Source organism: Schistocerca nitens, chromosome 8, assembly GCF_023898315.1.
Source record: "Schistocerca nitens isolate TAMUIC-IGC-003100 chromosome 8, iqSchNite1.1, whole genome shotgun sequence".
In the NCBI taxonomy this organism is placed as follows: Eukaryota; Metazoa; Arthropoda; class Insecta; order Orthoptera; family Acrididae; genus Schistocerca; species Schistocerca nitens.
The window spans coordinates 66,255,702-67,409,134 of NC_064621.1; the positions used below are offsets into that span (position 1 = coordinate 66,255,702).

At 42.7% G+C, this 1,153,433-nt stretch overlaps 2 protein-coding genes and 1 pseudogene across 2 annotated transcripts; all 3 read right to left on the reverse strand.

Moving 5' to 3' along the window:
* Window positions 1–72,916: 72,916 nt before the first annotated feature.
* LOC126199910 (5S ribosomal RNA) lies at window positions 72,917–73,034 on the reverse strand (annotated as a pseudogene).
* Window positions 73,035–181,325: 108,291 nt separating this feature from the next.
* LOC126199389 (sodium- and chloride-dependent glycine transporter 1) lies at window positions 181,326–810,348 on the reverse strand. The gene is made up of 12 exons (XM_049936308.1): window positions 810,298–810,348; window positions 809,908–810,109; window positions 647,314–647,592; window positions 433,366–433,519; window positions 390,898–391,030; window positions 340,227–340,361; window positions 314,480–314,583; window positions 261,187–261,424; window positions 247,862–247,990; window positions 234,054–234,263; window positions 221,672–221,842; window positions 181,326–181,822 (listed from the first exon to the last, which is right to left on the reverse strand). Exons 1-12 carry the CDS (start codon window positions 810,346–810,348, stop codon window positions 181,631–181,633), a joined length of 1,998 nt encoding a protein of 665 aa, XP_049792265.1. The 3' UTR covers window positions 181,326–181,630.
* Window positions 810,349–1,100,915: 290,567 nt separating this feature from the next.
* Window positions 1,100,916–1,104,167, reverse strand: LOC126199390 (mucin-2-like). The gene has a single exon (XM_049936309.1). The coding sequence runs from the start codon at window positions 1,104,165–1,104,167 to the stop codon at window positions 1,100,916–1,100,918; it is 3,252 nt and encodes a 1,083-aa protein (XP_049792266.1).
* Between the last annotated feature and the right edge of the window lie 49,266 nt (window positions 1,104,168–1,153,433).

Genomic DNA, 1,153,433 nt, shown 5'->3' on the forward strand with positions numbered 1-1,153,433 from the left:
CCAATGGAATGTTGTCTACTCCGGGGGCCTTGTTTCAACTCAGGCCTTTCAGTGCTCTGTCAAACTCTTCACGCAGTATCGTATCTCCCATTTCATCTTCATCTACATCCTCTTCCATGTCCATAATATTGTCCTCAAGTACATCACCCTTGTATAGACCCTCTATATACTCCTTCCACCTTTCTGCCTTCCCTTCTTTGCTTAGAACTGGGTTGCCATCTGAGCTCTTGATATTCATACAAGTGGTTCTCTTCTCTCCAAAGGTCTCTTTAATTTTCCTGTAGGCAGTATCTATCTTACCCTTAGTGAGACAAGCCTCTACATCCTTACATTTGTCCTCTAGCCATCCCTGCTTAGCCATTTTGCACTTCCTGTCGATCCCATTTTTGAGACGTTTGTATTCCTTTTTGCCTGCTTCATTTACTGCATTTTTATATTTTCTCCTTTCATCAATTAAATTCAATATTTCTTCTGTTACCCAAGGATTTCTACTAGCCCTCGTCTTTTTACCTACTTGATCCTCTGCTGCCTTCACTACTTCATCCCATTTTTTAGCCCCAATCCATATTCACCTACTACGTTTCCTTCCCTCCCTTTTCCTACACACGAATTCCAGTCACCCATGACTATTAAATTTTCGTCTCCCTTCACTATCTGAATAATTTCTTTTATTTCATCATACATTTGTTCAATTTCTTCATCATCTGCAGAGCTAGTTGGCATATAAACTTGTACTACTGTGGTAGGTGTGGGCTTCGTATCTATATTGGCCACAATAATGCGTTCACTATGCTGTTTGTAGTAGCTTACACGCGTTCCTGTTTTCCTATTCATTATTAAACCTACTCCTGCATTACCCCTATTTGACTTTGTGTTTATAACCCTGTGGTCACCTGACCAGAAGTCTTGTTCCTCCTGCCACCGAACTTCACTAATTCCCACTATATCTAACTTTAACATATCCATTTCCCTTTTCAAATTTTCCAACCTACCTGCCTGATTAAGGGATCTGACATTCCACGCTTTGATCCGTAGAACGCCGGTTTTCTTTCTCCTGATAACTACATCCTTTTGAGTAGTCCCCGCCCGGAGATCCGAATGGGGGACTATTTTACCTCCGGAATATTTTACCCAAGAGGTCGCCATCATCATTTAATCATACAGTAAAGCTGCGTGCCCTCGGGAAAAATTACGGCCGTAGTTTCCCCTTGCTTTCAGCCGTTCGCAGTACCAGCACAGCAAGGCCGTTTTGGTTATTGTTACAAGGCCAGATCAGTCAATCATCCAGACTGTTGCCCTTGCAACTACTGAAAAGGCTGCTGCCCCTCTTCAGGAACCACACGTTTGTCTGGCCTCTCAACAGATACCCCTCCATTGTGGTTGTACCTATGGTACGGCTATCTGTATCGCTGAGGCACACAAGCCTCCCCACCAACTGCAAGGTCCATGGTTCATGGGGGGGGGGGGGGGGGGAAATGTTAGTACATTTCCCAATTTGATCATATGGTCAGTCTCGATGACCACTTATGGATGCATCAAGGTATTTCCACAAAATTTCTGCTCTTTCTTCAGCAGTTATCTCTTGCTGTTTGTCTTCCTCGACTACATTTGCCCCTGTTTCTGTGTCAGCTGACTGTACTTCCCTTATACTCGACAGTGCATCTCCTACACAACTGTTCTTGCATTTCTTGTACATACGCTGCACAACCAACAAACTGAATACCATGGATTGTCACCACAACCAGATATTTTCTGTTTCACATTCATTGGCTTTGCCAACTCAAAGCTAAACTGTCGTATTCAAACCTGAGCTAGACATCCAGCTATGCTATAGATCGGTCTGTCACCACAACCATCAATTCTCTATTGCACATTCATTGGCGCCTCCAATTCGCAATCCAACCATGAAATTCAAAACAGGAGATCAATCTGTACCCCAGTTAACTCTTTCGCTTTCTCATTCATTGATTGACCGCCCCTGATAGCTGAGTGCTCAGCATGATGGAATGTCATACCTAACGGCCCGGGTTCGATTCCCGGCTGGGTCGGAGATTTTCTCCGCTCAAGGACTGGGTGTTGTGTTGTCGTTATCATCATCATTTCATCCCCATCGACATGCAAGTTGCTGAAGTGGCGTCAACTTGAAAGACTTGCACCAAGCAAATGGTCTTCCTGGTGGGAGGCCTTAGCCACACAGCATTTCCATTCATTGACTGCACCAAGTTTCAACAAAACTGTCACATTTCAACCTAGCCTAGACCTTGGGCTTAGCTAGATATCAGTCTGTCACCACAACCAGAATTTTTTTGTTTCATGTTCATTGGCTTCTACAACTCACAACAAAACTATCATCACTCCTTCCCCCACACCCCACCCCCCACCTTTCCAGCCTCCATTCCACATTCACTAGTTTTGCAATTCACACCAAAACTGGCACATACTAACCTAACATAGAACTCTGTGCTGGATCATTATCACAACCTTAAGCTGTTCTATTTAGTCACAACATGATTCTCCAAAACCTCAACATTTGCAAAGAAAACATTATTATCAACATCAACAAATTGCCATCAATAATTATTACTGTCTTTAAAGTAGTTTTAAAAAACAAAATGGAATGTAACAATAGATGTTATTCTGATTGTAAATTCTCCAAACGACTTCTATATTAAAAAAGTATATATTGTCTTTTCACTCCACCTCCTCATCCACATGTACTGAAACTATATTATCTATGTATTTACTTACAAAAAACCTCGAACAATAACCAACATCAGCACCCAATGCAAGAACCACCAACACATCAAGTTCACTGTAGTCAAAACTCCTATCCAATGAAAATTACATTAACAGGATATTCAACAGTATTTACTCATAGCAGTTGAGTATTTCTAATGGATTGACATGCAAAAAATCAAAGCTAACTATGTAACAAAAAAATTAAAGTAAAAACTTCAAAACTAAACATGGAACAGGAAAGAAATAAAACAAAATTAATTAATTGCAAAAATTAAAAATCATTAAAAAGAGTCATCTCTGTTTCAAAACAAGAACCAAACTTTCATTCTTTGGAACCTACTTAGTCCCCAGACTTCCAAACCTATCTCAAGCACACACCAAGTATCTGGTATTGTCATTCATCAGGCTTACTCATTTAGATGAGTCTGCATTAATCACATTTGCGATTTCCCCCACATAACAATACTATTTACTGTTCTCTAGTATCCTTTTATTGTGTTACAGGCCCCACTTTTTTAATCTCTAAATTTGCTATGTACATGGCATTGCCCAGTTATACATTTATTTGAATCTTCTAATAGCCCATTTACTCCTCCCCCCTCACTGTCCGTCTTCTCCTCTCTTCTCTCTCTGTCCAACACCTCCAATGTCCCCCCCCCTTCCCCCCCCTCTCCGCCCATTGCACCCATTGGACTGCAGGTGGAAGGGCGGGGCAAAATTGTGGCGAGTCCTGTGTATTGGGGATGGGGGACCCCTTGTATGTCATGGCAGGGACCCAGCCACATCACGTGATCCATTAAACACAGACTGTCCTGCAATGTTGGTGACCTGGCCAGGGTTGTACGGTTGCCCAAGCACAGATGCAACTGGTCATAATGACATGCACAAAGGCCGTCCTCCATATGGGCATTGCAGAGACAGCAGTTATGGCATCGGGAGACGATGGCAGGAATCCATTTGGGCGGCGACCAAACCTGCATCCCCAGACAGCTACCTAGACCAGAAATGGGATGACATCTGCGTGGGTCAGCATCCGTGGGTGGACCACAGGGGAAGCAGGACCATCCAGTGTTGATGCTTGTGGAGCAGTTCAGCAAGGCTGTTGTTGCCAAAAGGTGTGAACTGATAGGGACAGAAATTGATCCAAGGCAGTGTCAGATGGGGACCAGTTCACATACTTTTTCATTTGTGCTTTGAATGTGCTAACTAAGCTTTCAGCCTCACCATTGGACTGCAGGTGGAAGGGCAGGGCAAAAATGTGGTGTATCCTGCAGGTGTTGCAGAAGGAGGCAAAATTCTGTGATACAAACTGAGGGCCCTTATCAGAGACAAACATTGCCGGAAGTTCTCCAATTGAAAAATTTTTCAACAGGGCAGCCACAGTGGCAGAGGCTGAAGTTTGACAGACAGCAAACAACATATGGGAACAAAGAGAATGCATCAATTACTATTAGTCAGTATGCATTAAGGAAAGGGTTAGTGAAATTGGTGCGTAGAATCTTCTATTAGCCCATCTACTCCCCCCCCCCCCCCCTCACTTTGCATCTTCTCCTCTTTCCTCTCTCTGTCCAAAAACCGACACTCCTCCCCCCTTCCCCTGCCCCCTGCCACCTGCCCCCTGCCACTGTCAGTCTATCACTCTCTCTGTCCATCTCCTCCTTTCCCTCTTTCTGTTCATCTCTTCTCCCCTTCTGCCCATCTGCTACTTCCCCTTATGTCCTTTTACCCCTCCCCCACCATTTGCTCTGTCTCCTCCTCAACCCCTCTAAGCCCATCTCATCTTTGCCCTCTGTCTATCTACTTCTCCACCTCTATCTATCCATCTTTCACTCCATCTCTTGCTACCACTTTCTGTGCTGTCTTCTCTCTGTCCACCTCCTCTTCTCCCCCCCCCCCCCTTCGCCCCCCTCCCTGTCACCTTTGAACATATCCGCCACAATTTGTTCATTGTATTTTGCCCTTTCTGACACTGAAACTTTTAATGCTCTCACCTCACTTTCACAATTTGTGTTTGTAAGTCCTCATTCTTGTTCTGAAAGATGGTTTTTGAATTTCCACCTAATCACACAGCATACTTCTTGCAAAAGTTTTGCATTTGGAAGTCAGAGCCATCAAAGTACATGCAATTGCTTGCTTGTGTGAGAATTCTGTGCCAGAACCATTTACTTTGAGCAGCAGTGCATTGCACCTCACAAGGTAATTTAGCATTGATTTGTATGCTTTCTTTTCAGTGTTCACATATTTCTATAATGCATGTATTCCATCACTCAAATCAAAATATGTATGGAAATATTTCAATGCACCCTATATTAGTTTTGCAGTTTCATGCAGCATGAAATGGATAGTCATCTGTTGTTAGTAGGGTTCCCTTCGTCCTTTTGTTTGCTTTTCATTCATCTTCTATGATAGTATTTCCCATGACAGGGTCAGTAGCATGCCAAAAATATTTACTTATGAGAATACACTTAATTCTTTGTGATCAGTGGTAGTAATTATTTTTTATTCAACAGTTTAATTTTATGTTCAGCTGCCATGTTTGATCCATTACTTACAGCCTGTCCACAATGACTTGACAATTTAACTGTTGCTGCCAGAAGAGAAGAAAACTAACAGTAGTTGAAATATATTGAATTATCTCTTGAATGCTGCCATTGTTAAGCTGCCCTTAAATATAAAGTATTACTGTCCACATTGTTAAGCGTAAACGGTGGCAGTACTCTGGAAAAAAGTCAGTGCTGCCTTCGCCTCACTGTTTGTCACTCTTCAGCAGTCCTAATATGGTGGCAAGGCATGCCTTCTGCCATTCCTGACAGGCACCATGTGAATTATCAACTTATTGTGGGTAACTGGTATTTGCAGCCATAGGAACAAGCTGTTAGAGTCAGAACATTTTTGTAAAATAATAATAATAATAATAATAATAATAATAATGTGATGTACTGTGTGTCTCAGAACACTGACTTACAGAATATCAAGTAGATTTGTTCATACCTAACAAGTACATTCTAGCAGCTATAATGTGTAGAAACGAGAGAAAAAATGGAGGGACAAGCCTTCTCTAAGTCCACAAATGCTAGAAACGTAGGTCTGCCCTTCCTTAATCTTTCTTCTAAGATAAGTCGTAAGGTCAGTATTGCCTCACGTGTTCCAGTATTTCTACGGAATCCAAACTGATCCTCCCTGAGGTCAGCTTCTACCAGTTTTTCCATTCGTCGGTAAAGAATTCGTCTTAGTATCTTGCAGCTGTGGCTTATTAAACTGATTGTTTGGTAATTCTCACATCTGTCAACACCTGCTTTCTTTGGGATTGGAATTATTATATTCTTCTTGAAGTCTGTGGGCATTTCGCCTGTTTCATACATCTTGCTCACCAGATGGTAGAGTTTTGTCAGGACTGGCTCTCCCAAGGCCGTCAGTAGTTCCAATGGAATGTTGTCTACTCCGGGGGCCTTGTTTCGACTCAGGTCTTTCAGTGCTCTGTCAAACTCTTCACGCAGTATCGTATCTCCCATTTCATCTTCATCTACATCCTCTTCCATTTCCATAATATTGCCCTCAAGTATATCACCCTTGTATAGACCCTCTATATACTCCTTCCACCTTTCTGCCTTCCCTTCTTTGCTTAGAACTGGGTTGCCATCTGAGCTCTTGATATTCATACAAGTGGTTCTCTTCTCTCCAAAGGTCTCTTTAATTTTCCTGTAGGCAGTATCTATCTTACCCCTAGTGAGACAAGCCTCTACATCCTTACATTTGTCCTCTAGCCATCCCTGCTTAGCCATTTTGCACTTCCTGTCGATCCCATTTTTGAGACGTTTGTATTCCTTTTTGCCTGCTTCATTTACTGCATTTTTATATTTTCTCCTTTCATCAATTAAATTCAATATTTCTTCTGTTACCCAAGAATTTCTACTAGCCCTCGTCTTTTTACCTACTTGATCCTCTGCTGCCTTCACTACTTCATCCCTCAAAGCTACCCATTCTTCTTCTACTGTATTTCTTTCCCCCATTCCTGTCAATTGTTCCCTTATGCTTTCCCTGAAACTCTGTACAAACTTTGGTTCTTTCAGTTTATCCAGGTCCCATCTCCTTAAGTTCCCACCTTTTGCAGTTTCTTCAGTTTTAATCTACAGGTCATAACTAATATATTGTGGTCAGAGTCCACATCTGCCCTTGGAAATGTCTTACAATTTAAAAACTGGTTCCTATATCTCTGTCTTACCATTATATAATCTATCTGATACCTTTTAGTATCTCCAGGGTTCTTCCATGTATACAACCTTCTATCATGATTCTTAAACCAAGTGTTAGCTATGATTAAGTTGTGCTCTGTGCAAAATTCTACCAGGCGGCTTCCTCTTTCATTTCTTAGCCCCAATCCATATTCACCTACTACGTTTCCTTCCCTCCCTTTTCCTAGTACCGAATTCCAGTCACCCATGACTATTAAATTTTCGTTTCCCTTCACTATCTGAATAATTTCTTTTATTTCATCATACATTTCTTCAATTTCTTCATCATCTGCAGAGCTAGTTGGCATATAAACTTGTACTACTGTAGTAGGTGTGGGCTTCGTATCTATCTTGGCCACAATAATGCGTTCACTATGCTGTTTGTAGTAGCTTACACGCGTTCCTATTTTCCTATTCATTATTAAACCTACTCCTGCATTACCCCTATTTGACTTTGTGTTTGTAACCCTGTGGTCACCTGACCAGAAGTCTTGTTCCTCCTGCCACCGAACTTCACTAATTCCCACTATATCTAACTTTAACCTATCCATTTCCCTTTTCAAATTTTCTAACCTACCTGCCCGATTAAGGGATCTGACATTCCACACTCCGATCCGTAGAATGCCAGTTTTCTTTCTCCTGATAACTACATCCTTTTGAGTAGTCCCCGCCCGGAGATCCGAATGGGGGACTATTTTACCTCCGGAAAATTTTACCCAAGAGGTCGCCATCATCATTTAATCATACAGTAAAGCTGCGTGCCCTCGGGAAAAATTACGGCCGTAGTTTCCCCTTGCTTTCAGCCGTTCGCAGTACCAGCACAGCAAGGCCGTTTTGGTTATTGTTACAAGGCCAGATCAGTCAATCATCCAGACTGTTGCCCTTGCAACTACTGAAAAGGCTGCAGCCCCTCTTCAGGAACCACACGTTTGTCTGGCCTCTCAACAGATACCCCTCCATTGTGGTTGTACCTATGGTACGGCTATCTGTATCGCTGAGGCACACAAGCCTCCCCACCAACTGCAAGGTCCATGGTTCATGGGGGGGGGGGGGGGGGGAATGTTAGTACATTTCCCAATTTGATCATATGGTCAGTCTTGATGACCACTTATGGATGCATCAAGGAATTTCCACAAAATTTCTGCTCTTTCTTCAGCAGTTATCTCTTGCTGTTTGTCTTCCTCGACTACATTTGCCCCTGTTTCTGTGTCAGCTGACTGTACTTCCCTTATACTCGACAGTGCATCTCCTACACAACTGTTCTTGCATTTCTTGTACATACGCTGCACAACCAACAAACTGAATACCATGGATTGTCACCACAACCAGATATTTTCTGTTTCACATTCATTGGCTTTGCCAACTCAAAGCTAAACTGTCGTATTCAAACCTGAGCTAGACATCCAGCTATGCTATAGATCGGTCTGTCACCACAACCATCAATTCTCTATTGCACATTCATTGGCGCCTCCAATTCGCAATCCAACCATGAAATTCAAAATGAACCTAGACCTTGGGTTAAACAGGAGATCAATCTGTACCCCAGTTAACTCTTTCGCTTTCTCATTCATTGATTGCCCGCCCCTGATAGCTGAGTGCTCAGCATGATGGAATGTCATACCTAACGGCCCGGGTTCGATTCCCGGCTGGGTCGGAGATTTTCTCCGCTCAAGGACTGGGTGTTGTGTTGTCGTTATCATCATCATTTCATCCCCATCGACATGCAAGTTGCTGAAGTGGCGTCAACTTGAAAGACTTGCACCAAGCGAATGGTCTTCCTGGTGGGAGGCCTTAGCCACACAGCATTTCCATTCATTGACTGCACCAAGTTTCAACAAAACTGTCACATTTCAACCTAGCCTAGACCTTGGGCTTAGCTAGATATCAGTCTGTCACCACAACCAGAATTTTTTTGTTTCATGTTCATTGGCTCTACAACTCACAACAAAACTATCATCACTCCTTCCCCCACACCCCACCCCCCACCTTTCCAGCCTCCATTCCACATTCACTAGTTTTGCAATTCACACCAAAACTGGCACATACTAACCTAACATAGAACTCTGTGCTGGATCATTATCACAACCTTAAGCTGTTCTATTTAGTCACAACATGATTCTCCAAAACCTCAACATTTGCAAAGAAAACATTATTATCAACATCAACAAATTGCCATCAATAATTATTACTGTCTTTAAAGTAGTTTTAAAAAACAAAATGGAATGTAACAATAGATGTTATTCTGATTGTAAATTCTCCAAACGACTTCTATATAAAAAAAGTATATATTGTCTTTTCACTCCACCTCCTCATCCACATGTACTGAAACTATATTATCTATGTATTTACTTACAAAAAACCTCGAACAATAACCAACATCAGCACCCAATGCAAGAACCACCAACACATCAAGTTCACTGTAGTCAAAACTCCTATCCAATGAAAATTACATTAACAGGATATTCAACAGTATTTACTCATAGCAGTTGAGTATTTCTAATGGATTGACATGCAAAAAATCAAAGCTAACTATGTAACAAAAAATTAAAGTAAAAACTTCAAAACTAAACATGGAACAGGAAAGAAATAAAACAAAATTAATTGCAAAAATTAAAAATCATTAAAAAGAGTCATCTCTGTTTCAAAACAAGAACCAAACTTTCATTCTTTGGAACCTACTTAGTCCCCAGACTTCCAAACCTATCTCAAGCACACACCAAGTATCTGGTATTGTCATTCATCAGGCTTACTCATTTAGATGAGTCTGCATTAATCACATTTGCGATTTCCCCCACATAACAATACTATTTACTGTTCTCTAGTATCCTTTTATTGTGTTACAGGCCCCACTTTTTTAATCTCTAAATTTGCTATGTACACAGCATTGCCCAGTTATACATTTATTTGAATCTTCTAATAGCCCATTTACTCCTCCCCCCTCACTGTCCGTCTTCTCCTCTCTTCTCTCTCTGTCCAACACCTCCAATGTCCCCCCCCCCTTCCCCCCCCTCTCCGCCCATTGCACCCATTGGACTGCAGGTGGAAGGGCGGGGCAAAATTGTGGCGAGTCCTGTGTATTGGGGATGGGGGACCCCTTGTATGTCATGGCAGGGACCCAGCCACATCACGTGATCCATTAAACACAGACTGTCCTGCAATGTTGGTGACCTGGCCAGGGTTGTACGGTTGCCCAAGCACAGATGCAACTGGTCATAATGACATGCACAAAGGCCATCCTCCATATGGGCATTGCAGAGACAGCAGTTATGGCATCGGGAGACGATGGCAGGAATCCATTTGGGCGGCGACCAAACCTGCATCCCCAGACAGCTACCTAGACCAGAAATGGGATGACATCTGCGTGGGTCAGCATCCGTGGGTGGACCACAGGGGAAGCAGGACCATCCAGTGTTGATGCTTGTGGAGCAGTTCAGCAAGGCTGTTGTTGCCAAAAGGTGTGAACTGATAGGGACAGAAATTGATCCAAGGCAGTGTCAGATGGGGACCAGTTCACATACTTTTTCATTTGTGCTTTGAATGTGCTAACTAAGCTTTCAGCCTCACCATTGGACTGCAGGTGGAAGGGCAGGGCAAAAATGTGGTGTATCCTGCAGGTGTTGCAGAAGGAGGCAAAATTCTGTGATACAAACTGAGGGCCCTTATCAGAGACAAACATTGCCGGAAGTTCTCCAATTGAAAAATTTTTCAACAGGGCAGCCACAGTGGCAGAGGCTGAAGTTTGACAGACAGCAAACAACATATGGGAACAAAGAGAATGCATCAATTACTATTAGTCAGTATGCATTAAGGAAAGGGTTAGTGAAATTGGTGCGTAGAATCTTCTATTAGCCCATCTACTCCCCCCCCCCCCCTCACTTTGCATCTTCTCCTCTTTCCTCTCTCTGTCCAAAAACCGACACTCCTCCCCCCTTCCCCTGCCCCCTGCCCCCTGCCCCCTGCCACTGTCAGTCTATCACTCTCTCTGTCCATCTCCTCCTTTCCCTCTTTCTGTTCATCTCTTCTCCCCTTCTGCCCATCTGCTACTTCCCCTTATGTCCTTTTACCCCTCCCCCACCATTTGCTCTGTCTCCTCCTCAACCCCTCTAAGCCCATCTCATCTTTGCCCTCTGTCTATCTACTTCTCCACCTCTATCTATCCATCTTTCACTCCATCTCTTGCTACAACTTTCTGTGCTGTCTTCTCTCTGCCCACCTCCTCTTCTCCCCCCCCCCCCTTCACCCCCCTCCCTGTCACCTTTGAACATATCCGCCACAATTTGTTCATTGTATTTTGCCCTTTCTGACACTGAAACTTTTAATGCTCTCACCTCACTTTCACAATTTGTGTTTGTAAGCCCTCATTCTTGTTCTGAAAGATGGTTTTTGAATTTCCACCTAATCACACAGCATACTTCTTGCAAAAGTTTTGCATTTGGAAGTCAGAGCCATCAAAGTACATGCAATTGCTTGCTTGTGTGAGAATTCTGTGCCAGAACCATTTACTTTGAGCAGCAGTGCATTGCACCTCACAAGGTAATTTAGCATTGATTTGTATGCTTTCTTTTCAGTGTTCACATATTTCTATAATGCATGTATTCCATCACTCAAATCAAAATATGTATGGAAATATTTCAATGCACCCTATATTAGTTTTGCAGTTTCATGCAGCATGAAATGGATAGTCATCTGTTGTTAGTAGGGTTCCCTTCGTCCTTTTGTTTGCTTTTCATTCATCTTCTATGATAGTATTTCCCATGACAGGGTCAGTAGCATGCCAAAAATATTTACTTATGAGAATACACTTAATTCTTTGTGATCAGTGGTAGTAATTATTTTTTATTCAACAGTTTAATTTTATGTTCAGCTGCCATGTTTGATCCATTACTTACAGCCTGTCCACAATGACTTGACAATTTAACTGTTGCTGCCAGAAGAGAAGAAAACTAACAGTAGTTGAAATATATTGAATTATCTCTTGAATGCTGCCATTGTTAAGCTGCCCTTAAATATAAAGTATTACTGTCCACATTGTTAAGCGTAAACGGTGGCAGTACTCTGGAAAAAAGTCAGTGCTGCCTTCGCCTCACTGTTTGTCACTCTTCAGCAGTCCTAATATGGTGGCAAGGCATGCCTTCTGCCATTCCTGACAGGCACCATGTGAATTATCAACTTATTGTGGGTAACTAGTATTTGCAGCCATAGGAACAAGCTGTTAGAGTCAGAACATTTTTGTAAAATAATAATAATAATAATAATAATAATAATAATAAAAATGTGATGTACTGTGTGTCTCAGAACACTGACTTACAGAATATCAAGTAGATTTGTTCATACCTAACAAGTACATTCTGGCAGCTATAATGTGTAGAAACGAGAGAAAAAATGGAGGGACTGCAATATTTATCAGACAATGTATACAATTCTCTAAAATAGATGTAAGTTCATACTCCTCAGAATTAAATAGCGAATTTACTTGTATAAGACTGGTAGACCAAAATACTGTAATTGTTAACTTGTATAGATCACCAAACGGTAATGTTAACTTATTTTTTGAGAAATTTGAACAGATGATCTTAAAACTCAAAACAAATGTAGCAATATGTGGTAATTTCAACATTGACTTGCTAGACGCGGAGGAACTCAACACAAAAACATTCTTAAACCTACTCAGATCAATATTACACTAACTATAGCCCGACATGCGGAAATGCCTGTTTGGACAATATTATAGTTAATTTTACAAGAAACCTATATAGTGTATGCATTGCAGATGAATATTTTGCAGATCACAATCCTCTACTCCTAACATACCAGTATACACAGTCAGATAAGAATTATAAGGTTGCAAATAAGAAGCCAGACATGACATGGGTTAGAGGTCAGAAAGAGGAATATCTTAAGTTATTAACAGACTCCCTCAGACAGGTAAACGAGGGCTTTATTTATGCATATGACACAGATCAATCAATTGTTGAAATTCTAGTTAATAATTTCCTTAAGACATATACTGACTTATGGTACTCTTGTTCACCAATGAAAAGAAACAGTACTAAACCAAACAGAAAAGGTAAAAAGCTTAAATGGTACACAGATGACATTGCTATTATCCAGGGAAAGATGCTTTCACTGTACAAAATGAATAAAAATAATGGAAAATGTGGGACAGAACAAAATGATACTTATTATAAAGACTACCTGACATGTAAAAAACATTACAAAGCCAACCTTAAACTTTCCAAACAAGCTGCCTATGAAAATTACATAGAATGAGCCCCAAACAAATGGAAGGCTGCTTGGGATATTATAAAACAAGAACATACCTCTACCCAAACACAGGGTGTTCTACTTGAGCCAGAAGAGCTCAATAAATATTTTACAACTACAGTCAATGAATTAAAATAAAAAATTAAACAGTCAGACATACTAGAAATTGATATACTTGCTGATCAGCTACCTAAAGGGCATGAAATTCACTGGGACCCTGCCACACCCACAGATATAATAAATATTATTAGAAAGTTTTCAAACTTAAACAGCATGGACTACTACAGGCTTTCTAACTACACAATAAAAAGGACAATACACTTAATTTGTAATCCACTTGGTTTTATTATGAATAAATGCCTAGAAGTTGGAGTTTTCCCTGCAAAGTTATACCTATATACAAAAAGGGGGGAAAACAGCTTACTAAAAACTATAGACCAATGTCTATTGTACCAATATTTTCCAAAATATTTGAAGCAATTTTCCACAAACAGCTAAGTAACTATTTTGAAAAGCATGACCTTCTCTGTAATAGACAGCATGGTTTTTGCCAAGGGAAAAATACCATCTCTGCGCAGTCCTTGAAATAGTTAACCAGACATTAACAACATTTGAAAATAAACAAACAGTCTCACTTGAACTTTGTGATCAGAGCAAGGCATTTGATTGTATCCTCTTTGACATCCCACAAGCCAAACTAAAGTATTGTTGTATAAACAATACAGAGTTAGAAATAATCAACTCTTATCTACATAACAGGAGACAATTTGTGTCAATTCAAAAAAGACCCTCTTCTATGAATGATGTCACATCTGGTGTACTTCAGGGCTCTGTCCTTGGTCCTTTCTTCTTCATTGTTGCAATTAATGATTTGCCATCTTACGTGAGTCAGTTATTTTCTATGTGGATGATACAACCTTAATCAGCACAGATCAAGATTTATCAAAGCTATGCTAGAAATCACAGGACACTCTCACCTTAACACTAAACTGGTTCTTGGCTAACAAACTTCTATGTAATCCAGAGAAAACTCATCAATTGCAGTTTGGCCTGGCTAACGAGGTAGAACAAAAATCCATAAAACTCGTTGGAATACACCTTGATTCCAAACTTAACTGGAAACCTCATATCAGCCAGGTCTGCAAAAAGTTATCAAGGGTGTCCTATCACTTCTGATCTAGTAACAAATATCTCAGGACAACTTACTTTGGACTTTTTCAGTCTCATATATCTTATGGGACCACTCATATCATGTCAGTGATGTACTACTGATGCAGGAAAAGGTGCCCCCCAAATTTCAAGCTTTCGCAACCCAAGGTTGCTTCATCAGGAAAGAGGGAAGGAAAGGGACAGACAAAATGATGTGGGTTTTAAGGGAGAGGGTAAGGAGTCATTCCAATCCCGGGAGTGGAAAGACTTACCTTAGGGGGAAAAAAGGACAGGTATACACTCGCACACACACACACACACACACACACACACACACACACACACACACACACACACACACACACACACACACACACACATATCCATCCGTCCATCCGCACACATACAGACACAGGCAGACATATGTAAATGCAAAGAGGTTTGGGGAGAGATGTCAGTCAAGGCAGAAGCACAGAGGCAAAGATTTTGTTGAATGACAGGTGAGGTACAAGTGGCGGCAACTTGAAATTAGCGGAGGTTGAGGCCTGGCGGGTAACGGGAAGAGAGAATATATTGAAGGGCAAGTTCCCATCTCCAGAGTTCTGATAGGTTGGTGTCATTGGGAAGTATCCAGATAACCTGGATGGTGTAACACTGTGCCAAGATGTGCTGGTCGTGCACCAAGGCACGTTTAGCCACAGGGTGATCCTCATTACCAACAAACGCTGTCTGCCTGCGTCAGTTCATGCAAATGGACAGTTTGTTGCTGGTCATTCCCACATAGAAGGCTTCACCGTGTAGGCATGTCAGTTGGTAAATCACGTGGGTGCTTTCACATGTGGCTCTGCCTTTGATCGTGTACACCTTCCGGGTTACAGGACTGGAGTAGGTGGTCGGGAGGATGACGGTTCAATCCCGTCTCCGGCCATCCTGATTTAGGTTTTCCGTGATTTCCCTAAATCGTTTCAGGCAAATGCCGGGATGGTTCCTTTGAAAGGGCACGGCCGATTTCCTTCCCCATCCTTCCCTAACCCGAGTTTGCGCTCCGTCTCTAATGACCGCGTTGTCGACGGGACGTTAAACACCACTAACCTAACCTAACCTAACTGGAGTAGGTGGTGGTGGGTGGGTGCATGGGACAGGTCTTACACCAGGTGCTGTTAAAAGGGTAGGATCCAGAGGGTAGGGAAGGTGGTTTGGGGATTTCATAGGGATGAACCAAGAGGTTATGAAGGTTAGGTGGACGGTGGGAAGACACTCTTGGTGATATGGGGAGGATTTCATGAAGGATTGATCTCATTTCAGGGCAGTATTTGAGGAAGTCGTATCCCTGCTGGAGAGCCACATTCAGAGTCTGATCCAGTCCCGGAAAGTATTCTGTCACATGTGGGACACTTTTGGGTTTCTTCTGTGGGAGGTTCTGGGTTTGAGGCTCTAGCTATTTGGTTCTGCACCAGGTTGTGATGGTAGTTGCGGGATGCGAAAGCTGTTTTCAGGTTATTGTGTAACAGTTCATGGATTCAGGACTGGAGCAGATTCATTTGCCACAAAGACCTAAGCTGTAAGGAAGGGGCCATTTGATATGGAATGGGTGGCAGCTGTCATAATGGAGGTACTGTTACTTGTTAGTGTGTTTGATGTGGACAGATGTTTGAAGCAGGCCATTGGATAGATGGAGGTCAACGTCGAGGAAAGTGGCATGGGATTTGGAGCAGGACCAGGTGAATCTGATGGAACCAAAGGAGTTGAGGTTGGAGAGGAAATTCAGGAGTTATTCTTCACTGTGAGTCCAGATCATGAAGATGTCATCAATAAATCTCTATCAAACTTTGGGTTGGCAGGCTTGGGTAACCAAGAAGGCTTCCTCTAAGTGACCCATAAATAGGTTGGCATACGAGGGGGCCATCCTGGTACCCATCATGGCTGTTCCCTTTAATTGTTGGTATGTCTGGCCTTCAAAAGTGAAGAAGTTGTGGGTTAGGATGAAGCTGGCTAAGGTAATGAGGAAAGAAGTTTTAGGTAGGGTAGCAGGTGATCGGCGTGAAAGGCAGTGCTCCATCGCAGTGAGGCCCTAGATGTGCAGGATATTTGTGTATAAGGAAGTGGCATCAATGGTTACAAGGATGGTTTCCAGGGGTAACAGATTGAGTAAGGATTCTAGGTCGAGAAAGTGGTTGGTGTCTTTGATGAAGAATGGGAGACTGCATGTACTGGGTTGAAGGTGTTGATCTAAGTAGGCAGAGATACATTCTGTGGGGGCTTGGTAACCAGCTACAATGGGGCGGCTGGGATGTATGGGTTTGTGAATTTTAGGAAGAAGGTAGAAGGTAGGGGTGCGGGGTGTCGGTCAGGTCAGAAGGTTGATGGAGTCAGGTGAAAGGTTTTATTGGGGGCCTAAGGTTCTGAGGATTCCTTGAAGCTCCACCTGGACATCCTGGACATCAGAAGTGGGATTACATTGGTAAACTTTGTATATAGTGTTGTCTGAAAGCTGACGCAGTCCCTCAGCCACGTACTCCTGATGATCAAGTACCACGGTCGTGGAACCCTTGTCAGCTGGAAGAATGGCGATGGATCGGTCAGCCTTCAGATCACGGATAGCCTAGGCTTCATCTGTGGTGATGTTGGGAGCAGGATTAAGGTTTTTCAAGAAAGATTGAGAGGCAAGGCTGGAAGTGAGAAATTCCTGGAAGGTTTGGAGAGGGTGATTTTGAGGAAGAGGATGTGGGTCTCGCTGTGACGGAGGACGGAACTGTTCCAGGCAGGGTTCAATTTGGATAGTGTCTTGGGGAGTTGGATCATTAGGAGTAGGATTAGGATTATTTTTCTTCATGGCAAAGTGATATTTCCAGCAGAGACTACGAGTGTAAGACAGTAAATCTTTGATGAGGGCTGTTTGATTGAATCTGGGAGTAGGGCTGAAGGTGAGGCCTTTGGATAGGACAGAGGTTTCGAATTGGGAGAGAGGTTTGGAGGAAAGGTTAACTACTGAATTGGGGTGTTGTGGTTCCAGATTGTGTTGAATAGAATTTTGAGGTTTTGGGGGGAGTGGAGCTGGAAGTGGGAGATTGAGTAGATGGGAGAGACTGGGTCTGTGTTCAATGAGAGGAGGTAGAGGTTTGTTGGAAAGTTTGTGGAGGGTGAGTGAGTTGCCTTTTTCTAGGTGGGAAACCAGGAGATTGGATAGTTTTTGTGAGGTGGAGGGTGGCATGTTGTTCTAATTTGCGATTGGTCTGTAGGAGGATGCTCTGAACAGCTGGTGTGGATGTGGGAGAGGAAAGATTGAGGACTTTGATCAAGGATAGGAGTTGACGGGTGTGTTCATTGGCTGAGATGATGTGTAGGTGAAGGATTAGGCAGGAGAGGGCTATGGATTGTTCAGTTTGGAACTGGTATAGGGACTGATGTAAAGAAGGGTTACAGCAAGAGATGGGAACTTTAAGTGTGAGGCCTTTGGGGGTAATGCCAAATGTCAGACAAGCCCGAGTAAATAAAATATGGGAGCGTAACCCGGGTAGGGTGAAGGCATGTTTGCAGAGGGAATGTAAATAAAACTTAATGGGGTCATTGTGGGGATGTTGTGAGGGTGACATGGTATGTAGAAGGTGGAAAGTGTAACATGAGGCTGAAATGAAAATATAAATATATGGGGAGAGATAAAGGTGAACTAGAAAGCAACTGGAGTTCTGGTGTGAAAAAAGTCGAAAAAGTGTTGGTTAAAGCTGAGCTATGTTGATCCTGTGGTGAACTTAGGTTGGTAAATAACTATGTGCACAAAGGTTAGGTGGTTGTGTTGCCTCCAAAACACGTTAAATGGTGGAGAAATTCGGGAAAATTTCGAAAAAAACTGCGTGTAAATGTATTAAAAGGAGTGGTTATGTGGTGGCAGGTTATGAAAATGAGGTTAAAAATTGCCTGACGAAGAAATAATATCGTTAAAACCTGCAGGAAGCTGCTAAAAAATGATCAGTGATGTGGGAAAAATGAGAATGGAAATAAAGAGAAAGTTGTTAGAACTAGCCAAAATGGTTGTTTAATAGGTGAAAGGAACTGTTTGTAAACTGGGAACGGTGGATTTTATAGCAGCGGTAGTGTTGAAAGCGGAAAAAAATTTTTTGGTTATTGTTTGGAAGTAAGTTACGTATTATTGAGTATATATAGGCAGGATAAAACTGTATGGTAGATTACAGTAAAAAGGGAAAGGTGGTGGGAGGGTACATGGGAAATCCTCCCACTCCACCAAGAGTGTCTTCCCGCCATCCACCTAACCTCCGTAACCTCTTGGTTCATCCCTATGAAATCCTCAAACCACCTTCACTACCCTCTGGCTCCTACCCTTGTAACCGCCCCCAGTGTAAGACCTGTCCCATACACCCTCCTACCACCACCTACTCTAGTCCTGTAACCCGGAAAGTGTACACGATCAAAGGCAGAGCCGCGTGATTTACCAACTGACATGCCTGCACTGTGAAGCCTTCTATGTGGGAATGACTGGCAACAAACTGTCCATTCGCATGAACAGACACAGGCAGACAGTGTTTGTTGGTAATGAGGATCACCCTGTGGCTAAACATGCCTTGGTGCACGACCAGCACATCTCGGCACAGAGTTACACCGTCCGGGTTATCTGGATACTTCCCAATGACACCAACCTATCAGAACTCCAGAGATGGGAACTTTCCCTTCAATATATTCTCTCTTCCCATTACCCACGAGGCCTCAACCTCCACTAATTTCAAGTTGCCGCCACTCGTACCTCACCTGTCATTCAACAAAATCTTTGCCTCTGTACTTCTGCCTTGACTGACATCTCTGCCCAACATCATTGCATTTACATATGTCTACCTGTGTCTGTATATGTGCAGATGGATATGTGTGTGTGTGAGTGTATACCTGTCCTTTTTAACTCCTAAAGTAAGTCTTTCTGCTCCCGGGATTGGAATGACTCCTTATCTTCTCCCGTAAAACCCACATCCTTTTGTCTTTCCCTCTCCTTCCCTCTTTCCTGATGAAGCAACCTTGTGTTGCAAAAGCTTGAAATTTGTGTGTGTGTTTAGGCTGACAAAAACAGGCAACTCTCACAAAGTGAACTGTTTGAAATTATTTAACAAATTACCACATACTGCAGTCAATACACCTTTCAATAATTTTAAAAGTAAACTGCACAAATGGTTAATAGACAATCTGTACAACTGTCTTACAGAATTCTTGGTTGCTTGTAACATAGAAATCGAGTTTTAAGTAGAAATTGAGTTTTAAGTTGTAAAGTTATGTGTGCCCCAGTGTTTTTTTAACTAATTTGTGCCTGATTTTATTCTGAGAAGTTCAGTAATGTATGTAAATACCATAAATGTATATGTGATTCAAAAAGTACTTGAAGTGAAGTGAAGTGCAGATGGACAGAAAGAAACTCTTTAGTGCGCAATCCCCGTAATGATAGTAGTTGCGAATCTTTGAGATTGTTGTTGTTGTGGTTTCAGTCCTGAGACTGGTTTGATGCAGCTCTCCATGCTACTCTATCCTGTGCAAGCTTCTTCATCACCCAGTACCTACAGCAACCTACATCCTTCTGAATCTGCTTAGAGCATTCACCTCTTGGTCCCCCTCTACGATTTTTACCCTCCACGCTGCCCTCCAATACTAAATTGGTGATCCCTTGATGCCTCAGAACATGTCCTACCAACCGATCCCTTCTTCTGGTCAAGTTGTGCCACAAACTTCTCTTCTCCCCAATCCTATTCAATACTTCCTCATTAGTTATGTGATCTACCCATCTAATCTTCAGCATTCTTCTGTAGCAACACATTTCAAAAGCTTCTATTCTCTTCTTGTCCAAACTATTATTGTTTCACTTCCATACATGGCTACACTCCATACAAATACTTTCACAAATAACTTCCTGACACTTAAATCTATACTTGATGTTAACAAATTTCTCTTCTTCAGAAACACTTTCCTTGCCATTGCCAGTCTACATTTTATATCCTATCTACTTCGACCATCATCAGTTACTTTGCTCCCCAAATAGCAAAACTCCTTTACTACTTTAAGTGTCTCATTTCCTAATCTAATTCCCTCAGCATCACCCGACTTAATTCGACTACATTCCATTATCCTCGTTTTGCTTTTGTTGATTTTCATCTTATATACTCCTTTCAAGACACTATCCATTCCATTCAACTGCTCTTCCAAGTACTTTGCTGTCTGACAGAATTACAATGTCATCGGCGAACCTCAAAGTTTTTATTTCTTCTCCATGGATTTTAATACCTACCCCGAATTTTTCTTTTGTTTCCTTTACTGCTTGCTCAATATACAGATTGAATAACACTGGGGAGAGGCTACAACCCTGTCTTACTCCCTTCACAACAACTGCTTCCCTTTCATGTCCCTCAACTCTCATAACTGCCATCTGGTTTCTGTACAAATTGTAAATATCCTTTCGCTCCCTGTATTTTACCCCTGCCACCTTTAGAATTTGAAAGAGAGCATTCCAGTCAACGTTGCCAAAAGATTTCTCTAAGCCTACAAATGCTAGAAACTTAGGTTTGCCTTTCCTTAATCTTTCTTCTAAGATAAGTCGTAATGTCAGTATTGACTCACGTGTTCCAGTATTTCTACGGAATCCAAACTGATCTTCCCCGAGGTCGGCTTCTACTAGTTTTTCCATTCGTCTGTAAAGAATTCGTGTTAGTATTTTGCAGCTGTGGCTTATTAAACTGATTGTTCGGTAATTTTCACATCTGTCAACACCTGCTTTCTTTGGGATTGGAATCATTATATTCTTCTTGAAGTCTGAGGGTATTTCACCTGTTTCATACGTCTTGCTCACCAGATGGTAGAGTTTTATCAGGACTGGCTCTCCCAAGGACGTCAGTAGTTCCAATGGAATGTTGTCTACTCCGGGGGCCTTGTTTCGACTCAGGTCTTTCAGTGCTCTGTCAAACTCTTCACGCAGTATCGAATCTCCCATTTCATCTACATCTACATCCTCTTCCATTTCCATAATATTGTCCTCAAGTACATCGCCCTTGTATAGACCCTCTATATACTCCTTCCACCTTTCTGCTTTCCCTTCTTTGCTTAGAACTGGGTTTCCATCTGAGCTCTTGATGTTCATACAAGTGGTTCTCTTCTCTCCAAAGGCCTCTTTAATTTTCCTGTAGGCAGTATCTATCTTACCCCTAGTGAGATAAGCCTCTACATCTTTACATTTGTCCTCTAGCCACGCCTGCTTAGCCGTTTTGCACTTCCTGTCGATCTCATTTTTGAGATGTTTGTATTCCTTTTTGCCTGCTTCATTTACTGCATTTTTATATTTTCTCCTTTCATCAATTAAATTCAATATTTCTTCTGTTACCCAAGAATTTCTACTAGCCCTCGTCTTTTTACCTACTTGAACCTCTGCTGCCTTCACTACTTCATCCCTCAAAGCTACCCATTCTTCTTCTACTGTATTTCTTTCCCCCATTCCTGTCAATTGTTCCCTTATGCTTTCCCTGAAACTCTGTACAACCTTTGGTTCTTTCAGTTTATCCAGGTCCCATCTCCTTAAGTTCCCACCTTTTGCAGTTTCTTCAGTTTTAATCTACAGGTCATAACTAATAGATTGTGGTCAGAGTCCACATCTGCCCCTGGAAATGTCTTACAATTTAAAAACTGGTTCCTAAATCTCTGTCTTACCATTATATAATCTATCTGATACCTTTTAGTATCTCCAGGGTTCTTCCATGTATACAACCTTCTATCATGATTCTTAAACCAAGTGTTAGCTATGATTAAGTTGTGCTCTGTGCAAAATTCTACCAGGCGGCTTCCTCTTTCATTTCTTAGCCCCAATCCATATTCACCTACTACGTTTCCTTCTCTCCCTTTTCCTACTACCGAATTACAGTCACCCATGACTATTAAATTTTCGCTACCCTTCACTATCTGAATAATTTCTTTTATTTCATCATACATTTCTTCAATTTCTTCATCATCTGCAGAGCTAGTTGGCATATAAACCTGTACTACTGTAGTAGTTGTGGGCTTCTTATCTATCTTGGCCACAATAATGCGTTCACTATGCTGTTTGTAGTAGCTTACTCGCATTCCTATTTTCCTATTCATTATTAATCCTACTCCTGCATTACCCCTAATTCATTTTGTGTTTATAACCCTGTAGTCACCTGACCAGAAGTCTTGTTCCTCCTGCCACCAAAGTTCACTAATTCCCACTATATATAACTTTAACCTATCCATTTCCCTTTTCAAATTTTCTAACCTACCTGCCCGATTAAGTGATCTGACATTCCACGCTCCGATCCGTAGAACGCCAGTTTTCTTTCTCCTGATAACGACATCCTCTTGAGTAGTCCCCACCGGAGATCCGAATGGGGGACTATTTTACCTCCAGAATATTTTACCCAAGAGGACACCATCATCATTTAATCATACAGTAAAGCTGCATGCCCTCGAGAAAAATTACGGCCGTAGTTTCCCCTTGCTCTCAGCTGTCCGCAGTACCAGCACAGCAAGGCTGTTTTGGTTATTGTTACAAGACCAGATCAGTCAATCATCCAGACTGTTGCCCTTGCAACTACTGAAAAGGCTGCTGCCCCTCTTCAGGAACCACACATTTGTCTGGCCTCTCAACAGATACCCCTCCATTGTGGTTGCACCTACGGTACGGCTATCTGTATCGCTGAGGCACGCAAGCCTCCCCACCAACGGCAAGGCCCATGGTTCATGTGGGGAGGAATCTTTGAGTATAGACTCTAAAAAAAAAAAAAAAAAAAAAAAAAGACAATTGATTTAATTAAAAAAAAAAGAGGAGTGTTAATCTGCATCTTCTGGAAAGAGGACTTGTTGCTAGGCTGTCACTCGGAACATATTGTTACATTTAATGAAAATTTATATTTTAGTTATAAAACTGAGTAAAGTATGTGTAAGAGTTGCCAAACATGTATGTATGCAAATTTTCTGGAAGTGAAGAATAGAAATATCTTGGTTTTGGAAAAGGAGGTGAACTTCATTGTCATTGCCATCTATCAGTTGACAGAATTGTAAGTGTACAAAGTTCACCATAATACAGGAAAAGAAATGCATTCTCTGTAGTTTTCATTCAATAAGTAACAACCTCTCTAAATTTCTTAATTACAGTAATTGGATTATGTTCTTGTACAATAGTATGGTGCTGAACTCCACTGACCAATTTTGATGTAGCAGGATGTGTAGTTTGAATGAAGTTTGTGTGCCAAGTACTCTCCTTTTCTCATGAAAAACAGATTGCTGTTTGATCTTATTTACTTACAACAGTGGTCCCTTAGGTATGAAAACGTGGGCTCAAAGCTATCCGAAATATGGCCAAGTAACTACCAGAGTCGTATCTTAAACTTTAAAGAACAATAACTTCCTCCAAATTGTAATACGTCGCCAACTGGTGCAGGAGAAGTTCATTCAAGAAGGCAGTGACGAAAATTCAGGTACCAGTTATGACTTAAAGTAAAAATCTCAATCAAAAATCAATCTCTCTCTCTCTCTCTCTCTCTCTCTCTCTCTCTCTCTCTCTCCAAACACAGATATAAATATTCATATTATTAAGATAATAGTCATTTTATAAAGTCTATGACTGCAATAGTGTACAGTTGATTAATGTAGCATAAATAATTTGTACTTGTAATGTAGACAATAACTAATATAGTAACTTCTTATGTATCCTGACATCATTATAAAGCCTATTTCACAGCATGTGGTCAACAGCAAATAAAGAATCTGAAGCTGAATCTGTGCTGCAAATATATCATGAATTACAAAAACTTACCTGTTCATTTTCATCAAATTGAGGCATGTCCATCACTTTCACACAGATTGCATAAATATCACTTACAAACCATCTTTGCAATTCTCAAAAGAGGGAATATTTTCAGTATTCACAGTTTCTCAACATTTTGAACAATCTTCCATCCTGTCTTGATCCTCACTTCCTGTCTCTGTGGGTCTGCGATCCTGGGCCCATAACCTATGAATTTTCTTTAGGGAAGCTGCAGAGAGCACACATGAATGCACGGCACATTGCTAGTCCACATCACTGACTGTATATCATCCCAAAGATATCAACAATTCTGAGAGAATATCATCTATTGAGGATGCTTTCTTTCAACTTAGGTCTTTTTGTACTTCATCAAATACTTCTTTCATATGTAGATTCACTACAGAAGCCCATATCTATGTAAAGCAGCCTGAAATATAGTGAATGAGCACAAGAAAAAGCCTAGCCCCTCCTTAAATGCTTGCAGCCCTGAAACTTTCAATGACTACTTTATTAAAGTTATAAAAATCACTTTAGATGAAATTGCTGATACAAGAGTGTGGATGCTGTTGTTATCTTAAAAATAAAACACACTGCAGCATGGAAAATTGGACAAAAATGTAACCTAATGGCATGGTGAAAGCATCCAAACCTTCAGAGAGTGCAGATATTTATGAGATGTAGTGTATGATCCTTAAGGAAACTATCACAGAAATAGTTCACCCATTATTCACAGCAATAAACAACTGTTTATCCACTAAAGTCTTCCCAGAGTTCTTGATGCTGCAGTACCAAAATTCAAAAAAAGGAGACCTATGTTTAGTGTCAAGGTATAGGCCAATCTCATTATTGCTGTCCTACCCAACGCAGTACATAAGAACAACAAAATTAAAAGAATTAACATACTTACAGATTTTAAAGATTTACAGGTCTAGAATGAAGGATGGAACAGGTAATCGGATGTTGGCATATAGTAGGAACCATTCCATCATTTATCTGAAATAATTTAGGTAAACCACAGAAAATGTAAATGACAACTGCTGGATGGAGACTGGAGGCTCTGCCCTCTGAAATACAAGGCCACTCTATTTAAAACTGTGCCACTTCATTCAGTTTACATCTACATCTACCCCTACTGTACAATACTGTTCCACAAATAAGTGTGGCTTCAGTTGCCAGAGGCTGCTGTCATGTTTGTGAGTTGTGTTTGTGTGTGCATGAGTGTGTGTGTTTGTTGTCTATTTGTGACGAAGGCCTTAGTGGCCGGAAGCTTATTATGCTTATCTGCAACTCAGCATCTCTTCTATATGGTGAGTGGCAACTTTCCTTTTCATAGTATTGTTACATTCCGTCCTGGATTTTCCATTGTGTGATTTGTTCTACAAATAAGTTAGTTATTAATTATAACAGGTTAATGCTACACTTTATTCATTCCCAGTCACAGTGCACACTACACACATTGTTTCATAACAGTACACACACTATCAGCTGATGTGAGGGATCATTTTGTGCACCACAACTTCCCATTTGCTAGCCTGAGAAACTGTCAGAATCCCTCTATAATGAGTGAGATGCTGAGCTTAGGAAGAGAAAAGGTGCTATATTATCCATTGCATAGTTTCAGGTGTAAGTTTTTCTGGAAAAGGAAAAAGAAGGAAAAATATAGTATGAAATTGTTATGTGGAATGTTAGATGTTTTATGGTTATCATTATTACTTGTGTTACATTTTATTATGATACCCCTACTCTGTATCATCTAAGTAATCCATTAAAGTATAGAATGTTTGGGTTAACTGCCTTTTTCAATAAGTTTGTTTTAGCAATTTCTTTAATATCCTATGGTAATTTATTGTAGAATTTTATTCCTTCATATAAAATGCTGTTTTGTGTTATGTTTTTATGTTCAGTATAGATCTTGATCAATGGTCATGATCTGAGCTGTTTGTGCAATAATTACCAATGTTATTTTTGATGTGTGCAACTGTTTGGTAAATGTGTTCACATGGTGCAGTTAAAATTCCCTGTGTTTTCAACAGATCTTTACCATGAGTTTTTTAGTACTTTTTCTGGTTTTTATTCATATGGCTCTTGTCTGATGTTTGAAAACTATGTTTATATTTGAGCATTCATTCCCCAGAAAAGAAATCCGTAGCTAAGAACTAATTGTAGATGTGAAGAGTATGTAACTGAAAGAAACTGGCTGTTACACACTGATGACAGGAATCTAAGGGCATAGTATGCTGAAGACTTTCTCTTCACACCATTTAAATTGAGAATCAATACTCATTTTTAGAAATTTTGTGTTTGTTGCGGTTATTATATAGGTGCCATCTACATTTAATTGAATAGTGTCATTTTACTTCTTCAAACAGAGATTCATGGCATTTGTTTTCTTTATGTTCAATGTCAGTTTATTGCTTATTCAACAATTACAAACTTTCTTGATTGTTTCATTTTTTATCTCTGCAAGGAGTTCTCTTGCATTCTCAGTGATTGTTGTAACTTGGGCACGCAACACAACCAAGAATGTTAGTACAGCTTTATTAGACTTTGGCGTGTATGCAAACCACCATAACATACACTGAACACAATAAGATAAGGCAAATATATTCAAGCATTAATAAAATGATAATTGACCGTGAGCATAGCGTGGCAGGGTTTAAATAAGCACTCACATGTGGTTCACACTATTACTCATTTGCAGCCCACTTTTGCGGATGACAACACACTGCTAATGCATGCAGCTATCAAATGTGCATACATTACTTCATTTCTCTTGCCTCGGGGAAGAGCTAAGACATGCAAGATGTCTACGGTATCTTCCTCCATGAGGCTCTGACTGAGATGACGTGTGGGTATTGGGGCATATGGTTGGAAGTACTTGGGGCATGGGCAGTATCGCAATCCATCTTCTTATGTCAACCCCTACAGTAGGATGGATGACATCAGTGCGAGCTCCATGTTCACATCAGATTCAGTGCTTGGTGGTGACAGTGCCCCTGCAGTTGGCAGCTGAGGCAGAGGAGACAACTCCAGTGTGGATGGCAGCTGCATTGGTACTGGTAGTGGTATTGGAGAAACTGCACCAGCATCATCCACTGGTGCTCGGGGACCCCTTATATGTCGTGGCAGGGACCCAGCCACGTCACATGATCCACTGAGTGACACAGACTGGCATGCAATGTCGGTGTCCTGGCCAGGGTTGTCTGGTTGCCCATGCACAGGTGTAACTGGTTATAACAATCTGCACAGAGGCCCTCTTTGATATTTGTGGTGACCAAACCTGCACCCCCAGACAGCTACCCAGGCCAGAAATGGGATGAGAGTTGCACAGGAGAAGCAGGAGCATCCGCTGTTGATGCTCATGGAGCAGTTCAGCGGGGCTGTTGTTACCAAAAGGTTTGAACTGATAGGGACATAAATTGATCCAAGTCAATGACGGATGGAGTCCAAATCACATAATTTTTCATTTGTGCTTTGAATGTTCTAACTAACGTTTCAGCCTCACCATTGGACTGCAGGTGGAAGGGCGGGACAAAAATGTGGTAAATCCTGTGGGCATTACAGGAGGTGGCAAAATTCAGTGACACAAACTGAGGGCCATTATCAGAGACAAAGGTTGCCGGAAGTTCTACAATGGAAAAATTTTTTGACAGGGCTGTCACAGTGGCAGAGGCCAAAGTTGATGGACAGCAAACAACATATGGGAACCAAGAGAATCCATCAATTACTATTAGCCCGTATGCAGTAAGGAAAGGGTTAGCGAAATTGATGTGGAGGCAGTTCCAGCCCAGTGAAGGTTGCAGTCACAGACGCAACATTGCCCGCAGAGCAGCTTGCTGTGATGCACATTGAGAACATGTCTTAACCAAATGAGTGATGTTGCTGTGCAAATCAGGCCAAAAAACTTGACGGTGGGCTAACGCCTTGGTGTGTGACACCTCTCCCCAGTGATCAGTGTGCAGCAATTGCAGGATCTCCGAATGGAGAGTGGAGGGAACCACTACTTGAGGAGCCAAATAGTCCATATCAAACAGGAGAACACCATCAAAAACAGAGAAATGATGTTGAAACACACAATAGTTACAGAGGGGTTCAGAAACCTGCAGTGGAGCAGCCTGAGGCCAATCATGTTGTACGCAGTGTACCATTTTCTGTAAAATCAGAACGGTAGCACTAGCTGGTGCAACCTGAGCGCTAGTGATTGGAAAACCATCAACAGCTTGTTGAGTGCATTCATCACCGTGGAAACAGAGTAACTCTTCCCAATCAAATCAGGGGTCTGGGCCAGCTGGAAGACAAGAGAGTGTGTCTGGATTCGCATATTTAACCATGGAGTGGAAGTGAATCTCATAGTTGTACTGAGAGAGGAACAAGCATCTTGGAGGTGTATGCAAAATGCTACTTGGAGCAGTCGGAATGTTTATGAGCTAACACTAAATGTTGACCCAGATGATAGGTGACAAGGCAAGGTGCAGATTCTAACCAACATAGACGTCAGTTTGGAAAACGATGTTTCACATGCCTGTGACCAGTGGAAAGACATTATTTTATGTAAGCTAGGCATATAAAGATTGTGCAACTGATGCCACCCTTGGCAAAAACTGCTGATAATAAGCAATCTTACCTAAACCCCCCCCCCCCCCCCATGAACCATAGCCCTTGCCGTTGGTGGGGAGGCTTGCGTGTCACAGCGACACAGATAGCCGTACCGTAGGTGCAACACCAACGGAGGGGTATCTGTTGAGAGGCCAGACAAACATATGGTTCCTGAAGAGGGGCAGCAGCCTTTTCAGTAGTTGCAGGGGCAACAGTCTGGATGGTTGACTGACCTGGCCTTGTAACATTAACCAAAACGAGCTTGCTGTGCTGGTACTGCGAATGGCTGAAAGGAAGGGGAAACTACGGCCGTAATTTTTCCCGAGGGCAGGCAGCTTTACTGTATGGATAAATGATGATGGCGTCCTCTTAGGTAAAATATTCCGGAGGTAAAATAGTCCCCCATTCGGATCTCCGGCGGGGACTACTCAGTAGGACGTCGTTATCAGGAGAAAGAAAACTGGCGTTCCTCAGGTCGGAGCGTGGAATGTCAGATCCCTTAATCGGGCAGGTAGATTAGAAAATTTAAAAAGGGAAATGGATAGGTTAAAGCTAGATATAGTGGGAATTAGCGAAGTTCGGTGGCTGGAGGAACAAGACTTTTGGTCAGGTGAATACAGGGTTATAAATACAAAATCAAATGGGGGTGATGCAGGAGTAGGTTTAATAATGAATAAAGAAATAGGAGTTCGGGTAAGCTACTACAAACAACATAGTGAACGCATTATTGTGGCCAAGATAGGCACGAAGCCCACGCCTACAACAGTAGTACAAGTTTATATGCCAACTAGCTCTGCAGATGACGAAGAAAATGATGAAATGTATGATGAGATAATAGAAATTATTCAGGTAGTGAAGGGAGACGAAAATTTAATAGTCATGGGTGATTGGAATTCGGTAGTAGGAAAAGGGAGAGAAGGAATCATAGTAGGTGAATATGGATTGGGGCTAAGAAATGAAAGAGGAAGCCGCCTGGTAGAATTTTGCACATAGCTAACAGTTGGTTCAAGAATCATGAAAGAAGGTTGTATAAATGGAAGAACCCTGGAGATACTAGAAGATATCAGGTAGATTATATAATGGTAAGACAGAGATTTAGGAACCAGGTTTTAAATTGTAAGACATTTCCAGGGGCAGATGTGGACTCTGACCACAATCTATTGGTTATGAACTGTAGATTAAAACTGAAGAAAGTGCAAAAAGGTGGGAATTTGAGGAGATGGGACCTGGATAAACTGAAAGAACCAGAGGTTGTAGAGAGTTTCAGGAAGAGCATAAGGGAACAATTGACAAGAATGGGGAAAGAAATACAGTAGAAGAAGAATGGATAGCTTTGAGGGATGAAGTGGTGAAGGCAGCTGAACATCAAGTAGGTAAAAAGACGAGGGCTGGTAGAAATCCTTGGGTGACAGAAGAAATACTGAATTTAATTGATGAAAGAAGAAAATATAAAAATACAGTAAATGAAGCAGGCAAAAAGGAATGCAAACATCTCAAAAATGAGATCGACAGGAAGTGCAAAACGGCTAAGCAGGCGTGGCTAGAGGGCAAATGTAAGGATGTGGAGGCTTACCTCACTAGGGGTAAGATAGATACTGCCTACAGGAAAATTAAAGAGACCTTTGGAGAAAAGAGAACCACTTGTATGAATATCAAGGGCTCAGATGGAAACCCAGTTCTAAGCAAAGAAGGGAAAGCAGAAAGGTGGAAGGAGTATATAGAGGGACTATACAAGGGCGATGTTCTTGAGGACAGTGTTATGGAGATGGAAGAGGATGTAGATGAAGATGAAATGGGAGATATGATACTGCATGCAGAATTTGATAGAGCACTGAAAGACCTAAGTTGAAACAAAGCCCCGGGAGTAGACAACATTCCATTAGAACTACTAACAGCCTTGGGAGAGCTAGTCCTGACAAAACTCTACCATCTGGTGAGCAAAATGTATGAGACAGGCGAAATAGCCTCAGACTTCAAGAAGAATATAATAATTCCAGTCCCAAAGAAAACAGGCATTGACAGATGTGAAAATTACTGAACTGTCAGTTTAATAAGTTACGGCTGCAAAATACTAATGCGAATTCTGTACAGACGAATGGAAAAACTGCTAGAAGCCGACCTCGGGGAAGATCAGTTTGGATTCCGTAGAAATATGGGAACATGTGACGCAATACTGACCCTACGACTTATCTTAGAAGCTAGATTAAGAAAAGGCAAACCTACGTTTCTTGCATTTGTAGACTTGGAGAAAGCTTTGGACAATGTTGACTGGAATATCTCTTTCAAATTCTGAAGGTGGCAGGGGTAAAATACAGGGAGCGAAAGGATATTTACAATTTGTACAGAAACCAGATGGCAGTTATAAGAGTCGAGGGGCATGAAAGGGAAGCAGTGGTTGGGAAGGGAGTGAGACAGGGTTGTAACCTCTCCCCAATGTTATTCAATCTGTATATTGAGCAAGCAGTAAAGGAAAGAAAAGAAAAATTCAGAGTAGGTATTAAAGTCCATGGAGAAGAAAAAAAACTTTGAGGTTCACTGATGACATTGTAATTCTGTCAGAGACAGCAAAGGACTTGGAAGAGCAGTTGAACGGAATGGACAGTGTCTTGAAGAGAGGATATAAGATGAACATCAACAAAAGCAAAACGAGGGTAATGGAATGTAGTCAAATAAGTCGGGTGATGCTGAGAGAATTAGATTAGGAAATGAGACACTTAAAGTAGTAAAGGAGTTTTGCTATTTGGGGAGCAAAATAAGTGATGATGGTCGAAGTAGAGAGGATATAAAATGTAGATTTTCAATGGCAAGGAAAGCGTTTCTGAAGAAGAGAAATTTGTTAACATCGAGTATAGATATAAATGTCAGGAAGTCATTTCTGAAAGTATTTGTATGGAGTGTAGCCATGTATGGAAGTGAAACATGGACGATAAATAGTTTGGACAAGAAGAGAATAGAAGCCTTTGAAATGTGGTGCTACAGAAGAATGCTGAAGATTAGATGGGTAGATCACGTAACTAATGAGGAAGTATTGAATAGGATTGGGGAGAAGAGGAGTTTGTGGCACAACTTGACAAGAAGAAGGGATCGGTTGGTAGGACATGTTCTGAGGCATCAAGGGATCACCAATTTAGTATTGGAGGGCAGCATGGAGGGTAAAAATCGTAGAGGGAGACCAAGAGATGAATACACTAAACAGATTCAGAAGGATGTAGGCTGCAGTACGTATTGGGAGATGAGGAAGCTTGCACAGGACAGAGTAGCATGGAGAGCTGCATCAAACCAGTCTCAGGACTGAAGACCACAACAACAACAACCTAAAAAACCTGGAGTTCCTTTACCAATGCAGGACATAAAAGAGCCACAATTGCAGAGAGATTTTGATGAAGGCGTGTGATACCAACTTTAGGGAGCTCGAACCCAAGTTAAAGAGTAGAAGTCTGAAAGAAGCAGCATTTTTTCATATTGCATTTTAACCCAGCATCCTGTAACACCAAAAACAGTGTACATAAGTTATTCAACAGTGGAGGAGCCAAGATAGTTGACACAGCCAGGCACAGACCTTGTGAGTTGTTCGAGAAACCGTTTAAAAATCACTGGGGCGCTGGCCATGCTAAATGCTAACCACAAGTATTGATACAAGCCAAAAGGCATGTTAACAATAAAGAGCTGTTGAGACTCAGCATCAATGGGAACCTGCAAATATGCATCAGAGAGGTTGACCTGGGAAAAATACTGACCACCAATGAGCTTAGCAAAAAGTTCATCAGGGCGTGGCAAGGGATTTGATGCAGTCTGTCCAGCCATGGCTCATGAATTATACGGACCTGGTAATGGTAATAAAAATGGTAATACATCTTCATCCCTTTCCATTTCTTTGTTGTCATGTTTGTTTTCTTTGTATGATCCTTCTGTTTATTCATTTCTCCTTACAGTCTTCTCTTCTTTACTTAGCAATGACTTGCCATTTGAACGCTTGATATTCATACAGCTGTTTGCCTTTTCTCAAAAGCTTTATTTGAATTTCATGTTTGTGGCATCTATCTTCTCCATTCTCATAAATGTGAGGAAGTGTTCCATCTTGACAATATATGGCAATTATGTCAAGCATGATAGAAAAATGTCACTGGCTAAGATCTGACAGCAGTAACAAGTATGATAGCCTCTGTACTGCTTTATAGATGAACATCACAAAGGATTTATAACTGGCATGCATGTAATTGGTTTAGAGATACATAATGTGGTGTCACCGCCAGACACCACACTTGCTAAGTGGTAGCTTTAAATCGGCCGCGGTCCATTAGTACATGTCGGACCCGCGTGTCACCACTGTCAGTGATTGCAGACCGAGCGCCACCACATGGCAGGTCTCGAGAGACGGACTAGCACTCGCCCCAGTTGTACGGATGACTTAGCTAGCGATGCACACTGACGAAGCCTCGCTCATTTGCAGAGCAGATAGTTAGAATAGCCTTCAGCTAAGTCAATGGCTACGACCTAGCAAGGCACCATTAGTATTACATTGCATGATCTACAGAGTCTCACTTGTATCGTCAAGAGCGATGTACAACAATGATGGATTAAAGTTAAGTATTCCAGCAGCTATGTACTTTTCTTTATAGCATTGATTACGTATCCTGTTTCAGACCTATCTCTAGCCTGCGTGAGTTTAACGTGTGCATTCGGCCTCCTCAACCAAGTAGTGTGCGTAGTGTTGGCTAACTGCTAACACTACACATAATATGCCACTGACAATGGGTTATACACTCGAACACTTATCTGGCTATTAAACATTTTAATTGTAGTTCATGGTGTTTAGAAGATGTCCTTTAAGTAACATAATGCCTCCACAACAAACACAACTTTGAAAATTGTTGCTCTAAACAATTCAACTTTGAAAGTAGATTAAATGCTCCTCAGTCCTGTGTTACAAATGTATCAGAGCCAAATGCATATCCAAGAGATGCATGTAAACCTAAAAGGTGCATCATGGGATACAAATGATGACAGGTCACAATTACATTTTGAATTTGGTTGTAAAATTGTAAGCTAAAGAGAGATCTTCACCATCCCATAGTCACAAATTGCGTCTTGTCATATGACAGCTTTATTGTTGTTAATAAGTCCCACACAGCCATAGTTGTGGACGCCCTCTTTCAAAAGTCATGTTATACATCATGGAAGAGATTTAGTTCCTCAAACTAATCCAGTAACTGGTTTTTTATAACAGATTTCATCATGTTGGTTTAAAACTTAGCTCTGAACATAGGTCTCCCTTTTGGTTAAGTGGTACATAGTTTCAAGAATTCTGGGAAGACTTGTGGATAAGCAGTTGTTTATCGCTATGGCTTTTGTTAAGAGCCATACACTACATCTCATAAATATTGATGGTTTGTATGCTTTCACTGTGTCATTAGGTTGCACTTCCTCCCAGTTTTCCATTTTATTTCTTAAGGTAAGAACAGGCTCCATACATATGCCTGGGATTTCATCTAAAGTTGTTTCTATGACTTCAATAAAGTAAGCATTAAAGATTTAAGTGCTGCAACCAACTAAGGGGCTGGCAGGCTTTCTCCACTGCTGATTTACTAGATTTCATGTTGCTTTGAATTAATTGTGGACTTGTCATATGAACCTATATGTCAGAGATATTAAACAGCAAAATAATTTGATGAAGTACTGAAAACCTCAAGTTGAAAGAAAGTGCCTCAAATATGTGACATTATCAGAATTGTTGAGATCTTTGGGAGAATATTCCATGACAAAACAATCCCACTTGATATGCAAGATGTATTATATGGGCAAAGAATCCTCACATTTTAGGAAAAAATTAATAAACCTTACTCCAAAAGAAATTGGCCAGTTGTGAGGATGACTCACACCCAGAAGGTTCCATACAAACCCAGTTATATCTTGTACGAACTTAATCATATAAATAGACAGTTCATCCATACTGAGATTTGAGACTCTCAGTCATTTTTGCCTGTTATCAACACTGATACTGGCAATGTACCAGTCCTGTAAATTCTAAGACTTTCAAGAATGTTTTAATTTTAAGTTTGAAGTTGCATAACAAATGATATATAGTGGTATATAATTATAAATTAACACTTGCCCAATTTTTTCCATTTTCTTCAACTGTTAAACCTTGTTTCTTGCCAAATTTCATGATTCTAGGCCAACAGTAAGTACCCTACAAGTTTTGAGGAGTGAATTTTCATGTAACTATGTGACATAAATGGCCATGTCTTTTGATTAGAAGCTTACAGTTTTTAATATAGCCAAGTGACTGTACACCTTACTATGTGCAATAAATTTCAATGTGATACCTCTGCCCATTCCAGAGGGAAGGAGGTCTCAACATACAAACAGGAAGACAGCCAGATATATAAATAAAAAGAGAGAGATACCCATGTAATACAATAACAAATTATCAGTTTTCAGATTTCTTTCCTTTAGTTACTGTTAAACCTTTTATATTTCTCAAAAAGAGCAGGCACTGAAAGGTGTAAATATTGCCAAATTATAAGTTTAATAAGTCATGGTTGAAAAATACTGGTGTGAATTATTTACAGAAGAAGGGAAAATGTGGTACAACACACCTCAGGAAAGAAGAATTTGAGGTCTAAAGAATATAAGAGCATGCCAGGAAAATCTACATTTACAGCATTTGTGGACTCAAGAGAAAGCTTTTGACAAAGTTCACTGGAATACATTATTTAAAATTCTTAAGGTTGCAGGGACAAATTACAGGGAGCAAAAGGTTATCCACATGCTGCAGCAGTGAGAATCAACGAACATGAAAGGGAAGCAGCAGTCAAGAATAGAGAGAGGCAGGGTTGTGTAGCCCATCTCAATTTTATTCTGTCAGTATATTGAGCAAGTGGTACAGGAAGCAATGGAAAAATTTGAAAAATCAATTAAAGTCAGGAAGGAGAAATATAAACTTGAAGATTTTGTGATGACATGGTAATTCTATCAAATTCAGCAAAGGACTTGGAAGAACCGTTAAATGGAATGGATGGTGTCTCGAGTAGAGGTTATAAGATGAATACTGACAAAAGTAATACAAGGGTAGTGGAATGTAGTGGAATTAATGCTGAGGTAAATAGACTGGGAAATGTGACACAGAAACTAGTACATTAGTTATGTTTGGAGTAAAATAATCAATTATGTCTGAAGTAAAGAGGATTTAAATGTAGAATGACAATAGTAAGAAAGGTATTTCTGAACAGAAAAAATAAATTTGTTTACATCAAATATAAATTTAAATGTATGAAAGTCTTTTCCAAGGGCATTTGTCTTGAGTGTAGGCTTTTATGGAAGTGAAACATGGATGATGAACAGTTCAGACAAAAACAGACTACAAACTTTTGAAAAATGGTGCTACAGAAGAGTTATGAAGATCAGGTGAGTGGATAATATAAGATACTTAAATTTGCATAACATCTTGATTAAAGGATAGATTTGTTGATAGGACATATGATGATGACTCAATTTGGTAAAGGAGAGAAGGGAAGGAGGCCAAGTTCTGACTACAGTAAGAAATACACGGAACCAAGTGCAAACAAACGAGACTCCTTCTCGGTAAGAGAAGAAGATTTCTCAATTAAGGAAGATTATGGACATAAAGAAATATCAAAAGAAGTCTTCTCAGCATTGTGTATAAAATGATTCTACAAAGAAGATACAAAAGAAGAAGAAAGTGAAAATATTCAGCGACAGTCACGGCCGGAACATACGGGAACAAACAGTGTAAATAATGATGTTCAAATCTCAGGAACTATAAAGCCTGGTGGCAGTTTTGACAATGTGGTTAAAAGTATTAATGAAGATTGCTCAGAACTCACAGAAAAAGACAGTGTTGTGATAATAGGAGGTACAAACAATGTTTACAGAAATGAAGCCACGGACTTTGTTAAGAAGCTGATCACAGTGCTGTGAGTCCTGCATTTCACAAAAGTAATTGTAACAGCACTCCCACAAAGGTATGATCATCTGGACTGTTCATGTGTTAACAAAGAAATTCAACAAACGAATTATAAGTTAAAAAGCTTTTGTGCCAAATTTGTAAATGTAAACCTCATAGATATTGATACTTATGAAAGAAACTGTTTTACACGCCATGGAATGCATCACAACAAACGTGCTAAGAAAAGATTAGCTGTGAGCATTAATGATGTGCTTGGACAGATATCTCATGATAACAAAACCAGACCTGTTATTGCAATGGAAGCTCCTTCAGAGGGAAACTAATACGGCGGACCAATTCCTATGGAAGTAGGTCCAAAAGAACTAACAAAGTGAGGGACCATAAATTAGCAGTAAAGACTCACATAGGTGTAAAGGCTGACAGTTTAATAGATACTGTCAGTTCTTTAGTCAGTAAAAATAGCTTCATAATGCACTTAAACATAGGTGGTGTGTCGGGAGAAATGATAAACAAATTATATGACTTAGAAATACTCTTAGGGCAAATAAACTCTGTAAAAGTCATATGTTTGAATGAACATTAGCTTAAATGGGACAATGTCAAGCTACTAAATTCACTCTCATGATACAAGTTAGCATCGATTTTTTGCAGAAAAAAGGGGTATGGGGGATCATGTATATTAGTTGAACAGACACAAAACTTCGAAGCCAAAATGACTTTCGATTGTTTAAATGAGGAACAGGTATTCGAAAGCTGTTGCATTGAGCTGTCTGAAAACGGTTTACTAATCATAAGCATATATCATGTCCCGGAATATTGGGTTACTAGGGCATTTCTAGAGAAATTTGAAACTCTGATAAGTAGGTTGCAGGTAGGGAAACCATATAAAAAGATTGTAATTTGTTCTGATTTTAATATAGATACAAGAGATGAAAACAGATTTGTTACCACCCTGAAGAATTTGTTGGCTACAAACGGCTTAACACTAAATTTTACTGAGGACACCAGGATAACAGCCACTTCTGCCACAAGCATTGATAATATAGTGAGGAGCAAATATTATGGGAATACAGAAAAACATGTATTAGAATTAGGAATATCTGATCACTCAGCACTTTTTATGTCATTGCCATACATAGACAAAACATATGTGCCCACAGTAAAATTGGTCAGAAATTTCAGCCAGCCAAATATAAACACATTTATCTTGAAATTAAAGAAAACCCACTGGACTTTCAGCAACCAGTGTTCAGTAAACAATAATTACAACACTTTCATATCTGAATTAAAGAACATTTTCAATGAATGCTTTCCCTTCGTATCAACACGTGATAAATACAATAAAAGTAAGACATGGATTATGAAAGGTATCAGGATCTCTAGTATTAGAAAGAGGGAAATGCATAAGGAAGCGAAAACCAACCATGATGCTGAATTTATTAGGTACAAAATCAAATACAAAAAATATTTAATCGGGTAGTTAAACAAGCTAAACAAATGGCAAACAGTAAATATATAGCTAATGCCTCAAATAAATCAAAAGCAGTATGGCTGGTTGTCATAAAGAAACAGGTACTGAAGAAACAAAACATTTTAATTACAAACTAGAAATTGGTGGGAATATTGTTACTAGCACTCGGCACATCTGTGAAGAATTCAATAAGTACTTCATAACCACAAACGAAATTCATAACTTCTTGCTTCCACAAATAAGACCTGATGCAGTACTGCAGGAATTAAGAGAATTTAAATTTACTACAGTATCATATCAGGAAGTAGCTAAAATCATACAATCCCTAAAAAATCTTAAATCTGTGGGCTGGGATGAAATTCCAACAAATATCATAAAGGTAGGAAGTGATAGATTTGCACCTCAACTCTGTAAAACAATAAACCAATCATATGATGAGGGCTGCTTTCCAGACAGACTGAAATATGCTGACATCTGTCCAATCTACAAAAAGGGAAAACAAGATGATTTAGTAAATTTCCGCCCAGTGTCTATACTCCCAATTTTCTCTAAAATAGTTGAACGAATAGTATGTAATCAATTAGAAAAGTACAATAAAGAAGGTAATATTATTCTCAATAACCAGTATGGGTTTAGGAAGGGACAAAACACTTTACAAGCTGTAAATGAACTAATCTCTAAAGTAAGTAAATGCCTCGACAACAAACAAAGGGTATCTGGTATTTTTTGTGACCTCTAAAAGGTGCTTGACATAGTAAACCATAAGCTACTGCTCCAAAAATTGGGTACCTATGGCTTCCATGGAAAATCTATAAGACGGTTTTCATCTTATCTAAAAAAAAAGACACCAAAGGATGGTGATACATCAAAAGGGAGAGAAAACTTGCTCTAGCTGGAAAGAAATTCAAGCAGGCGTGCCCCAGGGCTCGATATTAGGACCACTTCTGTTCTTATATTACATAAATGACATGCCTAGCAAAGTAAATACAGATACAATACTTTACGCAGATGACTAAACTGCTGTAGTCTGCTGCAAAACCACTGATGAATTAGTATGGACCATGAAACAAACTCTACAAGAATTTGAACAATGGATAAAAAATAATGCTATGAAATTTAATCCTGAAAAAACCCAAATCATACACTTCAGAACCAAACAAACTACTGAATGTATATCGCAAATAGAATATACAGGTAAAGAACTGACCACAGTTGATTCTGTAAAATTTCTTGTGATAACTTAAAATAAAACTTGCAATGGACTGGCCATGTGGACAGTTTACTGAAGAGATTAAATAGTTTAGTTTATGCAATGAGGGTACTACACAAAGTAACGGATTTAACTGCGAAGAAAACTGTATACCATGCATATTTCATAACAGTTATAAGATATGGAATTTAAAAAAAATCAGAGAAATGACAGGAACTAATAGTAGACATTCATGCAGACCACTATTTGAAACCCGGGACTTCATGAAATCCCTTCCAACTTCATATATGAAATACTTCTCTTTGAACAGAAAAACATGCATCTATTTGAAGGAAATACATTCACACATGCCTATGAAACTAGACATAAATTGAAATACATGCTACCTTCTCACTGACTCACATTATATGAAAATACTCCATATTACATGGCTCTGAAGATCAGAAATAAGATAAGTTCAATATTTGGGGAATCCACATTGGAGACTGTTGGCATATACTTAAAAAGCAAATGTTACTATAGTCTAGAAGAATTTCTAAATGAATAAAATGCTAATGTTATAGTTTAGAAGAATTTATAAATAGGAACAGGGAGTAAGGATACAAGTACAAATGGTATACTTTCGAAGCCATGTTGATACAAAGTATACACGTTCACTGTATATTCATGTTATATATACAATTATAGTTTGAATGGCAGTTTGTATTCCGTTCAGTACATCTATACTTCATATAGGTGTGTGAAGTTTATGGTAATGATTCGACGAGTTACAAAATGATTTAAAATATAATGCTGTATTTTCATTATAATAAGCAATGTATATATTATGTATTTCCTGTAGTATATAAAATACTGTAACAACTTAGGTTAAAGTCTGACGAGTCACCAATGTTATCAATCAAATGATTGTATAAAAACATGCTATGTGACAATAAAGTATCTTATATTATCTTAAAGTTGAAGAGCCTTAATAATGGGATGGATAGCATACAGGGCTATATCATATCAGTTTCAAAATGAAGACAACAACACATACTTACAATGGTAAGCATATTCCATTTTTGAATCAGGTTATAACTAGATTCTCTGGGTTTATCACCACAATAATTCTGATAGTTTAGTTCTGCAGTATTCTAGTTATATATTTAGATATGCTTGTGTTGTTGCAACCCATGGTTCTATGTTGTTGTTGTGGTCTTTAGTCCAGAGAATGGTTTGCAGCTCTCCATGCTACTCTATCCTGTGCAAGCTTCTTCATCTCTTGCCTTGCCTTGGTCTCCCTCTACAATTTTTACCATTCACACTTCTCCCCAGCACTAAATTAATGATCCGTTGATGCCTCAGAACATATCCTACCAACTGATCCCTTATTCTAGTCAAGTTGTGGCACAAATTCCCCTTCTCCCCAATTCTACTAGTACCTCCTCATTAGTTACGTGATTTACCCATCTAATCTTCAGCATTCTTCTGTAGAACCACATTTTGAAAGCTTCTATTCTCTTCTTGTCAAAACTATTTATCGTCCATGTTTCACTTCCGTATATGGCAACAATCCATACAAATACTTTCAGAAAAGACTTCCTGACATTTATATCTATACTCGATGTTAACAAATTTCTCTTCTTCAGAAATGCTTTCCTTGCCATTGAAAATCTACATTTTATATCCTCTCTACTTCGACCATCATGTTATTTTGCTCCCCAAATAGCAAAACTCCTTTACTACTTTAAGTGTCTCATTTCCTAATCTAATTCCCTCAGCATCACCTCATTTAATTCCCCTATATTCCATTACCCTCGTTTTGCTTTTTTTAATGTTCATCTTATATCCTCCTTTCAAGACACTGTCCACATTCCATTCAACTGTTCTTCCAAGTCCTATGCTGCCTCTGACAGAATTACAACGTCATCCACAAACCTCTATGTTTTTATTTCTTCTCCCTGGATTATGATTCCTGCTACAATTTTTTCTTTGGTTTCTTTTATTGTTTGCTCAATGTACAGATTGAATAACATCAGGGATAGGCTACAACCCTGTCTCACTCCCTTCTTACCCACTGCGCCCCTTTCATGCCGCTCGACTCTTATAACTGCCATCTGGTTTCTATACAAATTGTAAATATCCTTTTGCTCCCTGTATTTTACCCCTGCCACCTTCAGAATTTGAAAGGGAGTATTCCAGTCAACATTGCCAAAAGCTTTTTCTAAGTCTACAAATGCTAGAAATGTAGGTTTGCCTTTCCTTAATCTATCATCTAAGATAATTCGTAAGGTCAGTATTGCCTCACATGTTCCAACATTTTTACAGAATCCAAACTGATCTTCCCTGAGATTGGCATATACCACTTTTTGTATGCATCTGTAAAGAATTCGAGTTAGTATTTTGCAGCTGTGACTTATTAAACCGATAGTTCGGTAATTTGCACACCTGTCAACACTTCCTTTCTTTGGGATTGGAATTATTATACTCTTCTTGAAGTCTGAGGGTATTTCACCTATCTTATACATCTTACTCACCAGATGGTAGAGTTTTGTCAGGGCTGACTCTCCCAAGGCTATTTGTAGTTCTAATGGAATGTTGTCTACTCCTGGGGCCTTGTTTTCACTTAGGTCTTTCAGTGCTATGTCAAATTCTTCAGACAGTAGCATATCTCCCATTTCATCTTCATCTATGTCCTCTTGCATTTCCATAATATTACCCTCAAGTACATCTCCCTTGTATAGACCCTCTAAATAGTGCTCCACCTATCTGCTTTCCCTTCTATGCTTAGAACTGGTTTTCCATCTGAGCTCTTGTTATTCATGCAAGTGGTTCTCTTTTCTCCAAAGATCTCTTTAATCTCCTTGTAGGCAATATCCATCTTACTCCTAGTGACATATGCCTCTACATCCTTACATATGTCTTGTAGCCATCCCTGCTTAGCCATTTAGCACCTCCTGTCGATCTCATTTCTGAGACGTTTGTATTCCTTTTTGCTGGCTTCATTTGCTGCATTTTTATATATTTCCTGTCATCAGTTAAATTCAATAGCTGTTCAATTATTCAATGATTTCTACTAGCCCCCTTCTTTTTACCTACTTGATCCTCTGCTGCCTTCCCTATTTCATATCTCAAAGCTACCCATTCTTCTTCTGTTGTATTTCTTTCCCCCATGCTTGGCAATCATTCCCTAATGCTCTATCTGAAATTCTCAACAACCTCTGGTTCTTTTAGTTTAACCATGTTCCATCTCCTCGAATTCCCGCCTTTTTGCAGTTTCTTCAGTTTTAATCTACAGTTCATCACCAATAGATTGTGGTCAGAGTCCCAATCTGGCCCTGGAAATGCCTTACAATTTAAAACCTAGTTCCTAAATCTCTGTCTTACCATTATATAATCTGAAACCTTCCAGTCTCCAGCCCTCTTCCATGTATACAACCTTCTTTCACGATTCTTAAACCAAGTGTTAGCTATGATTAAATTATGCTCTGTGCAAAATTCTACCAGGTGGCTTCTTCTTTCATTCCTTACCCCCAATCCATATTCACCCACTACATTTGCTTCTCTTACTTTTCCTACTATGGAATTCCAGTCCCTCATGACTATTAAATTTTTGTCTTCCTTCTCTATCTGAATAAGTTTTTCATCTCATAATACAGTTCTCCGCAATGTTTTACCCAAGAGGACACCATCATCATTTAACCATACAGTAAAGCTGCATGCCCTCTGGAAAAATTATGGCTGTAGTTTCCCCTTGCTTTCAGCCGTTTGCAGTACCAGCACAGCAAGGCCGTTTTGGTTAGTGTTACAAGGCCAGATCAGTCAATCATCCAGACTGTTGCCCCTGCAACTACTGAAAAGGCTGCCCTCTTCAGAAAGCACATGTTTGTCTGGCTTCTCAACAGATACCTCTCAATTGTGGTTGCACCTGTGGTATGGCTATCACTGAGTCACAAAGCCTCCCCACCAATGGCAAGGCCCATGGTTCATGGGAGAAGGCATGGTTCTATAGCTTAACTCAGATTTGATGAGAACAATGAATAATATGCAACTTTCAGAACACACATTTTTTACAATCTTTGCTTATCATGTTTATGCCAAATATATATATTTTTAGATAGCTTGCAGGTATGAAATCTAAATGCATGTCCCACAGGAGCCTGTTCTGGATTGTGATTCCCAAGAATTTGTCTTGTATTCTTTTTTATAGTGTCATTTTTGCTGTATAATTTTACACAAAACTTCATTTGTTCATTGTTTTGGATTTCATTATTGCAGTCTTTGTAACACTGACATTTACATGTTTTTTTTATTGAAATGTAGGACTCTTGCTCAGTACCCTACCACTTCAACATAAATTTAAAACATACTTCATTAGCCACTCTCTTACTAATTATCCAAATATCTAGATTCAAGGAATGAAACTTCCTGTTAGCTACATGACAAGTAGCAGTGTTCATTGAAAGTTGTGAAACAAGTTGTAATGTTCTGTACCCAAGAATCAGTATTTATAGATTTAGGTAACTATTACCTTTAAAAATACTGACAAAATCAAGTTAATATTACGCTATCAATTAGAGATAAACAGCCTGTATTTAGTATAACTGTGGAGGGAACTTCTTTTTTCAAAGTAGCAGTTTTCTTTCTAATTCACTCAATTTAGCTGACAAAAACATGAATAACATTTTGCAGTACAGTGATAACTGATTGATGATATGGACACTGATCAAGTTTCTATAATTTGCTTGGCGTTTATTAATCAGTTCCTTCCATCATTCCAGATCCCTGAAGGTTCTTCTGCTCAGTAGGATCTACAGAACAAGATTGATTAATTAATTAATTTATGAATACTGCTTGCTTAATATTTTCAATACTGTACTTATATTCATCAAAGAATATTGGTTATCGGCATGTTGTAATAAGAAGTTCTGTGTACATTAAATTTTGTTACTCATCTAAGAGAACAACAAGAATCTAAGAGAACTACAAGAATCTAAGAGAGCAACAAGAATCTTAAATCTTTTAATTCATGCAACCAGCAAAATTAGTGTCTAAGACAGCAAGTTAGAATTTGTTTTAATCTCCAAAGGATCCCAGTACATCACTTGTGGTTTAAGATGCTTAAAAGCTTTAAAGCTTTTACATCCAAATACAGACTCTTACCTTGAATCCTAGACAAAGAGATAAAGTAATTTCAGTCTGTCTTGAATGAAAAACAGCCTACAGTTGCACTAAATTATGTTTATTTTAAACTTTGACCATGGTTTCTGCTACAATAATATAGCCTTCTTCAGAAGTCCTAAAAAATGATCAAAATAAAATCTAGACCAGTGATAGAATCTACACATAAACTTCAAAATTACGTAAGTAATAACATATTACTTACGTACACTCTAAAAAAACTGTTAATGACACTGAACTATTGTGTAAAGAAGAAAAGGGTATGAAATTAGATTTATTGGAGGAGATGCAGATATACAAGCACAACAGGTTTTACAGTAGGAATTTACTGAATGATAAGTGTTATTTGAAAATTTCCAGCTTCCTTGAAGGTTTTCTTGTATGGAATGGAAGGAATTATCAAGGAGGAACTTCTTCAGATTTTTAACTTTTTATACCTGGGATTCACAGTCAGAGTTTGGAGCATAAGTAACTAGTGATGAGCTAATGAACATGAGTGTCTACAGACTATGTTGTTTTATGTCATATGGATATGTGTGCTCACAATATGTAACAGCGTCACAAATGTATTTAATAATAATGACAATGACATATAAATGTTGTTGTGTCGATTCCCTAAGGTCTCGACACAATGAGTGGCTAGGTGCACGCGAAACTAACGCAGACGGGCGTAAATTCTGAAACAGGAGACTGGATGAAAAACTATAAAGAAAAGAAGAGAGATTGTCATCTACTTAACTTTTAATGATGTTCTTCTTGTTGAAATACATCTCTTGCATAGTAGTAAGCAATTAGCAATGATACACATGGCGCCTTGCTAGGTGGTAGCGATGGACTAGCTGAAGGCTATTTAATCTGTCTCTCGGCAAATGAGAGGAATACTAGGTAGGTCTAGTCGCAAGCTATGTCGTCCGTACAACTGGGGCGAGGTCAAGTCCGTGTCTTGTGACCTGCCCTGTGGTGGCGCTACGTTTGCGAATACACAGTGGCGACACGCGGGTCCGACATGTACTACAGGACCGCGGCCGATTTAAGTTACCACCTAGCAAGTGTGGTGTCTAGCGGTGACACCACAAATGTGTCAGCTCATTTTAAGTTGACATGACTTAAAGCCACAAAAATCTGCACTTGATAATGGCCTAAGGCCGAAATTGCAATCATGAAATAAAGAAATTGTTACAGTCACTGAGTTCTTCAGTTTGTCCTAGAATTTTACTTTACCGTCTATCAGACATTTTATATCAATGGGTAAGCTATCAAAAATATTTTTTACACCATTGTGCAGCCCTTTTTGTGCTAAAGACAACATTAATGTGGATTAATGAATGCCATTTCTCCTTCTGGTATTGTAATTTGAACTGTAGTGGATTATTTACAACAAACTTCCTCAGGGAATAAATACACTGTGAAACAGTGTTCAGAATGCCAAGCTCGTTAAACAGATGTCTACAAGATCGTGGATGTACACCACACATTACTCTTGTAGACATTTTTGAGCAATGAAGACTTTCTTTCTTAAAGATGAGTAACCCCAGAACATTATTCCATAAGACATTATTGAATGAAAATATGATATGCAAAATATGTCAAATAACTGATTTGTCTCTGCCCAAGATTTATAATGAATTTAAGTGCAAACATGACTGAACTACAGTGTTTAAGGAGTTACAAAACGTGATTTTGCCAGTTTATCAAACAATGGAAAATCCAGGATGGAATGTAACAATATTATAAAAAGGAAAGTTGCTACCCTCCATATAGCGGAGATGGTGAGTTGCAGATAGGCACAACAAAAATATTGTCACAAAGCTTTCGGCCAGTAAGGCCTTCATCAAAAATAGATGACATAAACACACACACACACACACACACACACACACACTCTCTCTCTCTCTCTCTCTCTCTCTCACTCACTCACTCAAACACAACTACACACATGACTGCAGTCTCAAGCAACTGAAGCCACACTATGAGCAGCAGTACCCATGCATAATGGGAGTGGCAACAAGTGGCGGCTGGGTGGGGGTAAGGAGGAGGTTGGTGTGGGGAGGGGGAGGGTTAGTAATGTAGGGGTGGCAGACAGTGAAGTGCTGCATGTTAAACAGAGAACAAGAGAGAGATGGGGAATGGGGGGAGTGGGTGGGAGTGGGGGTGGAAAAGGAGGAAAGTAAAAAGACTGGGTGAGATGGTGGAATGAGGGCTGTGGAGTACTGGAATGGGAACAGGGAAGGGGCTGGATGGGTGAGGACAGTGATTACCGAAGTAATGAAGGTTGAGGCCAGGAGGATCCTATATTCCCATCTTACAAAAAACAGCAACTATTGACCAACCTCTTCACGTCATGTCTCATGGATGGCCAAGTCAATTGTTAGCTAATCTTAGCATGGGTTTTGGCAACACCCAAATGACCTCCAACAACGGAGTCATGAAAATAACGAAAAACAGGACTAAACAACTGTTGGGGCAGACAGATTTTAGGTTGTCTATCTCTGCCAGTTTGCTTACATAGTACACCTGTAATTATAGAGTAACCCAGAATATGTTTGGCCGAAAGCAGATTTTCCCTAATCGCTCCCCACCTTAGGTTCTCTTGCTGTTTGCTACCAATGTCCACAGACAATTCAAGAATCTCACCAACGACCCCTGCTACAAGTACATGATCCACGTCTTGGGAATCTTGTTCTTCCTCAGCAATCATATGGCTTAAGGCATTGGCAAAAAGGTTATCAGCACCACAAATGTGTCTGACCTTAAACCGAAAGGTGGAAACTCGAACGACCCAACGAGCAAGTCTCCCAGTTTTTCGGGGATGGGCCAACACCCAACTTAATGCCTGATTATCACTTTTCAATGAAAATTCATGATGCTCAAGGTATAACCTAAACTTGTCAAGGACAAAGAGCACGGCCAATGCCTCCAATTCATAAACAGAATGGTTGGATTCAGCGCCCGACAAACATCATGAAACATAAGGGGCAGGACGTCTATTGGCATCGACTTCTTGCATAAGAACAGCCACAAGACTCCCCCCTCGAGGCATCCATTTGAAGAATAAAGGTTTTACTGAAGTCTTGTACTACTAAAATGGGAGGATTAGTAAGGGCAGTTTTAAGTGCCTCAAAAGCCGCTTGCTGGCTCTCTCCCCACTGAAACTCACTGTTCTTACTACGCAAACTATTCAGAGGAGCAGCTAACTAAGCGAAATTGGGAACAAAATTACAAAAATAGTTCACCATGCCTATAAATCTGGCAATCTCCTTCTTATTACAAGTAAGATGGAACCACTTTAAACTGACAATACATTCTTGATCAACCCTGATCCTGTCGGCCAAAACCAAGTGTCCAAAAAGGAAATTTTGCAGCGACATAACTTAATTTGTCAGGATTAGCAGTTAACCCAGAATGTTCCAAATGATCAAAAACCAACCCCAAATGCTGAAGATGTTAATCAAAATTGGCATTATAGACTACAACATCATCTAAATAATTGCAGACACAGTTAAACTTAAGATCACCCAAAACACTATCTAACAGGTGTGAGATCTGATGCCCCAGTAGGAAGCACAAAAGGACCATGATTGAATTCAAATAAATTCTAATCAGTTACAAAAGCAGTAGTGGGCTTATAATCCTCGGTAAGCACTATTTGATAATAAGCCTGATTTAAATCGAGCACAGAAAACCAATGTGCTCGAGCAAACCAAGTAAAGCAGTTATGAAGATAAGGCATGGGGACCGACTCTAATATAATCTTCTGATTGAGCTGACGATAATCAACAACCGGATGATAGTACTTACCATGTTCCTTAGACACTAAAAATATCAGCGAAAAATAAGGAGATGTAGATGGCCGCATGATGCCATTGGTTAGCATCTCATCGATCTTTTGGCATAACACCCGCATCTTCAGGGGTGACAGATGGTAAGGAGCCTGACATACAGGAATATCATCAACCAGATGGATTTTATAATGAATACAATCGGTGACCCTTAACTGATTAGTAAGAACCTGAGCATAAAGTTGTAATAACTGAAGCAAATGGGATCCCTCAAGTCAAGACAGATGACCAACATCGAACTGGGAAACCACGTTATTAACAGTTTTTAACCCAAGAGACCCATGACAAGAACAAAGCAAATTTCTTACTCGGGCGAAATGTGCAACTAAAGGTACCAGCAGCAAAATCAAGAATCAACCCAAACTTGCAAATGAAATCACATCCCAACAACACACTGACGGACAAATTCTTAACAACCAACAGATGAACCGGCCAGGAAAAGCTACCTATCGCAATGTTTCCCCATATCTCGCCTACCAAGGGCAACCTCTGGCAAATTACCACATGACATCCCTGCACGGAGGGAGACAAAGAAGGGAATTTGCACAAAACTCCAAGTACCATGCATAATCAAGTATAGAAACTGCACTACACAAATGTAGCAGGCCGCAAACAGGTTCATGATTAATCAGGGTGCCAATGCAGTGAAGCCAAGCCCCTGACACTAATTTAACATGGTGCATCCTTTAGGAGGGCAAAATCGAAAACACCGCCCACTCCTCTTGTGGCATCACTTGCTCACACGAGCCAATTGCTATAGTTGGCAATCGCGAACTAAATGATTCACAGCTCTACACCTAAAACATGTATGCTGCATCTCTTATGAGAGAAGTATCCCCTTAGGCCGTTTGACAAGTGACATTTGATCTTGAGCAGTGGATGTTTCCAAATGATGTTCATCGGCAAATCTAAACACTTCAATAAAATCAATCAGACTCATCAAACCAGTGTATGAAAGCAGCTCCTCAACTAACTGAGTCCACAACCAGTCTCCGGGTTTCATTCCTTGCACTATAACTAGAACAGCATCATGTTCATATACAGACATATGAAGCACGTGAACAGCCATTCAAACCTGCTCAACATACTGGGACAAGCTCTTATTGAACCCCTGGACCATCCAATAATATTGGGCCTCCAAGTACTGTGGAACTCTAGGTGAAAGTTTATGTCTGATAATGCACCTCTCAACTGACACAAGGTAGCCTGCCCATGCAAGACTTCTGAAAAACTTTCAATAAGATCACCATCAGGTAAGGGATACAAAAGATGCAAATAATTATCTTGGGAACCTGTAAGGCATCGACATGTATCTCAAGATTAACGGTTGCCCATAACACCTTCTGAACTTGATCTAAATTGTCAATCATTAACTGGGAAATCCCCTGCAGAAGGTACATAATGGGATTAGGCAATTTGGCAAACATTTCTGACACTTCCTCCTTAAACTCTTGACCATGCAAACGTCCATTATTATGGGCTAAGGAACTCAAACTTTCTTCATCATCATCATGAATATGACCCAACCCCAACACACTGGCCTTAACCTGCAAGATGCTTACTTTCTGGACAAGTTGGCCAACCAAGTCTTGCTGTTCTCTATTTAATGATACCAATTCCAAATCGTGAATGCGCGAGTACCAATGACATAACTGGGCTTGTGATCTCCCCCTCTGTTTTGAGGTGACACTTTTACCATGGAGAAATGCAATATTCTGGGCGAACTCCTCAATGGCACTACCAATCAGACGTAAAGCATCACTGATCTGTCCAACAAGTTCGCCCGAAATGATGACAGGACTAATCAGGCCCCCACGCAATCTAGCGACCAATTCGGCCACCCTCCCTTGCGTGTGCTGTTGCCAAATACTCAACTCACAGACCAATTGTTCCCTCTTTGAAAGGGCAAGACCGAGACAGTCCTGCTACCCCATCATGACGCAAGCCAAGTGGAATACAATATAAAACAAAAATCAAAATCAATAAATACTTATCCAAGATTGCTATACAGCAAATTCAAACAGTGTAGCAAAATACTAACTACCCTCCCACTGGTCAGAAAAGACAATAACCATGCTCTGCTACCATTTGTAGCATCTCATTTTCTTTTATCCCAGTAACTCACTGAAAAATCTTAATATAAGCTTTAATTAAAATAAATAAATAAATTCTATCATTACTGAGGGTGAGGAACAAGGGAATAAGAATCACCTGCAAGGTTCACTTTAAGTTTGCATTTATTGCAACACAACCAGTTAAAACACCAACAATTACGTGTTGCTATTCATTAGGTAGGTCACAGCTATTCTGACAAGAATTTACACAAAACAGATTAAGGCCTGAAAATTTAGAAATTTTAAATTCAACAAAAATTATGTAATAAACAGTTAAACTGGAGAACAACTTGGTTCAGATTTGACTGGTATGCCTTATAGCACTGAAACGCTTTTCAATGAGATAAATCATAGAACACAGAGAACTAAGCAAATTCACACGTTACAGGAAGCCGGGTCAGTTAGTTTAATTTGAGAGTGATATTTCAGTGGGCTTACTTAAACACTGAATAAGAGAGGATAAATCTGGCGCCCATTAAAAGGGGCATGTAATTAAATCATGGATCACCACAATCATACTATCTCTCTACCATTCCACTCCCGAACAGCGCGCGGGAAAAACGAACACCTAAACCTTTCTGTTCAAGCTCTGATTTCTCTTATTTTATTTTGATGATCATTCCTACCTATGTAGGTTGGGCTCAACAAAATATTTTCGCATTCGGAAGAGAAAGTTGGTGACTGATATTTCGTAAATAGATCTCGCCGCGACAAAAAACATCTTTGCTTTAATGACTTCCATCCCAACTTGCATATCATATCTGCCACACTCTCTCCCCTATTACATGATAATACAAAACGAGCTGCCCTTTTTTCCACCCTTTCAATGTCCTCCGTCAATCCAACCTGGTAAGGATCTCACACCGCACAGCAATATTCTAACAGAGGATGAACGAGTGTAGTGTAAGCTGTCTCTTTAGTGGACTTGTTGCACCTTCTAAGTGTTCTGCCAATGAAATGCAACCTTTGGCTTGCCTTCCCCACAATATTATCTATGTGGTCTTTCCAACTGAAGTTGTTTGTAATTTTAACACCCAGGTACTTAGTTGAATTGACAGCCTTGAGAATTGTACTATTTATCGAGTAATTGAATTCCAACGGATTTATTTTGGAACTCATGTGGATCACCTCACACTTTTCGATATTTAGCATCAACTGCCACCTGCCACACCATTCAGCAATCTTTTCTAAATTTCTTTGCAACTGACACTGGTCTTCGGGTGACCTTACTGATTGGTAAATTACAGCATCATCTGTGAACAACCTAAGAGAACTGCTCAGATTGTCACCCAGGTCATTTATATAGATCAGGAACAGCAGAGGTCCCAGGACGCTTTCCTGGGGAACACCTGATATCACTTCAGTTTTACTCGATGATTTGCCATCTATTACTACGAACTGCAACCTTCCTGACAGGAAATCACGAATCCAGTCGCACAACTGATAAGATACCCCATAGGTCTGCAGCTTGATTAGAAGTCGCTTGTGAGGAATGGTGCCGAAAGCTTTCCGGAAATCCAGAAATACGGAATCAACTTGAGATCCCTTGTCGAAAGTGGCCATTACTTCTTGCAAATAAAGAGCTAGCTGCGTTGCACAAGAATGATGTTTTCTGAAACCATGCTGATTATGTATCAATAGATCATTCCCTTCGAGGTGATTCATAATGTTTGAATACAGTATATGCTCCAAAACCCTACTACAAACCAATGTCAATGATATAGGTCTGTAGTTCGATGGATTACTCCTACTACCCTTCTTAAACACTGGTGCGACCTGCTCAATTTTCCAATCTGTAGGTACAGATCTATCAGTGAGCGAGCGGTTGTATATGATTGCTAAGTAGGGAGCTATTGCATCAGCATAATCTGAAAGGAACCTAATTGGTATACAATCTGGACCTGAAGACTTGCCCGTATCAAGCGATTTGAGTTGCTTCGCAACCCCTAAGGTATCTACTTCTAAGAAACTCATGCTAGCAGCTGTTTGTGTTTCAAATTCTGGAATATTCCATTCGTCTTCCCTGGTGAAGGAATTTCGGAAAACTGTGTTCAATAACTCCGTTTTAGCGGCACAGTCGTCGGTAACAGTACCATCGGCACTGCGCAGCGAAGGTATTGACTGCGTCTTGCCGCTTGTGTACTTTACATACAACCAGAATTTCTTCAGATTTTCTACAAAATTTTGAGACAATATTTCGTTGTGGAACCTATTAAAGGCATCTTGCATTGAAGTCCGTGCCAAATTTCGCACGTCTGTAAATTTTAGCCAATCTTCGGGATTTCACGTTCTTCTTAACTTCGCATGCTTTTTCCGTTGCCTCTGCAACAGCAAAATTAAAGTTATCATTAATATATATAAACAGGCTTCTAACAACTCTGATTCACCCTGAACAATTCAGCATATAAAAGGGGTTAAAAATTATTCTTAAAACCATCACTTTGGGATCACATTGGCCGTATAAAACCGACTTAATAAACTCCACCACAGTAAGTTACACTGTAGAGCTATACAAAACTATCATAAGGTCAAACGAATCCTAATGGATCAGTGCTGGCCTAAAGCTAGCTTGAGGAACTAAACCCCTCCCTAAGGCTGAGGCAGGAAAAATGAAAGGGTAAGATTGATCTCCACAAGGTGCTAAACTCATTAATTGAAGTGATTGGAGCCGGCCGGTGTGGCCGTGCGGTTCTAGGCGCTTCAGTCTGGAACCGCGTGACCGCTACGGTCGCAGGTTCGAATCCTGCCTCGGGCATGGATGTGTGTGTTGTCCTTAGGTTAGTTAGGTTTAAGTAGTTCTAAGTTCTAGGGGACTGATGACCACAGATGTTAAGTCCCATAGTGTTCAGAGCCATTTGAACCATTTTTGAAGTGATTGGCTGAAGAAAAAACAGGTCACAATAGAAATCATAACAGCTACCAGGAGCTGGGCAACTGTAACGGCATATAGGAAGAAACCCGCCAATAAATCTTTGCAGATTATGGGCATTCACACTTCCAGAATAAGGATAGAAAATACAAGACCTTGTAGTCACTCAAGAAATGAGAGGATTGGAATGAACTGAATAAAATTACTATTAATTAACCTAAGTAATGATTAGATATACCCCACATAACTGTTGCGAGTGCCGAGGCACTTAACAGACCATTAAGAAGACAACATGGACTTGATCAGAACCAAAAAAAGAGAACATCGCATGTCAAAACCCCATTTCACAGGTGGAACTAGTTTTACATAATTTAAAGTTTAAAACAGTTATTTAACTAATTAACTAAAATCTCATAGAAAACTGGATAAACAAGTTACACAAATGCAAACTTAAGTCACATTTATCTTGGTTGCTTGATGTGTGTCGTGAGTGGTATGGGACATCATGGTTATTGATTCAAACAAACCCAGGGCTGAACCACAAGACAACAAGACTTCATTTCTAATACTTTAGGCTGAATATCAACACTGAAATGAACCCAACAGCACACAGCAGAAGAAGCAGAAGAGAATACTAAAGCGTCTGATAGGAACAGTCAACAGTAGTCACGACGAATAACTTCGGCAATATGGCCAGGTTACTGAATCACCATTTTAGCGGAATGTGAATGTCAATCACCGCTAAACAAAGGTGTATAATAGATCTTACTTTGATTGATGCACACTCCAATGAATAGCTACCGGTACCAGGACATAGTCTTGCTTGATAGGTCTTACATTGATTGATGCACACTCCGATGAATAGCTACCAGTACTGGGACACAGTCTTGCTTGATAGGTCTTACTTTGATTGATGCACACTCTGATGAATAGCTACCAGTACCGAGACACAGTCTTGCTTCCACATTGGCAACATAGAGGAAACAGAACTGATAGAATTTCCATAACATCTTGAATCAGACATCAATGTTACATCCCGAAGCCAGTAACCTTATTGAGGCCACGTCCACACTAGGCATGGAGCGTTGACAGTGGTCGCACTACCTGCAACCACTCCCCACTGCCAGCCTTCCAGTCATCCACTGCTGCTCATGCAATGAGGAACCGCTCCGCACAGAGCACACAGCGTCCCCTTGGAATCGCTAGTAAACAAAATATGGCGGGTGGCAGGAATAGAAATTAATGCTGCAAGTGACATTAAGAGGGAGAGGAATCGAACTGTGAGGAACACACAGTTCAATCCTTACATTTGTCCTCCAACCATTCCCACTTAGCCATTTTGCACTTTCTGTCGACCTCATTTTTGAGATGTTTAGAACAGTCACCCAGAACCCCAGGTCAGGGGAGACTTACCAGAATGGATCAGTGATATTAAAAAATTTTTAAAGCTAAACCTATTAAAATTGGTATATCAACTTCTCGGTTAGATATATAGAAATATTTGTTATGGGATCAAAGTTTCAATGAAAATATCTCCACAAGAATGCAAAAGGCATGATTTGCAAAAACCATGGAATCAAGCTATCAGAATCACTTCTTGGTCAGAAGTACATTTAGAAAATACTATGTTTCTATGGCCTTAATAAGCATGAAAAGTTTAAAAGGTGTGGGGATTTGTGAACAACAGAAAAATTTGATTAGAGAAAAAGAAAAATAATCTGTGCAGACCATTCAGTCTACACAAGTGAAGCAGTGGGTGCTAAGCTAGTAGGGTATATTTCTTGAGATATTGTATTCACTATTGTCAAACCACCTCACAAGACACTTCATGGTAGAGCACTTGCCCGCGAAAGGCAAAGGCCCCGAGTCCGTGTCTCGGTCCGGCACACAGTTTTAATCTGCCAGGAAGTTTCACTTCACAAGAAAGATTGTATGATATTTATTAGTAATTTCCAACATGTTGTAACTCATAAAAGAACACTAACAAAAACAGGAGAAAGTAACAAACATATCCAAAAATGCTTCAATTTCAATTTCAGAAGGACCTCTCCATGCAGCATTCCATTTTTCAATTTGCTAATTAGACTATATAAAATTTAAGTGACATATTGCCAACTGCTATTTTCTGTGACTTGTCAAAAGCATTTGATTGTGGAGTTCACCATATTCTATCTACATCTACAACTGTACTCTGCAAACCACTGTGAAGTGCATGACAGAAACCTAAAAGGATTTCCTCCTGCTCAATTCATATTTGATGGTATTGGAAGAATTAGGGGTTAAAGGCCTCTGTGGATTCCATAATTAGTCTGATCTTGTCATAGTTGACTAACTGCATTTTTCCCAGTAGCTTACCAGTGAACCAAAATGTACAATCTATTTCACTCACAACAGAGCCTGTATGATCGTTTCATTTCACATCTGCACAAATTTTTACTTCTAGGTATTTCTATGTATTGACTGGTTCTAACAGTTACTTATTAAGATTGCAGTCATGGGACACTACATTTCTTTTGTTTTGTGAAGTGCATATTTTTATATTTCTGAACATCTGAAGCAAGTTGATAATCTTTGAAACACTTAGAGATCATATCAATATCTAAATGGATCCTTGTGCAGATTTTCCAGACAGTACTTCATTGCAGATAAGTGCAAAACATGTAAAAACTTTTGAGATAATTTTTAATATTTTCTGCCAGATCATTAATATAAAACATGAACACCAAGGGTCACATCGTACTTCCTGGAGTACTCCTAAAGATATTTCTACATCTGTTGATGATTCTCTTCCCAAGAAAACATGCTAAATCCTACATACCAAGATATCCTAAATCCAGTCACAAATTTTGTTTTGTATATCATCTGATCATATTTTCATTAATGATCAGTGATGTGGCACTGAGGCAAATGCTTTTTGGAACTAAAGAAATGCAGTATCCACCTGATGGGCTTGAGTGATGGCTTTGAGGATGTTATGTGAGAAAAATGCATATTGGTCTCCTAATGAACTGTGTTTATGGAATCCATAGTGATTCACATGGAGGATGTGTTGGTAATTTGATGTGTTCTCTGACCGCAAGATAGGAATACCATCTGTGGTGACAATGAAAGATAGTGAGCCCAAAGATGATTATTAATGAGCAATTCAGCACACACTAATTACATAATAGCTGTCTGTCTGTGTTGTGATCTAAAAGAGACTACATGCATGTGTATGCTTGCCAAGTATTTTTAACATTGTGAATGTATTATGTAAAGGCTGTGTGTGCAAATATACTCAGATCAGTTTTAAAACATGCTGTCTGAATATTTATTTATTAATAACTAAAAGTACATCATAATGTTTAGAGGGTTGTGAGGAGCTGCATGGACATCAGTAATAAAAGGTCAATATTTTACACAGTGACAGTGTAAGTAATTCTGAACAAAAAGTGTTATATGAACATAGGTCCACAAATGCTTCATTAGGGAGGCATGGGTACTAAGCTGCATTGTGTAATGTACTGGCAACACATAAGTTAGCTGTATAGTGTATGGTGTTAACTGTATTAATACAAGTGCTGCTAACAACACCACACATCTACAGTAATGAGGAATACACAGATATGGTGTATGTTTATGGCTTCTGTGATGGTAGTGCAACCGCTGCAAGAGAAGAATACCACAGGCACATTCCAACTCGACGATTACCTGATTGCAGGGTGTTTACCAAAGTGTTTATCAGTTTGCGTGCAACAGGCTCTCTTTCAAGTAGACATTTTTCATCCAAGCATGTATGTCAACAAACTTTGCAAGCACCAGAAGAAATTATTGCAAGTGTTGAGCAAATCCTGGTATGAGAATATGAAGAATGTCCCTGTGTATGAATGTCCCACAGACACGTGTATGGGAAACATTACATGCGGAAAACCTCTATCCATTTCACATACAGAGTGTCCAAAATCTCAATTCTGTGACTGAGTTAATGAGAATAGTCATTTGCTTCCATACATACTATTCACTGACAAAGCCCAGTTTTCATGACATGGAATAAACAACACACTCAGTAATCATCGATGGTCACAGGAAAACACACATGCTTCAGTGTGTGGCGCCGATGAAATCGACACCAACATCGATGCATCCATCTTTGGCCTCTTCCACCATGTCCAGTTCTTTGTGAGCCTTGCTTGTGTTTGGTTGAATAAATCAACTACTGCTAAATGGGGGTTGTTTGGTGTAACTAACCCGAACATTTCCCTCACTGGTGACCCTGAGTTTTAACATTTTACTCTGTCCACAACCTCCACATCGGTTATTTTTGTGTGTATTACATTGACACAGCATTCAAACAATGACTTCGGCCCAACGCCTAATGCTGGATTTTGTGATTGACATGCATCATGCTGCGGGCGATGTACATCCACCAGGACTGCAACACGATGCCCCTCACTTGATGATTACTCCGATTTCGCCAGACGTTTTTGAGCCTGCAACAATAAGTGAGGTTAGGAATGTGCATGACACTGGCTATCAAATGCCTTTGTTCCCACCACATGTGCCCTCCCTCATCGACTGTGCAGTTACCTCTTACAGATCTCCATGCAGTGCGGAACCAATGCCGATTTCTGCAAATGCTTCGTTGGACAACCTACCACCACCAGGACAACGATTTGCCATGCCGCAATCCATACAGTACCACGCGGATACCTGCCACGTGGCTGGAACTGCTTCGTTCACAGGTCAACCTACTCAGCATCCGACCATGCCCTCGCCTGCCTCGGTTCTGCATCAGCACATGCCTTCCTACTTCAATACCTCGGCCTGCAACAGGAACAATAACTTGTTATCTGTGCCTGACCTCCACCTCTGTCCCACTGCTATGCCTCAGTGTTTTGTGTCACGACATTCACCTTATCCACACACCATTAGGAGTGGAGTGACTGAACAGTGAACATTCACACATTCCGTCCCACGTTCGACATCATTTCCCACACTGTGCTTCTGGACAGCCTGCACCTCCGCAGCCTCACTGCAACACAGGTGGCCCTGGCTCTGATCATATGTTGAGCTTTCTGCAGACTAACATGCATTCTCAACCTTTGAACTTTTTCTCACCTGTCGCCCCCGCGCCGCCTCCAGTTGAGCTTCCATACCGTTCTCGGCACATCTCGGTGCCCCATCCGCGTCGGACTTCCGTGACACATCAATTTGATGTGTTAATCCCGAAAGAGCTACAACCTGGTTCAAAATTGAAGACGAAATATTCGACCATTACAAACTTGACGAGTCAACCAGGTTTCTGTGCCTCATCACCCACCTGCATGACCAGGAGGACTTGATTGCTGACCTGGTCGACGCCCCGGACTCATCTACCTGGTACACTCTAGCCAAAGAGACAGTTCTACGTCAGCTTGCACGCTCAGCTGAGGCAGCAATACGGCAAGTGCTCCATGTCGAGAAACTAGGCAACGACAAACCTTCCCAGCTCTGGAGATGGCTACATGCCCTGGTCAACGCTGATCTACTGTTTGACACAGCTCTCCTCACTATTTGGTCAGATAAACAATCTCCTCACATCCGTTTTGCTCTGGCTCAAAAGTCTCCTGAACCTGTCGAGCACAGAATGACAATTGCTGACAAGCATACTTCACTGCAAGCCATGAATTCAACTAAACTACAATGCTCGGGTTCAACTTCCCACATCGTCTCACTCTCTGCAAACTGCAAACTTGAGTGGGTTTTTAGTGTGTGAAATTGACGAACCTATACTAGGCATTGACTTCTTGCATACCACAAACTTTCACCGAACCTAGTGTGAAACACCGTGTTTCATCACCTGTCCAAGACTCACTTCCCCTGTGCTCCGTCGAGCAAACCCCCCTGTGACACATTGGTCCAGGCTAATCTCATCCGTACATGTTCGTCTCTGTCAATGACGTTACAAGGAACAACGCACAAGTGCCTTGTCGAGCTTGAAAACGTCACTTGCCTACGCAAGGAAAACTGTGAGCTCTACCTCCGGCTGCATGAAACTCAGCTCCAGCTCTTCGATCTCCAATGCAGCAAAGGAATTATAGACAGTACAGCAAGGACAAAGCAAGGTCAGTAAGTGCGCCGAATCTGCTTGCAGTCCCAGCAATCCAGCCTCCGTGTGTTTACCTCCCACTACCCCTCACCACTGTGCTATCAAGACTGCCATAACATGTACTGACAGCTCCACATGGCCACACCCTCCTAACATGGCAGCATTTGACACTCGGCTGGACACAAATGCACATGCACGATGAGCGTCACGTCTTCCCTAACTGACGGCTCCTACCCCGTGGAATGTTTCCCTCTGTTCAGCTTTTTCTTCATTAGCTATGGTGACCGTTCAGATAGCTGAAAAGCCTCCTTTATCCAATAACATATTCCAGAATAATCTTAAAAAACATTTATCCCTTTAAAATAATAATTCTCTTTATCATTACCAAATCCTTTTCCCCAATAATTACCCTACAAGTGGCGGCCAAACAATGTCTGCGATCTCCAAATAATTTATGTATAAGTACAATACATATTGGAATCCATTATTGGAGATTGAAATTGTACTAATAATTGTTTTTGTTGTATATTTATAGTATATGAGGGAGAAAGACAGAAAGCACAACTAATAATTACTGGGAACAAGACACATTTATACTAGAAATTACAAAATTCCGAACTATGATGAAACGTGAACAAGACAATGTTCAAGAGACGATGAAAATTATTGTTGAATTTTATGCATGTGATAGCAATTCCATGACAATCCTAGACTCTGTTCAGTTTCCCAACATTTTTAGCAAGTAACAAAGTCCAAACCTGCAGTGCAATGTTTGTGATGTAATAGTTCCACAATTACATACCATCTCATTTTGTACAAAAGATACAAAAAACTGTTTTCTGTAAGAATTTAACAATTTTTATATATTCAAATATTATGTGTGTGTGTGTCAAAAACAACATGTGAAAATGAAAATGTCGAAGTATTGAGAAATTTGCCAATAAGAGATGACGATAATGAATCGCAAAGAGGCAGTAATTTGCCAAACAGTGAGAATATTCAATTAAAATCTACTACTATTAGTGAATCCCATGTGCAGTTTGTTGATAATACATGGCTCATGCTTGATGAGGCCAGTCCTCAACCAATGTTGGAGGGCGAGATTTTTGATAGTAATGGAGAAAAAGGTAATGAAACTGGCAATAAAAATTTTTGCAATTCAATTGTGAGTGAACGAAACGAAAATGAGTAATGTGGTTAGATTAATAAGTAATGGTGGAAATAACATAGACAGGAACCAGAAATTGCAGGCAATATTAAAAATGAGCTCAGAAATGTCCAGCATACATACAGAAATTGCTGACATACATTCAGATAACACGAAGATAACAAACAAAATCAGTACTTTAGGTACAAAATTAACTTAAAAAATCCAGACTGTTGCAACAGAAGTCAACAATCTTGATCAAAAACTTTCTAATTGTGTCAGTGTGGTAGAACAAAAAGTTAATACATTATTTGGTGATCTTGAAACTGTGTAATAATTGGAACACAGATCTAAGAGAGACCATTAACGAACTTCACATGAAGTTTTGTAGTAGGAATACACAGTTAAGTCTAAAGTTATCAGAATAGGAACAGAAAAATGTGTGGACCAAGTACAAAGGGCAGTAGAAGCACAAGAAGCCTTACAAAATGAGCACAAAAATCTGACCACAAATTGTCACAACTCTGCAAAAAAATGTAGGTGAATTTGCATCAACTTCTGGAGAACTGGCAGAGGATGTATGTAAACCCACACAAGATGTTGCTCTTTTAAAACTGGATCATATATTTCTGACATCCAAATATGAAGAGCTTAAGAAGGATGTAAGGAAGTGAAATGAAAGAGCCAAAGCGGGAATATATGATGGTGACGTCACACTCTCAGAAAAGTGTATCCAGGGACACAGAAGCTCTGTCAAGACTGCAGATAAGATAACTAGTGATTGCAAAACAAAAATTCTTGCTAGAATTGACCATGACATGAAAACAATTGAAGATAAAATTTGCTCCGAGCTTATAAGCGAAAGAATAGTTCAAATGGTCCATCTGAAGCTACAGACCAGAATTGGTCACTACAGAAAATAATCGCATGAACACGGTTTTGCCACAATCACAGTACAATTCAGGCGAATCAGAACAATTTGAAAATAATTACACAAATGTGCCAGCACTATCAAACACTGCCATACCATCAGCAAAGACGTGGAGAACATCATCACAGTCAAGTGAAATAGCACAAGAAATACCATCAGTCCTTATTGATGAAGGTTTGCGCAACACAATTTCCAATCTTTTTGCACAAATTGAAAAAGACGCATGAGTATTTAGGAACATATTACCCCAACACTGGTCCGAGCAATTCGTTGTAGTATGGATTCAGGATGACACTCATTATCGGCAGCAGAAGAAGCTGACAATTATCTCACTTACAAAGAATTCGAAATACTGTTCACAAGGAGTACAAGAGAAAATTTAAATGAAGGTCTTTGACATACAATCTTTCAATGCAAGATGCAGTGGGTTGCTAAAATCAGGGAATACAAGAGAGACTTCCAGTGATCTTTATACTAAGTATAGTATGGAGATCACTGAAGATTTCGAATGGAAGTCTTTGACCCGCAACCTTTCAAAGCAAAACAAGGTGTGTTGCAAAATTATTTGAAAAATATTTAAACAAGACATTGGAGTAACCGGAAATCACATGTCGATGAGCTAAGAATATTAAAAGGGTGGTTATCCACACATATACGCGACAAACTGGTTGCAGTTCTGACTTACGACTTAGAATATTTTTTATCCATAGTCAATTCCATTGATCATATAGGGTAGCAGCCCTAAGACAAACAATTACAATCACAATCAGTCAGGGGCAACAGGAAATTGCAATTTTAACAACTGCAATAATCTTCTTCTTCTTTTCCTACAGCATTTGCCCCATCTGTTGTCTCCATTTTGCTCTACCACAGGCTGCATCTGGGTGGATGTTAACGAATTTAAGGTCTGTATGAATCATATCAGCCCAATGTTGCTTAGGTCTCCTTTGGGTCTACTGCCAACGACTTCAAGTGTGTAACCCGCCTTGGCAATAGAGTCATCACCAGACCGTAAAACATGCCCAAACTATCGAAGATGACTGTCATGCATCTTTTCTTGGATTGGTGCAACACCAAACTGTTTCCTAATGCTGTCATTAGAAACATGATCTAACTTAGTGAGGCCCACTGTCCACCTTAGCATCTTCATTTCCATTACACTTATGTGGCATTCTGTCTCACCTGTAGTCAGCCAGCTCTCACAACCATACAAGGTGACTGGTCAGATGACAGGTGATAGATTTTTGATTTTAAATTATCTTTCATCCTGTGGTTGAAAGTGACTCCAGTTGTTGTTTGCCACTTCATCCAGGCTGCCTGAATTCTGATGTTGACCTCTTCGGTGAGTCGGCCATCAGCAGTGATCGTGGAACCGAGGTCCTTAAACTTTCTCACATGAGTCAGATCTTCACCATTAATTGTGATGGTTTCCATTTCGTGTCTGTTTGATGTAATGTATTCAGTTTTCTTGAAATTAAGGCACAAACCATGTTGCGCCAACTGGTCACTCCGTTCTTGAGTTAGGCTCTGCAGATCAAGCTTGTTTTCTGCAATAATAATGGCAACAATGACAGCAGGGGCAGCTACAACACAGTGGGGGCAGCTACAATAACAATAATGGTAGCAATCACTGCAACCAGTAGGGTAATGAGCAACAAGTGTATCATCCATACCACCCCAGAGGTATAGTGCCAATCATAATTTCAGAAACAACCGAAGAAATGGTAACAGTGGCCGTAACAGCAAGGGATAGACCTGCAATCAATGAAAGCGCATTTCTCAACACCATAATAGCCAGAATGGATGGAATAATGCATGTGGCCTGAGCGGCAATGCACAACAAAATTTGGTAATAGTAATGATCACCCCTGAGTAACTGTAATAACAACAGTGGTTACAGGAGCTGGAGAGACCCAGGACCAGGTCATGCCACACCCAGTCAAATACAAGGCCATAAGTGGAACAGTTCTGAACCCACAATACACATAGTTGATGTGATGGACGGAAGGATTAACTCCTCACCTCCACCTCCAGAAAACAGTGATTGTTTGGCTTAATCCCCCTACCAATGACCATGAATGGAAGCAGAGGCATACCGCTTTTGAATAACTATTTTATAAGATATGATTAGGAAAATGACATGAGGGATTATCTTTATACAGATGATGACACAAGCAATATTGAAGGATTATAGGATGAAGTACAAGCTGTTATAAGTGCCAAAATTAGCAACATCAGCATTTAGATCATGCTAGACAGTGGCACAGTGGCGAATTGCATTTTGCAAAGTCTGCTTGAAGGATTGCAGAAGAAACTCAATTTGCCTACTTTACTAGTACAGAATTTTCACATTATAACTGCATAGGGTTGTAAATCAAAGGTTGTCAGGCTGCACGCTTGTTTACCTATTAGCATAACTGAAAACATATTTACATACACATTTTTTTATTTGTCGAAAAATTAATAATTATCTGTCTGTTAGGCATGGAATTTTCCATAAGTATTAAATAAAGTTTGATCTAGACAAAGCAAAGTGCTATTTGTATGTTGACAAAAAAGCTATTTCAGTTGATTTGGTGAAAACAAAGGCAAATTTCCACAGTCATTTGACAAACAAGATTAATATTGAGTTGATGTGTTCTGATGTTTTATGTATACACAAAACATCTAACGATGTAAATTTGGAGAAGGTGACCACCCCATACAATATACACCAAAAAATTGAAGAGTCGACCACACTTACAAAAGAACAGGAGCATGATTTAGATGCCCTATTGAAACAATACTCACATGTTTTTGTAGAAAACCCTGGTACATAAAGGGGTATGTGCATCAAATGAAGGCATACCCACATGAAACTTTCTGTCTTATGTCATAAGCAATACCTTGGACAAAAAAGGAGGCTATCAGGAAGGAGATCGAGTGCATGATTGAATGGAATATCATTGAACCATTGCTCTCACAATACAGCAGTCAAATTCAAGTAATAGGCAAACCTGACAGTACCGTTCGCCTTGTCCTGGATGCCAGGAAAATAAAATCATCATATCCGTAAGTACCAGGCCACACAGTGTTGAAGAGCAATTGTTAAAATTTCAAGGAGCTAAGTATTTGATCTCGATTGACCTTGGGCCTCGTACTGGCAAATTTTACTCCAACCTGAAAGTCACCAGTATACTGCCTTCATGAGCAGGCCTTCGTGAGCAGTTAACAATTTTGCGTTCTGCCATTTGGCCTTAACATGAGTGCTAGTGTATTTATTTATTGCAGCATTAGACAGAGTGCTTGGCCCAGAACTTTTGGGTCAAGTCACCGTGTATGTGGATGACCTTCTCATCACCACATACATGTGACAAGTTCATGTGTAAATACTTAGGAAAGTCTTAGAAAGGTTCTCTGAATATGAAGTTATTGCTAACTTGCAAAAATCCAAGTTCATGCAGAGAGAGATAAAATTTTCAGTCCATGTCATCTTACAGGTAGTAGATCTGGTTTCCCAACAAGCTAGATGCAATCAAATATTTTCCTAGACCACAGACAAAAAAATAACTGGATACATTTCTAGGGTTAACATAATTTTTTTGAAAATTCATGCCCAACCAGTTATTAGATAGTGATTCTTTCTGAATTTATTGAGGAAAAACCACACATGGTTGTGGACAGCCAAGTAACAAGAGGATTTTGTGGCAATTAAACAGGCTTTAACCATAAACATCATCATTTTCACAAGCCATACACTTACAGAAAGCGAACGAGCATATTCAGTCACAGAAACGGAGGCACTGGCAATAACATGGGCTTTTTGAAAATTTTAGTATTTTCTATGGGGAACTAATTCTCAGGTTTTTTTTTTTTTTTGGTCATGTCCCTGGTTTGATGTAGCACTTGCAACCTATGTCCTCAATTATTTGCTTGACGTATTCCAATCTCTGTCTTCCTCTACAGTTTTTGCCCTCTACAGCTCCCTCTAGTACCATGGAAGTCATTCCCTCATGTCTTAGCAGATGTCCTATCATCCTGTCCCTTCTCCTTATCAGTGTTTTCCACATATTCCTTTCCTCTCTGATTCTGCGTAGAACCTCCTCATTCCTTACCTTATCAGTCCACCTAATTTTCAACATTCGTCTATAGCACCACATCTCAAATGCTTCGATTCTCTTCTGTTCCGGTTTTCCCACAGTCCATGTTTCACTACCTTACAATGCTGTACTCCAGACGTACATCCTCAGAAATTTCTTCCTCAAATTAAGGCCGGTATTTGATATTAGTAGACTTCTCTTGGCCAGAAATGCCTTTTTTGCCATAGCGAGTCTGCTTTTGATGTCCTTCTTGCTCCGTCCGTCATTGGTTATTTTACTGCCTAGGTAGCAGAATTCCTTAACTTCATTGACTTCGTGACCATCAATCCTGATGTTAAGTTTCTCGCTGTCCTCATTTCTACTACTTCTCATTACCTTCGTCTTTCTCTGATTTACTCTCAAACCATACTGTGTACTCATTAGGCTGTTCATTGCGTTCAGCAGATCATTTAATTCTTCTTCACTTTCACTCAGGATAGCAATGTCATCAGCGAATCGTATCATTGATATCCTTTCACCTTGTATTTTAATTCCACTCCGGAACCTTTCTTTTATTTCCATCATTGCTTCCTCGATGTACAGATTGAAGAGTAGGGGTGAAAGGCTACAGCCTTGTCTTACACCCTTCTTAATGCGAGCACTTCATTCTTGATTGTCCACTCTTATTATTCCCTCTTGGTTGTTGTACATATTGTATATGACCTGTCTCTCCCTATAGCTTATCCCTACTTTTTTCAGAATCTCGAACAGCTTGCACCATTTTATATTGTCAAACGCTTTTTCCAGGTCTACAAATCCTATGAAAGTGTCTTGATTTTTCTTTAGCCTTGCTTCCATTATTAGCCGTAACTTCAGAATTGCCTCTCTCGTCCCTTTACTTTTCCTAAAGCCAAACTGATCGTCACCTAGCACATTCTCAATATTCTTTTCCATTCTTCTGTATATTATTCTTGTAAGCAGCTTCGATGCATGAGCTGTTAAGCTGGTTGTGCGATAATTCTCGCACTTGTCAGTTCTTGCCGTCTTCGGAATTGTGTGGATGATGCTTTTCCGAAAGTAAGATGGTATATCGCCAGACTCATATATTCTACACACCAACATGAATAGTCGTTTTGTTGCCACTTCCCCCAATGATTTTAGAAATTCTGATGGAATGTTATCTATCCCTTCTGCCTTATTTGACTGTAAGTCCTCCAAAGCTCTTTTAAATTCCGATTCTAACACTGGATCCCCTATCTCTTCTAAATCGACTCCTGTTTCTTCTTCTATCACATCAGACAAATCTTCACCCTCATAGAGGCTTTCAATGTATTCTTTCCACCTATCTGCTCTCTCCTCTGCATTTAACAGTGGAATTCCCGTTGCACTCTTAATGTTACCACCGTTACTTTGAATGTCACCAAAGGTTGTTCTGACTTTCCTGTATGCTGAGTCTGTCCTTCCGACAATCATATCTTTTTTGATGTCTTCACATTTTTCCTGCAGCCATTTTGTCTTAGCTTCCCCGCACTTCCTATTTATTTCATTCCTCAGTGACTTGTATTTCTGTATTCCTGATTTTCCCGGAACATGTTTGTACTTCCTCCTTTCATCAATCAACTGAAGTATTTCTTCTGTTACCCATGGTTTCTTCGCAGCTACCTTCTTTGTACCTAGGTTTTCCTTCCCAACTTCTGTGATGGCCCTTTTTAGAGATGTCCATTCCTCTTCAACTGTACTGCCTACTGCGCTATTCCTTATTGCTGTATCTATAGCGTTAGAGAACTTCAAACGCATCTCGTCATTCCTTAGCACTTCCGTATCCCACTTCTTTGCATATTGATTCTTCCTGACTAATGTCTTGAACTTCAGCCTACTCTTCATCACTACTATATTGTGATCTGAGTCTATATCTGCTCCTGGGTACGCCTTACAATCCAGTATCTGATTTCAGAATCTCTGTCTGACCATGATGTAATCTAATTGAAATCTTCCCGTATCGCCTGGCCTTTTCCAAGTATACCTCCTCCTCTTATGATTCTTGAACAGGGTATTCGGTATTACTAGCTGAATCTTCTTACAGAACTCAATTAGTCTTTCTCCTCTTTCATTCCTTGTCCCAAGCCCATATTCTCCTGTAACCTTTTCTTCTACTCCTTCCCCTCCAACTGCATTCCAGTCGCCTATGACTATTAGATTTTCATCCCCCTTTACATACTGCATTACCCTTTCAATATCCTCATACACTTTCTCTATCTGTTCATCTTCAGCTTGCGACGTCGGGATGTATACCTGCACTATACCGAGCGAGGTGGCACAGTGGTTAGACACTGGACTCGCATTCGGGAGGACGACGGTTCAATCCCGCGTCCGGCCATCCAGATTTAGGTTTTCCGTGATTTCCCTAAATCACTCCAGGTAAATGCCGGGATGGTTCCTCTGAAAGGGCACGGCCGACTTCCTTCCCCATCCTTCCCTAATCCGATGAGACCGATGACCATGCTGTCTGGTCTCCTTCCCCAAACCAACCAACCAACCAACCTGCACTATTGTTGTCGGTGTTGGTCTGCTGTCAATTCTGGTTAGAACAAGCCGGTCACTGAACTGTTCAAAGTAACACACCCTCTGCCCTACCTTCCTATTCGTAATGAATCCTACACCTGTTATACCATTTTCTGCTGCTGTTGATATTACCCGATACTCATCTGACCAGAAATCCTTGTCTTCCTTCCACTTCACTTCACTGACCCCTACTATATTTAGATTGAGCCTTTGCATTTCCCTTCTCAGATTTTTTAGTTTCCCTACCACGTTCAAGCTTCTGACGTTCCATGCCCCGACTTGTAGAACGTTATCCTTTCGTTGATTGTTCAATCTTTTTCTCATGGTAACCTCCCCCTTGGCAGTCCCCTCCCGGAGATCCGAATGGGGGACTATTCCGGAATCTTTTGCCAATGGAGAGATCATCATCACACTTCTTCAATTACAGGCCACATGTTCTGTGGATACACGTTGCGTGTCTTTAATGCAGTGGTTTCCATTGCCTTCTGCATCCTCATGGCGTTGATAATTGCTGATTCTTCCGCCTTTAGGGGCAATTTTCCACCCCTAGGACAAGAGAGTGCCCTGAACCTCTATCCACTCCTCCGCCCTCTTTGACAAGGCCATTGGCAGAATGAGGCTGACTTCTTATGCCGGAAGTCTTCGGCCGCCAATGCTGACTATTTATCAAAATTTAGGCAGTGGCGGGGATCGAACCCAGGACCGAAGACATTTTGATTATGAATCGAAGACGCTACCCCTAGACCACAGGCACCTATTAATGTGCAAATTACTACATAAATGGTTAACCAGATGGTGCCTGTTTTTACAAGAATTTGATTCTGAAGTCATTTATGTCAAGGATGAACAGCATATTTTGGCAGTCCCCTTGTCTAGGCTACCATAAGGATTGAGTGAGTATGTGGAACTGATGGAGCAGACCTCAGATTTCAGAGTACTTCTTATGCACAACAGTTCTTTTAGATCTTATTACGTTAAGAATTGTAGGAATATGTCCCAGTTACAAGAAGAAAATGAACGGTGTCATAAGGTAAGGCAACAGCCTTTGGACAACAACTCTGAATGGGGGACATGATATAAATTTCACAACGGTGTATTATTTTTAGTGGAGAACACCTGAGTCTCATAATTTGTGGGTCTGCTTGCTAGAAAAATGCATACACACATCATGTATGGCGACATCATGGGGTGACAAAGTGCACTTGTAAAATCACATCTTACTGTTACTTCTCAAATATTAGAAAAAGGGTACTGCAAATAATCAGGAAATGTGTTACATGTCAAAAGGCTTAACACTCAAATAAAGCACATCTTAATGAACTGTGTCCAATCATACCAACAAAACCCAGAGACCTCATGTCTTTAGACACGGCTGGACCATTTCCAACTGCCAGAGGAGCTGCAAAATATGTAATAGCCTTATACGACATATTTTCAAAACACTTAAAAATGTATGCTGCCAAATCTCTTGCAGTGGGACCCATAATAAGGAGACTAGTAGGAGATTATTTTGTTTGAGTTGGCAAGCCAAATTCCATACTCAGTGACAACACTACCAATTCTACAAGCGCTAAATGGAAAGCAGTTGTTAAATCTCATGGTATAAAACATATTTTTGTATCTAAATTCCACCCAGAAGCAAGCGCCATTGAACAGGTGTTTTGAGAATCAAACAGATTCATCATAACAGGCATCCCCACTGAACACAGTAAATGGATAGAGTACTTAACACCTTTCAAACAAATAGTAAACAACCTGCCTCACTTATCCACAGCATACACACCTGCAGAATTAATGTTTGACAAGCTTGAAAGGGAAGGAATTGTTCAAGCCATTACCAAAATGAAACAAAAGCTATACCTTTTGAAGAAAAGGTACAACAAGCATTGGCAGCTCTAGAACAAAATGCGCAATACAAGAAGGTGCTGTATGATAAAAAGGTTGGCCATACAACAACCTTCCAACTCGGACAAGAAGTGTTTTTATGAACACATCGACTGTCGACAAAACATAGGAAACTGAACCGAAAATGACAATTAGTGCATGTAGGACCTTACATCATACATAAAATGCCACACCCAGGATGTTACTTCCTGAGTAATCCAAAAGCCGGAAAAGAGTTTGGATTGTACCCACATAAAGATCTTAAGGAATTTATACAATAAGGTGGAGGTCATGGACTTCAAACATTACACACAGAATATGATTAAGAGAGAGTCAATTCCAAATCCTATATGAAGGCAAATTGCAGAGATGAACATAAAAAGCACAAATCATTGTTAGTAAGACATTTATTCCACACCTTAGTGATTTATATATAAGGGAAGGAGCCAAATGATAACACACATTTTTATATAGATTGAGGTGTAAATATAACGTAAAATAAAGCAAGTAAGGTGACTTGAAAAGAATTAGTTTGTAAGAGGATTTATATTTGTAGTACTATTTGAAAAGGTAAACATTTCCAGTGCACTGTGCACTGCACGTACAGTGCGGCAAGAAAGGGGACAGTTGGAAGGTCATTCACTCCCCCCCCCCCCCCCCCCTTCACACACACACACACACACACACACTTCTTCCAACTTAATTACATGAGAACATAGTAATCGTCTCATGCATGTGCAGTTCTCTGCAAAATACTAGCAATAGGCTGTTCAGCTTCCTACAAAGCGGCAAGCACATCTAAAAGAGTAATTTATCTGAACAATCATATCAGGATTTCTTAATTCATTGGAGATTAAATGCTGTAAATAGAACTTTGTTGGCTAGCACTAACACATTCACCTGCAGTATTAAGTAGCAATAAGTAGTCTACATTGTAATGACCGAATTATGTACATATTTGTCATAAGAAGTACGATATACTTGGGAGCTTCTGGAACAAACTAATATTCTGAATATTTGAATGAATAAATGTAGCGCCAGTGTTGCTACTCTTCATGAACATGTAGATAAAATAGAAAATAGATTAGTGTAGCAGGAAGCAATAGATACGAGATGAACTGTTTACAGGCATAGAAACATGCAGAGGAAGGAAAGACAATGTATAATGAGATTATTAAGCAAGCGAAAGAATGAGTTATACTAAAACTAAATACGCTTTGTATTCTACAAGCTACATCTATTTAATCTAAGAATGCCTCATGCTAAGTTTGCTATGAACTTCAACCAATTAAGCTACTCAACTACAAACTACAGCTAGCAAAACTTATATCTAATTACATTACTACTATGCTAAAATACTGAAAGGAATCATAACTGCACATGTGAATGTATTCAAGCCATGTGGGGTGGGCGCGTGGCCTAATGAGCCCTGCCACAGTTCACACGGCTCCCTCCGTCGGAGCTTTGAGTGGTCCCTCGGGCATGGGTGTGTGTGTTGTCCTTAGCGTGAGTTAGTTTAAGTTAGATTAAGTAGTGTGTAAGCCTAGGGACCAATGATTTCCGCAGTTTCGTCCCATAGGAACTTATCAAGCAAGCTTCAAGGTTTAAAAGTCAAACGTGATCCTGAAAACACATCACTGCAGGTGAATTCACTCTCAGATATTGAAACCAAAAGGTAATAGAGCGATATGTTGTTAGCAAAGCAAATAAACAAATGTGTTTAGCAATTTGCAGAATTACATACCTACAAAATTTATATGTATGTGTATGTATGAGTGGAAAAGCTGTTTAGCTTATGTAGTAAAGTAAATATCAAGTTCAGGCAGAAGCTACCCATGAAAAGACCACCTATTCTGTTAGTTTAGAAGTATGTATGTTTGTGATTGTGTGTGAGTGGTAATGAAAATTGTCTAAGACAAGTATACTTGTTCTTTTACACTGCAGTGGTAAGCTCGAACTCTGTTGCATTGCTTTCAAATGTAAAGAATGGATCAAAGTCACACTAATGACAGTGTGTGTGAGGGAATAGTGACACAAACCTTGAACAGCAAACACATTGATGATTAGGCTACTGTGCAAATCACTTGAAAGGAAGTATCAAAAGGCCCTTGTTTACGCATTACATTAAATTATGCATAATGTATAAGTGCATTAATGAATTTCCTGTGACTCTGAAATATGAGATTATTAGTCAAAACTTAACTAATAGCTTACTAATAAGTATGATGACAGCAATATTCATAATTTTTAGACTTGGCTTGAGGACGTTTTCTCTCTTGTAATGACATTTTATCTTTGTCTGAACTGTAATAAATAAAAAGAAAAAAGGAATAATTTCTAAGATGGAAGTTTCCTTCAAAATTAACTAGTAAGACGAGACTAGAAAGGACCTCTAATTTAAATATAAAAAATACATAAGATTAAAAAAAAAAAAAAAAAAAAAAAAAAAAAAAAAAAACCGCTAATCCTACATAAAGTCTGTTTCCAACAATTTTGTAATTAGCTTTAAGTTTCATGTGTTTGTATTTGTTTGTAAATGTTCTTTGTGGAAGTACAAACATGTCTGATCAAAACGGAAAAAAATCATGATGCAGTGACATAAGCATCCCAATGGTGTTACGATAACGTAGTAAAGTGCAACTCATTTAGAGTGATACATGCCTCAGATTAGTGAGTCACCCTACAACTAACTACTCCCAAACAGGCCATGAAGGCCCAAGAGTACCGACTGGCCGCCATGTTGTCCTCAGCTCACAGGTGTTACTGGATGCGGATATGGAGGGACATGTGGTCAGCACACCGCTCTCCCAGCCATAGATCAGTTTATGAGAGTGGAGCTGCTATGTCTCAATCAGGTAGCTCCTCAGTTTGCCTCACAAGGGCTGAGTGCACCCCGCTTGCCAACAGTGCTTGGCAGACCAGGTGGTCACCTGTCCAAGTGCTAGCCCAGCCCAACAGCGCTTAACTTCGGTGATCTGACGGGAACCGGTGTTACCACTGTGCCAAGGCTGTTGGCCAATGAGTCACCCACCCAGTGAAAAATTAATGTGCTCCCTGTGTGCAGAAATTTTATCTGCAAACCAGGAAATGGAATCCTTTTAATAACGACGACAAGCTTTACGAGCGGAACAATGATGCATTGTTGGCACTGGCACATGGTACTCACTTCAGATACTGGGACAATGTAAAATAGCTGGCCACGACCATGTAAAACTGTAAAGAAATATCGCACTTCCGTGACAACTATTTATGTAATTAATACTTGTTTCACCACTGCTTATTTTTGTCACAATAGTAAAAAGCAATATTCAGAGTTAAGTTATAATCAAAGAATTTCCCTCATAATTAATTAAACATATCACCATATGTTCCCAGAGAACAGATTAAGATAACAAAAGGCCAAAAAAATAAAGTTGCTCCCTATATGGTGTTATGATAGGGGCAGATGCGGCAGTAATTTTTAAGCTGATTAAAAGACGCGCTCTGTCTCACCACCAGATAGGGATAACATCAGTGACAATGATGAAAAATAGTGAGCCCAGAGATGATTATTAATGAGCAATTCAGCACCACACACTAAGTAAATACTAGCTGTCTGTCTGTGTTGAGATCTAAAAGAGACTAGATGCGTGTGTACACTTGCCAAGTATTTTTAACATTGTGAATGTATTACATAGAGGTTGTGTGTGCAAATATATTCAGGGCAGTTTTAAAATGCTGTTTGAATATTTATTTATTAATCACTAAATGTACATTGTAATTTTTGGATGGTCATGAGGATCTGCATGGAGGGAAACACCAACATGTCACCACAGTGATGAAGAGGTAGGAAAAAAAAAATATTTCAGGAAGGGACACAAGAACATTTTTCATTTTTATATCTACGTATTCTTATTGAAATCTCATTGTTCAGCTTTTTCTTCATTAGCTATGACACCTGTTGAGATAGCCTAAACCCCCTCCTTTATCCGATAATGTATTCCAGAATAATCCTAAAAAATCATTTATTCCTTTTAAATGAAATGATTGTATGGCATTGCTGGCCGGGAGGCCCCATCCAGGGAAGTTCAGCTGCTGAGAGTGAGTCTTATTACAGTTGACACCACATTGGGTGACTGGTGCCGGTGATGAGGATAAAATGTTGATGAGGACAACACAACGTCCAGTCCATGAGCAGAAAAAATATTCAATCCGGCTGGGAATTGCCAGCCCACTGCATGGTAGGCAAGTACAGAACCAGTCAGCTAAGCAGGTGGACCCCTTTTAAATAATACTTCCCTTATCATTTCCAGTTTATTTTTCCCAATAATTAACCAACAAAGAGATCATTCTGTTTAAGATGCCTCATTGTGTTTGAACTCAGAACATACTCTTAAGATTCTAAAGCAGATGAATGTTAATGATACTGGATATATAATTTAATACTCACCAAATGGCAGCAGGAGAACACATATATAAAAATATATTGATGTTTGCTAGATTTCAGAAGGGCAAAGGGAAAGGAAGCAGAGTGAAAGAAAAGGCGTGGCGAGGTTCAGGAAATGGGGAGAGTTCAGAAAAGTCACACAGAATCCCAGGTCAGGGTTGAGGTTAGGGTTGTTTGGGGGAAGAGACCAAACTACAAGGTCATCGATCTCATCGGATTAGGGAAGGACAGGGAAGGAAGTTGGCCATGCCCTTTGAAAGGAACCATCCTGGCATTTGCCTGAACCCATTTTGGGAAATCATGAAAACCATACATCAGGATGGCTGGACCCAGGATTGAACTGTTGTCCTCCTGAATGAGAGTCCAGTGTGCTAACCATTGCGCCACCTCGCTTGGTGGGGTCAGGGAGACTTACTGGATAGGATGAGATGGAAGGGCTCATTGTTGAGGACTGCTCCGGACGGGATTTGAAAACCTGAGAGCTTAAAGGTTGAAGATAGGGTAATAATCAAGACACAGTTTATTGACCAAACATCATGCATGAGATGATAAGAGCAGAGAACTAATTCACTGTGTGTGGTAGAGGTTGGCCATGGGGAAAATAGACAGGTCAGAAAATAAAAGATATAGAAAACTAAAAGGGAATAGTTACTGAGCAGAATCACTGAGACAGAAGAAATTAACATAAATTAAGACCAGTGGGTGAAAAGAACTAAGGACATGTTGTAATGCCAGTTCTCACCTGTGGAGTTCTGAGAAACTGGTGTCTGGGGGAAGAATCCAGATACATGTACGAGGGCAGTTCAATAAGTAATGCAACACATTTTTTTTCTGAAACAGTGGTTCTTTTATTCAGCATTGAAATACACCAGGTTATTCCCCAATCTTTTAGCTACACAACACTATTTTTCAACGTAATCTCCATTCAATGCTACGGCCTTACGCCACCTTGAAATGACGGCCTGTATGCCTGCACGGTACCATTCCACTGGTCGATGTCGGAGCCAACGTCGTACTGCATCAATAACTTCTTCATCATACGCGTAGTGCATCCCACGGATTGCGTCCTTCATTGGGCCAAACATATGGAAATCCGACGGTGCGAGATCGGGGCTGTAGGGTGCATGAGGAAGAATAGTCCACTGAAGTTTTGTGAGCTCCTCTCGGGTGCGAAGACTTGTATGAGGTCTTTCATTGTCATGAAGAAGGAGAAGTTCGTTCTGATTTTTGTGCCTACGAACACGCTGAAGTCGTTTCTTCAATTTCTGAAGAGTAGCACAATACACTTCAGAGTTGATCGTTTGACCATGGGGAAGGACATCGAACAGAATAACCCCTTCAGCGTCCCAGAAGACTGTAACCATGACTTTACCGGCTGAGGGTATGGCTTTAAACTTTTTCTTGGTAGGGGAGTGGGTGTGGCGCCACTCCATTGATTGCCGTTTTGTTTCAGGTTCGAAGTGATGAACCCATGTTTCATCGCCTGTAACAGAAATTGTCACCATCAGCCACATGACGAGCAAGCAATTCCGCACAGATGGTTCTCCTTTGCTCTTTATGGTGTTCAGTTAGACAACGAGGGACCCAGCAGGAAGAAACCTTTGAATATCCCAACTGGTGAACAATTGTGACAGCACTACCAACAGAGATGTCAAGTTGAGCACTGAGTTGTTTGATGGTGATCCGTCGATCATCTCGAACGAGTGTGTTCACACGCTCCGCCATTGCAGGAGTCACAGCTGTGCACGGCCGGCCCGCACGTGGGAGATGAGACAGTCTTGCTTGACCTTGTGGCGATGATGACACATGCTTTGCCCAATGTGCTTTTGTCCACTGCCAGATCACCGTAGACATTCTGCAAGCTCCTATGAATATCTGAGATGCCCTGGTTTTCCGCCAAAAGAAACTCGATCACTGCCCATTGTTTGCAACGCACATCTGTTACAGACGCCATTTTAACAGCTCCGTACAGCGCTGCCACCTGTCGGAAGTCAATGAAACTATACGAGATGAAGCGGGAATGTTTGAAAATATTCCAAAAGAAATTTCCGGTTTTTTCAACCAAAATTGGCCGAGAAAAAATTGTGTTGCATTACTTATTGAACTGCCCTCTTACTAATCAGCTACTTTGACAAGGCTATGCCTTCCTAAAATCATGTGCTGTCCAACATTTTGTCCACCACACCTAGAGCAGCAAATTGTTCCCTCCTGATTTCTGCAATATCCTTGTCAGTCCCTAGGTTCCTTCTGTGCCCATTTCCCTACCCTTTTACTCCTATCAATATTACCATCCCCAGTGTAAGTCTTGCCCTATGCAGCATCCTACCACCACCTAAACATCTATACCAGTCCTATAATAAGTGAAACATATGCTATCAAAGGGAGAGCCACCTGTTAAACAACACATCCAGCATCTGCAGTTATGTAAACACTGTTCAACCTTTTACATTGGCACGATTACCACCAAAATATCAGTTAGGGTGAACAGGCATAGGCGTAGGGTGTATACTGGCAATACACAGTATCCTGTTGCAAAGTATGCTCTACAACACGACAGCTGTGACCATGGTGCCTGTTTCATGACACGTGCTATCTGGATTCTTCCACCAGGTTTCTCAGATCTATGCAGGTGAGAACAGGCATTACAACATGTCTTTGGTTCTTGCACCCACCTAGCTTTAATTTTTATTAATTTCTTCAGCATTTCTTCTCAGTAACTATTCCTTTCTTGACTCTCTTTCAATTTTCTACATCTTTTATTTTCTGACCTGTCCATTTTCTTTCCATGGCCCACCTCTACCTCATACATTGCATTAGCTTTCTGCTCTTATCATCTCATGCATGATGTTTAGTCAGTAATCTCTGTCTTGTGTATTAGCCTATCTTCCACCGTTAAGCTCTGAGGTTTTCAAATCTCATCTGGTGCAATCCTCAACAATGAGTCCTTCCTTCTCATCCCATCCACTAAGTTTCGCCTGACCCGGAGTTCTGGGTGATTTTTCCGAACTCTCCACATTTCCTAAATCTCAACAGTCATTTTTCTTCACCCCTCTTTCTTCCTTTTCACCTTTCTGCCAGAAGAAGGAGTCACTGGCTCCAAAAGCTTGAAAATTTAAATATATTTTTATATGTGTGTCCTTCTTCCACCACTTGTTGAGCAGACTTTTTATCTATCCAATTACATTACATATTTACAAAAATTGATTATTTTTGTTAATGGTATTGGATAGTAATTTTGTGCATCACTTCAGATACCCTGCTTGCAAAGGGGTTTGACTTATGCTTTCTTTGAATCACTAGGCACAGTTTATCACCTATAAGATCTATAGTGATTTATGAATAAGAGAGCAGCTAACTCACCTGCAAATTCTATATAGAATCCAGCAGGGTTTCCATTTGACCCAAGGGCCTAGTTCAGTTTTAGTTGTTCCTCATTGCAACTTGTAATGGTCCACCTGGTCGTCGTTGATATCGCTAATTGCTGTAAACGCACTATTTCACTCCAATTTACGGAGCTTGTTAGCACTTGATGTTAGGTTGGCGCCATTACAATGTATTGTATTGTAGTAATCGCTGCTGCTTGCTGGATCGCTGCTGTGTCTCGATGCTGATGCTGGCTCTAAATCTGGTTGTCTAGGGTTAAAAAACATGAGGTCCCGTGTTTTTCATGTGCTTTTGATGATAAAGAACGAGCGAAACCAACACGTATGTAAACATCAAATATTTATTACTTTAGTGGCCATATTAATTCCACTGTCCACCAAAGACCATAACACAACACAAAGTAGTACTTCCTTTACATGTTCTTTGCCTTGTTTTGCCAAACAATAACACAGAAACACACTTCACCAAAGTGACATTCCGACTGCCCCGGACTGCCTCCGACTGCTTGTATTTATAACATTGTCAAAGAACTACTAAAAAGAGATATAGTTTATAAGTCACATGTACATCTGTTATCATAATTTGTGCAGAAAAGTTGTTAATTTCCATCGAGTGACATAATTTAACATGTTATTAAAATGACAGACAGATTTGTTGACTTGACAGAATAATTCTTTGTTACAAAAAGGTCGTTTTTTAGAAGTTTGTCAATTGACTTCTCTAATTTGCATAAATAAGTAAGTAACGTGAATTATGAAGAATTACATTGGTTTTCGTCTAAAATAGGATTGATTACGTGAATACTGAGTGAAAACGCTCCTAGTGAACAAATAGGTTTCACTGGGTGATTTTTATTTAAGGAGATCCAAAATACCTAAGTTGGCCACTATTTTTCGTACTTCATATTAATTATTTAAGATAAACTTAGTGTTTTTCATGATGACATTTGCTGTATCAGTGATCAAGTGATATAAACTTTTGTGTGGGTCAGTTATTCAGTATAATTTAATGGGTTGACTGTTTATGGAGACATGTTGTGCAATCATTGTTAACATACACAATAACTTTTCTATAATCATAAATACTCGTTAAACTGGTTGAATTTGGAAGGGATCGCATACTTCATTAAAGTAAAGCCTTTAATATGTTCCGTTACAAACTGACACTAACATACTGTGAAAGGCTCTTCATCTCTTCCCTTCATTATGAAACTGACAACTTTCTGATGTCTCAAGAACATGTCCTATCAACAGATTCCTTTGATTAGTCAGGTTGTGACTTAAATTTCATTTCTTGCCAGTTGGATTCGATACATTGTCATTATAGTTATTCAAGGTACCCATTTAATCTTCAGAATTCTCCTGTTGCATAACATTTCAAAAGTTTCTGTTCTTTTCTTGTCTGAACAGTGTATAGTCCTCATTTCACATTGGTAAATGGCTATTTTCCAGTCAAAAATCTTCATAAAATACTTCCCAACATATAAACTTAAATTTGATTTTAACAGGTATCTCTTTTTCAGAAATGCTTTTCTTGCTATTGCAGTCTCTATGTCAGTCATCATCAGTTATTTTGGTGCTCAAATAAAGAAACTTGGGTACTATTTTTAGTGTCACATTTCCCAGGCTAATTTGTCCAACATTGCTTGATTTAATTTGATTTCATTCCATGACCCTTGTTTTACCTTTGTTGATGTTCATCTTATAGCATTGTTTTAAAATACTAGCCAATCCTTTCAACTGCTCTTCATAGTCCTTTGCTGTGTCTATCAGAATTACAGTTTCATCAGAAAACCTAAAAGTTTTTACACTGAGATGACAAAAGTCATGGGATATCTTCCAATATCATGTCACACCTCCTTTTGCCCAGCATAATGCAGCAACTTAACAGCACAATGTGCAGGATTTTGGGTATTAATTGACCTCTTGATTATGTCCCATAATTGTTTGATAAGACTGATGGGAATCTGGGTGACCAAATCATTCAGTTGAGTTGTCCAGAATGTTCTTCAGATCAGTTGCAAACAGTTGTGGCCTGGTGACATGGTGCATTGCCATCCATAAAAATTCATTGTTGTTGGCTGAAATTAGTCTCCAACTGGCTGAATGTAAATATTTCCAGTCAACGATCAGTTCAGTTGGACCAGGGGACCCAGTCCATTCCATGTAAATGCAGCCCACACCATTATGGAGCCACCACCAGCTTGCACAGTGCCTTGTTGACAACTTTGGCACCTGGCTTTGTGGGATGTGCACTACACTTGATCCCTACCATCAGCTCTTATCATTTGAAATAGGGATTCAACTGACCAGGCCATTGTTTTCCAATTATATCAGATTCAACTGATATGGTCACAAGCCCAGAAGAAGCACTACAGGACATCTCATGCTCTTAGCAAAAGCACTCACATTGGTTGTCTGCTGCCATAACCCAATGATGCCATATTTCACTGCTTTGTCCTAACAGATATGTTCATCATATGTCCCACACTGATTTCTGATGTTATGAGGGTAATCCCAAAAGTAAGGTCTCCTATTCTTTTATAAGTACATAGACCTGTTTATTTCTACAATGGTTTACATCAGTTTACAGCTTGAACATTTAGCTATTTTTTGACATAATCACCATTTCTGTTGATGCATTTCTATAGATGTTGTGGCAGTTTTTGTATGCCCATGTCATACCAGCTCACCACCATGCTGTTCAGAGAGTTATGAACCCCTTCTTTCACCTCGTCGTCAGAGCTGAATTGCTGGGACCACAATTACTGCTGACAGGTACTGTGAGACTCTGAAAAAACTCAAAGGGGCAATTCAGAACCGGAGAAGAGGAATGTTGAGCATGAGCATACACATTCTCCATGACAAGGCTCACCCACACATCGCTCAGCAAACAGTTGCTCTCCTGCAACAGTTTCAGTGGAACATAATCACCCACCCACCCTATAGTCCTGACTTGGCACCCAGTGACTATCAACTGTTCCCTAGTTTAAAAGAACATTTGGCCAGAAAGCGATTCAGCTCCAACGACGAGGTGACAGAATAGATTCATAACTTTCTGAACAGCATGGCAGTGAGCTGGTATTACATGAGCATACAAAAACTGCCACAGCATCTATAAAAATGCATCAACAGAAATGGTGATTATGTCAAAAAATAGCTAAATGCTCAAGCTGTAAACTGATGTCAACCAGTGTCAAAATAAACAGGTCTATGTACTTATATAAAAAAAAAAATATTAGAATGCTGTTGCTCTCAGTCATAAGGTGAAGGTTTTCAGCCACTGCATTGTCCATGGTTAGAGGTAATGCCTGATATTTGGTGTATTGAAGTGCTTTAAAATAAAGCCAAATGCGCCTGGTGTAAATAAAACTTTTATTACAGTCACGAAAGACGGAATATTTCTCAATATTACATACGACACCTATGTGGTACTTAAATTAAATGAGAAATTGTTATACAGTAAATTTTATATGAAATTTAGGTATCTTGTCCACATTTCATTCTCAACATTGTGGCAACTAAAATCGACCATACGGAATGTATACTCTATGGACTTTTACCTCTGCAAACTCTTCAAAATTTCGTGCAATGGTTTACTACATTTAATGCTGCACAATAACTGTGTTGAACATCGAAACAAAATTAAGTCATTTATGGGGGGAAGGTATCAGTCAAGAAGACGTGTAAAAATCAAATTTTTGGGCCAAATAGTTTTTGTGAAATCAAAAGATAAGAGTGTCAAAGCAGTGGGAACACCATGCATCTGCACAGGCGAGCAGTGCAGTGATGACAAAATTGTGCACAGCGCGGAATGCGGGGAGCATGTGTCTGCAGGAGCGAAAGGGTTAATGAAGAGACAAAGCACTAGAAAATTCAAAAAATTGCATTCAAACAAATAAAATTCATGATGTAAGGCACTTCAATATTGTTTTTAAATAAAGAAAATATTAAGTACCGCACAAGGTTTGAACTTTAAACCTTTCCCCTTTTTTTTTTTTTTTTCGCTATTGTTCGTTGCATCTGCTCGGCGCGGACGTCGTAAGACATCCATTTATGTTCGTTGTTGATTGATTGACTCAGTTTTTATATTACAGAGAGCACGTAACCCTCTGACCGAACACGCTGAGCTACCGTGCCGGCAAAATTTTCACTCGAGGGAAGACTTGAACCAAGGACCTCTCGTTCCGTAGCTGCTCACGCTAACCACGGGACCACGGCGCTCCTCATTCCCTTAGGAGCCCAACACCTTAACTGTTACGCTAATGCAACTAGTTAGACATCAGTCCTCCATGAGGAATCTAACAAATCACGCAAAATACTGACAAACACTCTTGGTATGACTATGAATTACTCACGCTTCGTTGAAGTACAATAGGAAAAACAATTACCGCTGTTCCTTATTGCGAAAAAGCGGTTCGTGAGATTGATACAAACACCTTTCCTTGCTATTGCCTGAATTAAGAGTCTTATTGCTTGTTTGGTTTAATTAATTAATAGAATATGAAGCAATTGGAATAAAGAATGCTTTTTCCCAAACATTCTATAAAAGAAAGTCTGCTATCAAGACATTGCTTTTGTTCTATTACTTTATTTATGACTGAACGTTTGTAAAACTGAGGACACTCGTCCGTGCTCTGCACTGCAGTCGAGATCTGGCAACGTCATTCTCTGTTCATTGGCTGACTGTGTTTTGTGACGTCAGATGCGCAGAACGAACCTAAACTCAGCCGCCAACATAAATGATGCGCACTTCAGTAGATCTATGTGCACTTTATGGACAAGTCAGTGCTAGAAATGTAATGCCACAGCCCTCTAATGTAAGTAAACAGGTCAATGGAAAGCATAATGCCTTCTATTAATTGGGAAGTTATTAATAAGGAATGTGCTGTTACAGTTGATATGTGGACGGATTTGGACAGTTAAGATTTGCCCTCTTACCATGCGTTACATAAACAGAAGTTGATTTCAAGATTGCAGTGAATATTATGAAAGAAGTAGAACAGAGCATTGGAACAGTTCCCAGACATGTTGTATACTTTTGTTTTTGTCAGTGGCTAGGCTGCCACTATAATAAAAACTTTGGAAAGTCATGAACAGCTTTCTTGTGTTGCTCATTGTATTAACACAACACTTAGTCACACATTTGATGAAAATAACTTCAGTTTAAGGTTATTCCCTAACCATCATAGCATCAATAAACACTGCAAATGCGTTTTATGGTACATGAAAAGAAGTGGCCTTTGCTCATCTTCTAATTCAGCCATAAACCAAGAAGTCATCACATACTAAACTTGTTTACTCTGACAGAGTCTTTACAAACACACTAAAAAATCTGGTGCTCTACTGCTGAAAAAAAAAAATCTCGTTACTGATACAGAGCTGTGATAATGAAGTGGCATGAAGAATTGTAGATTTACTGAAACCATGTAAAGATGCCACACATGCATCAGAAAGCAAAAAAGCACATAAGAGGTGTGTTCAAAAAGTAAGGTGACTTTATACACTCCTGGAAATGGAAAAAAGAACACATTGACACCGGTGTGTCAGACCCACCATACTTGCTCCGGACACTGCGAGAGGGCTGTACAAGCAATGATCACACGCACGGCACAGCGGACACACCAGGAACCGCGGTGTTGGCCGTCGAATGGTGCTAGCTGCGCAGCATTTGTGCACCGCTGCCGTCAGTGTCAGCCAGTTTGCCGTGGCATATGGAGCTCCATCGCAGTCTTTAACACTGGTAGCATGCCGCGACAGCGTGGACGTGAACCGTATATGCAGTTGACGGACTTTGAGCGAGGGCGTATAGTGGGCATGCGGGAGGCCGGGTGGACGTACCGCTGAATTGCTCAACACGTGGGGCGTGAGGTCTCCACAGTACATCGATGTTGTCGCCAGTGGTCGGCGGAAGGTGCACGTGCCCGTCGACCTGGGACCTGACCGCAGCGACGCACGGATGCACGCCAAGACCGTAGGATCCTACGCAGTGCCGTAGGGGACCGCACCGCCACTTACCAGCAAATTAGGGACACTGTTGCTCCTGGGGTATCGGCGAGGACCATTCGCAACCATCTCCATGAAGCTGGGCTACGGTCCCGCACACCGTTAGGCCGTCTTCCACTCACGCCCCAACATCATGCAGCCCGCCTCCAGTGGTGTCGCGATAGGCGTGAATGGAGGGACGAATGGAGACGTGTCGTCTTCAGCGATGAGAGTCGCTTCTGCCTTGGTGCCAATGATGGTCATATGCATGTTTGGCGCCGTGCAGGTGTGCGCCACAATCAGGACTGCATACGACCGAGCCACACAGGGCCAACACCCGGCATCATGGTGTGGGGAGCGATCTCCTACACTGGCCTTACACCACTGGTGATCGTCGAGGGGACACTGAATAGTGCACGGTACATCCAAACCGTCATCGAACCCATCGTTCTACCATTCCTAGACCGGCAAGGGAACTTGCTGTTCCAACGGGACAATGCACGTCCGCATGTATCCCGTGCCACCGAACGTGCTCTAGAAGGTGTAAGTCAACTACCCTGGCCAGCAAGATCTCCGGATCTGTCCCCCATTGAGCATGTTTGGGACTGGATGAAGCGTCGTCTCACGCGGTCTGCACGTCCAGCACGAACACTGGTCCAACTGAGGCGCCAGGTGGAAATGGCATGCAAGCCGTTCCACAGGACTACATCCAGCATCTCTATGATCGTCTCCATGGGAGAATAGCAGCCTGCATTGCTGCAAAAGGTGGATATACACTGTACTAGTGCCGACATTGTGCATGCTCTGTTGCCTGTGTCTATGTGCCTGTGGTTCTGTCAGTGTGATCATGTGATGTATCTGACCCCAGGAATGTGTCAATAAAGTTTCCCCTTCCTGGGACAATGAATTCACGGTGTTCTTATTTCAATTTCCAGGAGTGTATTTTTATGAAAAAATATTTATTTATTCACCAATTCTCATGTTGTCCCCTTAAAAGTAATCCCCCTCAAATATAATACACTAGTGGCAATACTTCTTCCAATCCTCAAAGCACTTCTCTTAAGCACTTTTTGGTACCGCCTTGAGTACTTTCAGCAATGCAGTTTTTATTTCCCCAGTTGCAGGGGGCCCAAACCAGTGAATATGGTGGCTGCAGCATCATGGTCACATTGTTTTTGGACAAAAGATCTCTCACAAGCAACGATAAATGAGCAGGTGCATTGTCGTGATGCAAAAGCCATGAATTGTTTTTCCACAATTCCAGACTTTTTTGCATATTGCTTCTCACAAACAGTGCATAATGTCAAGGTAATACTCCTTATTGACTGTATGACCTTGAGGCAAAAATTCATGATGTACTATGCCATGGTAATTGAAAAAAAACAGTGAGCAAAACTTGGACATTTCATCAAACTTGGCTCTCCAGGATGCTTCCATTGGGACAATTGGGCTTTGGTTTTGACGTCATAATGGTAAACTCATGTTTCATCACCAGTTATGACACTTCTGAGCAAATCAGGATCATCACTGATGTCATTCAAGAGCCACTGAGTGATTCTCATGCAACGGTTCTTCTGATCAAAATTGAGAAGTTCTGGAACTAACTTCGCTAACACATATCTCATGCCCAAAACATCCAAAAAAATTGCGTTACATGAGCTGACCAATATGTGAATATCCTCAGAAACTTCTCTTGTGGTAATTTGACAATTTTACAAAACAATTTTCTTCACAGCTTTTACGTTATCATCTGTTGTTGATGTTCTGGGGCATCCAGAGTGAGGTTCGTCATTGGCATCTTCTCTTGGAAGAGCTTGTACCATTTGTAAACTTTTTTTTACTTAGAGCAGACTCACCATATGCCACTGTTAACATTTCAAGTGTTTTAGAGCTCCTGATTCCATTTTTCATACAAAACTTCATGCGGTGTTGGCCGTCGAATGGTGCTAGCTGCGCAGCATTTGTGCACCGCCGCCGTCAGTGTCAGCCAGTTTGCCGTGGCATACGGAGCTCCATCGCAGTCTTTAACACTGGTAGCATGCCGCGACAGCGTGGACGTGAACCGTATATGCAGTTGACGGACTTTGAGCGAGGGCGTATAGTGGGCATGCGGGAGGCCGGGTGGACGTACCGCTGAATTGCTCAACACGTGGGGCGTGAGGTCTCCACAGTACATCGATGTTGTCGCCAGTGGTCGGCGGAAGGTGCACGTGCCCGTCGACCTGGGACCTGACCGCAGCGACGCACGGATGCACGCCAAGACCGTAGGATCCTACGCAGTGCCGTAGGGGACCGCACCGCCACTTCCCAGCAAATTAGGGACACTGTTGCTCCTGGGGTATCGGCGAGGACCATTCGCAACCGTCTCCATGAAGCTGGGCTACGGTCCCGCACACCGTTAGGCCGTCTTCCGCTCACGCCCCAACATCATGCAGCCCGCCTCCAGTGGTGTCGCGATAGGCGTGAATGGAGGGACGAATGGAGACGTGTCGTCTTCAGCGATGAGAGTCGCTTCTGCCTTGGTGCCAATGATGGTCATATGCATGTTTGGCGCCGTGCAGGTGTGCGCCACAATCAGGACTGCATACGACCGAGCCACACAGGGCCAACACCCGGCATCATGGTGTGGGGAGCGATCTCCTACACTGGCCTTACACCACTGGTGATCGTCGAGGGGACACTGAATAGTGCACGGTACATCCAAACCGTCATCGAACCCATCGTTCTACCATTCCTAGACCGGCAAGGGAACTTGCTGTTCCAACAGGACAATGCACGTCCGCATGTATCCCGTGCCACCGAACGTGCTCTAGAAGGTGTAAGTCAACTACCCTGGCCAGCAAGATCTCCGGATCTGTCCCACATTGAGCATGTTTGGGACTGGATGAAGCGTCGTCTCACGCGGTCTGCACGTCCAGCACGAACACTGGTCCAACTGAGGCGCCAGGTGGAAATGGCATGCAAGCCGTTCCACAGGACTACATCCAGCATCTCTATGATCGTCTCCATGGGAGAATAGCAGCCTGCATTGCTGCAAAAGGTGGATATACACTGTACTAGTGCCGACATTGTGCATGCTCTGTTGCCTGTGTCTATGTGCCTGTGGTTCTGTCAGTGTGATCATGTGATGTATCTGACCCCAGGAATGTGTCAATAAAGTTTCCCCTTCCTGGGACAATGAATTCACGGTGTTCTTATTTCAATTTCCAGGAGTGTATTTTTATGAAAAAATATTTATTTATTCACCAATTCTCATGTTGTCCCCTTAAAAGTAATCCCCCTCAAATATAATACACTAGTGGCAATACTTCTTCCAATCCTCAAAGCACTTCTCTTAAGCACTTTTTGGTACCGCCTTGAGTACTTTCAGCAATGCAGTTTTTATTTCCCCAGTTGCAGGGGGCCCAAACCAGTGAATATGGTGGCTGCAGCATCATGGTCACATTGTTTTTGGACAAAAGATCTCTCACAAGCAACGATAAATGAGCAGGTGCATTGTCGTGATGCAAAAGCCATGAATTGTTTTTCCACAATTCCAGACTTTTTTGCATATTGCTTCTCACAAACAGTGCATAATGTCAAGGTAATACTCCTTATTGACTGTATGACCTTGAGGCAAAAATTCATGATGTACTATGCCATGGTAATTGAAAAAAAAAACAGTGAGCAAAACTTGGACATTTCATCAAACTTGGCTCTCCAGGATGCTTCCATTGGGACAATTGGGCTTTGGTTTTGACGTCATAATGGTAAACTCATGTTTCATCACCAGTTATGACACTTCTGAGCAAATCAGGATCATCACTGATGTCATTCAAGAGCCACTGAGTGATTCTCATGCAACGGTTCTTCTGATCAAAATTGAGAAGTTCTGGAACTAACTTCGCTAACACATATCTCATGCCCAAAACATCCAAAAAAATTGCGTTACATGAGCTGACCAATATGTGAATATCCTCAGAAACTTCTCTTGTGGTAATTTGACAATTTTACAAAACAATTTTCTTCACAGCTTTTACGTTATCATCTGTTGTTGATGTTCTGGGGCATCCAGAGTGAGGTTCGTCATTGGCATCTTCTCTTGGAAGAGCTTGTACCATTTGTAAACTTTTTTTTACTTAGAGCAGACTCACCATATGCCACTGTTAACATTTCAAGTGTTTTAGAGCTCCTGATTCCATTTTTCATACAAAACTTCATGCGGTGTTGGCCGTCGAATGGTGCTAGCTGCGCAGCATTTGTGCACCGCCGCCGTCAGTGTCAGCCAGTTTGCCGTGGCATACGGAGCTCCATCGCAGTCTTTAACACTGGTAGCATGCCGCGACAGCGTGGACGTGAACCGTATATGCAGTTGACGGACTTTGAGCGAGGGCGTATAGTGGGCATGCGGGAGGCCGGGTGGACGTACCGCTGAATTGCTCAACACGTGGGGCGTGAGGTCTCCACAGTACATCGATGTTGTCGCCAGTGGTCGGCGGAAGGTGCACGTGCCCGTCGACCTGGGACCTGACCGCAGCGACGCACGGATGCACGCCAAGACCGTAGGATCCTACGCAGTGCCGTAGGGGACCGCACCGCCACTTCCCAGCAAATTAGGGACACTGTTGCTCCTGGGGTATCGGCGAGGACCATTCGCAACCGTCTCCATGAAGCTGGGCTACGGTCCCGCACACCGTTAGGCCGTCTTCCGCTCACGCCCCAACATCATGCAGCCCGCCTCCAGTGGTGTCGCGATAGGCGTGAATGGAGGGACGAATGGAGACGTGTCGTCTTCAGCGATGAGAGTCGCTTCTGCCTTGGTGCCAATGATGGTCATATGCATGTTTGGCGCCGTGCAGGTGTGCGCCACAATCAGGACTGCATACGACCGAGCCACACAGGGCCAACACCCGGCATCATGGTGTGGGGAGCGATCTCCTACACTGGCCTTACACCACTGGTGATCGTCGAGGGGACACTGAATAGTGCACGGTACATCCAAACCGTCATCGAACCCATCGTTCTACCATTCCTAGACCGGCAAGGGAACTTGCTGTTCCAACAGGACAATGCACGTCCGCATGTATCCCGTGCCACCGAACGTGCTCTAGAAGGTGTAAGTCAACTACCCTGGCCAGCAAGATCTCCGGATCTGTCCCCCATTGAGCATGTTTGGGACTGGATGAAGCGTCGTCTCACGCGGTCTGCACGTCCAGCACGAACACTGGTCCAACTGAGGCGCCAGGTGGAAATGGCATGCAAGCCGTTCCACAGGACTACATCCAGCATCTCTATGATCGTCTCCATGGGAGAATAGCAGCCTGCATTGCTGCAAAAGGTGGATATACACTGTACTAGTGCCGACATTGTGCATGCTCTGTTGCCTGTGTCTATGTGCCTGTGGTTCTGTCAGTGTGATCATGTGATGTATCTGACCCCAGGAATGTGTCAATAAAGTTTCCCCTTCCTGGGACAATGAATTCACGGTGTTCTTATTTCAATTTCCAGGAGTGTATTTTTATGAAAAAATATTTATTTATTCACCAATTCTCATGTTGTCCCCTTAAAAGTAATCCCCCTCAAATATAATACACTAGTGGCAATACTTCTTCCAATCCTCAAAGCACTTCTCTTAAGCACTTTTTGGTACCGCCTTGAGTACTTTCAGCAATGCAGTTTTTATTTCCCCAGTTGCAGGGGGCCCAAACCAGTGAATATGGTGGCTGCAGCATCATGGTCACATTGTTTTTGGACAAAAGATCTCTCACAAGCAACGATAAATGAGCAGGTGCATTGTCGTGATGCAAAAGCCATGAATTGTTTTTCCACAATTCCAGACTTTTTTGCATATTGCTTCTCACAAACAGTGCATAATGTCAAGGTAATACTCCTTATTGACTGTATGACCTTGAGGCAAAAATTCATGATGTACTATGCCATGGTAATTGAAAAAAAACAGTGAGCAAAACTTGGACATTTCATCAAACTTGGCTCTCCAGGATGCTTCCATTGGGACAATTGGGCTTTGGTTTTGACGTCATAATGGTAAACTCATGTTTCATCACCAGTTATGACACTTCTGAGCAAATCAGGATCATCACTGATGTCATTCAAGAGCCACTGAGTGATTCTCATGCAACGGTTCTTCTGATCAAAATTGAGAAGTTCTGGAACTAACTTCGCTAACACATATCTCATGCCCAAAACATCCAAAAAAATTGCGTTACATGAGCTGACCAATATGTGAATATCCTCAGAAACTTCTCTTGTGGTAATTTGACAATTTTACAAAACAATTTTCTTCACAGCTTTTACGTTATCATCTGTTGTTGATGTTCTGGGGCATCCAGAGTGAGGTTCGTCATTGGCATCTTCTCTTGGAAGAGCTTGTACCATTTGTAAACATTTTTTTACTTAGAGCAGACTCACCATATGCCACTGTTAACATTTCAAGTGTTTTAGAGCTCCTGATTCCATTTTTCATACAAAACTTCATGCGGTGTTGGCCGTCGAATGGTGCTAGCTGCGCAGCATTTGTGCACCGCCGCCGTCAGTGTCAGCCAGTTTGCCGTGGCATACGGAGCTCCATCGCAGTCTTTAACACTGGTAGCATGCCGCGACAGTGTGGACGTGAACCGTATATGCAGTTGACGGACTTTGAGCGAGGGCGTATAGTGGGCATGCGGGAGGCCGGGTGGACGTACCGCTGAATTGCTCAACACGTGGGGCGTGAGGTCTCCACAGTACATCGATGTTGTCGCCAGTGGTCGGCGGAAGGTGCACGTGCCCGTCGACCTGGGACCTGACCGCAGCGACGCACGGATGCACGCCAAGACCGTAGGATCCTACGCAGTGCCGTAGGGGACCGCACCGCCACTTCCCAGCAAATTAGGGACACTGTTGCTCCTGGGGTATCGGCGAGGACCATTCGCAACCGTCTCCATGAAGCTGGGCTACGGTCCCGCACACCGTTAGGCCGTCTTCCGCTCACGCCCCAACATCATGCAGCCCGCCTCCAGTGGTGTCGCGATAGGCGTGAATGGAGGGACGAATGGAGACGTGTCGTCTTCAGCGATGAGAGTCGCTTCTGCCTTGGTGCCAATGATGGTCATATGCATGTTTGGCGCCGTGCAGGTGTGCGCCACAATCAGGACTGCATACGACCGAGCCACACAGGGCCAACACCCGGCATCATGGTGTGGGGAGCGATCTCCTACACTGGCCTTACACCACTGGTGATCGTCGAGGGGACACTGAATAGTGCACGGTACATCCAAACCGTCATCGAACCCATCGTTCTACCATTCCTAGACCGGCAAGGGAACTTGCTGTTCCAACAGGACAATGCACGTCCGCATGTATCCCGTGCCACCGAACGTGCTCTAGAAGGTGTAAGTCAACTACCCTGGCCAGCAAGATCTCCGGATCTGTCCCCCATTGAGCATGTTTGGGACTGGATGAAGCGTCGTCTCACGCGGTCTGCACGTCCAGCACGAACACTGGTCCAACTGAGGCGCCAGGTGGAAATGGCATGGCAAGCCATTCCACAGGACTACATCCAGCATCTCTACAATCGTCTCCATGGGAGAATAGCAGCCTGCATTGCTGCAAAAGGTGGATATACACTGTACTAGTGCCGACATTGTGCATGCTCTGTTGCCTGTGTCTATGTGCCTGTGGTTCTGTCAGTGTGATCATGTGATGTATCTGACCCCAGGAATGTGTCAATAAAGTTTCCCCTTCCTGGGACAATGAATTCACGGTGTTCTTATTTCAATTTCCAGGAGTGTATTTTTATGAAAAAATATTTATTTATTCACCAATTCTCATGTTGTCCCCTTAAAAGTAATCCCCCTCAAATATAATACACTAGTGGCAATACTTCTTCCAATCCTCAAAGCACTTCTCTTAAGCACTTTTTGGTACCGCCTTGAGTACTTTCAGCAATGCAGTTTTTATTTCCCCAGTTGCAGGGGGCCCAAACCAGTGAATATGGTGGCTGCAGCATCATGGTCACATTGTTTTTGGACAAAAGATCTCTCACAAGCAACGATAAATGAGCAGGTGCATTGTCGTGATGCAAAAGCCATGAATTGTTTTTCCACAATTCCAGACTTTTTTTGCATATTGCTTCTCACAAACAGTGCATAATGTCAAGGTAATACTCCTTATTGACTGTATGACCTTGAGGCAAAAATTCATGATGTACTATGCCATGGTAATTGAAAAAAAACAGTGAGCAAAACTTGGACATTTCATCAAACTTGGCTCTCCAGGATGCTTCCATTGGGACAATTGGGCTTTGGTTTTGACGTCATAATGGTAAACTCATGTTTCATCACCAGTTATGACACTTCTGAGCAAATCAGGATCATCACTGATGTCATTCAAGAGCCACTGAGTGATTCTCATGCAACGGTTCTTCTGATCAAAATTGAGAAGTTCTGGAACTAACTTCGCTAACACATATCTCATGCCCAAAACATCCAAAAAAATTGCGTTACATGAGCTGACCAATATGTGAATATCCTCAGAAACTTCTCTTGTGGTAATTTGACAATTTTACAAAACAATTTTCTTCACAGCTTTTACGTTATCATCTGTTGTTGATGTTCTGGGGCATCCAGAGTGAGGTTCGTCATTGGCATCTTCTCTTGGAAGAGCTTGTACCATTTGTAAACTTTTTTTTACTTAGAGCAGACTCACCATATGCCACTGTTAACATTTCAAGTGTTTTAGAGCTCCTGATTCCATTTTTCATACAAAACTTCATGCAAATTCTTTTCTCCATTTTTTATAATAATTGAAAATCACCGAGCACACTTAAACATGTCTAACCTTTCTATCAGTCAAAAACAAATGAAGTATGCTGTACACTAGAAACTGTGAACATATGTTTGGGACATGTGTGCCAACATAACAAAAAAAGATTGATAATTGAATGTACTTTTCCCACTCAATTTGAAAAGTCGCCTTACTTTCTGAGCAGCCCTCATACAATTCATTACTTCATCTTTGGTTTCACAACTTTCAATAAATCTGCAGTGTCAATGACAATGTGAGGCCAGTTTAATGAGTGCAGCTATAGGCATAGTTTTATGATGATATCATGAAAAGATAGACTTGTAATTAACTGGCCTAACTGATGTGCTGCAATGCAACAGTGTAGACCAACTGGATATTTTTCAAAAAAGTGCTCAGTGACACAGAAGAAATATTCCACATATGACAAAGAGCTGCAAAGAAACTGGTACACCTGCCTAACATCATTGTAGAATCCCTGCGAGCACACAGAAGTGCCACAACACAACATGGAATGGGCTCGACTAATCTTGGACGTAGTGCTGGAGGGAACTGACACCATGAATCCGCAGGGCTGTCCATTAATCTGTACGAGTATGAGGGGTGGAGATATCTGAACAGCATGTTGCAAGGCATGCCAGATATGCTCAATAATATTCATGTTTGTGGAGCTTGGTGGCCAGCAGAAGTGTTTAAACTCAGAAGAGTGTTCCTGGAGCCATTCTGTAGCAAATTCTGGATGTGTGGGAGGTCACATTGTCCTGCTGGAACCGCCCAAGTCTGTTGAAATGCAAAATGGACATGAATGGGTGCAGGTGATCAGACAGGATGCTTACATGCATGTCACCTGTCAGAGTCATATATACACTCCTGGAAATTGAAATAAGAACACCGTGAATTCATTGTCCCAGGAAGGGGAAACTTTATTGACACATTCCTGGGGTCAGATACATCACATGATCACACTGACAGAACCACAGGCACATAGACACAGGCAACAGAGCATGCACAATGTCGGCACTAGTACAGTGTATATCCACCTTTTGCAGCAATGCAGGCTGCTATTCTCCCATGGAGACGATTGTAGAGATGCTGGATGTAGTCCTGTGGAATGGCTTGCCATGCCATTTCCACCTGGCGCCTCAGTTGGACCAGTGTTCGTGCTGGACGTGCAGACCGCGTGAGACGACGCTTCATCCAGTCCCAAACATGCTCAATGGGGGACAGATCCGGAGATCTTGCTGGCCAGGGTAGTTGACTTACACCTTCTAGAGCACGTTCGGTGGCACGGGATACATGCGGACGTGCATTGTCCTGTTGGAACAGCAAGTTCCCTTGCCGGTCTAGGAATGGTAGAACGATGGGTTCGATGACGGTTTGGATGTACCGTGCACTATTCAGTGTCCCCTCGACGATCACCAGTGGTGTACGGCCAATGTAGGAGATCGCTCCCCACACCATGATGCCGGGTGTTGGCCCTGTGTGCCTCGGTCGTATGCAGTCCTGATTGTGGCGCTCACCTGCACGGCGCCAAACACGCATACGACCATCATTGGCACCAAGGCAGAAGCGACTCTCATCGCTGAAGACGACACGTCTCCATTCGTCCCTCCATTCACGCCTGTCGCGACACCACTGGAGGCGGGCTGCACGATGTTGGGGCGTGAGCGGAAGATGGCCTAACGGTGTGCGGGACCGTAGCCCAGCTTCATGGAGACGGTTGCGAATGGTCCTCGCCGATACCCCAGGAGCAATAGTGTCCCTAATTTGCTGGGAAGTGGCGGTGCGGTCCCCTACGGCACTGCGTAGGATCCTACGGTCTTGGCGTGCATCCGTGCGTCGCTGCGGTCAGGTCCCAGGTCGACGGGCACGTGCACCTTCCGCCGACCACTGGCGACAACATCGATGTACTGTGGAGACCTCACGCCCCACGTGTTGAGCAATTCGGCGGTACGTCCACCCGGCCTCCCGCATGCCCACTATACGCCCTCGCTCAAAGTCCGTCAACTGCACATACGGTTCACGTCCACGCTGTCGCGGCATGCTACCAGTGTTAAAGACTGCGATGGAGCTCCGTATGCCACGGCAAACTGGCTGACACTGACGGCGGCGGTGCACAAATGCTGCGCAGCTAGCACCATTCGACGGCCAACACCGCGGTTCCTGGTGTGTCCGCTGTGCCGTGCGTGTGATCATTGCTTGTACAGCCCTCTCGCAGTGTCCGGAGCAAGTATGGTGGGTCTGACACACTGGTGTCAATGTGTTCTTTTTTCCATTTCCAGGAGTGTAGATATATCAGGGGTCCCACATCACTCCAGCTGGACATGCTCCACACCATTACAGAGTGTCCATGAGCTTGAGCAGTCCACTACTGACATTCAGGATCTATGGATTCATGAAGTTGTCTCCCTACCCGTACACATCCATCCAGTTGATACAATTTGAAACGAAACTTGTCTGATCAGGCAACATGTTTCCAGTCATCAACAGTCCAATGTTGGTGTTGATGGGCCCAGGCAAAGCATAAAGCTTTGTGTCATGCAGTCATCAACAGTACATGAGTGGATCTTCAGCTCCAAAAGCCTATATTGATGATGTTTCATTGAATGGTTTGCATGCTGACACTGCAGCAATTTGTGAAAGGGTTGCACTTCTGTCATGTTGAATGATTCTCTTCAGTCACCATTGGTATCATACTTGCAGGATCTTTTTCTGGCCACAGCAATATCAGAGATTTGATGTTTTACTGGATTCCTGATATTCATGGTACACTCATGAAATGGTTGTATGAAAATCCCCACTGATCACTACCTCAGAGATGCTGTGTCCCATCACTTGTGTGCTGACTATAAAACCAGGTTCAAACTCACTTAAATCTTGATAACCTGCCATTGCAGCAGTAATAACTGATCTAACAACTGCACCAGACACATTGCATATAGGCTTTGGTGACCACACCACCATATCCTGCCTGTTTACATATCTCTGTATTTGAATATGCAGGACTATACCAGTTTCTTTGGTGCTTCAGTGTATATTTTTAATAGGAGGTACAAATGATTAAAAATGGAGACCTGAATTTTCTATGCACAGAAGCTGTCATTACCTTCCAACATAAAATTGGCACAGTAAGCAGAGGACTGTCACTGTTGCATGATTGAGTTAAAACACAGACCTACCTTCTCATATTGTGTACTCAAAGTCCAACTGCACAACCTTGACTTGTTAAACTTACCTGTTACATAGTTGTTCACATGCTGCACTCCAATATATGAAACCTGATTAAGTATTGCATTAACACAACTCTCTAAAATAAATAATGTACTACTCTGGTGAAGTCTTAATATATTCTTGAGGCCTAATTTGAGTTGAGTGCATTAGTTACAACAATTATGTAAAGCTACAAGTGGTACTCACCAGAATTGAACTGAATTGAATTTTATTTCATTGTGTAGGGTTTCATGGTGTACACGAAATATGGGACACATAAAAAATAGAAAATATTCATTATCACTTACTTCCATGGAGCTTACATGACAGAAAACTAATTTCAGCTGCCAAGAGACTTCAGCATTTATACAAATAACTTTTGATGAAAAAATCACGATATCACTACTGTCCTGCCATGTGAGACTTAAAAATGAAATGTCAGGAAAGTTTTGGTTCTGCTGGCCAGAAGTCATATGAGTTTCTCCAAGCCACAAAATAATCTAATCTCACAGCCACGACCATAAGATCATCAGCAATGATCTATTAACAACACTGAGACAGTGTCCAGCTAGATAATCATCATCATCCAACTTACCAATGTTAGGTTGAATGATGGCATATTACGCAACGTAAGCTTTGTTCATTACACTACCTTTTTGCATAGCTGAAATATACTGTCACCATCAAAATATAATTTAACACCACCAATTAAAAGCACTACCTTCATGACTATGTCTTCTAACTTTGTTGACGTAAAATGGACATATACAAAGCATATAATGCAACAGAGCTGCAAGTGCCATATGACACAGTTCCTTTTTCATCCAAAATCCAAATGTTTTCTTTACACTCAGGTCTATCATCCTATTTATTTAACTTACTAACATTTTTCCTTTTAATCATATAGTGTCCTACAACAGTTCCTTCATTAAAGACTCTTTCGGAACATTACATGACATAGTTTTCCCTTCATGCTGACTCTTAAAAAAAATAATTTTTGGATGGACTATTTTCCTTTTCCCAGGCTTCAAGACCTGGGATGGGTCCACTTGCTTGTTTCTGAGGGGTGTCTGTTTCTGAAAACTGCATCTATCCTTTAGCTCTTGCCTTCCATATTCTTAAGCGAGCCCTCCAGAAAGTTTTCGATGCTGTGCTCTGAACCCTCCTGCTGCATGATGACTTGCCATTCTCAAGCACTCAGTCATCTCACCATATGACAATGAATGCCTTGAGACTTCGCTTGCTATAGCAAATTCTGATTGCAGTTCTTAATCAAAAATGAAATATGTCATGATTGATAGCTTGGATAACAATGTAGTTCATACCAGTTGATCTTAATATAAAAGACTAAACACAGACATGATATGTTCCAACCTTCTTTCTTATCTGGATCCGCTGTTGTGAATCCATGACTTGGAAATGAATGAAGTCACTGAGATTACATATTGCTGCCACGTTTCAACCAAACATAAAGAAACTTCTAGAGGAACAGAGATTACTGCATAATAGGCGTAGAGATAGAGAGATGATGAATGAAACATGTTTGACTGTCAAGAGAACAATGCATGATGCCTTCAGTGACTACGATAGCAGAATACTGTCATGCGATCTTTCACAGAATCCAAAGAAATTCTGGTCATATGTAAAGGCTGTTAGAGGCACCCAGATCAGTGTGCAATCCCTAGTGGATGAAATGGGAACTGAAATTGAGGGTAGCAAGCAAAAGTTGAAATGTTTAACTCTGTTTTCAAATTTTCCTTTACAAAGGAAAACCAAGGAGAATTGCCCAAGTTTAATCCCAATACCACTGAAAAGATGAATGGAATAAGAATTTGTGTCAGTGGTGTTGAGAAACAAATGAAACTGTTAAAATTGAACAAAGCTCCAGGCCCAGATGGAATCCCTGTCAGATTCTATACTGAATTTGCAGCTGAGTTAGCCCCTCTTCTAACTATAATCAAGCGTAGATCCCTCAAACAAAACACTGTGCCCAGGTCTTTGAAAAATGCACAGGTCACACCCTTCTATAAGAACATTATTAGGAGTGATCCCCAAAGCTACCGTCCAGTATACTTAACATCAATTTGTTGGAGGCTCTCAGAGCATACCGTTCAAATGTAATGAGGTATCTTGAACAAAATGATCTCAGTGCCAACCAACACGCATTTTGGAAACATTGATCATGTGAAATCCAACTTGCAGTTTTCTTACACGATATACTGAAAGCTTTGGAGCAAGGCAATCACATAGATGCAGTATTTCTTGATTTACAAAAACCACTTGAATCAGTACCACACCTACATTTGTTGCCGAAAGTATGGCTGTATGGGGTATAAAGTGAAATTTGTGACTGGATTGAGCACTTTTCCCTAGGGATGACACAGCATGTTATCTTGAATAGAGAGTCATTGTCAGATGTAGAAGTAACTTTGGGTGTGCCCCAGGGAAGTGTGTTGGAACCCTTGCTGTCTGTATTCTATATTAATGATGTTGCAGATGATATTAATACTAAAATGATGCAGTTATCTATAATGAAGTACTATCTAAAAGAAGTCACATAAATATTCAGACAGATCTTGATAATATTTCAAAGTTGTGCAGATATTGGCAGATTGTTCTAAATGTTCAGAAATGTAAAATTTTGCACTTCAAAAAACAAAAAACATAGTATCCTATGGCTATAATATCAATGAGTCACTCTTAGAATCAGCCAACTCATACAAGAATCTGGGTGCAACACTTCATAGGGATATGAAATGGAATGATCACTTAGTTTCAGTCATGGATAAAGCAGGTGGTAGACTTTGGTTTTTAGGTAGAATACTGGAGAAGTGCAAGTAGTCTACAAAGGAGAATGCTTACAAATCACTCATGTGACCAGTTCTAGAATATAGCTCAAGTGTGTGGGACCCGTACCAGATAGGACTAACAGGGGATATTGAATGTATACAGAGATGAGGCCCCCCCCCCCCTCCCATGAACCATGGACCTTGCCATTGGTGGGGAGGCTTGCGTGCCTCAGCGATACAAACAGCCGTACTGTAGGTGCAACCACAATGGAGGGGTATCTGTTGAGAGGCCAGACAAATGTGTGGTTCCTGAAGAGGGGCAGCAGCCTTTTCAGTAGTTGCAGGGGCAACAGTCTGGATGACTGACTGATCTGGCCTTGTAACACTAACCAAAACGGCATTGCTGTGCTGGTACTGCGAACGGTTGAAAGCAAGGGGAAACTACAGCTGTAATTTTTCCCGAGGGCATGCAGCTCTACTGTATGAAGAAGCTTGTACAGGATAGAGTAGCATGGAGAGCTGCATCAAACCTGTCTCAGGACTGAAGACCACAACAACAACAACAGAGATGAGGAGCACAAATGGTCACAGGTTTGTTTAATCCATGGGAGAGTGTCACAGAGATACTGAAGGAGCCGAACTGGAAGACTCTTGAAGATAGACAGAAACTATCCTGAGAAAGTCTAATAACAAAGTTTCAAGAACCAACTTTAAAATATTACTCTAGGAATATGGTATAACCTCCTACATATTGTTCACATAGGGATTGTGAGGATAAGGTTAGAATAATTGCTGTACACACAGAGGCATTGAAACAATCATTCATTCTGTGCTCCATACATGAATGGAATAGGAAGAAACCCTAATAAATGGTACAATGGGATGTACCCTCTGCCATGCACCTCATGTGGTTTGCAGAGTATAGATGTAGAGATGTAGAAGTATTATAAGCTGTATAATATTTAGATAGATAGACAGACAGACAGAGAGAGAGAGAGAGAGAGAGAGAGAGAGAGAGAGAGAGAGAGAGAGAGAGAGGGAGGGAGGTATGAAGGAGCATTTGATTATGCAGTACAGCGATGCAAGGTGTCAGCAAGGGCTGGTGAAGAAAGGTTATTTGCATGTCCTGATATCAGAGGTAGAGGTAGCATGTGACAGAGCAAAGTTACGTGAGTTTGTTCACTGATGGCTTGATGGTCCTTTAGCAGGCAAGCCCCAACTTGAGAGGCATGGAACAGTGCAACACTGTTAATATCTATCCAGCATTTTGTCAACTACTCTTTTCGACTTGGGTCACAGTTACTGTCTCTGCCTAGAGGTAAATGGTTTACTTTTCCTCCTTGAGATGTGACACTTTCTCTTTACAAGTATCTAGCTTCCTCAACATGTGAATCTTTTTACTTTTTTTAACTGCTCTTTATGCTTTGGTAGTAATTTTTGGTGGAATTGCATCACGGTCACTGACAAATATAAACATCGACACCCTCAAAGAGGGGTCTGGTCTATTTGTTGCCACTTTATTTAATATATGTCTATCATGATGGGCTTATAAACTATTTGTTGTAAACAGTTTTCAGAGGAAGCTTTTAGTATTGTCTTACAAGCTGTCTTGTCACACCCAGCATTTCTAAAATTGTAATCATCCCAATGAATTACTTTATGATTAAATTCTTCTCTAATGTTATGGTATGCTTGGGGAACATAAGTACAGTATAAGACAGCGGAGATATTCTCTAAAGTTTTCAGTTTCAGTTGATGGTGAAACTGGTGATCAATAGGACACAATTGTAAGTTTATGCTCACTCTTAATACTAATTGTTTCCAAAATTCTCTCTCTCTCCTGTCACAGTGGATATGAGTTTGTTGACTACTATAACTAGTATACCACCATCCTTTCGATGTGCACTTAGTTTAACTCCATAATCTCTCTGCTGTCAGTTTCGGGTTTCAGTCAGTTTTCTGAACCTGATTATATGCAAGCTCCACTGGACAGAGTCACCTAATCTAAAAAAAAGTCCCTTGTTGTTTCCCAACCACAGTCAGATATGTGGATACCAACATCCAAGTATGACCCCACAGCCCAGATGACAAGCATTCTCTGTCATAACACACACCACCAGCTGCAGCTGGTTGCACTCTGTTCCTCAACGCCTGACAGAACAGCCTATTGGACTTGTTGAATGAGTCCTGAAATGATCCTTCTTATCCATTTATGACATTTCCTTAAGGGCTACTATTATTCACTCTACATTTGAACAACTCACAATTAACAGACCCAAAACATTTCTGAATTTCTTTCCCCTCAACATGGAACATAGCAAGTTTCCCATCAGGTGAAGTGCGTTACACTGGGTCAGCTTCAGTTACAAGAGGAGGCAGCACCTCAAACTACTTGTAATGGGATATATGAGTTACTACTTTATGCGGCTCTGAGACGTACTACTGACATGTCATTCACAGTCAAGTTGTGAATCATGGTAAGTCCTGTATTTCCTGGAGAAATATCCATGGGTGAAGATAGTACTTCTCCTAGGGAAGCTCAAATCTTCTGCATCACAGATTCTTGCTGGTAACTGATTTCCATGCTATCTTATTGAAAGAAAGTGAAGTGTCATGTTAAGAAATCCAACAAACACACACAATGAAACAGAATCTTGTTGTACCATTGGATCTGCTCCTGTTCTTCATATAGTGGAACTTCAATTTTATGTTGTGTCCTTTTACATTTTCATTATTCTTGACCAAATTGAGGAGCAAATCTCCAAGGTCATGGAAAGTGTCAGTACATGATATTACAACACAAAAGTAATAACAGATAAAAATAAAAAGTTTATGAACCCAAAAAAAGTCTGGCCATAAGTTTAAATAAATGCAATCAACAATACAACAAGAATCAGCTAAATTTTTCAAGGAACTCCTCGAAAGAATAGAATGAGTTACCCATTAGGAAACTCTTCAGTTTTGATTTGAAAGCATGTGGATTACTAAGATTGTTGAATTCTAGTTGTAGCTTACTAAAAATTGATGCAACAGTATACTACACACTTTTCTGCACAAAAGTTAAGGAAGTCTGATCTAAATGAAGGTTTGATTTCTACCAAGTACCAACTGAGTGAAAGCTGCTTATTCTTGGGAATAAGATAATATTCATAACAAGAAATGACAGTAAAATGACAGTAAGGAATATATATATATATATATATATATATATATATATATATATATATATATATATATATATATATGAGGGAAACATTCCACGTGGAAAAAATATATCTAAAAAGGAAGATGATGAGACTTACCAAACAAAAGCGCTGGCAGGTCGATAGACACACAAACATATATATATATATATATATATATATAACAGAGGGAAACATTCCACGTGGAAAAAATATATCTAAAAAGGAAGATGATGAGACTTACCAAACAAAAGCGCTGGCAGGTCGATAGACACACAAACAAACACAAATATACACACAAAATTCAAGCTTTCGCAACAAACTGTTGCCTCATCAGGAAAGAGGGAAGGAGAGGGAAAGACGAAAGGATGTGGGTTTTAAGGGAGAGGGTAAGGAGTCATTCCAATCCCGGGAGCGGAAAGACTTACCTTAGGGGGAAAAAAGGACAGGTATACACTCGCACACACACACATATCCATCCACACATACAGACACAAGCAGACATATTTCAATCAAAATGTCTGCTTGTGTTTGTATGTGTGGATGGATATGTGTGTGTGTGCGAGTGTATACCTGTCCTTTTTTCCCCCTAAGGTAAGTCTTTCCGCTCCCGGGATTGGAATGACTCCTTACCCTCTCCCTTAAAACCCACATCCTTTCGTCTTTCCCTCTCCTTCCCTCTTTCCTGATGAGGCAACAGTTTGTTGCGAAAGCTTGAATTTTGTGTGTATATTTGTGTTTGTTTGTGTGTCTATCGACCTGCCAGCGCTTTTGTTTGGTAAGTCTCATCATCTTCCTTTATATATATATATATATATATATATATATATATATATATATATATATATATATATATATATATATATATATATTGAGAGGCCAATGTCAAAATACCCAGAGTCATGAACAGGGATTGATAAGAGGTTTGTGAACTTACACCACTTATTTCCTAAACAGCCCATTTCTGAGCCAAAAATATCCTTTTAGAATGGGAAGAGTTACCCCAAAATATAATACCATATGACATAAGCGAATGAAAATAAGCAAAGTAGACTAATTTTTGTGTCGAACGACCGCTCACTTCAGATACTGTACTAATAGTAAAAATGGCATCATTAAGTCTTTCAACAATATCCTGAATGTGGGCTTTCCACAACAGTTTACTATCTACCTGAACACCTATAAATTCGATCTGTCCAGTTTCACTAATCATAGGCCAATTCTGTGAAATTAAAACGTCAGGTTTTGTTGAATTGTGTGTTAGAAACTGTAGAAAACTGAGTCTTATTGTGATTTAGCGTTAGTTTATTTTCTACAAGCCATCAACTTATGTCATTAACTTCACTATTTGAAAACGAGCCAATGTTGCACACAACATCCTTTACAACCAAGCTAGTGTCATCAGCAAACAGAAATATTTTAGAGTTACCCGTAATACTATAGGGTATATTATTTATATAAATAAGGAACAGGGGTGGCCCCAACACGGATCCCTGGTGCACGCCCCCATTTGACTGTACTCCACTCAGACCCCACATCACACCCATTCTCAACACTGTGAATAAAGGCCTTTTGCTCTCTGTTGCTAAAGTATGAGGTGAACCAATTGTGAGCTACTCCCCGTATTCCGTGATGGACTAACTTCTGGAGCAATGATTTGTGATCAACACAATCAAACACCTTAGTTAAATAAAAAAAATATGCCTAGCATTTGAAACCTTTTGTTTAACCCATCCAGTACCTTGCAGAGAAAATAGAATATAGCATTTTCAGTTGTTAAACTACTTCTAAGGCTGAACTGTACATTTGATAGCATGCCGTGTGATATAAAATGATCAATTATCCTCTCATACACAGTATTATCAATAACTTTAGCAAATACTGATGGTGTAGAAACAGGTCTAAAATTGTCTAAATTATCCCTTTCTTTCTTTTTATAATGTGCCTTTACTACTGAGTACTTTAATTGTTCAGGAAACTGACCATTCTTAAAGGAAAAATTACAAATATAGCTAAATACAGGGCTAACGTGTGCAGCACAGTACTTTACTTAGTCTTCAGTGAATTAATTATTTAAATATCTTCAACATTTCGCAGCCCTGTCAGCAGCTGTATAAATATTAATTTTAATTTTAAAAACAAACAGCCTCAGTTGCACTGTTTACCTAGGTTTCAGTTGGGATAACCCAACCTTCTTCAGATTAACAGTATCTATCATTTGTCCATATTCGACATCTTCAAGCTATAACTACAAATTCATAATTTATCGTCAGACTCTAAAACTTATCTGGCACTGCCTCGGCCCCACTTCGTGACTGCAATGCAACAGCCACGAGTGCTGTACTGCAACTTTTACACCTAGTACACCATTCAGAATGTTCTAATGGAAACCAACTCTGAAAGACAATGAGAAATGCTTTAAGGAAAGCATTATATTTGTCATCTATGTTATTGGCACTATAAACATACTGCAACTCTTGTTCCTTGACAAGGTTTAAGAAATTCTCTATTGCAGTTGGATTAACTTTCCTACATAGTTTTAATTATATGTGACATTTGTTTGAGTACAAAAGCCTTTTAGTGTTAAAATTCGTGTATCATGGTCTGAAAGGCCATTCACCCTTTTACGAACAGAATGCCCATCTAGTAATGAAGAATGAATAAAAATATTGTCTATGGGTGTGCTACTGCTCCCCTGCACCCTAGTTGGAAGAAACACAATCTGCATCAGATCATATGAATTTAGGAGATCTACCATCATTTTTCTTGTACCGTCACATACAAAACTGGTATTGAATTCACCACATATAACTAATTTCTGGTACTTCCTATAAAGTGAACTAAGAACCCCCTCTAGATTGAGCAGAAATGCTCTGAATTCAGAGTTAGGGTACCTATAAACTACAAAAATTAGAAGTTTAGTTTCACTAAATTAAACTGTGCCTGCAGAACATTCAAATATCTGTTCAGTGCAGTGCCATGATGTGTCTATGGACTCAAATGGAATTCTGGTTTTTACATACATGGCCACTCCCTCCACACGAGGAACTCTTTGAAAAACATTTTGTTTCTTCCTAGTAAGGTTTACCTCAATTCTGCATTCTTACTCGATATCTCGCTTGACTTCCAACTGGCATTTGATGTGACTGAATGAGTTACAAGTGGCAAAAAAGACAGAAGGTTCGCACTGTGGGTGGTGGTGGGTTAAGGGAATATTTTAGGCCATTACAGCAAGGAGAGATGTGAGAGAGGATATGCTGATGTAATCCAAGATCAGCATTGCCAACACAATCTGCAACATTTAGCTTCACCACACAGTTATGACACAACTACTGCTACATTGTGGCAGAAATGGAAAAACAGGATACTCGACACTAAGTGTTCTGGAATTAGCCAATATGTGACTGATGGGTCTCAGCCGCCATCTTTCCTTGTGCCACTTATAACTCAGTCTCGTCTTTTTGCATGTATTTCTGATGTACTGTATTCAGCAATAGTACTGATTGCCAGCCTTTTAAATTCAAACACTGAGTCTTGAAGAATATTTCGTCAGAATCAAGAAAAATCAGGCATTTCTGCTGTTGAGCTCTTATCGACAGGCAATTTGTGACTGTTAGTACTACAATGTTAATGTTGTCTTAAAGAGGCAACAGTGGTGTGCTATGATTTGTGTTATCTCCCATTCTTTAGATACTTTGGGTTTTTGCTGTTTATGCTCTGTGTGTATCATTGTCTGCCCTTAGTTGCAAGCTATTACACATATCAATAAACACTGCACAAACAGGCTTATTTCCATGCTTCATTTACTGCACCTGATCACAGGTTATGGGCCCAGGTTCATAAATCTGTTTTTCAGTGTAGTGGCAGAGATTTTTTTGGTGGTGTCATGCATAATTTGACATTACTGGTGTAGTGTTGGCATTGTGCAATGGAACAATCTATGCATCAGTTTCAGTGTTTAAAGTTGTCTGGAGGGAACAGTTGGGCTGTGTGGAAATCCCAAATGGAAGTGATATTCAGAGGAAAAGGTCTTTTAGATATTGTGAGTGGCACTGTTACTAAGCCACAATAGGAGAATGAAGCTGAAGTAAAAATATGGCTGGGAAACGATGCAAAAGCACAAGAACATATTGTGTCACAGATTAGCACCACTCACTCACCTGCTTTCATGTATGGCATTAGCCGGTATGTGGAAGAAACTAAAGACTTTCTATGAAAAAGAGTCCAGTATCCACCTACTGCAGCAAATGTGTTTCTTGCTTCAGTTTGGTGATGACTCGGTGGCTACAGTTATGTCAAAAATAGAAAAAATCAACACAAAATTGAAGCAAGTGGGTGGACTACTTTCGGATAAAAATGATAATAACAAAATTGTTAATGTCATTGCCAGAGTGATATAAACATTTCTGTTCAGTGTGAGAGTCCATCCTCTTTGAGAAGTAAATGCTTAATGAGTTAACTTCAAGATTTCTCATTGAGGAACAGAGAAATAATCAGTCCAACCAGTGTAAGCAGGCAGCAAAATATTACCTGTTATGCTTGTGGTTATGATGTCCATTATGCAAAGGACTGTAAAAGTAAAGCAAAGAGAGAAATTATTGTAAGGACAGAGGTCATTTGAAGTCAGATTGCAGGCTGTTGAAATCAAAGGAAGGCAAAAAGGTTCAGGACATAAATGCCTTTATGTGTATAAATCAAGGATCTGACCTAGAAGATTATTGGATCATGGATACAGGTGCTAGTGAGAATATGTGCAATAAGAGAGAACTGTTTAAGAAACTGTACATTGTGCAAACCTCAATGAAAGTTACTGCTGGTGTCGGTAAACTTCTTGATGTGATTGAGCACAGTACTGTGGAATTGTATGAATGGAACAGAGATAAATTTATCAAAACAGTACTTAGTGTAGTGCTGAAATTCAATTGGCTTTCTGTAGGAGCTGTGTTAGACAAATGTATGTGTTTAGTGTCAACTAGGTACAGTAAGAATTCTTGAACAGAGAAGGTGAAGTTCCTTCATAATCCAAATGTGTCAACAACATCAAGTGGATGATAGCATACCTCAGTAAAGCAAAATATTTCTTGTGAAAAAACATGCATTTTGTATAGTTGCAATGATAGAACAAATATACCCTCATGAATTATAAAGCAACTATGGACAATATGGCCACACAGATGAAGAAAATTTATCACATGTTGTTTTCACGAAACAGAACCAAATCAGAAATGTCAATAGTTTGTTTGGCGTATGTGGGTATAACACACACCATGGCTGACAGTAATGATGTGAGTGAGCTTTTGCCAGTCAATATTGATAGTGGTCTGGTCAATTTATCAAAACGTGTTGCAAACTTGAGTGTCTAGTATAAGAGATTGTGCCATCAGAGCATTACACATGTGAAAGAGTTTCTGCCACATAAAAGAGTGAACTTTATAGATGACTTTGTCACTTGTCAAGAATGTTTGGCAGATAAACAACATCACTTGCCTTTCCCTGTCAGTTCGTCAAGAGCTAATGCCTCATCTGAACTGGTTGATGCAGATGTCTGTGGGCCCATGGATACACATTTGCTTGAAGGAACAAGACGTTTTTGCTTTTGAAGGATGAATACTCTTGTAATTGAAAAATATTCTTTGTGAAGCAGAGGAATGAACTTAAAGGTTTGATTACGAATTTCACTGCAAAAACTGAGAGAGAAACTGGTCTGAAAATTAAAATTTTACGGAGTGATAATGGACTGGAGTTTATGAATACTGACATAGGTACATTTTTTAGTGAAAGTGGCATAACCCATCAAAGAATCACCTTGGTAGAAGTTACTCATTCAGTGATTTCATGAATGCCCAAACATTTCTGGGCTGGAGCTATTAACACAGCAGCTTATGTACTAAATGAAACTGTCCAAGTCCTGTACAAGGTAAAATTCCTGTTGAAGCTTTTTATGATGGAGAATTACCCTTAGCAGATTTGAAAATATTTGGAACTCGTGTGACTGTCTTTGTATCCAAAGAAAAGAGACTGAAACTAGACCCCTAAAACAAGATAGGTTTATTTCTGGGTTGTGATAATGATGTGAAGAGATACAGAATATTTATACCTTCTACAAAGAGAATTAAAGTGTATCGAGATGTAATTTTCTTACCGCCAGCAGTATCAGAAAGGAAGAAGAAAACTGATGTTCAAGTAAAAGAATCAGATGCTATTTGTTCTGATGCAAAAGCATAGATAAAGCTTTTATTCAGAGGAATGAAAAGAAGAAATGAGGACTGACATTGTGGAAAAAAGTAAAAGTCTGCCTAGAGAAGAACAAGAAATCAGTGAAGACATTGAAAACAGAGACGTTTGTTTTGAGGATGCAGAGGAAGATGTAGTTTTTGCTGACAAGAAGACATATAATCTCAGACCAAGGAGGAAAATTCGACACCCAAATTACATGGAGAATTATGAGTTGCACCTGTTGTCGGCATGAATGATGAAGACCCAGCACCTACACTGAAGCATTGTCAAGTAGTGAAGCTAAAAATTCGAAAGATGACATAGCAAGAAAACTGCATGCCCTGGAAGAAAACAACATATGGGATTATGTATGTAAGCCTAATGATTGTGATGTTATTGACACAAAGTGGGTTTTTAGATGAGAAAGAGATGAAAAAGGTAATGTTGTTTCTTATAAAGCTCGTCTTGTAGCAAAAGGTTTCCAACAAAGCTTGTCTTATTCAGAGATATACAGTCCAGTAGTAAAACTAACTTCAGTGGGATTTTTCTGGTTTTTTGTAATAAGAATAACTTCCCATCTATCAACTGGATGTTTGTAGTGCATTTCTCTAAGGAGAGATAGTTGGAGACCTTTATGTTAAATTACCTACTGGATGCTGCAGTAAAATGAATCATAAAGTTTGTAAACTTAGAAAGGCTCTGTATGGTTAAAAGGCTCATTCAAAAATTTGAATATTAAATTTCACACAGTAATAGCTGGCTTAGGATTTGTAAAAAGTGATTTTGAGTATTGCTTGTGTGTAAAGACAGAAAATAGAGATAAAGTATACTTACTTGTTTACACTGATGATCTGTTGATAGCCTCAACTTCCCAGAGTGAAATTGACAATTTAAAGCTGTTATTGGGTGATAACTTTAAAATGAAAGATTTGGGTATGATTAGGAAGAACCTGTCATTCCTATCCTACAGAGATGCACATAGAAACAGGGATGTCACAACGTTATACAAATTGTAAATTGTGGTTTATTAGTCTCATAATGTACATAACTTAAGTCATTTGATTCAGGTACAAGTGACATGGCAAAATTGCGATAAAATTTCACCATAAGCATATAACAACTGATGTTAACAAACAGCCAATATGGCAGACAGCATAAATTTCGAGTGTGTTAGCTCTACAAATATAAACATAAAATGAGCAAAAAATGTATGACATACATAAAAAATCAGTGTTTACTGCAATCTTAAATGCACTGTGTGTAATATTAGCACTCAAGTGTCCAGAAAGACAGTCTAGAAATAGTGAACTACTGGTATGTGTATGTAGTCAAATGAAATGGCTCCTGAGTGTGAGGTGTGCAATGTTCTTGATTGATTGATTGATTGGTCCATTTTAATCTGCAGATGCACAATGTGCAAAAGATATACGGATTTTTATGTTAATATTAACAATTTTACATATAGCATACCTTTGTACATAACAATACACATTAATACATCAATACTGATGAATACTTAAATAAATGTTGTTACGCTATATACAAGGAGATAATACACAAATGTTCTTCTGTATGAGACAACATTGGGTTAAGGTAGAAAAATTTATTTTTGTAGATATTCATCTACTGTGTAAAAGCAGTGATCAACCAAGTATGACTTCAATTTAGATTAGAAGTGACCAATGTTTTGTATGTGTTTAATTATATCTTGTAAGGCACAGTATAGTTTGATACTAGGATTTATAAAACTGTTTTGAAGTAACTTTGTGTTGGCATGTTGAACATGTACATCCAATTTTTGTCTTGTATCATAGCTGTGTATTGTATGATTTTGAATGATCCTTTTGTGTGTAAGTTTCGCTTTAAATACATTATATTTTTAAGTATGTATATACAAGGAAGAGGCAGGATCATCCTTTTTTGAAACAATGGTCTACATGATTTGTGATTCTCTACCCCTTACATTATTCCTATAATTTTTTTAAAATTTTGAATTTTTTGATGGTATCTCCAGAATTTCCCCAGAACATAACCCCATACCAGAGGTGAGACTGTATGACTGAAGAGTGTTGTAGCTGGTACAATTTTTTAATGTAAGCAACACAAAACAAGGAGTACTTAATTTTTTGTTCATTTGCTCAATGTGTGCTTTTCATTTCAAGTTGTTTAGTGGATGAAGTCCAAGAAATTTGGTACAGGGTGTTTTGGTAATTGTCTGTCCATATAACCCTATGTGGGTGATATCAGATTTTTTGTTTGTGCTGTGTGCATATCCATAGCTACAGTTTTTCCGGTGTTTATTATTAAGTCATTATAAAGTAACATGTTAGCCTGTCAGTGGCTTCTCTTAAGTGTTTTACAAGATTTTCTTCTGAGTTTCTTGTAATTAGAACACTCGTATCATCAGCAAATTGTAATATTTTACTGCTGTCATTGCTTATGTTTAGGTCATTTACATAGAGTAAGAACAGAACAGGACCAATTACTGATCATTGTGGCACACCGTATTTAACAGTCAGTAGTTTGGAAAAATATTTCCTAATGACATTATCTCTTTCCTGATCTATTTACGCATATTATTCCATGTTCTTAAGAGCTGAGCCAGTTGTTAGCTGTTCCCCTAATGTCAAGATTTTCTAGCTTGTGTAGCAATTTGTCATGATTTATGGTGTCAAATGTCTTTGACAAATCTAAAAATATGACCATGGTAAGTTTTTTGTTGTCTAATGCTAACAGCACCTCTAATAGAAAGGAGTGAACTGATGATTCGGTTGAGCACTTTGCTCTAAATCCATGTTGAGATTCTGACATAATGCCATTATCCTCTAAGACATCTGTTATTCTCTTATTGAAGAGTCTTTCTAACATTTTTGAGAAAACAGACAAAAATTCCAATAGTCTGTAACTGGACATATCATCTTTGTTTCCTTTCTTATACAAAGGCTTTACTTTTGCTATTTTCAAACACAATGAAAAAGTTCCTGTAGCAAAAGATAGGTTACATAGGTTAGTTAAGGGCCCAGTAATCAGGTCCCCACATTTCTTTATAATGAAATCAAGTATATCATCCACTCCTGCAGAGTGTTTCATCTTGAGACTCTTTATTATACCTGTACTTCTTCTACATTTGTTGGGTATAGGAACATTGATTTGCTTGAGACTTTTTTCCCTGTTTCTGTATGCTGCTTTCTGTTGGAGGTCATTTGTAGTAGTTTCTCTGTTACATTTATAAAAGAGTTATTAAACATATTAGTTACTACTTCTGGGTTATTAATGTTTTCCAAGCTGGCCTTTAGTAGAATATTATTAACTCTATTTTTGTCAGATTTGGTTTCTTTTTTTACAACTTACCAGTATGCTTTGGTTCAGTTTGAAGCATTTTCCATGTACTTGTCTTTGTCTCATTTCTTTGCATTCTTTATTATTTTATTTAAGATAGATTTATATTTTTGGAAGTAACTATCAAACTTCAGGGTTGTGTTGTAACTTCTTGCAATATTGTGTAGGTACCATTTTCTAGCATGAGATTTCCTTATACCACTAGTAATCCACTTGTTGCATTTAGTGGTTTGAGTTGTTTTGGCTTTCAATGGAGAAGCAAGATGATGTACAAGAGTGGGGGAAACTGCCTAAGAAAAGCACTCCCATAAAGATAAAGTGTGATGCTGTTACTTGTAGTTTAACTGAAATTGTGGTGATAAAATGTAAATTTATCTGTTTCATTATGAGAAAATGTGAACTCCCATGTATCCCACTCTCTTGAGCATTCACTTAAACCTCTTCTCAAGGAGTAATTGTTCTTGTAAAATAAACCAATGTCTGTGCAATGTGATGTATAAATGTTAATGTACTACTGTAATTGCATCAATTGACTTGTCCTATATTACTTGTACACTTGCTGTATAATATGTAATCAACAGGACCAAATAAATAAATAAACAAATAAATAAGTAAATAAGATCAAAATAATATTTAATTATGTTCATGAATGTCTGAAACTTATCAGAAATATTTTCTATACTATACCCTCATGATTCTTGTTGGAGATAATTCTGGAATGTTTGTACTGCAACATTGCTGAAAGTTCTGCCCATGTAGTCTTCCTCATAAAATTATAGGATGAATTATTGTTTCCACAAAAGCTTATAGCTTGTGCATGATGGTCTGCCAGTCCAGCTTTAATTACATGATTTAAATTTTTTTTTGGAACTAATTATTATTTGGTCTATAGTAGTCCTAGAATGATTCATTTCACATGTAGGGGAGTGGATTGTAATCTCCAAATTATTGGCTGTTAATATGTTCATCAACTCAGATTTTGAATCTGTCTCCATTTAGGTTTCCACATATAAGAATTGTTTTTCAGTTTGTTACTACTTTAGTAAAGTATCAATCTATAATTGCCTGAGGAGCTTTCAAAAAGTCCCACCCGAGAATGATGTCATGACTACACTCTTGTAAGATGATGAATTCTAAGGGCTGTGTATGGTACCTTATACCAACACAAATAACACATCTTCCTGTAGGTTTTACATATTTTCCATTAGTCACCTGCAGCAGAGATGTTTTGTTGTCGATGAATATGGTTTTCTGGAACTGGTGACAGTACTTCTCTGAAATGACTGAATATGATGCTCCAAAATCCAGAGTGGGCACCCATGAGGATATCGACGTAGTTTCCTATCACACATTATCACAAATGACCAACAAGCTAATGTTCTAACAAATCCACTAAGTAAAATAAAATTTGAAAGAATTAGAGCCTTTCTAGGACTTACTTAAGAGCTTGTAATTAGTTTTTGTAATGCTGATAATTAATGTTGAGGGAGGGTGTTAATGGTACAACGTTAATGTTATCTTAAAGAAGCTACATTGTTTTTCTTTGATTTGTGTTATCTTCCAGTCTTTAGATCCTTTGGCTGTTTGCTGTTTATTCTGTGTGTGTATCGTTGTCCGCCACTAGTTGTAATTTTGTTACACATTGCAATAAATTCTGCACAGACAGGCTATTTTCATGCTTCATTCACTGTGCTTGATCACAGTAAAATCTCCCCACATTCAATGCAGCCACCACACCCTGCTAAGCTTGTTTGACACGAGCGACTTTCATGTCAAAATCGACTATTCGAAGTGCCTGCACCTTTCATGCCCTCATGAAAATCTGCAACCAACCATGACGTGAGTGTGTCTGTGATCTATAGATTGTGCTAAATGTGGAGTTCTAAATTTCTGTGTGTGCTGCACCCTGCACATGAGCAGAGACAAGGGACTATGGAGCGTCGGAAGTTATAATGTAATATGGTTGAGCTCACTGCTATTATAGAAATGGATTTTTTGCTTTCATATCTTCTTAATCTTTGTTACATTGCTTGCTTTGTTTTTGTGACACAATGAAAAGTTACACAAGGTTCTGATATTTTTTCCTACCTACTAGTGTTCTACAGAAGAGATGAAGTATCTAGAAGCCAGGAGCATTTACATATTACAGAAAAAAATCTACACTATTCTTAAATAAGACCATAAATAGATAAGCATGTTTTAATGAAAATTACTTCAATAGTGAAAAAGTCAGAATTACTGGAAGAAAATAATTTTCATTCTTATTTGACACTGAACAAGAAAACAAGATACAAATGACAAAGTGAAAGGACGCTATTACTTTCTATTTATTGTCTGATGTGTTTGCAAGTAGATATTTGTAGCAAAAATACACTTTTACTAATCTTTCAGTTCTCAGGAGTGTAGAGAATTTATCAAATGGCTTTTGCCAAGAACTTGCACTATGAATTCTGCTTTGGCCATCAATATACTCTATTGTCATTGTTTGTTACTATATTTCGATTGTTACATAAAAAGAATAGTCTCTTATAACTTCACTTTCATTATTCAGATGCCACACTGCACACCAGACATGTATCACATTGGTAATTTTGGCGCTAACATGTAAACGAAAATGACCAATCAAAACCGACATGAGACTACGGCAACAAAATGCCAGGCGCACAGTAGTAGCCGCACTTGTCTCTAGTAGACCATTAAGACAAGAAAGTCAATCCTGTAAATGTGCTGAACATATAGTAAAGACTGGCAGCGGCAATAGAAGGCATGAAGGGAAACTGTAGCGACTGAGCTTTCATTTACATGTACATTTTACACAGTGTACGAAAATTCACATCTCCACATGTCAGATTCTGACACCTTTCACCGTACTTCAAAGGTTTTGGATGAATTCACCATTTTTGTCAATCTTTTGTTCTTTTTTTCTGAGTAACCACAAAGGAAGATCACTCAAAAATGCGTTTTTTGACATATAATTTGTGGTCTTAGCATTGTGGAAAATAGCTCAATTACAGATACCAATTTCAATTTTTTGATGAGTTTTTACTTGCTGTTACACATCTATGATTGTTTAAAACTGATGAAATTCATTACCAGAAATTATTCTATAAACATTGTATTGTACATTTAATTTCATTCACATATATACACTATGATCAAAAGTATCCGGACATCCGCAAAAACATACATTTTTCATATTAGGTGTACTGCCACCTACTGTCAAGTCCTCCATATCAGCGACCTCAGTAGTCATTAGACATCATGACAGAGCAAAATGGGGCACTCCGCAGAACTCAAGGACTTCAAACGGTATTGGGTGTCAATTGTGTCATACATCTGTACGCGAGATTTCCACATTCCTAAACATCTGTAGGTCCACTGTTTCCAATGTGGTAGTGAAGTGGAAATATGAAGGAACACATACAGCACAAAACTGTACAGGTCGATCTTGTTTGTTGACTGACAGATACCGCCGACAGTTGAAGAGGATCATAAAGTGTAATAGGCAGACATCTATCCAGACCATCACACATGAATTCCAAACTGCATCAGGATCCACTGCAAGTACTGTGACAGTTAGGCGGGAGTGAGAAAACTTGGATTTCATGGTCAAGCGGCTGCTCATAAGCCACACATCATGCCAGTAAATGCCAAACGACACCTCGATTGGTGTAAGGAGCATAAACATTGGACAATTGAACAGTTGAAAAACGTTGTGTGGAGTGATGAATCACGGTACACAATGTGTTGATCCGATGGCAGGGTGTGGGTATGGCAAATGCCTGCTGCACGTCATCTGCCAGAGTGTGTAGCGCCAACAGTAAAATTCGGAGATGGTGGTGTTATGGTGTAGTCACGTTTTTCATGGAGGGGGCTTGCCCCCCTTGTTGTTTTGCATGGCACTATCACAGCACAGGCCTACATTGATGTTTTAATCACCTTCTTGCTTCCCAATGTTGAAGAGAAATTCGGGGATGGAGATTGCATCTTTCAACACGATTGAGCACCTGTTCATAATGCGTGGCATGTGACGGAATGGTTACATAACAATAACATCCCTGTAATGGACTGGTCTGCATGGCGTCCTGACCCGAATCCTATAGAACACCTTTGGGATGTTATGGAACGCCAACTTCATGCCAGGCCTCACCGACTGACATTGATATCTCCCCTCAGTGCAGCACTCCATATAGAATGGGCTACCATTCCCCAAGAAACCTTCAGCACATAACTGACAGTATGCCTGCAAGAGTGGAAGCTGTCATCAAGGCTAAAGCTGGGTCAACACCATATTGAATACCAGCATTACCGATGGAGGTCGCCATGACCTTGTAAGTCATTTTCAGGCAGGTGTCCAGATACTTTTGATCACATAGTGTATATACAGATTTTGTACATTATATTGGAGAGGGTTACGATTTTTAATCATGAATGCCAATTACATAAGTTTTCGCTCATATTTTGGGGGTTTTCCTCTATTCTGCATTTTTCTCAGTTTTGCATTTATTAAGTCTGGATTGCATGAAAAAACAAAATTGGGGTTAAACTTCCTCTACAACTGTATATCAAATAATCTAAAATACTTGTCTGTGCACTTTATGCATCATAATCAGGATTATCTTCAGTACTTCAAATTAGTTAACTGGTTATCTGAAAATAGATTGTCACTGAACTTAGACAAAACCACAAAATAAGCACTTTATGTATCACACAGTGCGTGACCACACTGACACAATTAATGCTCATTGGAAAATTAGTAAATGAAATGAAATATTCTAAATTGATGGGTTTTATTTTTATAGGAACCTAAATTGGAAACCAAACATTTAACAAGAAGATGCCAGAACCTGTGATCCATCAGTTTTGATTAGCTTTACCATACCAGTCAGAGGTAAGTCAAAAGTAACTCTTACAAGAATTTTTGTTCATTTTACATACCAGGTCTACAATCTACCAGTTTCCAAGAAATCAAAGTATTGGTGAATCATTAAAAATATCCTTGAGGAGGAAACCATGTGTTCATTCTGGTGGTGGCTACATAGTATAAGGCCTGTGTTCAGATCACAAATTCTATGCTTGTTGGTTTGAACTGACTTCTTCTACATCTGAAAACCTCTCTAAGGTGCGTGGAAGAGTGTATGTCCATTGTACCAGTTATTATGGTTTATTCCTGATCAATTTACGTATGGATCATGGAAAGAACAATCGTTTGAATGCCTTTGCCCATGCAGTAACTTTTTTAATCTTATGCTCATTATCTCTGTGTGAGAAATACTTAGGGGGTCGTAGCATATCCCTAGAGTAATCACTTAAAGCAGATTATCAAAAAAATTTTATATACTTCCTCACACTCTCCCATGGATTAAACAAACCTGTGACTACTTGTGCTGCCCTTCTATGTTTGCATTAAATATCCCTATTAGTCCTACCTGCTATGGGTCCAACACACTTGAGCAATACTCTAGGATCAGTCACATGACTGATTTGTAGACAGATTGCACTTCTCCAATATTCTACCAGCAAACTCAAGTCTACCAACAGCTTTACCCACAACTGAACCTATGTGACCATTCCACTTCATATCCCTACAAAGTGTGACACCCAGGTTTTGTATGTGTTGGCAATTCCAACAGTGCCTCATTGATATTATAGTCACTGGATACTATATTTTTTTCGTTTTGTGAAGCGAAAAATTTTATATTTCTGAACATTTAAAGAAAGTTGCCAATCTCTGGACCATGTTAAAATTTTATCAAGATCTGACTGAATATTTACGCAGCTTCTCTCAGGTAGTACTCCATTATAGATAACTGCACCATCTGCAAAAAGCGTTATTTTGTATTAATATTGTCTGCAAGGTCATTAACATACAACATGAACAGCAGGAGTCACAACACACTTCCCTGGGGTATACCCAAAGTTACTTCTACGTCTGACAATGACTCTCCATCCAAGATAACATGCTGTGTCCTCCCTATCAAAAGATGTTCAGTCCAATCACAAATAGCACTTGGATAATCCATATGATCATACTTTTGGCAATAGGTACTGTACTGAGCCAAATGCTTTTCAGAAATCAGGGAACACTGCATCTAGCTGGTTGCCTTGATCCAAAGCTTTCATTATGTCATGAGAAAAGTGTGAGTTTGAGTTTCACATGATCAATGTTTTTGAAAACCATGCTGGTTAGCATTGAGGATGTCATTCTATTCAAGATACCTTATTACATTTGAACTCAGAATATGTTCTAAGATTCTAAAACAAATTGATGTCAAAGATATTGGATGGTAGTTTTGTGGATCACTCCTACTAACATTCTCATAGAAGGGTGTGGCCTATCCTTTTGACAAGAAATGGGCACAGTGTTTTGCTTGAGGGATCTACAATAGGTTATAGTTAGAAGAGGGGCTAACTCAGCTGCAAATTCAGTACAGAATCTGACAGGACTTCATCCAGGCCTGGAGCTTTGTTCAATTTTAACGATTTCAGCTGTTTCTCAACACTACTGACACTAATATTTATTTCATTCATCTTTTCAGTATGAGGATTAAACAGGGGCAATTCTCCTTGGTTTTCCTTTGCAAAGGAACATTTGACAACAGAGTTAAACATTTCAATTTTTGCTTTGCTACCCTCAGTTTCAGTTCCTGTTTCATTTTATAAGGCCTAGACACTTAAGTTGGGTGCCAGTAACAGCCTTTACATGTGACCAGTGTTTCTTTGGGTTCTGTGAAAGAGCACTTGGCAATATGCTGCTATGGTAGTCATTGAAGGTATTATACATTGCTTCCTTGACAGCCAAACATGTTTCAGTCAGCATCTCTCTGTCTATAGCCCTATGCTTTGTTTTACACCTATTATGCAGTAATCTTTGTTCCTTTAGAAGTTTCTCTACAGTAACTGTATACCATGGAGATTCCCTTTCATTATGAGCTGTTCTGCTGGATACATATCTATCCAGTGCATAGTCAACTATTCTGTTAAATGTGAGCCAGAGTTCCTCTACATCCTCCTGCTCTGTGCTGAAAGTTTTGAATTCGTTATTGACATGTGACACTACTGATATTTTATCTAGTTTACTGAGCATATTTATCTTTCTGCTTGTTTCAGTTGTTCTTTGTACTTTGGTAACCATTGCTGCCACAACCGCATCATGTTCACTGGTACCAGTTTCCAGGTGGACATCCTCAAAGAGGTCAGGTCTATTTGTTACCTTTAGATCCAATATATTTCCGATGTGCAAGTGAACTGAGAATTTCTCTACAGTTTTCACTGAGTCTGGTGGGTGATGGAAGGATCCAATTATCATTTTATGCCCACATCTGATACTGAATCTTGCCCAAGCAATCTCACATGCAGCTTCAATTTCTACTACAGTGGATTTGAGTTTGAGGGGGAAGTTTGGGTCAGTTACACCAAACAACACTCCCATTTTGCAGTAGTTCATTTATTCACCTGAACACATGAAAGGCTTACAAAGAACTAACTTGGTGGAACTGCCCAAAGATAATTTTAGTTTAGTTCAAAGGCGATACTCAGATTGATGCTGGTGTCGACCTCATTGTTGCCACATAACCCCCCCCCCTCCCCCCCACGGCAGTACGTAGTACTCTTGAGAGGCCAGGGGGAGTGACTATGAGGTCGGCAGGGGTGGTCTGTGGGAGCCGGACCATGGTCAGATTGACAGCATCGTTGGGGAGCTGTGTCAGTAGATGTCATGAAGGAGGGTTGTTCGGGCCACCGAACCTGGAAGTTGTTGAAGTGAGCCAGGCGTCGTACTGGGTGTGCTGGTCATGCGGCGACAGGTAGGCCAGCAATTTGCAGGTCGAACATAGCGACGACGACGATGTCTCCAGTGAGCATGGCGAACACATGAAGAATGTCCAGGTTGACGTCGGGCGAGAGGGGAACACATTTCACCAGGTGGCAGGGAATGGCGGAGGTCGTGTCATGAGCACTGGATGAAGGTAAACACACAACGAACAGTGTATCATCGTGCAGTATTATTGAGATGTCGTGGATTATGTCTTGGGGGGGGGGGGGGGGGGGGGAGGTAGGCACAAACACCTCGAGTGAGGGCACATTCAAGATGGGAGGGCGTGAGAAACCTTGACAGGGCAAGGCAGGCGACAGGGGAGAGGTCGAAGGGACTGGTGAAGTGTCCAGAGGCAAGGGCATGATTGTAGGTAAGCTCGACATGGGGATCATGTGATCACTCAACGGAGTGCGTGAGACTGGAGTAGAGGCCGAGGTCAGAGAATAGCTCGATGATTGGAGTTGGAAGTCACTCGACCAAGTGTGTAAGTCCGATGTGGAGGAAGTGGTCGGAGCGTCGTGAGGCACGACAGTGAGTGGCGTGGTTGTGGCCTGGAGGGGGGTAAAAGCAGGATTGACATGAGCAGGCTTAAGTCTGTTGAAAGAGACTGTAACAGCTGAATCTTTTATCTGGATGTCATAGGTGTTGGCTGAGCTCCGGAGAACTCGGTACGGGTCGGTATATGGAGGTTGGAGGGGAGCACGGACAGTGTCATCTCAGAGCATGGTGTATTCGCAATTGTCCAGAGATTTTGAGACGTGAACCTTAGGGCAGGAGCGGCTGGTGGGCAGAGGGATATGGAGGTTGATGAAGTGGCATTTGACGAGGTCCACAAAGGTAGGTAAGTCAGACTGAGCTAGAGAAGAGGAAGGGCTCACAAGTTCGCCAGGGAGAACAATGTTCTGGCCGTATACGAACTCAGCTATTGTAATGATAATTAAATGGACACCCTAGCTGCAAACAGGCGTTGATGTACTTCGTTGGGGACATGTTGAAAATGTGTGCCCCGACCGGGACTCGAACCCGGGATCTCCTGCTTACATGGCAGACGCTCTATCCATCCGAGCCATCGCGGGCACAGAGGATAGTGCGTCTGCAGGGAATTATCCCTTGCACGTTCCCCGTGAGATCCACATTCCCAACATGTCCACACCACTACATTCGTAGTGCACCTAACAGATGTTTGCCCATCATACTCATGTCCATTTAATTATCATTTCATTTCTAGCAAAGCTGCATGGTCATCCACGGTAACTGTTCTTCCGAGAACAGATACTACCATCATATTCAGCTATTGTACCTTTGAGGTCATCCTTATGGATCACATGAATGCCGAGTAGCACAAGGGGAAGGGCTTCTGTCCATAGAGAGTCATGGCATCGAAGAGCCGCCTTGAAAGTGCGGTGCCAGCACTCAACTAGCCCGTTACTTTGCAGGTGATATGCTCTGGTATGGATGCACTGGATGCCGCAGATATTACAAATCTCATTGAACAGGGCCGACTCAAATTGTCTGCCCTGGTCAGTCATGATAATAGCTGGACATCCGAAATGCGATACCCATGACTCGAAGAAAAATCGAGCAACAGTTTCTGCCGTGGAGGGGGACAGCCTTGACCCAGCGAGTTGTTCGGTCGATAGACGAGAGAACATAATGAAAGCCGTTAGAGGGGGGTGGGTTGTGGGGGGTGTGGGGAGGGCTGACAATGTCAACATGAATATGCTGGAAACGCCCAGGAGGGATTGAAAAGGCGCTGAGGGGGGATGAAGTGTTCTTGTGTACTTTGCAGCGTTGGCACACAAGGCAGGAGCGTGCCCATTGCTGGCAGTCCTTGTTGACATTTCTCCACACAAAGTGCTCTGCTATGAGGCATGCGGACGCACGAACACCAGGGTGGACTAAATTATGCAATGTGTTGAAGACAGCTCAACGGAGTGTGGTTGGGATGATGGGGCATAACGTGCCCGTACTGTCGTCGCACCAGATCTCACCAGAAATGCCAGGAAAGGTGGTACGGATGACATGTAGTGAAGAGGTAGAGTCTGAAATCAGGTTTTGTGTTTCCTCATTGGCGGGTTGGAGGTTAGGCAGTTCAGAGAGGTTTAACAGTGAATGGACGGAGTCAACTCGTGAAAGGAAACCAGCAACTATATTGTCAGCACCCTTTATGTGCCTGACATCGGTGGTGAACTGAGATATGAAGTCCATGTACCTGAAGCGGCGTGGAGGTGGGTCATCTGGTGGGTTTGTAATGTCCGCAGCCATGGGTTTGTGGTCCATTAAAACATAGAAAGGGGTGTCCCTCAACGTCAGTCTTAAAATGCTTGATTGCTTCGTAGACCATGTAAATGGACCGCCAAAAGTCGTCGTTGGATTATCTTTTGCTAATTGCTGATAAACGCACTATTTCACTCCCATTTACGGAGCTTGTTAGCACTTGATGTTAGGTTGGCGCCATTACAAAATATTGTATTGTAGTAATCGCTGCTGCTTGCTGGATCGCTGCTGCTTGCTGGATCGCTGCTGTGTCTCGTTGCTGATGCTGGCTCTAAATTTGGTTGTCTAGGGTAAACACATGAGGTTCCGTGTTTTTCATGTGCTTTTGATGATAAAGAACGAGCGAAACCAACACGTATGTAAACATCAAATATTTATTACTTTAGTGGCCATATTAATTCCACTGTCCACCAAAGACCATAACACAACACAAAGTAATACTTCCTTTACATGTTCTTTGACTTGTTTTGCCAAACAATAACACAGAAACACACTTCACCAAAGTGACATTCCGACTGCCCTGACTGCCTCCGACTGCTCTTTTCGACCCTTCTAGCTGCTTGTATTTATAACATTGTCAAAGAACTACTAAAAAGAGATACAGTTTATGAGTCACATGTACATCTGTTATCATAATTTGTGCAGAAAAGTTATTAATTTGCATCGAGTGACATAATTTAACATGTTATTAAAATGACAGACAGAGTTGTTGACTTGACAGAATAATTCTTTGTTACAAAAAGGTCGTTTTTTAGAAGTTTGTCAATTGACTTCTCTAATTTGCATAAATAAGTAAGTAACGTGAATTATGAAGAATTACATTGGTTTTCGTCTAAAATAGGATTGATTACGTGAATACTGAGTGAAAATGCTCCTAGTGAACAAATAGGTTTCACTGGGTGATTTTTATTTAATGAGATCCAAAATACTTAAGTTGGCCACTATTTTTCGTACTTCATATTAATTATTTAAGATAAACTTAGTGTTTTTCATGATGACATTTGCTGTATCAGTGATCAAGTGATATAAACTTTTGTGTGGGTCAGTTATTCAGTATAATTTAATGGGTTGACTGTTTATGGAGACATGTTGTGCAATCATTGTTAACATACACAATAATTTTTCTATAATCATAAATACTCATTAAACTGGTTGAATTTGGAAGGGATCGCATACTTCATTAAAGTAAAGCCTTTAATATGTTCCGTTACAATACCCCCCTCGGGTAATATCATTTACAGAATGTTAATGATATTAGCCGACTAGGACAAATGTGTCAATTACTGTGCATAATGAGTATGTATACAACAACCGTTACACCGTTTCAAAATGACTTTTTCCTGCAAATATTTTAGTTGTGTTGTTTGAAATGCACTTTGTGTTATGTCAATCAGTATGACAGCATAATAAAATTATTTAGTAATATATGAAAGTAAAAAAAAAATTGTTAATCTTTGCTCCCAGTGCGCCACATGGAAAATGATCAAAAACAGACACAAATATATCACATGCGATCTTAAGATATAAAAAAAATATATGTAAATTATTTCAAAGTCAGCTCTCATTGAGTCACAGATTAATCAAGATAATAGAAGGAACATAAATATATTACATAGATGGACAGGTCAGATGTCCATAGCAAAATTTTGCAACTGTCTGCTCGTTTTGAGCCACATAAAGGAAATGAAAACAAACAACATAATTATAAGTATGGACATGATATATAAACACAAACACTAGAGAAGTCACATGTATGAATATAATATGCATTTAAAAAAAAGAAAATATTTAAAAAACTTGTCTCCCATTGAGACACATAGTCAAGATAGTACAAGAACATATTAATACCAAAATTGCACACTTAATTTGGTCACAACATAACACAAACATCAAACTTGGTAAACATCTGATTGGTTGTAGAAAATTTTACACAAATCTTATGCCTAAGAAAAGAATAGTAACAAAATGATTGGTCTTGCACAACAATTTTTACATTGTCTTTTATATTTGGTGCAAGTATGTCCCATATTCAACAATACAAAAAGAAAGTAATAAATGTTGGTCACCTTCTTGCCCATTGCAAGTAAAGAAGATATCACAATATTTAATATTCAATAGTGACAATAAAAATATAAAAACATTGTCTCAGACATCTGGAACTTTTCCAGGGTCTGTAGTGGTAGTTGCTATTTGACACACCCAGTGAAAATCTTTCGCTGATAACATGCTTTACGGAAAATGGGTAAGTAACTGTATTCAAACAGGGAAATGTGCTTAATCATGTTTATATGGTTTCAATTCAGTGATGTTTCTTAATCCAAATAACCTTCTTGATCTGGGAAAGATTAGTCTATACGCATTAGGATGTGGGCTTTCTTTTTTTTTTCAAATGGACAACCTAGCTCAACATCTTTGTCTATTTCAGTATTCTCAAACAATAGATCATTTTCAATTTCTTTAGTTCCTAAGTCTAATGTCTCTTTCCTACATTTAGCCACATCCCTCTCCGTTTGCAAAGCATTGACATTTAAATATAAACCTTTGTTTTTATCTGTTCCTCTTAACACTGTGATGCCACTCAACAAATTATTGTTTTCACCCCATTTTTTATAAAGTCCACTACGGATTCTTATCCACCATATAGGATACAAGGTTGCACTTACCTTTGCTAATTCTTTCCAAAAGGCATCTTTGTTTATACAGTTTCCATAGTTGTTCCACAAAACATCTAAAAACTTTTCCCCTTTTCCTTGAAAACACACATTTACATTCCATCCCTTTATATTTTCTTTAATATTATTATTATTATCATTCTCATAGATTAGCGTTTCATAGTTCCCAATAGGCAATAGCTTGTCCTCAGATACACATTCCCTAGTCTGCATTTCACTTAAATTAACCTCATTATTACCCATGTTTGTCACATCACTTACCTTTATCTCATCATCACTTTTCAATTCTACAAATACTTTTATTTCTTCCTCTACACTCTCATCAATAACATCACTTGATTTAGGATCATTATTTAAATGTCCCTCTATTACTTCTTCCTCCTCCTCAACAACAACCCCATCTGCAGTTTCCCCCCTATGTATCTGAATCTCAGCAATTGAGTCTTTGGCTCCATTAAACACTTCGTCATCCCCCTTCATATCAAATAAACCCCCCAAAATAGATTCCACTTGTGGTGTGTCTGACTTGTTATTCACACCAGTATCTTTTTCAGCCCAACTATGGAACTCTGCAATACCTTCAACTTCTGCACTTTCACTAACTACCTGTGCTTGAACACAGTTTTTATTAACTGTATCACTTTTACTCATAGTATCCCAAAACCTTTTATTAAATTCTAATTTATTCATTCTAACAACTTCAGTATTTTCATGGTATTTACTCTTTACATTGTATCCTCTCCTTTTCCAGTTTCGGTTATGTGTTGTCCTGTCATAATATTGTCTAGCCCCAAAACTACGGACATCTAGTGGGACTGTCCACCGTTTCCCGGCTGGTTTCCTCGGTCTGTCCGTTTGTAGCTGTCGTTTTGTTCACTCGTTTCAACAAACCCCCTTCTATCTTGTTCTCTCCCCCAATACCTATTTCTATCATTCCTGTTATCTCTCCTCCATCCTCCCTCCTGTGTATTGTTTCTGAAATTATGTTCGTATCTCCTATCTCCCCTATTTGGAGCATTATTTCCTGTATTTTCAAAGTCTCTCCTCCCATAATAATCTCTATTTACATTCCTGTTCCACCCCCCATACTGGTTGTTGCCAGAGCCAAAACTTTGGTTATTTTCTCTTTCCAAGGCCCTATCTAATCTATCTACAAATTTCAGGAATTCTTCCATTGAATCGTCTGGTCCATGGACCAATTCCCACTGCAGTCTCTCTGGTAATCTTCTTTTTAAAACATCAATTTGTGTCATAATATCAAAAGAATTAGTTAAGTGAGCAAGTTTTTTCAATTGATCTCTGCAAAATTTTTGCATTCCCCCTACTTTCCCTCTATACACTGGTCCATTTAGAAATTCTGACTTTAATCTGGCTTGTATGGACTGTGACCAAAATTTACAAATAAATTTGGCTTCAAACTCTTCAAACGTATTCCAAGAATCATTATTCTCATTTGCCCAGGATAGGGCTTCCCCTTCTAGAAACCGTTTTACTAACTTAATTTTTATGTTGTCTGACATTCCTACAACAAACATATCCTTACATTGGTGAATAAAGTCAATAGAGTGGAGATTTTCACCAGGAAAGCATTTCACTTGGATGTGCCCATACATTGTATTTTGATTGTAAAACATTTGTTTTGACATTAATGCATCTTCCAATTGTGTATATTTAGTGTGTATATTTTCTACTTTTGTATCTACATTAGTGGTATACAGGTTGTATTCTTGTTTAAGGTTTTCTGATGTTTTGTCTATTCTCTGATCTAATCTTTCAACTTCAGTATCTACTCTGTTGTAGATGACAGCAATGCTGTCTGTGTTCGCTTGTATGTTTTCATTTAAACTTTCAACTTTAACTTGAAATTCTTTTCTGAAGTGTATCAACTGTTCGCTAGTGTTCTTACTGAGGGTAGTTTTGATTTCCTCACACTTCTCATTGAGATGAGTACTTAATAGATCAAAATCCAAACTTAACTTATCCAGTCTATCTGTGTTTTCTTTAAGTTTCAAACTTACTTGTTCACTTGATTGTTTAAAATCCAAACGTACTTGTTCACTTGATTGTTTAAGTTGCGAGTTTATTTGAGTTGCAAACTCTGCTAGCCACTCTGTTAAGTTTAATTGTTCACCATCCCCTGGTTCAATTTTTACATTTCCTACGCTCTCATCCCTCTCAGGTAGAGACATGTTCACTAATAATTATTTTAAATGACAACAACAAAATACCTTGCTTTATGCTATGATGTCGTGCTCGGTGTTCTTGTTGGCTTTCTTCACTTCTATTCAGTTTTATCGAAGCAGAAGTCTTGATTGATGAATTCCATTGACATAATCCAGACGTTAATCTTCCGAGCGGTGTGATGATACTTTTTCGTAGTCGCACAAACACACTTTATTTATTTATTTTTGACATATTTTCACTGTTGCCACACTGCACAAATAAACTTTTTTGGAGTGCTAAGCACTTACGAAATTTATCGCTGCACTATTATCATCGATGCACTTAAAGATCCCGGCTGAGCCCCCACTTTTGTAAATGGACCGCCAAAAGTCGTCGTTGGATTATCTTTTGCTAATTGCTGATAAACGCACTATTTCACTCCCATTTACGGAGCTTGTTAGCACTTGATGTTAGGTTGGCGCCATTACAAAATATTGTATTGTAGTAATCGCTGCTGCTTGCTGGATCGCTGCTGCTTGCTGGATCGCTGCTGTGTCTCGTTGCTGATGCTGGCTCTAAATTTGGTTGTCTAGGGTAAACACATGAGGTTCCGTGTTTTTCATGTGCTTTTGATGATAAAGAACGAGCGAAACCAACACGTATGTAAACATCAAATATTTATTACTTTAGTGGCCATATTAATTCCACTGTCCACCAAAGACCATAACACAACACAAAGTAATACTTCCTTTACATGTTCTTTGACTTGTTTTGCCAAACAATAACACAGAAACACACTTCACCAAAGTGACATTCCGACTGCCCTGACTGCCTCCGACTGCTCTTTTCGACCCTTCTAGCTGCTTGTATTTATAACATTGTCAAAGAACTACTAAAAAGAGATACAGTTTATGAGTCACATGTACATCTGTTATCATAATTTGTGCAGAAAAGTTATTAATTTGCATCGAGTGACATAATTTAACATGTTATTAAAATGACAGACAGATTTGTTGACTTGACAGAATAATTCTTTGTTACAAAAAGGTCGTTTTTTAGAAGTTTGTCAATTGACTTCTCTAATTTGCATAAATAAGTAAGTAACGTGAATTATGAAGAATTACATTGGTTTTCGTCTAAAATAGGATTGATTACGTGAATACTGAGTGAAAATGCTCCTAGTGAACAAATAGGTTTCACTGGGTGATTTTTATTTAATGAGATCCAAAATATTTAAGTTGGCCACTATTTTTCGTACTTCATATTAATTATTTAAGATAAACTTAGTGTTTTTCATGATGACATTTGCTGTATCAGTGATCAAGTGATATAAACTTTTGTGTGGGTCAGTTATTCAGTATAATTTAATGGGTTGACTGTTTATGGAGACATGTTGTGCAATCATTGTTAACATACACAATAATTTTTCTATAATCATAAATACTCATTAAACTGGTTGAATTTGGAAGGGATCGCATACTTCATTAAAGTAAAGCCTTTAATATGTTCCGTTACAACCACGAGCAACTCCCTGTCAAATGCGGAATATTTCCGTTGTGCATTGGTGAGCTTGCACAAGAAGAACTGCAGAGGCGAAGTTTGGAAGTCGACTGTCTGGCTAAGGACAGCGCAGATGGCAGTATCGCTCGCATCTGTGGTGATGAACAGCTGCGCATTGGGATGAGGATGCGCGATGGTGCAGGCCTCGACAAGAAGATTTTTGAGGGCAGTGATAGAGGCAGTCATAGCAGGTGTCCATGGAACGGGCCGAGATCCAGAAGTGTTGGTGCCTGCCAAGGCGTCTGTCAGTGGAGCCTGAATCTACGCAGCCCGAGGTAGATGTCGGCGATAATAATTAACTATCCCCAGAAAGCGCCAGAGCTCTTTGAATGACGAAGGTCTGGGTAGGTTTAGTATTGTTTGTACTTTCTCAGGGGGTGGTGAAATGCCGTCGGCAGAGACCCAAAAACCAAGAAAAGTGACAGCGGGTTGATGTAGCTGCAATTTGTCCTGGTTGGTCTCGATGCCTGCTGCCGCGAGAGTGTTCATAACAGTTTGCACATGTTGAATGTTGTCCTTGATGGAGGAGCTGAACACAAGAATGTCATCAAGATATGCAAAGCAGAATTTTAATTCGAATAGCACTTCGTTGATGAAGTGTTGCCAGGTCTGGGTTGCGTTTTTCAGACCGAAGGGCACGAATCAAAACTGAAATAACCCGATCGGGGTGGTGATTGCTGTCTTCTTGATGTCTTCAGGTGCCATGGGGATCTGGTGGTAGGCCCATTTGCAATCAATGACAGAGAACGTGGTCGCACCTGCGAGGGAACTGGCGAAGTCGGCAATGTTGGGTGTCCATAATTGTTCATGCGTTCAGTCGATGGTAGTCTCCGCACATGCGCCACGACCCGTCTTTCTTGGGTGTCATGTGTATGGGCATGGACCAGCTACTGGCAGAGGGTTCAAAGACGCCAGAGCTTATTAGTTCAGAAATCTGTTTTTTAAGGTCGGAGAGGCACTCGGGACAAAGTCGACGTGGTTTACTGGAGATCGGGGGAGCTGGCATGAGGCGAGGCTTGTGAACCGTGCCATTGGTGATGACAGAAATGTTGCCAGCGGCACGGGAGGCGGCTTGTTTACAATGTGTGGCGGGCAGGGCTGGCGAGCCGTGGTCGTGGTGTTCAGAGCCACTTGGCAGATCCGACGGGATCCGAGGCGGCGAAGTGTCCCAGGAGTCAATGTGACAAGATGGCCGCCGGCCCGAAGCAGTAGCACTGTGGTCGGGTGAGCTCTGTAGAGCTCGTGAAGTGTTAGTGAGTCCATTGTCCGAAGGTGTGGCCTGTGGCAGCACAGTCACAGGCGAAACACTTGGTGCGAGTGCACTGTTTGTGTTGTCAGTGGCGGTCACACGGCGGTGCGGAGGAGCCCAAGTTGCATAGTTTGAGATGCTGTCCACGTGGGACGGGGTAGGAGTTGTCAGTTCGAGAACACATGACGCTCGTCGCGCATGCACACTTGTGTCCCGCCGAGTGTCAAACGCTGCCGTGTTAGGAGGGTGCGGCCTTCCGGAACTGTCAGTACACGTTATGGCAGTCTTGATAGCACAGTTGTGAGGGGTAGTGGGAGGTAGACACACGGAAGCTCGATTGCTGGGATTGCAAGCAGATTCGGCGCACTTACTGACCTTGCTTTGTCCTTGCTGTAGTGTCTGTAATTCCTTTGCTGCATCAGAGAGCTGGAGCTGTGTTTCATGGAGCCAGAGGGAGAGATCAAAGTTTTCCTTGCATAGGCAAGTGACGTGTTCAACTCGACAAGGCACTTATGCGTTGTTCCTTGTAATGTCGTTGCTCGACGGAGCACAGGGGAAGTGAGTCTTGGACGCATGGTGAAACACAGTGTTTTGCACTAGGTCCAGTGAAAGTGTATGGTGTCGCAAGAAGTCAATGCCTAGTATAGGTTTGTCAATTTCGCACACTAAAAAAGTCCACTCGAGTTTGCAATTTGCGGAGAGTGAGACGACGTGTGAAGTTGAACCAGAGCATTGTAGTTTAGTTCAATTCACGGCTTGCAGTGAAGTATGATGAGGATGGATGTTCGACAATGCTAAGGACGTTGGCAGCAGTGAAACATCGGCACCAGTGTCCACTAGGAAAAGGTATCCCGACGAAATGTCTTTAATGTAAAGTCGTCCACAATTATCCGGTCGTTCCCAGACAGAATGGAGCACTGGTGGGCGCCTGTCATGTTGTGCGCAGGAGGTGGCTCCCGAACCTACCTGCGATTGGCGTTTGGGAAGTAGCAGGGTGATCTGCAGTTCCGTGCCGCCTCACCAAACCATGTGTGGAAGTAACAGTATGGGTAGTGCGGTTGCATTTCCTGCGGAAAGTTCATTGCCAATGGTGGTGGCCAAGGCAGGTTCGGTTGCAGGAGGGGACATGACTGCGGGAAGAGCTGGTGATGTCCCAGTTGCTTGTTTACTGCTTCCCGGAGTGAGCGGAACGGTCGGCACATTACGGCCCCGGCCACACCTGGCCGCAGGGTGATGAGCCTGAACCTGAGACTTGTCAGATAGGCAGTGGCTGGCGAAGTGGAGCAGTGATGCATCATGTAGCTTGTCAGCAATCGTCATTCTTTGCTCAACAGGTTCAGGAGGCCTTTGAGCCAGAGCAAAGCGGATGTGACGAGATAGTTTATCTGACCAGATGGCGAGGAGAGCTGTGTCAGAGAATAGATTGGCGCTGACCAGGGCACTTAGCCGTCTCCAGAGCTGGGAAGGTTTGTCATTGCCTAGTTGCTCAACGTGGAGCACTTGCCATATTGCTGCCTCAGTTGAGCGTGCAAGCCGACGTAGAACTGTCTCTTTGGCTAGAGTGTACCAGGTAGGTGAGTCCGGGGCATCGACCAGGTCAGCAATCAAGTCCTCCTGGTCATGCAGGTGGGTGATGAGGCACCGAAACCTTGTTGACTCGTCGAGTTTGTAATGGTCGAACACTTCGTCCAGAATTTTGGACCAGGTTGTAGCTCTGTCGGGATTAAACGGTGGCAGCATTGGTAAGCATTGTAGAATCTTTGGAAGAACAGGTTGAGTTGAGTTCGTTGGGGCACTGCCTGAAACGAGCTGTTGTTGCTGCAGTATTCTAGGAGAGTGTGCCTCCAGGGGATGTGGCAACGACGGCTGTTCGGGAGGCAGTGTGAAGGTGACGCGTTGTGGTTGAGCGTGATCCATCGCGACGCAGAAGGCCGACACGGGTGAGGCACCATAATGTGTCGAATGCGGTTGCGGAAGCTCAACACGTTGCATGTGTGTTTGGATTGACGTGTCGTGGAAGACTGACACAGATGAGGCACCGAGATGTGCCGAGAACGGTAGCGGAAGCTCGTCTGGAGCCTTCGCTGGGGCGACAGGTGAGAACAAGTTCAAAGTTTGAGAACGCGTGTTAGTCCGCGGAAAGCTCGACGTATGATCAGAGCCAGGGCCACCTGTGCTGCAGGAAGTCTGCGGAGGTGCGGGCTGTCTAGAAGCACAGTGTGGGAAATGATGTCGAACGTCAGACGGAATGTGTGAATGTTCACTGTTCATAGTCACTCCACTCAAAACGGTGTGCGGATAAGGTGAATGTCGTGGCACAAAACACTGAGGCATAGCAGTGGGATGGAGGTGGAGGTCAGGCACAGATAACAAGTTATTGTTCCTGTTGCAGGCCGAGGTATTGAAGTAGGAAGGCATGTGCTGATGCAGAACCGAGGCAGGCGAGGGCATGGTCGGATGCTGAGGATGTTGACCTGTGAACAAAGCAGTTCTGGCCATGTGGCAGGTATCCGTGTGGTACTGCACGGATTGTGGTGTGGCAAACCGTTGTCCTGGCAGTGGTAGGTTGTCCAACGAAGCATTTGCAGAAATCGGCATTGGTCCCGCACTGCACGGAGATCCGTAAGAGGTAACTGCACAGTCGATGAAGGAGGGCGCATGTGATGGGAACAAAGGTATTTGATAGCCGGAGTCATGCACACTGCTAACCTCATTTATTGTTACATGCTCGAAAACGTCCGGCGAAATCGGGGTAATCGGTGAGTGAGAGGCATCGTGTTGCAGTCCTGGCGGGTGTACATCGCCCACAACACAATGCATGTCGATCACAAAATCCGGCATTAGGCGCTGGGCCAAAGTCATTGTTCAAATTCTGTGTCGATGTAATATACATGAAAATAACCAACGCGGAGGTCACGGACACAGTAAAATGCAAAAACGGAAGACATTACAACTCGGGGTCACCAGTGAGGGGGAAGTTCGGGTCAGTTACACCAAACAACACTCACATTTTGCAGTAGTTCGTTTATTCACCTGAACACATCAAAGGCTTACAAAGAACTAACTTGGTGGAACTGCCCAAAGATAATCTTAGCTTTTTTCAAAGGCGATACTCAGATCGATGTTGGTGTCGACTTCAATGGCGCCACAAGTTTATTGTCTACTGTGGCAAATAGAATGCAATACAATGCATTGTTTTTCACTTTTTGTGAAGGGAATGAAAGATGTGGCAAATGTTAATAATTATTATGTGAAATAAAAGAAATTTTATTGTGGACACGGAAAAAGTAGTGATCAGCATATGTGCCTGTGATCCAAGATGACATGTTTTGAAATCCTACGTCACAGCCACAAACTTTTGCTACTATGAATTTGTGTGCCAGGGAAAATAATGTAACTATGTACAATGCCTTGTTTATGGATGTTAAAAACCAGCGAAGTTTCACCACTTTTCCAGCTGTGTGATGTTTATTTCTTTCACCAAGTTAAGAACGTCAATTAGCAGATGCAAATCTGTCACATACTTCTCAAAGCACGTTGAGAACAGCATCAGCAAGCTATTGCCCACCCATGTCCATAGCCCTGCACATAATCCAGTATCACCCCAATATTTTATCCATTGTTATTACACAAATGGTACACATCACAATTAACCACATAAGAGAAATGTTTTCATAAATGAGCCTTTTAGAGACCTCATTCATTTAAAAGGTCCAGGATCTTGTTCAGCAAGTGTCATTCTATTAACAGTGCAAATAGTATAATTCATAACACACACAGCAACTATATAAGTAGCAGTGCAAGTTCTCAGTACTATATAAGTAGCAGTGCAAGTTTTCAGTAAGTAGATACATGTATGAAGGATTGTTGGGAGTTTCAGCACTGCGGCTGCTATTGTTTTAAGTTTTCTCAATTTGCTGTGGATGTCTGATGTTCTGACTGTTCCAATAATAGGATTTTACTTGCTTAAATGTTTGAATTGTATTCACTGTGGTCCACCTTGTGTTAGTTGTTGGAGACTTCAGTGCAAATTTCCTAACGAACTCCAAAGACAGAGTAGATCTTAAGAACTTGATGTCCTCATATAATCTTGCTTCTGTTGTAAATTTTCCCACCAGAATAACTTCATGAACAAAATCATGAATTGATAATGTATTTATTGACATAACCAAGATTGATGATATAGCTGTCAGGCAAGTTCGGAATGGTCTCTCTGACCAGGATGGACAAAGACTCACCATTAACAATTCAAGTATTTGTGAGATTAATAGAGGTCCCAACTGGAAAATTACTAGGAAATCTACTGAGATCTTTAAATCACGTCTCCAAGATGTAGACTGTAGTCCAGTATGTAATGTAGAAAATACCAATTCCAAATACAACCTTTTTAGTAATGAAGTGCCTCTAATATTTGAAAGTACCTTCCCAAAAGGAATATATAAAACTCATACTAAAAAATCCAGCAACAAGCCTTGGATTACCACTGGAATTAGGATTTCTTGCAAAAGAAAGAGAGAGTTGTACATTGCCTCAAAAAAATCAGATGACCCTAACCTTTTAAATAACTACAAAAAATACTGTAAAATATTGAACAAAGTCATTCTGAAATCAAAAAGTATGTATCTGTGCTCAAAAATTAATAACCCCACTAATAAAACCAAAACTATATGGGAAGTAATACGAAATGAGACTGGTGCAAATTACCCCAACAAGACCCAAAATATTGCTCTTAACAATGAAGGTAAGCTAGTTCAAAATCAAGATATTTTAGCTAAAATCTTTAATGAGCACTTTTTAACTGTTGCTGAGAAAACAGCATGCAAAGGCTCTTCAGAAAAGGCAATAAAAACTCTGAAAGAACTTTTCCCTAACTCTATGGACACGATAGGTATGCCCCCCCCCCCCCCAAAAAAAAAAAAAAAAAAAAAAAATGTCTCTAAAAAGTAAAAATTCATTGGGTGTAGACAATATTTCTAGCAAACTGCTAAAAACCAGCTGTAATCAACTCTCTAAAGTTCTAGCTCATATATTCAATTCCTCTCTAAATCAAGGTATCTTCCATGACAGAATGAAGTATGTTACTGTGAAGCCCCTATATAAAAAAGGTGATCCCACAGATGTTTCCAACTATCGTCCTATCTCTCTTGTAACAGCATTTTCTAAAGTCTTTGAAAAATTAATATACGTCAGGATTGTCAGTCACCTTGAAAAATTTGCATAATTAGTAAACAATAATTTGGTTTCAGATCAGGCAAATCTACAACTGAAGCAATGTACGCACTTACAAATAATGTTTTAGAATGCCTTGACAAGAAAAAATTACCCGTTGGCATATTCTGTGACCTGACTAAGGCTTTCGACTGTGTTGATCACACAATACTTTTAGGAAAAGCAGCCCAATATCGAATCCGTGAACAAATGGGTAACTGGCTCAGATCATATCTAGAAGACAGACAACAAAAAATAGTATTAGGTGTTAACAATCTACAAGTAGGAGAGGTAGAGTCTGACTGGGGAATAGTACATCATGGAGTTCCACAAGGGTCAGTCCTTAGTCCCCTCCTATTTACTATGTATATTAATGACCTACCCCTGTCCTCAAATAGTGCTAGCAACATCACAATGTTTGCCGATGACACAAGTATAGTGACGACCAGCAAAATCTCCACTGACATAGAGTTAAATGCCAACCAGACACTTGCAAATTCTCTGATCTGGTTCACGGCAAATTCTCTAGCAATAAACCTCAGCAAAACAAATTACATGCAGTTCCAATCCAGTTAAATAAGCCCAGAAGAGATTAACATTGCACACAAGAGCCAACAGTTGCAGAGCCTTCAGTGCACGAAGTTCCTAGGCGTTCACATAGATAACCGGCTCAACTGGGAATTCCACACACAGCAAACACTAAAAAAGCTTAGCTCAGCAACATTTGCCATCTGAATAATCTCCAAAATTGGAGACATCAATGTATCAAAGTCTCCGTATTTTGGCTACTTTCATTCAGTGATCTGCTATGGAATAATCTTTTGGGGCAACTCACCACTTTCAAAAAAAATTTTTGTAAGCCAGAAAAAAGTAGTCCGAATTATTTGTAGTATCCTTCCAAGAACCTCATGTCAAAATCTCTTTAAACAGTTAGGTATATTAACCACTACCTCACAATATCTCCTCTCACTCATGGTTTTCACTCTTCTCAATTCCTCTGAATATGAAACAAATGAGGCATACCATCATTATAACACAAGGCGGAAAGGTGATATGCACTGTGAACAGAAAAATCTCTCTCTGGTGCAAAAAGGGGTAAAGTACACAAGTACTAAAATCTTTAATACACTCCTGAGTAATATAAAATTTCTTAAAGAAAATAAAATGCTATTAAAAAAAAGCTAAAGGAATTTCTATTGGAAAAATGTTTCTACTCTTTAGATGAATTCTTCAACAGAGATCAGTAATTTGAGTAGTAATTCAGATTATTTTCTTTGTCATTGTTATCTGTATTGTTTTTTATCACTATTGTATTTTTGTATTGTATTGTTTGTTATCTTGATTATATTATTGTATTGTACTAATTTTGAATTATTCATCTACCATGTGTAATATATCAGTATGTATTGTATTGTATGATATCTATATTGTATCTGCTTTGACTCATTCCACATCCATGCGTAATCACGCCATACTGGATCTATGGAATATGTATCTCAAATAAAATAAATAAATAAAAATAAACATAAATAGAGACAAGATCAGGAACAATTTATTTGGGATGGTAATGGATCCAGTGATTATTTTCCATCATATTCAGAGTAATCCAGCATTCAAATATTTTTTGGAAAATGGCTTCTTTCTCTGCTCAGAATGCATTGTTATTTGACCTGATAAAATGTAAAATTCCACAATGTCATTAGCCAAAAAACTCAGAAAAAAGTAACTAAAATTTTTCATGTGATCATTGATGGAAGAAGAGAAACAGTATGCTTGGAAACATTCAAAACCTCTGAAGGTAGAATGACTGGAGCCATGAAATTCCTTGCAACAAAACACCATAAGAATAAAAGCTAATATGTGATCACATAGCATCATTCCTCTCTATATCATTCATACTCCACAAACATCTCATAGCCCAAACAGAAGACATTTACCAGAAAATTTGTATATTTGACTGTTCAACTTGAAGAAAGTTGAGGAAAAGAACAAGATGCAGGAAACATTTACCATAGAAGTCTTAACAAGAGTTCAGTTTCCATTACCATACTCCTCGCAAGGAAATTTGTATGCAATATTGTACTTAAGTTGATAAGCTTAAGCATTCAATATATGAATAAGAAAAGGCACAGCTTCAACAAGACCACACGGCATGTCTATGTAAGGCTGAAAAAGCTTGGGAGTCCATGACAGTAGACACTGCAAAATCAATTTCTGATAGCTCCTGCTATGTTTTTCTTTTGATTTAGAAGTCTCTATACTTTCTTAGATTGATGTGTCAAGTAGCTTATTACAAATGCAGTTTATATGTTTACAAGTTGGTTTGTCACAATCTGTCATCAAAATAGAATTCATGTACTGGATCTCGAGTTTCAAAAGAAATTGGTGCCTGTTTGGTCAAAAACATCACAACAAGAGTGCCATCCACGAAACATTTAATGTATAGTAATACTTGTAACAGGAGAGAAATGTAATTGGAAAACAGCCATGACATTAATAAACTAGCTTCAAGTGAAAAGAATAACAATGAAATCATAGACCAAAAGTTTATGAAAAGTGCCCATTCCTGTCTCCATAATGATGGTGATGTTGGCTCAATAGAAAACTGCAGCAAGACATGACAAATATTTTGTCCCAATTATTGGTATCATTGCCAAGTCAAGGTAAAAGAAAAACTGTTTCACATCACCATAATAACAAACAATGTGTCCTTGTTTGTGAAAAACTTTTTGAAGTCAGCCACCAAAAGGAAGACAGACACTGTAAAACATCCAGTGTCTTGAAACTTGATGGCATATTAAAAGTTTGTGCCAGACTGAGACCTGGATCCAGGACCTTTGCCTTTTGTGAGCAAGTGCTGCACCATCTGAGCCACCAGAGCATGACTCATGACCTGTCCCTACAGCTTGGCTTCCTCCAGTATCTCATCTCCTACTGTCCAAACTTTACAGAAGTTCTCCTGCCTAACTTGCAGGTCTAGCACTGCTGGAACAAAGGATATTGCACAAAGATGGCTTAGTCACCATCTGGGAGATTGTTTCCAGAATAAAATTTTCACTCTGAACACAGTCCTGGGTGGGTGGGGATTGTTTCCAGAATGTAATTTTCACTCTGCAGTAGGTTGTGCACTGATATGAAACTTTCTGCCAGGAAGTGCTAGTCATGCAAGTCAGCCATCAGAACTTCTGTGAAGTTGGGAAGGTAGGAGATGAAGTACTGGTGGAAGTAGAATTGATAGGACAGGTCATGCTCGAGTAGCTCAGTTGGTGCATCACTTGCCCATGAAAGGCAAAGGCCCCAGTACAGCACACAGTGTTAATCTGCCAGGAAGTTTCATATCAACTCATACTCAACTGCAGATTGAAAATCTCCTTCTGGATTCAGTGGATCTGGACAAAAAGAGTGATCCATCCCCACTTTTTTCAAGGAAACTTTCAATGGACACTGAATTTCACAAGCTGGATTTCAAACTGGGATCTAAAAAAGGATGCTTGGCTTCTCTGATATACCTCCAGTAAAGCTGCATACAGGACCACAGGCTGCTACAACAAAGTAGAAGGAGTACTTGGAAGAACTTTTGCTCTTAATTCCACCTGTTCATGACCATTACCTTCTTATTCTTCTTTCTCCTGATAGTGCTGAAGACACTGGGCCACTGAATGGAAATGATAGTACTGACAATGAGTAAAAAAGATTATGTAAAACAACAATGGAAATTCCAGGATGGAATAATACACAAAATAAAGGGAAATCACCACTCACATCATCGGTGGAACATGGAAACATGCATCAGAAAAATATTTATACTAGGTTTCAGAGACTCCCATGGTCACAGGTGTATGTGTTTGGGTGTATGTGTGGTTGTGTGTGTGTGTGAATATGTATACTAACACTCGAGAAAGAGCAAAAGCTCAAAAGCTAGTATAAACAGTTTTTTGTTGCATGTTTTTATGTGCCATGCATGTCAGCTATAGCAGAGTAGTTGCCTTTCCTTTATTTTACATATTAAATATTATGTACAATTCAATAAATACAGTGTTAATGACTCAAATGTGATTTCAGTTGCTTGAGACTGCAGTCATGTGTGTGTGTGTGTGTGTGTGTGTGTGTGTGTGTGTGTGTGTGTGTCTGCCGTCTGTTGTTGATGAAGGCCTTAATACCTGAAAGATTTAATTGTGACAGTCTTTTGTTGTGCCTATCTGCAACTCAGCATCTTCACTATATGGTGAGTAGCAACTTTCTTTTCATAATATTGTTACATTCCATCCTGGATTTTCCATTCTTTGAATTAGAATAAACTGTTCTAATAATTTACACATTTAAAAACCAGTAGAAAAATTACTGTTGAATTTTGCCACTTTCACAAAGTGGCTTATGGATTATAGATATAGATATCCTCTCAAACTTTTAAAACTTGGGCTCTGCAGGACTCACACACACACATGCAAGCCCCCCCCCCCCCCCCCCACACACACACAGAGAGAGAGAGAGAGAGAGAGAGAGAGAGAGAGAGAGAGAGAGAGAGAGAGCCTGAAGTAAGATTAGATGTGTGTCATCAAAGCTCTAGGCATATATTGCACACTAAGTTCATTAGCCCTCAAGTGGTTGCGCTTATATATAAAGTGCACCAATCACAAATAATATTGTCTTGTACCATTCCATTGTCATTTTACAGCTATGATCCCTACCTATACCTTCATTACTGTTTCGGCTAGCACAGTGCTAATTTGTGCTCCATATGTGCAAGTGATCAGTAGTACTATAAAATAAGCAATGAGCTAGATGAGAGAAAATGTGTAATCAGTGCAAGAAAAGATCCAGATTCCAAGGTAGCAGCAAAATTTCACAATATGGCAGTTGTATATGAGACAAATAGCAACTGAATAAGCTGCTGGCTGTGATCATATGCAACTACACTTTTTAATGCTTTGAGTGTGTCATTTTCATAGGGTAACATTAGTACGCAGCATCAAAGTGATATAATGAATGTTTATTTTATTATTATTCAATCAAACAGTGATTTATCTCATATAAAGTAAGTTTATTTTAGCACTGTTTGATTAAACTAAGATTAAACTCTGCTTTTGCTGGTACATGTTTACCTTGGTAACATAAAGACAGCTATTCCTTACATGCGTACTAAGTGTGTCATGTGCCCACTGATGTTACAAAAAACCACTTGGAGGTTAAGGACTCAATTTAACTTGGACTTATCAATTTATTTTATTTTCTTCTCTTGCACACAATGAAAATTGAATTACAACAGCAGTAGAATAACACCTTGTTTTCTGTTAAATCCCAGAGAATAAGACTCTATTACGCCAACATTACTACAGCAAACTTTCTACAAACACATACTAATACAAACAGTACTTTTTCATGTTCTCATTTCCAATTCAGCCCCTTCTCCATGACACAGTAAGTTTATAACTTCAATTAATGTTGCTGGAAATTGAATTTCACAACCAGGCCTTGTTGTTGTTATTATTTTTCAATCTCTGCAGAGGCTGGTTTTTGGCCCTGGGCTGACAGTTCAACTGAAGTGTCTTTAGGTTCTTTGTCATTCTCATTCATCAGGTATGTGGGTTTAAACTGATCAGTGGAGGTATTCTTTACCTGGTCTTTCATTTTAAGTCCAAAAATTTTTGAGGTCCTTTCAGTTACTTCATATGGGCCTTTGTATGGAGGCCTCATTTCCTTCTTCATTCGGTCAACTCATACAAACAAATGTGTCAAGTTGCTGAGGTCCTTGTGTACAAATGGTGTTTCCTTTGCTTTGTGGGGACATTGTACAGGTTTCAGATGAATCATATACTGTTTCATCTACATCTACATCTATATGAATACTCTGCAAATCACATTTAAGTGCCTGGCAGAGGGTTCATCGAACCACCTTCACAATTCTCTATTATTCCAATCTCGTATAGTGTGCAGAGAGAATGAACACCTATATCTTTCCATACAAGCTCTGATTTCCGTTATTTTATCATGGTGATCATTTTGCCCTATGTAGGTTGGTGTCAACAAAATATTTTTGCATTCGGAGGAGAAAGTTGGTGATTGGAATTTGGTGAGAAGATTCCGTTGCAACGAAAAATGCCTTTCTTTTAATGATTTCCAGCCCACATTCTGTATCATTTCTGTGACACTCTCTCCCATATTTCATGATAATACAGAACGTGCAGCTTTTCTTTGAACTTTTTCGATGTACTCCATCAGACCTACCTAGTAAGGATCCCATACTGTACAGCAGTATTCTAAAAGAGGACAGACAAGCGTAGTGTAGGCAGTCTCCTTAGTAGGTCTGTTACATTTTCTAAGTGTTCTGCAGCCTTTGGTTAGCCTTCCCCACAACATTTTCTATGTGTTCTTTCCAATTTCAGTTGTTCGTAATGGGAATACCTAGGTACTTAGTTGAATTTATAGCTTTTAGATTAGACTGATTTGTCATGTAATTGAAGTTTAATGAGTTCCGTTTAGCACTCATGTGGATGACCTCACACTTTTTGTTATTTGGGGTCAACTGACACTTTTCACACCATTCAAATATTTTTTCTAAATAGTTTTGCAGTTTGTTTTGATCTTCTGATGACTTTATTAGTCAATAAACGACAGTGTCATCTGCAAACAACCAAAGATGTCTGCTCAGATTGCCTCCCAAATCATTTATGCAGATAAGGAACAGGAAAGGGCCTCTAACACTACCTCTGGGAACGCCAGAAATCACTTCTGTTTTACTCGATGACTTTCCATCAATTACTACGAACTGTGACCCCTCTGACAGGAAATCACAAATCCAGTCACATAACTGAGACGATATTCCATAAGCATCCAATTTCATTACGAGTCACTTGTATGGTGCAGTGTCACCCGGGAATCCAGAAATACAGAATCGATCTGAAATCCCTTGTCAGTAGTGCTCAACAATTCATGTGAATAAAGAGCTAGTTGTGTTTAATAGGAACTATGTTTTCTAAACCCACGTTGACTGTGTGTTAATAGACCATTTTCTTTGAGGTAATTCATAATGTTCGAACACAAAATACATTCCAAAATCCTGCTGCATATCGACGTTAACGATATGGGCCTGTAATTTAGTGGATTACTCCTACTACCTTTCTTGAATATTGGTGTGACCTGTGCAACTTTCCAGTCTTTGGGTATGGATCTTTCATCAAGCAAACGGTTGTATATGATTGATATGTATGGAGCTAATGCATCAACATACTCTGAAAGGAACCTAATTGGTATACAGTCTGGACCAGAAGACCTGCTTTTATTAAGTGATTTGAGTTGCTTCACTATTTCGAGGATATTTACTTCTATGTTGCTCATGTTGGCAGCTGTTCTCAATTCAAATTCTGGAATATTTACTTTGTCTTCTTTTGTGAAGGCATTTTTGAAGGCTGTCTTTGATAGTATCTCCATTGTTGTCACACAGAGAAGGCATTGATTGTTTCTTGCCGCTAACATACTTCACATATGACCAGAATCTCTTTGGATTTTCTGCCAGGTTTCGAGACAAAGTTTCATTGTGGAAACTGTTATAGGCATCTCCCATTAAACTCTGTGCTACATTTTGAGCTTCTGTAAAGGATCACCAATCTTGGGGATTTTGCATCTGTTTAAATTTGGCATGTTCGTTTCTTTGTTTCTGCAACAGTGTTCTAACCCATTTTCTGTGCCAAGGAGGATCAGCTCCGTCTTTTGTTAGTTTATTTGGCATAAACCTCTCAATTGCTTGATTTTAAGCCACATCTGGTCTACACTTATATTATTAATTTGGAATGATTGGAGATTGTCTCTCAGGAAGGTGTCAAGTGAATTTTCATCTGCTTTGTTGAATAGATATATTTTTAGCTTATTTTTCAAGGATTTGGGGATTACAATATTCAATCTCACTATGACATCCCTGTGTTCACTAATCCCTATATCAGGTTTGATGCTGGTTATTAACTCAGGATTATTTGTTGCTAAGAGCAACCATTTAGTCGCAAGGGCTCATGAACTAACTGCTTGAAATAATTTTCAGAGAATGCGTTTAGCATAATTTCGGATGATATTTTACGCATACCTCCAGAATTAAACATGTATTTTCGCCAACACATCAAGCATAAATTAAAGCCACCACCAACTACTATCGTATGAGTTTTCTTTGAACTTTACAGCAACTGTATCATTTGAACTGGGAGGTCGGTAAAAGGATCCAATTATTATTTTATTCCAGTTGCCAACAATGACCTCTGCCCATACTAACTCACAGGAAGTATCAACTTCAATTTTGCGACAAGTTAAACTACTTCTAACAGCAACAAACACACCACCACCAACCGTGTTTAGCCTATCTTTTCAGAACACCGTTAGGGTCTCCAAAAAAATTTCGGCTGAGCTTATATCCGGCTTTAGCCTGCTTTCAGTGCCTATAACGATATGAGCATCAGTGCTTTCTATTAGTGTTTGGAGCTCTGGGACTTTCCCAACACAGCTACAACAATTTACAACTGTTATACCAATGGCTCCTGTATCTATGTTCTTCCTGTGTTCAGCCTGCACCCTTTGTGACTGAAGCCCATCTTGTGTTTTCCCAAGACCCTCTAACCAAAAAAACCGCCCAGTCCATGCCAAACAGCCCCTACTACCAATGTAGCCGCCTCCTGTGTATAGTGGACACCTGACCTATTCAGCGGAACCCGAAACCCAATCATCCTTTGGCGCCAAGTCGAGGAATCTGCAGCCTACATGGTCGCAGAACTGTCTGAGCCTCTGATTCAGACCCTCCACTCAGCTCTGTACCAGAGGTCTGCAATCTGTCCTGTCGACTATGCTGCAAATGGTCAGCTCTGCTTTCATCTTGCAAGCAAGACTGGCAGCCTTTACCACTTCTGTTAGCTGCTCGAAACCAGAGAGAATCTCTTCTGATCCAAAGTGACACACATCATTGGTACTGATGTGAGCAACCACCTGCAGTTGGCTGCACCCTGTGCTCTTCATTGCATCCAGGAGTACCCTTTCCACATCTGGAACGACTCCACCCACTATGCACACAGAGCGCACATTGGTTTTCTTACCCTCCTTGTCAGCCAAGTCCCTAAGGCTCCCCATAAAGCACCTAACGTTGGAGCTCCCAACTACCAATAGTCCCACTGTCTGCGATTGCCCGGATCTTGTAGGCTGAGTGGTTTCCTCTGAAACAGGACAGGCGACAGCATCCGGCTAAGCGACAGTGTCAGTCACAGACAGCACCTGGAACCTGTTTATAAGACAAACCAGGGAGGCCTTATGTGCGGCCACCTGGGAAGTCTTTTGCCACATGCTTTGCCCTGGGGTGACCTCCCACTCGACCACAGGTGAGAGGTCAGCCTCAATGCGAGCAGTAACTGGGTTGGCCACCAGTGAGGACCAATCAGAGGACTCTGATGCACTGGACATCTGTTGGATCCCCACAGCCAGCCCACAACAGTGGTGTCCTTCCACTGCCGCCTCAAGCTGTGAAACCGAAGCCATCACAGCCTGAATCTGAGAGCGAAGTATTACCAACTCTGCTCATATCAGCACACAACAATCGCAGTCCCTGTCCATACCAAAGACTGTGGAAAACTAAACTATGCAGATAAACCGACTATCAGCATGTGCTGCGCAACTCTAATGTAGGCCCTAACAAAAATGCACGAACTGTGTCTAGTAATATGTGGATATTCAAGAACCGAACTACTGAAGCACTCAGGTGAAACTAAATAATTTGCACCTGATAAGGAACTAATAATATATCACAAAATTGGTTTATTTTCTGATGCAAATGAAAACACGAGAACTGTGGCTATTAGATTTAAATTTACACGCAGAAACTCAAGAAACTAAACTATTAAAGCACAAAGATGATTGTGAAACAAATTCAGGTAAGTCTACATACCTTTTTGTGCCATACTCTTGAAGAAAAATCACGTGGTATCCTGATTTGTGAGACATAAAGCATTTCTGCAGTTGAATAGCCCTAGCACAAGCATGGCTAACTCTATGTTTTGCTTTCATGCAGTGATATAAAGGTGATTACTTTCTCAATAACAAGAAAAAAAATAATCAAATGTTGAACGTCTGCACAATCCTACATTAATCGTTATATTATTATTTTTATGTTTAACCCATTTTGCAGCTGAATGGTCAAGTAAGCCACTTGGGCAACTGCTCTTCCAGCTGTTATGGAAATTCAATCAGTTGTAGATCTGGCCACAAAAGTAATTTGGGTACATATCCGGCTATGACAAGAAGTATAGTAGACTACAGTAGTATTTTAAAATAATGCAAATGAAGATGCTTAAAGGAACAAAATGCTGAATTTGTCATTTTATTTTAAATCTTTAAAGAGGTTTAAAGACAATATTGTGAAAAGGATAGATTGCTGCTCACCATATAGTGGAGATGTTGAGTCACACACTGGCACATCAAAAAGACTGCTAAACAAGTGAGCTTTTGGCTGAAAGGTCTTTGTCTAAAGTAGACAAAACACACACACACACACACACACACACACACACACACACAGAGAGAGAGAGAGAGAGAGAGAGAGATACGATCAGTGTCTCTGGCCTTTTCATAATATTGTCATTTTTCCATCCTGGTTCCACTGTTTAAAGAGGTTTAAAGCTGAAACTTCCTGGCAGATTAAAACTGTGTGCCAGACCGAGACTCGAACTCGGGACCTTTGCCTTTCGCGGGCAAGTGCTCTACTACCTGAGCTACCCAAGCACGATTCACGCCCTGTCCTCACAGCTGTACTTCTGCCAGTACCTCGTCTCCTACCCTCCAAACTTTACAGAAGCTGTTCGCAATATCCTTTCTTTCAGGAATGCTAGTTATGCAAGATTCGCAGGAGAGCTTCTGTAAAGTTTGGAGGGTAGGAGACGAGGTACTGGCAGAAGTAAAGCTGTGAGGATGGGGCATGAGTCATGCTTGGGTAGCTCAGTTGGTAGAGCACTTGCCCGCGAAAGGCAAAGGCCCGGAGTTTGAGTCGTGGTCCGTCACACAGTTTTAATCTGCCAGGAAGTTTCATTTCAGTGCACACTCCGCTGCAGAGTGAAAATCTCATTCAGGTTTAAAGCTTTACATAAACATATGAAACTTGAACTATTACAACATACAGTAATAATCTTAGTCAGTCTTTATCATTCACTACAGAGTCAATGTTAAAAACATTGTTCATGAAAATGGTAAATCTGTGGAAACAAATCTTTGGAAAACGAAATATTTCAAAGAAATGATGACACGATAAAATGCATTAAATAGTGTTTGGGGAATCATTGTCACCTGAAAGCTCAACATCAACCTCTCCAACCTCACCATTTTGATTTTTATCCACTTCCACAAGCTCCTGCTACCCATAAATGTCAGTGCAGAATTTTAACTTTTTCTCCTTGGGTCACGTCTCTCCCCAGTGAAGTGCTAGGAGCCACCTGGTGTCCATAATTTTAGGTTTCTTCAGTGGGACCATTTTTGGAATCTCCTCAGCATTTTTTGTGAAATTTTTTTCTTTTAAAAAGAGATTTTGGCTCTCTGATCTCAAAATTGAAGAATGGCTCTCCCTGCAGAAGGCATGACTTTCTGTTTGCTGTCTTCATGAGGATGATTTATTTTATTTTATTTATTTATTTTTTAAACTGAATGTGCTAAATCCAGCAGATTTGATGACTTCATCGGTGAGCTTCTTACATTCTCTCACTTTGCTGTTGTCCGACCCCAAGGCACTGCTGTGGTGAATTTCCGCATGATGCCAATGTAGTCTGCAGGATTTTCAATTATGCTCAGTTTGAAAAATTTTCTCTTCATGCTTATGAAAACTCTGTTGGAGGGTAGAAACAAATGACCAATGATAGAGAACTACAGTGTTTTCTAAGTGTACTGAAGCATTGTACAGAAAACAGTACTGTGACCCAACCACCATTTTTTTCTTATTTTGCCCATCGCATCCATGCAAAAAGAGGCATAGATTGGTGACACCATTCAAATCAGCATTAAGCAGTTGATGATGAAATGCTGAAGCAATCTGGTTCAACCCCTTCACAAACTCATTCTTCAGACAAATATATGAGGTCACATTTTCTTTCATCTGAATGGTCATAGAGAAATCTTGGCAAACCATGAAATTATACAAGTACATTTGTCTTGAATAACAGGACGCTGATCTGGAGCTTTTGGAAGGACTAAATTCTTCTGGCACTCATAATTTAAAATAAACTGACTGCCAGATTCTTCCCTGTGCCTTTCATAAAAAATATCATTCCAAATTTTGTGAGCCATGAGCTCCTGCTCCACATTTTACTTTTCAGTTGCTCAATTTTACAAGGAAATCTGACTTTGCAGTCATACTTCATCTCCATATTGGGATATTTGTCATAGATCATTTCCCACATTACTTTTACATCTAGCTTACTGCTCAAATATTGGTGATAAAGCATTTTTTCTTCAGAATAGTGACTTTTGATAGACTTGAATTCTTCAGTGCTTCTGACAACTTCGTTTTTCTGTCACCTTCCCTTTTTTAGCTGTTGCATTTAAGGAACCATTCATCATACTCTGACAAATTTTGTTGAGTCCCTTTTTTTTACCTGCAAAATTCCCATGAAAGCCACTCTGCAAACCCTTATCTTTTTAGAAAATCCTTCACATATTTTTGGGAGTACAAAGGACATAATTAGTTGCTTTCTTGACACTTTTTCTCCTCTATGCTCTGGTTTTAAGGAGACAACTCTGCCAGTCCCAGTCACTTTTGTTGTAAAAATGTTCATGGATTCTCTATATGTCCTGCATAGTGAGTCACATTTCAGCTTTTCAGCAGGATGTTTACAGTTGGGCACCTGCAGAAACCCTTTCAGTTGGCACCTAAGACAGGTGGAAAACAAAACTGAAACCCAACAAATACTAGTTGTATGGCACAGCAGTCTAAAGTTTAGTGTTTCTATTTTCAGATACATTGAATTACTGAGAAAGCAAAAATTATATTTTAGATTGCAGAGGTTACCCGGCAACAAATAAGTTAAGTCATGTGGCTAGGTTATTACTTCCAACAATATTAAACATGTAACTTATAAATATTTGAATATTACTATAAGAGCTGGTCTTCATTACCTCTTCTTTTTCTTGACATTTCATTCCACTGCTCTACATTTCTTCCCCTTTCTGGAGCTACAGTTTCTCATGGCCTCAACCCTGTCATCATTAATGCTGCTCTCAGCAGTATTTTCATCAGGCTAATGACATGTTCTTCAATTGTAGAAGTTTCCTCTTCATTATTGTCATTTATTTCATGCTATCCTATAGTAAAACTGAAAACAAAGTATTTCTAAAATAAAAAATGGAAAGAGCATGCTAGCTGGTCAGTTTATCATAAGACAATGTTTTCTCATGCCTTTCTTCTTATGAGGGAGCTATAGAAACAAAAACATATGACTTTCTCTCAAATATTGTCAACCTCAACATTTTAGTGACAGGCTGCTAAAAACAGCAACTTTTATAAAGTGTAACGTGTGGCAAGATGACATATCCAGTTCTGCATCCATACCCTTTGTTGGTAGCCATGATTTCTTAAGACTTGGCCTCTTTTGCAACAAATTAGGATTTGGTAGATTTTGCTACCCAATGAATTGAAGACATGGTCATCTTTTCACCCATGTGTGATTTTCCCACCTCATTTTAATGGTCATAGAGTCACTTTTGCAGCATGAGAAATGAAGCTTTAGATAGCCAGTGGAAAGCCGTACAAGAAGGCAGCTCTAACTCAGTTTTTCTTTTTTGGTCACATACCCATGTTTGCACCTGTAGTACTCATTTGTAACATTAGTGTTTTCTCTAATGGAACATCAAACACCAAGATGGATTACAGATATTATTTGAATCCATTTAGCAGTTGCATGGGCACAGATGGCTGCTTTAAGTGTCCAATGAAATCTTTCAATTGTTCCATTTGATTGAGGATGATATGCTGCAGTTTGAGTTTGGTTACAAACACATATGTTTTATAGTGCCTGGAATAGCTCAGAGTTAAACTGTATTCCATGGTCGGTCACTATTTGGTATGGCATTCCAAACCTAGTGATCCAACAACTGAAAAATGTTTGTGCTACTGCTTCTGCTTGCATGTCTTGAAGAGGCACTATCTCTGTCCAGTTTGTAACTCATGTTGAACAATATGTATATTCATCACAAGGAAGTTGGCCCTATCAAGTCAAGATGAATTATTTTGAAGCATTTGTCATCACTAGCAAAGTGTCTTAATGGCACTTGAACATGTCATGATATTTTGTTTTCCTGACAAACAGCACATATTTTTGCCCAATTTCAGACAACTTTTTTTATACTGATCCAGAGAAACTTTGATGAGATAATGTTTATAGTAGTCTTAATGCCAGACTGAGCGAAATTATTATAATGTTGTAAAATGGGTTAACTAAATGGTTCAGGAATATAAGAGCAAATTATTTGTGTTGACACATAACACCACTATTGTCGGAGCAGTGAAGCTTAATCTTTCTAATAGATATTTGAAACATTTGACAGCCATGTATACTGAAGTGCCAAAGAAACTGGTATAAGTGTGCGTATTCAAATACAGAGATATGTAAACAGGCAGAATATGGTGCTGCAGTCAGTAATGCCTATATAAGGCAACAAGTTTCTGGAGCAGTTGTTGGATTGGTTAACACTGCTACAATGGCAGGTTATCAAGATTTAAGTGAGTTTGAATGTGGTATTACAGTTGGCACACAAGCAATGGGACACAGCATCTGCGAGGTAGTGATGAAGTGGGGATTTTCCCTTATGACCATATGAAAAATATCCAGTTGATCTACACTGTAGCAATGCAGCACCTGCTGCAAAATCTGATGCATCCACAAATATTATGATGTCTTCTCTGGATTTTTGTAATGGAGTAATTGCTTCTTCAGTCCAGTCAATACCCCTTCAGTCGTTTTTAGTTATTCCTTTTAGGTAATCATTCAGCAAAGCTTGGTTTTCAGCAGCATGTTCCAAATGCCGAAGATAAAATTGATAATCCCTAAGAATGCTCTAAGTTCAAAAACTATTTTGGGTTTTTTGTAGTTCATTATTGTCACAACCCTTTCTGGAGTTGGCTTTGTTTCCACAGGTGCAGCTAAATATCCTAAGAATTTTTGCTTTTGTACACCAAACAGCAATGTTCCAGCATTTATTACAAGACCATATTTATTCAACTGTTTAAACAATAAATTTAGAAGCTCAACATGTTGCTCTGGAGATTCAAATGCCATTAGAATATTATCCAAATACAGGATGTACAAATCTAGTTCTGTTATGAATTCATGTATAAAACTCTCAAATGTCTTAGGTGCATTATGAAGTCTGAAGGCCATATAATTAAATTCATAAAGTCCAAAAGATGTAATAATAGTTGATTTTGGTTTATTTTTTTGGCTAATGGAATTTGGTAATAGGCTTTGAGTAGGTCAGTCTTTGAGAATATCTTTTTATTTTGATGCATAAAGCTTACATAACCAAGTCACCGAACTGGGTACTGGCATGAGAGAGTCATATCATTCAGGTGACAATGATCTCCACAAACTCACCGCTGACTATTTAGGTTCATAACAAGGTGTAGTGGACTAGCCTATTGTGATTGTGATAGATGGATAATATCATTATTTAACAGAAACTGAAATTATTTTTTAGCAATTTGCAATTTATGTGATTCTAATCCATGCATGGGCAACTTTTGGTGACTTGTGGGCCATATTCACACACACACACACACACACACACACACACACACACACACACACACACACACACACACACACACACACACACACACACACACACACACATATATATCAGTTTGTGGACTTCATTGTTACATGACGTGACAGCAGTGTTCCTAACACTTGAAGTCAAAACTAATGGATCTGCGACATTAATGTTTATGGGTAACAGACTGATATGAATGATACCCCTTTCCCAAAATGCCATGTCCACAAATTCTGACTTGAAAACAGCATTATTGAATGTAAGTTTACATTCACCCAATCTTCCCATTTTCATTTATTTGTGTGCCATAAACAATGTGTCTTTATCTATGACTTTTTCCAATAGCTGGCTTAAAACTTCAATTGGAAAATTTTGCTACACCGTTAGTAAAGGAACTATGCTCATGGCATGTAAATAAATGAAATATATGAAGATAGGATGCCAGGCATCTTGAAATGTCATCAGAGAAATAATTCCTATAAAAGTAACTGGTTGCAGCTAACTCATTATAAATTATCCACAGTTTCCACAACTGCAGTGCTCTAATACATCCACAAAGAAAAGAATTAGTTGCTAATGTTTATACAAGAAAGAACTGTAAACCATTTGAACAGAATGGCGATTTGTCAGACTGAAAATAATTGTCCTCACATGCTCAATACCTGTTGGTAATACTGAGAGTATTTTGGATGGCATCAGTACTGTTCCTCAATATTTATAGTATTAACAATAAGATAACATATGAGGGCCTCGTGAGTTCTGTGTGAAATTTGTATCACTGCTAATGGTATGCACAGATCGTATATTGTTTACACTGCATGAAAAGGCCAAACTGCTTACACCAATGACAGCAGAAGTTTTGCAGAATGTACAGTCAATAAGAAGACAGTACTCATGTGATGCAATAGCAGCAGCTGTAATGCTTAAGTATGAAGACATTTGTGACATGAAGATTTGCAGATAATATATTTGGACCCACTGCTAAGCTTTTCAAGAGAACATGAATATTATCATACATAGTGAAATACAAGAACTTGGCCTTACAGCCAAAAGGAAACTCACCTGACTTGACAGCAGATTGCCCAGTGAAAAGGTGGAATTTTGTGGTCTATGACTGTGTCAATGCACAACACCCCATCCTCAGAAGTTTATATTTATTTTTGCACTGTACATTAACTCAGTGTCTTGGTTCCTTACAACTCATCACAAAAAATCATATTCCAAAATAAAAATTCAAGATCACATGATTGCACAGAAAACTGTGTGACTTTGTCAAAATCCAGTAAACTGAACATACAAATTTTGCCATTGGCGAATAGGTAAGCTGAAAAGTTAAACTTAATAAATGTATTTACAGTGGTTTATTGAATTTAAAAAATATTCAACAGCAGATTAATGAGAGCTCTGAGTTTGAATTTTTAACACCAGATTGTTGATATCTGGATTTGTGTCACTTATACTGAGTCTTAAGGTATTTTCCAGGTTGTTGTCCATTAACCTTGTACGTGCATTGCATTTATATGTTTTCATAAGAGAAAAAAGTTGTTCACACTTATGTGTGCTTCCAAAAAGACAAATTTTCCTTCTTGCAAATGATTTCAGTTGTGGATGTTTCTCTTTGGGCAAATAAGGTTTATAAAATTTGACCAGGTTTACTTCTTCAAATTTAGATTTTAAAGACAAATCTTCACGAAGTTCAATAAGTTCCATTTGAAGGTTTTCTGGGGGCATTTCTACATCACAGTGTTAATAAATATAGCAAACATGCTGTCTGCATTCCTGAAATCAGAAAACCTTGTGGTAAAGAGGTAAGATGGCAGTTAGTGTTAAAGTAAATCGTGTATCTCCACGAAAAAAAGTAAAATTCGATGGAAAAAGGAAATCGTGTATGAGTTGTAAGGACGAGATATCAAAGCTAAAGGAACGTATAAAAAGTCTACAATTCATAATCAGTACTCTAAAACAGGATATAAAAGAACTTCAATCGGGAAAATACGGGAAGCAAGAAGACACGGCCTCCACAGGAAAATGTGAATCAGTGACTGAAGAAAACTCTATCCAGGAAGATAAATCTCAAAGAAGCAGTGTAACTTTAATACAAAAAAACAGTGTGCAAAAATCGAATGTAGTAAATCATGGAATACAGCCATCTGAAGAAAAACTGTTGCAAGGAACTGAAAGTAAACAAAAACGTGTGCAAACAAACAACTCTAGCATGGTAGCGGAAAAGCATGTAAACAGATCAAACTTTCCTCAAAATCACAAACCTCCAAACATACCGGTAGTGAAAAGTAAACTGTCAAATTCTCAAAGAAAGTTATTGACTGATTCTAATATCGTGTGCAAAAACAGATTCAGTGTGCTATCAGAAAAAACGAACACACAAAGTGAAGCAAATATACAAATGAAAGTTTCGGAACCGAAAACAGCAAACGAAAACAGTCAACATAAAAAACAAGATGCTGGCATTGGTAATTTTAGTGGCATTGTTGTCTGCTACAAGTATTTGTGCTTTATCAATGTGTAGCTCAGATGTAGGTGATAAATACCGTGCACATTTGACTGCTGGGCTGCACAGGCAGTGGGAGGCAGCTCTGTACTGTGCTACACATACAAAGTGCTGATGAGGTATCAGCCACTTCCACAGCAACAGCTGATGCACCAACAGCCAGTCACTGAGGCCTGCTCTTGCCTGTGTGGTGTCCCTTGTCTTATAAACACTGGCCATCCACCCCGGCCTGAGATGTGTCACCAGGCTGCATTCTGTCTGGTGAAGTCTTTAAGCAAGACTTTCACTGGTTTGCATCATGAGCTGCAAACCTGTGCTGAACCTAGCTGAGCATTGGCAGGAATAACCGAAAATGTGTCCTGTACAGAGTGAGCATCTTGTCCTCTCCTGCGGATATTGTCCGTGGGCCAGATTGAAATGAATCGCAGACTGATCTGGCCTACAGGCCGCTGGTTGCCCATCTGTGGTCTAATTGATGAGCCTTACTGTATACTGGTGGACTGCTACATATAATGACATATTGTTGCATTTATGGTTCAACAACTTTAGTACCATGGCCAGTTTTCTTAGTTCATGAAATTTCTCCAAAAGTTGTATGTTGTGTAGGGTGAGCATACTGAGTCTTTAACATTTACAGTAGTTAGCTCTCCTGAAATTCTTGATTTGCTGATGTTGTCCATCACCCTTTTTTTTGAGACCAGTGAGTAATCCATAATAAAGAAGGAAATCAACCCCCAATATGTCTTTTGATACATCTGCTACAGTGAACAGCTATTTTAAATTGAGTTTGAGCTCTAAATCAATGATTAACAGCTTTGAAACATAAGTTTTTATTTCTGAGGCATTTGTAGCACACAAAATGATGTCAGAGGGTTTAACTTTCTTCTCTTTTGAAACTGGCATAACAGAAAAATGTGTGCCATAATCTATCATAAAATATCTCCCACAATTTTGATCTATAAAAAACAAGCGATATCAGTGGTGTGATGTGGGTACTGTGCTAGAACGCTCTGCCACTGTTGTGTCTACCCTTTCTAGTTTTCCTTATTTTGCCATTGGCAAGGCTGGATGCATTTTTCAGACTTACACCATGTGCCAAATTTAAAATGATAATAGCCATACTTACCACTTTTATTGAAATTTGCTCTGCTTCTACTTCTACTGTGTGATCCTTGTGTACTTGCTTTTGAAGCACTTAATATCATTTTCCAATTCTTTATTTCTTAAGAGAAGATCTTGGACTGACATGGTGATGATGATGATGATGATGATGGAATGGACTGAAATGATGCAAACTGAACCATCTAAACATAGTGCATTGTGATCATATGATCTGCCATTTGAGCTACCTTATCCATTGTTTCATCAGATATAAGTAAAATATTTCAAATGCTACTAGGAAGTTTATCAAATCAAAGAGATTTTAAGATTTCATCTGACACATTGGTACTTGTGTAGCCTTGCATTTTTCTTAATAATTGGCTACAGTTCATATCACCAAGTTTTAAACCACTCAAGTTTTTTTTTTTAAATTTGATGCTCTTACCTATCTTTAAATATGGTAAAAAGCTGTTCTTTTGTCAGAGAATATTTATTGTTCTCCTCACTTGTAACTAGATGCCACTTATTTTTTAAAAAAATTGGATTCAGCTGAATGAGCAAATAGCAATTCTTTGACATCTAACCAGAAAAAGGAGGTTGTTACTCTATGATTGCCATAATACAATTTTTATTGTGTGCAAGATAAGAAAACAAAATGAATGGAGAAGTCCACATTAAACTGGGTCCTTAATGAACTTACAGCATAATAAATTGGTGACTGATGAGATAGGTGAGATGAAAATATGCCTCTGTAGCTATTTCAGTCATTGTAAATAGTGCTGCAGCTTGACAGAACCAGATGACTTGCTTCTCCATCCAAGTCTACATTCGCTTAAAGCTTACCTAACCAGTTTCCAGCTTCCAATCAAGATTATTCCCTTCATGTCCATTTTCTGTTGACATTTTGCATATTTCTAAACACAGCACGCTATGAGCTCAAGTTAAAAGAAAATCAAGCTGAAAATTTTCCTGCAAACCACATCTCAAATGTTGTCATCTCACCTACCACATCAGGGTCACCAATTTATTGTGCTGCAAGTTTATTAAGGACTCAGTTTAATCTAGACTTGTCCATTCATTTCATTTTCTTATCTTGCACACAATGAAACTTGAATTACAACAACTGTAGAGTAACAGCCTCCTATTTTTATCAGAAGCCACAGAATAATAATGCTATTGTGCCAATATTACCACAGAAAATCTTTTACAAACACATACTAACACAAACAGTAATGTGTCATGTTCCCACAAGTGTATGCTGAACAGGGCTTCTCCTGTTCAATATGTAATTTATTTTATTTAACGTAACAATTTCAAATATGTTTCATGTCATTTACTACCTCCACAAAGAGTAAAAAGCAATGCAAAAAGTGTGTTTCAAATGTATGTGAAAAGAAAGTAACCATAATTTGAATGCAGACCACAAATCATGTGGCCATCCCCTCAGTTTGCATGAGTTTTGCTTCTTTAAAATATCTGAAAGATTAAAATCATCAATTTTTGTATTTCTTGGAAATTTCTGTGGTATAATTTAGTGTCCTAACAACTGCATGTGGCTTGGAAAAGATATTGCATCATGACCAAGACTTTGACATTTTTTCAAAACATACTGTTCTGGGGAGTTACTTTTTAGTGTCCTTTAACTAATATGTGAAAGTTGTCAAACTTTGTAGGTCACAGGGGCTGGCCTCTCTTTGTAAGTTCTGCAACTTTCCCATGACAGGTAATACTGATTTTAGATTGGAAAACATGTCAAAAAATTATCTTAGTTTTCCTATTTTTACTCACTAATGGCTTATATCATCATACTCTGATGCATTGCTTCATTGAGGAAGAAAAATGTAACCATAATTATGTGGTGGTCACCCTATAATGTTTTGTAGACATTTGACCATACTGACAACAGCCTGACAATAGATTTGCTCTCTTATGAATTATGTTGACAACAATAAATCACAGTACCCATGGAGATCATTAATTTACTCCTTAACGACTGGCAGCCCTTGACAATCTGTCAATTATGGACAAAATACTTGTCAGCCATCATAGTTTAAAAAGAACAGTAAGTTACATAAACATAACCCTACAAGGAGAAATGACTCACGATCTCCACAGTGTTAATCTTCACTTTTAATGTAACTCGATTGTAAATATGTCAAAACATACAGCATGATGTTGTTGTGGCTTTTCCAGTCATGGTAAATATCTGGAATTTAAAATAGTGAACTACAGAGTTTGAAAGATTTGCACATAATGGTCATGCATTTGACATTGTTACATAGTGGTGTTTGGAGTGCCAAGTCTAACAAACAGCTACATTTTATAACTGCTACATTTTATTCTAAACAATTTATTCGCAGTGATAAATTACATTTATGTAGTAATAGTTCACCATTTGCTGCTTTCACAGCTGGGGTCATGATCATTTGTACACACAGAAATTGTTCATTATTCACATAGCTCAGAATACAATATTTTTACAGATGAACAGCACATAGATAAAAATATTAACAATTAAATATAAGTAATTGGTGCTAGTGTTACAATTATGTAGTAGTTTACTGGACACAAAGCATTATTTATGAAACCCAGTCACAGGTACACAAAAATTTGAGCACTGTAGATACAAATACATGATCATTATTATTTATATTCATGTATATCCTCAGCTCTGTTTTTACATGTTGCTTCTTTATGGTGTGAACTTACAAACGAGACTTTTTAGTTGCTTTTGTAAAGAATTTGTTTAAAATAATGGTAGCCAGATACTTATTATAATTTTCACAATTATTGGTTAATAGAGATAGTTATAATGTGCTCAATATGACATAGACAAAAGGTCACAAATAGAGTTGAAAAGTAGGCGGAAGAAAATTAATGGCTGTTAATGCAGAGTTGATGAAGACATGTAACATAGTCTCTGTATTTCTATTAATTATGATAGTTAGTTTTTAAAGAAAATGTGAACAGTTCTGTAAGTAGATAAGGTACAAACAATGGTAGAAAATAAATATTTATGTTAATTATTTGAGAGGTCTCATATACCAGAAATTATCATGATTAGCTTTTATTTATAAATTCACAGTTTCTTTATTTATTGCTTTAAATGAGACAAATGCCTTATGGTGGGAGTTTTTTACATATTTAAAATATGTATACAAGTATTCATAATACTCACTTAAGGACAGCCAAGGATGTATCTCATGCCTTAGTTGAATTAAATGCAATCACAGATGAAAAGCAACAGATTTTTGATCTGCAAGTCTTTTACTTCTTTGCCAATGTATATGGAAATAGAATGGTCCAATAAATACTTCAGTTATATGCAGAAAGGTCAGTCTTGCGTAAAATTACCAACTCATGTCACAGCTGCCTTGTATCTATTTTTTGGGAAATGGAAGCAATTAAAAAAAATGTAAAGAATGTGACAAGTGTACAGATGTATAGATGCTTTCTGAAAGTTATGCTGTGGTTACTACAGCTAATGTTATTCATATTCCCTTGGAAAGTGTTGTTTCTGCTATCAGTCTTCTTCTTGGTATACCCTGTGAATAACCTTCTGGTGTTTGTTCATTTTCCACCACATCATTAGTTCCCATTACTCAGCAACAGCACAAATAGTGATATTTTACATAAATATACAACAGCTGCAGACAGTTTATTACAGCATTAATTGTAGGTCATATTACTGACAATGTTATGATAAAGATCATATTTGTGGATTTTTGTAAGCATCTTAGATTCTTGTCAGATGCTGCATTTGTTTTTACAACAAAGCAATATGGCAGTGAGAATACTTTAGATTAATATTATTATCTGATTTTGTTCTTTCATTCTCTCATATATCTTGGCAAATCAAAATATTGCCTGAGATGGAATTAAAAAACTTGTTTCTTCATAAACTAAAACTATACATATTTTTAACTTATCCTGCATGCTGCATAATGTACTTTGATACAAATGTGTCATTACTACATTCAGAGTGAGTCATTACAGATTAGTAGGTCAATGTCCTAACTTTGAAACAATGGAAATAACATATTGTTTTACTTTCAGTTTTTACTGCTATACCTATGCAATTAGTATATATTTACTATCACAGTTTGGTGTTTAATATTTTACTGAGTTTAGGATCAGAAAAGTCATGACTTGAACAATATTTTTGTTTGTTCCGTACATTAGGACCATTATAACACCTTTTGAAGCATATGTAGGGAAATTCTTACATTTTTTTTTTTTCAATTGATGTAATGTCACTGTAATAAGTTGTGCAAGTTTGCTTCAGTAATTTAACTAAATTACAGTTTGTATCAGCTAGGTACAAATATATTTCATTTCACATCTTTGAGAGACTAATGAATTTTTATATTACTCTAGCTACTGAACTTCACTATGAACTATTAAAGTTAATATGTTTGTATCAGCTGAAGAATACAGATTACTATTTACATAATCAGATCATAACAATAAATGAACAGAACACATTTAATGAAGTCAATTACTATTTCAGGTTTCCCAATTAGTGGAAATAAATTCTGGCTTGAAGAGAGGAGCATGATTATATACTGACTGTTCTCATCTACAACTGGTCTGATAAGTTCATGTTGAAGAAAAGGGACTTGTAATTTACAGGAAAACAGACAATAGTAGGAGCAGAGAAATGGAATAAGAATTTCAATGTCTAGTGTAGAATAATGGAAGGCATATTAAAGATGCAGAATCAGGAAAGATATTAGCGAGGGATGTTGGAAGAAGAAAAGCACAGTATTCAAAGATGCTTCCACTAACTTGTACTGTTGTCACACCATCTCTCATTGTTTTTTCTTCCTCTCTTTGCCAGTTTTTACTCTGCAAGTCTGACATTCTTGTTCTTTCTTACTACTGCATCTTTACAATTTTCAATCTTTACCGCAGACCCATGAATCAGTATATATCTGTTTGGTAAGTGGTTCAAGGTCACATTTTAATAGAACACTAATCCTGGTGACAATTATGAAGCTACAGTGATTTGCAGAAGATAAGTGTAATATATCTCACATTATTTCTAATTTATCCGCAATGGTTTTACTGTTCTTCACTTCAATCTTCTGTCTCAAATTTACTCGGATAGTTTTATCTATTCCATTTACTGATATTTGTCTCTAAGTTATGCATCATATAATCTTCCTGTCAATCAGTTGTCAGTCAGTAGCAATGAATTTTGTCCCTGCAATGGATTTCATTTCTCTAAGATTTGACTCTAAACTTCAGCCTCCAATCCTCTGTCTCTTTACAGACTCCTGTTGCAAGATGCTTCCCATTTTTTATTAGGATATAACTTCTCTTTGCAGTTAATTGCATTATAGATGTTTCAGCTTCTCGTTGTCTTGTGGCATATTACTTCATTATGAAGGTTCTACAGATCATAAAGTACTATATCAGTTAGAAACTGTGCAACATTTATGATAGAATGTTCTAAAACACATCTTAAATTAGTAAGGAATTCTTATAATGACATTTGAAGTACCTATTCTACAGACCCCATTTGAAAATGAAACTTGTAAATTGATTTTGATTGCCACAAATATGTTTAAAAATGTAAACACTGATTCCTCCACTATTTTGCACATTTATCTAAATCAGCAATATTCTCTGATATATACATTGTGAGTATGGCTTTATAAAACATAAGACAAGCAGTTACAAATATTCAAAACTTTCAGTAAGAAAAGGAAGTTACACAATGCTAAATCTCAACTGTTCATTTAAAATGAAAAATAAAAGCTTGAAGGAAGAACACAAGCAGTAGTAACCACAGCAGAGACTGTCAATGGAGTTACAGTGACACTGTAAAATAGAGAATGGTCTAATGTTCAAGGAATAAATTAATTTTGAATCATAGTAGGAGAACAAAATTCTGAAAAATAATAAAAGAGTAGAATTTTTTTATATATGCTGTCAAAGGCACATGTCAATTAAAAAAAAAGGAATGTAATACCCCTTCTTTTCTGTATGTCAGTATCTTCAGTTCAATTTAGCCTTACTACCTTTTCATGTTCATATGGTATGCAGAATAGCCATTTACATAAAATTTTAAAATCTAGTATGCATAAACAAATGTTTTATTCCATAGTCACTCTGTACATAATACGAGGAAAGAGTCCTCAAAAGGAACTAAACAGTCAGTTCACATAGTTCATAATTCAGGACCTGCATGCGTACTATCTTCCTTTCTCCAGGTGGAAAGCTTACTGAGCAAATAGTACTTTTACTGAACAATGAATGTTGAACATTTGTTGCAAATCTAAGGTTTCCTTCTTTGGGATTTAGCCTGAAAATGCATGTGCACATGTACACCCACCCACCCATGCATACTCACTGTACTGTTTGTCTAATGGATTCCCAGTCTCAAATATTCCCTAGTGGTATACCTTTAGAGGCCCACGTTTACTTTTTTTTACATTCTCACTCTGTCTTCCCATTTTTTGTAGATATTTTGTTTCTCCACTCATTCTCTTTCATTGCCAGGTTCGGAAGAATAAAACCTTAGATGTGCAATACAAAATTTCTTGTTTCTTCATTCATTTTCTTTCATTGCCAGGTTCGGAAGAAGAAAACCTTAGATGTGCAATACAAAATTTCAGTACACAAACAAAAAATTACAGTATTTTCTCATTTTATTTTTATCTGCATTCTGCCACCTGCCTTTTCATCTGATGCTGCCCAGTATTCTGTCTCATAACTTATTAGTTTTCTTGATTGAATTTTCCTTTGAAAAAGATGATAATACATGCAAAAAGAAAGGCTCCTGTCATAATTTGTATTAAGTCTACAACAGATACTGAAACATTTAATTACAAATTTTCAATCAAGACTGAGGTACAGTAGAGTATTCTTCTTTCAAACACATATTTTAAGTTTTCTGTTATGTTGGTCTGAGTGTCTGCTGTAGGGCCTACATTTTTTTCAGTGTTAAGTTATCTGTTACATTAGCACACATTTTTAGTGTAGGAGTTATGCAAAACATAAAGCTTTAACATTTTCAGTGAGGTTCATTGTCTAGACAGTCTCTCTCTCTCTCTCTCTCTCTCTCTCTCTCTCTCACACACACACACACACACACACACAACAACAACAACAACAACACACACACACACACACACACACACACACACACTGATGTATATATAATTTTTTTAAAATAAAAAGAGGTCTTGAACTTTTATTTCAGTTTTATATTGTAAATATTTTATCCATACAACTGAGGTAACTGAATTGCTGACTGGCCAATTATAATTTGACAGAAAACAGATTCTCTTCACCCACATCCTTGTTACCATGACACAGTTCTTTTTACCCAGAACTTTCATTAAGGTGGGGATGAATGAAGTATGGTGCTCTTCAGAGTATAATACTCCTTATCAGTTTTCATTATATCCCAATTTACTGTGAAAATGTAAGGCTAGTTCCAAAAAATTTTTCCGTTACAAAATTTCAACTTATGAGAGCACAAAAAATATATAGGGTATTCAATACTGTGCACATTACCAAATTTGTTCTCTTCTTTACAAGGTAATAAGTCTCTGTCTACAGGTTGACCTTAAACTTTGGCATCCTGAGAAGCTCTATTTTGTTCAATCAGAAATTATCTATTGCCATGGGCACCCAAGTTTGAATATGAGCAGGCAGACAGTGTGGACTGTTGCTATGAAAAGTTCATGAATTCTATAAATGTAGCTGCCGTTGTCAGTCTCAGTATTGAAAACACATCAATATATTGATTTCTTCTTAACAAATACCAATCATTTCTTATGAACTTACACATTTTTGATATATACATATATAAACTTTCTCTTACAGTTAATAATTTAATTGAATAGAAAAAAAAAATTGAATCACCAAGCGGCAGCAGAACACACACATTAAAGAAGATAATAATTAGGCAATCTTCTCATCCCATGCAATAAGTCTCCCCTGGCCCATGGTTCAGGGTAGCTTTCCCAAAATCTACCACTTTTCCTAGACCTTTCCAGTCTTTTTCGTTTACCCCTCTTCCTTCTCCTTCAACCCTTCTGCCTGAAGAAGGAGCCACTGGCTCCAAAAGCTTGCTAATTATAAACTTCTTTTATGTGTATGTTCTGCCACTGCTTGGTGAGTAGATTTTTTATCTATACAATCAAATTATTTTCTCAATAGAAGTAATTTTTGCATATAATTTATTACACTCCTCGTGAAATCAGCAACATTATAATATGTATGTAAGAATGTATTCTGAAAAAGGCAGTATGCTTCATCACAACTGCATATCACATAGTTGTCATTTAACACTAATCCCATTGTAGGAATAAATATTTACACCGAATTAAGGTATGATTTCACAGACTGTACTAGTAAAAATGTTCTAATTAGTGACATGCACAAGTAAAAAAATTAAACATTTAAAAGGTATGAATTTGCACTTCCTTCATTGTTATAGGTATCAACTACATGAGAGGAAAAGAGAAATTTTGTGTATATTTTTATTACAAGATGTAATGAAAAATTGTAATTCATTATAAATAATATGCACTCAGTTGTTAATTTCCTTACTGAAAATTTTTTCTTGTTTTGTTTCTAAAAACTCTTTACTCAAATTGGGGGGTGGAGGGGGGCATGGGACTGAGGAAGGGGGGGGGGGGCGAGAGAGAGAGAGAGAGAGAGAGAGAGAGAGAGAGAGAGAGAGAGAGAGAGAGAGGTATGAATTGTTGATTGTTGAATGTTTCCTTCATTATTACAGGTTTTAAGTGTGTGACAGGAAAAGATAATCTTTTTAAGTATTTTACATTTTATTACAAGATGTAATAAAAAATTGTAATTCACTATAAATAATTTGGTGAGCACTCAGTGTTTAACTTCCTTATTGAAAGAGAGAGGGGTGAAGGGGGGAGGGAGGGGAAGCGTGTGCAGGAAGAAAGAGAGGGCACCAGACAAAAAAAATGAAAGAAAAGGTAGCACTTTGATAAGTGTAACTGAAATCCACATTAAGAAATAAAAATGTTTAGGATCTCAACAATAGCAAATAACTTCATTTGTGTCATGGACAATGATGTGTTATTAATGTATGATGAACAAAGTATATGAGCTGAGAATGCAGCTACATGGTAGCTAGAATAAATAGCTTTTCATAATCACTATCTAGAATTAAACCTCACCAACACACATGTAAACCACATAGATGAAACAAACAGTTGCATGGAGATAAAAGAATATATATCTTAAACTTGTAATAAAATTTAGTACTGTGCTACTTAGGGCTTTGACAAAATAAAAACTTCCTAGGCTCTTCAGAATTGCTGAGCATACTAAAATACTTTTGATTACAGAGGACTGTAAAACAAGAAAAATAAACAGTCTATTATTTGCACCTTCAGATTTGGCAGTGCACTAGATGGCCTGCATCCACCAACTTTCAACAGAGGTTGATGTTAACCTGGTGTCACATTAAAAATACATTTCTTGGTGCCTTCACATTACATGTTTTGTCAAGACAATTGGGACCCTCCTGGAGGTATTCATCAACAGTCAACATATTTTCCTGTAGGGGGTAACCAGGTGCCCTCTCAAAATATTGCAAAGCACATGATATATGAGATACCATTCAGCGCAATGCCCAAGGGCATCAGCAACAAATGTTATGTTCTTTCTGCTGCCACCCATAAATTTCAGGAAAATAACTCTCTTGTTTATTTATCCTGCTTCTAGAAATGAGTGAATGTAAAATAGCATAAAAAAAATGGTTCAAATGGCTCTGAGCACTATGGGACTCAACATCTTAGGTCATAAGTCCCCTAGAACTTAGAACTACTTAAACCTAACTAACCTAAGGACATCACACACACCCATGCCCGAGGCAGGATTCGAACCTGCGACCGTAGCAGTCCCGCAGTTCCGGACTGCAGCGCCAGAACCGCTAGACCACCGCGGCCGGCAAAATAGCATAAAAGAAAGACAGCTAGTTTATTCTGACAAAGAAAGTAATGTCTTTTAAAAAATTAAGAAACTTCTCATTATGAGAACATAAATTTAACTGGAGGACTACTGATGGAGGAGATAATGTTCTTATCACTAACTGACTTGGAGAACCTGGCGCTTTCCCTTTCAACAAAAGCAGACAAACCAAGGTAACGCATCCAGTTAAAAACAAACAGAATTAGTTGCTTTAGCCCTTTCTCAGTATCAGTGAATAATGGGTGTGTAATAGGACAGTGAGTCCACATTATTTTTGGAAACTAATAGCTTCTATCCTAGTAATAATGGAAGGAATAAATGTAACAACTCATCAAAAGGTTGAGGCATTGAGGAGATAATAGAAACAAGACTGAAAACATTGCTAGCTTTTAGATAAAATATAATACCAGCTCAGCTGTAACTTTTTCATACTTTTTTATGTGAGCACAAACACCAATGAGCTGTTCACCTGAATGAATGGCATTACACACAATTGACCACATAGTGGCAGAACACACTGTTTGCCACAATATATTTGACTTCAAAGGCTGCATAATTTATGCTTATTTTTAATTACATAGATGATACTTGTTATTGCAAGTTAGCTTTGATTCTGTAATTTTTCTGGCCTCAAACCTCTGCTAGCTTCTGAACCATCTAAAGCCATGTCCCCAGCATCACAAACTCTGCTGATTTCATAGTGTATTACTACAGAATAATAGGGAGACTGCAGACAGGAAAGAGTAATACATTGTGAATATCTCCCCCCTCCCATTACACTTCTGTACTTCACTGTGTGTCACATACAGCTCCCTTAGCCTGTGCAAGAATGAGTTCACAGGTGCCACTTTCCTATCCTCCCTCTCCTAGCCATCAGCTTTTCATCACTCCTCCTCCTCAGAACCTCTTTTGTCCTCTCACCAATTCTGCCCACCACAATCCCTTACTGCAGCCAAGCTGTAGCACTAATTCAATGTATCAGCTCTGAAAAAGGATATCATCTGAAAGCTTAGCAACATTTTCATGTGCCTATCAACTTCTCAACACCTCAACTATATAGTGAGATGTTTCTTTATTCCTTCCACTTTTCATACTGTACCTACCACTTTCCATTATCATATTTAGCTTATGTTTCACGATGTGTAAGTAATTCTTGGTCTCTTTCTAGTTGTGATCTTTTATTTGGACAGTAAATATTTTCAACCAATAACAACAATAAAATATGTTACTTCTATTACTTAAATAGAAAAAGTGTTACTATCTCATGGGTACTCGTTAGTATATTTAAACAGCCAGTGAGAAAACTGTCATTGTCATCTGCCATTACAAACAAATGTTTGAGCCATAAATATATTTCAGCTTGGTGGTATTTAAGCTCATGTACAGAACAAAAGCACAAAATGACTTTATACACTCATTACAAAGACAGAAGATATAAAGAGTTTTGCTGTCTGGATGGTACTGCTGAAGAGGAAAATGTATTCACCATTCCTATAGAGAAAGCTCACAACAGCAAAGCAAAATTTGCAAGGAAAACAGGATCTTTGATTAAAAACATTATATCATTTCAAATTGGAAGTAAAAATCAATGTGTACAAGATTGGAGTGAGAAAAACATCTATGTACAGTCTCAAAGGATTGACTGGAACAGGACCAAGATATGCAAATGAGAAAACACCACGGAAATATTAGTATTAAGGAATTTTAAAAATAGAATCGCAAGGAAAAATACTATGACTGGAAACAGGAAGATAAATATAAAAGAGAAGAAAAAAAAATCAAACAAGGAAAATTAAAAAAAAGTTGCTACTAAATCTGAAATTTGAGACATACAGTGTCAAGAGAGGTCACATGCAGCAATCAAAAAGACATTATGATAATACAGACTACAGTATGGAAACAACAAATAAAAATGACATGCAGACACACACACATGCACACACTTACACACTGTTCATTTATGAGTTGTTGTGCAGTCTGATGGATGGGAAATGAAAGAAAAAAGTGACAGGTGTGCACTGTAAAATGTGTGAGCAAGGAGGGTCTGCAGCAGTGAGTGGGAGACAGGAGAAGAGGAAACAGGTGGCTATTAGTGACACCAACATAATGAGATTAGATGTACTGATATTAAATGAGAACTTTTGTGTGATGTTTGCTACTATATGAATGCAAGGCATGTACATTAAGAGAAGGGAGAAATAGAGTTGAAGTTATAAATATGTCATTCAGGAGCAATTGCTGAAGAGTATAAGGAGTGACAAAGAAGTTTGAAGTAAAAGTATGTGGAACAATAAATGTCAAAGATAACCATGAAATGCATAGCAGTGCTACTGGGCAGCTCTATGGAAATGATTATTTTAAAAAAGGATAACTCTCTGATCAAATTCATAAGAAGGAAGCAGAGAATATAAATCACAATGTGCTGTGTCACCTAAAATTGTTTTATGAGGATGACAGCTGGAAAATAATGTTGTGGCTGCAGTGATAAAGGAAGAGAGAGGAGATATAGAGAGATCAGATTCTCCTGTCGTTATTGGTGTAACAGATTTCCAAAGTAACAGACAGTAAATCTCCATGAGATTTAAGCCAAATATTGGCTTAAAATGGCACAGCAAGAATAATGACTAAGATACCACTGAACAGGATACAATTTGAGTTTGTTTTCAATAGCATACACATTAAAGCAGACATAGTAGTTACAACAGCTGAAAAGTTGTACTCATGTGGTTGGCATGAGACTGGCATATAATCCGCAACTATTATCACAAAAATTATTAACGATCTAGCATAAAATATAAAAGCATTTATGTCCAAAATGGCATAAAGGAGGGCGATGAATGCTGGGATGGCTATCATCATACAAATGGGAACAGACGGGTGGAAAGCTATGAATGAAAAATAATACAAATATATTATATCGACTTTTGGCACAAAATAACAAATGAATATTGAGGGAAATATGGGTAAAATTTTGATTCCTCCATTGAGATTAAGGCCAGTTTCAAATATTTGTAATGAATAACATAGGATTGAGAATGTACTTTACAGTATTTGTGCTGCAAATAAAATCAGTGAGAATGGCAGGCGGAGAAAGCAAAGTGGTGAGAGAATTAATAATGCTCATCCTCTAATTCCATAGGCTATTATTAGATGACATGTGATAATTTATATCAAATGAATTTACTTTGTTTAGTTTTGAGAAAGAAAAGTTACTGTTGACATTAATGAACAGTTTATTGCTCAGAATTCCAAAGACAATGTTTACAAAACCAATCATCCTCATCAGTCCGTGTGAAGGGACTTGCAGTAAGTGATTTACTGTACTGCCTTTGTAGCATCATTTATGATTTAAAAACACTTAATGAAGAGTTATGAGAATTGACTAATGGAAAGGCAGAGTATTTAATTACATATTTTTGGTTATAGTAGAAACACATTAAAAAAACCAATGATTACATGTGAACCACAATTTTTTTGTTTAGACAATAGTTTGTCAATACCACAATCATAAATTTTGGTACCAACATTTCCTTACACAGACAATCTGAAAGCCTTATGAATAGATCTGTGTAAAGTAAAACAGGAAAAGGATTATAATTATTGACTGATTTCCTCATATATTATGAACGGTACTTGCTGTTCTGAGAACAGAAGATAATGTTCTGATTCATATTAATAATGTGTGACTGATAAAATATAATCAGCATATTTACAATGCAAAATCATGTTGTTTAGAAATAAAATGTCTCTCGATCCTTGTAATCTAAGGCAGAAATGTGTTGTTTTTCTATGCCTCCTTAGCATTTTCCATCCTTTGTTCTTTATCTCTGGTACTTTAATTATTTCATGATAGTGTCAGCTTAACTAAGAAAGATAATTTGAAAGAACAGTTACTGCCTCCTGAACTAGCCACCATAAAATTTGCATATACATGTAGCTACTTTGATATTACAATTAAGGGCAGAAATATCTCCTACATAGGTTATAGCAGACATACATGTTGACAAAAGCTGGAAAATACTAGGCTATAGTCCAAAGTACTCTTCTCATATCACAAAAGAAAAGAAACAGCTGTTGGACATGAGGTTGTTTAGGGATTAACTAGGGAAATCTCCAAGAATATTTACTCGAAGATGGCACAGTAAGAGGATTTTGGTTTATCTCTCACCCTGTCCTGCTATGTCTACACTGATTAATGTACTAGTAACTCTCTTATTTAATTCATACCCATTCCTTCCAGACCTTCCATGTATTTTGTTATCATATATAAAGGAAATATTTATTGTCAAATGTGGTATATGTGTCACGTTTCTCAAGGGCACATGAGTAGCACCACTTGACAAGTCAAATATCTATTTTTGTTATTGGTATTTGGTTGCAGCTTTATTTTGATTATAATTTCTTTGCACACATATCTAACTTACATTGAGAACAAATATGGCATGGAACATTCAGGCAGAAGGTAAATTTAAGTTCATTGTTTTTGGATTAGAAATCCATTAAAACCAAAAGGGTTGTTTTCATTCGTTGGGCAGTCCATTTTAATATATATATGCAAAGATCCTATTGTTTGTTGTATTCTGGATAGATGACTGTAAGCTATACAAAGAAAACAGACTAAATTTGCAAAACAATGCGTCTGCAGCAGAAACTCAGAATGCATGGAGTGTGAATAAATGTTAATCTCGACACATGCAACACAGCTCTAATCTTACAGACATACCTAGAAATTTGCAAAGAGAATGGAAAGTATTTGTCATATAGTGATTTTGGTTCCATACAAGTATACTGTGGTCCTTATTTTGTCATTATTTCTCACACCTTCAAGAAACAGATTTGTAATAAAATATTCTTTGACACAATATACGTATGTGTGGTTGTAGGGTTTTCGAATGAGAAAAGCAGGCATTTTAGGATTATTTGTAATAATTATGAAGAAATCTTGTTCCTTTTCCTGTAATGTGAACTTATAAAAATAATACTTCTGTTATAGGCAATGACAACATGTAAAAAGTCTTTGCTTCAACAAAATGGTATTATGTCTATATAATGGACTGTTTGAGGAATTGATAAGTAACAGAAATAATAAAAAAGTGAGAATGAATTTTAGGCTTTCAAAGTCAGTACCACTCTTTTCCTGAAGATATTTAAATGTAAGGTGGAAGTCACCTGAAATGTGATACAAAGACTAGAACCACTATAACTGGAGTTAAGTATCATAGGATAGATTAAATATGAATATAAGATAGAAGTAGAAAAAGATGTGAGAAGTGTTAAACAACTGAAATGAAGTAACCCACATAAGTGACTATCTTCAGGAAATGATAAGTCAGAAAATCAATTTTTCTATGCGGTGTATTCTGAGGCACTTCAAATGAAAATTAATTTTATGAAACTAAAAGAATCTAACTTTAAAACTGAATTTTCTGCATACTATTAAAATTGTTAGAACTGTTCTACTGAATTATTTGAAAATAAAACAACTGTTTGTCTATGTAAACACTTTTAGAGACTTTTGGGGACCATGAAACTACTGATGTTATTTTCACCATGTAGTTCAGAGATCACTCAAACAGATCGAGTTTAAAAATAAAAACTGATACCTATATTTCATCTGCAGGGTGTGTATTCTTAAAACTGCAATATCTTGCTTTGCAGCTTTAGCTGTGATTTCTCTGAATGAACAAAATTAATGGAGGAATCACATGAAAGAAGATGTAAATTGAAAGTCACTGGAGGGGAAACGAAAGAAGTTTATCAGAAGAATATAAAGAAGTGGAAAAATTGTTAAAGGATAAAAGAGAGGAAGTGAAAATACTATGATGAACCTAAGAGGTCAGATGGGGACTGGGAGTCAAAATGGGGAATGATTTACACAATTGACTGGAAACAATTGAAGAGTAGATTGGATGTGTGGTGTAATTTCAATGATCACGGGAATTGGTGATGCAGTCGTAATCTTTCAAGTTAGTCACTATAATATGAAAAATCCTATTTCATGTACTTTCCTTTGGTGCAAAATGTTTTGGTTATGATGAAATGAGAACAGGTTATCATAGATGTTTGTTATATACATACTGTGTGTGTTTGCAGAGCTCATAGCCCCTCTCTCTTTGCTGTTGTTTTATTTATGCATGAATATCTCATAAACTACAATGTCAAAAGAGATCTGTGGAAACACTCAGATTTATGCAGTGTATTGCTAGTGATAAAGTAGTCACAGACATCTGTTTATAGAGAATGTTAGAAGCATTAGTGTAGTATCTGAAGGTGTCCTTTATGTTTGAAAATTAATATGTATGACCTTCAGAAGAGCATTGTTTGTAATAGGGAGAGCTGCATCAATGAAGAAGCCAGATGGATTAAAACCTAATGTCAGACCAAAAACTACAAAAAATAATGTAGTAGAAAAGTATTTAAGAAAGAATTATCTCAACTCCTTGCAGTCCTAATGTCCCACTGGGGTCATAGGATTTCTGTGACTATTCCTGTGCTATTCTTCCAGCACAAAGTTTTTTTTTAAGAATTTCACTATATTGTGCAAAAGTTTAAACATGAAAGTTATTTTTGTTACTACTTTGCAGTGACTGGAGAATATCTGTCAGCAGATATGTTGTTTTGTTATTGTCTGTTCATCTTAGAGAGAATAAAATTGATTAACATCTCAATGCAAGTTATGATTCAAACAGCAGAATAAGTCTAGTTTAATATGAGTAAGTTGATACTACATCAAGGATCATGGTTCTCTCCAAAATGATGAAATGAGTGGTGTATGCAGTGAATTAATCAATGATGAACTAGATGCTGATGGTTGGATAAAGCTGCATGATGCAGTAAAAAAATCATTATATCTAAAAAATTACTGTTCAGAGAAGTGATAGTGACATTCAAAGAATCCCATTATCTAAAACACCTATGCAGTTTTTCAGCTGTTTGGCGCCAAGAATTGCAGTACACTGTAAATTAAGCAAACAAGTGTCCTGCTCAGAACTTGTTTAATCTGTATTGAAGAAGCATTCTGCCAAGAATGACTGAAGAAATATGACTGTACACAGAAGTACACGTGTTCCTGGGAGTGATTCTGAGCATGGCTGTCATTATAAAGCTCAACATCACATCCTACTTTTCAGATTCTTGTTTGATTACACTCTGTTTTATTTGCAGGTGTTTTCATGTTGTAGATTCATGCAAATAATTTAGCTGCTTTGTATCAGCTACCATCATGCTCACAAAGGGCTTCAAAGTCAAAGTTTGTATTCCAGCTGAAGTGAAAATTTTTGGAACACTTTAGTTTGAGCCATGATTATGCCACTGACAAAAAGTGCAATAATTTTCAAACAATCCACAAAAACACATGAAATGGTGCATGTGTGTGTGTGTGTGTGTGTGTGTGTGTGTGTGTGTGTGTGTGTTTTGACTCATGGTGGTACAGCTTATGTTAGCTGTTTTTAACTGTATGGTGATTTTCCATTGACAGCATTAAACATTTTGCACTTGTGTACTGAACTCTTGCATAATTCTGATGACTCAGGTTTCCTTCATGCTTGATGATGAGTACTATTGGCTTAAAATGTATCACTAATAAATTAATGTCATAATATCAATAATCTTAAAAATTGTGACTGGTTGCAGTACACACAAATATCCTTCATTATGACAGTCACAGGAAACAAAACAGCCAAAATGGCCAATTATTACTTGCATATTCATGGATAGATATTACACAAGTGTAATTTTGGCACACGAAATGAAGAAGGAAAACTGTGTAAAAATCTACAGAAGTATAAAATATATTGAAACTGAAGAAAGTGGATGTATGCATGTTACTGAAAGATGACAGAAGAATGATAGTATGGCAAGATCAGAGTAACATGCTGACAGTGAGTATATGCAATCAGAGGTTCCTAGGCAGACATAAAAACAGTATTTTACTGGAAGAGAACATGTAGTTGCCTAATAATAACTTAAAAATCAACATTAGTCATAGCTGTTGATAAAGCTGGCCATTACATTGGCAAGTACAGTTTTGTCATAAAATTACTGAAGTGATTGAGAAAAGTATTTTTCTGATTGTTTACAGTGTCTGTGGGAGATAATTTCATATTGTACAAGAAGTGCCAAAAGAACAATGATGCCAATAAGTGTCCACCCATGCAGTACAGGAAAACATTAGTTGAGGACCTTGCTCGAGACGGTTGAAGCAACATTCCAAAAAGAAGAACGACTAGTGATCTCTGGATACAGAGGAATGGATAAGAAACCAGACATAACTATTCCATGACAAGAAGACCAAAGCTTTTGTTTCATGCTGCAGTCATAAAACTACAAGGCTTGTATACAATGTCCATGTCTTCATATTAAAGCATGTTTTAAGATGTATCACACTACAGCTGTGTGTTTTCAGCCACAACAATGTGGCTGCACATTGTGTGTGTGTGTGTGTGTGTGTGTGTGTGTACATTAAAATTTTCATTTTTTTTGTGCCCTTTTGGTGATTCAATGCTTTTTTTGTTTAGTGAGTTCCTCCTTATTCCTAAACCATTTGTATTGGCATTTAAAAATTCAATAGAATGTTTTTGAATTTAGGTACCTTCAGTTTCACTTTATCAGAAAAATCTGGGACTGATAATAAAAGAGAAGGGTAAGAAAGTTTATGCTGAGAATGACAGATGTAAGTTACTAAGTATTCAGGTTGCCACTCCCCCCCTCCAAATTCTTTCTTTCTCTCTATTTTCCTCTCCATTTTTTATGGTTCAAAGTTTTGCTGTCAAGGAGGGAAGATTAGGGTGTAACATCCTGCCAATAATAAAGTGATTAGAATTTTGAAAGAATTTAGAAATATATGAAAAGAGTTGAAGCCAATCTCGTACACCACCCAAGAGTTTATGGTGTTTATTTCCTTTCATCTAACTTGCTTAGTACATTTTTTATATTTTGTTGAACACAAATTAAAGAAATCTTTTATCCACCAATGACTCTGTAATCTCTGTCCATGTGCTGTGGTTCGACATGGACGTTATAACCTGTTTATCTTCTGAAATAGGTTGTTTCTTTTTCACTGAATAGAAAAACCTGTGACAAGAAACACTGTATTATTGGGCCACCTCTGATACAGTCAGAAACTAATTTAAATAGAAGAAAGAGAAATAATATTAATAAGCAAATGTACACAAGCAGTAAATTGCAAGGTGCATCATTATAAAAAAATTGGGTTAATGAGATCATGCATAATCTTATGTGAGTACCAACAAATGAAGATTTGCATGAGATGAAAGCTGAAGTATTTGGTAGATGTTCACTTGCAAAATTTCCCTAGTCAGCATTGGCTTGTAAACTGTGAAAGCCCAACATGACCACCTCAGGATGTAAATCACACTATACAACATAGAATGAAATGGACAAAAATTTGCAAACTCACTGTTGGAACCTAGCTGCATAACAAAATTTCAACTTAGTGAGGATATCACAGATGTAATGGTATGCTTCAGTGTAATTCAAACATGCACCCATCAAATGCAAAATATTTTCTTTTATAAAATTAACACTGTTGAGCTTTGATCTGTTGTTTTGAAACAATTTCAGATAACCATGAAATTGTTGTACAAGTCTTGACTAATAAAATAAAGATCATGTAATGACAAATTATTGGACAGAGCTGCTGGCCATTATTTAACTTCAGGAGGCATAATGTGTAGTGCTGTCAATGTTCACATTAAAAGTAACACACCTTTTAGTTTCAGACCTTTTCTGAGAGAACATCTTTTTCAACCTATCACTCTGTCCTATCTGACTTTGAATTGAATTGAATTGAATTTTATTTGATCCTGTAAGATTACATTGTGTAAAGTAAATGTACGTGTAATATACGACATGTCAAAGTATTAAAATTCTTTATCACTGACAAAGGAACTATCAGTCTCAAAAGCCTGGCACTGCATCTCTTTTACTTTTATGTGTGTTTACTTGCAGTACTCCTTCCACGAACCATGGTGCTTGTGAAGGTTGGATGACCTGCATGCCTCCATGATACAGATAGCCATACCATAGGTGTAACCACCTGCTTCAACAGCTGCAGGGACAACAGTCAGGATGATTGGCTGATCTGGCCTTGTATCATTAGGGGTCAGCATGATCTTGCTGTGTTGGTGCTGTGAATGTCTGAATGCGAGGAACCACACCTGTCCCAAGGACATGTGGCTCTACTGTATGGCATAATGATCTTGGCAACCTCCTGGGTAAAATATTCCAAGACAAAACTGTCGTTCTACAAGCTGGAGTGTGGAATGTTAGAGCCCTGAATTGGGCAGGAGGGTTAGAGAATTTAAAATGGGGAAGGTGTAGTGTGGTGACAGGAAGAACAGTACTTCCGGTCAAGTCATTATAGGATTAACACAAAATCAGCTAGGGGTAAAGAATTAAAGAAAGTTTGATAATGAATAAGAGAATAGGAAAGCGGATAAGCTACTATCAGCATCATAGTGGACACATTACCATAGCCAAGATAGACGAGTAGCCAACACCTACCACACAAGTATAAATTTATATGCCAACTAGCTCCACAGATGGTGAAAAGATTGAAAGAATGTACAATGAGATAAAAAAAAAATCATTCATACCATTAAAGGAGATGAAAACTTAATTGCGATTGAGGACTGGAATTCCATAGAAGAGTAGGAAAAATAATAGGAAGATATGGACTGGGGGAAATGAATGAAAGAGGAAGCTTCCTGGTATAATTTTGCACAGACAGAAAGGCCACACAAGGAAAATGGGCTTGAAGGCAATATTATAGAAAGATAGGAGGAAGTAGGTAAAGATGAGATGGGAGATGACAAGAATTGGCAGAGCACTGAAAGACCTACGTCAAAATGTGGCCCTGGAGTAAATGACATTCCTTTTGAATTATTGAGAGCCTTGACAGAGCCACCAAAGACAAAACTATTCAACTATTGTTTGAACAGTCAATTCGCCGGGAAAATTTTAAAATTCACATAAGGCAAAACTATTCTATCTTACGTGCAAGATATACTAGACAGGTGAAACACCTTCAGACTTCAAAAAGAATGTAATAATTAGTATTCCAAAGAAGACAAGTGCTGACAGGCAAGAATATTACTGAACCATCAATTTAATAAGTCATGGTTGCAAAATACTGACACAAACTATTCACAGAAGAATGCAAAAATTGATAGAAATTGACAATTGGAAAGATGAGTTTGGGTTCAATAGAAATGTAGGAACATACAAAGCAATACTGTCTCTCTGACTAATATTAGAAGATAAATTAATGAAAGGTGAACCTATGTTTATACACATGCAGATTTAAAGGCTTTTGGCAATGTTGACTGGTATACACTCCTCAAAATTCTGAATATACCGTGAAGAAATTCCAAGGACCAAAAGGTTATTTACAATTTGCACAGAAACAGATTGAAGTTACAAGAATTGAAGAGCATGCCAGGGAATTTGTAGTTGAGAAGGGAGTGAGACAGGATTATAGCTTCTCCTTAATGTTATTCAATCTGTACACTGTGCAACCAGAAAACAAAACCATACAGAAATTTGGAAAGGGAATCAAAGTTCAGAGAGATGAAAGAAAAACTGTGTGGTTTAACAATGAAGTGTTAGTTCTTTCAGAAATGGCAAAGGACTTGCAAGAGCAACTGAATGGAATGGATAGTTCTTGAAAAGAAGTAATGTGCTGAATACTATCAACAGCAAAACAAGGGTGATGGAATGCAATCAAATTAAAACAGGTGTTGCTCAGGAAATGTGATTAGGGAATGGGACACTAAAAGTAATTCATGAGTTTTGCTACATGGGAAGAAAAATAACTGATGATGTGTCAAAGTATATAGGATATAAAATTCAGGCTGGCAATGGCAATAAAAGCTTTTCTGAAAAAGAGAAAAATATAAATTTAGGTGTTAGTAACTCTTTTCTGGAGGTATCTGTGTGGTGTGTAACCTTGTAAGGAAGTGAAATATGGATGATAAGCAGCTCAGACAAGAAGAGAATAGCAGCTTTTGAAATGTGCTGCTAGAAAAGAGTGTTGAAAATTAAATGGGTGGGTTGAACGATTAATGATGAGATGTTAAATCAAATTGGGGAAAAAATAAACTTTCATGACTTTACTGAAACAAGGGATCAGTTTATAGGACACATCTTGAGGCACCATGGAACCATAAATTTGGTAACAGAAAGAAGTGTGAGGGGTAAAAACTGCATAGGAAGATCAAAGCTTGTATACAGTAAGCACGTTCAGATGGATGTAGGTCATAGTAGTTATGTATAGATGAAGTGGACTTGCACAGAATGCATTGGCATGGAGCACTGCATAAAACCATTCTTTGAACTGAAGCCCACAACAACAACAACAGCAACAACAACAACAACAATGGCAGCACTACACATTTTGCCTCTTGGAGATACACATTGGCTAGCAATTCTGTCTCACAATTTATTAGTTTTCTTGACTGAATTTTCCTTTGAAACAGTTGATTTATTTCCACAGACAGTGATGAAGTAATTCAGGCTTAAAAAATGCTGTGATTATTTTTTGTTATGTTCTTCGTGATTTTTGCAACAAGGGCATTAGGCCATGGTTAGTGCAAGATCCTGTGCATAATGCTGGGGCATACTCAGAGATAATAAAGGCCAAATATTTTCAAATTGAAACAAAAGAAAGTAGCAGAACTGTTTATCCATAACTAGGTCTGGTCAAGACCTCATCCAACCACTGTCTGAGATTGTGGAACAGTGCCAACATGTGTTATGGAGCTTGTACTCCAGAAGAGATAAGAGATGAGTACCGCAGAAAATATGAGATGAAGATGTATAATTTTAATCCTCCTTCTTATCCGTTAAACTTGACTTTTGTGTGTGTGAATTTCTACAGCCTTTCTATAGATCCTAGCATAGCAATTATTAAGCTCCATGTCATCCTCGGCCAGTGGTGGCATTTGGATGCAGTACGGTTGGGCATGGGATCTGCACGCTATTTGCCTGACCACTGTCAATTTTGCAGACTTTGGAGCTGCTACTTCTCATTCAAACAGCTCCTTATATGGCATCACGAGGCTGGGTGTTTACCGTTCCAGTCCTCCCACCAGGAAATATCCCTGGCCGTATCAGGAATTCAGCCCAGGTCCTTAATGTCACAGGCACCACACTCAACCAATTAACTACAGTGGCGGACACAGAAATGGTTGGACATTGATAAAACTTCCATAATGGAGAAACAAATTAGTTAGTTTCTTGGTCTCAGTGCATGATCTGCTACTGCCAATTTATCTGTGTTTCCCAGACCATGGTTGTTCTTGTGTTCTTAAGCTGGGTATTGCTGTTACTTTTAGTAGTTACAATGTCCACTTGGCAGATGTGCAAAGGATTTTGTGTACTCCTGCTGTGGCAAGTGTTGGACATCCATCTTTTGCAGTGTTCAAATATTCATGCACCTCTCTTGTTGGCTTAAAAACTGTATCAATACTCTGTCTTCTCAGTACTCTGCTATGCGATCTGTGACCATTTTGTGAATAGGAGGGACACTTTACCTTTAGAGGGTCCAGATCTTTAGTATGAAGTGCCCTATTTATCTATTTGTCAGAGTAATTCTTAAATGATTTTGAGCCTTTCCTATAAGTACTGTGGCTCACACATTCTTTCAGCCCAGTCCACCAACTTCTTAATTTCCCCTCTTTTCTGCTTGGGATGCAGACTGGGATCTTTGTGATGATCTCTATCTGTCTGAGTGAGCTTTCTGTAGAATTTAAGCCCTAAAGTTGCATCAGTTTTTCTGAGTACCAGTATGCATAAAAGTGAAATTTGACCTCCCTTCTTTTTCCCCATTGTAAACTTTAGATTGCAATTAATAGAACACAGAAAATTTATAAATTGCATGTTTTCTCCATGAGGCCATATAATAAAACTGATGAGCGGTCTTCTTCTCATCCATTCAAAGGGCTGCTTCTTCAAATTTCTCCATACAGAAATTTTCTACAACTGCTCTGAGTCGGTTCTTCATAACCACATCATAAGATTAATCAAAGAATTCATTGTTTGATTATAAGTGAGTTGATGTAAGACACAGTTTAAAGAAATTTGCTATATTTTTTGTGAAAATACATTCCAACTGTGACATCTCCTTGTTCGAAGGAACCATTGTGTACAGCCTCTGAGGGTGTCCCAAGCAGGAGACAATGTGCCAGGCACAAAAACATTCCTTAGAACATGACATAAATTGCATATAAATATATATGTAAATACTAGCTGTGAAACTCTGATTTTTTTTCCAGTTTACTTATGCACATTTTAGTTATGCAAATTGTAACCTACACACATTAAATTAATGAACCCGTGTCTCCAGCCTTGAAACATTTGTGCTGCCACAAACTGCAATAAAAAATAATACTTGTTATGTGTGACATAACTGATGACAAAGCATTAAAATATAGCTAATTTAGGAGCCTCTTTTGTTACACAGGCAACTGAGACACTGTCTCACACAGATTTATCTTTCCACAAAAGTACTACTGCAGTGGAAAACCTGCACATTTTTTTCTGCAGTACCTTAAATTTAGTCAGATTGTTCTTTCCAAGGTCAGTTATTTGCACTCAGATTTCCTATTGGAATACTTTAACTAAGGAAAAAATCAGAAAATTTGATTTTCTGTAAAATGTGATAAGAAGTGTATATGTACTTTTAACTGTGTAGCATTTAATACTAACTCACAGTAAACTGTCAGCTTGAAATGTATAAAAATCACTGCAAGTGATGTTGAACCCACTGAAACCTCTGCTGTCAGAAAAGCTAGAGGATTGTAGAGCTAGACAAACAGAAACAGTAGTAGTGTTCACATTGTACACTAACTATAAAGTTTTCAGCACATTTCCCATCAAACTGAAAAAATTTTGAGAGTACAAAAAAGGAACATTTTCTAGCTCTCAGGACTTCAGCACCATTTAAAAGAATGTTATATTGAAATGACACATATTATAAATCAAGTCTCTTAAGATCTTAAAGATGACTGCCAGTTTAAGTAGCTTATATAAAATTCTACACCCAAATGGTAGGTTTAAACAGATTGGTTTGATTACAATTAGTATATATTCCCTTACACAGAAATTTAAAAAATAAAAGAATAATTACAATGCCCTTCTATTCTAGTCTAGTTCTGGATCACACACAAGGCTTTTAGAGCTAGTTTTTTTTTTTTTTGTGCTTCACTCATCTGCTATGTTACTACAGGTGTCCTTATAAGATCTCTATAATACAACAATGCTTCACATGGCAGTCTGCCATGGGTAATTCTGAAATAAACTGCATGACAGAAGAAACAGTCGACATATGAGAGGAAGAGTATCTCTCAAATATGAGCAACAAGTACATAACTGTTACATTTTTAATTAGTTCCCTTTTTTGCCTACCTCACAATTAGGTATTACAATTCCACATCAAAGGGAAAAAACTCACATGCAAAATTGTGTTTCAAAAAAAGACTTTTTACATGTAGCTCTGCAACAAAAAAATTTCAGTTGAAAGTGACTGCTTTAATCTTCTTTCTAGTATGTGCTTTGAGCAACAGAATTCCATCATCTGACAAAATGTACAATACAACGACACCTGTGCTAGTTGTCAGCAGGCAACTGAGCTACTTTTTGCCTCAATATGGCTATAAAATAAAGTACAAAGAAAATTATACAACAAGCCTCAGGATTAAATATGATGTAATCTTTTGCTGTTGAAGGAAAGCAGCTCTATTCTCATTATGGGTAACCTTATATTCTTTTGTCATTAAAAAGTTTGTGTCATTTGTTTATATTGATATCTTTTTCCACTGCAGTATACCAACAATAGGAGAATCTGTATTAAACATTTATTCCAAATTTGAATGGTGAAATATAACTTTCATTAGCTCTACATTTATGCTAGTAAATATACTAAAGTGTGCACCACTCACACAACTGTACTCCACAGAAAAGAAACAGATGTTCCACAATTTCATTCACATCATAACAAATACATCAGAAAATAACATTGCACTTTCTTTTTCTTTATAATAATGAATACCACCAAGAATCTCATAAATTCACTTGGTGTAGTCAAAACTTACTGTCCTTGTAATTTTATGTAAAGTATATATATTTATTGGCATGGGTCAAACTGAAAGTTTTACAGTAACAAAAACAATAAATTTATTTCTCTAAATAACATACAGAATATTTGAAATGATAACACAGTTATCTATAAAAATCTGTACCAATATCTATGAAATCCTCTGACAGTTATCTGTTACAGGGATAAAACTAGTCACTTTTTCATATAAATGGGTTCATATTTACATTCAGCTCTTCACTGCTGTTTATTATAAATGGCAAATATAGATTTTTTTGTTTAACTTGTTCTTGCTCACAAATCTCCAGTGTTAATGTTCCTATGTATTTTGGTTTCCTCCATGTCAACAATAATTTATTATTACAGACCATCTGATTCACACAAAATAAAAGGCTATATATATATATACATATATACGTTTGATAACTTCAACAATCATCTATTTGATCCTACAGCTGATAACAATGCTAGCCTTTCCACCCATTCCTATAAACTCCTTAATCTTTTGTTTAGCAACAACTCCATAAAATTTTTTGTAGTTTAACACATTAATTACTCGATTCCAGTTTTTACAGTGAAGGTCTACATATAAATCTATACTTTCTCCTAGAATATCTTAAGTCACCTTATCCTTATTTTATTATGAGCAGTGTAAATAATTGTGTTCTTTCTACTTTCTCTTTTAACTTCGATAATGAGATGATTTGATCACAGCACAGTTAATTGATTCACTAATGAATCACTTCTCTATCTTCGTACCAAATATGTAGCACTTGTGCCTAGAGGGATAGGATTATTTTTTTCTATTTGGTATGGGACAGTGGTTTCTATTTGACAAATTGTACCTTGTAAATCTACAGGGTACTTACTAACTGATGCAAATTAAGTTCACTTGTAAAACTTTTCCAGAGCTTGTTAGTCACTGCACTGCTATTTACTAACTGCACTGACACCCTTATATTGTTTTCTTTTAATAGAAACTGTCTGCAATGACAAACCACATTTATCTCCAGGTTTCCAGTATTGTGGTGTTTGTAATGGCTGCAAGTCATTGCCTGACCTCAGAAGCTGAAAAATGATAGCTCTCAAAATATGATCCACAATTTCTTCATGGAGCTTTCTTAACGTTTCATCTTTGATGAAAGAACCTTTCAGGTTCTTACTGTAGTGTTGAATAAGCTCCCTTGTTATCCTACAGTAGCACCTAACACTCACTTAATGTGTAGTACACAGACCTGCTGGATCCACATTTAGTGTACTAGGAGGAGGTATACGTGACACCTCATATTATCACATATCACCACAGAAATTAACCACTCTGCAACACTTTACATGTAATTCCTAATTTGTTTTCAGCTCCCACAATATGTGTGCACATAGGCACACTGAAGGAGTCAATACTGGAACATTGTTCACTTTTACAAGTCTTATAATGAGGCCACACATAAATATCTTGAAGATAACAACAATCGGTCAACTCTGGCAATTCAAACATCTACTTCCAGCAGCTGTAAAAATATAAATTCAATATTATGTCCACAATGGTTAGGAAGTGGAATAATAAATAAAAAAATGTTTCTAGCTCTGACTGTTAGAGGGACAGAAAAGAAAACTCTTTACTTCCCTTCTGTACCTCAAACAAATCCCAAAAATACACAAATATTTCATCAGATGATGTATGTCTTTTCTCTTTAATGTTATCCCACTTATTAAGTGAGACATAATAATCTCGGTATCCCATAATGGGGAAAGATTAATCATTTGTAGTTCTGCTGGTGTACTTAATTTTATCACTATACTGGATGGGCTTCAGCCGCTTCTCGCACACCTGATACAGCTGTTTTCTTGAGGATACTAGGCCCGGGCTGCGGTGCTGGCCCGGGTGGGGCCCACTCTCAGAGACGATTGTCCGCTAAAGGATCCGATGGGTCATGTCCGGGAGCAGCAGCTGAAGCAGATTCTCTTATCACAGGAAGGCCATTGACCAAAACAATAGTGTTCCTCACACTTTCATATGTTGGAGGGTTGCTTGCACGGCAATGTGCTGGGCCCCAGTCACCAGTTGGTCGGACTAAGAAACGTATTTTCTGAAATTTGAAAATAAGCATTTGAACCTTTTTAAAACAAGTTATAAAAAGCAAAACACTTGATTATGCAACTACTCTTTCTGCACCTAATGTGAATGAGACAAACGTTTCTGCTTGGATACCAATAGCATAAATATAAAATTATCATGGATCCAGATGGTGTCTTTGATGATTGACCAATCTTTGAATTGGAAACAGGTGGACAAAAGCTCAGTCTACATGTTAGATGAGCTTGCCACTGTACAAAAATACAGAGGTTTCATAAATGGTTCAAGTGGCTTCACCACTGTAGCACAGTTGTACATTCTTGATACAAAACTGCAACACTACATGGTCAGACCAAAAATTTCCAGTTACTTCCACCTGAGTGCAGCAATTAGTAAAGACAGTGACAGGCACTGATGGGATTATATTGCACTTAAATTTCGCTCCTAACAGTCAAATAACACTGCAACAATACATCATAAGGAATGTGTTTCTCAGATGTCTCACGTGCCATTTCCACTTGGCAATGTATGTTCAGTTTTGAGGACAGCATGACTCAGTAATTGGAAATTCATTGCCCTCTTACAATGATGGAAACAATCAATCTCATGTGAGCAAGTTTTATGCCATATGTAATCCATGGCTGTCAATAAATAGAGCAACCGATCATTTGGAAGACATTATGGAAAATGACTGAAGCAGAAATCTTATGATTTGCAGTTGCTACAAGATCTGATCTCCAAAGGACAAAGGTAGTCAATCTGAACCTGCTACACGAATGCCACAGCATATGAAAAAGAATAGTTTTGTGAGAAACTTCCCTCCATGATGAAGCACAATTTTTTGTGAAATGGTGCAGCAAATACACACAATCTGTGAAACCAGTACACTAAAAATCTCTGTACTATTGCACAACAAAGTTGCAACTCATCAAAAGTTAATTACTGGGAAGAATAAGGGTAATGACTCAATGTATAGTTGAGCCACTGAGTGGTTGGTAGATGGCACATAAATAAAACTATGATGGAAGGAAGCAAGAGTAGAAATGTAAGTAGTTAAAGTAGTTACATAAATGACACTGATGTGTGGTACAAAGAAACACTCAATAGAATATGGTATTTATATTAGCTTTCTAGCTCTTGTTCTTTCTCTAGCAAAAGTAGATATATCAAGATTCACACACAGAATCACACAGACATGCAAACACTCACATCTGTGGATGCAGCAAGACTGGGAACTGGGGGTTAAAAAGGGAGTAGAAGGGAGGGGAAAGAAAGACAAAGGTAGAGTTGAAGGAGGAGAAAGGGAAGGAAAAAGAAAGCGACACGGACCAGGAGGATTGCAAGAGCAGAGGATATGCTGGAAAGAGAGTTTCCACCTGTGAAGTTCATAGATACTGGATCTGGAAGGGATTATCCAAACGGCTCACAAGTCGAGCAGTCATTTGTGTTGTGGTATACAGCTTGTTCGGCAGCCGGATGATGAAGTTTGTGATTTGCCATAGATTGGTGGTGGACATTCTTGTGAGGAGACAGTTGTTTACTTGTCATGCCTGAACAGAATGCTGCACAGTAATTGAAGCTGGCTGCATTCACACATGGCCCTGCCTTTTATGGGACACGAAATATCTGGGACTATACTGTGGTAGAAGGTGGTAGGTGGGTGTATGGGAAAGGTTTTCCACCCGGATCAACCACAAGGGGATGACCCATCTGGTGCTGGACTGGGAATACGATTGGAGTAGGAATGGACAAGGTATTTCAAGGTTGGATGGGAGGCGGGACATAACTATGGGTATTCAGGGTTCGACATCCCTATCTCAGGGCATGATGAGAGGTAATTGAAGCACTGGTGAAGGAAGTGGTTGAGCTTTTCAAGGTGAGTATGATGCTTGGTGATCAGAGGAGTGCTGGTCAGTAGCTGCTTAACAGGTTTACTGGTTTCAGAAGAGGAGATGGCAAGGTAGATCTGTTTGTGAATGAGAAGGACAGGATACTGTGTGCCAGTAAAGGCTGGTAAGGTTATCAGTATATTTCAACAGTATCTGCTCTCCACTGCAAATGCGGTGATCATTCATGGTGAAAGTGTGAGGAAGACATGTTCTGACATGGAATGGGTGAGAACTGACAAAATGAAAATTGGTGCACCTGATATGAACAGCCCCCCCCCCCCTCCACCCACACTCCCATGAACCATGGACCTTGCTGTTGGTGGGGAGGCTTGCGTGCCTCAACGATACAGATAGCTGTACCATATGTGCATCCACAATGGAGGGGTATCTGTTGAGAGGCCAGACAAACGTGTGGTTCCTGAAGAGGGTTAGCAGCCTTTTCAGTAGTTGCAGGGGCAACAGTCTGGATGATTGACTGATCTGGCCTTGTAACACTAACCAAAATGGCCTTGCTGTTCTGGTACTGCAAACGGCTGAAAGCAAGGGGAAACTACAGCTGTAATTTTTGCCGAGGACATGCAGCTTTACTGTATGATTAAATGATAATGACGTTCTCTTGGGTAAAATATTCCGGAGTCCCCCATTCGGATCTCCGGGTGGGGACTACTCAAGAGGACGTCGTTATCAGGAGAAAGAAAACTGGCATTCTACAGATAGGGGTGTGGAATGTCAGATCCCTTAATTGGGCAGGTAGGTTAGAAAATTTAAAAAGGGAAATGGATAGGTTAAAGTTAGATATAGTGGGAATTAGTGAAGTTCGGTGGCAGGAGGAACAAGACTTTTGGTCAGGTGAATACAGGGTTATATATATACAAAATCAAATAGGGGTAATGCAGGAGTAGGTTTAATAATGAATAAAAAAAAAGGAGTATGGGTAAGCTACTACAAACAGCAAAGTGAACACATTATTGTGGTCAAGATAGACACGAAGCCCATGCCTACTACAGTAGTACAAGTTTATATGCCAACTAGCTCTGCAGATCACGAAGAAATTGATGAAATGTATGATGAGATAAAAGAAATTATTCAGGTAGTGAAGGGAGACAAAAATTTAATAGTCATGGGTGACTGGAATTCGAGAGTAGGAAAAGGGAGAGAAGGAAACATAGTAGGTGAATATGGATTGGGGTTAAGAAATGAAAGAGGAAGCCACCTGGTAGAATTTTGCACAGAGCATAACTTAATCATAGCTAACACTTGGTTCAAGAATCATGAAAGAAGGTTGTATACATGGAAGAACTGTGGAGATACTAGAAGATATCAGATAGATTATATAATGGTAAGACAGGGATTTAGGAACCAGGTTTTAAATTGTAAGACATTTCCAGGGGCAGATGTGGACTCTGACCACAATATATTGGTTATGAACTGTAGATTAAAACTGAAGAAACTGCAAAAAGGTGGGAATTTAAGGAGATGGGACCTGGATAAACTGAAAGAACCAGAGGTTGTACAGGGTTTCAGGGAGAGCATAAGGGAACAATTGACAGGAATGGGGGAAAGAAATGCAGTAGAAGAAGAATGGGTAGCTTTGAGGGATGAAATAGTGAAGGCAGCAGAAGATCAAATAGGTAAAAAGATGAGGGCTAGAAGAAACCCTTGGGTAACAGAAGAAATATTGAATTTAATTGATGAAAGGAGAAAACATAAAAATAAATGAAGCAGGCAAAAAGAAATACAAACGTCTCAAAAATGAGATCGACAGGAAGTGCAAAATGACTAAGCAGGGATGGCTAGAGGACAAATGTAAGGATGTAGAGGCTTATCTCACTAGGGGTAAGATGGATACTGTGTACAGGAAAATTAAAGAGACCTTTGGAGAAAGGAGAACCACTTGCATAAATACCAAGAGCTTTGATGGAAACCCAGTTCTAAGCAAAGAAGGGAAGGCAGAAAGGTGGAAGGAGTATATAGAGGGTCTATACAAGGGCGATGTACTTGAAGACCATATTATGGAAATGGAAGAGGAAGTAGATGAAGATGAAATAGGAGATATGATACTGCGTGAAGAGTTTGACAGAGCACTGAAAGACCTGAGTCGAAACAAGGCCCCCGGAGTAGACAACATTCCATTAGAACTACTGACGGCCTTGGGAGAGCCAGTCATGACAAAACTCTACCATCTGGTGAGCAAGATGTATGAGACAGGCGAAATACCCTCAGACTTCAAGAAAAATATAATAATTCCAATCCCAAAGAGAGCAGGTGTTGACAGATGTGAAAATTACCAAACTATCAGTTTAATAAGTCACAGCTGCAAAATACTAACGCAAATTCATTACAGACATATGGAAAAACTGATAGAAGCTGACCTCGGGGAAGATCAGTTTGGATTCAATAGAAATGCTGGAACACGTGAGGCAATACTGACCCTACGACTTATCTTAGAAGAAAGATTAAGGAAAGGCAAACCTACGTTTCTAGCATTTGTAGACTTAGAGAAAGCTTTTGACATGTTGACTGGAATACTCTCTTTCAATTTCTGAAGGTGGCAGGGGTAAAATACAGGGAGTGAAAGGCTATTTACAATTTGTACAGAAACGAGATGGCAGTTATAAGAGTCGAGGGGTATGAAAGGGAAGCAGTGGTTGGGAAGGGAGTGAGACAGGGTTGTAGCCTCTCCCCGATGTTATTCAATCTGTATATTGAGCAAGCAGTAAAGGAAACAAAAGAAAAGTTTGGAGTAGGTATTAAAATCCATAGAGAAGAAATAAAAACTTTGAGGTTCGCCGATGACATTGCAATTCTGTCAGAGACAGCAAACGACTTGGAAGACCAGTTGAACGGAATGGACAGTGTTTTGAAAGGAGGGTATAAGATGAACATCAACAAAAACAAAATGAGGATAATAGAATGTAGTCAAATTAAGTTGGGTGAAGCCGAGGGAATTAGATTAGGAAATGAGACACTTAAAGTAGTAAAGGAGTTTTGCTATTTGGGGAGCAAAATAACTGATAATGGTCGAAGTAGAGAGGATATAAAATGTAGACTGGCAATGGCAAAGAAAGTGTTTCTGAAGAAGAAAAATTTGTTAACATTGAGTATAGATTTAAATGTCAGGAAGTCGTTTCTGAAAGTATTTGTATGGAGTGTAGCCATGTATGGAAGTGAAACGTGGACGATAAATAGTTTAGACAAGAAGAGAATAGAAGCTTTTGAAATGTGGTGCTACAGAAGAATGCTGAAGATTAGATGGGTAGATCACATAACTAATGAGGAGGTATTGAATAGGATTGGGGAGAAGTTTGTGGCACAACTTGACTAGAAGAAGGGACCGTTTGGTAGGGCATGTTTTGAGGCATCAAGGGATCACAAATTTAGTATTGGAGGGCAGTGTGGAGGGTAAAAATCGAAGAGGGAGACCAAGAGATGAATACACTAAGCAGATTCAGAAGGATGTAGGCTGCAGTAGGTACTGGGAGATGAAGATGCTTGCACAGGATAGAGTAGGATGGAGAGCTGCATCAAACCAGTCTCAGGACTGAAGACCACAAGAACAACAACAACACGATATGAACAGATGTATTTGTAGAGTAATTTAAGAGGTAGAGATTGACATCTAGTAAGGTGATTCATTGAGTTGAGAAGATGAAGCAAATTTAGGAGTAGGTGTAGATGTTATGGAGGAAAGAGCAAAGGTTACCCCTGCCATGATTCCAGATAATCAAAATGTCATCAATGAATCCAAACCATACAAGAGGTTTAGGGTGTTGCTTGGACAGGAAGGATTAATCCTGATGGCCCATAAATCGGATGGCATAGGATGATGCAATGAACATACTAATAACAGAACAATGCATTTGCTTACAGATTTGGGCTTTAAAAGTAAAATAATTATGGGGCCAGCAAGTGGTTGGCTAGGAGGACTGGGAAAGAAGTGGTGGTTATTGTATCAAGTCGATGTTGTGAAAGGCAGTGTTCCATGGCTGCAAAGCCATGGCAATAGGGTATGATGGTGTATAAGGGCACTGCACACACAGTGACCAACAAAGAGACTGGAGGCAACATGGCAGGACCTGTGGAAATGTGGTGAAGGAAGTGAGTAGTGTCTTGAGTGTAGGGTGAAAGGTTACAGACAATAGTTTGGAGGTGTTCATCAACAAAGGCAGAGGTTTCTTCTGTGGGAGGATTGTACCCAGCTACAATGCAATGTCCTGCAGGGAGAGCTAAAGGGTTGGGTTTGCTGAGTTTGGGGAGAAGGTAAAAGAAGGGAGGGTGAGTGATTGCTGGCGTGAGGAGGGAGATGCATTGAGGTGTCATGTTTTGGGATGGACCAAAGGCCATGAGAAGCTGCTGGTGGCCCTGTTGGAACTATGGGATGGGATTATGCCTGTAATACTTGTACGTAGAGGTGTTGGAGGGTTTACAGAGATCCTCAGTCTCATAGTCACTAAAATTCGTGAACACTATGGTGGGGTTTCTTGAAAGACTGTTAAACTTTTTATTTCCACTATTGCAATCTCTGCCTTAGGCCATTATCAAGTGCAGATGTTTTGGCTCTAAACCATGTCTACTTTATACAAGCTGACACATTTATATGTTGTTGTTGTGGTCTTCAGTCCTGAGACTGGTTTGATGCAGCTCTCCATGCTACTCTATCCTGTGCAAGCTTCTTCATCTCCCAGTACCTACTGCAACCTACATCCTTCTGAATCTGCTTAGTGTATTGATCTCTTGGTCTCCCTCTACGATTTTTACCCTCCACGCTGCCCTACAATGCTAAATTTGTGATCCCTTGATGCCTCAAAACATGTCCAACCAACCGATCCCTTCTTCTAGTCAAGTTGTGCCACAAACTTCACTTCTCCCCAATCCTATTCAATACCTCCTCATTAGTTACGTGATCTACCCACCTTATCTTCAGCATTCTTCTGTAGCACCACATTTCGAAAGCTTCTATTCTCTTCTTGTCCAAACTGGTTATCGTCCATGTTTCACTTCCATACATGGCTACACTCCATACAAATACTTTCAGAAACGACTTCCTGATACTTAAATCTATACTTGATGTTAACAAATTTCTCTTCTTCAGAAACGATTTCCTTGCCATTGCCAGTCTACATTTTATATCCTCTCTACTTCGACCATCATCCGTTATTTTACTCCCTAAATAGCAAAACTCCTTTACTACTTTAAGTGTCTCATTTCCTAATCTAATCCCCCCAGCATCACCTGATTTAATTTGACTACAATCCATTACCCTCGTTTTGCTTTTGTTGATGTTCATCTTATATCCTCCTTTCAAGACACTGTCCATTCCGTTCAACTGCTCTTCCAAGTCCTTTGCTGTCTCTGACAGAATTACAATGTCATCGGCGAACCTCAAAGTTTTTACTTCTTCTCCATGAATTTTAATACCTACTCCGAATTTTTCTTTTGTTTCCTTTACTGCTTGCTCAATATACAGATTGAATAACATCGGGGAGAGGCTACAACCCTGTCTCACTCCTTTCCCAACCACTGCTTCCCTTTCATGCCCCTCGACTCTTATAACTGCCATCTGGTTTCTGTACAAATTGTAAATAGCCTTTCGCTCCCTGTATTTTATCCCTGCCACCTTCAGAATTTGAAAGAGATTATTCCAGTTAACGTTGTCAAAAGCTTTCTCTAAGTCTACAAATGCTAGAAATGTAGGTTTGCCTTTTCTTAATCTTTCTTCTAAGATAAGTCGTAAGGTTAGTATTGCCTCACGTGTTCCACACTAGGTCCGCTTCTACCAGTTTTTCCATTCGTCTGTAAAGAATTCGCATTAGTATTTTGCAGCTGTGACTTATTAAACTGATAGTTCAGTAATTTTCACATCTGTCAACACCTGCTTTCTTTGGTATTGGAATTATTATATTCTTCTTGAAGTCTGTGGGTATTTCACCTGTCTCATACATCTTGCTCACCAGATGGTAGAGTTTTGTCATGACTGGCTCTCCCAAGGCCATCAGTAGTTCTAATGGAATGTTGTCTACTCCTGGGGCCTTGTTTCGACTCAGGTCTTTCAGTGCTCTGTCAAACTCTTCACGCAGTATCATATCTCCTATTTCATCTTCATCTACTTCCTCTTCCATTTCCATAATATGGTCTTCAAGTACATCGCCCTTGTATAGACCCTCTATATACTCCTTCCACCTTTCTGCCTTCCCTTCTTTGCTTAGAACTGGGTTTCCATCAAAGCTCTTGGTATTTATGCAAGTGGTTCTCCTTTCTCCAAAGGTCTCTTTAATTTTCCTGTACACAGTATCCATCTTACCCCTAGTGAGATAAGCCTCTACATCCTTACATTTGTCCTCTAGCCATCCCTGCTTAGCCATTTTGCACTTTCTGTTGATCTCATTTTTGAGACATTTGTATTCCCTTTTGCCTGCTTCATTTACTGCATTTTTATATTTTCTCCTTTCATCAATTAAATTCAATATTTCTTCTGTTACCCAAGGATTTCTATTAGCCCTCAACTTTTTACCTACTTGATCCTCTGCTGCCTTCACTACTTCATCCCTCAGAGCTACCCATTCTTCTTCTACTGTATTTCTTTCCCCCATTCCTGTCAATTGTTCCCTTATGCTCTCCCTGAAACTCTCTACAACCTCTGGTTGTTTCAGATTATCCAGGTCCCATCTCCTTAAATTCCCACCTTTTTGCAGTTTCTTCAGTTTCAATCTGCAGTTCATAACCAATAGATTGTGGTCAGAATCCACATCTGCCCCTGGAAATGTCTTACAATTTAAAACCTGGTTCCTAAATCTCTGTCTTACCATTATATAATCTATCTGATACCTACTAGTATCTCCAGGATTCTTCCAGGTATACAACCTTCTTTTATGATTCTTGAACCAAGTGTTAGCTATGATTAAGTTTTGCTCTGTGCAAAATTCTACAAGGCGGCTTCCTCTTTCTTTTCTTCCCCCCAATCCATATTCACCTACTATGTTTCCTTCTCTCCCTTTTCCTACTGACGAATTCCAGTCACCCATGACAATTAAATTTTCGTCTCCCTTCACTACCTGAATAATTTCTTTTATCTCGTCATACATTTCATCTATTTCTTCATCATCTGCAGAGCTAGTTGGCATATAAACTTGTACTACTGTAGTAGGCATGGGCTTTGTGTCTATCTTGGCCACAATAATGCGTTCACTATGCTGTTTGTAGTAGCTAACCCGCACTCCTATTTTTTTATTTATTATTAAACCTACTCCTGCATTACCCCTATTTGATTTTGTATTTATAACCCTGTAATCACCTGACCAAAAGTCTTGTTCCTCCTGCCACCGAACTTCACTAACTCCCACTATATCTAACTTTAACCTATCCATTTCCCTTTTTAAATTTTCTAACCTACCTGCCCAATTAAGGGATCTGACATTCCACGCTCCGATCCGTAGAATGCCAGTTTTCTTTCTCCTGATAACGACGTCCTCATGAGTAGTTCCCGCCCGGAGATCCGAATGGGGGACTATTTTACCTCCGGAATGTTTTACCCAAGAGGACGCCATCATCATTTAATCATACAGTAAAGCTGCATGTCCTCGGGAAAAATTACGGCCGTAGTTTCCCCTTGCTTTCAGCCGTTCGCAGTACCAGTACAGCAAGGCCGTTTTGGTTAATGCTACAAGGCCAGATCAGTCAATCATCCAGTCTGTTGCCCCTGCAACTACTGAAAAGGCTGCTGCCCCTCTTCAGGAACCACATGTTTGTCTGGCCTCTCAACAGATACCCCTCCATTGTGGTTGCACCTACGGTACGGCCATCTGTATCGCTGAGGCATGCAAGCCTCCCCGCCAACGGCAAGGTCCATGGTTCATGGGGGAAGACATTTATATGTCATTGTCATTTGCTGTTACATACATTCATGATGCTGCTAAATAGTGCGAGCACTGGAAAATGACATGGTTCAATTGCTCCAGTCGAGGATTATATTGACTGATGAGGAGGCCATTGGCACTGTGTCTGTGAACTAGGTATGGGAATAGTGCCTGTCTGTGGAAGAGTCAGGTGCAGGACCTACCCAATTCACCCATCCACCACATCCTACTGCAGTCCTGTCACAGGATTATCCTAGCTGATCAGAGGCAGGGCCATTTGTGAGAGCAGCCATGTCATGTACTGCACTGCTGGAATTTCCACACAGCATTTTTAAGTGCACATGGCCATTAACCAGCTATCTATCAAAATGAAGGCCAAACTGTGGCCAAGACCATAGTTGACCACCCACTGTTGGAATATGCTACTGAATAACTGAGTACAACATGCTCAAATTCAATGGCCGCTTCATAAACCAGCAATGTCGATTCTTCTACATTATCATCATTGAGTTTGTACAAACTGTATCCGCACTCCTAACCTGTGTGCCTGCCCCCCCCCTCTCCCCCCCTCCCCCCCCCCCAGTGGGGAAATGAAAGTGGGGGATGTGGAAAGAGGTAACAGTGTTTCATCCTATCTAACAATGGAATGTATAATATTTCATTAATAAACTCAGCAAGTGTAAGGTCATCACTGGAATGTAATAGCAATAGACTTTGACAGCAATGACGCATCATATTTCAAATTGGATGCTGTTTACACTATGTTCTTTGTTAACATGAAACATGACACTGAAACAATTTTGGCAAAGTGCTACTTTGCATTGAAAATAGTAAACATCAACTGAAACTTGAAAATTTACTGTACTGTCTCTTACCCAAATGCTGAATCTCAGAGTGATTTTTTACAAAATGACTCAGAACATTTATTTCCACCAACATGCAGTCCAACTACCTAAAGAGCTCTCGGGATTCCATGAGACTTCCCAATCTCTGCCAGTAAATTCAGTTTCCCCAAGAATTTCTGATTTTGTTTTCTTTCCACACAAGTCATCTCCCTGACCATTACAAATAACGAACGAGGGAAGACAAATAAATGAGACAGAATATTCTAAATTCTTATGTGTTTGTACCGTGGTATCTGTGGTCTAGGGGTAGCGTCTTTGAATCATAATCAAAACGTCTTCGGTCCCGGGTTCGATCCCAGCCACTGCCTAAATTTTGATAAATAATCAGCATTGGCTGCCGAAGACTTCCGGCATAAGAAGTCAGCCTCATTCTGCCAACGGCCTTGTCAAAGAGGGCGGAGGAGCGGACAGAGGTTCAGGGCACTCTCTTGTTCTAGGGGTGGGAAATTGCCCCTAAAGGTGGAAGAATCAGCAATGACCAACGACATGAGGATGCAGAAGGCAATGGAAACCACTGCATTAAAGACATGTAACGTGTATCCACTGGACATGTGGCCTGTAATTGAAGAAGTGTCATGATGATCTCTCCATTGGAAAAAGATTCTGGAATAGTCCCCCATTCGGATCTCTGGGAGGGGACTGCGAAGGGGGAGGTTAACATGAGAAAAAGATTGAATAATCAACAAAAGGATAACGTTCTACGAGTCAGGGCGTGGAATGTCAGAAGCTTGAACGTGGTAGGGAAACTAGAAAATCTGAAAAGGGAAATGCAGAGGCTCAATCTAGATATAGTAGGGGTCAGTGAAGTGAAGTGGAAGGAAGACAAGGATTTCTGGTCAGATGAGTATCGGGTAATATCAACAGCAGCAGAAAATGGTATAACAGGTGTAGGATTCGTTATGAATAGGAAGGTAGGGCAGAGGGTGTGTTACTGTGAACAGTTCAGTGACCGGGTTGTTCTAATCAGAATCGACAGCAGACCAACACCGACAACGATAGTTCAGGTATACATGCGGACGTCGCAAGCTGAAGATGAACAGATAGAGAAAGTGTATGAGGATATTGAAAGGGTAATGCAGTTTGTAAAGTGGGACGAAAATCTAGTAGTCATGGGTGACTGGAATGCAGTTGTAGGGGAAGGAGATACGGGAAGATTTCAATTAGATTACATCATGGTCAGACAGAGATTCCGAAATCAGATACTGGATTGTAAGGCATAACCTGGAGCAGATATACTCAGATCACAATATAGTAGTGATGAAGAGTAGGCTGAAGTTCAAGACATTAGTCAGGAAGAATCAATACGCAAAGAAGTGGGATACGGAAGTACTAAGGAATGACGAGATACGTTTGAAGTTCTCTAATGCTATAGATAAGGAATAGCACAGTAGGCAGTACAGTTGAAGAGGAATGGACATCTCTAAAAAGGGCCATCACAGAAGATGGGAAGGAAAACATAGGTACAAAGAAGGTAGCTGTGAAGAAACCATGGGTAACAGAAGAAATACTTCAGTTGATTGATGAAAGGAGGAAGTACAAACATGTTTTGGGAAAATCAGGAATACAGAAATACAAGTCGCTGAGGAATGAAATAAATAGGAAGTGCAGGGAAGCTAAGAGAAATGGCTGCAGGAAAAATGTGAAGACATCGAAAAAGATATGATTGTCGGAAGGACAGACTCAGCATACAGGAAAGTCAAAACAACCTTTGGTGTCATTAAAAACAATGGTGGTTACATTAAGAGTGCAACGGGAATTCCACTGTTAAATGCAGAGGAGAGAGCAGATAGGTGGAAAGAATACATTGAAAGCCTCTATGAGGGTGAAGATTTGTCTGATGTGATAGAAGAAGAAACAGGAGTCGATTTAGAAGAGATAGGGGATCCAGTATTAGAATCGGAATTTAAAAGAGCTTTGGAGGACTTACGGTCAAATAAGGCAGAAGGGATAGATAACATTCCATCAGAATTTCTAAAATCATTGGGGGAAGTGGCAACAAAACGACTATTCACATTGGTGTGTAGAATATATGAGTCTGGCGATATACCATCTGACTTTCGGAAAAGCATCATCCACACAATTCCGAAGATGGCAAGAGCTGACAAGTGTGAGAATTATCGCACAACCAGCTTAACAGCTCATGCATCAAAGCTGCTTACAAGAATAATATACAGAAGAATGGAAAAGCAAATTGAGAATGCGCTAGGTGACGATCAGTTTGGCTTTAGGAAAAGTAAAGGGGTGAGAGAGGCAATTCTGACGTTACGGCTAATAATGGAAGCAAGGCTAAAGAAAAATCAAGACACTTTCATAGGATTTGTCAACCTGGAAAAAGCGTTCGACAATATAAAATGGTGCAAGCGAGATTCTCAAAAAAGTAGGGGTAAGCTATAGGGAGAGACGGGTCATATACAATATGTACAACAACCAAGAGGGAATAATAAGAGTGGACGATGAAGAACGAAGTGCTCATATTAAGAAGGGTGTACGACAAGGCTGTAGCCTTTCACCCCTACTCTTCAATCTGTACATCGAGGAAGCAATGATGGAAATAAAAGAAAGTTTGAGAAGTGGAATTAAAATACAAGGTGAAAGGATATCAATGATACGATTCGCTGATGACATTGCTATCCTGAGTGAAAGTGAAGAAGAATTAAATGATATGCTGAACAGAATGAACAGTCTAATGAGTACACAGTATGGTTTGAGAGTAAATCGGAGAAAGACGAAGGAAATGAGAAGTAGTAGAAATGAGAACAACATCAGGATTGATGGTCACTAAGTCAATGAAGTTAAGGAATTCTGCTACCTAGGCAGTAAAATAACCAATGGCGGACGGAGCAAGGAGGACATCAAAAGCAGACTCGCTATGGCAAAAAAGGCATTTCTGGCCAAGAGAAGTCTACTAATAGCAAATACCGGCCTCAATTTGAGGAAGAAATTTCTGAGGATGTACGTCTGGAGTACAGCATTGTATGGTAGTGAAACATAGACTGTGGGAAAACCGGAAAAGAAGAGAATCAAAGCATTTGAGATGTGGTGCTATAGACGAATGTTGAAAATTAGGTGGACTGATAAGGTAAGGAATGAGGAGGTTCTAAGCAGAATCGGAGAGGAAAGGAATATGTGGAAAACACTGATAAGGAGAAGGGACAGGATGATAGGACATCTGCTAAGACATGAGGGAATGACTTCCATCGTACTAGAGGGAGCTGTAGAGGGCAAAAACTGTAGAGGAAGACAGAGATTGGAATACGTCAAACAAATAATTGAGGACGTAGGTTGCAAGTGCTACTCTGAGATGAAGAGGTTAGCACAGGAAAGGAATTCGTGGCGGGCTGCATCAAACCAGTATTGATAAGAATAAGAACTGAAAGTCACATGTTGCAGATCATCTTAAATTTATAATTTCTGTAACTACAATAGGGAATATTATGATTTTTTAGATGGAAATGCAAAATGTAGACTTATGTTTCCTATTTTCATACAGTGACTACCTTACCATTTCAGAAAGATAATGTCCTGCCACACACAGTTTCTACTGCTTGTTTTCATGCTTGTCAAACACTACCTTGACCACCAAGGTAGCCAGTCTGGGGAAACACAGGAAAATGTGCTCAATGAACAGAACCGTGTAATAAGTATAAAATGTGGTGTGCACTCTACAAATTCCTGTAGACAGCTCTTTAAATTGCTAGTATACTGACAGTCTCACAGGAAATTTACTGCCTTATGAAATTTTTTTTTTGTCAGGCATCAATCCCAGTTTGAAAACAGCAGCAGCATTCATAAATACTGGTACAGTATCCATCACTCAACTTTAATGTGGCACAGAAAGTAGTGAACTGTATCAAAGGAAATTGCACTTGAAAATCCAGGATGAAATAATGACAATATTATGAAAAGGATAGACTGCTACTCACCATATAGTGGAGATGATGAGTCACAGACAGGCACAACACAAAGACTATTAAACATGTTAGCTTTCAGCCAGAAATAGAAATAGACAACATACACACACCCACATTCATGCAAATGCAGCTGCATCAATAATGCATTGGTCCACCTCTGGCCCTTATGCAAGCAGTTATTCAGATCACATTGATTGATAGAGTTGCTGGATGTCCTCCTGAGATATGTGCCAAATTCTGTCCAATTGGTGCATTAGATCCTGAGCTGGTTGGAGGTCTCTGCCCATAATGCTTCAAACATTCTGAATAGGGGAGAGATATGGCTACCTTGCTTGCCAAGGTAAGGTTTGGCAAGCATGAAGACAATCAGCAGAAACTCTAGCCCTCTGTAAACAGGAAGTATCTTGCTCAAACACTAGCTTGGCCACCAAGGTAGCCACATCTCTCCCCAATTGAGAACTTTTCGAGTAATATGGGTAGGGACATGCAACCAGCTCGGGATTTTGATGGTCTAACACACCAGCTGATCAGAATTTGGCACAATATACCTCAACAGGACATCCAACAACTCTATCTATCCATGTCAAGCCAAAAAACTGCTTGGATAAGGGCCAGAGGTGGAGCATCGCATTGTTGACTTGGTCAATTTGTGAAGCTCTTCCCTTGAATAAAATAAATCATCCAATTTTTCTGAAATTGTATTCATTTTTTGTCTGTACATGCACATCCAATTTCTGCCCCATTCGGATAATTGCTTTGTGGTGCTATGTATTTTTCATATTAGAGTGTATTTACGAAACAGAAATGTATTAAAAACTAACTTGTTTTATAAACTGAAGCAATGGATGGAGACAATGTTCAGAATCTGGACAATATAGAGAGAAGTTCCAGAGACTTTAGTTAGAGATAAGTATCAACTTTGTCAAATAAGCTATAAACAAACCTTAAATATATACATCAAAGAAACTGTGCAACACAAAATAGTAAAGTCAAACGCTTAAATCAATAGTAACTGCATAAACTCATTCATTCACATGTTGTGTTATGTAAATCCCATCATGAAGGAGAACCTTGTGGGATGTGGACTATCAGACAGACACAACAACTGCTGGATGCTTCCGTAAAGTACACTGAAAAAAATTATCACGAGTGCTAACCTACTCAAACTGATAATTATGGTAAATAGCTGCAGATTATTTTATATATTTATATTGGGAGAGAAACAGTTACAAGCTGCTTTGGAAGAAAAAAAGTCTCTGATCCTTCTCACACATCTTTCAGTTGCTGTTTTTGTCCAATATTTCAAAGAAGACATTTATGTAATTCCACACAGGGTGCTATCAGCTGTCTACATATTGGCAAAGTCAGGCTCTATCTAATACAAATACTAGAGTTATGAAGAATTTATATTACCAAGTAGCTGTATTCTCATGAACTATAGGGGGAATGGGAAATGAATTCTTTCCATTGTGCCTGACTGCAGCTCAAAGGGTCATTCTTACAGTGAGTAGCAATCTATCCTTTTCCTAATATTAGTGATATTCCAACCTGGAGTTTTGCTTAATGATGTATTCTTTTACTTTATGGTTAAATATCCAGAGATTTTCAATTTCCTACATGATATCCACTGGCAGTTTGTTACATACTCTTGCAACAGAATATAAAACTCCATTCTGAACCATGGACAAGAATGCATACCTCTATCTATATGGCATCAAGGGATCACAAATTTAGCATTGGAGGGCAGCATGGAGGGTAAAAATTGTAGAGGGGGACCAAGAGATGAATACGCTAAGCAGATTCAGAAGGATGTAGGTTGCAGTAAGTACTGGGAGATGAAGGAGCTTGCACAGGATAGAGTAGCATGGAGAGCTGCATCAAACCAGTCTCAGGACTGAAGGCAACAACAACAACAACAACAACATCTATATGGAACTTATTTTCACTTCTAGTATTTCTACTTCCAGTGGCTGTGAACTGCTGAGATAGTTATTAATGACAAATACCATTAGGGAGTACATATATTGGCATGAGAGTGTAAGAATCACTAGGCCTCTGGAGAGGCATCTGTAAAATGTCCAGTTATTTATTTTACATTTTGTATCGCTCGTTTCTGTAGAATGCCATTCTGACCCGAGCTTCAAGAGTTGGCAACCACATGTGTGTGTGTGTGTGTGTGTGTGTGTGTGTGTGTGTGTGTGTGTGTGTGAGGCATGTATAAATGTATGTTTTTCTCTTTTGCTGCTGAAGGCTGTGACCAAAAACTTTGTGTGTCTTTTAATTGTGCCTCTCTGCAACTTTACGTGTCTTCTTTATGATAAGTAGCAAACTATCTTATCCTACATTGTTATTACTCTTTTACTTTAATTATTGTGTGGCAGTATCAGTGAGAAAAAATCTCAAAAAGGTTTAAAATTGTGCGTACAGTATGTTGGATGTCTCTATTCTCAAATAATGGGCAGATACAATCTGGGTAATTTGCGTGCTGTGAGCTATGCTGACTTATTATGTTAACACCGTTTCTATGTTTAATACTTGACTAATAGTTATAAAACTTTAATTTAAGCTTAAACTTCTTAGTAAGCAGAGTATGATAGCATTTCAAATGTTTAAATTCAGTCACAGGAGGAAATACTGAAAATCAACTTTCTGTTGACCCTGGAAGTAGTTCAAACAGGCAACCTTATGAAATGACATGTAAAAACATTTTTCTTATTCAACAGATTTTACAGGGTGTTTCAAAAAGAATATATGTAATTTGAATGCATATATTTATTAAACTTTAAGACATACAAATATGAAACTTTACACAACCATTTACGAACCTCTCAAGTTCAGATTACAGATGTTCAATATGTCCTCCATCAGTGACACGAAAAATATCACATCAATACTCAAATTCCTCCCATACTCCAGCAAGCAAATCCTTCATAATTGATGTTATGCCAGTACAGATCCGGTTTTTCAACTCTCCTAGGTTCTGTGGTTGTGGTGGCACATAAACGTTGTCTTTAACGAAACCCCATAGGAAGAAGTCAGAGGGTGTCAAATCCAATGACCATGGGGCCTAGCTGAGACATGCCAAGTCATCAGCTCCTTAACAACCAATCCAATGGCTCAGTAGAGTTTCATCCAGATATTCACACAGTCGGCAACTCCAGTGAGGGGGTATCCTGTGTTGTTGAAAAATGCAGTTGTCTTCGTGCAGCCTCAGAAACAACCAGTTTTGTAACATAGTGAGATACTGCTGACCATTAACCATGTTTCCATCAAAGAAGAATGGGCCATAAACAGATGATCAGGATATCGCACAAAACATATTAACTTTGGGTGAATCTCGTACATGTTAAATGGCTGCATTTGGTTTCTGTAGAGCCCAAATTTGAACATTGTGTTTGTTTATCTGATCACTAACATGGAAAGTTGCTTCATAACTGAGCATGATGCTTTGTGCAAAAGTGTTATCATTGTCAATAGCATCAAGAATCTTGTTACAAAATGCCACTCATTTGTGTTTGTCATCAGGACACAGAGCCTGTAACAGCTGTAACTTGTATGGCTTCATAACCAACTAACGTCTCAAAACATGCCAAATTGTTTAGTAGGCAGCTGTAACTCCTGACTGGCATGATGAGTTGATTTTGAAGGACTACATTGGAAAGTAGTTTGAATTCGTGCAATATTTTCTTCAGGAACACGAGGGCGGCCAGGACTCTTTCCTTTACATACACATCCTGTATCTAGAAACTGTCAATACCACCTGTGAATGTTCCACCCATTTGGAGAATAAGTTTGGTACCTCAACCTGAAACATCTTTGCACTGTAATCATGGAATTGCACTTCGCAAACTTGAGAACACAAAATGATTTCTGCTACAGAGTAGCGATTTTAAACATATGATGGTTACCAAGCAAAACAGAAGACAACTGACATCTAATGACTATTAATAAAACTAGACTATGTATTCGTTTCTCCAATAGCTGAGCCGAGGTGCAGCGATTGATAGTTTGGACAAAATAATACTTTGGAATATGTATATTCTTTTCGAAACTCCCTGTATATTAGTCAGTAACCTCAGTTACAGAAAATTGTATCAAAATGTGTTGGAGACAAGTATTTCTGTAGGTCATCATTTTGGGAAGGCTCTCCATGTCACTAAATAAATCTCTGTAAGCAATATAAGGGGGAAACAAGCTTAATGAGCTAACTTACTGAATATTATGAGGTCATAATTGGTGTATGAATGCCATATGCAACCTGGTAAAGATACTCAAAAAAAAAAAAAAAAAAAATAGATGATGTTCTTGTACGAAAGGTACATGGAAATCTTTGTTCTATCAATTAAATGCAGTAGTGAGAGGCAAGAACTGCTTTTCAGAGCAACTGAATAGAAGACTCACACCACTCATGCCTCTAGGTCATGCTGACAAATCTACATCTATATACACACTCAGAAAACTACTGACAAATGCACAGTTGAGGTTCCTTAGCATAGTATTAGATTTTATGGTTTCTTCCAATACAAATTGTCTCTGAAGTGCAGGAAGAAACTCTGCTTAAATGCCCTGTGCATGTTGTTATTCGTCTAATCTTATCATTATGATCTCTATGGGGGTGATATGTAGATGTCTGAAGGACACCTCAGATTATTGTCTTAATACTGGATCTTTAAACCTTGTAATTAGGAATTTGTGGGATAATTAGTGTATCTTCAAGCATAAGTCAATTAAGGGTTTACAAGATTTCTTTGACTAACACCCACTAGTCACACAAATGTGTTACCATTTGTGCTGTCTTTCTTTTTATACTCTCAATATCCTCTGTTAGTTCCATCTGATATGAGTTTCACACTTGAAAAATATCCTCAGGTAGGACACACAGATGTTCTGTAAGTAATTCCATTGCAGACTAACTACATTTTCCCAGTATATTGCCAACAAACTGAAGTTTGCCATCTGCATTTCCTATCTCTACAAATTGTTACACCTGCGTTTGTATGAGTTGACAGATGCCACAAGTGAGTCATTGACATTGTAACAACAATATGGACAATATAGATTGCTACTCACCACAAAGAGGAGGCATTAAGTTGCTGTCAGGCTAAAATATTAAGGTTCTGGCCAGGCATTAAGTTTCTGGCAGGCTAAAATATTAAGCTTCTGGCCAAAGTCCTCCTTGCAAAATAGAAAATGACTCACATTCCCACTAGTACAACTCACTCACTCATGGCCACTACCTCTGGGTGTTTAGGCCCAGCTGTTGTGAATGTGTGTGTGTTTGACTCTTTTTCATTGTCCTGTCTGTAACTCAGTGTCTCCTGTATGGTGAGTAGTAGTCTATCCTTTCCACACTGCTGTTATTCCACCCTGGATGATGATGATGATGATGATGATGATGATTTATGGTAGAGGACACTAAACAGCTAGGTCATCAGCGCCCTTGCATTAATGTTATACCAAAGAAGATTTCCATAAGCTATGGAAGGAGATCAATTAACTGGAAAACTACGTTTGATCCCACCACAGGAAACATAAAGCAACACCAGGAAGGTGAGGTTCAGAAAAGCCCGTAATAAAAGCCCAGCGAGACACAGTGGGATAACTAAACGAAATCATGGAGAAAATATCTGTAAAGATGCTGTTAAGAAAGGAACAAATAAGCGTGGCTGGATGACGACTTAGAAATAATATGTGACCCAGCCACTCTGTGACACATTAAGATTGCACACCAAGTATTTTGGGAAGAATTCCAGACACTGCACAAAATTTTAAGACATGAACAACGCTCGCCTCGTTATCAGTTAAAATAGAGAGAAGATCCTGTGGGAGACCCAGTTCAACCCTCAGGTCATCATATAGAACACACTCGGTTAAAAGATATACTGACAGCTGTGTCCTGCATCTCTGACATACTGGGGGCTCCTCCCGACATCAGAGGAAGCTGTGTCTCAGTGGGCAATGTCCCACTCTAAGCTGAGTAAGGGCTACTTCTTCACACCGCCGCAAGCAGGAGGTGATCCATGGTCACACTGAAGTTTTGATGGAATGCAGTTTATTGTTCCTCACTTCCAGCCACTGGAACACCCACAAACATATGGCCTTCCTGGTCATAAATGAAGTGACAGCCCACAGAGGGATTGAACAGCTGGCAGGAGGAGAAAGGAAGCAAGCATTCTTAGCAGCAGCATCAGAAAGTTTGTTACCCTGGATGCCTATGCGCCCTGGAACTCAGCAAAAATAATTTCCTTGTCCACCCTGGAATTTTCATTGTTTCATTGATGTTATAGTCATATGACACAACTTCTCTGTGTTTTGTGATGTGTATAATTTTACATTTCTGAACACTTAAATAAGTTGCCAATCTTTACACCACTTCAATATCTCATCAAAGTCTGACTGGAGATTGGTGAAGCTTTTTCAGATAGTACTTCGAAACCTGCATATTGAGTGTGAGATAAATATGGACTCACGGTGAGGCTGACCTGCTAAAATTCCTGGAATCTCTGAATACCTTCTTCCAATTAAATTTTACAAGGTCCTATTCCAAATCCCATGCCACTTTCCTGTTTTTTTTATCTCATCCTCACCGAAGGCCAGCTACACTCTTCCGTCCACATTAAACCTACCAACAACAGCAGTACTTAAATTTTGACAGTTGCTATCCTTTCCATGTCAAACATTCCCTCCCATACAGCCTTGGCATCAGAGGCAAACGTATTTGTTTGAATGCAGACTCTTTACAGCAATACACCACCATTCTCACCTCAGCTTTCACTGCATGTTATTACCCCATCAGCGTCGTAAAAAAGCAGATTTCCTAGGCCATCACATCCAATCCTGGTACTACTGATCTCTCCACAAAACAGCTTCAGAGCAAATCAATGGTGACTCAGTATTATCCTGGTCTGGAATGCATTAATCGGCTACTTTGACAGGGTCATGACTTCCTAAAATAATGTCCTGAAATGAGATCCATTCTGTCTGAAATTATGTCCACCATGCCTAGAATAGCTTTCCATCGCACTCCCAATCCCCGCAATATTCTTGTCAGACCCCATGTTCCTTCCGCAACCATCTCCTACCCTGTGGCTCCTATCCCTGTGACTATTTCTGCTGCAAGACTTGCCCTATGCACCCTCCTACCACTACCTGTAATAGCCCTATAACTGGCAAAACATATTACCACCTGCAAAAAAACATATGTCATATACAAGCTCTTATGTAAACACTGTTTGGTCTTCTACATCGGCATGACTACCACCAAATTATCAATTAGGATGAATGAGCATAGGCAGAGGGTGTATACTGGCAACTCGTAATATCCTGTCGCAGAGCATGCTCTACAACATGACATTCATGACCTTGGCACCTGTTTCACCATACGCGCCATCTGGATTCTTCCTCCAGACACCAGTTTCTCAGAACTTCCACAGGTGGGAACTAGCACTACAACATGTCCTTGGTTCTCGCCACCCACCTGGCCTTAATTTACATTAATTTATTCCTTCTCAGCATTTCTTCACTCTAACTAAACTCTGCTTCACTCTGTTTCAGTTTTCTACATCTTTCATTGTCTTTCTTGTCTATTTTTCACATCTCCCTCCCACCTCTTACATACAATACCCTTATTTTCACTCTTATTAACTTGTGCACGATGTTTTAGTAGTAATATCTGTCTTGAATATTACCCTGTCTTCCACCTTTAAGCTCCCAGGTTTTCAAATCTCAACCGATGCAGTCCCCAACAGTCTGTCTTCCCTTCTCATCCCATACGCCAAGTCTCCCCCGACCCACAGTTCTGAGTGACTTTCCTGAAATCTACCCCTTTTCCTAGACCTCTCCAGTCCTTTTCCTTCACCCTTCTTCCTTCCCCTTCAACCCTTCTGCCTGAAGAAGGAGCCACTGGCTCCAAAAGCTTGCCAGTTACAACAATCCTTTTATGTCTGTGTTCTGCCGTCACTTGGTGAGTAGATTTTTATGTATCCAATTAAATAATATTTATATTTCATTAACAATAAACAATCATTACAATGATTCCAGCTAAATTTAATTGAGTAAGTTAGTGATAAAGTTGCCATTCTGAAAAAAGCTGATGAGTCCTCAGTTTTAATACGAGTTGTGGTCATAAAGTATGAGAATTGTTTAAATCCCAAACATTTTTATCTTGTTGGTCACATGTTCCTGATGTAGGTTTGCATTTTCTACTGTTTACAATTTTTAGTTTATCATCAGCAATCAAAAAGGTTATATACATGTTTTTGAGTGCTCGGTGAATTTTTACTTTTGACAAAGATGAACCAAAGAATTTCCATTAAATTTTGCTTGAAAAATGGAATAAAATGCAGCAGACAATAGTTTCCAAGTGGTACAAACATTTCAAATTGGTGATTCTTGAAAATTTCCCACGTAAAGAGTATTCCACAATGTTTTGGGGTTTCAGCCAGATAACACTGACTTCCCGCCATTATATTTTGGCTGACAACCATTCAGCCATCTTAGATGAGTGTTATGCTCTGGAGGTTGGTGGACCACATTGCTAACTTTATACCAAAAGTAGGCATGAAGGCACATGCACAAAGGCAGCCGGTACATGAACGACCTCTGTTGAGTTATATGCTCTCTTTGAATAATTGTCCACCTATGGTGTGCAGGTGCAGGTGTAATATGATATCACATGACTGCTCTATGTAAGAATGTGCACTTGGTCATAAAATGTTTTATTTTTGAACAAATGAAAGAAATCTTCTGGTGATACATGGATGATACTTTTGTAATGTGGTCCCACAGCGAAGAAGAACTGTCATGCTTTTGGCAGCATCTGAATTCTATCTATGAGAATATGAGATTTACAATGGATGTGGAGAAGGGTGGCTGTCTGTCATTTCCAGACTTTTGATAAGATGGAAAGAAGATGGATCATTGGGGCATTCCATCTACCACAAGGCCATGCTCACAAATCTGTATTTGGAAGCATCCAGTTGCCACTGCCCATCATATATTATGGGCGTCCTTCGAACATTGGTGCACTGGGCAAATGTTGTGTTGGATGGAGACAGCCTATCAAAGGATCTGGGACACCTACAATCAGTGTTCAAAGATAACGGATATTCTCTACATCAGATGATCAGCACAGTTTTAAGGAAGAAGAAATGTGACCATCAACATGAGCAAGAGGAGAAGGAGCTGGTAAGTCCAGAGCATTCCTCCCATACATCAGCATTTGATCAAAATCAGGCAGAATCATAAGAAAGCATCATGTCCAAGTAATAATTCGCCCACATAAAAAGACTTCTGCTCTTCTCAGTTTGGCAAAGGATGATCTGGGATTGCATAAACCTGGAATATAAAGAATATCTTGTCAGTGTGGAAAAGTCTACATTGGTAACATGGCGCACACAGTGCATGAAAGTGCATTGAAGATGATTGCCACACTCGCCTTTCACAGCCCAGTGATTCTGCTATAGTGGAGCATTGTATCTCCACAGGACATTCCATAGATTACTCTGCCATAGAAATATTGGCCTCAACAAGATCCTTCTGGGATTCGATTATTAAGGAATTGATGAAAATACGTTTAGCACAAGATCTTACTAATCATGATAGCAGCTTTCAACTGGATAAGGTGTAGAACCCAGGAATTTCTTTAATTTCTTCAAAACGAAAACATTTTATGACCAATGTCTAGTGACATTTAATTTTATTAATTTTGTCATCTGAATTTTTAACTCCACGAGTGCACATTCTGACAGAGAGCACTCTTGCAGTATCACATTACACAATGGCCTGCGTGCCACAGATCAAGCAGTATTTTAAGAGAGCATGTAACTCAACAGAGGTCACTAGCACATAACTAGACAGAGGTCACTCATGAAGTGACTGCCTTGGTGCATGTTTGTGCCTATTTTTGGTATAAAAATAGTGACATGAACTACCAAACTCCAGTGCAACAGGAATCTTGTGTGTTCTATGCGAGGACGTTTTGCAAACAGTGATCCACATTAAAAAAGACATTGATCACTATCCAACAAAAGGTCTCTACACAAACATGGAACCAGATCCAGCCACCACTTACATCTCAATAGAAAAATCAAGCCAAAATAGTGTTTTATATAATGGAATTAAACTACCACAAGAGACCAAAGATAAAAGTAAATACATGCCCTCAGGAAGAGCCTAAAAATTATTTGTTTGAAAAGTGTTTTTGTACCTAAAATAATGTGTAAATTTTGTTGACAATTGTGCTAGTGATTAATTACTGCAATTAAGAGAGGTTTTACAAAAACAGAACAGTGGAATACACTGTCCAAATTGATAACTCAGTAAGACAAGAAATGTATGCATACATTTATATGTGTAATTGTATTTTATGTATGTATGTGCTGACAACATCCATACAATTTATATTGTCTACGGATGTATAAATAAAACACTCACCTGAAGATAACTGAATGGTTGTCAGCTGAAATATCATGAAAGGAAGTTGACGTTATCTGGCTGCAATCCTGAAACTTCATGGAATATTTCAAAGAGGGTCGAGAAGATGTTGAAGACGATGATGACCCTGGATGCCCTAGCACATCAATTACTGATGAAAAGAGGAAGAAATGAAGAAAATTGTGTTGGAAAATCATCAAATCACCATCAGAGTGGTTGGTGATGATGTCAGCATATCCTTTGCCTCATGACCAGCAATCTTTTCAGATGTTTTTGACATGAAATGTGTAGCAGTGAGTTTGTTCTGAAATTATTGAATTTTGACCAAAAACAATGTTGCGCAGACATCACTCAGGAATTGCTGAATGCAGTTGAGAATGATCCAGACCTCTAAAGAAGATTATAATAGGTGACAAAACATGGGCATGCCATCAAAACCAAGGGCTAATTCACCCAATAGAAACTACCTGAAGAGCCAAGACCAAAAAGGTTTGAAAACTTGATCACATGTAAAGGTTCTTCTCTCTCCATTTTCTTTTATTACAATGGGATAGTGCATTGTGAGTTTCTGCCTTATCCTAATACAGTCAGTAAGGAATACTACCTGGAAATTGTGTGGCATTTGTAAGAATTAATCCAAGGAAAAGACCAAAATGATGGAAACTGCACCATGATAATGTTCCTGCTCACATCTCAATGCTAGTTCATGACTTTTTGGCAAAAAAATTACATTGGCTCAGCCACTACATTCATTGGGCATGGTTCACTGCTACTTCTTTCTATTATGGACGCTGAAGAAAACCATGATAGGTCATAATTTTGCCACCATTGATGAGACAAAAACAGAATCACTGAAGGGGCTGCACACCATAATGAAAAGTGATTTCCAGAAGTGTTTCCAAGATTGGACAAAGCACTGGCACTAGTGTATTATTACTGAGGGGGATTACTCCAAAGCGGCTAATTTGATGTTGTTCAATAAATATTCCTTAAGAAAAACATAAATTCCCATTACTCTTAGATCACACCTCATATTTAGCTGTTGTTTATCTGCTATTATGTTCTTAATATTTACTTGATTACAATGATACTGACATGGGAATGGTCCAATAAGACATGTCGAAACCTATACTGAAATTTTTGGAAGACGACAATAAAAGAAATTCACTGCCTAGATTTTAGCTGCTAAGAGGCAATGCAAGTATTTTGTAAAAAAATGTTGAAGTTACACATTTTTTCTGCATGAAGAACAGCTTATAACAGTGATTTGTACAGTCCTGCCCACCTAGCGTGAATCACTCATGTCGTGCCGTGTTGCAGAATTATCCAGAGTTCACGGACACCAATTTTAAGCACCTAAAGCCTGGTTTACAATGGAGCGAATGGAAGTGAACACATGTGAACGAGCATTTGCAGAAAGGTCACTACCATTCGCTTGTATGTGGGTAGAATTGTTAATACTATAGGGAATGGAAGAGAACATGAAGTAGCGAACATTGCCTATGAATGCTGTGCTATTAGATTTTAGTTTTTGGAGCTAATATTTGGCATACATTATACAATCACAATGCGAAACTTTGCTATTCAGTGAGGATTATTTTGCATGGCAAGAGCACTGTTCTTGTCAGTGTATGCAAAATGACACAGGGAAGGAAGAATTTATGACATGCATGGAGATCATGCTCTTTACACGGAACTGCATCTCCATCTCTCCTTAGCACTGGTCCAAAATTTTCCTTGTATGTCGACTGCCATTTTTCCCTGGCTTCTCATTACCATCAAGGGGAAATTTATAAACAGAACATCAATTACCAATGTTGAGAATCATTTCAAGAGGTGACACAGCTATTTTTTTCCCCCTACAACAAAAATGGTCTAGTGAAAAGTGTGTGCTTCATGACCCAGAGATCCGTTCAGACCACAACTTTTTCACTATGATTTTTAACCAAGCATTCACTTCTCACAGATGTTGAAGTGGCCACAAAAGGCTAAACTGCAGGTCTCCACTTTCTGAATATGTAACTGGGGAAGGTTATGGACACATAAGTAGCTGCACTGGCATTCAGTTGAAAGACCTGCAAGAGGCCTACCAGGTACACCAGATAGAATTCTCTTTTGCTGATGCTTGTTAGCTTGTTTGCTCTGGTGAAAACCTGGCTTAAACTATACAAAAATTTTTTGAATACCTTCATATCAACAGATCAATTCTTGCACATGCAATTCTGATAAAAGTGGCTAGCAGAGAAAATGAAATCATAGCAGTGTTTGATGTTACAGTCGACTTCCATCAATGAGGACTTGTAATTTGTTGAAATGAAATGTGTCTTGCATTAATACATTTAATAATAATTCCTGTATGCCATTCCTTGTAATAATGTTTAAATATTGTACATTTAATTATCAGTGAAAGAGTTCTTTGTTTATTCCCTGTAGCCTTACAAAAATATGAAGTGTCTACTGAATGACTAAAAGAAACATTTTTCTTGCACTAGGCACACCAGACAAAGGAAAAATTGATGCAGTCAGGCACTTAGCAGTAATCACTAGTTTTATTTAAACTGAACTGGGATGGAGTCACAAATGGTCCCAAGTGTTGTCCTGTTGCGCTGTATACCAGGCATACTTGATCAAATTCATAAAGCATGGTGAAGAGAACTGGTAATGCACAAATGACTGGAGTTTAAGAATACTGTTCCGCTGGTAAACCTGAAATGAGAGGGAGGTATCGGAAATGATGTTGTCTGATAATTTCCTGAAAAATGCTTTACACTGTCAAAAAAATTCTTAAACAAGAAGTTGAATCACACTAGTAGTTCCAGGCAGAATCCACATTACATCTTCAGATTTTTCATCATCCTCCACAAAAACAGAGGTGTCGTTATGTACAGACCATGAATCCAACAAAAACAATGAATTATTTTCTGTAGCTGGTAGGAATACGTTTTGAACAGAATGTTGAAAATTATTCTTCCCCATTTTTCCAGATTTTGATATGTCGATTACAAGATTTTTGCAACTAAATAGTCCATTTTTTATTTTTGGTCCTAGTTTGCATTGTGCTTCTTGAAGACAAATATACAGCTGTGGAAACAGTAAACCACTCATACTTATCACTGGCAATGTCATATATTAATATGTCACTGCACTCATTGATTGGGCAACCAACTCCATCTTTTTTTCACCCCGGTGTGCACACAGTTCTTTCATGAAACATAACTAACCAGTGTTACAAACAGCAGTTGTGGGGATAACGGCAACAGCTAAGAATTTCTCAGCTAAGAATTTCTCTGTTGCATTGCCTATCACTGCCAGCTGCCCTACACATTTACGTGGCGTAAACTTTGTAATTTTGCGACTTCCTATTTTGTACGATTTCTTGAACCTGTGTAGCCAGGTCAACAAAGCCTGGAACTTAGCAGTGTTCATGTCAGATGCAATTCAGAGGGGACAGACTTAGGTGATTTTGGCTGGAAACCATGTTCTTCATATTTCATCGTTGCTTAACTGAGAATGTTAGTGGGATTTCACCTTACTGTGAAACTGGAAGGAAAAAAAAGGTACTATTAGCAGGTATGCCTTATGAAAGCACCATAAATATTAATTCAGCTTTATCTGTATTGTCAATACTTACCAGTACCACAAAAAGCAACTGGTAATTTGTAATAGATGTTGGTTGAGTGGCTAATTCGAGAGAACAGTAACTGTGTACTGTAGTGTCAGAGAAACTATCAACAAACACTAACCTGAAACATCCTTTACAAATTATGATCCGGTTGTGTCGGTTTTCCTGTTAACAAATGTACTGCTGCCAGTAGGGGGTGTACATTTCTAGCACCACCTGATGAGCAACGTATTTGGCAATTTTCAGCTATTTTTTTAATACCTGCATTGCCTCTTAGCAGCTAAAGTTTTGACACAGCATTTCTTTCATTGTCTTCTTCCTGCATAAAAAATTTCAGGGTAGGTTTCGACATGTCTTATTGGACCATTCCCTTGTGAGCCCTATTTACAATATGGTACATCCCTAGTTGCCAAGAAGCTGAACACTGCTACTTGCAATGTAGCTAACAAAAACTTTTCAATCCCTGAATCTAAATATTCAGGTAATTCATGGAAAGTGTGACTAATGAGATATATTATGTTTTTAATTTACTTTTGAACTGGTATGGATTGCCAACTTCTTGCTTTGTATTAGATGGAAGCTTACTGAATGTTTTACCACCAGAGTACATAAGCCCATTCTGAACCCTAGACAAGGAGACATAGTCTGCACATGAATTATTTTTGTGTCTAGTATTGTAACTGTGTAGATCATAATTCATTTGAGGCATATTTTTATTATTGACAACTAAAATCATTAAGAAGTAAATGTATTGATAAATGAGTAAAAGAATTTCAAGATCCTTAAAAAGGCTTCTGCAAGCTGTATGGTTGTCTTCTTTACACAATGTTCTTACTGATCACTTCTCTTGAATAAACACTTTATTTACATTAGTTTCACTGCACCAGAAAATGATTCCACACCACAAAATGATGCCACAAGACAACAGGGAATATAAATATGCTACATGCGCCAACATTCTTGTCCATTAAGTCAACACAGTGAGAGTTGCTTCTAAGAGCATAACACGTTGAAATGAGTTTCTTTATTAGTTCATCTATCAGTAAACTCCAAATACCTTAAATAATTATGCTCCCATCAATAAAACAGCTCCAAACTTCTGATTACTTTATGAATGACTTAATGTGTTAAATATTTGACGTTAAACATGTAAGTGAGGAAAAGTTAAGAAATTATGTTTATAGTTTTTTGAAAGTCACTAAATGCTCTCATTATCAAACCCTGATTTTGTAAGGTATCGGTAACTTGCACTCCGTTTCAAGCAAAAGTTAGTTTCTGACACATCTCAGTGTTTATGATGCCATATCTCTTGAACCCTGTGTTATACAACATTATAATTTTGCAGGTACATTCAGTGATATGTGTGTATACTGACTGCAAAATTTACTGTGGTGGTATCTGTGTATACTGACTGCAAAATTTGTTGTGAACAGAGTTAGTTGCAAAGAAGTAATAAATTGAAACGTTATGCTTGATGCTGAATCCCATGTTGTTGTTGTTGTTATGGTCTTCAGTCCTGAGACTGGTTTGATGCAGCTCTCCATGCTACTCTATCCTGTGCAAGATTCTTCATCTCCCAATAGCTACTGCAAGTTACATCCTTCTGAATCTGCTTAGTGTATTCATCTCTTGGTCTCCCTCTATGATTTTTACCCTCTACGCTGCCCTCCAATACTAAATTGGTGATCCCTTGATGCCTAAGAACATGTCCTACCAACCGATCCCTTCTTCTAGTCAAGTTGTGCCACAAAATTCTCTTCTCGCCCCCTATTCAACACCTCCTCATTAGTTATGTGATCTACCCATCTAATCTTCAGCATTCTTCTGCAGCACCACATTTCAAAAGCTTCTATTCTCTTCTTGTCTAAACTATTTATTGTCCTTGTTTCACCTCCATACATGGCTACACTCCATACAAATACTTTCAGAAACGACTTCGTGACACTTAAATCTATACTCCCATTGCCAGTCTACATTTTATATCCTCTCTACTTCGACCATCATCAGTTATTTTGCTCCCCAAATAGCAGAACTCCTTTACTACTTTAAGTGTCTCATTTCCTAATCTAACACCCTCAGCATCACCAGACTTAATTCGACTACATTCCATTATCCTCGTTTTGCTTTTGTTCATGTTCATCTTATATCCTCCTTTCAAGACACTATCCATCCCGTTCAACTGCTCTTCCAAGTCCTTTGCTGTCTCTGACAGAATTACAATGTCATCAGCGAACCTCAAAGTTTTTATTTCTTCTCCATGGATTTTAATACCTACTCCGAATTTTTCTTTTGTTTCCTTCAGTGCTTGCTCAATATACAGATTGAATAACATCGGGGAGAGGCTACAACCCTGTCTCACTCCCTTCCCAACCACTGCTTCCCTTTCATGCCCCTCAACTCTTATAACTACCATTTGGTTTCTATACAAATTGTAAATAGCCTTTCACTCCCTGTATTTTACCCCTGCCACCTTCAGAATTTGAAAGAGTGTATTCCAGTCAACATTGTCAAAAGCTTTCTCTAAGTCTACAAATGCTAGAAACGTAGGTTTGCCTTTCCTTAATCTAGCTTCTAAGATAAGTCATAGGGTCAGTACTGCCTCATGTGTTCAATATTTCTACGGAATCCAAACTGATCTTCTGCTAGGTCGGCTTCTACTAGTTTCTCCATTCGTCTGTAAAGAATTCGCGTTAGTATTTTGCAGCCGTGACTTATTAAACTGATAGTTCAGTAATTTTCACACCTGTCAACACCTTCTTTCTTTGGGATTGGAATTATTATATTCTTCTTGAAGTCTGAGGGTATTAGCCTGTCTCATACATCTTGCTCACCAGATGGAAGAGTTTTCTCAGGACTGGCTCTCCCAAGGCCGTCAGTAGTTCTAATGGAATGTTGTCTACTCCCGTGGCCTTGTTTTGACTCAGGTCTTTCAGTGCTCTGTCAAACTCTTCACGCAGTATCATATGTCCCATTTCATCTTCATATACATCCTCCTCCATTTCCATAATATTGTCCTCAATCCTGAATCCCATATACAGCGAAAAAGGAAAATGTAGTAAACGATAAACTTTTTCCTGTCATCATCTCTCTCTCTCTCTCTCTCTCTGTGTGTGTGTGTGTGTGTGTGTGTGTGTGTGTGTGTGTGTGTGTGTGTGTGTTAGCAGTTAAAAATTTGAAAATAGGAAATTATGTGTTAAGGTGTTAAGTATGTCAGAAGAAACTAAGTGGTTTCATTCTCAAGTACTGGATGAATATAGTCCCGCTATTTTTGGGTCGTGAGCTAGCCTTCCTCAAGATATATATACACAGTTTCTAAGTATAGTACTTGTCTTACTGTGTTAAACCTGTAGTCTTAATGACTAGATTATGACGGCATTTTAAATTTTTAAATTCACTCAATAATTATATTAAATACTGAAAATAAAATTTTTGTTGCTCCTGGGAGCCATTTTATAGGCAACCTGAACTGGATACACGTTACTATTCCCTGGGTCCCTAAGTAATATAGTTCTGTTGACTCCATTGTGTCTGTGTCTGCTAACCTATTATCCAGCTGGAGCCTAAGTAAATTTACACAGTGTGTGTCTTTTACTGTATGAGCATTAATGACTACTTCTGGTAGTAACATGTCTTTTATAGCTGTTGTGAAAATGCATAATATAATCCTTTGTACGATCAGAACTTAAACTGTTAGCTGTGAATCACTTGTACACATGTTCAGCTATCAGTTGAGTTGTGCCGGCAGAGTTTGAGTTTGGGCCCTTGATTATTACATTTGCATCATAAGCAAACCACTCCTATTAGAGCTATTTTCTGGAGTCTCTATTTCATTTTGATCACATTAATAATGTATCAAATTATTTTTGCCTTATCTGTGGAGTGTTTTAATTTGTCAGTGTAGTACTACATTTTGCTCTTTTAGTGACAGACTAGAGAATTTTCCAAAACTGATCATAATGGAGTTAGAAATCTTGATTACTGCTTATTGTCTAAACTGTGTAGACATCTCTCTCCCTAGAACATAATACTTTAGTCATAGGAGATATGCATCACTTATTCTTGCTTCTGTTCTATTTGTAATAGTTGAAAACAATGCTCAAAGTTCCACAGGAATATGTTAAGAAACAGTTAAACTTTTTGTCAATGGTATCTGCTTTATAAATTTCTCCCAGCATTCTTCTTTACATTTCTCTGTAAACATTGTAAACAAGGCATTGTTTATTATTCATGATAAAGTACTTTTCTTCTGTTATTTGAACCTAACTGATCAGTAAATATTATTGTTATCATCTGACCATCACGGTCAGATAAACATTGACTGTTCATTATATAGCTAAATCACTGCAGGCTTCTGCAATTAGCTATGTGGGTATTCTCTTACCAGAAGCATTAAGATGTAAACCATGTCATCTATAATGCAAGTGAATGAGTGATTTAGCAAACTCTACAACAACAACAACATTAACACATTCCCCAGACTGCTTCATCCAATGTTTATCATATTGCCTAAAGAGTGACACTGAAACATAATAAGATGGAACTCTCCATCTGCTACTGTTGTACTCCTACAGATAACTATAATTTTTTCAAACAATGGAAAATCCAGGATGGAATAATGACAATATTATGAAAGGATAGTTTACTACTCACCACAGTCGAAATGCTGAGTTGCGATTAGGTATGACAAAAAGACTGTCAAACATGTACGCTTTTGGTCAAAAATGCTGCCGCTGGAATTAGACAACACACACACGCGCATGCGCGCACCCACCCACCCACACACACACACCAACACACAGCCACAGTCTCTGGCTGCCAAGGCCAGATTCATCTAATGGACATAGCTGAATGAGCTAATCATTAGTTTCGAGAGAATGCATACCACTTAGTAAATAACTACATTTGTGTTTTTGAAAACTAATTGACTTAAAAGATAATCATAACTAAACCAATTTTCAATTCACAGCAGTAAAATATGATGGAGAAACAGTCTTTGTTGCAGGGTTGTAATTATTGTTATTTACCAGTGACGCATTTCACCTAATTCAGGCATCTTCAGATCAGGTGATGTTAAATGATGTTAGGCACATGGGATACTGAGCATACAAAGTGTTCCAGCAGATAACTGCTCTTGACAAATATTCCCAGCTCATATCAGCCAATCTGAATGTACCTTATCAGGCAAAATGCATCACTGGTAAATAAATAATAATTACAACCCTGCAATCATGACTGTTTGTCTCTTCACTTGTAATTAATTCAGACACATACAATTTTATTTTTGCCATTCATGCCATTTACTTGCTTAATTATAAAAGTCCACAGTATGCTTCTGTTGGCTCCATTTTTCTGAACCAAATGACACCCTCTAGAACTGAATTAATAACTAATTATAAGAATCTACAGAAATTGTGCCTATAGATTGTTAATTCAAACTGAGGCATGACAAATAACTTTGTAATTTTTTTTACATTGTTAACTGACCATACACACTGCCATCTCTCAAAAGCCTGAATAATCACCTTTAGCAGTGTGAGATGTGTGCAGGAAGAGAGTCAGTAAGTTTTTGGAAGGTACCAACAGGGACGTGAAGCTATGTCGAATCCAGTGCCATGGAAAGCTGTGCTACGTTTATCAGGTGAGAATCCATGATGTGAACAGCCTGATCGAGTTGGTCCCACAGATTCTCAATTGGGTTTGAATCCAGGGAGTATGGTGTCCAGAGGCATACAGCAAACTCATCCTGGTGCCCTTTAAACCCTGCACCTACAATGGGAGCTGAGTGACACATTGCACTGCTGGTAGTTGTCATAGTGTTATTGAAAAACAAACTGCATCTTGTGGTGGACATGGTCACCAAGGATAGATTCATACTTATATTGATCCATTGTACCTTCCATAAAGATTAGATCACACTGGGAATGCTCTCTGGCCTGGACCCTTCCATCGATTGTTACAGAGCGTTTGCTTTCAGACATTTCACACTTTACACACAACTGCCATCTGTCCAATGAAGCTTGAAAAAAGATACATCTGAAAAGGCCATCTGTTGCCTCTCAATGGACATCCAACAGTGGTACTGGTATGCAAATTCCAGCCTTCATTGCTGATGAACAGCAGTCAGCATGGGTGCTTGAACTAGGTGCCTGTTGTGGAGGCCCATATACAGCAATGTTCAGTGAATGGTCATTGAGAAGACACTGTTGGTTGCCCTTGGTTCGTCTGGGCAGTCAGTTGCTCAGCATTGGCACCTCTATTCATACACATCTCCATAGCCATCATTCACCCCTGTCATCTATAGCCGATGGTGCACAACAGTTGCCCTGGAGCCGGTTTTGGATACCTGCCAATTTGCCATGCATGGTATACTTTAACCACAGCAATGCGTGAACAGTTTACAAGCTTAACCATTTGGATATTCTTCCAAAGTTGGTACAAAAGCCAATGATCATGCCCTTTTGGATGGCATATAAATCATTCCATTTCCATATCATGACAATGACTGTGCTGTTTTCTGTGTCACCCCCCAACACATTTCACATACCCTCCACTGCTAGTACTGTCACTTGCTGTCTGTGAGTGATTATTGCACACTGACAGCAAACACAGGTACTGGTCACATTAATGTGACTGGACTGTGTATTATGTGAAATAAAATCTTCAGTCTATGTTTGGGAATCTTGTTGTTGTTGTGGTCTTCAGTCCAGATACTGGTTTGATGCAGCTCTTCATGCTACTCTATTCTGTGCAAGCTTCATCTCCAAGTAACTACTGCAACCTACATCCTTCTGATTCAGCTTTGTGTATTCATCCCTTGGTCTCCCTCTACAATTTTTACCCTTCATTCTTCACTCCAGTACTAAATTGGTGATCCCTTGATGCCTCAGAACGTGTCCTACCAACCAATCTCTTCTTTTAGTCATGTTGTTCCACAAATTCCTCTTCTCCCCAATGCTATTCAGTACCTCCTCATTAGTTACGTGATCTATCCACATAATCTTCAGCTTTCTTCTGTAGCACCTCATTTTGAAAGGTTCTATTCTCTTCTTGTCTAAACTATTTATTATCCATGTTTCACTTCCATACATGGCTACACTCCATACAAATACTTCCAGAAATGTCTTCCTGACACTTAAATTTATACTTTATGTTAGCAAATTTCTCTTCCTCAGAAACACTTTCCTTGCCCGAGCCAGTTTACATTTTACATCCTCTCTACTTCTTTGACCATCATCAGTTATTTTGCTCCCCAGATAGCAGAACTTATCTTCTACTGCAAGTGTCTCATTTCCATCATCTGATTTAATTTGACTACATTCCATTATTCTCCTTTTTTTTTTTTTTTTTTTTTTTTATTTGGGAATCTTAGCAGTACCATGATGCAGTACCTCCCATTGTAGGTTGTTACTGATTTTGTATGAGTCCCCATAAGTAATCACGACGATGACATTGTAATGAAAATTCGCAGCTTGCATCATGGACACTGTGTAAAAGTTTGCAGTTAACAATCAACAAGCTTATTCATTTGTGAGAGTTCGCAACCACTTGGACCTGTTGTGTAGTGAAATGAATGAAAGTCAATCTGTCTTCCGAACTGCTTCAATTAACATCTAGTGTCATTCTAACATCTAAGTGTCATTCAGTACTTTTGTAAACTTCTTTGGCTGATAAGAATAAGAGCTATATTCAATAGTTTGAACCTTATACATGTGTTACTGACTCGTGCCATACTAAATGTTTATAATGACTTTAATAGAGAACTGTGTTGATATGGCAATGTTTTTATGAATTAAGATTGGAGGAAGGATGAAGTCTATGATATATGTTGCCACTGAACTGTCACTGATTGTATGGACTAGCTTTGCTTTAGTGATATACAAACAGCAGAGTTAAGAAGTTGGTCATCATCCAGAAAGTCAATTTAAATTTAATAAATGTGTGAACAAGGAAACTAAAAACAGTGGTGTTAGATTCACTGTTGTTTAACACAATTCAAGACCTATAAACTTTCCAGTTTTGAGGCAATGAACTTGTAGTGAAACCAAGAAGAGGCTAAAACCAGGTTAGTCCTATGATAGCACCATCTGCACACAAGTGCAAGGAGTATTCTCAGCATTGTGCTGGATGTTATCCTCACTTGCGTAATTAAGATTACAGCCCAAGCTGTTATAAGCACACGTACAATTACTAGATGATTTTTCCAAAAGTCCTTTCCTAAAGAGCCTAAAATTACAGGTGACATAACAGAGCACTCCACTTGGCTTTAAAATACTAGTTACCTGGTAGTTACTTCGCAAAGAGTTTCCAATGAGTCCTGGTATTCCCTAACTGTGACTTCTATCGAGCAATAACACCTTCTTGGTTTTCTTAAAACTTTTCCGCTACACATAGCTTGCACATTACGCTCCTTGCTGTCAAACTGCTGCACAACTTCTTGGGTTGTCTGAATGCTTTTCTCATCAGTCTTAAAAGCATTGACCCTATTGGAGACAGCTACACTTGAGCAAAAGACTTAAAACATCTCCTGTATATTTTCTCACATTTAGAGGCTTTAACTTTAACTGAGACTTCTGGTTTAAGCCTAACATTACTACTGCAGCCTGCAAAACTGCCAGCTCTACTTGCACTACTGCAAAATCAGTTTGAAGTTTCAACCAATAGTTTTTATTAAATACATACATATTTCTGTGTTAGTTTTACAGCGTTAAATTTAGCTGGAAAAACCAAAATAGTTTATGTCAGTTTAAATAAGAATTAAGTATTAAAACTATTCCAAACAGCTGGATCAATATGTTAATGTATAACTTCACTTGATTTCATATTGCTGAATTTTTTACTTAATTAAAAGAAGTACAGATGATGCATGAATTTAAAAAAATAAAAGAAAGTATTTGATAAAAAGACTTTTGTTTTATGTTACTGTCTGTTCTTCACTACACCTGCAGATAATTTTTCAGTCATATTGTTAAGGATATTTTTATCAGAATTTTTCAATACTTTTATTAATTGTACTTGCCACTCAACTGAGCTAAGAGAGAAAACATTGCAAAAATTATGTCATAGCATTACTGCCAAGAAAAATAATTTAAAAAGTGTATGTAATATGACAATAATCTATTAGTGAAACATGAAGTAATGATAATACTGGTACTATTAGTCTGGATGGGATATTTTCTACGTATCTAATACTGGATATTACTTTATCAGTAATAAGTCATCACTAATAACAAAAATGTTTTGTAATTCACCATATATTATGAAATGGTGATATGATAAACTGACATGATTGCTAAGGTACTATATGTTCCACATGTTAGAATTACAATCCATATGGGAGGAAAAGCTAAGAAATGGCTGGCAGAATTCTTCACTGACACCCTGCTGACTGGTCAACTTCCATAGGAGTCTAAAAAGGCATAGTTAATATCTGTTCTGAAACCTGACAAACCCAGCAACATTGTAGAAAGCTATCGCCCCATTGCCCTACTTAGTTGCTGCTTTTTGAAAGGTTAGTATATAACAGAATAAGTAGAGCTATCCTAGAGAATGTTCCAGTCAATCAGGCAGGCTTCAGCCCAGGGCATAGCTTCTGCAACCAAGTATGGTCTCTCACATCTTTCATGGAGTCAGGATACGAAATGAAGCAGAAAACATCTGTGGCATTTGTTGATCTAACTGCCTCCTTTGACACTGTGTGAAGGGAAGGCCTTTACAAATTTCTCTGCATCATATCCTGCAGACAATGACTCAACTGATTAACAGCATGCTAGAAGTTCCAGGTAATCACTGGAAGCAACATAAGTAAGGAGAGGAAGCTAAACAATGTATTGCCCCAAGGATCAGTTCTCTCACCATTACTGTTCAATCTATATCTATCTGATCTACCTGAAAATTCGTCCAGAAAATTCTGCTATGACAATGACCTGGCTCTAGTTGCACAACACCAGGAAATGAAGACAACAGAAGACATTCTAACCAATGACCTGTCTGTATTAGCTTATTACTTCAAAATCTGGAGACTCCACCCAGGTGTGAGCGAACCAGAAGTGTGTTGCTTCCATTTAAATAATCAGTTGGTGACTGTAAAACTGGAAGTAAATTTCAGAGACAGAATTCTTCACCATAATTGGAACCCAAAATATCTTGGTGTCATCCTGGACCATACACTATGCTTCAAACGACACCTTCTTAACTTAGCTCAAAAGTTGAGCAAACAACATCCTCCATTAGCTATGCGGAGCTACCTGGGGATCTGCAGCAACGACCCTGCGATCTTCAGCTCTGGGCTTGGTGCACTCAAGTGCTGAGTATTGTGCACCTGTTTGGATGAACAGTCATCATACAAGGCTTGTTGCCACCCAGCTGAATATGACAATGTGAATTATATCTGGTGCAATCAGATCTACTCCAGTTTATTGGCGTCCACTGTTAACCAGTATAATGCCTCCTGATCTACACAGATGTACTGCCCTTATGAGGGAATTCCAAAGATCTCCAGGAATTCTAACCTACCCATGCATAGCGACCTGCCACTTTTAAATTGTAAGAGGCTGAAATCATGCCATCCACCTCTGTGCAATGCCACTGACATGGTTGCTAAGGGTTTCAAACCCCTTGAAGAATGGAAAGGTTGGTGGCAAGCAGTGACAGATGTGCACCTGCATAACATCTTCTCAGGTACTAAACTTCCAACTGGATTCGACCTATCACACAAGACCTGAATTACTCTAAGCAGAATCCATACCGGCCATGGCCGATGCAGGGGATGCTCTCTTTAAGTGGAAGAAGCTGCCTTATTCCGCCTGTGACTGTGGGGCTCCATGCCAGACTGTTCACCACATTGTCAGTGAATGCAGGATTCGAGCCTACCAAGGTGTTGAGGACTTCCTGCTAGCAATTCCAGATGCAGTGGGCTGGATTGAAAGACTGGATATTCAGTTGTAAAGTCAAACTTAAGTTTCTTGTGTGTAAATATGTACATATGTATATGTAATTTATTTTTATAATATGTCTGTATTAGCCATACACTAAATAAAAAGCAACTTTCTGACAATACTCAGAGTATTTCGTTTTCACACTGTTGAACTTCATTTCATCTAAATGTGTCTCTAATTATTCACAGACTGTACAACATACTATCCCTGTTGTGAAAGGATAATATAGAAAATAATACTGACAAAACATTTTAAAAATTACTGTATATGGACAACTTTGTTATTGGCTTCTTTGTTACTGGCTTCCATCTTACCTCGGTAAATGTTCCTTCTGTCACAGAGTGGATCTTCATAATGCCCATTCCAATAATGACACATACAGGGAAGACACCAATAGCCCATCCAACACCATCTGCCCATCTTGGATACTTGTAATCTCCATAACTCACTGGAGCATACTCAATCCAATTGAAGAACAAAATGAACTACAAAAAAGGTTAATATATAAAAATTAATCTTGTCACTATAACATAGAAATTACAATTTTACACTTACAGTTTAAAAAATACTCATGTCATTTTTATGAATTCCAGCAATAACAGTTTAACTATAACATGTTCATAAGTGTTAGAATGGAAGTGGCAATGTAGGTTTATATTACAGCTACGGTATTTAAGTTATCCCTGTAGCTATCTCATTCTTATTGTTAAATATACACAAAATGCTTGATAATAAACAGTTACTGAATTGCAATTTTCTTGTTACTATTTTTCACTTCCAAACAAAACATTTTCTCATTTTCTAGTATATACGCTCTAATTTCAAAATGTTCATGCTTTAACTTTGTTTATATCTTTTGCTAGAAAATTCCTCTACTTACATTTTATTTTAACCCAAGCTATACTTCTTATATCTCAATAGGTACTGGGTGGTTATAATTAAAGTGCAGCTGGTCACAGAGATCCAGTGTGGGCTGCAATTATCCTATGGCAACGGAACTTGGTGGATATGCTAATGTGTTAATGCCCACCTGATTTATGCTGAAAAAATATTAGTTAAAATACTGACCACCACATGCAATCTGGCACTGTAAACTGTTTTTATGACACCATGACATCTACACTGTCATTCCACAAGCCGAAGGTGAGTGAACAGAATGGCTATTGAAAAGTGAGACCATCCACTGTTAGTGAAACTGTTTTATGTGGACAGCAGCAATTGCAGTGCTACATTGAGAGAGTATCACTGACTGAAAGGTCTGAGCACAGACCCAACATGGTATACAGAAAAAGATAATGAAATTTGAAAACACTGGTCAGTGTTAGGGGCCCTATCCCAGTGGAAGTTACTGATGAGGTTGCTGTTGCTGTAACCGACTGTGCAGCATGTACCCCTGACAGAGCTAGTGCTTGTGCAGTGTCACAAAAATTGTCCATCCCAAGATCAACAGTATTTTGCACTGGCACCTGTAGAAGATCCAAATGGCGCAGCAACTAAAACACCATGATCCACTGCAAAATTATGAATCTGCTCTTCTGTTTGTGGCACGGACTCACATCACTGACCGAACAATATTCTATGGAGCGATAAGGCACATTTTACACTACAGGGTGCACTGAATACACGGAATTGCCAAATTTGACGTAATGTTAGACCACATGATGTGCGCGAAGAGCTACGACACTGTGACTGTGTGGCGTGTATTCACAAGCACCTTCATTCTCAGTCTGTTCATCTTTGAAAAGAATACCCCTAGATGACCTGCCACGTCTGCATGTTACTGAAAGCTTCTTGCACAGCATGTGATTCCTGCTTTATAAGAGTGCCACTGTGTGGAAACCACTACTCTCATGCAAGGCTGGACAACACCTCACATTTCTCACCAAGTGAAAGTCCCACCTAATGCAACCTTTCATGAACATGGTATCTCCAGAGGTTTTCCAGCATGGCCTACATGATCACCTGATCTAAATCCATTTGACTTTTGTCTCTGGGGATACCTGAAAGAACCCATTTATAGGACACATTCAGAATCTGCCTGATCCGAAGGCCAGTATACAGGAACATTTTGCTTACTTTCCACTGGGACTGCTGTGAGCAACTGTTGATCATGTCATTTTATGAATTCAGCACCTTATCGATATCTTCAGTGTTCATACTGAACAAAGAGTGTAAGTAGCAGTTAATAACAAAATCAACATTATGCCTTTCTCACTTGTTCGACCTTTCCTGCCCGTGTCCTATTCCATTACATATAGAAACATTTGTAAATGTCTTTCTTGCATTCACAGCAGCAGATTTGCATCTGGAGGCCAAAATTCAAACAAATTTTTTTGCCATGGTAAATCACATTATCATATTTACCAAGTTTGCCGTCATATGATAATTACAATACCAGACCGTGTGGGTAGCTGCACTTTAATTATAACTACACAGTACCTCCTGTATTATCAGTTGGCAACACTTGCTCTGTTAAATCACTTCAATATTTTAATTTTGGCTGTTATATTCTAATGTTTGCATTTCATTTCCTTCATTTACATTTTCTTGTAACTCTCTAGTGACATGCATCATAGTTGTTTTGTGCTTTATATACTAAGTCTACCATGTTTTTATGCCTATTTTCTGCAGGTCTCAAAGAAGTACATGTTTCTATTATACTTAATATTTCTCCATCTACATACATTCTTTGCAAGCCACCATATGGTGCTTGGTTGGTTTGGGGAGAGGGGACCAAACAGTGAAGGTATTGGTCCCGTAGGATTAGGGAAGGGTGGGGAAGGAAGTTGGCCACGTCTTTCCTTTTACCTAAAGCAATTTAGAGAAATCATGGAAAACTTAAATCAGGATGCCCGGACACAGGTTTGAACTGTTGTACTCCCGAATGTGAGTCCAGTGTGCTAACCACTGAGCCACCTTGCTCGGTATAGTGCTTGGCCGAGGGTACCTCATACCACAACTTGTCTTTCCCTTTCCTGTTCCACTTGTAGTCAGAGAAAAGCAAAATTGGCTGTCTATATCTCTCTGTACAAGCCTAATTTTTCTTATCTTTCTGGTCCTTACACAAAATGTGTGTTGAACTTGCCTGTTCTCTAAATTTTCTTATTATTGTTTTGTGAAAATTATGCCATCTTCCCTCCGGGAATTCCAATTTGAGTTCATGAAGCATCCCCATAATGCTTGCATGTTGATAAAACCTACTCCTAACAAATCTGGCAGCCCGCCTCTGAATTGCATCGATGTCTTCCTTTAATCCGACATGGTGGGTGTCCAAAACACTCTAACAGTACTAAAGAATGTGACACATAAGTGTTCTATACATGATCTCCTTCATACACTTATCAGCCAGAACATTATGACCACCTACCTAACAGCCAGTGTGTCTACCTTTGGCACAAGTAACAGGAGTGATGCGTCATGTCATGGAAGCAGTGAGGCCTTGGTAGGTCACTGGTAAGAGTTGGCACCACATCTTCACACACAAGTCACCTAATTTCCATAAATTCCAGTGTGTGTGTGTGTGGGGGGGGGGGGGTTGATGAGCTCTGACACCATGTTCAATCCCATCCCAGATGTGTTCTATTGGGTTCGTTCAAATCTGGCAAGTTGAGTGGGGGGGCAGCACATCAATTGGAACTCGCCGCTGTGTTCCTCGAACCACTCCACCATACTACTGGTCTTGTGACATGGCTCATTATCTTGTTAAATGCCACTGCCATTGAGAAACATATGGTCATGAAGGAGGGTATGTGGCCTGCCACCAAGTGTGTGTTACTCCTTGGCTGTCATGGTGCCATGCATGAGTTCCACTGGATCCATGGATACCTGTGTGAATGTTCCCCAGAGCTTAATAGAGCGGCCGCCAGCTTGACTGCATCCTACAGTGCAGGTATCAAGGAGCTGTTCCCGTGGAAGACGATGAATTCACACCATACCATTAGCATGATACAGAAGGTATCTCGATTCATCACACCTTGCAATATTCTGCCACTGTATCAACATTCAGTGCTGATGGTTGCATGCCCATTTCAGTCGTAGTTGCTGATGCCATGGTGTTAACAATGACATGTGCATGGGTTGTCAGCTATGAAGGCCCATTGTTAGTAGTGTTCAGTGCACTGTATGTTCAGACATGCTTGTACTCAGTCAAGCATTAAAGTCCAATGTTAATTCTTCTGCCACAATTCACCCCCTGTGCTGTTTTACCAGTCTTCCCAGCCTCTGATGTCCAATGTCCAACATCCAACATCTGTAATGAGAGGTGGTTGCCAAACCCCATGTCATATGTTGAAGACACTCACCTCAGTGGTCCTCAAACACCCAACAAGTTGTGCAGTTTCCAAAATGCTCAAGCTGAGCCTCCGGGTCATCACAATCTGCCAGCAGTCAACTGATTGATTGTGCAACTTCCTCAGTCTACACATGGACAGCACACTCACTGATACTATATCCACTGTGCATGTGTCTGATTAACAGTCATTCCTCACCAGGTGATGCTGCTATCACCTAGACAAATTTTTATCGATAGTAGGTCACTGGTCATAATGTTCTGGCTGATCAGTGTAGATGAGCCACACTTTCCTAAAGGGCTCCCAATACACCAAAGTTGGTCATTCACCTTCCCTACTACAAATCTCAAGTGCTCACTCCATTTCATATTACAACATTATGCTTAGGTATTTAATCAATGTGACTGTGTCAAGTAAAACAGCACTAATGCTGTATTAGAGAAATAGGGGATTGTTTTTCCTAATCACACACATTAACTTACTTTTTTTTTTTTTACTTTTACTTTTACAGCAAGCTGCCACTCATCCCACTAACTAGAAAGTTTGTCTGTCATCTTGTATCCTCCTATAGCCACTCAATGATGACAGCTTCCCACACACTACAGCAACACCAGCAAACATCTACAGACTTACACTCACTGTGACCATCAGATCATTTACTGTTGCATATTTAGAAAATTGAATGCATGAAAGGCAAGAAACAGAAGCTAGAATGACTAAGTTTGCCTAAAAAGTGCAAAGAAATTACCACCAGCAGGGCATAATCGGGCATGTCAGGATGTCAAAATGGAGCTGAAATGAAGAAGTGCAAGGCACGGCAAGATGTTGGCGTTGATCATATATGGGCACATACATGAGGGCTCGCAGAACAGTGGCCGGAAGTGCCAATGTGGAAGGGGCTACTTGACCTGACATAGTGTAAACTTGGAGATGGCATTACCTATAGATGAGCTGAGTTCAGACAGGCATGCACGAGAGACATCTGTGTAGGCCAGGCCCAGGTTCTGGAAGTGTAGTACTCGCTCTGGCTCCGCTTGTGCTCATACTTAACCTCATACCTCTCTCTCTGGGAAAGTACAGTCAGGAATAGTGTAGTTTCAGTCAAGTCATCCATTCACTTTTTGCTCAGACAAGCATTAAAGATTATAATTGTCCAAGTCTTGCCTTTTGTTCACATGTTTCTTGACTGAGTTCCATAATTCCTTCAAAACGTTCAGTATGCCATTCCCACATTAGTTATAGGACTTTTTCTTTTCTGGTGTCAGATGTGGAGTTGCTCATCGATTAGCATGTGGTTGTTGCCATGCTATGTGATATTGGAGTAGGTCAGTTCTATTTGTAACATCAAACCCGCTCAGCCTGACACTATGTAAAGCGATGGACTGAGTTTGAGAACCTGTTTTGTATTATTTGAACAACCAGAATGCAGACCAGTGGCAGAACCAGGAACCAGGTGAATTAAATAGTGTTCCTGCCATCCTGCTCTCATGAAAAAGAAGGGAGGCCCTTCAGTGCCAAGGGATGGATGGCACCAGTAGAAGAAGGAAGAGAAGGCCACGACTACCTCAGCAACAGATGGTGCCTAGGAACAAAGCAGTCATCCTGGCAGGCATCCAGGCAGAATGGGGCAACAGTAGCATAAGTTTACAGACAGTGCAGTGGCACTGGCAGCTACAGACAGCAGCTTGAAGTTATGGATGATGGTTCAGGGCAGCAGAAGGCACACATCATCATCATCATCAGCAGCAGCAGCAACAGCAGTGGTGACAATGGACAACAGCACAAGGGCAATGCTTCATAGCATACAGCACACAGCAGCAGCAGCAGCAGCAGCAGCAGCAGCAACAGTAGCAGAGGAGTTCCCACTGTGAGTTAAAAAGCTAGCAGGCATGTCATATGATGTGATAATTCTTTCAAGGAACTAATGTGCATGAGTCACCCTGTAGGCAATCCTTTAGTTACCAGATTTGCTAAAATTAATAGCTCAATTGTTTAATGACACTACAACCACTCTAAACAAGTTCCTTGGCTATTATATTGTGTTTGAACTTATCAGTCCTGAGCAGAAAGATACCTTGTTAAAATTCGAGAAAATTAAAATACTTGTTTCAGCATGCAACAAGTTGTTAGTTTTGAGACATACCATACTACTAGAAGAATATGCCAGCAAAAGTACACTCCATTTCCATGCTTGTCTGATGTTTGTCAGTTGGCAAGAACTTGGAGAAAGCACAGCACAACTGAGCTCAAAGTTGGGTAAAATGAAGCAGCACTTAAGGGAAATTATTAGAGGTACTATGTGACATTCAGAATTAGAAGGCAGCCTTGCACTTATTTGGAAGTTGAGCCGAGCAGTGTTTATCCATGGGATTTATGATAATAGGATACAGACAAGAATGTGCATGCACAGTGAACAGTTATCTTTAGCAGAGGTTATAGATATCACTCTGACAGAAGAGAGTGCAATAGCCTTGGCCCGAGAAAAGATGATCACCTGAGGCACTGGTGTGGTGCCAAAAAGAAGGCTGAAACGAAAGCCCAAAGTACTTCATATGCAGGCCATGCAGTGTGAGATTCTTGTACGAATAAAAGAATATGGAAGGTAGGGCCAGTAATATGAGGAAATTGTAGGGAAACGAATCAATCGTGGGCAATGACATGTTCATGGTGTCAGTGGTGAAGTCATATAAGCTCACATGCCAAGATGAATGTTTTAAATGGAATCAAACCAGTCACAATGCCAGAGACTGCTCAGAGATCACTTGCTATGAATGGAACCTGCATAGGTCAAGTAAAATCCAGCAAAACTAAGCAAGGGCATAAAAAAACAGTCAACTTACAAGCTTACTGAACTGGAGTGCCAAGAAGGCACTAATAACTGCCTGGAGAAGCTGTCTGAGAAATGGCAGAAAGTATAATCCAGCCAAATGTATTAGGATTCAGGAATTGCTAATACACTTGCAAATACAGAGAGAGAACTGTAATCCTGACATGAAGGATGGGGAGCAGAATGCAAGTGAGGTGTTACTTCCATGTAATTGGAGAAGATGTGGACCTTCTATTTGATGGGCTACTGGGTCAAGGCTTCTTCAATGGAAATGGAGTTATTATCAGTTATGCCATCAGAAGCCTGTGGATCCATTAGGCATGGATCGAAATGAAGATAGAGCAAGAATGTGAGCTCAGCACGGTGAAATTAGTATTATAAGTCATGACTTCTAGATATGGTTGCACAGATACAAGAAAGAGAATAAAAACAACAGAACAAATTCAGACATGGAGCAAAAATCATGTAGAGAATTGAAGACAAAGTCGCAGAGTGAGATCTGCATAGTACATTTAAAGGAAAGAGAAGGCTCTTTTGGGAAAGGCTTATTAAGCATGGAGCAAGAAACACATGGAAAGGTGGGAGCGAGTAGGATAGGAAGCAATTAACTGTCGAAACACAACAGAGGCAGACAACAGGGATTATCAGAGAGAAGCAAACAGGGCATATGCAAAATGAAAAAAATAGGGCTCCAAGATGAATGGCTGTGCTGAATAAAAATAGGGGTAAACAGAATGAGAAAGGTATTCATTCCAAAACACAAGATCAACAAGGGTGCTTGAGGCATTAGCTAAAATAGAATCGGGAGAATGCTTAACAAGTGTGCCAAACACTACAGATGAGAGTGTGTGAGCAGACTGCCCACAGTTGGTAGTGGAAACAATACCAGGGTAGGCATTGATGTGGGAATAATTCAGAGTGAATTGTGTTGGTAAAAACAAGCCACAGCTGAAAGCAAGAGTAAGTGTACTAAAAGAGCACATCCAAGTAAGTCATCTGAATGCAGAAGAAGAAAACAGCTGTTATACAGCTATGTACCACGTACAGCGAAATTTTCCATTCACCGATATACAAACTGCGTATACATATAGTATCAGACACAAAATTAAAGTGCTACCAGAGGCAGAGAGTAGGGTAATTTGCTCATGGCCCTACAGCATGCCACAAGCACTAAAAGGAGATCCATCGAGACATTTGAAAGGCATTAAGGAATGACATGATAGTGCCAAGCACAAGTGGTTGGAATTTCCCACTAATTTTTATTCAGAAACGGATGGATACCACTGGAAAGCAAAAATGGTGAACAGTCACTGAATATGATCTCCCTAAATTCAATATACCCACTGCCATGAACAGATAAAATTCTTTACAATCAAGAAAGGCAAAGTATTTCTCATCCCTAGATTTAGTGAAGGGTTATTACTGGATCTTATTACACTGAACAGGATCAAGAAAAGATGGCTTTCACCATGCAATATGGGCATTACAAATACAAACTAATGCCCATGAATCTAAAAACAGCTCAAAGTACATTTCAGAAGTTGATGAATTCCATTTTGACAGGATTACAAAGTGACAAGTTGTTCACCTCCCTAGGGGAACCCAATAAGCAGCTAACAGAAGTATTTGAAATATTTAGACTCCATAATATAATGCTACAGGTGGATAAATGTGAATTTTTGTGAAATGAGGTATGCTATTTGGGACATATTGTATTAGCCAAGGGCTTGAGGCTAAACCCACGGAAGGTCAAAGTTATGAAGTCCATAGCATCAGGACTTTGAAAAGAACTACATAATTATCAGAAACATTTGCCAAATGTCTACTGGAGCAGTTTTGAGTTGGGGGAAAATCGGAAGTAACTTACTTGTTGCATATGCCTTGAGGTCACTAAATAATGTAGAAAGAGGATACTGTGCCATAAAATGAGATGAATCCGACCAGGTGGTGTCAATCCGATCATTTACCAGTTCTTCCACATTTGGATAACTGAGCGTAGCATTTTAACAATTACATTGCAGCTGACCATTGTCGTGAATTCTTTACTAATTGTTGGAGTGCCCGCAACTGGCAATTCACATTGTCAGTAGGTGTGTGATTCTTGTGCTACACTCATATAGTCAAGACAACAGTGCGAAAACTTCTGCTGGCACCTGTTACTTCCAAAGTGTAAATGGTAAGTTACTATATTATTGCTTGCATACGAATGTCTTACATGATACAGTTTCGTTTTTTTTTTTTTTTTTGTTCATTGCTAATACAGCTTAGTCACTATGTAGGCCTAATTACAAAATTGCATTTTTGTAGGGTGAATCCGATCACATGAGTATACCAAAGGTTCTGGGACTAACATGAAAATCAAACTACAAACCAGAATTTCTTCTAAATGCAGTGAGAGCTGTCAAATCGGGAAAATTAAGCATCTGGAAAGCTTCAGAGCAATACACAGTTCCATATACCACATTAAGTGACAAAATTCAAGGCAAGGTACAAATAAAAAGTAGGTGGCCAACCAGCATTAACCAACAGTGAGGAAAAAAGCGTGGTTGAAGGATTATTGTGTTGTGTGAAATGAGAGTTTCCTCTGAGGAATATAGGCATATCTCAATGAAGCAGGGAGGCTTGAAAAATGATTTTGTTACAACTGAGCTGGGCATGAGTGGGTAAAATCTTTTCTGAAAAGAAATAAAGAACTAATGATTAGGATAAGTGAAAATGTGAAGAGGGCAAAGGCAGCAGGAACGGGAACAGGAACAGGACATTAAATTTGTGCTTCTACCACCTAGTTCTACTCATTTGTGTCAGCCACTTGATGTTAGCCATTTGCTGAGAAATAAAAGAGTTTAGACTGTACATGTTTTGCAGATAGCTCCTAATATTTACTGTTCATAAATCACTAACGTGAGTAGATAGTATATCAAACCTGTCACCCAGATTGATTAAGTTTAGGTTAAAGCTGGAGGAATATGACTATCAGATCATGTATAAAAGTGTCACCTATGCGCTCTCATGAGTGAGAGACGTCGGGGCAGCTGGTGCATGACAGGAAGATGACAGCAGTATTAGTCAGAATGCAGCAGAGGAAGCTGCAGTAAGGGTCAGCTACCCACAGGCAGTTAGAGACAGCAGTGTTGTTGATGTGGACAAGCCCGCAGTAGGTGTGACCACCCAGGACACAGAGCACAAGACAGTTAAGCTGAGAACAAAAGAACATTATGTTCCGAAATGTGAAAGCTGTGTCAAAGATATAGAAAATTATATCTGAAAATGCAAGGCAGCTGAACCAAGAATGGCATAAGAAATAAGTGAAAATGAAAAAGTTGCAATATTAAAACAGTTTCAAGACTCTTCCACTTGATGTGGCCTTTTTTTAGACCTTTAAAACTAACTTGGAAAAATGGTGGCTGAGCCTATTGAATGGCAAGATGGTAACACAGTAGCAAGGGTATTATTTGAGAAAATTATACTGAGGTATGGAATACTGTCAGCATTGTTGAGTAACATGGGAATTAATGTCATGAGTGAAGCTATGAAAAGAGTATGTAAACTGATTCATATTGAGAAGACATATACTGAGGTGACAAAAGTCATGGCATACCTCCTAATATCGTGTCAGTCCTCCTTTTGCCCGGCATAAGGCAGCAAATTGATGTGACATGGACTCAACAAGTCGCCACAGTCCCCTACAGAAATACTGAACCACAATGTCTTGACAGCCATCTGTAACTGTGAAAGCATTGCTGGTGCAGGATGTATTGTAAAAACTGGCCTCTCAAGTGTGTCCCATGAATGTTTGATGGGATTCATGCAGTACGGATGGCCCCAACAACATACCGAATGGACCGCTCAGGATTGGCATCACGTTCTCTTCACCGATGACTGTCGCATATGCCTTCAACCAGACAATCGTCAGATACATGTTTGGAGGCAACCTGATCAGGCTGAACACCTTAGGCACACTCAGTAAGTGCAGCAATGTGGAGGTTCCCTGCTGTTTTGTGGTGGCATTATGTGGGGCCGACGTATGACGCTGGTGGACATGGAAGGTGCCATAACAGCTGTATGATACGTGAATGCCATCCTCCGACAGATAGTGGAATCATATAGGCAGCATATTGGCAAGGCATTCGTCTTCATGGACAACAATTCACAGCCCCATTGTGCACATCTTGTGAATGACTTCCTTCAGGATAATGACATCGCTTGAATAAAGTGGCCAGCATGTTCTCCAGACATGAACCCTATCGAACATGCCTGGGATAGATTGAAAAGGGCTGTTATGGATGACGTGACCCACCATCAACCACTCTGAGGGATCTATGCCAAATTGCCACTGAGGAGTAGGACAATCTGGACCAACAGTACCTTGATGAACTTGTGGATAGTATGCCACGATGAATACAGACATGTATCAATGCATGAGGATGTGCTACTGGGTATTACAGGTACCAGTGTGTACAGTAATCTGGACCACCACCTCTGAAGGTCTCGCTGTATGGTGGTACAACATGCAGTGTTTGGTTTTCATGAGCAATAAAAATGGCGGAGATGATGTTCATGTTTATCTCTATTCCAATTTTCTGTACAGGTTCTGGAACTCTATGAACCGAGGTGATACTAAAAATATTTTTGATGAGTGTAGTTTCTGTGCTATGTATTATAGAACTGTATGTAATCCTTCAGTCATTCACTTATTTATACCTTAATGGTGATAATATGTAAGTTATGAGTGGGCTATGTTTAATCATTGACATTCCCAAATATTTAACAAAATTTTGTAGTGATATGTGGGAAATGAGAGCCATGGATTAATGTTTACACAATTTTGGAGCTGATGTTACAAAATTATCCTATTGACAAGGTCTTAAAAATAACTACAAAAGAGTATAAACATGTCATATCATGAAATTTAATTACTGATAGGTTCTATGAATGGCATTTGGAAATGATTTACAATACTAGTTTTACTACCTTATTTATTAATGAACCTCATTATTGCATCACGGAACTATTCTCTGGGGATATTAGGCACCACTCATGGACAGCTGCCTGCAAATCTCCTTCGTTTTTGAATCTCTTACCTCACAGTGTATCCTTCATGTTATTGAACAAAGCATCATCAGATGGAGCAAGATCTGATTAATATGGTGTGTATGCCACAACAACGAACCTCCATTAGTCAAATTTGCAGTCAGGCACTGCTGGTGTGGGGCCACGCATTTCGTTCTGCTAGCGAATCCTGTGATGCAGATATAAATAGCCTTTTGTGTGGGAGCTTCTTGACAACTCACTGCAGATAAATATTTATAAATATCTGTTGTTTTGGCTCCTTTCTTGCACAGAAACCATGTGATCCATCTTTGAGCATGATATTTGCCTTCCATAGCTTTCTCCACTTAACAACAAACAAGTCCTGCCCTTTCACTATACACAGTGTTCACAACTGATATCCAGCATCTGCATACTGTACAAGAATCAATACATCATCCTATGAGAGGACACACCTATTGTTTGAGTGGCATTTGTAAAACAACACAATTGTAAATCATTTCCGAACATCTCTTGTAGTATTTTTCTTACCAATAAGGCTGCAGGAGTTACAATTTTCCACATCCACCTCCAAAAAAACTTCCATGTTTCTGATTGTGGACCAATCATTTCCTGTATATCGGCAAGAAACCTGTTAGCACCATAGACCCAGGAAATGATAATACATTCCACAATAGCTATCAATAGGACTGACCAGTTGGCTGCATATTTGTCCACCAACTGGAGCCAGTACATACCACTCTGAAAATAAATATTACCAAATATTAATGTGATGTATCTTATTTTATGTGTCAGTTAGACATTAAATATGATTTAATATTTGTAATTTTTTGTGCTAACAAAATATGTAGAACATAACATACTGTCATGTGAACTAACTTCATATAAAACACTTTGAACTGACAGTCTGCCAAACTTTACAGGTTCGTTAAAGTGAAGGAATCTATCATAGACCATTGATTAAGGTCATATGCCTCACGTATGATGGGATTTACAGGTCAGAAGGAGTTTCATGAGACGGAAATAAGACAGATGGCTCATTTTTCACATCTCATAGTGGTAGAGATAATACCTTGCCACATTCAATAACTGTCTGAGGTAAATTCCTTCCCTTTCAGGGACTAGTAATACTTAATATATCTGTGTCTGTTTTCTCTTCATTCTGAATACTGGTCTGGTGCAGCTTTCCATGCAGTATATCCTGTGCAAAAATTTTCATCTCTGGATAACTATTACAACATATACCCACTTGAACCTGCTTACACCACCTTGTCAACACAACAGGTGGGGTCATCTCAAGTAGGGATGAAAGTGACTTGCCCCTCCTTTCCTACCTTTCCCAATCCATCCCTCCATTTCATTATTATAGGATCTGAAGGTCCATGACAGAACATGAATTCTGTAAATCAGCACAGTACCTCTCAAAAACCCTCTAAGAAATCAGTTTTCTAGATATGAAGATCTGAGCACTGCTAAAGACAAATGATTTCAAGTGTTATCTAAACAGAGGCATTGGTAGCTGAGTGAGCAGCATTTGAATCTTTTAATGATGTCACTGGTTTGATTCTTGTTAACCACAACTTTCATTTTTTAACTTTACTTTATATTTCACATTATCAGCACACTGAAGTGTTAATTAACAAATACTGAACAGTATTTTTAATAATAACATTCTTTTATTTTTAATTGCTAACTGCATGAAAATATGAGTATTCATAATTAATTAAAAATTGGTAATAAATGAGATTGTTGTGACAGTGCCCTCAACATTTAACAGTGCCGCCACGACAGTACGCGCAAACGGCGATAGAGGCGCTCCGCAACTCGGGAGCGCCACCTAGCTACGAACGGCGCCAGCCGCATGTCACGGCACGGCAGTCGAATGACAGATACTGAGTTGTTCGCATGTAACCAGCTATTGTACTACGTTTGTATATGCACGCAATTATTGGTGATTAAAGGTTATAACACTTTTTGGCGACGAGGTCCGATATTTTTTTTTTCACTGCATTGTGGATTTGTGTGTTTGTGATGGGGCAGACATGGAACAGCTTATGCAAGCGCTCATTGAACAGCAAACACAGCTAACGGCTGCTATTCAGGCGTTGTCGACGTTGCTTACTCATCGTCTGTCTTCCTCTTCTCTGCCTCCATTCCCTCCTTACGATGAGGCCACTGAAGACTGGGAGGATTATCAGAAGCATTTGCAGCAACACTTCTTGGCTTTCGGCGTTGTCGATGCTCCTATGTGTAAGTCGTTATTTCTATCTTGGATTTCCCCATGGATCTATCAGCTGCTATCTCAGTTAGCCCCTTTGCGGGAACCTGCCTCTCTGTCCTTCCAAGAAATGTGTGACTTATTGTCTAACTATTACCGAAAAAACACCCACGTCGTTGCCACCCGTGTGGCGTTCTACTGGTGTCGTAAACAGCCCCATCAATCTTACCGGGCTTGGGCGGCGGAACTACACGGTCTGAGTAGGAAATGTCAGTTTGTCATGGACACTTATCATGAGTCTTATGCTGATTCAATGGTTAGGGATGCTATTCTATGGCTTGCTCCTGATAAAGAAGTTCGGCAATATGCCCTACAACTGCCAAACCCGTCGTTGTCGGAAGTTCTAAGCATCGCCCAATCCTTTGAAGTGTCTCATGCTGCTGGTGCGCAAATAGACGTGTGGTGTGATGTAGGCGCTGTACAGTCAACTTTCGACATGGACAATTTGCCTGTTTCACAGGAGAACGAAGATGTGGTGGCGGTTCACTCGCGTAGACAATGTCGCGTTGGGCCGCAACGCTCGCAGCGAAAACAGCAACCACAGAAGCAGGTTCGTTCCGCACTTCCTTCTTGTCCACGTTGTTTCGTACAGCATGACAGGGCCGCATGTCCAAAACATTGGGCCACGTGTAATTCATGTAGGAGAAAAGGCCACATTGCTTGTGTGTGTCAGTCCCCTAAAGTTCCTGTCAACGAGGATGAGGCATCGGACATGGATGTTAACTGTGTGCTTTCTCAAACAAATAAGTTGTTTGTTACTGTTTGTGTTCTGGATAAAGACATTCGCATGCAACTGGACACTGGCTCTGCAGTAACTCTCATTAATTCTTGCACGTATTTGGAGTTGGCCTCCCCTTCCTTGTCTCCAGTTACGTGAAATCTGAGAACTTACAATAAACAGAAAATTCCTATCATTGGCCAGTTTGATGCTTCCACTGCCTACAAGTCTGTTGTTAGGCCCCTCACATTTTATGTGGTGGATCATGCGGGCACTGAAAACCTGTTCGGTTATGATGCTTTCCAGTTGTTCGGGTTCTCCATTGATGATGATGTGCACCTCATATCTGAGGATATTCCGTATCAACAGGTGGATGGATTGTGTTCTCAATTTTCGTCCGTGTTCTCTGCTGGTCTGGGTCGTGCCAAGGATTTTGAAACCCACATTACTCTTAAACCTTCAGCTCGCCCTAAGTTTTTCCAGGCACACCCTATTCCGGTGGTGTTGCGTGCACCTGTCAAGGCTGAGATAGACAGGTTAACAGCTTCAGGGATTCTCCTTCCTGTTACCTCCAGCGAATGGGCATCGCCAATCATTGTGGTTTCTAAACCAAACGGGAGTCTGTGATTGTGTGGTGATTTTAAAGCCACTGTCAACGCTCAGAGCCTCATTGACACTTATCCTCTTTTCCGTCCTGAGGAGTTATTTACCAAACTCGCTGGGGGCCAGTTCTTTTCCAAACTTGACTTATCGGAGGTGTACCATCAGTTGCCGTTGGATGCTTCTTCCAAGGAATTTCTCGTCATCAACACTCCTTGTGGGTTGTATCAGTACCAGCGGTTACCATTTGGCGTTGCTAGCACGCCGGCCATTTTTCAGCGGTTTTTGGAACAGCTCACGGCTTCCGTTCCCGGCTGCATAAATTATCTGGATGACATTATTGTCACGGGGGCCTCCACTGAGGAGCACCTTTGCAATTTGCGTTCACTGTTTCAGGTTTTGCATTCGGCTGGGTTGAGGTGCAATCTGGACAAGTCACAGTTCTTCCAACCCTCCATTGAGTATCTTGGTTTCCATTTGTCCCATGAGGGTATATGTCCTCTACGTCAGCACGTTGTGGCCATTAACGCTCTACCCCGGCCATCTACAGTCAAAGAACTTCAGGCGTTTCTAGGCAAGATTGCTTATTATCACAAATTCATTCCATCCGCGGCGGCGGTAGCTCATCCTCTGCATCAGCTGTTACGCAAAAACGTCCTTTTCTGTTGGTCCGACGAGTGTGAGCAGGCTTTTGTCCACCTGAAGGTTCATTTGCAGTCGGTGCCTTGTCTTGCCACATTCCGTCCAGGTCAGCACTTGGTTCTGGCGACTGACGCGTCACAGTATGGGCTGGGGGCTGTTCTCGCCCATCGGTATGAGGATGGGTCAGAACGACCCATTGCCTATGCTTCCAAGACCCTCAACGATGCGCAACGGCGTTACTCTCAAATCGAAAAGGAGATGCTCACTATCATTTATGCTCTAAAAAAGTTCAGCGTTTTTTTGTATGGTTCTAAGTTTCACCTCATCACCCACCACAAGCCGCTGGTCTCTCTGTTCAGCCCATCGGTGTCGCTTCCGGATAAGGCAGCTCACCGCCTGCAAAGTTGGGCCTTATACTTGTCTCATTTCCACTATGAGATTCACTATCGCCCCATGGCCCAGCATGCCAACGCTGACGCATTGTCGCGATTGCCGACGGGCCCGACTTGGTTTTCGATCGTGATGAACTACTCTGTTTCCACATTGATGAGGAAGAACGTCGTGCGGTCGAGGGTTTTCCACTTACAGGTTGACAGGTCACATCAGCTACTGTGCGGGACCTGGTCCTGCGTCAGGTGATCGGTTTTGTTTAACGGGGTTGGCTGGACAGGACCAAGGGCCGGGCATTGGATCCCCTTTGCAACTACCATGCCTTGTGCCTTCATCTGTCTGTTCGTGATGGTGTTGTTCTTCTGGCCACGGATGGCGCATCTCCACAGGTCGTGGTGCCAGCCTCTCTTTGCAAAGATGTTCTCAAACTGTTGCATGAAGGCCATTGGGGTATTTCTCGGACTAAGTCCCTGGCCCGCAGGCACGTTTATTGGCCCGGTATTGATTCGGACATCACCCACATGGTTGCTGCGAGTGGTCAGCATGCTCAACAACTGGCTGCACCTCGTACAATGCCCTCTCTGTGGCCTGATCCGGCACAGCCATGGGAACGGGTGCACACTGACTTTGCCGGCCCCTTCCTCGGTACTTATTGGCTACTGTTGATTGACGCCGTCTCGAAGTTTCCGTTTGTTGATCGATGTCCGTCGCCCACCACTGTGGCGACGATGCTGGCTTTGTCCAAAATCTTTGCGCTAGAAGGTCTTCCATCCACGATCATCACGGACAACGGCCCTCAGTTCTCTTCGCAGGCCTTCCGTGATTTTTGTACTGGACAAGAGATTCATCATGTTACAGCACTGCCTTTCCATCCGCAATCAAATGGGGAGGTTGAGCACCTTGTCTGCACTTTCAAGAGCCAGATGAAAAAATTCCTTAGTGATTTTTCCACAGATGATGCTCTGCTGCAATTTCTGAGTTCTTATCGCTTCACACCTCTGGGTGATCGCATACCTGCTGAACTCTTGCATGGCCGCCAACCACGAACTCTACTGCACCTGCTTCACCCTGTCAGGCCTTGTACTGTGTCCCCTAGTGCAGGAAAATACTCAGTGGGCGGCAACATGTGGGCACTCGCCCTAAATGGATTCCAGGGGTGGTCAAGGCTCTTTGCTGCCGCCGGCTTTGTGAAATACGTATGGACGACGGCATGGTTGTTCACCATTACGACCAGATGCGCCCACGAGTGGTGGTCACGCCGGTGCCACCGCCTGTTCCTTTGCCTCCACCAGCCTGAGAAGCCAGTCCTGTCGCTGCGGCCGATCTACCATACGTGTTGATGCAGCCGACGTCGCTGCCGCTTCCGAGTACGCCGTAACCGGCCCCAGTCGCGACGCCGCCTTCTCCGGGACCCATCTCGCTGGAGCACACCCACAGGTCCACGACACCTATGGATGCTGCTCCGGAGTTTTCACCCATCATCTCGTCCAGGAGGCATGTTCCACGCACGAGCTTCCGTCCTGGACATTTCCGACCATACTCTCGTGTCTCTCCGCGGGATCTTCTCGGGGCCTCACAAGAGGCCATGGATGTCTCCGTACTGTCCATGTCTCCAAGGAAGTGAGTTTTTTTTTCAAGGGGGAAAAGTTTTGTGACAATGCCCTTGACATTTAACAGTGCCGCCACGACAGTACGCGCAAACGGCGATAGAGGCGCTCCGCATCTCGGGAGCGCAGGAGCACCACCTAGCTACGAACGGCGCCGGTCGCATGTCACGGCACGGCAGTCGAATGACAGATACTGAGTTGTTCGCATGTAACCAGCTATTGTTCTACGTTTGTATATCCACACAATTATTGGTGATTAAAGGTTATAACAGAGATATGTCTTATTGTTAGAAAACTACATATAAAGTTTCTAATATCACACTTGTATTTATTCATGATCTTTAGAAATAAAAAGTAACTTATTTTCTATTTGATATTTTAAACTTATGTGCCAAATTCCAATCCATTATTAATAGTCACATTTTCATCCAATGAGCAATTAAAAATAAATGTTGTTATCTACATTTTATCTTAATTTTGATGCAATGTTTCTTAAAAACATTCCAATTTTAGTTCAAATTAAAGCAAAAAAATGGACAGTAAAATTCTCAAAATTTTGAACATTTAACAGTTTTTGGGTCTTCAAATCTTCAAAGTCAATTTTTTCTAGTGTTTTGTGAAGTTCATTTACTTTAGGAATTTCATGTCTTGGCACTGACATTTAAATCCCATAAATATGAGAGACATCAAGAGGACAGAGCAGTCCATGAGGTCCCCTTGTTAGTGTCTGGCTTACTTTAGTTGTTCTTGCTTTAGTGCTGCTTAGCAAATGCTTCTGTCGTAAATATTGTCAAACTAAAAATTGAAACACTCCAAATTTCTAAAGTAAGGAACAATGATGGAAGGTCAACATAATAACATGTAACAATGATAGGAGCATTAAAAATCTAAAAAATAAATAATAATAAATAAAAAATTTAAAAAATGCTCCAAAATAAACTGAAATGCATCTTATTAATCACTCCTGCAAATTACTTGGACACCTAAATTTTGAGACTGGAACTTATTGGTAACGTAAGTAAAAATGTTGTTCATAAAATAACCTCCATAACAACAAAACAGAGTGTTACTGTCCTGCAGAGGTATCTATCACTTATATTTTATGATACGCACAATAACAGATAACTTCGACACAACAAGAGACTGGGTGCAGACTTACTACAAATCATCATTTCTGAATACAAATCAGAAGATAAATATAAGCAGTACAATTGTCAAAACTGCTGGTTTTTTTTTTTTTGTCAAAGCCTTAATTTTTTTTGTATGGGGTGTAAATTGTTTGGTTGTTGCCATTTTAAGCATATGTTGCGAAAATGCAGCAATTACTAATGTTACTTGGTGGTTCATGCAGAAACTGTTCACTGTATTGTTTACTTGTGGATTCCTTTATTAATTCCACAAGTTGCTTTTATTTCATTCCTGAAGCATATATACAAGCTACCCGAGAAGTGTTTGTACCTCTCTTTACTTTGTACAGTTGGGGAAATAAACAATTGTGATTCTTCCATCTCTTCTGGTGAATTTTATAACAAAATAGCTAACAGATGTATTGTCAGATTTTATTGTACAAAAGGCACAATATTTCAGCAAGAGGTCCTGCTGTCAGCAACACCAGGTCTTCTGATGAGCTGATATGTGTGTGTGTGTGTGGAGGGGGGGGGGGGGAGTCAGTTTGGGGAAGCCTTATATTCCCATCTCCACTACCCCCACTGTCCATATGTCACTGCATGCATTTAGGTGATAGCAGCAGCAGCCTTGTCAATCCCACAGGTCAGTTCTTTATGTCTGTTTAAAATTCCATTGATGCAGCTAATTAAACCAAGAGTGGGGTACCAAACTATGTTGAGTTTATCATGGTTGACAAGTTGGTCCCTGGTTTGAATCTCAATGCACTCCTTGCAAATGCTGCACAAGTAATGAGATGGTGGAGACAGAACTCTGGTGTAGTTGTACTCCACGTCATGTATTTTGGAAAGACTTCTACAGCTGCAAACCACTTTATTACCTGTATGAGAGACTGGATTGTTGGTGTCATCTAGACTACTTCTGACGCCCCACAGAGCACACCCACAGGCTGATAAATATTGAAATTTGAACATCTTTTGGAGGAACCACCTAGAGCAACTCCTTTCAAGACTATCATCAACCTGACCATCAGTGAATTGGATAGGAATGTTACCTTAGCCCTGGAGAGGGGCCTCAACATTGCACTCACACCAGCTTCAGACAAGGGCAATACTATTGATATCCTTTCTCACAAAGATTATATTGAGAAGATGTGGAGCCTGTTGTAGGATGAGATGTACCAGAAGACAGATAGTGATCTGACCACAAAGACAGAGAAGATATAACAAAGCTATGTATATGTGCAGTACAGGCATATTGAGGGGTCAGGATGGGCAGCACATTCTCGTTGGTACTGACTAACTTGTATGTAGAACATATCAAAGATGAAGCACATGAATCACTATCACTGAAATCAACCTGCTTATCCTGTATACTGGTATCACATTTGTAATATGGACACATGGAAGACATGGGCTAAACAGATTCCTTAACACCTCAACTCCCTTCCACAAATATTAGATTAATGATATAGACTGAAGTAGACATTAAGCTAATCTTTCTGGGTATCATGATGAAGAGGAAGGCAGATAGATCTTTGGATCACAGCATATACTGCACCCAAAGACTCACACTGACTCGTATCCACATGCCGGCAGCTACCACTGTCAGCACAGAAAACTGGTGTACTTAAAACCCTAACACACAGAATATGTATGCTCTTTGAGCCAGAGAAGGCACTCTTCAAGAAAAATGGCTTCACTGATGGACAGATTCAGTAGGCACTATATGAAACTCCTGCTTCCCTAGCTTCCAGACTAGGGAGGAACAGGAACAGAGAATTTCCACTGTATTTGTGCCACACATGATGGCATTATTGGGGAAAGTAAGATACACCCTCTAGAAACACAACATTAAGACTTTCTACCCATTCACTAAGACACGAGTGTTACCAAGGATGATCTTACACTTCACAAGGCCATAGTGTATCAAATCCTCTGCTGGTATGGCACCATATGAAGGTGTCAGCAGAAGAATGTGCTAAACCTTAATTTACTAAGAATTGGACTCATAATTTTATGTGTCTCGTTTCGAATGTGCCACATGCTGGTTAAGTAGTGGTTCCCTAAGTATCACTAGAGACCACTATCTACTATGCATTTTTTGTATTATTGAATTTATGTTCTTGTCTTTGAATTTAACCACACATATAAACTGCAAAGTCTCAAAATAAACCCTTGTATGTTAGCACTTTCTTCTGTTCACAGACATGCACTGTTGAAGACTGCTGCTGAAAACATCAGTGATATACTCATTTCATGCAGTCCAAAAAGTCAGCAGCCAGGAAACATTGCCTTTGTGAAATGCATGGGGTGAAGTACCACTGCACCAGAGCTCTGGCTCATTACTGGAACTGCATCATTAAGGAATCAATTAAGATTCAAGCCAGGAGCCAACATATCAACTGTGACAGATGCTACAACCTTAGTACAATTTAGTTTAATTATAATCAAGAAGGAAACTTTTAACAAACAACCTTAGTACAAGTTAGTTTAATTATAATCAAGAAGGAAACTTTTAACAAACAAAGGGAACTGACATCTGGAATTGATGGAGTCACTGTAGCCATGAGACTGAAACATGGTGTGAGTAGCAGACAGCTTGCTGCAATCGACACATTGGCAGCAATGCACTTCTAGGAACCGACTGTGGATGGAACACTGCAGGAAAGTGGTAGAGGTGCAAGCAACCTCCATGCCACCAGATGATCATTTTATCAGTACACCTGGTGATGGCAACATGACCAATACTGAAATATGGTTCCCTTTGGGCACAAACATCTGGCAGTCCACTTGTATATTATTTCCTTAAATAAATAGTTGTTTTATTGATAACTCTCATCTGAAGCTGACAAGGAGCATTGTTGTCAATATTATGTTGTTTTGTTTTAGTATTGCTTTATTTCAGTAGTGGTGCCATGGCTAATGTGAGTGGATGTAGTCACACTGTTGAGGAAGGATTAGTGATGAGGGTAAGGGTAATTGTGGGTGCTAGAACATCCACAGATATGAGATAATGAGCATTTTATAGGTTGCTTTGAGAAGAACCCACTTCATAAAGCAACCCTGCCTAATAGGGAGAAATGTACTTTTGTTTCAAACAATGGAAAATCCAGGATGGAATGTAACAATATTATGAAAGGAAAGTTGCTACTTACCATATAGTGGAGATGCTAAGTTGCAGATAGGCACAACAAAAAGACTGTCACAAATAAGCTTTTGGCCAGCAAGGCCTTCATTCAAAACACACACACACACACACACACACACACACACACACACACACACACACACGACTGCAGTCTCAAGCAACTGAAGCCACATTGTTTCAGTTGCCAGAGATTGCAGTCAAGTATGTGTGAGTTGCATTTGGTGTGTGTGTGTGTGTGTGTGTGTGTGTGTGTGTGTGTGTGTGTGTGTGTGTGTGTGTGTGTGTGCGTGTGTGTCATCTATTTTCGACAAAAAAGGCTTTGCTAGCCAAGAGCTTATTTGAAACAGTCTTTTTGTCATGCCTATCTGCGACTTATCACCTCCACTGTATGGTGGGTAGCAACTTTCTTTTCATAATATTGTACTTTTGTTTCAGGCAGTTTAAAAGACAGACTACACAGTGCACACAGAAAAAAACATGAGAGTAAACATGTGCTGCTGTCACTTAATCAAATGAGCAGTCTTCAATGATATCCACTAGCAAAAGAGCATCTGAACTTCAAGTACCATGAACAATAATGCACAATATCTTTAAAAAAAGATGTTAAAATACAAGGATTTAGACTGATGCTTGTGAATGAATTGTCTGACAACAACATGGAGCAGCAAGTTGCATCCTCCCATGCTTTGTTAGCACAATTTCAAAATGCCGTACCTTGCTCACGAGTATTACCTTCTGATGAAATGTACAATATACTGCAGTTCACATATAAGGAACGTGATTTTCTGCTCTAAGGATAATTCCCATTATGTGCAGGGGTTTGAAAGGAAACCACTTCATATAATGATATGGGCCAGGATGTCATGGCAACCTTTATTTGGACCACATTTTTTTGAAGACTAGGTGGATAGAACATGTTATTTGGACATGTTGGAAACTTGATAATATTCAGGTTGAACATAAGGCAGTCATGGATCATACGTGTTTACAGTAGGACATAGATCCAGCACACACATTTATTCACGTGATAAACAATTCTGAGGTTGATGGACTTGTATATTATTTCCTTAAATAAATAGTTGTTTTACTGATAACTCTCCTTTGAAGCTGACAAGAAGCATTGTTGTCAATATTATGTTGTTTTGTTTTAGTATTGCTTTATTTCAGTTGTGGTGCCATGGCTAATGTGAGTGGATGCAGTCACACTGTTGAGGAAGGATTAGTGATGTGGGTAAGGATAATTGTGGGTGCTAGAACATCCACAGATGCATGATTCAGCAACATCTTCAACACTAGTTCAAATGGCCAGCATGGATCCTGGATCTCCCCATGCCAGACAACTCATTATGGGTTACAATCGAGTATAGGTGGTTCAATATTGGTACAAGATTAATGAAGAGTTATGGAAAAGTGTTGAGGAAAACTTGTAGCATTAATTCCTCAGATGCTCTGCATGATGGCGCACATACAGGTCTGCTGAATACATAGTTTTTATGTACTCCAATATACAATATAGTGTTTTAACCCATGTATATAATACAGTATTTTGCACTTTGTAGGGAAGCAGCCTACTCACGCCGTAATAAACTCACATCAGTCTTTCCATTGTGTGCCAGCCAGTCCATTGTAACTAGCTCTGACGTCATAAATGTTGCACAATACTTTAAAAATCAAGCAAATAACCTAAAACTTTTCTAGCATGTCAGAAGTAATACTAAATTAATGTGTGTTGAATATCAGTTCGATAACTTTAGCCGTTTTCGAAATTTGGACGTTTTTCTGTAAAAATCATTGGCGCAACAGAAAAGAGCTAGAGACTTCAAAATTTATATTTAGATTCATCTTTCATAATGATTTAATAAAAACAGTACTTTGGATTTCACAAGTTAAAATTTTAGTGGAAATTCATGATTTTCTGGTTTTCGTCTCAAAACTTAAGGAAGCAAGATAGATTACGTAGGCTAATAAATAAGGCTAGGATGTTTAGATTTAAATAGGTTGGAAATCCACTATAACTATGAAGATGTGAAAAGTTTCATTTGAATACCTATAAAATTATAGCGATAGCGTATCTCCAAAGGGCCAGTTCAGAGCTCATCTACTGCGTGCAGTATAATTAAATTAATTCTCTCGCCCAAAATATTTAACTTAGCCACGTTAAAATTTTATTATTAATACTTACCTGCGTGCTGAATGCACATTTAAATTAAGAACTTCATCGGCCATCAGCAAGAGAAGCTATGATTTATTCGGTAACTTAAAGTGGTGCATTACTAACCCAGCGGCTAGTCGGGAGAGCCGATTTGATCAGGCATTCCCTTAGCCGTCTGCACCGCAGCTTTATATATAAGAATGCTGCACGAGGAAGAAAGGCCCCAGTTCTCTCCAGATGCTGAATAACACGCCATCTGTGTCGGGAGTCGCGTCGCGTCGGTATCACTGCTACAAACAGCCTCGGATGCCGTATTCAGTTACTCGAGATGCGCGTAACCAGGAAATCATTTTCAAGTGAAGTGTTAATTCTGGGATGATTTTCATTATCTAGCTTCAGTTTGCGTATTGTCGTATTTTCACGTGCCGTCGCGGGACAAACATTCTACCAATTATTTAGCGTGGCGTTTGATGAAACTAATCATCAAATTATGGCGAGCATTCATTTTAACATTTAATTCGGACATTTATAGTTGCATCAGCACATTAGACTCTGAACTGCTCTGTTAGTTAGGTTGTATGGATACCTGTGTTTTTCATATGTGACTTTCAGAATATACTCAACTATTTTGGAATATCGTTTTTGATTATAAATCCCGGACAATCTCCTAATTCCTCAGAGCTATAAGCTGCAGCTATAATTGTATTCTCAGATGAAGTGGGCACTAGGAATTCCAATTACAGGCTTCATGTTTTGCTAATCACTTTCTGGATGCTAAAGTGTAATTAGAGAGCCAGTGTTGAGAATGGCGAAAAACAGCTTAAGTAACATTCTAAATAATAGGAACTGATTTTACATTCTTCAAACATTTATACAGCAACCATATTTTCCTAAAAACTCGCCGCCCCACAACTTGACAGATTAAAAGGAAACAGTGGTTCAATAGGTGAACGTTATGACAATATGGGCATATTTTAGTCACAAATCTTTCTTCTTCTTCCTTCTGTAGCAATCAATTCAAGGAATGGATGGCAGCAGTCCTTAAATCACAAATCTAATCAAAATAAATAATCAGTATTAAGATAGGTTTTTACTCACTACAGAAATGAGGTGTTGAACAGCAGACAGGCATATTATTTAATAGTAGACTAGATTTAACAGTCCACTATTAAATGTGTCTGTCTGCATTCAACGCCTCTTCTATGTGGTCAGCAGCAATCTGTCGTAATACTTATAGCATTATTTCATCACAGGTTCTCTTTTATACAAAATAAAGGATAATGTGGTCAACAACAAAGAGTAGATGAAATTCACTATTACCATTAAAAATTTAGTAATATCTGTTTGACACTACGTGTTAAAAACTAGTAAAAATTATTTGACTCATCAATAGTAATATGTTCAAATCAGAAAATTAAACAATTGCTAATGTTTATTGGCAATCATCTATAGTTTTGTCACTCTCAGATATTGTAGATGTTCACCATGAGATAATATTTTAGAAATGGGTTTCATACTTAATGCTAAGTAACTTTGCCCACATGCTTATCATTGATCTTGTTTCAGATATGAAATGGCAACATAAAATATTGAGGATACAATTTTGGTATTTACTGAACTGATGCAGACAGTACACAGTTAATAAAAGTCATCAAAATAGATAAAATAATAACTCACATTTGTTGTAAATATAAGGCCACCAAAGTATCCAAAGACAGATACTACCATAACCACCCATATCTTGTAGCCCCTCAGACTCGGAAAACGGTCAAGCAGGGCTGTTGTAACAGTCTCCATTAGAGCAAACTGAAATCAATTATACAAGTAGGGCTATGATAACAGAAAAACAATTTATATTTGAAGGTTAGTAGTATACCACTTTCTACCAGGGAGAAATGGATTATATTTCTTAAAGTTAAGGTTTGGTTCGGAGTTCACTGGGAATTGGAAATCAATGATGAGTGTTACACTGACACACAGTTAAAATTCAGTGTCCTCCTTCTCTCTACATAATTCTTTATTTTGTGTTTGGTGCTCTTACATTTCTTTTTGCTTCTCTCCATTTCTCTCATCCAACCATCCTCCACTCCTATTTTATTTGTTGCCTATTTATTTACTACCTAACTTATAAATCCTTTGGTAATAATTTGACTAAATAATTGACAGTAGAATAACAGAACACAAATCTGCAATAATTGGGATGCTAATATTTCCTGCTTTAAATGTAATCCACTTGCACAAAATAAATACACACATCAAGAAAAGTTTTGCATCACCCTGGTTCCCAGAACTCCTGAAGGTAGACGTTGACTGTGGATATTGTATCACAGACACAGACCCTTTGACTGTTCAGAGATGTCACTAAACCCACATAAAGCTGTAAATATTAGACAGAGGAGGTCCGACAGCTGACCAGTTCCAGTCATTCCACCAGTAAGGAGGTACACGGCTCGTGTTGTCTGTAGGTCAACCATGCCTAGATGGTCAATAGCATGGTTCAATCACATCTGCATTGTTACTTTGTGCCAGGAAGGACTGGTGGTGGTGGTGGTTAGTGTTTAACGTCCCGTCGACAACGAGGCCATTAGAGACGGAGCGCAAGCTCGGGTTAGGGAAGGATTGGGAAGGAAATCGGCCGTGCCCTTTCAAAGGAACCATCCCGGCATTTGCCTGAAACGATTTAGGGAAATCACGGAAAACCTAAATCAGGATGGCCGGAGACGGGATTGAACCGTCGTCCTCCCGAATGCGAGTCCAGTGTGCTAACCACTGCGCCACCTCGCTCGGTGAGGAAGGACTCTCAACAAGGGAAGTGTCCAGGCATTTTGGAATGAACCAAAGCGATGTTGTTCGGACATGGAGGAGATACAGAGAGAGACAGGAACTGTCGATAACATGCCTGACTCAGGCCGCCCAAGGGCTACTACTGCAGTGGATGATCACTGTCTATGGATTATGGCTCAGAGGAACCCTGACAGCAATGCCATGATGTTGAATAATGCTTTTCGTGCAGCCACAGGACATTGTGTTACAACTCAGACTGTGTGCAATAGGCTGCACGATCTGCAACTTCACTCCCAATGTCTATGGTGAGGTCCACCTTTGCAACCACAACACCATGTAGCATGGTACAGATGGGACCAACAACATGCCAAGTGAACGGCTCAGAATTGGCATCATATTCTCTTCACCAATGGGTGTTGCATATGCCTTCAACCAGACAATCGTCAGAGACATGTTTGGAGGTAATCCAGTCAGGCTGAACACATTAGACACACTGTCCAACAAGTGGAGTGAAGTGGAGGTTCCCTGATGTTTTGGGGTGGCATTATGTGGGGACGACGTACGCCTCTGGTGGTCATGGAAGGTGCCGTAACGGCTGTATGATACGTGAATGCCATCTTCTGGCCAATAGTGCAACCATATCAGCAGCATATTGGCGAGGCATTCGTCTTCATGGAAACAATTCATGCCCCCATCAGTCACACCTTATGAATGATATCACTCGACTAGAATGGCCAGCATGTTCTCCAGACATGAACCCTATCGAACATGCCTGGGATAAAACTGTGTGCCGGACTGAGACTCAAACTCAAGACCTCTGCCTTTCGCAGGCAAGTGCTCTACCCACTGAGCTACCCAAGCACGACTCATGCCCTGTCCTCATAGCTTTACTTCTGCCAGTACCTCATCTCCTACCTTCCAAACTTTACAGAAGCTCTCCTACGAACCTTGCAGAACCAGCACTCCTGAAAGAAAGGATATTGCGAAGACATGGCTTAGCCACAGCCTGGGAGAAGTTTCCAGAATGAGATGGTTGGTAGAGTACTTGCCCACAAAAGGCAAAGGTCCTGAGTTCAAGTCTCCGTCAAGCACACAGTTTTAGTCTGCCAGGAAGTTTCATATCAGTGCACACTCAACTGCAGAGTGAACATCTTATTCTGGAAACATCCCCCACGCTGTGGCTAAGCCATGTCTCTGCAATATCCTTTCTTTCAGGAATGCTAGTTCTGCAAGGTTCGCAGGAGAGCTTCTGTAAAGTTTGGAAGGTAGGAGATGAGGTACTGGCAGAAGTAAAGCTGTCAGGACGGGGCGTAAGTCATGTTTGGGTAGCTCAGCTGGTAGAGCACTTGCCCGTGAAAGGCAAAGGTCCCAATTTCGAGTCTGGTCCGGCACACGGTTTTAATCTGCCAGGAAGTTTCATATCAGCGCAACTCTGCTGCAGAGGGAAAATCTCATTCTGATGCCTGGGATAGACTGAAAAGGGCTTTTATGGATGACATGACCCACCAACTACTCTGAGGGATCTATGCTGAATCACCATTGAGGAGTGGGACAATCTGGACCAACAATGCCTTGATGAACTTGTGGATAGTATGCCACGACGAATACAGGCATGCATCAATGCAAGAGGATGTACTGCTGGGTATTAGAGGTACCGGTGTGTACAGCAATCTGGACCACCACCTCTGAAGGTCTCGCTGTATGGTGTGGTTTTCATGAGCAATAAAAAGGGCGGAAATGATGTTTATGTTGATCTCTATTCCAATTTTCTGTACAAATTCCAGAAGTCTCGGAACCAAGGTGATACAAAACTTTTTTTGATGTGTGTATATCCTATTGCAGATCACCTTTTAAATTATTCAAAAACTACATCCTTCACCTGAAGTGGGGGAGTGTCAGAGATTCCATCAGCATAACTGCATCCTTCTGTACACACAGCACGATTCACAAGCAGGTTTCACACAGCATAAACTACAAAACCACATAATTATCTATGAACTGTCTAACACATATCAATCTGGAATACTTTAACAAATTTTGTCATCTTCATACCTTGAAATGAGATCTAACCGATCTAGTAATTTTTCATACTACCTAAGGTACCTTTCTGTCACCTTTCCAACCATCACTGCCTCTTACACACCCCCCTACCCTAGACCAGTTTTCTTGCTACTCATTTCATATCTTCAGAGAAGCACACAAAACACTGACGAAAATTTTTGCCCATTCATTTTGTATTCAAGCCACATTACGGTCCACTAATTTTCTGCCATGCCCGCACCTGCCCCTTCCCCTCTTGTAATTATAAAAATTGCACAAAAGGAGTTTGAAGAGCTGCTCACAGCCGGGGTAAATCAATCTTCCAAAAGCCCCTTGACTTCAGCACTTCACGCCGTTCCCAAGAAGGATGGTTCCTGGTGCTCTTGCAACAACACCTGCACCATACCTGACTGCTATCCTCTACGGACTGCACTAAAGCCTACACAAAAATCCTAGTTGCCCTGGAGGACATTGAGAAAACAGCCATAATCACATCTTTTGGCCCATTCAATAGTGCAATCATGACATCCAGCCTATACGATGCCGCACAGACATGGCAGCAATTTTTAGACAATATCCTCCGAGGCGCATTGGGATGTTTTGACTGCCTAGATGATATACTCATCTACTCCAGGGACCCTACTGAACGCCAGCAACACCTAAATGAATTTTTTCCCCTTCTACACAAAGCTGGAGTGATCCTCAGCATGGCAAATGTGTTTTCCAGTCAAGCAAGATTGAATTCCTCAGGCACTTAAGTCTCTGCTGCCAGCTCCCGTCCATTCCCCAAGACAGTACAGGCAGTAGCAGACTTTCCATACCCTACTACCTCCAAATGCCTTCGGCAGTTTCATCAGCATGGTCAACTCTTTCTGTCAACATCTTAAGGACGTTACTGCCATCCAAGAGCTGCTTACTACAGTACTCTTCCTTGGACCAGGCCATGATTGAGTGTTTTGAAAAAGTAAATGGCACCTCACCAATGTGGCCCTTACCGAGCGAGGTGGCGCAGTGGTTAGCACACTGGACTCGCATTCGGGAGGACAACGGTTCAATCCCGCGTCCGGCCATCCTGATTTAGGTTTTCCGTGATTTTCCTAAATCGCTCCAGGTGAATGCCGGGATGGCTCCTCTGAAAGGGCACGGCCGACTTCCTTCCCCGTTCTTCCCTAATCCGATGAGACTGATGACCTCGCTGTTTGGTCTCTTCCCCTGAACCAACCAACCAATGTGGCCCTTTTGGCCCACCCAACTGCTCCCCTCACAACAGTGGCAGTTGTGAGCCAGATGGCTGTCAGGGCCTTGCTACAACAACGTGTGGACAACGTCTGGCAATCACTCAACTTCTTTTTTTCCAAGCTCTCTGATGCACAATGCCACTGGGGTGCATATGACCATAAGCTGCTCATAGTCCACAAAGCCATCTGCTCTTTCCGATCTTCAGTCGAGGCACATGCATTTACGATCTTCACAGACCAATGCCCACTCATCTCTGGTTTCTACAGATGACATAAATCAGATCTCACCCAGACCTTTTACGCTACAGGAGCACATTGCACAATTCACTACCGAGGTCTGGCATCCATAAAATTGTGGCCCATTGCCTTACCCGCTCCTGTGCCATCATCCAACTCGCAGACTATAATTCCCTGGCTGCTGCTCAGGAGGGTGACTCACTGACACCCTTCAGAATGCCGACTCTGGCCTCAATCTCCAGCTAGGATTCATAACCTGCTCTGACCACAAGATCTGGTGTGATGTCCTCTTGGATCCTTCACATCCTGGTGGTTCCACCGATCGACCCTGCCCCTTTCTCCTTCCTGCCTTCTGAAAACCACATTTGACTATGTCCATTGCCTTGCACACTCAGGTAATCCATACTTCTGCCACCCTCATGAAACAACACTTTTTCTAGTTGGGCATTCAACGTGACAGCAGCAACTGGGCCCAGTCCTGTGTTCCGTGCTAAGATCGGACAGCATGTTCACTCCCCTGCAGCTGCCTTCCCCCCACCCCCCCTTCCCCACACAACACCATTTCATGCACACACACTAAACACTGTCGGCTCACTAACCTCCTCCATTGGATGTTGATATGTGCTAACAATTATCAACAGATTTACATGCTGGCTGGATGCCACCCCTATCTCTGATATTTCAGCTAAAACTGTGGCTGCAGCCTTCATTCAGACCTGGGTATCCCAATTTGGAGACCTCCATGACATTACTACAGATCACAGACACCAGTTGACCCTACCTTCTTCTGATCTCCGATGGCCACCTGCGGCTCCAATTTCCACCGCACCACCAGCTACCACACTGCAGTAAACGGCATGGTGGACCCATGCCACCGCACACTTAAGGCTGCCCTTACATGTTATTCTCCGAATGGTCTGCTACCCTATCTCTAATACTTCTAGGCCTACAAATCACACACAAAACCACAGTCACTCACCATCCCTGGCAATTTTTTGGAGAGAACCCCACTTCCTCCTGACAGCACCATCCCAGGTTTTGTGAAGCAGCTCCAAGGCTTCATGGCCCAGCTGCCACCAACACCTCTGCAACATCATGGTGAGCATCATACCTTCATCCACCGTGACCTCACAGCACGCTATGGGTGGACACATACCAGCCACCATCTGTACTCAATATTTGGCCCCACCTGGTGCTGCAACATGGGGTCAAGATGTTCTCCATTTGTCTGAAAGGGGTGCAAGAACTGTCTCCATTGACAGGTTCAAGCCAGCCTATGTCCCAGAGGCCCCCCTTCACCACAGCACCACTGAGGTGAGTTGCCCCCACCTACTAATGGCCCCAGGCACAGCACCTCTAGTCCTGTCTCGAATACAATGCAGGCCAACACTGTCCTCTACACTGTTCCCGACATGTCATTGCCGATGCCGTGTCTGACTGATGCACCCCAAGCCGATGCTGCCTCTGGTCCACCACCAACTGCCTACAAGATTGACACATCTCCCAGCACCTGGGACCCTGATGTCACCATCGCACTGTCCTTTCACAGCCTCCAGCCGATGCAAACATCGCCCTGGCTCCACCACGGGTGCCCACCACTCCTGAAAGAATGCCATCACCACCACCACTAGTACACCACTGGAGCAGCAACACCATTTCAGACGCTCCCAATGCTGTGCACAGGAGATGCCCATGCCCTTCCTTTCACTGGAAACCATAGCGTGGTCACAGCAGTGACAACTCGTGCATGCCCCCCAGCAAGCATCCTGTCAGCTCCAAACAATCCTCTGCATGGCTGGCACCTATGTTTCCCCCTCAGAAGGGGGGGGGGGGGGCACTGTGTGGCATCTCCTTCCATTTGCCTCCACTTGTAGCAGCAAACGATGGGCTGCACTGACTGTAAACAAGTGAAAAGTGTCTACCAGTCAAGGTATTACCGCATCTCCCCAGCAGCCTCACTGATCACTCCCACTGCATGTAGATCTTACACTACCAAGCTTTCTCGATGCTACACATGCTGAACTGTTGCTTGGGCAGTCTCTTCTCCCACTTTGATCAGGCACCATCTCCTGGTTGTGCTCTCGGCAGATCGTCCCACGCTATGCCACATGCCTTGCATCGTCATCTGCTGTACTTTGCTAGAGTATGTGTATACAGCACAGTTTTGCACCTGCATCCAAGGTCAGCATTTTTTGTGGTCCACTTAATGAGAGGAGTGCTACTGCATCTTCTGTGGCATCTTCTCAAGCCATGTTCCCTTGCGAGGCTTCCCTTGACTGTGGCTGTACCAAGCCCAATGTTGGACGTCTGGTTCATCCTGCTGATATCAGCACCTGGAACACTGTGTGCAGTGTGGTGTACATAGTGCAGTGTGCGCCAGGCAAGTTTATTACTGTTGCATCCCTGACCATTTGGCACCCCTTTACTGCCAAGCACGTCACTGAAGCGAATCTTCTCATGCTGTCAGGTGACGCTGAACAAAGTACTGCAAACTATGCATGGTCTGCCCTCTTCAAGAACTCTGCCACAAGCAAGGACCCACCGTGATTAAGAGATAGTAACTTATTAAATTTTATTGTAGTTGTTAGCTTCTAGGAATACTATCTCCAAACCAGCTCACATGCCTCTTTTGGCACATCTCATCACTTATTGTTGTCTTTATTAAATAGCAGGCCTCTTTATATATGTGTGCCCCTAAGGGACATAGAAGGGAACATTTAAATCATTACTTCAGGACCTAATATTTTTGCAAGATTCTTCTTTCTCACTTTTCTAAATCTTCTAACACTGTTGTGCATCTTCATAAAAGTGGTGTTTCCAACCCACAGGGGGCTTCTGATTTTACAACTGTATTATAATTCCTTAATTTAACATCACTAGAAAGACACTTTTTACTGTAAAGCCATCTAACTTCCATGTATGCTGTTTCCTTCTTTTCAGTTCTGATTTTAATTGCTTCTTTTTCACTTTTTATGTTTATATTTTGACCCAGATATTTAAAGTTGTCTGTTTTTGTGGTGTTGTATACTTGATTTATAAAATTCCTGATGAGTTACTCTAATGGTAATGTTTTCTATCTTTTCAAACAATATTTGCAGACCTGCATTTTCAGCTATCTCCTTCAGTAGTTCTAGTCTTTTCATTGCATTGTCTAAGGTTCAATTTATTTTTTCTTTTGATCTACCCAGCTTTGTGAAGTTAATTAATCTTTGGTTTTTTCATTTATTTTCCATTGTCTTATAACTTTTTTCAGAACACAACTGAATAACAAAGATGGCAAATGCCTCCTTATCTGACTCTTGATACAATTTGGAAGGGACTAGATTCTGTGTTTGTAAGAGTTTGTTTAGTTATTTCCAGAGTTTTCCTATCTACTGAAAATTCCTTCAAGGTTTCAAGGAAGGAGTCCATCTATTGAAACATATGCCTTTTTTTAAATCAGCAACTATAAGCACTATTTTTTATTAGATATTTTCATGTAACTAATTATTTGTTTAAGGTTTAGGGTTTGCTGTGGACAGGATTTGCTACTTCTAAATTCAGCTTGATACACTCCAGTTTGTTTATCCAACTGAGCATTTTATTTGTGCAGAATGAGTTTCAATAATATTTTGTATTCTAAGGGTAGTAATGAAATTCGTCTGTAATTTCTGATATCTGTTTTGACCCCTTTTTTAGAAGTGGGTGAGTTAATGCAACCTTCAAGTTTTTTGAGATTGTTTCAGTGCCTCAGACATAATCTGGTTTTTCTTTTGTAATTCTGATAATGAGATCTTCAACAGTTTTTAGAATTTCTGCTGTGAGACTGTCTTCACCTTGGGCTTTATTAGTATTATTATTGAAAGTGCATTTGTGTTTTACCATCTTGTAGATAATTAGTAGAAAATTTTCTGTGCTAGGCTATGAATACATACAGCGAGCAGTATCACATTTATTTACCATTGGTTAGTCACCATTAGTCTCAGGTAATCAAAAATAATGTTTGTTAAATAGTTAGTCACAGTTAATCAGGCATAATTAGATTCAGTTGCAAACAGTCACTATTCATCATCAAATCATAGATTTAGGTTAATAATAATAATAATAATAATAATAATAATAATAATAATAATAACGTCTGAGAAAGTAAAGATAATAATAATAACCAGTGCTTCCCAACCTTTTTTGGTTCCTGACACCTTTAAAATTTCAGAATTTTTCTGCAGCACCCCAAGTCAAACATTGGTCCCTCCAATGAAACTGAAGTGCACAGTTGGTGATGTTAGCTTAAAAATATAATTATGAAGCATATATTTTAAATTTATAAATTATTTAGTGAACAGATTTACCATTAATATAATTAATAAGATGAAGGAGCTTACTTTTCTCTACACAACTTCTAAAATTGTGGAATCAGATTGAATATATCTATCCTTATTCCTGTTCCACATTAATTATTGAATATTCAGAACTGCATGGTATATACTTTACAATGGATCATCAACATTATTTAATTGATTTTTATTCATAATCTCTGTCTGTCTTCATTTTTGCACCAGCCCAGGGTATCACAGGACAGATTTGGGAAGCACTGGCTACTGACCTATCATTTTTTACTATTGGGCAATGTCAAATTGAGGTTGATTGTCATATCAGAACTATTGATAAAATAAATGCAGACTGATGGAACTTCGAATTCCTTAAATGTCACCTTGTTTGCTGAAAATTCCTATCATCATATTTTATATCATCAACACAGGCTGAATGAGGACTTTAAACAACATTTGCAACTTAGTAATAGAAATGTGCACCATTTAGATAATCAATGAATTCAAAAATCATACAGACAAAATGATTACATAGAATACCAAAATGAAGGAGATAACATAGAATAGACAATTAGTAACAGAGCAATTCTAGGAGTGGCACCTAGCAGAGAGGCAATAAGAAGCCTGATAAGAAGTTTTCAATCCAGCTGCCAGAAGGGACTCAGTCAATGGGAAATCTGTCAGTGAACACTTATTTTGCTTAATGGTTGGAATAGTTTATAGTGAGCTAATGATGTTCACCTCAGTCATTAGAAATAATATTCCAGTTCTGTTTCCAAATGCTTATTGATCATAAATTTATGAGCACATTAATGATTCGCTTTCAGGTTAAATTGAATAAAAATTGGCATAAGCATAAAGGTTACCTATGTGAAATATGTCACAAGATGTAGTTTAAGGGAGGTGGTGGTGGTGGTGAGGGGGGGGGGGGGGGAGTGTGTGTGTGTGTGTGTGTGTGTGTGTGTGTGTGAGAGAGAGAGAGAGAGAGAGAGAGAGAGAGAGAGAGAGAGAGAGAACTGTGGAATGAGTCAGAATGTGGTACAAGGGTACTAGTGAATTTTAGTGCCAATTGTCTAAATAAGTCAAACATTACTTGACATAATAAATAAAAAAATTATTGGATTAAGTTATATGTAGTGAAATTCTAATTTGAATGGCTTGTATTGTCTGTTATGCAAAGAAAAACAACTTTTTGTTATCAATAAGTGCACATTTGGAAGCCACAAAAAATGAGCAGATGTATCAAGATGGATACAAGTTAGTATCACATTGCTGTAAGAATAACATGGAGAAAGAGTGGAATAAAACCCAGATGACAGATCTAAAAATAACTGCACTGAACAGGTCTTCGGGTGCTGTACTTGAGTAATACACTTTCAAACTTATCAGATAGCAGATCAACATTCTAAGGTCCCCAGTGCAAAATGTTTAAGACTTTACTGACAAATCACAGACAGTACTAATAAGCCTTAGTAGAAGTAGTTGTATGTGGAGATTTCAACAATAATTTCATCTTCGATAGTTATGACCTAGGGCAAATTGAGTTAATGGTGTGCAGCTTCAGTTTGCACCTCACAGAAACATTCCCAGCAAGAATATGAACACATACGCAATGGCAATTGCCAATTTATTTCTAAATTCAACTGTGTTCCATGAAATAGATGTACCCATAATAAATGTTTTATCTGACCATGGTGGTCAAATGACATCAACGAAGCACTCCCATCAATGAAGTTGAACTAATAAGGGAAAAATTAAAATATCACAGGCAGTGTGGCCACAATGGCCAGAGACAGTGGCCATATCTGTGTAGGTTGTGCTCGTGTAAATGTGAGTGTTTTTGGCTTCAGAAGAAGGCCTTTTGGCCAAAACTTTAACATTTTAATGAATGGTCTTTTGGTTATGCCTGTCTGCGACTCAACATCTCCTCTGATGAGTAGCTGTCTTGGCTTTTTATAACATTACTGTTATATCACAGAAAGGTATACACTGACACAGACTACTCTGCAAGTATTTACAAGTTGAAAAATGGGAAAAATTTTACCAACAGCACACAGTAGACGACAAAATTCTTACACACTATTAATCCTGTTTCCCTTTAAAATCATCCACAGTCAATTAGTGTGAAAGCTAAAAGAAATGGCGGCTAAAATCTAGAATCAACGTATTCTGTGCCAGGAAGGGAGAGGTTAATTTATTACCAATGACTGACCCTAGTCTAGACTTAAAATTACTACAAGTAGTACTGCAAAATCCGTCACTGTGTCATCAAAAATGCAAAAAACATGTGCAGTGCACATACTAAAAACAAAGCAAAAGACAATTTGGAGTGTTACTAGCTACAAAATGAATAAATCTGATGAGGTGAATGATATTCAACTCACTGATGACAGTACTAGTGAGACAGATGAGACTATATTTAAAGTGTTGATTATTAAATTCAATGAATTCTTACTAAAAAGTACATGAAAACACATGGTCAAAGGATGGTCATCAAAAGGAGATCTGTTAAAACATTTACAAACAGGCATCATATACTCCACCACCAGACATCAGTTTCATTAAATTATTTGTTAATTAGAGCACAGAAAACTTTATGTCACTAAGAAGTAGTTACTGTTCTTGGCATGACGGTACTTCAATCAAAGTCCTAAAAAATATGCCCTTTGAGAGTTATCTCTATAATTGAGTCAAAGCATATTTCCTGAATGATTGAAATATGTGTTGGTAACTTTCATTTATAAAAGCAACAGATCTCTAATTAAAGGCCCATCTCACTCCTTCCTGTATCATCGGAAATTGATATGAAGAAAGCTTACAACAGAATATTGAACCACCTCTCTGAAAATAATATTTTAACAATACCTTGCACTTCTACAAAAACAACTTATGATATCACGTGCCCAGTTACAGGAGAACCAAACAAGATAAAATATTCGCCCAGTTACAGGAGAACTAAACAAGGTAAAATATTCTGCTGTCATTTTCCATGATCTAGCCAATAGCTTTGATTGGGTAGATCATAAAATGGTGCTATGGAAACTAAAGGCAGTCCCCTTACATATATGGGGTCCTGTCTTAACAAGAAAACAAAGTGTTACACTAACAAATGATATATCAGGGAAAATACTAAATTCAGTGTTCGGAAACATGAAATACAGTGTCCCTCACTTTTCCTTGCTTGATCTGCTCCTGGTCTTGGCTTGGCCTACATAAACAATTTATCTGAGACATTGAAGGACCCTTAAAAATGGTTGCTGACAACAAAATTATACTCACAATCAGCCCAAACATACCCATACCAAGAGAACAGAGGAACATAAAAAGACAGACTCCAACTCTGCGCATTATTGTTTGGACAGCAACCAAAAATATTCCATACATGTCAAAATACTGTACTATTCATGAGCAAGAGGAGATATACTTTCAGACCTTTTTGGAAGGGTCACCCAGAACTGCTGCTGAAAAACTTAACAGCCACTGCTATCTCACCACGTCTGGATTTGCCAAAATATCTAAAGGAGAACTACGTTTTATCTCAGTCCCATGTAATTTGTATGAAACACTATCCTTGAATAATGTGAAAATTCCTGAAACAACCACAACTCTCTGTTCAATAGTACTGCCAACACTGTGTAGTTAGAAACACTATATTTTACCTATAAACTACCACACAGTACTCCAACAATGTCTCATATCAACACTTAAATTCTTTGTTGTACCTACATTTACATCAATACTCTGTACACTACTGTGACGTGTGTGGCAGAGGGTATTTCCCATAGCAGATCTACCAGTTATTGGGCTTCTTCCCATTTCATTCACCGATGGAGCACAGGAAGAATAATTGCTCAAACACCTCAGTGCCCAACTTTACTGTCCACACAGGAGTGATATATAGGGGGTTGTAATATATTTCTACATTCATATTGTAACATTTTGGTTTATCTTGAAACACTAATTAACTTATTTGATGGTTACAGATTATTTGATTCATTCATATTAGGTGATACATACAACATAACTGAAACAGTGACATTAGAAAATGAACCCATAACCCAAAACCTAAGTCATGTAAAATAAAACACAATTTTGTGAAACACATGGAAAAATGTGTCTTTTCTTGTATAATTATTTACAACATTTCACCAAGAACCACAGTCAAATCAGTAAAAAAAATTACAGGAACTTAAAGGCAAAATGATGATCTCAAGGGCAGGAAATTAAAAAAAAAAAATGAAAATGACTTTTTTATGCAGAAGTGTAAGTTTCTCAGCAGTGCTCCTCAAGATACTAATACAGAGAAACATTGACTGTGAGTCATGAGAAATAATACGCTAATAATACATTTAAGATACACACAGACAAGAGCAGAACAACTGCAAAAGTCTCATACCTGTGAGTCGAGGCCCAGTGTAAGTAACATCACAAAGAAAAGCAAGGACCACAAAGGTGAGACAGGTAAGTGTGTCACCACTTCTGGATAAACAATGAAGGCTAGCCCTGCACCCTGATCCACAACTTTTTTTACTTCCACATTCAACTCATGAGCAAGGAATCCAATCACAGAAAAAATGACCAGGCCAGCAAAGAATGACGTCAGTATGTTTGATATGGCCACAATAAGCGAGTCCCTGAAATACGTAAGACATCATTAATTAGGTGTAGATGTAAAGTATACATTTGACAGCAATTTAGCATCTGTCCCTATAAATGTACAACAAAATATATACTTATGCTATACTCGCAACTTACATACCAGAGTAAAAATCTAGTGTATTACATCATTGATTGGAGTAATAACATGTGAAAGCATTCATAATAACAATATTTGCTGAAATTATTGTACAGTCAGACACATTTAAAAACAAACATCACTGTTGTGATTTTAGGAGTGTCCTTTATGATAATTTAAAAGGAAATAGGAAGGAAAAATTTGTGCAAAGACATTGAAATATGAAAAGCAAAATTAGGTTAATGAATACATTAAAGATACATAAGGGAAACAGAAAGTAAAAGATTGGGGTTTAAAGTCAAGACTTAGAATTCATGGCACTGAAACAGATAAATAGGGAAGGCTATTTGGCATTCTGTGTAACAATGGGGTGAAAATTAATTACTAATGACGTCAACACAAATGGTCAAATGACATGCTATTTCCTTTATATTACCCTCTATCTGTGATTGCCAATTTCACATAGAAAATTACTATAGACAACTAATCGGTTCTCCACACAAAGTATTATAAAATCTGGTGCCCCAGTCAAAGAAGCTGTTAAAATGTGGACCAATTAATCAAACCCTCTCATTGAACAATATATTAACAGTTAGTGGTTGCTCAAATGACACTGATGAGCATTAGGAAGTGTTTCAGAGGAACACAGTGGGCTATCTGAAATGCTTATTGAAACTAACACCCAAAACGGATGTAATAACTCATCCAGTAGCTCTCAGATATGATCCTCACAACAACAACAAAACAGGTCTGCTAATTATTCATCAGAGAAAAAAATCAGTATTGCTGCAAACGTGTGTAGGAAGAGACAGACTGTAAATTTTGAAATGGAATGGCTGGAAAGAAACAAATATAAAGTTCAACGTCTATACCTGAACAACTGAGACAACATTCAGATTTGAAATAGGCTTATCTGTTTGATACATATGGTCAAAATTAAAAAAAATAAAAAATAAGTAGAGTAATAAATGGACAAACAAATAAAATAACCAGCATCGTGAAGTGAAAGAACCAAACAAGAACAGACAGACAATTAGGGGTCAGTATGTGAGAATAAACAAGCAAAAAGGAAGAATCAGAAACACAGCTGGCAAGCAAAATTTCAAACCAACAAATACAGCAACAACACTCTGGTTATTAGAAAGAGATTGGTCAAAAAAGACTATAAACTGACAGTGCCAAAACAAAGCAAGAGCATACATACATCTATGAACTGGAGTGCGAATAGGAAGAAGAGAGAAAAAGCAGTATACTAGTGATCTGAATATAAACTAGAGGTATGTGCTGCTGTAAACAGGACATACAGCTACCAACTTGTGAATGAAACCGACTTAAAAAATGTATCACCATGATGTACAAACCCTGCATAGTCAATCCGAAATGGTAATATCATGCCGCATAAATTTTTTTACAAGAAGAATACACCAAAGGAAACACAAGTTAAAGTTTTAGCTGCTAAGATACACTGCAACTATTAAAAAAAAAATAAAAATAAATAAATAAAAATAAAAATAAAAAAAAACCTCTGAAAATTGCCAGATCAATAGTCCACCAGGGGCAGCCCTTCCATAGCTGTAGCAGACAGCACTTGCACAAAATGGTGGGCATGTATCCTCAATTGATAGTACATCAGTAAAGAGACAAAATGGCACAATGCAATCATGATTTGTACAGTGAATTTCAGTTTCCACTCATAATTTCTCTGACACAACTGTTTACAGCCCGCATCTCGTGGTCGTGCGGTAGCGTTCTCGCTTCCCACGCCCGGGTTCCCGGGTTTGATTCCCGGCGGGGTCAGGGATTTTCTCTGCCTCGTGATGGCTGGGTGTTGTGTGCTGTCCTTAGGTTAGTTAGGTTTAAGTAGTTCTAAGTTCTAGGGGACTGATGACCATAGATGTTAAGTCCCATAGTGTTCAGAGCCATTTGAACTGTTTACAGTTTTTATTTATTTGAATTTGTTACTCATTTAATATCCATAATAATTAGCTGTTGCCTTTACAGTGTCAGTAAGGTTAACAGTAGAGATAAAACAATTTTCTTTTTGTTTTCTTCATATATGCTTGCTAATAGCATTTGTCTTTATGCAGGTTCCAGTGTTTTACGTAACTTCCACTGAGGACCTACATATGTGTCATTTATTAGTTAATTTATTGGACATTCATTCATATGATGTGGACATTTCATTAGAAATTGCGGAGACAGTAGAAGATATAGGAAATAACTCTGACAAGTCCATAAATTGTGGTTTGAATGATGATTGTTGAGCTAATTAAAGTCCAGAACAAAAATGCAGTACATTCCTAGCCCAAATAAAACATGTACAGGTAATAACTCTCAATGGCAAAGAAGAGGCTCTAAAGTTTTTGGTTAAATGAAGAAGAGAGAAAATGCATGAAATTAATTGGTGTGCAAAGCCCGTTTTGTTTCATAATTACTGATCGTGAATTGTATAAATAGAATAAATATTTACACAAGTTTGAAATATACACCAAAGTGAAACTCACACAAGTGTGAAAGAAAAACTATTTGAAAGATTTAGGATTGCTTGTGAGAATTAACACACCTTTACCGAGAGAGATCTATGAGACTGCACATTGTGAATTGCAAGTGAAATGAATATTAGTCATTTTCAGGGTTTTGCAACCTGTTTAAACAGATTCAGGAAATTATGTGGAATAGGAAGTTGCAAAATTACAAAGTTCCCTTCAAGTCAATGTGTGAAGGAGATGTGATTAATAGGTAATACTATAGAGAAATTTGTAGCTGATGTGAAGATCAAGCTCTTTGTTACCCCCTAACATGCTGTGTTTAAAGCCAGTCAGTTATATTTCATGCAAAAACTGTGCATGAGCTGCATTTTATCATTTTGAGTAAAGAGACAGCCATTTGTGCAGTCAATGAATGCTACAACATATTTGCATACAATAATGCCAGTGATAAGTATCAGTGGATTACTATTTACACAGCTTTATATCTGTCTTCAGGAACCTCAAGGCAAATTAGGACCAAAAAATATAAAAAATATTGTTTAGTTCCAATAATCTTGTAACTGACATAGCAAAATCTGGAAAAACGGGAGAGAATTATTTTCAACATTAGATCTTGAATATCTTCTTACCAGATTCAGAAAATAATTCACTGCTTTTGTTGGTCTCTTGATCTGGACATAATGACATCTCAGTCTGTAAGAGGACAAAAAGACTTAATATAATTCGCATTCCACCCGAATTAATAGTGTGATTCAGACTGATGATAAAGAAATTATCTGACAGTGTAAAGCTTTCTTTTTTTAGAAAACTGTTGCACAATACAACTTCTAATAGGTTTTTGTTATTTCCAATTTATCAGTGGAGCAGTCTTGTTAAACTTGAGTCCTCTGCACATTGTCAGTTTGCATCACCGTGTTTTAACAATCTGATCAAGTATGCCTGGAACACAGCACAGTATGCAGATCAACAGGCATGGCCATTTCTTACTTTATGCTAATCCTGCCTAAATAAAATTAGTAATTGCTGTGAAGTGCCTGAATCCATTAATTTTTCTGTCATCGGGCCGACAAATTAAAGTCTCGATTTATGGAAGTCATCTGTAATGTAACATCATATGCTGCCTTGATTATCTTTCCTTGAGTAACAAGTTTAGCTGTCACTATGAATTGCATGTTGCACAAAAAATTGATGATATGCAGCATTTCAGGTATGGTTTACATGCTTAAAATTCATGTGCTTGCACTTTGGTCTTTGCATGAGATGGTGCTATGTTCTATTGGTACGGCTGTGTCTGCTTATTCGCCAATTTGCATGTTAAGGCAGGATGAGCTGTATAAACCATTGTTATAAGTGGTTTTTTTAAGTACTTGCAGTGTGCCTTAACAGCTAAAATTTTGACAGTAAATTTCTTTTGGTGTATCTTTCCTCTGTGAAAAATTCCCGGATAAGTTTTGACGTGTCAGACTGAACCACTCCCTTGTATGATTGATGAAATTAAAGCACTACTAACAGGTGAGCTAAAGGATATATCAGTAATATGCATTTCTGATTGCTGGCTTAACTCTGAACTAATTCAACATGCAAAAATAACTAATTTCATTTTGTCTTTTCACTGTTGTAGGAATAAAATTAAGCACAGAAGCAGGGTTGGATGGTGATTTATATATTTAGTGAATACAGATTTTAAGCAATGGAAAATCTGGGACGGAATAACAACAACATGAACTACGATATATTGCTACTCACCACAGAGAGGTGGCGTTGAGTGATGGACGGGTAAGTTTAACAGTAGATTGTCAGATAATATTAAGCTATCAGACATAACCTTTCTTCAGATGTAGAAACACATACACACACATTGCCACTGTTGTCTCTGAGTGCTGAGGTCCGATTGTGGTGAGCAGTGATGGTACAGAAGACGTGTTGGGTGGGAAGGGGGAGGGATAGCAGGGTGGGGGGGGGTAGCAGGGTAGAGGTGGGGGAAGATGATGTAGTTCTGCCTGTAGGAGTATTAAGTGTTGTATTGGAGACAGGATGGTGGGCTGCTAGGCACAGCATTGGGAGGCTGTGCTAATGGGAGAGGGGGAGGGCCAGAGGAAGTGAAGGAGAAAAGGATTATGCAAGTGACCTTTGTGGAGATAGAAGGCATATGTGATGTTCGAGGTGGATGATAGTACTAGTGAATGTTGAGGCTAGGTAGTTATGGGAATAATAGATGTGTTACAGGGAGAGTTCCGACCTGTGAAATCCACAAATGCTGGTGTTGGTGGGAAGAATATAAATGGCACAAATTTGAAGCAGTAGCTGAAGTCAACCATATCATGCTGTGCAGTATGCAAGTGGGTGGTCTAGTTGTCTCTTCACCATAGTTTAGCAATGGTTGTTCATGTGGACTGACAGTTTGTTACTGGCTGTACCCACATAGAAGGCAGCACACTGGTTGCAGCTAAATTGGTAGACCACATGGCAACTTTCACAGGTTGTCCTGTCTTTCATGGTGTGATAAATGCCAGTCACAGGACTGGAGTAGATGGTAGCAGGAGGATACCTGGAACAGGTACTGGACCAAGGCCTGCCTGCCAATGCCTCATCGTGTGAGTTGTGGTGACTAGCAGTCTGTCCTGATTCATATTGAAAATATAGATTTCATTATCCTATCTCACTTAACTCAAATGAATGCCAAAAAGGACTGTCAGACTGCAGCTATAAAAATTACTAAGTTCAACTTTATTACTGCTATAGATTACCAATCACCATCAGGAAATTTTGAACCTTTCCTAAATAAATTGTAATCATTACTAAGAAGTAATTGAAATTAAAAGCAATTTGATAACTTGTGGAGACTTAAAAGACTGACTTTTTATAAGAAAGTAGAAACAAATGTCCCTTTGGAACATTGCTACATCCTACAAATTAAATGAAGTAAATGCTGCTACCTGAGTAAAAGAGAGTGAAAGACATTTCTGTATCAGCTTTACATTTGTTTCTAGTCATGGACAGTTTATACAGCATTTCACTAAAAATTATCACTGTAGCTTTTGTGGCAATTTATTATCTTTAAGCACCACATGTAGATACTATAATTAGGATAACATATAAAACAGTCCAATGGCTTACTAAACAAAAAAAAGGGGTAACAGGTTTATGAACTTAATAACCTAAATGAATAATGTAACACCTTTATTAATATATTAAGTTGTTACTTTCAAATTGCATTGCCACAGAAAATTATAACCATAAGGAGCAGTTTATTAGGTTGATGGGGGATTATTTCATAGTGTTTTTGTTTTGCATGTTAGTATTCTTTTTGGCATAGGTTTATTTATTGATTGTAATTTTTTATTTGTACTTCACTGTTGCTATTTGAATTTATGTGTCACCATTTTGTCATTTGGAGATAGTGAGTGGAGCTGAAGAGACTAGAAAATGGAGTGCCAAGTGGAAAAATCTGAACATTTCCAATATATCCTTCAGTCTGAGTTCAGCTGAGGGCTAACAGCAGTGGAGGCAGTATAAATATTTGCACTGTGTATGGGGATAATGCCACTGGAAGGATAGAGTATGGCAAGGAAATGGTTTTCTCATTTTGAGGAGGATCATTTTGACATTACTGACTCTCCTCGTTCGGGAAGACTTTCAAGGTTTGATGAAGACCTTTAAACACATTAATCCACAATGATCCATCTCACTGTACTCAAGACCTGGAAAATGTGATGAACTGTTATCATTCCACCATTGTATGAAATGAGGAAGATTCAATAACTGAGTGTAAGGGTACTACATCACAAAAATCAAAGGGTGACCATAGATGCATCTCTCCTTGCTCATCATCAATTGGCTCTGACCATTTCTACCCTGTATTGTTACTGGTGTTGAGAAATGGTGTCTTTGTGTTAACACAAGGAAAAGAAAGCAATGGTTGGGCCCAAACAAAGCAACAACTGCCCTTACAAAGACCTGCATGCATCCACAAAAAGTATTGTTACGCATCTGGTGGAACAGCAGCAGGGTGGTGTGCTATGAATTGCTTCCCTGTGGTGTAACCACCCCTACTGATATTTGCCGGCCGTGGTGGCCAAGCAGTTAAAGGCGCTACAGTCTGGAACCGCGCGGCCGCTACGGTCACAGGTTCGAATCCTGCCTCGGGCATGGATGTGTGTGATGTCCTTAGGTTAGTTTGGTTTAAGTAGTTCTAAGTTCTAGGGGACTGATGACCTTAGAAGTTAAGTCCCATAGTGCTCAGAGCCATTTGAACCTACTGATATTTATTGTCAACAACTGAGACATCTTGCAGATGCAATCCAAGGACAATGACCAGTAAGCCTGCATGAAGTAATGCTACTCCTTGGCCATGTCTGCCCGCATTCTGCTAGACTGACAAGAAACACCACACAGGAGTTGGATTGGGAAGTAATTTCCCACCCACCTCATTTGCCTAATTTTGCACCTTCAGATTCCAGCATTTTACACCCTTTATCAAACAGCCTTCAAATAACTTCCTTACTGGATGAACATGAGCTACAAACATGGCTCGACAAGTTCTTAGCCTCAAAACCATGTGATTTCTGCAGTCACGGAATTGAAAAGTTACCCCAGCATTGGCAGACTTTTGTAAATAGTAAAGATGAATATTATCAATGACTAAAGTCTCTTTTATGTGCAGCTTATAGAAAAATTCTATGAACTTATGCAGCAATCTAACAAAATAAACAGTTGGTTCACAAGGGAAATAGTGGTTCATGTAAGAAGAAGAGACTGCTACATAAAATGTGCAGCATGAATATTTTCTCACTTGAATTATATGTCAGAAAAAATAATTCATAAAGATATAAGTAATTTAACAAATAAAACAAAGGTCATGTAGATGGTTACAAAAAAAGAAACTTGTGATAACAGAGGATCATATAAAAATATAACATTAACACAAGAAAGTAAAAAAGTAACGAACTCCTAAGAAGTCGCTAGCATGTTTAACCTCCTTTGCAGTAGCTAACATATTTAACCATTTTTTCACAGGTATTCCAGATAATATAAAAAATTAAACATAATTAAGAACACCGAATAAAATAAATAGTCTATGAATATTTATGAAATACATCAGCAATGTCATACACCACAACACCACTCCTTTAATACATTTACACGTTTTTTTGAAATTTTCCCGAATTTCTCCGTCCTTTAACGTGTTTTAGCGGCAACACAACCACCTAACCTTCATGCACATCGCTGTCTACCAACCCAAGTTCACCATAGGATCAACTTAACCAACACTTTTTCGCCTTTTTTCATACCAGATCTCCAGTTACTTTCTATTTCACCCTTATCTCTCCCCATATATTTTTACCTTTCATTTTCATTTCAACCTCATGTTACACTTTCCACCTTCTAATACCATGTCACCCTCACAACACCCCCACAACGACCCCATTAAGTTTTATTTACATTCCCTCCGCAAACATGCCTTCACCCTAGCCAGATTATGCTCGCATATTTTATTTTCTCAGGCTTGTCTGACATTTGGCATAACCCCCAAAGGCCTCACACTTAAAGTTCCCATCTCTGGCTGCAACCCTTCTTTCCATCAGTCCCTATACCAGTTCCAAACTGAACAATCCATTGCCCTCACCCACCTAATCCTTCACCTACACATCAACTCAGCCAATGAACACACCCGTCAACTCCTATCCTTAATAAAAGTCCTCAATCTTTCCTCTCCCACATCCACACTGGCTATTCAGAGCATCCTCCTACAGGCCAACCGCAAATTAGAACAGCATGCCACCCTTCACCTCAAAAAACTATCCAATCTCCTGGTTTCCCACCTCCGGAAAGGCAACTCACTCACCCTTCACAATCTTTCCAGCAAACCTCAACCACCTCTCAATGCACACAAACCCAGTCTCTCCCATCTACACAGTCTCCCACTTCCAGCTCCACTCCCTCCAAAACCTCAAAATTCCAATCAACACAATCTGGCACCACAACACCCTAATTCAGTAGTTAACCTTTCCTCCAAACCTCTCTCCCAATCCGAAACCTCTGTCCTATCCAAAGGCCTCACCTTCAGCCCCACTCCCAGATTCAACCAAACAGCCCTCGTCAAAGATTTACTGTCCAACACTCATACTCTCTGCTGGAAGTATCACTTTGCCACGAAGAAAAATGATCCTAATCCTACCCCCAATGATCCAACTCCCCAAGACACTATCAAAATTGAACCCTGCCTGGAACAGTTCCGTCCTCCGTCACAGCGGGACCCACCTCCTCTTCCTCAAAATCACCCTCTCCAAACCTTCCAGGAATTTCTGACTTCCAGCCTTGCCTCTCAATCCTTCTTAAAAAACCTTAATCCTACTCCCAACATCACCACTGCTGAAGCCCAGGCTATCCGTGATCTGAAGGCTGACCGGTCCATCGTCATTCTTCCGGCGGACAAGGGTTCCACGACCGTGGTACTTGATCATCGGGAGTATGTGGCTGAGGGACTGCGTCAGCTTTCAGATAACACCACATACAAAGTTTGCCAAGGTAATCCCATTCCTGATGTCCAGGCGGAGCTTCAAGGAATCCTCAGAACCTTAGGCCCCCTACAAAACCTTTCACCTGACTCCATCAACCTCCTGACCCCACCGACACCCCGCACCCCTAACTTCTACCTTCTTCCTAAAATTCACAAACCCAATCATCCCGGCCGCCCCATTGTAGCTGGTTACCAAGCCCCCACAGAACGTATCTCTGCCTACGTAGATCAAAACCTTCAACCCATTACGTGCAGTCTCCCATCCTTCATCAAAGACACCAACCACTTTCTCGAACACCTGGAATTCTTAGCCAATCCGTTACCACCAGAAACCATCCTTGTAACCATTGATGCCACTTCCTTATACACAAATACCCCGCACGTCCAGGGCCTCGCTGCGATGGAGCACTTCCTTTCACGCCGATCACCTGCCACCCTACCTAAAACCTCTTTCCTCATTACCTTAGCCAGCTTCATCCTGACCCACAACTTCTTCACTTTTGAAGGCCAGACATACCAACAATTAAAGGGAACAGCCATGGGTACCAGGATGGCCCCTTCGTATGCCAACCTATTCATGGGTCGCTTAGAGGAAGCCTTCTTGGTTACCCAGGCCTGCCAACCCAAAGTTGGTACAGATTTATTGATGACATCTTCATGATCTGGACTCACAGTGAAGAAGAAGTCCAGAATTTCCTCTCCAACCTCAACTCCTTTGGTTCCATCAGATTCACCTGGTCCTACTCCAAATCCCATGCCACTTTCCTTGATGTTGACCTCCACCTGTCCAATGGCCAGCTTCACACGTCTGTCCACATCAAACCCACCAATAAGCAACAGTACCTCCATTATGACAGCTGCCACCCATTCCACATAAAACGGTCCCTTCCCTACAGCCTAGGTCTTCATGGCAAACGAATCTGCTCCAGTCCGGAATCCCTGAAGCATTACACCAACAACCTGACTACAGCTTTCGCATCCCGCAACTACCCTCCCGACCTGGTAGAGAAACAAATAACCAGAGCCACTTCCTCATCCTCTCAAACCCAGAACCTCCCACAGAAGAACCACAAAAGTGCCCCACATGTGACAGGATACTTTCCGGGACTGGATCAGATTCTGAATGTGGCTCTCCAGCAGGGATACGACTTCCTCAAATCCTGCGCTGAAATGAGATCCATCCTTCATGAAATCCTCCCCACTCCACCAAGAGTGTCTTTCCGCCGTCCACCTAACCTTCGTAACCTCTTAGTTCATCCATGTGAAATCCCCAAACCACCTTCCCTACCCTCTGGCTCCTACCCTTGTAACCGCCCCCAGTGTAAAACCTGTCCCACGCACCCTCCCACCACCACCTACTCCAGTCCTGTAACCCGGAAGGTGTACACGATCAAAGGCAGAGCCACGTGTGAAAGCACCCACGTGATCTACCAACTGACCTGCCTACACTGTGACGCATTCTATGTGGGAATGACCAGCAACAAACTGTCCATTTGCATGAATGGACACAGGCAGACAGTGTTTGTTGGTAATGAGGATCACCCTGTGGCTAAACATGCCTTGGTGCACGGCCAGCACATCTTGGCACAGTGTTACACCGTCCGGGTTATCTGGATACTTCCCACTAACACCAACTTATCCGAACTCTGGAGATGGGAACTTGCTCTTCAATATATCCTCTCTTCCCGTTATCCACCAGGCCTCAATCTCCGCTAATTTCAAGTTGCCGCCACTCACTCCTTACCCGTCATTCAACAACATCTTTGCCTCTGCACCTCTGCCTCGACTGACATCTGTGCCCATCTTTGTCTTTAAATGTGTCTGCTTGTGTCTGTATATGTGTGGATGGATATGTGTGTGTGCGAGTGTATACCCGTCCTTTTTTCCCCCTAAGGTAAGTCTTTCCGCTCCCGGGATTGGAATGACTCCTTACCCTCTCCCTTAAAACCCACATCCTTTCGTCTTTCCCTCTCCTCCCCTCTTTCCTGATGAGGCAACAGTTTGTTGCGAAAGCTTGAATTTTGTGTGTATGTTTTTGTTTGTTTGTGTGTCTGTCGACCAGAAATAAGAGGTCAACAGTAACTAGCACTTATGGGTGCTTTAATTGTATGCCAAGTGAGACAGACGTGAAACAGGAATCAACAGTAGTAGTTATTGAATAATTGAAAGCTACTCACATAGTCAATTATAAGATTGTGTTGTCAAAGCTTGAAAAGTACTGAACAGTATTCAAGGTCTGTTCAAAAACTGGATAAATGCAATCACAGTTTTAAGCTCTATTGATATAGCTGCTCTTTGATTCACATTTTTGTTAGATATTCCATGTTTTAAAATGTGCATGCATTCATGTCTGTACTAATGTAGGATGTTATCAAGTATATGTGGGAATATTTATTCCCACATTGACACTTCTAATTTCCGCACCAGCCACACCGCTCTCATTGCCATATGACAATGAATGACTCACCACCCACAACTGAACCGCAGCCAACAGTGCAATTAACAGGGTGATGATAAAACCCCCACCCTTCTGGCAATGTTATCCTCTACTATGCTTTGCACAGCTAGAAAGTCAGTTCGTCCTTGCACAAATGTCGGCGGATGAGGCTAAATACACCTATGTGGTTCCAACGCTCTCAGGGGACCTATCAGCAGAAGTGCCCAAGGTTACACTAACTTCCCTGCAATTGCAAATGACAGAACTGACCACACAGAACCTGTGCTGGTACTGCAAGAAGTTTGGTAATGATGAGACATCTTGAAAGTGGAAACATGAATCAGATACCTTAGTAGCAACAACAACTTCTATTGCAAACATGCACGAACTTTTTGTAATGGCCCGTGATACAGAACTACAATACCTGGTCAATGCAGGGGCAGGAGTGCCAATATACCCAGCAAACAACCTACCATACCGTACCTGTGATGACTGCTGTTTATTCGTCGCTAATGACTCCAGGATTAGAACATACAGTCGAGTGACATTATCCCTTATCTGGGCCTATGCTATGTGTTTGAATGGCAATTTACAGTGGCAGATACACTGAAGAGCCAAAGACACTGCTGTAGGCATATGTATTCAAATACAGAGATATGTAAACAGACAGAATGGTCAGCAACGCCTATATAAGACAACAAGTGTCTGGCACAGTTGTTAGAATGGTTACTGGCACTACAATGGCATCTTATCAAGATTTGAGTGAGTTCGAATGTGGTGTTATAGTTGGCGCATGAGCAATGGAACACGGCATCTCCGAGGTAGTGATGAAGTGGTGTTTTTCCCATACAATCATTTCACGAGTGCATTGTGAATATCAGGAATCTGGTAAAACATTAAATATTTGGCATCACTGCAGCTGGAAAAATATCCTACAAAAATAGGACCAACAACAACTGAAAAGAATCATTCAATGTAACAGAAGTGCAATGCCTCTGCAAATTGCTGTGGATTTCAATCGTGGGGCATTAACAAATGTCATCGTGTGAACCATTCAATGAAACATCATCGATATGGGCTTTTGGAGATGAAGACTCAATTGTGTATGCTTGATGACCACATGAAAAAAAGCCAAAAAGCATTACGCCTTGCCTCGGCTCGTCAACACCGACTTTTTACTGTTGATCACTAGAAACATGTTGCCCAGTCAGATGAGCCTCGTTTCCAACTGTATCGAGTGGATGGACGTGTACGGGTATGGAGACAACCTCATGAATCCATAGACCCTGCATGTCAGCAGGGGATTGTTCAAGCTGATGGAGGCTCCGCAATGGTGTGGGATGTGTGCAGTTGGAGTGATATGGGCCCCCTGATACATCTATATATGACTTTACAGGTGAGACGTACGTAAGTATCCTGGCTGATCAGCTGCATCTATTCATTTCCATTGTGCAATCTGACGGACATGAGTAGTTCCTGCAGGACAATGCGATACCCAACACATCCAGAATTGCTACAGAGTGGCTGCAGGATCACTCTTCTGAGTTTAAAGACTTCTGCTGACCACCAAACTCTCCAGACATGAACATTATTGAGCATATCTGGAATGCCTTGCAACATGCTGTTTAGAAGAAATCTCTACCGCCTCATTCTCTCACGGATTTATGGACTGTCCTGCAGGAGTCTTGGTGTCAATTCCATTCAGCACTACTTTTCTCTCTGGGGCCCTACGCAATATTAGGCAGGTGTACCAGTTTCTTTGGCACTTCATTGTATATCACAGCCTATTGTCGGAGCAGATTTTTTGTCCTTCTACAACTTATTGTCAGTCTGCAACATTGGCTATTAATATATTTGACTACTAAACTGCATACACCAGGAAAAGTCTGTTGTGTCATCCCGCCAGCTGTATACACTGTCACGGGTGGTACACCATAGAAACAGTTAGTGGAAGGGTACCCAGAGATCACTCAGCAGTCGCTTACTCTCCAACTTGTCAAACACACAACCATTCACCACATTTTGACAATGCCTGGGCTGCCAACTCATGCTCAGCCTGGACATTTGACATCTGAAAAGCTAAAGGTGGTAAAACAGGAATTTCGCAGCATGCTATCACAAATATCTGCAGAGTTTCTAGTTGCAATTGGGCAGTCCCAATTCATGTCGTGCCTAAAAGGAAGAATGGATGCTGCCCCTGCTGTGACTATTGCCAACTCAGTGCAAGTATAATCCCAGATCAGTCCCCAGCACATAGAAGTCTTTTCTGCAAATGTTTACGGTATGACGATGTTTTCTACCATTGATTTAGTCTGAGCATACTATCAGATCACTGTAACTATGGACGACATTCCCAAAACAGCAGTGGTGATGCCATTTGGCCTGTTTGAGTTCACCAGAATGCCATTTGGACCATGTATCACAGCTCAAAACTTCCAGCAATTTATGGACAAAAGGTTTAAATTTTTACTGTGTGTATGTACTCGTACATGATTTTTGAGTGATGTCTTCATCAGAAGAGGAGCACTTATGGCATTTGGACAAGTATTTGACCATTTACAGGCACGTGGACTAGTAATTAACCCTTCCAAGTGTGTTTTTGGTGAGAAAGAGGTGCAACATCTAGGATATTTGGTGAATGCACAGGGTATCCCACCACCACAGAAAAAAATAGAGGACATAAACAAATACCCCCAGCCCATCACAGTCAAAGAACTACGATGGTTCCTAGCTGTTGTAAATTTCTACTAATGGTTCATGTCACACACTGATATCTGCACTGTTGAATGAACTACTTAAGTGCCCAACAAAGCCTAACCACAGAGTGCATTGGACTAAGGAGGCAGACACTGTGTTTCAGGCTGTGAAAACAGCTATAGCAGAAGCCATCCTATTAGCACAATCGGTCACATATGCTCCACTTGTGCTCATGGTTGATGCTTTGTCCACTGCTATTGGTGCTGCACTTCAGCAAAAGATTGATCAGTATTGACAGCCCATTGCATTCTATCATCATAAGTTGTCACCATCTCAGCAACACTGGGCAATGTATGAAGATGAGCTGTATACTGCTTACGCTGCTGTGAAAAAATTCACACATGCTTTAGAAGGGCAGCAGATCACCATATATACGGATCATAAGCCGCTTATCTGCACCTTTAAAGTAAAACTGGAGAAAACATCACCTAGGCAGCTGTGACACTTAGATTATATCAGCCAGTTAATGACCAGCATTGTGTATGTAGAAAGGATGCTGAATATTCCTGCTGATGCACTTTTGTATATAGAAACAGTGAATGCAGTAGCAGATGACACTGCACATGTGGAAGCAGTGACAAATGCCATTGATTACAATGCCCTTGTGCATGCACAAAAAACTGATAGTGAGTTGCATGATTTATTGCAACAATCGAAAGGACTGAGGTTACACCTTGTGACATTGCTTGAAGCAAATGTAGAGTTATATTGTGACATATATACCCATTTGGATCACAACAGTTCAGAGAACAAGCAATAGCATTAATGCACATTCTGGCACACCTGGGAGTAAGGGGCACTACAGATTAGTCATTGCCAGGTATGCACAATGACTGCAGAACGTTTGTAAAGCAATGTGTGGTGTGCCAGAGGAATAGAATCAGGTGGTATATAAAAACACAGTTAGGGGCATTTCTTCTGCCATATCAACATTTTGAGCACGTGCATGCTGGCATCGTAGGCCCACTCACAGCTTCAGAAGGCTACAGCTATTGTCTCACAGTGGTAGACAGGTTCACCAAGTGGCCCGAGGCATCTCCAATGAAGTACGCATTTCCAATGAAGGGCATCACGGCAGGAACTGTAGCACAAACAACTTTTTGTGGCTGGATTAGCCAGTTTGGAATCCTGCTGAAAATCATCACTGATCAGGGATGAGAATTTGAAGCCTATGTCTTCAGAGCATTGACCATGTTTTTAGGTACAAAGTGCTAAGGCACCATAGCGTACCACCCTGCATCAAACAGTATAGCTGAGCATCTTTATGGGCAGTTAAAAGCACCAATGAGATGTCATGCAAAACCAAAATGGACAGAGACACTGCCTGTCATGCTTTTAGGTCTATAAATGTCATTTAAGAGTGATCTGAAGAGTACAGCAGTAGGAATGGTATATGGACAAACATTATGCCTACCTGGAGAGTTTTTGCACAGCATGGCAGATGACACAATCACTGCCTCAGACTTTGCCACCCAATTAAAAGAACATATATGCCCAGAATGAGATTTTCACTCTGCAGCGGAGTGTGCGCTGATATGAAACTTCCTGGCAGATTAAAATTGTGGGCCTGTCCGAGACTCGAACTCGGAACCTTTGCCTTTCGCGGGCAAGTGCTATACCATCTGAGCTACCGAAGCACGACTCACGCCCAGTACTCACAGCTTTACTTCTGCCAGTATCTCGTCTCCTACCTTCCAAACTTTACAGAAGCTCTCCTGCGAACCTTGCAGAATTAGCATTCCTGAAAGAAAGGATATAGCGGAGACATGGCTTAGCCACAGCCTGGGGGATGATTCCAGAATGAGATTTTCACTCTGCAGCAGAGTGTGCACTGATATGAAACTTCCTGGCAGATTAAAACTGTGTGCCCGACCGAGACTCGAACTCAGGACCTTTGCCTTTCGCGGGCAAGTGCTCTACCATCTGAGCTACCGAAGCACGACTCACGCCCAGTACTCACAGCTTTACTTCTGCCAGTATCTCGCCTCCTACCTTCCAAACTTTACAGAAGCTCTCCTGCGAACCTTGCACACTCCACTGCAGAGTGAAAATCTCATTCTGGAAACATCCCCCAGGCTGTGGCTAAGCCATGTCTCCGCTATATCCTTTCTTTCAGGAGTGCTAGTTCTGCAAGGCTCACAGGAGAGCTTCTGTAAAGTTTGGAAGGTAGGAGACGAGATACTGGCAGAAGTAAAGCTGTGAGTACTGGGCGTGAGTCGTGCTTCGGTAGCTCAGATGGTAGAGCACTTGCCCGTGAAAGGCAAAGGTCCCGAGTTCGGGTCTCGGTTGGGCACACAGTTTTAATCTGCCAGGAAGTTTCATATCAGCGCACACTCCACTGCAAAGTGAACATCTCATTCTGGAAACATCCCCCAGGCTGTGGCTAAGCCATGTAGCCGCTATATCCTTTCTTTCAGGAGTGCTAGTTCTGCAAGGTTCGCAGGAGAGCTTCTGTAAAGTTTGGAAGGTAGGAGACGAGATACTGGCAGAAGTAAAGCTGTGAGTACCGGGCGTGAGTCGTGCTTCAGTAGCTCAGATGGTAGAGCACTTGCCCGTGAAAGGCAAAGGTCCCGAGTTCGAGTCTCGGTCGGGCACACAGTTTTAATCTGCCAGGAAGTTTCAACATATATGCCAGTTGAGACCAAATAATGTCTAGAAATCAGTTGGAAAGACACTCTACCATTTTTCCAGAGCTAGACAAGTGCATGCAAGTGTTATTAAGCATGCAGAGCCTAAGCCATTGCAGCCACCATATGATGGACTGTATCCAGTAGTCAGTAGGGCCAGCAACATCTTCCACATAATGATCAATGGTACACCCACCAAGTCGCATCAAGTTTGATCAAGCCAGCTTTTCTGGATACAACAGACATTACAATGACCATGGAGTGCAAACCAGAGAAGATATAAAATCAGCAGCAAGAGGTGTTCTTGTGCTCCATGAGCACCACAGGCAACCAGGCACTGTGACACCAAGACCAATGTTGAGGATTACTATCCTGCTCCCTGTTAGAACCACTGACTCATGTGACACACCACTCGGTGTTATGAAAGAAGTAGTTACAAGGGATGGACCATGTGTGAAATTCAATCTGCAGTATTGTTAGCAATAAAGGGGGGGGGGGGGGGGAGTCATGTAGCAACCTGTTCAGATGTTTTGTCCTTCTAAATTTACCAGGTGTACCAGTATGAAATGAGTGTTAAGATACAAATGTGTCGATAGTGAACATTTGTTGTGAATGAGCCTTAATTTTTTTTTGTTTGGTTGGGATGACATCTGTCAAAGATATTTAGTATACATCAAGTCATGGAACAAACAACATCATATGTTTTCATCATGTTAACAATGCCGAATTTTGTACCAGAAAGTGATGATCTGCGGAAAGCATTAATTTTTTGTTTTCATTTGAAAGAAAGTGCTGCAGAGTCACATCGAATGCTTGTTGAGGCATATGGTGATCATGCTCTATCAGAAGCAACATGCAAAAGATGGTTTCAATGGTTCATAAATAATGATTTTGATGTAAGAAACGAAGAACGTGCAAGACCACCAAAAAAGTTCGAAGACGCCGAATTGCAAGCAATATTGGATGAAGAAGATACTTTGAGTCAGAAACAAATGGCAGCAATACTAAATGTTACACAACAAACAATTTCTGACCGTTTGAAAGCTATGGGAAAGATCCAAAAGTGTGGAAAATGGGTGCCACATGAATTGAACGGCAGACAGATGGAAAACCAAAAAACCATTTGTCAAAGTTTGCTTCAAAGACATGAAAGAAAATCAACTTTGCATCAAATTGTTACGGGCAATGAAAAATGAATTTATTTTAAGAATCCTAAACGGGAAAAATCATGGTTTAATCTGGGACAACCATCAACATCGACTGCAAAACCAGATCGATTCGGCAAGAAGACAATGCTCTGTGATTGGTGGGATCAGAAAGGTGTGGTGTATCATGAGCTTCTAAAACCCAGTGGACCTGTGAATACTAATTGCTACAGACAACAAATGATCAATTTGAACTATGCATTGATTGAAAAAAGACGAGAATGGGCCAGAAGACATGGCAAAGTAATTTTTTTACACGACAATGCACCTGCACACAAAGCAAAACTGGTTCAGGATACAATCAAAACACTTGGCGGGGAGTTGCTACCCCACCCGCCGTATTCACCAGACTTGGCACCTTCCGACTACCATTTGTTTTCATCAATGGGACACAGTTCTATTGGCGTGGTGTCCACAAATTGCCAGAAAGGTGGTCAAAATGTATAGAAAGCAATGGTCAGTACTTTGAATAAAATGTTTTTACTTTTCAATCCAAAATTAGTGTTTCTTTTTCACAAAAAAAAACAAAAAAAACGCTCAATTCATACTGGTACACCTGGTACAGTGGTGCATAAATGTTCCTTGCAGTGACAGTTTTAAACTATACTGATATAGTTGCTCTTTGATTTACATTTCTGTTAGGTATTCTGTGTTTTACATTATGCATGCATTCATGTTTGTACAGCTGTAAGTTGCTATCGAGTACATGTGGGAATAAATATCTTATTTTCTCCATATTACCCACAAGTTCCTCCCAAACTGTTCATAAGCAAGCAGTAGGCACCAAGCACATTATTTCTGGAAACTTATCAAAGTACAAAACTGTCCAATTTCTGTCTGCAGAGCACTTCTCTTTATTTGCAAATAACTGGCTTCAGGCCTTTACCCATTTTCAAATCATTCATTGTAGTTACAGAGTAACTTTTTGATATGGAATTACGAGTTCACAGTCATAACTCACTGAGAACTTACAGCTCCATATTGACAAGCTATTCTGTAACTGTAACAAATAATGATTATCTGAAAATAAAGTGAAGCAATCTGCAGACTGGAATTGAACAGTTATGTATAAATAAGGATTGTAGACACTTTGTAATGAAGAATATGTCTAGTTTTGATGAAATTATCAGAGTATAATCTAAATAAATACGGTCTACCTTAACGATCAGTAATGGGACCCCTTCTGTTCATTCTTTATTAATGATTTGACATTAGATGTGGATGCTCAAAATACCATCTTATTGTGCATTTTCAACTTTTCATGGAATAATGAATAGTCCAAAAATTTTGGGCATGCAGCTGCGCAAATAAAAAAATTAAATAAAAATTTTATTTTTGTGGCTGCATGCCCGAAATTTAATGGACTACCATCTTATTTGTTGAAGGCACCATAATTCTGCTGAAATGTAAGGGAGAGCTATCACACTAAAATTCCACAATGCTCTAAACAAGGATATGTGCATCCCATTTACCTTTATCAAAGATAAACCAGTAAACCAGTTTGTATGATGGTAATCCCAAAAGTAAGGTCTCCTATTTTTTTTATAAGTACGTAGACCTGTTTATTTCTACAATGGTTTACATCAGTTTACAGCTTGAACATTTAGCTATTTTTCAAATAATCACCATTTCTGTCGATGCATTTTTGTAGATGCTGTGGCAGTTTTTGTATGTCCATGTCGTACCAGCCCACCACCATGCTGCGAAGAAGGAAGCTGCCACCGGCGTGATTGTTGCTTCATCTCAGATGTAAAGTGGTATGCCCAGGTTTTGTCACCTGTGACAATTGAGTCCAGAAAGTTGTCCTGTTTGGCTGCAAGGCAGCGAAGAAATGTGCAGGAAGCATCAGTTCATTGCCGCATGTGGTCCTCAGTCAGCATGTGTGGCACTCATCTTGCACACACCTTCCGGTAGTTCAATGTTTCTGTTAAAATTCTGTGAGCGGTGCTTCGGGAAACCTCAGGAACCAACATCCAGAGATCATCCAGGGTCATCTGCTGATCTTCATGCATGCTTTGCTCAACCTTCAACACTGTCTCCTCAGAAATTGACACTCCTATGTTCATCGTGAATTTCGGTCTGACCAGCTGCAATCTCTCTACACCACTTACGAACATTTTTGACATCCATGCATGACTCACCATACGCTTCCGTCAATTGGCGATGGATTTCAATTGGCGCAGTGCCCTTTGTGTTCAAAAACCGAATAACTGTGCGCAACATGAGTTCTGTACTTATAAAAAAATAGGAGAACTTACTTTTGGCATGACCCTCATAACAGCACGTAATCCAAATTCTTAGGATTATGGTTGAAAAGCAATGCAAAATGGGATAAGCATATAGAACACCTGAACATAAAATTGAGCAAGACCTGCTACCTTCTTTGCTCAGTAAAAGACTGCTGTAGTGAGGAAACAGTAGAGACTGCATATCATACCAATTTCATTCTCATCTTAAAAATACAGGGTGTGCATAAAGTCTGGGAACACTTTCAATTATTTATTGCACAAGAACTAAACATTGACAGATGTCATTCATATTGCATTTTGAAGAGAAACTCTGAAAGTTTTTCTTTTTACAAACATTCGATATGCAAACTATTAGTGACCTGACAGATGTCAATACAGTAATCTACATCTACATCTACATTTATACTCCGCAAGCCACCCAACGGTGTGTGGTGGAGGGCACTTTACGTGCTACTGCATTACCTCCCTTTCCTGTTCCAGTCGCGTATGGTTCGCGGGAAGAATGACTGCCGGAAAGCCTCCATGCACGCTCGAATCCCTCTAATTTTACTTTCATGATCTCTTCAGGAGGCATAAGTAGGGGGATGCAATATATTCGATACCTCATCCAGAAACACACCCTCTCGAAACCTGTGCAGCAAGCAACACCATGATGCAGAGTGCCTCTCTTGCAGAGTCTGACACTTAAGTTTGCTAAACATCTCTGTAATGCTATCACGCTTACCAAATAACTCTGTGATGAAACACACCACTCTTCTTTGGATCTTCTCTATCTCCTCTGTCAACCCGATCTGGTATGGATCCCACACTGATGAGCAATACTCAAGTATAGGTCAAACGAGTGTTTTGTAAGCCATCTCCTTTGTTGATGGACTACATTTTCTAAGGACTCACCCAATGAATCTCAACCTGGCACCTGCCTTACCAACAATTAATTTTATATGATCATTCCACTTCAAATTGTTCCGTACGCATACTCCCAGTTATTTTACAGAAGTAACTGCTATCACTGTTTGTTCTGCTATCATATAATCGTACAATAAAGGATCCTTCTTTCTATGTATTCGCAATACATTACATTTGTCTATGTTAAGGGTCAGTTGCCACTCCCTGCACCAAGTGCCTATGTGCTGCAGCTCTTCCTGCACTTCGCTGCAATTTTCTAATGCTGAAACTTCTCTGTATACTGCAGCATCATCTGTGAAAAGCTGCATGGAATTTCTGACACTATCTACTAGGGAAACATTCCACGTGGGAAAAATATATCTAAAAACAAAGATGATGTGACATACCAAACAAAAGCACTGGCAGGTTGATAGACCACAAACAAACACAAACATACACACAAAATGCTGCAACTTCTCTGTATACTGCAGCATCATCTGTGAAAAGCTGCATGGAACTTCTGACACTATCTACTACGTCATATATATATATATATATAGAGAGAGAGAGAGAGAGAGAGAGAGAGGGAAACATTCCACGTGGGAAAAATATATCTAAAAACAAAGAATATGTGACATACCAAACAAAAGCGCTGGCAGGTTGATAGACACACAAACAAACACAAACATACACACAAAATTCAAGCTTTCGCAACCAACGGTTGCTTCATCAGGAAAGAGGGAAGGAGAGGGATAGACGAAAGAATGTGGGTTTTAACGGAGAGGGTAAGGAGTCATTCTAATTCCGGGAGCGGAAAGACTTACCTTAGGGGGAAAAAATGACAGGTATACACTCGCACACACACATATCCATCCACACATATACAGACACAAGCAGACACATTTAAAGACAAAGATGGGCAGAGATTTCAGTCGAGGCAGAAGTGCAGAGGCAAAGATGTTGTTGAATGACGGGTGAGGAGTGAGTGGCGGCAACTTGAAATTAGCGGAGATTGAGGCCTGGTGGATAACGGGAAGAGAGGATATATTGAAGAGCAAGTTCCCATCTCCGGAGTTCGGATAAGTTGGTGTTAGTGGGAAGTATCCAGATAACCCGGACGGTGTAACACTGTGCCAAGATGTGCTGGCCGTGCACCAAGGCATGTTTAGCCACAGGGTGATCCTCATTACCAACAAACACTGTCTGCCTGTGTCCATTCATGCGAATGGACAGTTTGTTGCTGGTCATTCCCACATAGAAAGCTTCACAGTGTAGGCAGGTCAATTGGTAAATCACGTGGGTGCTTTCACACGTGGCTCTGCCTTTGATCGTGTACACCTTCCGGGTTACAGGACTGGAGCAGGTGGTGTTGGGAGGGTGCATGGGACAGGTTTTACACCGGGGGTGGTTACAAGGGTAGGAGCCAGAGGGTAGGGAAGGTGGTTTGGGGATTTCATAGGGATGAACTAAGAGGTTACGAAGGTTAGGTGGACGGCGGAAAGACACTCTTGGTGGAGTGGGGAGGATTTCATGAAGGATGGATCTCATTTCAGGGCAGGATTTGAGGAAGTCGTATCCCTGCTGGAGAGCCACATTCAGAAACTGATCCAGTCCTGGAAAGTATCCTGTCACATGTGGGGCACTTTTGTGGTTCTTCTGTGGGAGGTTCTGGGTTTGGGGGGATGAGGAAGTGGCTCTGGTTATTTGCTTCTGTACCAGGTCGGGAGGATAGTTGCAGGATGCAAAAGCTGTTTTCAGGTTGTTTAGGGATTTCGGACTGGAGCAGATTCGTTTGCCACAAAGACCTAGGCTGTAGGGAAAGGACCGTTTGATGTGGAATGGGTGGCAGCTGTCATAATGGAGGTACTGTTGCTTGTTGGTGGGTTTGATGTGGATGGACATGTGAAGCTGGCCATTGGACAGATGGAGGTCAACGCCAGGGAAAGTGGCATGGGATTTGGAGTAGGACCAGGTGAATCTGATGGAACCAAAGGAGTTGAGGTTGGAGAGGAAAGTCTGGACTTCTTCTTCACTGTGAGTCCAGATCATGAATCTGTACCAAACTTTGGGTTGGCAGACCTGGGTAACCAAGAAGGCTTCCTCTAAGCGACCCATGAATAGGTTGGCGTACGAGGGGGCCATCTTGGTACCCATGGCTGTTCCCTTTAATTGTTGGTATGTCTGGCCTTCAAAAGTGAAGAAGTTGTGGGTCAGGATGAAGCTGGCTAAGGTAATGAGGAAAGAGGTTTTAGGTAGGGTGGCAGGTGATCGGCGTGAAAGGAAGTAGTGCTCCATCGCAGCGAGGCCCTGGATGTGCGGAATATCTGTGTATAAGGGAGTGGCATCAATGGTTACAAGGATGGTTTCCGGCGGTAACAGATTGGGTAAGGATTCCAGGTGTTTGAGAAAGTGGTTGGTGTCTTTGATGAAAGATGGGAGACTGCATGTAATGGGTTGAATGTGTTGATCTACGTAGGCAGAGATACGTTCTGTGGGGGCTTGGTAACCAGCTACAATGGGGTGGCCGGGATGATTGGGTTTGTGAATTTTAGGAAGAAGGTAGAAGGTAGGGGTGCGGGGTGTCGGTGGGGTCAGGAGGTTGATGGAGTCAGGTGAAAGGTTTTGTAGGGGGCCTAAGGTTCTGAGGATTCCTTGAAGCTCTGCCTGGACATCAGGAATGGGATTACCTTGGCAAACTTTGTATGTGGTGTTGTCTGAAAGCTGACGCAGTCCCTCAGCCACATACTCCCAATGATCAAGTACCACGGTCGTGGAACCCTTGTCCGCCGGAAGAATGACGATGGACCGGTCAGCCTTCAGATCACGGGTAGCCTGGGCTTCAGCAATGGTGATGTTGGGAGTAGGATTAAGGTTTTTTAAGAAGGATTGAGAGGCAAGGCTGGAAGTCAGAAATTCATGGAAGGTTTGGAGAGGGTGATTTTGAGAAAGAGGAGGTGGGTCCCGCTGTGACGGAGGATGGAACTGTTCCAGGCAGGGTTCAATTTGGATAGTGTCTTGGGGAGTTGGATCATTAGGAGTAGGATTAGGATCATTTTTCTTCATGGCAAAGTGATATTTCCAGCCGAGAGTATGAGTGCAGGACAGTAAATCTTTGACGAGGGCTGTTTGGTTGACTCTGGTAGTGGGGCTGAAGATGAGGCCTTTGGATAGGACAGAGGTTTCGGACTGGGAGAGAGGTTTGGAGGAAAGGTTAACTACTGAATTAGGGTGTTGTGGTTCCAGATTGTGTTGATTGGAATTTTGAGGTGCTGGAAGTGGGAGATTGAGTAGATGGGAGAGACTGGGTTTGTGTGCGATGAGAGGAGGTTGAGGTTTGCTGGAAAGGTTGTGAGGGGTGAGTGAGTTGCCTTTCCGGAGGTGGGAAACCAGGAGATTGGATAGCTTTTTGAGGTGGAGGGTGGCATGCTGTTCTAATTTGTGGTTGGCCTGTAGGAGGATGCTCTGAACAGCCGGTGTGGATGTGGGAGAGGAAAGATTGAGGACTTTTATTAAGGATAGGAATTGACGGGTGTGTTCATTGCCTGAGTTGATGTGTAGGTGAAGGATTAGGTGGGTGAGGGCAATTGATTGTTCAGTTCGGAACTGGTATAGGGACTGATGGAAAGAAGGGTTGCAGCCAGAGATGGGAACATTAAGTGTGAAGCCTTTGGGGGTAATGCCAAATGTCAGACAAGCCTGAGAAAATAAATTATGGGAGCGTAATCTGGCTAGGGCGAAGGCATGTTTGCGGAACGAATGTAAATAAAACTTAATGGGGTCATTGTGGGGGTGTTGTGAGGGTGACATGGTATTAGAAGGTGGAAAGTGTAACATGAGGCTGAAATGAAAATGAAAATAAAAATATATGGGGAGAGATAAAGATGAACTAGAAAGCAACTGGAGATCTGGTGTGAAAAAAGGCGAAAAAGTGTTGGTTAAATCTGGGCTATGTTGATCCTGTGGTGAACTTGGGTTGGTAGACAACGATGTGCAGAAAGGTTAGGTGGTTGTGTTGCCGCCAAAACACGTTAAAGGGTGGAGAAATTCGGGAAAATTTCGAAAAAACGTGTAAATGTATTAAAAGGAGTGGTCTTGTTGTGGCAGATTATGAAAATGAGGCTAACAATTGTCTGACGAAGAAATAATGACGTTAAACCTTGTGGGAAAGGCTAAAAATGATCAGTGATGTGGGAAAAATGGAAATGGAAATAAAGCAAAAGTTATTAGACCTAGCCAAAATGGTTGTTTAATAGGTGAAAGGAACTGTTTGTGAACTAGAAACGGTGGATTTTATAGCAGCGGTAGTGTTGAAAGCGGAAAAAAAAAATTTATCCGTGATCTGAAGGCTGAACGATCCATCGTCATTCTTCCGGCAGACAAGGGTTCCACGACCGTGGTACTTGATCGTCGGGAGTATGTGGCTGAGGGACTGCATCAGCTTTCAGACAACACCACATACAAAGTTTGCCAAGGTAACCCCATTCCTGATGTCCAGGCGGAGCTTCAAGGAATCCTCAGAACCTTAGGCCCCTACAAAACCTTTCACCTGACTCCATCAACCTCCTGACCCCACCGACACCCCGCACCCCTACCTTCTACCTTCTTCCTAAAATTCACAAACCCAATCATCCCGGCCGCCCCATTGTAGCTGGTTACCAAGCCCCCACAGAACATATCTCTGCCTACGTAGATCAACACCTTCAACCCATTACATGCAGTCTCCCATCCTTCATCAAAGATACCAACCACTTTCTTGAATGCCTGGAATCCTTACCCAATCTGTTACCCCCGGAAACCATCCTTGTAACCATTGATGCCACTTCCTTATACACAAATATTCTGCACGTCTTTCGTCTTTCCCTCTCCTTCCCTCTTTCCTGATGAAGCAACCGTTGGTTGCGAAAGCTTGAATTTTGTGTGTGGTCCCATAACACTCCCCTGTGGCATGCCAGAGGTTACTTTAACGTCTGTAGACGTCTCTCCATCAATCAAATTCTTGCCATACCTGCCCCAGGATGGCATCATCGACTGTGGCAGTCATTTCACATATTCTCTCCTGGAGCTCTGCTACATCATGTGGTAGAGGCGATACACACACGAGATCTTAAATGTGTCCCCACAAAAAAAAAAAGGTCGCACAGAGTGAGATCTGGGGATTGGTGAGGCAATTTCATGAAACAGCTATCCCCTTCTGTAGCACGGCCGATCCATCAATGCAGCAGCTCCATGTTCAGGTACCCATGAATTTCATGATGAAAATGGGATGGAGACCCATTCTTCTAAAAGATGAATGGAGAGTCCAATTGCATTTGAGGCATCAGCCATTGCTGCTGCAACATCCAGTGACAGTGCTTTCAGCACAAACAACATTTACCTTTGGGGAATCAAGCTCAAATTAAGTGCATTCGTGTGGATGCTTTGTACCCCAGATTTGACAATTATGCCTGTTCACTTTCCCATTAGTGTGAAAAGTGGCTTTGTTGATAAAAATTAAGTGATCAACAATGCCATCCCCATCCTTATTTAATTGTTGCAACTGCTAACAAAACTCAAAATGCTTGTCTTTGTCGTCGTCATTGAGCTTCTGCACTAGCTTCAATTTGAATGGTTTCATAGACAACCTCTGTTGTAGGACTTTCCACACTGTCATTGGAGCCATTTTGAATTCACAGGATGCACGATGCACCAATTTCTTTGGACTCCTCATGAATGTCTCTCATACGCGCTCCACATTCACTTCACTCACACTGGGGTGACCACTTCTCTTTGCCGGGCACAAGCAACCCGTTGTAACGAATTTGTTATGCCAGTGGTAGGTGACCTTCCTTGTTGGTGGCTTCTTACTGTACTTGGTTCTAAACATCCATTGAACAGCTGTAGCACACTTGTTTTTGTTGAACTCAAACACACAGAAAGCTCGCTTCACACCTGAACTCGCCATGTTTGCGACTAGGGCGGACTATTGGCAAATTACCAAACTACGCTGTGGCGGTATACATGCAAAAAAAACTTTCAGGCTTTCTCTTCAAAATGTCAGATGCATGATATCTGTACAATGTTTGGTTCTTGTGCAATAAATAATTCAAAGTGTTCCCGGACTTTATGTACACCCTGTATGGAGTTCATGTTATGAGGAAACTATAAAGCAGTTATCAGCACATTCAGATTACAAAAAAGGGCCATTACTATCATGTTTGGATGCTAACCTGAAGACCTATGTAAAGCATTGTTTGATGTCTCTGTTATGCTCCTCTACCATCTATCTACATCATGGGAACCCATATTCGTAACAGGTACAGATAGTAGACTGGGGGAGGGGATGCGGACTGGTATTGGTACTTAAAACAAAAGCTTACATTTGACCTAAATCAAGATATTCCTGCAACAAAAAGATATTTTCCACCTGGGAGTTAAATTTTATAAGAAACTTTCCAAAACATTAAAGCAAATATTGAGGTCAAAACGTTTGGAAAGCAACACTGATTTTACACCATTGTAGAACATTTAAATGTATAAGGTGTACTGTATAAATGAAAGCAACCTGTAATTTAAATATGTGTGCTCAGAAATGTACATTATGTAACATATTTCATATCACTTTCACCTTAATATATATAAACTGATTTGTTCAAAAGTTAAAGAATTTCAAACCTACAGTTACAGCATTTGTAGGTTCAGAGAAAGCTAATGGCAGTACTGACTGGATCACAATCTATGAAATCTTGAAGGCAGTGGGAATAAAATGTTATTCACAACTTGTACAGAAACCAGACTGCAATTATAAGAGTCAAAGGACATGACAAGAAAGCAGCCGTTGAGCAGGGTGTAAAACAGGATTGCAGTCTATCCTCAATGTTATACAATCTGTACTCGGAGCAAGTTGTGAGGGAAACTAAAGAGAAATTTGTAAACAGAATTAATGTTCAGGGAGAAGAAATAAAGACTTTGAGGTTCGTCAGTGACAATGTAATTCTGTCGAAGACAGAAAAAAGAAAACTTGGAAGGTCAGTTGAATGAAACTGACAGTGTCTTACAAAGAGGAGAGAAGATGAACATCATCAGAAGTAAAACACAGGTTATGGAACATAGCTGAATTAAATCAGGTGAAAGTAGTTGACCAGTTTTACTATTTGGGCAGCAAAATAACTGATAATGGCTGAAATAGAGATGATATAAAATGCAGACTGGCAATAGCAAAAAAGAAAATTGTGGAGGTAAAAAAAAAAAAAAGAAAAAAAACCTTGTTGACTTTGAATATAAGTTGCAATGTTTGGAAGTATTTTCTAAATGTACATATCTGGAATATAGTCTTATACTGAAGTGAAATGCTGACAATAAGCAGTTAGGAAAGATGAGGATTTAGGAGCTGCTGAATGTGGCGCAAATAACTGATGAGGGGGTACTGTACCAAACTGAGGAAAAAGGAAATATTAATGATACTCCTATGTCACAAAATACATGAAGACAGTGATGTTTGCTGCTATGTTGCATCCTACTGCATAATCAACACTCCCTTCCACACAATCAACACTCCCTCCCTTTCTAAACAGTTGCAAAGTCACTGTTATTAACAAATTTACCTCAGGACAGAACATATAAAATCCACAGTCTTCCAGCCTACCAAATATCATACAACTCTATACAGTCTGTTGTCACTTGGGTCATTTCCATGTGAGTGACCTATATGTAAAACCTGTCCCTATCTACACATTTAGAACATGCTATCTCAGTCCTATACAAAGCAAACCCTGTATCATTAGAGCCATCACCAATGAGCTGTCCACTTGGGTGAATGGTCAGTGTGGAACTCTGGCCCAGTGCAAAGTTGACTACACAGTAGCAGTGCATGTCCCCTTAACAGAACATGGTCGATTTTATTATCTGCTTCAAAGGCCATGCTATCTGGATCCTTTCCCTCAACATCCACTATTCTCTGAATAGTGCAGTCCAACAATCCCTTTGGCTCAATCTATGTTAGCCCTTATCCTTGAACAATGTCAATCCCCTCCCCATCATTATCAGCTTCTTATTCAGAAACACACATTTCCCTCTGGCACTCTTAGTTCAGTTGATTTCATCTGTCTATAAATCTTAAGTAATACTGCTTCATCATGAATTTACCATTCCCTACATTTTATCATTATCTGCCTTCATCCTCACATCTTACTTCACCATGTACAAGATGCTACTACCCCTGATTGCACCATAGCATTGTTTCTCTTGTGCTATGTTCATATTACCTTTCCTTACCTTGCTCTCTTACCCCCTCCCCCCTTTCCTCTGACACTGGCATTTTCTACCCCCCCCCCCCCATGCCATTTACATCGCCTGCAAAAACCAGTACCCAGTCAGGTCACAGTGCTCAAAGATAGGATTATCTACATCCTTACTGAATACAGATGTATGTATTCAGTAAGCTTTATGAAACAACAGACATCACACATTCACGTAATTGATTCACCTTGATAGGCAGTGAAACCGCAAGCTTCAGTGCAGATACACAATATCATTCAACTTCCATCGGGAATCTAAACATTAGCAAGCATGGACAACATGGACAGGGACTGCGGACAGGTGGCATTAGGTGGGAATGTGTGTTGGCTGGGGTCTGTGCTGAGATAGACCATGCATTTGCAATAAACACTGTGTCTGGATGGCTTAACTCAGCTGCCTAGTAGGCAGGGGATTTAGGTTTCAGTCAGAGTCTGGTACACAGATTCACTCGTCACCGATGCCTCCTACATCATCAGTTCCTTCCCTTTCTCACTACCCACCTTCAATTTACATAGTACTGAATTTTATTGTTCCACTCTATGTGCTTACTGAAGAGGTGTTTTCAGTTTTGCCAAGAAACTCCCATTGCAAGGGTAGTACTAGTTGTTAAATATAAAATAGTTGTCTAACAAATAAAGTTAAAGTAGCGAGATACACACCCCATTTGGCAGTGTATTCAAAGATTTTCTTTGATAATGTTGATACTTTCATTGACAGGAACATTAGGGTACAGACTAATAATGTCTAATGAAAATAATTTAAGATTTTCTGTAATTTTAATGTATTTTATTTGATATGTAAAGCCTGTTGAATTTTTGATTGTATATTATTATTATTATTATTATTATTGTTATTCTTTCCTTTCTCAGACATTATGTCTGGTTAAAAATGGAAAGTGACGTGGACTTTGATCAAGCGTGACTTCCTTTTAACTGTACGGTATATGTTACATTACATTTAGGAACTTTCGGGTAATTGAACATGTATCAATAATTACAGATTTCTGTTGTTGTATATGTAAGTTTGGATGTAGCTGTATTGCATTGATGTACTGGTGGATATTGTGTGGTATGACTCCTGTAGTTGATAGTATAATTGATATAATGTCAACTTTATCCTGATGCAACATGTCCTTGACCTCCTCAGCCAGTTGGATGTATTTTTCAATTTTTTCTCCTGTTTTCTTCTGTATATTTGTTGTATTGGGTATGGATATTTTGATTTGTTGTGTCAATTTCTTCTTTTTATTGGTGAGCATGATGTCAGGTTTGTTATGTGGTGTTGTTTTATCTGTTATAATGGTTCTGTTCCAGTATAATTTGTATTCATCATTCTCCAGTACATTTTGTGGTGCATACTTGTATGTGGGAACGTGTTGTTTTATTAGTTTATGTTGTATGGCAAGTTGTTGATGTATTATTTTTGATACATTGTCATGTCTTCTGGGGTACTCTGTATTTGCTAGTATTGTACATCTGCTTGTAATGTGATCTACTGTTTATGTTTGTTGTTTGCAAAGTCTGCATTTATCTGTTGTGGTATTGGGATCTTTAATAATATGCTTGCTATAATATCTGGTGTTTATTGTTTGATCCTTATTGCAATCATGAATCCTTCCGTCTCACTGTATATATTGCCTTTTCTTAGCCATGTGCTGGATGCGTCTTGATCGATGTGTGGCTGTGTTAGATGATACGGGTGCTTGCCATGTAGTGTTTTCTTTTTCCAATTTACTTTCTTCGTATCTGTTATTATTATTATTATTATTAAGAACATAGTTTAGTATTTTGCTCAGGTGGTAGGTTGGGCTGCTTATAAAGTTAATTATAGGGCTGATTGGTATGTTTTCTTTGTGTGTTTCTCATTGTGCTCATAATTTGGGAGCTGACAGATTTATCAGTATAAACCTTCACTTTTCAGTTTAGTCAAGTAAGAGTGTGTATTGCTTAATGCTTTTTAAATAAGTGCTTGAAATCTGTTTGATGGGTCTTTGATGTACTGATGTGAAACTTCCAGGCTGATTAAAATGGTGTGCTGGATCAGCAGTCGGTGGAGCACTTGCCTGGAGAAGGAAAATGCCCCAAGCTTGAGTTTCAGTCTGGCACATATAGTTTTAACCTGTCAGGAAGCTTTACATCAGTGCACACTTTTCTGCAGAGTGGAAAATTCATTCTGGAATGAACGCTATGTCTCCACAATATCCCTTCCTTTAGGAGTGCTAGTCCTGCAAGGTTTGCAGGAGAATTCTTGTGAAGTTTGGAAAGTAGGAGATGAGATACTGGCAGAAGTAATTTGTGAGGTGGGATCATGAGTTGTGCACAGATAGCTCAGCCGATAGAGCACTTGCCCACAAAAGGTTAAGAACTTGAGTTCAATCTTCTGGCACACAGTTTGAATCTGCCAGGAAGTTTCAGTGCCTAACATAGATTCATAATCATATGTCAGCCAAGTCAGCAATTTCAAATTTTGTGATGCACATACAAGGGTCGTCCACAAAATAAGTTCCATTTAGTTATATAAAACAAAAGTGTACAGATACAGAAAAAATATTTGCTGTACAAAAATCTACAACTGTTAAACTACTTTTCTACATAGCTTCCAAAATTTTGTAGGCACTTGTCATAGTGTGGCACTAGTTTTTGTATGCTTTCTTCATAGAAGGTTGCCGTCTGTGTATTCAACCATGTGGTAACATGTTCTTTTAGCTCGTCATCTACATTGAAGTGTTGACCACCAAGGACAGATCTTAGGTGTAAGAGGGGATGAATTTCACCACAGGCGAGGATCAGGCTGTATGGGGAACGATCGAACGCATCCCTGTGAAATTCCTGTAAGTGTTTTTTGGTCTCATTCACCGTGTGAGGTCAGGTATTATCATGGAAGAAAACACATTTTGACAGTAATCCTCACTGCTTGTTCTGTATTGTGCAGTGCAATTTCTTAATGGTCTCACAGTAACATGGTGCCTTGATTGTTTGGCCTCGTGGTAAGAAATCAATCAGCAAAATGCCTTTTCTGTCCCAAAAAATGGCGCACATGACTTTTCAAGGTGTCAAGATTTGCTTAGGCTTAACCTTTATTGGGGATGAAGTGTGCCTCCATTCCACTGATTGCCATTTTGTTTCAGGGGTGTAATACAATACCCAAGTTTCATCCCCCATGACTATCCTTTGGTTTAACTTTCATTGCATTTAGAAAATGAATCACAGATCTGATTCACATACATTTTCAATTATGGTTGGGATTATAAAGAAGCACTACAAAGTACACGTCAGCAGCAGCGATCTGAAAAAGGCGTACATGTCTTCTCCTTGAGTCAGAGTAACTGCATTGCATGCTCGGGACTGCGATCGTAGAGCTGTCATGGATAGAAAAAGAAACGGAACTTACTTTGTGGACGACTCTCATAGTGTCACCATTGAATGACGAAAAGAAATTTTGTGTGTGTGTGTGTGTGTGTGTGAGAGAGAGAGAGAGAGAGAGAGAGAGAGAGAGAGAGAGAGAGAGAGAGTGTGTATTGGGTCCACTGCTTATCATCTGTTACTTAAAAGGTATGAGTGCACCAACAGTTGCAGATGTCATCACATATGATGATCATATATCTCTCATAACTAGTGATAGCACTGAGAATGAACAGGAGGAAAGAACTGCTCTGAATTTGTAAAATGCAACCCATAATTTCAGATGTAAAATTTTGTTCATGAATGGAACAAAAACAATGTACATTCTGGTTTGTGTCACATACTGCAAATATAAACTTTAAAGTTGGGAACACATACCTACAAGAGACAAGCAGCTACAAGTTCATGGGTGTGGCAGTACACAGGTACATTTCTTCAGAAAATCACAAAGGTAATAAATGTCCAAAAATTAGCTCAAATACATTATTTATGGGGAAAATGTCTAGCAAAGTAAATGGAGACACATTGCTAAAGATGTACTATTGTCTCATATATCCATATTTCTATCAAGCAATGGAAAATTCAGGATGGAATGTAACAATATTACAGAAGGGAAGTTGCTTCTCATCATATATGGGAGATGCTGAGTTGCGATAAGCACAACAAAAAGATTCACACAGTTATAGCTTTCAGCCATTAAGGCCTTTGTAAGCAATACACACACACACACACACACACACACACACACACACACACACACACACACACACACACACACACACACACACACACACACACAAACGTAACTTGTACACACGTCTGCAAACTCAGATTACTGAAACCACACTGTGAGCTGCAGCACCAGTGCATGACGGGACTGGTGACTGGGTGGGGGTAAGGAGGAGGCTGGGGTGGGGAGGGGTAGGGATAGTATGGTAGGTGTGGCGGACAGTGAAGTGCTAGAGTTTAGGCGGAGGGCTGGAGAGAATGTGAGGAGGGGGGGGGGGGGGGTTGGAAGTAGTGGAAAGGAGAGAAATAAAAAATAAAAATCCCAAATTCCTGGAAACAATAACAAACATTGAAACTCTTGCCCTGCAGAAACTGGAGCAACATGCACAATGCCACCTCAAGAAGCTCTCCATCATGCTCACTTCCTATTCCCGCCTCGGAGTACCACTGTCCACCATCTCTGCCACAACCTGTAAACCTCCCCCATGTCCCCTCATAGCTGACAAACCCTGTCTCGCAGACCTATTACACTTACCCCACCCTTAAAACTCCCTCCCATCACCACATGGAATCCAGAACCTAAACAGACCTGCAACACAATCATGAACCTTTCCTCCAGAAGCCTTACTCCCACAGAAATATCAGCCCTTTCCAAAGGCCTCACCTTTCGCCCCACTCCCAAATTCAATCATGCAGGACTTGTTAAAGACCTTCTCTCCTTCTCCCGGTCCCTACAGTGGAAACACTTTTTCACCACCAACCCAACCAGCCAGACTCTACCAAAGACCAGTATTGAACCTTGCCTAACTCAGTTCACTCCTCTATCCAACTATGATCCAACCCCACTGCCTCCAAACCACCCCCTGTTAACTTTCCTGAGTTTCTTAACCTCAAACCTTGCCTCACCATCATTCCACAAATCCCTCAATATGCAAACTAACCTTACATCCACAGAAAGAACCGCAGTCGACCATCTAGAAACTGATCCCAACCTTATAATCCTACCTGCAAACAAAGGCTCCGCCACCATTGTTTTGAACCGCAAGGATTACCTGGCGGAAGGACTCCGTCAGCTGTCAGATACTTCCACCTACAAACCTTGCCACAGTGACCCAATTCCAGTAATCCAGCAGGATCTTCAGTCACTACTCAAATCCTTGGGCCCATCCCAGAACCTCTCCCCAGAGTCCATCTCTTTACTTACCCCTACCACTCCTCGCACCCCTACCTTCTACATGCTTCCTAAAGTCCATAATCCCAACCACCCAGGATGACCCATTGTGGCTGGTTACTGTGCCCCAACTGAGAGAATCTCTGCTCTCGTAGACCGACACCTTCAACCTATTACCCGGAACCTATCCTCCTATATAAAAGATACCAATCATTTCTTCCACCAATTCTCCACAGTTCCTGTCCCTTTACCACACAGTGCTCTGCTCATCACTGTTGATACCACCTCCCTGTACACTAACATTCCTATAGTGCGATTAAAACTACTTTGTACTTGTAACTTCCTGGCAAATTAAAACTGTGTGCCTGACCGGGCGTAAGTCGTGCTTCAGTAGCTCAGATGGTAGAGCACTTGCCCGCGAAAGGCAAAGGTCCTGAGTTCGAGTCTCGGTCGGGCACACAGTTTTAATTTGCCAGGAAGATTCATATCAGCGCACACTCCGCTGCAGAGTGAAAATCTCATTCTGGAAACATCCCCCAGGCTGTGGCTAAGCCATGTCTCCGCAGTATCCTTTCTTTCAGGGGTGCTAGTTCTGCAAGCTTCACAGGAGAGCTTCTGTAAAGTTTGGAAGGTAGGAGACGAGATACTGGCAGAAGTAAAGCTGTGAGTACCAGGCGTGAGTCATGCTTCGGTAGCTCAGTTGGTAGAGCACTTGCCCGCGAAAGGCAAAGGTCCCGAGTTCGAGTCTCGGTCGGGCACACAGTTTTAATCTGCCAGGAAGTTTCATATCAGCCCACACTCCGCTGCAGAGTGAAAATCTCATTCTACTTTGTACTTGACAGTTCGCTGAGCGGCTGTGCAACGTTGCCAGCTGCCGCTGTAATAAAGTGGAAGTAGTGTTTTTTATAATTTGGCAACTGTACATGGTAGAGTCATACAAGAACTACCTTCTGACACTTTTTTTTAACTCAGTGAAAATTTTGTGCTACTGAAATAGAGAAATATTTAACTTTTTACGAAAAGTTGAATTTTCACGCTACTCAATCATTCCCTATCTCCTAAACTATGTGTCGTACAACAACAAAATTTTAATGTTGTCTTCAGTGGCATAGTTTGATAATGTTTGCAAACTTTCTGTGCAATACAGCCCATAATAGTAAGTAATAAATTAAAATCTCACATCTGACGTGGAACTTTTTCCAAATCAACATCAGAAATGTAGTAAGGGACAAACTTTTTCCCTTTACATTTTTCGTGGGGGGTCAAAGCGAGAAAAAGTTTCGGAAAGGTTTGAGTTTATTTTTAGAGCTTGTTGGAAGTGGGTGGGTGCTACAGTTTCACCAAGACAAGAATAGTATTGTGCATACCGTTGAAGTGCTGATATATCTTATGCAGGGTGGGAGAAAGCAGCACATATACTGCTGTGAGTTACATTTTCATCTTGTGCCATGAATTTCGCAACAAATCACTAAAATCAAAATACCAAAACAAGGAGACCAACACCACCAAAAGGGACAATTTTTTTTTTGCAGCTTACCATCACTCGACGTGTTCCGTGCCCGACAGCTGGAAAATGCCGCTTATATCTGTGTCGCTAGAACTTTCAGATGACTCCCCGATGGCAATAATTAATTTGGAAACACTATCTTCCAATAAGGATTTGTTCTTCCATGCCTCCTGAATAACAGCTTTTGTATGTACTACACCATTACTCCAGTTTTCCACAGTTACTGTGGAAACAGCTTCACTCAAAAGTCTTTCCACTTCTGAAAGCTTGAATGTCTTGTTTTCACATGCTATGTATCTCTTGATTTGGACCCATATCAGCTCTATAGCATTAAAGTGACAATGATAGGGAGGTAATCTAATTACAGAATGTCCATGTTTGTTGGCAACTTCATCTACAACGTATGTCGGGTGTCGTTGCTTATGTTGTGACACAAGTTACAATAGTTCCACTTACTTCATTCTGTCATCGAATTGTATGTTATTTCGCCATAACCACTGTATAATTTCCTCTTTTCTAGAAGATTGTCCTTTAGAACAATGGGGTATGGTGCATTGTCAATAATGATGTACGACGGTTTCTCCAAATTCGGTAACAGTGAATTTTCAAACCATCGTAAAGAGGTGGCGTGGTTCATCTCCTCGTGAAAATCTGAGGTTTTCTTTGACCTGAAAACATGTAAACAGCCAGGAACAAACCCACGGGCGGTACCTGCATGAACAACAATAATTCTGCTTCCTTTGCCAACAGGTATTCCCATTCCTTCTTGTGATCCGTCAGACCAACCTGTCTTCAGTGTATGACCAGAATTCACCCATGTTTCATCTAGCCACACTAAATCATCGATTTCAGTGTTCTTTACCTGCTGCAAAAATCGGCATCGCCAAGCAGCAGTATCTTGCCATTCCAAGAGAACTGTACGACCACTTAATTTTTCGTAATTAAATCCCAGGTTTAATAAAACCAGCTGAAGAGATGACTTACTGCCAACAAAAAGACCAGCTTCTTTAAGCATTACATACAGTTTTTGTAACGTCGGATGCTCTCTACGGTGATAATATGCATACAAATGTCTGCAAATCGCATCCTGTTCAAAAGAATCAACATTCGTCACACATTTCTCAATGTGTCACTTTTTCCCCAGAGTTTCCAGACTTGGTGGTTCGGAGTTAAGATTTGATGGCCTGGAATATGTATTCAGTTTTTCATTTTGCTCTTTGCCTATGTTTATAACGGTGGTTCTGTTTATTCTTAATGCTACCCCAGTCCTCTCGACTACCTCATTAATGGAAAGAAGAGGCCCTCCCTTCTCCTTTTCCATCTCAAAATATTGTCTTACATTGCAGACGTATTCATGCGATTGTCCTCTCAATGCTATTCCTTGCTCAACTTTCTTTGAAGATGATTTCAGACTACAAACTCTAGGACGACCACACTTTTTATTTTCAGACATTTTGTACACAGAAGTCACTACAGTAATTTATCACACACTCGTAGTGGAAACAAACTCTGAGATAATACAGTTCACACAACATGATGCACACAAGACCAGGTGTTAGCAGGTACTGAACCATGACGCATAAGCAGTGGCAACTATGCAGGGGAGGGATGCTGAACGTCAGTGTGTGATTGGCCCACACTGACTCACAGTCACGCGCTTGGCTAGCTGTCAAGTACAAAGTAGTTTTAATCACACTATAATGTCCATGGCCTTACTGGTATTGAACACTACCTCTCCAGACACCCTATGGACTCCAATAACCTCCTTCCTAGTCACAATGACCAACTATATCCTCACCCACAATTACTTCTCCTTTGAAGGCATTATCTATGAACAAAACTGGGGTACAGTTATGGGCACACACATGGCACCATCCTACGCCAACCTATTCATGGGCCATTTAGGGTAATCCTTCCTAAAAACCCAGAATCCTAAACCCCTCACCTGGTTCAGATTCATTGGTGACATCTTTGCTATCTGGGTTGAAGGTGAGGACACCCTATCCACATTCCTCCAGAACCTCAACAACTTCTCCCCCATTTGCTTCACCTGGTCCTACTCAACCCAACAAGCCACCTTCCTAGATGTCGACCTCCACCTCAGAGATGGCTTCATCAGTACCTCCATCCATATCAAACTTACTAACCACCAGCAATACCTCCACTTCGACAGCTGCCACCCATTCCATACCAAGAAGTCCCTTCTGTACAGCCTAGCCGTCCATGGCCATTGCATCTGCAGTGATAAGCAGTCCCTCTCAAAATATACTGAGGGTCTCACTGAAGCCTTCAGTGACCGTAATTATCCTCCCAACCTTGTACAAAAACAAATCTCCCAGGCCTTATCTTTCCAGTCTCCCACTGCTTCCCAAAGTCCCACAGTCCAGCCACAGAGGAGCATTCCCCTCATAACTCAGTACCATCAGGGATTCAAGCAGTTGAATAACATTCTCTGTCAGGGTTTCGATTTCCTATCATCATGCCCTGAAATGAGAAATGTCCTGCCCACTATCCTTCCTACCCCTCCTACAGTGGCATTTCGCCGTCCACCAAACCTTCACAATATACTCGTCCATCCTTACACAACCCCTGCAGCCAATCCCTTACCTCACGGTTCATACCCCTGTAATAGACCTAGATGCAAGACCTGTCCCATACATCCTCCTACCACCACCTACTCCAGTCCGGTCGCTCACATCACCTATCCCATCAAACGCAGGGCTACCTATGAAACCAGTCATGTGATTTACAAGCTAAGCTGCAACCACTGTGCTGCGTTCTATGTAGGCATGACAACCAACAAGCTGTCTATCTGCATGAATGGCCACTGACAAACTGTGGCCATAAAACAAGTGAACCACCCTGTTGCTGAACACACTGCCAAATATAACATCCATCTTAATGACTGCTTCACAGCCTGTGCCATACGGATTCTTCCAATCAACACCAGCTTTTCTGAATTGCACAGGTGGGAGCTTTCCCTGCAATACATCCTATGTTCCCATAACCCTCCTGGTCTCAACCTTCATTAGTCACTGTCCTCAACCATCCAGCCCCCTCCCTGTTCCCATTCCAGCTTTACACAGCTGTCATTTCACCGTCACACCCAGTCTTTTAATTTCTTTTTATTTCTCTCCTTTCTGCTACTCCCCCCCCCCCCCTCCTCACCTTCACTCCTGCCCTCCGCCTAAACTGCAGCATTTCACTGTCCGCCACCCCTACCATACTATCCCTTCCCCTCCCTGCCCCAGCCTCCTCCTTACTCCCACCCAGTCGCCACTCCCGTCATGCACTGGTGCTGCTGCTCACAGTGTGGTTTCACACCACCCCTACCATACTATCCCTCCCCCTCCCTGCCCCAGCCACCTCCTTACCCCCACCCAATCGCCACTCCAGTCATGCACTGGTGCTGCTGCTCACAGTGTGGTTTCGCGCCACCCCTATCATACTATCCCTCCCCCTCCCTGCCCCAGCCACCTCCTTACCCCCACCCAGTCGCCACTCCCGTCACGCACTGGTGCTACTGCTCACAGTGTGGTTTCACGCCACCCCTACCGTATTATCCCTCCCCCTCCCTGCCCCAGCCACCTCCTTACCACCACCCAGTCGCCACTCCCGTCATGCACTGGTGCTGCTGCTCGCAGTGTAGTTTCAGTTATCTGAGACTGCAGACGTGTGTGCAAGTTACGTTTGTGTGAGTGTGTGTGTGTGTGTGTGTGTGTGTGTGTGTGTGTGTGTGTGTGTGTACGTGTGTGTTAGTGTGTCTACTGCTGCAAAGGCCTTAATGGCCAAAAGCTATAACTGTTTGAATCTTTTTGTTGTGCCTATCGCGACTAAGTACCTCCGCTATATGGTGAGTAGCAACTTTCCTTCTCTAATAATGTTATATCCATATTTCTCTAATTCTGTACTGATTTGGGATGGCATTGCCAACACTCACATAGAAAGACTAGTTTAACTCCAAAAGAAGCATTGTGTTGTATCCTTGAATAAAAATCAGCTTGTTGTTGTTGTTGTTGTTGTTGTTGTCTTCAGTCCTGAGACTGGTTTGATGCAGCTCTCCATGCTACTCTATCCTGTGCAAGCTTCTTCATCTCCCAGTACCTACTGCAACCTACATCCTTCTGAATCTGCTTAGTGTATTCATCTCTTGGTCTCCCTCTACGATTTTTACCCTCCACGCTGCCCTCCAATGCTAAATTTGTGATCCGTTGATGCCTCAGAACATGTCCTACCAACCGGTCCCTTCTTCTTGTCAAGTTGTGTCACAAACTCCTCTTCTCCCCAATTCTATTCAATAGCTCCTCATTAGTTATGTGATCTACTCATCTGATCTTCAGCATTCTTCTGTAGCACCACATTTTGAAATCTTCTATTCTCTTCTTGTCCAAACTATTTATCGTCCATGTTTCACTTCCATACATGGCTACACTCCATACAAATACTTTCAGAAATGACTTCTTGACACTTAAATCTATAGTCGATGTTAACAAATTTCTCTTCTTCAGAAACGCTTTCCTTGCCATTGCCAGTCTACATTTTATATCCTCTCTACTTCGACCATCATCAGTTACTTTGCTCCCCAAATAGTAAAACTCCTTTACTACTTTAAGTGTCTCATTTCCTAATCTAATTCCCTCAGCATCACCCGACTTAATTCGACTACATTCCATTCAAGACACTGTCCATTCTGTTCAACTGCTCTTCCAAGTCCTTTGCTGTCTCTGACAGAATTACAATGTCATTGGTGAACCTCAACGTTCTTATTTCTTCTCCAATACCTACTCCGAATTTTTCTTTTGTTTCCTTTACTGCTCGCTCAATATACAGATTGAATAACATCGGGTACAGGCTACAACCCTGTCTCACTCCCTTCCCAACCGCTACTTCCCTTTCATGCCTCTCGACTCTTATAACTGCCAACTGGTTTCTGTACAAATTGTAAATAGCAAAATCAGCTTATGTGTAATATTAGAAAACCGGAATGATTACAATATAACAAGCAAAGATTGAAACTAACATACAAGGACCTTGTGGAAGGAGGTTGTACTTTTTGCAGGCAGCTCCCACATGAGACTACTGTCATTACTGAAATAAAAACTAAAATATTACACTATGTGACAGGCCCCTACAGTATGTCGAAATAGCAACATGCACTTCACAGCAACACAAACTATATGTCCATATGGATAAATTTGTGTGACTAAAATAAAGACCCTGTGACATAGTGCAAACTTACCTCAACTAGTTATATTAGCACATGTGTCATGTATGTTTTTCCTTTTTTGTGTATTTAAATATTGCCATTTTTAGTAAATAAATGTGAAATATTAGTATACATTACATGAAATTAATTAGGAGACTATGTAATGGCACTGGCCAGCAGAACATTCTCAATGTTTAATAAAGAACATGGTACATCCATTTAATTCACATTCTGATCCAAAAATTTCTTGTGCACTATCTGTTTTTTTTTTATTATTATTATTTTATTTTTTATTTCTTTTTACATCCATATTTGTAATGGAGGTATTATAATGTAATATTTACATATGTACCAATATAAAATGCATATAAGCAAAAGTTTTTTCATGCAAATAATGTAATTCAAAAATTGTTGCACATATGTTGTGCATTAAAGTAAATAGAAGCACTATTATTATTGTTATTATAATTATTATTATTAATAGCAATGCTGGGTACTGAAATACTAAAATTATAAATAAACGACAAGTCAAATATGTATGAGTTGCTTTTGTTTATAGTATAATAAATACTTGTGGCATGTAATATTTTAGCAGGAGGAAGTTAAGTTACAGATAGACATGGTTTGGAAGTAGCTGTGTATGGAGCATAATGATGCATTGTGTTGTACTGTTGTAATTATCAGTGAAGATTACAATAAAACATGGAAAAAAGATGGAAAATAAAAGTGGAACCCTAAAATCTGTTTTGCAATCAGACCACTAGATGTACTGTGCAAACAATAACAAAATGGAATAATGAATGGACAACGAACAGAAGACAAGTAAAAGAAAAAGTCATCCTTTCAACATTTACTTAAAAGTATTAACAAACAGATCTTTTTCTATCTCATATTTACTTATAAGACACTGAGGAATATAGAGGCAAACAGATAACTGTGGCACTTGGCGATGCTGCCTAAGTATTATTATCATTACTTCGATTATTTCCACATAGTACTAATATCAAGATATAAATCAGAATGCACAACACATGGAAAAAATTTCCGTGAAGATGAATCACATATACATATTGCTGTAAGCTGTGGTGCATACAGTGTGGTGTAGTAGTTAGCTTCCTCAGCTGTTGGTTGGTTGGTTGATTTGGGAGAAGGAATCAAACAGTGAGGTCATCAGTCTCATCGGGTTAAGGAAGGATGGGGAAGGAAGTTGGTCGTTCAAAGGAACCATCCCAGCATTTGCCTGAAGCGATTTAGTGGAATTACGTAAAACCTAAATCAGGATGGCTGGGCACAGATTTGAATCATTGTCCTCCCGAATGTGAGTCCAGTTTGATAGCCACTGTGCCACCTTGCTCGGTGCATATTGCAGGTTGTCAGTTCTAACCTGACCACCAGCAATTATTGGTTATTCAGTATTTATCTTTTCTGGGAGGCTCTCAAAATATCTTACGTTTGTCACATTCATATATTCTGCAATATTCATTGTTTGTAAAAGTAGCAGCAGTTGGGAATATTCAATGTTGGTGAAAATAGCAGCACTCTCAGTACAGGAATTCAGTTCTGTACTCACCATACATTGGTTTTCTTAGTAAACATACTTTCAGTAATGACCGTTATAATTCACTGTTGTCTGATTTTGGATTTGGACTTGAGTATGGTTACAATGTGACATCTCACATTAATTCCACATATAGGTGCAAGTATGACTATACCTTTCATTTCTGTAAGTGGTATTTCTGTGTGTTTGCATACATCTACATACCTTTAACCAGTTCGGTACTGCAAAACCCTGCTGTTTCCTGCTTGTTTTTGAACTGTTGTGTCTGTGTTTGCATGTCAGCACTTACTTTACTATATCTTTTTTTCAGAGTGGTAGCAAAAGATGCAATAATAGAATATTGCAAGGAATTGTAGACTTTTTCCTTCCTAATTGAAATTATTTTGATTTCTTGAATTTCCTTTTCTTATAAAATACTGGGAAATTCCTGCTCCAAGCACGGTGACTATATGAGCAATTTGCTTTGAAGCCTGGCACTGAACATCATGACCCTGCTTTGAGGGTGTCTTTCCTGCATTTTTGACACGTAAATCCAATTACATCTGCTCTGAAAATATGGATGAATTGAATGTTAGGCTGGAGGTCTCAGTCTTCTGTAGAACACCATTCACTGTTCTCATCACATTTTTATCTACTGTTATGTCTTCCATTTGCCACTCCTTTTACAGTTTTGAGATGTTCATGTGCATGAAGTCTCTGGAAACTGTGGTGTCCTTAATGAAGTTGTGCGTATTGTGTTTGCTATGGCATGTTGACCAAAATTCTTAGAATGCAGAAATGTGGCTGCCTTGTGAGATGTACCAGTTACAACCAAGAGTGCCCTGTTGCAAATGTCTTTGATATATTTTATACCAAAAGCGTTGCTGATTCAGAAGGGCAATACTTTCTTAAGAGACCTCTTCTCTCTTTATCCTAAGTATGACAGTCTTACACTATAATCTGTTGCAGTGACCAAGGTATGATTTTCCCTATGAAATCACAGGAGGACTATTCTGCCAAGTCCTCATAGTTGCATGGGTGCTGATGGTTATTTAATTGCCTTATGAGGATCCATATATGTTTCCATGAACACCTAAGGATCTGTGCTGTCCACCCAGACAGAGACCAGCTTGCCTGGATAAACCTTCGACAACAGAGTTACAGCAAGTTTCCCCACAGGTAGGCCACTACTGACTATTTTGACATATATGTAATGGTTTGTATGATCCTCAAAATCTGAACAATAAAGCTAAGACCCCTGCTCTCCAAAACACACAAAACTGAACCATTATATCCTCACAGTTATTGCTGTATCACATCTTGAGTTTAAAGTAATAGACAGTTGTTGCTGAATCACGCCTTGTGTTTACAGTAATAGAGGACTCACAGAACTGATCAACTGACAGATCAGAAACCACAGGTTTGCTATGTCTGTACACAGCCATCACTTGCTGAGCTAGTGGGAGGGGGGAGTATATAGGATAGTGAGAAATTATACTTGCCGACTATGAAGGAAAATACTACTGCAAAGCCCCAGGACCTTGTGTTTGCCACTCATGTGCTCACAAGAGAGTTTGAAGGTCCCCTAGGAACAGGACAATGTAGTTTTGTGTATTGGTTTGCTCTAAATAAAAACAACAATTTATATGCTGAGCTACAATGTTCCACTTCTTGTTTGGTGCTTAACACCAGCATTACATGGTGGACAATTATCTTTTCTTATTTAATATTATGTTTATTTGTTTTCTTATGTTCCATGGTATGTAGTCAGACAATGATAGTTGATCATGCAGTAAATAATTATATAACTCACAAAAGGCTCTTGAAATAAAAGACAGTAACAAAAGATTTGAGACAGCATATACAAATTAATAACAAATTACAATGAAAAGCTTTAAGCTACTGTGAGGAACTCTCACACAGAATAAAATGAGTGCACTATAAGGAAGCTCTTCACCTAAGATTTGAAAATTATGAATTCTTCAGTTCTGCAGGAAGCCTACAGAAAATGTAACCTGCAGAATAGTTACACCTTTCTGCATGTTAGTTAAGGAAATATTATTGAAGTGGAAACTCTGTTTCTGTTGAGTATTCACTAAGTGAATGCTGAAGCTCTATTTTAAACCAGTCTATTATTCTTCACCAAAAATTTCATGAGAGCAGACTTTCTCCTTAATTCTGCACTGCTGCAGGTTGAATACATGTGAAGCACAGAACACTTTTGTTAAACCAAATTAAATACCTACTGCCCCCTATGTATCATTTGATCTACAAATGTCGTAAACACAAATTAATAAACTGCATTTTCTGTTGATACCAAAATATATTACTGGTGACATACATTGTCTTCTTAAAAACCTTCTAAAAACCCATAGCAAGGGAACTAGTTGGTAACCCCTTCATGTAAGGAAGTTTATTAACAAGTATTTCAATCTTTCTAGAAACTTACCACATCTGAAAGATACCACACAGAAGGAAGGGAGGGAGGAAAATTAGAGTTTCAGGTCTTGTTGACTACAAGGTCAGTAGAGGTGGACCACTGTCCTCTCAAATACAAGTCCAGTGTCTTACCACAGTATCAACTGACTCAGTCACACTGAACCAGTGAGAGTAAAACACAAAAGATGTGTTGCACCCTACTGATATTACATCATACGCCTGTGAGTTTTTATTGTTTAGTGCTTCAATAACCAAATTTACTCCTTGCTGTCTCATATAGCTGCACATCACATAATTGTTGTAGAACACAAAGCATTTATTAAATATTTTTCTTAACTAATGTGATTTGCTAACACTTTTGTTCTTTCAGAGAAGATATATGTAGGCTCCCCACTTTCTGCCCTGATACTTTATTCCAAACAGCTATGGAGTTTTAATTTTATTCAAAGAGTTATTTTCTCTTGGTGTATTGCATTGCTTTATATGTTTGATGACATTCTGCAGCACTTTGCTGTACAGTCTGCAGTTAAGTTTTATATCTGGATTCTCACGTTTGTTCTGACCAGACATTCTGGTCTGATCAGTTATCCAAACCTGTTTCTTACTGGCACTGTCTTTTTCCTTGTAATTTTTCAATGGAAAGGAAAGTCTTGAAGATTTGTAGAAATTTAGCATGTCATCCAGGTTGACTGTACAAGAAACTTGTTGCCAATACTATTATTTAAGTCTGGCTTTTAATGTCTGCACTGAAAATGAAAGATATCTCTAAATCTTTTGTTTACTACCTTGAGAAATTTCTCTGTATTAAACTGCTTCAGTGTTACGTTTTGTGCATCATTATCTCAGAGACCATCACTGATATCTTTTTTTTTTTTTTCAAAGTGCCCCTCTATTAGACAATAACTGTACTACTATTTGTTTGTTACCTAATTGTAATAATTTGTGTTGCGTGATTCAAGTCAGTTCATTGGTTCATTGACACTGTTTTTCCTGGATAAACAGCGAAAAACTCAATATTGCAATTCCATAAGAAATAAATTTGATGCTTTTCTTACTAGCTGATCCAAAAAGATAAATCCTGTACTCTGGACCTCTACATGAACATAATTAAACAATGGAAAATCCAGGATGCAATAATGATGATGATGTTTAACAACAGATTGCCACTCACCATATAGCAGAGATGTTGAGTTGCAGATAGGCACAACAAGAAGAGTGTCAAACAGAAAGCTTTCAGCCAAAAAGGACTTCTTCTGAATTAGACAACACCCACCCACCCATACCTACACACACACACACACACACACACACACACACACACACACACAGAGAGAGAGAGAGAGAGAGAGAGAGAGAGAGAGAGAGAGAGAGAGAGAGAATGTGTGTGTGTGTGTGTCTGTGTGTGTGTGTGTGTGTGTGTGTGCTCTGTCTAAGAGATGACCTTTTTGGCTAAAAGCTTACTTGTTTGACAGTCATTTTGTAATGCTTATCTGCAACTCAACATCTCTGCTATATGTTGAGTGAAGTCTATCCTTTCCATATTTTCATTGAATGTAATTAAAAGTATTTTTCCTTGGCAATTCAAACACTCCTGCATAGATCTTCAATATTCATTTAATGAAACATTTTTTATATGTCCATGCTTTTAAATGAAACATTACATATAGTATTAGTGGCTATTCCCACCATCTGCAAAGAATACTTTGCATAGAAATAACATAACATATTTACCATCTAAAAACAATTTCAGTAGATGAATTATTACTATTTATCTTCTATCACCTGTTAAAGTGAATGTGGTGACTCTTATAAGTGGGCCGAATGAATTTCCAAAGATATGGCTGTTGTGTTCCATAGCATTTTCTGCACTGGGGTTCAGTACACAGTCCCTGTGTTCACTCACTCTCACTAACACCTATTTTTATTTTATTTTATTTTACATGTCTAGTTCCATAGAATCAAATTGAAGAGCAAATCTCCAATGTCAAGGAGCTTTTCAGTACATGAAATAACAGCATAAAAGTAATAACAGATAAAATAAAATGTTTATGAAGAAAAAAAAAAAAAAAAGACAAGCCATAAGTTTACGCAAACGCAATCAACAATATGGCACAGTAACCAGCTTAATTTTTCAAGGAACTCCTTGACAGAATAGAAGCAGTGACCCATGAGAAAACTCTTCAGTTTCAATTTGAAAGTGTGTGGATTATTGCTACTATTTTTGAAATGCTGTGGTAGCTTACTGAAAATGGATGCAGCAGTATATTGCACACCTTTCTGCACAAGAGTCAAGTAAATGTGATCCAAATTCAGATTGGATTTCTGCCTAGTACTAACTGAGTGAAACTGCAAATTCTTGGGAATAAGCTGATGTTAACAAGAAACAACAGTACAGAATATATATATATATATAACAGAGGGAAACATTCCACGTGGAAAAAATATATCTAAAAAGAAAGATGATGAGACTTACCAAACAAAAGCGCTGGCAGGTCGATAGACACACAAACAAACACAAATATACACACAAAATTCAAGCTTTCGCAACCAACTGTTGCCTCATCAGGAAAGAGGGAAGGAGAGGGAAAGACGAAAGGATGTGGGTTTTAAGGGAGAGGGTAAGGAGTCATTCCAATCCCGGGAGCGGAAAGACTTACCTTAGGGGGAAAAAAGGACAGGTATACACTCGCACACACACACATATCCATCCACACATACAGACACAAGCAGACATCTGCTTGTGTCCGTATGTGTGGATGGATATGTGTGTGTGTGCGAGTGTATACCTGTCCTTTTTTCCCCCTAAGGTAAGTCTTTCCGCTCCCGGGATTGGAATGACTCCTTACCCTCTCCCTTAAAACCCACACAAACAAACACAAACATACACACAAAATTCTAGCTTTCGCAACAAACGGTTGCTTCGTCAGGAAAGAGGGAAGAATTTTGTGTGTATGTTTGTGTTTGTTTGTGTGTCTATCGACCTGCCAGCACTTTTGTTTGGTAAGTCTCATCACTTTCTTTAACATTCCATGTAGGAAAAATATATCCAAAAACAAAGATGATGTGACTTACCAAACGAAAGCCCTGGCAGGTCGACAGACACACAAACAAACACAAACATACACACAAAATTCAAGCTTTTGCAACAAACTGTTGCCTCATCAGGATCCCTCTTTCCTGATGAGGCAACAGTTTGTTGCCAAAGCTTGAATTTTGTGTGTATGTTTGTATTTGTTTGTGTGTCTGTCGACCTGCCAGGGCTTTCGTTTGGTAAGTCACATCATCTTTGTTTTTGGATATATAATGTCAGAATACCCAGATTAATGAATGGGGTTTGACAAGAAGTTCGCTAACTTACATCACTTATCACCCAAACCGCCTGTTTCTGAGCCAAAAACATCCTTTGAGAATGGTTAGAGTTACACCAAAATATAATATCATATGTCATAAGTGAATGAAAATAAGCAAAGTAGACTACTTTTCATGTCGAACTATCACTTACTTCAGATAACATTCGAATACTAAAAACGGCAGCATTAATTCTGAAGAAGATCCTGAATGTAGGCTTTCCATGACAGTTTACTATCTATCTGACCACCTTCAAATACGAACTATTCAGTTTCACTAGTCATATGCCCATTCTGTGAAATTGAAGTGTCAGATTTTATTGAACTGTGCATTAGAAACTGTAAAAACTGAGTCTTATTGTCTACAGATTGGAGAGGCCTTTGGTTGTTGGCTGATTAAGTTGTACACTGATCAGCCAGAACATTATGACCACTGAACTACTACTGATGTAAATCCATCCAGGCGATAGCAACATCACCCGGTGAGGAATGACTGTTAGTCTGATACAAGCATGGTGCATGTAGTATCAGTGAGCATGCTGTCCATGTGCAGAATGGGGAAGGCACACAATCTATCTGAATTTGACCAAGGGCAGATTATGATGGCCCAGATGTGCAGCACAAGCATTTCGGAAACTGCACGACTTGTCAGGTGTTCGAGGAGTACTGGGGTGAGTGTCTTCAACACATGACAAAACCCAGGTGAAACCACATCCAGACGTCATGAGGTTAGCCGGCCACTCATCATTGCAGATGTTGACCTCGAACACTGAGTAGTTCTGTAAAACAGGTCAAGTGGCAAACTGTGGCAAAGCTAACATTAGACTTTAATACTGCGCAGGTTAAGAAAAGTCCTGGGTGAGAAAGAGGGTGGAAGATGCTATCAGTTACAGAGAATCTTGAGGAGGTTTATTTAGTAGCATGTTTCACACAGAAGTTAAAACAACTCATGAAAGCCTATTACAGAGAAAGCTGTCTTCAAAAGCAGAGTTTATTTGTATAAATGACTATGAAATTAAACTAAAGCTGTTGTAATACAACACAACGAGCAGTAGGGAGGTTGTTACTAGAGTCATTATCATCAGATCATGATTATAATTAAGGCAGTGACTCAGTACACTTTTCCATCCATCCCAACACTGTCATCTTATAATACAGGTGGCTATGACCCAACATGCTTACAAGGAGAAACTTGGTTACTGCACAAACACTACATTACATGATTAATAACTTTACACTTAGTCTACATTTTCTGCTTTGTATCACGGCTGACTTTGAGCAGGAATACCACACACCTTTTGAAGAAATCTCTATGAAAACCAATGTTAAAGGTTGTGACAATATCAAAGAAAACTTAAAGTGTGAGAAACGTTGAAACATAGAGTCATTAATGATGGCAAAGCATTGTATTGACAGAACAGGATTTCTGTTGAGACTGAAAAAAAAAAATGAATGAGTAATGCAGGAGAGCATAAAATGCAGGAACATAAAAATGGGTCTTTAATGTATTATGAAAATGGTAGATTGCTACTCTCCATGTAGAAGAGATTTTAGGTCACAGACAGACACAACATAAAGACCACTAGACGTGTGAGCTTTTGGTCAAAAGATCTTCTACTAAATAGACAAAACACACACACACACACACACACACACACACACAAACACACACACACAAACATACCTCAACATAGATGACTACTGTCTCCAGTCACAGTGTGGCCTCTGTGGCCATAGACATTAGTCGTGTGTGTGTGTGTGTGTGTGTGTGTGTGTGTGTGTGTGTGAGTGAGTGAGTTGTGGTTGTGGGAATCTGTGTGTTGTCTACTTTAGAGGAACAAATTATTCAGGAATAAAGAAGACGACTCACCAAAATCCAGAAGCACTGCGTCATTAATAGATACACAAACAAAAGGTACAGAGATACAGTAGCTTTTGGAATAAACTCCCTTTCTCAAGCTTGTAGGGAAAACGTTCATACAAACCAACACATGCTCACTCATATGCACATGCCTGTCTCCCTACAATGAGCTCAGTCAACTACTGGTGCTTTCCTGGGCCACAGTAAATGTACAGAGATGAGGCGGTGGTGTGGGGTAAGGGATGGAGAGAGGCAGGAGACAGGAAGGGGGTTGAGGGGAAGCATCTGGCAGCTTATCAGAGAGTGGGGAGCCATCTGTGAGCTAGCTAGGGGTGTAGGTGGAGGGGGCAGATGGCAGATGGCTGGACACATGTGCTTTTATCTCACACCCTAGTCTATGGACTCACGTGACCAGCCATCTGCCATTGGCCCCCACCACCTACAGCCCTAGCTAGCTCACAGATGTCTCCCTACTCTCCAACGAGCTGCCAGATGCTTCCCTTCAACCCCCTCCCTGTCTCCTGCCACTCTCCATCCCTCACTCCACACCATACCACACCCCTATCTCACCCCAGAACCACAACTGTCAGCCAGGAAAAAGCTAGCAGTCAACTGAGCACAATTTAGGGAGACAGGTGTGTGTGAGTGAGTGTGTGTGCATTTGTGAGGATGTTTTTCCTACAAGCTAGAAAAAGGATGTGTATTCCAATAGCCAGAGAATCTCTGTAAATTTTTCTTGTGTACCTTTCAATGACACAGCGCATCTGCCTTTCTGTGAGTTGTCTCCTTTACTGATGAATAATTCATAGTTCTCAACCAGAACTTTCTGTACCTTATTATACTGCTTTAAAAGAAGGCCTTTTGGACAAAAGCTCACATGTCTGGCAGTCTTTTTGTTGTGCCTGTCTGTGACTCAACATCTCCTCTATATCACAAGTGGCAATCTCTCCTTTTCATAGTATTGTCATTGTTTCATCCTGGATTTTCCATTGTTCTGTTCCAGTAATACTTATTTTAACATGAATCATTGTATTCATAATTCAAATTCAAGGCAACAAAAGCAGTTTCATTGCTTTAAATTGTGGTTTACATGACTGTAAAAGTGAATTTCCTATCATAATTCTAATATGGATCTCTTTCACATTATGAAAGTCCCCTGAGCTGGACAAGAAAGAAACACTAGAAACTCTTTGAATCTGTTTTGATTTCAGAGTATTCCAGATATATTTGTTATAAGTGAACAATGTCAGATGTATACCCCAAATCTTTATGAAACAATGAAAATACCAGCTTGGAATGTCAACAATATTAGGAAAAGGATAGACTGCTACTCACCATAAAGATCACACACTGAGCTGCAGACAGGCAGAACGAAAAGGCTGTTATACATTTAGCTGTTGGTCAAAGTCTTCTTCAGAAAAGAAAACATACACACACAAGCAAGCACACCTCACACACATGACTGCCTTCTCTGGCAGGTGGGACTGGAATGCAACAGTCACATTGAGCAGCAGTGTAAATGTGTAACAGTCTTTTTGTTGTGCCTGTCTGCAACTCAACATGTCATCTTTACAATGAGTAATGATCTATTGTTCAGATTGTTATGAGCTAGTCTTTGCATGGTGTTATCATACTAGATTGAAGGTTATTTCTGAAATGATATCCAAGAATTCCTTGAAAGAAAATCCTGAACATATTTTGTGATACAGACTAACAGGAACATTTCTTGAATTGACAATAAGTGTCACATCCACCAACCAGTCAATTTCATCTACCTTAAGACCATTATAATCTCAGGCTTCAGGTCAATAGGAAATTACTTTCAATCATCACAACCCTTTAATTGAATTCCTATCACTAACTGTTACATGTTGACTTGGTCACTTACTTGACAACTAATTTACCAGTATTAATGAACTACTTTACCTTGAGATAGCAGTTACTCAGGAAGGACGAGCTAGTGATAAATTCCACAACACCTAATATTCACCACATTTGTGGAACTTCTACTTTTTCTTCTTGATGTCCTAAATTGAGCAGAATCACTGGCAATTATGATCAATTTTATGAAGCACAATAGTGAAAAAAAAAAAAAAAAAACTAAATGATAAGTGATGGTATCTGTTGCTCTGTGTTACCTACCTTCCTAGTCTTTCCCTAAGCAGTCAAAGCACTGACCACCTGTCAGCAAACAATGGACTCAGTGCTTAAAATACTGCAATACCCCAATGGTTAATTCAATACAAAAATTTACTCTGCCTTCAATTCTGATGCAACAGTGTAAAGACATGAACAATTTTTTTTAATTCTTACTTGTAACAGTTGTTGGAGAATTTGTTGTAGGATGCAAGAGTAATGAGACCTCCCCAAGCTGGACTCAATGCAAAAAATATCTGCACTGCAGCATCTCCCCAGACCTGTAACAGATTACAGCCTCAGGTACTGAAATGGAAGTATCATTCATTTTGTTTCACATCGATAAGTCTAGAATAACAGAGAAACTATGATTTGCACTACAGTTTGTTTCGGTACAAGAAGAAACTATCAATATTAAATTAAGATACAACTTTTGCAACGAATTCTTCTTTAGCTAAAGAAAATCCAGAACTAAGGTAGTCTGCTATGGTTCTACTGAAAGGAACTCTTTCAGAACACATTAACAGAAGGTAACACTCAAAGTTCTTTAGCACAGAGCAAGAAGTCACTAACCTACAGCAAATTAACTACCTACTATGAACAGCTGACTTTCTATGCGAGAATCATTTTGGTTATTGAAAGATCTTGGTGTCACTTGTTTTGTGCAGTGAAAGCAAAGCACTTTACGGTGTACTATTCAACATCTCTCTAACAAAACTGATTTCTATGAAGCATACAATCCCACAATGGCACTAACCACGTCCCATCCAGATAAAAGAGTACAGAATGTCACAATCAGAAACAGACAAACGCTATCAATTCTCACCAACCACCTTCATCAGATCCACAGTGTGCATGTAGCACTACCCCAGCAACATCTGTCATGGATAGCATTTTTATAACAAAACGTATGGGCCTCTGAGCCCTCAGTTACTAAATGTGACTTGACATATAAACTAATTTCATGTATTCTAATTGATTTCACTCTGTCATCCATTAAAATTGTATCTCTTTCATGGCTGTGTGTTTCCTTGTGTTCCTAGCTAGAACACAAGTTGCAACAAGTGAGGGAAAAATTTTCATATGTTTTGGATTCCGTGGTTTCTTTGCTGTTCGGCTGGATCATGGAGGCTTTACTCCAGTCACTCCTGTGACAACAGCAGCTGCATACAGCTGTATTGGAGTGGTTGTTGTCTATCCTGACCCATTCTCAGCCACCAGTTGTTCACCTGTGCTGAAACCACGGTAAACTGGAATGCTAAGAAGAAGTGGGTTCACCAAAATTTTGTGGCATTCCGAGCAGTTGACAAGGTCTGTAAAGTTCATTTCTTATCATGGATACTGCCTACTACCTCGTAAGTATCAACTGCTACACCAGTTAGCTCCTCTGTGGGAAGCAGAGTCAGTTTCTTTTGTCGATGCATGTAATTTGCTGTCCTCTCATCACTGCAAGCATATGCATGTGGTTGCTGTGTGTGCTGAATTCGATGAATGTCACAAACAGGCACAGCAGTCATATCGCACTTGGGCAGATCAGCTACAAGGCCTCAGTTATAAGTGTTGTTTCATCACAGCTAAGTTTTGGGATGTCACAGTCAAAGACATAATCATTCATTCAGCCCCATATAAGGAGGTTTGTCAATGTGCCCTTAAGCTTGAGTACCCAGTGTTGGAAGAGATTTATATATTGCACAGTCATTTAAGGTTTTCTACACCGTGGGCTGACAATTGGAGGCTTGGGGTTATGCTGTCAATCTTGACAGCATGCAGCCCAGTGCATGGAGCCTAGTACACTGGGTGAAGAAGAGAGAGGCACAGTACCAACAAGCCAACTGGGTCGACACGAACAAATGCATTGTCGGCAGCAGGAACAGTGAATGCCATTTTTTCATTACCCTCTGTCATGTAGCAGCTGTATGTCAAAATGTACCCTTCCCCCTCCTGCAGGAGTCACTGCATGAATACTATCATTGGATGTTGATATTAATAATGTTTCGTAACTGTGATTGACATTGTCTGCAAGCCAGAACAAACTTTTCATTGAAATGCAGTTGATGAATCAGCCATTAGTACTACAACTCACAGTGGCAGCTGTGTCCCTATTCAAGTCACAGACATTTGCCAGAGCTAGGGTCATCACCATTAGCACACATCAAGCATCGATTGGTAAACTGTAACAAACTGTAGATTCCTATTCTCAGCCAACTGATGGCCAACACAGTTGTTCATTCCATTACATACTTGGTTGTTAACAATGCAAATGCTGAAAATCTGTGTGGCTTAGATGCCTTTGCTACTTTTTGTTTTGCTATTGTGGATGCAGGGTGTCTAGTGTCAGACTAAGTGCCTTATCAAAAATGGAATTCCATGTGTTCCGAGTTTTATGACGTTTATGCCCCAGGGTCATATTGTGCAAACAATTTTGCACCACACATCACCCTAAAACCCTTTGACTGCCTTAACTTTTTTGGACATGGTCAGTACCAGTAGCTTTACGTGACAACTTTAAGACAGAGCTGGATTGCTTAACTTCATTGGAAGTGATTTGACCAATTTCCTCAGGAGAATGGGCTACACACTTCATGATCATAAAGAAGCTATCTGGTCAACTTCAGCTTTGTGGTGACTTCAATGTCACTATTAATGCACAGTCACTCATAGACACTTACCTCCTGTATTGCCTGGAAGAGTTGCTCAAAAATTCTTTTCATAAATCAACTTGTCTGAAGCCTACCCTCATATCCCATTAGATGAAGCATCAAAACAGTTCTTGGAGTTAATATGACTTTCATCATCTGTCAGCATCAGTGTCAAATGTTTGGGGTTGCTAGTGTGCCTGCCATCTTCCAGCATTTTTTAGAATAGATTATGATGGCTGTTCTCCATTGCATTAATTATCTTGATGGTATCGTCGTGACAGATGCTACCTCGGATGACCATCTACATAACCTCTGTTCTTTGTTTACTGTTCTGTTGGCTGAATGCTTTGAATATAATCTCAATAAGTCACACTTTTTCCAACATTTCATTGTTTATTTAGGTCATGAAATTTCCCAGAAGAGTGTGTGCTCCATGAAGCAACATGCAGCCACCATTACAGCTTTTTCCTAAGGATCTAGCCTACAATAACTTCAGGCGTTCCTCGACAAAGTTGCACACTATCACAAGTTTATTCCCAGAGTGGCTGTTATTCCCTACCCATTGCATCTGTTGCTTTGGAAATGTGCTCCTTTTGTTTGGTCTGCAGCTTGTGAGCATGCTTTTGTGCAGCTTAAGGATAGTATTCACTCTCTGCCGTATCTTGCAACATTTCAATCTGGCAAACATAATGTTCTGGCCACAGACACATCCCGATATGGGGTGCGGATGCTCTTGGCCCATCGCCATTCAAAGTGCTCCAAACAGCTTATTGCCTTTATTGTCAAAAACATGCAAATCAACTCATCAGCATTATTCCCTAGTGAAAAAAGAAGTTCTTGCTATTGTTTACACCATAAAAAATTTCATTTGTTCTAGTATAAAATTTCATTTAATCATAATTCCTAGGTTTCACTGTTTAGTTTGTCAGAATCCTTACCAGACAAAGCTGCTCATTGCCTTCAGTGTTGGGTTCTGTTCTTGTCCTGCTATAATTATGAGAACCATTATCATCCCACATCTCAACATGCAAATGCAGGTGCTCTGTTCTGGCTCCCTAAGGACCTTGAATCCTCATCTGACCAGAAGGAACTGCTATCCAGTTGAAAAACTGGATACAGAGGTGAGGTATATGGTGGATGGTTTGCCCATCACCAGTTCCCACATCAAATTTGCTGTGGCTGCTGATCTGGTGCTCCAGCAGGTCATAAGCATTATGCAACATGGGCCCCGACCATCCACAGAGCCAGACATCAGACCTGCTTTGGAATTTTTATGCATTACACCATCACCTCTGCCTCTTGGACAGCATTATTCTCCTGTCAATAGAAGGGTTTACTCCCCTTATCATGGTTTCAGCAGCTCTGTGGCAGAGGGTCCTCCACTTATTACCTCAGGATCAATGGGGGATCTTTCTCACAAATACAATGCCGTAATGCCACGTATTTTGGCTGGGCATTGATCAGGAGGTGGAACACCTTGTTGCAGCCTGCCCCAAGTGTTTGGGTCAGCAGGTGGCAATGAACACTGTTTTTTCACCATTACTGGTTCCCGCACAGCCTTTGAAAAGAATCCACATTAATTGCACTGGTCCTTTTATTAATCACTTCTGGTTATTATCCACTGACACTTTTTCTTAGTACATTATAGTGCACTATGTCATTCACTGCCTGTCCAGAACAGCAAACAGCAGATGCAACTATTAAGGCTCTCTTGAAGATCTTCTCCATAGAAGACTTCTTGCACCATGCTTTTGGACAATGGTGCTCAGTTCATAGTGCAATCTTTCAAGGACTTTTATATACAGAACAGAATTTGCCATGACATGTCACAGCACTTCCCTTCCATATGCAGCCGAATGGTGAGACAGAATCCCTAGTCCAAACATTGAAGACACAGATGTGCAAGTGAAAGAATTCCTGGCTGATGAGGCTCTCACAGTTTTTTAAGCTCTTTCAGAACAATGCCAGCTGGGGTCAAGAGTCCTGCCAGGCTCCTACATGGGCATCAGCCATTGGTGCTGCTCAACCTTTTGCTCCCTGGTAGGCCCCCCCTCAGTGATGCCAGTCACTGTTCCATGGTTCACACCCAGTTCACTGGTCTGGGCCAGGAGGTTTGGGTGGCTCTGTCACTGGATTCTGGCCATCATCCACAGCCAGTGCTATTGCCGCGTCTTCATGGTTTGCAATGGAGATTGACTTGTGGCATGCCACCAGGACCAGTTGTGCCCCACAATGAGTCCAGGGCCTTTCGCGTGGGCTGTGGGCCCAACACCTCGTTCTTTGTCAGCCCTGGCCACTGTGAGGGTTGAGCAAACCTTATTGTGGTGGTCAGGGCTTCACCAGCAACGACAGCGTGTTGCTTCCTGCAGCTTGCCATAGCACTGTGCAGGCACTGCCATCAGTGGGGGTGGAAGCAGGATCTCCGTCACCAGAGCCTCTCCTCTCTATCTGCCATCATTGCTGGCCGTGCTGGCACCTCTCACTATGGACTCAGATAAGCATATAGCTCCCACTCCCCAGTTGCTGGCTTGCTTCACTGGTCACCCTGGGGTCTATGGGTGGCAGGGTTGCCATGGTCCTACTCACTTTCATCAGCACACAACTGTCCAGGTGGGTCAAGAACTTCTCAAGTTTGTGGCTGGAACAATTTTAATAACAAAGGAAGAGCACAAGTTGGGTAGGAGGATCATAAAACAGACTGAGTGGTGAGTAGTTTAAGGTGCCACATAGCATAAGCTAAAACTGTTCACACTGGTGGGTTTTCATAAAGGGAGATCATCCTTGGAAAATGGACAATATCAGTTTCCATATGATCCATTGAAAAGAAACACAATAGCGGCAGCTGTGATATAGCAAAATGTGCACAGTATCTGATTGAAGTGCCTGGTTACTCTAAAAATTATAAAACACAAGATCATGTATAAATCTGTATGTGGTTGCAGTATATTAAATACGAAATTAATTATATTTGATCTCTTTGATGTCTATTTTGTTGTGAAGATGGTTATCAGAAGAGAAAGTAGAGCAAGAATACAGAAAAAGATAAAAGAATACAAAAATTCACTTCTAACTTAGACTGAACCAGTGTTCCACAGCATATCAGCTAGCAGCCTTATACACTATGCTATCATGCTGTTTGCTGTTCTGCAAAATGCCATCATTTTCACGGATGGTACCTATATTCATCTTATCCACTTTCCAAACACAATATCTCTTGAATGAAACCACATTACAGTGAATGGCTTTAGGGAGAGGTTATTGGCACCTTAAATCACATCACTATTCAGCCTCATATCCAGTCCTTGTCCCTAAACCTATGCCTTCCCCTTGAAGCAGTTCTTTTGCTAGCTTTGAAGTCTGCTTATGAAAACATTAGCTACAAAGTTTTTGCAAAGTTGATGTATCCTATTTTTCATGGTGTCACATAAACTGCTATCAGATAACACATTTACTAATATTATCAATGGCAGATTCGTTGTTTTTTTCCTTGGAGTAAATACTTCAGTTCCACACATCTCAATGTCATGCCCCTCCTGCTGAAATTTGCACATAATAGGATATTTAACATTTTACTTACACATCAGGACTGCTTTGAGAACCTTTTCCACACAAACAACTTATAATTTGGTGCCTCCCCCTTACCCTTTTTCCACATGTTGTGGTAAGTACAATATATAAACCTTGCACTTGGGTGCCCCTGAGGACTCTTCCAGCTGCTACTAACTGTGATGTGTCCTGTACAGAAATATTACAGTTGTAAAACCTGTAGCACCCCCCTCAGCCTGGCATCCCATGAGGTGGCTTGAGCTGTTTGGGCCTTAAACCTGCCCTGCATGTTTTGTTACCTGTGCCACCTGCACTGTCACTGCCTTCTCATCCTCACTGCCAATAAATTTATTTCATTAAAGGCATGCTTGCACTGTCAGGTAACAACATGCACAACTTTAACTGGAACATGGCAGTACATAGTTAGGCAACCAAGTTAGTTCCCGCTATGTCCAGATCTACAGTTCACCTTGCCAAGCAATTCCGATAGACACATTTATTTAAACAGACACAATGATCACTTAGTTACTTCTCAACATATTCACCACTGGAAGTGAGACCTAATTTGAACTAATATGTAACAGTCCGATATGCTGGACACGATGAATGGACAGGCATTCCTTCAGTTTAGGATAAAATATAAATCAGTTAGTGCAAGATCCGTACTATAGGTTGGAATATAAAATACCTCCTATGTTAATATTGGCAAAAAATAGGTTTGTGCAGACCCATATAGAAGGGCAATGTGGAGGATCAGCACGATTCCTGAGCTGAAAATGTTGCACTTATTTTTCTGAACATGTGAAGTAATTTCTAGGACTGAAACATCTGCAGATAAGGGCTACTATGTGCCATAATTTTAAAGTGATAGCTACCCAGAAATATGCTGACTGCACCACCACCTCAAGATCATCACGAGGAAGATGGCCAATTTGAAAATTTTGGAAAATTTCTTTTAGCAACAATGCCTTGTCTGCTTGCACTGATGTCAAGCCTGCACATAGGTGTCCGCAAGGGAGAGAGGGGCAAGACGGGGCTCTTGCCTCATTCTGGATTGAGGCATCGAGAGCCCAAGGGAAATAAGAGTGCTTTTTGAAAAATGTGAGCTACGAGCAGAAACATATATTTAAAGCACATAAAAATGTTGCTGCCAATGAATACCGATGAGTAGAAAAAACAAAATATCTGTTTGAAAGCCAACAAGGGTAAAACTTTGTTTGGAAGCCAACAGGGATATGTAAAGCATTTACCTCCAATGGCTTCAAACACAACACCTGTTTCAGAAAGTGTTGTAGTGACACGCTGCCAATTTTGTGGTGTTTAATGTTTCATGTTTGTTTGGCTCACTGAATCACAAATGAACACAGATGATAAAACAAAGCATTTTTTGTTGTTTAATTTCAAAAAAATTATTTAAACAAGTATTAAGTAGTCTTAGTGATTCTTCTGATGAACATGACGTGTACTTTGGTGGTAAATGATAGTGATCATTTTAAGATACAAATTTAGCTTTATTTAATAAATACAATAAGTTGCAATTTAAGCTACAATTATTGTTTCTTTCCAGATTGTGACTATGATAAAGAATATGTACTTGGTGATGAGATATTGAATGAATCAAGAAGTAAACGAAGGTGATTTGAGTTTGGCTTGGTTCCTCTTACTGTTTTTGATGACAATGAGAACTACTAGTCTAATGTACTACACTAGTGATTATGACCAAACATAACAAGTGGCTGTTAATGTAACAAAACTGAACTTAAATGATATGTTTTGTTTTACTGCTGATTCTTCATCAACTGATGATGAAAAGATGGTCAATGAGACTGAATCAGATGATGCTTATCCTTCCAAATCAAAAATAGATTCCAGAACAAGGGACACCAGGAACAAGTTCAGAAGCAAAAACTTGTGGAAGCGAACAATGCACATGTAAATAGAAACTTTAGAACAGAGTGTATTGACAAAAAAGGAAAGTTTCATGCAGGTAAAATAATGGAAAATCATCCTCATGAATGTAGATTCAAGAGAACCATAAAACTACCGCGAATGAAGTGGCCAGAGATTTTTTGATGATCACTGGAAATTGGGCAACTTCAGTCACATTGAAAGACTCACAGAGAATTTAAAAAAGGAGACATGATAAAAGATAAAAACTTAGGTGCAGAGTACAGCCTCGGATTCAAGATGGTGGTGCATACAGATGCAGTGGTAAATCGCTTCGTAAATAGTGGTAAATTACCATTATTAAATTGCCTGCTATGTGGAAAAAAAGTCATAAAAGGTATCAGAATATGTGTAGTGATGCATAAATGATATCATTCATGTTGTCTTATGGAAACAAAGCTTAGTAAATATTAGTGTGACTGTCGAACTGAGTGAAATGGTCATGAAGTTGCTCTAGAAATGTGCAACGCTGGAAACACAATAACTGTGAGCGAAGAACTGCAAAACAACTTAAGAAATGCTAGACAATATGCCAAAATGCTGAAAAGTTTGATTCAGTGTATGGGCATTCCCATAGAGATGCAAAGCTGTGAACAAGAGAGTGTACATATTAGCCCTAAGAAATTCTCCCACCCTGTATTAAATATGAACATTTTTCATGTTCCATTAATGAATAAATATGATGTTCTAAATGAAGACTGTCCAAAACCACAGAAAGAAAATTTCAATGCTGCGGAAAATTGCTCAGAAACAACTATTGACCAAAAATGTGTCAGAGAAAACTCATTACTGCCATGTGCCATTAAACATAAAAGTTGTGTTATTGCAACATGTGAAAATGTGGAACACAAGACAGAAAAGCAAACAGCAAAGAAAAAAGAAGAAATATACATATTATCAACACGTCATGGTAGGAGACCAGCTATAATCATGTCTAATAATCAGTCAGAATATAAAGTCCCTGAAATTTCAAAGCCTGGAGATCCTTTATGAGAATTGTTAAAGAACTCTGAACCACACTAAAAAAACGGTGTGAACTGTATCATAATTGGAGGAGGAAATGATGTGTACAAAAACCAGGGTAACCTTGCAGTAAAAGCACTGAAAGAATCACTAGGAAAAATGTCACAAGCCAAGATATTTGTCATTAGCATTCCAGACATGCATGACTTAACTGAAAATTCTTGTGTAAATAAAGAAATCATCACAATAAACAGAAAATTCAGGAAGATTTATAGCAGTTTTGTGCACACAACTTTCATTGTGGTAACCAGTTGTGTTGGAGAGCATTTTGCAAGACACTGACTGCACACAGGCCAGCCTAGGCAAGGAAGTACTGTCCAAAGAATTCTCCAGATCATAAAAACCCGTAGGAGTGGATACCCACGAAAAAATTGTGCTACCTGTAACAGGTTCGCAGCCAACAGCAAATGAAAAACAGAATGCACTAACACTGTATGAGGGAGAAACATCACTGGAAACACCTCATGAAGAAGAAATGACATCAGTATCAGCATGTGAAGCATCACTGTCACGTCACTATTGGCTTTATCAATAGCAGCATTAGAAAATGAAGCAGCTATAGCAGAACCATCAAAAGCCATAAAAACAAGTTTCACCAGGAACAGTAAGTACAGTACCATCAGGAGGAGGGAAGAGAACTGCAGTTGAAGAAGCAGTGTCAAGTGTTCTCAGTAGTCGGAAAGCAGTGGAATGCAGTGAGATGAAGAAGCTCATAAGATAAGCAGGGTAAATCATATTATAGCTTCTAACAAAAAGGTTCTGTCTGAAGGGAATAACAATTTCAAAATTAAAATTTGCTACCTTAACATTCTAGGAACAAAACATAAAGAACGTTTTGTGACTACTTTTGGCCTAGATAATAAATCTGATATTTTTTGTTTGGGTGAACATTGGGCTACTGAGGGTGAACTTACAGTTGTGAAACTTCATAACTACAATATAGCAAGTAGTTACTGTAGAAAATTGCATGGAAGAGGTGGTGTAGCAATATATATTAACAAATCACTCAGTTGCTCCATTAATAGGTAGGATCTAGAGTATTTGTGTGACAAACAGAATTATGAAGATACTGGTATAGTCATTGATACTTTTAAATTAGTAATAATATCCTTGTACAGGTCACCTAAGGATATCACCAGTATATTTCTAGAAAAATTGGGCATGCTGTTACATGTATTTAGAGAGCCAAAATGGTTGCATTATGACGTAATAGGTGGAGATCTGAATTCAGATTCTGATGTAACAACACACAAATGTAGTGTCATTGAGCTGAAAAATCTTCCAAGACAGTGCAATTTACACTTTATTGAGAAAAGACCCACAAGAGATTAAGCACATCTCGACAACATTTTTGTCAATTTTGAAACTACAGAAGAATCATGTGATGTGACTGTATTTCCATTCTGGGCCCCCGATTCTGTATTCCTAAATTGTAAAACTAGATTCTCTGATGATAAGAGTAATATAGCAAAGCCTGTCCCAAAAGTTTTAATCACCATACCTGTCACAAATGATAAAATTGTCAGGTTTCAGAAGTCCCTTGCAGAAAGAGACTGGTTTGGCCAGTGTTATGGTGACACACTTTATATCTTATGTAATGATTTTGTCAGCAAAGCTAACATTTGAAAGGTTCTTTAAAGCATTTGTGACTCGATTTAATGACAGCATTCCCATAAATAAATGCAAAATAACTGACAAAGGCTTCAAAAGCAAGCCAAAAATGAACAAACCCCATGACATTGTGAAGAAGTAACAAATCTGAAAAATAAAGTTATTCTGCTGCACAATGTATACAAGTCTGAAGGCTGACCATGCCAGATCAGTATATCTCAAATATAGGAATAAGCATAAAAAGGCCATTGTGTAGGCCAAAAAAGCACACAATTTTAGCAGTATTGAGAATTCCACCAACAAGTGCAATGTCACATGGAAACTAATAAATAGTGTTGCTAAAATGAAAGAAACAGGAAAGTAATATGTCCCCAAAAATTTAATGATTATTTTATTATGAGAATGTAGGAAATTCTACTATCAAACCTGATATTAGTTCATCAGAGATTCTTTAAAAAAAAGTTTTGTAAATCACTGGCAAATACATGCATGTCTGCCTTCTCTGAGGTCTCTCCTAGTCTCATCCTAAGGATAGTACAACAGCTAAAACCGTCAGACAGTGCAGGTATATATGACATATGCTGTAACATACTAAAGAAAGTAATGGATGGTACTGTATATCCCTTAACATATTGTATAAACAACTGCTCAGCAGAGGGATATTTTCCTGATGAGCTGAAAGGGGCTAGGATAGTTCCAATACATAAAGAAGGAGACACTAACTCACCTTCAAGTTACAGGCCAACTGGAATGTGTAATTTACCAACAATTATATTTTTACTTTGAAAATCCAGGCATAATTAGTGAATCACAGTACGGTTTTAGGAAAAATTTGTCAACTCTGTAGTCAAATACATATAACAAGTGTTTGAGGATAAAGATGTTTCTCAAGCGACATTTTGTGGTCTAAGTAAAGCTTTTGACAGTGAAGAGCACACATCACTTCTGGAAGAAATTGGATTCTATGGCAATGAAGGTAACAGTCTTAAACTATTAAATTGTATCTACAGAACTGTAGGTAAACTGTCTGTGTTGGCAAGGAAATGTCGACAATAGAACAAATTAAGGTAGGTGTCCCCCAAGGATACATATTTGGCCCCTTTTTGTTGTGTTGCAAAGACAATGGACCAAGATTCCAACTGGTTTAAAGCAAATGGCTTCTTATTAAAATACAACAAAACACAGCACATGGTTTTTAGTCTGAAAGACAAGTTTCCATCAGACAATCATAGTCATGTTAAGTTTTTGAGGGTACATTTAGATGATAAATTATCTTGGGGTCAATATGTAGAATATATTAGTGGTAAGCTGTCAAGAGTAATTTATCTGTTATGTTGACTTATAGACTGTATACCCAAAAGGTATGTTAGAACATCATACTTCTCTTTCTTCCAAAGCATACTCACATATGGTATTATTTTATGGGAGAACTCTAATTGTATGCATGCCATTTTAAATCTGCAGAAAAAAGCTATTAGGGTAATTACTGGTTCTTATAAAGTTCACCATCAACCATTGTTTTGTGAACAAAAGGTCATGACTGTAATAAACTTGTACATATACTATGTTTTAATTTACACAAACAAAGAAGTTACTGAAGCAAAATGCAAAGAAAATGTATACTGTTACAGTACAAAATGGACAGCCATATCACAGACTGACAAAATCACTGAACAGTTATGAACTCATGGGGCACAAATTATTCAATAAGATTCCACAATCTGTACAAGAACTACCTGTACAAGCATTCAAACAAATACTGTATGACTGGCTAATTAACCACCCATTCTATGACATAAATGAATACTTCAAATCTAATATAATACTGTAACACTAGCAACAATCCAGTTGTTTCTTATAAATTATCAATTGTGTTGCATAATATGTGTGACATTGTCTATTGGTGTAAGGGCCAAATGACAATATTATTATTATTATTATTATTATTTTATTGTCATTTGGCCATTAGTAATTATTATTATTATTATTATTATTATTATTATTATTATTCTTTCTTTTCTCAGACGTTATGTCTGGTCAAAAATAAAAGTGACGCAGACCTTGATCAAGCGTGACTTCCTTTTAACTGTATGGTATATGTTACATTGCATTTAGGAACTTTCGGGTTATTGAACATGTATTAAAATTTACGGATTTCTGTAGTTGTATATATACGTTTGGATGTAGCTGTATTGTGTTGATGTACTGGTGGATATTGTGCGGTATGACTCCTGTAGTTGATAGTATAATCGGTATAATGTCAACTTTATCCTGATGCCACATATCCTTGACTTCCTCAGCCAGTTGGATGTATTTTTCAATTTTTTCTCCTGTTTTCTTCTGTATATTTGGTGTATTGGGTATGGATATTTCGATTAGTTGTGTTAATTTCTTCTTTTTATTGGTGAGTATGACGTCAGTTTTGTTATGTGGTGTTGTTTTATCTGTTATAATGGTTCTGTTCCAGTATAATTTGTATTCATCATTCTCCAGTACATTTTGTGATGCATACTTGTATGTGGGAACGTGTTGTTTTATTAGTTTATGTTTTATGACAAGTTGTTGATGTATTATTTTTGTTACATTGTCATGTCTTCTGGGGTATTCTGTATTTGCTAGTATTGTACATCCACTTGTGATATGATCTACTGTTTCTATTTGTTGTTTGCAAAGTCTGCATTTATCTGTTATGGTATTGGGATCTTTAATACTATGCTTGCTGTAATATCTGGTGTTTATTGTTTGATCCTGTATTGCAATCATGAATCCTTCCGTCTCATTGTATATATTGCCTTTTCTTAGCCATGTGTTGGATGCGTCTTGATCGATGTGTGGCTGTGTTAGATGATACGGGTGCTTGCCATGTAGTGTTTTCTTTTTCCAATTTACTTTCTTCATATCTGTTGATGTTATGTGATATAAAGGGTTGTAGAAGTGGTTATGAAATTGCAGTGGTGTAGCCGGTGTATTTATATGAGTGATTGCTTTGTGTATTTTGCTAGTTTCTGCTCGTTCTAGAAAGAATTTTCTTAAATTGTCTACCTGTCCATAATGTAGGTTTTTTATGTCAATGAATCCCCTTCAGCCTTCCTTTCTGCTTAACGTGAATCTTTCTGTTGCTGAATGTATGTGATGTATTCTATATTTGTGGCATTGTGATCGTGTAAGTGTATTGAGTGCTTCTAGGTCTGTGTTACTCCATTTCACTACTCCAAATGAGTAGGTCAATATTGGTATAGCATAAGTATTTATAGCTTTTGTCTTGTTTCTTGCTGTCAATTATTATTATTATTATTATTATTATTATTATGGGGTGAAAGAGTTTGCAAATAAATTTTTGCTTAACCTTGGATGAGTCTAACAAGAGGACTAACAATGTTGTATTAAAAAAAGTAAAGGACTCACACACTAGTGTTTCACCTAAAGATCAAAAGAGGGAAGAAAGAGCCAGCTAACAAACCCCCACAGGAAACAATTAATTTAGTAAAAGAACACATCAATAGTTTGCTGAATATATGAGTCACTATACCAGAGGAAGGCATCAACCATAAAGTTTCTTTCTTCAAATTTAAATATTAGGAAGCTTATTGAACTGTATAAACAATATGGGATAACAAGAAATGCTGACCCTGTAAAAGATTCCTTCTGTAGATATACAGGGTGTAACGGGTATAATTGCAGATGTTTTTATATGTTGCATCTTGCTTTTTCTCTACAACGAACTGTCTTTCCATAAACACATCACAAATTTTATGACCTGATGTTTTCTGCATGGTTTTAACTGCACTGCTTAGTGGACTATGCCTGTCAGTATAGATTGACTGTTGGTAGCCATGCATCCACACTTCAATACCTGACCTGCTGCTCCAAGCACTTGGAAGTACTGCCAACCACATGACTTGGAATAGCCATAATTATTAGTCTGTAAATGACGTAATGTTGTTCAGTATACCATCCTCAGTCACCAATAAAAGCATCTGCACCTGTATCTGTTACACTCTGTATGTCTGCAAACCATTTTAATCTCAAGTTCAAAAACCCTCACACTGATATGTGAATAGATTGTGACACACTGGAAAATCTGATGAAGCATGACAATGCAAATTTTAATACACTCAAAGTTCAGAAGGACATTCATCTCAGGACAGTTGAATCTGAGAAGCAGGTAAAAACTGCTATCTATATGAACCTGACCAGGAGACAGTAGTGTCACTTGGTGAGGAATGACTGCTAGTCTTACACATGCACAGCGTGTATAGTATCAGTGAGCATGCTGTCCATATGTAGGATGCGGAAGGTGCACAATCTGTTTTGGTTTGACCTAGGGCAGATTGTGATGGTGCAGATGCTCAGCACAAGCATTTTGCATACTGCGCAACTTCTCAGGTGTGCTGTGGTGAGTATCTTCAACATGTGGCGAAACCAAGGTGAAACCACGTCCAAACATTGTGGCATTGGTCAGCCACCCCTCACCACAGATGTCGGATGCCACTGGATGGGCAGACTGGTAAAACAGAACAGGTTGCATGCTGTGGCATAACTAACATAAGACTTCAGTGCTGGGCTGAGTACAAGTGTATCTAAACACACAGTGCACCAAACGCTCCAAACGATGGGCCTACGCAGCCAACGACTTGTGTATGTCCCAATGTTAACACCACAACATTGTCAACTACAACTGAAATGGGTACATAACCATCAGTACAGAATGTTGGTGCTGCAGTCTGATGAATCCCAATACCTTCTTCATCATGTCAATGGGAGGGCACGAGTCCATCATATTCCAGGAGAACAGCTCCTCGACACCTGTACTGCGGGACGGAGATAAGCTGGTGGTGGCTCCATTATGCTCTGGGGAACTATCACATGGGTATCCATGGATCCAGTGGAGCTCATGCATGGTACCACAATGGCCAAGCAGTATCAAACAGTGGTTGCAGACCACATACACCCCTTCATGACAAACACATTTCCTGATGGCAGTGGCATTTTTCCACAAGATAATGCATAATGTCACAAGGCAAAGAGTGTGATGGAGTGGTTCAAGAACACAGTGGTGTGTTCTGACTGATGTACTGGCTCCCCACCTTGCCAGATCTGTACCTAGTCGAACACATCTGGGATGTGATTGAAATTGATGTCAGAGCTCATTGTGTCCCTTCCCGGAATTTATGGGAATTAGGTGACTTGTGTGTGCAGGTGTAGTGCCAACTCCCTCCAGTGACCTACAAAGGCCACATTGCCTCCATGAGATGCTACATTGCTGCTGTTATCCACGCCAAAGGTGGACATACCGGCTATTAGGTAGGTAGTCATTATGTTCTGACTGACCAGTGTAATGTTTTGATTTAGAGAAGACTCTCCCAACCCCACCATTCAACTGTATTGAGGTGTTTTATTGCAGACAGCTGTGGAAATACATTTTTTGTGTCCGTGATTTAAAAACTTCTGATGTTGTTGTTGTGGTCTTCAGTCCTGAGACTGGTTAGATGCAGCTCTCCATGCTACTCTATTCTGTGCAAGCTTCTTCATCTCCCAGTACCTACTGCAACCTACATCCTTCTGAATCTGCTTAGTGTATTCATCTCTTGGTCTCCCTCTATGATTTTTACCCTCCACGCTGCCCTCCAATGCTAAATTTGTGATCCCTTGATGCCTCAAAACATGTCCTACCAACCGATCCCTTCTTCTAGTCAAGTTGTGCCACAAACTTCTCTTCTCCCCAATCCTATTCAATACCTCCTCATTAGTTACGAGATCTACCCACCTTATCTTCAGCATTCTTCTGTAGCACCACATTTCGAAAGCTTCTATTCTCTTCTTGTCTAAACTGGTTATCGTCCATGTTTCACTTCCATACATGGCTACACTCCATACAAATACTTTCAGAAACTACTTCCTGACACTTAAATCTATACTCGATGTTAACAAATTTCTCTTCTTCAGAAACGATTTCCTTGCCATTGTCAGTCTACATTTTATATCCTCTCTACTTCGACCATCATCAGTTATTTTGCTCCCTAAATAGCAAAACTCCTTTACTACTTTAAGTGTCTCATTTCCTAATCTAATTCCCTCAGCATCACCCGATTTAATTTGACTACATTCCATTATCCTCGTTTTGCTTTTGTTGATGTTCATCTTATATCCTCCTTTCAAGACACTGTCCATTCCGTTCAACTGTTCTTCCAAGTCTTTTGCTGTCTCTGACAGAATTACAATGTCACCGGTGAACCTCAAAGTTTTTACTTCTTCTCAATGAATTTTAATACCTACTCCGAATTTTTCTTTTGTTTCCTTCACTGCTTGCTCAATATACAGATTGAATAACATCGGGGAGAGGCTACAACCCTGTCTCACTCCTTTCCCAACCACTGCTTCCCTTTCATGCCCCTCGACTCTTATAACTGCCATCTGGTTTCTGTACAAATTGTAAATAGCCTTTCGCTCCCTGTATTTTACCCCTGCCACCTTCAGAATTTGAAAGAGAGTATTCCAGTTAACATTGTCAAAACTTTCTCTAAGTCTACAAATGCCAGAAATGTAGGTTTGCCTTTTCTTAATCTTTCTTGTAAGATAAGTCGTAAGGTTAGTATTGCCTCACGTGTTCCAACATTTCTACGGAATCCAAACTGATCTTCCCCAAGGTCCGCTTCTACCAGTTTTTCCATTCGTCTGTAAAGAATTCACGTTAGTATTTTGCAGCTGTGACTTATTAAACTGATAGTTCAGTAATTTTCACATCTGTCAACACCTGCTTTCTTTGGGATTGGAATTATTATATTCTTCTTGAAGTCTGTGGGTATTTCGCCTGTCTCATACATCTTGCTCACCAGATGGTAGAGTTTTGTCATGAATGGCTCTCCCAAGGCCATCAGTAGTTCTAATGGAATGTTGTCTACTCCCGGGGCCTTGTTTCGACTCAGGTCTTTCAGTGCCCTGTCAAACTCTTCACGCAGTATCTTATCTTCCATTTCATCTTCATCTACATCTTCTTCCATTTCCATAATATTGTCCTCAAGTACATCGCCCTTGTATAAACCCTCTATATACTCCTTCCACCTTTCTGCCTTCCCTTCTTTGCTTAGAACTGGGTTGCCATCTGAGCTCTTGATATTCATACAAGTGGTCCTCTTCTCTCCAAAGGTCTCTTTAATTTTCCTGTAGGCAGTATCTATCTTACCCCTAGTGAGATAAGCCTCTACATCCTTACATTTGTCCTCTAGCCATCCCTGCTTAGCCATTTTGCACTTCCTGTCGATCTCATTTTTGAGACGTTTGTATTCCTTTTTGCCTGCTTCATTTACTGCATTTTTATATTTTCTCCTTTCATCAATTAAATTCAATATTTCTTCTGTTACCCAAGGATTTCTATTAGCCCTCGTCTTTTTACCTACTTGATCGTCTGCTGCCTTCACTACTTCATCCCTCAGAGCTACCCATTCTTCTTCTACTGTATTTCTTTCCCCCATTCCTGTCAATTGTTCCCTTATGCTCTCCCTGAAAGTCTCTACAACCTCTGGTTCTTTCAGTTTATCCAGGTCCCATCTCCTTAAATTCCCACCTTTTTGCAGTTTCTTCAGTTTAAATCTGCAGTTCATAACCAATAGATTGTGGTCAGAATCCACATCTTCCCCTGGAAATGTCTTACAATTTAAAACCTGGTTCTTAAATCTCTGTCTTACCATTATATAATCTATCTGATACCTTTTAGTATCTCCAGGCTTCTTCCATGTATACAACCTTCTTTTATGATTCTTGAACCAAGTGTTAGCTATGATTAAGTTATGCTCTGTGCAAAATTCTACAAGGCGGCTTCCTCTTTCATTTCTTCCCCCCAATCCATATTCACCTACTATTTTTCCTTCTCTCCCTTTTCCTACTGACGAATTCCAGTCACCCATGACTATTAAATTTTCGTCTCCCTTCACTACCTGAATAATTTCTTTTATCTCATCATACATTTCATCAATTTCTTCATCATCTGCAGAGCTAGTTGGCGTATAAACTTGTACTACTGTAGTAGGCATGGGCTTTGTGTCTTTCTTGGCCACAATAATGCGTTCACTATGCTGTTTGTAGTAGCTAACCCGCACTCCTATTTGTTTATTCATTATTAAACCTACTCCTGCATTATCCCTATTTGATTTTGTATTTATAACCCTGTAATCACCTGACCAAAAGTCTTGTTCCTCCTGCCATCGAACTTCACTAATTCCCACTATATCTAACTTTAACCTATCCATTTCCCTTTTCAAATTTTCTAACCTACCTGCCCGATTAAGGGATTTGACATTCCACGCTCCGATCCGTAGAATGCCAGTTTTCTTTCTCCTGATAACGACGTCCTCTTGAGTAGTCCCCGCCCGGAGATCCGAATGGGGGACTATTTTACCTCCGGAATATTTTACCCAAGAGGATGCCATCATCATTTAACCATACAGTAAAGCTGCATGCCGTCGAGAAAAATTAAGGCTGTAGTTTCCCCTTGCTTTCAGCCGTTCGCAGTACCAGCACAGCAAGGCCGTTTTCATTATTTTTACAAGGTCAGATAAGTCAATCATCCAGACTGCCCCTGCAACTACTGAAAAGGCTGCTGCCCCTCTTCAGGAACCAAATGTTTGTCTGGCCTCTCAACAGATACCCCTCCGTTGTGGTTGCACCTACGGTACGGCCATCTGTATCGCTGAGGCACTCAAGCCTCCCCACCAACGGCAACGTCCATGGTTCATGGGGGGGGGGGGGGGGGGTAAAAACTTCTATGACTACAAAATTCATGTGGCATGACGGTCAAGCTGGGCGAGGCTGCCTGGGAACTGGATCGAGCTTACTAAAATGTATGGAGATATTGCCATCTAATGCAGGATGCATACAGCATGGAGAGATGGAGAGAGCGAGGGGGGGGGGGGGAGAAAATAAACAGATTTCCCGGTTAAAAATACACTTTTTCCATGGATGAAAATACACTTTTTCTGTATTAAGTGACATTATATCTTCCCTCGGTACCGTAAAATTTATCAAGCTTTTGAATGGTTAAGATTTTATACACTGGCACAGAACTTCCCAGCACTTTAGAAAACAAAATCCCCCCACAAAAAGTATTACAAAAGTACCGTATACATTCGAATTCCACCAAACACAGCATGTTAGTTTTTGAAGCACTGAAACCGAGATTGCCATGCACTTTTGTAAGCCAAACATAGCTCAAGTTACGTGATCTTGCCATGTAATGATAGCAGATATTCAGAGCAATGATATAGTCAGCCAATCAACATAACTGTTAATTAGCACAAGCATACAAATAGGAAAAATTGATGGTTTAAATAAATATACATATTGTAGCTACAAGAAAATCTAAGCTTTCACATATAATATTGGTCTTTTTTTGCATGTGTTACCATTTAAAACGTGTCACACAAATGTGCCACTAAAATTTTAAATAATGAGATAAATGTCTGGTCTTCTGGGCTCAAAATTCTTCTTAGTGGCTAGCCCTCAAAGTGTTAAGCTTTAAAAGAGAATCAAATGCTCTATCATTCAATAAACTCAAAGCACATTTGCCTGTGTAACATTATTCATCTTGCGTAAAATTAAATTTACTTTGAAAGTACCACTTTTCAAGTGCCATTCACAATATTTTCCCATGAACTGTTGGGATTTGTCTCTGCTATTGTCAGAGAATGCAGAAAATTGTATTACTGCGCATGTACAGCTATGATGATGTAGGAAGCACTCATGTTCGTACCTAATTTCATAAACCACACTAACATGCATCATTCGGCTGAAATCACACATCTGTATTTCCAGATTCACAAAGAAGTAGTCCCTAACTTGAAAAGAAGCTTTTCAGTGCAATTTTCGGACTGCAAATTTCCTTGGAGTACCAGTACTATATTATCTCATGTTTGGTTTTTTATTATGGCATAATGCCACACATGCCAGCAGATAAAAATGGGTACTTGTAATTCAGCAAACAGTTGACACAAGCCAACAGTGTGGAATGAAACACTTCGATTCAAATAAACTGCCTGTCTCTGCAGAAAAGATTAATAAAAGCCAAATTTCTTTAGCAAATCGACAAAAAAGACTTTACTGTTCTACAAGGCAATTCATGCTTGACTGCCAAAAACCTAGAAATAAAATAAAACCAGAAAACTGAAACTAATAATGTTTTTTAGAGTTCCATAATAATGTATTTTAATTCACTTTCTAGCTCACAGCCACAGATCCATTGTTTTCATTTGTCATGAGAGCTGTAAATGAAGATTAAACAGCAAAATTACTAAACCAAAACAGGGGGCACATGGAGACTAATGCCCTCCCCACTACCAATCAGCCTGCATTTCGTATGCTCGAATCTGGCAGCTTGGCCGCCAAAAAAGTTTTTCCGGATAGCATCTGGCTGCTTATTGCTACTGGTGATACAACTGACATCCACAAGTAGCCATAAGTGGAAGCAGATACTGCTCATTATCCACTCAACTTCGCATGTGCATAAGCCCGCTGGCAACTGCTGAGACGAATCTAATGTAAACTGTTGTGATGTCACACTCATCAGAAGCAGTATGTTGTTATGAAGTATTGCATAGTCTTCGTGCTAAAGCCTTCGACACATTTTGCTGTTGGTAGATGGAGAATCTTGTTCTGGAGTGACTAGGCGCTGCAGGTGGGTCTACGCTGCATTACCCCAGACCTCGCAGGCGTAATCGAAAAGTGGGTGGATGTACATCCTGAAGATGAGGAGTCCATTACCAATTGACAGGTCAGATCCCTCATTGACGATAGGGTATAAGGCTCCCATTCACTGACTAACTTTAGCTTGGACGTCGACAACTTGCCCTCCCAGGTGAGCTTCTTGTCGAGTAGGACACTGATGTAGCAAACTGAAGGTCTCCATTGCAGTTCAGTTCCACACAGTCGGAGGAGGCGGTGTGGCATGGTACAGCAACGGGTGAAGATGATCACTTGCATCATCTGGGGGATGAAGCAGATGCGCCACTTCGCAGCCCAGTCTTCGAGTGCACTGCAGGCACTCTGGAGACACAGAACTAAGACTTCCCACCAGCGACTGCGGGTGAAAATCATTGTGTCATCTGCATAGATGGCCTTCTCAACCATCGGTAGTGAGGGGAGGTCAGACATAAAGATTGAACAGAGCACCAGTCCTAATACAGAGCATTGTGGAACTCCTGCATGGATAGGACAGGCAGCGGAGAGTGCATCATCCACCCTGACAGTGAAGGTGCAACATTGGAGATATGATGTGATGAGTTTGATGTAGGCCCTGGGAAAACCTGGGGCGCTCAACTTCCAAATGAGGCCTAGATGCCATACACTCGAAGGCCTTCATCACATCCAGAAGGACAGCACCGCAGAACTCCAACGCCTTGTTGTTGAAGGCGGTGGTGATATATTCCACTGCCCAAGGAATTTGCTGAGTGGTAGAGTGTCTGGCTCTAAATCCAAATTGCTCGAAGGGCAAGATATATTCCCTGTCAATGATAAGTTGTAGCCAATGGAGCAGAAGCCATTCAAACAATTTATTGATGTGTGCCAGGAGACTGATCAGCTGATAGCTTGATGCTTTCTTCCTGTGTGTGCACTGAGTTTTATTGTTGCAAGTGGCGCAACATAAGTTTTATTTATTTATTTTTTCCTTTGTTTATGTCTTATTGCTGCAATATTATTCTGCAGTAGAGGGCTAAAGCAAAATTCTTTGTTAGAGTATCACTCCTTACTGGTCAAAATTACAAAAATTTAACTGAAAACTTAAACAACAAAAAATTCCCATAATTCTAAAAAATGTTTGGGTTTTTCCAAGTTGTCCCAGAGCATAAACACCTTTTAATTTAAAACAAATTGTTTCATTTACTGATAACTGTGGAGCACAACATAAGAGTGCTGTAATGATTAGGTTTTGGTCTTATGTTGTAGACAAGTCCCAGATTGAGTGTGTTGATCACTGCTTGTTTGCACCAGGTCAATCATTTATGGAGTGTGACCAAGATTTTGCTGTTATTGAAAATGCAAAGAAAACATGTCAAAAGGTCATAAATTTCTAGTAGTTGATATGTAGGGCTTCCTCTTTAACTTGGAAGACTCTTTAGACAAATACCTTGTACCAAAGGTACCAGGGATACAAAAGATGACACTGTTTTGACTGGAAAATAAAGATCCTTTTACTTTACTTTTTAATTCAGTGCACCCATGGTTTTCCCATAAAAGATCTTAAACCGAAAGCTGAACAATGGAAACTCCAGGTAGGAATATCAACAACGTAGAAAAGACAGATTGCTACTTATAGTAAAGAAGACACATCAAGTTGCAGACAGGCACAATTAAAAAACACTACATAAAGAATTGGCCACAGCCTTCATCAGTAAAAGGGAGACACACACCTCATGCGTACCACCAACTCCAGCATCTCAGACTGTCTAACGTTCTAATGACTTAAAGTGTGAGTGTGACTCTGGTTTATTTCACTTTATTCCCCCAAACCACCTTTCACTTGCTTACTATGTCACCTCCATACAAAATAAAACTCTCACTTTCCATATAAATATGTAACTTCCTGTAAGTCTCTCATACGGCCGAATGTCAGAAACAAATTGAGTTAAAAGTTAAAAGAAAGTTGGCTTAGATACCATAACTTTTCTTAACATGAACCAGAAAATAAGTCTTGCCTGTAGCAAGCTTACGTCAAGAGTATTTAACAGTTCTTTTTCAACTGTCCTCGTTTTAATAAGAAGTCAATGACACGATAAGCACAGAGCTGCATATAAACTCCATGGTTCTTCCTTACACACTCACTAAAACATCAATGGATCGCCTGACAGGTACTTGTTTGTCATTTATCCACAGCGTCTACTTTTTTCCCGTGACTGATTTTAAACCTACACACACAAACATGTGAGGTGCAGTAGGTATGATTCTACCATTCCACACTCATATCCAGAATATTGTGTGTTTGAGATGATAGAAGGCTGAGTGGTTCTAGAATTTACACAGAAATTCTCGAATCACTACAGCCGGAATGTCTAAAATTGGGCAGACAACTCCGAAGATTTACTGAACTTGAGCAAAACACCATACTGAATCCTATGAAATTAGCAAAATACAATGATCTTCAAAAGCTTCTGGATTTCATGCACCCCACTCCACAAATTCATCACAAATTTTACGAAGAGATAAAATATGTAGCAAGGCAGGGAAAAAAAAAAATAAAAGGAGAGGAGAGAGAGAGAGAGAGAGAGAGAGAGAGAGAGAGAGAGAGAGAGAGAGAGAAAGAAAAGCATGATGAAGAGAAATGGTAACAACAAAGAAAAGCTAGGCCATAAGGAACCAGATCAGCTTTGTTTTACTGTTTCTGATGAAGAATAAAATGGTAGGTAGAAAGACGCACATTGTTGTTTATCATGTATTATTAAGTATTTCCTAAAATACATTGATGTGCTAATGCTTTTCCATTCTTATATTATTATTATATTAAAATTGTAAGAATGTCCTAAAATGAATTGACAAGCTGACCGTTTCTTGTTTAACTCAACACTTTCACTTAGAGGCCAAAGGAGGTAAGTGCGGCACCTTATCAGAAATGTGCCAATAACAGCAATACCGGCCGTTGAATAATGTTACATTTTTGGAAAGAGATAAATAAAACCATAATGGTGATACAAGTATATAACTGTAGAATGAAAAATTTATTCATAATTAATTAAAACCTGTAAACTTTGATCTCAATTTTCTCAGAATTTAAAGAAGTGTCACTTACCTCCCTTGGCCTCTCAATGCCTCAGTTCTCATATGCTTCTAGAAGTAATTTCCTGTGGTTCAACTAAACCTCTTACTTAGCCAGCTGTGACTTTATGTCACTGATCAAAATGATAAAATGGTTTAGCAACTGCTGTTTTTTGGATACCCATGGACAGCGCTCACGATGAATTTGGTTCATCAATACATGATATCCATTTGAACACTACAACAACTTAATTGTTACATAGAAAGTGAAAAAATGTCCATTTTGTCATCATTTTTCTTTTTCTGTTAGTGTGTGCACAATACAGCAACACAGAAAGGAGTAATATTTCAGTTTTTTCTGGCAAAGAATTGTGATCCAATTTTGTGTTGAGTACAAACCACATTATTTATTCCTATTAGCCATCTTTTCTGCATGGAATAAAGTGTACCAAATGCAAACAATTTATTGATTTAAGAAATCAGAAGGAGAGATAAACTACTTACCTGAAATAAAAAGGCATAAAAATATTGATTGATATGAACTTACTAAATACAGTAGATATTTACATTGAACTATGAAATGAAAACATACCAACTCCCCCATTCAAAGAAAACACTGCTTAAAAGCTAAAATATATCAGTATCAGTGATATCCATATAGTTACACAACTACAGCAGGCAACAACCCACTGCCTGGAAAATATAGTTAAGCACAGAAGATACAAATGCTGTGTTATGAAATGATTAAATGTGAATCAGGAAGGCAACATGATGTAAAAAAAACGTCAAAATTGATGTTCAGATAATCAGTTTGGGTAAAATTCTGTTGTAGGGACCACTTCTTCAAAGTATATAGATTTATGGTGTGATGACACAGTTAAAAACATTATATTCCATAAAACTACAGTTAATTTTTGGGTAGAGTATGGTTTTAAACTATTAAGATAAATAAAATGTATTATAAATAATAAATAAAGCCTTTGAACTTCATTATGAGCTTGACAAATTATGAGCTAATGACCATGTGGTGCCACACTGGACTTGCCATTCAGTAGGCTGAGCACAGTTCCATGGTGTGCTGGGTCCTTACATTAACTTAAAAGGATTGTAAATTGTGCATATGATTCTATTGCAACAGCATGAGTTATAATATGTGGAAAGTACATATGAATCCAATGTGGACTCAGCCTGGATGGCATTAAGCTCTGAGTCCATAGTTTTCACATGGTACTTGCAATGTTAAACAAAATCCAACTCTGAAGTTGGTGGAATGAATGGGAGACACTGTTTCCACCAACAACAGTTATACTGCAAATTCTGAAGCTCTCAAGCCTACCACATTACATGTTCTGCTATGTGTTAGCAATGTGATCATATATTTATTTTTGTTACTGAGATATTACTAGAAAGTTGTTGGGTACCTGAGCATTAGCCAAACGGTTCCAGTCTGGAGTAAGGTAGAAAAGGATTCCAGTGGAAGCACCTGGTAGAGTTACTCCTCTGACAAACAGAAGAACCAGTACCACATATGGGAAGAGTGCAGTGAAGTAAACCACCTGTTAACAGAAATGTTGCATTAACTACTGATTAGCTATTTATAAATAATTATTTAAATTAATTATCACCAATGACTTTTTAAGAATTTTTGAGATTACTGTTGTAAATGGTTTGGTCAGCATTGTATATGTGCCTTGTCTTCTGCTGCAAAATTGCTGAATAACTGAGAATTACTACATGAAAAATGCTGCTGTGGTAAAATATGAAATTTTGAGCTTCACTTTCCTTAAGAGCTACGTTAACTAACACTCCTATTTAGTTCAGCTTATGTAAATACTGTTTACAAGTACTTTTGATATAATTGTATGCACATATAATTGGCATTTGCACATGTGTTGAAACATAGCATATGTCAGTCACAGATTAAAAGGATATAAGCGTTTTCAGTAAAAACAATAAAATCTGAAATACTCTGTTTTCTTCTGATTTAATAAATACTATATATACTTGATGCACTGATGAAAAGAATAAAATAGAATAACATTTTTTTATAGTGAAGTCAATGCTGTTCTTAACACAAATTTTGAAGATGGCAATTTAAAAAGTAGGCAAAAGGTCTTCCTTCCCTGTTACATTTGTACCGGTTCCCATCAGATCACCACAGTTAAGTGTTGTTGGGCTGGGCTAGCACTTGGATGGGTGACCTTCCGGTCTGCTGAGTGCTGTTGGCGAGTGGGGTGCACTCAGCCCTTGGGAGACAAACTGAGGTGCTATTTGGCCGAGAAGTAGCGGCTCCAGTCCCAGAAACTGACATACAGCTGGGAGATCAGTGTGCTGACCACATGCTCCTCCATACCTGCATCCAGTGACGCCTATAGGCTATGGATGGCATGGTGGCCAGTCGGTACCATTGGGCCTTCATAGCCTGTTTGGGAGGAGTTTAGTTTGTTCAATTTGTAATTAGGGCAAGGGAAGAATGACTAATGATAAATCTCTGTGGTAGCTCTAATTTTCCCACCATAATCATGGAGCATAGACCCTTGAAATTTCAACAGAAAACTTCTCCATGATCCTACACCTCAACTGCAGTGTCTGCCACCGAAATTTGTTTGTCATCTCTGTAACACTCCTGCACATTCTAAATGATTTGTCTCGATACATGCTGCCCTTCGCTGAATCTTCTGTATCTCTTCTAATGCAGCCTGTAAAGGTCCAGAGCTGATAAGCAGTACTCAATAATTGGTATCTCAAGTGTTTCATAGGTCACTTTTTTCTGTGGACAAATACATTTCCTTAAGATTCTTCCAATAAATCTCAAGCTTGCACCAACAACTAATTTTGTGTGGTCATTCCACATTAGGTTGCTCCAGATGGTTACTCATTGTGATTATCAGCACTAGTGAAATCTAACACTACAGGACTCTTTCTCCCTTTTAATCACAGCATGTTTCACAGGTTTATATTCAGGGACAATTGCCAGTCCCTGCACCAGTCATCGATCCCTTGCAGTCTCCCTGAATTTTGCTACTATCTTGTGTCATTGCAGCCTTCCTATAGCCAACAGTACTGTCCGTGAATAGCCTTCTGTACCTTTCAGCATCATCCACTAGGTCATTTAATTTATAAAAAATACTAAAAACAGTGATGGTCCTATAACACCCCCTCTGGGTACTCTCGAAGTTACCTTTACACCTGTTGATTTTGTTCCATTAAGTACAATGTGTTGAGCTCATTTTCAAGAATTCTACATCTGCACCTACATCAATACTCCGCAAACCACTGTAAAATTCATAGCTGAGGGTACATCCCATTCTACCAGTTATTAGTGTTTCTTCCTATTCTATTCACTTATGGAGTGCAGGAAGAATGGCTGTTTAAATACCTCTGTTGGTGTTGCAATTAATATAATCCTGCTCTCATGATCCCTATGTGGGCAGTAAGTACAAGATAGTAGTACATTCCTAAAATCATCATTTAAATCCAGTTCTTGAAACTTTGTAAGTAAGTTTTCTTGGGATAGTTTATGTCTATCTTCAAGAGTCTGCCAGATAAGTTTCTTCAGCATCCTTTTGACAATCTCCCATGGGTCCAACAAACCTGTGACCATTCATGCTGTTCTTCTTTGTATAAGTTCCATATCCCCTGTTAGTCCTAACTGGTATGAGCCCCACACACTTGAGCAATATTCTGGAATGGGTCACATGAATGATTTGTAAGCCAACTCCTTCATAGGCTGATTGCATTTCCTAGTACTCTACCAATAAACTGAAGTCTACTGCCTACTGTACCCATGACTGATCATCTGTAATCATTCCACTTCAAGTGTTACACCCAGGTATTTGTATGAGTTGGCGCATTCCATTCTCTAATATTGCAGTCATAAGCGTGTACAATTTTACATTTTTGAACATTTAAAGCAAGTTGCAATCTTTGTACCACACTGAAATCTTATCAAGATCTGACTTTTTGCAGCCTCTTTCAGACAGTACTTCACTACAGATAACTGCATCACCTGAAAAAAAAAAAAATGTCCGTGAGTTCATTAATATAAAACATAAAGAGCAAGGTCCCAACACACTTCCAGAGGGCACACCTAAAAGTTACTTCTACATCTGACTCTCCATCCAAATTAACATGTTACGTCCTCCCTACCAAAAATTCCTTAATCTAGTCACAAATTTCACTTTACTGCATCTAGCTGACTGGTCCTGAATATATACAGTTTTATCAGTCATTAATGGCTGTTGCACTCAATCAAAGGATAGTAGGAATTGAGTCATCTTAAAATATCTGTCTGTCTGTCTTTCTTTATTTAGTCAGTTACTATTTAATGAATTCTTATGAGTTTTTAATAATGCCAATTTTTGCTTATTATTTCTTCTTTTTAGGTATGGTACATATTTACAATATTAATTTAAATGAAAATGCAATGTAGTCATGAAACCTTCAACATGCAAAGCAAAACTAGAGCCAACACAATCTTCAGAGCAATGAGAAATTACCTCAGTACCCTGATGCAGAATGTAACTTTCTGATAAACAGCTCAAGAGACCTATACAAGGGCTTCAAGTAGTAGATGACTCACCCAGTTGCCTCCCTACTCCTCCGCTTGCTAGACAGAGAGCTAAACCTGAACAACAAAAGCTTCACTGACTGCAGACTGTTTCCAACTTGCAGAAACCTAAGGGGACACTCATTTTCCATGAACCTTCCACCAGGAACCTTGATTTTCAACCAATCTCTAGAGAAAAAATAGAGGATATCATCAAGGAGCTCATGAACTTCGAGGTCTCAGGTGAAGATGGCACAATAGCAGAGATATGAAAACACACAGATGAACAGTCGTTGCAGAGCATCCACCAGATCATATGGGACATGTGACAACAGAATCTTACCAGAGCAGAAGGATGGATGTCTACGGTGATCCACCCACCTCACAATGAGGGTAGTAAGACAGACATCAACTATTGCCAAGGTAGCTCCTTATTACAGATTTCCCAGAATACCCTCTCTGAAGCCCTGTAAACTAGGGCACCAACCAGCTAGATCAGCAATCAGATGAATACCAGACTGACTTTTGCATCAAAATATCCTACCAGAACAGATATCATGTCTAAAGACAATCCACACTTACACGAACCAATGTGGACATCAATGGATAGTTGTCCTAGTAGACTTCCAGAAGGCACATGAATCTTGTGAATGCACCACTGGAACTTGGCCTGTATGAGAAGACCCTCAAAGTAGCCCAGACCATCCTGTAGAACATGACATCCAAGGTCAAGTTCAGAGGTGAGCTACCCCCATCAGAACAGGAGTCATAAAGGGCAACGGTTTGCCACGCATTCTTTTCAGCTGCATCCTTGTGAACATTGTGAAAGAATGGATGGCAACACTACTACCAGGAACTGGACTGAAGTTTGAGTATAAGAGAGATAACCTCCAAGTATTATGCCTATATTTTGCTGTTGACCTCATCTTACCAGCAGACATCGTAGAGGAGGCTACTTACAACCTACAAAGCCTTTACAGTGTATCAGTTAAGACCAACTTGAAGATCACCCAGAAAATTAAATTCATGACCAACTTGTAGAAACTGCACTAAAACACCACCATAAGAAAAGTATCTACAGTCAAGTGTGTAGGAGAGTGGATCTCTGCAAACCTGAGTTTGTACCAAGTGATAGACACCAGATGCACCACATATGAAAGGACTTACCACTCCGAAATATCTACTCATCCATGCACTTCTCCAAGACCCTCAATCTCTGACACTACAACGTGGTAGTAAAAGCCTCTGCTCTGTATGACTCTGATTACCATGTAGTGGCTAGGAAGCAGTCCACACAGGAAACTGGAGATCAAAGAAAGGAAGGTCCTCAGGGGAATACTAGGACCAGCAAGAGAAGAGTAAGGCATCTACAGAATCTGGCACAATGATGAACTGTAAAATCAACAGAAGGATATCACCAAGTGTATAAGGAAAAGGTGACTGGCCTTGTACAGATAATTGAGACACATGAATCCAAAAAGACTTACCAATAGGATCTTCGCAGTGACAGGTGGAAGGAAGGCCTCTAAGAAAATGTGGATCACATTGGTAACTCAGATCTGGAAACCTGGAGATCCTAGTGGAGAAAACATGAGACCAACTGTGGTTCTGGCAAGCCATCTGACAGGATGTTTTCCCAATGTCCATTATCAGTAAGGAGACCACAGGAACCAAATGGACAGAGAAGAGAAAGCTGGCTCACAGCCAGAAAATAGAGTAATGGAAACAAGGAGGTCCTCACCAAAAGGAAATGCAAGCTCTGTTGTCCTCAGCAAGCCCAAATGGCAAAGAAAAAAATTCAATGTAAGACTGAAATGACCCACTACTGGCATCAAAGGTGCACAGTAAGCAACAGAACAGAAAATGAAAGACAATATAAAAACTGACACGTATACAAGTATTTTTGCACCTGCCAAAGTCCATTTGCACTGGGCCTACTGAGGCATGGATGGTATTACCTGGGTGGACTTCTGTTTTTTCAGCTATGTAAGGGGTGGGATATTCAAATAGTATAATTCCTCGTGATTAGGGTGGTTGACTCATAAACAGGTAACACTCCAGTTGAGAAAAGTAATGAATAATGAGCCTCAGTGGTGCAAAATTTATTTTCCATATCATAAAGGATAAAATGACACCCTACATTCAAAAAGTTTTTGAGGAAATTGCTGGATCACTTGTATAAATACAGGGCTGTTAGAACACTAGATGACATTGCAATTGCTGACCAAATCAGCTCTCAACCTAAAAAAAGTATACACTTGGTCCAACACTGTTCTAATTTGTTGATCCCTTCTGAATAATAGGAATTGTCAAGTTTGCAAAATAGCTATTAGTTGTTGCAATCACCTCCTCATTTGAATAAAATCTTTGTCCCGCCAGCCATTTCTTCAAATTGAGTACACTGTCGTGATGGTAAACGACATTTTTGCAGTCCAATCGCTGGCATTTTTCTTGCAGCTCGGTTTTCAAACTGTTCAATAATGATGAATAATATGCACCTGTAATAGTTTTACCCTTTTCCAGATAGTCAATGAGAATTATCCCTTGCGAATCCCAAAAGACAGTTGCCATAACCTTTCCGGCCAAAGGGCTGGTCTTTGCCTTTTCTGGTGCAGATTCTCCCTTGCTAACCCATTGTTTAGATTGTTGTTTGGTCTCAGGAGTATAGTAATGTATCCATGTTTCATCCACAGTGACGAAACAACGCTTAAAGTGTTGTAGCGTAGTGAGACAACCACGCCACTCTGAAGTAGACGAAAGGCACGCGTTACTGACGCAGGCTAGAGATAGGTCTGAAACAGGATATGTAATGAATGCTATAAAGAAAAGTACGTAGCTGCTAGAATACTTAACTTTATTCCATCATTTGTATACAGCATTCTTGATGATACAAGTGAGACTCTATCTTGAAATGGTTAATGGCGCCTTGCTAGGTCGTAGCCATGGACTTAGCTGAAGGCTATTCTAACTGTCTCTCGGCAAATGAGAGAAAAGCTTCGTCAGTGTAGTCACTAGCAAAGTCATCGTACAACTGGGGCGAGTGCTAGTAAGTCTCTCGAGACCTGCCGTGTAGTGGAGCTCGGTCTGCGATCACTGTCAGTGGCGACACGCGGGTCCGACATGTACTAACGGACCGCGGCCGATTTAAAGCTACCACCTAGCAAGTGTGGTGTCTGGCGGTGACACCACATGAAGTCCTGCTGATTCTTCCTGAACAGCTGCAAACCATCCTTGCAACAATTCACACGATTCCATATTTGGTCAAGCATGAGCAATCGTAGAATCCATCTTGCAGATAGCTTTCTCATGTCCAAATGTTCACGCAAAATATTATGTACCCATTCATTCAAGATGCCCACAGCACTAGCAATCTCATGCACCTTAACTCTTATGTCATCCATCTCCATGTCATGGATTTTATCAATGGCCCATACGGCCACTTTGAAAATTTTGAAACCAATTATAAACTGCTCTAATCGAAGGTGCAGAGTCACTGTAATGTTTATCAAGCTTCTCTTTAGTCTCCTGAGGCGTTTTGCCTTTATAAAGTAATGTTTAATCACCACACGAAATTCTTCTTCATCCATTTTTTGACAATCACTCGACTTCCTTGATTCACACAAATGCCAAACACAAAGAAACAGAAAAATGTGGCTGAAACTTAGCGTGCATTCTTTCCAAAGAAGCTACTAACTAAACATGACCTCGATGTGTGCCGGTGGTGCCATCTCTCGGACTCTGCACAGACTTTTCAAATTCCCCTCATATGTAGTTTGTTGGGAAATAACTTCAAAAAGAATAACAATAAGGTGTTTAAAAAAATAAAAGGCTGAGCTTGAGAAGACCTCATTACATTACAAACACATTTAATTCACACAATCATATGACGAAATTCTGTCTGAGTGTTCATTTACTTGAAATCCAAACCCCTCCCCCTATTAAAAAAAAAGTGGTACTTAAAGTAGAAAATGTCACTATGCTGCTTCCCCAAGGAAACACTCAAGTATGCGAATAATATAACATATAAAAACTTATGGATAGTAAAAACGTCATGTGCAAGGAAAAGGAAATGGTTAGGGTAAGCAGAAGTGTAGCACTGATTTTGAGTAATAAGGGATACTACACTGTCTGAAGGAAATTGATTTGGGGAAAGAGAAACCTTGTTACAATTCATGACACCCACTATTCAATTAGTATAGTTAAATTATATGGGCAATAGATAAAAGAAAAATTAGAATATCAGTATGGAATATGAAGACTTGCCTATTACAGAAAACAGTGAAAGAATAGCTTACAGCAGTCAGATAACCAATATATTTCATAATCACTTCCTGGAAGTAGCTTAGAAGATTGGTGAAAACAGTATAAGGTATTAAGCAAAAATATAAACATTGAAGAAGGAATGGAAACATCGTGTACATGATAATACACCTTGCTCTGCAAAAGAAATTAAGAAAATAAGTAACTTTATGAAAAGTAAATGTGGGATTTCATTGTCATGAGTGGGACAGTTGCGATACAGTTTTTGGACAGTCAAAATCTAATATAACAAAGAGTATAAATAGAAATACATTAAAAACTGAATGGTGACCATATGAATCTGAATATCAGATGTATAGAAAATAAGCTTTTAATCATCTTTAAAACTTTGTCGTGGGTATGGCAGCAAATGCACATAGCAATGAAAGTCCACCAATAATCTACAAGAACTCTCAGAAATTCGCCCTTATTTTCCTTTGAAAACATAGAATCCATACTAATAAAATAATTCTCTATGAGATGAAATATCATAAATGTTATGTTACTAATGAAACAGTGGAAAATCCCAGGTGGAATAAAGATAATATTATGAAGAGGATGGACTGCTACTCACCACATAGTGGAGGTGCAGACAGGCACAACAAAAAGCCTGCTACAAGTAAACCAGTAAGCTTTAGGCCAAAAGGCCTTCTTCTAGAGTAGGCAATACAGGCACATGTTCATGCAAACACAGCTCACACACACATGACCACTGTCTCTGGCTGCTGAGGGCAGACTGCAAGCTGTTGCTCATGATGGGAGAAGCAATCTGGGTAGTGGGTTTAAGGGGGGAGGGCTACGGTGGGGAGGGGGAAGAATAGCAGGGTAAGGGTGGAGCTGCTTGTGGGAGCGTACAGTGATGAGGTGAAAAGAATGTAGGGCAACTAGGTGCAGTCAGTTGGTTAGATAGATGGCAGGGAGAAAAGTCGATCCATCTAGTTGATGACCCTAGTTAACATGGCTGCAGGGAGGATATTCCAGGTAATTTGTAATAAGCAGTTATCCCTGCAGTTTATGAGGCCTGTCTTATTACCCTCTTTGTGCAGTGGGTGGATCACAGTTGATATTCATCCTTCTGGCAAGGCTCTGTTGTCTACATATCCCATATGATCTGGTGGATGCTCTGCAAGAACTGTTTATCTGTGTTTGCACATCTCTGCTACTGTGCTACTTTCACCTGAGGCCTCATATCAGGGTTGGAAATAGTTTTCATGTTGGTGAAGTGCCAATTTACCCTTTTCATAATATTGCCATTACATTATTAATACTTTATTATAAAAATTGCAACTGAAGATCATTGTGGGTGGAACATGGAACTATCTTGGGTGGGACTCAGAATCTGTTTTATAACTTAAAATTAATTTTGTTACATCAGTTTTAGATGACTCAATAGTTAACACATTTTGACCTCACTCTCTTATTATATAACATTATAGGAAAGTTTTGTTAGCTATAAATAATATTAACTGAACACAGTATTACTTTAAAGTTCAGAGTACCTAGTTATTTCAATTCAGAAAATCCACCACTAGAAAACAACTGTGCAGTTGACTACTCATCCACTTTCAAAAATGCTTTAATTTCCTGAAAACTCATAATATTAGGTGTTTCTAACATATCTGAAGTTTGGATTTGGGAGAATAGGTAGAACTTGTTCAAACTCAATGTAGGATACATCTTTCTCATCAACTGTGAACATCTCTACTGAAGCCCCAACAGATCTCATGCACATAAACTGTATTTCTCCATTTCTTCAACAGCTCAATCGCAGCACATTTGCATTTAGCTGATTCCTTCCTTGCAATTGGAAACATCACCAGAGTAAATGTCCCTTGAATAATCTTTTCCAAACTAAAGTTGTTTTTACAGATAACACAGACACCGCACGTGAAAGTAAAATGTAGTGTTTAAAAGTATGAGAACATTGTTTTATGTCCATGAAACTAAAACCCCATGTAAACAGGCCTCGGAAGGCCCAACAGTACCAACCAATCACCGTGTCATACTCAGCTGATAGGCTTAACTGGATGTGGATATGGAGAGGCATGTGATGGATGGTCATCCATCCAAGTGTTACCCAAGCACAACAGTGCTTAACACTGGTGATCAAATGGGAACCGGCATTACCACAGTTGCGAGGTCTGTGGTGTTTTGTGTATATGCCTCTGCCAATTGCTAGCTGCAGGCATCTGCATTGGCCAACAGATGGTAAATACCACTCATTTCACTGGAACTTTTTGAAGTGGAAGAGCAGCTGGAAGCAGCAATACGTTCCTAACACCTTCTTCAAGAAGACCTTCATTATTCCATGATTCGTCAATTATTCACTTCTTATGCATCACAAATAACTCTCAAGTCCATTTCAATAACATTTTCCAGGCTCTGACCAGTTAGTTTATCAGGCTCACTCATGATAAACTTTTTATATTTGCAAGTAACATACCATTTCACTTCTGCTCAAATAAGTTCAATTGCAGTAAAGTGGCAGTGATAAGGTGGGCGTCTTCCTCTTTATATTCAGTCTTTCCTCTCGCCACGATATTTTAGATACCAAATTGGTGACATCCTGTCTGATCGCTTTGAGCAGGAGAATGGTGTCCCTCAGGGTAGCGTTTTAAGTGTGACTGTCTTTGCCATCACTATTAATAACATTACCTCCATAGTGAAGAGTCCTGTCCAGTGTTCCTTGTTTATGGATGATTTCTCTTTGTTTTGCTCTTCTTTAAACCTGGCAATGACAATGCGTCAGTTGCAACTTACTCTTAGACGGTTGGATGACTGGACGCAGAAGAGTGTTTTTAAGTTTTCCACTGAGAAGTCCATATGTGTTCTTTTTCACTGTTCTCATTCGATTTTAACCTTTCCTGAGTTGAGGATGAGGGACACTGTCCTTACTTTTAAAGACACGGTGAGGTTTCTTGGGCTCATTTTGACTCAAAGCTTATGTGGTTACCTCATCTTAAAGACCTGAAATGACGGTCACTTAAGGCTTTAAGTATTTTAAAATGTCTTAGCCACAGCACATAGGAAGCCGGCAGGACTTTTCTGCTCCAGTTTTACAGGGCGTTTGTGCGACCTCGGCTCGATTATGGGTGCATGGTGTGTGGGTCTGCGAGGCCTTCTTACTTAAAGATGTTGGACGTTGTGCACCATGAAGGGCTTCCGTTGGCCACTGGGGCATTCCGAACTAGCCCCATACCAGCCTCTGTGCAGAGGCTGGTGCACCGCCACTTTATATGCGGCGACGGCTACTTACGGTACGCCAGGCGTACAAAACTTCGCCCACGCCATACACACCTGCATACCATACCATTGCTCAGCTTCCTCTGGCACGGCTATTTCATAACCGGCAACGAGCGATGTAGCCCTATGGGATTCGTGCACAGGATTGCCTCTCTGCGGTGGATATGGCTGGTCTTCATCTTTTCCGTCACGGTTGGGGCAGATTTCCACTTTGGCTCCCCCAGAGACCCAGACTTATTTTAGATTTGACTAATTTTAAGAAAGATAGTTCACCAGATTTTACATTCCAACCTCAGTTTTTTAACATTTTAGATGTGCATCACGGTTTCCCATCGTTTACACTGATGGCTCCAAACTGGAGAATTTCCTTGGCTGTTCTGTAGTGTTCCCTGGTCATGTTACCCGGATTCGCCTCCCTGCTGAATATACTGTTTTTGCAGCGGAGCTCCACACGATCCTGAAGGCACTGGAGTGGATGAATCATGTTCAGGGCAATCGATTTCTCCTCTGCTCTTAGTGCCTTACAATCATTTCAGAATCTGTACCCAACTGAGGAGATGGTCCAGCTGATATATGACCAACTGTACTTGCTCCAACGGTGGGGTAAGGAGGTGTCCTTCTGCTGGTTGTCTGGTCATGTAGGAATATGGGGCAATTAACAGGCTGATCGGGCTGCCAAGGAAGCCTGCAGAGAGCAGGATATGGTCCAGTGTCCTATTCCCTTGCAGTCTGTCATTTCTGCACTCCACAAGAAGTGCATGGAGTTGTGGGAGGAAGAATGGCTGGCAGTGACGGCCAATAGACTGTGGTTGGTGAAGTCAACAACTCAGCCGTGGCATTCCTGCTGCCGGTTGCTCAGGCGGGAAGAAGTGACCCTCATGCGTCTTCGGATTGGGCACTGTCCTCTCACACGTAGCTTTATATTACGGTGAGAGGATCCCCTGTTTTGTGATGCTTGTGGTGTGCACATCTCTGTCTGCCACATTTTAGAAGACTGCATTTTATACCATGATGCAAGGTCAGAAGCACAAGTTGATGGGGATCTGCCCTGTGTTTTAGCTAATGATGAGACGTGTGTGTGTAGCATTTTAAAGTTTTGTGATGTGTCTGGATTCTGGCCTAAACTTTTAGGCTGGAGGTTTTAGTGTATTGCACAGTGGCTGGCTCCTCCCTTTTTCCTTGTGGTCAGCCATCCCCTTCCATCTGCTATATTGTTTTAGCTCCCTCTACCACTTTCTTCCTGTGTTGTCCATGTTTTACCACTCGCGGCATGCTTTGTCCCACGCTTCGCTGTGGGTAGGCCCATATTTTTCCAAGCTTGTTACCTGTGTTTTACATTCTGTTCTATCTAACTTTTCTGAGTCTTTTCTTGACACCAATCTCAATCTGTTACTGAGTGGGCACTGAAGACCTTGCCATCATGCGCAAATATAACCCCTCTCCATCCATCATCCATCTATGTGCATATTTAGAAGTTACCTCTAGAATAATGTGTGCTGGGAACTGTGGCTTTTGACGTGATACAAGTTCTAATCATTCTACTTTTTCCATTTTATCATCCACAGTAGCTTTGTGTTGTCATAATCACTGAATAATGTCTTCCTTTCAAGAGAACAGGGTTGGAGAATTATAAGATGGAACAGTATCGAGAATTGTCGCATTGTCGAGAATAATTTTAAACTCGGTAACAAAGTATTTTCGAATCAATTTAAAAATGTTTCATGATTCTTTTCTTCTTGGTACTCCAACGATTTCTTTGATTTGAAAAGTTGTTGATAACTGGAAATAAAGCCATGGTAGGTACCGGCATGCAAAAGAATAAATTTACCACCTTTGTCAGTGAATAGTGCCATACCTTCTCCTTTGTTGCCAATTCAATTTTTCACTTTGAGTCCTTGCATCAGTATGTAATGGTAAGAACTGTATGCTTTAGCAGATATGGATTAATTTTCTGGGAAAATAGTATTCAGAATTTACAGTTCTCAAAATGCTAAGGAGAGCAGTGACACACACACACACACACACACACACACACACACACACACACACACACACACGCATCTCACTACATAAAATTGTTTAAAATGTTAAATATTCTGATTATTCCTTGTAAATTTATATTCCAGACCATAGTGTGCATTATGGGTGGCCAACCAGTGGCTCATGGGCCTTATCCAGCTCACAACTGAATTCAGTCCAACCTCTGCAAGCAATTCCGGGTGAACATAAAATGAATGTACTCTCAAAGACATGCATTTTAGTCTGAATTTTTTGGCGTGGCATTTTCGGAAAGGGGTGTCATTCACATAAGTGCACTACCCCATCAATAATAATGTAACAGATACTAGTTTTGACCTCATTCCCTGTGAGTGTAGAGTCTGTTGCCTCTTGAAAAGGCAGCCTGTGAGCTTAAGTATGTGAATCAGGCCTATGGGTCACCAAAAGTTCGCCATGCCTGGTGGACATAAAAAAGTATTGAAAATTATAGCACAAACAGCAGTATTCATAAGGATGATGAAGTATTAGTCTTCACCTAGACAGAAAATAAGAATATGAGCTGAAACAGTGTCTTGGTGGAATGAAATATAAGGTATTAAAAAAATAGAGTATCTAGTAACAAATTAGAAAACGCCTATGTCATGTTTCTGGCAACTACAGAAAAACGTCAAAATTAATTACCCAAACAAAAAGACAATATGAGATGAGTCAAGTCTGTGAAATTGAAGAAAACTCATGGGAAAACAGATCACCATGCTTTTTATGAAACCTTTAAAATCATGCTAAATGGGCACCAGTCCAAAAATTCCTGCTCCAAGAAGAGAAATGGACAATTGGCAGTTAACAATCAAGAAAACTGCAGAGATCTTAGCAAATATTTTTTTAATTTCTAAATTCCACTGAGCCCATGGAAAGATTTCTTAGGGATATTCCCCTAAAAAGTAATCCAGATTAGGAACCACCAAATGAAGAGGAAAATGCTAGACAAATTAAATGGTTAAAAACTGAAGAGCTACTGGTGAAGACAGAATGGGTGCAAAACTCATGAAATCAGCTCACCCAAAAACCATAAAAGAAATTCTACTTGGCAATCAAGAAAATTCTGGATGACTGGAAAACTGCAATGATACACCTGCTACATAAAAATGGGAGCATAATGTGTGTTAACAATTACAAATGGTTTTCTCTTTTGCTTGTTCCACACAAAAATTCTATTTCAATGTCTCCTGGACTGGGCACAACAACAATGCAAAACCAATGTGTAGCAAGCAGATTTCAGACTACATATATGTTGTCCAAAACAGATTTCAGTTCTAAAACTGTCAGACATCAAAAAATTTACGATTAACAGGTAGGTTCATAGGCTTTAAAAGTAGGATTATGACTCAATTCAGTATAAAATCTCATCGGGGCCTGGAGCATTGTTCAATTTTAATGATTTCAACTGTTTCTCAACATCATTGAAACTAATGTTGGTACACTTTCCAGTTTCGTTATTTTAGTCTGTAAGTTCCTTCTTCAGTAGAATGTGGACCTAAATTTTTGCTATTACTTTTAGTTCTTACTTTTGGATATCATCAATGTGTTTCTTTCTGTTAAAAATGAGTGTCCCAGCCCCATAAAGACACTGTTTTGATGACTGCATTGTAGTGTTTCTTTTTGTTGTATTTTGAGATGAATTTTTTGTTACAGATGTCTATTGTAAGCCTGCAAGCTGTTTCCATTTTGTGACAGTGAATTTCATAACCAACTTTTTACAGGCCAGTTCCCGGATGGTTGCATCTAAATATGTGATCTGAAAAACTTACAATTTTCCCATATTTCATTCATAGAGTTTTGGATGCCAGGTTGTTTGCGGCCATGTATTGTGTTTTCTCGAATGATATTTGGAGCTCCACCCTTGCCAGGTCATCTGTGAAAGCTCAGCAGTGTATTCAAAAACTTGTTCTTTCTAATTTAGTTCATCAATTTTACATGCTAATTTTGTTTTCTGCCACTGTGAAATTTTCTTTGCTGAGACACGGATGAAAAGTAATGGAGACAGTGCATCACTCAGTCTCATTCTGGTTTTATTTCAAAGTGTTCTGCAATATTATGCTGAATTTTATCTTAGATCTTGTACCATTTAAAGTTTCACTAATAATTGCATTGGTTTTGGTGTCCAGATCTTGTTCTTTCAGAATATCCAAGAGCCAGTACAGTGGTGTTGAGATAGAGCTGTAATTGTTAAAATTGAACAAAAGCTCCAGGGCCTGATGGAATCCCTATCAGATTCTATACTGTATTTGTGGCTGAGTTAGCCTCTCTTCTAACTATATTGTAGATTCTTCAAACAAAGACTGTCCAGTAGTTGGAAGGAAGCACAGGTCACACCTATGTACAAGAAGTATAGTTGAAGTGATCCACAAAACTACTGTCCAATATCCTTGAGATTAATTTGTTGTAGCATCTTTGAATATATAAACATAATACAGTATCTTGTAAAGAATGACCTCCTTCATTCCAACCATCATGGATTCAGAAAACTTCGATTGTGCAAAATCTAACTTGCACTTTTCTCACATGACATACTAAAAGCTTTGGATCAAGGCTGTCAGGTGTATGCAGTATTTCTTGATTTCCAAACAGCATCTGACTAAGTACCACTCCTACATTTATTGTCAAAAGTACAATCATATGGGGTATCAAGTAAAATTTGTGATTGGACTGAAGACTGAAGACTAGAATAACTGGCTTCCTTCCAACTGTGTCACCTCCTCATCTTTGAGATGAGAAAATAACAAGAACTTCTTTAGTCTAGATTTCCTGACATCACTTTGGATGGTTACACTGGTATTTTCATTCACTCCTATAGTCACTCTTCGTAGCTGGCCTTCCGAGTAGGAGTTAGCTTTCATGATGAGTGTTTGTGTATTATTTACAATTGGCTTTTCACTTGAAATAAATAATATTTAGCGTGTAGTACTGCTTACAACATGCTGTCTGAAAATTACCCAAAGGCATATGAAAACTTGGCAGTTTTTTCAAAATTCCCTTATCTGCCACACAAAAGTCTAGAAATCATATTTTTTACTTGAAGAGTGTTTGGTTTAGAATGATAACTCTGCATAAAAATTTAACTAGTGTTGATGCAGTTGCTCTATTGAAAATTAAATTAGAAGTTAATGAAACAAAAAGTTTATCATGAATTTTTTTGCTACATTTTCTAAACCAACACTGCTGTAAGCAAAACAGAAAATAATTTGATTCAAAATACATGAGAAATACTGCTGTGAGAGAACTGTTTGAAAATTGCTTCAGGTTGCTCCAAATAAATAGAAGCTATGTAGGATTCTGTTAAGACAGTGATGATGCTTGTCATACATACAGTTAACAGCATTTTTTTTTAAAAAAAAGTCTTTGTGTAATGGGATGTAATACACTGTAGACTTTTCTGACATACTTAATTCAGTAACTCATTCACAGATTAAATTTGTACATCTCATCATGAAGGAGAGATAGTTGGTAATTTTTTTGTGAATCATGTTTGTGAAATCTTGGAACGATGTGGACTCTGTCAAATGACAGAAAGGCTTGTAAGTAATACCTATTAACATCAACAGAAATTAATGATCCTAGGTTCTATATGTTCCTCATACCAGAAGGAAAGGGACTGGCTGCAAAAGATTGAGACAGGTCACTAAGACTCTAGGTGTTGTCGACAACAGAATAGGGCTCAGGAACAGTGGCTGTCAGGTCGTCATCCCAGAAGGAGGTCAGTCAGTGTGTGATTGTCTGACTTCTCACAGCCTTCATTTCCCTATCATTCATGACTGACGTGCTGGTGGACAACCTTAACACTCTCATTGTACCATGAAATGAAGAATGTCCTACCCGCTATTCTTGCTACTCCTCCCACAGTGATATTCTGCTGCCCAGCAAATCTACATAATATCCTCATCCATCTCTACTTGGCCCCTGCTACCAACCCTTTGCCTCACAGCTGATATTCCTGTAACAGACTTAGATGCAAGACCTGTTCCACACATCCTACTTAGCACCACCTACTCCAGTCCTGCCCATAAAAGACAGGGCTACCTAGGGAACCAGTTATGTGACCTACAAACTGAGCTGCAACCACTGTGCTGCATTCTACATGGGCATAACAACCAACAAGCTTTCTGTCCACATGAATGGCCATGGACAAACTGTGACCAAGTGGCGGCTGCTGTGTAAGAGCACAAGAGCATGCAAATGCCCTAACCTTCGACACCATCCAGATTTATTGGTTCTTTTCTTTCAATGCTGTTAAATGTAACATAGATGCTGTGGTCTGAAAGATATGGCACTTAAATCTATCACGCTACTGCCCCCTTAGACTCTGTGAAACTTGGCATCGGGGTCGGAAGCACACCATCAGTGGTGTACGTTTTAAGGAGCTTCCGTACATGTGCAGCTCATGTGACACAATCACTTTATGGGCGAAATACATACCGATTTGATAAATAACATGCATGGTTCATGATGTGCACAGCTAGCCCTTGCCACTAAACTAGAAGTTTATGTGAGTGCCACCAGGTGGGAGCACACTACGGCAGACTTTTATACTTGTTCGCTCAGCATTAATCCTGCTACATGATAGCACACTCCTCAGATATACTAATTCACTCACTATACAGCAAAATTAGATTGGACGACAGTATATGTTAAGATTCTACTGGCAGTAAACCTATTTTGTGGGCTCCTGAATGAGTTATAGAATATTAAGTATGAATTTTATCAGACAGTAATTCAGTTGAGGCAGTGAAAATCCTAAGGGCATAAGACACATCACCGTCGATTGTGAGATTGTAGCATTTATTCATGCTTCTGAAATATGTTGATTTTACAGTGAATCAGGTTTATCTGTGCTGTAGGCATGCACTGTATGTATGAAAATTCATGAAAAGCTGTATCACTGGTGTCTCTGATATATACTTTTATGTGGAATTGATGGCCAAATGCTTTAGTCCCTTATGGATCTCAGTGCCTCATTTGCATTCTAGTCGCCATGTTGGTAGACATTGCTACTTGAGTTTAATCATTTTGATAAACAGCAACTTGTGTTTGGAATTGGTTGTTTACTGGACGGAAGTTGGCTTTCGTGTGCAGTGTAAACATGAACTATGTTGAATCTATTTTAAATGCTAACAGAAAAGTAAAGCTGTGAGAATATATCATGAGTCATATGTGGGTAGCTCACTCGGTAGAGCACTTGCCCTCGAAAGGCAAAAGTCCCGAGTTTTACTCTCGGTCCGGCAATCAGCTTCAATCTGTCAGGAAGTTTCACATCAGTGCACACTCCTCTGCAGGGTGAAAAACCTCATTCTGGGTCCATCAAAGTAAATTATTAGAAAAAGTTAGCCACTAAGGAACTAGGGCCTTCGAGGACAGATCTTTTGATTAAGAGAGTGACAAAATCAAATAAGCATGACTACAAGCGAACATTTAACAAGGAAGTGTACAGAGAGCACAAGTTGTTGTGTGGGTGCAGCAGATTTTCAGCCCAGAAGTAAATTTGTGAACAGATACACCTTTTAAGGATCTTGTACATTTGGCCGAAAAAATGGAAAAGCATCCCTCTCACGTACACAAAAATGCAAAATGGAGAGTTGCGAAAGCTTGTAAATTATTTTGTTACTACCGTAGACCATACTTAACTGTACAAAACAGCAAAATTGCACAGAACAATTCTTTCTTTTATCAGATAAGTTATGCATCTTCTTCTTCTTCTTCTTCTTCTTCTTCTTATTATTATTATTATAATTATTGTTATTATTTTGGGAGTGGCTGTAATTGTATAAACTTGTTGATAAGTATAACTGTTATAGAGCAGAAGCTATTAATTTCACACTCTCAAATTTATCTGACTCTAAACATTTCTGAACAGCCAGAATCTATGCCCATGAGCTGCCACTACCCAGGAAGTACTCTGGAGCTACTGTTTCTCAGCAATATGTAACACTGTGATTTTTTTAAAGAATATAATGATACTAGAGAGGCTACCTTATAATCACAAGTCATATTTGCACATTTCTTTTGGTATTGTCAACTGTGTGAAACTTAAGGCTTTGCTGGTGTAGATGTTCAATATATGACTATTGGACAGATCACATTTTATGTGATCTGGTGGCAGACCCAAGCGCCATATATTGAACAGTGTCAACTACGTTTTGATACAAAATGTGTCTGCAGTCCTCCTGCCCACAACAGGCCCTGTATTCCAGCAATATTATTGTTTTGGAGGAGGGCCTACAGGTGGGTGACCACGTGCAGACAGATGTACAAGCTGAGATGGTGAGAGGGATTCCAACCTTTACATGAGGGAGGAGAAATAGATTTTAGGTATCCTATTGTAATCAAACATTCACCACTAGGTAAGTATTTGTCCAATACCATGAACAGTACTATGTATGTGGCATACTTTCCTAAAATGCACTTAACAGATAGTTAGCCAAACATGACATATCAAAGTTGCAAAAACTGACTTGCTTTAAAGAAATGAAATACCCATCCTACAGAACTGAACAATAGGCAGCTTACTAAGTTAAATTTATCAGAAAGAATTTACAGGATGCAAAATGGGAAGAAATATACCACAGACATACAGGAGATGAAAAACGTAATTCCTTCTTAAACACATTAGAAATCCAATTACTTTACACTGGTTCAGAGAGATTTACAGAGGAGACCATGAAAAAGCATAGTCGATAACAGGTGGGAACAAAATATCTTGGAAGAGAGCATTATGTAATATATTTGACTAATTCTAATCAAGAGTTAAATATACTGCAAACAGTATTGGAATAGTCTCCAGTGTATCATCAAAATAGATAAGTACTGTGCACAAAAGAGTCAACACTCCAAGAACAAGACAATATGGAGCAATGTCATGCACTAAAATGAATTCACTTAACACAGATGATATTGAACTCCTAGATGACCAAAAGAGTCAACATTCCAAGAAAAAGACAATATGGAGCAATGTCAGGCACTGAAATGAATTCACTTAACACAGATGGTACTGAACTCCTAGATGACAGTAGCAATACGACATATGATATAAATTCAAGTCATTAGCTACTAAATGCAATAAATTCTTGGTAGCTGTAGCTGAAAACATGGGTACAGAAATGGTTCACTAAAAGCAGATCCAATAAACTTTAACAGGCAATGCATCTTCCTCTACCAGACGTCAGTTTCGTCAAATAATTTGTTAATGAGATCACAAAAAACTTTACGTCATTAAGAAGTACTATCTCTTCTGGGTATGATGGTACTACAACTAAGGGACTGAAAATCTTGCACTGACATTGTGCACATTCTCTACCTCCCCTCCCCCCTCCCAACTACCTAACCTAAATAGCTCAAATAAAGACAGCGATACCAGGAACCTCCACTCATCTCTAATAATCGGTACGTTACCACAATTTTCACTTGACATATGCAACTCAATAGAAATCCACAATACCAGAAACCACCACAAACTGACAACACCAGACCACATTCCACAATACCCATAAAGAATTAAATAGCCTCAAAATAATACCAAATTCATTGAACATAAATTACAAAACTTATATCTCAAATAAACTTACTTGAACATACATACTACATGTGGTGTCACCGCCAGACACCACACTTGCTAGGTGGTAGCTTAAATCGGCCGTGGTCCATTAGTACATGTCGGACCCGCGTGTCGCCACTGTGTGATCGCAGACCGAGCGCCACCACATGGCAGGTCTACAGAGACATTCTAGCACTCGCCCCAGTTGTACGACGACTTTGCTAGCGACTACACTGACGAAGCCTTTCTCTCATTTGCCGAGAGACAGTTAGAATAGCCTTCAGCTAAGTCCATGGCTACGACCTAGCAAGGCGCCATTAGTTACTTCATGAATCTAAAGAGTCTCACTTGTATCATCAAGAATGCTGTATACCAAAGGACGATATAAAAGTTAAGTGTTCTAGTAGCTACGTTCTTTTCTTTATCACATTCATTACGAATCCTGTTCCAGACTTAACGCCAGACGCGTGCGCTTTCGGCTACTTCACTGTGGACTGGCTGCCTTAACAGTCCACTACATTGGCGATGAGGCTTAAAAGAGAATTTCGCGTTCGTATTGCACTAATTTGCTTGTGTCATGGCTTCGCCACATTCTCCAGATGTACTGTCCGAATTTTATCACTTGCAGAATCAGCAGACGCAGGCGTTATTGGATGCCCTTGGACAGCTCGTCCAGGGTAAACGTGTGCTGCAAAACGATGTGGCCGCCGCCGCTTCATCGCTACCGCAGCCACACCATGCTGTTGCACCTCAATTTAGGCCCTACGAGGCGGCCAACGAGACATGGCCGGAATGGTCCCGACAGTTTGGATTTCATCTCGCCGCCTACAGAATTCAAGATAATGAGCGGCAGCCGTTTTTGCTTTCGTGTGTAGGTGTGTCCACCTACCGTGTGATAGTGAAATTGTTTCCCCGGCGCGACATAGCAACTCTGTCATACGAAGAAATTTTGTCTGCTTTAGATGCCTATTTTAAAGAAACAGTCAATGTCGTTGCAAAACGGTATAAGTTCTTCCGTACAAAACGTACGGCCGGTCAAACTAATCGGGAGTGGGTTGCAACTTTGCAAGGACTTACTAGGGATTGTGCGTTTGAATGTGACTGTGGACTCCCTTATTCAGATACTATGGTGCGTGATGCAATAGCACAGAACGTTTCTGATGTTCGCATACGGGAACAGATTTTGAAACTAGTTAATCCCTCTCTTCAACAAGTGATAGACATATTAGATAGGCAAGACACACTTAACTTTGCTCAGGAATCCTTTGCAACTTCACCAGCCGTGTGTCACATTAACCGGCCCGCCGGGCCCGCTGCACGGAACGCTAACCTGCCCTCGCGCACGTCCGCGCAGCCACGTGTCCCGCGCAAGCAAGCAAATGCAGTGAAATCATGCCCGCGGTGTGCAACTAGACATTCGCGTGAGAATTGCCCGTCACGCCAAGCTATTTGCTTTTTCTGTAATAAGAAAGGGCATGTTCAAAGTGTTTGCCTGAAAAAGCTCAGATCAGACAATCACAACCATTCCAGGCCCTTTGCTTCGCGCCGGAATCGACTCAAGGACACACAGGCTCGGGAACCTTCGCCCATGGACATTCATGTAGTTAGTGCCACTCCGCCCAGTGTTCCTCTTGCTAACAGTGACTGTGTTCGTCCCACAAAAAGTGTGCGTCGACGTCGATGGAAGTCCCGTCACGTCGCACATGATTCTGTACCAGTGTCTGTTCAAGTTGCACAAAACAGTCACTCTTGTCGTCAGCAGGACAATAAACTTTTTGTAGATTTGGACTTTGCCGGACAAGTGATACCATTCCAGCTCGATACCGGAGCTGCAGTTTCATTGCTCAATCACGCCACGTACAAACAACTGGGCGCCCCTCCGTTGCGTGCCGCAAATGTTCAGTTAAATGGTTATTCCGGACACGCTATCCCTGTATTAGGACAGTGCACTCTTCTTGCCGCATACAAGGGACAAACAGAACTTGTGTCTTTTTATGTCCTTCGTTCTTCTTCTGCAGTGAACTTGTTTGGTTTAGATTGTTTTCAATTGTTTAACTTGTCTATCATCAATCAGGTCCTATCAGTGAATCAGACTGTGCCTTCAGCCAGTGTTTCTAGTCTATGTGAAGAATTTGCAGACAATTTTTCACAGGGCCTTGGTTGCGCTAAGAACTATGAAGCACATTTGGAACTGAAAGTACACGCGCAACCAAAATTTTTCAGGGCGCGCAATGTTCCCCACGCATTGCGTGATGAGGTCGCCAACCGCTACGATATATTGTATCGGTCCACTGCTCAGCACGGAAACGCTGATGCGTTGTCCCGTTTGCCTGTTGCTGAGGATAAAGCATTCGATTCTTCTGAACTTGCTTGCATGTTCATTGATTCGGAAACCGATGCTGTGGTCGACTCGTTCCCGATTGATTTTCGTCGTGTCGCTACGGCCACCGCTGCTGACCCTGTCCTTGCTACTGTTTTGCATTTTGTTGCTACGCAATGGCCCTTGTCAAAGTCACAGATCGAGGATCCGTTGGTCCGCCGATTTTTTGCTCACAAGGAGAGACTTTTTGTACGACGTCTTCTGCCACAATCCAAGCGTTGTCTGCTATTTTTTGCATTGAAGGTCTTCCACAGACTATTGTTTCCGACAATGGCCCACAATTCATGTCCGCAGAATTTCAGTCATTCTGCAAGGCCAATGGTATTCAACATCTGACATCCGCGCCGTTTTCGCCTCAGTCAAACGGTGCCGCTGAACGATTGGTCCGGACTTTCAAGTCACAGATGTTGAAGTTGAAAGAGTCGCATTCTCGGCAGGACGCGTTATTGCTCTTTATGTCCTTGTATCGCTCTCAGCCCCGCGATGGTCGCTCGCCGGCTGAGTTGCTCCACGGTCGTCCTCATCGAACCTTGATGTCTTTGCTGCATCCGCCGCATCAGGTTCCTGTGCAGCGGCAGTCTCCTGCTTTTGCTCCTGGCGACGTTGTATTCTATCGCAACTATCACGGTTCACGGCGTTGGCTCGCAGGGCGCATTCTTCGCTGCCTCGGCCGCGTGATGTATTTGGTTTTAGGGGCCTCTGGTGAGGTGCGTCGGCATCTCAATCAGCTGCGCCTCTGTCGTCGCCCGGGTTCTGCCGCTCCCCGTCTGCTTTCAGCGATGGTGCCGTCCGGTCAGCGCCCTGGGGACCCATCTACTGGCTCGCCTCATCCCCAGGTGTTACCGACGATGCCTTCCATTTTGCCCCATGGCGACGCGCCGCTGCCGCCGCCGCCACCTGTTCTCCCGCCAGCGCCGCCCGCAGTGGACACTTCGCTGCAGCCGCCCAGCGCCTCCCTGGGTCGCGCGCCGCCGATCGCTTCCCGTGACCAGCTGTACTCCGCTGTGGAACTCTTGCCCGCTCTGGACCAGATGTCGTCTTCGCTTGTTGGGTGCCCCGACCACATGGAGGTCGACCCTTCGGCCCCTCCTGTCTCATTACGGGCGCATACACCGCATGTTGACGTGCACCCTGGACTAGGTTTTCAGGCGTTTCCTAGCTCCCCTCGGACCGAATGGCAGGGTGCGGGTGGCACAGCGGGTGGCACTGTTGTTAGGCTCCCCACCTCTTCGCATACGTCAACATGGGGTCCTCCCCACAGCGGGCGGAAGCCTTATAACACGACCGTTCGCCGATTTGCGGGGGAGGAATGTGGTGTCACCACCAGACACCACACTTGCTAGGTGGTAGCTTAAATCGGCCGCGGTCCATTAGTACATGTCGGACCCGCGTGTCGCCACTGTGTGATCGCAGACCGAGCGCCACCACATGGCAGGTCTACAGAGACGTTCTAGCACTCGCCCCAGTTGTACGACGACTTTGCTAGCGACTACACTGACGAAGCCTTTCTCTCATTTGCCGAGAGACAGTTAGAATAGCCTTCAGCTAAGTCCATGGCTACGACCTAGCAAGGCGCCATTAGTTACTTCATGAATTTAAAGAGTCTCACTTGTATCATCAAGAATGCTGTATACCAAAGGACGATATAAAAGTTAAGTGTTCTAGTAGCTACGTTCTTTTCTTTATCACATTCATTACGAATCCTGTTCCAGACTTAACGCCAGACGCGTGCCCTTTCGGCTACTTCACTGGCTGCCTTAACAGTCCACTACACTACATTCTTATGTTTAAGACAAACACCATCATCAAACTGTACTTACCAACCACGGTCACCTGCCAAAATCATTGGGCTGTGTCCTTCTCCCCCCCTCCCACACACACACACACACACAACTGTTCCTACTAAACCACACTATCCACCCACCACCTGATGCCTCTCTTCAACAAAATACCCACATATAAGGAACACTTAACACAGACAAATGACACTCAAAACTTTGGAACAAATAAAACACAAAATAAAAAATACCAGGCACACAAATCTTATGCACCCACCCCCAACCCCCTGTTACAATACCCTAAACCACACCAAAGAGCCCCCCCCCCCCCCCACAACCACCCCAAATATAACTAAACACTTTCGGCCTATACATTTCACCCACAAGCTTCAAAAAACATTTAAATGAACAATAACTTTCCAGCACCGTCCAACAATGGTCATCAAGATAAGATTGTAGAGTCGAAGTGCGCCTCTTCCACCTCCCTTTAACTGAGTTGACTGCCCCCCTTCCCACCAAAAAAAAAAAAAAAAACCTGCTATAGTCTTACATTTTAGAACAAGCTGCTATTCAATAATTCTTAAACTCTACACTGATTTACAGTTAACTCACCCAAATCCCTATATGAAGAGAAACAATCAAAAATTATACTCCTCTGTTAAACCAACCAACACCCGTCTAATACATCTGCTCAATGTCCTGGAACCACATCAGAACATCTGCCCCCCCCCCCTCCCCGCGTATGTTCGGAAAAGAAAACAACACCAACTCTCCTCGCTCCACCATCAGTCGTACGTACGTTCTCATAGTAGATCCCCCTCTCATTCATCTATTTCTACTGTTAGGCCCCCCCCCCTCCGCCCCAATACCCCTACTACACTAACGTATATGCAACGAGGGTACACACCCGGCGCGGGGGCTGATGGGAGCGACTGCAAAGGCATTTCCCATTTACAGCCCCTCCCATCAGCCATGCACCGAGTGTCAAATTTCTTTGCGGGTTTAATACTTCATAAACTCAGTATACACCTGAGGACAAAAAGAATATCATTTCAACCACACCCAAATCAAATACAACCCCTATACTACAAGGGTAATCCCAAAAGTAAGGTCTCCTATTTTTTTATAAGTACATAGACCTGTCTATTTCTACAATTGTTTACATCAGTTTACAGGTTGAACATTTAGCTATTGTTCTACATAATCACTATTTCTGTCGATGCATTTTTGTAGACGCTGTGACATTTTTTGTATGCCCATGTCATACCAGCTCGCCGCCATGCTGTTCAGAAAGTTATGAACCTCTTCTTTCACCTCGTCGTTGGAGCTAAATCGCTTTCCGGCCAAATGTTCTTTTAACCTAGGGAACAGGTGATAGTCACTGGGCGCCAAGTCAGGACTATTGGATGGGTGGGTGATTATGTTCCACTGAAACTATTGCAGAAGAGCAACAGTTTGTCGAGCTATGTGTGGGAGAGCGTTGTCATAGAGAATGTGTTCGCCTTTGCTCAAGATTCCTCTTCTCCGGTTCTGAAATGCCTGTTTGAGTTTTTTCAGAGTCTCACAGTTCCTCTCGGCGTTAATTGTGGTCCCAGCGATTCAGCTCCGACGACGAGCTGAAAGAAGAGGTTCATAACTTTCTGAACAGCATGGCGGCGAGCTGGTACGACATGGGCATGTAAAAACTGCCACAGCGTGTACAAAAATGCATCGACAGCCAAATGTTCAGACTGTAAACTGATGTAAACCATTGTAGAAATAAACAGGTCTAAGTAATTATAAAAAATTAGGAGACCTTACTTTTGGGATTACCCTCGTATGTCCACAACACAACGTCTTTCAAAGACCAACCTGCGTGCCAACCATACGATATGGATCGAACATATACGATAATTTAAGATGGTGCACGAACATACGGTCCACCCTTCATGTCGCACGTCTGTTGTACGATCTTTCGAAACGCTTGCTATTGTCAAGAGTTCGTCTTTTTTATTATTTTAAACTTTATGATTTATTTAAGTTTTGACTATTTATATACGATTTTAAGCAGCCAGTCTGTCCAGCTGCGGGATTCACCAATTCCATTACGCTGCAGCTGCATAAGTCAACTTAAGGTTATTTCCCGATATAAATCCCCTGGGGAATTCACAGTGTTGTGTGCTTTGCGTCATGCGCGGAGCTCCTAGGTAAGCGAAAAAGATTACAGTAAGCTTGTTGGCACAGGTGAGAACAGTGAACGATCTGTATCAAGCAGTGAAAAATTGTGTCAATGGAAACAGAAGACAGTTGTAATAGTCGTAGTATTCCCAAGAAATTTATAGAGGGCTTGTTTAAATGTGAGAGACGAAAACGAAAGTATAGAAAAGTCTGGGATACTAATCCTGAACGTAAAGTTTGATTATGCGCTGATGAACTCTGAAAGGGCTAGATGTAGAATCCGTAACGTAACTTTTGTGTCTGAATTAGGATGTGTTGAAGACATTCTAAAGACAATTTTGAGTAAATTTGTGAAATCAGCTATAACTGATGCGACTATAAATAATCAGGCTCACATTGCTGAAATTAAATTAGCAGGATTCGTGGCAGAACACAATCTTCCTATTGGTGTTACAGATCACCAGGTGAGTGTGAATAAGAGTTGCTTTTCTCATTCCCAAATCGTTGACACGTACATTTGCGTCGCACGAAATATTCCCAGGTCATAAAGAACATGGTAGGCGAAAAAAGTAAGAACGAACTTGCAGAAAAACTGAGACATACAAAATTCTGTGTTCTTACTGATGTGCCAGCAGACGTATGATTTGCCGAAACTTCGTGTGTTGTGGTAAGATATTTTGACAAAGACACAAATAAAATTGAAAGTAACTTTTGGAATCTCTGTGTAGTTTTTTAAGCTGGGTGAATATGATATGGCACACGAAGGCGCAACAAGTAAAAGTCTTTATTTTAGTGTAATACATTCATTTTCTGAGTAGGTACAATGTTTTCTTGAAACGGTACTATAGGATTTCCTTCTGATGGTTGTAGTTGTATGATAGGGGCCGGCCGCTCAGTCCGGAACCGCGCGACTGCTACGGTCGCAGGTTCGAATCCTGCCTCGGGCATGGATGTGTGTGATGTCCTTAGGTTAGTTAGGTTTAAGTAGTTCTAAGTTCTAGGGGACTGATGACCACAGATGTTACGTCCCATAGTGCTCAGAGCCATTTGTATGATAGGGCCAAGAAACTGAGTTAACTGAAAAATGTCTGGGGATAATTGTTCTCAAATGTATATGTCTTCCTTCACATACGTGTCAGTGAAGCTTGTATATGTCCTCCCATATGTTATGAAGACCTAACTAGGAACATTCACAACCATTTTAAAGCTAGTGATAAGAGACAGGACAATTGTATGAATTTCAAAATTTTTAGGTATCAAACTTCATAAATTGCTGCATCCATCACAGACGAGATGGCTACCTTTGTGGGCCGTTGTAGTGGGAATTTTAGAACAGTGGAACGATTTGCGTCTCTATTTTGACTCTAAAATACCTAGAGGAGAGGCTGGCTGCGGCCGAAGAAATTCACCGATCCTCCAATGACAATTTTTTAAAATTATGTCATTTATTTTTGGCCCATATTTTACCGAACTTCACAGATTTAAATAAGCATTTCCAGACCACTGAAGTTGTTACTCTTTATTCACATGTACAGATGGTAGGATACAAGGATCTGTAGCTTTGCTACATGGGCTGGCAGTACGTCGTAACCAACAAACTGATTGACATTGACCTCAACAATAGCTCAAAGTTTCTTCCTGACAGCCAAATGTATTTAGAAGTTGAAGTTCTGAAGGCAACTCAGAAATCAGAAATATATAATGAGCGGGATAACGTGAAAGGTTTTTACCGCAGATGTAGGGACGTTCAGAATCGAAAAAGAGATGTAACTTTCATGATGATTTATTGCCATTGCTTGCTAAAAGAGCTCTTTCATTCAAAGAAAGAGAAAAAAGCTCCCTCTCTTATTCTTCATGTCAAAATTGCCAAGAATAGCCCCTAGATGATGATAACCATGTACAACGGATCGATGATGATTGGAGGAAACTTCCTATCGTAAAAATAGACAAAAATATTAAGAACTGTTCAGAAATGGACTATTTTGGGGGGAACACTCTCAACACTAAAACTTTATTTGTTGAGAGAGAATTCTCAGCCCTACCAGAGTTCTCGCTCTCGTGTTTATCCCTTTCCACATTCAAATGCTGACTGCGAAAGAATTGTTAGTCAGATGAAGCTCGAAAAAGTGAAAAATAGGTATAGGCTCGTTACTTCCACAGTGAATGGATGTTTGCTTGCCAACTAGTGTGTGAGGTGCAGCATCCCATGCAAAAACTTTGTTCCTATTGAAAACATGCTCAATAGCATGAAGAAAACACAGTTATATTTGCGGCCGTCCATTTCCACATCTTCTGTTCCTGACCTTCCAGGGGAGGAAGATAATGATTATGATGATGCACTTCATTTTTAAGTCTTCATCCAAGATAAGCAATTTTTATATAATTTTATGAACCATATTTAATTTTAATCGAGTGTTTCCTAATACAAAAATTAAAAATCAATAGCATTAAAATGTGGAGAAGTTCACGTGAAATAATCGAACACGCCTATTTTTTAACGTGGTACAAGTACGAAGCCCCGACCAAGGCCGGCCACGAGTTCTTCCCAAGGCACTGCAACAATCACAATAGTGTTCTAATTCCGTTAGTCTTGAAGATAAGCATGTAAGTGAGACAAAGGTTAGAAAAGAATTGCAGTTTGTTGGGAGTTGCTAAATGCTTTCATTGTGAAATACTGGATGATTATAGGATAGGTCATTTGCGCTCCATTTTAAGCAGAAGCAAGTTTTTGATGCACCTCATTATTTCTGACGTCAAATCTCCTGAACTATTTGCTGTACAGTGATATTATTTTTCACGTGCATTCAATGATATATGTAGCTACTACATGCAAAATGTGTTGCGAACGGCCGGCCGGTGTGGCCGTGCGGTCCTAGGCGCTTCAGCCTGGAACCGCGTGATCGCTACGGTTGCAGGTTCGAATCCTGCCTCGGGCATGGATGTGTGTGATGTCCTTAGGTTAGTTAGGTTTAAGTAGTTCTAAGTTCTAGGGGAGCGATGACCACAGATGTAAAGTCCCATAGTGCTCAGAGCCATTTGAACCATTTGTTGCGAACGACATTAGTAGTAAATAAGTGATAAATTAAAATGTCACGCCTGATGTTCAAGTTTTGCTGCACGCCATTGTAAGGAGAAGCTAGATTTTGACACGTCTAAAAAGTGTCTATCGCGTCATACCCCCATCAACTGTATGTCGTGCAGCGATATAATTTTACAGGTGTATTCAGTGATATATGTAGACACTGCCTGCAAAGCGCGTTGCGAATAGTATTAGAAGTTAAAATGTCTTGGCAAATAATGAAGTTTGACCATATGAACAGCGAAGATGTACTGAGCGATAAACTTTTTTTCGTTCGGTCGTTTTGCTGGGGGCTGTCAGCGAGAAAAAAATTTCGTAGAGGTTTGAAGTCATATGTGAAGATTTTTGAAAGTCGCTACGTGTTATCGTGTTAAATTACTCCAAATGAGTAGATTATGGCAGCATGTTAAATTTTGAAATTCGGTCAATAACTACACGAAACTTATTGTAGCCCCTGGAAGCCGTTAAATGAGCCACCTGCAACAAACAATCCTGGACAAACACCCAAAAACTGTAGATATGTACGATTCCTTAACGAAACATACGAGAATTTCGATACATTTGTGCGATCCAGTAACGCTGTAAGTTTTGTAATGCAGAGGCCAGCCAGACTGATTTAATAAGGGACCTTTCATAAAACTGATCTACAAACATTATGTTGGCAACACCCCCACATATACAGGTCTCTGGTCCGAGGAAGAGGAACTCCTAGCTTTTAGCAGTAACGACTCGGTGAATACACCAAACAACTATAAAAACTTAATGACACGAGCAATATCATCCATTCCCTATGGCAGCCACTAACGACCGACTATTAAATTGAACTGTTGGATCTGTGGCGTGTCTGGCGCAGAGCGCCCTATCTTTGACCTATTTGAACTGCATGTTCTATGTCTCTCTCGGCGCGCAACTTGTGTACTGCCATGTTTGTTTTTTTTTTTTCTTCTTGCTTCATCTCTAATAAATGCATTTTCGATATTACCGATCAGCATTAAATGATAACCACAGTGATGATCCCGACATCGTCGTCGTATGATCGCGAGTTACTTTGTGCTTCTCTTCATCATTAACGGACTTCGTGGGCCAGTCCACGTAGTCTTCAGGACAACAGATCTACCAGTGTCATCGGTGCTAGTGCCACACATCCTATTAACTGTGCTTGTGAACACGAGTAATCAAGTGTACCTAATGCGCGTTTGGTTAAAAGTGAACAATTATCTACGCCCGACCACACTGGAGGCCACTTAACCGGCCCGACATGGCTATCGTCAAGTGCGACAGCCCAACAGCGGCCATAACATGGACACTGCACGCCACCTAATCACATTGTGAACGACGGATATTGTGGTTTAACCCTCAGCTACGCAGTCTCCTTCGGTTTGGTTTGATGTGCCGCCGAAGTTCCAGAACTGTGATTCGAACATTTGTGTACAGGTTGCACATTCTTATATGCCTAGTATTGCAGCACCCCCTCTCCCCCCCCACCCCCCCATCCCCGCACGTCGTCTCGGCGACGTCGGTCGACTCGACCGCGGCGGTTTCCGTGACCGTCACTCAGTGGTTACACCACGACCACCTGCCACCTTCTTTCGTAACGGCGCCGACTGTTCCACACGCGCCGGTTACTGGGTCAGCGCCCCCCCCCCCCCCCCCCCCGCCCCACCCTGTGGCTGCACCGCGACCGCCTCCCGCCTGCTGTTGCAATGGCACTGGCCGTTATACCCGCGCCGCGTTCGTCATCGGGCCTGCAGTTTGGACACGCCGTGCCGCCATTTGCACCCGCACACTCCACACTGTGTGCTACATGCAGCCGCGCCCACTCCCCGCTCGGGCGACGCACCATCTACCGCTACTGCACTTCCGGTGTCGGGGACGTCCTGCTCCGCTCCCATGAATCTCCGTCTTCCAGTGCTGCCTCAACAGGTGTTTCCTAAGCTGCCTGCTTTGCAAAAAGATAACCCAAAGACTTGGTTCACATTAGTGGATCACCTACTAGATATCCATGATATTTTGGACGACGACGCACGTCTTGTCTTCCTTGTGAATCACCTCCCCATTCATCCAGACCCCTTCAGTGATCTGCTGCTCTCACTGCCCGCCTCGCACAAGTATTCAACAGCAAAAGCATTGCTCATTGAGCGCCTTTCTTGCCACACGGCGGAGGCTATCCGCCACATTACTCATGACGAGCATCTTGACGACCGCACCCCTTCACAGCTTTGGTGGCGCCTCCGTGCATTAATTGATGATCAAGCATTACCTGATGCCACCCTTTGGACATTGTGGATGGTCAAAATCCTTTGGATCTACAACTTCATCTGCTGTCTCACATCGCCAACCCACTCGAGATTCGTTTACGCACGGCTGATCGAACTTAGGCTACCATTCGTCACCGACACCGCCTGTCACAGACGACTCCTCCATCACCCCTGCACCTTCGATTCCGTGCCCTGGTGGCAGAGGCCAGTGCACCCAACTCGGCACCTCAGCTGACAGGAGTTGCCACCTAGTGGCCTACAGGAAGTACTGCCTGCTGCCTCCCATCAGCATCCAACCTCACCCAAGTAGCAGCCCAAGCGGCTCCCAGCCCTGATGCAGCCAGCTGCAACCCTCTCCCTCGCCACACCGCCTCGCCTCCCATCCTACACACTGTGCTGGTACTGTGCTACTTATGGGGGTGCCGCATACAACTGTCACACACCTTGCACCTGCCCAAACGATTCCGGCGGGCACGTCCCTCCACGTTCCGTCGTGGTGACTACCTCTGACGCCACACCACTCGCTTCAGCAGTGCGATGCCTCTACGCCACTGAGTTGTCATCAGGCACTCGCTTTCTCATTGACACCAGTGGCGACGTCAACATTATCCCAGCCCAGCTTGCAGGCAACATGCTTTCACCTGCTAACCTCACTTTGATCGCTGCAAATCATACTCCTATTGCGATCCTTGGCTCTGTCAAGATGTCACTTCGCCTGTCGCCAGTCTACAACTTCCCTTGGACTTCCCATGTCGCTGACGTGGATGAACCTGTGATAGTGTTGCACTTTCTACACCATTAAGAACTTTCACCATACCTGCTGGCCGCTGCACTCCACCACGCATCTGGTTCTACTGTTCCGTGCTCGAACAAGATCAGCACGACTTCGCACTCCACCTCCTTGGCTACGCTTTCCACATGTGCATCAGTGCTCGAGCGTATTACTACATGGCTCTCTGATTTGTCGGACGTGTGCACACAAATAGACGAACTCCACTCCCAGAACATTGTGTTACACACCTGCATTGCCTATGCCTTCACTGAATTGTCACATGCATGGTGTACGATACATCGCCTATCTGCAGAACAGCAATGAGATGAACCAACACACGCATCTACTGCGTCTTCTCACCAGTTTGCTCCTGTGTTGAGCATTCCACTTCCTGCTGCCGTTTTCACGTCGCTGTGGACGAATCTCCAGGACGCACCTGCTCACGCTACTCTGGATTCCTCGCGCCGCACGGCTACTGCACCACGCCTTTGTTCATTGACTACAGCCAATGCTTCACCTATGCTGCCCCAATCCGGCAAGGTCAGTGAACTGACATTGCATCCGGACCCTTCCTGACTCCTCTTACCCAACTCCCTTCACGAGTATTGGCCATCAGTAACGGCACTTGTCACAGGATTCGCACCGCCTGTATGTTATAAGGCCAGGTGCCTTAACATTTCCAAACTTCTGCGCGCCAAGGAAATTGTACAGGATCTGTTGGCTTTGGACATGCTCTGCCCCTCCTATAGCAACTGGTCTTCACCTATTCACCTTGTTCCTAAAAAGGACGGCACATTACGCATGTGCAGGGACTACAGGACCCTTAATGCACGCACCATTATCGATGACTACACCGTTCCTCATAGACAGGATTTCACACAATTACTACATGGTTCTAAGTTTTTCTCTGTTTTAGATTGTTCCAAGGCATGTCATCAGATCCCTATGCATCGACTGGATATTCCAAAGACGGCCATCATCACACCCTTCGGCCTATTTGAATACTGTTACATGCCTTACGGATTTAAAAATGCTGCACAGACGTGGCAGCGGTTGATTGATCCCATTTTGCTACCTCTGCCATTTGCTTATGCTTACTTAGATGATACACTGATCTTTTCCTCCTCTGCTGAGGAACATCAAGTTCACCTTGATGTAGTCTGTTCAGCCCTCACTGCCAATGGTTTGGTGATCAACCATAATAAATCTCAACTCTGTTCCTTGTCTGTTATGCTCCTAGGCCATACTGTCTCTGCTGATGGCCTCCGACTGACGAGTTCTTGTGTCGAAACCATACTTGATCTCTCTCTTCCTGAAGATTGCATTCAGCTCTGTCCTTTTCTGTGTACGGCAAACTTCTACTGCCGCCACATTCCTAAGGATGCCTGTGTCCAATTGGCCCCCACTGACGTCCTTTATGGCTAAAACACCATGCGGGAGTGTAAGTGGTCAGCTTATGATCGTGAGCTTCTCACTGTTTTTGAGGCGTCACTTCCATAGTGACCTCAAGGGCGACCTTTCACGATCTACTCAGATCAAAAGCCTCCTGTGGATGCTATTCGTAATCTGGCTAAGAACCTTCTGCCGAGGCTTTTCCATCATTTGGACCAAATCTGCCAGCACTCTTCTGATGCATGTTGTATTTGCGTCACAGAGACCTATCCTGCATCTGCGTGCTAACCGCACCGCTGAACTTGGAAGAGCTCGCCTGACTTCAGGCTGAAGACGATGATATACAGTGATTAATTTTGGACAACGAGTCATCGCTTCCTGTCCAACTCAACATCCTACATGGGTTGATGACCCCACTCCTTTGTGACATATATATATATATAGGCACTCCCTGCCCCCTGGTCCCTACCACTCTTTGGCCTAGGGTCTTTACTGCTTTGCACAGCTTGGCCCACCCGGGAACGCAAGCCACAACAAGGCCGGTTACTGAGCACTTCAGCTGGCCCGGTGTGAAGCACAACTGCCACACTCGGACCCCCGCGTGTGTACCTTGCCAGCATAGCAAAGACGGCAGGCACGCTCGGCCTCCATTAGGCAAGTTTGACGTTCCAAGAGGATGCCTTCGACACATCCACATTGACATCGTCAGTCCCCTCCCCCTTCCGAGGGTACAGATACATCTTATCAATTGTCGACCGCGTAACCCGCTGGGTCAAGGCAGTCCCTCTTGCCGACATCACGGCCGAGACCATCGCTCGTTCTTTCATATTCACCTGGGTTCCACGATTTGGTTGTCTCTTTCTGTCAGAAGTGACCAGGGACGACAGTTTGAGTCCGTCCTCTTTGCACGGCTATGCGAAGTCTGCGGTGTTGCTAAATTCCACACTGAAGCCTACCACCCGCAGGCGAACGGCCTGGTCAAACGGTGGCACTGCACCCTCAAGCCCGCGCTTATGTGCCACGGCAGCCTATTGTCCTAGGCGCTCCCTTGGGTCCTGCTGGGCATCCGCTTGGCACATAAAGAAGACTTGAACGCATTGCTCGCTGAGATTCTATGTGGTGCGCCCCTCCTCCTTCCAGCAGAGTTCGTGGAGGTCTCACCATCAGCTGATACTATGGACCTTCTGGCTCTGGCTGAATGGGTTCGTGTGCACGTCACACGCCTCCGCAGCCCCCTGCCTCGCCCTCATTCCACCCCACCTGTGTTCATCCACAAGGACATTGCATCTTGTGAATTTGTGATGCTACGCGACGACTTCGTGCGAGAGGCCTTGCAACCACCTTATTCGGGGCCTCACCGAGTGTTACATCAAGGTATGAACATCTACATGGACGAACACAGACTGTGTCTGTTCATTGCCTGAAACCGGCGTGGTCACTCTCCAAATTGCCTTCCGACGCTTCCATCTGCCTGCCGTCGCTGCCGACTTGCCCTCTACCTACACCTCTCCACCTACGCAGCAGTTGGCGGCACGGGATTCTTGTGCAGCGCAATTTCCGACGCGCCTACTTCTCGCGCCGGCCGCCGCCTACAACAACCGCGCTGACACGAGGATTACGATTTCTAGTGATGAAGCTTCCGACCTCCATGCTCAGCACTGCTGAGGGGGGGGGGGGGGGGGGTCTCTTAGGCGTCTCTGGCGCGGAGCGCCCTATCTTTGACTTAGACCTCTTTGAACTGCTTTGTTCTTTGTCTCTCTCGGCACGCAACTTGTGTACTACCATGTTTTTGTTCTTCTTGCTTCATGTCTAATAAATGCATTTACGATTTTTAAAGTGTGTTATTACCGATCAGCATTACGTGATAACCACAGATCCATATCTAGAAACAGACAACAGTCACACAAAATTTAATTACATAAACAAAAAATTTCCAAACATTGAACTAACAGCTAAGAAACCGAAAACAAATCGGTAGCCAAAAATTACCGTAATTGAAGATTATTCACTGACAAGCATATTACAACCACAAATAACACAACGCACTACACTGGACGAATCCAATGCGACAATACCATTACTCACAATCGAATTACAAAAACATAAATCAAACACTCGGGTGGAATCGAGATATTGCCATACAGAAGTAGCCACATCCTTGATCTTTTGGTTCTCCTTCATTATAAAATTAATGGCACACCATACCGTTATGTGAATGAATGAATACACACAGAAACTGAATGCATACACAAGAGCCAAGAGTGACACTCCGCTTTTAGTCATGCCGTTAATCATAAAATTTCTGAAAACTTATTTTTGTATTATACTTGTTAAGAAATGCAAACAAAAGCTCTATTAAATAGGCCAAGAATAACCTCTTCTGCTTTTGAATTTTTTATTGCTTGTTCTAAGATCCACAATCCTTCATGGCAAGCAGAAATTGCGTCATTAAATAAAATAAAACAGATACCGGTAACTCGAGTTCTCATTTTCTCGGAAAAACTCCTGGCTATCTTATTCTCTGGCACTACAGGTAGGCGCTTTTCAATTTTTAACTTTCATGCAGTTAACTACTGTCTCTGAAGCACTGAGCGGCTACATTGAATCAAATTAAGAATCTGCAGTGTTGCAACACGATTCCAAATGCACAACTTTTGCTTCAGTTCGCCAAGTGAGTCAGTGAAATCTTCGGATTTTTGGCAACTGGAAAACCCGGAATAATTTACGCAATGGCCTGAAGCAACCAGCTGTGTTCATCTGGTTGATTTTAGCTTTTGCATTGGTTCTTTAATCCGGTAGACTCACTTTCTGAAAATTCGACGATGAGGCGCCAGAATAAATTAAGCCAGCATTAAACTCTTTCTGTATCAATATTCATTTTCGCACTGTTCAAAAATGGTTCAGATGGCTCTAAGCACTATGGGACCTACATCTGATGTCATCGGTCCCCTAGACTTAAAACTACTTAAACCTAACTAACCTAAAGACATCACACACGTCCATGCCCGAGGCAGGATTGGAACCTGCGACCATAGCAGCAGCGCGGTTCCGGACTGAAGCGCCTAGAACCGCTCGGCCACACCGGCCGGCTTGCGCACCGTCGTCATTGTTGGGAGTTGACGGCAGTCACCAATTTGGTGTTTAGTTCTTTGCGACTGTGCACTGTTTTAGGCCAAGTGCGATAGTACCGTATCTGAAAGTTTGCAAATCTTACAATCTGTGCACTAACTAGCCTCAAAGGTTTTCAAACACGATAACCTGGCTTCAAAACGAGATTATTACAAATCCTTTGCAGGCACTGAAATTCTGTCAAAAGCAAAGCCTCCTGATGCAGACAAATCATCGATTGAAACTTCCTGGCAGATTAAAACTGTGTGCTGGACCGAGACTCGAACTCGGGACCTTTTGATTTTGCGGGCAAGTGCTCTATCATCTGAGCTACGCAGGCACGACTCACGCCCCGTCCTCACAGCTTTACTTCTGCCAGTATCTCGTCTCCTACCTTCCAAACTTCACAGAAGCTCTCCTGCGAACCTTGCAGAACTAGCACTCCTGTAAGAAAGGATATTGCGGGGACATGGCTTAGCCACAGCCTGGGGGATGTTTCCAGAATGAGATTTTCACTCAGCAGTGGAGTGTGCGCTGATATGAAACTTCCTGGCTGATTGAAACTGTGTACTGGACCGAGACTCGAACTCGGGACCTTTGCCTTTCGTGGGCAAGTCTCTACCAACTCAGCTACCCAGGCAAGACTCACGCCCCGTCCTCACAGCTTCACTTCTGCCAGTAACTCGTCTCCTACGTTCCTAACTTCACAGAAGCTCTCCTGCGATCCTTGCAAAACTAGTACTCCTGGAAGAAAGGATACTGCGGACACATGGATTAGCCACAGCCTGGGGGATGTTTCCAGAATGAGATTTGCACTCTGCAGCGGAGCGTGCGCTGATATGAAACTTCCAGGCAGATGAAAACTGTGTGTCGGACCGAGACTCGAACTCGGGACCTTTGCCTTTCGCGGGCAAGTGCTCTCGCAGGAGAGCTTCTGTGAAGTTTGGAAGGTAGGAGACGAGGTACTGGCAGAAGTGAAGCTGTGAGGACGGGGCGTGAGTCGTGCCTGCGTAGCTCAGATGGTTGACGTGAGAACAGCGTGGTACAAGGTAGTCAATAACATCATCAGCACTAATGAGAGTCTCTTTGCCATCGGTTTAAGTGACACAAACCTCTGCAGCAAATGCAACCTCGTTGATAGTGTGCCTCATCGTTACACTTGTGGAGATCGGATTATCAACTGGAGGTGGACCAGGGAGAAAATTGCTCAAATAACAAGAAGTTCAGCAAACAATGTACCGACTAACATTTTCTTCAGACCAGAGGCAAGTTACTACCCTCAGGCAAAAAATAACGCAGAGATTTGGTTAATGGGCAAATATACAAGTTATGTTTTTAACAATATTGGGAGCGATGAACATATTGAATACAAGATGTATATGGAAAATGAATTCGAGAAAATACTCAAATATCAGAATCACAATACGAAATATGGTAACATGCTCCGAATTGTCTTCAACCGAATGGGTATAAGTTAGGAACTGGATTCCTAGTAGAGAGGGAATGGACTGGGTCACGTTCTCGACCCTAACCTCACCTGCAAGTCACACACGAAAAATAAATCAGTAGTACAGCAGATACAAGAATATGGCGAGAAACATCTGGTGTCTGATACAAAGGAAGATCTTGAACTCCCTATAGATGCGTTTAGAAGGCTGGAACTGACAAAAATAACAAGGCAGTGAAATATTTTGCGATGTCGCTGCTCGGGACTTCTCTTCTGCCCACGTAATTTACCCTGGAAGGAACACACATCAAGGATTTACTGAATGATTAATTTGGGTCTGGGAAATGATGATGAGGAACCTCAGGCTGCAGAAGGAGAAAATGTGCATGCTGAACTGCCACCAGTTGAAGGTGACAGTGAAGGTGCTAAATTGTGCTACTGCTAAAGACTCATTTTTTGAATGCTGTAATTTATGACTGCAATTATCTGTCACCTTATTTATGTCATTTCATTGTAGCCATTTTTGTTACTTTTTTTGGTGATAAAAAAAAGATGGTAGAGACTTGCCTGCGAAAGGCAAAGGTCCCGAGTTCGAGTCTCGGTCCGGCACACAGTTTTAATCTGCCAGGAAGTTTCATATCAGTGCACACTCCGCTGCAGAGTGAAAATCTCATCCTGGAAATCGTCGATTCTTCAGCAAATTTTTCAAATTTATACGAGTTGTCAGTAGCTATTTTACATCAGCACTGAAATTCCCAAGACATTTCAGTATTTCTCCCGAAGTTTCAAAGTATTCGTCAACAGATGACAGACCATACAGAATTTTTGTCAATTTTCATTGTACGCTTCCACATTTCATCAATATCAGCATTACCTGAATCCATGATCAAGATTTTTGGAAAGTTTCTTCGCTTTATATGCAAAAGCGTGCGGTTATACAGCAGTACTACATTAACAATGCTTCAAAGCTTTCTTTATTTACTGCTTAGCAATTTCGAAGCATGTCAGCCTGTCGAACGCGCGGCTCCTGGCGATATGCAGGGTGAACATTAATAAAATCGACAAACTGCAGGGGCAGATTCCTGACTAGAAATGGAGGAGGAAAGGTCCTATGAACCTGTGTCCGAAAATGCATCGTTGCCACGATAGGTGGCGCTGGCGAATGACAGTTCCTCTGATCGCGTACCGTGTGTTGCTTGTGTGTGGTAGGATGTGTGATTGACGCATGTCGGGAACAAGCCGAGATGGTGTTTGTGCGCGGCCAAGCAGATGGAAATGATCTAGAGGCAGCAAGGCATACCAAAAAAAGTATCCTCATAGACACCAACCACATCGGTAACATTTCAAACCTATCTTGGGCGTTTGTGTGGTCATGGGTCCTTACAGACAGATGAAGGGTGGGGAAGTGGTGGACGGCGCGTACACCAGATCTGCAGGACGATTCTACAGGGTAGTGAGACAAACCTTAGTGCAAGCTCTAGGCAAGTAGCTCGTTGAAATATTTTACCAAAGTGCGATTATGTGTATCCCGTATGACAACCACTACTATCCCTGTTAGCTGTAGCCCCGTGGAGGACACTTTGTTGTGATGTGGTTTCGATGCTGCTGTGTACGGTTTGAGGGACGATTTGCTATCGTTGCACGCACGGCGTCCATTTCCGCACACATGGTCATAGGAACCTTTTTCCTCCATTCGCACTGCAGTTTGTCGGTTTTATTAATGAATGTTCACTATGTATATCGAACCACACGACTCTGGTGGGAAGAATTATGCTAAAGGTTTCGTGCGTTGCCAAGGGAAATTTTTTTATCATTTTCGGTTGTGAACAGCAAGGAATGAAAGCGTAGCAGTTTAGAGTGCCGACAGTCTCACGTGGCAAAATCTAATTCCTCGGTTATGTAGCGAGGAAAGTTGTCTGAAATTTTGTTGGGACTTCGGGCTGCTTCCAAATAAGGACAGCAGGAACTGTGTGGAATGTCATAGTCTCAATTTCACGAAAAGGTGCGGATGCTAATTTTCCTTTGCAACTGTATTGCTTCTAGTGTTACAAGAGAACAGTAGTGGCTTGCATTCACTTTCATTGTTGGGCTCCAGATAAAAAGTTAGTAAACTAGATAACGGAATTGTTCTGAAGTGTTCCTTATGCAACCTTCATTTATGTCATACAGCATAAACATATTCTTAAGATAGTAAATATGGTAAATATGCAGTTATAAATGTAATCCACGTTATACTGTAGCTAATAATAAAATATATACAAATGTGAACTCATCACTTGTGTGTGTGTGTGTGTGTGTGTGTGTGTGCACTATTGTTGCTGGTTTTCGGTGTACTTTTGTAGGTGTGTTAGGTAATGCTGTAGGGACAAATTTTATAGAATAACTTTATGGGGTTTCGCGCTGTTTGGGTTCATACCGAAGTTCGTCAGCTCTCCTTCTGCTGATATTCGTATTTCTTCTAGTTGTGTTTCTGTAGTCTGATTATGGTGTAAAAAGAAAGTGGTGTAACTGTGGGAGGAAGGATGTGGATTACTTATACAGTAGCTGTGCACGTCTATTCTTCTGCCTGGCAAATATGTCAATTATTCTATTGTTGAAGTTTGGAATTTCACTGCTTCCCTCCTTATGAATGGAACAGACAGCCAGTGAGTTCAGCCTTTACTGACCCATGCTGTTTCTGAGGAAGGTTTTAATTCTTTTTAAAATCCTGAAATTGTGCTCTGTTTCTGCTGTTGAAATAGGTGTAGTTAGTGCAATTTGCAATGTTTTGTGTATTGCAGTGAACGATTCTTCAAAGGAATGTTCCATAAGAAAGGTGAACAGTTCACAGACCGATGTAATGACTTTCAACATATCATTGCGTTGAATCATTGACAGTTCATTTTTCATTTTATTATGACAAATAAAGGGCCTGTAACTTAATAAAAAAGTAGTGACTAAAGTGAGTGGGAAATATTCTTTGAAAGAAGCAAACTTTTGGATCAATAATGCCGAAGCTACTGAATACGTGAGGGTTTTGGAATCTTCCTTTCGGCTGGTTGGTCACAGTGTCACACACGTCTTTGGTATCTGCTGTCAGATTATGTTCAGTGCTATATTTCGAACGTTTTCCTGGAGGAGCAAAACATTCATGTTCACAAACTCGATACCTTTCAATGTTCTCTCGTTTCTCAGAAACAGTCGACTCAAAACTTTCTCTATGTCTACAAATGCTAGAAACGGAAGTTTGCCTTTCCATAATCTATCTACTAAGATAAGTCGTAGGGTCAGTATTGCCTCACGTGTTCCAACATTTGTACGGAATCCAAACCGATCTTCCCCCAGGTCGACTTCTACCAGTTTTTCCATTCGTCTGTAAAGAATTCGTGTTAGTACTTTGCACCCGGGACTTATTAGATTAATTGTTAGGTAATTTTCACACCTTTCAACACTTGCTTTCTTTGGGATAGGCTTTATCATATTCTTATTGATATCTGACGGTATTTCGCCTGTCTCGTACATCTTGCTCAGCAGATGGTAGAGTTTTGTCAGGTCTGACTCTCCCAAGGCTATCAGTTGTTCTAATAGAATTTTGTCTACTCCTAGGGCCTTGTTTCGACTTAGGTCTTTGTGTTCTGTCAAACTCTTCACGCAGTATCGTATCTCCCATTTCATCTTCATCTACCTCCTCTTCAATTTCCGTAATATTACCCTCAAGTACATCGCCCTTGTATAGACCACCTATAAACTCTTCCCACCTTTCTGCCTTTCCTTCTTTGCTTAGAACTGGTTTTCCATCTGATCTCTTGATATTCATACAAGTGGTTCCCATTTCTGCAAAGGTCTCTTTAATTTTCCTGTAGGCAGTATCTATCTTACCCCTGATGATATATGCCTCTATATCTTATAAGGGGCGTTCAGAAAGAAACGAACCGGAGGCATAATTACAGACACCAGTACCTGTATGTTAGAATTATTGACCCTCGCTGTTGAAACACTTGTCCCACTGTGACACAAGGTGGTGAATGGATGTCTCATAAAATTCCCGGGGCTGCGGTGTGAACCAGTTCCTCACGTACAGCTGGACGTCGTCGTCCACACGAGGGCAGAAAATGTTATGCTGACGTGCTTCTTTGACCACGATGCCCCCCTTCTGATTCACTTCCTGCAGCAAGGGACAACAGTGAACGCCCAGCGTTGCTCGCAAACCTTGACCACCCTTCGCCAAGCGCTCAAATCAAAACGACCAGGCGATCTCACTCGTGGGGGCAATGAAAAGCCTCATACGGCCAACACAGTCGCGGCACTCCTGCAGAAATTCAAATGGGGGGGGGTTCTCGGACCTCTCTCCCTGTCATTACGCTATTTCTCGTCCCCTTAAAAAGGCTCTGAGGGGAAAACGATTCACCTCGGACGACGACGTCCAGCTGTACGTGCGGAACTGTTTCGCATCGCAGCCCCGGGAACTTTATGAGACAGCCATTCACAGCCTTGTGTCACAGTGGGACAAGTGTCTCAACAGCCAGGGTCAGTACTTCTAACATACAGGTACTGGTTTCTGTAATTATGCCTCCGGCTCGTTTCTTTTTGAACGCCCCTTATACATTTGTCCTGTAGCCATCCCTGCTTAGCCATTTTGCACTTCCTGTCGATCTCATTTTTGAGACGTTTGTATTCCTTTGCCCGCTTCATTTACTGCATTTTTATATTTTCTACTATCCCTCGCCCTTTTACCTACTTGATTCTCTGCTGCCTTCACTATTTCGTCTCTCAAAGCTACCCATTCTTCTTCTACCGTATTTCTTTCCCCTGTTCTTGTCAATCGTTCCCTAATGCTCTCTCTGAAACTCTCTACAACCTCTGGTTCTTTCAGTTTATCCCGATCCCATCTCCTTAAATTCCCACCTTTTTGCAGTTTCTTCAGTTTTAATCTACAGTTCATAACCAATAGCTTGTGGTCGGAGTCCACATCTGCCCCTGGAAATGTATTACAATTTGAAACCTGGTTCCTAAATCTCTGTCTTACCATTATACAATCTATCTGAAATCTTCCAGTGTCTTCAGGCCTTTTCCACATATACAATGTTCTTTCATGATTCTTAAAGCCAAATGTTAGTTATGAATCATTTATACTCGCCGTGTATTATAGAAATCACATACGGAAATAAACTGTAATAATCGTATGGTTGATACTGTACTAGCAAAGTCATTTGTATTAACCTTATAACTTCTCCACAATGACTTGTAGTATACTCTATTAATATTTTTTATCTCCTCTTTATTTTCTGTTGACTTGTTCTTTATCTGTACAAAATGTGACAGGACCAAAACCAAAAGTAAATGACGAAGTAAGAGAGGTAAAATATGGGGCTGCTCCTTTTGAGATGTAGGACTTCAAAAAGGAGTAAAATTTGGTGGGATCTTTCTCAACATTCTCTACTCTAAAATGTCTCTGAAACTAAGTACCAGTATCGTACACTGTAGCGAACAGCAACACTGCGGTGAAAAGATAAAAAACTTTAGAAGTAGTTTGGTGTCATTTGACAAGGTATTTTTTGTGACATCTGTTGGTCAACCTGTAAACTTGAAAGGGAATATTAATTTTTATTGTTGGCTGCACCGGAAATTGGCTTAATAGGAAGTGAAAGTTCGTTTTGTATTTTTGCAGTTTTTATGGTCTCCAAAACTTTTCATGTAGGCAGTTAAGTTACATTAACTCACACAGTTGCACTACACTGTTTCTTACAGTAACGTGTCTATAAGAAGTATCTAAATAAATATTTGTTACTTTTTTATTTTTCTGTAACAGTATTTTGTCAATCTTCTGTCACATATTTACAATAAATGAGCTGAATAGAAGTGCCTTACTTCATTATTCACAATTCAGTTACCGTTGCATTCGTGTGTGTAACATCCACAAAATAAAATAGTAATGAAACTATATTTATTTCATCGAGGTGTTAAAATAGTCAAAATGTATAATATGTTCATTTTTACAGTATCTCACTGAATTATAAACATCTAAAACTGAACAAACAGTACCACAAGTGGAAGATGTGCTTTGGTGGTGTTCAACCATTTTTCCGAACTTCACTGTGACAAACTGATGCTGCACTCACTGCTGGTCTTTCGCTCTTTAGGATGAAAGATGTTACAAATTCAGCGAAGTAAAAAATTCGTATATGTCATATGCTTATTTACATATAAAAGTCAATTTACGGATTTTCGTTTCTGTGAACCCACGTGCGCCAGACACGTCTGATCAGAAATTCTAGATTTTAATATTTTATCGTTTGTGTAGTTTTCACATGATCTTCCATTGGCAATGTCCAGACTTGTGTGTACCATGATTTAGTGTGTAATTTCGAACATCTGAAAATGCTGTGCAAAATTCATAATACACTGTCAATTGTAAACTTAATCTGTGCTTTATAACTTTTGTCAACAGTATCATCATTCAAGACCAATTATTTCATAATTTCGTTGATTATTTATGCGAAAACATATATTTTTGAGAGTTTTCATATGCTTATGTGTTCCTGTGCTTGAAACATTTTTTTGCATTAATATACCAGATTAAAAAAAGGACATTCACCCCAAATTTAGGTGTAAAACTATGCAACTAAATCTATATTTTTGAGAATTTTCAGAAGTTACGAGTTTTGTTCATAACATACCACACATAAACAAGATTTGTCACGTACAGTTCCTGCATCACATATTGTAACCATTGTAACTAACATGCCATGTTGCACTTACATTTGTCTTATCTGTGCTTACTGTAAGTTAACGCTATTTTATTTTTGAATTTGTTAGAAAACATACGGGTAACTTCAATAAGATTTCAGTAAATGAATAGCTACTAGCCTAGGTTTTCCGGTTGTCATAACAGAAATTTCTTTTTGAGTGTTGATCACTTAAGTTCTTGTGGCATAATAGACACAAAAATTAAATGAGAATCAGGAATCTTAGTTTAAAGATATTTGTTTTGCATCAGCCACAGCGCAGCCCCACTGTGGATGCTGTTCTTGAGCATGGGATGAGTTATTTGATATTTTGTAAGCAGCTGGAAATCGCCTTGGCTACTGTCAAGTGATGAAGCTGCTACAAAAGGGTGTGTCTGGAGGGCTACTGAGCTTCAAGTACAGCAGATACCAAGTATCCTGTGGGTACTGCCTCCTGTAATTGGCATCTCAATTGTAAGTCTAGGCTCTGTGTGCTGGAGAGTGTTACACCTATCCTCCTAAAAACAAGTCTGAGATGCTGTCTTCCACTGAACTGAAACTCAGCCAGTGAAACTCACTTCACTTGTTGGGAAACATGCTGCATTCCCTAGCAAAGAGGGGCAAATGCAAAAGGATTGGGGTCTATTCATCATGAGCAGTTTAAACGTAGGGTTTGTAATGGTACCCCTTAGGAAAATGGCAACAAGGTATGGAAAGAATAGCCAGGTGCACTTTGTACATGTGTGTGCGTGTGTGTGTGCGCGCGCGCGCGCGCGCGCGTGTGTGTGTGTGTGTGTTTGTGTGTGTGTGTGTGTGTGTCTGGGAGCCTCATTCAACATAATGAAGAGGCTGTCCCAGCCTCAGTCACAGATTGTCAATGAAGCTACCAATCTGCAGCATCGTTGCTTTCTGGTTCTTATTCGAATGGAAGGCTTGAACTGAAGACATCAAAGATTTTGTGACAATCTAGGCTGCAACTTGCTAGACTTGCACTGTAGTGTTGAGAACTGTACAATCCCAGTAAACGGTTCCGCTGTGCACTACACTTCAGAGGTTGTTGCCAAAGTAGTTGAGTGCGTGTGGGGTGTAAATTTTTTTTTTTTTTTACTCCCATATAACGAAAGCTGTTGGAAACCGAAAAGTATTAGTGTAAAATCCAAAGAAACGTCCTCCCCCCCACCAAGCGTTAAAATCCTAATTGTTAACTGCCACATCATTTGCAAAAGTCCGATAATTTGAAACGCTCTAAAAAGCAATGAAACTCACATAATGTTAGGTACAGAAAGCCGGTTAAAACCAGAAATGAGATTGTGGGGAAAATTTAACTGTATGTATCGAAGGGATAGGCTAATGAGAAATGTATTTGTCACAGTAGACGAGAAACTCAAACCTACTGAGATAGAAATTGAAGCTGCGTGTGAGACTGTTTAGGCATGATTCAGTATCAAGGGTGGGCATATAATTATCACTGAATCTTTTGATTGATCACCTGACTCACCCCCTACCCCCAAAGATAACCTCAGTTAGCTGGTATGTAACTTCCCCAATTATACTGTGATCATCAGAGGAGACCTAACTCAATAAATAATCAGTTGGGAAAATTACAGTGCTTTAAACGGTGTCGTGACAAGACATGTTGCGAAACATTATTAAATACCTTCTCTAAGAACTGCTTAGAACATCTAGTTTGGAATCAAACTCATGATGGAAATACACTCGATCTAATCGCGATAGACAAACCTGACATTTCTGAGGATGTCCACATAGAACCATGAGGCAGCTCTGGTAATAGTGATAACCAAAGTACAAAGGGCAACTAAAAAAAGTAGAAAGCTAACTGATAAAGTGACAGTAATGACATATCTCAATGAAGAACTGGAAGTATTTAGCTCTTGACAGGAGCGGATAGAATAATTACTGTTGTTCAGTTTTAAAAGAACGGTTTATCAGTTACTTGATAGACTGTAGCTACTAGAATAGTTCATGACGTGAGTAATTCTCCATGGTACACAGTCATTGTAAATATACTTCCAAACGAACAGAGACTAGAGCGTAACAAATATAAAACAAAGTCAAGGACCATAGATAGAGACCGCTGACTTAAATACATTTAGCTGTCAAGAGAGCAGTGTGTGAACCCTTCAGCGACTACGACACCAGAATATTATTGAAAGATCTCTCACAGAACCTAAAGAATTTCTAAGCATATGTATAGACTTTTGGGTCACGAAAATTAATGTCCAGAGACTTATGGACGTGGGTAGCAAAGCAAAAGGAAAAATGCTGAATACTATTATTAAATGTTTCTTTACAAAGGAAAACCCAGGAGTATTGCTTCAAAGGTGAATAAAATAGAAATTAGCCAACTGAAAACGACGTAAAACTGAACAAAGTTCCAGGAACTGGCAGAATCCCGGTCAGATTCTATGCAGAATTTGGAGATGAGTTCACTGTTATTTTAACCGTAACATACCACAGATCCTTACAGCAAAAAACCGTATCCACTAGTTGGAAGAAAGCACAGGTCACACCTGTTTACAGGAAACGTGGCGGATGTCCAAAATCCTTGGCATCTATTTGTCGTAGAATCTTGGAACAGATTCTGAGCTCAAATGTAATATGATGTCTCAAACAGAATAATCTCATTCACATTAACCACCATGAATTCTAAAAACATTTAACCTGTGAAACCCAACTTCCGCTTTCCTCACATGAGATCCTGAAAGCCATGGACCAAGGAAGTAATGCAGACCCAGTATTGCGTATGATCGAAACTACGATCGTATGGGGTATTTAGCGATATTTTTGACTGTGTTGCGGATTTCTTGGTGGGGAGGACACAGCATGTTATCATGGATGGAGAGTCATCGAGAAATGTAGAGTTAATCCAGGTGTGCCCCAGAGACGAGTGCTGGGATCCTTGCTGTTCATGACTATATTAATGAGCACATGATGCAATTACCTGTAACGACATGTCTGAAAAAAGCTGCAAAAGTATTGTCAGATCTTGATCAGATTTCAAAGTAATGCAAAGACTGGAATCTTGCTTGAAATGTTGTTGTTGTTGTGGTCTTCAGTCCTGAGACTGGTTTGATGCAGCTCTCCATGCTACTCTATCCTGTGCAAGCTTCTTCATCTCTCAGTACCTACTGCAACCTACATCCTTCTAAATCTGCTTAGTGTATTCATCTCTTGGTCTCCCTCTACGATTTTTACCCTCCACGCTGCCCTCCAATACTAAATTGGTGATCCCTTTATGCCTCAGAACATGTCCTACCAACCGATCCCTTTTTCTGGTCAAGTTGTGCCACAACCTTCTCTTCTCCCCAATCCTATTCAATACTTCCTCATTAGTTATGTGATCTACCCATCTAATCTTCAGCATTCTTCTGTAGCACCACATTTCAAAAGCTTCTATCCTCTTCTTGTCCAAACTATTTATCGTCCATGTTTCACTTCCATACATGGCTACACTCCATACAAATACTTTCAGAAACGATTTGCTGACACTTAAATCTATACTCGATGTTAACAAATTTCTCTTCTTCAGAAACGTTTTCCTTGCCATTGCCAGTCTACATTTTATATCCTCTCTACTTTGACCATCATCAGTTATTTTGCTCCCCAAATAGCAAAACTCCTTTACTACTTTAAGTGTCTCATTCCCTAATCTAATTCCCTCAGCATCACCCGACTTATTTCTAATACATTCCATTATCCTCGTTTTGCTTTTGTTGATGTTCATCTTATATCCTTGTTTCAAGACACTGTCCATTCCGTTCAACTGCTCTTCCAAGTCCTTTGCTGTCTCTGACAGAATTACAATGTCATCGGCGAACCTCAAAGTTTTTATTTCTTCTCCATGGATTTTAATACCTACTCTGAATTTTTCTTTTGTTTCCTTTACTGCTTGCTCAATATACAGATTGAACAACATCGGGGAGAGGCTACAACCCTGTCTTACTCCCATCCCAACCACTGCTTCCCTTTCATGTCCCTCGACTCTTATAACTGCCATCTGGTTTCTGTACAAATTGTAAATAGCCTTTCGCTCCCTGTATTTTACCCCAGCCACCTTTAGAATTTGAAAGAGAGTATTCCAGTCAACATTGTCAAAAGCTTTCTCTAAGTCTACAAATGCTAGAAACGTAGGTTTGCCTTTCCTTAATCTTTCTTCTAAGATAAGTCGTAAGGTCAGTATTGCCTCACGTGTTCCAGTGTTTCTACGGAATCCAAACTAATCTTCCCCAAGGTTGGCTTCTACTAGTTTTTCCATTCGTCTGTAAAGAATTCGTGTTAGTATTTTGCAGCTGTGACTTATTAAACTGATAGTTCGGTAATTTTCACATCTGTCAACACCTGCTTTCTTTGGGATTGGAATTATTATATTCTTCTTGAAGTCTGAGGGTATTTCACCTGTTTCATGTTGAAATGTTAGGAACCTTAAAATGCTGCATATCACAAAACAGAGAAACGTAGTATCTAACGACTAAAATATCGGTGAGTCGCAGCTGTGATCACTCGACCCATAAAAGTGCCTGAGTGGGGCAATTTGGGGTGATATTAAAATGAATGATCACATAGGCCTAGTCATAGGTCAAGCAAATAGCAAACTTTGGTTCATTATTAGAATATTATGGAAATGTAATCAGGCTGTGAAGGGGATTGCTTATGAAACATTCATGGATATTGTTCAAGTTTGTGGGATCCCTACCAGAGAGGACGAATGGGGGATATTGAATGTATACAGCAGCAGCACTAATTGTCGCGGATATGTTTTACCAATGCGAGAGCGTCATGAAGATCACGATGAAACTGAAGTCGCAAAAAGCTTGAAAACAGAAGTTACGTGACGGAGGGTGGACACAAAGAACGTTCATAAACATTGGAACAAGCTTTGAAAGTATCACTTTCACATACTGTGTCACTTGTTACGTTGTTCTTGCCCTTTTATGTGTACAGTTTTTGAAATGTCGACATGAACATTATATCTACACTGTACTCGAGGATACGTATGAGGTATGAGATATTTAATATTTGGTTTTATCACTAACAAATAAAAAAATATCGCGACATTTGGTACGATACTTGCAGTTAATTAACAACATATATATATACGTTTCTCTGAAATGTTTTCTTATTTTGGTGATAATCTATATTCATGATCTCATGCTTGAAATACACAAGGACATCAGAGTACAGTATTCTGCCGATTTTTTGTGGCCTTAAGAAAGAAATGAATGTTACAACAGAATACTTCGCAGTTGACTGTAAATTACAGTACTAACTACAGAAAACAGGTAATCATGCTGAGGGGCTGGGTTATATTTCACACATACGTACCTTCCCCGATGATTGCACCCCTTTGCACAGGCACAGGAAGACAATTACCCACGCCATCAGAAGGCATGTCGCCATGGACAGTCGAACTTCACCAGTGTACTCAATGCCATCCGATAGCCCCAGAACATAATTTCTGAAATGACGACAGACATTAAAACAACATCTGCCGTATTTTTCAGGAATAAGTGCATCTAAATAAAGCGAAAAATTAATTGTATTACACACATAACGTCAGTTATTTGTAGTCGATAGCTGAAGGAAACACAGAAAAGAAGAAACAGAGGAACAGCTTTGAAATTGAAGAGGAACTGTCTTAAAGATTAAGATACTCCTTGAATATATGATTACATGATCATTGTTCATTTTTTCTAATAACAATGCAAATGTTAATCTATAGCTGATTCATTTTCTCAGTTGCATTCATATTTTGTTAACAAGTAATAGCGCAATTCATTTCATCTGGCAAATTAGGGAAGTTTAAAGAATGTGGATATAATTTTTCTTAAATTACCAGCTGCCACTTGGTGTTTATTTTTAAAATGTTACACACAAAGAATAGCTCACTTAAAAGTGAAAAAAACTATTTAAAATTTTTCATTTAGTTTTTAGATCATTAAAATTTACAGGCAATAACTAGTAAATATTTGGTACAAAAAGGAAAAGATAGAACTTTATACACGTAAACCTAAACAAAAATAAGTAATTCACACACAAATTTATTGAAAATATTTTTTGTCAAATTCTGTCAACCACAAACCATGTATAACAATGACTTATAATATCTTATTTCTGGTTGTGTTCCTTTATTTCAAATTTTTTTCATTTATTTATATACTCTGCTTTTACCTCTGTTCATCAGAGAAGTTTCTTTCTGTTGAAAACCCTCAAAATTATTAATTTCATTGTTAAAGATTTCTCTGTTTTAGATATCCAGGTCAGAAATACTATCTTCATATGGGCCCTTTTGAGTTTCATTGATCCTATTTTGTTCCTATTGATTATAAATACTAGAATATTTGTTTAATAATCTACTTTGCCCCATTCTCTCTTTCTGTGAGAAAAGTAATGAATTCTGTGGCGCAGAATACTTATTTGAATGATGGAATAGCCAATTTTTGCATTTATGGAGATTGATTTTTGTTGTTGTAGATCTCTTTGGAGAGTTAATATGTAGTCTTAAACTTTTTGGCTATGATGTTACTTGCTGATTAATTTAATCTATCGATTTGAATAATTTCTCCATAACATTTGAATTATTGTGTACTTTTGATACTTTCGAGGTCAGTTTATAGAGATTTCACAGCATCCAAGAGCATGTACATTGTTTTGGAAGTGGACATTTCCAGCCTGTATGGCTTGTAGTTTTTCCAGGAAGACTTTTCTGAAGAATGAATAAATTTATGTTTTTGACCAGGTTCACTAGGTCATCTCTGAAAGTAAAGTAGTTGATTTGGACTCCTTTCTTTTTTGATCCTAATTCTAGTTTGTGATTTATTCCAGATTCTCGTAGATCCTTTTTGCATTCCTGGAAGATTTTTCAATACTTTAAGAGCAAGAGTGGCAGTCCATATCTCAGCCTTCACCATGTTTTTATTTTCAATGGTTTTGAAATTTGATTGAGAAATTTAACTTTAGATTTAATTCTTGTGAGAAGTTGTTTGAATAAATTTGTCATTCTGTCATCAACACTGAATACATAGAGTGCTGAAGTAGGGTTAATTTATCAACAGAATCATATTCTTTTGTAAAGTCAACAAAAGGGATTACACACACTGTTTTGACAGTGTTTAGTGTTGGATTACATAACTGAGATTAGAATATTTGGTCTACACATGACCTTTGTTTCTGAAATCCTGCGTGCTTTATATACATTTCTGATATATTTTGTTTTTACTTATGCAATAACACATTTGCTTGAGATACTTAATGAAGATGTTGATAATTTTAAGCAATTTTTAATAGTTTTTTCTAAATTTGAGTTTGGTTTATTGAAGCATACTGACGTTAACTTGACACAAATATAAAAACATCAACATAGAAATATAACAAGCCGGCCGAAGTGGCCGTGCGGTTAAAGGCGCTGCAGTCTGGAACAGCAAGACCGCTACGGTCGCAGGTTCGAATCCTGCCTCGGGCATGGTTGTTTGTGATGTCCTTAGGTTAGTTAGGTTTAACTAGTTCTAAGTTCTAGGGGACTAATGACCTCAGCAGTTGAGTCCCATAGTGCTCAGAGCCATTTGAACCATTTGAAATATAACAATAGAAATAACCTGCAAAATAATTTAAGATTATTTTGTAGGGTATACATATAAGTTAAAGCAAAAAAATCTGATAATGAAACTGATTTTAAGCGGAAAACAAGGAAAAACGAGTATGGGGATCATACACAGGAAAATTACAGTGTTACTAAAACCTCTGAAAACATATCAAATTTTATGCAAATGTCGTTCTGTCTTGTATAAAGTAAAAACGGATTTTATGTTCTTTTAAAATTTTACTGATGTACACTTTTGTAGAGGCACCACGATTTTAACAAAGTTTTAGAGTAAACAGATGAAAGAAATGCACATAATTATATGAATAAAAAAGAATAAATGTTAATTTTGAAATTAGAAAAAATAGCGGGAAAGTAGCAAATGGTTACATTAGCTCTTTTCTTGTTCGTGGAGAGTGTTATCTGTGAGATATCTGTTGTAAGTGGTAAGGATTTTGTATGAGGGTAGTTTCCAATTCCTTGTGCACGTGGTACATCTGAAATCAGTGACGTAGGAAAGCTAGGATGACCCTTGCACACCCCTCAGCCATGGGTGCAGATCTACAGGTACTGGCTTCAGGGCTTGGTGAGCGGATTTTTTTATGATGTAATCAGTGACGTTCACTGCATGACATTATCAATCATAATGAATGCATAAACTTATCAAGCTGGCAGACGGCAGAAATTTAAAACATAAAGAAGGCACATGGTGGGAAAGTTAAAACTTAAAGATGATGAATGGCAAGATATTAAAGATGGTGAATGGTGGTAAATTTAAGTATTAAAGAGTGGAGGGAAATATAAAAATTAAAAATAAAAAAATTTAAGATACAAGTTGAGGAATTAGCACCATTATGCTTAGAAATATTTCCTCTCCCCTCCCCTCCCCTTTCCTCTCCTCTGAGCAGAGCCTAGTACTTCACAGACAACGAAAATGAAACAGCCGGTCACAAAGCTGGTATGTTGATGTACAAAAGTATCCAAATTTTATAAATTTTCTTTGTATCACAATTTTATATATACTATCAGGGAAAGGGTACAAACTGCAAAATTTTCACATTTAACTGTGCTTCACAAATCATGAAAATGATGCAGTCAATCACAATACAATCATCTTGGCTGTGCTTCAAGGTATCTGAACACCCTGAAGTTTTTGCGCCATGTTCGAAAGTATTTCACCAAAAAATTATGTGTTAAGTTTGGTTTTAACACTGCAGACACTGTAAGGCACAACGGTATGTATTGTTTTATGGTGCTTGCCAAGTGTCACAAGGAAGGGAGGCAGGTATTGGCAAGATTGGACTTACTGACTGAGCATTTTACTTATCCCTTCAAGTCTTGTCTTGCTGACATCCAATACATTTGACTCTCTCAGCTTTGCATAATATGACATGGATACTGCATTGCAAAACACACACGGGCATTACTGCTGATTGAACATAAAGTGAACTTGTTGATGAGAAGTACCAAATTAATGAAAGTTATTCTTATGGCTAAATTCGTAAAAAACGCATTTCTCAAACCAATTTCAACATCAGCTAAACATTATAGTGTCTCCCACGCTAGGATATTAAATTCATCTTTTACTTCAATACAACTGCCCAATGGGATCTTCAGGACACTCTGATGGAATAGTATACAGAACAGTCGTCCTACATATATGTATATGTAAGAAATGAGCGTTACTTTTTTTCAAAGTCACTCAGACATTGTAGCGACTCCTTGCTAGGGTAATGAGTTTCTCTTGCATGAACAAAAAAGTCGGCTATCTTCTGATGATAATGCCAAACATTACATTACAGTAGTAACATTGATTCATATAGGTAAAAAACGAGGGTTGTTCTTTCAGTAAAAATTTATGCCTACAACATGACTGTCGACTCTAAAATTAAGTGCCCCATATTATTTCTATGTCTAAATTATCTGTATTAATTTTTTATATAACAGCAGAAAACACATGTAGCATGCTAAGCAGACAGTTAACAGTTCCTACATCGAAATGAGGTCATGTTACTGGTAGTACAAAAACTATGTTTTATTCATCAAAAATATCTAAGCAAAGACATAATGGCTATGTCAACGTGATTACCATATCCAAATTGTTCTACAAAACACATGTCCCCTACTGGAAGAGTGTGGTTCATATGTGACACTTAAATACACTACTTAAGGCTCTCAAATTAATTGCCTCAATGATATGTCCGCATCTAATTTGTTCTATAAGAGAACAAAACTCATGTAGTAGACAATTAAGTAATAGTTTACAGCAGTTATTAACATGCTTATTACAACAGCCAAGGTTATCCACAAGCATCACATTTTCTGACACTTTGGCACAACAAAATATCCTAAACATTACATATTCTGCTGACACTAGTTATGTGTTATATCACTGAAACAATATATTTTCATAATATGCAAGATGTACATCAAAATACACAAAATACGAAATGTTTAGATATATCACAAACAACAGAAGATGCTAGTGATGGTTCATGTGAAACATAACCAACGATAATGGCACAATCAGACTGAGATGGAATGTTGACATCTCAAAGATGAAATCTTTGCCACCAAAATGAAAACATAATTGTATATCCCTGATAGCAAACAAATATTCAAAACTTGCAGCAAAATAAAACTATTGCTCAAAATATGTAAGACTTTGAGCACAAAACGCATGTGGCATTATTGTCCTAATTTAATTCTTGTATAAGATTTTAAAAAATATATAACCTTTTCACACTGACACTACTGAAAATACTTTTACGTTCAGCAGCACTTGTTAATGACCAAAGTTCAATTGTTGTACCACACCTTACAAGGACAATGGTCTCTCAAATTAAATACTGTATTGCCACATCCAAATTGTTTGTGTTACTTATTAAAATACACAGGATTTGCTGAAATAATTTATAGGTCGATCAATGAACATAATTATGTGTTTGTAGTGTACACAAAATTAATTAAAACACATAAAAATTGGTTCTGTAACATTGCAAAACACACTTGAGAGCTACTTGTGTTCCGACTTACAGTTTAAGGTACATTTATTGGTGTGAACTGCCAAAGAAACAATGTTATTCTCACGTCTAAATTTGTCAAAAACTCGCCTCTAAAACTATCAAAGTCAGTCAGACATTATGGTGAACCCAGGCTTGGGTATGAACTTCATTTTGCAATTCAAAAAGTTTGTAATCATCTCCTGTCACATAGTGGAATCTACATGACACTTCGAAAACAAAACCAGGTATGGTTAATTGGATAATGGATAAACAGATAATTGGGTAACAGGTCAATGGGTAATAACTGACAGTTAGTGGATAACAGACAACAGTTCTCAGGTAATGGCAGTCAGGTTTACTGTTTTCCATTTTCCATTTACTGTTTAGTATCTACTGTTTACATATTTAACCATTACTGGTTTACACATTACCCACTGTAGTCCAATTAGAGAAAACGTCGTGTAACCGCAAATTTTTGTATTGTGGTAGGAGGGATTGTCACGTACAACATACCAGTATGGTCTGAACGTGGGATGGGATGGCGGAGCGTTTAAAGGTCACTTTTTGTGTTTTTCCCGAACAATTCAAAAACAGCAGTTTATAGCGAAAATGTTTCCCAGTACAAAATTAAACTATATTAAATTTCCTGCAAAAAAAAGGTCCTATTCATTTTCTCTCTAGGACTAATAGCCTCCACATTGCAGGGTATGGAAAAATCGCAGCTTATTAAAAATAGTTTACTGTTAAATGGAGTGGGTTAAGAACAAATATTAAAAGCGTGTACCATGTCCAAGTGGGGATAAATTGTGTTCTGTGAGTGTAACAGGGTGGTAGGGTCGGGTGTGGAGGGTAGACGTGCGAGGGAAGGTAGGTCGCCAGATTGTTCAAATGGTTCAAATGGCTCTGAACACTATGGGACTTAACATCTGAGGTCATCAGTCCCCTAGAACTTAGAACTACTTAAAACTAACTAACCTAAGGACATCACACACATCCATGCCCGAGGCAGAATTCGAACCTGCGACCGTAGCGGTCGCGCGGTTCCAGACTGAAGCGCCTAGAGCCGCTCGGCCACACGGCCGGCGATGAGTTGCCAGTTGATATACGGCATGATAGCGTGTCCGCGAAGAGCCAACAGCTGAAGAGTCTAAATTTTGTTTGCATTACACAAGTTAAGGCGAAAAGTGATTGTTGCACGTAGGCTTTTCATTTTCTATTTTTTTTTTTTTTTAATTACAATCGTTTCATGTGGTGTTTAGTTTTTGCTGGCCGGCCGGCCTTCATAGATCTGCAAACTACAGGGGCAGAAGCTTATTTCTCACGCTATCTAACCCACTATGTCACAAGCAGCACTAGAGACTGTCTCACAAGATTATAAAAATCCTTTGCAGTCCACCTAATGAATCAGTGGCGACGCAATTTGCTGACATTCGCAGGTTATGTTTATTTTCCTCAGATGCACTAATACTACATGGAATACAAACATGAGTTACTAATAATACTAACGCAAGAAACACATACGGACCGAACCTACGTAAATTTCTTCAAATTGTTCTACTCTGCTAGAAGGGACATTGATTCTTAGTCATCTTGTACGGTAGCTGATCTTTCCTCTAGGGAATGCAACTTTCATCACCACGAGTGCTGTTCTCTGCTTATTTTGCAGTTAGACTATACCTTCCCTGAAAAGCTTGTAGGGTTTATTTGTGTGAGTAGATAGAATAACTTCTTTGAGTTCGTGTTTATAGAGAGGAATTATTTTCAGTCCATTAAATGACTACATAATTGCAGGTATTAAAGAACTTGTATGTAAATAATATGTATATATAAACAAAGGCTGAGAAAGGTATAATTTGTAAGTGCGATGTTGTCAGTGACCTTTGTAGTGTTGGTGCGAAAGTGACTGAATTGGTAAATGTGACCTCTTGCTGCTGACAATTGTTGACAGCACATTGTAAAGCCACGTAATTTTGTTGTCGTGAGGTGGTGGTGAATTACTGAAGGACCAGAAATTTACTGCAATTCTTCCACCATTAATTGTGTTACCAAACCTTTTCCATTTAGGAATTGCTGGAACTTTTATAGTAGACTGCACTGAGTGGAGCCACTTACCTCGTAACTACAGTGTGTCTTACAAGGTTGGTGTGACTGATGGAATGGGACTGATCATGTTGAAGTCGAGAGCTGTAATCTGATGAAATGCGTTGATTGACTTATTTAAACATATCTGAAGCTACATGACACCTAGGCGACCTACTTCTGCTGCAGAGGGAGACAGTTTAAGCCTCTGGGTCTCTTTAGATATTGAGAAACCTGAGTCTGGGATAGTGCATTTGATACCCCTCACGCTGTGAAAAAAATTCCAGTCAGTGATAATGGGAACAATGAAAACGCGATTGTCGAATGCATATTGAAGAACTGCAAATAAATACTCTAAACACGAGCTCAGTGAAGTTATTTCGTCTAATCACGTAAGAAAAATGAAGAAAGAAGGATGGGGAGATATATTCTGCCTATAGACTGAATTATGAGCAGCACTCATGTTGGGGGAAGTTGCATTTCTTGAAACCAGCTTTAGATTAGATTAGATTAGATTAGTACTTGTTCCATAGCGGCTGTACAAGAATCAATTTCCCCTCTAACAGCGTCGAACCGTGTGTAGGGATTTACACAGATTATGTGACTATGCGCTTCTTGCTTTAGTGTTACTGTTAACTCATATCTCTATTGTTGACGCACTTTGTCAGCATGTCTGCACACTACGACGCAGGTGATTCATAAGGCGCACTGCTGAGGTTCAATGTAACTTTGTGAAACACCAGATAGTTGTTTCTTGTGTGTAGTGGTATAGACAAAGTGGGAGTCGCCTGCTCCCTCTATAGTTTGCAGATCTAGGATGGAGGAAACTGCATGATCACATTCCAGTGTCCTATCCTTCCTCACATTCCAGTGTCCTATACTTTCTCGCATATTCCCTTCGCATATTACGAAATATATATGGTTTAAGTGATATTACATATTACTGGTGTCGTCAAAACGCATTGTTTTTGGTACAGTTTGTTGCGTTGAAGTGTCAGAAAACGCGACAATTTGTGTATAGCAGGTATGTCTGAGAGAAACTGTTATAAAAAAAATCAATAATCGCCATTGAATATTACTGCATTGCCGGCTACATAATTTTTTTACTGTTACATAAAAGTACCACAGATAATTTAGACATGGAAATAACTAGGAGAACTTAACTTGAGAGTCAATGTTTTATGTATGAGTTTTGATGGACGCGACATCCCTCCTTCCTTACCTGTACAATTGTTTATTAAAAATGTACTGTAATGTCTGGCATTATCAGCTATAGATGGCAAACGTTTTGTACTGTAAGCTAAATTCTCTGGTATGCATTCAGTGTAATCTTTAGCTGACTTTGATATCGGCTGTAGAGAAGATTTTTTGAGAAATTCACACTTGGAAATAACAGTGTTTACTTTGCAATACTCATCAACAAGTAAGCTGTAAGTTAGATCAGCAGTTTTGGCCATGTGCGTTTTGGAATGCGGCATGCATGTCATATTATATCGAGCTGAGAGCCAAATGCATTGGCTGGCAGCAGGACAAGACTTGTCGGCACAAGCTGAATGCTCGGTCAGCGAGTTTAGTCTAGCAGATGCCCGATACCCTGCCTTGTGACTCATGATAAGCGTCGTAGAACAACTGAGATGAGATATGTAAAACAATTAATTTGAGGCTCAATTGTGGCTTATACCATGTATGGTACAAAAAAATTGCACACGCGGTATGCAAGTGCTGTTTTGTGTAATTTTGTGGATAAATGCTTTTGAAGATGGCACAAAGAATTCGGTGTGTTCAGATGCTTTTGAGCACCAATATGACTGAATTGTGATCGGCTATTTCATTTCAATGGTCTGCAGAGTTGTAAGCTCTGCTTGATTGGGAGGGGAGAGGGGTTGTGTTGTAAACAACAACTGGGGTAGTTCTGCAATCTAGAATTCTTTAAAAATTTTATATCCATGTTTAATTTTTAAATTTTTCGCTATCAGCTATCTTGATCGTACGTCTTCGTTGATGAAGCCATGAATTGAAGGTCGTTGATGACTCATAGCAAAAACCCCCTCACTGGGTCCTGAATCCATTACCTTTATATCCAAACTCAGGGCCGAGAGGCATGCCTGAGTCGTTGTAGCATTCCCACTCAGGGAGAGTTTTTGATTACAGGTTGAGTAATAGCGTGATATTAACCTCAATGGCATAAGCGTTCTGACCATTCCTCGTAACCACGAAGTCGGGACGATGGTCATTATAGCGTCATTGCAAATTGGTGCACATTGCAAATTGTCATTATAAACAGACCCTACATGATCTGGTAGCCTTACAAAGAGATTCCCATACGTCATCTTTTGTTCTGTAACGTTTGCCGTGAAATTTACAGAAGTTTTAATCACTGGGTTGGGTGTCAAGAAGTGCACTGAGAGCGTGACACGAAACTAAGACAGCTAGCGACGACTAATGTTTTATCTATTTATTTTAACAAAAGATTGTGTTTACCTGATTTATACTATAAAAGCGCCTTATCAGTCGGTAGAAGACGTTTAATACTAGTGAGTGTAATATGCTGTAGCTAGCACTTGGTTTGCGTGTACATGTCTGCAGCCTTGCCGCTTTGTTCAAAACCCTGCTGCGTGGGCAGTAACTTGTAGTTAAGAAAGATCTGAGAAAATTGTGTCATGCCAAACGAGGAAATGTAACAATCCACAACACATTTTGTGGAACAATTGAATTATTATGGCTTCTAATATGGAATTTCCTGTGGAGCTTCTGGATGATTATATAACATGAAACATATGAGTTAAAATGTAAAAAAGTAACTTAAAAAGGGAACTAAAGATAATTATTTCATTTTAGTTTTCGAAGTATATGCAACATAACTTCGTTTAGTGATTCTAAGAACTAATGGATTTATGTAGACAATGGTAGTAGTGACACCATTATCAAAACATGTGGACTTTTACTACGATGTAGGCGCAAAAATATACTGAACAAAAATTACGTAATACTGCACATAAAGAATGTGGAAAATAAAGCGTAGGATAATACCGTCTAGAAAATTACGGAACAAATTGTGTTGTGTGATAGTATAATTGCTTGCAGAAAATTCACCAGAAACAAATGTGATTAGAAGCATAATTCGCATTGCAGCATTTCTTGGCGTCACAAGCCAAAATCATGTAGCATGCTCACACGCATGTGCACGGCCTATAGTGTTGATGTGCAGCATCTTTAACTGTGTGTAGTTTATCATAATTAACTTTAATAAATGGCAACTAGCAGCGCATTAACACCTTTTGAAAAATGGCTTAAGAACAACAGCGCGTATGTTGCTCTGTTATATGATATGTGTTACAATATTCGAGTATAAATTTGTCTACAAATAGAGAGGGTTGTTACGAAAAAGAGTGCAGGGTCAACTGCAGTTTCTGGCAGGTCTTATGCACAAGAAAAGTGATTAAAATGTTTTATCTCATCGTAGTCCCCCACTTTTTAAGTCACGCCAGTTTAAACGAGGAGTAGTAAGGGTCATCCGTTGTTGAGTGTGGTAATAACGGACACTAAAACATTTTGTGCTACGATACAATAAACGCAAAAGAATTTGTCCCAAACGCGTCTTAAAAGCAGAGGTGCTTCCATCTGTAACTGAAAGACATGGCTGCACCTGCAGAGATCGATCAGGTGAGTGTCAAATGAGAGAACAACAAGAAAGTTGTTCGCAGTGATGAAAGAAGTTGGTCGGGCCAGCTCAGAGATGGCTCCCATTCCTGATGGCGATTACTGTGATGAGTTCTCTTCAGCCAGAAGTTTGGGAGAACTCGTTTCATTAAGTTTTCCTGTGAAAATTTGTAACTTATCTCAAGTAGTTTCCCAGGGTGAGGTACAGTGCCTGCGATATTCTCGAAGCCTGATGGAGAAGATGGCGGTGACCTGTGCCGAGAACTAACAACAATTTCCGCCAAAAATTACTTATGCGTTGCGGTGGCTTAGAATAAACGCAGTTCTAAAAGCTAATAAATATTCTGAGCTGGATATTTTTGGGGAAAATAATTGCATTGTATTTAGGCAACGGAGCTTAACCTGAAACACATGTAACGAGAACTGTTATCATTAGTAACAGTAATAAAACATTTTGACAGCTATCGCAGAAACACTAGAAGATGAAAGGCATTGCCTTTAATCATGTCGCGGTAACAGTGTTAGTGTATCGTTGACCAGCTGGGGTAAGTGCTCAACAATGGAGAGACAGAACAGTGTTCGAAGTGTCAACGAGACCGGTAATGTGCAGCACATACTGAAAGCGAGATCTGAAGCCACAAAAATATTTCCACAAACTGAAAAAGGATAGAAACTGTTAAAGACTGCAGGGAATTTCGTTATATACAGGAGGAAGTAATAATACTTGTAACACGTGTCACTGCAGAAAGAGCTATAAAAATAAAGAAATTAAAATCGATTGCAATTGATGAACTCCGATGTTGCAAGGAATAAAACTATCGAACGATTGGTGAAGTCAGGGCTCTCGAGGCGAACGAAAGAGAAACAAACTTGATGCAGACCTGATGTTCAATGCGGAAGCAAACTGGCACTGTCGCAAGAGAGACAGAGCAAACGTCAAAAGTATTTATCGAGGGAAAATTATTCTGGCAATGGGTTGATCCTATTAAACGCAACAGTGGTAAATTCGTATGTCATATTTTGTCCCGATGATGATGATGATGATGATGATGATGATTACGTAGTTCTTACCACACTACTGGCCATTAAAGTTGGTACACCAAGAAGAAATTTAGATGATAAACGGGTATTCATTGGACAAATATTTTATACTAGAACTGACATGTGATTACATTTTCACGCAATTTGGGTGCATACATCCTGAGAAATCAGTACCCAGAAAAACCACCTCAGGCCGTAATAACGGCCTTGATACGCCTGGGCATTGAGACAAACAGAGTTTGGATGGCGTGTACAGGTACAGCTGCCCATGCCGCTTCAACACGATACCACAGTTCATCAAGAGTAGTGACTGGCGTATTGTAACGAGCCAGTTGCTCGGCCACCATTGACCCGACGTTTTCAATTGGTAAGAGATCTGGAGAATGTGCTGGCCAGGGCAGCAGTCGAACCTTTTCTGCATCCAGAAAGACCCGTACAGGACCTGCAACATGAGGTGGCGCATCATCCTGCTGAAATGTAGGGTTTCGCAGGGTAGAATGAAGGGTAGAGCCACAGGTCGTAAAACATCTGAAATGTAACGTCCACTGTTCAAAGTGCCGTCAATGCGAACAAGAGGTGAACGAGACGTGTAGCCAATGGCACCCCATACCATCACGCCGGGTGATACGCCAGTATGGCGATGACGAATACACGCTTCCAATGTGCGTTCACCGCCATGTCGCCAAACACAGATGCGACCATCATGATGCTGTAAACAGAACTTGGATTCATCCGAAAAAATGACGTTTTGCTATTCGTGCACCCAGGTTCGTCGTTGAGTACACCATCGCAGGCGCTCCTGTCTGTGATGCAGCGTCAAGGGTAACCGCAGCCGTGGTCTCCGAGCTGATAGTCCATGCTGCCGCAAACGTCGTCGAACTGTTCGTGCAGATGGTTGTTGTCTTGCAAACGTCCTCATCTGTTGACTCAAGGATCGAGACGTGGCTGCACGATCCGTTACAGCCATGCTGATAAGATGCCTGTCATCTCGACTGCTAGTGATACGAGGCCGTTGGGATCCAGCACGGCGTTCCGTATTACCCTCCTGAACCCACCGACTCCATATTCTGCTAACAGTCATTGGAGCTCTACCAACGCGAGCAGCAATGTTTCGATACGATAAACCGCAATCTCGATAGGCTACAATCTGACCTTTATCAAAGTCGGAAACGTGATGGTACGCATTTCTCCTCCTTACACGAGGCATCACAACAACGTTTCACCAGGCAACGCCGGTCAACTGCCGTTTGTGTATGAGAAATCGGTTGGAAACTTTCCTCATGTCGGCATGTTGTATGTGTCGCCACCGGCGCCGACATTGTGTGAATGCTCTGAAAAGCTAATCATTTGCATATCAGGGCATCTTCTTCCTGCCGGTTAAATTTTGCGTCTGTAGCACGTCATCTTCGTGGTGTAGCAATTTTAATGGCCAGTAGTGTTTCTCTGCAGCAGTAAGTTATGAATTATCGCATTCTATCGGACTTCCACACAAATATCGTGTTTCTATGTAATATTTTCACAGAAATTTGTTTCTTTTTTACGTAGTATATGATACACTAGCTGAGCTTTGCGATCAGAGCGCTCTCTAAGCGACAGTGTACTCACAATAACGTCCTTCAGACATAATGACAGAAGAAAATATTTGCTCCTAAATTTCTGTAGTTGTTCATTAGATGTGTTGTTTTACCTAAACGAGATATTGAAAGGCAGCACGTCGAACAACTAATTTTTCATACAGATACGTGATTAGAATATACTTCAGCTTATTCGCCACTAGCCGGAAATTCTAGGAACACCTCTACAAGAAAGGAAGTTTGAAATATGCGAGCAACATTTTTAAACACACCACCAGACAAAAAAGTGAAGCACCCAGGAAAAGGAGGAAGCGAAATGAAACGTCGCAGGTTGAGTAGGGGCGTAATGTTATTTTTTAGTTTTTTTATCGAGTAAAATTTAAAAGAAGCTGGCAATATGAGCCCACGTATCAGTATGACGTTACACCTCTCTGGCCTGAATGCATGCTCTGACCCGGTTGGGAAAGGTGCCATAAAGCCATTGTATCCTCTCCTCAGGCAAGGTGGCTCACAACTGTTGTAACTGGTCCCTGACATCCTGGATAGTGGCACTGGGATGCCGTTGACGTCCGAGACGGTGCCGCAAATGTTCTGTCTGGGACAGATCAGGGAGTCATGGTTGCCATGGGAGTATCTCAACTGGTCCCATACACGTTCTGTTGGGGACAGGTGTAAGAATCATAGTAGCCATTGGAGTAACTCAACTGGTCCCACACATGTCCTGTCTGGGACAGATCTGGGAATCATGGTGGCCATGGGAGAATCTCAACTGGTCACACACATGTCCTGTCTGGGACAGGTCTGGGAATCATGGTGGTTATGGAAGTATCTCAACTGGTGGTGGCCATGGGAGTATCTCATCTGATCCCACACATGTTCTGTTGGGAACAGTTCTGAGAATGATGGTAGTCATGGGAGTAAACTGGTTCCCACGAATTTGAGAATCGTGGTAGCCACAAGAATATTTCAGCTGGCCCCTCACATGTTCTATCTGGGACAGATCTGGGAATCATGGTGGCCATGGGAGTATCTTAATTGGTCCCACACATGTTCTGTTAGGGAGAGAAGAGAATCATGGTTGTCATGGGAGAATCTCAAATGGTCTCATTGGTCCCCCACAAAACCGAGAATGATGGTAGCCACAGGAGTATCTCCACTGGTCCCACACATGTTCTGTCAGGAACAGATCTGAGACTCACAACATCCACTAGAGTATTTCAACTGGTGCCATACACATTCTGTCAGGGGCAGGTCTGGGAATTATGGTAGCTGCTGGAGGGATCTCAAGTGACCCCACACATATCCTGTCTGGGACAGATCTGGGAATCATGGTAGCAATTGGAGTATCTCAGCTGGTCCCACACGTTGTGTCGGGGACAGATCTGAGAATTATGGTAGTACAAAATTGTTGAGGCTTTCGTGGCCACTTGTTGACAAACTGCCTATTGGCTTCTGTCTCGGGTTCTTCGGCCGACGTTCATCTAATGATTTTTCTGACGTTTCGCCAGCACGAGTGGCTGGCATTGTCAAAGCTTCACCCTCCATTGCCGGTGGTGAACTGGAGCCGAGCTCGCGGGCGCAGGCTATATGTACCTGGCGCGCCAACGTCCGAGGGCTTCTCCGCGGTCATTTCCGGTGCGGTTCTCCTCTTGCTACCTGCGACGGTCGTTCGCTGCAGTACGGGAAGCCAGGATCCGTTGACCTTAAGGCTTTCCTCTTTCTTGTTCAAACTGTTCGCGTGTTTTTGTATTTCTACAGCTTCTCTGAACAAGCGCGTGTGATAGTGCTTCTCTACAGCCAGAACTTCCGTGTCGGCGAATTTTATTACATGGTCGGTCTCATTCAGTGCGTGCTCTGCCACGGCCGATTTCTCCACCTGCCCCAACCTGCAATGTCGCTTATGCTCTTTGATCCTGGTGTTAATGGATCGTCCAGTCATTCCGACATAAACTTTTCCGCATGTGCATGGTATGCGGTATATTCCCGACATTGCAAGTGGGTCTCTTTTCTCCTTCGCCGATCTAAGACACTCTTTGATCTTCCTTGTCGGTTTGAAAATCGTCTTTACGCCATGTTTGCGCAATATACGGCCGATTCTGTCCGTCACTCTGGGAATGTATGGCAGAAAGGCCGTACCCGACAATTCTTTTTCCGGTTCCTTACTTCGCCGAGGTTTGGGCTCTGTTACACTACTAATATAATTTGTGGAGTAACCATTGCTCCTCAGGACAGTTTCCAGGTGTTGCATTTCTCGTTTGAGGTGTTGCGGCTCACATATTCGTCCTGCTCTCGTTACGAGCGTACTAATCATGCCTCTTTTCTGGCTCGGGTGGTGGTTTGACAGTTTGTGCAGGTATCGGTCCGTGTGAGTCGGTTTTCGATACACGCTGTGTCCCAGATCTTCGCCGTCCCTTGTGACCAGAACATCTAGAAATGGCAGTTTCTTGTCCTTTTCTACTTCCATGGTAAATGTTATGTTGGCATGGAGGCTGTTCAAGTGTCTTAGGAAGTCACTGAGCTGTTCTTCACCATGGCTCCACACCACGAAAGTATCATCGACGTACCTGTACCACACCTTAGGTTTGCAAGTCGCCGAGTCCAGTGCCTGTGCTTCGAATTGTTCCATGAAGAAGTTGGCCACCACTGGACTGAGAGGACTACCCATGGCGACGCCTTCCAGCTGTTCGTAGAAATCGCCATTCCACGTGAAATAGCTCGTGGTGAGACATGCATGGAAGAGCTTTCTGATGTCTAGCGGAAAAATGGAACCGATGTGCTCCAGAGCGTCACTGAGTGGCACTTTCGTAAATAACGAAACAACATCAAAGCTGACCAGGATGTCGTTTGGTGCAAGTTTCAGTTTCTTCAGCTTCTCAATGAAATGTCCTGAGTCCTTAATGTATGTGTCGGTCTTCCCCACGTGTGGCTGGAGCAGAGAGGCCAAGTGTTTTGCCAGTTTATATGTCGGTGATCCAGGAGCGCTAACGATCGGTCTCAGTGGAACGTTGTTCTTATGGATCTTGGGTAATCCATACAGCCGAGGTGGTAGGGCTTCTGTGTTGCGCAGGTTTCTCTGTATGTCCGCCGGCAGAGAAGACGCCTTGATTAATCGATTCGTATTCCGTGTGATACGTTGCGTCGGATCTGCGCTTAGTTTTCGGTACGTCGTCGGATCTAATAGGTCTCGGATCCTTTGCTCATAATCTTCGGTCTTCATTACGACGGTCGCATTCCCCTCATCGGCAGGCAGTACCAATATACTCTTGTCGGCGTTGAGATTCTTAATGGCTTGTACCTCTTCTTTCTTCAGGTTGCAAGCTGGTGGTTTTGCTCGGCGCAGTATCCTGGCTGTTTCCGTGCGTATTTCCTCTGCCCTTTCACAAGGAAGGGTACGAATGGCTGCTTCGGTGTTGGCAATGATGTCCTCCATAGGTATAGTTCTCGGGATGATAGCGAAATTCCCTCCTTTTTGAAGAACAGACACTTCCTCTTCGGTCAATTGTCGTTCAGTGAGGTTGACCACTGTGTGTGACATGTCGGGAGTCGCCTTGTCGGTGTGCTTCCGGCATCTTTCAAACTTTTTCTTCTGTCGATCGGTGCAGCGCTCGAGTTCGTTCTGCATGCTCCTGTGAGTGATGCTGTCAATCTTGTCCCAGTCGTCTCGATGCATTCTGCTACTTAGTTGATAGAAAAGGTCCAGAAGTTCCTGATCCGTTCTTGCCAAGTCTCTCCGTGTTGTATGTATTCGTTCACGAAGAAAAGCTCGTTCCATTCTGTCGTAGATACGATGTGCTTGGGCGGTGGTGAATAGGCGCTTACATCTCAAGAACTTCGGTGTAGCACATTCATCGCGGCAACGTGACAGAAAGGCGAGAGAGGACATCAGTCGTGCTTTCTTCTTCCGTCGTTGGTCAAGGCGTCGGTACAATCTGCAAATCTCCTCCCCGTAGAGGCGTAATACAAAATTGTTGAGGCTTTCGTGGCCACTTGTTGACAAACTGCCTATTGGCTTCTGTCTCGGGTTCTTCGGCCGACGTTCATCTAATGATTTTTCTGACGTTTCGCCAGCACGAGTGGCTGGCATTGTCAAAGCTTCACCCTCCATTGCCGGTGGTGAACTGGAGCCGAGCTCGCGGGCGCAGGCTATATGTACCTGGCGCGCCAACGTCCGAGGGCTTCTCCGCGGTCATTTCCGGTGCGGTTCTCCTCTTGCTACCTGCGACGGTCGTTCGCTGCAGTACGGGAAGCCAGGATCCGTTGACCTTAAGGCTTTCCTCTTTCTTGTTCAAACTGTTCGCGTGTTTTTGTATTTCTACAGCTTCTCTGAACAAGCGCGTGTGATAGTGCTTCTCTACAGCCAGAACTTCCGTGTCGGCGAATTTTATTACATGGTCGGTCTCATTCAGTGCGTGCTCTGCCACGGCCGATTTCTCCACCTGCCCCAACCTGCAATGTCGCTTATGCTCTTTGATCCTGGTGTTAATGGATCGTCCAGTCATTCCGACATAAACTTTTCCGCATGTGCATGGTATGCGGTATATTCCCGACATTGCAAGTGGGTCTCTTTTCTCCTTCGCCGATCTAAGACACTCTTTGATCTTCCTTGTCGGTTTGAAAATCGTCTTTACGCCATGTTTGCGCAATATACGGCCGATTCTGTCCGTCACTCTGGGAATGTATGGCAGAAAGGCCGTACCCGACAATTCTTTTTCCGGTTCCTTACTTCGCCGAGGTTTGGGCTCTGTTACACTTCTAATATAATTTGTGGAGGGTGAAGCTTTGACAATGCCAGCCACTCGTGCTGGCGAAACGTCAGAAAAATCATTAGATGAACGTCGGCCGAAGAACCCGAGACAGAAGCCAATAGGCAGTTTGTCAACAAGTGGCCACGAAAGCCTCAACAATTTTGTATTACGCCTCTACGGGGAGGAGATTTGCAGATTGTACCGACGCCTTGACCAACGACGGAAGAAGAAAGCACGACTGATGTCCTCTCTCGCCTTTCTGTCACGTTGCCGCGATGAATGTGCTACACCGAAGTTCTTGAGATGTAAGCGCCTATTCACCACCGCCCAAGCACATCGTATCTACGACAGAATGGAACGAGCTTTTCTTCGTGAACGAATACATACAACACGGAGAGACTTGGCAAGAACGGATCAGGAACTTCTGGACCTTTTCTATCAACTAAGTAGCAGAATGCATCGAGACGACTGGGACAAGATTGACAGCATCACTCACAGGAGCATGCAGAACGAACTCGAGCGCTGCACCGATCGACAGAAGAAAAAGTTTGAAAGATGCCGGAAGCACACCGACAAGGCGACTCCCGACATGTCACACACAGTGGTCAACCTCACTGAACGACAATTGACCGAAGAGGAAGTGTCTGTTCTTCAAAAAGGAGGGAATTTCGCTATCATCCCGAGAACTATACCTATGGAGGACATCATTGCCAACACCGAAGCAGCCATTCGTACCCTTCCTTGTGAAAGGGCAGAGGAAATACGCACGGAAACAGCCAGGATACTGCGCCGAGCAAAACCACCAGCTTGCAACCTGAAGAAAGAAGAGGTACAAGCCATTAAGAATCTCAACGCCGACAAGAGTATATTGGTACTGCCTGCCGATGAGGGGAATGCGACCGTCGTAATGAAGACCGAAGATTATGAGCAAAGGATCCGAGACCTATTAGATCCGACGACGTACCGAAAACTAAGCGCAGATCCGACGCAACGTATCACACGAAATACGAATCGATTAATCAAGGCGTCTTCTCTGCCGGCGGACATACAGAGAAACCTGCGCAACACAGAAGCCCTACCACCTCGGCTGTATGGATTACCCAAGATCCATAAGAACAACGTTCCACTGAGACCGATCGTTAGCGCTCCTGGATCACCGACATATAAACTGGCAAAACACTTGGCCTCTCTGCTCCAGCCACACGTGGGGAAGACCGACACATACATTAAGGACTCAGGACATTTCATTGAGAAGCTGAAGAAACTGAAACTTGCACCAAGCGACATCCTGGTCAGCTTTGATGTTGTTTCGTTATTTACGAAAGTGCCACTCAGTGACGCTCTGGAGCACATCGGTTCCATTTTTCCGCTAGACATCAGAAAGCTCTTCCATGCATGTCTCACCACGAGCTATTTCACGTGGAATGGCGATTTCTACGAACAGCTGGAAGGCGTCGCCATGGGTAGTCCTCTCAGTCCAGTGGTGGCCAACTTCTTCATGGAACAATTCGAAGCACAGGCACTGGACTCGGCGACTTGCAAACCTAAGGTGTGGTACAGGTACGTCGATGATACTTTCGTGGTGTGGAGCCATGGTGAAGAACAGCTCAGTGACTTCCTAAGACACTTGAACAGCCTCCATGCCAACATAACATTTACCATGGAAGTAGAAAAGGACAAGAAACTGCCATTTCTAGATGTTCTGGTCACAAGGGACGGCGAAGATCTGGGACACAGCGTGTATCGAAAACCGACTCACACGGACCGATACCTGCACAAACTGTCAAACCACCACCCGAGCCAGAAAAGAGGCATGATTAGTACGCTCGTAACGAGAGCAGGACGAATATGTGAGCCGCAACACCTCAAACGAGAAATGCAACACCTGGAAACTGTCCTGAGGAGCAATGGTTACTCCACAAATTATATTAGAAGTGTAACAGAGCCCAAACCTCGGCGAAGTAAGGAACCGGAAAAAGAATTGTCGGGTACGGCCTTTCTGCCATACATTCCCAGAGTGACGGACAGAATCGGCCGTATATTGCGCAAACATGGCGTAAAGACGATTTTCAAACCGACAAGGAAGATCAAAGAGTGTCTTAGATCGGCGAAGGAGAAAAGAGACCCACTTGCAATGTCGGGAATATACCGCATACCATGCACATGCGGAAAAGTTTATGTCGGAATGACTGGACGATCCATTAACACCAGGATCAAAGAGCATAAGCGACATTGCAGGTTGGGGCAGGTGGAGAAATCGGCCGTGGCAGAGCACGCACTGAATGAGACCGACCATGTAATAAAATTCGCCGACACGGAAGTTCTGGCTGTAGAGAAGCACTATCACACGCGCTTGTTCAGAGAAGCTGTAGAAATACAAAAACACGCGAACAGTTTGAACAAGAAAGAGGAAAGCCTTAAGGTCAACGGATCCTGGCTTCCCGTACTGCAGCGAACGACCGTCGCAGGTAGCAAGAGGAGAACCGCACCGGAAATGACCGCGGAGAAGCCCTCGGACGTTGGCGCGCCAGGTACATATAGCCTGCGCCCGCGAGCTCGGCTCCAGTTCACCACCGGCAATGGAGGGTGAAGCTTTGACAATGCCAGCCACTCGTGCTGGCGAAACGTCAGAAAAATCATTAGATGAACGTCGGCCGAAGAACCCGAGACAGAAGCCAATAGGCAGTTTGTCAACAAGTGGCCACGAAAGCCTCAACAATTTTGTATTACGCCTCTACGGGGAGGAGATTTGCAGATTGTACCGACGCCTTGACCAACGACGGAAGAAGAAAGCACGACTGATGTCCTCTCTCGCCTTTCTGTCACGTTGCCGCGATGAATGTGCTACACCGAAGTTCTTGAGATGTAAGCGCCTATTCACCACCGCCCAAGCACATCGTATCTACGACAGAATGGAACGAGCTTTTCTTCGTGAACGAATACATACAACACGGAGAGACTTGGCAAGAACGGATCAGGAACTTCTGGACCTTTTCTATCAACTAAGTAGCAGAATGCATCGAGACGACTGGGACAAGATTGACAGCATCACTCACAGGAGCATGCAGAACGAACTCGAGCGCTGCACCGATCGACAGAAGAAAAAGTTTGAAAGATGCCGGAAGCACACCGACAAGGCGACTCCCGACATGTCACACACAGTGGTCAACCTCACTGAACGACAATTGACCGAAGAGGAAGTGTCTGTTCTTCAAAAAGGAGGGAATTTCGCTATCATCCCGAGAACTATACCTATGGAGGACATCATTGCCAACACCGAAGCAGCCATTCGTACCCTTCCTTGTGAAAGGGCAGAGGAAATACGCACGGAAACAGCCAGGATACTGCGCCGAGCAAAACCACCAGCTTGCAACCTGAAGAAAGAAGAGGTACAAGCCATTAAGAATCTCAACGCCGACAAGAGTATATTGGTACTGCCTGCCGATAAGGGGAATGCGACCGTCGTAATGAAGACCGAAGATTATGAGCAAAGGATCCGAGACCTATTAGATCCGACGACGTACCGAAAACTAAGCGCAGATCCGACGCAACGTATCACACGGAATACGAATCGATTAATCAAGGCGTCTTCTCTGCCGGCGGACATACAGAGAAACCTGCGCAACACAGAAGCCCTACCACCTCGGCTGTATGGATTACCCAAGATCCATAAGAACAACGTTCCACTGAGACCGATCGTTAGCGCTCCTGGATCACCGACATATAAACTGGCAAAACACTTGGCCTCTCTGCTCCAGCCACACGTGGGGAAGACCGACACATACATTAAGGACTCAGGACATTTCATTGAGAAGCTGAAGAAACTGAAACTTGCACCAAACGACATCCTGGTCAGCTTTGATGTTGTTTCGTTATTTACGAAAGTGCCACTCAGTGACGCTCTGGAGCACATCGGTTCCATTTTTCCGCTAGACATCAGAAAGCTCTTCCATGCATGTCTCACCACGAGCTATTTCACGTGGAATGGCGATTTCTACGAACAGCTGGAAGGCGTCGCCATGGGTAGTCCTCTCAGTCCAGTGGTGGCCAACTTCTTCATGGAACAATTCGAAGCACAGGCACTGGACTCGGCGACTTGCAAACCTAAGGTGTGGTACAGGTACGTCGATGATACTTTCGTGGTGTGGAGCCATGGTGAAGAACAGCTCAGTGACTTCCTAAGACACTTGAACAGCCTCCATGCCAACATAACATTTACCATGGAAGTAGAAAAGGACAAGAAACTGCCATTTCTAGATGTTCTGGTCACAAGGGACGGCGAAGATCTGGGACACAGCGTGTATCGAAAACCGACTCACACGGACCGATACCTGCACAAACTGTCAAACCACCACCCGAGCCAGAAAAGAGGCATGATTAGTACGCTCGTAACGAGAGCAGGACGAATATGTGAGCCGCAACACCTCAAACGAGAAATGCAACACCTGGAAACTATCCTGAGGAGCAATGGTTACTCCACAAATTATATTAGAAGTGTAACAGAGCCCAAACCTCGGCGAAGTAAGGAACCGGAAAAAGAATTGTCGGGTACGGCCTTTCTGCCATACATTCCCAGAGTGACGGACAGAATCGGCCGTATATTGCGCAAACATGGCGTAAAGACGATTTTCAAACCGACAAGGAAGATCAAAGAGTGTCTTAGATCGGCGAAGGAGAAAAGAGACCCACTTGCAATGTCGGGAATATACCGCATACCATGCACATGCGGAAAAGTTTATGTCGGAATGACTGGACGATCCATTAACACCAGGATCAAAGAGCATAAGCGACATTGCAGGTTGGGGCAGGTGGAGAAATCGGCCGTGGCAGAGCACGCACTGAATGAGACCGACCATGTAATAAAATTCGCCGACACGGAAGTTCTGGCTGTAGAGAAGCACTATCACACGCGCTTGTTCAGAGAAGCTGTAGAAATACAAAAACACGCGAACAGTTTGAACAAGAAAGAGGAAAGCCTTAAGGTCAACGGATCCTGGCTTCCCGTACTGCAGCGAACGACCGTCGCAGGTAGCAAGAGGAGAACCGCACCGGAAATGACCGCGGAGAAGCCCTCGGACGTTGGCGCGCCAGGTACATATAGCCTGCGCCCGCGAGCTCGGCTCCAGTTCACCACCGGCAATGGAGGGTGAAGCTTTGACAATGCCAGCCACTCGTGCTGGCGAAACGTCAGAAAAATCATTAGATGAACGTCGGCCGAAGAACCCGAGACAGAAGCCAATAGGCAGTTTGTCAACAAGTGGCCACGAAAGCCTCAACAATTTTGTATTACGCCTCTACGGGGAGGAGATTTGCAGATTGTACCGACGCCTTGACCAACGACGGAAGAAGAAAGCACGACTGATGTCCTCTCTCGCCTTTCTGTCACGTTGCCGCGATGAATGTGCTACACCGAAGTTCTTGAGATGTAAGCGCCTATTCACCACCGCCCAAGCACATCGTATCTACGACAGAATGGAACGAGCTTTTCTTCGTGAACGAATACATACAACACGGAGAGACTTGGCAAGAACGGATCAGGAACTTCTGGACCTTTTCTATCAACTAAGTAGCAGAATGCATCGAGACGACTGGGACAAGATTGACAGCATCACTCACAGGAGCATGCAGAACGAACTCGAGCGCTGCACCGATCGACAGAAGAAAAAGTTTGAAAGATGCCGGAAGCACACCGACAAGGCGACTCCCGACATGTCACACACAGTGGTCAACCTCACTGAACGACAATTGACCGAAGAGGAAGTGTCTGTTCTTCAAAAAGGAGGGAATTTCGCTATCATCCCGAGAACTATACCTATGGAGGACATCATTGCCAACACCGAAGCAGCCATTCGTACCCTTCCTTGTGAAAGGGCAGAGGAAATACGCACGGAAACAGCCAGGATACTGCGCCGAGCAAAACCACCAGCTTGCAACCTGAAGAAAGAAGAGGTACAAGCCATTAAGAATCTCAACGCCGACAAGAGTATATTGGTACTGCCTGCCGATAAGGGGAATGCGACCGTCGTAATGAAGACCGAAGATTATGAGCAAAGGATCCGAGACCTATTAGATCCGACGACGTACCGAAAACTAAGCGCAGATCCGACGCAACGTATCACACGGAATACGAATCGATTAATCAAGGCGTCTTCTCTGCCGGCGGACATACGGAGAAACCTGCGCAACACAGAAGCCCTACCACCTCGGCTGTATGGATTACCCAAGATCCATAAGAACAACGTTCCACTGAGACCGATCGTTAGCGCTCCTGGATCACCGACATATAAACTGGCAAAACACTTGGCCTCTCTGCTCCAGCCACACGTGGGGAAGACCGACACATACATTAAGGACTCAGGACATTTCATTGAGAAGCTGAAGAAACTGAAACTTGCACCAAACGACATCCTGGTCAGCTTTGATGTTGTTTCGTTATTTACGAAAGTGCCACTCAGTGACGCTCTGGAGCACATCGGTTCCATTTTTCCGCTAGACATCAGAAAGCTCTTCCATGCATGTCTCACCACGAGCTATTTCACGTGGAATGGCGATTTCTACGAACAGCTGGAAGGCGTCGCCATGGGTAGTCCTCTCAGTCCAGTGGTGGCCAACTTCTTCATGGAACAGTTCGAAGCACAGGCACTGGACTCGGCGACTTGCAAACCTAAGGTGTGGTACAGGTACGTCGATGATACTTTCGTGGTGTGGAGCCATGGTGAAGAACAGCTCAGTGACTTCCTAAGACACTTGAACAGCCTCCATGCCAACATAACATTTACCATGGAAGTAGAAAAGGACAAGAAACTGCCATTTCTAGATGTTCTGGTCACAAGGGACGGCGAAGATCTGGGACACAGCGTGTATCGAAAACCGACTCACACGGACCGATACCTGCACAAACTGTCAAACCACCACCCGAGCCAGAAAAGAGGCATGATTAGTACGCTCGTAACGAGAGCAGGACGAATATGTGAGCCGCAACACCTCAAACGAGAAATGCAACACCTGGAAACTGTCCTGAGGAGCAATGGTTACTCCACAAATTATATTAGAAGTGTAACAGAGCCCAAACCTCGGCGAAGTAAGGAACCGGAAAAAGAATTGTCGGGTACGGCCTTTCTGCCATACATTCCCAGAGTGACGGACAGAATCGGCCGTATATTGCGCAAACATGGCGTAAAGACGATTTTCAAACCGACAAGGAAGATCAAAGAGTGTCTTAGATCGGCGAAGGAGAAAAGAGACCCACTTGCAATGTCGGGAATATACCGCATACCATGCACATGCGGAAAAGTTTATGTCGGAATGACTGGACGATCCATTAACACCAGGATCAAAGAGCATAAGCGACATTGCAGGTTGGGGCAGGTGGAGAAATCGGCCGTGGCAGAGCACGCACTGAATGAGACCGACCATGTAATAAAATTCGCCGACACGGAAGTTCTGGCTGTAGAGAAGCACTATCACACGCGCTTGTTCAGAGAAGCTGTAGAAATACAAAAACACGCGAACAGTTTGAACAAGAAAGAGGAAAGCCTTAAGGTCAACGGATCCTGGCTTCCCGTACTGCAGCGAACGACCGTCGCAGGTAGCAAGAGGAGAACCGCACCGGAAATGACCGCGGAGAAGCCCTCGGACGTTGGCGCGCCAGGTACATATAGCCTGCGCCCGCGAGCTCGGCTCCAGTTCACCACCGGCAATGGAGGGTGAAGCTTTGACAATGCCAGCCACTCGTGCTGGCGAAACGTCAGAAAAATCATTAGATGAACGTCGGCCGAAGAACCCGAGACAGAAGCCAATAGGCAGTTTGTCAATTATGGTAGTCATGGGAGTATCTCAACTGGTCCTCCACAAATCTGAGAATCGTGCTAGCCACAAGAGTATCTCAATTGGTCCCACACGCGTTATGTTGCGGACAGATTTGGGAACTCAACTACTCGTACTCATGTTCTGTTGGGGACAGATCTGGGCATCATGGCAGCCATAGGAGTGTCAACTAGTTCCACACATTTTCTGTCAGGTACAGATCTGGGAATCGTCGTAGCCACAGGAGTATCTCAATTGTTTCCATACACGTTCTCTGCAGAACAGATCTGGGAACCAAGGTAGCCGCAGGAGTATCTCAGCATTACGCAGACTGTTCTTAGAGGCACATGCAAGGATGAGCACTGTCATGTTCAAAAATTACGCCACGATACCGACGCATATGAGGTAACATGAGAACACAGAGCGAACGTAACATACCATTGTTCTGTCAGAATTCCCTCAGTCATTACTAGCCGTCACCTGACGTCATACCCGATGGTTCCCCACATTCTGATGACAGGCTTGAAACGGCTGTGCCTGTCGATAAATGTGGTGCAGTGTGACTTCTCGGAAGAACGTCGCTATATTCACCAATGACGGTCATGCCGCATGGCTCAGAAACGCGACTCATTGGTGAACAAAATGCGATGCCATTTATCAGCAGTCGGTGATTCCCAATCACGGCACCACTCAAAAAACACCCGTTTGTGTTAAGGTGTCTAACAGCATACACATGAAATGGCAATTCCCTGTCCCAGCTGCTGCTAGTCTACGACTAATGGTGCGAGACGAGAAGCAATGTTTACTTGTTTTAGGATGGCAACGGCAGATGTGAAGAGGTTACGAGGATGTTGGAGCACAACGAGAGGATCCCCCCTTGTGGTGGTCAGACGTGGTTGACTTGAACCTTGGCGCCAATTGCGCTGTCTCTCGAGTTCCCATGCAGTCGAACTCGAGCACTGTTGCATTCAAGTGCCCCACAAATCTGGATATTGTACGATGACAGACTGGGCAAACGAAGAGCCACAATGAGAACAGTTTTAAATTCTGCCACTTGCTGGTAATGCTGTCTCATATGAGTATGCTGCATCTCCTTGACCTTCACAGCGATGCCTCAAAATCTGAAACTGTTCTCTGCCCTTATCTTCCCTTCCAGACCTGGTAACAACACCAAACGCGGACAACGCTAGTGCCCTCTGGTGGTCGTCCTACCTGTCCCAGAGAATTGCAACTATAATCATTTACATACCCGCTGATGCTGTCTACATACACAAAGTTACATTGACATCTGGCCAGATCATCTACTTTTTCACTTTTTTGGCAGGCAGTGTGTATTTTATTTTCTACAGTAGATTTACATAAAAGCATTTGACAAAGTTGACTGGAGCACACTGTTTTAAATTCTTTATTCATCACCGACCAAAAACAAAGAAAGACAGATTATCTAAACCTAAGCTCAAAGTAGACAGCTGTTATAAAAATCGAAGGACGTGAAAAGGGCGGGGGGGTTGTTGTTGATAAGAGAGCGACACCTGGTTGTAGCCTATCCGAAATGTTATTGAATCTGGACACTGAGCTAGCAGTACAGGAAGCTATGAGGAGATTTTGAAAAGGAAGTAAAAGAAAGAAAAACTACGAGGTAATATCCATTACAGGCTCCGGCTTTCTTGAGACTGATAAGGACTGAGGGCGTCTGTTTTGTTGGTAGTGCAGGATGCGAGCTCGGTTTGGAAAGATTGTAACTCCTTTTTTTAACCACTCGCTGCTTGTGCCTTTTAAATAAGAGTGGTGCAGTTAGAATTAAGTTCGGTGATATTTGGCGAATTTGATTAGGAAATGATGCGCTAAATGTAGTGGTAGTGTTTTGCAACATGGGCAACAAACACTTGCCAATTGCAGGAATGAAGAAGTTACGAAATACAGGCTTACAACAGCAAGGCTTTCTTCGAGAAGAGCAATATGTTAACATCGGTAACTTCTTCCTGATAGTATTTGTCTGGAGTGTAGCCACATATGAAAGTGAAGTGTGGAGGATAAGCAGTACAGACAAGCGGAGAACTGACAGCTCCTGAAATGTGGTGCTGCAGAAGAAGGTGAAACTTAGAGGGGTAGACCAGGTAACTACTGAAGCGGTGCAGAATGGAATCAGAGAGTAAAGAAATTTGTGCGCATCTGGACTAACAGAGGCGATCAGTTGGTACGACACATCCTGAGGCATCGAGGGATCTTCATTACGGTAATGGAGGACAGTTTGGGCGATTCACGGTGAAGAAGATGTAAGCTGCAGGGGTTCTACAATTATGAAAAGACTTGCACAGGACAGAACAGTACGAAAGTTGCATCAAACCAGTATCTGTAATGAAAACTGCAGCAACATAGTATCCCAATAGCATTTTTCTTACAAATATGTTGCCAGTCCATTACAGCATCCACGCTGGGTGTACGTTTCATGTTTTTGAAAGCTGCAGTACGGTTTGAGAAAAAGCTTACTAAAATGAGACATATAATATATAATTATGTCGGTAACATTTTTTCTGGAAATTACTAAGTGCAAAAGTTTGTCGGGGAAAAAACACAAATTAGTGTAAAGATGCGGCCCGCCACCAACTGCTCGCCTGTGCCAACCTGTTCATGGGAGAGTAACGGTTGCGCCCAACGTCCACAACTGTTTGTTGTACGTATTTCAATCTCTGTCTTCCCCTACAGTTCTTCTTCTATACAGCTATCTTCTTCTTTGATGGCTTAACACACGTGCTACCATCCTATCACTTCTTCTTGGCAGCATTTTCCACATGCTCTCCTACTCACTGAGTCTGTGGAGAACTTCCTAATTTGTTATCTTATCAGTCAGCCAAGTCATCTGTCTCCTTCTATAGCACCACATATCGAACGCTTCGATTCTCTTATTTTCCGGCTTTACAAAACTCCGTGATTCGCTTCCGTACGATGCTGTGCTGCAAACATACGAGCATATTCTAAGAAATATTTTCCTCAAATTGACGGTACGTTGGGATTTCTTTTCTGCAAGAATGCCCTCTTTGACTGTGGTAGTCTGTTGGTCTGGTTTTTTTTATGTCCTCCTTGTTTCGTCTGTCACGCGTTACGTTGCTTCCAAGATAGCGAAATTCTTTCACTTCGGCTACTTCGTGGTCCCTAATTTTTATAGTTAATCTCATTTCTGATACTCCTGATTTCTTTAGTTTTTCTTCGCTTTACTCTCTATTCATATTCTGTACCCATTAGACTGTACATTTCATTCAATAGGTCCTGTGATTCTCCTTCAGCTTCATTATCATTAGCGGATCCTTTGACCCTGACATTTAACTTTATTCCTGAATCTTTGTTTTATTTTCGTTAGTGTTTCTTCGATGTAGGCATTGAACAGTAGAGGTGACAGATTGCGTCACTGTCTTAACCTCTTTTTAATCTAAGTACTTCGATGTTGGTCTTCCATCTTACTGTTCCTTAACTAAATAAACACTGTTTTTAGCCTTGTTCCACAATCTATTATTAATGTTATTGCATAACCTAGGTTTCGAGTTATAATCCCATTTACAAGTACATTACTGATTCCCGAAGACGATAATGCACAGGTAAACATGATGGCAAGGCAAAAATCTCGACTTCTTAAGGTATTGATCCACAGCTTAACCTACAATTATGTCAACGACCATTTTTTAACTAATTACACGCATTGTTACACATTCAAAAATTATAGTACAATGACCAGACTAAAGTTATGGCCGGCCGTTGTGAACGAGCGGTTCTAGGCGCTTCAGTCCGGAACCGAGCTGCTGCTACGGTCGGAGGTTCGAATCCTGCCTTGGGCATGGACGTGTGTGATGTCCTTAGGTTAGTTAGGTTTAAGCAGTTCTAAGTTCTAGGGGACTGATGACTTCAGATGTTAAGTCTCATAGAGCTTAGAGCCATTTGAGCCATTTGAACTAAAGTTATGCATCAGCCAAGATATTTTTAACTACAGTGGACTGGGGCCCAAAGTTTTGCTTCTTTCCTAGGGTTGTGGTCTCGTCTGAAATAGGTGAATAATTGATCTGGGTTGCTCGTTTAATAATAGGTGTGGGGATATACATACATTCCTGGAAATTGAAATAAGAACACCGTGAATTCATTGTCCCAGGAAGGGGAAACTTTATTGACACATTCCTGGGGTCAGATACATCACATGATCACACTGACAGAACCACAGGCACATAGACACAGGCAACAGAGCATGCACAATGTCGGCACTAGTACAGTGTATATCCACCTTTCGCAGCAATGCAGGCTGCTATTCTCCCATGGAGACGATCGTAGAGATGCTGGATCTAGTCCCGTGGAACGGCTTGCCATGCCATTTCCACCTGGCGCCTCAGTTGGACCAGCGTTCGTGCTGGACGTGCAGACCGCGTGAGACGACGCTTCATCCAGTCCCAAACATGCTCAATGGGGGACAGATCCGGAGATCTTGCTGGCCAGGGTAGTTGACTTACACCTTCTAGAGCACGTTGGGTGGCACGGGATACATGCGGACGTGCATTGTCCTGTTGGAACAGCAAGTTCCCTTGCCGGTCTAGGAATGGTAGAACGATGGGTTCGATGACGGTTTGGATGTACCGTGCACTATTCAGTGTCCCCTCGACGGTCACCAGTGGTGTACGGCCAGTGTAGGAGATCGCTCCCCACACCATGATGCCGGGTGTTGGCCCTGTGTGCCTCGGTCGTATGCAGTCCTGATTGTGGCGCTCACCTGCACGGCGCCAAACACGCATACGACCATCATTGACACCAAGGCAGAAGCGACTCTCATCGCTGAAGACGACACGTCTCCATTCGTCCCTCCATTCACGCCTGTCGCGACACCACTGGAGGCGGGCTGCACGATGTTGGGGCGTGAGCGGAAGACGGCCTAACGGTGTGCGGGACCGTAGCCCAGCTTCATGGAGACGGTTGCGAATGGTCCTCGCCGATACCCCAGGAGCAACAGTGTCCCTAATTTGCTGGGAAGTGGCGGTGCGGTCCCCTACGGAACTGCGTAGGATCCTACGGTCTTGGCGTGCATCCGTGCGTCGCTGCGGTCCGGTCCCAGGTCGACGGGCACGTGCACCTTCCGCTGACCACTGGCGACAACATCGATGGACTGTGGAGACCTCACGCCCCACGTGTTGAGCAATTCGGCGGTACGTCCACCCGGCCTCCCGCATGCCCACTATACGCCCTCGCTCAAAGTCCGTCAACTGCACATACGGTTCACGTCCACGCTGTCGCGGCATGCTACCAGTGTTAAAGACTGCGATGGAGCTCCGTATGCCACGGCAAACTGGCTGACACTGACGGCGGCGGTGCACAAATGCTGCGCAGCTAGCGCCATTCGACGGCCAACACCGCGGTTCCTGGTGTGTCCGCTGTGCCGTGCGTGTGATCATTGCTTGTACAGCCCTCTCGCAGTGTCCGGAGCAAGTATGGTGGGTCTGACACACCGGTGTCAATGTGTTCTTTTTTCCATTTCCAGGAGTGTATCTGTATTTTATTTCTAAAATTTCTAATTGGTTGAGTTTGGCCCCCTTTTCCTCTGTGTGAAGGACTTATACATCTATTATGTATTTGTGGTTATTGTTCGGGCAACATTCTGCAAAGGCTGAATCAGGCTTCCTCAGTCTCCAGCTTCTGTGGTGTTCCTTACGCCTCGTACAGACTGACCTCCCGGTCTGTCCAATGTAGCAAGACTGACACTCGCGGCATGTGATTCACCAACAATCCACAGCTGATTCAATTAAAATGATTGCTGTTCCTTCTTCATCCTTATACGCATTGTACACTATTTGTCTTTCCGAGAATTTCGAACATCAGTCCCCATTTTACATCGTGGAACGCTTTTTCTAGGCTGACATATCATACGTGTCTTGATTTTCCTCAAATCTTGTTTCCGTTATTAAGCGCGACGTCAAAACTGCCTCCCGCTGTTCTTATCTTTCCTAAAGCCGAACTGATCGTCATTTAACAGATCCTCAATTTTCTGTTTCATTCTTCTGTATTTTATTTTTGTCATAAACTTGCACCGAGCGAGGTGGCGCAGTGGTTAGACACTGGACTCGCATTCGGGAGGACGACGGTTCAATCCCGCGTTCGGCCATCCTGATTTAGGTTTTCCGTGATTTTCCTAAATCGCTCCAGGCAAATGCCGGGATGGTTCCTTTCAAAGGGCACGGCCGACTTCCTTCCCCGTCCTTCCCTAATCCGATGAGACCGATGACCTCGCTGTCTGGTCTCCTTCCCCGAAACAACCAACCAACCATCATAAACCTGCGTGCACCTGCTCTTAATCTGACTGTTCGAGAGTTCTCACATTTGTCAGCTCTTTCTATCCTACGGCATTTTCGAAAGTCTAATGTTATCTCTCCAGTCTCAAAGATTCTAAACACCAACCTAAATAATCGTTTGTTTGTCATTTACCAAATGATTTCAGAAATTCTAATGGAATGTTATCTATGCGTTTCACCAGTTTTGATCGCAAGTGCTCAAAAGTTCTGTTAAATTCCAACTGTAGAACTGTATTCAGTATGTCTCTCGAAGTGGCTTTCAATTTTCTCTTTCCACCTATCCGTTCTCTTCTCTGCGTTTAGTAATGGAATTACTCTTGCACTCCTAACATTTACACTTCTGTTTTTAATTTCACTCAATGTTCTTTTGACTTTTTTTAGACACTGAATCTCTCCTTTCGATGCCTTTTATTTCGATTTCTGCAAATTTTTCCCGCAGCCATTTCGCTTTAACTTCTCTACATTTTCTATCTGATTCCTATGTGACAGATATGTATTCATCCCCTCTGGTCTTGAAGCATGCACTGATTATGTTGGGAAGCGTGTCATAAAGCCGTTGTACCTCTCCTGGAACAAGCTGGTCTGCAACTGTTGTAAACTACCGGTCAAAGTTTTCGATCACGCATAATACAAAGTATATACTTTATTTCAGTGCACAAACATATCACACAAGCTCAACAGATCAATAAAATAAATATTTTCTCTGTCTGTCATTAAGTACAATACAAAATGTTCTGGGTTTTGGTCTCTTGGAAGTCTCCACCCTTTGCACTCTGTGCAGCTGCACAAACTCTTCGCAGTCTGGAGATAAGATTTTGTAGTGTTTATGCAAATACTGCGGTCCAATAAGTCTGCAAATTATTGCACAGATCTTCAGCATCAGATGACCTCAGTGTATATCCATACATTCGGCGTCTAGCTGGCATCACCTCGCACAAGCTGCCAGTCTTGTTAGAACGCACATAATACTGTGACGTATGTGCTGCGATGGAAGATGGTGTGGGTAGTAGCTGTTATTTGCTGTACGATGAGGGCTCTTTCAAAATCTGATATTTTGGAGGCGTCAGGTCACGAAAAGGACGTCTTCAGCGGTAGGTCGAGGACACAGGGAGTTTGTCTGTAGCGGTACATCAACAGTGCATATAGAGACGGTGTGTTCAGTATTTCGGGAGGGGGTCTGGATTTGTACTTGTGAGAGTAGCTAGGGTGAGGTTGGTCGCAGGTATTGCAGGTAGGTGGGGCATTATTTGCGAGGGTGCCGTTGCTCGCAGTGAGGCCGGGTTGGTGGGTTTTTGCACTTTTTGGTCATGTGGTCATTGACATCGATAGGCTTGTGCATCTGTTCTAGATGCTTCGACAGGATGTTCCCAGCGGTAAGCGAAGGCCCCATTTCTTTATAAATTTTCTATGGCGTCGGAGGGTTCTGAAACACTCTACTAAATAGAGAGGTCCATGTTCACTACTGATGCGTAGCACCCTGCAGAAATATTAGATCTATAGGTGTTCTTCTGGCGTTTTCTCTCGAAATTCGAGGCTTTATTATGAGAAAGTTACTAAAAATTTACGATTCATGGTATTGACTGTCGCTGGCATTACAGGGCTATTACAAATGATTGGAGCGATTTCATAAATTCACTGTAGCTCCATTCATTGACATATGGTCACGACACACTACAGATATGTAGAAAAACTCATAAAGTTTTGTTCGGCTGAAGCCGCACTTCAGGTTTCTGCCGCCAGAGCGCTCGAGAGCGCAGTGAGACAAAATGGGAACAGGAGCCGAGAAAGCGTATGTCGTGCTTGAAATGCACTCACATCAGTCAGTCATAACAGTGCAACGACACTTCAGGACGAAGTTCAACAAAGATCCACCAACTGCTAACTCCATTCGGCGATGGTATGCGCAGTTTAAAGCTTCTGGATGCCTCTGTAAGGGGAAATCAACGGGTCGGCCTGCAGTAAGCGAAGAAACGGTTGAACGCGTGCGGGCAAGTTTCACGCGTAGCCCGCGGAAGTCGACGAATAAAGCAAGCAGGGAGCTAAACGTACCACAGCCGACGGTTTGGAAAATCTTACGGAAAAGGCTAAAGCAGAAGCCTTACCGTTTACAATTGCTACAAGCCCTGACACCCGATGACAAACTCAAACGCTTTGAATTTTCGGCGCGGTTGCAACAGCTCATGGAAGAGGAAGCGTTCAGTGCGAAACTTGTTTTCAGTGATGAAGCAACATTTTTTCTTAATGGTGAAGTGAACAGACACAATGTGCGAATCTGGGCGGTAGAGAATCCTCACGCATTCGTGCAGCAAATTCGCAATTCACCAAAAGTTAACATGTTTTGTGCAATCTCCCGGTTTAAATTTTACGGTCCCTTTTTCTTCTGCGAAAAAAATGTTACAGGACACGTATATCTGGACATGCTGGAAAATTGGCTCATGCCACAACTGGAGACCGACAGCGCCGACTTCATCTTTCAACAGGATGGTGCTCCACCGCACTTCCATCATGATGTTCGGCATTTCTTAAACAGGAGATTGGAAAACCGATGGCTCGGTCGTGGTGGAGATCATGATCAGCAATTCATGTCATGGCCTCCACGCTCTCCCGACTTAAACCCATGCGATTTCTTGCTGTGGGGTTATGTGAAAGATTCAGTGTTTAAACCTCCTCTACCAAGAAACGGGCCAGAACTGCGAGCTCGCATCAACGATGCTTTCGAACTCATTGATGGGGAAATGCTGCGCCGAGTGTGGGAGGAACTTGATTATCGGCTTGATGTCTGCCGAATCTCTAAAGGGGCACATATCGAACATTTGTGAATGCCTAAAGAAACTTTTTGAGTTTTTGTATGTGTGTGCAAAGGATTGTGAAAATATCTCAAATAATAAAGTTATTGTAGAGCTGTGAAATCGCTTCAATCATTTGTAATAACCCTGTACTTTCTCTCATCTTTCGGACAGCATGCGAATTGGGTATTTTGAGGAGATCTGTGTACTGATGGAATTTTCCGCTTGTTAGTATGACCGGAAGTGCTTGTGAGATAGGCCGTGCCTCACTGATAGAAAAACGTGGTAGTCAGGGGGAGCAATGTCTGAGGAATACGGCGGACGAGGTAGGACTTACTAGTCTATCGCTGTATTGTGGGCCTTTGTCTTCCAGTGCTCGGCTCAAACGCTTCAACTGCTTTCGATAACGATTTCCTGTGTGTTCGTCATTTTAAGTAGCTTCGATAACTTTATCTCTTCAACCCCCATACTGGTCTAGGACGTCAAAATAATGGTTAAAGCGTTGAAACCATGCTCTGGACATTGTTTCATTAACAGGTGCCTCACCATAGGTCTCACCCAGGAGTTTGTGAGCCTCAGCCATATATTTCTTTATGTTAAATCAAAAAATTAAGACTTCCCGTAAATGACGAGTAAGGTGACATATTCAATCGAGAATACGAACAACTTTGTGACACAGTCACAAGTCGACTAACATTTTGATGGCGTTATGTTTAAAAACGCCTAAGGTTATTGCATGATAGTTACGACCTACCAACTGCACCGCCACCTGCTGCTACTGCCATCTGCAGCAAAACGGCGGAAGCAAAGTTGTAGACCTAATAATTCCTAGTGCTGGTTCGATAGACACAATCGGTTAAACGTACGAACACACGAGTTTACTAGAAGGAGAACGTGTTTCCCTCCTCAAGTAATTCGCTAGAATGAAGTTGACAAGTTCTCACTAAGAAAGTAAGAAAAAGTAGCAATAGCTTCCAAAATTGCAATGAATGCGTCACTCGAAGATGTAAGGAGCTTTTGCTGTCTGTTAGAATGGCTACAGCTGTGTAGGATCACGACACCCTGACCGCAGAGACTTCTCAGGCGGGTATCACACTATCATATTTCTTTGTCAAAGTTGATATGTCAAATATTTAGTCAAAGAAATTTAATGGTGTAATAGGGAACTTTGTCAAATCTCGCCTGTCGTCAAATAAATATGATCAAATCTAAGGCCTCGCTGTAGATCTGCTAATAAAAGTCGCTTGTCTTCTGTTCACTGCAATGTGAAATTTTACCACTTGGAGCGCTAGCATCGCTGCAGCGTTCTGTCACCAGTAGTGTGTTTGTAAACATGGCTGCGAAGTTTAATTCGTGTGTGCTGACAACTACAAAATTAATAGAAATGTACGAGACTGATCAGGCGCTTTACAATATGATGCACCCTGAATACAAAAATAGAATAAGGAGACAAGAGAGCTACAAAAAACTGCGGACGTCATTAGCCATGACATGCGGCCCGGCCCGGGTGGACGGCTGAAGTCATAACAAAGAAAATTAATGGCCTCTGCTCAAGCTAATCTCACGAGAGAGCAAAAGTACATATCGACATACTTAATACACACAGACATGGTGGTTCATTGATCGTGACCGGGCCAAATGTCTCACGAAATAAGCATAAAACGAAAAAACTACAAAGAACGAAACTGGAACTACAAAGAACGAAACTTGTCTAGCTTGAAGGGGGAAACTAGATGGCGCTATGGTTGGCCTGGTAGATGGCGCTGCCATAGGACAAACGGATATCAACTGCGTTTTTTAAAATAGGAACCCCATTTTTATTACATATTCGTGTAGTACGTAAAGAAATATGAATGTTTTAGTTGGACCACTTTTTTCGCTTTGTGATAGATGGCGCTGTAATAGTCACAAACATATGGCTCACAATTTTAGACGAACAGTTGGTAACAGGTAGGTTTTTTAAATTAAGATACAGAACGTAGGTACGTTTGAACATTTTATTTCGGTTGTTCCAATGTGATACATGTACCTTTGTGAACTTATCATTTCTGAGAACGCATGCTGTTACAGCGCGATTACCTGTAAATACATTAATGCAATAAATGCTCAAAATGATGTCCGTCAACCTCAATGTATTTGGCAATACGTGTAACGACATTCCTCTCAACAGCGAGTAGTTCGCCTTCCACAATGTTCGCACATGCATTGACAATGCGCTGACGCATGTTGTCAGGCGTTGTCGGTGGATCACGATAGCAAATATCCTTCAACTTTCCCCACAGAAAGAAATCCGGGGACGTCAGATCCGGTGAACGTGCGGGCCATGGTATGGTGTTTCGACGACCAATCCACCTGTCATGAAATATGCTATTCAATACCGCTTCAACGACACGCGAGCTGTGTGCCGGAAATCCATCATGTTGGAAGTACATTGCCATTCTGTCATGGAGTGAAACATCTTGTAGTAACATTGGTAGAACATTACGTAGGAAATCTGCATACATTGCACCATTTACAACTACATCTAGCACTACATCCATACTCCGCAAGCCACCTGACGGTGTGTGGCGGGGGGTACCTCTAGTACCTCTATCGTTTCTCCCTCCTATTCCAGTCTCGTATTGTTCGTGGAAAGAAGAATTGTCGGTATGCCTCTGTGTGGGCTCTAATCTGTCTGATTTTATCCTCATGGTCTCTTCGCGAGATATACGTAGGAGGGAGGAATATACTGCTTGACTCCTCGGTGAAGGTATGTTCTCGAACCTTCAACAAAAGCTCGTACCGAGCTACTGAGCGTCTCTCCTGCAGAGTCTTCCACTGGAGTTTATCTATCATCTCCGTAATGCTTTCGCGATTACTAAATGATCCTGTAACGAAACGCGCTGCTCTCCGTTGGATCTTCTCTATCTCTTCTATCAACTCTATCTGGTACGGATCCCACACTGCTCAGCAGTATTCAAGCAGTGGGCGAACAAGCGTTCTGTAACCTACTTCCTTTGATTTCGGATTGCATTTCCTTAGGAAAGCATCTGCTTTACCGACGATCAACTTTATATGATCATTCCATTTTAAATCACTCCTAATGCGTACTCCCAGATAATTTATGGAATTAACTGCTTATAGTTGCTGACCTGCTATATTGTAGCAAAATGATAAGGGATCTTTCTTTCTATGTATTCGCAGCACATTACACTTGTCTACATTGAGATTGAATTGCCATTCCCTGCACCGTGCGTCAATTCGCTGCAGATCCTCCTGCCTTTCAGTACAATTTTCCATTGTTACAACCTCTCGATGTACCACAGCATCATCAGCAAAAAGCCTCAGTGAACTTCCGATGTCATCCACAAGGTCATTTCTGTATATTGTGAACAGCAACGGTCCTACGACACTCCCCTGCGGCACACCTGAAATCAATCTTACTTCTGAAGACTTCTCTCCATTGAGAATGACATGCTGCGTTCCGTTATCTAGGAACTCTTCAATCCAGTCACACAATTGGTCTGATAGTCCGTATGCTCTTACTTTGTTCATTAAACGACTGTGGGGAACTGTATCGAACGCCTTGCGGAAGTCAAGAAACACGGCATCTACCTGGGAACCCGTGTCTATGGCCCTCTGAGTCTCGTGGACGAAGAGCGCGAGCTGGGTTTCTCACAATCCTCTTTTTCGAAACGCATGCTGATTTCTACAGAGTGGACTTCTAGTCTCCAGAAAAGTCATTATAGTCGAACATAATACGTGTTCCAAAATTCTACAACTGATCGACATTAGAGATATAGGTCTATAGTTCTCCACATCTGTTCGACGTCCCTTCTTGAAAACGGGGATGACCTGTGCCCTTTTCCAATCCCTTGGAACGCTACGCTCTTCTAGAGACCTACGGATGTTCCACTTGTCGCAGCCATCGTGGATTTTACGTTGGCCAACAGTGCATATTATGCCGGTTTACGTTACCACTGTTGGTGAATGACGCTATGTCGCTAAATGAACTCGTGCAAGAAAATCTGTCATCGTCCCGTAATTTCTCTTGTGCCCAGTGGCAGAACTGTACACGACGTTCAAAGTCGTCGCCATGCAATTCCTGGTGCATAGAAATCTGGTACGGGGTGCAATGAATGTTGATGTACCATTCTCAACACCTATGTTTTTGAGATTCCCGATTCTCGCGCAATTTGTCTGCTGCTGATGTGCGCATTAGCCGCGACAGCAGTTAAAACACCTACTTGGGCATCATCATTTGTTGCAGGTCGTGGTTGACGTTTCACATGTAGCTGAACACTTCCTGTTTCCTTAAATAACGTAACTATCCGGCGAACGGTCCGGACACTTGGATGATGTCGTCCAGGATACCGAGCACCATACACAGCACACGCCCGTTGGGCATTTTGATCACAATAGCCATACACCAACACGATATCGACCTTTTCCGCAATTGATAAACGGTCCATTTTAACACGGGTAATGTATCACGAAGCAAATACCGTCCGCACTGGCAGAATGTTACGTGATACCACGTAGTTATACGTTTGTAATTATTACAGCGCCAAAGTGGTCCAAATAAAACATTCTTATTTCTTCATGTACGACACGAATATGTAATAAGAAATGAGGTTCCCTATTTAAAAAAACGCAGTTGATATCCGTTTGACTCATGGCAGCGCCATCTAGCGAGCTAACGATAGCGCCATCTGGTTTCCCCCTTCAAGTTAGACGAGTTTCGTTCTTTGTAGTTTTTTCGTTTGATGCTTATTTCGTGAGATATTTGGCCCAGTAACTATCAATGGACCACCCTGTATCAGTTCTCCAGTCTTCTTAAAGTATTTTTGTACTGAGGATACCTCACATTGTAAAGCGCTCATCAGCTTCATACATTTCTATTAATTTTATAGTTGTGGGACAGAAAATGTAATTATTATTTTGATCTACAATAAAAATAGTTTTTAATGCGCGTAAAGTGCATTATACATTTATTTCCTTTCAGATATTGGTCCTTTAGTGCTTTAAAATTGCTTCACACGTTTCAGGTATTATTTTAGTTAATGTACACTGTGGTATTCGAGTGCTGTACTGTACGCTAGAGTAACTCCCTCCTGTAGCAAGAAATCGGAGTGTTACTGTGAACCTGTATTCTGCAGATATGGCAATTCTTACGTGAGCGTTGTGCATTGTGATACGAGGAGACACTTCACTGAGCAAATACTGAATTGTATGCTCAGCCATTCTTAAGTAATTTATGTCCGATTTGACGTCCTCCACTAGAAACTTACGTAGCAAACTTTGTTAATGCTTTTATCGTCGTAAAACCCACGTTTTTCACCAAGGTACGTTTCTTTTTTTTTTCACACTTCTCTTCCAAATGCGCCCGCAGCGCAATTGTGATACATGCAACTGCTGCGCATAATAAATTGTTGTTGTCAGCCATCTTGAACATTGACGAAAAATATGAAGACAGTGTAATAACCCTTTACAGTGCCACGTCAAAGAAATACAGGGTGTTACAAAAAGGTACGGCCAAGCTTTTAGGAAACATTCCTCACACCAAATAAAGAAAAGATATTATGTGGACATGTGTCCGGAAACGCTTAATTTCCATGTTAGAGCTCATTTTAGTTTCGCCAATATGTACTGTACTTCCTCGATTCACCGCCAGTTGGCCCAATTGAAGGAAAGTAATGTTGACTACGGTGCTTGTGTTGACATGCGGCTCATTGCTCTACAGTACTAGCATCAAGCACATCAGTACGTAGCATCAACAGGTTAGTGTTCATCACGAACGTGGTTTTGCAGTCAATGTTTGCAATGTTTACAAATGCGGAGTTGGCAGTTGCCCATTCGATGTATGGATTAGCACGGGGCAATAGCCGTGGCGCGGGACGTTTGTATCGAGACAGATTTCCAGAACGAAGGTGTCCCGACAGGAAGACGTTCGAAGCAATTGATCGGCGTCTTAGGGAGAACGGAACATTCCAGCCTATGACTCGCTACTGGGGAAGACCTAGAACGACGAGGACACCTGCAATGGACGAGGCAATTCTTCGTGCAGTTGACGATAACCCTAATGTCAGCGTCAGAGAAGTTGCTGCTGTACAAGGTAACGTTGACCACGTCACTGTATGGAGAGTGCTACGGGAGAACCAGTTGTTTCCGTACCATGTACAGCGTGTGCACGCACTATCAGTAGCTGATTGGCCTCCGCGGGTACACTTCTGCGAATAGTTCATCCAACAATGTGCCAATCCTCATTTCAGTGCAAATGTTCTCTTTACGGATGAGGCTTCATTCCAACGTGATCAAATTGTAAATTTTCACAATCAACATGTGTGGGCTGACGAGAATCCGCACGCAATTGTGCAATCACGTCATCAACACAGATTTTCTGTGAACGTTTGGGCAGGCATTGTTGGTGATGTCTCGATTGGGCCCCACGTTCTTCGACCTACGCTCAATGGAGCACGTTATCATGATTTCATACGGGATAGTCTACCTGTGCTGCTAGAACATGTGCCTTTACAAGTTCGACACAACATGTGGTTCATGCACGATGGAGCTCCTGCAGATTTCAGTCGAAGTGTTCGTACGCTTCTCAACAACAGATTCGGTGACCGATGAATTGGTAGAGGCGGACCAATTCCATGACCTCCACGCTCTCCTGACCTCAACCCTCTTGACTTTCATTTATGGGGGCATTTGAAAGCTCTTGTCTACGCAACCCCAGTACCAAATGTAGAGACTCTTCGTGCTCGTATTGTGGACGGCTGTGATACAATACGCCATTCTCCAGGGCTGCATCAGCGCATCAGGGATTCCATGCGACGGAGGGTGGATGCATGAACATTTCCTGTAAGGAAGTGTTTGAAGTCACGCTGGTACATTCTGTTGCTGTGTGTTTCCATTCCACGATTAATGTGATTTGAAGAGAAGTAATAAAATGAGCTCTAACATGGAAAGTAAGCGTTTCCGGACACATGACCACATAACATATTTGCTTTCGTTGTGTGTGAGGAATGTTTCCTGAAAGTTTGGCCGTACCTTTTTGTAACATCCTGTATAACAGTGTGATTGGGGCCTAGCAGCTAGTGCGCGACCGAGTTGCCCTTCTTTGGACTTGACGGCTGTTGGCCGTTCGCAGCTTTGACGGCGGTCGGCGGTGAGCCAGTCAGAAGTGTGTTCTGCAACCGCGGCCGCGGTCGGTACTCACGTGAAGTATTCCTCGGCGGGAGGGCGGCGGTTGGCGCGCTCCGCCAGCCCCGTTATGTTGGCGGCGGCCGCCTCGCTGGCGTTGTAGCACCGCTGCCGGAAGTACGTGCCGTTGAGCGCCGCGCACGCGTCCGCCTGCTCGTACGAGTAGCACGCTGCGGACAGGCGGGAGAGACACGCGTCAGAAAAAGTAAAACAACTCACAGCAGGCGCCGCAACAGGGGCCCAGCAGCAGTGGCACACCGTTGCGAACACCTCGTCGCCGTAACTTTCTTACTACGTCCACGCGGAATAGTCTCGTGTGGCTGAAATATACTGCAGTAGATATAACGTTCACAGTTACACCCCAATGCCGCTGACGTCCGCCTGTTGCAGGATCATAGAGCAAACTCTAAGCTCACACATTATAAAGTTTCCAGAAGAAAACAAGCTTTTCTGAAAGATCGGAACGTATTCATTAAAAAGAAAACTACTCTTGTGAAGCATAATTTGCTTTATTTATCTATGACTAGCTGTACCTGGCCACCCGTTGCTGTAGCTCACTGTGATTGAATGGAAAATAGAAAATAGCTATATACACTACTGGCCACTAAAATAGCTACACCACGAAGATGACGTGCTACAGACGCGAAATTTAACCGACAGGAAGAAGATCCTGTGATATGCAAATGATTAGCTTTTCAGAGCATTCACACAAGGTTAGCACCGGTGGCGACACCTACAACGTGCTCACATGAGGAAAGTTTCCAACCGATTTCTCATACACAAACAGCAGTTGACCGGCGTTGCCTGGTGAAACGTTGCTGCGATGCCTCGTGTAAGGAGGAGAAATGCGTACCATCACGTTTCCGACTTTGGTAAAGATCGAATTGTAGCCTATCGCGTTTACGGTTTATCGTATCGCGACATTGCTGCTCGCGTTAGCAGAATATGGAATCGGTGGGTTCAGGATGGTAATACGGAACGCCGTGCTGGATCCCAACGGCCTCGTATCACTAGCAGTCGAGATGACAGGCATCTTATCCACGTGGCTGTAACGGATTGTGCAGCCACGTCTCAATCCTTGGGTCAACAGATGGGGACGTTTGCAAGACAACAAACATCTGCACGAACAGTTCGACGACGTTTGCAGCAGAATTGACTATCAGCTCGGAGACCATGGCTGCGGTTACCCTAGACGCTGCATCATATACAGGAGCGCCTGCTACCGTGTACTCAGCGACGAACCTGGGTGCACGAATGGCAAAACGTCATTTTTTTTCGGATGAATCCAGCTTCTGTTTACAGCATCATGATCGTCGCATCCGTGTTTGGCGACATCGCGGTGAACGCACATTGGAAGCGTGTATTCGTCATCGCCGTACTGGCGTATCACCTGGCCTGGTGGTATGGGGTGCCATTGGTCTCGTGTCACCTCTTGTTCGCATTGACGGCACTTTCAACAGATTTCAGATGTGTTCCATGGCTTTGCCCATCATTCGATCCCTGCGAAACCCTACATTTCAGCAGGATAATGCACAACCGCATGTTGCAGGTCCTGTACGGGCCTTTTTGGGTACAGAATCTGTTCGACTGCTGCCCTGGCTAGCACATTCTCCAGATCTGTCACCAATTGAAAACGTCTGGTCAATGGTGGCCGAGCAACTGGCTCGTCACAATACGCCAGTCACTACTCTTGATGAACTGTGGTATCGTGTTGAAGCTGCATGGGCAGCTGTACCTGTACACGCCATCCAAGCTCTGTTTGTCTCAAGGCCCAGGCGTATCAAGGCAGTTATTGCGGCCAGAGGTGATTATTGTGGGTACTGATTTCTCAGGATCTATGAACCCAAATTGCGTGAAAATGTAATCACATGTCAGTTCTAGTATAATATATTTGTCCATTTCTGCATTTCTTCTTGGTGTAATGTGTATGTGTGCGTGAGTGTGTGTGTGTGTGTCTGTGTGCGCGCGCGCGTGTGGGAAGAGGCTATACATCCTAATCTGGCCCCCTCCCCTCCCCATAAACAGATCTCTGTGTACGCTTGTTACTAGTATAATTGCCTTTCAATGTCCTGTGTTGTGTACTGGAATTTACGACACGCTCTACACATGAGACGAGATCATTATTTAATTAACGACAGATGTGTTGTGGCTTAAACTGTTTTAACCCTAATCTGTGAAGATAGTCCGTGAGTGGAACCGGTCGATATTTGGGTTGTAAATAAAAAAGCAGCTAGAATGAGATTTTCACTCTGCAGCGGAGTGTGCGCTGATATGAAACTTCCTGTCAGATCAAAACTGTGTGCCGGACCGAGACTCGAACTTGCAGAACTTGCAGAACTAGCACTCCTGAAAGAAAGGATATTGTGGAGACATGGCTTAGCCACAGCCTGGGGGATGTTTCCAGAATGAGAGTGCTAGTTCTGCAAGATTCGCATGAGAGCTTCTGTAAAGTTTGGAAGGTAGGAGACGAGGTACTGGCGGAAGTAAAGCTGTGAGTACCGGGCGTGAGTCGTGCTTCGGTAGCTCAGTTGGTAGAGCACTTGCCCGCGAAAGGCAAAGGTCCCGAGTTCGAGTCTCGGTCGGGCACACAGTTTTAATCTGCCAGGAAGTTTAAAAAAAGCAGCTAATGGTCAAATATGCGTTTTATACAAGTGCCGAGCTGTAGTTACAGCCATTGTATCTTGCATAGGTGAGCAAAGCACTCGCGATAAAGAAGATGCCACCAAATCTAAAACTGGTTCTGGATGAAGCAGTGAAAATCATCATTACGTCAAATCACACTCTCTTCAGCGCTGATTGTTTTCAATACTGTTTGAAGATTATGGGAGCAAACAAAACATTCCTGCTCCACACCGAGGTTATATGGTTATCTAAGAGTAAGACCTAACAGCTAATACGTCCAACCCCATCTTACTTGCACCCTCTGCCAGCTCTACCTTCTTCTCAGAGTAGCCCCCATTGATATTAATAGCTCCCCATCTCGTTACCATTCGTTTGCCGAGTCGTATTTTAGGAGTCCCTGGTTTGTCAATTAGAGGTGGGACTCCGTCACCTCCAAAGGTCAGGGGCATTTTGCTCTGATTGTTGCCAGCATCATATTTAAAGTACCAGGGAAACAGGTTGCTAGCCTTACTTGCCCCGGGTCCCATTGAGTTTTACCCCTAACGGTTGAGGGACTAGCCGGTGGATTTGGTAGTCTTTGCCGTCTGAGCACAAAGGTGACCACGACTCAGAAGATGTCCGAGATGCCTAGCCTTATTCCAAAGTAAATGGTATCCCGACTGTCAGGACCATTTACTTGGCCACTCATACTTTGCCCGTGGTTCATGAACTAGGACATGACAACAGGAACCCACATCATGAACCATAGTACGCAATGTACTAATAAAAGTGAATTACAAGTTATCAAGGTACTGTTGTGTTGCAGAAGAGCCAACGCGGTGTTACTAGAGGAGGCCTAAATACACGCGTTTTTGCGCACGCAGGCTGGCGTGAGGAGGGAAGGACTATACTGACGTGAGGTCTGGAACATGACAAGGAATTAAAATTCAGAAAGCGGACGTGATTAGTTTGATACTTAACTTTAATCCATTGATGATGAATGTCGCTCTTGACGGTACATGATTCTCAATATCAATAGTAACTGAATATGGCGGCTTGCTAGGTCGTAGCAAATGAGGTAGCTGAAGGCTATGCTAAAGTATCGTCTCTGCAAATGAGAGCGTATGTAGACAGTGAACCATCGATAGCAAAGTCGGCTGTATAACTGGGTCTTTTTTTAATTTTTTTATTATATAGTGTGGACTGAAGAGATCATCCTTGATGACTTATTCTTCTAGGACGGCACGTAAGGATAAAAGGAAAACACTTTATTTATTACACATTCATTTGGGCTTGGGCACGCAATGGGTCCTTTAGCCTGCTGTCTTTGGTGATGTCTATCTCCTGTGGAGGGTGAAATGTGTCGAGGCTGTTATGTGTGACTGCTTCCTCGTGTTATGACAGATTGCCTATGGGGGGTGAAACGTTATTGACTTCGGTACTTAATACTTGTGCCACCTTGCAGGGTTTACCGTTCCTACCGATTCCAATTGTCGAACTTCGTCCCTAAGGGCATCGATTTTGTCAAAAACTCGTAGAGCCTTGTCATGGACCTTCTCTTGTATAGTGGTCTCGTGGAGTGCGGTGCGGATGTCGACGTTTCTTGTCCACTATGGAGCTCCTGTGATCCATCTATAACAAATGTTTTGCAGCGCTTGGAGTTTGTTGTAGTTGGAGACGCACGTAGTTCCCCACGAGGTGGAGCCATATAACATTGTGAGTTCCACCGTTGCCTTATACAATTGGAGTTAAGTCTTAGGGGTGAGATCCTTACCCTTCAGGAGTGGAATCAATGACCTGGCCATCTTCTGGGCTGCCGTCAATATGCTGCGTAAAGAGTAATTCTTTGTCAAGGTAGACACCGAGATACTTCACTCCCGGCGACTATGGGATAAATTGATCAGCTATTGGAGTCTGTCGTTCAGAACTGGTTTCCCCCGTGTGAACAGAACGGCTGCCGTCTTCGTCGGGTTGATCGTTATCTTATTTTGTAGCGCCCAGCGTTCCACTACAGCAAGTTGCCGTTGCATCCTAGCGATTAGCTGGTCCAAGTGTCGTCCAGTTGTCAGAAAGGCCGTATCGTCCGCATAAAAAATCGCCGTACAAGGGGGACTGTTGGGATGTCATTTATATATAAGTTGAAAAGCAGAGGCGAAATGACAGAGCCCTGCGGAATTCCTACGGAGATCAATTTCATTTCGGAGTTTTTATCGCCGACTCGGACATACAGTTTCCTGTCCTGCAGAAAGCTGTCTATGAGTCCAATGTAACAATCCGCAATAGGGGTAGTGCGATGCAGTTTGACGATAAGGTTGGGCCGCCACACCTTATCGTAAGCTTTTTCGATGTCAAGGAAGACACCAATCGTGAAGTGCTGCTTGTTGTGTCCTTGTTGTATCCGTTCGGTGATCCGTAGAAGTTGAAGTTCGGCAGATAACGTTTTATAGGCTCAATTGTTAATTTTATACCTTTAACTTCTGTTTGTTTTAATGTTTCTAGTTTACTTGTCCTTGAAACCGAATTGTTCGGGTCGTATAACATCATGCGCTGTAAGCGTGTCATGGAGCCTCTTCAACAGCACTCTCTCGAGCACCTTGCCAAGGGTCGGCAAGAGGCTAATTGGCCGATAACTGTTGGGTTCTGCTGGGTCTGCTGGGTATTGGAACTACTCGAGCCGTCTTCCATGCCGTAGTCAAATATCCCTGCAGAAGACAGCTGTTGAGACAATCGGGGCTAGTGCAAGGATGTCTCTCTAGACTAGACCTGCCGTGTGGCGGCGCTCGGTCTGCAATCACTGATAGTGGCGACACGCGTGTCCGACGTATACTAACGGACCGCGGCCGATTTAAAGGCTACCACCTAGCAAGTGTGGTGTATGGCGGTGACGCCGCAGGTACCATAATAAAAAAGGCTTTTGTAATAATGCAAAGTATCCCAAACTGTCACAAATTAAAAGTATAATACGCACTTCCGGCTTCCATACGATATGTCTCTACGTTTAGTGCCAAGTCATAATGAAATAGCGTTACAGGATTACCACGAAAGTATGCAAACGTAGTAGTAGGGGTAGATACATAACAAGCGCCATGTATTGGACAGTTTTTGTACTTGTTTTTGTGTTGCTGACCAGCGCCACGTATTGCCCAGTTTTGTACTTGTTTTCTGGTTTCAATGAGACCCATGTCATTTCAGGCATGTGAGTCAATTTTTACCTCTCTACCTCCATTATTCCGTGAATTAGAATATTTTCAAATGTTAACGGACTTGTGTGTCACCCTGTATAACACTGACGCCGCACCGACACAGGGAGAGGCAACGAGGAAATATGAAGAAGAACGACATTCTGTTATAGTCAATTGAACACCACAGTGACATTTTCATTACTGAATAAACGTGTTTCACCTTTAATTTAACGTGCCTGTGCCGACGGCAGGAGGCCGTCGGCTTTAGGAGCGCTAGTGGGTCAGCAGTGCGTGCGGCAGCGGCACCTGACCGGACGCACGGCAGCCGGCAGTGCGTGAGTGCGTGAGTGCGTGCGCGCGTGCGTCGCGACCCCGGCCGCGGCCGGCTTGGGACTCGGGCAAGGCAGGCGCGCGTCGCCCTGCTCTGCGCATGCACAGGCCATCCATCCCGCCCCTCGCCCCTCGCCCGATGCCTCTCGCCGCCAGCCCCACGCCCCCCGCCTCCCGGCCACTAGATTGCCGGCTGTCGTCCGTCCCCCTCGCTCATCTCCACACACTCCTCCCCCCTCGACCCCCCCACCCCCCACGCATTACCAGGCATCCTGTACGTTGTAAGGTGCCTCTTACGTGAGGAAGAACTTTTTAGCAGTTTTAATAAATTATTGTCTCTTATTGATGTATTCACGATAGTTAGCAAGTGATGTAGTCCGTAGCCGGCCATGAGTCGGAGAGCATTTCCCACGCTGGCTGGCTAGGTGACGAAACGACCGTATGTCGCGCGTAGTGGGGTGGGGCTCGGCGCTGGACCGTAGCAACAACCGTCAACCTGGGAAATGTACATGATGGGGAGTACCGCCATCTTGGCGCCAGTCACCGATTTTGTTTATTTATATTTAATAATTAAAGTCATTTATGACAACATGAATACTAGGAGGAGCCTCTGGATGTTTAAAACTATTTATCATAATTTTGCCTCGTTAAAATTCACACCCGTTCATTAACAAATGAACATCTTAGTAAGTACGAGCTCGATCGGAAATCCACGAACTGTGACGAAACTAGTAAGAGATACGGACTGCGCCCCAAAGTCGGCAGTCGGCGTCTTGTTCGATGGTAGCCATGCTCTCGGTTACGAGTAGTTTGTGACATGAGTGTTCCATTATTGATCTAATAGGAATACAAGTGATATTACGGCATTCTGAATTAATTTCAAGTAAATAGATCGACAGAATTTTCAGATAATTAGCTTCCACCGACAGAGACATCCAAGGCGCCAATGAAGAATCTGCACGGGACGACATTTACGAGAGCTGCACCGCGCACAGGTAGGAGGAAATCCGACGACACGACCCACCAAGGCCGATCCGACTTAAACTCGCAAATTCCGGGTTGAAATGCTGATCAGATATATTGTACGTCACATATACCACCCTCTACGGACTAGCGGCTAAGCTGAGTAATAACAGTATCAGTTTAGAAGCGAGGGGATCTTGCAACGTCATGTATACTCCATGTATTGCAATACGTCTGGTTTGCAGTCTCCTGTCGTATATCAAAGACAGACACAGGCTGCTTAATCAAAGTTTAACTGCTCGTTCAAATGGCTCTGAGCACTATGGGACTTAACATCTGAGGTCATCGGTCCCCTACAACTTACAACTACTTAAACCTAACTAACCTAAGGACATCACACACATCCATGCACGAGGCAGGATTCGAACCTGTGACCGTAGCGGTCGCGCGGTTCCGGACTGAAGCGCCTAGAACCGTTCGGCCACAAAGGCCGGCTTTTACTGCGTGTTTTTAGAAACTATTCCCTTTTGCTGATTCTTCTTATTTAGTGTAACTGTCTTATGACTGTCCACCATCTCTTGTTCTGAACATCTTCCTTCATCTATTTGTAGGCTCGTTCTCTTCCAATGTCGTCCATCACTCCATTTCTCTTTCTACTTCTTGCTCTCAATCTTTCCACGTTTCCCTCTATAATTCTTCGCTGCAGACAATTCCTGCAACCAAGATTTGTTTCTCTTCTTGATCTCTTCAGACGATCTTCTTCCTTCCCCTATTTTCTTCGTTACTTCTTCATTCTCGAGTCTGTCAGTCCACTTCGCGTTAAGTATTCTTCTCCATAGCCACATTTCACAATATTTTTCTTTTCAACTCTCAATGATCCATTGCTGCACAACACTATACTCCAGACTTAACATTTAGGAATATTTTCCTCAGATCCAGTGCACGTTTTCCAACTGTTAGTAACAGTTTCATTCCTTCAGATGGTCCCGTAGACTCTTTAACTAACATAGATCTCGTCCTCCGTATTATTCTGTACCGGTACCGCTTACATTACACGTCAGTAATGTATGTCTCTTTTGTGGATTTTGAATGTTTTAGTAACGCATTCTTATGATTTAACTAACCAGGAAATTTGATTTAAAAGTGATTTGTTTGTTGAATGGTTCCTAGATGGTTTTAACATGGGGTTAGTAGTCAGTAAAGCACCGTATCTTGAGCAGTTCAGTTGAGTATCAAGTCTTGTACAGGTCAGTGAAGTTATGGCAAAGAAGACTAAGTGGTAAGTTGTATCGATGGTCGCACTTCAACTGCTCGATTGGGTATATGCAGAGGGATAGTTTCTGAATAAGTTTAAGGTTGTATTTGGAGGATTTTGGTATTTCGAAGGTCAATACTGACCACCAGTGGTACGGTGCATTGAATTCGGATCGTTGTTATTAATTCATGATCAATGGAAAATCTCTGTAGGTGATCGTAGGTTTCACAGGCTGCAAGAACTGACTGATGGTTCACTACGATTTGCAGTAAATGTTATACCTAGACAAGACATTGACAATTAGTGCTTAGGTTGTTCTACAATCAGTCGTCGTAATGACTGGTTCTGTGCAGTGTGCATATTAACTACGAATCTTGTTTGTGTACCTCGAGGAATTACGGTGTTCGTGATATTTGGATGTATGTGTGTCGGTGATTAGCACACTCAGAAGGTGAGTGACCATGATTTCATTGGCTGTATTTGTCCGCATTGGGGTAGTAGTGTGATTGCCGTAGCTATGGATAAATGGATTTAGGATCCTTATTGAACAGAGGACTCAAATTTATTGAATTAGTTTACGACCAGGCATTAATATTTATGATAGTGGAATTCTCGAGTTGTGGTGGTACAGTGGAAGTTGCCCAATAATTGTTAAGATTTTCCCAGTAATAGGCCAACTGTACCAAATGGAAACTATTCAGGTAAATGCGTGACAAGACCACTATTACTGCTAACTTTAAGTGATGAGTTGCCAGTTGATATAGGGCATGATAGGGTGTCCGCGAAGAGCCAACAGCTGAAGGGTCTAAATTTTGTTTGCGTTACACAAGTTAAAGCGGAAAGTGATTGTGGCACGTAGGCTTTTCATTTTCTATTTTTTAAAAATTACTATCGTTTCATGTGGTGTTAGCTTTTGCTGGCTCTCGTTCACTCGTATCGTCGTTGTGCTGCTGAAATAAAGGGATCAATAAAGCTTATGTTATAAAAAAATAAATTTGGAAACTACGCATTTTGATTGGAACTAAATGTAACTTTAAAATTAATTGAAGCCCCCAAGAGAAGAAAAGAAATAGCGTATAATTTGAAAGAAACATAAGTGAAGAAGAAGAAAGAATAACGAAAACTGAAAAACAATAAAACCTAAAGAAATAACCTTTTAGTAAAGAAAAGGTACTAGTAGTTATCGATTGTTAAATAACCTTTGTTTGAGAAATGTCAGTTATGACGAAATAATTTTATTACACATTTTACTTCTATCATTAATAAAAAGAAGTTACTATGTTATTACTAGCGACTCGTAACAGTAATCAGTATAAAAATTCTGTCTTATAAAGAAAAGTGAAATTTACGTAAATTAATTACAAACAAAGATAAAAGTAAAGACAGAGGTTACGGATATATCGATGGCTTAGCTGTAAAATATATCTTTGAGTATTGACGCGATTAGTAACTGAGGAACTAGAGAACTTCTACGTTACCTACATCGTGAGTAAAAATACATAAATAATCTGTAGCTTGTTATTTACTGCTTAGCGGCTTTGTACGCTTTAGGAACTGGAATCTAAATTTCTGGCTATTAGCAGGATCGTTTTCCTAGTAAGGGATGTATTTATAGTCTTGTGGCTTCTGAGTGTGTTAGTAAAGCAAACTTATGATATAATTGCCCAAGAAATTTGATTTACTGGTGAGTAATAAGGAGAAAACTGGTGTCTATAGCTTGCAGTAGGGAGACGGAAAGAGAAGGATTAATGTTACTTGGTAATTTACTTCGTTAGGTGGTTTAGTACCCGTAATTGAATATTATTCAGTTAGAGATAAGTCAACCGAAAATCAAACATTGTTTATAATTTATCGCTGCCTATGTACCGACAACTTAATACGTTATCTGAGAATCTTTTGATGGCCGGGTGCGTTGTATAATACGAGGTGTGGCTAGAAAAAAACCGGACTAGTACTGGTGAAACAGTAAAACGAATGCAATAAGGCTGAAAGTCCCGTGGCCTGTCACGTGACTCTCGCTCCGCCTACTGCTCGAGTTTCATCTGCCTCCTGCACTCAGTCTGCCCGTGGCGTCTGTTTTAAGTAGTTGACGTTTTGTCTGTGCGTCGGAAAATGTTGAGTGTACAGAAAGAACAGCGTGTTAACATCAAATTTTGTTTCAAACTAGGAAAATCTGCAAGTGAAACGTTTGTAATGTTACAACAAGTGTACGGCGATGATTGTTTATCGCGAACACAAGTGTTTGAGTGGTTTAAACGATTTAAAGATGGCCGCGAAGACACCAGTGATGACACTCGCACTGGCAGACCATTGTCAGCAAAAACTGATGCAAACATTGAAAAAATCGGTAAACTTGTTCGACAAGATCGCCGTTTAACAATCAGAGCAGTGTCTGAGTTAACAGGAGTTGACAAGGAAAGTGTTAGGCAGATTCTTCATGAAAGTTTCAACATGAACAAAGTGTGTTCAAAAATGGTTCCAAAATGTCTCACAATTGAACAGAAGGAACGCCGAAGAATGACTTGTTCTGACATCCTGGAAACTCCTGTTAACTCAGACACTGCTCTGATTGTTAAACGGCGATCTTGTCGAACAAGTTTACCGATTTTTTCAATGTTTGCATCAGTTTTTGCTGACAATGGTCTGCCAGTGCGAGTGTCATCACTGGTGTCTTCGCGGCCATCTTTAAATCGTTTAAACCACTCAAACACTTGTGTTCGCGATAAACAATCATCGCCGTACACTTGTTGTAACATTACAAACGTTTCGCTTGCAGATTTTCCTAGTTTGAAACAAAATTTGATGTTAACACGCTGTTCTTTCTGTACACTCAACATTTTCCGACGCACAGACAAAACGTCAACTACTTAAAACAGACGCCACGGGCAGACTGAGTGCAGGAGGCAGATGAAACTCGAGCAGTAGGCGGAGCGAGAGTCACGTGACAGGCCACGGGACTTTCAGCCTTATTGCATTCGTTTTACTGTTTCACCAGTACTAGTCCGGTTTTTTTCTAGCCACACCTCGTATTATGTTGCATCAGCAAATACGCGCTCGCTGCATAAGGGAGATAACAATGCCAAAGACTGACACTGATTTCAGAGCACAGTAGTAACATAACGACAATCGTATATCATCCCAGTACAGTGCAAGTTCGGGACGATGTACCGAAAAGAGCGGGATAAGAAACCACTGGTTAAACGGAAGGAAATGATGAGTGTAAGAGATCAACGGAGGTTGACAATGAACCGTTAAAGGTGATTTATTAAGCATGTATTTTAAGAGGTAAAAGAATTTTGCACTATTATTTTCACGTTGTTCTATATTTCTAGCGATGGTTTTGGAGGATTCGTTATTTCATGTGAACATTTTTTTGGTCAATGATAAAAATATGTTTTCAATGATAAACATGTTCGATGAGTGACGTCGAAGATTCTTTTCTTATGCTGTAATGCACCGACGAGATTAATGACATAGTGCCCATGAGCGTTTTTTTGTGTGATGGTTCAGAGGGAAGTAAATGATTTACGGTACATTAAAGATTTGCCAGTGGTTGTGTGGACTCAGGGTTGGCAGCTGTATTCTGTTCTATGTAATCCTTCTGGTCATTTATTACGCCAAATTATTGTTAAAGCTATGAAGTGATGACGAACGAGTGTGAAACGATTTTTTGTGTAATGGTTAATGAGAAAAGTAAACGATTTACGGTACATTAAAGATTTGCCAGTGGTTGCGTGAACTCAGGATTGGCAGCTGTATTCTGTTCTGTATAATTCTTCTGGTTATTTATTACGCCAGACTATTGTTAAAGTTTGTAAGGGGTGATAAATTAGAGTGAATAGCTTGGTAACTTAAGTCTGTTAGTTTGTAAATGGTCGCTCAAGGAATTTAATTATCAAGCATAAAAATGAAAAGCCCATAGGTTGAGTTCGCAGTTAATGAACCTTGTGATTTAAACTGATTAATCCTAAGAAAAATGTACTGCACACTGTTAGAGTGTATATTGAGTATTTGCAGAATTACTTGAGCTAAAATCCAGAGACCGGATCTACCACGAAGGGGAGGCGTGTGCCACCGCTATCTTTCGCCGCTACTGAGTAAAATAGCGATACGCTCGAGGTTGTTGCTAAAGGCCGCGGAAACAGGCGAGTATAGAGCCGATCTAATCACATTTACGTCAGATGCAGCAACGCCAATGGCTGAGTTCCATACAGCAGGCCGTGTGAGAAACAGCAACTCAATAACGTCGATACAGGGCGACTGCGGCATCGGCAGACCAGTTTACCACACCTGCAAGCTAAGGGCGTGTTTCTGTGTTCGTGGTTGGAAGCAGTACTTCGGCAAAACAAGTACGCACTGAACCAGCATAAATACCTGTCATTTTTAGTCAAAGAGGTCTCCCTTTGTCAGCACCATCTGTAAGGAGAGGTGTGACGGTCGCCTGTGGCCGCATAGTTCTCCAAACAGCCACCATGAGATTTGGCCTCCACCAGTGGCGGGCTTACTGCTGGTTCTAAGTCCACCACTGTGGACCTAACGCCTTCTAGCAGATGGGCTGTTGCCGGGCTCACTCCAGCCACAGCCAGTCCTCAGCCCCGGATGGCAGCTGATCAAGACATTGGCAGTGCAGCCGCTTATACGCCCATGCCTGGGTGGGCATATGGGCATACAGGCGCTGTACGCGTCTGCTAGCAAGTATGGACTGAGGGCTGTCTTCCTCCACAAAAATCACAGCGGTTTGTCGCACTTTCTGGCGAGTCCTGCTTTGAGCTGCAGACGGTACACGTGCTTCCGCCGATTATGAGCGTCATCATTCCTGCCCAGCAGCTGTCGTCAATGGGCCACTGGCCGTTGCATCAGCGCCATTATACTCGCCAGACTAATAATGTTTCCTTGAGCAGCCATCTGACATCATCCCGACAACAACTGCTGCCTCAACCTTGCCACCATAGAGGTCATCCACGCTAGGCCTTTACAACTCTTTGAATATGGTGGTGCATAATGTTCCACATGATGCCTCTCCATCTCCTGACAATAAGTGAAACTATCTAGGAGAGATTTGATTGAAATCAGGTTTGCCGTTACTGCCTATACTGATCATCCTCCGATCCATTCCATTATACGCTATGTGATCAAAAGTACCCGGACAACCCCCCAAAACATACGTTTTTCGTATTAGGTGCATTGTGCTGCCACCTACTGCCAGGTATTCCATATCAGCGATCTCAGTAGTCATTAGACATCGTGAGAGAGCACAATAGGGCGCTCCGCGGAACTCACGGACTTCGAACACGGTCAGGTAATAGGATGTCACTTGTGTCATACATCTGTACGCGAGATTTCCACACACCTAAAGATCCCTAGGTCCACTGTTTCCGATGTAATAGTGAAATGAGACGTGAAGGGACAAGTACAGCACAAAAGCGTATAGGCCGACCTCGTCTGTTGACTGACAGATACCGTCGACAGTTGAAGGGGGGCCGTAATGTGTAATAGACAGACATCTACCCCGACCATCACACAGGAATTCCAAACTGCATCAGGATCCACTGCACGTACTATGACAGGCGGGAGGTGACAAAACTTGGATTTCATGGTCGATCGGCCGCTCATACGCCACACATCACGCCGGTAAATGCCAAACGACGCCTCACTTGGCGAAAGGAGCGTAAACATTGGACGATCCAACAGTGAAAAAAACGTTGTGTGGAGTGACGAATAACGGTACACAATGTGGCGATGCGATGACAGGGTTTGGGTATAGCGAAAGCCCGCTGAATGTCATCTGCTGGCGTGTGTAGTGCCAAGAGTAAAATTCGGAGGAGGTGGAATTAAGTGGTTGTGTTTTTCATGGGGGGGGGGGGGGGGGGCTTGCACCCCTTGTTGTTTTGCATAGCACTATCACAGCACAGACCTACAATGATGTTTTAAGCACCGTCTTCCTTCCCACTGTTGAAGAGCAATTCGGGGATGGCGGCTGCATCTTTCAACACGATCTAGCACCTGTTCATAATTCACGGCCTGTGGCGGAGTGGTTACACTACAACAACATTCCTGTAATGGACTGACCTGCACAGAGTCCTGACCTGAATCCTATAGAACATCTTTGGGATGTTTTGGAACGCCGACTTAGTGCCAGGCCTCACTGACCCACATCGATACCTCTCCTCAGTCCAGCACTCCGTGAAGAATGGGCTCCCATTCCCCAAGAAACCTACCAGCACCTGATTGAACGTATGCCTGTGAGAGTGGCAGCTGTCATAAAGGCTAAGGGTGGGCCAACACCATACTGAATTCCGACATTACCGATGGAGGGCGCCACGAAGTTCTATGTCATTTTCAGCCAGGTGTCCAGATACTGTTGATCACATAGCGTTCATTCGAAAAATGTTGGAATAGTTCTTCGAAAATCCAAGCCATTACTGTTTGTTTGATCACAATTTAATGACATCATATCCCTGAAAGTAACTAACATGGCTTCCAAATTCTTCTTTTTCTTTCGCTTGAGACCTTATTCTCGCGGCAACGTGGGTTCGACCTAGTTACTATTGATTTGGCAGTGTTATTTGCAGAGGGTGGCCGGATGCCCTTCCTGCCGCCACCCAGACCCCCTCCCCCCAGGATGGAATTAGTGTATCACAGCTGTCCGTGTCTAGTGTAAGCCATGGAATAGTGCAAACGTGATGCAAATGTCTGCGAGACGTGTAACTGAGGCAGAACGTGGGGACCAGCCCGGTATTCACCTAGCGGGATGTGGAAAACCGCCTAAAAACCACAGCCAGGCTGGCGGATTCGAAGCGGATAAAGGCGGTTAAGGTAACTGCTACCATAAAGCGGAAATCCGGGGTGGACTCCCAGTCTGGCGTAAATTTTCGTCTGTCTCCTCTGAGTTCGCTCAGTGCCCTCCTGCAGCTAAATGTCGGATATTTCTTTCGATGCTCATATAATTTATTACCACTGTGAGAGATAAGTCGTCTGACCGTAGGTCTTAGTGATACCCGTGCGAAGCTGTGGCAGATAAAGACAAGTGGGTGCACATAAAATACGTCTAAAGTTGAGACAGTGAATTGTGCACGAGGAACACGCGTGTAGAGGGAAAGATTTTATGGCATGCGGCACAGTGTTCTCTCTTTGTGGCACTTTTTCTGACAGCATATTGCATTTCAAACCCTCACAGCACGCTTTAAAACACGGCTATCTCAGCACAAATAGGTGATTCAATTTCAGGACGCTTTAAAACGATACGCTTCTCAAGTGCTCCAGGCGTACGTGATTAAGTTAAGAAATCAAATGGTACTTTGGAGCTCATATACTGAAACAATAACGAAACATTCAAAAAGCCGAAAAGGTAATCGAGTATCCAACTACGCGTGGGGCGTATGACGTGACTATCTGTTTCCCTACCGTTAGGATTAATTTTCCACGTAATGTAATAAAGCAGCACGCTGAACTACAAAATACTCCTTTGGGAACGAGCTAACATAGTCCCACCATTTCAACTTTTAATTCCAGTCGTCCATATGTGCCGCAGAACCCAGGATCTGTAGGCTAACTAAACGTGGCGATGGACTGTCCGTGAAAAAAAATGCGAATGAAGTAACAAATATCTACAATTGCTTAATTACAGAGGCGTATATGTTCGTTGAGTTTATTGCGATGAATTCCTGTAAAAAGGAAGAATAGAGAAAACTACTAATAAAATTTGAAGTGAATATTTTATAAACCTGACTGTCTCATAATTAGAAAATTGGCAGTATTATCAGGATGTAAAGTGCACAGGATATGTTGAAGTCCTACAGATGCGTACTGCTACTCGTAGTTCGCCACCATGGAGTTTTCAGATGGTGCCCTGTGGAACTGCAGCCTCATCCACCACAGAACCGAAATCTTGTGTATGAGTAAACGAAAAGGTTGCGACTAGGCGTACCATGAAATAAAATAAGTAGAACAAATAACTTGTTACCGAGTATTTACAGTTATCGTAAAATCCGGTATTACGCAGTTACATAAAATGACGCCAGTACTGCAGGCTATCAATCTACCGGGGTAAGCAATTAGGTCTTTTCCCATAGATGTACCAACACATTGACCATATGATCCCATACATTCATGGAAATTTCCCTAGCGATAAAAACACTGATTTTAAATTGCTTACCTCCGCGAAAACAACTTTACTTGACAAGGAGGTAGTAATACTATATCATACGGCTCACTTGATGGTGAATCGTTCGGTTTTTATGGTCGTCGTCCATTAACCTTGTAAATTATCAAGTCCGAACAACACAGTTTTAGTTATGGACGGTATACTTTTTAGAATACAGGGTTACTTAAAAATTTAAACGAATTTCAATATCTGAGACAGTACCAAGTAATAAAGCTTTACAGTGACCGCTAAAACATCTTTCCTTTTATCACACTTCCTCCAAAATGAAAACTAAGAAATCAGTCAGTTAAGCAAATAACGAGTTAGTGCTTGACTTCCTGCACGCCAGTCTCTGCACGCAGCAAATTAAAGCGAACTCACTCAAGTGGCTTTGTCAGGAGATCAGTCAACTAGTTCTTTCCATCAGTATGTTCCAACATAATTTAACCAATAAGTAATCTTTCACGACCATAAAAATGTCGGACCTCAATATGTTTTGATTGACGACGATATTCTGGGTTTTTTGCTCATTTTAATCCACTGGTGTAGTCAATATAAAGCTTTGGAGGTTGTCCCGGCATTTCAAACAATTTGCTTAATAAACGACGTCACCAAATTAATTCTTTGGTTCCTTCACTTGCAGAAACAATTTCTGCTTCAGTTGCAGATGGAGCCACAATCTTCCTCAGCTGACTTGTCCATGCTATTGCCCCACCGGAGTACTTTGCCACAATGCAGGTTGTTGAACGTCTTGTCCTCTCGTCCCCAGCGAAATCAGCATCGCTGTAAATTCTCCAATTTTCTTTCCTGTCACAGATAATGCCATAACTAAACGTATCTTTCAGACACTGAAATATGCGTTTCTCTCGATTCCAGTCCTCAGTGGATGGTTTTTCCATAGCTCGAGCAGCTTTATTCACTTCAAAAGTTATGTCTGGACGAGCTGCTATTGAGAGACACTTGAGACATCCAGTTGCCTCGTGATATGGGACAGAGGATGAAACTGCTTCATTCTGATCATTTTCTTCTTAGCCAACGGGAGTTGAAATGTTCGATTCTGCCATTCTAAATCTTTCCAATATTTCTTTCGTGTATTTTTCTTGACTTATCGTAATCGCTCCTTCTTCATTTTACTTTATTTTTATCCCAAGGAAATGGTCAAGAGTCCCCATTGTTATATCAAATTCACGTCGTAAGCTGTCCAGAGAAGCTGTAATTTCTTCTTTGTCATTGCCAACAAATACACCATCATCAACGTAAATTGCTACATAAAGACTATTTCCATTGTATTTGCGATAAAACAAACAAAGATCTGCAGCACTATTTTGAAAACCCGCTTCATTCATGACTCCCATAAAACGCTTGTTCCAGTAGCACTGTGCTTATCTGAGTCCATAGAGATTCCCTTTAAAAAGAAAGAGACACACTCGATCTGTATTATCTTCCAATCCTTGTGCTTGTTCCATATACACTTCATCTTGAAGTATTGTATTCAAAAAAGTCGTCTTCACATCAAATTGTTTCAACATAATGTTCTTTGAAGCAGCTACCGTTAGCAAAACTGGAATTGTGTCGTAACGTGCAAAGTACTATATGCATCTTAGTAATCAGTTCCTGCTTGCTGAATATACCCTATAGCAACTAACCGGGCTTTAAAGCGAGTGCTTTCATCAGCTACTGCTTTTCGACGTAGAACCCAGCGATTTTGCAATACTTCGGTATTCGTGGGACGTACAACTAACACCCATGTATTGTTTCCCCTTAGCGCTTCTATTTCTTTAGTAATAGCTCGCATCCATTCTTCCTTTTCATCTGACTGCAGTACGTCAGTAAAACAAACGATATTACGATTCTACATATTTACTGTTCATATCGAAATACTTCTCAACATAGACATCCAGGCGACGAAAGCATTTCTCTCAACGAAAAAACAGTTTGTTGATACCGTCACTGTAGAATGTTTGATCTTGTTGACGGAGCCACAACCTCACCTGTGCTTGCACGACTTCATCCCTATCAAAGTGAAGTCCTCGAGGGCGATCTTTAAGTTCTGCAAACAGATGAAAATCGGATGGGGCAAAATCAGGACTGTATGGAGGATGATCGATGGCAGTCGGAGATGTCGCAGCGCTCGTGAGTGGTCTGGTATTGTCATACTGAAGGGGACGTTGCTGCATGTGTGGGCGAACTCTGCGAATTACGTGGACATGAAGAATGAAGGTATGGAATGTTAACAACGTTTATTTTATTTTAAAAGCCGTAAAAAATTCGTAGGCATTACTTTCGAGTACGCCCTCGTAAATACCGTGAAAAGGGGACGCAGCTGAAGTTTACATGTGATCGGCTGAGACAATCCTTGTCAAAGATAAAACTTATCTGTCGACTCTGTAGAACTGCTTCCCATGTATCACTAAGTTTCCTGGCTTCTTCTTTTCTATTTAAATTGTCCCCAGGTTTATATATTTCGATTGCTTCTCTGCACAGTCATGGATAACGGTTCATCATTGAATATAAATTTTTAGTTAATGATTAGATGCTCCAGTTGTTCTTATACAGCTTAACTTTCAGATGCACTTGATAATGATCTATTATAGGGGCCGAGTACTTAATAAAGTTCTATTTAAGCAATTAGGCTGGCTTTATATTACCTGAGCAATTGTTGTAGAATAAGCACTCTCCATACATGGAGGAACAAATAAAATTTTAGTATCGGAAACTATTACTGCATGGTTTCCTGAATGCCACAGTTGATTTTTCTACTTTCCCTACTCGGCACAGGCTCTGACGAATATTCACGTTGGTCTTTGTAGTTCCATTGTAGACCTTATCATAAGTACACGGAATTTTATACGTCACGCACGCCGCGTTTGTGCTTTACATACCTGAGGACTTCACATAAATTCTTTATTTTCCCAAAACTCAGCGTGATGTTACGTTTCTGTAAAATCTTACCGATCTGAGTAGTTACTTTTTCAGTCAATTGTGTTCTTCCACGGTTGCTTTTCATCTTTGTCATTCAGCCTAGTGTTATTTGGTTGCAGAACACTGTTCACTTCTTTAACTGGATAGACAGCCTCCTTCCGATGTTTTACTTCGGAGTGAAAGTGTTTCGGTGTGCTATTTCTTTTAACTCAGTCGACAAGACTTTTAGTGACATATTTTGACATCGATGATGGTTGATATATATATTAATTTTTCTACAGGTAACAGAACGAATATATCCATATAAAAATTAGTGATCACTGAACCCAGGTCTCAGCGGGTTGTCCATTGCGACACCATCGGCTTGCTCATAGAATTCGTTGTCCCATTGGATTGATTAGATTAGAAGTAAGGTAATGTATGAAAAAAAAAAAACCAGGAAAATCTCCTCGGAAAATACCTGATATATACCTTAAGACTTCATTAACGGGAATCATAATAAATAAAGAATCTTCATAAGTCTCTGTATATGTTTTTATATATGAGTGTCTTCCGAATTTCTTGTTGTAAAGGTGTTGCCAAATATCTTGCTATTTGATGAGTGGGGCAATTGACGGCCATAAAATCTGCTACACATAGTTTGAGTCTGTAATAAGGCCTTTTTTTATTTTCTTCGTCAGTTCAAGTAGATGACTTTATCAGAATATTTGTTTTCTTCATACACTGGCTATTCCTTCCTTCTACAATTTTTTGTACTATGCTTCGATAATACTCTTAATCCGTAACAATGTTAATACTCTCGAGAGCCTTAATATCACATTCTGGCAAATTACTCCTGAAAAGTTTGCTGTGGCACAGTGCTCTGGTGTTTCAATTAGAACTGATTTGCAGTTTCTCTGAGGATAGTTCTTATAGCTGCTTCCACATCCGAAATAACCTCCTCAGTTGGTGCTTTCGCAAGTGCTGTAGTATAGTCTACTCCTTTGTCAAGGACAGAAATATCGTCCTGAGGCAATACCTCCCTCTGAGTTATTACTAAAACCATCAGACATCTCCAAATTATTTGTATGTTCCATTTCATTTTTCGAAGAAAGGAAGGAAGAAGGGAAGGAAAATTAGGGCTTAACATCGACGCAATTAGAGAGAACAAGCTCAGATTCGTCCAAGGATGGTGAAAGAATCCTTTCAAAGGAAGCACCTCAGAATTTGCCTCGGGGGAGTTAGGGAAATGACGGGAAACCTGACTCTGGGCGGGCGGTCTCGTATTTGAATCGTCGTCCTCCTGAATGCGAGTCCAGTGTGCTAACCACTACGCTATCTTGCTAGGTGTTTATTATTCGATTTCTTCTTTCGCCTACTAGCAGCTGTTTTCATTACAGCTTGCAAAGATTTACATGTGAAGTAATTATTGTATTCCAAAGCTGTATCTTGTAATGGTTCTTTATTCACGTGACCATTACGGCACTCCAACCCCAGTTCTCAATACCAGTAATATCGTACTACTTTTCTGCGAAGTAACAGACATATTTTTGTGACAATATTCACATTTAGTTTTATTTATGTATAGGTACTCCGATGTATCGATATATTACAGTGATATGGTTCTTGTGTGTATTCATTTCTGGGAGACTGTCATAATCTTTGACTTACTTGTAACCGTTTTGGCGCGAATGCGCACAGAGCAGTCTTTGTTTCACTTTGCAGAAGTTAAGTTGTTATTTCGCTTTGTAAAAGAACAGTCAAGTCTTGTGTTGGGTTAAAGTGGAAATTAAATATCTGAAGATTGATACAAAACTGTTTTCTTGATGATGTGACAATTAAGAAGTATATGTGAATTTACAAGAAGTTCAGTAAAAATGTGGATCATGAACACCAAGTCAAAAATTACTTCTACCATGTCATTGTTCTGATCTGGGATTGTTTGATTATTAAGAATTTCCTGAAAAACGCATTTGTTAGGTCTTCAAATATTGCTAAAATACAGATCTGGACCTTCTAGCAGTCAAAGTGGAATCACCCTAGAATCAACAAGATGAGCCATAACAACTTCGGCGAAATCTACGTGGGAATCCATTCAAGATAAGTGCCAAAATTAATGACTTTTTTACAGTGACTTCATTATTTCCATTCTGACGATACCATCCACAGTCAAAAGCGAACATATGCTACGTGAGCAGCATCATTAATTTGATTTCTAACCTACTTTGCAAGTGGTGGTATTGTTAGAATCTGTATCTTAGAAGGTTGTGCTTAATGCCTCCGATTTTTTTATATGAAAACCCTTAAAGCTTTTCAAGTAAAACTAACGTCATTAACACTCTACACCTTTATTCTTCATGTCTACGTATTTGCAGTCATTTACCACTAGAGGGCTAATAACATGTAACGTGTAACATGGCGGTGTGCAATCTGGTTTAGATTAGCAGAGTTCGTCCACACACAGAGTACCGTCTCCTTCATCATGACAATGTCGGACCGCACACGAGCGCCACGACATCTCAAACAATCCAACACCGTCAGTTCACTGTCATCGATCATTCCTCGACTTGGCCCCCTCCTATTTTCATCTGTTTCCAAAACTTAAAGAACGCCTTCGAGGACTTCACTTTGATAGTGATGAAGCGGTGCAACCAGAGGAGAGGTTGTGGCCCCGTAAACAAAATCAAACTTTCTACGGTGACGGTATCAACAAACTGGGCTCTCGTTGGGAGAAATGTATGCGTCGCCAGGAGGGCTATGTTGAGAAATAGATATGTAGACATGAAGAATAAAGGTGTGGAATGTTAATAACGTTTGTATTGTTTTAAGAGCTATAATAGTTTTCACATAAAAATTCGGAGGCGTTACTTTTCAGCACAGCCTCGTACTAGAAATGAATAAATGTAGCTGTCACCAGCAGAACCCATCTCTCGTCTTGTCTACTGAACCCTTTCTCATTCGTTTACGGCTTCTGTATAACTGTAAATGCACTAGGGTGTCGTATTTAGTTTCGTTGACCATGAACTTACAAGGCAGAAAGTTAATTAGTAACTTAGACAACCGTTCATGAAAGTCTTCACTGTATGATAGGATGGCTCACTTTGGTTTCCATCTATGTAGCATTAACCCCTTATTCCACAGAAACAAGAATACTGAATAAGTCAATTGACGGACAACATCTTTAATGTTACTGGTTGTTAATCCTCAGCCCTGTTATTTTTTATTAATGGTTATGGATTAAGACCATCTGTACGGAGCTTAATACGCGTCATATTTCTTTTTCCAGACTTATTTCGCCTAACCTTATTTATGGATCTCCACTGGGCTTAAATACATGTACGTTTTCATTTATAAGTAGCACTATCAAATTATGTATTCTACACTTAAAACAATTTTCAGTACAGTTGGAAACACTACGAAACACTATACTAGTTAACGTGGTGGGATAGTGTACCTGCAATGTGTGTCCTGTACTGTAAGTTATTTTTGTACCCAGATAAAACAACTTCACCAGCAGAAGAGCATGAGCACATATAGTGCAATATCAACTCATACAGTAAGTGATCTATGGTACTATGTAAAACATGACGTTTTCAAAAATCTCGAAAGGTCCTTGACCTATTTACTTCAGATCTGCACATTAAATTCTAACAAACATTCGGACGTACGCAGACTAACGTTGTTTCCACAAACCTCGAAAAGATATTTACTAACTGCGAAGCACTGCTGAGTTCGCTAGTAAAATGTATATTGTGCAAAGCATGGCCATCTCATAACTGTTTCTAACTTACATATACAGTAGCAGAATATTTAAGTTGAAAGTGCTACATGAAAATGATAATGTACAGGGGATACGCAAAATAATGTGAACACGTGGTTTATTAATAAACGGATGGACCGCCATTTCTCTGTAACACAGCTGCCATTCTTCTTGGAATACTGTCATATAAGGATTGTATAGTCTCCGGTGGAATGTTATGCCACTCTTCGATCAGAACCTCTTCTAACTCCTGTAGTGATGGGGAGGTGGAAATCAGTTCCGGAATATGCGCTCCAATACCACCCACAAGGGGACTGTGTTGGCCAGGGAAGACGCTGCAGTTCAGTTGCATGCTCCTGATAAGACGATTTTACTGTCCTGGCTGTGTGAATGCGTGCATTTTCGTCCTGAAATATGGCATCATTGTTGGGGAACAACATTTGAATCATGGGGTGCATCTGATCACCTAACATGTTCACATAATCGTTGGCTGTAAAACGGCCTTTGAGAGTAATGATGTGACCAGCAGAATACCATGCTATGGCTGCCCACACCAACACACTTCCACCTCCATGCTCAACCGCTGGAATCAAGCAGTCAGGATTTTAGGCTTCTTTTGGCGTTCTCCAGACGTAAACCCGGCCAGATATTGGAAATAACGAAAACGTTGACTCGTCGAACCATATTACGTGTTTCCAGTGATCACCCGTCCAGGATTTATGGTTCAGACGGTTCAAATGGCTCTGAGCACTATGCGGCTTAACTTCTGAGGTCATCAGTCGCCTAGAACTTAGAACTAATTAAACCTAAGTAACCTTACGAAATCACACACATCCATGCCCGAGGCGGGATTCGAACCTGCGACCGTAGCGGTCGCTCGGCTCCAGACTGTAGCGCCTAGAACAGCACGGCCACTCCGGCCGGCTCTAGGATTTATGCTTCTGACACCATGGTTTACTCTTCTTTGCGTTGGTTGTCGTCTTTAATGTTTTCGGTATAGCAGCTCGTCCATGTATATTCACTTTATGTAGTTCTCGGTGGACAGTATCAATAGATACGGGGTCTCGAAGATGGCTACTGCAGTCACTTAGCCGCCGTAGTTTTGTGTTGGTTTGACACAAGTGAGTTAGCGTACGACGATCTCTGTCATTCAGTTTTCAATTGCGCCCACTATTACGTATACACGATGATTTTTTTCCCTGTTTTATGTAGGCTGTCATGACTGTTGAAACAGTTGCTCTCGAAACATTCAGTAAGTTGACTGTCTTAGTTATTGAAGCTCCAGCTAATCGGGCCTCCACAGTCTGCCCTCTTCGGAACCCTGTTAGCTCTTTCATTGTACTTCGACGTCGGCCTCTGAATGCAAATGCGAAGTGTGTACCACTCGTAAACAACCTGCACTGAACACGCGCAGTCCAGCGCGACACGTGTCTTACCTGCGTTGTTGACCGTCTAACACAACCATCTCATTACTACAGCTGTTCACATTATTTTGCCTATCCTCTGTAAATATTATGTGGTTAATGCCACTAATTATGGCTTAATATAGCGAGGCTAAACACGTCTGGGAAAAAGGGTACTGTCTTTATTCAGTTGCAAACAGACCATGAATTTCTTCCACTGTTCTTCGATGCTTCTCTAATAATATCCCGCAACAACAGACTTACTGTGAACCTCGGTTTTTATTTATTGGGCCACACGGGTAGCAGAGTGAAACAGGCGGTCCTACGAAACCAGCTTACACGTCGTAAACGGGAATATGCTACTTGATTAATCTTTCATTTTTGAACCTACCGGTACTTCGTTTGATTAAGTGCTACCCAAGCGTAAAACACAAGGAGCATCTAATATTTTGCACGGAATATTTTTACCATGTGCGAGAAAAATACTCCAAAGCACAAATGTAGTTCCACATCCTCGGCGGGTCGTTCAAGTGTAGCCTTCCTTCCCTTCTTGCTGTTTATTTTCAGTGAAAAAGGGGTATTACAGAGTGACACTCGATTTTGGAACCGATATTGAGGATTTTTTCAATAAAAAAACAGATTACAAAATTGGCTTTATACCTATATTGTATTCCCTTAAGATTGTATTATTTATTTTTTTAAGTATAAAACTTGCACCTAGAGGACATCACACGACATCGACGAAAAGGCGACATCGACGAAAGGCCTTCGCGGAATGCGAGGACTATTGGTGGCAGCTCTAAACGCCATAATTTACAAAATTTCAAAAACTGCTTACAAACTGATGATATTGTCTAACGTAATAAGTAGGGATACTGAAAAATGGAAAATAGTTCACAAAAATTCTACGCACTACAGTGAAAGAGAAACGCTGACTCACAAGTTACAAAAATGTATAATGTAATTGCATGCGTATTTAATGAGTTATCGCTCCCGCCAATTTGAAAAACATTTCACAGGTTGCGACGTGGTCGTGGATTAAAATAGTGATCAGTAATCACCAAACTTTTGGTCCTTACACTCAAATAGTTCAAATGGCTCTAAGCACTATGGGTCTTAACATCTGAGGTCATCAGTCCCCTAGACTTAGAACTACTTAAACCTAACTAACCTAAGGACATCACACACATCCATGCCCGAGGCAGGATTCGAACTTGCGACCGTAGCAGCAGCGCGGCTCCGGACTGTAGCGCTTACAACCGCTCGGTCACAGTTACCGGCCGGTCCTTAGACTACCGGTTTCGATCAGCAATGACCATCTTCAGATATGCAGCAACACAAGGGAAACGAAATTTAAGTACCGGACACATTACAAAAAATGTTCAAATGCGTATGAAATATTATGGGACTTAACTGCTAAGGTCATCAGTCCCTAAGCTTACACACTACTTAACCTAAATTATCCTAAGGACAAACACACACACCCATGCCCGAGTGAGGACTCGAACCTCCGCCGGGACCAGCCGCATAGTAGATCTGTTACAGTTCCTAGGTGTCCTGCCACTAAAACGCAGTCTTTGTTTAGCGTTCCCCACAACATTTTGTATGTGTTCCTTCCAATTTAAGTTGTTCGTAACTGTAATTCCAAGGTATTTAGTTGAATTTACAGCCTTTAGATTTGACCTATTTATCGTGTAACGAAAGTTTAACGGATTTCTTGTAGCACTCGTGTGGATGACCTCACACTTTTCGTTATTTAGAGTCAACTGCTAATTTTCGCTCCATAAAGATATCTTTTCTGAATGGTTTTGCAATTTGTTTTGTCTTTCTGATGACTTTACTAGTCGATAAACGACATCATCTGCAAACAACCTAAGGCGGCTGATCAGATTGTCTCCTAACTCGAGACTAATTTTTTGTCTGCTGTACTTACTGAGTGAGGTTTGTATGTAGATGATACAAACATAGTGACGAATAGCATTCAAGCACGGTTAATGATCGTTATAGATATTAGTAAGTTATACCTAGCCAACTGATTCTCATTAAATCCTAACATTAAAATATCTGACTGTATGGGGTTCTGAACATGCAAAAGGTTTCCATCTGTCAAGTGCGTAGAATATGAAGAAACGGATGTAGATCACGCTGTTGGTATTAAATTCTGGGGTCAGAATTGGTAACTGATTAAGAACTTGTGAGACAAGTGAACAAACGTTTATTTGCGATTCGACTTTTGTCATACATAGAAAATGTAAAAATAAAAAGGGGGACAAACTGTGGCTGGCCGGTGTGGCCGAGTGGTTCTAGGAGCTACAGTCTGGAACCGCGCAACCGCTACGGTCGCAAGTTCGAATCCTGCCTTGGGCATGGATGTGTGTGATGTCCTTAGGTTAGTTAGGTTTAAGTCGTTCGAAGTTCTAGGGACTGATGACCTCAGATATTAAGTCCCATAGTGCTCAGAACCATTTGAACCATTTGACAAACTTTACTTTCATACCATAGTGCTGTACTCTGTTATCCTGCGCTGTAGCTCATGAAGCCAATGGAAAATGTTGCGATCCCAAGAGCGTGTGAGACGTGTTGCAGATGTATGAACAAAAAATATGATTTACCAATTACTGCTCTCAGGAAATACGATCTTAATGACACTTGTCATCTACATCTATTTTTTTTTCTTTATTGGACTTCGATCACCCTCCCCCCCCCCCCCAGGGGGAGGGGGTGGCGGGCTGGCAGCAGCACAATACGCCGCTCCGCAGCCTACAGAAAAGTTAAAAAGCAGAATGAGGAGATACGAGAACAATAGTCACGCGATAAAACGGTGACTGTTAAAAACTGAAACATGGAGAAAAGATGCGAAGAAAGTATAAAAACCAACGGTCAATGATGTTGATTCAAAGACTTAGTAAGTAGGCAAGCACAATTAAAAAATACGGCGACAGTCTGGTTTCAGTTCGCACAAGATAAAAATACAACGAGCGACAGTATGGTGACTGTTGGCAACACTGACAGGGAACGCACAACACTGAAAACACTTAAAAAAACAGCACTAGAGAGGAGACACGACGGCAGATGGGGATTTACATCTATCTGTAACTATCTTCTATATTTGTACTAACAATAAAACTGTAAAACCGTCGTGTCTCTCTGAACACATTAATTTGCAAAACTACTTGACGAATTTTCAAGGGGTTTTCACAGGTAACTTCACCGTAGCTTGCGGCAACGTATAGGCTTTATTTCATCAAGCCGGATCCAAGGAAAAATATACCGTAATTTCAGGCTTTCGGAGTCTGTTCAGATTAGTAATTCGGATGTTTACTTTGATGATGGCGTAGTACACCAAAGAAACAATAGATGGCACTGTCAGTATTTTTATCTCAGTGAGAAAAGTACACTACTGGCCATTAAAATTGCTACACCAAGAACAAATGCAGATGATAAACGGGTATTCATTAGACAAATGTATTGTACTAGAACTGACATGTGATTACATTTTCACGCAATTTGGGTGCATACATCCTGAGAAATCAGTACCCAGAAAAACCACCTCAGGCCGTAATAACGGCCTTGATACGCCTGGGCATTGAGTCAAACAGAGCTTGGATGGCGTGTACAGGTACAGCTGCCCATGCACCTTCAACGCGATACCAGAGTTCATCAAGAGTAGTCACTGGCGTATTGTGACGAGCCAGTTGCTCGGCCACCACTGACCAGACGTTTTCGGTTGGTGAGAGATCTGGAGAATGTGCTGGCCAGGACAGCAGTCGAACATTTTCTGTATCCAGAAAGGCCTGTACAGGACCTGCAGCATGCGGTCGTGCATTATCCTGCTGAAATGTAGGGTTTCGCAGGGATCGAATGAAGGATAGACCCACGGGTCGTAACACATCTGAAATGTAACGTCCACTGTTCAAAGTGCCGTCAATGCGAACAAGAGGTGAAGAGACGTGTAACCAGTGGCACCCCATACCATCACGCAGGGTGATACGCCAGTATGGCGATGACGAATACACGCTTCCAATGTGCGTTCACCGCCATGTCGCCAAACAAGGAAGCGACCATCATGATGCTGTAAACAGAACCTGGATTCATCCGATAAAATGACGTTTTGCCATTCGTGCACCCAGGTTCGTCGTTGAGTACACGGTAGCAGGCGCTCCTGTATGTGATGCAGCGTCAAGCGTAACCGCAGCCATGGTCTCCGAGCTGATAGTCCATGCTGTCGCAAACGTCGTCGAACTGTTCGTGCAGATGGTTTTTGCCTTGCAAACGTCCCCATCTGTTGACTCAGACGTGGCTGCACGATCCGTTACAGCCATGCGGATAAGATGCCTGTCATCTCGACTGCAAGTGAAACGAGGCCGTTGGGATCCAGCACGGCGTTCCGTATTACCCTCCTGAACCCACCGATTCCATATTCTGCCAACAGTCATTGGATCTCGACCAACGCGAGCAGCAGTGTCGCGATACGATAAACCGCAATCGCGATAGGCTACAATCCGACCTTTATCAAAGTCGGAAACTTGATGGTACGCATTTCTCCTCCTTACACGAGGCATCACAACAGCGTTTCACCAGGCAACGCCGGTCAACTGCTGTTTGTGTATGAGAAATCGGTTGGAAACTTTCCTCATGTCGGCATGTTGTAGGTGTCGCCACCGGCGCCGACATTGTGTGAATGCTCTGAAAAGCTATTCATTAGCATATCACAGCATCTTATTCCTGTCGCTTAAATTTTGCGTCTGTAGCACGTTATGTTCGTTGTGTAGCAGTTTTAATGGCCAGTAGTGTATATCCGCCCATTCCTACCAAGATCATATGTACTCAGCGTGCCACTCTCCTCCCACACCGCCCGCATCTCGTGGTCGTGCGGTAGCGTTCTCGCTTCCCACGCCCGGGTTCCCGGGTTCGATTCCCGGCGGGGTCAGGGATTTTCTCTGCCTCGTGATGACTGGGTGTTGTGTGCTGTCCTTAGGTTAGTTAGGTTTAAGTAGTTCTAAGTTCTAGGGGACTTATGACCACAGCAGTTGAGTCCCATAGTGCTCAGAGCCATTTGAACCATTTTTCTCCTCCCACAATCCCACTAGACCACTGAGGCTCTGGTCGCTTAAAACGCTCCTTAATAAGGATTCGTGACTGGAATATACCCACACCCCACCAGCAAATACAGAGACACATCAGGAACTCATTGAATGTAAAATAACGGCGGAGCTTACGCCAGATATGCACTAGACTCGATGCTAAAAACCCCTGCAAGTACTGGAAAGTATTATATCGACTCAGTGGCAGTAATTCCATCCCTGAGAACCCGTTCCTCCACATCAACCACCCTACCTGACTGATCGCTTTGCATCTTAGCTCCTCGACGTCTTCTCCTTATAATCCACGAACTCACAAATACCCCTGTCGACCCCTGGCTCGCAGCTTTCACCACATGCGCAACATACTTCGCAAAATATTAAATACACCTATCACAACACAAAAAAAATTCTTACTCTAATCATGACGACAATACTTTTTGGCGCCAAAAGAATGCCCCATCTCCTTTCTTGCCACCCTAGCTACGATTTATGATTCTCTCTACAGATTACTATCGTGAACTTTGAAAAACCTCCAAAATCCTACTTTTCCTCGAATCTCACAAACGCCTCTATTAATAACTCCTACCTCTCTTCATAGTTCAGCGAGGTTTTTGAATCCATCCTCTTCTGACGCACGCATCAACACCTGAATCAACACCACCTCCTTTCTCTTAACCAGTGTGGCTTCAATCCGAAATTTTCCTCTTATGACCAACTCCTGCACGTTACTAATCTCCTATTTGACGATCTCAACACCATAAATCTGCTATTTTTGTCTCCTTCGGCCTAGAGAAAGCCTATGACCACGTATGGCATTCTGGTCTCCTTTTCAAACTCCAGACATATGTTGTTCTAATTAACTACGTCGGCCTTATTGTATCCTTCCTATCTAATCGCCCATCATTTCATTTTATCTCCTCTACACTGCAGATATACCCAGACCACCTCCGCTGGTCCACTTCCTTTAGTATGCTGATGATACCGCTTTCCCCGCCCTCTACCTACGCTCCAGAAATCCCAACGATCCCTGTAAACACACTGTAAGGTGGCAAGAGTTTGCTACCAAACATGAATAATTTTGACGTTTCTTGTTTCATGCTTACTTTGTGTGGGACCATGTTTCTTAAGTGGGCTTATCGAATTATTAATCATTTACTGGTTAATGATAGGAAGCCTCAGACTAACATTTCTGTAGAGATGCGTACTTTGAGGATCTCTGGTCGTGTGACTAGGGCCTCCCGTCGCGTAGACCGTTCGCCGGGTGCAAGTCTTTCGATTTGACGCCACTTCGGCTACTTGCGCGTCGATGGGGATGATTTGATAATGATTAGGACAGAACAACACCCAGTCCCTGATCGGAGAAAATCTCCGACCCAGCCGGGAATCGAACCCGGGCCCTTAGGATGGACATTCTGTCGCGCTGACCAATCAGCTACTGGTGGTGGACACTCTGAGGACGATTTTGCATTGGCTCTGTGAGCAGGGAGAACGAAGTCCTCCGCGGTCTTCTAAAGCGACACGGTTGGAGGGCTGGCGGCAGGATAGTTTTTACGGCTCTGAAAAGAACGGGAAGAGAGGGAGAGGCGTTTACTGCCTAGTAGTGCCGCCCCATCGAGAAGCCGGTGGAATGGGCTGCTCACTGCGGTTGTGCCAGCTCTAAGAAAGAGCTGGCGGCGAGACGACGCTGAAAGCTTAACATCGTACAGACGCAGCTTACAAGCGCCGTCACCAGCCTTGTTAGCACGGAAGAATGTGCAAGGAATACCTGGCGAGGTCCATTCTAAACTGAACAGCGTGTGGCGGCTCTCTGTCTGTAGGGTGTCGAGACGACAACATATCGCTTGGTAGTGTTGCGAGACGTTGCTGGCAAGGACCCAGTGAACAGTATCACTATCTTATTTGATAACGGCATCATACGTTTATCAATCAACCGAGAACCGAATCTGTGCTTCTTTGTGGAGACCAAGGTATTGCGAAGTGCTGCTTTACGACCGCACCCTTGAGTAAACTCTCTGCCCCTGGCTTTGAACGAGCAGATATCTTGATTCGTGTCCGGCATTGTACGGAAGTATTTTAGACCAAAGGAGTTTGAGGACGCCATTTGACGTCCTTTGTGTAGTCAGACTTCCCATTACGGAACGCACTTCGTCTGGCACTGCAGAACTGCCCTCCCCAGCACCGAATTAGGTGACATACGCACCACGGCTCGGCAGGCAGGGAGTCTTTAACAGTAAATGTTTTGACCCCTATTCGTTTCATCACAGAGCTCTTTACTACCAGTAACAGCCAGGGTGGAGGCTTTCATAATCAGTGTCAACCATTTAGTGTTACCGTCGAATAACAGGGGTCCGCAGCTCGTGGTCGAGCGGTAGCGTTCTCGCTTCCCGCGCCCGGGTTCCCGGGTTCGATTCCCGGCGGGGTCAGGGATTTTCTCTGCCTCGTGATGACTGGGTGTTGTGTGCTGTCCTTAGGTTAGTTAGGTTTAAGTAGTTCTAGGGGACTGATGACCATAGATGTTAAGTCCCATAGTGCTCAGAGCCATTTGAACCATTTGAATAACAGGGGCGCGATTTCAATTCATGGATGTTTTCGAGTCATAGATGTTTTGCCGATCTCAAATTTAGATTAACGGATGGAAATAACATTCTAGGTCAATACTTGTTCAATTTGTAGATTTTTCTTTGAGTGTTGCTTTTACAGTAAATATCGTGTCAGTACCCAGTTGTTCTACTTCTCCTACCATTAGGTTCCAGATACCTATCCTGATTAGAGCAGAGTATCATGAGAACTTGGGGAACTAATTCACATGTTATCTCAGGTTGCAGTTTGTTGGCTGCAGATTGCCAGTGGCAGGGCTACTTAACTTAAAGGCGTGACCACTCCAAGGCGAACACAACATTGACAGCCATCACACATACACACGTCGTATGCTACCAACTCTGGGGTAGTATTGGAACACCTCAGTCAGTTTACCTTGTGGTGCAATCAATGTCTCCTCAAAATGAACCCTTCCAAAACACGGACAATAGTTATAGGGGAAACCGCCTGCAGCTTCCTCTTCGATGACTCCTTCCTCGCCATTTAGAACCGTTCCATCCAATTAACTAACACAGTAAAGTACCTAGGACTAACAACTCATCGCCAACTAACATGGAAACCCTTATCTAATAACCGTTCAGCCGAAAGCCCACAACAGACTAAAAGTACCAATTACAGAGCTAGTGATTTGCAACCGTCCAAACATAACAAAAGCCTCATCTGATCCACCCTATGTTTATCTGCTTCACCTACGTTCTCCCCATAACTACTTTCCCTACCCCTGTGCATGTCCTTCAGCTTTCTAATGAATGTGCAGTGCATGTATGTCGCTGTCCTTTTGAACGTGGTTTTATTATTTATAGTTTCCTGTTGATTTTCCGTTTTAAGGAGGAAACATAAGAAGCATCGTATTTTATGTAAGTGGACTCTTTCAATCATTTTGTTACAGAATTTTAAAAGTTTTTAATCTTTTATTCTTATATCTTGCTGCCATGCCTTTATTTATTTTGTAATTCTTCTGGTCGGAGAGCGAGATGTTGTAAAGCTTACAGCACACCCCAGCCAATATGAGGCGAGATGGATGAAGTAACAATGAAGGCAAAAATCTTGTGTTTACGAAGGGTTATTCCAACAGTCTCTTAAATCACAACGTGTGAATACTGCTGTGTTTTCGTTCCTTGTAAGTGACAACCAGACAATTACACTCTCGTGACCTCTTTAACAAGGAATTCAGTAACAGCACGCTGTTGAAACGAAACACTTATAATCATTTTGGAAGTATGCCTGTGGTGTCGTGATACGACAATACGTCTCAATACGGCAACATGTGATGTGAAGTCTATACCTGTACATTACGATCCCGCAGTCGTTTTTGTTACATTGTTGGAATTTTAGGAATGGGTTGCTAACGACTGTCAGTATGGCCCTCGTACGTAGACTACGAAAGGTCGTAATAAGTTCCTTCCTCTTTATAATGACTGTCTCCTTAGGTTTAAGTCGACTACACGTATTTCGTGCTCGGAGGATTGTTTGGGAAGTGCTACAGTTCTAATCTAGATCTCTGGAGTGCAAACCCAGTTTTGTGATAAAACTGTTCTTTTTTCTTTTATTCGATCTTAAAATTAATGTTACTTGTCCTCTTGAGTATAATGCAGATACCCTTGCTGATATGTAGGTGGTGCAAAATAGTTCTTGAACAGTTTTTACAAGTGCTTGTGACAAAATAGAGAGACATGTAATAACCATTAAGGAGCACATAAAAATTGACATAAAACTGAATGTTAATTGAAAGTAAATCGAAAATTATAGAATTGAAAAATGGGATAAATTTTGTATTTTAGCTTGTCAGCTTTTCCGCGAAAATAAAGGACTGTTCTGCTACAAACTGCACTACAGAGCGATATTTTGTGGTACTGTGTCATTACGTTTAGCTTTAATTTCCGATTCCCATCGGCAGCTCCGGTCGCCGCCGATACGGCGGGTTTTATGACAGCCGTTACACGGCGGACGCCGAGCTCCCACGCCGTCTTGCTGACGTCATTGCCGCTACCTACGCGTAGGTCCCAGGAGGAGGTCGCGCTAGACCTGCGCATCGATCGCGCTCCCGTGGAAACCTGTTTCCACGTGTACATGCACTCTCACTTTCATCGTTTGCTCATAGGGCAGCGAGGGGAACAGGGAGAGTATCTAGCGAGGGCGATCAGCTGGACAAGAAGGCGGAAGTGTGGGGGTAGGGCGCTGTACTGGAATGGCAGTGAACGTTGAAGTACGATTGTATTACGGCTAGTCGCTCAGTATGAACGGCATTGCTATAGTCAGAACAGCCGCTGCTGATAATATTCAATTGCTTGACTAGTTTGGATCATCAGGCGGTATTTCAGTAGTGTGTGGTATTCCACGATATCGTGGCTGTCCTACTGTATCCAACCAGTTCACATTCTCCCCTTCCCCCGCCCCTCCCGCGCAACACGATTTCGTAAAGAATCGAACTCCCATGTATGAAACAGCCTTCTCAACGTTTGTGACGTCACATCTCGTGAACTACTTTGTCCTATAATGATATAATTTTACAGGTACATTCAGTGGTATATATAAACACTGTCTGCAAAATGTGTTATGAACAGAGCTAACTTTAAATAAATAAAATTTAAAAGATGATTATTAATGCTGAAGTTTTGCTGCATAAACTTCGAAAATGTAATATACGACAAACTTTTTTCCTTTCATTATTTTGTACGGAAAGGGGGAGGGGGAACAAAAAAAATTCGAAAAGGTCTCAAATTACATCTTAAGCCTGTTGCAAGTCGCCAAACGATCTCATTCTCAAATACTGGACCAATACAGTCCGAGTAATTTGCACGCCATGGGCCATACTCCATCAAGACAAATACATCGTTTCTAACTGTAATAGACTCTTTAACGTAAGATTATACTGTAATATTACCACCTGTTACAATGTGAAACTGACTTTATATTCTGAATCTAATAAACGAGAGCATTAACTGTTACGTAAAATTATTTATTGGCATTCTTGACTTTGGCAATAACGTTATAAGAAAACTGCGGGGAAATTATGTCTATGGTTTCGTCTCAACGGCGTTCGTAAAAGTCAAGGATGATAATAACACTACTAACAATCATTTACTTCTTAACTGCAAAATAGTTATGGACGACAGCTTGGAAACAATTCATTCAGTAGTTTACTGATCGTGAAAAGAAATGAAGTTACCTTTCACAGTAATTGCACTCAAAAAAGTTACGTCTTCTAGAAGTATAAATGACTGCAGGTTCTAATGAATATAATACGCAAATCGTAATTACATACAAAATTACTTTTGAAATAATCGCGAACCAAACGAAAAGCTTCCATATTCAATTATATCACTTTCACTGAATGAAATTATCTTTTTTTTTTCATCTAAGGTAAAAGACGTTCTTCAAATGATGTAGTCCTAAAGGAAAAGATATTTTTTACGCTTTTAATGAAAATTCGATCTACACACGCAAATAAGACTCATATTAAATAACGTAGCTCACTGACAGCGATCGAGAAAGATCTAATTCCTAGACAGAGAGCTAGTTGCAAGAGCGGTCCAATGGTAAGAGAGTTCTGTTCGTAAGGGAGATTTTCTACGCTCGTCAGTTGTATTTATAATTGTTTGATAGACTCTCTACCTTTGTCATTCACAGTGGATATTAATGATTAAACAGTTCACACATCGCTGCCTTTCACAGAAGATAAATTCTCAGTAAATTAAATATTATTTTCGTTACACGTTCCTGATGCTGTCATTATATAGATATTCATCTTAATAAAAGGAAGTAAATCTTGAAATGCGGCTATGACGTCGAGGTACCTCTGCATGAGTCGATTACGACAGCACTTCAAACTTTTAAATTGGGTCACTAACTGTAAAAACACAGAAAATAAAATTTTACTTACTCCTGGAGACGACAAGGTGACTTTTAATCTTTTAGTAATATAACTAATGTGAAGTTGTGGCCGTCCTATTGTTTTCAACGATATCTAGTTCTAGGTCTGCCGAAGACGCAAGATCGCAGTTTGTCGCTGAACTAAAGAACAGAATAGGTAGCAGCTTTGGTCGTTATAATTACGTCGTTCACCTAACTGCCGTGGTGCACAAGTAGCAAAAAGAAGAAAAAAAGAAGTCTTTAGCCTATCGGTGTTCCCTTCACTGCCTGCTGGCTGTCGAGGTACTCCACCAGCCATCACAAGGAAAGGACGCGAGGGTCCACCAGTTACTCAGCCAGAAGCGTTCTGATCTGTATTTACCGTATGAAAATCATTCAGGTATTTTGGCGACAGCTAAAAATTATTACACTAAATTAAAGTTTTAAAATATAGACAAAAACAAAGTTCCCTCTAAAGAATACCAGCACGAAGTGAAGCTTGTTTTTGGAGTGATAGAAAGGCTTTACGCCGGGGAAGGTAGTGGAGTGGTTTGAACGCCGAGCTTGTCGTTCTGTTCAGGAGGAGCAAATTCAAATTAACACCCGGACGTCAATTTTCAATTTTCTCATGTTTTTCATAAATTATTTCAGGCGAACGCCAGAACGGTTTCCTTCGACAAAGCTACAATCAGTTCCTTCTCCTACCGAGCGAGGTGGCGCAGTAGCTGGCACACTGGACTCGTATTCGGGAGGACGACGGTTCAATCCCGCGCCTGGTCATTCTGATTTAGGTTTCTGTGACTTCTCTAAATCGCTTCAGGCAAATGCCGGGATGGTTCCTTTGAAAGGGCACGGCCGACTTCCTTCCCCGTCCTCCCCTAATCCGATGAGGCCGATGACCTCGCTGTCTGGTCTCCTTACCCAAACAACCCCACAGTTCCTTCTCCGTCTACGAGAATCGGTGCCAGAGCCACTGATAAGGTGCAGGACTCGCGCTGGATACAAATAGTCGTCCAGCGTTTCCGATTTTATTTTTACATTTATTGGCTGGTTTGATGTGGCCCAGGACGAATTCTTCTCCTGTGGCAACCTCTTCATTTCACAGCAGCATGTCTTCAATTATTTGTTGCATGTATTCAAACCTCTGTCTTCTGCTGCAGTCATTACGCTCTCCAACTCCCTGTAGTATCATGGAAGTTACTCCATTAAGTCTTAACACATGCCCTACCATACTCTCGTTATCAGTGTTTCTTTTGCTTGGCGATTCTGTAAGAATGTTCCCGTTTTTTATCTGATCGGTTCACCTAATTTTCAACGTTCTTCTATAATACCATACTTGTGCCATCTACAGAGAGGTACATTTTCGAATTTTTCTGGGCTTCAGGGATATCTTCCGAGTTTCACGGTAAAAGGAAGCTGTGGTGTAGAATGGTTCGTTACAAAGTAATTAGTTTCCACTTTATTTCTTACCCACATCTATCTTCGTATCTGTATTACGCTGAAAATATGTGCACAGTGATACAAATGTCGACGGTACGGGCTGTATATTTTGTTTGGAAACAAACTTCTGCCCTTCCGTCACGGTAGACTGCTAGCTGCTGACAACAGCAACGTGCATTTCACGGTCTCAAGCCTATATTCTGTAATGCTCGGTTCTGCCACGTATCTGGTTTTCTTAGCAATATTAGTTACACGTTAATAATGATGGATAACACTGTGGGTAGGTTTACTGATGCAGGGTTGGCCGATATGCACTTTTTACGTACTGTTTGTTACAGCACTGGTTCAACACATTACGATAGAAGTGTTATGTTTTGTCTGATGATTGTTGCATTACTCTGTGATTTATGTTACGCTTTTCGATGACTGAATGATATAGATCTTTTTCACTCGTCTCACAATGTTTTCATTGAAACAGACTGGGCAAACAAACCGACTGAGTCATAATTACTCAACGACCCAGTGGTGACCATGAGTCCCTTACGCGAAAATACTCACAAAACATCCCACACAATCTTCGAAATTTTTTCTATGGGATTCGGGTTCACTTTGTATATCAAGGAAACCAAAAATCATGAAAAACTGAAAGGGAAATAGGTGGAATGGGTGAAAACCACGGTAAAGCAACCGACTCAACCCCTCCCTTCCGTGTAACTGCTTCAGCTGCGTTGACCAGCGTGTTCCGTACCCAGGCCTTTCACTCTGCTCCTCAAATGGTTCAAATGGCTCTGAGCACTATGCGACTTAACTTCTGAGGTCATCAGTCCCCTAGAACTTAGAACTAATTAAACCTAACTAACCTAAGGACATCACACACATCCATGCCCGAGGCAGGATTCGAACCTGCGACCGTAGTGGTCGCTCCGCTCCAGACTGTAGCGCCTAGAACCGCACGGCCACTCCGGCCGGCTCACTCTACTCCTCCCCCCCCCCCCATCCTCCTCACCCCAAATCCCACCAAACATCCGAGTGACTCCGACAGCCCGGGTTCTACTCTTATATTGGTCATTCACGATTAATTTTCCATGTCTCCCCCTTTTTACCAGCATTCCCTCCGCCTTGAGTCCTAGGGGTTATGCATCTCACTTGTACTGTTTTTCCACGTAGTAAGTAATCTATGTAAAAAGTTTGATTGAAATACTGTTGAAACGAATTCCAGAGCTTACAACTCAATACCGCCTCCACCAATCCTGCCTCTGCCTTCCACTGGTGTCTTATACCCGCAGTACATCACTCGATACCTCTGTCCTTGACTTTACGATGTCTGACGGAGGGTACGTCTGATGCCTCTCTATCCCTCGTTGTCTGGCACATTCGCCAATGGCCCACGTCTGCCACTGTAGTTTGACGCGCATGTTCTGACTAAGGGAACCTGTGACAAAACGAGTGGCTCTTCTTTGTGCCTTCTTTATCTCCTATATTAACCCTACTTGATAAGTGCGAGGTTACATTGAGGAAAACGAATGAATAACCAACGAGACGATAAAGTCATAAGAAGCGAAATGAGGGAAGTCAGAAGTCTGACTGTAGCACGGAAGATAGAAAACCTGAAAAAGGACATGTAAAGGCTCAGTCTAGTCATCGAAGTGAAACTTAAAGACGATAAGGATTTCTGATGAGATGAATGTAGGTAATATCAATAACACGGAAAATAGTAAAACAGGAACAGGATTCGTTGCGAACAGGAATGTATGGCAGAGGATTATTGTGAACACATTAGTGACAGGATTCCGTCACGAGAATCGACAGCTAAACGACGCCAGTAGTCATAGTTCAGAGATACATGCCAACGTCGCAAACAAAAGGGGGGGGGGTAGAGTATACGAGGGCATTGACAGGTTAACGCAGTGTGTAAAGTCTAACGAAAATCTAATAACCATGGGTGATCAGAATGCTAAAATAGGGAAACGGGGAGGACATAGTTACGGAGGAAATGTGCTCTGTCATAGGAATGAGAGGGGGGAAAGTTTCCTGCAGTAAAATTCAGCCAGTAATAGCAAATGCAATTTCCAAGAATCCCAACATAAGGAAGCATGTTGAAAATATCCTGGAATAACGGGAAGATTCTAGTTGGATTACATCATCGTGAGACAAAGTTCACGGAATCAGACTGCGAGGCTTACCAAGGAGTAGATACATATTCAGATCACAGTTTGGCAACAATGAAGAGTTAACTGAATAAGAGAATGGTCTGGAAGAATCAAAGTGTAAAGAAGTGGGATACTCAAGTATCGACAAATGTTGATGGGCGTTTGAGGTTCTGTGAGGACTTACATACTGCGATAATGAATATCACTGTAGGCGGTTCACTTGAAGAGGATAGGACATCTGTAAAGATGGCAATTACAGAAGCTGAAAAGACAAACATACATACAAGCAAGATAAGTGCAAAGAAACTGGAAGAAATACTGAAATTTATCTATGAAGGTAGTAGGCAAAAATGCTCAGCAGAAGTCAAGAATACAATAATTCAAGTCACTAGGGAGCGCTGTCAGTAGGAAGTGTAATAAAGTTAAACCTCACTACCAATTCCACTGTTAGACACAAAGGAGAGAGACGATAAATCGAAACTGAACACTGAAGACCTCTACGAAAGGGAAGAAAAGTCAGATGACCTGACAGAAGAAGAAAAAGAGTGTCGATCTGGAAGGCATAGGGGATCCAGTATTAAAGTAAGAGTTTAACAGAGCTCTGGAAGACTTGCGACCACTAAACGGAAGGCATAGGAAACGTTCCTTCGCAATTTTTGAGCTGTCGAAAATTATATACAAAAATGTGGAAAAGAAGCCTGGAATCTATTATATGACGATAAGTTCTGACGTTGCACTTAGTAGTGGAAACAGACTTGAGGAAAATGAAAAGATTTTCACTGAATTTGTCTTCCTGAATAAAGTGTTCGACAAGGTAAAATGTAGCAATATGTCCGAAATTCCTAGAAATGTAGCTGTAAACTATGGGAAAAGAGTGTAATATACACTATACACAAGAATCAAGGGTAGAAAATGAGAGTACAACACTAAGAAAGAAATGCTTCGATTAAAAAAAAAAAAAGTTTGACGGGCGTGCTCTATTTCTCTGCTACTGTTCAACCTGTAGATCGGAAAGGCAATGACTGAAATAAAGGAAAGGTTCAAAAGAGGAATTAAAGTTGAAGGTGAAAGGATATCAATTATTTCATCCGCTAATGACATTACTGTAATCATGAAAAGCACTTATTGAATTTAATGGTCTAGTGAGCGTTTGACTGAGAGTAAATCATAGAACTTAGTTTCAGAACGAAATTTCTTAGAACTTGTACCGCTGCACTGCTTAGATACGAATCATGGCCCAAGGGAAAAACAGAAGAGAGTTTGGAAGAAGCGTTTGAGATGGGGTGCTACAGGAGGATGTTGAAATTTCGGTGGGCTGATAAGATGGGAAATGAGGTACTTTTCGAAATTTAGTAGGAATGAAAAATGTGGAAAACACTGAAAAGTAGAAGGGACAATGTAACAGGAAATGTTTAAGGCATCGGTTTTCCGTGTGACTAGAGGGAGCCGTAGGGGACAGAAAGTGTAGCGCAAAATAGAGATTGGAACGTATCTAACAAAATAATTGAGAAAGTTAGGTGTAAGTGTTACTCTGAGATGAAGAGAATGCCACAGGAGATAAAGTCGTGGCGGATCGCAGCAGCCTAATGACGTGAGTGAAGACCCAGAGAAAACAAATCCACGAGAGATTAATAAATTAGCTCTTGAGCCTGAATTACATTTCCTTGTATTTCTTCTAATAAATAGTGAGTGGTTGGTACACTCTTAGATATTTTGCGATCACCTTTCGAATGTGGTTTCGTCGTTTAAATCAACTGCGTCCTGCAGAAGATAGAGGACGCAGCCAGCATAGAAGAGCTTTCCGCTGCCTACAACTCAGGAGCGACGTGGGTTAAGCCGTCGGCAAAACGGACCGTGCATCTGAACGTTGAGCGCGCCTACGAGAAAGGCAGGCCGCGGCGCGTACGTCATAAAGGTAGGCCCGAGCTCTCTCGCTCAACTCAGCAGACAAACTACGTTTCTGCACATGCTAAGTTGTAACTGTGTGTGTACGTACAAACAAGAATTGCATTTTCTACTGGAATCCGCTATTATGGAGTCTTACTGTTATTAGTCCTACACTGATCGGAAGTCCATAGACCTGTTTATAATTTGTAAATAATAGATTTCAGCTATCAGTCGTCCTTTTGAAATTTTATTGGCAGATCTAGATTTCAGCTAGAAACTAGCCATTCTCAATGCAGTATCATTTTTGATCAATGCATGTAATGCCTGTTAGTCGGGCTTCATCCACAGTTCCTGTCTTGTCTATGAACTGTGGATGAAGCCCGACCAACAGGCATTACAGGAATTGATCAAAAATGATACTGCACTGAGAATGGCTAGTTTCTAGCTGAAATCTAGATCTGCCAATAAAATTTCAAAAGGACGACTGATGGCTGAAATCTATTATTTACAAGTCAATAACAGTCGCTGCGTGCAACAGCCTCTGAATGGAGGGTAACCTAATTAATATTTATAATTTGTTCCGGCTGTACTGGGGTACAATAAAATTAATATCATGCCAAAATGATTATCAGTTGCATAAGGCACAACTCCTTATATGAAATGAGGAATGTTACGCAGAAGAGACTAAATGCTATAAACAGGACATTATACCATTTATATCGAATACTGATCTTATGGAATACGGGCACCAGAGATGCAATAGGGCCCTTACGAATCTTTGGAGAAAGGTTTATTGAAAAAGGAAGAGGCCTCTATATGTGCTTCATCGATCTAAGAAAGGCATTTGATAATGTGGCTTGGGACAAGCTGGTGGCTGTAATGAGGGAAAAGACAGTGGACTGGAAAACCAGAAGACTTGTAAACACACTATATCTCAATGAAAACTGAGAGGAGAAAGTACAAACTGGATCGGGTAGGAAAAGAAGTAAGACAAGGATACTATCACCTACCCTTTTCAGCCTCTACTTGGAAAATATGATTGACCAATGCTCATTATATGAGAAAGGAGTAGAAATTGGAGGAAGAAGAGTAGGGAGTTTGAGGTTTGCTGATGAAATGGTCCTTCTAGTCACAGGGGAAAAGGAATTACAGGATTTAATGGGAACCATTGAAGCTAACGGACAAAATTATGGAATTAAAAATCCACACAAAGAAAACAAAAGTATTGACACTAGGAGGAAACAAAGAAATAAAAATTATGCTGAATGGAGAAATATTAGAACAGGTGCAAAATCTTATGTATCTTGGAAGCAGGATAGACATCGACTGGAAGTGCAGCGCAGAAATTAAAGGATAGCAATGGGGAGAAAGGCATTGTATAAGGAAAGGAGAATTTTCTGCAGCAGTCTGGACAGAGAACCGAGGAAAAGACTCATAAAATGTTTTGTATGGAGTGTTCTTCTGTATGGCGCTGAAATATGGACTTTGAGGAAGAAAGACAGAAAGGCTGGAGGCTTTTGAGATGTGGACATGGCGGAGGATGGAAAGAATAAGTTGGATGGGCAGAGTAAAAAATGAAGAGTGGGAGAGAAAAGACAGTTATCAGATGTAATAAAAACAAGAAGTTGCTACTCTCATACCGGGCGCCTCCCCAGGTGGCGGATAGGGGAACGCTCATCAGATATGATGGGTACTGAGGAAATAAAATACTCAGGGCGGACCAAAAGTAGCAAAACAAGTCCAGGAGCGACAGTTCCCAGAATGGGCGACTTCCAGGACAGCCAAAATCCACCAAGCGACTGTCTTGGATCAAGCGGCTTGGCGGTCAGCGTCTGTTCACAGATTGTGCGGCTGAATCACCTTCCTCTACAAATCACATTTGTAGTTGTAATCTCGGAGACTTGTCTCCACACAGGAAAGATACATCCTTGAAAGTTCAAAACATGGAAAGTTCTTTTAGTCAAAATTCCCCGCCTGCCAAAATAAGACAGGAAAGATTGCCATCGGATCCGGGGGGCAATCAACCAAAGGAACTTACGGATGAATCGGAGCATCTGAATACACCGAAGCAAACACTGAGAACCAACACCTTTACAAACTTCGCCACGATAAACATAAACTCACTAGCTAAGGTTGGAAAACTCAAAACTCTACTGGACACTGCCATAGAGCAAAGGATAACAATACTCGCCATACAGGAGATGAGAAACACAATGCGGGAACCATACGAATCACAGGGATTCAGAATCTACCAAGGAATCCCTGGAAAGAGAGTAATGAAAAATGTACCACAATTCGGAACAGGTTTCATAGTGAAAAACACAATAATAAATTCTGTCAAGGAGTTCAAGGCCTACACGGATAGAATAGCAACTCTGACCATCAGGTCCGCAAACAAGACGTACACGTTAGTCAACGTGCACGCACCCACAAACGAGAAGAACAGAACTGACCCGAAACATGTAGAGGGATTCTGGAATCTGCTAGACCAAGTCCTCACTAATGTTCCATCAAACCACACTAAAATCGTAATGGGAGACTTCAATGCGCAGATAGGAAGAGAGAAAAGGTTCAGGAACATTGTTGGGGACTGGCCGGCACAAAAGAAAACTAGCACGAATGGCAGAAGATTGATAGAAATTTGCAGAGAACACAGAATGGTGATTAAATCGACCAGATTCAAAAGAAGACCACACAAGAAGAAAACGTGGAAACACACTGATTGGAAAAAGGGCGAATACCAACTTGACCATGTCTGTATGGACAAAGACCATCACAGAGAAATCTACAACGTTAAAGTTCTGAGGGGAAAGGACCTGGGCTCTGATCACTACCTGTCCAAAATAAAAATCAAGATAACACCGGCTGGAAAAAAGAAAAAAAGAACCAACCGGTTGAGACGAACCCACGTCCAAGCAAAAATACAAAACAACACACAATACGCAATGAAAACAAACACAGTCCAATCAGACACGGAACTGGAAGAACTGACAGAGAAGTTGAAAACAATAGCCGCAGAAATAGCACAACCCGAAAAGAGAAAAAAACACCAGTGGTGGGACAGAGTGTGTGAGGAGGCAGTCGACAAGAGACATGAAGCGTGGAAGAAATTCCAAAATAACAAAACTGACGAAAATTTTGCAACGCTGACCCAACAAAGGAAAATAACTCAAAGAACGTTAAGAAATAGCAAAAGAAAGTATCATCACGGACTGCTGGACCAAATAGAAGATAGCTTTGCCAAAAACAACTCACGGCAATACTATAGAACATTTAGGGAAAAAACCAAAACCTTTACACCACCAACCCTCATGCTCAAAAACAAAGAAGGAGTAACGGCACACAACGATGAAGAAAATGCCAATATTATGGCGGAAAGCTTCCGAAATCTTCTGAACTGCGAAGACCCGATCAATATACTCGACATAAATACTAACACAGAAGTCAGGACACCGGAAGAGAACATACAAGCACCATCAATATCAGAAGTGGAAATAGCAATTAAACAATTAAAAAACAACAAAGCTAGCGGAGAAGACCAACTAACAGCAGAGCTATGGAAGTACGCCGGAGAAAACGCAGTGGCCAGCCTCCACAAGAACATTCAAAAGATCTGGAAAGAGGAGAAATTACCGACAAGATGGACAACAGCGATAATATGTCCCATCCACAAAAAAGGGAGTAAGACAGACCCAGGCAATTATAGAGGGATCTCCCTACTGGACTGTACGTACAAGATTCTCTCCAAAATAATTTATAACAGGGTCAGAGACCAACTAGAAAAAGAACTGGGAGAGTATCAGGCGGGATTTAGACCGGGAAGAAGCTGCCCAGAACAAATATTAAACCTAAAGCTAATCATCGACTACTACAAATCAAGAAACAAACAACTAGTGATCTCTTTCATCGATTTCCAAAAAGCCTACGACAGCATACATAGAGAATCTTTGAAGAAGATACTGAGAAATTTAGGCTTACACCCCAAACTGATCAAAATGATTGGGCTTACACTGGAGAACACAACCTCTAAAGTCAAATTCAGAGGAGCAACCTCAGACGCGTTCGAAATTAAAACAGGATTAAGACAGGGGGACGGGCTGTCCCCAATTCTGTTTAACTGTGCACTGGAATATCTGATGAGAGAATGGAGGAAGATTAATCCAGAACTAATAAAAGTAGGAACAAAAATCAAAGTAAACTGTTTAGGTTTTGCGGACGACTTAGCGCTATTAGCAAACAACATAAAAGAGGCAAGAACGCAAATTGAGACACTAGAAGAGATAGCTGGGAAAATTGGACTAAAAATCTCGTTCCAAAAGACCAAAATCATGGTCAGGGATCCTCTCTGCGTTGATCACATATCAATTTTCAACACTAAAGTAGAACTGGTGAAAAAATTCAAGTATCTAGGGGAAACAATAACACACAACAATAGCGAGAAAATAAACTGGAAAGAAAGAACTGACAAACTGAAGAAGTCTCTATTCACAACTCAGAACATATACAATAAGAGATGCCTATCAACAAAAACCAAAATCAGACATTACCAGACGGTGATTCTCCCGGAAATACAATACGCATGCGAGACAATCTCCGGACCGTACAAAATAGGAGAGATAGAAGCAATAGAAAAAATAGAAAGAAGGATAGTAAGAAAGTGTATAAACAAGAAGAACCTAGTGGAAGGCCAATGGAGAATAATCCCAAACGAAACCGTCTACAAAACAATCACTCCACTAACAGAATTCTTCAGAAGGAAAAGGATATCATTCCTGGGACACATACTGAGAACGGAAGACACTAGACTAGCTAAACGACTGATCGACTTTTATTGGAATAAAAAAATCAAGTCAAACTGGGTGAGAGAAGTGCAGAAGGACATGGAAGAACTAGGAATCTCGAAGGAGGATCTTGTAACAAAATCACAGAAATACAGCGAATGGGTAAAAACAAACACAATAACACTCACGCACAAACCAAGGCAGAGACGAAATGTGGTGTATTCAGAGGAGGAAAGAAAACGAAGATCGGAACGGCTCAAAAAAATATGGGCTAAAAAGAAAGAAGAAACAGCCAAACAAATGAAACGGCTAAGGACGACTACAAGATTTGAACTAAAGTGATCCAATAGGGTCGTAAAAGAAGAAAAAAAAAAAAAAAAAAAAAAACAAGAAGAAATTGGATTGGGCATATATTAAGAAAGAATGATGGGCTGATAAAATCAGTTTTAGAAGGTTCTGTAGAAGGGAAAAGGAAGCGAGGAAGGAAGAGATTTCAGATACTGGATGACGTGATGGACGGTACAACATACAGCAGCCTTAAGAAGGAAGCAATGGATCGCAGAAAATGGAGAGGCAAATGACCTGATAATACAGCAGAAGACTGATGATGACTGATCTTAAATTAAATTTTGTTGTAGTACTATGAGAACGAAGTCTTTCGCGACGGCACTTATATATAAAACTATCTCGGTTTTCTTGCCACGTCAGTTCGGGATAAAATCTCAAGCTTTCGACGATAGCATCCATTGTCATCGTCAGGAGCAACAAACTGTCTTCACTGCTCCTGTGGTGGCCTTATATTGTCCGTGCACGGCTTCTGATTGGTCGGCTTGTGATTGGTGGGCGATTACGTACTGCTGTCGCAGACGATGTCAATGTGTGCGCTGGTGGCGCCACCGCTTCCGTTGGAACGTAAACCTCGGAAGGAACGTCTCTACCACTTCTCTGCATCGAGCGATCGTTTCCATGCACCGCTCAGACAGTATCCACTATCACGGTTAAAGTTCTTCTCGCTCACTCTTACTTCAACAGTCTCCTGAATAACAGAATCGCAGTATGTGGAGGAATGGGACAAAATTTTTGTTTCATCGAACACTATTTTATGTTGGTTCGTGAGGCTGTGCTCCGCAACTGCCTACAGCGGTTCTTCTTTTTTGTGGCGCTATATCCAGCAAAATAGGAAAAGTCCTGGGTAAACGGGGTACAAGACGGATTTTTCGTCCTCCTAAGAAAATTAAGGAGATGATGCGCCCTGTGAAGGACAGTTTTGGCCTCAGTGTCCCTAGAATTTATAATATCCCCTGTGAGTGTGGAAGCAATTATATAGGTTAGACCATTCGTACCGTTTGTTTTGTAGTTTTCTTTTAAAATTGCAACCTTAGTAGAATTAGCAACTGTACAAGTACGTTACCCAAAATTTGAGACATGTGAATATTCTGGTGTTTATAGTGTAATTTCAATTCAGACAACTTACTTGATGCTCTCCTGAATAACTGTTTATTGCGTTCAGTTGCTTACTTCAATTCGGTCACCTTCTTTGCTGTTGGATCAATAATTGTCGTAAGAGCAATTTAATGATATTGAGCTATTCCTGGTTTGAGTAATTATCATGGTTCAGCATAGTAATTTGTCTTTACGAGATGTTTGATGATGAAGAGCAATTGTTCCATAGAACACACAAATGTGATTTGCTGAGCAGTGAAAGCATTTTTTTAAATAAAACAGTTTTATGTAATATCTGTCATTGTCAGTCGTTTCCACCCTTTCCTAACCTATGGGTCCAAATGTTTCTCCGCAGTCTTACATCACACGAATAGTTCCCAAGTGAGCATTTGTGTACCAAACATGAATATAAGCAAACACACCGGTTCATTCAATTGTTTACTTAGGCAGTACCAGAGGGTAGTACCTCGACATAGGGTTGTGTCTCAGCGAGCTCCTCAGAACTTATCTACAGTCGCCTCCAAGAAGAGAACAAATGAAACAAGTGATACTGGTCATCGTTCACTGGATCTAAGACTATACCACTGGTTGAATTGAGATCAGTGCAAGTAGACTTTGATCTATATTGCTAAGCGCAATCGTCATACTCCATCTAAGTGCTGTAAAACGTTTATAAATAAATCGTTTAGATTGTTGCTAATCCGAGTTCACATTTATTTTTGCCATGGCTGTTGCCTAACTCTGTTTGGCCCCGTGAAAAAATCGTATATATTTGCTGCATACAAGCAAGCCAGCTCATAAATAGTACTTTCGATGGTTGGGTGTTCTGCTCCCGCTACACTTGTTCGTTGGACGGCAAGCGCATTTTGTAAATACAACAAAATCGTATTAATCTTTCCCTCTAAAGCCTATGTAAACTGAATACCCTATAGACAACAGTTGTTCCCCGAGTCTCTTCGTTATTCTTGAAGTTTCACTATTTGCTTTTAGTCTTTATATTGCTGCAAAACCTGAGGCCTAATAGCACATCCACGCATACCATCTAGAAATTCTTATTGTGAGAATGTCGCGGATTCTTCATTGGAAGAAATCGTACTGCGTCCGTCTTTCCGTAATGTTCATGCCATAGAATCAGTTCAGATTTAAGATACTGCAAACACGTTTAGCAGCTCTCTCTCTCTCTCTCTCTCTCTCTATCTCTCTCTCTCTCTCGGGAGAAGTGCTGCTTAGTGCTACTGCTGCTAGTCGCATTTCGACTTAATTTCTGTGGCGATGGTTTTATTAAGCAGTCCAATTCTGACGTCGATTCATATTAATCACACTAATTGTAAACGGTGCATTTAAATACAGCATTTTCAGTCAACAAAGATAAATGGATTACGAACACCATCTACGGGAATGTTTTAAAGTAGAATAGAACTGCTTGTATTCCGTGAAAATTGACATGTTTTCGACCGTTGCTAAGTTCATTGTAGTTAATCTTTTTAGAGGTAGTTCATAACTTACATATTGGAGTTTTGGGCTCAGTTCCCATGCTCGCAGAAAAATAGTAGTGAATTAAGGATAGGTCCACCTTCTGCGAATACAAAAAAATATAGCTTTGTTTTATCAGCCAAACATGTTTCACCACAATCGTAGCATCTGAGTGGGTCTTTTATTATTTTCCTGAAGTACATACATGTAGGATATTTTTTAGGCTAAAGAATATAATACATCAGAGTTTGTTGCCATTGAAATTGTATATGCACTTTGCATTTTATTTTACATTGTGTGTGTTCCTTGTCTCCCAACTAAAATCAGCAACAGGTGTAAATCAGTACACATTGTCATATGAAAATATGAGGGATGCTAGAAAATCGAGTGCATTGATGTTTTTTGTTTATTATCCAATTTTTTATATTTATATGTCGTGGCAAAATTCGTGCGTATGCCAGTTTCTAACACGAATTTTACCAGAACATATAGTTTAAGGATTGGAGAGGAAAAAAGATTCAATATAGACGATTTTCTAACATCCATCATATCTGCAGATGACGTGCTGTAATGATTTAGATCTGTGGCTGGTTTTGGTTGGCAGACAGAGGACACACACGATGTGAAATAAAAGGCAAAGTGCACATACAGTTTCAATGGCAACAAAATCTGTTGTATAGTAGTCCTTACCCTAAAAAATAACCTGTATGTATGTAGTTCAGTAAAATCATAAAAACCCACTGAGGATGCCACAACAATGGTGAAACATGTTTCGATGATAAAACAAAGCAGTAATTTGTGTACTTTCAAAAAGGCACATCCATCCTTAATTGATTATTGCTTAATAAACTGGTTGCGAATAAATTACATATCACCCTCAGACTAAAAAAAAATATAATGGCCAAAATTACGCAAGTATACTTTCCTGGTTGAGGCACCGACGGGCGTGTGTCAACATCAGTCATCGCTCGGCGGCGATCCTGCGACCCGAGAGAAACTGCGACCGTGACCGGCGGAGGAGTGGGCGCGCATAACTGGACCCGAGGTGTTTTCCAGCAATGACGCCGTTCACGCTCACAATCAAAAATCTGGGGTCAGTTGCCAGCGCACATGAAGCTGTAGCAGTGCCTATCTGTCTCATTTTGCCGGCCGGTGTGGCCGAGCGGTTCTAGGCGCTTCAGACTGGAACCGCACTACCGCTACGGTCGCAGATTCGAATCCTGCCTCGGGCATGGATGTGTGTGATGTCCTTAGGTTAGGTTTAAGTAGTTCTACGTTCTAGGGGACTGATGACCTCAGATGTTAAGTCCCATAGTGCTCAGAGCCATTTGTCTCATTTTCCGCCTCGTGTTCGTGATAGCTACAGTTGATTGATAGCGCTAGATACTTTTTCTGACCAATCGATTTATTTTTGGAGACGTTCATTGTTCCTGAGTAATGTCCAATTTCCCAGTTGTCACAAGGGAAATGCGTCGTTTCCATCGCTCAAAAAATGGTTCAAATGGCTCTGAGCACTATGGGACTTAACTTCTGAGGTCATCAGTCCCCTAGAACTTAGAACTACTTAAACCTCACTAACCTAAGGACATCACACACATCCATGTCCGAGGCAGGATTCGAACCTTCGACCGTAGCGGTAGTGCGGTTCCAGACTGAAGCGCCTAGAACCGCTCGGCCACTCCGGCCGGCTCCATCGCTGAGAACCACACGAAAATGTGCTTAGAATGTAAATCGCTCATTCCGAAAACAGCGGCACAAAGCATCCGCAGGCAAAACTGTATGTCTTACCAAAACTGAATGTCTTACCACGAGTGACATTTGAGTGACTAATCATTCAAGGTCTAACAGGATAACAATAGCAATGCGAGGAAACTACACTCCTGGAAATGGGAAAAAGAACACATTGACACCGGTGTGTCAGACCCACCATACTTGCTCCGGACACTGCGAGAGGGCTGTACAAGCAATGATCACACGCACGGCACAGCGGACACACCAGGACCCGCGGTGTTGGCCGTCGAATGGCGCTAGCTGCGCAGCATTTGTGCACCGCCGCCGTCAGTGTCAGCCAGTTTGCCGTGGCATACGGAGCTCCATCGCAGTCTTTAACACTGGTAGCATGCCGCGACAGCGTGGACGTGAACCGTATGTGCAGTTGACGGACTTTGAGCGAGGGCGTATAGTGGGCATGCGGGAGGCCGGGTGGACGTACCGCCGAATTGCTCAACACGTGGGGCGTGAGGTCTCCACAGTACATCGATGTTGTCGCCAGTGGTCGGCGGAAGGTGCACGTGCCCGTCGACCTGGGACCGGACCGCAGCGACGCACGGATGCACGCCAAGACCGTAGGATCCTACGCAGTGCCGTAGGGGACCGCACCGCCACTTCCCAGCAAATTAGGGACACTGTTGCTCCTGGGGTATCGGCGAGGACCATTCGCAACCGTCTCCATGAAGCTGGGCTACGGTCCCGCACACCGTTAGGCCGTCTTCCGCTCACGCCCCAACATCGTGCAGCCCGCCTCCAGTGGTGTCGCGACAGGCGTGAATGGAGGGACGAATGGAGACGTGTCGTCTTCAGCGATAGTCGCTTCTGCCTTGGTGCCAATGATGGTCGTATGCGTGTTTGGCGCCGTGCAGGTGAGCGCCACAATCAGGACTGCATACGACCGAGGCACACAGGGCCAACACCCGGCATCATGGTGTGGGGAGCGATCTCCTACACTGGCCGTACACCACTGGTGATCGTCGAGGGGACACTGAATAGTGCACGGTACATCCAAACCGTCATCGAACCCATCGTTCTACCATTCCTAGACCGGCAAGGGAACTTGCTGTTCCAACAGGACAATGCACGTCCGCATGTATCCCGTGCCACCCAACGTGCTCTAGAAGGTGTAAGTCAACTACCCTGGCCAGCAAGATCTCCGGACCTGTCCCCCATTGAGCATGTTTGGGACTGGATGAAGCGTCGTCTCACGCGGTCTGCACGTCCAGCACGAACGCTGGTCCAACTGGGGCGCCAGGTGGAAATGGCATGGCAAGCCGTTCCACGGGACTAGATCCAGCATCTCTACGATCGTCTCCATGGGAGAATAGCAGCCTGCATTGCTGCGAAAGGTGGATATACACTGTACTAGTGCCGACATTGTGCATGCTCTGTTGCCTGTGTCTATGTGCCTGTGGTTCTGTCAGTGTGATCATGTGATGTATCTGACCCCAGGAATGTGTCAATAAAGTTTCCCCTTCCTGGGACAATGAATTCACGGTGTTCTTATTTCAATTTCCAGGAGTGTATATAATAGGACCAGGAAACTATATATTGATATAATAGGACCAGAAAAATCTGCCGAAATATAATGTCGGCTCCGTCCACAACACACCGTGGATCTTAAAGCAATTACTGCATGTTAGTAAAGTGCGTTTGCATGTGGGAATCTAATGCAAACTACCTGTCTGCTTCTAGAGTTTCAATTATTGAACGTGGAAATCGATTACACAAACTGCTACTGATGTTGTACTGGTATACGTATAGCAATGAATTCCGAGACATTTACTACAGAAGATGCATAAGGGTGGTTTAGGTAAGCACTGAGGGTGAAAATCTAAATTGTCTGTATCATTTTGTGAAAACACTGGTCTTATTTCTGCTTAAAACAATATCAGAGTCGTCCATACATTAGTGTAATCCTCTACGCTAGGTTAATTTCCAATTTTAGCATTACCTCGTTTGCCTCTAAAGTTGTCGGGATTGGGATGTATTGTTCGTCTCGGAGTGGCATCTCGCCTTTTATAGACATCAGGCCTGCTGTTTTAATAAATATAAAGCGTTAAATTTCCTCCTTTGATATACATTATCGTGTGTAGATTAACACTATTTATAAAAAAGGATCTGCATGTTGCTTATCGTTGCTGGATCCACTTCCACACCCTACCCCTTGGGTCTCCACGTCACTGCACGCGCAAAACAGTATAACTGGGCTCGGAGTTTACAACTGGATTGTAAGTACAATCGAGTTTATAAGAGATGACCGGAAGATCACGGGACCAGAATCATTACCACCTTTGCCTTTACCCACAGGTTTTCCTACTGGTATGATTAATCGTCATCAGCAGAAAGCGTTTCCTGGTCGTACTGCTATGCCAAAACGCATTCCGGTGCGTGTCCTAAACAGGTAGAAATAGTAAGACAAAACTCACTTGGAGTGTTAACCACACCTTCCGGAGAATTGAAGTAAACCCATACAGGCTGACAGTTGGATTTCGTGGAGGTACACGCATTACAGGTAATCAGGACCAATAACGGAGTCTAAAACTGTGCTCTGTATGTCTATAGCCGGCCGAAGTGGCCGTGCGGTTCTAGGCGCTGCAGTCTGGAACCGCGAGACCGCTACGGTCGCAGGCTCGAATCCTGCCTCGGGCATGGATGTGTGTGATGTCCTTAGGTTAGTTAGGTTTAACTAGTTCTAAGTTCTAGGGGACTAATGACCTCAGAAGTTGAGTCCCATAGTGCTCAGAACCATTTGAACCATTTTGTATGTCTACAGCTTTTCCTTCCATAATCCGACACTGCACTCTGTCTCTAATGACCTCTCTGTCGACAGGACGTTCAACACTAATCTTGCTTTCGTGCTGTTCTGAACGTTCGAGGTCACGTACTTCCATTCTGACAAGGGAACCTCCCCATCGGACCCCCCTCAGATTTAGTTACAAGTTGGCACAGTGGATAGGCCTCGAAAAACTGAACACAGATCAATCGAGGAAACAGGAAGAAGTTGTGTGGAACTATGAAAAAAATTAGCAAAATACACAAACTGGGTAGTACATGCGCAAGATAGGCAACATCAAGGCTAGTGTGAGCTCAGGAGTGTCGTGGTCCCGGGGTTAGCGTGAGCAGCTGCGGAACGAAAGGTCCTTGGTTCAAGACTGCCGGCACGGTAGCTCAGCGTGTTCGGTCAGAGGGATAGCTGCCCTCTGTAATAAAAAAAACTGAGTTAATGGATCAACTACGAACTGAAACGGGTGTCTTTCGACGTCCGCCCAGAGTAGATACAACGAATAAAAACGAACAAAATGAGATTAAAAAAAAAACAGTCTTGCTTTCTTTATTTTCGCAAAGTTATGATGTGTCCGTTAGTTCATTGACGTCTCTGTTCACTGTAATAAGTTTAGTGTCTGTGTTTTGCGACCGCACCGCAAAACCGTGCGATTAGTAGACGAAAGGACGTGCCTCTCCAATGGGAACCGAAAACATTTGATCGCAAGGTCATAGGTCAACCGATTCCTGCACGGGAAAACACGTCTGATATATTCTATACGACACTGGTGACGGCATGTGCGTCACATGACAGGAATATGTTGTCGACCCACCTAACTTGTACACTTGGCGAATGGGTAAAAAGATTCTTGGCTCTGAGCACTATGGGACTTAACATCTTAGGTCATCAGTCCCCTAGAACTTAGAACTACTTAAACCTAACTAACCTAAGGACATCACACACATCCATGCCCGAGGCAGGATTCGAACCTGCGACCGTAGCAGTCCCGCGGTTCCGGACTGAGCGCCTAGAACCGCGAGACCACCGCGGCTGGCTAAAGATTCTTCTACCTTGCCCGATTTAGGTGTTTCGATGTTTGTTTAGGTGTAGCGTACCCATACTACGGCGCAGTTACCTCGCATCGGACGGACGGACAGATAATAATTGTCTGAAAATAAAAAATTAAACTTCTCACTCGAGGGAACACTTGAACCAAGGACCTCTGCTTCCGCAGCTGCTCACGCTAACCACGTGACCACGGCGCTCCTGAGCTCACACTATCCTTGATGTTGCCTATCTTGCGCATGGACTACTCAGTTTGTATATTTTGCTTATTTTTTTCATAGTTCCACACAACTTCTTCCTGTTTTCTCGATTGATCTGTGTTCAGTTTTTCAAGGCCTATCCACTGTGCCAACTTATAATTAAATTTGAAGGGGGTGCGATGGGGAGGTTCCCTTGTGAGAAGCACGTACCTTGGGGGCAGCGAACGCTGACGACAGAGGTCCTGCCGCGCGCGTGTCAATGCCAGCCAGAGTCGCCAGGCGAGGCCCCGCCGCGCTGTGCGGGGGACGGGACGCACAGCTGGCGGCCGCGCCGCCCCTGACCCGCACCCGGCCGCCGTGACGTCACGGGTCGATGCCGAGCGTCGCGGCGCCCGGCCTGCTCTAGCCCGGCTCACTTTCATTGAGCGCCAGGTCGGGGCGCATCCCGGCCACCCGCCGCTGGTGCGGGCTGCGCTGCCTCCGGCGGCTGGCGAGTCGTACGGCGGTGGCCGCGACGCCACGCCGTGAATGGGCGGCCCCTCCCCCCCTCCCCCCCCCCCAACACCCCGCTGCCCTCTTCTGCATCCCCGCGGCGCCGTAGGCAGGCCGCGTGCCAGCTGGGCGCTGCCCGCCGTCGCCTAAAGCCCGCCTTACACGAGCGACTTTCTGGTCGAAATCGACTACTCGGAAGTGTGTGCGCCTTTCGTTCCTGCGTGCAGATGAGCGACCGACTACGGCGCGAGTGTGTGTATGACGTCCCTGATCTACCGATTCTGCCGAGTTGAAGTTCTAAATATCCGAGTACGCTGCATACTTCGCATGCGCACAGACAGGAGACACTGGCGGCATCTGCTAGCATCGGTAGACAAACTGATTTTGTGCTCTCGCGTCTTCTTAATCTTTATTATATTGTTACCTTTATTTTCGTGGCACATTGAGAAGTTACATAAGGTCCAGATTTTATTTCCTAATATAGTTCAATTCTTTTATCTTGGCGGTTCGCGCATGCCCACCTAGACGCGGGAGATTGCTGCGTTGCCAGTTGCACGCGCCAAGCAATCTTACGTTTAGGGGGGAGCGCGCAGTTTATGAAGCAAAGCCACCACGGCCGCATTAATCCTTTCGCTGCTACAGAGACGTGCTCCCCGCATTCCGCGATGTGCGCGACTTTGCCATCACTGCACTGCTCGCCTGTGCAGACACATGGTGTTCCGACTGCTTTGACACACTTATCATTCGATTTCACAAAAACTATTTGGCCCAAAAATTTTATTTTTACACATATTCTTGACTGATACCTTCCACCCATAAATGACTTAAATTTGTTCCGATGTTCAACGCAGTTATTGTGCAGCATTAAATGTAGTAAACCACTGCACGAAATTTTGAAGAGTTTGCAGAGGTAAACGACCAAAGCGTATACTTTCCGTATGATCGATTTCAGTTGCCACTAGAAATTTCAAAAAATTACATTCAAACAAATAAAATTCATGAAGTAAGACACTTCGATATTGGTTTTAAATAAAGAAAATATTAGGCATCGAACCAGTGTTGAACTCGGAACCTTTCATTTAGCAACCAAATACTTTAACCATCACGCTAACGCGCTTCGTCATGAAGCAGACTTCCTGGGGGACTTTAAACCAGGACGCAAAATACCGACAAACACTGTTGGTATGACTATGAATTACTCACGTTTCGTCGAAGTACAATAGGAAATAAACAATTACCGCTGTTCTTTATTGCGAAAAAGCGGTTAGTGAGAATGATACAAAAACCCTTCCTTGCTATTGCCTGAATTAGGAGGCTTATTGCTTGTTTGGTTTAATTAAGTAATAGAATATGAAGCAATTGGTGTAAAGAATGCTTTTCCAAACTTTCTATAAAAGAAATTCTGCTATCAAGACATTGCTTTCGTTCAGTTACTTTATTTATGACTGAACGTTTCTAAAACTGAAGACACTCGTCCGTGCTCTGTACTGCAGTCGAGCTCTGGCAACGTCGTTCTCTGTTCATTGGCTGACTGTGTTTTGTGACGTTAGATGCGCAGAACGAACCTAAACTCGGCCGCCGTCATAAATGACGCGCACTTTATCGTTATGCCATAAGACAGACGAAATATCAGAAAGCAAAAATTATTTACCTTTTACAGAGGACAAAACTATACTGTGCAAAAATAAGAATGTAAACGTATAAAAGTATTGTAATGAAAATTATTTAAACAGTGAGAAAGTCAGTTTTATTGGACGACCAAAAGAATTTTCGTCTTTATTTGGCATTTAGCGAAGAAACAAGATACAAAGGACGAAGCAAAGAGGCACTATTTACTACGTTCTACATACTGTCTGATGCGTTTGCAAGTACATATTTTCTCCGAGAAACCCATGCATATTTCCTGAAATGTTTGGATGACACTTTTCGTACTCTTTCAATTGTCAGGAGTGTAGAGAATTTACCACACTACCTTTGATAACAATTTCCACTATGCACTCTGCTTTGGCCATTTACAAATTCTGTTGTCATTTCTTATTCCTAGACTTTAGCGATCGTGGTGGCGCTGTGGTTACCACACTGGGCTCGCATTCGGCAGGTCGACGGTCCAAACCTGCGTCCGGCAATCCTCATTTAGGTTTTCCCTGATTTCCCTAAATTGCACCGGCCTATGTGGCCGAGCGGTTATAGGCGCTTCAGCCCGGAACCGCACGACTGCTACGGTCGCACGTTCGAATCCTGCCTCGGGCATGGATGTGTGTGATGTCCTTAGGTTAGTTAGGTTTAAGTAGTTCTAAGTTCTAGGGGACTGATGACCTCAGATGTTATGTCCCATAGTGCTCAGAGCCATTTGAACCATTTGAACCCTAAATTGCTTCAGGCAAATGCCGGGACGGTTCCTTCGAAAGGGCACGGCCAGCTTCCTTCCCCATCCTTTCTTAATCCGATGGGACTGATGACCTAGCTGTTTGGTCCCCTCACGCAAATCAACCAACCAACACTTTGCTACTATATCTCGATTTTTCCCTAAAAAGGACAGACCCTCATAGCCCCACTTTCACCATTCAGCCGCCAAACTTTATAGCAGACAACTGCTACAACAGCGGCAATTTTGACGAGAATGACCACTCGAAACACACAAGACTTAAATGTTTATTTGACACTTCAGTAGTGAAGCATTAGTCACTGTACATAAAATTTTTTGTTCAAAAAGAAAGGGTTAGATTACCGGTTTCAACGAGCTACATCGTCATTTTCAGATGTAAAACATCAGTTGGAGAATATATAATGGGAATTATGACCATACATTTGACAAAAATTATTGTAAATAATGAGAAATGGCAAGCGAGGCAATGGCTGCACAACCAAGTCACTACAAGTTATGCCCATGCTTGCCCAAACGTACATTCCATGTCCTACTGTCATACTACGTTCATGCCCTCTAGTGACAGAATGGGCTACCAGACAAATGCAGCGATGTTATGTTAGCAAGTTCGTAGTATGTCAGTCCCACATGAAAGTACATTGTGTTTTGAGATTCTTTTTTCGAAACATGTGCTGCATTCCATACGGGAGCTTGCTGTGCTTGATACACTTACGACTTGTGAATTTATATCAGCCATACGATCGTATGGCCAATTGCCAATTTTCACCATGACTGACTTTGTTGTGCCACCGTTGCCTCGGTTGCCTGATCTAATTATTTCTCGTAATTTTTGTCAGAGGTATGGTCATAATTCCCATTATATATTCTCCAACTGATGGTTTACATCTGAAAATGACGACGTAGTTCTTTGAAACCGGTAGTGTAATCCTTTCTTTTAAGGAAAAAAATGTATGTACTGTGACTATGGCTTCACTATTATAGAGTCAAATAAACATTTAAGTTATATTTTGGTCACACTCCTTACGACAGTAATGTCAGAATATAGAGACAAGTACGGGAATAGAACGCCAGGACCGCTGCAGTAGACGCACTTGTCTCGAGTAGTCGACTGAGACAAGAAAGTCGATAGTGTAAAAAAGGCTTAACACTCCTCTTACCGTAGGCGCAGCTGACCACGTTCTTCTGAGTGCGGAAGTGTTTCCAGAGAAATGGCAAATAAAGGGAGAGCGTAAGTGCGTATCTTAATGATACCTGTGATGGTATAAGTTGCCTGCTTCATTAGTGGTTTTAAAAGCTGCTGATGTATTGTGCTTACTAGTGCGTATTCCGTAAACCGCAGAATCTAGCGGACCGAGAGCTGCCTTACACTGCTGAAAAGCAACTGGTCAGCACCTGTACCTTCACATTTCTGTCCTGTTGCACAACGGAGACATCCGACACTCTCGAAACAACTTGCACAACAACACCAGCAGGAACTAACACAAACTCCTAGATCATAACTGCATTCACAGCTCGTAACAAACCTAAGTGATATTTAATTAGATCCTCGCAGCGCGTAGAAAGTATAAGCAACAGCCACATAAAAACTAGACAGATGGAAAGAAAATAGGTGAACTGTTCATTGTTTGAAAACTAATCGCCGTAATTCTTAATACAGTTATCTGTTAGACAAGAAGGTCAGTGCCTTCACGGAAAAGTGTTCGCGTTTGGCAACTGAACGATGATCGTACGCAGGCGTACAGCTCTTCGTCCGAAGCCAATCAACGGCCACAAGTGTCTTTCTTCAGGGTTCCAAAAATAAGAAATCGCACGGACGTGGACACTTTGCAAAAACTGAAGTGCACCATCAAGCCAAAAATCCCAGGAATGTTGTCATACGGAATCGTTCTGTTGCAGGACAAAGCCGACTCACATGTTCCTAAGATTGTTCCTAATACGCGGCCAAAGTTCCGCCGGGAAACCCTTTACAAATCGTCCGTACACAATCCCGATCTGAACCCTTGTGATTTCCATATTTTTGGAGCCTTCAAGAAAGACACTCGCAGCCGTCCATTTGCTTCGGACGAAGGGGTGCGCGCCTGGGCAAAATCATGATTCCACAAGCATTTTTCCATAGAGGCGCTGACCGTCTTGTCTCACGGGATAAACGTACTGACAGCTGTGGCGATGACTTTTGTTGTGCCGGCCGTTGTGGACGAGCGGTTCTAGGCGAAGAACGAAAGCGACCAAAATGAGATTTAAAAAAAGAAAAAAAATCGCGCCTAAGTCCGGAACAGCGCTGCTGCTACCGTCGCAGGTTCGAATTCTGCCTCGGGCATGGATTGTGTGATGTCCTTAGGTTAGTTAGGTTTAAGTATTTTTAAGTCTGACCTGAGATGTTAAGTCCCACAGTGCTCAGAGCCATTTGAACCATTTTGATTACTTTTCTAATAATAAACAGTTCAGTTACTTTTCTTCCATCTGTCTCCTTTTAATTCGACTGCCCCTTGTACAATTTTAATTTACTTTTCAGAAACGATTGCACTAATTATTTACACTATAACGGATAGGTTACAAAATTGTCCCTGGATATGGAAAACCAGTGCCAATATCCGCTTCTGTAATTGCAGTCTCTAATGGACGGCAGCGCGGTGACTCGATTCGGAGATAATCCGGTTCGAATGCTGTTGGTGGATGAAACTTTCATGGCCAATATTTGGCCGGCAAGGGGAGGATAGGTGGTTCCATAAAATTCCTGCTCACCAGTCATTGCTCCAGTGTTGTGGATTGTACTGCAAATCTCTCCGCAGCGACTTATGCAGTGAAGGCATGTGCCAATGATGATCCGTCCGTTGGTGGCCTCCTTGGTGCTGATCGAGCGAGGCAGGACATGAGCCGACACCGGATTTCGCAACACAAACGTCGCACTACGAGATACACTCATTCATTACACACTACACAAAAACCTACGATACAGCTGTTACTAATCCGCCAGGGAAAAGGCCAAGGATGCGCGCCTGGACTCACCCCGTGGGATGTCCCAACCAACAGTGTCAGCTTACGAGTGTCGATCAAGAAGTCTTGCGCGACTGCCGCTCATAATTGCCCAGTACTAAGGGCCTCTTCCGAGTGGTATCGTCTCCAGATCGGCTTGCAAAGCGAATGCTCGTAGCAGCGGCCGGTACCACCTTCCATGCAACTATTTTAAGGTCATGTTATAATAGATACGGCTTTCAAAATGGACTTATTCTTTCCAAATGACTTGATGGGACACAACCTGTCTCTCTCTCTCTCTCTCTCTCTCTCTCTCTCTCTCTCTCTCTCTCTCTATATATATATATATATATATATATATATATATATATATATATATATATATATCTATATATATTCAACGTAGAAATTACACTATGTAATGAAAAGTATCCGGACACCCCCAAAAACATACGTTTTTCGTATTAGGTGCATTGTGCTGCCACCTACTGCCAGATACTCCATATCAGCGACCTCAGTAGCCATTAGACATCGTGAGAGAGCAGAATGGGGCGCTCCGCGGAACTCAAGGACTTCGAACGTGGTCAGGTGATCGGGTGTCACTTGTGTCACACGTCTGTACGCGAGATTTCCACTCTCCTAAATATCCCGAGGCCCAGAGACTGCCGACAGTTGAAGACGATCGTAATGTGTAATAGGCAGACATCTATCCAGACCGTCACACAGGAATTCCAAACTGCATCAGGAGCCACTGCAAGTACTATGACAGTTAGGCGGGAGGTGAGAAAACTTGGATTTCACGGTGGAGCGGCTGCTCATTAGCCACACATCACGCCGGTAAATGCCAAGCGACGCCTAGCTTGGTGTAAGGAGCGTAAACATTGGACGATTGAACACTGAAAAACCTTGTGTGGAGTGACGAATCACGGTACACAATGTGGCGATGCGAAGGCAGGGTGTGGGTATGGCGAATGCCCGGTGAACGTCATCTGCCATCGTGTGCAGGGCCAACACTAAAATTCGGAGGCGGTGGTGTTATGGTGTGGTCGTGTTTTTCATGCAGGGGGCTTGCACCCCTTGCACTATCACAGCACAGAGCCGCGCGGGGTAGCCGCGCGATCTCCGGCGACTTATCACGGTCCGTGCGGCTCCCCACGTCGGAGGTTCGAGTCCTCCTTCGATCATGGGTGTGTGTGTTTTGTCCATAGCTTAACCTAGTTTAATTTAGGTTAAATAGTGTGTAGGCTTAGGGACCGATGACCTCCTGTTTGGTCCCATAAGATCTTACCACAAATTTCCAAATTTCACAGCATAGGCCTACACTGATGTTTTAAGCACTGTGTTGCTTCCCACTGTTGAAGAGCAATTCGGGGATGGCGATTGCATCTTTCAACACGATCGGGCACCTGTTTATAATGCACGGCCCGTGGCGGAGTGGTTACACGACAATAACGTCCCTGTATTGGACTGGCCTGCACAGAGCCCTGACCTGAATCCTATAGAACACCTCTGGGATGTTTTGGTACGCCGACTTCGTGCAATGCCTCACCGACAGACATTGATACCTCTGGTCAGTGCAGCACTCAGTCATCACCATACTGAATTCCAGCATTACCGATGGAGGGCGCTACGAACTTGTAAGTCATTTTCAGCCAGGTGTCCGGATACTTTTGACAACACAGTGTATTTTCCATATTAAATATGATTTGATACGCTGGAGCTACTTTTGGTGGACTCTGAGGTTTTTTAGGCGGGCAAGGCCAACTGCACCGTTGACTTCCACCGCACGGCGCTCAACGGTCGTGCGCGGCACCAGATCCTCGGTGAAGTGCCAGTGGGCGGCGCTCCACAGGGTCGCGTACGGAGAGCTACTCCGGCCTTCCTATATTCGAATGTATCCTGCTGTCTGTCACTTCCCGCTTCTGAACCATCACTCACATCATTCTGAGGGGAACTACACCACTAATACTATTTGTTCAAACAAAGCCTTTAAATTCTTGAGTTTCTCCCGGCGTATTGATGATCAAAATATCCACGGGTGCACTGCCGGTCTACAGTGTCCAACGGGCACAATATTTCGGCGATCATACATGCCGCCATCATCAGGTGAACTGACGGACTGAGCTCCTGTGAACGTGCCGGCACGGAGATCCGTACACTATGGCTGCTCAGAGGGAACTGGGTTCGGTCGCGGCGGCGGCCGATTTAAATACCCTCCGCCCGCGGCGCGCTCCCTCCGCTGTCCGCGCCCCGCGCCTCGGTCGCGCGGTGGAACAGATTGCGACGGCGTCTGAGATGACGATGGTGTGATGGCTCTGTCCGCCGTGGTCCTCACAACTATACGTTTGCTCGATTTACTCTTGATTAACCCAATCGCTGGTTCCCAAGCCTTGCTAAGATTATCGCCACAGTCACGGTTTATGAGGTCGTCATTGGTGCGAATTTCGATGGCCTCTCTAACAACGCTGTACAAGTATCTCGACGTCTGTACCAGAATCCTCGTGCGTTCATACTCCATAGCGTGATTTTCCGACAAACAATGTTCAGCGACCGCCGACTTGCTCGGATACATCAGTCGAGTGTGCCTCTGGTGTTCACGGCATCGATCCTCGACGGTACGCATCGTCTGACCGATATACGACTTGCCACATTGACAGGGAATCTGGTACACGCCGGCCTTCCTCAAACCGAGCTCATCTTTGGCGCTCCTCAAACCGAGGTCATCTTTGGCGCTCCACACCAGTGCACGAGTTTTATTCGGAGGACAAAACACAGTTCCGACCCGGTGTTTCTTCAAAATGCGGGCGATTTTCCCCGAGAGTGCGCCTGTATATGGAATAAACGCAGTGCCTACCTCCTCCCTCGTGATTTCATCCATCTCAACAGGTTGTGCTGTAGTGGGTGGGAGGAGAGCACGTTGAATCTGCCACTCTGAGTACCCATTTTTTCGAAATACAGTTCTCAGATGTTCCAATTCCTGGGGTAGACTCTCTGCGTCAGAGATAGTGCGCGCCCTATGTACTGGAGTTTTAAGTACCCCATACCTCTGTGAAGGGTGGTGGTAGCTGTCTGCGTGCAAATACAGATCAGTGTGCGTTGTCTTCCGATACACCCCATGAGTTAGGGTGCCGTCAGCCCTTCTTTTGACCAAGACGTCAAGGAAAGGTAATTTACCCTCCGTTTCAGTCTCCATAGTGAATTTGATGTTGGGGTGTATGGAGTTTAGATGTGTAAGGAAGTCAAGGAGTTTATCCATACCATGTAGCCAGATGACGAACGTGTCGTCCACGTAACGCAAAAGGAAGTAGGTTTCCATTCGGATGACGACAGGGCTTCCTCCTCGAAGTTCTCCATGTACAAATTCGCTACCACCGGTGAGAGTGGGCTACCCATGGCGACTCCCTCCGTTTGTTCGTAGTATTCTCCATTAAAAAGAAAATACGTGGAAGTCAAGACATGCCTAAAAAGTTCAGTGGTCTTCTCGTCAAACTTCTGATTAATCAATTATAGTGACTCTCGCAGGGGTACCCTCGTAAATAAGGAAACGACGTCAAAACTCACCATGATATCTAACTCATCCAAACTGAAGCTATCAAGGCGTTGCCGTGAACACCAGAAGCACACTCGACTGACGTATCCGAGCCAGTCGGCGGTCGCTGAACATTGTTTGTCGGAAAATCACGCTACGGAGTATGAACCCACGAGGATTCTGGTACAGACGTCGAGATACTGGGACAGCGTTGTTATAGAGGCCATCGAAATTCGCACCAATGACGACCTCATAAACCGTGACTGTGGCTATAATCTTAGCAAGGCTTGGGAACCAGCGATTGGGTTAATCAAGAGTAAATCGAGCAAACGTATAGTTGTGAGGACCACGGCGGACAGAGCCATCACACCGTCGTCATCTCAGACGCCGTCGCAATCTGTTCCACCGCGCGACCGAGGCGCGGGGCGCGGACAGCGGAGGGAGCGCGCCGCGGGCGGAGGGTATTTAAATCGGCCGCCGCCGCGACCGAACCCAGTTCCCTCTGAGCAGCCATAGTGTACGGATCTCCGTGCCGGCACGTTCACAGGAGCTCAGTCCGTCAGTTCACCTGATGATGACGGCATGTATGATCGCCGAAATATTGTGCCCGTTGGACACTGTAGACCGGCAGTACACCCGTGGATATTTTGATTAAAACCTTTAAAATTCGTATTAAAGTTGCTGCCACCTTGCATACGTACTCAGTTCCATTATGTCTAGATAAATAAAAAGTGTAAAAGTCAGTTTTTACAAAATCTTAAATACCTAAAAGACGACGGACAAGCGTAGTGTAGGCAGTCTCCTTAGTAGATCTGTTACATTTCCTAAGTGTCCTGCCAATAAAACGCAGTCTTTGTTTAGCCTTCCCTATAACGTTTACTATGCGTTCCTTCCAATTTAAGTTGTTCGTAATTGTAATTCCTAGGTATGTAGTTGAATTTACTGCCTTTAGGCCTTTTAGCACTCATGTGGATGACCTCACACCTTTCGTTATTTAGGGTCAATTGCCAATTTTCACACCATACATATATCTTTTCTAAATCGTTCTGCAATTTGTTTTGATCATCTGATGACTTTACTAGTCGATAAACGACACCGTCATCTGCAAACAACCTTAGACGGCTGCTCAGATTGCATCCAAAATCGTTTATATAGATTAGGAACTGCAAAGGGCGTATAGCACTATCTTTGGGAACGCCAGAAATCACTTCTGATTTGCTCAATGACTTTCTTTCTACGAACTATGACCTCTCTGACAGGAAATCACGAATCCAATCACATAGCTGAAACGATATTCCATAGTCACGCAATGTCACTACAAGCTGCTTGTCTGGTACATTGTCAAAAGCCTGCCGGAAATCCAGAAACACGGAATCAATCGGAAATCCCTTGTCGATAGCACTCAACACTTTTACTTGTAAATAATAGATTTCACTATCAGTAGTCCTTTGGAATTTTTATTGGCAGATCTAGATTTCAGCTAGAAACTAGCCGTTCTCAATGCACTATCATTTTTGATCAATGCATGTAATGCCTGTTTGTCGGGCTTGAACTGTGTATGAAGCATTACATGCATTGATCAAATATGATAGTGCATTGAGAATGGCTAGTTTCTAGCTGAAATCTAGATCTGCCAATAAAAATTCCAAAAGACGACTGATAACTGACATATATTATTTACAAGTAAAAATAACAGCCGCTGCGTGCAACAGCCTCTGAATGGAGGGTAACCTGACTCAACACTTTGTGCGAGTAAAGGACTAATTGTTTTCCAAAAGAACGGTGTTTTCTAAATCCCTGTTATCTGTGTGTCAATAAACCATTTCCTTCGAAGACAATATACGTTCCAAAATCCTGAAATCGACGTTAATGATATGGGCCAGTAATTTAGTGGATTACTCCTACTACCTTTCTTGAATATTGGTGTAAGCAGTGCAACTTTCCAGACTTCGGGTACGGATCTTTCGTTTAGCGAACGGTTGTGTGTGATAGTTAGGTATGGAGCTATTGCATCAGCATACCCTGAAAGGAACCTAACTCGTATACAGTCTAGACCAGAAGACTTGCTGTTATTAAGTGATTTGAGTTGCTTCACTAGTCCGAGAATATCTACTTCTACGTTACTCATGTTGGCAGCTGTTCTTGATTCAAATTCTTGAATATTTACTTCGTCTTCTTTTGTGAAGGCATTTCGGAAGACAGTGTTTAGTAATTCTGTTTAGGCAGCACTGTCTTCGACAGCATCTCCATTGCTGTCGCGCAGAGAAGGCATTGATTGTGTCTTGCCGCTAAGCATACTTCACATATGACCAGAATCTCTCTGGATTTTTTGCCAGGTTTTGAGACAAAGTTTCGTTCTAGGAACTGTTATAGGCATCTCGCATTGAGGTCCGCGCTAAATTTCGAGCTTCTGTAAAAGATCGCCAAACTTGGAGATTTTGCGTCTGTTTAAATTTCGCATGTTTTTTCGTTGTTTCTGCAATAGTGTTATGACCGGTTTTGTGTACCAAGGAGGATCAGCTCCGTCGTCTGTTAATTATTTGGTATAAATCTCTCAATTGCTCCCGTTACTATTTCTTTGAATTCAAGTCACATCTGGTCTACACTTACATTGTTAATTTGAAAGGAGTGGAGGTTGTCCCTCTGGAAGGCCTCAAGTGAATTTTTATATGCGTTTTGAATGGGTATATTTTGTTTATTTTTAGAGGATTTGGGGGTTACAATATTCAGTCTCCCTACGACAACCCTGTTTTCATTAATACCTGTATCCGTTTTGATGCTCGTTATTAACTCAGTATTATTTGTTGCTAAGAGATCAAGTGTGTTTTCACAACCGTTTACTATTCGCGTGGGTTCATGAACTAACTCCTCGAAATAATTTACAGACGATGCTTTATCACAATTTCGGATGATGTTTTATGCATACCTCCGGAATTAAACATGTATTTTCGCCAACATATCGAGGGTAAATTAAAGTCACCACCAACTATAAGTGTATGAGTCGGGTACATGTTTGAAATCAAACTCAAGTTTTCACAACAGGGAGGTCGGCAAAAGGATCCAATTATTATTTTATTCCTGTTGCTAACAATGACCTCTGCCCATACTAATTCAGAGGAACTGTCTGCTTCAGTATCGCGACAAGATAAACTACTTCTAACAGCAACAAACTCGCTGCCGCGAACTCTGTTTAGCCTACTCTTTCGGGACACCGTTAGTATATGGAGGGGCACTCAATCCTCCCGGCCGTTGTCAGTTTTCGTGACCGGAGCCGGTACTTCTCGATCAAGTAGCTCCTCAATTGGTTTCACAAGGCGGAATGCACTCCACTCGCCAACAGAGCTCGGCAGACCCAAGACGGCCACCGAATCAAAAGCTAGCTGAGCCTACAGCGCTTAACTTCGGCGATCTGACGGGAACCGGTGCTACCACTGGATCAAATCCTTTGGCGCTGTTTGTACGCCATGTTACTTATCTGTGAGTCGTACACCAACCCATGTAGGCACGTTGGACAGTCCATGTTCATATTCCAAGAAATCAGGCAACTTGATTGACAGTGTGGTCACGGACACATCCAAACACGGCAGGTCCTTTCTGCCATCTTGTCCCGTCTACATCTACATCTACATCTACATCCATACTCCGGAAGCCACCCGACGGTGTGTGGCGGAGGGTACATTGAGTACCTCTATCGGTTCTCCCTTCTATTCCAGTCTCGTATTGTTCGTGGAAAGAAGGATTGTCGGTATGCCTCTGTGTGGGCTCTAATCTCTCTGATTTTATCCTCATGGTCTCTTCGCGAGATATACGTAGGAGGGAGCAATATCCTGCTTGACTCCTCGGTGAAGGTATCTTCTCGAAACTTCAACAAAAGCCTGTACCAAGCTACTGAGCGTCTCTCCTGCAGAGTCTTCCACTGGAGTTTATCTATCATCTCCGTAACGCTTTCGCGATTACTAAATGATAATGTAACGAAGCGCGCTGCTCTCCGTTGGATCTTCTCTATCTCTCCTACCAACCCTATCTGGTATGAATCCCACACTGCTGAACAGTATTCAAGCAGTGGGCGAACAAGTGTACTGTAACCTACTTCCTTTGTTTTTGGATTGCATTTCCTTAGGATTCTCCCAATGAATCTCAGTCTGGCATCTGCTTTACCGACGATCAACTTTATATGATCATTCCATTTTAAATCACTCCTAATGCGTACTCCCAGATAATTTATGGAATTAACTGCTTCCAGTTGCTGACCAACTATATTGTAGCTAAATGATAAGGGATCTTTCTTTCTTTGTATTCGCAGCACTTGTATACATTGAGATTCAATTGCCATTCCCTGCACCATGGGTCAATTCGCTGCATATCCTCCTGCATTTCAGTACAATTTTCCATTGTTTCAACCTCTCGATATACCACAGCATCATCCGCAAAAAGCCTCAGTGAACTTCCGATGTCATCCACAAGGTCATTTATCTATATTGTGAATAGTAACGGTCCTACGACACTCCCTTGCGGCACACCTGAAATCACTCTTACTTCGGAAGACTTCTCTTCATTGAGAATGACATGTTGCGTTCTGTTATCTAGGAACTCTTCAATCCAATCACACAATTGGTATGATAGTCCATATGCTCTTACTTTGTTCATTAAACGACTGTGGGGAACTGTATCGAACGCCTTGCGGAAGTCAAGAAACACGGGATATACCTGTGAACCCGTGTCTATGGCCCTCTGAGTCTTGTGGACGAATAGTGCGAGCTGGGTTTTGTGGTGTCACCGCCAGACACCACACTTGCTAGGTGGTAGCCTTTAAATCGACCGCGGTCCGTTAGTATACGTCGGACCCGCGTGTCGCCACTATCAGTGATTGCAGACCGCGGGACTGCTACGGTCGCAGGTTCGAATCCTGCCTCGGGCATGGGTGTGTGTGATGTCCTTAGGTTAGTTAGGTTTAAGTAGTTCTAAGTTCTAGGGGACTTATGACCTAAGATGTTGAGTCCCATAGTGCTCAGAGCCATCAGTGATTGCAGACCGAGCGCCGCCACACGGCAGGTCTAGAGAGACGTCCTAGCACTCGCCCCAGTTGTACAGCCGACTTTGCTAGCTATGGTTCACTGACAAATTACGCTCTCATTAGCCGAGACGATAGTTAGCATAGCCTTCAGCTACGTCATTTGCTACGACCTGGCAAGGCGCCATTATCAATTGCTATTTATCTTGTGATGCATGTACCGTCAGACCGGTGTTCACCAATTATGGATTAAAGTTAAGTATTCCAGAAGCTACGTACCTTTTTTGCTAGTCTCTATTCCTTTACCTGTTCCAGACCTCACGCCAGCCTGCGTGAGCTTAAACGCGTGCCTTTGGCTTCCTCTCATAGTGGCTTGGCTGTCTTGCCAAGTCACAACGGAGACGATAGTAGCATAGCCTTCAGCTATGTCATTTGCTACGACCTAGCAAAGCGCCATTACCAGTTACTATTGATGCTGTAAAACATGTACCGTCAAGACCGATGTTCACCATTTACGGATTAAAGTTAAGTATTTCAACAGCTACGTCCTTTTTTGCTAAAGTCTAACTTCCTTGTCCTGTTCCAGACCTCACGCCAGCCTGCGTGAGCTAAAACGCGTGCCTTTCGGCTTCCTCTCGTAGTGGGTTGGCTCTCTTGCCAATCCACAACAGGTTTCACACGATCGTCTTTTCCGAAACCCATGCTGATTCCTACAGAGTAGATTTCTAGTCTCCAGAAAAGTCATTATACTCGAACATAATACGTGTTCCAAAATTCTACAACTGATCGACGTTAGAGATATAGGTCTATAGTTCTGCACATCTGTTCGACGTCCCTTCTTGAAAACGGGGATGACCTGTGCCCTTTTCCAATCCTTTGGAACGCTACGCTCTTCTAGAGACCTACGGTACACCGCTGCAAGAAGGGGGGAAAGTTCCTTCGCGTACTCTGTTTAAAATCGAACTGGTATCCCATCAGGTCCAGCGGCCTTTCCTCTTTTGAGCGATTTTAATTGTTTCTCTATCCCTCTATCGTCTATTTCGATATCTACCATTTTGTCATCTGTGCGACAGTCTAGAGAAGAAATTACAGTACAGTCTTCCACTGTGAAACAGCTTTGGAAAAAGACATTCAGTATTTCGGCCTTTGTCATCCTCTGTTTCAGTACCATTTTGGTCACAGAGTGTCTGGATAGTTTGTTTTGATCCACCTACCGCTTTGAAATAAGACCAAAATTTCTTAGGGTTTTCTGCCAAGTCAGTACATAGAACTTTACTTTCGAATTCATTGCTGAACCATCTGATTCCACACAACCGATTGGGAGATACGAACCAATTCACTGCCATTACTCGTGTCACGTGTAGAGCGTCGCGCTTCCGCCTCATACCACGTTTACATCGTCTCCAGCGCTCTAAAGTGGCTCGTTCAAAATGGTTCAAATGATTCTGAGCACTATGGGACTTAACATCTGAGATCATCAGTCCTCTAGACTTAGAACTACTTAAACCTAATTAACCTAGGGACATCACACACATCCATGCCCGAGACAGGATTCGAACCTGCGACCGTAGCAGCCGCGTGGTTCCGGACTGAAGCGCCTAGCACCGGTCGGCCACAGCGGCCGGCAAAGTGGCTAGTGTTGCTCTGTGAAGGGAGTGATTAGTTTTAAGGAAGCGATTAGTATTTTATCTTGAGATCTTACATTTATTCGATTTCTAAGTAATCTCCATGACTACTATCCATTTGTGGTTCTACTCGTGATCTGCTGGGACTGTTAGCGGAGTATGCTTTTGGAGTCGATCCACTCATTGATGTCAGAGGCTTCTCGATGGCAGTTGTGATATAACGTACGTAGATCACAGCGTGCGGTGAGTCTGACACCTCCGTACTGACGGAGTTGTTTACACCGGGTTTCACCATCTGTCATCGGAGTTTGCAGAATGGGGAGGAGTGCCAGTGTACTCTCTGCGTGTTGCCAACCGTGTCAACTTGTGCTCCTGAACACATTCATCATGTACAAATCGAGAACACGTCTTTCTATATGCTGGCGTTAGTCTGAGCTTGATAATCTCCAATCCCTCCAGTATCAATCTTACAGACAATCGCCGATTCTATGCCAACACTTTCCTGATGTTATTTGTCGTACAAGAATTCGGAGCATCCAGACGTGGTGTACAGTAGATGTCTATTTTCGGTTTTCTGATGTACACAATTACCAAGTCGCATTGTCGAAAGACGGATGTTTTCATAGCATCCAAGTATATGAATAAAAATAGTACCAATCCTCTTACTGAAAAGGTAGCTAACGAAGTATTTGAAAACATTAACAGGTATTTTGAGACAAATGGATTATCACTGATTTTGGAAAGACTCACTAAGTACAAATTACTATGGCCCACAGAATTCCGTAAGGTATAAAGTATCCTACTCAGACAATGAAACATTGGAAGTAGAAGATATTAAGTTTTTGGAAGGACAAATAGATAACAATCTCAGCCTCAAAACCTGTTTAATAGAATGAATGAAGCGCTTGCAGTATGCCTGGTTGCTGATGTAGGTAAAGTGAAGAGAGAGAGTGATTCTGCTTATCCTACTTACTGATGAATTACGTAATCATTTTTAGAGCATATGAACTTACAGGCGTAACATTTCCAGAATACAGAAGTGTGTTATAAGAATTATATCTGGTGTTAGCTCTAGAACATCCTGCAAGGGTCTTCTTAAAAAGACACCACTTTCATATACATACTCTCCATTGTCCGTCGTCATTATAAATATTCTTCTTTTCTTAAAAGTAGTGAAAAGTATTACGTTAACAGTAGGACCGAAAATAACTTTTAAGGGTTGTACTGTTTACCATTAACATGGAAAGGAGTCAAATACATGGAGACACATATGTTCATCAACTTCCCAGAGTATCTTAAATGTATTGTAAGAAGTGTGTTGCAGTTTAACTCAGAATTAAAGAAGTTTCTGTTGGGTAAATCATTCTACTGTACTGAATAGTATCCTCACAGAAACTCTTAAAATAAGTGTTTTGGGGTATTTGATATGTAACATGAACACTGTGTAACCGTAATACATCATAATGTTAAATCGTTTCATGCTGTTGCACTTTCATAAACATTTTTCACACCTTTTCACATTCTAGAGACCCCTTTGTGTGGGATCGATGGAAGGAGACTGACGCAATGTCGTGCTTGCGAGCGATCGACCCGAATGTGGCACATCGTGAACAGTTTTCATTTCGTCCTAATAGCGTTTGAAAGAGCCACGAAGGTATTTTATCGGTTCATTGTTTCTATTCATACAGTTGCACCAATATCGCTTGTGCCCGCGTCGCCACATTTCCGAGGAAAGCTTAGAGTTTGACGTCCCGTCAGCGGCGAGAACGTCAGAGCCGGTGTAAAAGCTCGGATTTGAGAAAGCTGTCGAAGGAAATCGGCCGTGCCTTTTCAAAGGACTCATCCGGCCATTCAGCAACAGCTGATATGCGCTGACTACAAACCGTGCCCCCCCTCCTGGGACTCGGTGCGTGAAGGAGCTGCGCAAGCAAACTCCCGGAAGAGAACCTACACCGCTAACGCCGGGTTCTCTCCACCGACGCACCGACTGTTGTGGGGTCTGGCAGTTTCCAACGCAGGTCCGGGGCGCTCAGTCCCACGCATCCAAGACGGGGGTGGGCCCGTCACGTTTCGGGCCACTATCACGCACTGGTGATGCACGGCTCTCATCGTTCTAGAGGGTGACTTGATGGTTGTACTGTACCGAAACAGGATCCTCCAACCTACTTCGGCGATGGATTTGTCTTTCAAGTCGATAACGGACGAGCACAGCGCGTGCAACCCGTGAACACGTTCCTACATAATGCGGGAATTAACCAGTTGGAATGACCTACTGTATCCGCTAGCACGAAGCCGACTGAGCACGATTGGGACGAGCTGAAACTTGCAGCGCATCATCACAGTAGACCTTTCGATACTTTCGATTACGTCAGCAGGCTCCTTGTCGAAGACTGGGGCACGGTGGAGCGGGAACCCCTCGACCATCTCGTGGACAGCTTGACAGAGAGGATAAAAGCAAGTCGCAGCGTACGGGGTGAAGCGATACGGTATTTAATGCAGTGGAGTAGCTGTGCAAAGATATTCACTTTCGAATACACTGTCTTTATCTCATTTATTGTTTCGTTTTTACTTCACAATAAAAGTTAGTTTTCCAGTCTCGTAAGTTTTATTGTCTCATTTCCTTCTTTTCCCTTACTCTGAAGTTCACGGACATTTCGAGATCAACTATTCATGGAAAAAACTTTTTTGGCAGTTTCTGCCACTGACTCGGGGCGCCACACTATGTGTTCTTAACCTTTCTGTGCCGGCCGGAGTGGCCACGTGGTTTGAGGCGCCATGAGACGGATTGCGGGGCCCCTCCCGCCAGAGGTTCGAATCCTCCCTCGGGCATGAGTGCGTGCGTTCTTCTTAGCATAAGTTAGTTTAAATAGTGTGTAAGTCTAGGGAGCGATGGCCTCAGCAGCTTGGTCCCGTAGGAATTCACACACTTAACCTTTCTGTCACAGGACCATGGCCGCTAACGTCCTCTCCCAGCATGTCGTATCCCAAGGAAAGTTTTATTTTAGTTGCTACTATTCACATAACTCTTAGTACTCAACAAACATCTCCACACAGCGCAGCAGTATGAATAGCATATTTAAAACGAGTAAGTATTTCAGTCACTAATACAAACAACAATTCTTTCGCACTGTATTTTCCGTATGGAAGCCATCACGTTTCGTGCGATGAGTCTGTTTTGGGACTGGTGCAATCTCTGGTAACCCGTGTGTCTATCTAGTACGTCATTTTCATCTGAGGGCAGAGATTATTTAGCATGTAGCCGAATACTAACGATTTCACCTCAGATTGCTGTCACTGTGGTCGTTTTGTAGGTGTCAGTTTAACATTACTGGCTGTTGCAGCCAAGATTACTTTATCGTCGATGAAAGTGTCCTACCTCTCGCAGGAGGCAGCTGAGGTCAGTAGCAAGTATTGGTCGGTGTATGCGACCAAGGAACGCTACGCTTGGTGTCGTTCTGCGCGTGGCACCGTCGTTCGGTGGGCTCCCTCACTCAGGCGACACGGCGGCCTCCGTGGAGACCTTCATTGGCTACTGGTGTGCTGCATGTGCGCCAGTACTTGTCACTTCATTACTTACTATTTCCTGAATAAGACGTCGAATAGGAATTTGCATCAATATGAAAGGTCTCTCATCAAAGTACTCATTACGAAGTCGCATATGAAAATAATCCGACAATCGCATTTGCAACATAAGAAAATTTTTGATCATCCCGAATCACTTCGTGTGCACAACTGATCCCCCATAAGAGTGATCCACGCTGGCTGTGAGTTGGGTTCTAGTCTTGCCGGCGTCCAGTGAAGTTGCGTATGTGCGGTCAAAATGTGTGTGAAATCTTATGGGACTTAACTGCTAAGGTCATCAGTCCCTAAGCTTACACACTACTTAACCTAAATTATCCTAAGGACAAGCACACACACCCATGCCCGAAGGAGGTCTCGAACCTCCGCCGGGATCAGCCGCACACTGCAGCGCCCTAGACCGCTCGGCTAATCCCGCGCGGCGCGTATGTGAGGACTAGGCGGCTAGAGGTCAAGTTTTGCCGACAGCCAGTGAAGATGTATTTTGGTGCTGTGGCTTTGCGACCAATACAGACTAATTACATATTAGGAAAGTCTTCACCTCTTATTAACGATGTGTGTGTATGAACGCTATGTTAACTGCACACGTGGATTATTTTGTGTGTGGTTTTGCAGATCATCTGTCGATGCGAGCACACAACTTTGTGACGACTGTGATTTTATTATTTTAACCAACAATGACGTCGTGAGTAAACTAACTGACATCCCTTTTGTAATTTTGCCTACGGCGCTTAATAGTCTGCCTGATCGTCGATTTCCGAATCACAGTCGCAATCCGAATCACAGTCGCAACACATTTCAGCCAACAATCTGTTCAAGACAGCTACTTGGAGTAATAATAATGAACGTTTGGCGGGGCAGGTCCGGCTGCCTTACATTCGGCGGCACATTTAGCTACTTGCGCGCCGGATGGGGATGAAGTGGTAATGAAGACAGCACAACACCCAGTCACTGAGCGGAGAAAATCCCCGATCCAGCCGGGAATCGAACCGGGGCCCGTAGGAAGGCAATCCGTCATGCTGACCACTCAGCTATCGGGGCGGACACTACTTGGAGTGAAGACACCATGTCATCAGAATTAAAAAAAAAAAAAAAAAGAAACGTTTCGACATTTTCTGATGCAATAAGACTAACTGCGATCCAGACACTGACCGTAGTTTCAGTATAAATGAGGCCAGTATCGTGGGCTCAATGGTAACATTAGCAGGGGGCAGGTTATAATAAAATTACGATAAAACTGGCGTACAGTTTCTTTTTTATTTCCCTGTCCTTCTTTACACGTATAAATTTCTGACGGGTTTGTATTGGCTTCACTTTGCATGATCACAATATCAAACTATCTTTGGTATTGTACTATCAGGAGTAGAATTTCTTGCTCTACTTCTTCATGCGTGGAAGCGAAAAGCAGGTGCACCCTCCACTCCAGTTCCTTATAGCTGCTTCCGTTTTTATGTTTTGATCTTCCTCTTCGCCTCTTCTGGTTTACAACTAGCCAGCCAGCACTTCCTGTATTTCCCAGCAGTGCCAGTTGCGCATGCAACCGGTGACGTCATAGGCGGCGAGCGCGGTCGTTATCCACCACGCGATTCGCCGGCACATCAGAGGCAGCGTTGTAAGATATCGTCCAGAATGCTTTGTGCTTTCATCCGCGTACTGTATCACAAGACAAGTTCGACGGCGCTATCCTGTCTCTTTGCTGCTCTCGGGAAGAAGACAGAACCTACTAGGAGTAGAGAGACAAAGAATACAATTGAAATAAATGAATTCGAAATTGCGAACAAGGACAACCATCAGCTGCAGACTGGAATGACGACAATGAAAATTTGTGGCGGACCGGGACTCAAACCCAGATTTACCGCTTATCGCCTTCCCGCGGTTTACGATTTGGCTATCCGTGCACGACTCACGGCCACACCCAAACTTCCATACGTCGTCAATCACGCGTCTACGACCTGCACTGGTACATCCATTATGTGTATTCCCCCACAGGTCAGACGTTGTGCTTGAAAGTCGGTTGCCCGGTATCGTATTCATCTGCCGATACTCCAATATCTGCACTGCAATATCGTAAAAATAATAATAATGGCGTGTGACGAGGGCCTCCCGTCTGGTAGACCGTTCGCCTGGTGCAGGTCTTTCGATTTGACGCCATTTCGGCGACTTGCGTGTCGATGGGGTTGAAATGATGATGATTAGGACAACACAACACCCAGTCCCTTAGCGGAGAAAATCTCCGACCCAGCCGGGAATCGAACCCGGGCCCTTAGGATCGACAGTCCGTCGCGCTGACCACTCAGCTACCGGGGGCGGACAGAGTACATCTACATCTACATCTACATCTATACTCCGCGAGCCACCTTACGGTGTGTGGCGGAGGGTACTTATTGTACCACTATCTGATCCCCCCTTCCCTGTTCCATTCACGAATTGTGCGTGGGAAGAACGACTGCTTGTAAGTCTCCGTATTTGCTCTAATTTCTCGGATCTTTTCGTTGTGATCATTACGCGAGATATATGTGGGCGGTAGTAATATGTTGCCCATCTCTTCCCGGAATGTGCTCTCTCGTAATTTCGATAATAAACCTCTCCGTATTGCGTAACGCCTTTCTTGAAGTGTCCGCCACTGGAGCTTGTTCAGCATCTCCGTAACGCTCTCGCGCTGACTAAATGTCCCCATGGCGAATCGCGCTGCTTTTCGCTGGATCATGTCTATCTCTTCTATTAATCCAACCTGGTAAGGGTCCCATACTGATGAGCAATACTCAAGAATCGGACGAACAAGCGTTTTGTAAGCTACTTCTTTCGTCGATGAGTCACATTTTCTTAGAATTCTTCCTATGAATCTCAACCTGGCGCCTGCTTTTCCCACTATTTGTTTGATGTGATCATTCCACTTCAGATCGCTCCGGATAGTAACTCCTAAGTATTTTACGGTCGTTACCGCTTCCAATGATTTACCACCTATGGCATAATCGTACTGGAATGGATTTCTGCCCCTATGTATGCGCATTATATTACATTTATCTACGTTTAGGGAAAGCTGCCAGCTGTCGCACCATTCATTAATCCTCTGCAGGTCTTCCTGGAGTACGTACGAGTCTTCTGATGTTGCTACTTTCTTGTAGACAACCGTGTCATCTGCAAATAGCCTCACGGAGCTACCGATGTTGTCAACTAAGTCATTTATGTATATTGTAAACAATAAAGGTCCTATCACGCTTCCTTGCGGTACTCCCGAAATTACCTCTACATCTGCAGATTTTGAACCGTTAAGAATGACATGTTGTGTTCTTTCTTCTAGGAAATCCTGAATCCAATCACAAACCTGGTCCGATATTCCGTAAGCTCGTATTTTTTTCACTAAACGTAAGTGCGGAACCGTATCAAATGCCTTCCTGAAGTCCAGGAATACGGCATCAATCTGCTCGCCAGTGTCTACGGCACTGTGAATTTCTTGGACAAATAGGGCGAGCTGAGTTTCACATGATCTCTGTTTGCGGAATCCATGTTGGTTATGGTGAAGGAGATTTGTATTATCTAAGAACGTCATAATACGAGAACATAAAACATGTTCCATTATTCTACAACAGATTGACGTAAGCGAAATAGGCCTATAATTATTCGCATCTGATTTATGACCCTTCTTGAAAATGGGAACGACCTGCGCTTTCTTCCAGTCGCTAGGTACTTTACGTTCTTTCAGAGATCTACGATAAATTGCTGATAGAAAGGGGGCAAGTTCTTTAGCATAATCACTGTAGAATCTTACGGGTATCTCGTCTGGTCCGGATGCTTTTCCGCTACTAAGTGATAGCAGTTGTTTTTCAATTCCGATATCGTTTATTTCAATATTTTCCATTTTGGCGTCCGTGCGACGGCTGAAGTCAGGGACCGTGTTACGATTTTCCGCAGTGAAACAGTTTCGGAACACTGAATTCAGTATTTCTGCCTTTCTTCGGTCGTCCTCTGTTTCGGTGCCATCGTGGTCAACGAGTGACTGAATAGGGGATTTAGATCCGCTTACCGATTTTACATATGACCACAACTTTTTAGGGTTCTTGTTTAGATTGTTTGCCAATGTTTTATGTTCGAATTCGTTGAATGCTTCTCTCATTGCTCTCTTTACGCTCTTTTTCGCTTCGTTCAGTTTTTCCTTATCAGCTATGATTCGACTACTCTTAAACCTATGATGAAGCTTTCTTTGTTTCCGTAGTACCTTTCGTACATGATTGTTATACCACGGTGGATCTTTCCCCTTGCTTTGGACCTTAGTCGGTACGAACTTATCTAAGGCGTACTGGACGATGTTTCTGAATTTTTTCCATTTTTGTTCCACATCCTCTTCCTCAGAAATGAACGTTTGATGGTGGTCACTCAGATATTCTGCGATTTGTGCCCGATCACTCTTGTTAAGCAAATATATTTTCCTTTCTTTCTTGGCATTTCTTATTACACTTGTAGTCATTGATGCAACCACTGACTTATGATCACTGATACCCTCTTCTACATTCACGGAGTCGAAAAGTTCCGGTCTATTTGTTGCTACATTCTGTCGTAAAGTGGCAAAAAAGGTCAGGACGGTAACTGAACCACATGAATCGTGTCCCTTGTATTGCGCGGCGTCTGGAAGTTCGTTAGTTGGAAACGAAGTTACAAAATGTAATGTCAAAATCTGTTCTCAGGTGGGACAATGTTTCTCGGTCTGGTGAACTACGTTTACTGGTAAGAATAGATAACATACAATAAATACAAACAGTCGAGTTATTCCCCCAAAAATAGAGATTTGCGATGGTAAGTCTTAGTGGTGGCATTATCACCTGACGATTTCATTTCGTCCTTGGGATGCAGCTGAACACTACACGGCCCATTCACATTAATGTGACCGCCGCTTATTTCCAAAACTTATTAATTATACAATTTAACCCACTACCTTATATGATTAGTGGGCCGAAAAAGTGGTACAATAGTTTAAGTGGCAGCTAATCTAAGTTATATTTAAGTAACTAGTTAGTATGTTAGCTATGGGAATAGTGCGATGGGCTAATTAGTTTTGTTAATTAACTAGAAAGCAGGTAACCTAACTACTGACTAGTTACTAAAGCCTACAGCGTTACAAATGTGTCAGTTGAAAGTATAAACCTACTTATAGAGCCTTGCTCATTGAGCTAACTCCAATGAGCGTGCCCCTGACACTGGGCAGGCTAAGATGTTGATCGCTGCAGGTTCCTAAAGATAGTGCCTAAAAACTAAGTCCTACAACTAAACTTATTCTAAGATCAAATCCGGTGCGTTGTCGAAATCGGTGAAGTTGCACCCCACTCCCCCTGAGTCCCAAGGCGCGGCGGATTCCAGGCTTGACCACCGCTTATGCTTGACGTTAGTGTTGAATAAACAGTCACGAACGGCAGTTGGCAATAGTAGCAGTGGAGGATATACGAAACGTGTCTGGCGCTGGCGGAAAACAGTGCAGCCGTTGTCATAAAGCGGAAACAGCGATTTATTTAACGTCCAAATGAGTATGATCATTGGCTTTCGTGCAAAGGGCTAAAACATTCTCGATACGGCTAAGTTTGTAAACTGTTCGCGTGTCGCAGAGGTTAAAGTAAGCTGTGCATGGCAAAATGTCGCTATCCGAAACTGGAACCGCGGCAACTGAGGTGCTTTCAAATGGTTCGAATGGCTCTGAGCACTATGGAACTTAACATCTGGGGTCATCATTCCCCTAGACTTAGAACCTAACTAACCAAAGGACATCACACACATGCATGTCCGAGGCAGGATTCGAACGTGCGACCGTAGCACCAGCGCGGTTACGGACTGAAGCGCCTAGAACCGCTAGGCCACAGCGGCCGGCAACTGTAGTGCAACACAGGCTTTAGATGACTGGTGTGAACGACGGCTGCGGAGATGTGTACGGGCGAACAGACGAGCAGCTGTTGAGCAAGTGGCCGCCCGGATGAACGAGGAGCCTACCGACAGTGTCGCCTCAACGACCCTTCAGCGAACTCTGCTACACATGGGACTACGCAGCAGGCGCTTGGTTCATGCGGACTCCTGTCCATCGACGACGAAGGCTGGAATCTGCGCGCCAATATCGTAAATGGACAGCCGCTGTAATGGCCTGTTCAGATGAATCACGCTTTGTGCTCATCGCACAGGAAGCAAACACCCTTCAACAATCGTTGGGAGGGTCCAGGCTGAAGGAAGCAGTGTTATGGACCGGGAAATGTTTTCGTGGCATTCCCTGGATGACCTTGTCATTTTGGAAGGCACGATAGATCAACACAAGTATGCATCTCTTCTTGCGGGACATTTCCAATCTTACATGCAGCTTGCTTTTTTTATTTTTATTTTTTTTAAGGCACGACGGCATCCTCCAGTAGGACTCTACAACGTGTCGCACAGCTCATAGTGTTGGTGCATGGTTCGAAGAGCATCAGGATCCATTTACTGTTCTTCCCAGGCTACAAAATTCCCCCGAATTTAATCCAGTCGAGAATCTGTGAGATCATCTCGATCGGGCTGTTGTTGTTGTTGTTGTTGTGGTCTTCAGTCCTGAGACTGGTTTGATGCAGCTCCCCATGCTACCCTATCCTGTGCAAGCTGCTTCATCTCCCAGTACTTATTGCAACCTTCATCCTTCTGAATCTGCTTAGTGTATTCATCTCTTGGTCTCCCTCTACAATTTTTACCCTCAACGCTGCCCTCCAATACTAAATTGGTGATCCCTCGATGTCTCAGAACATGTCCTACCAACCGATCCCTTCTTCTAGTCAAGTTGTGCCACAAGTTCCTCTTCTCCCCAATTCTGTTCAGTACCTCCTCATTAGTAATGTGATCTACCCATCTGATCTTCAGCATTCTTCTGTAGCACCACATTTCGAAAGCTTCTATTCTCTTCTTGTCCAAACTATTTATCGTCCATGTTTCACTTCCATACATGGCTACACTCAATACAAATACTTTCAGAAACGACTTCTTGACACTTAAATCTATACTCGATGTTAACAAATTTCTCTTCTTCAGAAACGCTTTCTTTGCCATTGCCAGTCTACATTTTATATCCTCTCTACTTCGACCATCATGAGTTATTTTGCTCCCCAGATAGCAAAACTCCTTTACTACTTGAAGTGTCTCATTTCCTAATATAATTCCCTAAGCATCACCCGACTTAATTCGACTACATTCCATTATCCTCGTTTTGCTTTTGTTGATGTTCATCTTATGTCCTCCTTTCAAGGGCTGTTAGCTTCATGAATTCTCAACAACCGAATCACAGTTTCTGGGCAATGGAGGATCCGCATAACTTCCACGAAATACCAATGCAACATTAGATGTTTAGGATTTGGTGTACAGAGTGTGCACGCCGCATTACTGGTGCCATCTTCTTTCGTCAGAGGCCGACTTCAGCGCGTTACACTGCCAACATTTTGAAACCATTTGTGGCAGCAGTAACGGAGGAGGATAAGGCCGACAGTTACTTTCAACAGGATGGGGCAATTGCCTATACAGCCGGCTAAAACTTGGAGCACATTTGCACAATCTTTGCGCCTGACAGAGTTGTTAACAGAGATTACTCTGGTCGCTGCCCTAGCATCCCACCCTGATCACATGATCTGCCAGTGTGCAATTACTTTGTGTGGGGAGCCCTCCAGTCTAAGGTCTATCGCAACAACCCTCATAGTCTTCGAGAACTGCAGCAGAACATTTCGGATGAGACTGCAGCAATTTGAGCAGCCCAGCTTCGGTTCGCCTTCAGTAGCTTGCTGACCAAGGCTAAAAACTGCCAAGAGATAAATGGTGGTCACTTTCAACGTCTACTATAGTCAGGTTAGTACTGTATTTCCTTTTCTCTGTTGTGTTTCTTTGTTCACCGGAAACTCAGTTCTCTGGGACATTTTACTTCCCCCAGCCAGTACTATGGATTTGTGATTTTTAATGAGAGTTTTACTTGCCCCAAAATTTTGTACCCCTCTGACAACTGTCGAGATTTTCTGTGTCTTGCATAATAGGTTAATGTATTTTTTGTTTAACAGTGTTTACTGTTAGTATCCCTTTGTATGTCAAGAATCTATTTTGCTACGTATGTTAGTTTTATAATCGTAAGGTATCTGTGTGCTCTGGTCTCGAGAAGCACGTAACTGGAAGTCGACTGGCACAAGACTAGGGAAAAAATTCGGGAGACTGGCTGGATATTCAAATTCGACAGTGGGGATTTACGTTTCACGTAATCTCCCTAAATGATTCTCATTTGCAGGAATGATGAATTCTTTATATTGTCTTAGAGCAGCAGTCGGTGTGCGCGGGGACCGTTCATTGGCTTTTCATTAAGAAAATGCTGACTGCGTGAAAGTTACAGTACCAGTTTGTCAAAGGAAAGTTACTGCTGGTATGTGACTAATGAGTATAACACAAAAATTTTATTCACAGTATTGATGTTCTTACGAGTATAATGAGGAATGCTGGACACAACATGCAGCGAAAGCGTACAAAAACACTCGTGAGCTGCAGAAAACTGGCACTGAAGTCTTAACTTAGTCATGTTAGAAACATCAGCTTTATTTTACTACCACTTTCACTCGTATACGGTGACTGTTTGGTTACAAATGTTACACGTACAACTGCCATTCCCAACATTATTATTGTTTAAATGTTTGTGCGGAATGCTGCCTAGTCGTCGAATATGGTTGATCGCTAGACAACAAAATGTTCAAATGTGTGTGAAATCTTATTGGACTTAAGGTCATCAGTCCCTAAGCTTACACACTACTTAACCTAAATTAAACTAAGGACAAACACACACACCCATGCCCGAGGGAGGACTCGAAGCTCCGCCGGGACCAGCCGCACAGTCCGTGACTGTAGCGCCCCAGACCGCTCGGCTAATCCCGCGCGGCGCGCTACACAACAATTGAAAGAAATCGTATTAATGAGTTTTATTACGAAAATTAGATGACAATACTTAACTTTGAGAATTACGAAGATGTGTCGCAAGCAGAGAACGACATTCAAAATAAGCAAGCTTCTACATTACAGACATTGTTACATAGTACTCGCGAATGACTGGTCTTGAAGCTGCTGCAGTACTGGTCCGCGGCCAGACGGGGGCCGTGCTTACGTCCTCTTCGCATAGAGGCCGCTGTGTCGCGTTGTCGTCCTGGAGAGGGGTCGGTCAGCGTGCGATTGGCTGACGTCTTCTTCACAACCGTCTCTGCTCTGGCGTGCCGGCGCTTGACTATACGCCGCAACATTTTGTTTCTGATTATCAGTCCTCGCACTGGCTTAATGTGGCCCTACATGAATTCCTGTCTTGTTCCAACCTCACCATCTCAGAGCAGTACTTCTTCCCAACGTCGTTCATTATTTGTTGGATGTATTCCAACATCTGCGTCATCATGCAGTTCTTACGCTCCTACACCTATTTCTAGTACCGTGGAAATTATTCCCTGGCGTCTTAACATGTGTTCCGTCATCCCGTCCCTTCTTGTCCTTATTTCCCTTAAGTTAGTTTCTGCGGGAACGGCCGTTATCCGGTTGGCCGCACTTTCAAATACGCGGGATGCCAATTACGCAGCCACGTTTCCGATACCTACGAGAAAGACAGGCCGCGGCGCGTACGTCACCAAGATAGGCCTGCGCTCGCTCGCCCAACTCAGCATATGAACTACGTTTCTACACCTGTTAACTCGTAACTAGGTGTGTACGTACAAATGAGGATGGCATCTTCTACTGGAATCCGCTATTATGGGGTCTTACGTTATTGGTCCTACAATGATCGGATGTCCATAGCCTACTTATAATTTTCTGCGGCTGTAGTAGAGTACAATAAAATTAAAATCATGCCAAAATGAGGACTGTTAAGCAGAAGAGACTAAATGTTGTAAATAAGTCGTTATACCATTTATATCGATATTGATCTTCCAATTCCATTTTTATCAGGACTGTTCATGGCAAAAAGAGACCGCCATATGTGGAGCGCAATTTATCTGAAACAGACTCGTAGCAGAATATGCAGGATTTTAGTGCCTACGGTGTCATGTATGCACAACATCGAAAGTGACCCAGCAGTTAGGGAGAGCGAAGAAGACGTAGTGCCCGCATCTCGTGGTCGTGCGGTAGCGTTCTCGCTTCCCACGCCCGGGTTCCCGGGTTCGATTCCCGGCGGGGTCAGGGATTTTCTCTGCCTCGTGATGGCTGGGTGTTGTGTGCTGTCCTTAGGTTAGTTAAGTTTAAGTAGTTCTAAGTTCTAGGGGACTGATGACCATAGATGTTAAGTCCCATAGTGCTCAGAGCCATTTGAACCATTTTTTGAAGACGTAGTACTTGGCGAAGTGTTCAGTGAAGACTCTAGGCTTGTGGATCTTAACACCCCAAAAATATCCGTTGAACCCAATCAAACAACGCTTTCACACTAACAAGACTCGAAAGTGTTGTTCCTAAGTCTGGAAATCAGGAGTTGGGATCGTCTTCTCGGTGGCGGAAAACTACCTTCCTTTATCGATTAATACCTCAAATGTGAACAACATTGACGCGGCACTGGCACTGTGCGCACTATCAGAGACACAATAAAATTCGCTCCCGCTGCATTGGCTGCCCTCCTTGAGCGATATACCACCTCCAGAGATATGGAGTAAAAGTGCTGTACTTAGAATGTACAACGAGATCAACAGTTACTCTCAGCTACTCATACATAATGGCATAGATGGCCTGAACTGCAGGAGACTGAAATAAAAAGAGGCCAGGACTAGTCACAGCTAAACAACTGATGAAGGTAAACTTTATCATTCACAATATCTGGAAATAACGCTGTTATAAAGATTACGCTCAACTCAGTGTTCACACAGGTGCCTCCTGGTTTCAATCAAAGAAGCAAAGTGGGGAAAACATTATACCGAATACGCTCTGCCATGGTAGAACTGTTGGCACACTCCATAAATGGGGATGGGGTGGGGGACACCCTCTCCAAAATGTGACTGCGGATCCGGAAAACGAACAGGCCGACACGTAATGGAAGATGTCCATATCGAACCTACTAGGGACTCTTCACCGGTTTCCTTCCAACAATACATGAGGCAATTGAATATATCCGAATGCTTGGATGTTAATTTTTAACTAAATTTGGTATATACTTTGTACATGTGCACATGAACTACATTGAATTTATTGCTATGGAGATACTTATGTATTAGCATGTACCATAAATAAACAAATAAATAAATATTATATACCGTTATAATTAACATTAGTACGGTTAAAAGACGTCTTAAACATACGGTAATGCAGAAGGTAATCTGTAGTTACAATTCTATTGCCTTGCGTAACACCCGCTAACTAATGGCAAGAAGCCGCCCTGTAAGACGAGCATCGACCCTAGATCTTCAGGACTGCTGTGAAGACTCCGGTCACTCGTCAATTTCAGCCCTTATTGAGCAGAAAACAATAACTAATTCAGTGTATCGTGTGCAGGGAGATGGAACTATCAGTGAAACATGGCAGACTTGTCTGGGAGACTCCAGTTAAACTTCTGTCCTGTTACATTCAGTGAAAAACGAGGGGCATGAGGCCATTCGCTTTCTGAGAACGATGGCTGACTAACCCCTTCAACAAGAACAGACATGTCCGGACCTTTCAGATGTTTGCGCTCCAAATGTGCTCTATTACTGACAACCTCTTAGCTGACCTGAAACAGCCTCCTACGTAGATGCCTGAGAAAGATTCTAACAACATTAACTTTCGTGTACTTTTTAAAATAATGTGTACAGTGAACAAGTCTACCACTTGAATACAATTAACTTGGCTTTCCAGTTAACTATGGAAAAACGGTTAGATCAGATTGCCTTATTGCACTGCAGCAGATCAACAATTTAAACTGATTAAATTAAAACAGTGCTAGAATTGTTAAGTCATCGAAGTTTTAAATGAATTTGATTCTAACACCACTCATAATTTATTATTCTAGTACATGTAAGGACACTCGTCTAAATGAAAGATCCATTACACATAAATTTCGCGATAACAAAAATTGCTTCACCTGTTTGTGTCCCCTTGTCTCGGCGGACGAGAAATGCTTGTGTATATTTCGTAGAACAAGGTTAATTAACAAGGAAGAATACATCTTCTCCGACATGTGTTACGCACAACGTTAAGATTTAATTACTTTAGAAAGAAAATTATTTCTTAAATAAGAGCAAACAGCATTAAAAAGGAAATCTCTTCTCGGGTGAGCCAGATAGCTGGTCGATCATCAGCGATCGGGTTGTTATCTTTGACGCGTCCCCGGGCATGAGCATCTTTGCGTTTTCAGCTGGGGCGCGCGGGACAGCGAGAGGCAGTCGGTTTGGGGCGGCCGGTGAGACTGGCGGAGTTGTGGCTCGGGCGTAAGCACATGTGTGATGTCTGTTACACTGGGGCTGTTTGCTAATCGTGAAACACCTGCAGCGGTTACTGGTTGCCTGGAAGGCATTTTAGTATAAACTGTGCCAAGCCTCGCAGTGAGAGGGGAGTCCGGATTTGGTGTTGGCCTAGATGTTTGTACAAATTGAGGTGCCTGTGTGAGAAGCACGGCGTGGGCCTGTTGGTTGCTTCGTACTTCTGGCAGCCACCTCAAGCGGATGTTCGGCCAGTATTTCTACAGTTTGTGGTGAGCATAGTGTGCACAAGTTCTGGTAGGATGTGCTCCCAGTCTGACTCTTAGCCTGTGTTATTTGTGGGTGCCGCCCCCGTGTCTGTTACTGGTTCCGGGTGTCTTGTAAGATTTCACAGCAAAACTGTGTTTTTTTGTGGCATTCTGTGTTTCTGGCTCAGCCTCCGCCTAGAAAGGGGAAAGATGTGTGCCTTAATTGGAAGGGGGCGGGGGGTCGATTCGACATCTTTTGGAATTCCTTAATGCTGTAATTTAAACACATAAAAAAAGGTTGTTCTTTCAGAATAAGCGCCTGTTTCTTTGGGACGCTGCAGTTCAAACAGGAGTGGCGTAATGTTAGTGAGTATTTGTTATTCATCAAATGAAGTGTATTTAATGTCTTGCTGTTTTCTGGGGCACGCAGCTGTGTTATTGAACTCATTTTTAAGTGTTCTGTCGGGTGAATGACTGCTCCCCATTTCAGTGAATTCTTTTGAGTAGTATTGTAAGGTTTTCTGGGTATTTGTCAGTGGGGTGTATTGATTCAATTTAGTTTTTCTCTTTCTTTTGAATTACGGTGAATTGTTTAGTTTATCTGGTTATTGGCTTAACTCACGCTTCACGCACTAAATCAGCTGATATTGAAATTGTTTTTTTAATTCCTGTTTAATGTCTGACAGATTCAAATGTAACTTCTTTTATGTTATTTGAAATAAATGTGTTGGATTGACCTTAATGAATTATGTGTAATCGAAGTAAGGGACCCAGTCCTTCATTAGTGCTTAACAGTGGCGTGTGATTCGGGTTGTGAGCCCCGTGCTCGGACCATCAGGTACTGAAATAATGACGATATTTATATGGAGGTTGAAGGATGGAACGAAACAGTCATTTCTTGAGTAAAAACATCGGTATTGACTGAAGGCCTATAAGAAAATAACTACTATTGGAAAATGTCAGTACCTAGTAAATACACAATGCATTAAGCTAGGAAAAGTCGCAGTAGGACAGTCCAACGAATACTGCCATAAATGTGAACTCCGAATCAGTACAAGTTGAAGTCGCAGAAGCACAGAGCTGCAGTATGACGGAACGCAGTCAAGTCCTGGGTAGCACTAATGGAACGAAGACCCGAATTCCTGCAAGTTGACTGATCACCGGCTCAGAAATCGGCGTCGTCGTTGCAGCGCGACTGCATTCCGCACCTGGCCAAGGAAGCCCACTCGGACTCAACTGTTCAGTTCCAAGATGGCCGCCGAGTAAGTGACGCCAGAAACCATTTCCAGAAAGTTAAGTGATTTAGACAGGAATATAATTTAGTTTAACGCCGACAACAAATTAAATACGTGCATTAGTGTATCGTTTAGTCTTGCCGTTAAAGGTTTGACTTTTCTTTGCGTATTTTTTCAGAAAACACGAAAAGATCGTAACCTTGCGAAGTCGCGCTTAGGCTTAAATTTTGTAAACGTGTTTGTTTCTTGTTTCACGGTAATTTAACTAGTTTCTCGGTAACAAATAAGTAAACTACTGTAAATAGCGTATAACTTCATTGTTTTAATACAGATTTCAGAAAAACAGCGTAACTTTATATCAGAAACTTGCTTCTATACATTTGTTTATAGGCCTAATTCTCGTAACGTTTTTGGAGAATCAAAGTTAAAGTATCTCGTTTAATTGTCCTTTTTTTCATTCCATCGAGTGAAATATATAATAAATAGCATGTACCTTCATTGTTTTAATACAGATCTAAAAAAAACAGCGGAATTTTAAATCAGAAACTTGCTTATATACATTTGTGAATAGGCTTAATTCTTGTAACGTCTTTTTTGATTTTCGGTAATTTAATTGATTTATTCTAGCTAAAGTATTATTTTTGCCATGAGTGAGAAGTGCCTGACTTGCTGTAGAATCGTTAGTTCCGGGGTTTGATGTGATGGATGCAGTAGTTTTTACTGGGGGGACTGCAGTGGCGTGGGTGTCGGGAAAGTGGATCAGGCTCATCAGTGGTTATGTAGGATTTGCAGCAGAGATAGGAAGATAGTGGAACAGGAGGGGAAAATTGCTGCCCTTCAGGCTGAGCTAGATCAGGCTAGGGAAGATCTGGACAGGTTAAGGAGGGAGAAGGGCAAAGAGAGGTGGGAAGTGGCAACAGGTAGCAGAAGGAACAGGCCTAGAACTAAGTCTGACAGTTTTGTGGTGAATCTCAAAAATAAGTTTGACCCGTTGCTTCAGTTAGAAACTGATGAGCCTCAAGCAGAGGTAGGTGTAGACAGGACACAACAAACTTTCAATAGTAAATTGAAAAAGAATGTAGGAAAGTCATCGAAAAGGAAGAAAGTTTTGTTGTTAGGCAGTTCTCATGCCAGAGGCGTAGGCCAACTTCTGCAGGAGGAATTAGGACCAGAATACCAGGTCACAAATTTTTTCAAAGCAAGTGCTAGTCTGGATCAGGTGACAGGATTTAGGTTCACTCTGTAAAGGATTTACCAGGGAAGACACCGTGGTTATTGTGGGAGGGCCAGGGAACAGCATCGACAGAGATCCTGGGTACAGTATAGAGTGTGACCTGGTAAAGATTGCGTCGGCATCGAGACACACCAATGTTGAGTTTGTATCTGTCCTGAGACGCTATGACCAGCCTCATTTGAACTCTTCTGTTGGGACAGTTAATTTGGAGTTGTAACGGCTGCTTGGGTCGGGTGCGGGGGCTCATTGGTGCGGTTCCTGTTGATTCTCTCAGTTGGTGGGACTATACCAGGCACGGCCTACATCTCAACAGGAAAGGAAGGGGAAACTGGCTGGGGTAATAGCAGGAAATTTAAGGGGGGAGGCACTGCCATGAATGGTAAAATACCAGTGGTTACAGGTGTTGGAGCAGCACCTTTTTTAGGATAGGTAAGACAGAAAGATGTCAAGTTCTACGAGAGGTCAGGATTGAAACAAGTTTAGGAAAGAAATTAAACAGCACAATTCTAGCACATTGGATCACCAATCACAGCTGTCAATTATAAATTTTCACCAATCACCAGAAATTTTATCTCCACCAAGTTGTATCTCAGTCGTAGGTAATTGCATTGATGAATTAAAGCCACCCAACCCAGTTGACATAATCTGCCTCTCTGAACTCCATGTGACCACTGGTATAGGAACTAGGCCTAAGCACAATGAGAAACGCAGACAGGAGAGTACTGCAAATGTTAGAATAAGGAAAGGTTCTCATAAAAGTATAATTAAAAATAATGTAAGTATATTTCATCAAAATATTGGGAGTTTAAAGAATAAAATAGATGAGTTTATGGTTTGTGTAGAAGATTTAGAAGCTGAGGATGAAATAGATACACTATGCCTGTCTGAGCATCACATTGTTACTGATATGGATAAGGTAAATGTAAGTGGATATAAGCTCTCTGCAGATGTAATGAGAGAAAATATGGAGAAAGGAAGAGTTGCCATATATGTCAAAAGTTATCATTGTGCAAAAAGTATAGAAACAAAAAAGTTTTGTGTAGAGAAACATATAGAAGCATGTGCCTGTGAGCTTAAATTAAAGGCACATTTATAATTGTAACTGTATATAGGTCCCCATCAGGAAATTTTCATCTATTCCTGAAAAATTTGGGCTCCTTGTTGTGCTATCTGTCAGACAGGGGGAAGCAAATTACTATTTGTGGGGACATCAATGTAGATTCTCTGAAAGAGAGTAATAGGAAAAATGACCTTGAAGTATTACTCGGTTCTTTCAATTTGACACCCGTTATTGATTTTCCTACTCGGGTGGTAAAGGATAGCAGCTCACTGATAGATAACTTCTTTATAGACCAAGATAAGTTTAACCAGATAAATGCTCAGCCTATTGAGAATGGTCTTTCTGATCATGGTGCATAGCTAGTTACAATATATGACATAGCTCCATTCAGCAATACTAAATAGTCCTCCAAAGTAGTACGTTCAGTCAACGATTTAACAATTGTAAATTTCAGGGAAAGCCTACAGCAATTAGACTGGGATGAGGTGTACCGTGAACCTGATGCCAATTTAAAATATAATTTATTTCATGACATTTTTGTAAATGCATTTGAAAACTGCTTCCCCAAGAAAATAGTTAAATATACTCGTAAGAAACCTTGTAACAAACCATGGCTTACTAAGGGTATAAAAATATCTTGTAACCGGAAAAGGGAAATGTATCTGACGGCAAGAAAGAGTAGTGACCCAGAAACTATCAAACATTATAAAAACTACTGTGTTATATTAAGAAAAGTTATTAAAAAATCCAGAAGTATGTGTATCATGTCTGAAATCAGCAACTCTGATAATAAAATTAAAACAATTTGGAATATTATTAAAAGAGAAACAGGTCAACCAAGAGCACAGGAAGACAGTATTACCATCAAATTGAATGAAAACTTTACGAACAAAAAGTCAGAAGTTGAAAATATTTTTAATAATCATTTTCTAAATGTTGTGGATATAGTAGGATACAGGTGTTCATTAGAAGATGCTAGGCTGTTAATGGAAGAGGCCATACCTACGCAATTTGATACAATTGAAATCTCACCCACTTCCCCCTCTGAAATTAGTAAAATAATAAACTTGCTTAAAAGCAAAAACTCACATGGAATTGATGGCATTTCCAGCAAAATACTAAAAGGTTGTTCTCAACAGATAAGTAAGATTCTCAGCCACCTGTGTAATAGCTCTCTGGAACAGGGCATTTTCCCTGATAGACTGAAATATACTATTGTTATACCTTTGCATAAAAAGGGGGATAGATCTGATGTGAACAATTACCGTCCAATCTCCCTTCTAACAGCTTTATCCAAAATTTTGAGAAAGTAATGTATTCAAGAGTAGCTTCACATATCTGTAAAAATGAAGTACTAACAAAATGTCAGTTTGGTTTCCAGAAAGGTTTTTCAACAGAAAATGCCATATATGCTTTCACCAATCAAATTTTGAATGATCTGAATAACCGAACACCACCCATTGGGATTTTTTGTGATCTCTCAAAGGCTTTTGATTGTCTAAATCATGAAATTCTGCTAGACAAGCTCAAGTATTGTGGCATGAGTGGGACAGTGCACAAATGGTTTAATTTGTACCTAACTGGAAGAGTGCAGAAAGTTGAAATAAGTAGTTCTCATAATATGCAAAGATCAGCACATTCCTCAAACTGGGGAACTATCAAGAATGGGGTTCCACAAGGGTAAGTCTTGGGTCCTTTGTTGTTCTTAATATATATTAATGACTTGCCATTCTATATTCATGAAGAGGCAAAGTTAGTTCTCTTTGCTGATGATACAAGTATACTAATCACACCTGACAAACAAGAATTAACTGATGAAATTGTCAATACTGTCTTTCAGAAAATTACTAAGTGGTTCCTTGTGAATGGACTCTCACTGAATTTTGATAAGACACAGTACATACAGTTCCGTACAGTGAATTGTATGACGCCATTAATAAATATAGACCTTAATCAGAAGCATATAGCTAAGGTAGAATATTCCAAATTTTTAGGTGTGTCCATTGATGAGCGATTAAATTGGAAGAAACACATTGATGATCTGCTGAAAAGTTTGAGTTCAGCTACTTATGCAATAAGGGTCATTGCAAATTTTGGTGATAAACATCTTAGTAAATTAGCTTACTACGCCTATTTTCACTCATTGCTTTCATATGGCATCATATTTTGGGGTAATTCATCACTGAGGAATAAAGTATTTATTGCACAAAAGCGTGTAATCAGAATAATAGCTGGAGTCCACCCAAGATCATCCTGCAGACATTTATTTAAGGATCTAGGGATATTCACAGTAGCTTCTCAGTATATATACTCTCTTATGAAATTTGTTATTAACAACCAAACCCAATTCAAAAGTAATAGCAGTGTGCATAACTACTAGGAGAAAGGATGATCTTCACTATTCAAGATTAAATCTAACTTTGGCACAGAAAGGGGTGAATTATACTGGCACTAAAGTCTTTGGTCACTTACCAAGTAGGATCAAAAGTCTGACAGATAACCAACAAGTATTTAAGAAGAAATTAAAAGAATTTCTGAATGACAACTCCTTCTACTCCATAGAGGAATTTTTAGATATAAATTAAGAAAAAAAACAAAAAACCAAAAAATTTTTAAGTTAATATAACAACTTTTTTATTTTTTGTGTTTATTTATTTTTTTAAGTACGTTGTTAAATTAACTTAATTATGTCATGTATTGGAAAATGTGACTCGTTCCACATCATTACGAAATATCGTATTCATGATCCATGGAACTAGTATTAATCTAATCTAATCTCTAATTTGCTCGTCGCGGCTCGGGATACCGTAGGCACTACTTTGTCACGTGACCCGCGGGGAGAGTAGTCCACGAGGCTAGCGACCTCTGTAGGCGGCTGGGATATCGTCTAATGACCGGGCACATCGTGGCCGATTTACCTCCGTCTGCGGGAAGGGTGGCTCCCATGGTTTATGTGACCTCTTCCCTCGGGTGTAATGCTGATTGCTTGCTGGGTAGGTCGAGATCCACGCACAGCATGTATATCTGCGGATATTTGTAGGTTTGCATTCGAGGGGGCTAGGAAATTAAAGAATAAGGCTTGCAAATCAAAAGAAGAAATACCTTTACAGCGAGTAAAAACTTTCAGCACTGCGAATCTCCACTCCATGCATTTCAAACTTGCTTCGATCCTCCTTGGAATGCTGTTCACGAGGTGGTCGTGTTCCTCTCATCGATGGCTACCTTCTGCAAGACATCCAGCAGTTGGCGAGGGTTCCTGCGACGATAAACTGCGTGTTCCAGCTGATCATATGAATGCTGAATCGGATACGTATTAGAAGACACCGCAGGCCATCCCATTTGGTTACTTCCTGCCTCCTGAGAAAATGTTAAAAAGGTGGGCGTGGCGTGCTCATTTCTGAGTTGCTGCGCTACACCGAGGATATCTACTTCTAAGCCATTCACGTCGGCAGCTGTCCTTGATTCGAATTCTGGAACATATACTTTGTCTAATTTGGCGAAACAAGTTCGAAAAACGAAATTTAGTAACTCCGCTTTAGTGACACTTTCATCAGTAACATTACGATCGCTATTACGTAGTGAACGTGTTGCGTCTTGCCCCTGGTGTATTTTAATACAACCAGAATCTCTTTGGAATGTACGCCAGATTTCGAAGCACATTTTCGTTGTGTAACTTATGAAACGTCCGCGCTAAATTTCGAGCATTTGTAAAATTTCGCCAATCTTGTGGAGCTTGTGTGCCTTTATATTTGTCTTGCTTTTTCCGTTGCTTTTGCAACAGTATTCTAGCCATTTTTATATCAGGTGATTTCAGTTCCGTCCCTTATTAATTTATTTGATATAAATCTCTCAATTGCTGTCGAAAAAAGTCTCATCTCATCCATGGTTGCATAACGAGTGTGGATTGAATGGAAACTGTCCCTCGAGAAATCAAACGAATTTTTATCTGGTTTTGTAAAAGATATAATTTGCGTTTCTTTTTGGTGAGTTTTGTGTGTTATGGTATTCAGTTTTGCTTCAATGTACTTGTGGTCACTAATCTATGTACAGGTCAGCATGCTTCTATTTAATCAGGGTTATTTGCTACTAAGAGCTCAAGTATGTTTTCGCAAGCATTTATACTTTGGGTGGGCTTTGGGACTAACTGTTCAAAGTAATTTTTGTAAAAAGCCTTTACTAGAATTTTGGACGATATTTTGTGCCTACTATCGGCTTTAAACATATGTTTTCGCCAACATATCGAGGGGGGATTGAAGTCACCACCAACTTTAACTATGAGTGTGATACCTACTTGCAATAATACTCAAGTTTTCTTTGAACCTTTCATTAGCTGTATCATCTGAGTGAGGGCGTGGGTAAAAGGAATTAACACATTCCGGTGCCAAGTATAACCTCTACCCATTCTAGCTCATATAAACCATCTATTTCAATTTCAGTGCAAGATAAAATATTTCTAAGAGGAACAAACACGTAAGCGCCAACTTTATTTCAGCTATCCTTTCTGAACAACGTACGAGTCTTTGTAAAAATTTCAGCTTAGCGTATCTCCGACTTTAGCCAGCTTTCAGTACCTGTAACGATTTGAGTTTCTTTGCTTTTTACTATCACTTGGAGCTCTGGTTCTTCTACAAGACAGCCCCTAAAATTTTTACAACTGTAACGCCTATGGTTCCTAGGTCTGCCGTGTCCTGTGATTGAGCCGCACCTTTGACAATTTGACATTTTGTTCTTTCCAGAGATTCTCTAACCTAAGAAGCCGCCCAGTCCACTCCACGAAGCCCACACTAACCCTTGTGGCCGCCTTCTGTGTGTATTGAACCACATACCTATTTATTGGAACTGATACCCCACCTCCTTATGGCGCATGTCAAGGAATTGGTAGCCTAAAAGGTCACAGAATCATCTGAGCCTCTGATTCAGACCCTCCAGTTGGCTCTGTACCCAAAAATCCGCAACTGGTCCGGAAGTGTTTAGCTATTCACATAGCCGCCGGAAACCAGAGAGGATCCCTTCTGATCCTAAGCGATGGACACCAGTAGTAGCGATACCAGCTACCACCTGCAGATGGCTGCACCATGTGCCTTTTTATTTTTATTTACACGTCAAGTTCCGTAGGACCAAATTGAGGAGCAAATCTACAAGGTCATGGAACGTTTCAGTACATGAAATTAGAACATAAAAGTAATAACAGATAAAAATAGAATGTTTATAAACCCGAAAAATGCCAGTCCACAAGTTTAAGTAAACGCAACCAACAATACAAGAAGAATCAGCTTAATTTTCAAGGAACTCCTCGACAGAATAGAAGGAGTGACCCATGAGGAAAGTCTTCAGTTTCGATTTGAAAGCGCGTAGATTACTGGTAAGATTTTTGAATTCGAGTGGTAGCTTATTGAAAATGGATGCAGCAGTATACTGCACACTTTTCTGCACAAGAGTTAAGGAAATCCGAACCAAATGCAAGTTTGATTGCTGCCGAGTATTAACTGAGTGAAAGCTGCTTATTCTTGGGAATAAGCTAATGTTGTTAACAAGAAATAGCAAGCAATGTATATATTGAAAGGCCAATGTCAAAATACCCAGACTGGTGAATAGGGGTCGACAAGAGGTTCGTGAACTTACACCACTTATTGCTCAAACCGCCCGTTTCTGAGCCAAAAATATCCTTTTAGAATGGGAAGAGTTACTACAAAACATAATTCCATACGACACAAACGAATGAAAATAAGCAAAGTAGACTACTTTTCGTATCAAACGATCACTCACTTCAATCACCGTTCGAATAGTAAAAATTGTAGCACTATGTCTTTAAATAAGATCCTGAATGTGGGCTTTCCACAACAGTTTACTATCTGAACAACTAGAAATTTGAACTGTTCAGTTTCACTGATCGTATGCACATTCTGTGAAATTAAAACGTCAGGTTTCGTTGAATTGTGTGTTACAAACTGTAAACACTGAGTCTTACTGTGGTTTAGTATTAGTTTGTTTCCTACAAGCCATGAACTTAGGTCATGAACTGCACTAATTGAAACCGAGCCAATGTTGCACACAACATCCTTTGCTACCAAGCTACCAAGCAAACAAAAATATGTTAGACTTACTCATAACACTAGAGGGCATATCATTTATATAAATAAGGAACAGGAGTGGCCCCAACACTGATACCTGGGGCACCCCCCCCCCCCCCCCACTTAACAGTACCCCACTCAGACCCCACATCACTGCTGTTATCAACATTGTGAATAATGACCTTTTGCTGCCTGTTGCTAAAGTAAGAGGTGAACCAATTGTGAGCTACTCCTCTTATTCCGTAATGGTCCAACTTCTGGAGCAATATTGTGAGACCAACACAGTCAAATGTCTTGGTTAAATCAAAAAATACGCCAAGCGTTCGAAACTGTTTGTTTAGCCCATCCAGTACCTCACAGAGAAAAGAGAATATAGCATTTTCAGTTGTCAAACGACTTCTAAAGCCGAACTGTACATTTGATAGCAAATCGTGTGATTTAAAATGATCAATTAACCTTACATACACAGCCTTTTCGATAACTTTTGCAAACACTGATGGCATAGAAATAGGTCTAAAATTATCTACATTATCCCTTTCTCCCTTTTTATAAAGCGGCTTTACTACTGAGTTCTTTAATCGCTTAGGAAACTGACCATTCCTAAAGGAAAAATTACAAATATGGCTAAATACTGGGCTAACATGTGCAGCACAGTACTTCAATATTCTGCTAGACACTCCATCATAACCATGAGAGTCCTTAGTCTTCAGTGATTTAATTATTGACTCAATCTCCCTCTTGTCTGTATCACAGAGGAGTATTTCAGACGTCAATCTCGGAAAGGCATTTGCTAAGAAATTCATATGATTTCCTGTAGAAACTAAATTTTTATTTAATTCACCAGCAATGCTCAGAAAATGGTTGTTAAATACTGTACATATATCTGATACATCAGTAACAGAAATATTATTACTGCGAACTGACTTTATATCAACCTTGTGCTGCTGACCAGACACTTCCTTCACAACTGACCATATGGCTTTAATTTTATCCTGTGAATTAGCTATTCTATTTGCATACCACATACTTTTTGCCTTGCTAATAACATTTTTAAGCACCTTACAATACTATTTGTAATGGGCTACTGTAGCTTGATTGTGACTACTTCTAACATTTTGATATAATTCCCGCGCCGGCTGAAGTGTGCGTGCGGTTAAAGGCGCTGCAGTCTGGAACCGCAAGACCGCTACGGTCGCAGGTTCGAATCCTGCCTCGGGCATGGATGTTTGTGACGTCCTTAGGTTCGTTAGGTTTAACTAGTTCTAAGTTCTAGGGGACCAATGACCTCAGCAGTTGAGTCCCATAGTGCTCAGAGCCATTTGAACCATAATTCCCGCTTTGTTGTACATATGATATCCTTATCCCACTAGTCAGCCAACCAGGCTGTCCATTACTGCTAGTACCCCGTTTAGAATGTTCTAATGGAAAGCAACTCTCAGAGCATGAGAAATGTGTTATGGAAAGCATTGTATTTATCATCTGTATTATCGCCACTATAAACATCTTGCCACTCTTGTTCCTTGACAAGTTTTGAAAAACTCTCTATTGCTGTTGGATTAACTTTCCTACGTAGTTTGTAATTAAATACGACATTGGTTTGAGTACAAAAACCTTTAAGTGTTAAAATTTGTGCATCATGGTCTGAAAGGCCTTTCACCCTTTTACTAACAGAATGCCCATCTAGTAATGAAGAATGAATAAAAATATTGTCTATGACTGTGCTACTGTTCCCCTGCACCCTTGTTGGAAAAAACAGTTTGCATCAGATCATATGAATTTAGATCTGCCAACATCCTTTTTCTTGCACAATCATGTACAAAATTAATATTGAAGTCACCACATTGAACTATTTTCTGGTACTTCCTACAAAGTGAATCAAGAACCCTCTCTAGCTTAAGCAAAAATGGTCTGAAGTCGGAGTTAGGGGGCCTATAAACAACAGCCATTAGAAGTTTAGTTTCACTAAATTCAACTAATGCTGCACAACTTTCAAATATCTGTTCAGTGCAGTGTCGTGATACGTCTATGGACTCAAATGAAATACTGTTTTTTACGTACAGAGCCACTCCCCCACCCCGCAAGGAACTCCTTGAGAAACAGCCAGCTAATCTGTAGCCTGGTAAAGGATGCCTCTGAATTATCAAATTATTCAAGTGGTGCTCTGATATACCAATAATTTCAGAGTTAACATCTATTAGCAGTTCACTAACTTTATCTCTAATACCTGTTATATTTTGATAAAATATGGTAATTCCTTCTCTACTTGGAAACATTACATCCTCTGGAGGTGAGCCCTTAGGTAGAGGCACTTCCTTTAAGCAGGTATACCTATCAGCTGACTTCAGTCTAAAAAAGGTGCAGCTCTAACGCCAGCCCCACATTAACGCGCCTAACAGCCGCATTAAGGTGAGGCCGATCATGAGGCTGAAACAATTGTACGAAATGCACATTAGTGCCACCAGTTTGAGTAGCTATCTTAACCAAGTCACCACTGACATCATATTCCCCGTCCCTATCGAGACTGTTCCCTGCTCCACCCACAATCACTACCTGATCCTCTTTCGTAAAATTTTTACATGACTCCCCTATGCTTTCAGTCCCCTGAGCCAACCCTGCACTAGGCTTCACAATGCTGGTGACCTGGTACTCACTCCCCAACACTTCCTGCAACTGCTGGCCCACACCTCTACCGTGGGAACTACCTAGCAGCAGAACCTTCTTTCTGCTAGACTTTGCAACTAACCTAGGCCTCCTAATTGCTGAGGACTGCTGCAAGTTACCTACATCTACGGCTATACGAGGCTCCTCTCCACTCAACTCTGACAGTTGGTCGTATCTATTGCATATATGCAAAGTAAAACTGTCTGAATACCTCCTCTTCCTAGCTACCTTCTTGCCAACTGCCAGTTCCCATTCCCCACCACCCTTCACCCTCCTCAACCTATCTAGTTCCTCCTTTGCGCATTGTAACTGCACCTTAAGGGCACAGATCTTACTTTCCTGCTCCTCTATTAACTTGTTTCTACTACAGATTCTACATTCCCAGGAGAGGATCTCCCTAAAATGACCACTGGCTTCCCCACTGCATTCCCCCCCAATGAAAATACTTTGAACAAATCCCACACCGTAAACCACACCTCACAAACCTACGGCAGAGCCCACACTTTTCACTCATGGTAAAATTTTACAGTTACTGAAAAAAAACTATACGTCTACGTTACCAAAGTTCAGTTACACCAGTAGAACTATTGAAGAACTAACAATAATGGTCTCGAAATTCTCTGCCTAATAAGAAAGCAGCTACTTGTATTAATACTACTACAACACAGCCGATACCAATACCAGCAAAACTTCACAAAATTATTAGCTAAAACCAAAAAATTAAAACGACCACTGTAACACTAAGCGTAGTAAAAACACTAAATGAAAATTTCAGTGAAATATTTCACTAGAAAGAATAATAAACGTCAGTTGAAAACTAAAGCACGAAATTTATTAAACGACTTCAACACACTGAAAACTCTATAAAACACAGCGAGCGAACGATTACAAAAGTTTATTAAGTCGTTATTTCGCCACAAACGGCACGCAACACCGCTGAAATCTATTAAATTTAATAACTGTATTACAGAGCACAAATAAGTTTGTCAGTACTTAGCTTATAACCGCTGCAGCTGCAGTGCACGCCGCAAAATGTAAACACACTACTGAGGCGCGAGGCTTAGACGAACGACGAAAGCAGACTCACAAAATAATAGACCACTCGAGTCAATAACACAGGAAGAAAGACTGAGATTAATGAAAATCCACTAATAAGTTACTTTTACGGCAAATATTAAAACAAATAAACTTTAAAATAAGTAAATGAAGTCTAAAATTTATAAAATATTAACGAGCTATTTCAACAGCAGTGCAGCACACGTGACGTCACACCAAACTGGACGACTTTTAAAATCACCCACGAACGAAGTGGCTTACATAACACTCGTTCCAACAGTTGCTACGTGTCGGTTGTCAGTCTGCAGGATTAAGCAGGGTCAGAGAAGATCCAAAGGCGTGACGCTCTTTTCGTCCCAGGTTTGTGTAGTGAGCGCTAGAGCTCTACGCATATGCTCATCTTGTTTCAGTGACAGACGCTACAGAGAGGGACGTTGGACAGAACGGGCAAATGGACTGCTAAAATTCCGAGAAAGCCCAGAGTCGGCAAACATACTACTTTCTCCCACACCCGTCTCGCGAAATGAAAGCCAAGGAAATGAGAGGTATTACAGAAGCTGTCCGACAAGGCCATTCGCGAATGGAATGGGGAAGGACTAAAGTTTTGGTGTTACCCGAAGTATACTGCTGTATTCAACAAATTCACTTGGCGTCGAATATAAGATGTGGCAAGTAGAGAAACCTCTGCCACGGAAACTGTTACGTAAGTGTTGATCAAACGTTTCCGTTCGAAGGCGACAGTGCTCCGTTGCCTACATGTCGGTGCTTATATACCCACATGGCAGTCGCGTTGGGTTGCATAAACGCCGTAGCACCGCGCTCTTATGGAAACTTTTTGGTCGCTCCTTCTGCTTCCTGTTGCGCGGTGGTTTGTCTGCGTGCAGCATCTATACAGCTTTGTTGAAGGGCCAAGTGTGTGGCGAAGGGTACTTTGAGTACCTCTATCGGTTCTCCCTTCTATTCCAGTCTCGTATTGTTCGTGGAAAGAAAGATTGTCGGTATGCCTCTGTGTGGGTTCTAATCTCTCTGATTTTATCCTCATGGTCTCTTCGCGAGATATACGTAGGAGGGAGCAATATACTGTTTGACTCCTCGGTGAAGGTACGTTCTCAAAACTTCAACAAAAGCCCGTACCGAGATACTGAGCGTCTCTCTTGCAGAGTCTTCCACCGGAGTTTATCTATCATCTCCGTAACGCTTTCGCGATTACTAAATGATCCTGTAACGAAGCGCGCTGCTCTCCGTTGGATCTTCCCTATCTCTTCTATCAACCCTATCTGGTACGGATCCCACACCGGTGAGCAGTATTCAAGCAGTGGGCGAACAAGTGTTCTGTAACCTACTTCCTTTGTTTTCGGATTGCATTTTCTTAGGATTAATGGCTCTGAGCACTATGGGACTCAACATCTTAGGTCATAAGTCCCCTAGAACTTAGAACTACTTAAACCTAACTAACCTAAGGACATCACACACACCCATGCCAGAGGCAGGATTCGAACCTGCGACCGTAGCATCCTTAGGATTCTTCCAATGAATCTCAGTCTGGCATCTGCTTTACCGACGATTAATTTTATATGGTCATTCCATTTTAAATCACTCCTAATGCGTACTCCCAGATAATTTATGGAATTAACTGCTTCCAGTTGCTGACCTGCTATATTGTAGCTAAATGATAAAGGATCTTTCTTTCTATGTATTCGCAGCACCTTACACTTATCTTCATTGAGATTCAATTACCATTCCCTGCACCATGCGTCAATTCGTTGCAGATCCTCCTGCATTTCAGTACAGTCTTCCATTGTTACAACCTCACGATGTACTACAGAATCATCCGCAAAAAGCCTCAGTGAACTTCCGATGTTATCCACAAGGTCATTTGTGTATATTGTGAATAGCAACGGTCCTACGACACTCCCCTGCGGCACACCTGAAATCACTCTTACTTTGGAAGACTTTTCTCCATTGAGAATGACATGCTGTGTCTTAGAGGGACCCTTTGCCAATTTAGGACGGCTTCACAAGCATCCTTTGCTGTTTTACGTCACATTGAAGTTTCGTTGAACAGTTTTGAACGGTCCCTACAAGTATCTTCTGTTCTACCATAGCAAAAATTTCGTTCATGTTACACTCCAAAGATGTGTGATGACATTCAGAGCCGTTGCAGGCCCGGGATGTCCTTAGAGAAGGCTTGAGTCGTCCTGGGGCGCGTCGGAATTGTCGAAAGTTGTAAAGAATGTCGACCTGTTGTTCATTGCACTACTAATTGTCATTTTTGACTGCGAAAGGAGTAGGAATCAGTACTCCCAAGATAAGAGGTGGTTTCATCGACGCCGTTCACGCCACTCGGTGTGACTTCTTCGTGTCGATTCTGAGTGTCGATGTAAGTGTGTGTAGGTGTGTTTGTGTGTGTGAAACTTTTTCCTCGGCAAGCCATGAGAAAACCATTTGATTTCAAAGCCGTGCGTTGCGGTTCTGGGTACCGAAGTGGCGTCGAGAGGAGGGGTGAAATGTGGTTATGACAGGTTGTAACGAGCTTCCCTCGTGTGACACGTCCCCGCTGATGTTGGGCATAATTGTGATGAAGTATGATGCCAATATGATATCACTGATCAACCTTATTGCTTATATGAATTTATATGCTCTGGCGTTTTTATCGTACGTTTTACAGGCTGTTTGAGCCCAATTTCATACTTCCGTGGCGTAATAGGAGAGGATTAAGAGGTTAATTGTGTTGTGCAGTGTAGATATGATACGGTTGAGTAAGAAGGATACGTAGTTGCTGTGTCAGTATCTTGCACAGTCTAAGACAACAAGGTTTTCACGAGTATATGTACACTGAGCCGTGTTAAAAATTGCTGTTTTGAACAGCTCGCCGCAGCGCGTACTGTGAAGCAGTCGCCCTCCGTTTCTGGCGGTGGCGCGGCTGTGGCAATCGCAGCTTTGGTGTCTCCCTATGGTGTGAAATAGGAAAAGGTTGCCTGTTCACGTGCATTTAAGGGGTGCTATGAGCTCGCCAGTCGGTCAGTCAGTCAGTCTGGGTCTGTCTCTCGTCCGCATTTGTCAGGCAGTTAGTGTCTGTCTGTCGTTCGGATCAACCTGTAAAGCCGGAAAAATGAGAGTCTTGCCACTCCGCCAGTAAGAGAACTCAGCGAGTGGTCGCCCAGTCGGGGTTTAGTTCCTGCATGTGAGTCTGCGCGTTAGGCCGCCAGTCTGCTCGAGTTTTGCTCAGGCAATGGTCACTGGCGGTTGGATCGATCGATCGGTTGGTCGGTCGCGCACTGAGACACGAGATGACTTGTCCGCCTTGAGCCTCGGTGCATGTGAGGTCGCCACGTAAGTCCAGTGGGCAGCACCGTATAGAAAGGGTTAGTGGCTCCGCGGTTCACAAGAGAGCAACAGGAGTCAACCCACGACATCAGTCTGGCCGGTGCGAGCTGCGACGCCGTGAGACGGAGATCGGCGCGCCTTCCTGCGTCCGTTGAAGCGGCTGGCAGCGGACGGTTCGGGAGAGAGATTTGGGGGGTGCTGCGCCAGGTCTTCTCGAGAAATCTCAGTTTATTAGAAGTTAAGTGATTGGTGATATGTTCTGTGATTTACTCTTGGTAAGTTTTACTTGTTTTCTTGGTCAGTCTCTTGTTCTCAGCTTGCTCGTCTGTCTCTCGTCCGCATTTGTTAGGCAGTTAGTGTCTGTCGGTCGTTCGGAGCTGCCTCTGTCAAGTTTGTCGGATTCGGTGTGTTAACGAATTCATTGCTTGGAGTGTAACGTCCTAACTCGTGAAATATGTTTTTATTTTGCCTATCATCTTGAGAGGCAGTATATGTCTATTGTAGAGCATGTTAACTCGTTTTGCCAACCTTGAATAATTTTATAGAAGATTGCATTTCATGGGCTTTTATTTAAATGGTCATTGTAGTATATAAAGTTGCCACCGTTCCACCGTAAGACTTTTCTTAGAAGTTAAAATCAAGTTGCACCTTCCGTGGCAAGTTTATCTTCTAATTTTAGTGTTTTGTACCATTTCCATCCCTCCTACGGGGTGCATAGTTAGTTTAAAGTAATCTGGTGTGGTGCAGATTTGCAGGAGTGTAGTCTTTCAGAGGTTGTTGTAAGCGGCCGCAACTACGGCCGTGTCAAAAGGGAGCGGCAAGGTTCTCAGTGTGAAAGCTCATACAGTCAAAAATTTGATTCTTTCTGCCACTGAATAAATTATAACATGATATTTAGAGGGTGCTTTCTGATTATAATTTTAAATATGTTTTCTTTTAAAAAATGCTTTACGCACCATTAAAGTGAATAAATTACTATTTGTTAAAAAGTAATTTGCTTCTGATTTCATCAGTTACTCCCTGGCAACTACTTCCACGCTTACATAGTGTGATTAGATGTGTTAATGTTCCTGATGAATCGCTAGTTCAAACGGTTCAAATGGCTCTGAGCGCTATGGGACTTAACTTCTGACGTCATCAGTCCCCTAGAACTTAGAACTACTTAAACCTAACTAACTTAAGGACATCACACACATCCATGCCCGAGGCAGGATTCGAACCTGCGACCGTAGCGGTCACGCCGTTCCAGACTGAAGCGCCTAGAACCGCAGGGCCCCCCGGCAGGTCGAATCGCTAGTAAATAGAATAAATTCTCAAGAAAATTCTTTGAGAATAAAGTACGGTACATACACGTTTTATTACAAAGAGTTAAGATGTTTTCTGGCTTTGAAAGTTAAACAGTAAACAGCAAAATTTGGAAATTTGTGGTAAGTTTCTATGGGACCGAACTGCTGAGGCCATCGATCGCTAGGCTTACGCACACACCCATGCCCGAGGGAAGACTCGAACCTCCGACGGGGAGCGAGCCGCGCGAACCGTGGCAAGCCGCCCTGGACCGCGCGGCTGCCCGATGATAAGGGAGCCGGCCGGAGTGGCCGAGCGGTTCTAGGCGCTGCAGTCTGGAACCGCGCGACCGCTACGCTCGCAGGTTCGAATCCTGCCTCGGGCATGGATGTGTGTGATGTCCTTAGGTTAGTTAGGTTTAAGTAGTTCTAAGTTGTAGGAGACTGAGGATCTCAGAAGTTATGTCCCATAGTGCTCAGAGCCATTTGAACCATTTGATGATAAGGGAAATGATACACAGAAATATTGTCGGACGTTTGTGGAACGAAATTCACTTCCCCAGTTTCAGCATTGAAGTGTAGATAAAACGCACATTTGAGACAGTCGTGCTCCCTAGCCTCGTTTCGAAAATTGTACGTGTACCAGTGCCAGTTTTGCAAGTAATGCAGCCTCTGGAGGAGTATTTTTCTGCGACACGGTTGTGAGGACTATTGACTGGGACCTCGTCTATTTCCTATGTGCTTGCCACACCGAACGACCGGAAAGCGCTCTGAGAGGCGGAGGTAGGGGGGGGGGGGAGGGGGGCGAGTTGGAAGCGTGGGGACCGAGGTAGCGAGGTGGGGGCAGCGAGTGCGTCGCGTCGCGTCGTATCGCTCTTTGACGAGTTCCGGCGTCGGCGCCTGCCATCGCGGCACGGCGGCTCCAGCCGTAGCTCCGACTCTGGGTCTGGGAGTGGCGGCGGCAGCGGCTGAGGCAGTGGCTGGCGCTTCTGAGGGCGGGGGCGGGGGCGGACGGCTATCGATTCCCGAGCCGAGGCGGGGCGGGGCGGCGGGCGGAGCAGAGCGCCGCTGCCCTGCCGCGGCGGGCCGCCTCACCTCCTCGCCTCAGGTACACACTTGCACTGCCGACTACTCATCCAGTAGTCCCCCCCCCCCCCCCCCCATCAGAGAGACCGTTGTCTCAAATATACCTCGTTAATAATGATGATAATTTCTTGTGGCTCATAGGGCGATGTAGGCCTTTCAGTTCGAGGCCTCTTCAGCGACTTGCATGTCCCTAATCTGCTCCAGTTATTCAGCCAGCGAAAGTGGACGAACAATTTATCGTCGAATCCGAAGCAAGTGTCGTGAGGCAAAGGTTGGATCAGAGGCAGACTAAAAATTTCCGTGGTCTGCCCCTCTATATTTCTAGGCACGCGCTTTATCGCTAGACCACAACGCGCAACTACCTTGTGAATGTAATCCTGTTCTGTCAAGGTTAGTTACACTACTGGCCATTAAAATTGCTACACCACGAAGATGACGTGCTACAGACGCGAAATTTAACCGACAGGAAGAAGATGCTGTGATATGCAAATGATTAGCTTTTCAGAGCATTCACACAAGGTTGGCGCCGGTGGCGACACCTACAACGTGCTGACATGAGGAAAAGTTTCCAACCGATTTCTCATACACAAACAGCAGTTGACCGGCGTTGCCTGGTGAAACGTTGTTGTGATGCCTCGTGTAAGGAGGAGAAATGCGTACCATCACGTTTCGACTTTGATAAAGGTCGGATTGTAGCCTATCGCGATTGCGGTTTATCTTATCGCGACACTGCTGCTCGCGTTCGTCGAAATCCAATGACTGTTAGCAGAATATGGAATCGGTGGGTTCAGGAGGGTAATACGGAACGTCGTGCTGGATCCCAACGGCCTCATATCACTAGCAGTCGAGATGACAGGCATCTTATCCGCATAGCTGTAAAGGATCGTGCAGCCACGTCTCGATCCCTGAGTCAACACATGGGGAAGTTTGCTAGACAACAACCATCTGCACGAACAGATCGACGACGTTTGCAGCAGCATGGGCTATCAGACCACGGCTGCGGTTACCTATGACGCTGCATCACAGACAGGAGCGCCTGCGATGGTCTACTCAACGTCGAACCTGGGTGCACGATTGGCAAAACGTCACTTTTTCGGATGAATCCAGGTTCGGTTTACAGCATCCGTGTTTGGTGACATCGTAGTGAACGTACATTGGAAGCCTGTATTCGTCATCGCCATACTGTCGTATCACCCGGCGTGATGGTATGGGGTGCCATTGGTTGCACGTCTCGGTCACCTCTTGTTCGCACTGACGGCACTTTGAACAGTGGACGTTACATTTCACATGTGTTAGGACCCGTGGCTCTACCCTTCATTCTGTCCCTGCAAAACCCTACATTTCAGGAGGATAATGGACGACGGCATGTTGCAGGTCCTGTACGGGCCTTTCTGGATACTGGAAACGTTCGACTGCTGCCCTGGCCAGCACATTCTCCAGATCTCTCACCAATTGAAAACGTCCCGTCAATGGTGGCCGAGCAACTTGCTCGTCACAATACGCCAGTCTTTACTCTTGATGAACTGTGGTATCGAGTTGAAGCTGCATGGCCAGCTGTACCTGTACACGCCATCCAAGCTCTGTTTGACTCAATGCGTCAATGCGAAACGTGTGGTCTGTCGCGTCATGTCAATGATGCGTACAATGCAGTGTCGAACGAACAATCGTCTCGAATGGCGAGAAGCTGAACAGTACCCGCTGAGCTCTTTATACTGTAATGTTTACTGACGGCTTATATAGGCTTCGACATCTTGTACCCTGAATCGATGAAAGTTGTGAGAGTTATGCCATAGAAAGCAACATAAGTAATACAAGGTCAACGGTCATCAGCGAGAAAGACATACCAAACTGTCATACAATAATTAATGGTAAAATTGGCGAATTAACATTAACAACCAATGGCATAACTCACAAGAAATTAAACTCCGTAAGAAAAAGTCTGAGCCACGTTTTGTAACATGATTAATGGGTCTAAAACACAGTATAGTGAGGGAAACTACACAGTCTCGGCCGTACAATGAGGAATGGAAACAGGGATAAACTCTCGCAAAATGGTTCAAATGGCTCTGAGCACTATGCGACTTAACTTCTAAGGTCATCAGCCGCCTAGAACTTAGAACTAATTAAACCTAACTAACCTAAGGACATCACACACATCCATGCCCGAGGCAGGATTCGAACGTGCGACCGTTGCGGTCGCTCGGCTCCGGACTGTAGCGTCCAGAACCGCACGGCCACTTCGGCCGGCTAAACTCTCGCAGAACTTTCTTCTAGGAAATGTACATGGTAAAATAGGATGAGGACAAAAAGGAACATCTCGGCTCGAAAAGTTAAGGGCATGGACTTCACAAAAAAGTGAGGAATTTCTTCAAACGTGCAAACGTGACACAGCTACAATATTCACCAATATCTGAAACTGATAAGACACTAGAAAAAGGTACACGTTATTTCCCCCTCCATGCCAGTTATTGAAGACCTTCCTCAAAGAACGCTGTATATCACGTTGTTGACAACATTGAGTTTACACCGGAATAAAGAGCTACACTGAATGAGAATTTGCGCCATACCAGTGGATGTCTTTTTTTTTCTAACTTAAACTATTTATAGTTGTAAGGATGACTATCGTGGAAGAACGTTGTATATCAATGAAAACAGTGGATGTCGCTGATGCAAGTCTAACTCTAAAGGATGCTGTATCGTTAAATAAAAGCATAGAAAGAAAAACAGATCGATCAGACAGGAAGCAAAATGTTAAGAAAATTAAGAGGAACAGTGGAAAATATTATATTTCCACAGCTGGTAAAGACGTGGCTGAAAAAAATACGTGAAATTTGGTATGTGCAACAACGTTCTATATCATTACAACGTAAAAATTGGACAAAAGAATAATTTGTTTGATCTGGCCTTTGCTTTGGGAAAAAGAACAACAAGACAATGACACTTTAGGACACTATTGTACAATGTTTTTACAGGATATGAAAACAACAATATACAAAAAGTTCAAGATTTCAGGAAAAAGCTTTCTGCACCGTGAGCATACTTTCACATTTATTGGTAAAAAGAAGAGTGATGGATGTAATCATTACCTATGAACGGAAGTATGTAATATCTGAAACGTGTTAAAGTCCACATTTCATTATAAAGGAAATGAGCTATTGTGACTTTGTTACCGTCAGTGTTCCTGAAGGATTAGGAAGTGTGACTCAAACATGAAAATTACCGGTTACATGGTAGAATATCAACGCAGATGACATACATTTAGTGTAGGTCTACCTGCATCTTAATCGTAATGAAATGCACCCTTGGGTACGTCATTTCCTGCTGTAAAGGGAACAGAAAAACGACCTCAAGTTCCGTGTACCTGGTATGAGGTTTCCTATATCTATATTTACACGAATACTCTGCACATTCACACCATTTCTCAGATCCACTCTGTAACACGTAAATCGTTCTGCGCGAGCTCTGATTTCTCTCATTTTATTACACTGATCATTTCTTCCATTGTGGATGGATGCCAATAAAATATTTTCGTTCTCGGAAGAGAACGTTGGAGACTGAAATTTCGTGAAGAGGTCACGCCACAATGAAAAACGCCTTTTTTATGATTGACGCATGTATCATATGAGTGACACATATAAAACGAGCTGCCCTTCTTTGAATTTTTCCCTCAATCCTAAATTTCTATGATGTATGAAGATGTCCTTCCTTTATAGACAAAGAAAATGAGGGAGTTGTTTGATATGTGTAAATACGTTGATGTATAATACAGGGAATTTTATGTAAACTCACCATCTCAGCGAACAATTCAATTTATTTCTCCTCTGTTTAATTCTTTCTTTTTCATTGTTTCATGTCTTGTATAGAACTAGTTTTTTTCTTTTTTCCTTTTCGTTTTTTCTTCTTTAGTTTGGAGGTAAATAAATGCATTGTATTGCTTCATTATGTCACATAATATATTCTGTTAATACTTTCCATTATTTTTACCACTGTAAGAGAAAAGCATATTTTTAAGGTTCCGTACCTCAATTCATGAAAAAGGAGCCCCTACAGGATCGCTTTGTCTGTCCGTCTGCCTGTCTGTTTGTCCGATTGCCAAGACTCCTTTTTCTCATAAGCAAATTGTCACATCAAGTTCAAAGTTATGTCACATACTAAGGTCTACAGACCCTTCGCGACGTAACACCTTGAAGCTTCTAAGTCATTGAAAATAAAAGATACGGCCATTTATGTCGTAGATTTTGATACTAGCAAACTCACTCATCGAAACCTATGGGGTACTTTCTGTTGACGTAGAATAATGGAATTTGGAAAGAGGCATGGTTTCCCAGAGCAAGTAAAGGAAAGAACCGAAAATTTGTAAATTTTTTAATTATATCTCATGAAACATTTCTTTTGTCATTTCTTATCCAACTTAAAACTTACAATATTCTCGGAAGTCCTAGAATTTCCGGGACCGATACTTTGGGCTAACAGATGTCGATAACAGGCAAAAATCGCCGAGATTCTCGACTTCCGGGATGGATGAACTGTCTATCGTGTAATTAAGTTTGTACGGAGCCCTCCGAATGCAAGTCCTACTCGCAGTAACTTTTTATATATACAATGTTATCCCACGATGCACTTTTACAGGATATGCAACATTCTTACACGGAAAACTAACTAAAAATTAATATAGCTTTCTAAATATTGTAAAATATGGTACATATATACGTTGCTGTTCTATAATACAAGTACATGTTGTTACACTTTATTTTATATAATAAAACGCATAAACAAATAGTATCAAAGCAAAACAATTCATTTTACTTCGTGAAAAACTGTGAAACTGATATACAACCAACTTTGAGTGAGGTCTTCAATTATAGGACGAACAACGCTCAGTTTCCACCCCACCCATCTCTGAGTCCTATAGAATCATTTGAAACCGTCCTTTCCAATTACGTAATATTTGCGACTATTTCTCGACTGTAAGCTTACATGGAAACCATACCTACTGTTCTTTTTTTTGTGTGTGTGTCTTCAGTATTCTGTCGGGTTTGATGTGGCCTGCCACTAATTCCTATACTCTTCCCACCTCTTCATATTCGAACAACACTTGTTCCTTAAGTCTTCAGTTTTTTTGGATATGTTCCAATCTCTGTCTTTCCAGTACCACGTACTCTTTAGAACCACGGAAATTATTCACTGATTTCTGACCACATGTCGTGTCATCCTGTCCAATCTTCCTGTCAGTGTTCTCCATATTCCATTCTTTGTCGATTCTGTGGGCAATCTTTATCTTTAATGATCACTTAATTTTACACATCCTTTTATTGCACCGCATTTCAAACATTTAGATTGTCTTATTTCCGGATGTTCCCATAGTCGATGATTCAGTCATGCACTCAGGAACTTTTTCTTCAGATCACGGATTTTTACGATACTAGTAGATTTCCTTTGGCCATGCATGTCTTCTTTACATGCACTAGTATGCTTTTTGTGCCCTCCATCATTTTGCTTCGAAGACAGTAGAAGTCCTTAACTTCGTTCGTTCGTGCCCACCAAGTTCGAGAGTAAATTTAATGCTAATCTTGCGTCTAGGTCGCAAGATCCAATCCCGGTCGGATCACGGAAATTTTCACTCTGTCTTGGATCTGGCCTTCACCTCTGGTCGTTGTGACGAGTCACCGGGAACGACACGTTGCTCGGATTCCACGTTAAGCTGCAGGTCCTCTTTCCCCAGATGGATAACTGGGACAGATTAAGGTCATGCAAGTTACCAAACTGGCAACGAATTGAAAGACTTGCACTCGGTCATTGAGCCACCGGAATTAAACCTCATTTCTACTACTTCTCATTACTTTGGTCTTCCTTCAGTTAACTGTCAGTTGGTGTTTTTCACTCACTAAACTGTTCATTTCATTCAACAGAATCTGTAATTTTTATTCAGCTACTACATATACAACAAAAAACCGCAATAGAATTGACGTAATAATTGAAACACTCGTCTATCATAATCCACACCTGCAAAGCCTTAGCCAAAACGACTGTCTCTTTTTCCAGTGCCCTTTGTATTTGCGATCCACTAAAATCCCGTCACTTCTTCCAAATATTCGAAAGCCATGTACTCCTTATTTTCTGTACTCCTAGATATTTTACAGCTGTCATTGTTTACAGTGATTTTTCATCGACACTGTAATAGAACAGTAGTGGACCTCTTCGCCTATGTACCGACAATATGTTGCAATTATTTACGTTTTACTTAAAGCCTCAGAGTTTCCGATGTTACTCATAGATAATTTATATACAATAATTTATATGGTAGAGCACTTGCCCGCGAAAGGCAAAGGTCCCGAGTTCGAGTCTCGGTCCGGCACAAAGTTTTAATCTGCCAGGAAGTTTCATATCAGCGCACACTCCGCTGCAGAGTGAAAATTTCATTCTGGAAACATTCCCCAGGCTGTGGCTAAGCCATGTCTCCGCAATACCCTTTCTTTCAGGAGTGCTAGTTCTGAAAGGTTCGCAGGAGAGCTTCTGTAAAGTTTGGAAGGTAGGAGACGATGTACTAGCTGAAGTGAAGCTGTGAGTACCGGGCGTGAGTCGTGCTTCGGTAGCTCAGTTGGTAGAGCACTTGCCCGCGAAAGGCAAAGGTCCCGAGTTCGAGTCTCGGTCCGGCACACAGTTTTGATCTGACAGGAAGTTTCATATCAGCGCACACTCCGCTGCAGAGCGAAAATTTCGTTCTGGAATTTATGTACAGAGTGATACAACACGATGCTGACAAAACTTCGATGGATTGTAGACGATGTCATGAGAAACAAATTGAGAACGCTGTGGTGTCACCGCTAGACACCACACTTGCTAGGTGGTAACTTAAATCGGCCGCGGTCCTGTAGTACATGTCGGACCCGCGTGTCGCCACTGTGTGATCGCAAACCTAGCGCCACCACATGGCAGGTCTCGAGAGACTGAGGAGACCTCGTCCCAGTTGTACGGACAACATAGCTAGCGATTGGACGTGCTAAGCCTTGCTCTCATTTGCCGAGAGATAGACAGTAGAATAGCCCTCTGCTAAGTTAAATGGCGACCACCTAGTAAGGCGCCATTTGTATCAGTGACTATAGCTTACTAATATTCAAGAGAGATGTATTCCAAGGACTAATTAAAAGTTAAGTAACAAGCACCTACGTACTTTTCTTCTTATTCATTTATAAGTTCTCATGTTCCAGACTTCACGCCCGTCTGCGTTAGCCTTGCGTGCCCTATCGGCTACAGCATTGTGTCTAGGCTGTATGGTCTAGACACAACAAACGCGAAACCTTGTCTGGAAACGTCAGCCAACGACGCTACAATGCGCCTAAGATCTAGGAGCCGGCGTCTTCCACTAGGCCACCCCTTCATCAGCAAACAGGACTTTACACGCTGACGCACCATAGGCGGAACGTCTGGCAACGTTGTTTGTCGTTCAGTGATTGCGACAGACTGCCACGATCTCCAATGGAGAGAATGGAGCTAGCTGCTGCATAGAAAGCCCTCGTCTCCGATGAATGAGATGCTCTATTGCCTCTATGGACGTCGGCCTTGGACGCGGGTGTCCATCTGTAGCTTATTATTCTGCTGGAACCCTCTAAAATCTCTTGTGCTTTTCGGTATACAGGAGAAAAATAAACAGTTGTGTCCAAAACCGTCATCATTCATAGGAGACAAGGACTCTCTGCGTAGCAGCTGTCTCCATCTTCTCCAATGGCGATCGTGGCAATCAGTTGCAATCACTGAGTAAGAAACAACAATGCGAAACGTTCCGTCTACAGTCTGTCAACACACAGTCACGTTTGCTGCCAAAGGAGTGAGCTAGTGGCAAACGCCAGTTTCTACAAATTCGATACTCTGTAGCATCGTTGGACGATGTTTGGGTAAACTGGTTCCTATCCTGAATTTGTTCCTCATGACATCTTCTACAACCTCTCGAATTTTTTCGGTACCGTTTTGTAACACCCTGTGTATTGATATACTGTGCCTCTACGTTTGTCAGTTTCACATCATTAAGAGTAACGCTTCGAGTTCCATCTCTCAGAAGGTCCTGAATCCAGTCACGAATCGTATTCGACACTCAGTACGTGCGTACCTTGCTTAGTAAATGCAGTATGGAATTGTATTGAATGCCTTCTGGAGGGCATGGAACGCATGCCCACCTTTGGTTACTGCGCAGTGGATATTATGGACGAATAGAGCGAGCAGTGTGTTTCACAACATCTCTGTTTAAGGGGGGTAGGACGTCAAACGAGCCGACTTGGGACCAAGAAGGATTCAGAATTCACACTCATAGCAGTGGAAGTTCGAAAAAATAACGAAATAATTTTTTTTACATGTAAAATTTCATCATTTTTTTCACTTACTAATGGCTGCATTTGTTGCTCTAGGTACACTTTTCTTCATAAGTAAGAGAGATTCTTCGATGAATTTTGCACAGCATACAAACCATACTTAAAGCTGTATGAAACTCTAGGATTTTCAAAATCTATTAAAAACTGTGGTAAAAATTAAAGTAACTATAAAATACGTGTTTTTTCTAAACATGAAGTTTAAAATATATCAGCTCATTCGTTTTTTCATAAATTAAATAAATTCTAGAGTTTCGTATACCTGTAAGTATGGCATGTATGCTGTGCAAAATTCATCGAAGAATCTCTCTAACTTATGAAGAAAAGTGTACCTATAGCAACAAATGCTGCCATTAGCAAGTGAAAAAGATGAAATTTGACACGTAAAAAAATTTATTTTGTTATGTTTTCGAACTTCCATTGCAATGAGTGCGAATCCTGAATCCTTCCTGGTGATCCTGACAAAGTTTTATGAATCTATTTGTAAAAGTATAGATACTGGAAATTAAAATGTCCTGTGATGCCTCTTCTGCTCCAAGTCGGCCCGTTTTACGTCCGACCCCCTCAAGGAATATACACTGCTCTGTAAAACATAAGGTTGAACTAGATGAAGTGACATAACGTGTAAACTACTTGATGGAAATGAATGGAACTGTGGGAGCATGTTGTCAGAGGTCTCCCAGTCGTGCTCACCAAGTTGGGCGTCACATAATGCGATGTCATCATGACTATAGCGCCAAATGGGCTAGCTCTGCAGCATGAGGCAGTCGATAGAATAGGAAAAGAGTGTGTGTGTGTAAATTTGTGGTAAGGTCGTATGGGAACAAACTGCTGAGGCCATCGGTCCCTAAGCCTACACACTACTTAATCCAACTTAAGCTATGGACAACACACACACCCATGGCCGAAGGAGGACTAGAACCTCCGACGGGGGGAGCCGCGCGAACCGTGAAAAGGCCCCCTAAACCGCGAGGCTACCCCTCGCGGTTTGTGTGTGTGTGTGTGTGTGTGTGTGTGTGTGTGTGTGTGTGTGTGTGTGTGTGTGTGTGTGCGTGCAAATAATCGAGCAATTATAGAGCACTGTAAAGGCGTTTTTCATTAAAACTAGAAAAGGGACCAAATATGAGAGTATAGCCCACGACTTTGATATTGCTCACAGCGTTCTTTCCGGACCACAGGTACCACTGTTTGAAGAAGAGGAAGTGATCGACTACGGGCAGCTGCAGCAGATTGACCGTCTCATTGTGCAACAGAAAGCAGTGACCCACGTTAAACAGAAGGCGCAATTGCAACCACATTTAACTACTGCAAGACATGCAGTCTCACACTCCACAGTGTTCCTTTCACATCCGCACATTGTCGGCACTGTTTGTGATGGTGTCAAGAGCACGGAGACTGCACCAACGATAAGTGGAGTCAGGTGATGTTCTCGGATGAGAGCGGATTCAGTCTGATCAGTCATCCTCAACGTATCCTTGTATGGCGAGAGGTGGGAACACCTAGTGCGGCTAGGAATATTGTCGAACATCCTTCCCCATGTGCGTCCTCTCATGTGTCTAGTCGGCTCAGACGTCAACTCTCTGCTTATGCCTAGGAGTATGTGCCCATTGGGGACTCCGGACAATGGTTACTCGCCAAGTAGCCATTGCTGTGGCTGTGTGGCGCCTGTGGGAATGCCCCAATTTTGAGTGGGTGGCAGTGACGGATGTCTCGCAAATGAAGGGCTCAAATTTTCTTATGCTGGGGCTATGAGGCCACCAGCAGTCTCTACTGAAGGAAAGGATTACTACAATGTAGTGAGATATGAACCCACAACGTTTCCTGCCCTGGCTATGTCATGAGATGAGTGTAGGGGAAAGAAACGAAGAGGTAAATACTTAGGACCAACTGTGTTTCCTTTATGACTACAAAGCAGTTACTCTTTTTTGAACATCTTGAAGATGAGACTGGGGAAATGGCAGCCATTTCGAAAATGAAAAGTATTTCAGTTCTGATTAAAAGGCATCCCCTAGTCAGTCAGAGGCACTGCTCACCTGCGACAAGCTGGATGACATTCCTCTCACTATCATCCCGCGTAACAGGCCCAATATGGTACAGGGTATCATCTTACACTGCGACCTCCTTTTACAGACCAATGACGAGCTTCATGACAATTTGGAGTCATGGGGTGTCCGTTTCGTCTCTCATGTTGATACAGCGGTCTTCATTTTGGCCCTTGAAGGCAACTCACTGCCTGAAAAGATCGGGGTGACAGTACATTGTTGCAGTGTTCCGCCTGACAAGCGGTGCTTCAGTTTTAACGCCAGCCCCCTCTGTAGGGATAGTGGACATCAGTTGCACATGAATGCTCCATTACCCCTCACCCCCATCTGTGTCACCTGTGGGGAGCATCATTTCCTTTGTCCTGCACTGTCTTCCAAAGAAAAAAGAAAATCGAAGAATACAAGACTCTTGACCAACTCACGTATCAGAAGGCCAAGAAGAAACACGATAGTTTGCATCTGGTACACAGACGATGTCTGCTATGGCTAGAACGACGTCATCCCCGCTAGTGGCTGTACCCTCGCCCTTCAAGCCGTCTAGGTCAGGCCCAAAGAACTGCACTGCTACACCCATTCCCCTGGTTGGCCCTCACGCTGTTTCCCCAACACCCATGGACTCTACACCTACTGGAGACATCGATCCCTAACCCCAGCTGGAGAACCATCACTCCCCTGTGTCGTCTTTCACCCAGAAGGGATTTCTTGGGACACTTCCCTCCAAGGATTCTGCTGATTTGCAACTGGGTACCGTCCAGTGGTTGTAGGAGTCACAGATTGCTGCTCATATGACTTTATGTTCCACCTCTCTTCCTGAAAGTAGGGCATACAAAACCTCACAGACGTTGTGGGGCTGAAGGATAAGCTTCATCTTTTCCTACTGAACAGCAATACACTTTATCAGCTCTGTTTTTCTTGAAAAATCACCTTCTAATATTACGCTAGTTGGCCGATGTTTTTGAGAAATTGAATGAGCTTATCATACAACTTCAAGGCCGAAATAAAAGCATCATTTCTCCACGAAAGGAAGTGCTTGTTTAACTTAGAACCAGGATTTTGGAATACCAGATGGAGGAGGGAAGGGAAACGAGTTAGATTTAAATAAAATTAGTAGAATTGGTGTAGTACAGCTCGAAACCCTTCAACAATTCGAAGATCAATTCCCAGAGCCTTCGATACCGTCACAACAAAGGATTTATCAACAGTAGAACAGAAGGAAGAATACAAGTCTCAGAACGAAATGAATTTAAATCGAAGTCTCTTGAAAACTTTTGGGTACAGACCTGGACGTGTGTTGACGTGTTCTTATACTTCACTTCAATTTACTTGTGTGATCCAATATTTACTACAATGCTGTTAATCAAGACGGAACATCGATCTCAACTATAGTCGGAAGGGGATCTGCGAGTTGCTGTTTCAAAGACACAACCAAGACTGGATGTGCTTTCTTTACAAACTCAAGCACAAACATCATAATAAATGTGCAAACGGTAAAAACTTTCCGAAGTTTCTAACCGTGTGCATTTTTATTCTTTTCTGTTTCCACCATTATCCGTTTTATGCGAAGTGTGAGAACTGATGAGCAAGGAAAGAAAAGTGTGTGTGTGTGGGGGGGGGGACACAAAAGGGGAGGGGGGTAACTGACGGAAGAAGTTTGAGAATCTCTGGTCTAAAGGATAGGTCTAAACAGATACAAGAATGGGGTACACACCATGATTGCTTCTGACGTGACAACAGTGGGGGAAGCTGGAGTTCAGAGCAGGGACACCGTCAGCAAACGGTAATCGTGAGCCCAGTCCTGCAGCGCTTTTGTGGAAGGTGAATTTCCCAACCAGAATAAAGTGCACGGTACTAAGGATGCTCAGGGGAGCACCGAATGTTTATCTCATAGTTGAGAAGCAGTTGGTTATGTTTGATATGTAGTGGACCCTAGCTTCTGCGAGTAGTCATTTCACTGCATTGGTTCGAAAGGCACTGTCACAAGTCGGACCCCACAATGGTGTATAGGGTGCAGCAGTCACAACGCTGAAGGAAATGCCAAGCCATATGACAGACCCTCATAATCAGGATGAGATAGGCTCAAACTATACAGCAATCTGAGCCCAGCTGTTGTTACTGAGGCAGCGAAGAGTATTGAAGTGTAAATAGCACATTTAATAAGTTGGCAAAGATGGAGAAGCAACGTCAAACAGGCATCGAATACCAGCCTAGAAAGCGATAAGACTCCACCACGTAGAGCATTTGGTCGTCAAGGTAGAGTTCTGTTTGTGGATGGACAGTATGATGGCGACAGAACTGCATGATGCATGTCTTGGTGGCTGAAAAGTGTACATCGTCAATCAGAGCCTACGACAGAAGCTTTCGTGTGGTATCCTGACGTCGATGTTCAGCTACTTTGACAAAGGAAGAGGAATTGTAAGTGCAGAAATCATCAGCATACAGAGAGGGTGACACTTAGGCCCAAAAGCTGCAGCTTGACCATTGATCCACTGGAAAAAGGGGTAGACTCAAAACAGGGTCCTATGGATCCCCGTCATCTTAGGGGGTACTGTAGAAAGCACCAACTTGAATACGGAAGGACGATGTGACAAGAAGTTCTGAACAAACTAGGGAGAGGTCCCTGGAGACCCCACTCATGGAAGGTAACAGGTATGTGATGATGCCATATGGTGTCATAAGACGTTTGAAAGTCAGAGCAGACAGCGATAAGGTGTTAATGTTGGACAAAAGCAGACCTAATAGCAGACTTCAAGCAGGCCAAATTGTCAACACTAGATCGACCATAGCAAAGACCATGCAGGGATGGTGCGAAAGGGCTCGCGACCCAAGGTACAGACAAAGCTGCCAACTCACCATAGGTTCAATCAACTCGCAGAGAACATTCATGAGACTAATTCGGCGATAGTTGTCGATGTCAAGGCGGTGTTTACCTGGCATCAATGTAGTGACGATCAAGTTTCCTCGCCACTGAGATGGGAACTCGCCCTCGCTGCAGATATGGTTGAAAATGGCAAGGACGTGACTTAGACAACCCACAGGTAGCTGTTTGAGTATTTGGCTGTGGATTAGTCTGGTTCTGGAGCTGTGTTAGGACAAAGGGCTACTGCACTGAGGTTCAAATGGCTCTGAGCACTATGGGACTTAACATCTATGGTCATCAGTCCCCTAGAACTTAGAACTACTTAAACTTAACTAACCTAAGGACAGCACACAACACCCAGCCATCACGAGGCAGAGAAAATCCCTGACCCCGCCGGGAATCGAACCCGGGAACCCGGGCGTGGGAAGCGAGAACGCTACCGCACGACCACGAGATGCGGGCTACTGCACTGAGGAATTCCCACTCACTGAACGGAGTGTTTTATGGCTCCAGGTGATGTGTAATGAACGTAAATGAATTCGTTCTACCTGTTGTTTGAGGAAACGAAATAAAGGCTCAAGCATAATGCAGAGTAAAATGTTAGCCAACACCATTTGAGGCAGTATGGATAAAACCTTTCAGGGAGACAACAAGTATACCTGTGGGGGGACTGGTGTCCATAGAGGCCCTGAAACTTTGCCCAAAACTACGAAGGAGGGGTATGTGTAGTAACATATTCCCAGGATTCCTGTTTCTGTTGTTCTATTATGTGGTGAAATGGGGCAAGGAGCCATTTGCAGGCAGTAAGGTGTTCCACTGATGAATGCCACTTATGGCACTGGAGAGTCCATCTGCAACCTCTAATGTCTAATGACATGGCAATATATGGAGCCCACCAAGGCGCTGTCTTCCGAAGGGGGGGGGGGGGATCCCAAGGAGTAGGGATTCGATAAGTCTTTTGCCAGTAGAACGTCTGCGGTCGTGCTCTGGACAGCCGCATCGACAACTCCATATGGCAGGATGCTAAGGGTGACGGCAGGTGCAGAGGCTTCGGCATTAAACGCTTTGAGACTCCATCTGCGTGGATGCCAACGTGAGTGATGCTGAGAGAGAGAGAGAGAGAGAGAGAGGGGACGGCTGGAAATTATCACTGTCAGAGAAGTTATCATAGACTCTCCAGTGGACGGAGAAGAGCAGGATGGAAAATGGAAAGATCAATGGCTGAATAAGGTCCACATGCCACGCTGAAGTTTGTAGGAACACCGGTATACAAGAGACAAAGCTCAACATCTGCAAGCAGTTTCGATAGGTTTACAGTGGCCAGTGATCCTAGTTCAACCCCGGAGATGGTTGTGGGCGCTGAAGTCACCCAAAATGACCAAGGGTAGGGGGAGTTGAAAAATCAGTGCAGACAACGGTTTTTGGTACACTTCACCACTGGGAGAGAGATACACAGACGGTAAAATCCAGTGACGTCCCCACACAAACAGCCACAGTCTCCAAAGTCATATCGAGTGGCATGTGTTCTCTTGTGTACAGAGTCCAGAATGTACGTGCAAACTCTGCCCAATGCTCTGTTTAGTCAGCTCAATAGCCACAGACGGTAGAGGTTTGCATTGCTGGGAACCACGTTCAGTAGGAAGAGACGAAGCTCATCCTTCAGCCCCACAACGCAACGAAGAACTTTATCACGAGGCAACCAACGTAGTACAAGCGAATTATGAGTAGAACCCATCTCGTCGCAAAGAATGGGAAGTAGCCTACTGTTTAAAGCTTGTGTTTTGACAATATTTACAACACTGAATGCACCGTTCAGCACTTTATTGACTTCTGGCCTTACTGCTTTAGAAGCCAATACCTCCCCGTGTATCAAGCAGTGAGTGAATTTTATAGAAGCGGACACAGCAAACGATCTTGCAGTGAACCCCTTTTTAGTTCCTGTAAATGCTGCCGCCCCATCGGTCCATATACCAACATAATTTGTCTATGACACATTGTCATAGACAAAGAATTCACAAGAAAGAAAATATGTTCGCCTGCAGTCGTCTCTTCCACAACTTTACGAAACAGAAAGTCCTCGTTCGTTTCATTTTCATGATAGTAGCATAGGAAGGTGGACGAGATTTTCGATGTCAGAAGTGTCATAAAGTTGCAGAACGAATTTTGGGCTATCACGAAACATGGTAGCAATTGATTTTTCATGTCAGCGGCTGTTGTATCAATACGACGAGCCACACTATCACCTGTCAGTGGTATTGACTTCGATTGTCGCCACACCTTCCTCCAATAGTGATGCCACACATTTTGATATCTGCGGGACGAAGTAATTTCTCACCAATAAAAGGTGATGATTTGGTTTCTTAGAGAATGATACCTGTTGTTTGAGGAATCTGATATTTCCTTTTAGTTGTTGCTCATGATGCTTCAAAACTTCGGTGGATTTACTTAAATGGTCTGAATATTTTGTCTGCAGGTACCCTATTAGTTTTATAGGCTTCAGGTTATCATTGGCTTAATCTCCAAACACGTTTCAGTTGTACCTAATTATTCAAAAGATAAGTCTAATTTCAGATAATTAACTTGATTTTCACGCAGTTTTTGCGTTAAGAACAAAGGTTGGTGATAAGAACAGAGGAAGCCGTGAAAGAAGACCGTACTTTGGTTACATTTCAATCTTTTTCCTACATCTACATCTAGTTGGATACTCTGCAAATCACATTTTAATGCCTGGCAGAGGTTTCATCGAACCACCTTCACAATAATTCTCTATTATTCCAGTCTCGTATATAGCGCGCGGAGAAAACGATCAGTGATATCTTTTCGTGCGAGCTCTGATTTCCCTTATTTTTTTATGATGACCGTTTCTCCCTCTGCAGGTCGGCGTCAACAAACTATTTTCGCATTTGGAGGAGAAAATTGGTGATTGAAATTTCGTGAGAAGATTCTGCCGCATCGAAAAACGCCTCTGTTTTAATGATGTCCACCCCCACACCCTGTATCATTTCAGTAACATGCTCTCCTGTATTTCGGGATAGTACAAAACGTTCTGCCCTTCTTTGCACTTTTTCAATGTACTCCGTAAATCCTATCTGCTAAGGATCCCACACTGCGCAGCAGCATTCTAAAAGAGGACAGACAAGTGCAGTGTAAGTCGTCTCTTTAGTAGATCTGTTACATTTCCTAAGTGTCCTGCCAATAAAACGCAGTCGTTGGTTAGCCTTCCCCACAACATTTTCTGTGTGTTCCTTCCAGTTTAAGTTCCTTATTAGAACTGCATACGTTTGAAGGAGAAGAGAGACTCAGTGAAGCACTGGAGCACTGAAAGGTAGGCACTTTTGTTGAGAAAATGATTCGAGAAAACTTCGTAAACTTTACATCGCTGTTAGAAATTCAGCTATGACAGGAGAAAGTAGTTCGCCTTGCGGAAGGATGGGGAAGGAAATCGCCCGTGCACTTTCAAAGGAACCAGCCCCGCATTTGCTTTAAGATACTTCGGGAAATCTCGGACGAACTTAATCCAAATTGTCGTCCTCCAGAATACGAATCCGGTGTGCCAACCACTCCATTACCTCGCCCAGGCCGGCCGGAGTGGCCGAGCGGTTCTAGGCGCTTCAGTCTGGAACCGCGCGACCGCTACGGTCGCAGGTTCGAATCCTGCCTCGGGCATGGATGTGTGTGTTATCCTTAGGTTAGTTAGGTTTAAGTAGTTCTAAGTTCTAGGGGACTGATGACCTCAGATGTTAAGTCCCATAGTGCTCAGAGCCATTTGAACCATTTTGAACCTCGCCCAATAAAGCAGACAATAACGTTCAGTTTTCCAACTGGAGGGATGAGTAAGATGATGGTGGCGTACTGTTCTACAAGATGAACCATTTAGAACTCTGTGATGTAAGAGAAGGGGCGAAGTCGGCATTACTGGGCTTACACCCAATTTTCAAAAAATTCAAGCAGTATGTACAGGTTTTCATGAGATTTATTGCACAAGGATTGCTTCAATTTTATAAAGATCCAAGTACATGTTCTAACTAACTGGAAGTCTACCCTTTTGCTAGTGACTGATTAGCGTTTCGCGCACTGAACTCACATTAGAGAGAAACTTCTGAAATTTGTTTTATGGGCATTAAGAAGGACAGGGTTCGACTCCCCGTCCAGTGACCCGGAATTAGGGTTTCGACGTTTCCTTGAGTTGTTTAAGGGAAACACAAGGCTGGTTCCTTTGAAATGGATGCGACTGATTCGCTTTCCCAATCCCAGCTTGTGCTTTGTCTCCAATATATTCGCCTTCTAAAGGACATTAAACTCTAAACTTCATTCAGTCTTTTCTGACATTAATTGAAAAAAATATTCTAATGGACGTTAGCTGTTTTATTATTGACAGAAAGAAATATCCTCTGCTCTTGTTCAACATTAATTCCGATTTTTGACGCCCAGGTGACGTTTGAAGGATTTGTTCGCAACTAGCTTTTCTTTTTTAATTTTTTTTTAAATTTTCAGTCTTCTGACGCTTGAGGTGCCGTGCCACCTGCTACGAACCCCTATCCTGTGCCAATCTCTTAGAGTGGCACTTGTACTCAACGTCGGCAATACCTTATTGGGTGTATTCCAGTCTCCACATTCACCTACAGTTTTTACCATCCGCAGCTTCCCCACAAGCACCGTGGAAGTTATTCCCTGATGTCTAAACACCTATCCTGTCACCCTGTCCCCTCTTCTAGACAGTATTTTTCACAGTTTGTTCTCCTCTACCATTGTTGGTAAATGGTGTATGGTGAGTTATTAATTTCAAACTTTCCTTAGTGATTTATGACTTTAATCATAGATCATATTAACTTCGTTTAATACGAGCCCAGAAATTTTATATGTTCGTTTCCAGTTGCAACTGTTTAATTGCACTATTGAAAATCCGACTCTTGTGCCATTTTCAAGCATCTACAACGTATTAACAAAAAATAATATGAGAATAACAGAAATAAGAATTCACTCTAATGTACTAAACATACACACTTTTAGTATTGTAATCCCTTTTGCTACATACAAATTTCTCTTGTTACGGATCTATACAAATTCACCATTCCACAGGAACAAAATGTATCCCAATTTTTCTCGTGTATCTTTGTCTAAAATTTTTCCTTACTTTGCTTTATATGTATTCAAGTTAGGTGCAAATGTATACTATTCTTATAGCAGCAATATAAATTGTATACCTATAAATCAAATAAAACGTCATTTTAAAGACAGATATATAATCTCTCCATGAATAATATCGACTGCAATGTATATCTCATGGGAAAGTACTAATTCCGTGGAAGGCGCTAAAAGTTATCAAGAGTGCCAGTAAGCGAACAGAGACACAGTGGTACACTCATGCTCAGAAATTAAGGATAATGCTGAAACATGGTGAAACAACGCTCTTGTGGGCGGTTTGCAGGATTAAATCACCTCGAGGTATGACCATGCGGTGCATTTGACCTGCGGTCGTCGCACGGTGGCGCTGGCTGCAGTCCACATACGCAGAGTACGGTGCTGCGAGTAAGTGTGCAGACGTTTTCAGACGGGCTAATGGTGACTGTGTGTTGAAAATGGCTCAAAGAACACATATTGATGACGTTACGAGGGGTAGAATACTAGAGCGACTGGAGGCTGGTCAAACACAGCAGGTCGTAGCACGGGCCCTCCGTGAGCCACAAAGTGTGATCTCAAGATTATGGCAACGATTGCAGCAGACAGGAAACGTGTCCAGGCGTGCTACAGTACGGGATGTCCACAGTATACAACACCACAAGAAACCGATATGTCACCATCAGTGCCCGCAGATGGCCACGGAGTACTGTAGGTAGCCTTGTTTGGGACATTAATGCAGCCACTGGGACAGTTGTCTCCAGACACACACTCTCTACAGACGACTGAACAGACATGGTATATTCGCCTGGAGACCTGCAAGGTGCATTCCAATGACCCCTGGTCATAGGAAAGCCCGTAGAGCCTGGTATCAAGATCACAGTACATGGTCATTGGAACAGTGGTCCCAGGTTACGTTCACGGACGAGTCCAGGTGTAGTCTGAACAGTGATTCTCGCCGGGTTTTCATCTGGTGTGAACCAGAAACCAGATACCAACCCCTTAATGTCCTTGAAAGGGACCTGTATGGAGGTCGTGATTTGATGGTGTGGGGTGGGATTATGATTGGTGCACGCACGTGTCCCTTCATGTCTTTGACAGAGGAACTGTAACAGGTCAGGTGTATGCGAACGTCATTTTGCACCAGTATGTCCGCTTTTTCAGGGGTGCAGTGGTCCCACCTTCCTCCTGATGGATGATAACGCACCGCCCCACCGACCTGCCGTCGTGGAGGAGTACCTTGAAACAGAAGATACCAGGCGAATGGAGTGGCCTGCCGATTCCCCAGACATAAACCCCATAGAGCACGTCTGGGATACTCCCGGTCGACGTATCGCTGCACGTCATCTAACACCTAGGACACTTCAGGAGCTCCGACAGGCACTGGTGCAAAATGGGAGGCTATACCCCAGCACCTCCTCGCCCACCTGATCCAGAGTATGCCAATCCGTTGTGCAGCCTGGTGATCATGCCCCACATTGATGTCGGGGTACATGCGCAGGAAACAGTGGCGTTTTGTAGCACGGGACGGTTTTCTCAACTTATCACCAATACCATGGCCTTACGGATCTGTGTCGTGTGTGTTCCCTATGTGCCTATGCTATTTGCGCCAGTTTTGTGTAGTGCCACGTTGTGTGACACCACATTCTGCAGTTATCCTTAATTTATGAGCATGAATGTATATTAGTGCACAATACGTTGCCTAAATAAAGGGCCAAGCCTGGAACGAATTTTCGATTTAAAACTCGCTACTGTCGAGTTTATGAAAGGAAAAAAGAGTACAGGAACGAAAATTAGAATATGTGAAGTGGATTACAGGCCTCGAATTTTAAGTGGAATTGACTATACACTCCAGACAGTAAGAGATTGTAAGGTGGGAAATAACTTCTTTCCGATTTTATGGGGACGCGTTTAAAAAGGCAATCGCATTGTAGTTTCCTAAGTTCATCTGCGTTAAAGAAAAGCGACGTTTGGAGAATTAATTTTGACCTTGAAGGACTTAAAAGGATGGTTCCCCAAACTTTTAGTGGACGTGGCCAAACTTAGACCTGATTTGTGGCTGTTTTCGATACCGTTTGCCATTTCAGTTGAATGCGCCCCTCTGCATATGCAGATATAACTGACTCATCTACAAAGTAATTCTCATTTTAAAGATAAATCCTTCGATGTTAAAACTGTTAAGAACATCTAAATAGCTTGTCTCAGGTAGAATTTCCGCGTCTCCACAACGTGATAGTAAAATTGCTCGACTATTATTATTGACATATGTGCATTAAAGACTTGTTTTCGATTATGAAACTGAATAATACTGAATAATATTGAAAATCTGTCACGATGCCATGGCAACCTGAATGTGAGAATATGTGAAACTGTCTACATCAGGCTGTATGCCCACCGCTTGAACCATAAAATTTTATATTTGAATAATATTGAATATTTGTTTTGTTGTGACTTATATTGTTGGGAAAGTGAAATATAAAACCAAGGCGTATTCAGGGTGACTGCATCTCCATTTAAATGCGGCGCGTTCGTAGTTTGCCCGTCTTCCTCTTCCACGAGCTCAGACGGTGCAGCGTGGAGGTCCAGGAAATGTGCAGCCATGCTGGGCGATACGGCACTTCTTGGCCGCTCCTGGTGCACATCGATGATAACAAACTGCAAATTTGTTGTACATACTGTTATTCTGAAATTGGGATTGCCTTAAAACATAGTACTATGTTGTTGTAGACGCTTGAAAATGACACAAAATCCGAAATTGCAATAGTGGATTAAAACAGTCACAGCCAAAGCAAACGTGACATTTTAAAAACTACATGATATTCTTTGACACCTTTCTTTATCTTGTACTGTAACGAAAGTAATGCATAACATTTTATATTCTGTCTATAAAACTATTAAAAATCCACTGAATAGGTTTCCAGTTCATCATTATCAAGTGAGTTAAGTCCAAACTGTTCTTCGAACGTCTGTTGGTTTGAAACTTCCTGGCAGATTAAAACTGTGTGCTGGACCGAGACTCGAACTCGGGACCTTTGCCTTTTGCGGGCAAGTGCTCTACCAACTGAGTTACCCAAGCACGACTCACGCCCCGTCCTCACATCTTTACTTCTGCCAGTACCTCGTCTCCTACCTTCCAAACTTTACAGAAGCTTTTCTGCGAACCTTGCAGAACTAGCACTCCTGAAAGAAAGGATATTGCGGAGACATGGCTTAGCCACAGCCTGGGGGATGTTTCCAGAATGAGATTTTCACTCTGCAGCGGAGTGTGTGCTGATATGAAACTTCCTGACAGATCAAAACTGTGTGGCGGACCGAGACTCGAACTCGGGACCTTTGCCTTTCGCGGGCCTCTACCAACTGAGCTACCCAAGCACAACTCACGCCCCGTCCTCACAGCGAAAGGCAAAGGTCCCGAGTTCGAGTCTCGGTCCGGCACACAGTTTTAATCTGCCAGGCAGTTTAATATCAGCGCACACTCCGCTGCAGAGTGACAATCTCACTCCGGTGGTTTGTGCCTAATAAATGCGAAAGTAAATATAGGAAGAGAGTGACACTGACCTACGTTGTAAGAGATAATGTGAAGTATTTATTTTTGCACGCATTATAACGCGGTTTACCATCACCCCTAAAATTCAGTTTTCAGTATGTCATTTGTGATCTTTACCCATTCGACTGAGCAGAGACGCCGTTAATGAAATGCCAAGAGCGTGGACGGTATTTGAAAGATTCACAAAATTAATCAACCGAAAATAGTCTTTTCTAAGTGGCAGGATGGGTATCCTTAACTTTTATTTGGTAACTAGCGCAGAGTCCTGCCCTCGACGGATGTTTGACCGGGGAATAAACCGCCCCAGTTCCGGCGCCGACTTCGCCTTCGCTGCAACATGAATGAACCGTGGCGCAGTGAATCGGATAACAGGGCGGCAGTTACCTGCTATTCCTGGATGAGGCGAGGCGCTGCTGACGTCACGGGCCGTGTCGGCGCGTTCCTGTGGACCCGCAGAGCCTCCGGCTGCTTCTGCTGCCCCCGAGGGCAGCTCCCTCAACCCCGTCCTCACCACCACCGAAATCGCAAGCGGGTTTCTTGACCTGTGCTCCAGGACAACTAAACTTCATTACGTAATCTCTCTAGTGTGTCGTCACTCATTCGACAAGTCGGATGCCATCCCACGTCTCCTCTTACCTTGTCTTAATCTCTTACTCCCTACACATCCTCAAATGTATATCCGCAACGTTCATGAACAACATTGCCTTCAATGTCTGCTTATCTTCAGCTCCTCCGATATTAAAAGACAGTCGCCGGTCATCAACGAGCACCCGTCACGCTCGTGTCATCGCAAAATGGAGTGCAAAGTAGCGCAACACGTCAACGTGAAGTTTTGATTCTGCGGTATCGGCCGCACTTTCAAATACACGCGCCGCGTTTCCTACAGCCGCCACCGCGACACGATGGTGCTGCAACGAACGTTTACTCCGCTGCCAATGAGATGCAAGCATCCCCTGTCTGGAGCTTCTACGGCGGGTATACTCAATTTCGAACATTCATGAACAGAGCCCCGTTTTGTGTGTTCGCCAGCTGAATAACGTTAACAGATTTTCATAGTTGTCAGGGCTCGACATGGTCTGAATAGACGTCGTATTGAAGAGAGGCAGATTTATAAATGCTTCTGTATATGTTCCAACATTCAAAGCTACTGTTATAAAACTGACGCTTTTTTGTTTTTGTTTTTTTGTGGCTTGAGGGCGCACAACTACAGTGGTCATTAGCCCCCAAACTAAGTTATGAATGCACCGCGAGTCAAGTTTAAAACAGCAACTGAAAAGGACAACACTATAAAAGGCACATTAACAGGCAAGGGATTAAAAGGAAACAGCATAATCAAATGTCCTTAGACAAGTTTGTCAAGTGCATAAAACGAAGAACGCGAGCAGCTGCTCCTGGGTCATCCGCTAAAATTTCATCCAGAGTTCATGGCAGGCCAAGATCAATGCGCAGTGTATTAAAATTCGGACAAGACGTTAAAATGTGTCGTACCGTCAGCAATTGCCCACATGGGCAGAACGGCGCCGGCGCAGCCGTCAGCAGATGGCGGTGGCTGAATCGGCAGTCTTCAATCCGTAACCAGGTCAAAACGACCTCCTTCCGCCGAGAAGGGCGCGAAGAGGTCGTCCAAGCCGTGGGGAGAGATTTCAAGGCCCGAAGCTTGTTTTCAGTAAGTGTAGACCAATCGGCATGCCACAGCGGTAAAATGCGCTGACAAATGACCCTGCTAAAATCAGATGAAGGCACGCAACAAGAAGCTGTCCGAGGCTGGAGGACCGCAGCCTTGGCCGCGCCATCTGCTGCAGCTTCGTTCCCAGGGATACCGACATGACCAGGAACCCACATAAAGATAACCGGAGAACCGTCGTCCGCCAGCTGCTGAAGAAAGCGTTGGATCCGGTGCACGAAAGGGTGAACTGGATACGGTTCACTGAGGCTCTGGATGGCTCTCAGGGAATCAGAGCATATGACATAAGCAGAATTTCGGTGGCGGCGGATGTAAAGAATAGCCTGACAGAGGGCAAATAGCTCAGCTGTGAAGACCGAACAATGGCCATGGAGTCGGTATTTGAAACTGTGTGCCCAGACAATAAAAGAATACCCGACACAGTCATTGGTCTTAGAGCCATCTCTATAAATGAAGATCGTATTAATGAACTTTGAACGAAGTTCGACAAACCGCGAGCGGTATACCGAAGCTGGGGTAACCTTCTCCGGGAGTGAGCTGAGGTCAAGGTGAACGCGAACCTGAGCGTGGAGCGAAGGTGGCGTTTGGTTCTCGCCCATTCTAAAGGTTGCAGGGAGTGAAAAATCAAGGTGCTGAAGGAGGCGACGAAAGCGAACTCCAGGTGGTAGCAGGGCAGATACATACAACCCGTATTGACGGTCGAGAGAGTCATCAAAGAGAAACGATAAGACGGGTGGTCGGGCATTGATAATAGCCGACAGGCATACCGACAAAGCAGTATATCGCGCCGGTAAGTTAGCGGCAATTCACTGGCTTCAGCATGAAGACTCTCGACGGGACTAGTACAGAACGCTCCGATCGCAAGACGTAACCCCCGATGTTGTATGGAGTTGAGGCGGCGTAAGATGAACGGCCGTGCAGAGGAGTATACAAACCTCCCATAATCCAGCTTTGAGCGGACGATCGACCGATATAGGCGAAGTAGGACGGTTCGATCCGTTCCCCACGACGTACCGCTGAGAACACGGGGGACATTTAGGGAACGGGTACAACGGGCAGCCAGATATGACACATGTGGAAACCAGCTAACTTTCAGCAACAGCAACAAAATTAAGGAATATTTTTACTCTTTGATATTAAGTGTGGAATAAATTAATATCTAAATTCTCTGTTCATGAACAGCATCTGTTCCTCGCTCCCGCACCCACTAAAGAACTAGACAGAGTGCAGTGAAGTCACAACAGTCAAACTAGGGAAAAAGGTGACGGGTGCTCGTCGAACGTCAGAGCAAATGTACGCTGTTGAATCAGTTTCCTCTGCTTTCTTAGACAATTCGCCGATCTTGTCAGACGCGCCTTGTAGGAGCTCAGCTGTGCGGGCCATGTGATGGCGACCACTTGCTGGCAGTCTCGTGAGACGGGTATAGGGAAATATGAAAAACATCAGAAAGTGTAATAAAGGGAGTAGGATGCGTTATGAATAGGAAGGTGGGGCAAAGAATCGTCAACTGTAAACAGTTCAGCAATAGTATTATTCTCGTCAGAACGGAAACGAAGCGAAAGTGTGTTCAAGTATGCATGCCAACGTCACAAGTAGAAGTTGTTGAGATAGAATTTATGACATGGGTTATATGAAGGACGATGAAAATCTAGTAATCATAGGGACTCAGAACGCTCTAGTAGGGGAAGAAATAGAAGACAGAATTAGGGGACAGTCTGGGTTAAAAAGTAGTAATGAGAGAGGAGGAAAATTCGTTGTTTTCCAATAACTTTAGATTTGTAATAGGGAGTACACTGTTCAAAAATCTCAAGAGGAGATAGTAGAGTTGAAAAAGGCATATTCAGGAAAATATCTGCTGAAATACATTGTGTTGACAACAGAGATTCCCAAATCAGATATTGGTTCAAAAAGGTTCATATGGCTCTGAGCACTATGGGACTTAACTTCTGAGGTCATCAGTCCCCTAGACTTAGAACTACTTAAACCTATCTAACCTAAGGACATCACACACATCCATGCCCGAGGCAGGATTCGAACCTGCGACCGTAGCGGTCGCGCGGTTCCAGACTGTAGCGCCTAGGACCACTCGGCCACCGCGCCCGGCTAAGATATTGGATTCTAAAGCATGCACAGAAGTAGAAATAGAATTAGATCATAATTTAGCGTTGAAGACGACTAGATTAAAATTTAAGAGAATCTTTAGCAAGCGCCAATGTACACGTACGTGGGATGCTGAAGTACTGAGGAATGATGATAAGCTTTCGAAGTTCTCTGAAGCTATAGATACTACAAACCGAATACCATATTTGGTAGCTCAGTTAAATGGGTAGTCTCCTTTGAAAATGTCAAAACATTTCGGTTTAAAATGTGTTCTGGGATGTTTGCTTTATTGTAGTGTTCATACTAAATTCGTCAGAAACTCCGTTAGCAAGTTACAAGGTGATTTTTTTAAGGTGTCTCAGAAAATCATTTACAGCGGGAACGAAATAGTCGACATGTCATTTCAACGACGACCTTAAAGCGTTATGGAAAGTGTTAAGATATCCGAACTTGAGATCGCGCCAGTTTCTACACAAGCGGCTACACGGGTAGCAGGGGTTGTGTGGCGTAGACTGGGCGGTTTTTTTTTAGATGGCCTTGGGCAAGTACAGAAAGGGCAACAGCCTCAACGGGTGCGGGGCAAAGTCAGGACATGCGGGGACCAAGCAGCAATCGGTATTGTAATTGTCAACTGTCGAAGATGCGTTGGTAAAGTACCGGAACTTCAAGCGCTGATAGAAAGCACCGAAGCTGAAATCGTTATAGGTACAGAAAGCTGGCTGAAGCCAGAGATAAATTCTGCCGAAATTTTTACAAAGGTACAGACGGTGTTTAGAAAGGATAGATTGCATGCAACCGGTGGTGGAGTGTTCGTCGCTGTTAGTAGTAGTTTATCCTGTAGTGAAGTAGAAGTGGATAGTTCCTGTGAATTATTATGGGTGGAGGTTACACTCAACAACCGAACTAGGTTAATAATTGGCTCCATTTACCGACCTCTCGACTCAGCAGCATTAGTGGCAGAACAACTGAGAGAAAATTTGGAATACATTTCACATAAATTTTCTCAGCATGTTATAGTCTTAGGTGGAGATTTCAATTTACCAGGTATAGACTGGGACACTCAGGTGTTTAGGACGGGTGGTAGGGACAGAGCATCGAGTGACATTATACTGAGTGCACTATCCGAAAATTACCTCGAGCAATTAAACAGAGAACCGACTCGTGGAGATAACATATTGGACCTACTGATAACAAACAGACCCGAACTTTTCGACTCTGTATGTGCAGAACAGGGAATCAGTGATCATAAGGCCGTTGCAGCATCCCTGAATATGGAAGTTAACAGGAATATAAAAAAAAAGGAAGGTTTATCTGTTTAGCAAGAGTAATAGAAGGCAGATTTCAGACTACCTAACAGATCAAAACGAAAATTTCTGTTCCGACACTGACAATGTTGAGTGTTTATGGAAAAAGTTCAAGGCAATCGTAAAATGCGTTTTAGACAGGTACGTGCCGAGTAAAACTATGAGGGACGGGAAAAACCCACCGTGGTTCAACAACAAAGTTAGGAAACTACTGCGAAAGCAAAGAGAGCTTCACTCCAAGTTTAAACGCAGCCAAAACCTCTCAGACAAACAGAAGCTAAACGATGTCAAAGTTAGTGTAAGGAGGGCTATGCGTGAAGCGTTCGGTGAATTCGAAAGTAAAATTCTATGTACCGACTTGACAGAAAATCCTAGGAAGTTCTGGTCTTACGTTAACTCAGTAAGTGGCTCGAAACAGCATATCCAGACACTCCGGGATGATGATGGCATTGAAACAGAGGATGACACGCGTAAAGCTGAAATACTAAACACCTTTTTCCAAAGCTGTTTCACAGAGGAAGACCGCACTGCAGTTCCTTCTCTAAATCCTCGCACAAACGAAAAAATGGCTGACATCGAAATAAGTGTCCAAGGAATAGAAAAGCAACTGGAATCACTCAACAGAGGAAAGTCCACTGGACCTGACGGGATACCAATTCGATTCTACACAGAGTGCGCGAAAGAACTTGCCCCCCTTCTAACAGCCGTGTACCGCAAGTCTCTAGAGGAACGGAGGGTTCCAAATGATTGGAAAAGAGCACAGGTAGTCCCAGTCTTCAAGAAGGGTCGTCGGGCAGATGCGCAAAACTATAGACCTATATCTATGACGTCGATCTGTTGTAGAATTTTAGAACATGTTTTTTGCTCGAGTATCATGTCGTTTTTGGAAACCCAGAATCTACTATGTAGGAATCAACATGGATTCCGGAAACAGCGATCGTGTGAGACCCAACTCGCTTTATTTGTTCATGAGACCCAGAAAATATTAGATACAGGCTCCCAGGTAGACGCTATTTTTCTTGACTTCCGGAAGGCGTTCGATATAGTTCCGCACTGTCGCCTGATAAACAAAGTGAGAGCCTACGGAATATCAGACCAGCTGTGTGGCTGGATTGAAGAGTTTTTAGCAAACAGAACACAGCATGTTGTTATCAATGGAGAGACGTCTACAGACGTTAAAGTAACCTCTGGCGTGGCACAGGGGAGTGTTATGGGACCATTGCTTTTCACAATATATATAAATGACCTAGTAGATAGTGTCGGAAGTTCCATGCGGCTTTTCGCGGATGATGCTGTAGTATACAGAGAAGTTGCAGCATTAGAAAATTGTAGCGAAATGCAGGAAGATCTGCAGCGGATAGGCACTTGGTGCAGGGAGTGGCAACTGTCCCTTAACATAGACAAATGTAATGTATTGCGAATACATAGAAAGAAGGATCCTTTATTGTATGATTATATGATAGCGGAACAAACACTGGTAGCAGTTACTTCTGTAAAATATCTGGGAGTATGCGTGCGGAACGATTTGAAGTGGAACGATCATATAAAATTAATTGTTGGTAAGGTGGGTACCAGGTTGAGATTCATTGGGAGAGTGCTTAGAAAATGTAGTCCATCAACAAAGGAGGTGGCTTACAAAACACTCGTTCGACATATTCTTGAGTATTGCTCATTAGTGTGGGATCCGTACCAGATCGGGTTGACGGAGGAGGTAGAGAAGATCCAAAGAAGAGCGGCGCGTTTCGTCACAGGGTTATTTGGTAACCGTGATAGCGTTACGGAGATGTTTAATAAACTCAAGTGGCAGACTCTGCAAGAGAGGCGCTCTGCATCGCGGTGTAGCTTGCTCGCCAGGTTTCGAGAGAGTGCGTTTCTGGATGAGGTATCGAATATATTGCTTCCCCCTACTTATACCTCCAGAGGAGATCACGAATGTAAAATTAGAGAGATTAGAGCGCGCACGGAGGCTTTCAGACAGTCGTTCTTCCCGCGAACCATACGCGACTGGAACAGGAAAGGGAGGTAATGAGCCGGCCGGTGTGGCCGTGCGGTTAAAGGCGCTTCAGTCTGGAACCGCGTGACCGCTACGGTCGCAGGTTCGAATCCTGCCTTGGGCATGGATGTGTGTGATGTCCTTAGGTTAGTTAGGTTTAATTAGTTCTAAGTTCTAGGCGACTGATGACCTCAGAAGTTAAGTCGCATAGTGCTCAGAGCCCTTTTTGGAGGTAATGACAGTGGCACGTAAAGTGCCCTCCGCCACACACCGTTGGGTGGCTTGCGGAGTATAAATGTAGATGTAGATGTAGAAAAGCGTATCGAGCGAGCAGAGCAATAGAAGACAAACAAGCCCACAGAACCGCCATGGATGACCTTCTTTTCGATCTGGAAGGATAGCTAAATGGTCCATGGATCGCCGACTAGAGGTATGTTTAAGTTCACCACAAAAAATGTAACCCAAAACTTTAAACGCGTTTTTTTCGATACCATACATTTGAAATTGACGGGAAACGTAACTTGAAAAGTGTACACACGATTTTGATCGGAATTTGATGCCGGCCTTCAAAATTGAATTCTGTATCGGCCTACGCAGCCGTTTTACGATATTTTCGGTGCACGTTATGGCTTGATTTTGTGAGCGAAGAAAGTGACTTTTGTTTCAACACGTCACCATTTAGTTGGAATTTAATGTTTTTCAATTATTCTAAGTATGCTGTAAAAAATACATTGAAAATTACTTTTACAAAATTATCTTGTTTCAGATCTAGTAGGAAGTCTTCGAGAATTCCCGCCTATGGCCAATGTCCTGGATGAGAGGGACACTTTGAACTGTTGCAGTGGTTACAGGGGGCGTCCCATGTAGACAAAAAAATGATTTCTTTAAGACAAAAGTGTGAGGAAATAGTTTTTATGTTACTTGAAGAAAGAAACGCGACAATCACATATTTTTCAAGCGTTGAAAGGGGGCTAATCCCGCATAAAAAGGAACTAACTTCGTCGAAAAGAGTAATCACATAAGTCAGGCAGAAAAATATAGAAGCACGAGAGATAATTGCAGGGGAATTGCGGATAATAGAAGAAATACTTCAGTCAATTGACGAAAGAAGATGATACAATAAACTTTCAGGAAAAGAAAGGAAAAAGGCAGTATACGTTACTTAGAAATGAAACCAATTGAAGAAGTGAAATTGCGAGTGGAAATAGAATAGCCGATGTGGGGATGGGGGCGGATCGCTTTGTAGACAGTATGTACGTGTAGATAGCTGGCATACGTATCAATTATTTTAGTTTTGAATGCCGCTATTCTCTCCACACAGAGACACACATGGATTTGGTTAGCCGCCATGACACAGAAAGCTGGGTGCGCGTGTGGTCTGCTAACAAGGGAACCTCCCCATCGCACCCCCCTCAGATTTAGTTATAAGTTGGCACAGTGAATAAGTATGGGTTCAAAATGGTTCAAATGGCTCTGAGCACTATGGGACTCAACATCTTAGGTCATAAGTCCCCTAGAACTTAGAACTACTTAAACCTAACTAACCTAAGGACATCACACACATCCATGTCCGAGGCAGGATTCGAACCCGCGACCGTAGCAGTCCCGCGGTTCCGGACTGCAGCGCCAGAACCGCACGGCCACCGCGGCCGGCTGTAAGTATGGGAAATGAGTCGTTAGTAGAACAGCATTATTACTCTGCGCTTCAAAATGAAGTCAGAAAATACGCTGCAAAGGCTCAGCGCTGTCATTGAGATATGCTTAATGACGAATTTTGAGAGCAACACGCCAGGATTAACGAACAACGAAACCGGCAATATGACACCTACGAAAGTAGTGAATAGTGGTAGACGGCTATAGGTTTAAAAAAAATAAAACTTAAAGAGACGATAATTCTGGATAGTAAACGTATCTGTTTATTTGCTCGCTAAATTACAGTTCCAGTATGTGATCAAAAGAATCCGGACACCCCCAGAAACATACGTTTTACATATCAGATGCATTGCGCTGCCACCTACTGCCAGATACTCCAGATCAGCAATCTCAGTAGTCATTAGACATCGTGAAAGAGCAGAATGGGGCGCTCTGCGGAGCTCACAGACTTCGAACGTGGTCAGGCCGTTGGGTGTCGTTTGTGTGATACGACTGTACGCGAGATTTCCGCACTCCTAAACATCCCTAGGTCCACTGTTTCCGATGTAATAGTGAAATTGAAACGTGAAGGGACACGTACAGCACAAAAGCGTACAGGCCGACCTCGTCTGTTGACTGACAGACACCGCCGACAGTTGAAAAGCGTCGTAATATGTAACAGGCAGACATCTATCCAGACCAACACACAGGAATTCCAAACTGCATCAGGGTCCACTATGACAGTTATGCGGGAGGTGAGAAAACTTGGATTTCATGGTCGAGCGGCTGCTCATAAGCCACACATCACGCCGGTAAATGCCAACGACGCCTCGCTTGGTGTAAGGAGCGTAAACATTGGACGATTGATCAGTGGAAAAACCTTGTGTGGAGTGACGAATAACGGTACACAATGTGGCGATCCGATGGCAGGGTGTGGGTATGGCAAATGCCCGGTGAACGTCACCTGCCAAGGTGTGTAGTGCCAACAGTAAAATTCGGAGGTGGTGAGGCGGTGGTGCTATGGTGTGGTCTTGTTTTTCATGGAGGGGACTTGCATCCCTTGTTGTTTTGCGTGGCACTATGACAGCACAGGCCTACATTGATGTTTTAAGCACCGTATTGCTTTCCACTGTTGAAGAACGCCGGCTGGTGTGGCCGAGCGGTTCTAGGCACTTCAGTCTGGAGCCACGCGATCGTTACGGTCGCAGTTTCGAATCCTGCTTCGGGCATGGATGTGTGTGATGTCCTTAGGTTAGTTAGGTTTAAGTAGTCCTAAGTTCTAGGGGACTGATGACCTCAGATGTTAAGTCCCGTAGTGCTCAGAGCCATTTGAACCATTTTTTGTTGAACAATTCGGGAATGGTGATTGCATCTTTCAACACGATCGAGCACCTGTTCATAATGCACGGCCTATGGCGGAGTGGTTACACGACAATAGCATCCCTGTGTGTAATGGACTGGGCTGCACAGAATCCTGACCTGAATCCTATAGAACACCTTTGGGATGTTTTGGAACGCCGACTTCGTGCCAGGCCTCACCGACCGACATCCATACCTCTCTTCAGTGCAACACTCCGTGAAGAATGGGCTTCCATTCCCCAAGAAATCTTCCAGCACTTGATTGAACGTATGCCTGCAAGAGTGGAAGCTGCCATCAAGGTTGAGGGAGGGCCAACATCATACTGAATTCCAACATTAACGATGGACGGCGCCACGAACTTGTAAGTCATTTACAGCCAGGTAGCCGGATACTTTTGATGACATTGTATAAGTACACATTATTTTGCGCCACACTGAAGGATATTTCAGATAGCGGACAATGCGGGCAAATATATTTGTGTTGTACCAGAACATATGCAGTATTCACAGAATGTGATATCCGTTATTTAGGAGTGAAACTGCCTCTTGGTTTTCACTACCGCTACATTTGAGAATTCATTTCGATGCAATTATACTGGTACGCAAGCTTATGAGCGAAAATAACTTTCGCGTAGTGTGTCGCTGTGAAGTAATATAGCTCGACAAAACTTGGACCATACATAGAAATAACTGCTAAATTACAGAAGGTAACGGAAATAAATACGTAATGAAACGAACAGAAATGACACTTTTATTCAAAGACACTGATTACACACACACACACACCGAAGTCACTAAGATTCGTGATGGATGCCAGGACATTACAAAAGGCGACGTGTGGTTCTTAATAGCGTGTGTGTTTACCACGGATGTCAAATCATGCTCTGCAATGTATTCAAAGACACTGATTACACACACACGCCGAAGTCACTAAGATTCGTGATGGATGCCAGGACATTACAAAAGGCGACGTGTGGTTCTTAATAGCGTGTGTGTTTACCACGGATGTCAAATCATGCTCTGCAATGTACTCCCATGCTATCTACAAGATGAGAACAGAGTTCTTGTGGTAGGGCGTTCCATACCTCCACCGGTACCAGCGCGGCTGACGGCTGCTGTTGATGTTCATTGGTGCGTGCAGGCGTGCTGCAGTACGGCACCCTAACGCACCCTACGCACGCTTGATGGGATTTAAGTGCTGGCCAGTCAATTCCCCGAACATCCTCTCGTTCAAAGCGTACCTCCACCTGCGCTCTTCGATACGGTTGAGCGGTGTCATCCATAAAAATGAATTCAGAGCCGAATGCACCGCCGAAAACACACAAATGGGGAATGGGTGGTACAATAACGTTGAGTGTACGGTATTCAAAGATTTGGAAGTCAGTACGCTCGTGCAACATTATGCCTAGCCATATTGGACAACCAAAGCGATCATGTTCGACCATGTTCCTGATACGTTACCTGTTCCCACCTCTTGCCATATGAGGGGACGTCCAGCATTGTCTAAGATGATCGTTTTGTTGGTCCACGTGTTATGGTGTGGAGAGGCATAACGTTCCTGGAAGTACTGACCTACAAATATTTGAACACGGAACACTCAAACAAACGCTCAACATTTTCCTGAGACTGTACTCCTTGCCTATGTGTGTCTTTTCAGGTTGCATTCGGCCCTGACTTCATTTTTACAGATGAAAATGCATGACCGTATCGAAGTGCGCAGGTCCAAATGGCTCTAAGTACTATGGATCTTAACATCTGAGGTCATCTGTCCCCTAGACTTAGAACTACTCAAAGCTAACTAACCTAAGGACAGCACACACATCCATGCCCGAGGCAGGATTCGAACCTGCGACCGAAGCACCAGCGCGGTTCTGGACTGAAACGCCTAGAACCGCTCGGCCACAGCAGCCGGACAAGTGCGCAGCTAAATGAGCTCTTGAAGTGAGAGGATATTCGGTGAATGGACTGGCTTGTTCATTCCCCAGGCTTCAATCCCACCCAGCACGTGTGGAATGCGTTGCAGCACGTCCAACACGTGCAGCAATTACCATCCAGTAATCGCTCCAGATTGAGACCTCCTTACCAAACTTGCGATCGGCGTGGGAGCACGTCCGTGGTGATCACACACCCTGCTAAGAACCATGTCCAGTAGTTTTTAATATCCAGGTGACCATCACATGTCGCGATGACTTTAGTTAATTAATGTCTTTGAGTAAAGTCTCATTTCCGTTCGTCTCATTGGGTTAATCTTTCCGTTACTTCTATACAATACTCTTAACAGTTACGGTCCAAGTATGGTCCGAGTTTCGTCGAGCCATGTTACTTGGCAGTGATACATCGTGAGACAATTACTTTCATCCTTAAATTTGCATATCAGTCAATTAGCCATGATAGTGAAAGGATGAGGAAACAGCCAGCAGGGCAGTTATAGATAGGTGAATATAGGTACTGGCCGTCTCTAGTTAACGTGTCTTCAGCGCGAGTTAATCCATGAACTTGTTAGCGGACAGTAGTTGTATTACCCCGTTGGCGTCCCTTTATCATCGACCCGAATAAGGACAGATAACATATTGCGAGAATCTACTTAGAAATTTGCAACCTTTTTTCGGTATTACGTAGGAGAAAACTACTTCATACACAAAAGAAACGACCCCGCTCTCATTATTACGCAATTTAGTCGTGAGATGCAGATGCGTGACTAGTTTTCGACCTCGAACGGTGTCGTCACGCTGTGACTGTTTATAGAAATCGATCATCTCATTGGTGATCGACGATCGGTTGACTGCAAGCCTGTTACATATTTGTGCCTTACGGCATCCTTAGTAAAATCAGAAGACTAGGGAGCGACTTCAATTCATTTCAATCCAGTATATTTGTAGGTCTCTTCTTTTTGTTGCCAGTTATCATGATGAGTTAATATGAACTCTAACCAGCTACTGCGTGAATTGTATCTCATTATACTAATGAGCTGAATTGAAATTGCTCCACACACTACTGATTTTATGAAGGATTTCATAAAGTAAAGATTAAACAATAGACAGGGCGAAAGAAATGTTCCGAGCAGTGGGAGGACCAAATGAGAATTTGTATGGACAGGAAAAATTCTTGTTTTGAAGGCACGGATTGAACATATTTGGTAAACACTCATATTTGCAATATCAGTCTCAATCTTTTTCCGACAGTTCCATAATAATACGAGCAGCCTCATTTCTTTTGGGTATAACGAAGCATTCACCTACTCTATACTGAGGTAAAATATTGATTTCTAAGTGGTTTCTCAATGTAAATCGTATGTCTTTATTCAGGCCCGGAGGTATAATAATGGGGTTCCAATGCGGACTAATGCTACTGCTGCCTAACCAGTTTACGGGTTCCGTGACGTACAGTCAGGTTTACGAGGAGAAGATGGCCAGTGCCCATGTTGACATACCTACACCCGTCCTGCTGGCCATTCTTCCAGTATTACTGCTAAAAACTACAATGAAATTCATTCTCGAGCTTAATGACAGCCTGTATCGAGGGGAAGTCGCTCTCTTAAATAGTGGCAGAGCAGTTTTCTCGAATACCGTCTATATTGTGATACAACACAGATTTTCCCGCGTTGTTCACAGTGTAAAGTATCCTTAGGTTTGCAGTGAAATAATATGTATTGATAATTAAATAATAGTGAGTTGTTATCTCTACCTTACTTCAACTGATAACGATAGCAACTAGCAAATAGCAGTTCTCGCGTATAAATTCGAAGGTCAGAGCGTCTAAACAGATGCATTTACTATCCAGAATTACCTATCTCTTTGCCGTAGTTTTAATCCCAGAAGCGTCTGTCACTGTTAACAACTCACGTCAACAATTACAGGGTGGGTGGCGTTATTTGTTACTCAAAACAGAATCCTGGCGTGTAGCTCTCAAAATTCGACATTAAGTATCTCAGTAAGGGCGCCATGGCTTTGCAACATATATTATGGCTGTATTTTGAGACACAGGGCAATAATTCTGTCGTACTAACTGCTCATTTAAACGTTCCTTAAAGCGTGCAACAAAATGGACATCCTGGTAACTAACAGCAAAAGAAGAGTTGTACAAATATTCTGGATTGGTTCAAAAATGGCTCTGAGCACTATGGGTCATAAGTCCCCTAGAACTTAGAACTACTTAAACCTAACTAACCTAAGGACATCACACACATCCATACCCGAGGCAGGATTCGAACCTGCGACCGTAGCAGTCGCACGGTTCCGGACTGCGCGCCTAGAACCGCGAGACCACCGCGGCCGGCTTTCTGGATTGGTATTTGCATCAAATGTTTCACGCATGTAATTTATTACTTGTTGCACGCCAAATCCCAAAAAGCAAAATGAAATGAATGTGTAACGTTATCTCGTAGATTCAGCAGGACTGTGGCACTAACCCGGAGGAAGGCTTTAGAAACTCACTTTAAGACTTTAGAGCGCTCATATGCCCCCTCCCCCCCGCTCCACGCCCCCCTCCCCCAGCACACACACATACACACCGAGTTCAACTCATCTTGCCCCTGTCCAGGTTATCCAGAACTTCACCCTGCGAAAGGATCGTATTTCAGCAAGATGAAAGAACCAACATTAATTTCTGACAATAAAAACGCTGTTTCACGTTTTGAGGTCACCGCAGCGGCTTACCGATCGAGACGAGAATAAATACAACCTCTGTGAAGTGCGACAACGTGTGGTTAAGCATCCACAGATTCAACATCGAGTTTTACGATGGCTTGTTTTTGAGCGTGCACCAGTCCAGTAGTTGTTAGAACAGGGGTCGGTCGTGAACACGTGGTCCGAGGAAGTATTCGGAAGGTAGCCAAATAGTGTACTAAATTTTTCAGAAGAATATAGGACAGTCATTCCTAAAGAGGGAATGTTGTCCACGAGCGAAACAGGCGTAAAAGTCGACGTTTTATTAGAATCACGTGGCAGAACTTTGTTACCATAATTCAATAATATCTTCCGAAAAGGGTATAATAAGAACATAGTCGTATCTCAGTCCATTGTGCTTAATGAACTCCACTCAAATGATCATAAGATGATGCTAAGGATGAAGCAGTTCATAACAGACAAGGAGAAAAGTAAACATCAACGAGGTGAGCAAGCAAGGTAACTTAGAACCTACATCTTACATTCTTCGGCAGACGGACGGTAGAAACAAGATCAATGCAGGGTGTCCCATTTATCTCGACTACCCTAAATAACTGTTTGTCCAGATGCAAATGAAAACTACAAAATGTTTGAAGCAAATGTTCTTTAGCCGTCAAGGGCACATCAATCAGCATGGTTGCCTTCGTTGTGGCTTTGTTTTTTACAAACATATGAACAGCTCCAGGAAGCCGCCTGGTAGAATTTTGCACAGAGCATAACTTAATCATAGCTAACACTTGGTTCAAGAATCCCGAAAGAAGGCTGTATGCTTGGAAGAAGCCTGGAGATACTGACAGGTTTCAGATAGATTATATAATGGTAAGACACAGATTTAGGAACCAGGTTTTAAATTGTAAGACATTTCCAGGGGCAGATGTGGACTCTGACGACAATCTGTTGGTTATGAACTGTAGATTAAAACAGAAGAAACTGCAAAAAGGTGGGAATTTAAGGAGACGGGACTTGGATAAACTGACTAAACCAGAGGTTGTACAGAGTTTCAGGGAGAGCATAAGGGAACAATTGACAAGAATGGGGGAAAGAAATACGACTTACCTTGGAAGCTAGATTAAGGAGGGATGAAGTAGTGAAGGCAGCAGAGGATCAAGTAGGTAAAAAGACGATGGCTAGTAGAAATCCTTGGGTAACAGAAGAAATATTGAATTAATTGATGAAAGGAGAAAATATAAAAATGCAGTAAATGAAGTAGGCAAAAAGGAATACAAACGTCTCAAAAATGAGATCGACAGGAAGTGCAAAATGGCTAAGCAGGGATGGCTAGAGGACAAATGTAAAGATGTTGAGGCTTATCTCACTAGGGGTAAGATAGATACTGCCTACAGGAAAATTAAAGAGACCTTTGGAGAAAAGAGAACCACTTGTATGTATATCAAGAGCTCAGATGGAAACCCAGTTCTAAGCAAAGAAGGGAAAGCAGAAAGGTGGAAGGAGTATATAGAGGGTCTATACAGGGGCGATGTACTTGAGGACAATATTATGGAAATGGAAGAGGATGTAGATGAAGATAAAATGGGAGATATGATACTGCGTGAAGAGTTTGACAGAGCACTGAAAGTCCTGAGTCGAAACAAGGCCCCGGGAGTAGACAACATTCCTTTAGAACTACTGACAGCCTTGGGAGAGCCAGTCCTGACAAAATTCTACCATTTGGTGAGCAAGATGTATGAGACAGGTGAAATACTCTCAGACTTCAAGAAGAATGTAATAATTCCAATCCCAAAGAAAGCAGGTGTTGACAGATGTGAAAATTACCGAACTATCAGTTTAATAAGTCACGACTGCAAAATACTAACGCGAATTCTTTACAGACGAATGGAAAAACTAGTAGAAGCCGACCTCGGGGAAGATCAGTTTGGATTCCGTAGAAATATCGGAACACCTGAGGCAATACTGACCCTACGACTTATCTTAGAAGCTAGAGTATGAAAATGCAAACCTACGTTTCTAGCATTTGTAGACTTAGAGAAAGCTTTTGACAATGTTGACTGGAATACTCTCTTTCAAATTATGAAGGTGGCAGGGGTAAAATACAGGGAGCGAAAGGCTATTTACAATTTGTACAGAAACCAGATGGCAATTATAAGAGTCGAGGGACACGAAAGGGAAGCAGTGGTTGGGAAGGGAGTGAGACAGGGTTGTAGCCTCTCCCCGATGTTATTCAATCTGTATATTGAGCAAGCAGTAAAGGAATCAAAAGAAAAATTCGGAGTAGGTATTAAAATCTATGGAGAAGAAATAAAAACTTTGAAGTTCGCCGATGACATTGTAATTCTGTCAGAGACAGCAAAGGACTTGGAAGAGCAGTTGAACGGAATGGACAGTGTCTTGAAAGGAGGCTATAAGATGAACATCACCAAAAGCAAAACGAGGATAATGGAATGTAGTCAAATTAAGTCGGGTGATGCTGAGGGAATCAGCTTAGGAAATGAGACACTTAAAGTAGTAAAGGAGTTTTGCTATTTGGGGAGCACTATAACTGACGATGGTCGAAGTAGAGGGGATATAAAATGTAGACTGCCAATGTCAAGGAAAGCTTTTCTGAAGAAAAGAAATTTGTTAACATCGAGTATAGATTTGTGTCAGGAAGCCATTTCTGAAAGAATTTGTATGGAGTGTAGCCATGTATGGAAGTGAAACATGGACGATAAATAGTTTGGACAAGAAGAGAATAGAAGCTTTTGAAATGTGGTGCTACAGAAGAATGCTGAAGATTAGATGGATAGATCACATAACTAATGAGGAAGTACTGAATAGAATTGGGGAGAAGAGAAGTTTGTGGCACAACTTGACTACAAGAATGGAGCGGTTGGTAGGACATGTTCTGAGGCATCAAGGAATCACCAATGTGGTATTGGAGGGCAGCGTGGAGGGTAAAAGTCGTAGAGGGAGACCAAGAGATGAATACACCAAGCAGGTACAGAAGGATGTAGGTTGCAGTAGGTGCTGGGAGATGAAGCAGCTTGCACAGGATAGAATAGCATGGAGAGCTGCATCAAACCAGCCTCAAGGACTGAAGATCACAACAACAACAACATGAACAGCGGTATGACTTTTTTAAATGTATTCAGTAATTCATTTCCTCTCCTAAAGACCTACTCAAAAATGTATCACAGTATACCATTTACTGAAACACAACGCTATTAATTACATAACACAACATTGACATTGATCACAAACTCGTGCACTTGCTGGAGTTGTCAGAAAACAAATGAAAACGAAGTAAAAACGTAACACAAAATTGAATTTGACTCTTCTGTACCACTGCCCAGGAGCAGAACATTCAAAGGTGCTCAAAGTGGTGAGTCTGGACACCGATACACTGGTGCACTCGTTGAATGAAACAATTATTTACTGCTTCGAGTGTTGCCTGCTGAAGAGAATTAGAAGCAAGCACTATACGTTCCTCCATGGACAAACAGTTATTTAGGGTGGTCAAGATAAATGGGACGCCCTGTATATTACTAAAAGGCTAAAACGGTAATTGGGTCACAGTTGCAAATTTGCTATGTAAAGGCTTCCAGAACAAACAAGAATTTTATTTTCATTATTTCATATAATTATTGACAGAATTACATAAATTGAAATGCTGTCATAATACACTTACTAAAGGGCATAATCTTACGTTTAAGGTTTAACATCGGAAGTCAGGTGTTAAAGATATGAACAACTTGAGCTGTGTCTTGAGGCATTGTCACTCACAGCGCGCAAATTACCCAGACTATATTCATCCAAAATGTGAGAACAAGAGCATTTAGCAACTTCCAGCAAACTTCACACATAACTCCTAGCATTTTCGAAACTTTTACCCCCTGGCACTTCCCACAACATAATAAAAGGATAACAGTTCACCGCTTGCTGTATTTGCGCTGTTTATGCAGTAATATTCCAGCATAAGGCATGAAATTTTGATTTATTACTTCTAATTCTATCGCAACACGTTTTACAACAGTATCCACATATATCTCTGAACCTTCTGTTCTTCATTTGCTTGTACCCCTTTCCCTCACCGTAGGGTCGGAATGGTTAAGGACGGATTTGGCATGGTTAATTTTAAGACGTGTTAGGATGCCCTTCCTGTCACTACCCCGTCTACTATATATGGAAGTACGAATTATGAGGGTGATGATGCAATGACGAGGACAACACAAACACCCAGTCCCCGGGCAGAGAAAATCCCCAACCCGGGATCCCGTGATCCAGAAGTAGCTATGCTAGCCACTGGACCACGAGCTGCGGACTCATATATCTCTGAATGTACCTGCAATATTGTGCAACACGTAGTCCAGAACATTTGATGTCGTATACGGTGAGATACGTGAAAAACTAGATTTTCTTAAAACTTTTAGACATAATTTCCAACAAAGCACAATTTTTCGTAGTTTAGAGCCCCGTTTAGGATTAAAACTAGATTTTCAGGGAAAAAAATATAAATAGGTCTCAATATCAACTGTATAAAAGTCTGCAGAATTGAAAGAAAAAATCTTTGTGGAACATAGTTCCCGTATGACTAACATCTATGATCTAGGACTACGAAACTAAAAAAAAATAGATATGTGTGTCGTAATAATTAACACTTTACTTCGTACAGAAGTATGAGATACTACTAATGCGTTCAAAAAGAGTTTACATAACTTGCCACTTTTAGTGGTGCTGTTGTTAGAATTCCCGGATGATTTAGCCTCCACTGTATGTAATACTTTGTAACGGTGTTGTTATTATTTCCTGCAATTTCGTGCTGGTAAACAGTGATAGGGAGTAAATGTAATAAGTAATCTAATGTTTGAAGCTGTTTCATAATACACTAAAGACCCAGAGAGACTCATACACCTGCCTAATAACGTGTCGGGCTCCCGGCGGCACGCAGAAGTGCCACAACGTGACGTGGCATGGACTCGACTAATGTCTGCAGTAGTGCTGGAGGGAACTGACTCCGTGAATCCTGCAGGGCTGTCCATAAATCCGTAAGAGTACGAGGGGGTGGAGATCTCTTCTGAACAGCACGTTGCAAGGCATCCCAGATATGCTCAATAATGTTCATTTCCGGGGAGTCTGGTGACCAGCGGAAGTGTTTCGAAGAGCGTTCCTGGTGCTACTCTGTAGCAATTACGGATGTGTGGGGTGTTGCACTGTCCTGCTGGAATTGTCCAAGTGAGTCGGAACGCAAAATGAACACGAATGGATGCAGATGATCAGACAGGATACTTACGTACGTCACCTGGTTAGGTTAGGTTAGTGTTGTTTAACGTCCCGTCGACAACGAGGTCATTAGAGACGGAGCGCAAGCTCGGGTTAGGGAAGGATGGGGAAGGAAATCGGCCGTGCCCTTTCAAAGGAACCATCCCGGAATTTGCCTGAAACGATTTAGGGAAATCACGGAAAACCTAAATCAGGATGGCTGGAGACGGGATTGAATCGTCGTCCTCCCGAATGAGAGTCCAGTGTGCTAACCACTGCGCCACCTCGCTCGGTGTACGTCACCTGTCAAAGTCGTATCTAGACGTATGAAGGGTCCCATGTAACTCTAACTGCACACGCCCCAACAAATTTGAAACGAGACCCGTACGACCAAGCAATATGTTTCCAGTCATCAACAGTCCAACTTCGGTGTTGGCGGGTCCAGGCGAGGCGTAAAACTTTATATCGTGCAGTCATCAAGGGTACACGAGTGGGCCTTCGGCTCCAAAAGCCCATATCGATGACGTTCCGTAGAATGGTTCGCACACTGACACTTTCTGATGGCCCAGCACTGAAATCTGTAGTAAATTGCGGAAGGGTTGCACTTCTGTCACGCTGAACGATTCTCTTCAGTTGCCGTTGGCCCCGTTCTTACAGGATGTTTTCCGGCCGCGGCGATGACGCAGATTTGGGGTTTTACCGATTTCTGATATTCACGGTACTCTCGTGAAATGATCGTACGGGAAAATCCCTACTCCGTCGCTACCTCGGAGATGCTGTGTCCCATCGCTCGTGCGCCGACTATAACTCCACTTTCAGTCTCACTTAAATCTTGATAACCTGACATTGTAGCAGCAGTAACCGATGTAACAGCTGCGCCATACAATTGTTGTCTTATACATGGTGAGTCACCTAACGTTACCGCTGGATATATTTCGTAAACCACATCAAATACTGACGAACCGATTCCACAGACCGAACGTGAGGAGAGGGGCTAGTGTAATTTTTTAATACAAACCATAAAAAAATGCACGAAAGTATGTTTTTTAACACAAACCTACGTTTTTTTAAATGGAACCACGTTAGTTTTCAAAATGGCTCTGAGCACTATGGGACTCAACTGCTGAGGTCATTAGTCCCCTAGAACTTAGAACTACTTAAACCTAACTAACCTAAGGACATCACAAACATCCATGCCCGAGGCAGGATTCGAACCTGCGACGGTAGCGGTCTTGCACGTTAGTTTTGTTAGCACATCTGAACATATAAATAAATACGTGATCAGTGCCGTTTGTTGCATTGTAAAATGTTAATTACATCCGGAGATATTCCCCCATGAACCATGGACCTTGCCGTTGGTGGGGAGGCTTGTATGCCTCAGCGATACAGATAGCCGTACCGTAGGTGCAACCACAACGGAGGGGTATCTGTTGAGAGGCCAGAAAAACGTGTGATCCCTGAAGAGGGGCAGCAGCCTTTTCAGTAGTTGCAGGGGCAACAGTCTGGATGATTGACTGATCTGGCCTTGTAACATTAACCAAAACGGCCTTGCTGTGCTGGTACTGCGAACGGCTGAAAGCAAGGGGAAACTACAGCCGTAATTTTTCCCGAGGACATGCAGCTTTACATGCAGCTTTACTGTATGATTAAATGATGATGGCGTCCTCTTGGGTAAAATATTCCGGAGGTAAAATAGTCCCCCATTCGGATCTCCGGGCGGGGACTACTCAAGAGGACGTCGTTTTCAGGACAAAGAAAACTGGCAATCTACGGATCGGAGCGTGGAATGTCAGATCCCTTAATCGGGCAGGTAGGTTAGAAAATTTAAAAAGGGAAATGGATAGGTTAAAGTTAGATATAGTGGGAATTAGTGAAGTTCGGTGGCAGGAGGAACAAGACTTTTGGTCAGGTGATTACCGGGTTATAAATACAAAATCAAATAGAGGTAATGCAGGAGTAGGTTTAATAATGAATAAAAAAATAGGAGTGCGGGTTAGCTACTACAAACAGCATAGTGAACGCATTATTGTGGCCAAGATAGACACAAAGCCCATGCCTACTACAGTAGTACAAGTTTATATGCCAACTAGCTCTGCAGATGATGAAGAAATTGATGAAATGTATGACGAGATAAAAGAAATTATTCAGGTAGTGAAGGGAGACGAAAATTTAATAGTCATGGGTGACTGGAATTCGTCAGTAGGAAAAGGGAGAGAAGGAAACGTAGTAGGTGAATATGGATTGGGGGGAAGAAATGAAAGAGGAAGCCGCCTTGTAGAATTTTGCACAGAGCATAACTTAATCATAGCTAACACTTGGTTCAAGAATCATAAAAGAAGGTTGTATACCTGGAAGAATCCTGGAGATACTAATAGGTATCAGATAGATTATATAATGGTAAGACAGAGATTTAGGAACCAGGTTTTAAATTGTAAGACATTTCCAGGGGCAGATGTGGATTCTGACCACAATCTATTGGTTATGAACTGCAGATTGAAACTGAAGAAACTGCAAAAAGGTGGGAATTTAAGGAGATGGGACCTGGATAAACTGAAAGAACCAGAGGTTGTAGAGAGTTTCAGGGAGAGCATAAGGGAACAATTGACAGGAATGGGGGAAAGAAATACAGTAGAAGAAGAATGGGTAGCTCTGAGGGATGAAGTAGTGAAGGCAGCACAGGATCAAGTAGGTAAAAAGACGAGGGCTAATAGAAATCCTTGGGTAACAGAAGAAATATTGAATTTAATTGATGAAAGGAGAAAATACAAAAATGCAGTAAATGAAGCAGGCAAAAGGGAATACAAACGTCTCAAAAATGAGATCGACAGAAAGTGCAAAATGGCTAAGCAGGGATGGCTAGAGGACAAATGTAATGATGTAGAGGCTTGTCTCACTAGGGGTAAGATAGATACTGCCTACAGGAAAATTAAAGAGACCTTTGGAGAGAAGAGAACCACTTGTATGAATATCAAGAGCTCAGATGGCATCCCAGTTCTAAGCAAAGAAGGGAAGGCAGAAAGGTGGAAGGAGTATATAGAGGGTTTATACAAGGGTGATGTACTTGAGGACAATATTATGGAAATGGAAGAGGATGTAGATGAAGATGAAATGGGAGATAAGATACTGCGTGAAGAGTTTGACGGAGCACTGAAAGACCTGAGTCGAAACAAGGCCCCGGGAGTAGACAACATTCCATTAGAACTACTGATGGCCTTGGGAGAGCCAGTCATGACAAACCTCTACCATCTGGTGAGCAAGATGTATGAGACAGGCGAAATACCCACAGACTTCAAGAAGAATATAATAATTCCAATCCCAAAGAAAGCAGGTGTTGACAGATGTGAAAATTACCGAACTATCAGTTTAATAAGTCACAGCTGCAAAATACTAACGCGAATTCTTTACAGACGAATGGAAAAACTGGTAGAAGCGGACCTCGGGGAAGATCAGTTTGGATTCCGTAGAAATGTTGGAACACGAGAGGCAATACTAACCTTACGACTTATCTTAGAAGAAAGATTAAGAAAAGGCAAACCTACATTTCTAGCATTTGTAGACTTAGAGAAAGCTTTTGACAACGTTAACTGGAATACTCTCTTTCAAATTCTGAAGGTGGCAGGGGTAAAATACAGGGAGCGAAAGGCTATTTACAATTTGTACAGAAACCAGATGGCAGTTATAAGAGTCGAGGGGCATGAAAGGGAAGCAGTGGTTGGGAAAGGAGTGAGACAGGGTTGTAGCCTCTCCCCGATGTTATTCAATCTGTATATTGAGCAAGCAGTAAAGGAAACAAAAGAAAAATTCGGAGTAGGTATTAAAATTCATGGAGAAGAAGTAAAAACTTTGAGGTTCGCCGATGACATTGTAATTCTGTCAGAGACAGCAAAGGACTTGAAAGAGCAGTTGAACGGAATGGACAGTGTCTTGAAAGGAGGATATAAGATGAATATCAACAAAAGCAAAACGAGGATAATGGAATGTAGTCAAATTAAATCGGGTGATGCTGAGGGGATTAGATTAGGAAATGAGACACTTAAAGTAGTAAAGGAGTTTTGCTATTTAGGGAGTAAAATAACTGATGATGGTCGAAGTAGAGAGGATATAAAATGTAGACTGGCAATGGCAAGGAAATCGTTTCTGAAGAAGAGAAATTTAACATCGAGTATTGATTTAAGTGTCAGGAAGTCGTTTCTAAAAATATTTGTATGGAGTGTAGCCATGTATGGAAGTGAAACATGGACGATAACCAGTTTGGACAAGAAGAGAATAGAAGCTTTCGAAATGTGGTGCTACAGAAGAATGCTGAAGATAAGGTGGGTAGATCACGTAACTAATGAGGAGGTATTGAATAGGATTGGGGAGAAGAGAAGTTTGTGGCACAACTTGACTAGAAGAAGGGATCGGTTGGTAGGACATGTTTTAAGGCATCAAGGGATCACAAATTTAGCATTGGAGGGCAGCGTGGAGGATAAAAATCGTAGAGGGAGACCAAGAGATCAATACACTAAGCAGATTCAGAAGGATGTAGGTTGCAGTAGGTACTGGGAGATGAAGAAGCTTGCACAGGATAGAGTAACATGGAGAGCTGCATCAAACCAGTCTCAGGACTGAAGACCACAACAACAATAACATATTGTAACCTAAAGTTGACGCTTGAGTACCACTCCTCCGCTGTTCGATCGTGTGTATCGGAGAGCTCCGTATTACGTAGGGATCCAAAGGGAACGATGGTGGACCTTAGGTACAGAAGAGACTGGAACAGCACATAAAGTCCACATGCTAACACCTTTTTATTGGTCTTTTTCACTGACGCACATGTACATTACCATGACGTAGAGGACGCATAAATTGGCCAGTCCGTTCTCCTGATCTTACACCTCTGGACTTTTTTCTGTGGGGTACGTTAAAGGAGAATGTGTACCGTGATGTGCCTACAACCCCAGAGGATATGAAACAACGTATTGTGGCAGCCTGCGGCGACATTACACCAGATGTACTGCGGCGTGTACGACGTTCATTACGCCAGAGATTGCAATTGTGTGCAGCAAATGATGGCCACCACATTGAACATCTATTGGCCTGACATGTCGGACACACTCTATTCCACTCCGTAATTGAAAACGGAAACCACGTGTGTATGTGTACCTCAACCCTCATGGTAATGTACATGTGCGTCAGTGAAAAAGACCAATAAAAAGGTGTTAGAATGTGGATGTAATGTGCTGTTCGTCTCTTCTCTACCTAAGGTCCATCACCGTTCCCTTTGGATCCCTACGTAATTCGGTGCTCTCCGATACACACGATCGAACAGCGGAGGAGTGGTACTCAAGCGTCAACTTTAGGTTACAATATCTCGGGATGTTATTAACATTTTACAATGCAACAAACGGCACTGATTACGTATTTGTTTATATGTTCAGATGTGCTAACAAAACTAACGGGGTTCCATTTAAAGAAACGTAGGTTTGTGTTAAAAAACATACTTCCGTGCATTTTTTTATGATTTGTATTAACCAATTACACTAGCCCCTCTCCTCACGTTCGGTCTGTGGAATCGATTCTTCAGTATTTGATGTGGTTTACGAAACATATCCAGCGGTAATGTTAGGTGACTCACCCTGTATAGGCGTTGCCGACAGCAGCGCCATATTCTGCCTGTTCACATTTCTCTATATTTGAATACCCATGCCTATACCAGTTTCTTTACCGCTTCAGAGTATATGGCGTTCTATTCTTTGAAGAATAAGAGATTCATTTTTCCCGTGCTCCAGGGAAAGGGGAATAGGAAAGTGTGGGGCACGTAACGGCAACGTAATCTAAAGACACCATGACAGCTGTTAACAACACGAACATTATTGCGGACCGCCAGCATCACTTCATGCTTGATATCTTCCTCACTGGCGAAGGCGTTTTCCAGCATGATAACTGACCTCGCCACGGCCAGAATTTTGCAACAGTGGTTTCAGAATCACGACAATAAACTCAAATCGATGTCTTGGCCACCAAATTCGTATGATCCGAACCGAAAGAGGCACACTGCGGTTGCCAGCAGGTGTCAACTTTGCGGAACAAATTAACGGGCCATAATTAAGGGTAGTACGTAAACTATGAGCAGCCGTCTGGTGCCACCTACCAAAGGAAACCAGCCAAAGGCTTGTACTGCCCGCATAATCACTATTAAGCAAGCAGTCATAACGTTTGGCTGTTCAGCGTATTTTGTAGAAAAATGATCCATCTACAGATAATGGATTGTCGCAACATTTAGTTTTCATTAGACTTCATTAGACTGTGTAAAAGTACGAGGGCGAATCAGAAAGTCTTTGCCGCTATTTTTATTAGCTAAAGTAAGATTCATACAGATAATTACAAATATACATACTATTCTACGTTCCTTACACTGTTTTCCCAGATAGTCGCCACAGCGCTTCAGATATTTGTCCCACTGCAGCATTAAATTTGAGATGCCCCTGTGGTGTGGCTGATTGTGGAACCACTGTCGGACTGCTGTCTTGGCTTCATCGTTGCACGTGAATCGCTGTCTTGCCAGGAATTTCTTTTAAGGCACCGGAAACGTGGAAATCCGTTGGGGGCGAGGGACTGGCTGTATGGTGGTGGTGGTGGTGGTGGTGGTGGTGGTGGTGGTGGTGGTGGTGGTGGTGGTGTGTGTGTGTATGAGGGGAGGGGGTGGAGTTAGACTTTCCCAGTGAAATGGCAGGAGCTTGTAGACGGTTTTCTTTGTCTCATATGGCCTCGCACTTTCGTCGATGATAATCGCGTTCTGTACATCCAGAATCCCTCGGTGCCTCTTCCTGACGGCAGCCCACAGACGTTACAGTGTGGAACAATAACCGTCGGCGTTGACCGTTACACCTAATGGTGTGAAATCCAGCAGGAGCGGTCCACGGCGATCCCAGACGACCGTTAACATCATTTTTCCAAGAGAAGAGAGCATTTTTCGCCACCATGCTCAGCTACTTCGATCCTGGCTTGAAATGTAGTATCCGCGCTTCATCGTCAGTAACATTGCGGTCCAGGAAACGGTCGTCCTCCTCGGCAGACCGTTGGAGATGAGGCAGTGGAGCGACCACTCGCTTGGCTTTCGTCACGTCATCCAACTGCTTAGGCACCTACCGACATGAAACCTACCGTTAGTCCGTGAACGATGTCATAAAAAGTCCCATACGAAATGCCAAGCTACCAGGAAACGTGCTTGGGATGCACATGCCGATTCGCTTTGAGCCCTGCATCCACGCGGAAAATGTTGTCTCAGTCATGCGCCCCCCAAAAACGCTCATTGTCATGCAAGTCTTCAATGCCTTTTGCGAACACACACATCACCACCACTACCACCAGCACCACCACCACCACCACCACCACCACCACGACATGCTCATCATCATCATCATCATCATCATCATCATCATCATCATCACACTTCTAAAAACGAGACACTCTTCCCCAAACGTGAGCTGTATTTTCCTGTGGATTTCGATTGGTTGGCTCTGAGCACTATGGGACTTAATATCGAAGGTCATCAGTCCTCTAGAACTTATAACTACTTAAACCTAACTAACGTAAGGACATCACACACATCCATGCCCGAGGCAGGATTCAAACCTGCGACCGTAGCAGTCGCGTGGTTCTGGACTGAAGCGCCTAGAACCGCTCGGCCACACCGGCCGGCGATTTCGATTGGTTGGTCCCTTGTTGCATAGTAAACGAATAACATTTCATTGCTCCACCGTGGACATGTGGAGCACAACCGTCATCTTCAATGACAGACATCAGCGCCGTGCTGCGGTACTAACGGCAGATAGGGCCGGTCCGGCCCAAGAATGATCCGCTGCTGGGAATGGATACGTTGACTTTGCATTTACAGCCCCCATTGGCGTAGAAAAATAGGGGCGAACACTTTCTGGTTCGCCCTCTTAAAAATAAGTACTGCCCAATAGTATTACTGTTTGTTTATTTGGGTTACATTGTTTCAGTGTGATGTCGAGGTGAAAAAGAACTCATGACGTTTCGTATTTGTAAAACTCAAGTCAGTTGTGTTCAAGTGGTATGTGAATTCTGTCGCCACTTCAACATGTAGCCACGTCGCAAACGTATTGTTGACTGGTAGAAACAATTTTTTGAAAAATGTACACGTGAGGCACATACAATTGACGGCCCACTAGCATCACTTCAAAACGTCAAACGAAAAGGGAAAAATTTTTTTAGAGGTTTCGCAAAACCAATCAGATGGTAGGTATGGAGGTTTGAGTTTTCAGGACAGCGCTATGGAGTCTTCTATGTCGCTTACTGCTTATGGAGGCTAGAGATTCGTGGATTATTCCAGGATTGAATAGGAAACGGCAGAACGGTTATCTTTGAATTCTTTTAAGTGTGAACGATGAAAATTCTTAAAGCATTTTGGCTTATTTTTATCTGTCACGTAAAGTGAACCAATAAAGATAGAAGCTGAAGATATGAATTAAAATTTGTGCTATAGCCGGGACTTAAACGTGGCACAAATTTTAATTCATTTCTTCAGCTTCTGTTATCATCGAAGATAAAATTTAGACTTATCTGTCTCAAGGAAAATCCATCAGATCATCAGATCAGTGAACTTGATGGTGAGAATTTTCTGGTTTTATCGTTGAACATTAAAGACAGCCATGAAATCAACTCCCAAATATGTTTTGTATTATTTTTTCTATCAAATGATAAGAAATGTTACTATTTGCAAAGCAATCGGATGTATAGTAGGTACAATACCTTAATCTTACCTCTGAATATGTTAGAGCATGTGTGGAATTACTCGTATAATGAATACTTTGCAACAAAATTTTGAAATCGTACGTGCATTTTTCGTATGATATTCCTTGGACAGGGTTGCATCACTCGGCAGCTACACACTTTCTTTTATAATGAAGATGGTAGGAAAAGTTAGAGACTCGAAATGCTATACGTCAACGCGTGCTGTCGGCGTCGTCGCAGGGTACGGTCTGTTGCTGCTGCTACGGCTGGCACGAAGCGCAGAACGATTTCTCTGCGAGGCGTCTCAGGTTTCCTGCGACTCGCGAGATTTATTTCGCTTCAGCTCTGGCATGAGATAAGCTCTCGAGCTGCGCTACCTCTCCGCTGTTGCTTTTTCTTCCACACGTTTAAATCACCGCGCGAGTACGTATATTGCTTCTTATGTCAGCTGCCAGCAAGTACTTTATAAAGAATAAATGTCCGCAAATAATTCACGTTCTTCTATTTAACACTAATTCAACATTCACAGCTCACCGATTTAAAATGCTACTGTTTCCCTCATCTACAGCTGTATGACTGCTCTGTAATTCATACTTAAGTGCCTGGCAGACGATTCATGGAGCCACTTTCAGGCTGTTGCTCTACGGTTCCGCTCGTGGGCGTAAAAACTTATTTCCGCAATCCTAGGATAAAGTTGGTGACTGAAATTTCGTAAAAAGATATCGTCGCAACGAAAATGCTTTTGTTTTAATGATTGCCACTATAAGTCGAGTATCATGTCCTTGACACTCTCTTGCCTATTTTCCGATAATAGAAAATGAGCTGCCCTTCTTTGAACTTAATCCATCTCCTCTGTCAATCTTCTCTGGTGCATATTGCATACCGCACAGCATTATTCCGCAAGAGGGCGGACAAGCATAGTATAGGCAGTCTCTTTAGTACACCTGTCGCATTTCGTAAGAGTTCTGCCAATATATCGCAGTCTTTCTTTCGAATATTTTCTGTGTATCCGATATTGTAATCGTATTTACTTGAATTGATAACATTTCGATTTGTCTGATTTTTTAAGTACTCATTTGCATGACTTCACACTTTACATTATTTAGAAAGCTGCCACTTTCCACACCCTGCAGATACCTGCGCTATTTTGCTATTGATTTTGCTCTTCTGGTGACTTCATTTGACGATAAACGACAACATAATCTGCAAAAAATGTAAGAGAGTTGCTCAGATTGTCTCCTAAGTTGTTTTTATAAATTAGGAACAGCAGAGAACACATAATACTTCCTTATGAAAAGCCAGATTTCACTTCTGTTATGGTTGTCTATGTCTCAGAGCGGACACGTCCATTTAGTGAGGAACTTAGTTTTATCAATTATCTTGAAACGGAATAACCTTGACGAAAATGACTAAACTGAGAGGTCGAAGGTAGGTGAATGTAATAAACTGGATTAGAAGAGTGGGGATGCTAGACGAACCGTGTGTTGACGTCAAAACACGCTACAGTACTTTTATCGCTTGTGTCAGCAACCTGTGTAGTAGACCACACCACAACTTCACCTATTTTTTAATGAAGATTCGATGAATGCGCCGCAAGCCATATAGGCTATGAACCATTCAAAAGAACAGAAACAAGGGAAGTCCATTTTGTCCAGGTCTGCCCGTTTCACGTACGCCATCTAGGGAAGCAGGCGATTTTCTATTGCGTAACGCAACATTTGAGAACCAGTGGATGCTGAGGAGGCTTTCACAGTGTGTAGGATAGCACACTACACACCACTGGAGTAACCCCACGAGCAGTGTGCTCGCTGTTGAGTGACAAGACGTGCGTTATTGGGACTTAAGAGTACTCGAGGGCGGCGTCTGCTCGCGGGAGGCCGGCCGGCGTGGCCGAGTGGTTCTAGGCACTTCAGTCTGGAACCGCGCGACCGCTACGGTCGCAGGTTCGAATCCTGCCTCGGCCATGGATGTGTGTGATGTCCTTAGGTTAGTTAGGTTTAAGTAGTTCTAAGTTCTATGGGACTGATGACCTAAGAAGTTAAGTCCCATAGTGCTCAGAGCCATTTGAACCATTTGCTCGCGGGAGCCATGGGATTGTTATCAGCAGGCTGAAACGGAACGGGACATTTGTGCGTCGCACAGATGACTTTTTTGTCGATGGAGTGCAGTACCACACGACCAGCTAAAACTATTCGCTGGTTACGGTCGAGAGGAAGTTTAGTATTAAATACAGCAATCATATTTATGGAGATTAATTACTAAATGGTTCAAATGGCTCTGAGCACTATGGAACTTAACACCTGAGGTCATCAGTCCCCTAGAACTTAGGCCTACTTAAACCTAACTAACCTAAGAACATCACACACATCTATTCCCGAGGCAGGATTCGAGCCTGTGACCGTAGCGGTCGCGCGGTTCCAGACTGAAGCGCCTAGAACCGCACGGCCACTCCGGCCGGCTAGGTCCATCTGAATCGATCATTGACTGGAAATGATTATGTTCGGCTACTTGGAGAACATTTGTAGCCATCCAGGGACTTCATGTTCCCAAGCAAAGATGGAATTCTTATGAATGACAATGCCCCATGTCCCGGGCCACAATTGTTGGCGATTGCTTTGAAGAAATTTCTGGACAGTTCTAGTGAAAGATTTGGCCACCCAGATGGTCCGACATGAATCCCAGCAATCATTTATATGACATAATCGAGAGCCCAGTTCGTGCACAAAATCCTGCAATGGCAACACTTCCGCAATTATGGACTGCTATAGAGGCACATGTCTCAATATTTCTGCAGGGAACTTCCAACGAATGGTTGAGTCCATGCCACGACGAGTTGTTGCACTACGCCGGGCAAAAGAAGGATCCGACACGATATTAGGAGGTACCTTATGACTTTTGTCACCCCAGAGTATTAGAGCACTGAATAACACACCGAGCTTCAGAAGACAGTTACTGAAATACCCACTAAAGCAACGGCAATGATCACCATTGTCCCTATACTCACTTGTTACCCCTGTACATCCTTCTTTCCAAACAGATTTTCCTCATTTCCCAGTATTTTTAGCTCGTCAGTCTCTTTAAATTACCCTCCCCCAGAATTCGCTACACAAGAAAACACTTATCTTGTAGACCTATAAACTCTTTTCGTATCCGCTACTATCATTATTGATACTACTGTCATTATTGTTATTATTATTACTGTCGCTATTCGTCGCAGTAGCAGCAGTAATAACATATACACTACTGGCCATTAAAATTGCTGCACCACGAAGATGACGTGCTACAAACGCGAAATATAACCGACAGGAAGAAGATGCTATGATATGCAAATGATTAGCTTTTCAGGGCATTCACACAAGGTTGGCGCCGGTGGCGACACGTACAACGCGCTGACATGAGGTAAGTTTCCAACTGATTTTCCATACACAAACAGCAGTTGACCGGCGTTCCCTGGTGAAACGTTGTTGTGATGCCTCGTGTAAGGAGGAGAAATGCGTACCATCACGTTTCCGTCTTTGGTAAAGGTCGGACTGTAGCCTATCGCAATTGCGGTTTATTGTATCGCAACATTGCTGCTCGCGTTGGTCGAGATCCAATGACTGTTAGCAGAATATGGAATCGTTGCGTTCAGGAGGGTAATACAAAACACCGTGCTGGATCCCAACGGTATCGTATCACTCGCAGTCGAGATGACAGGCATCTTATCCGCATGGCTGTAACGGATCGTGCAGCCACGTCTGAGTCAACAGATGGGGACGTTTGGAAGGCAAAAACCATCTGCACGAACAGTTCGACGACGTTCGCAGCAGCATGGAATATGAGCTCAGAGACCATGGCTGCAGTTACCTTTGTCGATGCATCAGAGACAGGAGCGCCTGCGATAGTCTACTCAACGACGAACCTGGGTGCACGAATGGCAAAACGTAATTTTTTCGGATGAATCCAGTACTGTTTACAGCATCATGATGGTCGCATCTGTGTTTGGCGACATCGCGGTGAACGCACATTGGAAGCGTGTATTCGTCATCGCCATACTGGCGTATCACCCGTCGTAATGGTATGGGGGTGCCACTGGTTACACGTCTCGGTTACCTCTTGTTCGCACTGACGGCACTTTGAACAGTGGACGTTACATTTCAAATGTGTTACGACCCGTGGCTCTACCCTTCATTCGATCTCTATGAAACCCTACATTTCAGCAGGATAATACACGATCGCATGTTGCAGATCCTGTACGGGCCTTTCTGGATACAGAAAATGTTCGACTGCTGCCCTGGCCAGCACATTCTCCAGATCTCTCACCAATTGAAAACGACTGGCCAATGGTGGCCGAGCAACTGGCTCGTCACAATACGCCAGTCACTACTCTTGATGAACTGTGGTATCGTGTTGAAGCTGCATTGGCAGCTGTACCTGTAGACGCCATCCAAGCTCTGTTTGATTCAATGCCCAGGCGTATCAAGGCCATTATTACGGCGAGAGGTGGTTGTTCTTGGTACTGATTTGTCAGGATCTATGCACCCAAACTACGTGAAAATGTAATCACATGTCAGTTCTACTATAATATATTTGTCCAATGAATACCCGTTTATCATCTGCATTTCTTCTTGGTGTAGCAATTTTAATGGCCAGTAGTGTACATATTAACTTTATCAGTTCATAGTCAGAATTATTTATTCACACTGTCACTATAGACACTCACACTACTTTAATATTATTGTTGATTTCAAAATTGTTGTTTCTCAGGTAACTATGATGTAAAAAGTACTGTGTGACTGACACGTTGGTCCAATGTAAGAAATGGTCTGATGACCGTAATCAGATCATTTTAAAAACAATTTTAGTTTTCCACCCAGCTCCTGTTTAAACCTGTGAAATAACTGCGTAAGTGAATCTTCCTGGCAGAAAGAAACCATGTGCCGAACAAGACTCGAACCTCAGGCCTTTGCCTTTTGCGTGCAAGTTCTCTACCGACTATGGCACCCCAGCACGACTCTCAACCCAGTCTCACATCCTTAATTCTATGAATACCTCATCTCCTGCTGTTGTGTGGAGTTGTGAGGGCGGGTCGTCAGTCGTGTTTGGATAGCTCAATTGATAGAGCACTTTCTTGGGCCGCAATATGTGTGTTTGCAGCTCGAACAGTTTCGATGAAATTCACGGGACTGAGGATTCTTTGAATCAATGTACAAACGGGGCAGGAGTTTGTTAAGTACAAGATTACCTTCGACTTCGCATGGTAAGCCCATGTGAAGTCGCTGGTAAGCTAGTACTTTTTGGTAAAAACGCTTTCAGTAATTTTTTATGGTGTATAACGTGTTAACCTCAAGTTGTAAGAGTACTGGGTAGTGGAGATTTCATAATACCTCCGTTCATCATTTTTAAACGTAAAGAAACGGCGCTACTGCGCCGGGTAGGTTGTGTGTTGGCTCTGCGTGTTAAATGTAAGCATCTATGCATAAAATTTGCACGAAAGTACCTGAAATATACACCAAAACAAAGAAAATATACTCCAGAAATATACAAATATACACTTAAGATGAGCGAACCTGCACCTAAAGCCAACACTAAGTAGAACTGGACAAACAGGAATCTACAAATTTATTATGCGTTTCTGATACTACAGTAATACTTAATCAATTCTGAACTGATTAGCGTTCAGTATAGCAAATTACAAAATATTTTTTCCAAATCTTTCAGGAAGGCCATACGTTTTTGAAAATATTTTTCAAATTTGGAAAAATTCGCTCTGCATCACGTTATGGCACGAAGTAGAATCTCATTGGTTCAATGTCGTCTGAAAAATAATTATGGAAAGGTACGTCCAGAATCTAACGACTGATATTATGTTTTTCTTTAACTCACAAATTTAACAACAAGCATTTATAGGCGATTTTTAAATGTACTTCAAAACTTACAGCATTTCATATAAACTAAAGGAATCACAAATTATTACACGTCTTGCATGGCTGTAACGACTGCGAGTTTCACAGTAATTTTTACTTTTTGGAAAGCAATAGCGGCTGGTTCAATGTAGAGTTTCCAGATCTGTTTATAGATTCAAGACAAGCAGTCGCTGGTGTTGTCGTAGAAATAAATTGTATTTGTATTCTTTCTTAAATTTTGTTTTCGTGATCCTTTACCATTGATGACCACACCTTAGAAATAGTTCGCAATGGTTGCAAGCAAGGCCCGGCTGACTTGGTAGTAATAACTTTCACATGAACCGCTGTAACCATACAAAATTAGGCATATAACTTAATAGATTCATCCTAACTATGAATAAAAGGGGGGAAAATCTACTAAACTGTAAAAACATTGTTTTAAAATTTTCTCTCCCAAAACTTCTCTTTCCTTGCTTCTTGAAGAGGGAAGACCCATGCCCGCATCTCGTGGTCGTGCGGTAGCGTTCTCACTTCCCACGCCCGGGTTCCCGGGTTCGATTCCCGGCGGGGTCAGGGATTTTCTCTGCCTCGTGATGGCTGGGTGTTGTGTGCTGTCCTTAGGTTAGTTAGGTTTAAGTAGTTCTAAGTTCTAGGGGACTTATGACCACAGCAGTTGCGTCCCATAGTGCTCAGAGCCATTTTTGAAGACCCTTCACTGATTTCTCCAATTCGAGCGAACGTACAATCTACGTTTCCACAAATATTATGATAAGACATCTTACTCGCTCGTTCCTCATTGAAGTTCTGAGATAGTTTCTAATGAACTTCAACTTGGAAAGAAGCTACAGAGACTGGCACGCACAAAAATATTCTTACGCAATTGCTACACCTGCAAGTTCGTTTCGAAGATTTACTGAAGTAGCAAAACATATGGTCGCTGTTTGTCTGGAACCGCGAGACCGCTACGGTCGCAGGTTCGAATCCTGCCTCGGGCATGGATGTGTGTGATGTCCTTAGGTTAGTTAAGTTTAACTAGTTCTACGTTCTAGGGGACTAATGGCCTCAGAAGTTGAGTCCCATAGTGCTCAGAGCCATTTTTGAACAACACTTCCAATTCGTTTGCGATGTCCTGCCGATTTATGTCTCCTTAACGCATTTTGGTGTCTCTCAAAGCTTTTCACGATTCCTACAGCCTCTGTTGAGACCGTATTTCTTTGTTGCAAAGTTCTTAACGTCAAAAAACTCACTGAACACGTCGGTCTTACTGAGCTGCTGCAGTCTTTCCCTCAAAGACCTAATAGCGGTGTCTGCCACAACATAGTAGTATACCCTTAAGCGGTTCTCTTCCCCTGAAATGGGTTCATCCTTACCTTCGTAAGGAAACTGCCTTTTAATAATTTCAGATCTGGATTCTGTTAACTCAGCGGCATTTCCGAAAGATGCAAGCAATTCTTCTGTTTGTTTTTCAGCCTTTGCAAAACCGTTGGCTTCAATAACACTAAGTGTTGATTTTATTAATTTTACTGTGGTGTCTAATTGTATACCTTCGTGCTGTGTTTGCTTAACTGACTTTGTTGACATGGCAACGGACATTAACCATATCACAGCACACAAAGAAAACAGAAATTTCGAGATTACTTTCAAGAGACTATATATGCTTCACTGAATCACATGGATAACTTTTGCACGTGTTCTTTAACTCTGTTAATGCAAGTCTTATGCTGTTAAGCTCAGATCTTACAACACAAATACTTTCAATTACAGCCTCTAATCTTGTGTTATACGGCGGCTTCAGAATCAGATTTAAACGATCCTCGGATGCTTCTCTGCACTTCACAGAGGCAGAAAATAGTGTGAACATCCTTGAACTACACCAAAGAAGTAGCCCGGTTGTGGACGATTTAACTGATTCACTAACAACCAAGTGCAGGCTATAAGCACAAAGCGGGATATAATTAGCTCTTGGATTGTCTTCGACGATTTGTCGTCGAAGATAAGACCTTTAGTACCACGCTTCTTGTTCTTCATGTTTGCTGCCGTTGTCGTAAGAGTATCCCCTTGGCTGTATGTCAAGGTTGTGTAGTACACAAATAAAAGTTTTGCATCACCCCAGTTCCAAGAACTCCTGAAGATAGACGTTAACTGTGGATATTGTATCACAGACACAGTCCCTTTGATTGTTCAGAGATATCACTAAACCCACCGAAAGATGTAAACAACCATGCATGGGCAGTGCCTCCGACAGCTGATCACTTGCAGTCATTCCACCAGGGATGAGGTACAAGGCTCGTGCTGTCTGTAGTTCAACCATGCCTAGACGGTCAATACCGCGTTTCGATCGCGTCCGCATTGTTACTTTGTGCCTCGGAGTGAGCCAAAGCGATGTTGTTCGGACATGGAGGAGATAGAGAGACAGGAACTGTCGATGACATGCCTCGCCCAAGGGCCACTACTGCAGTGGATGATCGCTACCTACGGATTATGGCTGGGAGGAACCGTGAAAGCAACGCCACCATGTTGAATAATGCTTTTCGTGCATCCACAGGACCTCGTGTTACGACTCAAACTGTGCGCAATAGGCTGCATGATGCGCAACTTCACTCCCGACGTCCATGGCGAGGTCCATCTTTGCAACCACGACACCATGCAGTGCATTACAGATGGGCCCAACAACATGCCGAATGGACCGCTCAGGATTCGCATCACGTTGTCTTCGCCGATGAGTGTCGCAATGCCTTCAACCAGACAATCGTTGTGTTTTCAGGCAAGCCAATCAGGCTGAACGCCTTAGACACACTGTCCAGCAAGTGCAGCTAGGTGGAGCTTCTCTGCTGTTTTAGGGTGGCATTATGTGGGGCCGATGTACGCCACTGGCGGTCATGGAACGCGCTGTAACGGCTGTACGATACGTGAATGCCATCCTCCGACCGATAGTGTAACCATATCGCCAGCATATTGGCGAGGCATTCGTCTTCATGGACGACAATTCGCGCCCCCATAGTGCACATCTTCTTCAGAATAACGACATCGCTCGACTAGAGTGGCCAGCATGTTCGCCAGACATGAACCCTATCGAACATGCTTGGAATAGATTGAAAAGGGATGTTTATGGACGATGTGACCCTCCAACCACTCTGAGGGATCTACGCCGAATCGCCGTTGAGAAGCGGGACAATCTGTACCAACGGTGCATTGATGAACTTTTGGACAGTATGCCACGACGAATGCAGGCATGCGTCAGTGCTAGAGGACGTGCTACTGGGTATTAGACGTAATGGTGTGTACGGCAATCTGGACCACCACCTCTGAAGGTCTCGCTGTATGGTGGAACAACATGCAATGTGTGGTTTTTATGAGAAATAAAAAGGTCGGAAATGATGTTTATGTTGATCTCTGTTCCAATTTTCTGTACAGGTTCCGAAACTCACGGCCAGAGGTGATGCAAAACTTGATGTGATAAATCGTTGTTAAGGATCTCCTGTGTCATAAATACAAAACACTTTTTGAGGAGCAGTCAAATAAAAACGGAACACACAGCACAATGAGACCATGGATTTGATTCATTTAGGAGTAATAACCACACGTTAAGACATTTATCCCACTGGGAGACGAAACATTCAATTCGTGTTTCTTGGAAAGTGTTCAGCCGGTGAGGGATGGACAGCCGTATCCACTCTTGCACTTTTTCCTCCGACTGATACCGACGTGAACGCACGTCTTTCTTCAAGTCGCCAAAGATGTGAAAATCACATGGTCAAATATCCGGGATGTGCAGGGTATGTTCAGTGTTTAGCGAAAAATCGACCAAATCGTTGAAGCGTCCATTGCCCGATTGGCAGTGTGGTGGCGAGTGTTATCATGCAACAGGATGATTCCTCCCGATAGCATTCCAACAGCCCGAGGGAAAATGGAGAAGCCAGCAGTGTAAACTAACTTACGCTAAGGGCGACACACACCCCCATGCCCGAAGGATGACTCGAGCCTCCGACGGGGGCAGCTGCGCAGACTGTGACAAGACGCCACAGACTGCTTGGCTACCCCATGGGGCAAGGCGGATCCAAGATGGTAGCTATAGATATGGCAACATCGCAATGATGTCATGGTGGGAAGTTCAAATTTTGGTGGGAAAATAGGTCAGTTGGGCTACCTTCACTAACCTAATAGGGAATAGCCTACAATTACTATAATTAGGAATAACCATAGTATGGTCATGAAAGAATGATAATGGTGAAGCTCAACCTACCGCCTCCCCCTTCCCCAAAAAACGGTGGGAACTTCAAATTTTGACGCGAAAATAGGTCAACTGGGCTACCTCCACTAACCTGACCCCTCCACCCTCCCTTCCCCTCCCCTAGAAAATGGCGGGATAAAAGAGCACATGGGCTACCTCCACTAACCTAAGACATCCGACCATCACCTCTTCCTAGGAATTGGTGGGAAAAGGACTCAGCCTGTGCTGGATATTTAAACAGTCTTTATTTAAACAATTTGAGGCAGTAACTCCATACAGTGTGTTCACCATGGAGACTGGAGTCCAATTGACCTAGTACACAGTACCGCCACCAGAGGGCGCCATCACCCCTCTCGTGATGTAATCCAAGATGGCGCTTGGAGGGGAATGACGGCGGGAACCAATAGGAATCCTTAATCCAGTCACATGTTAGACTTCAGCCGGTAGGGTGGCGGTATCTGGTAATGTCGTTGGAGGTGATATAGGGCAGGCTCAGCAGCTCTGGGACCTCAGTCTTGCTCAGCCAGCCAGCAGTAGCAGAAGAAGAAGAAGAACCATGCAGCATCAACAGCAGTCGCAATCCAACACAGCCCTGCAGAAGAGGAAGAAATGGAAAAGTAAGTATCCCATATCACATCTCTCTCTGTAGTTAGCGTTATTATTACTATTGGTTGTTTTCACGTCTTCGTCCATATGTAATGCTTCCTCGTCTTTGTTCAGCCATTGCCCTCAACAGGTCCAAGCCCGCACGTTCGAGCGCCAACATGCCAATCTCTGTCGTGTCCGGACCTGTAGCAGCCTCGGCTACCATCTTGTCGAGACCTGCTCTGACCTGTGGACCTGCGACAGCAACAACCTCTTGTGTGTCTGAACCAGCAGAGACCACGTGAGATCGTGTAGCACACATAGCCCACGTGCTGGAGCAGGACAAGGAGCTGCTGTTGTCTGTCCCACTCATCGATTTGTCAGCGCGAGCTGTTGCTCTCAGGCCGCTGCCGACGGCAGGTGAAAGTCGCGTCTACAGTTAAGAGTTCTTCGAGTGTTATACTGACGTCGCATATCTATATAAGTAAGCGCCAAGTCACCCTCTGGGTTGAGCGCGCATGTTTACCGTTGCTGGCTCGAAACCTCTCTACCTATGCGTACTGACGTCCCAGGTTGCACTATAGAAATCTGTTCCAATGCTTCCCAGAATAATACAGGGTGCATTGTTCCTAGTGATCCTAACGGGACAGCCCGTCCATTACTTACGAGCCCCTTCTAGGAATTGCTAAACTTTCACAGAAATAGTTAACCGTCGCTTTTGTTGTTGCTTTCGTGACGTCTCAGCTTGTCTGAATGGGAATTCCTGTCCTAGCAGTACCTGTTAACGAAAATAGCCCAGAATAACACCGGTTGCATTCTTCCTGATGGTCCTAACGAGGCATCCCTGGAAATCGCATATCCTGCTTTCAACCTACGTCTCAGAAAAAGCCTTCATCTTGTGTGTGCACGCTTGTGAAAACACCTTACTCCTAAAAGCGTTCGTGTTACTTGGTGAGAGAGAGACGATGGTCGCATCAAGCCCTTATAGAAATAGTGACGTTCGATAAAAGCTTCTCATTCAAATGAAGCTCTCTCATTGGTCGCCTCGGTCTATGTATAAACCCACAACCAACCTCCATCGTCCTCAGTCCGCTGCTGTCCGCCTTGTTGTGTGTTCCGTCGTGTCTGTGTGTTGTTCTTTTCTCTCCGCAATATGAAGAGAGGTAGCTGCAGCAACACTTCAGAGTGTAGCGGCAAGAGACTTAGAGTTCGGCAGACAGGATTACCAAGTGAGTAAATAATTTCTATTTTGAGTGTAAATTTTCTTGTGTATGTCGAATTCGCCTTATTAATTCCGTCTTCTTGTTACAGTGCAACTCCAGGACTTTTTCCTGCAGTTGGAGGAGAGACAGGAGGGGGCTGGTCCGCGACAGACTCTCCAAGTCCAGCCTCCTGTGGTGGGTACACAGAACTGCCATGTGAGTATAGTTTTCATTGTAATTTGTTCTTGTATAGTAGCTATTCAATATTTTCTTATTTCATACTTCTTTTTTATTGTTCCTCTAGCTTTTTTTTTATTGTTCCTCTAGCTCACTTGAAGCAACCGCAAACTGAGCTGGAGGCACAGCTGTGGGCTAAAAACAGCTATCTACTGTCATTGACAAAACAGTTTCGAGAATGTTTGGAATTATGTGTAAATTTTGTTGGAAGTCGCTCTGTATGAATACAGTATGGTCAGTCTGTGCGCCGTGACTTATGATGCCTCCAGGCATATACGCAGGGTGTAACTTCTGTGTTAAGCCTTCAACGTAAGATTATACCTCCTAATGAACAGATTAAGAAACATTTTAAATTTTTAAATTCGATCAATAATTTTACGCAACACTGAAAATTTTAATTGCACCTGTAAGCCATTAAATAGGCAACCCGCAGCTCCGACGGAGTGACTGGGTGACTATTTTAGCAGTTAGCTAATATACAAAGTTGCCGTAGCGCCCATGTGCGGATTGTCTCTACTGCATTAACACATTGTCTATATTTCTTGGTTGGTCACTCTTTGCCATCCGTTTCGTGCAAGACACTTGTCATCGGCTCTTTCCGTCAACCTATCTTTCTGCTCGGTCAAAATGGTTCAAATGGCTCTGAGCAGTATGGGACTTAACATCTGAGGTCATCAGTCCCCTAGAACTTAGAACTACTTAAACCTAACTAACGTACGGAGATCACACACATCCATGCTCGAGGCAGGATTCGAACCTGCGCCCGTAGTGGTCGCGCAGTCTGCTCGGTCCTCCCCGCCTACTATCTCGAAATAGTTCTTCCCATTCGATGCGACATTCTGCTGCCTTGCGGCTACAAGAGTGAGTACGTAATTAGATATTGTACCTGGTCAATTTGTCATTTGCAGAAACCGATTGAAATACGTCCAGATACAGGACGGACAAATAATGTGTCAGTCAAACGAAAACCGAACACCCGCCACAACGTAACCATGGAATACTTTCATTCGAAAGTAATCACCTCGCGCGTCTAGACATTTATCCCACTGCGAGACTTGACGATTAGTTCATGTTTCGTAGTACGCAGTTGGCCACTAACGAATCCACGACCGCACTTATTCTTGCACTTCCTCGTTCGACTGAAAGCGACGTCCGGGCACACCTTCCTTCAGGGCGCCAAAGACTTGGAAATCACAGGGTGAAAGACCCAAGGTGTACAGAGGATGTTGCAGTGTTTCCCAATCAAATCGCTGAAACGTAGCCTTCGTCAGATTGGCAGTGTGGGAACGCACGTTATCGTGCAAAAGGGCCATTCCTTCAGATAGTATTCCGACAGCCCGAGGCAAATGGCGAAGGCAACTGCGAGCCTTGAGCAGCCGCTGGTGAAGTATCAGTGCAGCAGCAGTGCAGTAGCGAGTCGCATATTTAGCTTTCATATTTGTTTTGTAGTTTGATTCTTAATTCCTTTCCGAGTATTTGTGCGCTTGCACATTTAATTACATAAAATCCTTGCGTATTCTCGTATTTGAGAGGAGTAATATTGCTTATTGATAGCCGTAGAGTATAAATTCGCGGAGTCGTTAGATATTAGTAGTAGGATGGATAGGGTGTGTGCGTGCTGTGTGCGGGCGCAGGAGGAACTGGCCGCGGTTGGCGAGCAGCTGAGCGTGCTGTTGGCCACGGTCAGCCGCCTTCAGGCTGCTGTCTCGAGGTGCAGCGACGGCGGAGGGTATGGCGCATCGCTTGAGACACCCGTGTCGCTTGCTGCGTCCGCTGTCTCAGCCGCCGAGGCACATTATAGTGTACCCTGCGCGTTGGGGCCGCCCTCACTTCAGGGTGAGTGGCAGACTGCAACGCGTTCGCGTCGCTCGAGCTGGAGGGTCAATGTGGAGGCTGGCCGGCTGGCCTCGCCAGTTCGTCCTGTCAGTGGGCAGGTGGCCGCTCCTTCAGCAGGGCCCGAGCAGGCACACGGGGGCAAAGGCTTGCTGGTTATTGGGAGCTCCAACGTTAGGCGGGTGACAGAGCCCCTTAGGGAAATAGCGTACAGGGCTGGAAAGAAATCCAACTTGCACTCTGTTTGTCTGCCGGGGGGGCGTCATCCGAGATGTGGGGGCGGCCTTGCCTGCGGCTATCGAGTGTACGGGGTCCAATCGCCTGCAAGTAGTTGCTTACGTCGACACCAATGATGCCTGTCGCTTGGGTTCTGAGGCGATCCTCAGTTCGTACAGGTGGCTGGCGGATTTGGTGAAAACAGCTGGCCTCGCACACGGGGTACAAGCAGAACTCTCTATTTGCAGCATCGTTCCCAGAGTGGATCGAGGTCCTTTGGTTTGGAGCCGAGTGGAGGGTCTCAACCAGAGGCTTCGTCGACTCTGTGACGGTCCTGGCTGCAGATTTGTAGACTTGCACTATTGGGTGCGGAATTGTAGGATGCCCCCTAGGTAGGTCAGGGGTGCGCTACACAAAGGAAGCGGCTACTCGGGCGTGCACATGGTTTTTTTTTTTTTAGACTAGGCAGTGGTGCGAGGTGTCCTGATGAACACTCACCAATCGACGTGCAGGCATGGAAAACAGGACGCGCTCAGTGTAAAGACACTTCAGCTATCACGATATTAGCAGTAAATTTTCAGAGTGTTCGGAATAAAGTTCCTGAATTTACTGACCTCCAGGAAGCGTGAGGCGCGCAAATTATTCTCGGGACTGAGACCTGGCTGAACCCTGAGATAGGAGAATCTGAAATATTTAGTGAGGGTTGGAATGTGTATCGGAAAGACAGATTAGACACCGTATGAGGTGGTGTCTTCATTGCAGTTGACATAAATATTGTGTCTACTGAGGTCGAAGTAGAGTGTGATTGTGAAGTTATCTGGACACTTTAACAGGGCTAGGGGAAATAAAGTTAATTGTTGGGTGTTATTACCGGCCACCAGGTTCCACCATGACAGTTCTAGAATCAATCAAATGGAGTCTGCATTCTGTATCGCAGAAGTACCCGGATCATTCTATATTAGTCGGGGGCGACTTCAACCGACCTAGTATAGACTGGGATCTCTATGGATTCATTACAGTTGGTACGGACAAGCCGTCGTGTGAATTACTTTTGAGCACAGCTAAATCGACAGCCAACGCGTAATGGAAATATTAAAAAAAAAAAAAAGGTTCAAATGGCTCTGAGCACTATGTGACTTAACATCTATGGTCATCAGTCCCCTAGAACTTAGAACTACTTAATCCGAAGTAACCTAAGGACAGCACACAAACACCCAGCCATCACGAGGCAGAGAAAATCCCTGACCCCGCCGGGAATCGAACCCGGGAACCCGGGCGTGGGAAGCGAGAACGCTACCGCACGACCACGAGATGCGGGCGGAAATATTTTAGATCTGGTAGCCACGGACAGACCAGACCTCATCGACGGTGACAGTGTTGAGACAGGGATTAGTGATCATGATGTTGTCATTACGACTATGGTTAAGAAAGTTAAAAAGTCGGTCAAGAAGGCTAGGAGAGTATTCTTACTAGAAAGAGCAGATAAGCAGTTGTTAGCATCCCACTTAGTAAATGAATCGACTTCATTTACTTCCGGTACGGTCGACGTGGAAGAATTATGGGCAAATTTTAAACACATTGTAAATCACGCATTGGACAAGTATGTGCCGAAAAAGTGGGTTACGGACAGAAAAGACCCACCGTGGTTTAACAGCGCAATTCGGAGAATGCTCAGGAAGCAAAGGCAGTTGCACTCGCGGTACAAGAAAGATCGGGAGAATGAGGACAGGTAAAAGTTAGTGGAGATTCGTGTTGCTGTAAAAAGAGCGATGCGCGAGGCATTCAACCACTACCACCGTCATACCTTAGCAAAAGATCTTGCTGAAAACCCAAGGAATTTCTGGTCTTACGTAAAATCGGTAAGCGGGTCGAAGGCTTCCATCCAGTCACTCACTGATCAGTCTGGCCTGACAACGGAAGACAGCAAAACGAAAGCTGAAATTTTAAATTTAGCATTTGATAAATCTTTCACGCAGGGGGATCGTACAAACATACCGCCGTTTGAGTCTCGTACATATTCCCGTATGGAGGACATAGCCATAGACATCCCTGGGGTTGTGAAGCAGCCGAATGGCTTGAAAATACACTCCTGGAAATGGAAAAAAGAACACATTGACACCGGTGTGTCAGACCCACCATACTTGCTCCGGACACTGCGAGAGGGCTGTACAAGCAATGATCACACGCACGGCACAGCGGACACACCAGGAACCGCGGTGTTGGCCGTCGAATGGCGCTAGCTGCGCAGCATTTGTGCACCGCCGCCGTCAGTGTCAGCCAGTTTGCCGTGGCATACGGAGCTCCATCGCAGTCTTTAACACTGGTAGCATGCCGCGACAGCGTGGACGTGAACCGTATGTGCAGTTGACGGACTTTGAGCGAGGGCGTATAGTGGGCATGCGGGAGGCCGGGTGGACGTACCGCCGAATTGGTCAACACGTGGGGCGTGAGGTCTCCACAGTACATCGATGTTGTCGCCAGTGGTCGGCGGAAGGTGCACGTGCCCGTCGACCTGGGACCGGACCGCAGGGACGCACGGATGCACGCCATGACCGTAGGATCCTACGCAGTGCCGTAGGAGACCGCACCGCCACTTCCCAGCAAATTAGGGACACTGTTGCTCCTGGGGTATCGGCGAGGACCATTCGCAACCGTCTCCATGAAGCTGGGCTACGGTCCCGCACACCGTTAGGCCGTCTTCCGCTCACGCCCCAACATCGTGCAGCCCGCCTCCAGTGGTGTCGCGACAGGCGTGAATGGAGGGACGAATGGAGACGTGTCGTCTTCAGCGATGAGAGTCGCTTCTGCCTTGGTGCCAATGATGGTCGTATGCGTGTTTGGCGCTGTGCAGGTGAGCGCCACAATCAGGACTGCATACGACCGAGGCACACAGGGCCAACACCCGGCATCATGGTGTGGGGAGCGATCTCCTACACTGGCCGTACACCACTGGTGATCGTCGAGGGGACACTGAATAGTGCACGGTACATCCAAACCGTCATCGAACCCATCGTTCTACCATTCCTAGACCGGCAAGGGAACTTGCTGTTCCAACAGGACAATGCACGTCCGCATGTATCCCGTGCCACCCAACGTGCTCTAGAAGGTGTAAGTCAACTACCCTGGCCAGCAAGATCTCCGGATCTGTCCCCCATTGAGCATGTTTGGCACTGGATGAAGCGTCGTCTCACGCGGTCTGCACGTCCAGCACGAACGCTGGTCCAACTGAGGCGCCAGGTGGAAATGGCATGGCAAGCCGTTCCACAGGACTACATCCAGCATCTCTACGATCGTCTCCATGGGAGAACAGCAGCCTGCATTGCTGCGAAAGGTGGATATACACTGTACTAGTGCCGACATTGAGCATGCTCTGTTGCCTGTGTCTATGTGCCTGTGGTTCTGTCAGTGTGATCATGAGATGTATCTGACCCCAGGAATGTGTCAATAAAGTTTCCCCTTCCTGGGACAATGAATTCACGGTGTTCTTATTTCAATTTCCAGGAGTGTAAATAAATCGCCTGGTCCTGATGGGATTCCAATTCGGTTTTACAGAGAGTACTCTACTGCATTGGCTCCTTACTTAGCTTGCATTTATCGTGAATCTCTTGCCCAACGTAAAGTCCCGAGCGACTGGAAAAAAGCGCAGGTGACGCCTGTATATAAGAAGGGTAGAAGGACGGATCCTCAAAATTACAGACCAATATCCTTAACATCGGTTTCTTGCAGGATTCTCGAACATATTCTCAGTTCGAATATAATGAATTTCCTTGAGACATAGAAGTTGCTGTCCATGCATCAGCACAGCTTTAGAAAGCGTTGCTCCTGCGAAACGCAATTCGCCTTTTTTCACATGCTATCTTGCGAACCATGGATGAAGGGTATCAGACGGATGCCATATTCCTTGACTTCCGGAAAGCGTTTGAATCGGTGCCCCACTGCAGACACCTAAAAAAGGTACGAGCATATGGGACTGGTTCCCAAATATGTGAGTGGCTCGAAGACTTTTTAAGTAATAGAACCCAGTACGTTGTCCTCGATGGTGAGTGTTCATCGGAGGTGACGGTAGCATCTGGAGTGCCCCAGGGAAGTGTGGTAGGTCCTCTGTTGTTTTCTATCTACATAAATGATCTTTTGGATAGGGTGGATAGCAATGTGCGGCTGTTTGCTGATGATGCTGTGGTGTACGGGAAGGTGTCGTCGTTGAGTGACTGTAGGAGGATACAAGATGACTTGGAGAGGATTTGTGATTGGTGTAAAGAATGGCAGCTAACTCTAAATACATATAAATGTATATTAATGCAGATGAATAGGAAAAAGAATCCCGTAATGCTTGAATACTCCATTAGTAGTGTAGCGCTTGTCACAGTCACGTCGATTAAATATTTGGGCGTAACATTGCAGAGCGATATGAAGTGGGACAAGCATGTGATGGCAGTTGTGACGAAGGCGGATGTTCGTCTTCGGTTCATTGGTAGAATTTTGGGAAGATGTGGTTCATCTGTAAACGAGACCGCTTATAGAATGCTGGTGCGACCTATTCTTGAGAACTGCTCGAGCGTTTGGGATCCCTATCAGGTCGGATTGAGGGAGGACATAGAAGCAATTCAGAGGCGGGCTGCTAGATTTGTTACTGGTAGGTTTGATCATCACGCGAGTGTTACGGAAATGCTTCAGGAACTCGGGTGGGAGTCTCTAGAGGAAAGGAGGCGTTCTTTTCGTGAATCGCTACTGAGGAAATTTAGAGAGTCAGCATTTGAGGCTGACTGCAGTACAGTTTTACTGCCGCCAACTTATATTTCGCGGAAAGACCACAAAGATAAGATAAGAGAGATTAGGGCTCGTACAGAGGCATATAGGCAGTCATTTTCCCTCGTTCTGTTTAGGTGCGGAACAGGGAGAGAAGATGCTAGTTGTGGTACGAGGTACCCTCCGCCACACACCGTATGGTGGATTGCGGAGTATGTATGTAGATGTAGATGTAGATGTAGATGTAGATGTAGATGTAGATGTAGATGTAGATGTAGATGTAGATGTAGATGTAGATGTAGATGTAGATGTAGATGTAGATGTAGATGTAGATGTAGATGTAGATGTAGATGTAGATGTAGATGTCATAGAACTCTGAATTCCTTCTGTGGTTTTATTTACACTTGGCTGCACAACAGTCTGTCTGAGGCTGAAGTTCAAACGTACTTCTCTGAGTGTCATTGGCGTCCACCGGGTGGTGAAAACGGTAGATGCCTCCGTAGTGCCCATACGCACTCTTTTTCTCATCTTAGATAGAGGGCTGCTTCTGTCCAAGACCAAAGCAGGCTATGAATTTACTACAGTTGGCCCATACATTCCGAACGTGATGCCCTGCTACCAGTGTCTTGCCGACACCCAGCCAAATTTGTAACCTCTGGTAGGGACGCGCACAAGGGCTATTGTCTGTCTGCTCCTCCCCATTGCATCAACTGCAATGGTGACCATACCGCCTTCTCTCGAGATTGTCCCATTTATTTCGATGGGTGGGCTGTCCAGAAGATCCGGGTAAAGGGAAAAGTACCTTACCTGGTCGCTCGCAAGTTACTGGTTGGTCGCAAAACCTGCGTTCTGCCATCTGCCACTTACAGTATTGTTCTTGCTATATATCGCTCCATGAAGGACACGGCCACACAGACATGCGACCTTAAATTCAGTTCTGAGGTTGTGAAATCGCCCAGTGTCATAGTAGCATCGCTGTCTCCTCGTCTAGCTCTACAACAAGCAATCAAACTGTCGCCTCACGGGGCGAGGCCACCAGCTGCACAATTGGCAGCCCGGAAAGGACAGAAGGAATAGTCCTGTGAGGACTTTCTACATCCCTCCAGCCAACCAACACCTGAGTCTCCCTCTGCTCCGCGGAAAGGTTCGAAGAAGTCAGAGGCAAACGGTCTTCTAGATCCTTTGCAATGGTGTCGCCACATGATACCCTCGCCTGGCCAGCCTCCGTGTCGCCTATGCACAACACCAACCGTTTTTCTGCGCTGGACTCCACAGGCCGACATCAGAAGAAAGCAGGCGCTTCTGTGGACCTCGTGGAGCAGGATTCTCCTGCCTCTGTGCCCTGTAGCAGCGAGTCTTCGCAGGGTTGCACTCGGCACCTGCCGAGGTGACACCTCTTCGTTGTTTCCTTATCATGACTCTCCTCCAACGGAACGTTCGCGGCCTCCGATCCCACAAAGAGGATTTATGGCTGCTTTTGGAATCGCAGCGTCCACTTGTTTTCTGCTTTCAAGAAACAAAATTGCGCCCACACGATCGCTTTGATCTTTCGCGTTTCTCCTGGGTCCATTTTGACCTCCCCCCCTCTCCCCCTCAGAGGTCGGCATTCCATCTCATAGGGGAGTAATGCTGCTCACACGGGATGACGTTCATAGTCAACCCATGTTTTTCGTTTGAAGCTTATTTCGTGAGATATTTGGCCCGGTTACGATGAATGGACCACCCTGTATTGTGCATCTTAAGGTAGGCGATGAAACTAACATCTTCCTTATCTGAGGCGGTTGGTGTACGCTGGTTGGCTATCTTAAGCCGGATGACATATTTTCCGGGCCTGTTTATTTTTCCCAACTCGAAGAAGAGTACCTGAGTCGGTAACGGGTAGCGGTGCTCTGTGCTTAGCACAACGTGTTGCGGTCGGGCACCACCGCGCCGTGTCGGTGGCAGGTGAGGCGGCTGCTGCGCGTGGCCGTGGCCGTGGCTGTGGTCGTGCCCGCGGTCGCGGCGGCGGTCGTGGCTGTGCCCGCAGCTCCGACCTCTGCGGACGGTGCGCCGCGACTGGACCGCTGGCCGGCCCGGGCTGGCGGCGTGTTTCTGCCGCCGCGATAATTGCTCCGCAGGCGTCATTAGCGGCAGCGCAAGTGCTGGCCGCGGCGGTGGCTGCTCGCCGGCTGCGCAACTTACCTCAGCTCTGGCCATCTGCCTGTCCGCTGTGCCGCGTGCTTTACAAACGAATGGCGCCGTTTTTAAAAATTAATAACAAATCGACTGATTACTTTATACGGGCAAACGTTACACGATAAGCACTGGGAACTGTCTAAATTTTCACGCGCTACCCGTTGTTTACTTGTCATACTTATTGTAACCTATGTTTCGAAGATGGCTTTCTGTGCGCTCCGCTTTAGGGTGTCCAGATCTGTGGTGACACTGTAGTGTGAGTTCCGTACACGGTTCATGATAGACCCACCGCACAAGAATAACGTAGGTAGTGTTACGATCAAACGAGACTACACTCATATGTCATATGGCCATAACTATGGGTTTTTTGATTGCCCCGGGAGATGGCTCATCTGGACAACATATAAAATGAATGATAAAATTATTTACTGAACTTGGTACAGTCTGACATGGACCCGCAGGCGTTAGCTGGGATAGATACCGGGCAAAACAGACAACGCCCGAAAGGCAATACCTTGAGTTCGTGGAAGTTGTGGGGAGTACGGGCAGGCACCGTGTTTCTAATAAAAGTTTTTTTTTACCTTTAAAATTTTACAACTTCATTAACTTGATTTTAAAATAGTAAGCGAACGTTCGTTATCATGAACAGCAATATCCTCAATAAAGTTTCTTAATACATCCTTAATGAATGGTCCTGAAGTATTATTTTAACTTATCAAAGAACAGCTTTTTAAGCAAAGGAAAAAAATGCACAATGCAAGGTTAAATAAATGATCCTAACGTCACATGGCAATACCAAAATTTTTCTCGATATCACCTGTGATCTCTAAGACAATAAAATATTCAAATTAGAGAGAAGATCAGCGTTGGCCGTAATATTGATGGTTTATTGACAGCAAAATCGATTTTCAATCACATGGTGACCATCTTTAGTGCTGTGGTGTACAAATTAAACTCATAGGCACTGGTGTCAAGTTATTACTATTGTAACCAAAGTTTATGAAACGGCCACCACAGCACTAAAGATGATCACTATGTGATTGAAAATCGATTTTGCTGTCAATAAACCATCAATATTACGGCCAACGCTGACCTTCTCTCTAATTTCACGTATATGGTCGTTGCTTTGCACACAGCACTCTATGGAGTCGCCAATCAATAAAATATTGATCACAAAATTTTAATTACAGGAACTTAAATGTAATAAAATCTCATTACTATCGACGTACACTCAAATTCCGTAGCCTCTACAATGCGCACCGTATCGCAAAATATTTTCCTTCCTTTTAAACACTTTACATCATGAACCTCCCTACATGTGGTGCATACTACACCCAACGAATTATGACAAATAGTTAAGCATTTACGTTATAATTAACCAGATATGTAAATCTTTTCCTTTCAAAATAATTAAAAAAAAAACACACAAATCAACTCTCAAGCTCAGTGGTTAAAGAATATAAAATACATATCTTTTGATTTCGTCGTGGTCATGCGCTGTTGTGCACCGAGCTCTCAATTCAGGATCACATGCGGCACTGGAAAGATCTTCCACGATGTACGAAACGTTAACAGGGCGCACCCACCTTACACAAATTGCATACTCAGATTATACGTCGATATGGATGGGCTCGCAAATCTTAAACCGGGCCCACCAAACAGCAGTACGGTGGGGTGGTCAAGAGACTAATCAACAGCTGCTAGACGGCCACTGTGGCCGAGTGGCTCTAGGCGCTTCAGTCCGGAACTGCGCTGCTGCTACGGTTGCAGGTTCGAATCCTGCTTCGGGCATGGATGTGTGTGATATCCTTAGGTTAGTTAGGTTTAGGTAGTTCCAAGTCTAGGGAACTGATGACCTCAGATGTTAAGTCCCTTAGTGCTTAGAGCCATTTGAACCAAAAACTGTTGCAAGGCAACCTCGGCAAGGCAGTAAGAAAATATTTGGGGCTCTAAACTCATGGGAGGGCCACATCAAACCACAGAATGAAGCCCAAGCTAAATTATGAAAATACTATCGGCGATTTCCCCACGACAAGTAGAACCGTAAAATATCACAGGAAGTGAACTGGAATTAACACGATTCATAACCGTCCGACTGAAAAGCTGTACAGTCAATCTTTCCCTTACTACAGACACTTAACAGTACCTCCAAAGTTCACGCGTGGACACTACCTGACTGTCAATTACTCGTTATAACTTTAGATAACATAGTTTAACAGGCTGATGGCCGACTTCGGTTTCTTAATAAGACAAGCAATGATTCGGTCCCTCACTTGGACCCCTCCTTCGATTCGAAACATTTACTTTACGGCAGCTAAACAGATGACAAGCCGATATCAACGCTCTCCTCCCAAGCAACGCTCTAACTGGAGACTGCAGTACCGAAGCAAAGCTTGCACCACTCGAGTATGATATATGCGCCACCAACGTACACCATTTTAGAATTCTTATGTTCATCTCGTACACCAAACTTGCCGTAATTCTCCGTCGGAATCCAAGGACGGAACCAAGAAATCACTGCTCAGCCCTTGAATGACCACATGATGATCGCCATTGGGACAAAACCGGCCCTCCACACTGGGATCTCCGAGTCCACGGCTTTCCATCTCCAACCGACTGCTTCCGAGGGGCCCACCGACCAAGCGGGCTTTCCCTCCGACACCGACGTCGTTGCTCGCGCACAGTCCAGAGCTAAATACCATCAACCCCCTTCTCCCTCGTTCTCTCGCCTCGCGGCGCCCGGGAAGCCAACTCGCCAAAGATATGCGGCGACCAGAGACTCCAATCCGATCTCTATCGCTGGCCGCTGTGGCCGCTCAGTCCGGAACCGCGCTGCAGCAACGGTCGCAGGTTCGAATCCTGCGTCGGGCATATATGTGTGTGATGTCCTTAGGTTAGTTAGGTTTAAGTAGTTCTAAGTCTAGGGGACTGATGACCTCAGATGTTAAGTCCAATAGTGCTAAGGGCCATTCGAACCGATCTAGATCTTGACATAGCAGCGAATACTAAGAAGGCGGGTGATTTCAAAAACAAAAAACATTTAAATAGCGAGCCGTACCAGTTCACTGTCCTTCGCCTCAAGACTGTTCGGTAATTTACAACTGTCAGTGATTATTAGCACCATTTGATGCATACGATTACACTTCTTCTCTCGATGTATAATATTCGAATGGTTCAAATGGCTCTGAGCACTATGGGACTTAACAGCTATGGTCATCAGTCCCCTAGAACTTAGACTACTTAAACCTAACTAACCTAAGGACATCACACAACACCCAGTCATCACGAGGCAGAGAAAATCCCTGACCCCGCCGGGAATCGAACCCGGGACCCCGTGCTCGGGAAGCGAGAACGCTACCGCGAGACCACGAGCTGCGGACTATAATATTCAACATTTACAAAAGTAAATGTCCATCTGAGACTCGAGTAGCACTGGCGCCCTAACTAGATGGTGTTGACTGCTTCATCGGAGGTCACGAAGTGGGGCAGAACACTCCGTACTCGCCTCTATATTGGCCTCCGTGCGAGGGCGCTGCTGTGCTGAATGAGATTGTTTGTCTTCTTTAGCATCTCCCACCCCTCATTGCGAACTGCAGCGAGACATCCCTTCTGTCTATCGTATCGATGCATGTTGGCGACTGCGGTGTGCCATCGCGGCCTTTGGATGATACCATAGATAGGTGGTACCAGTAGTTCGTGGAAACCATATGGCTTTGTAAGAGGAAGACTCTTAGTCGACGTCATGGGTCTGATGCAAACGTCAAAAGGTTGCGCGAGGCGTTTCACCTAAATCCTAGCAAGTCACTTAGTAAAACAAGCGGGGAATTGTTCTCGCCAAAGACTACGGTGTGGAAGGTTGTGCTTCAGGAGCTACGTTTTAAAATGTACGAAGTTGGATTAGCGCAGGCTCTTACACCGGTAGACAGAGGGAAAGTGCATGACTTTTGTGAAGAGCTCCAGGTAACATTGGAGGCCTCTACTTTTGTACAAAGACTGACCTTCTGCGATGAAACCACTTTCAGTGTAAGTGGCAAGGTGAACACTCAGAATGTCCATACCTGGCGAAGCGAGATACCACATATGCTGATAAAGCATCAGCGTGGCTCTCCTAAAGTGAACGCTTCCTGTGTGGTGTTGCGCGAGAAAGTGCTTGGCACATTTTTCTTCGAACAGCAAATTCATTTTCAGAGGAATATGGCAGACCTTCTTAATCGCGCCTTCACCAGCACTGGACTGAACGTGTCGCAACAGCTGGCCATCCTGTTCGCCTGATGCAACACACCGAGGTTTCTTTCTGTCAAGGTTTGTCCGCCAATGCCTGCGTCCCTTGAGGAAGCGTCTGGTCGGATGAAGCATACACTGCAGACCGTCAACAGGGAAATGCTACACCAAGCATGGGAAGAATTTGATTACCGTGTAAATGTGTGTCGTGTGGTCAAGGCTGGACATATTGAAGGATTATGATTAATGCGTCAGAAAGTTGGACAGTTTACACTGCGTATGCTCTAAGGTTTGCCCATACAAAATAATAAATCCATTTATTGTTAATTTTTAAAAGTGCACCCTTCATTTATAAACATCCTGTAGTACACAGACCGTTTCCTAGTGTCAGAAAGTGTGCCTTCCTTATTACTGGATTAGTCATGGTCACTCGTAAGTACGTACAGGTTCTCAGAAGACGACTGTGCGAAAACTACAAGACGTACAGAAAATAGAACACATATCAGTAGATATCGCATCTCCCCAAGTTTCGGTTCCTAATACACACTGTGGCACAGCTGCAGAACGTATCACTAGGGGAGACGTGTCAGGATATGCAAACAAATCATTCACCGTTTATTGACACAGCAAATTAATTCACCCGTAGATGGGCAATCTGATGAATAAATTTACAAACAGACTGCTGTTGTGGTGCCTTCTCGGGTTGCAATGAACCGCACGGATGTGCTCTTCCATCCGTATTGGCGTTTGGCGTATCACGAACGGTGTCCGTATTGAACACATGTAATATGAGTTCAAAACTTGGAGAGATCCTCTATCTACCGATACGTGTCTATTTTCTGCACCACTCATAGTTTTCACGCACTCGTGTTCTGAACCTGAAGGTAGTTACGCGCATTTGACAGCAGGGGAACGGGGATGACAGCTCGAACTGTGTGCTTGCTGGAATTTGTTGTCTGTATATAGCATCGGAGGATTTTCTGTAACATGAAATCTTTCTGAGGATGTTAGGATGTAAAAGATGACACAAAAAGGACGCGCCAGGGAAATAAGAAATGTGGTTATTAGAAGAGAAGGTCAAACAAGGAAAACTTACATTTGTGAGGAACCGCCAACTAGCTCTCAATGCCAGTACCGATTGTCTGAGAATCGAGAAAACGTGGAATGCGGTGCTGGAGCTTTCTGGAGAGAACTGCATAGTATCTACGTCTTTGCAGTGCCTGTGTTATTCCGAATTACGATGCAATGTTTCCTCCGACAAGCATGCGTGTCCGGAGCAATATAATTCTAATAACTGAGGCACTGCAATATTGTATTTATCCGCCGGCCACAGGCATGCGTGTTTAATGTCTCCCCTGTACGGGAATATACCGGGTGATCGGCGTACCATTAGGCTGAACGAACACGATCCATGGCCAGGCCCAAATTTACATATGTCGTCAACCACGTGTGTACAACCTGTACTCGTACAACCAGTATGTACCGGGTGATCAAAAAGTCAGTATGAATTTGAAAACTTAATAAACCACGGAATAATGTAGATAGAGAGGTAAAAGTTGACACACATGCTTGGTTTAATTAGAACAAAAAAAAAAAAGTTCACAAAATGTCCGGCAGATGGCGCTGGTCAGCAAAACTGCTACTGTGACGGGTGAGAGGTACGCCGACGACATGTTACAGAATCGCATCATCCCCAGCCTAGCTGATAAACACCTCCTGGAACGTACGATGTTTATGAAGGATGGCGCCCAACCCCATACTGCTAGACGCGTGAAAGATCTTTTGCGCGCGTCGTTTGGTGATGATCGTGTGCTCAGCCGCCACTTTCGTCATGCTTGGCCTCTCAGGTCCCCAGACCTCTCATTCCGTGCGATTATTGGCTTTGGGGTTACCTGAAGTCGCAAGTGTATCGCGATCGACCGACATCTCTAGGGATGCTGAAAGACAACATCCGACGCCAATGCCTCACCATAACTCCGGACATGCTTTACAGTGCTGTTCACAACATTATTCCTCGACTACAGCTATTGTTGAGGAATGATGGTGGACATATTGAAGATTTCCTGGAAAGAACATCGCCTTTGCTTTGTCTTACTTTGTTACGCTAATTATTGCTATTCTGATCAGATGAAGCGCCATCTGTCGGACATTTTTTAAACTTTTGTATTTTTTTGGTTCTAATAAAACCCCGTCTCATTCCAAGCATGTGTGTCAATTTGTACCTCTCTATCTACATTATTCCGTGATTTATTCAGTTCTCAAATTTATACTTTTTTGATCACCCGGTAGATACTGGTTGTACGAGTACAGGTTGTACACACGTGGTTGACACGTGTTCGTTCAGCCTAATGGTACGGCGACCGCTCGCGATAAGCGGGAAATCCAGTTTCGAGCTCCGGTCCGGCACAAATTTTCGCTGTCGTCATTCCATTATACAGCTGACGGTTGTCCACACTCGCAATTGCGAATGTATTTCTTGCATAATATCTGGCTACTAAGAGATGTGGAGAAGAGGTAAGAGCATTCTGTGAGCTGCGATTGTGAAGTGGTCCAGAGAGAGCGTCGGTAGCAGAGTTGAAGCAAGAAAGGAACGGTGGGGTTGAACTTCCAATAGAAGCGAGGTTATTATAGTTGGAGCGCAGACTGAGATCAGAGGAAGATGTCTGACGACATAATCAATACACATTCATAGGAATGATTTAGGGAAGTCACAGAAATTTAAAGTATGATGACCCGATGAAGATTTGAACCGCCATCTTCCCGAATGGGAATCCAGCGTCTTACCTCTGCACATCTCGCGCGATTTAAGTCCGAAGACCGAGCGGTAACTGCTTAGGTTTTTCTCACGTGATGCGTATGTGACAGGGGCCACTGGTGGGGCACAGAATAATGCAGCCGAGGTGTCCTTTTCTTATCAGGAGGAGCCCTGCAGTAGCTACGAAAAAACTGTAAAGTCTTGGTCGAGATAATGGAATCAACTGTCTGTCTTAAGGTGGCAGTGATATGGGTTGTCACTGAGGTAACTGTGGACTAATGAGTACCTTATTTGTGACAGTTATCACGAGACTTTCATTTTATATAACTTGACCAGAACTGGCAACTGGCTTAGTGTAGACTGAAGCTGATGTGTAATGAATACTCCAGGATAGTGTCAAGATCTCTCCTGTGTATCACGGAACTTACCGAAGCGCTATGGCTTATGCGCCGCAATAAATCAGATACCTGTACTGAGGTTGCAAATAACGACAATGAAAAAAATCGATCTGGAAAGTTGAAAATTTGTGCCAGATAGGGACTTGAACACGGATTTTACCACTCCTCAAGAATGGTGACCTTGACCGCGTCGGCTATCCGAGCACGGTCCCTGACCGACACAGATTTACATCTTATCCACGCGCTACTGACATAGTGCTCCTAGGCAATATCCTAGCTACGCACAGCGCTCTTTAATTCCCCAAGGAGTTTGGGCTTTTTTTTTTCATCCTCACAAAAAAGATCATGTCTGAAAGACGCCGCATGTATATAACTGTGGCGAGACGGCCAGCGATCTTTTCAGTTGTATTTCTGACGTTGGAGCAACTGCGCCAAACACTTGTCTTTTGCCGCCCGGTGTGGCCTTGCGGTTTAGGCGCTTCAGTCTGGAACCGCGTGACCGCTACGGTCGCAGGTTCGAATCCTGCCTCGGGCATGGATGTGTGTGATGTCCTTAGGTTAGTTAGGTTTAAGTAGTTCTAAGTTATAGGGGACTGATGACTACAGACATTAAGTCCCATAGTGCTCAGAGCCATTTGAATCATTTTGAACTTGTCTTTTATAGGCGTTGCCGACCGCAGCGCCATATACTGCCTGTTTGCATATCTCTGTATTTGAATACGCATGCGTATATCAGTTTCTTTGGCGCTTCAGTGTATAAGACCTAGTCAAAAATGACGCGATCGGACAATAAGGTAACAAAACAACTTTAAAGAAATTACATACAGTCATATTTACACCAATGATGGACGATAATTAAATATAAATGAGAACTTAGGCATATGTAAGATAATTAACAAATTTCTGTAAAATAATTATAATCTTCCTAGTGTTAAGTACGTTGGAACATGGACCCTACATATAAAATCTTCGCAACAACTGCTCGAAAGTAATGTGCTCCTAAAATAGCGAAAAACCTCTCTAATTTATTTTATCAACATTACATGCAGTCATAGGAGCAAAGACGTAGATGGGATAATATACTACTAAAGTGTCATCAATAAAGTAAGTTATGGATGATTATTTAGTAGTACGTTATGCCATGTACGTCTTTGCTTCTTGTCATAAAGTAAATTACTCTGATGCGGCAAGTAAACTGGTACAGGAGTGTGTATTGAAATACAGAGATGTTCAAATTTGTGTGAATTTGTAAGGGACCAAACTGCTGAGGTCATCGGTCCCTAGACTTACACACTACTTAAACTACCTTAAACTAATTTATGCTAATAACACACACACACACACACACACACACACACACACACACACACACACACACACACACACACACACACACTCGAGGAGGTACTCAAACCTCCGGCGGGACATCATGGTGCCTCAAACCGCGCGGTCACTCCGCGCGGCCCAGATACAGAGATATGTAAACAGGCAGAATATGGCACTGCGGTCGGGAGCGCCTCTACAAGACAAGTGTCTGGCGCAGTTATTAGATCGATTACTGCTGTCACAATGGCAGTTTATCGAGTTTAGGTGAGTTTGAACATGGTGTTATAGTCGGCGCGCGAGCGATGGGACACAACATGTCCAAGGTAGCGATGAAATGGCGATTTTCCGGTACGACCATTTCAAGAGTGTACCGAGAATATCAGGAATCCGGTAAAATATCAAATCGCAGACACGGCTGCAGCCGGAAAAAGATGCTGCAATAACGGGGCCGACGACAAGTGAAGAGAATCGTTCAACGTGACAGAAGTACAACCCTTCCGCAAATTGCTGTAGATTTCAATGCTGGGCCATCAACAAGTGTCAGCGTGCGAACCATTCAACGGAACATCATACACTCCTGGAAATTGAAATAAGAACACCGTGAATTCATTGTCCCAGGAAGGGGAAACTTTTTTGACACATTCCTGGGGTCAGATACATCACATGATCACACTGACAGAACCACAGGCACATAGACACAGGCAACAGAGCATGCACAATGTCGGCACTAGTACAGTGTATATCCACCTTTCGCAGCAATGCAGGCTGCTATTCTCCCATGGAGACGATCGTAGAGATGCTGGATGTTGTACTGTGGAACGGCTTGCCATGCCATTTCCACCTGGCGCCTCAGTTGGACCAGCGTTCGTGCTGGACGTGCAGACCGCGTGAGACGACGCTTCATCCAGTCCCAAACATGCTCAATAGGGGACAGATCCGGAGATCTTGCTGGCCAGGGTAGTTGACTTACACCTTCTAGAGCACGTTGGGTGGCATGGGATACATGCGGACGTGCATTGTCCTGTTGGAACAGCAAGTTCCCTTGCCGGTCTAGGAATGGTAGAACGATGGGTTCGATGACGGTTTGGATGTACCGTGCACTATTCAGTGTCCCCTCGACGATCACCAGTGGTGTACGGCCAGTGTAGGAGATCGCTCCCCACACCATGATCACCATGATGCCGGGTGTTGGCCCTGTGTGCCTCGGTCGTACGCAGTCCTGATTGTGGCGCTCACCTGCACGGCGCCAAACACGCATACGACCATCATTGGCACCAAGGCAGAAGCGACTCTCATCGCTGAAGACGACACGTCTCCATTCGTCCCTCCATTCACGCCTGTCGCGACACCACTGGAGGCGGGCTGCACGATGTTGGGGCGTGAGCGGAAGACGGCCTAACGGTGTGCGGGACCGTAGCCCAGCTTCATGGAGACGGTTGCGAATGGTCCTCGCCGATACCCCAGGAGCAACAGTGTCCCTAATTTGCTGGGAAGTGGCGGTGCGGTCCCCTACGGCACTGCGTAGGATCCTACGGTCTTGGCGTGCATCCGTGCGTCGCTGCGGTCCGGTCCCAGGTCGACGGGCACGTGCACCTTCCGCCGACCACTGGCGACAACATCGATGTACTGTGGAGACCTCACGCCCCACGTGTCGAGCAATTCGGCGGTACGTCCACCCGGCCTCCCGCATGCCCACTATACGCCCTCGCTCAAAGTCCGTCAACTGCACATACGGTTCACGTCCACGCTGTCGCGGCATGCTACCAGTGTTAAAGACTGCGATGGAGCTCCGTATGCCACGGCAAACTGGCTGACACTGACGGCGGCGGTGCACAAATGCTGCGCAGCTAGCGCCATTCGACGGCCAACACCGCGTGTCCTGGTGTGTCCGCTGTGCCGTGCGTGTGATCATTGCTTGTACAGCCCTCTCGCAGTGTCCGGAGCAAGTATGGTGGGTCTGACACACCGGTGTCAATGTGTTCTTTTTTCCATTTCCAGGAGTGTAGATACAGGCTATCGGAGTCGAAGGCCCACTCGTGTACCCTTGATGACTGCACGGCACAAAGCTTTATGCCTCGCCTGTGCCCGTCAACACCTACATTGGACTGTTACTGACTGGAAACATGTTGCCTGTTCGGACGAGTCTCGTTTCAGATTGTGTCGAGCAGATGGACGTCTCCAGGTATAGAGACAATCCAATGAATCCATGGACCCTGCATACAGCAGGGGACCGTACAAGCTGATGGAGGCTTTGTAATGGTGTAGAGTGTGTGCAGTTGGAGTGATTGGGACCCCTGATACGTCTAGATACGACTCTGACGGATGACACGTACGTAAGCATCCTGCCTGATCACCTGCAGCCATTCATGTCAATTGTGCATTCCGACAGACTTGGGCAATTCCAGCAGGACAATGCCACACCCCGCACGTCCAGAATTGCTACAGAGTGGCTCCAGGAACACACTTCTAAACACTTCCGCTGGTCACGAGACTCCCCGGACATGAACCTTATTGAGCATATCTGGGATGCCTTGCAACGTGCTGTTCAGAAGAGATCTAAACCTCCTCGTAGTCTTACGGATTTATGGACAGCCCTACTATATTCATGGTGTCAATTCCATCAAGCAATACTTCAGACTTTAGTCGAGTCCATGCCACGTCGTGTTGCGGCACTTCTGAGTGTCCGCGGGGGCTCTACACGATATTAGGCAGGTGTACCAGTTTCTTTGTCTCTTCTGTGTATAATGCGCCTAGCGTATGTACAGATATTACTTGTTCCTATTTCAAAATCGCAAGTGTCACCAATGTATCAAATGTATAATCCTTCCGTTTTAGATACGTGCAAATGGCGTAAGGACGAAATTTTAAAATCGTACATGAATTACAGAGAAAAGTAGCTGAAGGCATCACGAAATCATTAAAAAAATATGAAATCTGTTTCACATTTTGTTGTTTGTTGCTAAACTTACTTTTACATTAGTTTTACGAAATAAGTTTGTAGCTTTATCTGACAGAGTTGCTATGACAGCCATATGAACTTTCCTGTATTTACTTTATGGGGCTTCCTTGGGTAAAATGATGACAACATTGGCTATTAAGTTATTTTTAATGTTCAGGCTTTCTCATTAATGCTACTGTAGAGATTATCAGGTAATGCCAGCCTATATCTGTTATTTTTCGTAGCAGATTTATTATTTTTAGCTCTGATTTTTTTTAATGATCTAATAGCATCCTATACATTGTGTTAAGCTCTACCCTGAAGTAAGACGTTTTATGAAGCCTTGGATAACCCGACTCGAGGACTGTTACAACTATGGCAATATTACTCCTAGGCCGGCCGCGGTGGTCTCGCGGTTCTAGGCGCGCAGTCCGGAACCGTGTGACTGCTACGGTCGCAGGTTCGAATCCTGCCTCGGGCATGGATGTGTGTGATGTCCTTAGGTTAGTTAGGTTTAAGTAGTTCTAAGTTCTAGGGGGACTGATGACCACAGCTGTTAAGTCCCATAGTGCTCAGAGCCATTTGAACCATTTTTATTACTCCTAAAGATCCGAAACTTATGACTGTTATTACATTCACTTATCTCGAAATTGCACTATCTTATTGAATTCTTATTTTGGTGTCCTGCTGAGAAGTTGATCTGATGGTACATTTTATTTAACGATTCTGAAGCTGTCGTTGATTAGTGAAATTATCTCCTACAGGTACGCTTGTGTGGATATTAACTGGGTTGAATGAGTTAGCAGATTCAGGCATCTAAATTTCCTTGGTGCAGTTTCATAATTATCATGTACGGAGTTGTTGTTGTTGTGGTCTTCAGTCCTGAGACTGGTTTGATGCAGCTCTCCATGCTACTCCATCCTGTGCAAGATTCTTCATCTCCCAGTACCTACTACAACCTACATCCTTCTGACTCTGTTTAGTGTATTCATCTCTTGGTCTCCCTCTACGATTTTTACCCTCTACGCTTCCCTCCAGTACTAAATTGGTGATCCCTTGATGCCTCAGAACATGTCCTACCAACCGATCCCTTCTTCAAGTGAAGTTGTGCCACAAACTTCTCTTCTACCCAATCCTATTCAATACCTCCTCATTAGTTATATGAACTACCCAACTAATCTTCAGCATTCTTCTGTAGCAACACATTTCGAAAGCTTCTATTCTCTTCCTGTCTAAACTATTTATCGTCCATGTTTCATTTCCATACATGGCTACACTCCTCACAAATACTTTCAGAAACGACTTCCTGACACTTAAATCTATACTCGATGTTAACAAATTTCTCTTCTTCAGAAACGCTATCCTTGCCATTGCCAGACTACATTTTACATCCTCCCTACTTCGACCATCATCAGTTATTTTGCTCCCCAAATAGAAAAACTCCTTTACTACTTTAAGCGTCTCATTTCCTAATGTAATTCCCTCAGCAACACCCGACTTAATTCGACTACATTCCATTATCCTCGTTTTACTTTTGTTGATGTTCATCTTATATCCTCCTTTCAAGACACTATCCATTCCGTTCAACTGCTCTTCCAAGTCCTTTGTTGTCTCTGACAGAATTACAATGTCATAGGCGAACCTCGAAGTTTTTATTTCTTCTCCATGGATTTTAATACCTACTTCGAATTTTTCTTTTGTTTCCTTCACTGCTTGCTCAATATACAGATTGAATGACATCGGGGAGAGGCTAAACCCTGTCTCACTCCCTTCCCAACCACTACTTCCCTTTCATGTCCCTCGACTCTTATAACTGCCATCTGGTTTCTGTACAAATTGTAAATAGTCTTTCGCTCTCTGTATTTTACCCCTGCCACCTTCAGAATTTGAAAGAAAATATTCCAGTCAACATTGTCAAAATCTTTCTCTAAGTCTACAAATGCTAGAAACGTAGGTTTGCCTTTCCTTAATCTAGCTTGTAACATAAGTCGTAGGGTCAGTATTGCCTCACGTGTTCCGATATTTCTACGGAATCCAAACTGATCTTCCCCGAGGTCGGCTTCTACCAGTTTTTCCATTCGTCTGTAAAGAATTCGCGTTAGTATTTCGCATCCGTGACCTATTAAACTGATTGTTCGGTAATTTTCACATCTGTCAGCATCTGCTTTCTTTGGGATTGGAATTATTATATCCTTCCTGAATTCTGAGGGAATTTCGCCTGTGAATCTTAGGCCAAGAGCGCAATTTTAGTGGGGATATATTCGTTAGTACACAATCAATAATTTCGTAGGAGGTCATGAAAAACGTATACTGATGGCGAATTTTCATAATTTTAAACTGGAGCTTATGTTTGGAATCTTTTCGAGCGTCTAAAACGTTGTCATGGTTAAATAATTACTGACACGTTCATATTAACGCGTGATTAAAACATAATTTTCTTTGCTTGCCTTTAGAATCAGAGCTTTGTTTTCTTTGATTTTAAAACTGATCCCTATTATTTTTCACGTTTTCGCGTGTTTTATTACTACTTAGCTTTAGCTTTTTAATATTTCTAGTATACTTACGGGTTAGTGCAGTGTCGGCACTGAGATTACATCTGGCAGCGTAACATGTATTCATGTAGCGTAGTAGTTCTTCTGTTGTTACGATATGTGATTGCTAAAGAAGATCGTAAACACAATGTGAAACCGAAGTTAAATAACAATGTTAATGTAATAGTTAAAGTAATAGCACAACTTTGTTCATATTTATCTTCTTGATGTAAGCATTATGTCGTTTGACTGGAAACAGAAGTAGTGCCCAATGAAACTGTAATGGGATTTCGTGTTTTGATCTTTCTGACGTTCTAGAAACTGTTTAATTTCCGAGTTGCTGTGGAAGAGGGACTAAAGCCGCTTTTCATTAATTAAAATTACTGGAGCAATGGGAGGGAGAACTTCTGCTAACAAACATTTGCCTGTTTATGTCTGAACTAGAATAAACAAGACCGAGTCGTATTCACGGGCTTGTAGCCGCTGTTACCTCCGCGGCAGTGAAACGCCGCGGCACGGGGGCTTACGTGAGACCCGGTATTACCTCCGCTCCACGCCAGATTCATTCCCTAACTGCTCTCCAAGTTAAAGTGGATGCATCCTGCCAATTAGATAGCGTACAGAAGTGAAAGCAATTGTGTAGGTACTTCAGTGCGAACTGTTTTGGCATACATATTACCGTAATCAACGGGGTACAGGTTCCATCTGTTAGAGAACAAAGCACTGAAACTGAGTGCAGACATGAGTACTTACGTGTTTATCCTCCTTTTCTATCACGCGATGCAGAAAGGTGGTTGATGCTGCTTGTCAGATTACTTTGTATTGGGCTGCCTCCTGCGCAGATCAAGATATAAGTGCACGATATACACACCATTTCACCACATTTCGTAGCAATTTTCACAAAATTCTTTGTTCAGGTCTCCCTTAGAGAGCTACTGCAGCCTTTAAATCTCGTTCCTATTCGTGTCAACCTCTAAAAATACACAGTATTCTCGCATTAGTGTGGTGAAGATGTACAAGTTTCCACGTTCTGTGTCCCAACCGAGCTCAGTGTTTCGGTTTGTATTGACACAGAGCCCACTGTATGCTGGCCACTGCGTTTTGCTATGTGTAGTCGGATCCTCCGCCATGACTGTTCCCTATTATATTATGAAATTGCAAAGGAATATCAACATTGGCTACAAGCGGGCGTTGATCGAAATTAATGAAGAAAGTTGAAAATTTGTGCCGGACTGGCATTCGAACCCGGGTCTCCTGCTTACTAGGCATATACGAGGGCAGTTCAATAAGTAATGCAACACATTTTTTTTTCTGAAACAGGTGTTGTTTTATTCAGCATTGAAATACACCACGTTATTCCCCAATCTTTTAGTTACACAACACTATTTTTCAACGTAATCTCCATTCAATGCTACGGCCTTACGCCACCTTGAAATGAGGGCCTGTATGCCTGCACGGTACCATTCCACTGGTCGATGTCGGAGCCAACGTCGTACTGCATCAATAACTTCATCATCCGTGTAGTGCCTCCCACGGATTGCGTCCTTCATTGGGCCAAACATATGGAAATCCGACGGTGCGAGATCGGGGCTGTAGGGTGCATGAGGAAGAACAGTCCACTGAAGTTTTGTGAGCTCCTCTTGGGTGCGAAGACTTGTGTGAGGTCTTGCGTTGTCATGAAGAAGGAGAAGTTCGTTCAGATTTTTGTGCCTACGAACACGCTGAAGTCGTTTCTTCAATTTCTGAAGAGTAGCACAATACACTTCAGAGTTGATCGTTTGACCATGGGGAAGGACATCGAACAGAATAACCCCTTCAGCGTCCCAGAAGACTGTAACCATGACTTTACCGGCTGAGGGTATGGCTTTAAACTTTTTCTTGGTAAGGGAGTGGGTGTGGCGCCACTGCATTGATTGCCGTTTTGTTTCAGGTTCGAAGTGATGAACCCATGTTTCATCGCCTGTAACAATCTTTGACAAGAAATTGTCACCCTCAGCCACATGACGAGCAAGCAGTTCCGCACAGATGGTTCTCCTTTGCTCTTTATGGTGTTCGGTTAGACAACGAGGGACCCAGCGGGAACAAACCTTTGAATATCCCAACTGGTGAACAATTGTGACAGCACTACCAACATAGATGTCAAGTTGAGCACTGAGTTGTTTGATGGTGATCCGTCGATCATCGCGAACGAGTGTGTTCGCACGCTCCGCCATTGCAGGAGTCACAGCTGTGCACGGCCGGCCCGCACGCGGGAGATCAGACAATCTTGCTTGACCTTGCGGCGATGATGACACACGCTTTGCCCAACGACTCACCGTGCTTTTGTCCACTGCCAGATCACCGTAGACATTCTGCAAGCGCCTATGAATATCTGAGATGCCCTGGTTTTCCGCCAAAAGAAACTCGATCACTGCCCGTTGTTTGCAACGCACATCCGTTACAGACGCCATTTTAACAGCTACGTACAGCGCTGCCACCTGTCGGAAGTCAATGAAACTATACGAGACGAAGCGGGAATGTTTGAAAATATTCCACAAGAAATTTCCGGTTTTTTCAACCAAAATTGGCCGAGAAAAAAAATGTGTTGCATTACTTATTGAACTGCCCTCGTATTTCTAATAAAGTCCTTATTGGTTAAACTTTTGCAGTTTCATCTTACGTGAAGATGAAGTAAGTCTGTTTCAGACGCTATCGTTAATTTACACTCATAAACATCACACCACTTTTCTTTGTGTCGCCTGCATGTTGCACACGTTTTATCCCTCTCCGTATAACCTCATCGTCCTGCACTTCGTTGTACTGTGGGTATATCGTGATATCTTCATTACTAGCAATACTTTCCAAAAAAGTGAATTGTTTGTTCGCAAAGTAATTGTATTTATCCTCTGTTGTCCATTTCTCAGACTAAGACTAATGTGATTGGAACAGTGGCAACTATTTATCCACAACCGATACAAAAGAGTTACATGTTTGCACCTGTTACTGTCCTTCATAGTAGTCACCAGCGTTGTGTTGAACCCGTTGTCAGCTATGTGGAAGGCGTAGTATACCGTTAGCAGAGCCTCTTCTGTTGGTGGTGCGAATGTAGCTGCCTACTGCCTGTCGAACCTCTGGAACAGCTCTGAAGCGAATGCCACGAAGTGGATCCTTCATCTTCAGAATCAAATCATAGTCACCAGGACTTAAGTCCAGGAGGTATGGTGGATGGTATAGTACTTCCCAGTCCCATCGGCCGAACAGAGCAGCCACAGCTGTCCTTGTGACTTTGATTTGATTCCGAAGATGAAGGAACCATTTCGTGGCATTCGTTTCAAAACTGTTCCAGAGATTCGACAGGCAGTAGACCGCTCCATTCGCACCATCAAAAGAGGAGGCTCTGCTAACGGTATACTACGCCTTCCACATCGCTGACAACGGGTTCTGCACAACGCTGGTGACTACTTTGAAGGACAGTAACAGGTGCAAACATGTAACTCTTCTGTATCGGTTGTGAATAAATAGTTGCCACTATTTAAGTTCCACCCCTTGTATAATACATCTCCCAATCGAATCAACTGCTACAATTGGTTCTTTTGCTAACAGTACGTTCGTATTTCGTTCAAAACTTTTAAAAACATGTGACGTCTTACTTTACTGTCGGTTGCGCTATCCGTTGCGCCACCGAATGCCTGCTGAATGAAGGGTCTCAGCTGAGTGTTTTCTAGAAAGGAAATCAGCACTAAGTTTATCTAGAATAATTTTCTTGTGTTTTGGGTCGTAGCTCATGACTGATAGTCGACAATGTTGTAATCATATACGGACCCATTTGCAAAGAGCTCTACAATTCCTTAGTTTTGGGCGAGTTTAATGATGTTGCAGGGAACAGGGAAAAGAATGTCCGTCGTTGCACATACCGCCACTCTAAATGCATCAACTTTCGCAAGTTATCACCGTTCACAAAGTTGCTTTCTATTGTTACTTAAAAGTTGTAATTGCGTTTTCTATCACTAAATACCTAAACTGTTTGCAGAAAAAGTACATAATAACCTCTTAACTTCGGCTAATGCTCCTATGTATCGCTTCGTCTTACTCCTAGTCTGTGACGTCATCAGATCATCAGCCGAACAACAATCCGAACTATACTTTTTACAGAGGAAGATAGCCTATTGTTTGCCTCTTACAACCAAGATAATACCTTCACTTCTTGTAGAATTACTTGGCTAATGGCCTTCCGTTGAAGGAAAACGCTGTCCACCAGGTTCATTCAGCAGCAGTGGTAAGTACGTGCCTGGTCTGAAATTAACGTGATGTAACTCTTTCTGATTGTACTAGAGTCGCTTCTCTATGGGATATTTACAGTGTGTGCAGCGCAATAGCTTTCTCATGGAGACTGAGTGGCCAAGCCTCGAGTTATTTGGATATAGTTCTGTTAGTTATTTAGTTACGTGTTCCGTAGGTCGTTTGAATTATCGAAATGATGAAGAACAAGTCAAGTTACAGGACATGTAACTATAAGCTTGCTTTACTACCAGTCGGATATTTTATGTGATTGGGCAAATCATCAAAAATATGTTTCTGTACATTGAATACCTTCCTGAGCCACTGAAAATTTTAATAATGGGCAATAAAACTCATTTTCTGCTCTAGTGTTATAATACGGACACCACTATTCTTCTCAAATGGATTAATTATGACAAATTCCATATTTATGAAGAATTTCATTAGCGAATACGTGATGATATAGTTAAAATGTTTAACTCCTTGAAGAGGTACATACATGACGACTGGAGTTGGACAGATTAGATTAGATTAACTATTCATTCCATAGACCCATAAAAGAGGGAATCCTCCTGGGTGTGGAACATGTCAGATAAACGCATTACAAGCATGTAATTAGAAAAACTTGAGTTTCATTAATTTTAATGATCCTCAGTCAATAAACAGTTAAATTATGTACATGAATTAAATTTAAACTTCTAATATTTACAGGATTAATACTTACATCTGCTTTCATTAAATCCATCATTCAGACATTTGCCAGTTTCTTGGCTATTACAACCAAGTATTGTCAAAAATTAAAGTAAATTATTCATTTCAGTGATCCTCAGTTAAGAACTGTCAGATTATGTACAAGATTTAAAATAAACTTCCACTATTTACGGACTTAAGACTTACATCTACTTTCCATACATCCATCATTCACACAGTAGGCAGTTACTTGCCTGTTAAAACCAATTATTGTCAAAAATTAAAGTATAATAAATTTTCATTAAAATTGTCTGCTGCACTTGTTGAGAAACTCATGGATGGAATAGAAGGAATTGGCCACCAAAAATTCTTTTAAATTATGTTTAAATTGTGCCTTGTCTGAAACTAAACTCTTAATGGTTGCTGGTAACTTATTGAAAATATGCGTTGCTGAATACTGGACTCCTCTCTGGGCAAGAGTAAGTGATTTTAAATCTTTATGTATATTGTTCTTATTCCTGGTATTGATACTGTGTACGAAGCAGTTAGTTGGAAAAAGAGAAGTATTATTTACAACAAACTTCATTAAGGAATAAATATACTGAGAAGCTGTGGTTAATATGCCCAGTTCTTTGAATAGTTTTCGACATGATGTTCTTGGATTTACACTACTCATTACTCTTATTATACGCTTCTGTACTCTAAATATTCTTTCTCTGTTTGTGGAGTTACCCCAAAATATGATACCATATGACATAATGGAGTGAAAATAAGCAAAATATGCCAGTTTTTTTATATTTATACCTCCTATGTCTGACATCATTCGCATTGCAAACACAGACTTGTTTAGGCGCTTTAGCAGTTCGTTAGTATGTTGCTCCCAACTAAATTTGTTATTAAGTTGTAATACCAAGAATTTGACACTCTCAACTTCTCCTATTTCCATGTCATCATATTTTATACACACAGCAGAAGGAAATCTCTTGGAAGTTCTGAACTGCATATAGTGGGTCTTTTCAAAGTTTAATGGCAGTGAATTGGCTATGAACCACTTATTAATGTCAGTAAAAATGTTATTAGCTGCCATTTCTAAATTTATATTTCATTTACCATTTATTGCAATGTTTGTATGACACAACACATTAATCTTACTGCTCGTTTTTGTGCAATCAACACTTTCTTTCTAAGTGACGAATCACCCCAGAAAATTATTACATAAGACATTATTGCGAGGAGATATGCAGAATATGTCAGGGGGCTGATCTGGTTGTGTCTAATGTCAAATGTCTGTATGTTCAAATGTGTGTGAATTCCTAAGGAACCAAACTGCTGAGCCCAACGGTCCCTACACTTACACACTATTTAAAATAACTTAACCTAACTTATGCTAAAAACAGCACACACGCCCATACCCGAAGGAGGACACGTACCTCCCGGCGGGAGGGGCTGTGCATTCCGTGACATGGCGCCCCAAATCGCGCGGCCACTCCGCGCGGCGTTCTTTCTAAGACTAGCAATTCAGCAAACAACAAAATTACCCGAGCTTAACTGTTTGAGCAACTCAGTAACATCCTCCTTCGAGTTTAAGTGTCTATGAATATGTACACCCAAAAATTTTGAGCATTCATACGCTACATCTGTTTGTTACGTATGATTCAAACCAGCTGTGGGTAAAGAAATTGAGGTTTTTTTTTTCAGAGTAACTTGATTTACGCAGGTAAAACGCCTCGAAAAGATTACAAAAAATACCAACTGCCGATATGTTATTATTTAAGACTTGTAATATTTGGTAAGAGAATGTATAAATAGCATTCTCAGTCAAATACACCCTCAGTAGTTCAAACTGTGATTCTCTAAGTAAATTGTTTCTATCTAATTACTTGAGTACTAGTACATTACATTTCAGAATGTTTTGTAAAAAGACGTCAGTGAGGAAACAGGGTGATAATTACTTAATTAATTTTCACGCCTTTCTTATAAAGTGGTTTAACAAATGGTTCAAATGGCTCTGAGCACTATGGGACTTAACTTCCAAGGTCATCAGTCCCCTAGAACTTAGAACTACTTAAACCTAACTATCACACACATCCATGCCCGAGGCAGGATTCGAACCTGCGACCGTAGCGGTCGCGTGGTTCCAGACTGTAGCGCCGAGAACCGATTGGCCACCGCGGCCGGCGAGGTTTAACAATTGCATATTTTATTCTATTTGGAAAAACCCCTGTATTAAATCACTAAGGGCATCACTTACTAAGTTAGAACAACTTTTCAGAATTTGCTTGAAATTCAGTGAATACCATACGAGAGTTTGTTTCTCATAATTGTTATAATTAATTTCAGCATAGGGGTTTGGTATTATTTCTAGTTGTTTACGATTTTGTGACACGTTCTTTTTAATATATATGCTCCTGCTTCTTGAACTAATCCATTAATCCTACTTTTGCTGTACCATTTAGAAACTGATTGTCGAAAACTCTTTCAGCTTTTAACTATCACTCATAATATTAATCATTTGATTTAATTACCGTGGTACTTTTTACAGTATTTCCATCCCCCATTTCACAATATCCGATATAGATTTAATCTTATTTTCTGTATTGTTAATTTCTGTCAGGATGTTCATATTTCTGGATATTTCAGTGACTGTCCTTAAAATAATACAGTTACTTTTTGGAAAATGCAATTAGTGTCAGATCTTGACTGACCTTTATGTAAATTCCCCTTTTCTCTTACATGAGATTCAATCCCTTTAGTTCTCCATAGATTATTTAGTTTTGTAACGGACAGCCTGCATAACTTTTTAGGAAAGCTACTTTCAAATTTGACACAAATTTACTATGGAATATATTGACTTTTGTATTTACATCTCTTTCTATATATACCTCATCCCATACCACATCTTTTAATTTACTGGTGAATCAATGTAGCCTATTCTCATTAGTAAGCCTCACTGGTCTGTATGAACATGCCTCAAAACTGTAAGGTACTACGTTGTTTGTCTCCATCAATTGTACAGCAGGATCAGATAGTCAATTAACAATTAGGTAAACATTGTTTCTGAATGAGCACTGTCTATAAAAATTCTCTTGCTGTCTTCCTACATGCGATTTTCAAAATTTGCTAGTTCATTTATCCTGTGAGAATATTTTAAGAAATCTACATTGAAATTTCCACAAACAGCAAACTGTTTCTGCTTATGCGGCAAGTAGCTTAATAATACATCTAGATTTCTCATAACTAGCTGAAAGTTTTCCAGGGGGATCTATAGACAGTTAAAAGTCCAAGACAAGTATTGTGCTGTAATACACTCCTGGAAATGGAAAAAAGAACACATTGACACCGGTGTGTCAGACCCACCATACTTGCTCCGGACACTGCGAGAGGGCTGTACAAGCAATGATCACACGCACGGCACAGCGGACACACCAGGAACCGCGGTGTTGGCCGTCGAATGGCGCTAGCTGCGCAGCATTTGTGCACCGCCGCCGTCAGTGTCAACAGTTTGCCGTGGCATACGGAGCTCCATCGCAGTCTTTAACACTGGTAGCATGCCGCGACAGCGTGGACGTGAACCGTATGTGCAGTTGACGGACTTTGAGCGAGGGCGTATAGTGGGCATGCGGGAGGCCGGGTGGACGTACCGCCGAATTGCTCAACACGTGGGGCGTGAGGTCTCCACAGTACATCGATGTTGTCGCCAGTGGTCGGCGGAAGGTGCACGTGCCCGTCGACCTGGGACCGGACCGCAGCGACGCACGGATGCACGCCAAGACCGTAGGATCCTCCGCAGTGCCGTAGGGGACCGCACCGCCACTTCCCAGCAAATCAGGGACACTGTTGCTCCTGGGGTATCGGCGAGGACCATTCGCAACCGTCTCCATGAAGCTGGGCTACGGTCCCGCACACCGTTAGGCCGTCTTCCGCTCACGCCCCAACATCGTGCAGCCCGCCTCCAGTGGTGTCGCGACAGGCGTGAATGGAGGGACGAATGGAGACGTGTCGTCTTCAGCGATGAGAGTCGCTTCTGCCTTGGTGCCAATGATGGTCGTATGCGTGTTTGGCGCCGTGCAGGTGAGCGCCACAATCAGGACTGCATACGACCGAGGCACACAGGGCCAACACCCGGCATCATGGTGTGGGGAGCGATCTCCTACACTGGCCGTACACCACTGGTGATCGTCGAGGGGACACTGAATAGTGCACGGTACATCCAAACCGTCATCGAACCCATCGTTCTACCATTCCTAGACCGGCAAGAGAACTTGCTGTTCCAACAGGACAATGCACGTCCGCATGTATCCCGTGCCACCCAACGTGCTCTAGAAGGTGTAAGTCAACTACCCTGGCCAGCAAAATCTCCGGATCTGTCCCCCATTGAGCATGTTTGGGACTGGATGAAGCGTCGTCTCACGCGGTCTGCACGTCCAGCACGAACGCTGGTCCAACTGAGGCGCCAGGTGGAAATGGCATGGCAAGCCGTTCCACAGGACTACATCCAGCATCTCTACGATCGTCTCCATGGGAGAATAGCAGCCTGCATTGCTGCGAAAGGTGGATATACACTGTACTAGTGCCGACATTGTGCATGCTCTGTTGCCTGTGTCTATGTGCCTGTGGTTCTGTCAGTGTGATCATGTGATGTATCTGACCCCAGGAATGTGTCAATAAAGTTTCCCCTTCCTGGGACAATGAATTCACGGTGTTCTTATTTCAATTTCCAGGAGTGTATTTCATAAACACTTGCTTCTATGTTCCAGTCTACACAAAAACAGTTTGTGTCAATATTTTTGACTTTGTGTCCAGGTTTTGTATATGTTACAACCTGTCTGTTTCCCACGTTCGCTCTAAATAAAAATGGTGCTCTGTGATTTCCGGAGAGACAAAGAACAACTATCACTTCACGTCTTCTATCATGTTTTTCAGCCCCCTACTGTTCTGAAGCGACTGACCAATTTTACTCTTTGAGAAATCGATACATAACAAGTGATTGCGGTATCCCTTCAGACAATATCTACGTTTTTGCAATGATACATACGCCATGGTCCTGTTCCGTTCTAATTTCTTCCAAGATCTATCTGTGTGTAATCTAGCTCTAACCCAAGAAATGTGCTTTGCTGACTGCAATAATCACGGGGTTTCACCTTGCGTGCTTATGGCCCCCGCCCTACACTTTCTGCAAAGTGTCTAGTCGATCTGTCCTTCCCCCTTCTTCTCAAGTGCAGGTCATGATTTGTGTATCTGCATCTCCCAACTGCAGCAACAAGTACATCACAGACATGAGACTTTGTTTCACTCAACAGGATTTCGCTTATCTCTTTTTACACAGCTGTCAGCTACGTTAACCCAGAGCTTGTTATGACAATACCTTCAAAAATTCCACACGAGTATGTCATGTTGCCGCTCCTATTTTTTCCTGGTCACCTTTAATGCTATATTCTAAGGTGCAGTCAGGTAGTTTCCTGCTCCTCCTACAACAGGTATCCGATATTCTTCATCAAAATCTCTGAACAAAGCACACCTATGTTCTCTTCCATTTGGCTACGCTTGGCACGGGTTTCACGATGCCTGCGACCTAGCAGCCTATACTTGACTTTTGCTGGTGCCCTTGGCCTATACCATCCCTCGGCTGCTACCTAGGAGCAAGACTCTTTTCAGTCTACTTGAATTTTCTACTGACCTAGCCTTAAACTTGTTTCTACGAGTCTGCTGCAGTCTACGATGCTCAAATACTGGTTGAAGTTCTTCCCGTATTCAAGGTAACAAGTCAAATCGACTGCAAACCGGAATTCAAATGTGATTTCTGAGGTTATCTCCATTTCTTTATTACTAATTAACGTTGTCAGGTTTCCATTGTCTCTTTCCCCTTTCCACCTTTATAATTCAAAATACGGTATTTGTAATTCTACTTGAGGGGAACAAATCTTTCTTTCCTGTTCCGCATTTCTCTTACATCGATAGCATAATATGAGCTGCATGGGAAATCTTCAGCTGTTATTTTACTGGCTTTCGCACTACAGTCGCCCCAATAAAACACCAACTCACAGTCCTGATATGTGAATTTATGTGCACAGCTTCGCATAGTCACGATAATGAACTACGTACGGTGTGAACGTTTCGCGTGGACCTCTGTCTGTCCTAAATATTTCTTGCTACTTAAAGATCGAAATTTATTTCAAATTTCACCAAGTTCGTCGAAAATTTTCGTTATGTTGTGGGTCCTCCTCTCCATTCGTCAAACTATGGTTTCAGAGCTGGCGGATCATCCCCGTTTCGACAGTAACGGCAATTCGTTGCAATAATGCTTCACGTTTGAGTAAAATCTTCTATTCAGCAAGGCTGTAGTAGCCAGCCGTTTCTGTTCATGCGTAACGTCAAGCAGATAGGTGCATTACATATAGAAATTATTTGTCTTTGTTTTAACTAATCTGTCATGATTCGAAGCAAAGGGAGTCTGGGGGAATCTCTGTGGCCTTAGAAAGTTCTTCGTGTGTTTTATGATGATCTTCAAGAGTACCTGTTACAAAATTTGGATATCATCTGTTCGTGTTTGGCATTCCTGCCCTGGAATCAGATTTATCTTCACACGACCATTACGCATGTGATTAGACCAGCCATAAACTATACCGTCGCCCAGTATTAACTCGCTATAAACTTCACTTAAAACAGATTGATTTGAATCCAGTTCTTGTCATGCGAAGTTTTCGCATTTTTTCTAGTGTTGACTCGCTATAAACTTCGCGTAAAATAGATGGATTTTAGTCCGGTTCTTGCCATGCGAAGTTTTCGCATTATTTCAACATCGACCCTCAAAGTCACCGTACACAGAATTCAAGCGGGGTTCATTCAGTCCTCACATTGTTTAAAAGGCAGAAATAAATAACGAATCATGAAATGGAACACTCATTTCCTCGTGGAGCGTTCTGTAGCAAGTGGCGCAATTTTTGCTAATCTTATGCCATTCAGTTTTCAACTTCACAACATCATTATCTAGGAAATTTGCTCTCGTCTTTATAACTAAATTGTACTCTACATTACTCATATATATCTGTTCAGAACTAATGATGTTCGTCTCTGGTTTAGGTGACGTAGGAGTTACTTCAGTTTAACATGTTATTTTCAACTCAGAATGTTTCTTTTGAAATAAAATTTTTTCTGCGTTTGGCATATCAGTACCAATTTGTACATATCTGAAAGGTGCGATAAAAAATCTGTTTTTGCCGGAAGAAGTGAGTCTGAAATTATTTCAACGTTAAGCAAACAGAGATGTGAATTACAAACCTTCAAACCTGTAGCAGGAATAATCGAGTCCTCGACTGTTTGCTTAACCCTTCACACTGGACGTGTCCGTAGAAATTACTCAAGCCTCATGGCTCAACCCTTGACATTAAACTCTTTTTCTTTGCAAGCAGAGCAGTAGAAGATAGGGTGGGATAGAATGAAACTATACTGCAGCCGATCCATATGTAACAAAAGTTTGTTTTGACAGCGAGGTCTGAAAATGGCAGAACATTGTGAAAAACACCAGGTTGATTTTTTTTAAACTCTGAATGAAGAAAACTGAAATGATGAACACTAATATACGTAATGTTGAATCATTTGAAAAATTTTAATATTGAGTTTTCTTTGAGACACATATGGTGGAGCGCTGCAAATTTTTTGAAATTTTCTGGTGGTCAACCTAATGAACAGTGGACGATACAGAGTGTAGTACGATAAGTCCAGTAACGTCTGTATTTTCCTTTGCTTGAAGCCGCTTGACAGTCCACTGCGTTGGGAACTGGAATGATCTATTATGTTATACATTTAGGGGAAACAGGGCTAGTTGTTACGCAGTGTAACTTGTTATGTGCGAATTTTGAATTGAGCGCAGGAAACAACGCACTTTCCTTACAACACGTGGAAGCGCCTGATAGTACAGTTTTTGCGATCGCTGGTGGGCGGGCTATTAGTATTAGTGACACTGCGAGAGGAAACGTAATTTCTCTTTCTATTTATAATTTTTTTCTTCTCTGATTCTTTTTAATAGCAACATAGCGCTTCTGTACATCAGTGTAAGTGATGTACGGTGGGAAAGTTGTAACTACAAGTGACTGATATATGAAATGGCGACTTATGGCGCAAATTGTTTCAGTTTGGGTGGGGCTCGTTGTTACGGTGTAGTATGGAGTTTTTTACTATGTATTTTTCTTGTGAAGGCAACATGAGAAACTACCAGAATAAGACAAATAGAGGCGCAACACGGAAAGAAATACATAGCAAAGTGGCAAACGATGTAGTGGCTGGTTCTTCACTGAGGAAGGCTGCTAATAAATACGGACTAAATTTCACAATACTACAAGCAAAAGACAGTTAACTCTTAATGCAATGGGGAAACCGGACACATTTTTGATCAATGCTTAATAGGCTACACTATGTGTAGCAACTTATTCCGCCCACTGTAACAATGTTCCCCACTGTGGGGCAAATTATTACAAGGTGCATGACAAGAAGTAGTGTCAAGGTCATTGATATTCCAAATATCTGAGCATAAGGAAAACTTGTATGGTGAACCTCTATTAACGGTACTACGTTATACGATATTTCACATTAAAATAGCTCTGAAACATTTTTGTACAGAAATTATTGAAGAAAATTGTAGCAGGCAGCCTGGGTCTTCACTATAGCCATTTACTCAAAAAATATAATGGTAGCTTTTCTTATCACTATTGTACTTATCAATCAGGAAAAAAATTAATTCCATATATGCTGTGTTACATGAGGTTGTAGCTTCATCGCGAATCACCATTGCTAGTATTACTACAACAACTACTATTACTACTGCTACTACGACTATCCTCCAAGACATCTTTCGTGAGCTTGCTGCCAGTGCGCGAAGAACACACGTGCTTACCAAACGTAGCTATCCTTCACATGATTATATGTCAACTGTCCAGAGACTGAGTACCAGGAAAAGCTTTACGAAAAACTAGCAATATCTTGCAATCGGTTCTGTACAAAGCAAGATCGGAAGTGAGGAAAGCAAATGCTGTAAGCTAGCTCCTTTCTAAAAGTTTGTCTCCTGGTCTGCAAGAAAAGTGTAACACATGGAAAAAAAATGGAAATGATCATATGGCATTGTTGGCCGGGAGGCCCCATTCGGGTGGGTTGAAGCGCTCTCAATGGCCTACATTCTGAAGCGGAAGATCCGGACGTAATCTTCAAAAATTAGGATTTCCAGTTGTGACTATACTCGAATAAGAATATCAATGTGATTTACAGCTATTTGTTTCGTAGCGCCATATATTTTTTACGCACACTGCGAGCAACAATTATGCCCGCTAATGTAATTGTTGCGTTCCATATTCGTCATGAGCTTCTTTTTTCGTGAGTTTCTTTTTAATAATACGCAAATAATGTCTGCAGTTAACAGCGAAAGGAACCAGAAGGGCGACAAGACTATTGGAATGCTGCAAGGCGAACTGAGTAATGCAGTTAAGGGAAGGCGAACGTAGGAATTCAGTACTGAATTGCTCAGTTCTTGCAGTGGGGATTTGGGAGTGCTGGTATTTGCAAACCGACAACATCGCCCAATTTAGTCTCTAACTGCGCAGAAGCGCAGACCACTTGCTCTGCTGCCCGCTGTGTTCTCCTTTCTGCATCGAGGGAGATTTGCTTCAAATGCTCTCTAGGGTGCTCCCTTTTGGTCATCCACAGTAATCTTCCATGAACTTACATGTGCAGCTATGTATATGAATTCTGCACGTTTTCTGTTCTTTGTATTTACGCTTCTGATATGTATAAAGAAACCTCAGCTTTGTTTCTGTGAGGAGAAAACTTTTGAACGACGGGTTGCCCGGTCCTTCTGAAACCTTCGCAGGGGACGTGTTCTTTCTAGTTGTTGGCGGGTGGTGGTGGGGAAGGGTGGGGAGGGGGGTGCAGTTTAATATTTTGATTGCTGTATAAATGGTTCACAATTGTATATTTTTCATTAAATTTTCTGCTACCCCATAAGTGCATGATGTATTCTGTCTGGCGTAGGAACACATAACAAAATACTATACCTAGCCAGCACATCCACGCTTCCAGCTTGCATTAAATTTTGGTGATCGAGATGCGGATAATGACGTATGAATTTATTTTGAAACGTAGTTTTTGGTCAACATATGGTGTACTGTTTTAATAAAAACCCATTTCTTGCTCTGAACAGCCAAATACACAACTATCAAAATCTAAAACATAAGACGAGTTGAATGAAAACTAGTAAAAGTTCATAAAATATTTACTCGTCCTAAAACACAAAGGATATTGACTATTCGAAATACTTAAGTGCTGCCTCGTCGTTCTAGAGGCATACACGAAAAACAGACGTGGTAATAAAAGGTAAGTAAAAGGAGCAGAAACGGATGGGGGATCATCCTAAAGAAGAAATGGACTGCAAATGGATAAATCCATTGAGATAAGAGCGGTTTGAGGCACCATGTCACTAACTGCGCAGCCCCTCCCACCGGAAGTTCGAGTCCTCCCTCGGACATGAGTGTGTATGTTATTAGTAGCATAAGTTAGTTTAAGTAGTGTGTAAGCTTAGGGACCGATGACCTCAGCAGTTTGGTCCCTTAGGAATTCACACACATTTGAACATATTTTAAAAGGGCAGATTATTATTATACAGTGATTGGGAACGAGTATCCCGAAAACGGCGAAGCCGGTCGAATGTTCATTTGCTACAGTCGTGAGCATCTACGGAAAGTGGTAGAAGGGCAGTGAAACTACCAATAGGTGCTATATGGTTGGGCATCCACGATCTTTACAGAACGTGGGATTCTGAGCCTTCCCTGCTCTGTTAAGTGGGATAGATGACGATGTGTGGCACCTCTGGCGAAAGAGCGCAATGCTGGTGCACGCACAAGTGTTTCGGAGGACACCATTCAGCGCACATTGGTGAACACTGGGCTCCGCAACAGACGGCCCCTAAGTTCAAAAAATGGTTCAAATGGCTCTGAGCACTATGGGACTTAATTTCTGAGGTCATCAGTCCCCTACAACTTAGAACTACTTAAACCTATGTAAACTAAGAACATCACACACATCCATGCCCGAGACAGGATTCGAACCTGCGACCGTAGCGGTCGCGCGGTTCTAGACTGTAGCGCCTAGAACCGCTCGGCCACCTCGGCCGGCCTGAGGCCCCTAAGTCTTCATATATATGTCGTGCGCCATCATCAGTTACGTTTTCAGTGGGCAAGGAATCAGCGGGGTTGGACCATGAATGAATAAAAACTTGCACCTGGGCGGACGGATCACGTTTCTTGCTACCCCAGGTCGGTGGTCGCCTGCAGAAACTCCGTCATCAAGGCGGACGGCGGCTCTACATGTGCAGCGCGCCTCGGACGCAGGCTGGTGCGAGCAGAATTACGCAGTGGGAGATGTTCTCCTGCGCTCGCATGGGACCTGTGGTAGTAATCGAAGAGCCAGCTGCACCCGTTCATCCTGGATGCCTTCTCTCAGCAGCTTAACTGCCCGCGTCTCGGAGGCAAACCAACTGTGCTACAGTGGTTTGAGGAGCTTTACAGTGAACTCACGTTGCTGTCTCCGCGAGCAAGTTTGCCTGATGTAAATCCTACCAAACCCAACTGGGTCGCTATCGGGTGCCATCACCACGTGTACAAATCGGCGGCCCGTTATTTATGCGAATTACTTGATCTGTGCGTAGACATTAGCAAACTGTCGGATCAGTGATACGCAAATCAGTGATGTATTTCGTTCCAGAGACGGGCAGACAAGCTATTAAGCAGGTGATCATAGTGTTTTGGGTCATAGGGTGAACAGTGATGCAAGCAAAAACGGGAACTACTGCCTCCCCGTCTCCGACCACTTCGACTTTGCAGCTGTGCGGTGCGGAAAGCTTACCCTGTACCCGCAGGCGTTCTTCCTCCAGAAATTGTTTACGTACATCGTGTGTTGTGAACACGATGCTGATCACAAGCAATTGATTGGCAGGTTAAATACTACAGGCGCCACCAGGGTCACCATCATTGGTCACATAGGTAGCGCGCACAGCAGCAAACAGCGATTCTGCTGTCGAGGCACCTAGCTCGCATGCGCGGGTCACGTGGAATAGAGTGCCCGCTGATGTTCTTCCAGCTGCTGTGTAAGTCGTGGCTCGGCTCCCAGCAGGCAGCACTCGGCTCATCAGCCTTTGGACAAGAGCCGACAAGCCCTGCGGCCAGTCCGTCGGAGCCACCTGCCGAGTCTCCACTGGCGTCGCTCCACCCGCCACCACGAATGGGTATTCCACTGTGGGACTGGTGCTGCTACACTGGCACGGTGTAATCTGTCGTGTCACCGCCAGACACCACACTTGCTAGGTGGTTGCCTTTAAATCGGCCGCGGTCCGTTAGTATACGTCGGACCCGCGTGTCGCCACTATCAGTGATTGCAGACCGAGCGCCGCCACACGGCAGGTCTAGAGAGACTTCCTAGCACTCGCCCCAGTGGTACAACCGACTTTGCTAGCGATGGTTCACTGACAAATTACGCTCTCATTTGCCGAGACGATAGCATAGCCTTCAGCTACGTCATTTGCTACGACCTAGCAAGGCGCCATTACCAGTTACTATTGATGCTGTAACACATGTACCCTCAAGAGCGATGTTCACCATTTATGGATTAAAGTTAAGTATTCCAGCAGCTCCGTACGTTTTTTGCTAAAGTCTAATTTCCTTGTCCTGTTCCAGACCTCACGCCAGCCTGCGTGAGCTAAAACGCGTGCCTTTCGGCTTCCTCTCAAAACCGGTGTTGGCTTTCCTGCCAACCCACAACATAATCATTGTGTCCAACATCATTACCAACTTTGCTTCTGTTAAACAGTCTGATGGAGGACAATCATCCCAGCTTTTATGTTGTTTCTACGTTGAACTTGGCAATGTTTTGATGCTGTAATGAAAGTGTACTTAAGTGTTACCTGCAATCATTACTAGTCGTCAATCATGTGTGTGTACTTAAAATAAATGATATCAAAGTAACATACACGAATTACCCAAAATCTACTACTCCTGTCGAATAATGACACCAACTTCGTGACTGTATTGTGTAATTAAACTCTCATACCAAATTTCCTGTTCGTAGCCTCAATTTCAATCAGTATCTACATCTACATCTACGTGGATACTCTGCAAATCACATTTAAGTGCTTGACAGAGGGTTCATTGAACCACCTTCACAATTCTGTTATTCCAAATCTCGTATAGCACGCGGAAAGAATGAACACCTGTATCTTTCCGTACGAGCACTGATTCTCTTATTTTATGGTGGTTTATTTGGTTAGCCTTCCCCACAAGGTTTTCTATGTGTTCCTTCCAATTTAAATTGTTTGTAATTGTCATACCTAGGTATTTAGTTGAATTTATGGCTTTTGGATTAGACTGATTTATCGTGAAACCGAAGTTTAACGAGTTCTTTTTAGCACTCATGTGGATGACCTCACGCTTTTCACTAATGCTAATATCCCACAGACTATTGCTCACAACGGGAGTTCATATTCAAACTAATATGTCTTTGTAGTTTACTACTCAAGTATTTGTGTGTATGACAGAGCGACATTGTGCAGCGTGCGGCTCATACCGCGTTTATTTTGTAAACGTGGCCTATTTTCTGCTACTTTGGAGAAATAAGCTGCTTTGTTCAAGGTCCACCTGCATTTTGTATGTTTTTATGACGGATGGATTACATGTCAAGTTACTGTTGCATCCATTTTCCAGTTTATATGTGAGCCGTGCTCACTGCGAACTATGTGTTTCCTTGAACTTGGCTGTCTATCTGCGTTTGGTTTCCCGCCGCTGTTGCGGTTATGCCGTGGTTCCTCCTCCTTCTACGTGTGGCAGCAGCGACGTGTATCGATATTTGCACCGTGTACCATCTTTGGTAGTGTGCATATAGTTTCTAGTTAGGGGGTGTGCGGGCGGGCAGTCGGTCGCTTGGTGCGGACCAGCAAGGATATCTCCGTGCGGTGCAGTCGGCTGGGTCTGCTGGCGGTCCCTGAGCTGTGTCGGAGCGTTTGTGGAGCTGTCCGATCTCTACGAGCTTCGTGGCTCTCCGACCCAGGACGTCAAGGTTGAGTGGTGTCTTAAGTACACAAGTCACGTCCGTTCATGTTGTGTCGTACGTTTCGGTGGTTCGCTGTTGGGGAGCTTTTCCTGTGAGCAACACCGAGTGTTTGTAGTGGTGAAATCGAACCGCTGTGCGGTGGAAAAGTACTTTCGTTGACTACAATTCAAGTGTACAAGCGCAATTTTCTGCCTTGTGGCCGTTAGTGTTCCTGTTGCGTACCCTGGCCACTAACGTAATTTCAGGCAGTGTCCTTTCCTTACCTTTTGTCGCTGTCCAATACAGTGTGTAGTTTTGACAGATTAATACATATTTCATGGTGGATAATCACGTCCGTAACAGTTTGGGCTTTGAGTTTTCATGTACCGAGTAGTGGCTAGCAAGTCGCTTGGTCTGTGGGCCCGTGACTGTCTCGTGGTTGGGTTACCGACGGATCAAGTGTAGTTGGGCCCACCACCTGTCTCACATAAGTGAATGTTAATGTTTCGAGGGCAGCCCCCCACCCCTGGAGGCGTCTGAGTGCCGTTGTCTATACTGTCCTTTTCATGGGTGTTTAATGGTCTGTCGGTAATCTATTATAGCCAATGCTTAAAAAAATATTGTGTTTTATGTAAATCAAGGGCATTCAGCCCGTATAAGTAAGTTTGAATTCTAGCAGGTAGATATTTTGCTGAAAGTTACTGTTGTTGTGCTATTTTTTCATTTAGTGCACTGTCAGCCACTTAAAACTTAAAGGTTTAAGGTATTTTTGGATTTCTGGAAAATCAACTGTGGGCCTTCAGCCGCTTAAAGCCTTATTCTTAAAATTTCACCTCAAGCGAAATCATTGCGGCCTTCTGCCTCAAAAGATTATGATAACATATTTTAAAATTTTGAAATTTAATTGGGTCCTTTAGCCGTTTGTACTGCACCTTGTTTATGTTTATTCTATCCGCTTTTGCCTTGAGGCTTTCAGTCTAGCTGTGATTATACAGGGTGTCACCTAACATTACCGTTGGATATGAAACTTCCTGGCAGATTAAAACTGTGTGCCCGACCGAGACTCGAACTCGGGACCTTTGCCTTTCGCGGGCAAGTGTTCTACCAACTGAGCTACCGAAGCACGACTCACGCCCGGTACTCACAGCTTTACTTCTGCCAGTACCTCGTCTCCTACCTTCCAAACTTTACAGAAGCTCTCCTGCGAAACTTGCAGAACTAGCACTCCTGAAAGAAAGGATATTGCGGAGACATGGCTTAGCCACAGCCTGGGGGATGTTTCCAGAATGAGATTTTCACTCTGCAGCGGAGTGTGCGCTGATATGAAACTTCCTGGCAGATTAAAACTGTGTGCCCGACCGAGACTCGAACTCGGGACCTTTGCCTTTCGCGGACAAGTGCTCTACCAACTGAGCTACCTATGAAACGCCCGTCGAACATCCTGTCAAGGGTCAGCCTAGTGTTAATTGCGGAATGTGCAGGTCCACCATCATGCTGATACCACGTCGACGCGTTTTCAGTGGGACATTTTCGAGCAACGTTGGCAGATCATTCTGTAGAAACGCGATGTATGTTGCAGCTGTTTGGGCCCCTGCAATGAAGTGAGGAGCAATGAGGTGGCCGCCAGTAATTCCGCACCATACATTTATAGTCCACGGTCGCTGTCGCTCTACCTATCTGAGCCAGCAAGGATTGTCCACGGGCCAGTAATGCATGTTCCGTAGATTCACTGCCACGTGGTTTGTGAAAGCAGCCTCATCGGTAAACAGGTAGAACTGCAACGCATTATCTGTTAATGCCCATTGACAGAATTGCACTCGATGATTAAAGTCATCACCATGTAGTTGCTGATGTAGCGATACATGAAACGGGTGAAAGCGGTAACGATGCAGTATGCGCATGACACTGCTCGCCGACCGTGGCCCGTGTTTGTTACAACACGCAGCTGAACGTCGGAGGTTTCAAGCGTCAACTTTAGGTTACAAAATCTCCGGATGTAATTAACATTTTACAATGCAACAAACGGCACTGACTACGTATTTGTTTATATGTTCAGAAGTGCTAATAAAACTAACGTGGTTCCATTTAATAAAACCTAGGTTTGTGTTAAAAAAACATACTTCAGTGCATTTTTGTATGGTTTGTATTAAACAATTACACTAGCCTCTCTCCTCACGTTCGGCCTGTGGAATCGGTTCGTCAGTATTTGATGTGGTTTACGAAATATATCCAGCGGTAACGTTAGGTGACTCACCCTGTATATATATTATTTGCAATTTTAACTGCCGTTCTTCAGTCACTTGAAATTTATCTTATTGATTTTCAAGATTTCGTGTCTGGAGGCCTTCAGCCGTGAAAGAATTAGATTTTGAAACACGTAGTTGTAAAGGTTCGGCTGTGTGCCGTTTTGGTTTAAATGTGTTATTAAATTACAATAAATTACAATTTTGACGTGAAACTGACCGCCACCTTATTTGGCCCTTTCCACAATCCTAATCACTGCGGGTTTAGCGGGCGTTTCAGTACGGTTTGATGATTGATGTGTTTTATATTCAAATACTATCACACAGTCTGACTTTGCCCAAAAGGAGTGAAACACTTCACTGATATTGATTGATTTAATAACCGAGGCTGTTTCTATCCTAAAACATCAAAATATCTTTAAGGCAGTGGGGTCGGGAAACTGCTCGGTGCCTGTCTGCGGCGGCCGGTCAGCGCGCGCCGACGCCCAGACACAGCCCGCGTCACCACACACGACCCACACAGCTGTCGCGCGCGCGCATGCGCAGAGCTCGGCGGGCGCTACTCACTGTCGGTGCTCCACTCTGGCTCGCAGTTCTGCCAGGGCAGGACGGGCCGCAGCGACGCGAACATGTAGAAGATGGTCCAGGCGATGATGAGGTTGTAGTAGAGCATCACGATGGCCGACACGATCACCATGCCGTAGCCGAGGCCGCGGAACAGCGGGCAGAACGCCTGGTAGATGGCCACCGGGCCGAGGCTCGCGAACTGCCCGAAGCTCAGCTCCATGAACATCAGCGGCAGCCCGGCGATCACCAGCATCACCGAGAACGGGATCAGGAACGCCCCTGCACACACGAGAACGGGGCCGCCTGCAGTCGGGAGCCGGCGCGACAAGTGTTCATGGTGACACTGAAGCTGGTGGTGACGGCGGCGCAGCCTGTGACAGTGATGGTGATCAGTCAGCGAACGAAGTAAGTTGTTTACCCAGTCACCTAAAAATGCAACACAGACTTAAAAAAACGGCCAGGGATGAATGTGAGTAAAAATTTTAAATAACAAAGATGAGATACTGCACCCTACGCCTGAAAATCGTATCGTTTACAAGCAGAAGCGGAACAGTCTCTGTCAAGTTGTGAGAAGCGCAAAACTCAGGCGTGGCCATCCATTTACCTACAACAGAAACAGACCACCTGCCCTGGAGAAAAACCTGTGTGATCTTGCTATATGTAAAGTAAACCGGTACTTGACGTTACCTACTTCCACGATTGAACCTTAAATGTAACAGAGACTCACTCATTACTCCAGGGGGTTAACGACTGTAAAAAAATTCTATCTAAAGCAAGTAACTTATAGTCCCGTCAAAAAAAAAAAAAAAAAACAAAAAACAAAAAAAACACCACCATGTCTATCAAGTCAGCACCTACTGGACATGATGGCATTACAGTCCAGATGATGATCCTTATTACTCACCAACTACTGCCCACTATAACAGATATCTTCAGCCGCAACACGTTTTTCCCGACGCCTGGTAACAGAGGTTACTGAAGCCACTAGTTCAAGATGATATTGCTACTGTAGCCTCACCCATACCGTATTGCTCCTACATAGGTCAACGCCTTACACTATACAGAGTGGCCCGTTCATAGTGACCGGGCCAAATATCTCAAGAAATAAGCATCAAACGAAAAAACTACAAACAACGAAACTCGTCTAGCTTGAAGGCGGAAACCAGGTGGCGCTATGGTTGGCCTGCTAGACGGCGCTGCCATAGGTCAAACGGATATCAACTGCGCTTTTTTTAAATAGGAACCACCATTATTTATTACATATTCGTGTAGTACATAAAGAAATATAAATGTTTTAGTTGGACCACTTTTTTCGCTTTGTGATAGATGGCGCTGTAATAGTCACAAAGGTATAAGTACGTGGTATCACGTAACATTCCGCCAGTGCGGACGGTATTTGCTTCGTGATACATTACCCGTGTTAAAATGGACCGTTTACCAATTGCGGAAAAGGTCGATATCGTGTTGGTGTATGGCTATTGTGATCAAAATGCCCAACGGGCGTGTGCTATGTATGCTGCTCGGTACCCTGGACGACATCCGTTCGCCGGATAGCTACGTTATTTAAGGAAACAGGAAGTGTTCATCCACATGTGAAACGTTAACCACGACCTGCAACAAATGACGATGCCCGAGTAGGTGTTTTAGCTGCTGTCGCGGCTAATCCGCACTTCACTAGCAAACAAATTGCCCGAGAATCGGGAATCTCAAAAACGTCGGGGTTGAGAATGCTACATCGACATCGATTGCACCCGTACCAGGTTTCTATGCACCAGTAATTGCATGGCGACGACTTTGAACGTCGTGTACAGTTCTGCCACTGGGCACAAGAGAAATTACGGAACGATGACAGATTTTCTGCACGCGTTCTATTTAGCGACGAAGCGTCATTTACCAACAGCGGTAACGTAAACCGGCATAATATGCACTGTTGGGGAACGGAAAATCCACGATGGCTGCGACAAGTGGAACATCATCGACCTTGGTGGGTTAATGTATGGTGCGGCATTATGGGAGGAAGGATAATTGGCCCCCATTTTATCGATGGCAATCTAAATGGTGCAATGTATGCTGATTTCCTACGTAATGTTCTACCGATGTTACTACAAGATGTTTTTCTGCATGGCAGAATGGCGATGTACTTCCAAGATGATGGATGTCCGGCACGTAGCTCGCGTGCGGTTTAAGCGGTATTGAATAGCGTATTTCATGACAGGTGGATTGGTCGTCGAAGCACCATACCATTGCCCGCACGTTCACCGGATATAACGTCCACGCCGGCCGAAGTGGCCGCGCGGTTCTGGCGCTACAGTCTGGAACCGCGAGACCGCTACGGTCGCAGGTTCGAATCCTGCCTCGGGCATGGATGTGTGTGATGTCCTTAGGTTAGTTAGGTTTAACTAGTTCTAAGTTCTAGGGGACTAATGACCTCAGCAGTTGAGTCCCATGGTGCTCAGAGCCATTTGAACATATAACGTCCACGGATTTCTTTCTGTGGAGAAAGTTGAAGGATATTTGCTATCGTGATCCACCGACAACACCTGACAACATGCGTCAGCGCATTGTCAATGCATGTGCGAACATTACGGAAAGCGAACTACTCGCTGTTGAGGGGAATGTCGTTACACGTATTGCCAAATGCATTGAGCTTGACGGACATCATTTTGAGCATTTATTGCATTAATGTGGTATTTACAGGTAATCACGCTGTAACAGCATGCGTTCTCAGAAATAAGTTCACATAGGTACATGTATCACATTGGAACAACCGAAATAAAATGTTCAAACGTACCTACGTTCTGTATTTAATTTAAAAAACCTACTTGTTAGCAACTGTTCGTCTAAAATTGTTAGCCATATGTTTGTGGCTATTACAATGCCATCCGAAAAACGTGGTCCAACTAAAACATTTATATTTATTTACGTACTACACGAATATGTAATAAAAAATGGGGGTTCTCATTTAAAAAAACGCAGTTGATATCCGTTTGACCTATGGTAGCGCCATCTAGCGGCCAACCATAGCGCCACCTGGTTTCCGCCTTCAAGCTAGACAAGTTTCGTTCTTTCTAGTTTCTTCGTTTGACGCTTATTTCGAGAGATATTTGGCCCGATCACGATCAATGGATGACCCTGTATAGTCCACGACCAATTAACAAACTAGTTCTGCAAACATTTCAACACGACGTCTGACTTAAAGACAAGTAACAGGTGACTTGAAACTTGCCATGGATGCACAAGAGGCGACTATCATGTTGCTAATAGTCTTCAGCAAAGCCTTTGGCACTATCGTCTTTGACATTTTACTTGCCAAATGCTGTCACTCATACCCTGCAAATTGTCAGCAAGGCATCAAGCGCGACACCATAAAGTCGCAATGGAGGCAGGCAGTAACAGGCGCCCCCCAGATTTCGGTGCTAGGTCCGGCCGTCCTGCATTCTTTTCACTGTATGTCAACGACGTATCATCAGTATTGTACGGTTGCAAATACTACATGTAAGCTGATGATCTCCAATTGTATCTAAGTGTAAAACCAGTAAACTGAACAGCCATCAAGAATCTCACTAATTCCTGCCACGTTTAACACTAAATGGCTCAAATGCCAACTTCTCAGCTTCAGCAAAGAGTCCAGGTGTAATAATAGATGAAAAGCTAAATTGAGCTGAGCGCGTAACTACAGTTTGCAAGAAGACATCCGCATCTCTCCATCCTCTACAAATATACAAACAGCCATTCGCTCTTGAACTGAAAAACAAGCTTGTACAAACACTTATACTTCCAATTATTGATTACAGCTATCTTACCCTTCAAAATCTTTCTCAGGAAGCCTCACGGAGCGTGGAATTGGTTATGAATGCCGGTGTTCGTTGTATCTGTGATGGTCGATTCTTTGATCACATTTCAGCATCATATGCACAGCTATCCTGGCTGCGTGGAGACAAGAACAGAGATTTCCATATCCCCTGTCTTCTCCACAGTCTTCTCAATGCACACTGTCACCCATATCTCTCCTCAACCTTAAAGCTCTTGCCTGAACAACATGACAGAAACACCCGTTCCCATCAGCGCAAAATCCTTTCTGTCCCACCAATCGTTCAGCCGCTTTCTCAAAGTCCATCTCAGTAGTACGAACCAGACTCTGGAATAGTATCTCCATCTCGAAAAACATCTCCGGTTTCAGCAGATAGTTCTGACATACCCACTACAGCAACAATAGTGATTACCATTGTCCTTGACGCACTCGTTACCACAGTAACATCCTTCTTTCCATTCGCATCTTCCTCATTTCCCAGCATTCTTATTTGGTACAGTCTCCTTACATTTCCTTTTCCCAGAACTCATTATATCAGGAGGTCTCCATTTTGTACACCTATTAATTCTTATTACATTTGTCACAATCTTTGCTGTTATTATTTCCGTTAATATTATCATCACTATTATTATCATTAATGGCACCAGTGCCAGTGGTAGAAGTACTGCCAGTATTAACTTTATTAGTTCACAGTCAGTAGGATTTAATCACATTAAAATTGTTATTTCCTAGGTTACTACGATGTAAGAAAGATACTGTTTGTGTGAGTCCCTGGCCTGATGTAAGAGAGGGCCTGATGATCCTAATCAGACCAGGTTAAATAGATAAATAAACAAATAAAAACAAAAACAAAAACACATTAGGTGACGCTACACTGACTTCCTTCGAGGGAGACTGAAACGTCCCCTTAGAAAAATTTATGAATGACTGTGCTGATAAACCTCTTACATTATTTGATTTTCAAACAGCCGAGCAGAACTGAACGTACTCAGACATTTCGCTCTTTACCTATTCTGATCAACACTAAACTGACACACAATATTTTCAGCGCAACGCAATCTGACTTTCAAAAATCCCTACTAAAGAATGGCCCTGACTAACAATAACCTATACCTTTCATTGAATCACTTACCTCACAAAAATCTTCGTTGGTCGAACTACTGCAATACAGCGAGCGCCACTACTGCCAGCTAAATAAAAGATTCTAACAACTGAAGGCACTAACTACTGATAGGCATAGTTAGCAAATGAAAGATTTTGATAGAGAACAAACAATGTATTTACCTTAATAATGTTCAAAAGTCATCATATATATATATCAGTTCATGATATCGAATATTACAAATTTACTCTTTCTGATGGACACACGTCCAGATCGCCCGCTCTCAAAATTCTGCCATCTCTCCCCCCACATCCACCACTGCTGGCGACTCACCTCCAACTGCGCAACGCTACGCGCTGTTAACAGCCAACTGCCCAACGCTACAATGGCGAATATTCCAACAATGCCAACCAGCCACAGACTGCACACAGCACAGCCAGTGATTTTCATACAGGGCGCTAAGTGACTTTACCAACATAAAAACCTAAACAGCCTACTTAAAACACCATACGTTTACCCACAAGTACAAACAACTAAAAAGTGACCCAAGATTTGCCTTAAAATATGTTGTTAAAGTACGAATGCACGAACAGAAAAAAAGTTGGCACAGGGGGTCAGGAAAAGCTGGCTGGCTAATCATTTAACAAAATAAGTGGACTGCCAGCCATCCCGGGAATATACTAACACCTCCTACTTAACAATGCACGTGGAACATACTGACCAACACAGAATTTTTAATGACATTTGTCCTTCCATACGGAAGTTGGTAATGTTCTTGTCAGGTCTGCATCCGGAACATACAATCACCTTGGCACGATATTTCAGCTGTCCACCTAGACGCCAGCTTCAGGTGAAACCGCTGCTTGCCGTATGAGTTTCGGCGAGATTCAGCAAACAGCGTTCTCACCTAAGGATAGCGTCCACGTGGCCAGCTCAAATATTGCGGCGAGTGACTGTATGATCTGGCCGCAGACGCGACGAAAATATTATCAATTAACTCACCGGGAAGTTTATTTAATTAAAGGTAATATTTTTTTCTGGCGTGTGGACAACCATAAGATAAGGAGGAACACACACAACAGCAGAACGATTCCGACAGATATAGCGGACGACAAGGAAGCGAGGTCAAATCTTAAAGCAGGGGATGCAACTGTAAGGCAAGTGAACAAATTTTTCTACTGCCCTAGCAAAATTTATTTACTTGCTTGTAGTAACTTGATGATAACAAAAGTCTCTTGGATATTAAGGCAACGTAGTCACCAGACACCAAACAAGAATTTTCGCAGAGATTTGATCAGTGGTTGTAAAAGCTGGACAACCGTCAAAAAGGAAAGGGGAAAAACATTAATAGTAGACAAAATGTTTACAATGAGATCAGTCATAAAGCATAGTGGACGAAAAAAAATCCGATAAGCATTCATAATACGAAATAAATAATTCCTTGAAGAAAAGGAACGACAAATTCATTCGACACGTAATCCACAACTCGAAGAAACTTCTTTGAAGAAAAAAATGAGCAAAGAAAGTCAAGAAGCAGTTCCTGACTATCCACATTGCGAAGTACGATCTGTGGAATGAAATTCAAGCAATATGTATGGCGGGAGGTGAAGAATAATAAATAAAGGCTTGCCTTCAAAGAATAAGGACGGCGCTGTTGGTGGCGGTGGTGTAGTGGTGATGGTAATGGTTGTACTGGTGATTTACTGAACGAAATATGTTGATAATCCAGCCAACCAGAGAATATGCTAACATTCTTTACCTTAAAATCTAGATACTTGGCGTAAGATACAGTTCTAAAGACGTATAAATTTTTCCTTACCAGGCCAGGTCAGTTTACAGTCTGGCTGATATTATCCTGTCCCGATGTGAAATGCAGCCAGACAAAATAGTGCGTACAGAAATACGTCCATATGACTGGAGGGTTCTCTCGTTAGAGAAAGAAATTTGACATCAAACAAATGGTATCTTCAATGTTACCGTCTTTTCCCAACGGCCGAAAGGGAAAAACCACAACCGGCTGGTTGATTTCATTGAGTGCAGGCTATTCATTCCCCAAACGCAGATGCATGATCCCGAGTCACTGCAGCAGAGAGACACTATTCGTGTGGACATGCACACAATATTTTTGATACAGAGTTCATTAGAAGCACTTTCTACAGTCTTATTTCACAGAGTACCTAAATGGTCTAAAATTCACTACAAAGATAATTCTTTCCGACAAATAAGAAACGAGTCCTGTTCTATTTGCACTTTCCCATTTAAGTACATGCATCAAGGAGCTTGAAGGAATTGCAACAGACAAATGGGTTAGAAGTGTGACAAGCTCAACTTCTCTTCCCGTAGTGATCGTGAAGTGGGCATCCGGGAGACTCGCTACGTTACGAGGCCTTATTGCTAATGAACTCTTCTAAGAGTCGAATCAGCAGCCGCCTGTAACTCAAGGCACCAAACGTGGCACAAATTTGGGCTCCAACGCCGAGTAAAATTTTCGGTGAATACTGCATCACAGTGACCCTACCCTAGCTCGTGTTGGGACGAGTTATTACAGCCTCCACTCTGCATTTTCACAAAGTGAGATTTACAGAGATTGCAGAAATGCAGGACAGGAACAGTTTTAGAAGCATGTACGAGTATAGGATTTATAGATGAAGACCCCTATAAGAAAATTAAAAAATCCTTTGGAGAAACAGGAAGCAGCTGTGTGAAAACCAAAAGTTCAGGCGTTAAACCGTTACTAAGTAAACAAGGAAAGCCGCAATGTGGAAGGACTGTGCAGCGCAAATGAACTTCAAGACAGTTGTTTAGAAATTGAAGAGGAAGTAAATGAAGTTGAGGGGACAGATATTATATTGGTAGAAGAATTTGACAGAGCACTGACACACCCAGGTCCAGTCTAGGATTGTAGTGCAGATGACGTTCCCTCACAATTATTAACACACTTACAAAACTGTTCCACTCAATGTATATAATATGCCAAACTGGCGAAATAACCTCAGGTTTGAAGAAGAATGTAATAATTCCAATTATTAAGAAAGCGGCTGATGACAGCTGTGAATATTAGCGAACTAACATTTCAGTAAGATATGTCTGCAAAATACATATACGAAATATTTACAGAAGAATGGAAAAGCTGGGAGAAGCCGACGTCGGGGAACATTGCTTTTGGTTCCGGAGAAATGTGGGAACACGCGAGGCAATACTGACCCTAACACTTCTCTTAAAGCATAGGTTGAAGAAAGGCAAAACAAGCTTTTATAGCATTTGTAGGTTTAGAGAATGTTTTGATAATGTTGACTGGAGTGCGATCTTTGAAATTCTGAAAGTAGCAGAGATGAAATGCAGGAGGCGGTAAATTATCTATAATCTGTACAGTAATCAGACTGCAGTTAATCAGAGTCGAGGGACGTAAAAGGGAAGCAGTAGTCGAGGTTGAGAGACAGGTTGTAACGTAGCCGCAATATCATTCCATATATACGAACACTGCACAAACAGGAGACGAAACCAGGGACACATTTAGTAGTAGTAGTAATAGAAGTAGCTTTATTCATCCGTAGATCTCATTTTACAGTTTTATTCCTTGGTAGAAAATGCTGTTTTGAGTTTTATGTTTACTTTTTCTTGGTAAATGTAGGTTGAGTCCATCTCTTATTGCATGGTCATGGACAGAGCTGTTTGTGCAGCAATTACCAATATTATTTTTGATGTGTACAACTGACTGGTAAATGTATTCACATGGAGCATTTAAAATCCCCAGTGTTTTGAACAGATCTTTACAATGAGCTCGACTAGTACTTTTGGTTATTATTCTTATGGCTCTTTTCTGGAGTCTGAAAATTGTTTTCATATTTTGTGCGTTTGTTCCCCAAAAAAGGATACCATAGCTAAGAACTGAGTGACAGCAGGGAAATGGGCCGATAGTTTTCTATGTCTTCTGCATTTGGAAAGGGAATTAAAGTTGAGGAAGAAGAAATGAAAGCTGTATGCTTTGTGGAATACGTTGTTATTCTATCAGTGACCGCAAATGACTTGCACGAGCTGTTCACACCATTTCAACTGAGAATCGATATTCATTCCTAGAAATTTTGCATTTGTTACACAGTCTATAGAGGTGCCATCTACATTTAATTTAACATTGTCATGTTCCCTCTTCAAACTAAAATTCATGGTATTAGTTTTCTTTATGTTCAATATCGCTTTATTGCTTATTGACCAATCATAAACTTCCTTGAGAGTTTCATTTGCTTACTCGGTAAGGAGTTCTCTTGTTTCCTCAGTGACTATAATATTGCTGTCATCAGCTAAGAGAATTTTTTCACCATGAGTAACACTACTGGGAAAGTCATTGAAGTGTATCAGGAATAGTATTAGCGCTAATATTCTACCTTGCAGAACCCCTATATTAATGTATTTTGGTTCCGATGAAGTGTTTTACTAAATGTTTGGATCTATTTGAAGTATGTGTTATCTCTACTCTTTGTACCCCACCTGCTAGGTATGATCGAAACCAGTCATTAGCTACCCCTCTTATTTCTAATGCTTCTAATTTATTTAACAGAATCTTGTGGTCGACTGTATCAAAGGCCTTAGAAAGATCGAAAAATATGCCTGTGACACACTGATCTTTATCAAGAGCATCAATTACAACTTTTGTGAATTCTAGTATGACTGACTCTGTATTTTTGTCTCTTCGGTAGCCAAACTGTGATTCTCTTAAAAGATTGTATTTATTCAGGTAATTCATTTATCTGTGTTTCATAATTGCTTAAAATGGTTCAAATGGCTCTGAGCACTATGGGACTTAACATCTGAGGTCATGAGTCCTCTAGAACTTAGAACTACTTAAACCTAACTAACCTAAGGAGATCACACACACCCATGCCCGAGGCAGGATTCGAACCTGCGACCGTAGCGGTCGCGCGGTTCCGGACTGTAGCGCCTAGAACCGCTCGTCCACTACATAATTGCTTATATTATTTTTGAGAATGCTGACACAGGGAAAAGGGCTGATAGTTTTCTATGTCTTCTGCATTTGGAATGGGAATTAAAGTTGAGGAAGAAGAAATAAAAGCTGTATGCTTTGTGGAATACGTTGTTATTCTATCAGTGACCGCAAATGACTTGCACGAGCTGTTGAACGATTGGACAGCGTCTTGAAGCGTCTAGAAGAGAGAGTGTAAGATGAATGTCAACGAATGATCTCTGCTGTTAGGGCAGAAGTGGAGAGGGTATAACAGGTAGACTGGTAAGAAAAGCTTGTCTGAAGAAGAGGAATTTATTAACGCCAAACATAAACTTCATGTTAAAATGTCTTTTCTGAATGTATTTATATGGACTGTGGCCATATAGGGAAGTGAAAAGTGAACGATACGTAGTCCAAACAAGAAGATAATATAAGCTTTTAGATGTGGTGCTGCTGAAGATTGACTGGGGAAATCGGATTAATGATGACAGGGTGCTGAATCGGATTAGGAACAAAGGGAGGGGTTGGGCCATCGGACGTATCGTGAGGCATGAAAGAATCGCCAGTTCCGTATTTGGGGAAGTGTGGAGGGTAAAAATTGTACACGGAGACCGCGGCTGGGATACAGCAAGCAGGTACCAATGGACGACCGCTGCAGTAATTATGCCGAGATGAAGAGCCTTGCACGAGATAAACTAGAGTGGGGGGCTGCAGCAAACGAGTTTTCGTACTGAAGATCCTACATCAAAACGCTACCGTGGACATGTCACACGATGGGAAGGGCATCACACGCCCTGTTACACTCATTTCACCACTTTGCGATGGAGGTCACACCACGACACCTGGCTTTTAAATCACGTGGGTTTCGCAGGCGTGGCAGAGAAAAACAGTTCAAAACGCCGCCGCTCGGAATTGACACGAAAACGCCTCAGCAGGTGGCATCAAGGTCGTCAATGGAACCGCCCGTTCTCTATGCTCAAGCCGGCCGCGGTGGCCGAGCGCTTCTAGGCTCTTCAGTCCGGAACCGCGCGACTGCTACGGTCGCAGGTTCGAATCCTGCCTCGGGCATGGATGTGTATGATGTCCTTAGGTTAGTTAGGTTTAAGTAGTTCTAAGTTCTGGGGGACTGATGACCTCAGATGTTAAGTCCAATAGTGCTCAGAGCCATTTGAACCTACGCTCATTTTCGCACATTTTCCGCTCGGAAACGACGGTATGGAGTGGTGCCTACAATAGGACAACATTCTTGAAAAAATTTGCCACTGCTGACTCTTCTCGCACGATTCAAACCATTTCTAATTATATCGCGGGGCTGCAACCCCACCGAAGGTGATCTCACCCCTTTGGAGCGTAGCGTGCCCGCAATACGGGATGCAACCACTTTGGACCGTTTAAAACAATGCAACGAAATCTGAACGTGATCCGAAGCAGAAAAGACTGTTTATGATTTTAAATCCTTCCTTTTCGCGTACTTCTGTGACGTGAGTACGAAGGAGTGGGACATTAAAATGCGCGTGGGTGAAATGTCAATGGGTCGCTCTAAGAACCTCAGTGCGGCAACGCCCTTTGGGGCTACTCGACTATCTTTCATTGACACTTAAAAATGTCCCTGCACGGAGATACGGTTCACTAATCCCTACCCACAGGCTGGACAAACAATCGTTTCACACTTGCGCGTGTTGACCGCATACGAAATCAGAGGAGTGCCGAAAGGGTTTGCCTACCTGGCTAACGTCAGCCGCCGCTGGCTGAGTGGTCAGCGCGACAGAATATCAATCCTAAGGGCCCGGGTTCGATTCCCTGCTGGGTCGAAGTTTTTCTCCGCTCAGGGACAGGGTGTTGTGTTGTCCTAATCACCATCATTTCATCCCCATCGACGCGCAAGTCGCCGAAGTGGTGTCAAATCGAAAGACTTGCACCCGGCGAACGGTCTACTCGACGGGAGGTCCTAGTCACACGACATTTATTTATCTGGCTAACGGGTAGAGAGACATTTTTAAAGAGTCAGCAGTGTCGAAATATGCCAAGAACGTCGTCCTGTTGCACGTGGCTGCATACTGTGGTTATGGAGTGTGAAATGTGTGCAAACGAACGTCCCTGGGCGAGAGCTGGCTTTTAGACGCCGTTTATCCCTCGCTTCCCGAAGCCTTCGCGTGTCGATTTTGAACGGCGCTGTGTTTTAAATGTTGTTGTGTTTCATCATTTAGTACCAAGTTAGGACTGGGTGAGGAATATTTACTAACTAATTAACGAATGAATAAAAACATGCCACGACTTTGCGGCATGTGATAGCTGATTATTAGGCGAGTTGTTAACAACTTGAACACAACGATTCCCAGACTCTATACTTCTCTGAAATTCAAATGGAACAGTTTTTCCCTTTTCGTTCACTACTGTTTTCTGATAAATGATACACATAAACTAAAACTGAAATAAAATTTAAGTGTAAGTGGGTAATAAGTGTGATACTGCAATGCCTTTGTTTTCTAAGAAGTGCGATGTAGTATTCCTATGCATCGTTCTTCCTAACAAGGCAGCTACTGTAATATGACATTTACCCACCGATACCAAGCAGCGACTTTCAGTTAAAATGTCCTCCCTTATGCCTGCCGGTGTGGCCGTGCGGTTCTAGGCGCTCCAGTATGGAACCGCGTGACCGCTACGGTCGCAGGTTCGAATCCTGCCTCGGGCATGGATGTGTGTGATGTCCTTAGGTTAGTTCGGTTTAAATAGTTCTAAGTTCTAGGGGACTGACGACCACAGATGTTAAGTCCCAGAAGTGCTCAGAGACATTTGAACCATTTTTTCCTACCTTCTACGGGAATTACGTATTGTGTGTACGAGTCCATCTTATAACGCAGGAACGACGACATATAGAGTTTTGTGTTTGGCCGTGAGTCGAGCACGGACAGCCAGAGCGCTTATGGTTACAGCTGCCGTAAAGCGGAATATCCGGGTTCGATTCCTGGTCCGTTATCATTCCCTTATACAGCTGACGGTTGTTCCTATTCGCAACTGCGAATACATTTACGGGTAATAATGGTTAGTTGACCTCGATACTAAGATAACAAAGTTTTACGGAAGGATCGAAAAATGGTTCCAGACTGAAGCGCCTAGAACCGCTCGGCCACTCCGGCCGGCCAACGTAAGGATCGATTAAAATCACTCTGCAGTATGTACTTTCCGTCCCTCACACTCTCCGACAAATTTTTCATAACGCGTATTTACACATATCAAAAAAAGTTTTGCAACACCTCGGTTCCGAGAGTTCCGGAACCTGTACAGAAAATTGTAATAGAGATCAACATGAACATCATTTCTGCCTTTTTTATTGCTCATGAAAACCACACATTGCATGTTGTTCCACCATACAGCGAAACCTTCAGAGGTGGTGGTCCAGATTACCTCTAATACCCAGTAGCACAACCTCTAGCATTGATGCACGCTTGCATTCGTCATGGCATACTGTACAAAAGTTCATCAAGGCACTGCATGTCCACATTATCCCACTCCTCAACAGCGGTTCAGCGTAGATCTCTCAGAGTGGTTGGTGCGTCATGTCGTCCACAAACAGCCCTTTTCAGTCTATCCCAACTTGTTCGATTGCTTCATGTCTGGAGAACACGCTCGCGACTCTAGTTATCCTGAAGGAAGTCATTCACAAGATGTGCACGATGGGGGCGGGAATTGTCGTCCATCAAAATGAATGCCTCGCCAATATGCTGCCGACATGGTTGCACTCTCGGTCGGAGGATGGCATTCACGTATCATACAGCCGTTACGGCGCCTTCCGTGACCACTAGCGGCGTTTATCGGCCCCACATAATGCCACTCAAGGGAACCTCCACCTTGCTGCACTCGCTGGACAAAGGCGTTCAGCTTGACCGGACTGCCTTCAAACACGTTTCCGACGATTCTCTGGTTGAAGGCATATACGACACTCATCGGTGAAAAGAACGTGATGCCAATCCTGAGTGGTCCTTTCGGCATGGTGTTGGGCCCATCTGTACCGCGCTGCATGGTGTCGTGGTTGCAAAGATGGACCTAGCCATGGACGTCGGGAGTGAAGTTGCGTATCATGGAGGCTGCTGCGCACAGTTTGAGTCGTAACACGACTTCCTGTGGCTGCACGAAAAACATTATTCAACATGGTGGCGTTGCTGTCAGGGTCCCTCCGAGCCATAATCCGTAGATAGCGGTCATCCACTGCAGTAGTAGTCCTTGGGCGAGGCATGTCTTCGACAGTTCCTGTCTCTTTGTATCTCCTCCATGTCCGAACAACACCGCTTTGGTTCACTCAGAGATACCTGGACACTTCCCTTGTTGAGAGCCGTTCCTGGCACAAAGTAACAATGCGGACGCGATCGAACCGCGGTATTGACCATCTAGACATGGTTGAACTACAGACAACACGAGCCGTGTACCTCCTTCCTGGTGGAATGACTGGATCGGCTGTCGAAGCCCCTCCGTCTAATAGGCGCAGCTCATGCATGGTTGTTTACATCTTTGGACGGGTTTAGTTCAAATGGCTCTGAGCACTATGGGACTTAACATCTATGGTCATCAGTCCCCTAGAACTTAGAACTACTTAAACCTAACTAACCTAAGGACATCACACAACACCCAGCCATCACGAGGCAGAGAAAATCCCTGACCCCGCCGGGAATCGAACCCGGGAACCCGGGCATGGGAAGCGAGAACGCTACCGCACGACCACGAGATGCGGGCGCGGGTTTAGTGACATCTCTGAACAATCAATGGGACTGTGACTGTGTTACAATATCCGCAGTCAACGTCTATCTTAAAGAGTTCTGGGAACCAGGGTGATGCAAAACTTTTTTTGGTGTGTTTTTCTTGGGAAAGAAACTGAAAAGGACAATTGAGTGTACTTGATCGTGCCTTAATTACAATGTGGTTTGCATTTCTAACTCAGCCAAATTCGGTTTTGTCTACCAACAACCGTACTTCCCTATGTTAGAAATCTAACTGACATCTTATCGATACAAACCATAAAAATAAGTGCACGAGTATGTACGTATGTATGTATGTGTTTTCCATAGCTCGTAAGCCACTGGATTGATTTCAACCAAACTTGGCACACATATAACTTGTTGTCTGGAAATCGTCACTATGGAGGTAAGAACCACATACCAACGAGGGGATGCGGCGGGGCCGGCCGCGGTGGCCGTGCGGTTCTGGCGCTGCAGTCCGGAACCGCGGGACTGCTACGGTCGCAGGTTCGAATCCTGCCTCGGGCATGGGTGTGTGTGATGTCCTTAGGTTAGTTAGGTTTAAGTAGTTCTAAGTTCTAGGGGACTTATGACCTAAGATGTTGAGTCCCATAGTGCTCAGAGCCATTTTTTTTGGATGCGGCGGGGGTGAAAAAGGAGTGTAGCCAAAGACGCGCGAATACCCAAAGTTTAGTCGTTCGTTATTTGAGAATGACAGCACTTAGAAACTTGCAACGAACTTTACACATAATTTCAAACGTTTACGGAACTTTCCTCCCTGGGGACTCATATAAAATGATGGAAAGGAAACAAGTTTGTCGCTTACTATATTTTCGCTGCTAATGCAGTAAAAATGTCACATGATGCATGGCGTTTTAATTTATTAGTTGTTTACTACCAACTGTATTCGTAACACATTTTGCAGACATTATTCACATATACCACCGAACACACCAGAAAAAGTACATCGTTGTACGACACTTAGTTCTCAGAAGATACGAAGTCATAAACACTGAACGCTTGAAAACTACCGCAATATGCAAAAGTTGGAATTTTTTACGTCGTTGCTACTAACTCTGCTCCCAACAAATTTCGCAGAAATATTTTCCGCTGAATGTACCTAGAAAAATATGTCATTGTGCGACATACACTATATGATCAAAAGTATCCGGACACCTGGCTGAAAATGACTTACAAGTTTGGTAATTCTGAAATTCAATCTGGTGTTGGCCCACCCTTAGCCTTGATGAAAGCTTCCTATTTCGCGGGCAACAGGGACGTTATTGTCGTGAAACCACTCGCCACAGGCCGTGCATTATGAACAGGTGCTCGATCGTGTTGAAAGAAGCTTAAAACATCAATGCAGACGTGTACTGTGATAATGCCACGCAAAACAGCAACCCCCCTCCCTCCCATGAAAAACACGACCACACGATAACACCACCGCCTTCGAATTTTACTGTTGGCACTACACACCCTGGCAGATGACGTTCACTGGGCATACGCCATACCCCCACCCTGCCATCGTAACGCCACATTGTGTACCGTGATTCGTCACTCCACACAACGTTTTTCCACTGTTCAATCATCCAATGTTTACGCTCCTTACACCAAGCGAGGAGTCGTTTGAAATTTACCGGCGTGATGGTGGCTTATGAGCAGCCGCTCGACCATGAAATCCAAGTTTCCTCACCTCCCGCCTAACTGTCATAGTACGTGCTGTGGATCCTGATGCAGTTTGGAATTCCTGTGTGATGCTTTGGACAGATGTCTGCCTATTACACATTACGATCCTCTTCACCTGTCGGCGGTCTTTATCAGTCAATAGGCGAGGTCAGCCTGTACGCTTTTGTGCTGTATGTTTCCACTTCACTATCTCATCGGAAAAAGTGGACCTAGGGATGTTAAGGAATGTGGAAGTCTCACGTACAGACGTATGAGTGATGTGACACCCAATCACCTTTCCACGTTCGAAGTCCGTGAGTTCCGCAGAGCGCCCCATTCTGCTCTCTCACCATGTCTAATGACTACTGAGGTCGCTGATATGGAGTACCTGGCATTAGGTGACAGCACAATACACCTAATATAAAAAACGTACGTTCTTGGGGGTGTCCGGATACTTTTGATGGCATAGTGTACTATCGCATGAATATGCGATAGTACGTCAAATACTGAAAAGCGCTAGAAAATACCGCATCATGCAAGGCGTTTTAATTTATTATATCTTTACTACTAACTCTATACGTAACACATTTGGCAGACGAATACCACTGAATGTACGTGCATGTAGTTCAGGAGATAAGTCATAAACATTAAGCTATGTGAAAATGAAACTGTAGGTGAAGTTCGCTAGACAATCAGGTGAAATATGTTTACAAATACATGTGAAATATGTTAACTATGAGCCGGCCGATGTCGCCAAGCGGTTCTAGGCGCTTCAGTCCGGAACCGCGCGACCGCTACTGTCGCGTGTTCCAATCCTCCCTCGGGCATGGATGTGTGTGATGTCCTTAGGTTAGTTAGGTTTAAGTAGTTCTTAGTCTAGAGGACTGATGACATTAGATGTTAAGTCCCATCGTGCTCAGAGCCATTTGAACCTTTTTTTTTTGTTAAGTATGTGTGAAGTATGTTTGACACGTGCGTGTGAGAGCAAGGCAACGGGTACAAAGCTCATGCTAACAACTGAAAGGATTTCAGTCGAATTCTATACACAAACTAGTTACAATCTGGAAAGACATACTGCAGGAGTATTGGGGTGAGAGTGATAACGTGGAGAGAGAAGGGAGAAAGATGAGATTGACGGACAGAGAGAGGGCAAATGTAAAAGTAGACTACTGTCCATTAAAATTGCTACACCAAGAAGAAATGCAGATGATAAATAGGTATTCATTGGACAAATATATTATACTAGAACTGACATGTGATTACATTTTCACGCAATTTGGGTGCATAGATCATGAGAAATCAGTACCCAGAACAACCACCTCTGGCCGTAATAACGGCCTAAATACGCCTGGGCATTGAGTCAAACAGAGCTTGGGTGGCGTGTACAGGTACAGCTGGCCATGCAGCTTCAACACGATACCACAGTTCATCAAGAGTAGTGACTGGCGTATTGGGACGAGCCAGTTGCACCGCTACCATTGACCAGACGATTTCAATTGGTGAGACATCTGGAGAATGTGCTGGCCAGGGCAGCAGTCGAACATTTTCTGTATCCAGAAAGGCCCGTACAGGACCTGCAACATGCGGTCGTGCATTATCCTGCCGAAATGTAGGGTTTCGCAGGGATCGAATGAAGGGTAGAGCCACGGGTCGTAATACATTTGAAATGTAACGTCCCCTGTTCGAAGTGCCGTCAGTGCGAACAAGAGGTGACCGAGACGTGTAACCAAGGCACCCTATACCATCACTCCGGGTGATACGCCAATATGGCGATGACGAATACACGCTTCCAATGTGCGTTCACCGCCATGTCGCCAAACACGGATGCGACCATTATGATGCTGTAAACAGAACCTGTACTCATCCGAAAAAATGACGTTTTGCCATTCGTGCACCCAGGTTCGTCGTTGAGTATATTATCGTAGGCGTTCCTGTCTGTGATGCAGCGTCAAGGGTAACCGCAGCCATGGTCTCCGAGCTGATAGTCCATGCTGCTGCAAACGGCGTCGAACTGTTCGTGCAGATTGTTGTTGTCTTGTTAACTTCCCCATCTGTTGACTCAGGGATCGGGACGTGGCTGCACGATCCGTTACAGCGATGCGGATAAGATTACTGTCATCTCGACTGCTAGTGATACGAGGCCGTTGGGATCCAGCACGGCGTTCCGTATTACCCTCCTGAACCCACCGATTCCATATTCTGCTAACAGTCATTGGATCTCGACCAACGCGAGCAGCAACGTCGCGATACGATAAACCGCAATCGCAATAGGCTACAATCCGACCTTTATCAAAGTCGGAAACGTGATGGTACGTATTTCTCCTCCTTACACGAGGCATCACAACAACGTTTCACCAGGCAACGCCGGTCAACTGCTGTTTGTGTATGAGAAATCGGTTGGAAACTTTCCTCGTGTCAGCACGTTGTAGGTGTCGCCGCCGGCGGCAGCCTTGTGTGAATGCTCTGAAAAGCTAATCATTTGCCTATCACAGCATCTTATTCCTGTCGGCTAAATTTCGCGTCTGTAGTACGTCATCTTCGTGGTGTAGCAATTTGAATGGCCAGTAGCGTAGATGGAGGTAGGTGATGCCGCAATCGCCACGCCAGACTGCCAACGCAGGCTGTTGCCGCTGTTAAGTAGGGAAGAGCTGTTCTGAGAGGTATCCGTGCTATTGTCATATCCACCAAAACCAGACCACGACGTTAGTACACGCCGTTCGTACCATCCTGCCCCAAATTAAGTAATCCCTAGGGGAAGTAAGTTCATTAGAACGTTTCGTTCAGAAGCAGCTTTCTTATTCTAGAGGTCTTCTCTAAGTACAGGGAGGAATTGGGAACGCCTAATCTCCCTAATATCTATGCACAGACTCGTGTGGATGGTAGAGTAGGGGGGAGTGAGGATAGAAAGCCGTTTTGAGAATGTTCCTGTCTTGCTCAGAACGGGTCGGAGAGACTTCGCCGCTTCGATCACTGCCGCTGCGCTACAGTGACAGCTACGGAACTGTGGAACAACCACAGCATTAGCTGCAGTTGTAATTTCTGCTGCGAGTACACACAGTTCTTCCTGCTGAAATCGCACTATCGGGTCTCCCTGCCCCGTCAAAGTTTCGTACACATCTGCTGCCCAGCTGAGCGTTTTCGAGCTGTCATTTAGTAGTCCATTCATCGTGTCGTAGCAAATGAGTTGACTCAGTGGCCGGCCGGAGTGGCCGTGCGGTTCTAGGCGCTACAGTCTGGAGCCGCGAGACAGCTACGGTCGCAGGTTCGAATCCTGCCTCGGGCATGGATGTGTGTGATGTCCTTAGGTTAGTTACGTTTAAGTAGTTCTAAGTTCTAGGGGACTGATGACCTCAGAAGTTGAGTCCCATAGTGCTCAGAGCCATTTGAACCATTTTTTTGACTCAGTGATTAAGGAAAAAGACTAGCATTCGGGTATACTGGAGTTAAAATCTGCCCACAGTAATCCAGATGTAAGGTTCCGTAGTTCCCATAATACAGTGTTTTCTCACAAACTGAATGGTATATGTCCCTCAAAGTCCGTATCCAGCGCGAGTCTTGACCTCATTTCCGTTCCTCTCACTGTGTAAGTGATGTTAAACACACAAATTTCCTTGCCCTCTTTCTTTCTCAGGTATATCGCTTTACGCAAGCCTTCAGGCATTCACTCACTCGGGTAACGCGGCTACTGAGCACCACCGATTTCCTCCAAATTTACGGTATGTGCGGGACGCAGTCAGTGACATAAGTGAGGGCTCCAGACGGCCAAGCATTCCATCTATGTTAGCGCGCCTTCGAGGCACAACGGAAAGAGGATGGAACAGTATTCCGAGGGTCATCGCACAGGTGATTTTTTTTTTCAATTTTTACGTTACGTATAATGCAAATAAAAAAAATAATCTACATCATTTATGACCTACGTCTACATGACTACTCTGCAGTTCACACTTGAGTGCCTAACGGAGGGTTCTTTGAAGTTACGCGCTTTGCGGCGTACTGGTTGGTTAGCGCCCTCTATTTTGGACGGCCGCGGCTCGGGAGAGGAGCGGCCGTGACGGAGGGAGGACAGCGCACGGAGCACCCCGAGTAGTACGTCGGCGCTTGGTGTACGGCGAGGACGCAAGGTGTTGACATTCCGGCGCTTGGGTCTGCAGTGCGGAAGCAGTCACCGGTCAACACAGGCTCTGTTTAAGAGTCGTGTCCATCTCGAATCCTGAGGAGAGCGCGGGAGTTTACACTGGCGTGCATGGTAACGGCGAGCTCCTGGACTAACTTCAAATGCTGAGCCATTTTGTGGTGGAACTCTGATTTTCGCTAGTCATTCCTTAAACCACTTAGACGTGGGTCCGGGATACTTGGTACTGCAAGTCCATGTAACTGCACTGTGCCCTAGTTCTCTCGCATTACAAGTGTGGCCGATATTCGGCGATTCCTTTTTTATTATTACTGTTAATATTTTAAGTGGTCAATTTTATGAATAAAAGTTTATTCGCTGTATAAAACATCAGCTGCGAATTTAAACTGGAGCAGGCCGGGGTGGCCTAGCGGCTACAGTCTGCAACCGCAAGACCGCTACGGTCGCAGGTTCGAATCCTGCCTCGGGCATGGATGTGTGTGATGTCCTTAGGTTAGTTAGGTTTAAGTAGTTCTAAGTTCTAGGGGACTGATGACCTCAGAAGTTAAGTCCCATAGTGCTCAGAGCCATTTGAACCATTTTTTTAAATTGGAATTAACAACTTCCTTTTTGTTGGCAACTATAATAGTAACAATTCTCCGCCGTCAAACGGTGCTTTGGTGTTTAAGGTTGTGGGTGGATTGTCTGATCATTATCACCTTGACCTAGCTGTAGTTTATAAATTTATGAAGTGAAATTTCCCGTCATTGCAGATGGTGTAATGAACTATTGCTTTATTAGTAACTGCGGTTGTCACACTAACATTTAACATCTCTTCCTGCATTTGGCGCTACCCAGTGCTTGGCTGTTGGTTTTAGTATTTTAGTGCACTGTGCCTTAATACTGAATTTCTGTGTTCTAGAAGCCGTTATTGGTGTGCGCAGACCCTCATGCCTATTGTTGTCACTCGAGCTCTCGAGCACGAAATTCATACGCGCGGCCGATGTGAGCGCCAAACGTCGAGAATGTACTGATTGCTGTGTAGATCTTTCGGGCTATCATAACCTCATATTGCCGAATGTTTTCCAAAATAGTTAATTCATGTATTTATGAGATCTTCCTATTTGAGTATTTTTTGAAACCTGATAGCTTTTACAAGTTGTCATTTTTTCATCTTCACAAAGCCTGATAATTGACTGGTGAGCTCATATATGTAGTTATGTTAATGTTATATTTGTGTAAAGTAATTTCTTTAATTTAAAGTAGGGACCATAAGGCTGTTCTTCTTTCAAATTTTTTTGAATTATTCTCATTGCTTTTATACAACTGAATAATCGGTGCAGACCTCCGCCATTTACAAATACTAATAAATCACTGTTATTACCAGTGCTCTCTTTTAATTAATGTGTTGAACATAAATTCTTGTATCCTCAAATCGGGTTAGCAGTCCATGTGCACTGTTTAACAATTCCAGATCTTACCAACTTCAAAACTGCTCTTACCTCGAAGAGACAGAAAAAGAAATCACATCCCGCAAAGACTACATCGAAAAACATTCCATTATACACCACCAGTTAGAGTCACCAATATTTCGCAAAAATGCTACGGTACGGGTGGTTTGCTGGCTAACTTTGCCGTGAGAGAGAACCTTTTATGAATGTAAACCAAGTTTGTTTTTCTATATAAACTATGACACAACCATGAAACTGTAAAAATGCGACCTTTATAATGTGTGCAAGATGCCGAGGAATTTGCTGCTTCCCTTGTTTTACGATGAACATCACCCCATCATGTCTAAATCATCAACTGTAAAATATTATTTATTACCCTTGTTGTTGTTGTGGTCTTCAGTCCTGAGACTGGTTTGATGCAGCTCTCCATGCTACTCTATCCTGTGCAAGCTTCTTCATCACCCAGTACCTACTGCAACCTACATCCTTCTGAATCTGTTTAGTGTATTCATCTCTTGGTTTCCCTCTACCCTTGTATTATTGAACTATTCATGTCATTTGTAATGTTGTTGGAAACGTGTGTCATCTATGAAAACCAGTGATCAAGACTTCGCAAAATGAACAGCATTCTGCTCTCTTATCACATGGCTTACGTAAGGAACCAGGCACACTTAGAAGCCTTTTTTATATATTTTTTTTCAAACATTGTGGAATTAATTGCAATTGTTGTTCTTTGTCTCTCTTATATCTGCAAAGCAGTTTAATGATGAGGCTTTTAGGAAGGCTGCAGGGTAGTGCATAGCACACTAAATTATTGTGTGCAAATATTATTCACCCTTTTTCACCAGGAAGTGACAACCTTTTCATGTGCTACAAAGGAATGAAGTTTCCAGAAAAAACTCATACGTTGTAGTGGATATAGTGCGTGACGAATAGCCATGCATAAGCGTACACAGACCCAGGATGATAGCTGTGAAACCCACGTATATCAAGGGGATTTCTGTCGTTACTACGTGGAAACGCTGGAACAAATGTGTATGAAAAGGCCGCGCGCAGAATTACGATTATGGGGGGAGGGGGTCTTGGTGCTCGGTCCCTATTAAGCTAGGAACATGGAGTAAAAAGTTTTTGGTTTAGCCCGGACCAGCGGTCATTTGTATAGCCATACGAACATCTGTCTCACTGTAGTTATGTTAAAATTTATTAAGCAAAGTTCGAATGATGACTCGGAGCGGACGCCCAGGTAAATCGCGCAAATGGACTACTTCCTTTCGGAAAATATTTTTATTGCGCTGAAATTAATGCTCAGCGAACGGCGCCATTTTTGTGTTCACTGTTAGAATTTTACGTGCAAAGCCAGTCACTCTCGTTCTGATTTTACTTTCAAAAACAGTCACCATTAAACAAATACAGGCTAGACCTAGACTGCTGGTTCAGACTTGGCCCACAGGTATATCGGACCTTTGTCTAAGTGTTTTACTCGTGTCGCTTCGTTTGGATTTCACCTCCAAAAAAACACGTTTTTCTGGGAGGTTTTTGAAGCGCGCCAGTTCCATACTTTAAACTTGAATCGGTTCAAAACTTGTGCGAAGGTAGCAAAATGGAAAAGTTAACACGAATTTTGTTAATGCAATAACCTTTATCCGTTGTTGAGATACGATGGTCTAAAGACGAGCTAAATGTGGCAAGTAAAATTTGTTCCTACGTGAATTGGATGTGCGGAAGCTGTTTAAAGTGAATCAAGTAAATAAGAAACATTCTTACGATAAACATTAGCTTTAAAAAATCTAGCTTCACTCGCATTTTACGTGAAAAAAAAATCATTCAGTGTTTTATACTTGTGCGAATAGCTTCAAAGTTTGTAAGAAGGTAGATAAATACATTTAACGCCTAAATACACGTAAGATGGTCCTGTTGTTTTTGGAAAGCCTTATCCGTTGCCGCGACGTAAGCACCATGGATCGAAAGACAATAAAAAAAAACATTTACCCGATCAGTCGCCATCCGAGTCAACAAAAATAGAAATCGATTGTCAAGCTATGGCAGTCTAATCTCAAAATTTTTATAGAGTAAAATTTGGGACCCAGACTGAAAAATTCTATCATGACAAAAAAAAGGCGAATTTGTCCTGGGCAGAATTAAGAATGTAAAATAACGGAACTAACTATTCGGTTTATCTGGCAGTTTCAAAGACATTTAAATTAAAACATCTTGACATATTCGCTCCTTTCTGCGAATTAACCGACTTTCCCAGCAAAGCAAGCTCTCTGCTGCAATGTGTTGGACACTTGCATCTTGCAATCTATAGGCTAAATTCCCTTGTCGGTTGTCCCAAACCCAGAAGATTCGCCAGCCATGGTAAACAATAGATAACAGGATATGGCTGAAGAGCATACAAGTAATGCTAAAAAAGTTCTTCTGGCGAATAAAATTTCTGGGGGTTGATGCATTAAATTACATGACGTGCCTACAAATACTACCATGCAAAAAATCGCGAATATGTGAAGCTGTTTTGATTTTTATGTTTTCTGAAGCTGCCAGATAAGTTGCAAAGCTTATTCACTTCTTTTGAGTCCCTAACTCTGCCCGGGATATATTTGCCACTTTTGTGCTATGACAGGAATATTTTTCGTTCTGTTTTATTTGTATTTGAAGATCACAACGTTTCTCCGTGCCGTTCGTGAAATTTTATCTGCGTGGTAAAAAGTAAAAAAAAAAAAAAAACGGTTAAATATTGTACTGAGAATTCAGCTGCGTTGCGCTAGCGATTTTCACGGATGACCTGTTCACATTCCGTCACATGTGCGATGCTGCACTAAAATCCAGAACACAAGCGTTTTCGGTACTGCAGCAAACATGACTATTTTCAGGAGGGAAAAAGTGAGTGTATAATAAACGTTTGCACATTATTCAGAGTGAGATGCAGCTATAAAATATTTCGTAACGATGTTTGTCTACATGTACGAGTCTGAAAATAAAAAAAAAAAACTACGCTACATGTGCTGTTTCTTGTGTAGCGACCAAAAGCCTTTACTGAAATACAGAATTATAAAAGTTTGGTTGCATCCGATGTCAAAAATGGCTCTGAGCACTATGGGACTCAACTGCTGTGGCCATAAGTCCCCTAGAACTCAGAACTACTTAAACCTAACTAACCTAAGGACAGCACACAACACCCAGCCATCACGAGGCAGAGAAAATCCCTGACCCCGCCGGGAATCGAACCCGGGAACCCGGGCGTGGGAAGCGAGAACGCTACCGCACGACCACGAGATGCGGGCATCCGATGTCACCTGCATCTTCAGAACATGTTCTGTCGGTAACAACAAAACTAACAATACTGGTGAGCGGGACGTAGAGAAAAAAAATATCTCTTCAACGTTACTTTATTTCACATGTACTTAGTTGAATATGAAAATATAAAAAGCGTCACAAAATTAATCTTCGCTTAATTATTTATTGCTAGATTGCATAGAAAGAGCAAGATGGCAAAATACTAAGTCAATAATTTTACATTGAGGTGTAGACAAACCTACTTATACTGGTTTGCTTTTGTTATAATTCACGTAATGCTGCGACGATTCTTCCAGAAAGATTATGTCCACTTTCTCCATTGTCATTCTCATTAAACTAATCTCTTCATATGGGTTTAATGAATCCGTTCTTACCGTAACTTTAGTTTCGAAAAGTAAGAAAACATGTCCTCGTTTTCCTAGATCGTCTTATTTGAGGCAGTTGTTGGTCCACGGCTGTCACGTGTTCAGTACAGTGATGTATTTACGATTTGTAGTGGGCTGCCTACTTGGTTAGTGTCGCTGAACACTGGCGCCTCTTTGCAAACCGGATGTTTCATACTTGACAGTTAAGGCTCTGTGCTAGTGTGCAGAATGACTCACATCCTCGTACCCTTCACCGGACTGGGCTTTCACTCGGGTTCTCGAAGCTGTTTCCCCGATCAGGTCGCATTCGCAACCCTCTCCCTTTCTTCTCGAACTGAACTTCTAATGAGAAAGTAATAACCTTCTCTGGACTGGGTGTTACACTCTGAATTTCATTTTCTACGAAGACTTCCGCAATCTGTTATCTCCCACAGAGTATTAGCAGCCCTGTTGATGATGCGGTGGTGGACAAGTACAGCACCAACATTACTGAGCCCATAGGAATGATAGTGAGGGAACATACAGTTATAAGTGGCACGTGGATGTCAAAAGCAATGAAAAGCGCTTCGCTGAAATGATAAACATTTTACAGGAAGGCTCTTTAAGTGGCTGTGTAGTGCCACAGAAACATGAACGTAACATCATGCTCGTCAAACTATGTAACAGAGGACGGTGTCAGAGAGTAAGACGTAACATGGATACTGAAAGTAGAATCACAACGAAACGACCAGCGACTAGGACGGAAGATTAACGTTTCGTCGACGAATAGGTCTTTAGAGATAGAGTGCAGGGGCAGCTGGGAAGGGGTGGGGAAAGAAATCGGCCGTCCCCTTCAAAGGAATCATGCGAGCATTCGTTTCAAGCGATTCAGGGAAAGAACGGACGGTCTAAATTTGGATGGTCGGACATCCCAAGTGTTACAGAGTAGCTCAGTCTGTTAGCACAGTGGCAGCTCGATTGTACTTGAGTACCAAGGTGCCGTAGTTCAGTGCAGCACCACAGTGGTGTGGACATTAGATTTGGAAAACGTTAGTGTTTAGCACACTGGACTCGAATTTCGGTGGACGACGGTTCATAACCGCGTCCGGCCACCCTGATTTAGGTTTCCCGTGATTTCCGTAAATCGCTTGAGGCAAATGCCGGGATGGTTCCTTTCCTTTCAAAGGGCACAGCCGACTTACTTCCCCATTCTTCCCAAACCGATGAGACGGCCGACCTCACTTTTTGTCCGCTCCCCCCAAATCAATCAATCAAACCATTCATAATCTTTTTCTTGAGCCTTTGTCTCGCAACGGCGCAAGGTCGGCACGGTTATTAGCGGATGTGTTTAAAGGGCGACCGGGTGCCATTCCTGTCACCACTACGTTACCCGCCAGGATGGACTGTGTGTACCCCAACTGTCTTCCAGTAGTGTTATTCATGTGAAATCGAATCGTGCAAATGCGGGTACCAGGCCGGCATTCACCTAGACGCTGGTGGAGTGTGGGAAAACCTCTAAAAACCGCATCCAGGCTTGGCTGCATACCGACCCTCGTCGTTAATCCGCCGGACGCATTCGATCCTGGGCCGGTGCTTCTCCCCCTCCTGGAGGCGGCGCTTTAACGCGCACGGCTATCCGGACGGCTTTATTATTACACCTATAACACACGGTGGGTCAGGAGGAATTGAAAGATACGTGCTTTGAGGGGTAATAGTAATACTGGTCCTGAACAAAAAAACTACATACGGATGTATGATACATTCCGAATCGTTTCTCAGACAGAACACATTTAATATGGCTTTTGTACGTTTTTCTTGAATAGCTCGAAACTCACACCCTAAAACGTAAACATGTCCCAAAAAAATTAAACTACATTAAATTTCCTAAAGAAAGATCCTATTCATTTTGTATCGAGGACTAATATTTTGTGAGAAGAGAGCACGAAAATATTGAAAATCTCGCGCGATGGTCGCGCGCTGTACCTAAGGTAGTTTTTGCTGGCCAATTTCCGATAATTTCCCGGCTAGGCACACTGCAAGTCTCCTGTACGAAATTTTTCGTCTCAGCTTCCTCCACACTGTTATGATACGTTGCAAACAATGACAATGTTTCAATGATACAGACACTAAATAGCAATGTACCTGAAATGTGTTCTATCTCGGAAACCATTCGGAATAGCGCTTATGTCCATACGACGCGTTTTGTTCAGAATCTCTAACATTATCACCTGTCAAGGCTTCGATCTTTCTTCCTCACCCATTCTGTATTACTTTGTTTTATTTATTTTATTAACAATACGGAGTAACCGACCGCCTTGAAATGTAAGGTGGGTCGGATGCTTCAAAATTTAACAGCAAAGATTTCTTGTTATTACATTCTTATTGGTATATAGTTGTTAATGTTTTTTTTAAATAATATGAAGAACATAATATTTAAAAAATTCTTTAAGGTTGCAAAGAATTGAATACTTAACAATTGTTAAAGGGGTTCTATATAATTTGTTTCTGCCTAGTTGATGAGAATAATTTATTTAATGCAAATGTCAAAGGAAAGTTTAAAAAAATGTAATAGAGTAAGTTTGGTGAAAATAAGTTTGTCTTGTTGTTGGTAGTTGTGGTATATTCTGTGTGATACCTTAGATACATAGAATACATGAATTATAGCTGTACATGAAGAACACACGTATGGTTGTAAAATTGTTGGTAGAAGTAGAATGTAGTTCATTGCTACTTGAGTCCAGTATACCTTAAATAGCTGAATGCGTTACATCCTTTGTTTTACATAAGGTTTGCCCAGAATGTAATGCGCCGGTTTTTTTTTTTTTTTTCAGCCGAGAACAATGCTACTAATGCGAAACGTTATGTACGTATTGTTTGAAGTCTCGTGTGTGAGCGCGCCAAGTTTGTCACTTCCGACAGATAGCGTAGCTGCATGACAGCTTCACAATGGCGTCTGTAAGTCATGCATGCTACAAGCTGCAGAGAAAGAAACTATGGGGAATATTCGCAAACGCGTGTGCAAAGTGTATGGTGCATCTGCTGTAGACAGAAGTACAATCAGCCGCAGGGCAAGGAGGTTGAGGTCATCAGAAGACGGTTCGGCGGAGCTCCACGATTTGCAGTGGTCGGAGGGACCATCCACGGCTGTCAGCAGCGAGCTGATGTTGTCATTCGCGAGGACAGAAGCCCTACGACTCGGCAGTTAGCACTGTATCTGTCAATCAGCAAAGGAAGTGAGGATGCAATTTTCCGCACTCTTGGGTATTCAAACGCGTGTGCGAGATAGGGTCCGCGGTGTCTAACTTTGGGTCACAAATCGTACAGAAAAACATTCCTATTGCTTTGTTGCAACATTATGAAGCTGACAGGGTGGCCTTGTTGTCCCGGATTGTGATAGGTGATGAAACCTGGGTTCACCATTTTGAGCTCGAAACAATCCCTACAGAAGAAAAAATTCAAAGCAACTGCTTCCTCTGGTAAGGTCAAGATCACCGTCTTCAGGGGGTGCGAACGTGTGATCCTCGTTGATATGATGCCAAGAGGCGGTACCATTAATTCAAAAACACATGTCTACACTTTAACAAAACTCAATACACGGTTCTGGCGACTTCGGCGCTACAGCAAACCAGGAGATATTGCAAAACGATAACGCTCGGCCCCACCCAAGTCTGGGGACTGCAGAAAACATCGCAAAACAGGATTGGGCAGTGTTACCCATCCACCCTACAGCACAGACAGCCCCCTCGGACTTCCAATTGTTTGGGCCATTAAAGGATGCCATTCTTGGAAGACATTTTGGAGGCGATAAGAAGATCATTCTGGCTCCGCCACCAGGACAAGGCTCGGTACCGACAGGGCATATACGCCCTTGTTTCGCGCTGCCGGAAGCCCATAGAACGGGATGGAAAAATGGTTCAAATGGCTCTGAGCACTATGCGACTTAACTTCTGAGGTCATCAGTCGCCTAGAACTTAGAAGTAATTAAACCTAACTAACCTAAGGACATCACACACATCCATGCCCGAGGCAGGATTCGAACCTGCGACCGTAGCGGTCGCTCGGCTCCAGACTGTAGCGCCCAGAACCGCACGGCCACTCCGGCCGGCAACGGGATGGAGATTACGTGGAAAAATAGCGTATGTAGATGAAACACCATTCTTTCGTGTGTGTAATACTCAGTATGTAGAAAAGGAATTGTAGAAGAAAAAGAATGCGGTGCATTACTTTCTGGGCAACCCTCGTACATCCTTTATAAAGAAAATACATTGTGTATCATGAAGCTAAAGATAAAATAGGGCGAACATAGAAAAATGGTTTCTCGGATAAATTGTCTTCGTTTAAGCATGGAGTATCGTGACGCGTGATCGGCCCTACGCCTCAGTGGTCAGCGTAGCTACTGCCATGTGGAGGTCCTGGGTTCCATTCCTGGTACTGTCCGACATTTCTCCTTGGTGACAGGACTCAGCTTTGTGATGCCTGCTGAGGAGCTACTTCAGTGAGAAGTAGCGGCGCGAGGTCGGATAAACCGACAACGGCCGGGAAAACGGTGTGCAGATCTTACGACCCTAAGCACTGCACTGAGACGACGCCGTTGGCTGAGGTATACTTGATGGTCGGTCGGTAGGTCCCCATTGGCTGTCTGCGGACAGACCGACAGTGCTTTCCTCTTCCTTTCCATACTGAAGCGCTTGTTCGTTACGAAGCTCTGCAGTGCGACAGGTATAGTCCAGTGACTATGTGTTTCTCAATTAGAAGTGCGACATTGTTGTTGTAGTCAACAGTCCTGAGACTGGTTTGATGCAGCTCTCGATGCTACTCTATCCTGTGCTTCTTCATCTCCCAGTACCTACTGCAACCTACATCCTTCTGAATCTGCTTAGTGTATTCATCTCTTGGTCTCCATCTACGATTTTTACCCTCCACGCTGCCATGAAATGAAATCTTCATCCAAACTTAGGAGTGCCACAGAGCCATAGCTTCCGTGTATTCGATGTACAACACGACAAAGGGTTGCTTGCCGATCAGAGCTTGAACTAATTTTACAAAGAACTTTATGAGAGTATGTTGTCATGAAATTTTTATCGCAGAGACAATGTAGTAGAAGAACTGATTGTCAACTTTATCAATGGCGTTTAGAAAACGCCTTAAGTCCTGGGCGTCGTTTTCGAAGCACTGATTAACAAATACGTGGAACCTGTAAATTAATCACGTCATGTGGTCAATTGTTGTAATCTAAGAAGACTCAGCAACTTCAAAGTAGCAACTGGGCAGAATAACCAAACCACAGGAAAAGAGAAAAGGATCGTACTGTCATATACACAGGTTGCGATCAACGGATAGGCTACAGAACGCTAGGCTGCGATAACATTACACACGCACAGTTTGATGAAACAAAAATCCTATGTGTCAGGCTATTTGAATATAATTCTACTTTAAACATGTTTGACTGTAAAGATACTAACGGGACCGGACGAGAGCGTAAGATTACCGCCCCGGTACAAATGTGTATAAGCACAGAAAGTCTTTGTTACTTTCCGTGTCAGAGTGCTGTTTGTGGGCTGACGTTGTTCTTAAGAAAGATCTCGTAAGTAGATGACGAAGCTGCTGATCAGCGCGCGGAACTGACGGGCGAAAAAGATATGAACTTATTTTGTTTGGAACGCATTTTGTATCACGAGTTTTCTGTCAGTTAGCTGAAGTGTAATATAACGGCAGTAGTTGGTGGTGGTAGTAGTAGTAGTAGTAAAAACCACCCCAGAAAACAGTCCCAACAGAGACGAGGAAACAGTCAAGTTACTTCAGGAAACACGGCAACCAGTTCCTTTCTTGATCCTTGCTTTCAGCAAGGCGCATTCCAGACTTTTCAGTTTGCCCAACATAGCTACGTACTTATCGACAGTAGAAGTATGTCAGCTTCAATTTGAATTCTGCGGTTTCCCTTCATTCTGTGCTCAGCATCTTGTTCGACCATCATTTACATACAACACAGATCTTAACACTCGCTTTTATGAATTGTTAGCGAAGAATTTTCAATGTGGTTGTCTCATTCGTATCGGGTGAACTGAAGATTGGCGAAATCCAGGTACGTGTCGAGACATAAATAAAGTTGCGCTGATTTATGTATTTCTGAAAGTACTTTAATCGCTAAGCGTGATGTTCAGCCATCATTATCATAAACAAGATAATCTGTCAATATACACTATGTGATCAAAAGTTCCGGACACGTGGCTGAAAACGATTTACAAGTTCGTGGCGCCCTCCATCGTTAATGTTGGAATTCAGTATGGTGTTGCCCCACCCTTAGCCTTGATGACATCTTTCACTCTCACAGGCATACGTTCAATCAGGTTCTGGAAGGTTTCTTGGGGTATGGCAGCCCATTCCTCACGGAGTGCTGCTCTAAGGAGAGGTATCGACGTAGGTCGGCGAGGCATGGCACGACGACGGCCTCCAAAACATCCCAAAGGTGTTCTGTAACATCCAGGTCAGGAGTATGTGCAGGCCAGTCCATTACAGGGATGTTATTCTTGTGTAACCACTCCGCCACAGGCCGTGCATTATGAACATGTGCTCGATAGTGTTGAAAGATGCGATCGCCATGCCCGAATTGCCGTTCAACAGTGGGAAGCAGGAAGGTGCTTAAAACATCAACGTAGGCCTGTACTGTGATAGTGCCACGCAAAGCAATGGGTGCAAGCCCTCTCCGTGAAAAATACGATCACACCACAACCCACCGCCTCCGAATTTTACTGTTGGCATTACACACCCTGACATGACGTTCACAGGGCATTCACCATACCCACACCCTGCCATCGGATCCCCACGTGGTGTACCGTGATTGCTGACTCCGCATAACGTTTTTACACTATTCAATCGACCAACGTTTACGCTCCTTACACCAAGAAAGGCGTCGTTTGGCATTTACCGACGTGATGTGTGGCTTAACAGAAGCCGCTCGACCATGAAATCCAAGTTTTCTCACCTTCCGCCTAACTGTCATAGTACTTGCAGTGGATCCTGATGCAGTATCGAATTCCTGTGTGATGGTTTGAATAGATGTCTGCCTATTACACATTACGATCCTCTTAAATTGTCGGCAGTCTCTGTCAGTCAACATACCAGGTCAGCCTGTACGCTTTCGTGCTGTACGTGTCCCTTCACGTTTCCATTTCACGATCATATCGGAGAAAGTGGACCTGGGGATGTTTAGGAGTATGTAAATCTCGCGTACAGACGTATAACACAAGTGACACCCAATCACCTGACCACATTCGAAGTCCGTGAGTTCCGCGGAGCGCCCCGTTCTGCTGTCTCACGATTTCTAATGACTACTGAGGTCGCTGATATGGAGTACCTGGCAGTAGGTGGCAGCACATAGTACGTAATATGAAAAACGTATGTTATCGAGGGTGCCCGGTCGCTTTTGATCACGTAGTGTAAAAATCGTCTTTTCCACAAAGGAAAAAAATGCTCCGTATCTCTTTTTAAAACAGTTGTTACAAATCTTTTCTTCTTTTTGACACAAAAAATGTAAAGCTATCCTCATCCTGAGGATTGACTTGAATTCGACAGTGTTTTGCTAAGTACGGTTCTGTTGCCTGTGACATGTCTTTCCTTCCTTCGACATTAGGATTGCTGTTCGCAAGTTTAACGTGCAACTACGAATTTCTCGCATTAGCAAATCACTGAAAAGAGATGAAAGCAGTTATAAGCGGCAAAAATAAATAAATAAATAAATAAAAAGCAAAAAATAAAAAGTACCAGGACCCACTGGATCGAGCGCCAGAGATTTAGATTTGAAGTCTGACACTTGATCCCAGTGCTCACACGTGTACGGAGAACACAAGTAACCCATATCTACATCTACATGTCTACACTGCAGTTCAGGATTAAATGCTTGGCACAGAGTACACAGAACCACTATCAGACTCTTTCTGTGCCGTTCCACCCTCGAATAGCAGTTGGTAAAAATTAACACCTTCAGTTCAGATTTCTCCTATTTTATTACGATGGTCATTTCTTCTTATGTAGATGAAAGCGAAGAAAATGTTTGCGCATTCCGAGAAGAAAACTGGTGTTTGAAATTTGGTGAAAAGATGTCGCTGCAGCGAATAACGCCTTAGTTTTAATGATTGCCACCCGAGCTCACGACACCCAGTTCCCAGGCAGAGAAAATCCTCAACCCAGCCGGGAATCGGACCCGGGGCCCCGTGATTCAGAGGTAGCAACCCTATCCATTAGATCACGAGCTACGGACCCCCTGTTTCACGATAATGCAATTCGAGATTCCTTCTTTTATCTGTGTCAGTGTCCTCCGTCAATCACATATGATGAAGATCCCATAACACGCAGAATTTCTGCAGAAGAGGACGGACAAGCGTATTTTAGGCAGTCTGTTTGGTAGATTTGTTGTATCTTCTCAGTGTTCAGCCAATAAAATGCCTGCCCGACAATATTTTCTATGCAACAGCTCCAATTTAAGTTCTTCCTCATCGTCAACCGTAGGTATTTAGTCGAATCTTCATCCTTTAAATCTGTGCAATTTACCGTGTAACCGGGATCTTTTTAGTACCCATATGGAGGACCTTACACTCCATCGGTTAAGGGTCACTTGCCGCTTTTCACACCATACAGATGCCTTCTCTAAATCATTTCACAGCTAGTTTTGATCTTCTGATGACTTTACTAGACGGTAACGGACCACATTATCAGCCAACATTAAAAGAGTGCTTGTCAGACTGTCTTCTAAATCGGTTATATAGATTAGAGACAGGAGAAAGCCTTTGCTACTTCCTTGGGAAATTCTACACATAATTTCGGTTTTGCTCGATGACATTCAGTCAACTACTACTAACTCTGAAGTGTCCGACAGAAAGTGACGAACCCATTTGCACAACTGATATGATACCTTATAGTCGCGCAATTTGATTGGGTGCCGCCTATGAGGGACGGTGTGAAAAGCATTCTGGAAGTGTAGAAACTGGAATCCACTCTGTCGATGGTATTATTTTGGGTGAATAAAGAGCCAGTTGTGACTCGCAAGGACGATATTTTCTGAATTGGTGACGGTAATGTGTGAATCGATAATTTTCTTCCAGGAATTTCGTATTGTTGGAAAATCACACAGAAGTCAATGTTAGTGGTATGAGTCTATAATTCAGCATAGTTCCATTTCCTTTCTTGTGTATTGATGTGGCCTGTGAAACTTTCCAGTCGTTATCTAAACATAAAATATTTCTCGATTATGTACAGAACAATATTCACAGAGAATATTGCTCTGTGGCACGTAAAATTTTACCACAATACGCACTCTGAGAGTCCGTTCGTTCTTTATTGATACGTGAGCGCGAGCATTTTTATTCTTAGCTTTCGACTCTGCGTCGGAGCGCACTAGGCGGTAACTTGCACCCGCTGGCGGGCCCTGCTCTGATGAGGTAATGACCACACTGTCTACTCGGATGTACTTCAGCCACACTGCGACTTATTTGTCGGCAGTACCGGACATGATCGGACGGAGCAGTCTAGTCGAAATTCTCTGACTCTGTTACCTTTTAAAAAAACGTGTGTGAATTCCTGAGGAACCAAACTGCGTAGGTCATCGGTCCCTAGACTTACACACTACTTACACTAACTTATGCTAAGAACAACAGACACACCCATGCCCGCGGGAGGACTCGAGCCTCCGGCGGGAGGGGCCGCGCAGTCCGTGACATGGCGCCTCAAACCACGCTGCCACTCCGCGCGGCTTGTTACCTTTAAACTGGACCTGCCGACCAGATCTAAACAGCAGTTAGTGAATATTGTTCGGACGTCACTGTTCGATGGTTGAAGCAGCTTACTGAGTAATCTACCGTGATTCTGTTGCTGCTCACTTGTGCTAACAGCTTCCCCTTTTCCAGCCCCGAATTTAAATAAGTATGTTTTCTTTCTTTGGTACAGGTTTCAGGTAGAGAAGCCTGAGCTTGGCCATTACCTATGTAACATATGTAACTGCCACAGCCATTACCTATGACCTATGCCACAGCCAGAGACGAAAGTAGTGCTCCGGTACTCATAAAATGTCGAAATTGAAGCGAACACCGATGTCACCGTGTTAACAGCCATTTACGAAACAAGCTTCGCAACACTGGTTTCAAGAGACTGTGGGGCGGCGGTTAGAAAATTTACTGTTGTATAAATGTTTGAATGTTGAAACACTTCACGGCCGATCCACCATATGTGGGGCGGCTGGTGAAATTAATTGTTTATATAAATGTTCCTGAATGCAAAACCAGTTCCTATTATTTATGCCGTCTTTTGCCGTTCTCAACACTGGCTCTCTAACTACAATATTGGCAACCAGAAAGTGATTAGCAAAACGTGAAGCCTGTAATTAGAATTCCTAGTGCCCACTCCATCTGAGAAATACACTTATAGCTACAGCTTATAGCTCTGAGGAATTAGGAGATTGTCTGGGATTCATAATCAAAAACGATCGTGAAAAAAAAAAAAGTTGTCTGTATTCTGAAAGTCACAGATGAAAAAAAAAAAAAAGAATCCACACAACCTGACTAACAGAGCAGTTCAGAGTCTAATGCGCTGATGCAACTGTAACTGTCCAAATTAAATGTTTAAATGAATGCTCGCCATAATTTGATGATAATGCTCATCAAACGCCACGCTAAATAATGGTAGAATGTCTGTTCCGCGACGGCACGTGAAAATACGACATACGCAAACTGAAGATCGATAATTAAAGTCATCCCAGAATTAACACTTCACTCGAAAATGATTTCATGGTTACGCATATCTCGAGTAACTTAATACGGCATCCGAGGCTGTTTATAGCAATGATACCGACGCGACGCGACTCCCGACACATATGGCGTGCTATTCAGCGTCTGGAGAGAACTGGGGCCTTGCTTCCTCTCGCAGCGTTCTTATATATAAAGCCGCGGTGCGGACGGCTAAGGAAACGCCTGATCAAATCGGCTCTCCCGACTAGCTAAATGGTTCAAATGGCTCTGAGCACTATGGGACTCAACTGCTGTGGTTATCAGTCCCCTAGAACTTAGAACTACTTAAACCTAACTAACCTAAGGACATCACACACATCCATGCCCGAGGCAGGATTCGAACCTGCGACCGTAGCAGTCGCACGGTTCCGGACTGCGCGCCTAGAACCGCGAGACCACCGCGGCCGGCTCTCCCGACTAGCCGCTGGACTAGTAATGCACCACTTTAAATTATTGAATAAATCATAGCTTCTTTTGCTGATGGCCGATGAAGCTCTCAATTTAAATGTGCATTCAGCACACAGGTAAGTAATCATAATATAAGTTTGACGTGGCTAAGTTAAATATTTTGGGCGATAGAATTAATTTAATTACACTGTACGCAGTAAACGAGCTCTGAACTTGCCCTTTGGAGATACGCTATCGCTATAGTTTTATAGTTATTGAAATGAAACTTCTCACATCTTTATGGTTATAGCGGATCTCCATTCTACTTAAATATAAACATCCTAGCCTTATGTATTAGCCTACTTAATCTATCTTGCTTCCTTAATTTTTAAGACAAAAACCAGAAAATTATGAATTTTAACTAAAATCTTAATTTGTGAGATCCAAAGTACTGTTTCTATTAAATTATTATTGAAAAGGAATCTAAGTATAAATTTTTAAAACTCTAGCTCTTTTCTGTTGCGCCAATGATTTTTACAGAAAAACGTCCAAATTTCGAAAATGGTTAAAGTTATTGAACTGACATTCAACACATGTTAATTTAGTATTACTCCTGACATGCTAGAAACATTTTAGGTTATTTATTTGATTTTAAAAGTATTGCGCAACATTTATGACGTCAGAGCTAGTTACAGCGGACTGGCTGGCACACAATGGAAAGACTGATGTGAATTTACTACAGCGTGAGCAGGCTGCTTCCCTACAAGACTCAGTGTCTCCGTATAAACCAGACTTTATACACTGACGTGACAAGGCATGGAATACGATCTAATATCGTATCGAATCTCCTGTTTACCGGCACAATTGCAGCAACACGGCGTGGTGTGGACTCAAGTCGCTGGAAGTTCCTTGCAGAAATATTGATCCATGCCATCTCTACAGCCGTCCATAATTGCGTCAGTGTTCGCGGTGCAGGATTTCTTACACGAACTGACCTCTCCATTATGTCCCATTAGATGGGATTCATGTCGGTCGATTTGGGTGGCGATATCATTGTCTCGAACTGTCCGACCTGTACTTCGAACAAATCGCGAACAAGTGTGGCCTGGTGACATAGTGTGGCGTCATCCACAAAAATTCGATCGTTGTTTTGGAAGACGAGGTCCACGAATGGCTGAAAATGGTCTCAGTTAGAATAGAGGAGCCAGTCTATTCTACGTAAACGAAGCCCACAGACTTATGGAGCCACCACCAACTTGCACAGTGCCTTGTAAGCAATTCCATGGCTTCAGGGAGTCTGCGCCACACTGCTATCAGCTCTTATCTGACCAGGCCACGGTTTTCCAGACGTCTAGGGTCCAACCGATACGGTGACGAGCCGAGGAGAGACGCTGCAGGCGATGTCGTGGTGTTAGCAGAGGCACTCGCGACGGTCGTCTGCTGCCATAGCCCATTGATGCTAAATTTCGCCGCATTGACCTAACGGATACGTTCGTCGTACGTTGGAAATTGATTTCTGCGGTTGTTTCACGCAGTGTTGCTTGTCTCCTAGCACTGACAGCTCTAAGCAAAAAGTCGCTGCTCTCGGTTGTTAAGTGAAGGCCGTCGGCCATTTCGTTGTCTGCGGTGAGAGATAATGCCTGAAATGTTGTATTCTCGGCACGCTCTTGACATTGTGGATGTCGGAGTACCGAATTCCTTAAGGATTTCCGAAATGGAATGTCGCATGGGTCTGCCTACCATGCAACGTTCAAAGTCTGTCAATTCCCGTCGCGCGGTCGTAATCACGTCGGAAACCTTTTCACACGAATCACCTGAACACAAATGACAGCTCCGCCAGTGCACTGCCCTTTTGTACCTTGTGTACGCGGTAACATCGCCGTCTGTATACGTGCATACCGCTGTCCTATGACTTTTGTCACGTCAGTGTACTTGAGGCAATGTGGCAGTTACAAATGTTGTCAGGGCGGTGTTCTTTGGAAATGGCCTAGAATGAGGACGGTGGAACCAAATGTAGATTTTCATGGCCGGAAATAACATGTCCATTATAATTATCCGGGCTGTTATGCCGTGGTCGGTTGATGAATTCTGTGTCAGTTCCCAACGTTTCGTCTCCGACTGCGGGAGACGTCTTCAAGGGGGTCCGTAGCTCGATAGAAGGTCCAACACATCACACTGGCTCGCTACTGACTGCCGCTAACGTGCGTTGAGGCAGCCACGCAGAAATCATAGTGACGTACAGGCTACTGCAAAATCTAAGGTTTTCCTGCCGTTTGTTAAAAATGTAACGGAAAGAGTAGGGAGGATCTTGACGATGTGGAATATTACCGTAATACATCTACATCTACATCCATACTCCGCAAGCCACCTGACGGTGTGTGGCGGAGGGTACCTTGAGTAACTCTATCGGTTATCCCTTCTATTCCAGTCTCGTATTGTTCGTAGAAAGGAGGATTGTCGATATGCCTCTGTGTGGGCTCTAATCTCTCTGATTTTATCCTCATGGTCTCTTCGCGAGATGTACGTAGGAGTGAGCAATATACCGCTTGACTCCTCGGTGAAGGTATGTTCTCGAAACTTCAACAAAAGCCCGTACCGAGCTACTGAGCATCTCTCCTGCAAAGTCTTCCACTGGAGTGTATCTATCATCTCCGTAACGCTTTCGCGATTACTAAATGATCCTGTAACGAAACGCGCTGCTCTCCGTTGGATCTTCTCCATCTCCTCCATTAACCCTATGTGGTACGCATCCCACACTGGTGAGCAGTATTCAAGTAGTGGGCGAACAAGTGTACTGTAACCTACTTCCTTTGTTTTCGGATTGCATTTCCTTAGGATTCTTCCAATGAATCTCAGTCTGGCATCTGCTTTACCGACGATCAACTTTATATGATCATTCCATTTTAAATCACTCCTAATGCGTACTCCCAGATAATTTATGGAATTAACTGCTTCCAGTTGCTGACCTGCTATATTGTAACTAAATGATAAGGGATCTTTGTTTCTATGTATTCGCAGCACTTGTATACATTGAGATTCAATTGCCATTCCCTGCACTGTGCGTCAATTCGCTGCAGATCCTCCTGCATTTCAGTACAATTTTCCATTGTTACAACCTCTCGATATACCACAGCATCATCCGAAAAACGCCTCAGTGAACTTCCGATGTCATCCACAAGGTCATTTATGTATATTGTGAATAGCAACGGTCCTACGACACTCCCCTGCGGCACACCTGAAATCACTCTTACTTCGGAAGACTTCTCTCCATTGAGAATGACATGCTGCGTTCTGTTATCGAGGAACTCTTCAAACCAATCACACAATTGGTCTGATAGTCCATATGATCTTACTTTGTTCATTAAACGACTGTGGGGAACTGTATCGAACGCCTTGCGGAAGTCAAGAAACACGGCATCTACCTGGGAACACGTGTCTATGGCCCTCTGAGTCTCGTGGACTAACAGCGCGAGCTGGGTTTCACACAGTCGTCGTTTTCGAAACCTATGCTGATTCCTACAGAGTAGATTTCTAGTCTCCAGAATAGAATTTCAATCGAAAGGAGGACGGCGTGAAATTAAACGGTATATGGAAGCCGGTGTTAAAGAAGATGTGTAGCACCCGTCCACCACTGGGTGATGGCAACGGCGATCGACGGCGACGGACAGCGGCCAATTGCACTGACGTTTTCAAAACACGTGACGTCACTCTGCGGCGCGGGAGCGCGCCGACACGGAATTTAGCGGCAGTCAGCAGCGAGCCAGTGGGTGTGTTGGACCTTCTATCGAGCTACGGACCCCCTCGAAGATGTCTCCCGCAGTCGGAGACGAAACGTTGGCAATTGACACAGAATTCATCAACCGACCACAGCATAACAGCCCGGATAATTATAATGGACACGACGGTGGAAGCGTCGGCAGGGGTGGCAGGGCCTGCGCAGGCGGCGGCCAGATGAGGAACGGTCGGCGGTGGGAGGTGGACGGTCGCCGCTGCCGCTGACCTGGCGCCGCGCCGCGGTGGCTGGGCGGTCCATGTTTACTGATGTAGCGGCGCCGGCTGCGGCTGACATCTATATGGAAATGCACTGACGGATGGCGGCCGGGGCTCGGCTGCCCGCGCCGCGTGTCGTGGACGGCAGGGCGCGCCGCCTGCCAAAACAAGGCGACCTGTCCGCGCACCCCACCAGCCGTGTGCCACCGCGAGCAACCTGCTGTGGCACTGCGGGCAGAAAATAGGCCGACGGACTGTCCACTAAAGCAGCTCCGGAACTCGCCCTTGAGGCACGAAGCCATTCAAATAAGGAGGAGGGGTGAAGATTTATGGCAGGAGTTATGGGAGATGGACGAAACTGGCAGAAGGACTTCTCAGTTCTTACCAAATGTAAGAGAGAGAATGGGAATGAAATATTTTGAGCCGACTCGGGGATTGTTTCACTTCCTCACTGGTCATGGCCCCTATCCGACATATCTATGTCGGTTTGGGAGAAGGGCGACGCCCGCGTGGTAGTGTGGCGCATCGGAGGGTACTCCTGACTATGTGGTTTACGAGTGCCCCCTTTTCGATGGTGTAGCAGCCGCACTACGACAACAACTGCCGAGTAACAATACTTACGACCTACTGAGACAAGAAGAGACTTTTCAAAATGGTTCAAATGGTTCAAATGGCTCTGAGCACTATTGGACTTAACTTCTGAAGTCATCAGTCCCGTAGAACTTAGAACTACTTAAACCTAACTAACCTAAGAAGGTCACACACATCAATGCCCGAGGCAGGATTCGAACCTGCGACCGTAGCGGTCGCGCGGGAGACTTTCCAAACACTGAATACATCAGCCAACGAGGTATCACGAAAAGTATTGACAATATACTTGAGAGACTATCGTTAGTAGTTGCTAATCATCAATTGCGTCCAGCACTCCGATCCCGTACCGCCTGTTCGTGGATAGGTCGACTGTTGTTGTTGTTGTGGTCTTCAGTCCTGAGACTGGTTTGATGCAGCTCTCCATGCTACTCTATCCTGTGCAAGCTTCTTCATCTCCCAGTACCTACTGCAACCTACATCCTTCTGAATCTGCTTGGTGTATTCATCTCTTGGTCTCCCTCTACAATTTTTATCCTCCACGCTGCCCTCCAATACTAAATTGGTGATCCCTTGATGCCTCAGAACATGGCCTACCAACCGATCCCTTCTTCTAGTCAAGTTGTGCCACATACTTCTCTTCAATTGTATTCAGTAGTTCCTCATTAGTTATGTGATCTACCCATCTAATCTTCAGCATTCTTCTGTAGCACCACATTTCGAAAGCTTCTGTTCTCTTCTTGTCCAAACTATTTATCGTCCACATTTCACTTCCATACATGGCTACACTCCATACAAGTACTTTCAGAAACGACTTCCTGACACTTAAATCTATACTAGATGTTAACAAATTTTTCTTCTTCAGAAACGCTTTCCTTGCTATAGCCAGTCTACATTTTATATCCTTTCTACTTCGACCATCATCAGTTATTTTGCTCCCTAAATAGCAAAACTCCTTTACTACTTTAAGTGTCTCATTTCCTAATCTTATACCCTCAGCATCATCCGACTTAATTCGACTACATTCCATTATCCTCGTTTTGCTTTTGTTGATGTTCATCTTATATCCACCTTTCAAGACACTATCCATTCCGTTCAACTGCTCTTCCAAGTCCTTTTCTGTCTCTGACAGAATTACAATGTCATCGGCGAACCTCAAAGTTTTTATTTCTTCTCCATGAATTTTAATACCTACTCCGAATTTTTCTTTTGTTTCCTTTACTGCTTGCTCAATATACAGATTGAATAACATCGGGGAGAGGCTACAACCCTGTCTCACTCCCTTCCCAACCACTACTTCCCTTTCATGTCCCTCGATTCTTATAACTGCCATCTGGTTTCTGTACAAATTGTAAATAGCCTTTCGCTCCCTGTATTTTACCCCTGCCACCTTTAGAATTTGAAAGAGAGTATTCCAGTCAACATTGTCAAAAGCTTTCTCTAAGTCTACAAATGCTAGGAACGTAGGTTTGCCTTTCCTTAATCTAGCTTCTAAGATACGTCGTAGGGTCAGTATTGCCTCACGTGTTCCAATATTTATACGGAATCCAAACTGATCTTCCCCGAGGTAAACAGTTGGAATCCGCCACGAGCAGGACTAGGGGGACTGGGGTGACCTATTTCACGGATCTGACACATGCACCGGATATGACGTAGATTAGTTAGTAGTTTAGTAGAGTAAAATAGATTATTAGACTAGGAACCTGCAGCGACAATGAATTCCTTGCCTGCCTTGTGTCAGAGGCACACTCGTCGAGTTTAGCTCGGTGAGCAAGGCGCTCAAGTAGGTTTATACTAACACTGGCACACATGTAAAGCTGCAGGCAGTTAACACTAATCACCAGTAGTCATTAGAAAGTAATGCTAACATCAGAAATAGTCTGCCCATTAACACAAGTAATACTGTCTGTAGTCTTGCAAATTAATATGAAGTAGCTGCAATTGTAAATAACATTGTAGAATATTAGGACACACTAATCATTAAGGTGGTGGGTTATTCTTGTATAATTATTATGATTGGAAATAAATAATATATATATATATATATATATATATATATATATATATATATATATATATATATATATATTAAAAAGCCATTCAAATGTACGAGTAAATAGAGTACGCACGATTAATGTGAAACGTCTGTGACTGGGCGCCCGTCCTGGGGGGGGGGGGGGGGGGGCTAATGTCTGTGTTTTGTAACTGAAAAGAACTAACATCTGCCTGATTTATTGCGCGTGTCGTCTTTAAGAGCTCCAGCGCAGTTCCTAATCTTGGTGCATTCTAACACGAACAGTGGCGACATACTGCCCTGAAAGTTATCGTCGTCGAAGAGTTGGAACGACACTAGCACCCCTAACGGCGAGAAAGCCAATCGTAAGAGTAATATTCCTTTTTTTAAATATCATTCTACTTGATTTAAGAAATATTTGTTATAGTTTTGTTTCCAAGGATCGGTGAATTACCGACAGACATGAATCATCACGGAGTAAGTGTAATAGCTGGAATATAAGTGACAGTTTGTCTCAGAAGGTTTGCTACTTGCTGTGTCGTCCGAACGAGACAAAGCCAGGGCGAAAGCACCACAGGTGCTGTATGAGGTCCGTGACTAAGGAATTTGTTGCTAGCGCACTCGAGCACATGTAATTTCGATGGATTGCTCACGCGCTGCCTGCGATATGTAAGCTATAAGAGAATCTCGGACCAGAGAGCAGTGTTGGCTGCAGTAGGAACTGTGTAGCAGTAGGAGTAAGTAGTGGCGAGCGGTCTGGTGTATCGAGTTGGCTGGGCCGGTCGTGGGGAGCGATGGCGGTGCCCGAGCGATGTAGTATAAGGCAAAAGCAGTCTTGCGCATATGTACTATTGCATATCAAGTCCCATGTAAATGTTTTTTTAAAAAATCTCTTAATAATAATCTTTCTTATAAAAGTAACTATTGACAATCATTCATCTCAATTTAAAGTATTTACTAATTTCTCTAATCCATGGTCATCCCGATTATTGTAAAGAAAAATCAATTGTTTCTTTTATACATGACAAATCTATCGGCCAGCATTGCACTGGGCTGTGCCAGAAAATTTTCTTATAGGAGCAGACATATATGCGTCATCCAGCGACCTTATTGAGCTAAGAATTTTTCATTTTATTCAGAATGAATTTTCAGGGCCAAGACGCAGCATTGTTGACGTCCAAATTTACCAGTTTAGATTCACACCCAGTCAATTATTGAAAGGTTATAATAGAGCCACAATTTTATTGAGAGATTAGTCACATTTTTATTATTGGTAGGTTACGGAATTTCTGTTGGTAGGTTATACTGAATGTCAATGAATGCAGTCATTATTTATACGCCGGCCGCGGTGGTCTAGCGGTTCTAGGCGCTCAGTCGGAGCCGCGTGACTGCTACGGTCGCAGGTTCGAATCCTGCCTCGGGCATGGATGTGTGTGATGTCCTTAGGTTAGTTAGGCTTAAGTAGTTCTAAGTTCTAGGGGACTGATGACCATAGATGTTAAGTCACATAGTGCTCAGAGCCATTTGAATTATTTATTTTTTGTCTTTTTATTGTTGGGAGGTTACAGGGCAAAGATGCGAGCTACTGCCAGTGCCATAGAAACTCGCCACTTATGTGAGTTCCACCAGCGTCACGAGCGGCGCTGAGAATGAAGATATCGACTTCGCCTCGGCCAATTGCCGGCCGAGTGCAATCCGCCAATGACCGGACGACAACCAACAGAAGCCTTCTCGGAAAACAGAAGAGCAGCTCTCGCCCACTTCCTTATAGATCGTCGTCCAGGGCTGACTTAGACAGGCAACATCGCTTAGTGAGCTCTCAGAAGTGAACAGACAGTTGCTGTAAATTGAATTTGCTGTGTACTGTGAAGCTTACCTACGATTATTTGCGCTTAACCATTGAGGGCCTGCTTTGTCTTATATTACATGCAGTGTTCCAGACTTCATTATTCAAATAGTCACAAAGATAGGTAAACCTTTTAAACTCATTTGTGTGATTTTTTTTTTTACTGATTTGTTGGAGTGTTGTAGAACCTTCGTTCTCCTATCCTATTATCTGACCCTGGGGCATAGGTTCGTAATAGTGGCAGGGGGAAATTGTCTTAGCGGTGTACTGCGCCAGAAGCCGTTTCACGAACTCAGGAACTCGGACTGCCGTAGAAACAGTGGCACGAGCTCCACAGCAGTAGCGAAAAGTCTAGTACCTTCCGCCGCGGACGTCGAACACGCGCCAGAACAAATGGACGTGGTCAGCCTATAGAGAGCTCCGCCTCCGCGCCACCGCTACGCCACGCGCAGACAGCGGCCAATAGCCGCTCCCTCCGGTTTCGTATATAGGGACCCGCTCTGCCCTAGTCCTGTTCCCCCACCTTCTCCTTTTCCTTGAACACATCCGCACCCTCTATGTTGTCCGTCGCCTTGATCCCCCTCACCCCCTGGTGTCTCCCTTCCTCTCCACTCCCGACCAGTTGCCGCGCCTTTACCGTTGTGTCCCTCCCTCTCTCCATCTCCACACCCTCCATCTCCTTTCCCAACACAACTTCCACCATCTACCGCTCCCGGATGATGAGCTTCGCCCTGACATCTACCCTTCCTACCAACTCTAACCCCCTCTTCCTGCCTCCTCCTCGGGGCTCCCTCTCCTCCCCCTCCCTCCTTCTGAGCGGATTTCCCCTCCCCCTCCATCTCTTGTGCCTTCTTTCAGTGTCTCTGCGCTCCCTCCTGCCCTGTCTTCCCTTTTCCTCTCCCGCCCCATGTGTCTCCTGCCTCTTCGTGAACCCACGGTTACTCCTCCTCCCTTCCTCCCGCCGCTTCCCCAGCTGCCCCATGCTCTCCCCTCCTTTTCCATCCTCTCTGCCCTTTCCCTCGGCAGGTCCCACCTGGTAGTTTTATTCTTCGTCGTGTGTGCTCCGAGTGGGTTTTAAGTGTGTTGTTTCGGAGTGTTTTTAATACTGTGGCCGACCTTTAACCTGTGCCTGTGCATCTAGTGACTTCCATGTGTTTTAAGAATCACCAATTGTGTTTTTTAACTTTCTGGTGACTTTTTTTAACTGTCCCCAATGAACGTCTACATATCAGTGTATTTTTACCTCCATTTTCTCCCCTTATATTGCTTTATGTTCCCCTTTTTTACCTCCTTATGTATGTATTATTTTATTCTTGTTTTAATTGTCCTGTCACTCGGCTGAAGAGCGGCGGATTGTGCTGCTGACAGCCCTCCCCTGCCCATATGGGGCAGGGGAATGAAATCACAATAAAGGAAAAAAAAAAAAAAAACCTAGTCCTGTCAGTCTGGTACTCACTCTGGATTTCGTTTCTGTCTCGGCGGTACTGCGTTCTGGTCGTTGCTCGTTGTTGACGTTTGCCTGGTTCTGGTTGCGACTGGATTTACTGTTGGTGTTTGGTGTTGTGGTTTCCACAAGCCTCCATTGTTTACCTGTTCCTAGTTGTGTCGGTCATAGTCGGTCGTGGTCGGTTGTTGTCAGTTGTCGTTGGTCTCTCGTCCGACTCCTCCTGTGTTTACCCGGTGGTGCGTGCTCAACCGCCGGCGGCTTCCCCGCCTGGTGGCTCCGATACGCAGCCCAAGGCGTTCCCGCAGTTGGTTTTGGTTACTACAAAAAGGGCTTTACAAAACTGGCGACCAGGGTTTACAAAAGTACTCTCATACAGGGCGTAGGGAAACTCCCATTACAGACTTCTACAACTTGTAGAGGGGAGTGAGTACATTGTTTCCGTGCTGCAGATGCTCGAAAACATGTTTGCTATGTAGCAAGCAACAGAGTAATCACGGTGGGGGGAGGTTACGACGGATCGACTGATGTCATTAGACGTTTGTCTTGCCTCTCTGACCTGCTTCGAGCCTCATTCACCTGTTTGTCAGTGTTGTTGTGGATTGGCAAGACAGCCAACCCACTATGAGAGGAAGCCGAAACGCACGCGTTTTAGCTCACGCAGGCTGGCGTGAGGTCTGGAACGGGTCAAGGAAATGTGACTAACAAAAAACGTACGTAGCTGCTGGAATACTTAACTTTAATCCATAATTGGTGAACATCGCTCTTGACGGTACATGTTTTACAGCATCAATAGTAACTGGTAATGGCGCCTTGGTAGGTCGTAGCAAATGACGTAGCTGAAGGGTATGCTAACTATCGTCTCGGCAAATGAGAGCGTATTTTGTCAGTGAACCATCGGTAGCAAAGTCGGCTGTACAACTGGGGCGAGTGCTAGGAAGTCTCTCTAGACCTGCCGTGTGGCGGCGCTCGGTCTGCAATCACTGATAGTGGCGACTCGCGGGTCCGTCGTATACTAACGGACCGCGGCCGATTTAAAGGCTACCACCTAGCAAGTGTGGTGTCTGGCGGTGACACCACAAGTGTTATAGCAACGTGGCTGGGTACACGTTTGCAGAATACTCCATGATCCTTCTGAATGGCGAAGTTCACGCTAACTGAAGAGCTCCTCGTCGCCTTTTTCAAGATCGTTATCTGCAACGTCTGACTACATACCATACGCTTTTCGCCACAATTACGCAACGGCTTCGAGACACAGTACGTTCACCATCAGCAGACGTGGTGACAGTGGTGCTCCAAAGAGATGCCGCACACCAGAATTGAATAAGGCCGTACTGTATCAGGCTGAAGAGAACCCATCAACCAGTACACGAGCAATTTTTTGACCTTTAATCAGTGTAACTATAAAATAAGAGATGTACTGGACCACACCTGAACAATTATTTGTAAAACTGATCGTGTTATCAATTGTTTTCTAATGGCTGTAGCACGGTACGTTTCCAGGCATGGTTTCCATTTCAGAACAGTATCTACTCACTCCCCTCCACAAGTCCGTTTGCAAAGGCAATTTCCGAACACTCCCTATAGTATACGCAGAATTGTTTACACTAGAGGCGGATTATCTGTGACAGTTACTGTGTGACAACTACGTTCGAGTACTTTCAGTAAGTGTCTGAGAGTCGTGCCAGAGTAGATGTCGGAATCGTTTACACATACCAGCGTGAAACATTCCGTGAAAGTTGAGAGCTCATTCTCCGCGACATTTCTGAGTCGTAGATCTGCGCGTGAAAGAAGAGTTTGCTATGGAGTAGCGTCGGGTTGCAGATGTATTCTTAATACTTTATGAGGAAAAGAAAAAACGAAAACTACCGCATTCATGGTGCTCAAGAGAGTAGATTAGGTGGCTGCATACTTTAGACCATTCAAGTGTGAGACTTCGTACACAGTGGCAAGGAGAGGTGGGATACAGAGTGGTGAGGCAACTGTAACTGTCGTCGTAGGAGAGCTGGGCAGGTGCAGAAATGACTAGCGGGCAAGTTAACTGTAAACAGAAGATTTACTTAACTTGTATTTCTCCAAACGAACTCAGTTCAAATAATGCAGCAAGAAACAAAGTCCAGCTATTACGAGAACAACGACGATGGTGATAGAGCCCTGACTAGGCACCGTCTGCATAGCTCTACGTAGCGACGTGGCTCCAACAGCAAGTGGGCTCGGTCGCTGACTCCAAACATCCTGCATTGCGGCGGCAGAGGGCGCTCCAAGTAGAGAGCTGCCGCACCCGTGGCCAGCGGGCGCGCATCATTGGGTCCGCCGGATCCCGCGCGGCCGCTGTCGGCGTCAGATCGAAACTTACAGTTCCGTTGCCAACTGTTATATATCGGTAGGATGGTATCGATACGTGATACCACAGCAAAAATCTAACTACACTTTGAGATGAAAAATCCAAAACGATATTAAAATTTTACGAGAATGGCAGCGATGGAGATGGAAGAAACTCATTGTAACTGACCCCAAAACTACGAAGCAAGACACTGTTATGGACAAAACCGTTTCTATTAATGACACACTGATTGTGACACTAAGATTTCAAGTATCAACAAGATCTATTCTCTTAAATATTAGATAAAATAAGAATTATGACGGAATACCGTTACACGAGATTTCATCTTGATACCCATACTCGTCCAAAAGCCAAATAGGGCGGATGTACGATAAAGGCAGCATTTCTGGACATACACTTATTTGACCGTTTTTACTTATATTGACTTAACGAACCACTCGTAAATTCCTGAACGTCTGTTTTTTAACACCGAATATAATAATGTAATCAATAAAAACGTCATAAAAATTGTAGATAAAGCTGTATTACTTGAACATAAACGGCAGTATTCAGAGTTCCAAGACGGTTATCAGATTGGTTCAAATGGCTCTGAGCACTATGGGACTCAACTGCTGTGGTTATCAGTCCTCTAGAACTTAGAACTACTTAAACCTAACTAACCTAAGGACATCACACACATCCATGTCCGAGGCAGGATTCGAACCTGCGACCGTAGCAGTCGCACGGCTCCGGACTGCGCGCCTAGAACCGCGAGACCACCGCGGCCGGCACGGTTATCAGAATACAACTTCACTTGTTTCTCTATGTCATTTACTCTGAGTTACAGAAAATCTTTTGCCTGATTTCTCACACTGTGGGTATTCTGGTAAATTTCTTCTGTGGGTGTGTTAAAAACTGCAGACAAGTCAGCCATCAAAGTTTGATTCTTGTCTCAGTTCCCGTATTCGAGTAACTGTACATTCCATAATGCTGGCCTTTCCTCGTGCAAACTAGTTAATTGTACAAATTCATCCTGAGTCCACTTCCAGTCGGCTTTCTTCATGACATTTTATTTTACCGACACATCGCTGACATTCACTTCACAGTGCGTATCCACAGCGACATTAGCGTGAACTGTTCCGACAATACTGGTACAGACCGGGTGGTTATAAGTAAAGTCGCGGCTCCCCCATGCCTCGTCGGAGGTTCGAGTTCTCCCTCGGGCAAGGGTGTGTGTGACGTCCTTAGCGTAAGTTAGTTTAAGTTAGATTAAGTAGTCTGTACGCCTAGGGACCGATGACCTCTCCAGTTTGGCCCCATAGGAACTTACCATTAATTTCCAATTTACAATAATTAAAGTGCGGAGGTCCAGTGTGGACTGCAATCATTTCATGGCAGCGAAACTTCGTGGATGTGCAAATGATTTAATGGGGAACCAATTTACACTGAAAACAAATTAGTTCCAACTGGGGCACCAGGCGTAAATCTGCCGCTATTCACTGTTAGTATGATATCCACGCTTTCATTTGACAAGCCATAAAGTGAGTAAACAGTATGCCTGTCGAGTAGAGAGACAGTCGCTGTTAGTGAAACTGGTTTATGTGAACGGGAATTACAGTGCTGCATTGAGAGAGTTTCGCCTACTGAAAGGTCCGTGGAGAGGTCCGATGTCATTAAATGGTTTAAAGAAGATGATAATGAAATTGGAAAACACGGCTGAGCTTGACGTAGCACCTGGAAGAGGAAGCCGTCCTGTCCCGGTGGCATTTACTGACGAGGTTGCTTTTCCTGTTACTGACCACGCAGCACATGCCCTGGTGGGTAGTGCTAGTGTTGGTGCAGTATCACGGAACTGTCCATCCCATGGTCAACAGAACGTAAAGTTGTGCGGTCTATATTACTCTGGTACAGACGCTGCAGCAGTTGAAACCTCATGATCCGCAGCAACGTTCTGAATTTGCTCTTCGTTCTCTGGCCCGGATTGAAGTTGATGATACGTGGCCAGTCAGTAATCTATGGAGTGAAGAGCCACATTTTATACTACGGGGTGCATTGAATACGGAGAACTGCCGAACCTGGGGTACTGTTGTATCTCGTGTTGTGCACGAAGAACCACTGCATTCGTCTTATGTGAATGTATGGTATGAAATAAAAAAAAAACACATTTATCCTCGATTCGTTCTTTCAAGAGAATACACCAAGAGGGCCTATCAAGTGAGCCGTGGTATCTGCACACTATTGAGACCTTGTCCAGCATGTGATTCCTGCTTCGGAAGATCGCAACTGTGTGGAAACCACTGTTTACATGCAAGACAGGGCAGCATCTCATGTGGTTCGCCCAGCGGAAGATGTGCTTAATGCAACCTTCCACGCATGTGTTGTCTCCAGAGGTTTTCCAGACGCACGGCCTGCAAGATCACTTGATCTCAATTCAAGTGACTTTCGGCTCTGGGGATATAAAAAAGAACACGTTTGCCAGGAACATCTTCGGTCTCCACCTGATCTGAAGGCCAGTATACAGGAATACGTTGCTCAGATTCCACTGGAGTTACTGCGAGCAACTGTTGATCACGTCGTTTTACGTGTACAACATTAAGTCGAAGTCTCCAGTGCTGATGCTGAACAAAGTGTGTAAGCGATGGTTAATAATAAAAACAATAGTATGCCTTTCTCACATGTTTGACCTTTTTCTATCCATGTCCCGTTCCTAATTCACTACTCATGGAAACATTTCTGTACGTCTTATTTGCATTCACAGCACCCGGATTTGCCGCTAGTGGCCAAAACTGGAACCAATTTTTTCCGGCTGAAATCGGTTCGGCATTAACGGATTAGCACATCTACCAAGTTTCGCTGCCATACGATAATTACAGCCCACACAGGACGTCTGGAAGTAGCTGCACTTTAATTATAACCACCCGGTATTTATAAAACAGTGAGATGCAGTATCAAGGTGGCACAATGGATAAAAAGCACTAGACTCTCATTCGTATTAATGTACGACCGAGTCTCATCGGTGCAATTTTGTTTCCGTTATTAGTTCTACATAGTATATGCATGATGCTTTTATAAATTCTTTGCTGCGTTGCGTTGTTTAAGTCAATAACTTACGAAACAGGCTAATTGCTCGTGCTGTTCGTCGATGAGGTAAAATGGGCGATTTCTCTGTTAACCAACACGCCACGGTCACAATTTGTGACTGAAAGCGTGCAGTTTTGTGATTACTTCATTTAATGTGTGCGTCCGTACGGCAAAATATTAGGTTGCTGCATACGTTCGTAGCGTTTTTGTTTTGCATATTGGTATTCTACTTTCTTTGAGTTTAATTGTGGATTGTCATTTTATTTGTAGTTAACTGGTGCCAATTGAGTCTAGGTATTGTTATTTTGTGGTATGGAGGTAGTGAATGGAGGTGAGAACTCTAGAAAATTACCAAGTGCAGAAATCGCAACATTTCGGACACGTTCTTCTGTTTTTCAATAGAGGTGTGACAGCAACGGAGGCAGCCAGAAATATTTGCGCCGTGTAGGGGGATACTGGCATCGGACAGAGCACAATACTTTGGTTTTCTCGTTTTAAGGAAGATCGTTTTCACATTACTGGCTCTCCACGTTCGGGAACCTTCGAGGTTTGATGAAGATAGTTTTAATGCAATAATCCACGTCATTGTATTCGAGAACTAGCAAATGTGAGGAACTGTGATTGTTTCACCATTGTGCGACTTTTGCTAATAATGAGCGAGGTTCAATAATGGGGTGTACGGGTACCATATGCTCTGTCTCAAATATCAGCGGTTAGCCATAAATGCATATCTGCTTGCTCGTCGTCAAGTGACTCCTGAACAACGACGACCATTACTATCCTGTATCATTACTGGCGTCCGCCCCCGGTAGCTGAGTGGTCAGCGCGACAGAATGTCAATCCTAAGGCCCCGGGTTCGATTACTGGCTGGGTTGGAGATTTTCTCCGCTCAGGGACTGGGTGGTGTGTTGCCCTAATCATCATCATTTCATCCCCATCGACGCGCAAGTCGCCGCAGTGGCGTCATATCGAAAGACATGCACCCGGCGAACGGTCTACCCGACCGGAGGCCCTAGTCACACTACATTTATTTATCATTACTGGTGACAAAAATGGTGTTTTTATGCTAACATAAGGAAAAGAAAGGAATGGTAGAGTCCAAACAAAGCAGCAATTGTTATGTTTTTTTTTTATTCCAGTCTTTGATGACAATATACACTACGGGCCATTAAAATTGCTACACCAAGAAGAAATGCAGATAAACGGGTATTCATTGGACAAATATATTATCCTACAACTGACATGTGATTACATTTTCACGCAATTTGGGTGCATAGATCCTGACAAATCAGAACCCAGAATAACCACCTCTGGCCGTAATAACGGCCTTGTTACGCCTGGGCGTTGAGTCAAACAGAGCTTGGATGGTGTGTACAGGTACAGCTGCCCATGCAGCTTCAACACGATACCACAGTTTATCAAGAGTAGTGACTGGCGTATTGTGACGAGCCAGTTGCTCGGCCACCATTGACCAGACGTTTTCAGTTGGTGATAGATCTGGAGAATGTGCTAGCCAGGGCAGCAGTCGAACATTTTCTGTGTCCAGAAAGGCCCGTACAGGACCTGCAAAATGCGGTCGTGCATTTTCCTGCTGAAATGTAGGGTTTCGCAGGGATCGAATGAAGGGTAGAGCCACGGGTCGTAACACATCTGAAATGTAACGTCCACTGTTCAAAGTGCCGTCAGTGCGAACAAGAGGTGATCGAGACGTTTAAGCAATGGCACCCCATACCATCACGCCAGCTGATACGCCAGTATATCGATGACGAATACACGCTTCCAATGTGCGTTCACCGCGATGTCGTCAAACACGGATGCGACCATTATGATGCTGTAAACAGTACTGGATTCATCCGAAAAAATGACGTGTTGCCTTTAGTGCACCCAGATTCGTCGTTGAGTACACCACCGCAGGCACTCCTGTCTGTGATGCAGCGTCAAGGGTAACCGCAGCCATGGTCTCCGAGCTAATAGCCCATGCTGCTGCAAATGTCTTCGAACTGTTCGTGCAGATGGTTGTCGTCTTGCAAAAGTCCCCATCTGTTGACTTTGGGATCGAGACGTGGCTGCATGATCCGTTACAGCCATGCGGATAGGATGCCTGTCATCTCGACTGCTAGTGATACGAGGTCGTTGGGATCCAGCACGGCGTTCCGTATTACCCTCCTGAACCCACCGATTCCATATTCTGCTAACAGTCATTGGATCTCGACCAACGCGTGCAGCAATGTCGCGATACGATAAGCCGCAATCGCGATAGGCTACAATCCGACCTTTATCAAAGTCTGAAACGTGATGGTACGTATTTCTCCTCCTTACACGAGGCATCACAACAACGTTTCACCAGGCATCGCCGGTCAAATACTGTTTGTGTACGAGAAATCGGTTGGAAACTTTCCTCATGTCAGCACGTTGTAGGTATCGCCACCGGTGCCAACCTTGTGTGAATGCTCATTTGCATATCACAGCATCTTCTTCCTGTCGGTAAAATTTCGCATCTGTAGCACGTCATCTTCGTGGTGTAGCAATTTTAATGGCCGGTAGTGTAAATTCCTTTGACGATGACCGGTTTCACTCAGTAATGAGCATCTTCAGATTTTGATACACTCTCAAAGGCGTCACCTCAGTGCAACTAATAAGGACACATCAATATTTGATCTAGTGAAAGCGGCAACGCCCCATGCAGAGCCGGGGACATCCACGAAACATAGTGTTACGCGTCTGGCAGGCCAGCGACGGTGTGGTGCACTGCAAACTGCTTCTCCTAGGTGCAACCATCGCTGCTGACATCCATTGTCAACAACTGAGGCGTCATGCAGACACAGTTCAAGAATAGTGACCAGAGAATAGTGAAGTGATGCCGCGCCATTCGCTAGACTGACAAAATACACTGTACAGGGGTTCGGTTGGGAAACTGGGAAGTCATTCCGCACCCATCTTATTCACCTCATATTGCGCTCTAAGATTTTTCACTTTTTCCGCTCTGTATCGAACAACCTTGAACGAGTTTTCTTCACGGATAAAAATACGCCCCGAACATGTTTCGATGATTCTTCGCCTCAAAACCTCGTGATTTCTACAGTCGCGAAATCGAAAAGTTACCCCAATACTGCAGACTTGTAAATGGTGAAGCAGAATATATTACTGATGACCAAATTCTTTATTACGTGTATGTGTTGGGTTTGTTAGGAAAAGTGATACGAATTTATGCACCAAACCACTATAGTGTCGAGACGAGGTAGCGTAAAAACTGTGAAATTCAGTACAAATATGGCCGCTGAAATTCACGGAGTATTCTCAGCTCTCCCGACAAGGCCAGTGTAGCTTTTGTTATGTGAGAGCTACGGTGAGCAGCTGCATAGAGGTAGAGATTGTCATCTACATGAGAGGTCTAGACTCGCAGAAAGCGATTAACATTTTGCCCCACTCTCGGACAGCGCCGACGAGCTGGCGTTCGGTGCTGTTTACACGATACGTATTACTCGCAAAAGCCCTGTGAGCGTGAAAAACTATCACTTGTCTACCCAGCTTGCAAACAGCCGGATCTCCTTACTCTGTGGCCTGAACTACATGAGCGTTTTATTGTCACGTCTGTGTGATTTTCTGTTTAGCTACAGTTGTGGTGGATTATTTGATACGATAAATAATGCTCCATACAAGCATCCTCCGTCCCACATTCAGTGATTTGGCTGAAAGTATAACGAAGAAAAATTCACGTTCTGGAGTAGATATACGACATCTTTCTTCAGAAGGTGTGCTGTTTACTAACAACTTTTTATTTGCAAAGGAAAAAGTCATTCGTCAGTAAATATCTGTACGTTACTAATGAATCGTAAGTAAACTGCCCTATAATGTACCGTTTCATATCTCCAAAGTCTTTGGTAAACTAAGTAAAGACAAATGTTATTTGCCTATTCCCGTTATTTATTGCACTATATACACTCCGTTTTGTGAAAATCACGTTAGCTGTTATTATTCGTATTCATCGGGTGTCGTACCCATCAGTGTAGCTTACTGCCCATTGGCACGCTGCTGTACAGAGTATAGCGAATATGAGGAAGAGTGTCATGACTATAGGTGATCTTACGTCGCTAAATAATTCCTAGTCAGATGTCACTACAAGTCAAACTTTACTACAAGTCAACCTTTACTATCGAGTTCTTTCTGCATGGTTCAGAGATCATTGATTTAAAGTGTACATTTTACTTTGTGCTAGCCCGCAGGTCGTGGTCTACTGGTCGTGAAGAGTAGCAAATATGGATGTGATATAGTGATATTTTATAGCTACCAAAAATATACACCCTCTGCAAGTGAGGTTGGACAATGCACATGAAGCTGTGTGTAGTTAAGTCTTAAAAGAAAATTCAGGAAATTCTGGGAGTGAAGACTCAAAGGATTCCATGACTGTCGAGAACCAGTGATGATGACACTGTAGAGGTGTGGCAAGTATTGTACACTGCTGGCCACCGTAAATGCAACACCCTGAAGGAAGCATCCGGATCAAGTGAAATTTACACCATAGGTTTGCAGCGATGAGATATGCAACTGATTAGAATTTCAGCGCAGACGCACATCACGCGCGCCTGTGGCGCCACCTCATAGCGCCATTTACGGCTTGGCGATTTCGACGAGTGTACGTTCGGCACGTGTGTTTACCTTGTGGTTGTTTCACAAGACGATCATTTATGCCTCGTAGACAACAGCGAACATCGTTTGATCAAGTATCCGAGTTCGACAGAGGAAGGATAGTGGCTTACCGAGATTGTGGATTACCATACAGAGAAATCGCTAGTCGTGTTGGACGAAACCAAACAACTGTAATGCGGATATGTGACCGTTGGATGCAGGAGGGTACGACGGACCAACGTGGTCGATCGCATTCACCTCGGTGCACCACTGCACGTGCTGATAGGCAAATTGTGCGCATGGCAGTGACGGATCGCTCAGTGACATCCCGAACCATAGCACAGCACATTGCGTCTGTAACGCATCATCCAGTGTCTGCGCGTACCATTCGACGCCGTTTACAGCAGAGTGGTCTGTCCGCAAGACGTCCATTGCTTCGTCTACCATTGACGCAGAACCACAGACGTCTCCGTCGCCAATGGTGTGATGACAGACGGATGTGGACGGCAGAATGGAATGACGTTGTCTTTAATGATGAGGCACGCTTCTGTCTGCAGCACCACGTTGGTCGGATTCCAGTGTGGAGACACCGTGGAGAGAGGATGCTGGACAGCTGCATTATGCACCGCCACACTGGTCTTGCACCGGGTATTATGGTATGGGGCGGTATTGGATATTACTCTCGCACGCCTCTAGTACGCATTGCCGGTACTTTAAATAGCCGGCGCTACATATCTGAGGTGCTGGAGCCAGTTGTCCTTCCTTACCTTCAGGGCTCGGCCACAGCCATATTTCAACAAGATAATGCGCGACCACACGTGGCACGCATTGTCCAAAGGTTCTTCGCCAGTAACCAGATTGAATTGCTTCCCTGGTCGGCTCGCTCTCCGGATCTTTCGCCGATAGAAAACATGTGGTCCATGGTTGCTCAACGAGTGACCCAGACTACATCCCCAGCTGCCACACCAGATGATCTTTGGCAACGTGTGGAAGCTGCTTGGGCTGCTGTACCCCAGGAACACATCCAACGTCTCTTTGACTCAATGCCGAGACGTGTGGCAGCGGTGATCTCCAACAATGGCGGCTACTCTGGCTACTGATTCTGGCAGAAACCACATGTCACAGACGTCTGTAAACGTAATCATTTGATACTTGGTCAACATGTTATCTACAAAATAAATTTTGTTGTGCTACCTCTTGTCTTTCTTGGTGTTGCATTTACGGTGGCCAGCAGTGTAGTTGACGTCAGCTCCTGTGGTAAAACCTGTGTATTTAGTTCTCTCGACTGCAACTTGAAACTATGATATTTTTACACGGACAAGAAGATGGGGAATGTTGAAGTGTGTCTGCAGACATATGGACTGTGGTTTTATCACTTGATGAAAAATTTATATTTCTGAAAGTCATTCAGGCAAAGTTAATATGTATGGTGTGGAATAATCTAGAAGCAGGAACAAGTTCTGGATTCCAGAGGATAATTTACGTTTAAAATAGCGTACAGCCAGCTGGCAAATACATAGCAAGTGCTGCTGCATCATTAACTTGTTTGGCGTTAGTTCTGGAAAATTTGTAGATACGTTTGCATATCATGCTATGCCTATCCGCTTCCGGTGCTTCTCTCCAGACTTGCAGGATCGGACGATGATGAGATGAAGCTGTATGAAGTACAGCATGCTAATATTGTCGGGACAATCTCGGGATATTCTGCGTGCCCGCCCAGCGTTAAATATTCGGCAAACAAGCAACATTTTACTTCAGGCTTTTCTGGTCGCACAGTACGCATTTAGGATCTCAACAGCAGATAGTGTGTTCAAAAGCCCATTGAATACACAAATTAGGTGTGGGGTATGAAGTAGACCTCTGAGTACAACAACGTGACTGGAGGTCGTTGCATCAATGGGTTCACATCTGGTAAGTGACGGCGGCCAGGACGCCTGCTGGCGTTTAGGCCAAGTCTCCGCCTGCATTTTATTACATTTTTACTGCTACTTTTGAAAATCAGTAGATGAAGATCCAAGTTACTCTAATATAGCGATTAGTGTAGACTTTGCGTCACGTGACAGATGGTCTTAGAGCGTGAGAACTGTGCAACGAGTGGAGACCGTGTTGCGTTGGAGCAAGTAGAGACAGCAGGGATTCACCTATGAGGCTTGGAACGAGGCAGCATAGCTCCCATCATTTATACGAGGCTTATCCAGGCAGTAACAGACGTATCGAAATAAAAAATTAACAATATAGGAAAACTAAATTTTATTACATAAATTTTAAAGGTATATTCTTAAACTATCGTCTACATTTTTCGCCATTCAAATTGAGGCACTTCTTATTCTGTGGCACAAGTTTTTCACTACCTCGTCTGTAGAAATCTGCCACCGGTGATTGCAACCTCTGGTTTATACCAGCATGCAATTCGGCGTCAATGTCAAAGCGTTGTGTAGTGAGACGTGTCTTCATTGCTGGGTAGATGTGAAAGTCGCTCGTTTCCAAATCCGGGCTGTACGGTGGAGATCAAACATCTTGAAACGGTACAGTAGTTTCCGCTCTATAAGCAGCAGGTTTCGGTGCTCGCTCGCACCGGGAAATAGAAACAGAGGCGGCTCCGCAGCCAATTTTATTACACGACGCGGCCGGCCGCAGGTGCAACAGAACCCATGTGAACGGGTGGAAAGAAATGTCAGGCTTCATAATACGTATTTATATGTGTCGTGTATTATGCATTTCTTGTACGTGAATGTGAATCTGCACATGAACTTTCCTAATCCTCCTCACACCTTTCCGTAAAGCGTGGCCAAATCTTTGTTGGGAAGTAGTTCTGTAGTATAGTAGTGCCAACCTTACTCTTGGGTAGAGGATCAGAGAGGCAGTACAGGCAGGTAAAAGTCAAAGACGTTCCAGTGTCACAAGATTTGGGGGTGGAGAGGTTGGTCACGGCCAAGTGGTTCGACTACCCCCTCCACCGGGGCCCAGGAAGACCTCCGGGTGCCCGCCACATTCAGGGAGTGTTACAGAAGACGGGTAAGTGAGCAGACGTGCCCTCAGTGCGTCTGTCTCAATGTTCCAGCATGGAAGATAGGTATTTGAATATTTGTACTAATTCTTTAATTTACAGCTTCGGATTGTGTAAGGAAATGAAGGTTCTCGTTTAATTTCGGAAATTTGACCCCCTGTGTTAATGTATCTGGTCCCCAGTTTGCCTGTTATCCTCCTCGCGTAGTGGATGTCCTATGTAAAATATTGGGAGGCTTTGGTGGTATACATTTGGTCAACGCAATTCCGTCTTGCCCGTAGAAAAGTGCGTGCAGATTGGTATATAATATACCCAAGCTATAAGTTGTAAAATTGTAATATCTGTAAACTGGAACAATTGCTGCAATCGCTGTAAAATCGAGTGATAATATTTAAAATAAATACGTAATCAATTGTCATCAATCTTTAACATACCTTAAAAATCACAAAGAAGTCAAGTTAAAGGAATTCATTTAAAATAAAACATATAGAATGCAGGGACCCACACATCAGCGTGTGATCCCTCCAGCCCCTTGCCTAGTACCGTACAGAAAGGACACGCTCCATAGGTAGCGCTCTCAAGCTCCCCTCCCCAGTTATCCGTTGCGCAATTTTGATTCAGGGCTTGACGACATCAACTTTCATCTGGCGTCCCTAGGCAAGGAGGTTGGACGGTAAACTTTCAATCTCCCATCCAAAATCCCATAGGAACTGCTGGGTACGACTGGCCGTGTGTGAACGCACGTTCTCGTGAAACAACAAAACTCTTGTGCTAAGTTTTCCTAACCGCTTGTTTTGTATTGCCCGCGTTAACTTTCTCAGTGTTTGGCAACACCTCTCTGTTAATTGTTGAGCCATGTTCAAGAAAGTCAACGGGAATCACTCCCTTAGAGTCCCAAAACTCAGTAGCTATAATCTTTCTTGCTGAGAGCATTCGTAAACGCTTCCTTTCTTTCTTGGGATAATTTGTGTGTCGCCATTTCATCGACCGCCTTTTTGTTTCGCAATTGACATGCTTCACTCAGGTCTCGTCCCCAGTTACGATAATACCGATAACTTTGTTACCATTTTTCTCGTAATATTCGACGAAGATCAGTGCTGCAGCGAGTCTCTGTTGTTTTGTCGTCTTCCGTTAGGATTTTGGGAACCCACCTAGCACAAAATTTGTGGCAGCCTAGCTTCTATACCACAATTTCAGGCAACAAACTCTGTTAAATTTGGGGAAAATGTTACGAAAGTTCTGTAACAGTGAAACGACGATATGCACGAATTTGGTCGTTAATTTTCATCATCAGTCAGTCACAAGGCTAGGCCTCCCGCCTCGGTCATTATAGTGAAAAGTGGTAAGACAATTTCTGAAATCAGTGCAACATTGCCACATTCGCTCATTATTTCTATTCTCTGCACATCAAAAAGGTCGCGATAAATTTCAACTGCAGTTTTTTGCTTTTCTATCCCGCCTGGAAGGCGGCGCGTGGGTCCGCTCCTGTGATCAGCAAAATATGCCGAATGAAGGAAGCGAGTAGGAGTAGGAACAGGAGAGGTAAAGCAGTTCGGTACTGCATGTAAAGTAAAAGCACATTTAATAGAGAATATTAGTGAATGACATATATGTAACTTTTGGTAAAGATGAGCACGTAGGTGCGAAGTCGTTGCCCATGTATCAAAGCTAACAGTTAATGGTAGTTGGCGGCGTGTTTTTTTAAGTAAGTACCGTTTCGCAATTTAAAAAAGACGTGCTAAGAAATCTCAATTTTATTTTTACATGAAAGCCTGTACCTTAACCGACTTTTCTACATAATTTCCGTCAATATTGAGGCACTTGTCGTAACGTTGTACCAGTTTTTGAATACCCTCCTCATAGAAGTCTGCCGCCTGACTTGACAATCACTGCATCACCACTGTTTTGACTTCGTCATCGTCTTGAAGACACTGACCGCCCAGGTGTTTCTTCAAGTGCAGGAACAGAAGGTAGTCACTGGGCGCAAGATTGGGGCTGCACGGTGGATGATCTAGAGTTTCCCATCGAAAAGATGTGATGAGATCTTTGGTCTGATTCGCCACATGCGGAGGGGCATTGTCTTGCAGTAAAACGATGCCCTTGCTCAATTTCCATGGACGGTTGCTTTGATCCTGGTGTGACATAGGCCACCCATGTTTCATCTCCCGTAACAATTTGGCTTAAGAAATCATCACCGTCGTTGTGATACCGCTCAAGGAAAGTCAAAGATCTGTCTAAACGTTTGGTTTTGTGCACATCCGTCGACATTTTCGGTACCCAACGTGCGCACAATTTTCGGTAATTCAAGTGCTCGGTCACAATGCCATACAAAACACTACGAGAAATAATTAGGAAAGTCACCCCGCAAGGAGGAAATCGTAAAGCGTCTGTTTTCTCTCACCTTATTGTCCACTTCCTGCACCAAACTTTCATTAACGACCGAAGGACGCCCACACCTTTGTTCATCATGCACATTTGTGCGGCCATTTTTAAATGCTCTCACCCACTTTCTTACCATTCCGTCACTCATAATGTTTTCTCCGTAAACTGCACAGATCTCACGATGAATATCGATCGTTTTTTAGGCCTTTAGCACTAAGAAATCTTATAAGAGCCCTACTTCACAGTCGCCGGGACTCACGATTATCGGAGGCATCTTAAACACTCAGCACACAACGTAAACAAGGAAGTATCCGAGTGTAATGGGGTCAGTGCGTAGATTAAGATACAGGCTTTCATGTAAAAATAAAATTATTGAGATATCTTAGCACATCTTTTTTTAATTACAAAAAAACCACGCCTCGTATTATTGAAGTAACAAAGGCAAAGTCTGTAACGACTAGCCCCCTCCCCCTACAAGTAGAAGCTAAGTTGCTTGGTCTTCTGCTCTTGATCAAGTGGACAGAAAGCAGAGAGGCGCCCATTGAGCTCCACAGCGTCGGCTAGAGGGCGCTGTGGTCGGCGTAGTTCGTCCGCTCTCGTAGTGCCAATCTACACTGTGGCATCGGAACTATCGACGCTACATTTGCCAACAAAAGCCGTGTCATAGAAGGCATCTCTCAAGTGGCGAGATTTTCTGTTACAGCGCACATTTTCACACGTCACAGACTGCAAAGTTGCAGAGACACAGATCAGACGCTGCCACCGCTGGATGCATACTGAGTGTTGGCACAAAGATGGCCGCTGTAGCCCCGCCCACGATACACCGGAACGTCTGTTATTCTCTGGATAGCAGTTATATTTATTGTTTAAATATTAAAAGGCCCCTGTTGTTCCTTGCTCTGATAGCTTGTTAATAACAATACCAGTAACTTCCAATCCATACGTAAGAGAGTAAAGACAGATCTCAGCGTTACTAGCCGTTGGCGGAAAACGACGAGCCAGTCACAAGGGCTTGCTGAGCGAGCGGGCACCAGACTGAAGCTAACTCACTAGGAGTCACCGATTCGTATCCAAGAAGGGAACGCATACTTTAATGTGTTGAGTGCGAATTAGGGTAAAAACTAGTCGAAACGTTAAAAGTAGCCTCGGAAAAAGTTTTTGTGCGATGTGTGTCAACGGTGATGATAATGTTTGGTTTGTGGGGCGGTCAACTGCGTGGTGATCAGCGCCCGTACAAAGCCCTATTGTTACACATTACAATAGAGCCACTAACACGAATGATGATGATGAAATGATGAGGACAACACTAACACCCAGTCTCCGGTTACAGAAAATCCCCCACCTGGCCGGGAATCGAACTTGGGACCCCATGATCCAGAGGCAGAAACGCTATCCACTAGACCACGAGTTACGGACTGTCATCTGTGAGATCGCGTGAATCACATTTGTGGTTACTTTGTGTGATGCTATAAATTCAGTTAGAATATGGAAATTGTAGCACGATTAACGATGGTAGACTGCATCTAACAACTGTTTCTGGATTTTTGGCTGTGTGAATAGAAATAAAATCATGTGGCATCTAACATTTACCAACTTAATTTCAGTAACTCTGGATTCTTAGCCATTTCCTACTTCGCTGTGTACTGTTTACTGTTTTGCACATCGAAGCCTGCGGGCAACAGAGAAGAAAGCAATCGGGACAACGAATACGAGACATCGTTAGATGCTAGTTGCTTGCAGCTGTACTATGGAAAGTGATAGCAGACATTATTTACTAAAATCCCCGTGTTTGTCATTCCCGGTACATATTTAAGGTAGGAAGTTTCATTTACTGTAACCTACCATGTAACTTACGGCGGTGAAATTCGAGTTTACCGTGAGACTACGTTTTACTAAAGCATCCAATGACCCTCCTATCCGGTACAGCCAGAAAACTCGCAGCTTTTCGGCTACAATTTGAGCACACTGGGGCCAAGCTCATTGTGCGATACACTACACCAACTGCGCCCCCCAACAAAGCAGCATATGGACTCTCATGTAGTGAGAGCACTGTTGTTAAAAAAAGTGACGTGATAAAATGAGACTGTTTGTATTTTTAAGTTCTGTTTTGTCTTGTTAATAGTTGAAAAATTATTTAATCAAAATAAAGTGCAACTAATGTAAAGAAAAGTGTTTGGTGTGAATGCCTTAAGTCACGGGGTCACATGTTCGATTTCTGGACAGGTCACGATTTTCTTCCTCTGGGAATGGGCGTCTGCGTTGTTCTAACCACTTAATCTCATCTTCAAGCTTCTGACGCGCTAGTCGCGCCAATTAGTAAGACTCGCTTCTGGTGGCCGAACAGCCCCAGACGCAGTCATACGACAATCTTGTGTCATCTGTCCTTTTCCGTAGAATTATGATACGTACTTAATTGTACAAATTTTATTATTTGTGAGAAAACTTTCGTAAACTGTTTCTAACACTACAGAGATAACTTTCAGAACGTTTTAGTTGATATAAAATGTGAGGAAACCGTCTGAGAGGCATGTTCAATGATGGTGGAATTAAAATAATTCCGGAGAAAGGGCTGGCACGAAAATATTTGGATTACGGCGCAAAGATGTGACATGCTATGACAATGATACAATAAACAATAAAATGTGAGCCTGAAGCTATTATTGTGGTTAGATAGAAATAGATATGGTTTCTGGAAGAAAAACCTGCCTGCACAGCAAGAGTAAGTTTCAAGTCCGCTCAAATGTAGTGTTGGTGCTACTGACTACATAAGACACTATCAACACTTACTTTACAAAATGTAACTCTAACGCTTTTTCTTGATAAAGGTTTATTTCTACTGTCTTGTGGTTTTATACATTTATTGCTTCTTTCAGAACGTTATGTTATTTTCTGAACACATTAAACAAACGTGTTTCATATAAGTGCATGCCATGTGTTGCACACGATAAAATTTTGAGTATTTGTGCAGTTGTTCACCATATTGTAAAATATTAGATTATCATATTACTGTTGCACAGTTAAGTTATTGCTACTGATGCCAACTGCTATACTGACTTCATTTTATATTGCATCAGTATGTGGCTAACTAACACCAACTGTGGTTGTACTGCAGTACGATGACTTAGGCTTTGCGCAGGTCATTATCATTGTTCCGAATTGTCCAAAAGTGGTTATTACAAAATTACTTCTTTTGCACAAAAGTAGTGTATCCCAGATTCTGATGTTCCGTTTCGCTTCTCGACTCAGAAAATACTGGACTTCGTGCACCCTTCGGCCGAAGGCTGCGAAGTAAGATTTCAATCATTGTCAAACGTATATTAGTATATACATGAGGACAAATAACTTTTGACATTTGTAGGGTTGAGAAAAGACAGTACTATCAGTGAGTTGAAATTTGTGGAAAACATAGTAACAAAGAGGTAAAACCTAAAGGTCATAAATATAAATGAATGTTAATCTCTTCGTCGCCGAAAATACCGTAGTAGATGGACGTTAGCGGAATAATGCTCGTTAAGGTTAGTAGTATCCGTGGTCTAGGGGTGCCGGCACGGTAGCTCAGCGTGTTCGGTCAGAGGGTTAGCAGCCCTCTGTAGTAAAAAAACTGAGCTAATCGTTCAACAACGAACTTAAACGGATGTCTTACGACGTCCGCCCCGAGCAGATGCAACGAACAAAAGTGAACAAAATGAGAATTAAAAAAAAAGGGGGGGGGGTAGAGTCTTTGAATCATAATCAAAACGTCTTCGGTCCCGGGTTCGATCCCCGCCACTGCCCAAATTTTGATAAATAATCAGCATTGGCGGCCGAAGACTTCCGGCATAAGAAGTCAGCCTCATTCTGCCAACGGCCTTGTCAAAGAGGGCGGAGGAGCGGATAGAGGTTCAGGGCACTCTCTTGTCCTAGGGGTGGGAAACTGCCCCTAAAGGCGGAAGAATCAGCAATGATCAACGACATGAGGATGCAGAAGGCAATGGAAACCACTGCATTAAAGACACGTAACGTGTATCCACAGGACATGTGGCCTGTAATTGAAGAAGTGTCATGATGATCTCTCCATTGGCAAAAGATTCCGGAATAGTCCCCCATTCGGATCTCCGGGAGGGGACTGCCAAGAGGGAGGTTACCATGAGAAAAAGATTGAATAATCTGCGAAAGGATAACGTTCTACGAGTCGGGGCGTGGAATGTCAGAAGCTTGAACGTGGTAGGGAAACTAGAAAATCTGAAAAGCGAAATGCAAAGGCTCAATCTAGATATAGTAGGGGTCAGTGAAGTGAAGTGGAAGGAAGACAAGGATTTCCGGTCAGATGAGTATCGAGTAATATCAACAGCAGCAGAAAATGGTATAACAGGTGTAGGATTCGTTATGAATAGGAAGGTAGGGCAGAGGGTGTGTTACTGTGAACAGTTCAGTGACTGGGTTGTTCTAATCAGAATCGACAGCAGACCAACACCGACAACGATAGTTCAGGTATACATGCCGACGTCGCAAGCTGAAGATGAACAGTTAGAGAAAGTGTATGAGGATATTGAAAGGGTAATGCAGTATGTAAAGGGGGACGAAAATCTAATAGTCATGGACGACTGGAATGCAGTTGTAGGGGAAGGAGTAGAAGAAAAGGTTACAGGAGAATATGGGCTTGGGACAAGGAATGAAAGAGGAGAAAGACTAATTGAGTTCTGTAACAAGTTTCAGCTAGTAATAGCGAATACCCTGTTCAAGAATCACAAGAGGAGGAGGTATACTTGGAAAAGGCCGGAAGATACGGGAAGATTTCAATTAGATTACATCACAGTCAGACAGAGATTCCGAAATCAGATACTGGATTGTAAGGCGTACCCAGGAGCAGATATAGTGGTGATGAAGAGTAGGCTGAAGTTCAACACATTAGTCAGGAAGAAGCGATACGCAAAGAAGTGGGATACGGAAGTACTAAGGAATGATGAGATTCGTTTGAAGTTCTCTAACGCTATAGATACAGCAATAAGGAATAGCGCAGTAGGCAGTACAGTTGAAGAGGAATGGACATCTCTAAAAATGGCCATCACAGAAGTTGGGAAGGAAAACATAGGTACAAAGAAGGTTGCTGCGAAGAAACCATGGGTAACAGAAGAAATACTTCAGTTGATTGATGAAAGGAGGAAGCACAAACATGTTCCGGGAAAATCAGGAATACAGAAATACAAGTCGCTGAGGAATGAAATAAATAGGAGGTGCAGGGAAGCTAAGACGAAATGGCTGCAGGAAAAATGTGAAGACATCGAAAAAGATATGATTGTCGGAAGGACAGACTCAGCATACAGGAAAGTCAAAACAAAATTGGTGACTTTAAAAGCAACGGTGGTACCATTAAGAGTGCAACGGGAATTCCACTGTTAAATGCAGAGGAGAGAGCAGATAGGTGGAAAGAATACATTGAAAACCTCTATGAGGGTGAAGATTTGTCTGATGTGACAGAAGAAGAAACAGGAGTCGATTTAGAAGAGATAGGGGATCCAGTATTAGAATCGGAATTTAAAAGAGCTTTGGAGGACTTCCAGTCAAATAAGGCAGAAGGGATAGATAACATTCCATCAGAATTTCTAAAATCATTGGGGGAAGTGGCAACAAAACGACTATTCACGTTGGTGTGTAGAATATACACTCCTGGAAATTGAAATAAGAACACCGTGAATTCATTGTCCCAGGAAGGGGAAACTTTATTGACACATTCCTGGGGTCAGATACATCACATGAACACACTGACAGAACCACAGGCACATAGACACAGGCAACAGAGCATGCACAATGTCGGCACCAGTACAGTGTATATCCACCTTTCGCAGCAATGCAGGCTGCTATTCTCCCACGGAGACGATCGTAGAGTTGCTGGATGTAGTCCTGTGGAACGGCTTGCCATGCCATTTCCACCTGGCGCCTCAGTTGGACCAGCGTTCGTGCTGGACGTGCAGACCGCGTGAGACGACGCTTCATCCAGTCCCAAACATGCTCAATGGGGGACAGATCCGGAGATCTTGCTGGCCAGGGTAGTTGACTTACACCTTCTAGAGCACGTTGGGTGGCACGGGATACATGCGGACGTGCATTGTCCTGTTGGAACAGCAAGTTCCCTTGCCGGTCTAGGAATGGTAGAACGATGGGTTCGATGACGGTTTGGATGTACCGTGCACTATTCAGTGTCCCCTCGACGATCACCAGTGGTGTACGGCCAGTGTAGGAGATCGCTCCCCACACCATGATGCCGGGTGTTGGCCCTGTGTGCCTCGGTCGTATGCAGTCCTGATTGTGGCGCTCACCTGCACGGCGCCAAACACGCATACGACCATCATTGGCACCAAGGCAGAAGCGACTCTCATCGCTGAAGACGACACGTCTCCATTCGTCCCTCCATTCACGCCTGTCGCGACACCACTGGAGGCGGGCTGCACGATGTTGGGGCGTGAGCGGAAGACGGCCTAACGGTGTGCGGGACCATAGCCCAGCTTCATGGAGACGGTTGCGAATGGTCCTCGCCGATACCCCAGGAGCAACAGTGTCCCTAATTTGCTGGGAAGTGGCGGTGCGGTCCCCTACGGCACTGCGTAGGATCCTACGGTCTTGGCGTGCATCCGTGCGTCGCTGCGGTCCGGTCCCAGGTCGACGGGCACGTGCACCTTCCGCCGACCACTGGCGACAACATCGATGTACTGTGGAGACCTCACGCCCCACGTGTTGAGCAATTCGGCGGTACGTCCGCCCGGCCTCCCGCATGCCCACTATACGCCCTCGCTCGAAGTCCGTCAACTGCACATACGGTTCACGTCCACGCTGTCGCGGCATGCTACCAGTGTTAAAGACTGCGATGGAGCTCCGTATGCCACGGCAAACTGGCTGACACTGACGGCGGCGGTGCACAAATGCTGCGCAGCTAGCGCCATTCGACGGCCAACACCGCGGTTCCTGGTGTGTCCGCTGTGCCGTGCGTGTGATCATTGCTTGTACAGCCCTCTCGCAGTGTCCGGAGCAAGTATGGTGGGTCTGACACACCGGTGTCAATGTGTTCTTTTTTCCATTTCCAGGAGTGTATGAGTCTGGCGATATACCATCTGACTTTCGGAAAAGCATCATCCACACAATTCCGAAGACGGCAAGAGCTGACAAGTGCGAGAATTATCGCACAATCAGCTTAACAGCTCATGCATCGAAGCTGCTTACAAGAATAATATACAGAAGGATGGAAAAGAAAATTGAGAATGCGCTAGGTGACGATCAGTTTGGCTTTAGGAAAAGTAAAGGGACGAGAGAGGCAATTCTGACGTTACGGCTAATAATGGAAGCAAGGCTAAAGAAAAATCAAGACACTTTCATAGGATTTGTCGACCTGGAAAAAGCGTTCGACAATATAAAATGGTGCAAGCTGTTCGAGATTCTGATGGTCACGAAGTCAATGAAGTTAAGGAATTCTGCTACCTAGGCAGTAAAATAACCAATGACGGACGGAGCAAGGAGGACATCAAAAGCAGACTCGCTATGGGAAAAAAGGCATTTCTGGCCAAGAGAAGTCTACTAATATCAAATACCGGCCTTAATTTGAGGAAGAAATTTCTGAGGATGTACGTCTGGAGTACAACATTGTATGGTAGTGAAACATGGCCTGTGGGAAAACCGGAATAGAAGAGAATCGAAGCATTTGAGATGTGGTGCTACAGACGAATGTTGAAAATTAGGTGGACTGATAAGGTAAGGAATGAGGAGGTTCTACGCAGAATCGGAGAGGAAAGGAATATGTGGAAAACACTGATATGGAGAAGGGACAGGATGATAGGACATCTGCTAAGACATGAGGGAATGACTTCCATGGTACTAGAGGGAGCTGTAGAGGGCAAAAACTGTAGAGAGGAAGACAGAGATTGGAATGCGTCAAGCAAATAATTGAGGACGTAGATTGCAAGTGCTACTCTGAGATGAAGAGGTTAGCACAGGAAAGGAATTCGTGGCGGGCCGCATCAAACCAGTCAGTAGACTGATGACAAAAAAAAAAAAAAAGAGGTAAGGTTAGTAGTTTTCCATAGGCAGGAAAACAATCATTGCCAGTAGACTATTCAAAAGTTCTGACCTGTCATTTCACTAGCTTTTCCTCTGCAAGTACCGCATCTAATGTGAATGTTAATATTCATCGACCAACTTGTCATTACTTGGGCAAAATTAAATATAAAATAGTGCGAGTATCGCTATGTCTGACGTAATGCAGTCAACACATCGTGACCTTTAGATCCGTCTTTTCAAATTCTTAAAAAGCCCTCCCTCCTCACTCAGTGTAAAGGAAACACCAGTCTCATTGAGGACTCATGGTTTATGTGTGATGCATTCTTCTTCATTCTTATCACGCTTGTAAATGTGCAGTCTTGCTCTACAGCACAAAGCATAAGCCATCTGCTGGTAAAGAGGACGAACTAAAACAATGCCATGACTGAGTGTAGATAACTATACTTACGGCTGCGTCTATATATACAATAAAATAATGATTACTTTATCTAATGTAGCCATAGAGTGTTATTGTAATACGATATTAACAGAACTTATATATAGGATAGTTGTGCTAAATACATCGACAATATGCGAGTGCGGTCATAATAGAAACAACTGTCAGAGAGAGTCGTGAGAGTTTGACCATGTCTCAGGAACTGAACAACGAGTGCACGCTGCTTAATATTGTGCTAATACTGCACACCGTTAGCGAATGAAGTTCGTTCATGTCACTATCCAGTGAAATTGTGCACGATAACGGATACTGCCCAACAGTGATAGTGGCGTGGACCATGTTCACGTCGCGATGAAGACGGATAAACGAAGCTACATAAAATTTCATTTATTTTCCTCCTTCCTTTCTGGATGCTTCACTCGTTTTGTCAGGCAGTGTTTTATGTAGTAAAAGATGACAAAAAGTGGTATGTTACCGTACCTAATGAAACGCACTTCACATTTTCCACTTCAGACACTGCATATTTTCGGAAACTTTTAATTCCTCAATCTTTCCCCTCTGAGACAGTGATTTATTCAGATTTTTATGCAACATGGTTAGAACACCTGCTGATGACGTATATCCCTAAGCTTCAAGCTGCTGTATGGCGTATGATCAACGACAGATAGACACCTTCCTGTCTATGCATAGAGCATATACCGGAAAAGTGTCGGTATCCATTTGTGTACGTTCAAATTTCTCTTGTTTTTCATTCGTAGTTGTTGTGAAAGGTGTACTTTAGGAGAAATGGTGTTTCTTCACTAGAACTGGAATATGAACTCTCTGATTTTTGGTTTTTTTTTGTTCACGATGCGGGTAGCCTGTTTTGAATCGTCTCCCATCTAATAATAAAAATATTCTTTTAAAATGGACTTTAGGGCTTGAGCAGAGGCGAATAAAATTATTCGAACTATGCAGAACATACTGAGATACTCTGATTCCGATACAACTGAAGACATTTAATTAATTAAATACTTTCTGTTGTATGTGACAATTACGTCACAGATTGGAGGGAACAATCGGAAACGGGAAAACCTGTTGGGCGTATTTAAAAGTGAAGAACATATTTTAAATTATGGCGGATTATGTAGCCATGATTAAAGTGGAAAAAATTAATAAGAAAACCTGTTAAAACTCTATTGCCTGCCGCAGTTCATCTACTGGAGAGAACACTGTTCCACAAAATTAATTGGATAATACCGTGTCGCGTTATTAGTGAAAATTTCCGAATAACAGCGTTTTGAGGCGCTAGGTAATTAAGAGACTGTCGAAAATGAACGGATCGTGTTTGTTGTGGAAATAATCGTGTAAACGTAGAGCGAGTATGGAACGTGTCGACAGTTATGAAAGTGTTAAACAGTTTTTAACATAAGTGAAATATACTGTATTCACCAAATTACGAAAACTGTTGGCAAGAATAAACTACAAACAGTTAATTAATACGCACGCTAGCTGTGACAAACGTTCAGTTGTAATAAGCAAAACTTTCCTTTTCCAATCGGATCTTCGAAAATGCTCCCAATTTTTTCATAATGGACGTTTAATGACGACGAACTCATTCCCATTTTTCCGAGGTTTTTCAGAAAATATTAAAGGACAAACGATTTTTTTTTGTATTTTCATATATGGAGGTGTGGTTCACACTCGTTATGGCATTTTACTTGCAAGTACGTATTGTCACTTCGAAGTCAAGCAAACTGCGTAGGCATTGCGATTATGTAGTTTCATTACTTTTGTTATGCTTACAATCTTGAAGTGGCCACTAGCAACTGTCAGTATAAGTTAATATAAGAAAACAGTTTCCTCTGAAGGATTCTGTGGAATCTCTTGTGTTATTTTATTACGCATTTAATAATTTGGGCCAGTAGTCAACTTATGACCTCTGTTCGTTTGTGCATGGTGAAACAGGGAAATGTGTTTATCATATTTATTTTTTCAGTTCAGAGGCGCTATCTCAACCATGGTAAGTCATTATACAGGAGGTGCTCCTTAACTTCCGTTTGAGCGTGTGTAATGGAAGACGAGTACGAATCGATATGAGTAGGAACTCGTGCTACCTGGACGTGTTTGTATTAAGGATTATAACTTAAAAAGGACAGTACTTCAGTACTTATTACACTTAAAAGAATGTAATTAATGTGGTTACGTCGCCCAATAGCTAAGGACAAAGCAAACGTATAGTATGTATGTGTCCCACAGTATAATGGGTATGACTGGTTCTGGTAATTCTCCATATTCCTCTTGTCTATACTGAAAATTGTTGAGACGTTAGTTAGTAATTTAAAAACGTGGAAAAAATGGTTCAAATGGCTCTGAGCACTATGGGACGCAACTGCTGTGCTCATTAGTCCCCTAGAACTTAGAACTACTTAAACCTAACTAACCTAAGGACATCACACACATCCATGCCCGAGGCAGGATTCGTACCTGCGGCCGTAGCAGTCGCACGGTTCCGGACTGCGCGCCTAGAACCGCGAGACCACCGCGGTCGGCTAAAAACGTGGATTATTGATGTTTCATCCAGAAGACGCAGGAGAGTTGAACGTACTATTTCACATGTTTGTTCCTGTACTACGTGAACAAAGCGTTTCCCCAGTTCAGATAAAAAATTACACGCACTCTTTCTCCGCTACTGTCGTGGGAGTTTAAATACACCGTAAGAAGTTAACTGAATTCTATTAGTGGCGTTCAAAAGTAAACGAGCCGTAGTGTGGAATGCAAAAACCCGTGACAGGAAGGTAATATAGTGGCGTGTGTGACGAGGTGTGTTTCCGACCAGAGCGTGGAAGGTCACAGCCCGTCGCTAGAGGGCACGCGTGCACGTCACGTAACTACACAGAGCTAGCAGCAGCATGCATCAATCGTCAACCGGTGCAAGTCGCATTGCAAACAGTGACATGGAGGCGTCAACAGAGGCGCAAAAAGATGTTGTTCGTTTTCTGACAGCGGAAGGAGGAACGCACATTCATCGACTTATGTCACAAGTGTGCGGCGAACACTGCATGTCCCTTGCAAGGGTCAAGGCGTAGCACAAGCGCTTCAGGGAAGGACTGGTGTCGTTAGCAGATGATGCACGGTCTGGAGCACCACACTGCATTACCGATGACATCGCCCAGCTGGTGGATGCTCTCATTACCCAGGACCGCCGAGTGACATTGAAAGCCGTAGCCGCCGTGGTCGCATTGAGCGTCGGAAGTGTTCACACCATCATGAAGGAACGACTGCACATGCGACAAGTGTGTGGCCAGTAGGTGCCCACGCCAGGAAGCATGTCGAAAGGCCCACTGTCTTGCTCGTCTGCAGCACTGTGCCCAGGAAGGGAATGCGTTCCTGGCACGAGTGGTGGCTGGAGGTGAGTCATGGTGTCATCACATCGAGCCAGAATCAAAACGACAAAGTCTCTAGTGGAAGCATCCAGGGTCACCACCACAAAAAAAAAAGCCAATTTCATCCACACGAGTGCAGGAAAGGTTATGCTGACGTTCTTCTTTGACCAAGATGGCCCCCTTCTGATTCACTTCGTGCAGCACGGGACAACAGTGAACGCCCAGCGTTACTCGCAAACCTTGACCAACCTTCGCCGAGCCATCAAACCAAAACTACCAGGCAATCTCACCTGTGGGGTCATTCTGTTCCACGACAATGCAGTCTCATACGGCCAACACAGTCGCGGCACTCCTGCAGAAATTGAAATGGGAGGTTCTCGGCTATCCTCACTACTGTCCAGACTTCTCTCCCTGTGATTTCGCCATTTTTGGTCCCCTTAAAAAGGCTCTGAGGGGCAAACGATTCACCTCGGACGACGACGTCCAGCTGTACGTGCGGAACTGGTTAACATCGCAGCCCCGGGAATTTAATGAGACAGCCATTCACCGCTTGTGTCACAGTGGGACAAGTGTCTCAACAGCCAGGGTCAATGCTTCTAACATACAGGTACTCGTTTCTGTAATTATGCCTCCAGCTTGTTTCTTTTTGAACGTCCCTTATACGAGCGAAAAGTGTGCCACTAGCAAGACCTTCAAATTAATTGTGAAAATTCGTGGTTTAATTGACAGATTATTCGTTTCTGCTCAAAACTTTTTAAAAGCAAAACGTGAGAAGAAAGAAAAGGGAAGTCGGCTGGCCTCTGGCCGGTATGGATTGTTCCCACCCACTGCCAACCTTAGTTACTAAAGGATACAACACGCTGCGACACTGTAGCAGGTACTCTGAATGCAATGATGACTCCAGTATGTCGCCTGCTCTGCGAGAAAGTGGCGCCGCTTGCTTCTAATACACGTCCCCCCCTACCCCCCACCTCCATCCCCAGCGTCACCAATAGACTTTAAACTAGGCGGCGGTCGCTTACTTTCGCTCCAGGCATCCCCTGCAAAAGGGCCAAGTAGTATTGTGCGCTCAATATAGTGATAGTGGCAACCATGGTTAGAATTACGTAACGACGACCTTTGCGGTGTTCCTTACTCGTGTACCACACCATTACTACGATAGGAATGTTGCTGTTGTTCTTGTTGTTGTGGTCTTTGATCCGAAGACTGGTTTGATGTTCTCCTCACTACTCTTCATCCCCAAATGACTACCACGATTTTTACCACCTCCACCATCCCACACTTCACTCCAGTATTACACTGGTGATCCGTTGATATCTCGTAATCTTTCCTGTCAACGTATCCCATATTTTGGTCAAGTTGGGCCATAAATATCTACTCAGTACTTCCTCATTAGTTATGTGATCAACCCATCTAATCTTCAACATTCTTACACAGTATCACATTTCAAAAGACTCTATTCTTTTTGTCTAAACTGTTATCGTCTATGTTTCGCTTCATAACATGGCTTCATACAGACAAATAAGCTCAGGAAAAACTTGCTAACACTTAAATCTATATTCGATGTTAACATATTTCTCTTCTTTAGAAATGCCATTACCAGTCTACATTTTATAGCCCCTCTACTTCGGTCATCATCAATTATTTTGCTGCCCACATAGCAAAACTCATCAACTGCTTCAATTGTCTCGTTTCCTAATCTAATTCCCTTAGCATCAGCTGACTTACACTGGAGCGCCAAAGGAACTGGTATAGGTATGCGTATTCAAATAGACAGGATACGGCGCTGCGGTCGGCAACGCCTTTAGAAGACAAGTGCCTGGCGCAGTTGTTAGATTGGTTATTGCTGCTAAATGGCAGATCATTAAGATTTAGGTTAGTTTGAACGTCATGTTATAGTCGGCTCACGAGCGATGGGACACAGCATCTCCGAGGTAGCGACGAAGTGGGGATTTTCCCGTTCGACCATTCCACGATTGTCCGTGAATATGAGGAATCCGGTAAAACATCAAATCTCCGACTTCGCTGCAGCCGGAAAACAGGTCTTGACAGAAGGATGACTGAAGAGAATCGGTCAATGTGACAGAAGTACAACCTTTCCGCACATTGCTGCAGATTTCAGTGCTAAGCCATCAACAAGTGTCAGCGCGCGAACCGTTCAGCGAGACGTCATCGACACGAGATTTGGAAGCTGAAGACCAACTGGTGTACCCTTGATGACTGCACGACACATAGCTTTACGGCCCGTCAACACCGACATTGGACTGATGATCGCTATAAACATGTTGCCTGGTCGGACGATTCTCATTTCAAATGGTATGGGCACAACAGGTACGGGTATGGAGACACTCATGAATCCGTGGATACTGCATGTCAGCAGGGGACTGTTCAAGCTGGTGGAGGCTCTGTAATGGTATGGGGCGTGTGTAGTTGGAGAGATATGTGACCCCTAATAAGTCTAGATACGACTCTGACGGGTGACACGTACGTTAGCATCCTGTCTGATCACCTGCATCCATTCATATCCATTGTGTATTCCGACGGACTTAGGCAATTCCAGCAGGACAACACGACACCCTACACGTCCAGAATTGCTACAGAGTGGCTCCAGGAACACTCTTCTAAGTTTAAAGACTTCCAATGGCAACCAAACTCACCAGACATGAACATTACTGAGCATATATGGGATGTCTTGGAACGTGCTGTTCGGAAGAGATCTCCGACCCCTCTACTCTTACGGGTTTCTGGACAGCCCTGTAGGACTCATGGAGTCAATTCCCTGTAGCACTACTTCAGACATTATTTGAGTCCATGCCACGTAGTGTTGCGGCGCTCCTGCGTGCTTGCGGGGGCTCTACATTGTATTACTCAGATGTACCATTTTCTTTGGCTCTTCAGTGTATTTCGACTACATTCCATTACCTACGTTTTTCATTTGTTGATGTACGTTTTATATCCTTCTTTCAAGATGCTTTCCTTCAACTGTTCCAAGTCCTTCGCAGTCTCTGATAGACTTACAATGTCATCGGCAAAATTCAAAGTTTTCACTTTTTTTCTCTGAACTTTAATTCCTATTCCAAATTTTTTGATTTCCTCTACTCCTTGTTCGTTGTACAGATTGAATAACATCAGGGATAAGCTACAACCCTGTCTCACTCTCTTTTCAATCACTGTCTCCCTTTCATGCCCCTTGAGTCTTGTAACTGACGTCGGGTTTCTATACAAGTTGTAAATAGCCTTTCGCTCCATGTGTTTTACTCCTGGTACCTTCAGAATTTCAAAGACAGTGTTCCAGTCAACATTATCAAAAGCTTTCTCTATGTCTACAAATGTAATAATCGTGGATTTGCCCTTCCTTAACCCGTCTTCTAAGATAAGTCGTAGGGTCAGTATTGCCTCGCGTGTTTCTAAGTTTCTCCAGAATCCAAACTGATCTGCCCCTGAGGTCAGTTTCTACAAGCTTTCCATTCTTGTGTATAGAAATCGCGTTTGTATTATGCAACCGTGATTTGTGTTCGGTAATTTTCAGATCTGTCAGCACCTGCCTTCTTTGGGATTGGAATTATTATATTCTTCTTCAAGTCTGACGGTGTTTCGCCAGTCTCATACATCTTGCACACCAGATGGATGAGTTTTGTCGTGGCTGCCTCTCCCATAGTAGTTCTCACAGAATGTTGTCTACTCTTGGGGCCTTTTCTTTACGTAGATCTTTAGAGCTCTGTCAAATTCTTTTCGCAGTATCACATGTCCCATCTCACCTTTATCTCGTCTACTTCCCTTTCTATAATACTGCCTTCAAATTCATCTCCCTTGTATAGGTTCTCTATATACTCCTTCCAACTTTCAGCTCTCTCTTCTAAGTTTAGGACTGGTTTTCCACCTGAGGTCTTGATATTCATGCAGTTGCCTCTCTTTTCAACAAAGGCGAAACCCCTACATTTGACCTACAGCCATTCCTGCTTAGCCATTTTGCCATTCATGTCAGTCTCATTTTTTAAACGTCTATATTTCCTTTCCCTGCTTCATTTGCAGCATTTCTATATTTTCTCCTCTCCTTTCACCATTCCTTTCCCTGCTTCATTTGCAGCATTTCTATATTTTCTCCTCTTCTTTCACCAAATAAATTCAATTTTCCTCCCTTGTCTAAGGGTTCGTACTAGGCCTTGTTCTTTTTTTTCCCCTGTCTGCTGCCTTCACTATTTCACTATTTTGTCTCTCAAAACTACCCATTCTCCTTCTACTGTATTCCTTTCTCCTGCTATAGTAAGCCGTTGCCTAATGCTCCATCTAAAACTCTCAGCAACCTCTGGTTCTTTCAACTTATCCTAGTCCCGTCTACTTAATTTCCTACCTTTTTGCAGTTTCTTCAGTTTTAATCTACAGTTCGTAACCAGTAAATTGTGATCAGAGTTCACATCTGCCTCTGACAGTGTCTTACAGTTTAAAATCTTTTTCCTACACCTCTGTCTTACCCTTACACAATCAATCTGAAACCTTAGAGTATCTCCACATCTCTTCCACGTATACAGTCTTCTCTTATGATTCTTAACGCAAATGTTACCGCTGTGCAAAACTCTACCAGGAATCTTCCTCTGTCATTTCTTTCCCCGAGTCTATATTCGCCTACTATTTTTCCTTCTCTTCCTTTCCCTGCTGCCGAATTCCATCACAATTAAATTTTGGTCTACATTAACTATCTGAACGATTACTTTTATCTCATCATACATTTCTTCAATTTCATCATCATCTGCGGAGCTAGTTGGTATATAAACTTGTGCTACTGTGGTGGTCGTGGATTTCGTTTCTATCTAGGCTACGATAATGCGTTCACTATGGTATTCATAGTAGCATACCGTCATTCTTGTTTTCTTATTCATTATTAAACATGCATTACTCGTATTTGATTTTGTATTTATAACCCTGTATTCACCTGACCAGAAGTTCTGTTCATCCTGCCACCGAACTTCACTAATTCTCATTATATCTATCTTCAACCTATCCCCTTCCATTTTTGATTTTTTTAGCCTACCTGCCCGGTTAGGGGATATAACATTCTACGCTGCGATACGTAGAACACCAGTTTTCTTTCTCCTGATAACGACGTCCTCTTGAGTAGTCCCCGTCCGGAGATCCGAATGGGGGATTATTTTATCTCCATGAAAATTTTACCCAAGAGTACGCCATCATCATTTAACCATACAGTAGAGCTACATGCCATCGGGAAAAATTAAGACTGTTGTTTCCCCTTACTTTCAGCCGTTGGCAGTACCAGCACAGCAAGGCCGTTTTGGTTGATGTTGCAAGGCCAGGTCAGTCAATCATTCAGACTGTTTCCCCTGCAACTACTGAAAAGGCTGCTGCCCCTCATCAGGAACCACATGTTTGTCTTGCCTCTCAACACATACCCCTCCGCTGTTATTGCACCTACGGTGCGGCTATCTCTATCGCTGAGAGACGCAAGCCTCCCCACCAACGGCAAGGTCCATGGTTGATGGGGGGCGTGGAGGGGGAGAAAAGGTGCTGTCGTTCTTCTAGCATTTGGCAGAGTGAAAACGGCTTTCATAAACGTATCAGTGACATCGGTCAGTATTTTGCTGTTGAAGAAAGCAGCATTCCGTTTCTGCCTGAGGCAATGAATGTGACATTAGAATGCCTTCCATCTAGATTAGATTCCATAACTTTAAACAGCTCAAATTTAATGATTAAATTGGAAGATAATCAGAGTAAACAGTTCAAATTTAATGATTAATCTTGATTATCTTCCAAATGTGTAACGTGAATCGGCGTGTCCTGGGTGGACACGCCAGCCCCGATAAATTTCAAGAAAGACCTTTCCACAAAGTTGTATCTTAATGTTTAACTTCACTAAGCATCGAGCATTGCTCATTTTCAAATGAACAACAAATGTGAGTACATCGTTCTTGTCAACAGAAACTGCCTGCCATGCATAGTTGTGCATACAGCTTCGAAATATATGGTGGGCAAAATACAAGTGGCACGGAAAATATTTCATGTGGTTAACACAAACAAACTGCAGTACCGGCGAAATTGTACGTAATTTAACGCTGTTTTCCTTTTTAAGACCAAACAGAAGTCTTTTAATACGAAAAGTTTTCGCTTCTCCGACAAACAAATACGCCTTCTTTCTCAGCAACGTCAGCCAGATTTACTGATTTATTTTGCTCGTTTGGCCGAACAACGGAAACAATATTCGCCGCCGCTGGTATCTTACCGCATGTCTCTAGGTATTGTCATACATAAAATATTCCTCGGGGCGGTTAGTAGACCCGCAACCGAGCGCCTCCCCAGGTGGCTGATAGGCGAATGCCTCCTAGATACAGGTGGTACCGAGGAAATGAAGTACTCGGGGCAGACCAAAACTACTAGTAGCGTCCGTTCCCACAGTGGGCGGCTACGAAATGCGTCTGCTCCACATGTCAGTGGCAGCCTCAAGCAACCTTCTGATCTGGAAAGTCAGGTTGTAGTCGGCAGCATGCCATACATCCAACTACTAAACATCATGATGGTACAACGAGGAAAATCTCACTACCCTGGGCCCCAGTCAATAGACTGGGATCGTCGTGAACATCGGATTCCGTGGATTCACGGATATCATGAAAAGAATCGGAGCTTCTCAAACTTCCTCAAGACCAAACGCAAACACTACATCGGCACACTCAACGTGAACACACTGATGAAGACAGGAAAGATGAAACAACTCTCAGACACTCTCTAAAAATTTCTAATCAAAATATGTGCACTGCAAGAAACACGATTCACAGACGAAGACCATTTCAACACGGAGAACTTTAGAATATACAAAGGAAAACCATCGAGACAACTGAAAAACTTACGGCTTTTTGGCATAGGATTTGCAGTACACAGGTCCATGACGGACAGCATAATCGACTTTTCGCCACCAAACGAAAGAATCAGCACCATCACAGTGAAATCAGTCAACAAATCCTATACAGTAATCAACGCACATGTACCGACTAATGACTACAACAAGAAACACCCGGACGAAATTGATGATTTCTGGACGACAATGGAAGTAACTATCAGGAAAATTCCTGCACATAGAGTCAAAATAGTTCTGGGAGACTTCAACGCTAAACTCGGAAAAGAAAAGGTATACAGACGTACCACAGGAAAACGTACTCCACACAAGGACACAAACAAAAATGGAAAAGACCTGATAGACTTTTTGCAAAAGCCACGGGCTCACCATTATGTCAACAAAATTCAAGAAAACAGCACGGAAACTTATCACATGGAAATTTCCCAGCGGAAAGCAAGAACTACAAATCGACCACGTAATAGTCCAGAAAGACTCACAAAAAGAAATTTTGCACATAGACATACGTAAAGGCTACTTCGAATCAGACCACCACCTACTACAGATCAGGATTCATCTTTTGCGCAAGAAAAAGCTCCAGAAGAAAAAAAATTGTCACACCAGATCCAGAATACCTTACTCTAATCCAGACACAAAGACAGGCCATGAAACTAGCACAAGCACAATGCACAAGGAAACACCGTTGGTGGAACCACATATGTGACCAGGATATTGACCAATGAATCAGTGCAGGGAAAAAATTTAGTAGCCATAAATCCCCAGAGAATTGGATGACCTTCCTGAAAACACAAAACCAATCAATCAAAATCATTCGCAGTGAAAAACGACAGTATGATGAACGGCGACTGATGGAGATCGAATCGGAATTCACGAAGAACAATAGAAGAAACTTCTACCAAACATTCAGAGAAAATGTCACTGGATACCAACCACCCAACTTGTGCTTCAGAAGACAGGATGGAACCCTAGAAACCAATACCAAAAACATTGTGACATTCTGGCAAAGTACTTTGAAAAACTCCTCAACACGGAGACCCCTATGGAAGAGCTGATGACAGAAACAAGTACGTACGCCAGATAGTAAACCTCCAACTCAAGAAGAAGTTAAAAAAATAATCAAATCAGTCAAGAATCGTAGAGCCCAGGAGAAGACGGCATCATCGCAGGAATCTGGAAGTTACAACACCCAGAACTCACCAAAGACATCCACAGGATTTTGGAAGATACTAGACCATTAGTTCAACTACAGTTCTGACTCTGCTGCGCGACAACGCAGCCCGTCTTCGTCTACAGCCATATAACAACGGTAGTCCTTCGGAATACGTCACCAGGTGATATTTATGTTTCATCATTTCTACTTAAGACAGCAGCCAACCAACAACTTTATGTTATGCCTTTTCGAAAATTTAAGTAAGTCTTTACTAGGATCACACTTTTTACAGTCATGCCGCCGAAAGAAAAGCAACTGTTCCGTAGAACCCAGCCTGATTTTTGTTGCAGCAGCGAGAGGTAGTTCCACGTAGGTCCGCAGGATTTTATAGCCACTGTCATCCGTTCGAGGTTTTTAGCAGGAATGACCTTCTTCTGAAATTTATTCTTACACTATCGACGCTTCGAACCCTCCGCTTGGATCTCCTATTCTTAGGAAAAGAAACAACTACCAGGAAGCCACCTCTGCATACGACAGTATTTTAATAGTTTTGCCCCTCTCTCGCTCTGCTCAATTCGCTACCTATCCTCAACGATGGCCCACCAATAGTAGACGGAATTGTTTAAAAAAAAATGTTCAGATGTGTGTGAAATCTTATGGGACTTAACAGCTAAGGTCATCAGTCCCCAAGCTTAGCGGTTCTAGGCGCTACAGTCTGGAACCGAGCAACCGCAACGGTCGCAGATTCGAATCCTGCCTCGGGCATGGATGTGTGTGATGTCCTTAGGTTAGTTAGGTTTATGTAGTTCTAAGTTCTAGGGGACTGATGACCTCAGAAGTTAAGTCCCATAGTGCTCAGACCCATTTTTTGAACCCTAAGCTTACGCACTACTTAACATAAATTATCCTAAGGACAAACACACACACCCATTCCCCAAGGGAGGACTCGAGCCTCCGCCGGGACCAGCCGCACAGTCCATGACTGCAGCGCCCTAGACCGCTCGGCTAATCCCGCGCGGCGGAAACGTTTCATCCAACATCCCAACTTCTTCAGAATAAGGGCGGGAAAACTACCTTTTTATAAGTGGATGCGACAATGATCTTTGACAGTGTTCAGGTAACACCAGAAATGCCTGAAGGTGATGTTAGCAGAGAGGTTGAAATGTGGAATGTGTATGAATATATCTGAAGGGGAACGTGACGAGGCCTAAGAACAGAAGATTTTACCTTCAAGGTGATTTTTTGTCGTAAAGTGATGAACCGTGAAGTTCGTAGCAAAAGCCGCGGCACAGCGCATGCGCCGGCAGCAGGGACTAGAGAGAGCAGCAGCAGCAGCAGCAGCCCCCGGCAAAGGTTAGGTCAGGGGTCGCGCGGCCGGCGCCTGCAAGCCCCGTCGCAACGCGGGCTGCCGCGTCGCTCACTCATTGGTAACCCGTGGCAAAACGGAGCACGTCATTTTCTGATATCCGTACGACACACTCAGACGTGCGCGCCTCTCGCTTAATCCCGTACTTCTGACGCTACCACGCGTGCAACAGTCGAAATGGGTGTAGGCGCAGGGGAGCTTTGCAATATGTGTTCGCACACCACTGCTCTTCCTCCCGAGAAAGAGACGCGCACGCTGATGCACAACGTCTGATTTTCCAACAACAGATTCTCTTGTGATACAAACATTTTTGACTCGTAACCACAAAGCCGCAATTCTGACGTTAAGGAAATGTTAGGTATACAGATTGACTGAGCTACCCCTGCCTATCGGTTTAATGCAAGCCACAACGCCCCCAAATTCAACGAGCAAGATAGAGGGTGGCAATTATTGAACTATATGAAATAAAATCGTCTTAACTTCTCAACGGTTTGCGTTAGGACGTTCAAATTGCACGGTTGGCCGCGGGGTATGATGGGAATTAGTATGCGCATGCATGGTTTGGTTTAGCGACGAAGCCCACTTTCATTTGGACTGGTTCGTCAATCAGCAAAATCGGTGCATTTGGGCGACTGATAATCCACATTTTGTGATCAAGAAATCTCTTCACCCTCAACAGGTGACTGTGTTGTATGTAGTGTCCAGTCACGGAATAATCAGTGCGATATTCCTTGATGGCACCGTGACTACCGAACGGTACATGAAGGTTTTGTAAGGTGATTTCATCCCCGTTACACAAAGTGACTCTGATTTCGGCAAGATGTGGAGCTCGACCCCATCGAAGCAGGAGAGTGGTGTCTTGGAGGAGTACTCTGGGGACCGCCTTCTGGCTCTGGGGTACCCAGAGGCCACTGGCATGGGCCTCGATTGACTGCCATATTCTCCGGATCTGAACACATACGACTCCTTTTTGCGGGGCTCCATTAAAGACAAGGTGTACAGCAATAACCCCAAAACCACTGCTGAGCTGGAAACACCCATTCAGGAGGTCATGTCTGCATCGGTCATGCAGAATTTCGCAATTCGTCTGCGCCACATCACCGACAATGATGGCAGGCACATCGAACATGTCATAACCTAAATTCGAACATCTGTAGTGACGTTTACATGTTGAATAAAGTGTACGGACGCCGTAGTTTGTAACTGATTCACGTTTTTGCACTTAATAATAATAATAATAATTATTATTATTATCAACCTGTATCTATATTACCTCGCTCGCTACGTGCAAAACTGTTAGTCCATTTTGTAGAAAATTTAATGTAGTTAAATTTTGCACTGTGATACAGTTTCGAATTATCCAAGTGAAACGTGCAAAAATGACCTACAAACGCGTTTTTCTTGACCAACTCGTAAACCGTGGCCTACAGCGAAAACGTATTCCAGTACAAAATTTAACTATATTAAAGTTCCTACAAATACCTGTCGATCATTTTTCGGTACGACTAATAGTTTGCATGTAGCGAGTGATAGAATATGAAAATCACCTGCGTGGTTTTTGAAGGCGATGTGGATTCCATCAAAGGTATGGGTAGGGACACCTGAATCAATCTGTTGTTGTCGTCTTCAGTCCAGAGACTGGTTTATGCAGCTCTCTATGCTACTCTATCCTGTGGAAGCCTCTTCATCTCCGAATAAGTACCTACATCCTTCTGAATCTGTTTAGTGTATTCATGCCTTGGTCTCCCTCTACGATTTTTACCCTCTGCGCTTCCCTCCAGTACTAAATTAATGATCCGTTGATGCCTCAGAACGTTTTCTACCAAACGATCCCTTCTTTTAGTCGTGCCACAGATTTATCTTCTCCCCAACTCTATTCAGTACCTTTCCTTTAGTTACGTGATCTACCCATCTAATCTTCAGCATTCTTCTGCAGCACCAAATTTCGAAGGCTTCTATTCTCTTCTCATCTAAATGATTTATCGTCCATGTTTTACTTCTACACGCCACTACACTCCATACAAATACTTTCAGAAAAGACTTCCTGACACTTAAATCTATACTCAATGTTAACAAATTTCTCTTCTTCAGAAAAACGTTTCTTGCCATTGCCAGTCTAGTTTTATATCGTCTCTACTTCGACCATCAACAGTTATTTTGATCCCCAAATAGCAAAACTCATCTACTTCTTTAAGTGTCTCATTTCTTAATCTAATTCCTCTAATCACTCTTTATAGTGGGTGATTCAGTGACGATGTTAAAAATTGTTACGTTTGGTGGAGAAGGGTAAATGTATCAACTCGGTAAGCATTGGAAGTGCGTCTGAAATGATCGATACTGTCGAATAGTTAAACAGGTTCAAATGGCTCTGAGCACTATAGGACTTAACTTCTGAGGTCATCAGTCCATATAACTTAGAACTACTTAAACCTAACTAAGGACACCACACACATCCATGCCCGAGGCAGGATTGGAACCTGCAACCGTAACCGTCTCGCGGTTCCAGACTGTAGCGCCTAGAACCGCTCGGTCACACCGGCCGGCTTCAAACAGTTGCTCATGCCTCATCCACCCTACAGTCCAGACCTGGCATCCTCGGACTTCCATCTCTTTGGGCCGCTTAAAGATTCTCTGTGGGGAACATACTTCGAAGATGACGAGAGTGTCAGTCATGCAGTGAAAACATAGCTACCGGTACGCCTACAGGACAAGAGCTTTTACCAGAAGGAAATAGATGATCATCCACAAAGTTGGCGTTAGGCCGTAGAACGTGATGGAGACTACATAGAAAAATAGGATATGGACAAGACAAGTTGATGTATATTGTCACCAAATTCTGATTCTTAATAATAAATATGCTCCGAGAAAAAAATGTGGGGCATTAATTACTGAACGATCCTCATATAAAAGAAACTAAATAATACACATGAGCAACAGCATTAAAAGGTACAAGACTGATCAAATTCTAAGGCACTTTTCAACCTTCCCGCCTGTCATGTGATGCTGGAACAATCTATTGTATCTACTGGTTACCAGCAAAATAATATTCACTCATGACTAGTATCCACTCTAAAGCAGAAAGACGCACGATGAAGGAAATATCCGATTGCGACGGTAATCGGGTAGATGTGATGTGTATCTGCAGAAAAACATATTGTTACAATCTCAGCAAAATTAGATGGTTTATTCAAGGGAAAGAGCTTCACAAATTGAGCAAGCCAATAACGCGTTGATCCACCTCTAGCGGAGGGGCATTATGTTGGTGAAATGTAAACCCAGGATGGCTTTCCGTGCAAAACGAGGCGTAGAATATCGTCGACGTACCACCGTGCTCTAAGGGTGCCGCGGATGACAACCAAAGGGGTGCTGCTAGGACATCCCAGACCATCACTCCCGGTTGTCAAGCAGTATGGCGAACGAGTGTCAGGCTGGCATCCCACTGCTGCCCTGGACATCTCCAGACACGTCTTCGCTGCTCATTGGAGCTCAGCTGGAAGCGGGACTCATCACTTAAGACAATTCCAATTTGTGAAGATTTTTCTCTTGAATAAGTTATCCAATTTTTCTAAAATTTTAATAATTTGTTTGTCTGTACATGTACATCACACGTACAGATTTCCTACCCATTCGCGTAATTCCTTCGTGAACCTTTGCTTTTTTTGTCTTAGTGTACTTCGATTTTTCATCCTTAATTTTACTATTTTTATTTCATTTATACGCTTCTTTTTATATTTCAAAATCATGTGGCAGAAACCTTACACGTCCTCTCACCAGCTTTTTCCGCATATGAATGACTGACCGTCTACTCCTCAGAATCAGTAATTTTACTCTGAAGAACATTAATTACCATTATTTTGGCAACATTACTCAAGGAAATGTCTGAAGGTAACAACAGAATAAAGAGAACAGTTAATTTTTTAGAACATTTCTCGTGGAGAATTTCAGCGATCTCCAACGAATATTTTAAAAATGAATTAAAAATATGCTTGACCACAATAAAATATTTATTGGCAATTGCAACCGGTTTCGGTGAAAATGTGACCAAGTTAAGATAATCTATACCATGATGGCAGGCGGTGGTGGAGAATAGAGCACGTATCATGGATCCGTGAACGTCAATTGCTAACAGATGACGTTTGTGGATCCGCAACACCCGGTCCCATCACAGTCGCCATCTGCCATCTTGATATATATGGTCAGAAGATGGTCTCATTTTTAACGCAACCGGTTGCCATTGCCAATAAATATTTTATTGTGGTCAACAGTGTTTTCAGTTAATTTTTAGAGCAGAATTCTGATTAACACATTAGGGTCATGGAAAGTGAAATCAGTACTGTCCGTCAAAAGGAAACATGTGAACATATCCATTACTGAATCGCACAGATTCTCCTGTTGGAGCGATAAGGCACGAGCTGGTGACGTGGTACCATCAAAATCGCCCTCCTGTAACTGTCCAACACTTTCTTATTCTGAAAGAGGTATGTTATTCCCGTCCAGGTCAGATGACTCAGGAAAGATAGTCCTTCATCTCTAACCCGATCTAAAAGATTAAAGATTAGTATGCAATATTGTTTATAAGTATCTCCAGGGTACCAGAAGAGGACTGTACGAAAACTGCAAAACATACAGAAAAGTTACACGTATCGGTGGACAGAACATCTCCCCGGTGGACAGAACATCTCCCGTATTTTCGATTCGTAATATGCGCCTGAGGTGAAGCAACTCTGCCGACAGCCCTTAGACTCCACATGTCCGCAAGCTGACGCTAGAACAGCAGCGGAGTGCCAAGCAGCTGGACAGGTGTAGATCGTATTTTTAAAGGGCTTAACAAACCATCTCGCATGGGACCGAATGCGTTGCCGAACTGTGGGCTCTTAGGTGGACCTTATGCCATTTTATTCCCACATGTTTCAATGTTTCACCCCGCCTCAAGTGATCAGGTTACAGGACAGCATAAAAGACAAGGGCTGAAAAAACGTGAACAGCCTCTACTGCTTCGGATCACGTTGAAATTCGTCGAATGGCTTTGAACGGTTCCTAGTGGTCCCAGCCTGTATACCAGAGCAAAATTTGAGGTCGTGCTACAGTCCAAGGGGTCAGATGACATTCAATGTGGTTGCAGTCTCACTATGTCCCTGGAGAAGGCCTGGAACGTTAAGAACCGTTGTCTCGTTGTTCACCACGCTGTGAACTGTCGTTTTCAACCAGAAGATGTGTGGAAATCAACGCTCCGAGGAAAGGGGTGGTTTCAATGACGTCTTTATGCCAGACCCCGAGGCCTTCTAGTGTCGATTCTGAGCAGCGATATATCTGAAATGTTCTCCTTGTTCACCCAAAAGAAAATTGCGTGAATCCGACCGCTGGGCGTTGCGGTTCTGACCTCCATCGTAGAGGATCAAAAGAGGGGCTGTGACGATCTTCCCATCGTGTGACACGTACACGGTAGCTTGGGCGAAATTGTGGTGAAATTTGGTGCCAAAGTGACATTAACACCACTTCACCCCTCACGTGAACTTCCGTAGTCGTCTTGCAGTTTCATACGTTGTCGACCTCGAAGATGACGTCGTAGAGCGCCCGCTTTTGCACCATTACCGAGGAAGGCACCTCTGAGCCAAATTTCGGACTTCTGGGTCGCAATGGAAAAAAAGTACGGGGTTTGACAAAAGCGACCCTTTCATTGTATTGTGCAGGATCATATCACCAAGCAGTAGCGGAAGGTCTGTGGTGTTTCGTCCTCGCTCATGAATAGTAATATCAAGCTACTGATGTTCGTTTTCTTACCGCAGTACTTACAGCAATTATGATTGAAGGTCTGAGGGACTTCGGCCGTTCACTTGTGCAATAAAGTGGAATGCCTATAGCCGCCCTTACGACGTCATTTATTATATGGCTACCAGTCTCGGTGCTCCAGTCTACCATCTTCAGCCGTTAGCTGACGCCGATGGGGTTAAAAACATCCGTATACACGATTCATCAGTGGCCAACATCTATAACTACATGTAATAGCTATGTTGTCTTTCCAACCATCAACTATCAACTGAGACCCCCTCAGCGCCAGCTATGGCCTGAAGATGGTGCAGTAGAGCACCGAAAGTGGTGCCATTTAATAAATGACATCGTAGTAAGAACGGCTGTAGGTGTTTATTACACTGCAGCGTTCACTGTTTCACCGTAAACCGATTTTTCGCCAGGAAGGAGCAAGGCGGAAAATCACACGGCCTGAAGCGGCAGGCACCGCTCACAAACGGCATGTTTGGCAGCAGGCCAGCTCTTGGGAGCAGAAATATGGGCTTTCCGAGCCAGTTGAATGGCATCAAAGGCCGTATGACCATCGAACTGGGATTCAGAGACAGAGCAGTCCACACGCAATGGAAGTGTCTTAGACCTTGTAGTTACAGGCCGAATCTTATCGATGGCGTCCATATTGAGACGGAGATCAGTGATCATAACGTCACATAGTCACTATGGTTAAGAAAGTTAATAAATCAGTCAAGAAGTGTAGGAGTTTCTGCTAGAAATAGCATTTAAACATATGTTAGCATCTCAGACAATGAGTGGGCATGATTTAATTCCATTATTACAGACATAGACGAGTTCTGGGTAAAGTTTAAACACACTGCAAATGATGTTCTGGACAGACGTGTGCCTAGTAAATGGATGTAGAACGGAAAAGACCCAACGTGCTTTGACAAAATTCTGAAACTTCTGAGGAAGCAGAGGCTGTTACACTCTCGGTTCAAAAGAGAACGCGCAAATAACGTCAGGCAAACGTTAGCAGAGATTCGTGCGTCTGTAGAAGATCTGTGAGCGAAGCATACCACAGCTACCACCGTCATAGCGAAAAATCCGGCCGAGAACTTCAGAACATTATGGTCCTAGGTGTAATTATGGTCCTAGGTGTAAGGGGTCCATAGGCCCCTACTATAACTTTGCACTTGGCACAGGTCGATAGGACGAACAATCGATTGTGACGTGTTGGGAGAGCGAGTGTCGAGATGCGCCAGAGTGGTTGGCGGGAATGGTGTGGGTGGAAGGCCATTGTTGAAATACAGGGTCTTTAACGGAGAAGGGTGTCGCCATCGCCGTGGTTAGACCCCTATGTAATAGATTAATACCGGGAAGGTGAAGAAGTATCATTACGAAAGAGGTCAGTTACGTTACTAGTGCCGATATTTGGTTTCGCGTCTACCGCGCCGGCCTAACCTTGGATTGCAGTGTTGGATGCAGTGATGCATTAGCGTGTGACGATAATGGAAAATGAAGAAAGCCTGTGCTGAGATTAGCCGTAATTAGATATGTATGACGAAGGCAGTGGCTGTCTCCTTTTTTGTGTTTTGAGAAGAATATAAGTTCGTAATTAGTAAAACTGTGTTGGTGTTCCTCATTACCAGAGATTCAGTATTATAGTATTGAGCAGAACGAAGTGGAAAGTAACAACTTCCGTAGCAGTCAATTCCGATTACCAGACCCATTAGGTTCACGGTCATGTTAATAATAAATGTTGGACTGCTATTCGATCGGATCAGGTCGGGATAAAATCGGAGGTGTTACATAGGTAAAACCGCTAAGTAGATCTAAGGATTCTATCTAGCCATTTGTTGACCAGTATTGGTTGGCAGTAGAAGGTAGCAAAACGAAAGCGGAAGTCCTAAATTTCGTGTTTACGAAATCGTTCACAAAGAAGAGTCGTACAAAATTACCGTTTCCAGAATGAGATTTTCACTCTGCAGCGGAGTGTGCGCTGATATGAAACTTCCTGGCAGACTAAAACTGTGTGTCATATCAGCGCACACCCCGCTGCAGACTGAAAAATCTCTTCCCGACGGGGTCAGGGATTTTCTCTGCCTCGTGATGGCTGGGTGTTGTGTGCTGTCCTTAGGTTAGTTAGGTTTAAGTAGTTCTAAGTTCTAGGGGACTTATGACCACAGCAGTTGAGTCCCATAGTGCTCAGAGACATTTGAACCATTTTTGAACTGAAAAATCTCATTCTGGAAACATCACGTAGTCTGTGGCTAAGCCATGTCTCTGCAATATCCTTTCTTCCAGGAGTGGTAGTTCTGCAAGTTTTGCAGAACAGCTTCTGTTAAGTTTGGAAGGTAGGAGACGAGGTACTGGTAGCATTGAAGATGTGAGGACGGGTCGTGAGTCGTGCTTGCGTAGCTCAGATGGTACTGCACTTGCCCGCTAAAGGCAAGGGTCCCGAATTCGAGTCTCGCTCTGGAACACAGTTTTAATCTGCCAGGAAGTTTTAAAATTACCCCTGTTTGAGCGTCGCTCTAGCGTAATGACGACACAGTAATAAGCAGCCCTGGCGTTGAGAGACAAATGAAGGAGTTGAAAGCCGACGGATCCGCATGGAATCCTAATTCCGTTTTAGCTTGCATTGATTGTAAATCTCTCGCCCAGCGCAAAGCCCTAAGCGACCTGTAAAATAAAAAAAAAAAAAATAAAAATAAAAAAACACGGTAAAAGAACGGAACCGTAAAATTAGAAACTAATATCCTTAATACCGCTTTGCTTCAGAATTCTTGAGCATATCCTGAATTGCAATGCAATAAATTTCCTAGAGGCCGAAAAGCTCATGCATCAGCATGATTTTAGAAAGCTTCGCTCTTGCAAATACAATTTGCCCCTTCCTCACAGAATGTAGGAGATGAAGGCCAACGGACAGGTTCCATATTTATAAATTTCCGATAAAAATTTTGCACAGTGCCCCACTGCAGATTATTAACGAAGGTACGAGCGTATGGAATAGGTTCCCAGACATATGTGGTTTCGAAAAGTAACAGAACCCAGTATGTTGTCCTCGACGGCGAGTGATCATCACAGACAAGGGTATCGTCAGGAGTGCTCCAGGAAACTGCGATAAGACCGCTTTTGTTTTTCTATATACGTAAATGATCTGGCGCGCAGTGGGTGTAGCAATCTGCGATTGTTTGCTGATGCCGCTGTGGTATACCGGAAGGTGTCGAAGTTGAATGACTGTTGCAGGATAAAAGATGATTTGGACAATATTTATAATTAGTGTGATGAATGTCAGCTAGCTCTGACTGTAGAAATATGTAAGTTAATGCGGACGAGCATGAACAACAAACCCGTAACGTTCGGATAAAGCATTAGCAATGTCCAGCTTGAAAGAGTCACGTCATTTATGTATCTGGGCGTAGCTTTGCAAAGCGATATGAAATGGAACAAGCATAAAAGGGTTGTAGTAGGAAAGGCGAATGGTGAACCTCAGTTTATAGGGATAATTTTAAAGAAGTTGATTCACCTGTAAAGGAGACCGCATATTGGATGCTAGTCTGTCCTATTCATGTATACTGCTCTAGTGTTCAGGATCCGCACCAGGCAGGATTAAAGGAAGACGTCGAAGCGGTTCAGAGGCTGGCTTCTAGATTTGTTACTGGTTGGTTCGTACAATACGCAAATATTACGGAGATGCTTCGGGAACTCACATGGGAAGTGACGTGTTTTACGAGGAACACTATTGAGAAAATTTAGAGAACCAGCACTTGAAGCTGACTGCAGAACGATTTCACTGCCGCCAACGCACTTTTCGCGTAAGGATCGCGACGATAAGATACAAGAACTCAGGGTCATACGGAGGCATATAGACAATCGTTGATCTCTCGCTCTGTTTGCGAGTGGAAATGCAATGACGAGTAATGGTATATGGTACCCTACGCCACGCACCGTAGGTTGGCTTGCGGAGTATGTATGTATTTGTAGACGTACATAGTAATGTGGTTAAATGTTCAGCTGTCACAGACAGTTCAACAATTTGTAACCGTGGATTCGGCATCCAGAAATACTCAGCAGCGACATAATGCAAATGGTGGTACACATGCAAGGCGACCAGCCGTGACTGTACAGCTTTAACCGTGCAACTGGTGAGGTTTGCAGCTCCTACGTCAAAATGTGTGTGAGGCTGAATATCCTCTATCTCGGTTAGTCGCAGCACAGCCTGCAAAATCCCAATAGACGTCTTTCGATCTGTCGAGAAACCTAACGCAAACAGTCGTGAAAATGTGACTGAACATCGTTTTGCACTCAGCATACAGTTCTCCCGCCTGTACGACTGCCATGCTGATAACAACAATCAAAGAAGAGAAGCACTGACTACATATTGAGCGCATAAACACAACAGTTAAATCGTTGTATATGTTCTGAAGCCGCTTGTGGTAGTCATGTAGATGTTATTGAGAAAAAATGGTTCAAATGTCTCTGAGCACTATGGGATTGACATCTGAGGTCATCAGTCCCCGAGAACTTAGAATTACTTAAACCTAACTACCCTAAGGACATCACACACAGGATTCGAACCTGCCACCGTAGCAGACGCCTAGAACCGCTCGGCCACCACGGCCGGCTGTTATTGAGACATTTACTTTCTTTTGTTCGGTTAGTGATCCAATTTAGCAAAATGTAAACTTCGTCTGTAATGGATTTTCGTTGTCTTATTTATACCGCATCATATTTTCTACTGTTTGGCTAAGTTCCATCAGGCACGAAATTAAACGTTTCCAGGTATTGATATTTTTTGTGATTATACATTGTTGTTACGGTCTTCAGTCCTGAGACTGGTTTGATGCAGCTGTCCATGCTACTCTATCCTGTGCAAGCTTGTCCAGCTCCTACGTCAAAATGTGTATGAGGCTGAATATCCTCTATCTCGGTTAGTCAAAGAACAGCCTGTAAAATCCCAATAGACGTCTTTCGATCTATCGAGAAACCTAACGCAAACAGTCGTGAAAATCTGACTGAACATCGTTTTGCACTCAGCATACAGTTCTCCTGCCTAGACGACTGCCATGCTGATAACAACATTGAAAGAAGGGAAGCACTGACTACATATTGAGCGCATAAACACAACAGTTAAATCGTTGTATATGTTCTAAAGCCGCTTGTGGTAGTCATGTAGATGTTATTGAGAAAAAATGGTTCAAATGTCTCTGAGCACTATGGGACTTAACATCTGAGGTCATCAGTCCCCGAGAACTTAGAATTACTTAAACCTAACTACCCTAAGGACATCACACACACGATTCGAACCTGCCACCGTAGCAGTCGCCTAGAACCGCTCGGCCACCGCGGCCGGCTGTTATTGGGACATTTACTTTCTATTGTTCGGTTAGTGACCCAAATTAGCAAAATGTAAACTTCGTCTGTAATGGTTTTTCGTTGTCTTATTTATACCGCATCATATTTTCTACTGTTTGGCTAAGTTCCATCACGCACGAAATTAAACGTTTCCAGGTATTGTTATTTTTTGTGATTATACATTGTTGTTATGGTCTTCAGTCCTGAGACTGGTTTGATGCAGCTGTCCATGCTACTCTATCCTGTGCAAGCTTGTCCATCTCCCAGTACCTACTGCAGCCTACATCCTTCTGAATCTGCTTATGTATTCATCTCTTGGTGTCCCTCTACGATTTTTACCCTCCACGCTGCCCTCCAATACTAAATTGGTGATCCCTCGATGTCTCAGAACATGTTCTACCAACCGATCCCTTCTTCTAGTCAAGTTGTGCCACAAGCTCCGCTTCTCCCTAATTCTATTCAATACCTCCTCATTAGTTACGTGATCTACCCATCTAATCTTCAGCATTCTTCTGTAGCACCACATTTCAAAAGCTTCTATTCTCTTCCTGTCTAAACTATTTATCGTCCACGTGTCACTTCCATACATGGCTACACTCCATACAAATACTTTCAGAAACGACTTCCTGACATTTAAATCTATACTAGACGTTAACAAATTTTTCTTCTTCAGAAACGCTTTCCTTGCCATTGCCAGTCTACATTTTATATCCTCTCTACTTCGACCGTCATCAGTTATTTTGCTCCCCAAATAGCAAAACTCCTTTACTACTTTAAGTGTCTCATTTCCTAATCTAATTCCCTCAGCATCACCCGAGTTAACTCTACTGCATTCCATTATCCTCGTTTTGCTTTGGTTGATGTTCATCTTATATCCTTGTTTCAACACACTGTCCATTCCGTTCAACTGCTCTTCCAAGTCCTTTGCTGTCTCTGACAGAATTACAATGTCATCGGCGAACCTCAAAGTTTTTATTTCTTCTCCATGGATTTTAATACCTACTCCGAACTTTTCTTTTGTTTCCTTCATTGCTTGCTCAATATACAGACTGAATAACATCGAGGATAGGCTACAACCCTGTCTCACTCCCTTCCCAACCACTGCTTCCCTTTCATACCCCTCGTCTCTAATAGCTGCCATTTGGTTTCTATACAAATTGTAAATAGTCTTTCGCTCCCTGTATTTTACCCCCGCCACCTTCAGAATTTGAAAGAGGGTATTCCAATCAACATTGTCAAAAACTTTCTCTAAGTCTACAAATGCTAGAAACGTAGGTTTGCCTTTCCTTAATCTAGCTTCTAAGATAAGTCGTAGGGTCAGTATTGCCTCACGTGTTCCAACATTTCTACGGAATCCACACTGATCTTCCCCGAGGTCGGCTTCTATCAGTTTTTCCATTCGTCTGTAAAGAATTCGCGTTGGTATTTTGCAGCTGTGACTTATTAAACTGATAGTTCGGTAATATTCACATCTGCCAACACCTGCTTTCTTTGGGATTGGAATTATTATATCCTTTTTGAAATCTGAGGGTATTCCACCTGTCTCATAAATCTTGCTCACCAGATGGTAGAGTTTTGTCAGTACTGGCTCTCCCAAGGCTGTCAGTAGTTCTAATGGAATGTTGTCTACTCCGGGGGCCTTGTTTCGATTCAGGTCCTTCAGAGCTCTGTCAAACTCTTCACGCAGTATCATATCTCCCATTTTGTCTTCATCTACATCCTCTTCCATTTCCATAATATTGTCCTCAAGTACATCGCCCTTGTATAGACCCTCTATATACTCTTTCCACCTTTCTGCTTTCCCTTCTTTGCTTAGAACTGGGTTTCCATCAAAGCTCCTGATATTCATGCAAGTGGTTCTCCTTTCTCCAAAGGTCTCTCTAATTTTCCTGTAGGCAGTATCTATCTTACCCCTAGTGAGATAAGTCTCTACATCCTTACATTTGTCCTCCAGCCATCCCTGCTTAGCCATTTTGCACTTCCTGTCGATCTCATTTTTGAGACGTTTGTATTCCTTTTTGCCTGCTTCATTTACTGCATTTTTACATTTTCTCCTTTCATCAATTAAATTCAATATTTCTTCTGTTACCCAAGGGTTTCTACTAGCCCTCGTCTTTTTACCTATTTGATCCTCTGCTGCCTTCACTATTTCATCCCTCAAAGCTACACATTCTGCTTCTACTGTATTTCTTTCCCACATTCCTGTCAATTGTTCCCTTACGCTCTCCCTGAAACTCTGTACAACCTCTGGTTCTTTCAGTTTGTCCAGGTCCCATCTCCTTAATTTCCCACCTTTTTGCAGTTTCTTCAATTTTAATCTACAATAGACTGTGGTCAGAGTACACATCTGCTCCTGGAAATGTCTTACAATTTAAAACCTGGTTCCTAAATCTCTGTCTTACCATTATATAATCTATCTGATACCTTTTAGTATCTCCAGGATTCTTTCATGTATACAACCTTCTTTTATGATTCTTGAACCAAGTGTTAGCTATGATTAAGTTATGCTCTGCGCAAAATTCTACCAGGCGACTTCCTCTTTCATTTCTTAGCCCCAATCCATATTGACCTAATATGTGTACTTCTCTCCCTTTTCCTACTCTCGAATTCCAGTCACCCATGACTATTAAATTTTCGTCTCCCTTCAGTACCCGAATAATTTCTTTTATCTCATAATACATTTCATCAATTTCTTCGTCATCTGCAGAGCTAGTTGGCATATAAACTTGTACTACTGTAGTAGGCGTGGGCTTCGTGTCTATCCTGGCCACAATAATGCGTTCACTGTGCTGTTTGTAGTAGCTTACCCGCACTCCTATTTTTTTTATTCATTAGTAAACCTACTCCTGCATTACCCCTATTTGATTTTGTATTTATGACCCCTGTATTCACCTGACCAGAAGTCTTGTTCCTCCTGCCACCGAACTTCACTAATTCCCACTATATCTAACTTTAACCTATCCATTTCCGTTTTTAAATTTTCTCACCTACCTGCCCGTTAAGGGATCTGACATTGCACGCTCCGATCCGTAGAACGCCAGTTTTCTTTCTCCTGATAACAACGTCCTCTTGAGTAGTCCCCGCCCGGAGATCCGAATGGGGGACTATTTTACCTCCGGAATATTTTACTCAAGAGGACACCATCATCATTTAATCATACAATAAAGCTGCATGCCCTCGGGAAAAACTACGGCTGTAGTTTCCCCATTGCTTTCAGCCGTTCCCAGTACCAGAACAGCAAGGCCATTTTGGTTAGTGTTGCAAGGCCAGATCAGTCAATCATCCAGACTGTTGCCCCTGCAACTACTGAAAAGGCTGCTGCCCCTCTTCAGGAACCACACGTTTGTCTGGCCTCTCAGCAGATACCCCTCTGCTGTGGCTGCACCTACGGTACGGCTATCTGTATCGCTGAGGCACGCAAGGCTGCCCACCAATGGCAAGGTCCATGTTTCATGAGTGGGGGTGGGGGGGGGGATTATACACTCCTGGAAATTGAAATAAGAACACCGTGAATTCATTGTCCCAGGAAGGGGAAACTTTATTGACACATTCCTGGGGTCAGATACATCACATGATCACACTGACAGAACCACAGCCACATAGACACAGGCAACAGAGCATGCACAATGTCGGCACTAGTACAGTGTATATCCACCTTTCGCAGCAATGCAGGCTGCTATTCTCCCATGGAGACGATCGTAGAGATGCTGGATGTAGTCCTGTGGAACGGCTTGCCATGCCATTTCCACCTGGCGCCTCAGTTGGACCAGCGTTCGTGCTGGACGTGCAGACCGCGTGAGACGACGCTTCATCCAGTCCCAAACATGCTCAATGGGGGACAGATCCGGAGATCTTGCTGGCCAGGGTAGTTGACTTACACCTTCTAGAACACGTTGGGTGGCACGAGATACATGCGGACGTGCATTGTCCTGTTGGAACAGCAAGTTCCCTTGCCGGTCTAGGAATGGTAGAACGATGGGTTCGATGACGGTTTGGATGTACCGTGCACTATTCAGTGTCCCCTCGACGATCACCAGTGGTGTACGGCCAGTGTAGGAGATCGCTCCCCACACCATGAAGCCGGGTGTTGGCCCTGTGTGCCTTGGTCGTATGCAGTCCCGATTGTGGCGCTCACCTGCACGGCGCCAAACACGCATACGACCATCATTGGCACCAAGGCAGAAGCGACTCTCATCGCTGAAGACGACACGTCTCCATTCGTCCCTCCATTCACGCCTGTCGCGACACCACTGGAGGCGGGCTGCACGATGTTGGGGCGTGAGCGGAAGACGGCCTAACGGTGTGCGGGACCGTAGCCCAGCTTCATGGAGACGGTTGCGAATGGTCCTCGCCGATACCCCAGGAGCAACAGTGTCCCTAATTTGCTGGGAAGTGGCGGTGCGGTCCCCTACGGCACTGCGTAGGATCCTACGGTCTTGGCGTGCATCCGTGCGTCGCTGCGGTCCGGTCCCAGGTCGACGGGCACGTGCACCTTCCGCCGACCACTGGCGACAACATCGATGTACTGTGGAGACCTCACGCCCCACGTGTTGAGCAATTCGGCGGTACGTCCACCCGGCCTCCCGCACTATACGCCCTCGCTCAAAGTCCGTCAACTGCACATACGGTTCACGTCCACGCTGTCGCGGCATGCTACCAGTGTTAAAGACTGCGATGGAGCTCCGTATGCCACGGCAAACTGGCTGACACTGACGGCGGCGGTGCACAAATGCTGCGCAGCTAGCGCCATTCGACGGCCAAAACCCGCGGTTCCTGGTGTGTCCGCTGTGCCGTGCGTGTGATCATTGCTTGTACAGCCCTCTCGCAGTGTCCGGAGCAAGTATGGTGGGTCTGACACACCGGTGTCAATGTGTTCTTTTTTCCATTTCCAGGAGTGTACATTGTCACATGGAAAGCAGTGTATTTCACGCATCGTCACTGGTTTTCTAAACCCGGGTGTTATTGTTCAATGAGTCACATATCCATTCATAGCGTGAGTTACTGGTGATATCAACTATTGAAGTTTTCTCAGCCGACAGAATCTTCCACCATATTTTGGGCGTGCATTTGGGACAGTAATACTTCTTCTTCGGATATTTTGGCTGTTAATCGTACAGTACGTGTGAGGGCTACTTTTTCTTTCAACAACCTCCGACCGGCCGCGAAATTAGAACCGTGGAAACCCAATGAGGCTTTGCACTGATGTGTTGCGCGATGTGTCTAGCACGACTGGCGATCGCACTAGGTCGCACTTTCCAGCTCCGAGCACACAGCGAGCAAATAAAGGTGTCCAGACAACAGAGTCTCCCACCGAGTGTGAAGTGTCTGCTGAGTGGTACCGCCCGATTTCATGCAGTCTGTTTAACGTAACTGTCCTGCGTTTCCTTCTTCTCGACACTGCTCGGCCACACTGCAGGCGCTATAACGACGCCCCTGTAGCATTTGCAGTGAGAAGTATTTGATCACCCGCCATACAGGCCGGAATTGGCGCCCTCTGATATTTATCCACATGTACATGACTACTCTGGAATTCATAATTAAGTTCCTGATATAGGGTTTATCGAACTACGTTCAAGTTACTGCCCCAATCTCGAACAGTGTGCAGTAAAAACGATCACTTAAATCGTTCTGTACGAGCTCTGATTTACCTCATTTTATTACAATGATCAAGTCTCCCTACGAAGATGGGTGCCAAAAAAAGATTTCCTTATTCAGAGGAGAAAGTTGAAATTTCATGAAAAGGTCCTGCCCCAGCGAAAAATGTCTTTGTTTTAATGAACGCCACTCCTGTTCATACATCATATCCGTGGTACTCTCCCCTTATTTTGCGCTAATACGAGCTGGCATTTTATGAACGTTCTCGATGTCCTCCGTCAATCATATCTGATGTGGATCTCTCACCACGAAGCAATCTCCAAAAGACGAAGGACAAGTGCAGTTCAAACAATCTCTTCAGTAGACCTGTTGCGTCTTCTGAGTGTCCTGCCAATAAAACGCAGTTTTCGATTTGCCTTCCCCACAACTTAATCTTTATCGTTGTTCCAATTTAAGTTATTGGTAAATGTAATTGCCAAGTATTTAGTGAATTCACAGCCTTGAGATTTGTGTGATTTATCAAGTCACCGAAATTTAGCAGACTCCTTTCGGTACTCGTGTTGATAACTTCACACATTTCATTATTTGCAAACAATTTTTGCATCATACAAATATCTTGTCTACATCATTTTGCAGTTTGTTTTGATTACTTGACGACTTTACGAAAAGCTAAATGACAGCATCATCTGCAAAGAATCTAAGAGGACTGCTCAGGTTATCTCCTATACCGTTTATATAGATCAGGAACATCAGAAAGCATATAACAATTCCTTGGGTAACGCCAGATACCACTTCTGTTTTACTCTATTATTTTCCGTCAGTTACAACGAACTGTGACCTTTCTCACAGGAAATCACGAATACAGTCGCACAACTGAGACGATAATCCATATGGACACAATTTGATTAGAAGTCGATTGTTAGGAACGGTGTAAGAATCCTTTTGGAAATCCAAATATATGGAATCAGTTTTACATTCCCTGCCCACTGCGCTCATTACTTCATGTACATAAAGTTCTAGTTGTCTCTGACAACAACGATATAATCCATATTGACGATTTGCCAGTAAATCGTTATCTGAGAGGTAATTCATAATGTTTGAACACAGTATATGTTCCAAAATCCTTCTGCAAATCGACGTCAGTGATATAGATTGGTAATCCACTGGATTATTCCTATTTTATTTCTTGAGTATCGGTGACCCGTGCAACTTTCCAGCCTTTAGATGCGGATCTTTTGTGGAGCGGGCGGTTGTATATGACTGCTGGGTATGGTGCTATTTCGTCAGCATAACCTAACCGGTGCAAAATATGGACCGGAGGACTTGCATTTATTAAATAATTTAAGCTGTTTCGCTATACCTGGGATAAGTACTTCTAAGTTACTCATGTGGGCAGTTATTCTTGATTCTAATTTTGGAATATTTGCTTCGTCTACTTTTGTGAAGCAACTCCGGAAAACCGTGCTTAGTTCAAAATGTTCAAATGTGTGTGAATTCCTAAGGGATAAAATTGCTGATGTCATCGGTCCCTAGACTTACATACTACTTAAACTAACTTATGCTAAGACGACACACACGCGCATGGCCAAAGGAGAAGGAGGACTCGAACCTCCGGCGGGAGGGGCCGTGTATAGTAACTCTGTCGTAGTGGCGCTGCCATGAGTAATATTACCTCTGCTATCACACTGTGGACGTATTCACTGTGTTCTGCCGCTGGTGTACTTAACAACTTACCACAATCTCTTTCCATTTTCTGTCAGTTTTCGAGACAGACTTTCGTTGTGGGAATTATTAAAAACATCTCGGATTGCTATCCACGCTAAGTTTCGAGCTTCAGTAAAACATCTTGGAATTTTGCATTCTTTAAATTTGGAATTGCTTTTTTTCGTTAGTTCCAAAACCGTGTTCCGAACTGTTTTGTGTACCACGGGGGATCAGTACCAGTCTTTATTAATTTATTTGGCTTATATTCCTTTGAATTTAAACCACAGGTGCTCTAGGCTTGTATAGTCAAATTGGAGGCCCAGTCGACAACGAGGTCGTTAGAGACGGAGCACTAGCCCGGATTAGGGGAGGATGGGGAAGGAAATCGGCCGTGTCCTTTCCAGGGAATCATTCCGGCATCTGCCTTAAGCGATTTTGGGAAATCACGGAAAACCTAAATCAGGGTTTCCAGAGTAGAAGGAATGGACACTGTCTCCTAGGAAGACGTCCTGTGGATTTTTAACAGCTTCTTTAAATAGATATATTTTGCATTTAGTTTTTGTGGATTTGGATTTTACGGTATTCAGTCCTGCAACAACGATGCCTTCGTTCATGTGAACCTGTATAAGGACAACAATTTGGAGCAGACAGTGTGTCGCAAACGAAAGTAGGGAACTGGCGGAAACCACAGGGTGGTAGAAAGTTGATTTTATTTATTTAATCGTATAGTGATTTTATACAATATACAGTTGATACAAGGCAAGTGATTTTATACAATATACATATGATATAAGACAAGATTAAACCTTAAAGTCCGTGTTTTTCAACCAATTAATTAAGCTGGGTGTGAGAGTGAACAAGTCGTCGGGAATTCCAGGGTATGAATGAAGTGGACAGCGTTGGACTAAATGTTCAGTTGTCTGCTCTTCTTGATTACATTCACACATTGGTGAACTGAACCAGCCCCATTTGTACCTGAAGTAGCTACAACAACCATGGCCAGTCCTTAACCTGTTGAGGCGGCACCAGAGGTTCCTCGGTAGGTCAAAACCTTTTGGCTTCTTTGTGGGATCGATGTGATGGGCTCTTGTTCCCAATGTTTTTGTTGTCCATTCATGCTTCCAGCTTTCATTTAGATCAAAACCATCCGCAATGAGTTGTGCTGCAGTAACACTTGCTGGTCTTCTTGATCGCAATCGTTGCTGTGGCGGATGACAGAATTCCTGATGCAGTGGTAGAGAGGGTGACGGAGAGATTTTGTTGGCCTCCCTCGGTAGAGCTTGTTTCCGCTTTAAGTGAGGTGGAGGGATGTGACTCAGTACAGGTAACCAGTGGCATGGGGTTGATTTGATGGAACCAGTAATACAGCGCATTGTGTCGTTCAGTTTTGTGTCTACCTCCTTCACATGTGCACTTTCCAACCAGACAGGTGCACAGTACTCGGCAGCAGAGTACACAAGACTGATGCCAGTTGAACGCAGACAGTCAGCAGAGGTTCCCCAGGTTGTACAACTGAGCTTATGTAGTATGTTGTTCCTTGCAACAACTTTATGAGAAAGCTTGGTGATGTGCTCGTTGTACCTCAGGGTTCTATCTAGAGTGATTCCGAGATATTTTGGGAAAGTATTGTACCTCAATGTTTGTCCATCTAGCAGAACTCTTGGTTTGTAGTTCGCAGCACGATTCGCTAGATGGAAACAAGAGACTTCAGTTTTTGATGTGTTTGGGATCAATCTCCAGGTCTTAAAGAAAGTTGTCATCTTCGCCAGATCCTCCGTAAGAATTCGTTCACCGTCTTCGAAATTACTGCTCTGTGCTACCAGTGCGATGTCATCAGCATGGATGAATTTAGTTGATATTGTGGTTGGTAAATCATTAACATATAAATTGAATAGTGATGGGGCTAAAACAGGTCTGTGGTAGTCAATTATTTAGTTTCCGTTTGTGGAAAGTTGGTGACACACTATGACAAATGTGGTGATTGTGTAGATAGGCAGCTGGAAGGTGTAGCTAACTGCTGCACATAAAACATTTTAGATTTTCCCCGTGGTTTCCATTCCGTGATCGATCGGACCTTACTTTGCGAACAGGCGTCGTATTTACTGAATTGGTGAGCGATAGTCAAATAGCATAATGAAATGGTTTAATGGGCTCCAATGAATAGCTCAGAACACTTGGCCTGCATGTAAACAGGCGTGAACGCCATCTGTTTGGTAGATAGCGAGTGAGGGGGGGCTGAGTAGTGCAGTTCCAGTTACGAGAACCGTCCTGTGCGCTTTTCGAGTCGGCAGGCGGGCTGGCGGCGAGAGGGCCAGAGAGCCGGCAATAGACCGGGGGCTGAGGGGTCTTGATACAGCGGCAGCGGGCTAAACGCCAGAGCGGCGGCTCTCTCATTAGCCGCGAGCGGCGCGCCGGCTGACATTTGGCCCGGTCGATGGCGCGCAAATGAACGCCCCCCTCGCCTCCCCACCCCCGCGCCCAAAACGGCAAAGAATGCCGGCGCTGGAGCGAGCACTGGCCGGCCGGCTTATCGGCGCGCGCGGCCCGCGCGCTGCCCGTGTGTCCTCCAAACTGCGCCGTCTGTCAAGAGCTCGAGGAAAGGTCCCCCAATACCCCCTACCCCTCCCCCCCCCCAGCCCCGCCTTCAGCAACTTATACAGCAGGTAGAAGAGCTGAGGGCTCTTACGACGTGTTTTACATTATAGTAACTACTGGCTAACAGGACTCGATGCGCTTCAACAAGATCTGAAACGCCAAAAGTTTTACTGTCGGACGTAACACTAATTTATTTTATTTTCTGTCAAACGTGACCAAATAATTTTTAGTTATGACCTGGTATTCAGAAACTACAATGAAAAACAGAAAACCCAAATTAAAACAAGGAACTTATGAATCGTATCTGTTCTATGAATCAGAGGAAAGACGGACAGTGGCTGCTAGAGGGCACTGAAATAAATCAATGCAGAATGTTGAAAATTTGTGCCGCACACGGAGCAGAACCTGGCTTGACCACTTTGGGCATCCGCACACGATGGCGACTGATGCAAATGTCCAACTTATGCTGGCACTACGACCTACAGCAGATAGCACCAACATCTGCTGATTCCGGTATTAGATCAAACCTATATATACAGGGTGGTCCATTGATCGTGCCGGGCCAAATATTTCACGAAATAAGTGTCAAACGAAAAAACTACAAAGAACGGAACTCGTCTAGCTTGAAGGGGGAAACCAGATGACGCTATGGTTGGTCCGCTAGATGGCGCTGCCATAGGTCAAACGGATATCACCTGAGTTTTTTTATGTAGGAACCCCCATTTTTTATTTCAGATTCGTGCAGTACGTAAAGAAATATGAAAGTTTTAGTTGGACCACTTTTTTCGCTTTGTGGTAGATGGCGCTGTAATAGTCACAAAGGTATAAGTACGTGGTATTACGTAACATTCCGCCAATGTGGGCGGTATTTGCTTCGTGATGCATTACCCGTGTTAAAATGTACCGTTTACCAACTGCGGAAAAGGTCGATATCGTGTTTGGTACGAGCCCGGGGCTCACAACCCGAACCACTCGCCACTGTTAAGCACTAATGAAGGACTGGGTCCCTTACTTCGATTGCACGTAATTCATTAAGGTCAATCCAACACATTTATTTCAAATACATAAATGAAGTTACATTTGAATCTGTCTGACATTATACAGGAATTAAAAAAAAATTCAATATCAGCTGACTTAGTGCGTGAAGCGCGAGTTAAGCCAATAACCAGGTAAACTAAATTTAAATCTGTCTGGCATTAAACAGGAAGAAAAAAACAATTTTTTGATATGTTTAAATTACAGCAATAAGGAATTCCAAATCTTTCCCTTTTCTAGGCGGAGGCTGAGCCAGAAACACAGAATGCCACAAAAACACAGTTTTGCTGTGAAATCTTACAGGACACCCCCCGGAAGCAGTAACAGACAATGGGTCGGCACCCACAAATAACACAGGCTAAGAGTCAGGCTGGGAGCACATCCTACCAGAACTTGTGCACACTATGCTCACCACAAAGTGTAGACATTCCGGCCGAACATCCGCTTGCAGTGGCTGCCAGAGGGACGAAGCAACCAACAGGCCCACGCCGTGCTTCTCACACAGGCACCTCAATTTGTACAAACATCTAGGCCAACACCCACTCCAGACTCCCCTCACACTGCGAGGCTTGGCACAGTTTATACGAAATGCCTTTCAGGCAACCACTAACCGCCGCAGGAGTTTCACGCTTCGCAAACAGCCCCAGTGTAACAGACATCACACATGTGCTTAAGCCCGAGCCACAACTCCGCCAGTCTCACCGGCCGCCCCAAACCGACCGCCTCTCGCCGTCCCGCGCGCCCCAGCCGAAAATGCAAAGATGCTCATGCCTGGGCACGCGCCAAAGATTACAAGCCGATCGCTGATGATCGACCAGCGATGTGGCTCAGTCTTGATGTATGGCTATTGTGATCAAAATGTCCAACGAGCGTGTGCTATGTATGCTGCTCGGTATCCCGGACGATATCATCCAAGTGTCCGGTCCGTTCGCCGAATAGTTACGTTATTTAAGGAAACAGGAAATGTTTATCCACATGTGAAACGTCAACCACGATCTGCAACAAACGATGATGTCCAAGTAGGTGTTTTTTCTGCTGTCGCGGCTAATCGGGAATCTCAAAAACGTCGGTGTTGAGAACGCTACATCAACATCGATTGCAACCGTACCATATTTCTATGCCCCAGGAATTGCATGGCGACGACTTTGAACGGCGTGTACAGTTCTGCCACTGGGCACAAGAGAAATTACGGGACGATGACAGATTTTTTGCACGCTTTCTATTTAGCGACGAAGCGTCATTCACCAACAGCGGTAACGTAAACCGGCATAATATGCACAATTTGGCAACGGAAAATCCACGATGGCTGCGACAACTGGAACATCAGCGACCTTGGCGGGTTAACGTATGGTGAGGCATAATGGGGGGGGGGGGGGGGGGGCGAGGATAACTGGCCCCATTTTATCGATGGCAATCTAAATGGTGCAATGTATGCTGATTTCCTACGTAATATTCTACCGATGTTACTACAAGATGTTTCACATGACAGAATGGCGATGTACTTCCAAAATGATGGATGTCCGGCACATAGCTCGCGTGCGGTTGAAGCGGTGTTGAATAGCGTATTTCATGACAGGTGGATTGGTCGTCGAAGCACCATACCATGGCCCGCACGTTCACCGTATCTGACTTGCCCGGATTTCTTTCTGTGGGGAAAGTTGAAGGATATTTGCTATCGTGATCCACCGACAACGCCTGACAACATGCGTCATCGCATTGTAAATGCATGTGCGAACGTTACGGAAGGCGAAGTACTCGGTGTTGGGAGGAATGTCGTTACACGTATTGCCAAATGCATTGAGGATGAAGGACATCATTTTGAGCATTTATTGCATTAATGTGGTATTTACAGGTAATCACGCTGTAACAGCATGCGTTCTCAGAAATGATTAGTTCAGAAAGGTACATGTATCACATTGGAACAACCGATATAAAATGTTCAAACGTACCTCACGTTCCTTATTTTAATTTAAAAAACATACCAGTTACCAACTGTTCGTCTAAAATTGTGAGCCATATATTTGTGACTATTACAGCGCCATCTATCACAAAGCGAAAAAGTGGTCCAACTAAAACATTCATATTTCTTTACGTACTACAGGAATATGTAATAAAAATGGGGTTGCTATTTTAAAAAAAAATCAGTTGATATCCGTTTGACCTGTGGCAGCGCCATCTGGCGGGCCAACCATAGCGCCATCTGGTTTCCCCCCACAAGCTATACAAGTTTAGTTCTTTGTAATTTTCTCTTTTGACGCTTATTTCGTGAGATATTTGGCCCGGTCACGATCAATGGACCACCCTGTGTACGTAGTTCGTAACGGACGCCAAGAAGACTAATTGATTGTTTGGTACCGTGTGTGTACTCACTTGCGTCCAAAACAGCAGCGCGCAGTCTGTCGCATTCTCACTGGCACTCTTAAGAGCCATAATTTGGAGGTGGTGGTCAGGAGCTGGTGTCGTTAACTGCGGGCGACCACCGCAGTGTCACAGTAGCGTTTGAATGTTGGAGCGACGCTATTGTGGCACACACTAATTTAGTTCGCAACTTCCCTTGCCGACAAAGCTTCCAACTCTAAAGTGACAAGGCTAGCAACATCTAAGATTGAAACACGCATACATTGTATTCTGAAGGCCTGGACAATGAATACAGTGCGCAGTGTGGCTTTCAGGACTGGATTCAGTGTGCTCTACTGTTGCTGTCTCCTGTACTGAGTATTGACAAATAAGTTACGGAACAAAACAACACGGACTATGCAAGTCATGAAGCTGGGGTGAATAATTTTTTTTTTTTTTTTTGCCAACACTTCTCATTAAGTTTTCATACCCTGGAGGTGGAATTTACTTTCATTCTCTCTGTGTCTATGATGGCGAGCTTTACATTTATGTTATCTTACGGGTCATGATTTAATGTCCTTATAGATCTGACTTCACTGCTGCAGCCGTGAGTGCTGACTGGCTGGTTGCACACTCCACTAATAACAGAGGGCCACGTCGCCTCACACTGAGATACTTTCTTCTCGAGCGAGGCAGAGAGGAAACCCCGCACCAGAATTGGTGGAAAGATGCCTAATTCCCCGTAATAATATTTAAAAAATGACTTATTGAGTAACCACTCTACCCATACTGGCGACTTTATTTATGCTGTCTCTTCATTACTGAATCTTTATTTAGTAACACTATATTGCAAAAGATAGCAAATGATTAAATTACTATAACGGATATTGGTGGAGGCGGCCCTGTCGGTCAGATGGAAGAGGTGTGCAAACAAGAAGACAGGACTGACAACGAGCGGCAAGTGCATCACGTGCCGATCCAGCCGATAGCGGCATTGTGGCCCGGCGGTCTATAGCGTCCGCTTCTGGATGGACGTAGAAAATTTGTCGTCAGTTTTCGTGATGGCTTATGTATTCAGGGGGGGGGGGGGGGGGAGAGGTATTTATCCACTACAGTGTTGATTATGCGCGGCATACAGCAAGCGTCACAAGTGTTCCATGAAGAGGCGACAGCGACAGTTTTCTGTGTGCACAAACTCTACTAGGGACAGTTAGCGGCAGTAACAGTTTAAAAAATGGCTCTGAGCGCTATGGGACTTAACTTCTGGCATCATCAGTCCCCTAGAACTTAGAACTACTTAAACCTAACTAACCTAAGGACATCACAAACATCCAAGCCCGAGGCAGGATTCGAGCCTGCGACCGTAGCGGTCGCGCGGTTCCAGACTGTAGCGCCTAGAACCACTCGGCCACCACGGCCGGCGCATTAACAGTGGTCCGGTGTAGCGCTTATGCCACCGTGCTGGTTAGCAGAGGAGGCAACGGTTGGAGCGTGTTGCGTGAGACAAACACAGAGATCACTGTGGCGACTCTGGGCAGAAGACATCGCGCAGCCGCCTCCTTAACGGGAAGCAAGTCGTTGTGTCGGTCGGCCCGTGGCTGCCCGCTGGTTGGGTTCCGACGGATCAAGTGTTATAATATAGTAGTTACTATACTATAATAGTTCATGAACTATACTATAACAGTTTGGCTCACCACCTGCCTCTCCTAAGTGGATGAGGGCAGACCGACCTACCTGGAGGCTTCTGAGTGCCACCGGTGTTTAATTTTTAAATTTATCTTTCAAGCTTAAACATTGCGGCCTTCTGCCTTTAAAAGATCATCGTAATATATTTTAAAATTTTGAAACTTAATTGTGGCTTTAGCCATTGGTATTTCACCTTGTATGTTCTATCTGCTTAGCCTTAAGGCTTTCTTCGTAGCCGTGATACGTTTTTCATTTATTTGATTTGCCTCTATAATTGCTTTTTAATCTTGTTGATTTTAAGATTTCTTGTTGTTAAACTTTCTGGCCTTCTGCCTTTAAAAGTCTATGGTAATATATTCTAAGATTTTGAAATTTAATTGTGTCCCCCAGCCATTTGTATTGCAGTTTGCAAATGTTTGCTGGTTTTCCTTTTAAATTATTTTATTGCTATCTTAAATGGATTTTTATCTTGTTGATTTGTTAAGATTTCTTGTTTGGAGGCCTTCAGCCGTGAAAGAGTTGCATTCGGTAAAGGTCCGTCTGTGTGCCACTTTGGTTGTAAAGGTTATTAAATTACAATAAATGACAATTAGAAGGAGAAACTGATCTCAACCTTTGGCCCTTTCAACAATCCTATTACCTATTCTGCAAAGCGGGTTTAGGGGGCGTATCACACAACTGCTATAAACATATTTTTGTGTCTCTGTAACATGTCTTCCTCAGAACAGTCGTGAGGTTGCCTCGAGTATTTTTGAATTTTTGCGGGAACTAATTTTCCCCGAGAAGAAACCTGTAGTGCGTTTCCTTTTAATAAAAGAAAATACGAAGCTTGTGCCTATTTTCTTTATTTAAAGTTCATGCAAAGATCTAACGAAATTATCGTTTTTTTTTCACGTCCCCAGTTTAATGCTTGAGTGCATCGGCAATTTTTTCCCAGTCATATTTCTTTTCCTTCGGTATCTGGGCTGTGGATCGCAGTAAGACCTATTACACACATCAAAAAAAGTTTTGCATCACCTCGGTTCCGAGAGTTCCGAAACCTGTACAGAAGTTTTGAATAGAGATCAACATAAACATTATTTCCGCCCCGTTTATTGGTCATCAAAACCACACATTGCATGTTGTAACACCATACAGTGAGACCTTCAGAGGTGATAGTCCAGATTTCTGTACACACCAGTACCTCTTGCATTGATGCATGCCTGTATTCCTCATGGCGTACTATCCACAAGTTCATCAAGGCACTGGTGGTGCAGATTGTCCCATTCCTCAACGGCAATTTGGCGTAGATCCCTCAGAGTGATTGGTGGGTCGCATCATCCATAAACAGCCATTTACGATCTATCCCAGGCATGTTCGATAGGGTTCATGTCTGGAGAAAATGCTGCGAGCGATATCGTTATCCTGAAGGAAGTCATTCAGAAGATGTGCACAATGAGGGCGCGAAGTGTCCATGAAGACGAATGCCTCGCCAGTATGCTGCCGATATGGTTGCACTATCGGTCGGAGGATGCCAATCACGTGTCGTACAGCAGTTACGGTGCCTTTCTAGACCACCAGCGGCGTACCTCGGCCCCACATAACCCGAAAACATCAGGGAACCTCCACCTTGCTTCACTCACTGGACAGTGTGCCTAAGGCGTTCGGCCTGACCAGCTTGCCTCCAAACACGTCTACGACGACTGTCTGGTTGAAGGCATATGTGGCACTCATCGGTGAAGAGAAGGTGATGGCAATCATGAGCGGTCCATTCGGCACGTTGTTGGGCCCATCTGTACCGCGCTGCGTGGGTCATGGTTGCGAAGATGGACCTCGCCATGGACGTCGGGAGTGAAGTTGCGCATCATGCAGCCCATTGCAGACAGTTTGAGTCGTAATACGACGTCCTGCCCCTGCACGAAAAGCATTATTCAACAAGGTGGTGTTTCTGTCCTAGCTATAATCTGTAGGTAGCGGTCATTCTCTGCACTAGCAGCCCTTGGGTGGCCTGAGCGAGGTATGTCATCGACAGTTCCTGTCTCTCTGTATCTCCTCTATGTCCAAAAAACATCGCTTTGTTTCACTCCGAGACGCCTAGACACTTCCCTTGTTGAGAGCCCTTCCTGGCACAAAGTAATAATGCGCGCGCTATAGAATCGCGGTATTGAAATACAGACAACACGAGCCGTGTACTTCTTTCCTGATCGAATGAGTGGAAGTGATCGGCTGTCGGAACCCCTCCGTGTAATAGGCGCTTTTCCATGCATAGTTGTTTACGTCTTTGGGCGTTTTTAATGACGTCTCTGAACAGTCAAAGGGACTGTGTCTGTGATCCACAGTCAAGTTCTATACTCAGGAGTTCTGACGACAAGATGCAAAGCGCGGCCTTATATGCTCCACCGCGGCGGTACTGCGCATGCTGGTCACAGATGCTGGTCAGCGGCAAAGAAATACGCTTACACATGCGCCGCCTGTGGCGAAGGCGTGCAGACATTCGATTCGCTTATCGATGTATGATCGGCGGCGGTGACACCATGACTTCTGTGCAGTTTAATTACCCAAAGAGCTGGATTCCAAGCTTTGTCCAAATTAAAACCATTATCTCCGTTTCTTAAATTATTAGTTAATCTAATCTCTATAGCTGCCTTGAAGACAGATTCCCAAAAGGAAGAGGTGGATATTAAAATATTCCCATCACTGTAATTTATGGACTGCCCCGTATCAATACAATGTTCGGCCACAGCTGACTTGTCTGGCTATAATAAGCGTGTGTATCTTCGATGCTCCACACCTTTCATGAACGGCGCGTGTTGTTTGACCTATTGATTTGATACACACCCGCCTTACGAAGCTGTAAATCGTCCTTCCCAGGTCTTAAGGACATTTATTATGGAAATGTAAAAAGGCGGCTGCCTCCCCTTTTTGGATGTTGTCGTTCGCCGTAAAGTTGTTGGCACATTAGGACATACCGTACATCGGAAATAACACACACAAATCTGTGTCTACATCCCAGTAGCTGCCATCACCTTTCACAGACCATAGGTGTCCTTAAGACCTTAGTGCATAGGAAGCACTGTATATCCGATAAAAATAATTTGCAAGAAGAGCTCACATACCTCAAGAGCATTTTTAAATGGAATAGATTTTCCCCGCAACAAATTCGTAGAGCATTCAGTGCAAAAACTATAATGCAGGTATGTGATGGGGAAGAAGGTAGTAATTCCTTCAGATCTAGTGCGTTTTTGCCCTATGTGGGTGCTCTTTCCTCGAAGATTGGCCGTATTGTTGTGGAACACTGTGTTAAGGCGATCTTCCGGCCTCCCACGAAGATTGCAGCTTTACTCGGCTCTGTGAAGGACGATTTACAGCAGGGCTTAACAACTGGCCGGTTTTGAGCGCGAGTACTCGCGTCTACTCGCGCACGTGCTCGCGAGCAGGTGGAAGGTCGCTGAGTAGGGAGGGAGGAGAGGGAGGGGAAATGCGCGCGCACGTTTGAATGTGATCTCGCGTTCTTAGCAGATTTAACTAGCCATCTGAATGCTTTGAACATTTTACTACAAGGTAAAGATCTGCTAATTACTCATTTCATAGATCGAATACGAGATTTTAAAATGAAATTGACACTTTGGACGAGTCAGCTGTAAACAGGAAACCTAGCTCATTTTCCTAAATTATCATCCATGCAAGATGTTCACAAAGACTGTGAACGTTATTCACATAGTTTAGTTGATCAGCGCTTTCAAGATCTGACAGCACTAGACAGTGATTTTGATCTGTTCTCTCCATATTCGGCGAATATTTAAGAGATTCGTCCTCTGCTGCAGCAAGAAATTATTGACCTGCAGTGTGACAGAGAATACAGAGACAAATTTCAGAACGAGAAAAACATTTTGGAATTCTACAGACCCTTCCCTCAGGATAGATTTCCTCGTTTGCACAAACTGGCGGCTACAATAATATCAATGTTCGGTTCCACGTATGTTTGTGAACAACTGTTCTCTGCAATGAAATGTAACAAGACGCGCCTGAGAAACGCGTTGTCTGATCGAAATTTAAACTGCACGCTACGCCTAAAATGCACAAGAACAATTACTCCGAACATAGACGCAATTGTAAAGGGCAAAAAGTACAAGATAACCGAGAATCCCACACTTCAGTGACACCTTTTATTGTGTAACAGATCACAAATTAATGCGAATGTAGAGGCATACACTAAGCTAATAAAATTATGTGGCACGTGTACATTCTCCTTTATTTGTTTCATTTGTCGCAGTAATAATTCGTGAGTGATATCCCTGCAGGTGGCCGCGGATTTACATTGACTGGCGGCAGCCGTTGTGTGCCCCACGTGACTCTCCCCACTCTCCGCTCTGGTCCAGTAGTGGGGGTAGCGTGCTCGCGCTGCTCCAGTGCTCGCGCCTTGCTGCTCACAGCTTGCTCCGCGAGCACGTATGTTGTGAAGCCCTGATTTACAGCTTCGTAAAGCGGATGTGTATCAGATTGTGAGAAGTTGTACATAGGTCAAACAACAGGCACCGTTCATGAGAGATGTGTGGAGCATCGAAGATGCACAAGCTTATTACAGCCAGACAGGGCATTCCATGAATTACAGTGATGTGAATATTTTAACATCCACATCTTCATTTTGGGAATATGTCCAAGGAAGCTACAGAGATTAGATTAGTTAATAATTTAAGAAACTGAAATAATGGTTTTAATTTGGACAAGCTTGGAATCCGGATCTCGGGGTAATTAAACTGCAGAGAAGTCATGGTGTCACCGCCGCCGATCATACACCGATAAGCGAATCGAATGTCTGGACGCTTTCGCCACAGGCGGCGCATGTGTAAGCGTATTTCGTTGCCGCCTACCAGCATCTGTGACCCGCATGCGCAGTACCGCCGCGCTTTGCATCTTGTCGTCAATCATGTGACTCACTCTGAGGATGGCCGGACGATACGCGGCCGAAATATTGGTGAAGGGAATTTTATTTCCGTGTCTGCATGCCCTATTTAATGGACTATTTTTTCTGATGTGTGTATATCTCTGTTAATCTGTCAGCAAAATTACGTCCGCCCCCCGTGGCTTAATGGTCAGCGTGACGGATTCTCAATCCTCTGGGCCCGGGTTCGATTCCCGGCTGGGTCTGGGAATTTTCTCCGCCCAGGGGCTGGGTGTTGTGCTGTCCTCCTCATCATCCTATCATCCTCATCGACTGCAGGTCGCCGAAGTGGCGGCAAACTGAAATACCGGCACCCGGCGAACGGTCTGCCCGACAGGGGGGCCTAGCCATACGAATAAATAAAAAAGCATAATTACATTCTCTGTAGACTGCTCCATCGCTTACACAACTCATGTCAACAAGAGGAGTAGACAAGATAGCAGACAAACGCATTGTGTACTGCTAGCGCAGAAGCGGAGAGGACTTTTTTTGATGGTTCGCTAAAAGTCCGACAACCAGCGGAACACGAGTGAACAATAGCGAATGCGTGTTGAACACGATGGTCGCGCTCACCTACTGTTCACGGCAGACAGAATTCTCCTTTTCTGATATCGTTGGCTTGTGTTCGCTCAGGTATAAACCAGGTATGAAACGCGGTGCTGCACGAGAATGTTGAAATTTATGCGGGTTGATTGAATAACTAAGGAGCGGGATCTTGTTTATATTTGGGTCCACATCCTCCAAGTATTTTGTAAGAGAAAACATTATCCGTTTTAGGCTGTGTATTTGTATCATTTATTTCTTGTGGTATTCGCCACTTTCGACCACTACGTCGTTCTTTGCATAGGTACATGATAATGGCCTGATAGTAGAAATTGTCAAATTGCACAACAATTACACGGACCAGTCACCTTAATGTGACCAGTTGTCAAAAGCGGAAGAAACACCTTTAACAGCGCGCATGTGCTGAGGTTTCTCCGTTAAGGATCCATGGCGCGAAGTTATTGAAGAATCACCAGGACGTTTCCGGGTGAAAGGTGAGTTCATAATAGACTTTTCATTTGTTACAAATATGGTTTGTATTGTTGTTACTGTGAATGAATATAACATAAAAAACAGATTCGGTAAATATTCTCACAAAATACCTGTTGATTTTAGGTGATTAAGAGTTTAAAAAATTATTAAATTTCAAAAGGTCGTTTCTGCTCACGTGTAGCACATGAATGTGAGCTGAAATTATTAGCGACTTCACGTACTTTTTTCCACAAATGATTTACTGATTAACTATCAAAATGCGTTTAAAACTTTTAAGTAAAAAATGCGAAGGAATTTTGTGAATCCCGATAGAGGAAACCTTCCAAAACTTCATGTATTTACGGCTTCCGCCCCCATCATTCGACAACGAATTCAGCCTGCGTCTCTCTCCACTGGAATTGCACTGCAGACTATTGAGTTATGCTGGCACTGTTGGTCAGTGTCAGGGGGTTAGCTGCCTCTGCAATAAAAAAACTGTGTTAACGGATCTTCGATGAACTTAAACGGGTGTCATGGGACGTCCACCTCGAACAAATGCAACGAACAGTATCCAACAAAACGAAAAAAAAAAAGGTTGTAGAAGCGCAGTGGGTAAGGCAACGAACTGCCACATCGAAGATCGTAGGCTCGCATACCGCTGGGTATAGAGATATTTTTTCTATTTTCCGTGTTTGTAACACATTTTGAGACTTTGTTAAGCGTCAAAGTTACACATTTTTCTGATATATTCGTTGTTGTTCACACATACGAGCGCGCTTTCTAAGTAATGAGTATCTTCGATTTCGTGACTTCCATATGTTTAAGAAATGAAAGATGAAATTGCTGTGTGTGAAACAACTGACAGTAACATTTATACTTTTATTTGTCGCAAATAATTCACCATTTTTTTCTGAATACGTAGCAATTTCAGAGCGTGTGGTCAGACAGGAATCTAAGAGCATAACATAAACTAGTGCGAATGAAACTAGCAAAAATCGTCTTTATACTATAGTTTGCCACAAGGATTTATCTGCTATCGAATCCTTAAGAACAGTAGACAGAGATGAAAGATTCCCGTCACAATATTTTTAGACTATACCACCAGATATGAAACATTTTGATTCATCAGTTGCATATTATAAACTACAACGAACTTCTATAGCTACACTCGCCACATGCTCTCGAAAAGTCGTTTTATTTAATTTTGTTTTTATGAACCAAATAGTTAATCTATCATATAGGGAAGTAGGCTACTTCTGTTATATCCTAGCCAGTAATGCCACCCGAGCCCACTGCCAAAAGGTTGGCAGCATCAAAGTCCGGACGCCGTCCGCATAAGCAGCGCCAGCGATACAGGAAATCGCCGCAAGTCTGTGCGCGCCACCGCTGGCTTCTGACTTCTTAAGCGCTGGAGTCGCGAGCGCTAGGACAGTTCTGGATTCGCCGCTCAGTTGTATACTCGCCACCGAATTGTGTACCTGCAGTCAGTTGTGTGTTCATCGCAGCAGAGTTGTTGTTTGTCGTCAGCCGACGCTGACCAAGCCGCTCCGACTCGAACTAGACAGATTTCTGTAGACCATGTTCACCACTGTGTTCAGTAGCGTCGTTAATAAAGATAAGTACCGACTTTCATTTAATCCGAGTGTTTGGGGTTTCATCTTTCTGTTCACTGTTCCAGCGGACCGGCCGGCCCGCTATTAAAAGTGTGGCGGTGACTTCGTAGGCCGTTTCTACAGCGAAGTGTTGTCGCTACGAAGGCCGCCACAAAAACTTCATCATTTAGATATCTAGGAGCAAGGTACAACCACATTCTATGCATGTTCCTATTCTTTGATACTCTCTTAAACAATTTTTTGGTTGGTTCAAATGGCTCTGAGCACTATGGGACTTAACATCTATGGTCATCAGTCCCCTAGAACGTTGAACTACTTAAATCTAACTAACCTAAGGACATCACGCGACACCCAGTCATCACGAGGCAGAGAAAATCCCTGACCCCGCCGGGAATCGAACCCGGGAACCCGGGCGCGGGGAGCGAGAACGCTACCGCACGACCACGAGGTTTTTTGGGTTCGTAGAAATGTGTTCCGTCTATGCAACTAACTGAAGGCAGTTTGTTCATTGCTGCACGCGTTTCGCTTCTTTTATTTGTGCAGCGTCTTCACGAATAAAAGAAGTGAAACCCGTATGACAATAAAGAAACTGTCTTCAAATTAGTTGCATAGACGGAACGTACCTCCATGAATTTTGAAGCTACTAAGGAATGACTGAAAACAGAAAAATTGACGAAATTTTCGGGTGTTTCTATACATGTATTTGCACAGTGCGGTACTACTCTCCATTCCTAACTCATATTCCGAAACGTAAAATCCAAAACAAGACGTCGAGGTGAATGAGAATAAAATGATATAATGTGGGAGTTATGAACATTTTCCAGAACACCATCAATATTCTATCGTTATCATGCATTCATGGAAGCATGTGGTCGGCGCAATTAGAACAGCATTACGTACTCTAACCACACTTTTCGGTACTGTGAAGAATAGCGTGCCTGTGGCGGCTGCAAGCCGCTTCGGTTTCGTGCCGCTGTGGCGCTGCAGTGCGCATGCGCGGATCTGAGGCAGATTGCTTTTGATTGGTTGACGCGAGGAGAACTGGCAACAGCGTTTCGGTTCGCTAGGTCCGTTCGACATCGCTTTCGAAATGCATACATAATGATTTTGGGGCTCTCCTTTGAAAACAAGACCGTTCGGTGCGCTGGAGTACTGAACCGATCGCCACAATGGCGGAAAGATACAGAATAGGGCCCCTGGACTCTTTGGTTTCAATCGTTTCACGCCGTATACTCCAACGGCCTTGTGGCCGATGGAGTACAAAACGTGACTAATTTGAAAAGACCATGTATCGCCGCTCAGTGGACGTCAAGTTGTGGCACTGGCGTGCAAATTCCAGCCTTCGTCCCCGATGAACAGCAGTCAGGATCGGTGCATGAAACAGGCAGCTGCAGTGGAGGCCCATATGCAGCAACAAAGCTTAACAGTCATTGAGGAGAGACTGTTGGCAGCCCCTTGGTTCACTTGGGTTGTCAGTTGCTCAACTCTTGCACGTCTATACGCCCGTACACATCGCCACTGCCGTCGTTCAGCACTGTCATCTGTCGCTCGTGGTGCATCACAACTGCCTCAGCGCCATTTTGCTGTGCACGGTATACTTTAACCTTGGCAGCACGTGAACAGTTAAGAAACTTAGCCGTTTCGGAAATGCTTCCACCCTTTCCCAGAAAGCCGATGGTCACGCCCTTTTGGACGCCAGGTTACTAGCTACGTTTGCACATTACGACAATGACTGCACAATTTTCCGCGTCCCCCAGAAACGCTTTATATACCTTCCACTGCTAATGCTGCCATCTACCGTCTGTGAGTCATTACTGCACACTGACGTCGAACACAGGCGGTGGTCTCATTAAAGTGATCAGGCCATGTAAATGATTTGAATGTACAGCCCACAACGGACAATGTTTTCTTTTAAGAAGGCGTCGGTGCTGAATATAATTGTGCATAAGAGAAACTGCTGTCACAACCTGAGTAACGGAAGTGATCGCTTGCTAGGACACTTTCAGGTACCGTCAATTTGGTAATGGAGGGAAGTATGAAGGAAAAATTTCAGCACGAGATCATGCTTTGAATACAGTAAGTGTGGTGTCACCGCCAGACGCCACACTTGGTAGGTGGTAGCCTTTTAATCGGCCGCGGTCAGTTAGTACATGTCGGACCTGCGTGTCGCCACTATCAGTGATTGCAGACCGAGCGCCGCCACACGGCAGGTCTAGTCTAGAGAGACTCCCTAGCACTCGCCCCAGTTGTACAGCCGACTTTTCTAGCGATGGTTCACTGTATACATTAATGGATTAAAGTTAAGTATGAAACTAATTACGTCCGCTTTCTGAATTCTCATTCCTTGTCATGTTCCAGACTTCACGTCAGTATAGTTCTTCCCTCCTCACGCCAGCCTGCGTGGGCTAAAAAGCGTGCATTTCGGCCTCCTCTAGTAACACGGTGTCGGCTCTTCTGCCAACAGTAAGAAGTCCAACTGGATACTGGAGAGATTACTGTGGAGAGATGCATCAATCTAGTCCTCGAACAGAAGATCACCGCAACAACAACGGCATTAATAATACCTCTCAGATTTTTAGATGTCTGTGCGTACAAACTGCCTTGACAACAAAAGGCAGCATGTGGAGATGACAGCACAACTCCCAGCAGACGTTCGTATTGTCTAAACTGACATTCCGCTATTGAGACGGCTTTCTGGGCACGTCACGAAAACCAGCAGCAACTGCACGACGGGATCGGCCGTCCAAATATTGTGCATAAAATGGTAGGAACGGAAGTAGCTCCTACATTTTCCAGAATCAGACGTCTGGGAAACGGTGTTGTAGCCACGTGGGCCATTAGCACTACTATCAGAGTTCTAATTAGCCGGAGGAAGAAGCAGCAGCCGATCGACAGGCCAATGTTCGACGGAGACGATATTGCCACGTATGAAATTTGTTTTTGCGCCGTCGAAGAACTTGACGGTTTTTCATGTGTCAGTCTTCATTGTGAGGAACTGGCCACTGTTGGGAAGACAGAGGCGGCCTTGGCACGACCTCGGTGCTACTTCCAGAGGGCGGAGGGCCGGAGTTGGCAGCCCGCTAAGCCCACCAATCAGCGCGGCTTGAGCGCTCACCCACACCGCCGCAGTGCAGCCAGTGGAGCGCGAATCCCCTCACGCCGGAGGCACCACGCTCCAGCTCGTCGTCCTGTGACATTTCTGCAGAGCTGGCACGTCAGAAATGCGAATCAGTCTTTTGTCGGATTCTGTGAGCCTAGGAAAACATTCACAGTACTCAAAGAGTTTCTAAAGTTGGTAACATTTGAACTACGCAAAAGGAAACTACAGTAACAAGCGAGAAAGCAGGATTGAAAAATTGTACAGGGTGGTCCATTGATAGTGACCGGGCCTAATATCTCACGAAATAAGCATCAATCGGAAAAACTACAAAGAACGAAACTCGTCTAACTTGAAGGGGGAAACCAGATGGCGCTATGGTTGGCCCGCTAGATGGCGCTGCCATAGGTCAAACGGATATCAACTGCGTTTTTTAAAAATGGGAACCACATTTTTAATACATATTCGTGTAGTACGTAAAGAAATATGAATGTTTTAGTTGGACCACGTTTTTCGCTTTGTGATAGATGGCGCTGTAATAGTCACAAACGTATAAGTACGTGGTATCACGTAACATTCCGCAAGTGCGGACGGTATTTGCTTCGTGATACATTAACGGTGTTACGAGGTGCATTCAAGTTCTAAGACCTCCGATTTTTTTTCTCCGGACTGGAAAGAGATAGAAACATGCGCATTGCTTTAAAATTAGGCCGCATTCATTGTCAATACGTCCCAGAGATGGCATCACCGCACGGAAGATGGAATTTTACCGCCAGCGGCGAGAATGAGAACTGTTTTAAAAAATGGCGACGTTTTCCTTACTTGAACAGCGTGCAATCATCCATTGTCTGAATTTGCGTGGTGGGAAACCAATTGAAATTCATCGACAGTTGAAGGAGACATGTGGTGATGGAGTTATGGATGTGTCGAAAGAGCGTTCGTGGGTGCGACAGTTTAATGATGGCAGAACATCGTGTGACAACAAACCGAAACAACCTCGGGCTCACACAAGCCGGTCTGACGACATGATCGAGGAAGTGGAGAGAATTGTTTTGGGGGATCGGCGAATGACTGTTGAACAGATCGCCTCCAGAGTTGGCATTTCTGTGGGTTCTGTGCACACAATCCTGCATGACAACCTGAAAATGCGAAAAGTGTCATCCAGGTGGGTGCCACGAATGCTGAAGGACGACCACATGGCTGCCCTTGTGGCATGTTGCCAAGCAATGTTGACGTGCAACGACAGCATGAATGGAACTTTCTTTTCGTCGGTTGTGACAATGGATGAGACGTGGATGCCATTTTTCAATCCCGAAACAAAGCGCAAGTCAACTCAATGGAAGCACACTGATTCACTGCCACCAAAAAAATTTCGGGTAACCGCCAGTGCTGAAAAAAATGATGGTGTCCATGTTCTGGGACAGCGAGGGCGTAATCCTTACCCATTGCGTTCCAAAGGGCACTACGGTAACAGGTGCATCCTACGAAAATGTTTTGAAGAAGAAATTTCTTCCTGCACTGCAACAAAAACGTCCGGGAAGGGCTGCGCGTGTGCTGTTTCACCAAGACAACGCACCCTCACATCGAGCTAACGTTACGCAACAGTTTCTTCGTGATAACAACTTTGAAGTGATTCCTCATGCTCCCTACTCACCTGACCTGGCTCCTAGTGACTTTTGGCTTTTTCCAACAATGAAAGACACTCTCCGTGGCCGCACATTCACCAGCCGTGCTTCTATTGCCTCAGCGATTTTCCAGTGGTCAAAACAGACTCCTAAAGAAGCCTTCGCCGCTGCCATGGTATCAAGGCGTCAGCGTTGTGAAACATGTGTACGTCTGCAGGGCGATTACGTCGAGAAGTAACGCCAGTTTCATCGGTTTCGGGTGAGTAGTTAATTAGGAAAAAAAATCGGAGGCCTTAGAACTTGAATGCACCTCGTAAAATGGACCGTTTACCAATTGCGGAAAAGGTCGATATCGTGTTGATGTATGGCTATTGTGATCAAAACGCCCAACGGGCGTGTGCTATGTATGCTGCTCGGTATCCTGGACGACATCATCCAAGTGTCCGGACCGTTCGCCGGATAGTTACGTTATTTAAGGAAACAGGAAGTGTTTATCCACATGTGAAACGTCAACCACGACCTACAACAAATGATGATGCCCAAGTAGGTGTTTTAACTGCTGTCGCGGCTAATCCACACATCAGTAGCAGACTAATTGCGCGAGATTCGGTGCTGAGAATGCTACATCAACATCGATTGCATCCGTACCATATTTCTATGCACCAGGAATTGCATGGCGACGACTTTGAACGGCGTGTACAGTTCTGCCACTGGGCACAAGAGAAATTATGGGACGATGACAAATTTTTTGCACGCGTTCTATTTAGCGACGAAGCGTCATTCACCAACAGCGGTAACGTAAACCGGCGTAATGTGCACTATTGGGCAACGGAAAATCCACAATGGCTGCGACAACTGGAACATCAGCGACCTTGGCGGGTTAATGTATGGTGAGGCATAATGGGGGGGGGGGGGGAGGATAACTGGCCCCCATTTTATCGATGGCAATCTAAATGGTGCAATGTGTGCTGATTTCCTACGTAATGTTCTACCGATGTGACTACGAGATGTTTCAGTGCATGGCAGGATGGCGATGTACTTCCGACATGATGGATGTCCGGCACATAGCTCGTGTGCGGTTGAAGCGGTGTTGAATAGCGTATTCCATGACAGGTGGATTGGTCGTCGAAGCACTATAACATGGCCCGCACGTTCAGCGGATCTGACTTACCCGGATTTCTTTCTGTGGGGAAAGTTGAGGGATATTTGCTATCGTGATCCACCGACAACGCCTGAGAACATGCGTCAGCGCATTCTCAATGCAAGTGCGAACATTACGGAAGGCGAACTACTTGCTGTTGGGAGGAATGTCGTTACACGTATTGAGAAATGCATTGAGGTTGACGGACATCATTTTGAGCATTTATTGCATTAATGTCGTATTTACAGGTAATCACGCTGTAACAGCATGCGTTCACAGAAATGATAAGTTCAGAAAGGTACAGCCGGCCGCGGTGGTCTCGCGGTTGTAGGCGCGCAGTCCGGAACCGTGCGACTGCTACGGTCGCAGGTTCGAATCCTGCCTCGTGATGGCTGGGTGTTGTGTGCTGTCCTTAGGTTAGTTAGGTTTAAGTAGTTCTAAGTTCTAGGGGACTTATGACCACAGCAGTTGAGTCCCATAGTGCTCAGAGCCATTTGAACCATTTGAACCAGAAAGGTACATGTATCACATTGGAACAACCGAAATAAAATGTTCAAACGTACCTATGGTCTGTATTTTAATTTAAAAAACCTACCTGTTACCAACTGTTCGTCTAAAATTGTGAGCCATATGTTTGTGACTATTACAGCGCCATCTATCACAAAGCGAAAAAAGTGGTCCAACTAAAACATTCCTTTAAAAAAAAAAAACACAGTTGATTGATATCCGTTTGACCTATGGCAGCACCATCTAGCGGGGCAACCATAGCGCCATCTGGTTTCCCCCTTCAAGCTATACAAGTTTCTTTGTTTGTAGTTTTTTCGTTTGACGCTTATTTCGCGAGATATTTGGCCCGGTCACGATCAACTGACCACCCTGTATATCGGGTACAGTTCTCTTTGACTATGACAGCTCTTATTACAAGCCGTAAAATACAGAGTGATTCAAAATGAATGGGATAAAAAGGAAGTTCGCTGAGGTGAAAGAGTCATCGGATTCCTCCTAACATCGTGTCACACATCCTTTCGTCTGAAGTAGCGCGGCAGTTCCACGTGGCGCGGTGTCAACAAGTCGTTGGAAGTCCGCTGCAGAACTATTGAGCCACGCTGCCTTTATTACCGTTAAGAATTGCGAATGTGTTGCAGGTGCAGGATTTTGTGCGTGAACTAAATTCACGATATGTCCCACAAGTGTTCGATAGGATTCATGTTGGGCGATCTGGGTGGACAAACCATTTATACGAAATGTTCCAGTCACGTACAATTGTGGCCCGGTGACATGGCGCATTGTCATCCATCGTTTGGGAACATGAAGTCCACGAATGGCTGAAAATAGTCTCCAGCTAGCCGAACATTTGGTTCAGTCCGTTCCATGTAAACCAATCCCACCGCCATCTCGCACTGTGCCTTGTTTACAACTTGGGTCCGTGACTTCGTGGAGGCTGAGCCACACTCGAACCCTACCATCAGGTCTTACCAACTGCAACCAGGACTCATCTGACCAAGCCACTGTTTTCCAGTCGCCTAGGGTCCAACCGATATGGTCACGAGCCCAAGAGAGGTGCTGCAGGCGATGTCGTGCTGGGTACCTATTCTGTATCTTTCCGCTACTGTGCCGATCGTTTCGGTACTCAAGAGCACCGAACGGTCTAGTACTCGAATTAGAGTCCCATTTTTATTCAGTATGCATTTCGGTAGCGATATCGTTCGGGTCTAGAGAACCGAAGCGCTGTTGTCGGTTCGCGTCGCGCAAGCCAATCAAAAGCGAGTGGCCGCACATACGCGCATGCGCACTGCAGCGTTCACAGCGCCACGAACATAAAGCGGCTAGCAGACGAAACAGGCGCGCTATTCTTCGCAGTACCGAACTTGCGTTTTCTCAGTACGAAGTGTTGCTAAAATACCAGCGGAAATGTCGGACGAAAATGAGGTTAGTAGGTTCACAGTTCAGTGACACTGAAAGATCGTTAAGGATTGCTATTGTGATTGTCGTTTATGGGTATTTTATTTGAAAGAAAAACAGCAACCCTGCTTATGGAGAGGCACTTATTATTGAACAGTCTAAAAATATTACGGCGGAGATGTTTCATCTTTTTCTACTGTTGCTGAGGATTCGATTGCAGATAAAGACTTGTGACAAGCAAGATTATGTAGATGACTGCTGCTAGTTACATTCCCAGTAATTTAAGTTGTGCTCTTAGATTCCTGTCTAAGCGCATACTCGGAAATCGCTACATATTCGGAAAAAATGGTGAATTATTTCTGACAAGAAAAAATATAAAGGTCATTGTCGGTTGTTTCACTCACAGAAATTTCATATTCCGTATTTTAAACACAGAGAAATCACGAAATCATTACTGAGGAAGTGCCCTCTTACATGTAAGTAATAACGAATATTGCAGAAAAATCTTAACTTACAAGAATAACAATGTCTCAGAACGTGTTGCATATATGAAGAGGAGAAGAAAGATTTGCATCTACCCACGTGCGAACCCGCGTGCTAACCACTTGGCCACGCCAAACAACAGACACACAGTCCTCAATTCTTGTAGTATTCTGTAGAGGAACGTAGGCTGACTTCGTTGCCAAACGATGCTGCGTAAGTCAGAAATGCGTAATAGTTTGGAAGGTTTCTAATATCAGGTTTCACATAATTGCTTTCCATTGTTACTTGAAAGTTGTTAACACGTTTCGATAGTTACTAACTAAACCATTTGTGGGAAAAAGTACACAAAGTCACTAGTAACGTCAGTTCACACTCCTGTAAATATATGTAAGCAGAGCCGATGACTTGCTATTTAATGATCTTTAAATTATTATTTGCATTAAAGTAACACGTATTTTGAGAGAATATTGACTGAAAACGTTTTCTTTTTGGATGTAATCATTCACAGTAACAACCTAACCTAATCATATTTCTATCAAAGGAAAATAGTCTATTATGAACTCACATTCCAACTGGATGCGACCTATGGTGATCCTTTAGTAACACAATCACTAAATCCAAAGCTAAAACCGCTAAATATGTTAAAAATAACAAATTATAGGTGTACATAAACCACAGCTCACCGATCGATAGGGCCACACCGAAATCCAAAACCTCTCGGTAAAATTGTCGTAAAATCGGTGGGTGGACCGTTCGGTAACAGGTCTCACAAGGGAACATCCCCATCGCACCCCCCTCAGATTTAGTTATAAGTTGGCACAGTGGATAGGCCTTGAAAAACTGAACACAGATCAATCGAGAAAACAGGAAGAAGTTGTGTGGAACTATGAAAAAAATAAGCAAAATATACAAACTGAGTAGTCCATGTGTAACATAAGCAACATGATGGACAGTGTGAGCACAAGAGCGCCGTGGTCCCGTGGTTAGCGTGAGCAGCTGCGGAGCGAGAGGTCCTTGGTTCAAATGTTCCCTCGAGCGAAAAGTTTAATTTTTTATTTTCAGACAATTATCAGAGTTCAGGCACGCACACATAATCAACTTCGCTCTCCAAAATTCCAGGACATGTTCAGATTTGCTTGGACATATACAGGATTTGACGGTCTACACATGGAAAAATTTGAAAACGTTAAAAAACATATGTTTTGACAGAGCACAGAGAAAACTGTGCGACTGTGAAACTTGCAGTCATTTGTTGCAGTTTATGTGGCACACTCTTATTTTTTCATCACTTTTTTGGGAGTGATTATTACATCCACAAGAAAACCTAAATCGGCCAAGGTAGAAGAATCTTTTTACCCATTCGCTAAGAGTGCAAGTTAGGTGGGTCGACAACATATTCCTGTCATGTGACGCACATGCCGTCACCAGTGTCGTATAGAATATATCAGACATGTTTTCCCATTGGAGAGGCACGTCCTTTCGTCTACTAATCGTACGGTTTTGCGGTGCGGTCGCAAAACACAGACACTAAACTTATTACAGTGAACAGAGACGTCAATGAACGAACGGACAGATCATAACTTTGCAAAAATAAAGTAAGTAAACTTCTCGCTTGAGGGAAGACTTGAACCAAGGACCTCTCGCTCCACAGCTGCTCACACTAACCACAGGACCACAGCGCTGTTGTGCTCACATCATTCTTGATGTTGCATATGTTACCCATGGACTACTCAGTTTGTACATTTTGCTTATTTTTTCATAGTTCCACACAACTTCTTCCTGTTTTCTCGATTGATCTGTGTTCAGTTTTTCAAGGCCTATCCACTGTGCCAAATTATAACTAAATCTGAGGGGGGTGCGATGGGGAGGTTCCCTTGTCAGAAGCTTACTGAATAGGATATTTCGATAAAGAACCGAAAATGACGTCACTACCGAAACGAACCACCTACTCCGATCGATATAAACGATACAGAATAGGGCCCCTGGTAAAGACGCTCGTATAGGTCGTCTGCTGTCATAACCCAACAACGGCAAATTTCGCCACACTGTCCTCACGGATATATTCATTGTACACCCCACACTGGTTTCTGCAGTTGTTTCACGCAGTGTTGCCTGTCTATTAGCACTGACAACCCCATGCAAACGGCACTGCTCTCTGTCGTTAAATTAAGGCCGTCCGGCCACTGCGTTATCCGTGGTGAGAGATAATGCCTGAAACGTGATATTCACTTGACACTGCGGATCTCGGGATATCGAATTCCCTAAAGATTTCCGGAAGGAAATGTCGTCCCCTGCGTGTAGCTCCATCTACCATTCCGTGTTCAGAATCTGTTAATTTCAGTTATGCTGCCATAATCACGTCGCAAACCTTTTCACATAAATCACCTGAATACAAACCACAGCTCAACCAGTGCAATACCCTTTTTTTTACCTTGCTTTTGCAATACTACCCTCGTTCAGTATATATGAAAATCGCTATCCCATGGCTTTCGTCGCCTCGGTATATTTCTCTGACAAAGCGACTTTGTGTCAGGAATATACACTACTGACCATTAAAACTGCTACACCAAGAAGAAATGCACATGATAAACGAGTATTCATTGGACAAATATATTATACTAGAACTGACATGTGATTACATTTTCACGCAATTTGGGTGCATAGATCCTGAGAAATCAGTACCCAGAACAACCACCTCTAGCCGTAATAACCGCCTCGATACGCCTGGGCATTGAGTCAGAGCTTGGATGGCGTGTACAGCTACAGCTGCTCATGCAGCTTCAACAAGATACCACAGTTTATCGAGAGTAGTGACTGGCGTATTGTGACGAGCCAGTTGCTCGGCCACCATTGACCACAAGTTTTCAACTGGTGAGAGATCTGGAGAATGTGCTGGCCAGGGCAGCAGTCGAATATTTTCTGTATCCGGAAAGGCCCGTACAGGGCCTGCAACATGCGGTCGTCCATTATCCTGCTGAATGTAGGGTTTCGCAGGGATCGAATAAAGGGTAGAGCTACGGGTAGTAACACATCTGAAATGTAACGTCCACTGTTCAAAGTGCCATCAGTACGAACAAGAGGTGACCGAGACGTGTAACCAATGGCACCCCATACCATCACGCCAGGTGATACGCCAGTAAGGCGATGACGAATACACGCTACCAATGTGCGTTCACCGCGATGTCGCCAAACACGGATGCGACAATCATGATGCTGTATACAGAACGTGGATTCATCCGAAAAAATGACGTTTTGCCATTCATGCACCCAAGGTTCGTCGTTGAGTACACCATCGCAGGCGCTCCTGTCTGTGATGCAGCGTCAAGGGTAACCGCAGCCATGGTCTCCGAGCTGATAGCCCATGCTGCTCCAAACGTCTTCGAACTGTTCGTGCAGATGGTTGTTGTCTTGCAAAACGTCCCTATCTGTTGACTCAGGGATCGAGACGTGGCTGCACGATCCGTTACAGCCATGCGGATAAGATGCCTGTCATCTTGACTGCTAGTGATACGAGGCCGTTGGGATCCAGCAAAACGTTCCGTATTACTCTCCTGAACCCACCGATTCCATATTCTGGAAACAGTCATTGGATCTCGACCAACGCGAGCAGCAATGTCGCGATACGACAAACCGCAATCGCGATAGGGTACAATCCGACCTTTATCAAAGTCGGAAACGTGATGGTACGTATTTCTCCTGCTTACACGAGGCATCACAACAACGTTTCAGCAGGCAACGCCGGTCAACTGCTGTTTATGTATGAGACATCGGTTGGAAACTTTCCTCATGCCAGCCCGTTGTAGGTGTCGCCAACGGCGCCAACCTTGCGTGAATGCTCTGAGAAGCTAATCATTTGCATATCACAGCATCTTCTTCCCATCAGTTAAATTTCGCGTCTGTAGCAGGTCATCTTCGTGGTTTAGCAATTTTAATGGCCAGTAGTGTACATATACAATTGAAAGGTTAATTCTCACAGTTCAGTTTGGCATGAATGAAACAATGAAGAGTCGCTGCTGTTATTCATCCTTGGCGTTAATATGCAAAATAGTGGCATACGGGACTGAAAAGGCGTATTGTGTCAGAATATACAAAAATATCATCAATAACCATGGTTCAAAGACATTCTCGGGGCAAGTTATGTAAAGTGGTTCCTCACCATTACAACAAATGGAGCAAATCAATTGGAGGAAAGAGGAGGATGCACGTGCAAGAAGAAATTCACAGGACGGCCATCCGTCGAGTATGAAGTCGTGGGAAGCACTTGTACGATCCACGAAAGAAGCTCAGAAAATCTATACGTCCTACCAGCACAAAAGTGTGTCGCAATCAGCAGTTTGGTGTATGTTGCGCAGGGGTTAGCAGTCCAAGACTTAGAGAATTCAAATGTTGCGGACGCTGAAACCAGCCGATAAACCCAAATGCAGAAAATTGGGCACTGATTTTCAAGCACAGTTCGAGGTCGGTAGTTTCGCAGACAAACTTTGAAGGTTCAAATGGCTCTGAGCACTATGCGACTTAACTTCTGAGGTCATCAGTCGCCTAGAACTTAGAACTAAGTAAACCTAACTAACCTAAGGACATCACACACATCGATGCCCGAGGCAGGATTCGAACCTGCGACCGGAGCAGTCGCTCGGCTCCAGACTGTAGCGCCTAGAACCGCACGGCCACTCCGGCTGGCCAAACTTTGAAGGAGCTACATTTCGTTTAAGTGACAAAGTGTACAAGCATAATTTGAGAATATTGCGGTACACAACACACGCTCTCCTCTCTGGAACATGAACGTGATTATTCGAAGCTAAATGTTTTCTTTGTCTTAATCAATCGCAGAAACTTTCTTTTTCGAAGAATCTTCCGTTACAGGTATAATCTCATCATCATCATCATCATCAACAACAGCCAATTCAATCATTAGATGATGTGGCCTCTTCGAGTTGTGGATTCAGGTAGGCTTTCAGAAGTCTTCTCCAAGTGGGACGGTCTCGGGCAGTTCTCTGGCAGGTGTTATCAGCGATCTTCTTGATGTCTTTGTCCCATCTGTCTGGTGGTCTTCCTCTAGGCCTCCGGTGCTCTCTCGGACTCCACTCCAGTACTAGCTTCGTCCATCTGTTGTCTTTTCTTCTTGCAACGTGGCCAGCCCACTGCCATTTCAAGGAACCTACTCTCTCTAAGATGTCATTAACCTTCGTCACAGACCGGATGTCATCTGCCCTTTTCCTGTCCTTTCTTGTATAGCCCAGCATTGATCTCTCCATGGCTCTCTGTGCTGTCCTAAGTTTTTCTTTTGTGAATGAGTTCAGTGTCCATGTCTCGCAGCCATACGTCATCACAGGAAGAATGCACTGATCAAATACTGCTTTCTTCAGATTTACTGGCATTTTTGATCTGAATACTTTTGAATTCTTCCCAAATGCTTGCCAGCCAAGCTTGAGGCGCCCGTGTGGGGTTGCTAGTCCCCCATCGGGCGCCTCCCCAGGTGGCGGATAGGGGAAAGCCTCCCAGATATGGGTGGCTCTGGGGAAATGAAATACCCGGGGTGGACCAAAACTAGCAGCGTGGTGGCGTCTGTACTCTAGTGGAGCGGCCTACCAAAGGCGTCTGTACCCCATGTCAGGGGCGGCCTGGAAATTATATCGCCAATCCGTTCTGAAGCAAGCGTAGCGATTATGCTTCTCACCTTCGAGTTATGTTGTGTGACATTAATGTTAAATTTTCCGGAGTAATAGCCCCACATTCGGATCTCCGGGTGGGAGCAACTTTGATGTCCCAAACACCAAGTGGTGCTGAGAAGAAGATACAGTCTCTTCAAGTCTGTACATATAACAGGTATAATCTATCTCGATTTATTTCTCTTTGGTTGTTGCCTCATTTGGCACAGGAGGTACTCTACTTCATTTTGCTGCAGGACGGAGCCACATTGGTATAATACTGTACGTAGTCACCTCAACGGACATCTTCCACAGCGCTGGATTCCTCGTGCCGGATCGAATCAAGTCCCGTTCCTATTGTGGCTCCCCAAATCGCCTGACCGTGCACCAATGGATTTTTTTTATTTTCGTGGATATATGAATGACATGGCTTACGTATACCTATTTCCGCCGAACTTTCAGCGGATATTCGGCGCGATTAATTCCACTGATCGGACTGCGTTGAAACGTGTCTGGCAGAATATTCAGTCAATACACTGTGTAGACATCTCTAGCGTCACAAATGGAGCCCACGTCGAACATCTGTAAATGTCCACAGCAACTACGAGAGTTAGCCTTTCAGTCTATACGTGTACTTCAGAAATAAAGTCACCACTGTAGTCACAGGAATACTTTCCTTTTCGTACCGTTCACTTTGAATTACCCTGTACTTTAAAAGTTTTTCGCTAACTGTGTCTTCGACATATGAAATACGACTCTAAAATCAAAACTTTAAACAGTATATTCTTAAGGGCTTTCAAGTATAATTTAATTATAAGTGCTACAGAACTTGCATACCTAATATCTTGATCCAGTACAACGGGAGTCACATTCACGTTAACAAATACACTGAAGCACCAAAGAAACTGGTATAGCCACGCGTATTCAAATACAGAGATATCTGAACAGGCAGAATACGGCTCTGCGGTCGGCAACGCCTATATACGACAAGTGTCTGGCGCAATTGTTACAGCGGACACCGCTGTTACAATGGCAAGTTATCAACATTTAAGTGAATTTGAACCTAGTGCTATAGTGGGCGCACGAGCGATGGGACACAGAATCTCCGAGGTATTTTCTCCTTTCTTCAATTAAATTCAATATTTCTTCTGTTACCCAAGGATTTCTATTAGCCCTCGTCTTTTTACCTACTTGATCCTCTGCTGCCTTCACTACTTCATCCCTCAGAGCTACTCATTCTTCTCTACTGTATTTCTTTCCCCCATTCCTGTCAATTGTTCCCTTATGCTCTCCCAGAAACTCTGTACAACCTCTGGTTTAGTCAGTTTATCCAGGTCCCATCTCCTTAAATTCCCATCTTTTTGCAGTTTCTTTAGTTTTATTCTACAGTTCATAACCAATAGATTGTGGTCAGAGTCCACATCTACCCCTGGAAATGTCTTACAATTTAAAACCTGGTTCCTAAATCTCTGTCTTACCATTATATAATGTATCTGATACCTTCTAGTATCTCCAGGATTCTTCCACGTATACAACCTTCTTTTATGATTCTTGAACCAAGTGTTAGCTATGATTAAGTTATGCTCTGTGCAAAATTCTACCAGGCGGCTTCCTCTTTCATTTCTCTCACCAATCCACATTCACCCACTATGTTTCCTTCTCTCCCTTTTCCTACTACCGAATTCCAGTCACCCATGACTATTAAATTTTCGTCTCCCTTCACTACCTGAATAATTTCTTTTATCTCGTCATACATTTCATCAATTTCTTCATCATCTGCAGAGCTAGTTGGCATATAAACTTGTACTACTGTAGTAGGCACGGGCTTCGTGTCTATCTTGGCCACAATAATGCGTTCACTATGCTGTTTGTAGTAGCGTACCCGCACTCCTATCTTTTTATTCATTAGTAAACCTACTCCTGCATTACACCTCTTTGATTTTGTATTTATAACCCTGTATTCACCTGACCAAAAGTCTTGTTCCTCTTGCCACCGAACTGCACTAATTCCCACTATATCTAACTTCAAACTATCCATTTTCCTTTTTAAATTTTCTAACCTACTAGCCCGATTAAGGGATCTGACATTCCGCGCTCCGATCCGTAGAACGCCAGTTTTCTTTGTCCTGATAACGACGTCCTCTTGAGTAGTCCCCGCCCGGAGATCCGAATGGAGGACTATTTTACCTCCGGAATATTTTACCCAAGAGGACGCCATCATCATTTAAGCTGCATGCCGTCGAGAAAAATTACGGCTGTAGTTTCCCCTTGCTTTCAGCCGTTCGCAGTACCAGCACAGCAAGGTCGTTTTCGTTATTTTTACAAGGTCAGATAAGTCAGTCATCCAGACTGCCCCTGCAACTACTGAAAAGGCTGCTGCCCCTCTTCAGGAACCACATGTTTGTCTGGCCTCTCAACAGATACCCCTCCGTTGTGGTTGCACCTACGGTACGGCCATCTGTATCGCTGAGGCACGCAAGCCTCCCCACCAACGGCAAGGTCCATGGTTCGTGGGGGTAGGACAGCTTCCTAGGCACCCTATATTCGACGAGTGGGCAGGATACAAAAGGTTTTGCGTGAGTTTTGTGTAGTTTTGAATTAATTCCTTGTGAGGCAGAGGTAGCTATGTGCTTAGCAAACTTTCGTGTGGTACCTGTGCTCATAGTTTTTCATTCGCTCCCCCATCTTTCGATTTCAGATTCAGAAGTACAACGGCGTTCAGCTACGTATAAGGCTGGGATTTTGCTTGTGTGACAGCAGTTCTGAGTGTTAACGCAAAAAGTGGGTACTGCCCCATGTCTGCTCACTCATTAGTTCAAGTGAGAAATCATTGTCTATATTATTCATCGTAATGAAACACTCCTCTTTGAACGTGTATTTGCTCATTAATTCAACCTTTTCTATTCACTTCACGAGCTCACGTAAATAGTGTAAGTTGAGGCATCTTCGATGCAGAGCTTTCGCATGACGTATGCTAACACAGTTTTATCAGCTGGCCGGCCGGGGTGGCCGAGCGGTTCTGGGCGCTACAGTTTGGAACCGCGCGATATCTACGGTCGCAGGTTCGAATCCTGCCTCGGGCATTGATGTGTGTGATGTCCTTAGGTGAGTTAGGTTTAAGTAGTTCTAAGTTATAGGGGACTGATGACCTCAGAAGTTAAGTCCGGTAGTGCTCAGAGTCATTTTCTTATCAGTAGTGCGCGGGTGCTTTCAACGTCCGTACCTGTGTCACTGAATGAATATGTTGTGCTGTTCTGAGAGTGTTTCCTTCTCTTGCCTTCCTGACAGTGGCACCAAGGGGTAATTCGTGTGTAAGAGACCGATTAAGTGAAGTTATTTTATTAGTTATTCCATGTGGCTAATATTTACGCTATTCCGATTCAGAAATAATTTTGATTAAAGTCCATGTTATTAAACCTCAGAGAGAATGTTGTTTGATACAATAAAAGAAGTTCACTCATGCTAATTACTTGCTGCTCATGACAATTCCTAACCGACCCTCTATTAATTGGATGATGAAGATCAGATATAACCTCCATAAAAGAAGAGAGTAGCAACCAGATTAAGTGAAATGAAATCAAATAATTAGTTGGATTTAGTGTCAGCATGGTTACGGGCATGTTTCAAGCAAGTGGTTACCTAATTCTGCTCTGAATGCTTAGGAAAAAGGTGTGACTAGGATTATCCGTTGCATTTATTAACTTATTAATTCCAGAGATCATGAAAAGTCATTTAAAGTTGGCAGTTGAGAATAATTAAACAGAATATTAGCACCGCAACTTTAGCCTACGGCAAGAGGCAAAATTGTTCACTTAAAACGTGCGCTAGGATAGTACAGACGGCGAATGAAAAAGTAAGTTACACTAGCTCGCCGCGAGAGCACAATGTGTGTCGTGTAGCACGCGACAGACAGTAACTGCTGACTCGACCAGTAGCACGGTGTACACAGGGAGCTAGACTCAACGGCGCGTCAGCTGGACGTTCACTCCAAATTAGAGGTGCGTCCAATGGTCAGATTTCTATAGCCTAAACGACTCAAGTGCACATTCATCGACAAGTCACTGCTGTGTATGGTAAGCGCGCAATCTTTCGCTCAGATATTACAAAGTTTTGAAATCGGTTTGACACCGGGCACACGGATCTCACTGATGAACATCACGAAGGCAGGTCAGTGACGTTGAGCGTGTGGATGTGATCATTAGAGGAGATGGGCGCGTTACACTGCAGGAAATTGCCAGCACGCTGAACGTTTCGTATGGCAGTATGTTATTCACCAGCACCGTGGATATTGGAAACTGTGTGTCAGATGGGTCCAATGGCTGCTCTCTGATGTTAGCAAGGGGTAAGGTTTCCGCCGGCCGGTGTGGCCGAGCGGTTCTAGGCGCTTCAGTCTAGAACCGCGCGACCGCTACGGTCGCAGGTTCGAATCCTGCCTCGGGCATGGATGTGTGTGATGTCCTTAGGTTAGTTAGGTTTAAGTAGTTCTAAGTTCTAGGGGACTGATGACCTCAGATGTTAAGTCCCATAGTGCTCAGAGCCATTTGAACCATTTGGTAACGTTTCCAATCGTCACTGGCATTTTCGGAACGGTATTCTGTGGAGGGCAACAAGTTTCTGTGGCGAATCATCACAGAGGATGAAACGTGGGTCCGCCACTCCCCAGCCGAAATAAGGAGAACATCTGTGGAATGCGTGCACACCACATCACCACAAAGAGAAAGGGAAAGGTCCAACCTTCAGCAGGAAAAGTTTTGACCACAGTGTTCTTTGGCTTGGAGTGTGTGGTGCATGCGGAATTTATGCTGAGAGACGCGACTACCAGCTGTTTCGTACTGCCAAACGCAGCACCGGTTCCGTAAGGCAATTAAAACAAAAGCGACGGGGAAAACTGAGAGCCGGTGTAATTCTGTTGCAGATGACACAACATGACACCAGGCACGCCAGAACTGCTGCAGCGATTCAGGTGTGAGGTACGGCAGCATTATCACTACGGTGTAGACGTCGCGACATGCGAAGACCACGTGCTTGGCAACATGAAAGAGGATCTCGATGGACGACGATTTTGAAGCGATGAGAAGGTGAAAGCAGCTGCAGCAAGGTGGTTGCCAAAAGCTGGAGGTGATTTCTACGCATACGGAATCAAAAAGCTGGTTACCAGTCCCGAGAAATGTTTACAGCGTCTTGGGGACTATGTGGAAAAGTGAACTTACATTGTATGTTGTCATAGCTGTGTTGCCCATGTGTATGTGGTTTAATAAACGGCCGTAGCTTGGAAGTGTAACTTACTTTTTGATTCGCTCTCGTAATAACGACTGCACAAACAAATCGCTTCATGTATCTGTAGCCAAATCAAAACGAAAATAAATTTTAACAACAGATACTAGAGTAAGTGTGCAAGCCCATACATAGTAGTTTTTACTGATTTATTTCCTTTGAACATCTCCGTCTACTCTTATTGGAAGAGCAACCAATGTGAAGAAAAAAAAGATTACAGCATACTGTTTTACTATTGTCTAGACGTCTAGAAACCAGTTCTGGTGGATGGTGGCCGTCAATGGAGCATGTCGTGATCATACGCTCAAAGACAAAGAAACGACGCACCACGAAGGACTTATCCGAATGGAACGGAAATCAGTAAACGTGATGTACATGTACAAACAAACAAGTTATTACAATTTCAGAAAAATTGAATGATGTATACAAGAGAAAGAGGTTCACAGATTAAGCAAGTCAATAACCTCTGGCCCCTATGCAAACAATTGCTTGGTATTGATTGATATAGATGCTGAATCCTGAGGGATATAGTACCAAACTATGTCCAACTGGTGCGTTAGATCATCGAAATCCCGAGCTGGTTGACGGGACCATCCCATAATTCTCCTTACATTCTCAACTGAAGAAAGATCCGACGATCTTAATGTTCACGGTATGGTTTGGGAAGCTCGCAGACAATCAGTAGGAACTCTCGCCGTCTGTTGTCGAATATTGTCTCTCTCACACACTAAACGTCACAGACAACTTGTTGTACACTTTACACATCGAAAATATATAAACAAAACAGTTGCAAATATCTTCTTCCAGGTAGCCCACAGAGATAACATTGTAGATCTAGCACAGATCATGATATGCTTTTGTACAGAGGTTCTTTATCTTAACGATTTGTTAATTAAGATAAATAACCTCTGTGCAAAACATTTTGTTGAGTAAGGTAAATAGAGTATGTGTGTGTGTGTGTGTGTGTGTGTGTGTGTGTGTGTGAGAGAGAGAGAGAGAGAGAGAGAGAGAGAGAGAGAGACTCTGCACATATGGACCATTAGAAAACTGTGAGTACAAATTTTTCTAAATTTCGCCACTAACTTCACCCAAAGAATCGATGCCCAACAAAAAATCACGTGTTTCTTATATATTGCAGTAAAAGTCAACGAAATGAAGCAGACTCTCACACATTAACAACAACAATAGAAATAGCTTAATACAGACAAAGAACGCACTTGAAAATGGGAATCATTTCCCGAAACGCCTCGTCCGAAAAGCAAAATAAAAAAATCGTGACCGGTAGCAGAAGTTTTATTTATAAACAAACCTGTTGTTTTGACAGCCGCAGGCTTTCAAAAACCATTTATAATGGATCAAATCAGCCAGGTTTAGCTTTTCCTTTTTTCCCCAAAACCGCTGAAGGCAAAATCCGAAATGACCTCTTTGAGTAGGCCATACCCGACTTCATTTCCTCCTCTAAGATCAAGGCAGAACTGGTCATATTCTCAGGCGGTAGAATGTTGTACGCAGTTTGGAAAAGCTTGTTTCGATACCATACATAGGTATGCGGATCGAAAAGATGGAACTCTAATTACTTTTTAAATGGGACTTGTATTTCAATCGAAAAATACTGTTTGTTCATTGAGTTGTTGAAAATTATATTTAATGCGGCAGTTGCTACATAATAGTACAGATTTAGGTTAATAGCCGTTTATTAACGGAGTCTGTCCTATACACAGCCCACACATTTGAATTAACCGGCACGCGCACAAGAGTCGATTGACAGTATACATGTGCCGTAATATGCCATTGTATGATCTCAATTTTCGTTAAATGTTTTATCTTTCGTTCGTGACTGCTACACATTAATCACATACGCGCTGCGAATTGATTAGCTTCTGTACTTTTTATTAAATTACTAACGACGAATTACATTCCTCGCTGGCAGACAGGAGGATATTCCATTCTCTTCTCTCATGTACCTAAAAAATCCGTACTGAATTGGAATAACGACGTCTACCACACACAACAAACACGCGATGAATATCACGAGAATTGGAGATAAGTAAATTTTTATGCGACAATGGCAGTTATTAGCTATCTGCATTTGGAAAGAGGTGTAAGCGAAGTATTGAATGTTGTAAACAACTGCAGGCGTTTTGGCAGCCAAAACTCGGTTCACATGCCTCTCTTATTCAAGCTGATGCTGCTCTAGGGAGTGGATATCGACGGCGAACAAATATTAAAGGTGTAGTTCTCTTTTCAACAACACCATTTTTGTTTTTGTTACCAGATCCTGTCATATATACTAATTTACTTACTGCGGTTAAATACAAATCTGCCTTCTTGTACAAGGTGTCCCTGAAGTCCCGCCAACATTTAAAAAGACCATAACTTGAAAACTACTACAAATAGAGTGTCGCGGTTTGTTGTAAAACGGTTAGTAGCTCTGAAAGTTTTTTTTTTCCTTTCCCTTTTCGTGCAGATTTTATTTGCAGTTCATCAGTATGGCGACAGACTAGGAGAAGGCGCCATGTGTCATCTGGCATGCAGGATCCAAAACGATACTACAGAATTATAGGCGCTAATATAGGAGGGCACCACTGACAAAAAAAAAATAATAATTATGATGAGGTGGTTGAAAAACTGTGGACAGGCAGTGTCAAAAACTTTCCTCGAGGTGGCCCCTACGCTGTCCGATGTCACGCTATTAGACTGCTTTCTGTGCACTTAGGTCAGAGATCGCATGTACGCAACACCAGTCAATGACACTGCTACCGTTCGAGCACGGATCAGCCAAGCAATCAGAAATGTTAACACTGAAATACTGACGCATACAGAGGTAGGACTCTAATATCGTCTTCATGTTCTAGGTGCGCACACTGAGACAGACATTGAAATTGTTAGCGTAACAGAAAGTTGGCTTCGAGAACTCGATCTCTAATTGTTTGTAATTTAAAATTATAAGAAATGATAGCGAGAATTTATGGACATCGTGTATAACACAGACAATAAGTGTAATAAAAACACAACGAGATCGTAAGACCGTGACCAAGTGTTGAAATCCTTTATCACGGATAAAATAATCTATCGGAAGATAGAACCAGACAGACCCTTAAAACTAAAGATCAGTTTATTCTAAAGCAACTTTACGTACGTTTCGAGAGTTAAAATAAGAATTATGAGTTATTTGAACTCGTGGAGCTATTGATTATCCGGTACGGTTACGTGCTAAACAAAACTGATATAGTGTGGCTACTGACTAGAGCTAAAGAATAAAATACCACAATGAGACTACTGTTGAATTTCTCTGATCCATGTTACATCACCCTGTCCACAGGGTGGGTTTCCGCGACAGAACATATCGTATTCCTGCTATCTGTGGGACTTCAGTCTCTGGCCTCACTTGCGTATTTTGTCTCTGTTTATGTTTCTGTCTTCAGTTTCTATTCGATCGATTTTTGCCTTTTCTAGGTCGAATGCGACTTGTCTGGTCCACGCTATTGTTGACGTGACCCCATGTGTGTATGTCAGTAGTCTGTTGGTGAGTCTTGTTGGTGGTAGCCTGCTTAAGTGCCCGTAGAACATTAACCTTCTTTTTAGGACATCTGCTGATAGGTTTGCAGCTTCTCTATGGTTTTACTAGAGTGTAATCTGTAACCTTCTTTTGTTAGCCTTGGGCCAAGAATTTTTTTCGTGATTTTGCTTTATTCCTTCAGTACGCGTTCCACATAGCTTTTCGTATGGAGTGTGTGTCATATACATGCAGTATTTCAGCCATGATTAATATATTGTAGTATCTGATCTTTGTTTGGATGGGTGTGCATTTCTCATTATCCACTGAAGAGCCAATGAAACTGGCACACTTGCCTAACATCGTGTAGGGCTCCCGTGAGCACGCGGAAGTGCCGCAACACGACGTGGCATGGATTCGACTAGTGCCTGAAATAGTGTTGGAGAAAATTGACACCACGAATCCTGCAGGGCTATCCGTAAATCTGTAAGAGTACGACGGGGTGGAGACCTCTTCTGAACAGTCCGTTGCAAGGCACCCCAGATATGCTCAATAACGTTCATGTCTGGGGAGTTTTGTGGTCAGCAGCGCCGGCCCGGGTGGCCGAGCGGTTCTAGGCAGTACAGTCTGGAGCCGCGAGACCGCTATGGTCGCAGGTTCGAATCCTGCTTCGGGCATGGATGAGTGTGGTGTGCTTAGGTTAGTTAGGTTTAAGTAGTTCTAAGTCCTAGGCGACTGATGACCTTAGAAGTTAAGTCCCATAGTGCTCAAAGCCATTTGAACCATTTGGCCAGCAGAAGTGTTTAACCTCAGAAGAGTGTTTTCGGAGCCACTTTGTAGCAATTATGGAATTGTGGGGTGTCGTATTGTCCTGCTGGAATTGCCCAAGTCCGTCGCAATACACAAAGGACATGAATGGATGTAGATGATCAGACAGGATGCTTACGTACGTGTAACCTGTCACAGTCGTATCTAGACGTATTAGGGGTCACATATCACTCCAACTACACACGCCCCACACCGTTACAGAGTCTCCAGCAGCTTGAACAGTCCCCTGCTGACATGCAGGGACCATGTATTCATGAGGTTGTCTCGAGACCCGTACACGTCCATCCGCTCGATACAATTTGAAACGAGACTCGTGCGACCAGGCAACATGTTTCCCGTGACCGGCAGTCCAATGTCGGTGTTGACGGTCCCAGGCGAGGCGTAAAACTTTGTGTCGTGCCGTCATGAAGGGTACACATGTGGGCCTTGGGTTCCAAAAAGCCCATATCAATGGTGTTTCGTTGAATAGTCCGCACGCTGTCACTTCTTGATGGCCCAGCATTGAAATCTGCGGGAGTTTGCGCAAGGGCTGCTGTTCCGTCATGTTGAACGATTGTCTTCAGTCGTCGCTCGTCCCGTTCTTGCAGGATCTTTTTTCGACCGCAGCGATGTCTGGGGATTTGATGTTTTACCGGATTCCTGATATTCTCGGTACACTCGTGAAATGGTCGTATGGGAAAATTCCCCCCACATCTCTACTGAGCCGTGCGCGGCTCGTGTTCATGCCATTTATTGTTTATCATCTTCTTTTACGGTACTGTAGCCTCGTTTTCTTATTCAATTTATTGGCGTCACTAACTTCTGCCTTACTTACCAATGAGTGGTAGCAGCGGCGCTTATCGATAAGTGCACTGTCGTACCGTCTCTGGTGCGATCGATAGTATTTCCGGGTCGTCGTGTGTCTGGTAGTCAGTTGGACCAGGAGAGCAGTCGGGCACGGAACAGCGTCGGGGATGGAGCGCCCGTGAGGTGCCGAGCCGCGCGGGATTAGCCGAGTGATCTGGGCGCTGCAGCCATGGACTGTGCGGCTGGTCCCGGCGGAGGTTCGAGTCTTCCCTCGGGCATGGGTGTGTGTGTGTTTGTCCTTAGGATAATTTAGGTTAAGTAGTGTGTAAGCTTAAGGACTGATGACCTTAGCAGCTAAGTCCCATAAGATTTGACACACTTTTTTTCTTTTCTTTTTTTTTTTTTTTACTTTTTTGAGGTGGTGACAGGCAGTACTTGCCGACCGCTGGGGACACACATGCACTGTCCGACGGAAGGAGACTGGAGGGGAACGACCGTTGGTTGGTCTTACGGTCGATCGTCTCGTCGGCCGACGTGTATTTGGTCTGTTGATCGTTTCCGTGTGTGAGGCAGTCGGTCGGTTGGGGCAGAGCAGCGAGGAAGTCTCCGTGGCGCGTAGTGCATTGAAGTCGGCTAGAGTTGCAGCTGTTTTCCTGTGTGGTGTTTAACTTAATTCATCCATTCATTAATGAAGTGTACCAGCGGTATATTCTGCCTTGTGACCGTTGAGCTACCTCAGAGATGCTGTGTCCGATCGTTCGTGCGCCGACTATAACGCCACTTTAAAACACAATTAAATCGTGTTAACCTGGAGTTGCAACGGCAGAAACCGGTCTAACAACTGCGTCAGACAGTTGTTGTCTTATATAAGCGTTGCCGACCGCAGCGCCGTAGTGTACCGGTTTACATATATCTCTGTATTTGAATACCCATGTCTGTACCAGTTTCTTTGGCGATTCGGTGTTGATGGTAGTCCTTGCTTGCTGAGGGTCAGGTTCTCTATCACAAGCCATCCCAATGCAAAATACTATGGGTACAAAATGTCATACAAAGTTACACTGGACGAAGAGCGTCAGCCTCAATTCCCAATGTCCTATTTATTGTGATTTCCTTGACATCCAAGAGGACAGTGTTTAAAATCAGTTTCGTAGAGGATACGTGCTCTGTAACAAACGATATCTCTTCAGAAATTCATAGTTCATTATGTAATGGACAAATGACTGAAGGATCCTTATCCTTATCCTTGTGTGTCGTGAGCTGTTGTGCACTGCCGAAATTGCATGTGACTATTACAGACTTTTCGCGTATAGCTCCAAAATGTCGTACTTGTTTAAGCCGTGTATCGAATCGTGCTACACCTTGTGTTTAGATTTCATTGGTTTTCCTTTTCTTCCCCTGACCTGTCTGTTTGATATGTTGTCTGTCATTAAGTGGCTGCTTGGTTGTCTTTTCCCTCTGCTGTCTATATCTGCGTTTTTGCTTCCGGGAAACTGCTATGTAGGAAGTGACTGGTTGTGATCTCGTGTGATGGCGCGGAAGTAGGGGCGATGCGCGGGGAGAGTGTAGTGGACACGGGAGGATAGTGTGGCTCTCCAGCGCGAAGCAGGCGTGGTAAATTGTACCGAGTCGCCACGTGATGTATGTCGGTTGTGTGTAACGAGCGGGTCGAGTTGACGGAAGAGCTCCCCACGTGTTGGTTGTATACAGAATCTACCCACGAGTTGTGGTGGGACGTTAACAAGCTTCTTTAAATCCTCCGTTTCAACACTGGAGTTTAAAAGGAGACACCTAATATGAAGGAGCGGTCACTATCCGGGAACGTTGCAGAGAAGACGTGAACTCCGGTGACAGAGCGTGTTGTCGCGTGACCGTGGCGTGTTGGGTACGCTGGCGACGCGTGCGCGGTCGGATGTGTGGATCCTTGCCATCGGAGGTCGTGTACTGCCTGCTCGAGCATAATTGCAAGTTAAGTTCTTGGAAGGTTTAATCATTAAGTAATAATTTTGTGTAACCAGCGTCTCTTCTGCCTTGTGGCCTCCGGCGACCGGGTTTCCTGTCTCTGGCACCGGTGTAATTGAAGACAGTGATCTTTCCTCCTCCTCTCGTCACTGTCAGATGGGAAGTGTAGTTTTGGCAGTTTAATTGTTTCGCTATTCTGTCGTGGGTTATGAGTAAATTCATGCTTCTTGTTGGTTGATCTTGTGGTCGCTCATTCAGGACTGCGTGGTGTAATGTTCCCATGCACGAGATTAGCTCTAATTCTCTCAGCAAGTTAAGCCATCTTATAAGTGGTTTTCGCTTGCTAAAATTCGGTGCAGTGACCAGCCTGAGAGTGGAAATTGTATTTACGGGCGTATTTAAATTGGTCAGTATTCTGTCTAGTCTGAGCATCCCTGAGTGGGTGATTTGTGGCCGCCTTACACGGGTCCGCCATATCTGTTATGTTCTAATGATATTACAGGACACTTTTGTTTAATTTTTTTTTAATTCCTCCAAGTTTGTAAATTCCTTTTATTGCCATTAATCGTGTGTTTGCTGAGACCTCTTTAATTTTTTTTTTTAATGGCGGTGTTGGTAGTTTCACTACCTCACCGTACTTTATTAACAAAGTTCTGTATTTACTTTAGTAGCCTGTTTACTAATGTTCTTTAAATTTTTTTAAATTGTTGTATGGTTATAAATTACTTTGATTGCCGTTAGCGGCGTGTTTTAAAAGGTAGTTTATTGCCGTACTGCTAGCTTCTGTGTTTCTTAAAATTTTTTTAAACTGTTGTATTGCTATAAATTACTAGATTGCCGTTAGCGGCGTGTTTTAAAAGGTTGTTTATTGCCGTACTGCTAGCTTCTGTGTGGTTTTTCAATTTTTTTTAAATTGTTGTATTGCTATAAATTACGTGATTGCCGTCAGCGGCGTGTTTAAAAGGCTGTAAGATACGAATAAAACATTTGTGAAAATCTCAACTCGACAGTAAACTACTAGAAATTTGGCCCCGTTTCCCAAGTTGTGGTGTGGCTTGTAGTAACCGTAACCACTGTGTGTCATTGTTCATTATAAACAATAATGTCTTAAGGATAACTATTATGCTTCTCCTGGACTAGCTCTTAGCTCCTTGTATGTTTCTCTCGCTAAATATTTGCTATTTCATTCACCTCTATGGAACAGACCTTCAATATTATAATAATTTTCCTTACGTGTCATAGAGAATGCTTATTACAAGGTCCAGCCATTAATGTGACCACCTGTCAGAAGTCTGAATAACTATCTTTTGCAATGCAGACGTGCAGCAAGTGAGTCAGTGAGGAAGGTTCCGACAGGGATTTGGAACCATGCCGACTCCACTGCCATCGCCAGCTGCATCTTGCCCTATCGAGGTGGTCCCACAAATTCTTGACATGGCTCAAATTCGGGGAGTCTGGTGACCAAGGGAGCGCGGAAAACTGGTGCCCTCCGAATCACGCACGAGCACTGTAAGCAGTGTGACACGCTGCATTGTTCTGCTGGTAGATGTCACCATTCCGAGTAAAACCAAACTGCACGTAGTGGTGCACGTGGCACCCAAGGATAGATGAATACTTGCGCTCGTGCACTGTGCTTCCTGCCTTCCAGAGCGACGAGGTCACGCAGGGAACGCCACGAAAACATTCCACAGTCCACAACGCTGCCTCCTCTGGCACGTATCGTTGCGACGACTGTCGGAAGGCCGCACACGCCGATGACCATCTGTGCAACGGAGCATAAAAAATGTTTCGTCTGAAAAGGCCATCCGCCGCGACTCACTGGGTGTCCAGTTGCGATCCAGGCGTGCAAATTCCAGCCTTCGTCGCCAATAAACAGCAGTCAGTATGGTGGCACGAATCAGGCCCCTGCTGCGGAGGTCCATACACACCAACGATCGCTGAACACTCGTTAAGGAGACACAGTTGGCAGCCGCTCGGTTCATCTGGGTCATCAGTTGCTCACAGTTGCGCAACTATTCGCCCGCACGTATTTCCGCAGATGTCGTTCACCCCTGCCATCTATAGGCCGTGGTGCACCACACAGTTAGTCGGCGGCGGTTTTGGATATCTCCATTGTGCCTTGGACGGTATACTTTACTCACGGCGTTACTTGAACTGCTTACAAACTTAGCCCTTTAGGAAATTATTTCATCCTTGGCTCGAAAACAAGTTGGTTCAAATGGCTCTGAGGACTACGGGACTCAACATCTGAGGTTGTAATGCCATTGTAAATATAATACTGCCATTAATCTGTACAATTTAAAAATTATTTTGTCCCATAATAATTTTGAAAATGTATTAAAACATATTTTGTTAATAATTATGTGATATTTCAAGTGCTACTGTAATTAATTAGGTCAATTTGGTATGTATATGTTGTCATGCAATTGTAGATGGTTCATACTTAGGGTTTTTGTAAGCAGAAGTGTAAATTGAAAAGGTGTAGTTATCATAGGTAGAACGGAACTCCGGTCTGTGGTGGAATGGAAAACGTGGTGGAGCGCGCGAGTGAGATTTTGGCGCGCAAGTAGCTCACACAGTCGGTAGCTGCCCTGCAAGTGGTGAAGACGCATTACGTTGGTCAAGCACTAGAGGCCCCGAATTTACCTGCAAGACTGGTTTTTTGGCCTCGGACGTGTTCTACATGATTGGTTCAATAAATTAATAGAAATTTGCAATTTTATCGTCGCCACCAAGAGGAAGACAGAGCTATGTACATCAAGAGCCGTACCTGCGCAATGTCACTACGCAGCACCGCCTCACGCCACCTTCGACATCAGTAACAGGCAAAGTACTTTATTTAGAAGTGTATCGCAGTGTGAACCATCCATCTTCAATCAGTGGAATGTAAGTGTTAAATGTACCTTTGTGTTTAACCGTGATTTTCCTATGTCATTTACCTCAGTAGGGTCCTTACCTAAACGAATTTATTCCGAGTATCCTGATGTTTATTGAAGCTTGAACAATAGTAAATTACTGGCAAGAGTACTGTTTTGGTAGTAAATTCTGAAAATCATTATTAAATACTAAAGTTTGCACGCATCAGTTTAAACGCCACCGCTTTGCGTGACGATGAGGATAAGTTTTCAAAAGTATTTCTGAAATTAAAGTAACATAATTGTTTAACTGCAACAATCTTACCAGTAATTGTTCGTGTTGCTTCTCCATGTCAAAGAAAGCCAGACAAATATTGATGTTAGTAAAGCCTTAACAAATAACAGTCCTAAAGAAATGAAGTTTACTCGTGTTAAATAATAGTTTTGGTCATATGAATGATAGCTTTAAGTTTAATATTGTTTTTGTATCCTTGTTGAAACATATGTGTGTCTTCTTTAAATAATTACTGAAGTATAGTGATAAATTCTATAAGTAACAGAAAGTGGGATTAATAGTACTTACTGCGAAGTGACCGTAGTAAGTGAAAGTAGTTATTTATTCAGTGTCGAAAATTGACTTCACCTTTTTGTGTAGACACTGTTCCCGATTTGTGCTGGCGGCCGTTTTATTAAGCGAAACAGTTTATTGTTATAACAGGCTTTGTCTGATAAAAGGTTTCCAAAAGTAATTATTCTCGCTGCTCTTCCCCAAACTATATGATTCGGAGAAAAATAGTTAGATACTTTACCATTCGGTTGAACACGGTTAAAATCTCTCTCCGAGGGTCGATGGAGTGTTAGTGCTGCATGATTGTGTGGTGGTGTTCCTGCCGCTACTCACTGCACAGTTCTGACATTCCGAATCGCGGATCTTCCGTCTTTACACTGGTAGAACTTAAACGTTCTGGTACCGTATTGACGAGAACGCGAAAGTAACGTTGCAAGGTCACCAGTCCCCTAGAACCTAAACTACTTAAACCGAACTAACCTAAGGACATCGCCGGCCGGAGTGGCCGAGCGGTTCTAGGCGCTACAGTCTGGAACTGCGCGACCGCTACGTCGCAGGTTCGAATCCTGCCTCGGGGATGGATGTGTGTGATGTCCTTAGGTTAGTTAGGTTTAAGTAGTTCTAAGTTCTAGGCGACTGATGACCTCAGAAGTTAAGTCCTATAGGGCTCAGTGCCATTTTTGAACCTAAGGACATCACACACATCCATGCCCGAGGCAGGATTCGAACCTGCGACCGAAGCGGTCGCCGGAAACAAGTGGTTATGCCCGTTTCGCGTCACGTTAATCACATTCTGCCAACGACTGCACTGCTTTTTCACTTCCCCCCGACGCCCTTTACATACCCTCCACTGCTAGTGCTTCCACTTGCCGTTGCTAAGTGGCTATTGCACGTTCGCGTCGAGCATAGGCAGTGGACACTGTAGTAGACACTGACAGAAACTTGGTGGATTACACCGTAAACACCCTGACCAAACGCTGCCAATCTTATACTCTACAATTGCCATGTCTGTAATATGTGTTGAATAAAACTTCATTCTGATGCGAGCTTATTTTCAGTATAGATGAAAGACACTTCAGCATATAAAGAGTGGTATGAGTACTTAATGGATACTCTGCGTGCTAACGTTGCTGGAACGTTTAAGTGCAGAGCACAACACAGCTTGTTCAGAGGACGTGCACGGGCATCTTCTTGTCATCTTTCAGACTTTGATAAAGATCAGATAACTGGCATAAGGGGCATGGGAGAACCACACCGACAAATTACGTAGACAGTTGGTGTTGCTTCATGACTGCAGAACTACTGTGACGAGATAGACTCAAGATAACAATGTGGCAACAGAACCAGGCATGGATGTTTTAAGAAGGAGTAAATCGAGAAGATCGGCCGTGTCGCTGGCTCTGGCGAATAGCCGGAAGACAACAGCTGAAATCCGAGTGTAGGGTGCAGGGAGGGCAGGCTGTCGCCACCAACTATGTGGAACAGATTACTGGAATATGTGTTGAGGTCTCTGGGTGCCATGCGTCGTTTACCGCTGACATCATACCACAGACAACGGACATTAGCTTGATGTAGAGACCACTAGGACGGTGAGTGGCATTCTGTGGTATTCATCGTTGGTTACTGTCGGTGGAATATGGGACTTACCCAATGCAATCGCGACAGACTGGGAAACGAATGTCTCTGAACATTTCAGGCTGTTTTCCTTGCGTTCTTAATGCGAGATAGCGTTCCAACGGGAAGGGATTATCTGGTTACCGCGGTCAGTGTGAGTCAAGATTCTACTCAAAAGAACGCACGAGTCAGATAAACTAGAATCTTTGATAGTATTCGTTCGCGTTGAGCGATGATGCCAGAATAAGCCCGAAGATGCAGGACAAATGCGTTGAGTCCCAGGACAGTGCCCGTAGTCGAGCTGGTGAAAAATCGCAGGAAGCAGCGGTTCTGGCGACTGATACTTCTCCAGTTTTGCACTCACTGTGAGGGGAACTATAGGGTATGACAATATGACTACTTTGGTAAATGTTGAAGGGAAATCGAATTCTTGTCAGTATATGGCAAGAACGTTGAGCTGTTGGCATATACTTCATGACCAGTTTACCGAATGGCAAATCCCAGGAGAATAATGGAAGATTCCAAAGTGCAGTTGAGGTGGAAATTGGCAGTCGTGGCGCCCGGTCGCGTGGTGTTTTTGACGCATTGTAGTGATTTTTCATTATTTCCAGATAGTGTCTGTTTCATATTTTAGTCGTCCTGTTTCGGTCTTCGTTTCTTGTCTTCTGCGATCTAAAACTTAAGTTCAGTGATATCTCTGTGGTGTTTACATTTTCGTGTTTACGGCCACCCACCATCTGGGAATTAGCTGCACAAATCATCGGAAGATACCTTTTCATTGACTCTTACTTTTTTAAAATATTAAAAACTGTAGTAGTCACTTTTAGTTTAAAAGTAGCGTTATGTGTGATAAATGTGGATGTTGTTGTCGGTTAAGTCAGTCCGACTCCGTAGTTGAGTGGTCATTCCGGCTTCGCGCATCGGGCGACTAGGTTGTGGTATTAGTTCCGCCTCTACCGTAGCGCTGCGTGTTTTCCTCGTGTCCGTTCAGTGTCGTGTTGGTCTCCGGGCGCGTCGCATTGCTGGTTGTCGGTTAGTGTTTGGTGTTCGTGCGACCCTTCCTGTCGGGGCGTCGTCTCGCGCCGTGATGTCCACCATCGTTCCCACGAAAATTTTGCTTACAGGTACTGTCAACTTCACCTTCGAAAAATCCACGCGTCACGTCCAGCCCAGTTCTTTGGAAATACATGACTGGTTAGTCGATACAATTAAAGTCACTACTGAACAGGTACATACTACATATTTTGACAGCGAATTATACCGGGTGATCAAAAAGTCAGTATAAATTTGAAAACTGAATAAATCGCGGAATATTGTAGATAGAGAGGTACAAATTGACACACATGCTTGGAATGACATGGGATTTTATTAGAACAAAAAAAATACAAAAGTGCAAAAAATGTCCGACAGATGGCGCTTCATCTAATCAGAATAGCAATAATTAGCATAACAAAGTAAGACAGAGCAAAGGAAATGCACAATATGTCCACCATCATTCCTCAACAATAGCTGTAGTCGAGGAATAACGTGAACAGCACTGTAAAGCATGTCCGGAGTTATGGTGAGGCATTGGCGTTGGATGTTGTCTTTCAGCATTCTTAGAGATGTCGGTCGATCACGATGCACTTGCCCCAAAGCCAATAATCGCACGGACTGAGGTCTGGGGACCTGGGAGACCTAGCATGACGAAAGTGGCGGCTGAGCACACGATCACCACCAAACGACGCGCGCAAGAGATCTTTCACGCGTCTAGCAATATGGGGTGGAGCGCCATCGTGCATAAACATCGTACGTTCCAGCAGATCTTTATCAGCCAAGGTGGGGATGATGCGATTCTGTAACATATCGGCGTACCTCTCATCCGTCGTGGTAGCAGTTACAAAACCAGAATCACTCATTTCCTCGAAGAAAAAAGGCCCGATAACGGTAGATGTGGTAAATCCAACCCATACCGCGACTTTCTCGTCGTGCAATGGAGTTTCCATGACAGTTCTAAGATTTTCGGTAGTCCAAATTCTGCAGTTGTGGGCGTTGACAGACCCTCGGAGCGTGAAATGAGCTTCGTCGGTCCACAACACGTTACTCAACCAATCGTAATCTTCCATCTTTTGAAACGCCCACACCGCAAATGCCCTCCGCTTCACTAAATCGCTAGGTAACAGTGCATGATGCCGATGGATTTTGTACGGATAGCATCGCAGGGTACGCCTAAGTGCCAACCAAACAGTAGAGTATGGAATGCAGGTGCGACGTGCGACTGCACGAGCGCTGACTTCCCCGTGCATAGATGAACCTGCTACACTCTACATTTCTTCCTGAACTGTCTCAGCAGCATCACACCTTGTGCTCGGTCGGCCACTACGGGGTCTGTTGTTTAAACAACCCGTGGCTTCGAACTTTGAAATCATTCTCGCCCCAGCTGCAACGGTGAAGGCGCGGCAACTGGTTGGGGGTGGAGAGGAAGGGAGACACCAGGGGATGAGGGGGATCAAGACGGTGGACAATATATAGTGTGCGGATGTGTTCAAGGAAAAGGAGAAGGTGGGGGAAAGGGATGAGGTCATAGAGGATGCGCGTGGGGGACGGAAGGCAGATGCAGAAGGCGAGGCAGAGTGCACGGACCTTTAGCCGTTTGAATCCCCTTCCTATGGCGATAGGATCGTAACGCTGAACTAGCACATTCCTAATTCTGATAATACAGCTTCACTAAAAGCGCCTTTTTAGGTAGCGTCAACATGCTGCGACTGCTGGCGCATCTGCTTCTCTCTCTCTTTTCTTTTTTTTTTTTATTGTGATTTCATTCCCCTGCCCCATATGCGCAGGGGAGGGCTGTCAGCGGCACAATCCGCCGCTCTTCAGCCGAGTGACACGACAACTAAAACAAGAATAAAATGATACATACATAAGGAGATAAAAAAGGGGAACATAAAACAGAGTAAGGGGAGAAAATGGAGGTAAAAATACATTGACATGTACACGTTCATGGGGGACAGTTAAAAAAGTCACCAGAAAGTTAAAAAACACAGTTGGCGATTTTTGAAACACAGAGAAGACACTGAATGCGCATGCACAGGTTAAAAGTTGGCCACAGTATTAAAAACACTCTGAAACAACACACTTAAAACCCACTTGGAGCACACACGACGAAGAGTAAAACTACCAGGTGGGACCTGCCGAGGGAAAGGTCAGAGAGGATGGAAAAGGAGGGGAGAGCATGGGGCAGCTGGGTAAGCGGCGGGATGAAGAGAGGAGGGGCAACTGTGGGTTCACAAAGAGGCAGGAGACATGTGGTGCGGGAGAGGAAAAGGGAATACGGGGCAGGAGGGAGCGAAGAGACACTGAAAGGAGGCACAAGAGATGGAGGGGGAGTAGGAGGGGAAAGCCGCTCAGAAGGAGGGAGGGGGAGGAGAGGGAGCCCTGAGGAAGAGGCAGGGTTAGAGTTGGTAGGAAGGGTAGATGTCAGGGCGAAGCTCATCATTCGGGAGGGGTAGATGGTGGAAGTTGTGTTGGGAAAGGAGATGGAGGGTGTGGAGATGGAGAGAGGGAGGGACACAACGGTGAAGGCGCGGCAACTGGTTGGGGCTGGAGAGGAAGGGAGACACCAGGGGATGAGGGGGATCAAGACGGTGGACAATATATAGTGTGCGGATGTGTTCAAGGAAAAGGAGAAGGTGGGGGAAAGGGATGAGGTCGTAGAGGATGCGCGTGGGGGACGGAAGGCAGATGCAGAAGGCGAGGCGGAGTGCATGGCGTTCGAGGATTTGGAGGGCTTTATAGAACCAGGGAGGGGCGGAAATCCAAGCGACGCTGGCATAACAAAGGATGGGGTGGATCATGGATTTGTAGGTGTAAAGGATGGTGGAAGGATGCATACCTCACGTCCGGCCGGACAGGAGTTTCAGGAGGCGTAGGCGGTTGTGAGCTTTGTTTTGGATGGTAAGGAGATGGGGAGTCCAGGTGAGGTAGCGGTCGAGTGTGAGGCCAAGGTATTTGAGGGTAGGAGTGAGGTGGATAGGACGGCCATAAATGGTGAGGTAGAAATGATGGAGTCGGAAGGAGCGGGTGGTGTGGCCTATGATGATCGCCTGGGTCTTAGAGGGATTAACACGGAGGAACGACTGGTTGCAGGCCGGTCGCGGTGGTCTAGCGGTTCTGGCGCTGCAGTCCGGAACCGCGGGACTGCTACGGTCGCAGGTTCAAATCCTGCCTCGGGCATGGGTGTGTGTGATGTCCTTAGGTTAGTTAGGTTTAAGTAGTTCTAAGTTCTAGGGGACTTATGACCTAAGATGTTGAGTCCCATAGTGCTCAGAGCCATTTGACTGGTTGCACCAAGCAGTGAATTGGTCGAGGTGGGTTTGGAGGGTACGTTGGGACCGTTGAAGGGTAGGATAAAGGGCTAGGAAGGCGGTGTCATCAGCGAACTGGAGAAGATGAACAGGAGGTGGAGGTTTGGGCATATCAGCAGTGTACAGGAGATAGAGGAGAGGGGAAAGGACAGAACCTTGGGGCAAGCCGGCAGAGGGGTAGAAAGTACGGGAGTTGGAATTGTGGATAGTCACATAGGAGGGACGATGGGACAGGAAGGAAGCAATGAGACGGACGAAGTTGATGGGGAGAGCATAGGTCTGGAGTTTGAAGAGGAACCCGGGATGCCATACACGGTCATAGGCGTTCTGGAGATCAAGGAAAACAAAGATAGAAGAGCGACGGGTTCTCTCTCTCTCATTATAGCTCCTTTTATACACGATTGTCATGCGCAGTCACTGACGTTTTGCTGTCCAGCGCCATCTGTCGCACATTTTGTGGACTTTGTTTTTTTTTTTTGTTCTAATAAAACCCCATATCATTCCAAGCATGTGTGTCAATTTTTACCTCTCTATCTACATTATTCCGTGGTTTATTAAGTTTTCAAATTTATACTGACTTTTTGATCACCCAGTATATGTTTTTTTGTTAAGTTTCTTGACCTGCTCCAGGTTGATGGGATACATTCTCGCTATGGTTCTCAGGTACCCTTTACGCACCGTGATGGTTCCACTAGTATGGTTCTCTTGGCAAATGCGGATGTGATATATAAGAATATCCGGGTGTTTAACGTTCCGCCCGAGGTAGATGACTGTTTTCTGAGGCCTGTTTTCCTTCCTTATGGGGAAATACCTCATATTCTAAAGGAACGCTGGTCTGCTCAGCACCGCTTACAGGTCCATAGAGGTATTCTGTCGGTAAAAATGGTGGTCAAAAAACATATCCCTTCTCATCTACAGGTATGTGGTTATAGGGTCCATATTACGTACAGTGGCCAAGAAGGAACATGTTACTATTGCAATCAAACCGGTCATTTCCGTACTCATTGTCCGGGGCGTGTGTTGGTATTAAAACTTACACACGAACAGCGTAAAAAATTGACTTTCGCTGATCTTCTCCCGCAGGGATCTCTGACCGAATCGCTCCCTGTTACTGAGCGACGCAGTAATTCGGTGACCGACAACGCCCGTGATTTTCCCCCGCTGTCCTTGCGTAGGGATGTTGAAGCCGTTACTTCCGATGTGCCCGCCATAATTTCTCACAACAAGCGTCGCCGAACACAGGATGAAGCGGCAGATGAACCTCTCCTATTGGCTCGCCCTTCCGACGGGCCTCCAGTAAAGGATCCTCTTTCTCAGTCTGAAATCGTGGATGAGGACGCCATAGGTGCTTTCACGCCTGTGCAGGAGATCCTGACACCTTATCTGGCGTTGTTGCCCCTTCGGAGGTGCCCTTGAGGGACCCGCTTCCGGGTTCTCACGTGTCTTCTTCGGTTCTCTCGGACACTTATCCTGTCGACTCTGTTTCCCATCCCCTTCTGCGACTTCTCTCGCCCCCTCTGTGTCACAGCCTTTTCCCATGAAACAACTGATCGATTCTCAAGAGACAGTGGATCCCGTTGTTATTCACCAACCGTCCCTCTGTGAACCAATGTCTGCGGACGAGTGGGATGTAAAGGCCTCTCCCTCGCAATTTGAAACGGAATACCTAGATTATGCTCCCACGGGACCGAACGTGGCAGCCGCATTGGAATCGGTAAACAGCTACAGAGAGCCGCGTCACGGCCGAAGACAAAGCAGTGGGAAGATGAGGGTTCTGTTTCGTAGTTCTTCTCTCTCTGCTTCAGCTATAGATTCTTGTATGGTTACTTGTATGTAGCTCCGTCAACTGACGGATCTCTTCCGTTCTTTGTTCTTCTTTCTGGGTTGAAGTTCCTGCAAGCATACACATTTCTTACTCTGAATATTAACAGAATATGTTCTGAGCTTAGGCTCGCTGCTTTGCGACAGTTTATATATCAGTCTGGGGCAGATGTTTTACGGGGAGTCTTATTCGACCAGAGTTCCATTTCTGGGTTCTCAACCTTTTTTTTAATGTAGCTTCCGAACTTTCTACGGGCACTGCCTTGTTTTATAGGGAAGGCATTCCGTTGATGGATGGGGTGCACGTTTTGTGATCTCAGTTTACTCTTTCTTTATGCCCCTTCTGTCACAGGTCGTACTACCGGGTTTCTATAAAGAAAAAATCATTTACCTGCTTCGTAAATCACTGACAAAGACTATCTTATGTGGGGACTTCAATTGTGTTCTACGGCCGGTTGATCAGTCTCCTAATTTTAATTTCAGTAAAGAAATCGATAACCTGGTGCGCTCCTTGCGCCTGCGTGACGTGTGAGTTTCTCGCTATCCTACACTTGTGCGACCTACACGTCTAGCAGTCGCCTCGATCGCTTTTACCTTTCCGATTTCTTGTGTGGGCAACTTCTGGATGTTGATGTGATACCTGCCTGTTTTACTGATCATTGCGCCGTAGCCATTACGAGCAGCAACCGGTAAAATTGTTTCGTCCTCCCTGGATGCTCAATCTTTGTTATAATATTGAAACTTTTCCTTGCACTTCGGGAGCCTTAAATCCTGTAGATGTGTGTAAAATTTGGCTCGGCGTTTCATGATTTCGTCTGTTACTGTGTTGGACTTTATATAGAGCTCGTTTTGTGGACTCTTCACCCAAATGCCGTTTTTGTTGATTGCCCCGTAAATCTTCCTGAGAATTTTTCTTTCTTGCTTTTCTATTTCCCTAATTTTTGAATGACCATAATCACCATTGTTTCAGCTGCGTAGATTGCTTCTGAAAGAATCACTGTTCTATAGCGCCTTAATTTTGCGTCTTTCGAAATGGACTTCTTGTTGCAATGTGTCCATGTTAGCTTGTAGGCCTTCTTCTGGAGCTTGGTGATTCTTTCTTCATTGGCGATTCGGTTTAAGCCTGAGGACTGTACAATTTCTCCGAAGTATTTAAAATGGGCAGACTTGTGCAATTTTACCATGTTTTGTGATTAAAGGGGATTTATTTTCTGCCTGTCTTTCCATATATTTGGTTTTTACATAAGATATTTGTAGTCAGGTTTTTTGGGAAATTTCATGTAGTTGTTCCACTGTGTGAATCGCTTCTTTTCTGTTACTGATGATAATTGCAATATTGTCGGCGAAAGCAAGGCACTTTAATTCGGCTCTCTTTTTTTATACCAATTTGAATGCCCTTTATATGAGATTCCCATTCCTTGATGATCTTTTCTAGAACAATATTGAAAATCATTAGGATAGGCCATCCCGCTGTCGGACTCCAGTTTTGATTTCGAAGGGTTCTGATATTTTGCACATGAATTTCACTGTGGTTGTTGTTCCTGTAACTGCCTATTCTGTGATTTTTCGTGTCTTTCGGTCGATCCCAAATTCTTCCATGATTTTAAACAGCGTTTCACGGTCCACATAACCGTATGCTTTCCTGAAGTCGATGGCTTTAATTATTGTGTTTCTGTATTTCCTCATTTGTAATATCGTCCTTAAGCACCAGATCTGTTCCACACATGATCGTCCTTTTCTGAATCCGGCCTGGTATTCACCAATTAGTGGATCTGTTTGGGATTCTATCCTTTATAAAAGTGCTTTAGAAAGGATTTTTTTAGCGACTGGGAGCAGGGAAATTTCTCTGTAATTGTTGATGTCTGTCTTGTCGCCCTTTTTGTGTAGCGGGGGAATTAGAGTGGATTTCCAGTCATCTGGTATTTTCTCCGTCATCCATATGTCTGACATTATATAATGTAGTTTCTGCATAAGTATGGGATCGTTTAGTTTCCAGAATTCAGCAATGATCCCACCTTCTCCTGGTGCTTTGTTATTTTTCAACTGTTTCACTATCTCCATAATTTCCTCGAGATCCGGGGCATGTGAGTCCGGGTGTGTGAATACTGGAGAAGAGAAGACAAGTTTTTCTTAGGGTGGTTCGCAGTCGAGGAGGAAACTGAAATTTTGGGCTAAGATTTTGCACTTATTTTTCGTATTAGTTTCCAAAGAACCATCGGGCTTTTTTTAAAGCACAAACTAGGCACTTGGCACCCCTGTAAGTTTTCTCTGAAAGTCTTGTAGAAATTTCTTGTATTATTTTTGATGAAACCTTGCTGGATTTCGCAGAGTCTGTTGTCATACCCCCGTTTTTCTTTTATAATTATTTTTGAGGTCTGTTTTTGGGTTTTAAGAAAGTTATCCCAGTTCTCTTCAGTTTTGTGAGTGCTAAATTTTTTCCACGCAGTTATTCGGTCGTCGACTGCCTGATCGCAGGTTGCATTCCACCAGCGATGTTTGCTGGTGCAAGGGGGTTGTCCTAATTTGATGGCTTCCCGAATTTTCTCTGTTAGTTTCTGTGATGTCACCGCTAGACACCACACTTACTAGGTGGTAACTTAAATCGGCCGCGGTCCTGTAGTACATGTCGGACCCGCGTGTCGCCACTGTGTGATCGCAAACCTAGCGCCACCACATGGCAGGTCTCGAGAGACTGAGGAGACCTCGCCCCAGTTGTACGGACAACATAGCTAGCGATTGGACGTGCTAAGCCTTGCTCTCATTTGCCGAGAGATAGACAGTAGAATAGCCCTCTGCTAAGTTAAATGGCGACCACCTAGCAAGGCGCCATTTGTATCAGTGCCTATAGCTTACTAATATTCAAGAGAGATGTATTCCAAGGACTAATTAAAAGTTAAGTAACAAGCATCTACGTACTTTTCTTCTTATTCATTTATAAGTCTCATGTTTCAGACTTCACGCCCGTCTGCGTTAGCCTTGCGTGCCCTATCGGCTACAGCATTGTGTCTAGGCTGTATGGTCTAGACACAACAGTTTCTTCCAGTCTGTTGATTTTTCCTGATTGATTTGCTTGACGATTTTTTCTTTGTTGAGTTACAGATATTCCGGATCTTGTTTGTACTTTTGGATGGCCTTTTTAGCATTCTGTTAGGTTGGAATTTTGTTTTTATTCGGAGAATATGATGATCTGATTCAAAGACACCTTTGTGGGTTCTGACGTTAAGAATTTCTTTTATGTTTTCATTGGAAATTGCGACTTGGTCAATTTGGTGTTCACCTTGTCTAAGACTGGGTGCTCTCCATGTGGTTAATTTATGTGCAAGTTTTGAAATTGAGTACTCAGTCCGAAGTTTCTGTAGAAGTCGATTAGTTTTTCACTATTCTTATTGTTAAGTTTGTGTTTCGTAAGGGGGCCAGTGGTACCTCTGAATTTTTTTTCCTTGCCCAACTGTGCGTTAAAATCGCCTAATAAGATTTTCACATGGTGTCTTGGTATTGTTATTTGTTGTTTCTTCTAGTGTTTCCCAGAAATTGTCCACTGTTTCAGGGTCGATTATATTGTGGTGATTTGTAGGGGCGTGCACACTGATAAAAGTGTAGGCTTTATTAGCTTATTTTACTGAAAGCAGGGAGACTCTTTCATTGGGAGACGTGTATTCAATAACTGAGTCGAGTGCGGAAGTGTGTATGGCGAATGTCCTTTTATACTTATATAATTAGGTTTTTTGTTACAAATTGTATCTTAGGCCTATATTCTACAGACAGACCTACAGAAGTGTTCTGTTTACGACTCATTATGTTGGATAATTGTGTACAGTACCTGGGTGGCAATCGAGGAAAGCTCAGCGTGTAATGTAGCATACTTCTAGACAAATAAGCTTTGCTTTAAAAAAAATGAGAAGCAGGTGAAAAAATAAGCTTTAGAAGAACTTTACCAGAAGGAGGGACAGGTTAGTGAGGCATCCAGTATGTTATAGTAACTAGAGACTTTGTGCTGGAAGGAGCAGAGGAAGGGCAAAACCGAGGACAGCATCAAACCTGTCAAAAAACTATACTTAACAGGTACATGAGCCGTGGTAAAAATTGCTGTTTTGAAGAGCGCGCCGCAGCGCGTTGTGTGAAGCAGCCGCCCTCAGTTTCTGGCGGTGGCGCCCCTGTGGCAAGTGCAGCTTTGATGTTTGGTGGGAAAGGGGAAAGGTAGCCTGTTCGTGTGTATTTAAGGGGCGCTAGCAGCTCGGCAGTTGATCAGTCTGAGTGAGGCTAGGCTAGTCTCGGGTCACCAGTTGCTGGTCTGTCTCTCGTTCGCATTTGTGCGGCAGTGAGTGTCTGTCTGTCGTCGGAGTGCTAGTATGGCTGTCGTTTGGATCAAACTTTGAAGCCAGAAAATGAGAGTCTTACCACTCCACCAGTAACAGAACTCAGCTAGTGGTCGTCCGGTCGGGGCTGTGTTCCTGCATTTGAGCCTGCGCGTTAGGCCGCCAGTCTGCTCGAGTTTCTTGGGCAACGGTCATTGGCGGTTGGATTGATCGGTTGGTCGGTCGTGCACTCGGACACGAGATGACTGGTCCGCCCTGAGCGTCGGCGCATGTGAGGTCGCCACGTGAGTCTAGCGGGCCGCAGTCGACACGAGAGCAACAGGAGTCAAACCACGACATCGGGCTGGCCGGGGCGAGCTGCGACGCCGTGAGACGGGAGATCGGCGCGCCTTCCTGCGTCCGTTAAAGCGGCTGGCAGCGGACGGTTCGGGAGAGCGTTGGGGGTGCTGCGCCAGGTCCTCGCCAGAAATCGCAGTTTATTAGAAGTTAAGTGATTGGAGATATGTTGTTTCATTTACTTGTTAAATTCTACTTGTTTTCTTGGTGAGGTCACCAGCCGATTTGTTTACGGGTCGTCCCACCATTCTTCTCCATTTGCCCACCCGCGGGAAGATGGTTATTTATGAATTGGGTGGTTCCTTTTTCGCTTGTGGAGTTGGGACCGGTTAGAGCAATCTGCGGTTCGGGTTGTTCAGTAATCCCCCTGTCAATCTGCCATACGTTAATAGCTGCTTCTGTCATGTTTGTCGGATTCGGTGTTAACGAATTTATTGCTTAAGGTGTAAAGGCAGAATTTCTAAAATATGTTTTTCTCTTTCCTATCATTTTGCGAGGTGGTATATGTGTAATGTAGAGCATGTTGGTACATTTTATGCAAAACTGCATTTCATGGATTTTATTTAAATGGTCATTTTAGTATATAAAGTTGCCACCGTAAGAGTTCTTTTAAAAACAAGTTGCACTTTCGGTGGCAAATAATTTTTAATGTGAGTGTTTTGTACCATTTCCACCCCTCTTACGGGGTGCATAGTTTATGTGTTGTGTGAGTTGTTAAAATTTTTAGTTTAAAGTAATCTGGTGTGTTGCAGATTTGCACCAGTGTAGTCTCTCTGAGGTTGTTGTGAGCACCCGTGACTACGGCCGTGTTAAAAGGGAGCGACAAGGTTATCAACCCGAAAGCTCATACTATCAAGAAAATGTTATTTCAGCCTCTGAATAAATTGTAACTCGATATTTACAGGGTGCTTCCTGATTATAATTTTAAATCTGTTTTTTTTTTTTTTAAAAAAGGCTTTTAGGAATAAAATTTCCATTTATTGAAAAAAAATGTTAATTTGTTTCTTCAGTTACCATTGAGAATTATTTCCACACTCACATAGTGTGATTAAATGTATTAATGTTCTTGATGACTCGCTTGTAAATAAAGTAAATTCTTAAGAAAAGGTTTCGAAAGTAAATTCACGGTTCAGTACAGTTCATAACATGAATAATATGTACATTGACAATGGGAGCAATGCCATCAAATGGAGTGTGGTCTGATTTGTAATCAAGATCCACTTTGCATATTTGCGATTATGGGGACGAAAAACTGTGTAGGTGCGATGCCTACGGTAAACTGTCCGTCAACTGGGTTGAGTTGGGAACAGGCTTAGTGCGCTCCCACGAGGGCGACCTCCAGCGCAGCCTCCCTCTGGCTCCGAACTGGGACACGGCCGACTGGAGTGCATGCAACTTTGTGCACCGAGCGGAGTCGGCGGAAGAAGCTCGCTGACAGTTGCAGCGGACATGCCGTGGCAGCTTCACCCATCTCCTTGAGCCAATAACGTGTATGTCCCAAGGGTGACGCCTAAGTGCTGTCGCAGCTCTATTGTTTCGGGTGCAGGCCTTCGCGCTTGGCAGCTGAAAGCTCGCAACACGGCAGCAGCCGCTATAGTTGAATTCTTTTATCTTGGCGGCTCGCGCATGCCCGCCCAGACGGGGAGATTGCTGCGTTGCCCGTTGCAAAAGGCGCACGCGCCAAGAGAAGCAGCGCCATAGTATAGTATAGTTCGCAAACTTACGTTTAGGGGTGAGTGCGCAGTTTATGAAGTAAAGCCACCACGGCCGCATTAACCCTTTCGCTGCTACAGAGACGTGCTCCCCGCATTCCGCACTGTTCGCGATTTTGTCATCACTGCACTGCTCGCCTGTGCAGACACATGGTGTTCCGACTGCTTTGTCACACTTATCATTCGGTTTCACAAAAACTATTTGGCCCAAAAATTTGATTTTTACACATCTTCTTGCCTGATACCTTCCCCCCATAAATGACTTAATTTTGTTTCGATGTTCAACGCAGTTATTATGCATCATTAAATGTAGTAAACCACTGCACGAAATTTTGAAGAGTTTGCAGGGGTAAAAGTCCATAGCATTTACTTTCCGTATGGTCGATTTTAGTTACCACAATGTTGAGGATGAAATGTGGACAGCCGGTCGAAGTGGCCGTGCGGTTAAAGGCGCTGCAGTCTGGAACCGCAAGACCGCTACGGTCGCAGGTTCGAATCCTGCCTCGGGCATGGATGTTTGTGATGTCCTTAGGTTAGGTAGGTTTAACTAGTTCTAAGTTCTAGGGGACTAATGACCTCAGCAGTTGAGTCCCATAGTGCTCAGAGCCAATTGAAATGTGGACAATATATCTAAATTTCATATAAAATTTACTACATAAGAATATCTCATTGAATTTAAGTACCAGATAGGTGTTGTATGTAATATTGAGAAATATTCCGCCTCTCGCGACTGTAATAAAAGTTTCATTTATACCAGAGTCATTTCGCTTTTTTCTAAAAAGTTCTGATTAAAACAAAATTGGTGAAGTACACAAAACTGAAATGTGGACGTAATAAAACATAGAAACTAAAATATATTGTCAGTGGGGCGAAATGTGCAAAAAATTTGTGTTTGTCACAATGGACAGCAAATACTTGCCAAAACATAGATCAGCTGACGCAAACATTGAATATGATGATGTTGCGAAAGCAGCGAAGCAAAGAATTGCGTCAGACAATCAAGTCGCTCGGCTACATACGAGCCGAAATTCTGCTCTAATTAATACTTTTAATACTGTCACAAAGAATATATTTCAATATGATAACATGAATATTGTATGTGTGCCTTTTCATTGTTTTTAATTGCTGTGAAAATAGATATTGGAGGACAAAATTAGAAACACCGAAAACTTATTATGATTATAGTGAAGAGACAAAGAACTAGAAATATCAAAAAATTACATTCAAACGAATAAAATTCATGAAGTAAGACACTTCGATATTGTTTTTAAATAAAAAAAATATTAAGCTTCGAATATGGTTTGAACTCAGAACTTCTCGCTTAGCAGTCAAACACCTTAACCGTTACGCTAACAGAGCTTTTTTTTTCAAATAATCACTTTTTTTAATCTCATTTTGTTCATTTTAGTTCGTTGTATCTGCTCGGCGTGGACAACGAAAGACACCCGTTTCAGTTCGTTGTTCATCCATTAGCTCAGTTTTTTTATTACAGAGGGCAGCTAACCCTCTGACCGAACACGCTGAGCTACCGTGCCGGCGAGCTTGTCAATCGATTAAACTCCTGGAGGACTTTAACACGTCACACAAAATACCGACAAACACTGTTGGTATGACTATGAATTATTCAAGTTTCGTCGGAGTACAATAGTAAATAAACAATTACCGCTATTCTTTTTTGCGAAAAAGCGGTTCGTGAGAATGATAAAACACCTTTCTTTCCTATTGCCTGAATTAGGAGGCTTATTGCTTGTTTGGTTTAATTAATTAATAGAATATGAAGCAGTTGGTATAAAGAATGCTTTTTCCAAACTTTCTATAAAAGAAAGTCTGCTATAAAGACATTGCTTTTGTTCAATTACTTTATGTATGACTGAACGTTTCTAAAACTGAAGCCACTCGTCCGTGGTCTGCACTGCAGTCAAGCTCTGTCAACGTCGTTCTCTGTTCATTGGCTGACTGTGTTTTGTGACGTCAGATGCGCAGAATGAACCTAAACTCGGCCGCCGTCGTAAATGACGCGCACTTTAGCTTGCGTAGCGAGGCGAGGCAACTCACCGCCGCCGTTGCTGTAGCAGAGGTAGGGGAAGCGCCAGACGTTGCCCAGGCCGACGCTGTAGCCGAGCAGCGACAGCAGGAAGTCGAAGCGGCCCGTCCACGTGCCGCGCTCTGGCTCCTGCTCGGTGAGCGCCGAGCCGCGCGACGTGGCGTCGTCCTGCAGCGGCACCTGCGAGTTGGCCACCGAGCACCGGTCGTCCGTCTGCAACACGCAGACACCAACACCGTCTCGCGTCTGCTTTCCAGCCAGTCTGCAGGCGCACTAAACAGAGTAGCTCAAGAGGTGTCGCAGCGTGAGCTGCGTTCGTGTTTGGCAACACAAGATCCAGCCACAATAAGACACCAGGCACCACAGAAAGCACGAAAGGGGAGGCACGAAGACGCCCTTACCATCCCTAAGACAGAAAGACGAGCGTTGGTGGTACTTCGGAACGATTTCATCTACATACATACTCCGAAATCCACCATACGGTGTATGGCGGAGGGTACCTCGTACCACAACTAGCATCTTCTCTCCCTGTTCCACTCCCAAACAGAATGAGGGAAAAATGACTGCCTATATGCCTCTGTACGAGCCCTAATGTCTCTTATCGTATCTTTGTGGTCTTTGAGCGAAATATAAGATGGCGGCAGTAAAATTGTACTGCAGCCAGCCTAAAATGCTGGATCTCTAAATTTCCTCAGTAGCGATTCACGAAAAGAACGCCTCCTTTCCTCTAGAGACTCCCACCCGAGTTCCTGAAGCATTTCCGTAACACTCGCGTGACGATCAAACCTACCAGTAACAAATCTACCAGCCTGCCTCTGACTTGCTTCTACGTCCTCCCTCAATCCGACCTGATAGGGATCGCAAACGCTCGAGCAGTACTCAAGAAAAGGTCGTATTAGTGCTTTATAAGGGGTCTGCTTTACAGATGAACCACATCTTCCCAAAATTCTACCAATGAACCAAAGACGACTTTCCGCCTTCCCCACAACTGCCATTACGTGCTTGTCCCACTTCATATCGCTCTGCAATGTTACGGCCAAATATTTAATCGACGTGACTGTGACAAGCGCTACACTACTAATGGAGTATTCAAACATTACGGGATTCTTTTTCCTATTCATCTGTATTAATTTAAATTTATCTATATTTAGAGTTAGCTGCCATTCTTTACACCAATCACATATCCTGTCCAGGTCATCTTGTATTCTCCTACAGTCACTCAACGACGACATCTTCCCGTACACCAAAGCATCATCAGCAAACAGCCGCACTTTGCTACCCACCCTATCCAAAAGATCATTTATGTAGATAGAAAACAACAGCGGAACTACCACACTTCGCTGGGACACTCCATATGATACCCTCACCTCCGATGAACACTCACCATCGAGGACAACGTACTGGGTTCTATATTTAGATAGCGTCCAACGGAAACTAGAAGAACTAAATATTTGAAAATAAAGAACGATGCAGTCTGTACAATTAATGCACTGTACTATACACTGATCATCCAGGACACTACGACCATCGACTACTGTCGATATAAATCAGTTCAGGCGATGGCAGTGTCACCTGATGATGAGTATTTGCTTGTCAGAAACACGCATGGTGCACTTACTAACAGCGAGCGTGATGTCCGTGTGTAGAATGGGGAAGGCGCACGATCTAGCTGAGTTTCACCGAGAGCAGATTGTGTTGGCCCAGACGTTCGTCAGGAGCGTTTCGGAAGCCGCACGACTTGCCAGGTGTTCGAGGAGTTCTCTCGTGGTCTCACGGTCGCGTTCTCGCTACCCGGGCACCGGGTCCCGGGTTCGACTCACGGCGGGGTCAGGGATTTTCACCTGCCTCGAGATGACTGGGTGTTTGTGTTGTCCTCATCGTTTCATCACCATCATGAAAGTGGCGAGATTAGGCTGGGCAAAGGTTCGGAATTTGTACGGGCGCTGATAACTGCGCAATTGAGCGTCCCCACAAACCAAACCTCATCATCATCATCATCATCATCATCATCGAGGAGTTCTGTGGTGAGTGTCTTCAACAAGTGGCGAAACCAAGGTGAAACCAAATCCGGACGGTTGTGGCAGAGGTCAGGCGTCGGAGGCTGGGCAGAATGGTAAAACAGGACAGTTGGCGAACTGTGGTGGAACTGACACCAGACATTAATGCTGTGCAGAGCACAATTATGTCTGAACACACAGTGCATCGAACACTTCTAATGATGGATCTCAGCAACTGACAACTGATGTATGCACCAATGTTAACACCACGACATGGGCAGCTACGAATAAAGTGGGCATAACTGACAACTCTTGTATGCACCAATGTTAACACCACGACATGGGCAGCTACGACTAAAGTGGGCAGCACTGGATGTTGGTGCAGTGGCAGAGCCTTGCATTGTATGATGAATCCCGACACCTTCTTCATCATGCCGATGCAATATCTAAGCATTGACTTAATGACACCCGTATAACAAAACATGTTGATACTGGGAATGTTTCAGATTTTTAAACACACGTTTACAGGAAGAAGACATAAGCAGAATATCTAACAATGTGTGAAATACACTTCAGAACAGTTTACAAATTTTATTTATATACTTAGTTGCTTTCTTTGGCGAAAAAAGAAGAAGAAACCAACTTCTGTTTGTCACATTTATTGTGCTGCAGCCTGCACGATACCAAAGTTCCCACTCTGTGCGATCGAATAGTATGTGGCATTGCAAATTTTATTTAAAACTTCTTAACTAACAAGGGGAGGTTCAAAATGGCCCTGAGCACTATGGGACTCAACTGCTGTGGTCATAAGTCCCCTAGAACTTAGAACTACTTAAACCTAACTAACCTAAGGACAGCACACAACACCCAGCCATCACGAAGCAGAGAAAATCCCTGACCCCGCCGGGAATCGAACCCGGGAACCCGGGCGTGGGAAGCGAGAACGCTACCGCACGACCACGGGATGCGGGCTAACAACGGAAGGCCGCCAATTGTGAAATTCAGATTCGATTCATACTGCGCATAATAAAAGCTCATGGCCAGAGGTGTAATGTGGCAAAGCAGCAAGATGCACTTCTCAGCCGTTGTCGAGAAAATCGACAGTTAAAAGAAACCGTTGCGGTGAAATACTCTCTACGATTAATAACTTTCTACAGCGTCGTGGTGCAGCGGTAAGCGCTCGGCTTCGTAATCCAAAGGTCGCCGGATCAAATCTCGGGCCATATATATATATATATATATATATATATATATATATATATATATATATATATATATATATATATTTGAATTACAAAAAAACAAATACTAAAAAAAGGTTGCATGGCGCGATATTCGATCCGGCGACATTCGGATTACGAACCCGAGCGCTTACCGCTGCGCCACGACGCTGTAGGAAATTATAAATCGTAGAGAGTATTTCACCGCAACGGTTTCTTTTAACTGTCGATTTTCTCGACAACGGCTGAGAAGTGCATCTTGCTGCTTTGCCACATTACACCTCTGGCCATGAGCTTTTATTATGCGCAGTATGAATCGAATCTGAATTTCACAATTGGCGGCCTCCCCTTGTAAGCCTTTTTTCTTCGAGGAAAGGCTATTTTTATTTTATATTGGAATACAAGGTGCATTTGCGTGTAGACATAACATCAGTGTCCACACAAATGACAACACACCACATCAACTGCCAACAAGACTACTTAAACTTTGTAGTCTGTCTTCTCTATCCATAGAAAACGCTAAAATGTTATAAGAATAAGTGGGATAAGAAATTCCAAGAAACTGCAAAAATTATTTTCTTGTTAAATTAGAAAGAGTGTGAAGAATATTCAGAAAATATTTGCGTCCCAGCTAAAATCCGACGACACTGGAAACAGAAGCAAAAAAAGCGATTGTCCGTTTTCTTCACGAGACGAATTCCAGCCGGCACGTGCGTTTCTACTGTTCACTCACAACAGAGAAACAGGCAACAATAAAATTAATTTATTCTGCATTGCCGTTCTTTCATAGCAGAGATACTTCGAGTAACCCGAGTTGGTCAGTTCATCGCTCCGTGTTTAAAAGTCCGCCCCGATAGCTGAGTGGTCAGCGTGACAAATTGTCGTCCTACGGGCCCGGGTTCGATTCCCCACTGGGTCGGAGATTTTCTCCGCTCCGGGACTGGGTGTTGCCTTTATCATCATTTCATCCCCATCCGGCGCGCAGGTCGAATGTAGTAAGACCTGCACCAAGGCGCCCGGATTTGCCCGGCAAGGGGCCTCTCGGCCAATGGCGCCAAACGGTCATTTCCATTTCCGTGTTTAAAGGAAAAATCTTTGTGCTCGTGTGCCGCGTTTAAAGTAAAAAGCTTTGTGCTCATGTGCGGTGTAATACGATTGGAACTCGATACAGTATTTCTTTCTTTTCGTTTTACAATTTTTTTCTTTTGTTTTGACTGTTGGTTGACAATTTTGTAAGTGCCTTAACATTGAATAACAGTGAAAAAGGCAAACGTACAAAAGTAAGTGGGGCGGTATTTCGGAAATTATTGAAGGAAAGGAGAGAATGAGAAGCCAATGTTTTAAAAACGCTTGTCAGAGTAGATAAATTTTTCGCATAAATTGTTGCCGGTTCGACTCCAAGTAATATTTTACCGTAAACGTTTAAATGGTGAAACAAATCTGGGTGATTTTCTAGTATTCTCCTGTAGCACCGGTGCTGTTTTTTGTGCACGATGTAAATTGTTCGGAGGTAAGGCCGCGATAGATACTAATGGTATTGCAGATTGGACAAATATTTCAAATATTTTATCTCATCATGAGAATTCACTTGAACATAAAAATTCTGAGTTCTCACTCTTAACAAGAAAAAAGTCACTTGGAACTATAGATAACCATTTCGAGTCATATATTGAGACAGAAAAAATGTACTACTGCAGTTTGTTGAAATGGGTGTTTGCAGTAGTGAAGAAGCTAACAAGTAGTGGACTTCCGTTGCGTGGACACGTTGAAAGATTCTTTTCAATACATACTGGTCAATTTATGATGTCTCTTAAACTTATAGCCAAGTTTGATCCTTTTCTCACAAAGCACATTGAACGATATGGAAATCCAGGCCAGGGACATACAAGCTATGTTTCTTCAACAATCTGTGATGAAATAATAGAGCTTCTTTCTGAGCGAATAAAAAAAAATTATCATAAGTGAAATAAAAGAGGCCAAATATTTCTCTATAATAGTAGGTTCTTCTGCGGACATTTCACGTGTTGATCAATTATCTTTCATATTAAGGTATGTGAACAATAATGGTGAACATGTTGAACATTTCCTTCTGGTTTTACCAAATCCGGGACACAAGTCCGAAAATTTAGCTGAGGCCGTAATAAAAGTCCTGTCTACAGATTCCACTGATATTACTGACTGCAGAGGCCAGTCATATGACAACGCAAGCAACATGCCAGGGACTTACACTGGTTTGCAGGCACGAATTAAAGAACGAAATCCGAAAGCGAATTATGTGACTTGTGCAGCTCATTCTTTGAATTTGGTCGGCGTTAGTGCTGCAATCCGTTGTCGGGAAGCATGTTCATTTTTCAATGTAGTGCAAAACCTATAAACCGGCCGCTGTTGCAGAGCGGTTCTAGGCGCTTCAGTCAGGAACTGCGCTGCTGCTACGGTCGCAGGTTCGAATCCTACCTCGGACGTGGATAAGTGTGATGTCCTTAGTTATGTTTAAGTAGTTCTAAGTCTAGGGGACTGATGACCTCAGATGTTAAGTCCCATAGTGCTTAGAGCCATTTGAACCAAAACCCTTTATAATTTTGTCTCTGCTTCTACACAGCGCTGGGATAAACTTCTTTCTTTCATGAAACCAGGAAGCAAAACAGCAAAAAGATTATCAAAAACATGTTGGTCAACAAGAGAGGAAGCGTGTGTAAGTCTATATGAAAACTGGCAGGGCGTTATCAATGCCCTCACACATATTGTCAATAATATGTTTATAAAACGAGTTGTGCAAAATGAAGCTTCAGCTTTATTGAATCAACTCAGGAGACTAGATAGAGCATTCATGATTACAGTTTGGAAGGACATACTCCAGAGATCTAGTAGTGTAAATCTGAAATTGCAAAGTGTAAATATTAATACTAAAATAATGCATGAATTATAAGAATCACTTGTAGGATTTATTGCATCTATTCGTGGCATGTTCGACTATTATGAAAATAAATCCACGGAGATTGTGACTGATGTACAATATGAATGCACCTATAAAACATCACGAAAATGCAAACTTCATAATGACGACGAAGCGGCGTCTGAAGAAGTTTTTCTGACGGAAAGGGAAAAATTTAGAGTCGAAACATTTCTTCCAGTACTCGACAACTTGTATGCCGAATTAGTGAGGAGGAAGGAAAGCTGTAGAACACTGTTGGACTCCTTCACTGTTTTCAGTAACCTTAAGAACAGTTCACCTGACGATATTGCTAAACGTGCAGCAAAACTCCAAGCGTCATATGACACAAATTTAGAGCCTTCCTTCCCTAGTGAATGTATACATTTCGCGGAACTTTTGAAGTCTTCTGGGATTAGTGATATACCAGTCGAAATGATTAAATTTTTAGGAAAAGAGATGTTACAGTCCATGTTTCCGAATGTTGAAATTGCTCTTAAAATATTTATATGCATGGCACTTACAAATTGTTCAGGAGAACGCTCATTTTCGACTCTTAAAAGACTGAAATCGTTTTCTCAGGAGAGACTGAACGCCTTGTTCATTCTTCACATCGAAACCGACCTCCTAACTGATAACGGTGTGAACTATGAAGATATTACGAACGAGTTTTCTGCCGTCAAAGCCATACGCAAATTTTGCTGACTGTTGGGTTCGTTTATTTATTCATATTAGTTTTAAAAATTTAAGATTATAATATGATTTTTATTATAACTTAGAGCACATTCATTGGATTTACAAATTATGTATTGCCTGTTTATTTTACAATTGGAAATGGCAGAAGTCGGAACTAAACCTCGTTTACGTGCAGACATGACCGAAGGCGCCCGACAATACTAAACAATACCCGAATGACCCAGACCGCTCTGCGCTGTACAGTCAACTCATACTGATAATATAGTATATTACAACTGATGCGTATTCTTGGCGTCTGCTGAAATGTATAGTTATCGCGGAAATATACGTTATCGGAGAGTGTGCCCAGATGACAAAGCGTTAATAAATACATAAAAGCTTTACTAATACCGTTAGAAAGAGCAGAAGCTGCAGTACTAAACTGTTCAGCCCTTACATGTAAAAAAAAATGGCTCTGAGCACTATGGGACTTAACTTCTGTGGTCTTCAGTCCCCTAGAACTTAGAACTACTTAAACCTAACTAACCTAAGGACATCACACACATCCATGCCCGAGGCAGGATTTGAACGTGCGTCCGTAGCGGTCGAGCGGTTCCAGACTGTAGCGCCTAGAACCGCTCGACCACCCCGGCCGGCCCCCTTACATGTATTAAGGTATTGTGTACACTTATTTTGCAGCATGTAGCTACACAGACCCTAATGCTTTACATGTTAACTAATAACTTATAAAACAAATCTGATTTTTCCACACTAGTCTGTAAAATTATGTATTAGCAAATCCAGTTCTGTGTTTGCTCGTCTGTATTTAGTTATTAGTTCGTGAACCGAAATCTCTATTTCATTTTCAGTTCTTACGCTTTCCTATAGATTCACGTATTAATACCGAACGTGTTTTTTTATCTGATACGTATTCAAGTTATTAGATCGAAAAACGACAGTTTAATTTTATTTACCACGCATCTCTGTAAAAGTACGTATTAATTTCAAATGTATGGCACGTTCGCTTCAATTTTTGGACCGTAACACAACTTTTCTTTCATTTTCATTTTCAACGGTTTCGTGTAAAAGAACGTATTAAAAGTGAATGTATAACAAAATCCGTTGTCTCCTACACGCTCTGCTGAATTTTTAGATCATAAAGGAAAAGTTATTTTCTTCGTGTTCGTTTCTGTTGTGTTCCGACATAAAATGTGTTAACATAATGCAGTTTTAAGTTTGTTTTATCCGCTGCCGTATACCAAGTACAGTTCAGGAACGATATTACATTTTGATTGAGCGCGACTAGATCGCTGACGCGTCCTACAGAACAACGAATAGCAGAGTACGGAAACAGCTCACAGCGCTCCCACCCAAAACGGAAATTATGACGTATTCGGGTAATAGTTGTTATTTACAACATGTTTTTTTGGGGGGCGCATATAATATAGTGTGCCTAGGGGCGCAAAATTTTTAAATCCGCCACTGATACGGGGCGTAGTTTTATCTTTCTGAATCAAAGCAAAACACAGTATTTCTAAAATGTCCTCCAAGCTGGCCTCTTTAAGTGATATGGTCATCTCAGTACATAGCTCGTAGACACTGAGTCTGTTGCTCTTGCTGTGAGGCTATAATGGAACTATTAAGAAACTGACTAAGGATCTCTCTCACTGAAACAATGTGTTCTGAAGTTTACAGGGATGCCATATATGTTTATTGTGCTCTTTGTATCAGACAAAATAGATATATGATAAAGCGTCTGCCTATAAAAATACACGTTAAGTTACTAATCATTCTTATTATTCTAAAATATGCTCACTGATATACGAGGTGCGACAATAAAGTAATGAGACTGATGTGAAAAAAATGTTGCTTATCGTTTTAGTCAAGTTTAGTATTATCTCCTTCAAAGTAGTACCCTTCTGATTGCACACACTTTTTCCAGCGCCTCTGACATTGATGGTAACATTTCTGGAACTCATCTCCTGTAATATCCTCCAAGACCCTCGTCACAGCTTTTTGGACATCTTGTGTTGTTTCAAAATGGTGTCCCTTGACCGCCGTTTCGACTCTTGGAAATAGAAAAATTCGCACGGGGCGATATCTGGTGAATAAAGTGGCTGTGGTAGTACTGAAATTTGTTTTGAGGTTAAAAATCGCTGTACTGACTGAGCAGTATGGGATGGCGCATTATCGTGATGCAGAATCCAGTTATCAGCAATGATGGCTCGGACGAACCGTTCTCGATTGATGTTCAGTTGTTCTGTAATCATTTTCACGGATAATCATCGATCAGACCGTACGAGTTCATGCACCCTGGCCAAGTTGACATCCGTCCGTGAGGTTGATGATCGTCCACTGTTGTCTTCATCTTCAACATTCGTTCTGCCTTCTCTAAACATTTTATGCCAACGAAAAACTTGAGCTCTTGACATAACCTCCTCTCCAAATTCCTTCTGAAGCTTACAGTAAGTTGTTGTCTCGTTTCCACCCAATTTAACGCAAAAAGAAATGGCATACCGTTGCGCAATATTATGCGGTTCCATATCCGTGACGAGAGACACAAACACGTGTTAACCTATTACAGCACAACTCATAACTGAGCCGTTGCATCGATGTGCTGCTTGGACTAGAAACGGCTTATAGACCAAGGTCAAAGATATTGTACCTACGAAAGCCAGCAGGGTTGCCACATCTTGCAAAGAAAATCAGTCTCATTACTTTATTGTCGCACATCGTACATGTTATCAAGGGTTGTCAAAATTCCACCAATGAAACTGCACTTTCCTAAGCCCAATTATATTCTGCACAACTCGCAGAGTCGCTGTCTTAGAAGCGCACTACGATCCACTCACGCTCACTGTTCGGCTTCTCTTTACTCAAATGGGTGTATCTGACAACTGAATTGTTTAGCGCAAACCACTTCGTTAGTCAATTACTAGACGAGGAGCCTATACCTTACGAAATGATTCGGCTCTTTCTAGTTACTCAGAAGTTTCCTAAAAATTGATAATATGGTGATGTTTTGACTGATAGCTTAATGCTAGGAGGTTCTCCGCTTCTATCATAAACAAAATCTGGATGATCAGTGAACGAAGATATGAGTTTTGGCGCACTGGGCCAAGGTTAATCACTCCATCTTCCATCACAGCAGCCAGTCAGACCACGTGCCTATTCAGTTGGTGCAATTTCTCACTAGCGATGGGGAACGCTATGGCTGTGTTGGACAAGCAGTATTGCGCTCAAAATATATAGTGTTTACTATCCGAAACGGCGTCTGGTAGTCTCGGAGGCGCCCGACAAAAGGATTGAGAAGAATATTAGCAACCTGATGAAGAAAAGTTCCTTACCGTAAGAGACCATCTAAAGCATTTTACAGCGCCTCCTAATAAACACGAGCAAGGGGTTCCTCTTAGGCAACGTGTCAGTAACGTTGGTGTTCCGACATATACCGTAGCACAACAGCTTGCTACTCTATTGAGCCAATTAGAAGGTTGGTATGAAGCTGTCGAGGAACGTGCCCTACAGTCGGCGGCATTGAACTCCACGTGCGTTTATAGAAACATAGACGAGTGTTTCGCTTCATGGAAGGGAGAAATAGCTGTTTAGATCATCTGAATTCAGTCCACCTGAATATTCACTTCTCGATGGAAGTGATGCCTTCCCTTCCTTGATATGTTAATCACGAGGAAGGTTGATGGTACGTTGTGATATGGCGTTTACAGGAAGGCAACTATCTTCAAGATGGTAGTTGTCACCACACGGCTCAACGTGAAGCGGTACCTAGGTTCAATGCGATCGACATCACTGTAAACCCAGAACGTCAGTCAACTGAATCAGCCCAACTAGAAATCATCTTTTGCTGGAATGGCTATAGTGAAAGATCAGACGTGCTTTGCTCTGTCGGCTGTACGTGAATCGGATGAGTGATGGAAATAACGAGGTGGTACGTATGCCTACAGCCATTTTCCGTTACACAGTCTGTAACAGCATTGGTCGTATCGTACGGAGACACAGTGTGAAGATCTAAAATGAGATCTCTTTTAGGGTCTATAAACGATGATGTTGCTTTGTGTAAGGTGGGTGTCTACCGTATCCCTTGAGTTTTTGGCATGGCGCACATTGGTCAGACCCTCAAGACCGTGTATTGAGCATAAGCGTCGCACAAACTTTCAATAGCCGACCAAATCTGGTTTGCCAGCAATGGTGGTAGGGTTATTAAGGAAGCTGTTGAGAATAAATTAGCACGTGATCTTACGAACAGAGACGGCGATTATTATATAAAATTTAACTGGAATCGTGGTATCTCCCTGATAAAACAACATGGGACAGAGGTAGTGTTACGTTTTGGTAATTAATATTGAGTTTCGAAAACGGCTGGCATTGGTCATCTTTCGTTGCGTGGTGATACTTGCGTTTTGGTATGAGTGTCGATTTCTTGTCGATGCAGTGCATACGGTGGTTTTAAATTCACCTGCATAGTGCTTACTTTCTACAGTTTTGACCTGATAATGATAGGATATGCACCTGTCGAAGTATTGGCCGTTGTCGAAGACGTCACCCAGCTGCATTCCCGTAAGGTGTTTCACAAGGAGGATAGCCTTCTGACCGTTCTCCATAACGGTAAAATAGCCCACATGTCTCCAGACACATGTTTATAGATTTTTATTTTTCTAGTTTTGATCAGTACAATCTCTTCTAAGCAAGCGGGACAGTTGTTTTGAACATGTGCGTACACTGAACAGTTCTGCGTCGTGCTGTATTGCCAGAATTTGTTATCGAAATCACAGAGTTTAGGAGAAGCACATAAACGTCTGCAGTGAGCACGCATGTGGATGATGAGCAGGAGGGCTGCTGTAAGTCCGAAAAGGGCACGAAAGAGCGCCGCGCCGCGCAGCGCCTGCCACTCGGAACGCAATATCCGGCGCGGAATTGGGCGCGCTGTCCGCGCAACGTGCTGAGCGGGTCTGCCTGCCGCCACAGGGGCACAGCTGCGTAGAACCATACCGCTCGTCTGGCAGCTATGTGCACATAAGCAGTGTGGAAAGCTTGTAAGGGTGTTGCAGAGTAGGTGTCGTGCAACATGTTCTTCATTTGGTCTGATGACACCGAACAAGAAAGCGATGCAAAAACTGGGCACGGGACAGTAGTAAAGATCTAACCCGGCCCAAAGCCTGAGCAGTCTTGTAGGCTATGAGAAAAACGTGCTATAATTTTATGCAGCGGGCCGCTTGAATTTGCGCGCGTAACGGCCTGATTCGTGAACTTCGATTCTAATTAGCTTGGGAGCGGCGCAGTATATCTAATTTTTTCTTTGGAATTATTTTTAGGTACAATCTACCTTGGAACACCATGTTGTGACTGCGGAAAATTTTAATTTTTATTCTTGCTTTTGTGACCATAATAAGAGCCCAAGCTCCATAGGCAAACAGCCAGCCGACATTAAGAAATAGTCCACCAGGACGTAGGGACAAGATAAGCGGCGGAGGCTGCCAAGTGTGGCTTGTTGATCAAATAACTTACTGTTTGACTTCCTGCCAAAGGAAGCAGCATGAGTCAAACTTGCGCAATGGAAGACGCAAACACCAGGGCGATAATACACCAAGAGAGAGCGTTAGTCACGTGCGGAAAATACTCGGGTGGAACCAAATTAAGTTGTTTGCAGCTAGAAACGAAAGTGTCATGTGGAACCGAAGGCATTCTTGCGCAAGTCGACCAATTAGAAACGAGAGTGTCGTGTGGAACCATAGGCATTCTTGTGCAATCCGATCACTTAGAAATGAAAGGGTCGTGTGAAACAAATTAACGCGTTTGAACCCAAGTACATGAGAAACGAAATAAAATGCCAGGCAGCGGAATAGTTAGAAGCAGAGATTCAGATGCAGATTCAGAGCCAGTGCCGGCAGTTTGGAGAGTCCGCAGCGAGACGCCATCGGGGCCGAGTAGGCCCATAGCAGCCGATGCAGCTGATAAAGACCTCAACTACGAGACTCTGGTGAACTCTCAGGAACTGCAGGTCAAGTAGGATTTTTAGAGTTTCATTGGAATTGTGTTGAACAGAGGCTGTCAGTCTTTGTCTCAATTACTTGGAGAGATTTCAGTGCTAACCAAGAGCAAGTGATTGCTCTGTACTTGTTTCTTATATGTACCAGCAATTAGCTTTGAAGTAGCAAGTCTGAATAAATAGACTGAATCTTACTACGGGTTTATGGTCCAACACCTCACATAAGTATATGTGAGAATAAACTTGATAGAAACTAGCCAACCTTTTCTGCCTATTGCAATTCTGTAACCTATTTTCAAGAAACTTATTTGCTTCAAACCAAGGAGATTCTCTCCCTCTCATCTCCGATATAAAGGTTGACAGCAATTTATAACTAACCCATTGTCGTTAACGTCCCGATTGTGCTACGCATTTCGCACTTACTTCATTCTGGTATAGTGAGGCTGTGCCGGGACGTTTCAACCATTACAAGCTTTTCAGACTGTTTATGACCACCCTGTACATCTACACTATCGGATAATATGTACACAGATCCTTCTATGTAATGTGGAATTGACCACTAGATTAGACTAGATGCGGACTTGTCAGTATAAAAGGAAGGGTGGTGCCAGTAGAGAAGCTGTAACAGCAATATGGGTCTGTCAGGAGAACTGTCTGCCCCTGGTAGCTGAGTGGTCAGCGCAATGGAATGTCATACCTAACGGCCCGGGTTCGATTCGCGGCTGGGTCGTGGGTTTTCTCCGCTTAGGGACTAGGTGTTGTGTTGTTCTTATCATCATCCTTTCATCCCCACTGACAGACAAGTCGCCAAAGTGGCGTCAACTCGAAAGACTCGCACCAGGCGAACGGTCTACCCGTCGGGTGACCCTAGCCACACGCCATTTCAGGAGAACTCGGTGTCTTCGAACGTGGACTAAGTCATTGGGTGTCACCTGCGTAACAGATCCGTCACGGACGTTTCAAACATTCTAAAGCTACACAAGTCAGCGCTCGGTCACCTACTTGTGAATCAGACACACCTCATGTACTGAGAACTTTTAACATTGCAGCGCGTCAGAAATCGTGAATAATTTAATGATTATAAAGAATCCGCCTCGACTGCAAATTGAAACCGGATGTTGACCTAGGTTTGGGCGCGGATAACCACGCCTTCTTCGGAATACAATAAAACTACGAACTGCCTAAAGAGGCATGGTCCATCATTAATACAGAACGCCCAGAAGGGCAAAAGACTCGCATAAAATGTAAAATAAACCGTACGTCCGGCCCACCGCACGTTGGCCGGGGTGAGGAAGCTCGCTTCTGACGTTTCAGCTAAGTACAGCTATTGCCGTGGTACACACGTACCGTTTATTTTACATTTTATGCGAGTCTTTTTGCCCTTTTGGACGTTCTGTATTAATGTTAGACCACGCCTCTTTAGTCAGTTTGTAGTTTTAGTGTGTTCCGAAGAAGGCGTGGTTATCCGCGCCGAAACCTAGGTCAACATCCGGTTTCAATTTGCAGTCGAGGCGGAGTCTTTATAATCATCTCATGTACTGACGCTCAGGGACCGTCGAGCACCGCGGAGGATGATTCTAAAAACTCGCTAGAAATCATCGGAACGAATCAGTCGTGAATTCCAAAGTGCCACCGGCAGTCCATCTGGCACAATGCATGTGCCTGAAGCGTTGAAAAGAATGGTATATAATTTCCTAGCAGCTCATCGTAAGTTTGTCTAGCACTCAATCCTAAACGACGCTTGAGATGGCGTAAAGAGCGACGCCATTTTACAGTGAACGACAGCGGGTGATTTCAAGTGATGTATCGAGTTATACCTAGGGGGGAAATCCTATGGAAGGTTTTAGGGTCTGGCGAATGCCTGGATAACGTCACCTGCTGTCACGAGAGAGCTAAGACTGAAGTACAGACGTGGTGCAGTTTTTCATGGTTAGTTTGTGGTCCCCTTGTTGAACCTAAGAAAGCCCTAAGTGCGAAAGTACACTACTAGCTATTAAAATTGCTACACCACGAAGATGACGTGCTACAGACGCTAAATATAACCGACAGGAATAAGATGCTGTGATATGCAAATGATTAGCTTTTCAGAGCATTCACACAAGGTTGGCGCCGGTGGCGACTCCTACAACGTGCTGGCATGAGGAAAGTTTCCAACCGATTTCTCGTACACAAACAACATTTGACCGGCGTTGCCTGGTAAAACGTTGTTGTGATGCCTCGTGTAAGGAGGAGAAATGCGTACTATCACGTTTCCGACATTGATAAAGGTCGGATTGTAGACTATCGCGATTGCGGTTTATCGTATCGCGACATTGCTGCTCACGTTGGTCGAGATCCAATGACTGTTAGCAGAATATGGAATCGGTGGGTTCAGGACGGTAACACGGAACGCCGTGCTGGATTCCAACGGCTTCGTATCACTAGCAGTCGAGATGACAGGCATCTTATCCACATGGCTGTAACTGATCGTGCAGCCACGTCTCGATCCCTGAGTCAACAGATAGGGACGTTTGCAAGACAACAACCATCTGCACGAACAGTTCGACGACGTTTGCAGCAGCATGGACTATCAGCTCGGTGACCGTGGCTGTGGTTACCCTTGACGCTGCATCACAGACGGGAGCGCCTGCGATGGTGTACTCAACGACGAACCTAGGTGCACGAATGGCAAAACGTCATTTTTTCGGATGAATCCAGGTTCTGTTTACCGCATCATGATGGTCCCATCCGTGTTTGGCGACATCGCTATGAACGCACATTGGAAGCGTATATTCGTCATCGCCATACTGGCGTATCACCCGGTGTGATGGTATGGGGTGCCATTGGTTACACGTCTCGGTCACCTCTTGTTCGCATCGACGGCACTTTGAACAGTGGACGTTATATTTCAGATGTGCTACGACCCGTGGCTCTACCCTTCATTTGATCCCTGTGAAACCCTACATTTCAGCAGCGTAATGCAGTACCGCATGTTGCAGGTCCTGTACGGGCCTTTCTGGATACAGAAAATGTTCTAGGCCAGCACATTCTCCAGATCTCTCACCAATTGAAAACGTCTGGTCAATGGTGGCCGAGCAACTGGCTCGTCACAATAGGCCAGTCACTACTCTTGATGAACTGTGGTATCGTGCTGAAGCTGCATGGGCAGCTGTACCTGTACACGCCATCCAAGCTCTGTTTGACCCAATGCCCAGGCGTATCAAGGCCGTTATTACGGCCTGAGGTGGTTGTTCTGGGTACTGATTTCTCAGGATCTATGCACCCAAATTGCGTGAAAATGTAATCAAATGGCTCGTAGCACTATGGGACTTAACGTCTGAGGTCATCAGTCCCCTAGAACTTAGAACTGCTTAAACCTAACTAACCTAAGGACATCACACACACCCATGCCCGAGGCAGGATTCGAACCTGCGACCGTAGCGGTCGCGCGGTTCCAGACCTTAGCGCCTAGAACCGCTCGGCCACTACGGCCGACAAAATGTAATCACATGTGAGTTCTAGTATAAGATATTTGTCCAATGAATACCCGTTTATCATCTGCATTTCTTCTTGGTGTAGCAATTTTAATGGCCAGTAGTATAATATCTTTTTTATGAAAGAAATGTGATGTGAAATCGGTCCTAAGTGTCAGGTATAAATTACAGGTTTGTCTGTTTTTCTGTTTTTCTGAGACTCATTTATTTCCTTCCTGTTGGCGTAAGCTTTCACAATACGTCTTGTGGTATTTGTCATAGACGCAGGAAAAGCAGGCAAATCCTCTGTATCAAAGAAGATGGTAGGTACGTAAGCTGATCAGGTTATCCCTTGTTCAGAATTATAGATAGATCGTAGGTACGTAAGCTGATGGGGTTATCGCTTGGTGAGAATAAAATTTAGATAGTTATGGGAGACTAGGCTTGACATTTTGATGCCGCCAACTGATGCGGGACGTGAACCCAGTGGCAGAAACGAGTGAGCCAGATGAACACTTTCATGGAGCCAGATTGAAGCTGACGATAGTCGGTAGTTCTATGTACCTTTCGGTATGTTTTACTTCCTTGAATGACGACCCTAATACATTACTTCCGCACAGCAGTGCAGGAGCAGTAGTTACATTGTAGCATCACATTTAAGGTAAAGCCAAATAGTTATTTGGCGTATAAAAGAATAAAGAAACCTTGCGATCAGGCCCTGAATACCACACTATAGTCGACCGACCGTCGTGTCATCCTCAGTCATTTACCATAGGGTGCAATACGGAGGGTAATGGGGCCAGCACACCGCACTCCCGTCCGTTTTCAATGCTCCGGCGTTGGAGACTGCCTCTCAGTCAGACAGATCCTCAACTGGTATCACGAGGATGAGTGCATGCCAGTCAGTCCTCCCACCAAGGGACGACTACTGGCAGTACTGGGAATCAAATCCCCCTCGTGAGGGTTTGTCACCTTTACCTTTCGGCTACAGAGCTGTACGTTATTTGGGGTGGTCGAGTAAAGAGTATAAAGGTGGAGATGGGGCGAGGAGAATCTTTTAGGTCGACTTTGCATTCTACTCTGATAAGAAGGCAGCGTGTCAGAGTGAGAGAGCAATGCGTGAACCAGTGCTCAATGTAATGTTTCATCATCTTATAATGTTATTACTATTTATTACTAAACAGTAGCTATGCCCCGACGTATTACCAGCAGTTAAAGACTTATCTTCTGGAGAGGAAAAAAAAAGTTGACACGATGGAAGAAGCTGACAGGATGCATGAATACATGTCGCTCACAACCGACTCGTTTACTTAAGGAGCAAAACTTTTACGCGACCGAGTACATAATTTTGACTGTCTGCGAAATGCCTAGTATCGGAAGGTTCACAGTTGTCTTGGTGTGTATGGAGAGTCAGAAATCTGCTGTAATGCGTTTCTGTAAACATCATTTCGAGACTTCTTAATGTCTGTGGTATGCAGAGATTTATGGCTCTCAATAGATGCAGCAGCCAACGTAGAGCTACCGGTGGTAAAACACGTTGTGCCCAGATCAACACCCTTCACTTTTAACGTTTATCCTTGATTCTTATTTATGATCGAGAAGACCGCTTTCAAAGGGAACTGCAAGCTTTGGAAATGGAAAGGCAAGTTATTGGGACGATAGTTAACTTCCTTAGATGACTTCCGTAAGTAATCATTTTTCGGAATAAAAGGTAGCCTATGTGTTAGTTCAGGGTATAGGCATCTCCAGTCCAAAGATCATCCATATACGTCCAGCCGCTTTCGCGTGAAGGGTTAACGAACATATACCTCGACGAAGAAAGACCATTAGCAATTTTTAGTTCGGTGCAGCGCAAATTTTCTAATACGCCCAAACGTGTGTGCCCGTTACCAGCTGATACACTCGTATGTCGTCATAAAATGCAGCCTCACTCAAAGCCTGCCACATTCTGCATGTAAAAGCGAGACGTCTCTCTGTCGTACAGCATTTAAATGACACCACAGTCGTGAGTCTCCAAGCATCTCAGAAGCTATGAGATAAGGCTGACGTTCGACGGCAAAAATGCAAGGGTCTTTTACGAAAGAGTGGATTAAACACTTTGAGGATTGTATATGCATTGTATTCATTACGTTTAATCGTATAGTGTAGGTCACATTAAAGAATAAAAGCATTTTCACAAATACGATACAGTTCAAAAGTCAAATAGTTCTTTCTTTCTTTTGCTTGTGCCGTTTTTTCCGCGGATACGCAGGGTGGGCATGGTTAATCGGATGTGGCAATGTTAGTTGAATGGTGGCCGGATGCCCTTCCTGCCGCCACCCCATACCCTCCCAGGAAGGGATTAGTGTACCCCAACTGTCTGCGACTAGTGTAATCCATGGAATAGTGCGAAAGTTATTTGGTTGTTGGTTGTTTTGGGGGAAGAGACCAAACAGCGAGGTCATCGGTCTCATTAGATTAGGGAAGGACGGGGAAGTAAGTCGTCCGTGCCCTTTCAAAGGAAACATCCCGGAATTTGCCTGGAGCGATTTAGGAAAATCACGGAAAACCTTAATCAGGATGACCAGACGCGGGATTGAACCGTCGTCCTCCCGAATGCGAGTCCAGTGTGCTAACCACTGAGCCACCTCGCTCGGTTAAATGTTCAAATGTGTGTGAAATCTTATGGGACTCAACTGCTAAGGTCAACAGTCCCTAGCTTACACACTACTTAACCTAAATTATCCTAAGGACAAACACACACACCCATGCCCGAGGGAGGACTCCGCCGGGACCAGCCGCTCAGTTCATGAGTGCAGCGCCCTAGACCGCTCGGCTAGTCCCGCGCGGCAGTGCGAAAGTGTTCAGATGCCTGCGAGCCGTGTAACTGAGGCGGGACGTGGGGCCAGCCCGGTATTCACCTAGGGAGATGTGGAAAACCGCCTAAAAACCGCATCCAGTCTGGACGGCCACCTGGGCCGGCGCGCCTACCCGAGTCCAGGAAGCAGCGCTTTAGCGCGCTCGGCTAACCTGGCGGGTCAGTTCAAAATTCAAAAGGTAATTAGCTTTTTCTATGAGTGATTATTACTGCACATTTCGCGTTATATTCTTGAAATCAATAGATATCTTGTACAACACACTTTTAAAAGAAGGGAAATGTTAATTCAGGGCGAAAGTTAATTTCATTCCAAATTTCTTTCAAATCCGTCCCGCCGTTTCAGAGTGAAGGTGTAACAAACATACTCACACAGAAAATTTCGCATTTAAAATATACATGAGGTAAAATTTATTGCTACGTCGCTGACGTCAGAGAGCGACGCAAAGAAAGAGCCTTGGGCCGTCGACGTCAGCAGCAATGGCGCCGGCGCGGGGGCAGTCAGGCTAGACACACCGGAAGTGATCTGCTCTCTGCAACGGCCGTCGCCCACACACCGAACACTGTCTCTCGTGTTCACGCCTAATGGTGCTCACCGCGATCCGCAGGCCAATAAATTATTACGACGGCCGCTACCCAGCGTTCCACGGACACGGAGCCTACGGACTCGATTTGGTCCAAGTGGCGGACAGCCGGCGCTGTCTCAGGCCAGTCACTCCTCGCTGCCCGCGCCACCTGCCGTCCACTACAGAGCATCCCTTCACAGATTACTCGCGGAGAGATTGACGGGCCAAGGGAAACCCGCTGACGCATGAACATACCTACTGGCTAACTGGATATGTCCCATACCCTCACTGAAATTAGAACTTTCTGATGTAGTTGCTGCGAACAAGCAAGAAAGTGATTCAAATCGTTCATTTCTAATAGGAACAACTACGGAAGATTTGAGGCCACGATAATAAGCACGTACTCGGAGGAAACTGGAAAGGAGATACCATCGCGTGGAGACTACAAAGTGGCCACTACCTGTAATCTGCTCAATTCGCTAGATGGTTAATATCCAACATAACACATCTGGCGATTTACACACAATGGAACGTTCGATCTGCAGAATGAGATTGTAGCATTTACGGACAGACGGTTCACAGTAGATAGTATTTGTGGCATTCTGCGTCGAAACGAGAGAATGTTGTTATTCGGTGCTCTGTGCCTTACCACGCCATCACCTCATTGTCGGACACAAAAGTCATTCGCCTATGGGAAAACGAATGGTTGAAAGTGGTAAACAACAACCTGTAGTCAATCAAATCGACCACTTAGGCTTGACAGAGGCCCCTAAGCCTTGCAGAGCTCGTGCCAATCACATAAATGGTACGAAGTAATGATGACCAGAATAGGACAGCGTGTACTGACACACAGTTTCATCCTCCGGTGGCAAGATGCACCAGTATATGAACCTTTTTCGAGGGCGTCCTGGAAAGTAATGCCTCTGAACTCTTAAAGATTTTTAAGCAAAAGAAACCTTATTAACGTTCTAAATCTTTATTCTTCATGTCCACATATTCATTTCTCAGCCTAGTCACCCTGGCGACAAATAAATTTCTCCCAACGAGAGGCCAGTTTGTTGACAACGTCACTGTAGAATTTGTTGGTAACGTCACTATAGAATCTGATTTTTTTTGACGGAGCCACAGCGTCACCTCTACTTGCACCACTTCGTCACTATCAAACTGAAATCCTCGAAGGTTTTCTTTAAGTTTTGCGACAGACGAAAATTGGATGGGGCCGAATCGGAACTTTATGGAGGTTGATCGAAGGCGCCGGTCTGTTGCAGATGTCGCAGTGCTGGTGTGTGGTCTGGCGTTGTCGTACTGGAGGAGATGGTTCTCCATGTGTGGACGAACGCTTTGAATTGTAGAGTCGACTACAGCACGCCATTTCTCACGCACCGACATTGTCACACTACACGCTATAATTCGGAGCCGTCTAGCGGCAGGGGGCTGCAAATATGTAGTTGTGAAGACTAAAGATGTACAATGATCATAATGTTTGTTTTATAGCCCGCATCTCGTGGTCGTGCGGTAGCGTTCTCGCTTCCCACGCCCGGGTTCCCGGGTTAGATTCCCGGCGGGGTCAGGGATTTTCTCTGCCTCGTGATGGCTGGGTGTTGTGTGATGTCCTTAGGTTAGTTAGGTTTAAGTAGTTCTAAGTTCTAGGGGACTGATGACCATAGATGTTAAGTCCCATAGTGCTCAGAGCCATTTTTGTTTGTTTTATATAAAAAGCTTTAAGATTTTTCTTATAAAATGTTCTGAAACATTACTTTTCGCTACTTCGTAGTATAGCAGTTTCAGTACAACACGTTTCAACTGCATGAATAAGTAAAGGCAATCTTCAGTTTGGCTGGAAACCTACCTACCATCTACGCTGACATCAGTATGACACGTGTTTTAAAATTCTGTGAAATGTCAGACTTGATCGCGAAAGTGTTGGGGAGCCGAGGACCATGAGTATTGAGCGGATAGCTCGACCACTCAGTTAAGTACTTTCATTAATAGTTTAGTGCATCATGAAATAGGTTTTTGCAATTTATTGCTGGATTTTAATACATAATAAGCAACTTGATCTGTGCAGATATACTTTTACCTCCTCCCCCACCCCCACCCCCACCAGAGAGGTTTGCATGCTCACGCCCAGTAAGGCCACTAATGACCGTGCTGTTGAACGCTCCAAATACATAATAATCATCATTTAAGATGGGAAGTCATAAGTCAGTATCACATAATTCAGAAGCGGTTTGGCAGTGAACGAGGTCTTCAGAGGTGTATTCGTAACGACATAGCTATCCAGTTTTATTTTGCACAGAAAAAAGAAGTCACTGCACTAAAATCACTTAAGTTTACGTTAGGATATTCGTACTGTACTGAGTGGCAGAAAATGTAGCCACATGTCACTGTGTGTTGTGCATCGAGTGCACTGACTATGTGAACAGTGTGCACTTGCATTTGCAAGTGGTATCACTAGAAGAGTATTCTTTTTCCGATGACTGTGTGACAATCACGTGTCCTCATAAAACAGTCTATTTTCGCGCGGTAAACGAAATCGGTGTTTGTCTCGGAAGTGAGTCACATGTTCAGCAAAATAACAGAACTGCGCCTCACGTGTATCTAGCTTCATATCCAAATATCGAGTTGTCATAGAGACACGGTTCTAGTCGGAATTTGGCAACAGTACAAATAATTTTTCAAACGTGAGACAGTAATATGAGATGAACACGGCGGAGGAAACTGGAATAATTACGAGCGCACAGAGCTGTCTGGATCTGAGAAATACGACTGCTGAGCTGGTGCGCTGCCAAGTTGCAGATGGAATCGCAATTACGTATCAGAAAGCTCATTATCGGCTAATAGGATTGCAACTCAAGAAGCGGTTGAGCTTAATGAATCAATATCTGTCAGCATTCGCTGCAAGTAACGGCGTCTGAATTCGCATAACGGTACGGAGATGCCCCCGGCAGATGCCATTTGCAGTAGCTCTGTCAGAGTTGGATTTATGTAGAAGGACATTTTGACACGATATCTGACAACATTAACGGTAAATAATATCTGGTTACGTAGTGTCCATGATACGTCCTGAAAATTCGAACAATTTGCTGAAGAGAGTTCCAATGAGAGTCAGATGAAATTATTTTCGAATGGTCTGACAGGTCCACGTTATGCCAGCTCATTCCGTGGAATGATGGTGTCTTCGTTTACCACACACAGTGAAGGCAAAGCGGAACATTGGTATACGCAGATATACACTGAAGCGCCAAAGAAACTGTTACAGGCATTCGTATTCAAAAACAGAGATATGTAAACAGGGAGAATACGGCGCTGCGGTCGGCAACGCCTATGTACAGTAAGGCAACAAGTGTTGGGCGCAGTTGTTAGAGCGGTTACTGCTGCTACAATGGTAGGTCATCAAGATTGAATGTAGTTTTATTGTCGGTGCACGAGCGATGGGGCACAGCATCTCCGAGGTAGCGATGAAGTTGGGATTTTCCGTTACGACCTTTTCACGAGCGTATCGTGAATACCAAGAATCCGGCGAAACATCAAATCTCCGACACCGCTGCTACCGCAAGAAGATCCTGCAAGAACGGAACCAACGACGACTGAAGAGAATCGTTCAACGTCACAGAAGTGCAATTCCGCAAATTTCTGGCGACTGCAGAGCTAGGCCATCAATTGTCAGCGTGCGAACCGATCAACGAAAGTTCATCGACATGGGCTGTAGGAGCCGAAGGCCCACTCGTGTACCCTTGATGACTGCACCATACAAAGCTTTATGCCTCGCCTCGGCCCTTCAACACATGCATTGGACTGTTGATGACTGGAAACATGTTGCCTGGACGGAAGAGACTCGTTTCAAATTGCATCGAGCGGATGGACGTGTACGGGTATGGAGACAACCTCATTAATCGAAGGACTCTGCATGTCAGCAGGGGACTGTTCAAGCTTTTGGAGGCTCTGTAATGGTGTGGGGCGTGTGCAGATGGAGTGGTATGAAACCCCCGATGCGAATAGATACGACTCTAACAGGTGACACGTACGTAATCATCCGGTCTGATCACCTGTATCCATTCATATCCATTGTGCATTCCGACGGACTCGGCCAATCCCAGAAGGACAATGCGACACCCCACACGTCCAGAAATGCTACAGAGAGCCTCCAGGAACACCCTTCTGAGTTTAAACACTTTCGCAGGCCACCAAACTCCCCAGACGTGAACATTATTGAGCATATCTGGGATGCCTTGTAACATGCTGTTCAGAAAAGAGCACCACCCCGTCGTGCTGTTTCGGATTTACGGGTAGCCCTGTGAATTCCCTCCAGCACCACTTCAGACATTAGTGGAGTCCATGCCACGTCGCATTGCGGCACTTCTGGGTGATCGCGGGGGCCTTACACGATATTAGTCAGGCGTGTCAGTTTCTTTGGCTCTTCAGTGTAGATTACCTCGCTATTGCTATAAAATATCAGCTACTTGCCTCCAGAGACAGACTGTAAATTTCGGGAAGTCGATTCTACAACTATTGATATTCCGCTCTATGTGTGATGTATAGGGACAAATCTCTCGCAGTTAAGAAGTATGAGAATATGGCACCATTTGATGAGAATTCAGTTAGTAAAGCACAGATACATTAATACGGGGAGACTTTCTATTACCACATTACGGTTTTTGTGTCTGCACAGGCGTGAGAACGCAGTTAAACAGCCTTGTCGGTTCACGTGTCAGTAGCGTAGCTGACCGTGGATGGTGGACGCGGAATGCGGAGAATGGGACCCTGGAAGAGGAAAGAGTCTACCTGCTCGTCAATCTCAAGGGGGAAAGAGAGTCCGAACACCACGTAGGTACTGGCACGGAGAAAATGCATGAGTGCATATGTGTGGTACATTTGTCATACACGTCATATACTCTATTTCGACCATACCATTGCTGTCTGTGAACAGTTGTCGTGACTACGTGCTGAAAAGTAAGCGATTATCACTGTTCGACATGGGTTCTATTTCTGATATTAAAGTATGTGCTTCTAGACCATATTACCGTGGGAAATTCAAATACGTAAACAAAATATCGTTGTCAGGGATACTTTTTATGTAATATGTATATATATGTATATTCACAATTCATGGCAAACACAGAGACGTTATAGAGAAATACGGGTATGTTGCCGCATCCAGCAGTGATAGGACGTGATAATTTCTTGTGCAGCAGCAGGTGGGAAGAATCAGACATCATTAGGTTATCCCCCGCCACACCTATGTCATTAAGACCACCTGAAACATCTCATTAACTCGAACGGCGACTGTCGGTCGCTGCCTCGGCAGTAAAGCTTCACGCCTCCTAGGGGCAGGTGCATCGAGTTTACAACAGTGGTGTTAGCCGCATTTGTGTCAGTCTTAACGAGTGGGTGTTTTGGCTGACAAGTAACTGTCTGTCATATTTCCGAGCACGGTTGAATTTCTTAGTTCCTGTGTGTAAACTGATTGAGCCTGGTGCTGAAGGTAAAACGACTGCTGGTTTTTACACAGCAGCGTTCCTCTAGTTCCCTACTATTAATTTAATACAGGTGTATTACCAAAGTGGTATTTTTAAATTTGTAGAAATGCCACATCGTCGTGGATGTCGATATAAGCCAGACAACTTCTGCTACATCTGTGGGAAGTTCACTTTTGCCAGAAATAGGAAGAAAATTTCTTCAGTCATAAAGTAAGCATACAAACATTACTTTGGAGTAGAGGTAGGAGACAAAGATAAAGAATGGGCACCACATTTCTGTTGTGCTACATGTTACTGCAAACTAATTCAGTGGTGGAAAGGTAATGTGGCATTGTTTGCTGTTCCCATGGTGTGGAGGGAGCCTAAGGACCATGTTACTGATTGTTATTTCTGTCTAACAAAAATTCAGGGTTTTACAAACAAAAAGTCGAAGAGGCACTTGTTTACCCAGATGTGCCTTCAGCGAGAATGCCAGTGCAGCATTCCGACAACCTTCCACTACCTTCAAGAGCTCGAGGTCAAATTCCGAGTGACAGTAAAATAAGTAGTACTGAAGAAAACACAGATGATGATTCTTTATATCACTGCACAAGTGAGTCATCGCCACATTTATTAACACAGGCAGATTTAAATGATTTAGTATGTGATCTAGGACTAAGTAAACAAAAGGCACAGCTGCTTGGTTCAAGATTACAAGAGTATAATCTAATGCACCAAAGTACTAAAATCAGTGTGTTCAGGCACAGAGAACATGCCTTTATTTCTTATTTTTCAACTGACGAAGCACTGACATTTTGCAATGACGTTGCTGGCCTGATGAAAGTGCTGAACTTCACTTATATTTCACAGGAGTGGAGACTTTTCATAGATGCATCGAAAAAAAGTCTGAAGGGTGTTTTGCTCCATAACGGAAATAAAATATCCTCTGTTCCAGTAGCTTACGCTAGTTTGACAAAAGAGAATTACGAATTCGTACAAAGGATGCTAAATTAATTAAAATACAATGAACACAAATGGAAAATATGTGCAGATTTCAAGGTAATTGCTATGGCACTTGGAATGCAACAAGGCTACACAAAGTATGTCTGTTTTCTTTGCGAGTGGGATAGTCGAGACCGAAATTCTCACTACATGAAAAAGAAATGGTCTAGGCGAAGACGGAAAGTTGGCGAAAAAAATGTACAAAGTGAAAGTCTGGTACCTCCCGAATATATACTACTTCCACCGCTTCACATCAAACTTGGCCTGATGAAACAATTCGTGAAGGCCATGGATCCAACAGGCTGTGGGTTTGCATATCTAGCTACCAAATTCCCCCGTCTTTCAGCTGCAAAAATAAAGGAAGGTGTATTTGTGGGCCCACAAATCAGGGAGCTGCAGAAAGGTGCAAATTTTGAAGCATGTTTAACTGATAAAGAAAAAACCGCATGGGACTGTTTCAAGATGGTGTCGGAAAACTTCCCCGGAAGAAGAAGAGCTACTAACTACAAAGCAATGGTGAAGGATATGATCAAAACATATCAGGATTTGGGGTGCAATATGTCTTTGAAGGTACATATGATGGACTCTCATCTGGACTACTTCACAGAGAGTTGTAGTGACGTATCAGATGAACATGGGGAAAGATTCCATAAAGACATTTCTACCATAGAAAAGCGCTATGAAGGGAAGTTGGTACCTTCTATGTTATCAGATTATTGCTGGAATATCATTCGAGAGAAGAAAGATTCACAATACAAGAGAAAAAATTGATGTGCATTACAAGGCAGTGGCTCATTGTTTGTCAATTTTCTGTAATTTCTCATGTCAAGTAAATGCTTCAAAGTGTATACACAAAGGTTACTGTGTTATATGTTAGATCCCATCCTCCATTAATGTGATGAACTTATAACATCATAAAGATGTGCATTTGTTTGTCGAATTTCACCTCACGTTTGCTGCCCTACATCAGAAACTGAAAAGAGAAATAAAATTGCGATTACTCGTAAACTATCCCTGACAGAAAAAAACAAAAACAGTTTTCAATTCAGCATTCAAAATACAACTAGGATCACAATATTTTTTATCAGAAATAGAAAAAATGTTTTTTTTGTACAACAGTGTTATAGTGTCCTAAATTTTCTGTATCGTCTTCTCAATCATCACTCTCCTTCGTACTTATCTACAGCCCTTACACTACTGTCTGTACAATACAGCAGAAATAATCGTCCTCAACAAAGTAAAATCCTCTCTCTACCATTACACAGAAACGATTTTCCTCAATATGTTGGAGAAATAAAATTCTTTCAAAATGCTAAAGATAGCTAATGGCCCACCTTCTATTGCCGGCCATGTTGGCCGACCGGTTCTAGGCGCTTCAGTCTGGAACCACGCGACCGCTATGGTCGCAGGTTCGAATTCTGCCTCGGGCATGGATGTGTGTGATGTCCTTCGGTTAGTTAGGTTCAAGTAGTTCTAGGGGACTGATGACCTCAGAAGTTAAGTCCCATAGTGCTCAGAGCCATTTTCCACCTTCTATTACAACAGCTGTTTCTTCTTGCAGCTCACTCTCGTCAACCTTCCCTCCACCACCACTTTCCCCTCTCCTTCTCCAAAGAGTTCTCTACAGAAATTTTTTTTTCCCAGCACCCATCGTCACTTTCATTTCAATCCTCTTCCCTTTCATTATACCACTTCTTCTAATACAAAATAAGGCTTGGCTCTGAGCACTATGGGACTCAACTGCTGTGGTCATCAGTCCCCTAGAACTTAGAACTACTTAAACCTAACTAACCTAAGGACATCGCACACACCCATGCCCGAGGCAGGATTCGAACCTGCGACCGCAGCAGCAGCGCGGCTCCGGACTGGAGCGCCTAGAACCGCTAGGCCACCGCGGCCGGCAAAATAAGGCTTCAAAGATGCTAAACTAATCAGTTCCATTATTAAAACCACCATTATTTCTTTTCATTATTTTTGGTGTTACTATTTATATTACTACTGCCAATTATTACTGTTATGGTTTTGAATCAAATCGGTGTAAACGGAAAACTTACAGGATTAATTTGTTCTCCATCTGTCTGTCTGTTCGTCTGCTCAAAATCCTTTTGCTGAGTAGCGGGTAGACGTATGAAGTTGAAACTGATGTGACATATAAAGCCTACGGTCCCTTCCCGATGTAAAAAAAAAGTGAAGCTTCTAAGTCAGTGCAATTAAAGGATACAGCAATTCATGTCACTTGATACTCACATACTCAAGTCGTTAAATATTCCTTTTGTAAAAAAAAAATCACCTTTTTCTTGCTGCGATGTATTTTATTTATCACAGGCGGGTTTCGACTTTTTATTTTCAGGTATCTTCAGTGGAATCTAGAATGAAGCAGTCTCGTTTTGATATGTGATCACAAATAAAAATGAGACTGTATTATTCCAGATTCAACTGAAATTGCCTTATAGAGAAAAGGCAAAACGTGTCTGGCACTAATAAAATACATTACAGAAAACGAGTATTTCTGTGCTTGCTGCTGATGACGGTCAGCAAACAAACTTGTTGCCACTCATTAAAACCTATAGGATACTTCCCCTTGAGGTACAGTCATGAAATTTTGCAAGAAGAAATGTTTCAGAGTACAAGTAAAGGAAAAATTAGAAAATTGTTACACTGTTATTGTATCATGCGAAAAAAAATATTTATTTCGTCATTTGTTATGCGACATTAGACTTGAAATTAAAACATTGTCGAAAGTCTTGGAATCCCTGGGAGCGATATCTCGCCAGTATCAATATCGACAACAGGTAAAAATCTTCTAGATCCTCGATTCCCAGAGTTAATGAACTACGTGTATATATACAATTAGCTTTGCACGGAACCGTCAGTGAGTGAATTTTGCTCGCACCTGTCCAGTTTTTTATCAATAACGCAAATTATTATAACTGAGTTTGTTTTGTAATAAATTAATATCATTCTTAATTTCCACATTATTATTTCATCATTATTAGTTTTACTATTATTATTATTATTATTATTACTATTGGCAATTATTATTTTAATTAATAATGCAAATTGTTATTGTGATTATTAGGTAATACTTTTTGTCTGTGTTGTTTCTTGTCAGATGTAAGAAAGGGCCTGACCCTAATCTTACCATTCTGAATAAGCAATAAATAAATAAGCACAAAAAAGTGACCTGTGCGAATTACAGAAAGAGCTATCACGGGGAACCGAGTACACGGTGCGACGTTACATCCAGGTCCATGTTAGTCGATCTCAATGCAAATCGTCTCTGCCTATCGCCTCCATCAAGCAAATACCTGGATCAGCGGATCTGCCATACGACTTTCTGCGATAGTTTTCCACATTCCTCTGCAGCGAGACTCATGCGAGCTCGTTGTGTCCGTATGTATGTCCTCTGGTGAAGATAATAAATTGGTTTTATGTGACGTGGGTTGCATATGAAGTGGACTAGGACGATAGAGGTTGCTGTCAAGATTCAACGTTTTATGCGCCAGGTCACCTGCGAGTGTTATAGAAGGTGGGTAGGTGTGTAAGGTGAGAAGGTTGACGGAATAGTGGCAAGATGGGAAAGGTTCCCTAGACAAGCAGCCAGCTGTGTGTGGCTGGGAGGTCAGGCTACGTTTGCAGAAAAGCAGGAGGCAGCCCTGGAGTTGTGAGCGTGACGGGTTGTGCAACGTTGTAAATGATCGATCGTCGCTGGGGAGATTCGTGCTGGCTGTGTGAAGACAGCGCAGTGAGGTACCAGCTGCCCAAACAGTAACTTTTAAACTAATTGAGTTACGAAAATAGGAACTACACCAAAAAGGGCGTCTCGCCAACATGATTGCAATGAACCAATTATACAGTTTCTAAGACAAAAACTCAGTGAGCTATATGGTATTTCACGATGTACATTATTGAAAAGAGTGATTTTTTATTATTAGTGTTGAACATTAGTATTGAACACATGAGAAGACATCAATCAAAAGGCTTCCTTTTGCGCGAGTACATACCGTAGAAAATGGGTTGGCTGTGACTGCAACAATTTTGATTTCACAATACATAAATGAAGACAGGTCTTGATATATACATAGTGAGGGAACAGCGTGGGGTAACCATACTTCATCAACAGACACTCGGGACAAAACACCAACACCTGGACATTTTCCGAGCCAGCCGCTGTGGCCGAGCGGTTCTAGGCTCTTCAGTCCGGAACCGCGCTGCTGTTACGGTCGCGGGTTTGAATCCTACCTGGGGCACGGATGTGTGATGTCCTTAGGTCAGTCAGGTTTAAGTAGTTCTAAGACAAGGGGTTTGATGACCTCAGGTGTTGTCCCATAGTGCTCAGAGCCATTTGAACATTTTCCGAAAGGCAGAGAGTTGTGGTTCAACTGAAGAGTTTGCTACACTCCGAAATGGGTGTCCCTTTTATAGATTATCACCACAGGGGCACTACCAGGCCCGAACAACAGGCGAACACGAGTGCGCCCCGTTACAAACAAGTGGGCTTGTTGCTGGGTTGTAATGTGCTTGATGATACAGGAATCCAGACAGTAAAATGAAAGAACTTAGCGGTTTTTACAAGAACGCCAAGCATTAAATAATCCACTGGGAAACCAGCAACCAAACCTGGTTGTGACCCAACAAGAAGTCTACGTGAAAATGATGTGGGAGCTCCTATGCTATATGCCATGAGCAGTCCAGGGATATTTCATCTCTCGAGGTTTGTCACCATGCACAAATACTGGGAACTGTTGTTGCCCAACGTTTATCGTTCACTGAGTGAAGCAGTAAATTGAGCTCCATCTCTGACAAATATGATACTATAGAAAGTCTGCACCGTCGAAGACAGTGTGGAGGAAAATGAACAACACCGCTGAGCAGGCGCAGCTGTGAGATGGAGTGGGTAGTGAGAAAACGACTCGAGTATTCACTGGGAAGATCCGTGAGTGAGAAATGAGCACTCAGTGAAAGCAGTGTCTTACATAGAAGTGAGGACTTAGTGCGTCTTTTTCATCAGATTATCAACCTCGTTTCACACCATAGGATTTGCATTCTGTTTCACATTTACCTTCTCTGGCCTCAGTACCGAGACCTCCGCTGATGCTACCCCAGTGAGCTACACGCCTCCATAACTGAGTGGTCAGCGCGGCTGACTGGAGACCCTGGTTCGATTCGCGGTGCTGCCAGTCATTCTTCCTTGGTGGGAGGACTGGTACGTGGTGCCCAGGAGCTACTCGGTCGATTTGTAGCGGTTCCGAGGTCTAGAAACCCGACGACGACCAGGAGAACTACATACTGACCACGTGGCCCTCCATACCGCAGCCGATGACGCTATTGGCAGAGAATGGCGCCGTGCGCGGTCAGACCAGATTCTTCAAGGGCCACATGGTGGAGCTTTGCCTTTTACCTTACCCCTGCAAGTTCACCACTTCAGACAATAAATTACGCATTATTGGCCAACGGTCAGTGCTCTACCTGGAGGGAGATTAAACCAGTTGTCAACCAGCGGAAGGAGTTAAGCTATAGAGAAGCCCGCCTCAGAGTCGCGAGAGGGGGAATCTGAAGACTCCTGGATGCCAAACAGCAACCACACGACACTAGAGGGCGCTGACACATTGCACAGACATCGCATTAGCCGCCCACCCCTGTACATAACACTAACTCTGTCAGGTGATGAGTTGCTTATCCCCCCCCCTCCCCGCCCCCTCCTTACCTTATTTGCCTAATTACTGAGTCGTGTCTGTGCCCAGAGATTGTAAAATTTCAGAGGAATTAAAACATCTTGGAGAACTACAAAACACAGATGATTGATGATGACGTAGTTGGATTCCTGGAGCAGTGCCAATACGCTATCATTATTTATACGACTTCTGAGAATTCTAGGCAACTTATTTAATCGAATATGGATTATTTATTTACTTATTGTGGAAATTTGTGTTAAGATACTATGGGACCAAACTGCTGAGGTCATCGGTCCCTATGCTTACACACTAATTAATCTAACTTAAACGAACTTACGCTAAGGACAACAGACACACCCGTGTCCGATGGAGGGCTCGAACGTCCGACGAAGTGAGCCGCGCGAACCGTGGCAAGGCGCTTGAGACCGCGCGGCTACTACGCGCGGCACTTACTGTGTGTGTGTGTTTTGCAAACACATGGCAGACGATTTTGTTTGCACTGCTAATTGTAAATGCTGCGATACACTTGAAAAGTTTTTTTCTCTCTGCCAGTTTGATACTCTAAGATAAAATTGTTTACATTAGGGTCGAATTTTTGGTGATAGTGACCGTCTGACACTTGCTTGCGAGTTCTTTTTATAAGCGTAAGAGAGCCTTGCAAGGGGTGTCGGAATCGTTCACACACAGAAGGGTGAGAGTGTCTGTAAGACCTGAAAGATTGCTCTCCTCGAGATTCTTCTGCCGTAATTCTACGCACGGTTGAAAAGGCTATGGTGGAAGAGTATTGGGCTGCAGCTGCACTTTTAATACTTTCAGAGGCGAACGAAATACATAAACGACAGTGTTCGTGTTGGATAAGAGAGCGACTTAGGTGGCGGAATTGTTTTGGAGCTTGTGATAGAAAATCCGCAACAATATCGAAATTTCAAGAGAATGACAGCAATAGAGATGGAAAGAATACTCTTTATAATTGGACCCAAAATTGCCAATCTAGATAGTAGTATGCCAAAATCTGTCAGTGTTAAACACAGACTGCTTGTGACACTAATATTTTTAGCGTCAGCTAGTTTATTCTCTTTAATATTTGGCAAAGTAACAATAACGACGAAATAACATTACAAAAGTTTCATCTTGACACCGCACCGCATAACAGACGTTTAAGGACCAAACAGGGCGGATATCTGAGAGATGAAGCATTTCGGAACATACATATATTTGACCGTTTTGTATTGACTTGCGGGACCGCTCGTAAATTACGGAAGGTGTATTCTTCAACATCCAATATAGTATTATATAAATATTATAGATACCTCTGTATTGCTTGAAGTTAAATGCCAATGTTCCGAGTTCTAAAACGATTGGTTTTAACAAAAAGTAACTTCAATTGTTTCTCTATGTTGATTAATTTATGTTATAAAACTGCTTTGCCCGACTCCTTGAATTGTGGATATTCTGGTAAATTTCTTCTGTGGATGTGTTAATAACTGCAGACATTTCAGCCACCAAACTTTGCTTCTTGTCTCAGTTCCTGTAGTCCAGTAGCTCTGCATTCCATCATACTGGCCTTTCCTCGTGGAAACTAATTAAATGCATGATGCACATCGTCTTGAATCCAATCCTAGCACTTTTTTTCTTTTTTTTTACTGTCATGGCGCTAACATTCACTTACAGTATCTATCCCTTGCGAGAGTGCCGGCCGGAGTGGCCGTGCGGTTCTAGGCGCTGCAGTCTGGAACCAAGCGACCGCTACGGTCGCAGGTTCGAATCCTGCTTCGGGCATGGATGTGTGTGATGTCCTTAGGTTAGTTAGGTTTAATTAGTTCTAAGTTCTAGGTGACTGATGACCTCAGAAGTTAAGTCCCATAGTGCTCAGAGCCATTTGAACCAACCTTGCGACAGTAGTCTCAACTGTTCCGACAATGTTGGTACGTGTGTGCCCCAATGTGGCGGCAATGTCCACGGAATGTCGACGTCTAATACTTAGTTCTTGTAGTGTTAGTTTCTATATTTTAGTGGATATTGAGGCATTTTTCTGATGAAATACATGGCATTTGTGATGCTGAGAATAGTTTTCCAAGGTCTTCTTACGAGATAGTGCGCGTCCGGCTGCTCAGATGGAGTGGACGCAAGCGGCACGGTAGCTCAGCGTATTCGGTCAGAGAGTTAGCTGCCCTCTGCAATAAAAAAACTGAGTGAACGGGTCGATGATGAACTTGAATGGGTGTCATGTGACGTCTGTCCCGACCATACGCAACGATTAATAAGGAACAAAATGAGAGTAAAATAAATTTAAAAAAAGAAAGTGGCACAGTGGGTAGCACGCAAGCGCTTCATTCACATTTTTATACTATCGTGCGAACATGTCTCGTCAGTGCCAATTATTTTGCTTTCGTTTGTTAATTCTATATATTATGTATAAGATCTTTTTATTTGTTTTTTTTCTGCGCAGCATTGTTTACGTCTACAACTTCCGAAATAGGCCAACTGCTTGAGCTGTTCGTTCAGGAGATAAGAGGGGCGATTTCTTCGCTCAGAAACGCGCTGTGGCCACATTTTGCGGCTCACAACGCTCCATTCCGTGGGTACTTTTATTTAATGTGAGCACGAGTCCGGCAGAATACACTATTAAGATCTGGTAGATTAAGAAGGTGTGAAATCTGGTACGCAATGTGGCCGTTCAGCATTCTCCGAGTACTCTCAGCTCTTCAGAAAATGCTGGTATACTCTGATCAGCCAGAACATTATGACAACCGACTTACTAGCGATATAAACCCGTCCAGATGACAGCAGCGTACTGGGCTAGGAATGACTGCTGGTCACTCGCACGTACAATGCATACACACACATCAAAAAAAGTTTTGCATTATCCCGGTTCCCAGAACTCCTGAAGACAGACGTTGACTGTGGATATTGTACCAGAGTCACAGTCTCTTTGACTGTTCAGAGATGTCACTAAACCTGCCCGAAGATGTATACAACCATGAATGAACAGCGCCTATTAGACGGACGGGGTCCGACGGCCGATCAGTTCCAGTCATTCCACTGTAGTTCAACCATGCCTATACGGTCAACACCGCGGTTCGATCGCGTCCGCATTGCTACTTTGTGCTAGGAAGGACTCACAACAAGGAAAGTGTCCTGGTGTCTCGGAGTGAACCAAAGTGATGTTGTTCGGACATGGAGGTCATACAGAGAGACAGGAACTGTCGATGACATGCCTCGCTCAGGCCGCCCAAGAGCTACTACTCCAGTGGATGATAACTACCTACGGATTATGGCTCGGAGGAACCGTGACAGCAACGCCACCATGTTGAATAGTGATTTTCGTGCAGCCACAGAACGTCGTGTTACGACTCAAACTGTGCGCAATAGGCTGCATGATGCGCAACTTCACTCCCGACGTCCATGGAGAGGTCCATCTTTGCAAACAAGACACCATACAGCACGGTACAGATGGGGCCAACAACATGCCGAATGGACCACTCAGGATTGGCATCAAGTTCTCTTTACCGATGAGTGTCACATATGCCTCCAACCAGACAATCGTCAGAGACGTGTTTGGAGGCAACCCAGTCAGGCTGAACACTTTAGACACACTGTCCAGTGAGTTCAGCAAGTGGAGGTGCCCTGCTGTTTTGGGGTGGCATTATGTGATGCAGACGTACTGGCGAGGTGTTAGTCTTCATCGGGGACAATTCCCGCCTCCATCGTGCACATCTTGTGAATGACTTCCTTCACGATAACGACATCGCTCGATTAGAGTGGGCAGCTTGTTCTCCAGACATGAACCCTATTTAACATGTCTGGGATGGATTGAAAAGGGCCTTTTATGGACGACGCGACACACCAATCACACTAAGGGATCCACGCCGAATCGCCTTTGAGGAGGGGTTCGATCAGAACCAACAGTGCCTTGATGAACTTGTGGATAGAATGCCATGACGACTACAGGCCTGCATCAGTGCAAGAGGACGTCCTACTGGGTATTAGAGGTACAATCTGGACCAACACCTCTGAAGGTCTCGCTGTGTGGTGCTACAATATGGAACGTGTGGTTTTCAAGAGCTATAAAAAGGGCTGAAATGATGTTTATCTACATCTACGTACATCTACGTACTCTGCTATTCACAATAACGTGCTTGGCAGAGGATTCAATGAACCACCTTCAAGCTGTCTCTCCACCGTTCCACTCTCGAACGACGCGCGGGAAAACGAGCACTTATATTTTTCTGTGCGAACCCTGATTTCTCTTATTTTATCGTGATGATCATGTCTCCCTATGTAGGTGGGTGTCAACAGAATTTTTCCGCAATCGGAGGAGAAAATTGGTGATTGAAATTTCATGAGAAGATCCAGTCGCACTTCAATTCGCGTATCATGTCTGGGGCACTATCTCCCCTACTTTGCTATAATACAAAACGAGCTGCCTTTCTTTGTACTTTTTCGATGTCATCCGTCAATCCCATCTGATGCGGATCCCACACCGCACAGCAATACTCCAGAATAGGGCGGACAAGCGTGGTGTAAGCAGTCTCTTTAGTAGACCTCTTGCACCTTCTAAGTGTTCTGCCAATAAATCGCAATCTCTGTTTGGCTCCCCTCAAAACATTATCTATGTTCCAATTTAGGGTATTTGTAACTGTAATTCATAAGTATTTAGTTGAATTTACAGCCTTCAGATTTGTGTGACTTATCGCTTAATCGAAATTTAGCATCTTTCCTTTGGTTCTCATTTGAATAACTTCACACTTTTCTTTATTAAGGGTCAACTGCCACTTTTCGCACCATAGAGATATCTAAATCATTTTGCAATTCGTTTTGGTCATCTGATGACTTTACAAGACGGTAAGTGACAGCATCATCTGCAAACAGTCTAAGATGGCTACTGAGATTGTCTCCTATGTCGTTAATATAGATCAGGAAAAATAGAGGGCATATAACACTTCCTTGGGGAATGCCGGATATTATTTCTGTTTTACTCGATGACTTTCCCTCTACGAACTGTGTACCTTATTGACAGCAAATCACTAATCCAGTCGCACAACTGAGGAGATATTCCATAGGCATGCAGTTTGGTTAGAAGACGCTTGTGAGGAATGGTGTTTAAAGCCTTCCGGAAATCTAAAAATATTGAATCAATTTGACATCTCCTCTCGATGCACTCATTACTTCAAGAGCATAAAGGGCTAGTTGTGATTCGCAAGAACGATATTTTCTGAATCCGTGCTGACTACGTGCCAATAAATCGTTTTCTTCGAGGTACTTCATAATTTTCCAATACAGTATATGTTCCAAAACCCTACTGCAAATCGGCGTTATGTTTAGTCCCCCTTAAACATCCAAAAAAATCGACGTTAGTGAAATGGGCCTGTAATTCAACGGATTAATCCTACTTCGCTTTTAGGGTGTTGGTGTGACTTGAGCAACTTTCCAGTCTTTAGGTACGGATCAATCCTGCCTCGGGAATGGATGTGTGTGATGTCCTTAGGTTAGTTAGGTTTAAGTAGTTCTAAGTTCTAGGGGACTGATGACCACAGAAGTTAAGTCTCATAGTGCTCAGAGCCATTTGAACCATTTAGGTACGGATCTTTCTGTGAGCGAGCGGTGGTATTTAATTGCTAAACATGGAGCTATTCTATCAGTATACTCTGAGAGGAACCGGACTGGTATACAATCTGGACCGGAAGCCTTGCTTTTATTAAGTGATTTAGGCTGCTTTGCGACACTGAGGATATCTATTTCTGTGTTTCTCATCTTGGCAGTTGTTCTTGATTGGAATTCAGGAATATTTACTTCGTCTTCTTTGGTGAAGGAGTTTCGGAAAATCGTGTTTAATAACTACGCTTTAGTGGCACTGTCATCACTGACTTTACCGTTGTTATCGCGTAGTGATGGTAGTGATTGCGTATTGCCCATGGTGTGCTCTATGTATGACCAGAATCTCACTAGGTTTTCTGCCAGATTCGAGACAGAGTTTCGTTATGGAAATTATTGAAAGCATCTCACATTGAAGTACGCGCTATATTTCGAACTTCTGCAAAACTTTACAGTACGGGGATTTTGCGTTCTTCTAAATTTGGCATGCTTTTTTCGCTGCTTTTACAACAGCGATTTGACCCGTTTTGTGTACCAAGGGGGATCAGCACCATCACTTATTAATTTATGTGGCATGTATCTCTCAACTGCTGTCGATACTATCTCTTTGAAATCATTCCACAACTTCTCTACGCTTACATGATCAGATCGTAAGGAGTGCAGACTGTCTCTTAAAATGGTGTTAAGAGCATTTTTATCAGCTTTTTTAAATAGATATACTTTGCGTTTCTTTTTTATGGTTGTAGGAGTTACGGAACTCAGCATAGCAGCTACTGCCTTGTGGTCGCTAATCCCTGTATTCGTCACGATACTCACAGTTTGTCCACGATTATTTGTTGCTAAGAGGTCAAGTATGCTTTCGCAACCATTTACGCTTCGAGTAGGCTCATGAACTAATTGTTCAAAATAATTTTCTGAGAAAGCATTCAGTACAATTTCGGATGACGTTTTACGCCTGCCACCGGCTTTAAACGTACAATTTTTCCAGCATATCAAGAGTAGATTAAAGTCACCACCGTCTATAACTGTATGAGTGGAGTAACTATTTGAAATGAGACTCAAGTTTTCTTTGAACTGTTGAGCAACTATTTCTTCTGAGTCGGGCGCTCGGTTAAACGGCCCATTTAATAGTTTAGTCGGATTGTCAAGTATAGCCTCTACCCATACTATTTCGCAAGAACTATTTACTTCAATTTCACTACAAGACAAACTACTTCTGACAGCAATAAATACTCCACCATCAATTGTATTTAATATATCCCTTCTGAACACTGTTTGATCGTTTGAAAAATTTCTGCTGAACTTATTTCCGGCTTTAGCCATCTTTCTGTGCCTATAACTATTTGAGCTTCAGTGATTTAAATTAGAGCTTGAAGCTCTGGTTATTTCCGAACACAACCACGACAATTTACAACTACAATACCGATCGTTTCTACAATTAACTTGCTGTGTTTTACCTGCGCCTTTTTAGACGGACGCCCTTTCTGTGGTTCCCTGAGCCCCCTCTAAGTTAAAAAACCGCCCTGTCCCTTCCACACAGCCCCCGCTGCCCGTGTAGCCGCTTCCTGTGAGTAGTGGTCTCCTGAACTATTAAGCGGAACCAAGAAACCCATCACCCGATGGCGCACGTCAAGGAATCTGCAGCATACGCGGTCACAGAAGCGCCTGAGCCTTTGATTCAGACCCTCCACTCGGCTCTGCACCGAAGGACCACAGTCGGTTCTATCGACGATGCTGCATATGGGGAGCTCCGCCTTAATCTCGCAAGAAAGACTGGCAGCCTTTAACATTTCCGCTAGCCGCCCAAAACCAGAGAGAATCTCTTCCGATTCAAAGCGACAGACGCCATTTGTACCGACATGAGCCACCACTTGCAGTTGGCTGCAGCCTGCACTCTTCATGGCATCCGGAAGCTGCCTTTCCACATCCGAAATGACTCTCCCTGGTATGCACATGGAGTGCACACTTGCTTCCTCTCCCTCCTTGGCAGCCATGTTCCTAAGTGGCCCCTTTACGTGCCTAACGTTGGAGTCCCAACTACAAATATGTTGATCTCTATTCTAATTTTCTGTACGGGTTCAGGAACTCTGGGGACCGAGGTGATGCAAAACTGTTTTTGACGTGTGTTGTATTAGTGAGCGTGCTGTCCGCGTGTAGAATGGGTAAAGAGCGCGATCTGAGTTTGACCATGGGCAGATTGTCATGGCCAGAGGCTTGGCACGACCATTTCGGAAACTGCACAACTTGTCAGGTGTTCGAGGAGTGCTCTGGTGATTGACCTCATTACGTGGCGAAATAAGAGTTGAACCCACGTTGCGACGTCGTGGGGTAGGCCGACCACCCCTCATTACGAATGTAGGATGTGTAGGCTTGGCAGACTGATAAACAGGACGGGCGGCGAACTGCACTCATGCTCAAAAATTAAGGATAATTGCAGAATGGCTACACAACGTGGCACTACACAAAACTGGCGCTAATAGCATGGGCACACAGGGAACCTTGCCAACATAGGGCAGACCATTTGTACCATTGAGGAGCGATGCCGAGAACATCAACGGCACACTAGACTGCAACAGCCCAGTAAGTCGGCAATCGCTGAGCAATGTTTGTCGGAACTCCACAGCATGGATTGTGACCAAACCAAAGTCCTGACACACACTTCCAAATACTGGGACTGTGTCATCAAAGAAGCGATAGATATCAGAGTAAGGGAGCCACAGCTAAATCGTAACAGCGGTTACATCCTTAGCAAGGCGTGGGAACCCGCGATCGTCCGGATTAAGAAGAAAATGGATATTTCACAGACTGTACCGACTTCGGGGGAGGAGGGAAGAATAAGGAGAGCGGTGCCGGCAGACCCTCCTGAACGAGAAGACCTAGGACGCAGCGCCCAGACAGCGGGAGAACGGACGCTGTACCTGGACCGCGCGCGGGGCGCGGACCGCACCGACTCACAGGAAGCGCCTGAGGGAGGAGCGGGAGGGGGATTGTCCTGTATATACATGGCGCCGGCCCACCGCCGGTCAGTACATCAGCGCACCTGATGATGGTAACGTGGTCGATTGCCGAAATATTGTGTCCTATGCACACTCATACCAGGCTGTTCACCCGAGATTTATTTCGTCATAAAATACGCCTGGAGAAATTGAAGAATCACGATGATAACGCTGTCTCACACGAGTGTGTTGCAACCATCGCTCAAAATCTGACGTTATTGACGCCCCTTACATACCTTACGAGGTCTGGTGGCAACACTGTGCGCGAAAATCACCAAAGCACTCTCGTGGCCGTCACTGAGAATCGCGAGCCTAATCGTTTGCATAGCCGCCTATGGTGTGTACCCGTTCATAGTTGACGTATTCTGCGTGCTTGATTTCTCATATCAGGCAGAGTATTAAGAGTGGTTTTGCGAGCTTTGCCGGTTCTCACTGGTCATCCGTTCGTGGCATTCTCTCACGACTAAAATAAAATGATATGTAACATTCACGTTGTCCTTTTTTGTGTGTCCTCAATTTCCCTCAATTACATACTGCGCAAGGCACCGTACGGCGCGTGGCGGAGGGTACCCTGTACCACTATTCATAGTTTCCTTTCCTGTTCCATTCCCAAATAGAGCGACGGTTCAACGACTGTCTGTATGCATCCGTATGAGCCCTAATTTTTCTTATCTTATCTTCGTTGTCCTTTCGTGTGTTATCGGCAGTAGAATTGTTCTGCAGCCAGCTTCAAATGCCGGTTTTCTAAATGTTCTCAATAGTGTTTCTCGAAAAGTACGTCGCTTTCCCTACAGGGATTCCCATTTGAGTTCCCGAAGCATCTCCGTAATACTTGCGCGTTTTTCGAAACTACTGGTCACAAATGTAGCAACAGTCTCTGGATTGCTCCAGTGTCTTTATTTAATCCGAGCTGATACGGATCCCAAACTCTCTAGCTGTATTCAGGACTAGGTGGCACTAGTGTGCTACATGCAGACTCCTTTACAGATAAACGAATCTTTCTCAAAATTCACCGCATAGACTGAAGCCGACCATTCCTCTTTCCTATCACAATCTTCACATCCACGTTCCATTTCATATGGCTTTGCAGCGTTACACTCAGATATTTAAACGACGTGACTGTGTCAATGCTGTATTCGAACATTACGGGTTTGTTTTTATTACTCATACGCATTGATTTTCATTTTTCTACATTCAGAGCCAGCTGACATTCCTCGCACCAAACAGAAATTCTGTCATGTCATATTCCCCTACAGACAATGAAGGACGACGCCTTCCCATACACCGCTGAATTCTCAGCAAACAACCGGAGATGCATCATAAAAGAGCACTGCGGCGCTTAGTAAACTGCTAATGCAACGAGTTACTGTCAGTTGACCTATACGTCCAACCTAATTTCCTAAGGTCGGTTATTGGATCGTTTTAAGACTCTCCTACACATACAGCTGGTTATTAAATATGCCATTACGGTATGCTGTCCGCTTAGTAATCTTCGACCTGAAGGATGGTACTAACACAACAATCCTAATCCACATTTTTCCCTGTCGTTTAGCTCATTCTAAAGAAACACGTACGCCTCTGCTAGTCATCCTAAGCACTAAATTATCTGCGACTACTCTTCTAATTAGCTGGTGGACTTCGGTCTCCAGTTTCCCTTTGAACTGAGATGTGTAAGACGGTGTTTCGGCTAAGGCACCGTTAAACAGCATATCAATGAACTTTACGATATCATGGATATCGTGTCCATTCAGGTAAGTGTTGGACGACAAGCCTCCGTGAAGAATAGGGAGGCACAGTTCTTTACTTTTTACTGTGTAATGGGGCTAACTCTCGCTGTAATAGTTGCCGCACACGCAAGCCCTGGAAAACGGAATCCATTCAACACGGACCTGAGAATGGAAACTACGAGCTGTTTTGGGCTGGAACCCTCGCGTGATGTGTCGCCGGAGAACTACGGCCGTGATAATCGACCACGTGGGCCAACCGCTCCCGCCGCGTTACGCCGATGTTTTCACGAATTCTGTTGCCACATTTCGAATGAAATTGCCTTGAACTGCATCAGATTACGCGTCAATATAATTTAAATGAAATTTTACGACAGGTTCCAGGCGCACGTTATGTGCTACGAGGAAGGGTTCCTTACGCAAAAACAAAAGAAAAGCCCATACATATCTAAAAATTTCAATGTTTTGATATAAACGAATTCACATTTTAAAACCGTTATCCTAATAAATTTCAAACATACCTCGCAGGGATCGAATGAAGGGTAGAGCCACGGGTCGTAACACATCTGAAATGTAACGTCTACTGTTCAAAGTGCCGTCAGTGCGAACAAGAGGTGACCGAGACGTGTAACCAATGGCATCCCATACCATCACGCCGGGTGATACGACAGTATGGAGATGACGAATACACGCTTCCAAAGTGCGTTCACCATGATGTCGCCAAACACGGATGGGACCATCATGATGCGGTAAACAGAACCTGGATTCATCCGAAAAAATGACGTTTTGCCATTCATGCACCTAGGTTCGTCGTTGAGTACACCATCGCAGGCGCTCCCGTCTGTGATGCAGCGTCAAGGGTAACCGCAGCGATGGTCTCCGAGCTGATAGTCCCTGCTGCTGTAAACGTCGTCGAACTGTTCGTGCAGATGGTTGTTGTCTGTTGACTCAGGGATCGAGACGTGGCTGCACGATCCTTTACAGCCATGCAGATAAGATGCCTGTCATCTCGACTGCTAGTGATACGAGGCCGTTGGGATCCAGCACGGCGTTCCGTATTACCCTCCTGAACCCACTGATTCCATATTCTGCTAACAGTCATTGGATCTCGACCAACGCGAGCAGCAATGTCGCGATACGATAAACCGCAATCGCGATAGTCTACAATCCGACCTTTATCAAAGTCGGAAACGTGATGGTATTCATTTCTCCTCCTTACACGAGCATCACAACAACGTTTCACCAGGCAAAGCCGGTCAACTGCCTGTTTGTGTATGAGAAATCGGTTCGAAACTTTCCTTATGTCAGCACGTTGTAGGTGTCGCCACAGGCGCCAACCTTGTGTGAATGCTCTGTAAAGCTAATCATTTGCATATCACAGCATCTTCTTCTTGTCGGGTAAATTTCGCGTCTGCAGCACTTCATCTTGGTGGTGTAGCAGTTTTAATGTCCAATAGTGTATTTCACTAAAGGCGATTGGCAACACTTAACTTTGAAATAACAATGGTGTCGCAATCGATGGGCGACATGCAACATAAATCCGAGTCTTTTGCTATATATAATGTTCATGCAACTTTGACACACAATTTGTGGATCACTACTAACTGCTGTCATAGCACTCTGTGCTAGGCCGTGCTAATACTCTGCGAATACTGTCCACTAATGTCCGGCCGAGGCTGTCAGGACGTGTATCAAGTTGCCCATATCATTCCAATGGCACACGCCCAACACAATTACGGAACCTTCACCAGCTTGAACAGTCCCCTGCTGACATGTAAGGTCCATGTATTCATGGAATTATCTCCATACCTTACACGTAGACTGGTATTTCAGCTTTATAGTGGAAAGTACACTGGCGTTGTTTCGCGTGCGGGAAACTTAATCGACATAAATATCACATCTCCAAGGAAGAAGACGTTAGGCACACGCTAATAACGCCTGTTTTCGTAACAGAATGGCACGAGGTAGTATGAGTGTCGTCTGTGCCATAGAGCAAAGTTCGCAAAACTGCTGAACGACGTCGGTAACATACGTGTAATGTAGATTGAGAGTGAATCAGGAGAAACACTTAAAAATGTGCTCGGACGGGATGTAATAACTAAGTAGTTTCTGAGTTTGTGAGCTGATAAAGTAATGTTAGTGTCGCGACCTCTTGGGTGTACATCAGTATTTGCGCAAGCTGCGAGCTGTGACGAGTTCAAATGAAAACTTGCGTAGGAAATATGTGTGATACGTTTGCTTCTTCATCTATTGTTTACTTTGGTAGTCAAGAGGCATAGTGACTGAAGGCCTTATTGAGTATAGCGCTGCACAGTTCTGCTGGTCTCGAATAACTTATCGCCAACATCTTAACAATATCTTCGAGTATGAATCGCAGGTAAGGGTTTCCAGTTCGCTCTCTTTTGGTGTTAAGTCGTTGTTAGCTGAACCATTATTTGTACCTCGACGACAAGGCTCTTGCTTTCGCCGTGTGTAAATTTACTTAAATTATTAAAAGCGCTGTCAGCCCCTGGTAGCTGAGTCGTCAGCGCGACGGAATGTCATACCTAACGGCCCAGACTCGATTCCCGGTTAGGTCGGAGATTTTCTCCGCTCAGGGACTGGGTGTTGTGTTGTCCTTATCGTTATTTCATCCCCATCGACACGCAAGTCGCCCAAGTGGTGTCAACTCGGAAGACTTGCACCAGGCGAACGATCTATCCGACGGGGGGCCCTAGCCACACGGCATTTCCATTAAAAGCGCTATTCTAAATACTATCGTGCAAAAGTGTGTTACGTTATAATGAATCTAAAAAGGAAAAAAGGAAAACAGTCACCCTTATTTTAACTGTATGTTAGATGCAATCGTTAAAAACAGTGAAACGGTAACGACGGGGCTGTCTCATTGCTGATAGGTAGTGACTAGAGCTATTGTGTCGCTTATTTCGGCGAACATTATGAATGAAACTGGTAACGAATCTGATGGCAACAGCGGTTTGGAAAACCCATTTCCGTTCGCCCCATCTGTGGTCGTCGTTCTAGCGCAGTCGAAGCGGCCGCACACTGACCGCCGCTAATGCCGTTCGCTGAATGAAATTGCTTTCCGCAGAGCGGCATAATGCACGCCGCGCTTCCCTCAGCTGTGGGGATTAAGCGTGCGGCCGGCCCGAGGGTCGGTCCACGCCTCTCCGATAGCTCGCGAGTCTGGCCGACGGCCGGCGCCTTCTTCTAAATAGGAGGGACCTACGGTCTACGTCTCCTACACCAATAAATAAATGTTTATGCCTACTTATCGATGTACTAGTGATTCCGTTCTTCAGTACAGAAATTCACAATACTTACGGAATCATACGAATCAGTTACGTCCAGCGAAATAAGGCTATAGCACATGCTGTGACCTATTTCTTGGCTCAATGGAAATCAGTAACTTGTTGCTAACATTTTGGTGTTCGAAAAGCACGACGAGAATAATTACACGACATTACTAGAGGAGTCTTGCTAGGAGAGCAAAAATACTGAAGATGGTAGAAGGAGACGGATATTAAATGCCTATTTGCAAAAGCAAGGAGAACATTTATGAAAAAATACATCTGTTAACTTCAAATAAAAATTTAAGTGTTAGAAAATCCATGCTGAAGGTGTTTGTCTGGAGAGCAGCCTTGAACGAAACGTGGACGCTAAACAGCTCAGACGAGAAGAGAACACAACAGGGGCGTACCTGGCCTTGGGCAACCAGGGCATTGTCCCTGGCCGCAGAGGATGCGGGGCACCTGGCGCAAAAAAGGAAAAAAACGAAAAGAGGTAATGGCTCTGAGCACTATGGGACTTAACATCGGAGGTCATCAGTCCCCTAGAACTTACAAGGGAACCTCCCCATCGCACCCCCCTCAGATTTAGTTATAATTTGGCACCGTGGATAGGCCTTCAAAAAACTGAACACAGATCAATCGAGAAAACAGGAAGAAGTTGTGCGAAACTATGAAAAAATAAGCAAAATATACTAACTGAGTAGTCCATGGGCAACATAGGCAACATCAAGGATGATATGAGCACAGGCGCGCCGTGGTCCCGTGGTTAGCGTGAACAGCTGCAAAGCGAGAGGTCCTTGGTTCAAGTCTTACCTCGACTAAAAATTTTACTTTCTTTACTTTCGCAAAGTTATGATCCGCCCGTACGTTCATTGACGTCTCTGTTCACTGTAGTAAGTTTAGTGTCTGTGTTTTGCGACCGCACCGCAAAACCGTGCGATTAGTAGACGAAAGGACGTGCCTCTCCAATGGGAACCGACAACATTTGATCGCAAGGTCATAGGTCAACCGATTCCTCCACAGGAAAACACGTCTGATATATTATACACGACACTGGTGACGGCATGTGCGTCACATGACAGGAATATGTTGTCGACCCACCTAACTTGCACACTTGGCGAATGGGTAAAAAGATTCTTCTACCTTGCCCGATTTAGGTTTTCTTGTGGATCTGATAATCACTTCCAAAAAATTGATGAAAACATAAGAGTGTGTCACATAAACTTCAACAAATGAATGCAACAGTTTCACAGTCGCACAGTTTTCTCTGTGCTCTGTCAAAACATGTGTTTTTAAGGTTTTCAAATTTTTCCGTGTGTAGACCGTCAAATCCTGCATATGTCCAAGCAAATCTGAACATGTCCTGGAATTTTGCGCAGGTGAGATCCTGAACTCTGATAATTGTCTGAAAATAAAAAAAAATTTCACCCGAGAGAAGACTTTTATTTTTTTTTATTTTATTTTTTTAATTTTCATTTTGCTCGCTTTAGTTCGTTGCATCTGCTCGGGGCGGACGTCGCAAGACATCCATTTAAGTTCGTTGTTGATCTGTTAACTCAGTTTTTTTACTACAGAGGGCACGTTACCCTCTGACCGAACACGCTGAGCTACCGTGCCGGTTACTTGAAACAAGGATCTCTCGTTCCACAGCTGCTGACGCTAACCACGGGACCACGGCGCTCTTGCGCTCGCATTGACCTTGATGTTGCCTATGTTTCCTATGGACTGCTTAGTTTGTATATTTTGCTTATTTTTTCATAGTTCCACACAATTTCTTCCTGTTTTCTCGATTGATCTGTGTTCAGTTTTTCAAGGCCTATCGACTGTGCCAACTTATAACTGAATCTGAGGGGGGTGCGATGGGGAGGTTCCCTTGTTAGAACTACTTAAACCTAACTAACCTAAGGACATCACACACATCCATGCCCGAGGTAGGATTCGAACTGCGACCGTAGCGGTCACGCGGTTCCAGACTGAAGCGCCTAGAACCGCCCGGCCACACCAGCAGGCGAAAAGAGGTAAAAAACGCAAAAAAATCAGTGAAATCGATCATTCAATTTGTTACCTATATTAAAATAATAGTAGTTGGCCTGGGGATCACTCTGATGTAAAAATATGCCCATTATTCAATCAACTTCAGCTAGCACACCGTGTTGTATCCAATGCGTCTACATATACGTAAAGCGCGAAGTTAAAGACCACGGAAAAGTGATATATAACAGATTCTGAAATGGTTTAAATTTACTGCTACTCTTTGCAAACAGTATTGAAATCCAAGATTCGCAGCGATTACAAACACATATCAGTCCAAAGTCATACACAGTCTTTCAATTTCCATCGAAACATCTGCTCATGCATCCACTGCTCCGACAGCCTTCTCAGAGGAAACTGTAAATACTACAGTACGGCTACACCACGAAGATGGCGTGCTACATACGTGAAATTAAACCAGGCAGGAAGAAGATGCTGTGATATGCAAATGATTAGCTTTTCAGACCATTCACACAAGGTTGGCGCCGGTGGCGACACCTACAACATGCTGACGTGAGGAAACTTTCCAACCGATTTCTCATACAGAAACAGCAGTTGACCGGCGTTGCCTGGTGAAACGTTGTTGTGATGCCTCGCGTAAGGAGGAGAAATGCGTACCATCACGTTTCCGACTTTGGTAAAGGCCGGATTGTAGTCTATCGCAGTTTATCATATCGCGACATTGCTGCTCGCGTTGGTCGAGGTCCAGTGATTGTTAGCAGAATATGGAATCGGTGGGTTCAGGAGGGTAATACGGAACGCCGTGCTGGATCCCAACGGCCTCGTATCACTAGCAGTCGAGATGACAGGCATCTTATCCGCATGGCTGTAAAGGATCATGCAGCCACGTCAAGATCCCTGAGTCAACAGATTGGGACGTTTGCAAGACAACAACCATCTGCAAGAACAGTTCGACGACGTTTGCAGTAGCATGGACTATCAGGTCGGAGACCATGGCTGCGGTTACCTTTGACGCTGCGTCACAGACAGGAGCGCTTGCGATAGTGTACGAATGGCAAAACGTCATTTTTTTGGATGAATCCAGGTTTCTGTTTACAGCATCATTATGGTCGCATCGGTGTTTGGCAAAATCGCGGTGAACACACTTTGGAAGCGCGTATTCGTCATCGCCATACTGGCGTATCACCCGGCATGATGGTATGGGGTGCCATTGGTTACGTCTCGGTCACTCTTGTTCGCATTGACGGCACTTTGAACAGTGGACGTTACATTTCAGATGTGTTACGACTCGTGGCTCTACCCTTCATTCGATCCCTGCGAGACCCTACATTTCAGCAGGATAATGCAAGACCGCATGTTACAGGTCCTGTACGGGCCTTTCTGGATACAGAAAAGGTTCGGCTGCTGCCCTGGCCACCACATACTCCAGATCTCTCACCAACTGAAAACGTCTGGTCAATGGTGGCCGATCAACTGGCTCGTCAGAATACGCCAGTCACTACTCTTGATGAACTGTGGTATCGTGTTGAAACTGCAGGGGCAGCTGTACGTGTACACGCCATCTCTGTTTGACCCAATGCCAAGGCGTATCAAGGCGGTTATTACGGCCAGAGGTGGTTGTTCTGGGTACTGATTTCTCAGGATCTATGCACCCAAATTGCGTGAAAATGTAATCACATGTCAGTTCTAGTATAATATATTTGCCCAATGAATACCCGTTTATCATCTGCATTTATTCTTGGTGTAGCAATTTTAATGGCCAGTAGTGTATTCAGTGCTTGGCCGCGGTGTCATACTCGACTGTCGACCAATGTCTTATACGAGCGGAAGCAAAGACCACTTAGCGCAGGAACTTCAGAGGAGAATATGTAATTTTTATTATTGTGTTTTTCCTGTAATTACAGTATTTTTAAATTCTGGTTTTCCAACATAAACTGACTCAAACAAATGTGAATGATTGATTGCAAAATCAAATCATACTCAACTCAACTGTAATGTCGAAGATCTCCATGATCATTAAATATACATTCCTGTGTGAATTTAGGGCATGCATCCGCAGAAAGCTGCCGTTGGATTGACGCTTGTGTTTTGGGAGCCGTGGATTGGTAGATCTCAGATGGCTTACATTCTGACAGCTATCGATGCTGCACGGTCTTACTGCGTTTCATGCTTTTCATAAGATTTTGCTGACTGGGGATGGCTGCATTCATATTTCTCGCCAGTCGTCTCGTCTCAAGCTGATGCTATGCAATGGCGTCGTCCACTGGAGAGACACGTGTATTGTTGAGAACTGCGTCACGTCCCGATACGTTGTTTACTCTAAGAGTATGCGCGGAAAACAGTTATACATATAGCGATAACAGCAGGTGGGCAAGTAGGCTGCGACTACCGGGGTAAAGTCCCAGAGGACAAAGTACCTCTGGAAAAGGAGGAAAAATTAAAATGGGCAGGAAAAGTGGGCAAAATAGTAAAATCGTTCAGTTCAGTGAAGTCTTTTGCTACGTTAAAAATAATGAAATAAGAGTTTTGGAAATTATTCTGGAGCAAAGATGGGCGAATCATTTACCTCCTTTACCAAACAGAAATATTAATCAGCAGTTGAATATGACAGGGACTAGATGTGAGCAAGTGTTTCGGTGAAGGCCATGACGAACCATCCGTCGTGAGTGGCGTACAGAATATTGTGCGAAAAATAACCCAGTCACAAAAAATGTCCGGTGAGCAAGTAGTCGTAGTAGTAGTAGTAGAGGGGTTCGTGGGCGCACGACAGCAAGGTTTTCAGCGCCCGTTCTGTAACTTAGTGAGACGGGTGTCAAGAAGAAAACTCAGAACATTTATATAAAACGGAACATAAAACACGGGGAACAATCATTGACGGTGAGCAAGAGTTAGCAAAGCTGATGTCGAATTACCCTGACGTATTCACTGCCTTCCTGATCTGTCTAACAAAAGCTGAGCGTACTTCTTTCAAAATAGTTCAAAAATTTCTTACGCCCTACTCAGAGTCAGGCACGATTATCCGGTTTGACAGTACCCGTACTACCAACGAGAGGAGGTTCGCGAGAATACTCCGATGCTTGTTTGACTGGTGAGAGAGTGTAACGAAATGTTGAAAAATCATAACTCACTTAACTCGAAGACGCCGTACTTTTCTCAGGTACGTGCCTGATAAACTCCAAGACCCCTCTTTCAGCGCAGAAACCAAGGATATTGAGCCCGATACGTAACTGTCCTCTAGAGAGCGTGTAGGTGCAATCAGGTTTGCACAGAGGCCGAGAAGCATTTATCCTTCACACGCTCCATGCACGAAGGAAACAGGGGCAGACTTCAATGTATGAATCAATAAAAGATATCCTCTGCCACGCAGTTTATAGTGATTCGCAGAGTAAACATGAAATGTAGGTGAGTAAATGTATGCAGAAAAGAAAAGGGCACGAAATATTTTTCTAAAATAATGGACAGTTCGCGCAGAAAAAACGGAAAAACTCATTATCTTTTATTCCCACGGGTATTTGGCGTTGCGACCCCTACTCCTGGAAACACCATCAGAGGCTCTCAAGTCCCAGAAATCAGTTTCAAACTTAAAGAAACTCACCAAGCTCAACTGTTTTGCAGCTTATGTGGGGGAATAGTTAGCGCTCTTTGGTTTATTTAGCAGCAGAGGCCTACAACTTGAATAATTTGAATTGTTCAAGAGTACAAAAGCAGCTCGATCAGAAAAGACTATTTTAACAGAAAAGAATGCTTCAGAAGTAGAAAAATATCTGCAACAGAATAAGTGGAGGAATGGAAAGCGACAATTTTTTGGGCGCTAGTGCTAAACATAGCAAACAGCGCCAAATCATCCTCGCGGCAAGCTCTATAATATACGTACGCACGATTATGCGATATTAGCCAGCGATGTGACGACGTCACGACTCAGTTGTTGCACGGATACGTTTAAACAGCTCGACTTGGTGAGCTTTGAAACTGCTGTATGGGTCTGCATAGTTTCTGAAGATGTGCCCAGAATTACGATACGAAACGCAGGGCACAGAAACGTGCTTTGGATCGCGGCCTAAAGCCCATAAAACAAAATTCGCTATGGAGGCAAAACCGTCCGTGAAAATCTGATGATTTCAGAAAGACAAGAATTTATATGTCTAAACACGAACGTTTTATTCGCAGCTGACATTTTTACGTGGGTATTCAACCTTACCTAAACCTATCAAAGTATTTAATCTTTCTTGTTTCGTCTTGCAGTACAATGTTCGATCATATTTAACTTTTTGCGACGTTATTCAGCTTTATAATTATTTTTAATTTTTGTTTATCCTGAGCGTAAACGATTGTCTCGCTTGCTAAATATATATTCTCATAAGAAATAGTATGGTTTTGTATTTAATTGAAATATACCATGGGTAGGGTCGAGTAGTTGCTATATGCACTGATGCAGGGACGAAAAGATTTTTCATGTGTGGGTAGTTCAGAGGAAAGCTTTTATATTATATTTACCTTCACCAGAGAACAATCTAAGAGGAAGAAGAGAAAAAGATCTCGCGCCACGAAAGAGTTATCTGAATGGGACGTTAATTGGTGGATGTGATGTACATATACTACTGGCCACTAAAATTTCTACACCACCAAGATGACGTGCTACAGACGCGAAATTTAACCGACAGGAAGAACATGCTGTGATATGCAAATGATTAGCTTTTCAGAGCATTCACACAAGGTTGGCGCCGGGGGCGACACCTACAACGTGCTGACATGAGGAAAGTTTCCAACCGATTTCTCATACACAAACAGCAGTTGACGGCGTTGCCTGGTGAAACGTTGTTGTGATGCCTCGTGTAAGGAGGAGAAATGCGTATCATCACGTTTCCGACTTTGATAAAAGTCGGATTGTAGCCAATCGCAATTGCGGTTTATCGTATCGCGACATTGCTCCTCGCGTTGCTCGAGATTTAATGACTGTTAGCAGAATATGGAATCGGTGGGTTCAGGAGGGTAATACGGAACGCCATGCTGGATCCCAACAGCCTCGTATCATCAGCAGTCGAGATGACCGCCATCTTATCCAGATGTCTGTAACGGATCGTGCAGCCACGTCTCGATCCCGGAGTCAACAGATGGGGACGTTTGCAAGACAACAACCATCTGCACGAAGAGTTCGACGACGTTTGCAGCAGCATGGACTATTAGCTCGGGGACCATGACTGCAGTTACCCTTGACGCTGCATCACAGACAGGGGCGCCTGCGATGGTGTACTCAACGACAAACCTGGGTACACGAATGGCAAAACGTCGTTTTTTCGGATGAATCCAGGTTCTGTTTACGGCATCATGATGGTCGCATCCGTGTTTGGCGACATTGCGGTGAACGCATATTGGAAGCGTGTGTTCGTCATCGCCATACTGGTGTATCACCCAGCGTGATGGTATGGGGTGCCATTGGTTACACGTCTCGGTTACCTCTTGTTTGCATTGACAGCACTTTGAACAGTGGACGTTAGATTTGAGATGTGTTACGGCCCGTGGCTCTAACCTTCATTCGATCCCTGCGAAACTCTACATTTCAGCAGGATAATGCACGACCGCATGTTGCAGGTCCTGTATGGGCCTTTCTGGATACAGAAAATGTTCGACTGCTGCCCTGGCCAGCACATTGTCCAGCTCTCTCACCAATTGAAAACGTCTGGTCAATGGTGGCGGAGCAACTGGCTCGTCACAATACGCCAGTCACTACTGTTGATGAACTGTGGTATCGTGCTGAAGCTGCATGGGCAGCTGTACCTGTACACGCCATCCAAGCTCTGTTTGACTCAATGCGCAGGCGTATCAAGTCCCTTATTACGGCCAGAGGTGGTTGTTCTGGGTGCTGATTTCTCAGGATATATGCACCCAAATTGCGTGAAAATGTAATCACATGTCAGTTCTAGTATAATACTTTGTCCAATGAATACCCGTTTATCATCTACATTTGTTCTTGGTGCAGCAATTTTAATGGCCAGTAATGTATAAATGAAAACAAATTATTACAATTTTCAGGAAAACTGTATGATTTGTTTAAGAAAAAGAGCTTCACAAATGGAGTAAGTTAATAACGTGTCGGTCGACACCTGGCCATTAAGCAAGCACCTATTCGGCTTGGCATTTATTGACAGTATAGCTGAATGTCCTCCTCCGAGACAATTATGTCCAATTGAAGCATTAGATCGTCGAAATCCCGAGCTGGTTGGAGGATCCAGCCCATAATGCTCCAAACTTTCTCAGTTGGGGAGTGATCTGGCGACGTTGCTGGCCAAGAAAGAGATTGACAAGCAGAAAGAGAAGAGGTGTGAGGGCTAGCATTATCTTCCTTAATCTCAGGATGGCGTGCCACGAAACACAACAAAACGTGGCGTGGAATATCGTCGATGTAACGTTGCGCGCTGTAAGAGTGCCCCGGATGACAATCAAAGGGGTCCTGCTTTGAAATGGACCCCAGATCATCACTCCCAGTTGTTGTGCCATATGGTGGGCTACAATCAAGCTGGTATCTCACACCCGTTCACAGCGTCTCCAGACGCATCTTCGCTGGTAATAGGGGTTCAGTTCGAAACGGGACTCATCACTGAAGACAGTCCTACTCCAGTCTATGTGATTCCAGATCGAAGGAGTGTCTGGAGCCGCCTCGCCGCGGACAACGGTGGGATAACAACTTGACTGTTGCCCGCCATACGGCCTGTCAACCTAGAGTGAGGATTTCTTTTCATAGCAGGACCCATTTGGTTGTCATTCGTCGACGATATGCTAAGCCCCGTTTTGTTGCCCTTCATGGCGATCCATCCTGGGCTTACAAGACAGAGTGGTCCATTGATCGTGACCGGGCCAAATATCTCACGAAATAAGAGTCAAACGAATAAACTACAAAGAAAGAAACTTGTCTAGCTTGAAGGGGGAAACCAGATGCGCTATGGTTGGCCCGCTAGATGTCGCTGCCATAGGTCAAACGGGTATCAACTGCCTTTTATTTTAAATAGGAACCCCCATTTTTTATTACATATTCGTGTAGTACGTAAAGAAATATGACTGTTTTAGTTGGACCACTTTTTTCACTTTGTGATAGATGGCGCTGTAGTAGTCACAAACATATGGCTCACAATTTTAGACGAACAGTTGGTAACAGGTAGTTTTTTTAAATTAAAATACAGAACGTAGGTACGTTTGAACATTTTATTTCGGTGATACATGTACCTTTGTGAACTTATCATTTCTGAGAACGCATGCTGTTACAGCGTGGTTACCTGTAAATACCACATTAATGCAACAAATGCTCAAAATGATGTCCGTCAACCTCAATGCATTTGGCAATACGGGTAACGACATTTCTCTCAACAGCGAGTACTTCGCCTTCTGTAATGTTCGCACTTGCATTGACAATGCGGTGACGCATGGTGTCAGGCGTTGTCGGTGGAGCACGATAGCAAATATCCTTCAACTTTCCCCACAGAAAGAAATCCGGGGACGTCAGATCCGGTCAACGTGCGGGTCATGGTATGGTGCTTCGACGACCAATCTACCTGTCATGAAATACGCTATTCAATACCGCTTCAACCGCACGCGAGCTATGTGCCGAACATCCATCATATTGGAATTACATCGCCATTCTGTCATGCAGTGAAACATCTTGTAGTAACATCGGTAGAACATTACGTAGGAAATCAGCATACATTGCACCATTTAGATTGCCATCGATCCATCGATAAAATTGGGGGCCAATTATCCTTCCTCCCATAATGCCGCACCATACATTAACCCGCCAAGGTCGCTGATGTTCCACTTGTTGCAGCCATCGTGGATTTTCCGTTGCCCAATAGTGCACGTTATGCCGGTTTACGTTACCGCTGTCGGTGAATGACGCTTCGTCGCTAAATAGAACGCGTGCAAAAAATCTGTCATCGTCCCGTAATTTCTCTTGTGTCCAGTGGCAGAACTGTACACGACGTTCAAAGTCGTCGCCAAGCAATTCCTGGTGCATAGAAATATGGTACGGGTGCAATCGATGTTGATGCAGCATTCTCAACACCGACGTTTTTCACATTCCCGATTCTCGCGCAATTTGCTTGCTATTGATGTGCGGATTAGCCGCGACAGCAGTTAAAACACCTACTTGGGCATTATCATTTGTTGCAGGTCGTGGTTGACGTTTGACATGTGGCTGAACACTTCCTGTTTCCTGAAATAACGTAAGTCTCCGGCGAACGGCCCTGACACTTGGATGATGTCGTCCAGGATACCGAGCAGCATACATAGCACACGCCCGTTGGGCATTTTGATCACAATAGCCATACATCAACACGATACCGACCTTTTCCGCAATTGGTAAACGGTCCATTTTAACAGGGGTAATGTATGACGAAGCAAATACCGTCCGCACTGGCGGAATGTCACGTACGTTTGTGAGTATTGCAGCACGAAAAAAGTGGTCCAACTACAACATTCATATTTCTTTACGTACTACACGAATACGTAATAAAAAATTGGGGTTCCTATTTAAAAAAAACGCAGTTGATATCTGTTTGAGCTATGGCAGCGCCATCTAGCGGGCCAACCATAGCGCCATCTGGTTTCCCCCCTTCAAGCTGGACGAGTTTCGTTATTTGTAGTTTTTTTCGTTTCATGCTTATTTCGTGAGATATTTGGCCCGGTCGCTATCAATGGACCACCCTGTATAGCTAGCTAATGTCCGCCCGCACACAGCGTGAATTTCAACTGCTTTCTCCGTGCTTGCCAAACCCTGCCTCGGCCAGCAAGACTGCAGTATCTCTCCACAGTTGAGAACATCTGGAGCGCTATGGACAATGCTCTCCAACCAGCTCGGGGTTTTGACGATCTAACGCTCCAATTGGACAAAATTCGGTACGTTATCCTTCAGGAGGGCACTCATCAACTCTGTCAATCAATGTCAAGCCGAAAAACTGCTTCCACAAGAGCCAAAGGTGGATCAACGCGTTACTGACTTGCTCAATTTGTGAAGCTCTTTCTCTTGCATAAATCATGCAAATTTTCTGGAACTGTAATTATTTGTTGGTTGTACATATGCATAATTTCTAACAGTTTCCGTCCAATTCGGAAAAATTTCTTCGTGGTTCGTCGGCTTATTTGTTTTAGAGTGTATTTAGGATAAAGTACACTGTTTTTTATTAATTTAGTTTTTTGTCTCACTTTCTGTCTTAAGTGGGAGGAGAGCGGTCAGGAAACGGTTTTACCTGCCAAGTAAATTGCGAAGAAGGGAGAAAATTTATGTCACAGTTCGTAACTCTCTCGATTACATGCTGACCTCGAAAGGTTTACTTGGACCTAGGACAACCTGCGCAGTATCTAGAGAGATAGGACTTCGCTTGAAATTCCTACATACATTATTGACAATTTTCAACTTTCATCGTCGAATTATTTCGATGTCGATTGCGGCTGGCGTCAGTTCTACAGGATTGCTTTCTTCTCCGGCACATACCCTTTGTAAGTGAGTAGTCAGAGAGAAAGAGAGAGACGTCTTGTATCTGCTCTCTCTTTCCTTCGACCTGCCCTTTTATAAATATTTATAAATACATGGGTTCTGCAGCGGCAACACAATGATTCTCCACTTTCTCCCAGTATCGGCCTCATCTCCTTTTCCCTTTAGATTTATTACAAGTTGGTAGAGATGTTATTAGCGGTGAGCCAACTCACTTTGTGGCTTACAGTAGCTGACAGACTTAAATCCGAGGGTTGGAATAACGGGACCCTACAGTAGTAAAAGTGCAACGACGCGTGCTCCAGCCGACATCTGTTCCTGGAGACTGCCTCCACAGAGTAGTGGGGACTTGCGTCCTGAGATCGATACACTGCGAATACCTTGCAAAGACTCTGCTGACAGCAAAGACTGCAAACTGAGACCTCGAGAGGAAGGTGCTTGAGCACCATCGTGCAAGTCCGCAGCAAACCGAGAGGCTAGAAGAGATAGTGAGCCCGTTGGCTCTGTTTGTAGTGTATATACACTCCAGGAAATGGAAAAAAGAACACATTGACACCGGTGTGTCAGACCCACCATACTTGCTCCGGACACTGCGAGAGGGCTGTACAAGCAATGATCACACGCACGGCACAGCGGACACACCAGGAACCGCGGTGTTGGCCGTCGAATGGCGCTAGCTGCGCAGCATTTGTGCACCGCCGCCGTCAGTGTCAGCCAGTTTGCCGTGGCATATGGAGCTCCATCGCAGTCTTTAACACTGGTAGCATGCCGCGACAGCGTGGACGTCAACCGTATGTGCAGTTGACGGACTTTGAGCGAGGGCGTATAGTGGGCATGCGGGAGGCCGGGTGGACGTACCGCCGAACTGCTCAACACGTGGGGCGTGAGGTCTCCACAGTACATCGATGTTGTCGTCAGTGGTCGGCGGAAGGTGCACGTGCCCGTCGACCTGGGACCGGACCGCAGCGACGCACGGATGCACGCCAAGACCGTAGGATCCTACGCAGTGCCGTAGGGGACCGCACCGCCACTTCCCAGCAAATTAGGGACACTGTTGCTCCTGGGGTATCGGCGAGGACCATTCGCAACCGTCTCCATGAAGCTGGGCTACGGTCCCGCACACCGTTAGGCCGTCTTCCGCTCACGCCCCAACATCGTGCAGCCCGCCTCCAGTGGTGTCGCGACAGGCGTGAATGGAGGGACCAATGGAGACGTGTCGTCTACAGCGATGAGAGTCGCTTCTGCCTTGGTGCCAATGATGGTCGTATGCGTGTTTGGCGCCGTGCAGGTGAGCGCCACAATCAGGACTGCATACGACCGAGGCACACAGGGCCAACACCCGGCATCATGGTGTGGGGAGCGATCTCCTACACTGGCCGTACACCACTGGTGATCGTCGAGGGGACACTGAATAGTGCACGGTACATCCAAACCGTCATCTGACCCATCGTTCTACCATTCCTAGACCGGCAAGGGAACTTGCTGTTCCAACAGGACAATGCACGTCCGCATGTATCCCGTGCCACCCAACGTGCTCTAGAAGGTGTAAGTCAACTACCCTGGCCAGCAAGATCTCCGGATATGTCCCCCATTGAGCATGTTTGGGACTGGATGAAGCGTCGTCTCACGCGGTCTGCACGTCCAGCACGAACGCTGGTCCAACTGAGGCGCCAGGTGGAAATGGCATGGCAAGCCGTTCCACAGGACTACATCCAGCATCTCTACGATCGTCTCCATGGGAGAATAGCAGCCTGCATTGCTGCGAAAGGTGGATATACACTGTACTAGTGCCGACATTGTGCATGCTCTGTTGCCTGTGTCTATGTGCCTGTGGTTCTGTCAGTGTGATCATGTGATGTATCTGACTCCAGGAATGTGTCAATAAAGTTTCCCCTTCCTGGGACAATGAATTCACGGTGTTCTTATTTCAATTTCCAGGAGTGTAGTGTACAGTATATATCGTAGCCTTACATGCTGTCATTGTTGATGAATATTTTAACCGACATCTGTGGCGTATTACATTTAGTCGACACATCCGTCCTATTAGAGGCGTGGATCAAAGGAAACAGCCGTTTTTCTGTTGATGGGAGAGACGTCAATTCACCTAAAGCGATTCACATAAAGCATAAGAAACATTAGGACGGGAGGAACCGAAAGACGACGAAGGGGGCTATGCATTCTGCCTCACACCTTAGAATCTGATGTCACTAAAGCCAGTATAGCTTGTGGATTTGCTTTGACTATTCTCGATATCCAGCGCCTATCTAGGTTTCAAATTTGCCGCTATTCTACAACCGTACTGCCTGCGCTGAATGGAAATATCTTCAGTTCCGTATACATGGAATTTGTGGATATTTAATTCCGAATTTCTAATCATGACCGATTTGAATCTTTGGTTTCAACTAGTTCATCTCAGCGACTACCATTACCTATATGTTTCCCTAGGTGAAAACCCTATGGAACTACGCTTTATTTGGGCCCACGTAGCTGTTGGTTTTTCGAATCGTTATTGTGAAAGATATGTTGAAATGTTGGTGGTCGCTATTTTGTTTTCACAGGGAGCGTAGCTGATGGCTCAAGCTTTTAATTACCAGGCTGTGGTTGATGTTTCGCCGTGTGGCTGCGGCAGTGGATATATAGGTGAAACGGAAAGAACTCTTAAAGAATATACGAAGAAACACGAATGCCACATGCGTCTAAAACGAAGTGTTTAATCTGCGGTAGCGGAACAATACGAAAATGTGGCTGCGATATTGATTTCAACAGCGTACTTATGCTGCTAAGGAAACCAACATTTATGGAAGAAAATCCTGAAATGGGACTGAAAATCCTGAGAACGAATGTAACTTCAGCAGAGAAGACGGCTTTAGGCTTCCGGCTTCGTGGTTTCACGCCACCAAGAAAGTGAACCCGCAGCCACGGAGTGTGGGCAATACAAACAGCGTCCAACAAGCCACTCCTGTGGACAAAAATATTTTTGATAAACTTTCCCCCTTCCCTCTTGCTCTATCCAATGACCGTTGTCCACCAATACCAGAGGGAAGAATTTTAACCAATAACTCTTCTTCAGCATACGTGTGGGAAAAATCAGTTTCTGTCCAGTGACCTAGACCTACCAATGATAGATCCTCGTGTAACTCGTTCCGACTCATTCTAAACGCGATTCAGTAAATTCACGGGCAGGTATCCCTGACGATATACTGTTTGGTCCATTCAGACCGAAGGACAGAATGTGGCATGCTGATTACTTCCATTTCTTTGCTTCAACATAAGCGCGTGTAAACCTCGCTTTATAGGAGAACCGAACACTGGTCTCGGACAGTGTTCAGTCAGCCGAGGACATCAAAATATCCTGAAGAAGATCCTAACAGGGGGCGTGGGGTCGAAATGTCGATTGAATGGAAGAAATATGACGCGGCCTAACCTTCAGTTACAACAGTCACGAAAGCGTGGAGACTTACATTAGATTAATAAAGATACAGACGAATTTGCCAGCTTCAATAAAAGCGCAACTGCGTGCACATGGAAGTTACTCAAGGAGCAGAATGCGGAATTAACTGCGAAAATATAAAATTTAATATGTACGACGTCAAAATTTTGATGTGTGAGAGTCGGACAAAAGAAATTTTCGAGGAAGGTGGCATCACAAAGATGTGGAAGTCGTTGGCCAACTGTGGAGTTTGGATCGCGACACTGACGCTGTGGAGACGAATGATGTTCCCCACTTGTCGAAATAAACACTGTGTGAATTACCGGTTCAGCTCCGAACATAATTCTCCTTGCATTCCAGGTAGCTGCTGGAGACTTCCACTAAAGTTTCTTTTAACAAAGTCACTGAACACCAGAAATGTCTTCTCTTCATTTAATCACGAATTTAAACATCTTTGTTCCTTTCCAGACATGCATGAACTCCGCCGCTACTAATTGCAGTGTCCAGTTTTCGTTTCTGATAGGACAATGATGTTACGGCACTCACAAAACGTCGAGAGTGAGATGTACACTGATGTCGCAATGAGAAAGCCACGGGCGAAACTGTTTTCGCAACGTTGATTTCAAGAAACGAGTTTCACAACCTAGCGTGTCTGGCTTAACCAGGCTTAAGGCTTATTTAATTGCTCAGTACTGAGCTCCGTTGGCGACAGAAATCGCATGAAATCCTTACGAGAGGTAACGACGAGACAAAATGTTGAAAGGATAAATGTTAATCGCATACTGCATTTTCACTGTCCATGCAGTAGAACTGCAGTATGAAGCATGAAGTTTTAATTTATTACTTCTTTAACAGTATTTGTGGTGTCACCGCTAGACACCACACTTACTAGGTGGTAACTTAAATCGGCCGCGGTCCTGTAGTACATGTCGGACCCGCGTGTCGCCACTGTGGGATCGCAAACCTAGCGCCACCACAAGGCAGGTCTCGAGAGACTGAGGAGACCTCGTCCCCAGTTGTACGGACAACATAGCTAGCGATTGGACGTGCTAAGCCTTGCTCTCATTTGCCGAGAGATAGACAGTAGAATAGCCCTCTGCTAAGTTAAATGGCGACCACCTAGCCAGGCGCCATTTGTATCAGTGCCAATAGCTTACGAGTATGCAGGAGAGATGTATTCCAACAAGAGAATAAAGTTAAGTATTAAAAAAGCTACGTATTTTTCTTTAGTGCATTTATAAGTCTCATGTTCCAGACTTCACGCCCGTCTGCGTTAGCCTTGCGTGCCCTATCGGCTACAGCATTGTGTCTGGGCTGTATGGTCTAGACACAACAGTATTATGTATTCGCGACACATTTTGCGCACAGTATTCACAAATGCGACTGGGCCGATTTTAACGAAACTTCGTACAGATATCACTCAGTGTCTGGAAATCATCGCCATGCAGGTCAGAACCACGTAGCTGATGAAGGGATGACGGGGTTGGGGCTGAAATAGCAGTGTAGCGCACGACGCACGAACACCTGTATGTCAGTCATCCAGTATTTGAGAATGAGGGCATGAAGTGACTTGCCATTAACTTTACACATAATTTCAAACCTTTACGAAACATTTTCCGTTGACGACCCCCGACAAAATCTTTGAAGGAAAAAGTCTATCGCCAACTACATTTTCGCTGTCCATGCAGTAAAACTGCCGCATGAATCATGACTTCATCTTTACTGCTATCTGTATCCACAACACATTTCGCAGACAGTAGCCACACATACCTGTGGATGTAGGTGCGGAATTATTGTACAGCACGTAGTTCACGAGACACGACTTCATAATATTAAGCTGCGTGAAAATGAAACTGCAGGGTGACTTTCGTTAGAGGTACAGGTGAAATATATTTACAAAATGGTTCAAATGGCTCTGAGCACTATGGGACTTAACTTCTGAGGTGATCAGTCCCCTAGAACTTAGAATTACTTAAACCTAACTAACCTAAGGATATCACACACATCCATGCCCGAGGCAGGATTCGAACCTGCGACCGTAGCGGTCGCGAGGTTTCAGACTGTAGCGCCTAGAACCGCTCGTCCACTCCGGCCGGCTGAAGTATATTTACAAATACGTGTGAATTTCGCTAGAGATGCAGGTGAAATATATTTACAAATGCGTATGAAGTATGTTAAATATGTGTCAAATATATCTGACATGCGGGTATGCAGGCAATGCCACGCGTAAAATGCGTATCGTAAACGGCTGGAACGATTTCTAGCAAATTTGGTACAAAAATTAGTTACAGTCTGGAAAGAATACTGTCGGGGTAAGAACCACAAGCCTCCTACTGGGGTGAGCAAGGTAACGTAAAGAGAGGAGGAGGGAGAAGGAGATGGACACACAGTGACGGGAAAGGAGGAGAGATCGAGAGAGAGGGGGGGGGGGGGGAAGGAGGGGGAATGGAGAGAGAGGGGGGAATGTAGAGAGAGGGGGGAATGTAGAGAGAGAGGGGAATGGAAAGAGAGGGGGGAGGGAGAAATGGAGGGAGGAAGGGGGAGAAGAGAGAGAGAGAGAGACAGAAAGACATGCAGAGAGGTGGGGAGGGGGAGAAAACGGAGATAGGGGGAAGGAGATGGATTAATTAGAAACTTGGGATAAATAGTATATTGGTAATGCGAGGTGCTCAGGTAGATGGAAAACAATGAAAACAGAGTTTTTGAGTCGAACTGGAGTATTCTGACGCGAAACTCTACTCTCTGCACCACCTGCTCAGCACCGGTATGCAACACCGACTGAAGGTACATGTGAATACAGTGTTACTAAATAGCCTTTCTTCTACATCTATTTTCTACCAAAAATGTACACTGGACGAAATTTTGTTACATTTTTGTACCGTTAGTACAAAAGGGATCAGTCCGTGTTGTCCGAGGGCGCCAGTTCTGGTTCATCATGTGTATTGCGTGTTTTCAGTGCCCGGTAGCGATACGCGTTACAAAAGCTACTGCGGTTCATCGTATCTGAAACACTGCAGCACGGTGTCTCCGTTCTGTAAAAAGTACACCCTCACATCCACGGACACCTTAGACGTTCCCATTGCCTTCTGATCGGCGCGTTGTATGTTTCCCCCGCTTGACTGTCCCGCACACACTGCACATCACACTTACCGGCGGCAGCAGCGCCCGTGTCGCCGCACGCTGCAGCTGCTGCTTGAGGCCGGAGCTCGCCCGGCCGCTTGTCTTGCAGCTGGCCACTCCGCGCGCCGCGGCGCTGCTGGTGCTCCACTTGGCCATGCCGGCTGGCCGACACACACTGCCTCACCGTGAGACTGGCCGGCCGCGCCGGCGCCGCCTCACTGCCGAGCTGCTAAACGTGCTCTAAATGACCGCCTAACAATAGCTCACGCGCCAATTATGCCCTTCGCTGCAATCAATGGGCGACGTACGCCGCAGTTAGCGTTATGCAGTGACGATAGGCGGCCCGTCATTGCTGGGCGTGACGTCCAGAACTTCCTTACCAGGGAGGACAGTAATCGGGAAAGATACCGAAAGCAGACCTTACGAATCACTGACATCATTTTAAAAATTCGTTTTTGTCGGTCTCTGGCTTCATTTTCCACCAGCGTCGGCACCGCCTCTTTAAGTATGGTTAAAGCCCCCTTGGGCGTTTTCTAGCAGGTTCAGAATGGAGGACCCTGTGTTGAAAGGGCCGGCCGGGGTGGCCGAGCGGTTAAAGGCGCTACAGTCTGGAACCGCACGACCGCTACGGTCGCAGGTTCGAATCCTGCCTCGGGCATGGATGTGTGTGATGTCCTTAGGTTAGTTAGGTTTAAGTAGTTCTAAGTTCTAGGGGACTTATGACCACAGCAGTTTAGTCCCATAGTGCTCAGAGCCATTTGAACCATTTTGTGTTGAAGGGATCTATTAGATCGAAGGATGTGACCAAACCACTGTAAACTCTTGTGCTATAAGTTTGGTCAGTGTGTGGCTTTCCGACCCGTTGTTACAGGTCTCCTTTCTTTCTTCGCTCCCATTTACGCTCCATAGTACTGTATACGATTCCATATAGCTTTAGAAGTACCTTCCTCTCAAGGCCACAGATTTTTTCTTCAGTTGTTGCTGATAATGCCCAGGTTTCACGACCACATAAAAGTGCAGGCCATAAACAGTTGGATCTCTTCCGTAGTATCATTCGTAACGTTAATAAATTGTTCAGGCTAAAGAAAATGCGATTAGTGATGTACGTCTTCACAACTTCACCTTTATTAGTATGAAACGTAGATACTTGAATTCTTGAGCTGGTTCAACTGTGGATGGAACGAGAGCTTGTCGGCGTGGTACAATAAGATATTAAAATCATTAATATTGCACTGAAGAGTCAAATAAACTAATGCAGCTGCCTAACATCGAGTAGGGCCCCCGCGAGGACGCAGAAGTGCCGCAACACGACGTGGCATGGACTCGACTAATGTTTGAAGTAGTGCTGGAGGGAACTGACACAATGAAATGACACCAAGAATCCTGCAGGTCTGCCCATAAATCCGTAAGAGTACGACGGTGTGGAGATCACTTCTGAACAGCACGTATGCTCAATAATGTTCATATCTCGGTACTCTGATGGCCAGCGGAAGTGTTTAAACTCAGAAGGGTGTTCCTGGAGCCATTCTGGATGTGTGGGGTGTCGCATTGTCCGTCGAAAAGCACGATGGACATGAATGGCTGCAGGTGATCAGACAGGATGCTTACGAACTTCTCACCTGACTGAGTCGCATCTAGACGTATCAGGGGCCCCATATCACGCCCCACATCATTACAGAGCCTCCACCAGCTTGAGCAGTCCCCTGCTGACATGCATGGTCCTCGGATTCACGAGGTTGCCTCCATATCCGTGCATGTCCATCCGCTCGACACAATTTGAAACAAGTGTCGTCCGACCAGGCAACATGTTTCCAGTCATCACAGTCCAATGTTGTGTCGACGGGCCAAGGCGAGGCGTAAAGCTTTGTGTTGTGCAGTCATCAAGGGTACACCAGTGGGCCATCGGCTCCGAAAGCCCATATCGATGACGTTTTGCTGAATGGTTCGCACGCTGACATTTTTTGATGGCCCAGCATTGAAATCTGCAGCAACATGCGGAAGGGCTGCACTTCTGTCACATTAAACGATTCTCTTTACTCGTCGTTGGTCTCAATCTTGCAGGATGATTGATGTTTTACCGTATTCCTTATATTCACGGTACATTCGTGGAATGTTCGTACGGGAAAATCCCCACTTCATCGCTACCTCGGAAATGCTGTGTCCCATCGCTCCGGCGTCGACTATAACACCACGTTCAAATTCAAACTCACTTTAATTTTGATAACCTGCCATTTTAGAAGCAGTAACCGATTTAACAACTACGCAAAGACACTTGTTGTTTTACATAGGCGTTGCTGACCACAGCGCCGTATTATGCCTCTTTACATATCTCTGTATTTGAATACGCGTGCCTATACCAGTTTCCTTGGCGCTTTAGTGTAAAAGGACTGACAGATCAATAACATTAATGATGGCTAAAAGATGCTTATCTAAAACATATCAAGAGAACTTCACATCTACTCTCTATGACCATATTATGTCATATCGACGGTCATTCTTAAGACACTTCACTGTTTTCAGAAAATTCGGAAACGAGTCCTTTGAGATGTACGATCAGTCGTGGGCGCCGGCGTGTGGACTGTATTGCCGTAAAGCTGTACTTCCGTATCACAGTTGCCCAAGTAGTCGATTGTGATAGGCATTTGTCCGTTTGTAAGTTTCTTGAGACTGTACCAAATATTCTGCTGCTCTTATTGACTTTTCAGGTTGTTAAGAAGAATTTTTTAATCGCAAAGCACACTATCACGATGTTTCGTTCGTACTTGTTCAAATGGCTCTGAGCACTATGGGACTTAAGTTCTGAGGTCATCAGTCCCCTAGAACTTAGAACTACTTAAACCTAACTAGCCTAAGGACATCACACACATCCATGCCCGAGGCAGGATTCGAACCTGCGACCGTAGCGGTCGCACGGTTCCAGACTGTAGCGCCTAGAACCGCTCGGGTACTCCGGTCGGCCACCTAAAATCTTTTCAGTTTTGGTGGATATCGTATAAAAGACACCAATGCTTGATTTTTCCTTTACACTCTACATTATCGTAAGAAACCTGTGTTTCCTCATCAGCCAAGATGTGATCAAATGAAACTCATCTCGATCACTCACAATCGGTCCAAAACGTATGTGCATCATGATTTTACATTTTTTTGTTTACTTTTGTGAGGGCCTATGAACATTTAATACGAGACTAGTTCACCAAAAAATCATTTCGAATATAATAATGGAGACGGTAAGAAATATCATGATTCTTGTGGAGAAAAAGAGCAGAGTGGGAAATGTATGCACTGTGTTTTCGGTTACACCAAGGGGACGCCATTAATAAAATTAGATTCAGACATATAGGATTGAAGTTTCAGTTCCAGCTGGCGTGTTGCACGACATTTTCTTCTTCGATGATCGATATGTTTTACTCTTCAAGATCAGTGTGGCACTCTTACGTAAGTCTGACTGTGAATACGTGCAGAGTGCTTTTCGATGGCCATTCATGTTATACTCTTATGGATTCCATCTTCTCTGTTGTATCACTAAACGCTTAAAGCACAATTTACAATTTAAAAAGCCTTCTCATTAAAAAGAAATTTTGATTCTCTCCAGCGAAACTGATCGTGGGAATTCTTTTCGCTTACAGGCAAGTTGCTGAAGGCGAGCGTAAGTAAAGTTTAGTGAGAAGCAAGCCACTTTTAGGTCAAAAAGCAAACAGAGAAGAGTCATTACGATTTCCCTTCTAAGAATAACAGAGCCTAACATTTCTCCTTAAGTTGGTGAAAAAGCGACTGTTAAATTTGAGAGTAGGTTAAAGGGAAAGAAATGTTATAAATCGTGAAGCACGTAATAAAAATAATTTAAGAGAGATCAAAGTAAATGAGACAACAGGTGTAAATGAAAGAGCTTTGTACGATGAAGACACCGTTTCGATCTAATAAAAAAATTCAATCTAAAACTGTTTGCTGCCGCTATGAGGGATCAGAATATAGGACATTTACTCGACGTGAGAAAGACTAATTTAATATTCGTGAAGGGAAAGGACCAGCATTGAGAAACAATTGGGAACACAATAATGCAATGACACGTGAATAATTAGTAAGCAGTAGAACATTAATGAAATAATGAAACAATGTAACGTAGTCCCAAAGATGGAGAGTAAAAATACTGCAGGATATGTTGCATATTGCTTTATTTTTATCAAACATTCACGATAATACAATTACTAAGAAGGCCCCAAGCACGAACACGAGTTGAAATAATTACAGTGTATGAAGCCCTCATCATCACAAACTAACGATGGAGACGTTTATCAGGAACAATGCTGCGCAAATTCATTGTTGTTGGGCATGGTTTGTGTAGACTCACACCTCTCGACGAGTAAGTGCCGTGAAATAATAACAAAAAAAAAAAAAGAGAGCTGTTAACTCTCCACCACTGTTCCAGTATCGATTACTAATGCTGAGCGTCATGGAGTCGGGTAATCTTTATAACTCAGAAGACAAAACCAATTGTAATTGACACCATATTTTGCAAGATTGATAAGTAATCTGGTACAAAACACCATTGCATAGATCACTGAAACATTAGCGACAATTTTCTTAAAATCACACGCATTACTGTACTTGTAGTTTTTATCAGTAGTTAATGTGGAATTAGACATAGCACTAAAAAAAAATACAGTAGGTAATGAGTATAAATGCAGATATTGTTGATTGAGGACGGTGTACTGAACAACATAACATCTCTATATACGTCATTTGTAGGCTAATAATTATAGGTGCAACAAGTCATATATTTTTTTAATTTTGTAGTACCTCCACGCACAAGTGGCAGAAGCGATCAATTAACGCCTATTTTCCCCTGAGCAGCAGGGCAGGTACTTAAATATACTTCAGATTCATCAATGAAAAGATAACTCGCGTAGGTACTATATAGAGGGCTACTATAAAGGATTCATTCATTTTCAGAGTTCTAGATTTTCCAAAGCATTGCATAAAGAAATATGGTTCATACATGAATAGAATCATAAATTTACCGAGTTGCAATGTGCCCACCAGATGGCGTTAGGAGTGTAGGATATCAAAAAGGCGACAAACCAAGGAAAGAGCTTTTGTATGTTGGAATATGCGAGATGTTTATCCGTGGAGCGTCCATTCAGAAGGTAATATGCAACAGAACGGCCATGTAAACAGAGCATTGGTTATTGGTAACGAGAATTTCGGAACCCTGGTTGTGTCTGTAAACAGAAAAGTACAGGTCTGTACAAGCCATGAACTACGAATGCCGCAGCAAACTGCGTGGGAGATTTTGCGACAGTTGTTACATTTCAAACCGTACCGTCGTGCAACTATTAATACTTGGAGATTGTGGCCGGCGCTTCAATTTGTATCATAATGCAGAAGTCACTACAGGGTGAACATTTCACCTCCAAACTGATGTTCACGGACGAAAGAACCTTCCATGAATCTGGAAAAATTAACTGTCACAATATGAATGTGTGGGGTGCTGAAAATCTTCATGAAATTGTAGCGCACGAACGAATTTCGCGGAAGGTTAATATTTCGGTGAAGTGACGAAGTTGCGAGCCGTTTTTCTTCTGTGAGAAAACTGTGACGGTACCTCTTACGTGCAATTGTGCTTGGTTACACAACTGACTGCTGACTCCGGGAATTTCATCTTGAAACAAGACGGGGCACCCCATGATTGGACCATCGATGTCTGTCACTTCTTAAACTATCGCTGCATGATGTGGCTTTGTTCCCTTGGCCTCCAACTCGCCTTTCGTGGGTACAGCACAGTAAGGTCTGTGTTTATTTACCCCCACTGCAAGGGCACAGACAGCTCAGAGAACGCTGCTGCGATGACCACTGGCAGGATGTTGGCACATAAGGTATGGAACGAACTCGACTGCCACTTGGACGTGTGTCGTGTGCCCAGAGGGGCACTCATAGAATATTTACAGAGTGCAAAATCCAAGCTTCATGAGTTTTCAGCTCTATTCATCATCAGTCATATTTGCACATCCAATACTTTGGAAAATATAGAGCTTTGAAAACGAAAGACCCATTTATAGTCGTCCTGTATGTTTGTCTACGACGTAAAACACTGATATTGAGGAAGGTGAGACCAAAAATTTGATACGGGATATTTTCTGTCGTCGAACACAAAAAAAAACCTGAAACTGATCTACAAAGGTCACCTAAGAACAGCACATGTGTACAGCGCGAGATTTTCAATATCCTCTCGCTATCTTACGCCAATGGCATAGTCGGCTGTTTCGGTAAGATAAATAGGCAATGCTTCGCAATTGCTGAATATGTAGGGGAATTGTATATAAGTCCCAATCTCCTTCTCTCCCCTCTCTCTGTAAATCTCCTTCTCCACTCTCCCCCGCCATCATTTCCTTCTCAGCCCCCTCTCTGTTCATCTCCTCCCATCCCTTCTCTCCCTTTTCTCCCACTCCCTTTCTTTTTCCACCTCCGCTACCCCCCCCCCCCCCCTCTCTCTCTCTCTGAACCTTATTCAATGTTACTATAAAGAAAACCTTGATTAGGAAATGCACTTAAAATGAGTGGATAAATTGGTTTGTATCGTTAATATAAGCGGTACAGCAGAGATATCTCCAGCTGCTGGATCTGTGAGGATAGTAGCTTCAGTCACAGTTTTTCTGATAGTTTTAATCTGTGAACGGAAGGGACTGCACAGTTTCAGATGATTCATATTCCAGTATAGTATTGTAACTGTGCAATCCTTAGGCATGGACTCAACACCGACCAGCGCAGCGCCTCAAAGCGGGATCTAGGAGCCGCTGACTCGCTCGACAATGGAGACAGCGGGCAGCGCCACACCTCTAGCAAGACAGAGTTCAGCGGACCCTGTCAACGCTGACTTAAACAGCCGCCCATCGCTGGTTGGGCTCCAGTTCGGTTATAGACTTCGAGAGCATCAGTACCGACTAATGGGAAGACGATACTTAGCGTGCGTTCTGCGAATATCTATAGTGGATAAAAGTCATTGCATGTAGGAAGCTCAGCAAGCACAGGAAGGCACTGCATAGCAAGAAGTGAAGTTATGATTTTTTTCTTCTTAGAAGTAGGGAATTATATTAATTTGAAACTGTTATGTACAGATTATTTTGAATTTCTGCCACCGACCATAATTTCCTCTCTGCTTCCCTGTTTGTGTCGGTGTTGACTCTCACAGCAGCCGACACAACACATATGTATAAAAAATATGTAATTACGTCTGTGTGAACTTTTATTAGAGTAGCGTGTAAAAATTTGAAGTAAATCATCCAAGAACGTTTCGAAGTTTCTCGTAATACGTTAAATTACAACTTGTCTTTACACAATGAAACACCAAAGTAACTGGTATAGACAAGCGTTTTCAAGTAATGTTAACAGGCAGAATACGGCGCTGCGGTCGGCAACGCCTATATAAGACAAAAAGTGCCTGGGCAGTTATTAGATCTGTTACTGCTGCTACAATGGCAGGTTATCAATATTTAAGTGAGTCTGAACGTGGTGTTACAGTCGGTGCACGAGCCATGACACACAGCATCTCCGAGGTAGCGATGAAGTGAGGATTTTCCAGTACGACCATTTCACAAATGTGCCGTGAATATCGGGAACGAGGTAAAACATCAGATCTCCGGCATCGCTGCGGCCGGAAAAAGATCCTGCAAGAATGGAACCAACGACGACTGAAGACCATCGTTCAACGTGACAGAACTCCAAATGTTGCGCAAATTACTGCAGATTTCAATGTTGTGCCATCAACAAGTCTCGGCATGCGAACCATTCAACGAAGTATCATCAATATGGGCTTTTGGAGCCAAAGGCCCACTCGTGTACCCTTGATGACTGCACGACACAAAGCTTTAAGCCTCGCCTGGGCCCGTCAACACAAAACTGGACTGTTGACGAGTGGAAACATGTTGTCTGATCGAACTAGTCTCGTTTCAAATTGTATCGAGCGGATGGACGTGTACGGGTATGGAGACAGCCCCATGAATCCATTGACCCTGCATGTCAGCACGGGACTGTTCCAGCTGGTGGAGGCTCTGTAATGGTGTGGGGTGCGTGCAGTTGGAGTGATATGGGAGCCCTGATACTTCTAGATACGACTCTGACACGTGGAAGGTACGTCTGCATCCTGTCTGATAACCTGCATCCATTCATTTCCATTGTGCATTCTGACGGGCTTCGACAAGTCCGGCAGGACACTGGAACACCCCACACGTCCAAAATTGCTACAGAGTGGTTCCAGGAACACTATTCTGAGTTTAAACACTTCCGCCGGCCACCAAACTCACCAAACATGAACATTATTGAGCATATGTCGGATGGGTATATCATATTCTTCAGAAGAGATCTCCACCCCTGGTACTCTTATTACGGATTTATGGGCGGCCATGCAAGATTCATTGTGTCAGTTCTCCCCAGCACTACTTCAGACATTAGTCAAGTCCAAGACACGTCGTGTTGGGGAACTTCTGCAAGCTCGCGTTGGCCCTACACGGTATTACTCAGGTGTACCAGTTTCTTTGACTCTTCAGTGTATAATGGTATGAAACTGAAGTTTCCCGTGAGGGTAATGAAATAAAAAAGGAGGTTGTGAATGTGATACAAAAACTAATGACGTATAGAGTTCGATGTAAGCACAGTAGTTTCGTGGTAAGAACGCCAGACAAACAAAACAGTTTAGTTGGTGGATTAATGCTGTTAAAATTTACAATATTTTGAAGTAAATCTTACACTCACATCAGTGTTACAATTTGTACTGCAAGAACTAAGTGACCTAAATAATCAAGGTCACTGTCTGGCGCGATGCGCGTGCACACTAGCTTAGGTGGCTTTCGTACGCCTGTCTGAGACTGAAAGGGCACGCGTGCTTTTTCTCCACAGTGGCACTCTGTAAATAGTTATCTTTTACACCCTTAGCGCTTCTCAGTCACCCATAGTTTACATCTTTCCAGTCGGCTTCTGATAGACTCCTAGATATGATGGCACCCTTGACATCTGTCATCCATGTTCATGACAGTGGTCGGCCTCGTTTCCTTTCTCGCTCTGGAAGACAGCTTTTTGGCATCTATTATACACTCATTCTACATGCCCACTTCATGATAACCACTTTCTCTTAATAGCTTCCATTCCTTTCCACTTCTAACATTTTGCTGATTTCTTCCCTTCTGATGTGGTCTAATCTGAAGACCCGAGCACCCACTCTCTAGTAATCCATTTCGATAGTGCTTGTTTATGATGACAAGGTACACCAATGTCATAACCTTCGTATTTATCAGGCAACGCTCCCTAGAAATGCTGACGTGTGGGTGATCCGCAGCGCACACTATGACAGTCTGGTGAGATTGTGCAACGGTGACCTCTGGCATTGCGCAGAAGCAAGCACTTTAGGCTCTCTCTGTCAATGTAAAGAATTTAGCACAAGTTACGCGTCAGTGTTACAAAACGGTAAGTCGCCATTAAAGAAACTGGTTTCACCTGCTTCGGCTGACAGCCCCTAGTGTAGAAAGTGGAGTTAGGGGGTCCTGTGACAGGTAGCGAGTACGTCATTAGCTGCGCATCTCGAGCAGCCTGCACGATGTCAGTGTGTGGCGAGCGCACGTTAACGCTAATGGTGCTTACGAAACTGCCGTTCCGAGAAGTGGTAGGGCTCAGCCTGGTACGACGCCAATTACAGTGTTACCCCAAGGCCTCACCAACGAGTCACTTTATTTGCGCAGTGGGGTGGAGTGAATATCTACCCAGTATATTTCCTTCGTTTTGCCTTCGTATTCTGTTCAAACCGGGCGGTGCGCTGTTAGGTACAACACAGTCAGATTAATTCTATCAAAACAGATGCAGTTTTAATTAAATACGGAAATGTGCTTGTGTTCGCGCTTACGATTAAGGGCATACTGTGGTGTTGGCAGAATTATAGTGGCAGAATGTATTCGGGCCTTTAATGGTTGCAGAGACGAGTTTTTTAAGTATATAATTAATTTATTTTTCGTGTCTCGAGACTGCCTTCCGACAATATCATGAACAGAACCTTCTTGGCTCGGGAGAATAGAGCAACGCTTAAGGAAAGTAATAAAAATCTTAGTAGGGCAGAAAAGCGTTTCTTACACGTCCTGTTTTAAATAAGCGTAATCCTTTACCACATAACGAACAAAAATGTCACTATTATTAAGTTGAGAAAAAAAATTGTTTGGAGTTATTACAGAAAGGAACATTTCATTATTGTCGAAGAACTGGAACACATGTACAAAACGGTTTTCATTTTGTTTTAGGGGAAACTTGTGTGCGACGTTTAGCAGCGACCATGTACCTCTGTCGTGTCCAGCGTTCGACATGCTTTCCACATGTGCACAGTCATCTCATATCGTGTTGCAGACACTGTTGATGTATATAGCGTACCTGTGAAAAAAAAATGTTGTGAGTCATCCTTCTCTCGCAACACATTTATCACGAAAGTCTATATTCAAAGTATATCGGCCGACCGAGGAATAATATGCCTAAACATACGACGCCAAAAGAAGGAAATTTTTTTCCTCCTACAAATTCTCGAACAAAATTATTATATCTAATTTACAAGTCTTAGACACTTTACTGTTAAAGACATTCGATTAGTTGAAATAAGATGTGTAATAAAACATTTTCTCTCTAAAACGGAAAAAATCTCTAAGCACGCTGATAAACCTACAAAAATTACTTCGTTTTTATGTTGCGTACAATTCGTCAATTAGAGTATGATAGCTTTAACGATTCTATCAAACGGGCGCAATATACTAAAAAAGTTCAGAAACAAAAATTTTGAAAGTTGAGACCTGTACACAACCATACTAAGTTCGATGAAGTAAAAATAACGATTAGTGTTTTAAGTTCTATCTGCTACATGGTCGTTATTGATGGGGCACAAAGCGTATCGGCCACTTTCATTTCTAGGGAATCATCCCAGGATTCTCCTGAATAGCTTCAGAGAAAACGGAAACCAGAGTAGCGGAAAAAGGAGAACGGATAATCAAATATATATCTAGATGGTGGGGCTACGATCTGAACCCACCACGCTATCCATTGCGCTTTCTCATAACTTCGGATATTTGGTTTCCAAATTCAAATCTTTAACTAGTCTCGTCTCCTGTAACAGTAAGTTTCTGGGAATTTCCGATTTATTGTTCAGTTTGTACGTGATATTTTCGATGAAGTGAGGTAGTACAGTAAGTTATCATACGCTGTGCCTACATTCCCATAAAAATTTTATTGACAGATAAAAAATCAACGAATACCAAATCGGTCTGAAGTTACAGTTGTGTGATTTGCTGTATGTTTGGATTTCCAAACTAACGTTCCACTGTTACTTTTAAAACTAGGAGTGAAGTAGAACGCCATGTGTAAATTCAATAACTGCTATTAAAAATCGCAGACATTTACTGTTGTCAATGGACAAACGTGGAAAAGAAATTCACTGAATGATGCCTATCGATGTTTTGCTAATGAGTATATATGACAACGATATTTGTCAGAAGCCCTTACAATCCAGGCAACGTTTGGAAAGGTGTCTCTGTATATCATTCGCTTCAATACGAAGACACATAAATATTCGAGATCGTTCCCTTCTTGTTTTTCTTTACAGTAGGGGAGTGTGTTGTACCTGGAGGGTAGTGCTCCTAGGAACACGTGATGTTTCACTGTCGGCATTTCAATCTGGTGACTGATTTACGAATCATGTTAAGGTATGCACACTAGAGACCGCCATAAGCAATTTCCGGTATTTTCTACAATTTTTGTTGCTGTGAGACATGAAGTTGTGTTTTGTGCAGACTCTGTAAATATTTTCAGTCCTACACTCACACAGTATGTTAAAGCTATTTGTTGAATAACATTCTGTATGTTTTTAACCCTCGAGCGCCAATGTATAAAATGTGTCAACCGTCAATAACATTTTGTTCCATTGTTGTTTTACAATTGCGACTCGGTATCTACTACTTCATTACTGCTTCAGCTAACACTGTCTTAAGTTGCATTGTCATGCGTCCAAGAGAGCAGCAGATACAATGAAGAGCGTGCTAAGAAAAAAAAATTACGATCCGTGCAAGAAAGTGACCCAGATTACGAGCTAACAGCTCACAATGAGGCAGCTGTCTACGAGGTAGTTAGCAATCTAATAAGCAGTTGCCTGGGGTGTGACACATCTGCGCTCTTTAACGCTTCGAGTGCGTCACTGCCGTGAGATAACGATTCTACGTGCCAACAGAGTGGTATAATGAAAGTTTATTTTTGTTGAAGTAAACAGTGATTTAGCTCCTATAATGTAGGTTTACTTTATCGTTTTTTTAATAAAATCAAGATCAAACTGTGATATTATCCCTATATGTTTACCTTGATGACATAAAGACAGCTATTCTTAACATGTGTACAAAGTAAGCCGCGCGCCAACTTGTATTACAGAAAACGACATACCCTTTCGCAGGGTAATATTAGTTACAGAAAGTGTCGACGGGTAAGCCATATTTCGTTGGTGGTGCATCTTGTACGATGAAATGGATGAAGGTAGTCTAGCATGGAACACATAATATTTGCAAACGCACTGATTTTCTTTAGTGTCTTAACAATGTTCCCTACCTTTGAAATGGAAATTTGTATTAGTTACCAATAACTTGGATTTCAATAAAAATGTTAATTTCTTTCTACTTAATCTGATTTCACTTACTAATCATTATTGGTGTTTAGTATAACAATAATGTAGCAGTAGACTGTTACGTATAGTATTCACAACACTTCCTCCATGGCAACTGTGGTTTCTGTTGTGGCGTAACAAGCTAGCTACGCCACACTGAGAAGTAGCCGGAAGGGCACGCGTCAACTCTCGCCGTCTTGCGTTAAGTCTGAAACAGGATACGTGATGAAAGCTATAAAGAAAAGAACGGAGCTTCCCGTATACTTAACTTTAATTTCTTGTTGTACTTTGCTCTTGATAATTCAAGTGAGACTCTCTCCAGATATGGTTAACTGCGCCTTGCTAGGTCGTAGCCATGGACTTAGCTGAAGGCTATTCTAACTGTCTCTCGGCAATTGAGAGAAAGGCTTCGTACGTGTAGTCACTAGCAATGTCGTCCGTACAACTGGGGCGAGTGCTCGTACGTCTCTCGAGACCTGCCGTGTGGTGGCGCTCGGTCTGCGATCACTGCCAGTGGCGACACGCGAGTCCGACATGTACTAATGGACCGCGGCCGATTTAAAGCTACCACCTAGCAAGTGTTGTGTCTGGCGGTGACACCACAGTTTCAGATCGCGGTGCCACACTCAAGTCGGCAGTGCACATCAGTACGACATGTGTCAGCGAGGTCACTGAAATCCGCTTCAACCTAAGGGAGAGGCTGAAGAAACCACGCCGTCTCTTTCTCAGCACGGCAGCACCATTTCAAGGAGGTCAATATAGACCCGAGCATGGAAGCACTCTGCCCAGTTCGTGACCTGGCTGAAGCAGTCAGCATCATAGAGTACGAATGAAGAGTTATTCAACTCTAAGACGGAAATGTACTTTTGCAAATTTTGAACATTATACTTCAAGAGAACAATTTGTTAACTAGTGCAACAAATAAGGTTTTAATAGTGAACGGAAATTTCAAATTATCAAGCCTTCCTGTGGCAAAGGATTATATCAGGCTAATTAAGTCTTTATAGCATTCATGTAATAAATTGAACTAATATTTCATATGCTGTCGTACAGGTGGTCCATCTCCAATAGTAATCAAAGAACCCACAGCTACGGTCAGAAGATTGTAGATTCGTCCGGGCATAACAGCAACACATTTAAATTTCAGTAGAATATTTGTTTCTAGGTGTATGCTCCTGTTGTACCTTGGAACATTTCTTCACATTCTGATAAATCTTACTAGTAAAAAGTTGTAATTTCAGAAAGAAAGACTGCAACACACAAAAACGTGAATGCTACCATTTCAAAATGAAACATATTAAACTCCTATCGCAAAGCGGGCTAGAGGCGAAAATCTGAAAAGTGATACACTACACATAACTTTGCCCTATAGTCCACCTATGAGTGCGTTTTCCATCATCAGTCAGTTTTCCACCATTTCACAGTTAATTTATTTTTGTGCCAAGATACCCTTTCTGCCGTCACAATCGCCAGTTTCCACGAGTTATGAAAGTCGGCTGTGTACTCGTATATTCACAGTTTGTGTGTTTTGTGTTTCTGAGACGCAGGTAACAAAGGTGTTTTTTTAAGGAGTGTGAGAAACTACTTAAAAATGCATTAAGATTGGCTGCTGCATCGGATCGGTAGTTGTTAATGCTGCATACAGATTGAACTGCGACGTAGCTTACTCCACTGTTTCTCAAACCAGTACAAATCTATAATAATTTTCAATGCTTCAGGCACTTTTTTTCTATAGTAGTATTGATCAACACGACGTCTTCCCTGACCCTACAGCCATCGTCAGCTACTTTACATTTACATAGTGCATTAATCTAATCTGTGATGAGAACTATTCGCTGGGTGTGTCAGCGAGGTTATGTGTCGTAATGAAACTCTGTGCAAAAAGACTCATTTATTTTAGGGTGTACCTTACCTGAGTTGTATGTTAAACCGTTTCATTAACGTATTTACTTGCATTACTTCCAGTACGTGTCTAATGAAAAAACGAAAAATGTAGTACATCCGCAGACATGGTCTATTTTTTCGGACGCGCAAATAGTGTCTTCGTAGTTCACGCAAGTGGAATAACGTAAGGACTGTATCTGCGTGCATGATGTCCATGGTATGCAGAAAGCACAGGTCCATTTTGCTGACAAAAGGCCATACTGCTGGTGAACTGTCACACTAAAGCATTGACAGTATCTAAATGAGTTTTCATTACAGTTTCCGCGGTGTACTCCTCGATGACTACTAAACAGCAATGAGAAAAGATGTGCCTCCAGTCGAACACACAAGAAATTTAGTATTTTGTGGCTACACATTTAATTATTTATTTCAAGCTTCTGCTAACAGTCACTTTTTATTTTATGCGTAATCCAACACAATGCAACGCGTTCGGACATGTTTTGTTCATCTACAAGCGTTTGTACATACATACATACATACATCCAGAAATGTTACTTAAAAATAAACAGTCTTAAACTAGATTAATCTAGAACACTTTGTTTTTTACTGTAGCTGCTGGTGTGGCATTTGGGGGGAAGGAGGGGGGCCGTATATATCTAGAAATCGAAGTCAGTGATGTCTTCTGCTGGTTTTCTTCTTTGTTGTTGACTATGTATATCTTGTGTTGTGTGTATAACATCGAAACAATTTGTGCAGTGGCAGTCAGTGACAAAATATAATGCGCAATAGTGTAATGTCAATCAACAGCTCCGCCATTACACCAGCGATGCAAGTGAAGCAGCAAGATGATGTGATATACATAGGGAACAACAAAGAAGAAAACCAGCAGAAGACATCACTGAATTCGATTTCTAGATATACACTGCCCCCCTCCTTCCCCCCAAATACCACACCAGCAGCTACAGTAAAAAACAAAGTGTTCTAGATTAATCTAGTTTAACACTATTTTTAAGTAACATTTCTCATTGTATGTATGTATGTACAAACGCTTGAAGATGAACAAAACATGTTCGAAACGCGTTGCATTACGTTAGATTAAGCAGAAAATAAAAAGTGACTGGTAGCAGAAACTTAAAATAAATAATTTTCCCACACAGTCACGGTTTACAAACATAGCCATTATGGCTGAAAATAAATACACATTTAATGTTTTTAAAAGGATCGTTGCGTGATAATTGCGGGGTTGATTTAGATCGCACGATGATGACAACGATTACTCCACCCTCCAGGAATTGGGAAGTCGCTGCTGATATGTGATATCAGCATCTGAGTGTGTATCACTGTCAGAAGAACGAGTGTGTGTGAGGACGCTGGCAAGAAGCGACGAGCGCAGATGACGTCGAGGTGGCGCGCCTGCACACCTAACTCGATCTGTGTCTGCTATTCACGTCCGCCTTTTGAATGGAGCGAATGTTCGCTGCAGTCAGGTTTCCTGCAATTCTGCCGGCTAATTATCACTGGCTGAATGGCAATCATGAATGCTTCCGCTGCCGAAAATAGCTGCTTCTGGAGCCCCGCACTGCAGCGCACAGTGTGATTTAGTTCCGCCTGGTCTATGTCTGGCGTCCATCTCGCTGAGGGGCCGAATGAATACACGGTGGCCGGGTGGACGTAGGGGACAGCTCGGGCGAAGCGAAAGTTTTCCAGAGATCGTTCAGTGCGTGCGACCTCGTCCATATCGATAGGGTAGCTATCGTGGATAACGGATTGTTTCCTGAAAGCTAATTTTAGAACCCCCAGCAGAATAATGCGGTTGTATAGTTCGTAGAGAAGGTATAAACTACATTTTTACATTACGACAAATTTTGGAAAAATATAGAGAAAAATCTAAAGGTACTAGATCAGATTTCATTTATTTAGGAAAATATACTGTCCAAAGGAATCTGCTTTGGAAAAAAATGTATTTGGTAAACACAAAGAAAATCTTAGTTCAAACAGTGCAAGAAATACATAAAGGTAACACGTGCCCATTTAAAATCAGTAATACAGTTTCGAAGAAATTTACAATGCACAATGTTCCGGTACAAGGCACGTCACTAATATTATTTAAAATTTACGTAGATATTATTTTTGTGACATGGTCCCGTAGATGTAAGAGAATATGGTTAGAAATTATAAATGGAACATGGATGCGTCATTTACTACTTGACGATGACATAGCACAAGATAAGGAGGCTGCAAATTACATATATCATCAATTAGCAATAGCATAGAAAATCTGGTGCCAGAAGATTAATTATCGTAAAAACAGGATACTGTTTCTGTGATTTAGACGAACTGTACACGGATGGGAAAGTCAAGCTGCTCAATAAGTTTTGCTACGTGGTATCTATTCTAGAAAAACACGGAAATCGGATGTTGAAATTAATAAAAGAGTAAGTAGCGACCGAAAGGTCATCGGGATGCTCAGCTCAGTCTTATGCAGCAGGAACGTGATCAACAGAACTAAAAGAATCATATTTAAGTCCGTAACAGTGAGTATAGTATTGTATAGAAAAGAGACCTCGGCAACTAATCAGAAACATGTTAATAAGATGAAAATGTTAGAGATGGACTTACGAAGATAATGAAAAAGTAAAGAATAGGGAAGTGTTGAGAACAGTGGAGTGAAAGAAGGAATATGTGATGTTATACAAAAGGAAATTGTAGTAGTATGGACGTGAAAGATGAATGAAGACAACGAGAATGCCAAAACACCAAAAATAAGCGTCCTGGGGGAACAGCATCATATCTGTGGCGTGAAACATACAATACAAGAGAAAATATTATATGGAATACATTGCAGCAATACAGTGACGCTCACCAAGATATCTATTAAAATCAATAGATAGTATCTTGTTGCTTTCTACTCCATGCCCTAACACCATCAACGGAAATGTGCATACGGCATTGTGGGCCGGGAGTCCCCCATTTGGGGAAATTCGGCCGCCGAGGGCAAGTACTTATTGCATTCGACGCCACATTGGGCGACTTGCGCGTTGGAGCTGGGAATCAAATCATGATGAGGGCAACACAATACCCAGTCCCTGGGCGGAGAAAATCTCCTGCCCCAGCCGGAAATCGAACCCGGGCTCCTTGGCGTGGCATTCCGCAACGCTGACCACTTTTTTTTCCATTTTATTGGTTGTTGATCGGTGTGTTTGTTCGTTGCGGACGTCACATCACATCCGTTAAAGTTCGTTTGATCATCTTCCGACTCAGTTTTTTTATTACAGAGGCCAACCAGCTCTCCGACCACTCATCTAACAGGGGCAGACACATCATCAGTCCTCAACTGACGTAGGTACTTCGACATACTGCAAGGTAAACAACTACGCCAGTAGGCGGCGTTAGTGTGAGTAATGCCTGTAACATATGGCATAACTGTTATAAGAAAAAGCTTATTAAAACAATACATGTGTTATTTATATATACGCAAGAAAATTTCTAACAAAGGAATCTAACTGTGCTTCTGTTAGTACAATCTGATTCCAAAATTGTTTCTCTTGTACTGTGTCGAACTGACTATCATTATAACGCGATGGAGTAGGGAGAGACAAGATAGTATGTACTCATTTTAATAGGTTTATTTGTCAGCTTCACTGCGTTGTTACATTTAATATCTTGTCTTATACAAAATGGTTCAAATGACTGAGCACGATGGGACTTAACTTCTGAGGTCATCAGTCCCCTAGAACTTACTACTTAAACCTAACTAACCTAAGAACATCACACAAATCCATGCCCGAGGCAGGATTCGAACCAGCGACCGTAGCGGTCGCGCGGTTCCAGACTGTAGCGCCTATAACTCTCGGCCACTCTGGCCGGCTCTTATACACAATTCACTTGCATTAATGTGAGCACCGCCAATGTTCGACGTCAATTTGCAATAACCTCTCACAGACGGCACGTGGCAGCACCACTAGCGGAGGGTATATAAAGCGTGGTGGGGGTCAGGGGGGGAGGGGAGGGTGGAGGAGGCGGGACACGGCAGACAGTGCAATGGTTCTTGTCGTAATGCGGAAATGGAGCGATTTATCTGACGTCCAAGTAGACGTGATCATTGCCTTTCGGGCCGAAGGTTGCAGCATTTCCCAAACGGCTACGTTTGTAAAATGTTCTTACGGTACTGTGCATGACAAAATGGCGCCAACGAGGCAACCGTGGTGTACATGAAACGGGTGAACGGCGGCTGCGGAGATGTGTACGGGCAAATAGACCGTCGACCACCTGACCTCCGTGAGGAGCGAAGTAATGCCAACAGCGCCCCTCAACGATCGTTCAACGTACGTCTCTGCGTATGCGCATCCGCAGCAGGCGCTTGATTCGTGCACCTATGCTGACTGCCATTCACCGGCTATAAAGACTGGAATTTACATGGCAGTACCACAACTGAACGTCCACTGTGTGCAGCACGTGGCATTTCCGGAAGAATCACGTTTTATGCTTCACCAGACAGATGTCCGTTGGCGTGTACTGCGTGAAACGTCTGAAAGAACAGTGTTCAGGCCGGAGGAGAAAACGTTATAGCCTGGGCAACGTCTTTGAAGCTTTCCCTGGGTGATCTAGTCACTCTTGAAGGCAAAGTGGATCGACACAAGTATGCATCCATCCTTGGGGACCATGTCCACCCCCCCCCCCCTCCACATGCAGTTTCTTTTTCCTCAGGATGACAGCATCTGCCAGCAGGACGGGCGTACGGTAGCGTTCTCGCTTCCCGCGTCCGGGTTCGCGGGTTCGATTCCCGGCGGGGTCAGCGATTTTCTCTGCCTCGTGGTGACTGGGTGTTGTGTGATGTCCTTCGGTTAATTAGGTTTAAGTAGTTCTAAGCTCTAGGGGACTGATGACCATAGATGTTAAGTCCCATAGTGCTCAGAGCCATTTGAACCATTTCAACCAGCAGGACAATGCAACGTATCACACAGCTCGAAGTATACGTCTGTGGGTTCGAAGAAGAACACCAGGATGAAACTTTCTGGTAGATTAAAACTGTGTGCCAGACCGAGATGCTAATCTCGGTGCGGCACACAGTTTTAATCTACCAGAAAGTTTCATATCAGCGCACATTACTCTGTAGAGTGAAAATCTCATTCTGGAACATCAGAATGAGTTTACCGCACTCCTCCGGCAACAAAATTCTCCGGGTTTAAGCCCGATCGGGAATCTGTGGGACCACCCCTATCGCTCGCTCCATGCATTCTAAACCGAGAAACCTAGCGAAGCTGGCCACGTCACTGGTTCCACACATCTGTCGGTACGTTCCGGAACCTCACTGACGTTCTCCCTGTACGTCTCGCAGCAAACCGCACTGCAGAAGGCTTTTGACATCTGCTGACATTAATGTGACTGGACAGTGTGTTTAGACGCCTCATCATAAAGATCTGGTGATGGGGTTTTCCAGAATGAGATTTTCACTGTGCAGCGGAGTAAAGTTGTGAGGACGGGGCGTGAGTCGTGCTTGGGTAGCTCATTTGGTAGAGCACTTGCCCGCGAAAGGCAGAGGTCCCGAGTTCGAGTCTCGGTCCGGCACACAGTTTTAATCTGTCAAGAAGTTTCATATCAGCGCACACTCCGCTGCACAGAGAAAATCTCATTAAGGAAATATACATTGCATCCCTACTTTTGTGCAGTGCGCTATTAATGTGAAGAGAAATAAAATGTTTTCCATCATCAAAAAATTTGGTATCAAACACACAGACATAATGGCAGAAACTTTCTTTATGCAAAGCAATCATAAATACTCAGCATTGACGAAGTGATACAGTGGACGACACTCCGGAGACATCGCAAAGTATCACCACTCATATTTCAAGAGAGTGATAAAGAACCCACTCGATTTGAAAGTTTTCGCCACTGGCAGAAAGTCACTGTGATAAAGATCCGCTGATGGCGTATCAGTAGCTGGCGAAAGTGAGCAGAACCCTCTAGCTGACAGCAATGAAATGAGCACGAGCAAAGATATCTGTGTGCTGTAGATGGACGCGCTGGATGGTGAAATATTATCGTGGGGGCAAGGTGATCATAAAGTGCTGGGCGAACTTCGCTACCCGGAAGTAAAGCAGATAACGAAGGAAGACTAAAGAAAGAATTAATATTACAAACGACTGCAAAAGGCGAAAAGGATCTCTATAAAAAGAAACCTTCCAAAATCCAATAACGTACACATGGAGACAAGCAAAAGAGTCACGAAAAGCACAGTTTATATGTGGCGACAGAACTTGAAGAAAGACGAACACAATAATGAAACGATTAGCAGAAGCCTTTGGAATGGTGTTAGAGGAAGCTATTGAAGGTCAGACGCATTGATCAAGCAACTAGCAGACGTCATGGGACAAGTCAACGAAAAAATGGTCTACCAAAGAACATAATGAAGTAAAGAGGTAAACTGGGGGAGGAGGGGGGGTGGCATATACACTGCCCGTTGTAAACGTTACGAGACTGTATTTATTCCTGACGTACATCCCCGTCAGCTCACTAACTGCGATGGCATCTTCAACTAACAACTGTAAGCAACGTATGTCCGTTCTGCCAGTCAGTTGTGATCAGGCAGTGCTAAGTAGTGGACGTGCAGCCATAGTGTGAGGAAGTCTTTGTCCATATCGAAGTAGCAACGCCAGAAGATTGTAAGAATTTGCAGAACGACCTGCAGAGAATTGATGAATGGTGCACACTCTGGCAGTTCATCCTGAACATAAATGTAACGTATTGCGCATACACAGGAAAAGAAATCCACTACTGTACACCTATACTACTGATGACAAACAGCTGGAGACAGCGTCTGCCGTAAAATATCTAGGCTTAACTATCCAGAGCGACCTTAAGTGGAATGACCAGACAGAACAGATGGTGGGAAAAGCAGATAGCAGACAGATTCATTGGACTGATAGAGGAGATAGAGAAGATCCAACGAAGAACGGCGCGTTTCGTCACGGGATCGTTTAGCTGGCGAGAGAGTTTTACGGAGACGCTAAGTTTGGTGGTAAGTTCCTATGGGACCAAACTGCAGCGGTGTTCGGTCCCTAGGTTTACACACTACTTAAACCAACTTACACTAAGGACAACACACACACACACACACACACACACACACACACACACACACACACACACACACACACACACAGACAGACACACGACTCTAACCACCGACGGGGAAAGCCGCGCGAACTGTGGCAAGACGCCCAGACCGCGCGGCTACCCCGCGTAGCACGGAGGTGCTAAACTCCACTGGCAGACGTTACAAGAGAGGCGTTGTGCATCACGGACAGCATTACTATTGAAACTTCGGGAGTGCACGTTTCAGGAGGAGTCGGACAACGTATTACTTTCTCCCTACATAAATCTCGCGTATTAACCACGAGGAGAAAATTCGAGAAATTAGAGCCAATACAGAGGCTTACCGACTATCATCCTTCCCACGCACTATTCGAGAGTGGAACAGGGTTAGAGGGATAAGATAGTGGTACCGAAAGTACCCTCCACCAAACACCAGTAGGTGGCTTGCGGAGTATGATGTGTATGTAGAAATCGAAATGGAGTAACATCTCTAAATCAGGTGTTCAAAACATTCTGCAGAACGCTTTGAAGAAGAGAAAAGTCTATGCTAAGTGTGTCCCGCAAACCTTGATTGTCGAACAAAAATAACGACTCGTGGACACCTGTCGTGACTTGATTGAAATCAATTCTTTTCTGGAAAAGATCATCACAAGACTTTGTGTTATCAATAGGAATCCACCACAACATGACAAAATGCAGAAAGGCACACGGAGGATCGACTCTGGCGATATCACCGACCTTCAAACCAATGTGACGCGAGAGTTGAACATCATTCCAAAGAAGCACTGTGTGGTGTACTCAAGCGGGGGAAGAGGAGATCATGTAGAACACCTCAGACATTAAAACTATTGTCTTAATTTCTCTGATATTTTGCTCTAAGGTGGACAGTGTGAGCCCAATAAAACTGGCCCAGTAAATACACAGTGCAACAGATTTAAAGTATCACTTTCTGGAAATCATGTAATTTCCACCCATTGCGACGCGTAAGTCTGATATTTGATTCAAAGGAGCGTGCAACGTTCCTCTGTACTGGTACAAAAGCGGCGCACAGAGACGGTAACCTCTGGCTCTACGACGGTTCAAACAGCAAGGTGTCGACACATGCTACAAAAAGGGCAGAGCTCAGAAGTTCATGTGAGCTGTAAGGTGGGTTGTGGGTGTCAAATTGGCACCAAACATCGCCACACTTATGCCCAATGCCATCGTGGACATGCCACACAATGAAAGGTCGTTATAGCTGCTGTTACCCACGTTTCACCCCTTATTCTGACGCCTCTGCGACGTCAGAACAGTGATGCCCATCGTTGAAATCGCGCAGTTCTGTTGTGAGTGGGCAAGGAAAACGTTTCAGACACACCGATACTAAGAATCGGCACCAAAAGGTCGCAGACAGTGGCACTGAGTGCGTCAATGGGAAAAAAAAATCTCTTTCCCTGGGGCGTTGATTACCTCACATTTATAGGCCGCAACCGACAGCTCACAGTGTAACAGGATGACGTTGTTGACAACCTATGACACTCTTGACACCATCGAACGTTTGAACCCTTCTCTAAGGACATTCTGGGATTTTGGGGTTGCATCGTCTTTTACGTTTAAACATGATCTGACCACTTTGGGGAATAGCGCAACCGCAATATTTGCTCTCGTGTAGAGGTTGGAACCACTTGGGACCGCCCCAACACCATTCGACGAAACTTTCATCCCTCCAATTTCGCGTCCTCCTGTGGCGTAATCACAGGGGTGGCGGCAGAGGGGACGGGGGGGGGGGGGAGAAGGGCGGTTGCAATATTGAAACATGCCTGAATTAAACGGCAAATGTAACTTCTAAGACCCTCCAAAACTATCGGCGCTACCTGTAGTAACCACAACCAACTGTGGGAACGCCTTGGGCTGCGGATCGGAGCCGCCAGGCGGGGAAGCCGCCGGCGGTGGAGCACGCACCACCGGGTAAACACAGGAGGAGTCGGGCGACAGACGAACGACAACTGACAACAACCGACCACGACCGACTACAACCGACACAACAAGGAAGAGAAAAACAGCGGAGGCTTGTGGAAGCTACGACACCAACAGTAAATCCACTCAGAACCAGAGCCACGCAAATGTGAGCAACGACCAGAACGCAGTACCGCCGAGATAGAAACGAAATCCAGAGCGAGTACCAGACTGACGGGACTAGGCCTTTATTGTATTTCAATTCCCCATCGGGGTGGGCTGGCAGCAGCATAGGCGCTGCTCTTCAGCGGAAAGACATAGAACAAAACAATAGAAGACATTTAAAAACAGCAAGAGGGAGAATAAGGTGAACATAGACATAAAACAGGGGGAACATCATGGAAGGCAATAGACAAAAAAACGGGGTGACTATAAAATGGAGATAAAAACTGTTTAAAAGTAGCACACACAAAAGGCCACACACTGCGACGGTTAAAAGAACACAAGGCACAGTATGACTGGAGCATAAAGGTAGCGACGGATGACATAGCACATAACGTAACACTGACGGCGAACCTCAAGGCAGTACACAATTAAAAACACACCACTTGACGCACAGGAGAAACAGCACTAAGCACAACACTGACGTGGCACACTGATGATGATCAATACAGAGGATCTGCCAGGCGCTAGGAGAGGAGGGAGACCCGAAGAAGGGAGGGAGGGGAAGAGATGGGGGAGATGAGCGGGGGGCGCGCGGAAGAGGGCCAGGTAGGGAGGGATGTGGGAAGGAGAGAGGCAAGTATGGGGTGCAGGGTCTCAGGGGAGGGGGCGACGGAGGAAAATCCGCTCTGGGAGAAGGAGGAAAGAGGAAAAGGGGGCCCTGGGGAGGGGGGGGGAACAAGGCCAGGTTATAGTTGGAAGGAAGGGTAGATGTCACAGCGAAGTTCGTCATCCGGGAGGGGGAGGCGTTGGAAATTACCCTGATGAAGGAGATGGAGGGTGTGGAGGTGGAGAGAGGGAGGGATACAGCGATAGAGGCGCGGCAACGGGCGGGTGGAGAGGAAGGAGGTAACCAGAGGGTGGGGGGGATCAAGCCTGCGAACAATGTAAAGGATGCGGAGATGTTGGAGGAACAGGAGGAGGTGGGGGAAGGGGATCAGTTCATACAAGAGCCGTGCGGGGGAAGGAAGGCGGATACGGAAGGCAAGGCGGAGCGCATGGCGTTCCAGGATTTGGAGGGCCTTGTAAAAGCGGGTGGGGGCGGAGATCCAGGCAACGCTGGCATAACAGAGGATAGGACGGATGAGGGATTTGTAGGTGTGGAGGATGGTAGAAGGATGCAATCCCCATGTCCGGCCAGACAGGAGTTTCAGAAGGTGGAGGCGGGAATGGGCTTTCTGCTGGATGGTCAGGAGATGAGGGGTCCAGGTGAGGTGTCGGTCAAGGGTGAGGCCAAGGTATTTCAGGGTGGGGGTGAGTTGGATAGGACGACCATAAAGGGTGAGGTAGAAATCATGGAGGCGAAAGGAGCGAGTGGTGCGGCCTATGACGATTGCCTGGGTTTTGGAGGGTTTGAGACGGAGGAACCACTGGTTACACCAAGTGGTGAACTGGTTAAGGTGGGTTTGGAGGGTACGTTGAGACCGTTGAAGGGTAGGATAGAGAGCCAGGAAGGCGGTGTCATCAGCATACTGGAGAAGGTGGACTGGTGGGGGTGGCTTGGGCATATCAGCTGTATACAAGAGATAAAGGGGAGAGGACAGAACCCTGGGGGACGCCAGCCGTGGGATAAAAGACACGGGAGTTGGTGTTGTGGAGGGTGACATAGGAAGGACGGTGCGAGAGGAAGGAAGCGACCAGACGGACACAATTGATAGGCAGGGACGGGACTAGGGCAGAGCGGGTCCCTATATACGAAACCGGAGGGAGCGGCTATTGGCCGCTGTCTGCACGTGGCGTAGCGGTGGCGCCCTCGCTGTGCGAGAGCCGCTGCGCGGAATAGCCGCGGAAGGTACTAGACTACCCACCCGCCGTTATTGAGTACCTTAAAAAAGAACCGCCATAGGCAGAACCCTTGAAGACACTTCCAGGTGCCTGTACAGATACATTTTTAAGGTGCTCAACAATGACAGGTATGGGGCACCAAGAGTTTTGCTGGTGGGGTCTTAGAATGAGCCTCTGCCCCTTTGCCGCTGTATTCACGCATGTGTCAATGTCGCAAACCCCCGTCTCGTTTGTGATCATATCACAGGAGACACAAAATAGGAGTGCTGAGGAAGCGTAAGAACCCACTGCTGCTTCTGATCACGTTCAAGTTTCATCGAATGGTTTTGAATGATCCCTAGTCCTACCAAAGTGTATATGAGAGCAAACATTGTGGTCACGTTGCACTCCAAAGCCGGTCGATGTGGCCGAGCGGTTCTAGGCGCTTCAGTCTGGAACCGCGCGACTGGTACGTTCGCAGATTCGAATCCTGCCTCGGGCATGGATGTGTGTGCTGTCTTTCAGTTATTTAGGTTTAAGTAGTTCTAAGTTCTAGGGGACTGGTGACCTCAGATGTTAAGTCCCATAGTGCTCAGAGTCTTTTTTTTTTTTTGGCACTCCAAATGAATACCATTACATTCGATGGGGATGCAGCCGCACAATGTCCTTAGAGAGGGGTTGAACCGTCCGAGGCTGTCAGCAGTGTCAGACGTCGTTTTTAACGTCAGTCTGTTGCTCGTCGCAATCTGAACTGTCGTTTCCTACCGCGAAATCTGTGTCAATTATTGCCTCAGGAAAGAGGTGGTTTCATGACGCCCTTCATGCCACCACCTGCGTCATTTTCGTACGAGTCTAAGCGGCAGTTTGTCTGAACTGTTTTCCTAGGCCACTAGTAAGAAAACCGCGTAATTTCGACGCTGGGTGTCGTCGTCCTGACCTCCATCGCATAGGCGTCAAAAGAAGGGGTGAAATGTGGGTAAGAGGCGGTATGACGACCTTCCCATAGTGTGACGCGCCTACGGTGACGCTGGGCAGAGTTGTGGTGAAACTTGGTGCCAATGTGACGTCGTTAACCTACCTTACTCGTCACGTCAACTTAAGAGCTGTGGCCTTTTTATCGCATGAGTCGATATCTCGCTGTCTGAAGGCTCTTCGAGCCCCAGCGTGGCGTCGCAGTGTGCCACGTTTTTGTACCGTTACTGAGAGTGGTCATACACATCTTTGAGTAACATTTCGAACATTTCACAATTGGTGTGAATTAGGGGGTTTCGAAAAAGTGATCCTTTAATTTTATTGCACAGTGTATTTCGTGTACCTTAAGAAAGGCAACCGACCATGCATCTACACCCCAGATATGTTGGGTTGCCTGTCTTAAAGTGTATTAAACATTCACTGGCCCAGTTTGACTTTACCCACCCCGTATTAAGACGCTGAAAACAATAACTGTCGGAATGGCAGAGGAAAAGAACCGCATTGGCTATCTAGACAATAGCACACGATGCAGATCGTCCGTGATACGGGGCGGAGAAATTATTCTCAGATGAAGAGGATAGAGAGCAGCATCGAAACTATTCTAGTGTCGATAACCGAAACAACAATAGAGTGCACATTCAATGTGTAAAGCAGTATGATGTTGTGGTTTTTGTTGTGGTCTTCAGTCCAGAGACTAGTTTGATGCAGCTCTCCGTGCTACTCTATCCTGTGCAAGCTTCTTCATCTCCCAGTACCTACTGCAACCTACATCTTTCTGAATCTGTTTAGTGTATTCATCTCTTGGTCTCCCTCTACGATTTTTACCCTCCACGCTGCCCTCCAATACTAAACTGGTGATCCTTGATGCCTCAGAACATGTCCTACCAGCCAATCCCTTCTTCTAGTCAAGTTGTGCCACAAATTTCTCTTCTCCCCAATTCTATTCAATACCTCCTCATTAGTTATGTGATCTACACATCTAATCTTCAGCATTCTTCTGTAGCACCATAATTCGAAAGTTTCTATTCTCTTCCTGTCTAAACTATTTATTGTCTACGTTTCATTTCCATACATGGCTACACTCCATACAAATACTTTCAGAAACGACTTCCTGACACTTAAATCTATACTCGATGTAAACAAACTTCTCTTCTTCAGAAACGCTTTCCTTGCCATTCCCAGTCTACATTTTATATCCTCTCTACTTCGACCATCATCATTTATTTTGCTCCCCAAACAGCAAAACTCACTTACTACTTTAAGCATCTCATTTCCTAATCTAATTCCCTCAGGATCACGCGATTTAATTCGAGTATATTCCATTATCCTCGTTTTGCTTTTGTTGAACTTCATCTTACATCCTGCTTTCAAGGCACTTTCAATTCCGTTCAGCTGCTCTTCCAGGTCCTTTGCTGTCTCTGACAGAATTACAATGTCATCGGCGAACCTCAAAGTTTTTATATCTTCTCCATGGATTTTAATTCCTACTCTGAATTTTTCTTTTGTTTCCTTTAGTGCTTGCTCAGTATACAGATTGAATAATATCGGGGATAGGCTACAACCCTGTCTCACTCCCTTCCCAACCACTGCTTCCCTTTCATGCCCCTCGACTCTTATAACTACCATCTGGTTTCTGTACAAATTGTAAATAGCCTTTCGGTCCCCGTATTTTACCCCTGCCACCTTCAGAATTTGAAAGAGAGTATTCCAATCAACATTGTCAAACGCTTTCTCTAAGTCTACAAATGCTAGAAATGTGAGTTTGCCTTTCCTTAATCTATTTTCTGAGATAAGTCGTAGGGTCAGTATTGCCTCACGTGTTCCAACATTTCTACAGAATCCAAACTGATCTTTCCCGAGGTCGGCTTCTACCAGCAGTATATGGATTGAATTATTTCTAAAGGGTGCTTCTTCTGGAGGAAATGCATGGATTTACGAGATCAAGAGAAAATAAGACGAGTAGTGACTAAATAAATTAAATAAACACAAAAATCAACTCATTTTTCTAGGCAAAGAAGGTCAATGAAGATGTCGTGCTTTTTAAAAATTATTTCTCGATCCGATCCGCCTCGAACAAACACAACTTTTTTTTCTTCTTTACTCAGACATGTTTCGCAGAAGTTACAGCATCTATAGTGTTCTTTTTTTTCTTTTTCTTTCTATCAAATAACAGGGAAGGTTGCTTTTTAATGTATCCGCGTACAGAATTTCAGTTTTCAATTAAAGTATTCACAAATTGAAGCAAAGTAGTTTTGTACCTTGTTAATACAGGCTGTGGTTTCTATAGTTTCTGTACTTTGCAATATGACTGTTACTCTTTTACAGTTTGCCATTTGGAACCACAGAGAATATTATACATAAAAGTTATTTATATCGAAAATCAATCTTGGAACGGTAAACTCTTGTGGTTCACATTATTTTACTCTCCATGATCTCTTTCTCTCTCTCTCTCTCTCTCTCTCTCTCTCTCTGTGTGTGTGTGTGTGTGTGTGTTTATACGTTTCGTCTGACAGTTCACTGAGGGCAAAAATAGGTTGCATTGCGCTCATACCAAACGATTTTTTGGAAAGGTTCCTAATCACAACCGTCCGTGTATATTATACGGAGGAGTACGAGGTGAGGAACACAAAGTATCTGTGGAAGAAAGTACTAACCCACAGAAGCGTATTTTGAGTTATTGCATGTTAAAAGTTTGAATAAATTTAAAGAGGAGAATATAAATAGAATGCGACAAAGCAGTTGATGTAAAAAGTGCTTTCTAACTGTACGTAAGGATATACTTCTCTCCAGCACGTGGTACATTCTGAAATGCAACACATTAGTTGCACCAGACTAATTTACAATAAACGAGCGTTAGCAATTTCTCTCTCCGGCCCCTTTAATTTCGCACCCAGGCATTAAGACTCCGTTTCTAGGTACAAAATCAGTTATTCTGCAGTGCAGTCCCATTTCATACTGAAATATTGTTCTGAAAGATTTGTAAATTATCCGTCGCCCATTGCTGTAACTTGTTCGTTGTCCTGTCAGCGTTATCTGCCTCAGTATTGTTTCTGATGTGTCGTAATACGACGGAATAACAGCACCAAATACAATGTCAGCGAGAACATCTGTGTAGCTCAGCAAATTCAAGATTAGTGTTGCGACAGACGATGAAAATTTGATTCACTCATTACGAAAGTGGATCAAACATAGCTAACAATAGATCACAAACTAGGACGGTGATCCACTTGCAAGCTATAAAGTGTGTTAGTACAATCTCCAGAATACGGGTTCGGTTGCTTCATCGGGGAGAAAAATTCTGAGATTTGGAGAGCAATGTCCTGAAGTAGAGGCAGAATAGCTATAATTCTTCGAAATTGAGTTTCAATATTACATTTACAGACGTAGAACGAAAATTTCGCTGATGATTGTGACTAGGGAACAACAGACAATCGTTGACAGAGTATTAAAGTCGACACAATATGGTTTAGGGCTTGAAACTGGCGAACATGTCGATTCTCACAAATCTTCAATGCAGCAAAAACATACTGCTTATGGAGAAATTAAGTGAAACTTGCCCGAATAACGGCAAAGATCACTATCTGCTGCCGGAAATTCGCACCCTCATAAAGCACGGGTGTCGGATTTCGTACCTCTGTTCTATTTCAAGTCAGGTTAAATCTGTCTAATTGCTCCTCCGCATGCACGTCTCTCTGCATGCTATATTAGGAGTGTGTGGTGTTGACCTGGTGTCAGGTATTCATAGCTACGTAGTTACGGATTCGTTAAGGTTTGATTCCCGACAGATAAATGTAGCACTAAAGTTTTTCTTTTATAAACCATAGCAGCTCGAGTAGGTGTCTTAGAACGCTGCCAGGAAATAACGCGCCACACAAAGTACCAGAAAAGCTGAAAGAAAACTAACTGCAGGTTAGTAAAGTTTCAGTATTAATCAATTATTGAATTCGCTCCGTTGAACACTTAATTCTGAACAAAAGAATGAAATAGTTCAGAAGAGAACTGCAGATTTGTGGACATCCGTAAAGGCTGAGCCTACTATTACAGTTGACTTGAACTCGCGAAATTCTTCGTTTGATTTTTCTATTTAATACATTTCATACACTGTAACAAAGGCTGTGGCAGGCAGCCCGAGATGCGACAGATGTGTTTCTAGAAACATTCCAGATATTGGGAGAAAGACCCTGAATTGGAAATACTTGGGAAAGGATTTTCTCTTGAATCATTTGCCCCACAACAAATGGAAACATCCCAGAAGCATTGAGCAGAACCGGGGAACTGTTTCTGTTACAGTAAATCCTACACAAAAATGCTAAGGTCCCTTGTTCCTATGTGAAGCTGTAAGAGTGAGCAAAAGGCAAAAGGGTACTCCATTGGTTGGCTATTGCAGTGCCTGCGTTATTTCGAGTTACGATGCAAAGTTCCTTCGGACGTGTGTAGATGGACAACCGTCGTCTATAGAACGGAATGACGACAATAACAATTTGTGCCACCAAGATTCCCCGCTTATCGCAAGCGGACATCTTACCATTTGGCTATCCGAGCACGACTGACGATCCGATCCAATCTTCCATATGTCGTCCAACATGCGTCTTCAACCTGTAGTCGTGTACATCCATTATGTATATTCCCATACAGGGGAAACATTTAAGTCAACTGTCCGGTGTCCGTCGATTCACTGAAGAGCCAAAGAAACTAGTGCAACTGCCTGACATCGTGTAGGGCCCCCGCGAGCACGTAAAAGTGCCGCAGCACGACGTGGCGTGGACTCGACTAATGCTGGTGGGAATTGACGCCACGAATCCTGCAGGGCTGTCCATCAATCCGTAAGAGTATGATGGGAGTGGAGATCCCTTGTGAACAGCACGTTGCGAGGCACCTTTGATATGCTCAATAATGAACAAGTCAGGGGAGTTTGGTAGCCAGCGGAAGTGTTTAAACTTAGAAGAGTGTTACTGGAGCCATTATGTAGCAATCCTGGCCGTTTGGAGTGTCGCATTGTCCTGTTGGAATTGACCGTCCGACGGAATGAGCAATGGACACGAATGAATGCAGGTGATCAGAAAGGATACTTACGTACGTGTCACCTTTCAGAGTCGTATCCAGACGTATCAGGGGACCCATATCACACCAACTGCACACGACCCACATCATTACAGAGCCTCCAAAAGCTTGAACAGTTCCCTGCTGACATGCGGGGTCCATAATTCATCAGGTTGTCTCCATACCCGTACACATCTATCCACTCGATAAAATTTGAAACGAGACTCGTCCGACCAGGCCACATGTTCCCAGTCATCAACAGTCCGATTTCGGTATTGAAGAGCGCTGGCGGAACGTAAAGTTTTGTGTCGTGCAGTCATCAAGGGTACACGAGTGGGATTTCGGCTCCGAAAGCCCATAGCAATGATGTTTAGTTGAATGGTTCGCACGCTGCACTTGTTGATGACCCAGCATTGAAATCTGCAGCAATCTGCGGAAGCGTTGCACTTTTTAACAATTCTCTTCAGTCATCGTTGGTCCCATTCTTGCAGGATCTTTTTCCGGCCTCAGCGATGTCGGAGATTTGACGTTTTACAGGTTTCCTAGTATTCACGGTACACTCGTGAAATGGTCGTACGGGGAAAGTTCCACTTCATCGCTACCTCGGAGATGCTGTGTCCCATCGCTCGTGCGTCGGATATAACATCCCTTTGAAACCCATTTAAATCTTGATAACCTGCCACTGTAGCAGCGGCAACTGCGCCTGACACTTGTCTTATGTAGGCGTTGCCGACCGCAGCGGAGTATTCTGCCTTTGTATTTGAATACGCATGCCTATAGCAGTTTCTTTGGCGCTTCAGTGTAAATATGATATTGCAGTGCTGTGTTATTGCTAATTACAGTACAAAGTTTCTTCGCACATGCATACATGACACACGGTTGACGACATATGGAACTTTGGGTTGGTCGTGAATTGGGTTGGTTCAAATGGCTCTGAGCACTATGGGACTTAACATCTATGGTCATCAGTCCCCTAGAACTTAGAACTACTTAAACCTAACTAACCTAAGGACAGCACACAACACCCAGCCATCACGAGGCAGAGAAAATCCCTGACCCCGCCGGGAATCGAACCCGGGAACCCGGGCGTGGGAAGCGAGAACGCTACCGCACGACCACGAGATGCGGATCGTGAATTGGGCTTGGATAGCCAAATGATGAGACGACCGCACGCGATGATTGGGAAATCCGGGCTAAAGTCGCTGTCCGGAACAAATTTTCATCGTCGTCATTCCATTCTACAGCTAATGTTTGTCCGTATTCGCAGTTGCGAATACATTTTGTTGACTCCATTGTGTCTGCGTCTCCTGTGCTGGTGCAGGTTCGCTTTTCGTGTTTAATTCTCAGCTCACGAGAACTGGGCGGACTGTCGTAGAACTTCCTGACTGCAAACCAAATATCCGACTAGGTAATGAATGATACAGGCCGATGACGTGTTATGAAAGCAAGTAAAAGGTATTAATTAATGTGCAAATAGCTGTGAGTCTGATGAAAGAATTGTGTGATCAGTTTCAGAACAGAAAACATCGTATCATTATCGAATGAAGTCACTCCACCTATGCCTGTTTAAAACTTTTAGTGTGACTGATATTTCAATTTGTCATTGTCAAGCATTCTGAACGCAGTCTGTCGCCAACTAAAATACGCTGAAGGTAAAATAAAGTAACTGGCCTTTAATACTGTAAACATAAGGGTACTTACGTGGAATGTTAAAGCCCCCTATACACAGTTAAGTTTTGTTACGCTGGAACACTGTTACCAGTCGTCTGTGCTAACTGCGTGTTCCCAGTGATCCATACACCATGCGAGCATGAGCCAAGTGCCAAGTACAGTAACGGTAAACTGCCTTCATGAAAGGAAAAAATTCATCCCACAATATTCACCGAAATTAAACACTCGTATAGACAATTTGGTGGTGGGATTACGACAGAAGTAAAACGACACGGATATAAACACACAGAGAATGTGAACTTCAGCGTTTGGGCGTGGAGTCGATATATAGTCTGTAGGTTGTGTATCTACAATGGACGAATGCGATAGGTATACATAGTGCCGAAAGAGGAATAAGCGCTTAAAAGCATGAATCTAATCCAAAAGTAAATAAAGCTTACACTACTGGCCATTAAAATTGCTACACCACGAATATGACGCGCTACAGACGCGAAATTTAACCGACAGGAAGAAGATGCTGTGATATGCAAATGATTACCTTTTCAGAGCATTCACACAAGGTTGGCGCCAGTGGCGACACCTACAAGGTGCTGACATGACGAAAGTTTCCAACCGATTTCTCATGCACAAACAGTAGTTGTCCGGCGTTGCCTGGTGAAATGTTGTTGTGATGTCTCGTGTAAGGAGGAGAAATGCGTACCATCACGTTTCCGACTTTGATAAAGGTCGGATTCTAACCTATCGCGATTGCGGTTTATCGAATCGCGAAACTGCTGCTCGTGTCGGTCGAGATCCAATGACTGTTAGCAGAATATGGAATTGGTGGGTTCAGGAGGGTAATACGGAACGTCGTGCTGGATCCCAACGGCCTCGTATCACTAGCAGTCGAGATGACAGGCATCTTATCCGCATGGCTGTAACGGATAGTGCAGCCACGTCTCGATCCCTGAGTCAACAGATGGGGACGTTCGCAACACAACAACCATTTGCACGAACAGTTCGACGGCGTTTGCAATAGCATGGACTATCAGCTCGAAGACCATGTCTGCGGTTACGCTTGACGCTGCATCACTCAACACGAACCTGGGTGTACGAATGGCAAAACGTCATTTTTTCGGATGAATCCAGGTTCTGTGTACAGTATCATGATGGTCGCATCCGTGTTTGGCGACATGCGGTGAACGCACATTGGAAGCGTGTATTCGTCATCGCCATACTGGCGTATCACCCGGCGTGATGGTATGGGGTGCCATTGGTTACACGTCTCGGCCACCTCTTGTTGGCATTGACGGCACTTTGAACAGTGGACGTTACATTTCAGATGTGTTACGACCCGTGGCTCTACCCCTCTTTCGATACCTCTGAAACCCTACATTTCAGCAGGATAATGCACGACCGCATGTTGCAGGTCCTGTACGGGCCGTTCTGGATACAGAAAATGTTCGACTGCTGCCCTGGACAGCACATTCTCCACATCTCTCACCAATTGAAAACGTCTGGTCAATGGTGGCCGAGCAATTGGCTCGTCACAACACTCCAGTCACTACTCTTGATGACCTGTGGTATCGTGTTGAAGCTGCATGGGAAGCAGTACCTGTACACGCCATCCAAGCTCTGTTTGAATCAATGCCCATTCGTATCAAGGCCGTTATTACGGCCAGAGGTGGTTGTTCTGGGTACTGATTTCTCAGGATCTATGCACCCTAATTGTGTGAAAATGTTCTAGTATAAGCTATTTGTCGAATGAATACCCGTTTATCATCTGCATTTCTTCTTGGTGTAGCAATTTTAATGGCCAGTAGTGTATGTGAGGAAAGAGGAATAAGCGAGTAAATGCATGGAACTAAATGAAAAGTAAGTGAAACTTACATACATAACTAAACGAACATCTATTCGTAACTGACATGGAATATTGTAAAACTCACCTAGTCACTAGAGGCAATACAATTAGAACATGAGTGTAGCAGGATCAAGGATCCTAAATGTAAATTAAAGATTGAGTCAGAAACGCGAGAAGAAGGAAGTGTATTGCCAAGCGATCTGGACTGGAATGGTGTGGAAAAAGTGGACGCAACAGTAAGCAGATGGGTAGGGGCCATTACTATGGACCTTTATTTAACCCAGCCACCGATATCTAAGAGCCCATCGTGCTATGTTCTATCCCACAACTCGGAAGTGCTACGCTGCGGGGACTGTTTCGTCTGTTGGACTGGTGTGTGTGTTGCTCGATGTTGCTTTGGCTGCGCTTTGGGCTTAGAATCTGGCTGCCATACAGGAAAGTAGGCTTACTATGTCAACGGGCTTGTGATCTTAGCTGGAATTCCACGTTCCACTTGTGCTTCCTGGACATTGGTATAACCACCATCAAATTATATTATTTTCATAAAGTGTTCGCCTACCACTTGATGTTTGGTGACAGAATTATTTATGTCAGTTTTATTAAACTGGAGAGCTGCGGTATATTTACTGCGTTATTCCTGGTTAGGGTAGTGGGTAACTGCCTTTACGACAGCGGCCTGCCCCCTTCTGGTAGGCACAGGGTACACGGGCTGCACTGCAATGCATGTGGTTGCAGCTAACCGAGGCCGCACGGGGCTGAAGACGCTGCTGATGGAAGCGGCTGCATTACGGATCACCGCACTCTGTCAGCATTGCGGGGCGAGTGGAGACAACTTGCAGGATGGCACTGAGTGCCACTGCAAAACTGCTGCTTCCGCCACGGGGCTCGCCGCTCTTTGGCAAGTTCGTGCGTGCTACCACGGGGCCCCTGCTTTGGCAGCATCTTTTCCTTCCACGCTGCATGCCTCTCCTGTTGCCGTTCTTTCTACCCTCCCTTGAGCAACATATCTGGGCTGTTTTTGGAAATGTATCCTGCAGTTTCGGTAGTCAATATCAGATTACTTTCAATTTTTTCAGTCCTTATTTCTTTCTTCCTTCACCTTCTCCTATTCGTCTTCCGCTTCGGCGTTTGAGGTTCCTCTTTTTCTTCTTCCTCCCTGTGCCCTCCTGAAGGCCGGCCCACGCGTCTGACACGTAACAGGTAACGCTTAATTCCCAGCCCAGGGTCGACAGGTAGGATTCGCAAGTACTTCTGGTTCAGGTCACGCCCAGGGAGGGGTGATTGCCTTCCCAGATTGCGAATTGGTTCCTGTCAGGTGTTCGGGATGTGTGACCTGAGGTGTGAACAACCGACGCAGGTGAGCACCCTTCTGAAGGGGACCCCCAATTGGAAGTAGCGCCTCATCGGAAACACTGGCAATCATGGGCGATTTCCTCGCAATGAGCCAATCCTCTTCACAGTCAACGGCTACGAAACGCAAACAGAATGAGGCTAGCGATTCAGAGACCCTCCCAGCTACACCAAGTTTCCTTGTGGTTTCACGCACTGAAGACGGTCAGTCCTTCATTACGGTAAATCCGTTTGTTATTCAGAAAGGTGTTGATGCATTTGCTGGCCCTGTGAAATCCTGCTCTCGTTTATGCAATGGCACTTTGCTTTGGGAGGCTACTTACGACTCTCAAGCACAACTGCTTGCAGCTTCGCTCCTCCACAGCTATCCTGTTCGTGTCAAGGCCCATAAAATGCCGAATCCTTCCCGTGGTGTTATTTACACTAGGCTGCTCTACTTTGTGACCGAGGCAGAAATCCAAACGTACCTCTCCGATCAGGGTGTCATTGCCGTCCATCGGGTGATGAAAAAAAAGTAAATGCTTACTTAGTGCCCACACGCGCTCTCTTTTCACTTTTGATAGACTGCCGAGCGGTTCTAGGCGCTACAGACTGGAGAGGTTCGAATCCTACCTCGCGCATGGATGCGTGTGATGTCCTTAGGTTAGTCAGGTTTAAGTAGTTCTAAGTTCTAGGGGGCTGATGACCTCAGAATTTAAGTCCCATAGTGCTCAGAGCCATTTGAACCATCCGATAGAGTGACTCTTCCGTCAAAGATCAAAGCAGGTTATGAAGTTATCACCGTCAGACCGTATACTCCGACCCACATGCGCTGCTACCAGTGTCATCGTTACAACCATACTCGAGAGTCCTGTCTACACCCAGCCACATGTGTAACCTGTAGCTGGGATGCCCACGAGGGCGATTGTCCTCCTCCTTCTCCCCGCTGCATCAACTGCAGTGGCGATCATGCCGTCTCCTTCCGCGATTGTCTCATGTATCTCATGAGCCGGCTGTCCAGGAGATTTGGGTCAAGGGAATAGTTCCTTACCCGGTCACTCGCCAAGTTGTTGGCTAATCGGAAACCCCGCGTTCTACCATACTATCATTGCTACATCTCGCTCCACGAAGGATATGGCCACGCAGACATGCCATTTTAAATTTAGCACTGCGGTTGTGAAATCGCCCAGCGTCATGGTAGCGCCAACATCTCATCCTCCAGCTGTAGAAAACGCCACCAAACTATCGCCTCACGGAGCGTAGTCACCAGCTAAACAACCGGCAGTCTGGAAAGGACAGTAGGAATACTCCTGTGAAGACTTCCTAGGTTCCTCCACCGACCAACACGTGGGTCTTCCTCTGCAACCAAAAAGGCTTGAAGAAGTCAAAGGCAAACGGTCTCCTCCTCCGACTCCAAGATCCTCTTCGACGGTGTCGCCACTTGATACCCTCGCCCGGGAGACCACCGTGTCGCCGGTGCGCACCACCAAATGCTTTTCTGCCCTGGATTCCGCAGCCAGCAGAAGAATGACGTCGCTCTGTAGGCCTCATGGAACAGGACCCTCCTGCCTCTGCGCCTGTAGCAGTGACTCTTGGAAGTCTGGCACTCGGCAGCCATTTTTTACTCCTCATGACTCTCCTCCAATGGAATGTTCGCGGCTTCGATCCAACAAAGAGGATATACGGATGCTCTTAGAATCGCAGCGTCAACTTATTCTCTGCCTTCAGGAAACAAAATTGCGTCCTCACGACCACTTTGAGCCTCGTATTTCTTCCAGGTCCGTTTTGACCTTCCCCCAGAGGTCGGCACTCCATCTCATGGGGGAGTAATGCTTCTCATACAGGATGACTTCATAGTCAACCCAGCTCCCTAACTACCCGCATTCAAACTGTTGCAGTTCGCCTTTTCCTTCCTCACTCGACCTTTTCCCTTTGTACCATTTACATCCCTTTGTCATACGATGTCACCAAGGCAGATTTCCTCCAGTTTACTGGGCGTCTAGCTCACCCCCTTCTACTGCTCGGTGAACTTCGAATGGAATTTCGCGATAGTACCTTTGTGAACACTGGTAGCTCTCGGACTGACCATGGTGTCGGATGTGTCCTCGTCATTGGCGCAGATGTTTCTCGGTATCGGCTTCCGGAACACTGCTCGTTATTTACAGCACAGCTCTTCACCCTGTATCAGGCCACGCAGTACATCCGGCGACACTGACTTTTCAACTGCGTCATCCGCTCAGACCCACTCAGCGCCATTCAGAGCCTCTGTGTGCTGCAGACCGTCTTCCCTTAGTGGAACGGGTCCAGGAAAGCTGTCTAGTGGAACGGGTTCTGGAAAGCTGTCACTTGTTCACTCTTGCTTGAGCCACTGAGATGCTGACGTCGGTTACTGGTCATGTCGGTCTGACGCGAAACCAGGCTGCTGACGCTGCTGCTAAGGCTGCAGTCCTCGTACCTCAGCCCGCTAGTTCTTCCATTCCCTGCGATGATCTCTGTGTTGCCGTCCGTCAGCAGGTGGTATCACTTTCGCATCACCACTGGTCCTCTCTTCATGGGCACCTCTCCCAGCGTCTTGGACGCGAGGAGATCATTTTAACTAGGTTGCGTACTGGGCACTGTTTTCTTTTTTCTTCTTTTTTTTTGCCCAACTTTTGACTGTCCACCGTTTCCTGATGTAATGACCTTTCTTTAAACGCTTACGTTCCCGTTTGTGTTTGTCGTCTGACTTATCGGCCGTTTTAGCGAAGGACGCGCGGGCTGTAGACCGCGTTTTACTTTTTATCCATCGTAGCAATATGGCGGCGGCCATTTAATTTTTAGTTCTGGACCTCCGTTTTTCTTGGGGTGTTTTCTAGACCATTCTTAACTGTCTTCCCTTCCATCGATTGGGATTGACGTATAGTCATTTTAACGCCTCTCTTTGTCTTCATCTTCTACAGTTTTGACAGGGGCGCGTATGACCCCAGTTGTTTTTGCGCCCTAAAACAAAACAAACCAAGCTGCCGCTTCCTGTACTGAGCTACGGCGGGGTACTGCAACATTGCATTTGGAACTACGGACTGTTTAACTGACGCTGCGTGGCGTCCTGCCAACCCGCCTCCACCAGTCACTTAACAGCTGGTGTCAGTGTAATGGCGTCGCCTTTCCAGCACAACAGTTGAACGTACGGGTTATGGTACAGTGTGAAAGAAATTGCCATTGTCAGCGTGCCTTTGGGAAAGAAGCTTGACTATTGCGCTTTTTTGTAAGATGACTTTTGCTAAAAGTAAGAAGCCAGTGGGTTAGTTCCATTTTGGAGGCAATGGGGAACTCAGACGTACATGTGTGACTTGGGTCATTCAGCACCCTGTACAGAGTGAATAGTAGTTGTATTCCACGTAGACGATTTATGGGCCCGTGGTTAGACAATTCTATCAAAGTGACTGATGATTAGGCATAAGAATTAAGTTAATATATTTTATTTTAGGTGTTTTTGAATTGTTGGTGTTCCAAAATGAGTACCGACAAGGGAAGGCTTTAGCATAGTTAGGAACGCAAGAGTGTCAGAACCAGAGGCAGTGTGTAATGTTGCTCGGAAGGGTAGCTCAACTGACCGCAGATAACACGGAGTTACGTGGTCAGTTAAGAGTACAGCAAAATGTAGAATTGTCATCTGTGACTTAGTTGCTCCTTTCCCTGGTAAGTCAACTAACGACGTGCTAGCATTTTAGGAATTTGGCAGAGACGGGGTTTTTAAGAGGGGTGCCGTTGTAAATGTCGAGGGGAATGTGTACAGGGGTTCCGGTTGATTTGCTTCTACCTGTCAGACTGGCAGTGAAATGCGAGGTAATTAATGTGTGGACCGGTTTACGAGTCTAGCAGACAGTGTTTACACCCAGCAAAAGGTGTTTTGTATACAATGTCACCAGGCATGGAGCAGAGGGAATAGAGGCGGAAGTCAGCAAAAGTGTAACGGAAGTTTCAGAGATAGGGGAACAGGGAAGAAGCAGGCATTAAATGGCAAAATGAACCTAAGGACCACCTTACGGTATTCCCAGTAAAGTTAGACACTACTAAGTTGTATGCAGAGCTGGATTATGTGCTGGAAGGAACACCAGAGGAAGCGAATTGCACGATGTTGCTGGATAAAGGGGTGCATGTGTCAGTTGTCAGTGGCGATCTTTACCCATCAGGCTAGAGATCATGTGAGTGGTGGATAAAGGTTTAAAACTGTTGTGATCGATGGACATAAATTTTGGTATGGGTAACGTTCAGTACATAGATGTGTAGAAATTGTGGAACATGTAAGTGAGGGTCATGGCGTGATTCTGGGAATGGATTTCTTGCATCAGCATTGAGCCAAAATCAACTTTTGATAACGCATGGTGGAGATCGATATAAAAATGTTTCATCAATAAACACTTCCGGGCTAAGTTGCCGTGGTCGATCTGTAGAAGTTCTACAGATCGACCACGGCAACTTAGCCCGGAAGTGTTTATTGATGAAGACGCCGGCCGTGAAAGCCTACATGGAATGAAAAATGTTTCAGTTGGGAGGAACTGTCGCCAGCATAGCAATGTCGCGTGGGGAGTCTGTGAAGTATGACGAACCACTTAAATCGCAAAAAATCACACTAAGGCTCGTTTACACAATCAGTCTAGGTTAATGTTGTGTTAACTTACAGGTAGGGATATTGTGAATGATGGAACCTTGGAAGTAAATGAAGTACTGGACCAGGCAGGTTGCTTGGTGAAGAGAACTGTTGTATATACACAACTGGTAAATGAGTGACAAATGGTACCTGCGTTTGTGAATAATTTCACCACTGACGATTTAAGGTTAGAAAGCCGTTGTTAACTGCTACCGTGGATATCCTGAAGGAGAAAGAGTGGGACACGAGGTGTGTCTGCCACGAACAGTCGCCAAACGCCATGGAAAAATGCTTTACGAGGGAAAGTGAAGCACCAGCACGGGGGTGAGAAGTGGAAAAATTAATGTTGGAATTTAAGGATTTGTTTACTGCAAAAGGGTCACAGCCAGAAACGCATATTACACAGCACTGTATACCGCCGGGGGATGAACCACTGGTTTGTCACAAACCATTTAGAGTACTGAGATACTTGCATTCGATTCATAGATCTGCAGCTGAAAGATGGGATAGTAATAGTCCCTGTAGTGGCTGGAATTATCATTGTCCCCAAAAAATCAACAGATGGATCACTAAAATACAGGCTTTGTTGTGATGGTCGACACCTGAATGCCAAGACTGTAATGGATGCCTACCCTTTGCCAAACATTACGAAAGCCATAGACATTTTAGACCAATGCAAGTACAGAGAAGCGTAAGTGTGTGTTAGGAGAGGTGTCATACGTTGATCACATAATTAGTAAAGATGAGATCAAGAAGGATCCAAGGGTAGTTAAAGCCGTACGTGAATTTCCTGTACCTGAATCGGTGAAGAAACAGCAGTTGTTCATTGACATCACGAATTATTATAGAAGGTTCGTAAAAGGATTTGCGGGCATTGCCAGACCATTAAAAAAATTGCTGAAGAAATGTTAAAAGTTTGTATGATCAGTGGATTGTCAGCGTGCTTTTGAGAAACTGATAGAAGCTCTAACGGTGAATCCAGTCTTAGTGTTTCCTAATTTCAATAAGGAATTCGTTCTGTGATGTCAGACATCCAGTCATGCACTCGGTTGTGTGCTGAGTCAGGAGGCTGTGGGGGAGCATTCGTATCCAGTTGCTGACATCAGCTGAAAGTGACGGGTGGAGATGTGTTGTGAGGACGCCGCAGTGGTTCTGGTAAACAGCCTGTAATTCCAAATGCTTTATCACAGCACCCCGCCGTAGCTCAGCGCAGGAAACGGCAGCTTGGCAGCGGCACTCAGTGGCTCCAGTGCAGCGTTGGGCAGGCAGTGGCCCGTCATGCAGCTTCTTCTCTCAGCAGCAACTCCAGCTCCGGGTTGTCTTGGGTAATTGCAGTGTCATGCACTGTGGTGCAGCTCGTGTCTCCTGAAGGACCATAGGGCGGCAGGCTGGTGACATGACGTAACGGCAGTATCCTGTTGTCCTCAAAGTCAATGGCCGGCGAGCTGCTTCGCAGGACGGGTCCTCGCCCATTGTGGCAGCAGCTCCAGGTCTCTCGGTCTCAGTGCGGATTGCGCCGACACATCGCCAGACTACGGTCCGTGAACAGCAATCCAGAAGGCATCCAGTCTCCACAGCCGCTTCGTGACAGGGCCGTCTCACTAACAGAAGTGACTATAGTACAATAGCCTATGCTTCGGAACTGAGGCAGTTTGGGCTTTGCTATCCCTTGCGGCACATATAGTGTACGTTTCGGCGGCCGTTGGCGTGGAAAGGCCTATGGTACTGCTGCAACTGACTTTCAGCTTCGCACATTTGTTACGAAGCATGGCCAGCGTGGTACAGTAGAGATAAAATACGTCAAACACTTTGGTTACAGAAGTGTTTCATTTACGTGTATATTGCGGATGTAGTTTATACTTTTATGCAATTTGATTCATGTTTTAGTGCTTTGCACATGGCCCGTGCCCACATGTTGTGTGGAATGACGGTTACGTATACTAATTACAATGAAATGAACACCCTTAGCTGCTTACAGGCGTTGACATACAACGGGGACAGTTGAAAACGTGTGCCCCGACCGGGACTCGAACCCGGGATCTTCTGCTTACATGCAGACGCTCTGTCCATCTGAGCCACCGAGGACACAGAGGATAGCGCGACTGCAGGGATTTATAACTCTGGCACGCCTCCCGCGAAACCCACATTCTCAACGTATTGTCCCGCACTACATTCGTAGTGCCCCCGCCCATTATACTCATTACTCGTAGCGCGTTTCCGATTCCCGTAAGTGTTCGGGCACTGTTTGTGCATTCGCACAGAAGAAGAAGATGGTCAAGTGGCCGGTGAGCCTTAACTATATATATACTAGCATACCTATTTCTTTTCGATCTGCTGGGAACTACAGTATGTTCGAACGTGTCACAGCCTACCATTTTACAGTGGGCTTTAACCTGCCACTTAATGTTTCAGTGTTAAAAGTATGTTACTTTGTTTTTAACTCCAGAGTATTTTATATGCTGACTGTTTGCTTTCAGAATATTTGACAATGACAGAATTTCGAAACTGAACTCGAAGTACATATTTTTGACAACTGTAAGCGGAATGGCGTCATTCAGCAATTGCACTAAGGTTGTGGACCCAGTCCTCAATAAAATTCTGTGTCGTAAAATTTGGTTTGCTATGACTATCTTGTTTCCTAAAATGAAATTTCTGTTGCTAATATATGTTTTACTTACTATTTTCTTTATCATACTGAAATGCTGTCTTACTTGTATGGTTAGTTATTTTAGGTAATCAATAACTACGAAAGGTTAAATTCTTAGGACTAAGAACAGAATTCCAAGTAGTATCTCACCTGCTGTAAATAAGTTGTGGTTGACGTAATTCTAGATAGACCTAGACGTAACAAAACTTTTAAACAAGGTTTGAATTGGTATTACGTTTTATGCTAGGAACTATAAGTCCAATAAAAAAGCTGTAACTAGTACAATGAGATTTATTTTTACGGAATAATGGCGATGTTGTAACTGCAGCAAAGTTTGTATGGATAATAGACGAACAACAGTTTTACCCTTGTCTGCGGGACAAGTTCGTTTTTCTTCACTTTAGGCCAGGTCAGTCTCATTTTTCCATTTGTAAATATGTAGTAATAATTCTGGCTCTAGGAACCACAAGATTTATTCACGTACATGGTATCTCAGTTGAACTAAGAATGGCTCAAAATGGCTCTGAGCACTATGGGACTCAACTGCTATGGTCATCAGTCCCCTAGAACTTAGAACTACTTAAACCTAACTAACCTAAGGACATCACACACATCCATGCCCGATGCAGGATTCGAACCTGCGACCGTAGCAGTCGCACGGTTCCGGACTGCGCGCCTAGAACCGCGAGAACTAAGATGCAGAAGGAAGCCAACATATGAGGTAATAAAGTGAAACGAGGTACGAACAACAGAGGGTACTACGAGTACAAATACGAATATTATGAGAAATGCGCCGAACGAAAAGTCCTGTGACCTGACTGGCTGCTCCGCTAGCTCACCCTTGGGCAGGGTACCAAAGGTCACATTTTCATTCATTAATTGTTGCTAAAGTGTGATTCATATTTTGTATGCAATAACAAGGGAGAACAGCTCAAAACTTCAGTTTAGTATAAATTTTTAGAGAATAATTGAGTAAGTGGACAGACCTGAATCTCTTCGTTCTATCCAGACGTTAAGGAGATGCCGAATAGCAAAATTACTAGAATTTCAGGGCGCGTCCAAAATGGCGGCTCAGAGACCACTAATTGAACTTAGGAAGTGTATTTTTAATTGTGAACTATTAAAAATTCATTCTATTATGTTCATTAGTATAGAAGGATTATATTTGTGAAAAATGAAAATGATTAATGATTTTACATATGAATCGTGTGGGTGATCTTCTTTACCATACAATTTTTGTGATCAGTTTTCGGTTCAAAGTGAAAGATAAAAAGTAAGTGACATCCTACCAAACTTTTGGATGCTAATTACAGAAGTAGCGAGTTCATAAGTGGGTTCATTAAAGTTCCACCACAAGAGTATCGGACTCACGATTTACCTGCTACCTCCGCGCTGTGACGAGAACATCACTTAAGAGTGTGATTCGTGGACATTTTTGGTATTTCGGTGTTTGCTATGATGTGGGAAGACCTATCTAGGTCCCTTACGGGTCCTGCTGCTCCAGTACAAATGGAGGTAGTTACGTGCCATCTTTCACAGCACAGAGAAAAGAACCGAAAGGTCACTCCCTCTGATGAGTACTTACGTCGTATTTAGTAGCGACGACATTGTATATGATACAAGCGTTTATAGTGGAGGATAGTCAAGATGTGATATCAAAACTAAATTAATGTCATAATGATCATCCTAAACGTACCCTCATTTTACCTACGGGTTATTGGACATTGTGCCTTTTTTCAGGCGGCGAGAATCATGATTAAGGCTTAACTCACCGTTGATGACGAGGCTGGTGGAAGCACAGCAGTTGGATGTGAAGATTTAAGCGTTCGTTGTTTGAAAGTGGCGCGGTAGAGAAATAGTGTGACACTGATTCGATTAAAACGGCGCTTATGTGTGAATTGCAGAGCAGTCTTATACAGATGTAGATGTAGATGTAGCTGAATGGACGGTATAGTTACTCATCCCACGTGATTCCGGGAAATTGCGGCAAGGCTGAACGGTATTTCAATAATATTGTCCCCTCGAATTAGCGTCCACCGTATCAAATACAGGTGCATATGGCTTGATCTTTTGATTGGAATATCGTTAGGTCAACGTCATTACTCAGGTAAATATGGATGGTAGTACGGGAGAAGTGCGATCTATAGAGTGTCCTCCCGCATAGCGATTGTAGCGAATATTCTTTCCCAACGTGGCTGTAATATGAACTATTATACCAACAAAATAATTTATTCCTATCATCTTACCGAGAATAGATCAGTGTCTCCAGCTTAGAGCGTGTTTCCGAAGTTAACGACCCCACGTCACTGAGAAGTACTGCAGAATTAATTGCACTGGTATTGAAATTTCGTTTTCTTTGCTCATTTTCTCATTGACTAATGGATGTAGTGTTTGCACTTTTACTTCGCTACGATTCTAATTCGTGTATAGCCATATACTGTCCATATATAGAAGAAAAATGAGGAACAAAATCATTTGCAGAAAGCTGTCGGCATAAGGGAAAAAAGGTACGCTTTATACAGGGTGAGTCACCTAACGTTACCGCTGGATATATTTCGTAAACCACATCAAATACTGACGAACCGATTCCACAGACCGAACGTGAGGAGAGGGGCTAGTGTAATTGTTTAACACAAATCATACAAAAATGCACGGAAGTATGTTTTTTAACACAAACCTACGTTTTTTTAAATGGAACCACGTTAGTTTTGTTAGCACATCTGAACATATAAACAAATACGTAATCAGTGCCGTTTGTTGCATTGTAAAATGTTAATTACATCCGGAGATATTGTAACCTAAAGTTGACGCTTGAAACCTCCGATGTTCAGTTGCGTGTTGTAACAAACACGGGCCACGGTCGGCGAGCAGCATCTGCAGGGACATGTTTACGATGACGACCGTGTTTACGAGTGTGGCTGTAGTGCACTGTTGTGGTTTGGTCTAGCTGTCGCAGTGTCCGCATGTAGCGCTTGCTGCAATTGTTATTCTGCATTCGTCTCCGCACGCAGACCAACTGTAGTACACCGTGTTACCAGACGTCTGTGATAGTGTAGTGTTGTAGGAACTGTGACCATGGTGTATTCGAACTCTGAAAAGGCGGAGATGATACTCATCTATGGCGTGTGTCGACTAAATGCAGCTGAAGCCTGCAGGGTGTATGCAGAACGGTACCCGGACAGAGAGCATCCAACGTGCCACACATTGCAAAACATCTACCGCCAACTGTATGCAACAGGGGCGTAGCACGCAAACGGGTCCGTAACAGGCCCGTCACAGGAGAAGCGGGTGCAGTTGGTGTGTTAGTTGCTGTTGCCATGAACCCACACATGAGTACACGGGGCATTGCGAGAGCCGGTGGACTGAGTCAAAGTAGTGTCATGCGCATACTGCATCGTCACCTCTTTCACCCGTTTCATGTGTCGCTACATCACCAATTACATGGTGATGACTTTAATCATCGAGTGCAATTCTGTCAATGGGCATTAACAGAGAATGTGTTGTAGTTCTACCTGTTTAACGATGAAGCGGGTTTCACAAACCACGGGGCAGTGAATCAACGGAACATGCATTACTGGTCCATGGAGAATCCTCGCTGGCTCATACAGGTATAGCGACAGTGATCGTGGACTGTAAATGTATGGTGCGGAATCATTGGCGACCACCTCATTGGTCCTCACTTCATTGCAGGGGCCCAAACAGCTGCAACATACATCGCGTTTCTACAGAATGATCTGCCAACGTTGCTCGAAAATGTCCCACTGGAAACGCGTCGACGTGATATCAGCATGATGGTGCACCTGCACATTCCGCAATTAACACTAGGCTGACCCTTGACAGGATGTTCGACGGGAGTTTCATAGGACGTGGAGGACGCATAAATTGGCCAGTCGGTGCTCCTGATCTTACACCTCTGGACTTCTTTCTGTGGTGTACAACCCCAGAGGATATGAAACAACGTATTGTGGCAGCCTGCGGCGACATTACACCAGATGTACTGCAGCGTGTACGACATTAATTACGCCAGAGATTGCAATTGTGTACAGCAAATGATGGCCACCACATTGAACATCTATTGGCCTGACATATCGGGACACACTCTATTCCACTCCGTAATTGAAAACGGAAACCACGTGTGTACGTGTACCTCGCCCCTCATGGTAATGTACATGTGCGTCTGTGAAAAAGACCAATAAAAAGGTGTTAGCATGTGGACGTAATGTGCTGTTTCAGTCTCTTCTGTACCTAAGGTCCATCACCGTTCCCTTTGGATCCCTACGTAATTCGGTGCTCTCCGATACACACGATCGAACAGCGGAGGAGTGGTACTCAAGCGTCAACTTTAGGTTACAATATCTCCGGACGTAATAAACATTTTACAATGCAACAAACGGCACTGATTACGTATTTGTTTATATGTTCAGATGTGCTAACAAAACTAACGGGGTTCCAATTAAAAAACGTAGGTTTGTGTTAAAGAACATACTTCCGTGCATTTTTTATGGTTTGTATTAACCAATTACACTAGCCCCTCTCCTCACGTTCGGTCTGTGGAATCGATTCGTCAGTATTTGCTGTGGTTTACGAAATATATCCAGCGGTAATGTTAGGTGACTCACCCTGTATACAACACCTTCTGGAGATGGCAATATCTATCATTGCCACCGCTGTGGTCAACACATTATTTATCCTTTTGTGGAATTAGCTTGAGGAATACGAAGAGAATGAGAAATTTCATGGTGTTCCATTGAGTGCTGAATTTTGAGATTTAATGAGACGGAACAAGTGAATCGAAAGTCACTAGTGAGAAATGTCTGACGAGAGGAAATGTGTCCATGTTGATGATGGTAACGACATACCATCAAGGATGAAAATGAAATCTCAAGGGGAAATGTTAAGCTAATGTGGGACAAGTGCCTTTTGCGTCTCCAACAACGAATTTCCGAAATCACAGTCCGTTCGGATCTGCACGAACGTAATACACGCATCGGGTGGAAATTGCCAGAGAAGTAAGTAATTCACAATGAATCTCCTATGACTGTCCTTTGGTGGAGAGGATGTATTACTATCTTAAGAGTAGCACTTCCATGTAACAAGAAATACGCAACAACAATCTGGAGGATTTGTTCCCCGCTGCAATGCTGGTGAACTCTTTTCTGACATGATACTACACTACTGGCCATTAAAATTGCTACACCTAGAAGAAATGCAGATGATCGACGGGTATTCATTGGACAAATATATTATACTAGAACTGACATGTGATTACATTTTCACGCAATTTGGGTGCATAGATCCTGAGACATCAGTACCCAGAACAACCACCTCTGGCCGTAAGAACGACCTTGATACGCCTGGGCATTGAGTCAAACAGAGCTTGGGTTGCGTGTACAGGTACAGCAGCCCATGCAGCTTCAACACGATACCATAGTTCATCAAGAGTAGTGACTGGCGTATTGTGACGAGCCAGTTGCTCGGCCACCATTGACCAGACGTTTTCAATTGGTGAGAGATCTGGAGAATGTGCTGACCAGAGCAGCGGTCGAACATTTTCTGTATCCAGAAAAGCCAATACAGGACCTGCAACATGCGGTCGTGCATTATCCTGCTGAAATGTAGGGTTTCGCAGGGATCGAATGAAGGGTAGAGCCACGGGTCGTAGCACATCTGAAATATAACGTCCACTGTTCAAAGTACTGTCAATGCGAACAAGAGGTGACCGAGACGTGTAACCAATGGCACCCCTTACCATCACGACAGGTGATACGCCAGTATGGCGATGACGAATATACGCTTCCAATGTGCATTCACCGCGATGTCGCCAAACACGGATGCGACCATCATGCTGCTGTTAACAGAACCTGGATTCATCCGAAAAAAATGACGTGTTGCCATTCGTGCACCCAGGTTCGTCGTTGAGTACACCATCGCTGACGCTCCTGTCTGTGATGCAGCGTCAAGGGTAACCGCAGCCACGGTCTCCGAGCTGATAGTCCATGCTGCTGCAAACGTCGTCGAACTGTTCGTGCAGATGGTTGTTGTCTTGCAAACGTCCCCATCTGTTGTCTCAGGGATCGTGACGTGGCTGCACGATCCGTTACAGCCATGCGGATAAGATGCCTGTCATCTCGACTGGCTACTGGCCGTTGGGATCCAGCAAAGCGTTCCGTATTACCCTCCTGAAACCACTGATTCCATATTATGCTAACAGTCATTGGATCTCGACCAACGCGGGTAGCAATGTCGCGATACGATAAACCGCAATCGCGATAGGCTACAATCCGACCTTTATCAAAGTCGGAAACGTGATGGTAGGTATTTCTCCTCCTTACACGAGACATCACAACAACGTTTCACCAGGCAACGCCGGTCACCTGCTGTTTGTGTATGTGAAATCGGTTGGAAACTTGTCTCATGCCAGCGCGTTGTATGTCTCGCCACCGGCGCCAACCTTGTGTGAATGCTCTGAAAAGCTAATCATTTGCATATCACAGCATCTTTCTTCCTGTCGGTTGAATTTCGCGTCTGTAGCACGTGACCTTCGTGGTGTAACAATTTTAATGCTCAGTAGTGTACTTGAAATAAGTACTGAGATGTCATTACAGTGCGGTTATTCGCGAACACCATAAATAGTTGCATTTAAGCAGTCAGAAAAAAATCATCCCAAAAAGTTAACTAGAGCGTAGTAAACCTAGCATCAAAGCACAACAGTCAGGGATTCCCTCCTATAGCCGACTGGCTAGAATGGCCCGAAGCCAAAGTTTGTGGTATACTTAGAATAACTTCGTGGCTACCCGTACATCGTTGGAATCGTAACAATGTTCATTTGTTTATTGAGATAAGCGGTTTACTGCAGTAGCAGTCATGGCGTATTAAAACTCTAATAACATGTTTGCTCCTCTAGTATTTGTTATGCGGAGAGTCGATTTCGGTAAGTAATATTTAATAAAGAAAATTCTGAATTTCGCGGCTGAATTCATGTGATACCTCTAAGTATCGATCGACAAGCGGGAGCCTTTCTCAAGGTTCGCATACATTTCCTGGCTCCAATGGCTCACTTCTGCGTCACACAGCCCATGCATCACCATTGCTTGCATGGGGACCAGCTTCTCACAGTGGTATCATAAGCGCAGTAATGCTTAAGGCAACGAATTTATTGTGATAGCTGCACCGTACCAATAAAACGTAAAATTTATAAAACTAACTGCTGTCCAGAACAAGAGGAACCTCAGACAGTTCCATGTGATCCAGAGTCAACTTCCTCAGTTATAGACAGGGAAGTTACTCAGGTGCGGAATAGCTTCAAGCGATAGAATGGTTCAAATGGTTCTGAGCACTATGGGACTTAACATCTGTGGTCATCAGTCCCCTAGAACTTAGAACTACTTAAACCTAACTAACCTATGGACATCACACACATCCATGCCCGAGGCAGGATTCGAACCTGCGACCGTAGCAGTCGCGCGGTTCCGGACTGCGCGCCTAGAACCGCGAGACCACCGCGGCCGGCGTTCAAGCGATAGACCAACGTCGAAATAGATACCCCGTTGCCAGGATCGGGAGTGTCGTGGTTCAAAAACATGACTGCCCACGCAGATTTAAGTTTACCTTCCCTTAGCTGTGTCCGCACAGGTATGTACCGGGATGGTCCTGCGGCCACACCCATCCAGCGCACTCGTGGTAATGAGCTACTTTTTCGTTCCCTTTAGACGCTATGCTGACAGTAGCTAGCGTTTCTCTCATTTCCAGAAAAAAACTAACATATATTATCGGAGATTATAAATGTAATGGGAAACGTTTTTTTATTGGTTCAAATAGCTCTAAGCACTATGGGACTTAACATCTGAGGTAATCAGTCCCCTAGACTTAGAACTACTTAAACCTAACTAACCTAAGGACATCACACACATCCATGACCGAGGCAGGATTCGAACCCGCGACCGTAGCAGCAGCGCGGTTCCGGACTGAAGCGCCTAGAACCGCTCGGCTACAGCGGCCGGCGTTTCTTTTATTATGAGCAACTAATATAACCGGATTGAAAACGAAAAAAGTGCAGCACGACTGCCGGAATGAAGACCATACGTTTCTGCAGACTGCCAAGTGAACGTAACTGATGACAGCTCGAAGTACTGTCAGCAGTGTACAACACATAGTCTTTTACAGATGAGATCGGAGAAGCAACGGTGCCTGCAAAAGTTTGAGAGAAGCAACAAGTGTAAACTGTGAGCAAACGTGCGGGGACCGTCGAACGCATAACAGGTGGCCAGTGTAGTTGGCACTGCCTCGGCAGATACGGGGGCGCTGCCAACACCAGGACACACCACCAGTGGCCCGCCTCACGCAACAGCTGGCTGCGAGATCTAAGTGGCACCCTGAGCTTCTATCTGTCGTGCTGGCACTAAAGGCCTTTCCAAGAGCATTAACTTCTCCTCTATCGTCGCTGTCTCCGTCAAAATCAGCATTGAGGACAATCGAGAGTTCTGATGTGTGTGATACGCTACTGACCATCAAAATTGCTACCCCACGAAAATGACGTGCTACAGACGCGAAATTTAACCGGCAGGAAGAAGATGCTGTGATACGCAAATGATTAGCTTTTCAGAGCATTCACACAAGGCTGGCGCCGGTGGCGATATCTACTACGTGCTGACATGAGGAAAGTTTCCAATCGAATTCTCATACACAAACAGCAGTTGACCGGCGTTGCCTGGTGAAACTTTGTTGTGATGCCCCGTGTAAGGAGGAGAAATGCGTACCATCACGTTTCCGACTTTGATAAAGGTCGGATTGTAGACTATCGCGATTGCGGTTTATCGTATCGCGACACTGCTGTCCGCGTTGGTCGAGATCCAATGACTGCTAGCAGAATATGGAATCGGTGGTTTCAGGAGAGTAATACGGAACGCCGTGCTGGATCCCAACAGCCAGTAGCCAGTCGAGATGACAGGCATCTTATCCGCATGGCTGTAACGGATCGTGCAGTCACGTCTCGATCCCTGAGTCAACAGATGGGGACGTTTGCAAGACAACAACCATCTGCTCGAACAGTTCGACGACGTTTGCAGCAGCATGGACTATCAGCTCGGAGAGCGTGGCTGTGGTTACCCTTGACGCTGCATCATAGCCAGGAGCGCCAGCGATGGTATACTTAACGACGAACCTGGGTGCACGAATGGCAACACGTCATTTTTTCGGATGAATCCAGGTTCTGTTTACAGCATCATGATGGTCGTATCCGTGTTTCGCAACATCGCGGTGAACGCACATTGGAAGCGTGTATTCGTCATCGCCATACTGGCGTATCACCCGGCGTGATGGTGTGGAGTGCCATTGATTCAGGTGTGTTATGACCCGTGGCTCTACCCTTCATTCGATCCCTGTGAAACCCTATATTTCAGCAGGTTAATGCACGACCGCATTTTACAGGTCCTGTACGGGCCTTTCTGGATACAGAAAATGTTCGACGGCTGCCCTGGCCAGAACATTCTCCAGATCTCTCACCAATTGAAAAAGTCTGGTCAATGGTGGCCGAACAACTGGCTCGCCACAGTACGCCAGTCACTACTCTTGATGAACTGTGGTATCGTGTTGAAGCTGCATGGGCAGCCGTATCTGCACATGCCATCCACGTTCTGTTTGCGTCAATGCCCAGGCGTATCAAGGCCGTTCTTACGGCCAGAGGTGGTTGTTCTGGGTACGGATTTCTCAGGATCTATGCACCCAAATTGCGTGAAAATGTAATCACATGTCAGTTCTAGTATAATATACGTATTTGTCCAATGAATACCCGTTGATCATCTGCATTTCTTCTTGGTGTAGCAATTTTAAGGACCAGTAGTGTAGATTAGCTACCTCTGCTTCCACTTATAACCACACGTCGCCAGCTTGCGTCTACTGAAGAACCCAGCGCGCTACGAGAACTGCCCCGTGGGATAATATCTAAGATTCACATAAAACAGGTAGGAGGATAACCCTAGCGCCGATTTATTAAGGTAATCGAGGAGAATGTTGACCGAAGTTGGGTAGTCTTGACCGGAAAGTCATGACCACTTATACTGTACGTCAGCTATTCAGTTTCCTACGGACTCGTGGGTGAAGTGAGGAATTTGTATTTAGGTTTGGTACCGAGAGGGGATTGTTGCAACCGTTATCCGGTCGTCTCCATGTCCCAAACTACTTATACATATCAGGAAAGACAATGACATTTTGAAACCCCTTCCATCCTTTTCTCACTTTGTGTAAGAATCATTAGATGAGTGTAGAATCACAGTCAAGAAACGTTGACTCTATAGGCACCATCCTGCTCTCTCGGAGATTCAGTGGGAGGTCATGTATCACTCCCCTCTCTCGTGAAGAGGTCATAGTTGCGGTATCGTCCAGAGATCGCGGCGCCACACCAGAGACGGCAGCGCGCATCGATTCCACAGACACCAGTGAGGGCTCGCTGACGAATGGGAGAGGTTGTATAAGACACGCCCTCTCACTCAGCGTAGGTCAGTACAGGTCCGAGCATGGAAACACTCTCCACAGTTCCGGACCTCAGCTGAAGTTTTTAACTTCATCGATTAGGGCCAAATGTTACTCATGTCTCAGGCGGAAATGCACTTTTGTAAATGTTGAGCATTGTACTGTAAGAGAAGAGTTTGTTAATTATTGCACGAAGTGATGCTTTAATAGTCAATGACAGTTGTAAATTATCAAGCATTCCTGTGGCAAAGGACTGTATCAAAAAATAAGTAAATCTTTTGATTGTTCATGTAATAAAGTGCACTAATATTTTATACGCTGCAGTGCAGTTGAGCCATCTCCGAGAGTACTCAAAGAACCTACGGTTATGGCCTGACTGTTTAGTTTCCTCTGGTCAAAACACTAGTGAAGTTTCTTTGTTGATGCTTTCCGATGCTTTCGAAGTGTTTACGAACAGTCAAATCCGTATCTGTATCAAATGGGTGACTGAAGGTTGTTTTATAACATAATATTGACTGTACGTATGCGGATGAACAAGGAATAAGACAGAGATGACTGGTCTGGAGGCAGCATGTGCACACCTGTCCCTTAGAAGAGCTAGGAAGGCATGGCCGAAGATAGTTGAACAGGATGAACAGTGCTGTATCCCTTAAACCAATGAGGCACTGCTGAGAGATGTAGTAAGGGAAGCAGGAGCTAGGGTATCACAACACATAACTCGTCACACAACTTCTTGTGATTGATATGTCTGTCACCTGATTAAAAATGACCACTTACAGCCACACACCAGTGCATTTCCATGGAGTTGGCGATCTCAAGAATGAGTCACTTGCTGTTTAACGACCCTCCTTGTTCTCTCTCCCTATCGGCGATATTTTATTTCCGTCCAGATTCAGTCGCAACGCGATTCATTTTAGTATAGCGTGTTTCAAAAAGGGCTTTACAACTTTGAAAATTCATATAAATTAAGTCCAAGTACCTACAGAAGTGATTGTAGTGTCAATTTGTAGCGAAATACACTAAGTTTTGTCTTGCGTAGTTCGCTAGTGCCGAATCTCACCGGTAGGAGCGCAAGCGGCAGTTGCTTCAAAGATGGCTGCCTTCGCTGGATACGAGCATGCTAGCTGTGTGTTTTGGTTTGTAGAATCGCAGTCGGCGACAACAGTTCAGCGTAATTTCCGTACCAAGTACACTAAAGATCCTCCTAGTAGGCCTACAATTTATGAGTGGTATTAATTTTTTGTAGACACGGGGTGCTCCATAAGACATGGGAAATCATCAGGTCGACCAAGCACATCTGACGACGTCGCTGAGCGAGTAAGATAACGTTTTGTCAACGTTTCTTTTTTATATGGGGGATTCATCAAGGATATCGTGTTTATACCTCCTGTGATAGCTTCTCTACCTGAACTTAGAGCAAGAATTTACGCCGGCACTGAGCAAATTATACCTATAATGCTGCAGCGTCTTTGGGAAGAAATTGACTTTCGATGGGATGTGTGCAAGCTAACCAACGGCAGCCACATACAATATCCTTCGTTTAAGATAAAATGTGAAGTGTTTCCCTAACACTAAACCCAGCTCTTTATCTTCTTTCAACAAATTTTTATGAATTTATAAAATTGTAAAGTCCTTTTTGAAACACCCTGTATTATGCCCTCTGCAGCTGAGGTATGCCTGTGTGATGGTGCTCAGTTTGGAGATAGCTGGTTCGAATCCTGATGGTGGAAGAAACTCTTGTTTTGTATTTGACTCTCAAGAGGAGGAAACATGGTGGCGTCATGTTCCTCATTATCAGACTTTCCTCCAGTGCCCTGGTTTAAACTCCAAATATCTCCCCAGTGTCTCATGAAGTGAGGACAGGTGACTATTGATAATGATCCGCCTGTCGCTTGGGGTCATCATGCTCGCTGAACCTTTAAGCTATCCGGTAGGGTTTGGCTGTGTGCTGGCAACAAATTTTTCACTCTTTTTCCTCTCCTGACCTACATTGCTTACATATTCCGCCCTCACAATCATATTCCGCATATCAAGACGATTCATTCGAACCCGAACTCAATAAGATAAAGTCAATGTTGTATGAATTCATGTAAACGATATGCAAATAACAAGTGCGCACCGGGGTTGAAATACTCGAGGCTGGCGTACACATTCCAGACACGACGGTCACAGGAGCTTTTAGTTCGAGAGAGGCAGACCACACACCAGGAGGCCGGTCCCTTCAGAGGACGAGTCAACCTCGGCCGCCAATGGAGCAGACAGCGTGTGCCCGAGTGAAAGGGGGAATGACCCCGTGTTTGGCTTAAAAGCAAATTCCGCTACATTGTTTGGGAATGTCCAACCTACGCATTGTTTACACATAGCACACAGTTTCAGAGATTTTCACAGGGAGACAGCAAACGCCAAACGCCGATACTACAGATTTCCGGATTGGTCGCCTTAAACGAAACGTCATTCTCCCGTTTTAGAAGAGCAATGCTGATTGGCAGACGATATATCTGACGCCTTAGGCTGAAGGAGTAATGGAAGAGACCGAAAGATATACATATACCCCTTCACTTCTGGCGTGGAGAGGCGCTGTTCCGTTGTCGCTCTTGGAGCGAGGAACAAGTCTCTCCTCAGTACTTCACTGGGAGAGCACCTCTGTCGAGAGCGAATCGAAGTGAGACTCTATATTGAGTTCTTGCGATTAAGCGTTGTTCACTGTGTTGGCCAACACACTTATCATGTGGTGTGAACGGACAGAGTTATAGTTAAACGCCTGCAAGCGAATTTTTGAGTGGAATCGCGGTGGACTGGTTATCTGACCGGTGTACCACGCCAATAGTCAGAATAGGGGCGAACAGGAATCCTCGACTTCATCAAGGCGTAAGGAGAGTTTGATTGGTGAAGGTCAATCCAGATAGAACGAGAGTTATCTTATTTGTCAGCAGCGAGCGGCGCAGACAGCAGTTATCGCAGCTTACGGTATTGTGCGCTACAGCTATTGCGAGCCCCATATTTCCTCCACAACAGTACACTTCACTGCATTTCACCCGCGACAGCCTCGACCGTACCTAGGAGCATTCTAAAGGATAATGATTCAAGTTGAGTAGGCGCGCCTCTCAGCCATTCTGCCAAGTCAGTAACAATCTTAAACTTTATATAGAAATTTCATTAGCGAATCCTGTCCTTGAGAGGTAACTTTACATTCCAAAAAGAACCAGGAAATAACTTGTTCAATTCACAACTAAAAGTGCCATTGCGATTTCTCAGAATTTTTGCAAAATAAATAATAATTTTCGTGAGTTTCATGTTTTTCTTACACTATCTAGCACTACTTCAGTAGCCAAGTATCCCATTAGTTACGTAAGAAATTTTGTGAATTTTTCTGTCATTTCCTTACAGCGGACGACTCCAGAAGATATTTATTGCTGAAAGTTTTTCAGGCATTTCTCTTTAGAACGTTAGGAGCGTCTGTCTGACTTCTGTGGTAGTGTGGGTGTGGAAATTGCACCTAGAACCCGAGTTACAGCCTTCGAGAAATAGTCTGTTCTCTGTTATGTGTCTTGTTGTTTTAGTGTTCTCGTCTTTTGAAACTCTGAAGGAGCTTCTGAATGAAACTGTATTATTTTGACAACGTATTTTGCGGCGGATGACTGATTCACACAGTTCTTGTTACATCAGATTTGTATTGTGTATACGGGTTTCGATGACTTCGTACATTACCATCTCCTGGAGTTTTCTTTAGCTCGTTTGGTACTTCATTTAGCCAACCAAGGAAAATACCAAATGGTCTACGGTAAACTCCTGACGATGACAACGGGGAAAGTCGTCAAAACGTGGAGACTGAATACAAATATGGTGCGGATAAAACTCCGTGAACCATTTGCTCAACTGTGTTTGTCAGGGCGACCTAGACAGCAGGCACTGACGATACCGCGCACAACATATACATTGTGTGGGCTGCAGCAAACTCAGCACCCTACAACTCAGATGATGCTGGACTCTCCAACCTCGGAACTCTGCAGCCAGGTCAGGAAAGGCCATCAATAGAGCTCCAGCCAGATCCTTTTATTTCGTGAACTTGGAACTTTAAACTAATATCGTTGGTGAAGAACTTTCATTTATTTCATTTTTGGAGACTTATATTAAGATCCACATGAACTTCCCCAAGTGTTGGAACCGTGTTTATCAACAAATTTGTGAGATTTTGACTACTTGCCTTCTTTTCTGGATGTCTTCCTGGAATGGGAAGCAGCAATGTTCTTTCCGCAGTACTTTATTTCTTTTTTACATGTTAGTTTACTTAATGCGCTGTTGCAGGTCAACAGGGGGTAACACGGCAGCATGATAGAAACAAATTACTTGGTGCGCAAGAGGCTCGCCACTAGATTTTGCTATCTAGAAGAGAAAAAAGTTAATACTTCTGATCTTCATGTGTCAGAGCAGCGAATCTGCCTTGTTAACAGCATATATTGTCAACTGGAGGAAGTTTAGTACACTTCCTGACATGATTATTTCGTACCGTGAAGCACAATAAATTTGAGTATATTTATATCACGTACTTAAAAAAGTTCGTCTTAGGAGTATTAAAACAGGTAAACAATCGGCAGCAGATTGTCTACACATGTAAGCCTAGATTCTCAGACATGCGTTCTACAGCAATTCCACGGAATTTTTACTTATCCTCGGCTACACACGGCCAGTGTCACGAAGCGCCTAAGGCACGACCTTCCTCTGTCAGATCGCGGCAAAGGGTGATGCCCTGCACAGTGGCTTTGGCTGGATGACTCCTGTCACGCAGTCAACTACCCGATTTAGAAGTGAGCCGATTAGCGTTCGCCAGATGTTCCATCACAATTCAGGACTCTTCTTGTTTCAGAATTCTGACTTAATATATTAATATTCAAACAATATACATTTACCATTTATAGGAGTCTTTTCTTACTCTGAAACCTCGTTACTACACATAGCTCACTGCATCGCTTTTTTCGCTTTGTGATAGATGGCGCTGTAGTAGTCACAAACATGTTGTTGTTGTTGTGGTCTTCAGTCCTGAGACTGGTTTGATGCAGCTCTCCATGCTACTCTATCCTGTGCAAGCTTCTTCATCTACCAGTACCTACTGCAACCTACATCCTTCTGAATCTGCTTAGTGTATTCATCTCTTGGTCTCCCTCTACGATTTTTACCCTCCACGCTGCCCTGCAATGCTAAATTTGTGATCCCTTGATGCCTCAAAACGTGTCCTACCAAACGGTCCCTTCTTCTAGTCAAGTTGTGCCACAAACTCCTTTTCGCTCCAATTCTATTCAATACCTCCTCATTAGTTTTGTGATCTACCCATCTAATCTTCGGCATTCTTCTGTAGCACCACATTTCGAAAGCATCTATTCTCTTCTTGTCCAAACTATTTATCGTCCATGTTTCACTTCCATACATGGCTACACTCCATACAAATACTTTCAGAAACGACTTCCTGACAAATCTATATTCGATGTTAACAAATTTCTCTTGTTCAGAAACGATTTCCTTGCCATTGCCAGTCTACATTTTATATCCTCTCTACTTCGACCATCATCAGTTATTTTACTCCCTAAATAGCAAAACTCCTTTACTACTTTAAGTGTCTCATTTCCTAATCTAATTCCCTCAGCATCACCCGATTTAATTTGACTACATTCCATTATCCTCGTATTGCTTTTGTTGATGTTCATCTTATATCCTCCTTTCAAGACACTGTCCATTCCGCTCAACTGCTCTTCCAAGTCCTTTGCTGTCTCTGACAGAATTACAATGTCATCGGCGAACCTCAAAGTTTTTACTTCTTCTCCATGAATTTTAATACCTACTCCAAATTTTCCTTTTGTTTCTTTTACTGCTTGCTCAATATATAGATTGAATAACATCGGGGAGAGGCTACAACCCTGTCTCACTCCTTTCCCAACCACTGCTTCCCTTTCACGCCCCTCGACTCTTATAACTGCCATCTGGTTTCTGTACAAATTGTAAATAGCCTTTCGGTCCCTGTGTTTTACCCCTGCCACCTTTAGAATGTGAAAGAGCGTATTCCAGTCAACATTGTCAAAAGCTTTCTCTAAGTCTACAAATGCTAGAAACGTAGGTTTGCCTTTTCTTACATATGGCTCACAATTTTAGACGAACATTTGGTAACAGGTAGGTTTTTTAAATTAAAATACAGAACGTAGGTACGTTTGAACATTTTATTTCGGTTTTTCCAATGTGATACATGTACCTTTGTGAACTTATCATTTCTGAGAACGCATGCTGTTACAGCGTGGTTACCTGTAAATACCGCATTAATGCAATAAATGCTCAAAATGATGTCCGTCAACCTCAGTGCATTTCTCAATACGTGTAACAACTTTCCTCTCAACAGCAAGTAGTTCGCCTTCCGTAATGTTCGCACTTGCATTGAGAATGCGCTGACGCATGTTGTCAGGCGTTGTCAGTGGATCACGATAGCAAATATCCTGCAACTTTCCCCACAGAAAGAAATCCGAGGACGTCAGATCCGGTGACCGTGCGGGCCATGGTATGGTGCTTCGACGACCAATCCACCTGTAATGAAATATGCTATTCAATACCGCTTGAACCGCACGCGAGCTATGTGCCGGACATCCATCATGTTGGAAGTACATCGCCATTCTGTCATGCAGTTATCATCTTGTAGTAACATCAGTAGAACATTACGTAGGAAATCAGCATACATCGCACCATTTAGATTGCCATCGATAAACTTGGGTGCCAATTATCCTTCCTCCCATAATGCCGCACCATACATTAACACGCCAAGGTCGCTGACGTACCACTTCTCGCAGCCATCGTGCCCAATAGTGCATATTATGCCGGTTTACGTTACCGCTGTTGATGAATGACGCTTCGTCGCTAAATAGAACGCATGCAAAAAATCTGTCATCGTCCCGTAATTACTCTTGTGCCCAGTGGCAGAACTTTTCACGACGTTCAGAGTCGTTGCCATGCAATTCCTAGTGCATAGAAATATGGTACGGGTGCAATCGATGTTGATGTAGTATTCTCAACACCGACGTTTTTGAGATTCCAGATTCTAGCGCAGTTTGTCTGCTGCTGATGTGCGGATTAGCCGCGACAGCAGCTAAAAAACCTACTTGGGCATCATCGTTTGTTGCAGGTCGTGGCTGACGTTTTACATGTGGCTGAAAACTTCCTGTTTCCTTAAATAAGGTAACTACCCGGCGAACGGTCCTGACACTTGGATGATGTCGTCCAGGATACCGAGCAGCATTCATAGCACACGTCCGTTGGGCATTTTGATCACAATAGCCATACATCAACACGATATCGACCTTTTCCGCAATTGGTAAACGGTCCATTTTGACACGGATATTGTATCACGAAGCAAATACCGTTCGCACTGGCGGAATGTTACGTGATACCACGTACTTATACGTTTGTGACTATTACAGCGCCACCTATCGCAAAGCGAAAAAAGCGGTCCAACTAAAACATCCATATTTCTTTACGTACTACACGAATATGTAATAAAAATGCTGGTTCCTATTTAAAAAACGCAGTTGATATCCGTTTGACCTATGGCAGTGCTATCTAGCGGGCCAACCATAGCGCCGTCTGGTTTCCCCCTTCAAGCCAGACAAGTTTCGTTCTTTGTAGTTTTTTCGTTTGATGCTTATTTCGTGAGATATTTGGCCCGGTCACTATTAATGGACCACCCTGTATAGGAAGAATCAAACCGATCAAAGGACTGCCCAAGAAGCCTCATCGATTTCTGATGCGTTGCTACCCACTCAAATTTTTGTCCTTTGCTACATCATCCCTGTATTATCCCGCCGACTACTTCTGGTCATCGTCATCCTTGCGTTTCTTCTGTTTCTCTATAGAGTACTGTATTCTGCCATCCGACGTCCTTATTATATTCCGGCATGCTCTACGATGTCCGCTGAAGGGTAGCAGTTATAGTAGTTTGCTGGCAATGTGCGGGTCGCTGGTTCCACTTCCTCCTTCTGCATTTACTTATCGTTTAAGATTGTAGCTACTGGAAGGATCTGGAGTTCACATTGTTCGCAGAGTGTTGTAATTTATTATAACAAACTATGCTAAATATGTTTGTATGCATAAACAGGAACACCGTGTGCTGAGGCAGGCAGTTCTTCTTCACATGTGAACACGCCTTCCAGTGAGATGAGAACGCGGCCCACGTCTGCAGACGCTCACTTTTCCTAACGCGCAACTTTCTGATACCTTCGTCGGTCACAGGTCGTCATTTCTTCAAATATTTTTTAAGGTCATTAATTTTCGCTTAATGTCTTACCCAAGCGTTAAACCGTCACTTCCATATAATAATGAGGCATTATAGTTTATTGATTTCAGAAATTTTTGAAGTTTCTCCTAACGATTTTAGGATAACAGTAAAGTTTTCACTTAGCAGCTATCTGAAGGGCATAATTTCTTTATTTGCTCTTTATCTTTAATGAAAATACACTTAAAGCAGTCAACTTTGTTAAATGTCAGTGTGGCTACAGAAAGAGGTGAATAAATTTCGTTTATCTCATATAACTCAAAGAATACTGTCTTCTCCCTTATTAACACGTAGTCTTGTTTCTTTAGCAATTTTATGAGTTTTCGTGATTCTGATTATGGAAATGATTCGTTCAAACTACAAATAGTATCATTTATGATGGTCTTGATACGTCGATCAACGTACTGTTACACTCATCCTTTCTTTATGATTCAAAGCCACTAGACTTTCAAAAGGTGCATTACAGAATAACTCAACGATGTTTCATGATCCGAGGAGTCCCAGAAGGAAAAACATTGGTTTATTGGAGAAGCGTGATACTAACTGATACCTTTCGAATTTCCGTTCGCCTGAAACACCTTATGTTGATGCCGAGATATTTCCTTCAAGACAGTTTCCGGTGACTGATTCCCCCCATTCTCCTCAAGCAATGTACAGGCCTCTCATCTACTCCCTATCGTTGGAAATGGTTGAGACAAATTTCGTCAAATGGTTCAAATGGCTCTGAGCAATATGAGACTTAAAATCTGAGGTCATCAGTTTCCTAGAACTTAGAGCTACTGAAACGTAACTAACCTAAGGACATCACACACATTCATGTCCGAGGTAGGATTCGAACCTGCGACCGTAGCAGTCGCGCGGTTCCGGACTGAAGTGCCAAGAACCGCTCGGCTACAGCGGCCGGCACAAATTTCGTACTTCGTACGTTTTGTACAACCTGTAACAATGATGTTACCCAGAAGTTGAAGAGTGATAAGGAATGCATAGCAGTCTCTTGTTCACTTGAGTTACTGGTGACTTCACGCCTGTCATACATCCATTTTTTTCTTTCTCGGAAACTATGCGTCCGTTAATTTTGAGGTTAAACGCGTTTAAGGCAAATCGATAGGGGCAAGCACAATGATGTATTTCTATACCTACAAATTACTGTAAAACGAGACCAATGAGAAAAAAATATAGCGCTGGTGAGAAGAAATCTAAAAACAATACGCGTTTTGCCTAAACGCTTTTCTTGTGTTTTGCCGTTCTTCGGTGATTTCATCAAAATACTCTTACGGCAACGCGTCACATCAGGCCACGCAACGACTAGCATGAGCCGGTGACGCTGACAGCGTAACCTGAGTTTTCTCGCTGGTGGTGCCTCTACTCGCATCTCCCGCCACGTCGTCTGACAAGGCACCCCTTGAGCACGAGGTCGCAGAAAACCAATGACGTTTACGGCATTCGACGGCCCACATATTGTCTGCCATGCAACCATAACGTTGGCTGCTAACGGCAGCAGGGGGCGGGACTGAAGGTACCCAAGGCTGAGCATAGTGTGAGGCTACGCAGCGTAGTTGACCTGCTTAATCGACGAGTAACTCGCAGCAGTGCAACACCGCTAGTGGTGTTGACACAAAGCAGATAAATGGCAACGATAAACAAAGTAGACATTGCATCATGTCTACAACAACAGTTTCCGAAGTTGACATTTCGACGGAAAGGAACCCAAGGAATTTCACAAAATGTGAATAAAGTGGCAGATGAAATATTAACGTTACTGTAAAATGAGTCAGTGGAATGTGTAGTGTCGTATAAACTCGACTGAGTGGACAATGTACATGAGGATTATAATAACGACGATACGTCCTTAACACGGGAATGTTAGACAGGGGTCGAGCCATGAAGTTCATCATCCTTGTCGGTCGGGAAGCCACAAACTCCGTCTCTAGTGAAACATAGTAACCGACAAACTTTGTCCAAGGAGCGGTACTAAACATAATTACATACATGGAAGATCATCCGCAGCATGTTGTTGTGGTCTTCAGTCCTGAAACTGGTTTGATGCAGCTCTCCATGCCACTCTATCCTGTGCAAGCTTCTTCATCTCCTAGTACTTACTGCAACCTACATCCTTCTGAATCTGCTTAGTGTATTCATCTCTTGGTCTCCCTCTACGATTTTTACCCTCCACGCTGCCCTGCAATGCTAAATTTGTGATCCCTTGATGCCTCAAAACGTGTCCTACCAAACGGTCCCTTCTTCTAGTCAAGTTGTGCCACAAACTCCTTTTCGCTCCAATTCTATTCAATACCTCCACATTAGTTTTGTGATTTACCCATCTAATCTTCGGTATTCTTCTGTAGCACCACATTTCGAAAGCATCTATTCTCTTCTTGTCCAAACTATTTATCGTCCATGTTTCACTTCCATACATGGCTACACGCCATACAAATACTTTCAGAAACGACTTCCTGACAAATCTATACTCGATGTTAACAAATGCCTCTTCTTCAGAAACGCTTTCCTTGCCATTGCCAGTCTACATTTTATATCCTCTCTACTTCGACCATCATCAGTTATTTTACTCCCTAAATAGCAAAACTCCTTTACTACTTTAAGTGTCACATTTCCTAATCTAATTCCCCCAGCATCACCCGACTTAATTCGACTACATTCCATTATCCTTGTTTTGCTTTTGTTGATGTTCATCTTATATCCTCCTTTCAAGACGCTATCCATTCCGTTCAACTGCTCTTCCAAGTCCTTTGCTGTCTCTGACAGAATTACAATGTCATCGGCGAACCTCAAAGTTTTTATTTCTTCTCCATGGATTTTAATACCTACTCCGAAATTTTCGTTTGTTTCCTTTACTGCTTGCTCAATATACAGATTGAATAACATCGGGGAGAGACTACAACCCTGTCTCACTCCCTTCCCAACCACTGCTTCCCTTTCATGCCCATCGACTCTTATAACTGCCCTCTGGTTTCTGTACAAACTGTAAATAGTCTTTCGCTCCCTGTATTTTACCCCTGCCACCTTCAGAATTTGAGAGTGTTCCAGTTAACATTGTCAAAAGCTTTCTATAAGTCTACAAATGCTAGGAACGTAGGTTTCCCTTTTCTTAATCTTTCTTCTAAGATAAGTCGTAGGGTCAGTATTGCATCACGTGTTCGAACATTTCTACGGAATCCAAACTGATCTTCCCTGGGGTCGGCTTCTACCAGTTTTTCCATTCGTCTGTAAAGAATTCGCGATAGTATTTTGCAGCTGTGACTTATTAAGCTGATAGTTCGTTAATTTTCAGAACTGTCAACACCTGCTTTCTTTGGGATTGGAATTATTATATTCTTCTTGAAGTCTGAGGGTATTTCGCCTGTTTCATACATCTTGCTCACCAGATGGTAGAGGTTGGCAGGACTGGCTGCCCCAAGGCCGTCAGTAGTTCTAATGGTATGTTGTCTACTCCCGGGCCTTGTTTCGACTCAGGTCTTTCAGTGCTCCGTCAAAATCATCACGTAGTATCGTATCTCCCATTTCATCTTCATCTACATCCTCTTCCATTTCCATAATATTGTCCTCAAGTACATCGCCCTTGTAATGACCCTCTATATACTCCTTCCACCTTTCTCCCTTCCGTTCTTTTGTTAGAACTGAGTTTCCATCTGAGCTCTTGATTTCATACAATTGGTTCTCTTTTCTCCCAAGGTCTCTTTAATTTTCCTGTAGGGAGTATCTATCTTACCCCTAGTGAGATAAGCCTCTACATCATTCCATTTGTCCTCTAGCCATCCCTGCTTAGCCATTTTGCACTTCCTGTCGATCTCATTTTTGAGACGTTTGTATTCCTTTTTGCCTGCTTCATTTACTGCATTTTTATATTTTCTCCTTTCATCACCCGCAGCATAGTGAAAGAAAAAAAAGAAAAAAAGGTGATGAACAGATTTCCAATAAGTCAGTAGTAATATGACCATGTACTGCATGAGAAAAACTACGGATATTCAAAGGAGGGCAAGGCGCACTTGTCACAGACACTGGTGTTTGCCCATTTCAAGTATGCTTGGTACAGTTTTCAGGACGTGTATGACAGTGACTTATTACGTAATGCACATGAAATTGTGCGCGACAAGGACTACAGTTCTTTTGAAGGAAGCAATGGATAGTTGCGTAACTTCAAACAGTGCTACAGAACTGGAAGACGTAAGATAACGAAATTTCAAACAAAGCGTCAACTGGACGATGCCCAGCAAACTGAAAAATCGGCCCGAAATTTGTAGATGAGAGAAACAACCTTATTCCATTTTCTGTAAGGAATTTGTTTTTAACTCCGACCACTCGGGATTTGAAGAGAAAATACATATGAAAGGAATCCTGGAAATTAGAGGTACCGAGAGAATTGTATCAAGAACAATTACATCAATGCCTTACCGCATTCGTATACAACTATGCCAGCTGTTAATCTGGATGGTAAATTGGCTGGAAATTTATTTATTGTGCGAACATTTGTGATCACTACGACGCGGCATTTTTCATTCGGTATTTACGGTGTAAGTTTGTTTTGAACATTTTTTGAAAGACGACGATGTCCACTTTGTAAAGTGTAATACATACACACATACCATAGGAGGTTGATCTCTGCATTCCCCGGACACTGGACGCTCATTTCCCGTCATAATTGTTAACACAACACCTTCGAATGAGTTTTACTGAAGATTGAACTATTTATCTCGCACTCAAGTGGTTCCTTGCAAAGTTCTGTAGTGGTCTCAATTTTGTTTTTATTTTATTCTTTCAATACTGACATATGTTAACGAAGAGACATATGCTTATGGTTTTTAGAGGATGGTGTCACATTTGCCTACACCGGAAGCGAGGTGATAAGACAGATGTTAAGGCCTCCTCACACTGATTACGACATTTTTTCCGGGCATTGTACGCACAGATTCTCATTAATGGTTCAAATGGTTCTGAGCACTATGGGACTCAACTGCTGAGGTCATTAGTCCCCTAGAACTTAGAACTAGTTAAACCTAACTAACCTAAGGACATCACAAACATCCATGCCAGAGGCAGGATTCGAACCTGCGACCGTAGCGGTCTTGCGGTTCCAGACTGCAGCGCCTTTAACCGCACGGCCACTTCGGCCGGCGATTCGCATTAATGTCCAGTCCCTACAACCATCAGTCGTGTAAGGGTTAGAAGATGTGCTGAGGCCAATACAAGTGCAGATATTCTTCCGACAATAACTGTCGTCCTGCACGAAAAATAGCATGATTTTCAGGCGTGGCGGAAATACCGTCTGAATAATGCTGCACGGCAGTAGCAGGTTAGGGCAGCGGGTTGTTGCCAGAAAATCGCTGACATCAGCACTTTTTCCGGCATCCGCATCCGGTGTCAGATTATAGCTGACGTAATTTCATAAGTTATATTGAAGGTCACCCCCTTCCCTCCCCCACTCCTATGCCCGTATTGCATCCATGTTTATGACAAGTCATCAAGCGGAGACGGCGTCTAGACAAGAACCACCTCCTGCACCCAGTTTCTAAATCAACATCTCGGCTGTACAACTGTAATACTCTGGACTGCTGAAGCCACTTTGAAATCTAATGCTGTGGGGCCTAGTGACTGCTGTTACGCGCCTATTTTCCCAAACTGTGTTGTGACTGACGTAAAACCTGAATGAAGCACTCGTATCAAATCAGAATAAATTAATTTCTACCGATAAATGAAATATTGAACGGTGGATTGGTCGTCAGTAGGTAATAATTTCCTGTATTGAACTGCATGTACAACACCTAAATAAGATCCTACATGAAAGCAAGCTCTAGCAGAACTCGCAGAAGGTCCGCCGCGCACATGAGCAGGGGAGCACGGTAAGTGGTCGGACTTAACACTGCTTTTAAAGAAGCGCCGGATTCCCCAGACTCACAATGCAGTTAGTATCCCCAAGATCAGCCAGTATAACGGAGGTGTCTTTGTCGTATCCAAGGACCCAACCAACCAACCAACTCGCGCACGCGCGCCCTGACCGTGACATCGCTGGCCACAGTTCCTGTCGCGGCCGTCGGTGTCTCAGGGCGTTACCGCCGACGGAAGAGGTCGCGCCATGACTGAGCTCGAGCCCGCAGCGCCCTCTGCCTTTTGCATATAAGGAGGAGCGCTGGCCCCGAGACGGACAGTCTATTGTCGATTACCTATTGCTAGCCTTTCGTGGAGTTTATAGCGGAGCGATTGCAGTGTGATATTTGCTATTGTATTCGACTAGGCTCAGTATACGATCCTGGTCACTGCCCACGCTTTATACAACTTGTGGTGGGTGCCCCAAAAGTACCGCCGACGACCTTGGGTTAGGGAACCGTCACAAAAGTCTTTAACGAACTTTGTGTGATCGGGGGGATGTGTGCAGTCCGAGAAGAGCGACTATCAGAAATGTAGGCAGTCAGGAATTGTTGAAACAAATGGACCATTTGTTTTGCATTTACATGTAATGCACTGAGTTTATTGGTTGATTTGGGAGAGGGGACCAAACAGCGAGGTCATCGAGCCCATCGGATTAGGGAAGGATGGAGAAGGGAGTCGGCCGTGCCCTTTGAAAGGAACCATCCCGGCATTTGCCTGAAGCGATTTACGGAAATCATAAAATCCTAAATCGAGGTGGCCAGACGCGGGTTTGAACCGTCGTCCTTGTGAATGCGAATCCAGAGTGCTAACCACTGCGCTACCTCCGTCAGTAAACTGAGTCGATTGAATTCCTTTAATTTCGTAGTAAAATGTATTTCTTTATCATTGTTTTGGTGAGTAACGATTTACTTATAGCAGATATACAGGATATATTAGTATGTCCAATTAAAGGTTCGATATAAAAACGCTTCCCATAAGTGACAAGTTACACTTGGCTATCACGGTTGTCAGAATTAAGTCCGCTTAACTGTTTCGTTCGGAGACTAATGAAAGACATGATGCACCAAGGGTGTTCTAAGACAGGGTACGATATGGAAGAAACAATTAATCAAGCCTGCCAGTCACTCCCACATGACGAAATACTCCGGAGCAGTCGAAGCGCATAAACCCGGTTTCAGATGTGACGCCCATAGAACGTAGGCTTCTCGAGTGTTAGATCACTGTGCATGTGGCTGCTCAGCCATAACAAACAGGGTATTAACATTTTTATCAGACGGGATAATTCTATAATTTTTGCGTGATTTTCGAAAATCGTATTCTGCATGAAATGGTACATTGGGAGAGATACCTATAAATGCTAGAGATATTAGTTTATCTTGTAGTTGCTGAATTATAGCGTCAGGTCACAAACAGAATCAAGTCAAAGTCCAAAACGAGGATCGTCAGTAAAGTACAACGTCTACCACTGAAAGCACGTTTACTGTGAACACCAACGTACCGAACGGGCTGGCCGAGCGGTTCTAGGCGCTACAGTCTGGAACCGCGCAACCACTATGGTCGCAGGTTCGAATCCTGCCTCGGGCATGGGTGTGTGTGATGTCCTTAGGTTAGTTAGGTTTAAGTAGTTCTATGTTCTAGGGGACTGATGGCCTCATAAGTTAAGTCCCCTAGTGCTCAGAGCCATTTGAACTTGCCAGCCACAACACGCCAGTTAGCGGTGCTGATCCCTGTTCCACATGGCATGCAGCACAACTTGACTCAGTATCTCTCCTCAGTTTAAATTACCGCGTGTCGCGGAAACGTTGACTGTCCAGAGAAAAGTTCCCACATATTTCTCCACTTAGGGATTCGTAATAACAAAATCTGTGCCATTTGTAAACATAAAATGTCAGGATTAGGTAAGAAGGCGCGAACATTTCAGGCAGACATTTCAGCATAGAGGGCAACATGTATACACGATTTCTTACAACATATGTGACATATTTAACTTCACTCTGAATTACATCGTCCTTTCTTGGTTCATCCCCTGCAATTTCTACACCAATATAAAACGGGTTTACCCCTTGAAATAGCTTATTTTTACATTTACATTGATTCTCCAAGTCTGGCCACCCTTTGACTTTACTAATATCAGCACTTGTCTCCGGTTTACAATACGTGACAAACTTATATCGGCAACGATTACTAAATTTTCTCCATGGAACTCCAGATGACTTGTCCGGTCTCAAACTAAATGGACCTAACTTATTAGTACAAGTAAGTCTCACTTTCTCCAAAGCCCCTTGGTCTTCAAAAATCTTTTTGTTAGCACGATCATCAAGTGTAAGCCTTTCTATACGAACATTTACCCTATACACATAGGTTACAATTTTATTAAGAATTACAGCATCATATTTGTTAGAAAAGAACTTAAACTCATCTGTTCAAATTCTCAGGGTCCAGTATTAAGTAAGGAATCCAGTAATATACAATAGTCCACAACATATCGCACCTGCAGTGACTGCGGAGTGACGTTACAACAATTATAGAGTTCACATAGGTATTTGGAGAATCATTGTTCCCCCACTCCATATGGGAGCGGAACGCGAATAAATGCAGGCAACTACACAGTCCAGTCACATTAATGCGACCACCTGTCCAAAGCCTGAATAACCACCTTCTGCAGCGAGTCAATGAGGTTCTGCAAGGTACTGACAGGAAGGTGGCTCCAGAAGGACCCTAGTGTCGTGGAAAACTGCACTAGGTTTCCGATTTAGCATCCCGATCGAGATGGTCCCAGAGATCCTCGCTTGGATTTACGTCCGGCGAGTTTCGTGGCCAGGGAAGTACGGTAAACTCTGTACCGTGGATTTACTTTCAAAATCTTTTCTTGAACAATTTACTTTATTTACTAGCGATTCATTAAGAACATTAACACATTTAATCACACTATGTGAGCGTAGAAGTAGTTGCCAGTAACTGATGAAAGCAAATTTCTTTCAACAAATGGATATTTTATTCCTAAAAATCCTTTCCTTTTAAAAAAAAAACAGATTTAAAAATTATAATCAGAAAGCACACTCTAAAAATCAACTTACAATTTATTCAGAGGCTCCCTTTTAACACGGCCGTAGCCACGACCGCTCACAACAACCTCTGAAAGACTACACTAGTTTTAACAACTCACACAAACACATAAACTATGCACCCGGTAGGAACGATGGAAATGGTAAAAAACACATTAAAAAAATTTACTGGGCACCGAAAGTGCAACTTGTTTATAAAAGAAAACTCTTACTGTGGAAGGGTGGCAACTTTATATACTAAAATGGCCATTTAAATAAAAACCCATGAAATGCAGTCTTACATAAAATGTACAAACATGCTCTACATTACATCAAGATGACAGGCAAGATAAAAACATACTTCAGGAATTCGGCCTTTGCACCTTAAGCAATAAATTCGTTAACACCGAATCCGACAGACATGACAGAGGCAGCTATTAACGCACGGTAGACCGACAGACAGACACTAACTGCCTAACAAATGCCGACGAGAGACAGACGAGCAAGCTGGGAACGAGAGACTGACCAAGATAACAATTAGAATTTAACAAGTAAATGAAACAACATATCACGAATCACTTAATTTCTATTAAACTGCGATTTCTCGAGAAGACCTGGCGCAGCACCCCCAAAACGCTCTCCCGAACCGTCCGCTGCCAGCCGCTTCAGCGGACGCAGGAAGGCGCGCCGATCTCCCGTCTCACGGCGTCGCAGCTCGCTCCGGCCAGACCGATGTCGTGGGTTGACTCATGTTGCTCTCGTGTCGGTCGCGAAGCCACTACCCTCGCCATACGGCGCGGCCCACTGGATTCACGTGGCGACCGCACATGCGCCGACGCTCAAGGCGGACAAGTCATCTTGCACGACCGACCGACCGACCAACCGATCGATCCAACCGCCAATGACCATTGCCTGAATAAACTCGAGCAGACCGGCGGCCTAACGCGCAGACTCAGATGCAGGAACTAAGCCCCGACCGGGCGACCACTCGCTCTCTTACTGGCGGAGTGGAAAGACTCTCATATTTCCGGCTTTAAAGGTTGATCCGGAAAGACACTAACTGCCTAACTACTGCGGACGAGAGACAGACTGGCAAACTGGGGACGAGAGATTGACCCAGCAACCTTTCCCCTTTCCCACCAGAGCTGCGATTGCCACAGTGGTGCCACCGCCAGAAACGGAGGGCGACGGCTTCACACTACGCGCTGCGGCGCGCTCTTCAAAACAGCAATTTTTACCGCGGCTCAAACTCATTCTGGTGCTCTTCGAACCACGTACGTACACCACGAGCTATGTGAACGTTGCACTCTCGTGCTAGTAAATGCCATCGTGCCGAAGAAAAACCAAATTGCATATAAGGGTGGACGTGGTCCCCAAGATTAGATACATACTTTTGTTGGTCCACTGTGCCTTTCAGAAGGACGAGAGCAGACGTGCCACGAAGACATTGTCCAGACCATAACGCTTCCTCCTTAGGTCTGCATTTTTTCGCGACTGTTGCAGGGCCGTACACGACAATGGCCATCTGTCCAATGGACCATAAAAAGTGCATCAGTTGCAACGGCCACCTGTCACAACTCAGAGGATGTCCAGTTACGGTAGTGGCTTACAGGTTCCATCTTTCATCGGCAATGAACAGCGTTCAGTACTCGTGCAAGAACGAGGCGCCTACTGCGGAAGCCCATATCCAGCAAAATTCGCTGAGCGATCGTTGGTAGTCTCTTGGTTCATCCAGGTGGTCAGTTGCTCAGCAGCTGCAAGCCAATTCACAAGTAAATTTCTCCGCAGCCGTTGTTCATCTATAGACCGTGGTGGACCAGAGGTGCCTCGGCGGCATTTTTCCATGCGTGGTATACCTGGTGATCAGAAAGTCAGTATAAATTTGAAAACTTAATAATCCACGGAATAATGTAGATAGAGAGGTAAAAATTGACACACATGCTTGGAATGACATGGAGTTTTATTAGAACAAAAAAAAAACAAAGTTTACAAAATGTCCGACAGACGGCGCTGGACAGCAAAACGTCAGTGACTGCGCATGACAATGGTGTATAAAAGGAGCTATAGTGAGAGAGAGAATCAGATGCGCCAGCAGTCGTTACATGTTGACGTTACATGAAAAGGCGCTTTTAGTGAAGCTGTATTATCAGAGTGGGGAATGTACTAGTTCAGCGTTACGATCCTATCGCCATAGGAAGGGGATTCGAACGGGTAAAGGTCCGTTGACAAATGCAGCTGTGGAGAGAATGATTTCGAAGTTCGAAGCCGCGGATTGTTTAGACGATAGACCCCGTTGTGGCCGACCGAGCACAGGGCGTAATGCTGCTGAGACAGTTCAGGAGCCCGCATCTCGTGGTCGTGCGGTAGCGTTCTCGCTTCCCACGCCCGGGTTCCCGGGTTCGATTCCCGGCGGGGTCAGGGATTTTCTCTGCCTCGTGATGGCTGGGTGTTGTGTGCTGTCTGTACAAAATCCATCGGCATCATGAACTGTTACCTGGCGATTTAGTGAAGCGGAGGGAATTTGCGGTGTGGGCGTTTCAAAAGATGGCGGAAGATGACGATTGGTTGAGTAACGTGTTATGGACCGACGAAGCTCATTTCACGCTCCGAGGGCCTGTCAACCCCCACAACTGCAGAATTTGGGCTACCGAATATCCTAGAACTGTCGTGGAAACTCCAGTGAACGACGAGAAAATCACGGAATGGGTTGGATTTACCACATCTACCGTTATCGGGCCTTTTTTCTTCGAGGAAATGCGTGATTCTGGTTTTGTAACTGCTACTGTGAAGGGTGAGAGGTACGCTGATATGTTACAGAATCGCATCATCCCCAGCCTGGCTGATGAACACCTGTTGGAACATACGATGTTTATGCAGTATGGCGCTCCACCCCATATTGCTAGACAGGCGAAAGATCTCTTGCTCGCGTCGTTTGGTGATAATTGTGTGCTCAGTCGCCACTTTCGTCATGCTTGGCCTCCCAGGTCCCCAGACCTCAGTCCGTGCGACTATTGGCTTTGGGGTTACCTGAAGTCGCAAGTGTATCGTGATCGCCGACATCTCTAGGGATGCTGGCACCAATGCCTTACCATAACTCCGGACATGCTTTACAGTGCTGTTAACAACATTATTCCTCACTACAGCTATTGTTGAGGAATGATGGTGGACATATTGAGCATTTCCTTTAAAGAACATCATCTTTGCTTTGACTTACTTTGTTATGCTAATTATTGCTATTCTGATCAGTGAAGCGCCATCTGTTGGAAATTTTTTTAACTTTTATATATTTTTTTTGTTCTAATAAAACCCCATGTCATTCCAAGCATGTGTGTCAATTTGTACCTCTCTATCTACATTATTCAGTGATTTATTCAGTTTTCAAATTTATGCTGACTTTTTGATCACCCGCTACTTTAACGGCGGCGGTACGCAACCAGTTTCGGAAAAGCTTCCACTCTTCCACGGAAAGCCCTTTTGGACGTCAGATAAATCGCTCATTTTCCGCATTATAACCACTGACTGCACTGCTTTCAGCGTCCCCCTACACATTTTATATACATTTCACTGCGGTACTACCATTTGACGTCTATGACTGGTCTCTGCAAGTTGACGTCCATCATTAATGTGACTGTACAGTGCAGTGCAATGAAAGGCACTCTCTGCCATTCACTTGCCACTTGGTTGCTGAGTATGGATGTAGATGGCTCAGCAAACTGAGCAGAACATTCATATACAAGTGCGAAGTTGTGTCGCTTCCCTGGTCGTCCGTCGAAATGTAAAATGGAATGACTTGCAGTATGTCCTGGCAATGACAGCAATCACTACATGCATGAAGTGAGGTAACTAAGTCACATTAAAAATAAGAGTAAGTCTTGCGTCTCGTGCGTTACGCGAGATAGAACAGGCAAAATCACATAATTCGGAAGTTGATGTACTGCAAATTCAACTTTTGGATGTAGTTTTAATACAAGTTCGCTGTGTGGTGCAACGAAAGCGCAGCCGACAAACGGACAAGTAATAACACATTGAACGTGGTTCATTAATTGTCTCTAATGACCTCGTTTCAGCGAAGTAAAAAGGATATTATACTTTGGCGTCCCGTTGAATTATAATCTCCTTTCTACTTCGCTGACAACAACCACCGAAGTGACAACGGAGGTACGTGGAAATATTGCTTTAGTGTGAGTTGTTAATGAAACCAGACACGTATATTGTTTGGCTTCTAGCTGCATCTTCGTCTTTCAGATCAGTCTTGAACACCATCCGAAATTCTATACATGTACGTCACTGCGAAGTTCCATGCAAATAGAACGTGACAGTCCTTCCAGATATATTTCTTGATCTGGATTCAGTTTGGTCGAGTTCTTCTGAGAAAGGTTTCGAACACTGAAACTACCTCCTTCAATATATGACAGTTTCAGTACTCTATTGCAACACGGAATGTTAGATACAGCTATCTCTATGCAAGCGGCAGCGATTGACTTTACTTCACTCTACTAAATTGGCCCTTCCGGGTAATGTCCTTCTGGATAAGAATCAAATACATCCATTTCAGTTTCAAGAGGGTGTGTCGATAAATGTAGTATCCATTTGAAATAAGAGGAAATTTTGTGCAGTCTTGTTTTAATGTTTTAGAAATTAATAAAAAGAAGTAGCGCGTAGACACAAATCACTCATATCGTGGACAAAATGAACAGTGGTCCAGCCTGCCGGTGTGGCCGAGAGGTTCAAGGCGCTTCAGTTTGGAACCGCGCGACCGCTACGGTCGCAGGTTCGAATACTGTCTCGGGCATGGATGTGTTTCATGTCCTTAGGTTAGTTAGGTTCTCCCATAGTGCTCAGAGCCATTTTAACCATTTGAACTGTGGTCCATATACGTACTACAATAGTGGCTTCAGGGACATACTTCATTAGCACACAAAACACTTCAATGCTGAATAAATAAAATTTAGAGTACTAGTACGAGCACTGTCAATACGACGTTTCCTTTTGTGCAGTGGTTACTTAAAATTCGTGGCTTCGTAAGGAAGACTGTAGTGCTATGTTTCGTGAAATTATTGAGGCGCGAGGTACTTCATAAGAACTGATACACAGCACTCTCAATGAAGTCTTACGTATGAAGAACCTGGCTGCCCGATGGTTGCCGTCTTTGCTGATTAGAGATTGAAACCGATCTTGTTTTTGAAAATTTGAAGCCTAATCCGAAAGTCATTTATTCTTATGTGACAGAGTGCGAAACCTAGCGCGCCACTACAGTGTGGAGATGATTCCGTAGTTAAATTAGTGCATTCGCGGGGAGTGAAATTGGAACGAACAATGCAAAAACAGGCTGGCCACCGGGGAACGTGATTAAATTTTTTTATTGTGTTGACTACTCTCGATATATTTAATTGCGATTTACTGTTTGATAACAGATAGGGCCCGTGTCTTACAATGCACCATCATTACTCTCTTTAAATAGAAGGGCCAAGATCAGAGAGCAAAATTGTACTTTTCCAATGCCTTCATTCACTTCTCAATAGTTCCTCTCCCGCTCTGTCCTTTGCATATGGTTCTAGGTGACTTCATTCCTGTATCTTAACTTCAAAATATTTCTTGCCAGTAAGCAAAGGGATTATCCAGTACTGATCAGAAATTGAAACAAATTTGCTTCTTACTAGATGAAAAAGAATTAGAAGCATTCTGAAGTAGTAGAGAGAGGTCTTTTGGGCGCACGACAGCAAGGTCTTCAGCGCCCGTTCAGTAACATAGTGAGACGGGTGTCAAGAAAAATCCCAGAACAGGAATATAAAACGGAACATAAAACACAGGTAACAATCGTTGAAAAATATGTGCTCACCCACACCGAAGCGTGGGATGAAGCAGGGTGTCAGCAGTAAAACATGGACAACACAGGAAGAAAATGATAGAGGGAGCTAAAACAATGTAGCAGATGGAAGTGGCTGGCTGACCGCAAGGGAAAAAGGGGAGGAGTCAGCCACTCTGCAATACACTAAAACCTCCAGCCTAAAAGTTTAAGCCAGAGGCCAGACACATCACAAAACTTTAAAACCCTAGACACACACGTCTCATCGTTAGCTAAAACAGAAGCCAGATCTCCATCCACTTGTGCTTCTGCCCTTGCATCACGGTATAAAATGCAGAACAGAGATGTGCATACCACAAGCATCACAAAACGGAGGATCCTCCAGCCGTAATAGAAAGCTATGTGTGAGAGGACTGCCCGATCCGAAGACGTGTGAGGGCCACCTCTTCTCGCCTGAGCAACCGGCAGGAGAAACGCCCCGGCCGAGTGGTTGACTTTACCAACCGCAGTTTATTGGCCGTCACCGCCAGCCATTCGTCCTCCCATAACTCCATGCACTTCCTGTGGAGTGCAGCGATGACTGACTGCAAGGGGATAGGACACTGGACCACATCCTGCTATCTGCAGGCCTCCTTGGCAGCCCGGTCGGCCTGTTCATTGCCCCATATGACGACATGACCAGGCACCCAGCAGAAGGATACCTCTTTACCCCGCCGTTGGAGCAAGTACAGTTGGTCATATATCAGCTGGACCATCTGCTCAGTCGGGTATAGGTTCTGCAGTGATTGTAAGGCACTAAGAGAATCGGAGCAGAGAACAAATCGATCGCCCCGAACACGATGCATCTGCTCCAGTGCCTTCAGGATCGCGTGGAGCTCCGCTGCGAAAACGGTATATTCAGCAGGGAGGCGAATCCGGGGAACATGATCAGGGAACACCACAGAACAGCCAAGGAAATTCTCCTGTTTGGAGCCATCAGTGTAAACGACAGTGAAACCGTGATGCACATCTAAAATGTTAAAAAACAGAGACTGGAATGTAAAATCTGGTGTGCCATCTTTCTTAAAATGAGTCAAATCTAAAATAAGTTTGGGTCTCCGGAGGAGCCAAGGTGGAGATCTGCTCCAACCGCGACGTAAAACACGAAGACCAGCCATAGACATCGCAGCGAGGCAATCCTGTGCGCGAATCCCATAGGGGGGGGGGGGGGGGGGGGGGGGGGGGGGGGGGGGGGGGATGCGTCGCACGTTGCCGGTTATGAAATAACCGTGCCAGAGGAGGCAACAATATGGTATGCAGGTGTGTATGGCGTGGACAAGTTTTATACGCCTTGCGTACCGTAAGTAGCCGTCGCCGCATATAAAGTGGCGGTTCACCAGCCTCTGCACAGAGGCTTGGTATGGGGCTAGTTCGGAATGCCCCAGTGGCCAACCGAAGCCCTTCATGGTACACAACGTCCAATATCTTTAAGTAAGAAGGCCTCGCAGACCCACACACCGTGCACCCATAATCGTGCCGAGGTCGCACAAACGCCCTGTAAATCTGGAGCAGACAAGTCCTGTCGGCTCCCCATGTACTGTGGCTAAGACATTTTAAAATACTTAAAGCCTGAAGCGACCGTCGTATCAGGTCTTTAAGATGAGGTAACCACGTGAGTTTCGAGTGAAAAAATGAGCCCCAGAAATCTCACCGTGTCTTTAAGAGTAAGAATAGTGTCCCTCATCCTCAACTCAGGAAAGGTTAAAATCGAACGAGAACGGTTAAAAAGAACACATACAGACTTCTCGGTGGAAAACGTAAAACCACTCGTCTGCGCCCAGTCATCCAAACGTCTAATAGTAAGTTGCAACTGATGCGTTGTCGTTGCAAGGCTTGAAGACGAGCAAAACAAAGAGAAATCATCCACAAACAAGGAACACTGGACAGGACTTTTCACTATGGACGTAATGCTATTAATAGCGATGGCAAAGAGAGTCACACTTAAAACGCTACCCTGAGGGACACCGTTCTCCTGCTCAAAGCGATCAGACAGACGTCACCAATTCGGTATCTAAAATATCGTTGCGAGAGGAAAGACTGAATGAAAAGAGGAAGAGAACCACGAAAACCCCATTCGTGAAGTTGCTTCAGGATGAGACGCCTCCAAGTGGTATCGTAGGCCTTCTCGATGTCGAAAAATACTCCTAGAAGGTAATGACGGCGTAGGAAAGCTTGTTGTATAGCCGCCTCCAGGAGGGCAAGGTTATTGAAGGTAGAACGAAACCTCCTGAACCCACACTGAAAGCGACTAAGGAGTTGCCGGGATTCTAACATCCAGACAAGGCGGGGGTTGACCATCCGCTCCAAGGTCTTCCCCATGCAACTAGTGAGGGCAACACTACGGTAGCTACTCGGGCTCGTGCGGTCTTTCCCAGGTTTTAAAAAAAGGTATTAAAACTGCCTCACGCCACGCATCAGGAAAGTGACCCAACGCCCAAATGGCATTAAAAAGTGCGAGGAGGATTTCTTTGTTGCGCAGTGTGAGGTGCCATAGCATACTGTAATGGATCCTGTCGTGACCAGGGGATGTGACACGAGCTCCAGACAATGCAGAATCCAGCTCCCACATAGAAAATTGGCAGTTGTAAACTTCATGAGAGGTGGACTGGAAGTCCAGACTACATCTCTCAGCAACGGCTCTATGGCGCTGGAAACCTGGATCCTGACTGGTTGTTGCAGTAACTGTCGCAAAATACGCTGCCATAGTCTGGGCAATGTCTCGCGGATCCGTGTGGAGAGTGCCGTTATTCATTACAGCAGCTATGGGGCACCTCCCTCCTGTGCCAGAAATTCTCCTGATGGTCTCCCACACAATGGAACTTTTGGTGGAACGATTAATGGTGTTCAGGGACTGTTGCCATGACCTCGTCTTGCTCTCACGAATAATGCGGCGACATCTTGCCCTCGCCACCCGAAAGGCTGCAAGATTCTCAGCAGTCGGCCGACACTTGAACCGACGCAGAGCCGCACGCCTGGTCCTGAGTGCAGAGTGGCATTCGGCACTCCACCAAGGCACAGGTGGCCTCTTCCGGTAGCCTGTGGACTGTGGAATGGATGCTGCAGCGGCGCGGTGGACCGTTTTGGTAATATGATCCACCCACACCTCAACATTCGCACAGTGTTCGAATTGAGACAACTGGCTATAAAGTGTCCAGTCAGCTCCACTGAGCACCCATCGTGGTGGTCTCCTTTCGGGGCCCACGCCATCTGGCAGGTGAATCCAGATTGGAAAATGATCACTGCCGTGCAAGTCAGCGACCACTTCCCAGTGAGCACTGGTGGCAAGAGCTGGAGAGCAAAGCGAGAGATCAATGGCAGAGAACGACCCAGTCGCCGTGCAGAAATGAGTACTCTGTCCTCCATTGAGCAAGTAGGCACAGGATGACAGGAGAAGCCTCTCAATTGCTCTACCCCTGGGGCAGATAATTGCAGAGCCCCAAAGCACATTGTGGGCATTAAAATCACCACAAATAATGAATGGCTGGGGGAGCTGTTGAAGAAGGTCGGTGAGGGCCGCTTCATCAAGAGCATCATGTGGGGGCAAGTAAAGTGAACATACAGTCAATGGATGACGCACGTGCACGGACACAGCGATGGCCTGTAAAGTCGTCGTAAGTGAGAGAGGCGAGGAGTGGTAGTCCGTCCTCTAGCTCTCTCCCCACGCAGGTCGTCCTTTTTGTGGAGTGTATAGCCTCGTATCTCAGGGGAGTATGATGGATGGAAATACGTCTCCTGGAGACATAGACACAGTATTCTACCCTGAGAGAGTAGACGAAGTTCCTCCACATGCGTCCTGAACCCTTGCAAGTTCCACTGAAGTATGGGAGCCATCTATGTTGGGGGTAGCACCTTCATCCTGTCTCTCCGACGGGGCGGGGAGACCGCAGCGGGTGGAGGGGCAGGCGTGGGGCGAGATGATTTCCCCACACATACGTCGGATTCCATCAACTCTGGGGAAGAGTCAGATGAAGCCTCACGTAAAACAACATCCGCATGGTCAGATGGTTTACCACGGGATTTGACCCGCTGTTGCTGCTGTACAGGAGCTTTCTGTGGTTTGGTGGGCTTTGGGGGAGCTGATGTGGGAGTGGTAATTGGCGCACTGGGCTTGGCAACAGCCTCAGCTGTTGGAGGCGCCAGGGGCTGGTCCAAGTTCGCCACTGTACCTTTGTCTGCCGTTCGAGTAGGGGCTACTGGCTCTGAAACACTGGCTGCGTTGCAAGTGCACTGACAGCTGCAGGTGTTAGTGCCAACACTCACCACCTCAGTCTGCGTTGAGGCATCGACGTTTGGAGTAGGCTTCTGAACCAGGGATGCAAAAGATGTAGCAAATGTGGGAGGTTGCATCGACTTATAGATCTTCTTGGCCTCACCATAGGGGATACGCTTGGTTGTTTTTATTTCCTGGACTTTGCGTTCCTCGAAAAATATTCGGCAGTCCCTACTCCAAACAGGGTGGTTCCCAGAGCAATTAATACATTTAGCCGGAGACGAGCAACCAACTCCTTCATGAGCAGCCTTACCACAGTTTCCACAAGTCGCTTCGCCTTTACATCCTAAGGTGGTAAGCCCAAAACGCTGGCATTTAAAACAGCGCATTGGGGTCGGGAAATAAGGCCTCACACTAAGGCGAAGGAAGCCAGCTTTAACATGTTCAGGAAGTCTCGTGCTACTGAAGGTCAGAATAAAGGAGTCGGATTTGACAAGATTGCCATCAACCCTCTTCATGATGTGTTGGACATAAATGATACCTTCCGGAGCCCACACACGTTGCAGTTCTTCCTTGGGAATGTCAACTAGATCCCGGCATCTCACAACACCTTTGCTGTAGTTCAAGGTGCTGTGCAGTTTAGTGTCTATGGCATACTCTCCAAGGCATTTAGCAGATTGGAGGTTAGTTGCTTGCTGGGAAGTGGAAGTTTCCACTAGCAAGGTCCCATTACGTAAGCGCTTCACCGATTTTAAGGAGCCACAGATTCCCTCCAATCCCTTTTGTATATAGAAGGGTGAAACCTTCTCGAAACTACCCTCCTTCCGTTTCACAATGAGAAACACATTCGGATTACCAGAATGCATTCTGTTATCTAAGACTGGACTTTTCAAAGAAGTGCCGGAGTCAGGGGGACTGACTGCACGAGCCCTCTTAAGTGACTGGGTGTTAGAACCTTCCAGCGGCCCACCCTTTCCGCTGGGAGGAAGAAAAGAGGATTTCGAAGGCTCCATCTCGGTCCAACGAGCAGCTAGGGAACTACAAGTCAACCTAGACAGAGCCCCGCGTGCCTAGGTAAGCCTTATACAACTGAGGTGCGGCAGGTTCCCCAGAGGTTGCCCGCTAACGACTGTTCCACCTCAACAGCCATGCATCTCATCAGCGCGCAGCACACCTTGAGATTGAGGGGTTGTTTATAGAGATTTATTCCATCCTCGCGATCCGGGCGGTCAAGCCAAGATCCCCACTCCCTGAGACACACAACATTCCACCGCCGCGCCGCACGGTGGTCGTTGAAGCATGCCCAGAGCTTACGGTGACAGAGGACTGGCGGCGCTTACCAGTCCCCAGCGCAGGAACCCCGGGGTCGCCAAGCCCGCACTCAGCAAATGAATGCTGAGCCCCTGGGGGAAAGCATTCTGAAGTAAACGTACAGAGCGAAATGGAGATTATGTTGAGACATCATTTCTTGTAATGGAAAAAAGGATTGTTATATTTTGTATCATATTTACAGATTCACTTTCGTGTATTCTTCTCATGTATATAGGGAAGACAGAGCACTATAGCAGGCTAGCAAATTTAATAAATAGTCTCCTGTCATTTAACTGAGTGGTTGATCATTTAGGACGTTTTTGCTTGCATGGACTGACAAATTGTAGTTGGGTAAGTTCTCACTTAAGCTGCAGTTGGACTTTCATGTCTTGGATAACAGCATTGTGGCTAAAAAGAACAAATTGCATGTATTTACATTTTTTCTTTGAAGGAATTCTTTACAGTAAGCAGATTGTCTATGAAGCAAACTAGTGGGCCTAAATATAGATGAGCACTTCGCAACAGTAAAAATATTGTCAGGAATGAGATGCATGTGGGGAAAATTTTAAATGTAATAGCCTTCATCTGTGTTATCCTAAGGGTTCTAATGGCGTGCCTACGTGATATAGGCTTTTGCTCCCTACGAGTAGTAGTCCTGTGATAAGATGTTCCCTTACGTACACATGAAACACTGAAATAATATCTTGATTAATGAGCAAGCTAATAGTCAAATATGTAGAGATGAGTATCGCTGTGAAAAATGAACATATAACAAAAGGATCCAGTGCACCAGCTCCAGAAATGCGTAAAACTTGTGTAATATGCCACATACGTGTTAGACATTGAAACTCAGGCCTTTAATTCAGAATTACGTCTTCGTTTGCACATTACATATGGATAAGCAGTTATCACAGATTGATAACATCAAACTCTAAGCATTAAGTGTAAATTTTGACCTATTATTGAACACTGCCTCTAACTGCATGAACAACGAACATTTAAATATCTTCCTAGGGAAAACGCACACACATAAACATACATGCGTTCAAGTACGCATCATTCACAAGGATAAGTCAAGAGTTAAACTTGCGTATTAACACATTCTTCCGTCGTTACTTGATAGAAGAGATTCTTTGATTATAAAATAAAACTACAAAAAATCCACAATGCTGTACTTTTCATTAGGAATTAGTTAAACTTTCAATGTTGAGTCTTCCGTGTCGCATTTAAACAAACGGCATTGTCCCTTTTTTAATGATACATTTGATTCCCATCGCTCCACGGTAGCCTCATCTATTAGAAGCAATTTTCGTTTGTGATAATGCTGTAATGTTCTGTATGACTCACTCGGTATGTTTCAGGTCTGAATAATTTTATCTAGATTTTGATGTACCATAAATAAATTTAGCACTGAATTCTCATCTTCGCATACGTACAGACTCAAAACTTCTCACTCTTGTTTGATTTTTTGACACAATGATCTTAACGTGTACAGCAACTCTGAGTTTCCGTCTTGGAGTTGATTCTGCTCTGTCTCATTTCATGATTATGGGCCAAGGAGAGAACAGTCGCATCTGGTTTTCACGGCTCTGTCAGCTGGTGTGTTATTATCTGCCATACCTAAAACGTTTCTTATTATGACACTATTTTACAATCATGCATGTTTTGGAACCCCATATAACTTCAACTTAAGGATGGACACGTTTTATCTCTGTTAGTATACTTGATGCAAATTGTATGCGTATATTGACAATTTTAGAGATTGCATCTATGTATGAAGGACATATTTTATTTTCGTCGATCTGAATCTCGTCAGTCGATGTTGTTAATCTTACTGCTTAGTACCCTGAATTCATTGGTACTCTTTGCACAGGAGCACCACTAGCAGGTGGTGCACGTACGAGGATTATGGACCACAGCTATTTAGAATTCACAGGATATGCCCTATGACACCATTAAGCAACGTGGCAAAGGCAGCGTTGTAAATTAGTTTCTGCTGTGTACGGCATAGCAGTGTTTAAATATGCACACACAAAGAAGGAAAGAATAAATACAAAACTAACGTCAGTGAAGTTTTCTAAGCAGTAGCGTAAATTATTTTCCAGTTTATTGTTAAATACAGGATCAGTTCGTCGATTAGATACAGGCGAACTTAAAGAAAACCTCCACATTTAAGACCTTTACTGCGAGTCGTGCATGTTACTTAGGTTCAAGGCCGGTGCATTCAACCAGCGGTGGTCTTCTGTCTTCTTAACTACGTAGGTGTTGACGAAAAGATCTGTGTTAACGTCGATTTATCATTTCAGTTATTGTAGATATTTCATGAAAAACTGGGAAGCCATGATAGAAATGTACTATCGTTGTGCTGAAGGTGGATAACAATTTAGTTAGATCAGGCAATCTTAGTTTCAAGCACTATAATAAAAACTCTAATAAATTCTCCGTTTGTGTCAACTAAAACTGCAATGCAAGAACAATAAAAACAGAGGGCTTTTTTACTCTAGTGGAGTCTAGACCAAAACTCACAGAAAAAGAATCCCGTGTATTTTTAGTATCTTTTTTATACATAAATATATCTCCTATGCTTTTAATTGATGTCTGTATTTTAGATATTTCTTTCAGGAGTCACGTAACGGATGAGTGCATCAGTCCACAAAATGAATGGCCCTTGAATCAGATATCGGTTTGTACCCAGTCAAGGGACTAGCACGTGAAACAGGCGCGTCACCAAGTTCTGATTCCGGGGAATCAATAGTCCAGCGCATGCCATTTGTCGCCACGACTGTACCTGGAATGCCACCAGCAGAAAGTTCCAGTATCGGGTTGCATCATTTTCCATCTGACGCCGTAGCCACCGGTAATGATACAGTCGGTGACCATCAACTTTTTAAAAGTTGTGGCAAGACGCTGAATTGCTATAACTTACTATAGACATGACAGAGGCTGTAGCACAGTAATGAGGACAGACAGGGGGTGCACCAGATGTTGCGAATTACGTTAAAGACGCTCTTTTTGCCTTCAGCTTTGTGTCGTACGTCAGGCGATGTCGTTTCAGGAAGAGTACACAGCATCACGGATCTGCCGAGCAAGCGCTTTTTCTTGATGATTCTCGGAGTTGTTATGGGTAAAATTCCTTTCCGCTAAACAAATGGCGTAAATTCAATAGAGAACAAATTATGCAGCAATATGGATTAAATAGTTATTGCAGAGTTTCATGTTTTGTACAATTAAACTTTTAGTGTGTTTCAGCAATGCAGCAATATCATCAGAACAATCTTATGCTGACGCATACACACACATGCGAAGGAAATTGTGTAGTATAATGTAAGTGCCGATTAATACATTTTTAATGTTGCAGTAAAGAAGAAAATGCGTTTTCTTAGATCTGAATATTAAAGCACTGCATTTCCTGACACATCAAGAAATTCGTGATAACTTTTAAGCGGTAATATACTCTTTCTCTAGAAATTATTACAAAAATTATGCTTTCCTGCTTCCGCTTTGCAAATAACGAATGTTCACAATGCTTTTAGTTTTGGCCTGCGGCCATTTTTACTCCATCCTCGAGCACTATGGATTCCCGAAAGAACGATTTTATCTATTGTTGTAGGTCGCAGAGACTCGTACTTGTAAAAAGAAATAATCTTGTCTGGTCCCAGTTCACAATCTGTCGATGAGGAAAAATGATTTAATTACTGTTAGTTTCCAGACGAAAGGATTTTTCAAAATTCAGATCTCATCAATACCAAGAAGATAATGGCGTCGGAGAAACATATGAAGAAACTTACCAGAATATTTTTTTCAGATTTAAAAGTTCTATTCAAAGAAACTAATTTGTACCAACTTCCCATATGGAACTCTAAAATGGACGTTTTTTCCTTCAGCTTCCAGCAGCGTTGAGGCAATGTGAGTTTGTCCCTTTAATTCATCATGGAAACAATCGGTACATCCTGTAATACAATGCTATGAGTGTTGTGATAAGTCTTCGCAGTATCACTCAAAATACGAAAGCAAATTTTTTAGTACTATGGAACTGCTCGAATACAAATGAAGCAACCGCAATGACAGATCCCTCACACAGTTCATTATTAGGAGGTGCAAGCAATGTAGCAAGAATTATTATGTAAATTGCATCTTACTGATTGTTGTGAGAATGGGGACGAACAATTTGGTTGGAGCGGTTCTCAGGTGCAAATAACAGACGACTTCTGTTCGTACAGCAATTTCCCTTTCAGGTGACATTTATCAACGAACGCACACAAAAAGTTATGTACCACGAATATCTTTACAAACCACAAAACAAGATGTAGATATAAAAAAAACCTTTATTTTGGGATATTAATAAAGGATCGATTTACAGTATTGTGAGCTCAGAAATTCATATCAATCGTTGAAAACTGCCCACTTCTGTACATAAAAGCCCTCGTAGGTTCTGGATTGTCGCTCTGTTTGAAACATCACGCCCTCCTCCTTTCCCACCCACACTGGCTAATGTGTTTGTGTTTGTGTTGTCCTCATCATTTCATCATAATTCATGAAAGTGGCGAGATTGGACTGAGCAAAGGTTGGGAATTTGTACGGGCGCTGACAACCGCAAAGTTGAGTGCCCCACAAACCAAACATCATCATCATCATCATCATCATCATCTAAGGTGTTAATGATTCCCTGGCTACCGTGACACGTCGATGTGGAGGCTCTGCCCTAGAAATGATTTCTGCATAGTCTCAGGCAATAATCCACTGGACCGGTGTTGGGTGAAACGGCAGACCATCGAACTTGTCCTTCCCTGCAGATCTGTCCATCATAATAGACATCCGCCTGTGTGTATCAAACAATTGCAGCTTTCCATCATGCAATATTCGCATTATCCCTCTTATTCACAGACTAGAACATCCTCTGGCAAGTACGGACGAGTATTCTGGACAGACTCAAATCACAATGTAGTAGTGATGAAGAGTTGGCTGAAGTTTAAGAGATTGGTGGTCAGGAAGAATCAATATGCAAAGAAGTTGGATACGGTAGTACTAACGAATGACGAGACACGCTTGAAGTTCTGTAAGACTGTAGATACAGCAGTGAGGAACAGCTAAGTACGCAGTACAGTTGAGCAGGAATGGACATCTCTAAAAAGAACAATCACAGAAGTTGGAAAGAAAAACATAGGTATAGAGAAGGTAACAGCGCAGAAACCATGGGTACAGGAGAAATACTTCAGCTGATCGATGAAAGAAGGACGTACAAAAATGTGCAGGGAAATTCAGGAATACCGAAATACAAGTCACTGAGAAACGAAATAAATAGGAAGTTCAGGTAGGCTAAAACCAAATGGCTGCATGAAAAATGTGAAGTAAGCGAAAAAGAAATGGTTGTCGGAAGGATTGACCAAGCAAATAGGAAATTAAAAGCAAGAATGGTAACGTTTAAAGCGTAGCGGGAATTCCGCTGCTAAATGCAGAGGAGAGAGCGGATGGGTAGAAGGAGTACATTGAAGGCCTCTATGAGGGAGGAGATATGTCTGATGTGATAGAAGAAGAAACAGGAGTCGATTTAGAAGAGATAGCGGACCCGGTATTAGAATCAGAATTTAAGAGAGCTTTAGAGGACTTGAGATCAAATAAGGCAGATGAGACAGACAACATTCCATCATAATTTCTAAAATCATTAAGGGAAGTGGCAACAAGATGACTATTCAAGAAGCTGTGTAGAATGTATGAGTCTGGCGGCATACCATCTGACTTTCGGAAAAATATCATCCACAAAGTTCCGAATACTGCAAGTGCTGACAAGTTAGAGAATTATTGCACAATCAGCTTAACAGCTCATGCATCCATGTTGCTGACAAGAACAACACACAGAAAAATGGAAAAGAAAACTGACGAGGTGTTAGATGACGACGAGTTTGGCTTTAGGAAAAGTTAAGGCACCAGAGAGGAAATTTTGACGTTACGGTTGATAATGGAAGGAAGACTACAAAAAAATCAAGACACGTTCATAGGATTTTTCGACCTGGAAAAAGCGTTCGACAATGTAAAATGGTGCATTAAGTTCGAAATTCTTAAAAAAATAGTGGTAAGCTATAAGGAGAGGCGGGTAATATATAATATGTACAAGAGCCAAAAGGAAATAAAAAGACTCGACGTCCACGAACGAAGTGCTCGGACTAAAAACGGGGTAAGACAAGGATGTAGTCTTTCGCCCCCTTCTGTTCAATATGTACATCAAAGAAGCAATAATTGAAATAACAGGAAGGTTCAGGAGTGGAATTCAAGGTGAAAGGATATCAGTGATACGATTCGCTGATGACATTGCTATCCTAAGCGAAAGTCGAGAAGAATTACGTGATCTACAGAACGGAATGGACAGTGTAATGAGTACAAAATATGGACTGAGATTAAATCGAAGAAAGATGAAAGTAATGAGAAGTAGCAGAAATGAGAACCATCAAACCATAGGGTCACTAAGTAAATAATATTAAGGAATTCTGTTACCTAGGCAGCAAAATAACTAGTGACGGACGGAGCGAGGAAGACATCAAAACTATAATGACATGGGCAAAAAACATTCCTGGCCAAGAGAAGTCTACTAGTATCAAACATAGGCCTTAATTTGAGGAAGGAGCGTCTGAGAATGTACGTATGGAGTACAGCATTGTATGGTAGTGAAACATGGACTACTGTGGGAACAGAATCGAAGCATTTGAGTTACGATGCTACAGCCGAATGTTGAAGATCAGATGGTCTGGTAAGGTAACGAATGAAGAGGTTCTGCGCAGAATCGGCGAGGAACGAAATATGTAGAAAACACTGACAAGGAGAAGGGACACGGTGATAGGACATCTGTTAAGACATCAGAGAATGACTTCCATGGTACTAGAGGGAGCTGTAGACGGCTAAAACTGTAGAGGAAGACAGAGATTGGAATACATGCAGCAAATAGTTGAGGACGTAGGTTTCAAGTTCTACTCTGAGGTGAAGAGGTTGGCACGGGAAAGGAATTCGTGGTGGGCCTCATCAAACCAGTCAGAAGACTGGGACTCACCAGATGATCACCTACAAATGCAACTCGCATTTTAATCTTATACTACACTACTGACCATTAAAATTGCTACACCACGAAGTTGACGTGCTACAGACGCGAAATTTAACCGACAGGAAGAAGATGCTGTGATATGCAAATGATTAGCTTTTCAGAGCATTCACACAAGGTCGGCGCCAGTGGCGACACTTACAACGTTCTGAGATGAGGAAAGTTTCCAACCGATTTCTCAGACACAAACAGCAGTTGACCGGCGTTGCCTGGTGAAACGTTGTTGTGATGCCTCGTGTAAGGAGTAGAAATGCGTAACATCACGTTTCCGACTTTGATAAAGGTCGGATTGTAGCCTATCGCGATTGCGGTTTATCTTACCGTGACACTGCTGCTTGCGTTCGTCGAAATCCAATGACTGTTAGCAGAATATGGAATCGGTGGGTTCAGGGGGGTAATACGGAACGCCGTGCTGGATCCCAACGGCCTCGTGTCAGTAGCAGTCGAGATGACAGACATCTTATCGGCATGGCTGTAACGGATCGTGCAGCCACGTCTCGATTCCTGAGCCAACAGATGGGGACGTTTGCAAGACAACAACCATCTGCACGAAGAGTTCGACGACGTTTGCAGCAGCATGGACTATCAGCTCGGGGACCATGGCTGCTGTTACACTTGACGCTGCATTACAGATAGGAGCGCTTGCGATGGTGTACTCAACGACGAACCTGGGTATACGAATGGCAAAACGTCATTTTTTCGGATGAATCCAGGTTCTGTTTACAACATCATGATGGTCGCATCCGTGTTTGGCGACATCGCAGTGAACGCATATTGGAAGCGTGTATTTGTCACCGCCATACTGGCGTATCACCCGGCGTGATGGTATGAGCATTCACACAAGGTCGGCGCCAGTGGCGACACTTACAACGTTCTGAGATGAGGAAAGTTTCCAACCGATTTCTCAGACACAAACAGCAGCCATTGGTTACACGTCTCGGTCACCTCTTGTTCGCACTGACGCCACTTTGAACAGTGGATGTTACATTTCAAATGTGTTACGACCCGTGGCTCTACCCTTCATTCAATCCCTGCGAAACCCTACATTTCAGCAGGATAATGCATGACCGCATGTTGCAGGTCCTGTACGGGCCTTTCTGGATACCGAAAATGTTCGACTGCTGCCCTGGCCAGCAGATTCTCCAGATCCCTCACCAATTAAAAACGTCTGGTCAATGGTGGCCGAGCAACTGACTCGTCACAATACGCCAGTCACTACTCTTGATGAACTGTGGTATCGTTCTGAAGCTGCATGGGCAGCTGTACCTGTTACACGCCATCCAAGCTCTGTTTGACGCAAGGCCGTTATTACGGCCAGACGTGGTTGTTGTACTACAGAAGCGAAAGCTCGGTTACCACAAAAAAACAAGCAAAAAAAAATGCAGACAGTAGAGTTGAGGTTCGTAAGGAATACGAAGGGTTGCACAAGAAGAGACAGGATTATAAATGAAGAAATGAGAACTGAATGAAATACTTCCAATGTGAACGAAAAAATTCAAAAATATAATGAAGATTGGAGACAACACCTCACAGGAACGACAGGTCACAGAAATCCCCGGAAAAATAGACTTTAGAAGACGTCGAAAAAGATGGGAATGATTTTGTTCCTGAGTTCGGTACAGGCAACAGCCTAATTCTCGAAAGGAAGGTTATGATTATGATTATGATTATGATGATGATGCACCACAGAGACATTTCAATAGAGCTTTATTTTTAACCGTTATCACTGGACCTTCGTTATCATTCAGACCGAGGGTGGTGCGCTTGGCCTTCAGACTTCCATCGGAGCAAAACGGAATTCATACGGTGTAATAACTCTCGCCAAGAACGCGTCGTCCGTTACTCAAACACTTGCAGCTGGCTGCTGGTTTCACAGTCAGTTACCCATCCTCTTCCTGCATAGTAGGTGTGCACCCACTACAGAGGCGGCCGACCGAAGTGGCCGTGCGGTTAAAGGCGCTGCAGTCTGGAACCGCAAGACCGCTACGGTCGCAGGTTCGAATCCTGCCTCGGGCATGGATGTTTGTGATGTCCTTAGGTTAGTTAGGTGTAACTAGTTCTAAGTTCTAGGGGACTAATGACCTCAGCAGTTGAGTCCCATAGTGCTCAGAGCCATTTGAACCATTTGAACTACAGAGGCACGCATTCGCATTGAAGATGGGCGAATGACGGATCTAGTACGTACGCCAGCTCACGGGAACGCCCTCACGATCTCTTTCGAAACTTTCCGCAAGCGGAGAACCACTTCATTGATCACTGACCAACTCCTGTGCAACAGGACCTGCGCCCCAGAGGGCAGAAAACTAGCCTCGTCTCCACCACGAGCGCTGCCTGTCGACTTATCGATTTCGAGAGATCCAGATCGCTCCACGGAATTACTATCGATGTCTCGTGCAATTTCAGTCGTAGATTTTAAATTATGTATACTCTTCACAAATTAACTGTAACAATCACGTGAATATACTCGGACAAGACTTACCAATATCTTTTGTAATTTCAACGTTTATGCTGTAATACGCTTATGTGGTGCTGCGCCGATGGCAAAATAAATAAATACATAAATATTTATTGTTAGAGTACTGTCCCTACCGTAAGGTTCGCCAGTCTGTGGATCAGCTTGGATTGTGGGTTTCTTTGGTCCATCTTGTTGTTCTGGTGTGTGCAAATCTCTCTGGTCGATCGGAAGCTACGGTTTTGGTAGTAGCTTTATACTGATAGAACCAGAGTTTAAGAGAATTTTATACTGCGTTCAGCACCACTCAAAGCCTGCCCAGTCACCGGCCATTTTTCCGTCTTAATTGGCTTTCGGTACGTGACCATGTAGCCAGCACAACAGTGGAAAGGCGATACGACAACATACTTGGACAAATTCAGAATATTAATTAGGGTCAATCCGTACCCCGGGACGAAGTTACATAGGCGTAGATTTGACATGTGACGCCATACAGGCGATTTTCATGTCAGTTGTGACGGTACGAAGATAAGGACAACACAACGTCCAGAGCCCGATAGGAGAAAACCTCCGACCCGACCTGGAATCGAATCCTGGCCCCTTGTAGGAAGGCTGCAATGTCGTTTATGTTCAACAAATAGCTCTGCTGTTAGACGATCGTCCCCTATTTCGATACACACTTTGCTTCATGTGCGTGGCACTTCAAGACCGGCTGATTCCGTGTCTCCTCTGACGAACTGCACAGTCACTTAGGAGTACGGACATTTTTTTCGCGTTTCATCATTGAAAGCGACATCTGGATAAGTTTTAAAATCCAGAATATGTTCTTATGAGTATGTGTTAAAGTGTTTAACGTTTGTTTTGTAATTACGTTATACATGTCATAACAACGGAGGACCAGCTTGTCCGTGATTCGCTGTGGTGTAAGAAAACCTGACATCCTCGTAGTCCAGATAGGACGCAACCCTCAGCTGCAGCAGGCCGCTGGCAGTGCAGCCGACAACCTTGACATTGTTAAAAAGGGGTAGCGGTGCCGCACATTTGTTCAAAATCCAATGGTTCGCGTCCTTTTACAACAGCACCACTTGTATTGGACGAGAAGAGCATAGTTTTGGATACGCGAGATGATGGGAGCTAACTAACATGTGCGGTGAGTAAAGATTGTGAGGTTTGGCATAAGGATAGCGAACTGCGACCCGTATGCTTCCGTGCTGTAGATCTAGGGTTTCGGTAACCACGCTCAATCGTAACTGAGATGTGGATAGCTCGTTGTGTGGCATACTCTGAGGTGATAAAGTTAACGGCTGTGTTGTTGATGGTGAGCTGGTATTTTGGGCATTGAGCGTAATAATTCAACAGTGTTATTTTATTGTGATACACCCTAGTGCATGTATACAGAAGTTGGGCTTGTTCCTAGAGCGTTAATTTTCTCGTGCTTTAGTAAAGATCTGCCCTAGATAGACAAGGAACGCTTAAGGAACCAGTAAAAGGATCAAATGTACAGCAAAGCTGTCACTTATTTACTTAATTGTGTCGTGTTATCATTTAATCCAGGCATTGTAATGGGGCCCGTAACACCAACACCAGAAGAGCTTGTCAGTTTTGAACAAATGTGCCATATTATGGTGAAAAATGATGATGACACCGAAATGGCTTGTTTAGCTTTTTTAGTGCTGTCCGCTGGTGGGACTGTAGATTTGTGCTGGCACTCGTAAGCTACAACAATTTTGGCTGTACTATACTGATGTATTGGGATAAAAGCAAAAATAAAGCTACGTTACTATAAAAGGTAGAGCTCCCGTCTGTGACAGATGTTAAAAACAAAGACGAACGAACTACAATATCTGGAAAAAATCATATTAAGAAAGGCAAATACGATCAATATTTGATACACAGTCGTAACTGTGCTGAACTTGTCATAAACAATTCAACGAAGTTATGACTGTCTATTTGTCAAAAGAAAATCTGTCATTCTTAAAAGAAATTAATTGAGAAGCATAGTTTCATATATTCTATTCAAATCATTCACATCGTATCAACAGTTTTCTTAAAAGCAAAGGTACACTGCAGAAGAAAAAGTTAAATTTGATGATCGAAAAAAATAAAAAATATCCAATACACGTGATAAATTACATCACTAGCCTTGCTTCTATTGTAATCTCTAGTACAGTATCTAACTAATAGGACAAAAGAGCGTAATTTTTGCTGGATTTAATTTTTTTACTCACAAGTTTACGTAAGTAATTTTACTGTTGAAATTGACACATTATCACAAAGTGAAAGGTTTTATATACGTTATACAATCCAATATTAATTTTGAAGTGGATTAGACTCTACACACAGCGCGACATATTGATATAAGTATACAATATTTATTTAGTAAAATTGCAGCCAAATAGCCATAAACAGTTACTTTGCTTAACATTTTACATTTACATTTTACATTTTTGCATATATATTTATCCATTTCACTATTTTACTGGACGGTACTATGTGATATCGTTCACAGGCTTCGTTACACAGTTGACATACACATGTTGTGGTGGGGTCGTGGTAAGTTTTGTTTTTGCATATTAGATGATGAAAGCCGTGAAGTCTAGTTGCGACATGTCGCAGCTCGAAGTTTGGTGCTGTCCATGAGCGGTTCGTCATTGCTTCGGTGCCATAGAACTCCGGCCATATTTTTTTCTCGTTTGTCCTCCATGACAGTTGCTTTCTGGAAGCCCTGGTGTGTGGCATCATATATCGAAGTTTGATGTCTTCAATTAGGAATGTCTCTCTCGCTAGCGGGTACACTAGTCTAGATCTTGTTGTCTTTGAGAGACCTAATGCTCTTTTTAGATAAGTCGATTTTACCTTTTCTAGTGTTTCTAGATTTTTTTCTGTCAGGTGGTCCCATATAACCTCCATCCCATAGGCCAAGATTGGCAAGATATTTGCGTTGAATAATTTCATGGACAGTTCTAGACTGAGTAAGCGGATGGTTTTGATGTCCTGTATTGCTATTACTGCTTGGGCTGAACGTTCTGCTGTATGTTTTGTGAAGCATCTGGCTGTTGGTTGCAATGTCACCCCTAGGTATTTAAAGTCTGATGAGATTTTTATTTTTTGTCCTCTGATGCTGATTTCCGCATTCTTGGGTGTTTTACCTCCTTTTCTGAAAATTAGCATTTCAGTCTTTGTTATGTTTATGTGTAGTTTGTGTTAACTGCACCATCTCTCTATTTTCTCAATGATTTTCTGCTGCTTCTATATATCTGTTGAACCTACGGCTATGTCGTCAGCGTATGCATATACATATATTTATCTTCTTCATTTTCTCCAATTCGGAGTACTTCTTCAGTGGCAAGAATAAACAGCAAAGGGCTCATTGGGTCACCCTGTAAGACTCTGTTCGATTGCAGAATGAGGTTCGGAAAAGAGAGGTTGTCTGATACTGTGATTAACTGGTATTCCAGGATCGACGAGTATTTTTACCCATACGCTATCTTCTCCCATTGTGTTTTCCAATTATCGGACTATGAGATCTCTTTCCAGTAGGTCAAAGGCTTTGGTAAAGTATATGAACACTGTGTAGAACATTTGTTTGTTTTGTAGCGCTTCGTCGATGTTGTTTAGAAGAAGAATGACTGCCGTAAGTGTTTGTCTTCCAGATCTGAAACCCATTTGTCGTTGTGGGAGATGACTGTCCACAGAGGCTTTGATTTTTTGTGTAATTACCTTTTAAAACATCTTGAATTGATTATTTTTCCAGGGATATGCCTCTGCACTTGTTTGGGTCTGTTGGGTCTCTTCTACCTTTGTAGAGAACTTTCATTGTCGAGTGTCTCCATTGTGTCGGAATTCTTCCAAGCTCCAGGCATTTGTTAAATAGTTTGATCCATACGTGTTGGAGGGCCTCTTTTGCATCTTTTATATGTTCATTATATACACTGCTGGCCACCGTAAATGCAACACCAAGAAAGACAAGAGGTAGCACAACAAAATTTATTTTGTAGATAACATGTTGACCAAGTATTAAATGATTACGTTTACAGACGTCTGTGACATGTGGTCCTGCCAGAATCAGTAGCCAGAGTAACCGCCATTGTTGGAGATCACCGCTGCCACACGTCTCGGCATTGAGTCAAAGAGACGTTGGATGTGTTACTAGGGTACAGCAGCCCAAGCAGCTTCCACACGTTGCCAAAGATCATCTGGTGTGGCAGCTGGGGATGTAATCTGGGTCACTCGTTGAGCAACCATGGACCACATGTTTTCTATCGGCGAAAGATCCGGAGAGCGAGCCGGCCAGGGAAGCAATTCAATCTGGTTATTGACGAAGAACCTTTGGACAATGCGTGCCACGTGTGGTCGCGCATTATCCTGTTGAAATATGGCTGTGGCCGAGCCCTGAAGGTAAGGAGGGACAACTGGCTCCAGCACCTCGGATATGTAGCACCGGCTATTTAAAGTACCGGCAATGCGTACTAGAGGCATGCGAGAGTAATATCCAATACCGCCCCATACCATAATACCCGGTGCAAGACCAGTGTGGCGGTGTATAATGCAGCTGTCCAGCATCCTCTCTCCACGGTGTCTCCACACTCGAATCCGACCATCGTGGTGCTGCAGACAGAAGCGTCCTCGTCAGTAAAGACAACGTCATTCCATTCTGCCGTCCACATCCGTCTGTCATCACACCATTGGCGACGGAGACGTCTGTGGTTCTGCGTCAATGGTAGACGAAGCAGTGGACGTCTTGCGGACAGACCACTCTGCTGTAAACGGCGTCGAATGGTACGCGCAGACACTGGATGATGCATTACAGACGCAATGTGCTGTGCTATGGTAATTAAAACTTCCGGGCTAAGAGGCCGTGGTCCAATAGTAGAAATACTTCTCCCTGACGTTTCGTTGCCAGATGCGGGCAACATCATCTGAGGTGAGTCTACGACTGGCTGCTAGGCCGTGGAGGTCCTGTTTATATAGAGCGCGTAGAGGGCGCCACCACTCGTCACGTGTTGTCAACAGTAAAACTATCTCTGGCTGGCGTCATTACTCTCGATCGAAGGTAATCGATTATCACATCTTTGGTACAGAGTCGATCGCCATATCTTATCTAGCTTCAAGCCTTCTTCTTTCCTGTTAAAATTATTGTGGTGTTTAAAAATCTCTACAGCCTCTCTATACATACGTGCATAATAATGCGATGTCTTAGCTAGCACGCTCGTCTCACTAAATTTTATTTCATGGTCACCCGTTTCAAAAACATGTTCCGCTACAGCCGCTTTGTCCGTGTGTCCCAGTCGACAGTTCCTTTTATGTTCAGTTAGGCGAGTATTGATACTTCTTTTTGTGGTTCCAATGTAAACCTTCCCACAACTACACGGAATCTTATAGACACCAGGAGTAGCTAGAGGGTGTCGTGCATCTTTCGCCGATCTTAAGCATTCACTAATCTTCTTGGTGGGTCTGAAGATTGTTTCAACTCTGAACTTGGCCAGCACTTTCCCGATACGGTCCGTAACATTGTGGATGAATGGAAGAAAAACTTTCCCCACCGATGGTTGTTGTTGTTGCGCAAGCTAGCCGTATCTATTCACGTATGGAACTGGCAATGCTACGAGAACGGATCCATCAAACACGTCGAGGACTGGCGGTAACATGCAGTCAACTATTAAATCTCCATCTATTTATTAGCAATACAATGCAGGTTTGCGATTGGAATAAGGTGGATGGGCTAACATTTAGATCCATGGAACATAGTGCAGAAGTGTCTTCTAATAGACAGAAGAAGAAGTTTGACTATCTACATAAGAGCAAACAGGAAACACCGGTTATAGACGATTCTCGAACGGTTATAAATTTGTCCGGAAAAGAGTTATCCAGGGAAGAAACTTCTGTTCTCTCGAAAGGAGGTAATTTTGCAATTACTCCACTGAAGATTCCAACGGAGGATATTGTAGCTAATATAGAGGCGGGGATTCGGCTGTTACCATGACACACTGCTGATGAAGTTAGGATGGAAACAGCCAGGATACTGTGTAAAGCTAAGCCACCTAGCAGTAATCTGTCTCAAGGAGAAAAGGAAGCATTACGGGAGATTAATGCGGACAAGAGTATTATTGTACTTTCTGCTGACAAGGGAAACGCTACCGTGGTGATGAAGAGTGAAGACTACCACAAGAAGATCAGTGACCTTTTGGATCTTACCACTTATAAAAAGTTGAAAAAGGATCCTACAACGAAAGTGTTGACAGTTACCAATCAATTAATAAAAAAGTCTTCTATTCCTTCAGAGGATAAAAAAGATCTTTGTAAAACGGAAGCTTATCCTCCTAGATTATATGGGCTACCTAAGGTGCATAAACCTAATGTCCCACTTAGACCGATAGTAAGTGCTATTGGATCCCCTACTCAAGAGCTGGCTAGACATCTTGCCACCTTGTTACAACCGTTTATTGGAAAAACTGATCATCATATTAAAAACTCTATGCACTTCATCGAAAAATTGAAGGAGATTACCGTCAGCCCCAGTGATATTCTTGTCAGCTTTGATGTGGTGTCTCTGTTCACCATGGTTCCTGTCAACGAAGCTCTTGCTTGCATATCTGACATATTTCCGACTGATATAGTAGCTTTGTTTAGACATTGCCTTTCCACGACTTATTTTCAGTATAATAATGAGTTCTATGAACAAATTAATGGAGTGGCAATGGGTAGCCCTCTAAGTCCAGCCGTTGCTAATATTTTTATGGAATTTTTTGAACAGCAAGCACTGCAGTCAGCCAGAAAAAGGCCTTTGAAGTGGTATCGGTATGTGGGCGACACTTTTGTCGTATGGAATCACGGTGAAGAAGACCTGAACCGTTTTTTGAAGCATTTGAATAGCATTAATTCAAAAATACAATTCACTATGGAGACAGAAAGTAATGGACAGATAAATTTTTTGGACCTCTCAGTAATTAAACGAGCAGATGGGACTCTGGGTCACAAAGTCTACAGAAAAGATACGCATACCGATCGTTATCTTCATAAGCATTCAAACCATCATCCCAGGCAGAAGAGAGGTATTATCAAGGCATTGGTGGACAGGGCTAATAAAATCTGTGAGCCAGCTTATTTGCAAGAGGAACTAAACCACTTGCGAACCGCTTTCCAGAAAAATGGGTACGCTGGCAAGGAGATAGATAGAGCACTCCATCCCAGAAGAAAAATGTCCGAAAACGTGCAACAACAACAACCATCGGTGGGGAAAGTTTTTCTTCCATTCATCCACAATGTTACGGACCGTATCGGGAAAGTGCTGGCCAAGTTCAGAGTTGAAACAATCTTCAGACCCACCAAGAAGATTAGTGAATGCTTAAGATCGGCGAAAGATGCACGACACCCTCTAGCTACTCCTGGTGTCTATAAGATTCCGTGTAGTTGTGGGAAGGTTTACATTGGAACCACAAAAAGAAGTATCAATACTCGCCTAACTGAACATAAAAGGAACTGTCGACTGGGACACACGGACAAAGCGGCTGTAGCGGAACATGTTTTTGAAACGGGTGACCATGAAATAAAATTTAGTGAGACGAGCGTGCTAGCTAAGACATCGCATTATTATGCACGTATGTATAGAGAGGCTGTAGAGATTTTTAAACACCACAATAATTTTAACAGGAAAGAAGAAGGCTTGAAGCTAGATAAGATATGGCGATCGACTCTGTACCAAAGATGTGATAATCGATTACCTTCGATCGAGAGTAATGACGCCAGCCAGAGATAGTTTTACTGTTGACAACACGTGACGAGTGGTGGCGCCCTCTACGCGCTCTATATAAACAGGACCTCCACGGCCTAGCAGCCAGTCGTAGACTCACCTCAGATGATGTTGCCCGCAGCTGGCAACGAAACGTCAGGGAGAAGTATTTCTACTATTGGACCACCGCCTCTTAGCCCGGAAGTTTTAATTACTGAAGACGCCGGCCGTGAAAGCCTACACGCTATGATTATGCTGTGCTATGGTTCGGCATGTCACTGAGCGATCCGTCACTGCCATGCGCACAATTTGCCTATCAGCACGTGCAGTGGTGCACCGAGGTGAATGCGATCGACCACGTCCGTCCGTCGTACCCTCCTGCATCCAACGGTCACATATCCGCACTACAGTTGTTTGGTTTCGTCCAACACGACTAGCGATTTCTCTGTATGATAATCCACAATCTCGGTAAGCCACTATCTTCCTCTGTCGAACTCGGATACTTGATCAAAAGATGTTCGCTGTTGTCTACGAGGCATGACTGATCGTCTTGTGAAACAACCACAAGGTAAACACACGTGCCGAACGTACACTCGTCGAAATCGCCAAGCCTTAAATGGCGCTATGAGGTGGCGCCACAGGCGCGCGTGATGTGCGTCTGCGCTGAAATTCTAATCAGTTGCATATCTCATCGCTGCAAACTCATGGTGTAAATTTCACTCGATTCGGATGCTTCCTTCAGGGTGTTGCATTTACGGTGGCCAGCAGTGTATATTATCGGGTCCTGCTGCTTTCTTGTTCTTCAGTGCTTTTATTACTTCTTATACATCTTCTTCATTTAGAGGTTCCCATATATTGTCTTTTTCCTTAGTTTGATGTTGTTTCTCTTTCTTTTGGGGTGTTTTGATTCCTTGTTTGCTCAGTATCTTACTGAAGTGGTGTTCCCATTCCTTCATGTCTATATTTGGTGTATGAGGCAGTTTTCTTGGTCCTAAAAGAAAAGAGGTTTTAGGACAGATCACCCCGTAACAAGATCAGCGCCCTGTGGCCGTAGGAGAGAAAGGAGAAACATAGCCATGGAATGCTGGATTACTGGGCAAACATCAAGTGTCTTTCCAGGCTGAAAAGTTAAACACATTGGTCCTTAGTTGGCCCATTCGAAAGAACAAGAAGAAGAAGAACACATAAATTGGTTCTGCTGAGAAATTTGTCAGTTCAGTAAGTTGTAAGTAAGAAATAGTTGAAGCTGTAAAATATACTGGCTATATTTTTTGCAACAGCCGGCAAGGTATTAGAAATATATGTTCCTCAGTAATGGACACATTTCTGGACCAAGACACCATATTTTAAATTTTAATGTAGATTTATCTTTTTTTTTTCGCACTGATACGATGAACAGAGCTGTTCGCTTGATCGGGAGACTGATAATGTACCGCAGAATTTCACCATTAGGCATGTATTCCGAGAGGCATTCGTTAAAGTAAACCCTTCCTTCAAGTGACTTCTGCAAAACGTTCTTGAATTTACATAACAAATAATTCGTATCGCGTTACAGGCTACCGGACTTCGTTTGTCTTGCTGAGTTACCCCATACCACGGTACCGTGTGATCTTGTGAAACGAATGTAAATAGCATTCAGCAGCTTTTTGATTTTTTTACATCATCTATCCCTGAATTCACATTGCGAACAAAAATTTGTTTACACATTTCAAAATTTTTGTAGTATGTTCTCGCAACAGAATTTGTTGCGAAGCCAGGAAAGACGGCTCAAATAGCTCTGAGCACTAAGGGACTTCACATCTGAGGTCATCAGTCCCCTAGAACTTAGAGTTACTTAAACCTAACTAACCTAAGGACATCACACAACATCCATGCCCGAGGCAGGATTCGAACCTGCGACCGTAGCGGTCACGCGGTCCCAGACTGAAGCGCCTAGAACCGCTCGGCCATACCGGCCGGGGCCACGAAAGAAAAATTGAGTATTTTAACTTCATTTATCCATTTGCCCTCATATTTTATTCAGATTTCACGTTATGAACCGTACAGCATCTCATCAAAAGTATCCGGACACCGCTACGTAATTGCGGAATTGGCCACTAAATGTCACGAGAAGAAAATCCACCATAAAAAAAGAGGCGAGGAGCGTTGTATTGTCAGTGGAGCAGCGGTAACAGCAGAGTGGGTGGGTCAAGGGAGGTCAGTGGCCTCGAAGGTCACAGGATGTCATCCGCGTAACAAATCCATTAGGGACATTTCAACCCTTGTAAAGGTGTCCAGGTTTCTGGTGATGTGACTGGGAAGCGGAATCGCGAAGGAACAACCTGTAATGGTTATTTATTTACGTGACCATTACGGCAATCCAACCCCAGTTCTCGATACCAGTAATGTCGTACTACTTTTCTGCGAAGTAACAAGACATATTTTTGTGACAATATTCACATTTGGTTTTATTAATGTATAGGTACTCCGATGTGTCGATATATTACAGTGATGTGGTTCTTGTGTGTATTCATTTATGTGAGACTATCATAATCTTTGACTTACTAGTAACCGTTTTGGCGCGAATGCGCACAGGCCAGTCTTTGTTTCACTTTGCAGAAGTTAAGTTGTTATTGCGCTTTGTAAAAGAACAGTCAAGTCTTGTGTTTGGTTAAAGTGGAAATTAAATATATGAAGATTGATACAAAACTGTTTCCTTGATTATGTGACAATTAAGTAGAAGTATATGTGAATTTACAAGAAGTTTAATAAAAATGTGGATCGTGAACACCAAGTCAAAAATTATTTCTGCCATACCACTGTTCTGATCTGGGATTGTTTGATCATTAAGAATTTCCTGAAAAACGCATTTGTTAGGTCTTCAAATATTGCTAAAATACTGATCTGGACCTTCTAGCAGTCAAAGTGGAATCACCCTAGAATCAACAAGATGAGCCATAACAACTTCGACGAAATCTACGTGGGAATCCATTCAAGATAAGTGCCAAAATTAATGACTTTTTTACAGTGACTTCATTATTTCCATTCTGACGATACCATCCACAGTCAATAACTTTGTTGTTGCGCGATAAAGCGAACATATGCTGCGTGAGCAACATTATTAATCTGATTTCTAACCTACTTTGCAAGTGGTGGTATTGTTAGAAACCGCAGCTAAACCAAAGCCAGGTACGCCACATGTCCTGACGAACAGGAGTCGTCGAGCACTATGGAGGGTGGTTGTACAAAAATCGCATCAGTTCATTGGAAGGAGTCACCAGCAGTCTAGCGAACACTATGTGCGCGCGTGAGGAGTTAAAGAGGATGAGATACAACCACCGAGCAGTTGCTCATGAGCCAAACATTTCTGCTGTCTGTGCTACGCGACGCCTGCTGCTGTGTGCCCACGCCCCAATCTCTTACGTTTCACTCTTATGACAGCTGCGGGATGTAAACAATGGTGGCAACGGAATATCGCACTGTCTTCCACGTATACCGAATCTCTAAATTTAATCAGAAAGGTTACGCAAGAACAATGTCGCCTTTCTTCGAAGGATTCCCATTTAAGTTCCCCGAACATCTCTGTGGGACGGGCTACTCTGACCTGCTACGGTTTCAGCAACTGGCTGCGAACTCGATCGGTTTCTGGTATCGTATCAGTATGGTAAAGACTGTAAACGCAAGAGCGGCTCTCCAGAATTAACGCCATGAAAGCGATTTCCTTTAAAGACGCGCCGCATTTTTCGAGCTCCACTCTTTGAAATTTAAGTCTTCCATTGCCCTCTATTTGTATTGATTTTATTTGTTTGCGTTGTTCCGTATTGCTTCTTGTTATTAGTCCTAAATATTAGTACGATGTAACGTGTTTCGCATGTCTGCCACTAATCTGATAAATAAAGTAATTTCATTTTGTGTTAGCAGAAGAGCTAACACCGTGTTGCTAGTGGAGGCAGAAATGCACGCGTTTTAGCTCACGCAGGCTGGCGTCAGGAGGGAAGAACTATACTGACGTGAGGTCTGAAACATGACAAGGAATTAGAATTCAGAAAGCGGACGTAATTAGTTTCATACTTAATTTTAATCCATTAATGATGAACGTCGCTATTGACGACACATGATTCAAAATATTATCTGTTCAGAAAACATTCTTGAAGTAATTATAGTAACTGAATATGGCGCCTTGCTAGGTCGTAGCAAATGACGTAGCTGAAGGCTATGCTGAACTGTCGTCTCTGCAAATGAGATCGTATGTAGACAGTGAACCACAGCTAGGAAAGTCTTCTGTACAACTGGGGCGAGTGCTAGGGAATCACTCTAGACTAGACCTGACGTATGGCGGCGCTAGGTCTGCAATCACAGATAGTGGCGACACGTGGGTCCATCGTATACTAACGGACCGCGGACGATTTAAAGGCTACCACCTAGCAAGTGTGGTGTCTGGCGGTGACACCACATTTCACTTTATTACGGCGCATTGTCTTGCTTGTATCTACATTTGTAGAGAGCTGCTAGCCATTACAGGAAATGGTAATTTTGCAAAGTCTTTCTGCCTTCTCTCAGGGTTGACCAAAGTGGATACTTTTCCGAGACACAGAATCATCATATGAGCAGCCAGGAAATGTTTCTACGACCATATCTGGATAACAGTTTACATGTATTAACAAAATCGGAAGTTCTGTTACGTTTCCTTTGGCCACTCTCGATAGCACATTGTCTGACGAAAAGCAGTGAAGCATCCAGAAGGGAAGGAGGCAACTAAATGAAACCGCGTGGGTTGAGAGTGTATGTGCTATTATTTCGGTAATCACAGAATCGAGTCACATTTACAAAAAAATAAAAAAGAACCTCGCAGTATATGCCCAGTTGTCAGCCCACAGCCCACTGGATGCCTAAACTCATGCGGTCGTGAAAGATTTTATAAAGCCATTGTATCCTCTCGTGAGGCTAAATGGCTCACAGTTGTACAGTTGTTGCAGCTGGTGTCCTATACCCTGGGTGCTGGTAATGGGACGGAGCTGAGGTGCGAGCTGATACGACACACGTTTAACGGGGACACAACTTGGGGATACTGCTGGCCACGGGAGTACAGCACGCTTGTCTGTGTGTTGTTGTGTGATTTAGAAGCTCGTTTTCCTGCACTATCGTCATAATATTCGAGTTTGAGGATGAGCTTTAGGTTCCTCCAACAGGCAGATGTTACCGAGATATGCGATGAAGGCAACAGAATTGTCGCACATTCTCTATCGAATGTCGGTTTTGTAAAGTTACTCAAGAGCGTCTTACGAAAACAACGTCGCCTTTTCTGTCGGATGAGCACTGACTGTTTAAGTATAACTATTTTGTTTTAACACCCTATGTTTCTTGATAAAGTGATATGCTCTTTTGTAGCAAACTAAAACACTCAGAATGAGATTTTCACTCTGCAGCGTAGTGTGCGCTGATATGAAACATCCCAACAGATTAAAACTGTGTGCCGGACCGAGACTCGAACTCGGGACCTTTGCCTTTCGCAGGCAAGTGCTCTACCAACTGAGCTACCCAAGCACGACTCACGCCCCCTCCTCACAGCTTTACCTCTGCCAGTACCTCGTCTCCTACCTTCCGAAGTTTACAGAAGCTCTCCTGCGAACCATGCAGAACTAGCACTCCTGAAAGAAAGGATATTGAGGAGACATGGCTTAGCTACAACCTAGGGGATGTTTCCAGAATGAGATTTTTCACTCTGCAGCGAAGTGTGCGCCGTGGCTAAGCCACGTCTCTGCAATATCCTTTCTTTCAGGAGTGCTAGTTCTGCAAGGTTCGCAGGAGAGCTTCTGTAAAGTTTGGAAGGTAGGAGACGAGATACTGGCAGAAGTAAGGCTGTGAGGACAGGGCGTGAGTCGTGCTTGGGTAGCTCAGTTGGTAGAGCACTTGCCTGCGAAAGGCAAAGGTCCCGAGTTCGAGTCTCGGTCCGGCACACAGTTCTAATCTGTCAGGAAGTTTAAAACAATCAGATTTATTTATGAAGGACTGTGCTGTTTTAGGACAGGTTCTGTCAGTTACTGTCACAAATTTGTTAAAAAATACTTAGATTACCACCTTAGCAACTCTTTCCCTACAAGTCTCATCACATTGCAACTCTTTTAATGTTCTCTGAAAATACTGTGCCGTGTTTTCTACAGACGTGTCTGAGAACGGTATCGTGCTACATTGTTTCGCTTCAGTAGTTGTGGAGCTTGAGCGGACAATTCACAATCAACAGCATAAAAATTAAAATTTTAACCGTCTTCAATAAGTGAGAATGTTGTCAGTGAATTAATAGCAATTTCGTTAAATTTGTTGAACATTCAAAGATTCAAAGTAAGTGTCTCTTTTGATGTTCTTTGCACAAGAACGTGTCTATATGGTAGTGTTACCGTCCAGGATGTATGCCGCGCGTTGTTCTCTGAAACTTCCATGTAATTCTGTACCATTCCGCTAATGGACGAAATTCATGTCGTGTAGACCCACTTTAGCAACGCCTGCAAGTATTTTCTTTTTTTTGTGTGAAATACCTTATGAATAACATCAATAATTTCATTACGATTGCTGGAAATGTCCGAAAATGGTCGCAAGCGCCGCTCATGATTTTCACCAGTTGACGTGACGATTCTCAAATGGGCGGCGTTTGCTGCGATATAAACAAAACCTACAAACCATTGGCGTTCTTCTGTCGAACTGAGCAGCTCTGGAAGCTAGCATATGTGAGTTGTGATAGCAGTACGAGAAAAACGTTCATGAGAACTGAACCCGCTAACTACACGAACGTAACTAGTGTTAACATTTGAAAGTTTTTCAAAGAATTTCTCCGTCGTACAGTACTTTTGACAGTACCTTATACCCTGGATTCTATTACTGTTTTCTTGTCTCCGATCTTTATATGGTGGACCGAATCTCGGTAAACACTTTTGATAAACTGCACGATTTGCCAGTAATCTGTCATCTGTATAATAACTGTCACCGTATGTGTCAACTCTTTTCATGTAAGGTCAGGGATTTGAAAGCTACTTTGTTGTAAATTATTCTCCAAGGAAAACATTATTCACTTCCATGGTTGAAGATTTTTTTACTTGTTTCCTTTCTCTGGCTTCTCTTCCGAATTATAGTTGTCCATATGACCACTAGGACGCTCGCAGTAGCCAAGTGTTACGTCACGGTCTCTGTGTTTCCCCGAACCCTCAGCCTTGGCGCTATAAATGGTGCTACCCTTGTATTGAGCGGTTCAACATCAAATACCGATCCGTGGTGTGTGGCGCATAGCTGCTGTGTTCACAAATAAATTTTGATTACATTTGTTTGACTTCGTATTTTCGAATGCACGATAAAGGTTGCATACGAAAATCCCTATGTGTAAACTTCGAAATCCACAATTCGTTTATGTAGACATAAAGTAACTGGATTTTTGAACCTTGAATCCAACAAAGATCAGTTAGTTTACAATCGGAGGCCACCACATGTGCGAAGAATTTTTGGTTGCTGCGTATGATGACAGTTAACAGATAATATGTTTAATATATTTGTGACACTTTCTCAGATACAGAACTTTGCAGTCGTTACCCTAGATTTCAACATGAGGAGACGATCGTCGCTTTTAATCTGATGTATACCTCTCCAGACACCGTGAAAGAAATGATACATACTGCATACACGTATTAAGGTATCATACTTTGAAAGCACCACGGCACCATGAACAAAATGTGACAATGGCTGAGGCAGTAGATGAAAAACTTCGAACTGTTAACAATACTAAGTTCGGGTGGCTAGTGGGTTCAGTTCCCGTTACATTCAAGAATGTTTTTCTCCTACTACTGCCGCAACTCACATATGGTAGTTTCTAGAGTTGCTCAGTCCAACAGAAGATCGCCCATTGTTTTAGGTTTTTTTCTTATATTGCAGCAAACGCCCATCGTTTACGAGTCGTGGCGGCAACTGGTGAAAACAACGAGCGACGCTTGCGACCGTTTCTGGAAATTTCCACCTATCGTAATGAAAATATTGATGTTATTTATCAGATACTACATGCAAAGAAATTAATTACCTGCAGGCGTTCCTAACGTGAGTCTACACGATATGAATTTCGTCCATTAGGAGAATGGTACAAAATTAAATGGATGTTTCAGACAACAATGCACGAGATAAATTCTGGGCGGTCATACTGCCATATAGAAACATTCTTGTGCAAAGAACATCAATAGAAACACTTATTTTGAGTCTTTGAATGTTCAACAAATGTAACGCAATTGCTATTAATTCACTGACTCGTAACTTCTCACAGACTGAAGACGGTTAAAACTTTAATGTTTATCCTGTTGATTGTGCATTGTCTGCTCGAGATCCACAACTACTGAAACGAAACAATGTAACACGATACCGTTCTGAGACACGTCTGTAGAAAACATGGTACCGTATTTTCAGAGAACATTAAAAGAGTTGGTATGTGATGAGGCTTGTAAGGAAAGAGGTGCTAATGTGGAAATCAAAGTATTATTTAACAAATTTGTGTCAGTAATTGGCAGTAGCTTTCCTAAAACAGCACAGTCGCAATCAGCATCATTCTTTTTGCCCCTGGTTGCCAAATTGTAGTGGATGACTTCTATATCCAATGCGGAAGCGCAGCTTTCCAAGTTCTTAACTAATATAAATTCTCTTTATATGTGTATGCTGTCTCTTCCATCGGTTATGTCCGAAAGAATATACTATTCTTGACCCTACAGCCGCACTTATACATGATGAAACAGAAATTATAACAATGGCCGTATTCGGGCACTAAAATGAATTCAAAGACGACAAATGAAAATTTGTGGCAGACTGGAACTCGAACCCGGATTTCCCACTTGACACGAGCGGTCGCCTTAACGGCTTTGGTTACCCGGACACACTTCCCGTCCGACACAAATTCACACCCTGTCGCACGCTAGTTACTCACGTCCACCACACACATTGCTCACAGTCACACGCTGATTACTATGATTACTACAAGAGTTTGAAAGAGACAGGGCATAACACGGAAATGATCTTAATGGTCGTCAGGGCGAATTTATACATCTGTATACGTGTATACATGTTCTTTCGTCAGTTCGTACAAATTTACCTGAAAAATATAGGAAACACCTAGCTCAGGCAAACCAGGGCGGACCGGTTGCTATACTGGACCAGAAGGCACCTACCGCCAGCTCCACAACGCTGATAGGTTTTCAATCGCATAGGTTTTCAATCATAACACTGGCCGTCGTGGCTGCATATGAATAAACCCAACGATTGGTTTGCACACACTGACCGCTCAAAGTGAGGACAGCACTAACATAGGCGCTGGGTGTTCACAGTTGCGGTACTACGTTACCTGTGCTGGTCATATGCCCTCCCTGACTCGGAACAATCAACCTTGCGCTCCAGGATCTACTCTCCGTAGCAACGACGGACCCCTGAGCTAGAACTCCAGTCCCAGAAGACACCACGACGAGCAGCTGAGCTGTCCCCATGGAAGCCATTGCTCTCCACAGACCACGGTCTCATTGGAGTCTGTGATTCAGGAACAGTATACCATCGGATGAACTTGGAATGTCTGCTAACTTCAAGTAGTTGCTGTAGGTGCCCATTCATCCTAACTAGAGAGATTGTTAGTCAGAACACCAAGCAGTTACCATCAATGACTTACATTCAGCAGGTATTTGTAATTCTGTGTTTGAATAAAGTGCTTGTTGTACTGTACTACCTGGGAATCGTTACTGACGTGTTTGTGGTTCTGCTTTGGTCACCGCAGTGGGAAGAATCGCTATTTTTTTTTTTTGAGTCATCAGATTTCTAGCTCGTTTCATGCTGAACGCAACGTATTCCTCTCCTGTGCCAACCCTTTCATCCTAGAGTAGCAATTACACCCTACGTCCTCAATTATATGTTGACTGTATTCCAATCTCTGTCTTCCTCTATAATTTTTACCTCCTACGTCTCCCTCTAGTACCATGGAAGTTACCGGAATTCGCTGATGTCCTGTCCCTTGCCAGTTTTTTCCACATGTTCAGCTCCTAACCTGTTCTGTGAAGAACCTCCTCATTACTTACTTCATCAGTCCACCTAATTTTTCAACATTCTTCTGTAGCGCCACGTCTGAAAGAATTCGATTCTTTTCTGTTCCTGTATTCGCAGAGCCCATGTCTCACTACCATACAAGGCTGTGCTCCAAACGTACATTCTCCGAAATTTCTTCTTCAAGTTATAGGTTGTGTTTGATATATCAGACTTCTCTTAGCCAGGAATGCAATTTTTGTCAAAGCTAATCTGCTTTTTATGTCCTGCTTGTTCCGTACGTCATGGGTTATTTTGCTGCCTAGGTAGCAGAATTCCTTAACTTCTTCTACTTCGTGACTATTAATCCCAATCTTAAGTTTCTCGTTGTTCTCATTTCCCTTGCTTTTCAGTACTTTCATCTTCCTTCGATTTACTCTCAGTCCATATTTTGTACTTATTCGACTGTTCATTTCATTCAACACATCCTGTAATTCGTCTTCATTTTCACTGAGGATAGCAGTGTCATCAGCGAATAGTACCACAGATATCCGTTCACCTTCAATTATAATTCCACTCTTGAACGTTTCTTTTATTTACATTATCGCTTCTTCGAGTTACAGATTGAACAAATGGGGCGAAAGACTACATCCCTGTCGCACACCATTTGTAATACGTTCTTGGTCTTCCAGTCTCTTTGTTCCCTCTTGGTTCTAGTACATATTCTATATTACCCGTCTCTCCCTATAACTTACCACTACTTTTCTCGGAATTTCGAACATCTTGCACCATTTCACATTGTCAAATGCTTTTTTTACAGGTCGATAAATCCAGTGAACATGTCTCGATTTTCCTTCAGTCTTGCTTCCATTATCAGCCGCAACGTCAGAACTGCCTCTCTGGTATGTTTACCTTCCCCAAACCCAAACTACCATATCTTGTTCTCTTCTCCATTGTTCTGTATATTATTTTTGCCAGCAACTTGTTTGCATGAGCTGTTGACTGTGAGATAATACTCTCACTTGTCGTCTCTTGCAGAATTGTGTGGATGATGTTTCTCCGAAAGTCTGAATGTAGTAGGGTTGAATGAAAAGTAATGCCTCCACCTTCATAACTCTTCAACAGTTGGCAGAATTGTTATGCGGCAGGTACTGGCTTCTTCCGCAGCTTCTTCTCTACAGCTTCAGTTGGCGGGAAGCCTTAGCATCGAACTGTTGTGTTGTTACAGTGTAAAGTATGGAACCCCACGCAGACGGTAGGTCAATGCGATTTAAGCAACGTGCAGTCATTGAATTTTTGACAGTAGAAGGTGTCACCTCATTAGAGATTCATCAGAGAATGAAAGCAGTTTATGGTGATTGTGTTGATGCGAGTACTGTGCGTCCTTAGGCGAGTAAGTTTAAAGGTGTTGAGGCGGGAACATCTGACCTGGGTGACAAACAAACAATTGGACGTCCTGCGACAGCAACCACCAAGTTTCACAAGCAAGATGTTGACAGATTGATTCAGGACGATCGTCGTATCACTAAGAGAGAAATTGCAAGCACATTCGGTATTGCACAAGAACGTGTGGATCACATTATTGCTTTGCTTGGCTATCGGAACATCTGTGCACGATGAGAACCCCGGATACTGATTCATGAAATGAAAGCGCACAGACTTGAAATTTGCCAGGAACTCCTCTAGCGTTACGAGAATGAAGGTGACGCCATTCTCCATTCAATTGTGACACGAGACGAAACGTGGATACACCATTACGACACGGAGACGAAATGTCAGTCCATGGAATATAGACACGAAGACTCGCCCCAGGAAATGAAATTCAAGACGCAGCTCCCAGCTGGAAAAATCGTGGCCACGGTGTTCTGGGACGCAGATGGTGCTATCCATGTTGATTTCCTTGATCGTGGAACAACAATAAATTCAGAGCGTTACATCACAACGCCGCGAACTCTTAAACGATGGCTAAAAAGGGTCCGAAAGGAAAAGGGAAATGTTTTCCTGCAGCATGACAATGCCAAAGCACACACTTCACGTGTCACTACAACAGAACTTCAGAGACTGAATCTCACCACCGTACGGCATCCTCCGTACAGTCCAGATTTATCACCGTCTGACTTCCATCTGTTCCCGATAATGAGAGACGATCTGCCGGGTCATCATTACGCTTCTGACGAAGACGCTGAGAGAACTGTGAGACTGTAGGTGCGGAAACAGAGTGTCGACTTCTTCCGTGATGGTTTCAGAAAACTTGTACATCGTTGGCAGAAATGTATCCAATTGGCTGGTGATTATGTGGAAACGAGAATATTGGTAATTAAAGATCACATTCTAAGGATTATTTCTGCGTTTGATTTATTAAAATATTCCCATCGAAACCCAATTAACGAAGGTGGAGGCATTACTTTTCATTCAACCCTCGTATATCGCCAGTCTCATACATTCTACACACCGACGTGAATAGTCGGTTTGTTGTTACTTCCCCAATGGTTTAAAAAAGTACGATGGAATGTTATCTATACATTCTACCTTATTACATCTTAAGTCTTCCAAAGCTCTTTTAAATTCTGATTCTAGTACTGAATCCCCTATCTATTCTCTGCCGACTCCTGTTTCTTCTTCTGTCGCGTCATCAGACAAGCCCTTCCCCCTCGTAGATGCCTATATATACATATATTCTCCGCTAGCCACCCCGCGGTGAGTGACGGAGGGCACAATTCGCGTCAAAGTCATAGTTCTCCCCCCCCCCCCCCCCCCCCCTTGATCCATTCGTGGACCGCGCGAGGGAAAAAACGACTGTCTGAACGCCTCAGTACGAGCTCTTTTTCCACCTATCCCTATCCGCATCTCTCCTCTGCATTTAACAATGGGATTCCCATTCCATTCTTGATGTTACCGCCCTTGTTTTTAGTTTCACCGAAGAGAAGGTATACTTGGAAAATGCCATGAGATACAGGAAGATTTCAAGGTGAGATTTCGAAATCAGTTATTGGACTGTAAGGCATACCCAGGAACAGATATAAACTCAGATCACAATTTAGTAATGAAGAAGAGTAGGCTGAAGTTTAAGACACTAGTCAGGAAAAATCAGTTCGCAAAGAAGTGGGATACGGAAGTACGAAGGAATGAAGAGACACGCTTGAAGTTCCCTAAGCAATAGATACTGCGGTAATGAATAGCTCAGCAAGCAATGCAGTTGAAGAGGAACGGACATGTCCAAAGAGGACAATCACAGAAGTTGGAAAGAAAACCTCCGGAACCGCGCGACTGCTACGGTCGCAGGTTCGAATCCTGCCTCGGGCATGGAAGTGTGTGATGTCCTTAGGTTAGTTAGGTTTAAGTAGTTCTAAGTTCTAGGGGACTGATGATACAGATGTTAAGGCCCATAGCGCTCAGAGCCATTTGAACCATTTTTGAAAGAAAACCGTAGATACAAGTAAAGCAACTGCGAAGAAACCACGGATAACAGATGAAATACTTCAGCTGATGAGTGAAAGAAGGGAGTACAAAAATGTTGAGGGAAATACAGAAACACAAGTCACATAGGAACGAAACAAATAGGAAATGTGAGGCCAGTGGAAAGATCATCATGAGACTTTTTCAGTTACAGGCCACATGTCCTGTGGATACACGTTATGTGTCTTTAATGCAGTGGTTCCCATTGCCTTCTGCATTCTCATGCCGTTGATCATTGCTGATCATTCCGCCTTTAGGGGCCGTCTCCCACCCCAAGGCGCCGGCCGGGTGGCCGAGCGGTTCTAGGCGCTACAGTCTGGAACCGCGCGACCGCTACGGTCGCAGGTTCGAATCCTGCATCGGGCATGGATGTGTGTGATGTCCTTAGGTTAATTAGGTTTGAGTAGTTCTAGGGGACTGATGACCTTTAAAGTTAAGACCCATAGTGCTCAGAGCGATTTGAGCCATTTGAGCCCACCCCAAGGCCAAGGGAGTTCAAATGCGGAGGTCATCAGTCCCCTAGAACTTAGAACTACTTAAACCTAACTAACCTAAGGACATCACTCACATCCATGTCCGAGGCAGGATTCGAACCTGCGACCGTAGCGGTCGCGCGGTTCCAGACTGAAGCGCCTAGAACTGCTCGGCCACTCCGGCCGGCGCCAAGGGAGTGCCCTGAACTTCTGCCCGTTCTTCCGCTCTCTTTGACAAGGCTGTCGGCAGAATGAAGGTGACTTCTTATGTCGGAAGCCTTCGGACGCAGTGCTGACTATTAATTAAAATTTAAGCTTTGTCGGCATTCGAGGACGCTTTGATTTCTAATCAAAGACTACCCCTAGACCACTGGTGCAGTTTGAAATGCTTACTGATTTTAAAACGTGGACTTCCATGTGAAATGGTGCTGACGGTTTACTCAGATACCCGCTGTTTATCTGCACTATGCATGAATATTTAGGAATACCCATTGCTGGAAATGAAGAATTTGGAAAAAAAAAAATCTGTGCGCAGTGCATCCCAGTAGGAGTTCCACTTCACAGCTACACAATCTTAGTATTTCTTCCGAGAAGATTAAAGGTGAACAGGAAGGAAGAAAGATTGCGTTTAACGTCCCGTAGTTACTGAGGTCATTGGAGACGGAACACAAACTCGAAGTGTGGCGCGGATGGGGAAGGAAATAGGCCGTGCCCTTTGAAAAGAACCAGGAGCGCCTTAGGGATGCGGGTCCACTGTGCTACCCAGTACACCACCTTACTCGATCTAAAGTTGTGGGTTTTAAATATATTGTAATTGGAAACCAACAAACGAAATACGTATATCCATTCATCATTTAAAGATACATTTATTTTTGCAAGCAGCTGCGAATATTGAAAATAAAATTCAAAGATTTAATTACATTAATAGCACACTGCACAGAAAAAAAAGTAGGAAGAGAGTACGATGCAGTATTACTGAACTGTAACTGTTTTAAGTGTGGGCGAGCGTTATCCTGTTGGAAAACAGGCCTTGAAGACATTCTTTAGTAACGTCAACTCGTCACGTCAAATTTCAAAGGTAACGAACACTCATGACCGTTACAGCGTATTTTACTGCAAACCTGATTTTCTATCTCATAGTAGCGTTACTAGCACCTTCCTTATGCGACTGGGGCGGTACTTGAACAGACATCGTCTTTCGTTGACATCACACAACTCTTTCTTGGTGTTGCAGTTCTTTCCTCCGTCGGTATATAAGGAATGCCGATTCATGTGTGCCTATCTATGTAAGTTTCGTGTCAGCTTAAGTGTTTCCAGGAGTATACCGACTTGATAGGGCAATCGTATGGTTAACCTACTAACGTAAAACATCCTTGTGTGTTCAATTTTATCTTATGTAGAGAAATATTTTAATTGCAAAGTTCTAGAGACCACCCTTTCGGCCTCTTCCATGTTCTGCACTCAGAAAATTCGTTACGCTATTAAAAGACCACATAATTTATCTGTCCGTGAGTGTTGGACAAAAAAATGGTTTGCAGTCCTAGAGTCGATTTTTTGAATACTCAGCTATATTGTGGCAGAATGTCGTCCTTTCTTAGTGGACGATTTATTTTAGCTAGCAACCAAATCTGTATCTAGTAGGCTTTGGCAGTAAGTTTGACATCTACAATAATTTGTTTCTCCAGGTGATCTGACAACTTGTTTCATGGGATACCAGAGAGTCCCCGGACCTACAACAACTGGTCGCATTTATGTTGACTTTCACAATGGTAAATTAACTTAAATTGTATCAAGCACGTGGCAATTAGTGTCTGTTGAAGACCCACTGCAACATTTTAGGTTTTTTAGTGTACCCCTCTAATCCGTGACAATAAGGATGTCGTCGAACTGGCTTGCCGCATATCGATGGACCTTCTTAACTGCAAGAACTGTGGTAGCGAAGATGCTAGCATTCGTCGAAAGCTTAAACATATCCCAAGACAGTTATCCCATTCTCTTGTTTTTGAGCCGTCGGTGAATATTTTCACTGATGATGTTCACTTTGATGCACACCGGCCATCCGAAATTTCGCGCTCCCACTGCGATCTTATGCGACAAGAAATCCATGAAGATTTTATTGAAATGCTGGGGGACTGTCTTTTCCTGCTGCAGATTCGAACCAGGTACCTTATCATCGAGCAAGGGCACACTGTCGCCTCTTGTCTGCCTACCATATGAAGGCCGGTTGATGGATTTTCAGATCAGTAAAGCTGAATTTGTGCGTATGGATCTCGCCGACGGGAGATTACGTAACATGTAGTCAAGATGTATTTAGTAAGAAGAACGTTTTCTGAAATGACCGGTTTTCAGAGAGGTGGTAACATCCTGGCAGATTAAAATTACGTCCCTGCACAGCAGACATTCTTAATCTGGCAGGAACTTTCGTATAAGGGCACACTGCGCTGTAGAGTGAAAAATTCATTCCGGGGATGGTAACGCCATTATTTCTGAATTCTGAGCGAAAGCACTCACTATAATATACCTGACTCGGTGGTGAGCAATGTCGCCAGACGTTTGGAGCGGATACAATTTAGTTCACGAGTCCATTAAGTGGCCTCTTGAATTTCATCGCGTGGCGGTATCTTACTCTGGAGCAGTAAATAACCCGTTACTGGCTGGCGGGTGGCCACGGCTTATACTGGCAGCTGGCCATCCAGCGCTCCGTCGCAGATTTATTTCACTCCGACAGATACTTTCATACCAATATGGCACGGGGCTCCTAATAAATGCGGTCGACGATTTTTCCAGTCCATCTCACAGCATTCGAATACGTTACACACTCGTCTTCACGTTAGAGTGTTTATATTAACCGAAGCAGTGAACAGGGAGCTCTAACAACTTCACTTTTCGATGTGTCTCTGTAACAGCTATCTTATACAAAAAGCTAGTTTTAAAGCATTATATCGACAGTGATATTATTTCAGAGAGAATATTTAGCGCCACGTTTGAATGCGGATGGTCAGGGAGAGAGAAATTCCTCCCAAAATTCCCTCTTTCATTATGCTGATAATGAAGTAATGACGAATTTGATGCATTTCCGCAAACCTCTTCCTACAGCCCATTGCAGTAACAACGTCCTACATCAGCAGATGACAGCACTACACCGGATGTCTTCCCTATGGATCGTCGGAAGCATTTTCTCTAGTGTTTCGGCAAATATTTGCAATTTCGTTTCTGCAATGTGTATCTGGAATCAGCGTCACGTCTTTCGTATGACGCCCTGCGTGAACGGAAAGTGTCAATTCGTTTCCCGCTACAAACAAAATTATTTTTAAGATGAAACTCTACGTGTTTGTTCGACATAGCGGCCCCAAATTAGTGTACGGTAGTACGATATTCGTTTTACCGATGGATAATAACAGGAACAGTAGAAAAACGAAAAACAACCATTACTCAATCAGCGATTGGCCTCTGAGCACTATGGGACTTAGCTTCTGAGGTCATCAGTCCCCTAGAACTTAGAACTACTTAAACCTAACTAACCTAAGGACATCACACACATCCATGGCCGAGGCAGGATTCGAACCTGCGACCGTAGCGGTCGTGCGGTTCCAGACTGTAGTGCCTAGAACCGCTCGGCCACTCCGGCCGACCAAGCAGCGATTTAGCAGCGATTTAGCAGCGCTTCTGCGTGGTGGTAGCAGTGAGTGCGGGCCAGGGCGGTGCAATCACAGTTGATTATTCTCCGTGTTTTACTGTCCCTGTTGGTACACACCGATAAAACGAATATAATACTACACTAATTTGAGACTGCTATGTCGAACGGGCACGTTCCACTTTAAAAATAATTTTGTTTGTAGCGAGAAACAAACCGACGCTTTCGATCGACTTTGGACGTCGTATGAAAGACCTGATGACCAGTATTTGTTCGGGCTGAATCCAACTACACGTTGTAAAACCGAAATTGTGAATATCTGCCAAAACACCACATAAAATGTGGCTTAGACTCTTATGAGAGACAGAGTGTATGATACCAGAATACATGTCCGCCCCCGGTAGCTGAGTGGTCAGCACGACAGAATGTCAATCCAAAGGGCCCGGGTTCGATTCCCGGCTGGGTCGGAGGTTTTCTCCGCTCAGGGACTGGGTGTTGTGTTGTCCTAATCATCATCATTTCATCCCCATCGGCGCGAAAGTCGCCGAAATGGCGTCAAATCGAAAGACTTGCAGCAGGCGAACGGTCTACCCGACGGGAGGCTCTCGTCACACTACATTATTATTATCAGAATACATAGGAGACAGTGTTCTGTGACTAAAATCGGTGAAACGCCCAGTCGCATTCATGGAAGACTGAGGCGGGACTATCGAGATGCCACACTGAGCGTCAAGATCGTTAGACAATGCCGTAGGTTCGTCGCTGCAGAGAAGCTGAAGGACGAACACAGTTAGCTGATGCATCGCAGAGCGACCCACCAGCAGCTGCAGCGACGTCACTCACAGCATCCGGCGTGTCGGCCGAATCACTCGTGACGACCGCCGGATTACTACATATTATGAATTGCGTAGCTAGTTGCCCGTCGGTAAAGGTAGTTCTATGACGTGGAGACCCTGAGAAATTCTGTGTGCCGGTGGCGGATGAAACAGGACCGAGATTTTTACAGCAGACGCATACATGCTACTGTTTCAACATGAAAAAAAAGAGCTGTGGCCAAAGGCGCTGATAATACAGAAAAGTGACAAATTACTTATGAATTATATAGCGATACCCTCTATATGTGGCATTTAGTTTTCTTATAAAATAAAAATAAAATAAATAATAGACATTATTTTCTGAATGACTCAGGCTTTCGGGAATGTGGAAAAAGAAAGGAGAAGCATTTAACAAGAACATGAGTCTTGTACTGACGTGTAGTTCACGACAACAGGAACCTAAAAGGGAAACATGATAATCTATTTTATACATTAAATAATAGGATTTCTAAGTATCTTTAGTTTGGTTTTGCGTCTCTTAATTGTGAAAAATTTGACAGCACAATTTTTACGCTAGGCTAATAAGCGCTTGTCTCTCTTTTCAGTTTGTAAACAATGTCTGGGACAAATGTTTTCGAATTTTTAAATATTTTTAGTTTTACTTAAGAATTATTCCTATCGTTTTCTTGTGTGCAGAATGGCAATACGCTACAAGAAATTGGTTGGAGGAACGTCATAGATGAAAACCTCAGAAAGGAGCTTTGTTTTCTTCTTCGATTATAAAAAAAAGGTAGCGATTTCGTGGCGCCACGATACAGCTGGGTAGGCGTGGAGCGTGTAACAGTTGCACACAACACGAAGCATTTCAGTTTCTTTGTTATGTGGAGACGACGCCATAGGCGCAATAATAAGAAACAGTACTATACATACGACACGCCACATGGAGTAGGCATAGCTTGAATGCTTTTATCAGCTCGACCCTTTTAATCCAACTTCAAAAAATCTGGATTAACTTAGCAGACAATTCGGAACTAGGTGAGAATTGTAGTATTGGTAATTTTCGCCTCACAAACATTAGTATACGCTCAATAGTAAACGCCTGATGGCCTGAAGTTATCAAACAATTGTAATGTAAAAGAAATGAACTGTCGCATAGCAGCGACAGAATCAATTATTCTTTATCTTTGCCGCTCCTGAGCGGCGGCTGTAAATCTCTATGTACACGTATCGATTAATGATATAAAAATAATTCTGTTTTTTCAAGACAAATGAGGCCTTGGGCGCTTCACCTTTTACTGTTTCTATTCCATGAAAGGCGGACGCGGACTTGTTGCGATCCGCAATCTGTATTTTATAATTTGTGCAAAATAGTCTGTAAATGTGCTAATTGTCTTCTCACTCAGAAAAATATAGTTTTAGGTAATTAATTACAAGCAGTCACCATCAAGAGTACATTAATCTCAAGTATTGCCTGTGATGTGCAAAGCTTTTGTTAATACGCACCAGCTATTGTCACTGTAATATGAAAAGGTACGTAGCATTCAAAAACGTGTGTTGTATATGAAGTGTGCTTATTGAGACAAATTATCCTCCTCCACTTCCTCATTACTTGAATGTTAATCATTTTGTATCAGTTTATCTCCAGATATTACTGTCACGCTGATGGACCGAAAACAGCATTGAGGTAGGAGGAACGTTCTCGTTTTCCTATCATTTCTGTAGTGTTGATTTCTTTTAAAGTCAGTAAATCTTTTGGTCCGTTGATGTCGATCCGGGTATGACTGCATCGCGGTCACGAAAACGCGCGGAAAAGATAATGTTTCTTCCCAGAAATCTCAAATAAATTAATTTGTTGCTCCATGTGGGAAAAACGAACGCAGGAAATACCAAAAAACGGGAGTATCCAGCCGTACCGCCATCAAGATAGCAAAAAGTAAGTAAAATTTTCATACGCAGTAACCAAGCTTTCGTAGTGGCGTAGCATCTTGCGAGTTGATCAAAACTTAACTCTGTCTTTTCCCGCCTTGGAACTGCTTTATTTCATTTTTTCCATAGTCCAGTCTTCGGAAGTTAAATTCAGTGAAAGTGTACTGTTGTCGTCAGTACAACTCAAAATCTTACAATACTGCGGATAGTTACGCTCAAAAGTGCTAAAACGTGTGTCATTTCATTTGTTTGTAATAAATAGGAACCATCTTGACTTCTTGACATACGTGAACGTCAATTGTTACCCGCAGCAAAAATTTCATCTCAGGTCCCAGCAAGCCATATATAGCACTACGTCACAGGCAAACGACTGATGGCAGTGACAAATAATATCTGTAGCATCTTGACGTTTGACAAATAATTCGTGAACGTGGCTGACGGTAAACAGCGGACACAGACAAAAGCATATGACGGCGGTGATCCGAATGGACCTCACATTATATTACGATCACGCGCGATAGGTACACGTGCGGAGGCAGAAGCAGCCGCGACCGAAGTTTTAGAAGCCGGTCCTAGAGCGCAAACTATTCCCGTTTTTGAAAAAAGTGACCTGGCTGCAATGATGGAATCAGTAATGGAAAGCAAGTTCGAAACTCAAAGACAGAAAGAAACACGAAGAAAGGAATGTAAAAAGTAGGAAAAATGGATAAATAGGCCTACGAAGAAAATGAGAAGGCCGAAAGACGGCGTAATAAATACCAGGTCCTTGCAAATGTTAATGAAAAGATAAATTCAGAAAAACAGACATAATTTCAATAAAAACAGACCTGCAAACAGAGATAAATGACCTAAATTCACGGTTAAACTAGGTAGAGACCGAACTAAAAGCAGATACAACAGCTGATTTAAATACCGAGTTGGGTTATGCAAAAAAAAAAAACAAATCAAAAGTCCGATCAAGGCCATGAGGTTAGAAATTGACACACAAGTAGAGTCGAAAATAGAGGACATATCCAAACGGTTCGACGCCAAAATCGAAACAGCCAAGGGAGAGATAAATTCGAAAGTGATGGAATACCATCAACAAGCTGCGACAGTAAAAGAAGATTATAATGCAATCTCTGATGACGTAAAGGGAGTTAAAATCGCAATAGATACGATCGAGAATGTCGTTGATGATCTTTTCAAACAGACTGAGACTCTCAATATAGATAATCAAGTAAAGAATACTGTCAAGGCACATGCCGAAACATTGTCCGACCTCCACCAGGAGTGCAATAAAAACAAAGACAGGTTCATAGAAAAGAAGGAAACTGTCAAAAATGTAACTTTTGAAATACTGTCAGCCCCTGGAAAAACAGGAGACACGGTCATGTCAGAATTGGGCCAGATAAGACGAAAGTTAGCTCAAAAAATGGCTGTGAGCACAATGGGACTTAACATCTATGGTCATCAGTCCCCTAGAACTTATAACTACTTAAACCTAACTAACCTAAGGACAGCACACAACACCCAGCCATCACGAGGCAGAGAAAATCCCTGACCCCGCCGGGAATCGAACCCGGGAACCCAAAGTTAGCTCAGGATTTACCTGAATTGTGTCAACAGATAGTTGGTGAAGTTCGTACACTCAAATGTCAAGTTGAAAATTCCCCAAATCACGCGTCAGGAGAGCGGAATAATTCACTCACACGTGATGAACAACAGCAGATACATTACCGTTCACCACTTGATAACGCTCAAACCCACAGTTCTATAGAAGCACAATTCAGTCAGAGTACCAGCCCACCAACTTTTGTCAGTTTGATGCTGGAGGAGAGCGTGATCAAGCATCGTGTTTTTACGACTTTTCACCCACAGAAAAGAGAAATTCATCCTATAGTATTCCTCCGAAATTTTTCAGGAATTGTTTCTGAATAGCTGTGGTGACTGCTAGCGAATTCAGTTCGTTACTGCATTTATCGTAGGAGAAGCTGGCTTATGGGGAACCGAAATGGTCGACTCTTGTAAAAGTTACAAGGAGTTCGAACAAATGTTTTAGTTAAATTCTGGAGTTCTGGTGTGCAAAGCGCATGAGAAAAGAGGTTTGCAACGCCGAAGTGTTTAACAGCCAGCGCGGTAGCCTGAGGAGATATTTCGAGAGATATTTAGCGAAAACTAAGTTCTGGGATTCGCCGATCACCACCAAAGAAGTTATTATGATCGTAAAAACAAAGCTACCGATTGCGATCAGAAAAAAGTTAGTAAAGGTCTCTGAGGAAGATACTGACACCTTAGTATCAGTGTTAAGGCTCCTTAGATCTGATTTACGAGGACGTTGGGGTTAATGTTGGCAACGCCCACTTCAGTGCAGGCAGCCAGCACAATATAGTACGCAGGCAACAATGGTAGCCGCGCGAAAGCGCGCCACAGCGACAGCCAGTACTAACCCCGCAACGGTTTCAAAAATAAACACAGCATGTACTCCAACAGTAAATACAAATCTAAAATAAGGGGCAGAGATACAATCCAATATATAATTCGTCACCACAGCAATACGGAAACGCATATAACACACAGACCCAGCAATATGGAAACACGCAACCCTACCAACGGCAATTATCAAAACAGAGTTACGATTCAAATCGCCGGTGGAAAGGAAATAAATGGCATAATCAAGATGGAGTACAACATACATCTTTCAACAACGGTTACTCTCCACACAAGCCACAGCAAAACAGTTTTCAGCCACAGAATGTACACTTCAAGCAGCAAGCGAATGGACCTCCGGGAGGTGTGAAGTCTAAACGCCAGCATAACAGGCAAATTTATTAGGCGCAGGTGAATACACCAGAGGAACAAGACCCATTTCCACCCGAGTTCGTGCCACAAAACCAACACCAGTTTGAGACGGAAGAAACTTTGAGAAACATGAACCAGCAGAAAATTAAACGCCGAACGGAAAATTAAATGCAGCACCTTTGAGCCTCCTAGAAGATGCTGCAGGTTTTTAATGGGGGCACCATGTCCATCAGTCAACACAAAATTAATGCAATCAGGTATGACAAAGAGACGAACTTACGGGATGATCTAGTAGCAGACACTGAGACGAAAGACAAATGGTGACACTTGGGATGAACAAGTTCAAGCTTCCATAAGAATATCAATTGCCAACATGCCAGTAACAGCCATCGTAGATACAGGAGCTAATATAAATGTCTTATCTTTATGTTTATTTAAGCAAATATCTTCTGTATGCAAAGATTTTTCACTTCCAATTCATGGTTGCACCGTTTCGGGAGCAATTGGTCCACAAAACGCGTAAATCTTCAGGCTCAGCTTCATATCTAAATAGAGTTTATTTCAGTAACATGCATTTTTCTCATTGATAAAAACCTATCAGTGCCATGTCTCATGGACATGGAATTCTTGAGACAGACGAAAGCTAAAGTTGATATCGAGTGTGGAACCTGTACTCTAGTAGTAAGTCAGCTACAGGTAATAGTAAATCTGTTAAGAAGTAAAGTGAAGGCAAAGTTTAGCGCGCTTCAAATAACAGTACGACAATGGACTAAAAGACAACGGTACGGTCAGACAAGAGACATGACAGAGTTTGAAAGTGTTAATGACAATGACTATAAAGACCTAATTCCCGTTCAGAATGAATTAAACGTCAAAGCTAGTGAATCCACTGAACTGTCCAAATAACAGCAGAATGAAGTTTACAATTTGTTAATAGATTACGTTCAAATCTTTTCTAAGAAACCAGGACTAGTAAAACACTTTGAATATCGTATGGAGGTGCTGCCCCATTCAACCTACTGTAAAACAAGCTATTCAATTCCATTTGCAAGACGCGATTCTGTCAAGTGCGAGATTAGGAAAATGATAGATTTATCTCATTCACCTTATTCGAGTACTTTATTGTCTGTACTAAAATCAGATGCTAGCGTAAGGCTAGTCTTGGATGCATGATTTAATAAAATTATAGTACGCATAAGAACTAGACATGAGGCTCTTGAAGAGCATCTGCAGAAGTTTCATGGAGTTAGGTAATTGAGTACCCTTGATCTGAAAAGCAGTTGCTGGCAAGTAAAACTTGTGCAGGAATCTAGGAAGTACACTGCGTTTATATTTGCAGGTAGATCTTACCGTTTCAAAGTCATGCCGTTTGGACTAAATGTGAGCTCGGGAATTTTTATTTCAGCTCTTGACCATGTTCTAGATCCTGAACTTTTAGATGAGGTAACAGTCTATGTAGATGACGTTCTTGTAGCATCGAAAAATTGGGAAGATAATGTGACCATTTTGCAAAAGGTGTTTCAACGATTCATAGAGTATCTTAAGAAATCGAAGTTCGGGGAAAGCGAAATTAAATTTTTAGGACACATCATCACCCCTGAAGAAATTAAACCTGACCCGGAAAAATTGTCTGCAATAAAGAACTTTCCAACCCCTGTTACAAAAAGGCAACTGAAAGGATTTATCGGTCTCAAGTCATTCTTCAGACGTTTTGTTTCCAATTAAGTATTGAAAAATCCCACTCTTCATAACTTTTTGTAAAAGAACTCACATTGAAATTGGACGCCGGAATGTCAGGACGGATTCCAGAAAATTAAAGACAGTATGATTAACAGTAACATAAGGAATTTTGCAATACATCTGACGCTTCCTTTGTGGCTATCGGCGCTTGTCTCTTTCAGATTCAGTTAGTAGATGGACACGAACAAATCCAAGTGATCAGCTTTGCGAGTCGAGTATTATCTGAATGTGGAAAGTCTTATTCATTTACGGAGTTGGAGGCATTCGCCGTTGTATGGGCTTTTAGACGATTCAACTATTATATCTATGGAAGAAAAATTAAAGGATATTCAGAGCATCAAGCCTTATCATTTCTCCTCACATGCAAGTTGCAACATCCCCGTCCCCCTCGATGGTGCTTATTCCTACAGGAATACGACTTTGACATAGTATACGAGGGTCGGTCAAAAAGTAATGCCTCCCATTTTTTTTCTACTTAAAGAAATTAAGTTAAGTGAAAAATTTGAATTTGGCGCCATTCCTCAAACCTTCTTCTGCAATCCACTGCAGTAGTAACTTTCTGTGTCAACAGGTGGCAGCACAGCAGAAGTTTGTAAGATGGCCGACATCGATGTTCGTTTGAGACAGCGTTGTGTGATTGAATTCTTGAATGCAGAAGGTGAAACGCCCATACGCATTCATGAAAGACTGAAGAAGGTGTATGGTGTTGTGACAGTGGATGTCAGCACTGTTAGACGATGGGTTCGTCGTTGTAAGGAAGCTGAAGGGCAAACACCGTTGACTGACGAAAAGCGGAGCGGCAGGCCGGTGAGTGCAGTGACTCCACACAACATTCAGCAAGTTGATGACAGCATTCGTGGTGACCGTCGGGTGACTGCAGATGAAGTGTGTCGCATTATTTCTCTTAGTAAAGGCAGTGTGATCACGATTATTAAACAATTGGGGTACTCAAAAGTTTGTGCACGGTGGGTTCCAAGAATGTTAACCGATCAGAATAAAGAGGCAAGGAAAACAATAGCCTCCCAACACTTGCAGCGCTTCCGTTTGGAGGGAGATGAGTTTCTGAAAAAAATTGTGACCGGGGACGAAACATGGGTGCATTTTTTTGAACCCGAATCAAAGAGGCAGTCAATGGAGTGGCGTCACACAAGCTCGCCGAGGAAGAAAAAATTCAAAACTGTGCGATCGGCAGGGAAAGTTATGGCAACAGTTTTCTGGGATACAGAGGGTGTGATTCTGGTTGATTTTTTGGAGCAGGGATGCACAATAAATTCTGTTCAATACGTCACAACCCTCAAAAAACTTAAAGCACGTCTTCAGCGAGTTCGCCCAACAAAATCAATGGCAGATGTTCTTCTTTTGCATGACAATGCAAGACCACGCACCAGTCGTCACACCTCTGACGAGATTGTCAAAATTGGATGGGAAGTTTTGCCTCATCCCCCATACAGCCCTGACCTGGCACCATCAGACTTCCATCTGTTCGGGCCACTAAAAGAAGCTCATCGTGGGATTCATTTTGAAGATGAGGAGGCCGTCAAAACATCCGTGCGTCAATGGCTTAGGAAGCAGAGCTGTGATTTTTACCGTGCTGGGATACATGCCCTTGTTCAAAGATGGACCAAAACTGTAGAGATGGGCGGAGATTACATTGAAAAATGACAAAATGATCCTCAATGTTGTGGTTTTCAACCTATGTAATTGCATTTAAATTTCCTGACAGTTAAACGTAGAAAAAAAAATAGGAGGCATTACTTTTTGACTGACCCTCGTACATAAAAGGTCAAGATAATAATATAGCAGACGCACTTTCTAGCTCACCTGAGGGCTTACCAGAAACCAGTGAACTGGTGGAAACAAATGTCTAATTATAAAATTTTGTTAATGAAAGTTCACAGAAAGTATTTTCTTCAATTATGTAGGCAGATTCAGATTCTTCAAAATACAGATCCGAAATGGAAGTCGTTTAAACAAATTCTTCACGAAAATCCAGCCCACAAGTTGTCATAGTTTGATAACGTTCATAAGCAAGTGCTATTTCATAAGACGTCGGAGTCATCTGAAAGATGGTGCGTGTGCATCCCTCGAAATTTCATCGAACTTCTTCTGTGGTACACCCACATTTCATAGGGCCACTACGGACCAGAGAAATGCAAAAGAAAAGTCTCGACTTACTGTTGTGTTCCGAATATACATAAGAGAATCAATTAATTATTGAGGAACTGTGTCATCTGTCAAAAGGAAAAATCCTTAAACATTTCCACTTCAATCCTATTAATTCCAATAATTGCTGAAAAGCCAAACCAGCTTCTTTGTATCGATTTGGCAGATCCGTTACCCACCGGTAGGGGAAGCGATAAATACCTAGTAGCAAATCTGGACAATTTTTCTGAGCACATAATACTACGCAGTGATATCTTCCTGTGCAAATCCTTTAATTCGTCGCTTGAAAATGATTATTTCCCACGATTCGGTGTTCCTGAGCCAATCCTGTCCGATAATGCTTCAAATTTCACATCACACCAATGGCGTGCATTCCTTGCTCGCCATGGGATTAAAGAAATTTTGATATCCTGATTCGGGCCCCAATCGAATCTGACAGAAAGAATACACAAAGAATTTAACAGATTCATAAGGACGAACATTCCGAATAAGCAATCTAAGTGGATAGACTTCGTGACACCTTTCGAACAGATCGTAAACCACCTTCCCCATCTATCGACCGGATTTACGCCTCATGAGTTAATGTCAAGATCAAAAGAAAGGAATGAGTGGGTAGATCCTCTTTCAAAGTTACAAGACAACGAATCGGACCTAGACGCAAAAATCAGGCAAGCTTTAATATAATTGACAACGTATGCTAACCTCCGAAAAAAGGCATTTGATAAGAAAGTAAACAGAGTTATCGATTTCAAAGAAGGAGAAAAGGTATTAGTCAGGACTCACTTTAAACCATCACTGTTGTTAAAGTAGACTCGTATGTGGCAACAGGTTTATGAAGGTCCTTTTGTGATAATGAGGAAACCCCACCTAGGTGGCTACTTGTTATCTGACCCTGCCACGAATAAAATCTAAGGATTGTTCCACTATCATGATTTAAGAACATTTTATAACGCCAGGAATTAATTCAAGCTGTAAGAAAATTCTAACGTATTGGAGATCAGGATTAACCAATGAGTGACAAGAAATGAACTGAGCCGACTACGGACGTTAACCGGTGCTAAAAGGAAACCTCATGTACTAAAACAACGTGTCTGGAAAATAAAATACAGGATAGGCTGCAGACAAGTATTTATTTTAATAAACTTTATGCAAGCAGGAAAACATGTTCCAGAGGCGATTTCCAATTTTAGTTATAAGTTAGTATGTAAGGGAAATGGTGTACTCGAGGGGTATTAGCCCCGAGATACTAAACTCAATAATGCACTTGGAGCGAATAATGCACTTCTGTCGCCAAATAGTAAAACAAAAATGATGATTATATGCTCTTAGTATTAGGAAGTGAAATTTAATCGAGGACAAATCAATGATCTGTTTTGAAAGAAAATACTTAACGTCCAACAAAGAAGGAAAGTAGTATGAAAAGATTCGATTCCATGAGGTTACTCCCTAATTTAAAACACGAAGTTAATAAGGCCCCACCCGTTTGCGCAAAGCAGTCGTTAGATTTAACTTGTAATTTCCAGCACAGTGCTGTGCCAGCGAGAGAATAACATCTCTTTTGAAGTAAACCGATACCTAAGATTAAGTATGAACAGATAGATAATACAGCGCAATCATTAAAAAAAAAAACCTGACGCTAACCAAAAGTAAAACAGTGATGGAATGAAAAGGAAGCTAATTATATAATACAAAATAAGACGAGCCCAGGCTATAAACAAAACTAGGAGAAGTATGCATGTGTAACATGGTTTATTATGGCAACTTCACTGTACTATATAGCACCAGTGATAACTGCGAACTCGCAAGGTAGCAGTAAATAGAGTAAGAATCTCGCCCAAGCTTCACAGATCGCCACAGCAGCAAAAAACAACTATCTAGTGAGAGGCATATATAAATATACAAATGACAATTAATACCCAAATGCGTAATGCATAAACTTGACTTAGTCTAAGAAATGAACAAGGAGTAGTAAGCAAGCTGCAGCAAGGTCCATATTAAATATACATACTTGAGGTGATAAATTTATTTTAAGTGCGCACTGCAGTATTAATTGTTTTCTCTGTGATTATGTGAATAATGAATCCCTTTCCTAAGTGCAAATCCTTTGAGATCGTTGATCCTATTCACTCCCCAGGATCAACTCGTAAAGATGCACGTGTGCTTGGCAAGTAAGGCACTACTTATGAAAATGAGTGGGGTCGCGATGCGTAAATTGCTTTTGTATTGTGTAATGTAAATTTATCTTCGACCACGTTAGAGGAGTAATTTAAATTTCAACGACGATCCATGAGTAGGTCCGCTTTGTCCACTATTCTTTTTCGACTGTTTGTATTTCTACACGAAAGCAAGAGGCGGATCTATTGTTTCCAAGTCTGTACTCGAATTTTTTTTTTTAAGACAAGCACACACGAAAGAAACTTTTAAATAAACGAGGCACTACTCACAAGAGCTCAGATGGAAACCCAGTTCTAAGCAAAGAAGGGAAAGCAGAAAGGCGGAAGGAGTATATAGAGGGTCATTACAAGGGCGATGTACTTGAGGACAATATTATAGAAATGGAAGAGGATGTAGATGAAGATGAAATGGGAGATACGATACTGCGTGAAGAGTTTGACAGAGCACTGAAAGACCTGAGTCGAAACAAGAACCCGGGAGTTGACAACATTCCATTAGATCTACTGACGGCCTTGGGAGAGCCAGTCCTGACAAAACTCTACCATCTGGTGAGCAAGATATATGAGACAGGCGAAATACCCTCTGACTTCAAGAAGAATATAATAATTCCAATCCCAAAGAAAGCAGGTGGTGGCAGATGTGAAAATTACCGAACTATCAGTTTAATAAGTCACAGCTGCAAAATACTAACGCGAATTCTTTACAGGCGAGTGGAAAAACTAGTAGAAGCCGACCTCGGGGAAGATCAGTTTGGATTCCGTAGAAATATTGGAAGACGTGAGGCAGTACTGACCTTACGACTTATCTTAGAAGCTAGATTAAGGAAAGGCAAACCTACGTTTCTAGCTTTTGTAGACTTAGTGAAAGCTTTTGACAATGTTAACTGGAATACTCTCTTTCAAATTCTGAAGGTGGCAGGGGTAAAATACAGTGAGCGAAAGGCTATTTACAATTTGTACAGAAACCAGATGGCAGTTATAAGAGTCGAGGGGCATGAAAGGGTAGCAGTGGTTGGGAAGGGAGTGAGACAGGGTTGTAGCCTCTCCCCGATGTTATTCAATCTGTATATTGAGCAAGCAGTAAAGGAAACAAAAGAAAAATTCGGAGTATGTATTAAAATCCATGGAGAAGAAATAAAAACTTTGAGGTTCGCCGATGACATTGTAATTCTGTCAGAGACAGCAAAGGACTTGGAAGAGCAGTTGAACGGAATGGATAGTGTCTTGAAAGGAGGATATAAGATGAACATCAAGAAAAGCAAAACGAGGATAATGGAATGTAGTCGAATTAAGTCGGGTGATGCTGAGGGAATTAGGTTAGGAAATGAGACACTTAAAGTAGTAAAGGAGTTTTGCTATTTGGGGAGCAAAATAACCGATGATGGTCGAAGTAGAGAGGATATAAAATGTAGACTGGCAATGTCAAGGAAAGCGTTTCTGAAGAAGAGAAATTTGTTAACATCGAGTATAGATTTAAGTGTCAGGAAGTCTTTTCTGAAAGTATTTGTATGGAGTGTAGCCATGTATGGAAGTGAAACATGGACGATAAATAGTTTGGAAAAGATGAGAATAGAAGCTTTCGAAATGTGGTGCTACAGAAGAATGCTGAAGATTAGATGGGTAGATCACATAATTAATGATGAAATATTGAATAGAATTGGGGAGAAGAGGAGTATGTGGCACAACTTGACAAGAAAGAGGCATCAAGGGATCACAAATTTAGCATTGGAGAGCAGCGTGGAGGGTAAAAATCGTAGAGGGAGACCAAGAGATGAATACACTATGCAGATTCAGAAGGATGTGGGTTGCAGTAAGTACTGGGAGATGAAGAAGCTTGGACAGGATAGGGTAGCATGGAGAGCTGCAGCAAACCACTCTCAGGACTGCAGACCACAACAACAACAACTCACAAGTCACTAAGTGAGATGAACTTTAAAAACGTATTGGACCTTCAAAATGAATAAACAAGCGTGATTAAGATTACGATGAAAGACATTAATTTGTAAAGGAGATTGGAATGAATTTAGTCAAAGAAAAAGGACGTTTGAAAGCTTACATGTGACCGTAGGCGAAAATGTTAAAAAGACGAATTAAGAAACACTTGTTCTGATTCAAAGTGGCCAATTAAATTAATCATAGATTTTAAGTGATCTCCTGTAAATAAACACAGTGTAACGTTATGGAGTGAGAATTTGACCAAATACAACTTTCAGGCACGCAAACCTCAGAGCAAGTGAAGTTGTAAAATTCGACGATTTTCAATAGCAGTATTCTACTGTACAATATGCGTGAAAAAGTTCATCGATGTTGACGACGAGTCATAGTCCGTTTCAATCCACACGTGCAGTTGCTGCGATAGCCATCACTTACCAGTAAATCCGTAACTGGATAGTGGACAGGAAGTGATGTGAGGCAGCTTCAGTGGCAGAAGCTCCCTAAGGCAATTTAAAAAAGCACAAAGGCGCGATCCGACGAACAAAAGCGACGCACGGCACATCAAACGCGATATCCGGTAACGTGCACGCGCAGACTGAATTATAAGACCTTTCGCAACACTGGAGGCCGAAAGCCACCATGTGACGAAATAATACAAGCGTTCAACCGCCAACAACTGTTGCTGTGCGCTACACCCTGTAGCAAAGAATTGTTACCCAGTACTGAAAACATTCTAAGAGACTCTAAGATAGAGAAATTAGCTTAATTAGTGAAATGACTTATCATTTACAGAAATCAAATGGTTCAAATGGCTCTGAGCACTATGGGACTTAACATCTGTGGTCATCAGTCCCCTAGAACTTAGAACTACTTAAACCTAACTAACCTAAGGACATCACACACATCCATGCCCGAGGGAGGATTCGAACCTGCAACCGTAGCAGTCGCGCGGTTTCGGACTGAGCGCCTAGAACCGCTGGACCACCGCGGCCGGCCAGAAAAAAGTCACAAGGTCACCACAGAACACTGTTGAAATGCAAACTTAAACGGAAGGTCACGATTCAAATGAAAATATGCACACGATAAAATGTCAAAGGATCCGATCCTTTCTATGTCCCATCCCACATGTATATAAAATTAGTTTTGTAAGCTATTCTAATATAAGATATTTATCGGGTTCATATCTAAAATGATTCAGAGAGCCAATCGAGCCCTGAAAGTGAAAAGTACGGATTTCCTTGTAGAAGCCATCAGCAGCGGCCGCTCTACAATCCAAGTCTATGATAAATATTGTACGTGAGACGAAAATAAATGCGTAATTAAATGAGGCCGAGCTAATGAAACTCGACAAAACGACAAAGTAATTAACTGATAAGAGGATGAAAATATAATGAATAATATTAAAAAGTTATGTACCAGTTGTGATTGCCGTGACGAAAGATGAACTGTGATTTTTTTTTCTTGTAACATTTGTAGATATGTATACCTATAGCTTTAATTTTAAGAATCATCAAGAAAAACTGAAACCATGCGAAGACTGAAAGAAATACAGAAAAAAAATCACACTGATCGACGGTCAGTAATTACAAATTGTAACGTCAATTCTTTTATTATAGAATGAATTTGAAATGAAAACTTTTTTAATAACCTGTATGTTACATCAAATTACAAATATTCCAGTGTGCTAAGGATGAAAGTAATACCTTCGGAATTCCTTCTCTCCTCATGGGAGGCAGTATAATATTGTTAATTTTTGCCTCACAAACATTAGTACATTGTCAATAGTAAATGACTGATGACCTGATCAAACAATTGTAATGTAAAAGAAATGAACCGTCGCATAGCAGCGAAAGAATCTATTGTTCTTTATCTTTGCCGCTCCTGCGTGGCGGCTGTAAATCACTATGTACACGTATCGATTAATGATATAAAAAGAATTCTGTTTTTTCAAGACAAATGAGGCCTTGGGCGTTTCACCTTTTACTGTTTCTATTCCATGAAAGGAGGACGCGGACTTGCTACGATCCGCAAGCTGTATTTTATAATTTGTGCAATAGAGACTGTAAATGTGCTAATTGTCTTCTCAATCAGAAAACATATAGTTTTATGTAATTAATTACGAGCAGCCACCATCAAGAGGACATTAATCTCAAGTACCGCCTGTGATGTGCAAAGCTTTTGTTAATACGCACCACCTTTGTGACTGTTATATAAAAAGGTACGTAACATTAAAAAACGTGGTGTGTATGAAGTGTGTTTATTTAGACAAATTATCCTTAAGTATCTCCATCTCCTCATTACTTGAATGTTAATCATTTTCTATCAGTTTCTCTCCAGAAGTTACGATCACGCTGATGGACCGGATGCAGTATTGAGGCAGGACGAACATTACCGTTTTCCTATCGTTTCTGAAACAGTCTTTTTTAATTGTGTAGTGTTGATTTCTTTTAAAGTCAGTAAATCTTTTGGTCCCTTAGTGTCGATCCGGTTATGACTGCATCGCGGTCATGAAAACGCGAGGAAATGATAATTATTGCTTCCTACCAATATAAAATAAATTAATCAACTAGTCCATGTCCAAAGAATGTCAGGTATATAGTGACTTGTTAATATAAGATAATTCAATCAGTCTCTGTTTCTGTCGCCAAGTTACACACAAAACATCATTATATCTTCAGTATATATATATATATATATATATATATATATATAAAACACTACAGCATTCGACCTAAATTATCGAGAACCGGGCAGTGTTATGTGTTATTCATGACGACTGGAAAACTGAACCTTAGTAAACTATTGATGCCACGCATTGAGTCAGAGGACATTAGACTTCTTCACCTGCTTCTTGTAGTTCTTTCCGAGCAGATATTGTCATCTTATGTCTAATGTACACTAGAGGCCATTAAAATTACTACGCCAAGAAGAAATGCAGATGATAAACGGGTATTCATTGGACAAATATATTGTACTAGAACTACATGTGATTACATTTTCACGCAATTTGGGTGCATAGATGCTGAGAAATTAGTACCCAGAACAACCACCTCTGGCCGTAATAACGGCCTTGATATGCCTGAGCTAGGATGGCTTGCAAAGGTACAGTTGCCCATGCAGCTTCAACACGATACCACAGTTCAGCAAGAGTAGTGACTGGCGTATTGTGACGAGCCAGGTGCTAGGCCACCATTGACCAGACGTTTTCAATTGGTGAGAGATCTGGAGAATGTGTTGGCCAGGGCAGCAGTCGAACATTTTCTGTATCCAGAAAGGCTCGTACAGGACCTGCAACATACAGTCGTGGATTATCCTGCTGAAATGTAGGGTTTCACAGGGATCGAATGAAGGGTAGAGCCACGGGTCGTAACACATCTGAAGTGCAACGTCCACTGTTCAAAGTGCCGTCAATGCGAACAAGCGGTGACCGAGACGTGTAACCCCATACCATCACGCCGGGTGATACGCCAGTATGGCGATGACGAATACACGCTTCTAATGCGCGTTCAACGCGATGTCGCCAAACCCGGATGCGACCATCATGATGCTGTAAACAGAACCTGGATTCATCCGAAAAAAAGACGTTTTGCCATTAGTGCACCCAGGTTCGTCGTTGAGTAAACTATCGCAGGCGCTCCTGTCTGTGATGCAGTGTCAAGGGTAACCGCAGCCATGGTCTCCGAGTTAATAGTCATGCTGCTGCAAACGTCGTCGAACTGTTCGTGCAGATGGTTGTTGTCTTGCAAACGTGCCCATCTGTTGACTCAGGGATCGCGACGTGGCTGCAAGACCCGTTACAGCCATGCGGATAAGATGCCTGTTGTCTCGACTGCTACTGATACGAGGCCGTTGGGATCCAGCACGGCGTTCCGTATTCCCCTACTGAAACCACCGATTTCATATTCTGCTAAACAGCCATTGGATCTCGACCAACGCGAGCAGGAATGTCGCGATACGATAAAGCGCAATCGCGATAGGCTACAATCCGACCTTTATCAAAGTCGGAAACGTGATGGTACGCATTTCTCCTCGTTTCACAAGGCATCACAACAACGCTTCAACAGGCAACGCCGGTCAACTGCTGTTTGTGTATGAGAAATCGGTTGGAAACTTTCCTCATGTCAGAACGTTGTAGGTGTCGCCACCGGCGCCAACCTTGTGTGAACGCTCTGAAAAGCTAATTATTTGCATATCACAGCATCTTCTTCCTGTCGATTAAATTTCGCGTCTGTAGCACGTGATCTTCACGGTGTAAGAATTTTATCGAGAACCGGGCAGTGATATGTGTTATTCTTGACGACTGGAAAACTGAACCTTAGGAATCGACTCATGCCACGCAGATGTGACGTCTATTGGCCATTTGCATTAACGTTGCAATGAGTCAGAGGACATTAGACTGCTTCATCTGTTTGTGGTAGTTCTTTCCGTGCAGATATTGTCATCTTATGTCTAATGTAATAGACACGGGATGTAACACATCACGTCGTGGTATCACCAATGTGCTCCTTCGTGGCGCTGGAGCTGGTTCCCGGCAGGCGGCAGATGGGGCGCTTGTTTAGCCTGGAGGTGATGGGACTGTCATCCCGCTATCCTTCTAAATGTATTGGCGTCAAGTCCTTCGAGGCTCAAGGACTTGTCACTTCGCCGCGACGGCAGTTGTTTCCCAGCGCACGCTGAAGGGAAACTTCTCAAAGACCTAGTAGGAAGGAGCACTTTACGGAAGAGCGCTGTAGTGGGCAGGAAATGGCCACAGAAAATGCCTGCGGTCTGTGCCAGAGTCTGCGCGAAAGAGCTAAAGGCCAAGTACTTGCGTGGAAGTTGCGAAATCAAGGGGTCGGCCCACTGTCCGAACCGGTGGGGAAAGGGAGTCTTGTGTCCTTCCGGGTTTGGCCTGCATGTTAAAGAGGTTTCCAGTCTGAGGTCGAGAGACAGTAACCCTTCGCAATTATTGACGTTGCATAGGCGATATGTAGTTGTAGCTAGTAAATTACATTTGTTTCCGCCTGAATTTCAATGCTAGTGTTTCCTTATCCGTTCATATTATAGAAATGTATGTATGTGTGTGTATGTTCCACATATCCTTCCAAACAACTAGCCCGATAAGAACAAAACTTGGCCGGCCGGTGTGACCGAGCGGTTCTAGGCGCTTCAGTCTAGAACCGCGCGACCGCTATAGTCGCAGGTTCGAATCATGCCTCGGGCATGGATGGGTGTGATGTCCTTAGGTTAGTTAGGTTTAAGTAGTTCTAAGTTCTAGGGGACTGATGAGCTCAGATGTTGAGTCCCATAGTGTTCAGAGCCATTTGGACAAAACTTGGTACACATATCCCTTACCATAAGGCAACATTCGCTGCTGATGTAAGAACCATCTGCATATCATAGTTCGGGAGATATGACGTCATAAACATTGAGCTGCGTACAAAAGTGCCGCAACATGCATGAAGCTTTGATACATCTACTATTTACTACTACGAGCTATGAAGAATGGTTGCCATAGAGAGGTTTAGAAAATCGATTTGCAGAAACGCGAAGCAGCTAAGCCCAGCGCATAGAAAGTGTCCTGAAACATCTAACACTGAGACTACCGCAGGCATTCGTATAAGGTAAGAATAAACGAGAGAAAGGTGTCCGTCTTGGTCGCATGTCAAACAAGTGATGTTTAAATGTCAGCCGGCCGCGGCGACCTAGCGGTTCTAGGCTCTTCAGTCCGGAACCGCGCGACCGCTATGGTCGCAGGTTCGAATCCTGCCTCGGGCATGGATGTGTGTGATGTCCTTAAGTTAGTTAGGTTTAAGTAGTTCTAAGTTCTAGGGGATTGATGACCTCAGATATTAAGTCCCATAGTGCTCAGAGCCATTTGAACCATTTTTAAATGTCAGCATACGGATATAAAGGTGAACTTCGTGGATTTCGATTTTACACAAACAATGTTCCCGAACGGTAGGAATGACCTCAACAGTTAAAGCAATGGCTGCACCCTTGAAAAACGTGGACAAAAAAAAAATCTCACAACAGTCCAAAAGAAAGGAACTGTAGTATTTGCCTGTTTCGCAGCTGTATTTACTTTTTCGATATTGCATTATAAACACAGTTCATTTTTCGTTTTTGTTTCTAGTAGAACACTGGCAATACCGGATTTGTCAGCTAGTTGACGATAAATGGTATCCGATGTATGAATTATTTGCGGTGTGTATGATCAATTCTTGGGGGCAGATCTCTGAATCTTTTTGAAAGTGGTTATGTAGCAAAAGGAATTTAATTATGGACTTTAGAGTAGAGAGAATGTTTACGGTGTCTAGCGGGTGAAAGTGTTGGCAGAGATCCTGATTAAGGCTGATCTGATAGTGCAGCAGAGCAGATGATTAGTCCGGCTTCGACAGTAAACGTGCAGAACAATATGTCGCGTAGTTAGTCTCGTGCGCTATAAAGACTGTGTGTGTGGATTCTCGGCACGGCCGCGAATGGGGGCTCGCGCGTTGCTACTGAAACTCCGGTGGCGGACGAAATTCATGGAATGCGAGCAGCATAGTGTACTGTATCGCGATTTATGAATTACGACAAATAGCATCAAGCCAGATTCTCTCTTGGGTGATGAGCCTCTGCCTGCCACAAACGGAGATGTGATGGGAGTAACATTTGCTTAGAACGTGGTCGACCTCTTGCGGTTGGTGGTACCTCGTAAGCGTCTCCAGCCAGAGTTAAGGTGAAGACCGCAACGGCCTATGAGCCCAGTGGGGTCGTCAGATCATCCACGTGACTCACAGAGCAGCGAACCCCTCTCTTGCGGTTGGTGTACTGAGAATAATCATGCTGGAAGAAAGAATCAGTTCCTTCAATAGCGGCAGTTCGTGGAAATGTAGGACATTGGTATTATTACGCTATTTACAGGAATGGACGGGGCAGCTTTGAAAGGCAATGAGAATCTACCACATTATCTTTCTCGACTACATGCAGTTTTATGCCAGAAATGTTATGATGGCTTCCTTTCGGGCCAAATAATTTTAAAGGTGTTTTAGTCATCAGTGTTCTCACTGGTTGCATGTGGCACGCCACCAAATACTGCTCCGTGCCAAGCTCTTCATCTCAAAGCAGGACTTGCACCAGACGTCCTCAGTTAGTTATTGTGTGTAATCCAATCTCTGTCTTATCCTCTACAGTTGCGACTAGTACCATGGACGCTATTCGCCGTTGTCTTAACCCATGTCCTATCATCCTGCCTCTTCCTCTTGTTAGTGTTTTCCATTATGCTTTTTCTTTTCGATTCTGCGGACCACCTCATCCGTAATCAGTCCACCTTATTTTCAACATCCTCCATTAGAATCTTTTATGGACAAAAATCACGTGTATTAAATAGACCCCATTCGAACACGAAAGGTGCTATACGACATAATCCTAATTTGCGTGTACACCTTCGAAGGTACCCCTTATGTTCTAACCACCTTTTATTTCCTTATTTTCCAGTCTTGCGCTTTTCTGTCGCGTCAGCAGATATCATGTAGCATTCAGTGAGTAAAGCGGTACTGCAGAACGCACGAAGTCAGGAGTAAGATTTCAGTTCCCACGCAGGCTCAAAGAGCGGGTGGACCATATGGCGTTGCCAGTGGACGCTGGTGTGAGGCGCTGTGGCTAGACGTATGAGAACGCCCGTTGAGGCAGCAGCGAGCTACGTAGGGAAAGCACATTTATTTTGGCACGAAGTAAGTAATCTTGCTTAAAAAATATTTAACGGAAAAAGTAGATTTTTCCAATACAGATATCAGAAAAATCTACATGTCATAAGTACTTTCTTATAACAATATTACAACATTAGAAATCGATCATCTGAATAAATAAATGAACAATGTTGAAGTGAACGAAAATATACGAAAAAATCACGAACATATGTACGGGGTGCAGGTTGCACTCCACAGTCGTCAGTCGCCAATAAGAGCCGTCCGAACTAGTTTTGTCGTAAAACTATGCTCTCAGGAAATTGTTGATTTTCGGTTAGTAATTATTAATTGTGTCGATATTATCAGTGTATGGTGTTTAGTAAATAAATACATCATAATGTTATTTCGAATGATGTAACTCCCTACTTCATCACTTAGAATCACAGGAAGTAAAATTGCAGCTTACACAGAACCCGAAGGCGCTATGCTGCTTACGCGAGGGACATAAACTTCGAGAGCTTCTCGGCAAAACAGGTACAAAGAATCATACACGATGACTCGCTAAGATAGTCCAAGGATGGATTGTCTTAATCTCCGCAAAACTCTGATGGAAAAGCACGGCCAGTCATGCTATACGCCTCTTATGTCATCCTCTACAGTGTCATTGGGTAAACTGAGGCATTTCTGTAGATTTAGTGCAAGCACTCTGGATATCGAGGAATAATTCGAACCAGATTAGATAAAGGTAGGACAGAAGTGGGAATAGTAATGAACCAGAAATTTGGCAATAGAAACAATGGTTAAATAAAGCAAACAAGACATAACTAGAGGAATTGGTTAGATATCGATCAAATACTGCACGTCACAGATGTGGGTAACGTGTAATTGAAGAGGTGTGTAATAATTGCTGTGTCGTCCAAAGAAACAGCCAGTGCAGATGCGATCTGGCAGTTCCATAGAGACTCGCCACCTGAGCGAGTTCCAACAGCGCCACGGGCGGCGCTGAGGATGAAGATATCGACTTCACCTCGGCCAGTTACCGGCCGAGTGCAATGAGCGGATGACAGCAGAAGAAGCCTACTTTGAAGACAGAAGAGCAGCTCTCGCCCACTTGCTTACAGATCATTGTCCAGGGCTGACTTAGGCAGGAAACGTCGTTTAGTGAACTCAGAAGTGAACAGACAGTTGTTGTAAATTGCATTTGCTATGTACTGAGAACCTACAATTATTTGCGCTTAGCCATTGAGTGCCTTTTTCGTATTATATTACATGCAGTGTTGCAGACAGCGTTATTCAACTGGTCACAAATATAAGTAAACCTTTTAAACTCATCTACATCTACATACATACTCCGCAATCCACCATACGGTAATTAGCGGAGGGTACCTCGAACCACAACTAGCATCTTCTCTCCCTGTCCCACTCCAAAACAGAACGAGGGAAAAATGAATTCCTGTATGCCTCTGTACGATCCCTAATCTCTGTTATCTTATCTTTGTGGTCTTTCTGCGAAATATAAGTTGGCGGCAGTAAAATTGTACTACAGTCAGCCTAAAATGCTGGTTCTCTAAATTTCCTCAGTAGCGATTCACGAAAAGAACGCCTCCTTTCCTCTAGAGACTCCCACCCGAGTTCCTGAAGCATTTCCGTAACACTCGCGTGATGATCAAGCCTACCAGTAACAAATCTAGCAGCCTGCTTCTGAATTGCGTCTATGTCCTCCCTCAATCCGACCTGATAGGGATCCCAAACGCTCGAGCACTACTCAAGAATAGGTCGTATTAGTGTTTTACAAGCGGGCTCCTTTACAGATGAACCACATCTTCCCAAAATTCTACCAATGAACCTAAGACGAGTATCCGGTTTCCTCACAATTGGCATTACATGCTTGTCCCACTTCACATCACTCTGCAATGTTACGACCAAATATTTAATCGACGTGACTGGGTCAAGCGCTACACTACTAATGGAGTATTCAAACATTACGGGATTCTTTTTCCTATTCATCTGCATTAATTCACATTTATCTATATTTAGAGTTAGCTGCCATTCTTTACACCAATCACAAATCCTGTCCAAGTCATCTTGTAAACTCCTACAGTCACTCATTTGTGTGACTGTTGCTAATTTGCTGCAGTGTCGTAGATCATTCGTTCTCCTACCCTGTTACCTGACCCTTGGGCATAGCTATGTAATAGTAGCAGGGGGAAATTGTCTTAGCGGTGTACTGCACCAAAGCCGTTTCACGAAGTCACAAACTCGGCCTACCGTAACAACAGTGGCAACTCGGCCACCACAGGAGTAGCGACGAGGCCTTTACAAAAGTGGCGACGAGGGTTTACAAAAATGATATTAATGATCTCGTAAAATACGTAAAAGTGAGTAAGAATTTAATGATGTTGGGGACATGAACTTAGTCATCGGCGATGTTAGGGTACAAAATAACGAGAGTATTGGACATCATTAGAACTAACTGTACCGGGTATAAGTGCAGATATTTCTATTGGTGACTGAGGACGGTGTACTGAACAGCATTACATCAGTATTTACATCTTTTGCAGTTATAGCTACTATAAATCATATGTTTTTAGGGTGGCTAGTATCTACAAGTATATGAGGCAACAATAAGCCATAACCCTTATTTTCCCTTGGCAGCAGGTCAGGTGTTGAAGTACGGACGTATGAGTGCAAAACGGCCAGTCTATACTCACAGGCGTAACCCACTCACCGGTGTAGTTACAACTGTTGGGAAAATATCAGGTAGTAAATTGTGTGATGTGTTTGAGGCGAGACTGCTCGACTTGGAGAAAACGCAACCGACATTACAGCCGACCAGTGTGGCCGAGCGGTTCTAGGCGCTTCAGTCTGGAACCGCGCGACTGCTACGGTCGCAGGTTCGAATCCTGCCTCGGGCATGGATGTGTGTGATGTCGTTAGGTTAGTTAGGTTTAAGTAGTTCTAAGTTCTAGGGGACTGATGACCTCAGATGTTAAGTCCCATAGTGCTCAGAGCCATTTGATCCATTTTTGAACAACCGACATACTGATGTGTGTGCGTATTGCGGTGCCACATATTAAATATCTGCACTAACTCCCATAACACAGTGTATATAAAAGATAAGGAGGCATGAATTAGTCGTCGATGAAGTTAGGGAACAAAATGACGAGAGAAATGGACAGCATGTGATTCCCTGGCAACTGTGGTAGCCACACCACCACAGGCGGTTGATTAGTTTAGTTCTCCTTATTTCAGCGGCTGGGAGAGCGGCTGGAAGAACAAACATAGGCCGACGGGATACGACTGTGGCGCGTTCCAGTCACTTCAGCAACGATACGGCGATGGACTCCATTCTAAGGGTCGTCTGCATTCTGTTGCGATTGCCCGGCGTGCATAGAAATGCGTTATTGGTTGACGACTTGCAGCGTAATAGTCTGCATAGCCATCAAACTAGCGAGGGATCGGTTGTTTCTGCCTCGTAGAGAAACTTGCGTGTTGTCTGGGGGTTGCGGCGTAAATTAAGAGTTTCCGACTCCATTCTTCAGTATCGGTTTGCACCTGCACAGTCAGTGTTACAGTTTCCAGCTGTCTGCGTTAGATGTTAAGAAACATATAAATCTTTGTATCTCTTCTCCTGTCGTTCATCGTATCAGGGACGCGAGATCCCGATGGTCTTCCATGACTGCCATCAATGCGACATTCGGAAATCAATCGAACGTTTTTTGGCGTACACTTTTCTGGTACAGTGCCTCAACCTGCAGGCATCATTTCATGAAGTCCTACGTTGTTGTGATATCCTTCAAAAGGTGAGCTTAATAGATTCTATCTGCCACATTTCTTATTTCGCATGAGCCATTTCGGGTTTCCGTCTTGCTCAGGTTCACTGTGTGACAGCACCAAAACTCTCTCTCTATATCGGACTGCCGGTCGGTGTGGCCGTGCGGTTCTAGGCGCTTTAGTCTGGAGCGGCGGGACCGCTACGGTCGCAGGTTCGAATCCTGCATCGGACATGGATGTGTGTGATGTCCTTAGGTTAGTTAGGTTTAAGTAGTTCTAAGTTCTAGGGGACTGATGACCACAGATGTTAAGTCCCATAGAGCTCAGAGCCATTGGAACCATTTGAACCATATCCGACTGTGTCGTTCCCCGCTGGGTTTGGGCTCTGTTATACAATTGTTATAGAATTGTTGGATTCTGGCCAGCGTCTTCCGAAACAAGTGTAGGATATCTGACATGCATCTTACACACCGTTGCTTTTGCATTCAGTAGTATCTTGACAATACGGACAGTATCTCGTTGGTTTTCCTCCCTCAGAGGCGATGGCTTTTGCGTAGCCCTGTTGGAGCCACGGCGACGTGATGTCTACGATACCAGGCGTCTCCGGAAAAATACGTCACGTAAATTATACGAATAAAATCAGGTGCCCATTATGAGTGCACGATCGTCAACTAGGACGAACACATTATACTGAAAGCAGGTTTATTGAACACACACGGAAGTATAGACGCACCTTAGCTTCCTGAATAATCAGAATGTGTTGCTATTTATACTTTTCTAGGCGTGCATGAATAAAATATTCGGACTTTTTAAGCCGCGTCACTTCGAAACACTCCAGTTTTGAGCAGCTGACTCCGTCATCGTCATCAGTAATTAACCACTGACTGTGAATCTTATACGGTGTTTGGCCTGAATAGGTCGATAGTAGAGTCTGGAACCTTCCAGAGAGAGACGCAGTGACGCGCTGTTGATTGCGGAGACAGCTGACGAAAGCCTGAGTGTTTTAGTCGAAGTAACGAGACTTGAAAACTTAGAAGATTTCATAAAGACCTGCAGCAGATGAGAGTCTAACATATGATCCGAACATCACCAGCCAGCTAATAGAACAGTTACAACACGGCGAACGAGCCAGGGAATGTCGAAGCATGGGCACAATCATAAGAAAATTCATGTAATCTGCGCAATAGACGGACATGCTGGATGGTAAAATATTAAACTTGTACTAGCGATGTTAATGGAGTTATGAATAGCCGTGTTTGAAACTTACCTGTAACTGGTTGTGATTCGAAACAATGGGAAAGAAAGAAAGAAATGAAACCACTGGGAGTCTTTCAGATGTGGTGTTATGGGAGACTGCTCAAGATCAGATGGGTTGATCGAGTAAGGATAGGAGATTCAAGTAATGAGGCAAAAATGCCTAATAAAGAACATAAAAAAATCAAAATACAACATGAATTATTGCTCAGAACTGTAGTTTTAGGGGTGATGGGTAGTAAAGGACCGTACGACCACGTCCAGACCTGAGTATCTGAAGCAATGCCTTAGGAAGCGATAGCTATGCGGAGATGAAAAAGCGACAGTAATGGGGAAATAAACAAACAATACTTCGTGTTTATGACTGAAACTAGACATAAATAATATAAGGGTCAGTATCAAATTATCTTTGTATAATGTGTGATGTCACGTAGAATACACAATGATTTTGCGTAAGCATAAAATCAGAATCCAAGTTTCCTCTTGTGAATGTCGAAGTTCAAAAAATTTTAAACCTCCTGACGTCCAACCTGAAATTAGACGTTCAATCACTGACGACTTCGTCATGGTGCAATTGTCCTTCAGAAAACAAAACATTCGGTTTTGTGGGGCTAACAGAATTCCTATATTTTATGAAATCACAGCGTTCGGGAAGGTTTCGTGAATAATATCCTAACAGAAGGAGATGAGACTACTTATCGTCGAGAATATACTTCCAGATCGTAAGACGCTAAATCGGATCACGGCAGGGACACCTCATTTTTTTTCTGGCGGATTTCCTCGGTGAACCTAGGACTGATTCAGTTAGCTGCCTAGAGGGAACCGCCTTCCTAGAAAGGTTAAAGGTCGTAGGAAGTGCAGCACTGAGAGCGTTACCCCGCTCCTGATACCGAAAGGTCAACTGCGAGACAGAATTTACGCACATTTCTGTGCGCTGGACCACACGGCTTCGAATGTGCAATGATTTGCTAAGCTTTCGGGCAGTCAGTTCGGTGTCTGGAGAAGTGCAAAGTGATAGATCTAAAGAAAATGTGAACATCTGTTAGTTTACTTCAGGACGTGAAGGACTGGTAAATTGTCGGGATTTATCTATTGTGACGGTGAAGAAATTTGAAATAAAAACATCATTCAATTCTGTAGTCTAATATACTTTTTCAGCAGAATAAAGGTGTGATAAAGCTAATATTTTTCAAAAGACACAAGTGCCGGTCACGTGAAGTTCCGACTCACCAGTATTATGTGAGGATGTTTCCCTGTGTCAGGAGTGGCGGAAGTTCAGAACATTACTATCTGTCGACGTAGAGAGAATGAGCCATGGAAAGCTAGAGAAGACGCGCTGTTTGAAACCATCCCGTTATTAGCTTGCAACAAATAACTGAGGGCATAGGAAATCTAAAGGGTATTTAAGCCCTGCTTCCTTCGAGAAAAAATCCCGTGTATCTGCATTAGCACTACCTCGGTCGGTATCTTGGAGGGGTAGTTGACATTAATTTATCAGTATAACTTAGTGCCTACTCCCACAACGCTGTTACGAAGTTCAAAACGGTTCTTCGTTCAGGTGTAGTTATACATTTAACGGAAGATCTTAGTTAACAGAACTAATATTCCACATAATTAATGCGGATTAGAGAACTGAACGAAGAGACACACAAGTGCATGCATTTCTCCAGAATCCGCCAATAAACGCGAATCTCTTTATTTTCTTTTAGCGGCACTTCTAACAATTTCCGAGTAACATTTGATATTATGGAAAGATCTTGGTTCTGTGGACATTATTTATTTATTAGATTATTTTCAGTACAATCCACTGAACGATTTGTCTTTTATCTAGTGGTTGCACTGGAAAATAATTATCTTTGTGTGTAGATATACCAAAGTTTACTTATTCCGCTTACTGAACAGAAGTCGCGATACGATAGGCGTGTGTTTGAGATACATTGTTATTTTTATGCGTTTTATATTTTGTGGAATTTATAGAACAATTTTGTTGCGGTATCGGCACAACTTTCTCACGCAAATTTACATCTGCTGAGACAAAATGAAAGTTTGCTTTTGATCCTGTACTGTGATTCTGTGTATCAGCATTTTTTCCTGTTACTATTACCCATCATTACGTTACTTTTAAGGTGTGTGTTAGTGAGTCTTCTATATATCGGCAGGGCAATAGCACATTTAGTGTTTTAAACAATGGTTGACACGACTGTCTAATTTCGCACCTTTTTTAAAACTATTATCTGCAGGTCCACTCAGCTTCCAGTGAGTTTCCCCAGGTCGTATCCCAGACGTGTACGAAAACATGCGTGGTAAGCAATACTTAATCAAGTTACTAATATTTGAATCTTATTAGGAATCCGCACACATTGTGGTACTGATAAAATCAACAATTTTGTCTCATTTGATATCACTCTGTATTGAAATATCAAGAGATTGTATTATCACTTTACTTATAACGTGCTAATTTGTATAGTGACTTCTGGACAATGCGTCAGTTTGCCTCCAGTGACTTGATTTTTTTTTCCATTAACTGAGTTGACTCAGAGATTACTACATGCTTAATATCTTAATTTTTTTGCTGCATTTACTAATAATCTTGTGTCTTCAGGAAACAGAACCGTTTATTTGAATAAACACGCAGGTCAAGATCATTGACATAAACAAGAAAGAAACTGGACCGTAAACCTGTGCTGACCTTTGATGAGACCTATGGAAGACTGAACGCTTTCATCACAAATATTCTAAACTGTTTGTGATTTCACCTTTAAATACTTATGCTTACTTTTTTTGCGTTTGCCAGGATCTTAACGAATCCTTGTATTTGCACACAAGCCACAGCCTGTGTGGCATGATTTATACTGATTTCACTAGTTTTTGTAGATACACGTTATGAAATGCAAAGAAACCTAAGGTCCTGCGATATCAAAAACAGGAACAAGGTGACGACGTAAACTAAATAATGTATCGTCATATTAAGCTATGGGAGAACCTTTCGAGAAATATTTGAAGCAATATCTTTATCTCTATACGATATAAGGTGCTGTTATCCATCTAAAGAAACTCCTAACGTTCTCAGGCGAACAGGTGTCCCGTCTTCCAATACCTCAATACGAGTGTACTGAGCTGTAGGGTGGAATGTCCGGAACATATTGTAAGGTGTTATCACATTTCGCCCTGTGACATTCCTGAAATAGCACTACCGATGCAGCTGGGGTATTGAAATCAGCAGAGATCGCAGAAATATACTGTAGCATTCCAGCAATTTTTTGTCGTTATTACTTTACGGCTCATTTCCAGAGCGTATATACTGACAACTTCTCTCTCTCTCTCTCTCTCTCTCTCTCTCACACACACACACACACGCATTTTATTGTAAGTAGTTTGTCCCTTTTTTGGCAGCCAAGATAAAAGGTCGTTATAATCAAGTATGTGAGTTCAGTCCGTTGCAGTTCACTGCCTCACAGTCGCTAAGCTGTTCGCATGGGCCATTTCATCTCTGTATCACAGCATCGTTTTTTCCGGAAGAGTTTTGTTGCTTTGCGGCTTGTCTTAAACTGGAAGTTTCACAGTCACATGTACCGAATGGACAGTAACAGACTAACCAAGCAGATCTGCAATTTAGTAAACAGCTACAAATCTAAACCAACATGATTACACGACATTGACAAAGATATGAAAAACACAGGAATCAGAATGTACATAAAAGATACCGGAATACTTCTTAGAGAAGGAACATAAAAGGTAGGATTTCAGGAAAGGAAGAGGTCTGCAAAAGGAAAAAGTGGACTCAGGAAGAAAAGGAATGACACTGTTGAAATATGAAGGAAGTCTGGGAGTAACGAAAATTAAATACAAAGAAGCAAAAGCAAGGTTGATTTATCTTCCAAAAAGCAAAGTTGATTTATCCTCCAAAAGGGTTATTCGAATAAATAAATAAAATAAAATTCCAGTATCGCCTGTTATAATAGGGCCGTATTAGCTCACATACTGAATGGTGCTACAGTTTGCGAGGGAAGTAAAGGAGAAGTAGGTGAGAATACATCGATAAGTAACCCAAGAAAACTGTAACCCCACGCAGGTATTGTTTTCTTGGTTATTATTATGTTAACACCAACGCAAGTTAGCAACTACATTGCCGATTGTACAAGTTTTAGTAACTGAAAATTGAGAAGTGAATTATAGTTGTACTTAGGTATTAGTTTCAGTTAAATGGTAGAAAAATATATAACTTAAGACGTAATAGGTATTTACTTTTTAAACATCCATACAGAAAGACAGCAGACTCGTTTGCATATGCGGAAGAGGCAATTGTCTCGCTGTTGTATCTATAGTGAAGACTTGGGTGATGGACACATCTGTCTCGCCTTGTTGGTGGCATCTGAACTCGCTGTAGGTCCAATTATATAGTGAATCTGCAAAGGAATAGCCTACAGACAAGGTAAATGAGTTTTTCATCTATGTAAAAACGAACTTTTCGACAGGGAAGCGATGTGAGTAGATTAAGAATAAGTTTTAAAGGTATACAAGGCACGTCCTTGCCACATTGTCTACTGAAAGTGTGTATGTACCCGTATAGGAAAAGTGTATTAATGATAGTTAATAACAGCACTGATGCTTGCCTATTTCACTAAATATTAAGGCAACAGTTTGTTATGCATCGCCGGCCGGAGTGGCCGTGCGGTTCTAGGCGCTACAGTCTGGAGCCGAGCGACCGCTACGGTCGCAGGTTCGAATCTTGCTTCGGGCATGAATGTGTGTTAGTTAGCTTTAATTAGTTCTAAGTTCTAGGCGACTGATGACCTCAGAGGTTAAGTCGCATAGTGCTCAGAGACATTTGAACCATTTTTTTGTAATGCATCAGAAAATAATATGCTATAACGAATGTTTTGACTAGTACATATCGACGTTGTGCAATACATAATATGAATTTATGTCATTTTAAAATTTTTAAAATTTGCTGTTTGTATTACGGTCCGCTTTTGTTGTTATCTGTCAGGTGTCAGAAGATGTCTACGATCACAAGTAGTAGCAACTTAATAAAGCTTATGACAGCAACTGATGTGTAACTATACTTACATGTCTTTTGTGAAACAAATTTAAATTTGTAAGAGTTCGGTACTGTGTGTGTACTATTTGTAACCGGGTGTAGGACGCAAACAGGCCGACTTGGAGCAGAAGAGGCACCACAGGACGTTTTAACTTCCACTGTCTATACTTTTACAAATGAATTCATAAAACTTTGTCAGCATGACCAGGGAGGATTCAGAATTCGCACTCATAGCAGTGGAAGTTCAAAAACATAAGAAATAATTTTTTTAACATGTGAAATTTCATCATCTTTTTCTCTTACTATTGGCTGCATTTGTTGTAATAGGTACACTTTTCTTCATAAGTAAGAGAGAGTCTTCGATGACAGCATACAAACCGTACTTTCAGTTGTAGACTGACAAAGTTTCATTAATTTATTTGTAAGAGTGTAGACTGTGTAAATTAAAATGTCCTGTTGTATCTCTCCTGCTCCTAGTCAGCCCGTTTGGCACCCAAGCCCCCTTAAACTGTTCCTGTTTAATTACTGCCTGCTTAGAGCCTAACCATTCTCCCACAAAACAACGGCGACGTTATTTCGTCACTTTCTCGTCGTCCCGTTCGACTCACAGTACACTGACAGGGGGGGGGGGGGGGGGGACTATAATGAACAGCCACGTCGCCGACGGCGGCGTGGTTGTAGTAGGGGCTACTGGCGGGTCTGTTGTCCCTTTAAGCGCACTCGCTGTTACTTGCCGTGCGTTTAGTCCCTGTCGGCACCGCAATCGATACACAGTGTGCGTGTGAGCCGGCGAGTGCGTAGCCGCCAGTCGGCCGTGAGCCGCTCAGCCATCATCGATCGCCGCCCAAAACAGCCACCGAACCCCGCATCTCTGGCGTTCCTTCATCAGGCGCGCCGGTGAACAGGGGCAACCCGCAGCGCACGTGTGTGTCGCCGGTACACCTAACATGCAAGTCAGATACACTGAATGCCACATTTTGTCAAGAACATTAGATCCAGTCTCCTGGTCCCACCAATGTTTTTGGTGGTTTCCCTAGGTTGACAGGAAAATAAAGGAGCTGTACGTTCTCTCCTAAATATTTCGCACTGGGGCAACTTTTTCCTCCTTCCCAGTATACCGAAATTACGGCTGAAAAGAACCGCGTCCCTTCACCGGGCGAATGGAAAGTATAAACAAACTATGGTGTAGGTTACAGGCGTGAGTTTTCAGGTTTCTATCACACAAAACTTGTAGTAACACGTACTGTCATTGAAGTATGCTAGTCACCGCAGATCTGGAAGCTTTGTCAGTTCATGTTGACGCCTAAACACACAAATGGGTGATAGCTGCAACATGTAAGAGAAACAGAAAGCACGCGCTCTCTCACAAGATGGTGCACATTGCGCTGTTCAATGGTTTATCCACACCTCGCAGCAATTTTCATCTCCTTCTAATCGCATGGGCTAAATATACATGATTACATCAATACAGCAAAAGGCTCTATGGTTAACCGTGTTTCTTCGGTCAATACTACTAACTCTTAAAAGCGTTTGTCTCTACTGAAGCATACATATGGGACCGAGCTGAAAAGTAATGGCTCCGAAGCGAAAACTCTTCACGATTTTCTAATAAAACTTCATTAACATTCTGCATCTTTATTCTTCATGTCTACACATTTATTGCTCAACATAGTCACCCTTGCGACCAACACATTTCTTCAAAAGACACCAGCGTCTTGTTGCCGTCACCGCAGACTGTGTTAATTTGCTGGCGGAGCCACAACTTTACCTCTGCTTACACTGCTTCACTACTATCAAGAGGTTCTAGGCGCTACAGTCTGGAACCGCGCGACCGCTACGGTCGCAGGTTCGAATCCTGCCTCGGGCATGGATGTGTGTGACGTCCTTAGGTTAGTTAGGTTTAACTAGTTCTAAGTCCTAGGGGATTGATGACCTCCGAAGTTAAGTCCCATTGTGGTCAGAGTTATTTGAACTACTATCAAAGTGAACTTCTTGAAGGTGTTCCTTAAGTTTTGAAAACAGATAAAAGTAGAGCCAAGAAATGGGGTCATATCGGGACTGTATTGAATATATCGATGACAGGGAATCAGTGGTGCAGGATTGTTGCAGTTGCCGCAACGCTCGTGTGCGGTCTGGCGTTGTCATTCTGAAAGAAAGCTCCATGTGTAGGCGGACTCTTCGAATTCTTCGTTTCCGTTTTCTGAGGGTCTGGCAGAATTTACCGTGGTGAATTTGGGCATGAATTCAAAATACGCCACACACTTTGAACATCCCAGAACACTGTCAACATGACTTTGCCTGCAGGTGGCACTGTCTTGAACTTTTTTGCGTTGGTGATCCTCTGTGGTGGAACTTCATTTGTACTCTGTTGCTTTCGAGGTCGAAATGGTGAACTAAGCTTTCCTCACCTGTCACAGTGTTGTAAAGGAACCCATCACCCTCCTCTTAAAACGGAAAATAAATTGTTGACAGGTGTCCACCCGTTTATTGGTCTAGTGGGCGAAGTCATCTTGCTCGTGACAGTGGTTAATTTCGTACAGCTGATCGTCGTTGAGGGTACTGTCATCCAATTGAAGCATGCCAGTAGCTTGGTATGATCCCCAACCATGGCAGAGGATATAAACGCAACGTTTCAGCTAGGAAATTGGCTCATTTCTCCATTGAAGAAATAAAAAATGTAGAACAGTTGCCTGAATTCTTATCCAGTCAGCCAGTTTCCTGTAACTCAAGTATCAGAAATCTTCCCGTCAGAGATGCATACTGTATGCACTTGCAGCTGGGGAAACTTAAATCGTATACAGCCAGGTCACGCCATCCAAACCTTGATGTGTTAATATTCCATGCATATTTTAGGGCTATATAGCGACTTTTTACATTTGAACACCCACAGAAACCGTCAGGTACTGTTGCAGAGATTATCACAAGTTAGTTAAGCAATTTTAGGTGCGGTTGAAATGTATCTATACATGTAGTTTCCAGATAAGGAACGGTACATTGAAATTTTCCCGTCTCAGTACATCAGTACTATTTCAGACACACACACACACACACACACACACACACACACACACACATATATATATATATATATATATATATATATATATATATATATATATATGATCAAAAGTATCCAGACACCTGGCTGAATATGTCTTAAAAGTTCGTTGCGCCCTCGATCGGCAATGCTGGAATTCAGTGTGGTGTTGGCCCACCCTTAGCCTTGATGACAGCTTCTACTCTCTCAGGCACACATTCAGTCAGTTGCTGGAAGGTTACTTGGGGAATGGTAGTCCATTCCTCACGGAGTGCAGCAATGAGGAGAGGTATCGATGTCGGTCGGTGAGGTCAACACAACGTCGGCTTCCAAATCGTCCCAAAGGTGTTCTATAACATTCAGGTCAGTAGTCTGTGCAGGCCAATCCATTACAGGGATGTTAATGTCGTGTAACCACTCCGCCACATTCCATGCATTAAGAACAGGTGCCCGATCGTATTGTAAGATGCAATCGCTATCCCCGAATTGCTGTTCAATAGTGGGAAGCAAGAAGGTGCTTAAAACATAAATGTTGCCCAGTGCTGTGATAGTGGCACGCAAAACACCCCTAGGGGTGCAAGCCCCCTCCATGAAAAACTCGCCGTCAGATGACCGGGCATTCGCCATAACCGCTCCCTGCCACCGGATCGCCACATTATGTACCGTTATTGATCCCCCACACAAGGTTTTTCCACAGTTGAATCGTCCAATGTTTACGCTCCTTACACCAAACGAGCCACCATTTGTCATTTACCGGCGTGATGTGTGGCTTGTGAGCAGGCGCTCGACAATAAAATTGAAGTTTTCTCATCTCCCGCCCAACTGTCATAGTACTTACAGTGGACGCTGATGCAGTTTGGAATTCCTGTCTGATGGTCTGGAGTAGATGTGCGCCTATTACACATTACGACACAGACGATGTCGGCATGTATGCATTTGTGCTGTATGTGTCCCTTCACGTTTCCACTTCACTATCACATCGGAAACAGTGGATCTAGGGATGTTTAGGACAGTGGAAATTTCGCCTACAGACGTAAGACGAGTGACACCCAATCACCTGACCACTCTAGCACACGATATAAACATAACGCTTCAGCTAGAAAATTGTCTCCTTTCTCTATTAGATAAATAGAAAATATAGAATAGTCGTCTCAAATCTTGTCCAGTCGGCCGGTTTCCTGTGACTGAAGTATCAGATATCCTTCTGTTAGTGATGTATACTGTATGTATTGTGGTTGGCAGGCGAGCCAACACCGTGTTACTAGAGGAGGCCGTAATGCACGCGTTTTAGCTCACGCAGGCTGGCGTGAGGTCTGGAACAGGACAAGGAAATTAGAATTTAGAAAAACGGACGTAGCTGGTGGAATACTTGACTTTAATCCATTAATGATGAACGTCGGTCTTGACGGTACATGATTCACACTATCAATAGTAACTGATAATGGCGCCTTGCTAGGTCGTAGCAAATGACGCAGCTGAAGGCTACGCTAAACTATCGTCTCGGCAAATGAGAACGTAAGTAGGCAGTGAACCATCGCTAGCAAAGTCGGCTGTACAACTGGGCGAGTGCTAGTAAGTCTCTCTAGACCTGCCGTGTGGCGGCGCTCGGTCTGCAATCACTGATAGTGGCGACACGCGGGTCCGACGTATACTAACGGACCGCGGCCGATTTAAAGGCTACCACCTAGCAAGTGTGGTGTCTGGCGGTGACACCACAGCATGCACTTCCAGCTGGAGAAAGTTAGATCGCATACTGCCATGCCACGCAACCCAAACTCTGATGTGGTTATATTCCACTCTCATCGTAGAGATATAGAGCGACTTTGACATGTGAGCACACGACAGCAACCCTCACTTATTGTTGCATAGATATCACAAATAACTTACGTAATTTTAGATATAGTTGGAATACACCTGTTCATGCAGTTTCCAGATAAAGAGCTGGACATTGAGACTTTCCCGCTTCAGTACTTCAGTACTAACACAGACACGGACAGACTGACTGTCAGACGCACACACGCACACACACACACACACACACACACACACACACACACACACACACACACACGTTGATTTATTGAAAATATAACCATGGATACATCGGAGTTCCTGGCGCTAATTAGCATGAAACAAAGCACCTAACACACTTGGAATGTTGACATGTAGCTGCTGACGATGTGTTACACTGAATAACATATTATTCTAATAACGTAATAATGACAGTAATCATTCACACCATTATGTACGCACATTAAAATACTATTCATGTACTAATGAATGTAACCACTCATTCAGCTAATCTAGAGCAGTTACTACGCTGAATAATTTACTGCAGTGTAACAGTACGCTGGAAATCAAACCTCATATTTGAATGCCAAAAGACTCGAACTAGTGCGTCTCGCACACATTGTTTCTTGTTAACAAACATTTTAATTTTCAGTATAGTTTAACTTTTGAAATAAATAAATACACAAATAATATTATGCTCAAATACTGAACTTCTGAGAGAGAAATGACAGTATTTGTGCAAATAGTTCCTTATGCTACTACCAGATGACCTCACTGGTTAAGATTACAAAACAGCGCGTATACTTTGAAGTATTCCAGACCACACTATGGATTTAAATTAATAAACTCACAAACGAAAATTACGCTGTGCTTTTAGGTTTCACAGGTGAGTGACTTTAAGCGGGTACTACTGTCTTGCCATAATTGTGTCGTTAGAAGGTGGTCACCAGATTTACGAATCAATAGTTTGCCTTTTTCCGTGACAGTGGCTATCCAAGCCGAAAATAGTGCAGAGCATTTTTAATTGTACTACTACAGGGCGTAAACGACAATCGTTTACAACATACCACAGTGGTACAGGGGAAATCGAGACGAAAAAATTGGTTTAGGACACTTCCGATCTATCTGACCGGGAGAAAATCTCAAATTGGCCTACAAAACTCACCTAATCGGCCGCGCACGCGCGCCTCGCGAGGTTTTAAGTACTCTCTTACTCTCATACGCCACCGGTTTAGTCAAGTATTTCGGTACCATTATTAATTTAAACTTTCCTATGAGGGAAATGGCAAAAAATATCTCTTTAAACATTATGAAAAAAGTAATTACATTTACAATTCCATTTAAATTCGCCCCTTACGAGCACAGTAGTTCCATACTAGGAGGGCCAGACAAACGGAACGATTTAATTGCTAATTTTATACTGTTAATATTCACAATATTGTGAGGCAAAACATACGCACACACACACACACACACACACACACACACACACACACACACACACACACAAATGTTCTATACAAATGTTGTATATCATTCAGTTCGTCTCGACTTCACCAACACTACTGTCGTACATTGTAAGCAGCTATTGTTTACGGCTTGCGTACGACACACACACACACACACACACACACACACACACACACACAGACAAATGTTCTATATCATTCAGTTCGTCTCGTCGTATATTGTAAGGAGCTATTGTTTACGCCTTGCATATGAATGTTGCTATACTTTCAAATAATAAAGGAGCAAATATGTCCTGAAGCTTTTCATTGTACACACAATTATTTCAACTTGTGTTTAAGGGAGACTTGAGCATGGTTATAATATTTACTCCTTAATGTATATTTTTGTACAATGAAATACGCGTTGTCTCATTTTGACCATTCCAAATAACGTGGACGGTGTTTCGGCGATCACACATGTGGCCATCATCAGGTGTGCTGACGAACTGAGTTCCTTAGGGCGCACGGCCGACTAATAGCCCCTGTCCTGCGAGCCGCTCCATCCGCTTAATCCGCGGCCGCGTGTCGGCGGTTGCGGAGACACTAGTGTCGGCGTCTGTGGCAGCGTTGATGTAAGTTCTCTGTCCGCCCTGGTGGCCAGATCGTTTTGTTTGCTGAGAGTCTGCTTAATTAAACTCAGTGCTAGTTCCCAAGCCTTGCTAAGATTATAGCCTCAATCTGTATTGATGAGATCGTTCTTCGTGCGAATTTCTATGACCTGACGACTCTGTTCGAGTATTTGGAAGTCTGTGCCAAGAGCCTGGTACGTTCGTACTCCATAGCGTGGTTCTCAGTCAAATAGTGCTCTGCGGCCGCTGACTTATTGGGATGCATCAGTCGTTTGTGCCTCTGTGTTCTCGGCAACGTGGCACCCACTATCTGTCCAATGTGTATCTTTCCACACTGACATGGAATCTCGTATACGCTGGCCTTCCGCAAACCGGGATCATCTTTGACGCTTCCCAGTAATACTCGTATATTATCTGGCAGGAAAAAGTTTTTATTGTGTACTTCTACAATATGCCTCCTATTTTTCCCAATAGTGAACCAAAGTACGGTCTAAAGACAATGGGTGACTCTTCCTCCGTTACTTCTTCCGTTTCCTCTGCACATCCCTTCTCCCCATCCATGCTGTGATGGGGAGAAGTCCGCGTCTAATCTACCATTTGGTCCGCGCCTTGTGTACTAGTGTTTTTAGTACCCCGTTCCTCTGTGAAGGGTGGTGGCTGCTCTGTGCATGCAAATAGAGGTAAGTGTATGTCTTTCTCCGGTATTCACTGTGGTCCAGGGAACCATCAGCTCTTCTCTTGACCATGACGTCCAGGAATGGTAATTTTTCATCTGCTTCGGTCTCAGTCTTCAGCAATGTGACATTCGGATGTATGGAGTTCGTATGTGTAAGAAAGTGACGGAGTTTGTCCCTTCCATGGGGGCAGATCACAAACGTGTCATTCACATAACAGAAAAAACACGTGAGTTACCATTTGGATGACGCCAGGGCTTCCTCCTCGAAGTACTCCACATACAAATTCACGACCACGACCAATAAGCTCCAGTGACTCTCGTCGAGCTACACACAAGGATATCTTTCATCCTGAAGTGATCGAGGCGTTTTGCAAAATCTGCAGAACTGCGGATGTGATGAGGGCATTTACCCACAGGGGCTTAGTATTTCTGTCAGATATTTTTCCAGCAAATGTGTAGGTGCCCAAATGCTGCTGACAATGGGGCGCAACGGCGCTCCATCTTTGTGAACTTTACGGAGTGCATAAAATATTGGTGGTACAGATCCTCGAGTTAACAGTTTCTTTGGCGACCCCCTCTGGTAAATTCGCGTCCTCGAGAAGAGGTCTAGTCTTGTTGTTGTGGAGTCAGCGTTGACCTTCCTGTAGGAGTCGTCGGCCGGTACGCTTTGCATCTTCTCAATGTAGTCCTTGTGGGAAAGAACAACAGTAGCATTGTCTTTGTCAACAGGTAAGACAACAGTCTCTCAGGTCCCGAAAAGCCGCCTTCTCTCCGTTGGTAATGTTCGACTTCTTAGGCTTAGTTCTGGTGAAGCACGGCAGATTTCACGACGTACTTCTTCAGCGGTTTAAGGTGCGAGTCGCGCCGCGACCTGGCCAACTGCGCTGATGATGCGCCCGACCGGTGTGAACAAATTTAAGTCTCTTCTCCAGATATCAAAGCGCATCGTCACTCACCTCCACACGCTAGCGTCTTCGCGTCCGCCGAGGAGCGGCTGGGGGCACGGACGAAGAGGACGGAGCGACTCGCGGGGACAGGAGCTAAGTTCGTCAACGCACCTGATGATGGCCACGTGTCTGATAGTCGAAATATTGTACCCGTTGGACACTAAGGACCAGCAGTACACCCGTGGACTGTTATATTAACAAACACGCCGGGAAAAACCGAAGAATCACAAGCAAATGTTGTTTAGCCAGCAAAGGGACATTGACCGTCATGATTGCCTTTCTTGTAATTTGGTTCCTCGAAATGATGTGAGCACTTCTCTTTGAGCAGCACCTTATACACTACTGGCCATTAAAATTGCTACACCACGAAGATGACGTGCTACAAACGCGAAATTTAACCGACAGGAAGAAGATGCTTTGATATGCAAATGATTGGCTTTTCAGAGCATTCACACAAGGTTGGCGTCGGTGGCGATGCCTACAACGGGCTGACATGAGGAAAGTTTCCAACCTATTTCTCATACACAAGCAGCAGTTGACCGGCGCTACCTGGTGAAACGTTGTTGTGATGCCTCGTGTAAGGAGGAGAAGTGCGTACCATCACGTTTCCGACTTTGATAAAGGTCGGATTGTAGCCTATCGCGATTGTGGTTTATCGTATCGCGCCACTGCTGCTCGCGTTGGTCGAGATCCAATGATTGCTAGCAGAATATGGAATCGGTGGGTTCAGGAGGGTAATACGGAACGCCGTGCTGGATCCCAACGGCCTCGTATCAATAGCAGTCGAGATGACAGGCATCTTATCCGCATGACTGTAACGGGTCGTGCAGCCACGTCGCGATCCCTGAGTCAACAGATGGGCACGTTTGCAAGACAACAACCATCTGCACGAACAGTTAGACGACACTTGCAGGAACATGGGCTATCAGCTCGGAGACCATGCCTGCGGTTACCCTTGACGCTGTATCACAGACAAAAAAAAAAAAAAAAAAAAAAAAAAAGTTCAAATGGCTCTGAGCACTATGGGACTTAACATCGAAGGTCATCAGTCCCCATCACAGAGAGGAGCGCCTGCGATGGTGTACTCAACGACGAACCTGGGTGCACGAATGGCAAAACGTCACTTTTTCGGATCAATCCATGTTCTGTTTACAGGATCATGATGGTCGTATCCGTGTTTCGCAACATCGCGGTGAACGCACATTGGAAGCGTGTATTCGTCATCGCCATACTGGCGTATCACCCGGCCTGATGGTATGGGGTGGCATTGGTTTCATGTCTCGATCACCTATAGTTCGCATTCACGGCACTCTGAACAGTGTACGTTACATTTCAGATGTGTTACGACCCGTGGCTCTACCCTTCATTCGATCCCTGCGAAACCCTACATTTCAGCAGTATAATGCACGACCGCATGTTGTAGGTCCTGTACGGGGTTTTCTGGATACAGAAAATGTTCGACTGCTGCCCTGGCCAGCAGATTCTCCAGCTCTCTCACCAATTGAAAACGTCTGGTCAATGGTGGCCGAGCAACTGGCTCGTCACAATACGCCAGTCACTACTCTTGATGAATTGTGGTATCGTGTTGAAGCTGCATGGGCAGCTGTACCTGTTACACGCCATCCAAGCTCTGTTTGACTCAATGCCCAAGCGTATCAAGGCCGTTATTACGGCCAGAGGTGGTTGTTCTGGCTACTGATTTCTCAGGATCTATGCACCCAAATTGCGTGAAAATGTAATCACATGTCAGTTGTAGTATAATATGTTTGTCCAATGAATACTCGTTTATCATCTCTATTTCTTATTGGTATAGCAGTTTTAAAGGCCAGTAGTGTAGTTCTTATTCGGTAGACCAATCCCTTTCTCAAGACCTGTTCAAAAACGTATCACAGTGTACCATTCACGATACCATCACGTTATTGAGAAACGTAACACAAATTGGCTTTGAATTTCCTGTGACCAGCACACCGTGCAGTTACCTAGAGTAACGTAAATCGCGGAAAATGCTCACCGGCCATTCAGTCAACCGTCTCCAGTTGGAAGTTTGTGTAGTAGACTGTACGCCAGCGAAGAGGAGGTAGAAATGCAACTCTTCAATGGAGAACGTAAATTAGCAAGTAATACTGCAATAACTCATTCTTATTTACAGTACCGATAAACGTAGTACACTACTGTGGCACTTTTAAATTATACACTGGGTACAGTAAAGCGAGTTGTTGTTAAGAACTGCATCATCATTACTTTACTTTTAGTGTAGTTGGAGCAAGGCATAATGCTACCAAGACAAAGGAATGATGGAGATAGCGACATCCTGAAAAGAACCGATCTCCCCGGCGGATGATTTGTGATCTTCTTGTGACACTTCAGGAAACCAGCAGCTTCAACGGAGGGATCGCAGTTGTCGGAGAAGCCACAAGGATGAAACCGTCGAAGTTACTGTTCTGGCTTCTGCTGCAGTGAACTCACACATGAACAGAAGCAGATTAAGCAGGAGACTGGACTTCCTAAAACTAGAGCTCATCGGCATTCTAACATGTCACATGCTTCACGTACACTTGTACCAACAGTTGCACTGGAATGCTTTCTGTTCTTAGGTGTACACTGTACTCAGACAATCGTTCAACTGAAGGTGACCGGCTAAATCAACAGCGTACATCTTCTTTGTGTTTGCATTTATTTGCTGTCAACTCCAGCTCCAGCAAGAGGACGAATTACGTTACTGCAGGTATCGGCAGTGCGTGCTATTACCAAAGAATCATAGTCAGTTTATATTACCTTGTTGTACTTACGGCCGGCCGAAGTGGCCGTGCGGTTAAAGGCGCTGCAGTCTGGAACCGCAAGACCGCTACGGTCGCAGGTTCGAATCCTGCCTTGGGCATGGATGTTTGTGATGTCCTTAGGTTAGTTAGGTTTAACTAGTTCTAAGTTCTAGGGGACTAATGACCTCAGCAGTTGAGTCCCATAGTGCTCAGAGCCATTTGAACCATTTTTTGTACTTACGGGATTGCTTGACCGTGATAGCTCTAGAATGCTCTTGAAGAAAAGGAGTGCATAACTGATTAAAAACTTTACGTTGCTATTTATATCAGAGTTAGACGAAAGACAATCTTGCTTGTTAATCCCCACCTGGTATTTTTTAGCAAAAGTCTATATCGCTAGTTATTATTTATTTATTGCGCCTTTTAATGTTATCATCAGAAGTAAAAAAAGCTTAGAACTTATAAGAAGATTCTCTGTTAGTGGAGAAAACTAAGCCCGGGTTCATTACAGGATCTCACTCACTGCATAGTTGCTTTATTTGGGTAGCGCCACTCTCCGCTCCAACTAAACTAAAAAACATTAATGGTAAGGCAGTTTTTAATCAAGAGCGCTTTACTGTACACAGCATATAGTCTAACAGTGCTTCGGTACTGTACTACATATATCCGTATTGTGAATAAGAAAAAATACTGCAATACTACACTGCTAATTTACATTCTCCATAAACGAGTAGAATTTGTGCCTTCTCTTCGTTGGCTTACATTTTACTCACAGAAACCTTCAGTAGAGGTCGATCAGAGCCTGGGATCAGGCATAATTTCTTTCTACCGACACAGAACCTTCTTTTGCAAGTTCTGAGATCTTTGATATCTGATCGTGATACACTCAGGCTCATAAATTAAGGATAATTGCAGAATGTGGTGCCACAAACCGTGCTCGATGGAGTTTAGGTCTGGAGAACAGGCAGGCCACTCCATTCACCTGATATTTTCCGTTTCAAGGTACTCCTCAACTAAGGCAGTTCGGTGGGGTCGTGCGTTATCATCCATCAGGAGGAAGGTAGGACCCACTGCAACCCTGAAAAGGCGGACATACTCGTGCAAAATGACGTCCCGATACACTTGACCTGTTGCAGTTCCTCTGTGAAAGACATGCAGGGATGTACGTGCACCACCCCACACCATCAAACCACGACCTTCATACAGGTCCCTTTCAAGGACATTAAGGGGTTGGTATCTGGTTCCTGGTTCAAGCCAGATGAAAACCCGGCGAGAACCGCTGTTCAGACTATACCTGGACTCGTCTGTGAACATAACCTGGGACCACTGTTCCAATGACCATGTACTGTGTTCTAGACACCAGGGTGTACGGGCTCTCCTGAGACCAGGGGTCAGTGGAATGCACCTTGCAGGTCTCCGCGCGAATAAACCATGTCTGTTCAGTCGTCTGTAGACTGTGTGTCTGGAGACAACTGTTCCAGTGGCTGCAGTAAGGTCCCCAGCAAGGCTACCTGCAGTACTCTGTGGCCGTCTGCGGGTACTGATGGTGACATATCGGTCTTCCTGTGGTGTTGTACACTGTGGACGTCCCGTACTGTAGCGCCTGGACACGTTTCCTGTCTGCTGGAAGCGTTGCTATAATCTTGAGATCACACTTTGTGGCAGACGGGGGGCCCGTGGTACGACCTGCTGTGTTTGACCAGCCTCCAGTCACCCTAGTATTCTACCCCTCATAACGTCATCAATATGTGTTCTTTGAGCCATTTTCAACACACAGTCACCATTAGCACGTCTGAAAACGTCTGCTCAATTACTCGCTGCACCGTACTCTGACATACACCAACACACCTCTGCGTATGTGGACTGCTGCCAGCGCCACCGTGCGACCACCTCAGGTCAAATGCACCCCATGGTCATACCCCGAGGTGATTTAAACCCGCAAACCGCCCACCAGAGCGTTGTTTCACCATGTATCAGCATTATCCTTAATTTATGAGCATGAGTGTAATAGCCTAAATAGCGCAATAAATAAATAAATTTTAATAATCGAGACTTCTTTTTTTTCACACAAAATACACACAATGATCGCGATCTCGCGCACGAAGTTCATTTCATATATTGATAAGTTCACCTGATAGCTAAGAAACATCTGCTTGATGCTTGTTTTATCTTACTTCTGCGCAAGAAGTTATTTGTGGTGGTCATGGTAAATGGGATACCCTTATTTTGTTAACTCTGATGATGTTACGGATATCGAATCAGTCGCAGACAGAAAGCAAAACTGATTTTCTAAACAAACAAAAGATATTATACGGAAATCATCATTTATACGATGGTACCCATACTGTGATGAGGAGACAGACAAGGAATTGGGAAGTGTGGGGCTACTTAACAGCATGGCGTTGCCCCCAGTCTGGCTTTGATGCAGGCACTGATTCGGTCGGGAAGGCCGTTGTTTCCTCTCCTGAGGCCAGCAAGTCTTGTAACTGATCGTCGGCATCCTGGGTACTAGCACTGGGACGTAGTTGACGCCTGAGCTGGTCTGCTGCACGTTCTATCTCACAACGGGAGACCCTGACGTTCGCAACGCGGATTTACTGTAAACTTCGTACACTCGTAGTTCTCCATGAGGACAACAAAATGTGTAGGCAGTAGCGCGTACTTCTCAAGCGTTACTGAGAAAATCGCAAAATAATTTCTGTCGTCGAATATATACCTGTGCGTTGCCATTTTAGTCATGAAACGACTGCAGCCGAGTGGCAAAGGCACGATAGCTCAGCGTGTTCGGTCAGAGCGTTAGCTTCCATTTCTAATAAAAGAACTGAGCGAATGGATGAACGAACAATGTGAACCGGTGTCATCGGAAATCCGCCCTGAACAAATTCAGTGAACAATATAGGACAAATTGCATTTTTTTAAAGAAAAAAAAGTGGTTGGCGTTCAAGCCGCTGGATAATTGGATCGAGTTCCGTTCATCAGTTTTTTTTTTTTAATTTTCAAGACAGTTATTTTCTTTACTATTTATATTACAATTGATATAATGGGAAAAATACGTGTAATCGGATGAACTTTTATTAAATTTACAATGTTATTTCGCAGTCTACTAATTTTTATTATCACAAATAATATAATATTCGTAACTATCGACTAGTAAACGACCAAAAGCATAAAGTGAAACTGAAAATGTATGCTTGTCCGTGTCTTCAGAGCTGTCCGTATTTAATCTAAGGATAACGAGAAATTGCTTCTCGGAAGACGCTATTAAAATACACTCGATACTGCATAACCAATTATCAGCGCCTATTTTTAAGGAAATACTGCGTTATGCATGGTTTGCTTCCAAACTATCGTCAAAATGTTAACAAGGTTTGTTTTTCCACAGAAAACGACAAGAGACCTTGCGTATGCGGAAACATAGCATTTATTCAATGGAGCTGGTGCCGTTTAACTTTATGTTTTCCATATTTATACGAAAAATACCATCCTGAAACTTGTACTCGTAATGTCGAAAGCGACGATTAATTGTACACCTTCGAAAGCCGTCTGTGCTGGTCAAAACTTGGAGGTAACAAGTGGTTTCGGGCTTCTTCAAGGTATAAGGGATTTCTCAAATCACGGACAAGCATACATTTTCAGTATGACTTTATGCATCTGGTCGTTTACTAGTCGATAGTTATGAATATTACATTATTTGTGATAATAAAAATTAGCAGACTGCCAAATAACATTGCAAATTTAATAAAATTTCATCCGATTACACGTATTTTCCCCATTACATCAATTGTAATATAAATAATAAAGAAAATGACTGTGTTGAAAACAAAAAAAAAAAAAAAAAAACAAGAAACTGACGAACGGAACTCGATCCAGCGGCTTGAATGCCAAACTTTTTTTTTTAAAAAAAAAGCATTTTGTTCTATATTGTTCGTTGAATTTGCTCAGGGCGGACGTCCGATGACACCCGCTCAGTTTGTTCGATGATCTATTCGCTCAGTCGTTTTTATTATAAAGGGTAGATAACGCTCTGACCGAACACGCTCTTTTTTTTTTTAAAAAAAAAGTCTCATTTTTTTCCGTTTTAGTTCGTTGCATCTGCTCGGGGCGGACGTCACAAGACACCCGTTTCAGTTCGTTGTTAATCGATTAGCTCAGTTTTTTTATTACAGAGGGCAGCTAAGCCTCTGACCGAACACGCTGAGCTACCGTGCCGGCATCAGTCGGCTGCCGCCGCTTCATGATTAAAATGTCCACGCACGGATATATATTAGACGACCGAAATTGTCTTGCGATTTTCTCAATAACGCATGAGAAGTACGCGCTACTGCTTACACATTTTATTGTCCTCATGGAGTACTACGATTGTACGAAGTTTGCAGTAAATGCGCCTTCCAAACGTCGTGGCCTCCCCTTGTCAGACAATCTTGTGATCTCGCTGGCTATGGGAGTACCGCAGTATCACGCAGACAGTTGGCACAGACACCAGCGGTGTGTGGGCGAACTGTCCTTTGTTGAAAAATGGGACCACTTTCCCGTCGCTCGAGAGGTAACACATAGGGACGAAGTCATCAACAGTCCAATGTCGCTGTTGGCGGGCCCAGGCGAGGCGTAAGGCTTTGTGTCGTGCAGCTATCAAGGGTACACGGGTGGGCCTTCGGCTGCCAGCCGTGAACAGGAGTCATACCCGAAGGCGTAGATGTGAAATGGTTATTATCTGCTTGGCGCACGTTACGGCAGTCCTCACTTGTGTTGCTCAGATGTGGTCGACCGGAAGCTGAACGACGAGAATGCCTGAACTGATATTCCCATGCAGGCCAAGATCGGACCAGTGTCACATGTGAATGCCCCATAATTTGGGATGGTGCACTATTCGATCTGCAGCCAAATGGAGACCGACAATCCGGCCATATCCCAAATCATTCAGGTGGTGATAAAGCTGGCTCACACCAGTACGCGGCATCTCAGTGCCCCTCACATGGGTCTAAACACTGGTGGCCGCCCTGCCTGTCAGAGATAATTGCAACTCTAATCAATTACATGCTCGCTGATAGTGCTCACGTGTACGACGTTACATTGGCATCTCATCACACCTTCTACGCGTCTCAACTTTTGTTTATGTCAGGCAGTGTGTTTGCGTATCTTTATACTGTAACAGTAGAAGATACGCCCTTAGTGTTTGTCTGCCGCTGTAAGAATTACGACGGAAGTCTGTCAGGGACGACCAACAATAACCAGGCCCCATCCATTTGGCGCTCGTAGTTCGTCAAGCAGAGCCTAAAATGCATTGGTTTTTTCGCCAGCCGAAATCCTTTCATTATTGGCATTTGTCCCACAATTGACGTAAACGAAGTGATGATCGCCGAGCCGCAACGCGACGCGGAGGCGCCTCTGCGCTGCTCGCTCCTCCCAGGAGGCCGCGAGCGCAGTCGTTGGCTGAGGGCTGCCTCACGCCGCAACCGCCTTTGTAATCACTCGGCCCAAAGCCTTCGGCCGCTCTGACTGAGTGCTGCTCCCGAGAGGTTGGCAAGCACGCCATGTCAGCTGGCACTCTCCCACAACACATCTCTGGCTGGGTTTAGTCGTTTGTCACTAGAGTTACATTAACCCTGCTCCTCTATAAATAATCTCTAAGAGCTTCTTCCAATTTGTTCTTTTATCTGGTGCAACGAAGGGTAGCTAGCAACTGAAAAAAAACCAAATTCTTTCCGTTTCCGAGAAGGGTCGTAAGACTAGTGCACTTAATTATATGCGGTAATGCTTCGCAATTGCTAAATATGTATGGGAAATAGATATAAATTCTAATATCCTTGCCTCCCTCCCCCCTTTCTCTGTCGATCTCCTCCTCCTCCTCCATCTTTCTCTGTTCGTCTCCTCCCCCCCCCCCCCCACTTTCTGTCCGTCCGTCTGCTTAGCTAAGTGATAACGTGTTTGCCTACCATGCAACGGGCCTGGGTCTGGTTCCTGGCCGTATTAGATATTTTCTCTGATCGTGGACTAGGTGTTGCGTTGCCCTCATCATTTCATCACCACCGACACGCAAGTCGCCCAAGGAGGCGTCACCTCCAATAAGAAACTTCCTGGCAGATTAAAACTCTGTGCAAGACTGTGTGCCAGGCCGAGACTCGAAGAATGAGATTTTCACTCTGCAGCGGAGTGTGCGCTGATATGAAACTTCCCGGAAGATTAAAACTGTGTTCCAGGCCGAGACTCGAACTCGGCACCTTTGCCTTTCGCGTGCAACTGCTCACCAACTGAGCTACCGAAGCACGACTGACGCCACGTCCTCACAGCTTTACTTCTGCCAGTACCTCGTCTCCTACCTTCCAAACTTTACAGAAGCTCTCCAGCGAACCTTGCAGAACTAGCACTCCTGAAAGAAAGGATATTGCGGAGACATGGCTTAGCCACAGCCTGGGGGATGTTTCCAGAATGAGATTTTCACTCTGCAGCGGAGTGTGCGCTGATATGAAAACCTGGCAGATTAAAACTGTGTGCCAGGCCTAGACTCGAACTCGGGACCTTTGCCTTTCGCGGGCAAGTGCTCACCAACTGAGCTACCCAAGCACGACTGATGCCCCGTCCTCACAGCTTTGGAAGGTAGGAGACGAGGTACTGGCAGAAATAAAGCTGTGAGGACAGGGCGTCAGTCGTGCTTTGGAAGGTAGGAGACGAGGTGCTGGCAGAAGTAAAGCCGTGAGGACGGGGCGTCAGTCGTGCTTGGGTAGCTCAGTTGGTGAGCACTTGCCCGCGAGAGGCAAAGGTGCCGAGTTCGAGTCTCGGCCTGGAACACAGTTTTAATCTGCCAGGAAGTTTCATATCAGCGCACACTCCGCTGCAGAGTGAAAATCTCATTCTGGACCTCCGATAAGACTTGCACCCCAGGGCCGAACTTCACCGGGTGAGACCTCCCGGCCATCTCTGCCACACGATCATTTGATTTCATTTCTTTCTGTCCATCTGATCCCCCCCTCCCCCTCCCAATCTCCCCCAACTTCCACCTCGCTCCTCTCTCTTTCCATCTCCTGCTTCCTCCTCTTCATGTCCATTTCCACCCCTTCCTCCTCTCTGTCCATCTGTCTCCCTTTCTCTCCGACGTTGAGCCTTCTTTGTTGTTACTGCTAACCTGGACTGGGAATTGAAATCGCTTAAAATATGTGGTTAAATAGGTTGGGATCATTGGTATGCGGGGTATCAGAGATGTGTCCTGCTACTGGATCAGTGAGGACAGTAGCTCCAATGACAGTATTTTGAACAGTTTTAATCTGCCCTGCTATCATATTTAAAACAGGCTGCGAGAAAAAAAAAACGAAACCACCCATTTCTACAGCACACAACAGCACAGCATTTCGTTTCTTGCTGTTTATAACAGTATCGTGTAAAAATTAGAAACCATCGGTCGAGACCTTTTCGAGATTTTTGCTAACAACGTTTACTCTTTACGTAGAATATATATGTTTATATACCGTATGTACTAAAAAAAAACATGAAGCCTATGTCCACCCGAAGTTTATTAGAGCATCGCGTATAAATTTGTCGTCAATCGATCTAGAACGTTCCGAGATATTTGGTAATTACGTTAAACACCGTGTAATGTCTCTTGCAGCGGTCTCTCCGCGATATTTTCAGAAATTTTATAAATTATATAACTCAGTACATATCTCGAAATATCTCTTTTTATCTTACCGATTCCTAAACTTTAATATACGATGATTATCAATGCAAAGTAGTTTCGAGCATTATTATTCCTTGGAGCGTGCATTTACTCCATGGAATAGCTTCTCTGCTCTCTATGTTTTCTCTTATGAAAAGAAAGATTGAGGTCTTGCCGATTAGCCGTTAAAGAACGAAGATGTATATGTATGTATTGTTGAGCTAGTCGCCATCTTGATGAGATTCTGTATGAGATGGAATTTAATACATGAACGAAACTGAAGTAAGTGTGTTCGCGTATTATTATTGACAGTGTGGGATCAGTGGGGAACGTCTGATTTACACTGAACGAACCTGCCGTTTTGTACGCCCAAGATATCCAGTTTATTACTTTCAATAAAGGGGCTAACACGGTCTTACCAGCAGATCTCCGGTCTTCCCCATGTGGTCACCGAAAGTTAATAATTATTACAAATGTTTTCAGGAGATCTACTGACAATTTTCGTCGCACCGAGACTTCGAAATTGCTTCACTGCCTTATTGAATTTAAGTTAAGCTCAATTTAATCAGGATAGAACAGTATTGAACTGTGTGAATGTGATAAGCCTGCTTTGTGAATGAAAATTCCCTTAATATACGCATGTTTTTTACTATCCTGATCAGTGTAGCTAAATCAGGCCGGTGTGAGAGAGGTTTTTAAATTTCAGATCTCACAAAAAGTATTAAAACCGACTTGTGTTTATGTAGTAGTACAGAGGAACAGCTCTAAGGCGACGGCCAATTTCCAATAAAGCAGAATAAAATACTTACAGGTCTGCATCGTTGACATCAGTCCTTGATAGGTTTTATGTTTTATGTTCACGTATTATGACGTTTTAGGAAAACCAAAATCTCCTCTACAATAATCAACGTGGATTAGGCAAACAGAGATCCTGAACAACTAAGCTCCGACTGGTCGTTGTGAGCGCGACCTGTTTGATGCCATGTTCATTGACTGTTGATTAGTGAAAAAAACACGAGTTTACTGAGTATCGTGTCAGATTTGTGACTGGATTCAGCACTTCATTACAGACAGAATGCCAAATGACGCTCTTAACGAAACAAAACTAATAGATGCAAAGGCAATTTCAGGAGTACCACGAAGATGTATAACGGGACCGTTAATGTTGGTGAATAACGCTGGAAGCTCCACAACGCTTTTCGCAGTACGGAACGTTTTCCTGAAGCCAAGGAACACATCATCTGCCTGGGAGCCGGTATGCACTGCTTTCGGGTGTCGTAGACAAACAGTACTGGGTCTCGCACGGTTGTTGTGTTCGGTATCCGCGTATATTTCTACAGAGAAGACCCACGTGAAAAACCTCACAGCATAATACCGAACCCACCGCTTTGCATCCGTGGCGCTGTGTACTTTCGAACAGCCGTTTGCCTGTAGCAGTAGATATTCGGTGTACAGGTGCGTGTATTTTATGGCTGTCAGTGCCGCGAGCGATTGATTGCCAAGAGCGTAATCGAACAGTAGAGGCTTTGATAGCCTAAAATTATGAACTATTTCACATTAATTTACGTTCATCGTAACTTTCATTTCCTGCACCAGTCATTCGTCCTCTACAAGTCCTGCTTTCAGGGTTTGCTACATTGTTATAGACAACAGCATCATCTCCGATAGAGTTCCACCTTACGAATAACTAAGAAAATAAGAGCGTATGGAATATCGAAAGAGCTGGCCGAATTACAAAAGTTCAAAAAATGTCCGACAGATAGCGCTTCATCAGATCAGAATAGCAATAACTAGCATAACAAAGTGAGACAAAGCAAATATGATGTTCTTTACAGGAAATGCTCAATATGTCCACCATCATTCCTCAAGAATAGCTGTAGTCGAGGAATAATGTTGTGAACAACACTGTAAAGCATGTCCGGAATTATGGTTCAAATGGTTCAAATGGCTCTGAGCACTATGGGACTCAACTGCTGAGGTCATTAGTCCCCTAGAACTTAGAACTAGTTAAACCTAACTAACCTAAGGACATCACAAACATCCATGCCCGAGGCAGGATTCGAACCTGCGACCGTAGCGGTCTTGCGGTTCCAGACTGCAGCGCCCTTAACCGCACGGCCAATTCGGCCGGCGTCCGGAGTTATGGTGAGGCATTGGCGTCGGATGTTGACTTTCAGCATTCCTAGAGGTGTCGGTCGATCACGATACACCTGCGACTTCAGGTAACCCCAAAGCCAATAATGGCACGGACTGAGGTCTGGGAAACTGGGAGGCCAAGCATGGCGAAAGTGGCGGCTGAGCACACGATCATCACCAAACGACACGCGCAGGAGATCTTCCATGCGTCTAGCAATATGGGGTGGAGCGCCATCCTGCATAAACATCGTACGTTCCAGCAGTTGTTCATCAGACAGGCTGAGGATGATGCGATTCTGTAACATATCGGCGTACCTCCCACCCGTCACGGTAGCAGTTACAAAATCAGAATCACGCATTTCCTCGAAGGAAAAAGGCCCGATAACGGCAGATGTGGTAAATCTAACCCATACCGTGACTTTCTCGTCGTGCAATGGAGTATCCACGACAGTTCTAGGATTTTGGGTAGCCCAAATTCTGCAGTTGTGGGCGTTGACAGACCCTCGGAGCGTGGAATGAGCTTCATCGGTCCACAACACGTTACTCAACCAATCGACATCTTCCGCCTTCTTTTCAAACGCCCACACCGGTAATATCCTCCGATTCACTAAATCGCCAGGTAAACAGTTCATGTTGCCGTTAGATTTTGTACGGATAGCATCCGAGGGTACGCCTAAGTGCCAACCAAACAGTAGTGTATGGAATGCTGGTGCGACGTGCGACTGCACGAGCGCTGACTTCCCCGTGCATAGACGAACCCGCTACAGTCTCCATTTCTTCCTGAAGTATCTGCAGTATTACGCCGTGTGCTCCGTCGGCCACTACGGCGTCTGTCGTACAAACAACCCGTGACTTCGAACTTCGAAATCATTCTCGACACAGCTGCATTTGTCAACGGACCTTTACCCGTTCGAATCTCCTTCCTATGGCGATAGGATCATAACGCTGAACTAGCACATTCCCCATTCTGATAATACAGCTTCACTAAAAGCGTCTTTTCAGGCAACGTCAAAATGCTGCTACTGCTGCCGCATCTGATTCTTTCTCTTTTTTTTTTTTTTTTGTTTCTTTATTGTGATTTCATTCCCCTGCCCCATATGGGCAGGGGAGGGCTGTCAGCAGCACAATCCGCCGCTCTTCAGCCGAGTGACATGACAACTAAAACAAGAATAAAATAACACATACATAAGGAGGTAAAGATTCTTTCTCTCATTACAGCTCCTTTTATACACGATTGTGATGTGGAGTCACTGACGTTTTGCTGTCCAGCGCCATCTGTCGGACATTTTGTGAACTTTGTTTTCTTTGTTCTAATAAAACTCCATGTCATTCCAAGCATGTGTGTCAATTTTTACCTCTCTATCTACATTATTCCATGGTTTATTAAGTTTTCAAATTTATACTGACGTTTTGATCACCCAGTAAATTCACTTTGGTGAGATTTGCAGTAGTTCGTGGGTATCAACAAGGAACATTGTTTTGTGCATGACTGACACTTGCAGCGAATTGAGAACATCGCACAGCTGCCGTTACATCAGCACAACCTGCCAGCTTGCCTAGAATTTTAATTTATGCATTTCTCGCTGTGTTTACGTATTTTTGTCGGACCCCTGTACTTGCTAACAGGTATTGGATCGCTATCTGTGCCATCCACTTCCCCACAGAGGTGGGGTGGTGTGCGCCCCCCCTCCCCCCTCACGGCCTGCACTGTGGCAGCGGCTGGGTTGGGCGGATGGGCCCGCCGACCCACCGTACACGCCTTTACTCTCGCCGGCACAATCAGTGCCTCGTTGCCCGGCTCTCGCTGCCTGCTGCCGGCGCAGCGGGGAAAATAAGTCCCGTGGCTGGCTGGCAGCGCCTCTGTAAAAACTCGCCGACTGGTCCGTCGCCGCCACCGTGACGGAGATCAACGAAGAGGACTGTGACGAAAAGTAAGTGGTCGATAGATGCAAAAGACAGTGCAGAGCTAAATTTCGTACTCTCGAACTCCGTCAGCACCAAAAAACACGAGTGGAGCTCACTAAAGATAGAACTGCAGGAGCTGGCCTTCCAAAAGCACTCATCAGTGTCATGCAAATGCCTGTAACCGGAATACGTGGTGCCGAATCCGTAAAATGTGGACTCTAGAGCAATGGAAATTGACGTTTGTTCGGATGGCTTGGCTCTGAGCACTATGAGACTCAGAAGTTGTCATCAGTCCGCCAGAAGTTAGAACTACTTAAGCCTAACTAACCTGACATCACACACATCCATGCCCGATGCAGGATTCGAAACTGCGAACGTAGCGGTCGCGCGGTTCCAGACTGTAGCGCCTAGAACCACTCGGCCACCTCGGTCGGCTCGTTCGGGATGTTTACAGCTTCCAACCGAGGTATATACCAAAGGGCTAACCGTGAACGTGGCGGTGGTGATCTAGTGTTCAAACACGACAGGACGACTGTTCATACGTCTCACATCGTTCACGATTTGTTTTGTGAGAACCAGGACGAATTGTCGCATCTCCCCTGGTCGCTGCAGTCGTCAGATCTCAATACTGTTAAGCCTTTGTGATATAATTTGGAGTGAAGGGTGGGTGATTGCTGTCCTCGTCAGTCATCGTTACATTCTCTTCTGTGTGTCAATTCTTACCTCTTTATCAACATTATTCCGTGGTTTATTAAGTTTTCAAATTTATACTGACTTTTTGATCACCCGGTACATTGCAACTGTTCCCTTTGCTACCCCTGGTCTTAGTAGAGAAGCACACTAGACCCCATGCAGTGTCGTTTCTTCTAGGTTCTCGCCAACACTTCTACCAAGTTTGGTTTACATTAACATACATGATTGTCCCGTGTACAATGTACTGAGCAATTCTGTGTTCCATTTAAACAAAACAAATGTAATTGTAGATTTGTAGAAAGACATTTATCTTCGAGGCACACTCACCAGAATCCTTTTGCATCATCATCTTTGGAGGGGAACTTCGAGCACTTAATTTAATGAATAAATTATATGAGAGGCTAGCCACCCCACTTAGGATTTATATTGGGGCTATTGTCAGATTCGGTTACATACCTTGTGCATCATAATCATCATCATCATCATCATCATCTAAGACTGATTATGCCTTTCAGCGTTCAGTCTGCAGCATATTCCCCCTTATAAAATTCCTCCATGATCCCCTATTCAGTGCTAACATTGGTGCCTCTTCTGCTGTTAAGCCTATTACTTCAAAATCATTCTGAACCGAATCCAGGTACCTTCTCCTTGGTCTGCCCCAACTCCTCCTACCCTCTACTGCTGAACCCATGAGTCTCTTGGGTAACCTTGCTTCTCCCATGCGTGTAACATGACCCCACCATCTAAGCCTGTTCGCCCTGACTGCTGCACCTATAGAGTTCATTCCCAGTTTTTCTTTGATTTCCCCGTTGTGCACACCCTCCTGCCATTTTTCCCATCTACTACTGACTGCAATCATCCTAGCTACTTTCATATACGTAACCTCAACCTTATCGATAAGGTAACCAGGACCCACCCAGCTTTCGCTCCCATACAACAAAGTTGGTCTAAAGATTGAACGGTGCACAGATTACTTAGTCTTGGTACTGACTTCCTTCTTGCAGAAAAGTGTTGATCGTAGCTGAGCGCTTACTGCATTAGCTTTGCTACACCTCACTTCCAGTTCTTTGACTATGTTGCCATCCTGTGAGAATATGCATCCTACACTCCTGTAAATGGAAAAAAGAACACATTGACACCGGTGTGTCAGACGCACCATACTTGCTCCGGACACTGCGAGAGGGCTGTACAAGCAATGATCACACGCACGGCACAGCGGACACACCAGGAACCGCGGTGTTGGCCGTCGAATGGCGCTAGCTGCGCAGCATTTGTGCACCGCCGCCGTCAGTGTCAGCCAGTTTGCCGTGGCATACGGAGCTTCATCGCAGTCTTTAACACTGGTAGCATGCCGCGACAGCGTGGACGTGAACCGCATGTGCAGTTGACGGACTTTGAGCGAGGGCGTATAGTGGGCATGCGGGAGGCCGGGTGGACGTACCGCCGAATTGCTCAACACGTGGGGCGTGAGGTCTCCACAGTACATCGATGTTGTCGCCAGTGGTCGGCGGAGGGTGCACGTGCCCGTCGACCTGGGACCGGACCGCAGCGACGCACGGATGCACGCCAAGACCGTAGGATCCTACGCAGTGCCGTAGGGGACCGCACCGCCACTTCCCAGCAAATTAGGGACACTGTTGCTCCTGGGGTATCGGCGAGGACCATTCGCAACCGTCTCCATGAAGCTGGGCTACGCGCGCGACAGGCGTGAATGGAGGGACGAATGGAGACGTGTCGTCTTCAGCGATGAGAGTCGCTTCTGCCTTGGTGCCAATGATGGTCGTATGCGTGTTTGGCGCCGTGCAGGTGAGCGCCACAATCAGGACTGCATACGACCGAGGCACACAGGGCCAACACCCGGCATCATGGTGTGGGGAGCGATCTCCTACACTGGCCGTACACCACTGGTGATCGTCGAGGGGACACTGAATAGTGCACGGTACATCCAAACCGTCATCGAACCCACCGTTCTACCATTCCTAGACCGGCAAGGGAACTTGCTGTTCCAACAGGACAATGCACGTCCGCATGTATCCCGTGCCACCCAACGTGCTCTAGAAGGTGTAAGTCAACTACCCTGGCCAGCAAGATCTCCGGATCTGTCCCCCATTGAGCATGTTTGGGACTGGATGAAGCGTCGTCTCACGCGGTCTGCACGTCCAGCACGAACGCTGGTCCAACTGAGGCGCCAGGTGGAAATGGCATGGCAAGCCGTTCCACAGGACTACATCCAGCATCTCTACGATCGTCTCCATGGGAGAATAGCAGCCTGCATTGCTGCGAAAGGTGGATATACACTGTACTAGTGCCGACATTGTGCATGCTCTGTTGCCTGTGTCTATGTGCCTGTGGTTCTGTCAGTGTGATCATGTGATGTATCTGACCCCAGGAATGTGTCAATAAAGTTTCCCCTTCCTGGGACAATGAATTCACGGTGTTCTTATTTCAATTTCCAGGAGTGTAAGTACTTGAAACCGTCCACCTGTTCTAACTTTGTTCCTCCTACTTGGCACTCAATCCGTTTATATCTCTTTCCAACTGACATTACTTTCGTTTTGGAGATGCTAATCTTCATACCATAGTACTTACAATTCTGATCTAGCTCTGAAATATTACTTTGCAAACTTTCAATCGAATCTGCCATCACAACTAAGTCATCCGCATATGCGAGACTGCTTATTTTGTGTTCACATATCTTAATCTCACCCAGCCAGTCTACTGTTTTCAACATATGATCCATAAATAATATGAACAACAGTGGAGACAGGTTGCAACCTTGTCTTACCCGTGATACTACTCTGAACCATGAACTCAATTTACGGTCAACTCTAACTGTTGCCTGACTATCCATGTAAAGACCTTTAATTGCTTGCAAAAGTTTGTCTCCTATTCCATAGTCACGTAGAACAGACAATAACTTCCTTCTTGTGCAGATTCAATATAAATTCACTTTGGTGAGAGTTGCATTAGTTCGTGGGTATCAACAAGGAACAATGTTTCGACCATGACTGACAGATGCAGCGAACTGAGAACATTGCACAGCTGCCGTTACATCAGCGCAACCTGCCACCTTGCCTAAAAAATTTAAATTTATGCATTTCTCGCAGTGTTTACGTATTTTTGTCGGACCCCTGGTTAACAGACACCCCCCCCCCCCTTTCACGGCAGGTGGCCCCGAGCCGGGCCGCTGGTTCATCGATTACTGGCTGGGGCTGGGCCTGTACTGTGGCAGTGCCTGGTTTGGGAGGCTGGGCCCGCCGACCTACCGTACACGCCTTTACTCTCGCCGGCACAATCAGCGCCTCGTTGCCCGGCTGCCCCTGCAGTGGGGAAAATAAATCCCGTGGCCTGCTGGCAGAGCCTCTGAAAAGCGCTCCGATTGGTCCGCCGCCACGGCCCCACGGCGGCCGCGTCGCACTGACTGCACCGCTGCTCCGCTCGCTGACCTCGCCAGCTAATTACTGCCTGCTGCCGTAGTGGCGGTGGCTTTCGGTGGCCCAGGCGCGGTCTGGCCCGCTCTCGGCACCGATACTGCTCTATCCCCGAGGATCGCCGCGGATCACGTGGAGTGACACTGTGTCCAGCAGCACTCCATTAATACTCTATTTGAGCTCCACAGGCTGGTTCCGTAGTCATTTGGATTAAGTTACATTTTTGCACGTTTAGGGCAAGCTAGCATTCAGTACACCAAATATAAATTCTGTCCAAGTCATCCTGTACCCTCCTGCACTCACTTAAAGATGACACTTTTCCATGCACCACAACATCATCACCCAACAGTTGCAGATTGCTGCTCACCCTATCCGTCCAATCGTTTGTGTTGGCCGGCCGATTCAATTGCATATGGATTTTATGCAACCTGCAACGCCTTCAAAGACCACTCGTATTCTCTCACTCATTATGTACAAACTCTTAGTCCTACAGAAACAAATGAGCAGTACCTTTTTATAGTAAATTTATTGCAGTTAATTTTTGTGCTCAGATGCATTTTCGCTAGAGGCCGCAGTTTTCGAGTTATTCACGAAAAACTTACAAAAGTGACCTTGCAATGAATTGTTCTCGAATAACTCTTAAACTGTGTTCTCCAGCAGAAACACATACCAGTGCAAAACTTAAATACAATAAATTTCCTACGAAAAGCTTTTGTTAATTTTTTTCAACAGCACTAGCAGTTTGCAGATAGAGAGCGAGAGAATATTGTAACACCTCGGTTCAGTTTACAGTGATAAAAGCTATAGAAAGAATAATTTAAAATTAAGAATAGAATTTTTAGAGGGGAAAATAGTGTAGAATCAGAGTTCGGTAATTGCAGATCAAAATTATAGTATATCAGCAAGTAGTTTAACATCTAAGTACAGCAAAGCCACGGAAGCTCCGTCATGGATAAGGCAGTGACGTTAAACTCTTGTGATGAAAAACCTATAAAAAGGCCTGATCGTCATTATTGCCGCCTTTTTTCCTTGATTGTTTCGTTAAAGGACGGGGAACCCATGTCAGTCAGCGAGACAATAATTAGATTGGACTTTATCGTGTTAAGATTCATAATAAACTGTTAGAATATTAGGGAGATTAGAAGTGATGTAGTGTACGATCTCTGACTGTTGGTAGCAACGGAGTATTAAGGGGATTTTAGGATAGTGCTAGATTGGAACTTTACGGTCATATAGACGACAGAAACTCAAATTATCTGCTGATACGAGTGAATTCAGAGGTAGCGGTATTCAGATATTAACGTGTGGACTTTTGAAAGTGACATGTGCTGTTAGTTGCGAATCTGGACGTAGAGCGCGTGCATATCGGCATTTGCGGACTATTTAGATTCCTCCAGGCTAGGAACCTTTTAAATAGACTATCATCCATCACCATCTTAATCCTTGAATATAGAGTAAAAGTGAAATACAAGGGTGTTGTACCTTTTTCTTTTACCTAGTGCTAATCAGTGAAGGTTTTACGGAACCAAAGCTATTCAGCAGTAAGTCAGCACCATCTAGCGGAAAGCGTAGGCATTAACTAACACGCTAACTGAAGTGAACGTTTACGTGTTTTACGGACTGTTTATATGAATTTTTGTGACTCTTTGACGTCCCCACTCCCTCCGAAAGGTGGCGCAGGCTGTCTTAACCATAAAAGGGGAGAGTTTTAGCCGGGCAAATTACTAAATATAAACGATATTCACAAGACTCGCAGTAATAGCAAAACACAAGGCCCGCACCTCATCGGGGAGTTGTCGCTGTCACGTCGGGAAGTAAAGCCAGAAAACCTACCAACGATACGTATCTACGAGCAGACGTCGACGTGGAGTACCTAAAAATGGAACCACAAAGAGTTGGGGATGATTCAATATGAATGTCTTGCATGTGGTTTTCAGAGGCGTTGCGGGTTACATAAAACACGTAGATAAGGGCAGCTGAATAGAGAACAAGGGCAATCGTGGCACCCCTCCCTGGGCACTCTTGACGATAAATCTCCACAGATCTCTCACTGTACTGAATTCTTTAAAAACCTTTTGTGACGCTTAAATATCTGAGAACCTAATCTGTATGCTCGAATCATCATAAACAATCTGCAGTGTGGCACTGTGTCAAACGCCTTCTGTGTATCTAGGACGGTTGTCATTTCGTCCATGATTGGAAGGTTATTCATCTAATTTCCATCTACATGATTACACTGCAATTCAGAGTTAAGCGCCTGGCAGAGGGTTCATCGAAACACCTTCAAGCTAGTTCCCTACTGTTCAACTCCTGAACGGCGAATTGTAAAAGCGAACACTTAAATCTTTCTTTGACAGCTCTGATTTCTATTAATTTAATATAATGTTCATTTCTCCCTATGTGGGTGGGTGCTAACAAAGCATTTTCGCTCCCTGAGGAGAAAGTTGGTAATTGAAATTTCACGAGAAAGTCCACCTGCAGCGAAAAACGCCTTCGTTTCGATGATTACCTCCCCAATTAGTGCATCATATCCGCGGCACTCTCTTGCCCTATTTCGTGATAATACAAAACAAACTGCCCTTCTTTGAACTTTTTTGATATCCACCATCAGCCCTATCTGACGCGGATCCCACACCGCAAGCGTAGTGTAAGCAGTCTCTTTGGTGGACTTGCTACATGGTTTTGGTGTACTTGCAGAAAATCCAAAGAGATTCTGGTCGTATGTGAAGTATGTTAGCGGCAAGAAACAATCAATGCCTTCTCTGCGCGATAGCAATGGAGATATTATCGAAGACAGTGCTGCCAAAGTAGAGTTAGTAAACACAGCCTTCCGGAATGCCTTACAAAAGAAGACGAAGTAAATATTCTAGAATTCGAATCGAGAACAGCTGCCAACATGAGTAACGTAGTAGTAAATATCCTCGAAGTAGTGAAGCGACTTAAATCATTTAATAAAAGCAAGTCCTCTGGTCCAGACGGTATACCAATTAGGTTGCTTTCGGAGTATGCTGATGCATTAGTTCCATACATAACAATCATATACAACCGTTCGCTCGACGAAAGATCCGTACCCAAAGACTGGAAAGTTGCACGGGTCACACCAATAGTCAAGAAAGGTAGCAGGAGTAATCCACTAAATTACAGGCCCATATCGTTAACGTCGATATGCAGCAGGATTTTGGAACATGAATTGTGTTCTAACATTATGAATTACCACGAAGAAAACGGTCTATCGACACACAGTGAACATGGATTTAGAAAACATCGTTCTTATGAAACACAACTAGCTCTTTATTCACATGACGTGTTGAGTGCTATTGACAAGAAATTTCATATAGATTCCGTATTTCTGGATTTCCGGAGGCTTTTGACATTGTACCACACATGTGGCTCGCAGTGAAATTGCGTGCTTATGGAATATCGTCTCAGTTGTGTGACAGGATTTGTGATTTCCTGTCAGAGAGTTCACAGTTCGTAGTAATTGATGGAAAAATAGAAGTGATTTCTGGCGTTCCCCAAGGTAGTATTATAGGCCCTTTGCTGTTCCTTATCTGTATAAACGATTTTGGAGACAATCTGAACAGCCGTCTTCGGTTGTTTGCAGATGACGCTGTCGTTTATCGACTAATAAAGTCATCAGAAGACAAAACAAACTTCAAAACGATTTAGAAAAGATATCTGACTGGTACGAAAAGTAGCAGTTGACCCTAAATAACGCAAAGTGTGAGGTCATCCACATGAGTGCTAAAAGGAACTCGTTAAACTTCGGTTACACGATGAATCAGTCTAATCTAAAAACCGTAAATTCAACTAAATACCTAAGTATTACAATTACGAACAACTTAAATTGGGAGGAACACATAGAGAATGTTGTGGGGAAGGCTAACCAAAGACTGCGTTTTATTGGCAGGACACTTAGAAAATGTAACAGACCTGCTAAGGAGACTGCCTACACTACGACTGTCCGTCCTCATTTAGAATACTGCTACGCGGAGTGGGGTCCTTACCAGATAGGACTGACGGAGTATAACGAAAAAGTTCAAAGAAAGCCAGCACGTTTTGTATTATCGCGAAATATGGGAGAGAGTGTCACAGAAATGATACAGGATTTGGGATGGACATCATTAAAAGAACGGCCTTTTTCGTTGCGACGGAATCTTCTCACGAAATTCCAATCACCTACTTTCTGCTCCGAATGCGAAAATATTTTGTTGACACCGACCTACATAGGGAGGAACGATCACCACGATAAAATAAGGGAAATCAGAGTTCGTACGGAAAGATATAGGTGATCATTCTTTCCGCGCGCTATACGAGATCGGAATAACAGAGGATTGTGAAGGTGGTTCAATGAACCCTCTGCCAGGCACCTGAATGTGATTTGAAGAGTATCCGTGTAGATGTAGATGTAGATGTAAATAGTTTTTTCCACGAAATTACATATGTGATCTTTCCAGTTAAAGTTATTCATAATTTTTTGAAAGATTTCATGTTACCTTCAGCTGCCATTCTCTTTATTTCATGTACGATTGTACAGTTTCGGCCTTAAGCCATTTTCAAGTATCTAAAACAGAAGCTTAATACATCAGATACATTATTGACATTTGTGATTTTGATGTAGCAACAAGTCATGTTCAAATTTTTCAAGATATGTATCGCAGCTGCGGACTCTATCGCATTGAACATTATTCATAACTGTATTTATTTGAGTTTACAGTCTTTAGATTTGTGTGACTTATCGTGTAACAGAAATTTAGCGGTGTCCTTTTAGTACTCATGTGGATGATTTCACACTATTCATCATGTACAGTGAAATTCGTCGTTTGTGAGTATGGTCATTTGATGTCCCTACAAGATGGTAAATTTCAGCACCATCTCTAAACAGTCTAAGAGGACTGCCGATAATGTCTCCAGAATCGTTTGTCGTATCAGCCTTAAAGGAAAAGGCGGAATCCTGCTTCACCTGCTCTATTATTTTGCTTCTTAGATCATCCCAACAAGTTTCAGTTTAATATGCATTTGGAGGGAGATGTACAAGGAGGTTTTACCTTCCGAAAATAAATGATTTTTGGAACTCTCATCCTAAGAGTCAGCTAGGAAGTCTGGCTGTTATGTGAAAACAGAACCGTCATCGACTTTCCCTTGCAGTGGAATATGATGCTGAACACAAAATAAAATTGGTGATGTAACTGACCGAAGTTTTACGTGGTTTGGTTAAACTTCTGTATGATACGCTGTATCCAAGATATCATGAACATTCAGTGTCTTCTTGTCTACGACCTCTTCAAATCTATTTGAAGAAGCGGACGCGTCATGATGCCACTTACTCTTCTCCTGAGTCTTGCGACTTCAAGAAAGTATTGAAATTTAAGAGAAGCAGAAATGAAGAACTGTCCTTGTAGACCGCACTGTACCGGAGGTCTAAGCAAAACTCATTCAACACAGAGGTCCTTTAGCTATAGCCGAGTAGGCCAACCACGGGTAGATTGGGCAAGCCAGTCATACTGAAAGGCTTATGTGATTTTTAAAATTGTACGTTTCAGCAACGTAGATCGTTATTGGCTTGATAATTAGAGACCAAGCACAACCCAATATCTAACAATGCGTTAATTGGGCTACTGCTAGGGGAATCTAGCGATGCATCTTGTAGAATATCTTTACTTGTAGCTATGAGCAAAAGAAGAGATTTTAGTCGACAAACGTTTATGTTATCAGACCAAGGCACTGCTGCGTTACATTATGTTGTTTGTTACTATAGGCCTACTAACTAGTGACAACAAAGATACAACCCACAGAGTACCATAGAAGCAAACAGCGTGTAACGATACAACTTCTCAAATCACTGCTCCAGCAACCATATAACACCTACTACAGCTGCAACAACACCAAACGAGCAAACTTATACAATAGTGTGACAGCAACTGAGACATCGGTCTCATATGGATATGAAAAGCACCTGATGTACGTAGCAAACCGTAATTCTATAATACGTTAAATTATCTACCTAAAATTTTGAAATATTGTACCAGACTATGTACATTTCAAAGGCAGCCTGAAGATGGCAATCACGTCGATATATGCCCACAGTAATAAGCAATATGCATAAGCACAGCAGTGCTTTGGACTCATGACAAAATATATAATGTCCATGAATCACATATACGTCGCAGCAGGCCCAGATGAGCACAAACGTGTATATGCTTACAGTCCAAAATTGAATTAGTGAGTGTTCATGAGAAATTAGTGAATATTCTGTATTTAGGATGAGAAATTCCTGTTTTCTTAGCAAGCACGGACATAAAAAGAAGAACTGCAACACCACAAGATGATTATTCTGTATTTGTCAGTAAGAAGTATGGAAAGTAAAACCTATTTCGATATTTTATGGAATTCAGTCTGCGTAACTCGCGTATTCTCAGCACACTCTTTAAATTAAAATCGGTATTCTGGTGAACCAAATATGAAAGCGGTAGAGAGTCGATACGCTCGAGATATATTGCTTGCAGGACATTAGTTAAATAAATTCAGTTTTAGAGAGTAATGAGATAAAGTTGTGTAGAGCGATAGAAGACAGACAAATTAATTTGACTCCAAATACAAACATAATATTCCTGGATTGGACATCGTAACATGAAATAACATTATCAATATCAATGTTAATCTTGCAGTTTTATTACAGAAAAGAAATAATTTATAAATTAAGAGAACAAACACCCGTACACAAACAATTAGTCCTGTGTAGTACCCAACCAACATATAATCACACTTGGCCTGCCGGGTGTGCAGTTGGAAACACGCGGTGACGTTGCCGAAAGTAAAAACCATATCCATTTTTCTGACTGCAGTGTGTACTGTGAAGAGCCGAATAGCTTCACGGGGAAATAGTTTGGTCGTTAGAACAGTAGAGCACAGGTAAACACACGAGCCGACCAAAGCGCCCCCACTTCCAGGTTATTGTGGTCTGCTAATACTAGAATAAGAAACGTATTGTTTTGTTTTAGTCTAGTGCCCACCCCCTTCCCCCACAAAAAATTAGCCCCGCGCCACACAGACACATACGCGCACACACACACACACACACACACACACACACACACACACACACACAAGCGTGCGCACGTGCGCATACAGCATAGTGCGCGAAGACCTAGGAGGGACGTGTTCTAGAGATTTAGACTCAAATACAGAGGCGAGATTTTTTCGTTCAGTCTTGAGGAGTTGATCGCTTCTTCTTTCGTTTTTAATTTGGAGCAGAGTTTCACAAGCATAGGTTGTTTCCAGGAGAGTTACAGTTTTGTAATGTTGGATCTTAGTGTCTATTGACAGGCATTTCTCATTGTATATTGACCAAGTTAGAAATTGTGCTTTTTTCATTTTGTTGGTTCTATTTATCCATGATGCTTTCTCACCCAAGTTGCGCAAAATAATTTCTGAAAGATATTTGAATTGTAGAACTATGTTAATTGCTTGAGCGTCTATGGAGATTTTATCTATGCAAAGAAGTTTCATAGGCATGATTTCAGTTTTCTCGAAGTATATTTGTAATACTATTTTTGAAGCAATTTTCTGGAGAATTGTGATCTGAGCACGAACTTCTTCCATGTCAAGGGTTAAAAGAGCTAAATCGTCAGCAAACCCAATGCAGTTTGCTCTTATTGCTGGTTTTCCTTCAATTTTGATTTTACATGGATTTTCTTTTTGTCACATTGTCATGATGTAATCGAGGACCACACTTGAAAGCAGAGGGGACAGTCCATCACCTTGTCTGAGTCCTGTTTTTATTGTGAAAGTTTTGGATATTTCTCCTCTAAACTTGATCTCTGAATTTGTGTTAGTTAAAGTTAGCTGGAAGAGTCTTACCAGTTTGGGATGGAGGCCATAGGCTCCAAGGAGTTTTTGAAGTGTGGCTCTATGAATACTATCATATGCTTTTTTTAAATCTATGAATGAGATGAATAACTGTTTCTTTCTGTACTTGTAATACTCCATTATTAGTTTCAGGCTAAGAATTTGGTCTGCGCAGCTTCTGTATGGTCCAAATCCTTCTTGATATTCTCCAGTTTGTGGTTCCAGAATATTTTTGATTCTATTGCAAATTATGTGGGAGAAAATTTTGTAAGTGCAGTTCAGAAGGGTTATTATTCTGTAATTATCTGAGTTGGTTCTATCTCCTTTTTTAAATAATGGATGAACTATTCCTGAAGTCCAGTGCTCTGGAATTTTCTCTGTGATCGATATTTCAATTAAATGTTGGTGGAGATTTATGACCGCAGGTTTTCTAGCATTCTTCCAGATTTCTGCAAATACATGGTCTTCACACATGCCTTGTGATTTTTTAGTTGCTGGATTGCGACCTCTGCCTCACGGATAGCTGGAGGATCTATTAGGTCTGGTGTGGTTAAAATAGGTGCTTCAGTGTCTATTTTAAATGTTTCCAGTGGGTCATCGCGATTTAAATGTTTGTTGAAAGTCTCTGCAAGGATCTCTGCATTTTCTTGATTCCTATGCTCCAACTTTGCTGACTTATCATTCAGCATCAATTTTGGGGACTCATACTTTTTAAGATATCTCCCAAAGGTTTTGTAATGATCTCTTTACTGTTTCTTCTGGAAGTTGGCTTCTGTCTTTCTAGGGTATTTTTAAGATGTTTGCGTTTTGTCTGTCTGACGATTTCATGGGTTGACTTTCTTTGCTTAATTAGTTCTAGATGTGATTCTTTAGACTTTTGGGCTTGATGCTTTATCCAAGCTTGGTGTCTTCTTTCTAATGCCTGGTCACATTCTTCATTCCATCACTCATGTTTCTTCGTGGATTTTTCTTAGAGCCAACTCTTCTGCTACGGATTTTAATTTGGTGGTTAATTGTTCTAGCGTATTGTAGTCGATAGATCGTTCACCTGATTTCCTTGTGTATTCCTCATTTTTTGTTAAGATGGTTAGGTCGAATTTTCTTCTAGTTTTTTCTCAGATGTTTTCTTTACCATTGGTGTTAATTTTATTTTGATCCTCACAACACAATGGTCTGACCCCGAGTCGTCACCCCTTGAAACTTTGACTTGTAGATTTTACGATGGTGAAATTTATTTATGCATACATGGTCCAGTTGCCATTCACCCTTTCGGAAATCAGGGTGTTTCCAGGTTTTTAATTTGTGAGGTTTCCTTTTAAAACATGTTGATTTTGAGACCTGGTTATGATTTCTACAAGTTTTAATTAACCTTTGACCATTTCTGTTAGTCCATTTATATGCTGGCCATTTTCAAATGATATCTCTGTATCTTGTTTCTTGCCCCAGTTGAGCACTGAAGTCGCCAAGGAGAATTTTTATGTTTGATGGAGGAATGTTAATTAAGACTAGATCCAGGAATTCCCAAAATTTTGTCCTTCAGAGTATTATTTTTCTGATTGGTGGGAGCATGTGCATTGATAGTTGTGTATGTCTTATTTGCAGATTTTAAAGCTAGAGTTGCAAGTCTGGGTGACTGAGTTCTGAATTCTCTGATAGAGTCGATAATTTTGAGATCTATAAGAAGTCAACTGCCAAATTGTGGATAATTTTTCATGACTCTTTTTCCAGGATTCCTTTATAAAGTCGGTATCCCTGTGATTCCATAGAATCTTGATCATTGTTACTGATTTTTTGCAAAGCCCTGGTTACAATTTTGTGTTTCTTCATATCAGCGACGATTTATAACTTTACAGCTTGGCACAAGGAGTTAACATTGTGCGTCGGGAAGAATGAGATGTTTTTAGGTTTAATCCATTGATGGTTTTCAGTTTGTACCGACTGTTGAGTTTCTAGACGCTCCTATTCATCATTATCTTCTGAATGACAGCCCACCGAATCCGAATACTGTCTTTCCTGCAATTTATGGTCGCAGTCGGTGACACTATTCTTCAAGGGACTGTTCATGGTAGACTGTCTAAGGTGTCACCTTGGTGTGAGGATAAGTCTTCGAATTACAATTCTGAATGTTATTCAGAAAGGTGATGAAGGATGAAAGATGACAACACGAAATTGTGAAGACGGAAAAAAGAGGAGGGGTCCGACAATTCGAAATTGAAGAAATCGGCCAGAGAAAGACAAGGGCGAGAAAGTGAAAGACAACCTAGGCCTCCATACGTAATACCGTCGGGGTCAGAAAAGAACAAGAGATAACCAAGAGAGGTCCGATAGGATAGATGAAAGTGAGGGGCCCGGAACAAGCAAGTGGAAGCAATGCCAGACCCAGCTTGGGGACCCGTGCTCGCCACGCGCGTCACGCAAGATTATTACATCTCAAATCTTACAATCAGAAACAGTACTTCAGTCTTACTTTTATTTCTTTAGATAACTTTCAACCTTCTGCACTATACTGTAGAAGTTCTTTCTGCATATGGTCACAGTTTCATCGAAGTACCGGGTGATCAAAAAGTCAGTATAAATTTGAAAACTGAATAAATCACGGAGTAATGTAGATAGGGAGGTACAAATTGACACACATGCTTAGAATGACATGAGGTTTTATTAGAACCAAAAAAATACAAAAGTTCAAAAAATTTCCGACAGATGGCGCTTCATCTGATCAGAATTGCAATAATTAGCATAACGAAGTAAGACAAAGCAAAGATGATGTTCTTTACAGGAAATGCCAATATGTCCACCATCATTCCTCAACAATAGCTGTAGCCGGGGAATAATGTTGTGAACAGCACTGTAAAGCATGTGAGGCATAGGCGTCGGATGTTGTCATTCAGCATCCTTAGCGATGTCGGTCGATCACGATACACTTGCAACTTCAGGTAACCCCAAAGCCAATAATCGCACGGACTGTAATCTGGGGACCTGGGAGGCCAAGCATGACTAAAGTGGCGGCTGAGCACACGATCATCATCAAACGACGCGCGCAAGAGATCTTTCACGCGTCTAGCAATATGGGGTGGAGCGCCATCCTGCATAAGCATCGTACGTTCCAGCAGGTGTTTATCAGCCAGGCTGGGGATGATGCGATTCTGTAACATATCGGCGTACCTCTCACCCGTCACGGTAGCAGTTACAAAACCAGAATCACGCATTTCCTCGAAGAAAAAAGGACCGATAACGGTAGATGTGGTAAATCCAACCCATACCGTGACTTTCCACGACAGTTCTAGGATTTCCGGTAGCCCAAATTCTGCAGTTGTGGGCGTTGACAGACCCTCGGAATGTGAAATGTGCTTAGTCGGTTCACAACACGTTACTCATACAAACGTCATCTTCCACCATCTTTTGAAACGCCCACACCGCAAATGCCTCCGCTTCACTAAATCGCCAGGTAACAATTCATGATGCCGATGGATCTTGTACGGATAGCATCGGAGGGTACTCCTCAGTGCCAACCAAACAATAGTATATGGAATGCCGGTGCGACGAGAGACTGCACGAACGCTGACTTTCCTCTGCATGGACGAACCCGCTACAGTCTCCATTTCTTTCTGAACTGTCTCAGCAGCATTACGCCTTGTGCTCTGTCGGCCACTACGGGGTGTATCGTCTAAACAACCCGTGGCTTCGAACTTCGAAATCATTCTCGCCACAGCTGCATTTGTCAACGGACCTTTACCCGTTCGAATCCCCTTCCTTTGATGATAGGATCGTAACGCTGAACTAGCACATTCCCCATTCTTATAATACAGCTTCACTAAAAGCGCCTTTTCAGGTAACGTCAACATGCTGCGACTGATGGCGCATCTGATTCTTTCTCTCATTACAGCTCCTTTTATACAGGATTGTCATGTGCAGTCACTGATGTTTTACTGTCCAGCGCCGTCTGTCGGACATTTTGTGAACTTTTTTTTGTTTCTAATAAAGCCCCATGTCATTCCAAGCATGTGTGTCAATTTTTACCTCCCTATCTACATTATTCCGTGGTTTATTAAGTTTTCAAATTTATACTTACTTTTTGATCACCCGGTATGTTACTTGGCAACGACACATCACACCAAAGTTACTTTCGTTCCTATTTTTTGCATCGGCAGCATTGAATTTCGCTTGTGTCAATGGTCGCAGGCGTCAACTCTTCAAAGTTTATTACCAGCCTCGGTCTTCGGGCATATAAATGTCTATATGGAAGAACAAAGCAGAAAAAATTGCCTACGTTATTGTCTACCCCACCGCTGGCGGTTACTGCGCTCGGCAAGATGTGCAGGTTGTGGCGTATAACAGACAGAAAGTACTGGCGACCCCGTCAAGTAATCAGCGTCTTTGACGACGACGAGCGCTTCGTGCTGCCACGTCGTTACTTGCAATCATAATAACAGCAGACAGCGCGCGTACACACGCTGCTAAGCTCTAAAATGGCTCTGAGCACTATGGGACTTAACATCTATGGTCATCAGTCCCGTAGAACTTAGAACTACTTAAACCTAACTAACCTAAGGACAGCACACAACACCCAGTCATCGCTGCTAAGCATGTCGCCGGGTAACACGCGCCCTGAAGCGGACGCAAATGTCAGCAGGTGTTCTTGGGGGTCACCGCCAGCGACCCACGAGCCAGCGTACTACCGCCCACGCGGATCACCTGCAGACCTGAGTGGCTGCGTAGCGTATCAGCAGGATGAAGGCAATAAGTTTTAAATGTAACTGTTGAAGGAAGGCTGACATACACAGTTCAAAAGAATTAGGGGAAGACGTGTATCAACGTCCGGTATGTTTAATGTATTCTGATACAGGCGGTGATCTTGAGATCTTCGCTTTCAATGTAGACAAAAATGAAGTCATTCGCCGTCTATTTGCTATGCTTTGCATCACAGTGTCAGTGACCCCTCGGAGGGAATTGAGTATCAGTGAACCAGTGCTGTCTGGTGACGTACACAGATGACAGTTGTCATTTTGGACGTTGTACTCAACCGAGCACAAGCAGTGCGACATCTTAATCCTGTGCAAGTTGCAAAGCCTACGGGGAGACTGGTCAGTACAAAACGCAAGTTGGACAAGAAGGTCGCCGACGCACTGAAACACCATGTGAATGAGGAGACCTGGTCATCTCTGCATGGCGGGGTCGAACCGATAACACCAGAGCACTGCATCTCCATCTCAGATGGGCCACTGGAGCTCGTGTGTCCGTACGGACTTAGTTCATTCTCCTCATCATTCTTGGAAGCGGCTAGTTTCGACTGTGTAAAGAGTGGGATTTGTACGGCGACTGAAGACCGCGCAGTTGAGCGCCTCACAAACCGTACATCATCATCACCACCACCACCACCACCACCACCACCACCACCACCATCATCATCATCATCACACGGACTGTAGTGAACAGATTACGAGAAAGGACCTTACGACCCACATGTCCTGTTCGAGTACTCCACTTTTCTAAGAAATGGGGCTGGTAGAGCAAGTGCCCGCGAAAGGCAAAGGTTGAAAGTTCGTGTCTCGGTACGATGCACAATTTTAATCTGCCAGGAAGTTTCATATCAGCGCACACTCCGCTGTAGAGTGAAAATTTCATTCTGAAATATCATTTCTAATTAAAAATGATGCCTTTTACTTTGCGTGTCCAAACATGCTTTAGACAACCATCTCAGATACATTCAGTGGGTTATGCAGTGAACAAATACAAAAATCATGCAACTGCTGTAACTCAGGGTCATGTCAGCTACAACGTAGTAGTTAGACATCAGTTCACTTTAGAATAGCATTAATGAATTTTAACGCACGTCTGCAACTGCCTGGAAGTGAAACGATTCACCTTGCCGAGAATCATCACCAGCGTGGAGGTACTCTGTAAGAACAATAAGTAGGACACACGTAATTGCACTCTGAGTAGAAAAATGTAAATAACCTGCGCAGCAGCATTTATCATTCTGTCGCAAAAAGCTACCAATTCAATTTTTTGCATAGAAATCATACAACGGGCGTACTTAAGACAGGAATTTGCTCGTTCTTCGTAGGTTCCGACTGTTTTGGCTATTCGGGCGCGATCTTACACACGCAACCATTTCTGCTTTAGGGATCTTCTTCTTCAGCGGGAAACATCTTCGGAGGCTGTGGAGGTAGGTTGTCTCTCTCATAATGTCTGACGATGTTTTCGCCGAAGGGACGTTTTAGGAAAAAAATTCTCTGTAGTGCCATAGTCAAGAGTCAAGGTAGGAATGTGCATCACAAACGAGGAAAGATGCACCGACATCAGAAGTAATGATCTTTTGGAAAGAGATGTTCTCTAAATGAGACTAATATTTTTAGAGAGGGAGAGCGAGAGAGTTATAAAACACTCGGCCAACTACCCGGGTATGTGCACTACATCTACTCTATTTATAATTATACTAATATACTTTTGAAAACAATGTGAAGCGAAGAAAATTCTTATGTTTCTGAACTCTCAGATTCTTCAGGAAGGCTGAAATGAAGGGAGAACGGCAGGCGAAGGAGCGATAGTATAACAGAGAGTGAGGCCTGTGTTCCATCGCTCTAGTTTGTCGTGGTTTGAAAGCGAGTAGCTAACTTTGAAAGAATTCCGCAAAAAAAGGGAGGAGTAAACGTGAAGGGCAAGTTACAAAAATATTATGAAATACGTTACTTTACATATTCTTTTCGGCATATGAATTCCTGCACTAGACGACTCTGAATCCCGACTGGTGCCACCAACTGAAAATACCTAGATGATGTTAATGACAGTACAGGGAATTACTATTTACATTTTACTCACAGCAATCGTCTCTAACTGGTAGTAAGTAGAGGCAATAAATACAACATTTCTACGAATCCATATTAATTTTTTGTAACTATTGTAAAAGTGTAAATGCTCCAAAGTTTCAAAAGACGAGGGCGCGAAAACCGTGTTGAGTTTGTCATAAGATTTTCTACCTAGGAACATTTTACCGCGTGGTCCAAGATACCATGACGATTCTCGAAGGCAACAATATCATGTTGGTGAAGACGAACCACTGAGTGTGGCCACTGACAGGTCAGAGAGTGAACGAGTATGTCCAGGCATGTTTTGGAATTGTCTCCCTTTGGTTCATGGCCACTTGTAGCGTGCATGTCCTTCGGAAATCTCTTAAATTCGCAAGCACCAGAGATATTGTCCTCGGTATTAGGAGAAAAACGTCTTTCGAGATCGACTTTTGTGTACTTCCTGACACGAGTAAACCGACACTTACAAAATTACAAAATCTTTAGCACCTCTATCGTTGGCACTTTTTACATACCAAGTAATCAAAAGAATTTAGCAAAGAATGATTGCTGTTTCTGCGATTTTCGAAAACTGCTCAATTTGTTGCTATTGTTTCTGATAAACTCTGCATTGTCACAAATCTTTTTTTCAGATATGTGCTTTATATTCTTAACGCTCAACACGAAATTTCTTTCGAAGTGTCTTGGCAATTTTTTTATCATTTTTGTTAAACCACTATACCACCGTTTCCGAGCGTTCAGCCATCCACTTATTCACGAGACAGATAAACCTCTTTCTTGTTTCCTAGTTATGGCACGTTCGATCGTTCCTTCCGGAGAGTATTTCCCTCGACGGAACCGGATTTGGCTTCGGATCCTTGTATAACACATTGTAACTGCAAAATGTATGAAAGGTAGCTCAGAGAGTAGACGAACAATGAGCTATACATTTTTTTCCTAACAGTAGCTTAGCTCTACATGCACGTGAGAGAAGCTGGGACGGATATTGTAACTCAAGAGGGCAATTATGCTAAGTAGTTGGCTGCTTGCTCTTCGTGGAAATTTAAGTTTGAAAACCAGCGACATGTTCACTTATTCACAAACGATTTTAGTTCAAAATACGTTGTAAAACTAAACAAAACGCACACTGGTGCTCTTCATGGAACACCGCAATGTCAATGCTGTCCAAAAAGACATTGTTGCTGTAAAAATATTGCTATTGCCCATTTTCCTTCCATCTTTAACCTAGCGATGAAATAGTTAACTGGATTTTTCGAAGACATTTACTTAGCTCTATTGATAATTGAGAAATCTTCGTATTGCTAAAAGTGGACACAGAATTCCAGCAAATTTTATGCAGGCGCTGTCCCGTGGATTGTAAATATTTGAAGTACATGTATTTAACAACATAAACAGCTGGTTCAAGAACAAAAATTACTTACAATATGATTCGATCAGGTACTGTAAAATTCCATTTCAGCTTACACCATCTGCTAAAAACTATGCCTATGTGTAAGGCGGAATTGATCTCTGGATGTAATGCTTGCTGGACCGGCCTGTATAAACAAAGGTGGGACGTGTTGCGTTGTCAGTAGAGAAACAGTGACGACAGAATGGATCGGTCAGAGGAGCAACTTCGAACATACACCAGTTAGTGGACGTCAACCGAGCAACAAAACCATCAGTGACATTTGAACGCGTCTAAAGTTGCCCAAGTCGACTGCTGATGATGTGATTGTGAAGTGGAAACGCGAAGGAACAACCACAGGTAAACGAAGTCCACGCAAACCTTATACACTGAAGACCCAAAGAAACCGGTACCTGCCTAATATCGTGTAGGCCCCACGCGAACACCCTAAAATGCTGCAACAAGACGTGGCATGGAGTCGACTAATGTCTTAAGTAGTGCACAATCACTCCTATAGGACTGTTCATAAATCCGTAAGAGTACGAGGGATTGGAGATCTCTTCTGAACAGCACTTTGCAAGGCATCCCAGATATACTCAATAACGTCCATGTCTGAGGAGTTGAAACTCAAAAGAGTGTTCCTGAAGCTACTCTGTAGCAATTCTGGACGTGTATGTGGTGGTTGTGGGGGGGGGATTGACCGTCGGAGAGCTCAGTGGACATGAATGGATGCAGATGACCATACAGGATGCTTACGTACGTGTCACGCGTCAGAGTTGTATGTAGACGTGTCAGGGGTCCCATATTATTCCAACTACACATGCCCTACACCATTACAGAGCCTCCACCAGCTTGAACAACCCCTGCTGACATGCAGTGTGCATGAATTCATGAGGTTGTCTCCGTACCCTTGCATGTCCATCCGCTCGATACCATTTGAAACAAGACTCGTCCAACCAGGAAACATGTTTCCAGTCATCGACAGTCCGATGTCGTTGCTGACGGGCCCAGCGAGGTGTAAAGCTTTGTGTCGTGCAGTCATTAAGGGTACAGGAGTGGGCCTTTGGCTACGAAAGTCCATATCGATGATTTTTCGTTGAATGGTTCGCACGCTGACACTTGTTGATAACGCAACGTTGAAAGCTGCAGCAATTTGAGGCAGTGTTGCACTTCTGTCACATTGAACGATTCTCTCCAGTCATCGTTGGTCCCGTTCTTGCAGGATCTTTTTCCGACCGCAGCGATGTCGGAGATTTGATGTTTTACGGGTTCCTAATATTCACGATACACTCATGAAATGGTCGTGCGGGAAAATCGTCACTTTCATCTCTACCTCGGAGATGCTGCGTCCCATAGCTCGTGTGCCGACTATGACACCACGTTCAAAATGACAAATCTTGATGACCTGCCACTGTAGCAGCAGTAACCGATCTAACAACTGCGTCAGACACTTGTTGTCTTATACACGCGTTGCCGCCTAGAGCGCCGTATTCTGCCTGTTTACGTATCTCTGTGTTTGAATACACACGCCTATACCAGTTTGTTCCGCGCTTCAGTGTATAATGGCGGCCAGGGACGGTGGAGCACTGCGGACAGTGGTTGTATAAAATCGCATGATGGCAGCAGAAGGCATCGCTTCTGAGTGCCAAAGTGCTACTGGAAGTCCAGCTAGCACAGTGACTGTCCGTAGAGAGGTAGAAAGCGTGGCCTACAGTGGTCCTGCAGATCCTCATAAGCCACACATTCTGTAGTCAGTGCTAGCCGACGCTTGATGTTGTGTAAACAGCAAAAGTGGATGATTCTAAACGAGTGATTTGGGGCGATAAATCACGCTCTGCCCTGTGGCACTCTGATGGAACGGTTGTAGTCGACGAATACCTAGAGGGAGTTATCTGCCATTATTTATAATGCTGACACAGAAGTACGAAGGAGGTAGTGCTACAGTACAGTTGAAATTTGTTATGGCTCTATTAAATTCTATAATCTTTCCAGATTATATTGATATAACTGGGTGATCAAAGAATCAGTTTAAATTTGAAAACTTAATAAACCACGGAATAATGTAGATAGAGAGGTAAAAATTGACACACATGCTTGGAATAACATGGGGTTTTACTAGAACTAAAAAATTAAAAAAACGAAGTTCACAAAATGTCCGACAGATGGCGCTAGACAGCAAAATGTCAGTGACTGTGCATGACAATCGTGTATAAAAGGAGCTGTAATGAGAGAGAGAATCAGATGCGCCAGCAGTAGCAGCATGTTGACGTTACCTGAAAAGGCGATTTTAGTGAAGCTGTATTATCAAAATGGGGAATGTGCTAGTTCAGCGTTACGATCCTATCGCCATAGGAAGGGGATTCCAACGGGTAAAGGTCCGTTGACAAATGCAGCTGTGGCGAGAATGATTTCCAAGTTCGAAGCCACGGGTTGTTCAGACGATAGACCCCGTAGTGGCCGACCGAGCACAAGGCGTAATGCTGCTGAGACAGTTCATGAAGAAATGGAGACTGTAGCGGGTTCGTCTATGCACGGAGAAGTCAGCGTTCGTGCAGTCGCACGTCGCACCGGCATTCCATATACTACTGTTTGGTTGGCACTGAGGAGTACCCTCCGATGCTATCCGTACAAAATCCATCGGCATCATGATCTGTTACCAGGCGATTTAGTGAAGCGGAGGGCATTTGCGGTGTGGGCGTTTCAAAAGATGGCGGAAGATGAAGATTGGTTGAGTAACGTGTTGTGGATTTTCACGCTCCGAGGGTCTGTCAACGCCCACAACTGCAGAATTTGGGCTACCCAAAATCCTAGAACTGTCGTGGAAACTCCATTGCACGACGAGAAAGTCACGGTATGGGTTGGATTTACCATATCTACCGTTATCGGGCCTTTTTTCTTCGAGGAAATGCGTGATTCTGGTTTTGTAACTGCTACCGTGACAGGTGAGAGGTACGCCGATATGATACAGAATCGCATCATCCCCAGCCTGGCTGATAAACACCTGTTGGAACGTACGACGTTTATGCAGGATGGCGCTCCACCCCTTATTGCTAGACCCGTGAAAGATCTCTTGCGCGTCGTTTGATGATGATCGTGTGCTCAGCCGCCACTTTCGTCATGCTTGGCCTCCCAGGTCCCCAGACCTCAGTCCGTGCGATTATTGGCTATGGGGTTACTTGAAGTTGCAAGTGTATCGTGATCGACCGACATCTCTAGGGATGCTGAAAGACAACATCCGACGCCAATGCCTCACCATAACTCCGGACATGCTTTACAGTGCTGTTCACAACATTATTCCTCGACTACAGCTAATGTTCAGGAATGATGGTGGACATATGGAGAATTTCCTGTAAAGAACATCATCTTTACTTTGTCTTACTTTGTTATGATAATTATTGCTATTCTGATCAGATGAAGCGCCATCTGTCGGACATTTTCTGAACTTTTGTATTTTTTTGGTTCCAATAAAACCCCATGTCATTCCAGGTATGTGTGTCAATTTGTAACTCTCTATCTACATTATTCCATGATTTATTCAGTTTTCAAATTTATACTGACTGTTTGATCACCCGGTATATTATAGGGTTTCAAATTAAAAATGACCTATGTATACCAAATTTTGAAGTTACGGTCATGTATGCCGCCACGCCCCCTTTAATTGTGTTACAGAAACCACTATTATTTCGGAAAAAACGTGTGAACTTTCTGTTTTCAGCAAGTAAACGTATGATACATTGTATATGTTGGTAACAGTGCAGGTTTCTAGTGTCTGTAAATGATTATCTTTGCTAGTATTTACGTATGTTTGTTTGAAGCAGTTACTGAATGTTTGTTGCCCATGTGCTACATATATTTGTGGAAGTACATATCCTTTGGTGTGAAATAAATACGAACTATGCCATGCATCAACAACTTCAATAAAAGGAAACTCCGTGGCAACCAGTTCACAAACAAAGTAAGCGACTCTGTTGAAAGTAAGCTATGTATCAGTTCTTCAGGAAAGAAACTCCACATGGCACGCCTCCTGGTGGTTCTAATTTTTGTGTTAAACATGACGCTATTTGTAGTGGTTTTGTTGTTTTTGATGTGGACATCTTCTCTTCTTTGATAATGGAAGTGGCGAAGTGTAAACAATGTGATAGTGTAGGCTGTATGCAAGTAGCTGAACAACACAGTAGCAGGAAGGGTTCAGTGTCAAAATTAGTTATTCTGTGTAGATCCTGCAATAAATCTACCTCGAAAATGACTTCGAACATTGTGCATAATTGATATGATGTGAATTTGAAGTTAGTGTATGCAATGCGTGCAATAGGAAAAGGGAGAAAGGCTGCTCAAACGTTTTGTGGTTTGATGGACCCTCTTCCTCCTCCCAGTAGGTTCAGCAAGTACAAAAAATACTTTTAGGCGCCTTGACGGTTTTGTCTAAAGCATCTAAGAAACGTGCAGCTGAAGAAACTGTAAATATTAGTGGAACCATGGACATTGCTGTTGCACTTGAGGGGACATGGCAATGTCGAGGACATTGTTCCTTGAATGGTGTTTTAAGTGCTGCTTCTCTGGAGAGAAGGACTGCCACAACTGCCATGGTAACAATGAAGGACATATTGAACATCAGTGTTCGAAGAATAGTGATGGTTACAATGGAGGTATGGAGTGTGATGGAGCTCTAAAAATATTTCAGAGGTCGGTACCCGTTTATAACGTTAGATAAACGAAGTACCTAGGCTATGGGTACAATAAAATTAATGAGTTCAATGTTTATGGGGATACCTTAGTAACAAAACTGCAGTGTTGTGGACATGTGCAAAAGAGGATGGGTGCTAGATTGACGACGCTAGGAAGAGAAATGAAAGGAAAGTTGCTATCTGATGGAAAATCTCTATCTGGCCGAGGCAGATTGACAGAAACTGACAAAGACCTTCTTCAGAGTTATTATGGACTGGCCATTAGCCGAACTGCACCTCTGAATGATGTCACAGCAATGAGAAAAGCTGCATGGGCCACCTGCTTTCATAAGTCGTCCACAGACGACCACCCTGTCCACGGACTTTGCCTAAAGGAGCAGATTCTTGGCGTGGTTTCCAAAAAGCAAAAGAGAGAGGTCAAATACCATCATAAGCATCCCCTTCCTGAGTGACCCTGTTTTGCTTTGTAAATGTCTTCATCGGGGCACTCAGAATACAAAGGAAAGTTTCAACCATTGCATATCGGAAAGATTGCCCAGGAATGTTTTTGTAGGGCTGAATACATTAAAAGTTGGTGTACTAGATGCAATGATGGAGTGATAGGAAGGTTGGAAGTCCTGAGAAACTTAGGTATAAAATGTGGCTCTAATATCGAAGATCAATTGCTTGCATGTGACAGACAACAGGTACACGAAGCTGAAAGATTCGCTCTTCAAGTTACCAAAGAAGCAGGAAGTGCTAAAAGGAATGCCAAGAGGAAGCTTGAAGATGAAGAAAAATACTGCAGGATGAAGACTATGTTTCAGGAATGTTCTGAGGCACAGTTAAATTAGACTCATATCTCCATTCGCAATTTCCCACAAGTTGTAGATTCCAAAATTCAGGTGCAAATATTACCTAATGTTTATAAAGCACTGCTCTAATTTTTTTCTGTAACTTGCAATAGTCCATACTTATGTAATAGACCTAAGCTTTATTGCAGACTCAAATAAATTATAGAAAAAATAACACTTTTATTAAGAAAAAAATTATAAAAATTAAAATGTAAGATGTGATACTTTTATCCTTGTAATATACATGATATGTGTAATTAAATAGGTCTAGTAACTCAGCCATCATGTCATGCATATCTGATAAAAATTTGGTCGCTTTCAAATGTATAACATTGGATTAAACGGTACCTGAATTAGAGGAAGCATTTTGGAAAAAAAATGCATCAATTTCTAAGCAGGTTCAAAAATATTCAAAATACTTCTGATTTGTTTAGAAAGTGTGCTACATTACCTGATATCAACAAAAAATGTGTAAAACATATACATTATAAACAGTGACTGAAAGAAATAGGTGTTGACTTTTACATAGTATTGAGCCGGAAAAGTACCCTGTACCCTTAAGAAGATGTCAAATGCGGAAGGATTTGAACACGTGTCACAGCGCTGGTGTGCTGTCCGCAGCAGAGGGACAATTCGGAGACGAAGTGTTTCGCGTCGGTCTGACAATGCAACCAGTAATAAAACAGCATCTAGGAGGCAAACAAATAATTATAAAATGGCATATTCTCCCCAGTCTCGACCTGAAACAAATGGAATACCTTGAGAATGAGATAGAACATGGACTGCGGTCAAGACCCTAACATTTCACCTCACATTTAGTCGGGCTTCGACTCTTCAGCAAGAATGGACTGCCATTCCTCTATAGAGATTCAAATACCTCATTGAAATTGTCACCGGCAGGTTTCAAGGCGTCAGAAAGGCGGCAAACGGTGGACACTTCCCATATTAATGTCAGTAGTAGGTTCCTGGGTACTTTTGATCAATTTAAATCTGTATCCTGAAGTACTAAGAAAAATGTACATGAAATAAATTGCAGTTAACTACCTACAGAGACTTTAAACTCATCAACGTAACTGAACTTGCATTTCAGGTGCACGAGATGGCTGGGAAAGACTTCAATTCCATTTATGTAGAAACTTCCAAATTTATTATCAAACTTAATCGAACTTTAAAACAATGTTTCTTCAAAGATGGGAAAAGTGAGAAGGTCACCTGCATTTTGACTCACACGTGAGACAGAACAGACCATAAATTTCAGAGACGCTGTACATCGGGCGTAAAGCTGATATTTTGCATCAGAAAATTTTAATTCTTACAATCAGAAGCGGAATACGGTCAGTAAAACTGTGATAAACGCTAGTATCATGCATGCTCACACGTTAACTTTTCATTTCTCTTGGAGGAACACTAGTTTCGTCTGTAGAGTGTAGTTAGAAAGTCTAAAGATCTGCATTTACACCTAAATCTACACTCAGCAAGCGAGGAGTATTTTGCGTACCAGATTCATTTCACCCCTTCCCTGATCTAGTTGCGAATGTTTCGCGGGAAGAACGACCGCTGGTAAGACTGTGTGAACTCGAATCTCTCACTTTATCTTACGGTGTTTCCGCAAGACATACATGGAAGGAAACGCTATATTGTATGACGCAGAAGAAGATATGCTCTCGTTGTGATATCATCCAAACGTCGCGGTGACACACCGAAGTCGTCAATGCACATCGACACCACAGAGGTCAGCGAGATCTCGCTGCAGTCTGCAGCGATGAATGGGAGGCTTTGCTGAAACGACGTCTCTCTGTCAGCACAGCAGCGTCCTCGCACAGAGGCCAACATAGAGCCGAGCACAGAGGCGCTATGCCCCAGTTCCTGACCTCACCTGAACCAGTCAAAATCATCGAGTAGGACTAAAGATTTATTAAAGTTTCAGATGGAAAATTACTTTCGTAAATGTTTGAACACTGTACTTCAAGAGAACAGTTTGTTAATTGGTACATAAAAGGGCGCTTTAATAGTCAATGAGAGTTGTAAATGATCAAGCACTTCTGTAGCACATGAGTGTATCAAGTTAAATAAACCTTTCCATCATTCATTTCTTAAAGTGGACGAATATTTCATATACTGAAGCTCCAACAAGCCATCTCCGAGAGGACTCAAAGGACCCACAGCTATGACTGGAAGGTTCTACACCGAAATGCCACACAAACTGGTATAGGCGTGCATATGCAAATAGAGAGATATGTAAACAGGTAGAATGCGGTGCTGCAGTCGGCAGACCAAATGTCTGGCGTAGTTGTTAGATCGGTTACTGCTGCTACAATGGCAGGTTATCAAGATTTAAGTGAGTTTCAACGAGGTGTTATAGTCGGCGCACAAGCGATGAGACACGGCATCTCCGAGGCAGCGATGAAGTGGGGATTTTCCCGTACGCCCATTTCACGAGTGTAGCGTGAATATCAGGAATACGGTAAAACATCGCATCTCCGACATCGCTTCGGCCAGAAAAAGATCCTGCAACTGAAGAGAATCGTTCGATGTGACAGAAGTACAACCCTTTCGCAAATTACTGCAGGTTTCAATGCTGGGCCATTAACAAGTGTCAGCGCGCGAAGCATTCAACGAAACATCATAGATATGGGCCATCGGAGCCGATGGTCCACTCATGTTCCCTAGATGACAGCACGACACAAAGCTCTACGCCTCGACTGGGCCCACCAATACCGACATCGGACTGTCGATGACTGGAAACATGTTGCCTGGTCGTACGAGTCTCGTTTCAAATTGTATCAAGTGAATAGACATGTATGGGTATTTAGACAACCTCATGAATCCATGGACCCTGCATGTCAGCATGAGACTGTTCAAGTTCGTGGAGGCTCTGTAATGGTGTGGGGCGTGTGCAGTAGGAGTGATATGGGACCCTTGATACTTCTCGACTCTGACAGGTGACACGTACGGAAGTATCCTGTCTGATCACCTGCATCCATTCATGGCCATTCTGACCGACTTGCGCAATTCCAGCAGGACAATGCGACACCCCACAAGTCCATAATTGATACACTCCATACCTCAAGAATTACAACAGAGTGGCTCCAGGAACACTCTTCTAACACTTTCGCTGGCCACCAAACTCCACAGAGATGAACATTACTGAGCATATCTGGGATGCCTTGCAACGTGTCGTTCAGAAGAAAACGGATTTATGGACAGCCCGGCAGGATTGATGGTGTCAGTTCCCTCCAGCAATACTTGAGACATTAGTCGAGTCCATGCCACGTCGTGTTCCGGCACTTCTCCGTGCTAGGGGGACCCTACACGATTTCCTATGCAGGTGTACCAGTTTCTTTGGCTCTTCAGTGTAGTTTCGTCTAGTCATAACTCTCGGAATTTTAGCAATAAACCACACGGTAACTCAGAACACGCCTTTCTTGCAGCGTCCGCCAGTGGAGTTGGCTGAGCATCTCCTTGGAGCCTTCGCGCTAGCTAAATGAACCTGTAACGAAACGCACTGTTCTTCCTTGGAACTTCTCCATTTCTTCTGTCAGTCCTATCTGGTATGGATAAACGCTACATGGACGACAGAATTTTAAATTAAAAGTTTCAAAAGATGAAGCTGTGCAACCAGTACAGTGAAAATTGTTTTGAAATTTGGAACTGCCAACAAACGTTTTTTGGTGCTGATTAGCGTCAACCAACGTTCGTTTATCGCACGTGCAGTATGAAATCAGGTGGGCGGCGAAGCTATTGAATGACATCACTGATGTTCGGAAGGAGTGAGCTTCAAACGATGGGCCAGACGTGCAAATACAAGTTTTCCATGGTTGCCCTAAAAATCCTCTCCATCGACGCTGAAGTCTAAGCTTTTTTCCGTCCTCCTTTCCATACGATTTACAGTTTGCAGGCATCGTGGGAGTCTGATTTTAAACTTCCAAATGCTACACCGCGATAACAATCGCCGGATCTAGTATGATCACTGACTCTGTCTTCAAATTCTCTAGCTGACTGGGTAAAAGTCATACTACTGATCGATATGTGCGGATTTGTGTTCTTGATGGGTCCTGAGATGTTTTACCATATCTCCCATCAATGATAATCATTCGCGTGTATCAAAAACGATAAATTGCACCGTAATTGTACTCTGCAATAAATTGTCGGTCCAAGTATAGCTGGCAAGATAAGTGAATTCAAAAACTGGAGGTGAACAAGGATATTTTGGTTCAGCGTAAGTTACTTAGAAGTTACTTGTTGCGTGGAGTACAAATGTAACCGATAGATATGATGCAGAACTTGTTTCTTTGCTTATGAATTTAACAGCCTTCCTAAGTGCAAAATACGACCACATGCCACACTTTTGCATTTTTATACTAAATACATCTACGTCTGAATGATTATTCTGCAATTCACACGAAACTGCCCGGCAGAGGGTTGATCGAATAACTTTCACAATATTTCATTACCGTTCCATCCTTGAACAGCTCGCAAAAAAACGAGCACTTTTATCTTTCCGTGTGAGCTATGATTCGTCATATTTTATTACGATAAGCATTTCGGACAATGACAAGAAATTCGCTGTGAGCGAATTAATTTCGTAGTATTTCGTACACCTGTGGATCGTCAACTGTGTCTGTTGTTTCAATCATACATATAAGTACTTAGTTTAATTGGCATCCTTTACATTTGTTTGATTTGTCGCGTATCCAAAATTTAACGGATTTCTTTTAGTTTTCATGCAAATGACCTAAAGTCTTTCATTATTTAGTGTTCATCGTCAGTTTTCGCACCAGACAGGTATTTTGTCTAAATCACTTTGTAATTGCTTTTGATTATCTGTAGAGAGTCTAAGAAGGCCGCTCAGATTGTCTACTAAATCGTTTATATAGATTAAGGATAGCAGAGGGCCTTTAACACTTCATCGGAGAGCGCCAGATGTCACTGTTGTCTAATTCGATCACTTTCCGTCAATTACTACGAACAATTCTGACAGGAAATCACGAATCTAGCAGCACAAAAGAACCGAAACTTCACAGGCACTTGATTTGGTTGGAAGTCTCTTGTGCGAAACGGTATGAAAAGTCTTCTAGCAGTCCAGAAATATAGAATCAATGTGAGATCCCTTGTGGATAACATTGATTACATCGTGTGAGTAAAGAGCTACATGGATTCCAGAAGAACGATATTTTCTGAATTCTTGCTGACTATGAGTCAATAGATCGTTTTCTTCAAGGTAATTCATAATGTTCGAACACAATATATGTTCAAAACTCCTACAGCCAATCGACGCGGGCCTCTAATTCATCGGATTTCCTTTCTTGAGTACTGGTGCGCCTGTGCCAATTTGTATTCGTTTGGTAGGAATCTTTCGTTGAGGGAGGGGTCGTATACGATTGCTAGGCTCTGAAAGAAACGTAAGTTGGTATATTATCTGGACTGGAGGACTTGCATTTTTTAAGTGATTTAAGCTGCTTTGGTACGCCGAAGAAACATACTTCCAAGTTACTCATGTTGGCTGCTTTTCTTGATTCGAATTCTGGTATATTTGCTTCGTCTTCGTTGGTGAAGGAACTTCGGGAAATCATATTTAGTAACTCAGGTTTAGTGGTGTTTTCATCGGCAGTGAAGGACTAGTTGCGTCTTGCAGCTGGTGTGCTTTACACACGACCATAATCTCTTTGGATTTTCCTCCAGAGTTAGAAACAGAGTTCCGTTGTGGAAACTATTAAAAGTATTTTGCATTGAAGTCCGCACTAATTTCGAGCTCTTGAAAATCTAGGCCAATGACGAGGATTTTGAGTTGTTTTAAATTTGGAATGCTTTTATCGCTGTTCCTGCAACAATACTCTATCTGACTTGTTTTGTGTTCCACGGGGGATCAGTCCCGTCTCTTATTAATTTATTTAGCACAGATTTTTCATTTGCTGTCGGTACTATTTGAGCTGTTCTTACATAGTTAATTCGAAACGAAGGAACGCTGTCTCATAGAAAGGCGTGAAGCGAATTCTTATTTAGTGCTTTAAATAGATGTATTTTGCATTTGTGTTAGATAGGTTTGAATGTTATCGTATTCAGTCTCGCTAGAACGAACCTGTGGTCGCTAATCAATGTATCCGTCCTGATACTCCCTAATTCGTCAGGATTATTTGTTGCTAAGAGGTCAAGTATGTTTTCGCAACCATTTACACTTCCAGTGGGCTCCTGAACTATCTGCTCGAAGTAACTTTCGGAAAATGAATTTATTACCATTTCTGGCGACGTTTTGTATCCATCACCGGCTTAGAACGTGTATTTTCGCCAACATATCGAGGCTAGATTGAAGTCAACACCAACAACAAGTGTGGGAGTTGTGTACGTATTCGAGATGATACTGAAGTTTTCTTTGAATCTTTCAGCAACTGTATAATCTGAGTGTGAGAGTCGGTAAAAGGAACTAATTATTCATGTACACTCATGTTCAGAAATAACAGAACTCCTTTAACAACTGGAGGCAGGACGTTCATATTCACAGGACGTGTACATTCGTATGTTCTGCAGAAATCTTTAGCGTTTGAACCATGTAGGCCACGGGCTCAAGGTCAACATCGATATCGCGGCACAACACCGCCTACCGGTAAAATGAGCCAGCGATTCACGTTCTCGCTATAAACTGAAGGTAATTAATCAGTGTGACTTGAGCAGTCGTGCGGCATGCCTCGCAGACGTATGAGCGAATCGCACCGTCAAGCCCGCGCGTTTGAAAGAGGGCATGTAATTGGCACGAGAGAATGTGATGCATCAATCCAGGAAACTGCTGCTCGTGTGGAACGAAATGTTTCGGCAGTGGAACGTGTGTGATGAATGGTTCACGGGCGGCCATAGAACGCGTCGAGATGGGTCAGGACGCACCACACAGACTGCCACTCTTAAAAGATCGATACATCATCCGAATGGCACTGCATCCAGATTCTGTTTGTTTGAAAATGATAGTCGCATTTTGTTTCGTGGTAGACAGGGGGAGCAGCATCACAGTGACTGCATTCGCACAAGACATACAACGCCAAATCAAGGCCTTATGATGTGAGGTTCTATTGGATACAACTGCAAACTACAGCTGGTGCACGTCCAGGGCACTGTGACCAGCGTGACCTATGTGAATGACATCCTGCGACCCGTACCCATACCTGAGCCGTGTATCGACTCGTGCTACACCTTGAATTTAGATTGCATTGGTTTTCCTTTTCTTCCCCTGACATGTTTGTTTGATATGTTGTCTGTCATTAAGTGGCTGCTTGGTTGTCTTTTCCCTCTGCTGTCGATATCTGCGTTTGCTTCCGGGAAACTGCTATGGGGGAAGTGAGGTCTTTGACCGGTTGTAACCTCGTGTGGTGGCGCGGAAGTAGGGGCGTGGCGCGCAGGGAGCGTGGTGGACACGGGAGGGCAGTGTGGCTCTCCAGCGCGGACCAGGAGTGGTCGGTTGTACCGAGTCGCCACGTGATGTATGTCGGTTGTGTGTAACGTATTACAAGTGTTCGCTGGCTAAACGTCGGTGCAGTGACCAGCCTGAGAGTGGCAATTGTGTTTACGGGCATATTTAAATTGGTCAGTATTCTGTCTAGCCTGAGCATCCCTGATTGGGTGATTTGTGGCCGCCTTACACGGGTCCGTCATACCTGTTATGTTCTAATGATGTCCGCAGCTCGTGGTTTTGCGGTAGCGTTCTCGCTTCCTGCGCACGGGGTCCCGGGTTCGATTCCCGGCGGGGTCAGAGATTTTCTCTACCTCGTGATGTCTGGGTGTTGTGTGTTCATCATCATCATTTCATCATCATTGACGTGCAAGTCGCCGAAGTGGCGTCAACTAAAAAGGACTTGCGATACGGCGGCCGAACCTCCCCGCATGGGTCCTCCCGGCCAACAATGGCATACGATCATTTCATTTCATGTTCTAATGATATTCCAGGACACTTTTGTTTAAAAACTTTTTTAATGCCTCCATTCCTTTATTGCCATTAATCGTGTGTTTGCTAAGACCTTTGATTATTTTTTAATGGCGGTGTTGGTAGCTTCACTACCTCACCGTATTTTATTAACAAAGTTCTGTATTTACTTTAGTAGCCTGTTTACTAATGTTCTTTAAATTTTTTAAACTGTTGTATTGCTATAAATTACTTGATTGCCGTTAGCGGCGTGTTTCGAAAGGTTGTTAATTGCCGTACTGCTAGCTTCGTTTTTTTTTCATTTTATTTTAAATTTTAACTGTTGTATTGCTATAAATGACTTGATTGCCGTTAGCGGCGTGTTTTGAAAGGTTGTTTATTGCCGTACTATTACTTCCATTTTTTTAAAAAAGACTTTTTTTAATTGTTGTATTGCTATCAATTACTTGAGTGTCGTTAGCGGCGTGTTTAAAAGCCTGTTTATGGCCGTACTGCTAGTCTCTGTAAGATATGAATAAAAGATTTGTGTGTGAAAACCTCAACTCGACAGTAAACTACTACAAATTTGGCCCCGTTTCCCAACTTCTTGTGTGGCTTGTAGTAACCGTAACCACTGTGTGTGTCAATACTCTTTCTGAACAACACTCCAGACGCCATTTTTCGGCAAGACAGTTCACAACCACAAGTTTCTCTACGTACACGTGCCTTCTTGGAGTCACAGGATGTCAGATTTTCGCCTGGGCCCGTCAGTTCACACTATTTGTCACCAATCGATAGTATGTGGGATATAGGGAAACGATGGGTGGAGCGCTGTGGTTTAATGCCAACGACCACAAATGAACTTTGCCGCCAGGCGAACGCAGCACGTATGGCTATACCACAGGACACCATTCGCGACCGTAGCTGACCGTAGCTGACCACAGGACACTATTTGCGCCTTATACACTTTGTGATCAAAAGTGTCCTGACACCTAGCTGAAAATGACTTACAAGTTCGTGGCACCCTACATCGGTAATGCTGGAATTCAGTATGGCGTAAGTCCACCCTTAGCTTTGGTGCAGCTTGCAATCTCGCAGGCATACATTCCATCAGGTGCTGGAAGATTCCTTGGGGAATGGCAGCTAATTTTTTATGGAGTGCTGCATTCAGGAGAGGTATCTATGTCAGATGGTGAGGCCTGGCACGAAGTCAACGTCCCAAAACATCCCAAAGGTGTTCTATAGGGTTCAGGTCAGGACTCTGTGCTGCCCAGTCCATTACAGGGATGTCACTGTCGTGTAACCACTCTGCCACGGGCAGTGCATTATGAACAGGTGCTCGATCGTGTTGTAAGATGCAATCGCCATCCCCAAATTGCTCTTCAACAGTGGGAAGCAAGACGGTGGTGCTTAAAACATCAGTGTAGGCCTGTGCTGTGATAGTGTCACGCAAAACAACAAGAGAGCAAGCCCCCTCCGTAAAAAACACGACCACACCATAACACGAAATCTTCCGAATTTTACCGTTGGCACCAGAAGCGCTGGCAGATAACGTTCACCGGACATTCGCCCTACCCACACCCTGCCATCGGATCGCCACACTGTGTACCGTGATGTGTCATTCCATACAATATTTTTCCACTGTTCAATCGTCCAATGTTTACGCTCATTACACTGTCATAGTACTTACTGTGGGTCCTGATATAGTTTGAAATTCCTGTGTGATGGTCTGCATAGATGTCTGCCTACTACACATTACGACTCTTTTAAATTGCGGCGGTCTCTGGTCAGTCAACAGACGAGGTCGGCCTGTACGCTTTTGTGCTGTACGTGTCCCTTCATGTTTCCACGTCGCTATCACGTCGGAAACAGTGAACCTAGGGATGTTTAGGAGTGTGGAAATCTTGCGTACAGGCGTATGACACAAGTGACACCCAATCACCTGACCACGTTCGAATTCCGTGAGTTCCGCGGAGCGCCCCATTCTGCTCTCTCACGACGTATAATGAGTACTGAGGTCGCTGATATGGAGTACCTGGCAGTGGGTGGCAGCACAATGCACCTAATATGATAAACGTATGTTTTTGGGGGTGTCCGGATACTTTTGATAACATAGTGTACACTTCGATGCCATCACGAATGGAACAAGTTATCAGGACCCATGGAGAACGTACTACTGTACATGTCCTGTGAATATGAACATCCTGTCTCTAGTCGTTAAAGGTGTCCTGCTTTTTCACAAAAAATGAGTGTATTCTGGTTGCCATGTATAACCTCTACCAATACTAACTCACACAAACTACCTGATTCAATTTAGCCACATGATATGCTTCTAACAGCTACAAACACTCCACCGCAAAATGCATTTAACCTATCCTTTATGAACTCCTCTAAGACTTTTGTTGTAAAAATGTCGGCTCAGCTTTTCTCTAGCTTTAGTCAGCTTGCTATACATGTAACGATTTGAGCTTCAATGCTTTCTATTAGCGCTTAGGGCTCTGGATCTTTCCCAACACAGCTACAATCTACTACTTACTGTCCCATGTAGAGAGTCTGTTTTAGAAGAGGTTAAATGAACAGAGTGCCACACACAAAAGAAATGTTTATTGGGAGTAGTTAAAACTTAAACTGACAAATGGTGTAAGGTCTGTGAGGATTTATTTGTTAATGGAAACTTTCAAATAGTTAGTGGAAGCAGTCAGATAGTCAACATATTTAATAATCAACTGTTACCAATAGTTCAGACTATAGGAGACAGGAGATAAATCAAATGAGTACATGCAAGAAGCAATGTGACATTCAAATCAGAATTACTAGATGTTCTACCAAGATAAATTAGGGATGTAATTAACTCCTTCAAAAGGAAAACTACAGGGGTTAATAACTCAAATCTTGTTTTCCACACTTACGAGGTATCCAATAAATTGAAATAGTTGTTTACGACGTACATACCTTAATTGAGACTAATGAAAAGAACTGAACATATGGAAGTGTAAATAAAACTTTTAAGGAAAGCTGTCAACTGCTTCTCTCTATATGGACACTCACTGAACTTAAATGGAACATAAAACGAGGACTCAGCGAAGGTCTGGCCACACCGTTGCAAATGACGCTCCAGAGAAAATCAATAAACGCGGCATAATGCGCTAAATTCTTGCTGCTTATGTTGATAAGAACCTGAACTCAGTCTCATACTTATAGAAATTCTTTCATATTTAATCTCTGCAACCTCTTACTAGGGTAATAACGGGCTTTAGAAACGGAGATGTTCATAAGTGATTTACTTTTCCTCTTTTTGCTTACCAATGTCTCACTGTATCATATTCTAGGGAATCTCGTCGTTAAGGAAGAAAGTGTGCCCAGAAGTATGTAATGAGAATAACATTTAGTATCCACTCTAGAATCTTCTGTAAAAAGATTCAAGCAATTGCGCACACTGAAAGTATCCTCTCATTACTTATTAATTCCTTATTAAATTTGTTATCGACAGTCAATCTCAGTTCAAAAACAGTGACACTTATAAACATCATACTATAACGAGAAATGGCTGACGTACTCTATCACTGAATTTTAGTTTGGCACAGAAATAAGTGTGTTATTCAGCAACATCCAGTGATATGAAGTGTTTAACAGATAATGAAATTAACTTAAAATACAATCTGAAATCATATCATACTCAAAAAGTTTAAAGTAATTTACGTTTTTAGCTTTAGATACCTCGTCAATTAATGTGAAAGTAGCCAATAGTATCCGATTACAAACTCAGTCACAAGCGCCTGTAGCACACCATTTCGTTTCAATATGTAGAAGTAGTACTGCGAAACGCTATAGAGTATGAAAAGAGGTGAAATTAGTAGTAAGGGAGGCCACCGGAAGACTCGAATTTCTTGAGATTGTTCAGGAAAAAAGCAACACATCTGTTGAGGAAACCGTTCTTGAAGCGCTAATACGACCAGCCTGGCAGTAGACGTCGAAAAAATTAATGATTCAGAGATGGGTTTGTAGGAGTTGGATACTAGGTCCATTAGGAAGTGTAACGAAGAAGTTTAGTTGTGATCAGAAAACGCTGCTGGATGCGTTTAAAGAATTGATACTGGAGGTAAACTGTTCGTCTCGTCACACATTCCGTGGGATTATAATAAGAATACGATAAGGGAGGATATAGTACCTACAAGAGAACACAATTTATTTACACCCCCCCTTCATACGCTAAAGGGGCTATAAGTGTGGAATCCAAATGTTGGTGCTGTCATTCTATGTAATCTTTGCAACTTATCGATAATAATTCAGGTTGTAGGCTCTTACTCTCTAGAAGTTTCCTTTGCATGTGCCAAGCAAATATGTCTCTGAATTATAACTTCCGGTAGAAATGAAATAAACCAGTTTAAAACTCCAACTTTTTCCTGGTAGTTGGCAAAAACCTGTGCTCTATAGATAACATTGAACATATGTGCTGTGGTACTATTTTATAAATTTTGATTTATTCAAGAATTAACTTACACGGTAGTAGTAACCATTAAAAATAATTGAACTCTAAAATTAAACACATTTTGTTGTCAAATGTACTTTATTATCTTCATTTTCGTTTCTTTCGGTAGCAAAACTACAGCCAGGCTATCGCTTTAGATGTAATTTGATTGATTTCGTTATTTATCTGCAGATGTATAGCTGATGTATAAATAGTACCACATTTTGGGCAGAAATATGTTGGATCATAGTGGACTCATAAAATAAAAAACACCTCCCCTCCAACATCCAGGCAAAGATTAGTTTCCTTTTAATGTTGTACCTCAGAATATAGCTTTTTATCAAAATCTGGATGAAATGTTAATGTTCATCAGAATTATTATTCTGAATACCTAACATATACATAAACCGAGGCTACAGTAAAATCCTTTTCTAAATGGAATACGTTTTACATAAATGAGGATGTAACTTTATTGTTCTGTGACGTAAAATTGAATTACATGTGGAATATCTACAGGCATTGACTTACAACTTTATGTACCTATTCAAATAAGGGAAAAATTAATTTTCACTTTATTCTTCTGAAAGTGTTTTTCTTTAGCACAAAATGAATGTCTCATTATATCAAGTTTCGGCGGAATACCATCAGCAGAGCGTTGATGGTCCTGATGAAATAAGAAGGGTACACATGTATCTCGTACCTGTGCAGTTACCGGCATGAAAGTGCTGAGCCGGCCGGGATGGTCGAACGGCTCTAGGCGCTACAGTCTGGAACCGCGCGACCGCTGCGGTCGCAGGTTCGAATCCTGCCTCGGGCATGGATGTGTGTGATGTCCTTAGGTTAGTTAGGTTTAAGTATTTCTGAGTTCTAGGGGACTGATGACCGCAGCAGTTAAGTCCCATAGAGCTCAGAGCCATTTGAAAGTGCTGATCTTCCACTACACTCGACATTACCCCCTAAAGATGACGAGGAGGACTGCTGTTGAAATACACCCAAGTTTTAGCAACACTATTGAAAGCAAAGCATATAAAATATATCAAATATGGCAGAGCTTTCAGTAGGACATGTACTAATACTGCGTTTATAAAAAATTACTTACAAATATTACTCCCTCCAGGTTTCCTTTGCTTTCCCAAGACTGAGATTACACTCTGCATGGATCACACTATTTCTTTTGAATTGTTTTAGTATGTTACTGGATGCAGAATATTCACACAGTTGAAGCAGCAAGGTGAGGTAAGTTCTTTGCGTACAGGAGCGTTATTCGATTAACTGTTAGGAGATGTTAGAAGATATTTTTATAATAGCAGTTGGATACAAGAGAATTTGATTTTCTATGACTTGCAGGAAGAGTAATATTTTTTTGGTCAATCAGAATACTAACACTATCGGAGAAGGAGCTTTACTACACATTTCCGTACGCCTTTCATCAGAACAGTAATAATAATAAATACTTAATTAAATAGTTTTCACCTGTCGACTTGTCTGCCGGGATTTAGTTTTTCTGGATGATTTTGTAGTTAGAGATGCTTTGTCTTGCTACCGCAGTTGCAAAATTTTATGCAATAGTAATTGCTTCATAATTTTTGTTGCTTGCGTGAACTTCGCAGTAATTCAAATTTTTTATTTCAGCAATTTTCTGGTTCAGAATTTGTTTATTTATTTTTTTACAGTGAGGTTAACGGTTTTGTATTAAGGTATATGTTTTGCATTTTTGTATCTTTTTTTTATTGCTACAATGACAGTGAAAACTAGAGCACATGCAGGAATGGACAAGACGGTAGAAATACCTCGAAATAAAGTTTGGGAAAATTTGAGAAATAGTGCAGAAAATTTCTCTTAGAATGAATAAGTCACGGAACATTCGAACAATACTGTGAATAATCAGAATGTAGGCTATTATTTGCCAATCATGCTTGATGAACTGCAGCGAACTACACGCAATTCAGGGTATCAAAATATGGTGACACAATCTGATTTTGTTATGAGAGATTCAGTTATGGCTTCTCCTTCGACAGGGCAAAATAAGAATCTTCCCCCCTCTCAGTAATAAAGTTACACAAATAATACTAGCTCAGCTTGATGAGATTAGACAATCCAATAACGAAATTTGAAAATCTAACAACGAGATTAAAAAATCTAGTGACGAACTTGGTGGAAAGATCAAAGAAGCTAGGAATGAGATTAATGGCAATATAAATCGTAAATTCGAGGAAATGTCAGAACGGTCGATAATTCGGTTACACGTGAGTAACTCAAGTCTCATATTCATAATCTTGATTCCAAATTTGACGATGTACAGTTTGCTGATACTACTGAGTTGAGACAACAGACGTCACAACAAGAATTGCAAATAGAGAAATTAGTACAAAAGTTCGAGTATTACAGACTAGCACTGAAGTTTCAAAGACGTAAAACCAGTTGACGACTGTTACAGAACGAATCGAAGAATTATCCGAGAGTAACGCAATCGAACAGCGATTCAGATAAAGGGTCAGACGATACTCAGCCAGTTCCGTTCGCTGATACAAAGAATTTCAGTCTCTGCAACGTTTTAAAGAGGGGCGGATGACGATTGATCAGCAAAATAAACGTGAGGTGAGAAAGATACATAAACAGCTTGCCAATATCGAAGAAAAATCGGTCGCGATAACGATAAAAGAAGGATCAATAATTATCATGTTGAAAATCACAATGAATGCACTAATTTTAGCAACGCTGAAGACTTCTCACGGGTACGTGATATGTTTGAAGGACGCAGTGACTACGATATGAGAGAAAGCTTATCCATTCAGGGAAACAATCGTTTTGGTTACAAACATTTTCTCACCGTAAGGAAATTTAAAATTTTTCGCAGTGCCACCAGTGAAATTCACCCAAGGGAGTGGTTACAACAATTTGACTATTATTTGCCACCAACATGCTCAATTGGCCACAAACTTGAGTTCATTTGCAGTTATCTCTAAGAAGAACCTGTGACGGAACAGCACGTGAATGTCACAAGTACAGTGATTTTTATCACGCATTCTTGTCTGCTTACTGGTCTGATAGAACTCAAGATCGCATGACATTAACATGGTCCAAAATTATGAACAATCGAATTTTTTATCTCCTGTGCAGTACTTTGAATACATGATACGCATGAACAGATATTTAACTAAACCATACTGTCTGTCGGAATTAACCTGCATTTGTTTGACTAAATTACCTGTCATTGCTTTGGCAGGATGTTGCGGGGATGAATTGGAAGTTTTTCAAGCTCTTTTGCAAAAACTTGAATTTGACAATAGTGATAACACACAAAGAAACAATAATATTCAGTATTGGGAAAATTAACGTCAGCGGCGTAACAGAAAACGTAGATGGAATTCGCGTGATCAATATGATGAGAGACGCGACGAAAACAGACATGATATGAGACTTCAGCCCTACAGTACAGATTACAGACGCTCGGGAAATGATTCCTGCGGCCGTAGGAATTATCCATACGGAAACAGAGATCATGGATCACATTAACACAGATGTTATGGTAATGAAGACAGTTTCAGACGTAATGGTACTGACAGAGTCAATCAAAATTGGCGTGACTGCATAAAATTTTGATTGCGAACGTGGTGCTCGCATTCTAGAAATCAGGGCATCGAGTCTACGGGACAATAATACTAATAAGAGTTATGTAAGACGAAATAATTATGATGACAGATCAAACCAAAAGCTGCGTGCCAGGCGGGTGCTCCGATTGCCCACAGTCGACCAAAATCGCATCCGGCACAACATTCCAACATTGACTGACACATCCGTACTGCAGTGCAGGGTTGTTGCGTCAATTGGGCCCGCATATTGCTAGCTACTTTCAGGTCCTGGACTGTAGAATGGGGCTGTGATGTCACCTCGACCTGTTAGGTTGACAGTGGTATACTCGGTTTGTCTACTGATATACTTGACTCAGAGTTTTGAATCTGTGCTTACAATATTGTCTATAATTTCCAATATTGATTTCTGAATGTCAGCTATAAATTCAGTGACAGCTCTATATCCTATTCTCTTGTACTACTGCCATCACAAATTCGACATCACTTGTTTGTGACTAGACTACTTTTCACAACCTGCTTGCATACAGTGTCTTTACTAAATAAAGTGGAAATGCTTCAGAAATACATTTTCAAAAATTCGTATGTATTAAAGTACAAATCCAAAATGAACAAACTTTATACTAATGAAAAGAGGACATTTCAAAAGTTTTTGGCGGGTGGTTGCTGACGGTTTCAGAAGTGTCAGGTAGAATTCACACGGCAATAGGGCCCTCATTCCATTTCACAGTCAGTTGTGTGTCAAATGGGGACTGTGGAGCACAAGGTTCTCTGCGTTCTTGAGTTCGTGAACAGTGAGTCAGAAATTGCAATGCGGCAAGTATTTTGTATCAAATTCGGTATTCAGCCACCAACTCGCAAAAGCATTAGCCATTGGTTTAAGCAATTTAAACAGGATGGGAATGCGTGCAAAGGAAAAAGTACAGGCTGTCCACGTGTGTCGGAGGATGATGTCAGACGGAGAAAGTTATGTGCGCAGTCTCAGTAAGTGTACCAATAGAGCCAGTCGAGAACTTGGAATACCCCAACCAACTGTATGCAAAGTTCTGAGACAGTGTTTGAAGTACAAGCCCTACCGACTATAACTTGTGCAGGCTGGTGACGCTCAATTGCAATCCGCAAGGCTTTTTGCGCCGATTTGTGACTGTTGGTGAAACCTTCATCCGTCATCACACACCAGAGTCAAAACGGCAGTCAAAACAATGGACAAAGGCTGGTGAAACTGCACCGAAGACGGAGTTCATTTCGTCAGCTTGTAAGGTGACGGCCCTGCTTTTTCGCTGTTCCTAGGGAACGACCCTCATAGATAACGTGGAAAAAGGCAGAACCGTAACTAGTGATTCATTGTTGGGTCATTTAAGACTTACATTGGCTGCAAAAAAAAAAAAAAAAAAAAAAAAAAAGATTGGCAAGTAAAAATGCTCTTTCACTAGAATAATGCACCATCCGCCACATCAAGGATAACGAAGCCAAAGGGCACTAATTGGGCTTTGAAGTGGTTCCTCATCCAACCTATACACTAGAGTTAGCCCTAATTCATTTCTTCCTGTTCCCTAACTTGAAACTTTTATTTGCTGGGAAGGTATTTTCAGAAAATACTGAAGTGATAGTTGAAATCAATGAGTATTTTGCATGTGGAATGAAAAAGCTGGAGAATTGCTGGACCAACTGTATATCCCTCAAAGGACACTATCTAGAGAAGTATGGTGCACTGTTTATGAAACAAACTTCTTTTTTGCTTTTTACCAGACTTATAAAACCTACCTGCGTCTGCGCGAAAAGGGCCGTTACTCCCAAAAAACAATACCAGGTACGTATTCACATAAATATTACAGCTACTGGAAAAACTACAAATTCCTGTGACCAAAACACTGATTTATTGAGAAATACAAATACCTAACGTTCATTTGATAGTTGTACAAAAAGTCCCAGCCTATGTCACTCTAACGTTCAAAAAGTCTAAATCAGTGAATACACCTATCTTCTTCGCGGTGTAGACACTGCTCCGTGGCATTGCCTTGCGTTCTCTCTAGACTGCTGTTTTCCCGTCGGACTATTTGTCGGCGGGAACAGGTCGATGCTCCTCAGCAGGTGGACTGATCTGGAACACCCGAGCTCCATACAAACGGGACTGTCCGGTAATGCGCTGACCACAGCTTGCTGACCTGACTTGCTGAGTGATGTGGAGCTACGCACTAGTTATTACACGTGACTACTGGCCACACAGTTCCTGTTACGGCTGGAACCTCCATTGTAAACTGCTAGCGCTCTCACATCGGCTGGCGGGTAGGCTGTCCCGGGCAACCTGCGATGCTAGACACAAGGCTAGCTCGCAATGAAGCTGCGACCGCGCGACTATAACAGCATTTTCTTTGTTTAGAAAATCCTAAGAAATTTTGGTCTTATGTCAAAGCGGCAGGTGGATCAAAACAAAATGTCCAGACACTCTGTGACCAAAATGGTACTGAAACAGAGGATGACAGACTAAAGGACGGAATACTAAATGTCTTGTTTCAAAGCTGTTTCACACAGGAAGACTGCACTGTAGTTCCTTCTCTAGATTGTCGCACAGATGACAAAATGGTAGATATCGAGATAGACGACAGAGGGATAGAGAAACAAAATCGCTCAAAAGAGGAAAGGCCGCTGGACCTGATGGGATACCAGTTCGGTTTTACACATAATACGTGAAGGAACTTGCCCCCCTTCTTGCAGCGGTGTACCGTAGGTCTCTAGAAGAGCGTAGCGTTCCAAAGGATTGGAAAAGGGCACAGGTCATCAACGTTTTCAAGAAAGGACATCGAACAGATGTGCAGAACTATAGACCTATATCTCTAACGTCGATCAGTTGTAGAATTTTGGATCACGTATTATGTTCGAGTATAATGACTTTTCTGGAGACTAGAAATCTACTCTGTAGGAATCAGCATGGGTTTCGAAAAAGACGATCGTGTGAAACCCAGCTCGTTCTATTCGTCCACGAGACGCTGAGGGCCATTGACACGGGTTCCCAGGTAGATGCCGTGTTTCTTGACTTCCGCAAGGCGTTCGATACAGTTCCCCACAGTCGTTTAATGGATAAAGTAAGAGCATATGGAATATCAGACCAATTGTGTGATTGGATTGAAGAGTTCCTAGATAACGGAACGCAGCATGTCATTCTCAATGGAGAGAAGTCTTCCGAAGTAAGAGTGATTTCAGGTGTGCCGCAGGAGAGTGTCGTAGGACCGTTGCTATTCACAATATACATAAATGACCTTGTGGATGACATCGGAAATTCACTAAGGCTTTTTGCGGATGATGCTGTAGTATATCGAGAAGTTGTAACAATGGAAAATTGTACTGAAATGCAGGAGGTTCTGCAACGAACTGACGCATGGTGCAGGGAATGGCAATTGAATCTCAATGTAGACAAGTGTAAGGTGCTGCGGATACATAGAAAGAAAGATCCCTTATCATTTAGCTACAATATAGCAGGTCAGCAACTGGAAGTAGTTAATTGCATACATTATCTGGGAGTAGGCATTAGGAGTGATTTAAAATGGAATGATCACATAAAGTGCTCGTCGGTAAAGCAGATGCCAGATTGAGATTCATTGGAAGAATCCTAAGGAAATGCAATCCGAAAACAAAGGATGAAGGGTAACAGTACGCTTGTTCGCCCACTGCTTGAATATTGCTCAGCAATGTGGGATCCGTACCAGATAGGGTTGATAGAAGAGATAGAGAAGATCCAACGGAGAGCAGCGCGCTTCGTTACAGGATCATTTAGTGATCGCGAAAGCGTTACGGAGATGATAGATAAACTCTAGTGGAAGACTCTGCAGGAGAGACGCTCAGTAGCTCGGTACGGGCTTTTGTTGAAGTTTCGAGAACATACCTACACCGAGGAGTCCAGCAGTATATTGCTCCCTCCTACGTATATCTCGCGAAGAGACCATGAGGGTAAAATCAGAGAGATTAGAGCCCACACAGATGCATACCGACAATCCTTCTTTCCACGAACAATACGAGACTGGAATAGAAGGGAGAACCGATAGAGGTACTCAAGGTACCCTCCGCCACACACCGTCAGGTGGATTGTGGAGTATGGAAGTAGATGTAGATGTTTTACGTCGATAAGTAAGATCTAAGATTTTTGTTCTTTTGAATGACCTTCAGAGACCACGTTTCGTGCAACAGGCGCAAACTACTTGCTTCCTGTTGACAATTTGCGGCGCTTAATTTTCCTTAGTACAGTACTTACTAACACAGGTGGTAAAATCCGATCTGTAACTCTAGAAGGAAACGCAAGAGAATTCCGTTGTTCATTGTAATAAATAACGCATTCTGTGTATTCTTACTTGATAAAGGCACGGGGAACTAAACAGTGTCACGGAAGTTTGATTTGTGACATCACATGTTAGACACGCAAATACAACAAAAATATTTGCCGTTTTGTTCACTAACGAAACAAACTTGAAAACGTAATTTATCGAGACAATAGTCCTATGACAACGTAAACATTCAGCTTATCGAGCCATTTCTCCCCAGCCTGAAAAAGGGCTTCCATTTATCCCATGAAAGACGCACTCATTTCATTTCATCGAGTGCCTCCTTACGTTCACGAGCTAACAAAGATGCATGATATGTCTTTTAGTACAGTTTGCCGGCGTCAGCTATTTCTGTGTTGTACACGATAGGCAGAATATTCCAGATTAGTCTGCCATTCGATCTCCGGAAGGAACTGCCAAGGAGTTAGGTAACCATGAGAAAAAGGTTCAATTACCAAGGAAAGGGTAACATTCCGCGAATCGGAGCCTGTAATGTCGGATGTTAGAGCGAGATACGAAAGCCAGAAATTTTGAAAATGGAAATGCAAAGGTTCAGTCTAAATATAGTGGAAGTCGGTGAAATGAAGTAGACAGATAATAAAGTTTTCTGGTCAGGGAAGCATAGATTAAGATGAACAGCAGCAAAAATTGTTATACCGGGAGAAGGATTCATTGATAACAGCAAGATGGGAAAAGGAGCGAATTACCGTGAACGGTTCAGCAATATGTTCTCATCAGAAACGACAGGAAACCAACACCGAAAATAACAGTTCATGTATGTACGCTGACGTCACAAGCAGAAGGTGTTCAGATAGAGAAAGTATATCAGGATATGGAGGTGATAATTCAGTATGAAAACGTGGTAATAATTTAATAATCATGATGGGTTGGACTGCGGTAGTAGGAAAAGGAACTGAAGACAGGGTTATAGGAGAATATGGTCTCGGTTGCAGGAATGAAGGAGGAGAGAGGCTAATTGAGTTCTGCAATAAATTTTCGGATTTCCAAAAAGCACAAGTCAGCAGGTATAACGGAAAAACTCCTGGAGAGATGGGAAGATTGTAGCTCGATTACATCATGAAGAGAGAGATATTTTTAAATCACAAAGTGGTTTGCAAGCGCACCCAAAATGAATACACAATCGAATCACTACATAGCAATGATCAAGAGTGGACTTAAATTTAAGAGAATCGTCAAGAAGAATCAATGTGGAAAGAATTAAGATACTCAACTACAGAGGAATGATGAAGGCCTCTGTCTCTTGAAGGCCTCTAAGGCTGTAGGTATTATGATAACGAATAGCACGGTAGGTACTTCACTTGGAGAGGCACTGACATCACTAAAATTGGCAACCACAGCACTTGAAGAAACAGCTATCTGATGTGACACATGAAGAAATTAGAGTCGATATGAAACACGCAGGGGGTCTGATGTTAGAGTCATTGTAACGGAATTTTAGAAGACCTGAGATCAAATCATTGGGCCACTAAGAACCAAACAACTATTCAGGTTGTTGTGTAGAATCTATAAACTGGAGACGTATCATCGGATTTTCGGAAAAATTTTATCCACATAGTTCCGAAGATAGCAAGGACAGATACCTGCGATAACTATCTCACAAGCAGAATTACATTTGGTGATTAAATGGTGCTAAAAGAATAATATGAAGACGATGTCGTTGAGTTTGGCTTTGGGGAAGGTAAAAGCACCATAGTGAAGAGAAAATAGAGAATCTGTCAGATGAATGTCTTTTTGGGTTTAGATAAGGGAAACGCACCACAGAGACAGTTATGACGTTGCGCTTGATAATGGAACTGAAGAAAAATCAAGACACATTCATAGGATTTGTTGACCTGGAGAAATTGTTCGGTGATATAAAATGTTGCTAGATGTTCTAAATCAGGAGAAAAATAGGGACTAGCTACTAAGAAAGACAGCTAACGTACAATATATACAAGAAACAGGAGGGAACAATAAGACTGTAAGTTCAAGAGCAAAGTGGGCGGATTAAAAAAGAATGTAAGACACGGATGTTGTCTTTCCCCTCTACTGTTCAATCTATACATAAAGAAATAGCAGCTAAGAGTTTCTGAACACGTTGCATTGACATGATGTCACGGATGCTGCTGTCTTAAAAAAAAAGAAAAGAAGCAGTAAGACGTTTACGATAAAATTTCACAGTGGTCGAGCGGTTCTAGGCCCTTCAGTCCGGAACCACGCAGCTGCTGCGGTCGCAGATTCGAATCGTGACTCGTGCGTGGATGTGTGTGATGTCCTTAGGTTAGTTAGGTTTAGGTAGTTCTAAGTTCTAGGGGACTGATGTCGTTATGTTAGTTAGGTTTAAGTAGTTCTTAGTTTAGGGTACTGATGAACTCAGCTGTTAAGTCCCATAGGGCTTAGAGGCATTTGAACCATTTTGAACGATTAAATTTTTAGAGGTGACGTCATGCGAAATACCTATAACTTCAGGAAATAAATTAATCAGGTGAATCAAGTTATATTGAATGACCTACAGATTAAAATATTGGATTTGTTAGTCGCCACCATTAAAGGAAGATGACGTAATGAGGGACATAATCGTAACTACGTAACAAGAAATTTTGTCTGTGAGCCATAATAAAAAAAAAAGAAAAAAAAAAGAACCTAACAGATATGTTCGGAACACTAATTCCTAGTTTCGCTTTAGAGCTCCGATTTTTCTCAGAAACTCTCGTAAATAATATGTACACCTGTAATCAAAATGTGTCCTAATACGAAACAAATATCGAGAAAGAATTTATTCTGTGCCTGCCACTGACTAGCGTTGCGGAATATTTATGTTAGTTTAACTGCAAATTGATTTGTAAGCTCTCAGCAGTAGCTGAGGTAAACATAGATAACATTGTCATCATTATAATGAACTGAATAGGACATGTCCTTTATGAATTTGCAGTAACAGCCAACCCATTTGGCAGTTTAACTGTGCCTGATAATCATTGGTGATATCTGCTCCGTGGTAATTGCTTCAAATTAAATCATTAAATTGTTCCCGTTTTTTCTGCATTCTTCGTTTTATGTTACAATGCAGACCTACCCAGCAGCGTTTCTTCTGTGTAACATATAAACTGTTCACATGTTGCCATCTTACCACAAGGGAAATAAACCACCAGTAGGCTCGATTGACAAATTAACGATTTGTTGAATCCTAACAAATTCCTGAGCTGTTACTGTGGTACTGTTATAAAACATTCTTTTCCTCTTTTTTACGCTCTTTAGTTTGAAAGTTTCTGTAAAGAAACCGAAACTTCCTGGCAAATTACAACTGTGTCTTACCGGGATCGAACCCGCAAATTTTGACTTTAGTGGGCAAGGGCTCTACCGACTGAGATACGGAATCACGAGTGACGAACCATCCTCACAGCTTTACTTCCGTCAGTACCTCGTCTCCCACTTTCCAAACTGCACAGAAACCCTCGTAAGAAACTTGCGGGACTAGCACTCCTGGAAGAAAGAATACTGCATAAACATGGATTATCCACAGCCTGTGGGATGTTCCAAGGATTAATTTTTCACTCCTCAGCTAAGTGTGCACTGATAAGAAACTTTATGGCAGATTTGATATCAGCACTCTCTCCGCTGCAGGGTGAAATGTTCATTCTGAGTATAAAGCAACAGTTTGCCAATTAACATAATAATTTTTAATTTTCTGTACAACTGGTAATCAATATTTTGGCATAATAACCCAGCACTAATAATACTATTGAGAATAGCACAAACCTACCTTTATAGTGACTATGCTGTTTATACATTCTACTGCCACCAATAAATTTACTGTATTTCGCTACATTCCAATATCTAGCGATGACTGTTCATTTGAAACGACATAATGAGTACAAGCGGTCAAAAAAGTCAGAATATCGCAAGAAAGTTGATTATTGGACGTCAGCGAGCCATAATGAAAGAAGTTTGTGCGTAGCAGAGATGATTTGCAGAAAAATGGGCGCACAAGCTAATGGAACAAGTGCTCATGGAAAAGCCTCGACCTCTTTTACTGTACTCGCGTTTATTCTTGATAATGTAGCTTTTGTCTAGACGGCAGCAATGACAGCAGGCCTTGTAATGTGTAACATAAAATACTCATGTAAATAACTAAACGGCCATATATAGCTACAATTTTTTTATACTTCTTGTGATAATCTTCATTTTAAAAGGACTGAGTTCAGTCCATTTATATCTACTTTTTATAGTATTCGGAGAACTATGCTAGAAGCCGAAGAAAATAATGAAGAGAGATTACAATTTTTTTTTAAAGTGTGCTGCTAGTCGGGTTATTAAGTATCGGCAGCACCTATTACGACGCGTGTGCGAGTGACGTCTTGTGTTTTACCGAATGGTAGTGATTTCTGAAGCTAAAACAAGTGAAAAGTAAACTAATACTTCGTTTTACCGTCTTACACATCCTTATCCTTAAGAATTTCAATTAAATTGTCAGAGAATCAATAGAAAGTGAAGCAGTCTATTTTGACTGAATGTATTTAGCCTTTTCTCCCATGTCCTACACAAACCTAATCGAATGGTAGACGTTAGGAAAGGAAAGATTTCCAGTTAGTAATGAGGAATCCCACTCGGCAGTGCATCAGATAACTCCGCGCTGACGAGTGTCAGCGCAGTGTGTGATAACACTGAGAAAACAATATTCTGTGTTGTAATTGGCGATACAAACATGGTCTTGTTCTTATGCAATATGAGTGAATAATGAAAATAACGATTGAAATGGAAAAGCGTTTTTTCGTATATTAGTTCTCTATTACTATTGGAGACAAGTGTTTCACGAGCAGTTCTGTTGAGTTGAAAACCAATATATAATTAAGCTATCAAGAAAATCATCTTCTTGAGCAAACTGTTCTTTTGTTATAAAAATGCACTGTTTTTTACTATTAGCAATCAGCAAATTTCGCTCCGTTGGAATTTATCATGCCACATCACACCAAGAGTTGTTTTGTGTGCAGCATGTTACGATCCACATAACAGTGTGGGAAAAAAACCAGTATGTGATGTCGTCCATAATAATAGCTCAGGACATCCATAGTAGGTACAGGGAAAACTATCACACATGTGAAGCCCTTATATCGAAACTGTGTAAACAAATTTCTTCAAATAAAATGGCTCCAAGCACTATGGGACTTAACATGTGAGGTCACTAGTCCCCTTGACTTAGAACTACTTAAACCTAACTGACCTAAGGACATCACACACATCCATGCCTTAAGCAGGATTCGAACCTGCGACTGGAGCAGCAGCGCGGTTCCGGACTGAAGCGCCTAGAACCGCTCGGTCACAGCGGCTGACCAAATTTGTTAAAAGACATCTTGCTGTACACTGTGAGCTCCAGGTGAAATATTTAATTGGCAGGTCGGAGCCCATCGTCAGTGAAATATGATACAGAGGACAAGAAAAGAATGTATTCAAACTGATGTCCCCAATGTAATAACCTTTTGTATACTTTACAGTAGACACATAAGGTTACTGACAAATTGTACACTTTCGCATCATATGACGTGTGCGTGAATTATGTAATCTATATTAAATGAGAATTGATGTGTATCTAGAAAACATAGAAACCCGTGAATATTTAAAAGTATAACCATGTTTATGAGATCACGAATTCTATCGTGATCTCATACACATGGTTATACTTATACAGGTCGTCGTGCATACTTGTTGCAGTTGTCAGGCGCTAAAGGGCCACTTGCCCTGGTCTCACTTGACAGTAATGTCACGGAATGGATACATGGGACTAGTAGTCAGGGCAAAGAGTCTTACTTCATCTCTGATCTCTCAGATCATACGGAGAGACATCTGTGACATGAATTATAGAGCTAGAACATATGAAGTATATGAGCGTGGAATTTACAAAGACATAAAACTGACCGAGCGAGGTGGCGCAGTGGTTAGACACTGGACTCGCATTGGGGAGGACGACGGTTCAATCCCGCGTCCAGCCATCCTGGTTTAGGTTTTCCGTGATTTCCCTAAATCGCTCCAGGCAAATGCCGGGATGGTTCCTTTGAAAGGGCACGGCCGACTTCCTTCCCCGTCCTTCCCTGATCAGATGAGACCGATGACCTCGCTGTTGGGTCTCTTCCCCCAACCAATCCAACCCAATCCATAAAACTGGTTTTAATTGTCACGAGCAACACAGTGGGAAGGATGGACGTACTGTAATAACATCTGCCTCTGTCGTATGAGGAGGTTGTCAGCCTGAACCTCGCTTTAAGGTAAACCAATGTCCTTTGTTAAGTCTAGTCAATTTCGCACGCTGGAAAACGGGTAAACTCTAATCCTAGCTTGTGTCGATAAACATTGCTGATGTTCTGTATGTACATCACATTTCTTAATATGTGTCAGGGAGTTTCGTCATGTGAGTGTGCATCTCTGTTTCCTCTAGGATATTCAGTAGCCTGCGACATTCCACTTCGTGAAGAAAGGTGATGTTTTCAGTGATTTCATTAACATAATGCTTACAATCCTTTAAGGGGCTCCGGAGAGGCTCAAAATCATGAAAAGTTCAATTTTTACTTTTTTTCGTTTTCTGAATCTGCAGACTATTACCTTTTCATAGATATATAATTTATTCAATTCCGAAGACTACAACTATTTTTAAATTTTTTTTGAAATGTGTTCTACATGGGCGTGACCCACTGTGGCGCTGTTAAACTGCTGTCAAATGGTATTATTATTAACGTCCGTGTTCATCAGGTACATTTTAGAGATGTGAGATAAAGTATGCGTTGTGGCTAACCTGTGATGGTTCAATATATATCGCTGGTGTGATTGTCGATTGTTTCATGTTTATTTGCTCTGTCGTTATCTCGAAAATATTCGTAATTAATTCTGTTTCTTGAGTCTCTGTTTTGTTGAAGTATAATAATGAGTACTTTACAGAACTATTATGGAATCGCTATTAGGCAAAATACACAAAGTGTCGACGAAATGAAGAATGCTGTTTGGGCCCTTTTTTTTCATACTTCTTCAACCGATGAAAATCCCCAACATAGCTTGTGTCCCAAAGAAGAAGACAGTTGGTGTAAATATAACAAAGGATTGCTAACTGGTGAAGTGTACACTCATAAGCATAGTCTGCCTCATGCAATAATGGAGGTGATAAAACCTATTTTCAGAGACTTAGCAGCACCTGAACTGTTGAAAAAGTGTATTCACGGAAAAACTCAAAACCCCAATGAAAGTGTAAATAGTGTTATATGGTCGAGAATCCCCAAGACTGTATTTGTTGGAATAGAAACACTTCACTTTGGTGTGTATGATGCTGTTGTGACTTTCATGATGGCAACATTGTAAGGTGCAAGGTATTTAGAAATATGGGAGTGAAGATAGGTTCTAACATGGTACGAGCGATGCTTGCTTTAGACAAGGAACGCCTTCGGGCTGCAGACAGGGCTGTAAAGAGTCTAGAAATACAATCAAGAGTGAACAGGAGGAGGAACAAGAGGAATCTGGAGGAGGAGTTTACAGAGGATGAAGATAATCCATCCTATGGACCTGGAATGCACTAAAAAGTTAATCCAATCTTTGTCGCTCGATTCCCAAAACTTTTATTTTCTCATACTAATTACATGTTTTCTAAGGATCTTCCAAACATATTTGTTTCAAACTTTCAGTAAATGTTACACAGTACCTTCTGCATAATTTAACACAGCCCTTTTCCAAAAAACTGTATATTTTTGCATATATAAATAAAAAATTGCAAAAAAATGTGGTGAATTTTCATTACAATTGAAAAAAAAATCATCTTTAATAACTGAACTAAAATTTTGTAAAATCCCTGTGTTAAGTTGTAGCCCATATTCCAATAAATAATCTGTAAAAAGTTCAACTTCCTACCTCAAATACTTTGTGAGGAAAGATGTAATTTATAAGCGTTATTTTAACATTGCAAGTATAGGGCGTTCCGGAGCCCCTTAAGTAAGCACTAAATGCTGAGGGACTGAATTAAACAACATCAACATGTTCTCTGCAGCTCCCTTTGATGTTTCTTCTGGTTTGTGAAGTATAGAAGAGACCATAGTAACTACACATTATTTTAGCCGCACGAGACATAATGTGTTCCTGACTCTCATCTGCGTTCTCTGTAATGCACTAGTCTACTATGGTCTCCGTCCTGAAGCCAACTTCCCTCCTGAGTTTTCCGAAACAACTGACTTATCTTTTAGGACACGTGGTCCCAGTACGGTAAAACTTGAAAGCTATTTTTTTTTTGTTCACTTCCTTCTAATGTAGCTTGATCACTGCTCCTAGTTTGTTACTTCTGTCTCTGGACGTATAACCTCATAACTAGTGATTGGCCAAAGCGATTGTGAGATGCTATCTTTTTCAGTATTAATATTCGTCTGCTGAAGCTACTCCACTTTCGCAGGTGGATCAACATGTTCGGTCCACTCGCTAGAGGTAAATGACTCGCCACTTGTTGTAAGGGCGTCTGTCAGGAAATATTCAAAATGGAGTTAAGCACAATGGCGTGTTGCTGAAGGGTAGCCGTGTTTCTTTTAATGCTAGAAGGCACTCAGAGACTGTGGTATGGTAGGAACGATTCTGAAGAAATCATGTTATATGCTATAAGGACTTAAGTCAGTGACTGAAGCTCTTCTAGAATGTCAGGGGAGCCCTTCAGTCAAAACTAGTAGAAGATACCCGGCTACGCAATGGAAGCTGTACATTAAAAAAAAAGTCATTATGTAGGCTAGGATATAAAATATGTAGATGGCAGACTTAACATTCCAGTGATGTATACTATGCACTCTTGGTGCTGCATGTGTTAAACTTAATACACACCTTTTGAAAATACTGTGTTGTAGTCATGTAGTTTATGTTTTAAAATCTGGAAAATAATTCATTGTTTTTACTCATTTCTTGTAACAGATTCTGTAAATTATTTTGAATTTTTCGATAAAACGTAACCCAGAAACATAAGCCTTAATAGTGAATGTAACATTTCGCAAGAAATGCATATTCATATTATCTCTTTCAGGACCCTTCTTGCACATCTACATATCTTTAAGAAGTAAATTGTACGAAAATTCAACGAAAATTGACAAAAAATTGTGTTTTATAATTTTTATGGTGATCAGAAAGTATGATTTGTCTCTGTGTACACAGAAATTGCTAAAATTCCTTTGGTATTGCCAAAACTGAGCTAAAAGATTTTTCAAGTTGAAGACCCTACTTATATGTCTGTACTACACAGAAAAGATTTTGTTAATAAAAGTTAACAAGAATGAAAGACATTAGTTTTTTTTTTATTTTTGGTGGTGGGCACAAAGTATCTCCCAAGCCCGTTGGTAGTTAGTGTTATGGAAAATGCTTTGGTGTTAGTGGGGTTAAGGATAAATATCCGCAGATAAACGTTACCTTGTGCAACATCGTTCAAGGAAAATTTCGATTTGTATTTCGGTCGTATTCAAATCGGTTACTGCTTGCACAGGATACAGTAGCATGGAGAGCTGCATCAAACCAGTCTCAGGACTGAAGACCACAACAACAACAACAACACATGGCTACACTCCATACAAATACTTTCAGAAGCTACTTCCTGACACTTAAATCTGTACTCGATGTTAGCAAATTTCTGTTCTTCAGAAACGCTTTCCTTGCCATTGCCAGTAAAGCAACTTAATTCTACGACTGATTGCTGCTCTATCTAACCCAATATAACCACAGTCGTTGCGTGCACCCACCACATGGAGCTCGACCTGATGCGTTTTATTAGTTTATTTCGAAACTAGGTTGGAATGGGTAAGGCTCTTTTAGCAAGTGGCAATTCAGTTTAGAGCGTAAGAGCGGCACAGTGAGTATGTAGGCTGAGGCGAGCTACGGTGAGCGCTACTCACGTCCCACAGGTCGAGGAAGCCCCGCGCCTTGGACGGCTGCCCGCCGGCGCGCTCCTCGTCCTCGTCTTCGTCGTCGTCACGCTCGTACTTGTGTATCTCGTGTAGCCGCTGCTGCTGGTCGTCCTTGCCGGCCTGCGACGCGTCGCCCGCCAGGATCGTCTTGGTCGCGGTCGCACTCGACGTCGTCACGGAAACGGCCGTCGCGGTCGGGACAGGTTTCGTCGCCGGGGCGACCGCCTTGTGCAGCGGCAGGGGCGGCGTCATCGGCGACCCTGCGGCCGTCCCGGAAGGAGGGGTGGCCGCCACGGGAGACCGCACCGACGACGGCGTGGGTGCGCTGTTGGCCGGCGACGCGACCCCGGAGGGCGCCGGCGAGTGGCAGGGTGGCGGCAGCGCCGGCGGCGGCGGCGTCGGCGTCGGCGTCGCCGGGGACAGCGACCTCGACGCGCAGGGCGTCGACCGCGGGACCGACGCCGCCGCCGCCCACGACGGCGGAGCGCCGGCCGCCACCGGCGACGCGGCTCCGGTGCCGCCCCAGCCCGGCGGGGAGCCGGCCTTCCCCGCGAGCACCGCCGTCGCCGTGGCCGCGTGCGGCTGGCTCGTCGGCAAACTCGCCACCAGCGGCACCGGCTGCAGCGGCTTCTGCCCCGTCGCGCCGGGCGCCGACACGAACGCCGGCGGCGCTGCCGGGGCGGCGGTGACGGCCCCCGTCGCGGCCGTGACCGCGGAGAACGCCTTCGTCACGGAGGGGACGGTCCTGGTGAAGGCCGGCGTCGTCCCGGAGGCGGAGGGCGCCGTCGCCGTGATGGGAGCCACCCTGCCCACGGCCGACGCTGCCGTGGCCGTCACGGGTGTGAATATCTTTATACCGGAAGGCGACAGCCTCGACACGGGCGTCCCCGCAGAAGTGACGGCCTTAGGCAGGACCGGCACTGCTCTCAAATCCGCTGCTGCCGCCGTCGTCGCAGGTGGCTTCTTCGCCGAAGTGGCAGCAGTAGTCGCCGGTGTCGCAGCTGCCGAATAGGTCGGCATCTTAGAGACGGCCGCAGCCGCTGTCGTAGCAGCCGGAGACACACTCGTGGGGACAGTCTTCGCTGGCGGCGCCGTGCTGCTGTTCGTGACAGACGGCCCGACACTTGAGCCCACTGGGGTCTGCTGTGCCCCTGAAGTCGCCGGAGCTGTTTTTGTGGCAGCTGCCGTCACTGCGGCTGACGTCTTCGGCGCAGCGGGTGGTAGTACCTTAGCTCCCTGCTGCTCTGCTAGACTCGTTTTTCGATCGGTCGCTTCTTGCGGCGCTGGGACCACACTTCCGCTTTTAGTCGCGGAGGGCGCGGTACTCGCAGAAGTGGCTGTCACCTCGGTACTCTCTGCCTTCTGAGCTGGCGTTGTAACTGGCACTGCCGCTGTCGACACGGCAGCTGTCGTCTTTGGCGCTGACGGCGCCGTCTTGAGCTCTTGGTGCGCGACGATCTTCGGGACCGAACTGGGCTCCGCCGTCTTCACAGTCGGTGTCGCTTGGGGTATCGAGACTGTAGCTGGGGTAATTTTACTCGCCGATGACACGGCCGCCGTCGGAGGTGGTTTCGAAACCGACGGAGCCGTCGAGGCGACAGATGTCGCGGATCTGGGAAGCTTCGACTCTGCCGTCTTCAGACCGCCAGTGGTGGTAGGTTCAGGGACAACGGTAGCTGTCGCAGTGACTGTCTTCGGCACTGAGGGGGCACTAGTAGGAACGCTCGCTGTTGTCATCGGCTTCACCGGTGCGGCGACAGGAATCGAAGTAACGGCAGGTGTTTTTGCCACTGTGGATGCAGCCGTCGTCTTCGCGGCAGTAGATACAGCAGTTGTTGCAGGCGTCGCCGGAGCTGTAGTTCGCGGTGTCGCGACAGCGGAGGTCTTGCCGACATCAGGGGTAGAAGCCTTCTGATCGCTCGGCGCTGGAGCCGCACTCTGCGGTTTCGGAACAGACTGAACAGCGGTCGTGGGAATTGCGCTAACCTTCTCCTTCGCCGTCGACGGGGCAGACGGCTTACCACTCTTGTCCGTCGACTTCTTGGCCTCCGTAGCGGCAGCACTAGTTACACTAGTCGCTGTTGCGGACGCCACTTTTGCGTCAGCCTTCGGAACAGCTGTCGACGTAGATTTTGCCTGCGTTGCAGAAGTAGGAACCGAAGTAACCGGAGACGTTTTCGACACCGACGGGGCTGTTGTGGCGCTCGGTGTTGTGGTAGGTTTCGTACTGGTAATTGCAGTAGTTTTCGGCTGTTTCGCGGGATCAGTTTTCTGGGTCACAGGAGACGTCTTAGGTGGCGTTTGTGCAGTTGTGACAGGCACAGAAGCAGGTGGGAGCTTCGCAGCGGCGATCTGCGCAGATTTTCCAGTTACAGGTGGAGCTTTTGCGTCACTGCTCGTCGAAGTAATCGGAGACTGGACAGTAGTGGTACTCGGAAGTGTTGCAGATTTCGGGGATGTCGTCTTCGCGTGTGTAGCCGCCTTCGACATTGAGGGAGCACTGGTCGCAGGGGACACGGTCTTAGGTGCCGCAGACTTGGAAGCCACTGTGGTAGGTTTCGGGACGCCGCTCGTCGAAGACACTGGAGGTGTCGAAGACACCGGAAGAGCACTCGTCACAGCACTCGACGGTTTCGGGTCTTTAGCCGCGGCAGTTGTGGTAGTTTTAGCCTGCACCGACGTAGCTGGAGGCGTCTTGGAAGCCGGTGTGGCACTAGTAACACTCGGGGTGACAGACTTCGTAGCCGCCGTCGTCGGCTTAACTGTAGCAGACGGTGCACTCGTCTTCGATACTGACGCCTTCGAGGGCGCCGAAGCAGTCGCGGTCGCCGGTTTCGTCTTGGGCGGCATCTTACCTGTGGAAGAGATGGGCGCAGTTTTTGGTGGAGAGGCACCTCCAGCAGCAGCAGGAGCCGCGGACTTGAACGCCGGTGCCCTGGTGGTAGCAGCGGTGGTCTTGGGCGCAGCCGCTGCCGGCGGCGAAGTCTTGGCCGGCGCCGCGCTAGTGGAGCCGCTGACGGGCTTGGAAGCCGCCTTGGCGACCGCTTCTGCAGGCTTCGCGGTGGCAGGTCTGGCTGTCCCTGCGGGGGCGGCGGTGGTGGTGGCCGGCGCAGCGCCGCTGCCCTCAGATGGCGTCGAGGTCCCGCTCTTACCGCCCTTAGAAGACGACATCGCGCCGAGTTGTCGGACACCTCCGCCGCAGGTGTCTGGCGGCCGCTGACGGTGACCGCGTGCAGCGACTAGAGGCCCAGCGGGAGGCGAGAGGCGAGCGGCGGCGGCGGCGGCGGCGGCGGCGGACGGGCGGCCAGTGTGGCTCGCAGCAGCGCCGGAGCGGGACTGGGCGCTCGGCCGCCGGGAGGCGGCGGAGGCGGCGGCGGCGGCGATCAATAGGCGCCGGAGCAGACGCGCGCCCCGCGCTCACTGACCTATCTACGGGCGCGCGGGCCTTGCCCAAAAGGCGGCGCAGTACGCCGCTCCGGCACATCTGGGCCACGCCGAACATTCCGCCGCCAGCACTCCACCCTGCTCACTAATTCACGGCTTCTCCTTGCTTCCGCTTCTGTACCGTGTAGCAGCGTCAGTTTGATGTCTGTAAGAGGCGCGTTACTCTGCACAGTTACGTCGTAGCTTTTGACCTGCTCTGCACAGTTACGTCGTAGCTTTTGACCTGGTCTGGTAAAAGTTCCCGTCTGACCACTCGTATTTATGCTGTATACTATTTTTTCAGAACACACGAATTAAATGCAGTGATGGTTATCGCTAGACTGGACGGTATCCGCACCTAATATGTACCAAAGTGCCACGCATAAATTCGAAATGTTTCCGGTACTCTTATCTCGGGTTCTAATAGCGATAAAAAGGTAGGGTCGGGTGTTTAGGATAGGCCTTGCCATAGGGATCATTTGTGTACCCAATAGAAGCATCGTCTTAGTATCACTGTCCTACAGAAAGTACACCCATCCCCCTGCACATGGATCAAATCAGTTGATTCTTTCTACATTTGATGTTATCTGCAGTGGACGTGATGGGACTTATGGAGGCGCCATTAGTTAATCGGTTCCTCGAAAATCCTAACCAAAAGGGTTGGTAAAACTTTGAACATAGCTGCTAAGATTCAGTGACCGTGTCAGAATTATGTTAGAACAAATAAGCCCTCGGTCACAAATATTAAGACAAAATTGATCAGGTTTCGACGCTACTATGAGCGTCCTCTTCAGAATTAAATTAACTGTTCTAAAACATATTTGGTATATAATACATTAATAAAATTAAATTTTGTACTGACTGGAAAGAGATGCAGTTCGGTGGCAGGAGGAACAAGACTTCTGGTCAGGTGAATACAGGGTTATAAATACAAAGTCAAATAGGGATAATGCAGGAGTATGTTTAATAATGAATAAAAAAATAGGAGTGCGGTAAGCTACTACAAACAGCATAGTGAATGCATTATTGTGGCCAAGATAGACACGAAGCCCACGCCTACTACAGTAGTACAAGTTTATATGCCAACTAGCTCTGCAGATGATGAAGAAATTGATGAAATGTATGATAAGATAAAAGAAATTATTCAGGTAGTAAAGGTAGATGAAAATTTAATGGTCATGGGTGACTGGAATTCGACAGTAGGTAAAGGAAGAGAAGGAAACGTAGTAGGTGAATATGGATTGGGGCTAAGTAATGAAAGAGGAAGCCGCCTGGTAGAATTTTGCACAGAGCATTACTTAAACATAGTTAACACTTGGTTCAAGAATCATGAATTATTGTGTACATGGAAGAACCCTGGAGACACTATAAGGTTTCAGATAGATTGTATAATGGTAAGAAAGAGATTTAGGAACCACGTTTTAAATTGTAAGACATTTCCAGCGGCAGATGTGGACTCTGACCACAATCTATTGGTTATGAACTGTAGATTAAAACTGAAGAAACTGCAAAAAGGTGGGAATTTAAGGAGATGGGACCTGGATAAACTGAAAGAACCAGAAGTTGTACAGAGTTTCAGGGAGAGCATAAGGGAACAATTGACAGGAATGGGGGAAAGAAATACAGTAGAAGAAGAATGGGTAGCTTTGAGGAATGAAATAGTGAAGGCAGCAGAGGATCAAATAGGTAAAAAGACGAGGGCTGGTAGAAATCCTTGGGTAACAGAAGAGATACTGAATTTAATTGATGAAAGAAGAAAATACAAAAATGCAGGAAGTGAAGCAGGCAAAAAGGAATACAAACGTCTCAAAAATGAGATCGGCAGGAAGTGCAAAATGGTTAAGCAGGGATGGCTAGAGGACAAATGTAAGGATGTAGAGGCTTATCTCACGAGGGGTAAGACAAATACTGCCTACGGTAAAATTAAGGAGACCTTTGGAGAAAAGAGAACCACTTGCATGAATATCAAGAGCTCAGATGGAAACCCAGTTCTCAGCAAAGAAGGGAAAGCAGGAAGGTGGAAGGAGTATATAGAGGGTCTATACAGGGGCGATGTTCTTGAGGACAATATTATTGAAATAAAAGAGAATGTAGATGATGATGAAATGGGAGACATGATACTGCGTGAAGAGTTTGACAGGGTACTGAAAGACCTAAGTCGAAACAAGGCCCCGGGAGTAGACAACATTCCATTAGAACTACTGACAGCCTTGGGACAGCCAGTCCTGCCAAACTCTACCATCTGGTGAGCAAGATGAATAAGACAGGCGAAATTCCCTCAGACTTCAAGAAGAATATAATAATTGCAATCCCAAAGAAAGCAGGTGTTGACAGATGTGAAAATTCTAAAGGTGGTAAGGGTAAAATACAGGGAGCGAAAGGCTATTTGCAATTTGTACAGAAACCAGATGGCACTTATGAGTCGAGGGGGACGAAAGGGAAGCAGTGGTTGGGAAGAGACTGCTTTGTAGCCTCCCCCCGATGTTTTTCAATCTTTATATTGAGCAAGCAGTAAAGGAAACAAAAGAAAAGTTCGGAGTAGGTATTAAAATCCATGGAGAAGAAATAAAAACTTTGAGGTTCGCCGATGACACTGTAATTCTGTCAGAGACAGAAAAGGACTTGGAAGAGCAGTTGAACGGAATGGACAGTGTCATGAAAGGTGGGTACAAGATGAACATCAACAAAAGCAAAACGAGGATAATGGAATGTAGTCGAATTAAGTCGGGTGATGCTGAGGGAATTAGATTACGAAATGAGACACTTAAAGTAGTAAAGGAGTTTTGCTACTTGGGGAGATAAATAACTGATGATGGTCGAAGTAGAGAGGATATAAAATGTAGACTGGCAATGGCAAGGAAAGCATTCCTGAAGAAGAGAAATTTGTTAACATCGAGTATAGATTTAAGTGTCAGGAAGTCATTTCTGAAAGTATTTGTATGGAGTGTAGCCATGTATGGAAGTGAAACATGTACGATAAATAGTTTGGACAAGAAGAGAATAGAAGCTTTCGAAATGTGGTGCTAAATAAGAATGCTGAAGATTAGATGGCTAGACCACATAATTAATGAGGAGGTATTGAATAGACTTGGGGAGAAGAGGAGTTTGTGCCACAACTTTACTAGAAGAAGGGAGCGGTTGGTAGGATATGTTCTGAGGCATCAAGGGATCACCAATTTAGTACTGGAGGGCAGTGTGGAGGGTGGAAATCGCAGAGGGAGACCAAGAGATGAATACACTAAGCAGATTCAGAAGGATGTAGGTTGCAGTAAGTACTGGGAGATGAAGAAGCTTGCTGAGGATAGAGTAGCATGGAGAGCTGCATCAAACCAGTCTCAGGACTGAAGACCACAACAACAACAACATAGGAACGATGTTCAAACTGTGCACTGCAGCGTTTGCGTTCTTAGTAATGTTGATGTCATGAACTAGCGTTAGTCGCCGGCACTTTTACGGCGACCTAGGTTTGAAGCACAAGCATCAGGGTGCATTACACAAGCATACCGTCAACGTGGACGAAGTGAGCAGGGCTTTACTAGTAAAATTGTTTTATTGAAACAACAATAGTGATACTGCTCTTCGCGAGTATTGACATGTTAAAAGAATACCGAGAAGGTCCTCTTTCCGCACATGATTTCGACGTTCCGGTGAACTGGGAATGGCTCCCGGGGGAGGCTGAACTCAATTGCACCACAAATAGTTGAAGTTACAGTTGCCATATCTAAGAATGCCGGACGCAATGTTTGATCTTGAAGCCGTGCGCTAGCTGTGTCACGACAGCTGAATATTCCACGATACAACTTTCGAAGATTGCTACGAACTTTGTGAAATAGTATCTCTAATGATATTCCAGGCTGTTGTGAATGTACATGGTCGTCACACTGAGCAACGTTTGTAATCGATAGCATAAACACTGAATGCAATTAACAAAAATTCTGTTACCCCCTCACGTGTAAATTAAAACGTGTTTCTTTCAGTGGCTTATTCACTATTTCTCTTCCGAGTATCGTTACAAATGTTTCCACAAAGTTTTATTGCCCCACGAGCACTCATTTTTCATGGAGGCTCTCTCAGGAAACAAGTTTAATTATAACCACCCTGTAGGTTAGCGACATTTTAGTTCCCTATCTTTGTCAAATTGACCTCTAATGATCAATACGACGGTGAGACGTTAATCCTGAACATTCCAGAAAATTCCTGCAAAAAGTCCTTGCAGAATAATGCATTAGTTCACGGTTGACTATATCTGGTAGGCGGACTGGAAAAGTAATTTCTCATGTTATGCACGCTTTCACGGCCGCTATTTGCGTTCCCGGTTATATTTGTTTTATGGGCATTTGGCCGTAGTCCGAGTCATATTTCTGTGCGTAATGTTTCGTCTTCGACTGCTGCGGACATCATCAGAGTCTATAAAGATTCAGATAGCAGTTTTGAACAAGCTTAGCTGTATAAACAGTTCGACTGGCAGAGCTCGTTTAAGTTTGCTATTTTTGCCCGTTTGAAGACTGTAATTGTGTCTTCATCATTGGAATATAAAACTGGAGGCACAGAAATATGCGTTGCACCACAGCCTAAGACCCATAAAATAAAAATAGCGAGAATAATTGGTATTGCTGCGATTTTCAGTGTGCGAAAGCTGGTTTTGTGCAGTTCTCCTCGCTGTTCCATCCTGTGCAGACTTCTTCGTCTCCGAATAGTTATTCCAACTTCCACCCATCAGTTTCTGCTTGCTGTATTCATCCCTTGGTTACCTCTACAGTTTTTACCATCCAAATATTACATCTACGTCTGCGTGATTACTCTGCAATTCACAATTAAGTGCCGGGCACAGAGCTCACCGGACCACCAAGATATTGTCTACTGTTTCGCTCTCAAACAGTGCGCGGGAAAAAACCAACAGTTACACATTTCCGTGGGAGCTCTGATTTCTCTATCTTGTTATGATGATCATTTCTCATTATGTAGGTGGGCGCCAAGAAAATATTTTCACACACTGAGGAGAAAGTTTGTGATTGAAATTTCATGAGAAGATCCTGCCGAAACGAAAAACGTCTTTGATTTAGTAATTGACAACGCAGTTCGCGTATCACATCCACTTTCTCCCTTACTTCGCGATAAAAGAGAACGAGGTGCCGTTCTTTGACGTTTTCGATGGCTTCCGTCAGACCTATCTTATACGGATCGCAGGCTGATCAGCAGTACTCCAGAACAGGGCGGACAAACTTAGTCTAAGCAGTCTCTTTAGTAGACCTGTTGCATTTTCTCAGTGTTCTGCCAATGAATCTTTGATTTTCTCTACACCCGCGTTATTTATGTCATTGTTCCAGTTGATGTTATTCGTAACTGTAATCCCTGAGTATTTAGTTGAATTACAGCCTTTAGAGTTGCATGATTTATTGAGCAACCGAAATTTAGCGGATTTCTTTTAATACTCATATAGATGACTTCACACTTTTCGTTATTTGGATCAATTTATCACTTTTCGCGCCAAACAGACATCTTATCTAAATCGTTTTGCAATTCGTTTCGATCATGTGATGACTTCGTAAGACGATAAATGACAGGCTCATCCACAAACAATGTAAGAGGGCTATTAATATTGTCTTCTGAATTGTTTATGTAGATCAGGAGCAGCAGAGGGTCTATAAAACTTGGGGAACGCTAGATATTGCTTCTGTTTTACTCGATGACTTTCCATCAGCTATTTCGAACTGTGACCTTTCTGACAGAAAATCCCGATTCCAGTCGCACAACTGAAACGGTACATCCCAGGCACTTAATTTGACTAGTAGCCACCTCTGAGAAACGGTGTAAAAAGCCTTCTGGAAATCTTAAAATTATGGTATCAATTTCTAGATCCCTGTCAGTACCACTCACATAAAGAGATAGTTGTGTTCCATAATGACGATATTTTCTGAATCCGTGTTGCTCTCTGTCAATAAATCATTTTGTTCAAGCTGATTCGCAATGTTCGACCACAGTACATGTTCTAAAATCCTACTGCAAAACGATGTTAGCGAGGTGGGCCTGTAATTCCGCGTATTGCTCCTATTTTCTTTCTTGGGAATTTGTGTGACTTGGGGAACTTTCCAGCCCTTGGGTACGGATCTTTCGACGACCGAGCGGTTGTATATCATTACAAAATATGTAGCTATTGTATCAGCAACCTGAACCTCACTGATATACTTTCTTGACCCCAGGTTTTGCCTTTATTAAGTAATTTAACCTTCTTTTCTACAGCGAGGATATCTACTTTTAAGTTGCTCATGTTGGTAATAGTTCCTGATTCGAATTTTGGAATATTTACTTCGTCTTCTTTGGTGAAAGAATTTTGGAAAACGGTATTTAATAATTCTGCATTTGTTGCACATCACCATTGTTATACTGATTGTGTCTTTCTACTGGTGTACTTTACAGACGACGAGAATGTCTTTGCATTTTCTGCAGATTTCAAAACAGAATATCGTTGTGGAAACTATTAAAAGTATCTCGCATTGAAATTTTGGGCTTCTGTAAAACTTCGGCAATATTGAGGGATTTTGCGTTCTTTTAAATGTGACAAGTTTTCGGTGCTTCTCCAACAGTGTTCTTACTAGTTTTGTGTATCATGGTGGACCAGTACAATCTCTTATTAATTTATTTGAAATATGTCTCTCAGTTGCTGTATATACTATTTCTTTGCACTTAAACCGATTATTTTTATATGAATCTTTTAACAGATGCATTTTTCGTTTATTTTTGGTGGGTTTCGATAGTACGGCAGTCTTGCTACAACGCCTCGTGGTCACTAATCTCTATATGTATCACGGTGTTCCAATTTGCTCAGGATTATTCGTTGCTAAGAAGTCAAGTATTCCCTCCACTACCAAACTGACGACTCCTTCAAGTCTCAGGATGTGTCCTCCCAATTGGCCCCTTCTTTAAGTAAGATTTCTTTTTTTACCAATTCGATGAAATACCTCCTCATTTATTTCTCGGTCCACCTATTTAATGCTCAGCTTTCGTCTGTAGCATTTCGGAAGCTTCTGTTTCTTCCTGTCTGGGCTGCTTTCCGTCTACGTTTCACTTCCGTACAAGACAGATTCCAAACAACTACCTACAGATTTCCTAACTCTTAAATTTCGATGCGATATTAACAAACTCTTCTTTTGTAGAAATGTTTTTTCTTACTAAACCCAGACTGTATTTTAGATCACCTGTGATTCCGTAACGATCTTGTCCGCAGCTCGTGGTCGTGTGATAGCGTTCTCGCTTCCCGCGCCCGGGTTCGATTCCCGGCGGGGTCAGGGATTTTCTCTGCCTCGTGATGACTGGGTGTTGTGTGTTGTCCTTAGGTTAGTTAGGTTTAAGTAGGTCTAAGTTCTAGGGGACTGATGACCATAGATGTTAAGTCCCATAGTGCTCAGAGCCATTTGAACCATTCGTAACGATCATTTACTTTGCTACTGAAGTAGCGGAACTCCTTCTCCTTTTACCACTTCTAGCGTCTGATTCCCCAAGAAAGTTCCCTCACCAGTGCCTCATTTCATTCGACTATATTACACTACCATTGTTTTATTTTTAATGATTTGCGTCTTAGAATTTCCTTTCAATACACTACCCATTCCTTTCACTACTTTTTGAAGTCTTTTCCTGTCTCTGATAGAATTACATGTCATCAACCAACATCAAACATTTTAATCATTCTGTATGTTTTTGTATTGCCTTTCCAAACTTCTCCTTGGTTTGCTTTAATGCTTACTCAGTGTACGGATTAAATAATATCAGGCAGAAACCACAACCCTGTCTCACACCCTTCTCAACGACTGCTTTTCTTTCCTGACCTTCGATTGTTATAAATGCAATCAGGTTACTGTACAAGTTGGAAACAGCTTCGCATCCCTATATTTTATCCCTGCTACCATCAGAATTTTAAAATGTGTATTCCAGTCAATACTGTAAAAAGATTTCTGTGAACCTAGAGATGCTATAAACATAGGTTAGCCTTTATTTAACTATTTTACCTCCTATGATAAGCCGTAAGGTTCAGTGTGATCTTGCATGACCCTACATTCCTCCGGACAAAAACTAATCTTTCTCGATGTCTGTTGTTGTTGTTGTTGTTGTTTATGGGCTGTCGACTCTCAAAGATGAGTTTATGAGCGCACTTACAAATATTAAAAGAAACGAATATGGTTAAAAAGGCTAAAAGCGTTGGCACACTCTCTCAGTCACTCATTCACTGCTACCTCACCCGCGTTGACCCACTCAATCACTCGATATCACAGGCAGTAAAACAGAGAAGAAGTAGTGAAAGGTACACCTTGGAAGAAAACATAAGTAAAAAGACAGAGGAGCTATAAAGGCACAGGGATATGTGACTGGCTGACCACTTAAAAGAAAAGAAAAAGTCAGTCACTCTGTTAACACATTGAGAGGAACTTTCCAAAATTTTTGAAAGCAACTCAGACTGATCACAAATATATGTGTCACATCCGTTTCAATGAGGCCAGATATACTGGCAAATCTGCATCTGTCATCTAGCAGAAAAGAAAATACAGTCTAGTGAAACTTGGCTCACAGTAATCTCTACACCACTAGCGCCACACTTTGAAAGATCCTTTCGCCGTAGCAAGAAGTCTGGGTCAGAAGACTTGTGGCCTATGCGAAGACGAGTGAGGAGTTCCGCATCCCATCATGGTGGATGAAAGGAGGTAGTGGGCTTTACTAGACGCAGTTCCAGCCACTTGTCTTTCCATAGACGCATATCTGGTCGTCTGGATAGTTTTGACTACTTTATCTGATGGGTACAAGCGTTGTTGACGATGAAGGGCACAGAAACTCGGAACAGACAAGGAGTTTAGCACTGTAAGCACATCTCATCTCCACCAGTGCCCGCAAGATCGCTTATAATTTCGTGTCGAAGACGGAGAAGTCTCGAAGCGATCGAACCTCGAGAGTTCCTTGATAACAGAACGCAGCATGTCATTCTCAATGGAGAGAAATCTTCCGAAGTAAGAGTGATTTCAGGTGTGGCGCAGGGGAGTGTCGTAGGACCGTTGCTATTCACAATATATATATAAATGACCTTGTGGATAACATTGGAAGTTCACTGAGGCTTTTTGCAGATGATGCTGTAATATATCGAGAAGTTGTAACAATGGAAAATTGTACTGAAATGCAGAAGGATCTGCAACGAATTGACACATGATGGAGAGAATGGCAATTGAATATCAATGTAGACAAGTGTAAGGTGCTGCGAATACATAGAAAGAAAGATCCTTTATCATTTAGCTACAATATAGCAGATCAGCAACTGGAAGCAGTAAATTCCATAAATTATCTGGGAGTACGAATTAGGAGTGATTTAAAATGGAATGACCATATAAAAGTAATCGTCGGTAAAGTAGATGTCAGACTGAGATTCATTGGAAGAACTCTAAGGAAATGCAGTCGGAAAACAAAGGAAGTAGGTTACAGTACACGTACTTGTTCGCCCACTGCTTGAATACTGCTCACCGGTGTGGGATCCGTACCAGATAGGGTTGAAAGAAGAGATAGAGAAGATCCAACGGAGAACTGTGCGCTTCGTTACAGGATCATTTAGTAATCGCGAAAGCGTTACGGAGATAATAGATAAACTCCAGTGGAAGACTCTGCAAGAGAGACGCTCAGTAGCTCGGCACGGGCTTTTGTTGAAGTTTCGAGAGCATACCTTCACCGAGGGGTCAAGCAATATATTGCTCTCTCCTACGTATGTCTCGCGAAGAGGCCCTGAGGGTAAAATCAGAGAGATTAGAGCCTACATAGAGGTATACCGACAATCATTCTTTCCAGGAACAATACGAGACTGGAATAGAAGGGAGAACCGATAGAGATACTCAAGGTAATCTCCGCCACACACCGTCAAGTAGCTTGCGGAGTATGGATGTAGATGTAGAACACGATTAGGGGAAACAGCAGAGCAACCAAAGGAGTCCTCTTGCTTAGATCCATTAGTAAAGACAGCCGTAGAGTTGTAGTGCCCAGTTAAAATGTCCTTAAGTAATGTATTAAAAACTTATGCAGGAGTACAGTCTCTCCTGTACGGCACCAAATCTGAAATTAGTTTGGACCACGGTGACAGGCTGCTAGAATCCTAGATTTGGGGTTGTACGTGCTCCAGACCAGATGACTCCAGCACATTCTCCACGCGGAAACCAAATGGCATTGTTTCGATGGCATATTCCCCAAGGCATTTAGTTTCCTGGAGGTTTGTCGCTTGTTGGGAACTAGTAGTTTCAAGCAACCGTGTCCCATTATGCAATCGCTTGACTGATTTCTGTATACCTGCGACTGTCTCAAACGTTTCTGAATATGAAAAGGCAAACCTGCTCAAAGCTGCCCTATTTCCATTTCACAATCGAAAACACGTTCTGACGAGCAGCATGCGTTCTATTACTATTTAATGAATAACTCTGTGTAACCCCGAGTCTGGAAGACTGGCTACACGAGAGCTCTTGTTAGAGTGGGTGTTCATACACACCAGCCGCGCATCCGCGCTGGGAGGAAGAAGACAAAATTTGGAGAGTTCCATCTCGGTCCCACGAAGCCTCATACAACTGAGGGGCGGCAAGTTTCCAAGAGGTTGCCGGCCAGCGACAGTTCCACCTCAAGAGCCATGCATTTCATCGACACCTTGAGATTGAGGATATTTTTTTTAGAGGTCCGAGGAGACGCGAAATTTAACCGACAGGAAGAAGATGCTGTGATATGCAAATGATTAGCTTTTCAGAGCATTCACACAAGGTTCGCGCCGGTGGCGACACCTACAACGTGCTGACATGAGGAAAGTTTGCAACCGATTTCTCATACACAAACAGCAGTTGACCGGCGTTGCCTGGTGAAACGTGAAACGTCCCCTTAGAAAAATTAATGAATTACTGTGCTGATAAACCTCTTACACTATTTGATTTTTAAACAGCTGAGCAGAACTGAACGTACTCAGACATTTCGCTCTTTACCTATTCTGATCACCGAGCGAGGTGGCGCAGTGGCTAGCACACTGGACTCGCATTCGGGAGGACGACGGTTCAACAATCCCGCGTCCGACCATCCTGATTTAGGTTTTCCGTGATTTCCCTAAATCGCTCCAGGCAAATGCCGGGATGGTTCCTTTGAAAGGGCACGGCCTACTTCCTTCCCCGTCCTTCCCTAATCCGATGAGACCGATGACCTCGCTGTCTGGTCTTCCCCAAACAACCCAACACAACCCTATTCTGATCAATACTAAACTGACAGCCAATATTTTTAGCTCAAGGGAATCTGCCTTTCAATAATACCTACAAAAGAATGGCCCTGACCAAAATTAACCTATACCTTTCTCAAATCACTTGCCTCACAAAAATCTTCGTTACTCAAGCTACTGCAATACAGCGAGCGCCACTACTGTCAGCTAAATAAAAGATTCAAACTACTGAAGGCACTAACTACTGAGAGGCATAGTTAGCAAATGAAAGATTTTGACAGAGAACAAACAATGTATTTACCTCAATAGTATTCAAAAGTCATAATATATATATCAGTTCATGATATCCAGTCTTACAAATTTACTGTCTCTGTTGGACACACGTCCAGATCGTCTGCTCTCAAAATTCCGCCATCTCTCTCCCCACATCCACCACTGCTGGCGGCTCACCTCCAACTGCGCAACGCTATGCGCTGTTAACATCCAGCTGCCCAACACTACAATAGCGAACAACAATGCAAACCAGCCACAGGCTGCACACAGCATAGCCAGTGATTTTCATACAGAGCGCTACGTGGCGTTATCAATAAAAAACCTGAACAGCGTACTTACAAACGTTGTGATGCCTCGTGTAAGGAGGAGAAATGTGTACCATCACGTTTCATACTTTGATAAAGGTCAGATTGTAGCCTATCGCGATTGTGATTTATCGTATAGCGACATTTCTGCTCGCGTTGGTCGAGATCCAATGACTGTTAGCAGAATGTCGAATCGGTGGGTTTAGGAGGGTAATAAAGAATGCCGTGCTGGATCCCAACGGCCTCGTATCACTAGCAGTCGAGATGACAGGCATCTTATCCGCATGGCTGTAACGGATCGTGCAGCTACGTATGGATCCCTGAGTCAACAGATGGGGACGTTTATAAGACAACAACCATCTGCACGAACAGTTAGACGATGTTTGCAGCAGTATGGACTATCAGCTCGGAGACCATGGCTGCGGTTACCCTTGACAGGAGCGCCTGCGATGGTGTACTCAACGACGAATCTGGGTGCACGAATGGCAAAACGTCATTTTTTTCGGATGAATCCAGATTCTGTTTACAGCATCATGATGGTCGCATCCGTGTTTGGCGACATTGCGGTGAACGCACATTGGAAGCGTGTATTCGTCATCGCCATACTGGTGTATCACCCAGCGTGATGGTATGGGGTGCCATTGGTTACACGTCTCGGTCACCTATTGTTCGCATTGACGGCACTTTAAACATTGGACGTTACATTTTAGATGTTTTACGTTCCCTGCATTCGATCCCAGCGAAACCCTACATTTCAGCAGGGCAATGCACGACCGCATGTTGAAGGTCCTGTAAGGGCCTTTCTGGATACAGAAAATGTTCGACTGCTGCCCTGGCCAGCACATTCTCCAGCTCTCTCACCAATTGAAAACGTCTGGTCAATGGTGGCTGAGAAACTGGCTCGTCACAATACGCCAGTCACTACTCTTGATGAACTGTGGTATAATGTTGAAGTTTCATGGGCAGCTGTACCTGTACACGCCATCCAAGCTCTGTTTCACCTAATGCAAAGGCGTATCAAGGCCGTTATTACGGCCATAGGTGGTTGTTCTGGGTACTGATATGTCAGGATCTATGCACCCAAATTGAGTGAAAATGTAATCACATGTCAGTTCTAGTATAATATATTTGTCCAATCAATACCCGTCTATCATCTGCATTTCTTCTTGGTGTAGCAATTTTAATGGCCAGTAGTGTAATTCTTCTCTGTGTTTTTGGAAGCGTGACTTATCAAACTGGTTGTTCGGAACTTTCACAGTTATTAGCAACTGCGTTTTTCGTACTTGGGATTAGATTTTTTTAATAATTACTGATTTTATTTTTATCAAACATTAAGTTCGTCCCGTATGGAATAATTCGCAGTGGCAGTTAGACAGCGATGGAGGCTTTGCTTCCAGTCATCCTAGCAGTTCTGGAACACTCATGGTGGAATACCTTTCAGCCCCTCGTTTACCGTCTGAGTAACAAAGAAGTCACAGTGTCTGAGATGCAGCGTACAAGAATGCTGTTTCTTGACCAAAATTCGTTATTGGGAGTGCCGTGTGACCGTCTCACTGTTGTGTTGCAAGATCGTACAGCGTGCAGTTCCTGGTTAGACACTTCCCGTCTTTTTCTGCGTCTTTTAGGAACTTACAGGTAAATTTTTTTTTGTCCTGTAGGAACGCTTTTTCTTATGGACTATGTTTCCAACGGGAAAATAGCGCTTACTCTTACATGTAAATATTACTCACTCTCGCTCTCTTGGGTCGGGATACCTACAGTGCGTCACCTGTGACTGCAGCGTTTTTACCGGATTGTATTTGAATATTCAACCGTGATAACGGGACGTAAGAATTCTGGCTCACACTGAAGGCTATCTAGAAAATGAAGACACATCCGCTCGATAGTCCCTATTCTCAGTCCTAACTTTCTTCCCAAACATATTTGCGCACGCTTTTTGCCTATCTTAATCCTGTGTTTATATTTGAGGGATGCTAAATACGTTCTAATTCAATTTGCTGTTGACTATCCTGTCTATCGACGATCTAATCTAATCTGTTTTTGAAGTTAAAGATTTTTTCACAAAAACTTCGTCTTCCAATTCTACTCGGCTTGCTACACGCATTTATGGCATCTGAATAATTGTATTCTGGACACAAAATCCTCTCCATAAGTGTGCTGTTATTTTGAAGTTATAGTAACGGTTTCGCCAAATTTTACGCAATACTTAATGGCACAGATTTGCTCATATTTTTTCGTTTCATGTTCGGGACATATTTTTTTTTGACATCACTTCAGAAGCTCTTAAGATTCGTGTGGCAACTGGAACAAGTTCAATCCGGTCCTAAGCCGAGGGCACGATTCAGCCCAACTGCTGTGACGTCACCTTAGTAGCATACATAATCGGCAATTATAAATAGTTTTTATGTTCATATTTTTCTCAATAAATTGCACCTAATATGATTCTGCGTAAATATGACCATAAAGGTTTATAGTTCAAATGTGTGTGAAATCTTATGGGACCTAACTGCTAAGGTCATAAGTCCCTAAGCTTACACACTACTTAACCTGAATTATCCTAACACACACACCCATGCCCGAGGGAGGACTCGAACCTCCGCCGGGACCATAAAGGTTTATTCTCGAGTCTGTGACACCATCTGTGAGGAAGCTACTAGAGCGCATAAGGAGTGACAACGTACACAGTTTACGAAATGTTGATAACACAGAATAAAGTGGAAAGTGGAATTAAGCGAGTGTGAAGGCATACACTAATACGTAAGATTTAAATGACTGCGAGGAATTTGTGCGAAACGAAATTAGTATTCCACGCGAATGTCTTTAAATTTACATTTGGATAGCTCTGTGTTATCACTGTTCTGTTCTGATGAGAGCCTATTGACATTAAACCACCGGAGCAGCGAATATATCTCTTTTTAATATTCACTGAATCAATTCTGTGCCGCACGGGATTAGCCGAGCGGTCTAGGCGCTGCAGCCATGGACTGTGCGGCTGGTCTCGGCGGAGGTTCGTGTCCTCCCTCGGGCATGGGTGTGTGTTTGTCCTTAGGATAATTTAGGTTAAGTAGTGTGTAAGCTTAGGGACTGATGATCTTAGCAGTTAAGTCCCATAAAATTTCACACACATTTGAACATTTTGAACAATCAATTCAGTAAATGCTTATCACGCTATGGAATATATGTAATGTGACAGTAGACGAGGATTCCTACAACAGACTTCACGAATTTTGATAACCGAATCCACAGACTGCGCAGCTGATCACCTTGTCCTTCTCAAGCACGACACGTACCAAAACAGTTCGACGTAATACAGTGAATATCAACAAAGAAAAAAAGTTTTTTCGTTTCATTACCAGTAAATAAGATATTATTTGTGTAGTTTAAATATCACTACTAACAAATTGTAGGTGTCAAACCAAGAAAGGTTTTGATCTATGCGTAACATTAAAATGTTGAGTACACTCTACATCATTGATAGTTTATCTTGAGATGATCTTATGGCTTGCACATTTGACTTCAACCAAGACTGTAGTTGACTGCTGTGTCAGACAGGTTTTAGGTCCAGAAATATAACATTAAGTATCTAATTTTATATATGAAGTTCTCGCAAACCATAGAAATGCTTTCTGGAAATTCATTTGCAATCGTAAATACTTATTTGCCTTTCCTTTTATGAAAATATTAGTAAATGCAATATACTGAGCACTATTTGCTTTTATTTGCAGTGAATGTAACGTAAAAATTGACAGCCTAGCGATTCGAACCCAAGACCGTCGGATACCCGTTCGTACTCTTGCCGCTGCGCTAACTGTCGCCTGGATATGACGTTAACCTGGAGAGAGCTCATGTCCCACCCGCCCCTCTCTAAAACTACTGTTTTTTCTAAACCCTTGGCCATCAGGAGCTTCCACTTCTTTCATTTATGGCCAGGCCCTGCACACACCTTAAATTTGGACGAAATCGGCCATGACGTGTAGGTGCGGTCGCCTTATTATACAAGAAGAAGCCCTTCCTCGGACTTTCTATTCACTGTTTATTGGCATATGGCTTGGAATAGCTCTCTAACCTCTAGGCCACCCACCTTGGCACAGTAAAAGTTTTTATTTGGGGAACCACTGCGCCCGTATGTCACAAATACACCAAAGATGCAGCTGGGAAAGTGCGAGTCGAAGGAACCTGCCTGTCCTACAAGATCACCCACGGTCAGTAGTTCGCGGTATTCATTTATGGAAATTCTGGGAGCAACGCTTTCCTGGGTCAGCTGGTTTGGCAGATCAACGGAGTGGCACTGAGAAGGCCTAGTACAAAACTTCATTTTGTAAAACCTAACGCCAATGGCTTATTCCCAGTGTTTCAATACAAATACTGGAAAATGTCAATATTTCATTGCCAGATATCCCATTCTCCTCTATAATATGTCAATTATAACTCTTTCAGGACGTACCCACATATATTATAACCTCCTCATAATACCCCGCTTTGTAGCCAGATCAATCAGTTGGACTCCCTAAGCACCAACTAATCACATACAAATTAATTAACCTGAAACACAAACCTAAATAAGCATTCTATAAAGTCAGAAGTTTCTATTGTTTTCAAATTAGTAGCTGCAAATCTCGCGAGGGAGTACGTCTAGATCACATTTTGGTGCCAAAGTGGATGAACTGAAGAACTTATTTTCATGTGGTTATTTATGAACTCTGTCACAGGTTCGAATCCTGCCTCGGGCATGGCTGTGTGTGATGTCCTTAGGTTAGTTAGGTTTAAGTAGTTCTAAGTTCTAGAGAACTGATGACCACAGCAGTTGAGTCCCACAGAGCTCAGAGCCATTTGGACCATTTTTTATGAACTCTGACGGAAAAACGATCACAACACCAGAAAAAGTAATTAATGTAGAGTAATGAGGGTTTGGTAATACATTTGTCTAGGTGTCACATGCAACTGAATAACACTGCGAGATCACAGGATAATGCAAACGCAATGTAATCCGTTGCAAATGGAAAATGCTAGTACGTTAATAACAGGTGTAGCCGCCAGAATGTTGAACGCAAGCTTGCAGACGTGCATCCTTTGTGTTGTAGTAGCGCCTGATGGCACTTTATGGGATGGAGTTCCATGCCTGTTGCACTTGGTCGGTTAATTCAAGGATGGTTAATGCTGTACGTGGATGACGCTAAGGTTGCCGTCCGATGATGTCCCATATGTCCTCGATTGGAGACAAATCCGGTCCGAAAGAACAGACACCATATCCATTTAAGTAAGAGGGTGAGGCAAATGAAAAAGTTTAATATTTTTTCTAAATATTATTTATGGTGCAGAAGTGGTACAAAGCTGCATCACTGTTCAACCTAATCTCCCCCACGCTCGATGCAAGTCCTCCAGCGCTTACAAAGTGCATAAATTACTTTAGAAAAAAATTCTTTTGGTAGTCCGCGCAACCACTCATACATTCACCGCGTGGCGTACCTCTTCATCAGAACGGAACTTCTTTCTCCCATTGGGTCCTTGAGTGGTCCAAACATATGGAAATCACTTGGGGCAAGGTCTGGTGAGTATCGTGGATGAGCAAGACACTCAAAATGCAGGTCTGTGATCGTTGCAACTGTTGTACGGGCCGTGTGGGGCCTTGCATTGTCATGTTGCAAAAGGACTCCTGCTCAAAGCAATCCACGTCGCTTTGATTTGATTGCAGGCCGCAGATTATTTTTAGGAGGTCTGTGTATGATGCACTGGTGACAGTGGTCCCTCTAGGCATGTAATTCTCCAAAATGACGTATTTTTCATCCCAAAAGAGAGTAAGCTTAACCCTGCTGATGGTTCTGTTCGAAAGTTCTTTGGTTTTGGTGATGAGGAATGGCGCCATTCCTTGCTCGCTCTCTTCGATTCTGGTTGGTGGAAGTGAACCCAGGTTTCGTCCCCAGTAACGATTCTTCCAAGGAAGCCATCACCCTCTCGTTCAAAGCGCCGAAGAAGTTCTTCACAAGCATCCACGTCGGTCTCTCATTTCAGGAGTCAACTGCTGTGGCACCCATCTTGCAGACACTTTGTGAAACTGGAGCACATCATGCACAATGTGGTGTGCTGACCCATGACTAATCTGTAAACATGCTGCAATGTCATTCAGTGCAATGTACTGTGGAGTCACAACTCGTTGTTCCTGACCTGGACGAGGAGCATCTTCCACTGAAGTCACACCATTTGCGTACTTCCTACTCCATTTGTAGACTTGCTGCTGTGACAAACATGCATCACCATACTGAACCTTCATTTGTCGATGAATTTCAATAGGTTTCACACCTTCACTAAGCAAAAACCGAATAACAGAACGCTGTTCTTCCCTGGTGCAAGTCGTAAGTGGGGCGGCTATCTTTGTACTGATACTGCGACGGTATGTGTGCAACTGCACAATGCTGCCACCTACAGGCCATTCTGCACGCTGTTTGTAGCACGCTTACCAACTTGCAGGATAACGGCGCGAAATTTCGATTTGTTATTAGAAATTTACGGTTTTCATTTCACTCACCCTCGTATATACACTCCTGGAAATGGAAAAAAGAACACATTGACACCGGTGTGTCAGACCCACCATACTTGCTCCGGACACTGCGAGAGGGCTGTACAAGCAATGATCACACGCACGGCACAGCGGACACACCAGGAACCGCGGTGTTGGCCGTCGAATGGCGCTAGCTGCGCAGCATTTGTGCACCGCCGCCGTCAGTGTCAGCCAGTTTGCCGTGGCATACGGAGCTCCATCGCAGTCTTTAACACTGGTAGCATGCCGCGACAGCGTGGACGTGAACCGTATGTGCAGTTGACGGACTTTGAGCGAGGGCGTATAGTGGGCATGCGGGAGGCCGGGTGGACGTACCGCCGAATTGCTCAACACGTGGGGCGTGAGGTCTCCACAGTACATCGATGTTGTCGCCAGTGGTCGGCGGAAGGTGCACGTGCCCGTCGACCTGCGACCGGACCGCAGCGACGCACGGATGCACGCCAAGACCGTAGGATCCTACGCAGTGCCGTAGGGGACCGCACCGCCACTTCGCAGCAAATTAGGGATACTGTTGCTCCTGGGGTATCGGCGAGGACCATTCGCCACCGTCTCCATGAAGCTGGGCTACGGTCCCGCACACCGTTAGGCCGTCTTCCGCTCACGCCCCAACATCGTGCAGCCCGCCTCCAGTGGTGTCGCGACAGGCGTGAATGGAGGCACGAATGGAGACGTGTCGTCTTCAGCGATGAGAGTCGCTTCTGCCTTGGTGCCAATGATGGTCGTATGCGTGTTTGGCGCCGTGCAGGTGAACGCCACAATCAGGACTGCATACGACCGAGGCACACAGGGCCAACACCCGGCATCATGGTGTGGGGAGCGATATCCTACACTGTCCGTACACCACTGGTGATCGTCGAGGGGACACTGAATAGTGCACTGTACATCCAAACCGTCATCGAACCCATCGTTCTACCATTCCTAGACCGGCAAGGGAACTTGCTGTTCCAACAGGACAATGCACGTCCGCATGTATCCCGTGCCACCCAACGTGCTCTAGAAGGTGTAAGTCAACTACCCTGGCCAGCAAGATCTCCGGATCTGTCCCCCATTGAGCATGTTTGGGACTGGATGAAGCGTCGTCTCACGCGGTCTGCACGTCCAGCAAGAAAGCTGGTCCAACTGAGGCGCCAGGTGGAAATGGCATGGCAAGCCGTTCCAGAGGACTACATCCAGCATCTCTACGATCGTCTCCATGGGAGAATAGCAGCCTGCATTGCTGCGAAAGGTGGATGTATACTGTACTAGTGCCGACATTGTGCATGCTCTGTTGCCTGTGTCTATGTGCCTGTGGTTCTGTCAGTGTGATCATGTGATGTATCTGACCCCAGGAATGTGTAAATAAAGTTTCCCCTTCCTGGGACAATGAATTCACGGTGTTCTTATTTCAATTTCCAGGAGTGTATAAGGTGAGAATGTGGGTCTCGCGGGAGGCGTGCGTGAGATAGTCCGTGCAGTCGCGCTATCCCCTGTGCCCTCGGTGGCCCAGATGGATAGAGCGTCTGCCATGTAAGCAGGAAATACCGAGTTCGAGTCCCGGTCGGGGAACACATTTTCACCTGACCCAGTAGATATATTTCAAGGCCCGTCAGCAGCTCAAGGTATTAATATACAATACTGGCCATTAAAATTGCTACACCACGAAGATCACGTGCTACAGTGGCAAAATTTAACCGACAGGATGAAGATGCTGTGATACGTAAATGATTAGCTTTTCAGAGCATTCACACAAGGTTGGCGCCGGTGGCGACACCTACAACGAGCTGACATGAGGAAAGTTTCCAACAGATTTCTCATACACGTACAACAGCTGACCGGAGTTGCCTGGTGAAACGTTGTTGTGATGCCTCGTGTAAGGAGGAGAAATGCGTACCAACACGTTTCCGACTTTGATAAAGGTCGGATTGTAGGCTATCGCGATTGCGGTTTACCGTATCGCGACATTGCTGTCCGCGTTGGTCGAGATTTAATGACTGTTAGCAGAATATGGAATCAGTGCGTTCAGGAGGGTAATACGGAACGCCGTGCTGGATCCCAACAGCCTCGTATCACCAGCAGTCGAGATGACCGCCATCTTATCCGGATGGCTCTAACGGATCGTGCAGCCACGTCTCGATCCCGGAGTCAACAGATGGGGACGTTTGCAAGACAACAACAATCTGCACGAACAGTTCGACGACGTTTGCAGCAGCACGGATTATCAGCTCGGAGACCATGGCTGCGGTTACCCTTGACGCTGCATCACAGACAGGAGCGCCAGCGATGGAGTACTCAACGACGAACCTGGTTGCACGAATGACAAAACGTCATTTTTTTCGGATGAATCCAGGTTCTGTTTACATCATCATGATGGTCGTATCCGTGTTTGGCGACATCGCGGTGAACGCACAACGCAAGCGTGTATTCGTCATCGCCATACTGGCGTATCACCCGGCGTGGTGGTGTGGGGTGCCACTGGTTACACGTCTCGGTCACCTATTGTTCGCATTGACGGCACTTTGAACATTGGACGATACATTTCAGATGTATTACGACCCGTGGCTCTACCCTACAGTTGATCCCTGCAAAACCCTACATTTCAGCAGGATAATGCACGACCACATGTTGCAGGTCGAGTACGGGCCTTTCTAGATACAGAAAATGTTCGACTACTGCCCTGGCCAGCGCATTCTCCAGATCTCTCATCAATTGAAAACGTCTGGTGAATGGTGGCAAAGCAACTGGCTCGTCACAGTACGCCAGTCACTACTCTTGATGAACTGTGGTATCGTGTTTATGCTGCATGGGAAGCTGTACCTGTACACGCCATCCAAGCTCTGTTTGACTCAATGCCCAGGCGTATCAAGGCCGTTATTACGGCCAGAGGTGGTTGTTCTGGATACTGATTTCTGAGGATCTATGCACCCAAATTGCGTGAAAATGTAATCACATGTCAGTTCTAGTATAATATATTTGTCCAATGAACCGTTTATCATCTGCATCTCTTCTTGGTGTAGCAATTTTAATGGCCAGTTGTGTATAATTCTAATTTAGTCTCTGTAGAATATGTTGCGTTACAACAGCAATATACTGGCGAGCGTTCTCTAGTTGGGAAACCTTGGTTGAATGTTGTTCACGAATGGCAGCACTACATTGACGTACTAATTTGCAGTCAGGTAACCACGAGAAAGCTCCCGCTGTCATGCAAAATCACATGTTATATCCCAACTCGCCGGCCGAAGTGGCCGTGCGGTTAAAGGCGCTGCAGTCTGGAACCGCAAGACCGCTACGGTCGCAGGTTCGAATCTTGCCTCGGGCATGGATGTTTGTGATGTCCATAGGTTAGTTAGGTTTAACTAGTTCTAAGTTCTAGGGGACTAATGACCTCAGCAGTTGAGTCCCATAGTGCTCAGAACCAACCAACCATATCCCAACTCCAGTTTTAGGTCCAGTATGTCTAGCACGCGGACACGTTGGTTCCAGATCCTCAATTGGCCTCCTTATGACTAACACATGGCCAACGCTGGCATCGAGACAGAACCAGATTTCTTCAGAAAACAAAACAGATTTCCACCCTGCCCTCCAGTGAGCTCACGCTTGATTTCACTGGAGCCGCAAATGGCGGTGGTTCGGGGTCAGTGGAATGTTCGGAGTTGTCCTTGAAATAGGCTATTTTTAACAGTTCGTTGTGTCACTGTGGTGACAACTGCTGCTCAGATTGCTGCTGCAGATGTGCGAGAGTCATGTGTCGAACAGGATGGTCCTCCCTCTCGGTAGTGCTATGTGGCCGCGTGGAGCTCGGCGTCCTTGACACCGTTGATTCTCTTGACCACCGCTGCCAGCACTCGTATACAGTGGCTACATTCCTGCCAGTTTTTATGCAATATCGCAGAAGTAGCACCGAACTTCTCGTAATCCAATTATACGACCTCGTTCAAACTCAGTGAGATGTTTATATTGGCTTCTTTGGCACCTTAAAGACGTTCTAGACTAACATCAACTAACCTGTGCAATCTCAAAAGCACCTAAGCCTTCCAAATCTGTAAAGACTTCATCTTTAGGATGTAGAAAGACGGTTACCAACCTTCGTTTGCTTCGCACAACTCCTTCTTGGTGTTGTGACTTTTTGTCCTTCAGTGTATTTACTAAAATCCAATTCCTTGATAACACAACAATAAACCGTTACATTTACATGAATATTTATGATTTATTTTTTTCTTCCTCTTCTTCGTCTTTTTTCAATTCTGAATATTACATTAAGTTTACAGATTGAATGGCTCTACAACGAAGCATATAAAACAGACAAGTCCAGAAGTTAAGCATTATACAAGGAAGTGATTCTTGAGTTTCTCCCGGCGTATTTGATAGTCAAAATATCCACGGGTGTACTGCCTGTCTACAGTGTCCAACGGGCACAATATTTCGGCGATCATACATGTCGCCATCATCAGGTGAACTCACGGACTGAGCTCCTGTGAACGTGCCGGCATGGAGATCCGTACGCTATGGCTGCTCAGAGGGAACTGGATAAACTCCTTGACTTTCTTACACATCTAAACTCCAACCACCCCAACATAAAATTCACTATGGAGACTGAAACGGAGGGTAAATTACCTTTCCTTGACGTCTTGGTCAAGAGAAAGGCTGACTGCACCTAGGTCATGGGTTGTATCGGAAGACAACGCACTCTGATCTGTATTTGCACGCAGACAGCTGCCACCATCCTTCACAGAGGAATGGGGTACATAAAACTCTAGTACATAGGGCGCGCACTATCTCTGACGCAGAGAGTCTACCCCAGGAATTAGAACATCTGATAACTGTATTTCGAAAAAATGGGTAATCAGTGTGGCAGATTCAACGTGCTCTCCGCCCAACCACTACAGCACAACCTGTGAAGATGGATGAAATCACGAGGGAGGTGGTAGGCACTACGTTTATTCCAAATACAGGCGCACTCTCGGGGAATATCGCCCGCATTTTGAAGAAACACCGGGTCGGAACTGTGTTTTGTCCTCCGAATAAAACTCGTGCACTGGTGGGGAGCGCCAAAGATGACCTCGGTTTGAGGAGCGCCAAATATGACCTCGGTTTGAGAAAGGCAGGCGTGTACCAGATTCCCAGTCAATGTGGCTAGTCGTATATTGGTCAGACGATGTGTACCGTCGAGGATCGATGCCGTGAACACCAGAGGCACACACTGATGTATCCGAGCAAGTCGGCGGTCGCTGAACATTGTTTGTCGGAAAATCACGCTATGGAGTATGAACGCACGAGGATTCTGGTACAGACGTCGAGATACTGGGACAGCGTTGTTAGAGAGGCCATCGAAATTCGCACCAATGACGACCTCATAAACCGTGACTGTGGCTATAATCTTAGCAAGGCTTGGGAACCGGCGATTGGGATAATCAAGAGTAAATCGAGCAAACGTATAGTTATGAGGACCACGGCGGACAGAGTCATCACACCGTCGTCATCTCAGACGCCGTCGCAATCTGTTCCACCGCGCGACCGTGGCGCGGGGCGCGGACAGCGGAGGGAGCGCGCCGCGAGCGGAGGGTATTTAAATCGGCCGCCACTGCGACCGAACCCCCCTCTGAGCAGCCATAGCGTACGGATCTCCGTGCCGGCACGTTCACAGGAGCTCAGTCCGTCAGTTCATCTGATGATGGCGACATGTATGATCGCCGAAATATTGTGCCCGTTGGACACTGTAGACCGGCAGTACACCCGTGGATATTTTGATAATACAAGGAAGAAACGAAGTCTTCATAGACGATTCGGAGATCAAAATGGTAGCCATGGAAAACCTAAATCAGGATGTGGGCTCAACTGTAACTCTTCTACCAAATATTACTCCAGTCTCTTCAGCGCTCAGCCATTTGGCTCAGTTGAAGAATGGTAGATAAAAGATGAAAATGGAGGAGGAAAGGTGGATGTTCACCGGCGGGATTCTCCCACAGAATGGAAGTTTGAATGGAACTTTGTTATCTTTACAGTAAAAATATATCCTCTCTTTGGAATATGCACAGCACCAGTATCGAGAAGCAAAGCATTAGATTTCGTCCAACAACAATGTATCGTAGATCCCTCGAAGACGAAACGCTTCCCAGTAGTTGGAAGAGAGCACAGGACGTACCAAGTATCGCAGAAATTTTCCACAAAACTACGATTAGGTATTACTGCAGTCCATCTGCGTATTTTGTAGCTCGAAGAAAATTACCTCCTCCATGCCAACCGACTATGATTCGAAAAACATCGGTCATGTGAGGCCCTGATCGTGCTTGTGTGACACAACAATCTAAAGGCCATTCATCAAGGCAATCAGGCTGTTGCAGAAATATTTGAGTTCCGAAAACCGTTGGTCTCATTAGCACACTTACGCTTTTTAAAGAAAGTTAGATCATATGGGGTGTGAATTCAAATACGTGACCTGACTGTAAGAGGTAGGATGTTGTCCTAGAACTAGCACGTTATCTTGCAGTTAGAGTCATCAACATATGTAGAAGTAACGTCAGCCGTGCGCCAGAGAAGTGTGTTGGGACCGTTGTTGATTATGTTGAGTATTAGCCTCAGACATTTTGCAAGTGATGGAGTTACATATATCCAGCGACATGTCACGGGTTCACACGGGTATCATTAGGTATCTACCGGAAGAAGATTTGTTTACAGGCAGCTTTGTGGAGTTTGGAATAAAACTGAGAGAACCACATTGCATGAACGAATGTCAGCACTTTCATAGAATTTGCGCGAAGTGAGCAGTGCACGCCAGGAAAGTTGTCTGGAGTCGTGGACGTTACGTGTTCCCTCCTGAACTGGCGTTTGGATTGGCATCTCATTACAATGATGGTAGCACACTCCGATGTAAGTAATACATTTACAAACGATGTAAACACTGTATGCGACTCATGGGTGTATGAGTGTGTGTGAGTGATTCAGTATGTATCGAAGTTGGTTGATGTGGCCCAAATAACAGGAATAATAAGAAAAAAGTTGCACGATCTACATGTTTAGCTCGTGTTATAGCTCTCTTGTGAAGCTTGATGCGCATTGTGATGCACTGTTGAGAGTTGTTACCGCAGATCTTAGTTGTGTACTTTTTATGTCCGACGTTTTCGCTTTGCCACACAAAAAACTGTGTCCGTATGTATGTTTGATTCAAGGGAATCAGAAAGCTGAAAGGTAAGTCATCTGCTGCGCTATTGAAAGAACGTACTATATGTAAAGGAAGCAAAGTTGCAGAAGTACATTTTCGGAAAACGTTTTACTTGAAGCATAAAAAATAAAACGTCACATATTTTGGATTCGTATGTTTTTTCGTTGTGCTATTGTCCCCAAACGACTGCAAGCGAGCTATCGGCTAAATAATTTCATTATCTCAAATTGCGAATCTCACATCACAGTCTGATGACGAAGTGGTAAATTTGCTAAACTGTGGGATGCAGAAACTGACAGTCTGAAATTGTCATCATATTTCTAAATGAGTTCATCGATCGGCGTAGAAGTATTTAGAAATCTTGTGAATTCATCCGCAAGAAAATTTCGCATCTCATTCAAGAAATCATGCCCATGTCTTCATCATCTTTAAAAGGCATAAATCTCTTTTTCGCCAGTGGAGATTCGTTTAACAGTTTTATACTTGTATGTCACTTAGGCGACTTCCAGGTCCGTAAGTAGATATCCAACCAGGTCAAGGGGATTAGAGTATAACGTGGGATCCGAGTCATGTTTCGATTACAGCGAATATGTTCATCCCTGAAAGGTAAACGCTAGGTTACGAGACAGAATGAAAAAAGTGTCCGATTAGGGCTTCGATCCCACAGCCCCTCGGTTTGCAGCCACATGCTACAGCGCTCGATCCCCAAATCTGACGTGAAGCAGTCACGCTTGCTGCAATATCGAGTCGTTACTGCTCTCTCAAGTTACGGTGACTGTTTGCTAGGTAGAAATGACATTGTTTTCACAACATAACTTCAATTCATCATCATTCAGACAATTTATGCGAAATAGTTACAAATTACATACTAAACCCTTCCACGTGAATCAATGTATCTATTAGTGAAAAACTGACCTAAATCCCTCTAGTAGTTCCTGAGCTTAGCCTGCACCTACAGACGGGTGCAAAACGGCGACTTAAGTTTATACACTGAAGAGCCAAACAAACTGGCACACTTGCCTAATATCCCCTAGGGCCCCGCGAGCACGCAGAAGTGTCGCAACACGACGTGCCAAGCACTCAACTAATGTCTGAAGTGATGCTGGAGAGATCTGACACCATGAATCCTGCAGGTCTGTCCATAAATCCATAAGAGTACGAGGGAATGGAGATCTCTTCTGAACAGTACGTTGCAAGACTTCGCAGATATGCCCAATAATGTTCATTTCTGGAGAGTTTGGTGGACAGCGGAAGTATTTTAACTCAGAAGAGCCACTCTGTAGCAATTCTTGACGTGTGAGGTGTCGCATTCTCCTGCTAGAATTGCGCAAGTCTGTCGGAATGCACAATGGACACGAATGGATGCAGGTGATTAGAAAGGATGTTTTCGTACCTGCCACCAGCCACAGTCGCATCTAGACGTATCAGGGGTCCCATATCACACCATCTGCACACGCCCCACACAGTTACAGAGCCTCCACCAGTCTGAACAGTCCACTGCTGACGTGCTGGGCCCATGGATTTATAAGGTTTTCTCCATACCCGTACACGGTTATCCGCTCGATGCAACTTGAAAGATGACTCGTCCGACCAGGCAACATGTTTTCAGTCATCAACAGTCCAATTTTGGTCTTTGCGGGCCCAGGCGAGGCGTAAATCTTTGTGTCATGCAGTCATCAAGGGTACACGAGTGGGCCTCTGGCTCTAAAAGCCCGTATCGATGATATTTCGTTGAATGGTTCGCACGCTGACACTTGTTGATGGCCCAGTATTGAGATCTGCAGCAATTTGCGGAAGTATTGCATTTCTGTCACACTGAACGATTTTCTTCAGCCGTCGTTGTTCCTGTTCTTGCAGGATGTCGGAGATGTGATGTTTTACTGGATTCCTGATATTCACGATACACAGTTGAAATGGTTCATCGTTTCCTTGGAGATACTGTGTCCCATCGCTCGTTCGCCGACAATAACACCACGTTAAAACTCAATTAAATCTTTATAACCTGCCATTGAAGAAGCAGTAACCGATGTGACAACTGCACCAGACACGTGTTGTCCTATATAGGCGTTGCCGATCGAAGTGCCGTATTCTGCCTGTTTACATATCACTGTATTTGAAACCAGTGTTTTTGGCGCTTCTGTTTATGTATACTAACTTAGCGCCGCTGTTTCTCTCAGGTAGATTGTGTGCCTTGAACAGATTTTTTTTGTCTTCAAACGAATTTTCAAATCGCAAAACCTTCTAAACTACACACGCTAATCAAGGTCGTAGAAGCATGGTGTTTTCTGGAGGTACTTCTTACCAAAAATCTTTTTGCTAATGATGTTTTTTGTGTTCTTGTGGTGATATTTCCATGGAAATTTTCATATCGTAACAGAAATTTCGCTATATATTTAACCGAGAAGTAAAATACCAGTTTTCATAAATTTAGCTTTAAAGTCTTTTGATATAACGAAATATTTTCTTAAAAATGTTGACCACCTATTTCATCCCCTTAGTGGCTAAATTTCCAAAACCAGTGAAACACGTATTTGTTGTATTTCTAACAGAAAAGACAAATACTAGTATTCACAGATTTAGACTGAAAAATTCTTTTATAATGAAATATTTCATAAAGTATCCCACCCCTGTTGCGCCTCCTAAAGCGTTTGACTTCCAGTAAATTGGAAACACGAATGTTTTATTTGTAACCGTGTAGTCAAATACCAATTTCCATAGATGTAGTTTTGAAAATTTTTTCGTGGTTCTTTAATAATAATGTATTTTTAAAAAAATTCACCCACTGTTTCACCCTCCCAGAGGTTAAATTGCCAAAATTGGTGAAATAAACAATTCTTTATGTCTGGACCAAAAATCAAATAACAATTTTCGTAGATCTAGCTTCAAAACTTCAACAATAGCGACTTATTTTCAAAAACGCCTCTTACCGCTATTTCACCCCCATAGGAGTGGAATTTAGAAAAACCCCGTTTTGAACGACGCCTACAATATAAGATCAATACCCCCTCCAAATTTTAAGTCTTATCCTTAGCGGGATGGGCTAGTCAGCCAGTCAGGACATTTTCTTTTATTTATACAGATAGATAAAAAATCCCCCTTGCCGTTAGTGGGGAGGCTTGTGTGCCTCGGCGATACAGATGGCCGCATCGTAGGTTCAACCACAACGGAGGGGCATCTGTTGAGAGGTCAGACAAACGGGTGATTCCTGAAGAGGGGCAGCAGTCTTTTCAGTAGTTGCTGGGGCAGCACTATGAATGAATGTTTGATCTGCCTCGTAAAATGAACTGAAACGGCCTTGCTGTGCTGGTACTGCGACCTTCTGATAGCAATTTTTCCCGAGGGCATGCAGCTCTACAGTATGGTTAAATGATGATGGCATCCTCTCGAGTAAAATATTCCGGAGTTAAAACAGTCGCCCATTCGGAACTACGGGCGGGTACTACTCAGGAGGACAGCGTTATCAGGAAAAACAAAACTAGCGTTCTACGGATTGGAGCGTGAAATGTCAGATTCCTTACTCGGACAGATAGATAGGGAAAATTTTAAAAGGGAAAGAGGTCCCCTTAGAAATATTATACATGACTGTGCTTAAACTGACACACAATATTTTTTTTAGCGCAACGCAATCTGACTTTCAGCAATGCCTACAAAAGAATGGCCCTGACTAACATTAACCTATACCTTTCACAAATCACTTACCTCACAAAAATCTTCGTTACTCAAGCTACAGCAATACAGCGAGCGCCACTACTGCCAGCTAAATAAAAGATTCAAACTACTGAAGGCACTAACTACTGATATGCATAGTTAGCAAATAAAAGATTTTGATACAGAACAAACAATGTATTTACCTTACTAGTGTTCAAAAGTCATAATATATATAGCAGTTCATGACATCTAGTCTTACAAATTTCAAAACTCCGCCATTTCTCTCCCCACATCCACCACTGCTGGCGGCTCACCTCCAACTGCGCTATGCTACGCACTGTTAACATCCAGCTGCCCAACACTACAATGGCAGACAACAATGCAAACTAGCCACAGACTGCACACAGCACAGCCAGTGATTTTCATACAGAGCGCTAGGTGGCGTTACCAATAAGAAAACCTAAACAGCCTACTTACAATATGTTTAAGTTTCAAGTAGTAGGAATTAGCGACGGTCGGTGGCAGGAGGAAAAGGACTTCTGGTCAGGTGACTACAAATACAAAATCAAAGAGGGGTAATGCAGAAGTAGGTTTAATAATGAATAAAAAATAGGAAAACGCGTAAGCTACTACAAAAAACATAGTAAACGCATTATTGTTCAAACAAACGCATTATTGTAGCCAAGATAGGCACGAAACTCACACCCATCTCAGTAATACAAGTTTATAGCCTACTAGCTCCGCAGATAATGATGATGATATTGAAGAAATTTATAATGAGATAAAAGAAATTATTGAGGTAGTTAAGGGAGACGAAAATTTAATAGTTATGGGGGAATGGAATTCGACAGCAGGAAAACGAAGAGAAGGAAAAATAGTAGGTGAATATGAACTAGGAGAAAGGAATGAAAGAGGAAGCCGCCTGGTAGAATTTTGCACAGAGCATAATGTAATCATATCTAACACATGGTTTAAGAACTATGAAAGAAGGCTGTAAACGTGGAAGAGACCTGAAGACAACGGAAGGCTTGAGACTGATTATATAATGGTAAGACGGAGATTGTGGAACCAGATTTTAACTTGTAAGACATTTCCAGGGGCAGATGTCGACACTGACCACAGTTTATTGATTATGAACGGTCGATTAAAACTGAAGAAACTGCAAAATTGGAGATGTGACCTGGATAAACTGAAAGAACCAGAGGTCGTAGAGAGTTTCAGAGGAAGCATTAGTGAACGATTGACAAGAAAGTAGGGAAGGAATATAGTAGAAGAAGAATAGGTAGCTATGAGAGATCAAATAGGGAAGGCAGCAGAGTATCAAGTAGGTAAAAAGATGAGGGTTAGTAGAAATCCATAGGTAACTCAAGTGATATTGAATTTAACTGATGAAATGAGACAGCATAAAAATGCAGTAAATGAAGTGGGCGAAGGGGAATACAAAGTCTGTGAAATGAGACTGACAAGAAGTGCAAAATGTCTAAGAATGAGGGGCTAGAGGACAAATGTAAGGATGTGGAAGCGTATATTACTAGTTATAAGATAGATGCCGCCTATGGGAAAATTAAAGAGGCCTTTGGAGAAAAGAGAACCACCTCGACGAATATGAGCTGTACGAATATCAGATGGAAAACCAGTCCTAAGCAAATAAAAGAAAGCAGAAAGGTGGAAGGAGTATACAGAAGGTCTATACAAGGAAGATATACTTGAGAGTGATATTATGGAAATGGAAGAGGACGTAGATAAAATTGAGATGGGAGATATGATACGGCGTAAAGAATTTGACAAAGTACCGAGAGACCTTAGTCGAAGCAAAGCATTCCGTTTGAACTAATGACAGCTCTGGGAGAACTAACAATAACAAAACTCTTCCATCTGGTTAGCAAGATGTATTAGACAGCGAAATGACATCAGTCTTCAAGAAAAATATAATATTTCCAATTCCAAAGTAAGTAGATGCTAACAGGCGTGAAAGTTCCCGAATATCAGTTCAAATGGTTCAAATGGTTCTGAGTACTATGGGACTTAACATCTTAGGTCATCAGTCCCCTAGAAGTTAGAACTAATTAAACCTAACTAACCTAAGGACATCACACACATCCATGCCCGAGGCAGGATTCGAATCTGCGACCGTAGCAGTCGCGCGGTTCCGGACTGAACGCCTAGAACCGCGAGACCTCCGCGGCCGGCCCGAATATCAGTTTGGGTCACAGCTCCAAAATACTATCAAGAATTCTTTACAGAAGAATGGAAAAACTGGTAGAAGCCGACCTAGGAGAAGATCAGTTTGGATTCCGAAGAAATGTAGAAACAGGGGGGCAATTCACACCCTATGACTTCTCATAGAAGATAGATTGAGGAAAGGCAAACCTACGTTCACAGCATTTGTAGACTTAGAGAAAGCTTTTGAAAATGTTGACTGGAATACTCTCTTTCAAATTCTAAAGGTAGCAGGGGTGAAATACAGGGAGCGAAAGGATATTTACAATTTGTACGACAACCAGATGGCAGTTACAAGGGTCGAGGGGCACGAAAGCGAAGCAGTGGTCGAGAAGGGAGTGAGACAGAGTTGTGGCCCATCCTCGGTGATATTCAATCGGTATATGGAGCAGGCAGTAAAGGAAACAAAAGAAAAATTTGGAGTATGATTTAAAGTCCAGAGAGAAGACGTAGGGAATTAGATTATGAAATGAGACACTTAAAGTAACAGAGGAGTTTTGCTATTTGGGCAGCAAAGTAACTGATGATGGCCGAAGTAGAGAGGATATAAAATGGAGACTGGCTATGGCAAGAAAAGCGTTTCTGAAGAAGATTGTAAATTTAAGTGTCAGGTAGTCTTTTCTGGAAGTATTTGTATGAAGTGTAGCCGCATATAGAAGTGAAACATGGACGATAACTAATTTATACAAAAAGAGAATAGAAGCTCTCGTAATGTGGTGCTACAGAAGAATGCTCAAGGTTATATGGGTAGATCACGTAACTAATGAAGAATTTGTGGCACAACATGATTAGAAAAAAAAATTGTTGGGTGGCAGGACACATCCTAAGGCATCAAAGTGAAGCGGTTTGCCTATTTCTTCGTTGATTGTCCTCGGTGTCGACGTACTGCGTTGCTGAAAAATGGTTTGTGGATTCCTACAGTGACTACTGCAAATAATGTAACCGACAGATGCACAGTTGTGTTTCACAGTACTTTACTTTCACTTTTCACAACCCCTAATAATACACACCTACACGGCCAGTGCACTATTGTTTAAACTTTCCATAAGCTTCATTAATACAGGGTGATTCAAAAAGAATACCACAACTTTAGGAATTTAAAACTCTGCAACGACAAAAGGCAGAGCTAAGCACTATCTGTCGGCGAATTAAGGGAGCTATAAAGTTTCATTTAGTTGTACATTTGTTCGCTTGAGGCGCTGTTGACTAGGCGTCAGCGTCAGTTGATGCTAAGATGGCGACCGCTCAACAGAAAGCTTTTTGTGTTATTGAGTACGGCAGAAGTGAATCGACGACAGTTGTTCAGCGTGCATTTCGAACGAAGTATGGTGTTAAACCTCCTGATAGGTGGTGTATTAAACGTTGGTATAAACAGTTTACAGAGAATGGGTGTTTGTGCAAAGGGAAAAGTTCTGGACGGCCGAGAACGAGTGATGAAAATGTAGCACGCATCCAGCTAGCATTTGTTCGCAGCCCAGGAAAATCGACTCGCAGAGCTAGCAGAGAGCTGCAAATTCCACAATCAACTGTATGGAGAGTCCTACGAAAAAGGTTAGTTATGAAACCTGAACGTCAACTACCCGAGGCGATGGATCGGCCGCCAGGCAGCCCGTGACAGAGCACTTCATCACTGGCCTCCAAGAAGCCCTGATCTTACCCCCTTTTTTCTTATGGGGGTATGTTAAGGATATGGTGTTTCGGCCACCTCTCCCAGCCACCATTGCTGATTTGAAACGAGAAATAACAGCAGCTATCCAAACTGTTACGCCTGATATGCTACAGAGAGTGTGGAACGAGTTGGAGTATCGGGTTGATATTGCTCGTGTGTCTGGAGGGGGCCATATTGAACATCTCTGAACTTGTTTTTGAGTGAAAAAAACATTTTTAAATACTCTTTGTAATGATGTATAACAGAAGGTTATATTATGTTTCTTTCATTAAATACACATTTTTAAAGTTGTGGTATTCTTTTTGAATCACCCTGTAGTATGCAGGCAAATCTCCACATACTGCTACAATAGTTTACTATTGAACGTCTACGAGCAGTAAAAACCCAACCAGTAAGTTCACAGTAATTAAAACTTCCGGGCTAAGAGGCCGTGGTCCAATAGTAGAAATACTTCTCCCTGAACACATGATCAGTAAGTTCACAGTTCTTGAAAAATAGAAAGGTACGTATGGAGCAGACACTGTCATTGTTTTTACACACAGCCTAATTATTTAACAATTATTCCACAGTTAAGTTGAAGCATTGTTGTTGATATAACCAACACAGGTTTCTCGTCTGAAACTCGGCCGTGGACTGTCTCGTGACCAAAAATCGGGCCCTTACATATCAATAATAAGGACTGAAACTACACAGTGTTCAAAGTTAAGTTTACAGGGGTTACAATTAAAACTTAACTCATTAAATTAACTGAACACATCGAAAAGTTCTGTCTTTTAACAGTTTCTACTACTGCAAGGGTTAGTCCAATTATTTGTTTAAATCGTGAAATTAACAAATATAAGCCGCAAACAAAACTTTGGACAAAACTGTTAATTACTTTGGAATTAATTAAGGGCTGGCTTTGCTAACATGTTTTCGAATAGAACCGAATAAATACTTTAAGGATACTATTACTTTTTCCTCCAAATGTTTATAATTAGTACAGAATTTATATTTGCTTATACATCGAGAATAGAATTTCAGTTACGAAACAATTACTGATTTCTCCCAATAATAAAAGCTACTAACTAGTAATACTCAAAATAAATACAAATCAATTACATACATGAAACTAAGCACAAAATTAAATCTTGTGTTATACTCTTTAAAACTGACGTTCAACTTTTCTCTATTATGAAAATACAGATTATACTCACGTATGTTAATGGTAATTAGTTCAAAAATGAAAAAAAACGAATTTAAGTAGGCAGATGGCAAAACAGTATGGGAATTAAAAATATCCCACCTTGCTTTGTCACAAAGAGATCACCAATTTGATACTGCAGGGAATTCTTGAGGGTAAAATTTGTAGACGGAGGCCTAAGGTGAATACAGTAAGCAGGATCACAAGGATATAAATTGCAGTAGTTACTCGGAGATGAAGAGGCTTGCACAAGATAGAGCAGCATGGAGAGCTCCATCAAACTAGTCTCTGGACTGAAGACCACAACAACAACAACAACAAAAAACTATTTCTTTAGTATTCTGTTAGGTAGCATCAGTACCCTTGATTCTTTAAAAGCTTAGGACTCCCATATAAAAACATCATCAAACATCTGATTACTATAGAAGTGAGTGAACGTGTTAAATATTTGAGGATAACGATGTAAAACCTTTATGGTTGAAGGCGGAAAACTCTACTTGTGCTTGTTTTTATTAGTTTCGGATCATCCACTGGATGAGTATGGTTGCGTAATTGGTGCTCCGTTTTAAGAAAAGCTAGTTTTCCACTCACATCAATTTTGATGATTCATCTCCTGAACTGCGTGTCGTACAGTGATATAATCTTGCACTTACATTCAGCGGTACATGTGGATACTGCGTTCAAAACGTGTTGTGAATAGAGTTAGTAGTAAAGAAGTAATTAATGAGAACGTCATGCCAGATGTTGAAGTTTTAATAAATGAACAGCGGAAATGTAGAAAGGGTCTTCATTATTTTGTGGGAGGTGTGAAGTTCTCTCACTCTCAAATACTGGTTTGGGTAATTTGCGCGCAGTGAGTTACACTACCTGAAGGCATATACACAGTTTCTCACTTCAATATTTGCCTTGTTGTGATAGGCCTGTAATGTAAAATTATACCACATAATCAATATACTATTTTAAAATTTTGAATTGGTATGCGTGCAAATGATCTTTTTCTCTTGTAAAATTGAAAAAGTGCCATCAACGTTCGAGTTTAACAAATTTTAATCTGCGTAACACCATGTTTTTGTATCACGAACCTTACACTGATCAGTCAGGACATTATGACCACCGACCTACTTCCGATGTAAACCCGTCCAGGCGACAGCAGCCTCACTTGACCACGAAGGCACGCGGTTCATCCCAGGAGGTTGTGATGCTCCGAAGACTCGGTGCGAGCATTTCTAAAACTGCACGACATGCCTGCTATCCGAGGAGTGCTGTTTGAGTGTCTTCGACACGTGGCGAAACCAGTGTGAAACCAAGTCCAGACGTCGTGGGGTTGGGTGGCTACAGGCGGCCAACTGTGGCGGAACTAACATTAGACTAATGCTGGGAGGAGGACAAGTGTCCACCGAACAACAGTAACGATGGGCCTCCGCAGCCGACGACACAGGCATGTGCCGATGTTAACGGCACGACATAGGCAACTATGACTGACATCGGCGCACGAACATCGGCACTGGATGTTGTCTGAGTGGCAGAACATTGCATAGTCTGACAAATCCCGATACCTTCTTCGTCACGCCAATGGGAGTCTTCCATCAAGGGAACAGCTCCTTGACAGCTGCACCGCGGGATGGAGGCAAGCTGGTGGCTGCTGCATGGGCTCCGGGGAACATTCACGTGGGCATCAATGGGTCCAGTCGAGGTTCTGCAAGGCACCATTACGGCCAAGGAGTATCGTACACTGGTTGCACACCACGTGCACCACTTGATGAAGATCATGATTTCCGACGGCATTGGCATTTTTCAATATGATGATGCGACATGTCACAAGGCCGGAAGTGTGACGGAGCAGGTCGAGGAACGCTGTGGCGAGTTTCAATTGATGTGCTGGCCCTCCAACTCACCAGATCTGAACCCAGTCGAAAACATGTTGGATTGGTTCAAAAATGGTTCCATTGGCTCTGAGCACTATGGGACTTAACATCTGAGGTCATCAGTCCCTTAGAACGTAGAACTACTTAAACTTAACTAACCTAAGGACATCACACACATCCATGCCGAGGCAGGATTCGAACCTGCGACCGTAGCAGTCACGCGGTTCCGGACTGAAGCACCTAGAACCGCTAGGCCACCACGGCCGGCCATCTTGGATTGGATTGAACATGACGTCAGAGTTCGTAGCCCTTCTGCCCGCAATTTTCGTGAATTATGTTATTTGTGTGTGCAGGTGAGTTGCCAACACCCTCCAGGGACGTATCAGAACCTCACTGTCTCCATGGTACGACGCGTTGCCACTGTCATCCGTGCCAAAGCTGGACATACAGGCTATTATAGGTGGTCGTAGTTGTTCTGGCTCATCAATGTTGGTTGGCTGATTTGCGGAGGGGACTAAACAACGAGGTCATTTGTCCCATCGGATTAGGGAAGGATAGGGGAAGAAGCCGGCCGAGCCCTTTCAAAGGAGCTATACCGGCACTTGCCTGGAGAGATTTATGGAAATTACGGAAAACTATATCCGGACGGCCGGACGCGGATTTGAACCGTCGTCCTCTCGAATGCGAGTCCAGTGTGCTGACCACTGCACCACTCTGGTCGGTGATGATCAGTGCAGTTCCACATATGTTACATACAGGGTGTTTCAAAAATGACCGGTATATTTGAAATGGCAATAAAAACTAAACGAGCAGCGATAGAAATACACCGTTTGTTGCAATATGCTTGGGACAACAGTACATTTTCAGGCGGACAAACTTTCGAAATTACAGTAGTTACAATTTTCAACAACAGATGGCGCTGCAAGTGATGTGAAAGATATAGACGACAACGCAGTCTGTGGGTGCGCCATTCTGTACGTCGTCTTTCTGCTGTAAGCGTGTGCTGTTCACAACGTGCAAGTGTGGTGTGGACAACATGGTTTATTCCTTAGAACAGAGGATTTTTCTGGTGTTGGAATTCCACCGCCTAGAACACAGTGTTGTTGCAACAAGACGAAGTTTTCAACGGAGGTTTAATGTAACCAAAGGACCGAAAAGCGATACAATAAAGTTCAACGGACTGGGAACGTGACGGATGAACGTGCTGGAAAGGTAGGGCGACCGCGTACGGCAACCACAGAGGGCAACGCGCAGCTAGTGCAGCAGGTGATCCAACAGCGGCCTCGGGTTTCCGTTCGCCGTATTGCAGCTGCGGTCCAAATGACGCCAACGTCCACGTATCATCTCATGCGCCAGAGTTTACACCTCTATCCATACAAAATTCAAACGCGGCAACCCCTCAGCGCCGCTACCATTGCTGCACGAGAGACATTCGCTAACGATATAGTGCACAGGATTGATGACGGCGATATGCATGTGGGCAGCATTTGGTTTACTGACGAAGCTTATTTTTACCTGGACGGCTTCGTCAATAAACAGAACTGGCGCATATGGGGAACCGAAAAGCCCCATGTTGCAGTCCCATCGTCCCTGCATCCTCAAAAAGTACTGGTCTGGGCCGCCATTTCTTCCAAAGGAATCATTGGCCCATTTTTCAGATCCGAAACGATTACTGCATCACGCTATCTGGACATTCTTCGTGAATTTGTGGCGGTACAAACTGCCTTAGACGACACTGCGAACACCTCGTGGTTTATGCAAGATGGTGCCCGGCCACATCGCACGGCCGACGTCTTTAATTTCCTGAATGAATATTTCGATGATCGTGTGATTGCTTTGGGCTATCCGAAACATACAGGAGGCGGCGTGGATTGGCCTCCCTATTCGCCAGACATGAACCCCTGTGACTTCTTTCTGTGGGGACACTTGAAAGACCAGGTGTACCGCCAGAATCCAGAAACAATTGAACAGCTGAAGCAGTACATCTCATCTGCATGTGAAGCCATTTCGCCAGACACGTTGTCAAAGGTTTCGGGTAATTTCATTCAGAGACTACGCCATATTATTGCTACGCATGGTGGATACGTGGAAAATATCGTACTATAGAGTTTCCCAGACCGCAGCGCCATCTGTTGTTGACAATTGTAACTACTGTAATTTCGAAAGTTTGTCTGCCTGAAAATGTACTGTTGTCCCAAGCATATTGCAACAAACGGTGTATTTCTATCGCTGCTCGTTTAGTTTGTATTGCCGTTTCAAATATACCGTTCATTTTTGAAACACCCTGTACTAGCTTTGCGCCCTCCTGCTTCGCGCGCATATTCTGTATGGTTTGCTCAGATTATTTTGTTTTTGTTTACTCAAATTTTTATTTTGTTCACAAATTGCATCACCTTCTAAACTTTTCATTCTAATTAAGGCTATAGAAGCATGGCCTTTTCTCAAAATGTGCTATTGACCAAAAAGAGATCCTGGCAGGTTTTTGTTCATCATATTTTTTGAGTTCTTATGATGATATTTCCATACGAACTTCCATTCCCTAACCCCTATTTCGTTATATCTAACCAAAAGGTGAAATACCATCTGCTGATTAATAAATAATTTTAAGGATAATAATTACTAAATTGTTTGCAAAAACAGACATAATGTCTGATGGGATATCCGCAATCACTGGTTATACAATGTTACTTATAATCCGTCTTGATTGCAAAAATGTTTTTTTCAAATGACCGGTTTCAGTTCCTCTAGAATCATCTTCAGATGTGCAATTTCGGTTACAGGAGTAACCCGAAATTGCAGATCTGAAGATGGTTGTAGAGGAACCGAAACCGGTCGTGTGAATAAAAAATTTTACAATCAAGACGGATTATAAGGAACATTGTATAAGTAAATTATTTCATGGGAGGTGAATCTGGTGGTGCACGTACTTGCAGGAGATCAGTTTTGAAACAAAACATAACCGTAGGCGCCTTGTAAAGTTTATCTCAAAGGCTCAACGAATTTTCAGAATTTACAGAACAGAATTTTGAAATTAGGGTTCTGTTTATGAAGGACAAGACACTACAACCATATTATGCAGAGATGTGTAAGAGTTTCGAGCAAATGCAAGAAGGAGACATGCGACGGAAAAAGATACGGTGTAAACTATCTGAAAATAACGACGAGAATTTGAAGAAATTCTATACTATTTATAAGGGAGTCCTTTTTCATCGGCATACACCAAATCAAAAACAGTGGTGTGCATGTTTACCAGTAAGGTGCATAGATGATTTCGTTTTGTACACTCACGAAGTATGTGGTATCCAAATGCACCAACAAGATAAATACGTTTTGCTATTTTCCCAACTTACGGAGAAGAGCTTTCCATGTAATTCGAAAGTGCACGACTTTCCAAGAGACGAGGCACTCAAACAAGTTGTAGTTAATTGACCCCATAGTGCCCACAAAACCTTTTTTAATATGTGCCCTTGGATGCGCTGAACCCTATCCGCAAAGGACGGGAGATGTTTAACACGTTATTGCTTCGTATGATGTTTTCATCAATTACGTTAAGTTGTTTGTAGTGTGACATGTGACTGCAGGTTCTCCTATTAGGATTATCTACCGAGACTGGGGAAGACGCAGATATTTTTAACGGGCTATGCATCGTACTTCGTAGGCAACATATTAAAGCAATTCACTAACACAAACAAGATAAAACATAAATTAATATCCAGATTTTACCTCCAGATAATCCCAATAGAAAGGATATTCAAAGAATTTAACAGGTTTATTCGCACCTACTAATCACAGAAGCACATGAAATGGGTTCAGTTTGTCTCACCATTTCAACAAATCCTTAACAACTTACCACATATTTCAACCGATTTTACAACTACTAAATTGGTGTCGAAAAGTAGAGAAGTCGACGAGTGGGAAAAAACATTGCCCAAGACACCCAGGGAAGGGAAGTTACTTGAAGAGAAAGTACTCCAGGCTTTGATTAATCTGGAGGAAAAGGCTCAACAGAGGAAAAGTCGTATGACAAAAATTAGGACGCACTATACAGTTTCAGGTAGTGTAAGAGGTATTACTAGAAACTTACACAAAATCTACGAAATATGGAAAGCCCAATCCTAAATGACAGCTTTTGTGTACTGGCCTTTTGAAGTTGCTAAAATGCCATATCCAGGTGCATGTAGATTAGCCTTCCCGAATAGTGGAAAGAACATGGGACTTTATCTAAACGAGGATCTAAGAGAATTCGTACACTAGAAGGATTGGACAAAGGTCAAACGCCGGCCGGAGTGGCCGTGCGGTTCTGGGCGCTACAGTCTGGAACCGGGCGACCGCTACGGTCGCAGGTTCGAATCCTGCCTCGGGCATGGATGTGTGTGATGTCCTTAGGTTAGTTAGGTTTAATTAGTTCTAAGTTCTAGGCGGCTGATGACCTTAGCAGTTAAGTCGCATAGTGCTCAGAGCCATTTGAACCAGCCAAGGTCAAACGTCACTTGAAGTACTGTACATGTACAAGTGAAATATTTCAATACAATCTGAATGTAACAATTGTTCTCTTAATTTAATAGAAAATTTTCATTTTATTTATACAGGTGTTTTTAAATCGAAGCAAGGTAAGTTATAGTAATTTAAAAAGGCGTAGTAGGAGCTAACACATAAGTCAGCAACCTCAGCGAATACGCAGAAACAGTTCAGTCCAACACGCAGCTTAGCACACCAAATGCAACGCAAACTTGGCGACTAGCAGCCAAATGAGCTATATTCTAGAGGTTATATTATAAGTTAATTACTATTAAAACGAAGGACCCTATACTATAAGGATATAACTAATACAGTAAGGAGGTTTAAAATAAAAGAGAGAGGAAGAAGGAATGACTAACTACAGAAACCTATGTACACACTACATTTCTATTTACGCTGTATAAAAATTTACACGGCGCTTATGTATACAGTGAATAAAACAGTATAAGGAAAGTATCTATACAGGGTGTCACCTAACATTACCGCTGGATATATTTCGTAAACCACATCAAATACTGACGAACCGATTCCACAGACCGAACGTGAGGACAGGGGCTACTGCAATTGTTTAATACTAACCATAAAAAAATGCACGGAAGTATGTTTTTTAACAGAAACCTACGTTTTTTTAAACGGAACCCCGTTAGTTTTGTTAGCACATCTGAACATATAAACAAATACGTAATCAGTGCCGTTTGTTGCATTGTAAAATGTTAATTACATCCGGAGATACTGTAACCTAAAGTTGACGCTTAAGTACCACTCCTCCGCTGTTCGATCGTGTGTATCGGAGAGCACCGAATTACGTAGGGATCCAAAGGGAACGGTGATGGACCTTAGGTACAGAAGAGACTGGAACAGGACATTACGTCCACATGCTAACACCTTCTTATTGGTCTTTTTCACTGACGCACATGTACATTACCATGAGGGGTGAGGTACACGTACACACGTGGTTTCCGTTTTCAATTACGGAGTGGAATAGATTGTGTCCCGACATGTCAGGCCAATAGATGTTCAATGTGGTGGCCATCATTTGCTGCACACAATTGGAATCTCTGGCGTAATGAATGTCGTACACGCCGCAGTACATCTGGTGTAATGTCGCCGCAGGCTGCCACAATACGTTGTTTCATATCCTCTGGGGTTGTAGGCACATCACGGTACATATTCTCCTTTAACGTACTCCACAGAAAGAAGTCCAGAGGTTTAAGATCAGGAGAACGGGCTGGCCAACTTATGCCTCCTCCACGTCCTATGAAACGCCCGTCGAACATCCTGTCATGTGTCAGCCTAGTATTAATTGCGGAATGTGCAGGTGCACCATCATGATGATACCACATATGTCGACGCGTTCCCAGTGGGACATTTTCGAGCAACGATGGCAGATCATTCTGTAGAAACGCGATGTATGTTGCAGCTGTTTGGGCTCCTGCAATGAAGTGAGGACCAATGAGGTGCTCGCCAATGATTCCGCACCATACATTTACAGTCCACGGTCGCTGTCGCTCTACCTGTCTGAGCCAGCAAGGATAGTCCACGGACCAGTAATGCATGTTCCGTGGATTCACTGCCCCGTGGTTTGTGAAACCCGTTTCATCGGTAAACAGGTAGAACTACAACGCATTCTCTGTTAATTCCCATTGACAAAATTGCACTCGATGATTAAAGTCATCACCATGTAGTTGCTGATGTAGCGACACATGAAACGGGTGAAAGTGGTGACGATGCAGTATGCGCATGACACTACTTTGACTCAGTCCACCGGCTCTCGCAATGTCCCGTGTACTCATGTGTGGGTTCATGGCAACAGCAGCTAACACACCAACTGCACCCGCTTCTCCTGTGACGGGCCTGTTACGGACCCGTTTGCGTGCTACGACCATACCTGTTGCATACAGTTAGCGGTAGATGTTTTGCAATGTGCGGCACGTTGGATGCTCTCTGTCCGGGTACCGTTCTGTATACGCCCTGCAGGCTTCAGCTGCATTTCGTCGACACTCGCCGTAGATGAGTATCATCTCCGCCTTTTCAGAGTTCGAATACACCATGGTCACAGTTCCTACAACACTACACTATCACAGACGTCTGGTAACACGGTGTACTACAGTTGGTCTGCGTGCGGAGACGAATGCAGAATAACAATAGCAGCAAGCGCTACATGCGGACACTGCGACAGCTAGACCAAACCAAACAGTGCACTACAGCCACACTCGTAAACACGGTCGTCATCGTAAACATGTCCCTGCAGATGCTGCTCGCCGACCGTGGCCCGTGTTTGTTACAACAGGCAACTGAACATCAGAGGTTTCAACCGTCAACTTTAGGTTACAATATCTCCGGAGTTAATTAACATTTTACAATGCAACAAACGGCACTGATTACGTATTTCTTTATATGTTCAGATGTGCTAACAAAACTAACGTGGTTCCATTTTAAAAAAACGTATGTTTGTGTTAAAAACATATTTCCGTGCATTTTTGTATGGTTTGTATTAAACAATTACACTAGCCCCTGTCCTCACGTTCGGTCTGTGGAATCGGTTCGTCAGTATTTGATGTGGTTTACGAAATATATCCAGCGGTAACGTTAGGTGACTCACCCTGTATACAATGAAAGAAAGAATAATTAAAGGAGTATGGTCACATTCTGGACGAAGTACGAAAGATAATGAGATTGTGCCCGTCTGCAATAACACTAATTTCAGGTGTAATCGTACTATGAATATGGAAAGACTAACAAAGCTAAGTCGAAACGATTGACATGCTCTGAATATTTGCACTCTTATAAAAGAAGGAAATGTTTTGAGAATCAAAAAGGAGTTGACGAATTAACGCATCCACATACTGGAAGTAAAAAGATATGTGTGTGAGGAGAAAGCTGATACGTTAGTTAGCCATTGTGCGACTATGTTCTAAGTTTATAAGTTATTATCAAGTTTATTTTCCAGGGAACACGCCCTTGTAAAGGCAGGAAGGAGAATTTAGGTATCTGGTCCATAGAAAATGAGCTACAGAGTAATATGAGTAATTATATGAATATAAGTAAGTGTGTGAGTGTGATAGTGCTAATGAGTATGTGTATATAAGAGACTACAGTTCGTAGAATGTTATTAAATGAAGTGTATGTCTAGTACTACCAAGGCAAAAAGGGGGTTAGACTAAATATTAAAAAGCGCAAGCTGCTGATATGAGCACCAAATATGGGTATTCATGATGCATTTACGAGGGATCACGACTTATCTGAAAGTTCTTCCACAATAATTTCTCAGCACAACCTTCGTAGTAACATACACTCCTGGAAATTGAAATAAGAACACCGTGAATTCATTGTCCCAGGAAGGAGAAACTTTATTGACACATTCCTGGGGTCACATACATATGATCACACTGACAGAACCACAGGCACATAGACACAGGCAACAGAGCATGCACAATGTCGGCACTTGTACAGTGTATATCCACCTTTCGCAGCAATGCAGGCTGCTATTCTCCCATGGAGACGATCGTAGAGATGCTGGATGTAGTCCTGTGGAACGGCTTGCCATGCCATTTCCACCTGGCGCCTCAGTTGGACCAGCGTTCGTGCTGGACGTGCAGACCGCGTGAGACGACGCTTCATCCAGTCCCAAACATGCTCAATGGGGGACAGATCCGGAGATCTTGCTGGCCAGGGTAGTTGACTTACACCTTCTAGAGCACGTTGGGTGGCACGGGATACATGCGGACGTGCATTGTCCTGTTGGAACAGCAAGTTCCCTTGCCGGTCTAGGAATGGTAGAACGATGGGTTCGATGACGGTTTGGATGTACCGTGCACTATTCAGTGTCCCCTCGACGATCACCAGTGGTGTACGGCCAGTGTAGGAGATCGCTCCCCACACCATGATGCCGGGTGTTGGCCCTGTGTGCCTCGGTCGTATGCAGTCCTGATTGTGGCGCTCACCTGCACGGCGCCAAACACGCATACGACCATCATTGGCACCAAGGCAGAAGGGACTCTCATCGCTGAAGACGACACGTCTCCATTCGTGCCTCCATTCACGCCTGTCGCGACACCACTGGAGGCGGGCTGCACGATGTTGGGGCGTGAGCGGAAGACGGCCTAACGGTGTGCGGGACCGTAGCCCAGCTTCATGGAGACGGTTGCGAATGGTCCTCGCCGATACCCCAGGAGCAACAGTGTCCCTAATTTGCTGGGAAGTGGCGGTGCGGTCCCCTACGGCACTGCGTAGGATCCTACGGTCTTGGCGTGCATCCGTGCGTCGCTGCGGTCCGGTCCCAGGTCGACGGGCACGTGCACCTTCCGCCGACCACTGGCGACAACATCGATGTACTGTGGAGACCTCACGCCCCACGTGTTGAGCAATTCGGCGGTACGTCCACCCGGCCTCCCGCATGCCCACTATACGCCCTCGCTCAAAGTCCGTCAACTGCACATACGGTTCACGTCCACGCTGTCGCGGCATGCTGCCATTGTTAAAGACTGCGATGGAGCTCCGTATGCCACGGCAAACCGGCTGACACTGACGGCGGCGGTGCACAAATGCTGCGCAGCTAGCGCCATTCGACGGCCAACACCGCGGTTCCTGGTGTGTTCGCTGTGCCGTGCGTGTGATCATTGCTTGTACAGCTCTCTCGCAGTGTCCGGAGCAAGTATGGTGGGTCTGACACACCGGTGTCAATGTGTTCTTTTTTCCATTTCCAGGAGTGTATTTAAGTATACACGCGACCAGTATTTGAAGATATGGATACAAGCAGAGTACGCTGATTACACTCACTACAGGTGCTTGAAAACAAATAGTATAACTTATATGACACGGCACAGTCAGAATTATGCAGTTAGTTCAGCAAACACTAAGTACACTATGTGGTCAAAAGTATCCGGAACCTGGCTGAAAATGACTTACAGGTTCGTTGCTCTTTCTATTGGTAATGCTGGAATTCAATATGGTGTTGGCTCACACGTAGCCCTGATGACAGCTTCCACTCTTGCAGGAATACATTCAATCACGTGCTGGAAGGTTTCTTCGGGAATGGCAGCCCATTCTTCACGGAGTGCTGCACTGAGGAGAGTTATCAGTGTCAGTCGGTGACGCCTGGCACGAAGTCGGCGTTTCAAAACACCCCAAAGGTGTTCTATAACATTCAGGTCAGGACTCTGTGCAGGCCAGTCCATGACAGGGATGTTATTGTCGTGTAACCACTCCGCCACAGGCCGTGCATTATGAACAGGTGCTCGATCGTATTGAAAGACGCAATCGCCATCCCCGAATTGCTCTTCAACAGTGGGAAGTAAGAAGGTGCTTAAAACATCAATGTAGGCCTGTGCTGTGATAGTGCAACGCAAAACAACAAGAGGTGCAAGTCCCCTCCATGAAAAACAACACCACACCACCGCCTCACCGCCTCCGAATTTTACTGTTGGCACTACACACTGGAAGATGACGTTCACCGGGCATTCGCCGTACCCACACACTGCCATCGGATGGCCACATTGTGTACCGTGATACACCATTCTACACAACGTTTTTCCACTGTTCAATCGTCCTAAGTTTACGCTCCTTACATCAAGAGAGGCGTCGTTTGAAATTTACCGGCGTTATGTGTGGCTTACGAACAGTCGCTAACCATAAAATTCAAGTTTTCTCGCCTCCCGCCTAACTGTCATAGTATTTGCAGGGGATCCTGATGCAGTTTGGAATTCCTGTGTGATGGTCTGGATAGATGTCTGCCTATTACACATTACAACCTTCTTGAACTGTCGGCGGTCGCTGTCAGTCAATAGACGAGGTCGGCCTGTACGCTTTTGCGCCGTACGTGACCCTTCACGTTTCCACTTCACTATAACATCGGAAACAGTGGACCTAGGGATGTTTAGGAGTGTGGAAATCTCGCATACAGACGTATGACACAAGTGTCACCCAATCATCTGACCACGTTCGAAGTCCGTGAGTTCCGCGGAACACCCAATTCTGTTCTCTCACGGTGTCTAATGACTACTGACGTCGCCGATATGGAGTGCCTGGTAGTAGGTGGCAGTATAATGCACCTAATATGAAAACGTATGTTTTTGGGGGTTCCGGACACTTTTGATCACAGACTGTAAGTAATTCCACAGAAATACAAAGAAGTGTGCGCAAAGAGTTTGCTCAATTATTCAATGGTGTGTAACCGATGGGTTTCTGCAGCAGATAAAAAAAAATGGTTCTTTCCATTCCCTGCGACCATTCCTTGTAAATAAGTAGACGCATTCCTAGTAGACTTGAGAGGGGCGGGGGTAAGCATAACTATTTCTGCTTGTGTTGGTTAATGCGTAATCAACATTTCATCTCTTTCGTTAGCAATCTGGATTTACAGACGCGTAAGTCAGACAAAAAATGAGGACAGAGGTTTATGCATATCATATATGTACATTGTCCTTTCGGCCTTGAAATTGGAAAAAGGAAACGGCTTTAATTGGTATTTAGCGTATGGTAATACTGCTGCATGAACTCTAAAGATTAAGGTAATTACCTGCTCATAACAAATCTGTAAGAGACAAGGAGCCTGTGAATGACCATAGAAAACGTCAAGCATTGTGTATTTGAAATGTCATAAGATGTTGTTTTATGCGTCCTAATGTAGAATGTAAAATCTTGAAGGACATACCATGGTATCGAAATGTTGTTTTCTGCACAAATTATAATTGTTATAATGAATCTAGATGTGAACATGTATAAATTGTACGGTATATGTATCCGACGTGTCAGCAACGCATAGATGTAAACATATGTGTGCTTCGCTTTAATCAAACGATGTTGAAATATCAAGCTAATTTTGCATATGATATGTGAAACCATATATGCATTGACAAAACAGACGTCAAGAGGAACTATCCAATCATTGCATCGTTTAGCACCAAAAGAGCTAATAATGCCAGTTTGCTCTGAACATCTGTACCTGAAGCAGCCATCTTCGTTCGATACAAGACGCAGCCGATCACAACACAACTAGCTGCCGATCTTGCACCGTGGGAGAGCTTCGGCATGGAAGATAGCCGGCTCCTTTCCCTGCAAGCCGGCAGGCATGCACGCCATCTCGCAAACTTGCGGCGAACCTTGCTCCGTGTGAGACGGGCTTTAGTATACTCTTGGCTTCTGCGGTAAGAAAGTGAAACCGCCCGTTAGAAAAATTTATGAATGATTGTACTGGTAAACCCCTTACGTTATGTGATTTTCAAACAGCTGAGCAGAACTGAACGTCCTCAGACATTTATCTCTTTACTTATTCTGATCAAAACTAAACTGACACACAATATTTTTAGCGCAACGCAGTCTGACTTTCTATAATCCCAACAAAAGAATGGCCCTCACTAACAATAACCTATAACTTTCATGAATCACTTACCTCACAAAAATCTTCGTTACTCTAACTACTGCAATACAGCAAGCGCCAATACTGCCAGCTAAATAAAAGATTCTAACTACTGAAGGCACTAACTACCGATAGGCATAGTTAGCAAATGAAAGATTTCGATAGAGAACAAACAATGTATTTAATAGTGTTCAAAAGTCATAATATATATATCAGTTCATGACATCCAGTCTTACAAATTTACTCTCTCTGATGGACACACGTCCAGATCATCCTCTCTCAAAACTCCGTCATCTCACTCCCCACATCCACCACTGCTGGCGGCTCACCTCCAACTGCGCAACGTTACGCGCTGTTCACATCCAGCTGCCCAACACTAAAATAGCGAATATTACAACAATGCCAACCAGCCACAGACTGCATACAGCACAGTCAGTGACTTTGATATAGAACGCTACGTGGCGTTACCAACACAAAAACCTAAACAGCCTACTTAGAAAAGTTACATTTACGTGTTCTGTACTGGGTAAAGATGCGGGTGTATCGGCGAAGGACGCTAAACTTTGCTACAAGGGACCATATAACGTGAAAACGTTTATGGACTTACCTGAAGTTTGCCGAGATCTCGACGTGAAGCTGAATGTAGAGGCTGGCCTCGAACACTGAAATATGTGTCGCACGAAGTGATTCCAGTACCATAGGTCGGAAATGATGTGCCTTTCCGTTGCAGCATCGAAAACTCTCTATCATGCATTCGCCAATACATATTGTCCTATGGAGCAGCTCTATGGACACATTGATGACATGAAATTTGTCGTTATCTAAAAACTGCGAACTTACGATGTGCCCACTCAACAAACAAGCTTAACGTGTGTGAGCGTAGCCTAGCAAGAGTCCTGTAGCGGTTATACCTCAATAATGGTGCCGCGCGCTGTAACTGTGAATATGCACTATGTAGCGGCATAGACTTCGAAAATTAATCTTTCACAATGTGTAAGTGAAACTGTAAAATAAGAGAGATACGACACGTCTAGGGTATATATTAGAATTGTTGTGTTGGCAGAAGAGCCAACACCGTGTTA

Coding starts and splice junctions, on each gene's coding strand:
- LOC126199390 (XM_049936309.1), bottom strand. CDS start 1,104,167: ATGTCGTCTTCTAAGGGCGGTAAGAGCGGGACCTCGACGCCATCTGAG.
- LOC126199389 (XM_049936308.1), bottom strand. CDS start 810,348: ATGAAATCGTTCCGAAGTACCACCAACGCTCGTCTTTCTGTCTTAGGG. Junction 314,584..340,226: donor ACCGTTTGGCTAATGCTCAG/GTACCCAACAAC, acceptor AATCTGTTACAG/GTCTGGGGAGATGCTGCAGT. Junction 221,843..234,053: donor TAACTCCTGCAGCCTTATTG/GTAAGAAAAATA, acceptor CCTTTTTTGTAG/TTCATTTTGTTCTTCAATTG.